Source organism: Schistocerca gregaria, chromosome 1 (assembly GCF_023897955.1).
Source record: "Schistocerca gregaria isolate iqSchGreg1 chromosome 1, iqSchGreg1.2, whole genome shotgun sequence".
NCBI classification, from domain to species: Eukaryota; Metazoa; Arthropoda; class Insecta; order Orthoptera; family Acrididae; genus Schistocerca; species Schistocerca gregaria.
Window position 1 is genome coordinate 284,554,532 of NC_064920.1, and position 984,683 is coordinate 285,539,214.

The following is a 984,683-nucleotide window of genomic DNA, read 5'->3' on the forward strand; positions in this document are numbered from 1 at the left end:
GCTGGTATGCACGAACAATGGCATCAGCTCGATTCACCATGTCAGGAGGAGTAGCTATGACAGGACATTCCAATAGTGGGCGATCACGCAGCTAAGTTTCTGCGCTTCCCGGCGCTTTGGCTCTATTTATCCAGATTCCAACAGCGCTCAAATAATCCTGTATGGATATCCACCACGTTTATATTTTTTTTTTTTTTTACCGGTAACAAGTTCCACTGCTGTTCCTCTATCTGAATTGTTAGAAATCTTATGCAGGTGCAAAAGATAAATCAAATCTGAAGCACCCTAAAAGGTTATTTTATACGTATATTAAAGATTATAGAACAGAAATGAGCATCGGTTGCTGAACATCACTCGAGTTGTCTTCCGTTCCAAGATCTGTTTGAAGCAGCTTTTGTAGCCATTAATCAAATGCACTTGTCTTCGTCTCGGCGTAACTATATCTGTTTGAAACTGACAACTGTAGTCAAGCTTTTGTTCCCTTCTACAGTTTTTACTCACAGTAGTACGCTCCATTGCAAAACTGGCGAAGGCTTACTGACTCAGAATGTATGCTACCAATAGGTCCCTTATATTCGTTAATCTCTACCATACATTTCTGTACCGCGTCATTAGTTACACTGTTTGCCAATTCTTCAACTGCACCACGTTCCTCAAGTTGCTGTTGTCATCTTGTTTGTACAATTCACCCCTGCGATTCATTTCCGTATTTTGGACAAAATTATAAGATCCAGTAAAATATTTCACTTGTTCAGAAATGTTTTCGTTGTTCATTCTCTAGCCTTTTTCCTTCTACAAACGCCAGGTAGTCTGCCATACAAATAGCCGATATAGTCTACCACTTTCTGTGTTTTTTCCGTAAACCAATTCCACTAGCATCATCTGACTTGTTTCTATTACATTATTACACTACAGCTCCTTCGTTTTACTTTTATTCATTTTCAACGTCTAATCTCTTTACAAGGCACTATACATTCCTTTGAGATGATCTTCAAAGCACTCTGCGGGCTCTGAGAATATTAGAATGTAATCAAGAAACTAGAGAGTTTTGATTTCTTCTCAGAGATTTTCCTTTCGAATTTCTCTTTAGTTTCCTTTACTTCTTGCTCAATGTAGGCATTAACAAACCAGTATCACCTACTTAAATACCCTCTTTTTTCATGGGCTTTGACTTCTATAACTACATGACGATTCTTGTAAATGGTGCCGGTGAATGTTACCTCCCCGTAATTCGTCTTTGCTACATCCAGAATTTCAAAGAGGCTTTTCCCAATAGCATTGTCAAACACGTTCTCAAATGCTGTGAATTTAGATTTGTCTTCTTTAAATCTCACTTCTAGAAATCTTGTAGGAACAGTATCGCCTCGCTTGTTCTTACATTTCTCCAGAAATTAAGTTCATCATTCCGAACGTCTGCTTTTAACATTCTCTACACTATTCAGCAAGTAATCTTTAATTTTCAACCATGAGTTATTAAAAGATGATTCCGTAATTTTCAGTCCTGTCAGAAGGTGTTTCCTTTGTAATTTTAAGTATTACATTTTTATTGATATCGGTGGATTGATATAATAGATAATTCTCCTGTCTCATATATCTTCCTTATTTCTTGGAATAATTTTATTAAAACTAGTTCTTTCAACAATCTGAATACTTTCGATGAAATGTCGGCTACTCTAAATGCAATGTTTTTACTAAGGTCTTTCAGCGCTCTTTCAAAATTTCTTTGCAGTATCGTATCTCGCTTCTCATCTTCACACACTTCGCCTTTCCTTCTCTAAATATTATCGTCTAGTACGTTTCTTTAGCATATATCTGCACTTTATTCCTTGCGCTAACCGGCTTGGTACTAGTTATCCATGTGAGCTTTTGATATTAATGTAACTAACACTCTTTAGTTAAAATGCTTCTATAATTTTGCTATAGGAGAAATTTATCTTTACCATAGTCATTCATGCCTCTACAGCTTTGCATTTGGCCTCTATCTATTCCTATTTTCTGTCAATATAATTTTCAGATCTCTGTGTTTTTTTCCCGTGATTTAGTTCAAAAGTTACAAATTTCCTTCTTCGTATTTAAATCTTATCACTACATAATCTATCTGAAAACCTTCCATTGTCTCCAGATACCGTCCCGTGTACACCCGTTTCTTATAGTTTTTAAAACACATGTCTGTAATAATTACATTAGGCTCTCTGCAAGTTCTGTCAGACGGGTTCCCCCCTAATTTCTTTCCAGAGTAAATTTTCCTCTGCTATTTTTCTTTCTCTTCCTCATATTACTCTGAAATTCCCGCCCATTTACATTTTTATCTTCATTTGATGAACTAGTACGCACATGTACTACTATTGTAATGAGTGCTGAATTTGTGTCTATCTTTGTAGCGATAATGCGTTCACTACGGTATTTTTAGTAGGTGATACACGTTCCAGTTTCACATGTGTAGAATATCTTCGTTTCATCTAATAAAAAATCCTACCACCGCATTATTCTTACTCCAGTTCAACTCGTCCATTTTATTTCTGAATAGCAGACATACTGTCAGGAAATCACAGCGAATACAGCTTGAAAACAAGATTATCCAGCGTCATTGATTTCATTATAAGCAGGGAATTTTCCAGAGAGGAATAAATAAAACTTTGGCGGTTTGATACAAAAAATAAAAAAGTAAAAAAATTGATTCGCCGAACTGTATCGAGGTTTTGTTCCCAAATGATAGACATCGGAAAGAAATATTAGATGAAAATAGACGGAAAGAAATGACTCACTATCAAGTACTAACAGAGTAAAATCGTTAGTCAAAGGTCTCGTTAAATTATATACACACAAAAAAGTGATTTACTTCAGAAACATGAAGAAAATTAAATCTGCACTAATGTGTAGTCCGCACTAACCAGATGCGGTGTCGAAGACTTCAAGTTATACCAGAAACACCTCTTCACCTCACACTACCTTCTTCTTGTTCCCTTGAAATGTGATGCACGGTAAGGAGAGTTGTCTCTACATGTTCGTACATGTACAAACTTCTGCTAATTAGCATTCGCAGTGCTTAAACGAGTCTCAAGACTGAAGAAGTACCACGTTTGTTGTGGGTGACATACATACATATACAGTACATTTCGATATTTCGATAATAGAATGGAATACAATGTCCCAGAAATAACATAATGCATTTGCAGTCCAACCAAGGTATTCGGGAGAATTTCTTTCGTCATCAGGCGAACGCCAGATCCGATGATTCCCTCCGAAACTTACCGATAAGCTGTCTTCCTCTCACAGCCATGTGGGAGGTTGAGTGTTATGGTAGTATGATTGTGGTTCGATGAACCCTCTGCCAAGCACTTAAATGTGCAGAGTAATCATGTAGATGTAGATGTAGAACGAAGCCCTACAACAGTCCACCTTGCTCTCACGAGCTGGGAACAAAACGCGTAAAAAGAATTAACTTATGACTGGGACTGCGGTCAACGTTAAAACTTTTCCATCCTACATTCAGCCCAAGGTCTCCATTGGTTATCAGGCAATTGATGAAACTGACAATTTCCTTTCAAACGCCCCCAATCGGAGTCAGACTGCCCTACTCCTAGGTCTCTGGGATATTTATGTGCATAGAAAAGGTTCTGTGACAGTCCCCCTGCTCCCACGAGCTATAAATGAAACAAGAAACAAGAAATTAAATTTTTACTGGGAGAATGGTAAATATTAAGCAGAGATCAATTAAAATATTTCCATCTTCGCTGCCTGACCGAAGTGTTGTAGAAGTTTCCTTTGTTTATCAGGCAAATGCCGGAACTAGTGAAAGGTTATTGCTCCTTCTTTAAAATTCATTCTGCTAGGAAAACGGCGCTGAATATACTTCTGCCGAGTATGTAATGGTTTTAAAGGGGCTACAAATTTGATAGGCTAAATGGAATATGAATTTATGTATGTTCCTCCAGCTCAGTTTCCTCCCCTGCCGCTGAGAAATTAAATTGAGGCCTAAGCAGTAATAACCGAATTCTAGCGCAACGGCGACTTCTTGAGTGCAGGTGCTGGGAAATGGCGCGGAGGAGAATCCTTATTGCTTTAGCATTAGAATGATTTCGTTAGATATCATTTATTATTAGAGAAATCGTCAACAACACCAGATCGAGACCACGCAAAACGAATGATTAGTGAAACGTTGCATAGTAAGCTGTAGTACATCTAACATTTTTCTTCTGTAAACATATGTGGTTACACTCATGCGAGGAGGAAATGTCGTGGTGGATGCGCATAAGACGGAAGCATGATGGTAAAAAGGCTTCCCATCCCGAAATGAAAATATGTTTAGTCCTAGATTTTTTCCTACGTTTTGTCCAATATTTTTAACTACTTTCAGAAACATTTATGGACGCAGCTCTATTTAAACAGATATACAGTGCAAAGGACAATTGCATCATTTGTCTGTGGATCATGAATACTCTCCCGAGTGTCTTTATTCGTTTAAATGGATATCTTAATTTGCGCAAGAGAAATAAAAGGGAAATAAATTGCATAATCGTGAATGTGAAATCGTCCAGTGCACTGTCAACATTGAAGACAGTTCTTTGTAAAACGTTACCGAAGCATGACCGCCTCCCAACAGACACGCAACAGCCAGTTACGTGTAGCCGGTTCCTAAATGCAATTTTATTGAATTTACACTTGAAAACATCTTCTGAAATGAAGTCGATTGTTTTAATCTAATACTGATATATTTACAATAATAAATACTGCAGATTAAAAATACGGCAGAAAATTTAATTTGGAAACGTTTGTCGAAACTGTACGACTGCGACCCCTGTAAATGAATGCACTGTAACTTCATCTCCCGACTGAAATATTCCACTGCCGTTATTCACTGCGCAGTGATTGAACACACGCGGTGTCTAAAGCCGTCTTTGTATCGCTCGATTGCCATAGCAGAGCGTGCGAGTCCGAACTGCCGTTTAATTAACCTTGGCCGATCCAAATCAAAGCCTCCGGCAGCGATAGTTCACCGGTTCTGTGATGACCGTGTGGGCGGTATTCAGTTTTATGCGTGTGCGCATTTCATTAAAGTCCTCTGCATCTTGGAACAAGTACAGATGCAGAGAAACGGAGAAATTGTAACAATTAGAAAAAATTTAAAGAAAACGTTACCAAACTTTTAGAGGCTCAGAATATTTTTACATAACTGGAAAATGCATAAGGCACTATTTTTAAAGCATTCTGTCAACTAAAGTCTGTCCATTGTGCGGCACAAATTCGGCGTCGTTCGTGTACGTATGGCATAGCGTTTTCTTCTATGTGTGTGTTGAGATAAGTTAGGTTTGTTAATGTAATCTGATAAACGACGCTCTGGAGCCGTTACAGTTAAATAAAGTCACAGTCCGTAAAGTTTGGAGGCAGAGGCAACCGAGTATTGTTTGCCTTTTAACGTAACCTCCCTTTAACCGAGATTTTATTATTTTACTTTTCGGATTGTGAACTATTTTTATATTAAAATGACCATTTCGCAGGATGCGCAGAGTTAATAGCGTAACACGAATCAAGGTAACTGAGAGAGGCAATCACAATGGCAAAAAGTAAAGGGCAAAACAACACAGCGAAAAATGAAAAGAGAGGTGCCCTTATTTCACGACTATTTATATCAATTATACATTATGATTTTTGTATAATTATTGATATATTATCTAGAAGTGTTTGCCATAGTTACATTGCTTTGGGTAAATTTCGTGTAAAGGTTGGAGTCGTTGTAGCCTGCTCTGAGATTCCGCAGTAATTAAACAAATGTTTTAGGTTGTTGGGCAATGTGCGAGGTGTCTCCATCCTGTTGAAACCTGGAACGGTCACTGTCTTAACTGGTCTCTTGAAGCCTGAAGCAAGCTCTAACCTGTTGACATAATAATCGGACAACAGTGATACGAATATTTCGATTCTTCACTACAAGGCTGGACCTGAGATTATGAGACAACTTTAGTTTTATATAAAAGTTTTTGAATATGACGTCAGCAACAATTACTCTTTTCATTTTGAACAGAGTGTTTAGTTTCGGCCCAGAATTATTGACCAGCGATGCCTATATGCGATCGAAGAACGAAGTACAGTGCAATTAGTAATCCAGAGAAGAATGCAGCAATAGGTACGATAAACCGCAAGTTTAACAAAATACTGCTGAAAATCATTTCGTCCACAAATTTCATAAGAGGAGCTTAATGTGAAACATAGTATTGGATTATCTTTTCCACTATTATAGAAACAGAGGCATGTATCGTAAGCTAACTCAAGCAGAAGCAGAACTCGTCATGAAACATAATGAAAACGGCATAATTACACGTTGTTAAAACGCGTCTAAAACTTAGCAAATCGATACAGTTAACGTGGACTCAAACTCACACGTCCCTAGAGAAAACAGAACGACTGATGCGACATGTGACGAGGCGTAACTTAGAGGAAGGACAAGTTACAGGCAGCGTCTGTTGGGGTCAAGGAGGTAAGCAGTGACAGACAAGCAATGATAAGAACATAGACACAGTGGTTTGAAAGTAAAATAAAGTACAGAGCTATATTGTATTTAATAGTCTCTGTGGAGCCGTACAAAAATACACTCGCCGGCCAACAGGTGGTTCCTTGATTTGCACCGGGAGGAGACTGAGCGGAAATTTAAAATGTTAGATTACTAGTTCAGTGTATTACTATATAAACAGGAAGATTTACTTCACTTTGTACAATCAGTTTCAACAGACTCTGTGTGTTTACAGGTATCACTGAATATTAATGTATCACCTTAAACAGACAAATTTACTAGACTCTTCACTAGAGAACAACTGATATGATATCAAAAATTAATTTCTGCTTAAGACATTTAATACACTGGAGGTCTATCTAAGGCCATGCCGTCGTCTTGATTGTTGATTGCAAACTGGGATGAGAATTCCTCAGCTCCACCTGAAGTAGACCATACACTACATTGGCGTAACAAAGCCGTAAAATGTGTGGCTGCGACGGAGTGTTTGTTCGTCTATGAGTTATACAGCGACTATACTCTTCTGTGTCTTCGTTGAGACGCCATAATCTTGATTTGGCACAGAATACACCTTCTAATATTTTCATTTAAAATATACATGAGAGTAACAAAAGGAGTTAGCATATTAACGAGGTCTTCAATATAATTCATTTTGTGCAGTTCTAAAGAACCGAGTGCATATCGAACATCGCAACGCTCAGAAGCAGCATCAAGAAGGTGCTGATCCACGCGCCAATGGAAACAGCAGGCAGCGCCGCACCTTTAGGAAGACAAGAATTCGCCGGTTGCTATGGCCGTGCGGTTCTAGGCGCTCCAGTCCGGAACCGCGCTGCTGCACCGGTCGCAGGTTCGAATCCTTCCTCGGGCATGGGTGTGTGTGATGTCCTTAGGTTAGGTAGGTTTAAGCAGTTCTAAGTTCTAGGGGACTGATGACACATCAGTTGAGTCCCATAGTGCTCAGAGCCTTTTGAACAATTACAAGAGTTCAGTGCCCTCGTCACAGCTAATTTAACCAGCTGCGCCTCTACTGGTCTCCCAGATCGGTCGCAGACCGAAAGCCGATACATAGCCTGCGTTCTGCGAGTAGTAATACTGTTAAGTATTTGCATACAAAAGGCACAGTAAGCAGGTGAAGTTACGTTTATTTTCTTTGTAGAAACAAACTGTTCTATTATTGAGAATGTTTAATGCACAGATCCTTTTGGATTCCGACCATCGCAACTTTTCTCCTTGAATGCTGATTCCCACAGCAGCTGACGCAGCATATTTCGTAATGTTACTCTTGTAGAGTTTGTGCACGAGTCGTCTTTCAACATTATTGTGTTAGGCTTGCTGTTGATAAAGCCTATTGTTTCATTCTTGTCTGTGGGACTAATTCCAACACGTATCGTTATTCGATACTATGTAGACAATACTGGATGATGGCCTTCAGGTACGAAACCAAACGTGGTTTCTGAATTAAAACGAAAAGTGCAACTGGTTCCATTATTTCATTCAAAATCTGTGGATACTATAGTTGCAGAAAGTGCATCAACATACTCCATATGCAGCACCAGAAAAGTATGGCAGTGTCGATGACGTAACCAAACGAAATAACAGAGCAGCAACATAGCGCATGTTCAGCCACGCATGACTGGCTCTGAGCACTATGGGACTTAACTTCTGAGGTCATCAGTCCCCTAGAACTTACAGCTACTTAAACCTAAATAACCTAAGGACATCACACACATCAATGCCCGAGGCAAGATTCGAACCAGCGACCGTAGCGGTCTTGCGGTTCCAGACTGTAGCACCTAGAACCGCGTGGCCACTTCGGTCTGCCACACATAAATCCTGGTTACATTTCGAGGAGGGGAGGCGAGGGCGAAGTGTCATAGAATCGCAGTTTCTTGGAACATGAAGTGAGAGCGAGAACATTCAGATCAGAAGTTCTGTCAGCTACACGCTGACGTACTAGGAAACTTAACGGAGAAGAATTTATCTATGAGTTCAGTGGGATTAGTGTACCCAGGCCACTAATTGGGTGGGGGAACAAGTGCCACACAGTCTGTGCACCCAGCCGCCAAAGAAAAGCCAAGGCGTTTCGTTTCTGAAAACGTGCTCACCTATTGATGAGTGGTGTTACGGAGGATAAGTGTAATGAAAGTGAAGCTGTCTCCATGAGGGATGAACCCATGTTTCAGATGCTGGATCCGTGCAGTATACAGGCTGTCAGACGACGAGTCACTCTCTAACTGTCCTACACATTCGGCATCACAATTTAATTTTGATTTTTCATCCAAGACATCGTGTTCGCAAGACGATAGTAAGCTATCAGCATGAGCAAGCACTGGTGGAAGCATGCACATTGTTAATGCATGTGGGGTCCTTGTGGTGGATCTCCTTCGAATAGAATTTTTCTGATAATGAGAACAAGAAGATGGTTTGGTTATTTAACAGGAAATATTGCAGTGGTGTTTTGGGGCTTGAAATCCACTTGCAGCTATTAGGGAAAGGAACATGTCGAGGCACTTACTGTGGATGGAATGGTGGGTCCAATAATTTCTCCCACATTGTGCAGACAATGCATTTGGATAACGAGTTGGAAAACCGGCCTACCTGGCTCTACCTTTAGGCGCCTCTTGCCACAGCAAAAGCCGGGGGTGTGCCAGAAATCTAGGTCGCCCATCCAACGCATTATGACAGCGTCGTAAACGCCCATTGTGAATGAGACATTATCGTGGTAGCCAGCTGGTGCTGTCATTCGTACCTAAGCCTGATGAGCTTTCTGGGATACTGAAACCAAACATTAAGAACAGTATTAGAAGGAACAAACACATTTGGGGCAGCTCTGAAATGTTGTATGTTGTGACAGAAAAACCACTTCTCTTGGTTTAGCCGGGGCTCTGGTCAGACACGCCGGAATATTCAGTCCATACAGCAATGATCTCCTTGGTGAATGTCTTTTTTGCTTTAGAAGTTTACAGAAATCAAAATAAAACGCTGCCTACGGTGGCCATGGGAAAAACAAGTCTGAAAAACAACGTCTCCTTCACTCTGCAAGGGAATTTTCGAGTCTTCGATTGGCCACTTCTGAAAAGAAAAGAATATTATTACCTTTGATTACGATTGGGCTGATGAGTGGAGGAGACAAGTTACAGAGATACATGGAGCTCGCGTAATCTTGTGAGTGGCACGAAACCTCTATGGAGGCAGCGGTGGGAGTACTTTTGCTGATTTTACTGAGGTTTAATAGAAAGTGAGGAGAGGGTGTACTTGGCCTTCCGATTCAGACTCCTGTCTGGAGTGTGCCTCCCGATTATGACTACAGCCTGGAGTGGGTTTCCTGATTCAGACCCTGGTCAGGAAAGGATTCTGGTCTGGAGTTTTGTTATTAGTGGGATGCACTAAGAAAACTTGTCTTGACTTTGTACTTTCACTGGTCTTATCCAGGGCGCCTATAGTGAGGACTTCACTTTACCAACGGTTAAGATTTCAGTCATCTCGGACAACTCACTGTGCCGAGGGCACTCGTGTTCATGACAGGTCTGCCACTCCGACATTTGATCTCCTTGAATGCATTGCCGTATTAGTGAGTTAAATTGGTCCACGGGACGACGGTTGAAAAGAACTTTCACACCCTGGAATCTGCCGAGATTTCAGACTTCCATAGTACAGTAATTGTGATCCGTCTAACAAACTGCCACTTTGCGTACTTCAGTCCCGCGATAGGGCATTACGGGTGCCACCAACGGCTGCTCTGCAGACGGTTGAACCACGACCGTCACGTAAGACAGCGCCACAAATTGAGAAAGGGGGAATTGGATTGGTGTTCCGGCCTCTTAGGGCAAACAAAATCACAATATCGCCACTTGTTCGTAACTGCACCAGCTTGGTATTACTTCATTGTAGAATGAATCCATCAATATCTGTTCAGTGTTAGGTAACTGTAGCTTATGTTATCCATCTTCAGAACCAGAGTAAATAAATCAGTCAAACCTTGGTGTTTGCCAACCAGCCGCCATAGAGGTTTATCAACTGCTCGCTGCATATTTGTGCTACCATCAGATCATGTCTATTTTTGTCACCACGTTTAACACGTATTTTTGCCTAATTTATATCAATAAACTTGTGTCATAACTTTTACAAAAGAGCAATTTTGTGCTGATATATTAACCAGCCATCATCAATTGACATAAATAATGACTAGGCCACAATTTCAGTGACACTGTTTTAGTAGTCAGGTTCATTTAGTTTCTGATATCTGTGATATCCCTTGATTCTGGCTGTTAAGAACAAACACGATTGAAGGGCAACATCAGTTTAGCGGACGCATGTGATATGTAGTCAACGGGAAGATAGTCAGAGTGATAGGGCAGAGTCGTCTGTCGCCTTCCAAAACATGCCGCCAGTCCAGTGCAGTCTTGCAGTTGGGGTACCCTGCGATGATCGTCAATTGATGGCACATTCTGTGATGGTCAGATGCGGTTTACTTTACAAGACTTTCGTTTTCACATGTTGAAATTCAGTCTGTGCACTGTCGTAAATTAGCAGATCGAGCAGACCGAGAACAAACAGGCAGAAATATAGATGTTAAAGGAGAGCAGACACGGATCATCGCACATCGAAGTGGACTACGATCGGCGTAGTAGTACAAGTCTCACATAAAGACCAGACACATTTCACACACTATATTTAGGCCAAGTACAAACGTTAAGGACTTAATGTTTATTCTATATAATAACACATAGTTCTTGTTTTCATTTATTTTGTTATTCAGGTTATACAACCAATTATATAGGTGCTTTCAATGTATGAATCCATACAATTTATTTTTGGGTTACCTTAGACATAAGGAAATATATATGTAGAACTTCGTAAAACATATGTGCTGAAGTGTATTACGAGCACTGTGCACACTTTCGGAGCTGTCAAACTCACCACCGCGGCATCCTGAGTTCGTCGCAAGGCGGCACTCTGAAGTTGGCGACAATAACCACGTGGCAACCCGATCGCGAACGTCGGAAGCGGCACAACCCAGAACCTACCGAGTAGAGTGGAGGCCGCCTGCACTGTACGAGTGCCAGGACAGCTTGGGGGCTGCCTGCCACCTTAGCAGCAGAAGGTGAGCTGTGCCCTGGGTGGTGTCAGTGAGTGTGAGTAGCCACTCAGGCAAGGGTGACCTACCATTGATGCTAAGTCACTTCCTCAAAAGCCTGGCACACGGTAAATGAGCAAGCGACATCAGCCACCCTCTAAGCGGTTGCGAATTTAGCTGCTGGACTGGGAGAACTTCCCTGAAGTCAGAATATGCTTAGGAGAATCTGCAGACAAGCTAACGACACATCAAGGCCTATAAGGATTCCCCACTTGGAAATACCCCCTCCACAGTTGCCGAATCAGGTGGCCACGATTTGGAAGAGTTTCTCCCGCAGCCATGTACCATGACGAGATGGGTGGAGACATCACAAGTTACCCGCTGGAACAGTAGGAGAGAGGAAATCCTCACTAGCAGACAGTCTGCACGCAAAATGCAACGCCATCTCACCACTAATCCCAGGGGAGATTGCACTCTTTCAGTTATCGGATCGGGAGATGATACAAAGGCTGAGACATCACCTGAACTGGAGATGCTGTGCACTACACAACCACACCGGTGTCTCATTTCCTCCCAACAGATGTCCTTTTGGTCATGCCCAACACAATGCTAGACTGCCAGTCGCAGCTAGTTCGAGATGATACTAACAGCCCAGCTGTCTCAGTAATACTGTCATGGGCCAGATGAGTGACCAGAATAATCCGCTGCAGATCCTACATCAGATGTTGAGCGAAGAGCAACAACACTTTGCCACAACCTTGCAGCACCTCGATGCTTTAGCTGATCCAGGGACCATCTTTGTGTCTTTGTAAATGTAACATGTCTCCTCTGGGACCCATGTGGAGGGAGTACTATGACGTTTCATGTTTCAGTCACTCACGTAATCCAGTATACTTGTTTGTGAAGCTCTTACAGATAATCTAGTACAAATAATTTGTTAAGCAATTGTTAACTAATTTAAGGGCAGTGATTTTCAAAGGTCAGTGTGATCAAAGAAACAATTACCCTGCCGTAGGAAATAAACACAACAGGTGATACATTTTATGTACTTGTTTAGATATGAGAGATAGTCAGTTTCTGAAGTTATAATTATTTACCTATTTAGATATCAAAATAACTGGAAGTCTGCTTAAGATTGAGCAGGGGCAAATCAGTGAGACAAAGAAGAATACAAAATCCATGGAACTGTAAAATGATTAGGGACGTTAGTCGTCTCTGACCTCACAAACTGTATGTGTGAGTAAAAAAAAAATGACCCTGCTTCAATGCCTTTTAACTGCTCATTAATTGTGTATCTGAAGGCTGGGGTGTAGCAACGACCTTTGGGTCCACATTAATCATACTACACACAGCAATGTTCACCTATATGACTATCAAGCATGCAGCTTTGTTTCAGTGACTTACTCCTGAAGTGAATGAGATCAAGTTAAGATGGGTTTTAGGTATGGAATAGTTTGGCAAAGTAGCCCCCAACATTCACGTCATAATGGTGTGAAACTAATACTATTTGATGATTTCCTCTGTTCCACGTCAAACTATGACATTCTGAAGTGAGACACTCCACAAGCGGAAATCAAGGTAGTGAAAGAGCAAGGGTCACTCTCTCACTATCCCCAAAATTGAATGGTGCAATTTAATGTTGATTTTTCACCCACGATATCATGTTTGTGAGAAGACAGGATGTTATCAGCATGAGCAGGCAATGATGGAAGGGGGTAGATTGTTAGCGCATGTGGATTCTTTATGGTGGCTCTCCTTTGAATAGTATTGTTCTGAAACAGAGAACAAGCAGGCAGTTCGGTCATTTAACAATACATCTTGCAGTGGACGTTGGTGGGTTTAAAGTCACATGCAGCTATTACTGAAAGAGACATGGCGAAGCACTTACTGGGGACAGGATGCTAGGCCTAAGAGTTTCTCCCACAATGTACAGACAATGGATACGGTCGATGAGGTGGAAAATGGGGTACCTAGACCTACTTGCTAAGCTTCTCCTGCCACAGCACAGCCCACAGGTGTGAGAAAAAACTAAGTCTCCCAGCCTACATGTTACGACAGCATACACAAATTTTCAGGCCGTCCAGATAATGGTCACCACGATAAATGTGTTGATCGCTTTAGAGCGTTATACAAATCAAAATAAAAAGCTGCCTACGGTGACCATGAGAAAAAAAATCGGTAGTACAAGGTCTCCTACTCTCTCAGAAATAGTTTGCAAGACAGGGAGTGGCCGATTCTCCTGAAAAGAGAAGAATATTGTTTACTTTGATTAGAACTGGCTAAAGAGTAGAGCAGGCGAGTTAGAGGGGAGTCGTGGATTTCATGGAGTCTTGTGACTGGTACAAAACACTTGTATTTTGGAATATTTGTGGTAAATTCCTATGGAACCAAACTACTGAGGTTATCGGTCCCAAGGCTTACACACTACTTAATCTAACTTACGCTAAGGCCAACACATTCACACACGACCATGCCCGAGGAAGGACTCCAACATCCGCCGGGGGAGCCCCGTGAACCATGGCAAGGCACCCAAGACCGTGCAGCTACCCCGTGCACTACACAAACCCCTTGTAGGTCTAGTGGGAGTGATATTGCGAAGTTGCTGAGGTTTAATGGAAAGTGTGGACATATTTGGGCTTCTGGCACTCCAGTCTGGAGTGGGTCTTCGGATTCAGACTCTGGACTGGAGCAGGTCTTCTGATTCTGACTCAGATCTGGAGAGGATTCTGGTCCGGACTTTTGATATCAGTGGGTTGCACTAGGAACTCTTGATGTGACTTTGCACTAGCAGTGATCTTGACTGGAGAGCCTGTGTTGAGGGTTTAACTGCCAACTGGTTCTTCAATCTCATTGACAATCTCAGTCTGATAAGCGCAATATAATTTGTCACAGATCTGCCACACTGAAGGCTATTGTTCCCATTGCCATGTAAGTGAATCCAGTTGGTCCATGGTATGACTGACAAACAGGAGTATCACAGTTTGATATCTGCCGAGATTTCTGATCTCAGTTGGACAGTAGCTGTAATCTCTCTAACAGATCACTAGTCGCGTGTTTGCATATTTTGTGCCTGGAATAAGGTATTACAGGTGCCAAACATACCTGCTCTGCAGACGCTTCACTCACAACTGTCACCTGAGCCACAGCTGTATGTCAAGAAAAGAGGTATTATGTTGCTGCTCCGGTTTGTTAGGGCAAACAAGATCACAATCTCTCTCTTGTTCTCAACTGCACCAACGTGGGATAACTTCTCAGTAGTATAAATCCATTAGAGATTTAGATAATTATCACTGTTAGATAATTTCAGATTGCTTTATCTGCATTTAAAGCCAGAGTACGTACGAGGGTTGACTGAAAAGCAATCCCTCCACCTTCTTAACTCTTTCACAGTTGGTAGCATTGGGATGCTGCGGGTACTGGCTTCTTCCGTAGCTCTTCTCAACATCTCCAGTTGTCGGGAAGCCTTAGCATTTAACGGTTGTGTTGTTGCAGTGTAAAGTATGGAACCCTGCGCTGTCGAGAACATGCTACTGAATGAGCCAGTACTTGCGTCATTCCAATGTTGTCAACTGTTGAAGAGTTACGAAGGTGGAGGCAATACTTTTCAGTCAGACATCTTAGTTCAATCACAAATACCTTAGTCTTTGCCAACCAGCCGCCATAGGTGTTGTCAACTGTTTGTTCAATATTTGTTCTACTGTCTCATCATGTTTATTTTTGTGATCACATTTAACATGTATTTTTGGCCAATTTCAACCAATAACTTCGTGTCATAACTTTTAATGAAAGCTCAGTCTTGTGTTGATGTATAAATCATCCATGAACAAGTGACAAAAATAATGACTGGGCTGCCATTTCATTAACAGTGTGTCAGCATTCAGATGCATATAGACACTGATAAATGTGATAACATCTAATGAAACACAGTTGAAGGGGAAACTGAATTAAGCAAATGCATGGGACTGCTAGTCAAGGAGAAGATTATTAGTTAAAGCGATTACTGTCAGAGCAGTGGGTCACAGTTTCCTGTCGCCATCACAAGTCCAATTTAATCTTGCAAGGTCGATGTCACAAGAGCAACAACGTTGCTATGTACAGATAAATTTTCTGTGTATATCGAAACTCGAATGTTTATCCGATTTTTCCCACGGTGTTATTAGGAATGTATACAATTTTTACTATTATTCTTGTGTTTACAAATCTATTTTTATGACCTGCCCCATTTTAAGACTGTGAAAAGAAACAGTTCTCGAATCGATCCACATTCACAAAGCGGCCGTTCAGTTCTGTCTGAAACGCCCTGCGATACCCGCAGGACCGGACAGGTAGTTGGAATTATGGAAAGGGGCCAAAATGAGCGACTGTCAGTTACACTCAAACACATATAACTTTATTCATTTGACCAGACATGACAGTACAAATTCTTGAACTTAGTTATCGGCTGAATACGACACACTATCTTATGTCTTAAGGGCGCTACCAATTTAATTAAAAAAAGGCTAGAAGGCATTAACTCAAAATTCAGTCAAAATAAAGAATATTTAAAAGGCAGAAGGCTTCACGTTAAGTAAGTTCTATTATTTGGCTGAAGGCCTTAAAATCTAACACCTGAAAAGTAACAACCTTCATTTAAAGACGGCTGAAGGCCGATGATTTAAGACTCAAGGTAAAATTAAATTAAAATAATTCAAAGCAGGAGGTCTTATGTTAAATTAGGCTGAAGGCCCCAAACAAGCAAGAAATTGTAATTTTAAAACGACTGAAGGGCCATGACTTAAAACCCCACTAAAAGCAATTCAACTTTAATTCAAAACCATCGACTATGAGCCATACAAATGCGCACAACAGAAAATAAGAAAAGGCAGTGCAGCTAACGGCGCTCAGAATTTTGGGGGCTTGGCCAGCACTTGGAATACTAACGTTCGCGTAGGTGAGACAGCGACAACACGGTGCGGAAAGGACACTTCCTAAATTAACGCCAATGGCCACGTCAGGTAATCGCAACGTTAACGGCCACAAGGCAGAAAATTCCGCTGGTTCACTTTAATTGCAAATATCCAAATGCAGTTAGACAGTGGCTAAACCATTGCCAACTCGTGCACACACGTTGTTGCTCGTGGGTATATCCCAACACCCAACAATGAGAACCAAACGGCACAATGTGAAAGGTCTTGACTTGCTGATCAATTAAATTCAAACTCAACTTTCGTGTCCAGGGTCGGCGAGCCAGCCACGGACCTCGTAGCAATGGGAACAGCCCCACCCAGTCTGACAATGCGTAGAGACCGCCAGCGGGCTCGGGCAAACTATGCCCCACGGAGATTTCCTCGTTGCTTCACGCCAACTAACCGACTGCCACAAATCAGCTCGGAGGCAGCACTAAAATAACTGAGCAATTACGCACAGTTTCATGAGTACTTACCTGAAGGACTAGACAATACTAACGACAGCGACTGTCCAGTAACAAGTCGACACACGCACGCAACCTTTGAGCGATCGCCGGCCAACATACACGTCGTCCGACAAGACGACCGACCGACTACCAACCAAGGTGGTCCGCACTCAAGTGATATGTATCGGCAACCGTCGGGCGAGTCACTGCAGCCGCGCCCCGACTGGACTTCTGCCGCGTCCTTACGTCAAACACTGCCAGGTCCAAACTGCACTGCTAGCGCCTCCGAACTCACTGGCAGATCCGAAATAACTCCGAACACACGACAACCGGGAAGTAATTGCAGTCAGCAAAGATAATATGCCAGGGGCTTATATCGATAAGAGCCGCTGATACCGCTCATGGACAGGCAAGGCAGCAACTCAGTGACTCCAGTAATTGAAATTAGGATAACGAGATGATTGTACAGTAAAAACAGGATGTCAAATGAGATATGGCGGGAAGCGAGCCACGCAAGGCTTACTGCCAATAAGATCGAAGCAAAGTCCTTTGATACAGAGCATTTATGTTTCGATGACAGTGAGCAGTTGTTTTTTCAGTGTAATCGTTGACTAATCCCAGCAATTGATAAAAACTAATGTTGTAAAAAAGCGGTTAGAAGATTTTTAAATATTAAGAATTTCTCTCCGGTCGAGTGGTTCCAGGCGCTACAATCTGGAACCTCGCGAATGCTACGGTCGCAGGTTCGAATCCTGCCTTGGGCATGTATGTGTACGATGTCCTTAGGTTAGTTAGGTTTAAGTAGTTCTAAGTTCTAGGGGACTGATGACCTCAGAAGTTAAGTCCTGTAGTGCTCAGAGCCATATGAACCATTTTTTTGAACCAAATTTCTCACTTAGCGCGAGAGGTCGGCTAAATCACTCTGACTATCCATGCATACCTCCAAGATTGATCCAAGCTCCATACTTCATGTTGTCTATATACCTTATACTCGAACTTTGTGATAACTGCTCAGACAGAGAGAAATATTTTTATTACCACCAAGTTGGCCCTTCGAGGCATATATACCGTCTCTACCTGCATGAGAATCACAAAGTGCGAGCATAAAAGAAATGACAACGTGAGATACAGAGTTGCCGGTTGGTCGGGATAGATGAAGTTGTTAAGTGGTGATAAGCGAGGAGTCCAGGTTCAGACCCTGGACCGGCACTAATTTTCGTGTGTCACTACTAAATTGTACAATTGACAATAAAACGTATTCACAGTTTGCGTATGAGTTTCATAATATTTACAGTACTGTAATTCTCAAAAAGACATGCATGTGTGTCTAGAGGGCATTCTAATGAAAGATACACACACTGTAAAACATGAAAATTGTTATAATGTACAACATTTTCGTCGACGTGCTGAAATAACGATGATACAAATATTAACTTCTACCACTGCGAGCATCACAAAGTGTGACCATGAGGGACATTTACGACGTGATGTACTGAAGTTAGGGTAGGTCCGGAAGGCATGCACAAATAACCGAAGTCATTAAGACCGCGAAAAGGCGGTAATCCGACTTATGGTCCTTGTCTCGAGCGGTTCTAGGCGCTTCAGTCTGGAACCGCGCGACCGCTACGGACGCAGGTTCGAATCCTGCCTCGGGCATGGATGTGTGTGAAGTCCTTAGGTTAGTTAGGTTTAAGTAGTTCTAAGTTATAGAGGACTTATGACCTTATATGTTAAGGCCGTTTGAACCATGTTTGGGTCCTTGTCTGCCACAAAATTTCCTGAGTCACTAATAAATGGTACAGCTGACGTCGAAATTATTAGAAATTAACTAGTCGATTTAGTAATATTTACGACAGCTGCAATGGTATAATCGGTGTCTGTTCCTTCAGTCACCCATGCTTGTCTAAAGGGCACTGTATTACAGATACAGGCTTCGTAAATTACAGGCGTTATAAAAATCAACTGCATATGTAACTTTCAGGGCTAAAATGACGACAGTAAAAACTAATTTTTCCTAACTCTGCAGGAATCAGAAAGAGCAAGTATAAGTGATGTGACTACGTGACATTTGTAGGATTGGGTCTGTCAAAGAGGCGAGTGCGTGTAGGTTAGGTGTCAAGGTCGCTCTCGCAATAAGAGGGAAATCACGTTTGACTCCCGATTCGGTACATATTTTCATGTATCACTGCTAAATTGCACAACTGACTGGAAACGTATTTTCTGTAAGGGGATACATTTCGCTGTATAACATTTTTCATTTCAACTAGCTACATTCACCAAAAAGTATCGGAAGGACAAAGATTTCATAAGGAGACATATTTAGCAACTGAATATAAATAAAATAATAACGGAAAGAAATCACTTCGCCTAAAAATAACAAATGTAGAATTATGAAGTCTTAAACATGGCAGCGTGGATGAAATCTCTGGAATACATTGTGTAATGTAATCAGTAATTCACGTCGCAGGTCACAGGTTAATGAAAGAGCGAGATAAGCTATTACAAATTAGAAATCTTGGTACATTAATAACCAATGCAACCGCAAGAATGTTGAATTCAAGCACACAAACGTGAATGCATTGTAGTGTACTGGTGCTAGATGTTAGTTTGAGGGATGGAGTTCCAGGCCTGTTGCATTTAGTAGACTAATACAGTGACGGTTATTGCAAGTTGTGGATGAAGCTAGATTCATCGTTCGATGATATGCCAAATGTGCTCCTGTGGAGACCGATCTGACGATCGAGCAAACCAAGGCAAAAGTCGACATTCTGTAGACCATGTTGAATTAGAACAGCAGTATGTGGGCCGGCATTATCCCGTGTTCATGAATCGCAGCACAGCAGGCCGACTCACCAGAGTGACGCACAAATTAGCATTCAGGATGCGTGGGATAACACCGAGAGAGCTGCTACTGTCATACAAAATAGCACCCTAGACCATAATTCCAGCTATACGTTTACTGGTAAAAATGAACAGGTTGGTGGCAGGTCCTCGACTGGCTTCCTTGTAAGACACACGGTCATAACTCGTACCGACGCGCACAACCAGCTTTCATCAGAAAACACAGTATAGACACACCCTACCTTTCAATGAGCTCTAGCTTGACACCACTGGAGTCGATAATATCGGTAGTTGGGGGTCCGGCTCGGAGGAGCTCCACCTGAAGTAAACGGTTTGTAACAGTTCGTTGTATGACTGTGGTGCCAACCGCTGTTCAGACTGCTGCTGGAGATTCAGTGTGACGCACCAGAGCTACATGCCGAAGATGTCTGGTCTTTTCTCTTGGTAGTGCTCTTCGCCGACCGGAGTTCGGTCTCCTTGTGACCTTACATTTGCGTGACCACCGCTTCCTGCGGTTATATACTAGATTACATTCCTGCCAAATCTTTCTGCAGTATCGCAGAAGTAACATCCAGCTTCTCGTAGCCCTATTACACGACCCCAGTGAGGTGTTAATAATAACAACTTTGTCGCCTTAAAGAAATTCTTGAGTAACATCAACTCACTGTGTCCAATCCCGAATGTAGCTAACGCTCAAGAGCGTCACAGTGTGTGTTTGAGGCAAACTTAATTTACATCCTCGTCGTGGCACTACTTGCTGCGCTCCTATGCGAACAGCGTGAAAATTGAATAGACATCATCTTTGAGATGTAAAAACACGCCTACCAACTTTCGATTATGTTGCACTACACTTCTTGGTGTCGCGGTTCTTTTTCCGTCTCTGTGCGAAATTAAAGTGCGAAGCAGTATTTGAGTAGGTTATGGGACAGCATTTTAGGCTGTCACCGGTATTATTCAGTCTGTACACTGAGCAAGCAGTAAAGCGAACCAAGGAGATTTTGAACAAGGGAATTAAGGTTAAGGAGAAACAACAGAACCTCTTATGTTTGGCAGTGGTGTTATAATTCTGTTACAGATGGCAAAGTACTAGGAATGTCAGTTTAGCTGAATAGATAGTGTCTTCAAGAGTGCTTATAAGATGAAAATAAAAAAAATTAAACAACGGTAAGGGAATATGATCGTATTACATCAGACGAAGCCGATGGAATGAGATTATGAAATGAGAGACAAGGTAGTAGAGTAGTTTTCGGTTTTCCGCAGAAAAATAACCCAATGGAAGACGAAGGCAGGGAGTCAATGCGTATCGGTTATTGCAAGAAATGCGTCTCTGTAAAAGAGGCCTTTGTGAACACCGAATACTAAATGTTAGGCAGTCTTGTCAGAAGGTGTCTGTTTAGAGTGTGGCGATAAATAATTTAAGGATACAGTAAGTAGAATCTTTTGAGATGTGATGTTACAGAAGATTTCAAGAAGATTACGTGGGTAGATTATAGAATTGGCGAGAAAAGCTTCTTGTGGCGTAAGCTGACTAAATGAAGACGTCGGTTGACAGGACACAATCTAAAGCATCAAGGAATACTCATCTCTGTAATGGAAGAATATTTGGCCGGTGAATTTGTAGAGATAGAGACGAAGGATTGATTATAGTAAGAATGCTGAAATGGATCTAGAATGGAGTTTTTGTGCAGATATGAGGAGAATTATGCAGGGTGTTCTAGCGTGGACATGTACGTCAAATACTCATCGGACTGAAGACCATAACGACAATAAGATCACGGTTTATGTCCCACGTGAGTACTGTTGCAAATAGATCATTAGTATCTTGCCCAACTATAATTGGCCGTAGCTTCGGAAAATTTACATTCCAATCGTTTTGATACTGTCACTGATTTGAACGGTATTTTTATACTTATTTTGATCCTCTGTGCTACTGAACCGAATGATCACATTCGTTAACATGTGATCCAGCTTCAGTAATTAATATGATGAAAACGTTGATAATACACTTGAAATATTAACTGCAATGCTGTATTTGTGAAGACTTTTTATAATTTTTCTCGAATTCATGAAAAAATATCTTAAAAGGTAATAGGTATTTTCAACGATAGCTACATTAATTAACCAATAAAATATATTATTTTTATTTTCGTTTTCCATTTCAGGATACTTAAAAGGGCTGTGAAAATTAGATCTATCATAATCTCATAAAGTGACTGTTTGTAAGACCTTGTTATTCATTTGCTCATGTTGGGAGGCATCTAGCAAGAATAACACAGTTCGTACCGCATATGCGATATGGTGACGGTTGCCGAATAAACGCATACTGCGGACGTCAACATGCAAGAATCATTTTTTTTATTTGAACTGAGGTAGAGGCCAGGAGCTTAAATCAGACTGTAACACAGAATGCAACAGAGAATTTTCTTAGCTCTTGCAACAAGTGGTCTTTCTGCTCTTCATCTCCATAGTTACGCGACACTTCCAACTATTACAATGAAGAGGCAAAGAAACTGCTACATCTTCCTAATATCGTGTAGGGGCCCCGCGAGCACGCAGAAGTGCCGTACCTCAACATGTCAAAGACTAGACTAATGTCTGAAGTAGTGCTGCAGGGAACTGACACCATGAATCCGTAAGAGTCCGAGAGAGTGGAGATCTCTTCTGAACGCCACCTTGCAACGCAACCCAGATGTGCTCATTAATGTTCACGGCCGGGGACTTCGGTGGTCAGGGAAAGTGTTTAACACAGAAGAGTCTTCCTAGAGCCACTCTGTAGCAATTCTGGATGTGTGAGATGTCACATTGTCCTCCTGGAATTGTCCAAGTCTGTCGAAATGCACAATGGACATGAATGGATGCAGGTATTTGGATAGGATGCGTGCCTACGTGTCACCTGTCAGAGTCGTATCTGGACGTATCAAGGTTCCTATACAACCCGAACCGCTCACGCCCCACACCATTACAGAGCCTCCACCAGCTGGAACATTCCCCAGCAGACATGCAGAGTACGTGGATTCATGAAGTTGTCTCCGTACCCATACGCGTCCATCCGCTCGATACAGTTTGAAACGAGACTCGTCCGACCAGGCGACGTGTTTCAAGTCATTAGCAGTCCAATGTTGGTGTTCACAGGCCCAGGCGAGGCGTAAAGTTTTGTGTTGTGAAGTCATCGCGGGTATACGAGTAGGCCTTCGGCACCGAAAACCCATATCGATGACATCCCGTTGAATGGTTCACACGCTGACACTTGTTGATGACCCAGCATTGCAATTGCACCAGTTTGCAGAAGGGTTGCACTTCTGTCACGTTGAACGATCCTCGTCACTCGTCGATGTTCCCGTTCTTGCAGGATCTTTTTATCGCCGTAGCGATGTCGGACACATTATATTTTACCGGATTCCTGATACTGACGGGACGCTCGTGAAATGGCCGAACGAAAAGGTTCCCACTTTATCACCACCTCGTAGATGGAGTGTCACATCGCCTGTACGCCAACTGCAACACCACGGTTTAACTTAAATCTGGTTAACCTGTCATTGTAACAGCAGTAACCGATCTAAAAATTGCACGAGACTCTTGATGCCTTATATATGAGTTGCTGACCGCAGCAGCGTATCTGTGTTTGAATACGTAGACCTCTACCAGTTTCTTTGGGGCTTCAATGTATTTGCATGGTCAAAGAAGTTCGATGGCACATAAAGTTGATATGGCGCTGCTGCATCTCACGTCTAATTCGACAAATCAAAAAACATGATTTTTCTAAAGCGTTACGCCTCTATGGCAACAGGCCAGTTATATAGCAATTTAAGGCAACTAAAGCTTTCAGCAAGAGGTGCTACAGCTTCTTGCACTACACAGCTTAATTTTAGGAACAGTGTATAACTACATCTACGTCTACATCCATGCTCCGCAAGCCACCTGACGGTGTGTGGCGGAGGGTACCCTGAGTACCTCTGTTAGTTCTCCCTTCTATTCCAGTCTCGTATTGTACGTGGAAAGAAGGATTGTCGGTATGCTTCTTTGTGGGCTCTAATCTCTCTGTTTTTATCCTCATGGTCTCTTCGCGAGATATACGAAGGAGGGAGCAATATACTGCTTGACTCTTCGGTGAAGGTATGTTCTCGAAACTTTAACAAAAGCCCGAACCGAGCTACTGAGCGTCTCTCCTGCAGAGTCTTCCACTGGAGTTTATCTATCATCTCCGTAACGCTTTCGCGATTACTAAATGATCCTGTAACGAAGCGCGCTGCTCTCCGTTGGATCTTCTCTATCTCTTCTATCAACCCTATCTGGTGCGGATCCCACACTGCTGAGCAGTATTCAAGCAGTGGGAGAACAAGCGTACTGTAACCTACTTCCTTTGTTGTCGGACTGCATTTCCTGAGGATTCTTCCAATGAATCTCAGTCTGGCATCTGCTTTACCGACGATCAACTTTATATGATCATTCCATTTTAAATAACTCCTAATGCGTACTCCCAGATAACTTATGGAATTAACTACTTCCAGTTGCTGACCTGCTATTTTGTAGCTAAATGATAAGGGACCTATCTTTCTATGTATTCGCATCAGATTACACTTGTCTACATTGAGATTCAATTGCCATTCCATGCACCATGCGTAAATTCGCTGCAGATCCTCCTGCATTTCAGTACAATTTTCCATTGTTGCAACCTTTCGATACACCACAGCATCATCTGCAAAGAGCCTCAGTGAACTTCCGATGTCATCCACCAGGTCATTTATGTATATTGTGAATAGCAACGCTCCTATGACACTCCCCTGCGGCACACCTGAAATCATTCTTACTTCGGAAGACATCTCTCCATTGAGAATGACATGCTGCGTTCTGTTTTCTAGGAACTCCTCAATCCAATCACACATTTGATCTGATAGTCCGTATGCTCTTACTTTGTTCATTAAACGACTGTGGGGAACTGTATCGAACGCCTTGCGGAAGTCAAGAAACACGGCATCTACCCGTGAACCCGTGTCTAAGGCCCTCTGAGTCTCATGGACGAATAGCGTGAGCTGGGTTTCACACGACCGTCTTTTTCGAAACCCATGCTGATACCTACAGAGTAGATTTCTAGTCTCCAGAAAAGACATTATACTCGAACATAATACGTGTTCCAAAATTCTACAACTGATCGACGTTAGAGATATAGGTCTATAGTTCTGCACATCTGTTCGACGTCGCTTCTTGAAGACGGGGATGACCTGTGCCCATTTCCAATCCTTTGGAACGCTTCGCTCTTCTAGAGACCTACGGTACACCGCTGCAAGAAGGGGGCAAGTTCCTTCGCGTACTCTGTGTAAAATCGAACTGGTATCCCATCAGGACCAACGGCCTTTCCTCTTTTGAGCGATTTTAATTGTTTCTCTATCCCTCTGTCGTCTATTTCGATATCTATCATTTTGTCAACTGCGCGACAATCAAGAGAAGGAAGCACAGTGCAGTCTTCCTCCGTGAAAGAGCTTTGGAAGAAGACATTTAGTATTTCGGCCTTTAGTCTGTCATCCTCTGTTTCAGTACCATTTTGGTCACAGAGTGTCAGGACATTTTGTTTTGATCCACCTACCGCTCTGACATATGACCAAAATTTCTTAGGTTTTTCTGCCAAGTCAGTACATAGAAGTTTACTTTCGAATTCATTGAAAGCCTCTCGCATAGCCCTCCTCACACTACATTTCGCTTCGTGTAATTTTGTTTGTCTCCAAGGCTTTGGCTATGTTTATGTTTGCTGTGAAGTTCCCTTTGCTTCCGCAGCAGTTTTCTAACTCAGTTGTTGTACCACGGTGGCTCTTTCCCATCTCTTACGATCTTGCTTGGCACATACTCATCTAACGCATATTGTACGATGGTTTTGAACTTTGTCCACTGATCCTCAACACTAACTGTACTTGAGACAAAACTTTTGTGTTGAGCCGTCAGGTACTCTGTAATCTGCTTTTTGTCACTTTTGCTAAACAGAAAAATCTTCCTACCTTTTTTAATATTTCTATTTACGGCTGAAATCATCGATGCAGTAACCGCTTTATGATCGCTGATTCCCTGTTGTGCATTAATTGATTCAAATAGTTCGGGTCTGTTTGTCACCAGAAGGTCTAATATGTTATCGCCACGAGTCGGTTCTCTGTTTAACTGCTTAAGGTAGTTTTCAGATAAAGCACTTAAAAATATTTCACTGGATTCTTCGTCCCTGCCACCCGTAATGAACGTTTGAGTCTCCCAGTCTATATCCGGCAAATTAAAATCTCCACCCAGAACTATGAAATGGTGGGGAAATCTACTCGAAATATTTTCCAAATCATTCTTCAGGTGCTGAGCCACAACAGCTGCTGAGCCCGGGGGCCTATAGAGACATCCAATTACCATATCTGAGCCTGCTTTCACCGTGACCTTCACCCAAATCATTTCACATTTCGGATCTCAGTCAATTTCCTTCGATACTATTGCACTTCTTATTGTTATAAACACGCCTCCCCCTTCACTGTCCAGCCTGTCTCTGCGGTATACATGCCTATCTAAGTTTAGGATTTCATTACTGTTTACGTCTTGTTTCAGCCAACTTTCTGTCCCTAGTACTATATGGGCGTTGTGACTGTTTATTAATGAGAGCAGTTCTGGGACCTTTCTATAGACGCTCCTGCAGTTTACTATTAGCACATTAATATTGTTATTCCCTGTTGCATATTGCCTACTCCTGCCTTGCCGCGTTTCAGGATTCATTTTGTCGGGCCTAGGGAGGGAATTCTCTAACCTAAAAAAACCCCATGTGCACTCCACACGTACTCCGCTACCCTCGCAGCCGCTTCCGGCGTGTAGTGCACGCCTGGCCTATTCAGGGGGATCCTACATTTCTCCACCCGATAGCGGAGGTCGAGAAATTTGCACCCCAGCTCTCCGCAGAATCGTCTGAGCCTCTGGTTTAAGCCTTCCACTCGGCTCCAAACCAGAGGGCCACGATCGGTTCTGGGAACGATACTACAAATAGTTAGCTCTGATTCCACACCGCGAGCGAGGCTTTCCGCCTTCACCAACTCCGCCAACCGCCTGTACGAACTGAGGATGACCTCTGAACCCAGACGGCAGGAGTCATTGGTGCCGACATGAGCAACAATTTGCAGTCGGGTGCACCCAGTGCCTTCTATCGCCGCCGGTAGGGCCTCCTCCACATCTCGGATGAGACCCCCCGGCAAGCAGACAGAGTGAACACTGGCCTTCTTCCCCGACCTTTCCGCTATTTTCCTAAGGGGCTCCATCACCCGCCTAACGTTGGAGCTCCCAATAACTAATAAACCCCTCCCCCCGTGTGCCTGCTCGGACCTTGCTGAAGGAGCGGCCACATGTCCACTCACAGGCAGAGCGGGCGATGCCACACGGCCAGCCTCCACACTGACCCTCCGCCTCGTGCGCCGCGAACGCCGCTGAACCCGCCACTCCCCTTGGGGAAGCCCCTTGACTAACTGTCAAGGATCATATGTTCCAAAACAGATGGCAGTGTGATTCACTCTCGGACAAACAGCTTACGACTACCTGACTTTTCACTATCGCTACGGCGACATATAAATTGTGAATCGTTTACTCCGTACCAGGTTTTCCTTTAAAAACGAATTAATAAAATGTTGATTTACAATTTATTAACGAGGAAAGCCTTGGACGAGAATTTGTGTTAAATTTGTCTGTGAAAAGTGCAATTAGACTATTCAGTCCAATAACGGTCAACGTAAAGAGCGTAAGTTACGCTATGACTTTAAATAATGTATTTACTTTTGGCATTCCTTAAAATGTCTGTGGCATATAATATACACCACGAATATATTGTAATTTGTGAAAATTCGTTTCTATTGTTAAAAGTTCCCCGCAGACTACCAAACTTGATTTATTAATATTACCCTCTTTCGTTCAACCACGGAGCAAGCGTATCATCGGTCATCCTCTCAATCTTCAGCTCTGCATTGTGCGTGCGTGCGTGTGTGTGTGTGTGTGTGTGTGTGTGTGTGTGTGTTTGTGTGTGTGTGTGAAATCTTATGGTATTTAACTGCTAAGTTCATCTATCCCTAAGCTTACACACTACTTAACCTAAATTATCCTAAGGACAAACACACACACCCATGCCCAAGGGAGGACTCGAACCTCCGTCGGGACCAGCCGCATAGTCCGTGACTGCAGCGCCCAAGACCGCTCGGCTAATCCCGCGCGGCTCAGCCCTACATTACTTTATCTTTTAGTTATGGGCGACCTTATGTTTCTCCCACCTTATTCAAGAGTGTCCGGTTGTAGAAACCGTTCATTTTATTATCAAAGGCAATACATTTCCTGTATGAGTCCGCTAACAAGTAATATTTTGAGAATAAAACTCTTTATATTGCATAAACTATTTCGTTAGTACGTCGTTTCGATTACGGTGATGATGACATCAAAATTTAGAACTGTAGTAAATGCACATGTTAAACAATGAAGAAGATTTTGATTATAAAGTCCCTTCACTTTGTTTATATTACTATTGTATGCTTTTTCATGAAATAATTATTAATGTGTATGCTCGCTTACTTCTTTCAGGCTTACATTTTCGGTGATTTCCCGTTCCTTTCATTCCACAATTTTCTTTGTGTTTCCTCCTACTTCATTCTCTTGAGATATTACAGAAATTCAGTCATAAATGATGTTGGGAATTCATTTTGTTTTCTGAAGTAACTCGCAATTTGGTTGCAATTCGATAGTCACCTGTTGTTGCGTACGATCTCTGCACAGAGTACTAGTGTGTCAGAACACACAGTGCTCCAAACACTCCTAACGATGGGTCTCTGCAGCCAACGACCATCCATCCAATGTTATCACCACGACATCGCCAACTACAACTGAAATTGGCACTTGACCATCGGCCCCGGACTTTGGCGCAGGGGCAGAGCGTTGCATGGCCTAATGACTCCCGTACATCACTGATGCTGCCAATAGGAGGGCGCCAATCCATCGTCTTCTTTGGGAACAGCTTCTTGACACCTATACTGCAAGACGGATACAAGGGGGCGACTCCATTTTGCTCTAGGAATCTTTAACGGGGCATCCATGGTTCCAGTGAAAAGTACCATGGCAACCAAGGAGTATCGTACACGGGTTGCAGACCGGGTACATCCATTCATGACGGTTATCTTTCCCGACGGCAGTGGCGTTTTTCAACAGTATAGTGCTCGATGTCACAAGGCCAGGAGTACGATAGAGTGGTTCTACAGACACAGTGGAGAATTACCTTTAATGTGTTGGCTCTCTCTATTTGACAGATCGGAACCCGATCCACCACGTCAGCCATGTGAGTGAAGGTGGCATCAGAGCTCTTCGAGTCCTTCCCGAAATTTACTGGAATTGGGTGACCTGTGTGTGTAGGTGAGGAGCCAACTATCTCCAGCGACCGACTGAGGCCATATTGCTTTTATGTCACTATGCGTCGCTCCTGTTATTCGTGCAAAGATGGACATACCAGTGTATATTATGTGAGTATAGCGGTGATTCAAGCAGAAGTTTTGTTATAGATAATTCATCATATCTTATATGTTACTATTTCTTGTAATTCAATAGTTGCTTTACTTGTTGCCTTTATCTGTTACCATGAACATCTAAAATTGTGCAATATTTTACTTATTTCGCAGTTATTAACATTATCATTAATCAGAGGTTTTACATTTCACACGTCCATGTCACAGTCTATCCTGGAGGAAACGTTGATGACCGCGCAATAACTACTCTCCTGTAGACAATTGTCCTGCATATTTACACATGACTTCTAGAAATTTCTGTGCACACACTTCTAACATTGTCATAAAATAGCTATTTAGGTGTGTTTATTATACGAGAGCATGCAAAAAAGTAATGCCTCAGAATTATTTATGTGAAAACTCTTAAACCTTTTTAAATAAACTAATCGTTATTAACATTCTATAATGTTTGTTATTCATGTGAATATGAATTTTGCTAGGCTTTCATCACATCCACAATGCGTACACTGTGTTATTCGGTGATGCACTTGTTTGCGGCGACTACCTGTGTCCCAGTTGAGTACTGTCTGGCATCGGTGCCGCTGACATCTGATTAATGCGCACGTTTTGTGGCTGCTGTGGTGTTGGTGCCATATTTTGCATCCAACAGCTGGTTCGATTCTGCCACGACGCGTATGCAGTCCTCATATTTTTGTTACGGTTGTTTTTATCAAAACCGTTATTATTTCCTCATTTCCTATTAGAGCTGTTGTTGCTAGCGTTCTGCTACTTTCATTGTAGTTATTGGTAGCTTGATAGTTATTATCGTTGCCACTAGATTTTGCCCTGCCGTTATTGTTCTGACCACTGTTTCCGGTCTTATTTTGCCTGAAACCGCCGCCGCGTACATTGAAATTCATTTCAAATTCTTATGTCGGTTCATGAAGGAGACAGAATGGCCTTGTCAAACCTGTTCAGTTTGTTGAAACTTACTGTACCACGTATTCTAACTTGTGCTCAATTAAATGTTGATTGGATGAAATGTTCATACGGTTTTTTCTACACTGACAACGCCAGAATCTTTATAACATTTGTGAACTCTGTAAACTCCCGTCTTATTCACCATCAACAACACCAACTCCATCATCTTCCATTCAACTGCAGGATTGTCCCAAGGGTATGTCCTCTCTGCATTCCTGTATGTCCTAAATACGGCAGATTTTGTCAAAGTCACCTCCTCCTTTACATCTCCTCCAGTTTGCTGACAACATCACCTTGCTTTCTCTCTACTTTGAAGTCTAGAATTTCCTACAATATCTTCAGATCCATCTCAATTGTTTCAACTCCTGGTGGCTAAACTCTGCCAAAACCTAAGCAATTGTAACAGGACGTACCACCCGCAGTCTGCACCCTTTAACATTTATGACCGACCTATCCAGTTAATGGACAAACTAAAATATCTATTACTAACACTTGATGGTCAACTAACACGCAAATCCCACATACTAACCATTCAACAGAGAGCCCCGAATACACTAAAGTTACTAACACCACTTACAGGTCACGCATGCAAATTGCACTCTTCCACGATGCCCCACATCTATGAATCGCTTTTCAGACCCATTGTCTGCTTTGCAGCTGTGACATTGCTTTCCGCTCCCCCCTGTTTCTTTCACACCCTACAGATCTTAGAAAGCTAAGCACTCCGTATAGCCTTTCGAATCCGCTTACCCTCCCCTGCTTGAATCCGCTACAAACTTATAAAATTCCCTACCCTGCTCCTTCATCAAGAACAGCTGCGTGTATATTTCGTTACCCAAAAACTCGACGCTAATCACCCGATAGATTCCCACCTGCTGTCTAATTCTGGTACTCTGCCGTGCCTACAACTCCAGATTCCCCCATCACTGCACCTCCACACTCTCCCCATCCTATCCCAACGAAACGTTTATCACCTCCGTTTATCCGACTAAATCTGTCCTACCAGATCCGGAAAAATTCAGTCATCCTCCCCTTACGCGGGGTTCCTTCCTCTGCCCTCCCTTCAGCCATCGTCTTTAGGCTTTGTACGGACCCCCATTTTTCTTCACTCTGTCAAACCTCCCCACGGAAGTCCAACTACAACAATCCGTTCCTATGCACAACCAAAAACGTTACAAATTCCTTGCTACCCCTACCCCAGTCAGTCTTAAAAATCAACAACTCATGTTTTCATCTTTTAACTACGCAACATCTGTATTTTATTTTGGGAACACATTTCTTTCTCTAAGACAATATCAGTTTTTAACTAGATTTTAAATTTTTCACTTAATGTGGCTGTATAGAGGCTAGCTGTAATGGCTGTGAACCCACGCCATGCCCACAAGTCATTATGACAAAGTTATTTAGTACCGCAAATGTAAACTATACGGTTTGAGAATTGTGGCCATTTCGGTGAGAGTGTATGAAATGTAATAAAGATTTAGATTCGTTTCGAAATTCTGCCTATTGTTCTGTTAAGTTTAAACAGTACGTTATGAGACAGTTAGCTTCATATCCATGCAACATTCCTCTGCTAACCTGCCGGGTTATAGTGTGTGCATGTGCGAGAAGCACAAAACACAAAAATCCCACGACTTCTTCGTTTCTAATTTCTCAACGAGCTTTTTGCGCGATTGTGATCCTATTCACATTACTTATGCAATTCTAACATTAATTATTTACATTGTTTCTGTGTCTTTTACCCTGTGAAACATCCACAGCACTCACTTTGGTCGCAGGTGCACTCAGCGCAATGTCAGCTTGGGTACTGCAGACTATTCCCGGGAGTAGAAGGTGGCTGCGGCGAGGAATCTGCCGCCCCCCTCTGTGGCGTGACGAATGGAAAGCCTGAACTCTACCTGCATTCAGGGCGACATTCTGCTCACGGATTCACACCGCAGACTTTACCTCTTATTTTACTTTCACCGCTTGCGAATATAGGGGAAGGTAGAGTAAAAGTGGCCAGAGTTTGAAAAGTGGTCATGTCACATTTTTCTCCCCCTGAATAGTGCTGATCCCTGCCAAGAGGTGGTAAAACTAGTTCTAGTATAACATCATTGTCAGTGAGTTTTAAAGATGAATCTCGTTCTATTAATTCTCCTGGATTTGCGTCGTGTGAGCCCTTTATCTAATTGCTATTCCTCATTTATACAAAGTATACAGTGTTAGTGTTTAAAAAAGTCCTTTAGGGTGGTTTTTTCTTTTGGTCTCATAGATACATGTGTGAATCACTAATGTCGACATTGCGTCCTGTTCGGAAAAGTAGCCGCACAACTCGGGAAATATGGCCAAGGTGATCACTTTCTCCAACAGTGTATTCTTGATCTTTTTACACGCGATAATAGTTACGTTAATTTATCGCGCATAATTTGATAGGTAAGTCAAAACAATGCAAAACGTTTGCCTGCAGGTGCAGAATTCAGAAGTAGGAGACAAGTCATCGTAAAAGAGGGTAGTCAAACAGAAGTACTCCAAGACACATAAATCAGTATTGGCTGAAGAAACAGAAAAATAGAAGAAATTTTTAATGAAGATCAACATTTCTAAGAAAAAGAAACAAAAAGTAAAGACAAAATTTATCGGCGCACAGAATAAAATATGAATGTAGTAATGAAGTCAAGCTAAGAGAGCTTCTGTTCAATACAAGCTTTTCGCATACAATGGAGAAGAAGGTAGCGACACCGAATGTTATTAAACAAAATACAGAAGAAAACTTTTTAATGAAGAACAAAACTTCGAAGAAAAAGAAACCAAAAGTAAAGACAAAATTTATCGGTGCACAGAATAAAGTATGAATGTAGTAATGAAGCCAAGCTACGAGAGCTTGTGTTCAATAGAAGCATTTCCCATACAATGGAGAAGATGGTAGCGGCACCGAATGTTATTATTTTCAATTTAATACTGTCAACACCTAAAGAAAGCAGAGGGTGGACTAGGTGTTGGAGCCATAATCATTGGTCTCATAAACACTGTGCTGCTCGTCAAGAGGGGTACGGTGAGCACGTGTACGAATGTCGTAAATGACCCCAACTGAACTGCAGTGAAATATTAGTCCAGCTTCGATTATCCATTCTATTTTTGTCTCAGTAAGATTAATAAATAACGTTGATTGGATGAGTGTTTTGACTAAAATTTATGGAGATTATACTTTTAGTTGGGTTCGTTATTTTTATTGTTAGTACTTAAACTATAATGAATTCTTAAATAAACATTGCCGTCCCACACACTTGTTTTTACACTCCTGGAAATGGAAAAAAGAACACATTGACACTGGTGTGTCAGACCCACCATACTTGCTCCGGACACTGCGAGAGGGCTGTACAAGCAATAATCACACGCACTGCACAGCGGACACACCAGGAACCGCGATGTTGGCCGTCGAATGGCGCTAGCTGCGCAGCATTTGTGCACCGCCGCCGTCAGTGTCAGCCAGTTTGCCGTGGCATACGGAGCTCCATCGCAGTCTTTAACACTGATAGCATGCCGCGACAGCGTGGACGCGAACCGTATGTGCAGTTGACGGATTTTGAGAGAGGTCGTATAGTGGGCATGCGGGAGGCCGGGTGGACGTAGCGCCGAATTGCTCAACACGTGGGGCGTGAGGTCTCCACAGTACATCGATGTTGTCGCCAGTGGTCGGCGGAAGGTGCAAGTGCCCGTCGACCTGGGACCGGACGGCAGCGACGCACGGATGCACGCCAAGACCGTAGGATCCTACGCAGTGCCGTAGGGGACCGCACCGCCACTTCCCAGCAAATTAGGGATACTGTTGCTCCTGGGGTATCGGCGAGGACCATTCGCAACCGTCTACATGAAGCTGGGCTACGGTTCCGCACACCGTTAGGCCGTCTTCCGCTCCTGCCCAAAAATCGTGCAGCCGCCTCCAGTGGTGTCGCGACAGGCGTGAATGGAGGGACGAATGGAGACGTGTCGTCTTCAGCGATGAGAGTCGCCTCTGCCTTGGTGCCAATGATGGTCGCATGCGTGTTTGGCGCCGTGCAGGTGAGCGCCACAATCAGGACTGCATACGACCGAGGCACACAGGGCCAACACCCGGCATCATGGTGTGGGGAGCGATCTCCTACACTGGCCGTACACCTCTGGTGATCGTCGAGGGGACACTGAATAGTGCACGGTACATCCAAACCGTCATCGAACCCATCGTTCTACCATTCCTAGACCGGCAAGGGAACTTGCTGTTCCAACAGGACAATGCACGTCCGCATGAATCCCGTGCCACCCAACGTGCTCTAGAAGGTGTAAGTCAACTACCCTGGCCAGCCAGATCTCCGGATCTGTCCCCCATTGAGCATGTTTGGGACTGGATGAAGCGTCGTCTCACGCGGTCTGCACGTCCAGCACGAACGCTGGTCCAACTGAGGCGCCAGGTGGAAATGGCATGGCAATCCGTTCCACAGGACTACATCCAGCATCTCTACGATCGTCTCCATGGGAGAATAGCAGCCTGCATTGCTGTGAAAGGTGAATATACACTGTACTAGTGCCGACATTGTGCATACTCTGTTGCCTGTGTCTATGTGCCTGTGGTTCTGTCAGTGTGATCATGTGATGTATCTGACCCCAGGAATGTGCCAATAAAGTTTCCTCTTCCTGGGACAATGAATTCACGGTGTTCTTATTTCAATTTGCAGGAGTGTAAACCAATACCTAAACGAGAATACCGCCTAAGCACTAGCTACATTACCGCCTTTGGTAGTGCAAAGTGGTTACCGAGTAAGCTTTAGGAGAAATGGATATACGAAGTGACAAGTAACGCCTCGGAATTTTTCATGTGAAATTCTTAAACCTTTTTAAATAAAACAAATTATAGCAAAGTTCTACATCTTTGCATTCATTCTTCATGTATCCATATTCATTTCGCAACGTAGGCACCCTGGAGACAAACACACTACAACGAACATTGCAGAAACTTTGTTGACAGAGCCGCTACCTCTCCTCGAGTTGCACAGCTTCATCAATATCAAATGTGGTCCTGGAAAGTGCTCTTTAAGATTTGGAAACAGATAAATATTGGACGGAGTCAAGACGAGACTATGTGTAGGATGATCGATGGCAGCAAACGAAAGACGTGGAATTGTTGCAGACGTCGCAGCGTTCTTGTGTGGTCTGCTTCGGGCAAAGTGCTCCACACGTTGTCGAACGATTTGAATTCGTGATTTCAGTTTTCTGAGGGTCTAGCATTACAACGACGTAGTCACACACAAACACAGTGATGTTGCACGCTACAGTTCGAAGATTGCAGTCTTAGTGAGCGTAGAGGACAAGTAGACTAAGTAATATGCATAGAATATAATACCGAAACCGATGTTGAGAAATGAGTATAAAATCCGAATTTGTCACTTTTCAGAACGATCTCGTATTTTAAGTACCATTGCAATATTACCCGGCTTCGGATAGTCGATAGTGGCCTCCCTCAATGAACTATACTGAGCACGTCCTAAACCTAAGATACAAGCGACACTTCCATAAATGTATTTCGTTAACGTATCTGGCAATTCCGTGATAATCATCTCTTGTGTTCAGCCGCTTATTCCGTTGAAACAGAGAAAGAAAGAATTTTCCATTAATCTGCAGAATACATAAGTATTTGCGCACACCGAAAAATTGAACTGTTTAACTGGCAGCAGAATAAAGAGGCTGATTATGAAATCGCCTTGATGTTGCTGCTGGTACTAAAGAACGACAATCTCAAACCTTAAGAAAAGTCCTAGTCTCATTCAGCTAGCCGGTTGACAACAGACTAATCACTTATAAATACCAAATAGTTTAAAGCTTCTTCAACCTCTAATACTGAAACTAGTATTTGTATCAGTATCATCTTCTTGGTTCCACCACGGTTCATGAACCGAGATCTGTCGACGTTAACAAAGTAGGTTGCGTAATATACAACAGTACAGAAACTATTCCCCACCTCTGGAGAACAAAATCTATTAATCAAACTTAAGGTGGCAGTAAAGTATGGACGATATTACACATAAAGGAGTATAGTTACAGTAGCTAATTTCTTACACGTAATTAAATCCTTCGTGAAACCGAAAGGGAATAAAAATATTCACCTAGAGCTATAGAAATTAATAAAGGTGTTCCTACAATCTCGTAAGCACCAATAGCAACAATTTTTTTCTCCTCCATGACACAAGAATTATTATTATTACAGATGACCATAGTGTTTGGCAACATCCTAACTGACAGATTTTCTTACCAGGAAATGCTGAGCGTAATCAATGAAAAAGTGAGAAACGACAGTGAGACGCTATGAAATAGAATAAAATCTCAATATTGGCCACATCGCCCACCGCAAGAAAAATACCATTGCATGTATTATTAAAACATGTGTTATTAATTTGAATAAATAAGACGTTTCATTAAATGACTGCGCGTAAGTGCTTAAATCGTGGCCAGCTGACGCTGTGTGTCTTTTGAAAAATTATGTAATTACTTGACAAATATTTTTCTGGTGACGAAATGTTTCAGTCATATCTCCAAAAAATTTTTGGAAAATAATAACTAACGATACGCATAGTGGAACAACCAGGAAAAATGATAGTATGTAGATATGATAGTATGTAGAGATGATACAGCGAAGACTGGATTCCTATGAAGTTAAGAAACAAAAAAGGAAAATCGTTCTAATCAATAACTGGAAGTACACTATATTTCCGACCGAAATACCGGTTCTACCAACAATTTTCCCTCTACAAGGAAAATCAGGCTTCTCACGGTGGAAGGCTGTGCTATTCGAGAAATAATGATGTGTGAGGGAACTCTGTAACGTAAGAAACTTCTAATCATCTCATATAGCAAGGGGAGTACTTCAATACCGAGGAAAAAAAAAAAAAATATCATCATGTAGACTGACTTGCAAAAGAGGCAATTAATGTGTCACAGACTCGCGAATTCAAACGATGACGTACTGAAACTAAGAAAATCGTTCAAAACTGGTCCTGTCAAGAAGCGGAAACTAAGTGAAATCGGTCTCAAATTTTAAGAGGGAAACTTAGCGCGAACTTGGCAGTAAATATCTCTCGAATCATAGGTTTACTTCATTTAAAGATTACATACAAGAGATAACATCGCTGATAAGGATAAGGTCCACAACGGTTTAGTTTCTGGTTCTGCATTAAATCAGGGCTATTGACTGCTCAAGTTGTGAGCGTGGTGAGATGCCAGTAGAAAATTTGACCATGTGTTTCTATCCAGAAGACAACAAAACGGAATACTGACTCTTGTAGTTGTATCTTGTCAATGGATATCAACTGCTATTATTTAAACAAAACAGCAGTATAAGTTTAAAATAATGTAGTGCTAAGAGATCTTGTGAAACGCACAGGGCCAAAATAGGAAATAAGTCTGTGTCTCATGTCTAGGAGATACAGCTTTTTTAAATTTTTATAGAATTTAGAGAAATGCTAACCTATTTGCGTCTGTGTTAGAGTACGTCAGTACACATCGGCCTTTCCTGCACTGTAAATTCACAAAGGGAAGCTGTAGTGTGGCTTCTTCACTCACGAAAAGTCCTGTAGCACTGTGTTGCGAACTGACATCGTTCGAGCAAGTGTTCAGTCAAATGGGGCAGAAGCATGGCGGCGCCACAATCGGTTTCCTCAAGTTTCGGCGGTCGTTACGCAGATTTCGGAGGCCGACGAGGCGTGAAAACAGCATCAGCGATGGCAGAGACCAAATCTGTAGCTTCCCCCTCTCACCACCCCCGCTTCCTCCGTCACGCCTTCAGCCCATAACAACAAGTGCGCGCGACCTCGCTCGCAGCCGCGTCTCAGCCGATACGAGACAGCCGAGGCGGTGGTAGCGGCAGCGACAGCAGAGGCGGAGAACAAATTTCGCCTGCTCTGCTCCGGAGCCCTAACGACAGCAAAACAGTTCGTTTCCTGTACAAGGTCGGCGCGCACCTCGCTAACAGAATTACACTGCAACCGGAGCGCGAGCAGCCGTCCCGAACACGGCGAAATTGCCCATGTTGAGCTGCGGGAAGCTGTCTGTGAGCAGGAGAGATGGGCGTGCCGGCGGCGCCACAGCGGCGAAAGAGAAAAGGGTGAGCCGAGGAAGGCACAGCTCGTTCTCCGTGGACAAAGGCGGCTGGGCTGGCCTTTCTTCCTGTCTGCTGTGCGTGTGCGTGCGTGCCTGTGCGCGCGCGCGTGTGTGTGTTTGTGTGCTTGTGTGTGTTCGTGCAGGCGCCACGACGCCCACAAATAGAATACGGCGCCGTCTTTTCCACCCCCGAGGCCCAAGGGCAGTGGAAGACGAGTGCGAAGAAGAGACAGAGAGAGAGAGAGAGAGAGAGAGAGAGAGAGAGAGAGAGAGAGAGAGGTAAGGGAGGGTGGGGAGAGTAAAAAAGGAATCAGCCTAAATGCAATAAAGGGCTACAGCAAGTTTGTCTTCCTTGCTTGTCGTTGTGGGGCACTGTTAGAGTTACTACTTTGTATTCAGCGGCTAAGTGACAGGGCAGTTGGTTACTTCAAAACGAGTCTTAAGGCTGATCGCCTGTATCACATGAGCGTTGCTATTTATTTAAAATTTGCTTGCCATCTGTCGGATCCCATCAGCAGGCGCTGAGGCCCAGTGTGTTTGTTAACTGTCTGTACGTATTGAGCTTTAGACCTGATATATCCTTCTTACGTAATAGAACCCAGTACGTTGTCCCCGATGGTGAGTGCTCATCGGAGATGAGGGTATCATCTGGATTGCCCCAGGGAAGTGCGGTAGGTCCGCTGTTGTTTGCTATGTACATAAATAATCTTTTGGATAGGGTGGGTAACAATGTGCGGCTAGTTGTTGATGATGCTGTGGTGTACGGGAAGAAGTGACCGTAGGAGGATACAAGATGACTTGGACAGGATTTGTGATTGGGTAAGGAATGGCAGCTAACTCTAAATATAGATTAATGTAAATTAATGCAGGTGAATAGGAAAAAGAATCCTACAATGTTTAAGTACTCCATTAGTAGTGTAGCGCTTGAGTCAGTCACATCGATTAAATAATTAAGCGTAACATTGCAGAGCGATATGAAGTGGGACAAGCATGTAATGGCAGTTGTGAGGAAGGCGAATAGTCGTCTTCGGTTCATTGGTAGAATTTTGGGAAGATGTGGTTCATCTGTAAAGGAGACCACTTATATAACACTAATACGACCAATTATTGAGTACTGCTCGAGCGTTTGGGGTTCCTATCAAGTCGGACTGATGGACAACATAGAAGCAATTCAGAGGCGGGCTGCTAGATTTCTTACTGGTAGGTTTGATCATCACGCGAGTGTTACGGAAATGCTTCAGGAACTCGGGTAAGAGTCTGTGGAGGAAAGGAGGCGTTCCTTTCGTGAATCGCTAATAAGGAAATTTAGAGAACCAGCTTCTGAGGCTGACTGTAGCACAATTTTACTGCCGCCAACTTATATTTCGCGGAAAGACCACAAAGATAAGATAAGAGAGATTAGGGCTCATACAGAGGCATATAGGCCGTGATTTCCCCTCCTTCTGTTTGGGAGTGGAACAGGGAGAGAAGATGCTAGTTGTGGTACAAGGTACCCTCCGCCACGCACCGTACGGTGGATTTCGGAGTATGTATGTAGATGTAGATGTAAATGAACCAAACTTGTCATAACGAATACTGCACTTGGAACTTAATCCACGGTCCAGACGAGCACACTGGTCACATTGCAGCTCTGTAGATGGTGTGGTGGTCATATCAGAAGATCATGTGACCCTCGCCGCAGACATGTCACGGCAACGAAGCGTTCGGTTTACGCGCCAGTCGGTTGTATCGAACCAGCATTGTCAACATTAAGACCTGACAGAACGGCAGGGAGAAGCCGTCGTTTCTAGACTACCCCATGAACACACCATGAATAATATTGACCGATTCGACGCGGCCCGTCTGACGTGTCTTCAATGGTGACCACTCGCAGCCTTGTCAGAGGGCGAAAGGTCCCAAACAACAGACACCAAAGGCGGGTGTCACAGCTTTTCAGTGACAATTATTTTCACCCTTCAGACGACCTGCTGCTGTCAGGACGATAGGTTTATCTCATCTTCATGATCAATATGAGTACACTGTGGACAATCCCGTCTTCGAGTTGGACAACAGTCGTTCTCGTTGGTCCCCTAAATCACCCATTCATAATTCCATTGGGTCTATGAGAAAGATTGAGTGGACTGCAGGAACCAACATCCAACTAGTTGGTAGCTCTGTAGGATGCTATCATACTAAATGGCTTCAGCTGGATACAGTACGTGTGAAGAAGCTTGTGGACTCTCTTTCTTTCAAAATTAAGGCCATTATCAAAGATGGAAGCTTGTATGAGTGTGATGTCTCCTGGAAGTGACTACTTTCTTCTTTTGTAGTACGTTTACTTCCTATATCTAACAACGTGTATTGACTTCAAACTTTATCAGAAAAAACTAAGCTTCACATGATGAATGATACGGAAATAAAATGAGGATTTAACGTCCCATCACGGATGATATCGTTAAATACAAACAAAAGTTTGTATTCAATAATGTGTGAAGAAGTGTGACCTACAGCTGGAATTAAGTAACAGCTTAAAACGTATATTATAAAAGGCTTTAATTACGTGAATAAACTTCATTACGTTAATGATTATTATATCATGAATACGGGGGACTGTCAATTATTTTTTAACAAATGTCAACGAAAATTCAGAGACTGTGTTTCCTCAGAGGGAACAAATGATTTTAGTAGGAAACAGAAACTTACCACTGTAATTTTGCCGAAATCCCTGTATTCTGCGTTCTTTGTGAAATAATGATACCGTCATTCACAAGTATCGGTGCCTACCTGTTATTGTAGCAAACTTTTTGATGTCACCATATTGAATTGCTTTAATAAATTCCTGTGTGCCAGATAGATGTGTCTTGATATTGTGCACACGTTGCTTGAAGCCGAAGCGCCCGATTGCTCACCGCGTCGTGTTGTTTGAGTTTTTGTTTTCTACTTGTGAAGGTAGCAGATCGGTTTACACGAAGTCCTGTCGAATAGTCGTTACCACTTTTTACGTGAAAATGACAATGGTATTATACACTCATCGAGCCTTCAAACGGTGATGATCAATACGTACCGAAACTTCAGCATTAAAAGACGTGTTTAAAAGCACACCGGGGACGTTTGACATACGTGTTCGAACAACATCGTTTAAGCTGTTCACAACTCAGTTCCAGAATGAATTTGTTGAGCAAGGGCGTAAGATCAGAAAGAATTTTAGCGAGCAATGCATGGAATTCGTGAATGACTTTTCGTCTTGGTTGATGAGGCAAGAGGCACCAGTCAGTGAATCACATAACCCGGAAGTAAATGCTGCTGCATGAAGAGTGAGTGAAGAAGTGGTGCGTAGTGCAGCGCCACTGAAGAGGCAGTAAAACTGGATTTAACGCTGATTAAGGTAATTAGTAATTAGTTTCGTGTTCCATGGGTTATTTGGCTCGATAAATCGAGTCGTGTTAGATGCACATCGCAAATGAACTTGTAAACGTGGCTATATACTGATTATTAATAAGTCTATATTCTTGTATTTTATTTTGTAATATAGAGATTTGACTCAGTAATTCCTGCGCAACACATTTTACACTTTACAATAATATAAATTATTTTAAAGAATAGTATAATTTATAAAGCAGAAACTTTTTCAAATTGTTTTCAGATTTAACTTTGCTATTTTACACATTACAATAATATAAATTATTCTACAGAATAGTATAATTTATAAAGCAGAAATTTTTCAAATTGTTTTCAGAATTAACTTTGTTATCTGTCAGACATTTTGTGTCACTGGGTAAGTGATTCCACATTTTAGTTGCAGCATTTTGAACTCCTTTTCATACTACAGATAAGTTTAATGTGGAATAATGAATGTCATCTTTTCTTCTGGTATTGAAATTGTGTGAACCATTGTACCCTTTCAACTGCAGTGGTTATTCATAACAAACTGCATTAGGGAATAAATATCGTGTGAAGCAGTAGTCAGAATGTCCTACTCATTAAATAGATTTCTACAAGATGATTGTGGGTGAGCCCAACATACTATTCTTACAACACGTTTTAGAGCAACGAAGACCTTCTTTCTTAAATATGAGTTATCCCAGAATATTACCCCATTTAACAATACAGAATGAAAATAAGCAGAATAGGTCAATTTCCTGATTTGGTCTGTTCCCAAGACGTGCAGCGTGGCTGAACTAAATAGTTTCAGGAGCTCAAAAATGCGCTTTTCCCAGTTCAAATTCTCATCAATATTGACACAGCAGTTTGAAGTTGCCATCTTGTTATTGTTTTCTCACCACATGTTACACTTATAATTGATGTAACACCGCTAGACGTGCAGTACTGAATATGTGGTGTCTTTTTACAACAGAGTGAAATCGTTCACAGAAAACCAATCAATGATACTTTTAATAATATGTTTTTTGTAATTAATTCTGTTTGCGTATGTATTCTTGCATAGAACACAAGTCTATGTACAAAATTAACTAGTTCTGCTTGTATATTAGACGGATAATCGTTCACATGTATGAGGAACAATAGTGGACCCAAGATTGAGGCTTAGGGAACGCCATATGCGATTTCTCCCCAGTCATAATTACACACAAGCGCTGTATTGATCGAATTACTAAGATACGACATTATCCATCAGTTAGCTGTAGTATCACTCTCGTGAAATCTCAATTTTTGTTGCAGAATACTGTGATTTGTACAGGAAGCAGAAAATACCTACAGCAGTGTCTTATTTAGTGCTAGTAAAATCTGGTGACTGCAAGTGTAAATGGCATTTTGAGCACAGTAACTCTTCTGAAACCTGAAGTGTGATTTGCTGAGGATATTGTTGTTGCTAAGGTGTGATACCGTTTTCGAAAAATCACCTGCTCAAAGATTTCGAAAAATAATCTTTGGACATCATATTTTTAAAAAGGGGATTGAACAATGACATAGTTCTGTCTCTCTGGAAAAATGCCTTACGTGAAGTGTGTACTACGTATTTAAGATAAAACTGGGCTTATGACATGGGAACAAATCTTCAATTGGAAACACCATCAAAACCAGACGAGCTTTTATTGTTGAGAGAATGTATAATTTTTTTAATTTCAGAAGGACAAATAGTTGATACATTCATGTGATCAAATTTAAAGCGAATTACTCTTTCCACATACTGCTGTGATTTTTCCCTAAAACGTTTCGTCCTTATGGTTTCTACTATACTCAAGAAATTATTATTAATGTATTTGTAAATGTGACCCGTTATTAACAGTTTTTCCATTCCGTTCATTAGTTATGTTATCCTATTCTGTAACTAGTTTTCCTGTCTCTCATTTCATTATATTCCATATAGCATCCCGTCTGTTGACGGCATCACTAATTCTTGACATTACGTCCATGTTCTTTGATTTTTAATAACCTTTCTTAGTAATTTTGAGTAAGTTTTGCAGTACGGCAACTGTTGTAGAATCTCTACTTCTTCTTGCAAACAGATACATTTCCATTTTCCTTCCGTAAGACTTTTAGATACACCTAGTCATTCATATTAAGTTAAAGCGTAAGGTAATGTAGTGACATGAACAACTGAATGTTCTTCTCAACGACCTGCAGTGATAGCACCAGCCAAGGTTGCCGCGCTTGCCCCGTCAGTAGTTTTTGTTGCCAACACGTGCATCTTTCTATTTCTTCACAAGATAGTTTAATCCATCTAAAGATCCATAATTACTTAAAGTGTGAAATGCAACAATGGCATGAACAACTAAATGCTCAGGTTAGCGACCTGCAGCAAAAGGTAGCAGCTGTGAAAGTTGCAGGACACGCACCGTCACCAGTACGTCCACAAGACACAAAAGGTGACGCATTTGGAAATGCACATTTACAAGACCCATAGCCGAAAGAGGCGATGGGACTGGTCATTTCCTAGACACACAGTATGGGTGCAGAACCACGGTTATCCACGATACTGTTAGACGAGAGCCTTATATATCATAGGACGTTTCAGGTGTATCTCCCTGAGACAGTCAACACTTCCAACTGCGTTCATAAGAGGGATTAGAGGTGGGTTACTCCAAACGTGGGGTGATCAACAAAAGATCATGTACAAAGAGATACCATCAACCGGACTAACGAATCATGTGAAAAATGCGAAACTTAGGAAGAATCCGAAAGAGCTTTCTTATATAACTATTTGTCACTATGCACACTGCGGCAATTTCGGAAAGAAGCGTACAATCCTGAGCTCTATAACATGACACAGGGCAGTTTAAGAAAGTATTCAGAACGAACAAAACGAAATAATGTGACGAACCTATGTCTCACAAGGAAATTATGAAACTGCTAAAATCTGAGTTGTCGACACACATAAAGGGAAAGTAACCCATGCGCACAAGGCCAATATAGAGGAATTTACGTTCGTTCTTGTTTCGCTGAATTTGATACATAAATAATCACATTTCATCTCTGGCAGTGGGGCTGGGGTGCAGGAAGTGTGCATCACGGTACCTCATCATGATGTAGAGAACAAATGGGCTTCCCACACGAAAACGTTAGTAATAACGAATATAGGAGAGAAATAACGAGACGAACTAAGTTATATACCAGATAATAGGTTAACTCTCAGCAAAATTCGTCATCAACATCGTTTGGTTGCAAGTGACAAGCTACCCGTAGTAAATAATACACAAGACGTGAGGAAAAATCTTGCACACCAAGTGTAAATGTTTTAACAAAAATAAACGAATTATTGTTTAAACTAGACATTTACATAATTTTGTAACCATTTAATAAAAATGTTCACATTTCAGAATAAATAAAACACAAACCCGCTGATGATAGCACAGTGGTATTGAAATATGTTTGGGTACTGAGAACAAACGGTGTTTATCATAACTGGCGGACCTCACAGCCTATAAGTTAGAAGATTTGTTTACGTCAAAGGAAATTGTACGTCTTTATTGCGTTATATTACCGTTTAGAGTAAGGAGAGTGATTGTATTGAGCAGTACATGCATGAATGCAGAAGATGCATTTCAAGATTTGTCGGAAGCTTTAGGATTTAAGCCAGAAAGGGCCGAATACGAGGCGTCCTAAGTCCGACAGATTACATTTCGTGTGGTATACACGTTTAGGGAGTGAGATTTGTAAACTGTAAGTGTTAATATCGTGGGTGTATTGATAAACTGTGCAAATTGAATACAAGTTGCATGGGTCGTGTGTCAGTTTTCGTACCAGGATGTTTGGGTCTTGCGTGGTGAATTGGAAAGAATTTTGGGAGATATGGTTTGTTACAACTACTAAAAGTAGGAATACCAGACGACGCACTAATTGAAGTTATCACTCATCAGTGTATAATTAAGAACTCGTGTTGTGATATCATTCTTTGATATGAGAATTTTCTATCAATGATTTGTCAGACGAGGGTGTTGCGCCACATGTATGTACTAGTGCAAGTAGAAAGACACGGGTTCGATCTCTACTATCATTATAAGCTCCATTAGATTGCTCGTCGCGGGGTCGCGTTGTTTTCATTTGTAGTTACCAAAAGCAGGGCCTTAGTACACATGAGTTGCACTCAAGAAGATTGCTTTGACGTGGTGTCGTGTTCAGTTTAGCAGTAATTTTTCTTCTCGAGACTGCAGATAACACAGTTCACACGGAAGTGCGTTCGTTCGAAATTAGATCTGTGGATTTTTGTATGTCCTGTTGGCCGACGATGCGACGAACGTTCGGTGGCTTTAAACAATTTCTACAGCAATGATACCGCCAATGAAAACTAAAAATTAATGAAAGTCAGGAGACAGGTAATTGGGAGTTCAATGCAGGTATTGCAAGGAAGAATTGGATTGTTATAATTAAAGTTCCAGCGTTAAATGTAGTTATCATATGGCAACGAAACTCGATACATATACTGATGCATTAACGGAGAAACGATTTGCCCTGGAAAAAAACATTAGCTCCAATTGTGGATCCCAGATGCTAATCTAGCTCTGTACATTGTATGACGGCATGACATCAACGCTGTTATTTGACAGAAAAAATGTGAGCGAACACTATCGCTGTCAAGAAGACAGAAAGTGTTTTATGTGAACGTCAGTAATTACAGTGCTGCATTGAAAGAGTATCCCCAACTACAATGTCTGAGGAGAGGTCGGCTGTCATTAAATGGTTTAATAAAGATGACAATGAAATTTGGAAACAAGGGTGAGCTTGTTGTGACATCTGGAAGAGGAAGGCGTGCTATCCCGGTGGAAGTTAATGGCCAGGCTGCTGTAGCTATAATTGACCATGCAGCACGTGCCCCAGATGGTTCTAGTGCTATGCAGTATCACGAGAATTCTCGACCCGCTGATCAACAGTGTGGAATGTCCTGCGTACCATTACAAAATCGAGCCTTTGCCGATTCTACACAGAGTACGCGAAAGAACTTGCCGCCCTTCTAACAGCCGTGTACCGCAAGTCTCTAGAGAAATGGAAGGTTCCAAATGATTGGAAAAGAGCACAGGTAGTCCCAGTCTTCAAAAAGGGTCGTCGAGCAGATGTGCGAAACTATAGACCTCTGACGTCGATCTGTTGTAGAATTTTAGAACATGTTTTTTTGTTCGAGTATCATGTCGTTTTTGGAAACCCAAAATCTACTCTGTAGGAATCAACATGGATTCCGGAAACAGCGATCGTGTGAGACCCAACTCACTTTATTTGTTCATGAGAACCAAAAATTATTAGATACAGGCTCCCAGGTAGATGCTATTTTCCTAGACTTCCGGAAGGCGTTCGATACAGTTCCACACTGTCGCCTGATAAACAAAGTAAGAGCCTACGGAATATCAGACCAGCTTTGTGGCTGGATTGAAGAGTTTTTAGCAAACAGAACTCAGCATGTTCTTATCAATGGAGAGACGTCTACAGACGTTAAAGTAACCTCTGGCGTGCCACAAGGGAGTGTTATGGGACCATTGCTTTTCACAATATATATAAATGACCTAGAAGATAGTGTCGGACGTTCCATGCGGCTTTTCGCAGATGATGCTGTAGTATACAGAGAAGTTGCAGCATTAGAAAATTGTAGCGAAATGCAGGAAGATCTGCAGCGGATAGGCACTTGGTGTAGGGAGTGGCAACTGACCCTTAACATAGACAAATGTAATCTATTGCGAATACATAGAAAGAAGGATTCTTTATTGTATGATTATATGATAGCGGAATAAACACTGGTAGCAGCTACTTCTGTATAATACCTGGGAGTATCCGTGCGGAATGATTTGAAGTGGAATGATCATATAAAATTAATTGTTGGTAAGGCGGGTACCAGGTTGAGATTCATTGGGAGAGTCCTTAGAAAATGTAGTCCATTAACAAAGGAGATGGCTTTCAAAACACTCAATCGACCTATGCTTGAGTATTGCTCATCAGTGTGGGATCTGTACCAGATCGGGTTGACGGATGAGATAGAGAAGATCCAAAGAAGAGCGGCGCGTTTCGTCACAGGCTTATTTGGTAACCGTGATAGCGATACGGAGATGTTTAGCAAACTCAAGTGGCAGCCTGTGCAAGAGAGGCGCTCTCATCGCGGTGTAGCTTGCTCGCCAGGTTTCGAGAGGGTGCGTTTCTGGATGAGGTATCGAATATACTGCTAAAATTAGAGAGATTCGAGCGCGCACGGAGGCTTTCAGACAGTCGTTCTTCCCGCGAACCATACGCGACTAGAACAGGAAAGCGAGGTAATGACAGTGGTACGTAAAGTGCCCTCCGCCACACACCGTTGGGTGGCTTGCGGAGTATCGATGTAGAACTATAAACACGTTGTCCGCATCAAATTATGAATTTACTCTTTGGTTTCTGTCACGTATCGAAGATGATGAAATGTTCCGTAGCGATGAAGCACGTTTTACAATTCAGGGTGCAGTGAATGCACATAACTTCCAAAATTGGGATACTGTTAAACCGTGTGTTGCGCTCGAAGATCCTTTACACCCGCCATTATGTGACTGTGCGATGTGGAATCACAAGTTGAAACTTGTTAATTAGGTTTTTTGTTGCTTAAATTTCGATAACTGGAGAGGTGAAACTTGTAAATTTAATTCTGAAACTGCTGTATGAAGTTGACGTACAGAACCTACTGTCTCTTTACTTATTCTTATCATTTCAACACTGACCCACATAATTTGCCCTGATAAACAGAACTAAGACTTTCCTATTCTTTAATTACTCACAATATTCAATGGTAACGCGACTCGAGTCGCTGACTTTAAATACCTAAAACAAAAGAATGGTCCTGAATTAGAAGAAATCCTAAATATAACCAATTGTTCCTATATCTCTGAGACTATGGGACTTAACTTCTGAGGCCATCAGTCCCCTAGAACTTAGAACTATTTAAACCTAACTAACCTAAGGACAACTCACCCATCCATGCCCGAGGCAGGATTTGAGCCTGCGACCGCAGCGGTCGCGCGGTCCAGACTGTAGCGCCTGGAACCGCTCGGCCACTCCGGCCGGCAAAATATAACCCATACATATCATAAGTCACTTACCTCACAGAAAACCTTCATTACATGAACTACAGCAATGCATCAAACACCAATAAAGCGAACTGAATAGACGATTGTAACTATTGTAGGCTCCGACTACTAACAGGCGTGTGGTTAGCAAAGGAAAGGTTTTGTTGCAGAGCAAACAACGTATTTAGCAGATTTTACCTTAATAATGTGACAATCAGTTCGAAAAATTATACTATCATCAGTAACAAATCTCCATGACAGCCACGCATTCATACCATCCGCTCGCGCTACTACTGCAAACCTCCAACACTGCTAATTATTAACGTCTAACCTCCATCACTGCTGACTACTCATTCCCGACTTCCATCACTGCTGGCCGTTCACCTCCAACTGCTAGTCCGACCAGCCACAGAGTCTCTTACAGAGTGCGCACAGCGCTGTCAGAGTTATTAATGCAGAGCGCTAGATAGCGCTGCCAACATACAAACACATAAACAGCCTACTTACACAGTCCCTTTATACTCCTTCCATACCTCTACGAAGAGAATACACTCTGAGCGCCCGCGAGGTCTGCACGTTATCGAGATCTGCTTGAACAGTATGTGATTCCTGCTTCGGAGGGGCGCTAGTGTGTGGAAACCGCTTTGTCGTTCAACATGGTGCAACACTTCGTGTCACACGCCCAGTGAATGACCTGTTTAAGGCATACAGACACGAATGAGTAACCCTACAGGTTTACCAGATGCATGGCCTGCAAGAATGAATGTGACTTTTGTCTCTGAGGACATCTAAAAGAACACGTTTAAGTGGGACACGATCTGTCTTTACTTGATCTGAAGTTCAGTATACAGGAACATTTTTCTCAGAATCCAGCAGACCAGCTACCGACTACTGTCGATCACGTCTTTTCACTGATGCAGCTTGTCGTCGATTACGCCTCTGGTGTTCAACAAACTATGTTAGCGACGGTTAATAATAAAATCAACATTATGCCTTTCTTACTTTTTTGACCCTTTCTGTCTACGTCACGTTCCTAATTCATAACATATAGTACAATTTCCATACATCTTTCTTGGGTTCACAGTGCCATACTTGCATGTTGGGCGAAACTGGAACTAATGGTTTTCCAGCGTAAATCAGTTCCGAATTAACGTCTTAGGATATAAATTTTTACTGCAGTATCATAAGTGCAGCTTACACTAGACCTCTGTAGGTAGCTGCACTTTGACTATAGCCAGCCGTTATTTAGTGTGGTTCCTGACGGTTTCGTAGAAGTCGAAACTGCGTAGTCAGTGTCTCCAGATCACTAGCTCAGCTTTGTAGAAATCTACGTAACGGAATTTGTTGTGTTTATTGAAACGAAGTACGAAAAAGTAGTTAGGCTCAGTAATCTTCATGTTTTACTAGTTGCTTCTTGTTCCACGTATTTATAACGGGTATTAGTTTCAACATGGACGCATCTTTGTGCAGTACTTTAACATATGTAAATGTCGGAAAACACGTCATTCTCATAACACAACCGTTAATGTGCAGTGGAGCGCTATGTGAAATAATCAAACGTACGTTCTTTGCATTGCATGTTCAGTGCATGTTTCAAGGACTGTCCTATGAAAAGAATATTTGGTTAAAAAGAAGTGTTTGAACTGGGAAAGAAAGGGATAAGGCAACGTTAATGCGATATGATGGCCCACCATGAAACCGGGGGGGGGGGGGGGGGGCGGCGGGGAGGGGGGGGGGGTTAGCACTTAATTCACTATCAGAGTAATTGATCTTAGGTCACCCCAATAACCGTACAATGAAGATGCAAGCTATTCACTACTGTTTGCATGTCTACTAACAGAAACCATACGTACTAATGGATGATCTCCAATATTCAGGGTAATGTATCTAAAGTCACGTTCTAGCATAATTTAAACAAAAATCATATTTAAAGGCCTAAGAGACTCCTTTTTTCCAATATTGTTAATTTTTGAGGCCACAGAGACACACGTTGGACTATAGTTGCTGATTGGTCTAAGATTAAAAGCTTTTGACTGGATATAGAACCCGGACTCATTCTGTACGTGTTTTGTATATTGGCAGGTTGTTCATAGCCAAATAAACTGGTGAGTTTTAACGTCACAGTACACCGGTTTAGCCGTGCGGTCTAAGGCACTGCAGTCATGGACTGTGTGGCTGGTCCCGGCGGAGGTTCGAGTCCTCCCTTGGGCATGGGTGTGTGCGTTTGTCCTTAGGATAATTAGTGTGTACGCTTACGGATTAGTGTCCTTAGCACGTAAGTCCCATAAGATTTCACACACATTTGAACATTTTTGAACCCCCGTTCAGTTTTGTAGGTTTTGAGGCCATCGAGCCATCATTATTGCTGTAGTGACACACTTTAGATTGAAATGGTCTTTCCTTGTAATGCAGAATTCATTGTAGGCCACAGACCCGTCATTACTACTACTGAGTGCCACACTTTTATTTAGGATTATCCTTCATGGTGGTAGCATGGTTGTCATGCGCAGTGGTTTTGTGTGGAAGTTCAGTGCTGAATGGTTAATGTAAAATGGTCCACAAAGGCTAGGTCAGCCGCAGCTGACCCGAACTGAAGCATGCAGGTGTAAGTTTGTACAGTGCATAAATTAATTATATTGGAAATAATTTATGCTGTAATAAGCTTATGAAATACTTTTAAATTCTAATTTTACCTTTACACTTACCGGTATTATGTATAATTATTCCGCAAGGAAAATGGTAAACATGATCTTGTGTTATGATCTGGCAAATGAACGTAGCCATTGAATCTGCGTTTTTTATGCTGCTAAATGTCCAGAGACTTTAAAAGAATTATATATTATATTAGTGTGCTCATTTGCTTACTGCATTGTGTAGGTGTTCGTAATAGCAAAAATCTTGCAGTAGCAGAAATGTGTTACATAGAAGCGAAGGTGAACAAGTGCTCAATGCTTTTAAGATAGAGCCCATGTTGATAGGAGACATTTTCTTGTCTCCGATCACACTATCACAGCATTGTATGTTAGTGAAACATGGACTGCGGGTAAACTGGAACAGATAAGAACTGAAGCACTTTATATGTGGTGCTACAGAAGAATGTTGAAAATTAGGTGGTTTTATGAGATAGAAAATGAGGACTTTCTCCGCAGAATCGTCTAGTAATTCAATATACGGTAAACATTGAAAATAAGAAGGGACATGATGACCGGATATCTGTTAATACATCAGAGAATAATCTATATGCTGCTAGAGCGAGCTGTAAAAAATAAGCACTGTAGAGGAAGACACAGAATGGAATAAATCGAGCAAATAATTGAGGACGTAGGCTGCAAGTGCTATTCTGAGATAAAAACTATGGCATGAGAGAGAAATTCGTGGTGGGCCGCATCAAACAAATCAGAAGATTGATGATTAAAATAAACTCTCAAAAGCTACTATTAAATTGTATAAATATAAATATATAAGATAGTAGCCTGATGTCTATTTCTCCATCTTCTAACTTTGTTTGCCATTTGACCTAAGAAAATAGTATAGTAGTATCCGATACATGGCCTAACACTACTGCTGCATCCGACGCATGGTGAAATAGTAGTGTAATGTCTAATAGTATCATGTTCATTGTGAGGGGGAAGTTTCTGATTGTCTAACTATGTGGAAGGCTTTCGGCACTATACTACATTGTTGACTAATAACCAAACTATGATCACTTGGTGCATCTTCTGAGACATGTGTGACTGGTTCAACGACATTTCTTTTTACGAAACACAGAGAAATATTTGCGTTGGGTGAACGTTCACAAAAACGAAAATTGAATATTTTAGCATGCTCCTAGCTTGTCTGTCAGGAGTGCTAATACTCTTAACATACAGTATAAGAACCTGTTATCACATAGTCAGCGGCATCTTAACGCCTTTCACCGAAAACGTTGTAATCAGCAGATAAGCTGCGGTGTAGCATGATCGCAAAGAAATTGGAAAGAATTTGCTGCTATTTTGACTCAGTGTGATGAAGGGCATCTCTACTTAAATCTGTATAAATGCAATATAACGCCCATTATAACGAGAAAAACGAAAACTTTCACTAATCTTTAGCAAAATAAAATTTTATTCTAAAAATTATGTTGTCTATATCACTGGTAACAATTACAGTATCTTAAAATTTGATAACTAGTTTTGCCTATTTGTGTATCCATCTTCAGATCAATCACGCAAAAGTATTATGTCAGCCAACAGAATATGGAAGAAACACATCGTCTGTACAACTGTCACTAAGTTCGAGAACAAAGTCGCCATGTTTATATAATTGACAAGTTCAACAAAATAGTGGCTGCACCAACGTGGTAGGAGATGGATACTAAAACATGACTAACAAAATTGCAGTGAAGTGCAACATATTTACACTTCATCGTGACGAACGTGCTAAATTAGCAGGAGCAAATACGGCCTAGTGATTCAGTTATCATCTGAAGTGTTCGGAATGAGTTCACTACATCTGTAAATGGTAGAGCATGCAACAAGAATTTTTTTCTGTGTCTCCTGTCTTGTGACTGGTTTGATGCTGCTCACCAAGAGTTTCTATCCCCTGACAGCTTTCCTTTTGTCTCAGAATAGCACTTGTAACCTACGTCCTCAGTTATTTGTTGTATGTATTCCAATCTCTGTCTTCCTCATCAGTTTATACGCTGTACAACTCCCTGTATAACACACGTTCCATCATCCTGTCCCTCCTCCTTGTCAGCATTTTCCCTACTTTCCTTTCTTCACCGATTCAGTGATGAACCTCGTCGTTCCTTATCTGTACACCTAATTACATCATCATTCTGTATCAGCAAATCTCAAACGCTTCGTTTTTCCTCTTCTCCAACGTTACCGTAGTGCAAGATTCACAGCTATAGAGTTCTGTGCTCCCAACAAAATATCTCAGAAGCTTCTTCTCCAAATTAAGTCCTTTGATTCATACTAGCAGATTTCTTTTCACTATCAGCGCCCTATTTGATATGATAGTTTGTTTTGACCCTCTTTGCTCCGCCTGCCATGTGTTATTTTGCTTCCATGGTTAAGAATACCTTAAATTAATCAACTTCATGGTCACCAATTGTGATGTTAAACTTATCAGACTCTTATTTCTACTACTTCTCATTATTTTTGTCTTTTTTTCTTTACACTCGGTTCAAATTCTGTTCAAATAGGACTGCTCATTTCATTCAGCAGGTCCGGTAATTCTTGTTTACTTTCACTGAGAATAGCATAGTTTTCGTCAGTCTTCTTCTCTTACACGCTATTTAATTCGAACACTTCGTTCTTTATGTTGCATTCTTATTTTTCCTTCTTGATTATTGTACGTATTGGATACTATCGCTTTTTCCCTGAAACTCAAGACACATTTTCCTTTGATCTTCGAACATCTTGCACCATTTTTCATTTTCGAACGCGTTTCATGGTCGACAGATTCTATGACCGTGTCTTTAGTTTCTTTTTAGTCTTGCTTCCACTGACAACTGAAACGTCATAAGTACATTTCCGATGGTTTTACATATCCTCATACCAAACTGCTCGCCATCTAACGAATCGTGAATTTACTTTTACATTGTTCCGTATATTAATGTGCAAGCAACATAGGTGTATAAGATGTTGAGCTGACTGTAGGATAGTTTTCGCACATACCTACTGCTCCTTTCTTCGGGACTACGTGGATGATATACTTCCAAAAGTCTCATGGTATGTATTCAGGCTCATACAGCCTACACCCCAACCACAACAGTCGTTCGGGTGCCATTCTCTTTAATGATTTTAGAAATTCGTTGGATTTTTATTGACCCCTTAAGTCTTATTTGACAGTAACTCTTCCCAAATTCTGTTAAGCTCTGACCCCAATGTAGCGTCCCCTATGTCTTCCGGTCGCAGGTTCGAATCCTGCATCGGGCATGGATGTGTGTGATGTCCTTAGGTTAGTTAGGTTTAAGTAGTTCTAAGTTCTAGGGGACATGACCTCAGAAATTAAGTCCCATAGTGCTCAGAGCCATTTGAACCCTGTGTCTTCACCACAGAAAGCCATATATGCTTCTATTCCGTCATGAGGTAAGTTCTCCCCCTCATACATGCTTTCAGTATATGTTTTTCACATATGCGCTCTTTGATGTGTATTTTGCAGTTGTACTTTTAATAGTGACATGGAAGCTTCTACTTTCCTCGTGGGTTGTTTTGACTTCCCTATATGCTAAACTGTTACTTACGACGACAGTTCCTTTTTATATTTCTTCATATTTATACTGCAGCTATACCTTTCTTATAAAGTACCAATTTTGCTCTGTCCAATTTCTCTGTCTGCTCTTCGTGGATATACCTTCTCCTCTTGAAGTGAATGCGGTATTCATTATCGTTGTATGAACTGCATTGGAGACTTTCAACCATATCTAACCATTCCTTAGTACTCTAGTCTCCCACTTTTTTGCATTCATCCTGATGGGCGATTTACTTAAACATCACTCTAATCCACATCGTTACAAAATTGTGAGTCTATATCGCGATCTCTTTCTGACCGTGATGTAATCCAACTGAAATCTTTCCGAGTCTCCAAGCCTATTCTAAGTAAAACTCTTTGTCATTTGAGTTTTGTCTCGATTTTACGCTGTTAACAGCTGATTCTTTCAGCGGAACAGAGTCCTTCTGCTTCCTCATTCCTACTACCAACCCATATTTTCGGTAACCGAGTTTGCTATACCTTCCCCTGCAACCTCTTTCGAGTCTCATACTAGTCAACATACTAGTAGTTACTACACTCGACAGAAGTATAAATATGTGCAGATGCCCCAAGTATTCGTCTAAGCTTGCTCCATTCCAGCTACAGATAATTTTTCTTATTTATTTACGAAAACTGTAGAAACATTTATTTATACGCACGCGTGTGAATCAGCAGTAATCAGTGATACAAGTTCTTGTACGTGTAAAATGAGAAGTTGGGAATAGTTTCGAACATTACGGTTGATGCTAGCACATCAGTATATATACTAATTTTCATGTCTTTACAAACGTAACATGTACTCGAATAGTAATCACAAATTGAAATAGTTACTCTGCATGTATTCAACACGGCTACGTGCACGACACGGATACTATTAACAGAACATGGACTTTACGGTATGTATTTACGTTTATGTAGCAAAGCCACAATTTTTTTTAAAAAAAGTCTTAGTAAATAAATCTTTTAAAATATCTGCTATCAGAACATACGTCTATATGCGCCGTTGATCCATTAGCAACATAATGTCTTCATTAAAATGAGACTCAGCAAAGCTCTTAACTGATCACAAGGCTAGCAAACATCTCTCAGGTGCCCGAACAGGCCACGAAAGCTCAGTGACAACGACCGGCCGTCATGTCATCCTCAGCTCTCAGACATCATTGGATGCGGATATAAAGGGACATGTGGTCAGCACACTAATCTCCCAGCCGTATGTCGGTTTAGTGACCAGAGACAATACTTGTCAGTCTAGTAGGTCCTCAGTTTGCCTCACGAGGGCTGAATGCACTCCGCTTGCCAACACCGCTCGGTAGATCGGATGGTCACCCATCCAAGCGCTAGCCCAGCCTGACAGCGCTTAATTTGGATGCTCTGACGGGATCCATTTTTACCACTGCTGCAAGGTCGTCGTATTTCATAACTTATAGCTGGCGCCTATTTAGGGCCCACAGATGTAACTAGTTATTCCGGCACTACAGAGTGTATGTTTTGATCACGTAATAAAATGAATGTGTTCGTTATTCTTCAAATAAAGAATTTATAATTATTCTCTCAATATTTACTGTTTTTAAGGTAATGGAACAAACGAACTGATTTCGAAGTTGCTGGATATTAGTAAGCAATTTTTTTTAGATAACATTATCTGAAACCTGAAGTTAACTACTGAAATTTAACTACATCCCACACTTAAATGTCAGCAACAAAGAATATGGCTGCCTGACAATGAATTTTATTATTTTCGATTGAAATTTTCGCTTGCTTTCTTCAGGAACTAACGTGTGTTCGTTGTGTTAAGGGGATATTTTCAATTTTCTCTGAAATTAAGTGTCTGTATCAATTTTTTATCTAATCAAAATATCCACGGGTGTACTGCCCGTCTATAGTTTCCAACGGGCACAATATTTCGGCGATCAAACATGTCGCCATCATCAGGTGAACTGACGGACTGAGCTCCTGTGAACGTGCCGGCACGGAGATCCGTACGGATCTCCGAACGGATCTCCGTGCCGGTACGTTCACAGTAGCTCAGTCCGTCAGTTCACCTGATGATGGCGACATGTTTGGTCGCCGATATATTGTGCACGTTGGACACTATAGACCGGCAGTACACCCGTGGATATTTTGATTATCAAATACGCCGGGAGAAACTCAAGAATCACAATTTTTTTAACTGTTTTAGACAAATTTGATTTATTTGGCATTCATATACAATCGACTACAATGAACAAATTATCTCAAGTCCAGTAACAAAATAAAGGTGGAAAATGACTTGTGTCGCACCACCACTTTATTCCATACTATTTAAACAAGAGGAGGAATATTTAGCCTCATCATCGCAACCAAGAAAAGAGTAAAGAATGATAAAGTCGTGACGTGTATATGTAAATGGGCCCATTACGCCCATAAACAACCCTTTTCTATCTATACGAGGCATGTTCGATATTGTTCATGTCTGGAGAACATGCTGGCCACTCTAGTAGAGCGATGTTGTCCTGAAGGAAGTAATTCACAAAATGTGCACGATGGGGGTGCTAATTGTCGTCGATGGAAACGAATGCCTCGCCAACATATGGCCGATATGGTTGCACTGTCGGTCGGCGGACAGGCGTATCGTACAGCCTTTACGGCGCCTTCCATGACCACCAGCGGCGTACGTCGGCCCTACATAATTCCACCCCAAAACAGCACGGAACCTCCAACTTACCGTACTCGCTGGACAGTGTCTAAGGCGTTCATCCTGACCGGGTTGCCTCCAAACATGTTTCCGACAATAGTCTGGTTGAAGGCATATGCGACACTCATCGGTGAAGAGTACGTGATGTCAGACCTGAGCTTTCCATTTGGCATGTTGTTGGGCCCATCTGTAGCGCGCTGCATGGTATCGTGGTTGCAAAGATGGACCTTGCCATGGACGTCGAGAGTGAAGTTGCTCATCATTCAGATTATTGCGCACAATTTGAGTCGTAACACGATGTCCTGTGGCTGCACGAAAAGCGTTGCTGGCAGGGTTCCTCCGAGCCATAATCCGTAGGTAGCCGTCATCCACTGCAGTAGCAGACCACGGGCGGCCTGAGCGAGGCATCTGATCGATAGTTTCTGTCTCTCTGTCTCTCCTCCATGTCCGATCAGGATCGCTTTGGTTCACTCTGAGACGCCTGGACACTTCCCTTGTTGAGAGCTTTTTTGTTTGTACGAAGTAACAATGCGGATGCGATCGAACCTGACCGTCTAGGCATGGTTGAACTACAGACAACACGACCCGTGTACCTCCTTTCTGGTGGAATGACTGGAACTTATCGGCTGTCGGACCTCCTCCGTCTATTACGCACTGCTCATGTTTGTTTACATCTTTGGGTGGCTTTAGTGACACCTCTGAACAGTCAAAGGGACTGTATCTGATACAGTATCAACAGTCAACGTCTATCTTCAGGAGTTCACGTAACTGATTCAAAACTTCTTTTGATGTGTGTAATTATTAATCGAATTATAAGATAAAATCTTAGCAATGTGTGAACGAAATTAATACCTACGAATAATCACTTATCATGTTCCACAGTTCGTTAGTGCCACAAATGCCAATTGTCGCTAGCTAATTTCCGGTAACTCTCAGCGAAAAATAATCAACTTCTTCGCAACAATAACGTACTGTATTTTACTTTAGCGAATGAAAAATTCTGTATGTCTCCACTTCGTTCCCTGGATCCCATCACAGTATCAAATCACAACACTAAGTAATTACTGCAACATTCAACCATAAATGAGCTTCTAAAACTATAATGGTAACAAGATTTTAGGGAACTATTCAGATGAGCATATAATACCCATTTACAATCAAGACTCATTAACCTGAGCCTTGCAACATAAAACTTCCGAAATCTATTTTAACAATTCCTCTCCTTCACATAGTCAAATCTCCTCACATCAACCATTTACTAAGAATAAAGGAAATTCGGAGTGCGTATCATTTGACTATATCGAGGCAGTGCTCGTATCAAAAAAAAATAACTACACTGAAGTGCCAAGAACCTGATATAGGCATGCGTATTCAAATACAGAGATATGTAAACTGGCAAAATATGGCGCTGCTGTCGGCAACGCCTATAAACGACAACAAGTGTCTAGCGCAGTAGTTAGATCGGTTACTGGTGCTAGAATGGTAGGTTATCAAGATTTAAGTGGGTTTGAACTTGGTGATACAGTCGGCACACGAGCGTGGCGACAGTGCATCTACAAGGTAGTGATGAAGTGGTCATTTTCCTGTATGACCATTTCACGAGTGCATCCTGAATATCAGGAAGTGTGTAAAACATCAAAGCTCTGACTCTCTGCGGAGGGGAAAAGATCCTGCAAGAACGGGACCAGTGACGACTGAACAGAATCGTTCAAACGTGACAAGTGCAACCCTTCCGTAAATTGCTGTAGATTTTATTGCTGGGCCATCCATAAGGGTCATCGTGCGAACTATTCAACGAAACATCATCAATATCGGCTTTCGGAGCCGAAGGTCCACTCGCCTACCCTTGATGACTGCCCGACTACAAGCTTTACGCCTCGCCTGGTCCCGTCAGCACGGACAAAATGGCTCTGAGCACAATGGGACTCAACATCTGAGGTTATCAGTCCTCTAGACTTAGAACTCCTTAAACATAACTAACCTAAGGACGTCACACACATCCATGCCCGAGGCAGGATTCAAAACTGAGACCGGAGCGGACGCGCGGTTCCAGAATGAATCGCCTAGAACCACTCGGCCACAGCTGCCAGCCCAACACGGACACTGGACTGTAGATGGCTGTAAACATATTGCCTGGTAGGACGAGACTCGTTTCAAACTGTATGAAGCAGGGGACGTTCACTGGTATGGAGACGATCTCATGGATCCCTGGACCCTGCATGTCAGCTGGGGACTGTTGAAGCTGGTAAAGGATCTGCAATGGTATGGGGTTTGTGCAGTTGGAGTATTGTGGACACCCTGATATGTCTAGATACGAGTCTGACAGAAAACACTTACTGAAGGATCCTATCTGATCACCTAACTCCATTATACATTTCGACGGACTTGGACAAATCCAACAGGACTATGCTCACACGTCCAGAATTGCTACATAGTTGTTCGAAGAACGCATCCGCTGGCCACTAAATTCACCAGATATTAATGTTGTTGAGCATATCTTGGATGCCTTGCAACGTGATATTCAGAAGAGCTCTCGTACTCTTGCGTATTTTTGGACAGCCCTGCTAGATTCTTGGTGTCAGTTTCTTTCAGCACTATTCACACATTAGTCAAGTCTATGGCACGTCGTGTTGCGCCACTTCTGCGTGGTTACGAGATCCCTACACGGTATTAGGCAGGTGAATCAGTTTCTTTTTCTCTTCAGTGTAATTTACTCCACACTGCAAGTGCTACTATTCTGCTGCGGTTAGCACCAACATTGCTAGCAATAGCTATTCACACATCACCTGTGCTGAGCCCACCCAGTTCAATCAGGCTCTCCTACACTGACTCTCCCGGAGAATGTTTGAAAGACTACTGATTTCATTGCGTATTAAATTATTTAGAAGCTATTTACCGAACAAATATATCGCAATATCATTTCTTTTAAGATTTAATTACAATTTTCGGTTGGCTTCGAATTTTCTGCTCCTGGCCGGCTGCTGTAAACGCACTCCTTGCCATTCGAACAACTCATAGCGTCTGCAGATTATAACGTTTCCTAGCGAAACAAGCTTTATAACTATGCAACTACAATTGTATTTATATATAATCACTGAGTACGCCTGTGGACTCTGAATAATAATAGAATAGAGACAATTATATTATATTTTGTATTTGTGAAGGGTTACGTACTGGATTTGTGTAATAATATCGGTGTCGGCGAGTTCTGAAACTGCCATAGAAAAGAATTAGTAAAGAAAAACTCAGAGATATCGTGACAACCAGCCATTGTATAAATAGTAGTGTAAGACTAATAATGCCGTTGTCGTCTACTTGGAGTCAAGATTGTAAGCAGGACACCATTAGGCGCTGATTATAAAGAAAGGTGTGTGACCTTCTTATTATTCGAGTTTTAAATATAGTTATTTAATGAGAACTAGCATGTTATTATGAGAAAGATTGCCTGGTATATTACTCATTTATTTAACACATTTTCAGTTTTTTAAGTAGTGTTCGTGGTGCAGAGCTGCGACATGGCGGAACGAGCGGCCGCCACGGCAGATTCAAATCTGATAACAAGGCCAATCATGTCGCAATAAGCTGTGGGGTAAAAAGTTAATTTCAAATTACTTCTTACAGCAGTTCGAGATCTGAGTACATAGCAGCAGATTTTACGTTGCGTTTCACAGGCGGAAGCGGCTGCTAATATTGTAAATTTTAACAGTGTAAAAGTTAAAATACTTTCATATTTCAGAAGGAAATCTTGCTATGCAAAAATTCTGGACTGGTAAAAGGTATAGAAAAATAATTTTCTTGTTAATAATGATAGTCTCATGCTCTAGTGTTAGCCGTGGCACTGATTAATAATTAATGTTAACGAAAAATCTACTGCAAGGTTTGAGGTTCTTTAAGCATTGCGTACGGTAACTTCATTACTTTTGATAACAGAAATAATTTCATGACATTTGTACGCTTGATGTAGAAGAGATGGATATGTTATGCATTGAATTGAGTTACAGTAGCAAATCTGTTCATTTAACAAGAAGACAGTTCCAGTATAGTAATAATTAATCTCATTTGTTCACAACATACTATTAACCAAATCAAACCAGTGCACAGAAAACATATTGGAGCGCGATAACATGTGAACATCATCTTTACCTCTCAAATATGAATAATGCTCACTTATCAGCTTTGGGAGGCTATAACATACCGTTGGAGAGGACACATAGAAGCAAAATACAATAAAAACATGAAACTTGCATTCATCACATAGTATTTACAGTCCGGGAACCGGGACGGTATGTTAAGACGAAACAGACTATGACGACAGCTGATCGAATAACTATTTACTGTTGACCCATCACAAGTGGTTTTCATTACCTTGTGGAACCCTATCGTGAATGCTTGTTTTGCCTTTCACATGCAGTTTCCCACCCAAAAATCGGACATTTCCTTGAAATTCTGTTTACATCTCCACCCTTTTTGAGAAGGGTTTGGAAGAACTGTGGTGACACCTTTTACTGGGGTGTAGGAGAGGTATACGCCTCAGAGAGGCGAAATTCAGAGAAAAGTGTGTGAAAGGTATAGGGAAATATTGAAAATGTATAATATTTATAAGAACCAAGAAGGAGCAATAAGAACTCTAGGCGAAGAACAAAGGGGTGTAGGAGAGGGATGTGTTCAATCTGTGCATCGAAGAAACAGTGACGGAAAGGGAAGATAAATTCAGCTGTGGGATTAAAATTCAGGGTGGATGAACATCAACGATGCTGTTCGCTGATGACATTACTATTCACCTTGAAGACGAAGAAGGATCCAGTACACAGTGAACAAATGAAGAGTCTGCTGGGCACAGAACATCGACTTAGAGTAAATCGAACTAAAATAAAGGTAATGCGGAGTACCAGAAACAAGTTTGGTGATGCGACTAACATAAATATTGAGAACCATGAAGTTGACGAAGTTCTTGGAAGCAAAACAACATATGACAGTCGAAACAATGAGTAGATTGCTATACACAAGGAGGACATTCCTGGTAAAAATATGTCCTTTAGTGTCAGGTATTCGTTTTAGTTTGAGGAAGAAAGTTCTGAGAATATACGTCTGGCTCACAGCAATGTAAAATAGCGAATCATCGGCTGTGGGAGATCGTAAGAAAAAGAGAATCAAATCGTTTGAGATCTTATCTTATAGAAACACTCTGAAAATCTGTTAGACTGATCAGAAAAAAAGCAGGATGTTATCCGCAGAATAGACAAAGGTAGAAAAATGTGCAATACACTGACACGAAGAATGGGTAGAATTAGAGTGCTTGTGTTAAGGTATCAGGGAACAACTTCCATCGTACCAGAGGGAGCTATTGTGGATAAAACTCTATGGGAAGACAGAGATTGGACATATCTAAATGATTTCAGTGTGTACCAGCAGAGATAGAAAATACTATTTTTCTTCTTTTTGTGACGAGTGAGCTGTAACGTAGAGAAGGATTGTGGGATATTGGGATAATGTGTGGCAATCAGCCTGAAGAGATCTCACATCAAATTTTTAAATTCAGACAATGAGTTCACCAGCAAAGACATTATATATATATATATATATATATATATATATATATATATATATATATATATATATATATATGACCTGAATTCAATTTTACCCGGTCCGTGGTGCGTGGCTGTTGCATTTTTACTGGACAGATGTATTTCACCATCGGGAACTCGGTACAGATATATTCCGTTGATATTCTTTTTGCTGTTCTGGTCTTCAGTAATAAAGAGTTTTGTGACGGAATTCTTCACCTTAGTACATCTACAGCAGGCTCCTTGCTCTCTGAGTAACTATTGCAACCTAGAGCCATTTTAATCTGTTTAGTAGCTACACTTCGTCATTCACCCCCATCCCCACACACATACACATTCCTCCACTACCAATTTGATGGTGGTATGACACTTCAGCATATATCCTTTTAGACGTTTCCACAATTTAAAAGCTTCTATTCGCTCCTTGCCTGAGATGTTTATCGTCCACACCTCTCTTCCACACAAGACTATACTCCAGACAAACACATTCCAAAAAGATGTCCTAATTCTTAAACTTATATACTATATTAATATTTTTCTCTTTGCCAAAAATTATAATAAAAACGTACTGAAATTTGTAAGAAATGGAGACTCTGTATAATAATTAAATGGAGCAATTTGCCACAAAATAATCCAGTCATTTGTCGTCTTTTGTGAATAGACGGGGAGGATCACTTGATTTACTTCTTGCTTATCGCTAAACATACCGTCACAAAAGTTTGTAGTAACACAAGAAGGACTGCGAAAGAATGATTGTTTTACTTTTACCCATCACTTTCCACGATTCTCCAGTTCCTGCATTTACTGTCATATAGTATCGGTCGTCAATACAATGGTAGGAATTTAATTTCGCAAAATACGCAATGTGACAGCAGTAGCATTCATACGAGCAATTTTTTATGCAAACAGGCCCCCTGTAAGGGATTATGTGGTCACAGAATGGACATTCGCGTACAATTGGCTTTTAGCCGGAAACCGCAAAACATTTCGCACCGTTTGCCATCTCATCTGTTTCCCGATAGCATAACACGATATTGCTGTAATCTGCGATACTGTGTACGCTGTTCCTGACAATAGCTACATGTGCTGTGGATTACTTGCATGGCCGTGATGCGTAACGAGCGATATCTTACTCCGTTCGGTACGTTTATGGCCTGGAACAATATAACGTAGAAGGGTAAATGTTCAGAAATATCGGAAGATTCATCCCAACAGACGCATCTCCAGAACTCATTGAAATGTGTAGAAGACGCGGTAAAAAGGCATCATGATTTATACTAAGACGCCTTCCTTTCAAAGAAGAAAAAGCTTCGATAGGTACTGATAAGGCGCTTCGGTATCAGTGAATGTAATTTCTGTAATATTACAAAATTTCGACCGAGTACCAGTGCGCCAGTTCAGTCTATCGAATATGGCTGTTAGCAAAATATTTATGTCAACAGTTTTTTGTGGTGGAGAGGTAAACGAAAAATATTTCGTATGAACTGAACTCAAGCAAAGTGAATGTGTGTTTCAAACAGTGTAACGGAGTGAAAAGAAGTGTCAGTAGATTGCACAGTTCTTTAGAACTAAAACGTAATGATAATCTATGGGATTAGGTAGATGCGTTTTTGATAATGAACCAAGACTGATACGGGGAGAATAAAGAAAACTGTTTCCCGACGTTCCTTGCTTCCTTATGTATTCTTGGAGACGTGGGCCATCGATACAATTAAATGAAAAGTTAAGAGAGTAACAGTATCACCACAGCTGTATCCTGAGAATATCTTCATTCTACCCACAATTCCTCCTGAAACACCCGTTACTTATTACGAAATCTGTAAACCACAAAATCTGAAACGCCACATTCGTAGAAATACCGATATAATATGGAATGTAGTCGAATTAAGTCAGGTGATACTGAGCGAACTATATTAGGAAATGAGACACTGAGAGTAGTAAAGGAGTTTTGCTATTTGGGGAGCAAAATAACTGATGATAGCAGAAGTAGAGAGGATATAAAATGTAGACTGGCAATGGAAAGGAAAGCGTTTATGAAGAAGAGAAATTTGTTAACATCGGGTATAGATTTAAATGTCAGCAAGTCGTTTCTGAAAGTATTTGTATGGTGTGTAGGCATATATGGAAGTGAAACATGGACGATAAATAGTTTGGACAAGGAGAGAATAGAAGCTTTCGAAATAAGGTGCTACAGAAGAATTCTGAAGATTAGATGGGTAGATCGCATAACTAATGAGGAGGTACTGAATAGGATTGGGGAAAAGAGATGTTTGTGGCACAACTTGACTAGAAGAAGGGATCGGTTGGTAGGACATGTTCTGAGGCATAAAGGGATCACCAACTTAGTATTGGAGGGCAGCTTGGAGGGTAAGAATCGTAGAGGGAGACCAAGAGATGAATACACTAAGGAGATTCAGAAGGATGTAGGCTGCAGTAGGTACTGGGAGATGAAGAAGCTTGCACAGGATAGAGTAGCATGGAGAGCTGCATCAAACCAGTCTCAGGACTGAAGACCACAACAACAACAACAACAAACCGATGTAATGGATATGGAGTCAAAGGGGTAACAAAAAAATGCAAACCGGACTTTGACTTACATAATACCAAACTACATGCATCACGCGGTAAGAAGTAGAATATGTGAAGATTAGCCGCAAATAAAAATCAACGGCCTAATTTGACACAAACAACTTGCTAGGAGTTCCAACCCCTTATTCTGGTAACTGTACGGCATGCCTTGGTAAGAAATACCAACACTAAAGACGCCTAAGCGAACTCTGGAACGCGTAATATGCTACTAAACGAGAATCCATTGTAATCATTGTACAACGACTAGTAAAATCCAAATCACAACTGAACTCTTTATCAAAATTACACCAAAATGGTAAGACAAGTACCAGCAAAATTCCACATGACTGGTAAATAAAATGCACATAAACGTGGATCAGCTTTCGGCAAATAAATAAGAACCAAATTCCGACCACCGCAAATTAGAGCTGTCAGTAAATTAACATAAATCCATAATATATGACAAAACAGTCTATCTTCCCCATCAGCTGATACTCTCAAATATTACTAAAATGTCTGACTGTTCTGGAGATACTGTAACTTAAAAAAAGCACATTGACAGAAACCCGGTAGCAGGCCAATATTAGCACTAGCAGGAATAACGGATTAACATTGGGAATCCCACCACTGATCACTGTTACCTAAAACACTGGTCCTATTAGTACAGTCGATCTCTGTGAACCACTGAGGGCAATATGAATAAAGCAGGCAAGCCAATACACATATCAGCAGAGGGAGTACGTGGCATGCTAGAATCCTAAAACGAACAGGCTAAAACCAATGGAAATGTCATACAATCGAAAACGTATAGAAACCTCGTAAAGCAAAGCATAACCCGACGATTGAAGTACGGATAATTGTCCACAGATGATGAAAAAATACATATAATATCCATAAACATGAAAATACCACACCACAGGCCTACTAAAATCGTATGATAAAGAACCCAGAAATCTTAATTGTGTTATGTATAGTTACTATAATAAGCAACGTCGTTCTACTAACAAAAATGCTCTAGAATAAATAAGGTCATAATAATATGTTCATAATGAAAATGAACCACAAAGACAGCATTTATTTGTAAAACTAACCACAATAATGCTACAACCATAGGAAGAAAGTCGGAATGACTGGTACAGAAGTTGTGATGGCATTTATTCTAACTTATGTTAGTAATGAAATTCAGTGGATGCTGAGGAATCAGAGGCTGTTACACTATCGGTTCAAAAAGGAATGCTCTACACATGAGACGTGCTCATTATTTAGGTAATGACGCAAGTGGTGTGGTGGCTTAAACTGTTTTAACCCTGGTGAAGATGGTCTGTGACCGAATGTAGTCTGTGAACCAAACCTGTCAATATTTTGGTAAAAAAGCAACTGATAGTCAAATATGCATTTTATACGTTAAATAATAAAACTCAGTTGTTGTTCTCGTCGGTAACCACTCATCAGAGATAAGGGTATAGTCAGGGGCGCCTGAGGGAAGTATGATGGGGCCCTTGTTGTTCTTTATTTACATAAATGATTAGGTGGACAACCTGGCGAAGTTTGCTGACGATGTCATGGTGTGCTGTAAGATGACGAAGTTGAGTGACTGTAGAAAGATACAAAAAATTTACTGTATTTGTGGCGAATGACAACTAAATGTGGAAATATGTTGGTTAATGAGGATGAGTGGGAAGATCAAATCTGTAAAGTTCGGATACAGTATTACAAGTGTCCTGCTGTGGCACACTCAAGTCGTTTAAATATCTGGGAGTAACGCTGCAGAGCGATATGAGTTGGAACAAGCATGTGAGAACTGTCGTATGAAAGGCGAATGGTCGACTTCGGTTTACTGGGAGAATTTTAGGAAATAGTGGTTCGCATGTAAAGGGGACTACAATAGGACACTGGTGTGACCTGTTCTTCAGTACTGCTTGAGTGTTTGGTGGCGTTACCAGTTCGGATTCAATGAAGACATCGAAGCAATTCAGAGGCGGCCTGCTAGATCTGTTACCGGTAGGTTCGAACAACACATAACTGTTACGGAGATACTTCGGTAACTGAAATGAGAATCCCTGTAGTGCAGACGACGCTTTTATCGAGATCCGCTATGGAGAAAATTTAGGGAATCGGCATCTGAAGCTGACTGCAGAACGATTCTGCTGCCGTCAACATACATTGCGCGTAAGGAGCACGAAGATAAGATACGAGAAATTAGGGCTCATGCGGAGGCATATAGATAGTCGTTTTTCCCTCGCTGTAATTACGAGTGCAACAGAAAAGGAAATGACATGTAGGACTACGGGGTACCGTTCAATGGAGATATAGATAATAATCAAGGCATATGGTGATCCTACGTAAAAGTCTACAACCATGTACGATACGTGACAACGACTGATATCCCTTTATAAAGGTATGAGTCAAGGTCTCTCTACATAAAGCAGAAAATCTCGCAATGTCAACAGTACCCCACAGGGCAGTATCAGGGTAGGTCATCACCTTATCTGCCCAACCTACCCATTTACAAAGCATCAAACGTCAATAAAATTCTAGGGATCATAAACTGGACAGACATACACATATTAATACGCATGGGCATAGTAATGCTGACGAACTAAGGGGTGGGAAAGCAGGAGTAAAGGAAAGTTAGAATAGAGAGGGAGGAAAAGAATAATACAATCCCTACACAACATAAAACCAAATAGACCAATTCGTATGTCTAAAACCCACACTGTGGCACCATGCGCTAGAACTAATGACTAAAACTACAGATACTGAAGAGGGTTGGTAGAAGATTGCCATTGCTGTTAAAATGTCACTGCTGTAGTGAAACAAAATCTCAGCCAAAGAGTTATATAACTGGAATGTACCGAAATAGTAGTTCCATGACCACTAAACACTTCTGCCTACATGATCATGCGAACCATAACGCTAACCCACAGACAAAACAACACAATTAATCTAAATCCAAGCCATACCCACACTACACCACCCCATACCTCATCTCTGCATAAATCTAAACCACTGTCAACAAAACACCAATCATCAAACGATATCAAGCCTGCTGTTCCCAGTAAGTAAAAGACCTGCTCTACACCAAAACAAAAATAACGTTCACCTTGCAGTACAGGAAGTACGGGTAAGGTGTGGGAGGAGGGGGTATGTGTGGGTGGGGGGGGGGGGGGGAGCGGGAATTGCTCCTGGGTGGGAACAAAAAGGATTCGGATCAGTTAGAGTAGGACCATGCAATCAGCTAACTCTAAGAAATGATTTCCACATTTATACGAATTTCACCACGTTTCAGTAGCGTGGATCGTAAGCATGGGACCTAATTCGAAAGAAGCCTTATTTGTTCGTACGAGTTCACGTTTCAGTCACATGGAACAAATGTTATGGTTTGAACACAGAAATGAGTCTCGTCGATAAGAGTAACCCTTTTTCTGAACGGCAGTTTTCTACCGATTTATGTTTAAAGGGTATTGCCACACACTTATCTCCACTGTCTCCTTTAAGAAAATGGAACACTTTATAAAAAAAAAAATACCCCGAATTCAATTCACTTGGATCAAACTTAATCCTTTTTCATCCAACAGTATTTCTTGGCTTTATTTAGAAATCTCTTCTTTCGTTCCGTACTTAACAAGCCGTATTGTTGGACATTACGTTGTTCAGCTCTAATGTCTTGAGACATCTTCCTCAATGTTTTTATGCAGAAACAGTATCATCTGTAACAATGAGCTCTACACTAGCATTTTATTATATATTCAGGTGATAGCCGCTCTCCGAAGATCTGCTGTCGTCCACTTCTCTCACTAAGATATTTATGCTGTTATCTATATATACGATCGACTTTTCGTCATTACTACACATCTGATGGAGCAGCCACAAACATCTTCACTACAAAGACGACTAAATTTCGGGCTTTCGTAACAATTAATGCTGACCTTTTGCACAGTCAATCACCCTTCATTTGTTGCTGCGTTACCGAAGGAAAGATAGTCAATAGGTTCTTTGGATGTTTGTTATTATTTACTAATTTTACTTTTTATTAACAACATTTTTAAATGCTCATGAATTATTGCGATTTGTATATAAGGAAGAGAATTTACGGCCACTAAATGTCTGTGATTCTTATAGTTCATCACTCAAAGATATTATAGCAAGGAATAGGGTCCATTACTATACTCCGATACACTCATTCACTTTTACTTTCACAAAGCTAAGTGTCCAGTTCCGTAAGTATATTCAATTTAAGGTCCCTCCGAGTAGTCCACAGACCCTGTTATCGGTTATTGGGCATGTAATAGAATTTAATGCTGTGCATTACTTTTCTCGTGCACACAGTTGCTCAGATATTCTTAGTCCATGATCTTACGGCATAAACCTGTTCCGTATAAATTAAATATAGTCCATTTTCCTGCAGTGTAATGAATGTGCCCGGATCCCTTCTGTAGCAAATCACACGGATATGCCAGCTACATCGCTCGCCGCAGCTACGTAGACTTATTCACAGCGCAGAAAACAAGACGAGTAACAATACCGGCACAAGGTTTATACAGTATAATTTAGAAACAATCTATACTTTTCTGCGTATGCTATTCTGATGAGAGATTATATATCGATATTTTTAATTAAAATTTCTTCAATGCTATTAATTATTTCCGATATTACCGATCATCTTTCCTCTATATGAAAATAAACCTGACAATATTTTCCTCGATTAAAACAGAGAAAAGTCATCTGTATCTCTTAATGTGAACTAATTTTCAACAGTATTGGAAGTGTGGTCGGCCTGTGCAACTAAATGGAAAAGTGTTCCTTTAGTGCCCCAGCCGTTTTGCTTCTGTTTATTAACAAAGAATCTTCCGTGACCTGTAGGGCATGTTTCTTCTTTTCTTCTTGGGCCTTTTTACCACATCTGCACAGGATTTCCATGGTTATTCAGGCATATGGTATGGTTAATTTAACGGCTGGCTAGATGCGCTCCTATCGCCACCATCGGTGCGGAAATAGAGTAATCAAATTGTCTACGTGAGGCGTTATTAATGTGGAAACGTGCGAACTTATTCTACCTTTCTGCGAATGATGTAACTGAGGCAGGACTTTCGTACAGACCGTTATTTACCTAGTGCGCCTAAAAACAACATCCAAACTGCCCGGCACACCGACCATCGTCCCTAATCTGCCGAGTGGATTTGTATTGGAAGTGGCGCTTTAACACGCACGGTTATCCGAACGGGTGGCTGTAGTAGAAGCTTGTTTTACTGTTCATATAAAATAACTGCGTCATATAATATTTCCAGATAGGTTATAATGTTAGAGGTTTTCTGTAACAATTTGCTGAAAATAGTAATGTATCAATAATCATTTTACAAGTCAGTTAAAACAAAGACAAAGCGTATTCGAGACCACTGAATATACTCCATAACCAAAAAGAAAGGAAACGCTTATGGCATAAAATAAACAATCTATCATTTGTAAGTTGGCTGGTTAGGGTTTTATATTGGTAACGCCACGTAGCGCTCTGTATGAAAATCACTGGCTGTGCTGTGTGCAGTCTGTGGCTAGTTTGCATTGTTGTCTGCCATTGTAGTGTTGGGAAGCTGGATGTGAACAGCGCGTAGCGTTGCGCGGTTGGAAATGAGCCGCCAGCAGTGGTGGATGTGGGGAGAGAGATGGCGGAGTTGGGTGAGCGGATGATTTGGACAGAGACAGTAAATTTGTAATGAGTTTTGAACACTATTGAGGTAAATACATTGTTTGTTCTCTATCAAAATCTTTCATTTGCTAGCTATGCCTATCAGTAGTTAGTGCCTTCAGTAGTTTGAATTTTTATTTAGCTGGCAGTAGTGGCGCTCGTTGTATTGCAGTAGTTGGAGTGACGAAGATTTTTGTTAGGTAAGTGATTTGTGAAAGGTATAGGTTAATATTAGTCAGGGCCATTCTTTTGTAGGGATTATTGAAAGTAAGATTGCGTTTCGCTAAAAATATTTTGTCAGTTTAAGCACAGTCATGTATAATTTTTCGAAGGGGACGTTCCACTTTTTATGGATGCCCATCTTATTGCTTCAGCGAGGGACTTCAACAGGTCGTTTTATATGTAAGAAAATGTACCACCACAGTTGAATCTAGAGAACGTCTTTATTCTATCACACCACTAGTTTCGGCGGCACATTATCGACATCCTCAAGCTCTGTTTACCAAAGAACAATAACATAGTGCCAAATTTGAAACCTAAACGACTATAAAACAACAAGCACGTTAAATTATGGTATTCTAATGGATTAACTGAAGTAACCTCAAGATAATATTCTGTCATGTACTAATAGAATACGTATTTCAGTATCTCCATTTCCGCTTTCCTGCTCTAATCCAAAAATATATAAGCGTATAAAACATAAACACAGAGTAAACCTGAATCTAGCCCTCCCAGTTAGCCAAGCGGTGTAACATATTGCTTTCTGGGCTGGAAGGCATGCTGGTCCCCGGCACGAATCCGCCTGGTGGGCTAGCGTCGAGGTCCAGTGAGCTTGCCAGTCTGTGGATGGCTTTTAGGCTGTTTTCCATCTGCCACGGCGCATGTGGGCTGATTCCCCTTATTCCACCTCAGTTATACTACGTCGGCGATTCCTGCACAAACACTTTCTCCACGAGTGCCGTATGCGTACACCATCATTACTCTACCACGCAAAGATTGGGAAAACTCATCTGGTGTGAGACATTGCCGAGGACCGAACCACACAATAAACCTGGGTTTAATGTGGGGCGGCAGGGGGTGAGTGGACCACTGTAGCCTGTTGTGGGGATGTGTACCACTGAGGCTGCGGCAAGACGAAGCCTCTCCGTCGTTTCTAGGTCCCCCGTACCAAACAATGCAATACAATACTATTACGTCTGCCACAGACAGCCCCTCACAGGCAGACTACACTCAAGACACTCCTGTGTACCAAATAACATACGAAAGCAATTAGAGGCGCAACCAAGAGGAAAACAATTCTTCCAAATAAATAGAACTTGCTAGAGACTAATGCGAACCTTTTTCTGCAGAGGCCGCCTCACAGACGCAGGGAAAGTTGGAGTACGCCGCCGGCTTGATAAGGCCAGCGCAGCACCAGTACAGCCAGTTCCTCGCCGGGCTAGGACCAGCTCCGACTGTTCTCACCGACGCTCTTAATGAATAGTCGTCTACTCGTTATTTGTTTTCTTTGTTTGTATATAGTGATATTTCGAGAAGTGTAGCTCAGTTTTAATAAACGACATCATACTAAGTGTTATCCATTGCTGAGTATTCTTCAAATACAAATCTACATCACAGTCACGTGTGAAAACAATGAACATCTAAAAAGGCACCCTCCTTAAAACCACAATGTACCACGGTCATAAATTTAACAAAGAGTCCCAAATACAAGACATGATCCAACTAAAAATGCCCATTAATGTTTAAAGACGTATGCCAAAGGTGCATACGTGATGTAAGAACCTAAAGGTAAAAGTGAGGAACCGCGCTACCGCTACAGTTGTAGGTTCGAATCCTGCCTCAGGCATGGATGTGTGTGATGTTCTGAGGTTAGTTAGGTTTAAGTAGTTCTAAGTCTAGGGGACTGATGACCTCAGATGTTTAGTCGCATATTGCTAGAAACCATTTGAATTTGGTGATAGTGAAACCAACCTGGTACAGGCCAATCACAGATCCATTGCAACTGCACATGAACCACATCATTTTGTGACTACCTATCCTCAAGAACTGAAAAGGCACTCCTTTAAGAACCCTTGATAACTGTATACCCCTAAATAATAAAATTCAGCAGACCTAAAATACTATGTTCACTATTATATTCTTGTCTGATAAACACAAACACCTAACCGCAAGAAGAAAAACTAAAATTGCCACTTCAAGCAGTATACTCATCCATAATAAATCATACTCATCTACTACTTGCCATTCAACATATGATGTTACAGTTCACTTAAAGAATACCAGACATAACAATGGTGACATTAAGGAATGCTTAGAAGTTTCCCATTTCGTTGACAAGGGGGGAACAATGAACCTACTAAATGAGATTGAAATTTATATACATGCCGAGAATGTGCCAGCATCTTTATAGAATGAACAGAGTTCTAGGACAAGAATTTGTTTGACGTATTTCGTAATCATATACACTGATGGGAAAGTGTGTAATGGCCATAGCTGGGATCTTCTTATGAGATCTATCTTCCTTCGTCGTACACTTCGACAGACGTGTGTTACATAAGGCTTCAGTAAGCTTGTCCTTCGGGTTTTACTGTTACTACTGATATATCTTTTGACACTGTTTTATGAAAATCACGATCTGTTTCCATTTAGTGCTAGGTGCTTTCCCGCCCAACGAATTTGTTTCGTTACCTCTGGTTCTGCTCATTCATTCTACAGTTGCTTTATCTTCGTCTTTGTCTTACTTGGTGTACATACCAGGCCATCCGTGAGCCCAAGGTCATACCTTCTTTCAGATTAGGATAGGGTCGGACATTTCAGTTTGCCATGTGTTATTTACAGTCTTAATCTCTAAGACTTATGTTTGTTCCATTGTAATAGATCAAACTGTCTGCTTTTCGTATGTTACGCTTATATTACAGCATCTCTTGCTAATCAAGATTTGTAGCAAAGATCTGATCTCGGTTAATATCCAACGCATTACTTATTGGCCACACATGCACGTGCTGGTATGCAGTATATTCACTCTCTTTACCTCCAGTGTGTCATCTTTGAATTTCTCTTGTGGGCCTGATAGGTGCATGTGATTATTTTGGAGACAACGCAATTGTGATGAAAGGTAAGTATTTTTTACTCCAATTTTTGTGGTTCCCCGTGCGTTTGGTCCATAATTTTAGGATGTTTTTCTCTGTAGCTAGCCCACGTGTGCTAATAACAAGGATCTCACAGTAAATACTCTAAGTGAATCAAATTACTCTATTGGCAGTGGTGGGTAGGTAAGATATGTTTCTTTCATCTTTTAGTGTGGGTAGGTGCTGCGAAACATACACATTTTTTGTGCATTTTCACATTTATTTTATTTAGTGCTTCAGTTTCGTGGATATGGAGATAGCATATTATTTTACTACGACGTAGGGGAATCTACAATACTTTGAAGACTTGTTCCACATCTCATTGCTGTTAGTAATGGAGTAGATTTTAGATAAGTTATGCTGTGTGAGCCACATGGAGTGTTAACACTAGATGTACACATTATTAGCTTGTATGGCATATGCTTCTGTTTTTAAATTGATTAGTATACATACCGTCTGATAACACTATCAACTTATACAGAAAGCCCATCAGGTTCCACACATGGTTCCCCCTATTAAAATTTAATTCATAAAACTGACGAAAGCAGACAGCACAAACAACATGTGAAATATGACTCATAAAACTGATAAAAATTGGACATCAAACACAACAGTTTCCTTCACCAGCAAACAACAATTAGAATCGAACGACAATTAGAATGGACAGACATCTGTGTGTAGATGTAGACATCCTACACCAAATGTATGATTCTCATGTCCCAGAAAAGCAACATGTGTCACTGTCTGACATGTGAAGTTAAATAGAAATGATCATACACGTATATACTTTTAGAATTGAGTGCAATATAAAATAAATAGGGCCTGCATACGTTATTCCCAAATATCAGACAGTGACCAATGATTCGTAAGGAACATCGAATTCAAGTGAAAATGTGTTAGCTTTCTACCTATTCGGTCCAGCACTGCCATGAGGATGTCTTCTTAACTTTGTAACTGCTTTACACTATAGGGAATCTGTAAGCTATCTCTTTCTGAAACTACTTCATGAACGCCATATTGACGTAACGTAGAATTAATAGGTGCGAAATCTGTCCGAATGAAATATAACCAACGAGTAATAAGCGGAACGGTTTCCGTTCACCTACCTAGACTGAACCTCAAACCTCATAGCATGCAAACACAACAGTGACTAGTATGTTCAGAATTCAATGATTTGTTTCCATCGTTGTGGATCGTAAAGCAACGCTGGAAGGTTCAACAAGATGACACCTATGAAACGTGGCACACTCGAATGCCTTAACAGAGTGAACTCTAATGTATATTTTTTCGATAAATGGGCTAGGAGTGGACTGATAAGAAATTATATTATGACTGAACACAAGGAAATGATGTAACAGCTCCACGTAGGTACTCAAACCTACAAGATTCAGATTTAGTTCAAACGATAGAAACGTCAAAATCCCATCTCACGTTTCTTTTATGGGTAAAACCCATTTTATACCTCAGGAGTGGGTTATATATTTTGATTTAAAAAGGATGAAGTGAAGAAATATTTATAATAATTTTCCATTCATCTAAGTATGAGCAATCTGTAAGCTTCCATTTTGCTGCTTGAAACACAGGGTCCGATTCCCACTTACGGAGTGATCGGAACCAAGCAACGCGTCCTACGTTGGTGCAGTATCTGAGCGTCACCACGGCACGTGAACTGAAAAGGAAACACCCAGTTCTTGGTTCATTTTAAAATCCGCACGACGACATGCATCTCAACCAGATAAACGCTATCTTCTCTCCAACGCCGCTCTTCCGATTAACATGCAGACGAACCCAGAAAAGGCGTAGACTCGAAGGTAAAGTAATGGTGTTCTCCATTCCAAACAAGGAGGACCACATGGGCTGCAAACTGCGAACAGTTCCCATTGTTTAAAAGAGTACTGACTCCCCAAAGGCGTGAAATCGTTTCAGTCACCAAAGAAAGATATTACTACATTCCTTTTATTTCGAAACTTATTGTAACGGACTCGCATAAAGTATTGCACAGGTGTATATAGAATCTATTATTAAAAAAATAAATAATGGAAAGACTTTGAAGTATCAAATGAGTTGCGAACTTCCACACTTAAGACTATGAACGTATTCATAGGTCTGCGGATAATGGGTATGCAAGTCAGTCTTCTACTATTCTTTATAGAGAGAATTTTCCCGTCTGTTTTTCATTCCTCACCTTCGCATGGTTGCTGATTCAATCTGCTTACTTACTAAACTCATCAGATTTATAGACTCGCGAACTATTCTAAAGCTCCACGTGTTAAACCTAGGTTGATTTTTTTTAATTGCTTGCCTTTTCAAGACCCATAGTTCCAATGCTACTATAAATGACACAGTTTCCCGATAAGCTTTAAAAGTGATGTATGTCAAATCCTAAACACGTACGCACACACACACACACACACACACACACACACACACACACACACGCACGCACGCACGCACGCACGCACGGACACACAGGCACACGTCTCATAAGGGTGACATTTCCTTGAGACCGGCAAATTGTAAAAAATGAGCTGCTGCAAGAACAATTCTCAGGTAACCGTTACTTTCCCCTCAGAAGAAAGTAAATCAGCTGAGCTCAACACCGAAGTAACAAACTAACTGGTAGCTTCTGAGTACAAGACGGCAAACAATGTGTCGAAAAGCCCAGTACCAACAACATTATCACTGAAACAAACCACGGGCAAGAAACTATCAGACCATTCAACATACACATCATTCGTCTTGTCTGACGTGCCGAGAGAGGTCCCGCCCATAGTAATATCGCAACGTGACGTCGGCCAGAGAGAATCAGACAGACCTCCCACTAAATTTTCAGCTATTGAATATCTACATAAACTCTGACGTATCACTTACCAGAAAGATGCTTCTCACTCGAGTGAAAATCGAACAGGTTGTACGTCCCATGTCTCACATCTAGTAGGAGAAGCAAGAAACTAATGTATCTCCTTTTGTACCAAACTTATTTTTATCCTAAAACTGAAAAGATGTTCTAATACCATATAATTATGCTGTGCACCTTATCACTGCAGAAAAAATTGAGGTGATTCAGAAAATAAATATTTTATTAAGAACTTTCTAAGTGCCTTAATTTAAAATCGACTGGTTCTAAGCTCCCATAGAAAATTTTGGCTTCAAATGCCATTTATGCCGACGCAATGCGTTTTCTTTGTAGTATTGTGGCCTAAATTCTTACATCTACGTAATACCAAAACTATGTACCAAAAAACTGTTATCCAACTTTGCTCATCTTTGACTAAACAAAACCTAGTTTGAATTGAAATGAAACATGTGACTATAAAACTTGACTTTAAATGAGCGACTGAAGTAAAACCATTCTCTGGCCCTAATCAAAATTTCCTAGTCTTAATAGCATCTTTGCTGATTTCTCGAAATCCCAACAGTAAATAGCAAGCAGCCAACGGCTAAGCCAGATTTCTAAACTTCAGTAAAATTTCCAAACAATATTCAAACTGCTCCATACCACATGGTGTAATTTGGTAATGTGCAATGATAAAAACTCTTTAAACAGTGGGATGGGGAGAGTAACTGTACAAGAAATAATATTCCAAGATGACGATTTTAGAATGAACTATATATTCAAAATTACAGAGTAAAACTTTGCATGCTCTTCATACACAATATAGGTCTGAACAATACTATGCTTAAAGAAGTGAACAATGATTGAAAAAGAGTACAATGTTAACAGAGTGTTTATACACTCCTGGAAATTGAAATAAGAACACCGTGCATTTATTGTCCCAGGAAGGGGAAACTTTATTGACACATTCCTGGGGTCAGATACATCACATGATCAGACTGACAGAACCACAGGCACATCGACACAGGCAACACAGCATGCACAATGTCGGCACTAGTACAGTGTATATCCACCTTTCGCAGCAATGCAGGCTGCTATTCTCCCGTGGAGACGATCGTAGAGATGCTGGATGTTGTCCTGTGGAACGGCGTGCCATGCCATTTCCACCTGGCGCCTCAGTTGGACCAGCGTTCGTGCTGGACGTGCAGACCGCGTGAGACGACGCTTCATCCAGTCCCAAACATGCTCAATGGGGAACAGATCCGGAGATCTTGCTGGCCAGGGTAGTTGACTTACACCTTCTAGAGTACGTTGGGTGGATCGGGATACATGCGGACGTGCATTGTCCTGTTGGAACAGCAAGTTCCCTTGCCGGTCTAGGAATGGCAGAACGATGGGTTCGATGACGGTTTGGATGTACCGTGCACTATTCAGTGTCCCCTCGACGATCACCAGAGGTGTACGACCAGTGTAGGAGATCGCTCCCCACACCATGATGCCGGGTGTTGGCCCTGTGTGCCTCGGTCGTATGCAGTCCTGATTGTGGCGCTCACCTGCACGGCGCCAAACACGCATACGACCATCATTGGCACCAAGGCAGAAGCGACTATCATCGCTGAAGACGACACGTCTCCATTCGTCCCTCCATTCACGCCTGTCGCGACACCACTGGAGGCGGGCTGCACGATGTTGGGGCGTGAGCGGAAGACGGCCTAACGGTGTGCGGGACCGTAGCCCAGCTTCATGGAGACGGTTGCGAATGGTCCTCGCCGATACCCCAGGAGCAACAGTGTCCCTAATTTGCCGGGAAGTGGCGGTGCGGTCCCCTACGGCACTGCGTAGGATCCTACGGTCTTGGCGTGCATCCGTGCGTCGCTGCGGTCCGGTCCCAGGTCGACGGGCACGTGCACCTTCCGCCGACCACTGGCAACAACATCGATGTACCGTGGAGACCTCACGCCCCACGTGTTGAGCAATTCGGCGGTACGTCCACCCGGCCTCCCGCATGCCCACTATACGCCCTCGCTCAAAGTCCGTCAACTGCACATACGGTTCACGTCCACGCTGTCGCGGCATGTTACCAGTGTTAAAGACTGCGATGGAGCTCCGTATGCCACGGCAAACTGGCTGACACTGACGGCGGCGGTGCACAAATGCTGCGCAGCTAGCGCCATTCGACGGCCAACATCGCGGTTCCTGGTGTGTCCGCTGTGCCGTGCGTGTGATCATTGCTTGTACAGCCCTCTCGCAGTGTCCGGAGCAAGTATGGTGGGTCTGACACACCGGTGTCAATGTGTTCTTTTTTCCATTTCCAGGAGTGTATAAAAACCAAGCAACTCGATTAGTTGATATTTTGTGGAAGAGTCAGGCAGGTAGGGTTGTCCTTATCTCATCTCTGACCACGTGAAGTAAGTGGACTAGCTGACAATCATTCCGACATTATATATACATCATATTCATCCTTGCTGTGCTTTACAATAATTCTTTCTTCATCTAACAGATACACTCACAAGTCAACACAACATACGTCTATTACGTACCACATTTGCACTAAGAACTTTGTCAGATTGTTCAGAAGCAAAGATTGTGCTGCAACAAGTCCAAAGGTTTTTTAACAGTAACACATCGATATCGTACAAAGATCAAAATGACATGGCCACCCTACAGTATGAAGTGTTCGTATTGCAAGTTAGGCTGGAACATCCACCTGAGATATTCAGCCACCTGGTACAAGTCTTTTTATTTTACGCACTAGCGACTTGCTCTTTGATTCATATTTCTCAGTACTGACTTATGTTAATTATATAACTTCATTCTTGGTATCAGATGTTGCGAAGTCTATAGTTAATTTCCTTGGGCTGTTGAGCAACATCGTCAACAAATCTTTCTGGTCTACGACTCTTAAACGTGGCTGGTCTTTCCGATGCGGTACGGCATGTGTTACAAGTTCCATTCTCTTTCCTCTTCTGAATACATTCGTTTTGTACCATTATTCCGTTTCACAGTAAAAAGAAAAATAGTGGTCAGAGCCATTTGAACCATTTCAACCAAGGTGACAAAAGTCATGGGACGGTGATATGAACACCGCGTACACGAGGTATAAAATGGCAGTGCATCTCAGGAGCTGTCAATTGTACTTAGATAAATCATGTGAAAAAGCTTCCGATGCCATTATGGCCGCTCGACGTGAATTAATGTACGTCGAACGCAGTTTAGTAGTAGGCGCTTAGAGGACAGGACATTCAGTTTCTGAAATCGTTAGGGAATTCAGTATTCCGAGATCCACAGAGTCAATAGCGTGCCGGAATACCAATGTCCCTCCCAACACGGACAACGCAGCTTCGTTTGCGTGGGGTCGTCAGTGCCAACGGACTATCAAGACTACGTGGAATAACGGCAGAAGTCAATATGTGACGAAAGCATCCGTCAGGACAGAGCCGCGAAATTTGGCTTTAATAGGCTATGGCAGTAGACGACTGAAGTGAGTGCCTTTGATTACATCTACATCTACATGACTACTCTGCAATTCACATTTAAGTGCTTCGCAGAGGGTTCATCGAACCACAATCATACTATCTCCCTACCATGCCACTCCCGAAGAGTGCGCGAGAAAAACGAACACCTAAACCTTTCTGTTCGAGCTCAGATTTCTCTTATTTTATTTTGATGATCATTCCTACCTATGTATGATGGACTCAACAAAATATTTTTGCATTCTGAAGAGAAAGTTGGTGACTGAAATTTCGTAAATAGATCTCGGCACGACGAAAAAGTCTTTGGTTTAATGACTTCCATCCCAACTCGCGTATCATGTCTGCCACACTCTCTCCCCTATTACGTGATAATGCAAAACGAGCTGCCCTTTTTTGCATCCTTCCGATGTCCTCCGTCAATCCCACCTGGTAAGGATCCCACAGCGCGCAGCAATATTCTAACAGAGGATGAAAGAGAGTAGTGTAAGCTGTCTTTTTAGTGGACTTAGTACATCTTCTAAGTGTCCTGCCAATGAAACGCAACCTTTGGCTCACCTACACCACAGTATTATCTATGTGGTCTTTGCAACTGAAGTTGTTCGTAGTTTTAACACCCAGGTACTTAATTGAATTGACAGCCTTGAGAATTGTACTATTTATCGAGTAATCCAATTCCAACGGATTTCTTTTGGAACTCATGTGGATCACCTCACACTTTTCGTAATTTAGCGTCAACTGTCACCTGCCACACAATACAGCAATCTTTTCTAAATCGCTTTGCAACTGATACTGGTCTTCGGATGACCTTACTAGACGGTAAATTACAGCATCTTCAGCGAACATCCTAAGAGAACAGCTCAGATTGTCACCCAGGTCATTTATAAAGATCAGGAACAGCAGAGGTCCCCTGGGGAACACCTGATATCACTTCAGTTTTACCAGCACGATATCACCTGCAGCACATTTGCTGGACTCGTGACCATTTCGGCTGAACCATAAACACGTAAAACCTTGGCCTGGTCAGACGTGACCCGATTTCAGTTCACAAGACCTTTCGAATCTGGCGGAGACCTCACGAAGCCATGGACCCAAGTTGTCAACAAGACACTTTTCAGGCTGGTAGTGATTCCATAATAGCGTGCGCTGTGTTTACGTGGAATGAACTGCCATCTTTGGTCCAACTATTTTTATCAATGACCGTAAATGGTTAAGTTCGGCTATTTGAAGACCATTTGCAGCTTTTCATGGGCTTCATGTCTCCAAACAACGATGGAATTGTCACCGGGCCCCAACTGTTTGCTATTTTTTTGAAGAACATACTGCACAATACGAGCGAATGATTTGGCCACTCAGATCGCCCGACACAAATCCTATCGAATATTTGTGGGAGATAATCGAGAGGTCAGTCCTTGTAAAAAATCCTGTGCCGCTAATACTAACGCAATTATTGAGTACTATACAGACTGACTATAGAGAAAGACGAAGGTAATGAGAAGTGGTTGAAATGAGAACAGCGAGAAACTTAACATCAGGAATGATGGTCACGAAGTCAATGAAGTTTAGGAATTTAGCTACCTAGGCAGTAAAATAACCAATGACGGACGGAGCAAGGAGGACATCAAAAGCAGACTCGCTATGGCAAAAAAGGCATTTCTGGACAAGAGAAGTCTACTAATATCAAATACCGGTCTTAATTTGAGGAAGACATTTCTGAGGATGTACTTCTGGAGTACAGCATTGTATGGTAGTGAAACATGGACTGTGGGAAAACCGGAACAGAAGAGAATAGAAGCATTTGAGATGTGGTGCTATAGACGAATGTTGAAAATTAGATGGACTGATAAGATAAGGAATGAGGAGGTTCTACGCAGAATCGGAGAGGAAAGGAATACGTGGAAAACACTGATAAGGAGAAGGGACAGGATGATTGAACATCTGCTAAGACATCAGGGAATGACTTCCATGGTACTAGAGGGAGCTGTAGAGGGCAAAAACTGTAGAGGAAGACAGAGATTGGAATACGTCAAGCAAATAATAGAGGACGTAGGTTGCAAGAGCTGCTCTGAGATGAAGAGGTTAACACAGGAAAGGAATTCGTGGTGGGCCGCCTCAAACCAGTCAGTAGAGTGCGAGACACCGTGGCTCAATATTCATGTTGAGGGATTTCAACGACTGTATGAGTCCATGTCCTTGACGAGTTGCTGCACTACGGCTGGCAAAAGCAAATCCGACACGATAAAATGAGATATCCCGTGACTTTTGTCATCTCAGTATATTACGCACTTAACCACGTAGCTCATGTCATTATTTCAACTATATTCCAAAAGTCTGTGTACTGCAGGTAATAATCAAAATAACCACACGTGTAGTTTTCATCTTTTTTTGACTTTAAACTAAAAGCTGCAATTGTTTTTTTTCTAATTATATTTCCGTTAACTGCTGTGAATGTGCATACTGACAATACCAAACATGAGAGGGTTAGTCGCCGGATACTTCATATTATTCCATGTAATTAGATACTTCTACAGACTGAAATTTCACAGAGTGAATTGTTTGGCTCATCATCAAGGCTGTCGTGAAATCAATGTAATGTTGATTCTGGATGCTATCAGCAACGCGTTGGAACGACCAGTGTAGTCAGTTGGTGGAAAATGCGTTGCGTTGAATTTTAAAGGTGCACACGGTGTGAAATTATTCGGCTCGTAGAAGCGAATTTTTGGAGTGAAAATGCAAGCCTCTGTGGTCATACACAACGGAAATTTAATGTGAAAATTGTTGGGTTGTAACACGTACTCATTTGGTAGCAGCGCAAATATCTTTCATAGCACGTAGCTAATAGGAGAAAATGGAGAGACACAGGAACCTATGCATTATACGGTACAGACCCAACAGCGAGCAAAAGCCATTCGTACATCAGAAGCTGTAGCAAATGCTTTCCGTAATTTCATATACTGCCGTAAAAAATATTACTACTTGACTGACGCCTCCATTCTGACGTTACACGTCTGAGTGATATAAAATGTAATTATTTAATGTTAGAAATTTCTGTTATCGTGGGACGCATAAATCATTACTCGTTTAAACTACAGCCGATTTCTCTTTCATTTAGGATTTTTCGGATTTAGCACGTCTTGGAGATAATTTGGCCATTATTTAAATATTTTCGTCGGCCTGCGACCCTTGTCTGGTGGAATTAGAGGAGGGGATTTAAAAAGTCCGAAGAAGACCTGCGCGTTTCGTCATGGTGTTGTTTAGTCATGAGCCTTCCTCCTGAGAAACTCATCTACCTCCAGAGGATGACCTTCCAAGAGAAGTCAAATTAATCTCATAGCGGTTTCTTCTTAGTATTCTGAAAGTGTTTGCTCCCAAATCAATCAAGCAGCTACTTACCTTCCTCCTACACGCAACTCCACTTGTGTGGAGGTCCTTTACGTCTGTCTATGAACTCATGTTAATAAATCTCTAAAAGACAACGATCACAGAATGATTAACTAGAAAACTGATACGAAATATTTATTGCACGTATCATAGAGCTCATTTGCGTGTTATTTTCTGTTGGCATGTAAATACCAATTTACATGACTGATGGAGCGGAAGAAGTGGAGTATTTTGTTAGCACCCCCTCTTCTCCGGAACAAAACCGACTAGAATTTTATTTGAGGCGCCATGTAAGTCCCTTCTGTTTTGAAATCTGGTGCCAGGTGCAGAGAGTTCTCTTGACAATAATGTGGAAAGATGTGAAAGCATACGTAATGCACCAGTAGCTTCTTAGTGAATGCTGACTTCATTGTGACGGTAAGGTAATACATGTATCAATACCAAATAGGAGCACTTTGAACAGTTCATGTAGGAGAGAGTTTCGTTTGGTATATTGGCACATTTTGTTCTTTTGTATTTCGACAAGTTAACATATGATGAAGTGCTACGGAAAATTAGTCATAATAGCAAAATAAAGCCTTTCCGGGTGAATGTGAATATACAATTACTTTTTCAGTGCTTGAGAAATATGTGCCTCCGAGGTCCGAGGCATTTTGCTCTGATTGTTGCCAGTAGAATGGGATAGGAATGATGATGGAAATAGGATCACATTTGAGGAAGAGGAGAAAATGGTCAATAGATTGCAGTGCAATAAACCAGCTTGGGTGGATGAAATTAAGTCGGAACTCATCAAATACAGTGGAACGTCGGGTCTTAAATGGTTACACAGGATAATTGAAATGCCCTGGGAGTCGGGACAGGTTCCATCAGACTGGACAAAAGCAGTAATCGCACCAATCTTTAAACATGGAAACAGAAAAGATTGTAACAACTAAAGAGGTATCTCTTTAATCAGCGTTGTGAGTAAAATGTTCTCAGGTATTGTTGAAAGGAAAGTGCGAGTATTAGTTGAGGACCAATTGGATGAAAATCAGTGTGGGTTTAGGCTTTTAGAGGTTGTCAGGACCAGATCTTTAGCTTACGGCAAATAATGGAGAAGTGTTATGAGTGGAACAGGGAACTGTATCTATGCTTTATAGATCTAGAAAAGGCATATGACCGGGTTCCTAGGAGAAAGTTATTGTCTGTTCTACGAGATTATGGAATAGGAGGCAAACATTTGCAAGCAATTAAAGGTCTTTACATGGATAGTCAGGCAGCAGTTAGAGTTGACGGTAAATTAAGTTCATGGTTCAGAGTAGTTTCAGGGGTAAGAAAAGGCTGCAACTTGTCTCCACTGTTGTTCATATTATTTATGGATAATATGTTGAAAACAATAGACTGGCTGGGTGAGATCAAGATATGTGAACACAAAATAAGCACTCTTGCATATGCGGATGACTTAGTTGTGATGGCAGATTCGATTGAATGTTTGCTAAGTAATATTTCAGAGCTAGATCAGAAATGTATGGACTATGGTATGAAGATTAGCATCTCCAAAACGAAAGTAATGTCAGTGGGAAAGAAATATAAACGGGTTGAGTGCCAAGTAGGAGGAACAAAGTTAGAACAGGTGGACAGTTTCAAGTATTTAGGATGCATATTCTCACAGGATGGCAACATAGTGAAAGAACTGGAAGCGAGGTGTAGCAAAGCTAATGCAGTGAGCGCTCAGCTACGATCTACTCTCTTCTGCAAGAAGGAAATCAGTACCAAGACTAAGTTATCTGTGCACCGTTCAATCTTTCGACCATCTTTGTTGTATGGGAGCGAAAGCTGGGTGGATTCAGGTTACCTTATCAACAAGGTTGAGGTTATGGATATGAAAGTAGCTAGGATGATTGCAGGTACTAGTCGATGGGAACAATGGCAGGAGGGTGTCCTCAATGAGGAAATCAAAGAAAAACTGGGAATGAACTCTATAGATGTAGCAGTCAGGGCGAACAGGCTTAGATCGTGGGATCATGTTACACGCATGGGAGAAGCAAGGTTACCCAAGAGACTCATGGGTTCAGCAGTAGAGGGTAGGAGGAGTCGGGGCAGACCAAGGAGAAGGTACCTGGATTCGATTAAGAAAGATTTTGAAGTAATAGGTTTAACATCAGAAGAGGCACCAATGTTAGCACTGAATAGGGGATCATGGAAGAATTTTATCAGGGGGCTATGCTCCAGACTGAACGCTGACAGGCATAATCAGTCTTAAATGATGATGATGATGATGATGAGAAATATGTGCAGAAAGTCTGTCTGTAAGTTTTTGTTACGTACTGTACAGGGTTGTAAGGAATAGTGTCAAAATCTTGAAAGGTTGTTGCAACGTAGGTTGAAAGCGAATTGTTAAGAAAAAAACTCGATATGTTGCACCGTTTGCGAGTTAAATAGCACTAGCCCGCCTGGCTAACCGTGCAGTCTTACGCACTACTTCCCGAGCGGGAAGGCATGCCGGTCCCCGGCACGAATCCGCTCGGTGGATTAGTGTCAAGGTCTGGTGTGCCAGCAAGCCAATGGATGGTTTTTAAGGCGGTTTTCCATCTGCTTCAGCCATTGTGTCTGGTTCCTCTTATTCCGCCTCAGTTACACTATGTCGGCGATTGCTGCAAAAACACTGTCTCCACGTACGCGTACACCATTATTATTCTACCACGCAAACATTGCACTGGGGCTACACTCGTAGCTCGTCGTATCTGGGTTCCCAGTTCAATTCGTGCACACATAGAAACATAAATAGCTCTGACGTTAGTCAGTTAGACAGTTTTGCACCCACGTGGGCCGCAGATACAATTAGCATCAGTTGGTCTGATGCCATGGACGACAGTGTATGAGACGGTTTGGTCGTTGATTCGGGTTAGATCCCTGCTACTGACCATGTTTAATTTTTGTATCGGTCTCTTAATGGGGTTTAGGATAAAAAATGAAGAACGCATTTGGTGACACCGTCTCTATCTGACCTCTCGAATTTGCGTGCATGACGGCAAATTAACTTAGAAACGGCGTAAGCTAAAGAATGTTCCTTAAAAATTATTTATCAGCGTAATATATCCTGCAGCATCCTTACAATTTGTTTAGATTGTTTCTGACTACCATTTATACTAACATTTCCGTGATCTGATACGCCCCCAGAAGCTACAACATAGCGCAATGTAATATCTATTGTGTAATCTTTGTGTCTTCGACTTTCAAAATACCAAAGCCTCGAATCAACTCTGATTTATTGATGTTTTATTATTTTTTATTTTTCTCTGTATCATAAAACAGGCTCAACACTAATAAAACCAGCAAACCACAAGGATGGATTCCTGACGAAATGGAGGATAAAAAGGTCCTAAGGACATGTGTTCGGAAATGCGTCGATGCCACAGTAGACTGGGCTGACGAATGAAAGTATCTCTGATCAAGGGAAAAGTACTCCTTGTGTGTCGCAGGCTGTGTGATTTACGCAGCTTACTGCAAGCAGAAGAAAGGTGCGGTATCTATGCTGGGAACAACCCGAGATGGTGCTCGTATATGGCCAAGCTGATGGAAACCCTCGAGAGGTAGCACGGTTATACCAAAAAGGTACTCTCTCGCAGACATCAACTACATCACAAACATTTCAAGAGCTTTTGGGCGTTTGTGTGATTACGTGTCCTTGCAGTCAGACGAACAGGCCAGGAGACGGTGGACTGTGCTTACACCAGATGTGGAGGCCTGGGATCTACCCTGCCTCTGAATAGTCTCCACCTCTTTGGCCACACAAACACTAACACCACTTGCTCCAGACGAGATTACCGGACAATTCTGCTGCTTACAGTGGGCTGCATCAGTCACATATCCTGCAACACTCAGGGAACACACGGCACATGGTCAGAGGAACTGTTATTCCCAATGCCATCTACCACGGCAACGTTGCGCTTCCAGACACGTATTCTTAGGACATTTCTCTTCCATTGTCAGTCAGGAATATGTCCTTTCAGTTTGTCGGTTTTACTCATGTTTACCATGCAAACACTGTATCCAGTGGGAATTACGTATGTTGTCACCAATTTATGTCAGCGTCAGTACCAAACTAGTTACGAGGCACACGGATAGCGCTTGCCACTCACTCAACATTCTTGTGAAGATGTTTTGCGGTAGCTCTCCTCTTACATCGGGAGAAGGCAATGGCAAACCACCTCCACTAGAGCCGGCCGCGGTGGTCTTGCGGTTCTGGGCGCGCAGTCCGGAACCGTAAGACTGCTGCGGTCGCAGGTTCGAATCCTGCCTCGGGCATGGATGTGTGTGATGTCCTTAGGTTAGTTAGGTTTAATTAGTTCTAAGTTCTAGGGTACTGATGACCACAGCAGTTGAGTCCCATAGTGCTCAGAGCAATTTGAACCATTTTTTGAACCTCCACTATAACTTTGCATAGTACAGCATCGTCCCCTACGCTCCTCGGAGTATGGGACCTCATCAACATCATCCTCTTACCGGCGATGTACTGTTAAATGCTTATTTCTGCCATGTGGAAAATTGCTGCCTGTGTTGGGTAGTGTTCAGTGATGTTCTTATGGGTCAGTATGGACAGAAGTAAGTATGAGAGACAAACACGACTACTACACATTGTCTGCTCCTCCACATAATGTCTCCACTTTACCGACGGCTGAAAATCTATGGTGTCGCCTGTCCTTATACGATGAATTTTTGTCAACAAGTTTACGATTTAATATGGAACGCAGATGTACAGTCAAATGATCCAAATCTTTGCTGTCAAAATTCCGATGAAAGATAGCATAGAAAAAGCGCTCTCCAGACTAAGAGCGAATCCAGGTCCGCATCTTCAGTGGTCTTCAATTCAGAGCCTATTTTCGTCTTTCAAGATATACACCACTGGCCATTAAAATTGCTACACCAAGAAGAAATGCAGATGATAAACGGGTATTCATTGAACAAATATGTTATACTAAAGCTAACACGGGATTACATTTTCACGCAATTTGGGAGCATAGATCCTGAGAAATCAGTATCCAGAACACCCACCTCTGGCCGTAATAACGGCCTTGATACGCCTGGGCATTGAGTAAAGCAGAGTTAGGATGGCATGTACAAGTACAGCTGCCCATGCAGCTTCAGCATGATACCACAGTTCATCTAGAGAGGTGACAGTCGTATTGCGATGAGACAGTTGCTCGGCCATCATTGACCAGATGTTTTTCAGTTGGTGAGAGATCTGGAGAATGTGCTGGCCAGGGCAGCAGTCGAACATTTTCTGTATCCAGAAAGGCCCGTACAGGACCTGCAGTCGTGTTTTATCCTGACGAAATGTAGGGTTTCGCAGGGATCGAATGAAGGGTAGAGCCACTGGTCGTTATACATCTGAATTGTAATTTCCACTGTTCAATGCGAACAAGAGGTGACCGTGACGTGTAACCAGTACCATCAAGCCGGGTGATACACCAGTATGGCGATGACGATTACACGCTTCCAACGCGCCTTCACCGCGATGTCGCCAAACACGGATGCGACCACCATCATGCTGTGAACAGAATCTGAATTCATCCAAAAAAACGACGTTTTGCAATTCGCGCACCCAGGTGCGTCGTTAAGGGCACTATTGTAGGCGCTCCTGTCTGTGATGCAGCGTCAAGGGTAACCGCAGCCATGGTCTCCGTGCTGATACTCCACGCTGCTTCAAACGTCGTCGAAATGTTCGGGCAAATGGTTGTTGTCTTGCAAACGTCCCCATCTGTTGACTCAGGGGTCGAGACGTGGCTGCACGATCCGTTACAGCCATGCGGATAAGACGCCTGTCATCTCGACTGCTAGTGATACGAGGCCGTTGGGATCTAGCACGGCGTTGTGTATTACCCTTCTGAACCCACCGATTTCATATACTGCTAACAGTCATTGGATCTGGACCAACGCCAGCAGCAATACGGTAAACCACAATTGCGATAGGCTACAATCCGACCTTTATCATAGTCGGAAACGTGATGGTACGCATTTCTCCTCCTTATACGAGGCATCACAACAACGTTTTAGCAGGCAACTCCGGTAAACTGCTGTTCATGTATGAGAAATCGGTTGGAAACTTTTCTCACGTCAGCACGTTGTAGGTGTCGCCACCGGCGCCAACCTTGTGTGAATGATTTGAAAAGCTAATCATTTGCATATCGCAGCATCTTCTTCCTGTCGGTTAAATTTCGCGTCTGCAGCACGTCATCATCGTGGTGTAGCAATTTTAATGGCCAGTACTGTATAAAGTACTGAACCACTGTTTCATAGGCGAGTAAACGCGTTCAGCATACTGTCAGCAAACCAGACTAGTAACTTGCTTTATTTTCCAAGCGTCGATTCGTTTAAGTATTGGTACAGCTTTGCACAAAACTCAAGTTAATGCGGAGACGTCGTTTATGTCTCTGTTCACGTCCTTAGCTTCCAGATGGTATGTTAAATAGTGTTTCACGTACGAAGCAATCGTTGTCTGGTAACCTTCAGTGAGACCAATAATTTAGGTAAGCTTTAGCATCAAATTTTATTCCTCGTGTACCTGAGAACTACTCTATTTCCGCTTGAGCGATAGGACATCTTAAGGAAATAACTAAAGCTGCCCAGTAGTATCGTCTGGCTGTGTCTGAAATCTTGAACATAGTAATGCTAAACGACCATTTGCTTACGAGAGAAAAGTTGGACCTTCATAGGCTATAATGGTAATTAGTTTGTGTAGAATGTGTTATAACGCCACAAAATGAATGCTTTCTGACATCTATAGCTTCTGCGCCTTTACATATGTCTTCCATTTCCGTACCAAAAGTATTTACGAGGCAGTGTAACAAATAAACTCTCAAAAGATGGAATGCAATTTAAAAGCGAAATACCGGGATATGCTTTCTGTTGAGTTTTCAGTGTGTCGCGGTAAGTGCTGATGAGAGTCCTTAATGAAAACAGGGACAATCGTCATATGTTCTAACTTAATCGTGATCTTATCGACAACTAGTGCACTGCTAGGAAAAATTGTCCGGTATTTCACTTTTAATTTGTACAAAACTCCTTCTTTTTCCTTCGTAAACATAAACGCTCTACAGCTCTCTGAATATAACAAACTCTCGATCTTCTAAGAACGATCAATACAACATGTGAATATTTCTCATCCATTTAAACACATCTCTGTCCGATATATATTTAACATGGAGGCTCGTTTGGATGAGTACGGTAGATTTAGAGCTTCTGTGACAACCAGAACTTTCAAATTGACAAAATACTCTAAAGCGCCACAGAAACAGGTATAGGCGTGCGTACGGAAGTATCCTGTCCGATCACCTGCAGCTTGGGCAGTTCCAGCAGGACAATGCGAAGGACAATGCGACCCCTCACACAGAGTAACTTCAGGAACACTGTTCTGAGTTTAATCACTACGCTGGCCACCTAACTCTCAAGACATCAACATAATTGAGGATATCTGGAATGCGTTGCTACTTGCTCTTCAGAAGAGATCTCCATCCCCTTGTATTCTTACTGATTTTTGGACAGCCCTACAGCATTCATGGTGTCAGTTCCCTCCAGCTTTGCTTCACACAGCATTCGGGTAGAAGCCACAATCTGATCAGGCAATTCTGTGTGCATGCGTTGGCTCTACATGATATTAGGCAGGTGTACCAGTTTAGTTGGCTCTCCAGTGTAATTACGAAATGTGATACAGGCATGCAAAAGAAAACAATATAGTGTTTTCACTCTTATTCTCCACAGTAAAATCCCTAGTTAATTTTAAGGTGATGCAAATTTTTAGGTTGTGTACAAGACCGTTAGTCTTTGTTGGTAAACAAACGAAAACTGACTCATTGCTAAAAATGTAAAAGTATGTAAACACAGTGATACGCATAATTAAATACTAATTTTTTAAGAATTATTGAATCAACATTGTCGGCGTCCCTGTTACGATGTTAATACCATTTTGTGTAGTTTCTACTTACGAAAGCTAGGTGACAACTTGTGCCTTGGGAGACTAAAGTCTTCCCACCTACAAGTGCAGTAATAGTAATAATAATAACAATAATAACTTTGTGTGGCTCAATGGCCTGGTGGGAGCCTTTATATTGGACGCAACTTCGCTGACTTGAGTGACCGTAAGCTGCCTTGATATCTAACGGGTCAGAGGGGACATTTAACGAGGAAGCCGAACCATTTGACTCTCCTGCCAACTCCTCACATCATTGAGAGATTTTTACTTTTATTTTTAAGTCATCGTATGGCTAGGGCCCCCCGTCGGGCAGACCGATCACCTGGTGTCGCTATTTCAATCTGAAGCCACTTCGGAGACCTGCAGTCGATCAGGATGAAAGGATGATGATGACAGCACAACACCCAGTCTCTGGGGGCAGAAAATTACCCGAACCAGCGGGGAATCGAACCCATGGCTCAGAGGATTGACAATCAGTTACACTGACCATTCAGCTATCGGGTGCGGACTATTCTTGAGAGGTGAAAGCTACGTTAAAACGAAGACTGAAAACTCCCTTGCCCCACCGAGATATGGGCGTGCAACTTGTTTGTCCTCTTGCACTCGCTAGGCCACTAAGCCAGTCAGCTACAGTTCACATCCGGGTTTCATTCGGAAGCTGAGCCAAAACGTTGCACATTATATCATGATACACGTCGGACATTTGTGGGCTCTGATCTGAATACTAACTGTAAAATTAATGTTACATTCTCAAGCACGATAGTTTATTAAAAACTTTTACGTATATAACAAGGAAACTGTTTATCGTCAATCTCCGAGACTTAGAGTTTGAGCCTAAAGCGTCCCTTCTCTGAACCACTGGACCAGTAAACTTATGCCCTGGAGATATTTTCAAGAACTTGAAACATACTACCGTCTAGCGAGGACACTACTGACAAATGAAGCAATACGAACACGAAGAACATCAAATACTTTCTATAAACTGTAAACCCAGATTGTAGTTCAAACATATTCCGATGCGATTTTTTCCACTTTTGGTTACGGCGCCCAAAATTGTGAACAAAGCGGCGCCATGTCACTAACTGCGTGACCCATTCCTCCGGAGTCCTCCCTCGGGCATGTGTGTGTTTGTGTGTGTGTGTGTGTGTGTGTGTGTGTGTGTGTGTGTGTGTGTGTTGTTCTTAGCAAAGGTTAGTTTAAGTTAGTTTCAGTAGTGTGTAAGTTTTGGGACCGATGACCTCAGCAGTTTGGTCCCTGAAGAACTCACACACATTTGAACATTGTAAACATACCGCCAATAAGGAAAAATTTTCTTAGACCATAAATGAGACCAAATTTACTGAATGTTTTAGACAGCCATCTTAAGCTGAATTTAAAACTAGCGCTGCTCCTGAAATATGGAATCGTCGATACTTGTTCGGAAAAAAGAAATGTCACGTTGTTTTACATAGCAACTACAACATCTGTAACTAAATCTTAAGTATGCTGCTCATTACCAACAGCCACCTACTGAGTAATCAGGATAACGCCCATCGTATTCTAACTACAAAAATAAAAGTCTTAAGCGACGGCGGTACAGATATATAGTATTATGTTACTGGCTCTCAACTAAGGCATGAAGTAGCATACAACGTAACCTAGCGAGGAACTACTGTAATCTATTAGCCCGGAAAAAGTAGACAGTTACAAGCGTCTCATTTTATGAATATTTAGTTGCTAATTTCAGTTCCATTGTGGAAACATTTCACGCCACAGGGCTGGCCGCTTGCGGAATGGCAAAAATTGTGTTTCGCGAAGCATTTTTCTTCTGTGAACGCCTACTCATTTCCTGGCAACGGGGCGTAATTAAAACTCGCATCGTGCTTTTTCCCGCACCTGTGCAGAAACTTTATTTGGTGTTGAGACTTGCCTTTTTTCAAAAACGGCCTAAATTCAAATTCCTGCTCATGTTGTGGACTTTTGCGACGCCGAATAAGAGAGTACACTTTCGCATTGCCATAGTAGTTAAAATGAGAGTCATTCCTTTCATCACCCATTATTAAAAAATTTATGTACTACGGAGGATATTAACGTACTGTTGAAGTAACAAGGATCTCAAAACACAGGCAACGCTCTTTATGGAAGCAGGGCATACACACGATGCATCATTAAGCAAAGGACTGGGACGTACGCCGTACTGGACGACGAAAGATCAGAAAATTACAAATTTCCATAGCATGCTTCGGATTCGTACTTCCGTCCGTCGCGTTCCTTTATCATGCAGGTCTTGCGTCGTTCTTTCCTGTTTCCGGCGCTGACACGCCCCGAGTGTTGGCGTGAACAAAGTGAAGTAAATGGCTACCGACAGGGAGGAAGTCAAACAACATATCAGTGACGGATACAAAATTTTGAATCGTCTTGCCAATAGCAACAGCACCACTACAACGGTGGGGCAAAGAATGGAGCCAGTCAGTAATATTAAGATAGATTTCAAATAGCTGAAAAAAAGTGAAGCGCCCATAAGATGTGGAAGAACGAAACGAAACATCATTCATTATGTGCGAATGTGCTGTTCTTTGAGTGATTACAAAACTGAGTAAAATATACCAACAGTTTGGCCATATGGGCCTACTTATCAGTGAGAAGTAGCAAACCCTCTGACCTGGATGTTTGCTCTGCTTCATTTGGGAAGGGTGTCATAAATCAGCTGTATGCTCCCATGAGGGAAGCTGGCCAAACAGCTGTTGCAATCGGTTCCAATATCCTGGACGCTAGCTGTGGGACGGAGTTGACGAGCGAGCTTATCAGTTCTGTTCTCTAGGTGGCAGATCTGCGTATTGTGCTGGCCACAAGAGTACTTCAACATCACTACGAAAAATGACAGAGATATATGCCGTTTACGGACTAACACAGCCCATTCAGAATTACAGCACGGTACTATGGTGCGAGAGATAACATAAGGAGATGTAGAGTGTCCGTGACATATTGTTGTGCTATTAGTGTTCCCTGAATCACCACCAAATGCGACGTGGTAGGTGACCACATCATGACGGTATGACTAGCACAGTTATGCAAACAACGATTCTTCGGGGTAGCACAGAACCACGATTCAACACTGAACACCACGCGAGACCATTCACCTTCAGTCCGTGCTTGCTGGCCACGGCACCACTCCAAACGCAACCGAGTTGGTTGTGGCGTTAACAACAGTCTACGCGTGAGACGGTAATTCCCTGGTCCGGCTGCTGTTAATGTCCTAACAATAATGCTGGATGACAGAATCTTGCAGTCAGTTCAGTTCAGTTCATCACTGTGTTAAAAATATTTTAACACACAACAGCTCATATTAGGAACATAATCCACAGCAATGTTCCTCTAAGTTAATCGTACATAAAATCAACTTCAAAGACACTCAAGATAAAAATATAAAAACAAGAAAAATGTATAATTAACTAAGAAGCAAGATGGGAGTTAGACTCAGGAAACGCGCTGTCCTCGATTACATTCGTAACATTCTATTAGTAGTTGTATGCTAAAATGCGGGTATTTATAAGGAGTACCTCAACAACCGCTACCTCCGAGCCTTAACATTCACAATATTAGAATACAGTTCATTATTTGTTCTCCAGTCTTAGGCTCAGGCGTGAAAGGATTACGATGTGCGTGGTGCACAATTCGGTGATCCTTCGTGAACTACTGTGAAAATCGAATGTCCGTACATCTGGATGCTGTGGGTTTCAAAAACTGGCCTAGTGGTGACCCACAATGAGGGCCATTTGAAACCCCGTCATTTCTTATAACTCTGTCTCACACAAGTACATAGCACCTAAATCTGCATCAAAGGGATCACTCAACCCTGGCGCTCTTTCCGCCCGTTATATCTTTACCATGTTAGGTAACAATATTAAACAGGAACTACACTAATGCACTCTGTTGGGCGTTCTACCTGTAACAAAGAACAGCAGATACGTCATTTACATATTCGCTGATGGTATCTACATGAACGAAGTGGCATTTCAGTCTGACCATATCCCTTGGGTTTTGACTTACATGCAGTTACTCAGGCATACGTTTATATATGTAATATGGACGGAGCTGTCAAGGAGTAAAGATTTCAATCAGCTCATAACACTTTAACCATCTGCTTCTTGTCTGGCACTCAATCTATCAAGAGCCGGCCGCGGTAGTCTCGTGGTTCTAGGCGCTCAGTCCGGAACCGTGCGACTGCTACGGTCGCAGGTTCGAATCCTGCCTCGGGCATGGATGTGTGTGATGTCCTTAGGTTAGTTAGGTTTAAGTAGTTCTAAGTTCTAGGGGACTAATGACCACAGGAGTTAAGTCCCATAGTGCTCAGAGCCATTTGAACCATTTTCAGTCTATCAAGATCTCTTCAGTCCGCCTGGTAGCCGCGCGGTCTAACGCGCTGCTTCCCGAGCGGGAAGGCGATCCCGGCATTTGCCTGAAACGATTTAAGGAAATCACGGAAAATTTAAATCAGTATGGCTGGAGACGGGATTGAACCGTCGTCCTCCCGAATGCGAGTCCAGTGTGCTAACAACTGCGCCACCTCGCTCGGTGTGCCGGCCGGCCTGTGGGTGGTTTTTAGGGCGGTTTTCCGTCTGCGTCGGCGAATGTGGGCTGGTTGCCCTTGTTGTTCAGCCTCAGTTACACTATGTCGGCGATTGCTGCACAAACACTGTCACCACGTACGAGTACACGATAATTACTCTAATACCCAAACATATGGAGTTACACTCGTCTGGTATGAGACATTACTGGGAGGGGGGCCGAACCACACAATAACCCTAGGTTCTGTGTGGGGCGGTGGTGGGGTGGGTGGACTGCTGTAGCCTGTATTTGGGTTGTGAACCACAGAGGGCTACGGAAGGACGAAGCCTCTCCGCCTTTTCTAGGTCCTCAGTTTAATACACAATGCATACAAAATCTCTTTGGCCATCATATCCTCCTTAGGCATAAAAGGCGACGCAGTAGCAACAACAGTTCACAGTGTGTTTGGAGTCCAGGCAGAGAGGACACACAAGAGTACAGCTCACATCACCCGAAGATGACGACCTCGTCGGTCGTCAAAATATTGCGCATAATATTGAAACAGAACTTGGCTGGGCACCCTGAGGTTCACCACTAAGCACTACAATTGTTCAATTACAGTAATGCTGCCAATCATCGAAAACAGTAAGAAACATAAAGTACCTGAGACTACCCCATTCTGTGCAGCATAAAGCAGAATGATCAAATATCACCATCTGTAGGGAAAGCAGATGCCCGACTGAGACTCTTTGGAAGAATCTTAAGAAAATGTAAGTCATCGACGAAAGAAATGGCTCACAGAACACTTTTCTCGCCGATTCTTCAGTATTAACCGCCGTAATGGTAGCCTTACCATCTTGGTTCAATAGGAGAGATTAAAGTGCAACGAATGGCGGCGCTTTCCCCACGGGATCGTTTAGCCTGAGATTCGAGAGAGGAAGCCAAGCAACAAGTGCAGACATCATGCGCAAAATTTTCAAACATGTGTGAATTCCTAAAGGTACATACTGCTGTGGTCAGCGGTTCTAGACGCTTCAGTCTGAAACCGCGCGATCGGTGCTGTCGCAGGTTCGAATCCTGCCTCGGGCATCTGTGTGTGTGATATCCTTGGGTTAGTTAAGTTTAAGTAGTTCTAAGTTCTAGGGGACTGATGACCTCAGATTCGGGTCTTTCCTATGGCATTTGTGTGTGTGTTGTCCTTAGCATAAGTTAGTTTAAGTAGTTTGTAAGTCTATGGACCGCTGACCACAGCAGTTTGTTCCTTTAGGAATTCACACATGTTTGAAAATTTTGCGCATGATGTCTGCACTTGTTGCTTGGCTTCCTCATACCATTTATGCACAGGCACTATGATCCACATGACCACAAGCAACTTACTGTAGGTATCTTACTGTTGACACTCGCAAAAACGCTATGATTATATTCTTCCGAAGAAGGGAACTAAGTGACTTAAACCGGTTAAGGAAATTAAATTTCGTTTACACAAATGGTTGTTGGTAATTTCTCCACATTTCTCCGAGAGGTTTGCTGTTATGAGACAATACTTTGTAGGAAAAATCGGCCAAAGTATTACTTCCCTCCACACATGTATTACGAAATTATCACAACAACAAATTCAGAGAAGTCAGGGCTAGCACAAACGATTACTGACAATGGGACAGAGAAGAGGAGGAAAAGGTAACGATACAAGAATCTATCTTCCACCTTATAAAGTGAAGTTATTTTCTATGATTTCATCACAAAACAACAGTAATTCTGCGATAAGGAAAAATCTCAAACTCGTGCGTCTGAGAACATTTGCAATATGCGATTTCCATTTCAGTGTCTGATCAATATGCACAGCCAGGAATTTTGAACAATGTCTTTTATATAATACGTTTCACCCAAGCTGTATTATTACTGATTACGATACAATTTGCATTCGACCGATCGAAATGAACTGTGTTCTTCCAAGATATGTGATTGACTATTTAAGCGGGCACCAATGAATTATACCATCGTTTATTTCACTTGTTGCTCCTACGCACAGTTCCAGTTGACGCTAGCGCAAAGAGGCAGATCAAACGTTTTCTTTCCGAAGGTGTCATCCCGGCATTCATTTTACGCGAACTATGTATATAACTGAATAGACAGGGATTCAAACGTCTATCCTACCGGATACGAATGCAAAATCTTGTCACGTTATACCTGTTTAGTCCGACTCTAGTAGAATTTATAGCAGACAACTGTCACGTATTAGTTGAAAAATTTTACAGCAATTTCTTTAAGAGCTATTCAGATACTGTATACATCTAATTTGTACCTACTTTCAGAAAAATACTACTCAAATGGAATCCAAAGAACGGAATATCAAATAAAATATACGTAGGTTGGAACTTAAATAGTGGCAACACCGCAGTGGATACATTATGCAATGGAATCTACTCTTGTCGCTGACAGCACACGTTGTTGACATACCTACCTTACCTCCGAGCAAATGGACTCGCCCGTCCCACGTCACCGGCATGGGCGCAATCTAATGAAACACAGTTACTTCTGCGTGAGCGGTCTAATGTAACAATATTTTCGAAACCGGAACAACGGAGTTGGATCAAGGTTGAATGTGCAGAGGTCGTGCAGCACGACAGTCTCATCTAGGTCTTCAAGAGGTTAAGGGGAATTGGCATTGCTGTACAGAACAGTGGCACTTTGGGCAAAAGCTTTCACCGGAGCTCGACAAACTGTGGCAGACATGCCACGGGCAGGTTGTCGTAGCGTCCCATGAAAGAAGTGCATGCTTTTGCCGCTTTAGCGTACAGTGATCGACGCCATACGATTCGTCTACTCGCCCACGAAACCGGATTGGCGCATACGACTGTGATTCGCATCCTGAAGGAACACCTCAGCATGCGAAAAATTGCATCACTATGGGTTCCGCATGGCTTGACGGAAATGCAGAAATGGATGCGTTACGACGCTGCTCAGATGCAGTCGGAGCATTATGAGTGCGAAAGAGAGGCTTTCTTACAGCGTATCGCAATATTGAATGAGACATGGGTCACATGGTACGAGCCAAAACTGAAACGCTAAATCAAACGAATGGCGTCTTTATGGGTCGCCGCGAAAGTCGAAAGTGCGTCAGAGACACAGTATGGTGAAAGTTGTCGTGATTCTCATGTATGACGGTGATGGTGTTATCCTTAGGCATTATATTCCTCCACGGCAAAAAGCCTATGCACGGTATTACTGTTCGTTTTTGGAGGATCACCTGCGATCAGCATTGCGAAAGAAGCGGCAACACTTTCTGCGCAACCCACCCATCATTTTGCACGACAATGCGCGGGCGCATACAGCGCAAGATGTGGCTGCTCTGTGCGGTCAATGGAACTGGGGAATTCTGTACTATCCGCCATACTCCAAGGACGTAAGTCCCTGTGACTTTGGTTTGATTTCTAAGATGAAGGAATCACATCGTGGGATTCGATTCAGAACTGTTGCAGGGATTCGGCCGGCAGTAGACCTCTCCATTCGCATAATCAACAGAACAGGCTTTCTTAACTGTATACTACACCTTCCACATCGCTAGCAACGTGTTCTGCACAACGCTGGTGGCTACTCTGAAGGACAGCAACAGGTGCAGACATGCAACACTTTTGTATAGGCTGTGAATAAATAGTTGGCACTATTTAAGTTCCAATTCTCCTATCAGAGAAATTTCAATTCAAAAATATACTATCCGTTTCTCCAACAAGAAAGTTTTGTGTAGCAAAAACTAAAGGCATCTTTACACCTGTCGCTTGTGTCTTTCTCGGAAGTGATGTGGTCGCATACTACTATTGGTTGCCCACTAAGTATTAACCTTAACAGAACCATTGATGGTTCCTGCACCCGATTTTTCCAACGATGAGTATCATATCTATAGAATGATCCTAAAGAAACTATACACACTTCATTTGTGTAGTGTGATCATTAAATTAAGGGTAAAATTTTAAATAATGTTTAGGTTGAAATTGATTTATTTCTGTGTTATAATGCATAATGTCATACTTTGTGGGCACCGCATCATGGCCGATATAGTCTTTTGGAATGCGCGTTCTCGTTCATGTTCACTGTGTTGCTTTTCGCACCCCTCTGATATGCTCAGTTGATTCTGGCACTAATGTGTAGTCCGTTGTACTCTAAGGCGTTGCTGTAGTGTAGCGGCATCAAAAGTTGTACGTACATTCATCCTGTCGGTAGTTCACAGACCACAGTCGTTGTTTACGGTACGATGACGTACTCTAACGGTTAAAATGCGGATATGAATCTCATTTACGTCATAGTGGGAGGGAGTGCACGAAAAGCAAGGTGACGGTACATGGAAATGTTTCCAGACTGAGAAGTACGAAACCGTCAGACTATCACAACTATGGAAATGCATTTAAGCGAATGGGGCTTTCGTGGTAGTTAGGTCGGTCAGAACTGGATGGAGAGGGTTTTGAGAACATCCTGGAAATGTTAGATGACGATCCTACCACTCATTACTGCCGTGTGAGTGCCACTGTAAGGCAGCCGCAATCATCTTTATAGCACAATCAACCCATTTCACCTGCAAAAGCTACAGAAGTTGACACCTGTCGACTACTCTTGACGTCAGAGTTTCTTTCAGTGGTTACTCGAGCGCCATTCTGTTGGTTCACATTTCGGTCGTCGGTTACGTATGAGAACCGATTTACCCGAGCAGGTATTGTGAACATTCATAACATGTTCGTGTGGGCGTATGACAATCCTCGCTAAAGTGCAATACGAGAATATTAACATCGTCTTGCTGTGGACTTTTGGTATGGTATAGTGGACAATCAGTCACTCGAAACACGTGTTATTACACACCTCCTCACTGGAAGAGTGTATCGACAGTTTTTTGAACTTGCATTGGTTCGTCTGCTTCATGATGTCCCATTCGCTACACGAACCAGCTTATGGTTTACACACATCAGTACCCCGGAACACTTCAGCATTGACAAAATCCTCCATTTCATTAACGTCAGTTTGAAGATCAAAAAATGCCTGAGTGTGTCAGATGTAAGCTTGATGTATGAACTGCTTTCCTTGCATGAACTTTTCATATCAACAATGACTTTATGAGTTACTTCACTCCCTTCAATAACGAACTTCTTGTTGATGTGTAATTAGCAGGGACTGAACCTGAAACCACCAAGTCTTATTTTCTTTCTCTGTGTTGCATACTTTTTTATCCAACGTATTGTTCAAGCCTTATCTAATTTTTCGATTATACACCTTAAACTCTTGATTCGTCGATTTATTATCGCCCTTCATTTCTCTCTGCAACCATTGATTAACTGCCTTTAATTCTGTACTCCAAATCAAATTCTGATAATTAGCAGGCAACTTTTGAATATCTTCATCCAAATGTGCACTCAGTTTATGTAAAAATTCATTAATAGCTCTCCTACATTACATCATCAACACAGTGGCTACTAATCTCTTTCAGTAATTTATATTCAAATTAGAAATTTGAGATACGGTTGCCTCTACAATTTGAAATATGTTCATTTATCGAAGTCTCATGAATGACATCCATATTAATACTATACTGATAAACACTGTCCCTCCATTAGTGACACCACTACTCTCGGTTTGACTTGGCACTCTTATTTGTATACATACATCACACAAGCAGTTTAGAAGCAAATGGTAACTCCCTGTCTAAGTCGTTTTCGCTGTTCAACATTACTTGAAAATTCTATGCTCCACTGAAAATCACCAATTTACTCGTCATATGCTTCTGTAGCCAGTCGGGCTCTGGATCTGAAGACTGAAGCATGTGCACTCTTGCCACTGGTCTCCATTCGTAAGGCAATACCTCTTTGTGAAATGGATTACACTAATGGATATATTTCCATCCAAAGAGATACTGATACACTTCCTGTGGTTGGAAAGTTCAAGAATTGGACAATAACGGGTTACATTGAGAAAAGTTATTAGCTGCTGGTCGCTGGTTGCTGAAATTGGTTGCTGAAATTATTCCTGGTTTGAAACATTTCAACTACACCCAGTTTTAGTAATGTTCCGTATGACACAACACAGTATCAGTCTTCAAAATGTTTATTTGATGCCACTAATGATCATCAAGCCACAGTCACTAAAACAATAAAATTGTTAAAATGTTACATTACTAGTTTCGATGTAGTGACTCATTATTTCAAAATGTAATCAAGAACCTAGAAAACTGCATTAATAGCTGCCACAGCAGTTCTTCCAAATACTATGAAAATACACTAAAAGCTTTAAACAGAAGGCACAAGGAACAGGTCACAAGACGTCACGGCAAAATGTGGTTGATCAGTCATTTCACACCTCAGTGCAGAGTACATGAAAAGTGCATCGGAATGAAAAATTTACAAGTACTTCCCCACCAATGAGTAATCATGTATTTACACATTTTATAAATTAATGAAAGAAAAAAGCATGTAAGAGAGGATATGGTTTTCTTAAGCCAGTCAACAATAACATGCTTTACATTACATTGAATGAATTTCTTTCTTAATCTGGAGGATTAAAAATAAGTGCAATTATTTTCTCCCTATGCAGATATCTCGCAATATCGCCATCGAAGTTCTACATGGAGGGGAGCAGGGGTGCCCCTCAGCATTCACACTCCTGCATGCTTTCTGATGCCAGACTGGTATTTCTACACTGAAGTTGTTCTAAAAGGTGCTATAAATCTATCATTTTGCCATGCAACTGGCACTCCCATCTAGATCTGGCCACGTCAACCAGTTCACCTTCCCACTCAAACTGAATCAGAGCCTTCTATATCGATCATTCGCTTTATGCCTGGCCACTGCCGGGTGCATACTCTCATTTACATTTACTTTGACCAGAGTTCACATCACGTAAGATGGCACTTCTGTTCATAGAGGCAAAGCAGTGAAGGGATGAGAACTACACATGCACCACAGCAGATAGTGGGCAAAGAAAGTCCATGTTGCCAAACTGCATTACTGTGGACAACTGTTAGCCTCATTGGCCTATGGTACATATGTAAGTGGAATAGTGAATATTAAAACCAATTACGATCAGTCGTGATGAGAGAAATATTAATTCCCATCTTGACGACATTGTGCCCACTGCTCCAGAGAGTTACTCTGCGTGATGTCGGGATCCGAGAACAGCTCGCACAGCTTTGTAAAGCTGTGAGGTACAATATCTCTCAAAATTACAATTGTGTAACGACAAAATCATTAAAACTGCTTGCTACAATTACCATTTATTGCGATTTGATCTGCATTATAAGTAAAAATTTATTACCAAATAAAATAATTCCAAGCACAAACTGAAATCATTATATTTGCTTGACAACTGCTTCTACTCAATAGAATTTTTAAGAATGTGTATAAAAATGTGTGGTAATGTCTCTCACTGTAGTTAAGTGTAATCACTGTGTGCAGAAAAGAATTAGAGATAGAAAATACTAATGAAAACACTATCATAAAAACTTACAGTAAGTTATCATATTTTTCCCTGTTAACAGGCATTATAAGTGTAGAGTAAGTCGTTTGAGATTGCAGTGACAGGCCACGTTTCTAATCGATTGAACATTCAAATAAGTACCCATCATCTGTGAATAACTCCAGGGGATGATGATCCATAACATAAAAAATCACCGATATCTCTACAAGTAACAGTTACTGTCACTTTGAGGCCTTATGTAGTTCATGCCTTGAAAATTGCAGGGACATACATGTGGCAATATCAGACTTTTGATGAATTTATCCAGCTGCATTATCACATGTTGTTAGAGCATACAACATCGTGGGAGTAGCTTAACTTTTGTTTGGCAATTTGTTGAACATTATATTGTGCATAATTCTAAGGTTACCAAGTCATAATGAAAATAGTTATTGAGTTCTCGTTACTACGTATGTAAGTGATATGTTGAGAAACAAATTACTCTGTTCCAAAGTGTACATTGCCACACCACTGTTAGTTCTATTTTAATCTGTTTCTTAACATTCCAACTGTAAATTTACAATGATAGGTTCAAGACTTATATCCATTACTTCCCTGTAATTTTTTCTTACTGGAGGTTTTCAGTGTGCTGCACAGGCTGAAAGACTAAAACCCATAATGTAGTACCTGCTGCCAGAGGAACAAAATGGATTCATAAAGGAGAAAAGTTGTGCAGACATTATATTTATTCTACAGCAGATTACAGAAAAACATAGGCTATTCGATAAAGAAACACACATCCCTTTTGTAGATTATGTAAAGGTTTTTGATAAAGTAAATCGACAGCTTTTGTGGGAAATTTTAACAACAAGAGGTACACCATTACACATTTTTCGGGTAGTTCAAAAGATCTATGCAGATAAAAGAATCCAAATAATTGCAGATAATGAAGAAACAACAGTTTTTATTAATTTAGGAGTCTGAAGAGGTTACACACTCCTTCCACTGCTTTTAATACATATATTGGAGACATCATATGGCAGTTTAGAATGAAACTGAAGAACTTTAGATATAACTTCAACCAAAACGATTACATTAGGCCTTTGTTATTCGTAGATTACTAATTGTTAATTTCAAACAGTGAAGCTGGACTGCAGAGAATTTCCTACAGACAATACCAAACATTCCAGATGTATAATAAGTCAATATCAATACAAAAAACCAAGCCCATGACATTCTGTGGAAGAAAACAGTAGGAAAAAAACTGTAGACAACAAGATTGCTGAGCAAGTAGACAAATTCAAATTTCTAGGACCCATGTGGTCATACAGGGGAGACCTAGTAAAAAAAAGATTGAAACTGCTTAAATGGTTCTATCAGAAGAGGCATCTTAAGTAAAATAAGAGCAGATACATATTTAAAATATTATGAAGTTATATCAGTAGCAAGACTACTATATGAATGTGTATCTTGGGTAATGATAAATAAATATAAAATAAAAATTACAAGCTAATGAAATAAAATTCCTCAGGTACATAGCAGGATACACAACACTAGACTAAAAAAGAAAAACAGATATCAGATAGGAATAAAATATTTTTGACATTAACAGTGAGGTTGACGAATATCGACAAAAATGGATATCCCATTTTTTACAAATGGACAAATCAAGATTACCACAACTTTTTTGGCGATATAATCTGAAAGGTAAAAGATGCATTACAAAATCTGCAAAACAATGGAAGGAACAGTTGTAGCTGCAACAGGCTGAGGGGAAAACTTATTCATGATGGAAGAAGAATAATAAATTCAATTTCATAAAATTCATTATTTCTGTATTTAAGGTTCTTTATTCCTTTATATTACATTTTCATTTGTTTGTTTTCGAATAATAGAAAATCCTAGTCAGTAATTAATTTAGAATATCTCTCAGGGAATATAATCTTGAACTCAATTACACTCCACACAAAATTATACTCCATCTCTAGTATATAAATATTTACATCCAGAAACACTGTTGTTGAGCTTCTTGATCAGAGTCTCCATTAATACAGAAATATTTTTATAAGACTTTTCTTATCTTGTAAACAAATTCATATTCAGACTGTATAATGTGGATAAGGTAAGACATCTGTTTTATTTTCCTAAGTGTATCTTTTGTCATCACGAGGGCTCAATACTTTCTTGTTTATTTCAGGAATGTAAATTTGGGGTTTTTCGCTCCAACTCATATTAATTCTTCTGTAATGTTTTCTGTTGTTAAAGAAACAATCTTTATAATCTTCTAAGCTTATTCCATTTTTGACACTATATTTCTCAAGTCCTTTACATTTTTTTCTCTTTTTTATCCCAACTTTATAAGCCTTAAATTTTGCTCTCAAGACACAAAATTCTTCCATTCTTCCTCCATTGCAGCCATCTTTCCAATTTCAGACAACTTTCTGTGGAATACCATAAATGTTATTTTCATAATAATCACTAGTATCAAATTATAAATCATCTATTTAATATTTTTAAAAACCTTCAGTTTGTACATTATGGATATAATTGTCTGTATCATGATAACAATAGTCAATATTTTCTCCATATTATGTTTTCATTATTCTATAGTGAAAAACATACATCAGTTCTTTTTATAACTAAAGTATAGTGATACTAATATAGATGGTTTTATTACATGTAGCTTTTGTCTTATTCATATGAGTGGCAGCAAGGTTGTCATTAAATATAGTACTTGTTTTAAAGTTTGGCTTTGCTATTAGTTTATCAGATTTTTCTCAATCTGGCACTAATTTTATATCAATTCCATTCCTAATATCTTCCACTGTCTTGACAAAGACTGAATTATTCATAAGTGTATAGAAATCGTTTTGAAAATCATTTTTAGCTTTAGTTCTCATTTCTGTATTTAAATCAATGTATTTCCTCAGCCAATCAGATTATTTAATTTTTAAAACTATGTATTTTGGTTAGTTTAATTTCTATTGATAATTACTGCTTAAGATTTCTATAATTAACTATGTAACTATTTTTGATACTCTGAGAAGTCAACAACTTGTTTTCTTTAGGCCCAGGCACAATTTTATTTTCAGGAGCAAGTGGTAAATAATTTTGTACATCATGTATTTCTTTTGAATGTTATAAATCTATCTCAAAATGTATCCAGTTTTAGCAGTATTTGATATTAAACTTATTTTTGTACAGTCAAAATTAGATGGTTCTTCCCATTCAAATCCATCAAATGGTAAATACTGACTACAGCATAGCAATATAAATTATTTGCATCTAAATATGCTAGATAATCTGATATCCTTTTACTACCAAAATCTTTCATACATTTGTTGTTTGCTTTAACCTATCTTCTACTGCACTACAATATTCCTCAGTCCCTCTGCAACCATTAAAATCGTTTCATAATCCTGTAATAAATCAAGTGATTGTTTAGTCATTTTCAATATTGTATCCCAAGTTAATCCTGGTGGAGTAAAATACCAAAATGGATCAAGATTGTATGCTTCTATACAACTGTTTCGAAATTTTCATATACATCAGGCAATAGCAATACATTAATTTTAAGATATTGACAATGTTGCTCAACTAGATTTTTAATATTTAATTTCCTTCAACCTGTTTTTTCACATTTAAAATCTCCATCACTTACATCACAATAATTCAGTTTATTATTCTTCTTTTGCTGCTAATTGTGTCTCTTCAAATGTTTTTCGTCAATCCATATGATCAAATAGATTAACACATTTTCTGATTGATAAATCAAATAATTCTTCTGGGAAGAAGTTTCTATTGTTTTTCAATTGCACTCTCTTCAAATTTGTTGAAAGATTAATAGTGTAGAAACCATGAATTGAAATGTCTCAACAAACCTCATTTTCAAACTTACTGTCTTCTTACGAAACTAATGTATCTGTCTGTTTTGTTTGCTATTAAATCTCTTTCTTTCCTACCATAGTCAAATTCTTTCACAGACAATTGCGAATGATTAACTATTTAAATAAATTAGCACAATCCTCGGATGTTTTGACTGCAAATTACATTTATTACATAATGGTTGTATATATTTCCCAGTCAGATGATCATGATGGGAAAATTTCTGTCTTTGGTAAATAACAACAGTTCCACAATGTTTACTTACTTTATCTTGTACATCTTTATCATTCTTCAGCAGTCAATAGTTTCATTTCAACTACTCCAGAATAAATTCTTTCACTTTCTTCAACACAGTTTTTATAATCAACAATTTTTTTCAGAATTTTGAACTCTATAAACAACAGGATATTTATAGTATCCATGTACATATGGATGAGTAATATAATAACAGAATCGACTTGGTACTTGTTTTAGATATTTCATTGTATATGAATGGTCTGGATTTGGGTTATAGATGTCCATCTTCAACAGCAAACATTCAAAATCAGCATAAATAAGAAATAGAATTTTCGTGCATATTAATGATTTTTGAAACTTACATAGCAACTTTTCGCTGACATTTCCACTTTTAATAGTTTCTGAACTAAACTGCTATTTAATTATCTAGTCTTTCTGTATTAGTCAATTGGGTAAACACATATAACAAATAAATTTCACTTCTTCATGTTTGTTAATTTGACATGATACAATCCTATATACATTTTTAATACAGCAATAGTGTGAATTATTTCCCTCTTTGAAATACAAGATGTTTGCAGGGTTCTTTTTCTTACCTTCTGTAATTTCTGATGGATAGATTTGATGATTTTCATTGAATAAATGTGTGTTGGTAGCTACATGAATTTAATTTTCGATTTTGGGAATTTGATCAATCGCTACAGAAAACTCAAAATTTTGATATATCTGATGAAGATGAAGACCAACATTTTTATATTTGAGTACTCTTTCTGAGTTTTAATGTACAGGATATAAAGCACATTTCATAGCCCACAGTAAAACTTTTGATCTTTATTTTTTATACTAATACATTTTGCTTGTTTTATCGGGTAGTTTGATGTGAGTTGGTCCTCTCAATGGAACACATCTGTTAATCCCTAGTTGTAAACCACAGATTCTATTTCATGTGCATCCTAATCTGTGTGCTTCAAAATAACTCACTCTAGGTAGTATATTTTCATCATTTTATGTAATTTTCAAAATTAATTGTTTGTAATATTTTTGCAAATGCATTATCAACTAGGTAGTATCTAACTGTGCATCTGTGTCTTGGTATGTCAAATCAATTACTATGGAAAGTAAACAATACTTCGTTATCGGTTCTAATTTGCGGTTTCTCAAAGATGTCATTTGAATATGATAATATTTTTTCAATCCCTTACCTTGATTTATACTCCTAGTTTTTTTTGTTTCTCAAAGATGTTAGAATTTCTTAAAGTTACTACTGCAAAATGGATTTTTTTTCAACAATTTGTCCTATTTATTCTCTAAAACATAACAAGCATTTATAATTTAATGATAAGATAATTGTTTCCAAACACTGCCACCTTGCATTACAGGATAACTTTTAATAAATCTTTATCTAATTTACTATATCCTCTTAAATTATTTCTTCAATCAAGAAGTAGAGTACCCATGAAGTGGTCCATTTGACCATCCAGTTTGCAGAAAACAAAATTGATAAATTTTTCGTAATTTTATCAGTGAGAAATTTTATTTAATAGATACTTAAAACTAAGTATGAGATGATTGCCCTTTCTTATATTTTGTGTACACGAAACACATTTTTTACGTTTATTATTGTTGTTAGATTTATGAGAAAGATTTCTGTAATACAGAACTACATTTTTCATCTCTTGAGAAGCTGTACATTTCTTTGCTACTCTAATGGGTTATTGCTTTTCTTCATTTAAATATTTCGAAAGTTTGAATTTGAATGGTTGTTAAATACACCCTATTTATCTAGAAAATAATACATTAGATTTATGAAAAAGTAAGGTATTATAAACTTCATTTATTACCATCATCAACATAATAAGTGGCTTTATAAATTAATGAATCATGTCCATTTGCTTGGTAATAAGCTATTTCACAACACCTTTTAATATCACTTCTATACATTGGACGTTTGATTTGTTCTTTTAACCATTCATCAATACACTCTTTATGAAAAATATGATTAAAGTTTGTTTTTACAAATTCATGATTTTTTATTACTCAATTACATAGGACATTCACAATCTTCAGATTGTTCCATCAATAGTGAAAAAATATTTCTTTATTTTTGTATAAAAATTCGGATAACTCTTGATATTTTCAAACTGTTTACCAAGCAACTTCAACTTTAAATTCCATTACATATACTTCAGATATTTTTAGTTCACCTTGTATATCTTCCCAAGTGAATTAATCCTAAAATTTTCGATGTAGATCTTAACAAATTCTTATCTGTTTGACATACCCTCCCTAACGAATTATTTTTTAAATTCTGTCATAAAATCTTCACATAATTTTTGATCACCAGAAATCAATTTCCTATTTACTTTATGCAGAAACTCATCGATAAGATCTTCTGACTATTCTTGTTCTCTTGATATACCATTCCAGACAAATTTATCTTGAAATTCTCTCATGAAATTTTCTTTAAAATTTTGATTACATGATATTTCTTCCCAGTTTAATTTATACTCATATTTTCTGATCAAATCTTCAGACAATTCTTTTCTGTGTGATGAATCACCCCCATTCAATTTATCTTGAGATCTTCAGATAATTTTTGGTATTTTTATATATTATTCTAATCTAATTTATTTTGAAATTCTCTTATAAAATCTTCAAGTATATGAAGATTTCTTACTATATATATTCCCAATCTAGTTAATCATAAAAATCTTCCATTAATTTTTAGTATATTATAAAATCGCGAAATTAATTGGTGCCATTTAAATTTATTAAATGGATTTTAGTGTTTAATATAATCACGACATATATCTCTGTGTGTTACACTTGTTAAATACAATTGCTTGGAATTTAATTCTTTGCACTTCGATGAATCAGTTACCCCTATCTAGCTCTATGTTCGCTCAATTCACCAGGGAGAGCTCACAGACCATTTGTTAATATTATTATTAATAAGTTCAATTAGTCTTTGTGTCCTCAGGTTTGCCGAACCCATAAGTCCTAATTGGTTTGCTGTACTCTTCGATTCGTTTATCTTCATACTGTTTAGGATGTCATTAATTAAATATAATTTTTATTAGATTTGTAAAAAATGAAAATTCAAAACAGTGTCGTTATCCTTTAAAGAGGTATTCCATTCTTTGAACAATGAAATACATTAATTCTGAATGACATTTTAACTTTTCTGAATGGAACTACCAGGATGAAAAATTTCCCTCTTGCAGATTTTAAGCAAATGAAGTTTAATGACGTTAAATATCTGGAAAGATGGAGACTACGATTCTGTTACCATACACGTTTCACATTCTATTTATCTGAGAATACCAGGTGTGACGCACATCACCAATGAAAAACAGTAATATTCTGTGTGTCAAACTTTTGGCGCCTGAAATTGCATATTGAATAAGAGTGAGATAAACCTTAATTTTTCTACACAAATGATAAATTTTATAAAAATTATTTTCAATAAATGGCAGCTATTGCAAGTACAAGCATTCACAGAATTAAGTCTGCTTCAGTGCTGGTTCATAATCAACTGTGTTCACTATTATTGATTATATGAATGACAATAATTTAACACTATCTCACAATCAAATGACTTTGGAATCATGGTTGTCCTTGAAATATAAGACAGAGAGAAATTCTTTACATAAAATGTACTTTTCAGTGGTCAGAAAAAGATGATCACTGATTCTTTAAACAGAAAGAATCAGTTTATAGAAACAGAGAAAAAGATTACCTAGAATTCTTAGAAGAAAATGAGACAGAATATGAGCAAATAGATCATGAAAATAAAAAAACTAAGTCTCTGTTACTATATTCAAGGGGACATAAAAAATCTTCAAAGAATTTAATCATGGTTGCTGAAGTTTATAGTTTTACAACATTTTCAATTAGATATACATTGGCCTATATTAAACACTTCAATTTATATGTTACTGAATTAGATTAAATTACATCTTAAATGTCAGAAAATGTCAACCACCTGGTTGTGCATCATTTTTTTAAATATTCCTTTAGGTTTACTAATTCTAACTTGATCTCTTTTCTTAAAGCTGTTTTTGGCTTAGCTGCAACAAAATTAGGTATACAGTTCTTTTCATTAACTTTTGTTGGTTTCATTTTTAATCTAGAATATTTGATGTTATTATAATTAATGTCGTTAATTCCTCAATTAGGAGACTGTTAAAACACAATCAATTTTCATGGAGGTTTTTGTCTCTTTCTTTCCTCTTCGCAAACACCCCTTACTGCGTTTCTTCTTCCTCTATTCTCTCCACTTCTTTCCAGGTTTCTTCTCTTTTGCTGTTTCTCTGTATTTCGGTTTTCTCAATTTTTCTCTGCATTTTTCTCTCTGTGTTATTTCTACTTAAAAGATTATTTGTTTCTTTAGGTCTTCCATGGTTTCCTTTGCCCAGTTATATTGCATCATATTACTCATCTTTATGTTAAAATGTTTCTTGATTAGGCTATTTTCATTCATCGTATAAACTTGCCTGTAGAATTTAGCCCTTCTTTTTCTGATGTTGTCTGTAATTTTCTCTTTTCGTTTATACAGCTCTTTTGTTGGTATTTTTATCCAGATCATCTGTATCTGAACTGGCCCATAGATCCTTCTCCGAAATTTCCTCTATTGATTTTCCATTTCCTTGATTTTCGTTCTTTCCCTGATTCCTGTCACTTCTGAGCCATACAAGGTTTCTGGTAAGACAGCTGTTTTGTAATGCCTTAATTTGCATTACTTCTTTTGCTGTAATGGTTCCAATTGAGTCTGAAAATTTTTGTAGCTTTGAAAACTTCTTCATTGGCTGTCCAATTTAGTCCTGTTTCCATACTTTGTTAAGAATGTATCTCTGTCAGTGGATTTTGTGTCGATGTACTGGTTTTTCTCATAGGAAAATGGTAGTCCTGACTGCTATATCATGTAATAGGACTTCTTTGACTACTTTTATGGTATTTGTTATGATGGCGATGTCTTTGGCAAAGGCCAGGCACTTTATGTTGGTTGGTTCCATTTTTGTTACTCTCCAGCTTTACCCCGGTGGCTCCTTTGTCCCATGTGCTGATTATTTTGTGTAAAACTGCATTAAATAAAATGGGTGATACACCATCTGCCTGTTTCAATCGTGTCTTGATTTTGAACAGTTAAGATGTCCATCTAATTAACTACACTTTCAATTTTGTATTTGTTAATGTTTCCTGGATTAGTTTTCTGCCCTTGTTGTCAATCTTTATTTCTTCCAGTGTATTCTTTATGGAATGGTGGCCCTCTGGGAATCAACGAATGTTATTGTGGCATTTTGGGACTTTCTCATTGTTAATATTGTTCTCAGACACCACATCTGTTCATTGTATGATGTTCCCTTCCTGAACCCTGCTTGATACTCTTCGATATGTGGATCTCTCTGTGGTTCTAGGAGATTTAACAGAGCTTTGGATAGAATTTTGTATGTCACAGGCAGTAACGAGATTCCTCTGTAGTTAAAAGGTCAGTTTTGTCTCCTTTCATGTGGAAATGGTGTATTAGGGTGGACTGCCATTCTTCTGGCACCTTTTCTGTTTCCCAGATGTTTTAGATTATTCTGTATATTTTGGGTGTAATGTTTTCATGGTGTGATTTCCATATTTCTGCTACCAGTCCACCTTCCTCGTGCTTTGTTATTTTTCAATGATTTTATTACTTCTACTATTTCTTCGTGTGTTGGGGGTTTGGTGCCTTAGATAGATTTTGCTTTTGTAAAATGCAGTCTCTGTTTTGGTTTATTGTAGTTAAGTAATGTGTCAAAGTATCGAGGAAGTATTTCACAGCTCGTCTTTGGACTTGTCTCCAGAGTTCCATCTCGTATTTTGAAACACAGATTTGGAGGTTGGTATCCTGTCATACTTTCTCGGGATATTCTGTAAAAAATCTATGTTTTGTTTCTGGCGAAGTCCTCTTCTATCTCTTTCAACCTACTATTTTGATAACCTCTTTTTTCCCTGTTGATCATTTTTGAAGTGTTTTTTTGTATCCTGTTGAATTCTTCCCAGTTTTCTTGTGTTCCATGATTGTTAAATTTTTTCTAGGTTTCTGTTCTCTCGGCTATAGCTCTGTCACATGTCATGTTCCACTTCATTGGTTGCCCAAATTTTACCAGTTTTCTCATTTTTTCTGACAGTTCTATCTACTTGATGCTGTTGATTTTCGTATTTTCTTCTATTATTTCTCTCTTATTTAGTTGTATGAACTCTGAATCTGTTCTGAATCGTCTGTTGGTTCACATAATTTGTCTGTTGGGTATACATTTTGCTTTGCTTTGGAGAATGTAATGATCAGACTCAAAAACCCCTTTTGTAATTCTTACATTCATTAATTCTATCTAAAATTCTCATAGAACATCGATGGAGAATTTCGAAGTTTCTATTTTTCTGTGTGGTTTCTGGAATTTCGTTTACATGGATTTCATCTCTAACTTCCTACAGAAATATATCAATTTATCTGCATTTTTGTTTCTTTTCTTGTGGGTCGTCATATCATGGAATTTTCTTTCCTTTATTAACTGGGCATTAGATCCCATAGTAAAATTTTAAGGTGATTCTTGGGGATTGTACAGGTAGTTTCTTCCATATCTTCCTACAATTCCTTTATCATCTTTTGGTTCTTCTTGTTATAATTATTTGTAGGGGCATGTGCATTAATTAATGTATACACAATTTTGGGGCTTCACCTGTGACCGAAGTAGGGCACTCACAGGGTGCTTCCATCTGGAGCAAGATATACCCAGATTTTTTTAATGAAGTGTTACTCCTCCCTCTCCTAACTCCTGATCACTTGTGAGATGAGAACCAGGCTTGGCTGCAGTTGTGGTGCAGTTGTTTAGTGTTATTGTATTCATCAACTAATTTCACAACCACATCAACCCAATTATAACTTCCTTGAAGAGAATATTTCTTCCACACCTTTTCTTTCAATGTTCTATTAAACTGTATAACAACACCAGCTTCTAAATCTGTAAAAAGTGAGTACTGATATATCTTTTCGGTTCCTGAAAATCCTTATTATAAAATTCCTTACCGTTATCTGTCTGTAATCTTTTTGGATTTGCAGCCTTCTCCATTTTTTCAAAAGAATCACCTACATTCTTTCTTGCGTTGTCTTTAACAGGAGTAGATGAACCAAATTTTGAAAAAAAAACAATTATAACACTTAATTAATTTTGTATCCTTTATTTTTTTAAATTCCTTAGAGATTGCCTGAATCCATTTTTACTAGATCTGCTTGCTATAAATCGTTCGTTACGAGGGAAATTACATTTCGTCTTTTGAAATTTTGTCTCATCAGTTTATGTAATAGATTAATAATTTCTTAATGAGTATTTAGACCTTCGCCTACAAAATTCCTTTACACGATCTACTCCTTTCAGTTTCACATACTGTAAAAATATATTCAGTTCTTTGTCCTCCAATTAAGTTGTTTCTCTGTGAGAATCACACATTGCAGTAAACTTTTTACACTTCAAACAGTACATATTGTTGCCTATTTATATAAAACAAAACTTAATAAGATTTAAATTATTCCACCAAATGTGATTAACTTTACATCATCTTTAACAGTCTGTACTTTATCTTATAATCTTACAGTTAGAAAATTTGATATGTGTACATGCATTGACTGATTATAATTCATATTGTGTATCATATACACATCTTGCAATACAAATAGTGTCAAATTTCAAATCTCTGTTGACATTTTTATCAGCAACAAAGAATGTTTATCCCCAAAATCATTATGAACATTGTGTATTGCTCTTCTTCTCTATTCATAAAAGTATATTCATTTATTTATCTCCCATGTACCACATATTCATGTTATAATACTTATACATTCACATTTCGTGAATAATGTTTTCCTAATATTGTTTACTAACACATCATAACCATTTACTGGATGTTTACTATCTACTATTCTTCTACCCTTAGAATCAATGTATATTTACTTACTTTAAAACAAAAAATTGTTTATGGCATTGTTTAATTAAACTTTCTAGTTTTGGATCAATTTTTATATCTTAGTCAATTATTATGATTTCAAAATTAATTTGGCTCTTAATTGTGTGACCTGTAGGCTTCACCTTATTTCCAGAAGAGTCCATTTATTAAATTCAGAGTATTATGGAACTTATAATGCCTCCATAAATGTTTTCTAATAAATTGCCGTAGATATCCACCTATTACATCACCAAAAGTTTAATTCTTTGCCCCTTTATAGTACAATGCAATAGTATGGAGATATTTATCCAATTTATTTTGTGATGTTTCCAACAACTAACTCAAATACCAATTTTTTGTTGTTATACTTATAATAACAAATTCAGTGAGTTACAAGCTGAGTGAATACGCCAACATTAATTATTTCACATTCTAATATTTTTGTACCATTAAGTAACTCATGAATCATAATGATGCCATGACAATATTTAATTTTTAATTTTTCACCGATTTGTCTTTGTCAAAATTGGATAAATGATTGCTAAACTTTTTCTATATCCATCATCTTTTTTCTCCATGGCCTGATTACATCTTACCTGTTCTCTCAATTCTCGATTGGCTTTTCTTGTGTTTGTTACTGCATTTGCGATTGCTGCAGAACCATCAGCAAGTCAACCAAAAGCTACTAGATATGATAATGCAGCTAATAGTAATGGAAGAACGCTACCCTCATGTTGTGTTAGTCTTTCACCATCTTTTTGTTAGATATTCAATAATCTTTTTTACAACATGAGTTCCTGTAGTAAGAAGTACATTTCCACGAGTGTTTTTTTTGTCTTGCTGAAGGGATTTTGAAACTTCATTTCTATCTCCATTTCTTTATTGTGCATCAGTTAAAAATGGTTCTGTACTTTGTGATTGTTCGTTATTTAATTTAAATATATTTGATTTTCATTCAGGTTTGCCACTTAAAAGCACAGTATAATGAATTAAAAATTATTCAGATGTAAGGACAAAAAATTATAAGGATTAATAATTTTTATAATTCTATTCTACATAACCCCATAATGTCTCCTTAAATTAGGTTTTCTTACTACTTTATATGCGTTCTCAGTCATTTCCTATTTTGTCATTTTCATATCATTCTGGATCTTGCATATGTCTTTGATATTAATCTGTTATTTTACCATGATCTCTTGTTTTCTCGTGGTTGTAAGAATATATTAAAAGTACAGTCAATAAAATTGACTTATCATACTTTTCGATTTCAGTCTTCTGTTTGATTCTACGTTCTTTCTATTGATGAAACAGCAACAGATATTTTCAGTTCAATTCTAAAATTCTCATTTGCAGAATTTCTCATACTAGCTGAAATTGGTTTTGACTTCCTTTTCTAGCTTCATCTCAATGACTTGTCATTCTTAAAGACATATTTGTTGTTGTACTTCCAAAATGTGTAATTTTGTCAGAGCTGTTTCTGGTCTTATGTATTTTGCCATGAATTACAATCATTTAAATACAATAATTTCTTAGAATAAAATACTAATTTTTAATCACCATCCATTTTCATCAGTATCAATGCCAACACCTAGTTTTCTTTTACTATACATTATTCCTCTAACCTCAGTAGGTATAATTTTCTCTTTCAAAGTAGCTTCTGAACTGGGCATTCCTTCTTATGTCACATTTTGATGCTGTATAACCGCTTTGTGTCAACATTATAAATATTTATTGTCATGATAGGCAATACAAGGTTGTTTGCATGCTTAATCTAGTGGATTAATTCCTTTATCTCCATGTGATGGTCTTTCTTCAGGCTAAGTAGATTGTGTGAAAAATTATAACTAGGTAATTGCATCTCTGGCATTGGTAATCTATTTGAATCTCAGTTTAAGAGAACTTTTCCATGTCTAACACTCTTCCAAATTTTGCGAGGAAGATTAGAAAAAAATCTAAAGATGTATGGAGTTCCTTTGGCACTATTAATAACAAAAACACCAAATTTGTTTGTAACAATCTGTCTTATTCCAACATTTTCATTATGATAATTTTTTACATGAATTATTGTTAATCTGTCCATTAAATCTATAACATCATTCATTTAGATATAATCAATGAGTTATTCTGAAAATTTCTTTACTGAATTTTTCCCATTTCTTCACACATATCAATAGATGATTTTGTCAAGTTTGATAAAAAGGCAACAAGAATTCTCTTTATAAAATATTTATATTTATTACATGTACTCCGTTTTATTTGATTTCTCTTACTCACAGAATATAATGCTGCTTATTAATATAACACATCTGCATAATTAGATATTTCAACACTATTAAAATTATCACCCATATTAACTACAGTAATCTGTTTCTCAGTTAAAAGTTTTATTAATCCATCTGTTCCTTCATATACCTGTCTACCAATAATTACTTTGTCAGCATTGAATTCAAATGATAATTTACCAACATATTTAAATATATCAGCAGGATTCAATCCAAGAAATTCTTCTTTGCTGTGATTAATATACTTCAACATTCTTTCACAAACATATATTTATAGCATCACTGTCTATTATATTTCTAAGTGGACCTGTCTATTACTTGAAGCCAGTTTGTGATACTTCTCCAATACATGTGGTATTCTTGATTCACTTAATGTGTAACCACATTGTGGACTCCTTTCATAAGGTTTTATTTCCGGTAAATCTCCAAAATCTTCTCATTGATAATGATATGGACTTATTGGTTTTTAACTTCTCTGTTCTCTTCATTAGTTTTCAAAACATTATAAACTAATCCTTCGATTCCTTGTTTTACTTGTTCAATAGAATCAATAACTGTTTGAACTTCATTTTTATACTTTTCTTATTCTATTCATCGTTGTTTTCTCCAAACGTTGAATATTCTTCCAATTCCTCAGCTCTCTTTCTATTTTCTATAAGTTATTTAATGACTTCTTGGTTGTATTCTGCAATTATTATTTAGAGGTAAAACATTATCTCACATATTGTACTGCTTAATACTTATGTTTCATGTTTTATGTCCTTGCACTAGCAAGAGCTCAAACTTGGCTTGTTTAACGATTATCTACATAAAATTTTAGTAGATGATGAATTTACTTCTACACCATTCAAAAGGTGACAAATACGTATATCTGGCGCAGATTTAGCTTCATTACTAGATCATAAACAATTACTATAATGTATTCCAACATTGACTAAATTAAAAAAAATTTGTATTGTTTTTAAGAATCAAGGCCTATTTCATTCATTTATATGTTCAGGAAAAACACCACCACCAAGGTCTAATTTATACATGATTATATCTTTTCTACTAAGTATGTAATAAGGACGAAAAACATTAGTACTTAATGAACTTCTTTATTTTATTTTTGAACTTACCTTCATTTGACTTTCTTAGCATGTCTATCATAAAAATTAAAACTTTTCACTCCTAAATTCATTACACATTAGTGTAAAACCATGAATCTTTTAAGGACCACCAACAGATTCATAATAAATAATATTTAAATTTGTGTCATCTTTTCCGAATATATCTAATCTAAAAAGATATGATTTTCTCTGACTAACTGTTTTTTTTTTAAATAAGTTTCAGCTTTCCTTTATGTCTTCCTCTAGGTAAATATTCTCTAACTACATCCTGACTTTCTAGAATGATGTTATCAAATACTACTACTGAATTTTCTACAACTTGACCTGATGAAATAATATTGTCACCATTTTCAATAAAATTAGCATTTTTTTCATTGTGTTTATCTTCAAATTTTTCACTTCTTTTGATAAATTCTTGATATAAACTTTTTGAATAAATGTACAAATGATTACTTTTATTCCTCTTCAGCCATCCTGGAGCTAGAAGACAACTGTTCATGAGCAATATAATTCTTCTGCAACCATGTGTTCCTTTGACTGCACATTGTGTAGAATTTGGTAAAGGCTTACCATGTTTATTTTGTATTACTTTTTTCTATTTCTAATGTTTATTCCCAATCTGTGTTACATAAGTTCTGACTGCATCTCATTTATTTAACACTTTGGCTGCTGTGGCTGTGCATCCATCTAGCAGGGTTGAGCACTCTGTTGAAGCCACCTAATACTGGTACCTGCACTAATGGCTTTCCCCATGGACTATTTCCTGTGGCTGAGCTTCAATCTTCATAATTCTTCCTTGACAGTGAATCTGCAGATGAATTACTGGATTCACATGACGTGTATTGAAACTACTTATGTTTCTAAGAATCAGTATAATAAACGATATGTAGAATTAAATATTTTTAGCTTTGTTGTCGTAAGCTTAATGTTCACTGGTTTTCCTGCTTCATGTTCACATCCATTTCACACCACAGCTTTCCCTCTCTTCAATTAATGAAGCAGGAGAACCAATGAACACAGAAGATGCTTTGTAAATAAAAGCGAAATGTGTCTAGTGTGTAATTCTTCTTCATTAATTGCAGTAAGATTAAGATGGCAATGCTAACACTAATTAATTGCTTGAGCTGCTGCAGAAGATGGTGATGCAAGCGAATGTGGTTTTCTTAAATCAGAATTGTTTTAATTTTAGCTTAAAGTATGTAATAGATTTAATGGCATCTGAAAAATGCAGTTCGTGTTTTTGAGATTGAAGTATCACTTCTGTACAATGACGACATAGTCAGAAATCATAAGTGTTGGAGTATCTTTTACACCTTCTGAATACATTTTACATTCTTCTTTTTGATCTGGGCTTTGGAGCAGCACTGGAAGAAGTTAAAAATAGTTTTTTTAATTTTATTTTGCATTTAATTTTTGAATTTTTTATTTTTCTCATTCCCTTTTTGTTGTCCTTTACTTTTAGAAAGTTTTCGATGTCTTTTCCTCTCTTCTGAATGATTATAGATGGTTAATAGTGTTATTTTGTGTGATGGGCCTCAAAACTTGGCACTACACATTGTGGTATGTTGCATGCTATACATTCGTATCTCGTTTCTCAGCACACTTTCTGCTTCAAGTATACTGTGCACAGATGCATTGGCGTAAGTTTATTCGAGTTTTCCATCTCAATGATCTTTGCAAAATGCCTCCCAGTAAACCTGAGCGTATTCTTGTCTTCAGAGCGCCTTCTTCTGCCAGCTTTCCTCTGTCCTTTTGTGTAAGTTTCAAAAAGGTCTCCTACCAGACACAAATGAAATTCTGCTAGTTGAATTTTCAGTCCGCTTGCTACTCAGTGGAGAGCATGGGCATTTAAAATGCACAGGTGCAGTACGTGGAAAAAGAACTTTTTGTACCGCTTGACAATCTTTCGTAGTGATTGCACTGAACTCAGCAGCATGTCATAGCGGTCTTGTTGTAATCTGCAACACATTGTGGTTTCCTTAATTTTTCACCTGACTTTTTGTTTGTCTTTTCATTTCAATTATTTCTGTAGTATTACAGGCTTCAGCATCCATACTTCTCTTTTGTCACACCATTTTAGGGAAGGGATTGTGTTAGTGGACATAAACTGTAATACTCCTTCTTTTAGTTTGTTTTCTAGTTTTGGCATGGTGCGCCCGTTTTTACAAACAGCCAAAAGAATAGGTCTGTGCTTGAATACCAGTTAACCACATAGAGCATATATACCCTTCCTATAAATCGCTTTATCAATGGTGCTACCTTGTTGCTTGTGACAATTTATAGTTGACAGTTGCTTTTGATTTATCTGCCGGGGCAGACGAGCGAGTGTAAGGCTTGAGAATATGCTTTCCCAAGTGGAATGCCTGGTCGCCTACTATAACAAATGGTATCCTCATGTCAGTAAATGGAAGCTCTTCATCTGCTGGAAACATTTCTCCTTTCATGATCATTTTCCCCATTACCGTCTTATTAAATATGCCACTGTCTCCTTCCTTCCCATATGAACCTACGTCTATCGCAACTAATTTACAGTTCACATCAACCAATGCCAAAAGTACTATGGAGAAGTACCCTTTGTAATTCCAGAAAAGGGAACCACTTTTTCCAGGACACCGTATCCTTATATGTTTCCCATCAATCGCAGCACAACAGTTGCAGTGTTCCGCTAAAGGAGCCAACAAGTGTTGAAGGACTGCTGTCTGATGAAGACGGACAAAATGCCAATGAAACAGGGCCTGACCCTCCACAAGCCATTGCTTCCTTGTCATCTGGTGAACGCACTTGCTGCCAATTCTTCCATCTCAGATCGAGGAAAACACACTGGGATTCAATCAACCAAAGGGGCCAACAACGATTGGAATTGCTGCAGCGCTTGGCTAATAATCGGGACCGAGAAGATGATGTGGGGCTGTTCATGAGAAGCATCGCAGCGTCCATTAGGAAACTACCAAGTCACCTCATTAATAAAGCGAAAATTGTTACGGGACTTGAAAATTCTTCAGAATTATCTCTTGTGCCATTGCCTGTCAGCATCAGTCCTTCTGGCTCGTCTTCCCTTTCATCCACATCAGTTGGAGACGATACGTACACTTTCACCCCATTAATAAACGTCGAACCAGAAGCAGGTGATACTACTTTTGAAAATAATTACTAATCATAATGTAAACACAGTGTAAAGATAATGTGAACATGAAAAATAAACTGTACAGGCCCTGAGTCGTTTCCAAATAAACTTATTATTTTAAAAGAAATTTATGTTATTACTTAGGGATACAAAATTATCCATTAAAAACCATTGTTGATGAATACATATGTTTTTATACAGCTACTTACCATAAAGTCACTGCCATTTTGTTTCCGGCTTCTATTGGAGTTTGCACTGCACTGGTAGCTGTTCCTGCTATATCTTCTCTCGCCAGACTTAAAAGAAAATCGAAATGAGATGGCTTAAGTCTAAAAAAATTTCGAACCTCTCTTCATCGTTTCGCAAATGACTGGTGACTAAGTTAGCATAAATTCCTTCACTTTTCCGTGTTTGGAAAATGCTGTGGAGACAAAATCTCGTAAGCATTGCAATAATTTCCTCTTCTTCTTCCTCGTCCACCAAAAAACCTAGAATGGTATTAGCATCCATGTTGTGAACTCGAGTGCGTGTTCCTTTCAGTGAGTGGCGTTGCCGCTGCGGTCAACAGTCTCAACGAAATACACAGGCAGTGACGGTGGCAGTCACGGCTGGCAGATACTGCCCGCCGCTATGGCGGGCAGACGCAGCAAATTGGAACCTTAAAAAGGCGCCGGTTACACGTCCAGAGCAATAAAGAGGTTGAATACATTTTTGTAAATATAAATAGAACTCGTATTTCAGTTGTTATCCATTCCTAAAAAAAGATTAACCATTTAGATATGTGAAACTTACAAAAGTGTTCCACTGGGCAGCACTTATTCAACTCCAAGTCCAACTTCCAAGATAAACTATATTACGATGGAGAAATGATAGAAATTAATATAGGTCTGTAAAAGTTATAAAATTTAGAATAATTTATTCATTCGAAAAGTCAAAATATGCACATTACATCTTATGAAAATTTAAAGAGAGGTGATATTGAGAATGATTTTAAATTGTATAGGGATATAAAAGAAGATAATGTTGCAAGTGTACTATGAATTAGTAATCAATTTTTGAAGCTAATAAAAAGACTGTTGCTAAAGATGTTTGTAAAATTGTTCCATCTGAATTAATTAATATTAATTTTAGTTTGGCTGATGGAATGTTGGTTAAGCAAACTGATCATTTTCATAGAGAAACTAATATTACTGCTTCATTTAACTAAGTGTTTAATTTGGAAAGCTAATTATGTATGAACCACTTTATGGTGTAGAATGTTCCTATAAGATTTAGAAATCACTATAACTGATTAAAATGGCTATTTGTTTGACATTAATGGTGCTTGTGTAACTTTTTAAAAAAGTTTTAATAAGTTCTACTCTTAACAAATTACAAACAAAATCGGGATTTACCTATTTCACTCATTCCATGTGAACGGGAGGACAAACAATAACTGAAATGCACGTAACAAGGATAAAGAGATTGAAAGAAATGATGTGACATGGTTTCAACCAAACCATGAACTTCATAATTGTTACAGCTAATCCACATGGCTCTGAATCAGGTTATCCAACATATGTCGGAAAATCCAATAAAAATTAATCGATAATTATGTTGGAAAACTTTTGATGCTGTGAACATTACGAGAGGAAATAATGTTTTGTCTAGAAGCAAACACTCTTTTATTTCATCGACAGCTATGTTATATTTGACTTCATCTGTTACTGATAAAATAAGCTTCGCAGGACACATTCTTATTAATGGAAAACTAAGGAGTAAGAAAAATCATGTACTTTATCCATTATCAAGGGGTTTGGCTTTTTAAAGAACATACAGAAATTATGTGGGTTAGGAGGTTTAACAGTAATATTTACTAAGTCTTCTAGATGTGGAGATACAGTTCTTAGAAGGCCTGATTGAAATGATCCTGGAGTTAAAATGAAAGATACATTTCCTTAGGAAGGAAGAATTCCATTAGACTCGAAAGAAATTCATGTACTAGTTGTTAAATATGAAACAACTTAAGAATTAGAAGAACAAGGAAATATTCTGAATAATCCAGAATTTCTGTTACCTTGTTATGAACTACAAAATGTAGAAGTTGCAGAGGTAAGCAGTAACAAAACTTTCTAACTTGATACCACAAGTTAGTACACCCCTGCAGCATTCGAGGTGTCATATTTCGTATTTGTTACATTTCAGACAAATCGTAAAAATAATTTGTTCTTTGACTCATCATTATCCAACCATGTTAATCGACAGAATATATACTTGAAAAATGGGAGAAATGAAATTTTTTTACTAGAAATGTGGCATATCAATCATCTAAATAAATTTTCTCGATGCATGCGATGCGTTGCTCGATTTAAACGAGTTACACTACTCAGATCAGGCACTGACATAATTCTGTACAATTTCATAATGAGCTATCCTATCTATGTTATTAATGTGGCTTATAGAAAGAATATTGTAATTTCAGAGACAACAAATATCAAACTTAGTGCAACCTTTCATGAAAACCTTCCTACAGGTAAGTCAGGATATGTAACAACATATGGTAAGAAAAATTTTCCTTACTCTACACAGCCCAGAATACATAATGAGAATTTTTAACTATATAAATCAACAGAAAATTTAAAAAACTACAGAAATCATTACAGCCTGTTTGCATTTAATTTTTAAGTGTTTGCCAAAAGGTAGACAAAATAAAAAATCGGTTTTTTATTTTAATTGGAAAATGATTACTCATAACATTTTTTCTGAATAGCTGTTTTTTGTGTAGATTATGTTCTCATTTTGAATTTTCTAAATCGGTTATTATTTGCATGAGATTGGCAGCGAGTGCTGAGAGTTTACAACTCATATTTATCTAGCAGCTTGTAGCCTCAAGATAAAGATAATATCCACCTACCACAACACACAGGTGAGGTAGCATGCTGAGTGAACTTGCATAAACATTTTCTCACACTGTTCGGTCCATGACATATGTCCATTTTGACCTCCACCATGAGCATGAGGGGGGGGGGGGGGTACCGAGTGATACACAAGAGATATTTCAGAAAAGCTCCTCATGTGTAAATAATTTGTGTTTCCTAGTATCCGTATTGATACAGTTGCTGGATGGGTTCTGTTTTGTGTGCATGCTCAAGGTTTCACGTAATAGTTCCATCGACACACTGAAGTGGCACCCTGCGTTTCGGTTGTATCACTGGTTGATGAACAGTGGTCATACCACCCTGGTGGGAAGAAATGACGTGATTCTGAAGCAGTGGTGGTTACAGCAATTGGCGAAGTTTACATGCACTTCAGACAGTGACCATCAATAGCTGGCTGGATGGAGGTAGACAAGAGTTCATTTGGTGAAAAGGACATTGCGTAGTCCGAGTAAAATCTACAGTCAGGCCATTTTAGGCGACCTTGAAACTGGTAACTCTTCGTGCTGATCACTGACCTTGAGTGCATCACTTCAGCTGAGGGGCTGGTTTATACAATGGGTAGTGATATCACAATCTAAGATGGCGTATCCAAAATGCCTATGGTGGCAAATTAAAAAGTACAAGCCTATATTGGTAGTGGGAACTTAAAAAACATTTACAAAATAGCAAAGCATTCCAGTTAGTCTTTGCAACCCCTTTTATGTCAATGTTCAAGATGTCAGCGTGTTCTAAAGCATCCGAATTACCAGAATTTAAAACTTGCCTCATGTTAAAAAGTATCAAAATTATCTGAACTGAGTAAATAAGCGCCAAGTTAATAAGTATCTGAATGATATGAATTGTTTAAATTGGCCCCATGTTATAAAGCATCTGAATAAAGTACATTGGTTCCATGTTTGCAAATATCCAAACGAACTGAACTACCAAAACAGCCAGTTAATAAGTACCCAAGAGCCACCATCTCTCTCATGCTCAAAATAAAAGAATGAAATTACTGAATAACAATAATTTAAAAAGAGACTACCTCAGATTACACATTGAAAGTGTAAAACCACAAAAGATTCAGAGCTCTAAATAAATATTTATAAAAATCTGATAATGTTAAATAAAAGAACCATTAACATTTCGAATTCATATGATAGGAAATGATTAGTCCTGATTATCAATCATGATAATACACATCATTTGATAGCTAAACATGTATGAGACACAATAGCAGTGACTTGCCACTTTACAGCTTATAATGAAAATACGACTAGGGCTAGACCACACAGTCTCAAAACTGAAGAAGCTAATGTTATTTGAGAAATGAGATAAATTTAGGTCGAAATTCCAGAAGCCCAATGCATGATCCTACCAGTCTTACAAGGCCACGTCGGTATCCAGCTTAAGGTCTGGTTGCCAGCTTTCAGTACTACTTTTTTATGTTGAAGATATAATTTAAATATTTCTAAATGGAAAAGCACCACTACAGCTTCGAACTCGTAGGAGAATATTTTAAATCAACCTCAGACATTGCCCCAGAAGCATTCACTACTTGCCTTTTGTTGGTGTAATTATCCTGCAGAAGTACAGTAGCATTACCAGAACTAGAGGCAGAGGTTTAGACCAAATGTCAGGAAAAAGCATAAAAGGAATAGTATTTAGTTTACATTAGTATTTAGCTCACATTAATGTCAGCTTCATGTCTACTGGTTCCCGTAACTGGTAAAAATAAGTGATGAATTATGTAAAAATTTATTCTACTGATACATTAAGCTATACCTCTATTACTATAGCGTGTAGGAACATTCTGAATAATTTCAGTGCACTCTTGATCAATTCTCACCATGGATTATAAAGTGAAGGCATCGAGTATAAACAGCTCGTAGTTCATTAAATCCTTTCAGCAGCAACTTCTGCTCCTCCCTAGCCCCAATCAAGCTGGTATTCCTGTTGCTTTTCTATTGATGTTCCTGTTCTTAAATCTCCAACATTAGAGTAGACAGTCATAAACAAGTGGCACTTAATTCAGGTTTACCAATGAAATAGTTTTCAAATGTAGATGCATGAAATCATTTCTCTTCACTAAAACGAATTTTCTTCTGTAGTTATGGAAACTCTTCCAACGTCAAATAAGTTAGACGATCTATAAGTGGTATTTCAGAGGTTGAATTTCCTAAAAAATATTACTAATAGCTTTTGGTTCAGGGAACCTTACTTTTCATGCCAAGACAGTCATTCTAATTTATTCAGTTATCTCATCATCATCCTGTAACTGCCAGAAATTCTAGGTAGCTATTTTCTAACACTTCTGGATAACTTCTCCTGAATAGCATTTTCACATAAATCCTTCAGAGTGCCTCCATACCAACTTCAGTTAACTCATGTATTACCTGAAGAATAAATGAAGGAGAAATTTGAGGTATACTGGCATGTTGTTCTAACAGAACTGAGAACGACAGGAATTAAACAACTCTTAGGCTTGTGTTAATAGATATATTTACAGTGCTCTGTATTATTGGTAAAATGAGATTAAGGAATATATTAAACTGTCTAAACATCTCTATATCACCACCATTCAACGACCTAGGAGGGATTCATACTCACTATGAAGGGCATCTCGTGCCAGCATAATGCACTGACTCCACAAACTCTTAATTTGGACCACAAATGTGTGAGGCAGAATGAACAGACATGGTGGCATTTACCTCACCAACGATGCCCACTGTGAACTGTAACAGTCAGTAAAACATCAAATGACGCCATGTGCGCAGCTAAGCAACACTACATTCGGCCAGCTGATAACTAATTTTTAACTTTGTCTCTTTCTTAAGATGTGAGATCAGCAGTATACCTATTGTATCCGAATTTGGTGCCAAAGAAACTACAAACGTACACTCACAAGGACACATGGCGTACTACAACTCCAAAAGGATGAGTATTTGTTTAACGTACACTAATCTAAATTGTTAACGAACTTTTTTGTAGCACTCAGAGAACAACACACTGCTACGTTGAGAAGTACTAGTGAAGAGCTGGGAGTGAAAATTGCTAAGCAAATAAAATATTACTTGCTTGCAGACGAATTACATTTCCTTTAAACCAGTACTTTCTTAAAGTAGCAAAACTTGCACAAATTTACTGCCATGAAGGTTAAGATTAACTGCAATAGATTTATTACTTGCCATGCTATCACTTATAACTTTATAGTAGCGTGATTTAATGTAGGCAACTGACACACAAGAATTTACCACTGTCACCAAGATTAGACATGCACTTCGCATTACAAACTTGACAATTGCACATAATAACTTCTCATGCACAGTAACAAAAAATTTAAGATGCTACTACCATTAAACATAAAAGGATTAAAAGGAAACAATAATAATTATGTGAAAAAAACGCAGCTTCACACCATACATAGATCGTGTGAAACGTCAAAATTTTCAAACATTTGTACAAATATTTACAAATATCTAATAACATTTCATAAAAGACGTATTCATATTTAGAAGGCACAAGATTGACCACTATCAACCCCAGTACCAAATGATGGCCAGTGGATATGTAACTAGGCTGTACCTATGTCAGGCCAATGGCAGTTATCTACCACTTCATAATTTCCAGTGGAAAGACAACTGGAACTAGATCGCTCTGTCTTAACATACAAGAATGTACTGCTGCACTTAATTAAGTTTAGCTGAGATTCATCTTGTGCAGATACCTCAGACACTGTCTGTGGAACAAAAAAGTAGAAAGCGTTTTCGTAGGCTTCTCACCAAATTAATTATCTTCGCTCCTGTACAGGAGGTGCATTAATTTAGCTTTAAACAGCTCTTTATCTAGCCATAGCTGTCTTGGGGTTGTCACTAACCTGCCACTTCTGCCTGTGGCCTGTATTCTCAGATGCAGTACGCAGAATCAGTCTTCTGCAATCGGCTAGTGTAAACAGCAAACCTCATCATGGCAGTTTGGCCATCCTCACTAATCAGATGTAGCACAAAAGACTGGGAATAATCCGAGTCCGAGAGAGTGCGGGCAGCGCTTTAGAGATTCGCTACTGGGGCAAGTTGCTCATTCTAGTGGGTTGCCACAACACTTGTTGCTAGTATATAGGATCAAAGATACACTGAAGGTGACAATTGCAACTGTTGAGTGTCGATACAGTGCTAATAACATTTAGTAATGTCTTAAATGTGTCAGATGGAGTTTCGGTTTGTGCAGTAGGTAGTTCAAGCTATCCTCCAAAGCCCAAGTCTGAGAGTTCCCTTTAAACAAAGATGCAGCATGCTATAATGTATTTGAAAATATGAACCATTCTTTCAAGACTACGGAGCTTCAGCAGCAGCCTTTCTTGTTTTTTCAAACTGTCTACTGTTTATCTAGCTCTGTCCATCTTCATTGTACATTTTTTAATCATTTTAAAATAAAAAACTAATGAATTCAATTGCTGTAATGAGGGTCAGGTTACATGTCTAGTTCCATTAACACACTCCGGGGTTTTATTCGAAAATTGAAAAATTCTTTAACTAAAAACCTCAATAAACAGCTGTGTAATATGAAATTATATCTTACCTTCATGCTACATAATCATTTATGCGGCAGCGGAATCAGTGAGAGATGCCATTGTCTTCATTACTATGATTCTGCTAGCAACAAATAACAGGAAAACACAGTATCTCACTCAACATGCAAACAAATTCTCTCCAGATCGAGAGCTCTGATGTAATAGTTCCAGAGAGAGAAGCACTGTGCGAGAACCAGTCATCTGGAGACTGCATTCGAAAATGTTTAATGCAATCTCAGAAATTTATCGGTATGGAGTTATTGATATGTACGCAGTCAAACTTTTATGACTAGGAGAACAAGACAAGTTTGTTGGCTGTAGTTGCACCGTCCAAAAGGATTAACTGAAAAATTAGTACTCCAGTCACAACATCTCACTAAGCAACAACAACATATAGTGTAGTTAAACCGTCACGTATAACATTCGTGGCTTAAATCGTATGTCTGAGTAGAGTTTCAATAAGATGTTGACAAAAATTCTCAACTGTTGCTCACAAGAAAATACAATTTTTACTCTTGCGGTTATTTATCCGTTCAGAACAAAACTGTTTTCAGAATGGTGAGATATCACTTTCTGTAACAGGAGTACAATAGCCCTATGTGCTTACCGGCCTGTCCTCAGGCGACAGCCCACAGTGTGTCTGCTTCGTTTGAAGCCGTCAGGTACAGTTTATTGGACTCTGGGCCCATCTGTTGTACAGTTCCTTATGTATGACGTGAGTGCTGTGCCTAAAGTGTTGTCTTTAGATGTAAAATTGTTTCGTAGATGCTAACCAGGCTGTATTGCCAAATCGATATGCACCTTTATTCACATATAAATCTTTACCTGAACCGATTAATGTCGAACGACCTGTTCTGATAAATGATACAGACAAGAAACTACTAAAAATAACACTAGTTTTGTCAAAGTCTTTACGTACTACCAGCAGGTTGTGGTTCATCGGATTTTTTTTATACGTGTGCTGTACAGTGTTCCGTGCATGGCGCAAGAGCTGTGGCCTCCGTTGATAATCTACAATACTCTCACATAGTGTTTCAAAATGAACATACCGTTTAAAGGCGTTGTAGCATGAATTACGTTCAACTTACAACTGTAAATAATACACCAAATGAAAGAGCAGCTAAAATAGTTTTGTTTGTATACCTGTGAGCAATGGTAAGAGCATGGAATGGCAAAGAGTGACTAAAAAACTTGTTGAAAGATTGCGGGTCTTTCACGCTTAGCCCCAAGAAATATCCCAACAGAAAGTTTATGGGCCTTTCGTTTTCGGTGAATCAAGTGTAAGTGATATTCAGTATCTTGATGAGCAACAGGTATGACACGTACCTCAAGGGGAAGAAGATGAAAAACACATCTTTATTTGGGAGCAAGATTGTGCGCCGCCTCACTGGTATAACTCAGTACGCGACTGGTTAAACGACGTTGTATCCAACCGGAGGATTGGGCGCATGGGGCCGGTTGACACAGTGTTATATGCGTGACCTCCACATTCACACACGACCTGACGCGATCATTTGTACAAGCCTCCGATACCATCCGAACTATATGACTTTAGAAACAGAGTTATTGCAACAGTTACTCCTGACACACTGATCATGGTTTCGGAACATCTATTGCCAGTTTCGTGTGTGTGTGTGTGTGTGTGTGTGTGTGTGTGTGTGTGTGTGTGTGTGAAGTCTGAAACAATCATTTGTGAACGGATATGTTTCCATTATAAGTACTGACGGCCTTGGGAGAACCAGTCCTGACAAAACTCTACCATCTGGTGAGCAAGATGTATGAGACAGGCGAAATTCCCTCAGACTTCAAGAAGATTGTAACAATTCCAATAACAAAGAAAGCGGGTGCTGAAAGATGTGAAAATTGCCGAACAATCAGTTTAATAAGTCACCGATGCAAAATACTAACGCGAATTCTTTGCAGACGAATGGCAAAACCGGTAGAAGCCGACCTCGGGGAAGATCGGTTTGGATTCCTTACTTACCCTACGACTTATCTTAGAAGATAGGTTAAGGAAAGGCAAACCTACGTTTATAGCATTTGTAGACTTAGAGAAGGCTTTTGACAATGTTGACTGGAATACTCTCTTTCAAATTCTGAAGGTGGCAGGGGTAAAATACACGGAGCGAAAGGCTATTTACAGTTTGTACAGAAACCAGATGGCAGTTATAAGAGTTGAGGGACATGAAAGGGAAGCAGTGGTTGGGAAGGGAGTGAGAAGGGGTTGTAGCCTCTCCCCAATGTAATTCAATCTTTACATTGAGCAAGCATTTAATGAAACAAAAGAGAAATTCAGAGAAGGTATTAAAATCCATGGAGAAGAAATAAAAACTTTGAGGTTTGCCGATTACATTGTAATTCTGTCAGAGACAGCAAAGCACTTAGAAGAGGAGTTGAACGGAATGAATAGCGTCTTGAAAGGAGGATATAAGATGAACATCAACAAAAGAAAAACTTGGATAATGGAATGTAGTTGAATTAAGTCGGGTGATGCTGAGGGAATCAGATTAGGAAATGAGACACTTAAAGTAGTAAAGGGGTTTTGCTATCTGAGGAGCAAAATAACTGATGATGGTCGAAGTAGAGAGGATATAAAATGTAGACTGACAATGGCAAGGAAAGCGTTTCTGAAGAACAGAAATTTGTTAACATCAAGTATAGATTTAAGTCTCAGGAAGTCGTTCCTGAAAGAATTTGTATGGAGTGTAGCCATGTATGGAAGTGAAACATGGACGATAACTAGTGTGGACAAGAAGACAATAGAATCTTTCGAAATGTGATGCTACAGGAGGATGCTGATGATTAGATGGCTATATCACATAATTAATGATGAGGTATGGAATAGGATTGGGGAGAAGAGAAGTTTGTGGCACAACTTCACTAGAAGAAGGGATCGGTTGGTAGGACATGTTCTGAGGCATCAAGAGGTCACCAGTTTAGTATTGGAGGGTAGCGTGGAGGGTAAAAATCGTAGAGGGAGACCAAGGGATGAATACACTAAGCAGATTCAGAAGGATGTAGGTTGCAGTAGGTACTGGGAGATGAAGAAGCTTGCACAGAACAGAGTAGCATGGAGAGTTGCATCAAACCAGTCTCAGGACTGAAGACCACAAGGACAACATGTGTGTGTGGGGCGGGGGGAGGGGGGGGGGGCTGAGGAACTATATGCCTTTTTCATAAATAACACGGATATGGAAATATTATAGGTTATGCTAGTATTGTCAATATATTCACGTAGTTTTATGGAATTAATTCAGATCGTTCACATGCGTTTGAACGTTGTGTGAGCTCACACTATCCATGTCATTTGGACCGTTTCGACACTTGTGAACATGGCACTAATCTAGACAATTCACATCGTTCGAATACTTTTCAATACGATGCTGAGACATTAAACGCGTTTACAAAGCTGAAGTGAGCTTTCTCTGATCACTTGGATTTTCGAATTCCTCACCACCACCATCTTCGAATCCGCTATTTTGGAGGTGAAGTCCCTGCCCTGCGTGTGGTAACCTGCACATGTGTGATAATGCTGTCAAGGACAATGACTCGCATTAGCGACGCCACGAGCATCCGAGGAAGATGAAAACGTCCAGAGAGTAGGTAGCTATGTTACTCGCATATGATCTTATCCTACCGAATTGATGTTTTTTGCTGAATGTAGCTGTCTCAAGATTCCTTGTAACAACTTCGGTTGACAGTGTTCGGATGGACAGTTTAGGGTCGCCTATTAGCTCCCAGAAGATCTGAAAATGTGAATTCCAGTGATCAAGAGTATGATACAACGGGTGGTGTCCACGCAGCTGATGAAGCTGAGGACTAGGGCTAAAATCTGTGTACTATCAATGAATACTGCAGGCACATGATGCAATTTCAGTATCATTAAAGCAATTTTCGTGACTTTGTCTTACAGTGTGAAATTGAAATATTTCAGTTCTTGATACAAGGTTTGCTAGAACGTCGGAGGTTGTACACACCTGTCCATTCCTAACTATTCTGGACTAGCCTCTTTCGGGAATACGACACCTAATTACTCTGAATAGGGACAACTATGCACAATTTTGTTTGCAGTCCCCTTTACACCACTGCTAGAGTTCTAGAGTTCACGAAGTTTTCTGTTTTATTCTTGACACGTATTGCTGATAAGAACAGTGGTATGAGCTAAGGTAACGAAATTGTATAAACGGAAGTGTTGTCATTTTACTTGCCAACCTATACTTAAGTGCAGCTTCTCTTTCTCTCAGATAATTCGCCATTAACATGGAAGAGAAATGTTCGAAAATGCACTTACCGAAATTCTCTACAATTTGATGATCATCGCAGCAAGACTGCTCCAGAAAATAAACCTTTGTTCTAATTGTTATTTAAACGGCCTCTAAGACTTAATTTTCTGCCATGTGAAACTTCCAACTTTTGCATCCACCATGACCAAGGACATGCCATAAGAGCACAAACAAGGATACGTTGATATAGGCGAGATGAGGTTGTATTAAGGATTTGAAAACCTGACATCGTTGGGTGAAGGAGATACATGGATCTGTACATTTTTTTTAAAAATTCAGTCGTTTTGTTCTGAATAAAAAATAAAATTAAAGCTTTCCTATTACTGATTTGAGTTGACTAGCAACTACATTAAAATAAACAGAAAATTTATTTTAAGTAATGTGAAGATTACTTAAAAAAAGTATTAAAACATATGAAATAGTAGGAAAGTACTATACCCACTGAGGTGGCAGGCAGTACGTGAGTACAAAGCTGGCTAGGTCATTGAGAGTGCTACAGTATTAGTAACGATGGAGTTGTTACCAACATGGTACATATGTGTTAATCGTTTAGTAAGCATGATATATTTTTTATAATTTTAACGGAGTAATATTTCGTTAAACAATGTATGTTTTTAAAGGCCGTTAAGTCCCCACATTCACTTCAAAAGCAGTTCTCTATTTATTTTCATAAATCTTTGGATGATTGAAGCTTATAAATTTTTTTAACGATAAACGATTGGTTGATTGAATGCTCATCTTCAGATCATGTGTATTGTTTCAGAAACTCATCGGCATCTCACGACATAACTCGATGTACTGGAGGAAATTTAGCAACGGCAGCAGACGTTACGAACAGTGCGCTCTTCGTAGCAGTGTATTTCCACACCACAAACGAGTCAGTAGACAGAGTCCTCAAGACATAAACAAGACGGGTGCTTGCGTCGTTTTTAAGTTCCGCAGGGCGCTCATGGAGTGTTACACTATCTTCTCCAGTATAGGTGGTACATCAGTTTCGCCGACTTAGTACCAAACACACGCCAGCACTATCTGCTTCCACACGCAGCCCACTTCATTTCAGCTGTCTTCGGCGAAGTTCTACATAGGGCGGCACTATTTTGAAACTCCTAAATACGACAAGAAAATGGCTGCTTCACAGTGGGTCAAAGATCAACGACCAAAGAAGACTACGGTGTCTGTCTCATAACTGTTTGAGAGGTTACTTGCCGAGTATGTAAAATGGTGGAATATGTTAGAAAATAGCAGAGAAATAGGTGTAAGCTACAGGCAAAGACATGTAATATCAAATAAATACGTATACTAACCAAGACGGAAACGTAAGAATGGAATACCAAGAAATTAGTGCTCGGATTAGAACGTGCGAAAGGCAGGGCTAGATCTTCCTTTCCTAATGGCCAATCTGTAAATCCAAGAAGTAATAAAGGATATAAGTGGTTCAAGGTGGAACTAAAACTGAAGGAAGAAGAGTGTCAACAGTATCGATTTCATATCATATTGCTATCCCCAGAGGCACAGAGGAAGAATTACAGGACGTACTAAATTTTATTCGCAGTCTACTCAGAGAGGAATAAGAACTAAGAGCAGACAGAAAAAAAACCGAATGTAATGAAAAGCGTTAAAATGAGAGTAGGAAAACAATTTGAAATCAGAATGAGATTTTCACTCTGCAGCGGAGTGTGCGCTGATATGAAACTTCCTGGCACATTAAAACTGTGTGCCCGACCGAGACTCGAACTCGGGACCTTTGCCTTTCGCGGGCAAGTGCTCTACCAACTGAGCTACCGAAGCACGACTCACGTCCGGTACTCACAGCTTAACTTCCGCCAGTATCCGTCTCCTACCTTCCAAACTTTACAGAAGCTCTTCTGCGAACCTTGCAGAACTAGCACTCCTGAAAGAAAGGATACTGCGGAGACATGGCTTAGCCACAGCCTGAGGGATGTTTCCAGAATGAGATTTTCACTCTGCAGCGGAGTGTGCGCTGATATGAAACTTCCTGGCAGATTAAAACTGCCAGGAAGTTTCATATCAGCGCACACTCCGCTGCAGAGTGAAAATCTCATTCTGGAAACATCCCTCAGGCTGTGGCTAAGCCATGTCTCCGCAGTATCCTTTCTTTCAGGAGTGCTAGTTCTGCAAGGTTCGCAGAAGAGCTTCTGTAAAGTTTGGAAGGTAGGAGACGGATACTGGCGGAAGTAAAGCTGTGAGTACCGGACGTGAGTCGTGCTTCGGTAGCTCAGTTGGTAGAGCACTTGCCCGCGAAAGGCAAAGGTCCCGAGTTCGAGTCTCGGTCGGGCACACAGTTTTAATCTGCCAGGAAGTTTCAATTTGAAATCAAATTTGAGGACCAAAAAGGAGACTAATTGAATGAATTCTTTCACCTTAGAAGCAAAATGAAGTATGAGGAGAACAGAACAGGGAATAGGGGATTTCTTGTCCGAAAGAAACCTGCTTGTGTCAAATGGTAGCGCTAATCTGAGGTGGAAATATTTGACACTATGTCTCTGGACTAATGCGTTTTATGGAAATGAATCATGGACAGTGAGGAAAGCAAAATGGAGAGAATGGAATTGTGTCAGATATTACACTAAAGGAGGATGTTGAAAATTTTAAAGGCAAATTGAATTGTATTTATTTTAAATTAACAGCAGCCTCAGTAGCAATATTTACCTAGATTCAACTAGGTTTCAGTTGGGATAACCAAACCTTCTTCCGAATAAAAGGAACAACGTCAAAAACTAAAAACTCTAATATAGGAATACATCGTCATATTGCAATAACTTATCTGAGAAACAGCCTCGGCCCCACTTCGCGACCGCAGTACAGTAGCAACGGATGTTGTACTGGAACTGGCTATAGCCTCGAGAGCGCTTGCGCGATAGTGTGTCATACGTACTTGTTAACACTGGTACCAACATGTACTCCTAAACTTAAAATTTTTATCAATAACCAGGTGCGGCTAACGAAATTGAGTTATACCATATCCTGTAAGGAACAAAGATACATCGGCTGTCTTAACATTTGTAATAGTTTGTTGGACGTCAAAAGTGAAGGGAGCAATTGGTTTACTATTTTAAGCCAGCCTAGCATGTTCGGTCTAACCGTCGAACTTGACCGCATGAGGATAACTACGGGTCTGAAATACCAGATAACTCCAGTTATACAGCAAACGTAAACATGTTGGCATCGGTGTAATGATTACTCTCTAACATTATGGCGATTGGAATAACGGTTGAAAACCTTCAAAGTTTTTTGTTTTGCAGCTGTAGTTGGTCGTTAAGAAGGTTATTTTTGTCATATAGTAACTGTTTAAAAATGTACATTTCTTCCAAAATATCCAACCTCGCACCCTTCACTTCGCAATGCAAGAGCTGGGTATTATCCGGAGGGTTGCGTGCGTGAGCCGTTTGCACTAAGTGTTCAGCGAATGTCGAACCACGCCTACCACTCCCACTTTAGTGGAGATATTTTCCTCGTATCTTGTTTATGAGGCTTTTTCGGTTTGGACGATGTAAAATTTCGGGCAACTGCCACATATAATCGTGTAACCTCCGGTTCGTGTTTCCAATGCAACAAACGTTTAAAATTGCACGAGCTTTCGGCGAAGCACTCCTTGCCCTTTGCCAAATGGTATGATTGCCAGTGGGCTGCTGTTACCCACTTTACATACACTAGCTGCTGCCTGTGACGTCACTTGCACTGGTACTATACATGGACTATGTTGACTCGCCGTTCGATGCGCCCGCTTCAGCTGTGCGATCGCAGGATCGCACGCCGTGCCGAGATGCATGACACTGTCTCCCTTTGTGGTGTTACAGGTGCTTCTTATTTCAATGGTTTCTAAGAAACTCTTCGAAAGAGCCGTGGCAAGTGTTTCGTCAAATTTTACCCGGTGTCCTTTTTCTAAAGCATGCTCAGCTAAAGCGGATTTCTCGGTGCAGCATAGGCGATAAAACCTCTCGTGCTTCTTCCTGCGTTGTTCCGCAGCGCGCACTCTTTGTTCGACGTAAGGCTGGCCGCACTCGCAAGGTATCTTATACAGCCCCAGGGATATTGCGTAGTGCTGCGTCGTTAAACGGTCTCAGTAATTTGCGGATTTCTGTCGGAGGCCTGAAGATCAATTTCATCTTGCGTCGTCTCAGTAGTTGGTTTATCATGCCGACACGAAGCCTCATAACGACAACGAAGGGAATTTCCTTCCTTGCTCCTCGCCGGTTGTCTTGTTTTGAGTCTTGCTTGAAATGATTTATTTGATGGAAGAAGACCTTGAGTAGGTGTCTCAGCTCATGTGGCAAGCTATCAGCTTATGATATCAACTGAGCACGTTTACTGCAAGTGCTACTCTAATTGCGATGTGAAGAAATTAGCAGAGGATAGTAAGTCGTGGTAGACCAGGTGAAACAGATCAGAAAAATGAAGACGAAAAAAACTTGTAGACTCTTCTACAACATACGCAAGCTGATATATCGGAGAGAATTTCGAATTTTGCCGCGGGAACACTATAGCTCACCAATGTATTGAAATGACAGAGAAAGCTGTGCCATGAATCCCTCAACACCTCTCTTCCTCTACAGAAGTCCGAGATGCTTGCAGTTAGGCAACTCGTTGACACGCCAACCATTCCAGCTGCCTGCCTGGAAACGCCTTGGACTACTTTACAGCTTGTCTCAGTACACATTCATTTCTACCATTCTGAATGAAGATGAGTGGATACTTCAGGTTTTGCCGAAATGGGGGAGGGCTCTCTTAGAGGGATCCTTTGGCGCTTAATCACGCAAGTGTGGCATCCTCCTGCGATCACGCAACAGAAAGACACAGAATAGGAGGGCTGAAAAAGCGTAAGAACAAAAAATGGTTCAAATGGCTGTGAGTGCTATGTTACTTGTCTTTTGGGGCCATCAGTCTTCTAGAACTTAGAACTACTTAAACCTAACTAACCTAAGGACAACACACACATCCATGCCCGAGGCAGGATTCGAACCTGCGACCGTAGTGGTCTCGCGGTTCCAGATTGAAGGGCCTAGAACCGCTCGGCCACATTGGCCGGCTCAGGTGTTGACTTCATTGCAGTTACTTAGACTTTGTTGGCCGGACTTGTCTTCAAAAAATTGTTCAAATGGCTCTGAGCATTATAGGACTTAACATCTGAACTCATCAGTCCCCTAGAACGTAGAACTACTTAAACCTAACTAACCTAAGGACATCACACACATCCATGCCCGAGGCAGGATTCGAACCTGCGTCCGTAGCGGCGTAAGAACACTTTGCTTCTTCGGATCACGGTGAAATCTCCTCGCATTGTTCTGAAAAGTCCCTAATGGTTCCAACGTGTGCACGAGAGGAAAAACTGCCGTCCCGTTGTGCTCTGAAATGCTGCGTCCACGTTCATAGGGACACTGCCTCGCAATGTCCATCGAGATGGGTAGAAACGCCCAGGTGTCAGCAGTGTCAAAGGTTGGCAGAAAAGTCTTCGTATTTCTCGTCGCACTGTGAAATGTCGTTTTAGAGCGTGAAATATTTAATTCAGTCTCTAAGGCCTCTTCGAGTCGACTCTGTTCGGACGTGTGTCTGAAACGTTTCGCTCATGAATTGAATTCTAGTCATCCAGTTCTGACTACCGTCGCAGAGGAATCAAAAGAGGGATAAGAGAGGTTGTGATGACCACCTGATTATGTGTCATGTCCACGGTGGCATTGGACAGAACGGTGGCGAAATTTGGTGCCAATATGACGCCACAAGCCAACTTACACGCCACATGAGGTTCACAGCTGTGGTCTATTTTTAGTATGTATCGACACCATGCTGCTTGAAGCGTCGTTGAGCCAAACGATGACGTCACAGAGTGTCACGCTTTTGCACCACTACAGTGGGATGGTCATATGCACTTTTCAGTCAGATCGCAAACCTATGTGTCGCACTGGAAGATAATTAAGGTATCCTTTAATTCTATTGCGCAGTGTACATAAATGACATAAATTACCTGCTGGACACTGTGAGCAGCGTTTTACGGCTTCTTTTTTATGACGATGTGGCGAATGGGTAGGAGTCATCGTTGAGTGACTGTGCGAGGATACAGAAAGATTATGCAACGGCCGGAGACAATGGTCATGTATGCATGAGCTGCGCCGGCTCGTGTGGATGAGGGCGTGTTTTCTTTTCTGATGAAGGCTTTGCCCGAAAGTTGAATGAGTAACAGTCTTTTAGATGTGCCTGTCTGCAACTCAGCGTATTACCTTTCCGGTGAATAGCTGTCTATTCGTTTCAAAATATTATTAACATGTCAATATGGAATTGACCTTGTAGGAGGATGAGGATGAGTTAGGCAGATTTTCTGTCTGGTGTGATGAACGGCTGCTTGCTCCGAATGTAGAAAAATGTCAGTTAATGCGGATGAGTAGGATAAACAACCCTGTAACGTCCGAACGCAGATTTCTTAGTTTGCTGCGTGACACAGTTACATCGATGAAAGAACAGACACAATATCCATTTAAGTATATAGTTCTGGCGATACCAGCTTCGTCTTTTGTGCGGATGCACACATATTACCCGCAATCTTACGGGATTTGCGAAGAATCTCTTCCACGAGTAATGAGTATGTTGGGGTGGGACACTACGAATGTGTGGACATATAGTGTGAGAATGTTGGTCTCACGGGTGCCGTGAGCGAGATAGTCCCTGCAATCGCAATATCCTCTGTTTCCTCGCTGGCTCAGATGTATAGAGCGTCTGCCATGTAAGCAGGAGATTCCGGATTCGAGTCACGGCCGGGGTTCACATTTTCATTTTTCCCCGTTAATATTTATCAACACCCGTCAGCAGCTGAAATTTAATATATCATTCTAATTTACTTCTAGACGACTACCGGTCATCAGTGATGTCTGTTCATTCGGACATGTCCGAAACAACAGACACCATATCCATATAGGTATAGAGCTAGATAAGGTGAGATTTTGAATGATGGACTGATGAATTCAATGGAAGACTATCCGATATGCTCAGCTTTATCCAAGCAATGGGTGTGGAATTTGTATCATATCCACATGAGTAGGTCCAGAGTGTATATAAGTTTTATGCGGTATCGAAATTCCTTTAGAATACAATAATGTGTCAATGACGAAGTTCAAACCTATCGAGATGTGAAAGACCGCTGTCAAAACTAGGACTGTTGCAGTGAGAACCGTATCTCTCAGTAACATTTAAACTGCTAACTTAAACTCTGAAGATACTCTCACAGAATAGGCATGGTGACAGAAGAGCAGCAGCAGAAGTAGAAGAAGAAGAAGAAGAAGAAGAGGAGGAGGAAGAAGAAGAATCAATATTACCGACTGCGTTAACGAAAACACTGATAGAAAGCGGCACACCATATATGGAATCGGCAAGTCTGAGTTACGTATGCCGGGGCAATACAGATTGAGAATATCGAAATTTGAGACAACACGAGAGGTTTATTAGAGCTAATATTATTCAAAACTTCAAGTCCTAAAATGTACTTCCCGAAAGAGAAGAAAGAATATGCTGAAATATTACATATGACGTTTGTCCACAAGGAAAACTAAAATACATAACCACGATTAAAAGTCTGTAAACAAAAAGAAATACACTAATATAACTAAAGCAGCTTTAAAAGGAAGGTGAGTGAAGGCACTGATGCTCAAAATAGAAGACTGAACAGTCTACCTCTGGAGTGTATATACTACATCTACATAAATACTCCATTAGCCACCCTTCGGTGTATGGCGGAAGGGATCTGTACCACTATTTGTCATTTCCCCTCCTGTAACACTCGCAAATAGAGAGAGGGAGAATGACTGTCTCTACGCCTCCGCATGAGCCCAAAGTTTTCGTATCTCATCTTCGTGGCCGTTACAGGTGGTGTATGTTGGCGGCAGCAGAATTGCTCGGCAGTCAGCTTCAGACGGCGGTTCTCTAAATTTTCCCAATAGTGTAACTCGAAATGAACAACACGTTCCCTCCAGAGATTGCTATTTTAGTTCCCAAATCATCCCCGTAACACTTACGTGTTGTTCAAACCTACTGGTAGCAAAACTAGGTGCCCGCCTCTGAATTGCTTTCATTTTCATACATTCATTTAAGATGGGGCATCCATGCAAGCAGATATTCAGTGTAGTTAATTAGGTTAATTTTTCGAAACACAAAACTGCATTTGAGACGTCTTAACCATCAAACTGCTTAGCAGAGATATTCAGTTTGCAAAGTGCAATGCACAAGGGTGAATAAATTGCTGGAAGTTTTTATACACAGGAATAACAAACACTGAATCACATGTGTATTCCATAGTACTTCTCATAAAGTAAGGAGTGAACTGGGTTTCAATGACGAGCCGCAGCTTGCTATCAAAGCATAATATTTGGATGGACATGTTTCTATATATAAACGTTACACTTAAACGTAGTTACCACTTGAACTGTTTATCCATGGATAAAACTAAGACACATCATGGGCATTTGGGTTCTCTCGATTAGGTACCTGTAGTCGATGGATGCACAACAGGTTCAAATACAAGAAGAATTGGCTTGCTGCCCAAAAATATGTGAACTATCCGGGCCTTAAACAACAACTGAATAAGAAACTAGAAAATCAGAAAGCAGACAACGAACTTCGTTCACGGCGGGCCCAAAAGATTCATGATAAGAAACGGCCCTGCAGGCAACAGCGTGCTACAGGCAAAGAAGAAGAAGAAGCTATTGCCATGGATTTTCGAATGGATGTGTTTTTCCCGAATATAGCTAGTAAAATGTTGTACTAGAAATATCTTATGACACTACATTTATTTGACATCCAAATTGTAGCATCGGGGAGTCAATATTTTATTCTTAATATCAGAATGTATCAAAGGAAGGTACAGTTGAAGTTCTATCGATGCTTCACCGTTTTATATTCCACATATTTTATCGTGATGTAAGACAACTCTGCATATTCTGCGATTTATACGCCAGACAGAACATAAAATTTTCTATTTTTAGATACATAAATTACATTCTAACTGTTTGCCAGCGACTTGAAAGGATTGAGATGACATTTCCGGAAAGAGGGCAGTCATATCTCTAGTGTGACAAGAATATTGAGTTAATATCATGAAACTTTGAGGTTCGCAGATGACATTGTAAATCTGTCAGAGACAGCAAAGGACTTGGAAGAGCAGCTGAACGGAATGGATAGTGTCTTGAAAGGAGTATATAAGATGAACAACAACAAAATCAAAACGAGGATAATGGAATGTAGTCGAATTAAGTCGGGTGATGCTGAGGGAATTTGATTAGGAAAGGAGACACTTCAAGTAATAAAGGAGTTTAGCTATTTGGGGAGCAAAATAACTGATGATGGTCGAAGTAGAGAGGATATAAAATGTAGACTGGCAATGGCAAGGAAAGCGTTTCTGAAGAAGAGTAATTTGTTAACATCGAGTATAGATTTAAGTGTCAGGAAGTTGTTTCTTGAAGTATTTGTATGGAGTGTAGCCATGTATGGAAGTGAAATATTAACGATAAATAGATTGGACAAGAAGAGAATAGAAGCTTTTGAAATGTGGTGCTACAGAAGGATGCTGAAGATTACATGGATAGATCACATAACTAACGAGGAGGTATTGAGTAGGATTGGGGAGAAGAGAAGTTTGTGGCACAACTTGACTAGAAGAAGGGATAGGTTGGTATGACATGTTCGGAGGCAACAAGGGATCACCGATTTAGTTTTGGAGGGTAAGAATCGTAGAGGGAGACTAAGAGATGAATACACTAAGCAGATTCAGAAAGATGTAGGTTGCAGTAGTTACTGGGAGATGAAGAAGGTTGCACATAATAGAGTAGCATGGAGAGCTGCATCAAACCAGTCTCAGGTCAGAAGACCACAACAACAACAACAACAACACATCACGAAGTTCTCACGCGGACGGACCGAATGACTCGTATGACTTTAGAAGTCACATTCGCTTGATACAATTTCCATTTCGAGCTGGAATGCTATGAATCAATGTTTTTACAGTGGATATCATTCACTTCATCTAAGGAATTGTAAAAAAGAAGTTTCCTGTATCTTTGAGACCGCTCAAGGAAGAAAGTTAGAGAAAAATCAGCGACGTATTATGTCACTGAGGTCTGGAAACTACAAGAGTTTGCGTTGTACAGGTGTGATCACAGAGGTGCATAAGAAGATCAAATGTCCCAGGCTAAGAGTTTTAGCTATCACCTACTGGACGGCCTTGCCCATTCCATTCAGGTATGTCTAACGGATATTTTATAAACTTGCAGTATTTTTTACTACTACCACTACTGCTACTACTACTGCTACTACTACTACCAATGCAACAGTAAACTATGTAAGCTTTCTTCGTTTGGTTTTCAGGATCTTGGGTCAAATGGCTCTGAGTACTATTGGACTTCTTAGGTCATCAATCCCCTAGAACATAGAACTATTTAAACGTAACTAACTTAAGGACATCACACACATCCATGCCCGAGGCACGAGTCGAACCTGCTCCCGAAGCGGTCGCGCTGTTCCAGATAGTAGCGCCTAGAACCGCACACCCACTTCGGCTGGCCTTTTCAGGAACTGTCCGCGCTTCTAGCAACAGAGGAAGATTTTCATAAGAAGGCTGAGCACTAAGGGTGAACGCGTGGCTTAAACTATGGAATTATACGTCGATGTTAAATTGCAGTAGTTATGTTTTCAAGACGTATAAGTTCAGTGGCGCTAACTGGCGAAAAATGAAAGTTACGTGTAAACGATTTAGAGGAAATTCATCGTATTTCCCACTTTTTCTTCGTCCTTGACACCTCATTGTTTGATTTCCTCTATTGTTATGGGTCAGACATTCCTGAAACGTTTTCACTAGATGCTTGCGAACCTGACGTTAGGTTACTGCAAATACTGTCTTCTTATTACGCCAGTCATAAGTAATGAAGCATTATTAAATACTAAAATGTGACATTTATTGTTATTTCCCCCAAGTCTTCAAATCGTAAAATGCAGGCACTATAACGCCACAACAACGAAACATCGCTGTTTGGTACCTGTATACTGTTAAGCAGACATAAAGGAACTACGAAAGCAATATCAAGTGTTGTACTCATAATTTCCACAAGCACATCATTACAAGTCCAGAATCTCTCTGACGAAATCACTTAGACTGCTTTATACAGTCACAATATTGCGCTATTGTGATTACGCTGCTAAGTGATTTCATTGTATTTTTCTGTACTTGTAATGACGCTTTTGTGGCAGTTATGAGAGGAACGTTGGATGTGCCCTAGTTCTTTCCTGTTTGCCTACCAACACTAAGGTAGATAGCAGCAGTATATGGTTGTGAAGGCGTTACTGCATTTACGATATGTGTATTTTATTGTACTCGTTTTCATATACGAATAGGCCACCTTTACCACTTGTGTGTTGAGCGATACATTGGAGGTGCAGTGCTTCCTGTTCCGTTTTTTAAGGTGGTTTTAAATTTCATGTAATATTAATTTACAATGATATTAAAAAATGAGTACAATATGCTCTGATTTTAATTATTTATTGATTGTACATGGGCAGTGCAACACTCTTGGAGCGTTGGTTTATGTTTAGACTTTGTATGATACGACATATTTGGTTGTAAGTACTACCATAATGCCATCTAGTGGCTGGTTGTAATGTCTATGTTGTTTGTTTACGAATCTCATTCTTAATTCAGCCAATGTACGAATATGAGTTTGTCTAATCACTACAATACGTACGTCCATCTATATAATATTTACTTTATGCTTGACTTGCTGATATACTTCTTCTCCCATGTTCATGAGCTATCGCTCTAGGATAGGATACGATATACGATGCATTTGATCAAGATTCAATCTAATTTGTTGCAGTAGTTATCTTATATTCCATGGTATAGTCCATGTTTACGCTAAACTGTGTCGAACGCTGCTACATCTTATCCCAGAGTGCTTGGAAGTTATGATCTATGCTTTACAGATCTGATGACGACAACTTAGTTTACTGAGGCTGGTTATCCTAGTAAATGCTTATATTAGCGATTTGGGCTGTTTGAAGTACATGCTTCTGCTTGTACATATCTATTTTAACTTTGTTGTAAAAAGGCAAATTAACATTATTACACCCCTTATATAACCAATTTTTTGTCTGTAAAGCTTTAACTCTTTATCTACGAAAAAGTGAAATTAGATATTTTCCATCTTGCTTTTTTGAAATTAGCACAATACCGATGAAAGTGTGTTCGTTTTATGTTTCGCCAATAATAATTGAACCATTGTAGCCTCAACTTTGTTTTAGTTTGTAAAATGACCTACACCTAAATTTACCTGGTTTAATTATACATTGAAAGTAATTTATGTCCTTCTATATTAGGCTGGCTGTTACTTCTTGTTGTGGTTAGCGCTCTGTCGCTAGTTATTTCACGTTCTGAAAGCCGAACTTGCATCTTAATTTTAGGCGCGATTAACTTATAAAGTAATTTATTTTATATGAACTCTAACTATGCACATGGTTATTCGTACCGTCAACCAAAATTAACAATTTGGACTTGAATTTAATTTTTATTCAAATTAGCAAAACCAATTAACTTGATTGAATTCATTCTGAAAAATAATCAGGTTTTACGACTTTTATTATAAATGAAATTATTACTACCTTCGCTCCTATTGCTGCCTTTGAAGTGAATCCTTCTGTCGGAGGCATTATAATACATGTTAACAGGATATTTAATCAGCTTATACGAGACGAACTACTTCAGGTGTCGATTTTTTATTAGGATTTCTGTTGTCACTTTAAACCCCTAGAATGTCTGTGTACTTGCGGAATGCGTAAGAGCGTTTCCCTAGTAATGAACTAAATGTATAAAACCAATACAGAATGTTAAATTTTACTCTTAATCTCTTTGAAATTTGGAGGACGTCTCTGACTGTCCTCCAAGTAACGCCTCCGTTCATAAGATAGACAGTAATTTCGTTCATACAGAATAGCCACGTGTGATACAAGATATGCATCCTGAGTAGCAGTGACAGTAAAGAGCTCAAACACCAAACAAATGGAATGTGACACGTTTAATGTGAATTACTTCCATTATGCAGAGCCGTGGTGCGTGTGTCATTAATTACAGTAATTGGAGAAGTAGCACTGCAGCATCAATCTGCTCGGTGCCACTGGTTGCTATGCAGAGAACGTACGTTGCATAACTATAAATTCCGTCTACACAATGGACGTAAAATACTGCCCGCAAACTCCTAGAGCAGAAATTGCTTCAGTACGACAAAGAATCGAGATTCTAGCTTGCCCATAAGGCAATGAGAAAAACTGCCTCAAGTATTCATTCATAAAAAAATCACTCCAGTGCTCCTCAGATTCTGCTTACAGAGAAACAATATAAGTCGATCCTTTGCAAATTCTAATAGTGAGACTCTTCCCTGACGCCGTTGTCAGCACTGTCTCTAAGTCACTCTTCGGGCTACGTGTGCCCTTTCAATACCCGTCGGACAGTCCCCTATATGCCTTACGCTGTTTTTTTTACCAAGGTTCGTGGCTTCTGCGTGTACTCTCTCTGCAACATATCCTCGTGCCTGTTAGAGAAACTGTGGCTCCCACTAATCGTATCATGAAGGAGCCGGACAGTTGTCTTTAGTTATAGTCTTCACATTAGGCAGTCACAGAACATTCTAAAACTCTGCATTCCCCTATGTATGCTATGAATCAAATTTACTTCTCTGCATTTTGGTGGGAAACATTACTCGCTATTTCGCATGAGCTCTATGAGAAAGCTCTAGTCTCGTTCGCTATTCGTGTACCCCATGTATAGCTCCATAATGAAAGGATGCACTGTTCTCTCGTAAGTTGTTACTGTTCTCGATCCCCGGTTGTCAGTCTGTGGCAGCTTTTTAGCGGCAATAATGTTGCTAGTCTCACCTCACTCTCCTGCCCACAGGGAGACCGCCTAGTAAGTAATAAAGCTGCTACCTCTACACTATTTTGTATACAACACTAAAACATCCTTCTCAGTCGAATCCAACATGTCTACTGCTTTGTACCGCCTTTCTGGTGATAACGAACTACTCAAGAACATGTATGTCACCACTCCCCATTGTCAGCGTCCAATGCAGGTTAAGTCCCAGGCATGCAATACTACGGAAAAGTGTTATTGCCTGGTGCTCAACAGTATCAACGAAAGAAATGATCAATTAGCTGATCACCCATCGTCAATCGTGATCTCATAACGAATAAGGTTCGTAAATGAATTGCTACAATATTACATGCATGGAGGTAAAATATGACTATCTTTCACGTTTAGTGAAAAATTTTATTCTTCTTTTTCATGTTCACAAATTTGCGTGATCATAGGCTCTGATATGGTGAAATGGAACTGCCGGCAGCGATAGCCGAGCGGTTCTAGGCGCTTCAGTTCGGAACCGCGTGACTGCTACGGTCGCAGGTTCGAATCCCGCATTGGGCATGGATGTGTGTGATGTCCTTAGGTTAGTTAGGTTTAAGTAGTTCCAAGTTCTAGGGGATTGATGACCTCAGATGTGAAGTCCCATAGTGCTCAGAGCCATTTTTGAAAAGTAAATAAACAAACCACAAATAGCAAAAAAGAAAACAACTAGAAATTCATCTGGTGGTGAAATAAAATTTTCCAGTCTGGTTATTTTTTCTAATGATCTCATATTTGCCGCTACACATAAAGTAAGGGCAAAAATGTGTATTGCTGTGCCTACGCCTGTTGTAAGATTTTACCACTCAGGCAGATATCTCATGGTTGGTAATCTATCACAAATCAGTTGTTCAGATTTGTCACTTCTTTACATTTTTCATGAATTTTGCATCGACAACGTGGCTGATGTTGCGTAGAGCACCAAAATATGGAATAGCGCTGACGTCTCTTTTCCACAGCTCGATAATTGTTGAATATTCACTCTGAGCTTTTTTACTTGTATAATACAATTTTAAAACACACATGAGTTTTTCTAAAACAAATTCAGTCGTTTGACGCATGGTAAGAATTGATATATTACGCAGAAGCTATTGCACACGAGTCACACTCTAATGGCAGAGAATTCGCTCATCTTGCAATTGATAGTGAAGAGCATTCACTTGGCGAAATATAGTCGCAGGCTAATCGTGACAAGTTAATTCAGCAAATCACACTGTGGATCCGCTTAAGCCTCTGTATAAAAGAATACAATCAATGATGAAAACCAATTTCGTTTGATTGTCAACCAATCAACACATTTTCAGCCCACATCAGAACGCCTTTCGTTCCAGCAGGATCCGAAATTTTGAAACAGTAGAGAGCTTATTACGCCCATCCTAATGCTACAAAGAGATTAACAGATGGAGTTCGTTCAATAAAATAGGAACAAAGCAACAAAGAGAGAACTGTTTAGAAGCTAACAGAAGGATTAAATACGAGGGTGTGTGGAAAACTATTCAAAATTTTTAAATGAAACAAACATTATTACCATTTACACCTTTATTCTCCATGTCTACTGATTTACTTATTAACATATACATACTGGAGAGGAACCCATCTCTCTCAGAGGGACACTTCCTTGTTGATAACTGAGTAATATTAGACTTCTTGGGCAGAGCCAAAGCCCCACCACTTTTCCTACCGCTCCAGTACTGTCGAAGTTAACACGCGAGGTTCTCTGTAAGTTCCGAGAACATAAAAATTAAATGGAGCCCAGTCGGTACGGTATGATGGATGGTCGATGCCAAGGCTTCAGATTGTTTCAGACGTCGCAACACTAGAGTGGTTTGCCATCGTCATGCTGAATTGGAGAGTGCTCTTTGTGTGGAGGGACGCTTCGAATTAGTGACTTCAGTTTTCTGAGGTCTCACAGTACATTTCAGAGTTTATGGTGATGGCCTTACGCAAGAATATCAAATGCCCGGCGCCTTTAACATCCAAATACGCTGTGCGCATAATTTTGCTATCTGATGGGAAAGTCTTGAACTTCGTAGAAGTCGGTGACCTTTTGTGGTGGAACTGGATTAAAGCTTTTTGGTTTTCGGGCTCAAAATGGAGAACCCAGCATTCATTTTTCACAATGTTGCTAAGGAGCCCATCACCCCCACCCTCAGAATGGAAGACAAGATGTACAATCTCCACTTTTGAATCTCAGGAGTGAGTAATCGAGGCACCCACCTATCACATTTTTCTGAACTGCAATTCTGCAGTGATGGCGAATACACTATAGCATTGTATGTCATACTTACATGAGAGTTATATCTATGTTATTCGACTACTTTCTATAATGAATTATTAAATCCGTTTACCGATGGGTCTTGTCGGGTGTCGTATTCCATCTTCCACTAAGAGCTCTGTCACTAATGTTAAAGTTAGCACAACCACTTCGCTACTAATACAAACAAGCCAATATGTAATGTCGATACAATAAACACCATACATATCTTTCACCAGTCTATGAATTTCATTAGGACTGTGTTCTGTTGATGAATTAATGTCATGTACGTTGTTAAACTGAAGACTGTTGGGAGCCACGAAGCGCACTCATAGACAGGAAATCACAGACAAAACGCAGAGAGCAGGAAAAAGTGGTAGCGTTTAGGTTCCCGGAGCAGACGCACTGAGCAGCTGTCCAAGGGGGAGAAATTTCACTTCAGAGAATTAACTGGTAACTCTATCCACCGCTTAGACACTGTTGTAAGGCGTCACAATAGAAGGTATCCACGAAAGGGGCCGTTTTAGCAGAGACAGCAAGCTTGATACTTTCTGCTCCAACGCAACGTCAAGCGCCGGCTCGTCAGCCAGGGAAGTTACAGCAGAGACGGCTGTGAGACGAAGTCAGCCAATACGCTTTCTGACCCCTCCATAGGACGACACTGAGACAGTAGCGGTATCTGTGCCGCCTGGTCGCCCCCGAGTTGAAAACAAGCCGTCCTATGAACGCTACAGCAGTGACTTGGGAAGTGTATTGTTTCACTTGTATTCCGAATTGTATATACCGAAGAGATTGCTTATGTTTCATGTCGCCCTTTGCTTGCGACATCTCCTTGTAAATTTCTCAAAGTTAACGCTTGTCATTTATCTTACTGTAATAAACTATATTAATAGGATTTGTTTGAATTGTTGTCTAGCGATCCGAGAAGCAGTTTCCTAGACACCCTGTATTAGACGAGTGGCCAGAACACAACACTTGCTCCGGAGAACTGCAATGTCAGTGGGGTTACGAAGGTTAGAGTGGAAATACAGCAGGTCCTCTCACAAAAGGACGGAGGGTGAGGTGATGTGACTTAAAAAACTTTTGCTTCTGGCTATTATAGGAGTGGTAGTGGCATTTAGCTTCCAGATGAACGCTGTTGACACCAAAAGTAGAGACTTTTAATGTAAAATCCAGAAACATATGTATCTAATGAGAAGGAGCAGGGAAGGAATCTAAATTCGGTTGACCAGAGGGGCGCTTGAGGCGCGGAGAGCCTCGCCAGAGTGCCCGAAATTTATTAGGTGCCAGTGGATTGGTGGGTCGACTGTAGGAAGAGAGAAACAGCGTGCCGCCACGATTCTTTAAAAATCCATGTTTTGATGTTCAGAGGGAGTTTTCAGCCAGCTCACTGGGACGCCAACTCTGTGTCGCACGTGGCGAGCTTCGATAAGCTATGAAATGTCTCTTTTATCACTTGGTGTGCTCCTCTCAAGTTTGTACTTAACGTGGCGCTGGTGTTCGCTATTTCTCTTAGCACTCAATCCCATGCCGTCAGATACTGACGTCTGTTGTGCAGCAAGCTGCCGGCCGAAGTGGTCGAGCGGTTATAGGCGCTACCGCTACGGTCGCAGGTTCTAATCCTGCCTCGGGCATGGATGTGTGTGATGTCCTTAGGTTAGTTAGGTTTAAGTAGTTCTATGTTCTAGGGGACTGATGACGTCATCAGTTAAGTCCCATAGTACTCAGAGCCATTTGAACCATTTTTGCAGCAAGCTGTCTCCTTTCCGGCTACCCCCGTCGGAGGTTCGAGTGCTCCCTCGGGCATAGGTGTGTGTGTTGTCCTTACCGTGAGTTAGTTTAAGTTAGATTAAGTAGTGTGTAAGCTTAGCGACCGATGATCCCAGCAGTTTAGTCCCGAAAGATCTGACCACAAATTTCCAAAACGTTGTCTCCTTTGTTTTTTGTAACGTTTAGGATTGGCCTTCAGTATAATAGTCTCGTCGCTAGTAGACAGTGTTAATACGACTCTTGACTTCCGTAAGCGAGGTACTGTGAAAATACTGTTGAGTAGGCGCCTCTCCCACGTATTTAATGTATAGAGCCAGAATATTTATCATGAAATCATGATCCAGATATCTGATAAACATGCATAATTAATGAGAGAACGTTCGATATGAGCTGAAAGATGATATAAAACTGTCGAACACTAGGTTATCTTCAGATACTGATGCTTCAGGAGGATTACATCAATCTCCATTGCATTAAATTAAAACTACACTAAGGAAGAATTCGACTGACTTGATACATGACGATTCTAAAATGAACACTGTCAGTAGCACTGGCCAGCGAACCCCACCAGGTAAATATGTCAGCAATCAAAGTAGAACAAATGACTGCCATGACAGATAAATGGCATCATCGGTAGAGACTCCGATGAATAACTCTACACAAGGAAATAAGAGACTGTCGAACCTAAATACACTGAAGAGCCAAAGAAACTGGTACATGTGGTTAATAACGTGTAGGGCCCCCACGAACACGCAGATATGCCACAACACTACGTGGCATGGACTCCACTATTGTCTGAAGTAGTGCTGCAGGAAACTGACAGAAGGAATCCTGCATTGCTGTCTACAAAACCGTAAGAGTACTGTTTGTAGACCTCTTCTGAACAGCGTGTTGCAAGGCATCACAGATATGCTCAACAATATTTATGTGTGGGAGTTTGGTGGCCAGCGGGAGGGTTTTAACTTTAAAGAGTGTGCCTGGAGCCACTCTGTAGCAATTCTGGACGTGTGGGGTGTTTCATTGTCCTGCTGGAATTGCCGAAGTCCATCAGAATGTTCAGTGGACATGAATTAATGCGGGTGAACCTATAGGATGCTTACGTATGTGTCACCTAAAAGGATCGTATCGAGACGTATCAGGGATTTCATGTTACTCCCACTGCACACGCCCAAAATCATTACAGAGCCTTCGCCAGCTTGAACCGTACTCAGCTGGTACGCAGAGTCCATGGATTCATGAGGGTGTGTCCGTACAGGGTGTGTCCGTACCTGTACAAATCTATCCACTCAATTAACTTGAAACGAGACTCGTTTGACCAGCCAACATGTTTCCAGGCATCATGAGTCTCAAGGCAGTAATGATGGGCCTAGGCGAGGCGTAAGGCTGTGTGTCGTGCAATCGTCAGGGATACACAAAGGGACCTTCGGCTCGGAAAGCCCATATCGATGTTGTCTCGCTGAATGGTTCAAACGCTGACTCGTGATGGCCCAGTATCGAAATCTGCAGCAGTCTGCGGAAGGGTGGCACTTGCGTCACATTGAACGATTCTGTTCAGTCGTCGTTGGTCCTTTTCTTGCTGGATCATTTTCTGGACGCAAAGATCTCAGAGATGAGATGTTTTACCGGATTCCTGATATTCAAGGTAAAATCGTGAAATTGTTGTACGGGAGAATCCACACTTCATCGCTACTTCGGAGATGCTGTGTCCCATCGCTGGTGCGCCGGCTTTAAAACCACATTCAAACTCACTTAAATCTTAAATCATACTCAGCAAGGTAATAATCAAATGAGAAAGTGCACTGTAAAAACTAACTGTCACAACCTGAGTTCAAACGTTGGTGTGGTTGAGATGGTGGAAAATGGCCACCGCATTATACCAAATTCAACAAATTATAAGTGACCTAATTATGTCCTCCCATGTCGGCTGCAGGAGAGAGAGAGAGAGGGCAACATTGCCAATTACATTGACCACTTGCAGTGCAATGATGGGGCAGATATTAGAAACGAGTTAGGTACTGATCTTAACATGTGTAATGAACAACATGAAAATTTAGTTCAGTCTCCAGTTAATGCATTAATATAATGGAATACAGTGCATCTCGATTAAATGAGTAACAGGGCTAGAGGGAAAAATGCAAAACATTCCACTGACAGATCCCATATTAATTCTGAAACTATGTGATCTGAACTGTTAGATAAGGTAAGCCAGTATGCTGATGATTTACTCATTTTAACAACCAAATTGAAGACCACCTTGTTTTAATGCAAAGAGTATTAGAGAAATATTCAGAGGCACAAGGTAATGTATATCTCCCAGTTTCCAAACTTGAGTAAAGATAAAATGAAACTTCTAGAGCATGTAATTTCACATACAGCAATAGTACCAGATGGTGACAAAACAACTGTAATAAAATACGTTCCTTCGCCTAGAATGAAGAAACAATTCAAACCACTTCTAGGTTTAGCGTCATTTTCTAGGCATTTCGTGGCTAATCAATTACAGAACAGTGAAGTACTCCTGAATTTCTTGACAAAAATACATAGTGATTTTGTCTAAAGATTATCAAGTATATTTTGATTCTATTAAAAGAAGGTTTACTGAATTTTACACTTTCTTGTTAAATCTATGAACTTGTGTATTGCAACAGATGTTTCCCACCATGGCTTCGAAGCTCGTTTCTTTCAAATCAATGAAGATGAGACCAAAATTAACATGTATGTCATAGGATTTGATAGATTTTTTTAACCGAAAGAACACATTCTGCCACTGAATTAGACACTTTCACTGTTATGTGTTCTTTCAAAATTTCCACTTGTACATTCATGGGAATCATATCAAAATTTTAGTCACTATCAATCACTGAGTTTTCTTTTAAGCTGCCAACAGTTACATGATTATCTAGTGTGCTGGTCCATATTTTTGCGATAAAATGTCAGACTAGTAAGTCTTGCTTATGAAGGATGACACAGTCATCATAACATACACATGTGTAGGAGTATGGAAATGCTTCAGGATATCCACTGTTCATGGAAGCATGTTAAACGGTTAGTACTACAGAGTCCCATTCATTTACAGTCACAAAACTACTGAATCAATAATAACATATTATTCTGTAATCATAATGCACAGTGTGATTCCTGGTGTATGTGCATATTCCCACAGCCTGTCAACCTAGTCTAATGTGAAATACTTAATTTGTTTAGTAGGAGAGAAAAATAAGATGATATGGTAGACGACCAACCTTTCCCATATAACCATAGAGCAAAAGTAAATAATACCTGATAAAATAGCAGTGGGGAATTTTCATGGCTTATTGCCTGTGATGCAGCACAGAACGATAAGGCATATACATATCATTCTATAGATCAGCTATCTGCAGTTCAAAAAGTCCACATTCCACACTTAGGGATTGGAGTGCGATATTGTAGACTCAACACCTTTAAATAGTTGACATGGACAAATTATTACCATAATAGGCTACAATATATCTCTATTATGTGAGTAACGGGGCTAGAGGGAAGAAGAAAAATCTTTCCGCTGACAGATCTCATATTAATTTTGAAACAATATACTTACCGATAATTTTTCTCTTCATACACGTAAATTGGAACAAATTTGGTGTAACAAAGCTGTCAGATGCCAGCTGGTTGTCAATGTATCTGTGCACCAAGGTCTGTATGGTACCCAGGTGCTGAACAAATAGTGTGATCACAAACATTTGTACAACAGGTGATACGCATCAAGTGGACATACCTGTCTGCATATTACCATGCACCATGCAGCTGTTTTAATACAGGTAGTTTGTTATGCATTCTAGGTAGTGTGTTTACAGGTTGTCTCAGTGTGTTTGTAAAAATATAGCATACTACTGGGTTGAAGAATATGAACAGATGCCATTCGTTACACAGTATGGGTGTCATACTTCTAAATCTGCTTGGTGTGCTTGCAAAAAATCTTTTGCTGTCGTCCCACATAAATCAAGTGGTGGTGGATGAATATACACCATTTGGTACACATACTGGGTGGCGTATTGGTTCAAATTGCTCTGAGCACTATGGGACTTAACTTCTGAGGTCATAAGTCCCATAGAACTTAGAACTACTTAAACCTAACTAACCTAAGGACACCACACACATCCATGCCCGAGGCAGTATTCGAACCTGCGTCCGTAGCGGCGTAAGAACACTTTGTTTCTTCGGATCACGTTGAAATCTCCTCGCATTGTCGGCGGTGGTGTATTTCTGAATGACATATACTTTTTGTTGACATATTTTCACATCGTTTGGGCATGTTGAAATGATAATACGCTGCCCAGATAGCGTTGTAGAGCATCACTTTAACAGAACGATAATAACATCACTTCCTTATTCACAGAAAAAATTGCCTGTAGTCTTGTCAGTGCAGAGCGCAGTTAATGAATAGTTCTCATTCGATGAGACCAGAATGAGTTTCTGGGTCAGAAGTTGATCCCAATTGCCCAAACTTCCACTCGTGCTTTTCCCCTTTGATTGCCCTCCCCTCATATCCCCTGCTGGAGGGAAGTGGGAATATCCGCTACAATATGATAACAGTGGTCACTTGAAAGTTGATTCACTCTCTCCTTGACACCATATTGTAGAGTTATCTTGTTCCACACTGCCTGGGCCTCTCTATGTGACTTAAAGTGGTACCTTTCATCTCCAAACCAAACCAAGCAAGTACAAGTTCTAGGCACCACCACCTAACACTATCTGCCTTCTCATTCTGCATGCTGAGAACTACGCCACACCAGCCATTGCCCGGAAGTGGATCATCCAGTCTTACCCAGTAGTACCTGCTGGAGATACTAGCAATTTTTTAATATGCTGTCGCCTGAATTCGCACCTTTCTCCTGGATCCTGCTGCATGCTGATTCACTCCTGGTCTCATCTCAGGGGTACTTGGTTCACAGTCTGTGCTTGGTTCACAGTCTGTGCTTTGATCCCTCCTGCACCTGACCTACTGCCAGGCCACTACCTGGACTTCGTATACGAATCATGAAATCACAGACTCGCTGTTTTGGCCACTGGTGCTACCCTCCTTGCTGACATATAAGTTTTGGGGCAGTGTGCACCAGTGCTGCGAGCTAGCGCCTGTCACTGTCGGTTTGAGACACTATGTCACGGATTGAACGGCCCCTCCGGCCAGAGGTTCGAGTCCTCTCTCGGACATGGATGTGCGTGTTGTCTTCAGCATAAGTTAAAGTTAGCGTAAGAAGTGCGTAAGACTATGAAACGATGAGCTAAGCAGTTAGCTCCCTTAGAAAAATTCACGCGCATCTGAACATTGTTTTATATGGGTGTTGGGCAAAAAGAGGGAGACACTAAAAAGACAATATATTATCATTTTCAACATTGCGTAAAGAAACCGTTGCCATTTAAATGGCTTCCGGTTGCCTCGGAATGAATACAAAATGGTTTAAAATGGCTCTAAGGGCCGGCCGCTGTGGCCGAGTGTTTCTAGGCGCTACAGTCCAGAACCGCGCTGCTGCTACGGTTGCAGGTTCGAACCCTGCCCTGGGTCTGTATGTGTGCGATGTCCTTAGGTAATTTACACAACTGGCCAATAAAATTGCGACACCACGAAGATGTCGTGCTATAGACGCTAAATTTAACCGAAAGGAAGACGGTGCTGTGATATGCAACTGATTAGCTAGAACACAAGGTTAGCGCCGGTGGCGACACCTACAACGTGCTGACATGACCAAAGTTTCCAACCGATTTCACATACACAAACAACAGTAGACCGGCGTTGCCTGATGAAACGTTGTTGTAATGCCCCGTGTAAGGAGGAGAAATGCGTACCATCACGTTTCCGACTTGATATAGGTGGGATTGTAGCCTATCGCGAATGCGGTTTATCGTGTCGCGACATTGCTGCTCGCGTTGGTAAGATCCAATGACTGTTAGCAGAATATGGAATCTGTGGGTTCAGGAGGGTAATACAGAACGCCGTGCAGGATCCCAACGACCTCGTATCACTAGCAGTCGAGATGACAGACATCTACTCTGCATGGTTGTAACGGATCGTGCAGCCACGTCTCGATCCCTGAGTCAACAGATGGGGACGTTTGAAATACAACAACCACGTGCACCTACAGTTCGGCGGCGTTTGCAGCAGCGTGGACTGTCAGCTCGGAGACCATGGCTGCGGTTATCCTAGACGCTGCATCACAGAAAGGAGCGCGTGCGATGGTGTACTCAACGACGAACCTGGGTGCACGAATGTTAAAACGTCAATTTTCGGATGAATCCAGGTTCTGTTTAGAGCATCATGATGGTCGCATAAGTGTTTGGCGACATCGCGGTGAACGCACATTGTAAGCGTGTATTCGCATCGCCATACTGACGTATCACCCGGCGTGACGGTATGGGGTGACATTGGTTACACGTCTCGGTCACCTCTTGTTCGCATTGACGGCACTTCGAACAGTGGACGTTAAATTTCAGATGTGTTACAGCCCGCGGCTCTACCCTTCATTGGATCCCTGCGAAACCCTACATTTCAGCAGGAAAGTGCACGACTGTATGTTGCAGGTCCTGTACAGGCCTTTCTGGATACAGAAAATATTTGACTGCTCCCATGGTCAGCACATTCTCCAGATCTCTCACCAAATGAAAACGTCTGGTCAATGGTGGCCGAGCAACTGGCTCTTCACAGTACGCCAGTCACTAGTCTTGATGAACTGTGGTATCGTGTTGAAGCTGCATGGGCAGCTGTACCTGTGCACTCCATACAAGCTCTGTTTTACTCAATGCCCAGGCGTATCAAGCTCGATATTGACGGCCTGAGGTTGTTGTTCTGGGTACTGATTTCTCAGGATCTACGTACCCAAATTGCGTGAAAATGTAATCACATGTCAGTTCTACCCTAATATACTTGTCCAATGAATACCCGTTTGTCTAAGGCGCTGCAGTCATGGACTGTTCTCCTGGTCGCAGCGGAGGTTCGAGTCCTCCCTCGGGCATGTGTGTGTGTTTGTCCTTAGGATAATTTAGGTCAAGTAGTTCGTTAGTTTAGGAACTGATGACCTTAGCAGTTCAGCCATACAAGAATTCACACACATGTGAACATGTGAATACCCGTTTATCATTAGCATTTCTTCTTCGTGTAGCAATTTTAATGGAGAGTAGTGTAGGTTTACGTAGTGCTAAGTTCTAGGGGACTGATGACCTCAGATAAGTCCCGCAGTGCTCAGAGCCATTTGAGCCATTTGGCTCTAAGCACTATGGGACTTAACATCTTAGGTCATTAGTCCCCTAGAGCTCAGCACTACTTAAACCTAACTAACCTGAGGACATCACACACATCGACGCCCGAGGCGGTATTCGAACCTGCGACTGTAGCAGTAGCGCGGTTCCCGAGTGAAGCGCCTAGAACCTCTCGGCCACAGCGGGCGGCCGGAATGTATACATATAACTCCTATACGGTTTTCAATGAAATTTTATACCATTCTTCCTGCAAAATAGTGGTAGGTTTAGTTAATGTTGAGGGAGATGTATAGCTATCACACACCCTTCTCTCCAACAAAGATCCCAAAACCTCAGTAATATTGAGATCTGGCGTCAGTGATGAACAGGAGAAGTCTGACAATTCCACCTCGTACTCACAAAACCAGTCCTGGATGCTTTGATGTTTCTGAACTGGGGCCCCGTCCTCTCGGAAGACTTAAACGCCATTTTGGAAGAAACATTGCACCATGGGATAGCTCTGATATGCGTACTTGGCAGTAGTGCGAGCTTGCAATGTAACAATGTGGACCATGTAATACCATGATATCGCTGTCGAACTGATGGCCAAATCCCACCATTTTTCACTGCTGGAATCTAAACTCCGCACGAAGTTGGAAACATTGTGAAACAGAACTCATACCACCAAATAACATTCTGTCATATGTCCATAATCCAAATTTTACGGCTTCGGCACCACGTTTTCCCCTTAGGCGCATTTGCATCACTGATGAGTGGTTTCGTAATTCCAGTTCAACATGATAATCCCTGCTTTTGGAGTTGACTTCCAATTGTTTTGGTGCTGACGGGGTTCGCGAGAGACACATTAAGTTCTTCAGTGACTCCTGTAGCTTTCGTTCTGCTACATTTCGTCCCAATCCTATTCAGTGACCGTCCATCGGTATTACTCAAAGCACGCTTTCATCCACTTTGCATGTTTGTCCGCTTTCCGTGTATGCGGTATAAATTATCGACGCGGTGGCTTTTGAAGAACTCCGACTACCTTGATTACGGTAGCACCCACCGTACAAGCAGGAATACTCTGCGTGCGTTCGAATGCAACGAAATCCGGCGTAATACACTCACAACTACACAGAACAACGTTCTGTCCATGAGTGACTTTTGCAGCTTACTGAGTACGTTCCACGGGTGCAGTCCGTGAACAGATGCAACAGCGCAAGCTGCAGGCTAAGCTCTGCATTTAAATTCAACCACGTATTTCCCGCGGTGCTGTCATATTTTTGTCCACGTCCTGTACATCCAGTGGAGCCTGCCTACTGTGGTGAAGATACCTGTCTACCTACGCCGTGTAAGTCGATACGGTAAGACATGTATACAGTAAAAAAGTGTACCACTCCGCTGGTCGGGCTATCTACGCCAGATGGGAGTCTTCCATGTTTGGGAAAGGATTCATTGCACCCGTATCATTGTTTTAGTAGAAATACGTAATCCACTGACAGCTCCCCTCCTCTTCGCCTGTGGTCGGCGCAGGCTCATTAAAAATGCAGCGGCCGGGAAGTGCGGGCAGCGGTCGCCGCGCGGCGGGCAGCTCTCACCTCGCAGGCCGCGGGTAGGAACAGTCGTGATACCGTGGCGGGCCGCCGGCGCTCCCGTGCCTGCGGTCGGGCTGCCGTGTTAATGACGTAATCAGCGTGGTGTCGATGCGGCAAAATTCGCAATATCCGATAAACGAGATCCTAAACTGCCTGTAATGAAACCCTCCATTGCCGTCAGTCACGGAATTACCTCTCCTTTTTCAGCCGTGCTGCTCCTCATCCCGTGACCGCTCCGGAGGCGTACGCATTGTATATTTTCTATCGGAACACTGTGTAACACTGAGTAATACCTATATGCTCATAATGCCGTAGTTTCCAGATAAAGACAACCTCTCGTCATAATAAGCAAATTTCACCATCGACAAACATGATTTTATTTAAAATCATAAAAAGATTTAAAAAAATCAATAATTTTACGATTACTTCAGATTACTCAAAATGGTCTTCCTGTACCTCAGTGAACTTTTTTGTCGTGCATTTACATTGGAATCCGTTTCACGCAGAAGTACTAGATCGATTATCTCAATAATGTAGAGGGATTTTCCACCATGTGATCTACCGTCTTATGGCCATTTTCCTACAGTTTTTCTTTTGTGTATCTCCCTGAATGAAAATCGTATGAAGACATGTACGGAAAAAAAAGTAATCACACAAGTGTGCTTTCCTTAGCTTCTTCTACACTGAAGGGAATAAAAATCACAATACCAAGAAGTAGTTGTTCGACAAAAATGAAAGCTTTTAGGTTGGTTTCTAACGTGAAAGGTAATGTCTATTAAAATTTCCCGCCAGTCCTTTTGGAGTTGCACTAGTAGCGACTCTATGACAATGAAAACCATGCTTGCTTCAAGTACAATGCGTATTATGGTAATGAGCGTTAATTACCTTTGGGATTGGACACGGTGAGCTGGTGTAAGTCAAGAACGCCTCGAAGCGACAAGGACGCCATAGTCATCACCTTACTGAGTTTGAACGAGTTCGTGTAATGGGGCTAAGAGAAGCTGCATATTCCTTCTGTGATATTGCAGAAAGACTTGGCAGGAATATGGCTACTGTACGTGATTGCTGGCAGCGATGGCCACGCGAAACTACAGTCAGAAGAAGATTGTGGTCCGGAGAGCGACGTTGCACTACCGAGAGGGAGACCATCGTGTTCGGCGTATGTCTCTGGCTCATCGTAACTGCAGCTGCAACAGCAGTTTAGGCAGCAGTTGCCAACACAATGACTTGTTACCTCAAGGACAGCTCAGCGGCAGACGCCCTGTAGTGTGCATTACACCGACTCGAAACCATCGCTTTTTGCGACTTGTCAGAATGGAGCTCATTGAAGGGAAGGATGAAAGTTTGTTGTGTTGTCTTATAAAAGTTGGCTCTACTTGGGTTCCAGTGATGGCTGCGTATTTCTTAGAAGGATGCCAGGTGAGGGCCTGCTACCAACCTGTCTTAGAGTTAGACACACTGTGCTTACACCTGGAGTTATGGTCTGGGGTGCGATTTCGTATGACATCAGCAGTACCCTCGTTGTTATGCCATGCACCCTGACAGCAAATTCGTACGTCAGTCTGATGATCGGACCAGTTGTGCTGCCATTCACGAACGGCATACTAGTAGTTGTTTTCCAACAGGATGAACCCCACCCACATTCCGCTGTTGTCACTCAACTTGCTCAACAATGTGTAGATATGTTGTCCTGGCCTAATCGATCACCAGATCTATCTCCAGTTGACCACATATGGGACGTGATCGGACGATAACTCGAGTGTCATCCACAAAACAGCATTAATCGTCCCTGCACTGACCGACCAAGTTCAACAGGTATAGGACTCAACTCCACAAAATTGACATCCGACATCCCTGCAACACATGCATGCACGTTTTCATGCTTGCATTCAACGTTCTGGCGGTTCACCCGTTGTTAATGTACCTGCATATCCCGTTCTCAGGCCGGCCGCGGTGCCCGAGCAGTTCTAGGCACTCAGTCCGGAACCGCGTGACTGCTACGGTCGGAGGTTCGAATCCTGCCTCGAGAATGGATGTGTGTGATGTCCTTAGGTTAGTTAGGTTTAAATAGTTCCATGTTCAAGGGGATTGATGACCACAGATGTTGAGTCCCTTAGTGCTCAGAGCCATTTGAACAATTTTGAACCCGTTCTCAGTGGCCTGCCTAGCGCTTACTTGTGATCTTGCAATGTAGATTACTTACATATTTTACCTAGACAAACGTATTCGCGAAATTTCGTTGGTGTATATTAATTATTTTTGGGTGTTGTGATCTTTTTCAGTCAACGTACCCAGTCTTTAAGAAAACAAGTAAGCGATTGAAAAGATGTGTGTCACGTAAGTCCATCTTGTTGGTAAGTATAGTATTATCAGTCGTATTCCTTGAATCAGAAAGTAATTTGTAGATAAAGATTAACATCTTCAACGGCAATGGTTTCTAGGAATATTGGGCTGACAGTTCGGCGACCAAAAACCACGGATCAGACCACTTTTCTATAGTGAAGATGAATCTGCTGTAAAATGAGAGAATATGCTGTGTACTGTGGTAATTAGTCATGCTGTTCCCGTGGCCAGTAATGTGAGACCAACCCAAGTAAGGAATGAAATATAGTCGTGACCAGTTCACCAGCCGTAGTCTATTTAATCAACCATTTGCAATGTTTAATCCTCCTTCCTTTATCGACTGGAAGTAAAGTCTGAACGCATCAAATACGGAAAGTTTTCATGCATTAGGACCTACACTGCCACTTTATGCAGCAAGATTTTATTGCATAGACATGCCGTGAAATCCTTCATATCTACATCTGCATCAATACTCCAAAAGCCACCTAACGGTGTGTGGCAGAGGGTAGTTCTGGTACCACAAACTAATGCTCCCTTCCCTGTTCCACTCGTGAATCGCGCTTGGAAACTGTTGGTAATAAGCCTCTGTATCAGCAGTAATTTCTCAAATTTTCTCATTGTCGTCAGTTCGCGAGATTTATGTGGGAGGAAGTAATATGTTTTCTGATTCTTCCAATAAAGTAGTCTTCAGAAATTTCAGTAGCAAACCTCTTCATGGCCCATAACGCCTGTTTTGTAGCGCCAGCGACTGAAGTTTATTGAACATATTTGTGACACTCTCGGACCAACTAATGGTCACATGACCAAACGTGTCGTCCTTCACTGGATCTTCTGTATTTCTTTCATCAGTCTCACATGGTATAGGTCCCAAATTGACGAATAATACCCAAAAACAAGTCGATCCTTCCTGTCAGTCTCGGTGTGGCAGTTTTGTTTCATCTGTCAGTCCACTTAGGACGGTCTGTATAGTTACACCTAGACAGTTTACGGTAGATACTGATTTCAGAAATATCTCATCAGTAGTGTACTTGTACAGCAATGCGCTTCTTTTTTTATGTATGCGTAATATGTTGCATTTATTTACATTCAGGTCAACTGCCAAAATTTGCGTCATTCATCAATCATCTGTACGCCATTTTACTAATCGATACTGTCCTCTGGCGTAGCTGGTTTATTATAGACAAATCTGAAGGAGCTTCCGACGTTTCCTACTAGATCATTTACATACATTGTGAATAGTAACTGTCCCAAAACACGGTACTCTATAAGTTACCATTATACTGGTATTTCTCGCGTTTGTTCCTATAATAGCTACGTGTGGCGTTTTGTCAGCAAGGAAATCTTCAGTGGTATGGTATATCTACTACGATACTTCGTAAGCTCGTATTTTTTTAGTGTAAATAGACATAATTTCCTTTGTTTTGTTCCTTTAGATGTGTCTGCTTTACTGATAGGCGGTGTGGTATTTTGGTATCTATTTGGCTGAATTAAGTCACATAACGAAGTCATGGAACTGCCAGAGATTATGTCATAACAGGTTATGTCGATATCTGTGTGGAGCCACATAAGTAGTGTTAGATGGCGGTTAATTCTGCTTGTTTGTCTGTATCATTTCAGCATTAAGCAGCCCTTTCGATGGACCGATCAGGATAGACACTGTACACATGTCCTTTGATGAAAGAATTCCTATAGATAGCTTTACGTTTCATGAAATGTAATTGTAGAGTCTTTCAGAAGGCAACAAAATACGAATCCTCCTGAAAAAGGTCTCTGACAATAGCGGGAATTAAAACCGCTTCCTACATTAGACATCCAGACACTCCTACCGTTGAACTGCAGAACCTCACAGCATCAGACAGGACCAATAGGACATTAAATAATTTCAAACATTGGATTAGTAACAGAGCTTTACATTTCACACTGAAAAAGAACTGGTTAGTAGCACATTTCTCCATCGGGTACTTCATGAATTCAGTAGATTCGGAAGAGGTATGTTCCACTGCCGTCTACACTACAGAGCAATCGATTTTAAGTATGTCTTTCTAAAGTAAATCACTGCTCATCACCAATTCATTACATTCAGGTGTTCTTGGGCTATATGAAATTAGGAGATCATACAATACTTTTTCTAACCAAGCAATTAGACTTATATGAGTTTTTCATATGAGTCTATATTCACGAAAGATCACTCTTCATCTTAGGAATCCTTCTCTCTTTGAATCGGTATTACATTATCATCCCTGATGGGAAAACTAGACAAATGTTTGTACATTCAAAGTCAGAATTCCACCTGGCAAATATTTCCAATGAAGGCTATAAATCACCTTGCGTTCGCACCACTTCTATCCTCTCATTATAGATTTGTCTCTTGAACTAGTATGCCTTTTCAATTTCTATTCAGACCACGTCAGAATCTGAATCCACTTTAGAGCAGATAGGTAACTTAATTCCTCTTACATTCATAATGATTTGAATTCAAATAAACCACACAAACATACATAAAAAGGATGTCATATTCCTGACAGTAAAGTCCTTAGGGTCGTGAACCATTATGTCAATCCCAATCTACACCTCATACACCAGCCAACTTGCAACTACGCTAAGAAGCATGACAGTAGCAAAATTTAACTTTTCAATATCCATGACTCATGCAAGTCCCTAAAATGTCATCTCATTATAAGTCAGAATACCTCCTTTGGGTAAGTTCGATAAACGCGGGTTCATTTTCTCTCACAGAAAAGGGTAAATTATGATTCATGAAACTGAGTGATAAACACATAGACACAACCGAAATAAATACTTAAATAATTATGATTCAAGGCCACACAACCATATATATACATTTCCTAAAAATGAGGAATTAATTTGATCATCAATAAAAATAATTAATTGATTCCTTATTAGATAAAAACTAACATTACGTCTTTAAAGTATTCAATAGGCGGTGCCTAGTCTCTTATTACTAACTCTGAACTCAGTTAACGTCATAGTCCAGTACAAAACACATTTACTGTAAATTTAATCACAATTCATCACTCATTACCACGCAATTGTTAACCACTATGAGTTTAGTCATCGTAGTTCTTTTCAAACGGTTGGTCACTTCACGTGGTATTTCTTAATATCTTGATTGGGATACAATTCTTGGATTCATAAACTTTCTGAATACGCCAATAAATACGCACCGAGGTTTGGAATATTCACAGTTACGAATGGCCCAGTGTACAATAATTGCCACTTCCTATTCTTTTTGGAAAGTAAGCAGGATCGAGAATGTGCTCGCAGAAATATCTTTTCGCCGAGCCTGGATGTCTGCATCTGTTTGAGTTTGCTGTCATAAACATTTTTCTGATCACGGCCTTCTCGGTGAGATTAACCAGAGCTTGTCTAATTTTCACAACTCGAGATATGTCAGTATCGTCCGCTTTCTGAATTTTATGTACCCGTACATTTCTTTCCTTTCTTCTAAACATACTTCGTAGTCATACTTCTAAACATCAATTCAGAAAGTGCGAATTAGGTTGATGCGTGAAGCACGTTGTTCATAATTTCCTCTTTAACGGGTTTATTGAGACGCTAAGGAACCCGATAGAAGCAATGACCGTGTGTTCTATGTTGCATAACAGTAAGATGACACACACGTACTCTTTGCTAATTCCACGTTTTTATTCAAAAGCAACAGAATGAGGTAACAGGAAGCTTGATATTTTATGCTTGTGTTCATCAGCGAGGTGCATAAGCTCCTTTAATTTCGTGATTATTTGATCTGAAAACGCAGATACTTTCATTGTGTTCAGTATAAACGTTGTTCGGCGTCTATTATACGTGATGATCAAGCTTACGGGAGCCGCAAGGTATTACCGCTCATGTACTCTTTCAGTGTTAAGTCAGCCTTCACTAAAGCACAGTCGATCCAAAATTTAGATTTCTCGGATGAGAAGTTGATGCTTCCGTCCCTCTCTAGCATGGCACTAACGCCCAGGATACGATCAACCATCAATCTTTAAACAGTTAGGAACGCCCATGTAATTGCTGCAGCTCCGAAATTCAGTTTCAATTGTATCTGCATCCTGACACGTGTGGATCTTGTGCTTACTGCTACTATAATTTTCATTTTTGCACTGTCAAAACTGGTAGTTTTTCTTTCCGCGATAGCTTTTGGAATAAAGCGATTGATATCACATTAACCGAAGGTCTTGGCTCTAATGTTGAATTTCTTCGGCTGTGGCTAGAATTTACGACACTGGTTTGAAAGGATAAACCTTCTCAGACTAATAAATATCTTCACAGTTCCTCCAATAGTACCTTTCCATAGCTATACCGAATCATCTGCAATCGCTGTTCGCAGCCCCTATTGAAACCCCTGACCATGTGTTCGGGAACGTGGTGGTCACGATTAGTTTGTTGGACGTGCTTCAGAGACGCAATTTGCGCCGTCCGATACCTCCGTAATTATTGGTGCCTGCTTTTGCCAATCTCCTGGCACAGACTGCGGCTGATTCAGTTGTTGCTGTTACGGGAAGTTATTGTTCCAAAACTGGCTAGTTGACGGTTGGTGATTATTAGGTTGAACTGGAGTGTATCTCCGATCGCCTCTATTAAATTTGTTTCGATTCTGTCGGAAGCCACTGCCATTCGCACTATTGTTCTACCAACTGCTGTTAACATTACCGTTTGGTACATTGCTAGGATTTGCTTTATCCATTTGGTCTGTTCTTTTCTCATAAATGATATTTCCACGGCCAGTTAGTGAGTGACAGCAGTTTTCACATTATTATACCTGTTATTCGATCCTGAGGTGGACTTCAGGCCATCTTGAATCAGGTCGAACGAATCTATCAGCGATAAAATGTCCTCCAAATTTCCATCTGACACATTACTAATTGATTTCTGACACTGACAAGTAATCTAGGTTTTAATTTTTCTCAATATATCCCGTTGTGGTAACTGTTGTCCCAGTAGCGACATTAATTAAATAGTTTTCAAATTACTTTCTTAACGTCCGTTGGTTCAATGAGAATGGTTCAGAGTGAATTACTACTTGGGGCAATCTTTTTTTTAATTCCACGCGACGAGTATTTTGCTAAGAATGGCTATTCAAATTCATCATAAGACAGTCAAGATTCGCATGCGTCGCTTACGCATACAGCACCTTTTTGAATATAATCTGATACATAGCTAACCTGTGCATCAGTCCAGTTCCTTGTCAAAGCTCTCCTGCAGCTTCTCATAAAGACTATGGGATCTACCGTCCTCTCACTGGGATTAAATATCTGAAACTGCCGATACTTGAGCATTTTCTCTTCGATCTTAGGTGTAGAATACAAGTACTGACCCGTAGCGGCCTCTTGTGGACTATATGGGGGCTATAGTAAAGCGAATATACGTTTGGATTTCCGTAACTGCATGCTTCGCCCGAAGTTCATTGTCTTAGAGCTTGATATACCTTGCTACCACTATTCAACGCCCCTCGAAATTCTTGTAGCTTTTCATTGGTTATGTTAATAGATTCCTCAACTTGCTCCTTCCATTTCACAGAATAGGAACGTAGCTGAATCTTAACCTCTTCTAATCCTTCCTTAAAGAAATTCTTTTCTGACAGTTCATAAGGGGATAATGATGACACAGCAGATTTTACACCATAAATAATGTTACCGTCTGTTTCACCTCCTGTTCCTTTGCCCTTACCCAGTTATCGACCTCCTTCGAAAAGTAACGCTTATTTACCTCACAATTTTCTTTGATTTTATCTTCCTGTCCTGAGCAAATATCTTGCACTCTTTTGCTGAGGCTAGCAAGTGCTTCTTCCCACTGATTCTGTCGATTCATAATTGTCACTGACAGCATCATTCACCTTTTCTATTTCTATCTGTAATTAGTCTTGAGATTGTCGCAATTGTAGTAAGTCATTCAACGTGGCCTCTTGCTTTCTGATAAGGTCAAATATAGTCTCTTGCATTCCGTTTTCCTTTGAACGATCATGGAATTAAGTAACCTGGCTCTGGATTTCACACTACCCTTGTGCCATGGTTGATTGGGTTTCCACTATATGAGACATCTTATCAGATAGCAGACTAAGATTTTGTATAAAAACGTGGTTGGATCAATTGCGGGTAACGAGGAACTAGCCATGTCACGCGCCGCAGGTGTGGCATCGCCTTAGGCGTCCGTTATGTTAGCTGATTGCATTTCGCTTTCCTGTTCCACTTGCATTTTAAACTGCGCCCGAGTTAAAACCAAGAAGTGTTGCCAACTATTCCGTAAACTCTGCTTTCCTGATTAACCCACAAAATAAATTGAATGATTATTTCACAAGAAGTTAAAATATCGTAGCACTTCACATACTACTGCCACAGATGTTTGTATACAGAATGATACCGATAATGGTAAACTACCCTTTACATAGAACAGCAGCAGAGTCTTTGCTACTTCTACACACTATAGGAACCAAGTTGGTGGCATAAAAGAGGCAGAAAGATAAGTGGTTAGAGCTCCTGCCCTTATATGTTGCCTTCCGTCAAGTTTCTGGTCTGAAATTCGCATATGACGGAAAAGGTACTCTGCACCCACTCTTGTAGAAGCAGTACTCGTTCCGTCGTGTCATGAAACACAAATAATGTACACAATTTTTTGGCCTTCCCCCTGTGAAAGTTGAAGTTAAATTATTATGACTGAATAATAGCTAGTTCCTTTAATGGAAACTTTTGTGTGAGAGAAGTCGCTTTCCCAATTATTTTTTACACAAATACCTCCCACCTTTTCAGGTATAAATTTGATTCTCCACTTGGAATAAAATCTCTATGGCTTTGCTGATCTCCGGCGAGAGTCGAATTTGTAAATTCTTAAAATAATCTGAGGCACAATCGTACGCCGCGTGGAAGCCGTCTTGGGTACTATGACGTACTCACTTTGCAGCATAGAGATTAATGTCCACGTTGTGTATCAGTTTTTACGACGTCCAGAATTTATTCCCTTAAGTATGTTTGTGGTGTAACTTCACTTCCGTGTATTCGTGAAAACATTTTAAAACACTCATAAGAAATATACATGATGTACATTTGTATAAACACAATATAGTGGGAAATTTCTGTACGCTGTGCGTAGCTGTTTCGCGTGTCTACAACGCAATCCTGTAAAGGCCTCTCCAGTAACGCCTCTTCATAACTCTATACATTGCTACTGCTTTCACCAACAGTCGTTTGCACTTCGCAGCTTGAAGCTGCCAAAAGTCCTGGCAAGTGTCAGGGTCTACCTTATGTTGACTCTTAAGTGAGTTTTGTTGGCAAATAATAACTATATTAAAACTTGATGCATGATGTAGAACTTTTCAAGAGTCTCAGTGTTTATGACGCCATATCTCCTGATATTTGTGTGGCACCATGACATAAGTTTGTAAGTGCATTTACCATTATGTGTGGATATTGACTGCGAGATTTATTGTGAACAGTGTTAGTATCACAGACGTAATAAAATTAAACCTCTTGCATGTGCGTAAGGTTTTGACCCGTTTCATTGTTTGTGGCGTTATATAACCTGAGCTATGACAGGTATCTGGCTGTTATCCTTACATCGACTATTGCCTAACAGTAACGGATATGTGTGTCAAGTTTATTGGTAATCGGCTGAGTGGATCAGGAGAAGAAGTAGAAGATACACAAATACATCCCTCCATTTTTTGTAACATTAATGGATAAATGAAACCGAAACCCACATTCTATTATTTAAACCACCTGAACTATAGTATCAGAACAGAATCCTCGTGTAATAGCCACACCCAATTTCAAATGGCGGCGGCAAAATGCCTTCTACCACCCGTTTTCTTACCAAAGGACATTTTATAGGTTTCGAGTATCACCCCATATTCCTCGATAAGCCCAATAAATTTAATATATTCACTACATACCTAACTACTAAAAGACACCCTATGTACTACTGTTGTCCCACAGAAACCGATTCCCTGAATAACTTATATTACGGGTGGTCCGTAATCAAAATAATAAGTTGATGTCACTAGAAGAGAGAGATCGAATTTAGATCTCTCAAACCAGATACCGCATCTGATTGGCAGCTACAGATTATTTCGACGATACCTATATGTGGATGTTATAATATTCTCCGATTACACTTACCTTCTGCAAAAATTTAAAAGTCACTCTTCATCTCCCATGTCTCACTACAACATAGCCCTATTGAACATTAATATAATATCAATTTTGCCAACATTACTAAGGAAGAAAGGGAGCCAACAAAACAAAATAATGAAAAAACAGTATGCAACAATAAAATAAAACAAGTGGTCAATATATATTATATCACTGTAAACACAAACTCAGAATCGATCTCTCAAATGAATTAACACGCAGGGCAAAATTTTATTTTCAAAAGGAATACTTATTTACATATCATAATTCGAAGGAAAGGTAATAACTGTTTTGGTACATTACTAAAACAACCAAAGATAGTATTTAAACTTTGAATAATAAGGAGCTTCAGCTCGTCACTGAATGACGTCACCCACCATGTCAGTCCTATTTCTTTCCGTCAGGCTCAAAAACCAGCGGTTGATGGGTAAGGCTCAAGTTGACTCGTAACGACAACAATCGGTTTATAATTTCAGTTGGTTGATCAATCTATATCACTGACGCCACAAATGAATTATTGAGTGCAACTTTATCTGTACTTCTCAGCTGTCTGCGGTACAAAATACGTTAATCTGCAGAACGACAATATCTATGGAGTGGGCCGCGTTAGAGAAGAATTTAAGTGGTAAACAAATTTATTTTGCCATTGTAGCTTAAATTTTGTACAAAATCACAGTATTATGAGATTACTTTACCTTCCTAATAACTTGTTTATGAGTGTGCCATATTTTACACAGCTAAGCAGACCAAAGGTCGAACACAAATACAACTGAATCGCCACTGATCTAATCTTTAAGATGTTTCCTCCGCCTCAACAATGGCCTACAGCAATAGGAGACCAGTAATAAGGGCAGAATAACTCTCAGGCAACTATTTACTAGCTTTCAGGGACAGAAATAAAATTAGTTTCTGCATTATCTATTAGGGTCGGCGCCTACTACAAAACCGACCAGTTTTATGTATGGCTACGAGTCGAAGATAAAACATTTTCAACAACTTATATGTAACGTTTTTTAGATGACAAACCTTCCCCTTATCTCTACTTCCGTTGCTTTATTATAAGAGGTTTTCAGTTTATAACTGAGTGTACAATTGAAGTGACTACTCCTAGTGGCACTTAGTTACATCATAAATCGTGGTAGATTTTACAGTATTCTTATTTGTACGAAGGAATTAGATTATGGTGGGCTAGCGTAATTATGTTCAACATAATCCAAACAGTAATGGCTTACTAGATATAAAAAAATTCTGTGAATCCTTATGTTTCCATTTGTTCAGCTTTTATCCAGATGAAGTTATTTATGTGACGTTGCAGCACTATCAGTAGATTTCTCTTCATTTTAACATAAAGTCTAAGAAGTGTTGGATAAAAATACAGAGATCCTGAAGTTATTATCCAAATACCATTTTTTTGCATAATATGTGTTAGAATATTGACAGCCAGTTGTGCTTTCCCGGTATGTGCTAATACTGAAGGCTTGGTGAATGCGCTGTGCTAAATTCCATACTTCGGTAGTTCCCATACACAGTCGCTACAGTCTCGTCCTAATGCACGAACGCTCCCACCGAAATTCAAGCAAGCTCGTAGAGTCTGATAGAAGCCCTCACTAACAATCATTCGAAATAAACCATGCAACCTCAGTTGCGATCACGTGAATTTCCGCTTCTTCTGCCAAAGACAGAAGGAATTTCAGTATCACTGCACGGAACAGTCTCCACGTTTCACTCGCTTTGCCTGCTGCAGACAGAATCTGGATTTACTCTGAAGTACTCTTTCAATGAGAGATGCTGTTAGCAAATAAACATCGATACAGCGGTAAACAGTTCTGCAGCATTACGCCGTGCCGTTTCGTCGTTTAGAAATCCGTGCTCGCCTGTTAACGCTTCACTCCAAATCTGGCTGTGACAAGCGCACGCCTTGTTAGCAGCTATTGGCTATGCGTACGTGAGTGCTTAGCACTTGGTTTATTTTTATCTTTTATCTTATTTTCACGAAGTTTCCTTTATTCGCCACAGCATGAGAGAGTTTCATGCTCAACACTTCCTTTTTATAAAACTGCTTGTTGTACTTCGACAAAAAGACCATTTATACCATGGCTCTACTGAATTTTCCTTTTCCTTCTCTTGGGAAAATCTGCGTCTGCATTAGCGGGTAACCGCAAGCCACCTATTCTGCCCTTAAGCACTAAGTCCTCTAAAAGTCCTTTAGCGCATTTGTGGTTCAGCATAAATGACAAAAATTTAAGCTGGCGCAGACTATAAAAGATATCGATATAGTTCGTTTTGGCAAACTGAACTTGAATAAAACCTCTAACAGCTGTTGCTTGATGATTTATTCACACGATCGGTCTCGCTGTGATAAACCTTCTTCAGATGCTCGAACGCAGAAAGGAAAGCATTCCTGTAATTTACATAATTGAAAAATAGTGACAGCCAGTTGAAGGAAACGTAAATGAAAATACTTGCCATAGTCTTACATAGAATAGTACACGGAGACACCCCCAACCTTAGTAGTCACATAATCCAAACACAAGAAGAGGGGTTGTCGCCAACAATAGCAGTAAGCGGATGTGCATCAAAGCAAACAGTGCTGGGTTCGGGCTTTCAAATAACTACGCACCCTCAAACTCTGAGGAGCAATAGTAAAAGTTTTGGCTGGTTTCGTTGTCTAGGGGCTGGGAAACAAATGAATATGCACATGAATCGAATGATTGAAGATTCCTATCACTCGGAAATTGCGAATTATAAATGTAAAATTCTTAAGGGTTTCGTGGCCACTTGCAGAAACAATGCTTATTGGCTTCTGTCTCGGGTTCTTCGGCCGACGTTCACCTAATGATTTTACTGACGTTTCGCCAGCAAGAGTAGCTGCCATTATCAAAGCTTCACCCTCCACTGCCGGTGGTGAACTGGAGCCGAGTTCGCGGTCGGAGAGCTGGCCGCAGTGGCCGTGCGGTTCTACGCGCTACAGTCTGGAGCCGAGAGACCGCTGCGGTCGCAGGTTCGAATCCTGCCTGGGTCATGGATGTGTGTGATGTCCTTAGGTTAGTTAGGTTTAATTAGTTCTAAGTTCTAGGCGACTGATGACCTCAGAAGTTTAGTCGCATAGTGCTCAGAGCGATTTTCTTCGCGGGCGCAGACTATATGTACCTGGCGTACCAACTTCCGAGGGCTTCTCCACGGTCATTTCCGGTGGGTTCTCCTCTTGCTACCTGCGACAGTCGTTCGCTGCACTTCGGGAACCCAGGATCCGTTTACCTTACGGCTTTCCTCTTTCTTGTTTTAACTGTTCGCGTATTTTTGTATTTCTACAGCTTCTCTGAACAAGCGCGTGTGCTACTGCTTCTCTACTACCAAAACTTCCATGTCGGCGAAATTTATTACGTGGTCGGTCTCACTCAGTGAGTGCTCTACCACGGCCGATTTCTCCACCTGTCACAACCTGCAATGTCGCTCATGTTCTTTGATCCTGGTGTTGATTGATCGTCCAGTCATTCCGACATAGACTTTTCCGCATGTGCATGGTATACGGTATATTCCAGACATTGCGAGTGGGTTCCCGTTTCTCCTTTGCCGATCTAAGACACTCTTTCATCTCCCTTGTCGGTTTGAAAATCGTCTTTAGCCGTGTTTTGCGCAATATACGGCCGATTCTGTCCGTCACTCTGGGAATGTATGGCAGAAAGGTCGTACCCGACATTTCTCTTTGTGATTCCTTACTTCGCCGAGTGTTTGGCTCTGTTACACTTCTAATATAACTATCGAATGCAGTGCTGCCAAAGCCGAGTTACTAAACACAGCCTTCCGAAATGCCTTCAGAAAAGATCATGAAGTAAATATTCCAGAATTCGAATCGGAAACCGCTGCCAGCAAGAGCATCCTCGGAGTAGTAAAGCAACTTAAATCTCTTATTAAAAGCAAGTTTTCTGGTTCAGAGTGTATACCAGTTAGGTTCCTTTCGGAGTATGCTGATGCATTAGCTCCATACTTAACAATCATATACAACCATTCGCTCGACGTATGATCCGTACCCAAAGTCTTGAAAGTTGCCCAGGTCACACCAATATTCAAGAAAGGTAGTAGGTGTGATCCGCTAAATTACAGGACCATATCGTTATCGTCGATATGCAGCAGTATTATGAAACATATATTGTGTTGTAACATTATGAATTACCTCGAAGAAAGCGGTGTAAGACACACAGTCAACATGGGTTTAGAAAACATCGTTCCTGTGAAACACAACTGGCTCTTTTTTCACACGAAGTGTTGTCTGCTATTGGCATGGGATTTCAGATCGTTTCCGCATTTCTGGATTTCCGAAAGGCTTTTGACACTGTACCAAACAGCGGCTCGTAGTGAAATTGCGTGCTTGTGAAATATCGTCTCAGTTATGTGACTTGATTTGTGATTTTCTGTCAGAGAGTTCACAATTCGTAGTCATTGGCGGAAAGTCATAGAGTAAAACAGATGTGCTTCCTGGCGTTCCCCAAAGGTAGTGTTATAGGCCCTTTGCTGTTCTTTATCTATATAAACGATTTGGGAGACAATCTGAGCAGCAGTCTTCTGTTGTTTTCAGATGACATTGTCGTTTATCGGCTAATAAAGTCATCAGAAAATCAAAACAAACTGCAAAACGATTTAGAAAAGATATCCGAATGGTGCGAAAAGTGTGAGGTCATCCAGATGAGTGCTAAAAGGAACTCGTTAAACATCGGTACACGATAAATCAGTCTAATCTAAAAGCCGCAAATTCAACTAAATACCTAGGTATTACAATTACGAACAACTTCAATTGGAAGGAACACATAGAAAATGTTCTTGGAAAGGATAACCAAAGACGGCGTTTAATTGGCAGGACGCTTATAAAATGTAACAGACCTACTAAGGAGACTGCCTACACTACGCTTGTCCGTCCTCTTTTAGAATATTGCTGCTCGGTGCGGGATCCTTAGCAGATAGGTCTGACGTAGTACATAGAAAAAGTTCAGAGGAAGGAAGACATTTTTTACTATGGAGAAGTATGGGAGAGAGTATCATAGAAATTATACAGGATTTGGGCAGGACTTCATTAAAGGAAATGCGTTTTTCGTTGCGACGGAATCTTCTCACGGAATTCGAATGACGAACTTTTTCCTCCGAATGTGAAAATATTTTGTTGACACCGACCTACTTAGGGAGGAACGATCACCACTACAAAATAAGGGAAATTAGAGCTCACACTGATAGATATAGGTGTTCATTCATGCTGCGCGCTATAATAGAGAATTGTGAAGGTGATTCGATGAACCCTCTGCTAGGCACTTAAAAGTAATTTTCAGAGTATCCATGTAGATGTGGATGTATGAAGTATAGCAATGTGCCAATCGTTAGGCTGTATACAAAACTGTTATGTGTCAAGATGAGTGCCTATCATCATAAAAACAGACAATATATACCTCTTATGTGTGAAATGTGTGTTTATATTCTCTTGCTTTCGTGGGAGTAATCTCCCGTTATTCCCCCATGTTCTGATGTATTTCTTCATGAATAATTTGTGGTTTATGTCACTGAATTAGAGGGACTCTCCGTCTTTACATTTACACTGGTATTCGAAATTAAAGCAACAAACCGCTACTTTTCCGTCCTGTGTTTAATTCGCGAAATAATCATATAAACTGTAGACAGATATTAGTACAATCGTATTCTGCACGGAAGATGCTATCCTGATCTATGGACAACCACACCAAAGACGACATCAGGACAACTATCAAACGGGGTAGTGTTTGCCGCGTAGAATCACATCCACAGTCCCTGTGTACTCAGTTACAGACGGTGAAATATGGCCCAGAGAAGAGGCATAACAGATTCACTGCAGAGGAGGGCCTTAAGAAGAACGGAAGCAGGGTAGTCGCAAACTGTTGTGGCGCGATGCATTAACGTGAATCGTTCCGCTGTTTCTCTGACGTGGCGACAATTAAGAGAGACCAAAACTGTATCCCCAAGACCCGGGGCAGGGCCGAACAAGTGTGACACTAAAAATAGAGGGTACTTGTGTGGTGTCACCGCCAGACACCACACTTGCTAGGTGGTAGCCTTTAAATCGTCCGCGGTCCGGTAGTATACATCGGACCCGCGTGTCGCCACTATCTATGATTGCAGACCGAGCGCCGCCACACGGCAGGTCTAGAGAGACTTCCTAGCACTCGCCCAGTTGTACAGCCGACTTTGCTAGCGATGGTTCACTGACTTCTACGCTCTCATTTGCCGAGACGATAGTTAGCACAGCCTTCAGCTACGTTATTTGCTACGACCTAGCAAGGCGCCATTATCCGTACTTTTGATATTGTGAATCATGTACCATAAAGAGCGACGTTCTCCGTTAATGGATTAAAGTTAAGTATTCCACCAGCTACGTCCGTTTTTCTCAATTCTGATTCCCTTGTCAAGTTCCAGACCTCACGCCAGCCTGCGTGAGCTAAAGCGCGTGCATTTCGGCCTCCTTTAACCATACGGTTGGCTCTCCTGCCAACCACAACAACTTGTTTGACTGTCATTACACGACGGCACTGCCTAAGTATTGCACGGCATCTGGCATCTGACCTCGCAGGATCCACTGTGCTTGTTGTATCGAGGCAAAATGTGTACAGAAGGCTTCGCAAAGTGGTCTTTAATGACGGAGGCCTTCTGCGTGTGTAGCTCTGACACGTGCTGACACGACAACGTCTGCAGTGGAGTCGTCTACATGCCAGCTGAACGGTAGGACAGAGGGCCAATGTTCTTTCCACAGACGGATCCCGATTCGATCTGGAGAGTGATTCTCGGCGGATCCGCAACTATAGCGAACAATTAACACGATTTCGCGACCCAGACATTATGAAGAGAGGCCTATATCGGGGAGGATCCCTAATGGTGTAGACAAGGATGGCTCTGGCCAGCCGAACACCTATTCATGAAATTGTATCAGTATGTCGTCAAGGTTTACCAGTTGTTAGGTATTGTGACGAGATTTGGGACCTCATATGTGGTTTTCGCGGGGTGGTAGAGGCCCATACATCGCACTGACGGACGATAACGCTCGACCTTATACTACCGAGTATTGATCTTTTCTTGGAAACGACTGATATTGCACTCATGGGGTGGCCTGCTCACTTTCCCGTGTTTGCATCAAGTCAGCATCCGCCAACCACTCTCTAAGAATTGTGAGTAGCACTGCAGGAATGATGGGCGTTATTGCCTCAACATGAGACTGATAACATCATTCACAGCATGTTCCGTCGTTTTCAGACCTGTATTGCTGCCAGAAGTGGTCACATCCCATGCTGAGCACATTAACCATTTGTTTGAACGTGTGAGCCAATTCGTTAAGTTGCAAAACACGAAGAACATTTCTCTCTGCCGTTACGCATGTTGCATTAACTTACGTTTTGTATTATTTATATTTTTTCTACTTTACTAGCACCTGCTTATGCTGTTGAGTGAAAAAATAAACGCAATCTTGCAACATTTCTGTTTGTGGCTTTAATTTTGGACAGCAGTATATCTCGCAATCATTTTACTAAACTTGCATCGCAAAAAATAGATAATTCATTAATTAACTAGAAAAACAAAAACACGCTTTAGTATAACCTTTGGTGTTGTCGCCGATAAGGGCACAAGCCTGTGTCAGACGCTAACAATTTTCGCAGCGCTGAGTGTTGTAGTTAATACCTTTACGCGTCGGTTGGACTAATCCATTCATTTGAAAGAAACCATCTGTAGGAGGAACATAATGGGAACAGTCGATTCCGGTGGTTTTTGTTTCACGTAACCGTAGCATTACTATCCATTCTTGTCTTTCGACTGACTCCAGCCTGCGGGAGCGATCGAATGAAAAGAGATGTGTCAGTCTGCCGCGTTCAATTCTAAGCGGAAACTTTCGATCGTTTTACTGTTGTTAAATCATTAGTGTTGGCTGCACTCTGCTGTCGCATATCGTCACTATTACTGCCATTCCGTTAAGCAGTTTTTAGTTCAGTTTTTAGGCGTTTTCTTAATAGAAAATTCTGTTCCGGGATCAGAATGCCGATGCGTTAGTCGCGAGGAATGGACAAATTCTATGATTGGATTCAAAGTTACCCTGAAGATAAATTCATTGCGAAACACTGTTTCTGCACCGATGATTCATATCATGAAACTCTAGTAATAAAAGAAAAATGTTTCTCGCAAAAAAATTCCGGGAAGGAACCAGTGATTAGGACACAAAACAGTTAAACAAATTCTATCTCACGTGCTCTCTGCTCAAGTCAACTCAGCATTTAAGAAACAGAATTATCGGTGATGGGTGCATCTCAGCTATAAGAGAAAGGCAGAGCTTCAGTAAATTTAAATAAGAAAATAACTGTTCACTTATTGAAACTTAAATCTTAAACGGTGGCCGTCAGTTCACATCATGAGTTTTTTTGTTTTATCTGATTCTGCAGAGTGTCTTTTCTCAGCATGTGTTTCTCCATATGTTTACAAAACGGTGGAGTTTAGATGTGAGGGGCGAGGAAGAGAAGACGTTGGGAACCGAACTGAGTATGTACTTGTGTATTTTCATTTCTATCACGTTTAGTTTCCAGCATCCCATAAACCATTAAAAACCGTTCCTAAAAGTGAATGATTCCTAGATTGTTTTAACGAGGGTGTTATCACCAACGCAAGCGAGTTGGTGAATTCAGGTGGACTTTATTTCAGCCTCATAGCACAGAATGATAACGACCGTTGAGTCTAATATTCGAAACCGACTGCAGCCGCCTCTCTGATGGGGCATTTAATTGCCGGGATATCTTACCACGTAGGCTCGCGGTTAGTACACTCACACACACGTGGAAGATACACTATTTTTCAAATTTTAGACTTTGAACCGATGGTAAATTGTAATCAACGAACAAGCTGTTTGTTTCTCCTGCTGCAGGTATTCAGAGACTGCTGCGTACTTATAAACCCTGTGAAATCTCAGTTCAGCCACATTAATCTCCTGGGTCACGTAATCTTTCAGCCAGAATCTGAGGACTTCAAGCCATCAGGGAGTATGCTGTACTCTGAACCAAGTATCAACATCGCGTTTCCTGGACCCCGTAAACTCCTAGAAACATTTTACATTTGACAATGCCGATGACATGCAACTTTCAATTCATGGGTAATAGGGAGATGGGGTGACGACTCCAATTTTGATATCAAATAGATATGAAAAATAATTAAATTGATCATTAATCACCCCGCCAACGCCTACCGCCGACCACGCCCACTCTCACCCCAGATGACGTCACTCGCTTTTCTCAACCCACACGTGGGCACCAGCACCCTCCTCTCCCTGTCCCCTCACCGCCCTCGCCCTAATTTAACTTATTGGCGGAAATTTCGAACTTTTGCGGTAATTACGAATTTTGGTGGGAATTTCTTTGTCCCAGGCTGTGCTGACATTCCACCCTACACACCACCCAAGAACTGGCAGGAAATTAAAACTGATGTTGACATTTATGGATCACAAACCCTGATTCTACTGGATGGAAAGCGCAAGTGCACTGTCCAAATACATGGAAACTGTCCCAATGCAGGAGAGGAAGGTTAGGTTTAGTGTACCTTATTTATTTTGGTCAGGAAACTGATGAAAGGTCGATTCTAATTACGTAATTAATCACAAAGGTCAGGCCTAATTACACAACTATATGCGTATGGTTACACAAGGATGCCATAAAATCGGAATACAACTAAACCATTGGTGACACCATACAAGTGGCGTTATCTTACTGGGGAAAAATTTCGCAGTATCACTCGAAACTAGTGACAGACACACTCAAACTTTACCTACAAGCTGATGGGAAAAAGGCAGGAGTCTAATGTACCATTTTTATTCTGTTTGGTGGGAAATTCGTTCAATTGACGAGATGCTGTGCTTGACAGAGAAGACTTTAAAAAGTATAGTACTTGTAAGCATACAGTATATATCGCTCTTTGATGTCAAAGTTCACTGCAGATACCTAAACAAAAATGTTCCTGCAGCCCAGGTAATCAAAGCCAATATAGGCTTCCACCAGTGACGGAAAAAAATGGTTCACAATTCTAATTACACTTCGAAATTTTGGTGAAAAAACCAGCACTCATAATGAACGAGTCATAATGCAGGACATATATGGGGAAAATCGTCGTCCTAAAAGACTGCAAAGGGTTTGGTAGTTTAACATGCATTCTCCTCGATGCACGATCACAAACTGCCGAAAACTGAGGCCTTCTCACTTCTCATGACGCTTCCCCTCCCCTCCCTGCTACCATCCAACCATCCACCTACTTGGAGGCACACGCTTCGCCAAACAGCCAGCTACTCAGCCGACGACCTCGTGGCAAGCGAAGGTCACTGTCCGCCATTTGCTGTTTCTCTGCTGACCCCTCTATGGTTGCAGACCACATCAAGCCCTCTGAGGTCACATGTGATGTGTGGCATGCCTTGAGGCGATGGTCCTAGACAACACAAAAGGAAAATTTAGTAACACAACTCCGCCCATCCGGAAAATGCTCCAAATGGTTTTTTTTCAAAAGTCGGCTGCTTGTGACCCAGGAAGCTTCTTCTGCCTAAACCGTGTGAAGCCCCGCACCACAATGCCTTTAGTACAAAGCACGACGCAGGCACCTCTGATACCGAAACCATGACAAATAACTTAAGCGAGAGCCCCGAACTCTTAGGGAAATCACCAGTCGCAGCCCGCCATTCTGTACTGGACTATTTGACACCAACATGACTCATATAATAAAGCAACTATTAAAAAAGGAAAAAAAACAATTACGGCGATAACAACTGTCTTCTTCCCACGAAAACAGACCAAGTATATTTTCTATTAGTATTATGAGGAAAATCGGTAAATTTTTATGTTTGCCTGCAGGATACAACACACATATCGTTGTTTTGTAATGTGTAATGAAGTGAACTGCCACCGATCAAAAATGATCAACACACATGTCCATGTGTAATATCAGGAAAAAAAACTACCACTATTTTGCTGCGAAAATTCTCGATCACCGCAGAATGTCCTCGTTATCTCGAAAGTGTTATCGGAGTAAAGAAAAAGTAAGAATTTAAACTCTGAACTAAAAACATCTGTATTAAGCAACTCTTTCAGCTTGTTGAACATACTGCACGACCTAAGAGGGTCTCTCGGATTCAGTGTCAAGCACATGTGTATTACAAACATTTCAGCCAATCTTCGACGTGGTTGTCTCACATGTTCCCATTTATACCGAGTGGCCAAAACACGTTCCAATGGCCATTAACTGAGATTACTTTCTTCCAACACAGATTGCAAATGTGGTAGATGTATCTCTCTCCGACTTGTGAGTGAATTTGATGTCGCTATAAACAGCGGTGTTTGTTAGAGGAGATTGTTCCACAGCGACCGTGTCTTCCTCATATCAACCGTCAACTGGGTATACTCATGATTACCACATAATGATTTACCGACACCACTTGGATGGGTTGGATGGAGCTTCGGCTGAACACCAGATACCTGCTGCTTGTTGCTGGGGAACATAGGATTAAATGTATGACATCCATACAGTTGTTACGCAGCGTTCCTGAATGCTACAGACTGGTGCTATTTCCAATGCTGCTATGTCATCTACGTGGTGACCTCCACATGTTTTCTTTCACCAACAAGGGAACACCCCAGGCTTGTTGTGACGGTCAGCATCATAACAGTAATCATCTACATGACAGCAAAATGAAGGAACAATGTTTTTGGGAATCGAACACCAAGACCTCCGACACCCTATCGATGGGAAAGATGAGAGATTAAGAGTACAATTCATCAATTTCGAATAGCTGTTGGAAGCGCTCTACAGTACCGCAGACTTTTCCAGTTTCCATATGTTGAGATATCTTCCACATTTTTATCAGTGAGAAACAAATTCTACCGGCCTCTGTTGTGGTAGCTGTACAGTTTATGCCATGCGATGTTCACCTTTGTGTGAGAACCAGAGGATTGAAACGTGTTAATGTCAGTTTAGCAGTGACTGACACGGATCTCTAAGTCATGGTAGAAAAAAACAAAGTGTATGGCAGTGTACACTGATAGGGTGTACTATAACTAAAAAAAAAACAATGTATTACATAGCTTATATGGGAATAATACAGGAACCCTCCCATGTGGCTAATAGTCTGTTGGATATGGTCACGCCAGCCGGTATGGCCTAGCAGTTCTAGGCGCTTCAGTCTGGAACCGCGTGACCCCTATGGTTGCAGGTTCGAATCGAGCGTCGGGCATGGATATGTGTGATGTCCTTAGGTTAGTTAGGTTTAAGCAGTTCTACGTTCTAGAGGACTGATGACCACAGATGTTAAATCCCATAGCACTCAGAGCCATTTGAACCATTTTTAGGTTAGTTAGGTTTAAGTAGTTCTAAGTTCTAGGGGACTGATGACCACAGATGTTAAGTCCCATAGTGCTCAGAGCCATTTGAACCATTTTTGATATGGTCACCCTACACTACAGGTGATGAAAGTTTACACCCGTCTGGGGTAGCGACTTGGGTCATGAACCACAAGCTCCAATGAACCAATACCTTTATATTCAATAGGATCGCCGCATATGTTTGGGTGACAAACGTGAATGCGTTGGACTGCAATACCTGTATGTAGTTTGTAGATGTGTCGCAGTTCAGTAGCAAAATTTTCGTCCTTCCTCCATGCCATGTATGATGCGGTCTTCCTAATTTCCTCAGTAACAAACACCACCATAACTGCTCATAGTATCTCTTTTACTATCTCGTGTTGCAGGGGAAAGCTTCATTTTGCGCTGGCCTTACACACTGCAGATGATTGGTTTAGCTACGACAACGTGTTCCCATTTCCACTGAGTGGTCAAAACGCGATCATGTCGCATTAACACACCTCGTACCGTTTTCCCACAGGATGCAGAACCTCTTAGTTATAGCGTTTCCTGACCGTCTTTCAGGTCTGACTTATATTGGGACGATTACATGGACGAAGCTACATGGAAGTTGGGGATGAGGTTTAGGAGCAGTTACAAGATGCAGAGGGACTGTATAAAAAGAGCGCTGGAGTCCCTGGTGTGTGTTATCCTTAGCAGATAGGTTCGAGAAAAGATGACTCATTTCGAGATACGAGAGTGGCACAATTATGAATCACCAGTGGCTATAGTAATTAAAATATATCTCTAGAGAATCCAACGCAAATATGTGTTGGAACAGATAGACTTGATTCCAAATCGCGGACAGCATTTCTATCAGAAAGCATAACAGCATTAGCGACACTTGTGTGCCTGTACTTACAACCGCTTTTTTATGCAGGGTGATTCTATCTTTGGCGTTATGATCGTGATTTTTAATAGCACGCTCCTTACGTGAAATGTATGTTGGCTGTAAAATCCCGCTGTGGTCAGCTTCAGATGTCATTTCGCAACAGTGTTCCACGAAAGAATAACTTCCTCCCTCCAAGGATTCCCATTTGGCCTACCTGGTGAGGGTAATCCGACTACTGTAAAAGAAATTACTCGCCATGTAAACTGACTCTCATGATAAATTTACACTACTGGCCATTAAAGTTGCTACACCACGAAGATGACGTGCTACAGACGCGAAATTTAACCAACAGGAAGAGTATGCTGTGATATGCAAATGATTAGCTTTTCAGAGCATTCACACAAGGTTGGCGCCGGTGGCGACACCTACACAAACAGCAGTTGACCGGCGTTGCCTGGTGAATCGTTGTTGTGATGCCTCGTGTAAGGAGGAGATATGCGTACCAGCACGTTTCCCACTTTGATAAAGGTCGGATTGTAGCCTATCGCGATTGAAATTTATCGTTTCTGGACATTGTTGCTCGCGGTGGTCGATATGCAATGACTGTTAGAAGAATATGGAATCGGTGTGTTCAAGAGGGTAACACGGAATGCCGTGCTGGATCCCAACGGCCTCGTATCACTAGCAGTCGAGATGACAGGCATCGTATCAGCATGGCTGTAACGGATCGCGCAGTCACGTCTCGATCCCTGAGTCAACAGATGGGGACGTTTGCAAGACAAAAATCATCTGCACGAACAGTTCGACGACGTTTGCAGCAGCATGGACTATCAGCTCGGAGACCATGGTTGCGGTTACCCATGACGCTGCATCACAGACAGGAGCGCCTGCGTTGGTGTACTCAACGACGAACCTAGGTTCACGAATGGCAAAACGTCATTTATTTGGATGAATCCAGGGTCTGTTTACAGAATCATGATGGTTGCATCCGTGTTTGGTGACATCACGGTGAACGCACATTGGAAGCTTGTATTCGTCATCACCATAATGGCGTAATACCCGTCGTGATGGTAACGGGTGCCACTGGTTACACGTCTCGGTTACGTATTGTTCGCACTGACGGCACTTTGAACAGTGGACGTTACATTTCAGATGTGTTACGACCCGTGGCTGTACCCTTCATTCGATCCCTTCGAAACCCTACATTTCAGCAGGATAATGCACGACCGAATCTTGCAGCTTCTGTACTGGTGGCCGAGCAAATGGCTCGTCATAATACGCCAGTCACTACCCTTGATGAACTGTGGTATCGTGTTGAAGCTGCATGGGCAGCTGTACCTGTACAGCTCAGTTTGACTCAATGCCCAGACGTATGAAGGCCGTTATTACGGCCAGGGTACTGATTTCTCAGGATCTATGCACCGAAATTGCGTGAAAATGTAACCACCTGTCAGTCCTAGTGCAATATATTTGTCCAATGAATACCCGTTTGCCGTCTGCATTTCTTCTTCTTGTATCAATTTCAATGGCCAGTAGTGTGAATAACTTAGTCTATCAAATAGCTATAAATGGCGCACTGGCTGGTGAGAGGGTCAGAGGGCTAGGGAAGCCGGTAATTGTTCTTGATAGGTGTTTCTTTTGTTTTTCGTCACGTCGATATCTTTATCGACATTTCAATCTCCCACCTACACAGGGCAATACATGCTTTCACGATCTGTTTCGTAAACGCTAGTATGATATAACATTGCATTGGTAAAAGGGGACCTTTCATAGTGTACAAAACCGCTACGTTCTCTTGAATTATAGCTTTTTGTTGTCCAACGTAAAATGAATGGTTTTTTTTCTGACATGTGAGTGAATGGTGTGGAAGATTCACTGAAATGTGTAATATGCACTTGCTTGACAGTTTATTTACAGACACTGAATGCGAGAGACGCTCTCAGGTCGTGTAATTTGTTCAACAAGCTGTAAGAAATTGCTTATATAAATAGATGCTTTTTCTTCGTAGTTAAAATTCTCGCTTTTTATTTACTCCGTTGACAGGTTAGGGATAACGAGGACATTCAGCGGTGATTGGAATTATCGCAGCAAATTATTCGAAGATTTTTTTCCTAATTTTACACATGGACATGTCTCCGCTGATCATTGGTGATTTTTGGCAGTCAACTACATTGGATATCACAAAATTCGAATTCTGTCCTGCAGTCTAACATAAAAACTATACCGATTGTGTATATAAAACTAAAAGAAAATGGACTTTGCCTATTTTCGTGGAAAGAGGACATTTACTGTCGTAACAATTGTGTTTTCTTTTTTTAATAATTGCTTCGTTGTACGAGTCATGTTGATGTTAAATAGTCCAGCGCAGAACGGCGCACTGCTGGGGGCGAGTTCTATAAGAGACCGCAGTTGGCCCTGGAGTCATTTGTCATTTGTCATTCTGAGGGGTGCCAGGATTGTGCTTTGTACTGAAGGCATTGCAGTGTGAGGCTGCAACCGCTTTAGGTAGAAGATGTTTCCTGTTTTACTAGCAACAGACTTTTGAAAAGAACACCTGGAGCCTTCTCGGAATGGGGAGAGTTGTGCCACTAAATTTACTTTGTTTGGCGAGTAGGACTGTCTATTCAAGGCTTGCCACGTATCTCGAGTGACTGTGAACAGCCTGGTGAGCTCTGCAGCCATAAAGTGGTCAGCAGAAAAATAGCAAAAGGGCGGACAGCGGCATGCCGTGGAACGAGGCAGTCGGCAGAGCAGCTGGCAGTTTGAAGCATGTGTCCCCCATGTAGATGGACAGATGGATGGTGGGATGCGGGGCGAGGGGGGGAGGGGAGGTGTGAGAGGAAGTGAGAGGGCCTTGGTTTTCAGCAGTTCGTGAGTGCACATCGAGGATAACGCACGTTCCACTACCACCCACTTTGCAGTCTTTTAAGACGACGATTTTCCCCAGTACATGTGTTGCATTATGCCCTGTTCATGTGAATGCTGTTTTTTTCAAGAAAGTTTCGAAGTGTAAGTAGGAATGTTGCGCGTTTTTTTCATCTGTTGTGATAGCGTGTATTGGCTTAGATTACCTGGGCTGCAGGATGGTTTTTGAGGAGGCATCTGTAGCGATGTCTGACATTAAACGGCAATCGATACAGTATGGTTGCAGGTAATACAGATTTTAAACTTCTCTCTGTCCAACTCCAGCATCTCGTCCGTTGAGCGAATTTCCCACCAAACAGAAAAAGGTAGTACTTTATACCCCTGCCTTTCTCGGGCAAGCTTGTTGGTGAAGGGTAAGGTTTGAGTGTATCTGACACTAGTTTCGAGTAGTATTGCGAAATTTTTTTTCTAGCAGGTTAACACCAGTTTTATGGTATCGCCAATTTTTGAGTTGTATTCTGCTCTTATGCCGTCCTTGCGTAGCGCTATGAATATATTTGTGTAACTAGGCCCAATCTTTCTGATTAATTATGTAAGTAGGATCGATCTTTGCGTCAGTTTCCCGACCAAAATAAATAAAGTACACAGCAGGGGTGGGTGAGGATTAATTGATCAATTTAATTAATTTGCATATCAATTTGATATCAATAGTGTAATCATAACCCCATCTCCCTACTACTCTCATGAACAGGAAACAGTCTCATTATGGGATGAGGAAGAGCGTAGGTAGTGCAGGGCGCTAAAGGAAGCAGTAGTCATTCCGTCTGTACTGGGTCATCTGGACAGTGAAAAAGAATACTATCTAGTTTTTGGCTCGTCACAGACAGATATAGGGCTCCTGCTGTTCTAGAAAGTGAAACCGAATGGCGAACTTATAATTCATACTATCGCATTTGCGAGTCATGTTTTGATAAGGTCCTAGCACAACTATTCCGTTACAGAATTGTGAAACCTGGCAAAATGGAGGAGGTTACGAGGTTACATTATTTACTGTTTGGGAAACGCAAAAAATTGTATTTCAAACACAAACACAGCAGTTTCTCATGACTGGTAAGCTTACATGTGGCAGTTTAGGACTGTGGTCAAGAAATTCAATTCTGTTGCGTTTCCAGAAGTAGTAACATGGTTGTGGATGCTCTATCGTGTGATCTCACAGGTTTAATGACTGAAGAGGATGGGGAGCTTTGCAAGAATGTATTTGTAATCACATATCTGAAGTGAATACCCTTCTATAATTTTGATGGAATTTCCCTCTTTGCCTTCCCAGGTAACACAACAAGGACCCAATATTAGGGGCTGTAAGGACAAAGTCAAGAACCAAGACTGATTTGATGATTGGGCAATACTACCTCATCAGGAATGACATACTATTCAGGAAAAGAAATCCAGTGGATGGCAAGTGTTTGATGTGACTACCAGTTTATTAACCCCTTACATATGAACATTTTGGTTAAAGAAATGCTTTGATAATCTAAGAGAGTCACTATGTTTCTAGAATACCTAGAACTGAACAAAGAAGTTTAGAGACTTAAAGGGCATGGCAACGTGCGAAGCCTGCAACACTATCACACAAGACCGCGCTCCTTACAATTGTACCAGTCAGGCTACAGGAGTTCGCTGCCACTGATTTATTTGGTTCAGTGACGAGAACAAGCTGTGGTTATCAGTATGCATTGGTCATTGTTGAACTGATATCAAACATCGTCGCTTTTCTGTTGCTCTGGGGTGCAACTGCCAAAGCTGCAAGCAAAGCATTTTCCGAAAGGTTCCTGAAAGGTGAAGGAAAAGTGACCAGTAATATTGGACTACTGGCCTCAGTTAAGTTCTCAACTATAGCAAATTCTCCTTCCTAAGGGCAAGAAATACACAAATTTTCAAATTTCTATCATCAGGCATCTAATCCCATGGAAAGGATTACGTGTGAACTAGTGAAGCTGAATCAGTTATATTATCAAATTCAGTATACAAACATGGACGAGATCTTGGATGATTTCCAGGAAGTCATTAATAGTTAACCACATGGATCAAGCAGGATGGCACCCTTGCTGGTCTTCAAGAACAAGCAGCCAGTGGGTAAGATCAAAGATGTAGTCAACTTTCCATTTGCCTGGAGAGAAAGGCAAGCAACCGTGATGCGCATAGCAATGGGAAGTATTAGAAGGGCTGCAGAAAGAAAGAAAGCGAATCAGAGTGCCAAACTTCAATACATACATCTCGTCGTCGGGGTCGATTTATTTATTAATCATCATTCACAATACGTTTTTTACTGTTACTCTCGTTCATTCTCGGTGTGAGGAGCCATTCACCAAAATGTAGTCAAGATAGGATCCTTACATCCAAAGAGACTATGTGGCATTCAAATCGTATCAGATTTTAAGAAAATTAAAGAGTAGCTCAATACATGAGACTCTGGTAGGCTTACATCTTGATTGAGTAAAAGTCAGTGTTATCTCTGTTTGGCGTATTTCTTTTGCTAGTTGTAATGTATTGTGGATGGCAAAGACTTCTTATGGATTACTTCACTGTGTGAACTTTTAATTGACCTTTGATAGAAGGAATCTTGATATGGACCAAGGAAAGAAGACTGGTTCGAAGCTACGAATTAAGAGGAAGTGTACTGCAGACAGAGTAATTGTAAGTAAACACCGGTAGCCAGAGAGAGTGCTGGGCCAAGCTTTTGTGTTTCAGCACGTGGATAAAGAGTAAGTACCTGGATGTGGGCGAAGAGATCAGGTTCATTTTGTATGTCTGCCCGAGTAGCAATAAGCCATAGTCACAGAGACGATCAATTGTTTTTCTGTTAGTAATGTGATATTTCGAGAGACAACCTTGTATGATGGAAAAATAAGAAGGGCATCGGAAAATCACTATTTGAGTGGGTGAGAGACACAAAACACCAAGTAGTAATATGTAAGTGAATCACATATGTGATAAGGAAAATGTGTAGAGAAGAGCTAGAAGAGTTTCTAGGGTAAAAAGCTGATATATCCGTCTCCAACCAGGAGCATGTTAGTATCTACGTTAGCGCTAAAATGTTGCCACTCTCTGTAGTACTTCGTGTCATGCCTTAACATATTTCTAGTTTGTACAAGGTGTTTAGGAGAGGTAATCGATCATACGATGAGAGACCACAAAGAGAATGTACCATGGAAATTTTTCATTTTAGGAAAAATTAGAAAGTAATTTGGCATATGGTGCTCTTTATGGAGTAAAGGATGTAATTCTCACGCACAGACACATGACACATCTGACAACCAATTATCTGACCATGTTCGAAGTCCGTAAGTTCCGCGGAATGCCCCATTCTGGTTTCTCACGATGCCTATTAGACTACTGAGATCGCTGATATGGAGTACCTGGCAGCAGGTGGTAGAAAATTGCTCCTAATATGAGAAACATATGTTTTTGTGGGTGTCCGGATACTTTTGATCACATAGTGTATATTTCGAAAAGGCCAGTTACACGGAAGATTTTAGTTAGATTATATCATGGTCAGACAAAAGTTCCATATTCACGTACTTAATTTTAAGCGTAACCAGGAGCAGATATAGACTCAGATCACAATATAGTAGAGATGACGAGTAGGCTGACTTTTAAGAGATTACTCAGGAAGAATCAGTATTCAAAGAAGTGGCATACGGAAGTACTAAGGAATCACGAGATACAGTTGAAGTTCTCTAAGCCTACAGACACAGCAATAAGCAATAGTGAAGTAGGCAGTAAAGTTGAAGAGGTATGGGGATCTCTAAAAAAGCCATCTCAGTAATTGGAAACAGAAACATAGGTACAAAGAAGATAGATGCGAAGAAACTATGGCCACCAGAAGAAACACTTCAATTGATCGATGAAAGGAGGAGGTTCAAAAATGTTCACAAACAGGAACACAGAAATACAAGTCGCTTAGGAATGAAATAAATAGGATCTGCAAGGAAGGAAAGACTAAATGGCCACACGAAAATGTGAAAAAAATCGAAAAAGAAATGATTGTACGAAGGACAGACTCAGCATACAGAAAAACAAAAACAACCTTTGGTGAAATTAAAAGCAAGGGTGGTAACATTAAGTGTGCAACGGGAATTCCACTGTCAAATTGCAAAGGAGAGAGTGGATAGGCGGAAAGGTTACACTGAATTCCTCAATAAGAGAAGAGATTTATCTTATGTGATAGGACAAAATATGGGAGTGGATTTAGAAGAGCTTTCGACGACGTAATAAAGTAAGGCAGAACGCATAGATAACAACACTCCATCATATTTACCTAAATCGTTGGGGGAAGTGGCAACAAAACTACTATTCACGTTGGTGTAGAGTGTATGACATTCCATCGACCTTTCGGAAATATATCATACACACATTTCCGAAGACAGAAGTTGGTGACAAGTGTGAGAATCATCACAGAATCATCTTATCAGCTCAAGCATCCAAGTTTCTGACAAGAATAACATATAGAAGAAGGAAAAAGAAAATTGGGGTTAAACCAGGCGACGATCAGTTCGTCCTTAGAAAAGGTAAAGGTACCAGAGGGGCAATCCTGACGTTGCGTTTGATAATGGAAGCGACACTAGCTGCGGGAGACTGTCAGTCGGCATTAAGTGAAGCCAATGAAACGTGGAAAGAGAGTAAATACATTAATATACTTAACATGACCTCACTGCTTAGTTTCATTCAATCGACTGATTAGCCAGTCATTAAAACCAGTCAGTTATCACATCGCTACACTCTGGAGCGTGTGGCGGAGGGTATTTCTGGTACCATTGTCGTTCTTCCTTTTTCCGTTCGATTCCGGAGTGGTGTACGAGAACAGTGACTGTCGATAACTTTTCAAATAGGAAATATCTTTATCTTCTGTCTTGATTACTCGATAAGATGGCTGTTAGAAGATGTGTGCGTATGTATGTATGTATGTGTGTGTGTGTGTGTGTGTGTGTGTGTGTGTGTGTGTGTGTAGGTGGGTTTGTAATTATATGTACCTGTGAATGTGTGAAGTTGTGGCAATTATAAAATAGTCTTATTTGTATCTATCAAGTCAGGGCAATCTATCCCTCAGCGGAATTCTCGTCAAATAATTGTGAAACTTGTTAAAGGTCATGGAAGGATGTATTGTTAATGGACGATGTGAAACTGAAAAAGAACAGAGCCTACGAATAAAACTGCATTTACATTAACTCATGAATATGGCCGTCGTATTGTAAAATTCACATTGTGCTTCAGGAGTTCTGAAATTTGAAAAAAAATTTTACTCGTTTATAGGTCATCAAACCTGCAATAGCAGACAAGTGCGAGAATTATCACACAATCAGGTTATCAGCTTAAATTACGTACTGTACAAAGGTCCTCCAAAACCGCTGGACCGATTTCAACCAAACTTGGTATGTATACTACTAATTGAACATAGGATGGCTTTTTGTAGAGTAAGGTCCGATCAGTCTCGAATTTAGACATTTGTCACAGCGCTGAATCAACTTTTCAGTACCCTCGTTTTAGAACGCATCCACCTGCGCTTTCCTCTTCTCTACGCTACTGTGCAGTTCGCTGTCTGTGCTAAAATGTCTTGATAACCAGCAGTACATGTGAGGAGATATGGACATCAGAGGGCGCCAAGCTTGGACTGCGTATTGTGTGATAAAGCACTTCCCTTCGAAAACGCTACAGGTGCGTCCTCATTGATTCTGCAGTGTTCGGTCGAGTACTGTCAGGAAGAAGGAAAGGCGTGACAGGTACATTGTGCGGGGTTGCATGAAATCGGGCGAAATCTCTCGCGGCTGCCCATACTTGATGGCAGACGCTATTGTTGTAGTCGTGTTTACGTTATGACTGTGTACTCAGAACTGAAAAGAGCGACGTGACGCGATCGACAGGTATACAAGAGACACTGCCCAGCACATATGCGCAGAACTTCATCGAATTTTCACTGACATTTCCATTTCGCGACCTATCGGACCTTAAGTTCCCGTCAGCCCTCGCATTACACCCGTATCTGTACACTGGCTCTCCATCGACTTTCGTCCTGTAGTTTCTTCCCTCGTAGCTCCATGTGTTGACATGATATCTCCTGATATATGTGTCGTACGATGATACAATTTTGCACGTACATCGAATACTGTATGTGAATATTATCTGCAAAATGTGTTGCAAACACAGTTAACGCTAAGTACTAATATATTAAAAGGCAGTTCTGCTGCAGGAATAGCGAATATGTAGTAAGTGATAAACTTCATTTCTTTCATCATTTCGACGTGGACGTCACGAAGAAAAAGTCTAGTAAAGGTTTGAAATGACGTGTAAAGTTGGTTGCAAGTCAATAAGTGCTGTAATTGTCAAATAGTAAATGCACTTATTCTCGAAATTAGCGCGTTGTGCACTGCCTACTTTTTCACCTCCTCTCTCCCCTCTCTATTCGAGAGACTGCGTTTCTTGTCAACATAACGGATCTTTCCAGATTGTTAGGTTGAAATCGATGCAGTGGTATATGAAAAGATTTGGAACATACTTATATATGTACATCCACTTTTACAATACATACAGATGCATCTAGCAAGTAATAAGGGAACCTCCCCTTTGCAACCCCTCAGATTTAGTTGTAAGTTAGCGCAGTGGATAGGCCATGAAAACCTGAACACAGGTCATTGGAGAACTATGAAAACAATAAGCAAAATATACAAACTGAGTAGTCCATGTGCAAGATAAGTAACATCAAGGAAAGTCTGAGCTCATGATCGCCGTGGTCAAGTGGCTAGCGTGAGTAGCTGCGGAACGAAAGGTTCTTCGTTGAAGTCTTCCCTGGAGTGAAAAGTTGACTTTCTTTATTTTCGCAAAGTTATGATCTGTCCGTTCATTCATTGACGTCTCTGTTCACTGTAAAAAGTTTAGTGTTTGTGTTTTGCGACCGAACCGCAAAACCGTGCGATTAGGACGTGCCTCTCCAATGGGAACCGAAAATATTTGATCGCAAGGTCATAGGTCAACCGATTCCTCTACAGGAAAACATGTCTGATATATTCTATACGAAACTGAGGAGGGCATGTGCATCACATGACAGGGATATGTTGTCGACCCACCTAACTTGTAGACTTGGCGAATGGGTAAATAGATTCTTCTACTTTGCCCGATTTATGTTTTCTTATGGATGTGATAGTCACTCCCAAAAAAGTGATGAGAACATAAGAGTTTGTCACATAAACTGAAACAAATGAATGCAACAGTTTCACACAGACACAGTTTTCCCTGTGCTCTGTGAAAACATATGTTTTGTGTCTATGTTTGTTTAGGTGTAAGGTCCCCATACTACGGCGCAGTTACCTCGCATCGGACGGACAGATAATAACTGTCTGAAAATAAAAAAATAAACTTTTCAATCCAGGGAGGACTTGATCCAAAGACCTCTCGTTCCGCAGCTCCTCACGCTAACCACGGGACCATGGCGCTCCTGAGGTCAGACTCTCCTTGATGTAGCATCTTGCGCATGGACTACTCAGTTTGTATATTTTGCTGATATTTATCGTAGTTCCACACAACTTATTCCTGTTTTCTCGATTGATCTGTGTTCAGTTTTTCAAGGCCTATCCATTGTGCCACTTTATAACTAGATCTTAGGGGGTTGCAATGGAGAAGTTCCCTTGTAAGAGCCGAACCAGAAACCATCTACCAGTGTAAGAGCTTCTTATGAGTGTTCTGTCCAGTGACAAAAAAATTACTTACAGATAGATTAATATGTTAAGTTGTTCTTAATTTTAATTGACTGGATAATTCGGCAGAGAGGAAATACATTTGGCCTCTTACCTGAGGGGCAAAGGGGTAAGTAGCGCAGCCGCTGTTTTGTTAGACGATGTCTTCTAGTTGTGTCAACTCACGGGCGTGTGTGCGTCGTACTGATCAGCTGCTGTGAAGAAGTTTCAGATGAAACAAGTATGCATTAGTGAAAGCGTATTATATCGACAGTGAGGCTCAAATACGGTACGTAATTGCAGGAAGAAATTTGAAATTTAATTAAGGTTGTCGATAAACAACGCAATGAGTACAAGAAAACATCTGGTAAACATTCTTGATCGTGTCTTATATTGTTTAATGCATTTAATGTATGTGCGGTGACTGTTAGTAATCAATCACTGATCGGTTCACACAGACAACACAATAACGCTTCGCCAGACAACTCCGTACAGCGTCACAAGTCTGGGGTCACTGAGGGCGGTGGCAATATCAAACAGCACAGCAGACACGATGCGTCAACTCTTAACGCTCACTTCTTAGGGGCCGGCGACAGATTAATCACACCCTTACTACATCTAGGCTATTGTGGGCTCATAAGATGTGATAGTAAGATCAATACTGACAGGCTGAAAACATTTTGAACGCAACGAGGGAAGTCAAATCTATTGAATAGAGAACTTAATGGTGACGAAAATTGTACTGGATATTGTAGAAGGTGACACAGAATAATGGGAATGCTTGAAATGTGCAGTGGCAGCCATGGGCAGGTGGCAGCACTGCGGGTTCGTGACAGCGAGTAAACAGTCCACCGTCTCAGTAATCATTTGTCAGTGACACGGACAACAGCATGCGTTCACCATAAACATGTTTTATAAAAAAAAATGGTAGTTTGATAGGGGCGCAGAGGGAGTTTCGACAATTTTATAAGTTCCGTCGAAACACGCGATAAAATATTGTATTAATAACTTTGAAGAGACTGGATCTGCCCTCAAGAAAAAACCAACATGACGACCAAGAAGTGTGAGTTCTCCAGCGAACACTGATGTTGCAGGCGAGCCTGTCTTACGGAGCCCACGGCGTTCAATTGGTAAGCAAGCAGCTGTGGTTGGAATGTCCTTGAAATATGTTCGCAAAATTCTTCATCTTGATTTACAATTTCATCCGTACAAACTACAGATGGTGCAACAATTGAAGCACAGTGATTACAGGTTACGATTACGATGATGTGAACAATCGATAACAAAAATATGCAATGACGATTTTCTAAACAAGTTGTGGATGTGGATTATCATCTCACAGGGTATGTGAATAAACTGAATTACCGTTACTGGGCAAACACGAATCCTAATGACGTTCATTAGTGCGCTTTATACGCTAGTAAAGTGAGAGTATGGTGTGGTGTTTCATCATATTGGTTTATCGAACCGTAATTTTTTTTTCAAATGAACAGGGAAATGCAGTAAATTTAGATGCTGATCGTTACGCGAAGATATTATGAACTTTCGTTACACCTACATTGAACAACTTTGTAAACGTTCAAGAAGCCTGGTTTCAACAGAACGGAGAGGCATCACACACTGCACGGCAATCAATTGCATACGTGAGAGACTTGTTTGGCAACCGTGTGATCTCACGTTTCGGTAACATCCCCTGGCCCCCTACATGGCCAGATTTATCCCTTTATGATTTTTTTTTCTTGTGGGGCTACCTGAAAAGCAAAATCTACACGGCTCGACCAGGAACCCTAGATGAGTTAAAACAGCGCATCGGGGATGCAACTCACAGTATCCCAGCTGATATGTTGTAGCGGTCAATGTGGGACCTCAACAGCAGATTTCACGAATGTATTCGTACGGAAGGACGCTATCTACAGGGCATAATTTTTAATAAATGATAAATGGCATCAATATTTTGTAATGGCGAAGTTGTAAGGTTTCAGTTACTGTGAATCCAGTTTCTTTCCTTCATCATTCTAATTTTATTGGATTGTGGAAAGTTTCCACGTTTTCCTGTATATAACTTAGGCGAAGGACAACACACAGCCGCACGGGCCGTGACAAGGCGCCTCAGATCGCGCGATTGCCCTGCGCCGCTAGGGAGGGAGGGAGGGAGATGGAGAGCAGGAATAAATTAAGGATAGTGATGGGAAGGGTGTACTTGATATTGTACTTCGTTTTTTTAGCAGTGATAACTGTGTTGCTTTTCCCAATTTAATTATTGTATACGTAATTCTCCCCATTTCATATGCTAGAAGTGTAGTAATTGGATTTAATACGTCATGTTTTGATCCTGATACACACCAAATGTTTCACTGTTGAGGTAGAAAAGATCAACAATTCATCTAGCTGGGGAGGGCAGGGGTCCGTTTTTAACGGGCGCCGACTTTCCATAATTTCAGTGGGTGCATGTTAATGGCGGAAATTGTTATGTGTTTTGAGGCGTGCCTAAATATTTTTAAAACCATCATCTTCTATCTTTTGTGAACACTGCCTATGTCATATTCATGATGTTATAACGTAAAATATGCCAGCAGTATAAGGATAAATTGGGGCTGCCCTAAGACATTCAGAAACATGGCTCAATTAAACGCATGAGAAACAGATTTAAATCCGACTCTAAATGTCCTTGGATAGATCCACAAGCGATACATTTCCAAGTTAGACTCGGTCTGAAATGAATAGCGGAAAATTGCAGGACCAAAGTAACGCGTTGATCACATCTCCTATAACATATAGGCCTGTGTGACAGGACACAGATCGCAAGGACTGTCGTACTAAATAGTTATAGTAATCATAAATATTTATAGTACTTATAAGGCTCTGTCTCCGTCCGAACAGGTTTTGGAAAGCCCAAAGGTACCGCCCGGCTGCCATGTCATCCTCAGCCCGCAGGCGTCACTGGATGCACGTATGGAGGGACATGTGTTCAGCACAACGCTGTCCCGTCGCATGTCAGTTTACGAGACCGGAGCCGCTACTTCTCATTCAAGTAGTTCCTCAGTTTTACTCACAAGGGATGAGTGCACTCCGCTCACCAACAGCGCTAGGCAGATCGGATGGTTACCCATCCAAGTGGTAGCCCAGCCCAGCAGTGCTTACCGTTGGTGATCTGACGGGAACCGGTGCTACCACTGCGGCAAGGCCGTGGTCACTTATAAGGCTAAATTACTGTAACAGATATTCTCGACATGTTTTATCGTAACATTAATTGATTTTTCTGTTGTAGATTGACAGTCTGCTTTTCAGATTTTAATTCATTTCTAAAATGCCAGATAGATCTGTAATTATCAAGTAATGCTTACTTTAATCAATTTATATGCACAATGATTGCAAGAGGCAATGATATTACCAACAAGTTGCTTAAAGAAAATACCACATTCATACAAAACAATTTGAAAAAAGTCTTCAATAATGCAGATTATTTTAATTGTGCTGCAGAAAGAACCTCGCAAGCGTTTTGTATGTGTGTGTGTGTGTGTGTGTGTGTGTGTGTGTGTGTGTGTGTGTGTGAACAGAAACTAAGAAATGTACGTCGTTCGACAGAGAGAGGAAAAAGTGAAAAGCTGAGCGCCCAAAATATGATGAATAAGGTGAATCCCGAAAGATTTACCAACTCGACTCCTGTATAGTGTTTTTAGTCAGTCTAGTAGAAAGGGGGCTGACGTTATCATAGAGTAGCATCACTTTTCACAGTCTTTCTGATCGTTGTTCTTGGATTGCGTCTGCAAGGCATCTCATTTATTGACAGTAAATGATAGCAGTGATGGTTGCATATCAGAAAAGCAGTTCGTACTACAGCACAGCGTCGCCGTCCAACAACTGCATAACATTATCTTTTGTGGTTGCGTGCATGTCTTTGTACGGGAAGTTGCCTCTTTGTTGCGCTCAACTATTCCTTTATTCTCCTTATGTTAGCGTAAAGACACCATTTCTCGTCACCAAAAAAAGACACAAGAGTGGTAGGTGTCTTCCACGAGCCAATTGATGACGAGCGAGCGGAGATAAATACATGGCCACACGTGGTTTTTTGTGATTTTGGCGTAGAACGTACGGTACCCATACATCCGATTTTTAAAGCTTCACCGTTGCATGTAAATGCCGTAAGACAGTGAAATGATCACAGTTCATCACATTTGCTATTTCTCGAATACACTGACTTGGATCATTGTGGATTAATAAGTTTAAACGATTTTCATCAAATGCCGGAGGTCTTTCTCAAGGTGGAGAGCCACTAATGTCAAAACCACCCTCCTTAAAACGAGGAAACGATTTTCTTGCTATAATCTGTCCAGTGGCATTATCGGCAACCTAATATGCACCAACCCAATTTTTTTACAACAATTTTCGACGAACTGAGGTAGCGTGTTGTAGTGTGTCACTTGTAAGAAAACACAAAAGCAAATGGAGAAGACGGGATTCTATTCACAATATACTTCCTCTGGTACGTGGGGACAGCCTGTGGCTTAGCCAGAGAGAAGCAAGGTTCAAAAGGTTCAAAGGCCTCTGTGCATTACGGCACTTAACATCTGAGGTCATCAGTCCTCTAGAACTTAGAAGTACTTAAAGCTAACTAACCTAAGGACAACACACACATCCATGCCCGAGGCAGGATTCGAACCTGCAACCGTAGTAGCCACTCGGTTCCGGACTGAAGCGGCTAGAACCGCTCGGTCACTTCGCCCGGCCATGAGAGGGAAGGAAGACGGAGTGTGTTGCTTAGTTACCTTGCTAAACAATTACGTTTTTGAGGTTAGAAGTTTTAACTTCGAAGTCAAAGTCTTAATTACTTATAATGTTTTGATAATGGCAACACAGAAGTACTTATTTTATTTTGCTTTTATGAAAGGAAATACCTTGTGAGTGGGACGCACTCACAAGATTATTTAGTGGGTGTTCTAGGCCCGGAGCACCGACGTAGTCGGCGCGGATGTCCGCATATGGGTCACTATTTCACTCACAGTCTCAATCTGTCAGATACTTTCAGGACAGCGTATATTCCGCTGATAAGCGAAAGACTCAGACCGGCGCTAGATGCCATAGCTGCAAAGTAGGGCAGAGGGCGAACACTCAGTGACTTTCTCCAATGTTCCATCTACATACCCCCTAAGCTAATTTGGGAAAAAAAATGTTGCGAAGCATAAATGAGGATTATTAATGGAAATGCTCTTGTTGTACATTAACAATGAACAAACATTATCGAGAATGAGATTTTCACTCTGCAGTGGAGTGCGCGCTGACATGAGACTTTCTAGCAGATATACTACGCCTTCCACATCGCTAGCAACGAGTTCTACACGACGCTGGTGACTGAAGGAAAGTAACAGGCGGAAACATGTAACTCTTTTGGATCACTTGTGGATAAATAGTTTCCACTATTTAAGTTCCTACCTACGTAACTTCCGTACCATGATTAATAAAGACGTTTGGAGTTCTTATAATCAACGTATGTGCCTCACTGCGTACTATCATTTATAGGAAACATCGTTTCGGTATCTTGAATCGTTTATGAAACATGACGATTGTAATAATCTCATAATGGGCAAGGACGTGAATGGACGCGACACGTTGGGCCGTCCGTCGCATATAAAACCCAATAACTCGAGAACGAAATGAGATATCGTTCTGCTCTCAATTTTAAATGAACATTTGGTTTCTTATCTGTATGTCAATAGCTGCAGTGTATGAGCTAAAATCAACCATATACGGGGGACTGATGACATTAGCTGTTTAGTCCCCCTTAAACATCCCAACAACCACCAACCATATACAATGTTCAAGCAATGCGTTTCTATCTCTGCAAATTCTTATAAAGCTTCGTGCAATATTTTACTTAATTTGATGCAGTGCAGTAAGTATGATGGATAACAAAAAGAAACTCAGTTCTTTACGGAATGAAGATATCGTACTGTAAGATGTGCAAAAACGTTGGAGTTCATAGGAAACTTATATTACGTCAGTGAGCAGATAAGACCCCACAATCCAGACACACAGTAACCTCAGTCGTACGGGAACGGTGGTTGAGCGAGAGAAGGCTGGCATACCATGTGGTTAAAAATAAAATACAGCTACTCACAGAGGTACAGTGTGAGCTGTAATTATCGTTTGGCAGCGAACGTTGGTAGATGTTATAATGCGTCAATGGGGCAATGAGGCTGGAAAAAAGTAGTTACAGGTTCGGCCACCAAGTGAAAATCTAGCCCTGTGAATGCAAGAAAGATGTATAGAAATATTTCTGTATGTAATGCGTTAGGAACGGAATGTGGGCAGATAGGGGCAAACTAGTGACAAAGGCATAATGTTCATTTTATTACTAACCGCCGCTTCCACAGTATGTTCAGTATAAGTCCTGGAGACGTCGACGAGATGTTGCGTATGTAAGACGACCTGATCAAGGGTTGCTCGACCGAGTGATGTGGCGCAGTGGTCATCACACTGGATTCGCATTCGGGAGGACGGCGGTGGAAGTCCGCGCCTTGCCATCCTGATTTAGGTTCTCAGTGATTTTCCTAAATCGTTTCTCAAATGCCGGGATAGTTCCTTTTGAAAGGGCACGGTCGACTTCGTTCCCCATTATTCCCCAATCCCATGGAACCAATGAACTCGCTGTTTGGTCCAAACCCCTAAATCAACAGTTCCTCGCAGCAGTTTTGCTGAAGTAGTTCCTGTGTAATGGCCTTCAAACATGGTATTCCCATCATTCATGAAAATAATAGTATCCACACAGTTGTGCTCTCTCAAAGCAGGAATATGTGCTATCCAAGGAATCTCTCTAATGTAGAATCGTCACTGTGCACTTGACACTTCAAAGAACAATGGAGCTAGAATAAAGGTGCTTGTGAATCCACAGCACGCAATCACATACGGCTAGTGTATTAAACACGGTTTAACAGTACACCAAAATCAGAAGTTCTGTGTATTCAGTGCTTAATGTAGTATAAAATGTGCCTCGTCATGCCGTCGAATATTGGATGTCCACAAGTAATAAACTTCAATCCGTGGCAGAAACCGATGAGCAAATTCAGAAAGTTGTTGCTGCTCGTTACTGCCCAGGCTGGAACTCCGTGACTAGCTGCACGTATTTGAAGCATCCGTTACTAAAATTACTTTTTCCCAAATTATTGCACCGAGTAAGTACAGTGGTTGTCCAAGCAATCTTCACAAGAAATTCAGATTTAGAAATAAATTATGGTTGCGTAGAAAGTCAACTGAAATGTTCCATTATAAGAAATGCATCTGGGCCTGAGGGATACCAATAAAATCTGCTGTCTGTAAGTGATAGAACTTGCTCTTCTCTATCAGCAGCGTATCATGGGTGCTTGGAGGAGCGAAAAGTCTCAAGTGATTGGAAAGATGCACGGTTTATTCCCATTCATTAGATAGTCGCCAAACAGATGCACAAAACTGTAGGCGTATGTAGCTGATGTGAGTCTGGTCTAGAATTTTATGTTTTCTGACCACATATTACGATATTTCTGTGGAGACCTAAAATATCCTCTGCAGGAAGCAAAATTGATTTCTAAAAGAACTATAGAGTGAAACACAGCTCGCTCTGTTCGCCCAGGAGAAACACAAAAAAGTATATGTCGGTGCCCAGCTTGGCGCCATATTGCTTGACTTATGGACGGCATTCGATGTAGTTCCGCAACCAAAATACGATCCTCTGGAATGCCAACCAGGCTTTGTGACTTTATTGAAGAGTTTATAGTAAACAGACTGCAGCTTGTAATTATTAACTTCAGTCATGCCTCAGTAGAATGTTACAGGGAAATTACGTTTTGCTCATTGGTTGGTTGGTTGGTTGGTTGGTGTGTTTGGGGAAGGAGACCAGACAGCGAGGTCATCGGTCTCATCGGATTAGGGAAGGACGGGGAAGAAAGTCGGCCGTGCCCTTTGAAAGGAACCATCCCGGCATTTGCCTGGGGCGATTTAGGGAAATCACGGAAAACCTAAATCGGGATGGCCGGACGCGGGATTGAACCGCCATCCTCCCGAATGCGAGTCTAGTGTCTAACCACTGCGCCACCTCGCTCGGTTGCTCATTGGATGTATGTGAAATATTCAAATGGGTTTGAGATTTAAGGGACTTAACATCTGAAGTCATTAGTCCTCTGGAACTTAGAAGAATTTAAACCTAACTAACCTAAGGACATCACGCACATCCGTGCCCGAGGCAGGACTCGAACCTGCAACCGTATCGGTCGGGAGGTTCCGGACTGTAGCACCTAGATCCGCTCGGCAACATCGGCCGGCTGTGATAAGTTTGTTATTATTAGAGGCTCTATAAGGATGTTCGCAAATCGTTCTGTTAGACCTGTATACAGAAAAGTCACGATTTTAGAAAATTGTAGTGAAATAAAGTACAGCTGTGCCTGGAGAGGAATGCCGTATGGTGCAGGGACTGCCTGTTGAACACTAACATAAACAAATGTAACGTACTGCGGCGCATGGACAGGCCAAAGGACCAATTATGATTACACAACTGTCGAACAATGGCTGGAAAATGTGAAAACGGGCCTTTTCTAGTCGAATTGTCAGTGTGCCGCCAGATCTCCGAAATTAAGCAATATCGGGAGTATCAGGCATTTGGATGGGTCAACTTCCGGGCATGCCACACGTTGTTACCCACTTCCGCTTTGTACACTCCTGGAAATGGAAAAAAGAACACATTGACACCGGTGTGTCAGACCCACCATACTTGCTCCGGACACTGCGAGAGGGCTGTACAAGCAATGATCACACGCACGGCACAGCGGACACACCAGGAACCGCGGTGTTGGCCGTCGAATGGCGCTAGCTGCGCAGCATTTGAGCACCGCCCCCGTCAGTGTCAGCCAGTTTGTCGTGGCATACGGAGCTCCATCGCAGTCTTTAACACTGGTAGCATGCCGCGACAGCGTGGACGTGAACAGTATGTGCAGCTGACGGACTTTGAGCGAGGGCGTATAGTGGGCATGCGGGAGGCCGGGTGGACGTACCGCCGAATTGATCAACACGTGTGACGTGAGGTCTGCACAGTACATCGATGTTGTCGTCAGTGGTCGGCGGAAGGTGCACGTGCCAGTCGACCTGGGACCGGACCGCAGCGACGCACGGATGCACGCCAAGACCGTAGGATCCTACGCAGTGCCGTAGGGGACCGCACCGCCACTTCCCGGCAAATTAGGGACACTGTTGCTCCTGGGGTATCGGCGAGGACCATTCGCAACCGTTAGGCGGTCTTCCGCTCACGCCCCAACATCGTGCAGCCCGCATCCAGTGGTGTCGCGACAGGCATGAATGGAGGGACGAATGGAGACGTGTCGTCTTCAGCGATGAGAGTCGCTTCTGCCTTGGTGCCAATGATGGTCGTATGCGTGTTTGGCGCCGTGCAGGTGAGCGCCACAATCAGGACTGCATACGACCGAGGCACACTGGACCAACACCCGGCATCATGGTGTGGGGAGCGATCTCCTACACTGGCTGTACACCTCTGGCGATCGTCGAGGCGCCACTGAATAGTGCACGGTACATCCAAACCGTCATCGAACCCATCGTTCTACCATTCCTAGACCGGCAAGGGAACTTGCTGTTCCAACAGGACAATACACGTCTGCATGTATCCCGTGCCACTCAACGTGCCCTAGAAGGTGTAAGTCAACTACCCTGGCCAGCAAGATCTCCGGATCTGTCCCCCATTGAGCATGTTTGGGACTGGATGAAGCGTCATCTCACGCGGTCTGCACGTCCAGCACGAACGCTGGTCCAACTGAGGCGCCAGGTGGAAATGGCATGGCAAGCCGTTCCACAGGACTACATCCAGCATCTGTACGATCGTCTCCATGGGAGAATAGCAGCCTGCATTGCTGCGAAAGGTGGATATACACTGTACTAGTGCCGACATTGTGCATGCTCTGTTGCCTGTGTCTATGTGCCTGTGGTTCTGTCAGTGTGATCATGTGATGTATCTGACCCCAGGAATGTGTCAATAAAGTTCCCCCTTCCTAGGACAATGAATTCACCGTGTTCTTATTTCAATTTCCAGGAGTGTATGTCCGGAAAGGGTAGAAAGGGTGTATGCCTAAGGTTCTTGACCATCAGAGACTGTATTAAACGCCAGCCTTCTCCGAAGCGTCTTGTCAAGTGAGGACAAATGACACTTTTGACTTTGATCCCGCCGTCGGATGGGAACTGGCATGCTGTTTCAACCTCTTCCATCTCTCATGATTATCTACCACAAACAAGAGACCGCCCTACTGACGTATAGCGTATTACACTCATCTGCTCGTGTCAGGTACACTAAAACACACGAGGAAAAGGTACTTGTGTGCGTGAAGGATAAAAAACTTTTTTTAGTTATCTGGCCGAACCTGCCTCCCAGAGTTTCCCAGACTGTCGTACCATACGGCTTTGTACTAGAAGCAGTGCCATCCATAAAATATTTTGCGAAATGTGTACGGAGAAATTTAAAGTGGAACTGCCACGGAAAAGAAATAACAGATAAGGTAAATCTCAGAGTTTCACTGTAAGAATCCAAAGGACGTGCTTCCACCCACGAAGGACGTAGCTTACAAAACCCACGTTCGATGGATCCTTGAATATTGCTTGTTGAGCTCAGTATCAGATAAGTTTGACAGGAGGAAACTAGAAGATCGAAACAAGTGGAGTATGTCTCCTCAAAGGTTCGTTTAGGAAGCATGAAAACCTCACGACGATGGTCATCCAACTTCAGGAGCGGCCGTCCGCTGTGAACGAGCGGTTCTAGGTGCTTCAGTCCGGAACCGCGCTTCTGCTGCGGTCGCTGGTTCGAAACCTGCCTCGGGCATGGACGTGTGTGATGTCCTTATGTTATAAGGTTTAAGTAGTTCTAAGTCTAGGATCCTGATGACCGCAGATGTTAAGACCCATGGTGCTTAGACCCATTTCAAAAATTTTTTTCAGAAGCAGACACTACTATAAAGGTGGTTTACTGTTAGAATTTGTCGAGTGAAGCAAATAAATCCCAGAATAATAGTTACCAGCTCTAAATAAAACAAAAAAACTTAAAGCAAAAAATCTTAAAGAAGATCAAGACATAATTCTATTTAGTAATCTAAGTTCACCTACCAAATTCAATGATGGAGGAGCAGCAATATTTGATGATCTTAAAAGGAATCACCACGAAGCCATTCTAGGCATTAAATAAATTATACCCTTGTTAACTAATAACCTTCGTCTACCTAAACGTTCATAAATAATATTATATAAAATAACCCAGAGAAACATAAATCATGACCAACTATCAAGGAAAGTGATCCTATACAACCCCATCACTTTATGATTATCAATCCACCAATAACCATTCTTATATGAGCGAAAGAAGAATATGTAATTAAAGACTCTGAATCAACCAGAGGAAAACAAATAAAATTCCTTCTACCTACGTATATTTAGTGAATAGACATGATGGTAAAATACGAGATATTCGAATCCACATGGAAGCTTATCAACAATAGTTGTTTCGGCGCATCATTCGTGACTTGACGAGGTAAGGGGAGAAGTGAGCCTGGTAAACAAAATATCCTCCGCCAAATACTGCCATGGATATAGTGATCGTAAGCATTTGCCAGTAGGAGAACAGCGACTGTAAGAAACTATACTTGTAGAGAAGTCATACGTTGGGGGTAACTTTTTCGTTATTTTTCAATGTTTCTCTCGACCAAGACGAATACCTTCAGAAATTCCGCAATCCCTGTGCCACATGCTGCAAATATTATCAAACTGTGTATATAGCGCCGCCGTCTTATATAAAAAAACAATAAAAATAAAAAAGGAAAAAAGAAGCAACGTAAAGTGTAGCCCTCGCCTTGAGGTTAATATACAATTTTAAAAAGGTGTGTAGATGTGGAAATGTCTGTTGACTCTTGGGAAGCTAGATGGCGGAGTTTCCAGGCATTTGGCAGATGGGAAAGTCATTGAAGATCAGTGGACGCGCAAACTCGGTCAGTGTGGCGGCACTGCTTCGAACGTTTCCGCTGGAGCTCGGGTGCGCTCGGGGCGCCTTGGGACGGCTCGCAGCCGACGGCCCGGCGGCGCGCCAGTGTTGCGCCGACAGCGTCCGCGAGGCACAGCGAGACGCGATGCCGCCTGCGCTGTTTCCCGGCGACCGGTGACTCGCGAGACGCGCTCATTGTTAGGTCGCACCTGTCATGACAGCATGGTGACCGACGTTCCGCTGTCGTTCGCCGGACCGCGACGCCGAATACTGCGCACGGTGCTCGTCTGCTCTTCCTTTCTCTTCTTCTGCTCCTTCGCCTTCTCGTCGACGGCAGCGTCTTCACAGATACAGATTGACGAGTCCGGTAAATATTAACATCAAGACAATGTGATACCTTGGTGTAACTATAGCTGTGGATTACTATGAAATTTGAGTAAACGTATTGTAAATCTAATTATATGAAGGTAGGCAAGAAAAGAATCGTCTGTCATGATACCTATCCGAGTCGTAGAACATACATTTTGAGAATCGGGTGCCTCAAGACAGCAGACGTCTACATCATTTCGTAAATGATGAGGTCTTAACATTAGAAGTTGAAAGTATTTCGTCATTTATTACCCCCTAATTGCTTTCCGACGTAGACTCACATCCTTTTCCCAAAACATCCCCTATGAAATGAACCTTCACTTTGCCTTCTCATGAACAATTTATACGGCTGTCGAAGTTAGATTACATACAATTATTTCACTAACGAATTTGTGAGATTAAGATACAGATGTATAGCACGGCAGCGAAGCACGTATTTTTCTATCTAAATGTGTACACTGACCCAAAATGTTACAATAGACCTTGTGCCACAGTTCTGTTTCAGGTAGGCGAAGAATCTGTGTTGAACATAATTTTTGTGTAGGTAATGAACCAATGAAATTTTATAGAAGTAGTCTTACCACAACACTTTGTTTCATTTAACTTGCCATTAATACAACGTTAATAGAGAACGCGTTATTTCCGTATCCCAGCGATACAAAGGAATCAAAAATCTGTAGCTTTCTCATAGACCAATTCTCATAGTTACCTAGAGTGGTTCTGGGTGACTACATAATCACAAAGACAAGGTGGCCCATTTGGGAGTGTAACTCGCAAATTTTAATGATATTACACTTAATGAATCGTTAAGTGGTCTAATGCTAAACAGTAACTACTTTTGGATAAGACAGAAGTTGGTACATTTGTTATAAAGCATCTTCCATAACTATGCTAAATTACCGTCTTTATTACCTGTTCGTTGATGCCGTCACTGTAGATTGACTTTGAGGACGAGACCACAGCCTCGCCTCTGCTTGCAACACTTCATCAATATCAAAATGAAGTACTCGAAGTTGGTTTTTTTTAAAGATTTTTGGAACCAGATGAAAGTGGGATAGGCCAAGTCGGTACGGTACAGAGGGTGATCAATAACGGAGAACACAAGGCGTCGGATTGTTGTACATGTCGCAGCGCTCATGAGTGGTCTCGCATTGTCATGGTGAAGGATTGTCTGATCCATGTATGGACGAACGCTTTGAATTGGAAATCTGATTACAACATTTTGTTCCTCACGCACCGTCATAGTTACGTTACACATCGCAATTTGGAGCCCTTCATCGGCAGAAAGTTACAGATATGTGGATATGAAGAATAAAATGTGGAATGTTAATGATGTGTTTTTTATTCAAAAAACTTTAAGAGTTTCCACACAAACAAGTTGGAGCCATTAATTTTGAACACTCCGTGGTTCGTTCTCCTCTAATTACTACAGGAATAATGGTTTCAGGAAACGTGTTACATACGTAATGTAATATGTGTATAATGTGGTACTTCTGTACGTGAATACCAACAAGACGGCAGTTTTCGAATTCAGAAGGTTAGAGATCCAGGTTCCAGTTCAGCTATGTAAAATTGATATCCCCTTCGTGGCTCTTTATCGATTAAAACAAATGTCAGATTGGTTCATTGAAAAAAAAAATCGCATTCACCACTCCCGCCTCATCAAATCTTGTATAACAGCTGCAGTAACTTCCTTGTTTTCCACACAAAATAACCTGTTTCACGTCCTCCTTGTACTTCAAACATAGTGTCAACAAACATTTAACATGAGAAATAGATATGAAACACAGCTGTATTTTTGTATGTTTGTTTTGTTTTTCATTCGGTCATAGAAAAACTACTGCTGTTATCTGCATCAACACTTTACAAGCCCGCTGTCAGTTTGTGGCGAAGGGTGATTCTTGGACCTTTATAAATGACCCCTTTTCTGCTGAAATCGAGAATCGTGCCCGGCATGAACGATTATCTAGTTGCACCAGTGTGAACTCTAGTCTCTCTGTTTTTCCCGCGCTGGTCATTTCGCGAAAAGTACGCGGCAGTAGTAATATGTTGGCTAGCTCGTCTCCGAACGTACTCTCTCGGAATTTCAAGTGTTAACCTCTCGGAGAGTAGCGCTCCTCTCTTGTACCGTCTGCCACTTTATCACGACGTGTGGGTGTCTCGTCTGAAGGTTTAATGAGATTCGTGAGTAAACTTTATGACAAACCAGAATGGAACAGCTACACTTCTACGGAATAAAGTGAGATGATGCGTGTAGTCAATTCCTGTTTTTGTACTACAGTATACAGTAAAACTTTAAATTCTTGCTCCGTAATAACGTTTACTATGGGTGTTATTATTTTTCCTGAAGCATTACATGAACATGATTTCGCTGTTCATGCAAATTTATTATGGCTTCTGATGCTGACTGAGGTATAGTACGCCATGATAAATGGAATGATACGGACACCACTAAGTGTCAAAACTGGGTATTGTATTTCGTTGCAGTTTCCATACCGAGCAGGAGATGCAAAGGAACAGTTTACGTGACATACAGTGAAAACATATATCAGTTAATTATTTGCGAATCTACCAAGACCTGCTACCGTTCGACGACATTAGGTGCAAATGATCTCTTTTACAAACGATACTTGCAAGATGTACATCAGGAAATAATGTCTCAGTGTTTCAGTTTTTTAATTTTTCTGATGATACACACGTGCATTGAGTAGTAACTATCCACACACAATACTCCACTTAGCTGGCACAAAACTTTGTGGACAGTTATTTTTCTCTGGTCTCAAGAATCCAATTAATGTTGCCGCTAACGTCACGTACTCCAAGAAGTTAAAACTTGCCACATTCAACGTTTTTAGACGTGTTATTATTTCACACTGACATTCCGTTCATTACTTCATACGGCGTTATAATATTGGCTCCAGTTATTTAAATGAAGCAACAGAGCGTCGAAAATCAGCACTTATCGTATGGACGGCTTAATAGGATGTTCACTCCTGTATATTGACATAATATTGGATTTTTCTCATTTAAAGAAAGGTGAGAGCAGTAAACGATTAGAAGATGCTGAGTTCTAAATTTTTCCACAGCCTTCCAGCAGTTAAATCACCCTGTAGATAACAGAATCGATACCAAACAACGATGGAGTGCAGATGATCTTATCTGACACTGAGTGCACCGGCGGTCATATTGCGCTTCCATCAGGCACATCAGAAGACTTTTTCATTTATATTGAACTGTCCTTTAACTGTAGTTTATAACACGCATTTATCTAAGCAAGTAACGAAAGAACAAGCTTATCGCTCAAGTCCACAATGAAGTCAATAGAAGCGGAATATTTAGTCAGGTAAAGAAAAAGTGGAAGAGGGTCGGCCGTTGTCCGTTCAAGGACGCACACAAGCGTCGACAGGTCACAATACTGGGACGGAAACGCCTTGATAACAAATTTAAAATAGGGGCTGTTCAGAAGGCTGGACAGTTTTAATGTTGCATCTAAATATTTTCTGAAGAAACATTTCTGTCCTACAGAAAGTTCCTGGTGAACCATATGACCATATCGACGCAGAACGCAAGCAATGGAAAGTGTAGATTTTAATACCGAGAAACTACCTAAGATACGAGAAACAAAGAACTAGTTACTTCATGCCACCCATGTGGAGCATGTACTGGACTCAACGCAGACTTCTAGTACGCGGCCATACACAACTGATTTCGTCGAAGTGTACGTTCCTGAAGATGGCGTAGACGCAACGTCGAAACTAGTAGCCAAATAAATATTAAAATCTTTAGTAAAGCTGAAGGAGTTTCATTTTTAATAAAAATACAAAGAACATTGTATTTATGCGGAGCAAGGGCGACTGATTAAATGCTTCAATGAGGTACGATAGCAGTGAATCACACACGCTAGCAGGTTTGCGACTTATTTGAACAGTCACTATTTTCTCAAAATAACTTGAAACAATTGTCTAGACTGTTGCTTAGATTGCCGTTTTAACGAAGATGTTACTCATCTTAACAATTTTGCCCAAATTTTTGATTTTCTCAGTGCCTGTCATTGTTCATGTAGGAAAAAAGGACGTTTGTAGTCAATATTTATCTCTTACGAAGGCATGCTGAGAAACAAAGTCTCCCAGTTTTTAATGTGAGACCTTTACAACTTTATCAGTAAAACAAAGGTTATTAACGATACACGTCTCTACTATTTATGTCTTCGTATTCGTTTTTCGATATAGTGATACCCACGACGAACACATTCCAGGCAACGAAAGACCAGTTCGTTGATACTGTCACCGCAGAATGTTTGACTCTGAGGATGGAGCCAGTACCTCACACCTGGTTGCACCACTCCATCACTATCAAAGTTAATCCCTCGAAGCTGTTCGTTTAGTTTTGGAAACGGTGAAACACAGATGGGGGCAATACGGGAAAGTATGGAGAATAATCGATGACCGTGTACGAAAGGGTCAGATTTTAACACGTGTTGTAGCGGTCGTGAGCTGTCTGGCATCGTCTTGCTGAACTGAAAACGGGGGGGGGGGGGGGGGGGGGAGGGATTCTCCAGCTGTCGATGAACTCTTTGATTTCGGAACTTGATTACAGCACGCTGCTTCTCCCGCATCAACATAGTTACGTAACATCTCGCTATGTTACATGCTACAATTCGGAGCGCTCTGGTGCCAGAAGGCTGTAAATATGTAGGATGTTAATAAAATTTGTGTGTTCTTAACCTGTAACGGTTTTCATATTACAAATTAGAGGGAATTACTTTTCAGCATGGTATGCAAATATTTGTGCTTTCAAAAGATTGTTATTTCGCAGCAGCAATAGCAGTTTCAGTACCAGAACATTATAAATGATGTTTCGTTGGAAGAGAATACTTTCAAAACTTTTTATCCAACAAGAAACGCAAAGCTGGGGTCGCATATTCGTTTCCCGTGTTGGTATGAATTGGAGTTTTAAATGTGCTGATGCCATGTGTTTTCACTCTAGTGACGATATTAAAAAGATATTGATACACGAGAGGCATAGAGAGAACATAGTTGAAAAATAAAACTAAATGTTTTCAAGGAAAGAATGCGCTCGAACTTCCGGACAGTTTAAGACGGGAATCCAGCTCGGAAGCTCGCACATCGTCGGAAGTGGTCTTGTACCAATAATGTAAGTCCAGCCACGGTTACCGGAGAACAAATAAGTACGAGTTTGTAACAAATGGGGGGGGGGGGGGGGTAGGCAATCCAGCGAAAGAATTAAAGCTGGTTTAAGTAGTTCTAAGTTCTAGGGGACTGGTGACCTCAGACGTTAAGTCCCATAGTGCTCAGAGCCATTTTTTTGTATGTTAGTGGCGCCTTAGTAGATGAATCAATAACAACACTGCCTACTCGAGCCCAATTCAAGCAAAATGAATTTATTATAGCAGGAAGCCCACCACAGGGTACACAAAGGTGTAGAGTTTAAGATACGTCCCGGTAACGATTATACTCAAAATGCCAATTTTCAAATTAAAAAGTATTCTTAACATGCGCACCGTTTCTGACAGTAGATGTCAAAAAATAATTCTAATTTTCTTCCTTTTCTGGCCTGCTTCTTTCATTATAAAGAGCATTTCGTTCGCGGTTCTGGCTTGTTGAGGGGAGAAGTTCCATTTTCTGGATGTTTTGTCTACAGCTACGAGACTTAATTACGAAATGTACATGTGGGAGAACATCTCCGTTACGATTTTCTGGAAAACATTACACATTCACGAAAATTCGCAAACCATTTGCAATGGAGATTATTCCGCTGAATAAAAAGAAATAGATGCTGTTTTATCAGGTGCTGAGACCAGATTTTCATGCAAATTTATTTCAAATGGTCAAACTTTATCTTACATTAACTTTTGTCCTTCTCTTAACGGACACCATAGAGAATATTTGAATTAGTGATATTTTGGGGAGCAAGTAGTTCCTCAAATAATACGATATGTGTATGTACAGTATTTGTATTTTGAAGCAGCTACTATCGAAGTCGACTTTGCCAAATATTAGCATGAGCAAAGGGCTCGCAGGAGCTAAGGTCATTTAAAGGCTTGGTATAAAGCTGGAATACCTTCCACGTCATCAGCTACTAGTGTTTTATAATCTTAAATAATGAACTGAAATGAAATGAGCGTATTGCTAGGGCCTGCCGTCGGGTAGACCGGTCACCTGGTGCAAATCCTTTTAACTGGCTCCACTTCGACGACATATGTGTACAGGTGGTACAGAGAAGCCGTCGTGTGAATTACTTTTGACACATTATCCGAAAACTGTCTTGAGCAGCTAAATCGACAACCATCTGGTAATGGAAATATTTTAGATCTGGTAGCCACGAACAGACCATACCTCGTCGACGGTGTCAGTGTTGAGACAGGAATTAGTGATCATGATGTTGTCATTACGACTGTGGTTACGAAAGTTAGAAGATCAGTCAAGAAGGCTAGGAGGGTATTCTTCCTAGAAATAGTAGATAAGCAGTTGTTAGCATCCAACTTAGTAAATGAATCGACTTCATTTACTTCCGGTCCGATGGACGTGGAAGAATTATGGGCAAACCTTAAACACATTGTAAATCACGCGTTGGACAAGTATGTGCCGAAAAAGTGGGTTACGGACGCAAAAGACCCACCGTGGTTTAACAGCGCAATTCGGAAATGCTCAGGAAACAAAGGCAGTTGCACTCGCGGTACAAGAAAGATCGGTAGAATGAGGACAGGCAAAAGTTACTAGAGAATCGTGCTGCTGTAAAAAGAGCGATGCGCGATGCATTCAACCACTACCACCGTCGTACCTTAGCAAAAGATCTTGCTGAAAACCCAAGGAAAACGAAAGCTGAAATTTTAAATTTAGCATTTGAGAAATCTTTCACGCACGAAGATTGTACAAACATACCACCGTTTGAGTCTCGTACAGATTCCTGTATGAAGGTCATAGTGATAGACATCCTTGGGGTTGTGAAGCAGCTGAATGGGTTGAAAATAAATAAATCGCCAGGTCCTGTTGGGATTCCAATTCGGTTTTACAGAGAGTGGCTCCTTACTTAGCTTGCATTTATCGCGAATCTCTTGCCCAACGTAAAGTCCCGAGCGACTGGAAAAAAGCGCAGGTTATGCCTGCATATAAGAAGGGTAAGAAGGACGGATCCTCGAAATTACCAATGTCCTTAACATCGGTTTGTTGCAAGATTCTCGAACATATTCTCAGTTTTAATATAATGAATTTCCTTGAGACAGAGAAGTTGCTGTCCATGCATCAGCACGGCTTTAGAAAGCATCGCTTGTGCGAAACGCAACTCGCCCTTTTTTCACGTGATATCTTGTGAACCATGGATGAAGGGTATCAGACGGATGCCATATTCCTTGACTTCCGGAAAGCGTTTGACTCGTTGCCCCACTGCAGACTCCTAACTAAGGTACGAGCATATGCGATTGGTTCCCAAGTATGTGAGTGGTTCGAAGACTTCTTAAGTAATAGAACCCAGTACGTTGTCCTCGATGGTGAGTGTTCACCGGAGGTGAGGGTATCATCTGGAGTGCCCCAGACAAGTATGGTAGGTCTGCAGTTGTTTTCTATCTACATAAATGATCTTTAGGATAGGGTGGATAACAATGTGCTTGGCTGTTTGCTGATGATGCTGTGGTGTACGGGAAGGCGTCGTCGTTGAGTGACTGTAGCAGGATACAAGATGACTTGGGTAGGATTTGTGACTGGTGTAAAGAATGGCAGCTAACTCTAAAAATAGATAAATGTAAATTAATGCAGATGAATAGGAAAACAATCCTGTAACTTTTGAATACCACATTAGTAGTGTGGAGCTTGACACAGTGACGTCGATTAAATATTTGGGCGTAGCATTGCAGAGCGATATGAAGTGGGACAAGCATGTAACGGCAGTTGTGGCGGATAGTCGTCTTCGGTTCATTGGTAGAATTTTAGGAAGATATGGTTCATCTGTGAAGGAGACCGCTTATAAAACATTAATGCAACCTATTATTGAGTACTGCTCGAGCGTTTGGGATCCCTATCTGGTCGGCTTGAGGGAGGACATAGATTCAATTGAGAGACGGGCTGCTAGGTTTGTTGCTGGTACGTTTGATCATCATGCGAGTGTTACGGAAATGCTTCAGGAAATCGGGTGTGAGTCTCTAGAGGAAAGGAGGCGTTCTTTTCGTGAATCGCTACTGAGGAAATTTAGAGAACCAGCATTTGAGGGTGACTGCAGTACAATTTTACTGCCGCCAACTTACATTGCGCGGAAAGGCCACAAAGATAATATAAGAGTGATTAGGGCTCGTACTGAGGCATATAGGCAGTCATTTTTCCCTCGGTCTGTTTGGGAGTGGAACAGGGAGAGAAGATGCTAGTTGTGGTACGAGGTACCCTCCGCGACGCACCGTATGGTGGATTGCGGAGTATGTATGTAGATGAAGATGTAGATCATGACGAAAAGATGAAGACAACACAACCTCGCGTAGCCGATCATCAAACCTGTGCTCCTGGCATAGCATTCCGCCGCGCTTACGTACTGTTTCCCCTTACTTTTAAAAAACTGTTTCTTGTTTCGGGCCTACATGCACCCCTTATAATCCGTCCTTGTACTCGCCATTTTTGCCTTCACTCGCCCTGCTTCTTCGACATTAAACAAAATACGGTTCCTTTCAAAAACTTAATTCCTTTATGTTATTAAGAAATATATTATACAGATACTGCAATAACCAAAAGCACTTGGCTCTTCGTCAGACAATAATTGCTCCTGGATTCAATAAAAAATCGTGGTTCAGGTAAATCAGTGAACTAACTGAAATTAAATTCCTTTCCATATTCAGATAAATCCACATAAAACGATTTTTTTGTTTTCTTGGAAGGGAAACATATCAACAATGGATGATTTATGAATCTGCATTCATCATCCTCTTCTTCAGACAAGTAAATTAATAAGTATTTAAGCTAGCTGTCGAAATAATGTGAAATATGTCTACATCTACATGGGTACTAGGCAAATCACATTTGAGTGCCTGGTACAGAATTCATCGAACCACCTTGACAATTCTCTTTTATTCCAATCTCTTACAGCATCGGAAAGAACGAACACTTGTATCTTTCCATACGAGATTTGATTTCCCTTAATTTATCGTGGTGATCGTTTCCCCCTATGGAGGTTGGTGTAAACAAAATACTTTCACATTCGGAGGAGAAAGTTGGTGATTCTAATTTCGTGAGAAGATTCCGTCGCAACGAAAAACGCCTTCCTTTTAATGATGTCCAGCCCAAATCCTGTATCATTTCAATGACACTTTCATATTTCTCGATAATTCAAAACGAGTAGCAATTCTTTGAAAGTTTTCGATGTACTTCGTCAGTCCTACTTGATAAGGATCCCACACCGTGCAGCTGTAGTGTAAAAGAGGACGGACAAGCGTAAGTAATGCAGTCTCCTTACTAGATCTGCTACATTTTCTTAGTGTTCTGTCAATAAAATGTATTCTTTGGTTAGCCTTACTCGCAACTTTTTCTATGTGTTCCTTCCCATTGTTCGTAATTGTATGTATATGTAAAGTCGTCAACGTCTAGTGGTTAAAGAATAAAAACCATTAAGGTTTTATTTTATTCGCTGCATGTGGCTGGTGATATTGCTTTAAATTCTACAGATTCTTTGAATACAGATTACTTCGATAAAATAAATACTGACATGCTCTAATTCCAAAGTTAGTGATGTTATGTCTACAGGTAGATCTAAATCCTTTGGCGCCCATGTGTTAGATAATAAGGTGGTTTTACTTTCACGGTATATTTCAACAACTTTCTGAGTCATTTAGATAAATAAGCCATATGTCTTCCGTCCGTTATTGAACACACCTAAGCCGCCTTCTCCGCAGCTCAAGGATTGTACCAGCACACGTGTGAAATACATTTTCCCCTCCTTATGAGCTGATAAAGCGTTCTCGTAACGATCTTCGCAATTCCCAAGGGAGTAAGTGTGCATTTGACGAGATGAAACGCCTAATTTCAGAGGTAACTAAAGCTCATGAAGCGTTTACATAAAGCAAACCTGATTTCCATTATCATGGTAAGGGTACTAGTGCCACGCTCACGCGAATGGCGTGAGAGTAGAGTACTTTTCTTCCTTGAGATGTAGAAACACGCCTGGTAATTTTCGTATATGTTGCGACATTTTTCCGTCAGGTGTTTGTCCCCTTTTTAATGGATAGTACCTTAAGCCCATCCAATTCCCAGTTAAGCTTTGTAATGAGACGTTCAGTTGCTATAATATGTAAGAACATGCAGAACGGACTGCCTTGTGGTGCGCGGACCTGGCTCCTTCTGATTCCTCAACCGGACTGACACCCTCACACGTACCGGAAAAACAACGTCTCCCCAAAGATTGGCCAACTTCTACTACATACGGCCGCTGCTGCCACTAGCGTACAGGTTACGCTTGCGAGACCAAGCGGCGCCAGTCAACTTGAAAAGAAGACAAACAACCCCAAACATGCCAACTAAACGTTACCGTCTGGCCTCCAACAGAGGGCGGAAACCTACAAACAGAACGAACGCGAGCCGCAGCACGGCTCAATCGATATAGCTGTATCCGAAGCCGACGCATGATGCTAATAATAATATCAAATCGTCTTGAGACTTAAATAGTAAATCATTTTAAGCGCCAACAAGTGAACTAGTATGTGAACGTCGGGATGAATTTTTGTGTATTCTGGTTTGTTATAAGTAATACCTAAACTCTTCTAAAGATAACACTTGTATCCATTCGGGTATTACAGGTTAAATACGCATCTCAATATGCGGTAAAAATTTCTGTCTACAGACTTTATTAAGCTAGACGCTTTGGCAGCTAGTACACTTTCTCATTTATTACTGTTGGAAAATTTGGAAATTAGTGTAAGTTCTTACAGGACCAGACTGTTGAGATCATTGGTCTCTAAGCTTATACACTTCTCAACTGAACTTAAACTAACTTATACTAAGGACAACAGACACACACACACACGCGCGCGCGCGCGCGAGCGCGCGCGCGTGCACGCGCGCGTGCGCCCTACGGTCGCAGGTTCGAATCCTACCTCGGGCATGGATGTGCGTGATGTCCTTAGGTTAGTTAGGTTTCAGTAGTTCTAGGTTCTAGGCGACTGATGACCTCAGAAGTTAAGTCGCATAGTGTTCAGAGCCATTTTTGAACACACACACACACACACACACACACACACACACACACACACATACACACAGCCATGCCCGAGGGAGGACTCAAAAACTACGACGGGGGCGATCCGGGCAAACCGTGGCAAGGCGTCCCAGATAGCGTGGCTACCACGCGTGGCTATTACTATTGATCTCTTCACAAAGTAATAAGCTATATCGAGATAACATGGAGCAACTTGTTGAATCTGTAGCGTTAAAATATATAGTTAATTAGATAAAAGTATCAAAAGAGTGATGCTATTTTTCCGTTATGTGCCACTACGTGCCATTATATCGTCTACTCACATGAAAGCCTTCTGAGTTCATCAAAGTTATGAAATTTTTCAATCTAAATTAGGAAGAAGTTTTCGTTAAGGAAGACCGAATCGTCGAGACAGTTTCGCGAAAGTGTTGAGTAAGTGAGTAAGATTTATAGTTATGAATGACTTCTGGCAGACATACACTGTTCTAGTCAGATAAGAATCCTTGTTGTTTTCGTTGTTACGTCGCACCGACAACCAATAGCAAATGTACAGAACAAAACAGTCAGTACTTGCGTTCCAACAACACCGCAAACACGACAGGGCTCTTCTGCAATTAACAAGACTATCTTCTGGTCAACCTTCCGGGATGTAAGGTCGTGGTCCATGAAACTCTTCAGCTCCTAACGTTTCGTCCAGAGCTGCGCTGGACATCTTCAGAGGGGTGTTTCTCCTCCGGTGAGTCTTGCCGACTGACGGGTCGGACGTCTGAGAGCGACTTATATATCGTAGAAAGTGGGCGTGGCCAGAGTTCCACGTGATATGCAGAGAAAATCTTTGTCAGAGATAAAACTAAACTATACCGGAAAGTTTACCAGAAGCCATGTCATCCGGTCGTGAAAGCCTTCACACTATAACAAGACTTTATCTTTCAGCGGAAAATAAATAGTAAATAAGTGTCTCTATGTTCGTTGCAAGTGCAGCTGCTCACACTATACATACGGATCTAGAATATCAACAAATCGACTATTGGTCATAAATGCGACACAGAAATAAAACATATGTTTCGAAATTTGGTTAATAAAGTATTCCTATGTTTTCATCTACATTTACTTTCCAGTCAAAATCTGAATGATCTGCCTAAACGTTTCTTTGCTGAAGCGCCAATTTAAACATCAGTAACATTTCCACCGTGATGCAACGTACTCATATAACACGATTACACGCTAAATACACCATCACAAAGACGTTCTTTCAAAACATGATTCTAAAAAAAAAGGAATTACGTTTAAAGTATTGTCGTAAACGAGGCCATCAGATACGAAACACAAGCTCGGTCTGTGGAGAGGTAGCGAGAGAAACAGTTGGTAAACTTTTCGAAGGAGCAGTTCTGGGAATTACATGAGGCGACATGGGAAGGGGGGACGAACACAGAAAATGACAATACGAATTGTGAACCCTTCCCCCCATCCCCCCCCCCCCCATCCAGTGCGATTCCAGTATCTTAACACTGCTCTGTTGCAACACCTCGCAGGTCCTTTCCGGATGCTGATTGTTGCTACTCCCTTGATGCATCTCCATTGACAACATTACACAGTAAAAAATCAAATATGGTAAACAGGCTGTTAATTCACTAAAATGCTGAGCAGGAACGTGTAAGAATGTGACTTCCTAACATTATAAATTAGTTGATAATTCTCACACCTGCAGAAAATTCTACATCAGAAAAAGGATTTCAGTTTCCTTCCTTCATCTCAACTTATAAAAGTGATGTGCCAAGATGACATGTTCTGCTAGGATACTTATCCAATTCACGAAAAAATTTAGCAATTATATTTTTCTTAGACTACCTCATTTTGGTTAAACATTCAAATCTTACGATGGAACAGTATTCTGCACTATTCGTTTTTAATTTTTTGTACAGCCAGATGTGCAATTTAAACGTCATAACGCTTGTATATGAATAATCGCACGGGCGCATCGACATGATTGCTCAAGGAACGTTAAATATTCGGAGCCAGCTTAGAAAATTGCTAAACAATCACGAATCACCTCATCCCAATAACATACACGAATATAATTAAGAGACATATCTAGTGTGCACTTTCTTTAGTAGCTGTCTACAAAGTGAGACATATTTCAAAGTTTGAGTCTGCGAACATACGGTTCCTTGTAGTTACATCAGTTTGTTTCGGCAGGACTACACGCAAAAAAAAAAGACGATTCAGTTTCTAGAGGGATTCATTAACTTATAAGGACTGACGAAACTAACAGCATTCAGTTACATCTGCAATAAACGAAGGCAGTTAATAACAAATAAACAGGTAGAGTTTATGGGTATGGAATGACTGCAGCATGAAATCTCAGTATTTGTGTAACGAACGTGCAGGGTCAGCTGGAAATCACGCTCCAGTTAACTGACGTGCCGTTATCTGGCTTCCTCCGGGCAGCGGCACTTGAATCGATTCCAAGCATGGACTTAGCTTTAGAATTAAGTGGCTAAACTTGCCGCATATTTCTTAAAAGTTAGGTGAACATGTGCAGAACGTCGGAGTAATTTGGAGGGAGGTTGTGGGAGGGCATTAACTTACAATATATTCATTGTAGTTTAGAAACAACTGAAGAAATGTAAATCTGTTACCGCCAGAGAACATAAAGTAAGTGTTAGACATTCTCTGTAGTCATTTCACCTAGATGCAACTGGTCTTAAAATTTTAGTGACTTTAGTAAAACTAGGGACCACATGTACGACAACTGATGGTCTTTAAATAATAAATTCAAAAGGGTTGCACCCTGTCCCTGAGTCAATGGTTTCCAGCAACTGCGACGAAAACTACGCATTGAGAACAACGTTTTGTGACAGAGTTCTCTTTAAAAATAATTTTTGTTCAATTCTTGACATCAGTAAACTTTCGTTCGTAGGCTTTCAAATCTATTTTTTTTTTTTTTTTTTTGTAAATGTTCTTAAGAATGTCCTTATTTGTGTAGAGTTTGATAACGTAGAGATAAAAACCACAGTCACTTCGACAGCACCCGAAATGTTACGGAAGAGTATTCATTCTGGCAGGACTTTGATTCTAGGAAATACAGTAGCCCGAAGAACGTATGTCGACTGAGTTACGGGGTGCTCCAGTGGAACTCCGCCTCAGCAATACTCTGAACTATATATTAATATTTTTCTCTCATTGAAAAATCATTTCTTTAAGAACATATTTTGGATTTAAATAAACACGACATGGAAGAGAATGAGGTACTGATAACGGGATATGCTAAGACCGAATGCTTCAGTTTGAAAATTGTACTCAGAATAAAGTTTCTCCTTCACAAAATCTGATTTGAAACATTTTACATTAACTTCAAAATCAGTGAGCTTCTCGCCTGTTCTACATTTCCACTTACTGACGTAATTAAAAATACTTCGATTGTTACATGACAAAAGGTCTGACATGGTTTGACAAAATAGATTCCAAAATTGAACTTCACTGTATCAGATTTACAAAATACAGAAAATATTACAAATCGGGTATATCTAATCAACTTAAACATTAAATCTGAAAGAAGATACTTGCTTCCTACATTCAAGGGTCGGTACTGTTAGAATTATCAATATCCACATTCCGTTGCTGCATACTTGAAACTAAATACATAAAATTTCATTACCTTACAGAACTGTATTATGCTACGTCTATAGGCCAACAGCTAAATTCTCACAGCTAGCCACTATCTTTAAGTCTTAGATACTACCTTTAACAGAGAGCTACAGCAATTACTCTGCGCCCTCGCACCCCCATTTACATCCGATTCTGCCACTCAGGCAACATCTTTGGTTCAGTTGTATCAAAGATACAATCTCTTCTACAAGTGATAACCTGTTCATGGTTTTTTCATGAAATTCATTACAAAATTGGGCTCTTTGTCCAAGTGGGACTCTCAGAATACTAAATTGATTATTCCCTGATGTCTTAGAATATGTCCCATCACTCTATAGTTTATTAGGTCAAGTTACGACTGAAATTTCATTTCTCCACTATTATATTTCTCCACTATTATATTCAGAACATCCTCTTTAGCTACGCGATCTAGGCATCTAATATTCAGCATTCTACTGTAGCACTACATTTCAAATGTTTCAACTACCATCTTCTACGAACTGCTTGCAGTCCGCGTTTAACTTGTGTACAAGGCTACACTCCTGACAAATACCTTGAGAAAAGAATTCCTAACACTTAATATTATATTCAGTGTTAACAAATATCTCTGCTTCAGAGATGTTGTTCCTGCCCCTGCCAGTCTACATTTTATATTCCATTTACTTAGATTACGATTACTTATTTTATCACCCTAACATCAAAACTAATCTGGTCACCTCAGCATCACCTAATGTAATCCAGTTATATCCCATTGCCCTTATTTTGCTTTTGCTGATATCCATCTTATAGTCTATTTTCAAGACAGTCTTCCGTTCATTATCTGCTCATGCCAATTCTTTACTGTCCAAGCCTTTTACTGTCTCTGACAAAATTACAATGTTATCGGGAAACACTGAACTTTTTAATTCTTCTCACTGAACTCTTATTCCTTCTCCTTATTTTTCTTTCGTTTCCTTTACTGATTGATCAGTGTAAGGATTGAATAACATGGAGTATATAATATCTCTCTTTTCAACCACTGATTCCCTTTCATGCCCTTCGATTCTTATAACTGCTTTCTTGCAAGTGTACAATGTGCAATATTTTTCGCCCTATATCTTACCCCTGTTACCTCCATAATTTCAAAGAATTTATTGCACTCAACATTGCCAGGAGCTTGTTCTGTGTGTAAAAAAAATGGCTCTGAGCACTATGGGACTCAACTGCTGTGGTCATTAGTCTCCTAGGACTTAGAATTACTTAAACCTATCTAACCCAAGGACATCACACACATCCATGCCCGAGGCAGGATTCGAACTTGCGACCGTAGCAGTCGCACGGTTCCGGACTGCGCGCCTAGAACCGCGAGACCACCGCGGCCGGCTTCTGTGTGTAAGAACGCTACATAATCTAGTTTTCCTTTCTTTAAACTATTGCCTAAGATAAGTCTTAGGGTTAGCAGTGCCTTGCGTGTTCTTGCATTTCACCTAAAGCCCGACTGACCTTCCCCAAGATCGTCTAACGGTTTTTCCATTTTACTGTAATTAGTTCGTGTCAGAGTTGTTAAACCATGACTTATTACAGTGACAGTTTGTTAGGACAGTGATCTGTCGTTCTTCAATTTCTCCACGTGTATTTCATGACGAAATAAATCTCGGGTGAACAGCCTCTTGTGAGTTTACAGTAGGGCACCTGATGATGGCAACAAGGTTGATTGCCGAAATATTGTGTCCTTTGCACACTCACACCAGGTTGTGCACCCGAGATTTATTTCGTGAGTATTACACATGTCAGCGCCTGCCGTAAATGGAAATGAAATTATTACATTCTTCTTGAAGTCTGTAGTTATTTCACCTGTCTCATATATCTTGCACACCAGGTGGAGTATTTGTGTCATTACCGGCTGTGTCAGGAATATCAGTAGTTCTCAAGGAATGTCATCTATTCCTGAGATCACGTTTCGAATTAGGTCTTTCTCAGTGCCCTGTCAAACACATAATACATCTGTCACCTCATCGTCATCTACTGACTCTTCCTTTTCCAAAGCACTGCTCTCAAATTACTTTCCCATATACTGCCCCTGTAACTATTGTTTCCGCTTTTCAGATTTCCCTTCTTGCTTAGTACTTGTTTTCCCTTTCAGTTCTTCATATTCTCTTTTCTCCCATGGTCTCTTTAATTTTCGTATACGCCGTATATTTCTATCCTCTAGTTGTACATGTTTCTGCAGACTTACATTCCACCTCAAGCCATCCAAGTTAATCCATTTTGCATTATATGTTAATCTAATATTCTAGACTTCTTTATTCCTTTCCACCTGCTCCGTCTTCATATCGTTCATAAGTTTCATTCAGTCTTTCGTGTGACTTCCAAGTAATTCTTATTGCCTATTTGATCCCATACTGCCTCCACTATTTCATCTCTCAAAGGTATCGTTCATCTTCTACTCTGTTTTGTTGCTATTATTGCAGTCAAAATGCCTCGTGTTCACTCTAAAAATCTCAACGTCATCTAGTTCTTTCGAGTTATTACGGTCTCATATCCTTATGTTTCTACCTTCTTGCTGTTTCTTCATTAATAATCTATAGTTCACAATCTATTAATTACGATCAGGCCCACATCTGCTCTGGAAATATCTTACTGGTTAAATATGATTCAGAAATCTCTGTCTTACCACCTGTAATCAAACTGAAACCTACTATTATATTATCGTCTCCTCCACGTATACACACTTCTTTCATGAATCTTAAGCATTGTGTTTGCCACAATTAAATTAATCTCTGTAAAGTTCTCCACCAGGCTGCTTCCTCTTCCATTCCTTCCCATCAATCGATATTCTCCAACCACAATGAAGGGACAAAATCTCTACATCAAGAAAGAGTTACGTGGCATAAAAGAAAGTTGGTAGAGGTGTTTCTACATCTGTTCAAATTTCGGGACTGTAGCTTAAGAGTGGCGCCACTATGAGGTTGAAAATCAGGTTTGCTTTAACTACACGGTGTAACGGTAGTGAGCGTTAGCCATTTTTGAGGTTTTACCAGCTGGGTTGACGTTAGTCAAGATTGAATTTGAAAGACGCCATTATCAGCACATCACGAGATTCGGACGAGGTAGTGTAATAGGGCGACGAAAGTTGGATGCTCAGTTTGCAGTATTGAAGGACTTGGCAGGAAAGTTACCACTGTACAGGATTGATGGTAGCGATGGTCACGAGAATGTATGGTCGCAAGTATACGGGGCGCCGGATGGTCACTTGGCCCTACCGAGAGGGAAGACCATTGTGTTCGGCGTGTGACTCTGGCGCATTGTACTGCATCTACAGCAGCGATTTGGCCATCAGTTGGCACCACGGTGACACAACGGCCTGTTATAAATCAGTTACTTCATGGTTAGCTCCGAGCCAGACGGTCTGTAGCGTTCGTTAAACTGACCTCATACCACCGCCATTTCCGACTTCATTGATGTCAACGGGGAGCTCATTAGTGGGCAGGGTAGAAGTCTGTTGTGTTTTCTGATGAAATCTGGTTTTTCCTCGGTACCAGTGACGGCCCCAGTTGAGGGCTTGCAAACAAGCTGTCAGCGTGCTAGACACACTGGACGTATACCTAGAGTTATCGTCTGTGTTGTGATTTCGCATGACGGCAGGAGCGATATCTCACATAGCTTGAGAACAAATCTGCTGATTCGACCGTTTGCGCTGCCATTGATTAACAGCGTCTCTGGGAGTGTTTTCGAACAGGATAACGCTCGGCCACATACCGCTGTCGTAACCCAACTTGCTCTGAAAAGTGTCGACGTGGTATCTCGTCGTGCTCGAGCCCCAGATCTGTCTCTAGTCGACGACATACTGGACACCATCGGACGACAGGACGACAACTCCATTGTCATCCACAAATAACATTTTACCGTCACTGTATTGACTAACCGCTTGTAATAGGCGTAAAACTGCATTCAAAAGAATGATATCTTACATCTGAGCCACACAACGAATGTACGTTTGCATGCTTGCACTGAAAATCCTGGCGGTTACACCGGCTATTGATGTACTAGGAACTAGGGTCTCACGTTTACAATGGATTACCTCGGGCTTACCGCAAGCTGTCATTTTTCAATTTTAATCACTTAAATGTATCACCTACTCAAAGTATTCCAGAAATTTCTTTCCACTACAGTATTTATTTTTTAGTTCTGCAGTTTTTATACCTTGAGTAGATTTGAAGACATGTGTGGGAAAACCATCTAACCCTCAAATATAAAAGCTTACAGATAAGAATTGCCATCTGTTGCTGGGTCCGGGAACTATCAAAACTGACTTTACACTCACCCCTAAGAGTACTTAGGGGTGAATCCAAAGTCAGTTTTGATGATTTCCATAGCTAGGAACAAATGGCAGCGCTTATCTCTCAAATTTGGTGCTGTCAAGGGGGAGCTCATTGGTGGGCAGGGCAGAGGCCTGTTGTGTTTTCTGATGAAAGCTGGTTTTTCCTCGGTGCCAGTTGATGGTTAGTCCGTTTTTCCGCGCGTGTTTTCGTTTGTCCTCCTTTCACTACTAACTAATTCCTGATCCCAGTAAATAATTTTTACATGCACATACCTATTTTATGAATTTCTTCTGTTTCATGACATATTATACCAATTTCCTCATCACCTACATAACCAGTTGGCATACAAACTTGTACTAGTGTGGTGATTGTAGCATTGCGTCTGTCTTGGCTGCGATAATACTTTGCTATGCTATTCTTAGGAGCTTTCTAAATACCATTTTCGTAATCTTTGTAATACGTGCTACAGCCTTGCCACTATACGACTTTGTATTTATAACACTATACTCACGTGATCAGAAGTCATATTCAAGAGGGGGATCCGTGAGGGAAGGTGAGAGGGCCTCAGTTTTAGGCAGTTTGTGACTGCATCGAGGAGAATCCACGCCCAGCTACCACCCCCTCTGCATTCTTTTAGGACGACGACTTTCCCCTGTAGATGTATTGCATCTTGACCTGTTCGTTACAAGCTCTGGATTCCTTTTCTTTTTTTACGACATTTTCGAACTGTAATGCATCAGTTGTGATAGCGTGTATTGTCTTCGATTATCTGTGCTGTAGCATTGCTTCTGAGTACGTGGCTGTAGCGAACTCAGATGTCAATGGTAGATGCTGTATGCGTACTGGTAATAGATTTTTTAAGCTACTCTGTGTCCGACAGCAGCATCTCGTCAGTTGAATGTATTTCCCACCCTAAAGAATAGAGAAAGTACCTTACACCACTAACTTTTTCCCGCTAGCTTGTAGGTGTAGGGTAAAGTTTTTAGTGTGTCTGTCTCTAGTTTCGAGTGGTGTTGCGAAAATTTATCCCAGCATGATAACACCAGTTGTATGATATCGTCAGTGTTTCAGTTGTATTGTGGTTTTATGTAGTCCTTGTGCAGCACTGTGGGTATGGTTGTGTAATGAAGCCCAATGTTTATGATTAATTACGGAATTTTACCGATGTTTCTTCAGTTTTCGGACCAAAATAAATAAAGTACACTAATCTAACCTTCCCCTCCTACATCTAAACGGTTTCCATGTGTTTTGGGAGAGCACTTTGGCTTAAAGTCCAAGACGATCCGGGTCAGAGTCTCAGAAATGCCACTGCCATTTTTAATTTCCCATCAATTCCAAGCACCTGTGCTGGTATAATTGGGTTGATGGAGGGCAGACAGGAGGGGGGGGGGTGCAGGAGGGGGGGGGGGGGGCACATTTGCTTTCTGTCCAGTAGGACAGATAGCGTCTACAGTTCCCAGAGAGGGAACCACTAATTTTCATTCCTTGCCAGTTCCTGGGTGGAGGTGGGGTGGGACGTCAGCACAGCCCTGGAACAAAGAAGGTCCTGATAATATTCGGAATTCCCACAAAAATTCGACATATCCACCAATAGGTTAGGCGGGTGAGGGGGTGAATGGAAGTGGGTGAGGGGCTGGGGCACTGAGAAAAACATGTGATGTCATCCAGAGGTGGTGGTGGTGGTGGTGGGGGGGATGGTCGGGGCAGGAGTGATTAATTAATTAATGTCATTAATTTGTATATCAATTGCCCTACTACCGAACATAAACAATTTAAAAGTGTGAGGGCAAATGTATGAGGACTGAAAGGAATCCCTTTAGTTTCGAATATACGATAAATCACACAAATCTAAAGGCTTACAACTGGGTACAACGTAAATGAGAATGATCACATAGGTAATATTGAGAGAAATGCAAACAAAAGACTGCGTTTTATTGGCGGAACACTTACAGCTCGCAAGAATCTGCTAATGAGACTGCCTACAATAAATTTGTGTGTCATCTGATAGTGTATTACTGTTCAGTATACGATTCTTGTCAAATAGAATGGACGTAGGACATCAGAAAAGTTCAAAAAGTGTAGATTTTTGTGTTATTGTGAAATATGGGAGAGATTGCAGCAGATATGTTACGCGGTTAGGGGTATCAATAATTGAAACAATGGAGTTTCTCGTTGTGGTGAGATCTTTTCACGAAATTTAATTCACTAATTTTCTCTTCCAGGTTAGAATACGTTTTGTTGACGCCCAACTACATATGCAGAAATGATCTTACTAATAAAATAAGAGAAATCAGATCTCGCACAGAACGATTTAAGTGTTCATTCTATCCGCGCTGCACAGAAATTGATTGATAGGGAATTAGTTTGAAGGTGGTTCAGTGAAACCTGAAGCTTGATTACAGAGTGTGCATACAGATGGACTGCGAAATCACCTTCGACAGTCATCCACACTCTAATGATAGATGTTTCTCGTATCATAATAGGTCGAAGAAACTGAGCCGTGTGCGGCTCGCGTTGATGCCGTTCACAGCTTGGCATCTTGTAATAGTGATAGTGGCGTTTCGTTTTCGTAGTGTGTTCACTGGCGCCACTACGTTTGCTCGCCTTGTCTGTCCGTGAGTGGCAGCAGCAGTGCTTATCGATAGCGCATACTGTGGTACCATCTTTGGAGTGGCCTCTAGTTTTTCCAGGTGGTCGTGTGTCGAGTAAATTGAGTTGGGACGGAGCACCAGTGGGTACCGGACAGCCAGTACTCGACCGACCGCTGCCGACACACATGCACTGTCCGACGGAAGGATGTGGCCGCGAGAGCGCACGGCCACGTCAAGGACCGCATTCAGCGAGTTTTAGTTGGACCGTGATATTCGAGTAGTGAGACTTTCACTGGTGTATGTGTGTCCGCCCGTCGAAGCGACCTCGTGGCAATAAGTTATCAGTCGAAGATTCATACCGGGATCTTTCCCGTGGCTGACTTGAGCGGAGACGACGTTGGTTGGTGGTTCGGTCGGTCGTCGCCGTGGGCGACGCGCATTTGGTCTTCCGACCGCTTCTGGCTTCTCTGTGTTGGTGCCGACTTATAATTCGTCCGTTTGGTTTCGCAGTGACTGGCTTTAGTATTGTGAGTTGTTGGTGGAGTTGCTTTCCCGGATCCGTGTGTATCATTTGGTTTTGAGTGAGCAACAGCGAGCAGGTCAGTGCAGCTTAGGGCAAGCCGGGGCGGCTGGCGGCGCGCTGCCACTGCCGGATCGAGGAAGTGTAGCTGCGAGAGCTACGACTTAGTTGCACAGCGAACTCTGGACGTTTAAGTTGAGTGAAGAGTTAACTGCTAATGCAACCTCCTCTATTTTGAGATCTCGCCTTTGGTCGGTGGGTTGTGGCTCCCAGGGCCGCCCAGCCTGGCGGCAACGAGTGAAGTGATTCGAGGTGGTGAAATATTCCAGCCGTCTTTCTCTATTTCTCATTCATAATTGAAATTAATATCCTTCTTATTAGTGAAGAGCAACCGGCGGTATTTTCTGCCTTGTGGCAGTGTGACCCAGTTACCTGCCCTGGAGTTTAGTGTACTTTTCCGGAGTGTACGTTTCCGCGGTTTGTTGATGCTTTCCTACACGACGTGTAGTTCGACAGCCTCTGTATTGTACTGTGCATACTTTTTGGGAGGTCTACTTGTTTCTAGTGTTTCCTTCGGTCTTGGGTGTTTTCCGAAGACGCAATGCTGTCTGTCTCTTCGCCCTTGCCTAAAAATATTCCATCGTTGTACCGGTGATCGGACGTTAGGCGGATTGGTTAGTCGGTCGGTTGGCGCTTTAGCTGCCCCTAGGTTCAGTTCCCATCCTGTTACGTGAATACAAGTCTAGGCTGTTACCTTCTTAGGCCGACCCTTGGAACAGATGCTGAAAACCGCTTGTCCTGATTCCTTAGATTGTGATGTTTGTTTTAAGGATATTTGTAATTTTCAAATTATTGATGGTGTGGCCTTCAGCAGAGCAATAATTTTCCCTCTTTCATAGTAAGGCCTTCAGCCGTGTTACAATAAGTTTTTTTTAAGACAAGCTTGTTTTAAAAGCAAAGTATTTGTTGAAATGTGTGCTACTTGGAATTGTTCTTCTCACTTCTAATTGAACTTCAGCCGTTCGTTATCTGAAGTTGTGTGTGGCCTTTAGCCGAACAACAGTTTCACTTCTTTCATGACAAGGCCTTCAGCCATGTTACAGTAAGTTTATTAAGCAAACTTGTTTTAAAAACAAGATATTTACATTAAAGATGCTATTTGGGATTTTTCTTCTGATTTCTAATTGAGGTTATTGTTGGTGGCCTTCGGCCCTAAAATTGTGGAATTTTTTCCTGTGATAAGGCCTTCAGCTGTCATACAATCAATTATGTTTTTTAAGTGATTGTTTTAAAATTTAAGTTATTTAAATAAAGTTTATGTATTTGTTGAGCAACAGAGAGTACCTGATTACGGCCCCGTCCACAGTCGTAACGTTATCCTGCCTCATCCTTGCGAAACGAGCTCTCAGAAACTTAGAAAGGAACCATCTCCTCCGGGATCGCACACATAACCTTATCGCAAATATTCAGCTTTGTTTTCAAGTCTCGGTCAGATTGTGCGATTAACTTTAGTCCGCACAGAAGCATACCAAACACGGATACGATTAGCAGCTCTAACGTTCATGTTCGCTTGAGGTAACTATTATTTCAAATGAAGTTTACGGCGGATATTTGTATAACCAGAAATAACTGATACGTTATTTCTCTTGTTCCTTTTTTCCTCAGCGCACGAACAAAATGTAGGTAATTTCAAAATGTGCCCCACAGAAGTAGTTTCATAAATTATTGTTGCCCTGGTCTCACAAACCAAATTACGTCGGCGGGCACGTCAAACATTAGCGTACCTTGTCAGTGATGAACATCGAAAATTAATAACTGCCCGACGCGCCTCTCGGGGCTGTGTCACGGCTTCCCATGTGCTGCATATTGTTTTCGTTCTTTTTTTCCCTTCTACCGTTTGTGTGAACACACACTTGTGCAGGTGCCTGGCTGTCACCTCTGCTACGCGTCGCGTTTGCGTAGCTACAGTGCCTGTTCCTGTTCGTGTAATTTTTATTGGGCAACGCGCCTTTAAAACAATCGACCAGAGGTCACGCTTTGTATACGCTTTTGGCTCAACGAACATCGTCACTGCTGCCGCGCTAACCCAGCCACTGTACCTACTAGCAAGGTGATGGCACGTGTGCAATGATGGTTTGAATAAGTTGAATTAAGGGTTGCTTCTCAGTCATTATTTCATGAAGTGCTCTCATTCTCAAACGATGGACGAATAAAATCAGGGAATTCGCTCATGGTGATCTACAACTGTGTTTTCATGTCCACCCCCCTCTGATGGGTACGAGCATGGTTCTTACCCCGGCAGCGATTCCTGACAGACACTGTGATGTGTATCAAGCGTGGCTGATATCGGTTTAGTTATTTAAGAGCAGTTGTGGAACTAACATATTCACATACTTCCATAGACACGTACCCACACCCATTTTTATAACATGTGTGGATGTATCGATATGGATGCACCTAACAACTATTATTCGAGTGCCGGCCGCGGTGGTCTCGCGGTTCTAGGCGCGCAGTCAGGAACCGTGGGAATGCTACGGTCGCGGGTTCGAATCCTGCCTCGGGCATGGATGTGTGTGATGTCCTTAGGTTAGTTAGGTTTAAGTAGTTCTAAGTTCTAGGGGACTGATGACCACAGCAGTTGAGTCCCATAGTGCTCAGAGCCATTTGAACCATTTTTATTATTCGACTCCTGAAACGGCAACAACGTAACATTAAGAGCCCCTTAAGAGTGTAATTTTCCTGCTTAGTATCAAACAACTGTACTTACAGAGACAGTAGTATTTTAAGTAAGAAGTGTATAATTTTAACGACGTTTGTGAATTAGGCCGTGAGCTAAGTATAACTAGTCGCTTACGTAAGGGGCAGAGAGGAAAGCAGCGTGTCTTTTAGGTGTTAAGAGGATGTGATAGGGGGAATGTTTTGTTATTTTGTCCTGCAGTACTGACAAGATAAGGGCGTGAAATGCTCTTACCGATCAGGTATAAAGAGTACTTCGGAAGTAGCTTCAAGTGCGGTACATATTTGTAACAAGGAATACAAAACTAAATTATGGCTGTTATAGTACAAAGGAATGATAAGAAGCTTCTAGTACACATTTGCGACCGTGTCTCTTATCCCATTACGCACTTAAATACCAGTTCAAGTACAATTACTGTTAATTAATTAATCATCCGCTCACACGGACAACACAGCAGCATTTGACCGCCGTCCGTTTTGGCCAAGCGGTTCTAGGCAGTTCAGTCCGGAACCGCGCGACTGCTACGGTCGCAGGATCGAATTCCGCCTCGGGCATGGATGTTTGTGAAATCCTTAGGTTACTTAGGTTTAAGTAGTTCTAAGTTCTAGGCGACTGATGACCTCAGGTGTTAAGTCCCATAGTGCTCAGGGCCATTTGAACCAGCACTTCACTCAGAAATTGCAGTGTCACAACTTTGGGTTCGCTGACGGTGGCAGCAGTCCGGAACAGAGAACAGTCGACACGAAGTGTTCCAGATAGTCCCGACTTCTAACGATCAGTATTTCGGGGCCAGCAGCCAACTCACTGTGCCAATACTACAGCTAGTCTGTTGGGTGCTCATTAATTCCTAACTTGTAGCTTACGAATTGATTGATAGATCAGCGTATAAGCCAAAAGCGGCGCCTCCACAAAATGGCGGTACTGACTCTTGAGCGAAAACATTGACGATCACTGCTTTAGACCGTTTCTGATGTCAAACTAAATAGTTCAAGTGGAAGTATTTAAAATATCATCAATTTTGTTATCTAGTTGCGCACTGAAATAATTTTTTCTATATCTGAGTTTTTTTTAAGACAGACCCGTTTTAATCGGACTTATTTGGTAGAAAAACATGAGGATGTACATCTCGTTACGGTTAAAAGTAAATATTTTCTCTAAAACAGCCGGGAAAGGTGATGTCATTAGGCGCTTGACAATGCAGTTTCCTTTCTACTGCTGAGTGAAAATCGAATAACGTTCTTCTACAGATGAGTGACATTGGTATTAATACCACACTTACCCTTATAGCTAACTTGTAGAAAATATTCTTAGCAGGATCTTTCAATACTCAACCATATTTTTATGTTGTCCTAAATGTCATGAAGCGATATTTTTAACGATGCAATGGTGAAACTGATGAAGATTAGGCATTGAACAGTTTAATACAAAGTGGAAGACGTAATATTTGAAGATTTAATAGCTTCACCCACCAGCGAACTAAAAGACAGGATCAAACCGCATATAATAAAATATCTAGCAAAAGTGAAAAAATCATTTTTCCTTTTTATGTAGTGGTGACGTGAATCTAAAAAAGGACTTTTTAGAATTGTGTATCTAGAGTGTAGCGCTACTTCTATTTGGAAACGTCAGAATGGGAAGTTTGAAACGAGTATTGTGTGTGGTACTATACAATAACACTAAAAATTAAGCGCACATGGAAAGATGTATATATGTCGAACTAAAAGAAAATCCTAACACGGAATAGTGGGATAAATATATTGATGAATAATTGGCGAGTTACTGGAATATGTGATTTAGTAGCTTAAGCGATCAGCATACATGAAAAATTAAGATAAACCAAAGAATGGAAAAAAGTTAAGCAAACTATCGAACTATTGGGTGCAGTAAGTGAAGTGGCTCGCAGGAGAGCCCACACCGTATTGCTAAAGGAGGCCGAAATGCACGCGTCTCAGCTCACGCAGGCTGGCGTGAGGTCTGGAACATAACAAGGGAATTAGAATTGAGAAAGACGGATGTAGCTGGTGGAATACTTAACTTTAATCCGTTAATGACGAACGTCGCTCGTGACAGTACATGATTCACAATATCAATGGTAACAGATAATGGCGCCTTGCTAGGTCGTAGCAAATAACGTAGCTGAAGGCTGTGCTAACTATCGTCTCGACAAATAAGAGCCTATTTTGTCAGTGAACCATAGCTAGTAAAGTCGGCTGTACAACTGGGGCGAGTGCTAGGAAGTCTCTCTAGACCTGCCGTGTGACGGCGCTCGGTCTGCAATCACTGATAGTGGCGACACGCGGATCCGACGTATACTACCGGACCGCGGCCGATTTAAAGGCTACCACCTAGCATGTGTGGTGTCTGGCGGTGACACCACAGTAAGAAACAGAAATTGAAAGGTGTGCAAGTGACCAGAAAACGTGGAGAAAGACAGCAGATCGATTGAAAGAGGAATAACTGAAAATAAAATAAAAGAAAAACAATGATCATCTGTCTGATGTATTTCCAAGAGGTTTTTAAGTTCATTAAAAACTTGGTTCCTTCACTATTACCGGTATTGTATGTAAGAGAACCCTACGAGGCTCTCAGGAGCTCAGCGTTCATTTGCTGGGTATTTGCTTGGCGACCTCAGCGTTCCTGAGCTGAGAACAGGGATGCATCGTACGTCCTCTGCCTCTGTAAGCTCTGGACATGCTTCAGCGGCCACGGTGCGGTGCGGAGGGGGAACGTTGTGCGTCACAGGCAACGGGATCCCAAGGACAATTAAAAAACTGTATGCAAAAATTCTTACTCTCAAGTTGTCCTGTGCGCCGATGAGATCCCTGGCTGTTGAGATGGAACAGTCGTTAGGGAGCAACCTCTGCGTACCTGCCCAATCTCAGTTGTATAAGGCGTATTGATACATACTGGACACTATCTGAGTGAACCCTTATTTCCCGAGGTGCCAGTGGGACAGAAGTGGAACTCGAAATTATCTCCTTTTCATCCCAGAGGAAAGGGTGGGCTGCTGGTAACTACCAACACCCAATGTGAGAAGAGGGCTCTTTCAAACAGTCTTCGTGACTCAGCGATTATGCTGAGTTCTTGAGCTCATAGTGACTGAACTCATGGTACTGGTCAGAATGTGTTTTATATTGTAAATCGAAAAGAGAGCAGTTTTGAGAAGGCTTCGCCTTTTTATATTCAGTAGGTTTAGAGAGCATCGTAGGTACTACGAAATTCGTCAAGCGATTTCATAAAAGAACAGTGTTGGTTGAAACAGTTGGTTCCCAACGAGTAACCAACCTCAAGAAAGCTAAGGGTCTTGGGAATAAGCAATAGAGCTCCACAACACCTTGAAGATGTTGTGCCCAATAGAAACCTGGTCGACATTCCCAAGGAGGAACTGAAGGATGAGTGGGTTCACGACGTGATTGAAAGTCTATCGAAAAGTTTGAATGGGGACCTCTTAAAATTTAACTCCTTCACCTTTACCTTCTACATCATGAAACTCCTAGAGCATATCGAGGCTGGTCTCCCTCATCTAAGCATACAGCCATATGTCCCAAACCAATGTGCTGTTTTACCTAACAGCGCTTTGGACATAACACTTTATGTAAGGGTGAAGCCACCTGAGGCAAATGTGGCAAGGCCGCCTGTAACGGCGTTGGCTGCTCCTACCCTCCAAAGAGTGTAAATTGCTCTTACCGGAATAGGAATTGTAGTGTCTTCCTTGAAGAGCGGAAGGTACATGAGATTAAGACATCGAAACGCTTTCTATATGGAGAGCCTAAAGAGATCTCTAAGGCCATGCAGCCTACCGCGACATTTGATTCGGCTCTTAAGAAAAGTAATTCAACAGCCAACGTCTACGCAAACGGAGATTGCTAATGTCAGCATTATTACCTGTGTTTGTCAGTGCACATGTCTAGCTGCATTTGTCTCAGAGCCCGAAGTCCTCCCAAGAAAGTCGAGGTCATTGCCACCACTGAGGAATTCCCAGTACCTCCAAAGGCAGAGACCAGTAAAAAATCCGCCACTGCCACTGCGGTATGTCCTAAAAAGCCATCACAGACTGGAAAAGGAAAAGGCGACCCCAGGCAGTAATTCACCAGATCATATTGATATCATCGTATGGCTCTGTTGCTTCTGTTTCAGAGCCAACAATTTTGCCCCAAGGCTGAAACTCCAGACGTTTTTCGCTTCCCGTCCCAGGTGAGAATGCAACCCCTGTGATAAATGACACCTACACTACAGTGAGACATGAATGGGTTCACAAACACCTGGAGGAACTGAAATTCATGCGCTTGTGAATTCCGGAAACTAATTTCAAAGTCACTGGTGCCCATGTGCTATGGAGCTATACACTTCACCAAAAGGACGGCCTGAAGGGGGGAGGAGACAAGGAATTGGTTGCTGTGTTTGTCAAAACACACATCACTCCCATTCTCTGTCCTTGGTCACTGACATACAAGCAGTATGCTCAAGTTTATCAGAAGATCAACATCTGCTCCCCATACTTACCTCCACAGGATGTGACGAACTCGGAGGCTCCCATATGCCCTCTTGAGCAACTCCGCCGTCCGTTTCTCCTACTGGGTGATTTCTTTGGGCATAATGTATGTATATAAAGTGGGGCAAAGTAGACTTCATATCCCATCATTCCGAGTCTTACAACTAAACTTTCTCATATGGAAACTGAAATCAGCACTGTATGAGACTCGTGATACTGCACCCACTCACGACTAAATCTCGTCATCTATGCATCGACATTTGCCAGCAGCGTCAAACGAAATCTTCCTCGAAGGTTTTAATCTTATATACCAGACAGGCAACATCGCCAACTCTTGGAAAGGGGCAATCCCGATACATCTTCCCACATAACCAAAGGACTACACATATCACAGTAGTTAACGGAGCGTCGCCTAAACGGAGAGACCCTTAAGTGAATGGTTAACCCTCATCTTGTCTGAACCTGCTAGAGGCAGCTGTGTAGCAGGCATTACTGCGTAAACATCACTGTCTAGGTATATTCTTTCATATCAATAAGGTGTCCGATACTAATTTGAGACACATTATTCTCGTGTAGATGGCCGCCTCCTCATTTTAGTACAGTCCTTACTGTTGAAGAGTTTCTCGACCTCGAGTTGGTGACGTGCTGCCAGATCGTTTTGGGCAGAAGGGTGGTGTTCCTCAGAGCAGTGTTTTAAGTGTTAAGCTCTTGTCCACAGCCACAAGGACTATCACGTGCTGCGTAGTGCCCTAATTTGTAAAGAAGTTGCTCCCTTCTTGTCCTCGTCTAGTGTTGCAGCACCGACCCATCAGTTGAAACTTAGAATGCAGATGTCAGGGGACTGCGATGCAAAGATGGATTTTCAGTTTTATGCAGGTAGGTGTGTATTTGTGTGCTTGTATTTTAATCCTCGGCGTATTTTTAATTTAAGTGACTTGCATATGAGGGACATCCTGCTGCGTTTTAAAGACACAGTGAGGTTTCTGGGCCTTTTTTGACTCTATATTGTCATGGTGATAACACTTGGCGACGCTCCGTTAACTGAGACGCGAAAGTCAGGACCCAGAAGGCACGACTTCTGTGAGTTCAGAGCTAGACTATGGATGCACAGTGTAAGGATCAGAGAATCCTTCTTATTTGAAGAAGTAGATTATGCTGACCAGCCCTGTACCTAGTCTCTGTGCTGAGGCTGGGGAACTGCCACTCACCTTCTGGCGGCAGTTCCTCAGACATGTAAGTATCTCGCACCTCTGATTTCACCTGCAGCAGTACAGTGTAATTTTAGAATAGGTACAGTACAAGAATGATTGCACTCCTGCTTCTGTTTTTAATGCGATATTTTCTGACATGCTAAATGACCACACAACTATATAACTGTCTTCACGGTTGGGTCGAAACAGGGGGCTACGACGGCTGCTCTGCTCTGTTGTTTACCCGGATCGTGTCCTCAAGGTCCGACTGTCTCGAGACTTTTCCATCTTCGAAGTGGAATTATGTGCAACCTTCGGGCACTGGAGAGGACGAGACGTTCCTCACGTGCTAAATTTCGGCTCTGTTACGATCCTCTGAGTGCCCAGAACTCCCTGCAATGCATGTACCGAGCACATAAAGGAGTCCAGAATAGCCCGGACACCATTCTCCAGCGGAAGCAGGTGTCCTGCTGGGTGGAAGGGCCCAAGGGTGTGGCAAGAAATGGAGGGGCAGATGTAGCAAGCAAGAAGGCGTGTTGTGATCCTAAGTGATTTCACTGTGCCATCGCAATGCATGCTGTCGCCTCGCCGTTGCAGTACAGCGTGATGCGTCGATGGGAGAATGAGTGGCAGGAAGTGACAGACAATAAGCTGCCTCTAGTAGGGCCCACTACGCGGCCTTCTTTCAGCATTGAAGACGGGCTGAGGTCCTTTTTACTCGTCTGAGCATATACCACAGTCCAATGACGCATTGACGTCTTGCTCCGGCGAGCAGACCCTCCAGTGTGTGGTCCTTTAGGCGTACGGATTACTGTAGAACTTATTTTATTAGACTGTATAACTTTGCGACCAGATCAAATCGGCAGGTTTGTCGAAAGACCTAACCTATTTTTTTAAGTAACGTTGAAACGAATATACTTAGGGCTTTACTTTACTGTTATTTGACCGACTTTTTTCCTAAAATTTTATAGAGATATTCTTAATGTGTTAACAGAGTAACTGACTCGCCTCATTTTTCAGCAGTTGGTCAGGCAGTCACATTGCCCTGTGCCTTTTTTTTATCTCTTCCGTGGTTTCACTTCTCTTTTAATCCCATGTCTCACATCCTCCGTTGTTTCTCCCTTATCTTAATGCATATTAGATGAGTGATTGTGTGAGTGAATGCGAGTGAGGTAAGAGTGAGTGAATGCTTACCATTTTATGTGCTTCCTCTTCACTGTGTGACAACAATTTTAGGCATTGTCTCCATATTACTTTCTTTTAATATGTGTAAGGGCGCTGATAACCTCGGTCTTGAGGACCTGTAGACACGCACATACACACACACACACACACACACAAACGCACACACACACAAACGCACACACACACACACACACATACACACACACACACACACACACACACACACACACACACACAGAGAGAGAGAGAGAGAGAGAGAGAGAGAGAGAGAGAGAGAGAGAGAGAGAGAGAGAGAGAAAGAGAGAGAGAAAGAGAGAGAGAGAGACAGAGAGAGTGAGAGAGAGAGACTACACTGTGTAACAGAATTAAAGTACTAATTTGAGGAGACCTCTCACCCTTTTCAATGTTTAAGTATGAAATTTGGTTCAGATCTGCATACAATCTTCTTCTGTATTAGTACAAAAGCGCGGCGTTCTGTGACATCACTCTCGGGCTTCACGATACCTTAAACAAACAAGTGTCGTGTCCAGAAGTTCACGCAGGGTATAAGGTTAAATATTATTTAATCTGTTACTTCGATCTCGAAAGGGTTTCAGTTCACGACAGAATACAGCGACATTAACGATTAGAACATGAAGGTAGCATTTTATTGCTAGGAATGGCGAGCGACACATTAACATAAAACCAATTTGGTTTAAGGCTTAAAAATTTTTAAGATGGTCACCTTGTGATTCTGGCACCACTTTCTCCTTCATTTTATGAGTGGTAGAGAAGGATTAAACCGTGAGTGGAATCGATAACCAGTGGAGCACCGTCAAGGACAGTGAACACTGGTTGATACGTTTCGGCGTGCGATTGTATGACGTGAGCACAAGACGCGAAATAATATAAGTTTCTTTCTATGAAATGCTCTTTAAGCTCTCTTACATCTCAGGATATTACTTAGCGCATCACTGCGTAGCTACATTGCTTTTCTATCTGTACCGATGAGTTGATTACAGTTTTCATAATTGTGTGTGAGCGAAATCTTTTTACATTAAATGGAACGTTTCAGCTACAATTTATTTTTCCTTGCTTGTAGATAAAAGAGAGGCGCAGTTGGACCCTATTTAATTTTCGTAGACGACAACGCGCGAGAGGTCACTGAACTTCGCAGCAGCAGAACGGGGAAAAAAAACCTGGTTTCTCAGGAATACGAGGCAGAGGAAATTCTCACCGCAGAATTAATATTGCTGTAGGAATGATTCACTGTTCACCTACCCTACAGGAGATATGTTCACCTACGTTCACCTACAGCATATATGTGCAACAAATATTGCGGCCTCTTACAGACATTTCGAGTAGTTAATCATTTTTTTGCTTGAAGAAGCTTGACGGCTGAGAGACTCAGGGTACATGCATGTCTATAGCACTTTAATATATATGTATATCCTCTGCAACTCCTAGAAATGCGTAATAAGAATTATGAAAAACTACAATGCGAAAGAAAATTAAAGGTCTATTTATCCAAACCCTCGTCATTCCCACCTATTGCAGCGTTTAAAATTGAAATTTGGCTCAAAGTTGTCCACAATCTTCCTCTAGAAAGTTGCTAAAGAATGATGAACTCCGGCGTTACCCGCGGGCTCGATGACACTTCAAACAAAACGTTGTCGACACTTGCCACAGCCCACAAGTTCGTGCAACATGTAAGGTCTTTAATGATCTCATGTTGTCATCAGATTTCACCACAATTCTGCACCATACCCCCGTGGACGTGTCACAAAATGGGAAGGGTCGTTACACCCCTTCTTTCCCACATACCACCCCTTATTTTGACGCCTATGCTATGGAGGTCAGAACGTTGACGACCAGATTTGAAATCACGCGATTACATAATGAGTGACCGAGGAAAACCTTCCAGATTAACTGCCGCTCATAATCGACACGATGTAGCCACAGGGGGTGGTACAAAGGGCGTCACAGTGACCATCCTATTCCAACACATACCATAACTGAAAACAACTTCTGGCAACGTGATGAACAGCAGGAAGAAGTTCTTCATTACCTTTGACACTACTGACACCCTCGGGAACTTCAACATTTTTCTAAGGAAACTGTGGGGCAGCATCTTCATTGAACGTGATCGTACTCAATTGGACAGCAGCGGTACCACAGTTTTCGGTCTTGTGTACAGGCATGATCCACTAGCGAGCGCTGAAAGCCATTCGACGAAATTTGAACCTGATACAAAGCAGCTAAGGGTGCTTTTGGTTTCTCAGAGCTCTCTTTTTGTGACCTTCTGAACGGCGGTGACGGGGGGGGGGGGGGGGGGGGGGTGACATTGACACAACAAAATGCCAAAACCCCTGCACCCCTCTTGCCTCCTCCCTAGTTTGGCAAACCCTCTGTGGCACCCGCGCCTCGTTACTGAGGTTTTTAAAATGCACCCGTAAAGACAGAACCCTAGAGGAAGTGTTAGGCGCTTTCAGACCGGCAATCCCTTTCATGTACTCTGATTGCTGATGGCCTACTACCTAGTGCAATAGCAGCACTACAGCGGCTAAGGAGCAGTAGTGCAGCCTGCCTGAAGGCGCCTATGCAGGAGAATTATTCTAATTCTCGATAAAAGTTGACGGTTGTCAGCGAGAATTTTAGCTGAGCTAGGAGCCCTCAGAGGACCCTTTTGCCGATCTATTCATACATGTGTTACTATCGCATCCCCGTGAGCATACCAGAGGAGAGCACAAAGTAGGGGCGCTGAAAAGAGCACAAGGGCGTCTTTCATAAGCACACCTTTTTCGGCTTCTGGTCGTCTTTCAATTCCGTCGGATTGTTTTGGACGGTCTCTAGTGGTTCCTACCTGTACACACTAGCACAAATTGCGGGAATACTGTGCTCGAAAATATGTGCGATCACGTTCGTTGAGGTTGTTGCCCCAAATTTCCTTACAGAAAGGTTGAAGTGCCAGAGGGTGTCAGCAGTGTAAAAGGTTGTGAAGAAAGTTTTCCCGATGCTTATCGCGCTGAGAACTGCTGTTTTCGACTACGAAATATGTTCGAGTCAACTCCCCAGTGAAAGGGGTTGTATTAGTGGCGCAGTTTATGCCAGTCCTTGCGGAATTCTTGTTCCACGGTGTGACTGGATTGTTTTCCTCGGTTACTCACCAAATATCGCTTAATTTGTACACCGGGCGTCGCTTTTCTGAACTCCATCGCATAGGTGCCAAAAGAAGTGGTAACATATGGGTAGGATGGGGTCCGACCTTCCAATCGTTTGACGCGTTCACGATGGAACTGGGAGCGATTGTGGTGAAATACGTGGCAATGACGATGTACAACCGTCGGAAATGAATAGAAAATAAATTCGGTGAAACCTATGTTAAGTAAAAATGTGCTACCTATTAGTGACGTACGAAAACTGGTGCGCTACTAGGACTCGAACCCGGATGCCTCGCTTATAGCGAGCGTTCGCCGTAACTACTTCGGCCTCCCAAGCACACGCGAACTTCTTTATGTCACTCTGCCTACATACCTACAACATAGTCCCTTACATTCATCATTGAGCGCTCGCAGCTTTAACCTCTTGTCCCTCACAGGTGCGAAAGGAACTATGATGAATCGAAACCCGCTATACTATCATCTTGTGACCACTTTGGTATGCAACATACAGAAGGCACCTAATTCCCTTGAATTACGAGGAGAGTGGCCCTGAGCCCTGACGCCACTTTATGTCACATCAAAGATGTCTTCTGCCTAATTGAGATCAGGCGAGTTGGGGAGCGAGCACATCAATGAAACTCACCACAGTGTTCGACAAACCACACCATCACACTCCTGGCCTTCTGACAAGCTGCATTATCTATTTGAAAAACCGAGAAACACGATCGTCGTGAAGGGACATACATGGCCTGCAGCCACTATATGATCATTCTTGGCCATTACCGTGCCTGGCACAAGCTCTACTGGCACCATGGCTGCCCATGGGAATATTCCCCAGAGCACAATGGGGCCACCGCCAGATTGTCTCCATCCTGCAGTACAGGGATCAAGAGGCTGTTCCCGTGGTAGACGACGGTTTCTCGCTCTCCCATCAGCATGATGAAGGAAGTATATGGATTTCTCAGACCATGTAAGGCTGCGCCACTGCGTCAACGTCCAGTGCCTAAGGACACGTGTCCATTTCAGTCGTAGTTGTCTATGTTAACATTGGCACGTGCATGTACCCTCGGTCAAACTCAGAAAAATCGCGAGCCTTCCCCATTCTACACGGTCACTGGTAGAACACGTACCGTATATGTGTCCATCAGTCATTCCTCGCCAGGTGACGCTGCCATCACCTAAACGGGTTTATTTAGGTAGTAGTGGAACGCACGGCTTTACCCCCAGGACAGGAAAAGGAGAATAAATTTGTGGAAAGGGGCCAAAATAGAGGACTGTCAGTTACGATCGAACATACAACTTTATTATTTGATCAAACATATACCTTTAAAACGGCTGAAAGCCGTTAACTTAGAATTCAAATCAAAACAGAATATTTAGAAGGCACAAGGCCACACGTAAGTAAGTTTTATAACTTGTCTGAAGGCCCAACAAATCTAACACTTGAGAAGCAAACAAATTTAATAGAAAGACAGCTGAAGGCCCATGATTTAAGGCAGCAGGTAAAATTAATTAAAAAGAACACGTGGCAGATGGTATTATCTTCAATTAGGCTGAAGGCCCCACACAGTCTGATACTTGAAAGACAAGAACTTCAATTTAAAGATGGCTGAAGGCCGGTGACTTAAAATAACTAAAATAAATTTTCGTAGGCAGAGGACCCAAAGCTTTATATTTATACAATATTTTACACAGGCTGAAGGCCCAAACAATCAAAGATTCAACTAGTAAGGAATTTAAATTTTAAAGCCGCTGAAGGCCCATTCTTGAAAAACACAGCTACAATAAATTTTCAAAGGGCAGAAGACCCAAAGCCTTATCCAAAATGTATTTTAAATGACGCTGAAGGCGCTAACAATGCAAGACTTGACAAGTAAGGAACTTTCAGTTTTAAAGCGGCTGAAGGCCCATTGTTTAAAACCCAAGTAAAAGATTACAAATTCGAACCATCGGCTATAAGCCATTAAGATACACAATCAAACACCTATAAGAAAATGTAGTACATCCAGCGGCACTCAGAAGTTTTCGGGGGGGCTGTCTCCACTTGAAATATTAACATCCGCTTATGGGAGACACGTAGTCGGCCTAATCATACCCGATCCGACGGCAACCCAACCAAGACTGCGTCAAAGGACCCACCGACAAGACGACTTGCTTTCTATCCGACCAGTGCACAAGGAACTCCAAAGCCAAAACGTAAAAGGCGCAGCCGCCCACAACCAAATATGCATAAGCTGTTAAAACTACACACACGTGTTGGACAGTGAGAAGACGGTGAGGAAAGGACACTGCCTGAATTTTACGTCAGCGGCCAGGGTACGTAACCGGAAGCTAACGGCCACAAAGCAAAAAATTCCCCTGGTCCACTTGGACTTCAGATAACCAAAATACAGTTAAACTCTACCGGAGGGTGGCAAAACTTTCGCCAACTCGAACACTCACTGTTACTCACGGGAATACCCCAACAGCCAACCTTGAAAACCAACGGCACAATGTGAACAGTCTTGCTTCGGTAATTAGATCACCATTCAACTTTGATGTCATGGGTTGGTCAGCCACGAACTTCGTAGCAACCGGAACAGCTCCCACACACTCCGACACTACGTAGAGACCGCCAGCTTGCTCGGCTCATTGCGCCGCATGGAGATTTCCTGGCTGATCCACACCAACCAACCGACTGCCGCACACCGGCTAGCCGGATACTATAAGCACCAGACCAAAGATAGTACAAGATGCGAATATCGATACACACCGCTGCTGCCATACGTAGAAAGAGGAACAACCATGGCATAACTGTAGTAACCGCGGGAAACCAAACGCTGAGGAACAGTCAAGATTTAAACCAACGCATAAGCCGGGGCCAGCACTGCTCAAGTTGGTGGTCCTAGAGTTCTGGCTGATTAATTTATATATACAGACAAGAATAATGCATAATTTGAATAAATTCAGACCAACAGCTAGCTGAAGAGAGGCAAGCTTATATGGCCGAAATGAAGCCTATTCAACTTCATGATATAATAAGCATTGGCAGAGAGCTTAATGGTGAACAGCACCGTTACTAACCACCGCTAATAATACGTAAATCATTCCTCGGCGGTACCCTTTCTTCCATAAACGTTTCTCCAACGACGTATCCAGGAGTATTTGCAAGTAGTTCGGAAAGTCAGAGATACTGGCCGAATAAGGGACTACGGGTTATTCGTGAGTTTGGTGCTGATAGCTCTATCGGTAATAGCATTACCTTTGTAAGGTGAGTTTCTGAGTTGGAGTCTGATTTTCAGGCGCTCTCCGACACTCGTTTAGGCAAAAGCTGGGCTGGTCCCCGAAATCCGCCTCAGGGAATGCCAATCACAAACAGTTAAAAAACGGTAACATACAAAACAAAATTTACACGTTCCACAGTCTCATGATGCACACGGCGGCCCACTCTTAGCTTATCTTGACGACTTCGGCGTCAGATAGAGCATCCACCTGCAATACTAATTGTTACCATAACATTTTGCCAAATTATAAAAACAACAGACCCTATTTGGAACTAGATAAATGATAGAGAAAAGCAAGAAAGAAAGATGAAACGGCTGTCCGAGACACTGAGTACTTTGACGCTATCAACTGAAAGGCACAGTGCGTAATACACTGGTCTCAAATTCGGACCGGTGGAAGGCAGAAGTAATCATTCCTAACCGTCTATTAATTCAGCAGTTTGTCTTAAATTAGTTCAGAGAAATGTTAGGAGTGTTCCTTTGCAAGTGTTGCCACCGATTTCCTTTCCAATTCTTCCTCACTGCGAGCTTCGGCTCTGTCTTTAATGACGTCGTTGACAGGACGATGAACTCACCCTTCCATTTTTTAGCTTTAAAGTGTCTGGTCATAGTTGCACGAAGAAAAAAGACTTTTTCGTTAGATAAAAATAAAGCCTACGCTGATGAACTGGAATTTGTGTAGAGGAGTGTCCTGACCATTAAATACATAATAAAGTGCATCTATTTTCTCGGAAATTTCAACTTTAAGATATATTCCTTGGTACGCCTAATAGCTTATGGAAGGAACGTAGCCTTGCTTTCCAAGGAAGAGGAGCCACGTGCATGATTAGCATTAGCAAAACATATACTGTCACCTCTGCGACATGACTCATTTCCTGTCTGGGTTCACCGGGGGTGGGTTCGTAATGTTATACATCTGGGAATAAACACTCATCAATGTGGGCCATCTAGGAGACGTCAGAAATAAGGATAGTGTAGGGTATTGGGGAAGACATAGAAACAAAAATGCCATAGCATACGCTGTGATAAGAAAATCGTTATAACAATCTGGTCTGTTTTTAAAACTACTGGCCAAATTGCGCTGCTAGCACCGATAGTTCTTGCATGCCTGAAAGTACGTTTTAATAGTTGGTAAGTTACTCTTGTTCCTCTAATATGCCAAGAACACCATGCTTACAGCTATCGGACAAAATACAGTACATTTGATTTAAATTCCTGGATGTCACAAATATTTCGAGTAAACTTGTTTCAGTGGTAAACGCAGCCTCGCGTTCTTTCGAGACGTGCTGCCAGCTGTCTGGAGACTGCCCGTGTTCTCTTTTGCGAGACGAAGTAGTTTCATCACGATGATGCACCATCCCGTTAAAATGTTAACGTAATTGTGGAGTTCAGCTGCAGAAATCCTCATCGTTATAGTGAGGAGGTATTGTTCCGAGGCGACTGCAATCAACGTATCTTGCTCCTTTGAATTTCTTTCAAACAGGATTGTATGAAGCTTCGAGTGTCAGAAAAAACACTAGAAATCGTCGAGAAACTGGTTGGTAGTGGCATAGTTGTCTATCTCGTTGGACAATAGACAAACTAGGAAATTTTACGTGACACTGTGGTATATGTATTGACACTTGCTTCGTATAGAAATTGTGAGGTTTTTAATATTAAAAAAAATAAACTTTATTTTTTGATCGTTCTTTCATTGTATAAGGGAATAACATAAAGACTCTAAATTATCGGTAAAATTTTGGTTTTAAGCGTTTAGAACTGCTTAAGGAAATGTAATAGAAATTTATGATTTCTTCCAGAACTGCGTACCTTCAAGTTATAGCTTCCTCGCTGAGCTGCGAGTAACATAAAATGGCAAGTGTTAGTAGAAGAGCAGCTGCGGTACAATATGGCCTTTACGTACAATAGGTGCTTTAGCTGAATACTTCGACGTATTTTTATACGTGTGTTTTTCATGCATAATTATGCACTCCACAGATACAGTGTAAACAGCTGGAAAAAGAAACACCTCCAAGGAAAGTCTACATGACCTGTGCAAACAGCCAGTCTGCAACGGAGGCAGCTGCGGGTGACCTTTCCTATATAGAAGCAGATGCACGACGTCAGAGATAAAAACACTAGTGTGCAGCAAACAAATATAGCAGAAACTGCAGTTCAACTGAAAGCGACAGACACCATTCACCACTATGTGAATGGAAATCTAGAATTAGATCAGACGTACTGACTACGTTGCAGAGGACATTGAGTCAATTAATCGGTGTATCATGAAACCACTTAGGGGCTAAGGTTATTCGAAATACTCATTTTGCTTTGATAGTAATACTGAAATCCCTGATTGAAAACCGCGAGAGAGTGTTACTGAAGACCGAATTCAGTCCGCTACTGTACAAGATCAGCAATTGTACCGCGAGACATTTTCATTGACAAGGAATGACTGTGGCCTCTGATCCCTGTCAGTATTATTGGTTACGACTACTATTCATTCACCAGTTACGTGGTTGCGATTGGCGCACTATGTCCTGCAAAGACGTTCGACTGTGCAGGTTGATCGTTTGGTCGTAGGCGCCTCCAGACTCGATAGCTAATTTCTGCCGCCGTTTCGCGTCTCCATGTCGGCCGGTATTACTGACCTGATCCACAGATCATTTACACCTCTTCAGAGCTTGGACGTACGTCAGAAGAGTTGGCTCACATTATTATTTCGAATGCATTCCACGCATCCTGCATCACATCAAAGCGGCTGGTGTGCTCTTTTAAGGTTGGGCATCTTATGGTCCAAATGCAGTTAACGTAAAGCAGAATTTATATTTACACTAACTGATTACCTGACGTCGCCACAGAATGTATGTCAGTTTTGTTAGTCGATTTCTTCCATCCTCCACAGTCCATCTCCTCTTCCTCCCACTCTCTGTCCAGTTCCTCTTGCCCTTTTCCCTGATACCTGTACTGCTCCCTTTCCATCACCTCTTTCCCCCTCTAACTTCTGCTCTTCGTCCTCTCTAGGGCAACCTGCTCCTCCTTCCACCGTCCATCTCCTCCTCTCCACTTTCTCAATCCTCTCCTCCCCCACATCTGCGTCCATCTATTACTGCCCTGCAACACGTCCATCATCTCCCTGCACCTCTCTCTATCCGCTGCTCAACCCTCTCTCTGTATACCTACCCCTTCGCGTCTCTCTGTCTATCCCAAATCCTCTTCCCCTTTAAGTTCCCCACCCCCTCAAGTTCCTCACCTTCCTCTCTCTAAGCACCTGTCATTTACTATTCCTACTCTAAGTTCACCTCTTCATACCCACTGAGTAAACCTCCTCCTTCTTCCTGTCTCTTGCATGTCCTCTTTCGCCTTTCTCAGAATCTCCACTTCCTCTCAGTTAGTCTCCTCTGAAACATGTAGGTCTCCTCCCTATATGTGCATCTTGCACTCTATCTCTTCATCCTCTCAAAGTCAATCTCCTCTTCCCCACTCTCTCTGTCCATCGCCTTCTCTTCCTCGGTCCATAACACCCTCATTCGTTTCTTTGTCCATTTTCTCCTTTCCTCTCTGTGCCCATCCCCTCCTCCCCACGTTCATCTACTCCGCTGACACTGTGAAAATATTCTAAGTCCAAGCTGTTGCAAATACTATATAAGAGAGCGAGAGCCGCGCAGAGGCTCGTTCGCGCTGCTGCAGCTGCTGCACAGGCAACTGCACTGAACGCCGCCACGATGCCTTACAGGAGAATTCGCCGTCGTTCTAGACAGACAGTTTATAAAACCATCGAGAACATCGAGTTCGCCACAACAGCTGGAGACAGGAAGAACCGCATACCAGTTATGAGTTTTGCTGCTACTGCACTTGTCTCTATCAACAAAACTTTCAAGTCCAGGTACATTAGGAACTCCCGTACCTCCACGTACAATGGCTACAGTCAGCCAACAATTACCATGTGAGAATGTATCATTAATGTCAATACTAAAATTAAGTCTGCAACCACAGAAAACATAAGGTCCGTCGACAAGTGCAGTAGCAGCAACACTCTTAACTGGTATGCAGTTCTTCTTGTCTCCAGCTGTTGTGGCGAACTCGTTGTTCTCGATGGTTTGTCCCACCCCAAAGTAAGTTGATGGTTCTTACTCCCCACAGTATTTCTTTCCAGATAGCAACTAATGTGTGTACAAGGTTTCGTTGAAACTATCCGGTATTTTTGGAGAAGCTTTCTACCCACGTCCTTACCAGAGTACCCACACGTGACACGTATATCACAATATTTCACACATACATCAGCAGATAATTTCCCCTGTATCTGTAGTTTATTTCACCCTGCACTTTCCGTTTCAGGCAGCTAAGTGTTTACGACGTCATATGTTCTGAAAATTGGGTCATACGAAGATATAACTCTGGAGGCATATTCAGCGCCATATTTGGATACTATCTGTAAAATTTATTGCGGGTGGAATAAGTAATTAAGAAGGAATAAAGAAAAGCCCTGAATAATTCCGCAGTTCTTACCCATTTGAGTGTTTGTGACATCTTCTCACCTGACCTATGTGTCGTACAGTGACATATTTTTGTATGTACATTTAGGGATATATGTCAGCACTTCCTGCGAAAGTTGTTGCGAATGGAGTTGGTAGCAAAGAAGTAATAAATTTAAACGTTGTGCTTAAAGCCACAGTTTATGGCGTCATATCATCTGTGCTACGTGCCGTGCAATATATACTATCTTACGTACATTCAGCAGCATATGAGGATACTGTCTACGAAATTTGTTGCGAATAGAGTTAGTAGGAAAGAAGTAATATATTTAAACGTCATGCTAGATGTGCCAGTCATACTAGCGAAAATGTAGGCCGGTGTGGCCCAGCGGTTCTAGGCGCTCCAGTCTGGAACCGCGAAATCGCTACGGTCGCAGGTTCGATTCCTGCCTCGGGCATGGATGTGTGTGATGTCCTTAGAATAGTTAGGTTTAAGTAGTTCTAAGTTCTAGGGGACTGATGACCTCAGATGTAAAGTCCCATAGTGCTCAGAGCCATTTGAACCATTTTTGTGGTAAGCAGGGAAACTTTTTCCTCTCATTATTTTGTGGGAGTTGTTTGAGATTAAATTTTTTTAAAGGTTTCAAATAATGACTGAAGTTTGCTGCAAGACTCTAACTGCTCACATTCTCAAGTAATGTGTTAATAAAGTCTGGGAATCCGTGCCCTGCGTCATGAGTTATACCGTTTCAGCCACATCTACAACGCTTTCACAGAGAGATAGTTTTTACCCCTACAGAAATTCTTTCCAGACTGTGTTACTGTACGAAGTGTGGTTGAAATCTGTCCAGCAGTTTAGGAGGAGATATTGAACATACGTACACACATCCAGTTTCTCTGTATGTATGGATTAATGGATATGCATTCCCACAAGCAAAACACAGATTATCAGACTTTTTAAAGCCTAGTGAAGGATATACGTAGTTTGTGACGCCCTGAGGATGATACATATAATAACAGGGACGTCTCTCGGAATTTGTGGTCTGAATTAGCCACTTTAATGAGAACCACAAGTTACGAACAACTTAAAAATTGAATAATAATAAATTGAACGTCACCATATATTACATTATACGTGTTCTGTGATTGTGTAGACATCTCATCCTCATGTTTATGGATGCTACAGCATGCGATCTGCAAAAAGGAAAAATCTCTGTCGGAAATTTTAGGGTTAGGCTATAACCTAAAAGAACTGTGTTCAGGTGTGAAAGGTGGCTTATGTCAATGTAGAAGCTTATGTTTACTGTAGTGGATTTTTCTCTTTTTTTCGTTGTGCGTGTTAGCTATTGCTTATTAAGGTTTTGTGCAATTGGGAAGGTGAGTCTGTTGTATGCAGTACTTAGCGAAATAATTTGACGTATGTGTTTCCCCTAATCAGTGCTTTAGGTGATCAGACTAACTTACTCTAAAACTGATAGATGTCTTTCATAAATATGTCAAACGACAGTCTTTGAAGGGTAAGTGACATGTGTATGGTTTGCACAATTTCTTTAAAGTAAGCCAGAATTTTCGTAATGTTAATGTTTAATATCAGTGACAATCATGTCCAGTATACAATAGTACGTTCCTCGCCTCGTCTCGTATATTCGCAAGATTTGTGTGGCCATTCCAATAAAAAGGGTATAGTACAGTACTCACCACGCTCTTTTCGAGACAGATATTGGTCGTTTGCATGCATTCGGCTTCGTTATAACGGAAAAAGCAGCAAAACAGCGCTCCACTCCAAGCACAGAAACGTCCTTATATCCATTCCGCCTAAGCAATTACTGGCCATTAAAATTGCTACACCACGAAGATGACCTGCGACAGACGCGAAATTTAACCGACAAGAAGAAGATGCTGTGATATGCCAATGATTAGCTTTTCAGAGCATTCACACAAGGTTGGCGTCGGTGGTGACACCTACAACGTGCTGACATGAGGAAAGTTTCCAACCGATTTCTCGTACACAAACAGCAGTTGACCGGCGTTGCCTGGTGAAACGTTGCTGTGGTGCCTCGTGTAAGGAGGAGAAATGCGTACCATCACGTTCCAGACTTTGATAAAGGTGGGATTGTAACCAATCGCGATTGCGGTTTATCTTATCGCGACATTACTGCTCGCGTTGGGCGAGATCCAATGACTGTTAGCAGAATACGGAAACGGGGGTACAGGAGGGTAATACGGAACGCCGTGCTCGATTCCAACGGCCTCGTATCACTAGCAGTCGAGATGACAAGCATCTGATCCGCATGGCTGTAACGGATCGTGCAGCAAAGTCTCGATCCCTGAGTCAACAGATAGGGACGTTTGCAAGACAACAACCATTTGCACGAACATTTCCACGACGTTTGAAGCAGCATGCACTATCAGCTCGGAGACCATGACTGCGGTTACCCTTGACGCTGCATCACAGACAGGAGCGCCTGTGATGGTATACTCAACGACGAACCTGGGTGCACGAATGACAAAACGTCATTTTTTCGCATGAATCCACGTTCTGTTTGCAGCATCATGATGGTCGCATCCGTGTTTGGGAACATCGCGGTGAATGCACATTGGAAGCGTGTATTCGTCATCGCCATACTGGTGTATCACCCGGCGTGATGGTATGAGGTGTCATTGGTTACACGTCTCGGCCACCTCTTTATCGCAATGGCGCACATTGAACAGTGGACGTTACATTTCAAATGTGTACGACCCGTGGCTCTTCCCTTCATTCGATCTCTGCGAAACCCTACATTTCAGCAGGATAATGCACGACCGCATGTTGCATGTCCTGTACTGGCCTTTCTGGATACAGAAAATGTTCGACTGCTGCCCTGGCCAGCACAGTCTCCAGATCTCTCACAACTGAAAACGTTTGGTCAATTGTGGCCGAGCAACTGGCTCGTCACAATACACCTGCCACTACTCTTGATGACCTGTGGTATCGCGTTGAAGCTGTATGGGCACCTGTACCTGTACACGCCATCCAAGCTCTGTTTGACTCAATGCCCAGGGGTATTAAGGCCGTTATTACGGCCAGAGGTGGTTGTTCTGGGTACTGATTTCTCATGATCTATGTACCCAAAGGGGGACGAAAATCTAATAGTCATGGGCGACAGGAATGCAGTTGTAGGGGAAGGAGTAGAAGAAAAGGTTACAGGAGTATATGGGCTTGGGACAAGGAATGAAAGAGGAAAAAGGCTAATTGAGTTCTGTAACAAGTTTCAACTAGTGATAGCGAATACCCTGTTCAAGAATCACAAGAGGAGGAGGTATACTTGGAAAAGGTCGGGAGATACGGGAAGATTTCAATTAGATTACATCATGGTCAGATTCCGATATCAGATACTGGATTGTGAGGCGTACCCAGGAGCAGATATAGACTCAGATCACAATATAGTAGTGATGAAGAGTAGGCTGAAGTTCAAGACATTAGTCAGGAAGAATCAATACGCTAAGAAGTGGGATACGGAAGTTCTAAGGAATGACGAGATACGTTTGAATTTCTCTAACGCTATAGATACAGCAATAAGGAATAGCGCAGTAGGCAGCACAGTTGAAGAGGAATGGACATCTCCAAAAAAATCCATCACAGAAGTTTGGAAGGAAAACATAGGTACAAAGAAGATAGCTGCGAAGAAACCATGGGTAACAGAAGAAATACTTCAGTTGATGGATGAAAGGAGGAAGTACAAACATGTTCCGGGAAAATCAGGAATACAGAAATACAAGTCGATGAGGAATGAAATAAATAGGATGTGCAGGGAAGCTAAGACGAAATGGCTGCAGGAAAAATGGGAAGACATCGAAAAAGATATGATTGTCGGAAGGACAGACTCAGCATATAGGAAAGTCAAAACAATCTTTGGTGACATTAAAAGCAACGGTAGTAACATTAAGAGTGTAACGGGAATTCCACTGTTAAATGCAGAGGAGAGAGAAGATAGGTGGAAACAATACATTGAAAGCCTCTATGAGGGTGAAGATTTGTCTGATGTGATAGAAGAAGAAACAGGAGTCGATTTAGAAGAGATAGGGGATCCAGTATTAGAATCGGAAGTTAAAAGAGTTTTGAAGGACTTACGGTCAAATAAGGCAGAAGGGACAGATAAAATTCCATGAGAATTTCTGAAATCATTAGGGGAAGTGGCAACAAAACGACTATTCACGTTGGTGTGTAGAATATATGAGTTTGGCGACATACCATCTGACTTTCGAAAAAGCATCATCCACACAATTCCGAAGACGGCAAGAGCTGACAAGTGCGAGAATTATCGCACAATCAGCTTAACAGCTCATGTATCGATGATGCTTACAAGAATAATATACAGAAGAATGGAAAAGAAAATTGAGAATGCGCTAGGTGACGATCAGTTTGGCTTTAGGAAAAGTAAAGGCACGAGAGAGGCAATTCTGACGTTACGGCTAATAATGGAAGCAAGTCTAAAGAAAAATCAAGACACGTTCATAGGATTTGTCGACCTGGAAAAAGCGTTCGACAATATAAAATGGTGCAAGCTGTTCTAGATTCTGAAGAAAGTAGGGGTAAGCTATAGGGACAGACGAGTCATATACAATATGTACAACAACCAAAAGGGAATAATAAGAGTGGACGATCAAGAACGAAGTGCTCGTATTAAGAAGGATGTAAGATAAGGCTGTAGCCTTTCGCCCCTACTCCTCAATGTGTACATCGAGGTAGCAATGATGGAAATAAAAGAAAGGTTCAGGAGTTGAATTAAAATACAAGGTGAAAGGATGTCAATGATACGATTCGCTGATGACATTGCTATCCTGAGTGAAAGTGAAGAAGAATTAAATGATCTGCTGAACAGAATGAACAGTCTTATGAGTAGGCAGTATGGTTGGAGAGTAAATCGGAGGAAGACGAAGGTAATGAGAAGTAGTAGAAATGAGAACAGCGAGAAACTTAACATCAGGATTGATGGTCACGAAGACAATGAAGTTAAGGAATTCTGCTACCTAGGCAGTAAAATAACCAATGACGGACGGAGCAAGGAGGACATCAAAAGCAGACACGCTATGGCAAAAAAGGCATTTCTGGCCAAGAGAAGTCTACTAATATCAAATATCGGCCTTAATTTGAGGAAGAAATTTCTGAGGATGTACGTCTGGAGTACAGCATTGTATGGTAGTGAAACATGGACTGTGGGAAAACCGGAACAGAAGAGAATCGAATCATTTGAGATGTGGTGCTATAGACGAATGTTGAAAATTAGGTGGACTGATAAGGCAAGGAATGAGGAGGTTCTACACAGAATCGGAGAGGAAAGGAATATGTGGAAAACACTGATAAGGAGAAGGGACAGGATGATAGGACATCTGTTAAGACACGAGGGAAGACTTCCATGGTACTAGAGGGAGCTGTAGAGGGCAAAAACTGTAGAGGAAGACAGATATTGGAATACGTCAAGCAAATAATAGAGGACGTAGGTTGCAAGTGCTACTCTGAGATGAAGAGGTTAGCACAGGAAAGGAATTCGTGGCGGGCCGCATCAAACCAGTCAATAGACTGATGACAAAAAAAAAGTACCCAAATTGCATGAAAATGTAATCACATGTCAGTTCTAGTATAATATGTTTGTCCAATGATTACACGTTTATTATCTGCACTACTTCTTGCTGTAGCAATTTTACTGGCTATTAGTGTAAAATTTAGGTAATTAGTGTGGGATGAATGTGTACGCTGATGAGCTCAACACAGTTCCTGCTAAAACACACCACTACTAGCTGTAGATAATATTTCAAACCCAGCTTACACCAGCCATATAGCTGTATCGTGAACACGTATGTGTTTGGTACTATCCAAAAATGGAAAAAATGCAACTTATTGAAGAACAAAAATAAATTAGCTGCATCATTCAAAAAGCATTTGATAAAAACGTTATACTGACGAAGATCTAAATGTATTACTCCAGTTGATAATCGATGATAAGGTAAAATTCTTCCTGGCTCTAAGGAAAGCTATGCAGAACTATGGCTGGTTCTTGTATTTCTTCAAATAATTTAGTGTCCAGTCAGAGAGCTCAACCCCATTAATTTGGATAAATTTGTAAATGCATCTACTTTCATAAGTAATGTTCTGTTAGGATGAAACATTTTCGCCTTTGTACCGGTATCTGAACAGTCACCCGCAAATCGCGAACATTGTCTAACCTCTTCTTGGTGTCCTAGTTATTCTCAGTGGGAATATAAATTAATATCCACAGGGAACCAATTATGTACTGTAATGTACCTAGAGTATTGAGTGAATCAATCTGGTGTTGGGGTTATTATAGTTGTAGGTAGCCACACCAGGCAGCTGATCTGAAAATGCTTTATTGACGCAAGCATCAAGACACGTACTTAGTCTCATGTAAGTGTTCGGCACAGTAGGATACAAACATTCATTGGAACTGTGCTCTACCAAAGGGAAGAGCATAGCGATGAATGCTCTCTTATATGCAGTGGCAGGAGAGTCTAAATGATCAATCAATTTAGACGAATTGTTTCACAGTTCCTGCATTTCTAATAATAATCCAGTATTGAACACTAATATCTGTCTCTTGTAATATGTCATCTGCTCATGTGTTCTCTAAGGATGATTGTTTCTTAAAACCGTAGAGATAAGATCATCTTCGAAGGCATGGTGTGCGTCAATACTGTCATGTCATGGGACACAATAGCTACCACTCTACTCATAGACTTATCGACTACTGCGTGATGTCCTTTCCATTTTAGATACGATATTCTCTCTCGATCGAAAAGGAAGACACAAGTCATGAAGGCACGCAGAAAGGAGAGCTGAAAGACCTTCATAAGATCGAATTATCCGATTCTAAAAATACCAGTCAGTTGCTGGATCAACGGTCATTACCTCTAATGTGACTTCAATATTCCTACAACCATGTAGATTACGCTTTCGTGACAACAGTATCGAAACGTAGAGGAACAAATTTTGTATTCCTTCAGGATGCTATCATGTTTCACTATAATCCGCGGAAGCGGTAAGCCAAATAGAGGACGGACAGCCGCCATATGACAAATACCACAGCGTCCTTTTCAGTACAGCATTATGATTATAATGTTTTTGAATCCGCATACGTTTCACGGTTTTCGAATCTACGCCTGTATTCAGAACGTTTTCATGATTCGAAGAAAACTGCGCCACTGCTATCATACACTATTCTAAATTTAGATATGGTACGAGTGGAACAGGATGATGCTACCACTGAGTGTTTAAGCCTTCTGATAAAATCCTTATTTGTTAAGAGACTCTGTGCCGTTGCAGTTTCTTGTGGTACGGTATTTCTAACAGAGTGCTAGCCTAAATAAGTGGACAAACCGCTCAGTACAAACAAACAGCGTACCGTAAATATGAAAATATAAAAATGAACACGTTATCTGGTACCGTACTATATGCAAATGCAATGTCCTATAACAGATTGTGCTTTCTTCATTTCTTACTCCAATTTTGTTTGTTGCAAAGTAGATTGGAGGATTGACTTTAAAATGAAATCGGATTCGATTTCATTATAGACGGAGCCCAAGCTGGGAAAGATGGGGAAAGAAATCGGTCGCCCCCTTTTATAGAAACCTTCCCGGCATTTGCCTAGAGCGATTTTGGGAAATCACGGAAAACCTAAATCGAATGGTCGGACTCGGTTGTGAATCGTCATCCTCCCGAATGCGAGTCCATTGTACTAATGATTGCGCCACCTCACTCGGTTGGTTAGTGGAAGTATGGAGCATAACAGATCTTTCCATATCTTCAGTAGCAAATATTATTTTTTTATAGTTCTGACCGTTTCAACAGGTCTGCTTTACTGTAATATTTCATTATTTTATGAAGGTGGGACAGGAAGTAATTTAAGAGTGGAGAGGATGTAATAAATAATTTTAATTCGTGCCACAACGAGGTGGTGCTTACATTTACGGAAGCCGGAGTTTCATTTACTTAATCATAGTGAGCCCAGCGGGAGATCTGGTAACGAAAAATGATAAAAATGACTGTGCACTTAACATATTGTTTATACTTACATTACACCATTTCGTGCTTCCTTCATCAAGGGATAATATTTCGTCAGTCGGATGGCAATCTTTTTGCAATTTTATTCATTTACTGAGACAGTGAATACCAGTACCGTGGTCGTAAGATGGGTCACTTAAATCCCTAAAACGAATTGTCACTTTGAAGTTCCGCTTCATTTTGAGGAAAAATAATGAGGTTTGTTTCTTTGATAGATCAAAAGTAAAATTCTGAAGCTCAGGTGATGGAAAAAATTAAAACCATAACTGTAAAATTTCGAGCTTTGAAATGTATAGGTAACGCATTACGAGTCTTGTTACATCTGTGTATCATAAACGTAACGTGACAGTCATCCTGGTCATAGAAAATAATTATTTCAAAGCTCTGAATATTAGTGCTCGTTCCTTATACAGAATCTAATACAGGAAAAACGTCAGGGAACAGGTGAACGACACAAGATGGTTATCTGATGTCCCATCCTTGTCTCAGTACAGAATCTAATACAGGAAAAACGTCAGGGAACAGGTGAACGACACAAGATGGTTATCTGATGTCCCATCCTTGTCTCAGGCATGGGCTACCCATCAGGAATCCTCGATGCCAAGGCAGCCGCATCTGTTCTTAGAGCTAAAAAATTAATTCCGTAGAATTCAAGCTCGAAGTGGAGCAGAAGCAGCGGGTAAAGCGCCTCGTCACTAAGAAGTGCACCACTGTCCATTTTTAAGTTTATTAAGGAGGGAAGACGCATGGCACATGTGTACACGAACTCTGAAACCCACTTGGCTGTTTCTCGAGAAATGAGACTCCCTCTTCCACATTCTGAGATTTGTTCTATTTTGTCTGTTATACATTTTGAGGGACGCAGCATTTACTAATTTAAAAGATCCCTGGAAGGCTTGAGCTCAAATAAACTAAAAGGTATACATATCATTTCTTCGTATTTTCTACAATCATTGGAAAAAAAAAATATCTAGCCAACTACTGCTAAATTAGTGTATAGAATCTACGAGACTGGCGACGAACCATCAGACTTTCAGGAACACGTCTTGTACACAATTTCGGCAATAGCAATGGTAGATTGGTACAAATACTATTACAGAATCACCATATCCCTTTGTCCTTGAGAACCGAGCGAGGTGGCACAGTGGTAACACACTGGACTCGCATTCGGGAGGACGACGGTTCAATCCCGTCTCCAGCCATCCTGATTTAGGTTTTCCGTGATTCCTCTAAATCGTTTCAGGCAAATGCCGGGATGGTTCCTTTGAAAGGGCACGGCCGATTTCCTTCCCAATTCTTCACTAACCCGAGCTTGCGCTCCGTTTCTAATGACCGCGTTGTCGACGGACGTTAAACACTAACGTAACTAACTTTGTCCTTGAGCTATGTGGCTACATTCTCCACCAGAAGGACGACCTTTGTGGAGAGAGCGAGCTAAAGAAGCAGTGGTATTTCTTGTAAGCAACGCTTACCACTGCTCGCTCTACACGTGATTTTCGTCGATGTATCTTTCCCCCTCCCTTCTCCTCCCCCCCCCCCTCTCTCTCACTCTGCGCGTGAGTATCATCGCACTGGGGTCAACTAGGAGAACGTGAAGCATGTTATGAACCGCAAAGTGTGCATAGTGTGTTTTAATTAATAGCGAAAACTGACGCCGGTGAAGTACTGACGACAGTGTAAGTATCCAAATGGAGGCCGCTTATAGAATGCCAGTGCGATGCTGTCTCGGGTATTGTTCGAGTGTTTGTTGTCAGCGTCAAGTCAGATTAAAAGAGGACATCAAAGCAGTTTACGGGCATGCTGCTAGACCGGTAGTATTACGGAGTGGCTTCGTCAACACAAATGGGAATCACTGGAGGTAAAACGATGCTCTTTCAGCTAGGCGCTATTTCAGAAATTCAGGAAACCAGAATTGAGGCGGATTGCAGAAATATCCGCCAACGCACATTTCGGTTAGAGACCGTGAAGATAGGACGCATGAAATTACGGTCCGTAAGGAGTCTTTTAGACGGCCATGTTTGACTCGCTCCGTTTGCGAGTGGAACAGGAAAGGAAAGGAATAGCAGTGGTAGGTGAAACCGTCGCCCATTCATAGTACGGTGGCTTGCGGAGTTTGTGCACTGATCAGCCAGAATATTAGACTATTATGACCACCATCCTACTATAGATATAAACCCGTTCAGGTCATAATAGCGTCACTTTGCGAGGAATGACTGCTAGTGAGACACTGTGTGCATAGTATCAACAAACGTGCTGCGAATGTATGAACTAGCTGATCATTTCGCAATCTGGATGACTTGACGAGTGTTAGAGGATTGATGTGGTGACTGTTTTCGACACCTGGCAAAACCAGGATGAAACCACGTCCAGACGTCGCGGGGTTGGGTCGTCACCCCTTGTTACAGATGTCGAACGTCGTACGCTGTGCAGACTGGTGAAATAGGATAGGCGGCACACAAGACTTCAATGCAGCGCAGAGTAAAAGTGTGTCTGAACACACAGGACACCGAACACTCCTAACGGCTGCCTACACAGCAGAAGACCCATGCATGTGGCAATTTTAACACCACAATGACTAACATGGGCAGATGACCATCGGCATTGAACCTTGACACGCTGACAGAGCTTTGCATGGTCTGAGGAATCTCGATACTTTCTTCAGCAGGCCTTTGGGAAAGCGCGACACCGTAGTCTTCCAGGGGAACAGCTACTTGACACCCGTACTGCGGGATAGAGACAAGCTGGTGGTGGCTCCAATACGCTCCGGGCAACATTCACGTTGGGAACCATGGGTCCAACTGAGCTCGTCAAAGGCACCGTGATGGCGAAGGGATATCGAACTCTGGCTACAGGGCACGTACACCTCTTCATGACGACAGAAGCGATATTTTTCAACAATGTAACAGTAGAATTGTGATGAGGCGGTACAAGGATTGAACATGAGCTCATAGCCTCCCTCCCCGAAATTAACGCGGCTTAGGTGACTAGTGTATGGATACGTGGTGCCAATTTCCTTAGGAGATCTACCAAGGCCTCACTGCCTCCATGCCAAGACGCGTCACCGCTGTTATGCGTGTCAGACGTGAACAAATTGGCTGTTAGGTAGGTGGTCGTAATGCTCTTCCCTGATCAGTGTACGTAGATGTAGTATTTCGTGTGAAATAGTATTTCCGGAAGGACTCGTGCCTGATATTCTTCAACGCTGTTGTCCAGAGCAAATTAAGTAACCAGTCTTTGTGGAGTAATTGTTCCATAGCCATGTACTTACGAAGCGTCAGTATTGTGCTGCCTTGTCCTAGTGGTAACTAACCACACTTCTCAGACTTCCAAAGAGTACAGTACGCTGCGCTACACATCCTCCCTCTGAGGACGCTGCTCCTTATACATGCCCAGTAACAATAAAATACACACACGTGTCATATGTAGACGTGGTTATATTCCTCACTGAAAAGCCTGAAACTAAGGATGAAAGATATCGGGCAGGCATGGAAATGTTATAGTACCCGTTTGGTACGCTCCGTTAGTGATGTTCGAGGTGTAATAGGTTTCATTCGTATCTCTTTCTTTGGCCAGCAGATACATTTTGTCAAGTGATGACGTAGTCGAGGTGCATTCAGGGACCTATTGCTGTTTCATCTACATTAGAAAATGTCTCTAGCAGAGTCCATCAATATGTTGCACTTGGCTCTGCGGAACACTAATCTTGTTCTTGACATAAAAAATTTATGATACAACGTTTTTCAACGTGAATCACCAAAAGTAACATGTATATCGAAGTCGAGAAGTCGTAAAGACAAACTTGGGGACGCGTAAGTAACTCTACAGGTGAGTATTCCAGCTGTGAGGCGGAGGAAAGGAAGTTTGATGTCATCCGACAGAAACGATGCGTGAAGTCAGAACGTACGGTAAGCATACATTCGTGCAACACACACCAAGGAGGAGGTATGCAATGCTAGCGACGCGCGGTTTAAAAATGCGAGGACTATCAGTTCTGTCTAGAGTGTGAAGTGGTTCTGCAGCCATCAGCGATAAAAGTGGATAAACAGTTTTATTTATGTATTTTGTTTTATCAACTGCTGTTCATATCTATGACTTCCTCCTTCACGCAATAATTCGCAGTCATTACTGTAACTGCTGTAATATACAACCAACCAAAAAACTTTTGCCTTTATTTTCAAAGAACCCTGAAACCCTGCATCACATTACACTAATTATTCAAAAACAGAAAACCTTAATGAAAAGAAAATGATTTGGACAAGGGGAAAGAACAGTATTGAGAAATCTAAGTGCTGTCTACAACTTCCAAAATACGTAAAACTCTTCATGATACTGCCACTGTTTTATCTCCCCATGATAAAGCACGTTCCATTAATGAGAAATTTTACAAAAACGGCGAATAAATTGCCGGCAATCAGCAACACACAAACACTTCATTCGGGCAATTAATATTATTCTAAGAGCACCGGCACGCTACTAACAACGTGAAACCACTGTGGCGTTTAACACGTGCATGCTATGATTGCATCGGAAACAGGAATTCCCTTTTAGGTATGAGTTTAAATTTTGTAAACAAGAAGTGATTATATGGAACATTACTTACCAAACAAAAGGCTGCACATTGTTCTTGAGTGGTTGAGAACCTATATGAAATGTGATGTCCAGTTCAATTTCTGATCGGTATGCACTCCCAGAAACTGATTTTTTTTTTCCGAGTCGTTCGTCGTCAGACTGGTTTGATGCACCCAAACTCTTCGTTTCAGAGCAGCACTTACACACTAAGTACTTACTTCTGTGTTGCATATATTCTAATCTGTGTCTTGCCTGCAGTTGTTACCCATTGCTGTTCCCTCTAATACCATGCAGGTTATTCCCTGGTGCCATAACATACGTCCCGTCATCCTATCCCTTTTCCTTGTCAGTGTTTCACATACGTCCCTTTCGTTACCGATTCTGCTGAGAATCTCCCCATCCCTTATTAGCCCTTTTCGTTTTCAACATTATTCTTTAGTATCACATCTAACAAGATTAAATTCTTTTCTATTCTAGTTTTCCCAAAATTCATCTGTCTCTACTATAGAATGTTGTTCTTCAAACGTACACCTCAGGAATTTCTTCCCCAAATTAAGGTCTACATTAGATAATAGTAGAGTTGTCTTAGCCAGTGCGATTGTGCTAGTCTGTTTGTTTATGTACTCTCTTCGTTCGCCACGGGTTATTTTGCTTCCAAGGTACCAGAATTCCTTAACTTCATTTCTGCAGCTTCTCATTATTTTTGTCTCTTTCCGGTTTACTCTCAATCCATGTTCTGTATTCATTCAATTTAATAGATCCTGTAAATCTTCTTCACTTTTACTGAATATTGCAGTGCTATCAGCGAATCTTATGGTCGATATACTGTACCCTGAATTTCACTCCCTCTCTTGAATCCTTCTCTTATATCAGTTATAGGTTGAAAATGATTAAATTAATGATTACAACGAAAGATCGGTAAGATCGATATCTCATACACACACAGACGTGCAAACACACGCAGAGAGAGAGGGGGGGATGGAGGGGGAGAGATACAACGACGAAAATCACGTGTAGAGCGAGCAGTGGTAAGCGTTGCTTACAAGAAATGACAGTGCTTCTTTAGCTCTCTCTCTCTCTCTCTCCACAAAGGGCGTCCTTCTCGTGGAGAATGTAGCCACGTAGCTCAAGAAAAAAGGGTTATGGTGATTCTGTAATAGTATTTGTACCAATCTACCGTTGCTATTGCCGAAATTGTGTACAAGACGTATTCCAGAAAGTCTGATGGTTCGTCGCCAGTCTCGTAGATTCTGTACACTAATTTAGCAGTAGTTGGCTAGTTTCTTTTTCCAATGATCGTAGAAAACACGAAGAAATGATAGGTATACCTTTTAGTTTATTTGAGCTCAAGCCTTCCAGGGATCTTTTAAATTCTGCCTCTAATAAGAGATCAGTATCGACTCTATCAGACAATTATTCCTCTCAAAGCCGCCTTCAAGGTACTCTTTCCAGCTACCCTCTCTCTCCCTTCGCGTTTAACTGTGGAATTGTCATTGCAGTATCAATGTTATTGAACTTGCTTTTTATTTCACCGAAGGCTGTTTTGATTTTTCTATATGTTGCATCAATTTGTCGTTGGCTCTCCTGTACCTTCTATTTAATTTATCCCAAAGTGATTTGTACTGTTGCATTCCTGTCTTTGTTATATTAATGAGTTATTCTCCACAGTTATATTCATCATACCTATTTTTACATTTCTACATATGTGGTTACCGATTCAAGAGGTGACCACTGCTCTTCAACGGAACTGCCTATTCTCGTGTTGCTTAACACTGTGCCCACGTCCTTAGAAAACTCCAAAGTCTTCTCATCATTTGTCATTACTTCAATATCCCACTTTCTAAAACGTTGATTCTTGCAGATGATTCTCTTGATTTCAGTCCACTCTTCATCATTGTTAATCTATGATCTGAGTATATAGATGCTCTTAGGAATGTCTTACATTCCTAGACCTGATTTCGCAATGTCTGCTTCAGCATGATGTTACCGTATCTCAGAGACTTTTTCAGGTATTTTTCCTCATCTTGAGATTCTTGCATAGAGTCTTTGCTATTGCTAGCTGGAATCCGTTGCAGAAGTCGGTCTTTCTCCTCAGTCATTCCTACTGCCAAGCACACGTCCTGCAGTGATCCTTCTTCTATTGGTTCCGCTACACCCGCGTTCCAATCCACCATACGTATTACATTTTCATCTCCCTTTACACGTGGAAATACCAGTTCAGTACCCTCATGTAGTCTGCCTATGTTCTGCTTGCGACGTCGGCATATGTATACCTGAACTATTTTTTATCGTCGTTTGTATTTGATCGAACCTGATGAGAACAGCCGTGTTACTTAACTGTCGAGAGTATCTCAGTCTCTTCCTTGCTTTCTTGCTCATACCGAATCCTATTCCCGTTACACCGTTTCCTGCTGCTGTTGATATTACGTTGGAGGCATCTGACCAGAAATCCATATCTTTTCTTCACAACCCTCACAATCACAGATGAAGACATCGAGAAACTTCACAACTGGAAATTGGACAAGTACTGATTTTTCAACTACAGTCGGCAATGGAAAATTAGAAGAGAGGGAACGTTACACTCTACACGAACACAGTGGAAATTTTTGTAGCTGCATGTCGCATGTCAAGAATTAAAACGGCACTGAAATACGAAAACGTCAATTTTTAAATTTTTTCACAAAGCAAGCAAATGACCTTTTTCCTCATTGTATAGACGTGAGTGACATATATTCGTATGTCCACCGCTTCACATCAGAAAAGAGACGGTAGTCAAAGCTGTCACGAGAAAGTATAGGATTTTCAAAAAGCTGTGTTTGTAGCCAGTATTTTCTGGGATTCCAAAAGATTGCCTCTTTACAGATTACACTGAACTCACTACACAGAAACTATTGAATAATGTGTAAGTTTTCTGCGCCAACTCCACAAAAGAAAATACAGTAAATGAATGGGGGAATGCTTACAGAGACGTACAAAATAGATTATGTCCACACAGAAGACTTGACAGTAGAAAAAAAAAACAGGATTTACAATACCAGTACTCACTGCAAAAGGTTTTGCATCCAGGGAAACAATATTTTACGTACCCCAAATAATATTTCATATATAGTGCCCATTCAGTGAACAATAATACTACTAGAATGTTTAACTTCTACCTTTCAACGTAGCGTCCATATTACTGATGTTCTCGTAATAGGGAAGTTGAATGACAGGAAATCTGTTCTGGAGCAGCGACTATGTGAAACATCAGTGTACTGTCGATATCGGCTAGAAAGAAATATTGGTTTAGTTACACAAAGATTATTAAAGCATAATAGGATGATGACGTGGATAAATGAACCGCGAATATGGATTAAGAGTGGGAACTACTGCAGTGACTTTGCATGCGGATATACCAGATCGCTTTTGAGATTCCAAATTTGTGATCTAAATCTTACTGTTTGTGATGCCGGCTACATCTCGTTCTGGCATCAGCTTTACCTGCAAGTGGCATGTATGTAATTTTCCATCTTCCGTGGGAACAGTACTCTCCGCGTCCGTGGTATTTTAGATCAATTTGCACTTGGTCCTAAGATCGACGTAAATGGCTAGCATCTCAAGGAGCACAACATTCATCTTCTGGGTAAGGGCTTGGTGAACCCAGGTTTTCTGAATCCTCTCACCTTACGCTCTGCACATGTTCCAGCGGCAACACCAGGCGTACCTCTAATTCATAGGGAAAGCGTATTTTGGCATAACAGCCCACAGAGTGAAGATGATATAAATCTCTATAAACAAACCTAAGTGTCAAAGTGTGATGAATGCCGATGAGATGCTTGGCTGTTGAGGCAGAACAGTCGTTTGTGAGAGACCTCAGAAGAACTTGCCGCCCCTCGTTGTATAATGCATGAAAGAGGCAGCATCTTTGACTAGTAATCAAAGGTTACTGGGTCTCGGGTAAGAAACTAACCACCTCTGAAATTCTGAATAAAAATCACCTGCAATGGCTATCAAAGACTACCGGCGTAGGAAGGCACCCACGATCTGCCATTGACCTTTCCGAAAATGGTGTGCAGGAACGGGTAGAAGTTTAGCATACTTTCTTGGCGTTATGATGGGGAATAGCCCCTAAAAGGAGAAATAATCAGCAGTGATCAACGAAATGGGGATGCAGAAGCCAATGGAAACTTCTGTAATAGAGTCATATTACTTGTATCCAGAGGATATGTTGCCTACGGGTATAATTGAAAACGTGTCTCTCGATTGATAGAAGATTTCAGATTACTCCCTCATTCTGATCTGCGAAGGAGCACTGTCAGGAGGGAGGTGACAATGAGAAAAAAAGAGAATAACCAAGGAAGAGATAACATTCTGCGAAATAGAGCTTGGAATGTCAGAAGTCTGAACGTAGTCTGAAGGCCAGACTCTGCAATATGTAGGCCTGGCACCAACACAGGCAACAACCGAAACTACAGTCGAGGGAAGCAGTCACGTAATTGGTAGGGGCGAGCATTCAGACAAAAACGACTTTGCTGTAACCTGCCCGGCCATCAGACGGCAGTCCAGGTGCAGGTCGGAACGCTGGCACCACTGACGTATTTTTCTGCATATTTCATGTGATTAAACGTAATGACTACAGTATACTGGCACCCGGGTGGTAGTCAGGCTGGCGTTCCGGCCACGACGAGCAGCTTACTCGAAGAGTCGCATTCCATCAATTAGGAACTCACTTTGGAGGCGCCACAACGACGACTTCGTGACAGTGATCAGTTAGTAAGATTTATTTTCTTTGCTATATGTAAGGGAACTTTCATACTGAACTGTTCTTCTGGGTCTTTAACTCCTACTGAGTCCAAGTGTACAAGACTTTAACTGCGGACGGTCCCGTCAGTATTTTAATCTTTCCTAGCATAGTACATTGTGTTTTTTAACAGTGTATGTTTCTTTCCTAAGGGCCTTCAGCCATAGATGACATGCATACTTATCCGTTCTTCCACAAGAAGAGTCTACACAATATTAATGTCATTTTCACGCTTGGTAAAAGACTCCTTTTCAGTACTGTTTATTCCTTATTCAAGGAAAAATTGTCATTGTTAGGTGACTAATTCTGCAGCTCTACCAAATCTACTTGGGTATTTCTTATCTGGCACACCAGATATACGCAATAGAATGTCCGTCTCGTAGACCCTCACAATGTTAATCGTTCTTCCTGATGTCAGACCTAACTCTGGGTCTACATGCTGTTCTCTCCTGTGCAAGCCTCTTCATCTAAATATATTTAATAATCCTAAATGCACTTGCTCCTGCGTAATGTAGTCAATCCTTTATCCTCCTCTCCTAATTCAACCTTCCTCACTTTCCTCTATAATCGAATTGAAGATTCCAGTATCCCTCCGGATGGGTTCTACAACCACCTCCCTTCTTTTATTCATCATGTGCTATAAATTTCCTTTCTCAACAATTGTATTCAGTGTCCCCTCATTTCTTATACTGTCCACCCAACTAATATTCAGGACTCCTCTCCACCGTCTCGTGTAAGAAACTACATTGTCTTCTTTTCTGAATCTTCTACATCCCATACAAATTTCAGAAAAATTGTCTTAACATTTAAATTTCTATTGGATGTCAACACTCTTTTCCATTAGTTTGAAATACTTTTCTTGCCTATGCCAGTGTCTTTGTTACACGTTCTGTACTATGGCCGCTGTCAATTACATCGCAGCCAAAAAATCTAAACTTCTTTACCAGTTTTATTGTCTCCTCCTTAGTTTAAATCCCTCATTGCCACGTGATTTAATCTGACTTAATTCTGTTACCCTGCCGGCCAGGGTCCCCGAGCGGTTCTAGGAGCTACAGTCTGGCACCGCGCGACCGCTACGGTTGCAGGTTCGAATCCTGCCTCGGGCATGGATGTGTGTGATGTCCTTAGGAGAGTTAAGTTTAAATAGTTCTAAGTTCTAGGGGACTGATGAGCTCAGAAGTTAAGTCGCATAGTGCTCAGAGCCATTTGAACCATCTGTTACCCTTTTTAAACTCATTTGAAGCCATTATCCGTTCAGTTCTTCGCCTGTCTCCAACAGATTTAAGATGTCATCAGAAAATTCAAATTTGTTTTCTTTAATTTTAAATGCCTTTGCGAATTTATCCTTGGCTCCTCTTACGGCTTGCTCATTGTGCAGACTGAGCATTATCAGCGATAGCTGCAACCCGCTCCCACTCATTTCTTAACTTTTGCTTTCCCTTCATGTCTTTAGGCACTTGTAACTGGAGGTTTGTTTCTTTACATAGTGTAGTAGCCTTTGGTAGTCAAATTTTATATCAGCTACCTTCAGACATTGAGGGTGTTCCTGTCAACAGTGACAAAATCTTTCTCTCAGACTATAAGTACTATAAACTTAGATTTGACTCTCTTCAGTTAGTATTCCCAGCTTGCAAGACTGTATGGTCAATATTTCCTTAAATGTATCTCCGGCACGTGATGCGATACTCCACGAGATTGTCTTTTACCATTCGTTTCACTATTTTGTAAATAATTCATGTCAGTAGTTTTCCACTATGAGTGCAATATTTCCACCTGTCATTATTGGTCGCATCTAAAATTGAAATTCTTGCATTATTCTTGGAGTCAGAGGGTGTTTCGTCTGTTTCCTATATCTTGCAACCAGGTGGAATCTTTTTGCCATGAGTAGCTGCAGAATATTTCTGAGCAACTGAATTTGTAAGAGGTAGATTGGTGATGGTTCAACAACTTCGAATGAGTTATGATTGGTAACACATGAGCCCAAAATAAGCGGTTTATGACTGCATCGTAATACACCGGCATCGAAACAGAAGATAGCAGAGAGAAGGCCGAAATACTGATTTCGTTTTTCCGAAGTTGTTACACCGCTGAAGATCGTAACACTGTTCTTAATTTCAATCGTCGTGCGAACGTCGAAATGGCAGATATTGAGATAACCGAACTCGGAACTGAAAAGCAGCTACAATCGTATTGTAGTGGAAAGGCTTCAGCATCAGATGAGATACCTATAAGATGCTATAAAGATTATGCGAAAGAACTTGCTCCCTTTCTAGCAGTACTTTATCGTAGATCGCTGAGCAACGGAACGTACATAACTACTGGAAAAAAGATCAGGTCATTCCCATTTTTAAGAATGGCCGAAAAAAAAAATCAACACACTCATAACCTATACCGTTGACGTCAATCTGTTGTAGAATTATGGAACATGTTTTATGCTAAAGAATTATGGCGTTTTTGGAAAATCAATAGCTCCCCTGTAAAAATGAACGTGGAGTCCGCAGACAGAGATCTTGGAAAACTCAGCTCGCTCTGTTCCTCCATGAGATCTACAAGCAGTGGACGACGGCGCTCAGGCTTATGCCGTGTTCCTTGACTTCAGTAAGGCATTTGACACCGTTCCGCACTGCCGTTTAATGAAAAAAATACGAACTTATGGAGTTTCGGAGCAGACTTGCGATTGGACTCAACACTTTCTTGCAGACAGAACTCAACACGTCGCTCTTAATGGAACTAAATCGACAGAGGTAAAGGTAATATTCGGAAGTGTGATAGGGCCGTTGCTGTTCACAATATATATAAATGATATAGTAGAAAGCGTCAGATACTTCTTAAGTTTATTCGCAGATGATGCAGTTGTTTATACCAAAGTAGCAACGCCAGAAGATAGTAAGAATTTGCAGAACGACGTCTACAGAATTAATGAATGGAGCAGACTCTGGAAGTTGACCCTGGACGTAAATAAATGTAACATGTTACGCATACATAGGGAAAAAAATCCACTACTGTACAGCTACACTCTTGATTACAAACAATTGGAGACAGCGTCGACCGTAAAATATCTAGGTCCAACTATCCATAGCGACCTTAAGAGGAATGTCTATGTAAAACAGATAGTGGGAAAATCAGTCACAAGATTCAGATTCATCGGAAGAATCTTAAGGAAATGTAACTCATCTACGAAAGAAATGGCTTATAAGGCGATTGTTCGCCTGATTCTTGAGTACTATTCACCTATCTGGAATCCCTGCCAGGTAGGACTAATAGAGGAGATAGAGAAGATATAACGAAGAGCGGCACATTTCCTCACGGGATCGCTTAGCTCTCGAGAGAACGTTACGGAGATTCTAAACAAACTCCACTGACAGGCGTTACAAGAGAGACGTTGTGCATCACGGAGAGATTTACTATTGAAATATCGGGACAGCATTTTTCAGGAGGAGTCAGGCGACATATAATTTCTCCCCACATACATCTCGCGTATTGACCAAGAGGAGAAAATTCGAGAAATTAGAGCCAATACACAGGCTTACTGACAATCATTCTTCCCACGCACTATTCGCGACTGGAACAGGGTTGGAGGGATCAGATAGCGGTACCGAAAGTACCCTCCATTACACACCATTAGGTAGGCTTGTGGAGTATGATGTAGGTGTAGATTTAGACAGCTTATACATACCAGTGGAATGCAAAGAAACCTCTAACTTCACAGTATTTCTTTCCAGTTAGTACGTCTTATAGTGCAAAGTTTGCATGATATCGGTCCATAGGTATAAGCGGAGCTTTCAAGCAATAGCTTTTTCTGCGTACGGATGTGTAACATTCATTTCACAAATATTTAACATACTTCACACACGCCGTGAACAAAATTCACCTCTATTGCTTGCGAATTTCGCCCTGCTTTTCGGTTTTACTCAACTCTGTGTTTATTCCTCAACTATGTATCGTATTGTTATACAATATCTGTTCCCATATGTGCTGGTTTTGTCTGAAATCGTTCCAGTGGCTTAGGGAGAGATGTGGGTCTTACGTGCGTGTGTGCATCTACTTTCTTAATATGTATGGATATAGCAAGATAAACAAAATCTGTGCACAGTTCGAAGACAGTTTGAAGTTTCATGTAATTCGCAGTAATCTGAGGTCCTTATGGAATAAACGGGGTTATTAATGAGTTGGTTAAGAAATGTGTCATTTTTAATTACGTTTATGTACACCGATAGCAACTAGTACTGAGGAAACATATCATCAGAGAGCGTGTACTTGTACTCACATCTGCAAGATATATATTTGTTGTAGGGCATTTATGAGTCTTTGCGTTATTTTTGCTACCGCGTGGACCCACGTGGTTCTTTTATTACCTCCGACCATTAACTGAACACACGAACTAAGTGTACTAGTCCTGTTGACTCTATTCGTGACAGTTACCTTTCCTGTATTTTGTTTCACCTGTGTCACACACCGTTTTTAATATTAAGCCTAATTGTGGTAGAAGTCTTATTCTATGTTGTTGGAATGTAAAGTAGCAATAGAAATACCATAGTGAGTCGATCTGCTGATATGTCTGCAAGTGCATTTATCTTGTACTGTTTGACACTTCAAAAAATTGTAGTATTTCTTTTAACTTGATTTACAACGCCCAAAATGAAAAATTCAGTAAAGTACTGACACCCTGAAACGGTAATGAAGTTTCACGATCAGGAAGAAAAATGCGCGGCATTTGGTAATGGGTCTTTACGGTATAAACCTAAAGATCAACGTAATTTAAAGTGACTGGTTGTTTTATCGATGTGTGAGTCATGCTATTTACTAGTCATAAAGTGTCGAACGGCATTCGCCATCGATAAAATTTGAGATAACCGCAATTATACCGAAATCTTTTTGAGTGAGGAGATAAACTGAAGCAGGTCCTTGTATGCACTACGAATGAGAAAATTATGTACATATCACTCACAGAAAGAACTTTCCTTCTGCCATAATTAAAATTATTTTCTGGTCACACCAAAAACTAATTTCTAAGATAAAACGACTCGACTCTTTTATGAATTCAACTATAATTAGTTTCCTTTACCTCATAAATTCTTCTGTCCTTTCACACCGTTCCTTTCCTCATTCAGTTATCAGTTACTCCATTGTTGTCTCTTGTATTTAGATTTTTGCATAAATATGTTAAATTAAAGAAAACTGTCGTTCATCTCTGATTACCTCTTACAAAAACTAATTAATTGCGAACTAATGATGTCAGACCCAGTATACTTCAACTTCGAATGCAGGGAATCTGACTTGAAACAGATTCACGTAACATAATAAGAAGAATTACGTAAATAGCAATAAACATGTTTCCTTCATGGTAGGCGCTAATTCTTAAAGTTAACGCAGAGTTTGCCAGGGATATCACAGCTTATCCGTGAAAACTACGGTATGTGTTGCGTTTCCTCATGAAGTTGCATTCCAATAGCGTGCTTAAGATGGCACTCTATAATTAGGTGTTGCAGTTAGCAACAATGTTAAATGATTTAAGCATTTAAAAAAAAGGAAAAAAATACTTCAGATTTGGCTATAGTATCCACAATGTCTCCTGAATGTAGGGAGGGAACTGTGTTCCCATGGAATCCGTCATGATTCAGATGCTTTTCTTGCTCCTAAATGGCAGTACCATGTGCCAGCGTGAGGCATTTTAAATAACTGTTCAAGAAATTGGCACAGTAGAAGAATACAACATTGCACGGTAAATGAGACTTTTGACGGAGATAAGGCCTTCTTGACTGACACGTTCCAGAGTGTCGAAACAAGATGGCAGACCGGTCACGGAGAATTCCAATTTCCGTAGTTTATCGAAATCTGTTGAGGTTTCGGCAGTCTCCTCATTTTCAAATGTGGTCTACTAGTGAAAGCAAAATCCACCACGTCCAGATATGAAGAAGCTATGCCCTATGACAGAAAAAATCGTGAACTAGTAATGAATTCACAAACGCTGCGTGACTATAACGCTACCCATGGGAAATGACAGAGCGAAACATACGTATGTTAATCGTCACTGGAAGAAAGAGTGGGCGTTGCATTAAAACAAATGAATACAAGTGACGATGGAAAAATTTTCTCCAATATTTCAGAAATAAAGAACATTAGTTAGCAAGCCAAATTATAGTCAGTTCACAGTGGTTATGTTTATCCCCTTAATGTAATTATAACAGGAAAATAGTAAACTCTAAAGTTATTCTCCGTTGTAGAATACTTCCGGCGTTTCACAAGTTTGTAGCAGCGTCGGTACGTGCCTTATTGGCTGCAAAATTCACGCAGTAGGACGGGCATATGTTATATTAAGGACAGGGATCTAACCTTGTTGTTAGAAATTATTCCAGTATGTTTCAATGGATCAGTTTACTCCGCCTAGGCTGTATGTTGCCCTGTGCTAACGGATAATTACGGCATAGTACCAGTTACTTTAAAACAGTATGGTAATGAATGAGTGATCAAGAAAACGAAAGATGAGATAGTGTTTGGGGAACACTGCATACATTACGCTTGAAAATAAACTGTAGAAAACAGTACCAATAAAACATAGTGTTAGGCAAAGTATAGACGCATACTTATTGCAATGTTTCGGTATACGATAAAGAATATTTGACACACTAAACTGAGGGGATGAGTGATTGATATGACTCGATAACTCCTCAAATTAAGTTACCAAACTACGATTCAGAAAGACGCAAAGTGTTTACAACAACACCCAGAATGCCTGTTGACTTTTTCAATTCGTAGGAAGTTTACTGACACGAACGACTGAAAAATTTAACCATGGAATGCGAACATTTCGCGAATCATTTAAAAGAATAACATTGTATATGAACAGTCAAAGGATAACGGCAATAAATGTTAGTGTTTCGCCGGCCGGAGTGGCCGTGCGGTTCTAGGCGCTACAGTCTGGAACCGGGCTACTGCTACGATCGCAGGTTCGAATCCTTCCTCGGGCATGGATGTGTGTGATGTCCTTAGGTTAGTCAGGTTTAATTAGTTCTAAGTTCTAGGCGACTGATTACCTCAGAAATTAAGTCGCATACTGCTCAGAGCCATTTTGTTACTGTTTCACAAAAAATACAAACCAGCGACAGCCGCATTTATTAACAATTAGCCACCGGCGCGCTACTAACATCAGGAGCCAATGAGTTGGTTTGAAAAGCTGCGATACTGCGTGAACGCGCAACTACTAAGCGCTCATTGGCTAACACAAACGCAAACGTGTGTCCAAACCTCATAGCGAAACAACATCAAAGATGATGACTTGTCTGTAGCCTATACTGGTACCAAATTACCTTTTCGTTCATGTTCTGATAACTAGTAACAATTTAATTGATAACTGAAAGCGGTTATATAATAGGCAACTTGCAAGGTGAATACAGCTGCCTCCGAATGTAGCACAGCCATTTTTGTTCTCAGCCTTTGTCCACACTGATCTTGCGTACCATCTGCAATGACCACGTCTTTGACAAACATTAAACGGTAATCTTCCTTCTTACGCACTCCCATTTCTTCTGCTTCCCTGTTATAGCTTCGACATTAAATCACTTTACACACTCACCGTACATAGTTAATTCAAACATACGTTTATTGGGAGGTGAACCGTCGAAGTAATGAATAAAAATATGGAATTGGCTGTCCAATTTATATTGTGATATTCATTTGACTATTTGTAGCCGAAACTCTTTGGCAGATTAATACTGTGTGCCGGACCGGAACTTTGATCTGTGACCTTAGCTATTCGCGTGAACTGCTTTAGCTACTATGCTATTCTTTTTTCAATGAAATATTTTATCGTGCTGAAGTAAAATAAATTACAACAACGTACGAAAGTGAATCCAAGGCTTAAGCACGTGCGATACAAGTGTAAAATTAATACATTACGCAAGGAATTAACTTAAAAGATTATGTATGTTTGACATTGCGCCTGAATGCGGGCGATCTAAAAGTTATATTATTCTTAAAGAATAAGGTTAGCTAAGAGCTCTAACAATCATTTTTATTACTGTGACTGCTTTCTAGGGATCGACTCTGTCATAATCGGATCTTGTAATATTATTAGTTGTACATGCTTGTTACAAAACAGAAAGTCACGTGTGATGACCGAGCGAGATGGCGTAGTGATCCCGCATTGGACTCTCATTCTGGAGGACAACGGTTCAAACCCACGTCCGACCATTCTGCTTTAGGTTTTCCGTGATTTCTCTAAATCGCCTCAGGCAAATGCCTGGATGGTTCCCTTGCCAGCCCACGGCCGATTTTGCTCATCCATCCTTACTCCAAACTTCTACTCCATCTCTACATCCTCGTTGTCGACGGGACGTTAAGCACTAATTCCCTCCTACTCCACATTGTGATGTTGCTTCAAATAAAAGGTAGCAGGGAACATCAGCTTCTCACAAATAAAATAACTCTTTAAAATTTACAACATGTTGTGCTGGTAGGTTGAGACATCAGGACAAAATGTTGTGTGTTTAAATTGCGTGTTATTTTATTTGTGACGACCTGATTTTCCCTGTCACCTTTTTCTTCGAAGCGACATCATTATGTGATTTTCAGTATTGCAACAAGAATGTACAACCAACAATGTTACAGGACCCGAGATGACAGCGTAGATCTGTCGAAACCGGCTATAGTAGTCAATAGAATTACTAACGATCTTGCTAACTTGATTCTTGTAGAGTAATATTAAGAAATTTAAAAAAATTAAACAGAAAAAGGAAGCAATGCAACTCTACATGATCAAAGAGCCCAAAAATTTCCACAGTCTGTTCCCGCATAAATGTTAGCATGGCGTCGAAGAAGTAAACAAAAATTTACGTCTAGCTTTCCTATTGCTCGAAATATACGAATTAACGTTCACCTTTTTAATGGAAACGCCTATATTTATCTCCTCTCGGACAATACAATTTGATGTAACGCGCAAAATTCCAGTAAAGCAGGCACAAGTGCAGAACGTAAGGAATAACGTATTTGTCCATGTTTTGTCACTGCCAAGTAATATAGCTCGATCGAAATTGAACCACGCTTAGAAACAACAGCTCCTGTATAGTACAGATGATAGCTGAAAAAATACACAAAGAGATGAACAGAAATTGCACTTTTATTCAAAGATAATAATTACGCTCAAGTTACAGCGGTTCACGGTTGCCCCCTTGTGGCTAGGATCGGCGGGAGGCGGGAGGCGGTTCTTAGTCCTCATGCAGCGGTAGACTTGTATAGAACACAGGAGGGATTGTGTCGCTCAGACGGTGCCCTGGTGCAGAAGTCGAGAGCGACCTATGCCGCTCAACCGGTGGACTGCTGTAGCAGTTTCACCTTCCTGGTATTTCTCTGTTTCGCTACTCTCGACTTCTGTGAACTTTGACCTATACAGCATCTAGCAGCTGTGCTGGGAGACTGTTGTCAACAGTAGTCGCCAGACGGCAGTGGCGTTCAATTTCAAAGCGTAGCTTCAGCTTCTGTTGCACTACCGATCTACCACCTTGTTTTAGTTCTGCGCCAATGTGTTGAGCTCTTCACTTCGTTAAATTGTAAAGAACGTCTCCCCAATACATTCCACGCTTGCTCGATGTGATGGTTCTGACCAAAACGCGTCTGGTCTGAATAAGACTTTGATTACAGTTGCTAAGGACTGTAATTAACCTGTACAGCTTGTAAGTACAGAAAGCGTATGTTGACACTGAGGGCTGACAGAACATTGCCTAATACTGCGTGATATCTAGACAGTTCGCGGAAATAAAAATAAAAGATTAAGGTGCCCTTTATTGAAAGCAGCATAGCAGAAAGGCGCTTAACGGGAGGACTACTAAGTCCGCAGCTAGTGGTCGTGCGGTAGCGTTCTCGCTTCCCAAGCCCGGGTTCCCGGGTTCTATTCCCGGCGGGGTCAGGGATTTCCTCTGCCTCGTGATGACTGGGCGTTGTGTGTTATTCTTAGGTTAGTTAGGTTTAAGTAGTTCTAAGTTCTAGGGGACTGATGACCATAGACGTTAAGTCTTTAACAAACGTTGAACGGTAATCTCACTTCTTACGCACTCCCATTTCTTTTGCTTACCTGTTATAGCTTCGACATTAAATCACTTTACACACTCAACGTACATGGTTAATTCAAACATACGTTTCTTGGGAGGTGATCCGTCGAAGTAATGAATAAAAATATGGACCTGGCTGTCCTATTTATATTGTGATATTCATTTGACTATTTGTAGCTGAGGGCTCAGAGCCATTCGAACCATTTTGAAGCACTGCTAGAAAGATCTTTCTTCTGGGACCATGACTCGTAAATACGGCTACTTTCTGCTTTCCTGTTTTATAAAAACAACAGCCAACACGGCAATGCCCAGCATTTGCTAAATAAGTATGGTAATTGTATATACTTCCCTCTCTCTGTCAGCCTCCTCCTACATCTTCTGTTTTTGTCTCTCTTCTTTCTCCATTTGTCCATCTTCTCCATCCCCCTCTTTAAATCACTCTCCATTTCTTCCTGAAATCTCTCTCTTTCCACTTTCTTCCCCCCATCCCCCTTCACCGCCCCTCCCCTTCATCCTCTGGAAAGTCCGACATTTATGCTAAAAAAACCTTTCTTCTTTATATACAGGGTGAGTCACTAACTATTTCCGCCAAGAATAACTGTGAAAGTATGATAGTAGCCGAATGGTTTTTGGGACAAATGTTGCATGGGACAACGGTGACCGTAATATGACGGTTTTTTGTTGTTAAATGGGATCATGTAAGAGATATGAAGGTAAACTTTGTTTTTTTAATGGTATCCTATAGTTTGATACTTAGTTTTTGATAGCGGCTAACAAGTCGAATCGAATGATGTTTGATTGTAAGTTCAACGAAAATCACAAAGGTGGCATGAACGTCCATTTACAGAAGGTGTTCGAAGTGATGACCATTGGTATCAATGCAATGCTGCAATCATCTTATTATGGATTGAGTAGTCTTCTTTATCACTTCGGCGCTTATCGAAGCACATGCTCTGACAATTATGTCTCATATATTGCCCAAATAGTAAATATTTTCCGATTGCGACGTGTCCATATAACGTGCCCGTGACATCTAAACACCTTTCGACGGTTTCGCAAAATAGCACTAACAGGAACGGTAAAACTAGTATCGTCGTATCCACCGACTTTGAATGGTGTATTCTTATCATTTTCAGAGAATGCCAACGAAATTCACTGAGCGCTGGAGACTTATTTCATGAAAGATATTCTCAAATGGTTCAAATGGCTCTGAGCACTATGGGACTCAACATCTTAGTTCATAAGTCCCACATAATTTTTTTTTTTTTTTTTGGTCATCAGTCTACTGACTGGTGTGATGCGGCCCGCCACAAATTCCTTTCCTGTGCTAATCTCTTCATCTCAGAATAGCACTTGCCACCTACGTCCTCAATTATTTGCTTGACGTATTCCAATCTCTGTCTTCCTCTACAATTTTTGCCCTCTATAGCTCCCTCTAGTACCATGGAAGTCATTCCCTCATGTCTTAGCAGATGTCCTATCATCCTGTCCCTTCTCCTTATCAGTGTTTTCCACATATTCCTTTCCTCTCCGATTCTGCGTAGAACCTCCTCATTCCTTACCTTATCAGTCCACCTAATTTTCAACATTCGTCTATAGCACCACATCTCAAATGATTCGATTCTCTTCTGTTCCGGTTTTCTCAGAGTCCATGTTTCACTACCATACAATGCTGTACTCCAGACGTACGTCCTCAGAAATTTATTCCTCAAATTAAGGCCGGTATTTGATATTAGTAGACTTTTCTTGGCCAGAAATGCCTTTTTTGCCATAGCGAGTCTGCTTTTGATGTCCTCCTTGCTCCGTCCGTCACTGGTTATTTTACTGCCTAGGTAGCAGAATTCCTTAACTTCCCTGATTTGGTGACCATCAATCCTGATGTTAAGTTTCTCGCTGTTCTCATTTCTACTACTTCTCATTAACTTCGTCTTTCTCCGATTTACTCAAAACCATACTGTGTACTCATTAGACTGTTCATTCCGTTCAGCAGATCATTTAATTCTTCTTCACTTTCACTCAGGATAGCAATGTCATCAGCGAATCGTATCATTGTTATCCTTTCACCATGTATTTTAATTCCACTCCTGTACCTTTCTTTTATTTCCATCATTGCTTCCTCGATGTACAGATTGAAGAGTAGGGGCGAAAGGCTACAGCCTTGTCTTACTCCCTTCTTAATACGAGCACTTCGTTCTTGATCGTCCACTCTTATTATTCCCTCTTGGTTGTTGTACATATTGTACATGACCCGTCTCTCCCTATAGCTTACCCCTACTTTTTTTCAGAATCTCGAACAGCTTGCACCATTTTATATTGTCGAACGCTTTTTCCAGGTCGACAAATCCTATGAACGTGTCTTGATTTTTCTTTAGCCTTCATTCCATTATTAGTCGTAACGTCAGAATTGCCTCTCTCGTGCCTTTACTTTTCCTAAAGCCAAACTGATCGTCATCTAGCGCATTCTCAATGTTCTTTTCCATTCTTCTGTATATTATTCTTGTAAGCAGCTTCGATGCAGGAGCTGTCAAACTGATTGTGCGATAAATCTCGTACTTGTGAGCTCTTGCCGTCTTCGGAATTGTGTGGATGATGCTTTTCGGAAAATCAGATGGTATGTCGCCAGACTCATATATTCTACACACCAACGTGAATAGTCGTTTTGTTGCCACTTCCCCTAATGATTTTAGAAATTCGGATGGAATGTTATCCATCCCTTCTGCCTTATTTGACCGTAAGTCCTCCCAAGCTCTTTTAAATTCCGATTCTAATACTGGATCCCCTATCTCTTCTAAATCGACTCCTATTTCTTCTTCTATCACATCAGACAAATCTTCACCCTCATAGAGGCTTTCAATGTATTCTTTCCACCTATCTGCTCTCTCCTCTGCATTTAACAGTGGAATTCCAGTTGCACTCTTAATGTTACCACCGTTGCTTTTAATGTCACCAAAGATTGTTTTGACTTTCCTATATGCTGAGTCTGTCCTTCCGACAATCATATCTTTTTCGATGTCTTCCCATTTTTCCTGCAGCCATTTCGTCTTAGCTTCCCTGCACATTCTATTTATTTCATTCCTCATCGACTTGTATTTCTGTATTCCTGATTTTCCCGGAACATGTTTGTACTTCCTCCTTTCATCAATCAACTGAAGTATTTCTTCTGTTACCCATGGTGTCTTCGCAGCTACCTTCTTTATACATATGTTTTCCTTCCCAACTTCTGTGATGGACCTTTTTAGAGACGTCCCTCTTCAACTGTGTTGCTTTCTGCGCTAGTCCTTATTGCTGTATCTATAGCGTTAGAGAACTTCAAACGTATCTGGTCATTCCTTAGAACTTCCGTATCCCACTTCTTAGCGTATTGATTCTTCCTGACTAATGTCTTGAAATCCAGCTTACTCTTCATCACTACTATATTGTGATCTGAGTCTATGTCTGCTCCTGGATCTTTTCCAAGTGTACCTCCTCCTCTTGTGATTCTTGAACAGGGTATTCGCTATTACTAGCTGAAACTTGTTACAGAATTCAATTATTCTTTCTCCTCTTTCATTCCTTGGCCCAAGCCCATATTCTCCTGTAACCTTTTCTTCTACTCCTTCCCATACAACTGCATTCCAGTCGCCCATGACTATCTGATTTTCGTCCCCCTTTACATATTGCATTACCCTTTCAATATCCTCATACACTTTCTCTACTTAAACCTAACTAATCTAAGGACATCAAACACTCCCATGCCCGAGGCAGGATTCGAACCTGCGACAGCAGCAGCCACGCGGTTCCGGACTGCAGCGCCAGAACCGCACGGCCACCGCGGCCGGCAAAGATATCCTCAGCGTACTCTTCCTACACGTCGTACATTTTGATATGTGTATGATAAATTGGGAAAAACTGGATCTTTAAAACCTCGAAAACATATCCGTCAAAAGAAAGTTACTAACAAGGAAACGGCAAATGGTACTCTTGCCACCGTGCTTCGAGATCCTTGTGTTAGTTCGCGTGATATCGCAAGGGAATATGGCATGAGCATGAGTACTGTTGTTCGGGTTCTGCACTGTCATAAATATCATCCTTACCATATCGGTCTTCACCAAGAATTAATTCTCACAGATTGCATGTGTCGCATTGAATTCTGCCCATGGGCTGAACTTCAGATTCCGAGAGATGACACATTTAGTAGTTTGATTTTGTTTACTGAGGAGGCTACATTAACGAACCATGGAAGTGTTAATTTGCATAAATGCATTATTGGGCAACTGATAATCCATATTGGCTGCGCAATTTGCACAACAAAAACCGTGGTCGAAAAATGTATGTTCTGGGATTCTGGAGGGCAGAATTATAGGCACCGATTTCATCGAAGGAAATCGTAAGGGTATAAGGTACACCACATTCCTGCAAGAAAAATTACATCTGTTATTCGGAGAAATACCTTTACGAATAAGGAACAGAATGTGGTATCAACACGAAGGGTGTGCAGCACATTTTTTCCTGATGGCTAGAAATGAGTTGCACAGAGAGAGCCGCAATCTTTGGATTGGATGAGGAGTAGATATGTCGTGGCCGGCTCATTCACCAGACTTGACGCCTCTGGGTTTTTTTCTTGTGGGGATTCGTAAAATCCATTGTTTATAAAGACGTTCCAAGTACACCTGAAGATATGAGAGAGAGAATTGTCAGAGCATGTGATTCGATAAGCGCCGATGTGATAAGGAAGAGCACTCAATCCATGATAAGAAGATTGCAGCACTGCACTTATACCAATGGTCTTCACTTCGAACACCTTCTGTAAATGGACCTTCATGCCACCTTTGCGACCTACGGTGACATTCAAAGACCTAACTGTTACGTATCATTGGATTCGTCTCGATAGCCGCTATCAGAAAATAATACCAAACTACAGCACACCATTTAGAGAAGAAAGCAAAGTTGACCTTCATACCTCTGAAGTGATACCACCTAGTAACAAAAAATCAGCGTCATATTATGGCACCCGTTGCCACCTGCAGCTTTTGTCCCACAAACTTTTCAGCTCCTATGATTCTTTCGGAGTTATTCTTGGTGGCAATATTTAGTGCCTCACCCTGTATATACTCTGTCGCAAAAAAAAATAGTGCACCCGTTTAGAAGTTTCCAGTTCACTCGAGATTTGCAGTTGCAACAGTGCATATCGGAAACATGAAATGATTACAGTTACAGATCAATAGCACACGTGGTTCTGACGTAACAACGACTGACTCATGCTGAAACTTTCATATTAGCGCACGTTGTAGAATCCACAAGCAGCGATGCAGTCGCTGACTCTGGCATCCAGTGGATCGAGCAGAATGCGAATATTGCTCTAGGATACGTTATGCCACTCCTACTCGGACTGAAATACGTATTGTTTGACGAGTGGCACGACTCACATCGGACACATTCTCGACTGGAGACAAGTCCGAAGATCTTGCTCACCTGGAAAGTTTCTGCACGTCCTGCAGAGCACGTTGAGTCTCACAGACAATTTCTGGGCGAGAGTTACCTTGTTGAAGCAATCACCAAGAACAGCACAGGTGAATAGGAGTTCTAGTACATCGCATCCCAGTCCATAAGGCCTGCGTTGGGGCTGGTATGTCTCGGTCGAAATCGCTCAATGAGACAGTGTTCACCAGGTCTATATCGTATGTGCCAACGACAATCACTCGCGTGCAGGAACAATCTGCTTTCGTCACTGAAGACCATGACGCGCTATTCCATTTTCCAAATTACCCTCTGAGGGCGCCAGTCGTTCTTTGCGTGTATGTGCTGTGCAATAAGTCGAAGACGGGCTGGAGGTGGGCGTGACTGTGGTCCCACTGCTAACAACTGGTACGCAACAGTACGTGTTGCCACGTCTACACTCCCAAGCCCTCTTATCTGTAATGTGGTGGAAGTACAATCAGTCAGTTCTGTTCTTAAAATACGACGATCTTGAAGGGCACCAGTGCTGCATGGACGTCCATAACCTCGTCCACGAGCGTGAGTATGTTCACGTGACCACTCATCCCAGCATTGTGGTGCAACTGACACAGCACGTCTAAATTGTGTAATAATTCTCCGAAGAGGCCATAGGGCCGCTCGAATAATCACAATTTGACTCGTTTCAAACTCGCTCAGTTGGCTGATGCTGCAAACAGAAAAAGGATTAATCCGAAAAAATGACGTTTTGCCATTCGTGCACACAGGTTCGTCGTTGAGCACGCCATAGCAGGCGCTCCTGTCTGTGATGCAGCGTTAAGAGTTACCGCAGGCATGGTCTCCGAGCTGATAGTCGATGTTGCTGCAAACGATACTGATAGAATGGGATTGTGAGGATCAGTAAATAATGCCCTTGAATATCTGAAACTAGCCTTTACAAATAGCTTCAGGTACATGAATATGTCACTCACATCACCAAAAGAAATAACTTCCATAGTAAAATTATGGTATGTTCTTGTCAGTTTAGTACAATTCTAAGTTACTTGTGTAACCAGTCAATTATAATTGGGACGTTTCCTAACTGGCTGAAATATGCAGATGTTAAGCCTCTATTCTAGAAAGAGGGTAAAGAGATGCCATCAAACTACAGACCGATTTCACTTTTGCCAGCATTCTCAAAAATTTTAGAAAAAGTAATCTACAGGTAGCTTCTCAACCATCTGACCACAAATAACATATTGTCAAGAACACAGTTTGGATTTCTGAAGGGTTCTGATATCGAAAAAGCTATTTACAACTATAGTGAAAGTGTACTTAATTCGTTAAATAACAAGTTACAAGCAGCAGGTATTTTCTGTGATTTGTCAAAGGCATTCGATTGTGTAAACCACAACATCCTTTTAAATAAATTAGAATTCTGTGATGTCACATGCAGTGCTGCAAAATGATTCAAGTCATACCTCGCTAACAGGAAACAAAGGGTGTCAATGCAAGGGACTAGTGAATTAAGTCATCATTCATCATCAGAATGGGAACAAATTACATGTGGTATCCCACAAGGATCCATCTTAGGGCCATTGCTTTTTCTTGTGTACATTAATGATCTCTCATCAGCTACACTGCCAGAAGCAGAGTTCGTTTTGTCTGCAGATGACACAAGTATTGCAATAAATAGTATGTCGAGTGTAGTTCTAGAAAGATCTGCTAATGATATTTTCATGGATATTAATAAAAGGTTTAAAGCCAACTCACTGACATTAAACTTCGAAAAGACTTACTACATGCAATTCAGAACCTGTAAGAGCTTTCCATCCAGCATATGCATAAAGTACGAAGAAGAGCAGATAGAAGAGGTTGACAGTCTTAAATTCCTGGGATTACAACTTGATAATAAATTCAGTTGGGAGGAGCATACCACAGACCTGCAGAAACGCCTTAACAAATCTGTATTTGCAATTCGAGTGTTAGCAGACATAGGCGACATAAAAGTGAAAAAGCTTGCATACTTTGCCTACTTTCGTTCCATAATGTAATATGGTATAATATTTTGGGGTAGCTCTTCAAGTCAAACAAAAGTTTTCAGAGTCCAAAAGCGTGTAATACGGATTATTTGTGGAGTAAACTCACGGACGTCTCGTAGAAACCTCTTCAAAGAACTGGGTATACTAACTGCTGCCTCTCAGTATATTTACTCCTTAATGAAATTTGTCCTAAATAATATATCTCTTCTTCCAACAAACAGCTCAGTTCATACATACAATACCAGGAACAAAAATGATCTGCACACGGACTTAAAAGCTCTTACTTTAGTTCAAAAAGGGGTCCACTACTCAGGAACACTCATCTTCAATAATTTGCCAGCAAACAGAAAAAATTTAGTTAGAAATAGAGATCAGTTTAAAAGGAGCCTGAAAGACTTACTAGTGGCCAACTCCTTCTACTCCATTGACGAATTTTTTAATAGAAACAAATGATGTGTTGTATATATTTATACTATTAGTATTGTTATTTCAGCTTAAAAAAAAAAAATAAAAAATTAAAAAAAGGTGACATGTTCCGCATCCACGAGGATCTCCTCAACACTGATCTATGGAACGAGAAACTAATCTAATCTAATCTAACGTCGCCGAACTCTTCATGCAGATGGTTGTTATCTTGCAAATGTCCCCATCTGCTGACTCAGGGACCGAGACGTGACTGCACGATCCATTACAGCCATACGGATAAGATGTCTATCATCTCGACTGCTAGTGATACGAGGCCGTTGGGATCCAGCACGGCGTTCCGTATTACCCTCCTCAACCCACCGATTCCATACTTTGCTAATTGTAATTGGATTTCGACCAACACGAACAACATTGTGACGATACGATAAACCGCAATCGCGATAGGCTACAATCCGACCTTTATCAAAGTCGGAAACGTGATGGTACGCATTTCTCCTTCTTACATGAGGCATCACAACAACGTTTCACCAGGCAACGCCGGTCAACTGATGTTTGTGTATGAGAAATCAGTAGGTAACTTTCCTCTTGTCAGCACCTTGTAGGTGTCGCCACCGGCTTCAACCTTGTGTGAATGCTCTGAAAGAGCTAATCATTTTCATATCACAGCATCTTCTTCCTGTCAGTTAAATTTCGCGTCTGTAGGACGTCATCATCGTGGCCAATTTTAATGTCCAGTAGTGTACCTTTGGCCTGTACGTTCCATGTGTGCTTTGTATTCCATCACTTCTGATACATAATGATTTCCCAGGACATTATAACCAGCTACCTAATAGCCGTTATGTCCACTTTTGGCACGACTCACAGCGGCGACGTGTCGTGGCATGGAATCAGTGAGGGCTTGGTAGGTCGCTTGAGGCTGTTCGCCTCACATCTGCACAAACAAGTGAAATAATTCCCGTTATTCCGGGGAGGAGGCGACGGGCTCTCACGCCACATTGTCACGCCTATGTCATGGTGTTAACATTGACACATGCATGGGACGTCGGATTCATAAGCCATTAGTAAGGAGTGTCAGATGCACTGTGCTTTCGGACATACTTCTAATTTGCTCAGCATTAAATTTTCCGTCTGTCCTATTTTACGAGTCTGCCCAACCTTCGCATCTATAGCGAAGTGGCCGCTAAACAAAAAATGGTTCAAATGGCTCTGAGCACTCTGCGACTTAACTTCTGAGGTCATCAATCGCCTAGAACTTAGAACTAATTAAACCTAAACGACCTAAGGACATCACACACATCCATGCCCGCGGCAGGATTCGAACCTGAGACGTAGCGGTTGCTTGGTTGCAGACTGTAGCGCCTAGAACCGCACGGCCACACCGGCCACCGGCCGCCCAACCCCATTGCGTGTGGAAGTGGTTTCACGTTGCTTTAGCGTCGTATTGAAGACACTCACGTCAGCATTCCTCTAACATCCGACAAGTCGTAAAGATTGCGAAAAGGGTCATCACACTCAGCCCTCGGTCCACATAAGATAGGTCGCGTCTTCCCCGTTTAGCGCGCGGACAGCACGCTTCCTGGTACTACAAGCACAGTACGTGTTTGACTAACAGACATTCCTCACCAGGTGACACTGGTATCGCCTGGACGGGCTTATATCGATAATAGGTCAGTGGTCATAATGTTCTGTCCGAAAGTTTATTTTAGTGTAATAGTTCACGTAAATCGATCAATAAATTTTCCATGTTTTTGGCAATAACGTAAAACTGCGACATGTCGTTTTTTAGCAGAATAGATAGGCGCCCTGCAGATGTTTCGCGAGAATGTATCTTGTACTATTATGATTCTGTGTATGAGAAATTGCATCGGCTCAGGTTTTATCTACATTTGTAGAGGCGTGTCGCTATTTGTAGTAGTGCCTTATGCGAATTTTATTATTTTGATGGCTATTCTCAGTTATTAAACTCAGCTGTGGGTCAGAGAGAATTACTCTTAAATATATTAAAAGTTCTGCATTGGAAATAATGGTCGCTGCTACTTCTGTGGTTTAAGAACATGTACGTGCTTGTTAGAGAACTGTAGTTTATGAAACAGCTAAAAATTCTTTTAGTTTTCCACGTCATTGAACAACTTAATAGTCCTATTCAATATATCAAAGAAAGAAAAAGCCATCAAGATCGCAATAAACTGTTTATTTAATTCCGGTAACCTGTTTCGATCTCTAAGATAATCTTCAGACCAGAGGTTTGATATGATGAGAGGGACGGTTCGTTAAGCTTCTGTTTGTATCATCTATTACGACTCACCAGCTGAAGTAACTAAGCTGAAACCGGGTGTTGACCGAAACTGATTACCAGAAATATAATTACATATTTTTTGTTGTACCGTTAGCAGCGTCGGTTGCTGAAAAATTGAGACACGGTTGCAAAATTCATGAAATCCGTAGGAAAGTATGTGGCTTTTGAGATAAGAACGTAGATGTGCCATGTAACAGCTTGATGTAGGTGACGAGCAGTTGTATGGAGGTTGTGCTTGAACAAGCATTAAAAATTTATGTATATCTATATAAAGTGTTGAATCTTTATATATGTATACACTATTGAAACTTAGCAATATGCAATTCGACTCCCAAGTAAAACTTAAAGGTACTTTGGTACATCGGGAAACATTGTAAATCAAGAATAACCGCCTTTAGAATTAATACATAGAAGTACTTGAGAATGTAGTTAAATCTTGACTGTTTATAACAATTGATTACTAATTCTTAGGTGTTCTCCCGTTTTATCTTTTTGGCACCTTTAAGAAAATTTGCAGTATGGTAACATAATTACTTATCAAGATGAGAACATGGATCCTTCAGAGGGATTGTTGATAGCTAGAAGCGGAAGCAGCCTGAATAAGACCATGAATACTTGTTTTATTAACATACAACGCTCTTTATGCAAAAAATACAGAAAGCAAAATGAGGACAAAAGACCAGCCTTCATTCCCCAGGCTTTCCCGGAGTATAGTAGAGAGGAGCTACAAAGGTACCAGACGGTCTCAAATGTAACTCGCAGAGGACACGAAACATGACTTTCAGGTGCAGTGGTACAGACACGTATTCTCCCCGCGCAGTGGCACTGCCGCACAATAGAAAAAACAACACATTCAGAAACAAAAAATAAAATTCTACGTCACTGCAGCTCTGCACTACCCGCTCCTCTCCGAAATGAATAACACAAAGGCTTTGGGTAAATGAAACCAGTTACACTAAGCGACACAGCACGCCGTTCATTTAATTATAAGGCGTATAGAACTCTTGCTTCTAGGGATGCGGAACATACTGTGACATCTGTTATTACAGAAGTGTTCGTTATAGCTCTACACGTGTCGTGTGATGCAGGTTGTTCCCACTATTACGGAAGGTGAGAGCTTGTGGCGTAACGTTCCAGTTATGCATGACATCCGGCGTTGTGTTATCGCAGCCATAAGCAGTAAAATGAGATTCGTCTACAAAAATGCGTTACCATGCAGTTATTACACAGATTTTTTACAAAGCTAGTTCACCATAAATAATTACAAGACTGATTAATACACACTCGTCTGCAAACCTTAACTACAAAAGTAACTTTCCCGTGATGTGTCATTGGCAACTAACTTAGTTCGTCTTTGATAATGACGTGTTCAAGGGTTTAGATGACAGTATGTCCATGTGATATCATGATTTCCCATACCACGGCACTTGGTCCACCTAAACGATCATGTTCTATAATGTTGTGAGTGCATTACGTGTTCCCATCTCTTTCCGTATGTGCATACGTCCAATGGTGTCGATCACGACACTGTGGTCTAGGTGCTACGGTGTTGAGTGGCTCGTTGTGTAGTAGCCTTGGTGTACTGACCACCATATCTTTCGCCACGGTGCACTCATCGGTCAACTTTATTTTGACACTATCCCCATTCCCCATGCGAGCCTTTTCGAGAGTACATTTGGCCCTAATTTCAATGTTATGGATGACGGAGTGCGACCGAGTCGAGCAGCTCAGGTGGAGAAACTCTGGAAACGAGAGGATATTAGGCGAATTTTGCACGCAAAACGTGTAGATGACAGAGCATAGAAGTGTAAACATGTTAAGTCCAGTGAAGATGCTGTGTGCGAATTCAAATATTCAACACATACAGATGAAAGTCGAAGATGAATTGAATAAACAACAATAAACTTGGCCACTGAAGATGCTTTAATATAAACTGCAACGCGACTGATTTGAATGAGTCTTTTATTACAGTGGCTAATGATGGTAGTTACCCTATACAACTTGTATATGGAAGACTGCGGAATAAGAGGCTAAAAAACTAAAGCTGAGAATGTGTTCCTGAACATAGTTGACGAATTTTAAGCAATGAAACAAGTTTTATTAAATATCTTCCACAACGGTTGACTAGCATTCCTTTAGCTGATCGATTGACTAGATGAACCTTTTAGTGCGACATCTCTTGTGTTAAGTCAATCGACTTACATATTTACTAGGGCATCTGATGTACCCATAGCTCTCTAAACGGTCTTTTTACCTTGTAATTTATTTTTACGGTGGTCTTTTCTAAAAGAAAGAACGTTTTTCTCTCCATACATTCTTATTCGTTGTAATGAAAGGAATGTTATTTTACAACATAGTTTTATGTATTCGCTTTTTCTCTGCGCAGTCGCCGATGAAATAAGAACACCAGACAACAAAATAGTCAGTCCTAGAGAAATTATTACAGGCATCATTTAATACCATGTAATTCCGCCCCTAGAACTGATAATCGTCTGGTTAGGAAGTGAGTTCACAATATCGTGCAGGGACGTCTCGTCCGGATTATTCCACTCGCTGAAGATTTGATTGCACGGTCCGAACAAATTGTGAGGATGCTGATGTCTGGGTTTTATCCCTGATCCATCACATCCCACAGATTTGCTACGGGATTCAAGCCAGGTGATTTTGCAAGCAATTCGAGATGTAATAGGTTTGAGGAGTGTTTAGAAAACTAGTCAGATATTCTTTCAGCCCGATTAATTTCATGTTTTCGTCTTCCTGTGCCCGAGTGAACAACTGCGACATGAACGACTCTAAATGCTCACGGCATACAGTCCCCGTCGCAATGTTCTCACGCTAACAGGTTGAGATCGACCTTTATTCACAGTCTGTAGCAATTCCTGTCGTGTTTTCGAGCGATTTTGATTCGTAAGCTATGAAACACCTTTGCAGTCTCTCTCAGGTAGCATTTTCTTCCGACCACTATTCTAACCGTGCGTTTCGTGGTCCATTGCACTACAATACATCAACCGATCCACCAACTTCACACAATTGTCCATCATTGCTATTCTGTAACATAGTTACATTTACTCATGTTTACGCAAAATGTTCTGCTGTGACTAACGTTTCGCCCGGTAAGTTTATAAACATTTTTTGTTGAGCTCCGTAAGCTTTTAGTATGCCTTCATCATACTGAGTGGTTACAAAGTACTCGAACCAGTCACTAAGGGTCTTTTTCAGTTCATTACTACTTCCAGAATGCTTTCCGCACAAAAATTCTTCAATCATTCGGATAGAACATAACCATTCACGGCCATAGGTGGTTGTTCAGATACTTCCGTCTTAAACTGCGGGAGAAAATTCGTCAGCAGAGCATAATGCACGAAACGTTTTGGAGAAAAATCGCAGTGCCCCCCTTCCCCTCCTCAGCAACAATTCTCTTCATTTGTTCTGAACGGCGCGGTGTAGTCGGTGATGGTTGTGACAGCAGGCCCCTCTAAGCATATGGATGAGCACGACGCCCTTGACATCCCAAAACACTGTGACCATAATCTTTTTGGTACACAGAGCTGTTGGTTTGTTTCTGTTTTTATGGGGAATCGTGAGTGATGCCATGCCACTGATTAGTACTGTGTTCCTATACTCCTATGTGACATCCAGGGTTCTTCACTAACAACAACGTGGTTCAAAAGCTCCTCATCATTACATACAAAAAGTTCCTGAGAGCTCTGTAGTTCGTGGGCAAGTGCTCTACCGACTGCGCTACCCACGTATGGCCCATTGCTTTGCCTCATACCTTCGCTTCCTCCAGTACCTAATCTCCTAACTTCCAAACTTCACATAAGTTCTTCTGCGGAACTTGCAGGAATAGCATTCCTGGAACAAAGGATACTGCTGAGACATGGATTAACTACTTCGTGACGACTATTTCTAGACTGAATATTTACTATATTCAGTCTGCAGCGGAGTTTGGGCTGGTGAGAATCATTCTCGCAAAGTAAAAATGTTTTTTATCTGCTAGCAGGTTCATTACCAGAATACATTGCGCTGCAAAGTGAAAATTTCTTTCAGGTCTCATTATATCCATATAAGTATATAGTCCTGGCAATAACCGGCCATGACCCTCTTCTTCTTTGTGGATGCACACATATCCCTCGAACTCTTACGGGACTTGGTAAGAATGACTCCCACGAGTAATCAGTGTATTGGTGTGGGACACTACGTATGTAGTGTCTGGACATACAAGGTGAGAGTGTGGGGTCTCGCGGGTGGCGTGCGAGAGATAGTCCCTGTAGTCGGACTGTCCTCGGTGCCCTCGGTGGCTCAGGTAGACAGAGCGTCTGCTATGTAAGCAGGAGATCCCGGGTTCGAGACCCAGTCGGAGCATACATTTTCACCTGTCCCCGTTGCTATATATCAACGCTCGTCAGCTGCTGAAGGTATTAATATACACTCCTGGAAATTAAAATAAGAACACCGTGAATTCATTGTCCCAGGAAGGGGAAACTTTATTGACACATTCCTGGGGTCAGATACATCACATGACCACACTGACAGAACCACAGGCACATAGACACAGGCAACAGAGCATGCACAATGTTGGCACTAGTACAGTGTATATCCACCTTTCGCAGCAATGCAGGCTGCTATTCTCCCATGGAGACGATAGTAGAGATGCTGGATGTAATCCTGTGGAACGGCTTGCCATGCCATTTCCACCTGGCTCCTCAGTTGGACCAGCGTTCGTGCTGGACGTGCAGACCGCGTGAGACGACGCTTCATCCAGTCCCAAACATGCTCAATGGGGGACAGATCCGGAGATCTTGCTGGACAGGGTAGTTGACTTACACCTTCTAGAGCACGTTGGGTGGCACGGGATACATGCGGAGGTGCATTGTCCTGTTGGAAAAGCAAGTTCCCTTGCCGGTCTAGGAATGGTAGAACGATGGGTTCGATGACGGTTTGGATGTACCGTGCACTATTCAGTGTCCCCTCGACGATCAGCAGAGGTGTACGGCCAGTGTAGGAGATCGCTCCCCACACCATGATGCCGGGTGTTGGCCCTGTGTGCCTCGGTCGTATGCAGTCCTGATTGTGGCGCTCACCTGCACGGCTCCAAACACGCATACGACCATCATTGGCACCAAGGCAGAAGCGACTCTCATCGCTGAAGACGACACGTCTCCATTCGTCCCTCCATTCACGCCTGTCGCGACACCACTGGAGGCGGGCTGCACGATGTTGGGGCGTGAGCGGAAGACGGCCTAACGGTGTGCGGGACCGTAGCCCAGCTTCATGGAGACGGTTGCGAATGGTCCTCGCCGATACCCCAGGAGCAACAGTGTCCCTAATTTGCTGGGAAGTGGCGGTGCGGTCCCCTACGGCACTGCGTAGGATCCTACGGTCTTGGCGTGCATCCGTGCGTCGCTGCGGTCCGGTCCCAGGTCGACGGGCACGTGCACCTTCCGCCGACCACTGGCTCCAACATCGATGTACTGTGGAGATCTCACGCCCCACGTGTTGAGCAATTCGGCGGTACGTCCACCCGGCCTCCCACATGCCCACTATACGCTCTCGCTCAAAGTCCGTCAACTGCACATACGGTTCACGTCCACGCTGTCGTGGCATGCTACCAGTGTTAAAGACTGCGATGGAGCTCCGTATGCCACGGAAAACTGGCGGTGTACAAATGCTGCGCAGCTAGCGCCATTCGACGGCCAACACCGCGGTTGCTGGTGTGTCCGCTGTGCCGTGCGTGTGATCATTGCTTGTACAGCCCTCTCGCAGTGTCCGGAGCAAGTATAGTGGGTCTGACACACCGGTGTCAATGTGTTCTTTTTTCCATTTCCCGGAGTGTAACTCTAAAACGCTGTTACTATAGCTCCCATTCGTTGTTGTTGTATTGATGTGTCGAAAGTCAAGGACACCACATGGCACATACTACTCTATATCACGACCAACAACAGTTCCATAATGAAGTACTCTTGAAATATCAGGAAAGTGCATTCTGAGTCTGTCAACAGTGAAAGGTCTGTCCTGTTGAAGTTTTTTCCTCAGTTCTTGAGTATACCAGTTACAATCGGAGTCATCTTGATTAATCGTGCGTACATTATACATGATGCACCGTCATCGAACTGAAGGAGCGCTCATAACAGTTACATGAAGTTTATTTCCCTGGTTGTAAATTTTGATAGGCCAGACGCATTTGCATTCGCAAACCGTCTCACACTACAAACGTGCCGTATAACACTACAAACTTCAAAGTCGGTGGTATCATTATTTTTGTCTCTCATTATAAAATCGTACCAATAACTACTGTTCCCGCTAGCCGTTAGTGTCATAGTGGCGCCAACAATTAGAATGACCTGTTTAACGGTGGCAGATGTGGGGCAAGAATGCCGCACTCCGTCATATAAAAATATTATTTCCTTTCATAAAGACCCACGTTATATAAATATTATTTCAGCAATTCATTTATGTACAAACTGGATGAAGGGATGATATTTTCTGACGGAGCCTGAAACAGACATCCATTCCTTTAGCACTAACCAATTAATACAGTTCCGTAAGTGCTGGTATTTACGTAGCACTGTATGCCAGCATCTGTCTTTCCATATGGTGGTGGTAACACAACGCCGATAAAAATTTCTGTCAACACAATCTACCTCCAAGTCAACATGGCGGTGTTAAAGGCACAACCAATCACGTCTTAGGACGCGAATGATTTGCAAGACCCAATGAAATACAAATTTATACAAAACTGTAAAAAAATTAATGAATTTACCAATTTGTGTTACAGAGATACAAATGTTTTCTTGTTGAGGGGTCAGTCACGTTATTTAGAATAACATTTTCACTCTGCAGCGGAGTGTGCGCTGATAGAAAGCTTAATGGTACATTATAAAGCTGCGTGTCGGACCGAGACTCGAACTGCGTTGGCAAGTGCTCTATCAACTGAGCTACCCAAGCAAGACTCACGACCCGTCCTCATAGCTTCAATTCTGCCAGTACCTCGTCTCTTACCTTACAGACTTCATAGAAGCTCTTCCGCGAATGCCAAAGGTCCGGCACTAGGTTTTTTATCTGCCAGGAAGTTTCATATGAGCGCACACTTCGCTGCAGAGCGGATATCTCAGTCTGGAAACATACCTCAGGCTGTGGTTAAGCCATGCCTCCGCAGTATCCTTTATTCCAGGAGTGCGAGTTCTGCAAGGTTCGGAGAAGAGCTTCTGTGAAATTTGGAAGGTAGAACCGAGGTACTGGCTGAATTGAAGCGTTGAGGACTGGTCGTGAGTCGTGGTTGGGTACCTGAGTTGGTAACCACTTGCCAGTGAAGTTACTTAGTTTTGCGCAGTCTTATAAACTGACTAGTTTCCTTCTGCTAGTAAATTCTATGTTAGTGAAGTTAGAAAGTTTTTTATCCCTTTCCCTCATGTTCTGAGCCATCTGTAGAGAAAGACTGTATGACATAAGCTGCCATGTCTCGGCAGAGTTCTGTACTATTTACTCTTGATTCCATTCTTGCCAGTAGCGCATGTTCGATAAGAAAAGAAGGGACAATTTTGATATGCGAGTACAATTTCGATTAAAGGCAATTCTTAATTTAGCCCGTAAAGACTGGTTACTGTAGACATGTTATACATAATTGCTGCAAATAAGTTCTGTCTGTCTATACTACCAGAAAAGAAAATTTGCAATAATGAAGTCCTGTTTAATTATTTGAGATGGTAAACAGTGTAATGGAAGGGCGTTAGAGACTTCGAGTTGCATCAGAATTACAGAACACAGCAGTCTTGCATGTAAAGTACAAATTAGAAAGAAAATGCAACCTGGACTACTCCCGTGTATAGAAAATAGAATTGGTCATCTGATGGTACTCAGTTCTGAAGTGAAAGATGCTTTCGTCCAGAGAGTTTTATCTCTAGACGAGCTATGTTTATGTATGTCGCAACTGCAGCTAAGAGGGACTGGAACTTAGAAAGCGATGTTTCTGGAATCGATTGACTTAGAGCATTTGTTAAGAGACACGTCTGCGAAAACCCCAGTTTCTTTCACGAGCCAGAGTTGAATAAAGCGGAAGTAAATAAATATTTACAGAATTGGGAATGAATCTTAAAGGAATATGATGCCTCTTATAAACCAGAATGTATTTATTATTTGTATGAGTCAGGCTTTCCTCTTAACAACAGAGCCCCAAAAATAGTTAGTCATAAAGGTAAGCGAGAAGTTGTTTCACTAAGAAACGTGGAAACAGGGCAAACTGTGACTGTTGCTACAGACATGAATCCATCTCGTACGACTTTACCACCAATAGCAAATTTACAAGAAGTCAGTAAAAGTCAAGAATTTCAAGGCTGTTTACCTCCTGGTGTCATTATTGAGATCAGTGAATTAGAGTAGAGTAATGAAGAACAGTTTATGAAGTGCCTCCAACACTTCACGAAACACAAATATTGGGTAGTACTACAGGTCTTACTATGTCAACTATGGCAGCCATACCAGCTTGGATGCCCCAGAGTAATGTCTTGACAATGGGATAGAGTTTTTGGGGTTGCCTCTATACAGTATACGTGTACTACGGCCTTTAGATAGATCTTTCTTCAACTGCCTAAAGGCTAAATATTGCAGAAATGCAATTGAGTTGATTTATCATAACACCAATGAAAGCATTATAAGACAAAGTTCTGTACTATTTTCGCCGGCCAGGGTGGCCGAGCGGTTCTAGGCGCTACAGTCTGGAACCGCGCGACCGTTACGGTCGCAGGTTCGAATCCAGACTTTGACATGGATGTGTGTGATATCCTTAGGTTAGTTAGGTATAACTAGTTCTAAGTTCTAGGGGACTGATGACCTCAGACGTTAAGTCCCATAGTGCTCAGAGCCATTTTTTGTACTATTTTCTATGCTGCCTGGAGCAGTATCGCATCTGTTGGGTGAGCAATCAAAGTCTTCTGCAAAGGCGTTGTTCCCCTGAGAAATTTGCATTTTGAACTTACTTGATGCTCCTTCTCCTTCTAAACCCCGCCAATCATGCTACTAACAATATTTCGGGCAAAGAGTGGTTATTTCTAAGAGATTTAACTGAAGAGTACGCCAAATCTGTAACACTATCATCCACTAGCATTTCTCGCAAACATCATTCGACTCACTTTAATTGAAATGCTGGGAAACCTTAGCGACAAGAGAAAACTTTTCTACAGAGAAGTAAAAAGAAATAAACAAATTCAATAAGAACAGTAAAAAGAAGTGTAGATATATGAGTAATGATGAAATAAATATTAAAAGCTTCAAATCGACAGAAAACAACGAAAATAATTGTATATTTTGTTTCTTGAATTATTTTAGTGCGGAATCATTAGTAAAGGGTGACTGGATTCGCTGTCAAAAATATCGTATTTGGTACCAGGAGGTTTGCGTAGGTGCCACAGGGAAAAAGTGCTTTTTATGTGGAAGATCTCAATGATCAGAACTGTACCGAAAAATGATCACTATTGTACCTAGTGTGTGCCTTTTCGAACAGTTTTACTCAATTCTGTCACCTTTCCTTGTGTTTAAACCAACCCTTGCAATGGTGTAATATTCGTGTTACATATTCATTAAACATCAAAGAACAAGAGACATTATTTAAAATATTTCTTTCGTAAATACATTACAATAGGATTTGGCCGAAATGCTCGAAATTGTACCACCATACCCTATGTAACTTTCGTTCAACAATTTCCACAACGAATCATTCTGAGATTGCCGATGGTGGAACTGTGTTGATCGCTTCGCGATGTGAATCTCTGTAACCATTTACTCATGAAGATACACAAAGAAAACAGAAATATTTCCCTGTTAAAAATACTGTAATCCAGGACGCAGTTTATAAGAAAACTTGTAACAACAGTTGCCTCTGTCCTCAATATCAATACATCTACGTGTAGTAGTGGTATATGAAAATCTTTCTTCGGATGAACTTGTGCAAATGTAATTAGTAGTCTGAATTAGTAGTTCCGGTCCATTTCACAAGATCTTAATTTACGGTACTTAATGAATAAGCAATCACTGGTGTCGGTTTATGCACATGTGAATCTATACATTGCAGCATACCCCTTACTCATACAGAGTCAGCAGTGGAAAGTGTGTTGCCGTCTATCTATTAGCAAACACTTTACTCCGCCGCAGAAAGGCTTGCATATACAGAAAAAGATGGTCTCATATAAATACCTATTTCATCTGACTCAGCAAATCTATTCAACTATCGTTAACTAGAGGAAGTGTTTGTATGTGAGTGTGTGTGTGTCTGCTTTAGTGTTCGTGGAGGTCAGAGGATATTGGAGAGGAACTTACACTTAAAAGGCAAGATGTTATTCACTTCCCACGGTCCACTGCCTGATGTCGAGGGGCAATGAACTAATGAGAAAAGTGCACAGGGTGATTCAAAAGTAAGTGTACACACTTTGTGGGAGTAATGTATGCAACAAGGTAAGAGTAAAGCGTTAAATAAAGGTTTTTCTGAAAGCGTTTTATTTCCAAGTTATGGTACATAACGTTATTTGTTGTCGGCATTACATTATGGGTCACTAGATGCTTTGGGCATGTCACGTTCGCTTCCACATCAACTGATGTTGATTTGTACACCTCTCAACACTGCTTGGTTGACTTTGGCACGAAATGCTGTTACACTACTGACCATTACAATTTCTACACCACGAAGATGACGTGCTAAAGACTCGAAATTTAACCGACAAGAAGAAGATGCTGTGATATGCAAATGCTTAGCTTTTCAGAGCATTCACACAAGGTTGGTGCTGGCAGCGACACCTACAACGTGTTGACATGAGGAAAGTTTCCAACCGATTTCTCATACACACACAGCATTTGACCGGCGTTGCCTGATAAAACGTTGTAGTGATGCCTCGTGTAAGGAGGAGAAATGCGTAGCATCACGTTTACGATCATAAAGGTGGGATTGTAGCCCGTCGCGATTGTGGTTTAACTATTGCGACATTGCTGCTCGCGTTGGTCGAGATCCAAAGACTGCTAGCAGAATATGGAAGCGGTGGGTTCAGGAAGGTAATACGAAACGGCGTGCTGGATCCCAACAGCCTCGTAGCACAATCAGTCGAGACGACAGGCATCTTATCCGCATGGCTGTAACGGATCGTGCAGCCACGTCTCGATCCCTGAGTCAACAGATGGGGCGTTTGCAAGACAATTACCAACTACACTAACAGTTCGAAGAGGTTTGCAGCAGCATGGACTATCGGCTCGGAGACCATGGCTGGGATTACCCTTGACGCTGCATCAAAGGAGCGCGTGCGATGGTGTACTCAACGACTAACCTGGGTGCACGAATGACAAAACGTCATTTATCGGATGAATCCGGTTCTGTTTACAGCATCATGATGATCACATCCGTGTTTGGCGACATCGCGGTGAACGCACAGTGGAAACGAGTATTTGTCATCGCCATACTGGCGGATCACCCGACGTGATGGTATGGGGTGCCATTCGTTACACGTCTCAGTCACCTCTCGTTCACATTGACGGCACTTTGAACAGTGGACATTACATTTCAGATGTGTTACGATCCGTGGCTCTACCCTTCATTCGATCCCTGCAAAACCGTACATTTTAGCAGGATAAGGCACACCCGTATGTTGCAGGTCCTGTACGGGCCTTTCTGGATACAGAAAATGTTCGACTGCTGCCCTGGCCAGCACATTCTCCAGATCTCTCAGCAATTGAAACGTCTGGTCAATGATGGCCGACCAACTGGCTCGTCACAATACGCCAGTCACTACTCTTGATGAACTGTAGTATCGTGGTGAAGCTGCATAGGCAGCTGTAACTGGACACGCCATCCAAGCTCTGTTTGACTCAATGCCCAAGCGTATTGAGGCCGTTATTACGCCCAGAGGTGGTTGTTCTGGGTATTGATTTCTCAGGATCTATGCACCCAAATTGCGTGAAAATGTAATCACATGTCAGTTCTAGTATAAGATATTTTTCCAATGAACACCCGTTTATCATCTGCATTTCTTCTTGGTGTAGCAATTATAATGGCCAGTAGTGTACTTACTTGGATTTGGTGTGTTCCCTTGTACTCTGTGGCACTGCTGTAGTGTAACGGCACCAGACGTATTTGTACATTCAGTCAATAGTCCATAGGCTGCAGCCGTTTTGTACGGTACGATAGGGTAATCAGATGCTGAATACGAGGATATATATATATATATATATATATATATATATATATATATATATATATATATATATATATATATATATATATATATATATATATATATATTCGTTATGGCGCAGCAGAAGGCAGTGCTCGAGCAGCAAGGTGACGACTTACAGAAAGGTTTCAAAAAACAAGTACCAAATCGTTAGACTTTCAGAGCTGTGGACGGGTGTGTAGTGGATTATGGCGTTTGCGGGGCGGCACGGTTATGTCGGCCTCAACTGAATGGAGTCTGTGTTGGATAGATCTTGCAAATGATAAATGAGGCTACAATCATAATTACCTACCGCATAAGTACCAATACAGAGTTTCCTCAATCAGCTGTATGGTGTCTACTTCGGGGACAGCAATTCCACTCATTTCATCAGCAGAAGGTACAGCAGCTGAGTTCTGGAGATTAAACGTCAGAATGCTGCTGATCCATTGTTCGCTCCTCTGGTATTTTTTGCGTATGTAAGCCTGTTTACCCTTGTCATACCCTGATAGCTTATAACATACAATTTCGGGCGTGTGTGAGTCCTCCCGTAACTACAGATCGATGATACCAAGATCGTTTCCCAGTGAACATTTGGTGTGGGAGGTAGCCGATATATTACCGGAACCTCATGCTATACCACGTCTTTCTGGAAGAGTTTGCTGACAGTTTTTGGAACGCGGATTTAGTGGACTGCTTCATGACGTCCCACTCACTACACGAACCAACTTACTGTGCGCATTTCAGTCGGGAATCAAGGTAATACTTCAATGTCGTTTATCCCGGTAAGTGGATAGTTGCAGGACCAGTTGTTTGGCCTGCCAAATCTCCGGATATTAACATCTGGAACTCCACCTTTGGAGGTTGTCTGAAGAAGTTCGTGTACGGTGTTGCAATTAAGAATGCAGCATAAGGACAGCAGCGAAATGAAAATGTCTCTGCAGCTGTGAAAAATGAGATGAGTGGAGCTTGTGACACTTCGTGAGTCTCAAGACATTGACTACGTAACTGTTTCGTCTACATGGACGTTATTTTGAACACGTCCTGGGTTAAACGTACAGTACATAGTTAGGCTGAATGTAGGTTCCCCCTGTGTCGTTGATTCCTGAGAATAATTTATTGTGTGGCATTTTTATTGCAATTGAGATCCCTGCTCGTAACTTTGAAATAAGGAATTCCAAACAAAACTTTGTTTAAAGTTTATTACACTTATTTTTACGCATACTTTACACCCACAATGTGAGTGCTGATTATTACGTTCCTAAACTGGGCTTTAACAACTATCCCTGGTGGAACCTCACAATGATCCTTTATTCCTTTCAGGAGGGCACACTAAGAACAAAAATTACACCGAAACTACAGTTCAGCTCCTCCCACTCGCTAGTGTCATAAGTCGGACTATAAAGAAAGCCTCACTTCGGATCCTCGTCTACTTTTACATCCACATCTACATCCACACTCCGCAAGCCACCTGACGGTGTGTGGCGGAGGGTACCCTGAGTATCTCTATCGATTCTCCCTTCTATTCCAGTCTCGTATTGTTCGTGGAAAGAAGGAATGTCGGTATGCCTCTGTGTAGGCTCTAATCTCTCTGATTTTATCCTCATGGTCCCTTCGCGAGGTATACGTAGGAGGGAGCAATATACTGCTTGACTCCTCAGTGAAGGTATGTTCTCGAAACTTCAACAAAATCCCGTACCGAGCTACTGAGCGTATCTCCTGCAGAGTCTTCCACTGGAGTTTATCTGTTATCTTCGTGACGCTTTCGCGATTACTAAATGATCGTGTAACGAAGCGCGCTGCTCTCCGTTGGATCTTCTCCATCTCCTCTATCAAACCTATCTGGTACACATCCGACACTGGTGAGCAGTATTCTAGCAGTGGGTGAACAAGTGTACTGTAACCTACTTTCTTTGTTTTCGGATTGCATTTCCTTAGGAGTCTTCCAATGAATCGCAGTTTGGCATCTGCTTTACCGACGATCACTCCTAATGCCTACTCCCAGATAATTTATGGAATTAACTGCTTCTAGTTGCTGACCTGCTATATTGTACCTAAATGATAAAGGATCTTTCTTTCTATGTGTTCGTAGCACATTACACTTGTCTACATTGAGATTCAATTGCCATTCTCTGCACAATGCGTCAGTTCGTTGCAAATCCTCCTGCATTTCATAACTATTTCCCATTGTTACAACCTCTCGATATACTACAGCATCATCCCCAAAAGGCCACAGTGAACTACCGATGTTATCCACAAGGTCATTTATGTGAATAGCAAACGGTTCTACGGTACTCCCCTGCGGCACACCTGAAATCACTCTTACTTCGGAAGACTTCTCTCATTTAAGAATGACATGCTGCGTTCTGTTATCCAGGAACTCGCTGACGAGGACTATTGTGGGGCGTGCATGGACCGGCGCACGAGGTCGTCGGCTCTCGCCGACGGGAACTGGCCTCTGTAGTAGCCGTGTCTGCTTCAATATCCGTTCTTCCGGACGAGATGCGCTGCCCTTTTCGCACACGTGACCGGCAGGGGCGTGGCTAGGAGGTACTGCAGCGGCCTCTAGCTACGGCTGATGCGGCTTCTCGCTCCCGGTACCCCTTCTGGTGAGATTCCAGTAACTTAGGCCTCAAGCGATGTCGGGGCACCGTTGCGCTACCTGTGGAGCGTAGTTGTTGTGCGGGTTGAGGGTAGTGCACTTGGGCACCACAGAAAAGAGACTTCTGCATCATCCAGAGTTGCTTTCGTGTAGTTTGCGGTGTACTTGCGATCCCTACTTTAGTGCATATCTCGGAACAAAATCTATTTCCCACAAAACTTGTACGCTTGACGCATACACTACACCTAAGAAGAGTGTACAGTTACTTACGAATCAACCCAGTATAAGCGAAGCAGAGGCGATTGGGGGGTAGTGACGATACATATGGCTTCGGGAGATCCTCGGACAAAGTGACTTTGACGAACATCAAACCTGGTGGTATTCAGTGGACGGCAGGATACGGTTGCGACTGTGGATGGGGCCTTGGTCAGTTGCTATTGGTTACTTTTTACAATTACACACAGTTTACTTTAAAACAGTAATTCAGGACTCAACAATAAATAAAAAATACCACACGTTATTAATGAAAGAATAAACAACAGTGTAAATAATAATGTTTTACAATTTAGCAAATCACCATTAAATACAGACACAATAGATAATGTTTTAAAAGCAAGCCACTATGATTTTGGCATAAGACCTTACACGCTAGGAATGACAATAAATTGTTTAAAACTCGTTGCAACTTACAAATTACAGGTACTGAACTATTAAAGGCAAGTCCCACAAACAGAGCAGAAGGCATCATACGCCAGGAATGGCAGTAAATAAGTTTTTAAGGCGTACTGTTGAAATACAAACACCAAATTAAAATTTTCAGACGCACGAGCACAAGCACCGCTGAAATCTTTACACGTCAGGAACAGCAACAATATAAAGAAATTTTGAAACCTGCTATAAAACAGCAAATACAACAGCAAAAGTTAATTAAATAACTGATCCAGACGGTGCTCCAGAACTCGACCTCTGAGAAGGTCCGGTAACAAAGACTTTCGAGCGATGAGATAGGCAGCCAAGAGTTGCATTCACTTCAGAAGATGGTAACTCAGACTAGTGGCACTCTAACGAATGACTAATGATAATCTTCCTGAAGCTACCTGACGTCCCCTAAACCAAATGCAACGATGGAACAATACGACAAAGCCGGTACCAGCGGTCTGCACTACGTCCCCAGAATACTGTGTTTAGAGCGCCTGGAACGGGAAAGGAACCATTACCACCAGAGTAGAAGAATCACAAACGGCCTACAATCAAGAAACCTGTCGAAACTACGCGCTTTACCGGACAGCAGCGGCAAGTGGAGGAAACGTACATTGCCGTTACATACACTAACACCCAGGGCAGGTAACTGGGGCGTTAGCGGCCACCAGCCATGAAAAATTACCGCTGATTGAACTTAACCAATCGTAACAAGTTGAACGCAACAAATAGTAATAAGAAGTCGAGGAAAGCTAATCAGATCCGCGTTCCCCCAGCAGCCCACCCGCTGCTCTTCGCCTCGGTGACACTACGGGCAGCAAGACGAACCAAAGTCACTGGAGAATCGAGAGATATGACAGTGGTGGCGGTTTCTCTACTTGTATTGAGATGCATTCATCTTGAAGCTTGCTGCAGCCCTTCCATCCGACAGTCCGTGTGTGCCGCAGTGGTCCCGCTGGGCTCTGGCGCTGCGCGGACCTGGCTTCTCCTGAGTCCCCAACCGAACTGGCTCACTCACACGACCCGGAAAAATAACGACGTCGCCCCAAAGATAGGGCAACAGTTACTACATATCGATAACCCCCGCTGCTGCCATAATCGGACAGACAACGCTTGCGAAACAGAGTGGCGCCAGTCAACAATAGAAGAAGACAAAGAACCGCAGACATGCCAACTAAACGATGCTGTCTGGCCTCTAACAGAGGGCAGAAACCTACAAACAGCACCAAGGCAAGTCGCAGCATGGCTCAATTAGAGCCAGACACCTGGGAGCGGGCAATTTGGAAACGTCGGGAGAATTCTGATGTTTGCCCGCTACTGCCGTTAGCGTACGTGGAAAATGCATTAGCCACGGTGAAGCATTGAATGTTGGGACGTCTACGCCTCATTACTGAACATGGACATCGAAGGCCTACGCGCTCTGTGAAGAAGGGTAGGTGGCAATGTGTGTCATGTCTGCCGAGGGACAATAATGATGGTGCAGGCACAAGTTTTTCAGAGGACGTTGTTAAGCAGGGGTCTCCGTAGCAGGCAGCTGCTGCGCGTTTCCACGTTTATCAACGATATCGTGATTGAAGTGGGCGCAGTGGCATCGGGGCTGCACCGTTGATGAACAGAAATGCGTCGCCTGTTCGGATGAATCACGTTTCATATTCACCAGTTCTAATACGCCGCCATCCCAAGAAAGTCTGCTCGAAATATGCAGTGCACCACGCACCTTGTCCTGTGGGGGCGGTATTACTCTATGGTGGAAATTCATCTCGCTTACCGTGAGGTTGGAGGCATCGCAGTAGCTGTGTTCCACGTGAGAGTTAGTACGGAACGGCTGTATCGAATCATGCTTGGTGTCTTCCCGTGAAGATGGCATTTCCCTTTGACAATTCCACAATCGTGGTTTGAAAAGCATTGTGGTGAACTCACGTTGGCCTGATGTGAACCCGAAAGAACAGCTTCGTTCGCACAAACTACCAGCAAAAATTCATGGAAATTCGGGGATCTGTGTGTAGACATGTAGTGTCATATATCTCTACGAATGTCTGAAGACTCTGTCAAATCAATGCTACCAAAAACCGCTGCTGTCCTACGTTTCAAACTTGGTCCGACACGCTATTAAGTAGATGCTCATAACATTTCAGCTCCTAATAGTATTTATGATACCTTACAAATGCGTCACTCTTTCTCGAATTTGAGCTCTGTTTTTTCGCTGAGAAATGTCGTGAGTGCAACTGACTTTAAAAAATGAGACCAATGCTACAAATCTGGATCCTTATATTTATAGATTGTATTTACTAACGGTTGGGTGGTGGATGGCGGATACTAAGCTAGACTCAAAGTTGACTATAGTGAGCAGGTGCAAATAACTGTGAGTTACAGTACTTATGCATAGATTTAGGAACTAATAAATAATAAACTAGTATAGACAGTCCATGAAACTATTGTGACACACAAACAGTCACTTTGACATTTCCAGTTCACTAATGCTCTGGCGATTAGTTTAATTAAATTTTTATGTACAGCCTGTAACTAACGAAACTCAATATTATTATAAAATATCAGATACAACTACGCCAAGATCCTAGTTACAACAGATCTTTGCTGCTATCATCAGGTTTTGTAACACATTATCAGAAGTTCATGAGCGATACAAACTTGCAAGTCACATACTGATGTTGTACCGTTTTGCAGTAAAGTGTAGAAAGGAAGATGAGCATCTCAAACGCAAAAGAATATTGATACAAAACAGACAGCGTGCTATACTGATGTCCTAGAGCCCTCGTACACTTAACACCACATATGCTGAACTTCCATGCTACCTTCTACTGTAAAGCGACGCAATATTAGTATCTGGCTTGAAAGTTCGTGAAGACCATGAACTTCTGTTACTGTATCACAACATCCGCCGGTGACAGCAGAGATATGTCGATACCGTCAATCAGTTAAAAGAATTATGAGCGATCTAGACGTACCTCATATTTTAGAATAACGTAACAATTCAGCTCGCTCCCAGGTGTCGACACAGTGTCAACCGCATACACTCATCAGCCAGTACACAATGACCACCTACCTAATAGTAGGTGAGTTCAGATCTGGTGAGTTAGGGGTAGCAGCACATCGGTAGGAACTCGTCACTATGTTCCTCCAGCACATTATCTTGTTGAAACATGTCACTTCTATTGGGAAACATTGTCGTCATGAAGAGGTGTACGTGGTCCGTAACCAGTGTAAGAAACTCCCTGGCCGTCATGGTCCGTCGCGCTAGCTCCAAATGAATGTTCCCCACAGCAGCGTAGTGGAGCCGCCGCCATATGATATCAGTTAAGCAGTGCAGGTGTCATGGAGCGATTCCCCTGGAAGACGTATCCGCTCGCTCCTCTGAGGATGATGAGAGGCATAATGATTCATCAGACCATTCAAACGCTCTATCACTCTACCAACATCCAACGCGCCCATTTCACTCACAGTTGCCGATGCCGTGGTGTTAACAACGGCACGTGCTTGGGTCCTCGACTGCGAAGGCCCAGCGTTAGGAGTTTTCGGCGGAGTGTCTGTTCGGACACATTTGTACCCTGCCCAGAGCTAACGTGCGATTTTAGCTCCGCCACAGTTCGCCGCCTGTTCTTTTTTTTTAACTTCTCATGTTCTTGTCTTACCAGTCAGCCCGTGCCACGACGTCCGACATCAGTATTTAGGGATGGCTACCCAGCCCCAAGACCTCTGGACGTCGTTTCGCCTTGATTGCGCCACGAGTTGAAGACACTCACGATAGCACCCCTTGAACACCCAACGAGCTGTGCAGGTTCCGAAATACTCTTGCTCAAGCTCCGAGTCAACAAAATCTGCCCCCGGTCCAACTTATACGAGCAGGCCGCGATACTGGAAACACAGATTTACTTCAAACATTGCAGCCTTAGCAGACCATTAAAATAACGTAACGTGCAGGTATTAAGGTGGACTGTTCTGGTAATTCCGATGAAATAGCGAGAGAAATTTTAGCGTTTGCTATGTATCTGATGTATATGTGCACAAATGCTGGCCCATAAGAAGCTAGTGGGGTGAACAGGCTACCGTTCTCGATTAGTGAGAAGCTGATGGACGAGGCAGTATTTGGAATGCCGCTAACAGTCATTCTTTAATATTTTTATCATCACTGGTCATATTATTTAATTATATGACGTTTTAGCGGTAATATAATGAAAAAAACAAAACCGCGAGCATTTTCGTGAAGCTAGAGTGAATTTCATATATTATTTGACTATATACTATTTTTTATACAATTTTCAAAGACGAGGGGCAAGCATGGAAAGCCCATGTCAAGTCTCGACAAATAATAGTGTGAATGAGATTATTCACCAACACAGTAAATCACGACGTGTCAGATGAGAAGAGAAATGCAGAATTACTCGTCGGATGTGCTCTCGACATCACACGTTGTAGGATGGTATTTGTCTTATATACATGGAAGACATTAATTGAAACGGTATCTACTACATCGAATGAATGCAGCATTCCTGCATTTACATGGAATGTTCAGAGTTTCTAAGGGCAAAGTTGATATTTTTTAAAATTTCTCTTTCTCCTGATCGGTTGGGTGCAAACTTAAAATCACCAGTGTTTAAAAAAAAGTAAACTAAAATCACAGATGAGCGGGAGTCGAACCGTCGAAACCTCTCCAGTGATTTTTTCGGGAATTACAGGACATTGCGCCTTACTACTTCTGCATTATGTTGTTTTAGTGGCTTACGAAAGGTGTACAAATTCTGAAGTAAATCCGTGATCCTAACGTCGTGCCCTCACCTTGTTAGATAGATCGCACGCCTTCCCCATTCAACGCACTGACAGCAGTCTTAGTGGTACTAAATGCACTGTCCGTGTGTCTGACTAGCAGGCATTCCTCGCCAAGTGATTCTGCGATCGCCTGGACGAGTTTATATCGATAGTAAGTCGGTGGTCATAACGTTCTGTCTGATCAGTGTATATGTAATTAACATCTCTCTCAAACTCAGAGATCAAATTGTACTTTGTACTACTAGTAATGTCTATCGTCACTTTGTAAGATAACTAAGGCAAGAAATGAACTGAGCTTTTCATTTCTTTTCTAATTTCTAGCTTCCTGTAAGCACACCATTTATCTTGCTCCCTGTAATTTTAGTAGAATAACGAGGTGAATCAAGCTGAGGTATGTTTTATTTGTAGGAAAGGTACCAGCATTCTTTCCTAATAATATGTAAGGTACATATGTTTTTGGATAGGGTCCGCCTTTAGCAAAACACAGTTTAAAGGCGGACCCTATCCAAAAACATATGTATTGTTAAAGCAAACACGGAAGAAACGAGCTTCAATACCAAGATGAATATGTAAGGTCTTTTGTCTACTGTCCAGCATATCTGTAACGCTACTTAGCGATCGGTTTGCTGAAGTGCTGATCCAAGTGGCTCTTTTTTCACATTTATTTTCGAAGCCTGAAATCTACATTTATTGTCACGAGGTCCGATAACAGGCTTTCTGTGCAAAATATTCTGTTGCACTATTTATCATTGACGTCACGGTCCACCGTCACAAAGGATCCGAACTACGATTCTGCACCTGCCTTCAAGAAAAAGATTGTATAACAGGTAAAACAGGCGTTCTGGTCAAGTAGAAGGTCTGATATTAACGAAGCCTGATATTTTAATGATACATACTTATTTATGGTACTCCTACTGTGGTCATTGTGATGTATCCCGACTCCGAACAGCTAGCGTTCTGAGGACTGAATTTCACTCATTTTCTTTCACAATAACTGTTCCTTTTAGGAGGTGCATTACAAGTCATAGCCCTCACTCATACTGATAATTCTTCCTGGTGGGCAATAAAATGTGCTTAGGTAGTTTGATGATTCTTTAAATCACCTCAGAGGTAATTATTCATTGGGTAGGCACTGCTGTCTTGATTTAGTTCTCCTTCTTTTCGGCAAATGGGCGGTACTCTGCCTGTGAATAACGTTGGTGCCGACGTCACTTTAATACCCCTGAGAATGTCGTTATAAACGTTTTTACTGCAGCAGAACGAGAAATAAGGAAAGAAAAATAGCCAAGCGTAAAGAACCGACGACGAAATTTCCCTTTTTGTGACTTTTTAAAACCAATGGCATCTTAAACGCCTCTGCCGAATCGGATGCGAATAGAAGCTCGCAAAATAAACTCGCCGGGCAACTCGACTCCTCCGTGCTGTTGACGACGTCTGTGTATGCGTGCGCCAGTGAGAGTTCGTTGGTTGTTGGTGGGGGCGGGGGTGGGGGGGGGGGTGGGGGTTAGGGGCCTGTGTAGTGAGATATCTCATATTGTGCCGCATCGAGAACCTCGGTGGAAAACCCACGCCGACCTCACCATTCGCAATGCACAGAGGGCCGCCGGGACGCCGGCGGTCCTCCAGCAAGCAGAAACGGAGGAAGGCATTAAGTGGCGGAGTGCCGTGGGCGGGCTGCAAGCACTCGCGGGCGAGAGGCAGCAGGGCTTCGGCAGCGACGCAGTGCAGCCGCTGGATATGGGCCGACCCGGCGCGCCCTAAATTATGTAGTCGCGCAGCGCGCTCATATTGTTTTGCCAAGGCGGGGCGCCGCTATAAATACTACAATAGTCCGCGAGAGATGGCGACGCCGTTCCGCGTGTCTCGCACGACGCGACACACGTGAGCGGCAGCCACCGGCGCGCCCGCTACAGCACAACGTAAACAAACAGCCAGCAAGCAAACAAATAAACAACGGATGCCCTAGTTCGGAAAGCATAAAATACAACAGTTTCCGGTAATAAATGTTACATTTATCCCTAGGTTCACAAGAAACACATAGTAAGTTCCATCACTTTTTCTCGAGTCTGCCTTCTTCGACAGAACCACCATATGAGGTGTCGGGCTTGGCGGTCCAGTGATAAAATTGCCAGCATGGAGACCATACGGTAGTGCGGTGACGCCTTGGGTAGACCGACCATTACGCAAGTCTTCACCTCTCAATGATGTAAACATATGCCAGGAACGATAAGTGGTTCAGATTCAACATGAAACTGTAGGTCCGTTTTGCGTGGTAGGATTATTGGGGTAGGTTATGAGCGCCTAAGTCAGTGTAGTCAAGTTTAAAGAATCTACAAACTGATGATTGAACATGTCTCTTGAGGTAGCGGATCGTATAAGAAAAACTTAACTTTTTACCAAGCGAATTGACACGATGGTAAAGTGTTGGTCTCGTAAACAGAACTATTACTGTCGTTCATGTACCAAGATTAATGTTTTACATGCTCTAAAAAAATTTAATGGGGAGGGCAGTCACAGCTCAGAGTAGTGACTCTGTGCTGTGATTGCCGTCCCCAGAAAGTTGTTTGTAGAGCATGTAAAACATGAAGCTTGGTAGATGAACGGGGATTTGTGCAGTAAAAGTCCTGCATACGAGTTAACAACAATAAAAACCGCTCAACATTCAATAACCATTCAACCTATCATACAAATTACAACAATTAAAATGTCAAGAGTGATTATGCGCTTTCCAAAACGATATAGCTGTAAGCATGTACTTTATTTGCAGTGAGCGGTGTGACTATAGTATAGACGCATTTTCAGGTTTGCAGTGATTATGCTTTCACAATGTAGATGGACAGTTACACAGTTCCAGCATCAGGTACATTATCCACAAAAGCCGAATTGGTGGATTGTCATGATAAAACTGAGTACATCCAAACAATATTCGTCGGAAGTGCACAAAACATGACTGCTCAATGTGACAGACCAGATTACACGCTGTACGCTATATTGCTCTGTAGGCTATTCTGCAAATTTTTCTGCAGATTACATAGTCCAAGCACTCTTCACCTTCTGCAGAAGCCTTCTACTGGGTCCTTCGACACGTAGAAATAGATGGGAACAAGGAAGTTGACGGAGCAGATACTAGCTTGCCAGTAAAATACCACAGTTCACCTTCGCGACCTCCTACAGACTTTCGTTTCATGGGTCACAAAGAGAGTGTTGGCTCAATGGGAAAGGCAGATTCTGGAAGTAACCAACAACAAGCTATGGTCGGTCATATAAACTATTCGTCGATGGCGTTCTCCCAACTTCACGAAGGGACAAACTGGTTCTCACTCGCTTTCGTATAGGTCACTGCTCATTCACGCATTCGTATCTATTGCTGCAAGACCGCCCACCGGAATGAAGTGTTTGCGGCGTCGCGCTCACGATGCGCCATCTTTTCACGTTCTGTGCGTTGTTTGCTAATAGGAGGGAAGCATTCTGTCTATCGGTGGACATACCCTACATTTCAGTTGATATCGAAACAATGGGACGAAAATTGTTGGCATTTTCTGTGGCCTCATGACGCTTGCTCCATTTCACTGGACGGAGGTTAAAATGCGATTTTTAGTGTCTAGCACATCCTTTTAATTCCGAGACCAACCACACTCCTTACTGACTTCGACTGTTTTCTTAAGCCATTTAACTTGTGACAGCGGTGTGGCTGGACCTTCTGGAAATTGTATGTGGCATTTTCTATTGCGCTTGGCTGTCGTAATATGGCCTTTGCTTTTCGTTTATACAAGGGTACAGCTCATTCACTAGTTCTACGATCGTGTGCAAGGCCACTGATAACCACGCAGTTCAGCGCCCAAAGACTCTAAATCCAGCCATCCATCCACGAATTACTTACAAAAGAATAGGAACTGGTAGAAGATAATGGCGTCAAGAGGAATGTATGACATACGAGTCAGAAGATACGCTGAACAAACAGGAACTCGTGTTTTACAGCGTTTGTGGATTTAGAGAAGGCTTTCCACAATGTTGATCGGAGCACACTATTAAAAACTTTGTGGTATCAGGGTTAAAATATAGAGAGGGGAAGGTCAACTACTACTTGGTCGGAAACCATACTGCACTTGCAAGAGTCGTTGGATTTGAAAGAGCTTTAGAAACATATGGGTACTGTGCGAAGTTTGGTAAACGGTAGTGTACGAAAGGGAGGAAATTTAGGATTTAACGTTCCACCTCTGACGAAGTCGTGTGACATTTCCCGAAAAGGGTCCGAGTCCTCAATTTTTTCCAATGTTTCCAACAAAATAGTGCACCCCATCTCCACTTTATCACCTAGACGAAAAATTCAGTTTTTCCCACATATCGTGTGCAACGGTGCTCTCACGTGCTGATTTCAATTTTTACCCGAACCGTGGACGTTATCCTGCTAAAAATCAAAAACTTTATTTTTTGAGGTCGCTCTATGCATTGGTTCAGGTGTGGCCTGCAACTTTCTCCTACTTGCGGATTTCTGGGTTTATCGGGATGGCGGACATGGTCCTGTAAACAAAGAACTATAATTTAATTTTTGCGAGCTTGCTCTACCTAGCGATTCGGATACCGACACGTGAAATAGGGTTTGCCTGCTCTCTCCACCAGCGGATCGCAAGTCAGCACGTTTACACCACTAGAGGCGCTACAAACTGACAACACGCCTGCCAGGGCCACACAGCATCGTGTGGTGCCAATCTGCTTGTTCAGACTCGGTTTAAGCCCACCAACACACCTAGCATAAAATCACTTGCTTGTTGTTCTCGAGCAATACCCAGCCCCTGTGAACCAACTGTTATTAATAGGATGAAGTCTTTAAAAGATTTACTAGGCTGGCTGGACATTTACCTACTGCTCAGTCGATTAGACATAGACTAGGTTTTGAGTGTTACAGTTGAATACTGTGCTGGAGAAACGACTCGGCAGAGGAATAATTAAAACGTTAAGAATATACCTCTTAGAGCAATGTTATGTGACTTACCGCAGTGGAAGGGACAGTTGTAGGTCACAGACTGTTGCACCACGTATAACTTCTTTCCCAAGGTGAGCACTCTCCTTCCTTTGAAACCACTAACACAAGTACAGATTGGGAATTAATGGGAAGGAAAATGAAACCATCCGTGTCGTTTGAATGGAGACAGCTCACTGTCTGACGATAGTAGTCCAGCCCCGAATTAAAAACAGATCTGACTGCTCGGAAATTGCCGAGAGCGAACGGGAGTGTTACGAATTTCGAGAAAAGTCACATATTTCTATGGTCAATTCACTAGCGCAGGACAAATGAATTGTGATTTGAAAAAAATATATCGTCATTCCTCTATCCCAAACTAACTCTAATGAAACCAAACTTTCAGTTCAGTCATATCGTATCACTGAATTCATGAGAGTAAAACATTAGGATTCAAATTACAAAATCACTTACAACAGAAATTAGAATCTTTGTCACCGTATGTTCTGATAATATATACAGTCAGGTGCCTCTTGCAAATCTCTCACTGGACCTTAAAGCCAGTCCTTACATTCAAAATTAACAGTATATCACGCTTGGTGCGGTACAGATTATTACACAGTTTCATCCAGATTGGAGTAGAGTTTTCTTCTTTATATTTTTCATACGTTTCCCTGCGCTGGTGGGTTCTTTGTCGGCTGCATTTTTATCGCCCCGGCTCTCGGGAGCTCTCTGCTATCGACCAGCTACTCGATTCACCAATTGTTCACCAGCAGCACCCAATAATTTAGGCTTTCCGTGACAATTTTCAATGTATGTGAACAACATGAAAATCGCCCTTGTCCGTGCAGTGATTGCCCCTCTCGGCTGTCTGTGTAACTTCTCAGTCAGGCCTCCCTACACCGTTTCGTTTTGGTGTGTAGTAATCCAAGATGGCCGATATAATCTGCCTGTCACCGGGTTAATAGCCCGATCTGAAATTGAAGAGGGGGTGATAAGCTTGTTGTCTTCCGCCACGGCCGGCCTGAGTGACCGAGAGGTTCTAGGCGCTACAGTTTGGAACCGCGCGACCGCTACGGTCGCAGGTTCGAATCCTTCCTCGGGCATGGATGTGTGTGCTGTTCTTAGGTTAGTTAGGATTAAGTAGTTCTAAGTTCTAGGGGACTGATGACCTAAGAAGTTAAGTCCCATAGTGCTCAGAGCCATTTGAACCATTTTTTCTTGCGTCACGTCCTACTTAAGAGTGGACCTATCAGTCATCCATACATGTCGCACCATCAGCATTTTTCGCCATAGTGTAAGAGGCGACTTACCACTCTCGGCACATAGACTAGGAATGGGGCTGGTCCGGTAAACCCCTGTGTCCAGCCTAAGGAATACATTGTGGCCAGCATACAGCACCTTTAAACGAGAAGGCCTACGTGATCCCTACGAGGCATAACACAGCCATGTGCGAGCTGAGATTCAATAGAATTAGAGCAAACTGTTTCAGTCAGCTCACTACTTCGAATCGGGCTCCCAGCTTTTAAGGGTCACCTGTTGTTCACGTGCATCTATAAGCAGACCATGAAGATATGCACAAAGAAGAAACAACTGAGTGAGTTTCGTATTTTGCGGGAGATGCTGTTAACTGCTCAATAATTCGCGTCAGTATTTCCAAACCGTGATTTATCATGCTGATACTTCGGTAATATTCAAACATTTTAGCACCTACCTTCCTCGGAATTGCAATTATTACATTCTTTTTTAAGTCTGAGGGTATTTCTCCAGTCTCATATATCTTTCACACGACTTACATTAATTTGTCCTTGACAGGATCTCCGAAGCATCTCAGTTTATGACAGAATGTGTTTACTCTAAGGGCGGTATTTCCACTTATTTCTCTCCCTGATCTATCAAATTCTTCTCGCATTTACATCTCTGCCACCTCACCTTCGTCTGTTTCCTCCACTTTTTGTATAATTGACTTCGAGTCGATTTCCCTTTGCAATCTTCCTATATATTTCTTAGAACTTTCACCTTCCCCTTTGATTTAATTCCGAGTTGTAATCTGAGATCTTGATATTCATAAATCGGATTTTCTTTCCTATACAGGTCTCTTAGATTTACCTTTATTGAACACATATCTTTATCCTAGTCTCGTGTGCTTCTACTGCTTCACATTTCTCCTCTCACCAACTCTGCTTTTGTATTTAGCACTTGGTCTTATCATTTTTCGCATCTGTATTCACTTATGCCTACTCCATTTGCTGCCTCTTTATATTTTTGTCGTTTTTTCAATGTCCTCAACTATTCAACTATTTGCACTAGGCTGCTCTCTTCAATATTTGATCTCTCAGATGTGATCAGTCGTCATTGTATTACTTTAGCTCCTTTTCAGTCAGTAGTTGCGCAATCAGTTGTTGCCTAGTGCAGCATCTTGGGCCCATCTCATCATTTCCCTACCTCTTTGAAATTTCTTCAGTTTTAATCGGTATATAATAAATTATGGTTATGCCATAGGAAACATTTCACAGTTTAAAATCTGGTTCCGAAATTTGTGACTGGTCATTATATAATCAGAATCATCCAGCGACACCTGGTCACTTCCATGTGTAAAGCGTTTAACCAATTGTTAGCGATGATTAATTTATGTTCTGTGCAGAAAGCTGCCAAGTGTCATCCTCTTTCTTTGCTTTCCACTTGTCCATTTTCTCCCACCATTTTTACATTTCTTCCACCTCCTTCTATTGATGTCCATTAATCGATTACAACTAAATTTCCGTCTCCCCTACCTGATTTATATCACTTACCTCACCAGACGTTGATCCAGTTTCTGAATCTGTTATGGAGCTAGTAGTCATATCATCTCGTACAGATGTAGTATGCCTTAGCTCCACTTCCGTCTTGGTTACTAACACGCTGTCCATAGTACCCTACCAACGTTTTTATATCCTTTTCCATTGCTATACTTTCTCCTTCATTATCACCATTTTATTTTGGATTTATAACTCTATACTCACAAGGGAAACTCCCCATCGCAGCCCCCTCAGAGTTAGTGGTAAGATTGCCCAATGGATAGCCTATCAAAAGTCAAAAAAGTCCCCGAGTCATGATGGACTTCCCAAAGAACTTTTCGTGCGCTTTTGGCCGTTGTTGTGTGCTACTTCTACGTCTCTTTTGAATGAAGTGTTACAGGCTAAAGTAGTGCCCACCTCATCCAAAGCGGGAAAAATTTTTAATTTCGAAACGCTCTGAACCCGTTACCCTCATTAACTTTCACGCAATTGCTTTGTTAAGCTTTGATTACAAAACTGTGGCAATGGCGGTTAGTAGTAGAATGTTGCCTCTAACAGAGATAATTGTAGCCAAACATCAACACTGCGTACCAGGTCGTACCGGTCATACCCATATAGTCGAGTGTCGTGACGTGGTTTCGATTGATGCTGTACCGTCCGTCCCTTGTGCCCTTGCTTTTCTAGACTTCGATAAGGCATTTGATCGTATTAATCACGACTTTTTGCTTCGGATTCTGGAGGCACTTGGTTTTACTGTTGACGCACAATGAGTGATCTCAAACTGTTTATGGGCATTTCAGGTTCGGTGGTTGTTAATGGCCAACCGACACCCCTGATAAATATCCGTCGGGAAGTGCCTCGAGGAAACCCGCTGTCAAAACTTTGTTTGTGTTTCCTCTGAAGCCCCTACTTCGGATGCTAGCAACCCAGCTGAAATAGTGGACGCTTTCTGGAGGGCCTATTGTTGCTCCTGCATACCCTCATGACGTGATGATTCTAATCCTCAAATCTGCGGAGATACATTGACTGTAGGCTGTAATCGATGATTAATATCGGAGTTCAGGTGCATTATTTAATGAAGGTAAATGCTTTGCAAGGTCTTGATGGCACGGTTGATCCATGGGCTACTGCAGTGGATCGGCGCACGTCTCTCGGTATCATGATTGATCGTTGTTCACTGAAAATGCGACGCTTAATTGGAAGTTTGTTACGGAAAAACTTCAGGGAGCGAAATTAGAACATGAAAGGCGTTCACTTCCTCTGTTCCAGAAATTCCGAATACTGGATACATATGTCTTATGCAAAGCTTATTAGGTGGCCCAAGTTTATCCACTTACCTCGATGATGGCGAAAAAACGACAACAGCGGTCTGGTCGTTTCTTTTGGAATATATACATATTTCGCTTCCGGTATGAGGTGGTCACTAAGCATCGTTCCTTTGGGGGACTTGCGCCTGTCTCTTATACGAAAGAAGACGTAGATTCTATATGTGTGACGTACTGTTTTGACTGTGACTCAAGAGACTCGCACATTAACTTTTCGTTTATATCTTTGTCTCCGTCCTGCTAGTCTTGAACCCCCTATGGATGTTGGTCGCATACATAATAAGTCAGAACACATTCGTGACTTCTGTCTTGCGGTGAGATATTTAGGGGCTCACATTTCATAAAGACCTTACTACTGCATTGTTATTCCACCTAATGTGTACTTATCTGCATGGTTGAGGCAGGGAAGCCATCCTTTTCTCGGTAATGCTCGAGACGGAGAGGAGAGAGTGTGATAATTATGGCTGTATACATGAAATCGCAAAAGGAGGAGATATACTTGAAAAAGATCTGGAGAAACGAGAGACAGAAATTCTGGAACCAGATATGGATTTCAAGGAATACCCTCGAGCAGACACAGACGCAGACGATATCTTAGTCTTCACCACGACTAGACTGATATTTAAGAAAATCATCCGGAAGAGTCAGTGTGGTAGGAAGCGGGATATTGAACTTCTGAGGATTGATGGGGTGCGTTTGAATTTCGATAAGGATGTCGGATACCGCAACACAGTCAGTTGAGCTAAAGAGGAGTGGACATCTATCAGCTACAGGTGTTACACACAGAGAATTGCGAGATGCCTTCGGAAACATAAGAAGAAATTCTTCTCATTTACGAACGAAGAAAATACAAAAATTCTCTGCGAGAAACAGGAATATAGCAATATAAATCACTTAGGTATTCAATAAATAGGAAGAGCGGGAAAGTGAAGGCGAAATAAATGCACGATAAATGTGAAGAAATCGCCAAAGGATTGACCTCCGGAAAGACTCACTCAGCATGTAGAAATGGCCAAACAATTTTCAATGAAACTGAAAGTAAGTGCGCTAACTTTAAGAGCGCAATGGGAATTACATTGCTATTTGCAGAAGGGAGAGGAAAGAGTACATAGCAGGTCATTGAGCTTTTATATTAACATTTCGATTTTATACATTATCGGAATTGCTGCCCTCTATTGCTTGCGTTATGGATTTGCCAGAGGGGCCTTGACACGGTAAATGTAGTCGGATACTGGTTAGGCTTACTTTCTGTATACGACAGTACATGTCTTGTTTGACATGTACATGGACATTATTCAGCGTCCTTGTCAATTCATGTAGTAATCTTAGACGGTATGTACTTATTTTCTTCAAAGTTATGAATAATTAATTTCATTTGAGATTTATATAACCTTACTTCTTTGGTAAATCTGTAATGGATGATTTAATTATGTGTATCACTCTTTATTATTTGTTACAACGTCATCTGATGGTAGTCACAATAAAGGAATTAGTACAATCCTGATCTGTGCTACGTATCCCATTTATCAACGTTTTTAAACACCGTTTCATAGCACACGATGAACAGTTTGATACGAAAGAGCACTGCAGTCATCTGAATATGAAAATAATGCTCTGGACTATTAATGAGAACTAAGAATAAAATGTTCAAAAATATGTCATTTCCTTAGTTATTGTAAAACATATTTTACCACATAACACTGGAACCCGCAAAATCATTACCCAATGAGAAAATAGACTAACAAGTAACGTCTGTACATTATATCGATGTTGAACAGTTACGATTTCCTTTCTACTACTGGATACACCTATATAACCACCGCCTCCTAGGTAGACTACATACAACACAATACTTCAGTCGCCCACCGTTATCATACTGCAGCAACCTGCAACAGCTCCGTGTCGTGCCACGAACTCGTCATGGACGTTGTGTAACAAGCAGCCTGTTGGTGCAGTTAACTTGTTGGGAAAGTTGGGCAGCAGGCGTTGCGGCTTGTGAAAGCCGGGGAACGAACATTCCGGCACTCATTTTCTAATTAAACTAAGTTTTAGAGTACACCTCTCTGTTTATTGAAACAGCACGCGACAGCTCTAACAAACTGAAGTCTGGAATTCCAACTTGTAGAGCTGTTGTTCGTTGTTAGTAGGTGGTAATATATATCGTCTCACAGAAAAACAGAAGTTACTTGTGTACTTCGTACATGCACAAGAAGCACAATGTAGATAAAATTATTATGCATACAAAGCGTGTACAAACTGACATCTAGCAGCTAATAATGTAATGGTTCTACGTTTTTTATTATTTCATGTATGTATCTGAGGTTTTATGGTCAGCATTTCAGTATCTGTTTGTGCAGTTCGCTTGGAGAAAAACAATGAACGTTAAGGCTGAATGATTATTGAAGCATGAGGTCAATTGCGACCAAGTAGTAATTCAGTTGCGGGAGCACACACTTCACAGTAATTGCCTATAATAATTTTTTCAAATGAAGGAAATTCTAAACATACCCAACCAGATTAATATTCTGCACTTGGCGAATGGTTGTGTGTCATTCATTGCGTTACCTCGCTCGATTCAAGTACTTCAGTATTTTTCTCTCGTTAACCTTACGTCATGCCAATAAAATATATCGTTGGGATGGGGACATCGGATAGGAATGCTCAGTCTGGCCAACCGAAGACAGTAACTCCAACCTGTCACAAATATGTTGAAATGTCCGTCTTTGGAAATGTATTAGGTAAAGAAGAGGTAATATATATACTAGGATCAATACGATCCGAGTATTTCATTTACAGGTTCTCTCGAAACTTTGTCGTAAACGGTATTACGCATTAAAACTGCAGTATCATTAATCAAAGTGAAAACAATGAAAATATGTATAGTATTCTGGAAATTTCTCACAGAAATATTTAATATCATAGGTTTTAATGTCCTGTTTTATTCGGATTTTCGCTGTTTCTTTAGGTTCTTGAAGTCATTACTGGTCCCACCGCAACTGAAAATGATGTATTTAAAAATTAGTAGGTACGGGTCCTTAGTCTTTATACTTGTCTCTCCAAATGTATTTTAAGCCCCAACACGTTCTATGGAAGTGAGAAGTGACCAAGACTGAATCACAAATCTAGCTAAACGATTGACAGTGTTCAATTCCCAGACTCATATTTCGTTTGGTAGTTTACAATGCTGACTAGTTGGTTTACTATTCCATCCCTTAACTCCCCAGTGTAATTAACATAATGCATTTACTTCATTCACAGATGGATGTTGCAGACTACTTGCTTCCCAGGGGATTGTCCCTTCTGCTGAGAAAGATCGTTGGTCATTTTCAAGTAAAAGTCAAATCTTCGTAGGGGAATCATCTATCGGGAAAAAAATTTTCTATTCTCGGAGCAAACACCAAAGAAAGGTAAAATAACTACTCTCTGTCAAATAGAAGACGCACAAGATCTTCAATGAATTTCCGTTCTTAATCTACACAACTACATCCTCAATTAACATGTATCATTTAATGGAGAAGTAAGTCTCCCTGTCATGATTAAGACTCCGTTGCAAAAGTGTAAACCACAAAAGAATATAGTTATGAACGTATAGCGTCAGCGGACATTATTATGACAATTTCATCCATACCGTTCCCGTATTTCGCTGTATGATATTCTTATTTTCTATTAGGTCTTCATCTCGGTATTCTCATTTCTCTTGAAATTTAGCCAAGAACTAACTTATTCCGTCTGCGATCCATTCATTAAAATTCATGTACCATCTCCTCCTACTTTCATTACAATATTCATTACGTCTCCCACATCATACTCGTGGTCTGTTTTAGTGTCATATCAAGTACACTAAACAACGCTTCATCTACGTATTCTTTAACCTTACGGACCAAATGCTATAGCCAGAAGTCCATGCAGCAATTTTCTCTCGGAACAGGAAAGTTTTGTCCTTTATGTGCTATTATAATGTGTTATTACCTATCGCTAGCTGTGCATTCTCATGCAGTTTTCCCATTATTTAATCCACTTACGTAAATCTTCCTGTTCTCATACTCTATAGACGAGGTGAACAATATTTGTCAAGATATATTTAATTGTTTATGCTGTTCCACGGTATGGTTTTTCTGCTCAGGAAACTGAACTGTGAATATATTAGACTCATAGTAAAAAGGGGGACGAACACTAGGCCCCGAAGTTTGAAAATGCAGACGAAATATCGCACAAAAATCTTACTATTTTTTATCCAAGAAATCAGTCCGGAAGCAGTCGCTAAAAAGTTATTACTTTCAAAACTATTAACTTTAATAACACAATCTAAAAAGCTACTACGTACAATATTGTGAGACAAACATTTCTCATGATTTGATAACGTCTCTTTTCATGTCCTGCAGACGTCTGTCGGTTAACCTAGGGCTCATACGGCTCCAGTTTCTAGTTTTTCAACAACAAAAAATGTCTTCTGGCCTTCCACTAGCTTGAGCACTCTCTGCCAAGGCAACGGTCCAAAGCGTCATGTCAAAACCTGCCCTGAAATATTTTATGCATGGAGAATACTCCCAAAGAATCACAGTGTCCAAATTTTAGCTTTTGCGACACTCTGCAAGTAATTAATCATTTTTTCTGTCAAATTCATACTTCAGCAGGTGGCTGAAGATCTGCCGGCAATATGGCTGACAGCGCATGCCCGAGAGACCAGCACATAACTCGGTTGACGGCATATCAGTAAATACATAACAAAGCGATCGAAATTTGTAAAGCAAACATCGGTTTCTCTTGATGCAATTGTTCACAGTTGCTATTCGCTCGAATCTGCAACGCATTTAATATCCACACTAATTAGCATTTATCTTTGTGCTGGTTCATAGTTTCACAATAATGTGGAATTCCAGTTAATGTTTTCAACCATGCGAAGATGAAATGCGATGAATCTTGTATTCAATCGAAGGCACTTACTTCTCCTGAATCTTCACGTATATGTTATTTATTATTTAATTTCTTGCACATTCATTCGAATAATAACGACATTCCATTAGAAATTGTGGAAATACGAGAAATACAATTGTTCGATCAATGTTTGCTGTGCTTCTTAAAATCAAGAAGAAAGCTAAACTTCCTTCCAAGCCCAATAAAAAGTGTGCAGTGATAGGTTTCAGTGAGAAGAGACTAAAATTTTTTGATACACGAAGAGGGGAGGAAACGCTTAAATTTATGCAGTATGCAAACCCGGTTTCGCTTCGTACGATCACAAGATGAATTGTATAAATGAAAGAAAGGTTTGCAAGAAGTAAAAAATTGGACCCAAAATGAACCACGCACGAGAGAGAAACTATCCACAAGATTTAGAAACCCTAGTGAGAGTCAGTGCACTGTCACCAAGGGAGACGTACGAGACTGGACGCTATGAATTACAAGTGAGATAAACTTTACTGATTTCCGGACACCTGCAAACTGATTAAACAGATTCCGGAAATTATGCGAAATGCAGGTCACAAAATTACAAATTTTACCTCAAGTAAACGTGTAGACCACATCGCATTAATAGATAATATCATAGAGAAATTCGGAGGTTACCTAAAAACGAAGCTGTTGGTTTTCCCGTACAATCTTGTTTATAAATCTAACCAATCACATTGCATGCAAACCTGCGTACAAACCACACTTCATCTTTTCGAGCGAAAAAAAGACGAGAGTCTCTTGTTGCAGTCGATGAATGCAGTGACACATTTCTATGAAACAGTGCCAGCGATAAGTATTAGTGGTTTAGGCTTCTGGAGTTTTATATCTCTCTTCAGGAACATAAAGTCCAATTAGAACAAACATTTAGAAAAACGATTGTTTCTTTGGAAAATCTTTCAATCTAGGTAGCAAAACTTTAAAAAAAATGGGAAAGAATAGTTCTAAATGTTACATCCGAAACGTCTTCTTACTATCTGTAGAATGAATTCGTAGCTTTTACTGGACTTTTGGTCTAGATACAACGAAACCTCTGTGTTTAGGAGGATGTCGGAAAGCCAAAATAATTCGGATTCAGCCCAGAACTAATGTGATTCAGTCTCTCGATAATTGAGAAATTCAGCAATGTAAAACATTTTCCAATTTCCGACAGCCCTTTGTCATTTCAGGTATGTCAGCGTAACGGTAATGTTAACTTTCAGACTTTTCAGTTTTAATCACCACTTTTACCGAGTTTGATCAACTATGCCTGGTGTTCAGCAAAGTATACAAAACCACGTCGACTACCACATATTATTACACTCCATTTATGTATAAATGAAAATAGTAGCTACTGAGAAATGCATACATAAATTACTGGTTTGTCGGGAGTTCCTGACAAGGATCTGTTTCATTGTTAGTAAAATATACATTACGAAAAATTATCATAAGAAATGTTGTACAGGAATTGTTAAAAGCCAAACCTCCGTATGACGATTTCCAATACAACGATAAACCTGGGTACACGGATAATTTTTATATGGCTCCGGCTAATTTCCTATATGTGCTATGTTAATTACCCCTCATTACAATGAAGAAGTAAAATTAGCAACACCCTGTTATATTGAAGGCAAAATTTCGAGGAATTTACTAATTCCTGCTCCCAACAAGCTCACTACAGTGGTAGGTATTGTTTATTTACTGCTAGACTTTCGGTGCTTTATTTCCGGAATCTTCGCTACATAATACAGTACTGTATTTGTTCTAGCTGTAAAGAGAATAGCGTAGAGTCGCGGGTCAGCTGCGCAGCGAGGCAAACGTCAAACAACTCCCTTGTTTGAACGAGTGGTTAGTTTGTCCACTGTGAGCTTCAGTAGCAGACAAAGGTGTTTTTTTTTGGCTCATACGCAGCTTATCTCCGTCATTTTTGCCATCTGTGAATATTTTTAGTAGACGTAAACCCTTTGACTTCGCTAAGATTTGGGTAATGGCTGGAACTAGGGAACAAATAAGGTTGGATACAAACATGAAGATTTTCAAAGACACTGGCAACGGAATGAAACAAGTAGGCGGGGTGCTGAAGTATGGACTTGCACAATCAATATTATTCCTTAAAAAACGAAAAGAAACTGGATAGCTTTGTGGGCGGCAAATATAGCACTCAGAGAAAAAGAATGAAGACGGCTGCTGCTGACGATGTGGACAGTGCTACTACCCTGCGGTGAGTTCATGAGATGGGTGCGCATAATGTACTGTTGATATGTCAAAAAAATTTAGATTTTGCTAAGTTGCTTGCCATTCAAATTTTATTGTAAGTAACGGTTGGTTGAAGAGATTTAAGGGCAGGCATGGGGTCAATTTGAAAGTGATTTCGGAAGAAGAAAAATCAGCACCTTGAGGTGATTCAGATTTTTTGAGAAAAAACACCATGTGTAAACTGTTAGAAAAATGCAGTCCTGAAAATCTGTGCAATTCAAATGAGACGGGATTGTTTTATCAACTGCCGCCAAAGAAGACGATGGCCTTTAGAGGAAAAAGTGTAAGGGAGAGAAGCAGTCTAAAGTACGCCTATCCGTTCTTCTCTGCAACAGCGCGTCAGGGACCTATAAATTTACACCACTGATGATCGTACTGTAAGCAAACCCACGGAGCTTCAAAAATGTAATAAGCTTACCAAATAAGAGGGTACCTACATTTTATTTTCCTTCATTTAATTTATGTTAGTTCAGTGCAGTATAGCTTCAATTGTAATAGCTGGCCGGTGTGGCCGTGCGGTCCTAGGCGCTTCAGTCTGGAACCGAGCAACCGCTCCTCGCAGGTTCGAATCCTGCCTCGGGCATGGATGTGTGTGATATCCTTAGGTTAGTTAGGTTTAAGTAGTTCGAAGTTCTAGGGGATTGATGACCTCAGCTGTTAAGTCCCAAAGTGCTCAGAGCCATTTGAGGATTTTTTTTCAATTGTAATATTTTGCTACAGTCGTATTGTACTCGTAAATGTGATACCCTTTACTGCAGTCAATTACGTGGCAAATCGAAAAGCATGGATGACGTCTACGCTTTTTAGTGAGTTGCCGCTTTCGTTTGATGAAGAGACGTCAACGAAGAACTAGAAAATTGCATTGCTGGTGGATAATTGTAGTGGGCATAACAGCATGCCAAAGATGAAGAACTTCGAACTATGTTACTCTCCCCGTAACTGTAATTCGATTCGTCAGCCACTAGATATGAGGATAATTTAGAACTTTAAGACAAAATACCGTTCAATTTTAGTTTAACACTTGATCGCAAACACCGAAAGAAAGATGAGCAATCCCTACAGTTTTAATGTGAAGCAAGCTTGTGACACGATTGCTAGCTCCCGGAACAGTGTACAGCCGAACGTTATTGTGAACTGCTGGAAAAATGCAAGAATTTCCGAAAGTGAAGATGATATTCAAAGTGATCTGGAGATTTATTCAACAGTTACTTGTAAAACTATGCATGCTTCAGTAGTTCAATACTTGTCAGTGTATGAGGAGGTGTTGGTGTTTGAAGCATATACCGACGAGTCTGTCATCGAAAAGTTAAAGAGTAATTGGACTGTTGAAGAGTCTGACTATGACAGTGATGTGGTAAGTGCGAATATCCCGCCTCTGATGGAGCTAATAGGTCAGATGGAAACCATTCAGCAAGTGGCATCTTCTATGCCCAGTGTTTCAGCGCAGCAATTGATTGCGTTCGACGAGATAAAGAAAAAATGCACAAGGGAATTTCTAATATATAACAAAGGAAAATAAGAGAATTTTTCTATACACAAAATTAATATATTCTACAGGTACTGTATTAATAAATGAAGTGAACAAAACGTGTTTCATTATTTATCTTTAATGTTATTTTTCATTAGAAAAGTACTACTGTAATTTACTTCTCAGCCATGAAAACTTGGCTCCTTGCTCCGAGTCACGATAACAAAACCTCATTAAAACAATAACCCTGGTAAAACAATTTAATTTTCATGGTCCCATGAAATTCATTATATCGAAGTTTGACAGTATATGTTCACGAATGAAAGTCCCAACTGATGATAGTCGTCTGTAACGTAACATCATACACTGCCTAGATTTCTTTTTCTCTACCTTTCACTTGTGTAACAAATGCACTTACAACAGTTTCCTTGCCGACATGAACGCGAGTTATTGAAACAATAAATTATTTGAAACGTATTCGGTGTCAATTAAGATCTTAAAATTCGCGTGCATTCATTTTGGATTTCGAGCTAGGCAGGGACGGCTCCGTTATAAACTGTTCTTTGTGCTGCAGAAATGAGTACCTTTAACTTTTGTAGAAATAGTTACTGTGCGCATTAGCAGTTAAAATTTTAACAGTGCATTTCTTTCGTTGTATTATTCCTGTGTCGAAAACGTCAGGGTAGCACGTTACCTATCGACGTGTCGGACTGGATCATTTCCATATCCACTCATCTTGCTGTAGGTGCACTAGTAAACCCTTCTTCATTTTCGTGTCACTACTGGTGTTGTATCCTAGAAATTCTTCACTCGACCTGGTTCTCGTAAAATATTAGCTGTTTTATTTGATAAAATCTGTTCGTAATAATTTCTGGCGTTTCGTTCTTGAAGCCTTTTAACATATTCATGTTACTGTATTTCCTGGTATTTCAGTGCACTGTCTGATTTCATTCTTTATTCACATGAAAAATATGGCACAACACCGCAGGAGTTAGGTACGACAAATGGTTTTTCATTTTTCGTAAAGCCAGGTGAGAGGTTACAGATTCAACAATAAGGATTTATAAGTGATTTGTAAGTGTACTGAATGCAAAGCACGCTGCTTTGGTAGAACAATAGACGTCGAACTATTCTTATACACATACACAGGAAAAGGAAGCATAAAAAACGGCATTTGGTATTCGTGATGTGATGTACATCGTTTAAAGGAATAAATACACTTTGAGTCACGTTAAGGTGACCACCTGTTAGGAGCCTGAATATCCGCTTTTTGCTGCTCGAAATGTGCAAGAAGAGAGTCAACGAGGTTCTGCAGTAATCCGACAAGGCTCCGCAAATTCTCGATTGGGTTTAAATCCTGGCTGTTTGATGGCCAAGTGGAGTACGGTAAACATGTCGTGGTGTCCTTCTAACGACACAAGTAAACTTCGAATTGTGTGACGCGTTGCATTGTCCTGCTGGTAGATGCAATCTTGCAGAGGAAAAGCAAATTGTATGTTGGGTTGGACGTCTTCCCCATGGATAGATCCATACTCGTGTTGATCCACTGTCCCGGACTACAACGAAAAGATTCCTCAAAACATAACGCTACCTCCTAATTGCAGAGTGTTTGCTTTCATACCTTTCACGCCATACATGTCAACGGTTATCGGAATCGATGCAGCATAGAACGTAATTTATTTAAAAATGCTACCTTTCGCCGCTCAGTGGAGTTCAGCTGCGGTATTGGCGTGCAAATTTCAGCATTCGTCGCCGATGAAAAGCAGTGAGTATGGGTCCATGAGCTAGGCGCCTGCTGCAAAGATATACACACAGCTACGTTCGCTGGATGGTCGTTGAGGAGGCACTGTCGGTAGCCCCTTAGTTCACCGGTCAGCTGCTGAATAACTGCACATCTGTTCGCCTGTAAACATCTTCGCAACCGACGTTGAACGAAAGTCATCTATGGCTCATGGTGCACCAGAGCTACATCGGCGCTGTTTCTGAATAGCGTCATTTTGCAATGCACGGTATACTTTAACCACGACGGCAGACGATCAATTAACAAAATCAACAATTTCGGAAATGCTTCCCACCTTCCCAGAAAGCCAATCATCATGTCGTTTCGGACGTCAGATTAATGAATTCGATTCCGCATTACGGCTGCACTTTCATCCGCGTCCCCCGCCACACTCTAACCCTGAAACGTTTTATGTATCCTCCAATGCTACTGCTACCACCTGCCGCCTGTGCGTCGTTATTGCACACTGACATCGAACATAGATGGCTTTCACCGTAATGTGCTGGATCGAGTAGCTTTCACTACTGGCTTCTGCTAATGGATAGCCCAAGAGGCTTAGAAAGGGATTGTGCTTCATGAAGAGAGACTTCATTTCATACTAAATGCTCAACGTAATCCTCTCCCCGCTGATGTTCTGCCAGATTATTTCGAAAAAATTGAGGATTCCAGTCAAATTGACACGATACAGATCTTTCTTCCCGTTCCCGACTTAACGCCCAGTTTGCTGTTTATGGACGTTATCTTTAGAAAAAACCTTTTTAAGCTGATTTAAGGATTGGTATACTCTCACCTCTGTTTCCGCGACTCATTTACACAAAACCACATATGAGAAAAATGCATATGTCTGAGTCTTGTGAAGTCAACGCATTCTTCTAAAAGTGTGGCCATTGTAGCCTTTTTGACGCTGTTGTGTCAGAATCCAATGGTTTAATACTGTAATTAAAACATATCCCGTAAGAATGCGTAAATTACATTTGGCTGCCTTTACTGTGGCAATTTAAAGAAGTATTCGTAAAACCATGAACATTGTGTTAATAGTGGAATTTTCTATTTTCTTGATACAAAAATTCTAATTTTCGCATCAATTTTGTCAAATACTACAGCAGAACCCGTATCATTCCTATTTAAAATATCCCTTCTTCCAACCTAGCGTAGGAGCTTGATTCACAGTTACTTTAGATGCCTTACAAATCATAAAAGAAAATCACAAAAAAAATAGTTTTACGGATGGCATTTAACACTCTGTTACAGCAAGCGAGAAATATCCATGTAATTATATTACCTTCAGTAGACGAACTGACAAATTTGTCGTCCAAAACCTGGAAATTAAAAAGAAGAAAGGCGTAATTATCTCAAAATATTAGCTCAGAAGTCATATCATTCATTTCTTAGGCACGTTGTTCAATCCACTTTACATAACTCAATGCGTTCTTATTACGCAGATCACATTGGTCAGTTGACGTAACAAGTCAGTCACACCAAGAAAGCGGAGTGAGCGGACCCGTTCCTTTCTGTCTCACCCTGTCTAGGAATGACTGGCGTGTCACTCAGCCGACCAATATCACTTCCTTAATGAGAACACATTCATTTACCTATAGTTGAGTGAACAGCGTGTGTAAGTAATGACTGAACTGATTATCAGAGCTAACGTTTTCACATAATTGCGACTTTTAAAAACCCTATTTGCCGTTTTAGGTCCCCAAATCTGCCCAAACTTCACATGAGTCACTTTTACATCAAACGCAATTAAACTGGGTGTTATCATAGGGTGTAAGGATAGCTGAAGTGGTTAAGGCGACCGCTCGCGATAAGCAGGAAATCTGGGTTGGAGTACTGGTCAGATACAAATTTTCGTAGCCTACCGTTCCGTTGAGTAGTAGGTCTTCACCTAATACAGCAGATGTCAAGAAATAAGCAGTTAGCAAATTAATTTCGAAATATTCTGTTTGTTATAGCCGCCGCCCATGTTTCTGTGAAAATTCCTTTGCCGCAGTTGGGAAGCCTGTAATGTGCAATAGCCAAAACGTACAACACACAACAGAGTGAAACTTCCTTATTTAAATCTGTGTGTCTGTATTTAAATTGCAGAATGACTGCGAAAATGAAACTTCTGCATCATTTGATTCTGAAATAGCTGAGTAAAACTGAACGTACTGGGCCAACGTTCTCTTTACTTTTTCTTATCACGTCAACACTGACCCACAATATTCTAGCGCAACAAAAACTCACTTCTCAAAAAAATTACAACCTGACTTCAAATAATTAATTCAAAAGAATGGCCCTGGCTAAAATGAAATCTTAGCAATAACCTATACATTTCATTAAGCACTTATCTTCCGAAGATCTTCATTACGTGAAATACTGCAATACAGCGAGCGCCAATACTGCCATCTAAATAGAAGATTGTAACTACTAAAGTCACTAATTACTAATAGGCATGAGTTTAGATAAGGAAAGATTTTGTTGTAAACCAAATAATGTATTTTTTTTACCTTAATAATGTGACATCCAGTTCAAACACGAATATAAATCGTCACTGACATCTAGTACAAAGGTATATAATCATGAATAATATTCAGTCTCCAAGTCTAACATGTACAGATGGTTAGCCTCCGTGAATGCTAACTTCTCACATCTAACATCCATCACTGGTGGTTGTTCACCTCCAACTGCCCAACAGTACTTCCATCACTGCTAGCGACTAACTTCCAATAACGAGTCCATCCAGCCACACAGTCTCTTACAAAGAAAGCGCAGTCAGAGATCCAATGCAAAGAGCTACACAGCGCACACAGAAGAAGCCCACTTACAAGAGAAGAATGCCACAATTCTCATAGCGAACTCGTATACTTTTAACGCAGTGTGTTCAATCTGTTATGTCACCGTACAAACAACTGGAATGTACGTAACAAATGCAGAACTGTTGTCTTTACAGGTACTGTTCAAATTTTCTAGCACCATAATAACATTGGGGTGCAAAGCTACACACTGTGTGTGTGCTTCAAAATAAAGCAGAACGGTATATGTCCTTATGGACGGGGAGTGGGAGGGGGCGCTGCGAGTGCGGGACGGTGGTTTGGTGGAGGAAGGGGGGGGGGGGGGTAGGAAATAACGTGGCAATCACATGGTAAGACTGACTAGGATCGGTCGAAGTAGCTCCAATAGCCGCGACCCATCAAGACGGAAAAAGGAAACTTCAAAGCTGAAGGAAGTAAGCCATTTAGAGACTAATACAGGCGGCAGCTGGGAACAACGGAGAGAAATGTTTTTCGGTCACGCCTCCCACATCCCTCAGTCTCAGAATTGGTGATCCTGCGAATCGATTTGAATGGCAAAGTGTTGGCAACGATTGAACCAATTCCGGCGTGAACAGGTCGACTGTTACCGCATCAGCTTCAAGGCGACGGACAAGTAGACAGACTAGTAAGAACTACTGTCATTCGGGGCCTGGGGGAACCCTTTAGAGCACCATAGACCGCCTTTCATGCTGAAAAATTTCTAGAACTTTGGCGTACTGCTTCCGCTGCTGCGATAATCCTAGCAACCATGTCCACGCGAGTATTTACCGGAGTTTCATAAAGCAACATCTTTACACGCTCCCAGACGATGAAATCAGTTGGTGTAACGCCTGTTGTCCGGGCTCGATATGGAACAGGACATAGCGACAAATCCATTGTGGTGTAACCTGTATTTCAACGTGGTTTCTGACTTGAGTGCAAAGTGGCCCGTCATCTTCAAACCTCGCAGCCTAACGAATTTTATTGTCGCACGTCTTCTAGGAATTGTGGGAGGGCATAGTGAAGGACCATTACGTACTCTGTTCGGCGTATCAGAGATTAGATAAGATCCAGTCACGAAATGAGACCTAACATTCATAGAAAACGTCTGTTGCTAGGATGGACAGTGCATGTGGATTTGGGCGTCATTCAATTCATGACTGCTCCTACTGCTGAACATGCCCTGTCTTGCAATGTTTGTCTCGGCTGTGCAATACGAGAGCAGGATAATTTGGATCATTTTTACATTGCTGTAGGAACGAATTAGCGAACGCCACTCGAAATGGGAGCACCTGTCGCTGCAGCGAATGCAACATCTGTTGATGGTACGGGCACAACTGAAACTTCAAGGCAGACTAAAACTGTGTGCAGGACCGAGACTAGAACTCGGCAAGTGGTCTGTCGGCTGAGCTATCCAAGCACTACTCACTACCCGTCCTCACTGATTCAATTCTGCTTGTACCTCGTCTCTTACCTCCCAGACTTAACAGAAGTCACAGGAGAGCTTCAGTGAAGTCTGGAAGCTAGCAGACGAGACAATGGCACAACTGAAGCTGTGAGGACTGATCGTGAGTCGTGCTTGGGTAGTTAAGCCGGTAGAGCACTTTCCCGCGAAAAGCAAAGTTCCTTAGTTCGAGTCTCTGCCGGGCACACAGTTTTAGTCTACCAGGAAGTTTCATATCAGCCAACACTCCACTGCAGAGTGAAAATCTCAGTCTGGAAACGTCCCACAGGCTGTGGCTAAGCCGTCTCCCCATAATATCCTTTCTTCCAGGAGCGCTAGTTCTGCAAGGTTTGCAGAAGAGCTTCTGTGAAGTCTGGAAGGGAGGAGAGGAGGTACTGGCGGGAATGAAGCTTTGAGGACGGCTTCTGAGTCGTGCTTGGGTAGCTCAGATGGTAGAGCACTGCCCCGCGAAGTTTCTTATCAGCGCACAATCCGCGAAAACTTCCCACCGGTGCAATTGTTGCTCATGTAATTCTCTCAAAACAGTTGACTGCCTTCTATTCACAGCTCGCGCAACGCGCCGACTATTAGAGAGGATTGGCACCTCACATATCTAGTAGATTAAATTTTAACGATTTAGATTCCCATATGCTCCTGTGGACATGTGCAAAAGTACGAGTACTGTGATGTAAGTGTCGTCGCACCACTCTTCCGTTGCATTCAGTGAACACACATAGGTAGTGCTTGTAAGGGAAGTCTTCACCTGTGAAGCAACTGGTAGTAATTCTGTGCATCACCGTTGGGGCACAACTAAAAATGCTAGGAAACAAAACGCCTAGATGGAGCCGAACAGTGCTAAAGGCGAACTCAATACATTCAGAAAACCAATTCGGGCAAGAAACCAAATGGAATGCAGTATTACTGTAACAGTCTGCAGAAGGCTGTTGGCTCCTTGTATAAAACTGTTAAGCTCTGTGGACGTTTTATATTATCGTGAAACTGGAGAGAGAGTGTCGCGGACATAATACAGGGATGCACACCATTAAAAGAAAGGCGTTTTCGTAGCAGTGGGATCTTCTCACGAAAATTCAATCACAACTTTTTCCTCCGAATGCGAAAATATATTGTCGATGCCGCCTTTCATAGGGACAAAGGATGATTATAAGAAAATAAGGGAACTCAGAGCTCACGCAGGAAGATATAGGTGTTCGTTTGTTCCGTTCGCTGTTCGAGAGTGGGATAAACAGAATTATTGAGAAGGTTGTTCGATGTATCCTCTGCCAGGAACTTACGTAGGCTTTGCAGAGTATCCACGTAGATGTAGATCTAAATGTCGAGCGTCTGAAAGATTATACTTGGAGTTCTTGTAGTCTGTTCCCTCAAATACGCAGTGAGCGAATGAATATTGTGTAACAATACGTCATAAGAGAGATGTGGATACATCACGAATACAACGCATAACATCGTTCTCTGTAGAGAGGTACCGTCAGAGGTGTTGGTTGGTGCTCTACAGCTAAGTGGATTCTCTCCCGAATTGCATGAAGTCCTTCTAGCACTGCAAGTTTCGTGCAAACAATATCAGTTCATCATTAATATTAGAAAATAAGTGTGAATAGAAGATGAATACTAAGTGAAGGATGTTACAGTAATTCTTAAGTTTCATTTTGAGGTACAATTACCAACCGTGACCATGACTAGGAAGTCAGACAATCAAGTGCTCGTATGGATACCTGGCGGTAATCGTCCTTCCTACGAATGATTCGTGAATTAAAGACGGAACAGGGGACGTTATTGTGCTATCAGAAGTACTCTGCTCCACGTATCCTAAGACGGGATCCGGAATCTAGAGGTAAACGTAGATGTATTTTCCGACTGTAGATGTTAAAACTCCGAAAATACCAATGTTTGCACCATGCAATCCAAATGTCACAACTTCCAAACGGACGATCCATCTCCTCCGTGTTAATTTTAGCAAATAGAAGGAACATTGTTTCTAAAACAATTAAATATTTTGCTCTGAAAGTTGGACTATATGTTCAGTGAATATTTCTCTACAAAGATATAATGCCATGTTAAGAAATATTTATTGGTTTTTGATTTAGAATTTTTTTTTTAAACAGATGCAATTTTTTTTTCTAAAAGATTTTTCTCTTTTTCTTCTACAGCTCGTGAATTATATTTTTCTTCAATTTGTTACAAAAATGAAGGAAAAGAGGCAACAAAATTGTGTATAAATTTCACAGATATACTATTAGCAGTTTTGAGAAAATGTTCCTCAAAGATTTTAAAGATTTTAAAGTTACGGGAGATGGCTTCCTAAGTTTCTTAAAATATGCGTGCCCCATATGATGGATTATCAGCATCCTCTATTTTTCCACTGTTAGTTTCCTTTTTCCCTTTTGCTGCAGGTTGTTGGCTTTCATCTCTTCTTCCGGCACCTCTTAGTCTTTCTTCATCAATTAGGCTCATTGTGGAAATGGTATTTTGTCCTGGTTGGAAACCTAAACTTTTCAGCACATAACATTTGATAATGTTTCCTTCATTTTATGTTGCCACTGCATTATACACTCCAAGATGCAATGTTTATTTATCTGTACAAATATTCTTTTGGGAATCCTAATCCAAATTCAATTATTTACACCTTCATTTGGATTATGTGATTTCCCATGTAACCTCTTTCCCAATAAACTTGGTTGTGATGAAGTTCAGAAAATGGACTTAATTACATCAGTTACAGCATTTGTCAAACTGTTTTTATGGTCATATTCCTTTGCTGATTGGTACTCACACCATGAGTTATCACCTGTGGGGCAGAGTGCATGTTGTGGGTGCTTGTTTGTAGATGCAGTATGAAAAAATAATGCCCATACTGCTCTCCTCATATGCCGAGTGCTTCTTGTATTTTGCCTATTTGCACACCCATAATACCTCCACAGTCTTCCTCCAAGGGTCTTACCACCACTAAACTTCTGTGATCCTAATGTCTGCTTTAGTTTGCGCAAGCGAGGCCCCATGCCCTTCTGCACATGTCCAGTGCACTCCTGTTTTGTAATGTGAACTTCTTGCCATAAGATTTGAATTCCTCTACAGCTTTACATCCCTTAGAATCACCATCTCCTACATAATTTGTGTATCATACACTATACCAGTCCTGTGATCTGGAAAAAATTGCTTTCACCTCCTCTACTTCCATCGCTCCACTCGTGCAGTGATAATTTGCTTCACAACTTTCACTATTTTCGTCCTTGGCGTTGCCCTTACATCTACAATGTTTTGAGAGAATAGCTACTTCAGTAACTTTTCAACTATCTGCACTGGTAGGTGTCACAGTTCCATTTAGAGATTTATGACCTCTACATTGCCATGATCCATTAAAGCAACAGTTGAATCTCTGCAATTCCCGTTATCTGTCACAGCTTCAACAGCTTTCTTCATTGTTGCTTGAGCAATATCTTCAGCAGAAGATCCCAACAATTCATTATAAATTCAAACTTCGCTGCAGGTTTTGGCTATTTCTTAATTCCACATAACATTGTCCCTGCAGCACTGCCCTTCCCGATGCATCGCAAATCATACACTAGCCTAACATTTATATCATACACCTTCTTTCCACTATTACCTCTACGAGGAATACTATTAGAATTAGAAAACTAAACTGCTGCAGCACGTTTGTTACACTTCAATAACATTTTACATGCCTAACCAATGTGTGAAGTTACTTTCAATTCCAGTCCTCTTCCTTGACAAAATTGGCATAATACATTATGTTTCAAAATACTAGAGAGCAAGGAAATGTTAATTATTTCATTCACATCTTTACTGTCACTTATAGTTTCCAAAATTTTTCTCTGCTGTCACAAAATTTGTTGCTGGAAGAAGTTCCATTACATTCATTTGGAGTAGTCGGTGAAGCAGTCTCTATAGCATCTTCCTTCGAACCAAAAGATTTCTTCTTCCACTTATTGTGCCTTTTCTTAAAAACTCGATTGCTGAAATGGGTCATACTAATATCCACAAACCAAATTCGTAAAACAGGCACGAGCAAAATTCGTCAAATGCGCAAAATTGAACAGCTAAACAACACAAAGCAAACTCCACAAGTCAACACACGCGGTATAGCGTTTATGTTTACCGATACGAACAGTCACTTGTCAAGAGATAAAGCCATACAACGTTGGAAAACAAAACACTAATTCCGCAAAGATACCCTGCTTGCACCCAGCGAGCGGTGCTGTTAGAGTTGACGCAACAAGTCGCTACAACCATTTACGCGGCGCATCAACTTTGCACCGATGAAACACACAGAATTCACTTAGAAGGGTGAAACTTGATTTGGTTTATTCAGGAAGCTTCAAATCATTTTATAATGAAAAAAGTTAATTTTGTCATTTTTATCGTTCCGGCTCCCCTTAAAAACGAAACTTTGAAATTACAGTTAAATACACAAGTGAGCTGTACATCATCAGCATCATCGTCGTCATCATCACTTTTGTGCTATGTTTTATAAACTTTTCGCGTCTCCGTTTCCTGCTACTCCTTGCATCCTTCTTATTTCCACTATTTATGCTGTAGTCCAGCATGGTATGCGAGGTGGGAAATCTTTCCCTACCTCTTCTTCCATACCACATGCGTCTCTAAGACAGTTTTCCTCAACCTTTTCTTCATTCATAAGATCTGTCCGACCTAGTTTTTTTTCGTCTTTCTATTACAATCGGTAATTGTTTTTTTTTCTCCCAATAATATTATCGTTTTTCCCTCGCTTTTCCCCCTACCGATCCAAATTTTTCTTCCCACTCCCTGACTTGTCCACAACTGAGAAGCCTCTAGCATTGCACTACGATTATTTTTAACCATCGACGTTTCAACACAAGTTTCCGACCTTAATTTGAAACATTATTGACGGTAATTAAACCCCAAAATATGAGTATTGGTTATTTTCAGTTATAAAATTTGGCACGTGTCAACCGAAACACCACTCGATACTTACTAATGCATGTAAGTTACATGTCGTGGAGCTTCAGATGCATCTTGTGTTCTAGCAAGCTTACGTGCTTTTGTCTATTTGCAGCTTCAAACCGCCCCATGGTCTTAGCTGTGTCACATATTCCGTATCATTCAGATTGCCGGTATTCAATCTGTCCTTCAGATACGATAGTAAGACCAGGTAAACAATTAATGAAACATGCATGTCACACGAATACGATATGAGGGACGCTCTGGGTAGTATCTCCCAAAGATGGCAGTACCGCAGCAAATTCGACGCCTGACAGTCGATACCGAAAATGAAAACGATGAATCGCTGTAAACTGCAACGACGAATGGCAGACGACAGCGGAGCCACACCTTCTCTCCACTTCGCAGAACCGCCCTACCTTGAACCGAGACGCCGAAATACAGCAGGGCAGAGGAAGTCTGAACCCCCCGTTCTTGACCCACGACTAAGACAACAGCATCGACTTAGATAAGGCACAGGCGTAATTCATGTCTTACGCTCAAATTTACTTGTAATAGTGATGTCTACATTCTCCAAGTGAAGAGTCCCCTAAATTTGTCTGTATACAGTGACACTTCAATAATCAGAGACATTTGCAAACACTACGAATTTTTCATGCGGAAATTGATAATACAAACTTGAGAAAATCTTCACCTCCACCTTGTAATAAAGGGGACTAATATTTTACATGTTCTTGTTTTCGCTCGTTTTCCTCCTAGAGCAAGTAAACAACCCACCGTTGTGCCCGACGAATGTATTTTCTTGCAACAGAACACTCTACTGTCCATGAAGTGCACATCGCCCTCGTGGTCTGAAGTTGGAATAACAGACTCAGGAATCTAATGAACACATTACGAAGATTCCACTGCCTTTATTCAGTGGCGGATAGTTCACGATATGACGCAGCTCACTAGGAAGTACATTTCTATATTAACACTTAGAGTCCCAACAATATAAAGAAAATTATTTCTAAACTTTTCAAAAAATTAACCTTTACCATCATATTAAGCAACGAAAACAAAAAAATGGCAAAACCTAAATAGTTTATTATTTTATAGTTGTGATTTCACATTAAAACCACTTGGGCAGACAAACCAGATTACCCATTTTCTCATGAGATATACTCTCCTGGAAATATAAAAAAGAACACATTGACACCGGTGTGTCAGACCCACCATACTTGCTCCGGACACTGCGAGAGGGCTGTACAAGCAATGATCAAACGCACGGCACAGCGGACACACCAGGAACCGCGGTGTTGGCCGTCGAATGGCGCTAGCTGCGCAGCATTTGTGAACCGCCGCCGTCAGTGTCAGCCAGTTTGCCGTGGCATACGGAGCTCCATCGCAGTCTTTAACACTGGTAGCATGCCGCGACAGCGTGAACGTGAACCGTATGTGCAGTTGACGGACTTTGAGCGAGGGCGTATAGTACGCATGCGGGAGGCCGGATGGGCGTACCGCCGAATTGCTCAACACGTGGGGCGTGAGGTCTCCACAGTACATCGATGTTGTCGCCAGTGGTCGTCGGAAGGTGCACGTGCCCGTCGACCTGGGACCGGATGGCAGCGACGCACGGATTCACGCCAAGACCGTAGGATCCTACGCAGTGCCGTAGGGGACCGCACCGCCACTTCCCAGCAAATTAGGGACACTGTTGCTCCTGGGGTATCGGCGAGGACCATTCGCAACCGTTAGGCCGTCTTCCGCTCACGCCCCAACATCGTGCAGCCCGCCTCCAGTGGTGTCGCGACAGGCGTGAAGGGAGGGACGAATGGAGACGTGTCGTCTTCAGCGATGAGAGTCGCTTCTGCCTTGGTGCCAATGATGGTCGTATGCGTGTTTGGCGCCGTGCAGGTGAGCGCCACAATCAGGACCGAGGCACACAGGGCCAACACCCGGCATCATGGTGTGGGGAGCGATCTCCTACACTGGCCGTACACCTCTGGTGATCGTCGAGGGGACACTGAATAGTGCACGGTACATCCAAACCGTCATCGAACCCATCGTTCTACCATTCCTAGACCGGCAAGGGAACTTGCTGTTCCAACAGGACAATGCACGTCCGCATGTATCCCGTGCCACCCAACGTGCTCTAGAAGGTGTAAGTCAACTACCCTGGCCAGCAAGATCTCCGGATCTGTCCCCTATTGAGCATGTTTGGAACTGGATGAAGCGTCGTCTCACGCGGTCTGCACGTCCAGCACGAACGCTGGTCCAACTGAGGAGCCAGGTGGAAATGGCATGGCAAGCCGTTCCACAGGACTACATCCAGCATCTCTACGATCGTGTCCATGGGAGAATAGCAGCCTGCATTGCTGCGAAAGGTGGATATACACTGTTCTAGTGCCGACATTGTGCATGCTCTGTTGCCTGTGTCTATGTGCCTGTGGTTCTGTCAGTGTGATCATGTGATGTATCTGACCCCAGGAATGTGTCAATAATGTTTCCTCTTCCTGGGACAATGAATTCACGGTGTTCTTATTTCAATTTCCAGGAGTGTATTTCAAAGCAACTTCTCATTTTTCCTAAACCCGGTCCCATTTTCCGAAACTTCCAATAACTCATAATGACTAAAACAAATTATACTCCTATATAACAACCAAAACTTGGCCTGAAAAGTAATAAATTTACATCGAAAGTGCGTACTGTTCTAGTGGTTTCGTTTCGAAACCACCTATCACAGCAGTAGTACAAACGGAAACTCACGTCACAGTAACTTTAGATGTACTTACTTTCAATGTCAGTGATCTCCTCAATATGACAATTCCAACCAAAAACACGTCACAATCTCCTACAGTCACATATCACAATCTCCATGCCGACTCTATCTTTGAACGCTATAACAGTGGAGGAACCTAGATATACCACTAAATGTCTCTGTCTTGTAGTAGCGTCGGTGGTTTAATGCGAAAGGCCTTGTTACCTCATACAATATTTAATACAATGTGGGTTTCTGCCAGAAACCATTTTCACCCAAAGCTTCTGACAGCGGAAGGCTGCTCTGTTATTTGGCCCGAATATAGTTTGATTTCGAATGTCCAATCGTGTAGTATTAGAACGGCGTATCTCTCTGTATAATCCTGTAGAAAAATACACTAGGTAATTTTCCAGTAGCGTTTGTGAAACTATAAAAATTTTCACTATAATTACAGTGAAGTTCTAATTTGTGAACCATTTACGTCTCCTGTAGCAATTTTAGAACGTGTGAAAAATGGGGAAAGTGAATAATTAGTGAAACACTTTATTTAATTTTAGTGAACCTGCAGTCTGGAAGTACCATTCCTGTGTCCAAAATAGAATGAGCTAACTACAATGTTTCACTGATATTTATGGTACTTTAAAAAACACTCACTAAAGTACATAACCATGAGCGTACTCAAATCAACTCATTACACGTCTGAGATTATGCCGCACAACGACATCACGCGATACTATCATGTCGTTATGAAGTTAGAACAGATGCACAATTGGTTAATGCTAATTAAAAACAAATATTGAAAATCAAGGATTTTCAAATTGTTGCTTGCAATGAGCAATACCTGAAAGTGTTATGGAATTCAAACTGATCGTATGTATGTCCTGGACAAAAGAGGATTAGGACATTACTTATTCATTGTGCACTGTAACGAGCAAGGCAGCTTTTCTATTACAACTCGATAACTTCATTGTATTTTTGTTCTGTTTGTAAATTACACTGATTTCTTGTTTTAAATTTCCCCGCTGGTTCGCTAATTTACACGAGGTCTTTTAGCTGTTGTACTGGTTATAGAATTCTTCCACCATTATTCCTTGGGGAACACATAACACTGCCAATAAAACTTTTCGTTGGAGTCTCTGCTTGCTGGAAATCCGTCCTTTTTAATACAACACACTGGCGCTGCACGCCGCAGTTTCGTGTATAAATTTCGTGGTTTGGTATTTCCCGTTGTCATCAGCGTGTATCACAATTTATTAAGCAGATATCATTTTATCAACCTTCTTTCTGTTTGTCATGAAGCAAACTTTATTACGTAATGATAATATATAATAATACACATTAAATCTTCTCTTATATTACTACTGCTTACGTGAAGCGTCATTTAGATGGTGAAACGACCAAATTTCCAGCTTCATAGCATCGTATCCGATAGTTTAAAGGAAGTAGTAGTAGGTAATAATTAAGGCTCCCGAAAAGCAAAATATGTAGAATGAAGCAGTACGGAAAAGTATAGTGATTAGTCAACTTTACCAAAAACGGAAATACTGTACCCAGTAACACTGACCACGAAATCTGCATAACATACAGCAAATGAAAGGAGATAGTGAACAGCAACTAAGAAAAATCACAAGAAGGCCAGAGTGACATCGTTTACGGCAAATAAGAAGGAAATGTAGACGAGAAATTACCATTCAGTAAGAAAATGGGTGACGAATTAGATGGAATCATAAACTGATAATAAAAAAACTGATACATGGAAGGAAATAAACAGATGAGTGCGGAAGGAGCAGATCATTTGACTAAACACCATGAGTGTGGAGGTAAACATGGTTCATTCATTCGTCTCATAAACCCCATAGGGGAGACAAAGACATCTGGTCACTCAAGTCACTATCCAAAATCAATGCAATACAAAAACACCTGCCAACAGATTTCCTGAAAAATGTTGTTATGGAACAGCAGGAAAGGTTGCCACCTGACAAATCTCATAACTGCCTTATATTTAGTAAGATTCGCCGCACTTTTAAACTGTGTACTAATACTTCGGATACAATACTACAGACAAAAGACAGAGGTGGGTGGCCGATGACGTGTTTTGGTTCCAAAACGTTTAGGATTTTCAAAAACAGCTTCGTTACGTTCATGAATTAATTCAGAAATTAAGAAGAATTTGGATCACTTCAGTAGTTGAGAAAAGGGAGCCGCGTTCTGGGCAGCAGGGATTCAAACTTGTTTTCCGAAATTGAGATGAAACTAGTTCTGAATTATATAAGGTGACGGCCTGGGTAGCCTCTCCAAAATTACGTCGGTCGACTCAACGCCCCTTCGTGGTTACGTCAAGATGCGTGCCGCGTCTTGTTTTTTTATTATTTTGAGACGGGAACTTAGAAAGAACTTTTCCCTTCTTCATCAACAAAAGGTTTGTTAACGTAGGACTAAGTGATTTGTCGCGCACCAGTTAGAGAAAATGAACCATAACGGTAAAAGAGCCGATCGAGAGGGGGAGAGAGAGAGAGAGAGAGAGAGAGAGAGAGAGAGAGAGAGAGAGAGACAGAGAGGGAGACGGAGATAGAAAGGACTGCGTGGAAGATAACAGGCCAGGATGAAATATTGTTGAACTGATGCACAAACGGCTTTGATATCAATTTGATTTTTGCGATGTTAGTACGTGCTACCCAACAACGTAAATCATGTTTCAGCCTGATGTATGGAATACCTTTGTCTATAAACCTTTTTAACGCTGATGTTTTGTGTGGATTTCGTTAATATATAGTGTAGCTCGAATACGACGGTGCCATAAATATTCGTTCATGAAGCTTTATCATCGACAAAAATATATGTGATATCGGTGAAGTTTTCAGCTCTTAGAAAATGAATGGCTGAATTCAAAGACATCCTTTATCTCTTCAATATGATCAATTTGAAAGACGTACTACAACTGCAACCAAAGATGAAAACGTCGAGTGAGAGCACAGTATAACATTAGATGGTAAGTCCTTAAAGGGTCCCACAGGAGTTAATGCAGTACATTTTATACAGAGAAATGTTTATGGGTAAGCGTCGTACACTAAGAGTGACACATATCTGTAACAACCACATTTTTGCTGTTATAGATCTTATCTTATAGCTAAGAAAACCGGGAGAGCAATTACGTCCTATATAAAGCACCGTGTTACAGTGTTTTTATCAGTCTCACGTGTTTCACCACTTTATGTCCTGTCTCCAATGGAAAATTTTTATTTCTCTTTCTTACTGAAAATTTATAATCATGTCTTAACCTGTTGTATGGATTACGTGAACTTTGGCTGCTAAGTGCTTGTATGAATACCCGGCATGAAGTGGGTTGGTAATGATATGAACTATCAAATCATGATATATACCGGTATGATTTTGTCCCACGTAGGAAAGCAGAGAAAACCGAATGTAACTACCAAAAAATGGTATGTCATTGTTGGCTGAGTGGATTCTCAGTCTACTAATCGCAAATAATCTTGTGCCTCCACTCAGAAACGTTCCTGTTCATGCGGCGTATGAACGTTGCGTCATGTAAGTGCATCGCTTGAATCAAGGTGACTGTAATGGTCTTGCGTGTGTGGTGTTATGTTTGAGCTGTGTGTTGATGAGAGGGAGCAGAGGATGAAACTCGGTGCCTACACAATGTTACTCCTCTCTAAAAGTACCAAAGGTACCGCCTGGATCAATGTTTCCAACCGATGGACGGATCGTCACCGTTAGTGTCACCAGGCATTACTTAAAGAAACATTATGTACAAGTTCCTTTAACCCAGGAAATTGGCAATATGTTTGATCAGAAACTGTAGGCCACTAGATATCCTCTCCCACTCGGCTAAAAACCTGGTGGGAAAACGTCATTCACAACTAGGACTCAAATCTTTGCACAGGTTTACTTTATCGGTCCTGGATACACAGATTAGTTTAGGTACCATTATTTATCTGTGAGTCCCTGCAGTTAAAAGTATTGTTCCCCGACTGTACGAACACGGTGGCAGCAACCAGCCATATGGAAGCAGTTTATGTGTATTTTTCACTACAATTCTCCGAACCAGATTGAATAGAAGTAAGTCTCCTCTTACGGTCCACAATCGATAAGATGCTTGATAGACATGTGAGATATTTTACATACACTTATTGCTAATGTTGGCCAAAATCGGATGGAGAAAATCTATTTGCCAGCAATTTAGGATAGGTTTAAAGTATTTGTACTTATTCTGCGCGTAAATGCATTTTTGCGAAAGACGTCATTTCTTCCAGATACGAAATAACGACCATGGCTTTATCGCAACGTCAACGAAGACGTCAGAGACAAAGCACGAGGTCCGACGGAGGAAGGGTGGGGCCTTGTTTGTCAATAAGCGACCATGCCCAAATTAACCATAAGCAAGATCCAAACTTACATTACTGGAAACGAACTTATACGTCAGTCCACCTGAACAGAATATCAAAATCTTACCACTGTGCTGGCTCGTCCGGTATAATAGCATAGTAGTAGATGCTTTCTGAGGGCATGTGTTGCTCTTTCTCCAAAATAAAATTACCTGAGAACTGATCTGGTTTTAAAAGTAGATTAACAGGAAGACGATTATACTTTTTACATGAGGAGCTGATTGGAGTAGCAATAGGTATTCACATTTTGGATAGAAGAAACAGTCGCCTGAGTACATTTACCTACACACGCAGCTGGTACTTGGAGGAGGTTCAAATTATTTACAAACTGGAATGTTGCCTACTTTTAGTTGTCAAGTACGATTTCAATGTACTGACCGTAGTACTAACAGTTTCAGACTTCCATACCACTCCAAAAGTAATGATAATTTCGTGTTGCTAAATGGCTCGATATATGTTTTCATACCGGAGAAAAAATGCTCCCATCGGAATACAAAATAGACAAATATGGTGATGTTTAAAAGTCTGACCTGAAAGTGGGGTACTAACTGCTTAATTCAACCTTCCTCAGTACCTTCAAAATTTTTCTCAAAATCTTTGACATGCGAATATATTCCCGCTCTTTCTAACATGCAGCTCATCACACACTCCACCAAGCTCCCGCAACAGTAATTTGCTCACAACCACTAATCCATCGTTCTATGTCGATCATACCTGTCGACTCCCGTTCTCACTCACTCATTCAGCCCCACTCACTGTCGTTATCTCTTCGTGTCTTTTTAACAGTCACTGTCTTCTATCTCACAGACACAGTCTCCTTCGTTCTGTCATATTTCCACTGTTTCCTCTCCGTGACACTGGCTTCCTCTTTCTTTCTTTTGCTACCAACATCGGATTCATTCCTCCCCGCTGCCGCTGCCTCTTCCCACTATCACTAGCTCTCTCCTCCTCCTCGTCATTCTCATAGAGCGTGAATGATATTTTCACTCTGCAGCGGAGTGTGCGCTGATATGAAACATCCTGGCAGATTAAAACTGTGTGCTGGACCGAGACTCGAACTCGGGACCATAACTGTTCGAGTCTCGGTCCGGCACACAGTTTTAATCTGCCAGGAAGTCTCATAGAACATGTCTCGCACTTTGACTGTCACCCACTTATTTTTTCTCCTTCTCTTTATTCTTCTCCTACCTGAAATGTCACCTTCGTTAATTTCCTAGCACTGTTATGTCACTGTCAAAAATCTCTCACTGCCAATGTGTCATTCTCGTCCTCTCTCTCTCTCTCTCTCTCTCTCTCTCTCTCTCTCTCTCTCTCTCTCACACACACACACACACACACACACACACACACACACATAATAACATTGAGACTTTGCTCTTCCTGTACCGCTACCATCGTCTCGTGTATTCCAATATTAATTTCTTTTCCGTTTGTTCCTCACTGCCATCGTCTCCCTCTGGGCGTATAACAGCGCGAATATATTCGTGTGCAAATACCTTTGGGAAAAATTTTAAAGGTGCTGAGGAAGGTAGAGTAGGGCAGCTGGCATCCCACTTTTCACTCAGAGTCTTTTAAACATGAGCGTACTCGGGTGTTTTGTGCTCCGATTACATCATATTTCCGCTGCTTCACCTTTTTTTTTAGTTCTGTGAAATTTCTATGGTTCACTTGTGAATACTGAAATAACGCAAAACTGATTTTACAAATCAGACGTGGTTTTACATCCACAGAAACTGTGCATGTCTTTCAGTACAATATTATGTGGTTCCCAGAACACTTTTCATGTTAACGGAGACACTATACATAATATTCCTCCTTTCAATGGTACATTATAGACTACGCCTTCGCCTCTTACCGGATTTTAGGTGCGTGTTTAACTGTACAGGACGGGTAACTTAGAATGTCTGTATCTCGGAAACCGATGAAGATGTCAAGAAAATTTTCAGTTGTTCGAGATTGAGATCTTAGAAATACGTTATAAACATTTCACCCATTTACTGTGCATAACTGCTCGGTTTTCGAACGAAAAAATTGTAAGATGCACTTTTGAGGCGTTTTCTAAGGCACCGCCCAAAAACCAGTGGTGCTTCCATGAGCCTCTTAAGGTACACCGTAGACCACATCAAATACAGAAAGAACCAACCGATTTGCACCATTTCCCTGAGCAGAATGGACTGTGTGATATTCGTACTTTTTTCCCGATCTGTGACGTACTGACACTAAGATGACTCTTCTGTTTGTTGTATAAATGGTCCTTGCCTCAAGGGCTATACAAAACACTTTAAGCCATTTTTCTATCACCAACAGAACCCCAGGTGCGAACCCCGCTATAATCCCCGTTGTATGCTTGGTATTTCGGAATATATTAGTTACCGCGTGCGAACAGATTGCATGCCACTTCGGCAGCTGTCATTTCCCTAAACTATGTCTGTAATTCTACCAGGGAAAGGGAACCCACAGTTTAACGTGGGATCCGAACCACGTGTCGTTCCTCGTCATGAATGTACACATCAGCGCAAGGTGAAGACTATGTTGGTATTTCGTGGTCAGACAAGAATTCGATCTCTCGATCTTACCGTTGCCAGGCACCTTCTTCGTCATTAATCAACAGGACTTGTCTTATTAAGATGTACTTTACGTATTCAGAAGCTGTTTTTCATATTATGGATACAATAGATACCATATTACAACAGGAGTAGAATCAGAACAGTGGTAAATATCAGTATGAATTTGCTCCACATAAGGCCGCAGAGTCCACCGAATGCAAGTAGTAAGGAAAAGAAAAGGAGTCATATGGCATCGTAGGATGGGAGACTAAGTGGCTGCTCAATTGACCAATGCTACGTCTTCTCTTATGCTCGTAATCATTGCTGCCCACGAGGTGTATGGAAGTTGTGTCATGAGTGTATCTGTTGAATCTAGGTGACTTAAATGGTCGTTTGTGTGTGGTGTTATGTTTCAGCTGCTTGTTGATGACAGCTGTTAGAGAATGGAGGTTGGTACCAACACAAAGTTACTCTTCTGGAAAAGCACCAAAGCTACCGCCAGGCTTAATTTCTCCATCAGACGGACGGAGAATTATCATCATCGCTGCCACATGACGTTACTTCATAAGACACGGAGGCGTGTGTCATTGCATAGGAGTACGTTATGAACCTTGAGTACAGAGACTGGTTTCAGTACAATGATTTCTCACCGAGTTCCTGCATTTAAAAGTGTTGTTGACCGATTATACGAACACTGTTGCAGCAAACAGCTAAATGAGAGCTGTTTATGTATCTTCTTCCCTAAAATGTGAGATTCACTACAGTTCCCACAGCCAAATAAGTTATAAGTAAGCCTCCTCTCACGGTCCACAATAGACAAATTGTTTGATACATATGGTTCACAACTTACGCGTGTCATTTCCGCACCATATTATTCACTTCACATGTGGCTCGCGGGATTAGCAACTGGTAGTAAGCGTACGTAAAATTCTACGTCTAATTTTAGGGCAACCCTGGTTAAGTGTGGACGAATTACCGTTCCCTAGATCCGTATTGCAGCATCTGAATTTAAAATTTTAAGACGGAGGATTTCGGTCAATAAGACTTTACTTGTAGCTCACTGCAGATTCTAGAACAATTCCGTGACGTATTCGTACTGACAGTAAGTAACGTGGAGAGAAGGGGCACGTCGTTCCTCGCGTTGCAGGATTTGATGCAGATTTTCAACTTATCGATAGTAATGTTTGAAATTTTTATGTTAGACGCTAAAGCAGAATGGAATTAAACGTCGAGAGAACTGACCTGTCCAGTAAAGCTACAGCAGGGCTAGGGTTTATATTTAATTATATCCTTATTTTGGAAATGGATGTTGTCCGGGTAGAAGAAACTAGAGAAAAGAATGAAAACTGGGAAATATTGAATAACAGTTGGCAACAAGGCCAGTAATGAGAGTCTAGATTATTCCAGATTGAGCCTACACTGTCAATGTTGCTTCTGAATACATAGTTCAGCGATGTACACATAGCAACATTAATTAATTTCATGGAGCACACACGCTAGCCGAACTAAAAGCGAGATCCGTTGACACTGCATATTGCAGGCATCAAACGTACCTCACTCCTCAGAGTCATTCTACAGATCTTGTTGAAATTTTTATCATATATTATAACGGAATGTGAGGCCTGTCCCTTGCGTGGAGAAAATAATAACGAATCAAAGGGTACAGGTCGCGCAAAAACAAAGTTATATTTAGATTTTAAAACTTCTTTCGGCTTAGTTTTGACACCTTTACTGAGTTTTCCTTCTGTTGTTTCTCAAAGATGTACGCACAACATTTTATGTGGATTACGAAAATAAATATGTTGACACGTGAGTTCTCTGTTGTGTGGACTACACACACTCATGTTAAAAAAAAGCAGGACATCTTGAACGACTGCAAATAGGACGTTCATATTAACAGGGCGTTTACATTAGTATGTTCTGCAGAAATGATTAGCATTTGACTCACCCCGGTTCGGAGTGTGTCCTGTTGCGTAGAAGACACAGCGTCTGCCATGGGTCATGATACTGTGTTGCATGCGTGATGAAATGAACCCGTTTAGGGCGCAAATGGCGTCCTACAGTATAGCCATCCACGCTGTAGTCACGAAGTTCCAAAGTTCATCTGTGGTGGTGGCACTGGGTTAGAGAGCTACACTCTTCGTTTCACCATGTCCCAGACATTTTCCATTTGGCGACAAGTCTGGTGATCTGACGAGCCACGCCAAAAGGCTGACATCACGTGACAACAAGAAGGCAGGTGTTTATGCAGAAACATGTGGTGGTGCACTTTCTTACTAAGAATGGGGCCTTAAATGTAGTACAGAAAGAGTACGGCTGCGGGTCGCAGGATGCCATACACATTGGTCACAGTGCCCTGGACAGGTACCAACTGTAATTTATCGCTGTACCCAATACCTGCCCCCACCCTCCCCGTCCCCTCCCACAACAAGTCCTCGACTTGGCGCAGTATCTCATGTGCGAATGCTGCCACTGTGATGCTGCTCGTTGCTGTGTGCGGCGTACCAGAGTGCAGCCATCATTCCCAAACGAACAGAACCTGGCTTCTTCCGAAACCACTACCTGATGCCATTCCTGTCCCCAGTGACGTCTTTCCAAACACCATTTTCAGCTAGTGTGTTTCTGCACTTTCGTCAGTGGTAGGGTGAGAAGTGGACGACATGTACACAACTCGTGCCGTAATAAACTGCGATGGAGCCCTAGCAGTGTGCGGTAAGTTACATTGTTCCACAGTTGCGCCAGAGCCGAGGAAGACGCGGATCTGTTCTGCAATGCCATACTGACGAGGTGTCGATCTCAAGGGGGGGGGGGGGGGGGGAGGTCTGGGTGGTGTGACCTGGCCCAACACTATATGTTACTGGTTGTGTTACACTTGAGCAGCAATGTCCCACATGAGCAAAAATTTCCCCGATAGATGCATTATATTCTTCCATGCTAACAATGCGCCCTCTTTATAACACACTGATTTGACATTACGGTTCACGCCTGCAAGTGCGAAGCGCTCTGCACGTCTGCTGAAGTCACAGTGGTCGACTACACTCGGTTTCTAGAGACAACGAGAGCCTCAGGCCCATTTAAAGGTAGGTGGTGTTGCTCCGCGATATCGATGTTAACCTCGAATTCGCAGACCGACATAGTTCAAATGCCAATCATTACTGCTGGATATACACTCCTGGAAATTGAAATAAGAACACCGTGAATTCATTGTCCCAGGAAGGGGAAACTTTATTGACACATTCCTGTGGTCAGATACATCACATGATCACACTGACAGAACCACAGGCACATAGACACAGGCAACAGAGCATGCACAATGTCGGCACTAGTACAGTGTATATCCACCTTTCGCAGCAATGCAAGCTGCTATTCTCCCATGGAGACGATCGTAGAGATTCTGGATGTAGTCCTGTGGAACGGCTTGCCATGCCATTGCCACCTGACTCCTCAGTTGGACCAGCGTTCGTGCTGGACGTGCAGACCGCGTGAGACGACGCTTCATCCAGTCCCAAACATGCTCAATGGGGGACAGATCCGGAGATCTTGCTGGCCAGGGTAGTTGACTTACACCTTCTAGAGCACGTTGGGTGGCACGGGATACATGCGGACGTGCATTGTCATGTTGGAACAGCAAGTTCCCTTGCCGGTCTAGGAATGGTAGAACGATGGGTTCGATGACGTCCACTATTCAGTGTCCCCTCGACGATCACCAGAGGTGTATGACCAGTGCAGGAGATCGCTACCCACACCATGATGCCGGGTGTTGGCCCTGTGTGCCTTGGTCGTATGCAGTCCTGATTGTGGCGCTCACCTGCACGGCGCCAAACACGCATACGATCATCATTGGCACCAAGGCAGAGGCGACTCTCATCGCTGAAGACGACAAGTCTCCATTCGTCCCTCCATTCACGCCTGTCGCGACACCACTGGAGGCGGGCTGCACGATGTTGGGGCGTGAGCGAAAGACGGCCGAACGGTGTGCGGGACCGTAGCCCAGCTTCATGGAGACGGTTGCGAATGGTCCTCGCCGATACCCCAGGAGCAACAGTGTCCCTACTTTGCTGGGAAGTGGCGGTGCGGTCCCCTACGGCACTGCGTAGGATCCTACGGTCTTGGCGTGAATCCGTGCGTCCCAGGTCGACGGGCACGTGCACCTTCCGCCGACCACTGGCGACAACATCGATGTACTGTGGAGACCTCACGCCCCACGTGTTGAGTAATTCGGCGGTACGTCCACCTGGCCTCCCGCATGCCCAATATACGCCCTAGCTCAAAGTCCGTCAACTGCACATACGGTTCACGTCCACGCTGTCGCGGCATGCTACCAGTGTTAAAGACTGCGATGGAGCTCCGTATGCCACGGCAAACTGGCTGACACTGACGGCGGCGGTGCACAAATGCTGCGCAGCTAGCGCCATTCGACGGCCAACACCGCGGTTCCTGGTGTGTCCGCTGTGCCGTGCGTGTGATCATTGCTTGTACAGCCCTCTCGCAGTGTCCGGAGCAAGTATGGTGGGTCTGACGCACCGGTGTCAATGTGTTGATTTTACCATTTCCTGGAGTGTATTTATGTCCATGGCCAGTGAAAATCAAGATCATATGTCTAGACGTTCTTAGTGCTCTGTTTTTCCTAAATCTGACTGTATATTAGTTACACTTCATCTTTTGGTTATATGTATCCTAACAGTCGTAATGAGTCGACATGTAGTGATCTAAATGATTGTGAGCGAGCTTCAGGTTCCAAACACTCCTATCAACAATTTCCATTACTCTTGCGAAAAAATATATTCTGAATGCAAAGAGTGACTTCCATAAAGAGAATAGGATACTCTGGTCCTATACAGAAGGAGTTCGGACAGCCAGTGCAAGATAGGAGGAGATTACGCTGCATACGACGACATCACCTGTTTCACTAACGCTGTGTGTGTGTGTGTTTATCCTTTGTTGACCGGCGAACTGCGCGTGAGTATTTCTCTCAGTTACCACTCTGATGTCTGTTTTAAATATGCTTCACGATTACATCTTGCCATTCTCTCTGGCAACGGCAGACAAGAGACAAAATGAGGCCGACGCACCATCCTGTAGATCGCGTAACAGCAAAAATTAATATTCTAACTTTGCCATTGCCATTGAACAAACTCCTAATGTTTTCTCTCACATCTAATAGAACTCAGATTCCTAGATATGTTACACTGGAGCGCCAGAGAAACTGGTATAGGCATCCGTATGCATCTCAAATACAAACAGGCAGAATATGGGACGCCCATGTAAGACAAGCGTCTGCCCCAGTTGTTAGCCTGCCGCGGTGGTCTAGCGGTTCTAGGCGCTCAGTCCGGAACCGCGCGACTGCTACGGTCGCAAGTTCGAATCCTGCCTCGGGCATGGATGTGTGTGATGTCCTTAGGATAGTTAGGTTTAAGTAGTTCTAAGTTCTAGAGGACTGATGACCACAGATGTTAACTCCCATAGTGCTCAGAGCCATTTGAACCATTTTTTAACCCAGTTGTTAGATCGGTTACTGATGCAACAATGGCAGGTTATCAATGGTTAAGTGAGTTTGAAAGTTGTGCTATAGTCAGCGCCCGAGTGATGGGCCACAGCATCTCAGAGGTAGCGATGAAGTGGGGTCTTTCCCGCAAAACCATTTCACCAGTGTACCGTGAATATCGGGAATCCGGTAATACATCGAATTTCCGACATGGCTGCGGCCGGAAAAACATTCTGCGAGAACGGGACCAACGATTACTGAAGAGACTCATTCAACGTGACAGAAGTGCAACAAATTGCTGCAGATTTGAGGTCCATCAACACGTGTCAGTGTGCGAGCCATTCAACGAAACATCGTCAATATGGGCTTTCGCAACCCACTCTTGTACCATTTATGACTGCGTAACACAAAGCTTTGCGCCTCGCCAGGGTCCGTCAACACCAACATTGGACTGTTTATGACAGGAAACATGTTACTAAAGTGTAGTTTCAAGTTGTTTCGAGCGGATGGACTTGTACAGGTTTGGAGACAACATCATGTATCCATGGACCCTGCATTTCAACAGGGGTCTGTTCAAGCTGGTGGAGGCTCTGATGTCTAGATATGACTCCGACAGGTGACACGTACGTAAGCATCCCGTCTAATTACCTGCATTCATTTATGTACACTGATCATTCCGACGGATTTGGGCAGTTCCAGCAGGACAATGCGGCACCCCATACGTCCAGAACTGTTACAGATTGGCTTCACGAACACTCTTCTGAGTTTACACACCTCAGCTCGCCATCAAACTCCCCAGACATGAATATTATTACGTATGTCAGGGATGCCTTGCAATTGTGCTGTTCTGAAGAGATTTCCACCCCTCGTCCGCTTACGGATTTATGGACAGCCCTGCAGGATTCATGGTGTCAGTTCCCTCAGACGTTAGTCGAGTACACGCCACGTCGTGTTGCGGCACTTCTGCATGCTTGTTCGGGCCCTACAGTATATTAGGCAGGTGTACAGGTGTACCAGTTTCTTTGGCTCTTCAGCGTATATATGTGTTCAAAAAGCCATTGTCAAATTCCGCATGGAAATGACTCTACACTGGACACGATAAATGAGCGGCTGTCATAAAAGAGAAAAAATATTTAGGGTTGAATTATAGCGCATTAAAAACGTAGTATCATAATTGAAACATGTATTAATTGGAGTATTTGAGTTACTGCACCTTAGTATAACATAAACATTTACAAAACTTGAGGAACGTGAGTCTTTAACGTCTTGTGAATTTCAAGATCATTAAAAGGGGTGCACACCCTCACTAGGATGGGTAGGAAATCAATGGCGTTGTTTTGAAATGAATTAGTCTCCGTCCTATTTAACCAAAGTCTAGCTACCTAAACCTAGGCTTCATGGGAACGTAAATCTCCTCCTTCCCGAGTGAGAGTCCAGTGCTTTATCCACTGCAACACTTCCTCACGAAGTACTTTTATAGAGAGTATACAAATTATAGCAAATCGGATATACGTGGATGCCCCGACAACTATCCAATAATGAAATGACCACCCAGCAGACAGTTAAGGTCTAGAGATCTGGTGGAGTGGCATTTCTGTCTATGAAGACGTGTGAAGGCAGCTGTGTATGCAGTGAAGTTCAGAAACCGTGTTCATGTCAAGAAGACTATTGTTGATGCTTTTCCTCGTATTCCGGCTCTGTGGTAACTAAAGTTCCTGAGAAACTGATCAAGGGTATCAACCAACATTCAACGTTCCCGAAAAATCACTGACCACTGCAGCCTGTATAAAATCTGACGAAAGTCTAGACTGAAAAAAGCTATGGCCAGATGAAGACACCAATTTTTTCTCGTTTACTTTTCTATCCGTGTGACACGGCTGTTAGTTTGGAAATCATGCTTTGCAGCCATGTTTTTGCCATCGAGAATGGCCACTTCGTTCGTAAGAAAGTCTTGCACTATTTCTCACTCTCCCATGTCATACTCCTTTATTTTAAAATTATGTTCATCTGGTTCTGTTTTAGAAGGTTGTTTCATCACTTTTCGACCGCTCTGTCTTATGTAAAACGAGATATAATGCTATTCTGCATGCTTATCAAGGTAAAAAGTTAAACTATGGTGCTCACCTCGAAGAAGGATCAATTTCCGTACAAAATCCATGCATTCGTTTCTTTACACTGCCCTCTTCATTTCTGAATATAGTTTTCTCGGGGATGCGAAGGCCATTGTATCTCCCTTCCTCCCTTCCAGCTCAGCGGAGAAGCTATTCTTCAGTAAACAACAAATCTACTCCAGATGAATTGACTAAGTTTAATGAAACTTGTTACAGTGTAGGCTTTATATATATATATATATATATATATATATATATATATATATATATATATATACTAGTAACATGAGAGTCGTTTAGCGATACGAACTGAAGTGATATTCCATACACTGGTAATACGTCTCGAGACAGATTTAAACTGAATGATTTATTCTTACGCAGAGAACACAGTACAAAGACGAGACACTTTATGAGTGAAGTACATAACAAAGAAACAAGCTGCGGTTTTTTAAATTTTTACGTTTCAAAATAAACTCAGTCTCTGAGAGGTAGTCACTGACCTCTGACTCGCAGGCATCATTAGCCTTGACACATTTAGGGGAATGGAGGCTGGAATGTAAAGTTGCTTTTACGAAGTTCAGGAAAGACTCTTACGCCATCGTAGTGAAATCTGATTTAATTATTTCCAAAGGATACCACTCGAGCTCTAATTAAATTTCTGTTTATTTTTTCCTCCCCCCGAGGCGAATTCCATTCCGTTTCCGCGCTTTGTGGACGGAAGCCATTCATAACGGCTCTTGTGTTTGTGAGGTTGGAGGGAGCGCTACCTCAAGGAATTACGTCAAAGTACGAAACGGAAGAGACGACAGAAAATTTCATTGTCCTCGGATTCAACTTTCTGGCTTTTCTGCGAAAAGCTCCAGGAGCGCTGACGTAGCTGGTTATCTACCTGTTCCAAAAGATAAACTGCTGCCATTTGAACTGAAGTTTTCGATAGATGTCTGAATGAAACACATTAATCACGACTCACAGTAAGAAATTTAGAAGTGTATTACAATTAATATAGGTATGAAGAGCAGAAGGAAGTATTCATTCACTCACGCACACAACCGTTCATATTGCTCAGTTGATACCATCAGAGCTGGTGAACAATCTTCGGTCTGCCTCAAAAATGTGAGGCAAGTTTGATAAACATTCCTTGTACACTGACAATAAATTATCACGTTATCAGTTAGTACTATTTATGTTTATGTCTGCTAAACAGGATCGCTACTTTGAAAAATGGCTCTGAGCACTATGGGACTAAACATCTGAGGTCATCAGTCCCCTAGAACTTAGAACTAATTAAACCGAACTAACCTAAGGACATCACACACATCCATGCCCGAGGCAGGATTCGAACCTGCGACCGTAGCAGTCACGCGGTACCGGACTGAGCGCCATAACCGCGAGACCACCGCGGTCGGCCGCGCTACTTTGAAACTCGGTGCTGTATTGTGTGTTATTATACATAAAAGGAAGGAAAGAATGTTGGGTTTAACGTCACTTTGACATCGAGGTCATTAGAGAAGGAGCACAAGCTTAAAAATGGAGAAGGAAATTTGCCGTGCCCATTTAGTGAAAGCACGGAAAACCTGAATCGGCATGGCCGGAAACGTGTTTGGAAGGTCGTCCTCCCGATATTACAAATAGATACAGTTCATCTTCTATTAATTGCTTATTATTTTATTAACTACATTGGTACTTTTCTGAAAGTTATTGCTTCACTCTGTAACAGCGCAAGTCTGTTTCCATATAATACACTACTTCCGTAGTAATAAATATTTAAAGTTTATATCTGAACCACATTGTTGTTCAGTCTTTCCATTTCTCATCTAAGCATCTACTTAAACAAATTAAATGTAAGTGATTTTAAAGGCACTTTTTGAGCTGCCTGTTAGGAGAGAACTTCTGTTATCATGTCACACTTTCCATTATTTTCTTAGGAGTAGAAGAGAATAGTGTCCTCAGTTCCATATCAGTTACCTCACCAAAAGAAAAATAAATAAACAATAAAATAAAATTATTTTATGAGAGTTATTCGTCCAATCACCCTGTTTTAATAATTCTTGATCCACCTTTTTTCTCTAACAAGATAGTAGGCGGTTTTTAAATATACATGCCAATAAGCATTACAGCGAGTCTCACACGGCTCTTTCGAGCAGCATGGTATTCAAAGTTCTTGTTACGAATGGACGACGGCGCCTTTGAGATGTGATGAATTCATTTCTTTTAAGTATGATAGTATTTTAAAGTGTAATAATTAGTACGATTTCGTAATAGCACTCACATTTTAATCTCACTATGACTTTACACGTTTTGCTCGATAGGTCGTTTTTTAGTTTTTGGAATAATAAAGGGGTGCTGATATTTGTTCTTTATTTAGATCGATTTCTCTCAATTCGTAATTCGTATTTATTGTCAGAGATATTACAAGAAAATCGGAATGTCATTTTTTGAGAAATGAAGGAGTATACCGCGTACGTTGCAATAAGTGCTGTAATTAAATATACAAATGTGTATTAACTAGGAATGTTAAGTACTTGTGATATTTTTAGGTTCCCATTTCCAGAAAATTTCTGCTATGTTCCGACAGTGAACTTGACACTGCACGTCGTAAGATATAAACAGTCCAGTTACAATAAAGTGAACACCAGTCAACTGCCTGAATAACCTCTTTTCACAGCGCAGACTGCGAAGGGGAAGTCAGGAAGGGAGTCAGTGAAAGGGAGTCAGTGAGGTTCTGGAAGGTAGCGACAGCAATGTGGAACCGTAGAGACTCTGGGGCCGTGGCCAGCTGCTGTAGGCTTCTCGGTTGATGGCCTGTGGGAAACGTTAAACTCACCTTGGTGCTCTTCGCACACGCAAGTACACCGAGAGCTGTACAACACGTAGCATTGTTCTCATGGTAGATGCCATCGTGCGGGATAGAAACGAACTGCGTGTGGGTGTCGACATGTCCTCCAATAACAGGTGCATATTGTTTTGATCCGTTGTGCGTTACTGAATGATGAGATCACCCAGGGAATGCCATGGAAAGATTCATAGCAACACTCCCTCCAACAACAATTGTTGCATGGTGTTTGCTTTGAGAGGTCCCATGGAGCACAAAACATGAGTAATCTAAAAGGGCCAGGCGTCACCTCTCGTCGGACATCCTGCTGCGGTACTGTCGGGCGAATTCCATCCTTCGCCGCAGATTAAAACCAGTCAGTAAGGGAATGTAAACCAGGTGCCGGCTGCGTCAACCTAAACGCAGAAACGTTCGCTGAACGGTATTTGAGGAGAAAATATTAATGACCCTTGGTTCATCCAGACGATCACTTGCCTAAAAGTTGCACCTCTATTCGGGGGAACACATGTCCACAGCCGTCCTTGAATCCCGTCATCTATGGCAGGTGGTGCATCACGGTTACCTCGGTGTCGGTTTCGGATAGCGCCATTTTCCCATGCACAGTGTACCTTAATCTCAGCTGTACGCGAACAGTTTAGAAACTTATGCGTTTCGGAAGTGTTTCCACTCTTGGCTCGAAGACTAATGATCATGTACTTTTTGACGCCAGATAAATGAAACCGTTTCCAAATTACGACAGCGTCTGCTCTATTTTCTGTGCCCCTCGACATGCTTTACACACATTTTACTCCTACTGCTGTGATCTGCCGTCTGTGGTTATTACGCGTTGACTCTGAACAGAGGCAAAGCTCACATTAATGTGATTTGATCGTGTTAACTAAAATTCTATTACAAGAACAAAATACAGAAGACTCGTATTGCCGGAGAGAATGTGAAGTGAAGTGAATTGAATTTTTTGTAGGTGCTAACGTTAACTTACGTCCACGTCCATAGGTGAGTCATCAACATTAATGGCTATCAAGCAGGAGAGCCGGGTTCGATTCTCAGTATTGTGAATGATCTCTCCTTGGTGAGAGGACTGGCCCGGAGTGGACTCAGCATCTTGATGCCAGTTCACGAGCTACTTAAACGAGAAGTCTTCAGAGTTGTCAAAACAGTCGGGAGAGCGGTCAACATAGCTTGGGAATTCCGCCGTGAAGGCCCAGGCGATTCTGACTGCTCTTCCGGCTTTTTTGACAACGCTTAAGAGTTCTCGTTTAAGTAGCTCGTAATCTGGCATCAAGATATTGTGTGTGGCACAGTTTATGAACTAAAAGCACAAGGGGCACAAGCCTTCTGAAAAACGACAACGACTACAATCGATTTGGGGCATATAAGGACGTTTTTGGAGTTCTTCATTTCGTGTCAGTTCTACAAGAAAAAATCAGAATTCCTTAACCAACAACTAATAGCAAGTTGTTGTGTTGCAAATGGACGACACTGAAGAACGCATAATACGCCTTGGTTTCACTGCTACTAGTGCAAGGGATGTACCGATACTAGATGTACTGCTGCGTATTAAAATGGCAATACCATGAAGTGTACTACATGTCTGAATATGCAAATGACTAACATTTTCGAGCAACAGCACAAAACAGGCAACAGTTTCGCCATATGCTTCTCTGTGCATATAAACGGAAGTCGCCTACTCGCCTCAAAGAGCAGGCTAGTCGCAGGAAATGCTGCAAGGATTTTGATTCTGTTTTGACTGATAGATAGGCTGATTTACGGGGAAGGATCTTTTATATATACACATAAAAAAACGTTTTGCATCACCTCGTCTCCCAGAGTTCCGGAACCTGTACAGAAAATTGGAACAGAGATCAACAAGAACATCATTTCCGCCTTTTTATTGCTCACGAAAACCACACATTATAAGTTGTTCCACCGTAAAGCGAGAGGTGGAGGTCGATATTGCTGTACACATCGGTACCTCTAATACCCCGTAGTACGTCCTCTTGATGTATGCCTGTATTAGTCGTGACATACTATCTACAAATTCATCAAGGCTCTGATGGTCCAGATTGTCCCACTCGTAGATTCTGCGTAGATCCCTCAGAGTGGATGGTATGTCACGTCGTCCATAAACAGCCCTTTTCAATCCATCCCACCCATGTTCCATGGGGTTCATGTCTGGAGAACATTCCGGCCACTCTAGTCGAGCGATGTCGTTATCCTGAAGAAAATTCGCAAGATGTGCACGATGGGGGCACGAATTGTCGTCCATGAAGTCGAATGCCTCGATAATATGCCACCGATACGGTAGCGCTAGAGGTCAGAGGATGGCATTGACGTATCGTACAGCCATTATGGTGCCTTCTATGGCCAACAGCGGTGTATGTCGGCCCCACATCATGCCACCCCAAAACAGCAGGGGTCCTCTACCTTGCTTCACTCGCAAGGAAGAGAGTCTAAGGCGCTCAGCCTGACTGGGCTGTCTCCAAACACATCTCCGACGATTGTCTGGTGGAAGTCATATGCGACACTCGTCGGTGAAAAGAACGTGATGCCCATCCTGAGCAGTCCATTCGGCATGTTGTTGGGCCCACCTGTACCCTGTTGCATGGTGTCATGGCTGCAAAGATGTACCTCGTCATGGAAGTCTGGAGTAACGTTGCATATCATGCAGTCTCTTGCGCACAGTTTGATTCGTAACACGACGTCCTGTGGCTGCACGAAAAGCATTATTCAACATGGTGGCGTTGCTGTCAGGGTTCCTCCGAGCCATATCCGTAGGTAGCGGTCATCCACTGCAGCAGTAGTCCTTGGGCAGACTGAGCGAAGCAAGTCATCGACACTTCCTGTCTCTGTGTATCTCCTCCAATTGCGAGACGCCTATACACTTCCTTTGTAGAGAGCCCTTCCTGTCCCAAGTAGCAATGCGGACGCGATCGAACCGCGGTATTGGCCGTCTAGGCATGGTTGAACTATTGTAAACACGAGCTGTTATCTCCTCCCTTGTGGAAAGACTGTAACTGATCGGCTGTCGGAACCCCGCCGTCTAGTGGGCGCTCCTCATCTATGGTTGTTTACATTTTGGGCTGGATTTGTGACATCTCTGGTGAATGGGCTGTGTCTCTGATACCATATCCATATGAGTTGACGTCTATCTTCAAGAACCAGTGTGATGGAAAACTTTTTTATGTGTGTTATTTATAAATATTCCGTGAAAACTTTCTGAATTATGATGAATCAAAATTAAGTTTTTCAAACGACACCTTTGACACCTGGTGAAGAACGGGCGTTATTCGAGAGAACAGCATCGCCATGAGAGAGCAGAAGATACCAAATCTGCCTGTAAAGTGGTGGTCTAGCGGTAAAACGCTTGGCTGCAAAACCAAAGGTCCTAGTGTCAACTTTCTCACTGTGCGTTTTAATCTAGAATTCACCTTTGTAAAATGTGGAGATTCAGCAAAAGCAAAATGTGGCTCGTATTCCACATTAAATAGTAGCTGCATAACTGCTTAGAGACGGGCTAATCGCGTAAGTCACATACCCGTACATTTTAATTCAAAGTAAAATACAGCATGGAATGCAGCTTTGCTTCATTTATACAAACTAAGATTTTCCGCGGTGCAGCAAATGACACGGCTTACAGCTTTCTGCTCCACTGGAATAAAACCTTTGTGTGAACCGTATACCGTGCGGGATTAGATGAGCTGTCTAAGGGCTGTAGTCATGGACTGTGCGGCTGATCCCGGCGAGGTTCGAGTCCTCCCTCGGGCATGGGTGTGTGTGTTTGTCCTTAGGATAATTTAGGTTAAGTAGTGTGTAACCTCAGGGACTGATGACCTTAGCAGTTAAGTCCGATACGATTTCACACTCATTTGAACATTTTTTGAACAGCATTCTTTGCATAGCTCAGCAGACATGTCGGACATAAAGAGCCCACGACAAAGAACTTTGGTACTGAGATTCAACAGTGCATCGCTAGAGGAGTGCTGCAACACAAACACAACGTACACTTAATGTGTGTTTTCTTCATTTTTTCTTTTATACCTGCCCACTCAACCAGCCTACAATACATACTGACAAGGGAAGGCCATGTCGTTGGTATCACAGATTAACTTCAAACTTTCTACTCCTTTAGTGGGCAATTAAAACAACATAGTGCACAAGTAGTAAGGTGCACTATTCTGCTAATTCCGAGAAAATCAGAAGAAGCATGCATCTGTGCGTAGGTGCCGAAAGGGAGAGTTCATGGTGGTCAAGTGGTTCGTGACTTCTTCGGAGTGAGCACTGAAGGTGAATTTACCACCTGTGCCTCTTTAGCCAGCACGGTAGCTCAGCATGTTTTGTCACAGGGTTAGCTGCCTTGCGTAATAAAAAAAAAGTGAATGGATCAATAATTAACATGAACGGGTGTCATGGGACTCCGCCCCGAACAAATGCGACGAACAATAACGAACAAATGAGATCAAAATAAAAACAAAAGTGGTTAGCGTTAGCGTTACGTATTATGAACGTGCATGAGGTGACGGTTCGATTCCCGCTCAAATTTAATTTTTACTCCGTTATTTTTTTCATCACTGGTCATATTATTTAGTTTATATGAAGATTGCGAGGTAATTTAATTAAAAAACAGCGTGTACTTGTATGAAATTTTAGTAAATTTCTCCTTATTTGACTACTTACTATTTTTAAATAAATTTAATTATTAGAACAACCATATTTATAACAGTCGGCAAGTACATGATGAAACGCATAGAGTTTTTCCGAGAATGTATGCCAGACGTGATTTGCGAAATTCGTTATACATTAAATCTGGTAAGTTACCCGTAACAACTTTGCACCTAACCGCTTCGAGCTGCAGACACAAAGGCAGGCTCCATTTGGCAGTTGACCTACGCAGCGGTGAAACGTAGTTACTGTAGCAAGAACGATTAGTGTAGGTGCAAATTTTTTTAAAATCACAGAGTTTTGACTTGTACTACAAAAATGAATGCTGGAGCGGGAGTCGAAGCGTTTCCTCGTACGAGTTCGCCTTACAAAACTCGAAAGCTAACCGCTTTTTTTATAGTTCACGTTACTTAATTTTTTTTTTGCTTTTTCGTATATTTTTGTTTTCTAGTATAGGTTATTTACTTATTTTTATATTTTGTTTAATTATTCTATGTACCAGAGTCACTAGTGGCTTCCGATTGGCTGAACATCCAAAAGTGTCCTCTCGAAACTATAATGTAGATTACGTTTGTAAGGCGTTCGGAAACATGTCGGCAAAATAAGCATCAGCATCTCATGGCTTGGACGTTCCAGCTTAAAGGCGGGTCATGAAAGGCCCTTCATAGAAAATTGGGAAAGAACCGCTTTTATCTGAGTTTGCGAACAAATGTGCAGTGTCGATCGTTAAGGTATGTCCAATAACCTAGTTCTGATTTCTCGTCGGGACCAAAAATATAACGTACCGTATGACGGCGTATCCAATTCGTTGCGTTAAATTTTGTTGCGGGCTAATGAATACGGGAATAAATGCGTCAGGAAAGAGATCGGAGAATGTGTCTCTCTGGAAAGCAGAGCCAAGATACGCTGCGCGAGCCTCCAGACGATGACCCAAACGAGAATCGATGAGCGTCTGTGTCATCTACACTATAGTGAATGCAGAGTGGTGTGACAGCGAGGCGGATGCTGTGCAAACGCCATTGATGGTGATATACAAGGTGGACTGGACGATGTTGTCGAGATAACCTGCATGCACCGATTTCCACTGTTCGATGGGATTGAGGGTTCTACGCATCTGTAATGTGCTGCGCACAGTCTCTGTCTGAAGTATGCATGGAAGGAGAAAGGATGTAACTTAATTCAAGAAAGCAGTGCTGAAAGTGATAAAAGGGAATGGAATCTCTGATACCACGATCGGGGCTGAATGGAGACTGGCGCATATTCATGCAAAAGCAGTCTCGTCAGGCTCGTTGGGCAACGACTTTCATTTGGGAGCTAACAAAAGTGCCGTAGCTCTGTTTAGCATATTGAATAATATCACTCCACGACGCTCTCGTGGGAGAGCAGGGGAGAACAAATGATTTTTAAATAACATCTCGATACAGACAAAGGATCCCATCGCCATCAACATACGACGGGTGGGGGTAATCGGAACCGGGAGCTTTTGTGCCACTTGTCGGGGAGGGAGGGGGGTGGGTGGGAGAGACGTGGGACGTGGTAAGCATACACGTAGCGAGCATGCTATTTATACAGTGTCGATGGACCTAAGCCGGTGGTGCACAAGGCCTGATCGTTTGGAGAAGACTTCTACTGTTCTTTGCCGCTGAATGACGGAGGTCATTCATTAAATCCATGCCCGAACAGCGGACGCTGGTAACCACACTTAGAGGAGCGACATATCTCTCAGGTAGAGCCTCACCATTGAGGAAAACCTTCGAATTGGAAATGTTAAGAGAGGTGTGCGATACTTCCCGATATGTCTCCTCCCAACTCAGAGCCTGCCGAACATCGGAGGTAGAGGACTAGATCTTCAGCAGAGACTGTACGACAGAAGCGGTGCCCATGCAATGTCAGGCCCACCAGGCTTCTGCGAAGCCCCTGGAGTAGGGGCTCTAATGCCAAAGCATACAGTAACGTGGAAAGTGGGAACCCTGTTGGACAGAGCGCTCGATCGCTAGAGGTGCGGTGAGGCGACAATTACATTCTTGAAGTCGCACCGCGCAAGAGACGCATTACCACTATTAATATATGAGCAGGAAAATCCATGTGTTGGAGGAAAGTAAAGAATTCAGGAAAGTATGGTCGACATGGTCGTACGCCTGGCTGAAGTGTGTGTGTGTGTGTGTGTGTGTGTGTGTGTGTGTGTGTGTGTGTGTGTGTGTGGGAATTCCTAAGAGGCCCTAGTCTTACAGACTAAACTAACTTATGCCCTATGGAGGACTCGAACCTACGGCTGGAGGAGCCACACGATCGGTGACTTGGCGCCCTAAACAGCGCAGTACTCCGCGAGGCTCCTGACTCAACTCAAGCGATGCTCATACACCGGATAAATGTTGCGACCTGGTGAGTCTGATCACGTCCCTGAAATGGCAAAGTGCCGTATGGATGTTACTGACACCGCCCAAGGAAGTCTGATCAAGGGAGGTGACATATCGTGCTGCCTTCTTGAGTCGTGAGGCCAACAAACGGGTGAAAATTTTCATGTCACTGTTGAGTGATGGGCCAGTAATCATGGATTCGTGATCATCCATGTGATGATCGCATCAAGGAAAGTGACTGGGATCGTCGTCGTGCATGGCGTCAGTTCACGACAGATGGACTTACAAGTAGGTACCAAAAGATAGCTAGAACACCTGTAAAATTCGAGGGGGAGAACTTGACATCCAGGCGACTTGTTGACAGCTCCAACCATCCATAACTTCACCAGAGGTTAAATTTTCCTGAAATTTTTGAACCACATCTTCTGGCACGGTGTTGACAGTCACTACCACTACCTCCTCTATTAAGGTCGAGGACTGTGGGACGGCAGCGCACACCCGGCTGAAATTAGAATAGAAGCGTGACCAATGGCGTATTGCTTAGAGTATCGTCGTCGTTCCACATCTGGGAGGTCTTGGATGAGAGCTAGACGACGACATCGGCGTTTCTTTAAGGAGGTGGTACATCGATGGCGTTTCGTGAGGCAGATGGTCACGGGTGCTGAACCTGACACGGTTCCCTTCCAAGCGTCGTCGTAAGAGTGAAGTAATCTGCGCTTTAGAACTATGCACTGTCGTCTGACGGACCGGAGAGAATGCCATCTAAGAGCAAACACATAGCACCACATAATAAAAGTCCATGGTATTCGCTTGCCAAGCTTTGAATTCTTTGCATGGCCCATTAGTGCCATATGTAGAGCTGGTTCCGCGAAGGATGGCCACCAGGATAAAGTGGGTGTGTACACTGGGCGTCTTCGACGACAGAGAGCCCACGCTTTCTCAACGATCCGTCGGCAATCTGGAACAGTCAGGTGGGAAATGATTAATTTCCACAGGCCACGACTGTGCCACACCTTTTGAGGATGAGGACGACATCGGAAATGCAGGCTTCACGTCGACATGTCGAGTGTCGGCAGCTAGGGAACGTCTGAGGCGATTGGACGAATTCGCCTTATAAGTGGCATTACCTCGTCAACAAAGAGTGTTGCTTCGGTCGCGACGTCGACTGGAGCCGGAGGGCACATATACTTCATTGAGGATTCAGACGCCGAACAGCGTGACAGCCATACCTCTAGTATTAGGCAGATGCACTACATCTTCAGCAGGGAGTCCACAACGGAGGAGGATGGCGACTGCACTACCGTTGTCAGAGGCATGGGAGATGTGTGCCGCTGTAGAAAGGTGTGAGATGTGGAAATCAGCAACGATCACTTTTTGGAGGAGGGAAATGTCGACATCAGCAGCGTAAAAGGCCCCTCGGAACATTGCCAGTTTGTGTGGAGCCCAAATTGTGACCAGATTCATCGTCGCGATGCGGCAGTTTTGTGAGCGTGATCCCACTATTGGCAAAGTTGGTACGGCAGAGATGTTCGGCTAGCGTGTAATATCCAGTGCAGTCACAGTAGCCGCAATCACTGGATGGAAGGTGGGCCGGCACCTCCAAGGGGCAATGCCAGACGGGCGAGCCACCATCGTCGACATCGTCATCTCAGGAGTCTGGAACAAGTGGCAAGCGACTGTCGTACTCACTGAGGGCGAAGTGTGTGATAAGGTTTAGGATTAGTAAGCAGGGCACGTGGGCTGCTGGAGTGAAATGCTGAACCCATTTGAGGATACAAAAATTTATTTTTACCGCGTTAAAACAGAGCACTGCTAGCAACTAGTACTACGTGATCAGGCCCAGTGGACCGCACGCATCTACAAGTTTCATCCTCCACTGTATTCTGTCCATTGCTGCTATCTGCCATCCGTTCACATTTATTAAAACTTGGTTTAAATCTTCATGGAGTCCCTCCCTCCAACGCTTCTTGGGTCTCCCGGCGGTCTCTTTCCTGTAGGTGTGAAATCCAGGAGCTTCCGAGGCCATCTGTGATCCTCCATCCGGGCCACATGGCCGGCCCACTGCATTCGTTTGGCTTCGACAGTCCCTGCTATGTTGGGCTGCTGGTATAGTTCCTCAAGCTCTTGGTTGTATCTGATCCTCCATTTCCCTGTACCGAAGATCTTCCGAAGCACTTTTCTCTCAAAACAAGGAGCTTATGGAAGTCCTGTTTCCGGATACTCCATGTCTCTCAGCCATACAGAATCAACAGGCTGGATCAGGGTTTCGTACAGTCGAATCTTGAACTGTCTGGAGAGATATCTGGAGCGAAGCAGTTATGCTAGGCTGTGGTAACATTGGTTCCCTGCTTGTATTCTGGCATTGATCTCTGCTTCACATGACGAGTTCTCAGTGAAAAGTGCTCCTAGGTATTTGAATTCTTGCACTTTCTTGTGGGAATGGTCCCCAACCTGCAGTGATTGTAGATGATCAGAAGTCTGACAATGACCATGCGTCATAACGAGGTACTCTGTCTTGGCTTCGTTTATGTTTAGCCCAAATTTGCTGGCAGCCTCCTATAGTGCTTTGGTCATTTGCTTCAACTCCTCTTCCGACCTAGAGAGTAAACAGATGTCGTCTGCATAGGATAAGTATGCAAGTCTCTTTCCTTCGATTTCAATCGCTTCGTTCTCTTACAAGGTCTCGCGTACGATCTTCTCGAGGGCAAAGTTGAACAGCGTAGGGGACAACCCATCTCCTTGCCAGAGTCCTGTCACAATTTCCAACTCCTCAAAAACAAGATTATTAATTAGTACTTGCAAATAACAGTGATCTACACCGATTATTCAATTGTATAAATGCAAAGAGGATAACGTAGAAAATTTTATGAGAAAAAAACCTTATGTCCCTAACCATCAACTAACACAATTTTAAAAAAATTAATTTACAGAAATATAACTTTAACATAACTGCAGACTTGAGCTTACAAGTTGTGAATATGAAAAACAAAAATTTGCAAAGCTATTAGGTTTAAAAAATACTCATATAGGAAGACAAATAGGTGAATCAACTATTATGAAAAACATTCTGCAATATGATGAGAGACTGATAGGTCTACACAGCAATCAGCACCTTCTCGACGTTTGGCGTTCACATCGGCCACACGTCTGAATTCCGTGCTCGAGCTCAAGTGACAGCAACAGGCAGGAGGGACTGCGCGTTACGGCTTCTAGAACACACAAACCCAATATTAATACACAGTTCACTAAAATAATAAAACCAACAGCCAAGCAATAGGTAGCGCCAGATACAGGATGAGATGTTAAACGTTATATTGTGATAACTACAGTTACTGTTAAAGCAATAGCTCATTAAACAGTCTTCAATGACGTGAAATTTCACTTCATAAATTTATAAACCTCAGCTAGCTCATTATCACAATGAGCAGGCAATCCGCACACAACCCTACATACAAAAAAACCGTTTGACGGTGCAATATTGTTACTATGATAGTTGACAGCAAAAAGTTTGCAATTCTATTTTAAATTGGTGGCTGAAGTTTTATAAACAGAAAAAACTTTAATTCGTAAAATTTAGCACTTCAAATATTACCAAGAAAAAAATGGAATCGCCGAGTATCGGTTACACTTGTAATGCAATTGATCGAGGACACAGCACAGTTAGATGGACTTGTAATACTAAGTATCTCGGACCCACGTACAAGGCGTTTAAGGAATGACTAGCGAAAATCAAATTGGCCACACGGAGCAAAGAAATCCAAATGTTCCACAACAAAATGGATCACTATATAACCTTAGTTCAAGAGTTCGCCGTTAACAGGGACCCCCAGGTTAAACTCCCACGCTCTCCTCACGATTCGAGGAGAATTGAGTCTATGTTGACCTGTGGCTGCTTCTGCACTCCAGTTTCGCTTGCCACCGGACCCAGGCGCCGGAACGTCAACACCATGCGTCCTCGCAATGCACCAAGAGCCGATTGACGACTCGCGACGCTACGTGCCCTGTTTTCCCTCTGTCACTGCCGCGAACCGACTCTGCGTCACTGCACTCGACGGAGTCTCCTCGCTAGCGGCGGCCGTCCTAAATAGAGGGTGCTAGCCAACCAGGACGCGGCGAAGCGCGTAACTTCGGCAGACAAAGTGATCCTGCCAAGAGCTTCGCAGGAAGTCACGGCTCAGTGTGGTGACGCTGCTGTAGCGGGATCCAGGGAATCTCCCTCCATGGGATCCATCGTTTTCGGGTGGGACCGCTCCTCGAATGTGTCATCATGGCGCTCCAAGGGAGATCGCTATGTTGTGATACCACATGAAGAAGTGTGTCGTCGGATGGCAATTGACTTTTCTTCTTCCGTTTCCTGGGCGACCAGTGTTTTCCGAAGTGCTGTTTCATGTTAGAAGGTGGACGTCCAATATCCGAGGTCGCGCCCCTCTGAAGAAAAGCAGAGGTAGTCACCCGACTCGCATCGATGTCCATCACAACGAGCGAGCTGGTCAACGAGCTCAGGAAAGTTGGCGGTCTCAAGATGTTGGAGGAGATGGTGCCGGGGATGCCGCGGTCGCACCGTTTTTTCCAGTGGGGAGTTAGGGGAGAGAAGAGGCGATTCCTGAAGTAACGCATCAGGTGCGCAAGGCTGTGGCGTTAGCAGCCTGGTAAAGAAGTGCCATCGCTTTCGGAGCTGATTCACTGGTTCGGACGAGGAGCAAATGTCAACGGAGATTGACCCAACATGGCGCTCTTGTTCGCATCCGGCACACATCCGCTGCTGGCCATCATACATAACGATGGCTCGCGCGCCACTTATCAGCAGATAGGATGGTACATGCTTGGACACTTCGATCTTCTTTTAGCGAACACCATGTGGTATGCCGTGATTGTCTGCCATTTTCCCGCGATGAGGCCCGAATAATTTCCGTAGGGTCGTAAGGCTTCGACAACCATGTCTTGTAACACGTCGAAAGGGAGATCAAAGAGCAGAATTGTTCAAAGACCGAAACCAGCGCGATCTATCGTTACCTCCCAAATATGCCTATCAGAATGCTTTAACCTGAGTTCGTGTGCGTGTTGTCGAATTACCACCATCGTCATTTTAATATAGACGATACTGCCAGTGATAGAGAAGTGAATACCTATCACTACTTGGGGGTCCACAGCCCAGGAATGAATTGTTCGATTATATAAGGGCGTGGTCGTGCATGTTCGGCATGGAATGTTACTTCAAGTGCCGCTCGGTGGTAATAGAGTGCCATGAGGTGCAATAGTAGGAGACGCTACACAACGTGAAATACCACTACGCGGAAATAAATAACTCCGGTGCCCTGTCCGGCGCGCAGAGCCGGTCCGGCTGAAGGTCGACTGTCCATTTGATCATTATGAACGCTAACGTCCAACACCTAAGAGCAGATACATCAGTTACATAACTGACGTGTAAAACTTCTCTTGAGATATTCTCGGAACTACCAGAGTACAGCACCTTACTGCTAGCATAGTATGTTGTTTTAGTGGCCGGCTAAAGGTGCACAAAGTTTGAAATAAATCTGTGAGTCCAACGTCGTGGTCTCCCCTTGTGAGGCACTCTTAGACAAATACATCTATGATTCGACTACAAAATTTACATTCGTTGTAAACACACTACTTACATGACGATGTGTTGCTTCATTTCGATTAGATGTATTTCCAATTGTCTATTACAGAGGCCAACGAAAAAACGTTTTTTAACACTTTTTTCATTTAGATAGCTGATTTTTATAGATTTTTATGAACTGTATCAAATCTAGCCTTACTTTTTTTTTGTATCACCCATAGTGTTCGGGCAATATGCTTTTTACTATGTAGTATAAAAATCCTATGCTATAGGGAACGGGGAAATTAATGAAACGCTTTGTTACTACATTAGCATCGTTCGTGTTTACAGTAAGCTACTTGAAACAATGATATGTGTTAATAGAGGTTACACTTGTCACCTGGAATTGGTTTGTATTTTCTTTCTCTTTTTTCTTTGAAGCTTCTTGTGTAGCTTTTTCTACGATGAGTTTCTTGCTGAACTTCTCGGTGAAGTGACCAACAGTAGTCCCTCATCATGTTGGTATTCCAGAGGCCTTGGTAGTGTTTTACCATCACTTTAATGTCCTGGTGAAACCGCTCTTCTCACTCCTCACTAACACTCCCATATTATCAATCAAGGTGACAGTTCAATAATTGAACATTCAGGCTCATTAAACATTATAAAGTTTTACAGGTCTTTAACACTGTAGCTACAATAGAAACATATTCTGTGTCTTTTTCATGTGCTAAGAACTTGTATCGACTTGCTTGAATGATACCCATGCTTCTTTCTCATTTTAGATCACTGTGGATTTAAAGTTAACATCAGACTTCAATTTATGTCAGGTCCGACAAAGATGCCTTCTTTTAGTTTAGCTTCTGGAATGTGTGGAAACACTGGCAGAGATACTTACAAAATGGTCCATCTTTAGGCAAAGCCTTTACTGTTTCATTATGCCTAACTTTATATGTAGAGGTGGTAGGAGTACGTTTTTTGGATCTACAAGGTTTTTGCGTAGAATGTTCTTCTCACTAGGTTTTAAAGACTCTCACGGGCCAGTTCTTTCTGCATCAGGGTGTCGATCCCTAGCCCTACTGCCCTATTCACACAAGAAAAATGGAAATTTGGTAGACCCACCTTGCTGACCAAGCAGCATGAATGTACTTTTGGATCACCACATATCATACAATCATGAGCAGAAATAGCCTATTTTGTTTAACACTATTTCTAGGTTTTCATAGCTTTCTTTTATATGTACAGGACGTCCAACAGGTATAGATGCATACATGTTACCAATGTGTAATAAAACAGCCTTTAAACTACTTTTGGATGAATCAATAAACTGCCTCTAGTCTTCTTACTGTAATCAATACCAAACGCATTCATCAGACCGGGAATGTCTGAGCAATACAGTAAATCACCTTCTTGTTGAAAAAACTTGAAAAATTGCTGCTCTCTTTCTATACATGTATATGCTGGTTCCAACTGCCAATAAGTTCTTTTCTTTTAATCTCGAGCCTAGCAATTCAGCTTTTTCTTTCGTTGAGCCTAGATACCTAACCAAATCGTTAAGCTCGGTCTGTTTACAGTTCATTCACATAGTCATTTGATTCATGTGAGGCATGTACCAGCCTCTCCACGTTGACAAACTTAGTAAATAATTCTACTCTGGTAAGCGGGCCATCAGACATGTATCTTTAATTGTGTGTTTGCAGGAATGAACAAACGCCTATTTCCTTCCTAGAGTTAATCCCGTTGTAAAGGATTCACTGCTTCTCATTATTGTGTCAACACTGGCTTTAAAAAAAAAAAAAAAAAAAAAAAAAAAAAAAAAAAAAAACACTGGACGTCTAATGCGACATACTCTGTTAACGGTGTAAATTTTGTTCTTTGTGTTCTCGTATGTAAAATGTTTCTGTATCGTATTTTATGGCACGAGGATTTGGTACCGGCCAAGAACTTTTTTCATCGTCCTTAAAAAACAGCCTAAGAACAGCAACTTGTTTGGCCACTGCACTTGATCAACGGTCATTAATCCACTGCAGAATGTGGCTCAGCTGCCAGTTCGAAAGCTTACGCACTTCTCATTAAGCTAAACGTTCATGTCGATGATAGAATGGAGTTCATTATACAAAATGCTCTCAAATTTCTATAGATGTCAGGAAGGTACCGTGCTGGAAGCTTTGACAGCTAGGTGTGTTGCTTGTAAGACTCTCGCAGTACTGTCGCTATGTTTTAAGTGATAATCCAACTATTACTACTATTACTATTCTATGACAATTGCGAAACCTAAGTATTCTCGTCTCTAGTAGCAATGAAGATATTAAGGGAATGAACTGTGTGACTGTGTAAAGGTCGTTGACGATATGAACGGCACAGCTCTTTCATACTAGGAGTCATTTCCTATGTAAGATATAAGCGCTGCAGATTCTGTGAGCGATAAGCGGGAGAAAGAGAGAGGGAGAGAGCGAGTCAGAGATATAATACTGGATGTTGGAGCGAAAATGAGAGGGAGAGAGGTGGGAGAGGAGAGGTAGGGAAAGGGAGAGAGATCTACTATCGCGCCTTATGATAAAGCAATATGCAGCTGTAGAAACCGTGTACTGCATTTAACATCAGGTATTTAACCTTTAGTATGAGATTTGTTGCGAGTAATAGTTACTGCTCAGTTACGAAGAACCTGTTATGTCGTCATTGACATCTGATAAATAAACGTACTCTCACACGAGCAGATTTTTTCTGTAAATCACTAAAAAATCGGATGGGGAAAGAGCCAAAGTGAAGAGTGTGCTTTCACGTAAAGTAATGAAATTACACTGAATGTATTTTTAAAACATTCGAACTGCTTTTGCTGTGGAATAAAAGGTGGGTGGTAACACACGCCTTGCTAAACTTAATGAAATGAAAGTGATTCTTTATTTCAAAGAAATGATCGGGCAACTGACATATGATAAATGGAAGCATTTTGTAAATGAGCTCAGTTTCTCACTTATTGACAGCATTATCAGTGTGTGATCACAACATGAACTGGATGTAGTAACAGAAGCCGTATGCTGTTTGTTTAAGAAGAGATTTGCGCTAAAAATGGACAAATACATATCGTGATCGCCTGGTGAAACAAACAGACCTCAAAGTTAAGATTTTAATACCTCTTAATGTAATAAAATGACAATGAATCATGGATTATCAGGCAATGTAAGTAAAGTGTAATTAATTTGCATCAGTGTCACAACTGCTTATTTTTCCTATGTAATCGTACCTTGTCGGCTTTTAAATGGTATCAGTGATTCGATTTAATTGTCTGCGTTTTACAGTGTTTACTTATATCTTGTGGCTTCTGAATATAAGTTTCGTTGAATGTGGACCTTCAGTGTTTGCAGCTGGTCTGGTATTAAGTTTTACGTACTCGTATTGTATGGAACCAAGTCAAATAAAAATAGATCATACACAGTGAAAATATGCGGTCTTGTCATAAACGAACTAAAAGTTTGTAAAGGTGTTGCAGGGAAGGTTGTACTGAGAAATAACTGTTACGAATAAAATTCGATCTGTTTTGCCGTTTCCGAATTAATTAGCATTAGCGTTAGTCAATAAGGCAATTGCTCGCTCAAGTTTAAACGGTCCGCCGATCACCAAATCTGTTAGCCGGCCGCTGTGTCCGAGCGGTTCTAGGCGCTTCAGTCCGGACGCGCACTGCTGCTACGATCGCAGGTTCGAATCCTGCCTCGGGCATGGATGTGTGTGATGTCCTTAGGTTAGTTAGGTTTAAGTAGTTCTATGTCTATGGCACAGATGACCTCAGATGTTAAGTGCCATAGTGACTGGAGCCATTTTTGAACAAAATCTGTACTTATATGGGTCTCCTAAAACCGAACAACAGAGCTACACAAAAACTGAACATGTCACGGTAGTATGGATCAAGTACAAGCCAATGGCTGAGCAGAGTCGTGCGCTGTCATCTACGGTATGAGAACAACTGACACCAACTGTACTCGAATTAAAAGGCACAACGGCCTTATTGGTTAACTTCAATGCTAATGAATTCGGAAACTGAGCTACGTGCCTAATTTCTTTTCTTAACAACTCTTTCTAAGCTACACCTATCCTCCACAATCTTATAAGCAAGGAGGCAGCATGCCTTTATACATCATTTTGACGAGATTATATTGGATCATTTCCGTAGTCTTAAGTTCTCCTCGTACTTCTAGGTGTACGCTGCAGCGTCGACTCCAAACAATGTGAGCCGCACAGGAATTAACACACTGGAAAGGTAATGAAGAAGCGACTTCTTCATGGGCGTCCTTACCACATTTGCCCCAAGTGGCTTCTCCCTTACATCTAACAGTAGTGTTCCCGAAGCACATTGATTATGGGCATAACGCCGCACACATAAGCGAAGGAAACTTTCCTGAAGTTGCTGACGAAGTTTCGTGCTACTGAATGTCAGTTTAATTGAGTCAGATTTCACAAGATTCCCATTTATTCCCTTCAAGATGTTGTGCATGTCGACTAGATTCTTTGGTGTCAATTTATTTGCAATTTTCCCTTGGGAATGTGTAGTATATCCCTGGAAGTGAGAACACCTTTGCCGTAATTCAAGGCAGTGTGGAGTTCATTGTCTACTGAACACTCTCCAATGCATATAGCTTTTTATAGGCTATTGTCTTGCTGAGAATTAGGAGTTTCACTGAAAGTGTCCCATTGCACAAGCGCTTTACTCATTTTAAGGAGCTACATACTCTCTCTAAACTCCTTTCAACACTACAGGGTGAAACCACCTTAAAAGTACTCCCTTCCCCTTTCACAACTGAAACAAATTCTGATGACTAGCATGCATTGTGTTACAAGAGGCAATAACTTTAGAATAAACTCCTGAGCCAGGAGGCCTGGCTACATGAGCCCTCTCGAAATACTGGATGCTAGGATGTTCCAGCGGCTCACACTTTCCAGGGAAGGAGGGAGAGAAAATTTCGAAAAATCTTTCTCGGTCCAACGAGGTAAATTAAGGTCCAAATAGAGTCCCAGGTGCCTAGGTAAGTTTTGTCCAACTGAGGAGAGGCAGTTTCCACAGTTTTCACACTAACGACTGTTCCACCCCAACAGACATGCAGTTCATCAGCACCCTGCACACCTTGAGATTGAGGGGTTTTGCTAACCTCACGATCCAGCTGGTCAAGCGAACATCCCCATTATGTTTTTACGAAACTATTAGTGCGCGTGTTCTACTCGCGTCGGCTCTGTTTTTCTCTTAACAGTCTTTTACACTCTCGCATCGCACATTCTTCGAGCACCTTCAGCGTTTGCGGAATTAGTAGTCCCATAAACTTTTACAGTATGGCGGCTCCCTTTGTTAAAAGGAGCAGGATGAACTTAGAAGTTCGTTGATACCCCCGAATCACGAACTCAACAGTTAAGCCTAAAAATAAATTCGTTTTACAGTTTAGCTCAGCGCAATAAGGGACCTAAATAAAAAAAATCTGGAAAAATTAGTTACCCGCAGAAAGGTTTCAGTTATACCCTTTCACTTAGCATCTCGCTGAGACAAAATGTTCCGCCGTCTATGGGTGCCGCTAACCAAACAAGTGAATCAAAAAGAACATTTACAAAGAACAAATGTTTGTCTTAGCTTCACTCAGGTTGTTGCAGGACTGCGCACGACACAGCATACAGAAAACAAATGGGCAGACTTTCATACCAATTACCATCGTAAAATAAACGTATGACTGAATCAGAAACATCATATATCCTTGCACTAACACTACACGCACTGCACCTCGTAGAACTAACTTCGTCCATAGCTTCAATAATAGTGAATGACAATTTCAATCGTCGTGGCCTGGCGAAATCATAAAAAGGTCAGTTCGAAAAGTTTATCATATAAAGACTGAAAATTTGACAGTTAAACCTGCCTCCGATGCATCGACACCCTATTCCAGTGTACTCTACTCTCCAGAAAGCATTGCTGCGTTGGCATCCAAACGTTCTTTGCAGTAAAAGAACAGACACCATATCCATATGAGTATATAGTTCTGGGAATACCGGCCATGATCTTCTTCTGTGCGGATGCACACATATTACCCGAACTATTACGTGATTTGGGAAGAATGTCTTCCACGAGTAATGAGTGTGTTGGGGTGGGACACTACGAATGTAGTGTGTGGATATATAAGGTGTGAATGTTGGTCTCACGGGAGGCGTTCGCGAGATAGTCCCTGCAGTCGCTCTTTCCTCTGTGTGGCTCAGATGGATAGAGCTTCTGCCAAGTTAGCCGGAAATCCCGTGTTCTAGTCCCGGTCGGGGCACACATTTACACCTGTCTCCGTTGATATATGTCAACGCCCGTCAGCAGCTGAAGGTATTAATGTAATTATAATAAAGTCTGTATTCGTTTTTAGACGAAAAGATGATGTCTTCTATAAAGAGTACTCTGGATAAAAGTACAGGACAGCAAATATTTTCCATTCCATACGTCGTACAAGCACTTTGTATGAATCACACATTTTTATACACCTTTGAAGGAATATAGTTGCAATTACTTTGCCATTTTTTGTGTTTAATTGTCTTGAGCTATGTACTTTCTAGTGCTGACCTGATCTTACTTCCTTGGTCAAGGTTCTTTATGATGTAACCATGTTTATGGTGCATTATTAAAGGACACAAGAAGTTTATTACACGGTTACGTATCAGATCAAGAAATACTCTCTACGTTTACACTTATTGTACTATTTGAATCCTAGAACGTATTCAGACCTGAAACGCAGTAAGGTACATCAAATAGAATGACGTACTTCGTACCTGAAAGGATTCATTCAGCTTCTTAGCTTCTGCCTTCCTCAAAGCATGACTTGGTACCACTACAATGTATACTAAGAAAAGAACGATTAAATGTGGTTTCAGACAATATATTTCACTAGTTTGATGATTTGTTGGTAAGTGAGATTAAGTAAGATAGAAAGGCATCGGCAAAAAAAAGTCACTTCAGATGTGCTCGATGGAAGTGCGTTGCAAGCCTCTTTGTTCATGCGGCAGATTACTGACCAGGATGACAATATCAACAGCAACCGCAAGATTGTCGTAGATGAAACGATTGACTTACCTATAATGAAGTACTTTCTGAATGAAGCAGCAGCAATACTCAGTCATACGTTTATAAGACTTCGAAGAATGACGAAGTTTAGTAACAACTCGTCAGTATAAAATTATGCCAAGCGAAAGAAAGGTAGTATTATAACTACAATATTAATGACTTACAATTACAATCAGTCAACTCATAAAAATACTTGGGTGCAAGAGTTTTTTTGTGGGTAACGAATGAAATACTAACGCACATGGTCATTATGCATATTCCAGTCTTCGATTCGTTGGCAGGATACTGAAGAAATTTGCACAGTCTACAAATGAAATGATAATATGTCATTATTGGTTGGGAGACCCGGTCTGCGTTAGCTCTGCCGCTTGTTGCAAACTTCCCTATTTCAGGCCCCTTCGGTGATTTTCACGTCGATAAAGATGAAATGAAATAATACGTACAATGCAAACATCCAGTCCTTGAAGGAATAGAATCTTCGACGTTCTCGGGTATCGAACTCGGTTCCCAGCCGATCTGGGAATAGCGACGATGACCACTAGCGCGAGCAGTAGTCAGTCAGCCTACCAAGGAGGCTGATTCCGATCTATTATGAGTCCCATATCAGGAAAGTATGAAGTGTGTGGGATGCATGAAAAATGTGACCGACGTGCTATACATGCAAAGAAGTGCATTTTCTTTTATGTGTTTTTTTCAGTACTCCAGCAATTCGCACTTTATTTACTCTCCTAATTCTGTCATTATGCAGGGATTATTAACAGTAATCGTGGGAGGAAGGAGTTAGGAGAGTATAATTTCTCGGAGACATCTGATTCATTTAGAATGATGTACTCACTCCGAAAGCGAAATTATGGTGTGTGAGGCGTAGTGTACTGACGGTACGACCATCTCTTATCCTCTTTCCTGTTTTATTCACAAGTGGCTCGTGGGAAGAAAGACTGTCTGTAAAGCTCTGTGTGACATCTAATTTTTCTTCTTTTCTCGTCGTAAGCATTTTGCGAAATGTATGCAGGAGAAATTAATATGTTGCCCGAATTATTTATAAATATTACGGTCTCGAAAAACGAACAGCAAACTTATCCGAGATGGAGAACGGCCCTCTTGTAGTGTCTGCGTGTCCTTAACGATGTCGCATCACGTCAATGATCCCGTGATGAAACATGTCGCTCCACAGTGGACTTTATCTGCCTCTGCTGTTAATCCCAATTTGTAAGGATCCCAGCCGATCTGGAACAAACATTTTTGTTTCTTAAAGATTAAAAACAGTCTTGATCGCAACCTTTTATATTATTGGAGTGATCGGTTTCGATTCTATCTGAGAAACATCTTCAGACTCGTAGCTGGAAAAACTGCTGTTATTCCAGTAAAAATAAAAAGTTGAGATCAAGGCTGTTTTCAATGTTTACATTTTCATTTTAAAGATCGCTAATAATGTTTTAAAATATTTTTGTAGTTATCTAGCTAGAGCTGTAATGTAACCAGCAATATATATACCATATGCTGGACCAAAAATGCATACTTCTCGTAGAAGACCCATTCGTAGCCAAATCTAACAATGACGAAACGTGGAATACAAAATGTAGATTTTTGAATACATCTTGAAAAACACAGGCAAGTGGCATCCACATACCTGTGAGTTGAGTCGCCTGTTAACTGTCATTAGTGTAAGCAAATGAAACTCTATGTTTCCAGAGACCTTTCCAAGTCTCAAAAATCTATGACGTATATCTGTAGATTGAACAGCCGAATGAAAATTTTTACCAAGGCCTAGACTCAGAACCGGCTCTCCTACTCTCTAGGCAGATGTTCTAACCACTAAGCGACCGTGGGTCAGTCTACCCTAGCACACCTGTCGAAACTCCTATTCATGCCTAAGTCCACATCTTATTCCCCCTAAACTCCAACAGTACTGCAAGGGCTCTCGAAGAGTATTTCAATAGCACCTCAGTATCGAACAAAACGGCAAACCCAAGGAATACACATTTTAATCAAATGAAATTGTATGGTTGCAGATATCTTTTCAAGTCTCAAACATCTGTTATGTATCTCTCGAGAGAGAAGCAACGCATCAAAATGTGTACCAAGCCTGGGTTTTCAACCACGAACTCTTGCTCACTAGGCACATGTGATACCCACCATGCCACCCCTGTTCTATGGATTTGGGCAACTACACGCCTCCCACGTCAATCAAAATTTCCCATCACGCCGCACGCTTGGGCTACAGGCAGTACCCTCCGTTTCGTTTGATGCTGAGGTGCTATTTCAATATCGCTGAAGAGCCTCTACTATTCTGTTCGAGTACAGGGAGAATACCAAGCGGTCTGAGGCCTGAATTGGAATGCTGATTACGAGGGAGGGACAGTAGGGTAGTCCGTAAAGTTGTGCAAAGCAACTGTGCCAGAGTGACGTAGGGGTTAGCGCATCTGCCTGGGGAACAAGAGGTCCTGCTTCGAATACGGGTTTTGGTTCAGATTTTCATTCGTCGCTTCATCATGACAGTAGTGTGAATGCCACTTATACATGTTTCTCAAGATATTGCCCAAAAATAAGGCGCTTTCTATGAGAAATATACATTTTTCATCCAGCAGATATTAAAATTTCACTTCCACTTATTGATGACGGGAACCGGTAATGAATAAATTTATAATATACAGATTGTGGCAAAAAAATGCTTTTCTATAACGTGAAATACACGGGAGGTCCAGTGAGTGTTCTCCGAGACTTTGAATACATAAAAGAATAACATTTCCTAAAGATTCTCCCAATCAATGTTCGTGTGGCACCTGCTTTTCATACAACATGTTTTATGTGGTCGTTTCACTTCATCTCGGTCTTAATGGTTATTCCTAGGTATTTTACGACAGATATTGTACCCATTCATCTGTCATCAATACTGCACCAATAGTGGATCTCTTCACTGATTTATGCTCAATACGATACACTTATACGAGCCAGCTACCACTCCTCGCATTAATTACCGATCTTCTGCAGGTGTTCCAATGTTTCACTGCATCTCTGTGCGTGTACAACGTTCCAATGGAGGATACCATTGCCCGCAAAGAGTTTCAGGGGTTTATAACCTTATGCGCTAGATCTGTCTAACAGAGTCCTGGGAGACTCCCGATATAACCTTTACATTTGCTGATTTTGTTTCGCTAAGAAAAGAGGTTTTCCGCTACTTGCTGTGACGTATAGTTATATATATATATATATATATATATATATATAGTGTTTCAAAAATGACCGGTATATTTGAAACGGCAATAAAAACTAAACGAGCAGCGATAGAAATACACCGTCTGTTGCAATAGGCTTGGGACAACAGTACATTTTCAGGCGGATAATCTTTCGAAATTACAGTAGTTACAATTTTCAACAACAGATGGCGCTGCAAGTGATGTGAAAGATATAGAAGACAACGCAGTCTGTGGTTGCGCCATTCCGTACGTCGTCTTTCTGCTGTAAGCGTGTGCTGTACATAGCGTGCAAGTGTGCTGTGAACAACATGGTTTATTCCTTAGAACGGAGGATTTTTCTGGTGTTGGAATTCCACCGCCTAGAACACAGTGTTGTTGCAACAAGACGAAGTTTTCAACGGAGGTTTAATGTAACCAAAGGACCGAAAAGCGATACAATAAAGGATCTGTTTGAAAAATTTCAACGGACTGGGAACGTGACGGATGAACGTGCTGGAATGGTAGGGCGACCGCGTACGGCAACCACAGAGGGCAACGCGCAGCTAGTGCAGCTGGTGATCCAACAGCGGCCTCGGGTTTCCGTTCGCCGTGTTTCAGCTGCGGTCCAAATGACGCCAACGTCCACGTATCGTCTCATGCGCCAGAGTTTACACCTCTATCCATACAAAATTCAAACGCGGCAACCCCTCAGCGCCACTACCATTGCTGCACGAGAGACATTCGCTAACGATATAGTGCACAGGATTGATGACAGCGATATGCATGTGGGCAGCATTTGGTTTACTGACGAAGCTTATTTTTACCTGGACGGCTTCGTCAATAAACAGAACTGGCGCACATGGGGAACCGAAAAGCCCCATGTTGCAGTCCCATCGTCTTTGCATGCTCAAAAAGTACTGGTCTGGGCCGCCATTTCTTCCAAAGGAATCATTGGCCCATTTTTCAGATCCGACACAATTACTGCATCACGCTATCTGGACATTCTTCATGAATTTGTGGCGGTACAAACTGCCTTAGACGACACTGCGAACACCCCGTGGCTTATGCAAGATGGTGTCCGGCCACATCGCATGGCCGACGTCTTTAATTCCTGAATGAATATTTCGATGGTCGTGTGATTGCTTTGGGCTATCCGAAACATACAGGAGGCGGCGTGGATTGGCCTCCCTATTCGCCAGACATGAACCCCTGTGACTTCTTTCTGTGGGGACACTTGAAAGACCAGGTGTACAACCAGAATCCAGAAACAATTGAACCCTCTGAAGCAGTACATCTCATCTGCATGTGAAGCCATTCCGCCAGACACGTTGTCAAAGGTTTCGGGTAATTTCATTCAGAGACTACGCCATATTATTGCTACGCATGGTGGATATGTGGAAAATATCGTACTACAGAGTTTCCCAGCGCCATCTGTTGTTGACAATTGTAACTACTGTAATTTCGAAAGTTTGTCTGCCTGAAAATGTACTGTTGTCCCAAGCATATTGCAACAAACGGTGTATATCTATCGCTGCTCATTTAGTTTGTATTGCCGTTTCAAATATACCGGTCATTTTTGAAACACCCTGTATATATATATATATATATATATATATATATATATATATATATATATATATATATATATATTTTCGGTGCCTACAGTGTTACGTCTGTCACTGTCACAGAAATTTTTATTTTTAAAGGGGATCACTTAAGATTATTTCCGTGGGTTCGCCCCTCAAATTTCTCCCTCAAATCACAAAATTGTCGTCTGATGTAGTAAAAACTGAAAAAATAAATTCCTTTTAAAGCGCAGTTTCGTATATAATTTATATTCAAAACCTTACACCTGTGCCACAGAACTAATCATACATAGAGAATACCTTACATAAGTTTAAGGGAAGAAATGCTTCCGATAATTATTACAGTATTTAAAGAACATCAAAATAAGAACGGACTGAAATGAACAAACAGTACATGAGACTATGTTAATCAATTCAACTGTAAAACGCTCAGGGGCATATTATCAGGAAAATGAGAAATATGCAAAAGTGAAATGCCAAAATGAGCACTTCTCAATTGGGAGTAAATCGAAACAATCAGAGTGGCTGAGAGAGAGCACAGTAACATGAGCCATAAACGAATAAGAGCTAAACAACTAAGCAAATGAGAGAATAGGCAAAAATGAGATTCCAACAAAATGAGAGCTGGCCGACCTCCGTCGCCACTTATATACTGTTGCGCTCTTGGCAGCACCTCTCGGCCCGTACGCAACACGCGCGCCTGCGACCGCAATGCACTCTTAGCGCTCGCAGCGACGTCTAGCGGCCTGTACGCAAGTTGTGCGATTACTGTCGCAGGTAGACCCTTAATCTATGATGTTACGTAGCACAGAAGTCTTGTATCCTAGCGTAAGTCGGGCCCAATACTTGGTAAGCTTGTATTTTGTTAACTAAACGTTTGTACGGAAGCGTATTGAATGCCTTTCGGAATTCAGGTAACACGGCATCAACCTGCACGCCGTAGTCACGTCCTTGTTAAAAAAAATCCATACGGCACCCATCTGGAGAGCCTTAGGGAACCCTAAGCTACGATAGTTGGATAAGGTGTTTGACGCCAATAATCCCGGATATAATATGAGAGAGTGAATTAATTTGCGATTCTTTATTAACAAGAGAATACGACATCCGGACTGAAAGCAATGGTGCGCCATCTCCTCGCAGATACTTCTGTTCAGCACAAACGCAGAAATCCGACCCAGTCGGTCGTCAGGTTGAGCCAGGAGTACCGACGGTGAGACATGCTGCTTGTGCGCTTTTTTTTTCTCCCTCAGAGAGCCCGATACAGCCCGGTTGGTCAGAAGAGAACATGAAAGGGAGAAACTCTTTCAGATTTAAAGCTGCGACGTGCTGAGGGACCAGCATGGTTGTTTGAGAGCTCGCACCCACTCCTTGCAGTGTTCCTCTCGTGTTCCACTTCCGCGGCTCTTGTCGTAGACTTCGGTCCCGTCTCTGCGCAGCCTTTGTGTTTCCTTTGTGAGTTCCTAACAGAGATAGGTGCTTCTGTGCAACCACGAGCGTAATGACACATTTTAATTTTCCTTAACAGCTGCTATTAAGTTCGATTTCGAGTATTACAGAGATCTTTTTAGTGATGTTCACGAACTTGCATGGAATGTTTCGCTCACACGTAGAAGATATAGTACATCTCTTTCACATTAGACGAATTGTTTGATCACCAGTACTGCATTTTAAATCTTACAGTTTTATTCAAACGTGTGTTGCGAAGTAAAGTGTACATACATCTTTTACACTACACAGATTCACGTGCGTAAAATATGGGCCACATAGCACTTATTGAGTACAGGACAAATTAATTACGTGTTCTATTCGAGTTTAAACATTCTCCGACATTTCATTTGTCAGCTGTATCTTCTTCTCTGCGTTTCCTGCAATCAGTGTGCTATTTCAGTACAGAACAGGGTTAATCATAAGAAGTTATTGGGTTGCTGGAGACACACAAAAACTGCTACATAACAGTGGACAGAGCGTCTCTCTTAATTTCGATCCGTGTCACAGATCCACTAGTGCGAATTAGTGTCAGAACATGTGTGCCAGTGGTTTTCCTACCTTGCTGAGACCAGAACAACTGAGTGCAATCATACATTATTTAGTGTCCGCACAGATACCACCAACATTACCACCTAAATAAATTTTAGAAAACTGCTTATCGAAGAAAAACAGAGGGGCGCTCTCTGGCGACGGACAGTCTGTGGGATGAGGTCCTCGTACTGTGCAGGCGACGGAACTTCACACTGGTCTGTGCAAGCAGCTACTATCACCGGCCACATGCTCCAGTGGATAAATGTCTGCACATTTAATAGGATCGGCACATATGCTCAGTGCCAGCACGCAGACGGTATTTGTTTCTCATGTCTCGGAAGAGAAGGCTGTGGTAATATGTTATAGAGTTCTCTACTGGCTGACATTCACGGAGTTTTTATAGTTCATAGTTTTCCTCTGTTGGATGGTACAAAACAACGAGGACAGAGGGAATGTGTGGGTGACAGACAACATGAATGCACCCTGAGAGAAGCAGATCTCCTTCAGACTGCAGTACCTGTATGTAGTCTGGAGACTCACCACAATTCTGTAGCAAAATCCTCCTTCTTTCACTTCCCATGTGGAATCTTCCTAATTCTACTAATAAACACCACCATAACTGCTCATACTGTCTTTTCTACTACCTCGTGTCTCTAGAGAAAGTTTGTTTGGTGCTGGCCTTACACATTATACATTGTAGCTGGAGCTATGACATGTATTAATTTTCACCGAGTGGTCAAAAGACGGTCATTTAGCATTAACTCAGCTCACCTAGTTTCTCCATGGGTTGCAGAAGGTCTTAGATATAGCACTCCCTGATTTCGCTCAGGTCCATTTTAAAATGGACCCATCACACGGACAAAGCTGTGGGGAGACGGGGACACAGACTGAGGAACCGTTACAGGACCCAGAGGGACTGTTTAAAAAACCATACTGCAGTTTTTGCTGTATGGAGTCCTTAGCAGATAGGTTTGAAAAAGATGACTCGTTTGCAGATATGAGAGTGCCATTAATGTGATTCACCAGTGGTTATAATCATTAAAAGACATCCCTAAATGATCCAACGCAAGTATGTGGTGGAATGGATAGACTTGATTCCAAATCGCAGACAGCATTTCTACCAGAAAACATAACACTATAGTTCGGCAAGAGGGCGAAAAGAAAACTATAATTCGTTTCTATAGGCGTTTTATTAAGCCATAACCTAAGGAGTCAATGAAATAACTGTTAGGGCCGGCCGGTGTGGCCGTGCGGTTCTAAGCGCTTCAGTTTGGAACCGCGTGACCGCTACGGTCGCAGGTTCGAATCCTGCCTGGGGCATGGATATGTGTGATGTCCTTAGGTTAGTTAGGTTTAAGTAGTTCTAAGTTCTAGGGGACTGATGACCTCTGACGTTAAGTCCCATAGTGCCTAGAGTCAAATAACTGTTACTACTTATTTTCGCAACATGCCTTACAGAACGAGGAAGTAATTCTCAGTGCATCGCAAATGTTGTCTACAACTCCTTCTCATAAAAGGGAGTTAATAGTCCACCGTGAGGGTAGACACTTCTCACGAAACATGCGTCTTGTGCAACCAAGCTAACTACGAAATAAAATAAATAAGTGAATTATCTTACAAAAAGCATATATTTTGAAAACATAAAACGAGGAGTTTAACTCTTGCATTAATTTTTCTCAAAACTATCACTAAATAAGTGAAATAAATAAAATCTTTAAACCAACAAGAAAAAAATTCAAAGACAAGGGTAAAAAACTTTAAAGCTAAATATATAGCGGAACTTGCTTCATGCAGATCCCACCACCTCGCTGAAAATGAAATAAGTTGAAACGTTGTAAGTATTCACATTGTTTGTACATCGCCCGATTACTGGACTCTGTACTTATGAGGAAACTAGAAACCTGAGGCGGCCATTGTTAGGTGTCCGTCCACTGCCACTAATAATGATAATAATGCCGTGTAGGTTCTACATCGGTGTAGTAGCCATAAGATGGGTACCGCCGTGGCGTACCATCAATAAGGACGTTTACCTGCAAATAATCTTCACGGATTTTCCGCCGGATGACATAGAGCAAATTCCACAATACTTAATCGAAGCTACAGTCCGGCATCTTCAGGCGGTTGAACCTTGCTGGTGGCTATGTATCCGCACATCGAGCAGCGGTTTCCGTCAGTCGTGCCTAGCCACCAGCAAGGATCAACCAACTGAATTTTTGTGACAGTTGTTCTGAGGAAATACTGGGGAATTTGCACAACGTCATCCGGCAGCAAACCCTTGAATATTATTTAGAACATATATGCCGGGAAAGCTTGACGAGTAAGACGACGATTATCTGTTCCTAAGTTAATAATATAGCAATTTATAGTTTACTGTGGGAAAAATCGTTGCACATTTAAACACATGTGACGTACATGTCTCAGTTTTACTGTCATACATCCAGGGTACAATGTACAAAGTAAGTGTGATGTGGGACGACTATGTGGGAATGATGAGGTTCATACATTCTTTTCAGTCCCTGCAACCTGCACCACACAGTGTACGAATTAAAATGTAGTTACTCGTAAATTGTTATTTGTTGCTGTTGTGGCTTTGACTCCGAAAACTAATTTGATGCAGCTCACCACTCTACTTTATTCTGAGCATATCTCATCATCTCCGAATAACTACTGCAAACTTCATCCTTTTGAATCTGCTTACCGCACTCTTCTCCTTGTGCACCTCTACGATTCTTACTCCCACACTTCTATACTTTACTGGTGTCCTATCAACCGATATCTTTTTCTGTCAACTTGGACTAGAAGTTCCTTTTTTCCCAACTACTGTTCAGTAACTCCTCATTAATTACGCGAGCTATCCATCCAACTTTCAGCACCCTTCTGTAGCAAAACATCTGAAAATCTCAATTATCTTCTTGTGTAAACTATTTGTCGTCCGTGTTTCACTTCCGTACATGTCTATGCTCCAAACAAAAAAAAATGGTTCAAATGGCTCTGAGCACTATGGGACTTAATATCTATGGTCATCAGTCCCCTAGAACTTAGAACCACTTAAACCTAACTAACCTAAGGACAGCACACAACACCCAGTCATCACGAGGCAGAGAAAATCCCAGACCCCGCCAGGAAAAGTCTTCACAATACTTATATCTGTATTCGATATTAACAAATTTCACTTCTTTGTAGTGCTTTTCGTGCTGTTTCCAGTCTACATATTATATCTTCTCTACTTCGGCTATCATCGGTTATTTTGCTGCCCAAATACCAAAACTTACCTACTAAATTTAGTGCGTGTGTGTGTGTGTGTGTGTGTGTGTGTGTGTTTATGAATTCCTAAGCTACCAAACAAATATAAAATTATGAAGCACGCATGTTGCCTCAGTAGTCTGCACAGCGTTACTTCTGTTGGTATAAACTGGTCGGTCGAATAAACGAAATTTTGTGGTTGGAATTCCAAAGCTCCATTCCACACTTTTTCTCCCTCTTGATAGTCGAAAGTTGAATATTCTTCTGTCATCATTTAAAACTCTTTTTGGAAGTGGCCGCATTATATTATGCTGAAGAGGGAATGCTTCATCTCCTACAAAGTAGAACGGAAAAAGTCATTTGCCTCGCCTGGCAAGGGAGTTGCTTAGGGTGTTCTCAATTTATTACTGTGCAATAATTCTCCGAGTGTTCATTTGCGGAACACAGCACCGTCACTAATCTGTGTGTAGTCTCCAACCTCTGTAGCGGAGAACATTCCATCTGAGTCAGACAAATCCATTAGAACTATTGAAAAGAATCCTATATAATTATAATTTGTGGTCCCAGTATTTAGGGAACACTAAATGCTGAAATGTTTGCCATGGAGAGAACCAATACAGTTAGGTAAATGCCATAACTCATAATAATGGTTTTGATATTTGCCTCAAATTTTCCTCCGTTGGTTTAAGTGAGACCATTTAGCAGCACAAGTGAAATGAACACTGTAACTATCAGTTGATTTACCTCTGCAAAATTGCAAGAAAAGATCCCGAAAACTGCTTCCAGTAGCTAGATACCTGAAAACGTAACAAAAATTTTGTGTCTTCGTTTTCAACAAGTTTGACACTCCAATAAAAACAAAGTAATAACTATAACATATATATTAACTAAATTGAGAATTTTAAATCGTACATAGTTACATAAGTTTCACTGTGTTTTCGTACGTTTAAAAAACATTGGGTTTTAATTTTATTAAAAACATTTTTAGACAAATCCTATAGGCGTCTACTTTTTAAAATCTTGTTTGAGAAAAGAACTGTGGAGAGCGATGAAAGAATATCAGAACAACATATGTTCGTTCTCTGAGACCACCAAAGTCTGGTGCTGGCCAGAATTAAAAGAAAACGTGTTATTTGACTGAACATTTAGCTTTTCTGCAACCGTATTTGAAAGGAGGAAATACGTCCGTCAATTCTCGCTTTGAAGATACAGCAATAGAAGAGTCCAATATTACTCAAAACGTAAGCAACAAATACGTTGAAGAAGTAATGCCTGACAAAGCTGCTTCCTTGCATTTACTTGAAAAACGCGCTCTTAAAAATCTCAAATGAAGCGCAAAAAAAAGAGCAAATGGAAAATACCAAGTCGGCAATGCTTTTTTAGAATAGATGAAAAGGAAATGATCTGCTAATGAAAGTGACCAAGCTGCTGAATGGCATTTCCTTTTATCTTTTTGCCTCCTCTGATAAAACGTAGTACTAATCGGAAGTGGATTTTCAAAATACAATGTCTCTTTTACGTAAGTTGTTGGAAGAGGACGAACGAGAGAATGTGGAATCCAGTGTTTCAGTACTTCTACTTCGAGTTCGTCATCCCATCAAGACATATTACAAACTTAGTCTAACAAGAGCAATATTGCAACGACTTCGGGATTCACTCCGATTATCCCACTGCTGCAAGAAAGTGAAACTAATTAGTTCATTTGTAAAATACTATATACCATTATAAAAATAAAACTGCTCAGTTTCATTAATACTTTCACTTATTTCTATTTACCTTATAGTAATGAGAAGTTTTTCTTGTGGAGAAATGGTCTTCCTGAAGTGTGTATCTTCATTTCCTCAAGGGTTTGTGACACTAGGCGCTTCGGAAAATGGAAGTTTTCAAGCTCTATTTGGGGGACAATGACTATTTAAGAATTTGGGTGAAACGTTATACGGCAGACGAAGCGGAAAAGCTCTCAGTTGTAAGTAGCCTGAATAGCGTTTCGTGATTTTTAACAGATTTTTGTATTCCGTGACTTTAGTAACGATTTTATTTCTGATAGCAAACGTGACTACGGAAGAACGTATTTTTTTTAGGGAGGTGTACTTCTATTATTAAAAAAAGATACGAGAGCCGCCATTGCTGCGAGATATCAGAAAATATTAAATTTTGTCAGTATACGCTCTTGTAAGAAGCTGAATATATATTGTAATAGTTGAGCATTGAGAAGAACTTTTTTATGAGATAATAATTGTTATCTGTAAAGGTAAAATTTTTCTCTTTTCTGAAGAGAATTTTATGCACATCTTTCCTCTCCTAGTAGCTACGAAGCAAAGTGCAAGCAAGCAGAAGACTTATAATTTTGAATGCGAGGTAGTACTGTGCGATCCATATTTAATGACACGGTCTTTTGGAGCGAAAAAATTATATTTTCTAAAAAGCGAAAATTTGTGGAACCTGCCCTACCGACACAGACTATCATAGTTGTTCAGAATCGTATCCGTCTGACTTGCTCTGCAGTAACAGAGTCAAGAATTTTTCAGATCAACATTATGATGCACATCTTAAAAATCTGTGTCTTAGTCTGGCTACTAAGAAAAGTGCGCTCGATTACACTCCGGAGACGCCACGTATTATTGTAAAATTAATAATTTACTCTTTTTCAGCTAAGAAGACAGAAAATAAGATTCACAGCACCAAATTTTTTTTGATAAAAAGTCAATTTTAGTTTTACTTTTGAATACATCGTGGGAGCAGACGGTGATAAATGTTATTACGAATAGTTACTATTAAAAATCAGCCTTGATCACAAATTTATTTATTCTGGTAACCGGTTTCGATCACTCCCGTGCTCATCTTCAGACCAAAATGCTGTAGGAGCAGGAGCCTCGTTCTGGTGGTAAATAACTTGATGCCACTGCACAAAAGTTAGACAGATTCTCACGTCGTTTCCATGGAGTTCTTGATGCCGAGAGATGTGGTAGGGGTTGACCCATGTCGATGGAGAATGCGCAGGACATTCGCCTGACCCTCCCCCCATGAACCATGGACCTCGCCGTTGGTGGGGAGGCTTTCATATCTCAGCGATACAGATAGCCGTACCGTAGGTGCAACCACAACGGAGGGGTGTCTGTTGAGAGGCCAGACAAACGTGTGGTTCCTGAAGAGGGGCAGCAGCCTTTTCAGTAGTTGCAGGGGCGACAGTCTCGATGATTGACTGATCTGGCCTTGTAACATTAACCAAAACGGCCTGGCTGTGCTGGTACTGCGAACGGCTGAAAGCAAGGGGAAACTAGAGACGTAATCTTTCCCGAGGGCATGCAGCTTTACTGTATGATTAAATGATGATGTCGTCCTCTTGGGTAAAATATTCCGGAGGTAAAATAGTCGCCCATTCGGATCTCCGGGCGGGGACTACTCAAGAGGATGTCGTTATCAGGAGAAAGAAAACTGGCTTTCTACTGATCGGAGCGTGGAATGTCAGATCCCTTAATCGGGCAGGTAGGTTAGAAAATTTAAAAAGGGAAATGGATAGGTTGAAGTTAGATATAGTGGGAATTAGTGAAGTTCGGTGGCAGGAGGAACAAGACTTTTGGTCAGGTGAATACAGGGTTATAAATACAAAATCAAATAGTGGTAATGCAGGAGTAGGTTTAATAATGAATAAAAAATTGGAGTGCGGCTAAGCTACTACAAACAGCATAGTGAACGCATTATTGTGGCCAAGATAGACACAAAGCTCATGCCTACTACAGTAGTACAAGTTTATATGCCAACTAGCTCTGCAGATGATGAAGAAATTGAGGAAATCTCTGATTAGATAAAAGACATTATTCAGGTAGTGAAGGGAGACGAAAATTTAATAGTCATGGGTGACGGGAATTCGTCAGTAGGAAAAGGGAGAGAAGGAAACATAGTAGGTAAATATGGATTGGGGTGAAGAAATGAAAGAGGAAGCCGTCTGGTAGAATTTTGCACAGAGCATAACTTCATCATAGCTAATACTTGGTTCAAGAATCATAAAAGAAGGTAGTATACATGGAAGAATCCTGGAGATACTAAAAGGTATCAGATAGATTATATAATGGTAAGACAGAGATTTAGGAATCAGGTTTGAAATTGTAAGACATTTCCAGGGGCAGATGTAGAGTCTGACCACAATCTATTGCTTGTGAACTGTAGATTAAAACTGAAGAAACTACAAAAAGGTGCTAATTTAAGGAGATGGGACCTGGATAAACTGAAAGAACCAGAGGTTGTAGAGAGTTTCAGGGAAAGCATAAGGGAACAATTGATAGGAATGGAGGAAAGAAATACAGTAGAAGAAGAATGGGTAGCTCTGAGGGATGAAGTAGTGAAGGCAGCAGAAGATAAAGTAGGTAAAAAGACGAGGGCTAATAGAAATCCGTGGGTAACAGAAGAAATATTGAATTTAATTGATGAAAGGAGAAAATATAAAAATGCAGTAAATGAAGCAGGCAAAAAGGAATACAAACGTCTCAAAAATGAGATCGACAGGAATTGCAAAATGGCTAAGCAGGGATGGCTAGAGAACAAATGTAAGGATGTAGAGGCTTATCTCACTAGGCGTAAGATAGATACTGCCTACAGGAAAATTAAAGAGACCTTTGGAGAATAGAGAGCCACTTGTATGAATAATAAGAGCTCAGATGGAAACCCAGTTCTAAGCAAAGAAGGGAAGGCGGAAAGGTGGAAGGAGTATATAGAAGGTTTATACAAGGGCGATGTACTGGAAATGGAAGAGGATGCAGATGAAGATGAAATGGGAGATACAATACTGCGGGAGGAGTTTGACAGAGCACTGAAAGACCTGAGTGGAAACAAGGCCCCGGGAGTAGACAACATTCCATTAGAACTACTGACGGCCTTGGGAGAGATAGTCATGACAAAACTCTACCATCTGGTGAGCAAGATTTATGAGACAGGCGAAATACCATCAGACTTCAAGAAGAATATAATAATTCCAATCCCAAAGAAAGCAGGTGTTGACAGATGTGAAAATTACCGAACTATCAGTTTAATAAGTCACAGCTGCAAAATACTAACACGAATTCATTACAGACGAATGGAAAAACTGGTAGAAGCGGACCTTGCGGAAGATCAGTTTGGATTCCGCAGAAATGTTGGAACACATGAGGCAATACTAACCTTACGACTTATCTTAGAAGAAAGATTAAGAAAAGGCAAACCTACGTTTCTAGCATTTGTAGACTTAGAGAAAGCTTTTGACAATGTTGACTGGAATACTCTCTTTCAAATTCTGAAGGTGGCAGGGGTAAAATACAGGGAGCGAAAGGCTATTTACAATTTGTACAGAAACCAGATGGCAGTTATAAGAGTCGAGGGACATGAAAGGGAAGCAGTGGTTGGGAAGGGAGTGAGACAGGGTTGTATCCTCTCCCCGATGTTATTCCATCTGTATATTGAGCAAGCAGTAAAGGAAACAAAAGAAAAATTTGGAGTAGGTATTAAAATTCACGGAGAAGAACTAAAAACTTTGAGGTTCGCCGATGACATTGTAATTCTGTCAGAGACAGCAAAGGACTTGGAAGAGCAGTTTAACGGAATGGACAGTGTCTTAAGAGGAGGATATAAGATTGATATCAACAAAAGCAAAACGAGGCTAATGGAATGTAGTCAAATTAAATCGGGTGATGCTGAGGGAATTAGATTAGGAAATGAGACACTTAAAGTAGTAAAGGAGTTTTGCTATTTAGGGAGTAAAATAACTGATGATGGTCGAAGTAGAGAGGATATAAAATGTAGACTGGCAATGGCAAGGAATGCGTTCCTGAAGAAGAGAAATTTGTTAACATCGAGTATAGATTTAATGGTCAGGAAGTCGTTTCTGAAAGTATTTGTATGGATTGTAGCCATGTATGGAAGTGAAACATGGACCATAACTAGTTTGGACAAGAAGAGAATAGAAGCTTTCGAAATGTGGTGCTACAGAAGAATGCTGAAGATTGGATAGGTAGATCACATAACTAATGAGGAGGTATTGAATAGAATTGGGGAGAAGAGGAGTTTGTGGCACAACTTGACAAAAAGAAGTGACCGGTTGGTAGGACATGTTTTGAGGCATCAAGGGATCACAAATTTAGCATTGTAGGGCAGCGTGGAGGGTAAAAATCGTAATGGGAGACCAAGACATGAATAAACTAAGTAGATTAAGAAGGATGTAGGTTGCAGTAGGTACTGGGAGATGAAGAAGCTTGCACAGGATAGAGTAGCATGGAGAGCTGCATCAAACCAGTCTCATGACTGAAGACCACAACAACAACAGTTCGCCTGACTCACGCCGCTTCTTCTTGCGACAGCACGGGAGCTAACATGTGCATCAACTACTACAGCACCAACAACACTGATTTCCGCCTCATGTGTCGTCACCTGTTTCTTTCTGTTACGTTGTCTAGGTGTACCACTTTCACGTAACTTGTTGAAGAAGTTGATGAATCCTTGCCGAGATGGTTGACGTATACTGCGAAATCTTGCCGCATAAACCTTACAAGAATCAAATGCGTTCTTCCTACGCTCACCATACACCATGAGAATTGTAAATCCCCTCTTCCACTCATAACCCATTGTTTGAAATGTCACAAAGTAACTGACTAGTAAGTCGCAGTGCACTCAGAGAACACACAAGCAGACTGTAAGCAAACATAACAACATCGTAAGTAGCAACTACGGAGGTTGAATGGAACAAACAAGTGTCGGTGTGAAAACTTTTCAAAATACGTTATTTCCCAAAGGATTAGCACTATAATTGTGCGACAAATACCACTGACGTTCTAATTTACCCAACTTTTGTTTATTAATATTAACAGGCTTTGTGTTTCTAGAAAAACTTTCATCCATATACAGGGTCAGACACCTAAAATTTGCACCACAAATATTGCGGAAGTGGAAAGTCCTATTGATTCTGGTTTTCATAGAGAGGAATGGCAGTCAGGGGCTCCTACTACTAGCCAACTAACAGGTTGTGATAAACTTAGAAAAAAAATTTTCTGTACAAACGCACATTTTCATAAATGGAACAATGCCTATTCACATTAAATTAGAACGTGAGTGGTCTTTGTTGTAGAGCTCTAGTAAGGGTCGTTCACGTGATACCGTATTTTGAATAGTTTCCACTCAGAAACTACGCACGCTGAAAGTCACAAAGTAGTGTTACTATACTACTATATTGTTACTACACTCCTGGAAATTGAAATAAGAACACCGTGCATTCATTGTCCCAGGAAGGGGAATCTTTATTGACACATTCCTGGGGTCAGATACATCACATGATCACACTGACAGAACCACAGGCACATAGACACAGGCAACAGAGTATGCACAATGTCGGCACTAGTACAGTGTATATCCACCTTTCGCAGCAATGCAGGCTGCTATTCTCCCATGGAGACGATCGTAGAGATGCTGGATATAGTCCTGTGGAACGGCTTGCCCTGCCATTTCCACCTGGCGCCTCAGTTGGACCAGCGTTCGTGCTGGACGTGCAGACCGCGTGAGACGACGCTTCATCCAGTCCCAAACATGCTCAATGGGGGACAGATCCGGAGATCTTGCTGGCCAGGGTAGTTGACTTACACCTTCTAGAGCACGTTGGGTGGCACGGGATACATGCGGACGTGCATTGTCCTGTTGGAAAAGCAAGTTCCCTTGCCGATCTAGGAATGGTAGAACGATGGGTTCGATGACGGTTTGGATGTACCATGCACTATTCAGTGTCCTCTCGACGATCACCAGAGGTGTACGGCCAGTGTAGGAGATCGCTCCCCACACCATGATGCTGGGTGTTGGCCCTGTGTGCCTCGGTCGTATGCAGTCCTGATTGTGGCGCTCACCTGCACGGCGCCAAACACGCATACGACCATCATTGGCACCAAGGCAGAAGCGACTCTCATCGCTTTAGACGACACGTCTCCATTCGTCCCTCCATTCACGCCTGTCACGACACCACTGGAGGCGGGTTGCACGATGTTGGGGCGTGAGCGGAAGACGGCCTAACGGCGTGCGGGACCGTAGCCCAGCTTCATGGAGACGGTTGCAAATGGTCCTCGCCGATACCCCAGGAGCAACAGTGTCCCTAATTTGCTGGAAAGTGGAGGTGCGGTCCCCTACGGCACTGCGTAGGATCCTACGGTCTTGGCGTGCATCCGTGCGTCGCTGCGGTCCGGTCCCAGGTCGACGGGCACGTGCACCTTCCGCCGACCACTGGCGACAACATCGATGTACTGTGGAGACCTCACGCCCCACGTGTTGAGCAATTCGGCGGTACGTCCACCCGACCTCCCGCATGCCCACTATATGCCCTCGCTCAAAGTCCGTCAACTGCACGTACGGTTCAGGTCCACGCTGTCGCGGCATGCTACCAGTGTTAAAGACTGCGATGGAGCTCCGTATGCCACGGCAAACTGGCTGACACTGACGGCGGCGGCGCACAAATGCTGCACAGCTAGCGCCATTCGGCGGCCAACACCGCGGTTCCTAGTGTGTCCGCTGTGCCGTGCGTGTGATCATTGTTTTTACAGCCCTCTCGCAGTGTCCAGAGCAAGTATGGTGGGTCTGACACACCGGTGTCAATGTGTTGTTTTTTGCATTTGCAGGAGTGTATATTGGCTTACATTGTACTTGGGTGTTCCTTGAGTGTATATGACATGGTAGTTAGTTATTGTGTGACAGTTCAAACAGTGGATCTTGATTGGACGGTGGCATATACCAATGGATATATAAAAAATATTCATGAGATGGAACATATTAGCAAAAAAGTTTGGCAGTGATCCAGGAAGTTTTTCCTCTGCTACAAATCCAATCATAGACCACACAACTTTGTTAACCAGGTAATCAATTCCTGCCAATGACAACCATCTTCTGAATTGAGAAAATCCAGTTTGTTTCTTTCGGTTACACCATAGTCCCGCAGCGGTCGCAGGGTCCAGGGTCGGCCTTGTTACAACGGATTTGGCAGTGTTAGTTTTAGGGATGGCCGGATGCTCTTCCTGCGGCCACTCCGTAACCCCCCCCCAGGATGGAGTCAATGTACCCCAACTGTCTGCGTCTAGTGTAAATCGTGAAACAGTGCTGACATGTTTCAAATGTCTGCAACGCGTGTTACTGAGGCATAAAGTAGGGACCAGCCCAGTATTCACCTATCGGGATGTGGAAAACAGCGTAAAAACCACATCCAGGCAGGCCGGCACAACGGCCCTCGTCGTTAACCCGCCGGGCGGATTCGATCCGGAGCCGGCGCGCCTATACGAGTCCAGGTTCAAAATAATGGCTCTGAGCACTATGCGTCATCAGTCTCCTAGAACTTAGAACTACTGAAATCTAACCACCCTGAGGACATCACACACATCCATGTCCGAGACAGGATTCGAAACTGCGACTGTAGCAGTCGCGCGGTTCCAGACTGTAGCACCTAGAACCGCTCGGCCACTCCGGCCGGCACGAGTCCATGAAGCACCGCATTAGCGCGCTTGGCTAACCTGGCGGGTGAACTCAGTAAATCCAGCATAACATATAATTTGTGTCACTATATATATATAGGGACCAATGGCCCTAGCAGTCTGGTCCCTTCAATCCCATGAACCAACCAACCACTGTACTTATAGATGTTACAATCACATTAATCAGCCTCCCAAGCTTTGACTTTATGACGAAAGATGTACAAAATATTTATGTGACTCTATCGTACGTATATGCAATGCCACGACTTATGAAATGTACTGCATTTACTTAGATGGTCGTCGTGGACTGAAAAGAATTACCTGGTTAATAAAATATTGCGACTCGTGACTAGATGTATAACAGAACGGATTAATAGAAAATGTCTGTTTTCGTCTGAAAGTTTATTAGAACTTCGTGTAACAATTTTTTTAGAGTATCGTTCTCTATCTTTTGAAGATGTTTGGTGACAATACTAAACAACGTTACCCATGTGTATTAGCATATATTAGCAGAAGAACAAAAAATACATTAAATTCACAGTACAATACAAATATAAAAGCCGTCCGTGGTGGCCGAGCTGTTCTAGGCGCTTCAGTCCGGAACAGCACTACGGTTACAGTCGCAGGTTCGAATCCTGCCTAAGGCATGGATTTGTGTGATGTCCTTAGGTTAGTTAGGTTTAAGTAGTTCTAAGTTCTAGGGGACTGATTACCTCAGATGTTAAGTCCCATAGTGCTCAGAGACATTTGAACCATTAGAACAAATATAAAATTCCCAAAACCCTTGAATTTTAGATGAGAACCGCTATTAATTATCAGATGTAGCTATTAGGAGAAGGGTTAAAACAAGAAATATAACTTTTATATTCCGTGTAATTGTAAATCGCTAACATTAAAATTGTTTTAAATGGCCAGATGTCCTCTACTGTGCCTGTGGCTCCATATTTCTGCATGTGTACGTAGCACAGACGTTGTCGAAGCACGAGAAGACAGGGCCATGAGAAAAACGGCGAGTCTGTGTCGGCAAACGTCCGTGTAGAACATATTCAAGATTTGGATTTTCCAGTGAGTCGACACGTTGATCATATTGTAAAACTGAATTTGGGCTGTTTAACACAGAAATAACATTTCCGGTTGAAATAGAGTTGCTACATGATTACCGGCCAGGAAGAGGGTTCTCTCTCTCTCTCTCTCTCTCTCTCTCTCTCTCTCTCCCTCTCTATACAAATGTTGATTTATTTCATAGAGCTCCTTCCCTTGGATCAGGTGTACAGCATTTCCATATTGCAGCTCATATATTATATATTCATCTAGTTGTAATTACACTGTACTTCGATGAAGACTATTCAAATTTATGATAGAGGAAGTGAATTTAAATATTTATAGGATACCGGTTTTCCACTAACAGGAAGGTGATCGATTACTTTTAACCGAGAACGATGACGCCAGCCAGGGATAATTGCACATTCTGTATAACGTGAGGAATAAGGCTCTTTCGTATTCAGAGCCCCCTCTACCCTTTGATATAGTTACCGATGTAACTTCAAAGATGTCTCTCGCTGTCTCTGGGAACAATTTTACACAATGACTAAAGCTTCAGTGCTCGGAAGGTGGACCTGATAACTTTCGTCTTCTTCCATTAACATAACGTCATGCTTAAATTACCCCTTGGCGTTGCACGGGTACTGAGTTCCGTCTGTGCCAAATTGCTTCCCTCTAAAACGAAAAGTTTTTACAGATTATTAGACGAAAAGAACGAAAGAAAAAGAACGAAAGCATATTGCTAGTTTCCCAAGTTGCGTGGATTGGCTTTAAGGCGTGCTTTGAAGCTTTGCTCATTAAGGGAGGAAAATGAAAATTCTTAAACTTCAGTGTCATCGTGGCTAGGTAATTAACTGTAGGACACTCTCTTTGTTACGAACATCTTGACTCAAGTTTGTGCTTTACGTAGGGCGGCGTCTTGTAATTTGTTTCCATTTAACCTCGGCTGCCAAGGAACGTTTTACCGCAGGGAAAACTATAACCTATGTCGTTCACCTAGAAAAGTTAGATGTATCGCTGTAAAAGAGATGTTTTAGCGCGCTTCTAATATTACACTTGGAAATCCATTATACTTTATAGCAATTCAGATTACAGCAACTAAATCTGCCGCTACTTTACTGCTTCACCACGTTCTATTGAAAAAAAACGTTCAAATGTGTGTGACTTCCTACGGAACCAAACTGCTGAGATTAGTGGTCCCTAGACTTACACACTACTTAAACTAATTTAAACTAACTTATCCTAAGAACAAAACACACACACTGCCATGTCCGAGGGAGGACTCGAATCTCCGTCGGGAGGGGCCGTGCAATCCGTGACATGGCGCCTCAAACCGCGTGGCCTCTCGGCGCGGCCACATTCTATTGACCATAGTACCGAACTACGTAACTAAATTTTAGGTTCCAGATGCCTTATAAAGTGATAAAATTAGCCACCTGTTCGGTGCATACTGGATGGACTTAATAGGAGCGGATAAGTTTCGAATTACGATCAACGCTATAAGAACTCACCGATTTCGCACAGCATGTGGCAGAAGCCCGAAAATATCCTCAATACTGAATTTATACCAAAAGATATATTGTGTAATAGTTCTGTTAATTAATAGTAGTTTTGCATTCATATTTACAATAATTACCACATGTAAAGATAGCCATTGTGTGTTGTTGCATCTTTCACTGAAATCGTTCGTAATATCGTGAAAAGTAAATCATTGTTTTTTCGTCAATTTCTGCAAAACGTTATGATACGGTGACCAGCAGTCTATTTCAAAACAAGTATTTAGCCTGGGCACCATCTCCGTGATGAATAAATTGTCTTCTGTGGAAGGAAGCCGTATATACCGTTCACGCTATAAACTGCTAATCTTTCATCAATTTCGTCTTGTAGGCGCGTGAAAGGAGTTCCGGAGAAGTGGAGGCCTCTCGGGTATTCACTAGGCGCCAGCAGTCCCCGTGCAAATTGGGCGGATGTTGTGCTCGCCCACCAAAGGGGCTGCGTTGATACATAAGACAGATCAATATCGTCGTTCTGGGAATTACGGGTTAAATGGGCCTTCTCGGAACGTGGCGTAGGAAGTCGTTTACTGCGTTAGCGAACGATACTTGCTACAGCCAACGTTCGGATGTGGAGATAGCAAATTCAAAGACGTATTGTTTTCTATTTACACAGAAACGGCACTCCCCTCATCCATTGTTGAAATTACTTGAATTTTGCCACCTTAACACTTTTGTCTGAGCAGCACAGCAGGAAACAATCGTTCCAGTCAGTGTAGTACCATTTCTGTCGCCCCCGTCAAAAAACAGACTAAATATCGTTCACCAACAGCAACCACTACCGGTTACGAAAGTGCGCCCACCCTGTAATAGGAAATGTTAATTACCTCTCTGGCTTAAGAACGCAGCTATTACCTAATCTAATCAACAATGTTTGATTTTGTTTATTAATGCTGAGTTTACCGTATAACAACTAAGTACCTTCTTTTATCGCCTCGTCTTTCAAATTTCTATACGTGCTTAACTTATTGAATTTACCATAGTTCATTAGGAATAGACCTCGCTACAGCACCACACCCAACTTTTGTTCACCATATTACAAATTTTCATACCTTTCCGTCACTATTATTATTGTTTGTTACCTCAGTAACCTCAATAAGATACTGGTATAGTGACAGCACGCTAAAGAACAGTTTATCAGTACGTAAACAATGTTTTCCGAGTACGATCCTTGAGGTACTACACTCAAGTGCTTTCTCTTCTGGCCAACAGTGAAGAGTGCAGTAGTGTTATCTCATGTACATTACTGACAATTGATTGTAGGGTGATGCCGGCGGTCTATATTGCAACGTTATTATTATCATTATTATTATTATTGTAGTTGTTCTTATAATTATAGCGAACGCCTGTGGAACGGTGTTTGACTCGGAGATAAGCCGGTTCGAATTCTAGCGATGGAAAGCCTTCCCTGTCTGTCTTTGGTGGTTTAAATTTCCTGATCAACTGTCTTTTCGTCAACCCCCAGGATTAAATTCCAAACCTTCCGGCAGTGATCCATCATGGCAGAATACTATCGTGATCTGTCCGTTGAATGGGGACGTTAACGCCGGCTATGCCTTTGCTGCTACTCGAGAGCGACATACGGTGAGCTGGCGCCGGGGTTCACCCTCTCTCCTCCCATAACAAGACTGAGTTCACGATAATCCACAGAACACATATACACACTTGACTCTTCAGAAAACATAGAAGTAAGGCAATAGCAGTATGGGGATCAATACCTAACTGTATCTATGTATTATTGTTCTTAATCGCTGTTAATTACAAATCGCTACTCCAGTTACAAAAAGGTCTTATACATTGGAAAAAGTTGTTTCAGACATACGTTTCATTTATATCACTATCAATATTATATTATCTCATTTATCTATGAAACAACTAAGTTATCTATGAAATCGATGATACGAAAAGACTGATCCCAAGTAACAGCAGGACTAAAGGCCTTAATTTGATCAGGCCGAATAAATACCATATGTCCTCGGCTTTCCTTAATCTATTATATTCGAACATGTCCAAAAAAGCAGAAACCACTCTTTCATGTAACAGATTCACCTTGATGGGCAATGAAGCCATAAACTTCACTGTGGATACATGACGTTCGACTTACAGCTGGAGTCTGAAAACAAGTTAGCATAGAGGACATGGATGGAGACTGCAGATAGGTGGCGCTAAGTGGGAATGTACGTTGAAGCTCTGAATAGGGGAAGTATGGCCAACTTGTCACTGGTCGCCATTTTGGGACCACTGCGCCACTACTGATACATTGACTTCTGCAGCATATTTAGCTGTGTGTATTAAAGAAACGCATTCAACCGTCTAAAGCGCTGCTAAAACTGATCAGTGGCTTCAAAAAGAATATCGCGGATATTTAGCAACACAAAATCTCAACAGATTTAAGCTATGTGAGTCGAAACGTATTTTTGGGGGGCGAGCATGAAACACGTTTTTTTTTCTTTATTAATAGCGCAGTTCTCGTTGCGGTGTCAAGTATGAAGACCTGTTTTCTTAATTAGCGTTACATTGGTCCAATCTAATGTCAGCAGGGCAAAAGAGAAACAACATTAGTTCACAAGAGCAAGGAAAAATCCATTGTGCATTGTCAAGCACTATATCGTGTTACTTTTTGTTTCTGCTACTGGATACTATGAAAATTCGCCGAATGTCTCTTTTTTTGTACGAAATAAGGCACTGGATTCAAATACACAGGGTGAGTCAGCTAACGCTACCTCTTCATATATTTCGTAAACCACATCAAATACTGACGAACCGATTCCACAGACCGAACGTGAGGAGAGGGGCTAGTGTAATTGTTTAATACAAACCACACAAAAATATACGGAAGTAAGTTTTTTAACACAAACCTAGGTTTTTTTAAATGGAACCATGTTAGTTTTGTTAGCACATCTGGACATATAAACAAATACGTAATCAGTGCCGTTTGTCGCATTGTAAAATGTTAATTACATTGTAACCTAAAGTTAACGCTTGAACCTTCCGATGTTCAATTGCGTGTAATTAACATTTTACAATGCAACAAACGGCACTGATTATGTATTTGTTTATTCCATTTAAAAAACGTAGGTTTGTGTTAAAAAACTTATTTCCGTGCAATTTTTTTTTTATGGTTTGTATTAACCAATTTCACTAGCCCCCCTCCTCACGTTCGGTCTGTGGAATCGGTTCGTCAGTATTTGATGTGGTTTAAGAAATGTATCCAGCGGTAATGTTAGCTGACTCACCCTGTATATGCGTGGTGCCTTAGTAAATGGAACTGATAAACGTATGTGTATGATTACACACGCTTAACATTTTTATCAGATCCGTCCCATAAAATTTTGTCTGCAAATTGTTCCATGACATTAGGAGAATCATTACGAAGATAGAAGAGAATACAATATTTTTAAAACGTGTTCGAATAAAAGTAGGTCTACGATCTAAAGTTAGCTGTAGGAAAGAGAAACAGCTGTATTCGTATTAATATACTGTAGATTAGCGGCCACGTTCGAAAAACAATTAGTCTCCAACCAGCATTAATGCTTACTGAATAAAAGGTCGCAGGTTTGATATGTGAGCAGTGCAAAAAAAAAAAAAAAAAAAAAAATGTACATTGTATTGTGTGGAACAATGTACAGTTTATTATTGCGAGCACCGTAAACATAAGTTTAAACCATACTGTACAGTTAGGCAGGTCAAATTTTTTACCAGTCTTGATAACTTTGTACGGTACCACTCGGTATTTTTCGTTTTATTTGCCAACAGTGGCAGTTCTACCTCTTAAAATTTCTATTTGGTAATTGAATTAACATTAAATTATGATAACAAAAATGTAAAAAGGAGGCAAAGACAACAAAAGGACAGATATGAGTAATATTAAGAGAATGGTTGAGTCGAGCTCCTGCAAACTTCCCACTGCGACCTATATTCTTCTTTTCGTCCCATCTCTTCCTTCGGAAGGAACTCTGCACGCTTTCCTCCCTTTTCGCCTCGAAACGAAGAGATAAAAACTTCGAAGATACCCAACACTTCCTATGCTTCACACATAACGCTATGGCCCTCAATTGCTGCTAATGTCACATGACGTAGTTTCAGCTAATCTTGAACTGCGGACGGCGGCAAACACAGCGGAAAAGGATGGCCATACTTTACTATGTACAGAGCTTTAATGTGTGTCGGCCGGGGAGCGTGCCTAGATAGTCCACACATTTACAAAATACACCGTGTTCGAATAATGCAATGGTAGCCGGCATGGTGGCTCAGTGTGTTCGGTCAGAGACCTGGCAGGTCTCTGTAATAAAAAAGTGAAGTGATCAACAACGAAATACAACTAATGTCATGTGACGTCCGCTACGACCAAAAAATGCAACGAACGACAACGAACAAAATGCAAAAGAAAGTGGTTAACTCAACTGCGCAATAAGCAGGAGATATCGATTCCATGTCTGGTAAACATTTTCACTCGTCGCTGCTGATTCTGCATTCCATTAATTGTTTGTAGCAGAAGTTCCAAGTCTATCTGCCAGCACACAGCTGTACTCATGCCTAAAAAGAAGACCATAAGGCTTTTGCAAATTTTTATATTTATGGTACATGAAATTCAGAACACAAATATCACTCACCCAAAGCAATTCGAAGCTACTCTCAAAAAGTTTCCAGAAGATTATTCCGATCGTGTTTAATATGCAAGAATACGATTGACTACTCAACAAGAAGTGTACCCTTTCGTCACGTAGGGCGCTTGGGTTCGACTGCTGGTGAAACCAAGTTTTGAAACCAAGATGCATGTTCTACAAGCATTTCCGTGAAGCGTAGAAAGAAACATGGAAAAAATCCGTAGTAGCGCTCGATACTGACAGTCACTGAATAGAGCTTCGTTTCGGTCACTTTCTTTTCGTTTTTTCCCGTTCGGAACGAATAGCTTCGTCTTTGGAAGATAAAATTCATGAGACATATGCTGATTAACAAGTGGGATTGTCATTTATATGGAAAATTCCTTTATTTCTGCTCTTATATCAATCACAAATATGCAGTTTTCATTGCAGACTACCTTCCTTTTGTAAAATATTATAAATCAAGATTGTTTAAGTTTTAATATAACGATATAATTTAACGTTTTCCGTCTCTACGTATTTTAAGATTTACGAAAATGCTCGTAAAGTATACACCATTGTTAAAGAATTGGTTCCACCAGGAATGGAACAACGGGTTCTCATTTATCAAGGATAACGTTTTCGTTTAGAGCTACACTGCTTGTCACCGTAAAATTAACCTACTTTAGCATATTAAATAACGTCGGAAATCTTCAATTTAGATTTTCTAGAGAATTTCTGTCTATCAATCTCCTTTGGGAAACTGATATTTGCGTTATGTGCTTCATTTACTACATACCTAACAAAAACTCAATATGTAAATACTTTTTGTCAAGTTTCGAGTAAAATAGATAAATACTTTTCTTGATTTTTTTCTGTTACTTCGTTTGCAATGGATATATCCTGAGCTACGTGCCAGTGGCTAGCGATAGTTCTTCGATTAAACAATTTGCAGGAAATATTGGCTATTAACGTAAGTATTACAGCTCTAAATTTTGTTCGAAGTTTTACAAGAGCACTGTCCAGAGGTCAGGTCTTGCGGAACAACGACTCACCCAATTTACTACATTCCTGATACTAATCATTATATCGCTCCATTTGAAGTGGTACGGCATTATTGTGGTTGTATTATCTCTTGATTTTTAATGAATGTTATGACTGTATTATGCAGATATTCAGAGAAAATAAAATTTGTTGCACAATCGATATTAGTATGGTATTGACCACAGGCAGAGGCATACATCGATCAGCTCTATAAGATTAAATATGCTCTTAATTAAGGTTCGCAAATACTTGTTCACTTATTTGAATAGTAAGAAGAACCGAATATATCTTGCGTAATTCGCACTGTGTTGTCAAGGACCCATGAAATATGTGCCCATTCATTATATTTCTCCGATTCAGTAACTTCTCTAACAGGATTTTCTTCATGGACATCTCCCATGAAGTACTCATCCTTTCCTTGTCCAGCAACGCTAAGCAGCCTATACGCATAAGAGAATAAATGAGTGTTAGGTGCATAAAATTAATTTTTAAAAATTATCTGAAGAATAACAAACTGCACAAGTGGATTATATTGTTACGCTACCTTCCTTGATAAAAACACTCATTGTTTTTTCATAATGTAGCTTCGATCTCCTCTGTCCGTAATATCCTTCAGCTCATACGTGTCCAGACATGCCACACACATCGTATCCCTTCCTTTGTTCCCCTTCCCGTCTCCATACAGTCCTCACTTTCATAAGTTTCTTGAACGACTCCGTAAAACTTCTATCAGTTATAAACGTGAGAACGAAAACACTATGGCATTTCCATTCCTATCCATACGAAGTCAGCTGGTGCTCCCTTCCTCCCACTGTGTTGTAACTGGAATAGTTTTAGGAGGCTCACTCATTGGGACCCAGTCTTTATGTTGGTGTCTAGTCGTTTTTCCACCTGAATTTATATCAGTGTCAACAAAGAAATTCATTCAGCGCCTATTCATTTGAGTCCTCATTCCAGTGCGACTTGAGTGACCACCATTAAGAATAACATCCGTTACCAACTCGCCTGCAAGTGCATTCGATTAGCCGCTTCATCGTCACCACCCTCACCCTCATCATCTTCTTCAATATGATTATCTGCATTTAACATCTACATTTCATTTTAACAACGGCGCAACAAGAAATTGTATGTCATTGTACTGCAAACTGCTTTATTAATGTTAATTGTAAGATTCAGTATTTTACATTTCATAGCATTTCATAGCACAACAAAGAAAGGAAAATACTGGTCGTTCATTGAGAATCCGCCCAGTATACTGCTACTGAGGCATGAGCGCCGTTCAGTGCACGGAAAGTGCTTCACAAAAAATAAATGACGGCTGCGATGCGGGTGATGACAATGTAATGAAGCGGACGGCTCAGTGTTATTAAAATATCACCCTTACACACGACACACCTCTCAGAAGAGGAGATGATGGTGAAAGTTGTATCAACACATATGCGACCAGGTAATATGTATTTTCGGCGGCCGTAAAAGAACAATTTAGCTAATTAATTTTCATCCTCATTAGGTAATAACTTTTTAAGTGTAATAGCTACGTCAAAGCCGCTGCTTGTTTTGAAATTTTGACATTCAGTCTTCTGAATGTCAAGAACGTACAGCTTTGCAGTAATGAAAGTAAGCGAAAAAAAATTAATTTACTATGGGTAATCATGGAGAACCAGCAAAAAATTCATACAAATAGTCTATGCTGCAGCTACTTTCATTTGTAAGACACAACAGATCTATTATACAAACAATGTGTAAGGAGAAGTCAAATAAACGCGAACACGAGTTATATGGAAAAAAATAAGGAATCGCGACCACTTTTAACACATTTACGCCACTGTGAGACAGGATGATGAAATGCCATCACGAAAAAACTTAGCGATTACTTAAGGGACCTTGATTGTAACCAGGTGTGCGCCTCTTCGTCCGAAATAAGTCGACGTCCGCGAATCTTTTCTTCAGGTATCCAAAAGTATCGAAATCCCAGAGGGAGAGGTAGAGCTTGGGGGACAGATCCGGAGATCTTGCTGGCCAGGGTAGTTGACTTACACCTTCTAGAGCACGTTGGGTGGCACGGGATACATGCGGACGTGCATTGTCCTGTTGGAACAGCAAGTTCCCTTGCCGGTCTGGGAATGGTAGAACGATGGGTTCGATGACGGTTTGGATGTACCGTGCACTATTCAGTGTCCTTTCGACGATCACCAGAGGTGTACGGCCAGTGTAGATGATCGCTCCCCACACCATGATGCCGGGTGTTGGCCCTGTGTGCCTCGGTCGTATGCAGTCCTGATTGTGGCGCTCACCTGCACGGCGCCAAACACGCATACGACCATCATTGGCACCAAGGCAGAAGCGACTCTCATCGCTGAAGACGACACGTCTCCATTCGTCCCTCCATTCACGCCTGTCGCGACACCACTGGAGGCGGGTTGCACGATGTTGGGGCGTGAGCGGGAGACGGCCTAACGGTGTGCGGGACCGTAGCCCAGCTTCATGGAGACGGTTGCGAATGGTCCTCGCCGATACCCCAGGAGCAACAGTGTCCCTAATTTGCTGGGAAGTGGCGGTGCGGTCCCCTACGGCACTGCGTAGGATCCTACGGTCTTGGCGTGCATCTGTGCGTCGCTGCGGTCCGGTCCCAGGTCGACGGGCACGTGTACCTTTGGCCGACCACTGGCGACAACATCGATGTACTGTGGAGACCTCACGCCCCACGTGTTGAGCAATTCGGCGGTACGTCCACCCGGCCTCCCGCATGCCCACTATACGCCCTCGCTCAAAGTCCGTCAACTGCACATACGGTTCACGTCCACGCTGTCGCGGCATGCTACCAGTGTTAAAGACTGCGATGGAGCTCCGTATGCCACGGCAAACTGGCTGACACTGACGGCGGCGGTGCAGAAATGCTGCGCAGCTAGCGCCATTCGACGGCCAACACCGCGGTTCCTGGTGTGTCCGCTGTGCCGTGCGTGTGATCATTGCTTGTACAGCCCTCTCGCAGTGTCCGGAGCAAGTATGGTGGCTCTGACACACCGGTGTCAATGTGTTCTTTTTTCCATTTCCAGGAGTGTATGTAAGGGCTTCTCAGCTTCCCAGCGCGCTCAAATTTTAGAAGTTGTTTCGACTACGCTGCAGTAATTCTCTGGGAAGCCGTTACACATCCTCTATTCAGTCCCTATCCCTCCCCACGCGATTTGCATATTTTTGGAGCAATGAGGAAAAAAATTCGTGGGCGTCGATTTTCTTCAGGTGATGCATTCATAGAGCGCAGTAATAATTTTTTAAGGCAATGACTGTCTTGTCTCACAGTCGGATAGAATAATTGAATGACCACAAATTTTGAAATAATAAACACATTACTTACTTTCTTCCCATCTTTCTCATTTTCTTTTGACGCTAAGCAGTCATCTCTACGACGGCTAAACAAAAGTAAGTTTCTTCGATTATTAAGAGAAACCCTTTGTTGCTTTCCTCATCAGAATCTCGTCAGAATTTGCAGTTGCCACCGACAAAATTGAAAATCTTTCTTACATGCAAGAACTGAGCAGAATGCATCAATAGCTTTCACACATCTTAGTGATGTCTTGATTATAGAAGGACTATGAGAAGCAGACAGCCCTGATATCATTTTCAAGTAGATGTAACATTTTAACCATATGACATATAAGCTTTTTCTATCTCGTATGATGAGTGAACCTTGTTTCACACTTTCCTATTTCCTTCAACCTATTTTCTTGATCGTCACATGTGTCTTTTCCGATAGCACAATATCACTTTACCTTAGACTTTGTGGACTTCTCAGGAGGAAAGTCTGCGACCAGCTGCTAACAATGCTCAGACTTTCCTCCCATCACGGTCCGCTTCGAGGAATATTTGTTTTCAGCTGTTATGGACACAGAATTTTAAAATTTTCAAAGTTAGGTTTTTTTCTGAAGGGAGTCTGGGGGTGGAGGCATGTTATTTACTCCTTTTGTTTGAAGCAGTCCGCCATGACTTTTTCTCCTGTGACAAACTCTTCATTCAGAGTAGGACTTTGATCCAACGACCTCAACTATTTTTCTATGTCTTGCCATTTATGTCCCCCCAACAGTAATTACCCTCTAAAGCCCGACGTAAGTCAATGGGAGTTGTTCGTTCATGACTTAACACATCTTGTATCACCCTATACCCTCTTCTTATCAGTGTTCACCATGCATTTCACATCCCATCTCAATTCTTATCACTACTTCTAATTGTCAAAGTCCTTCTATAGCACCAAACCACAAAAGCTTCAAATCTACTATTTTCCTGTTTTCACACAGTCCACGATTCACCACCAAGCTGTGCTGCAGACGAATAATCTCAGAAAAATCTTCCTGAATTTTGAAAGGATTCTAGTAATGGAGGGTAAACGCAGGGTTAACGCTCTGAAGATGGTCTAAATTGTAGGCCAAATTCAGATGCCAACCTAAATAAACTCCTTTTGGCAATGTCTGGCCATGATGGACAAACAGAGATAAAACAAACTTCCGTTGTGATCGACACTGCTTTACTGAAATTTAACTGTGCGTCTGTTTTCTGATGTAATCCATGTTTCATCCATCATGTGTTATTTTGGTTCCCGGGTATCAAGAATGCACTGGAAAATATCCCTCGTTTTAGGTATTTAGGGTGCGATGTCACTTCAGTAACGATAATAATGCGTGGAATAAAGTCAAAAAATTTCTGCGGAACTATAAATCAGTGCATAAAGAATTAGAGGGGAAAAGACACAAAAATAACGTCTTACGAAAACGTGACTTGCTTTCCTACTCTATGACCGTGAATCTTGGATTGAAAGAAGAAAGGCAAAAGCAGCATAAAACCGGCAGAAATGGGAATTCTAATATCTGTTGCAGGTTGCTCAGCGAGTGCGATTTTAATAAAGGAGAATACGTAGAAATATTTAACTCAGAATACAAAGTGGAATAATATGTACAGAAATGGAGCCAGCATCTTGAAGAATTCTTCACTTCATCTACTTGATGGTTTGTGCAATTGCATTATGTTTATGCCAGCATACGCTCGTGAGTAGTCACCTGACAAGGACCCTAAAATCTAGGAAGCAGTCCATTATAAACAAATTGTAGTAGAGCTATCGCAACTGCTATTCTTCACCACGAAATACGAAAATGATCTTCTACAAGCCATGTGGTAAGCCTCGTAAATTGCACACAATTTCGACAGTAATAAATTATATAAATCGCCTTTATATTACAGTTAGTTTCGAAAATAATAAAGTCTCAATCGGTTCAACATTCTGACACTTCAATAAATGAGATTCTGTTGCTGACTAATAATATTGCCTGCATAACACAGTTATCTCATACATAATATAAAATTACAGTTCTGCAGAAAATCGATATACAAGTAATTGAATTGTAGCCTTCTCCATCACGATATTTTTAAAACAAATCCTGTTTTGTTTCCTGGTCGTCATTTAATAATAAACTCTTCTGATGTATTGTGCATCTACTGCTGGTGTAGGTGGTGAGCTTATGCATAAGTTAAATACAACACCATACTCAGTTGCATTTTAGAGCTCCACTGTTCACGAAATAACACCGCCGGTACCTAAGAGCTTGCAGCAAATAACTGACAACATTGTGATACGAGATAATCGTGTTGCCGTACGAAAAGATCCGATACAGCTCGTGTGTCGATAGCGTGACTGTGTCGCGCTGACGAGCCAAACGTATCGGCTCGTATTTTTTAACGTTGACAGGAATAACGCTGGTTGCCTGTGCAAATCGGGAGTTCCGACTGAATTGCCTTATAGGCAGCCCAGGACGTATCAGTACCGTTTAGGTCATTTGTATGCCGCAAGCATGATTACACATTGAGATTGGTACTACTGCTGGCAAAGTACTTGTTTTGTTTGGTACAGTTGCTACGTAGTACTAACATTTGGTATGAATTCCGTGATACAATGAGACACAATCCATTTACAGAGAGCTGGTTGGAGTATCAGTACCGAGATGTATAGTACATATTTGGCGGTGTGCTTCTAGGTACTAGCGTTCTTCTCGTTTCTTTTCTCTTAACATCAGGAAATCAGCAGTTAAAATCCGAATCCATCCATAAATACAAGGTTCATACAATAAATATCTGTAAACGTTGTATAAAAAATAAGATATATCGGTGTAGTTTGTGCTTATTTGCCTTCTTTTGGTGAAGTCCAGGATCTATTAAGGGATGCAGTTGGTACACCTTCCTCGAGAACGTTATGCAAGAGATCAGTAAGACATGATGACAGGAACCTTGCAGCTAGTGGTTCATATAAATCGAAATTAAAATTCGGTTACAATATGGCGAATGAGTGGAACACAATTCTATGAGTATGCAGAGAAATTAAGACGAGATGAAACAAGTACTGAAGATTCCGCATACCAAGGATTCTCTGTCTCTGCTGTCAGGAAGAATAATATTGGGAGGGATGATGACTTTATGTCGGAAAACAGGCGTAGTATGATGAGTTTTGTTGCAACAAAGATGAACATTAGTGTTGGAACAGCACTTGTTGTTCACGACGTTTTGACCTCCAAAAAAACTGTGAGCGCAAAGGGTTCCAAAGGACACACATCACAAATAAACGAAAGTGGCCTGGATGCATGCAGGGAATCCTTGCGAGAGTATGACGCTGAAGGAAATAGGAAGACATTTCTTCACTTTATTCTAACGGAAGACGAAAGTTGGCAGCATTATTAAGAAAATGGGCTTCAGTGGGGCACGGACATTCTTCCTCTACAAAATCAAAGAAGGTGTGAACTGAAAAAAGTGCTGGAAAGTCATATTGACATTATTTCGGCAATAGAAGGACGGAAATCTTGTACATTACATGCCGAGAGACGGATATCAGAACAGTGAGTCGTACGCACACCGTGTGCTCGAAAATTTGAATTTTTGAGTAAGCGGTGTCCTATTTCTGCCTGATAACACGAGGCACACACTGCTAGATTTATATTAGATCCCATCAGATACCTAATGTCCGTCTGCTTCCCCCTGACACCTCCAACCATCCTGTTCAAATGTGTGTGAAATCTTATGAGGCTTAGGCTTAACTGCTAAGGTCATCAGTCCCTAAGCTTACACACTACGTAACCTAAATTATCCTAAGGACAAACACACACACACCCGTGCTCGAGGGAGGAGTCAAACCTCCGCCAGGACCAGCCACACAGTCCTTGATTGCAGCGCCTAAACCGCTCGACTAATCCCGCGCGGCCCACCCTGTTCCACGGGCCTGGAACCTTCAGATTATCACATCAGTAACTAACTGAAAGAAGCTCTTCGTGATGAGACAGTCCAGGCAACAGCGCATAACTTATTACGTGCACGATGCCAAGAATTCTTTACATGTGGAACTGAGAAACTTGTCCAGCGCTTACATAAGTGCATTGAACTTGAGGGGGAGGACCATGAAAATTAAAAAAAAGGGTTGTATTCTAGTCTCGCAATAGATCATATTGGGAACGCAATAGGGTGGTTTAGGTTATCTCCGATGAGAATGATTCCCAACAATAGTAATAAAATGATATTTATTAAATATGAAGAAACAGTTAACATAAATGGTGCTCCTTCCTGTGAAATATCTAGCACAATTAGACGTTTTAAATATTAAAAGTCCTCTAAAATATTAAAATTCTCTCACGATGTTTCTGAGTGACACCTAGTTAGAGTCCTACAATGCCTACGAAGCCCAAGTCTTGAGAACGACGTCCGTACACTGCAGCTTGCAGACTCGGCGGAAACTGCAGACTGTACACGACTTGGCACCCTGAAGAGAACTCTCCGCCGTTCTCTGTGCTCCGGTATTTTACGAGGCATCGACCAGTCGGTATCCATATACGTGACGCCCATGGGTTGGCAGCTGCGGTTCATGGCGGCCCTCGGTATACTTCAAAGTGCCAACCCGTGCAGCTGCTGCCTTGCGAGTTTTTTGAGCGTGGCTTATCGATTGTCGTGTGGTACTCTCCGCAGTCGTTGTTACCGTCACCACAGATAATTTACAAAAATTTTCCGTTTTTTTTTATTGAATGGCACTTGTATTTAAGTTTTTTATGATTTCGCTAAATGGCTTCAGGCAAAGGCCAAGACGATTCTTTTAAAAATAACTTCTTCCTATCGCTACCATATCCAACTATGTGCTGCGTCTCTAACGACCTTTCGTCGACAGGACGTTAAATCTTAATCTTCCTTCTTCCTCGACAAAGTGTGTAAGAGACAACCATAACAACAGATTCCTTATGAACAGACCAGATCAGAGCAATTCATACACTACTGGTCACTAAAAATGCTACACCACGAATATGACGTGTTACATACGCGAAATTTAACCGACGGGAAGAAAATTCTGTGATACACCAATGATGAGCTTTCCAGAGCATTCACATAAGGCTGGTGCCGGTGGCGACACCTATAATGTGCTGACATAAGGGAAGTTTCCAACCAATTTCTCATACAAAAATAGCAGCTAACCGACGTTGCCTGGTGAAACGTTGTTGTGATGCCTCGTGTAAGGAGAAGAGATGCGTACCATTAAGTTTCCGACTTTGATAAAGGTCGGATCGTAGCCTATCGCGATTCTGGTTTATCGTAACACGACATTGCTGCTCGCGTTGGTCGAGATCCAATGACTGTTAGCAGAATGTGGAATCGTTGGGTTCAGGAGCGCAATACGGAACACCGTGCTGGATGCCAACGGTCTCGTTTCACTAGCAGTTGAGATGACAGGCATCTTATCAGCATGCCTGTAAAGGATCGTGCAGCCACGTGTAGATGCCTGGGTCAACAGATGGGGACGTTTGCAAGACAACAACCATCTGCACGAACAGTTCGACGACATTTGCAGCAGCATGGACTATCAGCTCGGAGACCATGGCTGCGGTTACCCTTGGCGCTGCATCACAGACTGGAGTGCCTGCGATGGTGTACTCAACGACGAACCTGGGTGCACGAATGGCAAAACGTCATTATTTCGGATGTATCCAGGTTCTGTTGAGAGCATCATGATGGTCGCATCCGTGTTTGGCGACATCGTGGTGAACGCACATTGGAAGCGTGTATTCGTGTTCGCCATACTGGCGTATAACCCGGCGTGATGGTATGGGGTGCTGTTGGTTATACGTCTCGGTCACCACTTGTTCACATTGACGGCACTTACATTTAAGATGGGTTGCGACCAGTGGCTCTACACTTAATTCGATCTCTGCGAAACCCTACATTTCAGCAGGATAATGCACGACTGCATGTTGCAGTTTCTGTACGGGCCTTTCTGTATACACAAAATGTTCGACTTCTGCCCTGGTCAGCACATTCTCCAGATCTCGCACCAATTGAAAACATCTGGTCAGTGGTGCCCGAGCAACTGGCTCGTCACAATACGCCAGTCACTACTCTTAATGATCTGTGGTATCGTGTTGAAGCTGCATGGGCATTTGTACCTATACACGCAATCCAAGCTCTGTTTGACTCAATGCCTAGGCGTGTCAAGGCCGTTATTACGGGCAGATGTGGTTGTTCTGGGTACTGATTTTTCAGCATCTATGTACCCAAATTGCGTGAAAATGTCATCACATGTCAGTTGTAGTATAATAAATATGTCCAAAAAATACCCGTTTATCATCTGCATTTCTTCTTGATGTAGCAATTTTAATGGCCAACAGTGTATAACTACATTCACATTAATTATTTTGTAACACAAGAATGTATGTAGCTACGCATCGGCAATGTAACAAGCCTTCCGGTCCTCTTCGCAACTTGGTTAATAAAATCACGGCGTATCCATAACCAATGGGTCGTAATCTGAACAGATTAAGCAGCTCGAATCACTGCGATCCCTTGCAGAGTGAATATCAAGGACTCAAGGTGTTTTCTAGAATATCTCTCTGCCCTTTGTCATGCTATGAAACAGCCATGTACGAAACTGCCTTCATTGTGTGAGTAAGAAGAAATGTACAAACTGGAACCAACATTGTATATAGGTCACACAGTAATTTTAGAACAAAATATTCCATGAAACTTTATTCTTCTCATCAAATGTCCACTTTTAAGACGGCAGTATTTGAAAACAACATCAGGCAAGAAGCTTGGAGTAGTTAAGTTGCCATGCCACTAAATAACGTAACAATTCAAGAAAAAAATGGATTCAATACAACAGGCTGTGCCAACTGATCTTACAGGTGTTTTAAATGAAATCATTTCATATCAAGAAAACTATAAACTCAGCAATAAACGTTTAGCATTTCTATTTTGATATCTGTTTATTTGAGCTTCAAACGTGACATTCCGTATAGCCTCCCCTAAGTGGTTCAGTTTCAAAGTAAATTCAATAAAGCAGAGTATGAATTCAGGTCCACTAGAAGAGACAGAAAAACAAATCAGTTACCGAATGTTCCACAATAACACACTAAGAACCCACAAAAGTTTAGCTAACACATCAGTTAACGTATTTAAGTAACCCAAATTGCAATAAGTCATCAGCGACTATAACAGAAATTTGAAATACTATGTTTACGTAATAGCAAAGGGACATTATTTTAACCGACGTAAATTGGTCACTGTTATTTCGTTAAAGAGCCCGAAATTAGAAACAAATAGCCAAACACGCAATTAAGTATAGAGCACATCTGAGCCAAGAGACAAAGTACCACTGTACGTAACTCGACTTAAAGTTGTGATATCTCAGGCTAGTTCTATACAAGAATGTGTAATTAAAATGCAGACAACAGCTCCCACATGGCCTAATATTAAAATAGCAATCAGTAAAGTTGAACTTGTATTAATCCTCAGTAGCAAATAAATTATAGATAGCCAGCACGTAAAATTATGCATAAGTTACCAACAGGACTCAAATCTCATAGATGGCAACTAGACAACCAGCCCCAGACACATGTGACATAAACAGTTTATGTTAAACAAGTAGGACCTGGTAAACGCTTTGCATAAAATCCGGCTTAGCTCAAACTTAAGACATTAAAGTACTCATAGTGTAAAAAACCCTACAGCATAGCAGATAGCTCCGAAACACTGTTTGTACTGTCTAGACTCTAAAGTGTTCACCAAATAAGTCCGACAAGCGCCAATGACTATAGGTAGCTAATCCGACTTTTCCTGTGAATTCTCTAGATACAAATACCAAAGTTACAAGGTCGGCTTCCACCATATCGGACCGACTTGCTTCTCGGGTTTGTAACTCGGTAGAATAGAGTATCACACAACTGCTCAAACTCATATTAAACACCAGCAAATTCTCGTAAAATATATGTGCCACAAGACAGACAACAATTGTCCTGTAGTTATCGATATAAAAAGACTGAGAGCGGCCTCAGGTGCAACATTGTAAGTAGGAGATGAAGAGAGTAACAGCTTAGCAACGTGGGCAAAGAGGATATACCACATTCGTCGAGTTCATACTGAGATAGCGTTCTGGTCAGTGTTCAAAAATTAAACTGCGTGTTGTTGACATTTCTCTTTAGCTGCCAAATGTCTGGTTAGTGTTACGTAAATTATTCAGCTCGTTCAGAATAAATGGGTTTGATGAAATCTACGATACTATAAGGAGATTCTAGTTTTTTTTCTCGTAATAATATAACAAATGCTATTCTCCAGTATTTTTTCTTTATCAGTATTTGATCGTTGAGAAAAATACCACTTCAAATGCAGATGCCGCGAAGCTTATGTGGTTACTATTAAAAAAATATATATATTTTTAAAATCTTAAAACGCACTCTGAGGTCCCAGTATTCGGCACAGCCACTTTTTTTGAACACAGAATTTCCTTATTAGGACGTTTATATTTTGTATAAACTAATTTATACTGTACAATTGTTTACTACCCTTTTTCATATAAGGCCACCGTTGCTTATCTGAAACATTAGTCAGCATAGTAGAGTGATCTCTTTTGAAGAGTATGGCTCAGCCTACTTCATTACATAAAAAGGTTTTCAAATAAAGTTATCGGTCACAAAATTTGTTGACAACTAAATTGTTTATTTAGCTACATGTTTCGAGCTGATATCTCATCATCATGCTGCATTGGATTCACAAAAATATTTAATACATATTCACACAGCTTTGTTAACTGACTGCTCTGACCATCCTGTGGAGAAAGAGGAGGATAACCTACTAACGAGCGATGCCACTTTGTGTACTGGTCTTCCATTCACATGAAAATTTTATAGAAGAATCATTGACTTTGTTCTCGTGTAGTAGTTTTCTTGAATATTTTGAGATATCGCTTTTTCCATGGCTCTTTTGGTCTTTTTCACTATTTTCCACAGATTTCACAACGGTTTCCATAAACCACGATGCACAAAACGAATCAGCAGTGCAGAACTGAAGATGGCTGTCAAACAAGGCTAGTTTCTGTTTGGTTATCGATATGTCGGCCCTAGTGTTATCAATGGCAACGTCTAGTGCATTTCCTGATGTCTTATCACTGATGTTTAATGCTATAATATACTAGAAATTAGTGGCTCTATCAGTTTTACAATACAACTGATAGTATAAATACTTTTTATTTTGAGAAATACAAAGATATATCTGAGATCTAGGAAACACATATGTATATGCTGAGGGAATTAGATTAGGAAATGCGACGCTTAAAGTAGTACATGAGGTTTGCTATTTGGGCAGCAAAATAGGAAAAATGGCCGAAGTAGGGAGTATTTAAAATGTAGTCTGGAAATGAAAAGAAAAGCATACCTGTAGAAGGGAAATTTGTTAATATCGAGTATAAATTTAATTGTCAGAACGTACTTTCTGAAACTTTTTGTATGGAGTGTAGCCGTTTATGAAAGTGAAACAGGAGCCATTAATGGTTCAGACAAAAAGAGCATAGAAGCTTTTGAAAAGTGGTGTCCCAGAAGAATGCTGAAGGTTAGACGGGTAGAACACGGAACTAATCAGGAGGTACGGAAGAGAACTGGGGAGAAGAGAAATTTATGGTACAACCTGACTAGATGAAGGGATAGGCTGGTTGAACGTATTCTCAGACATCAATGGATCACGAATTTAATACTGAAGAGAAGTGGTACAGGGAGATCAAGAGATGAATAAGAAAACAGATTCAGCATGATGTAGGTTGCAGCGGTTATTCAGACATGAAAAGACTTGCACAGGATAGAGTAGCATGGAGAGCTCCATCAAACCAGTCATTGGACTGGAGGCCACAAAAACATTAATGCCATGTTTTTACTATTTTAACAGTACTGAATTGAAATTCGTAGAGGAATGTGAATGGCTATCATGAACATGAAACACATGCACTTTCCTACCTTAAAACTGGAAACAAAAGCAAGCAAATTAATATGGCTACCCACCACAGCACACGAAAGCCTCACTATAAATGGCTACCACATTCAGGAGTCATCTCAGACAAAACAGTCGTCTAAAAGCACAATCATGAGGATCACTATTGCCACCAACAACAACTTAAGAAAGAAACTAGTTTATGATAACGTACAACCTTCAGACAGACTAAGCAAACGAGGAATATATAATGTAACATGTAGACATTGCTACAAATACTATATTGGCCAAACAGGAAGAAATTTTAAAACATGTTTTACAGAACACATTGATTGTTTCAGACTAGATAAGGCCAGCAAGTGAACTATTGCAAAACATATAAATGACACAGGACGTAGTGGTGCAACAGATAACAAAACTAAAGTACTAAATACTTTGGAAAAAAGCTGGAGAATGGGCATCTTGGGAGAAATGGAAACATTCGTCCATGAATTTAAATCGAAAAACGAGAAACTAAATGAAAAGAGAGAGTTAAGAAATTCACACGTCTTTACGAATTTCATGTACTCTTAAAATTGTAAGTACATGACATTAATGTTTTATATCTAGATCCTGGAAATATCTTGGTAATTCCGAAAATAAAAAGTATTTATGCTGTCTTTTGTATTACAAAATTGTCACAGTCGCTCATTTTGTCATATGTTATGGCAATTAACACCAGTGATGCGACAGCCAGACATTCAGAAGAGATTGCTAATGACAACACCACGGCCACCATATCGACAGTCAAAATAACTATACTTGTTTTACTCCCATTTTACTTTATGCTTTGCTGTTTTGTTTTGTACACTGTACTTTAACGACACGATTGTGAAGTCTGTGAACTATGGCGAGGAATTGCAAAAGAGCTATGGAAATAGCGATGCCTTTACACATCACACGAGAACGAAAACGCCACGAGAACAAGTGAGTTACTGTTTAAAAAACTTACATGTGAACAAAAGGCTAATACACAAAGTGACATCGCCTCTTCCTAGTTTATCCTCTCTTTCCACAGAACGATGACAGCAGTCAGCTGAGAAAACTTTAATATCTGTTTAAACATCTGTTAACTGTTTTTGTAATGGCAATAAAGCCTGATGATGAAGTATCAGCTCGAGACATGTCGCTAAATAAATAGTCTAGTTGTCAACAATTTTGTGAGTGGTTGTGGTACTTGAGAACCTTTTCATATTTTTGAAACAGTTACGGTCGATTAATAGTCAATATGGCTTCGAATTACTTCCTTATGTTCTTTGTGAATTTCCTGAATTATATGAGACAACCAGCACGGTTAAACTTCAACAAGTTTCTACTGCATAACTTTGTAGCATTACTGCACGTCTAATAATCTTCATCTCGACGAGACTACGAATCAACCTGTTTACTTACTTCTTAGTTTTATGTAGGTCTTGAAAAAATCTGTCCTCAAGTACCGTGCAAGCAATGGTAGATTTATCTAGTTGCAGGTAAATAGCATGTTAACCCTATAAACTGTTCAAAGTAAGTTACTCACATGTTCCATAGACTATTTCAACTATTGTTTTATGGGAACGTTATGGACCGAGTCAGTTTTCAAGATCAGTATATATGAATAGTATGAACATTAATGAAATGAAATTTCGTGTGGCTAGATCCTCAGCTCGAGGACAGAGGAGCCGGCCGTTGTGGCCGAGCGATTCTAGGCGCTTCAGTCTCTAACGGCGCGACTGCTACGGTCGCAGGTTCGAATCCTGCCTCGGGCGTGGATGTATGTGATGTCCTTAAGTTAGTTAGGTTTAAGTAGTTCTAAGTTCTAGGTGACTGATGACCTCAGATGTTAAGTCTCATAGTACTCAGAGCCATTTGAACCATTTCTTTTTAAAAGAGCGGTCGCCTGGTGCAAGTCTTTTTAGTTGACGCCACTTCGGCGACTTGCGCAGTCGATAAAGATGAGATGATGGAGAAGATAGTACCCATCTCTGAGTGGACAAAATCTCCGACCCAACTGGGAATCGAACCCGTGACACTTTGCATGGTATTCTGTCGCTCTGACCAATCGGCTATCGAGGCTTAACATTAATGGACGCATGTTTTTAATCGTACTCATGCTGGTACACTAAAAAATAAAATTTTTCCTTTTTATTACGTTAGAGGCTACCTGTTTCTAAATATAAGTTGCTCATTGGAATAGAAGGAATATTCCAGGAGAAAGTTTTTCTAGTTAGATTTAAATCTTGCTCTGCTGCCTGCCAAATATTTCATTGTAGTATAAAATAATCAAAACTTTTTATTGCTGCATATTCAGACTGTCTCTGAGACACTGATAGTTTCATCAACGATCTAACTCTTTGGAAAGACTACAAAAAATTCCAAATAGCGACAGTTTATCATTTAAGGCTTATACTGTTGTATAAGTGCATGAATAAATCAGGAAAAACATACTTTTAATTGACCATAAGGAAAATTTTAAAAATTATTGTGATACTCTGATGAAGTGTTCTGAAGATGGAATTTAAGTTACACCATAAAATTTTTTCGGCGTCTTCCTCGAAGATAAACATTCAAACTTGCAGACTATAAAACAGATTGTTGCTTATCCATATGTGGCCGCTCAGAATGTGATTAAATCGCGATGGAACTCTAGCATCCATAAATACTGAGAGTCTTCTTAGTACCTGTATTATGTTCTACACAAAGCCTGGACAGGATTTTAATTGAATTTCATTTGCGTTACCTGCGCAATAGATTGTGGAATTCTCACCATTGTGTCCAAACAGAATACTGTAATTACGCGGTTATATACAGTAACTATTTTCATGAACTTTGCGAGCGACACAGGTGATTCTCATTTTTAATTTTACGTTTCATACCAGTTTCCAATATTACTTTTGTCTCCTGTGAAGATACATTTACATATCAAATCGAAATGTAAGCCAATGGATGAATGGACGAAAAAATGTAATTATCTCAACACATGTGACAATAACTTTTCGGCTACTCATTCTGGCAATCAGATCTATGGTATTAGCACATAAATTCATCTGGAGAGGACAAAAATTACTACTATTATAGCACCCTCAGTTTTTCAGACAACTGAGCGTCACAGTCAAACATTATTTCATTTTTTGATTTTAGGTATTGTATCATTAAAGTGAAGGATATCTCAGGCACTGTCATATTAATCGTGGTTCAGAGCATAACAATATAAATGAACTGCTCGTCTTTCATATGATGACTATCCCATCAGTGGAGTACAAAAGTTACAAGTGATATGTTGATGGACGTGAAAAAGTGCTGCTGCGTTTTTAAGAAGGAACTGATGTCTACCTAGCAAAAATCGTCACATGTGCTGAAGCTGTAGTCAACTACCTCGGTTCTGAAACGAAGAGAGCTACGAAGGAATGACACAAAAGGAGTTCCGAAACATCCATCAGAAGAGACATATACTGAAACTGAAAAAAGCAGTTGACTTGGAGCACTACACGTTACGAATGGCCAATGTCACAAGTGCATCATTCTCGTTTTGCTTCCTGCTGAGAAGATGAAGCCACCCGCATTGTTGTATGCAAGTGGCGTCAAAACAATGTACGATGCAACACCGTCAGCGCGAAACATGCTAAATTACGAACTTTATATCCTATTGCCTTTTCCTACCACTTGTCTCATCTGTCCTTCCTCGAGCTATTTCCATACGTCTAAACCACTCAGAGTCACACAGGGAGGGAAAAGGAGGGGGGGGAAGAGTAATTTTATGATGACGAGGTATGTGATAGATTGGACGTGGGACTGCGAAAAATCTTTAAAAAATTTACATTTTTGTCTCATTCACACTGTGATCTAAACTGAAACACAGGACTGATAGCAAATAACGAGATTTCACATGTGCTACTGCATGACAACAGTAAGAAAACATGAATAACTTTGTAGGTGATTTGAAGGTAACCAGGGCGCTGTTCGCTCTCACAGAAAACATGGTTTCATCTCGGCCGAGCATAGAGTCTGAGTTTGGCCTGCAGATATGGGTACGCAGTTCAGTGCTGCCTCAACTCAAGGCCAAAATTTATCAGTATTAGTCGGTGAGAAATTATGGTGTGCAAGCGTCTTGGTAATCTGCCACCAGATGGTTTCAGTGGGCGAGAGATCTGAAGAACATGCCAGGCGGTTCTGGGCGCTTCAGTCTGAAACCGAACGACTGCTACGGTCGCAGGTTCGAATCATGCCTCGGGCATGGATGTGAGTGATGTCCTTAGGTTAGTTAGGTGCAAGTAGTTCTAAGTTGTAGGAGACTGATGACCAGAGCCATTTGAACCATTTGAACGCGCTAGGCAGGCCAACAGAGATGCGAATTACTGCCATACCACTGAAACACGCTACTTCAGTGGGTTACACTGGCGCCACGGGCGGTGCTGAGTATCAAGACTCCGCCACGTCCAGTTGCTGGCCGAGTACTATTCGTCAATGACCGGACGACAACGGAAGCCCAGTCAGAAGATAGAAGGACAGCTCTCACCTACTTGATTAGAGATCATCGTCCAAGGCTGGTTTAGACAGGGAACGTCGTTTAGTGACCTCTTAGAAGTGAACACCCAGTCGTTGTAAATTGCATATGCTACTGTGAAGTTTACCTACCATTATTTGCACTACATTGAGGGCCGTTTTTGTGTTACATTACATACTGTGTTGCAGACTTCATTATTCAACCAAGACACATAGATAATTAAACTTTTTAAAACTCTTTTATGTAACTTTGTTACTAATTTGTTGGAGTGTTATAGAATCTTCGTTCTCCTCTCCTGTTACCTTACCCTGGGGCATATTTGAATAATAGTGGAAGTGAGGAACTGTCTTAGCGGTGTACTGCACCAGAAGCCGTTTCACGAACTCACAAACTCACACACCCGTAACAATAATGGCAGCTCGGCCTCCACAGCAGTAACGACGAGCCCTTTAGAAAACTGGCGACGAGGGTTTACCTGTATCCAGTTAGGCCTGGAAAACACGGTCTCAGTCGGTATTGCGTTATCTTGTGGTCATGGTAAACAAACATGATCCTGTTGTATAATCAACTGATCTGTAAGCAATCGAAACAGGTGTTGGATCACTACGACGTAAGTCGAGTCCATACAACGTCACGTTGCGACACTTCTGCGTCGTCCGCCCACGGTAGCTGAGTGGTCAGCGCTACAGAATGACAATCCTAAGGACCCGAGTTCAATTCCCGGCTGGGTCGAAGATTTTCTCTGCTGAGGGATTGGGTGTTGTCCTCATAATCATCATTTCCTCCCCGTCGACGCGTCAAATCGAAAATATTGCACCGGCGAATGGTCACCCGACGGGAGGCCCTATTACATTTATTTACTTCTGCGTCCTGGTGGGGGCTCTGAACTATGTTAGGGAGGTGTATCAGTTTCTTTGGCTTTTCAGTGTATAAAACAATGTATATAGAAAAGGCATGTTTATTACAAGCAACCGGTTTTGATGATTCCATGGTCATTTCGAGACCTTCAAAGCCCTATTAATTGACAACAGCTGTACACGGAGCAGGAACACCTGAATGTCGATAGTCAGCTGAATAGGCAGGATTTCTCCCAAACCGCAGTTGCGTCTACTATATTCTCTAACTGACAACTTTCATCGCATCAGAGCTCCAAAACCAACAAAAGACTTCAACTGCGTTTATAGATCTAGCAGCGGCTTATGATACTGTTTGGAGGCAAGTTGTTATATTAGAATTCTTAAGAGGCTTCCAAGAGTCATACCATGTCTTACAATTGGAAATCTCATCAGTGTTATGTTAACTAATAGAAGCTTCCAAGTTCTAATGGGTAAGAAGATGAGCCCTCTAATGAAGTTTAATAATGGCCTCCCGCAATTATCAGCCCTTCTTTTGTTTTCCCTATGTATAGCAGTTACGTCTAAGACGCCAAGGAAATTTGAATAAGCCGACGATTCGCCTCTGGCACCGACTACCATAGACTTGGGCACTATGGAATACACCTTGATTGAAGATTACAGCTACAAAAACTGAAGTCACCATCTTCCACTGTAGCAACGAGCGTGCTAGCAAGGAAGTAAAGTGAAACAGCTCTGCCAAAACAAACGTCCTTGTTATATATGGTTAAATCTTGACATAATGCTGGAGCACTTGCTGGTAACTGCCACTAAGCTGAGCTGAAGAAACGACACCCTGGAGGAACTTTGCGGCACGACATGGCGATCATCAGGTCCGACAATAAGAACATCTGCCCTTGGTCTGGTGTACCTTGTGGAAGAATATTGCGTAGCAGTCTAGATCAAGAGCGTATACATCAAAGTCATTGTCACGCAAGTCAGCAAGACCTTCGCATCATCACCGGAAGAATTGAAAATACTCCAAGTTTCTGGTTGCCTATTCTTAGCCACTTACATCTTCAAAATGTTCAAATGTGTGTGAAATCTTATGGGACTTAACTGCTAAGTTCATCAGTCCCTAAGCTTACACACTATTGAACCTAAATTGTCCTAAGGACAAATACACTCACCCATGCCCGAGGGAGGACTCCAACCTCCATCGGGACCAGCCACACAGTCCATGAATGCAGCGCATTAGACCGCCCGGCTAATTCCGCGCGGCTTACATCTTCCATTCATGAGCCTTGAAGTTGCTTTCAAGCGGAAGCTTCAAAAAATATCTGGTGACCAGTATCTCCTAACACCTGAGGGCATTCCTATAATCAGAAAAAACTGACTTCGTTCCCGTCATCATCTTGTACACGGTGAACAATGTTTGGTGGACAAAGGAGTAACAAAAGGAGACACATGGATAGAAATGTAGCAGAACAACGCTACCTCAGAACAACTGAAAATCCCCTGCATCTCGATCAGGCCACCGCGGTGTGAAGGTCATCGCAAGTTCGGGTTTGCACTCAATAGAATGAGGACAGGTAGTGGAAGACGTGTTGAGTCACTGTACAAGTTGAGGTTAACAACATGGCCCAGCCGTGACTGTGGTGCAAACGACGACATACGTATGAGTTCAAAATGATCCTATTCTAGCAATCTGAAGGAGTTCCTGTTAGGGACGAAGGAATGAGTTACGTTTATTCAGCAGTTGGATATAAGCCTCTGACCGTCTGTGATTTGTAAATACCGTAAATTTAATCAACTTGTAGTTACGACTTCCTTTCCTATGTGTAAGTCTCTATATATGCATTCCTAAAGAGAAATATTTTGTGAGATTTAATAGTGCCATACGCAAAATAAATAAATATAATAATTCCATACCAACAGAAATGTCAAGCCTCTCAATAGGCGTCCATTTCTTGATCTATCGCAAAATCACCACAAGATAGAACGCTCAGTGGAAGGTACCAAACACTTATAGTATCAAGAAATAAACCCCTACAATTTCATTATCTAATTTAGTTTCATCAAATAATGCAGTTAAAAAAAAGACCAGCTGGAATACTTGAAACAGAACAATAATGGCCAAGAAAAATATTTCTTTTAAACATATAAAGTATGTGGAGTACTTCATCTCACTGCAATTACATGAATAACCACCTGGTGCGTCCTTCCAAATGTTCCCTTAATTATGATACAGCCACAATTTCCATTGACTTAAAATACACATAATACACCATTATGTCACAGTTCTTTTAATGAAATAAGCAACAAAATCCTATCCGCTCTCTAAAAGGGGGGAAACACGTGCTTGGGTAATGTGATCAAAAACTAATAACGGAGCTCAACCAAATTATAAATCAGGGGCTCCGTTGAATAAAATTCTACTCTTAATTGTGACATACAGAAACTACATTTTACCAAAACTTTGGCCAAATATCAGTGATTAAAGGTTAAAGCAGCTTTCCCACATTATGATTTCAAAAGCATGTTGCATGACGCGGATCACAGGTTAGACAAAATTTCTCTCTCTTAGGAAAACAGATGACCAATCTTAACCAAGAACAGTAATTTCAAAATGGACTTGCTATTAAAACAATTTCAAAAAGCACTGAACAAGAATAAAGGTGTCTGCTCATAAATAATCTTGAAAGAAAAAAAAAACTACACCATTAAGCATCAACAAGAGAACAGAGAACATGAAGGCCCTAAGCGAACACAAATAATGAATGGTCGTGGAACCGTCTGCCCACACAGTGTACAATGAACACAATGCTCTCAAACACCAGCAGACTGTCAAACAAAATAAAACGGTGGCGTACGTTAATATCAAAGTTGACAAGCGTTTATATATGAAACTCTAGAGCTCATCGTTTATTCGTTCGCGTCCTCCCTTCTTTTGCTACGACGAAAATCCGCAAGCTATACGGCGAAATCCGGACAAATTACCAAATGATACGTGCCGTAATTATTGCGCCGGTTGACCTTTACGTAAAACAGATGGCACATTTAACATCGCATGCACAAGATGCAATGCCGACGGAGAATCAACCGGGACAGAAAGCGTAACACTATAGTTCAATGCTCAGTTTAAACTCCAAACATAACTCGAACTTCACATGACATGCAGATGACCCCTCGAACATCTTTTGTAAATGGTGCCACCGAATTTCCGTTCAAGTAGCACCTTGCGAATCCTACAGCATAAGCTCCACAGGCGAACGACTGTCTCACTTTCCCACATGACTTGCAGGGGATAGGCAAAATAATTTGAACAGTGGTAGGATTGGGATAGTCTTGTCTGGTGGTCAACAATGCAGGTAAAGCACGTGCCACGCTGGACTGTGCTTTATCAGTGGGGACTTGGCATCAGTGCAGGTAATTTACGAGTAGTGCATATTTCGTATTTGCATTCAGAGGTCGGACGACGTGAAATGAAACAGAGGACCAAAGAGGGTTGATTGTGGGGCCCTATTAGCTGGAGCATCAGTAACCAAGAGAGCCAACTTATTGAATGTTTCAAGAGCAACTGTTTCAGCAGACATGACAGTCTACAAAAATTATGGTAAGACATCATCGTGTAAACATAGTAGGGGGTGCAAATCAAACTTACAGAAATTGTTGTATGCTGACACGAACTGTGTCAAAACAAAACAAAACTACGGCGGCCAAAGTGACTATAGACCCTGTATCTATCGACACTGTCCGCCGAGAATTCGAGCTGTTATACCGAAACCATTAGCGACGATAACGAACGCAAGGAAGCGTAAAACACTGTATCAGAAGCATAAATCGTTGACGACTCATCAGTGGTAACACATCATATGGTCCGACGCGTCAATATCGTCGTTATTTCCGACATCGGGCTGGGTTTAGGAGAACGTCAAAAGAAGCGTAGAGTCCTGATTGCTTGTTTCCAAAAGTTAAGCATGGAGGTTGAAGTGTGATGGTATGGGCAACCATATCATGGTACTCTGCTGGTACTATCACTACTCTCAAGTCACCTATTATACGAACATTTTGGATGCTCAGGCGCAACCCATGATTCAACTGTTGTTTCCCAACACTGATGCCATATTTCAGGACGATAATGCACCCACTCACATAGCCAGGACAATGTAATCGCGGTATGAGGTGCATACAACTGAAGTGCAGCGTCTTCCCGCGCAAGCACAGTCCGCGGACTTTAACATTATCGAACCCTTGTGGGCAGTATTGGGGTGGTCACTCTGTAGCAGATTTCCGCCTCCATCGTCACTACATAAGTTAGAATAGGTTCTGATCGAAGAGTGGCATACCATTAAACTGAGAGTATACAATCATTATATGCCAGTGTTACAAGAAGAATCGTAACTGTATTACTGGTAAATGGGTGTCTAACACCTGAGTAAGAAACTATTCCCAAGTAAGTACAGGTGTTCACATTATTTTTCCTATCATCTGTATTAGTTCTTCCGTTCGCTAAAGATGACAAGACCATGAGCTGATATACATACAGTGCTTTGAAGCATTGCCATAATTCGATTCCGGGGTGGTGGAGAAGGCGTTGGCAAGAGATGCCGCCTCGGTACCTTTGAAAACGATAGCGAACCGGCTCAGTTTTAGTCTGACTGGACCTGAAAACCATGCTCAAGTTATGTGAAAAAACAGATTGTGCTGACAGCACGACCCACGCTCTTACACTAGAACTCCAACAGATACTTTTGTAAGAATTTTTAACAAATTACAGCCCTGTCAGCAACTGTGATAGAGTAATATTTTGAAGAATCAGCCTCAGTTGGGCAAATGAGACTGATTATTCAAAATATTAGATACTTTTATCCACAACATTCACAGCTTGGTTCACTGTTCACAATCCACTCACGATTTCGTACAACATTTTTTGTGCCACTACGTGCTTAGGCACATCCATAAGGCGGAGTCCACGGTGTTCACTTCTCAATTCGGCAGTGACATCGAACCATATCATAAGGATTGGAATGTGAAGATTTGAAAGGCGTCATCCTACATTACGAAATAGATTTTAACGTATGAATTTTAGAGCCCATGCTAACCAGGCAATTTCTTCTTTTCGTGCTTACTACCAACTCTTCGAATAACTGACGCTTTTTAAAACCAGGTATACCCCTCTTTCTCATGTTATATCCTATTTAATCTTTAAAACGTATCACTTGTTCTTCACGCTAGTTGTCACACTTTGAAAAATTCTCAAAATGTAGCCAGACGAAACTAAGCGCTCTAAGTACACACTGTACATGCATATTCCTTGAAAACCAAAATCTTATCACCAAGATCCTCTAACATTTTACCTAATCATATACTTTCAATAGAAAAATATGTCTCCCTTAAACTCCTGTGCAAGCCCCTTGTACGAATGCGGTATCTTCTATGATAAGGATCCTGGCATCCTAAATACATTCAAGCATGCACATATCCGTAACACACACACGGAGATGTCCAGAAGAAAAGCTTAACCGTAACCAATCACATTACGTAAGTATCCGTGGCGGAGTCCCTACAGTTACGTTATAATTCCCGTAAGAGATGGCTGTCACTTATATCTTAAACTGTATGTATCACCACTAGAGACTTGTCCACTTCATCGTACTGCATGAGATCTTCAGTATAACCGACTCATTAACCAAACATGCTTTTCCAGTCACAATCTGTGTTTCTTAGTATACCTGTGACACTGCATAAAATTTCCTAGTACACAATACTTTTTTCATTACACCAATGCTGACATCCTACGCGGGTTTTCTTCTATCATGTGCACTGCTTCTCTGCAGATCTGCAGTGAAGAATATTTTTGTTAGTTAAATGTTAACAGTGATCAAATAATGGGTGAAATGAATATGCGACTATCAGATATTTACTAGAAAACATGAAGTATCAACCAGTTGGGTCATAGACCATCATCAACGTATATAAGGTAAAAAGCAGTTCATCCAAATAAATCTGTCATGTCATTATTTGGCAGGGGATACATCTGACGTGTTATAATATGAAATAAATTCCAGTTCAGCAGCCAGAAGTGATCTGAATGTATCCGAAAGAAAAATGATTAGAAAAATGTGGGTATCTGTGTTGCAGAATGTCTCATGGAGATTGCGAAAGAACACTGAAATTATCTGTTAGTGAAGGAATTCAATGTCGTCCAGAAATTAAAAACTACAAGATGGCAATGGGCTGGACATGTGCCTGGAATGGAAACCAACAGAACTCCTAAGAAGGTATTTGAGGCCACTCTCCAACAAAATCTTTGGGCCAACCTTTCACACGCTGAAAAGACGGCATACAGAAGGACGTTGCAGCGTTAGGAATCGCCATAGGGGGCGGGGGAGGGGGGGGGGGGGGGGGGGAGAGAGAGAGAGAGAGAGAGAGAGAGAGACATTGAGAGACAGACGAAAATGGAAGCAAATCGTTGGTCTAGCGTGAGGTATACAGTGCCTGTGATGGCTGAAAGAAGAAGAGGAAGAAGAAGAAGATGGTAAGCTCTACCCCGGACATTAACCTGCGAAGACCACTATAGAGAGGTGGAGGAGCCGTTCTTCCAGTGGTCAGGATTGCGATGGATTTCTCACCTCCTTATTGTGAGTTCGATGGTTTGGCAAGGGCAGCGGCCAATACCTTACTGCTGCAATAAGCTATAGCAGTTGTAGGAGGGCATCGTCGTCCAGAAATGCGGCCCGATCCATGGCATCCATATTCCACGGTCGTGGCCAAGTCTCCAGTTCGCGGCCCTCACCCGAATCGACCCGGCCTTGCGGCGCATTGTCTGGGCGCCCAAGGAACTGAATCAGCATATGAGAGCCAAGGCGCCTGCGGTTTAACTGGCGATGCCCAGCGAAGCCTGTAGCGATGGACGTCACAAGGGCGGAAGGCACGACACACTGAACTTTGGATCTCGAAGAGGCAAGTGGCTGGACGGTTACCCAGCCGGTAGCGATCTAGAGCAAGGCGGCCTCTGATTACGGTAGCCAGATCTAACCTCTGCTGGTGTCATCAGAGGCGCATATAAATAACGGCCCACTGACAGTATGAATGTCCAGTGGTGAAGAAATGCAGTACTAGTCGGCACACTGCTGCACTAACGTTACGAGGGTATTGTCGTCGCTGTAACATGTGACGTTTCAGAAAAACGGCTGTGTCGTCAGTTGCATGACTTTATGACGGTAGTTGGAACACAGCATTCTAATTTTCATTGATGTCACTCTGTGCCTAAACAATACTGACAGAACACACATACACTTGATGGTTGTGAGTAGAAGTTACAGGACAATATGGGCTTGGGACAAGGAATGAGAGAGGAGAAAGACTAATTGAGTCCCGTAATAAATTTCAGCTAGTAACGGCGAATATTCTGTTCAAGAATCATAAGAGTAGGAGGCCTGGGAAAGGCCGGGTGATACCGAAAGATTTCAGTTAGATTACGTCATGGTCAGATAGAGATTTCGAAATCAGGTACTGGATTGTAAGTCATACCCGGGAGTGGATGGATATAGACTCAGATCATAATGTAATAGTGATGAAGAGTAGGCTGAAGTTTAAGAGACTAGTCAGAAATAATCAATACACAAAGAAGTGGGATACAAAGTATTAAGGAATGACGAGATACGTTTGGAGTTGTGTAAGGCTTTAGATACAGCAACAAGGAATAGCTCAGTAGGCAGTAGTGTTAAAGAGGAATGTGCATCTATAAAAACAGCAATCACAGAAGCTGGAAAGAAAACCACAGGTATAAAGAAGGTAACTGGGGAGAAACAGTGGGTTGTTGTTGTTGTTGTTGTCTTCAGTCCTGAGACTGGTTTGATGCAGCTCTCCATGCTACTCTATCCTGTGCAAGCTGCTTCATCTCCCAGTACCTACTGCAACCTACATCCTTCTGAATCTGCTTAGTGTACTCAACTCTCGGTCTCCCTCTATGATTTTTACCCTCCACGCTGCCCTCCAATGCTAAATTTGTGATCCCTTGATACCTCAAAACATGTCCTACCAAACGATCCCTTCTTCTAGTCAAGTTGTGCCAGAAACTTCTCTTCTCCCCAATCCTATTCAATACCTCCTCATTAGTTACGTGATCTATTCACCTTATCTTCAGTATTCTTCTGTAGCACCACATTTCGAAAGCTTCTATTCTCTTCTTGTCCAAACTAGTTATCGTCCATGTTTCACTTCCATACATGGCTACACTCCAAACAAATACTTTCAGAAACGACTTCCTGATACATAAATCTATATTCGATGTTAACAAATTTCTCTTCTTCAGAAACGCTTTCCTTGCCATTGCCAGTCTACATTTTATATCCTCTCTACTTCGACCATCATCAGTTATTTTACTTCCAAAATAGCAAAACTCCTTTACTACTTTAAGTGTCTCATTTCCTAATCTAATTCCCTCAGCATCACCCGATTTAATTTGACTACATTCCATTATCCTCGTTTTGCTTTTGTTAATGTTCATCTTATATCCTCCTTTCAAGACACTGTCCATTCCGTTCAACTGCTCTTCCAAGTCCTTTGCCGTCTCTGACAGAATTACAAACAGTGGGTAACAGAAGAAATACTTCAGTTGGCCTATGAAACAAGGAAGTACAGAAATGTTCGGGGAAATTCAGGAATACAGAAATACAAGTCTCTGAAGAATAAAGTAAATAGGAAGTACAGGGAAGCTAAGACGACATGACTGCATGAAAAATGGGAAGAAACCGAAAAAGAAATCGTTGTCGGAAGACTGACTCAGCATACAGGAAAGTCAAAACAATCTTCGGTGAAGTTAAAAGCTAGGATGCGCGTGGGAATTCTGATGTTAAATGTTGTGAAGCGAGTGCACAAGTCTAAAGAGTACATTGAAAGCCTCTATGAGGGGGGAAGAAAGAATAATACACACAAGAATAGAAAAGAGAATTGAGGATGTGTTAAACGACGATCAGTTTGGCTTTAGGAAAGGCAAACGAGCAGAGAGGCAGTTCTCACGTTGCAGTTGATAATGGAAGCAAGACAAAAGAAAAATCAAGACATGTGTAAAGGGTCTGTCGGCTTGGAAAAGGCATTGGCAATTTCAATTGGTGCAAGATGTTCGGAATTCTGAGAGTAATAAGGGTAAGCTATATTAGGTAATACGAAGAGATAAGAGGGAGTAATTAGATTAAATGACGAGGAATCAAGTGCTTGGAAGAAAAAAGGTGCAAGATAGGGACGTAGTATTTCGCCCCTATTGTTCAGTCTGTATGTCGAAGAAGCAATGATGGAAATAAAAGAAAGTTTCAGGAGGGTAATTAAAATTCAAGGTGAAAGGATATGAATGATACGATCCTCTGCAGACATTGCTGTGATGAAGAAATACGTGATCTGCTGAATGGAATGAACTGTCTAATGAGTAGAGAATATATGTTGAGAGTAAATCGAAGAAAGACAAAACTAACGAGAAGCTGCAGAAATGATAACAGCGAGAAACATAACATCAGGCCTGATGGTCACGAAGTAGATACAGTTAAGGAGTTCTGGTACCTAGGAAGCAAAATAAAAAAATGACGGACGGAGCAAGGAGGTCATCAAACGAAGACTAGCACTGACGGAAAGGGCATTCCTGACCACGAGAAGTCTAGTAGTATCACACATATGCTTCAATTTGAGGAAGGAATTTCTGAGAAAGTACGTTTGGAGGTCAGAATGGCACTGAAATATGGACTGTGGGAATACTGGAACAGAATAGAATGGAATCGAAGCATCTGAGATGACATAATGTTGAAAATTAGGTCGTTTGATAAGGTAAGTAATGAGGAGATTTCGCGCAGAACCGAAGAGGTATGGAATATATGGAAAACACTGACAAGGAGAAGGGAAAGGATGATAGGACATTTGTTAAAACATAAAGCAATGACTCCCATGGTACTAGAGGGAGCTGTAGAGGCAAAACCTGTAGAGGAAGACACAGATTGGAAAACAACCTGTTAATAATTGAGGGCGTAGGTTGCGAGTGTTACTGTGAGATGAAGGACATGAAGAGAGGAGAAATTCATGGCGATCTGCATCAAGCTAGTCAGAAGATTGGTGACCCAAAAAACAATAAAAAGTGCACGTACTGACTACACAGTGAGTGATAACGAGACCGTCTAAGGGCAAAATTGTGTGAAGAATTGTCGTATGAGTCCTTCCAGGAAGTCTCCACCCCTAAGAGAACGTAGGTTTCTTTGAGTCGCTCAGCAGGATACTGATAAGACAACTGTTGAAGAAACATTGGGCGGAGTTTACAGTTTGCCACCAAGTAGCAACAGGAACAAAGTACTCTAATGTTGGTTGTCTCGAGTTTTCTATCTTCTTTTAAATCTGACGCCAATACGCAGCAGACAGAAACTTGCAACATGTAGAGTAAGAATCAGCTTCGTCGCTGACTTGCATTATGTGATCTTCAGCAAAGTGAGTAGAAGGTTTTGTAAAAGGTCACAAGGTGTATCAATTATCGAGACGTATCCCAACCAAATTTTTTGTAATTATGGTATATGGAGCAATTGGCTATTGATTTGGTAGTTGTTGTAGGGAGTTCTTATGCTCGAGTGTGTGTGTGTGAGTGTGTGTGTGTGTGTGTGTGTGTGTGTGTGTGAATTCTTAAGGGATGAAACTGCTGAGGTCATCGGTCCCTTGACTGATACCCTACTTAAACTAACTTATGCTAAGAACTGCACATACACCCACGGCCGAGGGAGGACTCGAACCTCCGGCGGGAGGGGCCGCGCTGCTCGAGAATATATGGATGGAACGCTAAACTTCTTTGCAACACCGCTGCTGACCGTATAAAGCGTGGCAATAGATTCTTCAGGATGATATTCAGGAGCTCTTCGCTTCCATGCCACAACGAATATAACAGTGTTTTAGTGTATGGGTGACATCTGACTGTGGTGCTGATGCTGAACGTCATTTCCGAATCGAATGAAAGTTTAAATGTTTGTTAAACATGATGTCTTTACCGTGGCCACAAGTAAAGATAAATGTCGGACGGGTTCTACCCATTTAGCGTAGAACGGGTTTCTGGCATTGTGACATGTAGTAGCGGGGTATATCATCTGGGGAAACGAGAAAAGAAAGATGAACGAAATTTTACAGTCATTGATTAGCCGTACAACTCGTAACAGTAAATATTCTAAGAAGCTGCGGAGATTTTACAGTCATTGATTAGCCGTACAACTCGTAACAGTAAATATTCTAAGAAGCTGCAGAGATATCTGAAACCTGCGTAGTGTTGCACAGTACTGGAGAGATTCAAAAATTTTGGAGTGCAACCTCGCAGACACAAAAATTGTCCGACGTTGTAGTTCATACAGACGACGAGAACAAGCTCTAAGTGATCAATTTAGACTTAATATCTACTCCAAACGTCAGACACTTCAGTACAGATTGTGCAGCTGTTAATATATTCGATTCCTTCATTATATGAGCGGAGTTCAGCAGTGCATTCTGTATGCTTACGTAAATAACTTGTTCCTCATTTCTATCCATTGGAATAGGGTCCATCATTTGGTAGAAAGACACAATGTGTCCTATCTTCTTTAAATGACAGATTCATCTGTAAATGTGTCGATGTCGGCACTACGCTATACCTCGAACGTTTGCTTGCCGTTTAAAATACACTCCTGGAAATTGAAATAAGAACACCGTGAATTCATTGTCCCAGGAAGGGGAAACTTTATTGACACATTCCTGGGGTCAGATACATCACATGATCACATTGACAGAACCACAGGCACATAGACACAGGCAACAGAGCATGCACAATGTCGGCACTAGTACAGTGTATATCCACCTTTCGCAGCAATGCAGGCTGCTATTGTCCCATGGAGACGATCGTAGAGATTCTGGATGTAGTCCTGTGGAACGGCTTGCCATGCCATTTCCACCGGGCGCCTAAGTTGGACCAGCGTTCGTGCTGGACGTGCAGACCGCGTGAGACGACGCTTCATCCAGTCCCAAACATGCTCAATGGGGGACAGATGCGGAGATCTTGCTGGCCAGGGTAGTTGACTTACACCTTCTAGAGCACGTTGGGTGGCACGGGATGCATGCGGACGTGCATTGTCCTGTTGGAACAGCAAGTTCTCTTTCCGGTCTAGGAATGGTAGAACGATGGGTTCGGTGACGGTTTGGATGTACCGTGCACTATTCAGTGTCCCCTCGACGATCACCATAGGTGTACGGCCAGTGTAGGAGATCGCTCCCCACACCATGATGCCGGGTGTTGGCCCTGTGTGCCTCGGTCGTATGCAATCCTGATTGTGGCGCACACCTGCACGGCGCCAAACACGCATACGACCATCATTGGCACCAAGGCAGAAGTGACTCTCATCGCTGCAGACGACACGTCTCCATTCGTCCCTCCATTCACGCCTGTCGCGACACCACTGGAGGCGGGCTGCACGATGTTGGGGCGTGAGCGGAAGACGGCCTAACGGTGTGCGGGACCGTATCCCAGGTTCATGGAGACGGTTGCGAATGGTCCTCGCCGATACCTCTGGAGCAACAGTGTCCCTAATTTGCTGGAAAGTGGCGGTGCGGTCCCCTACGGCAGTGCGTAGGTTCCTACGGTCTTGGCGTCCATCCGAGCGTCGCTGCGGTCCGGTCCCAGGTCGACGGGCACGTGCACATTCCGCCGACCACTGGCGACAACATCGATGTACTGTGGAGACCTCACGCCCCACGTGTTGAGCAATTCGGCGGTACGTCCACCCGGCCTCCCGCATGCCCACTATACGCCCTCGCTCAAAGTCCGTCAACTGCACATACGGTTCACGTCCACGCTGTCGCGGCATGCTACCAGTGTTAAAGACTTCGATGGAGCTCCGTATGCCACGGCAAACTGGCTGACACTGACGGCGGCGGTGCACAAATGTTGCGCAGGTAGCGCCATTCGAGGGCCAACACCGCGGTTCCTGGTGTGTCCGCTGTGCCGTGCATGTGATCATTGCTTGTACAGCCCTCTCGCAGTGTCCGGAGCAAGTATGGTGGGTCTGACACACCGGTGTCAATGTGTTTTTTTTTTCCATTTCCAGGAGTGTACAAGCTTGTTACAGGAAGGTAAATATGAATTACTGAGGTTTGCAGAGCGCTATACCTCTTGAGTCGTTAGCTGGAATCGTCTTGTCTGTTGAGAGCGTAACCACGTGTAGTGGTGGATATCAAGAATAAGTGATGGCACGGTGCTAAGACATATGTAGCATTAAATATGAAGCCATTTTCGCGGTCGTGAAAATCAAACACAAGTCTAATTACTAGAGAAAGACTCTGCTAAATTCAAAACTGGTAGTCTAGAGAATTTTTTGGTACGATTACGAATGAAAAAACTAAAGAAAATCTTTCCTCCACCCTCTCGCATTGCGCCAACTATTTTAAGTCGTATTTTTGTACTTTGTACAAAGCAAAAAAAAAAAAAAAAAAAATAATGACGGAGAAGACACTTAAAATTACCAGCAACAATGCAGAACTGATAATTCTCTTGTCTTCAGCGTCAGCACAACACATTCTTTCACTGTATAATAATGTTGGTAGGGAACAGCGAATTATCCACAGCTAAAGGTGAAATAAAAGGACGTGATTTGTTGTCACATAGGACTGAACTACTTCTAACTGAGAATTTACAACGTGTAGAAAGTAGTATTCACACTGATAAGTGCAGATGAATCACAACTATAAGAGGACTACAATTACGCCGTTATATTATAAGTTATGTGTCATGCTTATGAATTATTTTGACAATTATCAGTCACCTTATCTGGATTACAGCTTGTTCTCTCCTGTCAAGGTGAGAGTTCTTCATCTGATACAGTCCACCTAACCAGGTCGTTGCTATTGGCGAGAACAAATTTCTATTGCATGAGACACTCAGTGAGGGTTATTTTCTCAAGGTAAGGCTTTTCTTTCGAAAAATGAATCTTTCCTCCTGCAAGTTTCTATTTGAGTTGAAAAGGCTAACGTTTACGAAAACTGTAAACTTTGAAACGTCTCAAAGGGTCTTCCTTATGAAATAGGAATTAGTGGGTGTTTAAAATAACTTACCAGTAGCAGCTAAGACCAGCCACACAAGGTATACCATATGTGAAAAATTCATAATAGCAGCAGCAAGTCTGTTAGAGGTAGGACTACGGTTTTGATAAAACTGATTTGTCATGCCATCTGTGGATGTAGTACAACAGTGTGATACACCTGTGAAGACCATCACTTGCCTAATTGCAAGTGTGGCAGTCTAATCCTACATTTAGTAATACAGGTTTGGCACGAAGCTAATGCATTGCGACGTGTGTGCAACTGTAAGTGTCGATATTTCAACGCCACGTATAGGTTTTGGGTGCATATTTGACAGCATCCACAGACTGGTTGATGTGGTCCATCACGAATTGCTCTCCTGCGCCAACCTCTTCATCTCAGAGTAGCACTTGGAACCTACGCTCCCAAATATTTCTGTATGTATTCCAGTCTTGTCGTCCTCTACTCTTTTTACACTATACAGCTCCCTCTAGGCCATGACAGTGATTCCATGATGTCTGAACAGATGTCCCTGCTATGCTGAACCATCTCCTTGTCAGTGTTTTCCATATGTTCCTTTCCTGGCTGATTCTGCGGAAGACCTGGTCATTCCTTATCTCATCAGGCACCTAATTCTCACCATTCTTCTGTGTCGCCACACCTCAAATGGTTTTCCGACAGTTTAAGTTTCACTACCATATAAAGCTGTGCTCAGAACATACATTCTCAAATATTTCTTCCTCAAATTAAGGACTGTGTCTTACACTAATACAGTTCTCTTTGCCCTGGAAGCATTTTTTGAAAGTTCTAATCGGCTTTTGATGTCCTCTTTCTCCCTCTGTCGTGGGTTATTTTGCTGCCTATGTGGCAGAATTCATTAACTTAATCTATTTCGTGATCACCTATTTAGATTTTAAAAACATTGTGTCATTGCCGTCACTCCTTGTTCGGTGTACAGACTGAACAGTAGGGATGAGAGACTACATCCTTATGTTGCACCCTTTTTAATCCAAACATTTCTTTCTTGGTCTCCTACTCTTATTGTTTCAACCTCGCTCTTGCACATATTGGATATTATTCTTCTTCCCAATAGATTACTCCCACTTTCCAGAATTTCGAACATGTTGCATCACTGGACTTTGTCGAACGCTTTCTCCTGATCGGTAAACACTATGAAAATGTATTGATTTTTCTTTAGTCTAGCCCCAATATCATCCAATACGTCAGAACTGCCACTCTGGTGTCTTTTCCTTTCAATAGACCACACTCATCGACATCTACCATACCCTAAATTTTCCTTTCCATTTTTCTGTATGTTATTCTTGTTAGCAGCATGGACGCATGAGCTATTGAGCAGATTGTGCTATTATTATCGGGATTGTCAGCCCTTGCAGTATTTCTAATTGTGTGGAGTATATTTTCGTGAAAGTTAGATGGTATAATGACAGAATCATACGTTCTACACATCTTCGAGAATAGTCCTTTTGTTGCCTTCTCACCCAATGATTTTAGAAATTCTAATGCAATATTAGCTATCCCATCTTCCTTATTTGATCTTAAGCCTTCAAAGCACTTTTAAATTCTTATTATGATATTGGATCCCCTATCTCTTGTATATCTATTGTTTCTTCTTTCATAACATCATCAGACAAGTCTTCCCCTTCATAGAGGCATTTAACGTATTCTTTCCATCTATCCGCTCTCTCCTCTGGTGCTCAACAATGATATTCCCATTGCACTCTTAATGTTACAACCCCTGCTTTTAATTTCACCGACATTTGTTTTGGCTTCTCTATATGCGGTGTCTTTCCCTCCGACAATCACTTCTTTTTCAATATCTTCAAATTTTTCCTGCAGCCACTTCAGCTTCGCTTGCTTGCACTTCCTAGAGTTTTGTTTTCCTAAAATTTTCTGAACATTTTATACTTCCTTCTCTCACCAATCAACTGAAGTATTTCCTCTGTTACCCATAGTTTCTTCACAGTTTCCTTCTTTGCAAATACATCTTTTTCAGTTACTGTGATAGCACTTTTTAGAGATGTCCATTCATCTTCAGCGAACTGCCTCTGATCTATTCCTTAATGCAGTACCTACAGTCTCGAAGAACTTGGAGACTAAATCTACATTTCCTAGAACGTCTGTATCTCTCTTCTTTCCGTTTTGGTTCTTCCCGACTAGTTTCTTCAGCTTACTCTTCATCATAACTACATTGTGATCTGAGTCTATAACTACTACTGGCTAAGACTTACCAGACCATAATCTCGGTTATTCTATCTTACCATGCTAAAGTTTAACTGGTATCTTCCCATGCCTTCCGGATTTTTCCAGGTGCATCTCCTCCTGATTCTTGAACAGAATATTCGCTATTAGTAGCTGAAATAAGTTGCGAACTCAGTCTTTCTCCTCTCTCATTTCTAGTACTAAGCCCTTATTCTCCCATAACTTTTTCATTTACTCCTTCCCGTACAACTGCCCTTCAGTCCCCCATGACTAATAGATTTTCATCTTCCTTTACGTATTGTATTACCCTTTCAATATCCTGATACACTCTCTATATCTCTTCATCTTCAGCTTTTGTGTCGGCATGTATACCTATACTATCGTTGTCGACATTAGTTTGCCATCAATTCTGATACGAACAATCCTACCACTAAACTGTTCAGAGTAAAACCTCCTCTGCTCCACCTTCCCCCCCCCCCCCCCCCCCCCAAAAAAAATACATCACACACATCCATGCCCGAGGCAGGATTCGAACCTGCGACTGTAGCAGTCGTGCTGTTCCAGACTGAAACTCCTAGAACCGCTCGGCCACTCCAGCCGGATAGGAGGACTGTCCGTCACAGAGAAAAAACAACCAACACACTGATGTGTTTCCATTCCATGATTAATGTGATTTGAAGAGACGTAATAGAATGAGCTCTAACATGGATAGTATGTGTTTCCGGACACATGTCCACATAACATGTGTGTGAGGAATGTTTCCTAAAAGTTTGGCCGTACCTTTTTGTAACACTCTGTATACTTCTTTCTTCGCCGATTCTTAGGATATCAGTCCGTTTTACATTCTGTAACATCACATTACAAAAGCTTCGTTCTCTTCCTTTCTAGTTTCCCCCAATAAATGATTTACCAGCATTTGTTTCGTTGGATAAACTTTGTTTCACTCACACGTACCCTTCTTGCTTCCGTAACTTTCAAAATATTAATATACATTTTACACTACGATGATGTAGTGAGTTTTATTTAATTAAGTGTGTGGTTTACGATGCAAATATAAGTTACCTGCTAGGGCTTTCTAACATTAACTGGCAAGAAATATTGAGAGCATATTGAACTCCTAAATGGGAATAACAGTTTGCTTACTGCAATTAAGTAATGACTCTGTTGACAAAACAGAAATTTATCAAGGCCCTGATGAAATTTCCAGTCCATTTACTATGAAAACGTGTACACCTTATGAGGGTATTGTGAGATTCCTGTCACTTGCGAGCTGCAGTGAATTATTTTTGTATCGAAACTATCTCTATTTGCCTTACTCTCCACGTTTAACTGTCACCTAACTGCATTCAACGTATTATTACTGTTGTTGTTAGTTTTTAATAATGGAAATACCGAAATCTCTATGTTCGTAACTCGTTATTGTATTGTTCTTCACGTAAAATGGAGTATTATTCTCGTTTCCCATAGACGACTGCAGCGTTGACGAAACAGCACTATTGTTCCACTATGCCTGCAGCAAATCAGAGTGAACGCGTCGATTCCATGATCTAGTAAAGCAGTAAAAAGCTGTGGTGTTGGGCTCATACTGAATGTGTAGCCTTTTGATGGCGACGAGCGAAACGTATTAGCTCGTAATTTTTGACAATGGCGGTTATTATTCTACTTGTCTCTATAACGGATCAGATCAGTGTCGGCTGGCTGAAATCTGATATAAGCTGCCACAGATAAATCACACCTTTTTATGCTCGATTTATCCGTCAGCCACATGACGATAAATTCAGATGGCAACAGCGACAGCACAGCCATTTGTTTCATGCAGTATTCGTGCGGTGTCGATCTAATTGTGGGCCCTCTTTTGCGTTGGTTCATAACAAATACTACTGCAGCTTATCTGAATAACATCAGACTATTATTATTTAGTCTTTTCGTCAACAAATGAGACTCTTTCTTTGATACGTCCTGAAAGTTACTCCCAGAAATAGGAACCCTGTTGCTTTCAGGGTGAAAGTACAGTTACTCCCGATCTAGGAACGAAACTTACATACTCAAGTTTCTGTTTGCGTTATTCCGAACACAGAAACAATTTAACGAACGGAAAGAATAAGTAATAATGATATAACTGTCTGTCATGTGCGACTTGGAATCATGTGAGAACAACAGTTAAAGTCACTAGTTACACTAAAGCAGGTTTATATTTACTCTTAGTTGACAAACAGAAACTAGTTTAAAACAACTATGTATCCATAATAATAAACAGAATCTGTACCAACCCATTGCTACCATAAAATTATTAATTTACCATCGGAGTGAAATGTGCATTCTAATATACTATGAAAACTATTAGAAAACTAATTCTTTTTACAACTTCATCTGCGTCTTAAAAGAATATATTACTACAAAATTCTGTGTATGTATATATATGTTTAGAAAGGGGGGGGGGGGGGGAGTGAGTGAGTGTTTAATGGTTTCCTAACAAATTGATTTAAACTTGGATGATGTCTACGTGAATGTGAATAGAAATACTTCTCATAAGCCATAATTTAGTGATATGTTTGTTTGGAAACCTAAAACAGTTATTGAACTTGCTTAGTCAATAGGGCCACCACTTACACGAAAAGAGAAGTGGACCGAAATGCTCTGGCCACAATTTGAAGAACTGATATGGATTAAAAATATGCTATAAACGGAGTAATTTCTCCTTGCTGTGCGTTACATCAATCCCCCATAGCTTTTCAGTGGACGTTCGCATCTACTCGTAGCACAGCAGACTCTGCTTGGTACAACTGTTGCTGTTAATCAGTTGCCAGATTTTTAAAGATAACGATGGAGAAAACTTTTTTAATATAATGTAGCCCACAATGTTAGTCATAGAGAACACTCGCAATTGCAGAGAAATCACGCCTAATAGCGTATGCATCTGTGTTCTGCTGAATTTTATATATATGTGTGTGTGCGTGCGTGAGTGAGAGAGAGAGAGAGAAAGAGACCGGAAAGCTGTCACTCAGCATCCTTCAGCTGTGTTTATTGGCTATTTGTTAGCGTGCGCACCCAGGAATCCCTAAAGGAATCCGTAAGAATGTGAAAAACGATCGTAATTTTGAAATCAAGAGTCAAGATTTTATTTCATCACGGAACTAACCGGGCATAAAAATAAAAACAAATGATTGCAGTTTACCAGTTCGCTCAAGATGAGAAGACAGATAACAGGTTATTTCTAAACCACGCGAGGAGTTGTGTTCTTACGAGCGTTACAGGTGCTGTTCCACGTCCTACCGGCGGCGACAAACATCGTTACGAGTCGCGTCTCCTTGCGGCGAGTGAAGAAGGAGGGAAGGGACGTCACAACATGTGGAAAGAGTACATTGAAGGCCTCTATGAGGAGGAATATTTGTCTGATATGATAGAAGAAGAAACAGGAGTAAATTTAGAAGAGATAGGGGAACCAGTATTGAATCAGAATTTAAGATAGTTTCAGTGGACGTAAGACCAGATAAAGCAGATCGGATAGATAGCATCCCACAGAATTTATAAAATCACTGGGGGAAGTGGCAACAAAACGACCACTCACGTTGTGTAGAATGTATGAGTCTCGCAAAATACCATCTGACTATCGGAAACGTATCATCCATACAATTCCGAAGTCTGCAAGAGCTGACAAGTTCGGGAATTTCGCAGAATCAGTTTAACAGCTCATGCATCCTAGTTGCTCACAAGGATAATATACAGAAGAATGCAAAACAAAATTAAGTCTATGTTACATGACGATCAGATGACCACAAAGGCAATTCGGACGTGCAGTTGATAATGGAAGCAAGAGTAAAGAAAAATCAAAACACGTTCGTAGTATTTGCGTCCTGTAAAAAGAGTTTGACAGTGTAAAATGGGGCGTGATGTTCGAAATTCTGATAGAAATTGTATAAGCTACAGGGAGAGACGGGTAATATAAAATATATACAAGAGCCAAGAGGGAATAATATGACTGGTCGACCAAAAACGAAGTAATCAGATTAAGAAGGGTGTAAGACAGGAATGTGACCTTAGGCACCTACTGTTCAATTTGTACATCAAAGAAGTTATGATGGAAATAAAAGAAAGGTGGAATTAAACTTTAAGGTGAAAGGATATCACTGACACGATTCGATGATGAAATTAGTATCTTGAGTGAAAGTGAAGAGGAATTACATGATCTGCTGAATGGAACGAACAGCCTAATGAGTACAGAATGTGGACTGAGACTAGATCGAAGCTAGATGAAAGTAATGAGGAGCAGCACAAAGAAGAACAGCGAGAAAGATAACATAAGGATCGATATTCACGAAGTAAATGAAGTTACGATATTCTTCTGCTTAGTCAGTAAAAAAGCCAATGACGGACGGTGAAAGGAGGATATCAAAAGCAGACTAGCAATGGTAAAATTGCATTCCTGGGCAGGAGAAGTGTACTAGTATGAAACATAGGCCTTAATTTGAGGAAGAAATTTCTGAGAATGCTGAAAAGGAGAAGGGGCAGGATGATAGAACATTTTTTGGACATTAGGGAGTTACTTCGATGGTACTAGAGGGAGCTGTAGAGGAAGACATAGATTAGCATCCACCGAGCAAATAATTGAGGACGTAGGTTGAAATTGCTATAGACGAATCGATTGGATTACGAGAGGAATTCGTATCGGGTTGCATCAAACCAGTCTGGAAGCTGATGACAAAAAAATAATGATAATACTGACTAACGCTTTGGAATTTATGCCATTATCAAAACCTCATAACAGCTATAACACCGTCTTCGTTAAAATGAATCTGTATTTGTCAAACATGGAAAAAGGGTATCTGGTTTACATTCCTTGGAATTTATGTGTGTCCATGCAGCCGTCTTTGAGAAATCCTCACTATGTGTTGTGAACGAGATTGCAAGACTGAAACTTTTCATTCTACACATTATATGGTGTTTCTCTCATCTGAAATTGCAGTTACCTTCGAAGAAATTTCTGCCAGTGAATGGTTTCGATTTCCTGAAGTAATTTTTCGTAGCGAATCGTAACTACCATGTACTCATGGAACCTCGCCTAAAGCGTGTTTGTCGGCTGATCTACTGATGATGCCGAAGCTGTGTGGTGTCTGCTGCTACTGCAGGAGCCGTAGTGATATCATCATACTTATCGTCACCATCATCATATCTTCTGGTGGTAGTTCCACGTAGAGGCGCTATCGGAGTGGAGAGATGAAATGTCTGGAAGCCTCCCGTCGCCGACGTAGCTGCAACAGGATCATCTGTGGATTACCAGCTGGTTGAGTGTATGTAGATGTTTCCAACATGATGTTTCCTCGAATGATGTTCAATAACTTCATCTTGTGTGATTCTACACGTAATGAAGAGATGTGTACTTGTCTCGTGAGCAAGGCGTTATATGTCATACGATCTTCGTTTACGTTCACTGAATATTCAGCTTTTCTTGCACAAAACTATTGAAGCTGATAATTGTTTACGATACAAAAAAAATTAGTACACTTTAGAACTCATTTAGAAGACCGTCTCCTTCATTCCTTTGCAACTGCTGCGTCCACTGTCTTCTGTATCATGTCTTCTAATGATGTTAACGAACTCAAGATGCTGTTTCTCGGTAAAATCTGTATTGATTCGAAGTGGAATGCCGTGAAAACGTGAGGTTCCTCTCGTACGCATTAGCGGCCAAGCTTCTGGAAGCAGGCTGTGGCACGATGCCAATTCCTGAATAATGTCGATGGAGATTTACGCTTTTGCTTCTACTGTAACGTGTTTTCCATTACTTGCTTTAGAGAGAAGTGATGTGGAGCTGACCCTAATGTTCTAACTGCAGTGCTTGATCTGCACAGTCTTTCCCGGTTGAGTCGCTTTTCTGTTCCTGTAAAGACAGGGATTGCACATAGGTTCGTCGTCAATTTTTTTTCATGTATTTTCCTGGTTGTGTTCTGCTTCACAATGTTAGCACACGCTGTTCTTACACTTACCGATCATCGTGTTATGGTATAAGTCACGATATTTGTAACGCGTTGGCACGACTAAGTAATCGATCACTCCTGAGTGCGAAAACCAACGTGCACATTTTCCTTTTCCAGCAGGAGCTTAGAAAACACGAGTAGTGAGTACTGTTAGGTGACGGATAACAGTTCTTCCCTCGAGGCCCGCTTCAGAATTTCAGTGTCCAGTCCCTTTCGTTTCCATGTCAGTAGACCGGTTATGTCCACATACAGGGAGAACCAGATTTCCATTGCCAAGCTTTCAGAGATGGTAGTCGAGCTGAGAAAGTAAGTTGAGAGCTATAAGCAGTTGTCCATCTTCGCTACAGTGAGACACATTTCCTCTGCTGAACAAGTGCTCGTAGCTCTTAAAGTATGCATTTCATAGTCTTGTTTACTAGACTTTTTGTGTTTATTATGGGCCGTACTACCACGTCTGAAAATTGTCGGAGGAGTTCTGGAACACCTTGTATAACTTTGAGAGGTTCTTTGTGGTCCAGTATCTTGGACCCTTGTGTAAGAGCGCACTTCTTGTTAGAAGGCTAGTATTTAATGTTGTGTATCTAATTAGGTTTTTCTTGCTTTTTCCAGTCTTCATCATTCTCTGTTCCGAATATTACAAGCCTATTGAATGTCGATATCGATTTGAGCGTAGTTTTGCCTATCCTCTAGTTTGTTGGGTCAGAAAATTTCTTCTTAACAGCTTTCGCATTTTTTTTCTTTATGGGTTCAATAATGATCTGATTTTCTTATATGATGATTTCTGTGACTTAGGTTTTGTACTGCACTTTGGTTTTCCTGAAACTGTGACAGTGGAAAATGACGCAGAAGTGGCTATTGTTTCTTGTTTGGTGTGCTTAGAGTTCTGCCTCAGAAGCTCCGTGGGGGCTTCCTGTTCTCTAGGGTTTGATACTGAGATCTCTTGTAAAGTTTTATACTCCACTAGCTGTTTCCGCCCAAGCTACCTGGACTGAAACATGACCCATTTCGACACTGACTGTGTTGGTTCGTTTGTGATAGGAAAAAGAGCGCTCTTCGCTTCTTGAAGGTGGCTGGACACGTAATTAAGTTCTATCTTTTCAACAAATCTCTTTTTTGCCTGCAATGGCCGTATTCAGATGCTTGGGGCGGTACTTCGTAAACAGACGTTCATGTGTGACAATCCAATGCTGCTTTAGGCATCTTAAGATGGCCACTGTGACCGAAACCGGTTATAATTTCATCATAAAAATATAATTGTGTCGAAAAATAAAAATTCGTAATAAATCAATCAACATCCCCTTAAACGAAAAGTCGTTTTATCAACAACAAAAAATGACAACGTAATCATAGAACGCCTCATGTGATCCTGAGTCATACTGAATGATAGGTAAGACTCACGTGTTAACATCACTTATTGCCGAGATCATCGAGCACAGCGTCTTGAGTTACTACCATTGAAAAGCACACTGCTTTCACCTGTTTGCTTCTCACTAAGGCACTGCCGGCCGACACCCTCCGAAGTGGCGGGGTATAGATTTGGCGACGGGCACCGCTGTGGTCCAACTACTGCTGCTGTAAGGCCCACGGGAAATGCAGGCAGTGGTGCGTACGTCGCAGCAGCTGACACTGCAGCTCTTACGAGTGCAAGCAGCCGTCTCCGTGGAGAGCGAGTAATTCAAATGGTTGAAATGGCTCTGAGCACTATGGGACTTAACATCTTAGGTCATCAGTTCCCTATAACTTAGGACTATTTAAATCTAACTAACCTAACGACATCACACACACCCATGCCGGAGTCTGGATTCGGATCTGCGACCGTAGCAGTCGCACGGTTCCGGACTGAAGCGCGTAGAACCGCTCGGCCACAGCAGCCGGCAGAGAGTAGTACCTTCACACAACTTTAATAACTCTTGACGGCACTTTTAAATGCACGTAAGCTCTCCCAAACACGCGACAGACTTAAGGCTTTCAGTGGGTACTGTTTCAGTTATATATCCATTTCCCGAAGCCGAGCGTTCGTTAAGAGGGGCAAACAAGGAGTCTAGTGTGACGTCGCAAGTTTGTTGAGAGGCCCGTATTTATCTCGTACCCTGCAGCTACTGCTGCTGACGAAGCTCTCCAAAACCTTAACCAAGCTCTCTATTTATTTTTCGAAGTCTGTTAAGGTGGTGTCGTCCTAAGGTCGAGTCTCCATGTCAATGTTGACACCTCTCCGTGAAACCACTGGTAAGAACAGTCGCTGCCTGACGCAGAAACGATTAAGTCTTCGAACTAGAAACGTCCTAAAGAGGTTCCATACACCGCCGTTGGTGGACGAATACTGCAGTCATCGTTTGCTACGACAGCATAGACTTACGAGGAAACACGGCAAATGCCATAACCCGAGTCCGCAGGAACTTCACGCACTCAGAGAGGAGTCAAAAAGCCCAATCCGTAGATACTCGACCGTTTCAGAGAAAACTACGGTCATACATTTCGACGTAATTTATATGCCTTTGACGGCCGTAATGGCCGAGCGGTTCTAGGCGCTTCCGTCTGGAACCTCGCAAGCGCTACTGTCGCACGTTCGAATCCTGCCTCGGGAATGAATGTCTGTGATGTCCTTAGGTTAGTTAGGTTTAAGTAGTTCTATGTTCTAGGCGACTGAGAAGTTAAGTTCCATAGTGCTCAGAGCCATTTCAACCATTTATATGCCTTTTAGCACACCATAATGTCAGTGGCTTGCTTTGCGGGGCCTTTTGAGTCCCGTGTTTAAACACGACTACTGTTTTTATTTATTATACTTTTTCATTTACCTAACCATGTACGTATGAGGTTGTGACACGAATGTTTTTTGTGAAGTTAGGTTACACGAAGACGCCATATAGTTGTAAAATTACAGCTGGCTTCCATAATAAGTGTCATACATTTATCGTATGACATACATGTGTATGATATTTTCAGGGTTTACAACCTATTTAAATTCTCATATTCTTATATTTTATTGTTACTTCAATTTTTATCAATATTCTTATATTTTATTCTGGTGTTCATTCTCCAGGAAGGTGTGGTGCATTCCCTTGGAGATACTGATCATAGAAACATTTGAAACTAGAAATTCCGAACACTACTAGCATTAAACTTCCTGACAGAATAAAACTGTGTGCCGGACCGAGACTCGAACCCGGGCCTTTGCCTTTCGCGGGCAAGTGCTCTACCATTCTGGAAACATCCCCCAGCCCGTGGCTAAGCCATGTCTCTACAGTAACCTTTCATCCAGGAGCTCTAGTTCTGGAAGGCTCGCAGAAGAGCTTCTGTGATATTTGGAATGTAGGAGATGAGGTACGGGCAGAATTGAAGTTGTAGGACGGGTCGTGAGTCGTGCTTGGGTGGCTCAGTGGTGCCGGCACGGTAGCTCAGCGTGTTCGGTCAGAGGGCAGATTGTCCTCTGTAATAAAAAAACTGAGTGAAGGAATCAAGGATCGACTTAAGCAGATGTCATGTGACGTTCGCCCAGACCATACGAAACGAAAAAAAAGTAATTGGTAGAGCAATTGCCCTCGAGAATCATAGGTCCCGACTGTCAGGAAGTTTCATATCAGCGCACACTCGGCTATAGAGTGAAAATATCATTCTGGAAACCACTAGCATTGCGCGAAGGCAGGTTTGGCACTGGACGTTTCTTCGTCTGAATCTCACTTGGGAATTCAACATTCTTAATATTGCTAAATATTTGAGAAGTTGATAAAAATTTCGCCGTACACCCGGCATAGGAAGTCACTCTTCCGCTTGCAGGTGATTATGAATCACAATACACTACGAAAATTTCACAATTTGAAAAACACTTTCTGTTTTTACTTTCAACAGACATATAATTAGTAGACGAATAAGAACGACGTTATTTCAATATATAAACATTTCCCTAGTAATTTTGTACGGAAATGGGTTGAAAATGAAAAACAAAGTTAAAGATGTCATTCGCGTTTCGAACTGGAGGCCCTAAACTGTAAAGCCACAACGTTAGCCACTGCGCTACTACTTCACTCATAAGACTTATCTTCTAAAAGGCATTTAAAAAGTACATCAGAATCACTGAATGTGGTTTGCTCAGAAGTGGTCCAATATCTACGGTTAAGCCGAGATATGTATTCGCGTAATTGGACTACTCTTCCACAGAGTTGATTTCTTCTCGTTAGTCTGATCCAGCAGCGTGACTTTTATTGGAAGTCAGAAATGTGTCGAAGTTCATAGCCAATTGAACTTTGAGAGAGGAGGCTATAATTCTGAACTGCATCAGGTGATAAGTTATAGATTCAGCGACATAACTGACACATTTTGTCTTCCTGTGGACATGGATTGTTTCTAAGTTAAGTATTCTATCTTATTCAAGTTTTAATAAAGTCATCTAATATTCTGTGGGCGTCGTAATATCTGCTGGTCATCTCCAAAACGAAATCTAGATTTGGTAGAACCCACTAGAATGCTAACGCTAAAGTCTAAAGTTGTTTTTTCGTCCGGCACTTTAATGGGTCTAACAATGAACGTACTGTACTGCCAAACACTTCTTGCTTATGTGAGTATAAAACTGAGTATCAGTAACCACTTATTCCTGCCAAAATACGACAATTAAATCAGAAGCCGTTTCATGCAGCAACCGTTCCAGTGGTCGCCTTGTGTTCTTTATGACAACGCACGTTAACTTTATGTAATCTAGTTAATTTATTCGTCAGTGCAATAGAATATAGAATTACATAGCGCCTCTCGGGATACCGTTTAAGTTAAATGCTGCTCTACAGTAAAGATGGAAGGAATATGTGTAGGAGTTATACAAAGGAAATAAAAACAACATTTTAATATTTGTAGAGGAAGTAGATGAAAAAGAGATGGTAGATGTGGTGCTAGAAGAAAAATTTGATAGATCACTGAAACACAGAAACCGAAATATGGCACCTGGAGTGTATGACATTCTCTCAAAAGTGTTGATTGCCTACCGTCACTACACCATTCCACCTGGTTTGCAAGAAGTAGGAGACATGTGAAATATCCTCAGACTTCAAGAAGAATGTAATAATGCCAAAGAAAGAAGATGCTGAGAGGTCCCAGTATTGCCTAAATATGTTTAAAGAGTCATGATTACAAAATATTGCCATGAATTATTTACAGAGGTTGGAAAAATTATTAGAAGCTGGTAAACGGGAACACGCAATGCAGTACTGGCTCAACAGCGTATTTTAGAACACAGGTTAAGGAAATGCAAACCTACGTTCATAGAGTTTGTAAAACTGCAGAAAGCTTTAGATAATGTTGACCGCTTTACACTCTTCAGATTTATGAAGTAGGCAGGGTAAAATCTGAAGAACGTCGTGTTACTTGCAACTTGTGGAGGCGTAGACAGTAGTTATACCAGTCGAGGGGAGTCAAAGGAAAGTAGTGGATGAGGAGGGAGGGAGGCAGGGTTGCAAGTGTTATAGACTGTAGCCAAAACTATTTAAACTGTTTACTGGACAAGTTGTGAGTGGTATCAAACAGAAATTTTGAAGGTAATTGAAGTTCAGGTAGAAGAAATAACAACTTTTCGGTTTGCGTCTTACATGGTAATTGTTATAGAGGAAGGGACAGTCTTGCAATGAGGGTTAAATTATCAAGAGCCCAAAAAGTATCCAGAAACACATACAACAAAAAAATGTTTGTCAATAAATACAAAATTAAAACATTATAAGACTGTTGTCCAACCAGAAATAACCTATGGAAGTGAAACCCTGTTTAAGCTAAATCAAAAGAACAACGCAGACAAAATTCTAAAAATAGAAAGAAGAATAATAAGGACATGCATCAATAAAAAGTACCAAAAATCAGGAGAATGGCGTATTGTCCCAAATGCAGTAGTATATCAGGATATAGAACCAGTAACGGATACCATGAGAAAGAAGAGAATATCATTTTTTGGCCATCTATTGAGAACACCTGAAGACAGATTAATACGCAAAATTTTGGAGAAACTGTCTAGATAAAGGAAATAAAAAAAGACATGAAAGAACTAGACATAACGCTGGAGGACTTGAAAACCAAATCAAAACAAGTAAATAAATTAAAAAATAGAAATATTAGATTCTTGCCAAAAATTGATAAAAGAGAAACAACTAAAAGTGTTTTTTTCAGAAGAGGAACGAAAACAAAGATCGGATAGAATGAAGAAATACTGGAAAGCCAAGAAGGATAAAACTATGAGAAATCTTAGGAAGACCGGAAAGAAATTGACTGAAGTGGTCCAATGAGGCCGTAAAAGCACAATAACGATATATATATATAAGCTAAAGGTGAATGAAATGTACCCGAATTACGAGAGCGTGCTGAATAACGATGCCTCCGAATTTCTTATGTGAAAAGACCTTTTTTTTTAACCTCAGTCTTCTGACTGGACTACAGTTTTTGCCCTCTTCAGTTCCATCTAGTACCATGGAAGTCAGTCCCTGATGTCTTAACAGATGGCCTATCATCCTGTCCCTTCTCCTTATCAGTGTTTTCCACATGTTCCTTTCATCCAACATTCGGCGCGGAACCTCGTCATTCCTTACCTTACACTACCATGCAAAACTGTGCTCAAAACATATATTCTCAGAAATTTCTACCTAAAATTAATAGCTATGCTTGATACTTCTCTTGCCCAGGAATGCCCTTTTTTCCAGTGTTAGTCTTCTTTTAACGTTCTATTGGCTCTATCCGTCATTAGTTAAGTTGCTGCCTAGATAGTAGAATTCCTTAAATTCATCTACTTCGTGACCATCTATCCTGACCGTCATTTCCGCTACTTCTCATTACTTTCGTCTTTCTTCGATATACACTCGATCCATATTCTATACTCATAGACTATCCATTCCATTCAGCAAATCATGTAATTCCTCTTCACTTTCACTCGGGATAGCAATGTTATCAGCGAACCGTGTCGTTGACAGTCTTTCACCTAGAGTTTTAATTCCACTTCTGAACCTTTCTTTTCTTTCAGTCATTGCTTGTTCGATGTACGGATTGAACAGTAAGGGTGAAAAACTACATCCCTGTGTTACACCCTTTACAATCCGAGCATTTCGTTCGTGGTCGCACACTCTTACTAATACTTCCTATTTTTGTACGTATTGTGAATTACCCGTCTCTTCTTATAACTTACCCCTATTTTTCTCATAATTTCGAATATCTTACCCCATTTGACGCTTTTTCTCGGTCGACTAATGCTATGAACATGTCGTGATTTTTCTTTAATCATGCTTCCATTTTCAACCGCAAAGTCGTAATTGCCTCTCTGGCGCCTTTACTTTTCCTGTAGCCAAACTGATTGTCATCTAACACACCCTCGGTTTTCTTTTCCATTCTTCTGTACATTATTCTTGTCATCAACATGGACGCATGAGCTGTTAAGCTGAATGCGCGGTAATTCTCACACATGTTAGCTTTTGCATTCTTCGGAACTGTAAGGATGATATTTTTCCGAAAGTCAGACGGTATATTGCGAGACTCATACATTCTACACACAAATGTGAATAGTCGTTTTGTAGCTACTGCCCCTAATGGTTTTAGAAATTCTGATGGAATGTTATCTATCCACTCTGCCTTATTTGATATTAAGTCCTCCAAAGCTCTCTTAAATTCAGATTCTAACTCTTAAAACTGTCTTAATAAAACTGACGTTTTTAACATTCTACATTGCTAATCTTACTGTTTATATACTTACCACCTGAAGTCCGCGAACTGTAGCGTATAACGTGGTGGTGTGTAACGTAACTATGTCGGTGCGTGAGAAACATTGTGGGTAAACGCCTTGGGTTCACTGGCATTCAAGGACTTCATTTTGATAGTGATTCAAGGAGCGCAAGGAAAGGTAAGATTATGGTTCCGTCAACAAAGTTAAACATTCTACATGGAGGATATCAACAAATTGGTCTTTTGTTGGGAAAAAATTTGTTCCCCGCCAGGATGACTATCTGTAGAAATAAATATGTAGGCGTCAAGATATAGAATATTAATATCATTTGGTTTATTTAAAAGTATCTAAAATTTTCTCACAAAACATTCGGACGCATTACTTCCACCATGCTCTCGTGATTCTGGGGATGCTGTGTGAGTTAGATTAGGAAACGAGACTCTGGATGTAGTAGTGTAGCACTTGACACAGTCACGTCGATTAAATATTTGGGCGTAACATTGCAGAGCGATATGAAGTGGGACAAGCATATAATGGCAGTTGTGGGGAAGGCGGATAGTCGTTTTCGGTCGTTGGTAGAATTTTGGGAAGATGTGGTTCATTTGAAAGGAGACCGCTTATAAGACACTAATACGACCTATTCTTCAGTACTACTCCAGCGTTTTGGATCCATATCAGGTCATATTAAGGGAGGACATAGAAGCAATTCAGAGGCGGGCTGCTAGGTTTGTTACTGGTAGGTTTAATCATCACGCGAGTGTTACGGAAATACTTCAGCTACTCTAGAGGAAAGGAGGCGTTCTTTTCGTGAATCGCTACTGAGGAAATTTAGAGAACCTGCATTTGAGGCTGACTGCAGTACAATTTTACTGCCGCCAACTTACATTTTGCGGAAAGACCACAAAGACAAGATAGGAGAGATTAGGGCTCGTACAGAGGCATATAGGCAGTCACTTTTCCCTCATTCTTTTTGGAAGTGGAACAGGGAGAGAAGACCCTAGTTGTGGTACCAGGTACCCTCCGCCAGGCACCGTATGGTGGATTGCGGAGTATGTATGTAGACGTAGATTCGTTTTGTAATTTGTGTCGCAAACCAACTTATGATGGTGGAAGAGGGGAGAACGTAAAATATAAAACGTCAATGGCAAGAAAAGCATTTCCGAAGAAGGGAAATTTAAATCGAATGTATATTGAAGTGTTAGGAAGTCTTTTCCTTAAGGCGTTTGTCTATGGAGGAGTGATACGTGGACATAAGCCGTTCAGAAAATAATAGTTGTTTTAGATATGTGGTACTCCAGAATGTGATGCTAAAGATTATGGTATGTCGTATAACCAATGAGAAAGTACTGAACAGAGCAGGAGGGAAAATAAGTAGTTTACCTTGGCTAAAGGAATTCAGAGACATTAAGGAACTGGAGGTACGATGGAAAGTTAAAAATTGCAGTGTGAGGCCAAAGACGTACAGTGCGTTGCAGCAGTTATTCAGAGGTGAGTGGCACTCATAGGAAATCACTGCATGAAATCAGTCAGGCTGAAGACCACAACTATAAGGAAACTGAATACGTCGAGTAACATTTCTCGAAGCCGTGGGACGCAGGGGTATGGTTTATATTGGGAAATTCCGTGAGGCGAAGATGTTACAACAGCAGAAATGGAATGAACCGCCCTTTGTGTTGTACGCCGGATCTGACACTCTCTCAGGGTTTTTCGTCCTCACTTCCAACTCGTGTATCAGCTCGAGTGATACTGCGTCATGTGCGTTGGACAGGACAAAGCAGATGGCGCAGGTCGCAGAGTACTTTATACTCCGCGCGCGTGTCAGAGCACTGTATCCCATGAGAACTCGTGAAAGGAGAGATGGTCTCGACATGTGAAGTTCCATCTCAGCAGTACAGCGCTACACACGCACTCAGCTCGTCTGCAGCGGAATTTTACGTGAAGGGTCCTATTTAAACGGCCTTAGACTTGGTTTTTCCGACGAGAGCAAGGAAATGCACACGGTCTCAACGAAATGCCGGAAGGTGATCTGCACATGTCGCGAACAGTTTTTTGCTGCAAATGACTGCACAAATAAATTCTTCGTTTGAGCGTGCGTGGAATCCGACATTGCTAATTACTTAAATAATACTGATACCGTTAGCAATAAAGAAAATGTAGTTTCTTCGCAACCCTACACATTTTGATTTAATGTGTAAATTTCGTATGTGTTAACCATAATGTAAACTCTGAAATTAATCTGCTGAATTGTGGAAGCTGTGCGATAAAACTTTTTACTTAAGGATGTTTCTTATTACCTTTACCTTGTGCCCTTTAGTAGGACTATAAATTTTAATTTTAATTTTGCTGTAATATCACAGTATCATAGCATAGTACTAGCAGTGTAAAAGCAAGTGAAATAGATTCCGATTAAAGTGTTGCCCATGTATTCTGATCTACAACAGCCTTTAATAACGTAATCTAGTATACGAACATTAACTGTGTAAGCTGCTTTCAAAAACTATGGTGCCAGATACTCAAAACTGAATCTCAAATCTGTATGTGAAACAGAGTACCAACAGAGGCTAGCAACAGCGCATAGATTGGCATTCTCATCAAATAATCACAACATACTAATTGTTGAGTATTCAAAACTGTCCCCTATTAGAGTCAGGTACCTATTCAATCATACGAGAATTTTACAAATGAATACGTCTCCCTAATTGTATCTCGCGAAGTTCGTTTCAGCCCTGCCTGCAACGGATAAATCAGCTTTGCTCTGTCTTATTCAAGTGTAAGAAAATGAATTGCTGCACTCCATGTTCCGAAAATAAACACGGTGCGGCTAATTGGCGTATCGTTTGCTTTAGGCTGCTCTGCAAATGTCAGTTTTTCTGTATTTAAAAAAAAAGGCAGCTCACTGTCCACTGGCGTGACATCGCAGTAATGCCTCGATTTACAATCAGACTGTGATGATTTACTTGAATAGAGTCAGAAAGGTGTTTTAAGTAGAAATGGTATTCGGATCTCTTTAATAACTCGTGGTGAATCACAATGATTTCATACTACGATCTATCCTTCCCATTGTCATGTACAATGGAAGTTGATCCAGACGAACAATACTTAAGTTTGCGTAAAATGCACTCCTTGCTTTTCTAATGTTTTTTTTTTTTTTTAACTGAAGTGGAGGGTGACGTACAGTAATTAGTATTCGGAACACATGAATGACACCAAAACGTAGATACAACTGAACAGAATTACGCTAGAATGATTACTCGGTTATCACGTCAGGAAATAAGAGGTCCTTTTTCGATATATTTTCCAAATGTGTCGTCTTTCTATGCACTTATCTCAAAATCACCCCCTATCGTCAGACACAGCAGGAACCATCTCAAATAAAATTCGTTATGTGTGCAGCATGTCCGCCATCAAAGCTTCTACTCAAAGACGACTCAGCACTAACTCACTCTGTCGTCTACACTCACTACAACCTCAGGTGGTCAAAGACTAACGTAGCATTTATATGGTCAGGCACTGAAAGACACTCAAAATGGCAAAGATTTCAAACAAACCTGCCAACTCTCATGACATATAAACCTTTCTTATCTCACTCGATGCATACTTCCGTAGTGTTCGTTTTGGTGCCGTCTTAGTTTGATCTGCTGAGGACATTGATAGCTTAATATTTACCTGTACAGCTTTAACTCTAAAGTAATGCATCAAAAAGAGAACGGAACATATTAACAATGATGAGGTAGAACTTTTGACAGTTGAAAATGTCGTTTGTTGACTTTAAAAAAGAATAGTCGGAAGAACAAATTCAGTCTGTAGCGCTTTTGCTAAGCCACTTTAGGTTTACAAAGTTCAGATCTTATATGTGCGAAATTTATAATAACTGCATAATAGTATTTCTGACTAATTAACGGTAGTCAGTCATGAAGAAACTATTCGTACATTCAGATTTGTCAACCAACAATGAACTGAAGCTTGTTAGAGGTTACCATAAACACACAAAAACAGACATTTTAACAAAGGAACAGACTTCAGTTGAGGACAGAACTATGAATGTAATGAAACTGAGATGGATGGACGCTTTAAACGCAGCAAAGAGAATGGAGGCAAGGACCAAGAAAATTCATTGATTTATTCCTAGAAGTAAGAAAATATCGTGACGAAAACCGAATAAGTGGTAGACGGACTATGTAAAACATGTTGTTGCTGTTGTGGTCTTCAGTGTGACGGTTGGTTTAATGCAATTACCCACGATATTCTACCCTGGCCACGCCTCTTCATATCTAACTCACTTTCGCAACCGACGTCCGTTTGAACTTACTTACCAGATTCAAGCATAGTGAGCCTCTAAAACTTTTACCTTACCCATGCCCTGCCGTTACCAAACCTATAATTCCTTGGTGCCTCAGGATATCTCGTCAGCCGATCTCGTTTTTTAATCAAGTTCTCCGATAAATTTCTTGTTTTCCCAGTTCGATTCAGTACTTGCTCGTGAGTTGCTTGACCTGTCCACCTAATCTTCAAGACACTTCTCTAGTACCACATCCCAAACCATTTCATCCTCTTTTTAGTTGATGACGTTTCGATTACGTACCAGGCATCACTGCACATAAAAAACCTCATAAAGCACTTCCTAACACTTAGATTTATATTAGAGGTTAACAAATTCCTCTTCTTGAGGAATGCATGTCTTGCTATAGTCAGTCTGCATTTCACATCCTCTCCACTCCTGTTGCACTACCCTCTCAATCTTTGCTTCATTTTCATGTCTCTCCACTTCGGCCGTCATCGGTAATTTTGAGGACCAAATAGTAAAACACATCGACTACCTTTAGCGTCTCATTCTTTAATCTACTTCTTTCATCATGGCCTGATTTAATTCTACTACTCCTCACTACCATTGTTTTACTTCTGTTGTTTTTTAACCCACAAAATCCTTTAAAGAAAGTATCCTTTTACAGCAACTGTTCATCCTATTCCTTTGCTTTCTCTGCCAAAATTACTATTTCAAAGGAAGAGCTCAAAGATTATATTTCTTCTCCATGCACTTTAATTCCCTCTCCGAAATTCTGCTTCGATTCCTCTACTGCCAGTTCAATGAACAGACTGAGTTACATCTGGAATAGGCGACAGTTCTGTCTGACTTCTTTCTCAACCACTGCGGAATCTCTCTCAATTTTATCTCTGTTACCTTCAAAATTTCGGAGAGTGTAGTACAGTCAACATTTCAAATCCTGTCTCTAAACCTACAAACAGTCAAACTCCAGGTTTATCTTTCTCCAATCTAACTTCTAAGATAAGTCACAGGGTCATTATTCCCTCACATTTTCCTGAATTTCTGTGGAATCGAGAATGACCATGTCTGAGGTCGGTTTCCACTATTTTTTCTATTCTTCTGTAACTAATTCGTGTTAATATTTTCACTCATGATATAACTAATATTTTCGTTAAATCACACCTGTCAACGTCAGCCGTTTTGGGAATTTGAATTTGTACGTTGATGAAGTCTTAGGATACATCGCTTGTCTCAAATATGATGATCATCAGGTAAAATAAATTTGTGATGTCTTGCATTCTGTACGACCTTATAATATAAGGGGCATTCAAAAAGAAACAAGCCGGAGTCAGGAATGCACAAACCTATGAAAAGAGGGTAATATCGTGGAGTGTGTAACGAGATGTGGTTCCGACCAGACCGTGGAATTTAACAGTCCATCGCTAGAGGTCACTCGTGCACGTCACTTGACCATACAGAGTTAGGAGCAGTGTGCATCAAAGCGGTCAAATCAAAACGACCGGGCAATCTCATCCTTGGGGGCATTCTGCTCCACGACAATGATAAGCCTCCTACGGCCAGCACAGTAACGGCACTCCTGCAGAAATTCAAATGGGAGGGTCTTCGCCACCCTCCATACAGTCCAGACCTCTGCCCTGTGATTACGCCATTTTGGTTCCCTTGAAAAGGCTCTGGGGGACAAACGATTCACCTCGGAAGACGACGTCCAGCTCTACGTGCGTAACTGGTTAAAATCGCAGCCCCGGGAATTTTATGAGACAGCCATTCACAGCTTTGTGTCACAGTGGGACAAGTGTCTCAACAGGCATGGTCAATGCTTCTAACATACATGTCCTGGTTTGTGTGATCATGTCTCCGGCTCGCTTGTTTTTCAATGCTCCTTTTACAAGAAATATCATGTACCTGCGGGGCGTTGATTAGTCTAATGTCTTTCTTTGCTGTATGAAATACTTCACTCAGCTTTATGTCTAGAATCACATTCTCATTTTCTTCCTCTTGTCTTTCTATAATATTGCCTTCAAATTCATTTCCATTTTATAATCCTCTTGTATATACCATCCGCGTCTCACCACTCTCTTCTACGCTTAGTATTAGCTTCTCATCTGAGATCTTGATGTTTATACATCTGCTTACTGCTTCTCTGTTCTCCAAAGGCGTCTCTAATTTTTTTCATCGGAAATATCTATCTTTCTCTCAGTCATGCATGAGCTCTATCTAATACTAACCATCACTTTACATTTTCTGTGAAGATCATGAATTAAGTATTATTTGCTTCGAAGCAGGAACTAACGTATTTAAGTGAATATTCAGCTTATTATTATAATAAACACCATGCATCTTGTAATAGTGATAACTGTAATAGCCCCTGCCTCAATGCACATATTACAGTAACATATATAGGGTGTTACAAAACTGTACGGCCAAACTTTCAGGAAACATTCCTCACACAAAAAGAAGGAAAATATGTTATGTGGATATGTGACAGGAAACGCTTAATTTCCATGTTAGAGCTCATTTTATTACTTCTCTTCAAATCACATTAATCATGGAATGGAAACACACAGCAACAGAACGTACCAGCGTGACTTCAAACACTTTGTTACAGGAAATGTTCAAAATGTCTACCGTAAGCGAGGATACATGCATCCACCCTCCGTCGCATGGAATCCCTGATGCGCTGATGCAGCCCTCTAGAATGGGGTATTGTATCACAGCCGTCCACAATACGAGCACGAAGAGTCTCTACATTTGGTACCGGGGTTGCGTAGACAAGAGCTATCAAAGGCCTCCATATATGAAAGTCAAGAGGGTTGAGGTCAGGAGAGCGTGGAGGCCATGGAATTGGTCCGCCTCTACCATTCCATCGGTCACCGAATCTGTTGTTGAGAAGCGTACGAACACTTGGGCTGAAATGTGTAGGAGCTCCATAGTGCATGAACCACATGTTGTGTCGTACTTGTAAAGGCACATGTTCTAGCAGTACAGGTAGAGTGCTTCATTGAGCGTAGGTGGAAGAACATGGGGCCCAATCAAGACATCACCAACAACGCCTGCCCAAACGTTCACAGAACATCTGTGTTGATGACGTGATTGCACAATTGCGTGCGGAGTCTCGTCAGCCCACACATGTTGATTGTGAAAATTTACAATTTGATCACGTTGGAGTACATACTGACGCAACTAAAATGAGCCTTAAAATGGAAATTAAGCGTTTCCGGACACATGTCCACATAACATCTTTTCTTTATTTGTGTGTGAGGAATGTTCCCTGAAAGTTTGGCCGTACCTCTTTGTAACACCCTGTAAAGTTTTGTCACACTGACGCCTTGCATATTGTAGTAGTAATAACTGTAATAACAACCTGCCTCAATCCATATATTACAACAACGTACAAAATTTTGCCACACAACACACTTATTATTTGCTGTATAGTGCCGCATACAGCTAGAATCCATGTGGAGCAGTTCCTATTCCGTTGCTACTTTTGGTTCATGATGCAAGGGATTCAGGCACTCAGAATCTATGCAGGAACTTAAACAGGTGCCAACCACATACTCCAACAAACTTCTAAGGGTAATAGAGGATGTCACAAATAATAGCTGTGAATAGGGTCACATGTCTGTAAACAACAGAAAGCGTGAGGGATTGGAATCAATTCCCGTCCCTTGGCAAGAAAACATCATCTTGCAACGTTGACGTCTCTTCACGTCACTGTTTTCACAGTATTGTGGCACCCTTGGACAGATTCTGCGTGATCTAAGGCCCTGAATCTGATCAGAAATATTTCAAAAAATTCTGCTCTAAATCCATCGTCATATAATTTGAGATTTTTGGACGAAGGATTGAAATTAGCAGCAAGCAGAAACACCGCAATGCTGACGGTCTGTAGTACTTCTTCCAGACGGTAACCTCTACGGGCCCTTGCAGTTTCACACTACGGTTTGGTACACCTATTACATTACTGGCCATTAAAATAGCTACACCAAGAAGAAATGCAGGTGATAAACGGGTATTAATTGCACACATATATTGTACTAGAACTGACATGTGATTACATTTTCAAGCAATTTGGGGTGCATAGATCCTGAGGAATCCGTACCCAGAACAACTACATCTGGCCGTAATAACGGCCTTGATACGCCTGGGCATTGAGTCAAACACAGCTTGGATGGCGTGTACAGGTACAGCTGCCCATGCAGCCTCAACACGATTCCACAGTTCAACAAGTGTAGTGACTGGCGTATTGTGACGGGCCAGTTACTCGGCCACCATTGAACAGACGTTTTCAGTTGGTGATAGATCTTCAGAATGTGCTGGCCAGGGCAGCAGTCGCACATTTTCTGTATACAGAAAGGCCCGTACAGGACATGTAACATGCGGTCCTGCATTATCCTGCTGAAATGTAGGGTTTCGCAGGGATCGAATGAAGGGTAGAGCCACGGGTCGTAACACATCTGAAATGTAACGTCCACTGTTCAACGTGCCGTCAATGCGAACAAGGGGTGATCGAGACGTGTAACCAATTGCACCCCATACCCTCATGCTGGGTGATACGCCAGTATGACGATGACGAATATGCATTCACCGCGATGTCACCAACCAGGATGCGACAATCATCATGCTGTAAAAAGAATCTGGGTTCATCGGAAAAAATGACGTTTTGCCATTCGTGCACTCAGGTTCGTCGTTGAGTACACCATCGCAGGCGCTCCTGTCTGTGATGCAGTGTCAAGGGTAACCGCAGCCATGGTCTCCGAGCTCATAGTCCATGCTGCTCCAAACGTCGTCCAACTGTTCGTGCAGATGGTTGTTGTCTTGCAAACGTCCCCATCTGTTGACTCAGGGATCGAGACGTGGCTGCACGGTCCGTTACAGCCATGCGGATAAGATGCCTGTCATTTCGACTGCTAGTGATACGAGGCCGTTGGGAGCCAGCACGGCGTTCCGTATTACCCTCCTGAACCCACCTATTCCATATTCTGCTAACAGTCATTGGATCTCGACCAGCGCGAGCAGCAACGTTGCGATACGATAAACCGCAATCGCGATAGGCTACAATCCGACCTTTATCAAAGTCGGAAACATGATGGTACGCATTTCTCCTCCTTACGTTTCACCAGGCAACGCCGGTGAACTGCTGTTTGTGTATGAGAAATTTGTTGGATACTTTCCCCAAGTCAGGACGTTGCAGGTTTTTCCACCGTGCCAACCTTGTGTGAAAGCTATGAAACGCTAATCATTCGTATATCACAGCATCTTCTTCCTGTCGGTTACATTTCGCGTCTGTAGCACGTCATCTTCGTCATGTAGAAATTTTAATGGCCAGTAGTGTATATAATCTATGTGAGTGCGTGCCTGTCCCTCTGTGTGTGTGTGTGTGTGTGTGTGTGTGTGTGTGCGCGTGTGTGTGTATGTGTGTGTTTCCATAAGTGTGACTGCATAGCGAGATAATTTCATAAACAGAGTGTGATACTGCTGTGGCGCCCTAGATAACAGGCGCCGATGGCACCACGCGCACCGTGTGAGTAGTTGGATGCCGCGAGCTTCGCTCCTACGGAATGGACGCCACGGGAAATCTGAGTTCCGCAACTCCGTAGCCAGACCAGCAGGCGGCGACAACATCTTTCTGACTAGGTCTGCAGGCACAGAGCTTTGAAATACGCCGTCTTTTTCTATATCTGCTTTGTCACGTGCCGAAATTAGGCCCGTATGTATCCCACCGCGATGCGGCTATTTAGGCCGGCTACTGTTTTTACTTCAGCGACAAAATAGTGCCAAGAGCAGAAGTTTGCTATGTGATTCTAACCTTCGCGGCCTTAGAAATTTGTTCGTCGTCGGAATTCCTTCTGTGCTATATGCCAATTCATTTTAAAATCCCGGAATTAAGGAACGTGTTTTATCTTGAACATGAACTTCATTCAGACTTCACGATTTGGCTCACATTTAAGTAGTGTTCAGTCCTAACTCATCAACTGATTATTTAGTGTTGAGGATATAAATAATTTTTTGATTCAGGTACAAAAAAATTCGAAAGCTATTGTTTATTTTTTACTTGCGGGTGAACTCTATGTGATAAATATCTATTTGAATCAGAAATAAACATTTACCATACAACTGAAGCATCTTTTTTAAAATCACTTTACAATTGTACAGCTGTGGATGGCCTCGATACAAAATTTTCCGTGAAGGACCTTCACTCCCGTAATACACTAAAGACTTCCTTAGAGTTGTGTTCGAGAAATAAACTTATTTTATGGTGACTACTATTCTCTCTAGTTGATATATCCTTGGAAGCGGACATATCACGTACGAAAAGAGGGAAACGAGAGTTGGTAATACAATTCATAATAAACGTCAGTGCAAATAAAAGAAAAATATTTGTTTCCATCTGTACAAACACTCTTGGAGCTATTCACTTATTGTAAACAGGGTTTCCAACATAATGTAAAATTAATGTAATGTAACATATCTCCGCTGAAGTTTTCGTGGGGTCGTTCTGTTAGCTATTTCCAGCTTCTAGTGGAAAGGAGCTTTTCTCCAGTCTAGAAAGGTGAGTTTTCCACAGTCCATAGAAGTGGTTAGTTGTGGAAACGTACCATGTCAGCTTGACGGATTCTGAGTTTCCGATGAAATCTGGTGTTTTCCAGCACACGCTGTGCAATGCTATCCAAAATTCCTGGCACAAACCCGTTGCAGAATTGACTAACAGTCGTCGAGGGTGTAGGACAAATGTGTCCTCTGGCACACAGATGGCGTTTTGAAATGTTTAACATTTCTGAAGTCAACTAGACTTTTTCCAATAAGGAATACCCACTAAAATTCGAAAGTGAGTTCTGGTTATTCACTTTCCTGTTATGTAGGCTATTTCGTCTTAGTGAGTGTGCAACTGTTCAGTAGCCAGAGGTTTCGTATCAGAGCCGTAGGGCTGTTGTAGGTGCTGCTTCACAAGAGTGACGAACTTGGCAGAGTGAGATTCAAACCACAAACCAGAGCCTGCAAGAGAGACAATGAACGACGCCACGGAACCTACAACAAAGGATACCGGATTTCTGTATTTGAAAGATTCGAGAAGAAGATGCTAGCCATCGTCTTCATAGCTTTTGGCAATTAGTTTGAAGATCAACACGTATCAATGTAAGTACACACCTCTCACTCATTAGGCTTAGAGCTATTCTAATTGGCCAACTGCTGCCTGCAAGGTGGTAGAAGTAGTACAAGGAGCAGGGCATCGCGACACATGTGATCTGCATGGCAGCAGTACTTCCTGTGCCGGTCTCTTACCAGACCTCCCTACCCAAGAAAAAGTGTGTCGAGGCAAAGGAAACGAATCCAATCGAACGCGTGACCATCTGCACCAAAGACAGTGAGCCATTCGGGAAACATGTACGAAAGCGGTTACGAACTAATACGCTACATCTGTTATATTTTTTGTTTCCTTTTTTTGTTTTTGCTGTCAGCCTGTTACGATATCACTGAACATCACATTTGAAGCGACAATGTGAAAATTCATGTTTTTGAGTTAGTTATGTTGATTTCAGTATAAAATGATACAAAATCATCATCTGCATATATCATTAGCTCTAGTTTCTTAAAAAAGAGTAATCTACATTTTTGTATAAATAACTCATTAACCAAATATGCATTCATGTTCCACGATTCAGCATAACAAATTTTAAGTGAATAATTACTTGAATTGTGGGTTATGCATTGATAAATTTCAGTGCTATTCTGGAAGTTCAAAAGTAAAATATTAAGAAAAATTAAGATAATATTACATGAATGAAAATCCTTTGTAAGGCTGCTTTGTACCAGAACTCTGTAAAACACAAAAGAAAATATATAAATTAACTGGTGACAAATGTATATGATGAATTACAAATGTGAAATGTCCATATGTACACTATATTTTGTTCAGAGATAAATTCAGAAGATGACCGTTTTCGCTTGGCTTAACGTTTATACACGTACTCGGCAACATTCCTTAAGCTCCACTTTCCCTCATACACATTCTAAATTCTGGCAATATTGTAATGAAATCGCTCCCCATGCATCAGGTGATCAAGAAGTCATTATAAATTTGAAAACAGAATAAATCACGGAATAATGTAGATACAGAAGTACTAATTGACACACATGCTTGGAATGACATGGGGTTTTATTAGAACCAAAAATATATAAATTTCAAAAAATATCCGACAGAAGGCGCTTCATCTGATCAGAATAGCAATAATTAGAATAACAAAGTAAGACAAAGCAAAGATGATGTTCTTTACAGTAAATGCTCAATATTTCTACCATCATTCCACAATAATAGCTGTAGTCGAGGAATAATGTTGTGAACAAAACTGTAAGGCATAGCAATGGTGAGGCATTGGCGTCGGAAGTTGTCTTTCAGCATCCCTAGAGATGTCGGTCGATCACGATACACTTGAGACTTCAGGTAACGCCAAAGCCAATAATCGCACGGACTGAGGTCTGAGGACCTGGGAGGCAAAGCATGAAGAAAGTGGCGGCTGAGCACACGATCATCACCAAACGACGCGCGCAAGAGATCTGTCACCCATCTAGAAAAAAAAAAATTGTTTCCTATAACACCCCATGTCATTCCAATCATGTGTATCAATTTTTACCTCTCTATCTACATTATTTCGTGGTTTATTAAGTTTTCAAATTTATACAGATTCTTTGATCACCAGGTACATCAGTTACTGCACCACAATCTTTGGGAAAGAAGCCAAGATGATTTTGTAAGAAATGTATTTTCAATGACATCTTGCTACCACGTTTTTCGTATGATGACAATATGTAATCCACAATCTCTTTGTAATTTATTTCTCTTTTGTTTCCTAAGAACTGTGAACAGACTGTCTTAAAACATTCCCACGCATGCTTCTCAGCACGTTGTATGATTCCCTCAAAAGTGTGGTCTCCAAAAATCTCTCAAATCTGTGGGCCCACAAATAGGCCCTCCTTTACTTTGGCATCACTTAAATAAGAAAATTTTTGCCTTAAGTACTTAAACACGTCACCATCTTCTTTTATTTCGATAACAAAGTTCTTCATGAAACCCATCTTGATGTGCAAGGGTGGCAGCAGAATATTTTAAGGTCTACTAGACGTTCACTCTTAATGTTCTTTATACCTAGTTGAAGCGATTTTCTGGTAGGCCATTAACGTTTAATGTAATGAGATACATGAGCTCGGCTATCCCATTCACAGAGAAGGCACCAGTATTTAGTGCAATCTAACTGCGTACCTAATAGCACTGCAACCACTCTCAAGTCACCACAAATCTGCCATTGAGAGGAATTATATTTGATGGCTTCTAGTAAAATTTTCATGTTTTGGTATCGCTTTTTCATATGCAAACTATGCCCAACTGGAATAGAAGGAAGCTCATTACCAATATGAAAGGAGAATCCGTATACAATTATCCCTCTGCAAGAAAACAAAGTAAAATGAAAACTAGAGTTAATTTTGAATTGTCTTTGTGATATTCGCGATCGGCATATTAGCACTGATAGGAAATGGCAATTTTCATTCGGTTTACATTTTCATTGCATCATAGTGTAATCGATAGTCGCAATAAGGTGGAAAAACTACGTATCAAAGACACCTGCGTACAACGACCTTTCTAACGCCCTTTTCAAGTGCCGCGCTGCGGTCTGCGATTTATGCCGTCAAATAAAACAATGGTACGGCCGTATCACAGGCGGCCTACCGCGTTGGCTGATGTAAGCAGGACCTCACGACCGCCGAATCTCGGGCAGAGCCAGTTAAAACACGAAGAAAAAACGACGAGATGAAATATAGCCGCCTGAGACCTCGCAATATGCGTGCACGTTGCGGCAAGGCGACTTCGGACTATCTCGAGGGTTGTCTCTCGTGGAGTAATTTATTAGCTTCGCTGCGGCGGCTAACCGAGATGGAAAAACGTTTATTTTAAAACAGCCATTATTGGCGTGATTCCCTAAAATTTTCTCAGGAAAGACGTTTGTCAATCAATCCGCTTACAATATTGTCCTCTGTCTTGTTGGATTTAGGTTACTTGGCAAGAATTTCATTTTCCCAAGAAATTAATGGTCCTTCTTACGAGATTTTTTTTGTCGTATCCATAATCATCATGCCATGCGACCGATCTCGATCATATCGTTTGTTGTGGGGTCCCCTCCAGCATTGGATGACCGTAACGATATGGTCACAGTGGACTAAGGAAGAGTCATTACATGAATTCTGAGCGAACCTCACCAAAGGTGGCGGTCGAAATATAAGAAGCCACACTCGTTCTGCCAACTGTCTTTTCGAAGGAAAGCGGAGAAAAAGACAGAGGCTGGGGGAATTCCCTCTTCCTTGGGGTGCGAATCTGCCGTTAAAAGGCGGACGAGCCTCCATTGGTCAACGAAATGAGGACGCAGAGTTCAATGAAAACCACCAAATTAAAGATACGCAACGTGAATTCACAGGTTATGTGGTGTGAAAAACATCATTACGAAACAGGATACGTGGAATGTAAAAGCTACATAATGATGCAAACGTTAGAAAAAAATTCTTAATTTGTCTCCCATTAGGCTTTCCTGGGGGTGGGGGAATTGCCGGGCGGAAAGATAAACATAAGAAAACGACTGAGTAACCAACGAGAGGCTGACATTCTACAAGCCACTGTACGGAATATCACATGCTTGAATTTGGTAGTGAGGATATAAAGGGTGAAAAGTAAATATGTAGAGGAAGGGGGAGGGGGGGGGGCAGCAGATTAAGTCCAATGTAATGAAGGTAAGGGTTTCTGGTCAGACGAGGAAAAGATCAGACCAGCTGCAGCAGAAAGTGGGGTAACGGGAGTAGGATTAGACGTGAATGGGAAGATGGAGCAAAGAGTGTGTCACTGTTAACACTCCAGTGATATTCTCCTCAGAATCGACAAAAAAACAGCGCTAACAAAAATAATTTAGGTATACATGCTCACGTGGCAGTCAGAAGACGAAGATAGAGAAGAAGTATATGAAGCGCTTAACGGTTAATATGGATGTATGGTGAATTAAAAATCCAATAAACTTCTGAAATTCGAACTTGGCTTTAGGGGAAGGATCAGAATATGTAGTAGGTATAAGAGACGAATGAGAGAACAGCTGAGCTCTACAACGAATTTCGGCTACTAACAGGGGAGTCAATACACTACTCAAAAGTAAGAGAGGGAGGTTGTATTATTGGGAACCATCTGGAGGCATTGTAGGATGTAACCTGAATTAGATCATAGTGTGACAGAGATCTCTAAACGATACGGTGTACTGTAAGCTGTACACTGGAGATGATACAGATTCAGATCACAATTTAGTAACGATGAGGAGTAAATTCAAGTTTAAGACAATGTTCCTGAAAAATCATTGTAGAATGAAATGTGATGCTGAACTACAGGGGGCTGGTGCTGTGTGATGTTGCCTAAGGCTGTAGACAGTGCGATAATGAATACCACAGTAGGGAGCTCATTTGACGAGAAGTGGACATTTCTAGAAACGTAAATCACGCAGGCTGGCCGGATACCTTGCTTGACGGAAGATATACTCCAGTTGATCGACAAAAGAAGGAAATACAAAAATGCTTACGAAAAGACAGCAGATTTAAATCCTTAGAAATAAAATAAATGGGAAATGACAAAAACATGAGCTGACAGGGCCCGAGAAAAACGTGAAAGTATCGAAAAAGAAAGATCTTTAGATGAACAGCTTCAGAATCTAAAAGAATGAAAACAGCCTTCCGTTAAATTCAAAACAAATGCGTCAACACTGCAAGAGGAAGTCCACTATTGTACGCAGAGTTATGAATGGATAGCAGAAAGAATCCATTAACAGAGGAAAATTTTAATGTAACACAAGGTGAAATGTGTGTCGATATAGAACGCCGAGGAAACCCTGTGTCAGTCAGAGCTTACCATCGCTTCGGAAAGACTTGCCCGCATCTCGTGGTCGTGCGGTAGCGTTCTGGCTTCCCACGCCCGGGTTCCCGGGTTCGATTTCCGGCGGGGTCAGGGATTTTCTCTGCCTCGTGATTGGCTAGGTGTGGTGTGCTGTCCTTAGGTTAGTTAGGTTTAAGTAGTTCTAAGTTCTAGGGTACCATAGATGTTAAGTCCCATAGTGCTCAGAGCCATTTGAACCAAAGAAGACTTAAGGAAAGTCAGAGCCAAAGTCTAACCACCTTCTCATGATTTGTAGATATAGAAAAAGCATTCGACGCTTTGAAACGGCGGAAAATGTTCGAAATTATTAGAAAAATAAATGTAATCTCCAGGGAGAAATGGGTAATGTACTCGATGTATAAGAACTAAGAGGTAGAAATACTAATGAAAGCCTGTCTCTTGCCCACACTGTTCTATCGAAAGTAGACTAGCAAAAGAAAGATGGGAATTCCTTGACGAATGTAGTTTAACAATGCCGAAGATCAGCCTTAATTGAACGAAGAAATATCTAAGAATGTACAGTTGATGTACAATATTGAAAGGAAGTTAATCTAAGCATGCGGGAAATTTGGAATAAAAGAATATAGAAGCATTTAAGATGTGGTGCTGAAGAAGAAGCAACTTAGATGGTCCGAAAATGGGGAGATTCTACACAGAATCGGCTACGAAAGGGACACATCAAGAATACTGACAAGAAAAAGAATGGGATGATGGGTCACTTGTAGGAAGGAGTAAGGGTTAAAACTTTAAGGGGAAGCAGTGAATGGAATATATTAATCAAATAAATCAGGACGTGGCTGTAGGTGCTCCTCAGATGTTAAGACCAGAAGTTGTGATGGGCCACAACAAATAAGTCAGAAGACAGACTACCAAAACCTGAGAAACGGTAATGGAGGAAGACTTTGACAAAATTTGGATTTGCTGAAATGAATGTCATTTATGGACGACCCTGTATTATGAGAGCACAAAGTTAATAGTGAAAATTCTGAGAACATCGCATCGGCTAAATATTGTGTTAAACCTAAGAAGTCAAGTGTCATTGGTCGATCACGTAAAATTGGGATGAGTGAAGAAGAATTCAATACATGGATTAGTTTGAAGTGTTATACAAAACTGAAATGAATTTGTGAAGGAAATCTCATATAAGGTGCTAGAACGTTCATTTCCACTAACTACAGTGAGTGGTTCCGTTATCAAGTAGGCAAGACAACATATATAGAATAAATTTAGAGATGTAGGTCGGTCGTAAACAATCGATATATTCAATACGAAAGTGTAGTAGTGATGCACAGCGTATATAAATGAGAAAATCTGGGTAATAGCTCTGGCGATATCCTGATGGCCAAATTTAGAGAACTTGCTTTCGAGGGAGACAGTGCAACCATTACTTTGCCATCATCATATGTTTCCCAGAGAGACGACGAGAATAAGGCGAAAGAGATTACGGCGCATACAGAGACATTTAACAATCTTTTTTCTTTGTTAAATAAGTGAATTCCACAAGAAAGATTATCAGTAACGTTGGTATGACGTATTCTTTTCGATGCTCTGTCTGTGATATATACGTAGATGTAGAGCACTTTTCACCTCAGGCAAGTGAAGCTGGAATGGCAGTGATCTTGTTTGAGCTGCTCCTGTCCGTTTTTGTGTGTGTTTGTGTCCTGCCACTCGTAACGAGCTTCTGGCTGATGGTATGTTTGTTCTGAATCACGCTGACAACTGATTGGTTTCTCAGCAAGCTAATGGGCTACCAGAGCCAGACCATGTTTGACAAGCATCGTGCCAACAAAGGACATTGCCAGTTACATTACCACGAATTAATTGTCGTGTCTCTTTTAAAACTGATGGTCGGCCTGTGATCTCTAACTCTTCTTTACTTGTTATTTAGCCTCAACAGATTAGGGTTTTAATGGTCTCTCTTACATATCACGAGGAACAACACATACAAAAAACACTATATAACAGTGATAATAATAATAATAATAATAATAATAATAATAATACGCATTCTTAATAAGAAGTAGGAAATTGCATTAATAGTAATAACAATACCACAAACACACATTTGAATCACATACACTTTGTAATGCATTTAACTACATTCAACGAAAGGACAGCACACAGCAGCCATCTAAATTTAGGAAGCACAGCCGGAAGTGACAGACATGATCACGTGGCCTGAAGTATCACCTCCTAAAATCTTTAGACTGCATAACCACAACTGTTCAGTCTTTTACGGTAGGGGAAAATGTCAACGTGTCTCCTAAGTGCTGATCACCCCTCAGCTATTAGGAAAGAAAGTGAAACCAACAAACATACACTTTGGTTTGTGGTTATTATTGGAGTGGTCTGGACAATCTTCTTACTGACAGTGGTAGCATAAATTACTTGAAGTCGAACAGCCTTTCGCTACAACGATATTAGTGTTACAGTAAATATCACTGTTCCATTGACAATAAAGAACCAGTTTACAATTAAATGTTAATGTGTTTGGGACCATTACAACATTATGGTGATTAAAATGTGTGGTCAACTGGACTATTAAAAACAAGTAGATAAGAAGAGCAATGTGACGTTGAACGAGAAAGTTTATGTTGCATATAACATTTAGCTTCTCCGAAACACATCTCTTATACTAAACAAGTCCTCATACCACATAAGGTATATATTTTACAGCCCAGGTTTGCTTCGAAAGATAGTTCCTGTCTTTTCCGTAAATATTGGCCTACGACTTACTGTAAAACTAATTTATATGTCAAACTACAAGCTCAGGATTGAACAAAGTTATTGGTAATCCTCTTACTAATTTGATATAGTGCCCTGACATAAATCAAAAAGACAATTTTATACATTCCCTAGCAAAAGAATATCGAGTTACCAGATTACAAGCTACGATTCATAATCACGGAATGGCGGGAATCTTTGATTCTTATAAGACGATCTAAGTATCTACTGTTTGTTCCACTGCCCTCTGTGCCAATCACTTCTACCTAGTGTATGTTAACTGTTATAGAAGCAAAACTCAGTAAGCAAAAACGAGAAAAGCATATAAACTACATTGTTCCTGCCTGGAGCTTTAGTTATTAACCTGTAATTTATTTAAGTATCGTTAACACAGAATCCAACGGAAACAACATAGACATCACATGTAAAAGTTATATTAAAGCTCAAAAATGTATTTCCCTGAACATATGTCATCATTCTCCACAATACTGTCGGTTACAGATATACCCAGATAGGGTGTGATTCCCACGAATAATGTTATTCCATAGATCTTAAAGAAAGAACCAATGTATCAGATATATTGGAAACATTTCCTGTAGAAGAAATTATTGACTTAAGTACAGTTAATGTTCTGATGGTACAAAAAAGGAAACGAAATGGAAAAGATCGAAGTAAAAAGTATTTGCCACGAGGGCAGAGCATAAACTGTTACTGGAAAAGTGGAAGGCCATTGAAAACGTGCAATAAAAGTTAACAAATCACTTTAAACAAATCCTATGAGGAAAGTGGATATGAATAGGGAATACAAGACATAAGCATTTACTGTGAATAGGAACAGAAAGATATCGTATACTGGGCTGGACTTCACCACAGACCCAACTCAGTCCACTACAGTAATCAACTACAATAAAGTTTCCCACTCCTTTCACCATAAGACATCAATCATACCATCATAGCTAGAATTAATAATCTCACACTCAATATAACAGTCACGACAAAAGCTAATGGACTCCGGACAGCAAATGAATATATGAGAAGACCTTGAATAGGCCATTGTGACCACTGCTGGAACGTTGGTTTCATCAGCAATAGTTTGTTACAATATCGCACGATACCCAGAAAATTTTCATGTTCACCGAATCCGGCTACAGAAGCTTACAAAAGTACCTTGTTGTAGACAGACTTGGCGTACGTCTGTCTCCTAAATATTGCAACCTACCTCAAAAATCGTTATTGCACATAATCTCGAACAGGCCGCAATCATCTGTAACTGAAAATACGGTTGCTAATCAGTATCATCGATTAAATTTTCTGATGTAGAACATGATGCAATATTTTCTTTTCGCATAAACCAATGCTTGCTAAAGTGAAACGTTCCTGAAATACTTATAAAAACGCCAGGGGATGTTATATATTCTATGGCGCACCAATAAGGTATACTTAGATTGAAATACCGACTCCATGTGTTTTAGGCATAGAGTTCCCTTTGTAACACACTAAAAGCATTATTGAATACTGTAGATGCGGAAATATTAGAGGCTTCGTTGTATGTTACACATAAAAATTAGATTAATTACATTCATCCAGTAGCTGGTGGTATATCACACTGCTTACTTATTTGTGTACTTGTCTACTTAGGACATTATTTTAGCTGAAAAGTGTTTTCTATAGTTATAAGCTTCATCAGGATAGCTTAACTACATCGTCTCATTGGAGCCTAAATGTGAATTTTACCTCCTGTTACGCATGTTATTGTTTAGACAGGGAAACAGCGTTGATGAACTTGATCTGAGAATTCACTACTATCTTTTAGGTGCTAATTTTACAGATGTGCGTATGCGTGCTGAGATATTTGACATGTGAAAATACTACAAGTTACAGCCTGTCTCTATTTTTTAATAGATAAATGCTTTTGAAGAAGAAACAAAAATTCAGATAGTTAGGATAATTTTGAGCACGGCCAATAAGACTGCACTGGGGCTAGTTTATGCCGGGCTGTTTCATTTTAATGTCCGCTTCTTCTAGCTGTTTCGTTTTAGTACCTCACTTTTACTTGCTTGAGAGGAGAGACAGGGAATGGGTAAGGTGTGTATGTTATGATGTTGATAATGGTGTCATAGGTTCGGATGCTTTAAAGCAATCTTGGAGGATGATGTCATTGGCTCTGTATATAGGGAGCTTTTACTACCAATTGCACATGATGTCACAGAAAGCGGAAGCTCATAATAGTGTGAAATGGGAAAGGATTTGCACGGATATCCTAGTGAGATCCATTTAAACCTTTTTCTGTCTTTGGTGCCACTTAGGCTGTGAGTGCTTCTAATTCATAGCTATTTTGGTCGTACAATCCTAAAGCAACCTTTCAACTCCACTATTAGCCCATGGTCTATGGCGATAAAAGATCTGTTTTACATGTACAAGCGGTACATGTTCTAAGTAATAAGAACATTCAAAATAAAGAAAAAACAAATGGGAATTAACAGGATTATTTGCAGGCTATCAGTTATGTTGTCCAATGTAAATGTTATTTCTAGTGTTAATATGATTTTTACTTAAAATAAACATTCCCTCCACCAATTAACGCGGAGGTTCTCACCAAATAGTTTGTCTTTGTTCGTGCGTAACAAGAGGGTAATTATAATTGAAGGTTCTTATCACTAACACGTGGCACTCAGGATAACGTGTCCAAAAATCTACTGCGTAAATTCCTATAAATTGCCCTGTTGTTAATTTATTTTTCTTGAAGTCAAATAGCCTTTTGCAGCAACGATTTTCGTGTTAGTGTAAATATCATGGTTCCACTGAAATTAGCGAACCAACTGAATAGAAACAAGAAAAACGGCTCATTTATAAAATATCAAACATGCCACAAGAAATAAGTGAGGCAGCATTTGTAAGAAAATTAAAGAAGATACCTAACGTCTTGAGTTTCACAGACAAAGATTACAACTGATAAGCAAAATTCAAATCATGCTGGGTATGAAAGTGCCAGTTCCTTGGACATCCAATTACATTCAGTGGTATAATTCTGTTGACAAGAGAACATTAATGTAAAAGCGCACAATTAAAAAAGTAATTACTCTATTGTGTCAATACTATCCTTTGCTGAATACGGAAATACATGTGCGTAACAGCAGGGCAGCGATGATTTTGCAAATTACCATCATTAATGATCTGACCGAAAAGTTCTTCTTATGATATTCGAAGAAGAATTTAAGAACTACGTTGACAACTTTATTACGAAATGGAGAGCTATTTAAGCAGATATGGTAACTGTGCTACAGAATTTTATAATTTTTCTACGTGTTGACTTTTATTGTGTTCTGTGGAGATTGCATTGTAGAGAGAGCACATGGGGGAATCGAATGATGGATGCCTGTAATTTGAGGATAGTTTTAAAAACATAAAGGCCAGTTTAAACATGAAAAGTGGTGTCTGCGATTAGAGTGTGTTCATCTTTTAATCATGCTGTAGTGCAAATTAATAGGTAAAACACGAGTTCGCTATTTATACGATGATGAACCGGAGACAATACTCATGCATGTGCAAAAACATATAACTGTGTGGACGTTCTGAAACTATGCCCTAATGGTCAGCAACCGAATCATAAAAAGTTAACCGCGCTGGGAACATGCGAGCTATTTTGCATCGCAAAATCCAAGAGTGCGTGTTCAGCCGTCCCATCACCGAACCGATCGTAGCATAAACTCTAAAATACCGCTGTACAGTTTTTACGACCAGAGGCGACAAGTACTTTCCAAGTGAATCCGAGCAAGTTCTTGACATTTTCTATTCAGCTGTTCATTCGTGAAAACGATTACTGTTTTATGCTCTAGTAAATAGTTTACTATTCTCGCTGCAGTTCACAATAAGCGCCGAGGGCAAGAAGATATACGGCAGTGTAAAGCGTAAATAGTATATTTCGCGTTAGAGAGCAAAAATATCACCAGTAATATTATTGACATCCGTTTATGGACCGATGTATACGTGAGTGCATTTCCCTTCTTGTATTGGCTGCAGAATTACGATTTGTTGTGTACATCGATTTGTAGGGTTTCACCCGAGTCAGTGGCATCATGTAGCATTGTGAAGTGACAGTTGCTTTCGGCTCCAACACACCCAAAAGAACCACTATCTGCTTATTCCGCAGTGCTGTCCACGTCACTTAACCTGCAAAGTCTTAAAATTTTTCTTTACTGGGTAGAATCGTGGAAAAAACGAGCGAGACCCCTCATCTTTTCGTTATGCTGATCCGCATAGCTTTAAAGTTTGCTGCACAGCATAAAAGGCAAGGCGACGAAGTGCTACCAACATACTATGCACAGGCGTGAAATTGAGAAACTAACCGAACTTTGCCAGACTGTTTACAGTCACGTCTAAGACTATATTAATGCTGATTAATGTGTTAAAAACAACACGTAAATATAAGATATAAATGAAAAGTAACGCTAATTAGTATGAACTGCTGTAATAAAAATGAATTTCAGCTTATGGAGGTAACATAACTGTTTTAATAAGACAAAGTACCCTCGATCGTTACGAATTACCAAAATATTATGCGCATTCCGCTCGAAACTGTCTGTGTCAAATATGACCAGTCATATTGGATTACCGTTGCGTAAATTTTCTATACATAAACAGTCTTATCTTTAAATTGCTTTCATATGTCTCACTTTTTTACAGCACCAAGGCACCGTATACCGCATTCATGTCCGCTTATTATGCCTACCTGTACTCGAGGCAAACGGGTTTTAAGGGTCGGGTAGACAGACAGACGGCCAAGAAAGTGAGACTAGTAGGGTTCCATTTTTACCGTTTTAGGTGACTAAATCCTAACAACGAAAATAGCTACGACAGTTACTGAAGATGAGGGCCGCATGAATAATTCCCACTACTCTTTATCGGAAATGTTCAAGTTGCAGTCGATAAATCAGCATATTAATCGAAGCTACCCTTTCGATCCAAATCACGTTTGAAAGCAATTAAAATCCATTTGCATATACACGTAGTAATTCAGATCCTAGAACTAACGCCACCACGTTTCAGAAGTGCGAGCATTCCCATAGCTTAAGAAACGTTTCCTGGCTGTGGCGAGTCTAATGAAGAATCCGAAACATTGTAGAATACGTTTGGCAGCTATGTCGCCGTTTATTTCCTGGGGTGGTGCAGAAGTATCATACTAAATTTACTCGCTAATATCAGTATTTGGTATTTCGGGAAACATCCCGAATGATTGTCACATAAGCGGTGATATAAAGGTAGTAAATTCATGTTCTTGTGTCCAGAAAACTCTATGCAACAGAACCTGCAGATCATTTTTGCCATTTTCACTGAGAAATTGCCGGCTTATTCATGTCTGGCGTAATAAGAGAGGGCTGTTTGCCTGGGTTGTCGTCTAACGTAGTGAGCAGGAATGCTGTTGCATTGTGGACTGCATAAAATGACGTGGATGAAGTAACAGAAGACAAATTTTTCCCAGGAAACATGGGCCTTCTAACAATTAGTTTGTTAGCAATTGCGAATGTCTAGTTACGACCCACCAATAAGTTCAAGACTCCCCTAATTAAAATTAAAGTATTTCAATTAGGCCCCCAACTAATTGGGCTCACCTCTCAGCTAAAATATATGTTACGAACAAATAAAATACCAGTTCTGCATGTTATATGTGACAATTTTTCTATGCTGTACTGTACTGTTCCAAAGAATTCCAATTACATTTAGAGCAACACTGTACTCGTCTCCACAGCGAGTTGCCTATTCGTTCAGTTCTAGACCTTAAAACTTGGCAACACTGTTTAATTCAGCTATTCACCTGTATCATTGGGTGTACAAAGACTGAATAGGTGTAGGAATTACACATAAAGTTATTTCTACGAGATTTCGCTTTTGTTTCATCACAAATTTACGTTTCCTTTTCTGCTGCATACCGTAATTTAAATAACCACTGGTGAGATTTCTTCACGTGTAACATAAAATTACCTCGATTATAAAGTGTCACATAATTAAAATGTAAATATATGGTCAGACGCATTTTTTTTTTTTTGTATTTATATCTCGTTTTTCCTGATGGAATATTACGGAATTAGAAAGTATTTTCATTCCTTCTTATCAGTTCAATAATAGCACATTTTTATTAAAGCTAAAACTATACAATACGTCTCTTTTCTTTTGCTTTCACTTATCTCCTTTGAAGACCTCAACAATTACCTTAAATGTTTGCAAAAACAAACATAATGTCTGATGGGATAAGAGCAATCAGTGATTTTATAATGTTACTTATAATCCGTCTGGATTGTAAATTTTTATTCATATGACCGGTTTCCGTTCATTCAGAACCATCTTCAAATCTGATATTTCAGTTACAGGAGTAACCCGTCCAAATGCAGCAACTTTCATATGTGACGCACCACGTGAAAGTTGCTAGATTTGGACGGGTTACTCCTGTAACTGAAATATCAGATCTGAAGATGGTTCTGAATGAACCGAAACCGGACATATGAATAAAAAATGTACAATCAAGACGGATTATAAGTAACATTATCTTAAATGCAGCTGAAACATTAGTTCTAGCACTACATCAAGATTCAGAACTTTATTTCTCTTACAGAGGTATGTATGTACAGTACTTAAGGTCATCAGAGAAAAAATTAGTCGCCCCTAGAGGAATTATTAGAAATATCATTTAACATATTTAATTCTGTCCTTGATAACCGCCAGGATTCCCCGAGACAATGCTACGTCTGCTCTTCCTGAGTCACATACTCGTAAACAGCTTTGAAGACAACCTGAGCTGAACTCTTAGATTGTTTGCAGCTGACGCTGTCATTGACAGTTTTGTAAAGTCATCATATGATCAAAATCAATCGCAAAATAATATTGACAAATATCTGTATGGTTTGCAAAGTGGCAGTTGACTGTAGATAGTGAAAAGTGTGAAGTCATCCACATGAGTACCAAAAGAAAACCGCTAAATTTCGATTACAAGATAAATTAGACGAATCTAGAACGTGCAAATTTAACTAGACACTTAGCTATTATATTTACGAATAACTTAAACAGATGCGCTCACTAGATAATGTTGTGGGGAAAGCCATCCGCTTAGAGGTTTCAACATGTGTACTTAAAGGCATTGCGTTCTGTACGCATGTAAGTTCCCTTCCGGAGTTTTTCAGTGCAGTTTGGGATCCGTATGCGTCAGGATTAACGCAGAACACTGAAAAAGTTCAAAGAATGACAGCTCGTTTTGTATAATCGTGAAACAGGGTAGAGAGTTCCACGGATACGATTCACGAACTAGGGTTCAAATGGTTCAAATAGCTCTGAGCACTATGGGACTCAACATCTGAGGTCATCAGTCCCCTAGAACTTAGAACTACTGAAACCTGACTAACCTAAGGACATCACACACATCCATGCCCGAGTCAGGATTCGAACCTGTGACCGTAGGAGTCACGCGGTTCCGGACTGAAGTGCCTAGAACCGCACGGTCACCGCGGCCGGCGCGAACTAGGGTGGCAAGCATTACAACAAAGGTGTTTTTCTTTGCGGCTGATTTCTCCTCACTTTTAATCAACAGCTTTATCGTCTGAGTGTGAAAATATGTTCTCTGCGCAAAAGTGTTCGTCATAACAAAATAAGAGAAATCAGAGCGCGCATGGAAAGATTTAAGAGTTGGTTTTTCCCGCACGCTGTTCGAAATGAAATGGTAGAGAAACAGTAACCCTCTGTCATACACTCAACTGTGAATTAAGAGCAATCGTGTAGATGTAGTTAATGTATGAAGATTTTATTTGAAAATTGAGTTCTTTAGACAATGAATTTTCTCTCGGCAGTGAAGTATGCAATGATTTGAAACTTCTTGGCAGATTAAAACTCGGTACAAGACCGAAACTCATATCTGAAACCTTTGCCTTTTACGGGTAAGTGATTTAACGACAAGAGTTTTGCCGGTAGGGCATTTGCCCGCAGAAGGAAAATGTCCCAGTTTCGTGTTCCTGTTCTTCACAGACATTTAATACACCAGGAAGTTTAAATTACTACCCTATTCGCATTTGTGTTCTTGAAATATGTTACCTATTTCACAAGATATAAGAAGGGAACAATAACAGATTTTAAGAAACGCGGTATCCACATATTTAACTTCTGTGTGGTTTATTGAGGGTACACATTGTACATCGTTCAGTTGACCGTAAGAGTTGAAGTGCTTCTCACCATTTTTCATACTATACAGCGAACATCGATACTACCATGTACACCACAATCAGCTAACAAAGCCCTGTATGAAATCTTCAAAGTGCCTTTTGTTCTAGAATTCATTGGTTTCTTGCCGTTATTTTTTTTCTTAGGTAAGAGTCATAATGTCACAATGAATTTGTAAAATAGTTTTTCTTGCGTACAGGTCAGTTTACAATTTGTATCAAGTGAATTAGTTACTAAAACTTAGATCATATTCTATGGCTGTTTGTTTATTAATGTCCGTTTGGCCGCCAAATGGAAATAACAGTGAAAATCCGATGATGTTTTGCACAGCTGTGATGTGCATTGTCTCTAGTATGCCCACCCATCTTGTCAAGTCGCCCTTTTAAGTTCTGAGCACATAGTGAGCAAGTAGAGATGCCTGGAAAATAATGTCTCCAGCGAGTTTTGCCTACTGAGCGATTTCGTCCCATTTCATGCACCCTACACATCCTAACCGTCATGATACTCCTTTTTCATTAATTTTCTCGGACCCGTACTTCAGGAGCAATAAGACGTTCCTGCAGCGTTTCGATGGGAAGTGTTTGATCACCCACCATAATGCTCGCACTGAGCTGCTGATTTTCATCTCTACTCACATGATACGCTGGCACAGGCAACGAGCTGCAGACCAGAGTAGGAAATTAGCGAAAAAGGACTGGTGACTCTGTTCCATGGCAAGGGTATTGGAACGTTGGAACAACGCCAAGACAAATGTCTAATTCGGAGTGGAGATTATGCAGATAAGTAGCTGAAATGCCAACAAAACATTTTTGATTTTCACTTTGGTTTCCATTTCGTGACCAATTATTCTTCGCAAAATTCGTTTCAGATTATTAAGAAAATAACACAACCATTCGGATATACGCTAGTGAACTAAAACGTTACCACGTGTTAACCCAACTCCGGAACGCGATACAGCAAGTATTGTAGGACACACAGATTCGAATTTTTTTTTTTTAAGATACGTGGCACAAGATGCCTGCGCGCAGGTTACACAGTTCTTCTAAAATACCGTTCATGGTTTGTCAGTGCAGGAATGGAGTCCAGTGGTGTCCCAAATGTGTTATATCGGTTCATAACAGGCTCATTTTGAGACTAAGAAATAAACGGGAGTTCATTAACATGTTTCTCAATCTAGTGTTATCATGTTTCCCAGGCCAAGTGGGTAGCCGAGCAGTCTTAGGCGCCTTGTCACGCTCCGCGCGGCTGCCCCCGTCGGAGGTTCGAGTCCTCTCCATGTGTCTGTTGAATCCTTAGCATAAGTTAGATTAAGTTAGATTACGTAGTGTGTAAATGCCGAGAATATTCTCAGTAACATAATGCTGCTCGGGCCTCCCTGCCCTTGTGTCGTTGTGCATGTTTAGATTAGTCGTTCGCGTGGATGACGGCTTAGCTGGACAGCCATTTTTAGGGGTCATATGATGCGGAATCCAATATTCAACAATACAGCTCAGTGGTGTGCGCTGGAACATTTGTGCCTACATCAGCACTGTATTCCGTCGTCATAATCAAACCAAGATTGCTGGCTATCCGTCTTTACGGATCGGCGAAGCCACCGAGGAGCAGAAATCCAACGTACTGTCGCCTATTCGTAGTTTCACTTCCCTTAATAGTGCCCACAATACCAGCAAGCTTACGGCCAAGAAGCTACCCTCTTACAGAAATGCTCGTTCCCAGGTTATGAGCCTAAATCAAAGCCGCTTTTGTGAGTTCATTCTTCCATTGGTGCCCCTTGTCGTTGCTAAAACTGTTCCCCATTCGTCTCTGCTCCGCTTGTGTACATTCCATACCAAAACACCGACGTGCCATGTGGCGCCATTTAACCTAGGTGTAGTGATGATTAAGTTTTGTCTCCTCTCCGTTTATTCCACCGTTTACTTTCGATTGTGAGTCAACGAGATTTCTAAAAGCGTCCCACAGTTTTGACGGCTGAAGCGGATTAGAATGAACGAAAGTCATCATGGCGCCTCCCTAACGCTGCCCTCATTGCATTACGCCTGTTCGTCATTGCGAGTCTGCATTGCATTCGTTGCTCAACACTTGCTGGTTTTCTATATTCTTTTACCTCTTTTCTCTCGCGTCTGTGTTTCCTGCCGGGACTCGTGTCTTATCGCCCGTAACGGCCCGCACACCTGCCACCTAGACTCCTGGATCACTAGCTCGGCCACCTTGCAGCTGGCGAAGCGCCAGGTACCTGTTTCGCCGGCTTTCGCACCTGTGCGCTGTTTTATCGCTGAGGTACAAAGTCTAGGATACGTTAAGCTGCAGAGAGTAGCTATTTTCGCTTCTGGGCAATTTACTGCTATCTTCCTAATGAGTCAGCAATCCGAAGTAGTGTTTCATTTGCATATCTTAATTGTCAACGTCACTACAACAGTGTCCGCTCTTCAATACCCTGTTCTTCTTAAAGTTTTGTAAACACTCTAACACTTTGTCTGCCGTTAAGAACTTGTAATAGTTCTATCGAGGAGTTATTTGTCTTGGTCAATGACATTTTGCCTATGGAGTAAATCTGTGATCATTTCTTGACTGAATAGATACAGTAGTGCCGGATAACGGCACACATGAAAACAAATTACACTTAGTGTGTCTGCCAAGAGGATTAGCATCGTACCTCATCGATGAACCACTGCAAGATACTCGTAGCAGCACAAGTTTTACTGTTAACAAAGAGCAGTTTACGGTTATGGGTCACATGACTGAGCAGCAATTGTCACTAAATATGACATTTCCTGAAAAGCAATAAGTTTTTATGGTAGAGCATAATTTTATCAGCCGTTCTTGAGAAATACCCAGAATATTCTCGCCAAAGAATTCAACAATGTTGAGATTGATCGCCTGTTTTCAAGAATGCTGGTCAGTTGCAGAAATACGACTGGGAGATCAACCATTTTGGTGGAGGCTGGACTGGCTGAGGTGGAAAAAGGGATGGTGTTGTTTTGGCAAAGAATAGGAAAGCGTAGGAAAACAGATTTATTGCGGAACTAATACGCATTGCCACAAGCAAATCAAGTAAAACCAGTGATAGAGCCTAAAACCTAAAGTGTACTGGTACCTCGCAAGAGCGTAAGGCCATCGTCCGTCGACAACACCCTTCATCCAGTGAGAATACACATTCAGCATAAAGGAGACTGCGTATGAAAGGCAATAGAAGTCAGACAAGAATATTCATCAGCTTGTAAGACGTGGTGCAAGAAATTCTCATACACAAGAGCTTGTAGTAAATTTAAATGACATGTGACCACGGCCTGCAGTCGGGTACACATTCAAGTCTTCCGATTTGACGCCACTTCGGCTACTTGCGCATCGATGGGGATGAAATGATGATGATTAGGGCAACACAGCACCCAGTCCCTGGGCAGAGAAAACCTCCGACCCAGCCGGGAATCGAATATGGGCCCTTAGGATTGACATTCTGTCACTCTGACCACTTTTCTTTATCTCTTTTGTTCTGTATTGTTCGATGAATTTGTTCGGGGCTGACTTCCGATGACATTCTTTCATGTTTGTCGATGATCCGTTCAGTCAGTTTTTTTTTTATCACAGAGGATAGCCAACCCTGTGACCGAACACGCTGAACTACCGTGCCGGCACCACTCAGCTACCGGGGATGGACAAGAACTTGTAGTAAGGCTCTGATACAGCAATTAACCCCCTCATAACTGAATATGGCAGAATAGGTAGGTACATGCAGTCATTATGAATTGCTCCTAATACCACAGACTCACATTAGTTCCCTGTAAATATTCCTGTTTTCCGGCTCTTGTTTATTGATCATGCGGATTAGTGGTATTCACAACACTCGATTCTACGGTATAATTACTGAACTGAATCTGCCCCTTAGGTGCTCCAGCAGTCTACGAACTACCCACAGATGTACTCGAAATAAGGGTCTTCTCCTGACATTCTTCATGCTACTTGCTGTGTATCATCTACTGACGGTATTCTGACAACTCCACATAGCAAATTGTTTCCAGCCCTGAGCTTCAAACGGAAGCCAGAAACGATATCTCTTGGGGCACACACTCCTTTTCAACATTTTGGCATATCCCGGTGCTCAAGCCTACCAGGCGACCACAGACGCCAAGGCTCATCAGTGGTACTCGTTGAATTTGGAGTGAGCCTGAGAACTCAGCTACCAGTACAAGATCACTTTATGCTGAAAAGTGACTGCGCCTGCTAGCTGGTTACCTGCTCAAATGGCTCTGAGCAATATGGGATTTACGTTCTGAGGTCATCAGTCCCCTAGAACTTAGAACTACTTAAACCTAACTAACCTAAGGACATCACACACATCCATGCTCGAGGCAGGATTCGAACCTGCGACCGTAGCGGTTGCGCGGTTCCAGACTGTAGCGCCTATAACTGCTCGGCCACCCCGGCCGGCGGCGTCAAGGTAGGCAATATCTCCTGGGCGCGCAGATTCTGAGCTCACTGGTCATATGTCAGCTATAAACCAACACGTGGCTTGGTGAGCAACAGCCAAGACTGATGCGAGAGAGCAACGCTTTGTAAACACAGTGTTTAAATGACTGAACTCTAACACTGATTTACTAACACCGAAGGTGCTTCATAGTTTTCCAGCAGTTATCTCGACTTAAAGCTGGCTCCTTTTCGCCCCTCAGCTCGTTTTCAAAAACGTAGAGGCGTTTGTTGGTCACTCTCTAGTTTCGTATGTCAGTTGTCATAAATTAATGTTAAAATTTATTGTTTCTCATGTTTAGAGTCTGCACGAACTGAAAGCCCCATGAAAAAAACAGCGTCTAATGTATGATACGTGATTCTCGCCATTTGTTGTTGTCCATGTCTCCTTCATTGATGAGGTATGGTTTTGCTGTAGTGAATATGTGAGGATCAAGGGAAAACAATTTGGTCAACTGAAGTTACAAACTTTGTTTTATGAAAACACCACGTGCTGTCAGAAGTGTGGTATGCCACAAATCTTCTATTAGAGGGCCCCATAGTGCACTGAAACTATAGTGAACAGTGTTGTATACAAAGACATCAGTATACTGTTTATTTCGCGTCTTGAGAGAAACGAACGGAATTGTTGTTTGCAGCAGGACAGTGCGATTTGCCCCACTTCTAATGAAGCTGTTTATTTCTTAAGTGAAATTTTTGGCAATCTAATCATGTTATGAATTTTCGATTTAGCGCCTCCACATGTTTTTGAGTGGGGCTAACTTAAGAGAGGGGTCTATAAAAACAGTCTACATGCTCTAGAGGAACTGCATCGTGATAAAACGAAACGTGCACGACTTACTCTCCGGCCAAACCAAATACAGAGGCAGGATATCGCCATTGCTTGTAGGCGTGACAGTAGCACCTTATGACGCATCACTCTCATGCATAAATCTTCTAAAGGGACCGTTATTATGCACATGTTCAGCTCCATACTGTTTCTTTAAGCTTCAATACATTTTTATTAATCTCGTACAAGTCATCTGTCTTCCGTCCTCTGCTTTCCACTTTACGTTCAATTTTGCGTTTCTCCAAACAGTTTTTCGCTGGTCTCAACAATCTTTTCTCTGCCTCATATTCTTCAGAACATCTCCTCATTGTTTTACCTTTCATACGTTTCAATACTCCTTACTTTGTCCATCCACTTACTTCATCTAATAATTTCCGGGTATGCAGCCGGATCCCGTCGACATTCTGCCACGATATTTCGGCCCAGAGACGTCCGGCCATCATCAGGTGAGTACACAACTACTGAAGAGCCCAGGTGCAGTCGCGGTATTTATACCGATTCTCGTGCACGTGTTGACATGCGCGGCATAGCCGAGTTGTACGTGCTGCCCTCGGTGGTGAAAGTAAAAGATCATCTAGTCATTGAGTATCGAATGACGCTGTCTATTCCGCTGTGAATGTATAATTTTAATAACAGGATTCCAAGTTTTATCCAGTTGAAAGCCGTTGTCACGATTTATAAGATTATCGGCAAGACGTATTTCCACTGATTCCTTGATTACGGAATCCCAAAATCCGGAAACCGGAGCTAAAATTTTTGTTCCATTGTATTCCATTGAATGTCCCATTGAAATACAGTGCTCTGCTACTGCCGATTTTGAGACCACACAATGCAGTACCACCAAGACTCTACGGTCTTCCCAAGATACACAAGGATGGTGCCCCACTACGATTAATAGTGAGTAATATTGGTTCTGCCACCTATTCTACAGCAAAATATCTGGCCTCACTACTAAAGCCGTATGTGGGTAAGTGTTGCCACCATATACGTAATTCCGAGGATTTTGTCAGTCGCTTGAAGGAAGTTAAGCTTAGCAGCTCGGATTTATTAGTCAGCTTTGATGTGGTCTCACTGTTTACCAAAGTGCCTTTAATGGAATCGTTGCATCTTATTGGTAACTTATTCAGTGCAGAAATGACGGCCTTGTTTGAACATATACTCTCCTCAACGTACTTTCTATTCAATGACGAATTCTTTGAACAAACAGACGGCGTCGCCATGGGGAGCCCTTTGTCCCCTGTGGTAGCTAATCTCTTTATGGAGGACTTTGAGGAGAAAGCACTTGAGTCTGCTGTCTTAAAGCCTACGGTCTTCTGGCGGTACGTAGATGATACTTTTGTTGTATGGCCTCATGGCAGACAGGAACCACCGAGGGCAGCACGTACAACTCGGCTATGCCGCGCATGTCAACACGTGCACGAGAATCGGTATAAATACCGCGACTGCACCTGGGCTCTTCAGTAGTTGTGTACTCACCTGATGATGGCCGGACGTCTCTGGGCCGAAATATCGTGGCAGAATGTCGACGGGATCCGGCTGCATACCCGGAAATTATTAGAAGAACAAATACGCCGGGAAAATTTCAGAAGTCACATCAAATATCTTTACGGGGAGGAGATGGTTCAGGATATCCACGTACTGGATAAATTACGTGAGAAAAGAGCCAGGTTGCTGTGTTCACTAAATTTTTTACTGAAATGTAGAAACAATAACTTGATTCCAACTTTCGCCAGAGTTGTTCATTTTATTAATAGTGTGGCCGCCAACAATATAAAACGCAAGGCGAGTCTGGCTTTATTAAGAGAACGAATCCGTTATACGCGTCGTGAGTTAGACACTGTTGCCAGGAATTTATATTATTTACATCTGAAGATTGCAGCAAGATGTTCTTCCTTTAGCTGGGACTGGATTGACGGTGTATCCTGGGCCAAGGCAGACTGGGCTCACAGGAACAGTACTAACAGGCAAAGTGCGAAGTTTAGCCAACTAGTAACAAGAAAGCCGCAAGAAGCTATCTCTGGACGATCCGTGGTGAACCTTACGGAGAAATCATTTGACGATGCGACGATGTCAGTGCTTGCGAAAGGTTTAAACTTCGCCCCTACTCCTGTTTCACTGCCTTTAACGGATTTCATCAGTTCCATTGAGGAAGCCATTAGACGTCTCCCTGCGGATAATGCAGACGAAATTCGACGTGAATCTTGCCGAACGTTGCTGAAATGTGCGCCACAACGGAGTAACATCTCGCCAGCTGAAAGAGCTGCTCTCCGCAGCCTCAGAGAAGATACTAGCACAGTCGTACTGCCTGCGGATAAGGGTAACGCCACAGTTCTTCTGACAAGGGAAGCCTACAACGAGAAGATATATTGTCAGCTAAATGATTCCACGTACCGCAGAATTGAAAAGGACCCAACAAGCCGAATATCAAGGAAAACTGCTACCCTTTTGAACGACTGTTCTCTACCTGAACAAATTATCAAGAGATTGAGACCACACAATGCAGTACCACCAAGACTCTACGGTCTTCCCAAGATACACAAGGATGGTGCCCCACTACGATTAATAGTGAGTAATATTGGTGCTGCCACCTATTCTACAGCAAAATATCTGGCCTCACTACTAAAGCCGTATGTGGGTAAGTGTTGCCACCATATACGTAATTCCGAGGATTTTGTCAGTCGCTTGAAGGAAGTTAAGCTTAGCAGCTCGGATTTATTAGTCAGCTTTGATGTGGTCTCACTGTTTACCAAAGTGCCTTTAATGGAATCGTTACATCTTATTGGTAACTTATTCAGTGCAGAAATGACGGCCTTGTTTGAACATATACTCTCCTCAACGTACTTTCTATTCAATGACGAATTCTTTGAACAAACAGACGGCGTCGCCATGGGGAGCCCTTTGTCCCCTGTGGTAGCTAATCTCTTTATGGAGGACTTTGAGGAGAAAGCACTTGAGTCTGCTGTCTTAAAGCCTACGGTCTTCTGGCGGTACGTAGATGATACTTTTGTTGTATGGCCTCATGGCAGACAGGAACTGGAGAAATTCCTTCATCATTTAAACTCTTTACATGAGAACATCAAATTCACGATGGAGATTGAAAAAGATGGCACTTTACCATTTCTAGACGTGCTAGTATGCCGTAAAAATGATGGGTCATTAGGACATTCTGTGTACAGGAAACCGACTCACACAGATCTGTATCTCCAAGCGTCAAGCTGCCACCACCCAGCACAAACAGCCGGTGTTCTCAGTACCTTAATACATCGAGCGCATGTAATATCGGACGATGAAAACCTCCACGCAGAATTAGAACACTTGGAGAAGGTTTTTAAAGAGAATGGCTACACTTCACGCCAAATAAGAAAGGCCATGCGCAACTGTCATAACAAGAAGCAGCGCACTGAGGACGCTGATGACGACTTTAAATCAACTGCGTTTCTTCCATACGCCGGGAATGTGTCGTCGAAAATAGGCCGACTACTGAAGAAGAATAAAATCAAGGTTATCTTCCGTCCACCAGCAAAGAACCGGGCCCTGGTTGGATCCGTTAAAGACGATTTACAACTGAAGAAAGCAGGCGTCTACAAAATTCCCTGTGAATGTGGCTCTGCATATATTGGCCAGACGACAAGAACTGTCCATGAACGATGTACAGAACATGAAAGATACACCCGTCTGCGGCAACCGTCAAAATCGGCAGTAGCAGAGCACTGTATTTCAATGGGACATTCAATGGAATACAATGGAACAAAAATTTTAGCTCCGGTTTCCGGATTTTGGGATTCCGTAATCAAGGAATCAGTGGAAATACGTCTTGCCGATAATCTTATAAATCGTGACAACGGCTTTCAACTGGATAAAACTTGGAATCCTGTTATTAAAATTATACATTCACAGCGGAATAGACAGCGTCATTCGATACTCAATGACTAGATGATCTTTTACTTTCACCACCGAGGGCAGCACGTACAACTCGGCTATGCCGCGCATGTCAACACGTGCACGAGAATCGGTATAAATACCGCGACTGCACCTGGGCTCTTCAGTAGTTGTGTACTCACCTGATGATGGCCGGACGTCTCTGGGCCGAAATATCGTGGCAGAATGCCGACGGGATCCGGCTGCATACCCGGAAATTATTAGAAGAACAAATACGCCGGGAAAATTTCAGAAGTCACACTTACTTCATGTTTCTCCACATGCAGATTACAAAGGTTTCCATGCATATTTCCATTAATGTCCAATTTTGGAAGCTAACTATAAATACACATAGAAATCATTTTGCAAATTGTGAAAAAAGACGCTTCTGAGAGTTCAGCCTGTGAATTATCTGAGTCAACACGTGTATATTATTTACTTTTTTAATCATCTCTCTCTATTTTGTGCTTAATAGACTACTCATAGTAGTATTTGTGGACGAAGGAGAGATAGTCGCAGCAACTGAGGTGCACAGGAAGTACATAATAATTGCATGTTTATTCAGTCTAGTGAACACAACTAAATAGTAGAATCTGGGACATGGGTTGTAGTACGTGTAAGCTTAAAGCGGTTGGCAGTGACTGAAGGGTTCTCAAGGATGGATGTAGTCCAAGGATTCTGTAGTGACATATTCCTCGTTGGCTCAGCGGATGTACACTCTGCGTGATACCTGCACAATCCCAGATTGTGAAATGGTTGCAGAGTGGTTGGCTCCCTACCAGAATACTGATACTGGGAGAAGGATACCATAGGAGACACATGATCCGCAGTAGCGAGATAGTGCTGTGATGGAAGCAGTGTTTGCGACAGTAGTTATGAGTCTGGAGTCGAGAGTGATACCACATTATGCTGTGGCAGTTTCGTGACGCACGTTACTTGATGCCGACTGATTCCGTTTGACCCCCAAAGAAAGTCTCTTTAGAGTATCAGATCTACAGCAACACACAGTACATGATTTAGAGGTTGATGGCTGTGGTGCTGGCGGTAGCTGGGTAACGTATCTTCCACCATCCTAAGGGTGAAATGACCTAGCCACCTTGAAGAAGAGGTGTCTTCCAAAGGGAAGTGGCGGTTTGCGGCCAGGGACATGGTCGCTGGGACGAAGGAAGCACTATCCAAAGGCAGGCAGTCCATATGTGGCCACAGCTTATGGATTAGCTTGGCCAAAAACAGCTGCTTAGTGGACATGAAACAGATAGATGTACACTGTCGCCGTCTGGGGCAGCCAGAAACAAGTTTTCGTCTCCATGAGAGGTCCGCTGATCTACTTAAGGTGGCGGTGAAGGAGGGAACCAGGGTGGTCTGGTTTTGCGTCGAAATTTCCAGACAGCTACAGTGCTTTAAGACGTTATGGTGACACAGACTACAATGCTACAGCCGATGGTGCTGGAGTACTGATAAGGAATAACAATTTTCAGGGAGCTGAAGAGTGGTGTGGAGGATGTCATGTATTGAGCACAGTGTGAATGAGCATGGAAAATAGAAGAGTAATCTGTATTTGGAAAAGCGACATCGAGAGAGGTGCAACAGAATAGTAAGCGCCGTCGTTTGTCATCGGTGAAGATCCCTGGGAACTGTAAATGTGTACAGAAGCACGAAAACAGTCTTTCTATACATTTAGTTGGTCCCATGAATGATTCTAGGCCAGGGCAGCGAGATCTGCAGGAGGTCTGAGGAATGGAAGAGAGTGATAAGTAGAAGAACCCGAACAGGTGAAGTGAAAACTCAGTGCTGACCATCATTGTGGACTGTAGAAGCCCTTAAATCTCTTTCCAGTTATGTGAGGAAGGTGAGCCTTGGATCCTATCTGGTTGAATTCATAAGGTGGTAGTGAGGTGTCCCATCTCAGGAGAAAACGCCTTAGAGAAACACCTACCGTGCAGTCGTGAGGGTTTGCTTGCTCCGGGAAAGCAGAGGGCCATATCGGTGGTAGCGTATCTACCGGCGGGGTCTCCTAGGCTGGACTTACCTCTGCAGAGGTGCCAGGCAGTCTGTCTCACAATGCCCTTTGTTTCCTCTTATCCTATCCTGCTTCCCATCTCTTGTCTTCGGAGATATGGACTAACGTGCCATACAGATAGGGGAGGAACAACTCCAAACTGAAACCCGGAATCGGAATTTCCATTCTGTCCAACCGGAATTGAGCGACAATTGCCTGCAGCCAACCTTACTCCGCACGTCGCGTATCTTCGCTGTTGTGGAACCAGTCAGCTAGGCCGAGAGGGCAAGCTCGCCGTCACCTAAGATCTGCGTCCCTGGCGTAGTAGCATCAACGGGGAGGGCACGCCATCTATGTGATTTTACCGGTCACAAGCTTGCTCTAATGGCCGTAGGAGCGGGCGCCAGGGGTCGCTATTGACAATAGGAGGGCCCGTCGTGGGACCAGTGGCCAGTCACCGCCCGCTTCAAGCTGCGCAGCCACCAGTCAGTTCGGTCCTGGCCCTTCCTGCTGCCGATTGTCCCAAAGTTTACATGCAACACTAGCACTGCTAGAAGTTGTCACCGTAATATCGACACATGTTGCTACAAAAATAAAAAATAAAAATAAAAAGTAAAGATATTTCATTTGGAATCGATACATGGAAAATACGCACTATGTTACAAGGCGTCCCGGACACATGTGGAAGCTCACAAGAGCTACACAAAACGGCTGCTAGCAACTTAGAGCTTGTCAGACTCAATATCGCTTCGACAGCTATGCAGGAAACCAGGCTACCAGAAGAAGGCTTAATACAGGAAAGAAACTACACTTTTTTTCTGGAAGGGCAGTGATGTTGCTAGCCCCAGACAGCACAACAGTGGACCACTGACGCTGATAGCAGTGTGTGCCTCAATTCTTACCTTAGCGCCAGATGCCAAGGATCGGTGTTATGAACTACTCACTGATGTGATACAAGCAGTTCACTCCAGAGTCCTTCTATGCATCCTTTGTGATTGCAACTTTCGTACTGGTAGTGATTTTTCCACTTGACCTGATTGAATAAGCAAACACGGAGTGGGCAAGATGATTGAAAATGGTCTACTGTTGCTTGAATCCTGTGAAAAGAATCAGTTGTGGGTCACCAATACATACTTTAAAGACAACTGAAGCACATGGTTTCCTGGATGCACCCCTGCATTGACAGAAATTAGATCTTATTCTAACTAAAAGGAAAGGTTTGCGTTACTTTCTTCAGACACATTCTTTCTTTCCTTAGGGCAGACTGTGTCACGGATCAAGCACTAGTAGCGAAAAAGTGCGCTTCACTACTAAAGAGTTTCATCGTGCCAGAACACCTTGCAAAACAAAAATTAATATTTGCCAAACGAGAAACACTGCTGTAGTAGAAGTAGTTAGTGGCGAGATACAAAAGAGGTGTATCTCTGGGACCCAGCCGCTCCTATTTCTGAAGACTGTCAGAAGATAAAATCTCTTCTTACGGCTGGAAATGTGTTCTGTAATCTGGAAGCAAAATCCCAGGATTGGTTCATCGATGTCCTGGTACCTCTCCTCGAGGCTAAGTGTGGGGCAACTGTCATCTCGCTTAAAAACCCATGCAATTCTACACGCAGGGACTTAAGCAAAGCAAAGGCTGCTGTTCAACGCACTGTCCGCAATTGCATCAATTCCTATTTGGAGCAACTTCTCACTGGTATGCGGGGGTGTTTCAAAGCTGGCGACTTCGGTATTGTGTACTTCGGCATCAAACGGGCCATGGAACCCATTCCAGAGTGAGCGTACCGCTCAAGGAAATGGATGGAAATGTCATCACAGATCGAAATCGTCAATCGCAAAGATGGGTAGAACATTACTCCAGCCTCTACTCACATTCCATCAACATTAGTCCAAAAGCAATCGATGAAATTCCTCAAATGTCACCTTACCATGACGTGCATGCCACGCCTACTATGGAGGAGCTTCAGTTGCACAGCTCAACTGTGAGACGTGTCCAGGCAAAGACAAAATCTCCGCAGAAATTATAGAACTTAAGCCAGTTTTTCCGCTGCTTTTCAATCTCTTGCTGAAATGTTGGGCTGAGGGTACTGTGCCGCAATACATGCGCGATATCAATATTGTTACTCTATATAAAGGTAAAGGCGATCGCGGTGATTGCAATTGTCACCTTGGAATCTCACTTCTGACCAAACCTGGAAAAACATTTGCCCATGTGGTGTTGGGAAGACTACAGAATCTTGGCGAGCGCATATACCTTGAGGAAAAATGTGGGTTTCGTTCCCGACGATCTATAGTTGATATGATCTTCACACTCGGGCAAGTTCTGGAAATGTACCGCGAGCAGAAAACCCCTCTGTTCATTGCCTTTATCGACCGAAACAAGGCTTTACACACAGTCAGCAGAGAAGGACTGTATGCAGTACTTTTGAAAATAGGGTGTCCTCCAATGATCTTAAAGATGATCAAAGCTTATCGCGAAGATATGTAAGGTGCTGTGAAATCACATCTGACGCGTTTGCTGGATAGGCTGCGTATTGGTTCCCACTTTTTTCAAAAAAAAAAAAAAATTCTCAGCACTCCTCAAAGTTGCTTTTGGTGAAATTTATCTGAGCATTCATCAGTATACCAGAGCTGATGGGAAGCTCTACAACACTTCTCTACTCAGAACCAAGCGCTTCCGAGAAGACTTGTTTGTAAATAGTCTTTTATTAGCTGACGATTCTGCATTTGTAGCGCATACTCAGGAGGATCTGCAAGAGCTTGTGGATAAATTCTATACTGCATGCAAGCTCTTCTCCATGTCTATAAATGTAAGGAGACGTTTTTCACGGCACTAGGACACACAGATCCGCCTGTCATCAAACTGGACGACTCCTTGTTGATAATAGTTTATAAATTCTGCTATCTTAGTTCAATAATTAAAGAAGATCTCTGCCTGGATGACGAGATAAATGCAAGAATAGGAAAGGCTGCTACAATTTCCGGAAAGTTCCGCTCACCATCATGGACGGTGAATATCTTACATTGTAGATAAAAATATTTGTGTATCAGGCGGATGTTCTAGGTACTCTCCTATACGGAGCTGAGACTTGGACGTCGTATGCCAAGCGGGAATGATAGCTCAACGCCTTTCATCTGTGGAGCTTTTGGAGCATCTTGGGAATATCATGTAAGGATCGTGTGACAAACTATATGGTTCTGAAAACTGCCAAACAACAGACTATTACTTCCACGCTCAAGCAACGTCGCCTGCGGTAGTTAGGACATGTGCATCGTGTGGACCACTCCCGTCTGCCCTGGCGCACATTACTCAGCGAAATAGCAGTGGAAAAGAGACCTCGTGGAAGACCTTCACTACGCTTTAGAGATTGTGTCAAACGTGATACGTGCGCATTTAGTATTGACAGTGACAAGTGGGAGCAACTCGCTGACGATCGGAGCAAACGGAAGAAACTGACTGTAGATGGAAGCAAGATGCACGACCAAGTATGACTTAACAACTTAGCTGCAAAACTATGGTGCAGACATATCCTTATGTCTAACCCTCCTGATAGAGCGACTTACATTTTCCTCGCTTGTGGGCGCCAAGTCGGCTCTCGCATCGGACTTCCCAACCACCAGCGAATAGGTCTCCAAGATGCCACTTGAATCTCCCGACAGGAAGCACCAGGACATTAATAGTGAGGTGTCGTCGGCACTGGGGCCAGGTGAGTTATATTGGTGAAAGAAGCTCGGATTAAAGTTGTAAGCTCTTTATGTAGGAGCTGTCCTGATACGTCTGACGGCTGCAGTGCTGTACTGAAAGGAGACAGTGGGCGTTCAGGTCACACGTTCGCGGTGAGAAATCGGCAACAGTCGGAAGTAGTTCAGGATTGCACTAAAACACGGAAAGTCAGGCAGTGTGATTGCTAGTCACTGTTGGGACGTAATCCCTAACAAAGTTACCCTCATCGCCATTGTAGTGTTTGTGAAAAAAGAGTAACACCACACTACGATTGAAGTGACCAGATGTTAAGAAACAACTGTCTAATGGGCAGAATGTAATAGCATGATCAGAGACATGAATTTCCAATATTTTTTTCAGGCTCTAAGTTTGTGAATTCATGCTCGATCGTAGGTATAATATGCTTGAAGATTGACAAGTCATGAGGCGTTGCGTAACAGTGAGCATCGGGTGCTCCAGCATGGAAGAAGTCCGTGGGTACTGGTGAGTTTCTAGGTACTGCTGGCGGAAGCTTGGTCTGTGAAACAGGCTGCACAATTGCCTTGCTCGGTAGGAAGATACTGACGGACGCTGCGATGGCTCACCGTTTACGTTGACAGTTATGTCTCTGGTAGCGGGAGTAGCGCCACAGTGTATCGTAATGGTTGCAGAAAGTTTGGATGAAAGTACCTAGGAGGGTATCTCTTGTTTTCGACTCTTTGGGTATTAAGCTCTTAGATGCTTTTGGATATTTACTTGTTGATATCGGCAGCGAGAGTGTAACTCAGAATTGTGTCGCATATTCGCGGACCTTGTGTTGCTAACAAAGCAGCGACAGCAATTAGCAGTTTATAAGTTGTCGTTATTTCATGTAGCCTTATATTTCTGAACAAAAGGTGATCTGGCTCATTATCTTCTATGTACTACCTGCAGAGATGTTTGCAAAAACTGACATGGTTGAATTTGAAGCTAGCTGTTCAAGAAGCCAGGCTACCCCTATCTAGGAGTGGTTGTGATTTAGTACACTGAGAATTAATGGGGTGAGCTTGTAGGTGTATCAATATCTGTATCTTGTGCATTCCTACTCTCCTCCCAGACTTACATCACGTCTAACAATAGAATGTTTCCGTATTTAGGATTTCTGCCAAAGTTACTCACCTGACACAAAAGCTTCTTCAGTTACGTAGTTAAAAAAATAATTATTAGCGACATCTCTACAAAATTCCACCCAAGGAAAATTAACAGATTTTCATTTTCGCAAGGTAATTTGAGGATGCTACATCCAGATTAGGCCATTGGCTCTCGTGGACCCAGTACAGACGGAAATACTGCCGCACACCGTACGACGTCTACAGTGATAAGGTACGGCGATATTCGGTCGTCGGACGGCAAAATGTATGATCCGACCCCATGCCGTAGCGAGATAAAACCTCCCGCTTAACGCCGTCGGCTATCGAAAAGCTGGTGATTTGCCGTGCGGTGAAAACCACAACGTGTGAAAAGAACGGGAGGGAGAATTACGAGTACTCCCTACTCCGCCCAAGTCGGACGTGAGTTGCGCGTGGAGAAAGAAAATAGGGCCAGTATAAACGTGTATTTCGTACTCCCTGCCACAAACGAATGGCTCCACTGAGAAAAGGAATAGGAGTATTAGAAGTACTGAGTCGCCACTAACGTGGGGAAAACTGATCAGGCAAATAAGTAAACGTGTCCGCTGAGAGAAAGTAATTGCAGTAACACGGAACGTACCGACTGGGCTGAAGTCGGGCACGAACTGCGGGCGGGGAAGATAACATGTGAGCCACGAAACATTTCCGGTGGATACAAATGATATTTTGAATCTCATGGAATACTCGTAACCCAGTCACGAATAATTGCGATGTGGATCAGCCGAGAAGGACTTATGCCATTCTTTCTTCTACACCTCTCTTAGTCCAGATCAAACTCTTTGCGGGGAAATGATAACTACAACTGGATTAGAGATAGCACAGCTTTCGTAAACAAAAATAAAAGTTTCGTGTTAAGGTGAAATGTACGGACTGACGATTATGAAACCGGCGTACCATCAGTCTGCTATTACCACTAGTAAATCAAAGCGTATATAATTCTGCAAAGTGTTTTGAACGGAGTGTTGTTAGAATAAGGCCAAGTACCTTGCCGCAGTGATAACCGGTTACCGTTAGGTGGTCGAAGTTAAGCGCTGTCGGGCTCGGTTAGCACTTCTCTGCGTAACTATTCCCGTCTCCCGAGCGCTTTAGGCAATCACGGCGCATTCAGCTATTGTCAGGCCAATTGAGAAGCTACCTGACTGAGAAGTAGTGGCTCCGGTCACGAAACCTGACGACGACTGAGAGAGCGGCTTGCTGACCACATGACCCTCCACACCTGTAACCAGTGAAGCCTATAGCTGAGGACAACAAGGCGACGGTCAGTACTGTTTGGCCTTTCGTGGGCTATTCGGGCAGAAAGCAGTCAGAATATACGGAAGAGTATTCGTAACGTATGGGAAGTTACATTAATTCACTGCCGTCTAATCGGAGGTGCTGAACGGAAATTCTGTGGCACAGAGATCATAACTGAGCTCCTTATACCCGCTTTAATCTCCACAACGGCTCCTGCGGCATCATCTGCAAAGTTGCTGTATCCGCGTGCTCTGGTACTCTAGTCTCGAGTTTCAGTCACTGCTCGTTTATAAGCATAAACTTTTTGACACAGTCCTCTCCGTTACAAGTGGTTCAAATGGCCCTGAGCACTATGGGACTTAGCCAGCCGGAGTGGCCGGGCGGTTCTATACGCTACAGTCTGGACTCGCGCGACCGCTACGGTCGCAGGTTCGAATCCTGCCTCGGGCATGGATGTGTGTGATGTCCTTAGGTTAGTTAGGTTTAAGTAGTTCTAGGGGACTGATGACCTCAGAAGTTAAGTCCCAGAGCCATTTGAACCATTTGAAATATGGGACTCAACATCTGAGGTCGTCAGTCCCCTAGAGCGTAAACTACTTAAACGTAACTACCCTAAGGACATCACACACATCCATGCCCGAGGCAGGATTCGAACCTGCGACCGAAGCGGTCGCGCGGTTCCGGACTGAAGTGCCGAGAACCGCTCGGCCACTCCGGCCAGCTTCTCTATTACCATAGAAAAGAGAGCAAGTTTACAGGTACAGCCAAGAACTCGCGGCACTTCCGCTACATTAGCAACCATTTGGTACACCGTTTTAATGGTTTCCAGTTCACTCAAATTACACGTCAATAGTATAAGCGGTTCTGAGGTATCATCTATCGTCCCGTACTGCAACACCCTTGCCGCGCGGGATTAGCCGAGCGGTCTAAGGCGCTGCAGTCATGGACTGTGCGGCTGGTCTCGGAGGAGTTTCGAGTCCCATTTCGGGCATGAGTATGCGTGTTAGTCCCTTGGATAATTTAGGTTAAGTAGAGTGTAACCTTATGGACTGATGACCTTAGCAGTCAAGTCCCATAAGATTTCACAGACATTTGAACATTTTTGAAACACCCTTATTAGCACGTGGTGTAGTCTCCACTTGTGGTAACGCAGACGCTGACCCTGACATACAGTCGATCATAGAGATGGCGAATACTGTCCTGTGGATACTTTCTTCTACTCCTGCTAGACCTTTTCACCTTGTTCTGTAGAGTTGGTTGACAAGTAGCACAAGTCACTTCTCATACCATAATACCCCATACGCGCTCGATAGGAGACAAATACGGAGGTCGTGCAGGCTATGGAAGTTTCTGCACGTCTGGCAGAGCACGTTTAGGTTTAGGATCAGTGCGTGAGCGAGCATTGTGCTGTTGGAGCAACACATCAGCTTCCAGTTGCACGAAGCGCCACAGTAAAAGTCTAACAACATACTGCATGTACCGAGCACTTGTTAGTGTCCCCTCCAGAACACCAAAGACGAACGAGAGTTGTAGCTTACCGCACTGCGGACCGTAAGACTTGGGGCGAGGTCAGTGTGTCTTGGACGAATGTACTCTACGAGGCAGTGCTCAGCAGGTGCAAGTTGTACCCGTAAATTGCCATCGCTGGCGGCAGGCAGTATCTGCTTTTATCGCTGAAGACAGCGATGCACCACTCTGTCTACTGAATAATCCTTTGACGGCAAGAGTCGAGCCGTGCACGACGGTGCTGTAGGATGAGAGGAAGACGGGCTAGAGGTTCGCTTGCCTAAATGTCTCAGTGCTAACAACCTGTTCGCAACAGTTCTTGTTGACACATTTGAGCTCACAAACCCTCTTATGTGTACTGTTGTATCTGTACGAAGTGTCATTGCTGCCCTGGCTGCTGTCTGTGCGGCATGGAATTCCAGTACTTCGTCCAAGGGGCATGAGAATGTGGACGTGACAAATGATACCAAAATCGTTGCACAATTGACGCAGGAATATCCAACGGGTGTGGCAGTTCTCCCAAAGAATCATCCCGATGATCGGAAGGCCACAATTTGATCCCATTAAAACTCGCTCAGTTGGCTGTAGGAAGTCTAAGTTCGACTCCGTGGCAAGGTTTGCCTGTTTGCTTCACACGTTTGTGCCACACTGAGCTTTCTGGCTGTGAGGATTCTCTAATAAGGGGTAAACATAGATGGCGTCCTGGTAGCTATGACACTACGTTATCTGTTAGCGTATGACGCTGAGACTATTATCAGTAGACCTACTTTCCTCCACCTGGCAGATCAAAACCTAAGTCGTCTCACCTAGTGTCTTAAATCGTTCTTCCTGCAGTTGAATGAAAATTTAATTACTTGGAGTATGAGCAAAACAGCAAAGGGGTTCAGCAACATGGTTCAAATGACTCTAAGCACTATGGGACTTAACATCTGAGGTCATCAGTCCCCTAGACTTAGAACTACTTAAAACTAACTAACCTAAGGACATCACGCACATCCATGCCCGAGTCAGGATTAGAACCTGCGACCGTAGCAGCAGCGCGGTTCCGGACTGAAATGCCAAGAACCGCTAGACCACAGCAGCTGGCTTCAGAAATATGTTTCGCTTCTTAGGGTGCATGATGTAAGAGCAAATTTTAAACGAGAAAAGTGAATTAAAAATCATGTGTCATCGCGAAATAACATTCCTAGATGGTTACAACAGACATCTTCAGGGGAAGATAGCGTAGCACGTGTTTTTCATATTGACACGTCATTCACGTACTCTCGGATAGCGTTGTTATCACAAATAACTTGAGTCCGATGAGAGAAAATGGCAAATGACATTTTTCAACTCGAACGCCACTGGTCGCTTTATGAAGAACGCTAATTATGGGAAAAAATATTTACGGAAGGGGGAAATTTGTTTGTCTGCTGTCTGTGAAAGCTGCATTAATGTGTGACACTCTCATGTGGCGCCTTATATCAATATTTCAGAGGATTCCCTTGCGTATTACTGGGAAGTGTGTTTTGGTTTTACCTCCTCGTTTCCACTGAAGTACAGCCGTTAACAAACATTCCGATTAGAGTTGCTGGCACCACAGAAATTGTGGAAAGCGATAGAAAGCTAACGGGATATGCTAAAAAAGGTTTAGTGTGTGTGATTTAAAGAGACAGCCAGAGCTGCAACTGAAATGAAAGTTTACTTATTCGATGACCGGTTTCCCGCTAAGCCCATTCGGAAACCAACCAAGTAAAATGTCCATCAAAATAGCAGCAAACGAAGAAAGTATGTATGCGTATGGGACAACTAATCTTCATTAACGTTGAAGTTACGCATTTAGTATTTAATGGTTATAAGGATATTGTCAGCGCTTTCGAATATCTTCCTTATCGTGGAAACCTGTCTTATTTTGTATACGCATCAAGATACCAAAAGAGTTCTTTCACTATAAGACAGTAGCGTTATGGGTGTATTTCTTATCCGTCAATTCTTTACATAGAATTGAAAATTTTTGCAAGATGGACTTGAAACGTATTAGCAGTTGTGAATATGCACAACGATCGCGTTTAAATTGCAATGAGGATAGTGAAAATTCGTGCCGGAGCAGGACCCGAACACGGATTTCTTACTTATGGCGAGCGGTGGCCTTACAATTAGGCTATACAAGAACTGCTCACGGCTGGACCCAAACTTCCATACGTCGCCACCTCTGTAGCTTTGGATATACATACATATCCGAAGGAACATCTACTTCTAAGGAACACAGCTATGCCACGTCGCAGTTAATAAGATATGGCGTCCTAAAGTGAAACAAGGTCTACTCCATCGGTGGGATTTCCCAAAATTCTCATACTGTGATTTAATTTAATACTTAACAAATGGTTGAGAACTGGGAATGACTAGGGAAAATATTGAAAATTTAGTTAAGATTTGTATGTAATATTAACTTGTTTGATCATGTCAGTCTCCCTTATGCTTAGTTTGGGTGTAACAGATGAGCGCTGATATTGTTACAAGCTATGTATTCAGCATTTCCCTCTGAACTATGCACAATTCTAAAGTTCATTCCCAAGTACTTCGACGTTTTGGATTACCGAGTATTGTGCGTCTTATCAAAAACAACCCTGAATTCAAGAGAAACTTAGTGACTGTCTAGACGCCATCAGCGTTTCTCTCCTCCTTAGAATCTTACTGTCGTTATCTGGCTCTATCATAGCTTACCACATTCACCTTTACTTTCTTCCTTTTTATCTGTCGTCTCGGTTTCTATCAGTTTCACTTCAAGTAACTTTTTCGCAGAATTTATTGCCTGTTTCAGACCAAGAAACTGTTGTTCCAGATTTGATACCTCGGATGCTTCTGCCAGTGTCTTTGCTTTAGATATCGTTAGCCATATTTGGTGTTTTATGGAAAACAATATTAACAGATCAGAAATGATTATAATTCTTATAATGATAAATTACTGTTCTTCTTCGTTTTAGTCTCGTTCAACTAGAGACAACGTCGGTTTATCTATATTTTTGCGAGTTCTAACTGTCGCCCATTGCTGCTATATTCGCTTCCAGTGTTGTTCTATTCTCTATTTGTTCAATGCCTTAACTTCTTCAGCTTCCGCATTTCCTGGAAACCGTCATGTGTTCATAGCTTTATTTAGACTAATCACGCTTTTGGATACCTTTGCGATAAATTTCCAGTTTGTGTGCATCTTTCTCAAGTTCTATGAACTGTATTCCATGGGTTCTCATATCTAGAAACTAGTTTAATATCCTTCTAGATATTATTCCTGGCATCATTCGTGTCACCTGGCCACGGAGGCACTCCTATCCATAATCGACACACTTACCTTCTCCACTTCTTTTATCGTTTGTGATTTTGACGCCTTCTGTACTACCGCTGCTTTAATGGGGCTCAGAATTCTTCTTAAAATCTGTATTTCTTTGATCTATTTTTTCCATTTGATAGTTGTTCTTCACTTTCAGTGTCTGCTGTATGTAGAGCCTCCATTCGAAATACTGTGCAGTACTGTTTAGCGTTTAAAGGTATTCGTATTATGTAGATGGTCTTAATTAATTGATGAGCCACTTCGATTTTGTTACTGCAGGGACGAAGGCTTCTTTCTCTGATAGGTTAGGCTCTATTCATTCACCTAGGTGTTGAAACCTTACTGTCCACTTATTATTTCCCAGACCGAATCTTATTTGTCGTGGCGCTGATTTTATAGATGTCATAATGTGTGTGTTCTCAAAAGAGATTTCAAATCCAGCCTCCACAGCAATTGGATTCATTTGGCTGATTTCATTCCTTATCTATGGAGTCTGAAGAGATCACTAAATCACACACAAACAGTAGACCGTCGATTGTAAGATTCAAGTAGTTGTAGCCTAGTCTCACCCCATTTTCTACCCCTGAAATGTTGAGCTCTTTCTGCCTTTCTTGGATGGCAGCTTCTAAACCACCGTTGAAGACCAGAGGCGACGGTTGATTTCCTTGCCTCAGTCGTATCCTGCATTCAAGAGCACCACAAATCTCTCTTCTGAACTTTATTTTATAGGTGATTCCGGTCTCGGTTTGCCGGACAATCTCTTTTGCATCGTTATCAAAGCCAGGTTTTTCAAGGATTTGAAACAGGGTGGTTTGGTTAATTGGGATGCAAGCCTTCTAGAAATCGACGGAGATCACCAAAGATTTCCTTTTCCTGAGTTTTAGGTATGACGATATTGACTTCAGATTTAGAATGTTCAGCAAGTGATCGGTCCTTTCAGAAACGCTCTTGATATTCCGCTAAAGGTGGATCAATATATTGTTACGACGCATTCTATTTATCTTTTGAGAGGAACCAGTAACCTGTTATCAGGAGAGGGATGCCGTGGCTGTTGTTCACACCTGCCTTGTCCTCCTTAATGTTATTATTGTTATCTTTATTATTGTTATTATTATTGTATATAACTCACTTTTTACGCACACTGCAACAATAACTTCGTAGAAGCAGCAAGTGGTTTCTGCAGAGTACATAAATTAGCAGCAACATTGCAACTCGCTTACGAAAACGAAGTGTCGAAGAAAAGCGTTGAGGTAAGATGATGGAAGGATGCCTAGCAAGATACAAAAGTACAATTTCGAGGTATTTTATGTCATTTTACTTATTGGGACTGCGGAACAATTAGCAGTGTTCACTACTATAGTGAAAGAAATTAAATAATAGAGATAGCGACTTTCTGTAAATATTTATCAATATAGAGAAATGTATTAAATATGCTGGCTAAGAATACCGGCCCAGTACTGCGAAAGCATTATTTCTCGAGATCGTTGGAATATTCCTCTTCTACACTTCCAGAGATTACAGTCCGATTTTTGACATAGTTCGCTAGCATTAGATTGTAGCTTTTGTTGTCATGTGCTGAAAATCCATTTTTTTTCACACTAATAATTGCTACATGGAGTAAGCCCATATGTCAGCGTCAGTGCTTACGATCGTAACGAAACTACTGAAATGATTATTTTTTTTTTAACAGACTCTTGCCCTGAACTAAGCAAACCTTTGTGATCCGAGATTGGTGGGCACTAAGATGAGCACCCTTCATGGAAAGCACAGAAAAGGAATATGGAGGTATAGAAGTCTCCATACGATTCACTAATAGCGCACAATCGTAGATAGCGTAAAGTTCTATGTATTTTTTAGCCTGTGAGAAAGTAGATGAAATGTTTCGAGAATTAAAACATTTCTGAAAGAATAATGAGCACTGAAAAGTGCTTCCAAACAAATATATCAATGACAGGCACCTCAGTGCCTAATTTTGTTGAGTATTTGCAAGTTCAGATAAATGTCCAGAACTTTTAGATAATAATTGTCTGCAGATTTCTGTAATATGTATTAACTGGCATCTTTGAGGCTGGTAAAACCTCTATAAAAGACTGTGTGTAACTTGAATTTAAAAACTGCTCAATAGAATAACATAGTATTCACACTTTATCCACATTTATACATTAAATAGTGATTGACATGCACTTTGCGAACAAATTGAGAAAAACAGAGTTTGTTAACAAACTACTTTCATAAATTTACATGACTGTCTTTTAAAAAGTTATAAATGAGAGGAAAATGTATCAAAATGCGACCCTGTGTACGAATAAAATAGGTCAGCTATCAAAAGGCGGGTAACTGTTTAATGCAGCAGATAATGGACAGATTTAAAGTGTTTCACTCAACCCTTTCACATCGAAACATATTTATTATGCTTCCCATCTCGTGGAACTAATTTAAACTGATTAGATTTATTAGTTATAAATAGTGCACTTTAATACAGCAAACAGCAATAAAGGTGAATTAGTGCATTGGTGGGAGGAACGTAATTGAAATACGTTACAGTTGCGCTTTTTTGACATGGTTTATCACTTTCTGGCCCAGTTAAACTGACAATTACTATCCGATACAAACATGCTTCACATGGTATCCTGAACTTTAAAAATTGAACATCAGAAACAGTAATATGTCAATTCTATTAATGGTAATCTCAGTATTACTTCCTAGGTGTTTAAAGTGACACTGTGATAAACTCATTACTGGCAAGACGACATTTACTAGGATGCCTAAGTAAACATCATTATCAGGCAGGAACATCTTCACCCACAGCATTGTAAGTCAAGCAGCTTCCACACTGTAGCCTTGAAGAGATACCATAAGTCGGTGGCTGCCGAAGCGTGTGTGGTTACAACTGAGCAATACCAGGCAGCTCTCGCCCTGATGATGTAGATTTACACCAAGTCCTAGTTCTTGAGTCACCTATGGGTAAACTTTTGAGACACAGCAGCGTAACGGCACACGACGGCGAAATATCTAAGACTGTGGTCTCCACAGGTGTTACGCAAAATTAAGGTAGATGAGCCAGTGCTTTTTATTAACTAGTGTATATTTGCCTGTATAATTATTTGTTATTAATATTAATTGAAATCTTTTCCCGTACTTGTAAATGTCGTACCTACCAAATATCATACTCTGAGCACCGGCACAAATGTTGTTCTTAACGATTGCTGAGTGTTATGGCTAATGTTTAAAGTGCAGCAAATTTAAACTGTCCTAATATTGAAAAACACAAAGGAGCATTCAATAGTGATTCAAAGCACGATTTAAAGAAAATTTTGAATATTTTCCAGTAACTTACAATGTCTTAAACTTTCAGGTTTATATATCGTGTCTAGGTTTACAGACTTAAGGTCCATTGTTTCCTTATCGGACACGTATCTTCATTCTATCTGAGATAATGAGATGTTACTTTTTAATAATCATTAAGGTCATATCAATTATCCTCATAGCAGCCCGCTTTCATGGGATGACTACTGGACGTTAATATTCCTGTTCCTAATCAATCACAACGCGACGCCGTTTCAACGTTTGGCTAAATATATAATAAAGACTGTAATCATTAGTTCATTCCTAACCGATTTTATTAATTAGATATTTAATAAAACTAAAATGTAGTGTGTTATATAATTTTTTTATTATTATTGCTTTGTAGATGTAATGCATGTAAGTTATGTCGAGTCAGTGTGAAAAAACGCTTCTTTCACTGTGGTGGAAACTGGAGAATTTTAAAAAGAAAGCAGTGTACTGAGGCGGAAGATTCAATATAAGCGTGTGGAGATGGGTGGAACATAGACTTCAGAAAACTATTGCATCACCATTCTTACAATAAAACAGAGACTTCCACCAGAGATCTGGATATAAAAATTCAGCGAACAAGAGAAGTCGCCAGATCGCCGGAGGAGAAAATTTACAACCACGTAAAGATCAGGATAAATAATTGTCAATTAATAAGATTAGTCAAGAAACCGACGCAGAAGACTAATAGTACATGCAGAAGAGCAGAACGGAAAGCAGTTTCATAAAGAAAACGCAAGTATATTATGGTTTCACTGTGGAAGTGTACTAAACAGTTGGCATCTGTTTTTGATATAGAGACTCTGTATCTCTTCAGTTCTACGTATGGTATCATGAAGAGGAACTGTTACCAATTATTTCTTGTATTAAAAACAGTGAACTGTGAACGATATTGAAAACATTCATCTATTCAGGGTGCCGGCCAAACTGTATTGCACTCGAAACTGCAACTCGCTAGTTAAACGAATGACTATGCACTTGTCCACTGCTCAGTGCGCAGAATAATTTGCCTGCATATTAATATCGGCAAATCCCAGTCCATTTATTTCCTGGAATTATTTTAGCAACTCTACACTGAGATCCTACTACGAATCGCTGCAGCGGAACATCATTGGAATTATTTTGCATATATTTTGAATTAATATATTCCTTTGCAACATTATTTGCTGCCATACTGCCGTCCTTCTGATGACAGCCAAAAAATCTGCAGTGTGACATCCGTTACAACGGCGACTCCCAAGTGTGACAAGAAAACATCCCAGCGATATATCTCCAACTATCGATACTGTTTTGCAGCTCAGTAAATACAAACTCACAGTAGATTAATATAGCCATTATGTAGTTCAATAGATCGTAGTATTTAATCAGTTATTCAATTCTAATGACTAAAGATTTAATAAATTTTGTCCCCTATGAGCCAAAATCATTCTTACAGTTAAGTTATACTGCGCTACTCTGTGGACATTAGTGTTTAACTATAAAATACTACGCTTGCCTTCTGACATGCAAAATTGTAATTACTTTGTTCCTCCAAATAAATACTACTACAGATACATCAGGCTCGCTCACATTCTGTAAGGACAGGATTAGTGCCACATAGCAACGCAACAGGTTACAGAGGTTTCGTAGTAGATTTTCTATATTACTGTTTCCACTTAGCGTTTAAAGTTTTATACGAAAGTGATTTTATCGTTATCAATGAATCGTAGCTGTTTAGTATACTACTTAAGAAATGCCTCTGCATGCTATGGCTTTTTAGGTGTTCCGTACCTAAACCGTTATAAACTGGTAGCCTTACAAGAACACACTGTCGATAAATAAATTTACCAGCCATGAAGTCAAATATAAATAAAACATATGGGAAAAGGCAAAGCAGTTTCGTTATGTTTATAATACACAAAACGCAATACATATGTGCTAGCCAATAATATCTAACTATGGAATAATATCTAACCATGAACATAAGCTTAAAGTAAAACCTCATCACTCTTTTAAAATGAGACTGTAGCCTTTAATATTGGCCAAAGGAACTGCGTTATAGAAAGAACTTACAAAAATGGAGTAGTGGAAATTGATAGAAGAATTTTATGTAGCAGAGACCGATCAAGGGAGTTAATTCAGCTCATAATTTGTTGGTGGGAATTAATATAGGATGGATGAGTAAGAGTATTTTTTTATCCACCTCTTATGTACAAACATACTCCACAAATCATCATATGGCAAATTGTGTAGGATGCCTTGTACCATTACTGGTCATTTCCTTCCCTGTTCGACTCACAAATATATTGAGGGAGAAACTACTGCATAAATGTTTCCCTATGAGTCCTAATTTCTCTTATCGTCATGGTCCTTACCCTAAATGTACATTGTTGACAGTAGAATCACTCGAAAGCAGATTCTATTAATTTTCTCTACAGTGTTTCGCAAAAACTTCATTGACTTTCCACTTTATTTTACAAAAGATTTCCGTAAAACTTCTAGGTTGTTACAATCTACCAGTAACAAACTAGTAACTCACATATGAATGGCCTCTATATCTTCTCTTAAGCTGATTAGGTGGGGATTCCAAACATTTCGACAACACTTATAAATGGTATGCACTTGTGTTTTGTATACAGGATGCCAGACGCCTAAACAAAGTTATAGAGCTGGGAACTGATAAACTAAAGAACATGTCAGAGGTATTGCGGTAATTTGGAGGTGTTTGGTACATGATCAGCTGCAGTTTACCATGTAGATATGGGAAGTGATCATGGCAAATGAAAGTTGGAAATATACGATATTCTTCTTTAGTGGAAAATGTTTTCAATATTAAGTTGCACCATTTGCAGTTGGTATGTCTATGTCAACATTCATAACAGCCTTGTGCAAAGTTTCAGGAACTACGTTAAATTCAAAAACAATTCTGTGTAGATATTGTGTTGATAGCTTCTGAACAAAGAGAAGGGCACTGTCAGATACCTGTAGTAAGGGTCAAGACAAGCATGAATGGTGGAGTGGCTGTGATAGTTACAAAATCTGAAGTTTTAGTACAAAGAACTGCAAGTCTACAGTTTCACGTATCACAAAAGTAAACTGACGTGGATGTTAGAACATAAGAGCCTTTAAGGAAGCACCTACTCCAAAACACAAGAATCTGTTGAAACCACTGTTTAGGATGTCGGAATTTTATCGAAACATCATTCCTAATGTGGCACTGAACGGTGTAAGATAAGCAAAACTACACAGGACAAACAGTAGCTTGATACTGACATCTGAATGCCACTGAATATTTGAGCGAAACGTTAGCCAACACTATAATATTGGAATACCTTGTTCTATGTGTTCCATTTTGTTTACATGAGATGTGTGGGATGACATCTACTTCACGATACAGAAGATTACAGACAAAAGAATCAGCGACCATTACTTTTCACCAACTGCAGATTTCAAAAGTGCGGAATGAATACTAACGTCATTGGGAAAGAAGTTCTAGCAATTATTATGGGTGTGATGAAGTTTATCTGCTATTTTTGGGGACACCATAATATAATTATTGTAGTTGACAAAGCATTAATACATGTGAAAAAATAAAAGTTCTTTTAAAGCAACCCATTGGGTGCCCGTCATTTCTACGGTTATTCGACATCGAAATTCGATATGTAATACGAGAAGAAAATGTGGTACCTAGTGTATTTCACGAATTACCATGCACACTGGAAAGGAAGGAAATGGATTGGACACAACGCATTATTCAGAACTATGCATACTGAACGAACTGCTCAGAAACTTTACATTTTGAAGATGTGAAAGAAATTACATCAGTTGCAACAAGAGGACATTATTTGAAATCAATGTTGCTGTTGTGATTTTCAGTCCATAGACTGGTTTCATGCAGCTCTTCATGCTACTCTATCCTGTGCAAGTTTCATCGTCTCCCAGTACCTACTGCTACCTATATCCTTATGAATCTGCTTAGTGTACTCATTTCTTGGTTTCCCTCTACGATTTTTACCCTCCATGCAGCCCTCCAACAGCAAATTGGTGATCCTTTGATGCCTCAGAACATGTCCTACCAATCGAACCCTTCTTCTAGTTAAGTTGTGAAACAGATTTCTCTTCTTCCCAATTCTATTCAATACCTCCTCATTAGTAATGTGATCGACCCATCTAATATTCAGCATTCTTCTGTAGCACCACATTTCAAAAGCTTCCATTCTCTTCTTGTCTAAACTATTCATTGCCCTTGTTTAACTTCCATACATGGCTACACTCCATACAAATACTTTCAGAAACGACTTCCTGACATCTACACTCGATGTTAACAAATTTCTCCTCTTAAGAAATGCTTTCCTTCCCATTGCCTGTCTCCATTTCATGTCTTCCCTACTTCGACCAACATCAGTTAGTTTGCTCCACAAAAAGCTAAACTACTTGAAGGTTTCATTTCCTAATCTAATTCCCTTAGCATCACCCGACTTAATTCGACTACATTCCATTATCCTCGTTTTGCTATTGTTGATGTTCATCTTATATCCTCCTTTCAAGACACTGTCCATTCCGTTCAACTGCTCTTCCAAGTCCTTTGCTGTGTCTGACAGAATTACAGTGTCATCGGCGAACCTCAAAGTTTTTATTTCTTTTCCATGGATTTTAATACCTACTCCGAATTTTTCTTTAGTTTCCTTTACTGCTTGTTCAATATACAGATTGAATAAGAGCGGGGATAGGCTACAGTCCTGTCTCACTCCCTTCAAAACCACTGATTCACTTTCATGCTCCTCGATGCTTACAACTGCCATCAGGTTTCTGTACAAATTGTAAATAGCCTTTCGTTCCCTGTATTTTACCCCTGCCATCTTCAGGATTTGAAACAGAATATTCCAGTCAACATTGTCAAAAGCTTTCTCTTAGTGTACAAATGGTAGAAACTTAGGTTTTCCTTTCCTTAATCTATTTTCTAAGATAAGTGATAGGGTCATATTACTTCACGTGCTCCATCATTTCTAACTGATCTTCCCTGAGGTCGGCTTATACCAGTTTTCCCATTCGTATGTAAAGAATTGTAATTAGTATTTTGCAGCTGTGACTTATTAAATTGATAGTTCGGTAATTTTCAAATGTGTCAACACCTACTATCTTTGGCAATGTAATTATTACATTCGTCTTTAAGTCTGAGGGTCTTTCGTATGTCTCATAGATCCGGCTCACCAGATACTAGAGTTTTTTCAGGGCTTTCAGTAGTTCTAATGTAATGATGTCTGCTCCTGGGGCCTTGTTTCGACTTAAGTCTTTCAGTGCTCTGTCAAACTCTTCATGCAGTATCATATCTCCCATTTCATCTTCATCTACTTCCTCTTTCATTTCAATAATATTGTCCTTAAGTACATCGCCCTTGTATAGAACCTCTGTATACTCATTCCACATTTTTGTTTTACCTTCTTTGCTTAGAACTGGGTTTCCCTCATTGAAATTAAAAGAAGACAAAATTCGCAAAGTACGTAACAAAATATTAAAATATTACCTCATTCATCTCCTAATATTTAGGAAGAGAAAGTAGACAGATATATGATGGAAAATCTGTTAGCCTGAAAAGCATTTTGATGAAATACTAGATGAGTTCAATATCAGTCAAGTTTATTTTGGTGTGTGGAAGTGATTGGATAAGTTGAGGGAAATCATTATCTTCATCAAAATGAGCAGACATTCTAAACAGTGAACTGGTATCAGCAACCATTTCTCAAAGCAGCGGAGCTTGATTAAGACAGTTCAAGTAAGCATGCAGGACATTCTAACTTCCAAGACATTAGAAACAGGAAGCTTGGAGTCATTCGATCCCTAGCCTGGACCTGTTGTTGTTGTTATAGGAAGAGAAATGTATTTATTTCTCAAGTTTTATATATTTAGGAAGTTGATAACGCCATATCGGAACAGTAGAGCGAATGGGAGAACTGTTGCAGGAAAAACTGATCGATATGTCGGAGAATTGGTTGCACCTAAGACCATTAAGTATGATAATGGCAACTATTTCATGTCTAAGAAAGGTAACAGTCTATTGATATAAAAATATCACATACTACACTCTACAGTGTGGCAAGAAGTCCATCTGCATGTAGTATGAGAAATTTTGTGTCTGCCAGCAAACTACTGTTCTGATAAGCACACTGACTGTCTAACATATGTGCAGTTACTTAAAAGTATCATGAATTGCACAGCACATGAGAGTGCTGGTGAAACGCTGTCCTTAATGGATGAAGGGAGAAATACTACCCAAATGAAACGTGGAGAACATTTTTTGGCCTCAAAATGATGAACGAGGACTATTGTACTTGAGGAAAAGGAAACACGATGAAAGACCAATTGATACAGATATACAGACTGAAGAGCTGTTTCTGTTGAAGAATGATAAGGAATTTAGTGCAGTAGTAGAAGACACTGGTACGTTTTTGGCTTATCAGAAGTACCAGTTTCTGAAAAACCGTTTGAAAATTTTTAAGGGTAACCTCAACCATAATCTAAAGAGAATCGGATGTGAAACATCACTGAATTAAAGAAATATTGTCAAAGACAGTTTCTTAAAAATAAAAAAAAATGTTGTGTAATGTTATTTTACTGTACCATTCTGTGTGCCTGCACAGAGCTAACATAGTTGTATTTCCATGCATCAATTCATAAAGTCCTGTGGGATTAGGGGCTAGAACTGTAGTTTTAAAAATCAGTCCACCGACAAATACTAGTAATTGTTGGAAGCACATATGGTGAGTGTAGAAAATGTGAGACCATTCTATCTGTTTACCAATATACCATGTGCGGCAACGGACGGATATTTACGAACACGGAGGCATGGACTATGGGGCAATGTTATCTCGGAGTGGCAGTAACAACTGAATTATGATGTATCATAATCTCTTTATAAACACTGAAGCAGACAGCAGATAAGAGATGGGCACTACCTTCTCAATGAGATGGGCACCAGTAACCCATTGTGTTGTTAACGAATGGAAGAGCATTTATGGAAAAGCGCTTAACGTAATTCAACTCTGTTAATTATACTGAACAAAATATGTGATGGTAATATATTCCTAAGTTATAATAAATTCTAACAACTATGATTATGTATTATTAGAATTTGGGAGGCTGGTTTGTTGTGGATATTGTCGTCACTTGTCTCGTCGTAAAGCAATGTGAAGCCGTTTGAATATTTGGCTTACTGAAAGTCTGTAATTATTCATTAACTCCTAATCTCTCTTATTTATTCGATGTTTTGTATGATCTAAATGTAATATTTTTTATGAATATGCACTATTAATGCTTTGAAATTAAATTTTATACATTTTCTTCGTAATGTAGATGTATGGACGGTTTGGTCCAGTAGGCAATATTACCTCTGTAAAATTTTGCAAATACAGAATAACAAATGAATGCACACAGCCTTACTCACGGTTGTGTGGTGTACTAACTGGCAGTCGTAGAAGTGATTAACAGAAAATTAATAATTTCGTCGAAGGATAAGCAGTTTTCGTTGCGATGGAAGATGAACGATTTTGAAAGGCGCCGAGAAGCAACATACTTATATGGATGATGCGATGTAAGTTGTTGAGATGGCAGAGCACAGAAATCAATGAACTGCCATAGTTCGAATACAACTCCAGAAATTCGAGAAGATTTCAGGTTCCAAATACTCAGGAGTGAGCCGAAAGAGGAGAAGTTTCACAAGCAAGACGAGATCAAAAAACAATATTTTCAGGTCATATTTTTATCAAGAAACTGGCACAGAACCTTGAACAGTCAGTACTAGAAATACAACGAAAAGCACAATAACGGAAACAATTCCATTAAGAAAACACAAAGATATTGTGGTTTCGCTGTGGTAGTGTGCTAAATTCTAATTCGTCTTGTCTTCCTCGCCGAGTAAATTTTATGCCCGACCAGGATTCACAAGGAATATTCATATCAGCGCATACTGCGCTGCAGAGTGAAAGACTCATTCTGGAGTTATTATCCAATTTTTTGACAGGGGGAGTGAGTTACTCCTGTTCTACCGATGGCGTCACGAAGCGAAACTGTTACCAGCTACTCCTGTATCCGGGCTGTGTACAGAATTGCCACAGTTCTTCTACTCTCTGTGTGGGCCAAAGCGTGTAACATTTGTAAGTGAAACACTAATAAATGTGAGAACTCTCTACTAAGCATATCATTACACACTCGTCCATTAATGAGTATACAGAGTACTATCTTAATATCAATCCCATTAAATATCAGTCTCGTTCTTTTCTGGAATGATTAAAAGTTTTACAGCGGAATGCGTACGTGGAGTCGTTTCACGAGGGCACCTTTGGAAATATTTTGTACATTTTTTAAATTAATGCATTCCTTTCCAGAATTGTTTCCTGACATCTTACCATCTTTCCGAGAACAGCCAAAGTTCTGCATTGCAACAACACCACAGTTTCCGTAACAAAAGCAGCTTCTAGGTGAGACGTTCCAACGGATGCTGTTTTGCAACTCGGTGAATATAACTTCATCGCCGACTCTCACAAAGGAATTTACATAATTCAGAGCGTGGTAAAATCAAATAAGTTGCTCAGTACCGGCAACAACTGAAGTCTTAATCCGTTTTCTTTCCTATCATTAAAAACTTTCTCATATTTGAAAGTTAATGTTGCATTATTAAGTTGACGTTAGTGCTTAAATGCAAAATGTCTGTGCACTTCTAGTACATTACGTTCTAACCATTTTACTTTCCTGAATACACACAATTCCAATTCGGTAAAGATGGAATTAGTGTGCAGAATACATGACAGAACTTTCGTACTACATATTCTACATTACTGCTTCCACTTAATGATTTAAGTTTCATACGAAAGCGGTTTATCAGTTTCAGTTAAATCTTCCGGGCTTGAAGGTGCGGTCGGCGTATAAAATTGCTTCCTGTCGCTTCGTCTCAACTGCAAGTGTCATCTTCCAAGGTAAACCGCCTACAGCCGCAAAGGCTTGAGGACTGCCGATTTATAGAGCGCTTAGAGAGCACATGATGCCGATTGTGTGACAGTCTATGCCGACTGTGTAACTATCTGTGGATGGCGCAGAGACTCTCGATTAAATGCAATCGATTGTCATTCTGTTAGGTCAAAGTCTACATCCGTATTTCATCTAACTTCAAATCCTCTCCTTTTATATTAAAATTATTGTGGTGGTTATGAGTCTCAACTGTTTTATCGTTTTCCACGGAAATTGTTTATTTATACATCAGTGATTTTGCTCTAGTACAAACGTGTTCGTTCATAAGCAAGCAACATTTTGATCCACAATGCTTATTACTATCTTATTTAACAACATAACTTAGCACGTAGATAAATCATTAATGATTGAAAAATGACTTTGTTTCACAGTCTTAGATCCACACTCCAGCAGTCTTCCTAATTACAATAAACCCAAAAAAGAGAACCTGCAAAAAATAGAATTACAGAAATTTATCTTTCAAATGGTGGAGACGTTCTCATTTAATATCATTTTATTTCTAATTTTCACATAAAAGTGTGTGTGTGTGTGTGTGTGTGTGTGTGTGTGTGTGTGTGTGTGTGTTTGCTAGAGTTACGACCAAGTAGAAGAGAGTCTAATAGCGAGTATATTATACGGAACATTAGCAGGATTAATTTATTTTGGTGAGACTGAGGCAAGCTGAATGTGTGGTATTCCGATAGATATCTCCGATACGGGACATTCAGTACCAGTACTTCAGTGTGTTTATATTTCAACGATTAGTAACGATACGTGTATTTTAATGGTTTTACTTGCCATTAACAGTGAAGAAGTGGAATTAGTAACTAACTGTATTCATCCTTATTTGTATCCCGAATTGTGGCATGCATTAATGGAGTTTAAGCTCACGAGGAATCCGTAAAGAATGCATAGTTAATCACAAATTGACAGTACATTATCAGATAATAATAGTAGTAGCAGTAGTAAAACGGAAAACAATCAAACTGTTTTATATCGGTCTTTAGATCGGGTAAAGACAGGAATTTCGAAGGAAAGACCGAGGCCAGTCACAACCCCGCATCGAAATAATTCGACGGTTACAAATGAAAATTACGACTGGATCATAATACTTTCATTTTACGATCCCCCGGAAATATGAAACCGTAACCACGAACTTGAAAATCCTTATTTAATTAATTGTTAATCCTGGAGTGTTTTCCATTCATTGGAGTGTCAAGCCAATCTGGTATTCCTATGCCAGCGCACGACAGACGATGTCGCTTGTTTAACTCATGATAAAATTAAGAAGGATTAGAATTGTAGAAATAGTAACATGTAGAGATGGAGACGCCGATAATACTAGCGTATACAGTGCTTCAGGGGTCAATATTCCGTACCAATGCAATTTCTTTTTAATTGTTTTGTACTAATTATCATAACTATTTACTGTGTTACATGGCAGACGTGTATATGAACTGCACGTACGGAGCTATATCCTATTCCAGTCTACATCTGCACCACCTGATTAGTTATGGTGAAGGGATTGTAAGGAGTTCCAGTCCCAATCCTGCACTTACTTAGGTATCGCAGTGTCTTTATCTGGACATTTATCTTTCAAAAGTATGTTTGAATGGCTTTTTCGGCTAGTATTCACGTTAATAATGATCATAATACTTTCATTTTACGACCCAGCCGAAATACGAACACTAAAACTTCTGATATCTAGTCGGAAGCATTATTCGTTGCTCAACAAGGACAGTATATAAATCTGACCGCTCGAACGCAGTGTCCGCCAGCAGGTATGAGACACAGCCGTACCCTGCAACGCCAGACTGATGTAACGAAGTTATGCTCAGACGCCACAGAAGCAGCACCCAACGCGGACTAGATTATGCTTTGACCACACATCACTCACATATCACGGTGTGCAGGAAAGTAATGCCTCCGAATTTTTTACGTGAAAACTCTCACAGTTTTTTAAAATAAAAAACTATCATTATTAACATTGTACACTTTTATTCTTCACATCTACATATTTGCAGCCCTGTATCGCTAGAGGGCTCTGAATCGTGGAGTGTAACATGACTGTTTCCAACGCAAACATGTCGGTGCGTGAGAAACAGTGTGCTGTAATCGAGCTTCGAATGAGAAGAGTTGTTTTCACACTTACAGCACTTTCTCCTTCAGGATAACCGTACCATATCACACCCTAGCGCTGCGACATTTGCAACAATCCAACGCGTTTGGTTTCACTGTCATCGATCTGCCACCATCTGGTCCCAGCTTGGTCCCATCGGATTTTCATTTGTTTTCGGTGCTTAAAGAATACGTTAGAGGATTTCATTTTGAAAAGTGATGAAGCTGCGCAAGCAGAAGTGAGGTTGTGACTCAAACATTCTATGGGTGACGTTATCATCAAACGGATTCCTCGTTGCCAGAAATGTGTTCCTCGGGAGGATGAATATTTTGCGAAATGAATACGTAGACGTGCAGCCTAAGAATGTAGAACGTGTGTTTTATTTATATAACTTTAAGAGTTTTCACACATAAAGAATACGGAGAAATTACTTTTAAGTAATGAACCATGGACCTTGCCATTGGTGGGGAGGCTTGCGTGCCTCAGCGATACAGATGGCCGTACCGTAGGTGTAACCACAACGGAGGGGTATCTGTTGAGAGGCCAGACAAACGTGTGGTTCCTGAAGAGGGGCAGCAGCCTTTTCAGTAGTTGCAGGGGCAACAGTCTCGATGATTGACTGATCTGGCCTTGCAACATTAACCAAAACGGCCTTGCTATGCTGGTACTGTGAATGGCTGAAAGCAAGGGGAAACTTCAGCCGTAATTTTTCCCGAGGACATGCAGCTTTACTGTATGATTAAATAATAATGGCGTCCTCTTGGGTACAATATTCCGGAGGTAAAATAGTCCCCCATTCGGATCTCCGGGCGGGGACTACTCAGGAGAACGTCGTTATTAGGAGAAAGAAAACGCGTTCTACGGATCGGAGCGTGGAATGTCAGATCCCTTAATCGGGCAGGTAGGTTAGAAAATTTAAAAAGGGAAATGGATAGGTTAAAGTTAGATATAGTGGGAATCAGTGAAGTTCGGTGGCAGGAGGAACAAGACTTTTGGTCAGTTGAATACAGGGTTATAAATACAAAATCAAATAGGGGTAATGTAGGAGTAGGTTTAATAATGAATTAAAAAAATAGGAGTGCGGGTAAGCTACTACAAACAGCATAGTGAACGCATTATTGTGGCCAAGATAAACACAAAGCCCATGATTACTACAGTAGTACAAGTTTATATGCCAACTAACTCTGAAGATGATGAAGAAATTGATGAAATGTATGATGAAATAAAAGAAATTATTCAGGTAGTGAAGGGAGACGAAAATTTAATAGTCATGGGTGACTGGAATTCGTCAGTAGGAAAAGGGAGAGAAGGAAACATAGTGGGTGAATATGGATTGGGGCTAAGAAATGAAAGAGGAAGCCATCTGATAGAATTTTGCACAGAGCATAACGTAATCATAGCTAACACTTGGTTCAAGAATCATAAAAGAAGGTTGTATACATGGAAGAATCCTGGAGATACTAAAAGGTATAAGATAGATTATATAATGGTAAAACAGAGATTTAGGAATCAGGTTTTAAATTGTAGGACATTTCCAGGGGCATATATGGACTCTGACCACAATCTATTGGTTATGACCTGTAGATTAAAACTGAAGAAACTGCAAAAAGGTGGGAATTTAAGGACATGGGATCTGCACAAGCTGAAAGAACCAGAGGTTGTACAGAGTTTCAAGTAGAGCATAAGGCAACAATTGACAGGAATGTGGGAAAGAAACACAGTATAAGAAGAATGGGTAGCTCTGAGGGATGAAGTAGTGAAGGCAGCAGAGGATGAAGTGGGTAAAAAGACGATTGCTGCTAGAAATCCTTGGGTAACAAAAGAAATATTGAATTTAATTGATGAAAGGAGAAAATATAAAAATGCAGTAAATGTAGGCAAAAAAGAATACAAACGTCTCAAAATTGAGATCGACAGGAAGTGCTAAATGGCTAAGCAGGGATGGCTAGAGGACAAATGTAAGGATATAGAAGCTTATCTCACTAGGGGTAAGATAGATACTGCCTACAGGAAAATTAAAGAGACCTTTGGAGAATAGAGAGCCACTTGTATGAATATCAAGAGCTCAGATGGCAACCCAGTTCTAAGCAAAGAAGGGAAGCAGAAAGGTGGAAGGAGTATATAGGGGATTTATACAAGGGCTATGTACTTGAGGACAATATCATTGAAAGGGAAGAGGATGTAGATGAAGAGGAAATGGGAGATAAGATACTGCGTGAAGAGTTTGACAGAGCACTGAAAGTCCTGAGTCGAAACAAGGCCCCAGGAGTAGACAACATTCCGTTTGAACTACTGACGGCCTTGGGAGAGCCAGTCATGACAAAACTCTACCAGCTGGTGATAAAGATGTATGAGACAGGCGAAATACCCTCAGACTTCAGGAAGAATATAATAATTCCAATCCCAAAGAAAGCAGGTGCTGACAGATGTGAAAATTACCTAACTATCAGTTTAATAAGTCACAGCTGCAAAATACTAACGCGAATTCTTTATAGACGAATGGAAAAACTGGCAGATGTGGACCTCAGGAAGGATCAGTTAGGATTCTGTAGAAATACTGGAACACGTGAGGCAATACTGACCTTACGACTTATCTTAGAAGAAAGATTAAGGAAAGGGAAACCTACGTTTCTAGCATTTGTAGACTTGGAGAAAGCTTTTGACAATGTTGACTGGAATACTCTCTTTCAAATTCTGAAGGTGGCAGGGGTAAAGTACAGGGATCGAAAGGCTACTTACAATTTGTACAGAAACCAGATGGCAGTTATAAGAGTCGAGGGGCATGAAGGGGAAGCAGTGGTTGGGAAAGGAGTGAGACAGGGTTGTGGTCTCTCCCCAATGTTATTCAATCTGTATATTGTGCAAGCAGTAAAGGAAACAAAAGTAAAATTCGGAGTAGGTATTAAAATTCATGGAGAAGAACTAAAACCTTTGAGGTTCGCCGATGACGTTGTAATTCTGTCAGAGACAGCAAAGGACCTGGATGAGTAGTTGAACGGAATGGACAGTGTCTTGAAAGGAGGACATAAGATGAACATCAAGAAAAGCAAAACGAGGATAATGAAATGTAGTCAAATTAAGTCGGGTGCTGCTGAGGGAATTAGATTAGGAAATGAGACACTTAAAGTAGTAAAGGAGTTTTGCTATTTAGGAAGTAAAATAACTGATGATGGTCGAAGTAGAGAGAATATAAAATGTAGACTGGAAACGGCAAGGAAAAGCGTTTCTAAAGAAGAGAAATTGGTTAACATCGAGTATAGATCTATGAATCAGGAAGGCGTTCCTGAAAGCATTTGTATGGAGTGTAGCCATGTATGGAAGTGAAACATGGACGATAAATACTTTGGACAAGAAGAGAATAGGAGCTTTCGAAATGTGGTGTTACAGAAGAATGCTGAAGATAAGGTGGATAGATCACGTAACTAATGAGGAGGTATTGAATAGGATTTGGGAGAAGAGAAGTTTGTGGCACAACTTGACTAGAAGAAGGGATCGGTTGGTAGGGCATGTTTTGAGGCAACAAGGGATCACAAATTTAGCATTGGAGGTAGCGTGGAGGGTAAAAATCGTAGAGGAAGACCAAGAGATGAATACACTAAGGAGATTCAGAAGGATGTAGGTTGCAGTAGGTACTGGGAGATGACGAAGCTTGCACAGGACAGAGTAGCATGGAGAGCTGCATCAAACCAGTCTCAGGACTGAAGACCACAACAACAACATACTTTTTTTAAGTAAGTCCTTGTATTTCCGTAGTTAACATCAATCAGCCAAACGCTGTTTCATGAGTACACTCGCCTCCTGTCGGTCGTATGAGCTCTAATATGTAACGTATGGCAACAGATAGTTACACACAGAAACAGGCCTGACCATGGTCGCCACTCAAAACGGCCGAAAAGGAAATTTAAGTAGTTACAATAATCGTCATTCACAGGATTCAGGACTAGAACAAAGTCATAAAAACATTTAACATTTCACAATGATGAAGTGTAATGAATATTTATCCTCATTAATTATTGCTTCCAGTTCGTTTGTAGTTAGCTCAAACCCTTTTGGCCCTGAGACGGGGCCGTATTTTTGTTGTGTCCCAGCAAGCCATCTTAAAAACAGCAAATACGTTTGGTGGTAGGGGGTTCTGTTCCTGGGTTCTGTTCCTGCCACACTTATGACAGGCTCGAAGAGCAGATGGTGAAAATACAAAAGGGGAGGGGGGAGGCAAGGGCGGGGTTGTCCACAAAGCTTTTGACTAAACTCTTTCCCTAACATCCCACGAATATCAAAAAGAGGAACACCTGTGTTTAAGGCAACGGAATAAAGTAAAGTAACACCCAAGGACTTCCCTTCTTCAGGTAAATAGGTAGTTTCAGTATTTCTTTGCGTCAAGAAATATTTCGTCTACTAAAGGTTGAGAGCGTACTAGTAGCATGATGGAAGGTGCTGTGCATGTGCTCATTCTCGTACGTGGAGGCTACACAGCCAACTTTTGATGTATTGTGGTCCATTGTACTACATTTGTTGAATTAAATATGAAATTTATACGTAGTTTCAGGTATCAATATTCTTTAAAACCAGTAAAATTCTCGGGAAATTTTCATCTCAATAAAAAATCATTCTATTTACAATTACGAAAATGGTCGCAAGTCACAATTCCAGTAAACCTTTGTGGATTAAACTTATTTCATATGTTTTCGGCAGTAAAAGAACAAAAACTATTTTAGTATGCAAGAAACTATCAACCTCGATTGTGATAATGAAGTCAACCTGTACGTAGGTTTCAGCCCAAATAATTGAGCCTTCTTCAGAAGATATACCTGAATCTACAATTTGTCTAAGAGGGAATGGTCTGGAAATAAAAACAGATATTAGATTATCACGATTGCTGACTGTGTTGCAATATTGAAAGTGCTGAAGAAAACTATTTTCCATTGTTATCAATAATGCACTTACGTTACCAAAAAGAAATTAACTGGCACAGTTTTGAAAATCGGTGAGGATTGGCAGCTGCGTCCGACTAACTTAACTATGTCCATGTTTTAATGGGAATCGAGGAATTTCGAATTTTTGTTTGTATTAGTATTAAGTCCGTGGAAAAACTTTTACAAACAAGAACAAAACACATTTATTACTATGACAGCGAAAAACTTGAAATACTGCACACAAATTTTCAGCAGAAAATTTCAAGATGGCTTTGACACATCTCATACCAGAATTACTTACGTTCTATGAAGTTTCCTGGGACATACGCGAGTACGTCCCGTTACATACAAATTATGTTAATACAAGGAGAGATACTGAGGAATGTGGAATGTTTCGAAACATTGTCTGTGATGTGTATGAGAACACAGTTAGCTGCTTCAGACATTCTTGGAACGGACAAGATGTTGATTTGAATGATTTTCATGATATTGACGCGCTACGACAGATTTCGACACAGATGGCCCACATTAGATTTGTTGCAGCCTTATATCCACCGCATAGTCTGTGGCATTTTTTAAAAGTTCCGAAAGCTTCTCACTACACGGTGGCACTAGACAGAGGTATCTCAAGGCCCTCTGAACTACTTTCTTATGATACATGTGTCCCATCAAACAATAAAGGGAATCAAAAGAACATGGCCACCACTGCATGATATTCTTCCTAATGTCGCTGTGCACTTTAGGTGTAACTTAAATATATCGAAAAAATCAAAGGGAAAACTAATTTTATTCAACTTAAGGACTCTATGTAGCCTTTTTTTCTATACAATGGACGAGTTTTCAGAAGTTTGCGTGACCCAGAACAGTTGGATAAGTTCGGTACGTGCCTGAGAGTCGCTCGCAGCGACGTTCGGCTGACATGTGGCCGAGGGTGCGTCTGACAAGGTGAAATTTATTCGTGAAGGGCCCCTGCTGTGAAGTGCAGGCAGGCGAACGACAGCCCATAGATTTATATCTCTTATACGGATTTAAATCGAGTGCCGCTCGCGAGGAAACCAGGTTCCTCAGAGCGAGAATAGCGTAGCAGACTTTTCATCCGAACCTTTGTTTCCAGTTGGCAAACCTTCCGTTACTGTAACGGAAGTCGCCTCTGAGCGACGGTGCTACAAGGACGGCGATGCGGAACGCCTAGCAGGTTGCCAAACGCGGAATAACCGTTGGTGTGTGATAGTGTAGAAACGTGCACTATATACTGATAAGAGCGATATACCGATGTGGGCATCGCTTAAACTGAATTGCAACTTCTACCTCATGACACAGTGGTCGTTAATTGAAATTACTGACGTGACGTACTATAAGAGTGACTAAAGGCATGAACGGTACTCATCAAACCTTAAACGTATTGGATCACTACGTTTTAAGCTAAATCATATATTTTAAAGGGATGTGAAAATCTTCGCGTTAAAGCCGACGCAAGCACCAAGCACATTACTTCTTAGTAATCTGTGGTTTTCGGTTTTTGTTCGATCTGGATTATTGCAGTTTCTTCCATTGTTTACTAATGACCTGCTAAAGAGAAGGTACATTCAGTTCCACAACAAAGCGTACGCCATTATCTGTACGAAATAAAAGACACTATCGTAAATGTTTGTTTACATGAAAATGCATGTTATTACTAACTGAACAAATACTTAATAGTTAATCCAATCGCCACCATTACTGATTATAGCTTGGCACCTTCGCCCTCTCTCCGGTAAATCATCTACTTTTTCAACCTCTAAATTTCGTTTGACCCACTTCGCAACGAATTTCTAGGAATTTTAGGAGCAGCTCCATATGAAAGCCTTGGTGTCTTCCGTTGGATGATTTACAAGGAAGATTGTCTCGTGGCGCTTCAGATATTTTGCACTCATTTTAAACTGCAACGACAAAACGAACAATTCGACTCCCACACTATTTATCTGAACACTGTGCCAAAGTGCATTGATAACAGAATCGGGACAACTATCAGAGATGTCACTGCGGACGTTACATTTAAAATTAGGGTGTACACTTTCTCGTGGATGTGACAGCTTATCGTTTTGAAGTAACAGCACTGCCAAGATATTTAGTTTGTAAGTAATACTTCTTTAAAGAAAGAGTAATGTTTATTCGTAAAATATCCATTCCTTTGAAATTATGGATATTTTAATAAAAAACCATCTGACGTTAGAAATTAGCAGCAAACACATTGCAGGAACAATACCGTAACTTGTCGCAGTGTGGGGTGGCCTGTTAGAAGGTAGGCGTGTGCGTGCACACTTGCCCCATCTGGTGTACAAGATAGCTTTCTGCTGTCGTTATCGGTCATTGGCTGTACTACGGAATGACACCAGAATAACTGCTTTGCAAGTAGTTTTCAAAGTGCGCCAGCACTGAAGTAAAATGCTCCATTCTCATAAAAAGATGAAGCACAACAAATTTGTGATACCCACATTGAGGTGACGAAATTCATGGGGTGTCCCCTAATATCGTGTCGAAACTTCTTTTCTATGGCATAGTGTAGCAAGTAGACGTGGCATCGAGCCTATGGGAATCCCCTGCAGAAGTAATGGGCCATCTAGTCATCCATAATTGCGAAAGTGTTACCTGTGCACAGATTTGTACAAGAACTGACCTCCCGATTACATCCTATAAATGCTCCATGTGTTTCAGTTCGGGCGATCTGGGTGGACAAACAGTTCGCTCGAATTGTCCAGGACGTTCTGACATGGTGCACTGCCGTTCATAAAAATTATATCGTTGTTTGACAAGAGAAAGACCATGAATGGCTGAAAATGGTGTAAAAGTAGCGGAACATAACACTTCCTAGGCAGTGATAGGTTTAATTGGACAAGAGCACCCAGTCAACTCCGTATAATGACAGTTCACACCCTTATCGAGCAACTTCGAGCTTGCACAGATCTTGTTCACAACTTGGGTCCATGGCTCCGTGGTTCTTGCACCACGCTCTAATCCTAACATCAGCTCTTACCGAAGAGGCGCTGGTGGGGATGTCATGCACTTAGCAAAAGTATTCGCGTCGGTCGTCTGCTGACATAGCCCATTTACACTAAATTTTTCCGCACTGTCGTGACGGATACGTTTGTCGTGTGTTCCACGTTGATTTCTCTGATTATTTCACGCTATGTTGCTTTCTGGTAGCACTGAGAACACTACGCGCACGCCGCTACGCTCTATCTTCAAGCGTCAGCCACTGCGTAGTCCGTGGTCAGCTGTAATACTTGAAATTTAGTATTCTCGGCACACTCTTAATACTGTGGTTCTTAATATTGAAGTCCCTCGCGATTTCCGAAATGGAATTTTCCATGCGTCTAGGTCGAGTGGTTTCTAACTCGCGTCGTCCGACCATTATCTATCTTGTCGGCAACCTTCTGACATGAATCACCGGAATGCATATGACAGCTCGGCCGATGCACTGACCTATTACACTTTGTGTACATAATATTACCGCCATTTGCATATGTGCATATTGCTATTCCACGACTTTAGCACCTCAATATAAGGAGAATATATCCAAGTGTGTCTTGTAAGAGGAGGTAAATCTGATTCACACCTATAATTTCAATGACTTCCCATAAACTTAGGACAATAAGAGAACCATTAATTTTGAGTTTTCTTCAGGGTGCACAAACGACACCATCCACGAGTGATGACGCAGGGAAGTCATCAACATCGCTGTCTCTGTAACCGATGTTTCCCCTTCGCAGTCTTCCCTGGAGGCAAAGAGGCTAATTTTTGCTGCAGCCTCAGCTCATGTAGATCGTGACCTCTTACTCCATCACCTTGATCAGAAATTTTCAGTCTTTGTTCTAAGCCTACAAGTATTACTGGAGGTAATAACAATAAACCGAATCGGTTATTCCAGAAACCGGTTATTTTGTGCTTTTTTAACACTCGGGTTAAACTGGAGACGGAAAGAACTTGTATAACCAAAAACCAGCCGACTGAGCGATAACCACTGTGGTGTCACCGCCACACACCTCACTTTCTAGGTCGTAGCCTTTAGATCGGGCGCGGTCCGCTAGTATACGTCGGACCCGCATGTCGCCACTATCAGTGACTGCAGACAGAGCGCCGCCACACGGAAGGTGTAGTATAGAGAGACTCCCTAGCACTCACCCCAGTTGTACAACCGACTTTGCTGGCGATGATTCACTGTCTACAAACGCTCTCATTTGCAGAGACGACAGTTTAGCATAGCCTTCAGCTACTTCATTTGCTACGACCTAGCAAGGCGCCATAATCATTTACTATAAGTACTGTCTTCAAGAATGTATTCTCAACAGATAATATTGAGAATAGTGTACCGTCAAAAGCGACATTCATCATTGATGGATTAAGGTTAAGTATCAAACTAATTACTTCCGCTTTCTGAATTCTCATTCCTTGTCATGTTCCAGACCTCACGTCAGTATATTTCTTCCCTCATCACGCCAGCCTGCGTGAGCTAAAACACGTGCTTTTCGGACTCCTCTCGTAACGCGGTGTTGGCTCTTCTGCTAACTCAAAAAGCACCATGCCCACTTTTCATCCTAACCCATGCGATCGCGCTACTTCGGTTTTAAATTTCTTCTCTCCATCTGAGCCTCTTCCGTTGCTACCAGTCCAACTGCAATGATAGTGCACATTTGAGCTACATACAGGGGTACACAGGAGTTTTATAAATTCTTACACATGTGTTACATGTACAAATATGAATGTACCAGTGTTTAGAATTTTCTTCTTATGTGGAACCACAGCCTCAATACGTTTGATAAGGTGAACATAGTTCATACAGGCTGTAGCATATTTATGTCCATGCAATTAGCTAATATGAAGATAGTAACTGTTCCGAAAGAACAAATACCAATGATGACCATACAACTGCCTCAGAAAGGAATGATAATTAATCGAAACCCTCAGCTGCCAACAGATATTGTTGATATACCTTGGTGGATGAGGTGAGTAGAGCGTCTGCCATGTAAGCAGGAGGTCCCAGGTTCGAGTCACTGTCGAGGCACACCTTTTCAGCTGTCCCCAATGAGGTATATCAAGAACACCTTTTGGCAGCTGAGAGTTTCGATTAATTATCGTTTCAGCTAGCTAATTTCGACTGTTAGCCTTTTTCAACCATTTATAGCAAACTTCAATCTTCACACCATATGTGACTAAATCGCCACTACATATGTTAAGGCAGACACGCTAATGAAATACCTGTGTGCGATTACGCATGTACTGAGCATTTACTCAACTGTGATGCGAAGTTTGAGGCTGGAGATAATTGCTTGAAAATTACTGACAGCTGCAATTTGCTACTAGCACGGACAAGAAGTATACTACAGTCAAGCCCAGCTGGCTAGCCGCACTGTGTAACTTGCTGCTTGCCGAGCGGGAAGGCTCGCCGGTCCCAGGCAAGAATCCACCCGGCGGATTAGTTTAGAGGTCCAGGGTGCTGGCAAGTCTGTGGGTGGTTTCTAAGGCGGTTTTACATCTGCCTCGGCGAATGCGGGCTTGTTTCCCTTATTCCGCGTCAGTTACAATATTTCGGCGATTGCTGCACAAACACTGTCTCCACGCACGGGTACACCATGATTACTCTACCATGCACACACATGGGGTTACAATTGTATGGTATGAGACGTTCCTGGGGGAAGGGGTGGGGGAGGGGATTCTACTTGGGGCCGAACCGCGGTGTGGAGCGATGGTGGGGTGGGTGGACTCCTTGGCCTGTTGTGGGGTTGTGAACCACTGAGGGCTACGGCGGGGCGAAGCCTTCCTTGGGTCCCGGTTCAATATACAATACACACAGTACTACAGCTTGGTTGGACCATGTTTCCTGTCTTGTTCCAATGTTCTAAGCAGTGTAGGTAGGTAAACGCGGTTCTTAAAGCAAAAAGTTAGACGTTGTTTGGTGGGAGCCGAATCATCTTCATCATTACGCCCCATCCAGCTAAGTGGAAGGCCGTCGTCTAGGTAGCAATGAACATCGATACTCCAATGAGGAGATGTTCCGTCTGGTTGGAAGATGAAATGAAAGAAGAAAGAAGGAAGATTACGATTTAAGTCAGGTCGACGTGGGGGCCATTCAAGACGGAGCACAAGCTCTGATTATTTCAAGGAACCTTCCCGGCATTGCCTGGAACAATTAAGGGAAATCATGGGAAACCCAGGTCAGTATGACAGGCCGGAAAGGGGTTTCAACCGTCGCCCTTGCTTGTGCGAGCCCAGTGTGCTAACCTCTGTGCCATCTCGCTCGGTGAAGATGGATTACTCGATATCGGCAGTCAACTGTGAGAACAACCACAACTACAAGAAATGAAGTTTAGAGCTACCCGTCACATTTCTGATACTCCAACGTTATGGTAATGCGCATTTCACTGGGGCCCTGTTCTCATAAAGCCAGCTATTTGGCGCAATGCGAATTCGGCTAGTTTAACGTTTTATTTATGCATCAGTCTTTCAAGGTGAACGATTTATTTACAGCATAGTTGTATTTTTTCTTGTTTATATTGGCACTAGGCCCTAGAGAAACGTGGTGCATGTAGCTGAGTTCTGTCAAGACGAAAGCGCCATGCCGTCACCAGCTTGGTAGCCCGTAACTACTTTAGACTGATTTGTTTCTGTGATTCTCTGGGCGTGGTTGTTTGGAAAGGGCTATATATTTTAATACTAGAGACAGTTATTAATAATCTCATGTCTATGCATAATCATATAGTATTACATTTGTATTAGCACGGTTGTGCGTTTTAGGCGCTTATTGCAGTGTTGCGTGCACGCCCTATCTGCCAGTTTTGCACAGTTTCTGTGGGAACTACCTGGTGCCCATTCCCTTTGCCATATTCAGATTTAACAGAAGATGCCTTTTGGTCTGAGTGCTGTTTAGAGAGCGATTTCTGCTCTTTGCGAGTCTTTCTGTTTCGACTGCTGTTTTCTGTGTAGAAAGAAGTACCGTGAAAACATTTGGGGAAAAAGCATTGTACATGCTCTTAAATTTAAGATGGGTCTGACAGAGTCTGTCTTCTCCCGACAAAAACGTGAGGGTGACAATGATCTAAGATTAGTTAAAAAAAAGCAGGGATATATATACCTCATCCAAAACCAGTTATGAATAAGCGATACAGTGGTCCACAGCAGACGACGTTTCATATTGTCATTTCAGACATGTCAGTAGGACCACTGCAACGAAAGAACTACAGGAAAGTGATTAAAACACAACTAGTACCCCTGTGTCGCAAAAGAAAAGATATGTTCCAAACACTTTCTTGAAAACTGAAACAGTCAGTACCACTTGAGGTAAGCGTTTTCTGAATATGTACCACGTTATAATGTAAAAAATAGAGTGGTTGAAACGTTAGTGTCTCCAGTATAATTTCGTACAGTATAGCGCGGTGACTCACTCAGAAATCTTTGTCAACTGACTCTGGCCGCCATCGCCTATCCAATTACATAAATTTTCACCATAGCTCTTTATCGTGAAAGTAATAATTCTGGCTGAGATATCACAGAGGGCAAGTTCAGTCACCTAGCTGAAAGATGTTCCCCTACTTCACGGCCGTGGCCTCCATTCCTTCGTGCAGCATGAGAGCTATGTCCTTAAATACAGCTGTTACATGCAGATGATTGTAATGGATGTAAGTATGATATAGCGTCATACTCATGCTGAGATGGTGAGAGAAGAGTGCGGATACAGTCCAGTGCGGGGTCATATCATACTCCTCTCGTCAAGCGCCAACGGGGTCACGGAGCTCAGCGTCCCCACCCGGAGGACGGATCACCTCCGACAGTATCGCATGCCCTCGCTGCACGAGACACTGCGGAGAAGTTTTGAATGTAAGTTACGAGTTTGGAGTAAAGAGCAGTGATCAATAACTTCACGCCGCCGTCCCTCCTGTCTCTTATGCCGTAAAAGCAAAGGAAAAATTGTTAACAGCCAGCAACGCATCCGGACGGTCACTCCTCCAAGTACTAACCACGCCCAATAGTGCTTAACTTTAGTGATCTAAAGGGAACCGGTATTGCCACTTTTTTTTTATCAAAATTTAGGCAGTGGCGGGGATCGAACCCGGGACCGAAGACGTTTTCATTATGAATCAAAGATGCTACCCCTTTTTTTTTTTGCTTTTTTTTCTTTTATTTTTTTCTTTTTTTGTTCGAAGTTGCCAGTTTTTCCACGACAAACGACTTTCAACAGCTTATTATATGCATAATTGTTGCAACTGATATCTGGGAATTTATATATATATATATATATATATAGTGTGTGTATGTACACACATTTGAATTACAAAAAAACAAATACTAAAAAAATGGTTGCATGGCGCGAGTTTTTTTTTTTGAGAATGCATACAAAAAACAAGGCAGCCATGCGCAAAAAGTTGCCAATAAAGTGAACTAAAAAGGGCCATCTTGCTCGCCGCGGTCACATTGCTAGGCGGGCGGCCAGGAACGGGCGGTCGTCACTTCGGCATGCCCGTTGACGAACCTGATGGAGTTATAACTTTTAATGCCGCAAAAAATAAACTGGAATCATTTATCTAGCATATCGAGTACATAAAACTAATGTAACAACAAGCTTTTATTCATTACTGTTCTTCGTAAAAAGAAATATTTGGCAGTAAGTTAGCGGAGAATTACGAGTAAATGAAACCTGGCAAACTCAATAAATTTTTCGTCAAAGAATTCTTTTGACTATTATTGTCATTTTCTAATCTACCAATATATTCAGAAAATTTATCTAAATTCATCATTTTCTAAAAAAATAAAAAAGGAAAAAAGACAGAGATAGAACAGGGAGAAAGAGGTTTGAAGAGCCACCTTAAGACTTTATGCTTGCTGGATCGTAATGGGAGTCTTTCTGCTCTTCTGAAACACAGTTACTTCTATTTCAATTTATGGCTAACACAGCAAAAGCCTACCTTAGATTACCGCTTGAAAAGTAAGAATCATTGCAGAACATCTGGATATCAGTTAACCAGTTTTCCAATTATTCCGAAAGTCAAAAGAGGTAGATGTTACTAACTAACGTACGATATCAGACACTATAACTGAATCACAAGTACAGGAAACTTTGACAAGTAGCGGTAATGCGTCCTCTCCGTCATTAATCGTACGGGGGCTTACGGAGTATCTATGAAGAAGTAGATGTGTATATTACCAAAGCACCAAAAACCTTTGGTACAAATTGGCCTGCAGACAAAGTAGAACTAAAAAAAATAACAGAATTGCTGTGCTATAACTTCAGAATTGGTGACAAAGAAACGAATGATTTATGTAATTATGTAAGAGCAGGTAATTTCAGTCACAAGAGGCACCGAGGACCGTTAAACCTCGTATTACACGATGCGCCTAAAGCGTACACCTATTCACCAGCGCCCCTAAAGTGCATACCTGTAACTACAGACTGGTTCACTTCCGACCTATTTCATCATCCACGTCCGATATACATAGCGCGCATGCGCAGCAGCGAACGTTTCGCACGAGCAGCAGACGATACGCGAGAAAAGAAAATAGAACTGTCTGATGTCTTGTAAAGTCGTTCTACCGCGCACAACTTAAGTTTGACTGTATAATATACTGGAGCACCATACACTCAATTTATTTCTGTGAGCTCAAGGTTCCTATTTAATAAGAAATAGTTTTTACCGTTATTTATTAAGCAACTGTTTTTCTCTTACTTAGGTTACCACTGTTCTGAATTACAGACTCAACAGTTTTATTTTAAGACACTTGGTTACACTGGTATATGTGTATCGAGCACTATGGCTCTGAGCACTATGGGACTTCACTTCTGAGGTCATCAGTCCCCTAGAACTTAGAACTACTTAAACCTAACTAACCTAAGGACATTACACACATCCATGCCCGAGGCACGATTCGAACCTGCGACCGTAGCGGTCGCGCGGTTCCAGACTGTAGCGCCTAGAGCCGCTCGGCTGCCCCGACCGGCTCTAAATTTACATTCATACAGCAGACTGCACATGGAGAATCCACTTGTTTTCGCAGCTATTGCCTTTCAGTGACAGTAAATCCTCGGTTTGGGGCAGAACGGTAACGAAAAGGAAAAGTCAGACGTTTTTGAGTTCCACTCTGGCTGAAAAGAAGGGACGAAGCAGGGGAATATATTTCCTGTTAATGAAAGAACTGAGCCCCTAATATCTGCAAGAATTTTGGAACTTCTTTAGGATGAACATGGCCTGTTTCGAGAAGCTGCTGTTTATGATAGAAGACGAATTTAGCAAGTGTGACACAGTCAAGGGGGAGGCTATCTCACATTCTGTAAAGTAAGAATTAAATCCTATGATTATATGTTTTGTCACAATACCAACACAGATCACTGATAAAATACCTGTAAACGCCCTGTTATGTTGCAGGCTGGTTGCAACATTATTTTTCTGGCGAATGGGGAATCTTTTAAGATACTAGCTTTTAGCCTCAGCTCACCATTTCAAAAGCTGTTTTGGATGTATGCACTGCAGATTGCAGCACTTTAAAAGACCAATAATTAAATATGTACTTGTGTTATTCATCCAAGATTTGAATATACAGTACATAAATGCTAGTCGGAGTTTTTCAGCGCTCGTCTATCGCAATGAGCGAAACTGCACAGACTTCATCGTCTATCACTGCCAGTTTCTCTTGTCTGGCATGCTGAAATAAACTAGTGATGCAATCAAAACAACATAAACTTTCGTAAGCTAAGGCATTAAAATAAAAACTGAAAATCCCCATGTGGCCCCATATGCATATTACTCAGAAAGAAATGATTGCCGACGTATCATATTATGATACAAAGAGTCACACGTACACCTTTCCTCGTTGTATGCATGAATTAAGAGGCTTAACACCTCATCGCTCCATTTCATTTCTAGACTACGAAATAATCAATGGAAATAATGCTTTCACAAGCTGTTAGTATAAAAAAGTCTACTGGCAAAAAAGAATGTTTTTTCTCTGCATTTATGAAAACGTACTTACGAACAAAAAAGAAACGCGGAAAATCCCAACACGAAAATCTGAAACGAGCTACTAGCCCTCATGCACTAAGCAAATATAGGCCCGTTTCACACTGCCACCGGTAATTGTGGTGAACACTTCTGGATCACAGGTGTTCCACACCGGAGGTATTGCCAACTGATTAGTTAATGAAATGGACTCGAGCGAGGAGGCACTTTTGTTGGTTATTCCAAGCAGCAGGAGAAGAAGGAGGAGGAGAATGAAGACAAAAAGTTTATTACACGTACATACACTGCTACATGATCGGCTGGAGAAAGGATTGTTTTATACTCTTTATGTCGTTTAAGGATACGTTGACTATTCAGGGATTGCAGGACATATCACCTCGTTTAGTCTTTGGAGGAACCATTGCGAACAGTATCATAGATGACTTTGCAAACTACTTCGTTAGCTGTGTAGGTGAAGTGGCTTGGCAGCTGCAAAAAATGTAATTGCTAGAAAAGTTACGTGAACGTTAATGTGGGCCTCATTGTTCATCTTGTACTGTATATGTCATTTGCATTGTGCAATTATTACTATGTTAACTGTAAGAAGTCACATTATTATATACAATGAACTGATTGGAACTTAAAATGAAAATTATAGTGCAACAGGAGCTTGTACCTCAAAAATATTATAATACTTAAATAAAATTCTTTATTGTAGGAGCCACATATGCATAAATAAAATTCTTTATTGTAGTAGCCACATATGCATAAATAATTGTATTTAAAAATAATATTTAACTAAATTTTTTTGACCATAAGACGCAGAAGAAAAGTGGGCGAAGGATCGAAATGTGCTACCATTATGTTGCTATAGCCATCGCTTTTGACATCCCAAATATCGGAAAGACTTTCTACTTCCTTATAAGATCTTCCATGTTAATGAAATCTAAACTGTTGACTACATGTAAGGTATAAAATATAATGAATGTTTCACGGCACTGTCTTAGAAATGTCTGTTGGCAAATCTGTAGCACTATGTCTATGATCTGTTCCCCAGTGCGAACACTCCAATTCAAATTAACGGATGTCCAGAGGTGACTACTGTGAACACAATGACCTTGAGCGACACATGTGGCGAGGGTGAGTCACTGCTGCGTCACAGTGGCCTGCTGAAACGCTATAGTGTGTTGGTGTGAATTAGAGATGGGTCGAACTCGTTCATTCCTGTGAACTACTTCATTCATTTCACTCTTTGCCGTGAAGCGTTCAAATGAAGTACTTCATTCATGAAGTATGGAAGCCTGGCGAAGTTGCTCAGTTCGCCCCTCAGCCGCGGCTACGCTCGCTTGGCTTCGCTCGTAAAATAAAGCTTCCTAATAGTTCATAATTTTACCAACAGATGGCCAAACTATGCAGTAATGTGCACGCTCTTACTGCGTCTGAGGTAACTTAAATAGAGCATGGTCGCAGAGGACAAAGGAAAGATAAACAGAGAAGCCTGTCACATATAAAGAAGATATTACATTTAATGTTGCTCAACATTTTCTCGTGAAGCGCCTAAAAAAGTCTTTATCTCCCAAATGAAACATTATTTGTTGTATTCATGGACTGAAAACTAGGGCTACCAACGAAACGCAATCCAATTTTATGTTCCTTTTGAAATTTAATCCAAAGTAGAATGAGTATGTTTACCACTGTCACAAAGTCTATATACCTACGTTTTGTAATTATTCAGTAGTTTTGCTGTAGATTTTATTTTTGTTGAGAATAATAACCCTCCAGATTCAAAACGTAAACTGTCACCTGTAGTCATTGGTAAGATTTTGGGTGAAATCCATCTTTCAGTGTTATTAACAAATCTTTTATTTTCATGTTTGCTGTGCGTGCTCACACAGCCAGCCTCTTCGTTTGTATCTTTAATATTCATTTGTCTGCAAGCGCTGCCAATGGTAGGCTACTCGTAGGCGCAAAGTTTAACTGCACAAATAGTCATGGGTAATGATGTCAGCACTGCAGGAAGCAGCTCATGCTGCATTCCCCTCGCCCCTCACCTCCACAAGCCATCGTTCCCCACAAACACTGCGCGATTCGTCGACAGGCAGTAGAGGGAGGACTGAAGTTAAGGGAGGATGAGTGACGTTGCGCCGATGTAGTGGGAGATGGAGAGGGGAAGACAGTGAGTGAACTAGAAAAACAGTGTGGAGTGCGCCATCTGTAAAGAGTTTGAAGTACCAGTTCATTGAAATAGAGTGCTTAGTTCACACTTCACTGGAGTGAAGCGTTCATTTGAACGACTCAGTCACGAGCTCCGCATCACTAGTGTGAATGCACCAGTTCAAACGAATGTATCACTGGCGGTGATCGTCGCTGGTGACCGTCACCAGTGTCCCAGTGTGAAACCGGCTACGACAAGTAGGAAACACTGCGGTAGCCTTTCTGTGCATACGCGCGTTATCGCTGCGTAGTGCGCGTGCGCGGATTGACCGTACTTTACAACAGCTCTCCGTTCTTTCACTTTGATAATGTGTCTGCTAATTTTCGTAGTTTCACCCGTGTTACCTCTAGATGGCTGTCGCAGTAGACCAGCACCGTTCGCGGCGGAACGTTGTGTAATACACGCTTACGGGTGGAAATTGGTTTTGCTCTTCTAGTACTAAATGAATGCTGGTATGAATTTATCATCGTAGTAGTCTGAAAAGTCGTTGTAACTGCAGATGAGTTATAAATAGGTAAAATATTAGAACAATAGAGGAAACGTGTTAAAAACGCTTTATACATCTTACAGGAACATGCCATTTTTTTAAAAAAAAGAAGAAGAACGCCACGTATGTTTACATTTTGGTTTTAGAACGATAGTTTACCAACTGCACTTATTGAATATGAGCTATTAATGATTCCGCAACCGAGTTGAAATTTGTTCAATAAACCGGCCTCAGTACATGTACTATCCGAAATAAGTGGAAGGAACTTCTTCAGCTTCAGTAAACGCAAGGAGTAGCAAAACTACATAAATAAAAAAACTGCCACCTACCGTCGAATACAATGCTTGAAATAATAACACATATTACTCTGTTCGCATACTTCTAAGTAACACTTTCATAACCGCACAAGTTAGGTACACAAGTTACACAAAGTAAAACCTGGTCCTGTCGCATTCTAAACGTACCATGTACCGATATATTGCTCAGCTACAGCCAGTATGATCTGAGAATAATGGCGCAGATGATACTACTTCAATGAGTATGAGTTTGTGACACATATTTGCTTCAATCAACTATTAGGTAACACGAAACATTTGGAAACTGTGTATTTCTATTGTATTTGATGTAACATCTTTCAGAGCTTTGGAATAAGGATGTAGTGTTCTAAGGCAGAATGCTGTTCATTTGTTCAGCTGTAAAGTCATATTCGATCTTTACAATAGAGGAGAAAATGCGTTTAACGTTTGCAAATGATCTCACGTCTGACAATCGTGCGATGTCTTTTGCAAAGTCTGTTTGGTTGTGAATAAAGAAACGACTGTTGGTATCCTGTGCTACAGCTTACCAAGTACCAAAAACTTTCGTCTGAAAAAAATGAGCTGTTGGAAATGATCTCCAGAATGCCGAATTGAATCTTTATCTGCTTTACCGTGACTACCTACGTCTCAATACCAAAAATTAAACTAATTTAGATTCCCTCTTACAGTCAGCTTCTCATGAACCCAATCCAGCAGTGCCAGTGTGTGACCCCATTCCCTAACGTGACGAGCCTTGTAATAGCGTGACACACGCAAACGTCAGCAAAAATTAGTCTCTTGCGCCTCGTAAATATACCACGTCGTCGACCAGTAACGCCCTTCACGACGTTTTTTTATGGCAGTAAACTGCAGCTATGGCCGAAAGAAACGATTACATTGTACAACAGGCACGTCGTTGCACAGTTGTCAGTGTATGAGTATTGACCTTAACACCAAATTTTCATGATTATACTGTGCACACTTGTACCTTCCAAGATGACAGCAGCTGTATTCACGAGGACAGCTGATCAAATTACTCCCTTACTAAATAACACAGTAGAGGATTCCGCAGCAGTAGCTATGCAAGTTTGGAGCGTAAAGTTCAATAATCGAGCCTTGTTGCATGTACAATCAAAATAGAGTGATAGATATTTCTTCGGCTTGGACTACTCCAAGTATCAGGAAAAGTATCCAAACAAACAAATAACACATACAGGTGAATACAAACCGACCCAAAAACGACGAGTATGACTACATTCTTCGCATTCTTTCGTTTCGGAACAGTTACGTAACTGTACATCTGCAGTACATGGGTTATACACTGATAAAATGGATAATATGAAACAGGGTGTTGTCGCGTATTAAAGGTACTATTTATCAAAATGTTACTCAGTTAGTGTTTCTAGGCATAATCGATTTAAGAATGTGGATGTGGAGAGTACTACATCAGTGAGTATCTTGGGGAACACTTAAACACCCTTTTCCCTGTCGATTGGATCGCTAATTCACCCAATATAAATCCCAAACAATTTGCCTGGATCTACTTCTAATAGAGGGATACAACTAGTGGTCCACATCTCGCATCCGTAATAATATTTCACTATGCAGCCTAGTGTGCGCTGATTTGTAACTTCGTGGTACATTAAAACTGTGTGCCGGATAGAGACTACAACCTAACGTTGCCTTTTGAGGACAGGCGCTCTAGCGACTGCGGTACCCAAGCACACCTAACGATGTACCCTCACAGCTTCGCCTCCGCCAGTAACTCTTATCCTACCTTGCAAACATCACAGTTCTCCTAAGTGAGGGCTGGTCCAAAAGGTACGTTGCCACTTCAGAGTGAGGTTTTAATCTTCCAGGAGTTCCAAATCAACGAATATTGCGTTGCATGGTGGAAATGAGTTGTGCAAACAATCCTCATAAAGGTAGGTAAGCCATATCTCCGTAATATCCTTTCTTCCAGACGTTCAGGTCTAGCAAAGTACTTAGGAGAAATTCTGTGAACTTTGGAAGATAGTAAATGAGGTACTGACGGACGTGCAGCTGTGAGGGTGGGTAGTACTTAGAGATCTCTGCTCGCGAAAGACAAAATTCCCAGTTTTGAGTCCCAATCTCGCACACGGTGTTAATCTGCCAATAAATGTTAAGGTCCCAATGCTTTTGCAGTTCTCGGGAACGCATATATAATCAATAGCCTCAGCTGCATATCACACATACCTACTTGAAGAAACTTGTGGATTTTCTTCTTCTGAGAAATGACTACTTTTCCACGTTAGAAATATGGTTCACATTTTGGTGATTCTGAATTATTCTAACATTCAAATAGCATTTTCGGTCAGTATTACCATAAAAAATTTGCTCTTTAGTACGTAATTGAAGATTTAACCATGTGATCAAAAAAAGCTTTGTTATTGGCTGAAGCTCTGATGACGTCAAAGGTTGGCAGTAAGATGAAGTTAGAACTGTGTTACAGGAGCTTTCGCCGAAGTTACCAGTGTCTCTCCCTATATTTTCTGAACATAGTTTACTTATTGAGTGATGGAACAAGCATTTGCAACTTTTAATTAACAATGGAAAGGATTTTTATGAGGCTGATAGTGGATACCTTCCGAAACTTGGTGTGTTTATGGTCTCTTCGTTCCTCAAAGAAAACAAAAATTTTAACGTTCCGGAGATAAGGAACGTGAAAACTACATTGTATTTTGACTGAGACGGAAGTACTGTGACACAGCAATAAGTTTCAGAACTGCCTTAAACTGGAGTCCGGAACTGGATTATTTGCTAGAAACATATAGAAAGTTTTTCATAGGCTAATTGTGAAGACCTGCACAGTAAGAGATGAAACAATTTCATCCCGAAGATGAAAATGGCAGTTAATAGCTGTAATTGTTGCCAGAACTACTGTTTTCCAGGTACCTCTTCCAAAAATTGTTCAAATGGCTCTGAGCACTATGGGACTTAACTTCTGAGGTCATCAGTCCCCTCGACTTAGAACTACTTAAAACTAACTAACCTAAGGACATCACACACATCCATGCCCGAGGCAGGATTCGAACCTGCGACCGTAGCAGTCACGCGGGTCACACTATAGCGCCTAGAACCGCTCGACCACACAGGCCGGCCATGCCTCTTTTCTCAGTTTTCAAATTTTCAGTCAGCGTAATAACTCTCGTGGGGAACTGCAGAGCGTCATCTTGTTTCCTTTCAACAGCTTCGCTCATTGCTGTTTTTCTGTTATTAATTTAAAACAACTGACAAATATGTGTATTAAATACGCAGGTAACACTACGATTTAAAAGTGCTTAATCAGGACCATGTTCCAGTTTATCGTAATGCTCTGGTCTTATTATGTTTCCCGAAGTTTCCATGAAATATTCAATATTTCTGTTTGTAAAAAATCATACATCTTTGCAACAGGCTCAATGGAGACAATCGGCAACTGTTAAATGGTTTCCTCGATTCTTTAGAGTTACACCCGCCAGGTATGGAACACAGTTTCTTATCACAGTCCTTGAGATTCATCTCAGACTGACCAGGTGTAAAATGAAGCAAATAAATGAAAATGTAAAATAAAATGTAATACACTGTACAGTTTGAAGCTCTTACATAACTCCAGTGCGAATAAACTTAAGAAGACAGTAGTACGAAGCGAACGGAACAGGAAGGGAAAAAAAGGAACTCGCTGCGCATGAGGATCAATCACGCGGACATTGTAAGAGAAATCTAGTACCTTATCTGTCACACTACAAGGGACAATCTCTTTGTAACGGGCGTTTCCTTACATCAATATAATCATGCCAGAAATAAAAGTAGTGACCACCATCTCATTTTGACCTCTCCGAGCGAGTTGTAAAAACTTTTTACGCTCCTTCTCTTTCTTTGGAACAATGTTACAGGAGTTGTAATAGCTATTGTACAATGTAGTTCTACACACCATTTGTAGCCCATTTTCCGAAACGTAAATCCCAAAGCAACATATTACTGCGAATGAGCCTTACGGCAGTAGGAGCAGCACGCTACCCAGTGACGTCACAGGCTTCGCGCGTCTTAATTGGAGCGTTTTAGGGGGCTTTAAAATTACTTGGATTTACATGTCTTACTTTTATGCAGCGGTTCATGAGGAAACAAAGCATATGTTGAGCATAATTAACTATTTAAAGCGATTCCGAGGAAACATTCAAATACCCTACTGTGGTCACTAAGAAGAGTGGAAGCGACGTTCGGTGATATTAGTGTGGTATTACCTGGTGCTGCAGTGTGCATATTTATTTGATTGTGCAGAGCACATCTGCATGTTTACCAATTACAGTCGTGCCGACATTTCAATTCTGGCGCATGTTATCGTAATGAACACGAGTGTGGCTGCACCGCGCGGTGTTCGACTGTGCGATACGGCGAGATGATCAGCCACCAGAACGAGCTGGTGCACGAGCGACACGGTATGGCGCTTGACTGATTTCTGGCGCAGGTCCGCGGGCAGATCCCCAGCGTGGGGCGCAGATAGGCCGCTAGCGATTTATTGGCTGCCCCACCGACCGGGGGCGGATAAAACATCCGCGTAACAAATGCGAGCGCATGGCAGATGGAGCGTTCTCACACGTCCAGTTTATTCTGCAGTGCAGTCATGCCTGTAATGTCGAAGTAGACCTGTTTCCTGAACCTCAGGGACAGTAGCTCTGCTGGATATTTGCGTCCTCTGTGACTACAAATACAGATCTCAATGAGCAATTACGGCACGCGAAACGAACCAATTCCAAATTGAGTAATAGAAGAAATATTTGGACATAAAATGTCTCTTTATTTTCGCGTCACACTGCTACCAAAAATTGTGATATGAATTGATCTACGAATTTAATACGTATGTTGTCAGTGAACTACATAGGCAACTAGAAAGAATACAATATTAGTGGCAAATATGTTAAAATGTGGCCGGCCGCGGTGGTCTCGCGGTTCTAGACGCGCAGTCCGGAACCGTGCGTCTGCTACGGTCGCAGGTTCGAATCCTACCTCGGGCATGGATGTGTGTGATGTCCTTAGGTTAGTTAGGTTTAAGTAGTTCTAAGTTGTAGGGGACTAATGATCACAGCAGTTGAGTCCCATAGAGCTCAGAGCCATTTGAACCATTTTTTTGTTAAAATGTGTACGACTTCCTATGGGCCAAACGACTTGGGTCATCGGTTCCTAGACTTAAACACTACTTAAACTAACTTAAACAAGCTTATGCTAAGAACAGCACACACACCCATGCCCGAGGGAGGGCTCGAACCTCCGGCGGGAGCGGCCACGCAGTCCGTGATATGGCGCCTTAAACCATGCGGCCACCCCGCGTGGCAGTGGAAAATATCTGGTGCTTGTTACGCTTTTGGATATTTGAGACTTATACCTAGAAGCGATGCGACATTGGAAGCGATGCGACATTGGAAGCGATGCGACATAGGACGAACACTTGTACATTGTAGCAGTGAAGCCAGTAATATACGAGGTGCGACAATTAAGTAATGAGACTGACGTGAAAACAATGTTGCTTACCATTTTAGACAAGTTTAGTGTTGTCTGCTTCAAAGTAGTTCCTTTCTGATTGCACACAACTTTTCCAGTGCTTTTACCATTGATGGTAACACTTCTGGAACTCATCTTTTGTAATATCTTCCAAGACGCTCGTTACAGCTCTTTGGACATCTTGTATTGTTTGAAAATGGTGTCCCTTGAACGCCTTTTTGACTCTTGGAAACAAACACAAAAGTCGCACGGAGCGATGCCTGGTCAGTAAGGTAGCTGTGGGTAGTAATGAAATTTTGGATATTTGAGACTTATACCTAGAAGCGATGCGACATTGGAAGCGATGCGACATTGGAAGCGATGCGACATAGGACGAACACTTGTACATAGTAGCAGTGAAGCCAGTAATATACGAGGTGCGACAATTAAGTAATGAGACTGACGTGAAAACAATGTTGCTTACCATTTTAGACAAGTTTAGTGTTGTCTGCTTCAAAGTAGTTCCTTTCTGATTGCACACAACTTTTCCAGTGCTTTTACCATTGATGGTAACACTTCTGGAACTCATCTTTTGTAATATCTTCCAAGACCCTCGTTACAGCTCTTTGGACATCTTGTGTTGTTTGAAAATGGTGTCCCTTGAACGCCTTTTTGACTCTTGGAAACAAACACAAAAGTCGCACGGAGCGATGTCTGGTCAGTAAGGTAGCTGTGGGTAGTAATGAAATTTGTTTTGAGGTTAAATATTGCTGTACTGAAAGAGCAGTATGGGACGGCGCATTATCGTGATGCAGAATCCAACCATCAACAATGTTGGCACGGACACGAAGAACTCTTTGACGAAGTCGTTCTAAAATTTCTTTGTACTAATATTGGTTAACTGTTTGTCCAGGAGACACACACTCTGTATGAACAATTCTCTTGGATTCAAGGAAGCATACATTTCAGTTTTTACTTTGACATGTGAGCTTTTTTTTGGTCTGGGTGATCCCTTTGAGCAGCACTGCAAACTTTGGTATTTTGTCTCTGGATCGCACTGGAAAAAACAACTTTCATCACCAGCGATAACACGGTTCAACAATTCTGGTTTGATTTCTGTTTGCTCTAACACATCGGCTGATACATTTTTCCGTGTTTCTCACTGTTGCGGTGTGAGATCTTTGGGGACCATTTTTGCACAAACCTTTCTCATACCCGGATTTTCAGTTATTATTAGATGAACCGTTTCTAGATTGATGTTCAGTTCTTCTGAAATAATTTTCACCGGTAATCTTCGATCAGATCGTACGAGTTCACGCACCCTGGCCTAGTTGACAACCGTCCATGAGGTAGATGGTCGTCCACTGCCGTCATCATCTTCAACATTCGTTCTGCCTTCACTAAACATTGTATGCCAACGTTAAACTTGAGCTCTTTAGATAACCTCCTCTCCAAAAGTCTTCTGAAGATTAACGTTATTTGCCGTCGCGTTTTCACCCAATTTAATGCAAAAAGAAATGGCATGACATTGCGCAATATTATGCGGTTCCCTTTCCGTGACGAGAGACACAAACACGTGTTAACTTATTACAGCACAACTCACGACTGAAAAGTTGCATCGATGTGCCGCTTGGACTAGAAGCATCTTATAGACCAACGTCAAAGATATTGTGCCTACGCGAGCCTGCAGGGTTGCTACATCTTGCAAAGAAAATCAATCTCATTACTTTATTGTCGCACCTCGTACGTATTGGAAGGGTTCTGAAAGAGTACAGGAAACCGTGTACCAGACAGTGCAGTGATCATTTCTGCTGTAGTACTATAGAGTTTGGCGTATATATCAAGATATCATTAGGAGAACATCGAATGAATCCAGCATCATGCTAACAGGATGGAAAGAGGTCTGTATGGACCGTAAGAATGGGTCACAGAATTTTTCGGAGTACGTACATTGGTAAAAAGGCGGGTCACACAATCATTTACGAAAATTTTGAGAAATGGTATTTGGAGAAGACTCGGAGCCACTTCTGCTACACCGTGGTATACGAGGTGCTTATAATTAAACTTTCGCTATTTGAGAGATACACTATGACTTTTGCATGGACATGCGAAAGAAGTAATGAATAAAAAGTTGAAAGAAATACACTTTAATTTCGGTATGTGAGGGTAACTGTGTATTCTGTTTACGTTCCAGGTTAGAAACGTTGCTCAATGTGACGACTATCTGCACTCAAGACAGCCAGGAACTGCATTAGAGATTGCTCTACTGTTACTAAAAACATCTCAGGCGAGATGTCGTGTACCTCCCTTGCTATATTGTCCCATTGATTAATCCAGTCCTAAAGGCAATTCCACAGCGAGATATTACACGCGTTCAGATCAGGTGATTTTGGTGGCGAAGCAGTTTTGGACGGTCGGCCAACGATTCGGCTTCCTGCAAACGTCTTACGGAGTAGCTGAATAACCTCTGTAGTAGTAGTGTGAGGTGGAGCTTCTTCATACGTCAGAACAGTTGATTCCGAACCACCTCTCTCCCATAGCTTACGAACAGACCGCAGTATCGCATGCCGTTCACGCTGTACGTCCTTGGTCCTTCTGGTACGAGTTTCTCCTACTTCAGCGTTCCACTACCGGGCCCTAAAGGCACGCCATCACCCTGATACTAATAACAACCTAAATCCCACAGCGTACAGCCTCAACACTATTCCTGTAAAATTGGGTATCCGTAAGGTAAGTAGTTTCCGTCTACAATGGCTCTAGTATCGAAAGTTTTATTATTACCGCCATGTGATTTTGCACAGAGGCTATGAGCGTAAAATAAGAAAGATGAGACTGAATAATGTGTCATACGTCCAGTTAGCTTTAATTTGTTCTGTAAGCGAATGGAAAGAAATAGCAGTTGCTGTTAGTGTTATCAATTAACTTCCGCAACTCACATTGCACTAGCTTCCGGAGATATGCGTAACTGCACTAATTATAGTACCATATATTGTTCATCGTTTATTTATTAAGCGCGAAGTTAATACGGCAAAGACCGGACTCCGCTGCATAGTAGAAATCCATTTTCCAACAATACCGTACTCAATGACTGAACCATTTCTCCACAATATCCCTTCTTGCAGGAGTACTTTTGGTGAAAAATATTTAGCAGAGCTGCTGTCAAACTTGGCAAGAGCAAAGTGTTGACGGAAGTACTGTTAGTGAGATATATCTGAACAGCTGAGATGGCAGATGTTATCCAGGCGAGAGGAAGAGATTCCGTTTTGAGCTTCCAATCAGGCACACAGATCTAATGTTTGAGAATATTTCCAATGGTTCAAATGGCTCTGAGGACTATGGAACATAACATCTGAGGTCATCAGTCCCCTGGAACTTAGAACTACTTAAACCTAAGTAACCTAAGGACATCACACACATCTATGCCCGAGGCAGTATTCGAACCTGCGACTGTAGCAGTTGCGCGGTTTCCGACTGAAGCACCTACAACCACTCGGACACCGCGGCCGGGAAGAATATTTCAATAAAGCAGGCACTCCGCTGCAGATTGAAAGTTCATTCTGAAAACAGTACTCTAGGCTATAGGTGAGTCATATCTCCGTAAAATCCTCTCCTCCAGGAGTGCTAATCCTTCAATGTACGCAGGAGAACTTCTGTCAAGTTTGGTGGGTTCTGTCCTACTGGCATATGTTGAGCTATGAGAGTTGTTCGCTTCGACTGCTCCACTCACAATCAGCTTACTAAGGAATTCCGAGCGGCACTATGTCTTGAATTTTTTCTGTGAAAAATTAACTGCTACGTTCATCAGAACTGGATGTAGATCTCGGTCCGTCGACTAATACTGGCAAAAATCATAAATAAAAGCAGAATTTTAAATTTATTTAACTTGTTTAGGGCGCTTTTCTTTGCAGCTGCATTGTGTATTACATTTTCAGTCGACACCTAGTGTGTCGTATGGATCTTCCCAGTCTACATTTGACGCATATATTTTAAAGTCCTCAGTGCCCTTTTCAGTGTGTCAGCTTGACTTCTGTAAAATCCAGCTCTCTTTTTACTATACTTCTGTGGTTTTTCACCATAAACTTGCAGAGATTAAGACAACTCATCCTTGGATTCTCTTTGTGAGAAGTCGCATAGGATTTCCTCCTGCATGTTTTACGGCAAAGCCCTCGTAGTGGATGTCCCTCACATTAAAGGTAGCAGAGTCAACGGGTACATTGGATAGTGTACTTCTATATCCTGTAATTTGTAACTGATGAAAGCGGGAGCTATATAAGTTGAAATAATCTCGTCGGGTTAAACTTTGAACATTGCTGCTAACGTTCAGTGACTGTGTCAAATTATATGTTCTTGGGTACCTTTATAATGTGATTATCTTTGAAAAACCCGTATATGACAATAACAACCCAATCCAACACTTTCAACTCAAACCTAGGTATTAGGTTAGAGCACGATCGTACGTCAGAGCTAGATCGAAAGTCGACTATGGCGCGCATTTTCCTCCCTCAGATACGTTCTGTGCAGCTACCTGGACTTACTGAAGCCACCAATACCTGCCGACGCAATATAAATTTGAAATTAAGGGGCACCTTACACCTTTCAGTCTAAGTTTGTGCATAGAAGAAATGTTTCCAGTATCGGCACTGCCCGATTTCCGTAACTCCACATGTTGAAGATACAGGGGAGATTTAATTTATGTGAATTGAGGAAGGGCTTAAGTTGGCTGGAGAGTAAGTATCCCTAAAACATTTAAATTTAAATTTATTCTTAATAAGTCCTCACAGCTCAGTACTCTTTCATTTTAGGGGCAACTTCGCCTTAAACCTCCCTGTTCGGTGTGTTTCCTGCTCCATGAAACATTGCATCAATTAAAAGTGAAGAAAAAGAAACGCGCAACCACGCATAATAACAATCCAAACGAATTGGAGACAGGAAATCACAGTGTCACGCAAGAGTGAAAAGTGATTCATCAGAACGCTTGGGATTTATAATCGGCGATCCATCGCTATGGTCTGCTTTTCGTCCAGACACAAATTGTGTACCCTGGCACGGGAGGGCAATGACCTTTCGTCTTGTGTTCATCTACATCCACATTGTACTCGGCAAATCACCTAACGGTGTGCGGAGCAGCTCTCCAAACACGTTCTACACGAGAACAACGACGGGAAGTAATGATTGACGATAAGCCTCTGTATTTGCTCTAATTTGTCAGTTTTCTCCTATGGTCACTATGCAAGACTATGTGGCGAGGAGTAATATGTTGTCCAACTCTTCCCGCTTGATATTTCAATATTAAATCCCTCTGCGATGCACAACGCCTGTATTGCAAAGTCTGCAAATGGAGTTTTTTGAGCATTTCCGTAACGCTTTTGTGCCGACTAAACGACCACGTGACGAAACGTGCGCCACTTTTCGTTGGGTCTTCTTTATCTCTTCTATCAGCCCTACCTGGTACGGATCCCAGATAAATGAACAATACTCAAGAATGGGTCTAACAAGCACCTTATAAGCCTCTTCCTTGGAGGATGAGTTACATATCCTTAAGATTCGTCCTATGAATCTGAGTCTGTTATCCGCTTTTTCCACTATTTGTGTTATATGGACATTCCACTTAAGGTCGCTACAGATATCACTCGCAGGTTTTTATCGGCAGATACTGTTTCCAGCGGTTTGTCATCAACAGTTTAGCTATATAGTTGTGGATTTCTTTTCCTATGTGTTGGGCGTCTTACAGGTACATGAAAATTTCTGTGCTATAAGGGCTACTTGGCTACTTGCTGGTTCGATTCTGTGTCTGGGTGTGTTTGTATGGCTCACATGATTGAGCAACCCATGGAAACTGCAGGTCTTACATTTATGGATCCGGTGCAACGCAAGATGGGCTACAGTAACTAGGACACTGGATTCAGGGAGAGCCGTGACTCATAATTGTTCAATCATCCTTATGTGTCTGAATAATTTTTAGTAATTTCGGGATGACTTAATCATTACACCTATGACTGGTTCTCTCCCTAATCTCTGAGAAACTGTACTAGAGTATCCTCTTAACAGTCCTAATGTTAGTGGACATTTACACATAAGTCATCGTCACTTTGTTCGAGTTCGGCATAGCACACTGTTTTGCCAGTTACAAGTGCTAAACGTTCAAATATGTTATGGGAATAGACACGGGTGACATCTTCGACAACCGCCGATATTTCGACAGGTGCACACCCTGTCATTTAAAAACCACGAATACAATGAGAATGGGGTATGAAAGGAAATTTTGAACCTCGGTATTTAGAGCATATGCGGAAACATAATACAGACACACACACACAGAGACACACACAGCACTAAATGGTATACCAGCAGGTAGCCGGATATCGGTGAGCGTGTCGCATCTCCAGAAGCAATGGAGAAACGAAGAAAGCCTTAATGTGGAAAAGTTTCCTACGCTGGAGTAACTTTAACTAATGGCAGGCGAGCGAATTGCTGCAGATTCCGGATAAGGACGAACAACCTAGAGGATAATGAGCCGCTAAGCGAATCCTTTGCCACAAAGATAGCGATGAAGCCCAGAGCAGTGTAGAGACAAATGCAAGACAGGAACAAAGAGAGTAGCTGACTGGCAAGCATGAAGTTATCAAGCGGGCCTAGTTCAGCAAAGATAGGTCCGATAATATCAAGCGCGAGCGCTGAACTGACAGGTTGTGCGTTTCTTTCTTTGTTATTTCGTATCTCCGTACCCCATATGGGCGGGGAGGGAGGGGTGGTCCATCAGTGGTACAGGCAACCCGCTCTTCAGCGTACGCACAATAAAAAAGTAAATTAGATCAAAAAACTAGAAACAGATATCGGAGATACATACAAAAAACTTTTTAAGCTGACAATATAAAACAGATGTTTTGAGATACATGATAGATAAATTTTTGCAGTATTAGGTAAAAACAGTAATAATAAAAGGTAGAATGAACACCATAATCACATGTTTAAAAAATGTTGCCAGAACACTGACGTTTTTAAAAAAATCTCTTCCCTGTGAATACAAGTTGGAAGGACCTGCATATGGGTAGGGAGTCAGTTGCTGAAGAGAAAGAGATTGGCCAGTAACCAGTATAGGAAAGTGGTGGTATAAGGAAGGAGGACTGGTGTACTGCAGCTTTGGGGCAGAAGTGGCTGTCGGGCCAGAAGAGGTGTTGACACTAATGGTGTTGGAGATGAGGAAAGAAAGGCAGATGGGGGAATAAAGGATGATAAGAAATGAGGGTAGAGGAGGAAGTCTTGATGAGGTGGAGTGGGTAAATGTTTGGGCGGAGGTCATAATCTTTCAGGGGGAGCTGGTTGAAGTTTCGTTGGGAGAGCATTTAAGTGGAGGGTTGGTTGGATGTGTTCGCAAAAGATTGGCACCATTTGTGGATTGGGAAGTAGGTCGGAAACGATAGCAGGGGTCGACTTTGCGGATGCTGTAGATCGTTCGGCGATTTTCAGTGTGAGTGTGGAGAGACGCCGGCTGCGGTGGCCGAGCGGTTCTAGGCGCTTCAGTCCGGAACCTCGGGCATGGACGTGTGTGGTGTCCTTAGGTTAGTTACGTTTAAGTAGTTCTAAGTTCTAGGAGACTGATGAACTCAGATGTTATGTCCCATAGTTCTCAGAACTATTTGAACCATTTTTTTGTGGAGAGACGGTAGTGTCATGTGTTGATAACGGATCTTTTTTGGGGGAAGGTAAGCGGATGCGCGTAGCGAGACGGAGTGGAGGGTCTTCAAGAGTCTGAAAGCAATTATAGAAATTGAGAGGTGCGGATATCCATGCAGGCTGTGCGGTGGATGGCTGCCTGCGTACTGGACACGTTGCACACTATTGGTCATCGTATTCATGTGACGACACAGTGGCACTCTCGCCGTACTAGCTCAGCGCTGCGTGGTCATGGTGCCCTCTAACGGGCTTCGGCGAGCATTCAGCCTATTTGGCGCCCAAGCTAGAGTGAACTCTAGAGCCACTCAAAATGACCTACGTCAGAAATTATCGTGAGATAATGTTAATAAGCAAATCTTTGTTTGGCCCCACACACACACACACACACACACACACACACACACACACACACAGAGAGAGAGAGAGAGAGAGAGAGAGAGAGAGAGAGAGAGAGAGAGAGAGAACAAAAGCCTCCGTATAAGTAGACAGTATCCACAATCGGTAATTCTGACATTGGTGGTAACTCCAGTGTGCGTTCATTCCGCATATGCTCTGCATACCGGCGTTTAAAATTCCTTTACACAGCGTCCACTGCCTCGAAGACGGCAGGGTGGTCATCTGTCTAAGTATATCGGCGGTTGTCGAAGACGTCATCTGGATACATTGCCGTAAGTTTTTTTAACACTTAATATGCCGGGAGAAACTGAGTATCACAAGGGTCAACGTAATTAACAGACTGATAAAATTGATAACAATACATAACAGTAGAATGTGCGTAGTTTACTCTGTCGGCAGTAAATCCTCGTCTCAGAGAACAACGAAGCTGACTTGTTCCAACTTACGTAAGCGCCAGTCGTCCGCTGAAGAAGGCGACAACTTTTTTTTTTGTTTTCCAATGCATTGCAGATTATGTTATACTTGGTCGCCCTTTAGTATTAAAGATCAGTCAAGGTGATTTATTCCACTTGTTGAGCTCTATAGAATTGCAAATTGGGCAACACCACTTGCTGATGAGAGAAAAAGTGACTAGTAAGGTTGTTTTAATGTCTACTAGTCGTTGAAGAAACACTGTGATCAATACCAGTAACGCACTGGTACTTTGGGTGTCATGCGTTGAATTTTTGTACAAGCAAGAACATCCGTTTTTGTTTAGCACTGCACAATTTTCTTGAATGACAAAATGGTTCAAATGAAACTGAGCACTATGGGACTTAATTTCTGAGGTCATCAGTCCCCTATAACCTAGAACTACTTAAACCTAACTAAGCTAAGGACATCACACACAACCATGCCCGAGGCAGTACTCGAACCAGAGATCGTAGCGGTCACGCGGTTCCAGACTGAAGCGCCTAGAACCGCTCGGCCACTCTGGCCGGCTCTTGAATGACATATCAGACAACAGACACAGGAGTCTCAATACGGAGGACCGCGGTTCACACCATCATCGTACAGCCATACACATTTACCTTTCCCGTTGTTTCCATAAACAGGTTGAGGCAAATGCTGGGACTGATCCTTAGAACAAAACATGGCCGAATTGCTTCTCCAATTTCCTCATCTGTTCCTTGTTTAAGGGGCGTTAAACACCTTTCTTCCTGTCTTCTTTCGTTAAGGAGAGACTGCCTACCACATTTTTCGTACTTATTGTTGGTCTAGCTAATATGATTTTGACTATAGGGTATTATATGCTTTTGATACTACCATCATGTCAAAGAAAATGCGATAACTATCGCATCCTCAGCTTAGAATCATATACACCCAAATTTTTGATAAGAATAACATACAGGACGGTAAAGAAATCTAATGATTTATTACACAGCGATCGGTTTGCCTTTAATAGAGATGGATGCACAAGGCAAGAATTTCCGACGTAGTTCTCAGTAATGGATGCGAGACGCAAGAAACATCCAGACACTTCTACACATTTTTCGATGCGCGTCTGTATTTGAATACGCATGCCTGTACCAGTTTCTTTGGCACTTCGGTGTACAATGTTCGGCAATAGCGGACTTGATTTATTGGAAGAGGAGAGCGAAACGTTTATGTTCATTGCAGTGTTCTTTCACAGAGAGTGTTGTCTGTCCTAAGTAAGCCATAAAGCAATGATAAGGTATTTTGTAAATTCCAGCCTTCCGCAACAACGAATCATCCTTCACCAATATGCAATATTTGGCGATGGACGGAAAATGTCTTTCACTTTAAATTTACTGAGGATTTCTGCTATTTTAAACGGAAGAAAAGTTAGAGACTTTGACGGTGTGTTCTCCTACTTATCTAATTTTTGATTCTTCAATTTAACTGACAGTGTCCTTTTAATTTGATGGGTAGAATAACCATTCTTTCAAGACATTAGATCTGAGACAGCATGAGCTTCATGTACGAGTGTTTTAAGCACCTTCATATTTTGCAATAGGTGATGACAACTTGAAGCTTGCAAATACAGGTGGGCTTCCGATAAACTCAGTGCCCCCGAGAATCATCATTCTTTCTCTTAACCAAGACGTCCAAGAAAGGTAGACAATCATCTTTCTCTACCTCCATGGTGTGCAGAATGGAGCTCAGATGGTGAAGAAACTCTGTCCGATTTACATGGTAATAGAAGTGTGATTCTGACCACAGCTACATCTTTTTGGGATTCCATTATTAAAGAATCCCTATAAATACGCCTGGCTGAAAATCTGATGTACACTGATAGGCTACCTGTGTTGGACAGTGCATGGGACCCCATTATCTCCTCGATTTGTTCCAATCTCAGACGACAGAGTGTGCTAACGGCTACTGCCAACATTAACGGAGAACAGCTGAATTCCGCGGTTCCTCCAGCTAGGACGCTTCCACCCTAAATGTGGCTCGCCTGTCGACTTGAATTTTGATTCATGCGCAGAATACTCACAACGCTCTTTACAGGGCGGAACGGACGAAGTCTTCGTCAGTCGTGAATGGCTAATCTGAAGATGACTGGCCGGTGCGTAGCCGAAATATCGTACACTGAGTTAAACGATATCCGGCTGGCTGCCAGAAATTATAAATATAAAGACCTACAATGTTAGTGTCAGTTTGAATCAAATTATTTTGAAAATTAGCCAGCGAAATTTTGAAACTACTAGTAGAGCTGACATTTAGAGCGTCTTTTCCTCGTGGTTTCTGAGGATTTCACATTGTCATATGAAAACCGTCGTCACTTCTTTGAATATCATTAGACAGTTTAAATTCCAGATCTTCTTGAGGGGTAAGGTGTACAGAAGGGATCCGACAGCTTCTACAGGGGGTAGCGTTTCTTTGTACAATAAAAGTCACAACGACAGTTCTTGTTTTGCGGCCGCATATGTACACTACTGGCCATTAAAATTGCTACACCACGAATATGTGCTACAGACGCGAAATTTACCGACAGGAAGATGATACTGTAATATGCAAATGATTAGCTTTTCAGAGCATTCACACACGGTAGTAGTATGTGGGTGTATAGGGAGCAGCCCCTCTTCTAAGGTTCATTTTAACCATAACTTTAATTAACTTTTAAGGTCCCATTGAACCTTAAAAAATATTTCACTTATCTGTTGGATATGGTCCTTGTCTACCTTAAAAATTATTTCACTTATCTCTTGTGCTATGGTTCTCTTTAACCTTAAAAATTATTTCACCTATATATTGGATGTGGTCCTTGTCTACCTTAAACTGATTTTATTTTTAATGGTTAAAACCAACCATCCCCTCTCGAATAAGGGTTTCAAAAGTGTGGTTCAAACCAACCATACAACACAATCAAAAGTTATGGTGCACAGTTCAGGCTCTTTTTTGGGTACTGCTTCAGGCGAGGGTGAAGCCGGAGTAGAAGTAGGGCGCTGTTCCGTATCACTAGAAGCACGTTTCCCATATAAACTTTGAATACCACGTATATCATCTTCAGATAGGCTCAGGATAGTGTTATTGTAGAATGCGTACATCATTGATTCAGAGAAATCTGAATGTGCCATACCCAGCGTGTGACCAATCTCGTGAACTGGAACAACAAACAGGTTTGTTTGTGAAGAAGGCGTGTTACCGTCAATTTCCATGTACCAGTATTCATCCTGATCAACGTGGATTTCAATGGGGTCGTTGTACAAATTAGGAAAATCTGCATGAACTAGCACGCTTCCTCTACCATCAAAACTTCGTTGACAGAACTGTAGGACTGAGTTTTGACGCCGGTGTGCTCCCCTCTTAGTCGAAATTATAATATCAGGACTTTGGTTGCTGTTCTCAAAAGTAAGATCTGTGTGTTCTTGCCACATTTTAAATGCAGATTGTGCCACCTGTACCATTTTTCTAGTTGCGAGATAGTAATGCCATTTTATATTCTTATTCCCCTTGTAGATGTGTGTAGTAAAGCTTAAAACGTTATCTTCCACGCCACACCTCGGGTTCTTCATTAATTGTAAAGTTTCATCAGTCAGCTCACCATTAGCAACGAGATGATATTTCTGTTGGAATAACGTAAGTGCATCTTCACTCAGTTGAGAAAGTTGATCTTCTTGATAGTCCAAGTACCCAAAGCTGTGCAAATATTTTACTGCTGCTTCATCGTGAGCAGATACAAATGATAATATTGATAATATAATTACTATGTTCACTTATTTGAAAGGAAATTATAAAATTATTTCGAATCCAAGAATTTAAACATTGAATTTGAAGTGTGTATAGTAAATTAAATAAAGGGTGAGGAGTAGATTCTTCCGTATTTTCATGGACGCTGGTTCGAGCAGCCGTGTCCCGCCTCGCCTCTTGCGATAGCTTCACTGCCAAGGCCGCTGCGGTAGCGATAGCAGGCTAGGAGGCCAACGGTGAAGGTCGGTCCGCCGACATCATCAGTGTCTGCATTAGTCAGAACGGCGATGCTCTAGCGTAATATTTTAACTTAAATGTATATTATTCACTGATAAATTGTTGTTTTGTGTGTTGTTTTGTATGTTACACTACGTAATGTAAGTAAAACTATAAGTCGGATGAACTGGCGTAATTTTGAGAGTAAGCTTAGTACCTTATTCGAATGCATTTCCTTCGCCGGCGCGGTAGCTCAGCGCGTTCGGTCTGGAAGACTGGCCACCTTTCTGAAGAAAAAACTGAGTAAAATTTTCATCGCGGAATTTTGAGTGACGTCATGAGACGTCCGCAATGATCCGCTCTCCCTCATCTCCTAAGAAGCATGGGACGAGACGTGGTAACAAAGAGGAAAAAAAACCTGTGGGGCAGAGGAACAACAACAACGAAGAAATGATACAGATAAAAGACCCCACAGGATTACTCGGCGCCGAGGTTTTGCTGTTTTCGACAAAAAATATTATTTTTTAATTAGATAATACATATAATAAATGTCTGTGCACAATAAACTAATACCTCCTTGTAGCATGACGGCCATAATGAAAGGCGGCGAGAAATCAGCAGTACTTCCTTTTGATATAAATAAGGTGCCAGAAAATCTGTTGTTTCCCGTTTTTAATTATCTGTGCAGCCTTCAGTATTTACAACTGATTATTATGGATCACGTAGAAGACGAGAGAGAACTCAACGCAATAGGTAAAGGTATGTCACAGCTAGAAAAACAATTTGAGAAGTTGATGGTTGAAATAATACCACATTATAATTAAATTAGATGAAGATATTATTTTTAAGGTCTACGAAACCTTAAAACTATTTGTTGAAGGTAAACGAACTGTACGTATGTACATGTAGGAAGATATTTCGAAATCATCGATAATAGTAAGTACTTGCTTGTTGTTGTACACTAGTTTGTTGTTTTGTATATCAATAATTGCTTCCATTTATTATATACAAAAATTAAAAAAAACTATTAGAGAACTAGACGTAAGTGATTGACTTGTGTCTAAATATGGTCAAAATCAACCATAAAATATTTGAGTAGTTGTATCTAAAATTATGGTTAAATTAAGGTATAAATACTCAAATATTTAGGTATAAAAGAATATGAAAAGTATAATAAATGGATACTCAAACAAAGCGAGAAATTTTCTATGTCGCCTTATCAGAAGAATTGACTAAAGATGGTATAGATTATACCATTGAGGGGTTAAAAGCATTTATAGACCAGTTGTCTGACGAACAGGTTCACAAGTTAATACAAACTAAAACTAAAGAAGAATGGCTTGCTCTCTCCACAGAAGACCGCAACAATTTCGAAATAGTTGCTATCCGATAGATTAATGGCTACCCTAAGATATAAAGGATTCTTTAATCGGTAATTACTCATTAAAGAAACTGGGAGTGTGTACTAATAATAAGTGAGCAGTTTTGTTAAATTTATGTTTATACATTAAGCATAAAAAAGTGTATTTGTTTATTTGTTATTTTTACAAAATAAAGGTAAATTTAACCTTCAAAAATTTTTTTAAAATAAAATAAATAAGTAAAAAAAATGAATAACAACAATGAGTTTGTCACCTGAAGCACTTAGACTATGTGAGGAATTTGGTGGGTTCTGGAAGTTTGTGGAGAGTCCGGAATTTAAGTTTTATGAAGCTAACGCAAAAGTTTTAGAGAACATACTACACGAATATAAAAAGTTTTGTGAAGGCTTAGCAAAAGAGAGATTTCTCGCGACCTCGTCCAGTAACGAGGAGAAGGTAAGCCCCCATTTACACACTTTGAAACAAGTTAAAGAGTACCTTAGGGAAAGGAAAATTAGATTCACTAAGAAGGATTGTGAAGATAAATTGAGAATACTAGCTTACGATGAAGCAAAAAGAGAACAGAGACAAAACTTTGATAAGACATTTTTATATGAAGGCTAGCTTTTACCTTAAAATTTTGGTATCTCTGAATATTCTTTAATGGTTAAATTGGACCATTAAAGGAAGATTTTTTCGAGTTTATAAGAATTGAGTTTTTCAAATAAAAAATACATATAATAAATGAATATGCCGGAAGGAAATAAATGTAACTATGCAGATAAACACTGCAACAAGTGTAGGGTGGACATCACTTGTAAGAACTGGTCCAGGCACTTGAAATCAAGGAGTCATCTTAAGAATGACCCAAACAGTGAAGAGACGGAGGAGCACAACAAGGATAAAATATACGGCGAAGATCTTAGAACCATGGCTGAAGATTATAATCTTAGTGGGTTTTCGAAAATGAAGAAATCGCAACTTAAAGAAGCTTTGGAAAAGATTAAGGACATGTTGTACAAGAAACAGGATTTGGAAAAGCTAAGGGTACCACAGCTTATAGACATCGGTAGAAGTAAAAACATTAAGGTGACTGTTAGGATGAGGAAGGCTGAAATAATCGAATCCATTTTGAAGACGCAAGACATTGTCTTTCGTAATAAGGTAGCTCAAGAGTTAGGTTTCCACGAGGACTTGATAGAACCACCTAAGGAAGAACGCAAGCCACCATACACCATCACAGAGACCAACTCGCGATTCATTAAGAAATTTAATGCCACTGAAGTAGACTACACCATTAAAGTTGATAAGTTAATCCAAGTTGAGAACGCCATCAACGCAATGATTAAACTGGCCAAAGAGAAAGGAAACTACAAAAAAGGAGACAAATTAACAGTAGTAGCGAGCAACCCTAATTTCCACCACGATATTTCGACTGTGGTTCAATCAGACGTCAGTGCTAGAACATTCATGAGCCATATAGGCAGAATTCTATCTTCTAACGACAACTTAAATATGACACAAACCAGGTTCAATATTAAGATTCTGAATGTACCTAGAGGTCAGGGGAAAGCACAGAAAATTATAAATCTATCTGAAGATGTGAGAACCAAATGATGCATCACCCAAATAAAGAACAAAGATAACTTGTGCTGCCCGCAAGCCATCGTAACAGCCCTGACCTACCACACAAATGAAGTTCTCGATAGATCGCTTAGTGAAATGGAAATTAAATTAGTTAGGCAAGGTAGACCTATTCAAACTGAGCTAACCCTAGAGCTGTGCAAGAGACTAGGTAACTACAACGAAGAAGGCTTCACACTAGAGGACATAGAGAACGTAGAAGAATTGTTGGGTATTCAGATAAAGGTTGTGCGTACTGAAAATTTTAATTCGGTTATATACTCGGGCCAGGAGAAGGATACTAAACTTTATTTATACAAAAACGGGAACCACTTTGACGTCATAAACAGTATGAATGCTTTCTTGGGTAGTGTATATTACTGCGATAGGTGCGATGCACCTTATAACAACAAGGATAAGCACAAGTGTAAGAACAACATAAAGGTATTTATCATGTGTAAGAAACCAGCACACCCCACCGAAGATAAGGCTAAAGTTTACTGTGAAGATTGTAATAGGTATTGTTATAACCAGGAATGCTTGAATCGTCACTCTGAGGTTTGTAAGGCGGTTTACAAGTGCAGAGGGTGTAACATGATTCTTCAGAGATCTAAGGAACACAAATGTGGATACTCCTTCTGCTTTAACTGCATGGAACCTTGCAAAACAGGCGAACATAAATGCTACATACAGAAGAAGCAACAGAAAGGTGGAAGGTGTGAAAGTCTGTGTATTTGTAAGGCTACCGATAAGGAGAGTTTTTTGTACACTTTGTAGCTAAAAACAAGGATAAACTTGTCAAAAATGCAAAGCTCATTAGGCTTCAGAAGAAACTGGCGAACGGAGACATTTCAGAACAAGAGTATAAAGTACTCTACACTAACACACTGACGGAAATTGTAACGCTATTCAATGGTTGCGACTATACAGAGAAGTATATTTGGTTCGATTATGAAGCTATGCAAGATACTGGAGTGCACACTCCTAACCTCGTAGTTGCACATTACATCGACGGAACCAAATTAAGCTTTAATACGAATGAAGAGTTCTGTAGGTGGCTGATTTCTAAGAGCCATCAAGGGTACCCCGCCATAGCACACAACGCTAAAGGGTATGACTCACAATTTATCTTGAAATACTGTATAGAGAACACTTTGAAACCATATACTATATACAACGGAACCAAGTTAATGATGCTTGAGGTAAACGGTTTGATTAAGATTATCGATAGCCATAATTTCGTAGCTTCGCCTCTGAGCGAGTTTCCTAAAACTTTCGGACAGAAAGAACTTAAGAAGGGCTACTTCACACATTTCTTCAACACAAGAGACAATCAGACTTATGTAGGACCTATTGCTGAGACCAAATACTATGGCGTAGACACGATGAAGACAAAAGATAGGAAAGAGTTCCTCGATTGGTACAACAATAAGGTGAAAGAAAATTACGTGTTTGACTTTCAAAGGGAATTTATGGACTACTGTAACTCTGACGTAGATATTCTGCGTAGGGGTTGCCTAGAGCTTAGAAAGCAGTTCTTGGAAATTGCTAACATAGATCCATTTCAGTACATAACTATTGCGAGTGTTTGTATGGGTATTTATAGGTCCAAGTACCTCCAGGAAAATACTATGGCTGTGATAAAAAGTGACAAGAAAGAAATGTATAGTAAAGAGTCGATAGCGTGGCTCAGCACATTCTGCTTTGAATGGTGGTGAAGTCATGATTCGTGGTGCAAAGGTTGACGGGTTCAATAAGGACACTAATACCGTATACCAGTTCCACGGTTAATTTTGGCATGGATGTCCTGATTGTTATCAAGAAGTTACTATTAACAATGTTAACCATGAGACCATGGGAGACTTGGACGAGAAAACAAAGCGAAGAAGTGACCAAATTAGGGAAGCAGGATACAACCTTGTCGAAATGTGGGAATGCAAGTGGGCTAAGAGTAAAGGATACAACAATACTACTCCAATCGTTGAGCCCTTGAACCCTAGAGATGATTTCTATGGAGGGAGGACCAATGCAAGCAAGCTTAAAGTTCAGAATCAAAAACTGAGATACATAGATGCATGCAGCCTCTACCCTACAGTTCAGTATTTTGATTACTATCCTGTCGGTCACCCTATAAAGTTACTCAAACCGAAAGCATATAACGAAGACTGGTACGGTTTGATTAAGTGCTAGGTATTAGCACCGCGTAAGCTTTACCATCCAGTTCTGCCTGTTAAGAAGGATAAGTTGGTGTTTGGGTTGTGTGGAAAGTGTATGGAGGAAAAATGTGATGACTGTCATCACTCTGACGACGAAAGAGCAATAACAGGTACGTGGACTACAGATGAAGTGAAAAAAGCTATAGAGAACGGGTATAAAGTGGTACAAGTGTACGAGGTTTGGCACTTTGAAGAAAGAAGTAATGATCTATTTAAAGGATAAGTTAAGGACTTAATGAAAATTAAGCTGGAAACGAGTCCTTGGAAAGAAGACTTTGAAACTATTGAAGAGTACACCACAGCGGTTAAGGAACATATTGACATCATTCTGAATTCCCAAGAAGTGGTTCCAAACCCTGGTAAACGCGCTGTTTCTAAGATTTGCTTAAACTCATTGTGGGGTAAATTCGGCCAAAGACAGAACTTGACCCAAAGTGAATACATAGTGGACGTAAAGAGGTGGTACAAAATAATGATAGATGATAGGGTTGATATAAGCAATATGATTTTTACTAATGATAAAATTGTACAAGTCACCTATAAGTACAAAGATAATTTCGTTGAAGACTCCTACTCTACCAATGTGTTTATAGCAGCATTTACAACTTCTAATGCGCGCCTACGGCTTTATGATATGCTAGACAGGCTAGGGTCAAATGTGGTCTACTACGATACAGATAGTATTGTTTATATTGATGATGGTACCAACACCGTTGAAACAGGCTGTATGTTGGGGGAGTGGAGTGATGAACTGGGGATGGATGATAATATCACAGATTGGATCTCTACAGGACCTAAGAGCTACGGGTACGTGACATACAAGGGAAAGGAAACTATGAAGGTGAAAGGCTTGACGTTAAATTATGAAAACTCTAAAGCACTCAACATAAATACCATGAAAAATATTGTGGATAAGGAGATAGATAAGGTTAAATTAAACTACAAAATGATTACGAGAGATACAAAAACCAAAAGCTTGATTAATAAGAATGTTAGTAAAAATTTCAATTTTGAGTATGATAAGAGAATGATTAAGCCTGAGGCTGGTGGTATTATTGAAACATATCCTTGGGGATACTAAAGTTAGAAAATAAGGTAGACTTACAGGATAAGTAAAGGTAGGCACAAACCATAGATGATTAGATAAGTAAATTAACTTTCAAGGTAGACAAGGACCACATCCAATATATAGGTGAAATAATTTTTAAGGTTAAAGAGAACCATGGCACAAGAGATAAGTGAAAGAATTTTTAAGGTAGACAAGGACCATATCCAACAGATAAGTAAAATATTTTTTAAGAATCAATGGGACCTTAAAAGTTAATTAAAGTTATGGTTAAAATGAACCTTAGAAGAGGGGCTGCTCCCTATACACCCACATACTATCCACGGTTGGCGCCGGTGGCGACACCTACAACGTTCTGACATGAGAAAAGTTTCCAACCGATTTCTCATACACAAACAGCAGTTGACCGGCGTTGCCTGGTGAAACGTTGTTGTGATGCGTCGTGTAAGGAGGAGAAATGCGTACCATCACGTTTCCGACATTGATAAAGGTCGGATTGTAGCCTATCGCGATTGCTGTTTATCGTATCGCGACATTGCTGCTCGCATCGGTAGTGATCCAATGACTGTAAGCAGAATATGGAATCGGTGGGTTCAGGAGTGTATAACGGAACACCGTGCTGGATCCAACGGCCTCGTATTACTTGCAGTCGAGATGACAGGCATCTTATCTGCATGGCTATAACGTATCTTGCAGCCACGTCTCGATCCTTGAGTCAACAGATGGGGACGTTTCAAAGACAACAACCATCTTCACGAAGAGTTCAACGACGTTTGCAGCAGCATGGACCAGCAGCTCGGAGACCTTGATTGCGGTTACCCTTGACGCTGCATCACAGACAGCAGTGCCTGCGACAGTGTACTCAACGACGAACCTGGGTGCACGAATGGCAAAACGTCATTTTTTCGGATGAATCCAGGTTCTGTTTACAGTATCATGATAGTCGTATCCGTGTTTGGCGTCATCGCGGTGTACGCACATTGGAAGCGTGCATTCGTCATCGCCATACTGGCGTATCACCCGGCTTGAAGGTATGGGGTGCTATTGGTTACACCATTGGTTACACGTGTCAGTCAAGTTTTGTTCGCACTGACAGCACTTTGAACAGTGGACGTTACATTGCAAATGCGTTGCGACCCCTGGCTCTACCCTTCATTCGATCCTTGCGAAACCCTACATTTCAGCAGGATAATGCATGACCGCATGTTGCAGGTCCTGTACGGGCCTTTCTGGATACAGAAAATGTTCGACTGCCGACTTGGCCACCACATTCTCCAAAACTCTCACCAACTGAAAACGTCTGGTCAATGATGGCCGAGCAATTGCCTCGTCACAATAAGCCAGTCACTACTTTTGATGGACTGTGGTATCGTGTTGAAGCTGGATGGGCAGCTGTACCTGTACACGTCATCCAAGCTCTGTTTGACGTAATGCCCAGGCTTATCAACGCCGTTATTACGGCCAGAGGTGGTTGTTCTGAGTGCTGATTTTTCAGGATCTATGCACCCAAATTTCGTGAAAATGTAATTACATGTCAGTTGTAGTATAATACATTTGTTCAATGAATACCCGTTTACCATCTGCATTTCTTCTTGGTGTAGCACTTTTAAGGGTCAGTAGTGTACATTGGTGTAACGTGGCCTACTGGGATGCTGGTTTTAGAAAATATATGGCCTTTTGCAGACAGTCCGTAGGGAATTTGCAGCCATCGCCAGTGTTCTTGTTGTTTAACTTTAAAGTGTTAGGGGCAGTCAAATGAAAACCGAAGACCCGCCACAACGGGACCGTGGAATGGTTCCATTCAGAAGTAATCATCACACGCGTTAAGACATTTGACCTCAAGTAAAACGAGACAATCAGCTGCTGTTTTGTAGAATGCGGTCTTCCCCTGACTGATTCACAACCGCATTCGCTCTTGCACTAACTCGTCCGACTGAAACCGACGTCCACATATGTCTTACTTGACATCGCCAATGTTTGAAAATCACACGGCGAAACATCCGAGCTAAGCTATTCCAGTGTTTCCCAGCCAAATCACTGCAGTGTAGCTTTCGTCGGATTGTGGACCCACACCCTTCCACGTCATCGCCGTAGACCGTGTAGAGAGCAAGCGAGGAATACGGCAATAGCTGTCTAAATGGCAGTCGATTCGTAGGCGCTAGACGCACGATACAGTGACAGGTGGACGAACATGTCAGACCAGCACCAACAATGGAGGTGTGGTACTAGGTCGTTCCCAAATCACAGCAGGGACTGTGCGGGAATGTTACAGCACTAGGGTTACATGTTGCGCGGACTGTTGGTTACGGTTGGTGTTCGGTTACCATTTGACTGTTCTTTATGCCTTAGTGGATTTATTTTGTGTCGCTGCAGAAATACTTCCGTTCAAGTAGACGCCCTTCTTTTGGAAACTCATAGGTGGGTCGTAGTCCACACAGTGTACAACTGTAGGTGACCTGCAAGTGCAGCCATAGACGCACTCAACATTCATGCTCTTACATGCTAGTGCTCATCAGTGTTCCGCTTCCGTAAAAATGGACTTCTCTGCAGTCATATCAGAGTTCTTAAATATCTATTTGGCTGTTGTGCCCCATCAAGTATGTGTTTACTGTTAATGCTACAAGTGCACATTGGTTTCTCTTAAGAGATTACTGTCCTCGAGTCAACGATGTTACATACATGTATATGCGAAAATATTACGAACGCCCGCTTAATAGCGTCTACATCTGAAACGCAATACAGAAGACATTCTGCATAATTTCCGGAATTTATCGATTGGTGGTACGTGGCTGCGGAACTGGCACCGCGATAGATTCTCAGAAGTGTTTGGTTGCTATCAAGGGAATTCGGTGGCCATGACAAGAACTTAATTCCACTTTCATACCCATTAACAACTTGACATCTAACACTGCCAGTCACCTAGCTAAAATACAGATCACCGTCGGGCAAGGAATGAGGTTTGAGGAGATGCAAGTGGTTGCAATAACGTTCCAGTAGCCACTAATGCATCTGGTCTCATGGAAGGCCAAGTGAATATCTATTGTAGCAAGATGCGGCCCTCTTTGGTGAGCACCAGTGACACGTTGCATGATTCGAGGAGATGTTTATCTTGATGGAGGCGTATTCGGACTCCACCATCGAGCTGGTGTACCAAAGAACGTTATTCATCCGACCAGGTGAAACGGTCACATTTCTGCAGAATGTCGTTAGGCTATGCAGTCTCGTGACCGTCAATGAGATCTGAACAGGGTGTACCGAAACACTTACGTTTGCACCAGCATTATTCTTTGTCGTCACATCTTCTATTGTTCGTCATCCACACGGTTTTACAGAGAAAACCAGTCTCCACGTTCGGCGACGAGGCTTATACTTACGTCCTGTACTTCATCGCTCATTCTTAATTTCACTACCCTTCAATTATTTGCCATAGATTTTCTAGAAAGTGTTTCACCTTTTCCGAAAAACGTTTTCCCGAGGCAGCAGGCCGTAACTCTGTCACTGTTCTCAGACTTGCTGGTGTCCCATTTGCTTTTGTGGCCGCTATTTGTCTTTGCTGCGCTTCTACATTGGCAAAAGGGACAAGACCTCTCTACTGACAAGTGACTGGCAATTTATTGTTGTAGGGCTATGTTATAACATACTCAAACCAAATTGTCACACTAAAGGGTGCTTAAGGAGTCGCGTCAATACACAGAACTCCCCTCTGTGGCAACAAAGCAGGCATGTATTCTCGTATGCAAAAACGATCGTGAAGATGACAAAGGGCATCATGCCATAGGTTATCCGAAGCACCTTGCACCTTTTGTTGCAATTCGACAATGGTTCTTCCTGTTTCGCACTTCACCGTTTCCCGTAACTGTTCAATTGGCGGGAGATCTAGTGATCTATTTTCCAGAGCAGTTGTTCTGCACCATGCACAACGCGACGGGTCGCAGCGTCAGTTTATCGGCATTTATCGCCCTGTTGAAAAGCCCTTCATCATCCTGTCGCAAAAGCTGCATCAGCATGGTGATTACAACCTGTGCAACATAGCAGGCAATGTTTACTTTATCCTGCAGAAACACCTAATATGACCGAGAGTTGTAACTGATAGTGCTCACACCACACCATGAAGACTGAGGTGCGATCTGTGTGTAGCTGACTAAAGCACTCCATTATAGACCATTTACCAGATTCATGCCGCACACGTGTACGTTCATCGCTTCCATCTTGATTGAACTTACCACTTAAGACAATAGAGGGCGACTCTCCAATGGACTCTTCCACGATTCCAAAGTAGCCACGCTGGGTAGTGTCATAGTGTCAGTGTTAACCTGGCTAGAGGCACACGTGATCTTCGTTCTACTAAAAGCAGACAGTTCCCACTTTTCGTTGGTTCAGAATGGTTCAAATGGCTCTGAGCACTATGCGATTTAACTCCTGAGGTCATCAGTCACCTAGAACTTAGAACTACGTAAACCTCACTAACCTAAGAAAATCAAACACATCCATTGTCGTTGGTGACATCAGATGCAGCATGTACGTAGATTTCTTCCGTGAATATGTTTGATTGGCCATTGCTTCACTCGCAATGTTTCGTCCCTGAGGGGCATCTGCACTGTAAGTCAAGAACCTGGTGTGTGGGTGTGGGAATGTTTCACCACCCATACCTTTTACCCAAATTGAGTAGCAACCCGTCGATAAGTCTGAGCATTTTCTGGCACGGCCACAATGCAACGCTGTTCAACTAACTGTAGTAGTTCAAAAGTAGTAAGTATTCGCTTGCGGGCAGGCTACAATGAATGTTGCACAGCGTTCACCTCTTTAGTCCAGCTCAGTTACAGCCTACAGAATCGAAACAGAGGGCGCTCAGACTGCTCTATAGAGCGATATCGAATCGCCAATGAGCGTAGCAAATAAATAACTAACGAAGCTCGCACTTATTGCACCCGGTGGAAGTTAACATAATCCTTCAGGCCATCATTTTGATTTGCAATTCCTAGTATTGGCCGTGTTTGCAGTTAAAATTGTTGGATGTGAGTTTCGCCAGTTATGGAAAACACCGTTTTTCTCAGTACCCAAACATGTTTCGGCACCAGTGTGCCATCATCAATGGGTTCTCGTTTTTATTTATTGTGCAATGTTACCATTTTGTTTAAATGATTATAAAAGTATGTGCATTTTTAGTTCAAACAATAGAATTCTCTGGTAGACAAATGAACGCTGGCTGGGCTGGGACATATAACAAACCACAGTCACACTGTGTTCTGCTGAAGTGAAAAGTTTTTTACTACTTTGTTTGTGAAAAATACTTGTTATAGTTACGTATGCATCACAACACCTCAGCACTAAGCACAGAATGGGAGTACTCGCCAAACGAAAACGTAAGTAAAAACGAACATAGGAGCCAAAAATGGCCAAAAAACTGAATTACATGCTAGAAGGTAGAATAACTCCCAGCAAACCATTTCCTCATCAACATCGTTTGGTTGCAGGTGACAAGCTACTTGTAGTAATTAAGACACAAATGATCCAGAAAATTCTTGGACACCAAATGTAAAGGTATTTACAAAAAGAAACGACCTGTTGTTTGAACTAAAAATACACATAAGTTTAAAATCATTAAACAAAAATGTTCACATTGCAGAATAAATAAAAACGTGAACCCACTGATGATGGCACAGTTGTGCCGAAACATGTTTGGGTACTGGTAAAATCGGTGTTTTTGCACAACTGGCGGACCTCCAACAATAATCCTTCAGTGTGCTACGTTTATTTCTTTTCCGGGTGTGTCTTCCCGTACCGCGACACACTACTGTGACTTTACCAGGTGGTATTCATTCTCGACATGGACGGTGGTCAAAACCTTTCGACTCGTCAGCGTACTGCATAAGCATAATAGGACGAACCACTTCATCTAACAGCTGATTAGAAAGTAGCGTCGTAAACTGCGTCCTATATTCATGTGCGCTATCACTAGGTCTTCCAGTTATTGAAATTGACACTGCTCGTCACAGTACAGTATAAATTATCGGAGACGCCAATGTCACGTCTTGTGACTGGGTACTGGAGAGTGGGAGGGCGGTGGAGAATTGGCACTTTGGAGGCGCCTCGGTGGGCGTCGGCGTCGGTGTCGGTAGTGGCGACCTGCGCGCGACCCCAATCAGCGCCATTAGCAAGTCAGATGCGGCGGCGCGCCGGCGATAAGCCGTGTCACGGTCTGCCCAGGGCGACAGCCCGTCCCGCGCCGTCTTGTACCGTGCTGCAGCCGCTGTCCCGCCCGTCGCATTACATCTGGTCCCACACGAGCGTTGATTTGCTGGCGCGCCCGCTGCGTCGCCTGCACTGGGACCTCTCCGCCTAATGGGCTGGCAGTTGCATTGCTGCGCCATCACACTAGCTGACTTCATCCGGCTAATGGGGGTTACCACGCTAATACGCAGCTGTTTTACTACTACTATTTTGTCGTCGTTTCCACGATTTCTATAAACAGTCTAACTATAAAACTAGGTTATTTACGGAAATGGATGCAAACACATGCCCAGCAGCTCAGAAATACACGGCTAGACGTTAAAATTGCAGCACCAGCAGTATTGCACCCAAGGAACTAGCACGAAGTGTAGTACTTGATTGAAAAGCAAGTGAATAGAATTTCAGCACAACTGTGCTAAGTACACAGGTAACTACGGGAGGTTTTGCAGTGGATTTCTGACACATGTAGTTCGACAGGAGCAGAATTCTGGCCAATAGAACTGTAGTTTAACATTGGGCTATGCTGCTGCTCCTGTTGCTCCGGATCCCACAACGTTCATGTGAATAGAGAATCTATTGGTCCAGGATATCCACACAACAACTAAACGGCCCCATGCGACTAGCGCCTGAGAGGGCAACATATCTGTAGCTGTGTCGTGTTTGATCGTACAGACAATCCTTCCTTTAATCAGGAAATGGGTCAGTTTGCAGCAAGACGTGTATCAACATTTGTGTAATATCTTGTCGGAATTCAGACCAAGTCAGATCCGAGTTAAAATTTTAGCTTCCTAACATTAACTCCGTCTTCTTCGTTAGGAGATGATTGCGTGGGAGCGAAATTTTTCTATTTTATAATAGTATTCAACAGTGTTATTCTTCGTGGGACGACTGGCTGATGTTTATGTGTGCCATCTGAATGAGGAGAAAATTACGTGTGGGGAACAATTTGCATCGATGCCGAGCACAACACTGAACATAGATGGCACATAGTTATTGATGTTTTCGAAATCAGCGATAGTGGAACACTTCCTTACGAAATGATACAAGATCAGCTTCGAGTAAATTAAGTCCTCTCCTCGAATCAGCCTATTAAGACTGCACATGCGAAGTAATAATTTGAACGGATATAGCGGAACACAGATTTACGGAAGGGCTTAAGATCAACATTGGCGCAGTGAAGCTCCTCTGATTGACTCAACCTACTGAGATTCCGTAATAAAAGAATCGGTAGAAATTCGGCTGAGAAGTAAAAAGCACAATTGCAAGAAATATTCCAAATTCGTGATAAAAAAGAAAAACGTGAATGTGATATATTACAAAGTAAATGATGAGGGACACTACTTGATCAAAGGTATCTCGTTACCTGTTAATGTATAGTAGCATAGGGTATGTTCGTCCTTCACCTTTATAACTCCTTCTGGGGATCTTTTAATGAGATGCCTGAGTAACTGTGGACGACAGCCCATTACTGCTCAGTAGCCGAAATTAGAAAAATTTAAGATAATTCTTACACAAAGCACATACAGAAATTGGCGTCAAGCGGGGACTGATTTAATCAGCGCCCGCTCGCACCCAAAGCTTGGTTCACATTAGTTGCTTCATGAAAATGGTGTCCTTTCTTTGCGGTCTGAAATGTGTTTCTGCGTAGATAAGATGAGTTGCTGACGCAAATACCTATACAGTTGATGAAACTGTCAAGACGTTTATGCCAGCTATAGAGAACTCAGAGAAAGTTGTGACGCTGAACGCGGGGGTGAGGAGCGAAGGTGACGTAAGTCATCCAAATGTCTTCCATTACGTTGGGGTCGGGATTCCTGGCGCAAGAACCGATTTCCATGATCATTGATGGACCGATCAGGCCACCAGACATACGCCAGCGACAGGCTGGTTGCAACGCGCTAGTTGTCCCATGTAATCGGTCTGAAACAGCCACACGACGTGTCAGCCTAGGAACGCGCAGAGTGCACCGCCATGACAGTGATGCTGGTTTATGACGGAGTGCAGTACTGCAGATATCAAGAATGATCGTCTTCGAACAGTACACAGAAAAATGTGCACATATCCTTCCGCATTTAGCGTTTTTCTTAAGATCAGTAAGGGGACCACACCATAATAACGAATAGCGCTCCATATGGTAACATCACCCCCTCCGCACTTCACTGTTGGCACTACAGATGATAGAACGTAACGTCCCCGTAGCATTCGTCAAACCGAAATCCTTCCTGCTGGATTACCATAGAGTATAGTGTTGTTCATCGCTTCATATGACTCGGTTCCAGCCATCTCCTGTCCAGTGGCATCGGCCTGTTCACCACTTAAAGGGTCGCTCAGCACAGACTAGAGAACTGTGTAGCTGCCCGACCTATGTATCTCATTCTTTTTAAGTCCCTACGTACAGTCATTATGCTTGCTGTAGAAGCTGTTAAGACTTTGGCACTGAGTAGTGATTCCTTCCGCAGTTTTCATACGATTTCTTACAGTCACCGACCGCATGCTCCACTATGCCTGACCGTCAGTGCAAGGGGTGTACCAGGCCTTGGTTTAGCTGTGATTGTTCCTTGGCATCTCCAATTCACAACAGATTAGCAACAGTGGACTTGGGCAGCATTAGAAGGGCTGCCACGTTGCTCATGGTTTTGTTACTCGGGTGACATTGCATGGATAAATCACGTTCTAAGTCACTGACTTCTCCTGACCGACCGAGACTGCCGTTGCTGCTTCTCTAACCACACTTTATCCCTCCTTGTTTTATACTGGCTGGTCTGTATCTCGTGATATTTAGTGTCGGTTCCGCATTATATTGCGGTGTCTGGAAACTTAATCATATGGTATAATTATCGTGGTAATTGTTATGAAATGGCAAGTTCGATCACTTGCCTTAGTTTATTCCAGTGGATACTAAGAGGGATTCATGGAATTTTGGGAATGTCAGCAACGTTCACACATCAAGCAGCGTCCGTTCCATCCGCATACACAGCACGGCACGTGGAGAATAACACAGTGACAAACGAGACACACTCTACATGACAGAGCATCCGCAAACAGCGTGTTACTATTACCACGAGCGCTGTGTTAGGAAGTAATACCTCTGTAGGTATTCAGATATGTTGTCATCGTTAAACTTTAATCCTGGTAGGTTTTTCATTTTGGCATCTATTTCGGCAGTTGTCACTTTAGTAGTTAAGTAGATTTGCAAATGTTCCTTCTCTTGTTAACCTTAATCGTTACTTTCGTCTTTAACTAGCCACACAAGATCAGATAGCATACAATAACAGTCAAGTACAATTGACGCACACATTCACTATGCAGAAGCGAATAGGTCACACAGTATACAAACCTTCTATCTTTGTTTCTCAGTGATTACTTCAAGAATCATTAGCTAAAAACCTACTAAGCTGATTTATTCTTTTTGTTATGATGGAAAAGAAATGTGATCCCACAAACTAGCCCTTTCATTGTAACAACAAAATTGTATACCCTTTTAAATTTATGTATCATTGAGGTAGGATTGGATTACTCTTTCAGTCTGAGATAATTAAGTTTGTACTATTTGAACGCTCTTTATCCACACAATAACCTCTACAAAACAGATACAATTTCCAGTAAAATTTTACTTCAAACAACTTCTAGAAAAAATGTATATAGAACCACTTGTGAAACAAGTAAGTTTTGAAAATAATTTTAAATCAGTAAACATTAGTACTCTCTTTTCCAAGTAATACTCTTTATTAAACTGATTTTTAAATTCATTTCCTAGTTAAGTTTCAAAACATTCAAACATGGACAGTGTTTGTTATATGTATGAGAAACAAGTAATTCTTGCCCAGCACATAAAGTGTACTGGCATAAAACTTTGCCACACATCTAAAAAAATGAACCATAGAGTTATTAATGCCTTTTATGCAAAGGACATTCTCGGATTTCACTACTTAACGGAGAGGATCCTACTTGGAAAAGTGCATAGGATGGACACTTTGTTCAAACACATTTTTGAGCATTAGGATGCACAGAACCAAACACAACATTACTAGTTCACACATTAATATATTTCTGGCCTTTCGTGAGTGTGACAGAGTGGTTACGCAATCGACTTGGTATGTGGCGCCTAGGTGGTCTTTCCACTAGCAATAATACGCTTTATATACCCCTTCTTGGCGTTGTTAATAATGATTTTAAAGCTTTTCCCAAATCTAGAGCACCATTTTACAGCCGCACATTAAATCCGATGCCATTCCATTCCACTTGTAATACTACAAGCCTCACTCGGCACCTGCGCTGTTTGCTCGTCAGTTACTTGCTGTCGACTGCCTACTGTGCTGCTCTCTCGTTTGGCGCCCAGACGAGCGCCACATCCACCTTTTCCTAGCGCGCTAACTCGCTTCGCTGCAGAGGGGAACTACATTGGATTTTTATTTATTTAATGCAAAGTCCCTGTGTATGAAACATTTACAATCTAGTTCCCAACAAACATATTTTTTAAAAAATCTTATCATTTGAGCATATTAAGAAGGCAACACAAATAAACATGATTAAATGGTACTCTCCTCCAAATAATACAAAGAACTTGACTGGCAAGGAGTAAACATGTCACAAAACCTCTACATTCCTTTAAAGTAGATCAAAGACATTACATATTAAAGAAAATAATCTTTACATTACTCATAATAAATCAATATAAATTGCTTACAGTATAGAACCGTGGTATTGAAAAGTGTATTCCTGTCTCTACAATGTTTGGGTTATATTTAAAAATATTTGTTTGATATTATTTAGGAAATTATCAGCTAATTATCGCATTGTTAAAACTGATTTTTTGATGAAATATATTACTTTTAAATTCAAAATAATTACAAGATATAACTAATTGTAACATGTCAATTAGTCCATGTTTTTCCCTACAGACGTTTTTTTAGGATAAATAAGGAGATAAAAGACTGACTAACTTCAAGGAAAAACTTATATAAACTAGACCAGAAAAACTTTCTATTCTCCACAGTCTCAGTAGTTTCGCTTACGGAGATAGCTGTGAACAAGATCACTATATCCAAAGAATTTAGACATGCGTTTCCTGAGACCTGAATGTCTTCCTCTAAATTTGTTAATTCAAAACCATCTTTTGGATGGTGTATTAAATTAAGTTCTTTGCATGGTCTATGATATTGTGTTTTAGGCATATAGGCTGGTTCGCCTTGTCATTCATAACTTCGGTTCAATGCGTAGGAATGCGTTTATTCATAATTTCTAATTTGTTCTTTACTTTTTACATTGTTTTATTTATGTTACTTCAAATCATGTAGCTGGGCTTTTTACCATTCTTGCAATTAAATTTTCTCTGAGGGAAGATTATATTAAATATATCATTATTAATAATAAATATAGTGTAGCTCTTATCTGCTACCGCGATAACAGCTTTATTGACTGCGAGTGCGTTACTTATTTCTCTTATTTCTCTTTTTCTCGTTATTATTTTTATGGGTTCTCTCTTTTTCAAGCGTAACTGCACGACATTATGCCATTATTTACTTTCGATGGCCAGTATAGCCTATTTTCAGATCTCAAGGTAAACACTGAAGTTAATTATATGCTATATACATTAAATATATCTCTCAACTAAGTAAATGAAATAGACTGAAAGCGAATGTATCTAGTTAGTTAAAAACTCGCCACAGCATATGTTGCACGTCCTCAGCTGAACCATTCGCGATACCTGAACGGCTGTCAGTGTGATAATGCGCAAAGACGCTCACGTCACGAGACAAGTGAATACGAAGCTATGTCTGTATTGCAACTGTTTTTTTTTCTCCATGTTGTTCAATACAATGTTTGTAATGTATGAGAGAAAATTCTATTTGATTTTATTAATACATGGACTCATTACATTACAATAGTTACACTTGTTGTGGTATGCCATTAAGATCTTTTGAGATGGTACGTACACTATTGGTCGAAAGTCTTCGATCACCTATCACAAACATAGGTTTTTGGCTAAATTATGAATTTTGTTTTGAACATTCTATTACATCCCTGTTCTGATAATATAGCAATTACAAACGTGTATTTGATTAGTTGCTTGTAGAGACGGACTCTGAAGAGTATCCATAATAGTGAAGGGCCTTTACCTAAGACGGTTCTCTTTAAAAACGGTTCATTCATTCAACCATCTGTGTAGCAACCAGTTCGCATTACTCTGCAGCACACTGTGCGCGTCTAGCAATGAGTTTGTACACCCGATCAGTTTCACTGCAATTGACAAACGTGCTGTAATTGTAGCTCTGCATCAAGACGGGTATTGCAGTAGGACAAAAGCGTCAAAAGTGGCCATAGCCAGAGTACAGTGGTGAATACATTATAGCGCTTCAAGGAAAATGGTGCCAGCCAACTATATCGGTCTGGACCACCCACAGTAGCGTCACACAGGAAATGTAAGTGTAAGTTTCATCCGCCGTTGTCACAGTCAGTGAAACTCTTCTGAGTGTGTGACCGCACTGCCCGTGTCTCAAAGGAAGGCCATCTGCATCAGTGACCAAAACGTCAGAGAATTTTACACATCGACAATGCGGTCACATTTCCACAAGAATTTCATTGGCAATTCAGGGAAGATCAGTTGATATGCCATCAGAAGACGCATACTACACGTGAAATGTCCGAGGAAGTAAAGAGCAGCTCCAACCTCTCTCTCAAGAGTGCAGCGCAGTCTTCGTGACCAGGGTTATAGAGGTACATCACGGACAAAATTGTTTATGCAATCAAGATACGATGAATAGAATACGACAGGCATACTAATATAAAAAATTGGAGTTGTGGTCCGAAGTCTTATGAACTTAAGTTTGAATTATTTGGAAGCAATCGCTGACTGTTAGTTCGTCCATGGAGGAGGTATGAGGGAATGTTTTGTGGTAATATGGTCGGTGATCTAGGCAGAATTAATGGAACGTTAAAAAAGGAAGGAGTTCATGGGACACCGGTAAACAATTTATTTCCATCTGGCAAGCTATTTATTGGCTTTATGTTTATTCTTCATCAGGGCAGTAACCCCAAACCTGCTTCTAAGTTGTGCAAAGAGAGTACGTCAACAACATTAGGAACTGCCGAATATGATATGGCCACGAAGACACATAACTTAAATCCCTTTGACATCTTACCTTACGGCTTGACAGGGAGGACAGGAAACCGAGATAATCTGATGTTAAGACATATAGAATAGTTGCACAAGTGTTGAACTGTAGTATCAGCACTACAAAATCTGGTCTCCAGAATTCCTTGAGTTTCTGCAGCTGTTCTGAGCATAAGGTTGGTAACTTTCAGGCAGCTAAAATCTAAATGACATTGCGTTGTAGTTAATGGTAAAGAGTTAATTCAATTTATTTTCTAGGTCTGTCTCGTTTCTACGATATCTTAATACATTGAAATAAAGTATACAGCTTTTATATCGAGTGACTGATAACTTTTGACCGGTAGTGTACATGCCATCCCAAGTGCAAGAGTTGCACAACGTCCCAAGTGCAGATATTATATTGTTAAAGGTATATGCTTATGTAAAGCCAGTTACAGTTTCGTCGTTGTTGCAAAATACTGGTGCAAGTTGTTTACATGAGAATAGGGCAACTGTCTGAAGCAGAATTCGACAAACATTCGGATGGTTACCAGAGAAACGAAGGTACACGTGAGGCAATATTGTTCCTAGGACTCGACTTAAATTAGAAGACAGGGTGAGGAAACGCGAAGCTTGAGAGCATTAACTGAAAGTCAGTAATTAGCAGTGATAAAAAAGGTGCTAAAAGTTCTGCATAGCTTTTGCAGTTATAAAACTCGAAGAAACGAAATGGAAGCAGTGGTCGAGAAAGGATTGAGTCTATGCCCACTCTGCACAATGAACAAGTAGTTACGGATGCCATGGAGAAATTAGGGAGGGAAATGATTGTACTGCCAGAAGAATTATTACATGATGTTTTGAAAAGAGGACTATAAAAGGATAACATAGGTACTGGAGTGTAATCGTATAAAACTCAAGTGGCACTGAGGCGGTTAGAAATAAAATGTGGCATTAAAATTAGTAGACGCGTTTTGTTACCTGGGGAGCAATATAACTACCGATGCTCGAAGGAAAGAGGATATAATACTGTATACAGACAGTCAAGAGCATTTCTGAAACAGATACATTATATAACCTCCAATATCAACTTACATGTAATGATGTCTTGTCTGAATGCATTTGTGTGTAATGTAGCTTTATGTGGAAATGAAACAGAGAACAAACGCTTCAAACAAGAAAACTTAAGCTTTTGAAATCTGGTGCAAGAAAAGAATGCCGACGATAAAATCTATAGGTCGGATAACTGATAAAGGGGTACTATGTAGAAGTAGAGAGCAACGAAATTCATATCACGCCTTCAGTGAAGGAAGAGATGGAATGATTGCACGTCCTGAGGCATCAAAGAATAGTAATTTTTATCGGAACGAAGTATGGGGGAGAGGAGATAAAAATTTTGGAAGCAGACCTAGATTCGCTAACAGTGAGCAGGTGCAAATGGATTTCTATTTTTGTAGTTAGGCAGAGCTGAAGAGGCCTGTACAGAATAGACTATCGTGGAGCTATGTCAAACCAGTCGTCAGAGCGAAGAACACAACAACAATAATAGAAACATCTAATAATTTTACCGTGTTTCGATTCTGTTGTATAACGTCCTTGGCATTTATTGTAGCTGTTAACATTCCTAATTTGATCGTCAACATTGCTACAACCACCCTGTGGACGTTCGATTACAGCAGGTGGTAATTATTAATAACGAAGTTAGACACTAATATAGAATGGAAAGCATTTTCGTATGCGCTGTGTGGCGGCGTAGTCATGTAGCTTTCAAACGTGGCTAAACGATGTAGCTCCTACTCTCCCAGGGTTCTGCGACGTTTAATGAGAAGAATATATTACTACCAGCCACATGGGCTGACTAGTCTCCGAAATATTTGTAGAAAAACCTGGTACCAATATCTTTCAATCACTAGAAGCCCTGCAGTTTGCACGTGGTTGCACACTTGTCTCGTTACTGAGTTCGCCATCTCCACGTTCACTGCTCGAGCTATGATCAATAATCGCAACCCTTAAAAGCTACTTGTTGGCTGCGCCCTTTGTCTCACATGGAGTGCCACCCCTCTCCGGGATAACAGTTCCACTCCAGAGAACTGCAATTTTGCTTTGAAGCGTTCCAACGACGTCTGCCTAATCGTCTCTCATGAACAGGTGGTCGCGCTTCAGCGTAGCTCAAGTGATTTAAGCCTTCCGGTGCTGCCAATATAGCTGACGAATGCTCAGAAACCATCAGGCAGAGCACAACGCACCTAATTAATAGCTAGACTGCAGTGAATATTCTCTCTCTCTCTCTCTCTCTCTCTCTCTCTCTCTCTCTCTCTCTCTCTCTCTCTCAGTCATTGTTTTGATATTTCTCAGAGACTGCAAAAGCAATGCTACTGAATACGAACCTAAGTGTCAACGAGATATGTATACATGTTAGTTCAAATGGTTCAAATGGCTCTGAGCACTATGGAACTTGACATCTGAGGTCATCAGTCCCCTAGAACTTAGAACTACTTAAACCTAACTAACCTACAGACATCACACACATCCATGCCCGAAGCAGGATTCGAACCTGCGACCGTAGCAGTCGCGCGGTTCCGGACAGAGAGCCTAGAACCGCTAGACCACCGTGGCCGGTATACATGTTAGTGTTTTTTCCGAGTCTGCGCTACCCCATACTCTCTCCTTCTTTGTTTAGACTTTTTACCTGATTGATTAGCACCGTCATAGTGCCTAATTGTGGTTCAGGAGTGTCAGCTTACTCGTAGGTGCCACTTCTCGCATCGATGATAGACGCCATTGGCGGCGTTAAGAAAGATCAACGTCCGGACCACGAGTTCCCCTTCACTCTTATGGAAATGACGGGTACCTGTAGTTCCAGAATCTTCATATGCCGGTATTTTTTATGTATGTACGTGTTCCCTTCACACTGTTTCAGCTTGACTCGCTGACGACTTGGCTATTTCAGCGCTTAAGAATAAACATTATTCTCAGTCTAGTCTTGCCTCACTTCATTCTGTTTCACGCTGCCACTTGTACAGCCGCAGTTTGGTATTATCTCTCGAATCGATACGTATCCTTAATCATAAATGACAAAAAGACAACTTCTAGATGCAGTTTATTTGCTCTTTTCAAGCATAATAATGCTATAGAAAAAGAAAAACTTTGAGCTTGCATATTTCTCAGTTTTCAAGAATGAATCATTCTGCTGTATAAGTGTTTCTTTGTTTTTTATTAGTCGTATGACTGGTTTCATACGATCCGCCACGAATTGTTCATCATGTCAGAGAAGAGCCCAACTATCTGTTAGATATATCGCAATCTTTGCCTATATCTTCAGTTTTTACCTCAGTTATTACAGTTAGCTAAAGCATCTCCGTCTGAAGTATCTCTGATACATGTCCTCTCCTCCTGGTCTTTTTCATTGGCAGTGTTATCCACGTATTCCTTTCTTCTCCGATTTTCTTCGTTCTTCATAAGTCCACCTAATTTTTAACATCCTTTATAATAATAATCTCCAGCGCCTTGATTCCTCTCCATCGTCTCCGCAGTTCAAGAGCCACTTCCGCACATTAATGTGCTGTGCAACATACGTGAGTTCGCACAGATTTCTTCCTCAAATTAAGGCAGATTTTTGATTCCAGTAGATTTCTACACGGCATTAGCGTAGTCTTTTCCTGTCCTAGTCTTTGGTTTATGGCTTTCATGTTTCGTCGGTAACGTGTTATTTTACTTTCGAAGTAATGAATTGCTTCCCTCCGTACTTCCCAAACTTAATGTGAGGGTTATTGCTACACTCATTCTCCTACTCCTCATTACATTTCTCTTTCTCCCAATTATTTTAAATCGAGTGTGTTCATTGGGCTGTTCACTCCACGCATCAATTTCTGCATTTCTTCTTCAGTTTCAGTAAGAAGAGCAATGTCATCAACGTGTCGAATCATTGATGTTTGCTCATAATTAATTTTGAACTCAGGTTTTCTTAATAGCTAGAAAACATTAAAATAGAAAACGGAAGTTAAGAATTGTGAAGTGTTTGACATTGGTCTCAGATTACAGTCTCAGTAAGAGCATTAGATTTTCCACGGTGCTAAGGTCTACAACAGAAATAAGACGCCGCATTTAGGTATAACAAATATCCCAGATTGACATGTATACCGTCGGAGTGGAGGCATGCCGAAAGACTTGTACCACGCTGTAGTCACACGACATTTTGAATACGATACTGTTAACGCAGTGCTATCCGGCAGCTACATCGAGAGCACAAACAGCAGATAATTTAAGTTACAATATCGAAGTATTATAATAATTCGATGGAAACCCACAGGGAATTTGGTTAACGTTGTATCGATTTCCGAACGAGCGTCGATCATATCCTGAAAAACAGGACAGTGAACTCAAAGATCTTTCCACCTTGAGAAAAAATAATAATAGTAATACAATTTCTCCTTGAAGCAATGCGACAGTACGTGAATTAGTAAACAAAGTTTCACATAGCAAGAGGATATGCACACTTCGATTGGTAGGGTAAAACATGAGTAGAAATTCATATTCCAGTCCAATTCCTTTGAGCTAAAAGAACATTCCAGTTTTAAACATTACCATAATACTCCTTGAAGTATTTTAATAAATCGATGAAAACCCGCAGGGAATTTTCTTAACGTTGTATTTAATACACATATTTCTTTAAACAGTACATTTTTACAGCAAGTGCTGTATTATAGTACATTAGCTTTAAAACGATGTTCTATAATTGGAGAGATAAGCACAAATGGAGTGCACAGAAAAAAACAGTGGCATCCCAGATACCCTTAAGAGGGCTGAAGATCATTTACTCAGTGAGACCACACATCTTGCCACATCCATAGTAGTTTTTTTGGTTGCATTATAAACAGCGATGAATTGTATTTTATTGCTGGATGAAAAGTAGTAAAATTAGCTGTGTCGTCGGGAAAAGTTCTTTAGAGAGCACACGTCAGATAATCTCAGTCACGTCGCTAATCAGTATTAACTGTTCAAACACCTTTGCTTTACGCTAATGATTTGCGCGGTTTATTTTAGTAATCGGAAACCATTTCTCGACATTCTTTTGATCACAGGAAATTGCCACTTAAAGCCACAATGAAGTTAAGAAGAGAGCACTATGGCTCCAATAGTGGAAGGCACAATACAGTTACTGCGCACTAATTAACCCGTCATGATGTGTCAAGGCTTAGACCGTACTCACATCTTCAGTAAGTAGGAGAGTTATCTGAGCAAGTAGCAGCCCGCCACTCACCAAGCTGACGTCATTCAAACTTTCTGCTGTTATCACGAGAACAAAACAATAAATGATGATTAATGGTATCACCTTCAGTAGTTTGTTTTACTCTCTGTATTCAAATGCGACGGTTTCTGTGATGGACTCTGCTGTCATCAGGGTTTTCCACACTGCCATAACGGAGGTCACACTTTAATATAGAGAGCTAAACACACGGCTGAAAGCAGTACCATTAATTCTGGTACTCTACCATCCGCTGTCTTACTCTCGATACCAAATAAGATATTCATAAGGAAAAAATAAAACTGCAATCTTTTGTTATATACACTATCGGGAACACTTACAGTTCCTTCTTTTAGTGGAAACAATAAAATCACTTAATCATCTGATATCATCCTCTCCCCAGTGTTGTCATGGAACCGAAGATTCCACATCAAAAGAGTAAGAGAAGGAACAAAAATTCCATAACAAACGGCCCCCGTGAATCGCGATCGGTAACACACCAGACGATAAAAATTCATTTGTTCGGAAACCGGTAGTGGGCACAATAAAAATTTGTGGATTAAGAAAATGTCCTGCGGTTTCATTTTTCCAAATGTCATGTTCTTCGCTGATATCATGACCGGATGTCGGATGCCTCTCATGCTACTGAGCGCAATTAAAAAACTATGGAATCGGTACAGGAGTCTCCAATCTGACTGCGGTCAACATTTCGGTGGTGAGTTGATACTTAAGACCTCGGGAACACCTTACTACAGAAGGCACTAATCAGCCAAAAGAGATTGCCTGCGCTAGCTACTCACATAAACCCATTAATGCTAATAAATTTTGCAATATGTCTCGTCGGCCACTGTTTAACTTCTGGGAAGCTACGGTCGAGGAGTGAGACAAACATAGGAAGGAGCGTTTCAGCTACCGTGTAGGTGGCATTTCATGTCCAGCCTGTTAAAATATGTGTGTTGGATCAACAAGGTATTGAGGATTAGCAGCAGATTTGGTTGCACCGATGAACAAAGGTACGCATTATCAGGCAATCTGCCATTCTTATGGTTACTGTTCTGTTTTTATATCAGAATGAAGCTATTTTTTGTTAGTTATTTCGTGCAGTGTAACGATACGAGCATCCTGTACAGCAGAGCAGCTATCTCCTATTCATCTGCTCAAGGCAAATGGACAAGAAACTTATGCTACTTATCCGCTAACTATGCATTTTATGAAAAATATTCAACCAGAGCAACCCTGTCTCAAAGGACATAAAGACATCTAAAAATCTTCCTTATCGACACGAGGAGTCATATTTCACGCGATCGTACCGTGATATACAACAACACACGTAATAACTGTTGCTCCCTTTCCATTTCCCCCTTCCCCAACCCCAGTGGTATCGCTTTTGTGGGTGCACGGAAGGTGGAAAAGTCTTCCAAACTTCCGACATATTAAAAAAAAATCAAATGACTGTGAGCCCTATGCGACTTAACTTCTGAGGTCATCAGTCCCCTAGAACTCAGAACTACTTAAACCTAACTAACCTAAGGACATCACATACACACATGCCCGAGGCAGGATTGGAACCTGCGACCGTAGCGGTCACGCGGTTCCAGAATGGAGCGTCTAGAATCGCTCGGCCACCTCGGCAGGCCGACAAATTAAAAGATTTGCTCTCACCATGTGATATAAATCAGGACTGCGGTGCATCGATAACGAGACAAGTAATCTTACATGTCTTGTGAAGCGTTCCGTGCACTATGCGTTCTGGTATCTGTTCTCCGGTGTTCCGCTGTTGGGATAAAGCTATGGATCAATTACTTCTTGTATATACCATCAAACGTAAGAATATATGACTGATGTGGCTCGTTGGCTTTTGCTGTAGATGACTGAACCTACTGAATTTCATACGGTGAAGGGGGAACATTCAACAATACATTCCAGCCACTGGAATTTACTTCCTTCGAATTGTAAAATAGCTTCCACACTGAGTTCGTCAACCGATGCCTTATCAACCTTGCTTCCTCACTACGAGCAGTCCTACCCAAAACATGTACTTGGAAGTTATGTGCCGATGACGTAAAGCAAATTTTGTAACACTTGCCTGCTAATGGTACTGTTCTCCACCTCTACACCTTCAGATGGTTAACGTTTTGTTTTCAGATCTTCCTACACCTTCAGCTGGTTAACATTTTGTTTTCAGATTTCCCTTTAGTGTCGAACTAATATGTATTTGTCTGTTACGTATAATACAGAAAATCTCATGATAGACAAAGGCATAAACGAACAGTTTGGAAGCAACAGCCACATAAATTCTATCTAAAACCATAGAACATTGTCCATCAGCTATAGGTGCTGTCCAGTATGAGATATTGGACTAGCAGACAACATTACATTTCGTAAATAATGATTGAATGTCTGCGGTACTGAACTATCATTTTCGTTCATTAACAAAATAGAACATGAAAATATGAAACTACTTTCAAATTAATCTTCATGTATAGAAAGTTAGGATTAAATTAATTAAACACAGCTCAAAATTAATCATGAACACAAAATAAAGCAAAAATTACCTTCTAACTCTGGCGTGCATGGGAATATAACTCAGCTGTTTTAATTTTAATTTCACTACACTTTATTACTGTCCTCTACATCCAAATCTGAATACAGGTTGGTACAGGAAGCTCCTAAAACAAGACAAGAGCGAACATGTAACAATAAACATAATGATTTCACAAGCCAAGAACTCACCCCGAACTCGAGATTGCAACACGATACCAATAACTATAATTGAAAATGCATTTTCATAAATAAGAAACTTTTATAATTCAACGTTAAGCAAAATCTATTCAGTGTCAGTTAATGACGCGGCACAATTACTCTACAGTTACTTTACTTGAAAGGCAACGCACACTGTAGGACTAACCTTCCAACAGCAAAGAATTAGGGAACGGTTGCTGTGACAATCTAGCGGTCCAATGATTGCAAATTTTATATTTTTAAGTAAGAATCCATATCGATAAACACGACCCGCTTAAGATGAATAAAATGGAAATCACATAAATGCTTTAAAAGTCACTTTACATTCGTATGAAACTAAACCTTTTTTTTATAAAACCAGCCAGCACATTTACATAATAAAATTAACGTAAGGATAAGGAAGATCATTACTATTAGCACCCGGGGAAAACACATTACAATTACAGCACGGAAAATGAGCAAAGTAAGTTTTTTTTTTTTTACTCATTCACTTTTCTACACGGTTTTGTATTTGTGGGGATCCACAGCCTCCAGATGTTTAATAAACGTTAACATGGTTTATAGTAGACATTTTTATGAAAGCATTATAACCGGTTTCGGCATTCAAAAGCCATCTTCAGATGCCATGGGAGGCATTTGGTGAACAAATATTCTTGCGTTGTCAACCTAAGTAAATAAATCACCGTGACCGCAAACGGAAAGTTTTTTTTAATTTCAAAGTGAAGAAAGTTTTACAGATTTGAAGATGCTCGCTTATATCACGCCGAAGCAAAGAGGAATTTAGTTCAACCACAAAGAACAACTTTCCATCAGCTCACAACGCCTTCCCAAAATAACAACTAGAGACGCGTAGCACTGTTTGCATTCCACTTTATAGGGGCCACCAAGAGCCGCCGCCCAGAACGGTTACAACAGCCAACTCGATTCGCTGCAACGGGAGCTACGAGCAACTTCCTTAACGTAGAGCTTCGTATATCCATTTAAGCCCCTACACGACGGCTTAATAACACGTCACAACACTGCTCTGCTTCCATTGCTGTGTCCAACAAGCTTTAAAGTATGCTTTGGTACCAGACCACCACTGAGCTTCGACGAAACAATGCAATCCGCTCGGCTGTAAACCAACACATACACTAGCCCGTCCACCACTGTCTCCACCTTTCCACGCTTTCGCCCGTTATGCCTCGGCTCTGCACGAACGCCACATCGTAGCGATACATCGCGGTCCGATATCGAGACTCTCTGCCATCGACTACGGACCGACTCAGTGTTAGTACACTACAAATCAAGATTTAGAGGAGAATTACCGGAGTCAAACTTCCTGATCATTACATTAATAAAAGTTACAAACATATCCAAAGCTATAAATACCGCCTGTATTTCAAGAGAACATCGTAGGATGTCCCTTCTTCAATAAACATTATTCAGCTTAATTCTCTATCGTCCACATCAATTACAGACTTCAGAACAGAACCCTTGTTATTGAATTAATGAAATTTGAGAAAACTATTGTGGTTGCCAACATTTCCGGATTTTGGAACAGTGCCTATAAAGAGACGATTGAAATTAGGTTGGCTGAAAATTTAATCAACAGATACAATGGGTTTCCTCTAAGCAAAACGTGCAATCCTGTATTATCTCGCATCAAAACGTTCTTCGGTGCGGCTTTGATTGCGGTATATCGTTGCGAGTTGTGTTTCACTAAGGGCGCCACCACCTCCCTGTTTTGGGAGGCAGAAACCATGATGGGCGGCGCATGCGCCGTATACTTAACGGTGGCCTATATAGGACGTCAATTTGCAACCTGGCGTCAGTTCTCAGCGGGACTCATCAGCAGAAGTAGTATTATCCTGAAGATGGCGAACAGTTGGATCGCCATAATATCGAGTCAAGTTGAGTTCAGGATCCGGAAGCAAACCCGAAGAGACTTTCAACATTTACCTTTCACTTTATATTTCTGTATAATTTATTAATTCGCAGTTCTAGCCAGTCATAGACTGTTTTACTCCAAGATCACAGCTACAAGTCATGATTTGTAGTGAAGCAGCTCTGAGGCATGAAGACACACGTGTGAGGGTCGACGATACGTCTACATCGAGCTGTTCTTTTTAAACAGAGCCGTGGAAAACGAAAGTACCCAATGTACGTATAACCACAGGTAAAGGTGCAGCTGGTTACCTCGTATGGGATGCCGTTAGGACGAACAACTGCTCAGCAGTAATCGTTAGTTTCTGCTACACCAATTCGTTTCCATGTTAAAACGAAAACAAGAGCTACTTAGTCGCACCGTAGATGTTTCTTACACAATGCGTCTGTTATAGTTGGCTGCCTACATTCATGAATGGCACAATGAGGCGATGTCAAGTGATGTCCTCTCCTTCCATGTTCTCGTTTTCGTACTTCCCAGCCGGACTCTGTGACCGAGCCGTTCTGGGCGCTTCAGTCCGGAACCGTGCTGCCGCTTCTCTCGCAGGTTCGAATCCTGCCTCGGGAATGGATGTGTGTGATGTTGTTAGGTTAGTTAGGTTTAAGCAGTTCTAAGTCTAGGAGACTGATGACCTCAGACGTTAAGTCCCATAGTGTTTAGAGCCATTTTTTTTCGTACTACCTGGCGTCAGTTGACGTTACGGTGACTAGTACTGCAATAACAGGATGTCTGAATACGCGTTCGTGGAGTCCACGGATATGTTGTTAATTCACGGTGAAGGTTGCCGTTATGGATCGTCGGTACCACGTGAAATTTTCAGATCCTGTGACTCCATCTCAACCGATGTTTTCCACAGAAGAATAACGGCTGCGGGAAGGTGCGAAGCTCACGAGCGATAGAACAAACAGTTGTGCTCCAAAATTGCGGCGCACTTTCGTATTGGAAGAGGAAGCGCTTCATCACATTGAAGAGAAAGCATCGACGAGTACTCGGGCCATTGCATGTGACATACATGCGTTTCGCTTGTCGTCTGTCGTGTCTTGCATGAACAGCATCTACTCCAGTATCGCTCTCAGAAGGCACACACACGCAGTGTTCTCGTAGGGTTTTGCGGCACGTGTCAATTATGTATTTGGTTTTTACACCGTCGTGTGGATTTTTCTCAGAGCCCAATGCGCATTTTGCTAACTGACGAAGCGAATTTCAGCACTGAAAGTGATTTGTACGCTCTAAATAGTCACATTTGGAATAAAGATAGCCCCAGAGGCACGAGTAGGAAGATTGTAGCACACCTTCGGACTCAATGTCTGGGTATGGATCTGCGATCGTTGTATGATTGGACCGTGCGTCCTTCCTTCCACTTAACGGTTAACAACTGTTTGATATTCCTGCAACAGGTGCACGCGGAGTTTTTGGAAGATGTGCTATTGGTCTTGTTTACGAGACCCATGTCCAGTTGGAGGAAGATAAAGTTGTACCGATCTTGGCTGCGTAGAAAAGATTAACCATACACAACGCTTGTTGGACAGGGATGGCGCGAACTTACTGCACAGATATACGCTGTACACCGAATTTGTTGCCGTCATGTAGAACAGTAAATATTAGTGAAATCCGTACACGTCGCTTTCCTTGTAACGTGGAAATGCACCTTATGTGACACTTGGTCTACTAAGTCCCCGTACGACTTCTTTAAGTGTATAACATGAATTGTGAAACACGCTATAGGTGCTGGATAACTCAGAACGCTTCAGATCCGAAGTCTTCCCCATTTTTCTCAGTCCCATTCTATTGGCTAGCTGAATGAAGCCATACCACTCCTTCATGAGCAAACTTGTTCCTCTGGAACATGAACTCATTTATGTGACGTTGATTTTTGCTAGGTAGGATACCGGTTCGAGTTGAGTTTTGCGGGGTAGGATGTCGGTAGATGTGAGTAAATGAGCACCCTCGTATCGAGCTAGTAATTGCTAATGCTTCTAGTGAGGCTTGTGCTTTCAGGTAAATTCAATTCGTGTATTACGTTCGGTCTTACAGACATGTTTTATCTTTAGTCCTTTACCGACCACTAGGATTACTATGCTTGACGCATTAAATGAATTAGCAATTGCGAATGAGGAACAATCATCAGCTGTTGAATGAAATGCCGACAATGAAAATTGGTGCCAGATCTGGACTCTTTCCCGCTTATCGCGAGCGGTCCCCTCACCATTTCGCTATCCGTACACGACTCACAGACGGCCCCAATCTTCCACATGTCGCCAAACATGCCTCTGCTACCTGCACTCGTACATATATTATGTATATTCCAGTACAAGTCAGATGTTGTACTTCAAATATATAGTACCATGTAAGATGCTGACAAGTTACATATTAGAGGTTTTAATACGGCTGTACAATTCTAGTGGTAATTCGTCGTGGTTTGCAACGTGAACAAATTTGTTCCCATGTAGAGGATTTTTTTTTTGTGTGTGTCCCGTTATGGTCATCCCTCGTTATATTCAAGTGCGGTTGTCCAGCGACTTTTTCCTCTAATATATGTCTGGTAATTTGAAACAGTTATTTCTGTGCCACTGTCCACCACACGTTTTTGAAACAGGGTTTTGCAGTTGCAAGTACTTTCTACTACAGAGTGCACAACTCACTGAGTGTAACTATTGTCTATCATTCAGGGAACCGATTTTGGCTCTGAGGACTTTTCTGTGCCACTGTCCACCACACGTTTTTGAAACAGGGTTTTGCAGTTGCAAGTACTTTCTACTACAGAGTGCACAACTCACTGAGTGTAACTATTGTCTATCATTCAGGGAACCGATTTTGGCTCTGAGGACTATGGGAATTATCTTCTAAGGTCATCAGTCGCCTAGAACTTAGAACTACTTAAACCTAACTACCCTAAGGACATAACACACATCCATGCCAGAGGCAGGATTGGAACCTGCGACCGTAGGGGTCGCGCGGTTCCAGACTGTAGCGCCTAGAACCGCTCGCCCACTCCGGCCGGCCCCAGGCTATGACCTTCACGAAGAAACATATACCTGAACCTCTGCCACCAGTCCGCATCATGGGTGGCCCCATTCCATAGTCGAACACCGACTGCTACCTGGGTGTCACACTGGATAGGGGCCTTACATGGAAGACGCGCATCACCGAAATACGGGGTAAGGCATGTGGCAAAATGCGCCTCCTTCACCCCTTCCTTAACCCACGACCACACTGTTTCTACACTGCTGAAAGACGCTGTATCTGGAACTTATCAGACCCGTGCTGGAAATACGCCGCTGTGGTGTGGGGGAGTGTCGCTGAGACTCACATCAGCAGTCTCCAGAATATTCAGAACAGGTGACTGGCACTACATCTTCCGCGTTATTTCAGCATGGCCGAACTACATCGGTTAACGGACGTGCCGATGCTGAAGGAACACATCAAGCATTGTTCCCTCTTGTATGCCGACACGAGAAGATCCACGAATCCTCTCATCAGGAATCTGGGAAACCAGATACACTGGCAAGAGATAACGAGATGGCCTGCCTTGCTACGGGAGTAGCAACGCTGCTCAGACAGCAAGAGAAAGCAAAAAGAATGTCAAACCAGAAGAAGCAAACCAAGAAGCAATGAACCGAAAATCAATCCAGAGGAAGAAGAAGGTAAAGCAGCTTCAGTTCTCTAGTCACACGAAAATCTTAAATAACATCGACTATTGCAGAACATACATGTATTACATTCATAAAAAACGCCCAGAAGACGAAAAATTTATCATGTAAAGAGATGCAAACCTACATCCCTCGATTCCATAAGCCACCACATTGTCCATTACGTTTTCTTTTTTTCATCGTTGAATACTCCACTCTTTTTTATATTATTACAGAGGGCACCCAGCCGTCTGACTCGACTAGCTGAGCCTACTCATGTAATATTTGTCGCAGTCTCTGTTATCAGAGTATGTCTTAAAGTGGTATATCACTGACCCGTCATTAACCGACAGTTAATGGTAAGGGTGGCTTGTTCGTGATTTCTTTTCAATGCACCGTTGCCTTGAAACGGCATACTGCAAGTTGTAACGCAAAACAGTTACATATGCCAATGTAGAATGTGTGTGAATTCTTATGGGACCATACTGCTGAGTGCATCGGTCCTTACTCTTACACATTACTGAAACTAACTTATGCTAAGAACAACACACAGCCGTGCGGTTCTGGGCGCTACAGTCTGGAACCGAGCGGTCGCTACGGTCGCAGGTTCGAATCCTGCCTCGAGCATGGATGTGTGTGGTGTCCTTAGGTTAGTAAGGTTTAATTAGTTCTAAGTTCTAGGTGACTGATAATCTTCAGAAGTTGAGTCGCATAGTGCTTAGAGCCATTTGAACCATTTGAACAACACACATACCCATGCCCGATGTAAGACTGGAAGCCAATATAAAAACTATGCTGCTGCATCGATTCTCGATATTGCGGTGGGACTAGCGACATTGCCTATGATGTCAAAATGACCTCAAGATTGCTGGAAACGTTGAGAGACGAATTTTACCCTAGTAGTGTTCCGTTCACGGAATAACGCTACGAGTTAAGGAGTGCCTAGCTCTCTTTCTGCTACTTCGACAACGTTCATTTGTAGCTTCGGTAGTGTTTCTCGTGTTAAGATATATGTTACTATCGCTGCTCCTTCAAGCAAGCTATGGAAATCATTCCTTCAAAACACTATAAAATTTGCTATCACCAAGAATGATGTACTGCAATGGAATATTTTTAACGGTGGTGAACAACAACGGTAGTACTATAACCACCGCAAAGCACGCTACAAAATACAACTTTCACGTTAAGAAAGGCCAATATACAATCATTGTTGTAATGTAATGAAATCATTTGCTTTTACTTTTAACAAGTAACCAGCAGCCAATAGGCTTTGCAGGTAGAGTAATATGTCACACGAAAGTTATACAGACAAAAGGCAATATAGAGCCATGCTACATAACTTTCTTAGTTCCTTGTACTAAAGTACCACTGATAGTCAGAGCAGAGGCGGAACTAACCACCAGCACAGTCAGTAACGTGAGACGGTTGACTTAAGGCATGCCGCGTCGATGAAGCCCTTCGGTACATTCCCACGGCAAGCAACTGCGGCTCATCGAAGGCTGGCTTATGGACTCCATACAGCAGGCGTAGCGGGTGACCGTGTTTGCTGCTCGTCCCCTGTTGTCAGACCAGCACGCTAACAGCTTGGCTCAGCGGGTAGTCGCCTCGCTGCATAGCACTCGGCATTTCACACATGACTCATCACCGACGAGGTGACAGCAGGCGTACACATCTCCAACTGCATGTCGTCAAGGCTGCGCCCCATTCTCCACGGCACACGCTCTTGCCACACATATTGCTCTGATTCTGATAAAGAGATTTGATTCTGAAAAGAGAAAGAATACTGAACAACAATTATTTATCATTATATTTACTAAGATGGTATCTGTTCTTTCGGATATGTCCGAAAGAACAGCTACCATCATAGTAAATATATAGTTAAGGCTCACCGGCCACTTGACCATCTTCTTCTTCTGTGCGAATGAACAAACGGTGCCCGAACTCTTACGGGAAAAGACAACACGCCGCGAGTAATGAATATAATGGGCGGAGGCACTAAGAATGTAGAGAGAGACAATACGTTCAGAATGTGGATTTCGCGGGAGGCGTGCCAGAGTTAAGTCCCTGCAGTCGCGCTGCCCTCTGTGTCCTCGGTGGCTCAGGTGGAAAGAGCGTCTGCCATGTAAGCAGGCGGTCTCGGGTTCGATTCCCGGGCGGGACACACATTTTCATCTCTCCCCGTTGACGTATGTCAACGCCTGTAAGCACCTAAGGGTTTTCATTTCATTGTAATTATATATCACTAGTCTCCATAGCAAGTTCATCCGCTCTTTCATTACCTACCATACCAAAGCGTGTTTTCAAAGGGCTAAACACAGTCATTCTACTTCACTGAACACATCCGTAACAGACTGTAGAATTTTGGAAAATGCGTATTTCTCTTCCTCCACCATTAGGACTTACATAAAAATTTCAGAGCGCTCCTAGAATCCGGAAGCGTTAATAACACGGATTTTGGCAGTATTTAATGAGCACCAGTATATTAGTAGTTTAACCAAGAAAAACATAAGCTTTTATTCGGTATACGAAAGAAGCGGTTTGTCCATTATGGTTGAAATGGTTCAAATGGCTCTGAGCACTATGGGACTCAACATCTGTGATCATCAGTCCCCTAGAACTTAGAACTACTTAAACCTAACTAACCTAAGAACATCACACACATCCATGCCCGAGACAGGATTCGAACCTGCGACTGTACCGGTCACGCGGTCCCAGACTGACGGGCCTAGAACCGCACGGCCACACCGGCCGGCTGTCCATTATGGGCAAAAGTACTTATATCCCTAGTTATTTATATTTTTTTAACCTCGATCCATATGTGCTGGTATGACTAAAGCTGGCCATAGTTTCTCTAATAAGTATTTAACAAACATTGCCGCAAAGCTTCCATATTCTGAATTAACAAATTGCTATCCATTACTTCCCACAAGGAAAAAAGACGGTCATACTCAAATTTTACCATGTGCAATTACTGTGACACTTCGCTTCAAAGCGTAGGACATTTTTCACACACTAAACAATAACTGGTACTCTCTGGCGTCGACTTATTACTGGCGTAAACAAATCAAGGAATAGTTGGTGAACCGGGTGGTATTTGCTTGTGCTATTATGTATGTTGCATAATGGGTAGTTGACATGTTCTTCAATATGATCTGCCGCGCGTTCTGAGGCGGCTTGTCACGGTCCATGTGACTCCCCCCGTCGGAAGTTCGAGTCCTCCCTCGGGCATGGGTGTGTGTGTTGCCCATAGCGTAAGTTAGTTTAAGTTAGATTAAGTAGATTTTAGGCTTAGGGACCGATGACCTTAGCAGTTTGGTCCCATAAGACCTTACCACATAGTTCTAAAATATCCAATGTGATCAGCATACCGTGAGGTACAACGAAGAGGACATTGATACAAGTGCAGCCGAGCAGAGTGAGCACATACAATAGTGGTCTGTTTGTCTATTTTATTTAGAAGTTATATTGTTCCTGACATGCAGATTAGTTGCGAGACCGTTGAGAACGCAATTCAAGTAGCAAATCATTAAAGACGAGCGTTATTTGTTATAAGAACGCCCAGATTTCTCAAGGAACGAACTAAAAGCTAGATTACTAACGGCTGGGATATGTATGGAGGTGCACTTCTCCAGGCAGTAAAAGACAGACGGCAGGAAGAGAGAATGCATACGATACGTAGGAGAGCTATCTTCCAAGGACTAAAGTCAAAGATTACGAAAAACTCAGATGTTTATTGTTGTTATGGAGAAATTACTTATGTCAACTCGCTACTACCATTGTATTGACAGTAATATTGCTGGTTTTCAGGCAGAATACTATCCTGTTTTTAGATTATTCTCCGCGTCATCACATCTTATTCCCGCTAAGGAAACTAGGCGCAACGTCAGTCACACAAAATTAGGAATTTGACATCACACGTTCCCAAGTACCGTTACTCAAAAGGATACCAGCAAAAAATGTACGGGTAGATCCCGTTTTCGAAAAAGAGAGGAAGAAAAGAAGCCCTTATCTCTCCTAGCCCTTCACAAAGGAGGAACTTGACGTAATAAATTCCTCAAAAAAATGGAAAACTGCTGTACTGGATGGCACGTATACCGGTTCATTAACTTGTAAGGAATTCACAAGAATGGCTACTGGATTTTTACAACGAAATACTGGACAGAGGAAAAATCTGTCATCAATATAAACTATTTACTCTATACAAGTACGCCAAAAGTAAAGACACCCAATGGGCAATCGTCCATTCGCATGGCTAGTCATTTCTTACAAGGTGGTGGAAAGACATCTGTATAACTGAACATATCTAATAATAGATGCCGTAAACCTCTTACTTCAAGTACGGCCGGCCGGTGTGGCCGAGCGGTTCTAGGAGCTTCAGTCTGGAACCGCGCGACCGCTACGGTCGCAGGTTCGAATTCTGCCTCGAGCATGGATGCGTGTGATGTCCTTAGGTTAGTTAGGTTTAAGTAGTTCTAAGTTCTAGGGTACTGATGACAGCAGATGTTAAGTCCCATAGTGCTCAGAGCCATTTGACCCATTTACTTCAAGCATGATTACTTTATGATCGATGCTGCTGCGAGCAAGTTCTCGCCACAGCATCATTGACCTCACAGCAGCATATAAACTAAATCACATCGTTCCTGGCTCAAAGAATACAGCACTAAAGGGAAACTATACAAGTATATCCTTTAGTGGAATGGTGTCCTAAGCTCTTGGTTCTGTCCCCGCTTTTATTTAACGTGTACGGCAAGGACGTAGACATCATTTATTCTGTAAAGTTTAGTCTACGCCAACGACCTAGTGGTAGCAGCCGAAAGCAAACCATTTTAAAATGATGAATAAAGACGTACTAATTATATAGGAAATTTCGACCAGTATTACAAATAGTGGAGACTTTGCCCCAACACATATTAAGCAGAAATAAGCTCACGCCATCTAACCAAGGAAACGGCAAACAGATTATTCGCCACAAAAATTTACTTCTTTGTTTGACTTTAGACAGATCTCTGTCATTTAAGAAACACCTAGAGCTAACAGGACAGAAGTTAATGTCAAGAAATAAAGTATTGAGGAAACTGGCTGGTGCTAGCTGGGGATGTAATGCAGACACCTTTAGAACTACAGCACCAACACTTGTGTATCCTGTCGCCGAATACTGGTCTTCTGTTTGGAGTAGGAGTAGCTACGTCAACGAAACCGATATCCATGTAAATAACGCGATGAGGATCGTTGCGGGACGAAATCTAACACACACACTGATTCATGTCATTGTATCTTATCTCATTTCCTCTTAATTGTATTTATTGTAATATATAATTCTGTAAGCCATACGCGAAATAAATAAAATGTTCCAATAAATTGCAGTTATCCAGAGAACGTAAAATGGCAGTTGTATTTGTCTGTGGTTACTACAGCAGTGTTGTGTACCATACATATAGTATGACACGAACTCCTCAGTAAAAACTAATTAGAGGATGTTCACTGATATTTACAGAACATTTTGGCATTAGGAATCCCTCATTTCCCAATTTGTAATTGTACCTGCATTGAACAACAGTTCAAAGTGAAGGTCGTTGCTGTGTACCTTGATCCATTCACTCAAGGTACATGCAGTTGACAACATTGATGCTCACTTCACTCTTCGCCTGGAGGCTGCCTTTCCGTACTGCTCACTTCTGCCTCGGATTTGTTATTCCGCTAGTGTTGGTCGTACATTAACAGTGCCAAACAGCATTATAGATTTAGCTACTACGCATTTCGTAACTGAATGGAACGACGTCATGCTGGGGTGTTCTCATTGCGACGGCAACCACATGCTGCTGCTTCACTCTGTATTATATATGGCAAAAAAAAAAAATGTCAAATGTGTGTGAAATCTCCTAAGCCGCACAGTCCAGGACTGTAGCGCCTTAGACCGCTCGGCTAATCCCGCGCGGCTATATATGGAGAGTTTTAGTAATTGCATACCACAGGCTTTCTCACAGCATTTACCGAATAATAATTTGGGGTAATCAACCAAATAAATAGTTAATGCGTTTTTGTTCTACAATGAGCTATCGAATATCAAGGGTCACTGGCAGCAAAATACTCAGAAAGTATCTCTGAAAAACATCATAAATTCTGTCGGTAGCAGAACAGGAATAATTGTTTGAGCAACTATATCAACGAAGAAAACTTGTCGTAATATTAACCTATTAACATCAATAGATTTTATTGGTATCCATATCGATTCAGCCGTTCACATACTCGTCATTCCTGTGCAAGACAATAATTTTATCAGGTCTGCTTCCAGACGGATGCTATGTAACTATAAGCAGATGGAAAAAAGAGGATTACTGACCGAACTACAATTATTTCTGAAGTTTGCTGCCGAAAATGCTTTCTTAATTTGGAGCACGTGACAGATAAGTAGGTCCGCAGCTCGTGGTCGTGCGGTAGTGTTCTCGCTTCCCGCGCCCGCCTTCCCGGGTTCGATTCCCGGCGGGGTCAGGAATTTTCTCTGCCCCGTGATGACTGGGTGTTGTGTGATGTCCTTAGGTTAGCTACGTTTAAGTAGTTCTAGATTCTATGGGACTGATTACCATAGCTGTTAAGTCCCATAGTGCTCAGAGCCAGCCACAAAATGGTTCAAATGGCTCTGAGCACTATGGGACTCAACGTCTGAGGTCATTAGTCCCTTAGAACTTAGAACTACTTAAACCTAACTAACCTAAGGACATCACACACATCCATGCCCGAGGCAGGATTCGAACCTGCGACCGTAGCGGTCTCGCGGTTCCAGACTGCGGCGCCTAGAAACGCACGGCCACTTCGGCCGGCAGACCAGCCACAGATAAGTAAGCATGACACAGTGTGAAAATAAAAAAAATAAAAATATGCATATTTGTGCCTACAAAGGAAACAAATTAGGGAAACGATTTGCTGTAGAAGTAGCGCGTGTTAGGATGTAGTCAGAGTGGAAAGCGTCTAATTTCTTGGACTCCTTGAAATAACTATCAGAATTAGAGCAACAGTTAACAACATCAAAAGTTTTTGGTGAAATAACTTTAACACGGAATTACTTGCTGAGATGGTTTAATTAATGCTGGTAAACGACGGACAGCAAACAATTCAGTGGTGCACGTCCTTAATTTTGTTCATTTTCTTAGCTAGGTGGTCTGCGAAGTGGTCCCATTCCCTACGAACTTTGTAATATTCGTTATCTACACAGAAAGGAAGTGCTTGACTGTATTTACTGTGACAGGAAAGGGACACCCATCTGGGAATATAAAATGACGTGGAAGATCTGCTTTTAATTTAGAGTGTAGACAGCTAGCAAAAGCTTACAATAAAAATTCGCCTAAAGGTATATGGCATATAACGCTATTTTAAATGAGAAATAGAGGAAACTTGCGTCCTAATCTTCCTTGAAACGTAGTTACATCAAATCTTAGTGCCACGTTAGCTTGTTCCTGTAACTAGCCATTATTGTGTCTGAGACATCTGTAAATAGTAATTAAATAAATAGTTAAATGAAAAACATAACTCTATAACAATTTCAACTAGCTGGCAAAGTTAAAACAAGCTATAATTATGCAAATAAAGATGGTTGGAAGAACCAGTGTTTTATGTTTATGGCTTAACTTTTACAATTAATTTGTGACTTTGCAGCAGTGCGTGCGCTGTTTTGCAACTCTGAGCAGATTAAAACTGGTTGCTAGAACGGAACCCGAACACGGGATCTTGCCGTACCTGCTAACTAAAAGGACCTACACCACGCAAGCGACGAGCAGCCCTTAGTGGTTCACCATCACAGGTTTCTTTATCTTAAATATCTTGGTGACTAATGTCCTTTTGGCATATTTATTGGTTTGTAATGACATATAAGTACGATACTTCCGTACTTATACTCTACCATACCTTTTTAGTCATAATTCTGTGACCACGTTGTAGAATATGGACCATTCATTGATTTAAATTATGAGGAAGACACTCCTAGCAGTGTTGAAACCCGGTTAATTCGTTTAAATATAGTGACCGAGGACTGTTTTTCTTTCAATTGTGATGATGTAATACTTCACATGCTGTAGTACCAATGATCCACCGCCAGAGCAATAAAAGGATCCACAGTTATGACTGGGTAACTGTAGTTTCGATTCGTATAATCACCAGTTTTAATTCCTTGGTGATGGCAGCTGGTGCACGAAATGGAGTCACCAGCAAAAAGTTGCTTATCCTGTCCGGTACCTGTGTGTACAATCCTGTGCTCATTGGCTACCAAATGTCCCCACAGAATACAGCTCATCTTCCACCTCCAGCTCTGCACAGTCCACAACCAGTGGCACATGGCAGATGCACCTGTCACAAGTTCGCTGCAGTCTGAACCGAGAGAATGTCGGACTGTGCGGTGAGCCCTATAAAACCTAACAGGCTTACAGATCGCGCAAGCTGGTGGTACGCAACTCCTCCAGTTGCTAGGTAACTACCACAGACAGCGGAGACCAATCTCTTTCAACATGAGAGGGCACGGCTCTGGTTGAAATACAGTTTTAATTACCACCCGGAAGTAAATAAAGAGCTATATCTACATCTACATGATTACTCTGCTATTCACACTGAAGTACCTAGCAGAGGGTTCATCCTACCATATTCATACTACTTCTTTACCATTCCACTCTCGAATGTCGTGTGGGACAAAGGAACATCTAAATCTTTCCGTTCGAGATCTGATTTCTCTTATTTTATTATGACGATCATTTCTCCCTATGTGGGTGGCTGTCAACAAAATATTTTCGCATTCGGAAACGAAAGTTGGTGATTGAAATTTCGCAAATAGATCTCGCCGGAAAGAAAACCGCCTTTGTTTCAGTGACTACCATCCCAACTCGCGTATCATATCAGTGACACTCTTACCTCTATTGCGCAACAACACGAAAGGATCTGCCCTTATTTGCACCTTTTCTATGTCTTCCGTCAATCCGACCAGATAAAAATCCCACACCGCGCAGCAATATTCCAGCAGAAGACGGTCAAGTGTAATGTAGGCTGTTTCTTTAGTGCGTTTTTCGCATCTTCCAAGTATCCTGCCTTCCCCACAATATCATCTATGTGGTATTGACTGTTTTTTGCCACTGGTGTACTTTACGTATGACCAGAATCTCTTTGGGTTTTCTACCCTATTTTGCCTCCCCCCATGAACCATGGACCTTGCCGTTGGTGGGGAGGCTTGCGTGCCTCAGCGATACAGATGGCCGTACCGTAGGTGCAACCACAACGGAGGGGTATCTGTTGAGAGGCCAGACAAACGTGTGGTTCTGAAGAGGGGCAGCAGCCTTTTCAGTAGTTGCAGGGGCAACAGTCTGGTTGATTGACTGATCTGGCCTTGCAACATTAACCAAAACGGCCTTGCTGTGCTGGTACTGCGAACGGCTGAAAGCAAGGGGAAACTACAGCCATAATTTTTCCCGAGGACATGCAGCTTTACTGTATGATTAAATGATGATGGCATCCTCTTGGGTAAAATATTCCGGAGGTAAAATAGTCCCCCATTCGCATCTCCGGGCGGGGACTACTCAAGAGGATGTCGTTATCAGGAGAAAGAAAACTGGCGTTCTACGGATAGGAGCGTGGAATGTCAGATCCCTTAATCGGGCAGGTAGGTTAGAAAATTTAAAAAGGGAAATGGATAGGTTAAAGTTAGATATAGTGGAAATTAGTGGAGTTCGGTGGCAGGAGGAACAAGACTTCTGGTCAGGTGACTACAGGGTTATAAACACAAAATCAAATAGGGGTAATGCAGGAGTAGGTTTAATAATGAATACGAAAATAGGAATGCGGGTAAGCTACTACAAACAGCATAGTGAACGCATTATTGTGGCCAAGATAGATACGAAGCCCACACCTACTACAGTAGTACAAGTTTATATGCCAACTAGCTCTGCAGATGATGAAGAAATTGAAGAAATGTACGATGAAATAAAAGAAATTATTCAGATAGTGAAGGGAGACGAATATTTAATACTAATGGGTGACTGGAATTCGAGTGTAGGAAAAGGGAGAGAAGGAAACATAGTAGGTGAATATGGATTGGGGCTAAGAAATGAAAGAGGAAGCCGCCTAGTAGAATTTTGCACAGAGCACAACTTAATCATAGCTAACACTTGGTTTAAGAATTATGAAAGAAGGTTGTATACGTGGAAGAACCCTGGAGATACTAGAAGGTATCAGATAGATTATATAATCGTAAGACAGAGATTTAGGAACCAAGTTTTAAGTTGTAAGACATTTCCAGGGGCAGATGTGGACTCTGACCACAATCTATTGGTTATGACCTGTACATTAAAGCTGAAGAAACTGCAAAAATGTGGGAAATTAAGGAGATGGGACCTGGATAAACTGAGAGAACCAGAGGTTGTAGAGAGTTTCAGGGAGAGCATAAGGGAACAATTGACAGGAATAGGGGAAAGAAATACAGTAGAAGAAGAATGGGTAGCTCTGAGGGATGTAGTAGTGAAGGCAGCAGAGGATAAAGTAGGTACAAAGACGAGGGCTGCTAGAAATCCTTGGGTAACAGAAGAAATATTGAATTTAATTGATGAAAGGAGAAAATATAAAAATGCAGTAAATGAAGCAGGCAAAAAGGAATACAAACATCTCAAAAATGAGATCGACAGGAAGTGCAAAATGGCTAAACAGGGATGGCTAGAGGACAAATGTAAGGATGTAGAAGCTTATCTCACTAGGGGTAAGATAGATACTGCCTACAGGAAAATTAAAGAGACCTTTGGAGAGAAGAGAACCACGTGTATGAATATCAAGAGCTCAGATGGCAGCCCAGTTCTAAGCAAAGAAGGGAAGGCAGAAAGGTGGAAGGAGTATATAGAAGGTTTACACAAGGGCGATGTACTTGAGGACAATATTATGGAAATGGAAGAGGATGTAGATGAAGACGAAATGGGAGAAAAGATACTGCGTGAAGAGTTTGAAAGAGCACTGAAAGACCAGAGTCAAAACAAGGCCCCCGGAGTAGACAACATTCCATTAGAACTACTGACGGCCTTGGGACAACCAGTCCTGACAAAACTCTACCAGCTGGTGAGCAAGATGTATGAGACAGGCGAAATACCCTCAGACTTCAAGAAGAATATAATAATTCCAATACCAAAGAAAGCAGGTGCTGACAGATGTGAAAATTACCGAACTATCAGTTTAATAAGCCACGGCTGCAAAATACTAACGCGAATTCTTTACAGACGAATGGAAAAACTGGTAGATGCAGACCTCGGGGAAGATCAGTTTGGATTCCGTCGAAATGTTGGAACACATGAGGCAATACTGACCTTACGACTTATCTTAGAAGAAAGATTAAAAAAAGGCAAACCTACGTTTCTAGCATTTGTAGACTTAGAGAAAGCTTTTGACAATGTTGACTGGAATACTCTTTTTCAAATTCTAAAGGTGGCAGGGGTAAAATACAGGGAGCGAAAGGCTATTTATAATTTGTACAGAAACCAGATGGCAGTCATAAGAGTCGAGGGGCATGAAAGGGAAGCAGTGGTTGGGAAAGGAGTGAGACAGGGTTGTAGCCTCTCCCCGATATTATTCAATCTGTATATTGAGCAAGCAGTAAAGAAAACAAAAGAAAAATTTGGAGTAGGTATTAAAATTCATGGAGACGAAGTAAAAACGTTGAGGTTCGCCGATGACATTGTAATTCTGTCAGAGACAGCAAAGGACTTGGAAGAGCAGTTGAACGGAATGGACAGTGTCTTGAAAGGAGGATATAAGATGAACATTAACAAAAGCAAAACGAGGATAATGGAATGTAGTCAAATTAAATCGGGTGATGCTGAGGGAATTAGATTAGGAAATGAGACACTTAAAGTAGTAAAGGAGTTTTGCTATTTAGGAAGTAAAATAACTGATGATGGTCGAAGTAGAGAGGATATAAAATGTAGACTGGCAATGGCAAGGAAAGCGTTTCTGAAGAAGAGAAATTTGTTAACATCGAATATAGATTTATGTATCAGGAAGTCGTTTCTGAAAGTATTTGTTTGGAGTGTAGCCATGTATGGAAGTGAAACATGGACGATAACTAGTTTGGACAAGAAGAGAATAGAAGCTTTCGAAATGTGGTGCTACAGAAGAATACTGAAGATAAGGTGGATAGATCACGTAACTAATGAGGAGGTATTGAATAGGATTGGGGGGAAGAGAAGTTTGTGGCACAACTTGACTAGAAGAAGGGATCGGTTGGTAGGACACGTTTTGAGGCATCAAGGGATCACAAATTTAGCATTGGAGGGCAGCGTGGAGGGTAAAAATCGTAGAGGGAGACCGAGAGATGAGTACACTAAGCAGATTCAGAAGGATGTAGGTTGCAGTAGGTACTGGGAGATGAAGCAGCTTGCACAGGATAGAGTAGCATGGAGAGCTGCATCAAACCAGTCTCAGGACTGAAGACAACAACAACAACAACCCTATTTTGAGACAATGTAAATACGTATTGGATGTTTTGTTTCTTCACCGGTTCACATTTTCTGCCTGATACACTCTGAAAAAGAAGAGGCTGGAGGAGGAGGAGGAGGAGGAGGAGGAGAAGGAGGAGGAGGAGAGGCATGAAGAAAGAAGGATATCTGTCTCCATTCGCACCTTGTTACAGTAATTGCGAGTGTCACTGCAAAAGAAATGCACACTAATTTTGCAAAAATACGGTTTTCATTCTGCATGTCTGAAAGTTTTACAGTGTGTAAATACATCCTTCCCGCTTGTTTCCAAACTTAATTCAACCTGTTCCCGTGAGTAGCGCCATCACAGCATGTCCTCAAGTTTCCTACTAGACTTGACGTTCGTCAGAAGTAGCGTGCTGTCATAGAATTCCTGTGCAGTGAAAACGAGGCAGTGGGAAATATCCACAAGAGGTTGAAAAAGGTGTATGGAGATGCTGCTGTCGATCGCAGTACAGTTAGTCGGTTTGCAAGCACGTTACGTGATGAAAGTGGGCACGGCAATATTTAGGATTGTCCTCGCAGCGGCAGGCCTCGTACTGCACACACTCCAGACAGTATACAGAGAGTTAACGAATTGGTGACTGCTGACAGACGCATCACAGTGAACGAATTGTCACACGACGTGGCGATACGGGAAGGAAGTGTTCGCAGAGTACTGAAAATGTTGACGTTAGAAAAGGTTTGTGCTAGGTGGACCATGCACGGTCACATGTCAGTCAAAAAACCATGGAAGCGATCATAAAATTCGGATGGACGACACTGAAACACCCACCTTATTATCCTGAACTGGCTTCATGGGACTATCATGTCTTTGGGAAACTGAAAGACTCTCTTCGTGGAACAAGGTTTGAAGATGATGACTCCCTTGTGCACGCTACCAAACAGTGGCTCCAACAGATTGGTCCAGAATTTTACCACGCGGGTATACAGGAGCTGGTTTCAAGATAGGGTAAGGCAGTTGAGAGGGATGGAAATTATGTGGTAAAATTAAAATATTGTTCCTAAAGATGTACACTCCTGGAAATGGAAAAAAGAACACATTGACACCGGTGTGTCAGATCCACCATACTTGCTCCGGACACTGCGAGAGGGCTGTACAAGCAATGATCACACGCACGGCACAGCGGACACACCAGGAACCGCGGTGTTGGCCGTCGAATGGCGCTAGCTGCGCAGCATTTGTGCACCGCCGCCGTCAGTGTCAGCCAGTTTGCCGTGGCATACGGAGCTCCATCGCAGTCTTTAACACTGGTAGCATGCCGCGACAGCGTGGACGTGAAACGTATGTGCAGTTGACGGACTTTAAGCGAGGGCGTATAGTGGGCATGCGGGAGGCCGGGTGGACGTACCGCCGAATTGCTCAACACGTGGGGCGTGAGGTCTCCACAGTACATCGATGTTGTCGCCAGTGGTCGGCGGAAGGTGCACGTGCCCGTCGACCTGGGACCGGACCGCAGCGACGCACGTATGCACGCCAAGACCGTAGGATCCTACGCAGTGCCGTAGGGGACCGCACCGCCACTTCCCAGCAAATTAGGCACACTGTTGCTCCTGGGGTATCGGCGAGAACCATTCCCAACCGTCTCCATGAAGCTGGGCTACGGTCCCGCACACCGTTAGGCCGTCTTCCGCTCACGCCCCAAAATTGTGCAGCCCGCCTCCAGTGGTGTCGCGACAGGCGTGAATGGAGGGACGAATGGAGACGTGTCGTCTTCAGCGATGAGAGTCGCTTCTGCCTTGGTGCCAATGATGGTCGTATGCGTGTTTGGCGCCGTGCAGGTGAGCGCCACAATCAGGACTGCATACGACCGAGGCACACAGGGCCAACACCCAGCATCATAGTGTGGGGAGCGATCTCCTACACTGGCCGTACACCTCTGGTGATCGTCGAGGGGACACTGAATAGTGCACGGTACATCCAAACCGTCATCGAACCCAACGTTCTACCATTCCTAGACCGGCAAGGGAACTTGCTGTTCCAACAGGACAATGCACGTCCGCATGTATCCCGTGCCACCCAACGTGCTCCAGAAGGTGTAGTAAGTCAACTACCCTGGCCAGCAAGATCTCCGGATCTGTCCCCCATTGAGCATGTTTGGGACTGAATGAAGCGTCGTCTAACGCGGTCTGCTCGTCCAGCACGAACTCTGGTCCAACTGAGGCGCCAGGTGGAAATGGCATGGCAAGCCGTTCCACAGGACTACATCCAGCATCTCTACGATCGTCTCCATGGGAGAATAGCAGCCTGCATTGCTGCGAAAGTTGGATATACACTGTACTAGTGCCGACATTGTGCATGCTCTATTGCTTGTGTCTATGTGCCTGCGGTTCTGTCAGTGTGATCATGCGATGTATCTGACCCCAGGAATGTGTCAATAAGGTTTCCCCTTCCTGGGACAATGAATTCACGGTGTTCTTATTTCAATTTCCGGGAGTGTATCTACACACGGTAAAACTTTCAAACATGTACAATGAAAGATGAATTAAAAAAAAAGTTGTGTGCATTTCTTTTGGAGTGACCGTCGTAGTAGACTTAGGTCTGAAGATGATCAGCAGCACAGACTGAAACCGGTAATCGACAGCAGAAAGTTGTTGGCAAAACGGTGGTTGTATAGTTACTTTAAATAAGTTGAGGACTGGATCAAAACAAGTAGTATGCATCTGAATACTTCCAAGATGTTATGGTCAAGCTATTATGGACGACCTCGAGTGTTGCGGTGGCCGAATTCGAGCACCAACGCTCCATCGATCACTCACTGCCAGCCTCGTGCGTAAGCTGTAAGAGGTCAGTGTTGTCTAACGAGAAACGGCAGGGGCCACGTGATGCCTGGTGATGAGGGGCAATCCCAGAAGGCTGCGCGTGCGATGTCCTGTGACATCAGCACTAGGGTAGCGTGGTGGGAGTGGTCTGGCCGCTGTGGGCGGCACTGCTAATTACAAGGGTCGCCCGGCGCTGGACGGCGCCAAAGAGGCCAGCCGACGCCGGCCGGCCCAAAGCAAATTCCGGCGTAAGGGTGGGAGGCGGTGGTGGGGGGGGGGGGGGGGGGAGGCGAAAGGAGAGACTGAGGCTGGAATCTAGCCCATCGACAAACACGAACGCCTATATCATTCGCCATTTATCCCTGTCCTACATCTTACGATGAATCAATGTACAGTTTTCGGCATAGTGTCGTCACTAGGAGGTAAATATACGACACGCTTAAAACGAAAAATAGAATCTCATTAGCAGATAACTTGAATAGAGAAGCATCCACAAAGAAAACCTAAAGAGTATCCTCACTCACTGTGCTGCGGTGCTGAACTTGAAAATTACGAAATTTAGTAATAAATGTAGAAGGATTATTCATGAAGCTTTTTATATGTTCACGTTAAATTTCAGTTAATCACTTTTCTGTTCATCAGGTAAATAAATGTCTTCTGTGCTGGCACACAGAGGATTTACCGCTTTATACTATCGCAAATCGCCGCTACACGATCCACAATAAAAACTAACAGTATTTCCAATGTATTCTTGGGCTGAGTCATATTGGTTTGGCGCCATAAATCATTGGAAAGGGGATCTCATTGTACACTGAGTCATTGGACTCCTATAACGCCGTGTCGGACCTTCTCAATGTGGCAAGGTCTCAAAAAGTCGTTGGAAAAGCCTTGCAGAAATATTGTCATATTGCCTCTACAGCTGTACATAATCGCGAAACGATTGCCGACGTAGGATTTTGTGCATCAACTTCACTCCCGCGTATGCGGTATAAATGGTCGAGTCGATACATGTCGAACAACATGGACGGGCAGACCTTTAGATCGAACCGACCAGAATGTTCTTCAAACCATTCGCGAACAACTGTGGTCCCGTGACATGACACATTGTTCTCCTTGAAAATTCCATCGAAAATAACTGCAGATGGTCTCTCAATAGTCTAACATAATCGTTTCCAATCAATGATCGGTTCGGATGGACCAAAGTACCCAGTCTATTCCATGTAAACACAGCCCCACACCAATATGTAGCAGCCGTCAGCGTGCACAGTGTTTTGTTAATAATTTGGATCATTGGCTTCGTCAGATCTGGGCCACATTCGAATCCTACCATGAGCTCTTACCAACTGAAATCGGGACTCATCTAACTACGCTGTGGTTCTGCAATCTAGGGTCAAATCGATACACTCATAAGGCCAGGAGAGGCGATGCAATCTATCTCGTTTTGTTAGCAAAGACACTCGTGTCCGTTTTCTGCCATCATAGCCTAGTGTCGATTACCTGCTACCACAGCCTATCAACGTCAGATTCCACCACACTGTCCTAACGGATAGATTCGTCATACATTCCACATTGATTTCTGGGGTTACTTCAGTGTTGTTTGTATGTTAACACTTACAACAATGCGCAAACGCCGCTGCTCCCGGTTGTTAAGTGAAGTCCGTCTGGCACTGCGTTGTCGATGGTGAGAGATAATGCCTAAAATTTTGTATTCTTGGCTTGCCTTGACACTGTGCATCTCGAATCACTGAATTCCCTAACGGTTTCTGAAATGAAATGTCTGATGCGGCTAGCAACGATTACCATTCCTCGTTCAGAATCTATAGATTCCCAACGTGCGGCCATAACCACGCCGGGAACGTTTTACTATGAATCACATATTACAGCTCCGCCAATGCAATGCCCTGTTGTACCTTCTGATGGAGGGAATGCAGTATGACGTGAATCTCCGACTTACTACCACATAGTAAGCATGCGAATCTTCAACGCATCACTGAAAAGTGCTGAACTCCCTTGGTTGTATAATAACATAATTCGTTTCTGTAACAGTGTTTCCGTACAAATACTTTCTCATTTGCCACTTGGAGTCGAAGTAATTATCTTAATGTGTCTTTAAAAATTTCAGAACGCTTTAATGTTACGGTGTAGCTATATATTTTTACACTTTGTATTCCACTTTTTGCGAACACTGTTTTTAATTTATGTAAATGATCTTAACCTTGCTTAATTATGTTTACATCGTAGAAGGCGTAATAACGAAACAATGTAAAAATATGTAACTGAAGCGAAGTTGATGTGGAAAGCCACATTTTATAGGAGGTAAAAACGTTTGTGGCCATGCTGAAGAGGAGTTTCAGTTCTAAAACTTTATTGCGAAACATGCAAAAGTCATTTAAAACAAATTCAGGAGCAGTAAACCCACGGACCTTCGCTCAGTATGAGCAGTGTGCACGTACAAAATAATGTTTCAAACACACGTGAGATGCGTAAGTGCTCAAGTGTAGATCACTTGCTGCATGTCCAACAAGAGATGCAGATGGTATTTGAAGGCTTTCGCAATTTACTGTAACCGTAGCAAAGGACATCCGTGGTTTCTTTTTTCTTACCATACACGTAGTTCTTCCTTGCCCATACCTCTGTGGTCTTCTGGTACCATACTTATTTTCTCTTTGCTAGCCGTTAGGTAGTTGTTGCGAAAGTATCTGAGCAGAAGCGGTATAATGAAAGCTCCTTGAAACTGTGGGATGAGCTGTCTGAAATGCACAGTACTTCCTGTAAATGTTTAAACCTGGAATTTTCGGTTATCTTATTCCACGTGTGAATAATAACTTGTATTGTGGACGAGGATCTGTGATTACATCGAAATCCTGGGCTGTGGATGTCGTCTCGTGGCTATTTGGATGAACGTCCAATGCCTGAAAGTTTTGATAAATGATGTATTAAAACTATGGTCAGTATGCCCGAAAATATTTAAACCTTTTAGCGTAATCACTAAGCGTTCGTTAAGCACAGCTGAACGACACCTGTTCTCTGGGAACTGACTTGTTCAGATTCTGGATCGTCGTCATGCTGTAGTCTCCCATTTCTTAGTACAAGGTCTATTTGTCCCAAAACAAAATGTCCTTGTATTTCCTACCTCTGTTTACAAAAGGCACTAAACAGCTTACTCTGTAGAGCACTTGAATGTTTTGACACTTGTAGCGACAACTACTGATGCTGTTTTTTTTTTTTGTTTTTTACTATCGACGAAACTGTTGTCCTGCTTCAGGGACTTACCAAATTATCCATCCAAAGAGTTTAACACTTGCAGATTCGGCTATCTCTTGAAAACTACCACAACTAAAATATTATATGTTGTGACTCACTTGATTTACCATGTCATTGGTTTTCACCAACTCCCAATTGGGAAACCGATGTTAGAACACTGCTCATAAGCTACCGTAGATAATTGTTTATGGATTTTCAATGAATAGTTTTATTGCCAGGGGGCAATGCCACCTCTGTGAAATTCTTTTTTATTTTGCCCTTTCTAATAAACTTAGTAACTGCTGGCTCTGGTTTAGTGCAAAGCTCAAACCTCAACTAAAGGTAAAGTCACATTAAAATATTTTTTTATCTCGCTCTGTCTGCCTGTGTATAAAGTATATAAATGAAGGAAAAATGAAATCAAATGAAAACGCTGACTGTATTATACTATTCCAATCGGGATTAATTTGACGGAATAAAAACAATAATATCGTTATGGTATTAATTTTTCTGACATCTACTGTTTCCTTGTCGTCAGAGCTGCGTTAGTTATTGAACAACAAAGAATTGCTCTTGAATGAGACTTTCAGGTGCGGCGTTCCTCTCATAACCAAAGAAATACCATCGAAAAATTTGGTCGGAAGTGGGAGCTACACCCATTTCAATTGATTTCTGCGACCTTAGCCGTAGTCGTACGGTTATCGTCGCTGCCTTCGGTATGGGAGGCTTTGGTCTCGATTCTCGGTAGCTTCTAGTATTTTATCGAGGTAAGGAGTCTGGAACGGTTTCTTCATAGCCACAAAAAGCCATATGGTAAGATGGTTGAATAAATAAGCTGCGGAATCATCAGGATTCATCTACTGGCAATAAAGGCTGGAGGCAATGGAGACATGTTATGTCCCTCGATCATGGGTCGTTCCTCGTTCTGCCTCCAAGATAGCAGTCGGAACAGGTGTAAGGCTTAATTCGTGAACGAAAATGCACTCAATTTTCCTAGAATAAAACGTATGTCTATTATAACCAGTGAATTATGTAGTAGTGCCACGTGTTTTACTTTTTGCTGCAAGAAAAAGAGTTGGCTGTTTAATATCCAGCAAATCACACAAGCCAAATTTCGCAGTAGGTTGGGAGTGGGCAGGAGAAAACACCAAGCGAGAACGTTTGGGAATGGTCTTCTGGCCATGGCTTTCGCTTGTTAGCAAGCTCGACAAAACGGTGGTAGCTAACGGGGGATTAGGGGTATTTTTAGTTATTATTTCTCGACAATACCATAAGTTGTCTCACACGAAATGTAAAATTTAGTATCTTCGTGTGCGTGCGTGTGTGTGTGTGTGTGTGTGTGTCTGTCTGTCTGTCTGTCTGTGTGTGTGTGTGTGTGTGTGTGTGTGTGTGTGTGTGTAGAGAGAGAGAGAGAGAGAGAGAGAGAGAGAGAGAGAGAGCACAAGCAGACATGGCTCTCAGAAAATGTGAGATTTTCATTCATAAATCGCTAATTTAAAGGGTACATGTATCAGTATTGTATTTTAAACTGCAACATTAAAAATCCTTTTTAAAAATAACAAATAACAAAAAAGTATGACTTTCCGTACAGGTGCAATTTCGTATTCTGAATGTACAAACTGTCTTGGTTACAAGGTGGTAGGTCATTTGCAAATAGCAGCAAATAAATTAAACGAATAATATAATCCCTACCTCCACGACGCCCTTTGCCGGTAGGCTGATCCACATTTCAACATGACGGCTCGTGTAAACAGAAAGCACATGGCTCCCACGTGCCATCTTGTGATTGTCGTAGTGCAGCACTGGTGCCCCTTCTGACTTCTCCCTATTAAAACACCCACACCACCCTCCTTCCATCACACGCACCTTTCTCCTCTCTTGCCCTGACCCCAAGTTCCTTGACACCCACGCCCTCATTTTCGAAATCCACAATTAGAACCCCAATGCCCTCATTTCGCAACTCATTCCCCTTAAAAACACTGTCCTTATCAAATACCCCATTCCCTCCCTCTACACTGACCTCCTCCAAAAGGCCTCCCACATTACCTTTGGTCCTCATATCACCTTTTCGCCCTTTCTTACCCCATCTTCCCTCCGCCAGCCCTAACACCCTTGCTGTCCTGTCCACCAATCCACAATGCTGTGATCATGAAGCCCAGCACCATGGTCACAGAGGCAGAGGTGTTGGCACACTGCGACACTGCCTTCAAAACACATTCCACCCACTGTATCTGCAACAACTCTGGGCCCACCTTGCACCAAATCATCCTCCTTTATCGACCGCCTCCTCACCCTGAGGGTTATTACTTATGACCGCTGCCACCCTGTTGACTGCTGCCACTCGGGTGACCCTTTCCAGTCCCCTCACCAGTCCTCCTGGTGCCAAAAGTGTTGGGTTTATAATGACCACCTTCCTCTGCCTGCAAATCCTCCCACCTGTCCCCACTGTAAAGCCTCTAATTTCCTCAAACAGTTTCCCAACCTTGCCACCCCTCCTTCCTGCGATACATGTAATGAAGCCCACCTTGCCTATTCCACTAAACATAAGGCAAACCCTCCACCCAGCCAAATCTGAAGCCGCCACCCCTGTTAACACCATTGATCAACTGATCCATCTGAATAATTCACTTGTCCACCCACCACAACAGAAGACATCATCTGATTCCTCACCATCGTCCTTCAAAACATCCAGTCTCCAGCAATTTCCCTTGCTATCTGTCCCATTTGCCAACTGAACATCTATGTCACCTGCCACTATAATCAAGCCCACTTTTCTTTACCCACCTTCCGACCCTTGTCTAAGCCATTCTTTCCTCTTCTCCTTGCTCTTCCTCTCTCTCTCTCTGTCCTGGCACAATGACAGTAGCAGCTACTTTATCAAAGCATGTGGTACTTCCCTGCCAACACGACCCTCTTCATGCATGCCCTGTCCCAGTACCAAGATGATGCCTTCATCCCTCAATGTAACCTTCCTCCAGCCTTACCACATCTTCTGCACATTTCCTTCACCATACTTATAGTCCTTTAGTCGCTGCCCCTTAATGCGAGGTGGGGTCACTATTGGATACCTTATGCATATTCCCATCTAGCCACAAGCCCTGCTCATTGATTCGACTGAACAGCTGACCCTCAGCGTCTTTTCCCCACACTCACTGGCGTTTGAGCCTTGATCTATGTTTGTCCTGCTGCTCCCATCCCATATGACCTCCTCTCCCATATTGATCCCAGTTTCTTCGCCTTTGTAATTTCCACCACCCTAATATTCATAGCCGTGACTCTGGCACCCTCTGGCGGTGGCATCACTTCCTTCCCACCCTTCCAAGCGACCTTTCTCCCTTCCTCAGCGCACCTGCTCCAAAACTAACCAAATCCCAGATGTCATCCTTGCTCCCTCAAACCTACTCAATCCCATTTGTAGTGACCACCTCCCAGACCTTCGCAATATCTACTTTGGTTCTTGCCCTCCTGAGCTCCCTACGCAGTTGCCCCTCCCATTTATGACTACTGTTGTGCAGACTGGAGTGCCCACTGGGAATCCATAACTACCCAGGTCGGAATCCATCCCCTCCCCTTCCACCATCTTGATGACATTGCTTTCATGTCGTCCTTCCTCCAGAGGACTGATGCTGTGGTTTCCCACGTTCATATCACGCCTATCAACCCCCACTGTCCACACTTTCAACCTCGGGCTGTCTTCCTTCTCCATAAACCTCGCTGGATCTACTTTTTATTCCTCTGCACTCATGACTAGTACACACTTCTCTGCTACTGGCAATTACAAAGACACGTTCGAAACTTCCTGATGGCAAATAAATGTCGGGACTGGCACCATACATGTACACAACTCAACACCACCCTCCCTGTCAACTCGTCCATCTGTGAGCACACTATCCAACTCACCCACACCTTGAAATATCTTGACATTACCCTTGTTCTTCTCCTCACATGGACACACCATCTCCATACCATCCAAGACAAAACCCAAAATAGCCTCTAGCTCCTGAAACTCCTGTCTGGCTGAACATGGGAATTGCATTGAAAGTCTCTTAGGGTTTGCTGCCGGATCCTAAAATCAACTTGACTCGATATTTCGGCGTTCCAACTGTTCGCCATCTTCAGGAAATGCTGCTTCTGCTGATGAGTCCCGTTGAGAACTGTTCTCAACGGAACTCATCAGCAGAAGCAGCATTTCCTGAAGATGGCGAACAGTTGGATAGCCGAAAAATCGAGTCAAGTTGATTTTAGGATCCGGCAGCAAACCCGAAGAGACTTTCAAGACTTATTACGCCGGGAAAGCTTACCTAATCACATGGAAATTGCATCCTTCTACCATCATTCATACCTACAAATCCTTGATTCATCCCATCCTTTGTTACACCAGTTACCATTGATCTCCAGCCCCACTAAGTTCTATAAAGCCCTCCAAATCTTTGAACACCAAGGACTCTGCCATACTTTCTTCATCAGTCTCCTGTCCCTCATGGGAGTCCTATATGACCTTATCTCTGTTCCACATCTCCTTTTTCTTGGAACAGATCCACACCCTCTACAAAAACTGCTGCCTCAATCCCACACATACCCTGGTCACCTGGTCTCACCATTCCTCCTCACTACCCACTCGCTGCAGCACCTTTATCGATGGTTCCCCCTCTCTCCGTCTTCACACCCTCTACTTACACTCCCAAAGGAACTTCCAATGACATCTTATCGCTAATGATGTGCTTTGGCCCGATATTTACCCATCCTTCCTATTCTTCTCTTACCTCCCATCCTCTCTTGAGCTCCCTCTCTTTCCTCTTCCCCCTCTGCTACTTGCCCCCCCCCCCCCCCTCCACGCTGTCCTCCTTCTTCCACTGCCTCCCCATCCCCTGTCCTTTGGTGTGCTACCTACTCCAGCCTTTCCACCTACTTGCTCCCTCCTCTGCCGACTCTCATCTCTTTACCTCTCTCCCATCTCTCAAATCTCCCCTCTTGCCAAGCGCTTCAAATTTTACTGAAATTACTTTGTCGTGTTTTGTTGCTCGCTATGTATGTGACATAGTGCAATGTGTGTTCAGTGTTTTTAGCTGTGCTGTTCGAGCTGTCAGTGTTCCCATTCTAAGTCTTCATCGAATGCCGTTTTAGCTGTATCTGATTTTATGTAAACGTGCCTCGTGCAACTACTCCCTTTTTTATAGATTTTAATTCCAATTGGTCCTTCCTTCACATCTGTACATTTCATCTTTTATCCCCACATTTATATACGTATTGTTCCCTTGTGGTGTCCATGTAATCTCTTGGCTGAAGAGCGGCCCCCAAGGGGCAGGTGACTGCAATAACAACAAACGAAAAAAACAAGTGATTAAAGTAGAACATTGTCAAACAAAGCAAAATAGGCATTGGGCACAAAATCGCTTTGCCAAATAAGCTCCTTTGTTTGATCATGCTTTTTTGCACTGTAAATTTCAAGCTCTTCTAACAAGTTATCAGCACGGCTTTTTCCCCACCTCTGGATAATACGCATATTATTCTCAGTGTTCTCTATAGAAAGACCAGATTCTGATAAATGCTGCAACGCAGCGGTTTTGGTATGTGCCTGTGAATTTTCGATACAAGATTGATCGATATAATATTTATTACAGTTACTACAATCGGTCCTGTATACTTCAGAGAGATAAAATTTGTCGTAAGTCCTTTACAGTATAGTTTTAGTCGCAGTTTCTGGATCTAATAGCAGATTTCCTGGAAAATTTTTCTATTTGCAGGGACTTTTGCAATGACATTTCATAGGAATGGTTCTGATTCTTCCTGTACTGGTTCTATTATCTTGGTGAGTGTTTGTCTGTCTGCTTTTGGTTGTACGGTTCCTCTGACTACTGTGAGGGCCCGTGACGGCATTTACAGAAACGCTGTTACTACATCAATCTGCTTTAAGGGGGCCACAACATGGTTAAGGTCGGAAAAAAAATCGACTTTCGGTTTTCATCATATTTCGATAGATTAAGATTTTATTTAAGTAAACTGAAAACTATTTTGCTGAAAAAAATATTTCGAGCATTTAAAGAGCATTTTCCTTCCACTTGTTTTTATATGCGTCGCGCACTTTTTCTGTCACCCAGTTTTCTGCAAATATTTTAGATCATTGTATCCCCTACATTGCACGTTAGGGATTTTTTTTTACTCACGAGTGTGTTAGCTATCCTTGGAATGGAACGGTAGGTATTCTTTTGTTTCTGCTGTTTATAAACAACACGCTTTCAAACACGAGGTTAGTTTTGTTCAAGTGTGATTTGCGAGTAGTTGCTCTAGAAAACTTGCAGGTGTACTATGGGCAGGCAATTAGGAGAAATAAAGAAATCTGGGGGCCATGAAGAGAGATCTTTGGTCAATATTCTTCCATAAGACCTCTGCTGATGACGTCATGGATTGTGTCAATCAGGAGTGAATTCGTGGTGGAAATACAATAGGGCTCAGGCAACTTGAGAATCTTAGTCTTACCAGCATTCTCTTCCTGCTACTGTTATTATAGCAATTAAACCTATTTTCAGATACTTGGGTCATCCTGGCCTTCTAAGTAAATGTGTGCTTGGGCAGACACAGAAGCCAAATGAATATTTCAACAGCATAATTTGGAACCGCCTTCCTAAAGCTGTATTTGTAGGCATGCATACAATGAAACTAGGATTTCATGATGCTGTTACTACATTCAATTGTGGTAATATAGGAAAGCGTTGGGTGCTGAAAAAGCTGGGAATTAGTCCTGGTGATAATGTGATCAGTGGGCTGCAACACTGCGATAAAATGAGGATAGCCGAAGCAGACAGGTCTGCATCTAATATGGCTAAGACAAACATCCAGGAAGGTGAAAAAGAAACTGGAAGGCCTGCTAGAGGCCAAAGAAAGGCCATCATATGTAGTAGGACAGTTTTAATTAAATGTAAGTAACTAATTTCAAAAACATTTTCTTTAAAGTCAATTTCCCACAAACTAAAATTTTCAGTACATATGCCACATTATACCAGAAACTATCATAGATAAATGAATGAAATTTTCCGAGACTCTGAATAACATAAAAAGCCCCTCTGGTACTACATTCATTAACATTCCCCCATCATGAAGGTCACAAACAATATTTTCTGCAGAAAAAAGTTAATATTTTTTCTTAATAAATTAAAAAAAGTATTTCTTAAAAAAATATCAAAAGAATAAAGTAGATTTTAGTACAGTTGACTCTATTAGCAACATGTAACGTACAGTAAAAATGTTAAGATCCTGCATCAAATAGTTTTTTCAGAAATGGGTCAATTACTTGCCTAAATAAACATGGGTTAGATAGGCAGGGTGTACTCTCCTTAAATGTTCCATTCTTTGCGTATTTCGCTTTCGGCCAAAGGCAGACGAAGGAGGCATCTTATATCAGGGTGGGTGGATTATTAATTTCGCCATGAAGTAGAGATAACAATCACTGTAGCAGAAAAAAGCGTACACTGGACTGATTCAGTAAATAATTTAGACATTATTGTTTCCGAAGACCATAAAAAGGTTTTTCATCTATCGTAGACAACAGTATAAGAGCCAAAGTGTTTTACAGGGCACTGTATTTCTGTTGATTTATAATACGTTCTAAAAGAGCACGCCCTAGTGTGAAACTAAGTCGAAATCTCGAACAAAATTAAGACCAACGTCCCATGGCATGCTGGTGCATACACTTATTTTACAGCTCCATAAAAAAGGTTAAGCTTTAGTTTTGATAGTTGCTCTAGCTAAATATCTTTCTTATTATGTACGTGATATCTGCGTCAAGTCTATTCTGTAAACAATTTTTTTCCTTTTACCCTGCGAAAGTCACTTTCACTTCTCTCAGACAATAATTACAATAAAGTGGAAAGCGATAGACTTATGACTTTAGCACACAACCAGAACATAAACCTCTCCTTCTGATAAGCTCTAATCAGAAGCTAATACATTCTAATACCATTTTTCGGCTCTCTGAAATGTAAAACGTAAGAAGCCCCAGTGTGGACAAATTACGCCCGCGTCAAAGAAACGCTGTTCGCGCGTAGGAGTCGCAGATCTATGCATTTTACTGTCTAGAATTCGACTGTTACTGGTTCTGCGCTCCACGTGGGATATTGGATTATTCACTAACTTATTAAAGACCATATTTTAAAAAAATTATAGTGATTGCTTGACAGTACTGTCTGCACGGCACAAACTATACTTCGTTCTTAAGCCCGATGTCAAAAATTGTTCATGTATCCTCACAAAATGCTATCGAAAGGAAACTTCGTTTCCAGTGTTTTTGATGTTATGAAGCGACTTTTCCTTGCAGATTTCGCCTACACACCCTATAATCCACAAATGTGAATCTTGCATCCAGTAATCCTCTTGACCTCTCCTGTATCAACCTCTTCATCTCAGATTAACATTTATAACAGACGTCCTCAATTATTTGCTGGATGTATTCCAATCTCTATCCTCTTCTACAGATCTGCCCTTCACAGCTCCCTCCACTACGATGGAAGTCGTTCCCTGATGCCTTAACAGATGTCCTAGCATCGTGTCCCTTCTCCTTTTCAGTTTTTTCCACATATTCCTTTCCTCTCCTATTTATGCGCTGAACCTCCTCAGTCTTGAATTTCTCTCCACCTAACTTTCAGTAGTCGCCATAAGCACCACATCTCAAATGCTTCGATTCTCTTCTGTTCCGGTTTTCCCACAGACCATGTTTAACTACCAGACAATGTAATGTTCCAGAATTTTTTTTTCCTCAAATTAAGGCTTATGTTTGATAGGAATAGACTTCTCTCGGTCAGGAATGCTCTTTTTCCCAGCGATAGCATGCTTTTGATGTCATTCTTTCTCCGTTCGTCATTGGTTATTTTGCTGCCTAGGTAACAGTATTCCTGAACTGCATCAACTTTGTGACCATCAATCCTGATCTTAAGTTTCTCACTGTTCTCCTTCCTGCTACTTCTCACAGCTTTCGTCTTTCTTCGATTTACCCTCAATCCATACTCTGCACTCATTAGATTTTTCATTCCATTCAGCATATCATGTAATTTTTCTCCACTTTCATTCAGGATTGCACTGTCACCAGCGAATCATATCATTCATATCCTTTCACCTTGAATTTTAATTCCACTCCTGAACCTCTGTTTTATTTCCTTAATTACTTCTTCGATGCACAGATCGAACAGTAGGGGGGATAACTATATCTCTGTCTTACACCCTTTCTAAACAAAGCGCTTCGCTCCTGGTCGTCCACTCTTATTATTCCATCTTGTCCCTTATACATATTGTATATTAACCGTCTCTCCCTATAGCTTACCCCTATTTTTCCCAATTTTTTGAACATCTTACACCATTTTACATTGTCGAATGCTTCTTCCTGGTCGACAAATCCAATGAATGTGTCTTGATATTTCTTTAATATTGCTTCCATTACCAACCGCAACATCAGAATTGCCCACTCTCTTCCCTTTACGTTTTCTAAAGCCAAACTGATCGTCATTTGGCACATTCTCAATTTTGTTATCCATTCTTCTGTACGTTAGCCTTGTTATCATATTGGATGCACGAGCTGTTAACCTGATTGTGCGATAATTCTCGTACTTGTCAGCTCTAGCCTCTTCGGAATTGTGTGGTATGTCGCTAGACTCATACATTCGACACACCAACACGAATTTCTGCTTGTTACCACTTCACCCAATGACTTGCACAGTTAGAAGCGTCATGCAGCTGTCGGCGAAATAAGGGCATGACAGCTGGTAAAACAGAGTGGTCATCTTTCACCTCAACTTGCAAACGGCTGCCGGTTAGTTAGTTATACGTACCATAAATAATTTGATCGATTGTTTTATCGAAATGACTAGGAAAACGTCTGTTGGCAGGATATTTATAAATGTTTAGTGTCATTATTAAACAAGGTATTTTTGTTTTACTCATGCAACTACATTGTAAAACGACATTTCTTCTCTTTCTTTACTGTCCATCAGTTTTTAGGTATTGAGCGGTAATATGCAAAGAGTGTCAGGAGGTTGATTCGTTTGTTTCCAAGATTAACAATTACACGAAAAGTAAAAGTAGCTGATCTTACTTGCCTGAGAAAATCAGTAATGTTCTTTCTGCAGTCGAAGCATTCATCAATACGTACACTCAAAAAATTGGTGCATTCTACCCTATGTGTTAGCTCTTGCTCATTCGGAATGCTTCTATTTGTTGTACGTAATTGAATACAGTTTGTGAAAGCAATAATCGTCTATCAGGCTGTGGCTACGTTGAGGCGCAGCCACAGGGTTTAAAGGCCCCCATATTCGCGGACAAGGGGGAGGGATGGGGGGGGGGGGGGAGGCTCTGTCTTGAAGGGAAAAGCAAAAACATAGTATAGGTAGGTATTTTCCTTTAAAGAAATGATTTAGAAGTCGGTGGTACTACGCAGGTTTTTAACAGGATCGTAACTAAAGCTTGCAACCCTTTAAAGTCAGTACCGCCATTATACTTTTTTATTTGCAGTGTTACATTTATACGATCACAAATTCGGCTTTAAAGTGCCATTATCAAGTGTTTTAATGTTATACAGTGCCTAAGATGGCAAGCTGCCGTATGTTAAATACGACAGTATGTCATGTTATGCACTGTATTACATAAAAAGGGGCTGAAGCTACAGAACATTTAATTACTTATACAGTAGCTTTAATCACTCAGCAGGTAACAAAACTGTTAGGCGACATCTAGATTTCAGAAGAAATGGTCGACTTACAGAATGTAGTGATGTTCCTAGACAATGTTTCTTTTTGTTTTCACTTCGGCTTACTTTGTAAGTTCACGTCATCGGTGGCACTCAGCATGTGGAATCCAGAAGTCCATTACCGTCTCGCAGGTGGGTCAGTATTCATCTCAACACGTATGTCGTTGATGTACTCTTTCTTCAAGGTTTGCTTATAGAAATCCAAATCGCTTTCTGCAACCTATCTACTAAGACTGCTCAGGGTCACTGGAAACACAACCAAACGTTGTTCCATGAGAAGCCCTCACTGCAGCTGGATGCTCATCCACCTGCATACTCAAGCTGTCTTTATGGGCATCGACTCCTTTAATGACCATGAACGTACCATCGCAATCAGTCTATGTCAGACAAGGTCAGACCAGGTGAGACAAGATCAGAACTGGCCAGCGGTGGTTAAGACCCCGCTGGCATATCAGCACTCAGCTAGTGCTTACCTAACATCTTATCCAACGTCATTACCATCAAGCTCCATTGAGCAGCATAGAACTCGAATCAGCAGATGTATACGTTGTTAATAACCATCTGTGGACGAATGAGGTATTTTCACGTAGCCTTTGTGGTCTTCGCTTGGATGCAAAATGGTTCAGTCATGTTAATATGACCACCGCCTACGTTAGACATCAACGTGCAAAAGCGGCGGATGACAGCACTAGAAGTCGAAGCTATGTAGAGAATGTCGGAGAGGATGCGGGAAACCGTGCAGTCGTTGCCGTAATACGAAAATAGATCTATCTACATGACGCCCAGAAGGGCATAAAATTATGCTTCTGGTCAAGGGCGGAAACATTCCAGAAACAGATCAGTTTGTAATCTGCTCTCGTGTCAGTGTGGTTAACGCATACTGTACTCAGGAAAATGACGCCATCCAAAAACGACACCGATACACCTGTGCTGCAGAACGGGTTGTAGATGACAGATGGGAACGATAGCTGCAGAGAGGTGTATGGCAAAGAGACGTGCAACTGTTGGGCAACAGAGTGCCCATATTAAACAAGGGACGACAAAGAATGTCTTCTCAACGACAGTTCTGCGAATGTTACTACTTGTGGTTTCTGGAGTAGGCGCCTGGTTCATGCATACATGCCGACTGGTGTTCATTGGCGACGGAGGCTGGAATTTGCAAGCCAGTATCGCAACTGGACGTCCACTGATAGCGGCAAGAGGTCCTTTCATATGAATCACATTTTGTGCCCCCGTTTCACAAATGGCCATTGAATCACTGGTAAGGATCATGGAGGGAGCATTATGGTGTCGAGAATGTTTTCGTGCCTTTCCCTGGGTGATCGCCTCTTTGTAGAAGGCACAATGGGGGACCATATCCACCTCCACGTGCAGTTCGTTTTTTCCTCGACACGATGGCATCTACCAGCAGGTCACCGCAACGACTCACACAGCTCTTAATATATGTGTTTTGTTCGAAGAGCACCAGGATGAGTTTAACTTACCCCTTTGGCCACAAGACACCCCGGGTATAAACCCAATCAAAAATCTTTGGTCCCACCGTGATAGGTATGTTCGCGCCACGGATCCTCAACCTAGAAACGTAGAGGAGCAGGCCACGGCGCGAGTCAGCGTGCTTCCATATCAATGTTGGTGTCTTCCAGAACCTCAATCAATCGCTTCCTGCACGTTATGCTGCGGTCCGCACTGCAATACGTGGTTATTTAGGCCTCCGACAGGTGGTAACATAAATGTGGGTGGACAGTGTATGATGCATGCAGTTTACAACCACAGTAATGTGAAACACGTTTCTGGGCGAGAACCATGTTTAGATTTGCAGAAGACGATCCGGGGGGTACTGTGAAGGCCTTTATGAGCTGTACGTCGTGTTAACAATCGGGAGCCTACTTCGTCACTTGCCAGTACACGATGTTTACATCCAACAGCGAATCCTCTAGTAACACTGCATTCTCCGAATCTCCTTGTCAATTCCACAGCTGAGATGAGCAAGAGTCATCCTTTGCTGACTTGTGTTTGTGCTGTGTTGCAGTGCCAGTGGAGGACGCGACGGTGGTGCTGGCCGAGGTGGCGCGCCTGCCCTGCTCGCTGGAGCCGCCCGACGCCGACGATCAAGTGGCACTCGTCATCTGGTTCAAGGACGACAACGCCTCCCCCATCTACAGGTAGAGAGCTCTGGCGTGCACAGTACTAGTGGCAAAATGACAGGCACACTTGCAGCACCGCGATTGAAATTGCAGAATCACGTTAGGGGGGACTGGAGAAAGTTGTCACACCGGTTGGTTGTCTCTGTTCTCAGCTGCTACTGTTGCTGCCTAGAGGTGTACACCCAACCTTGAGTACGATGACAACTGTCTGAGTGGAGTGTGTGTAGTTTCGTGTTCCCAGCGCAAAAGTCTCCTGAATTAGTCTAGTGTTCTTGTGCTTTTGCTGTTGTTTTATCGGTATAATCAACTGTCATTTATCCATTATTCAATAAGTCTAGTCCAACTATTTCCTGTTACTTTACAGCAGTTTATATCCACTTAAAAATTGCTATAAAGTGGATAAAAGTGAGAAAAGGTCTCATGGACACTGGCAAAGAAGTATTAGAAGTCAGAGTATCCCAAAGCACCAGGAAAGAATGGATAACAGAAAACGTTGAAAAAGGTGGAAGAGCGGAGTAATTGGAGAAGTGTAGTAACTAAAGAAGGCAAAAAGATGTACAGGAAACTGAGTAATGAATCAAGAGGAGAAACTGAAGAAGCAAGAGAAAAATAGATGTAACAGAAATGCGAAGAAATAGAGAAAATGGAGAGAGAGGGAGAGTATGAAATGATGTATAGACTGGCTAGTGAGATACTTTTTGAGCGTAAAAGGAAGAAGAATAACTTGGGAATAGAAAGAGGGGATGGTATTCTAGCAGAAGAACCACAGGAGGTTTTGAATAGATCGCAAGAATATATTGAATGTCTGTATAAAGGGGATGAAGTGCAAAGCGAAATTAAGGTTGAAGAGGAGCAATATGTGCCGCAAGATGGATTTACCATCTTGGAAGCAGAAGCAGAAAAGGCGCTGAAGGAGATGAAGAATAGGAAGGCATATGGAATTTATGATTTGCCAGCAGAACTATTGAAGAGTCTGAGAAACAAGGCAAGAAGAGAAATAGTCTACCTCGGTAACGAGACATATGACAAAGGGGAATGGCCTGCGGACTTCGTTCCACCAGTTATCGTACCAATAGAGAAAAAGAGAAACACTAAACAATGCAAAACTTTGAACACAGCTGCTAAGGTTCAGTGTCCATGTCAGAATTTTATTAGAACAAATAAGCCCTCGGTCACAAATATCAAGTCATAATTGACCATGTTTCGACGATACTATGAGCGTCGTCTTCAGAATTAAACTAACTGTTATAAACATAATAGGTATAAAATACATACGTTTCTTTGCGACAAATTTTGAAAGTGATGTTATTGTTTTCCATTGTAAGCGTCAAGTCTAAGAAATGTAATTGGCGGTTATCGTTTTCCAGTTCAATAGTGAAAGAAATATTTTCATGGAGGTCGTTGTAAAGTTTAAATATATGGCCAATGCTAACGATGGCTTGAATATCATCAACGTATCTTGTGTAAGAAAGGATGCCTAGTGCAGCGGCTGAGAAACGATTAAACATATTTTTTTTCCCAAGGAATTGATCAAGATGTTGGCAAGGATGCCAGCTAAAGGTTTGCCCACAGCGAGCCCATCAGATTGCTGGTACAGTTGTCCGTTGAATCCAAAGCAGGTATACTTGACAACGACATTAATGCCATTCATAAAATGGGTAATCTGTTCATCTGATAGATCTTTTTTTAAACTGATGTAAATGATGAGCGTCTCATGTACCAGGATATTGGTATAAATATTTTTAAAATCTAAGGAAAATAGTTTGTTGTCTGAAATGCATATTAAGTTTTTAATATTTTGGACCAAAACGTAGCTGTTGGGAACGGAATAATTATTTCCGAAAAACGAAAGATTTTTACAACGTTTCGTGTAGAAATCGGGCCAAATCGTGATATGCGCTATTCATGCTATTGGAAATTGGGCGTATTGGAAGATAAGCTTTTTGAATTTTGAACTGGGACCGAAGTTTAGCGGGTCGTCGGTTCATATTAAAGAGCTGTTCCTTTTGCAAAGGTTTTATAAGAAATGTTGCATTGTTAATGGCTGACCTCACTTCTTTCTGTAATTTAAGAGACGGATCCTCATGCAGCTTAGATATGTTGTTTTCACTTTAGAAATTTTCTGTTTTAGAAATATACTCACAAATATAAGCAATGACAGGACAACAACCTTCCACGACACCGAAAACATGAAGTGAGATGCCACTTTCAACAGAAAAGTTTAATGAGGAGATTAATTTACTGAAAACCATAGCAGTCAATAATGAATATACGCCTAACATAGTGGACGATATCCTCAAAAAGAAAACTACAAGAACTGCCACGCTCAACACCTCACGCGCTGACGTTAATCCAAAAAAACGTTTCTCTATCCCTTTCATAGGACCCATTTCCTATCAGATTCAGCGCATGCTTCGCAACAAACACAATTGAAATGTTGCCTTCTCTACTAATAGCAATCTGAAGAGAAACTTCATTCATAATTTCAAATCCATTCGCTCCCCTACAGAAAGTTCTGGCGTTTATAAGCTCATCTCTGAAACCTGCTCCTCCTATTATATAGGGAAAACTGGAAGTGCTTTCACCATCAGATATAAAGAACTTATTTTGAGAAAAAACGGCACCAGTCCCCTAAATTCAGCCTTTGCCGATCATCTCTTAATTACTGCACACGTGCCTAAAGCCATTGGCGATAGCAATATTCTGCATACCGAAAAGAAGGGGCGTAGGTTAGATGTTTTATATAGATTTTCAAACATCTATCTCCCAATGATGGCCTCATTCTCAACGAACAGCTGAACTTGCGAAATAAAAACTTTTTCCACTGTATAAACCCGCTGCTTGATCTTTCATTTTGATATCCTCATGGAGTTTGCCGTAATGTTATTTTCCTGTTACGTCTTTGATGGTTTCTTGTATGTCACAACTGACGTTTTTTTACGTTACAAAATGTATCTCTGTTTAAAGCAGATAAATATGTAACTTCATCTTATTATTATTAGTGCTTACGTTATGCCTGAGTCAGCTTCACACAATTTCATGTGTCTAATATTGAATGTACAGTAGCCTAGTTGTTTCTGCGGCTACTAGATGGCACTCGTAGCAACACCATGTTTACTTGCCTACACTGTCTAACGTGGGCACCTCTGTTTTGTTGCAACCCGTGTTCACTCAGGTGCGAGCAGCCCTTAGCGACTCGCCATCTTATCTTATTTACAATATTTCATGACGTCACCTTTCCGGCTTAGATTTTTGTTGAATGTGACTTGTAAGTACTGCATCTCTTTCCAGTCAGTACACACTTTAGTTTATTAATGTCTTAATATACCTATTATGTTTTTGAACAGTTAGTTTTATTCTGAAGATAACGCTTATAGTAGCGTCGAAACCTGGTCAATTTTGACTTAATATTTCTGACCGAGGGCTTATTTGTTCTCATATAACTAAAAAAATTGTAGAGCACCGGAACATCAGTCTAATTTCTCATGCAGCTGAAGTCTTATTGAGAGTATAGAATAGAAGGTTATATGGCAAGCTGGATAGAGGGATTGCAGAGGAGCAGTTCGGACTTACAAAAGGAAAGGTAAGAAGAGATGCTATTGGCCTGCTAGGAACTATAGGGGAAAGATATATGAAAAAGGGTAGAGAAATCTTTGCTGTTTTTACAGATGTAGAAAAGGCTTTTGACAGTGTTCAGTGGAACAAGCAGATGGATATTTTGAAGAGGAAAAGAGTAGATTGGAAAGACAGACGACTGATACAGAATCTATATTTACACGAGAGAGTAAGGATACGGATTGGAAGTGAAATTTCAGAAAGACGCTGCCTTGGAGGAGGTGTTAGACAAGGTTGTCGCCTTGAAGAGATTTTTGCGAAAAGCGTAGAAGGGGAAAGAGGAACATGTATTGGTGGAAAGAGAATAGAATGTGTAAGATTTTCTGATGAAATGGTATTAGTGGCAGAAAGTGAGCGGACAGTGAATAACATGTTCAAAGATCTGAATGAAGCTTGTGTGGAATATGTGATGCAAATAAACAAAGCAAAAACAAATACTATGGTCATCAATGCAAGACGCATACTTTCCAATACTAAAATAGGACAATCTACCATTAGCCAAGTATGTGAATTTAAATATCTCGGACGCACAATAACGGAAGGCTTGAGATGTCACCAGGAGGTGAAAACTCGAATTGCCATAGCGAAGGAGGCATTCAACCGAAAGAGGGACACTTAGGTGGCATATTACATAAAGGACTATGGAAAAGGCTTGGTAAATGTTTTGTCTGGAGTGTGGCAGTATATGGTGCAGAAACATGGACGCTGACACGAGAGGATGAAAACAGGTTGGAAGCATTTGAGATGTGGATGTGGAAGAAAATGGAGAGAAAAAGCTGGGTGGAAAGAGTGAGTAATGAAAGAGTATGGAAAGGGTTGGTGAGAAAAGATGTCTGCTGAAGGTTGTAAGAGAAAGGAAAAAGAACTGGTTGGGAAATTCGTTGAGAAGGGAGTGCTTGCTAGTAGATGCTTTGGAAGGAGTGGTTTGTGGGAAAAGACTGAGCGGAAGATGGAGATACAAGATGATAGACGACATAAAGGGAAGAGGAAATTATGCAGACCTGAAGAGGATGGCAGAAGACCGGACAGCCTGGAGAACTACCATGTGAACACCTGCCTTTTGGTAGAACACTGATGATGATGATGATGATTATAGCAATTCTTCAATGTAATTTTGTATGACAACTGAATTTAGGTTTAAGGTTTGTTTCTGCAGCTCGGCTGCTCCTAACATATTTGGAATGCTTGTCGGGCGTGTTAGCCTACAACAGCAGGTTCGGTTGGTAGTTTTTTCTTTTCAATATTTCAGGTAAGAAGCATGAGAAATCATGAAAAAAGACAAACCGATGATAAATTGCTGCAGACACTATGCTTGCTGCAGTGAAGACAGTAAAGAAACAAGGATTAAAAATCATAAAGCAACATCTGATTATCGAATCAGTAACCGAACTGTAGCGACATATTGTGAGAAACATCTCCAAGATGAAACTGACGATGTAATGACAGTTCGGCCTGCTGGCCAAATTGCTTGTTGTCAGGATACAAAAACTTTTCTCACGACGACGAAGAAGAAGAAGGAATAACAATACACTGATGAGCCACAACATTATGAGTACTGCCCATCGCGATGTAGTAGCCTTTAGGCGCTGAGGTCACGCGGCGAGGTTACAGTATATCAGCGGAGCAGAGACGAATGGGGAATCATTCTAGCGACAACAAGTGCCACACATGCGCAAATCCCCGACTTAAGCGACTGTGACAAAAGCCAGATTGTTGTGAACCAGTCCCTGGGAGCGACCATCTCGGAAAGGGCGAAGCAGATTGGTTTTCGCGTCCTACTGTCGTGACCGTCTACGGAAAGTGGTTAATAATGCTCTAAGCACGAGTAGGGGACAAGAAGTTGGATCTCCGTATCTCATCACAGAACACAGGGATTGGACGCTTTCCCGCTCTTTAAAGCACGATAGCCGGCGATCTGTGGCAGACCTAAGAACAGAGAACAGTGCTGTAACAGCCACAAGTGTTTTGGGGCACACCGTACGGTGCACAGTGTGGAACACTGTGTCCAGCAGAAAAGAACCTTCCCACGCTGTCCCAGCAACATCGTCAATTATGCTGCGGTCCGGGATCATCAAGATTAGACCGCGGATGAATGGAATCGCGTCGCCTGGTCGGATGAGCCCATTCTATTGTTAAACCAGGTCGATGGCCGTGACCAGATACGCTGTCATCCTAGCAAACGGCGGCACGAAACATTCAATGCGTCACGGACGCAGGCCGGTGGGAGCAATATTGTTATGGAGGAAATTCACCAGGCCTTCAATAGGATCTTGGGTATTAATCGCAGGTACCTTTGCGCTGTAGACTACGAGAACAATATTAGGGAACACCCGTGACCCGTTACACTTGATGTCTTCCCAAACCGCGGTGACATCTTCCAGGAAGAAGACGTCATTGTCGGAATGCCAGAATCGTGCTGCAGTGGTTTGATGAGCACGATAGTGAATTTACATTAACGCGTTGGCTATAATATTCAGCTTATTTGAATGCGATGACATCCATCTGGGTCGCTGCCGTGCGCCAACTCCAAGGCCACAAATGAAATGTCCGTAAGTTACTAGAAGTGTGTAACCTGTGCATTGGTATATGGTGTCAAAACCCTTTGGATACATATGAAGTACCTGTATAATCCATGCAACGCAGAATCACTGCTGAACTGCGCTCCAGAGGTGGACCAAGACGGTTTTAAGTATGAGGTCATAATGTTTTGACTCATCATTGTCTGTTTCCAAGCTGCCATGGCGTTCTAAGATTTTATGCTAAAATATATCAGTACTTAGGCATACCATATTAGTCAGATGTATTTTGCTAACTGTCCTAAAGGCCATAAATGTGTGGACGAAACATCTTATAGTAAGACCTTTTACTAAATGCTTCCAACAGCGAAATTACGGATAGAAATTGAACTGGCAAGGATCAGACCCAAAAATCAACTGGTTATTAGTTCATGCCAATAAAAATTTATTAAGAAGTTAAAATTTAAGTTAAAATTAAAGAAATAGATACTGCAGTTCAAATGCTTTTAATAATTAAAATGAAAGGGACAGATATGCAAATGTTCTGGTGAAATTTGCAATTTAAAACGTTAAGTTCACAATTTGGGGAAATATAACATGCTAATAATAATAAAAAGTTTAGGTCAAATTTGCAGTGTAAATCTTAAGGCCAAAGTCTGCAGAAATATCACTACAAGTTTACTCTTTTCAGACTACTGTAATTAATAGGAGCCACACTTAATATTCACCTTGAATAAGGTGTAGGCACAGCCTTCATGGAAGAGGTGCCTTGAGGTGGTAACTGTTAAACAGCCGGATGGCGTGTGCGTCAGATCGGCCCATGGAGGAGCAGATGAACCAGGCTGCGACCAACGTGAAACGTCAGTCCATACAACACGACACATTGCGGTGTTTCTAACCAACGATCAGACGGCCACGAAGTTGCCCCTTTCCGCAGCCGGGGGCACGTACTAGCTGGCGGACACAACGAAGGCAATCCCCACAACCGATCGACACGCCCCACACAGCAGTCGTCTCGCAGCCAATTTCCTGTGTCCTACGGATGCGGCTTTCGCAGACCAACTTGGCTCAAACAGCCCAATTCAGCTCCCGCTTAGGAACCCGATGTGACTAACAGCTCGGCTCTAACAGTCCAACACCCCTGTCTCAGACTAAATGTCTTCCCACTTACAGACACACCACACCGCCAGCACTTCCTCCCAGTCCGACTTCGACCAAAGATGCTCACTGAAAAAATAGTAAATCGATAGCGAACTCGAGCCAGTGGCGCCAGACAAGACCGAAACGAGGTGAAATATGCACCACGGCTCAGAAACAACTTCCGAAACAGAGATACAGCAGTTATAACAGATTCAGCTGCTACGAGAAATCTGGAAGAATTAGACAAAAATACGGACGAAAAATTTCAATAAATTCTCTGAAAATAGCGATAACGCAGGAAATAAGAAAGATAAAAAATACAATAAGGAATGAAGAATCTGAATGATTGAAGAACTCGATGAACATTATTGTTTAGATGGTCTTGAACCATTTTCTAACAGTGCAGCTAAGGAAATATTGATACAATGTATAGAATATAAGAAGCAGGAACACGAATTATTTGTTCCAGGACGAAATAACTCAAATACATGTCAAAATTGGATGAGCACGCCGAAGTGACTGGACTAACATAAAACATCTACACAAATACTAGATACTGTCTACATAAATACATATTAGCACTATATTAAATTCAGTGTTGATGATTGGGCATTGTTAATATAACTTTTTGGTCAGTAAGTAGTTTATTTTTCCCGGTCCCAATAAAGAGTGACTAACAAACCTAGTGTCTGTGGCAACCAACACAATGTATTAATTGATCATTACAAACATTTCCTCCAGCATATATTTATTTCCCGCATTGGCAAATGCTACGATGTTGTGCTTAGTAGGAAATTACAGCTAAATATATATAGTGCAAGACGGGTTCACAGTGGAAAGAGAAACTATAACCAATATCCAAAAATTAAATATCTTTAAGTGTGACAGACTGCTCCTGTTTCGCCTGCTTCTCGTCTCATGTTTCAGTGCAATAGCTACTTCCACTTGTGATTCATGACTCTTACTTGGTGCGTAACAAGCTGAACCGATTTTACCACTTCAAGTCGTTAAAGATGGCTTTTTGAGTAACATTATGTCTTATCTTTCCGCGTCATTTCTATAGATTATGTCCCTCAACTTCAATGCGATGGATGCATCTCTTGACGAACTTCCTACTTATGTCCTGGAAGAAACTCTGTGGTCACCGTCGCATTCATTCTTGTAGCGCCTGCACAACCCCTTCATCCGACGGATACTTGCCTCCTGGCAGGTGAAAGTTCACGAGGAGCTCAAGTCCTTACGGCGGTTGATACGGCAACTGTCAAACAACATTTTGAAGGAACTGGACAACTTTGAAAGGCTTCTCGCTCCTCTTCGTTTCTATTTTTGTTTCATATCTGGCATTGTCTCACAGGAGTTGTAATTACTCACTGTTCTAACCTGAGGAGAATGATTAATTCGCAGTAGACTCGAATCATTCTCAGTCTACTGTTCTGAAGAAGCTTGGCTCTTCAATTTTTTTGCTACAAGTGAAGATGAATGTTACCATACCATGTTCTGCCGCATACTCTGCGGATCGTACGTCTTATGAAGCGCTGCTATGTGATAGAGAAATATTTCTTCTCCCGCTTCAAGACGCCTTAATATGCTTTCGACAGTTCCGAAGATTCCTGTTCATGGATAAACGCTACTATGTCACGGAAATAATTACTGATTACTTTATTCTTACCACTGATAATTCCCGATAATAGTCTGTGATGTCTGATACCGGATTACGATACAAAATATTTTCTTCTTTCATATGAGAAAACATTTACTGTTCTTGTTTGTGTATGTTTGGCAGCTGGCGCAGTACCCAAACGACCACAGACATTCTGTTAGTTTAAGGATTCATCGATTGGAAATGCTGAATCGTGGTTAATTTACATTCTATCGCTATATTCACTCAGTTCTCTTGATGCTCATGTCCCTTAGTGACGTAGGTGGCCTATCGGTACACTCTTCGTCACAGACAGATACACGACCACAATTTAAACGATATATCCAATCGAAAAATGTGTCATTTCTTGTAGGAGCTGTCACCACACTTTAGCCGATTTTGCCGATTCTGCAGCTTCACACCCTTCAGAATATAGAAAGCAAATCCTTCCCCTCGTTTATCTAAGGTGAGAACGGAAAGTGGGATCCTCAAAATAAGCTACTCCAAAATCACGAGAATGATTATTCACAGAAGTAACAAACCCACGGCTAGGGCCGATTCGACACCTTACAAGAGAAGCGACATATCCTACTCGCAACTCCAGGCATCCCTGCATTAGTTACCTTACCATGGATTTCAAAATTTTTAAATTATTATAAGAAAGGTAGAATTACACACAAGGTACAAAACGAAATTCATATTTTTCACGCTGCTACAGATATTTTGACCCGGTACCTAGGGTAAATAAGGCAGATATCCGCAAGCAATGTATTAACGTTTCTGTATAGTGTCTGTGTATGAATAGTTCACAGTAAAGAGCCAAATGGTGGAGACTACTGTATTTCCTTCGTTACGAACCGTTCTACTGATTGTGACATTAAAGAGTTACACTAACGGAATTCAACTCTTCTTATAAAATTTGAAATTTTTTAGTGACAAGAAAAAAAATTTGCAGCAGGTAAGCAAAATAACTGCTTAGGTGCACCAGCAGAAGCTTATTTCACGAAGAGAGAGCTGTACGCAGATCGTTAGCTAATGTCATAGTATTTGTATTTAGAGAACTATCAATTTACATCATTTTCCGATTTATACAGAAGAAAAGAAAAACTTTCATAGCCTAGATTATATTTTTCTACTACATTTACTTTGCTTTCCTTTTCCCGTTATCATGGACCCCCTGGAGGTCGCTCCCAAGGCGAAGGTGACCATGAGGAAAAGAACGATTAAACAAACAAGAGGAGAAAGTACTACGCATCGGAACATGGAATGTCAGAAGCTTGAATATGGTAGGAAAATAATAAACTCTGAAAACGGAAGTACAAAGGCTCAATATAGATGCAATACAGGTCAGTGAAGTGAAATGGAAAAAAGGAATCATTTCTGGTCAGTTGAATATAGGGTGATACCAACAGCAGCAGAAAATAGTATAACGAGAATAGGATTATTTATGAACAGGCAGATACGGCAGAGAGTGTGATACTGCGAACAGTTTAGTGATAGGGTGGCTATTATCAGAATCGACAGGAAACGAACACCGTCAACGAAAGCTCATGTATACATCACGCCATTTCAATCTGAAGATGAAGAGATAGAGAAAGTATATGAGTATATGGAGAGCGTAATACAGTATGTAAAGGGAAATGAAAATCTTGTAATCATGGGGGACTGGAATGCCGTTGTAGGGGAAGAGTAGAAGAAATGATTAGAGGAGGATATGGGCTTGGAACAACTCAATTGACCAGAAATGCTTATCTTGTTTCGATCAGACTTCACTGACCCGTATTGCATCTAGATTGAGCCTACGTATTTCTCTTTTCAGTTTTTCTAGTTTTCCTACCAGGTTCAAGCCTCTGACGGTCTACGTCCCGACACGTAGAATGTTATCTTTTCGCTAATTATTCGATATTTTTGTTGTGGTCACCTCTCTCTTGGTGTACTCTCCCGGACATCCAAATGGGGGAATATTCGGGAATCTTTTGCTAATGGAGAAATCATCATGAGGCTTTTTCAGTTACAGGCCATATGTCCTGTGGATACGTGTTACGTCTCTTTAATGCGTTCCAATGTCCAGAGTCGACAGTAGGACCCTCTGAGTCTGTTTGGAGCGGCAGGCGATGGTGTTCAATGGGTGGGCTAGCGCTTGCTGATCCAGTTTGAAGCACGAAACCATCAAGCTTTACCGAGACTGACGCAGTCTTCGCTAGTTGAGAGCACGACACCGAAGGCATGAAGCGAGATAGCGTTTAAATCTGCTTTGGCCAAGTATTCTGGAGACAGGGGCTCGTTGCCCTTCACATAAATGTTCCTTTATGTAACAATGTTTAAAACGTTCGTTTTGTATGAAAAGGGATAAGGATTTTCCCATAAAGATTCTGAGATATTAGTTCTCAGCAAAAACTCGTTTCATTGTCCCCCACTTAGACTGTACCGAAATAGGCATACGAACAGGACGACAGAGCGTTCGTCAACTCGTAAACTGATAAGTGTCAGTTCATACACTTTTGCCACTGTCAATCTTGAACGTCGTCTATATAAAATTGTACGACGCACAGCGTGACACTTAACACTTATTACAAACCGAGTGAGGTGGCGCAGTGGTTAGCATTCGGAAAGACGCCGGTTCAATCCCGCGTCCGGCCATCGTCATTTAGGTTTTCCGTGATTTCCCTACATCGCTCCTCCAGCCATCCTGATTTAGGTTTTGCGTGATTTCCCTAAAATCGTTTCGGGCAAATGCCGGGAAGGTTCCTTTGAAAGGGCACGGCCAATATCCTTCCCAATCCTTTCCTAACCTGAGCTTGCGCTCCGTCTCTAATGACCTCGTTGTTGACGGGACGTTAAACACTAACCACCACCACCACCTACATCGCTCCAGAGAAATGCCGGGATGGTTCCTTTGAATGGGCGCATGACCTCGCTGTCTGGTCTCTTCCACCAAACAACCCAACCTAATACAAGAGTAAGTTTTATTAATCGTTCCAACCGACCTGTCTGTAGGTGCATTATCAAAATTTGCGCTAAGTTCAAATGCTGCAAAGTAGCGATAATTATTGCCACTAATACCATAGGTAAGAACCATTTCACTACTTGAATCTCTCCTTAAATACAGGTACTCTAACGCGCCATATAATACCCAAAGGTTATTCGAAAGAGTCACACAGATACATCCCTAATAGACCATAGATACTGTAGGTTGCGACAACATCGATCATAGTAAATGCTATGTTCTGACGTTTGAACATTTTATGCTGTACACGTGTAGGTAATTCAGGGTGTGCGAGATCTGACGTATGGTAGAAAATATTTCTTTTTAGTTAACAAACAGACGAGCTGGGAGTGAGACAGAGGGCTTTCCTACTGCGTAACATGTCAGAGGATTTCAAGTCTGGCATTCGCTATGCACCGAACTGATTCCTCCCGAAACCCTAATTGTAAACCGAGAACTGGAGGTCTTAATTTCTTTATGGGTCACTAAACAAAATATGAAACTAATGTATGTATCTGTTCCTGTTTATTTCTGTGTGCATTTTATACTGACGTTCATAAATTTTTAGACATGTGCAATGTTTCTCCATTGATTGCACTGCATCAATATGCTGAGTACATTACATAAGAGCGGACGAAATATGAAAATGAATTTTGCACTAACATTATACCAGGCTATATTTACATTTTATCACTGGGAATCACCCTGCAACTTACTCTTTACCTTACGATCGTATAAACTAACAGTAAATATAACACACATAAATACGCCTCTAAGAGGAAGGACAAGAAACGCCTCGGCAAATGAGGGCTGAATGTCATGCGTTAATGCACATGTACATTACATTTTACTGACATTACAAAATTCCACACAAATCTAGAAACAAATAGATGGCCCCCAAATACAAAGGCTACAGTTACACATTTATATATTAACATGAGTGCAAAACAAAGATTTAGATATAATGAAGTTTAGCAAATATTCTTTACGTCAATGAGCATTTGAGAGCAAAATTAAATGATCTTAACGGTATCGGTTTCAAATAAAATCAAACATTTTAGAACTTTTGGTAGTTGTTGTAGTCTTTAGTCCCGAGATTGATTTGATACAGCTCTCCATGCTACTCTATCCTGGGCTAGCTTCTCCACCTCCCAGTACTTACGGCAACCTACATCGTTCCAAATCTGCTTAGTGTATTCATCTCATGGTCTCCCTCTAGATTTTTACCACCACGCTGCCCTCCACTGCCTAATTCGTGATCCCTTGATGCCTCAGAACATGTCCTACCAACCGGTCCCTTCTTCTTGCAAAGTTGTGCCATAAACTCCTCTTCTCTCCAGTTCCATTCAATACCTCCTCATTAGTTATGTGATCTACCCATCTAATCTTCAGTATTCTTCTGTAGCCAGCCGATGTGGCGGAACGGTCCTAGGCGCTTCAGTCTAGAACCGCGCGACCGATACGGTCGCAGGTTCTAATCCTGCTTCGGGCATGGATGTGTGTGATGTCCTTAGGTTAGTTAGGTTAAGTAGCTCTACGATATAGAGGACTGATGACTTCAGATGTTAAGTCCCATAGTGCTCAGAGCCATTTGAACCATTCTTCTGTAGCACAACATTTCGAAAGCTTCTATTCTCTTCTTGTCCAAACTATTTATCGTCCATGTTTCACTTCGATACATGGCTACACTCCATACAAATACTTTCAGAAACGACTTCAAGACACTTAAATCTATACTCGATGTTAACAAATTTTTCTTCATCACAAACTCTTTCATTGCCATTGCCAGTCTAATTTTATATCCTCTCTACATCGACCATCTCCAAATAGCTCTCCAAATAGCAAAACTGCTTTGCTACTTCAAGTGTTTCATTACCTAATCTTATTCCCTCACCATCACACGACTTAATTCGACTACATTCCATTATTCTCGTTTTGCTTTTGTTGACGTTCATCTTATATCCTCCTTTCAAGACACTGTCCATTCCGTTCAACTCCTTTTCGAAGTCCTTTGCTGTCTCTGACAGAATTACAATGTCATCGATGAACCTCAAAGTTTTTATTTCTTCTCAATGAATTATAATTCCAACTCCGAATTTATGTTTTGTTTCCTTTCCTGCTTGCTCAATATACAAATTGAATAACATCGGAGATGGGCTACAACCCTGTCTCATTCCCTTCGCAACCACTGCTTCCCTTTCATGTACCTCGACTCACATAACTTTAATCTGATTTCTGTGCAAATTGTAAATAGCCTTCTCTCCCTCTATTTTCCCTTGCCAAATTTAGATTTTTGAAAGAGAGTACTCCAATCAACATTGTCAAAAGCTTTCTCTAAGTCTACAAATGCTAGAAACGTAGGTTTGCCTTTTCTTAATCATCTTCTAAGATAAGTCGTAAATTCAGTATTGCCTCACGTAATCCAACATTTCTACGGTATCCAAACTTATCTTCCCCGAGGTCGACTTCTACCAGTTTTTCCATTCGTCTGTAAAGAATTCGCGTTAGTATTTTGCAGCTGTGACTTATTAAACTGATAGTTCGGTTATTTTCGCATCTGTCAACACCTGCTCTCTTTGGGATTGGAATTGTTATATTCTTCTTGCAGTCTGAGGGTATTTCGCCTGCCTCATACACCTTGCTCACCAGATGGTAGAGTTTTGTCAGGAATGGCTCTCCCAAGGTCGTCAGTAGTTCTAATGGAATGTTGTCTACTCCCGGGGCCTTGTTTCGACTCAGGTCTTTCAGTGCTCTGTCAAACTCTTCACGCAGAATCGTATCTCCCATTTCACCTTTATTTACATCCTCTTACATTTCCATAATATTGTCCTCAAGTACATCGCCCTTGTATAGACCCTCTATATACCCCTTCCATCTTTCCGCTTTCCGTTTTTTGCTTAGAACTGGGTTTCCATATGAGCTCTTGATATTCATACAAGTGGCTCTCTTTTCTCCAAAGGTCTCTTTAATTTTCCTGTAGACAGTATCTGTCTTAACCCTAGTGAGATAAGCGTCTACATCCTTACATTTTTTCTCTAACCATCCCTGCTTAGCCATTTTGCACTTCGTGTTGATCTCATTTTTTAGACGTATGTATTCCATTTTGCCTTCTTCATTTACTTCATTTTTTGTATTTTCTCCTTTCATCAATTAAATTCAATATTTCTCCTGTTACCCAAGGATATATACTAGCAACGTCTTTTTACATACTTGATCCTCTGTTACCTTCACTACTACATCCCTCAGAGCTACCCATTCGTCTTCTACTGTATTTCTTTCTCCCATTCCTGTCAATTGTTGCCTTATGCTCTCCCTGAAACTCTGTACAACCTCTGGTTTAGTCAGTTTATATAGGTCGCATCTCCTTAAATTCCCAACTTTTTTAGCAGTTTCTTCAGTTTTAATCTGCAGTTCATAACCAATAGACTGTGGCCTGTGTCCACATCTGCCCCTGGAAATGTCTTACAATTTAAAACATGGTTCCTAAATATCTGTCTTACCATTATGTAATGTATCTGAAACCTTCTAGTATCTCCAGGATTCTTATATGTATAAAACCTAATTTGATTCATGAACCAAGTGTTAGCTATGATTAAGTTATGCTCTGTGCGAAATTCTACCAGACGGCTTCCTCTTTCATTTCTTACTCCCAATCCATATTCACCTACTATGTTTCCTTGTCGCCCCTTTCCCTACTCTCGAATTCCAGTCACCCATGACTATTATATTTTCATCTCCCTTCACTACCTGAATAATTTCATTTATCTCATTTCATCAATTTCTTCATCATCGGCAGAGCTAATTGGCATATAAACTTGCACTACTGTAGTAGGCATGGGCTTCGTGTCTATCTTGGTAACAATAATGTGTTCACTATGCTATTTGTAGTAGCTTACCCACACTCCTATTTTTTTATTCATTATTAAACCTACTCCTGTTTTACCATATTTGATTTTGTATTTATAACCCTGTATTCACCTGACCAAAAGTCTTGTTCCTCCTGCCACCGAACGTCACCAATTCCCACTATGTCTCACTTTAACCTGTCCATTTCCCTGACATTCCAAGCTCCGATCCGTACAATGTCAGTTTTCTTTCTCCTGATAACGACGTCCTCTTGAGTAGTTCGTGTCCGGATATCCGAATGGGGGAGTATTTTACCTCCGGAATGTTTTACCCAACAGGACGGCATCATCATTTAACCATACAGTAAAGCTGCATGCCTTCGGTAAAAATTACGACCGTTCGCAGTACCAGCACAGCAAGGCCGTTTTGGGTAGTGTTACAAGGTCAGATCAGTCAATCATCCAGACTGTTGTCCCTGCAACTGCTGAAAAGGCTGCTGCCCCTCTTCAGGAACCACACGTGGGTCTGGCCTCTCAACAGGTACCCCTCCTTTGTGGTTGCACCTACGGAACGGCCATCTGTGTCGATGAGGCACGCAAGCCTCCCCACCAACAGCAAGGTCCATGGTTCATGGGGCGTGGGGGGGGGGGGGGGGGGGAGGGAAATTTTGGTAGCACGTGAACTGTACATGAGCGCATACTAGCAACCAACAGAATCTTAACTGTCGACCGGCGGTACTTAAGCCAATTTAAAGAATGTTATAAGTAAATGTGTATACAGAACCTGCAATAAGAAATTTCAAGCTAAAACTTTTGACTTTTGCAGAATATTCTGAGTAGCCTTTCGGTATTTCAAGTGCTTCCCACTGGGCGGTAGAACCCGTGACATTCACCTGAACGCGGCCCAGTAGCCCAAATTAGCTGGTTCCGACACATATACCAAACTACTGTTACAATCAAAAATGTAGCAGGCACAAAATGGCATGGCAAGAAATAGCTGAATCTCACACTCTGCGGATTAGATTTAGCGGTTACCTTCACGTCTTCCTTCAGTACCATTCTGATGCTCAAAATAAGAAAGGACAAGTAAAGAAAATTCCTCGTACCATGTAACATAACAGCGCAGCAATGAGTTAGTAATATAGGAGTGCATAGCTTCATGGTGATATGTACTAACAAAAATTTCTTGGGCTTCCATCCACACCAAGTGGTTTAAAATCCACGAGCTTTCGGCCGAGTGGCCCTCGGCCATTATCAAGTGGTGATTTCTTCTTGTTGCTGCTGTCATCCTTATATAGCAGCGCTGCCTTCCGTGACGTCACTGCCACCCGCTACGACACTACACAGGGTAATGTTTGCGTTACGCGGCGCCGCGACCGCTTAAAACTTCCGATCGCGGGGTCCCACGTTGGGCCTAGCAGCAGGCCGCCAGGAGTATATAAAATACCATGTTGTGTTGCACGGTTCTATATCGGACAGACTGTGCGTACAATTTAAATGCGCTGTGTAGAACACGAGAGATGTTTTCGTCTACAGTATCCAGAGAAATCGGGGGTAGCAAAGCAAGCATTAGAAAACGGTTGCTCGCATCTCGTGGTCGTGCGGTAGCATTCTTGCTTCCCACGCCCGGGTTCCCGGGTTCGATTCCCGGCCGGGTCAGTAATTTTCTCTGCCTCCTGATGGCTGGGTGTTGTGTGATGTCCTTAGGTTAGTTAGGTTTAAGTAGTTCTACGTTCTAGGAGACTGATGACCATAGATGTTAAGTCCCATAGTACTCAGAGCCATTTGAACCATTTTTAGAAAACGGTTATCGTATTGCAGTCGACAAGACTTGTACTCTCACACCAACTAACAGTTTTTTCGGATAGCATAATAAAAGAAGCGATCGAAATAAGAATTTGTGACAACATGCTCAATAAAGACGGCGGCCTGCAACTAAGCATATCGTGGGACCCGGCAATCGGAAGGTTGAAACGGGCGCAGCGGCCGACACCGCAAACATTACCATATATGGTGTCAGAGCGGGTACCAGTGACGTCATGGAAGGCAGCGCAGCTATATAAGGACGGCAGCAGCAACCAGAAGACAGTCACCACTTGATAATGGCCGAGGAGTGCTTGGCCGAAAGCTCGTGGATTTTAAACCATCTGGCGCGGCTGGAAGCCGAGAAACTTTAAGTTAGTATTTATTTCATTTACAAGAAGTAGAAATTTTTCTGGTTGCATGGCCCGCAGTACCGGTCTTAGACATTACCATTAACAATAAGATCCCAGGCTGGACCAAGTCCACAAGGCTGGCCACAATGTAAAGGAGAGCTTTAGGACACCAAACTTTGCGCTGTTTACAATGGCAAAACTTACAGGACGTCAGATTGTATGCTCTTCCTCTTGTCTCAGGAAGAGCCAATGCAGTAAAGAGCAAGCATGTAATTAAAAGGAAGGTTTATCAAGTTGTCAAACAAGTGTTTGAAATACCAAGGTGATAATTAATTAAGTTAGCGCATCTTTCAAGACACCCGAGTGCTGCACTAGTAAATGTGAACTGTCACTTCATGTTCCTCACTGGGTATTAAAAGAAAAAAAATCCTATGGAACCCAACTGCTGAGGTCATAGCAATGTAACTTCAGCTAACGTACGCTAGCCCGAAGGAGGACTCGAACCTCCGCCGGGGCAGTGGTTTCAAATGGCTCTGAGCACTATGGGACTTAACATCTGAGGTCAGCAGTCCCCTAGAACTTACAAGTACTTAAACCTAACTAACCTATGGATATTCGATATGGGATTCGAACTTGCGACCGTAGCAGTCGCGCGATTCCAGACTGAAGCGCCTAGAACTGCTCGACCACGGCGGCCGTCTGGGCAGAGGGGGGGTGGGGGTCGGAGAGGGGGCGCGAACCGTGGCAGTGTTCCCAGACCACGCTGCTACGCCACTCGGTTGGTATTAGAGAAACGGTAACATGCAGCTTCAAGCTTCAGGGTGGCACGTAGCTTCGTATAGCTGTATCGCTGACAGCGGTTTGCACGACCAGTCCTTCAGCCGCGGTGCAAAAGGTACTCCTCCCCGCGATACCACGAACTACGGCGGAACGCGGCCTACAAGCACACCTCATGAAGCACAGCCGCCGACAGTGGACCGCCAAGTGCTCCGCACGCCCCACGAGCCGTCCAGCCGAGAAGCACTTGCCTCGTTGGTGTTCTGCCTAAGAGAGTGAGGCCGCCAGAGATCTTTAGGGAGCCACCCACGGACGCCCTATAGTCAAAGATAAGGACACATTAAAGCCCAACGCACTAAGTTAATTCGCGACACGGATTACCTGCCCCCCTTAAGCTCGACCCCTGGTGTAGTGTTTACAAAATGCACAAAACGAAAACTAGTCATTATCGCCTACTTTTACCTGGCTTAGGTTCACCCTTTTGCAAAGACCTGTCTCCACACCCCGACTTACAAGGGTTAGCACCTCTAAGACGCGCCTTGAACATCTAAGGCAAGGTACCTGCTTGCTCATAGCCCTGCTTCCAACGTCACGACCCTCAAAATTTCTGATGGAAACTATGTCTCCCACCTTGATCTTTACAGGCAACCAACCATTGTTGACAGACCTGCTTCTCTTTCATGGGTCTTTTCTATGTTATCCCTTGCACTCCTCCAGTTATCTTTGACAGGCTATGGAGATACTTTTTCCAGCAACAAGTGTGAAAGTGACCATACATTGATTAAAGTGAAGTTCAAAGGAGTCACAGTAGACGCTCGATGAGTTTCCTGTTTTGCAGTATTGAACTCCAAATTAAGCCATGATAAGGAGCTATCCGTCTTAGCCTATTCTTGTATGTGATTTACAATCAGCACCACCCTCAGATATTGTTACATATTTCCCCTAAGTAGGGTGTTGTTAACATGCTTACTTCCTTGATGAAAACAATAATTTCGACACTCATTAGAAGTAAATTCCGGAGCATTTTCGCTCACCAGAACATTGGGAGGACCAAAACAGTAAGAATATGTTACCCATATGCTGAATACTGACACCAATTGTCGTCCCTTCACTAGGCAGTAACCACACAAATGGGGAAAGGAATCGGGAACCACAAAGATGTATCTGTGACCTGCTTGAGTGCGAGGCAGAGGTCATATATAATTATGAATATACGCTCCATTTGCCGCATGGATCACGTGGACTGGAGCAAGGTCCTTTGTCAGAATTAGGTTTAGCAATCTTACAATCCTGGCACTGACCCAGGATTTTCGGCGCATGGTTACACAGAGGCAGCCATATTAATGATCCCTTGATCTCATGTATTGTTTTATAAATATTTAGGTGTCCCCCTAAAATCGACTCTTGATAGTACTAGAACACAGTTGTGACCAGCGCCCTTAGCAGGCAAGTTTTTAATTTTTCGTCCTCTTAAGTAAAATGTGTGTGAAATCTTATGGGACTTAACTGCTAAGGTCATCAGTCCCTAAGTTATACACTACTTAACCTAAATTATCCTAAGGACAAACACACACACCCGTGCCTGAGGGAGGAATCGAACCTCCGCTGGCACCAGCCGCACAGTCCATGACTGCAGCGCCATAGACCGGCTAATCCCACGCGGCACTGTTTAGTAGGCACTCGAAGGATAACCATCAGTAGCTGATTACCTGGTACATGTTCACCAGATTTCAGGCGACTTTTCATAAACCCGATCTCTGGATTTTGCTCTTGCTGTTCCCCCAAGTCACCTAACAGCGTCGGCAGCTCGGTAGCACTGCACGATCACTATTTCCCCCGCCTGGGTTCCTCAGAAGAAGAGGACTCTTGCTCCTCGAAAATGGGACTAAGGGCGTCTGCCAACGTGCTCTCTCATCCTCTAATATGCTTGTCGGAAAGGCGGAGATTCGGACTGCCCAATGGGCGATACGCCCGGTTATGCGAGGACTCGACAGTACTTACGCGAGGTCTAAGTTGTCCATTGCGAGGGTAAATTCACGACGCTTGAGGTAGACTTTAAATATTTCGCTGACGAACAACACGGCGAATGCCTTAAGCTCACAGGTGGAGCATGGACTCTGACTACGAGCTACCGGTCTCGAAGCTTACGGGATGAGTCTACGCTCTCCGATGCTGCAACCCCAGAGGTAGATTCATCAGTCTGGACAATAAAAGTATGGTCAAAATTTGGGACAGCCAACGCAACAGCGCTACTTAATGCAGTCTTCAGGCCATCAAAGGCTGCTTGCTGTCTCTCAGTTCATTTATATAGTTGTTCCTTTCGACGTAACAAATTCAAAGAAACCACAGGTCCCGCGAAACTAGGAATTTATGAAAACTGTTTATCCTGACCATGAACTGGAATATTCCTCTCTTGTGTGGTCGGAAATAATGTTTAGCCCGAGTTCATGAGTGATCAACCCTTTCAAGATTGACGGAAAGCGAATGCCAAAGAACGGAGATTTGTTCCGTTAACCTCGTTAGGGATCACTGCAAGTCCCGCTTCCCTGAGCGTGGTCAGACTTGGCGAGGGTTTGTCGGATGTTCGGGAGTAGACTTACTCTAGATAACGACATTATCCACCTAATTACACACCTACTTAATATCACTCAACACTGTTTCGAGAAGCCTAGATACAATGGCTGCTATAGCTGATAACCCGAAAGACACTTTGTTAAACTCACGGAAGTTCCAATCCGTGACAACCTTGAATTTTTTTGCAAAGGGGATCTGGCAATAAGCTTGATTCAGGTCCAGCACAGTAAAAATATCGAGTTCCAGTGAGCGGAGTAAAAGAATAATGTTAAGTCAGGCGAGGGTACTGACTCGAAAAATGCCATAGAATTCAAAACACTTTAATCAGCACGATTATATACCTCAGCACATTCATTTTTGGGGGTGACAGGCTGCAAAATGATGTCTAACTCGCGCTTTATACGACAAGTGGATCCAACAGTGTTTTATTGGTGACACCTATTTTATACGCAAAAACACCCAGAAAGTGTTGCAACAACTATAATAACTCTTGAATTCTCTCTCGAAGAAGCTGTCCACTTTAAAGCCACCATGACCACCTAATATAGAGCAAAAACTGGAAAAATCACCGCATCGACAAAAATGGAACTTTGCCGAAGGACAAAATCCGAAATATAAAACCCCATGCGAATAATCCTGAATAACCGAGCGTTTTTTACGATCTGTTAGGTTAACAAACATCACTACTCAAACTGTTCAATATTAACACTTCCTAGTGCCAGGAAACCTCTGCAATCCTAGAAATGCCAGCGATGACCCTATTGGAACTCACTGTTGACTTTCAACAGCAATGCAAGTTTGCATGACGAGTTGTAATTCAGACAATTTATCACTAGTTAAGTGGCTAACCTACCATTTATGCTTCAGTAATTAAATGTATAGCCTGAGTCTAATAATGCACACACTGGTTAATGATATACACAAAGGGTGCAGAATTACTAGTAAGTCCATTCACCTTATTACGGGCCCTCAGTAATTCAAGACATAGAAACCGCCTACAGTTCTTTAGGCGTCACCTGCCGACTGTGTCTTCCGCCGAATTTGATAATCGCGAGGAATGTGACATGGCTGTCCACAGTGACAACATCTCTTAATGCGGTTGACACTGCAAAAGGGAACATCCTTGGGAGCAGAGTCATCAGTCATGACAAAATTCTCACAAGCATGGCCAAATGTAGGCTTACGTAATACCTAATATACCGCTGACCAAACGATGTTAACTGATAGAGGTGGATGGTTTCTCTACCACCAGAACACAAAAGCTCCTGTACTATAGTGGTCACTACTTTCGACTTTGGCAAGGGCGACCATCCGAACCGAGATATATTCAGCCAACGGCTTCCTACGATATTCTTGCTCGTAGGTGACAACTTCTCCCTCAGAATCCTGTTGCACAACTACTCCAGAATTCCCTGGTCTGATAGCACAACACTAATCATATCGGCCTACGAACCTAGACAATGGGTTCATAATTTTGAAATACTATCACCCGCGGTACTCTAAACACATAAGCCTGCCTCTGAATACCACAAAAACCACAAAAATGTCACCAATTGCTACACTGTATCAATAGTAAATGTTTCCAAGCCTTTCAATATACTCAATAGGGGATTAGGTAATTTCTCAAAGTAACTCAAAATCTGCACTTTATCTTCCTGTACTAGACGAATCTCCTGAATTTTATAACTACGATGTACCGTCCTGTGTACTGCAAACTAGCTTACCGAACCATTGTAAGGTACCGAATATTTTCTGCAACAGCAAAATTACATAAATTCATTAACCTTAGTCGCTGTTTGCAGCGCTGTGGCTACCCGCCCTCAATCTCACAAAATGTTTGGATGAATGGGTCATTTGACACTGCAATCGATGTATTATTTGTAGTCAGTAATGGCAATCTCCTACTAAGAAGGCGATATTATTCCCAATTTCAGACAGAGGAAGCTTTCGAAGGCACTACTCACGGAATCAATCCGCTGCTTCCTCGCCTTCCTCACCCTGACACCGAACAAGTGTTTATTGTTTATTAATCCGGGGATCTAGAAACGACGGAGAGGCTTCGTCCCGTTGCAGCCCTCAGTGGTCCACCAACCCCACAACAGGCCACAGCTGTCCACCCACCCTACCGCTGCCTCATACCGAACCAAGGGTTATTGTGCGGTACGATTCCCAGTGGACACCCCGAACCTCATCGCACCCCCTCCCCTCCCCCACCCCCCGGTAACGTCTCATACCAGACTAGTGTAACCCCAAATGTTTGCATGGTAAATAATGGTTGGTTCAAATGGTTCTGAGCATTGTGGGACTTAACATGTGAGGTCATCAGTCCCCTGGAAATTAGAACTACTTAAACCTAACTAATCTAAGAATGTCACACATAACCATGCCCGAGGAGGACTCGGACCTGCGACCATAGCGGTCGCGCGGTTCCGGAGTGAAGCTCCTAGAGCCGCTCGGCCACAGTGGCCGGCAGAGTAATGGTAGTGTAAGAATATGTGGAGACAGTGTTTGTGCAGCAATCGCCCACATTGTGTAACTGAGGTGGAATAAGGGGAATCAGCAAGCAGTCACCGAGGCTACTGACTGGTTCGATGCGGCCCGCCACGAATTCCTTTCCTGTGCTAACCTCATCATCTCAGAGTAGCACTTGCAACCTACGTCCCCAATTATTTGCTTGACGTATTCCAATCCCTGTCTTCCTCTACAGTTTTTGCCCTCTACAGCTCCCTCTAGTACCATGGAAGTCATTCCCTCAACTCTTAGCAGAAGTCCTATCATCCTGTCCCTTCTCCTTATCAGTGTTTTCCACATATTCCTTTCCTCTCCGATTATGCGTAGAAATTCCTCATTCCTTACCTTATCAGTCCACCAAATTTTCAACATTCGTCTATAGCACCACATCTCAAATGCTTCGATTCTCTTCTGTTCCGGTTTTCCCACAGTCCATGTTTCACTACCATACAATGCTGTACTCCAGACGTACATCCTCAGAAATTTCTTCCTCAAATTAAGGCCGGTATTTTATATTAGTAGACTTCTCTTGGACAGAAATGCCTTTTTTGCCTTAGCGAGTCTGCTTTTGATGTCCTCCTTGCTCCGTCCGTCATTGGTTATTTTACTGCCTAGATAGCAGAAATCCTTAACTTCATTGACTTCGTGACCATCAATCCTGATGTTAAGTTTCTCGCTGTTCTCATTTCTACTATTTCTCATTACCTTCGTCTTTTTCGGATTTACTCTCAAACCATACTGTGTACTCATTAGACTGTTCATTCCGTTCAGTAGATCATTTAATTCTTCTTCTCTTTCACTCAGGATAGCAATGTCATCAGCGAATCGTATCATTGATATCCTTTCACCTTGTATTTTAATTCCATTCCTGAACCTTTCTTTTATTTCCATCATTGCTTCCTCGATGTACAGATTGAAGAGTAGGGGCGAAAGGCTACAGCTTTGTCTTACTCCCTTCTTAATGCGAGCACTTCGTTCTTGATCGTCCACTCTTATTATTCCCTCTTGGTTGTTGTACATATTGTATGACCCGTCTCTCCCTATAGCTTACCCCAACTTTTTTCAGAATCTCGAACAGCTTGCAAAAATGGTTCAAATGGCTCTGAGCACTATGGGACTCAACTGCTGTGGTCATCAGTCCCCTAGAAGTTAGAACTACTTAAACCTAACTAACCTAAGCACATCACACACATCCATGCCCGAGGCAGGATTCGAACCTGCGACCGTAGCAAACAGCTTGCACCATTTTATATTGTCGAACGCTTTTTCCAGGTCGACGAATCCTATGAACGTGTCTTGATTTTCCTTTAGCCTTGCTTCCATTATTAGCCGTAACGTCACAATTGCCTCTCTCGTGCCTTTACTTTTCCTAAAGCCAAACTGATCGTTAGCTAGCGCATTCTCAATTTTCTTTTCCATTCTTCTGTATATTATTATTGTAAGCAGCTTCGATGCATGAACTGTTAAGCAGATTGTGTGATAATTCTCGCACTTGTCAGCTCTTGCCGTCTTCGGAATTGTGTGGATGATGCTTTTCCGAAAATCAGATGGTATGTCGCCAGACTCATACATTCTACACACCAACGTGAATAGTCGTTTTGTTACCACTTTCCCTAATGATTTTAGAAATTCTGATGGAATGTTATCTACCCCTTCTGCCTTATTTGACCTTAAGTCCTCCAAAGCTCTTTTAAATTCCGATTCTAATACTGGTTCCCCTATCTCTTCTAAATCGACTCCTGTTTCTTCTTCTATCACATCAGACAAATCTTCACCCTCATTGAAGCTTTCAGTGTATTCTTTCCACCTATCCGCTCTCTCCTCTGCATGTAACAGTGGAATTACCGTTGCACTCTTAATGTTACCACCGTTGCTTTTAATGTCACGAAAGGTTGTTTTGACTTTCCTGTATGCTGAGTCTGTCCTTCCGACAATCATATCTTTTTCGATGTCGTCACATTTTTCCTGCAGCCATTTCGTCTTAGCTTCCCTGCTCTTCCTATTTATTTCATTCCTCAGCGACTTGTATTTCTGTATTCCTGATTTTCCCGGAACATGTTTGTACTTCCTCCTTTCATCAATCAACTGAAGTATTTCTTCTGTTACCCATGGTTTCTTTGCAGCTACCTTCTTTGTACCTATGTTTTCCTTCCCAACTTCCGTGATGGTCCTTTTCAGAGATGTCCATTCCTCTTCAACTGTGCTGCCTACTGCGCTATTCCTTATTGCTGTATCTATAGCGTTAGAGAACTTCAAACGTATCTCGTCATTCCTTAGAACTTCCGTATCCCACTTCTTTGCGTATTGATTCTTCCTGACTAATGTCTTGAACTTCAGCCTACTCTTCATCACTACTATATTGTGATCTGAGTCTATATCTGTTCCTGGGTACGCCTTTCAATCCAGTATCTGATTTCGGAATCTCTGTCTGACTATGATGTAATCTAATTGAAATCTTCCGTTATCTCCCGGCCTTTTCCAAGTATACCTCCTCCTCTGGTGATTCTTGAACAGGATATTCGCTATTACTAGCTGAAACTTGCTACACAACTCAATTAGCCTATCTCCTCTTTCATTTCTTGTCCCAAGCCCATATTCTCCTGTAACCTTTTCTTCTACTCATTCTCCTACAAATGCATTCCAGTCGCCCATGACTATTAGATTTTCGTCCCCCTTTACATACTGCATTACCCTTTCAATATCCGCATACACTTTCTCTATCTGTTCATCTTCAGCTTGCGACGTCGGCATGTATACCTGAACTATCGTTGTCGGTGTTGGTCTGCTGTCGATTCTGATTAGAACAACCCGGTCACTGAACTGTTCACGGTAACACACCCTCTGCCCTATTCATAACGAATCCTACACCTGTTATACCATTTTGTGCTGCTGTTGGTATTACCCGATACTCATTTGACCATAAATCCTTGTCTTCCTACCACATCACTTCACTGACCCCTACTATATCTAGATTGAGCCTTAGCATTTCCCTTTTCAGATTTTCTAGTTTCCCTACCACGTTCAAGCTTCTCACCTTCCACGCCCCGACTCGTAGAACATTATCCTTTCGTTGATTATTCAATCTTTTTCTCATGGTAACCTTCCCCTTGGCAGTCCCCCCCCCCCCCCCCCCCCCCGGCGATCCGAATGGGGGACTATTCCGGAATCTTTTGCCAATGGAGAGATCATCATGACACTTCTTCAACTACAGGCCACATGTCCTGTGGATACACGTTACGTGTCTTTAATGCAGTGGCTTCCATTGCCTACTGCATCCTCATGTCGTTGATCATTGCTGATTCTTCCGCCTTTAGGGGCAATTTCCCACCCCTATGACAAGAGAGTGCCCTGAACCTCTATCCGCTCCTCCGTCCTCTTTGACAAGGCCGTTGGCAGAATGAGGCTGACATCTTATACCAGAAGTCTTCGGCCGCCAATGCTGATTATTTATCAAAATTTAGGCAGTGGCAGGGATAGAACGCGGGACCGAAGACGTATTGATTATGAATCAAAGACGCTACCCCTTTTTTTTAATGTCATTTTGTTCGCTTGTGTTCGTTTCATATGCTCGGGCGGACGCTGTAAGACATCCGGTTAAGTTCGTTGTTGATCGATTAACTCAGTTTTTTTATTACAGAGGGAAGCTAACCCTCTGACCGAACACGCTGAGCTACCGTGCCAGCAAAAAAAAAAAAAAAAAAAAAAAAAAAAAAAAAAAAAAAAAAAAAAAAAAAAACATATCCTCCTCCTCTTTCCTTCCCTCTCTGCTTCCTCTTCCCACTTTCCCATTAACGAACTATCCCTCTATATCTTCAACTTACCTCAGGCATATCCCCTCCATTCCCCTGTCTATTTCTTCCAGTCCCTCTCCATGTTCATCTTTTCATCTATCCATCTCAACGAGTCACCAACACTGCTCATTATCATATATAGTACCTGGAATGTAGTTCAGAAGCAGTCCGATAAGCTCCGAAATGATGTAGCGAAAGGTACACGTCAGAGGAAAAAATTATAATTTCTTTGCGTCTGATGTTTAGGTTACCACGCGAAGCTGTTCGATAAGGCAGGCCTAGGAGTCAACTGTACCAACACACTTATCATTCAGGGCAGCCTACGTGGTGTGGCCTGGAAAACTGTTTCCTTACCCTGATAATTAATTTGTGGTGCAAGGTAGACTTATCTGGCAGGCTGATACTGTTTCCATACAACTTGACTTTCGTTCAGGACAGCCTACACGCCAGGGGCTGGAAAATCACTTTTATGCCTGTATCTCCACTGGTGTTGATCCAGATCCCTAAGTTATGATATTTATGTGGCCACCTCAGCCAAATATGGTTGAAACTGGTACAGAGGTTTGGAAGAAGATACAATACATACACACATACACTCTTCTTCATACATGTGACAGATAAGTAAATATCAGGAATTTATGTAACTACAGAAACGAGTTTAAAATATTTATTTTCCTAAAATCCCCCAGTCGCGATACCTGTTACCCAGTACTGGCAGCCACGGTGACGTGTTGCAGCGTGGACGCTCGCGGGCGCGTGCCGTCGCACTGGGCGGACGACCGGCGCCTCGGCGGGCGCTCCTTCTTCCGGCTGGCCGGCGACCGGCCTCCCGGCCCGCACCTGGCCATCGAGGGCGTGCGCGTCGCCGACGCGGGCTCCTACCGCTGCAGGGTCGACTTCCGCCGATCGCCCACCCGCAACTCAGTCGTCCGGCTCACCGTAATCGGTGAGTGAGCACAGACGTCTGCAGACGTGCGACCAGTGATGACATACACTCTTGGAAACTGAAATAAGAACACCGTGAATTCATTGTCCCAAGAAGGGGAAACTTTATTGACACATTCCTGGGGTCAGATACATCACATGATCACACTGACAGAACCACAGGCACATAGACACAGGCAACAGAGCATGCACAATGTCGGCACTAGTACAGTGTATATCCACCTTTCGCAGCAATGCAGGCTGCTATTCTCCCATGGAGACGATCGTAGAGATGCTGGATGTAGTCCTGTGGAACGGCTTGCCATGCCATTTCCACCTGGCGCCTCAGTTGGACCAGCGTTCGTGCTGGACGTGCAGACCGCGTGAGACGACGCTTCATCCAGTCCCAAACATGCTCAATGGGGGACAGATCCGGAGATCTTGCTGGCCAGGGTAGTTGACTTACACCTTCTAGAGCACGTTGGGTGGCACGGGATACATGCGGACGTGCATTGTCCTGTTGGAACAGCAATTTCCCTTGCCGGTCTAGGAATGGTAGAACGATGGGTTCGATGACGGTTTGGATGTACCGTGCACTATTCAGTGTCCCCTCGACGATCACCAGAGGTGTACGGCCAGTGTAGGAGATCGCTCCCCACACCATGATGCCGGGTGTTGGCCCTGTGTGCCTCGGTCGTATGCAGTCCTGATTGTGGCGCTCACCTGCACAGCGCCAAACACGCATACGACCATCATTGGCACCAAGGCAGAAGCGACTCTCATCGCTGAAGACGACACGTCTCCATTCGTTCCTCCATTCACGCCTGTCGCGACACCACTGGAGGCGGGCTGCACGACGTTGGGGCGTGAGCGGAAGACCGCCTAACGGTGTGCGGGACTGTAGCCCAGCTTCATGGAGACGCTGCGGTCCGGTCCCAGGTCGACGGGCACGTGCACCTTCCGCCGACCACTGGCGACAACATCGATGTACTGTGGAGACCTCACGCCCCACGTATTGAGCAATTCGGCGGTACGTCCACCCGGCCTCCCGCATGCCCACTATACGCCATCGCTCAAAGTCCGTCAACTGCACGTACGGTTCATGTCCACGCTGTCGCGGCATGCTACCAGTGTTAAAGACTGCGATGGAACTCCATATGCCACGGCAAACTGGCTGACACTGACGGCGGCGGTGCACAAATGCTGCGCAGCTAGCGCCATTCGACGGCCAACACCGCGGTTCCTGGTGTGTCCGCTGTGCCGTGCGTGTGATCATTGCTTGTACAGCCCTCTCGCAGTGTCCGGAGCAAGTATGGTGGGTCTGACACACCGATGTCAATGTGTTCTTTTTTCCATTTCCAGGAGTGTATATCCAGCGATCCTGTTGAGCTCGCAGCTCTCTGATGACTGAAACCTGTCACGATATTCCTTGTAGTGTGCATGATACCTCATGGTCTTTTACACAAACATTGATTGAACCTGTTGATATGGGACTGTCGACTTTCACACATGACGTAATTATGTCGTGCTGTATGGAGGTATCACATGTTACGAGCGAAGGCAGTAAGAGGACAGGGTACTAATATTGTTTTATTACAGCCTAGTTTCTTTTCTTGATTGTAGATTGTGGTGAAATTTAGCTTGTGCCCTAGAATGTGTCGGAAGGGGACAAAATTCTTTTGAATAAGTGAAATGAGTGAATGTGATACCACGAGAATAATTATAATCCTGTTTATTTGGATTCTAATGAGTAGTTTATTTTATTTATTCACGTCAAAGCACCAGTCTTCAATGCAAAAGATACAGAAATATACCTACATAATAAAAGCTATCAATTAATTGCTTACTTCAAAAGATTCATCTTATATCTTATACTGCATAGTTTACATTGGTATACATTAAAAGAATGTATAAACAAATAAAGATAACGATGATGCCAATCTAAGGAACTAAAGCACATTATCTGACAATCACAACGGTTCAAAGCTAGTGGGCATCATCAGTGGAACATCGTTCAGGACACATTCTACACTGGTTTAAATCTCCATAGTTTGTTGAACTGTAGAGTAACCTCATATTTCTGCAAATGGTCATTTTACCTCATAAACCCAGTTCTGAGATAGTTCAGAGTTGCCCACATGGCCCATCCTTCAGTGAAACCAGTAGCTTTTTCCAAAGGTGTTCGGACCCCATCTTTCAAAAAGCAGGAAATACGCTGGTGTCCAAAATTAAAGCACGAAACTGCTATTTCCCCGTCCTGTGACTAAATCATGATAAAATCATGCCAATTGTCAGGAGATGCCGGCCGCAGTGGTCTCGCGGTTCTAGGCGCGCAGTCCGGAACCATGCTACTGCTACGGTCGCAGGTTCGAATCCTGTCACGGGCATGGATGTGTGTGATGTCCTTAGGTAAGTTAGGTTTCAGTAGTTCAAAGTTCTAGGGGACTGATGACTACAGCAGTTGAGTCCCATAGTGCTCAGAGCCATTTTTTTGTCAGGAGATGTCGTCATGATTCGCGTCTGAAGGACACGTGGAACACGATCTTGGGACTCAAATACTGTGAAAAGAGAGCGATATGGAGGAGGACCCCTAATCGTGTGCGCAGGGATTATGTTGACTTTTCGAACAACACTTTATGCAATTGTACTGTTGGACCAGCAAGACTGAATTGCTGCCAGCTACCGTGACGATATCATGGGATTTTGTGCGCGATAGTTGCGAGGTGCTGTGGTCCCAGATTTTGTATTAACGGACGATAATGCTCCACCTCAAAGAGCATGTGAGGTTGATATTTTTTTTGGAAACGAAAGATACTGCACGCATGGCTAGGTCTGCCCACTCTCCTGATTTGAGTCCCATAGAGCATGTCTCGGATGCACTGGGGAGACAGGTTGCTTCGTGTTAGTATCTACCAATTACTTTCCAAGATTTGTGAGCAGCTCTGCAGGAAGAATGGGCGTTATTGCCTAAACATCCGATTGATGACGACATTCACGGCATGTCCCATCGTTGTCGGGCCTACATTGGAGCCAAAAGTGGTTACACCAAATACTGAGGGCAGTAACCAGTTGTCAGAGTAAGTTGGGGAAAAAGGAATAACGTTTCTTTCTCTACCGTTATGCATATTGCTGTTGATTACGTTCTGTATTCTTTACATTGTTTCCATTTAACTATCAACTGTTTATACTATTTTGTAGTAAAATAAACGCAACCTTCCAAAATGTGTTGCTTTAATTTTGGATACCGGTGTATGTCACTAAGATAGTGTTATCTGTTGACCCCATGAAACGTTTCTTGGACATGAAGAAGGAAGGAAGGTAGAGTAGGTGTAACGTACAGTCGACACCGATGTCATGAGAGCACAAGCTCTTGTAGGAATCTGAAATGAATTCCACTGTGTTTTTCGTTAAAACATCTAAAAAGTTTATCTTTGTTTTCTGTGGCAGTTGAGCATAGAAATAAAGACAAGAACTACAAGAAAAGTTTTAATTATAAAGTATTTTCGCAGAACAAAGTTAAGTTTAAAGTTAAAGCGGTTTAATAATTTGCCAAAAACTTCAGTATTTATTACATTGCAGATGCTATTTTTTCTTTCCTCCTCCTGTCCCAACACTTTCCCCCACACAGCCCCGTGTAATTTAAATTGCTTTCGCCATTACAAGAAAGTAGCAAAGGTGCCTAGGTTTCTGACAGTATTAACAATGAAATATATGTAAAAGTTTGTAATATAACAATACTAATTGGCTTGCATTAGTACTGAGTACATCGCTTTTACTTACAAAAAGCTGCAGTGAATATATATATATATATATATATATATATATATATATATAACTTTAAAATCCTTAAATTCGAGATGTTCGTGTGTCATGCAGTAATAGCCAATGACACTGCTTTAATTGACCAGGGATAAAATTGATTTGTGGATTCAAATTGTGATTGTTTCACTTCTTAATGCAATTGTAAATTTGTTTCACTTAGAATGCAATTTTAAATATTGGTCTGCATAGATTTTGAGCATCTGAATGAGGGAAATGCTATTCCTTGAGACATTTCCGCTTCCGTTTGAGGAGCTGTCCTGCTGGCTTCGCTTACTGTTTTGCTTTATTCGGTTTCTTGTCTTTTTCCGGTTCCACCCGGCTTTGTTGTAGGTAGTGTTTTGGTCAGCTGTTGATTGAGATCCTTTCCCTGACTGGCACGGACACTGGAGCTTTCAGGATTGTAGAGCATTAACGCTGGCTAGCCCTCAGGAAAGCCACTGAAAACTATCCTTTGCTTATCGTAGCTCATAATTTCCTACAATTCCTTCAAGATTATCGGTGTTAATATTATGTTATTTTCGTGATGTTACCTGAGAAACTTGGAAAACAACCTAATATTGTAGAAATATAAACGCTATTACAATTATGACGAGGTTAAGAGGGTGAAGTCACTGTCTCCAAGAGCCAAGATTTGAATCCGCTCTTGAAAACAACGAAGTGACATTATCAGCAAAAGATTCCGCATGGACGTCCAGCTACCCCGAGGATCGACGAACGCGACCTATTTATTAAGTAGACTAGAAGCTCCGCCTCTTAGCTCAGTGGCCAGTGTCTCTGAGTGCCAAGCAGCAGGCTCAGGTTCGATTTCTTGCCAGGCTAGTGATTTTCTTCGCTCCGACAGAGTGCTGTGTTGACCGCATGATTTCATCATGATCGACGCCTAAGTCGCTCACTGTGGCGTATACGGAAAAGACCTTCAACTCGGCAGCCAAGCTTCCCCGGTTGAAGATACTCGCTCATCAGTGCCTTACGATCATTTCAGTTAAGTATATGAACGAAAGTGGCTCTGTCCAGTGCAATTTGTACGGCCTTTCAGGCATCTTTGCACCCATGGTGGTTTCACTGGGACTTCGAATGTGCGTTGTAGGTGGACAGTGTTGGTAATGAATTGAAAAAAAAAAACTAGTGCTGAGTGGACTTCCTACGAAATTGACCATTTCATACAGCTTCGATGAGAACATTGCTGCCACAGAGCAATAACCGACAATTATATGAAACTGAAAGAATGCTGGTAGTGCATGATAGGAAGTGGAAGAAGCAAAGAAGGTGAAGATAACAATATCGTTTTCCTTTCTCTTGGACGAATACTTGTGTAAAATCTTCACCGGCGATCTTTCTGTTTTCCTATTCGCCATCTCCCAAAATCGCTATTCTAACTGCACTCCCACTTGCGCCTGAAACTGAGCACTTGGTTAAACACTTCATTCCAAGATTTGTCAGTTTTTAATTTTGCCTTCTCCTTGGGAATATACATATTACTGGAGTCTACTCTTGGACAGAATACGTTAATGGAAGTCACCCACTGTTGTTATGACTTCTTGAAAGTCCTTTTCCACCTCGGTCAATAACGTCTTCTTTGGTTTCTGGTTGACCAAGGTACGACTTCTCGATCTTGGTTGAATCGTAATGGCAGTGCAGATGAATTCCTTTTTACGAGGGCGTGGTGGAAAGTAATGCCACCGGATGTCTACGTCAAAACACAGAATGTTTTTTAAATAAAACAAAATTTATTAATTTCCTACTCATTCATTCTTCATGTCTACAAATCACCTCCCCCCCCCCCCCCCCCCCCCCCCCGCACCTTTCAGCATCGCGATGCCAGAGCACACAACAGCGCTGTAACATTTGCAATAATCCGATCCCTTGGGTTCACTCTCAACGATCATCATACACTCAGGCCCGACTTTGCTCCATTCGATTTCGAACACCCTCAAGAACTTCACTGTGATGGTAATGAAACACGGCTAGCAGAGGTGAAGTCGTGGCTCTGTTGACTTAGTCAAACATTCTACAGTCGAAAGAAATGTGTACGTCGCTAGGGTGACAATGGTGAGAGATAAATGTCTAGACATGGTGAATAAAAATGCAGACGGCAAATTACGTTTGCTTTATTTAATAAACATTAATAGTTTTCACACAAATAATTCAGGGGCGTTACTGCTCTACAGCTGTACCTCGTCCTTTGAATCCGACGTTTTCTTAGACTGGACCTAGGAATTTTCTCGACATCTGTCGCCTCTTACTTCGAATTGCAAACCATTCTGCTGCGTATAGAGCCTCGTGTAACTCTTTGGTACTGTCCCATCTTGGCATTAATTGGTATTCTTTTCTTCTTCTACACACTTTTGGTTATTTTAAACAGACTTACCTGATCCACAATACCAATTTATCTTTGCAGAGGAGCTTGCTTCTGTCTACTCCCCTACTTATTTAAATTTCTCAGGCAATTTTATTTTGCTTTCTTCTACCTTTAATGCCGTGGGTGGTGATTTGATGTTTGTAATAAATTCAGCTTTTTTTAGAAGAAGAAACTGGAATTCTACCTTTGCTAATAACGTTTTCAATTCATTGGTTTTTTTCTGCAGTTATGTCTGTTTTATCCGATGAAATTGTAAGGCCATCTTCAAATTGCGAATGACTGTCAAATTCATGTTTTTATAGCCATGCCGGACCCTTTTTACCTTTGCAACTCGTGGCCCACTTTGTCGAGAGGTAGTTGAAAAGCTACAGCAAGAGCTCACTTCCTTGCAACCTCCATAAACTTCAATTCCCAGGTGGTGCCAGTGACAATCTCTCCGTTGCAAAAACTTGCAGAGGTATTGCGAACCTCTCCTTGCAAATCGTAACGTGTTTACAGTTCGCGTCCAGTATTACAGATTCCGTTGCAGTCAACAGATGTTAAAAGGTTTTTTACCTAAATTTGAAAAAAAAAACAAAATATCTATTCATTACCGTCTGCATTTTTGATCGAGGAATACTTAGAAAACATTTATTCGATTCGCAAAATATTTCTTTTCTGAGGTACTTTTCATCAAAACTCTGTATTAGGTAATACTAACATCTTATTAACATTATGAGCTGAAAATCTTATTGCCCATGGGGGGACTCTTACTTAGTTTAGTAATTCGTTATTTACGTTGTTATATAATTAATTGTGATATACAAGAGGTAAAACGTCTGAGACTACTCTGTTTGAAGCAGATAGCCCCTTTCTACGCGGTGACAGAACTTGTGACATGCATTTCTAATTGGTTTTTCCCTAGTTTTCATAAACTGCTTTAGGCAAATGCCAGGATGCTTCCTTCAGTAACATGACCGAACGAGCTAGTCCAGTGACTGAAACACTGGAATTGCGTTAGAGGTGACGACAGTTCAAATCACTGTCGCACCAGATACAAGATTTTTAGTGAACGTATGGAGGTATAAAAAATTTGTGCTTTTCTAAAAGTGAAATACCACTACAGGTTCAATTCGTAAGATGAATAACGTATGAATACAACCACTTCTACCATTATTACTACTATTTATAGCAATTAGTGATGGTGATGAAAGCAGAGAATTATGTTTTGACCACATCAGTAATTATTAAACAATGCTCGTACACGTGGATCAGTTGACCTCATATGAACTACTCATCAAAATAAAAAGCGATTAAACAGTAATGAATGTTTGTTATGGGAGCAAAGACTCGAATACAGCGAACAGGAAAACACATTTGAAATAAAGTACATTTAACTGCACACTACTTTTTCACGGGTATGAGCAGCAAACGTCAAGAACCAAACATTCAGTTTGCCACAAATGCAAAGGTAAAATTAAGGTTTTTATGCAGATATGATTACAGTTCATAGCTTCCTTAGATCAGGAAATAAAGTTACAGGTTCGTATAGTCAAGCAAAATCAGTCACCGGAACACAGTCTCGGTGATGTACTACAAAATCATTAACAATGCTCCAGACAGTTAACAACTGCATCCAATAAACAATGAAATCACTGACTACGGTTATGGTTTAACGTCAACTGTACAATAATGGCTTCATGTTAATCTTGACTACGACACTACATTCACTATACTGTTCGTAGTAACTTTCCCGCTTTCTTATTTTCTTATTCATATTTAGATGTACTCCGACATTACAAAAGAAAAAAAAAATTGTTGAAATGTGTGTGTAATCTTATAGGACTCAACTGATAAGGTCATCAGTCCCTAAGCTTACACACTACTTAACCTAAGTTATCCTAAGGACAAACACTCACACCCATGCCCGTGGGAGGACTCGAACCTCCGCCGGGACCAGCCACACAGTCCATGACTGCAGCGCCCTAGACCGCTTGGCTAATCCCTGCGCTGCTCCGACATTACCCGTATTTGGTTTTCTGTTTAGGAGTATGAGGCTGTACTAATACTATAAGGAATCTTGTTCTTCCTGATATCGAAATTCACTAATTTGCACTACATCTAACTTCTGCGTACTGACTTCCCTTTTCAAATTTGTCAGCTGACGGCTCTCCACGCTCCTACCGCTAGAATGTCAGAACTACAACATCTTATGTGGATGTGCCTCCGAAGTTACATGTACTAAGACTGCTACATGATTTTTTCCATATACACATCTACATTTCATAGTAGATTAGTAGTCACCATTTACAATTTGATGTGTATTTATATTTGTTGGTAAAGTTTTGTAGCATTCTAGAACCGGATGTAGGAAATTGTTTAGTTCTGTGCACATAATAGTGCAACTCTGTATGCCAAATAACACAGCAGATGGTATAAAGATTGAGAGACTATTCCACGAAACAAAATGAATAATTCGGATAGTTAAGGGAGAGGAAAAATTTAATTGTGATGTGGGACTGGCGTTCGGTAGGAAGAAGAGAAGAAAAATAGGACCTATTTGAATGAGGACTGGGGTAATGGAATAAAGGAGGAAGCCGGCTGGTAGAGTTTTGTACAGAAGGCAATTTAAGCTTGGCGAAGCACTTGGTTAAAAACCAGGAAGGAAAGCTATATATGTGGAAAAGATTTTGAGAGACTGAAAGATTTCAGATAGACTACATAATGCTAAGATATTTTATAAGTAGCTTGTTTTTTTGCTTACTGCAGTCATCGTCTTTCAATTGTCGTATTACTCCAGCGCTTCAATTGTTTCTGATCTCTGTCATCTTTGTAGATCTGCAACTGGGAATAAGTAATTGTCATGTTTCATTAGGTCACTTTTGTGTTGCGTCCACTCTTCTACCGAGCATGTTCACTCAATCTCTACCCACTGCATATTGCAAGAACACTCTAGTTCTACAAGCTAGCCTATTGTAACTTCACAGGATATAGTCAATGAATCTATTGACGTGTACATTTGTGTTGGTGTAACCTATATACACTATTGTTGTTCACCGGCCAACAAGATGTTTTCAATAGTCGCCTGAAAGTAACATAACTTTCTAAGATCTGCATGGACTTTCTCTTAAAGATAAGGGTGGCTGGTAGTAAATTTTTTTTGTCAAATTGGAAGCAGATCTCTACTACGGCTAGAAAAGGAACACATTCTTCTTCTTCTTCTTCTTATTCCTATTCTTCTTCTTCTTCTTATTATTATTATTATTATTGTTATTATTATTATTACATTATTACATTATTATTTTCATTACATTATTCTGAAATTATATTGTAATTATATGTTTGACAATATATGACCTGCCGGAGGCGACCCGAGTTGGTACCTCATTCTGAAATATCAGGTACGCCAAGATCGCCTGGACATGTTTTTATTGTTTACCGTTTCGACTGATCTCTGCTGTCATTATCCTGTCTTGTAACACATTGTCAAATGTTACAAGATGCAATGGTCACGAAACAGATCTAGCGAAATCGGTAATACATAAAATGTTCAAGTGATCTTCGCATATCTGATATTTCAGAACATTGTAACAATTCAGATCATCTCCAGCAGTTGACTCAGTCATATACACACATCAATAAAAGTTTTGCAGTACTCCGGTTCCCAGAACTCCTGAAGATGCACGTTGAGTGTGGATATTGTATCACAGATACAGTCCCTTTGACTGTTCAGAGAGGTCAGTAAACCCACCAAAAGGTGTAAACAGTCATGCATGAGCACTGCCTAGAAGACGGAGGGGACCGACAACCGATCAGTTACAGTCATTCCAACAGGAAGGAGGTACGTGGCTCGTGTTGTCTGTAGTTCAACCATGCCTAGGTAATTAGATTTCGTCCGCTTCGTTACTTTTTGACAGGAAGGGTTCTCAACAAGGGAAGTGCCCAGGCGTCTCGGAGTGAACCCAAGCGATGATGTTTGAACACGTAGGAGATACAGAGAGACACGAACTGCCGATGAGATGCCTCTCTCAGGCCGCCCAAGGGCTACTACTGCACTGGATGATCGCTTGCTACGGATTATGCCTCGTAGGAACGCTGAAAACAACGTCACCATGTTGAATATTGCTTTTCGTGCAGCCACAGGACATCCTGTTACGACTGATACTCGTACTGTGTGCGATGGGCTGCATGATGCACAACTTCAGTCCCGACGTCCATGGCGAGGTCATCTTTGCAACCACGACACCAAGAATCGCGGTACAGATGGTCCCAACAATATGCCGAATGGACTGCTCAGGATTGGCATCACGTTCTCTTCACCGATGAATGTCGTATATGCCCTCAACCAAATAATCGTCGGAGACGTGTTTGGAGGTAACCGGGTCAGGGTAAACGTCTTAAACACACTGTACAGCGAGTGCAGCAAGGCGGAAGTTTCCTGCTATTTTGGGGTGGCATTATGTGGGGTCGACGTACGCCGCTGACGGTCATGGAAGGTGCCGTAACGGTTGCAGGATACGTGAATACCATCCGACCGATAGTGCTACCATATCGGCAGCATAATAGCGAGGCATTCGTCTTCATGCACGAATATTCGCGCCCCCATCATGCTCATCGTATGAATGACTTCCTTCACGATAGCAACATCACTCGATTAGCTTGACCAGCATGTTCTTCGGACATGAATCCTATCGAAAATCCCTGAGGTGGATTGAATAGGGCTGTTTATGAACGACGTGACCTACCAACTACTCTGAGGGATCTATGCCGAATCGCCGTTGAGGAGTTGGACAATCTGAACCAACACTGCCTTGATGAACTTCTGGACAGTATGCCGTGACGAACACAAGAATGCGTCAATGCAAGAGGACGTGCTACTGGGCATTAGAAGTATCGGTGTTAGAGCAATCTGGGCTATCACCTCTGAAGGTCTCATGGTATGGTGGTACAACTTACAATGTGTGGTTTTCATGAAAATTAAAAAGCGGAAATGATATTTATGTTGATCTCAATTCCAATTTTCTGGGCAGGTTCCGGAACTCTCAGTCCGAGGTGATGCAAAACTTTCTTTGATGAGTGTATATAATTATCATCAATTTGACACTGAATTCTTGCACACAGAAATTACCTGTTAAGTCCTTGTCTGCTCATATTTTGGTACCCCCTCCCCTGTTTATCCATCTGCTCTTCCCACTCTCCCCCTCTCTCTCTCTCTCTCTCTCTCTCTCTCTCTCTCTCTCTCTCTCTCTGTCTGTCTGCTTGCTTGCTCTTCCCGTCTATCCATCTGCTCCTTCTCCCTCTGTCGTCTCCTCATCTCTACTCTCTCTACCCATCTCCTCCTCCCACCCCGCTGCCTATCTCCTTCCCTCTCTCTGTCCATCTCCTTCGATCTCCGTCTGTTTCGTCCTCTCTTCTTTTCCCGTTCAGTTCTATTTACGTCCTCTGTTCATTTCCATGTCTACCCTTATTGTTCATCTCTCACCTCAGAGAGCTACATGGTTCAGTAGTTAGCACACTACACTCGCGATCGGGAGGACGACGTTCCCAATACGCGTCTGACGATCCTGATTTATGTTTGCTTTTATTTTCCTCAATCGCTTCATGCAAATCCCAGATGGCTGATTTCTTTCCCAATACTTCCCTAATTCGAGCTTGCGCCCCGTGTCTAAAGACCTCTCCTATGTAACATTCAACATTAATTTCCTTCTTGGCCGTGCGGTTCAAGGCGCTACAGTCGGGAACCGTGAGACCGCTACGGTCGTAGGCTCGAATCCTGCCTCGGGCATGGATATGTGTGCTGTCCTTAGGTTAGTTAGGTTTAAGCAGTCGTAAGTTCTAGGGGACTGATGACCTCAGTAGTTAAGTCCCATAGTGCTCAGAGCCAGTTTTCCTTCTCCTCCTCCAATTCCCCTTACCGTCTCTCTGCTTATCTACTCATCTCCCCTGTCTGTACTCATCTCCTCCTAGCCCCTTGTCTCACCATGTTATCACACCTATCTCCAGAGGAGGCTGCTGGTTCTTATGCCAAAGTATTTCTTTACAGATAGTAAATAACTTGAGTAGTAAGTTTGGTTTAAATCGAGCCAGGAGGGTAAGAGAAACTTTTTTACCTGTGACTTTGCCATCAAATGCATGTGCCGCATATATTTAACACATTACACGCATATTTGCACCCATAGTTCAGCTGGATCACTAGCGAATTTCGACCTGCAGTTTCGCTTTCAGGTAGCTCCATGCTTATGACGTCATATGTTCTGAACTATGTGTCTTACTATTACGCAATTTTTTTGTACTTTCAACGGTATATCTGGATGCAGTCTGCTAAACGTGTCGCGAACAGAGTTAGTATCAAAGAAGTAACAAATTTAAATGTCATTCGTGATGCTGTAGTTTTTCTTGCATCACAGTGTTTATGACGTCTCTCTTCTGAACCATGAGGAGTGTAATCATATTTTCAGTGGCACATGCGAATACTGTTCCCAAAACTTCTTCGCAAGTACAGTTATTACTACTGATGTAATAAATTTGTACGCCATGCCTGATGTGGATATATCACTGATGTACAGCGAAAATGCAGTACACGCACGACCTGTGAAGTTCGTCAGCGAGAAAAATTTTCGTGAAGGGTTGAAATTATTTATAAAGTTTTCTTAAAGTCAGTAAGTGCTCTCACTATGAAATACTGGATGGATAAACTCTACGTATTTTCGCGTCGTGTCCTGCACTTATATTCCGGCCCCACCCCAAACGTCGGTTCTTTCCAGAGAGTAAGTTGTATTTGTACTGAGTTTTGTTGAAATCGGTCCTGTGATATAGGTGGAGATGTGGAACATACAGTTCTTTTTATGTATGGATTCGATGATGATTCCAAGGTAGGGTTTCGCAAATACTACTCTTTCTTTTCCACATATAACTTGTTCAAGATTCGTTTTGATGCTAATTACAGTGTATATAGGGCACGCGATCTTGAAGGCAATACTGAGTAGTAATCAAAGCATATAGTAATTCGTCTTCTTTCGTTCATTAAGAGCATTTTCAGCACTGCGGCATGCGGACCCCATACAGAAAATGATAATAAATCAGAACGAAGTGGCCCTTTCTCAAAGAGGGAGGTCGCCTACCATTTTACGGTCATGTGTACCCTTAGTCTTCACAAAAGCGTTACGGAGTTGTCCAACAAACCTCAGTGCCATACGCTACAAGGGCGTTATGAACCACGAGGAGATTTGAAATTCTGAGAGGGTATATTCCACGTAGAATCTGGCAGCGTATTACTTCCTCCCAACTAAATCTCTGAAAAAGACCACGATGATGAAATCAGAAAAATTATCCAACAATCGATGGTTTATCGCCAGTCACTGATCCAACGCGCCTTTCGCGAAAGAAACAGGGAAGGGGAGAAAAAAATTGTGCTACAAGACGACATCCGTAGCACCCCGTAAGGTGCTTTCCCGAGTATCGCAATGTGTGTAGATAACGGTATGTCGTATGTGACGTCTATAAACTAATTCTCTTATGAAAAAACGTCGTTTAGTTACAATATCGCCTATTTCGTGTCTTAGGATCCATCCGTGATTTTTCAGCATAGACATGTTTACTGATATAAACGGCCGTGTATACGAATCAATAACAGCATAAAGCAAAATAATAGATTTTCTGATCTTACGACAGACGCTGTACTCATTGTTGGACCCACGGATATAGTGACGCTTTTATTTTTTTTTCAACTCTCTTGCTGGCCACAGGCCACACAGCCTACCTATCGAACCTCCTAAATTATACAGTACGTAATTGATACTCGTTCTCTGTCATCTGCAGGAAGTTATTTTTTCCTTGTAAACACGGAATGCAGAATGATAAGAACCTCTGAAAAGTTAAGGGGTCCGCCGCTGATGAGCAATGAAAAATACAAGCAAACGTAAATTGCTTTGAAAGTCTCGGATATTCTGGGACAAAAGACACGTCCTTTAGTGATTGTATCGCAAAAGGAGCGTAGATGAATATCGTGAAATGTGCAGGACCGGATAAAAAGAGGAACGACAATGTATCCTAGCCTTTGTTTTAAGAAACAATAGAGCAACCTTATTATTATTTCCGAGCACGCTAAAACTGATAAATCTCTTAAAGCTATTTTCCTTGAGAACAAATTATACAAACAAGTTAAATACATTTGCTCTGGTCTCTAAAGCATTGACCATCATGTGATATTACCTTCATGTTGCAAATAATAAAACATCTGACCAAACGATATGACTTAGTGACGGAAGACAACCAAACAAATAAAAACCTTCTGTATGACTACGCCTGCACGGATGAAATTTTGTGTAAGATATATGACTAAGCATACGCTTATGAATGTCATATTATATAATGAAGTAGCTCCAGCGAATTTCCCAATACCGACTGGAAAATAAAAATAATACTAAATATTTTAAGTATCATGAGAAAAACGAAAAGAACTTGTTTCAAACGACTTACGAAAAGTGAGAATGAAAAAGAAAGACAAAAAGGAAGATTCACATTGGGTAATCATTTTGAAACCACCGATCGAGGAGTTTAGTTTTCCAATGTTCCCTAATTTGTCCAGGGCAAATGGCGAGATTGTTTCTGAAAAATAAAAGCGTTCTTTATCACAGCTCTTACATATCCTGTGCTTCAACTCCATCTATGAGGGCTTGGTGAAAAGTAATGCCTCCGAATATTTAATGTGAAAACTCTCCATGCTTTTAAAATAAAAGGTACGTTATTAACATTCGATATCATTATTCTTCGTTTATACATGTTTTCTCAGCATGCTCACCCTGGCGACGAAAACATTTCTCCCAAATAGAACGAGCTTGCAAATACCGTCATTTTAGAATGATTGATATTGCTGACGAAGCCACAACTTCAGCTCTGCTTCACTACCAAAGTGAAGTTCTGGTAACAGATGAGAATCAGTAGGAGTCAAATCGGGACCAAATAATGACGATCGGTGATAATGAACCCAAGACGTCGTATAGTTGCAAATAACGTAGTGCTTGTGTGTGGTATGGCATTGCCGTGCTGAAGGAGTGGGAACTCCTTGTGTGAACAAACTTTTCGAATTATAAACTCTATTACCGGGCGCTATTTCTCATGCACTGGCATAGTTACGTTACACACCACCGTGTTACAAGCTAAAATTTGGAGCGCTCTAAAGGCAGAGGGCTGCAAATATGTAGACGTGAAGAATAAAGATGTAGAATGTTAATAATTTCTGTTTTATTCAAATAGTTGTGATAGTTTTCGCATTAAAGATACAGGCTCATAGATAACAACCTCCGTGTCGTCTTGAAGTTAGACCCTAGCCTGTAAGATAGATTACACGTAACTCTAACCCTAAATGCTTCTCAACGAACACAAAGAACTTTTTTTTTAAATTTTTAGTTTTCAGTCTTCTCACCAAGCAATAGAACGGTCTGTCTGTGATTCGGCCGTTGAACATTCGCGGTTGTTTTCAGCTAAAACCGGGCGATCTGTTGACTGGACAAGGAGAATTCCTAATTGTGAATAAATAGGAGGAGTTCACCACTTCCGGTATTTACCTGAAAACCACGAATCATATTCAGAAATGTTGACTGAACTGAGGAATTTTAAACTATTTTAATTTATTTCGGTCATTCGTTACGATCGGATATGGATGCATGTTGTGCAATTGTATATGTGTTACAGTACACACTGATGTGGTTTACAAATAAAGGAAACGTTGTGCAGAACTATTAGAAAAATTGTGCCAACCAACTGTACGCAATTCATTCAGCAACAGACATAGAGCTAAGAAAAATACTGTCAATTACAGGAAATCGTTGAAGTTATCCACAAGAGACGCACAAACTAGGTAATCGATCAAAACAAGTTATTGACGTAAACTACATACGAAATGCTTTGATTTTAGTCGACAGAGAACTGATAGTGACCATAGAAGTCAGAATTTTTTTTTTCAAGAGGTAGCAACATTAAAATATAGCTAGTTTTGGTACAACTGAATACTTTAGTTTCAGAACCGGGTCGTCTCACGAGACATAAGTTTAACAATATGTACTTATTTTACAGCAATGCTTTTTTATTCCAGTCCTTGATGACAATAAAAAAACATTTGACAGTACATGGATCACTGTATATATTCGAGACTGTGTCGCAGATGGTGATAATTAGCTACATAGGGTTGTTAAGTATGGTTACGTTGGTACCTAAATGGGGAGCACATTTCAATAGTACGAGAGTGACTCAAATGAAAACTTAAAAATTCCATAAAATTTCTAAAATTTGTGTGGTGGAGCTGTTGGTTGGCAGTAGCATTCCTTGAGGATCAGAAAGTGACTGACAGGTGGCACAGTGATGCTACAACGCAGGAGAAGGCATCAGCGTCCACAACAACAAGGCATCCCCAATTTGAACACTCATTGCGATTGGGGCAGCGACCTGTGAAGCTTCTTCTGTGTTGTCAGGGTTTCATATCAATCTAGATTCGTCTCAGAACGACAGTGGAATGCAGTGATTCGTGTTTGTCATTGCAGGAAGTCTACGAATGGTGTAGGAAGCTTATAAGCGGTGTAACGTCTGTGGAGGATGCCCAAGAACAAGGAAGGCTCACCGTATAGTGATGGACGAGAACACTGCGTTAATGGAGGAACTTGTAAAGGAGATCAGATAAGTAACTCTGAACGAAACAGTCAAATGTTAGAACTTAAGTATTTGTTAAGTGCAGAATATCGTTCGCAATGTGTTGCATTTCAATAACGTGCGTGCAAGATGAGTGCCACATCAGTTGGCAACCAAATTGAATGACCGTCGCCTCTATGCCTGTGAAGAACTTTTGCATCGTTTCCAAGTAGGAAGTGATAAATTTCTGCGAAAAATGTTACAGGAGAAGAGACTTAGGTCCACTACCCCAACCAGAAACGGAAGATCAACCAATGAATGGCGTCAGAGCTCATCATCGAAACCAAAAATATCCTGCGTCTATCGTCTGCGGCAAAATTGATGCTCATTCTCTTCTGGGATGAAAATGAAGTAATTTTGGAGTATTACATGGGTAGAAGAGTGACGGTAATCAGCACTGCTTATTCAGACATGCTGAAAATGAGGAGCAGACGACGAGGGCATCTGACTTCAGGAATATTGCTACAGCATGACAATGCCAAACCGCTTACGGCCAGTAAGATAGTTGAGAATATTCAGAAACTTAAATCTGAATGTCTCGTACATCTTCCTTATTCATCATAACGTGCTCCTAGTAGCTTTGATGTAGCACTCAAAGAAGAAATGGGGAGGCAGCAGCACAGAATTGACGAAAAGGTAGAAACTGTGACACATGACTGGCTTCACACGCGACCAAAAGAATTCTTTCATCTTGATATCTCTGCTCTTCCGAAGCAGTGGAATAAGTGGATTGAATATCAGGGAGACCACGTCGAAAAACAACGTGAAAGTTTTTTGCTCATTGGTACAGTTAAAAATATCATAACACTTTCAAAATTTTCATTTCAATCACACTTGTACGAGCAAAGCACATCTCTTTATGTCACTAATATGAATAAGTTCGAAATAATTTTCATTCAATGGTTTAAAATTGCATCCTCATATGATTACATTCAGGGTGTCTAACGAAGTTCAGCTACAAAATATTCGTAAAATAAATGCCGCACATAAAAGTGCAAAGATTTATTTTACTTTTTATAGTGTCAACAGGCATAACTGATGTGGAAAGACCTGCACCACGGTCAACCTCCTGTCTCCTGTTTGCCACATCCATCTTGTTTGCAAATCAGCGCCTAAACAGCTCCCTCATCGAGGAATAGACATAATTTCCCGTGAAGAGAATGAAAAGGCCTATTGCTGTGGCAAAGGCTGCAGTCTTTCTCGTCAAGATTGGAAATGTTAAATCTACAGCCTTCACGAAACTACACTCCCGTCATGTCGAATGGCTTGGCAAATTACGAGGTGGGATGATCTTTTCCCTACCTACGGTGGGAGACATGCTGTCAAGTATGCCTGATGAATTTGGTGATTTTGAAACATAGTCAAATCATGTTGCATTTGCAAAGTACGTAGCGAGTGGAGCAGATATGACACCTTGTTTGTCGTGCCGTCTCCAGCAATCATGGGTAGGTACAGGGAATGTACTGCCCGTCACTCAGGAGGTTGCCCTCACCTGGTAATCTTCTGTGTCCACACCATCGATTTACCTGGTACTAGGGATGTACTATCTACCAGCCAGGAGGCTGTCCTCACTTTGTAATTTTCTGTGGCCAGACAATGGAGACATTGAACTCCTTAATTCGATCTCCTGCAACTAATAGAAATGTTTCGTCGCCTAAATGGAAAATGTAACTGAGAAATAGGGACAGTGGAAGAGCTGCAGACCAGTACGAGCAACATATTTAAACTAATGTCTATTATATTTAAAAGAGAGGCGCAAATGTAAAAGAGTCCGGCAATGTATTATCAGTCAACTGAAAACTTTTAGTGACATGGCAACCTACCATTATGTTGCGGGGCCAGTGCTGAAATAGCAATTATATCAAGATACAACGAAAACTAAACAAAAACGTCTCCAGACTCTATAGCGAGAACTACTGTCCCGTGGTGAATTCAGAATGGGAAAGACGCTAGCCATGAGATCCGATTTATTATCACAAAGACTGCTCACGAAGCTTACGTCTTCCATATCGGTGGAATAAAGATGCTGCATGCTCATAGCCCTAACAGAGTGATAGCATGGTAGCAACCCATGTAGTTCCAGCAAGCGTCCTATCGCGAAACATGCTTATCAAACCGGACTGCCTTTAGATAAGGCTGCTCCAAAGGTAAAGGAAGACAACGCTTATGGATCAAAATTAAGCTAACTTCCGCACTACTACTATCTGCGATGTGAAGACGTCGGAGATCTGCCACCGAGTGTATTTTTGTTAACTCAGGCACCACAAGGTAGTTTACGACCACGGATTCGAAAAGATCCCGTAGCCAACATGTTATGGGCTGGAGATGGACTGATACTGCTGCATCAGGATAATGGGATGGCAAAGGCTCTTTGTAAATAACTTCCCAAACTTGTATTGGCATCAGTTCTGAGAACGAAGTAGGATCAGTGCCCAAACTGCTTCAGTGTGGCTCAAACTTAAATACAGCGTATTTGGCCCGTACATTACAACTTCCATACTTTATAAATAAATTAAATCGTGAGAATGAAAGTTACCACAACCCCAACATTCAGTGCTCCTACATGAAGACTATATATTGAAGGTGTATTGCATCTGGAGAAATGTAATCTTATCACACCTACATAAAATGATTGATTTAGTTTAATGACTGAATCAAGTTTTCATTATGTTACATTGACACGAAAACCCTTATCTGCTTACAGGGGTTAACAGACGTCAACGGGGACAAATGAAAATGTGTGCCCCGACCGGGACTCGATCCCGGGATCTCCTGCTTACGTGGCAGATGGTCTATCCATTTTATTTTTAAATCTAATTTGGTCCCTTATGTTCGTTGCATTTGCTCGGAGTGAACATCCTAAGACATCCGTTTAAGTACGTTGTTGGTCGCTTTACACAGTTTTTTTTTAATTACAGAGGACACGTAACCCTCTGACCGAACACGCTAAGCTAACGTGCCGACGTCCATCTAAGCCAGCGAGGACATAGAGGGTAGTGCGACTGCAGGGATTTATCTCTGGCACGCCTCCCGCGAAACCCACATTCTCAACGTATTGTCCCGCTCTATATTCGTACTGCCCTCGCCCATTATACTCATAACTCGCGGCGCGTTGCCGATTCCCGTAAGAGTTCGGGCACTGTTTGTGCATCCGCACAGAAGAAAAAAAATGTTCAAATGGGTGTGAAATCTAATGGGACATAACTGCTAAGGCTATCAGTCCCTAAGCTTACACACTACTTAACCTAAATTATCCTAAGGACAAACACACACACCCATGCCCGAGGGAGGACTCCAACCTCCGCCGGGACCAGCCGCACTGTCCATGACTGCAGCGCCTGAGACCGCTCGGCTAATCCCGCGCAGCCACACAGAAGAAGATGGTCAAGTAGGCGGTGAGCCTTAACTGCATACATACACTAAGATGGTATCTGTTCTTTCGCACATGTACGAAAGAACAGATTCCATCTTACTATATATATTTTTTATTATGTGATGATAGCAGAGGGCTGGATCTAAATAATGACGAGGCTGACTTCTCTGTCTTATGAATTCAAGGTTTTGACGAAAATGGTTCGAACTGTGCAGCATGACTGCTCCTTGAGTATCCCCTGTCACTTACAATGCAGAAAGTTTCTTCAGCAGGCTGGCTGCAGCGGGTTGGTTCAGCGGGAATTACAGCGTACTTGCTCCGGAAGCCCGAAACCATCAGCACAAATGCCTACGATAGTCTTGCCAACATCTTAGTTCAGACACAAATACCCACGGTAACAATAGGATCGCCAGAAATAGCATTTTTGCAGACTAAGGAACATTAACAAACGATGCATGTTATAAATGTATTTTTACGATAGTTAAAATTAGCAAACAACCAAATGACTACGGAAATTCAGTTAACGTTGAAGCAAATAAACGCTTTTACCTTTTCAATGTGAACTGAAAAATAATACGATTACTGGTGAAAAAAATACAAACTAAAATAAATACACGAGGGGGGGGGGGGCGGGGGCCTGATCCTGAGTTTAAGGAACAAGAACACAAACTAAATAACCGTCTCCATCTCACACCTACAGTCACGACGCACCGTTAAATCACTTAAGGGTAAATCAATTCTAGCGACTTTCTCGAAATTAGCTTAATACTACGCTTTTCTGCTTGCATGTTATGTTGTCCTAATGACCGACTAAAACTATATAAAGTTTGGAGTGAGTCCGCGATTTGAACGTCGGGGCCTCGCCTAGTTAGAGTGACAGGACGGCCTGCCGCCCTGACGGACAACCTTGCACCGCAGAAGGATTATGTACGGCTACCTGCAGCTGATGCGTGTGCTGGGTAACAGGAAAAATCATGAGCTGTCGATTGCTCACACTGAAAGCTACCGTACCCAAAATAATAATTATCCACTCCTGGAAATTGAAATAAGAACACCGTGAATTCATTGTCCCAGGAAGGGGAAACTTTATTGACACATTCCTGGGGTCAGATACATCACATGATCACACTGACAGAACCACAGGCACATAGACACAGGCAACAGAGCATGCACAATGTCGGCACTAGTACAGTGTATATCCACCTTTCGCAGCAATGCAAGCTGCTATTCTCCCATGGAGACGATCGTAGAGATGCTGGATGTAGTCCTGTGGAACGGCTTGCCATGCCATTTCCACCTGGCGCCTCAGTTCGACCAGCGTTCGTGCTGGACGTGCAGACCGCGTGAGACGACGCTTCATCCAGTCCCAAACATGCTCATTGGGGAACAGATCCGGAGATCTTGCTGGCCAGGGTAGTTGACTTACACCTTCTAGAGCACGTTGGGTGGCACGGGATACATGCGGACGTGCAATGTCCTGTTGGAACAGCAAGTTCCCTTGCCGGTCTAGGAATGGTAGAACGATGGCTTCGATGACAGTTTGGATGTACCGTGCACTATTCAGGGTCCCCTCGACGATCACCAGAGGTGTACGGGCAGTGTAGGAGATCGCTCCCCACACCATGATGCCGGGTGTTGGCCCGGTGCGCCTCGGTCGTATGCAGTCCTGATTGTGGCGCTCACCTGCACGGCGCCAAACACGCATACGACCATCATTGGCACCAAGGCAGAAGCGACTCTCATCGCTGAAGACGACACGTCTCCATTCGTCCCTCCATTCACGCCTGTCGCGATACCATTGGAGGCGGGCTGCACAATGTTGGGGCGTGAGCGGAAGACGGCCTAACGGTGTGCGGGACCGTAGCCCAGCTTCATGGAGACGGTTGCGAATGGTCCTTGCCGATACCCCAGGAGCAACAGTGTCCCTAATTTGCTGGGAAGTGGCGGAGCGGTCCCCTACGGCACTGCGTAGGATCTTACGGTCTTGGCGCGCATCCGTGCGTCGCTGCGGTCCGGTCCCAGGTCGACGGGCACATGCACCTTCCGCCGACCACTGGCGACAACATCGATATACTGTGGAGACCTCACGCCCCACGTGTTGAGCAATTCGGCGGTACGTCCACCCGGCCTCCCGCATGCCCACTATACGCCCTCGCTCAAAGTCCGTCAACTGCACATACGGTTCACGTCCACGCTGTCGCGGCATGCTACCAGTGTTAAAGACTGCGATGGAGCTCCGTACGCCACGGCAAACTGGCTGACACTGACGGCGGCGGTGCACAAATGCTGCGCAGCTAGCGCCATTCGACGGCCAACACCGCGGTTCCTGGTGTGTCCGCTGTGCCGTGCGTGTGATCATTGCTTGTACAGCCCTCTCGCAATGTCCGGAGCAAGTATGGTGGGTCTGACACACCGATGTCAATGTGTTCTTTTTTCCATTTCCAGGAGTGTATTAAAGATTTAACTCCAGTGGTTCACCACCATTAAGTTAGGCAAGGGTTAGTACAATTACTTTCGTTAAGGTACTCTAAAAAAAATCCCGAACAGTTATCCGACAATACTTTATGAAGTCATATAAATGAGGCGGACACCGATCGGTAACGACCAATCGCAACTCGTGACCGAATACGGCTCTAGTCCCGGAATCATCTGAACATCCGACAAGGTAATTTACACTCACGGCAAATCCTCTACACTATAAGTTCCACTGGCTCATTACCCAATTGAAATGGAATGGTTATACTCTATCTGACTAACTCAAAAGTCAGTAATTGATTTTATCAACAGGGTGGTCTCAAAAGCATCCAGCCTTTTCGATAGTCTGTGTTCACAACATCGTAGCACTCTGCTTCATGAGTCAACTACTTGTAAGAACGTTAATCCAGACTCGATTGCTAGTGGAACCAATTAAACACAAACTGACCTATTATTCCCATGAGATTATAGTGTAAGACATAGGCGCAACGCAAAATAAAATTCACGTCGACCCCGACCCGGTGCTGGTCTTTCTACAAACAGATCCTAAACACGAGCAAATTGCGAGAAATTTACCCCACAACCAACGATGTGACGAGAAGCAAACACATCAATGGACGCTCTCGAAAACAGCGTCATTTAACAACGGGTTGCAATGACCTGTAGCATCAGTGTGCCCTGGCAACTGTCTGGTCAACAGCAAGTAGTTAAGCTATTCACACAGTTGAACATTTTAACAAACGCCAACTCCCGAAATGCAATCACGTCTTGGAGAGGCAAACTGACTGCTGACCTACGGCCGACAGCAAACTCAGGATGGTCACCACAGAGCCTACAGACAACGCAGTTACCGAAATCAGGACATGCTAGCCTCTGAGATCCTCCTCGGCGCCACTTCGTGATTCGTGACCTTTTCGGACTCCTACAGCGCCGCTTGTCAGCAGTGCCAAGACCCGCTGACGAACGGCGAAACAAGGAGAGGACGAATCTCAGTAGATCGCCACAGTGCGAATTCAGAAGCTCAGAAAAGAAACCAACCGGCACATGATATCCTAATCAACTGGCAGTCAGGTCCATTATTGCCATCGATGACTCGTAATTTCGCCAGCGACTCGAATCTGTAATAGAAATTACGATATCCCATCAGAGATTACACGAATTTGGTCAACAACTATCTGGCCACAAACGTAAATTAACTTTTTGTCCATATATCTGCATTGGAGAACAGAATAAATGCAGATAGTTGCGTTTTTAGGATATTTAAGAAAAAAGCAATCTGTCTGGAGGCGACGATCGAAAAACTCCATCGGCGTCAGCGACTAGTACAGCCTCGGCATTTACATGGATCATCTATTCATCTTTTTCTAACTGATAAATGGGTTCTAGCACAGCATCTGAGGCTCTAACTCTGGGTTTGTGTAGAATTCGGCTCGCAAGCCATGTCTTGAACGGCGTCACGTGGCATTCAGCCAGGCCGCATATTTTCGCCACCGCCATGTCACGCTCTCTGAGTATAAAGAGGCGGAAAATGGGCCAACTCCGAATTTTTCGTGTGTAAAAGACTATGCAGTCAAACCCTATGCGACTTGCTTTTATGTTCACATTTCCCGTCAACGCACGCCACAAACAATACAGATTCTGGGTGTTATTGAAATCCTTTTGTTGGGATGCTGGAATCTGCAAAGTATTTCCACTAAAATAAATTTACTACTTGCAGAACTTGACATATTCAACATGGATGTTGTCGTACTCCCTTAAACAAAGGTGGAGGGCTAAATAGAAGAAGAGTTGGATAATTATGTACATATCTGGAATGGGGTATGAAAAGCAGTAAGAGCAAAAGTAGGATATAATGATAAAGAAACCATGGAAAAAAGAATCACAAATTGGACATCCATCAATCAACGTATTATAACTGTGAAAATGAAATTATTTGCTAGGGAAGTTGTAATTATTAGCGTATAAGCACCCACGAACGACACAAAAGATAAGGAAAAAGACACATTCTGGGCCACCATCAGGGAGACTATTGAAAAAATCCCATGAAGAAAGGAAGTGATTATTATGGAGGATATGAATGGAAGGGTAGGAATTAGAGAATCCTGTAGAATAGTAGGAAAACATGGAGTGGACGAATATAATGACAATGGGGATCGGTTGATTGCAATTTGTGAACAATTTGATCTAAAAATTACCAACACATATTTCAAACATGAGGACATTCATAAATATACTTGGCAACAGAACACTAAAGAACATCGTTCTATAATAGATTATATTATCACTAGGCAATCAGATAGTCTCAAGCCAGTAGACGTCAGATCTTATACAGGAGCCCAGTGTGGATTAGATCACTATCTAGTAAAAATGAAATCTTTTTGGCCATACAATACGAAAGTAACAGAACACTCTTTGAGGCCAGGATGGAAAGGAAACTGGTTCAATCATTTGAAGGAAGTAAAGAGGAAATATATGACTATATAAAAACTAAAGTGAAAATCATAGCAGCAGAGGTCTTGGGTAAAAAAGATAGCAACCACAACTGTGCAACAGAGTGGTGGTCAAAGGAAATAGAGGTCCCCATTAGAGAAAAATGAAATTGGGGTTTGGGAGAGGAAAAGAAGCATGGTCAGTAAAAAAAGGACTTCGACAGGATAGAAAAAGCAAAACCAATCACCAACTGATAACGCAAAAGAAATGGAAGACTATTTAAAAACTATTAAATGACGACAGAGAAGAATATAAAGAAGAAGGATCAGTGGAAGAAAAAGGACATGAAGATGATGAGATCCAGATTTTAGGAAGTGAAGTGCTTCAGGTGCTGAGAACAGGAAATAACGATAAATCACCAGGACCAGGCAATATCAATCTGGAGTGCCTGAAATATGGTGGTGACAAAATTGTGAGACTGATAACACAGCTCTTCAACAAAATGATACACAGAGATTCCATATCCAATGAGAAGAAGCTAGGTTACATAAATTCCATAATTAAGAGAGGGGATCGCAAAATTTGTTCAAACTATGGAGGAATTTGTGTTACAAACACATTAATTAGAATTTTTACGAGAGTAATTAAAAAACTGGAAAGAATTTTAGCACCCAAGAAGAACAATGTGGATTCACAGCTGGGAGATCATGTGTAGACCATATTTTCACATGCAGCTAGATTTGGGAGAAACACAGGGAAAAATCAAAAACTATAGTATTAAATTTCATAGTTCTAGAAAATTACTTTGGAGAGTACTACATGTAACAAACACAACTCTTCCTTGATTAGAATAATACAAGAGATGTATAAAGATAAAATCTGAGAAGTGAAAGTTGGTAATAAGCTTCACAGAAATTTATAACAAGCAAAGTGCTTTTACAGGGCTGTCTCATGTCACCATCATTATTTGAAACCAATGTAGATATTAGCCTTAGAACATGGTCTCGTAAATGTAATAGTATGGGATTAGAAATAAGAGATGAAATTTACCTACATATTTTATTGTTTAATGATGATCAAGTAGTCATAGCACAAGACGGGAAGGATGCTAACTATATGTGCAATCAATTATTAGCAGATACAAAACTTGGAGTTTGTATATTAATTAGCAAAAAATAGAATACTTGATTAATGATTCAGATGAGCTATACATTGAAGGCACAGAAATCAAAAAGACAAACACTTTTGTTATTTGGGATCCATTTTAGAAATCGAGGGAAAATCAGAGTTAGAAATCAATAAAAGAAGCGGACGGAAGGTCATTGGGATGCTTAATTCAATCTTATGGAGCAGGAACATAATGAGCAGAACTAAAAAATTAATATACAAATCCATATTAGAGAGTGTGGATCTGTATGGAACGGAGACCTGGACAATTAACCTGAAGCACATTAAAAAATTACAAGCTCTAGAGATGGACTTGTGGTGAATATCACAAGAATCTCCTGGAAAGAAAAGATAAGGAACACCGAAATAATAAGGGCAATTGAAATAAAAGAAAGAATATATGAGGTAATGTATAGGAAGAAATTACGGTGGTAAGGGCACGTACGACGAATGGAGAAAGCCAGAATACCAAAATTAATACTGGAGTGGGAACCGGAGGGGAGAAGAGGAAGAGGACGACCTATGACCACCTGGCTCCAAAATGTACAGCACAAAATGAGGAGAAAGGGACACACAAGATCGAAGCACCTTGAGGAATATTTTGAAAATATGGTTTCAGAACGTTTATTCTTTGTATTGTAATTTCCGAGTAAATTCTTACATAGGAGGTAAGCCTCTGTAATGAGGAAAAGCTAAAAATAATACATAAAAGTAAATCATTTTGGCACACTGAAGACATAATATAATTTTCACCTCGTACAGATCGACGGCGTACGCAGAGAGGAAGAAAGTTGGATAGATTTTCCTACTTAGGTTGCTACTTGATCATGAGTTATTTAGTTTGAGAATCGAAAAAAGGTGTTTGACAGACGTGTGAAATCCAAATATTTTAGCGTTTTTGCATTCTGATTACGGAGAAGTGAAACTTCTACCGAATGACAACAATATGGGCATCCAAGACAGTTATGACGTTAAATGATTTGTCTTTAAAGTGGGAAGTACAGTGCAGATAAATGAGCCACACCTGCACATGGACAGGTGCTATGTCAGCGGATTCTTTCAGGGCAACAAAAAATTCCTTAACGCTATCGAGTTTAGAGCGCTGGACGATGATCCTCAGAATTTGTCTCTGCTACAACAGGATTTTATTTTTAAGTGCATCACCTTAAAGTCAGGAAAAAGTGGTTTCTCGCGTTTCAATGTCATTTTGTGGACAGTATTTAGTGTTCATTTAAAATTCGAGGTTTGCAATCCTTTTCGGATATTCAAATTATTGTTGCTGCACTTTTCTTCCAGAATGAATTGAACAATAGCAGACTTTAAAACGAATATTTGTTCCTGGCATGCATCTTATCTTAACCAACCCCCTTTGCAGTAATATATAAGCTCTCCGTACTATTTGTTAATTTGTACGGAAAACTATCCAGCTCACAGTGGAAATAAGAGTGCGACTTCTGAAATCTTGCTATTCGTACCACCAAATTCACCATGCCTGCAAATTTAGAGCAAAGAGCTAACAGTGAATCGCGCTCTTTTTCATTGTCAACCAAATCCTTACATTCTCTCTCTTTGGTATCGTAGTATCATGTCATAACAAATTTGCAGTAACCGTTCATTATACAACTGAATAATAGATACTGAGAATTCTGACTCCTCTCTTTTGCATTTTCGAATGCTTATGAAGATTTATGAGGACAGACCGCTACAATGCCACTTTCGGGGTAAACAGTCACTGGAGTTGCGATTACGATATTCCAGTGCCTGTGTTCTTAAGTAGAACGATGCAACGCATGCATGTCAGAAGGAAGAGTGCATCGCTCTTCTTAAGAACAAAGACAATGGAATACCGTATTTTTCCATCGATATTGGGCAGCGACTTTCAGTCAAAATAACCTCCCTGGTAAGTAAATTACATGACATGTGTACCGAGTACAGACAGTGACAAAGGAACGACGACGTATCGAAGTTAGGGCCTGGAGGTGAATCATGCACGGATAGGCAAAACGACATAGACGACCGCATGGTAGATCAGGAATCAGAGTTCGAATAGAGGTCCATCACAAGCTTTCACTGTCGTCATTACATTATGCAGCTGTGGGCTGTTCGTATTCGCTACTGCGAATGCATTTCAGGTTTTCCATAATGACTGTAGTCGCCGCAGTGCCTCTTGCTTTGGGCATGCACTCATATCTGAAGTAACATTGCATCGCTCTTCTTAACAACACATGCACTCTAATAACACCGATGCCAGGCGACGACTTCCAATTAAAATTTCCGCCTCTGCATTGGTATAGATCGTGACGCAGGAACGATGACAAATGGAAGTTCTGTTCTGGACATGAATAGTGCACGTTTAGCAGAACCAGATAACGAGACAGCTCTAGTAAAACGGGAAATATGATTTAAAGTTCCGATGATTGTTCGTATTGGAACCTGTAGATACATTTCATCGACCTGTAAAGGTTCTTCATACCAGGAACAAACAGCGAAGCGTAAACAGTGATGGCCGCACGACTCTGCGGAATTTAAGAGAGTTGAGCCAATAGGAAAATACCAAACCGCATTACTGAATGAAATGTCGCATTCTGTTGGGTACTTCCGAGAGGGGCCGAGCAAAGCTGTGATAGGCCTGTCCTCGGCGAACACACATAGCCCACATACCTGCCACTCAATGGCTGGCCCTGTCATTATTTCTTGGAACTGTGGATATTTCAGTCTCACATCAGCGATAGGAAGTACGCATTTTGACGGCTAACAACTGACTGGTACCTTGATATAAAGTCACACAGGCTCCTCGCACGCACCACTTTCCCAATGGCACTCTTCTGTCTCCCTGCCACAGAGTGTAATCTGTACGACTTTTTTCATCCTTTAACTACCGTTCTATTGGCACTGAACATATAACAGTAAACTGCATAATACTCCTGAGATTTACATGTACAGTTATTGTACATTTTGACTAAAAACTCTGTAACATCAATGGTGTGTGTGTGTGTGTGTGTGTGTGTGTGTGTGTGTGTGTGTGTGTGTGCGTGTGTGCGTGTGTCTGGTATCTCCACATACATCTCTTTATAGCTTCTTACTAAATTTGTCACAAAAAGAGTAGTCCTCACGAGTATCAGAATGGTGGGCTTTTTTGTTCCCTAGCTGAAATATAAATGGAGATATGGGCAGAAGACAGTATTTCCTCAGCCCCTGGTGTCAAGGCATATAGATTGCTTGCATGACAGGTGGATTGTGCGGGCACAGTATCAGCCTGCCTTACTGCCCAATGTTGCAGTGCTGCCTTCATATCAGTCGCCCGAAGCATTTTTTTTAACCCTGAACACGTAAACAGCTCTTCACAACAAGTGTATGAGTAGTACAGAACTACTTCGTCAATCTCTCTTGCAGGGACTGCATGTGCACGTGGGTGACATGGGCAGAGACATTGGAGGGGTTGGCCACTGAGACTCTGTGAGGGTAAGGTAGTTTGAGAAGAAGGTGAAAACGAGATGGTCAGGGACAGGGCAGAGGGGATGGACAAACTGAGAGGGAATGGATGAAATGTACAGAAAGCATGGGGTGAGGAGACAGAGGGAGTGGGAGGAAGTGTATTGTGCACATAGTATCGGAATGTCTTGCAGGGGCTACACCTGTCGATGGGTAAGGCTGAAGAGAGAGAGGGTGAGAGGAGGTGACTGACTAAAATGGCTCACAGCAGCCTCTATTTTATAATATTACAATACTTAGCACTAAATTTATCTACTTTTGCTTGCTGGAGTTCTTACAAGTTATAGTTAAAGACATACGTTTGTATGTAAATGAAAATGCAAAAATTCTTATAAATGTGGGATTCAAATTGTATAATACTTGCCATTGAATTACGCAGCATATAATTTGCCAAAATATGGGATTCAACTTAAGCAAAAATGTTTTAAATAACAATGCTAATTACGCTGAATTTAAATGAAGGCAAAAGTTGCTAACGTATTTCCAGCATTAGCTGAATAAATTCTTCTCTTATTTGTAAATTCTTGAACTAATTTATCTGAAAATCAGTAGTTGGGTACATGTTTATGAAGAAAAACTGATAATGAAGTTTGAAATTACTGGTGTTTTCGAGTTAGCACAGATTCTAGATAACCTTCACACCAACGGATTCTAATTAATGAAATGAATATACTGGATAATGCAGTCACTTAAGTGCCGCATAAGCGATAATCTCTGACAATCGCGAAATAAATTTGGTGGAGTGGAAAATAAAAATAACAGTGGGAAATCATCTGCTTTGTTACAGAAGGACAGATTTCAACGATGTGGGAATGAACTGATGGTGGAGGAAATACACACTGGAAGGAGCATGACGCTGGAGGCAGCCGGCTAATGTGTCCGAGCAGATATAGGCGCTTAAGTCCGGAACCACACGGCTGCTACGGTCGCAGGTTCGAACCCTGCCTCGGGAATGGATGTGTGTGATGTCCTTAGGCTGGTTATGAATAAGTAGTTGTAGGGGGACTGATGACCTCAGAAGTTCAGTCCCATAGTGCTCAGAGCCTTTTTTTTTTTTTTTTTTTTGAGGCAGGTATAAGGGCTACAGGAACAGTTGGTACGTGCATAAGGAAGAGGGACAGCAGGTTACGGACGGAGAAGAGAGGAAGAAAACGTGGTCAGAGATAGTGGGGTAAAGATGAAGAGACAGAGTGGGTAAGAGGAGGAGATGAGGCGGGCAGAGATGTGAAGGAGGAAGAACTGGACACAGAGAGGGAGGAGGAGATGTCTACTGCTGTACATGTGTGGAACGTGGAGGTGATTGAAGTTCTGTCGAAAAGGCTAGCCATAAATTAACATAACATATAGACAGTACATCATTTATAAATAAAATAAAGTAGCGAAGGTCCTTAACTGTTAGTGTTACAAGGTATGCTGCGTAAAGAACTTCCCTGTACCGCTAATGCTGTCCCATTCGCCCTCATACGGCCACCTCCACGAGATCCCAGCCTGAAGCAGAGCAGCCAAATTAATTCGCCAGATGCGACCCAGTGCGTGATAGTGTGTCAGTAGCGTAGCGCCTCCCGCTGCGTGCACTGTACGCACTTTGTGCGTGGCGCGTTGCTTTTAGCGGGGCGTCGTAATAAGAGGTGCGTACGGTGCGTCACGTCCCCAGGACGCACGAATACCTCGACGCACCTCCAATTTAGCTTAAGCGCGACGCCGTAAAGCGCGGACTTAATTTCTGCCGCCTTATGCGTAATTGGACGCAGGTGCTGCCACCTCGCACAGGGCTTTAAAGCCCGGCGAGAACACCGCTGCGCGCCTCTACATTACACATTCTTCAGGGAAATTATTTCTTAGTTTCCGCGGGCTATAATGCCTACCGGACTAGTACATGAGACGTATTGCGTTATTCCTGTGTGATGTTTTAGAGCCTAACAGAGAACTGACTCATATCTCGGGCGATGCACTAAAATGATCAAAATCCTTTCCACCGCTGACTCCTGTGTGAACGCAACGGAGCTTAGATTAAAGGCGAAAAAAGAATAGAGAAATTAAGTCTATGTATGCTAAAAATGCAACTTTACCTCCAAAACTTAATTAAGTAATAACGAAAATAAAATTGTTCTAGAAGATAGCGAACCTCACTAATAAACAATAATTATTACGAGATCAAGCCCTAATGATTAAAAGTCAGATCTATAGAAATCTTTCTTTAAACATATTTCAAGCTATAATTATAAGTGTAACACACAACGTATGAATTGGTAGAATGATAAGTATACGAACTGTAATGCACACATCAAAAAAAGTTTTGCATCACTCCACTTCCCAGACCCCCTGAAGATAGACGTTGACGGTGAATATTCGGTCACAGACACAGTCCCTCTGCCTGTTGAGGGATGTCACTAAACAATTCTAAAGATGTAAACAACCATGCAAGAACAGCGCCCATTAGACGGAGGGGGTCCGACAGCCAATCAGTTCCTGTTTTTCCACAAGGAAGGAGGTACACGGGTCGTGTTTTCTGTAGTTCAACCAAGCCTAGACGGTCAAAACCGCGAATCTATCACATCCGCATTGTCACTTTCTGCCAGGAAGGGCTCTCAGCAAGAGAAATTTCCAGATGTATAGGAGTGAACCAAATAGATGTTGTACGGACATGGAGGAGATACAGCGTGAAACAGGAACTGTCGATGACATGCTTCGCTCAGGCCACCGAAGGGCTACTACTGCAGTGGATGACCGCTTCCTACGGATTATGCCTTGGAGGAACCCTGACAGCAACGCTACCATGTTGGATAATGCTTTTCGTGCAGCCACAGGCCGTCATGTTACGACTCAAACTGTGCACAATAGGCTGCATGATGCGCAACTTCAGTGCCGACGTCCATGCAGAGGTGCGTCTTTGCAACCACGGCAACATGTAGTGCTGTAGAGATGGGCCCAACAACATGGCCGCTCACGATTAGCGTCATGTTCTTTTCACCGATGAGTGTCGTGTTAGACACTTTGCCGGTGAGTGCAGCAAGGTGGAGGTTCCCTGCTGTTTTGGGGTGGGGTTCCAACGTACGCCACTGGTGGTCATGGAAGGTGACGTACGATTCGTGAATGCCATTCTCCGACCGATAATGCAACCATATCGACAGCATTTTGGCGAGGACGACAATTCATGCTTCCATCGTGCACATCTTGTGAATGACTTTCCTCAAGATAACGACATCGATCGAGTAAAGTAGATAGAACGTTCTCTAGAAGTGAATCCTATCGCACATGCCTGGGATAGATTAAAAAGGGCTGTTGATGGACGACGTGACTCACCACACACTCTGATGGATCTACGCCGAATAGCCGTTCTGAAGTGGAACAATCTGGACTAACAGTGCCTTGATGAACTTGTGGAAAGTGTGTCATGACGAATACAGGCATGCATCAATGCAATAGGGCGTGCTACTGCGTATTAGAGGTACCGGTGTGTACACCAGTTTGGACCATCACTGAAGGTCTCACTGTATGGTCATATAACATGCATTGTGTGGTTTTCACGAGCAATAAAAATGGCGGAAAGAATGTTTATGTTGATCTCTATTCAAATTTTCTGTACAGGTTCAGGAATTCTCGGAACTGAGGTGATACAAACGTTTTTTTGATGTATGCATTTTAAGTTACACTCACCTTGGTTGCTGCGTAGTAATGTACCTCATAACTCATGTGATAAATGTTTATAAATGCTGTCATTAATTAGTAGCCTTAACACTGTTGGCATTGTTAAGCAGTGTCTGTTATGACTAGTCGAAACTACAATCGTCCTGCCATAAGGGAGAGTTCTTTGATTGCTTTGGGAAATGCCTCATTAAAATAATGACAATTTACAGCTGTCATTTCTATTAAAGCGTCACTTGATGGACTAATTAATCAACCGTTCTCTTGAAGAATAGTGTTCAACATTTACAGAAGCTTATTTCCGTCTGGGACTTGAATTGCTTTTTAGCCCTGTTCAGTGATGTGAACTGCATCAGCTGAGGTCACGAACTTAATCAGAGCGCTTCCGTGCGTGGGTCTGTATTGACCTCTGTGTGTGGCCGCTGCTGTGTTGAGAGAGATGGAATGTCTTCTTCAGCCTCTTCCACTTGTGCAGACTAGGGCGAGGCGATAATGGTGTCAGTGGTTTCAATGCTCGTTTCCTACTTTTATATGTTTTTGTGATTTCTGTATAATACCACACTACCCATATCACCTAGGGCTAATTGTCAGCAGTGTGTTTCACACACATACATTTATTGAATGAACCAGCACTTAAACTGACTGTCCTAAAGGGACTATGGGGACGTCAGCACTTACTTTTCTCTTTCGTCTGAAGCTCAGCATTTTATATTGTCGGTGACTGCTTATTGCTATTACTGACTGTAAAATTTGTTCACTGATTAAGAATATAATCTATGAGGAAAGAATCTTAGATTGCAGTTTGGATACTACCATAGTGATGTTAACTACCAGTGTTTGAGCAGAGATTCCAATTAAGTGAAGCAACTGTTGCACACCAAAATTGATTATCACATTAAAATATATGTGCAATTAAATAATTAAATGTGCATTACATTTTTCATCTTGGTAATTCTGTTTGTTAAAATATCATTCAAGTCCATTTCACAGATTAATACCAATTATCAATAGTAGCTCATGTATGATTAAAGCAAAGTGCTACAGTGTTGTGGCACAATGACTTAGTAGGGTTGCAATGATAAAAAATTGAATACATTAATTTTGTGTACATAGATTATATTAAATAGATTTAAATGTTATAATTAATAGTGGAACATTGTGAGGAATAAAATAAAACTAAAATAATGTTCATACTAGCGGCTATCGAACCTAGATTAAATAATTATCACATCACTCATCCACTGTGCCTTTGTGACAACTGCTCCTCAAAACTCCCTCATTTACTATGGCCCACTCAGCTGAAATATTCTAGGAACCTGAAAGTGGCATTAGTGTATCTTCTCATACAGTTTTAATTTCTCCATAGTTTTCGTCAACAGAATCAATGACGTTTTGAAAATTGAACAGCATTTTTAGCAACAACCTGTAGCTTCAGGTTGCATATTTGTTTAGAACAAGATCTGCCCTTTCTCAGTCACCTTGTATATGTCTAGAAAAAGATCTGCCATTCCTAAGCCCACTTGATATTCACCTAAATTACTATCCAGTGTAGTTTCTACCCTGTCAACTACAATCCTGGAAAACATGTTATATACAAATCGTTGCAAACACATTCCTCTACGGTTGTTAACATATTGTTTGTTGCCTGCCGTAAGTAGTGATTGTATCAAAGCCGCCTTGCATTCTTGTGGGAGTTTTTCTGTCTTCCAAATTTTGAAAAAAATTTTAGAGCTTCTTAAATTTGTGGTAGAAACAGTTTTCAAAGTTTCAATATAATTAAGGCCCTTCTACTAGCTTAAAATTTTTAATAACGTCTTCAATTTCTTTGATTTTTAGGGGCAAATTTCTAGATTTCCATGTATGTTTGAGTATTCGAGCTTAATGTTTGTTTCTGAACAGTTAAGAAGTAAACTAAACTCCTGCCGAACAGACCATGAAGACCCAACAGTACCGACCGACCGCCGTGTCATCCTCTTCCCATAGGCACCGCTGGAAGCGGATATGGAGGGGCAAGTCTCAAGCAAACTACGCTCTTGGCCGTATTTCAGTCTCTGAGATCGGTATCGCCACTTCTCAGTCAAGTAGCTCCTCAGTTTGTCTCACAAGAGCTGAGTGCACCCCGCTTGCCAACACCGCTCGGAGAGCGGATGGTTATCCATCCAAGTGATAGCCCAACCCGACAGGGCTTAAATTCGCTGATCTGATGGGAACCGGTGTTTCCACTGAAGCAAGGCCATTAGCGACAGTAATTAAGAAACTGATCAAAACATTTGCAAGTACTTAGAAGGTTTCAGTGGTCTCGTCATATGCCATCACTTAATGTCATTTTGGCCTCTAATGATCTACTGCGAAAGAGCCGCTTCAGCAAATCATTTACGGATAATATAATCGCTCTTTTCGTTTATTAAGTTGTTAGTACTTGTTGTAGCGCATGTAAAAGTCAGAAAAGAGGAAAGGAAGATTATAATGATGAGATGACTGACGAAAATCGGCGAAGCCTGTGTCGTAGCCCTCTCTTTGACACGATGGTGCCTGACCATTGAAAGATGATTAGCGTTTTGTACGTCATAATTGGCTTTGAAATGACCGTTATAGATCGGCATAGAACTTTTTTCTCATGTAATTAAATAAATATGGGTTCGTTTCCTTGAACGTGCTCTGATCATTTAAGGCTGTGACAACTGCGGTGGAACTATGGATCATCCTATTAAGACGACTAGCAAAGAATATTTGTTGAAATACTTTAAATATTCTTAAATGAGTATAAGGAGTAAATTAAATAATAAGAAGGAATAAAGTAAACATTCGTATTATACCAGTTAAGATTATGTGAATTAATATGGTATGACACAACATTTTGTTATGTCCATCAGCTGACATGGCTACGACAGAAGAGAGTACACGTCAGTACTGAGGTACTAGCATTTTTCACAAAACAAAATTATATCGTAAATAATGCAGAACATCTGTGAGTTCGGGCAGCTGTGATACTAACTGTGGAATTGCACAGCCGCATTGAGCAGTTTTGGGATAATCCTTCATAATGGATCTGATAACGCCATTCAACGAATTCCTGCATAAATGTCTATTTATTCGTTCTCTGTCTTGAACTCATGTAACGTTTCACTGACTCAATGTAACAGATTCATTGATTTCATTTACATGGGCAGTAATTGTTCGTATAGAATAGGAAAATGTTTGTTTTCTTTTGAATGGACAGTTTTTCATATGTTATTACTTCTCATTGTGTAAGTATATTGAATTAATTGACACACTCTGCTTTTATCACTGATCGATGAAAAGCTGGACCATATTCGCAGAGATCAACGGCATGAGGATGCAGAAGGCAATGGAAACCACTGCATTAAAGACACGTAATGTGTATCCCCAGGACTTGTGGCCTGTAACTGAAGAAGTATCATGATGATCCCTCCATTGGCAAAAGATTCCGGAATAGTCCCCCATTCGGAACTCCGGGAAGGACTGTCAAAAGGGGCGGGGGGGACCATGAGAAAAATATTGAATAATCAACGAAAGGATAATGTTCTACGAATCTGGGCGTGGAATATCAGAAGCTTGAACGTTGTAGAGAAACTATAAAATCTGAACGAAAGGGCTCAGTCTTGATATAGTAGGGGTCAGTGAAGTGGAAACAAGACAAAGATTTCTGATCAGATGAGGACAGGATAATATCAGCGGCAGCAGAAAGTGGTATAACGGGAGTAGGATTCGTTATAAACAGGAAGGAAGGGCAGATAGAGTGTTTCTGCAAACAGTTCAGTGACAAGGTTTTTCTTATTAGAATCGACAGCAAACCAATTCTGACAACGATAGTTTAGGTATACATACCGCCGTCGCATGTTGAAGATGAAGAGACAGAGAAAGTGTATTGAAAGGGTCTGTAAATGGGGATGAAAATCTAACAGTAATGGTCTAGTAATTTCTTTACAAATATAGTTTTTCATGTAATGATTCACAGCATCTCTCGTCCCACAGGAATTTTTTCAGTAAACAAAAGCAGTATTTCCTGTAGTCAACAAAATCTGTACGTAGGATAAATTTAAGTAGTGATACATTCCTTTGTACTTTTATTACACATATTTGATTAATCTAAAATTCACAATTTAAAAACTTATTTTCTGTTCTTTGATTACTTAACTTTTCACACACATCATAATACATTTTAAATCAGAGAACAAGATCGTTACTGTTAGACATGTAGATATCTTTTCAGATTCTGGTGACATTAAATTGCTTTTATTTTGCCAGATTTAGGAAAGGCCAATAGATAACTGCCTGAGCGTGGCTTGTCGATTATTCGATAGGGTCCTGTATAGAGTAATTGTCATTTCCTATTTCTCTTATGTTGAGCATACGATTTCGAATGAGATTTTTGTCTTATTGTTTCTCCAACTAAATATTTTTGAACATGACTTAACTTTTTGTTGTCTACGTTGTTTCTAATTCTGGCATGATCAGTCAGTGCAAAAATTGTGTTTCTTACTTTTTCTTCTAGAGTGGGTTCATCTTTGGGCACACATGGCAATGGTTTAATCGATCCATTGGTTTTCTTATCGTTATTAAGTTAATTCTGCAGGCGTGTATGGTGTTGTATGAATAGGTAAATTATTTACAATATTTTCAAACCGTTTAATAAATCATACCCATCTTCTGCGTTTTGTACTAGCATGAGTGCTTATATCATCGATTAAATGCGATCAATCAGGCTACTTTTAGGGCATTTCCTGTATGTAAAACTCTATGGGTTATCGGTGAGGAATTTGACAGGCTGGCCAATTGTACATCTGTAATGTTAGGGGCTCCTTCTAGTAATAGTAGACGCTGCCATCGCACTTGTAGCATACAGCTTGACGTATTCCGAATAACGTTTTACTTAACACTACCTCGTCCTGAGTGATGGACTCACTCACATCAAGATACACAATTTGTAATGGCTATGTTGGTAAGATAGAGTGTAGTTCCGTATAGCGTCACTTATTTGTTCGCTTTGCTTTTTGACACGGTACACAATTTTTCAATAGGTGTTCAGTATACCTTCGCATTTTCAGAAGGTGGTAATATAAGTTCAGTTTCTGTAAACATTTTGTGTGAAGAAAACTGTCCACTTCTTAGTCCTAGGATGAAGTAGTTTAGAGGCTAATAAAAAGCTCAGAGCGTGGTGCTCACAAAATATCTTACTGTACTTTTCATAAATGGAATGACTTAAATTCTTAAAGGTGAAACTAAGCCTTTACTTATTTTCACCATTTAAACGCTGACTTACCGAATTTCCCATGCCAAAGACAACTCAGACTACTTATTTATCACTCACAATATACAAGCACAACGCAGTCTGACTACTATACAGTGACAACATGACTTCCAATAATTGAGACAAAAGAATTGCCCTGAATTGCAAGAAATCCTAACAATATTAAAAGCCCAAAAAATATTAAATTAAAGAAGTATAAAACTACCTTCAACTCTGTTAATTGCCTAAACTCATTTCAATCACGAACACAAATTTTTTCTATAAGTCACTTACCTCACAGAAAATCTTCATAACACGAACTGCAGCAATTACAAATGCCCAAATAATGCCCAGAGCTTCTATCTCAGTAGCCATATTTTCAAATTCACACTCTGAAACATCTCTGCTTCCAAGATTGATTGTGTTAACTTCAATCTTCTGGGCTCCTAAAACGGATGCCTCTGTGGTAACGTGAAAATCTTACCCAAAGAAAAGTATAATTTTATGTTGTTTTCTCGGAGAAACTCTATACCTATCAGGTAGTCGACAAGATTTTGTAGAATCCCAATGACAAAATTTACTAGTTTCTGCCACCTAAAAGGTTGTGATTTTGCACCTGAGGCTGCAACAATGCGGTAATTTTGTACTGGGGAGACTAACACACTATCTACTTCTTTAATTCTTTAAACGGGTTTCACGACAAAACATTAATAGGGGCTCCTGTGTCTGAAAATATTTTGGTAGAAATGTTTCCCACTATGGTGTGTATTGAGCTTACGCTAAGGCCTGTGAATGCTTAGTGTGCAAAGGTTGGTGCACAATCAACTCCTCTCTGATATCAATACTGTCGTTATACATCGAAAGATTGCTCTGACTGACCCCAGCCCGTAATACGACCGTCATCAAAGGGCACAATGAGATTTAAAGGAATTTGTCGCAACTTGGTTATGGGCGCCCGATTGTGATTTGTTAGTCACATTAGGAATATAAACGGACAAACCACAGTGACGCTAACTAGTATTACCCGGACGATAGGGTATTTGGTTATTTTTTGTATGAGTCATATTTGTTCTCACGCGGTTACGGTTGGCATCACTTATATCCCAGCAACTGTTCTGTTTATTTCTACAGAATGACTCCCCTTCGCCCCTCCCACTGCCTTGGTAACGATACTTGCACACGTTACTATACCTTCTTGTATGTTTACGGTTCAATTTGCGCGTTAGGTAGTCAGCAGGCTGCGCTTCAAACTCGGATGACGTGGGAGGTGATGTCAAATCAGTAACTCAGAATTGTAATTTGGCGCTACAACTTGGCCGTGCCAAGAGAAAGTAATTGTGACAGTGCAGTCGTTACTGCTATGGCACATCAGCCGGTAATAAGTTTTTAGAATTTCAACCGTTTCATTGTGTTGTATGATTTGCTGCAGTAGATTTGGCGTAATAATCACATACTTTAAAGACAGTCGGTGGTCTCCTATGTGGAGTACTGTTTTCTAACTGCACGACGGTATCTCTTAACTGACTTTGATCTTTATAAAAGGTCTGTACAGCTTCCGGAAGACCGAGACAAGCTTACTTTAATTCTGGAACATCATTTGCTGGAGTATCGTACTGTAGTGACAATGTGTTGAAATTAGCAGTCAGTTTCTCTATACCACTAGCAGAGTTTTTAAATATTTTGACAGGCTTTGTAAATGGTTGTCATTGTCTTCAAATTTTTAACAGTCAACCATGAGGTCATTTAGCTGATAAGCTATTTGTATGTTCATTTCACATGAAGTATCGGCATTTGGATCATTTATATCACGTGAAACATTGTCACCATACTGATCAATTGCACTACGTCCAAGATAACCTAATTGGACATCGTTCTCACACAATAAGGTATCTGTCGTGTTAACTGCTTCAGTTTCACAGCGCAATTCCATATCGAGTTCTGAAACTCGAGCATTTACAACTTGCATGATAGAAAACTCGTTTAGTTCAGCGTTAAGCTGTACGTTATTATCTTCCTGTGTAGTCATTTTGTAAATCCTGACTGTTTTCACTATAAAAAGTAACTGTAAATAAAAAATTTTCTTTGAAATTTTTTTAATGAATATGATCCAAGAAAAGATCTACTGGATTACAATATTCTCCTCAGGAAACCTGATACAAGAATGTAATGCAACATCCGTCATTACTGATATCAAGTTATAGAGATTGTTAGTCATCATGTAATTTACATTCACAATACCAGAATTTTATGCAGAAGGCATCGTTATTGAATGACATGCACGAAAATTTCAATGCTTGACGTTGAGTGGAGCATAAGAGGCTAAAAATTCCGCGTTGACGATTGCCCTTACTTCAAATAGTGATGCGCCGACTTTCTCAAAATAATTCGTGGATGTGAAAAATGGAATTCTCTGGTGATCTTTCCTCCTTTCTTATTTCCGTTTTTCTTTTAAGGGGACACAGTCGCGAGGGAAATTCCATACGGAATCAATGCTAAAACGAGCAACCGTCAGGTACACTTTCGGAAGTAACTAATTTAGAAAAAGACCTGAAACTTTTACAGTGTACAGCTGAAAAATCATTCTCAAATCACATAAAAAATGGTTTATGTATTTTATATATTTCATGAGTAATCATTTTTTTGTTCTATAAGACACAAAATTAAAACTTTTCTAAACACCTTCGAGCTTGTAAATCCGTTCTTTTTATCACTACAGTTCTATTGTTTTATCTAATTAATCATCGTTGTATTAACAAGAGATACAGTAAGTCTGATGTCTGTAGTAGTCATAGATCTTGAGAAAAGTGTACCAGACATTTTGAGAAAAATGGTATTAAAGTTTTACATGCAAGAAAGTAATGTACAATGTCATACAGACACAGTTTAAATCATTCCAGGGCTATACTGTGGCTCAGCATCTTGATCTTTATCTTCATTCCTTCTTTTCTTTGATCTTCTGGCTGTCCTGGCCTCCTTGCTAGCATTTCCTGCAGAAATATCAGCATAACGGATACGGTCCATGTCAATCTTTTTCAGTCCCCTTTCAGTATTGATACCATCCTTTGTTCCCAAGAGTCTTAATACATCAATCTTCTTTGACACACCAGCATTGAAGGACATCGCTGCATCATGAACACCAAATTTTAGTGTTTCTTTCCTAACGAAAACAGTTTTTGGTAGCCTTGTCCAAATGACACAATTCAAAGTTTCATTTGGGTTTCGAGTTTTTCTATGGAGACACTTTTTCAAGAGCTCTTGTTGGCTAAGGTATCTGAAAATGGGTTTCAGCGCTAGCAGGATTTTTTCTGGAATTTGAATGTTTGTGCTTATATCTGGAAGATGTAACTGAGTTGTTGAATTTGCACCAGCTGTCAGGTCCTGTGGGCAAAGGCTATGTCGTGGTTCCTCATCTGTTGAAATTTTATGAAAGAATGTAGCCCAGATGGCTCTCCTAATTACTTCTACATTTTTGCAGTTATTTCTAATGGCCATACCATAATAAGTTTGGATCCTGTCTATTTCAGCCTTTGTCAGGCCCCTTGTATCACATAACATTTTTTCCTTACATATCTTTAGAAGTCGTGATCCCATTCTTTCTGTGCACGTCCTATACATTCCAGTTTATTAATTTTGACTCTAGGCCCATAAGTTTTATCTTCTACCACTTTCTGATAAGCCTTACGGTCCCCGTCCCCAAGATAGGCTGTATAGGGGATACCTCTTGACTGCACAGACCTTTTGAAAATGTTAGCAACACCAGCCACTTCCATCATAGTCCTTTTTGCACACGTGTTGTATAGTGGGATTTTTGCTACAGATGTCACAGAACTTAGTAATAATTTCAATATCCAGGACCTTCCCAGTATCAAAAGAAGTTGCTGACACAATGCCATTTAGGGATGTATGTCACGTTTCTGCCAACTGCCATCAAAACCAGCAGAAATTTGCCTTGGGTCAGATTTCGTATCATTCAACTGAACTGCTTCTTTGGCTGCTTTCAACATTGTAGATTGTCTTACCTCAGCTACAATTGCACCAGTAGTCTTCTTGTAAACATCAAACTTTCTTGGATGTGGAGGAATGTTCATCACTGCGCAAATAATAGCACCTGCACTTTGCCGTTTTCCAATAGATCTGAGTGCATACACTAATCTTATATTGTTTTCATACATTCTGCTTCTTGTTACGTGGGATGACATTGTATTGGCAGTACAGCTACATTCCAAACATGTCAAAACTAAATTACAAACAATTCCCTTGGTTTTCACCACAATTTTTAGAATTTGAGTGTTTGTCGGTAAGTTCACGTAATAACCTCATAGAGATGAGAATGTATGTGTCAGTAACAACAGAAACACTGTTAACACCACATATTGCATTGTCAATCATTTGAGAGGCACTTGGAAAACCGGCAGCACCTACAACCTTCTTGCTTGAAGCACTGAAACTCGCACTGACTTCACTTTCAACATTATTTTCTGCCCTCTGTTCAAAACTAGCGGTTTCATGGTTTATTTTTACATATTTATTTCCACGAAATTTAGCCTTATATCCAAACTTCCTTATTCTACCCATTGTGTTATAACGTTTCACAAAATCATTATATTTGTATCACCAAAACGTAAACAACTAGGATGAAGCAACTGACAAACGATAGTCGACAATGTAGACAGGCAGGCAAACAGCAGAAAAACAATTCTCTCTAGCAACCCAAACAAAGAGTATTTATATCCGTGGAACATAAATGATTGTTGTACATTAGTCAATACTGACTACTGCGCAAGACACAGCAGAAATGGACATGGCGCTAGTTACCATGCTTCAGGAACAAATTAATAACTACGAATCTAATAATCAGATTTGTATGAAACAAGATGCATTTTGTGCCCAATAATTGGAGCTTAGATTAAGACTTAAAAAATCTATTTTTTTAAGCCTGTTCGTGACTGTGTCCCCACAATTGTCAGTTCTTCATTTAGACGTGGTACAAGCAATACAGGAAAACAAAAAGCATTAGACGATGATAAGTTCTTCCGCATCCTCGCCATTTATAAGCGTCCTTTCTGTTTAGTAAATTTTGATATATGTTGCACTGTATGTAAAAGTAAGGATAGAGAAAAGGGCGATTATAATGAAGACCCGATTGATTACAATCAGTGAAGACTGTTTTGTAAGATTGTCTTCAACACGATATTACGCGACTGTGGAAAGATTCTTAATGCATTAAAATGAAGATTATCAAGCCGCTTGGGACTTCGTTCTCATCAATTTAAATGAAAGTAGGTTAGTTTCTGGAACGGTCTGTGAGCACTTAAGGTTGCGACAATGGCAGCCGATCTGTTGCATCATCGTATTAAGACAACCACCAACGAATATTTGCTGAAAACATTGAAATTATTTAAATGAGGACCATGACTAAATTAAATAAGAACATTAATAATGTAAATATTCATACTATTCAAATCCAGTATATCTAAAGCAATATCCTAGGATACAACCCTGTATTACATCCATTGACTGAGACGGCTACGACAAAAGAGAGGGAGAGTACAGGACAGAAATGGGGCACAAGCATTTTTCATAAAACAAAATCGTATCGTAAACAAGCTACAGAACATCTTTAAGATCGTAGAGCTACAATCATCTACAGAAAATGCTGTCATACCAAGTTTCTTCGTACATAGATTTATTTATTTATTTATTTATTTTGCCACCATCTGTCCCACAGCTTTTTGACCTACAAGCGTAGCAGTATTAAATAAATCGAATATATTAACAGGTATAAATGAAAACCGAAAAATTAATGATAGAATCAGTGGAAATCGAATCCAGGTTAACGACTAGACACTCTTGTCACTGGACCACTTTTTCGACTCTGTCAACAGCTATGTAGTTTATTGGCTCTTACGAAAAACTGAATTTTTTAAATAATTCAACATTGACTTTAAATATCGAGTCAAAGAACAAAAATGAAACAAGAATAAAACTTTGAACAATGGTTTATTTAATCAAGACCAATAGGTACATGGAGATAAAATAACCTGCGAAACAGTATACCTGAAAAGGGGTGATGACTACGTGGCCACAAATACCGGTTACATCAACCAATACTTTGACAATGAAATATAAGGTTCAGTATATTGGCTTATAAATTCCGATACCGTGACAGGCACAAACATTTCCACATGCAATGGCCATACATTGGCGAAAGACGTAAAGCCCCCTCCAATTTAACGAACATAGTGGCCCAGGTGCCATGCAATCCTATTTCTAAGTAGAAGAAGTCTCAGCGCAACAGATTTCAACCAAAAAGGACGTCCTAGGTGATCAGATTACAAACGCTCACTGTATTTTAAGCCAGTGCCAGCTCGCTTCGTTATCTTGATGGGTAAATTACGATTTAGCGTGTTTGTGGGGGGAGGTTAAGTGCACTGATATCTGACACTAAGTCCGGTAAAAAATAGGCGATCGTTGGTGGATAAAAGGTTGTGGATCACTTGATATCTCAAGGATGACACCACCGCTGCTAGAATAGGAAGGCTAAAATAAAACCTCACCGTTTTAGCGTATCAGCCGCCAAGTAACTTGCAACAATCAAAACTGACCAATATATCTTAACTGAAAATTCAGTCGAACGATATCGAAATGCTGATTAAGACTGGCCATCGGCATAACAGTGAAGCAAACAGGACTTTAATGTGTGAATTACATGAGAGATAGTCAACACGGTGCCCCAAACAAATAACACAGACGCTGTCTTTTGAATACTTGAAAATCCCACGGTCTCAAGCGGACCGACATCACAACGTATCGTAATCGAAAAATTAATGCTTATGCTCTGGACAAGATATAGGTATTCAGGATCCAAAATTTTCGAAGTCGGTTAAGAGAATGACATTTATTTTCCAGGATTGCACCTCGTATCTTCTCTATAACAGGATTCCATTTAAGTGCAGCTTTTTAACTGGAGGAAAATCAACATATGACTTCCAAAGACATTTATCGATCGACCACAATTTCCACGAAATGACAGCAATATCAAGCCCCTCAAATTCATTAACGGGCATTTGCCTTTGTTGATTCGGACGCCAGACACAAGGCCACTCAGAGCTACGAAATCTCATAACAGAGTAACACCATCACATCGACGTCGTATACACGCATGGAGATCGTCTCGCCCATGAGTGTCTATCCATGTAAACCAGCTTTGATGGTTCCAAGATGGGGCTCAAGTGACAGAACGAACTACGACGCTGAAAATGGACTTCGCTGATGTAGACTCCTACAGATGCTAGTCTGGGATGTTAGTTGTCAGCCTCCGAAGCTTGACTGTCAGCTAACAAATTAGACTAGACCCTTCATTCATGGATAGTGAACCCAGTGGCTTCCAGTGCTTCCAACACGAGCCATTGTTGACACAGTCGAAAGTCTTGTAATCATCCGAAAACGCCAGAGCGCAAGGAACAGAAGTAACAGCGGCCACGTATACATCACGTTATGCAGCTACCTGGTCAGGAAAAACTTTCTCGACCAACACCGACAGGGAACTATTCACCGTCATCACTACAGTCTTATGAACAAAATTTAAGAAGGTACTCGGGTGACTATTAGCACCTGCTTGAAATTAGAGAAATTAACACTTTTCACCAATTTAAATGAGTCACATACCAAATCGCATTCAAAACTAGGTTCAAAAGCAGTGTAAAAGTACTACTAACCAAAGGCCACTAACGCCTATAGTACTACTTTGCATGTTACAGGAAGGCGATCTAAAAATAATGTCATAAACATCGTCACATTAAAAAAACTTGTAAAACTCACAGAATCTTGTGTATGCGAAAGTCTACGTTTCACTGTTTCAACAAGCAAATCGTACGACGCATTAACATGAACGGATACCTCATACAGTTCAACAGAGAATTCATGAAGAGCATGCAATACATCCCTCTGCGCCACCACGACATAATTGTCCTCCGTTTTGAGAGACGTAACGCACCTCCGACGAATCTGATGCCAAATCAGATAATGGAATGTTGTCGATTCATCCGCTACCAACAGATGTGGTTTGGATCACATCATTAATCCATTTGACGCTGCTTCGACAGTAACAGATTCGTCTTTACACGCATGACATCTGCAATGGTAGGGGTGCATGTTGAGTGCTGCCATGAAGGTCGACAAATAGTGAGTAGCAAAATTCTGGCGACCTTCCAAACTTCCGCACTCTATCAGCGCAGTATCGTATCAACTTTCGTCGGAGCCTATGCTTTGTCAGCTGAATTCATCGTTCGAAAAAGGAGGCGTATTGCGCAGCTGAATGGAGACTACGAGCCCACACTTACTGCATCGTGTCATCTAGTAAGTGTTGCCCCAAGTGCACAGCATTCAGCAAGCAAGGAGATTTTAATAATTTCAACGACTGTCGTGCACATTTTAAAGTAATAGTTACTGCGCAATTGTCTTCAAAGATGGCACGAACAACAACAGCCAAAACCATATCATGCATCCAGTCACATAAACAAAACTTTTCAGACCAACTGCTGGAAGTAGCTGTAGAATAGTTGAATTTGAAAAGAGCCGGTTATTTACAGATCACAATGTCTTGCATTTTAAGGAACTGAATCTTTCCGTTCCCCACAAAACCTAAAATTGGGAGACTGATTCAAAGAGCACGTCACACAGTTAAAATCGCCGCTGTAAAATTATTCTGCGTGCCCTGTTGCTAGCAAGTTGATGGACTGGGAAAAAGTATAACTGAACATCACCCTCGACACTGACAAATTTCCAAAAATCAACATTTATCAGTGACGAAAAGGCGTGTGGCAAAACTGGTTAATACTCGAGTTATGACGGCCAGTTATAACAGTTATACATTTTTTTTTCAAAATGGAAACAAAATAATTATAAATAACAATATTGTAAATAAAAGATAGCTATGCACTTAGAGTAATTTCTGATAGGGCCCTCTCCTAGCGAGCTGACAAATTTAGCAGGTTTGAAAGAACCTTGTCCGATTGGACCCTGCAAACCGGAATTAGTTCAAACGTCAGCTGCAAATCAAATTTCAATACTAGCCCTTGGCGCAGAACGAAATGAATCGACGTGTCGGCTCGAGTATCAGACGGAACTTGGGCAAGTAAATATTGCCGGAAGCTTCGCTAGAGAAACTACTCCCAGCTATGCCGGGAAGCTTTTAATGCACTCGGTAACATTGAGCTCGTAGCAGTTTTTCAGACACAGCAGAAACACAAAACGCAGACTTTAGTCATCGCAGCACACTGACGGGGGAAAAACGCAACATCAAAAGCAATTAATGTACAGTAATGAAATTTCGGTTCTACATTTGCCCAGATAACATGTATAAGTGATTAACATTGCAAGGTACCAGATTAACGTAAGTGCGAAATAAGCCATTGCAAACGTGAAACTCTGGTACATCAATAACCAGTGAAACCACCAGAATGTAGAATCTAAGCATGAAAATATGCACACATTCTGTTGCAGAGGTGCCGGAAGCTAGTTAGTGGGATGGACTTCCATGCCCATTGCACCTCGTCGATCAATATAGGGGCGGTTAATGGTGCTGGAGGATGATGCTAGAGTTATGGTGCGATGATGTCTCCACTGGAGAGAGATCTGATGATATAGCAGGCCAGTTCAACATGTCGATACTGTGAAGAGTTGAAGCTTTAAACATTGGTATGTGGACTAGGATTATTCTTTTGTTAAGCACCCCGTGGAATGCTATTCATGAATGACAGCACAATACCTAGAACAGACTGACGCGGAAATTTGTCGTTAGGGTGAGTGGGATAAACATGAGTGTTGCTGTTGTCATACGAAATCACACCACAGACCTTAACTCCGGGTGTAGATCCAGTGTGTCTAGCACGCAGACTGGCTAGATGTATACCCTCAACTGGCCCCATTCTGACTTATACACTGCCATCACAGGCACCGTGGCAGAACCAGCTTTCATCACAAAACACAACAAAACCACCCTTCCATCCAACGAGGTCTCGCTTGACACCAGTGTACACTCAAATGGCAGCGGTTTGGGGTCCGTGGAATGCACGGTACTGAGCCTCTGACTCGGAGCTCACCTTGAAGTAAATTATTTGTCAGAGTTGGTTGTGTAACTGTGGTCCCAACTGATACTCAGATTGCTGGTGCATATGAAGGACGATGTGCCAGAGCCATACAGCGAACACGATGGTCTTTCCTCTCAGTAGTGCCACGTGGTCGTCTAGAGGACGGTATTCTTGCGACCGTACATTCTCGTGATCACCGCTGGCCGCAGTCACGTGCAGTGGCTACATTCCTACCGAGTCTTTCTGTAATATCGCAGAAGGAACATCTACAGGGTGGCGCACGAAATGTGTCACCAATTGTTTCTTTCACAATTTATGACGCACGTTAGATATCCCGCTCGGATCTCTACAGCAGTACCTGCAGAGCTTGGAAAAACAAATGAATTACGATAGGAGACTAGTAAGTAGCAATTGCTGAGAATGGAAACTGACGACACAGCAACGATCGGGAATTGTGTTACTTTTTCATGAAACGAAAAGCCTTGTTGTGACTCAGAGGCGTTTTCGAGATCAGTTTAACACACGACGGGTCCCTTGCAAGAAGACCATCCACATGATGCACGATAAATTTGTACAGGAAGGAACAGTATTGGAAGCGAAGCGACCTCGGTCTAAGCCTGTTTGTTCGACGGAGAATATTGAAGCGGTACGAGTTGCTGTACAGAGAACTCTCGGGAAATCGTGTAGAAAGGCAGCAGTGCAACTGGGAACATCCAGACGCATTCTTAAAAGTGACCACCATATGTACCCATACAAGATGACCTGTGCACAGAAGTTCACTGAAGAAAAGCAGCAGAGACTACTGTTTGCTGAGTGGGCGGAGGATAGGGAAGAAACTCTCAACAACGTTTGGTTTTCAGACGAGGCGCATTTTCATTTAGACGGTGTGGTAAACAAACAAAATGTACGCTTTTGGGCCACTGAAAACCCACAAGTACTTCATGAATGATAACATGATGCTCCGACCGTGGGCGGCAATTTCCAGTCACGGACTTATGGGACCCTTTTTCTTTGAAGAAACGGTGAACAGCGAGCGTTATTTGAGTACATTTCGCAATAGCTTCATTCCGAAGCTTCGTGCTACTGCGTTCCCCTTCAACACGCTGTGCTTCATGCAAGATGGAGCAAGACCACATACTCCAAACACTGTGTGGGGGTTTTAACACGAGCATTTCGACATGCGGATCGTTTCACTCAGGTTTCCAAGTCGCTTCAATGACGGACAATATTGGCCCCCCAATAGTCCAAAAATCAATCTATGTCACTTTTTTCGTTGGCGGTACCCAAAGGAAAAAATTTGCCCGAAACGTACACGTGATTAAATGGAGCTCAGAAAGCTTATTCTTCTAGCTTGTAGTGAAATTACGGAAGACATGTGCCGTAGGGTAATCAATAACTTCGTTTGAAGGAAGCTAGGAAACGAAATGGTGGACATATTGAGCATGTTCTGAGTTAGAACAAATCTCCATGGATGGCTCTTCATTGTAGTATACGTTCCTTTCAGATTGTATTGACAATATAGTAACACATTTCGTGCGCCACCCTGTAGATTCTCGTAGGCTTATTACTTGACCTCGTTCAAACTCCATTAGGTGTTCATAATGGCATCTTTGTCACCTTCAGGGTATTTTTGACTAACATCAACTCACCACAGTCAACCTGAAACTTCCACGACCGCTACAGCGTTTTTCTTATAGAAACTCCAGTTTTTATCCTCATAGCGGCCCTGCTGGCGCCACTCTTATGTGACTGGAGAGAAATTTTAATAGAAATCATCTTCTAGACGTAACGCTCCTACCTACTTCCGTTTTTGTCACGTATCTCCGTGATGTCGCATTTTTTTGTTTTTTTTGTGTCATAATATACTGTCCTTCACTACTTACAAGAGAGTGCCAACGCTGGGATAACTTTTCGAGTCTGTGACTGTAGAAATCACTTGTTTTTCAGGCCAAGAACTCGTCGAGCCATGTTCGGAGTGGTTTTTCACGCAGAGAGGAAGGTTGTTTGACAGTGACCGGAAGAAGTGGGGTTAGGTGAATAAGGTGAGTGCGGAATGGCTCTCCTACCCCACTCTAGCGTTTCTGTCGGTCTAGCAGAGTGCTGGCAGGCGTTATCGTGGAGTTACACCACTTCAAGCAGTCTTCGTTTATGTTGTTTTAGGACTGCGACTGCAAGACGTCTCCGTTGTTGACAATAAGTGTCAGGAGAGAAGGCTACACCTTAGGGGAAGCAATTCGTAGCTGCTCCCCCACATGATCTTCTGAGGATACACCCAGGTTTTTGCACCGGAGTTGCTGCTCTCCTTTCACTTCCTTACGTTAGTATCAAGACACCATATCTCGTAAGCAGTAACGATAAAGAATAAGAACTATTTGTGTTGTTCGCGCAGATTTTTATGATTTTGGCTGTGAGCATGCGACACCCATACGCCATATTTTGGAACCTTCAGTTCTCGAGTAAAGTGACGAGGATCATTGTGGATTAATGCGTTTCGTCGATATTCATGAAACCCCGAAGTCCTTCCTGAACGTGGAGAGGCACTTCTGTGAAAACAACTCTCCGTAAAACGAGAAAATCATTTGCTTGCAGTGCTTTTTCCAATGACACGCCTACGCTGCTGTCACCCCTCTATTGAAACCAAACAGAAAAAAATGTCGGAAATGTTCAGACTTCTCCACTTAGCACTCATTTATCTAGCGTCCACAGCTTCGTCCACTATCTCCTGATGACAAAATGACAACGTGCAAACTGAAACAACAGTGAACAAGAAACAAAAGATGACAATCGATAAATAGGCCCACAGCAACCGGAATACCAACGTGTAAAACAAAAACGCTACGAATTTATGGACCAGGCTAATAATTAATCGCAATGCAATGCCGCTAGACTTAAGTTTCAACTCACCTGTCAGTCCCGGCTGAGAATCAGAACAAGAACTAAATAGTAATATATTAAACATTAGCAAACTTCTCCTTGGTAACTTGTTAGACCCCAGGGCAAATGTGACATTAGGGTGGCCTACCGGAAAGCATTTAGAAGCGGCGCTCACGGTAAAGCGGGCCATCACATTCAAATTTGGAGACTGTACGTCGGCGGCCACCACGCAATTCTAAACCAGGAGGCTGAGCTCGAGCACGAACTGGAAGGCAACGCACCTCGGAACGTCAAGCTACAGCGCAGAGAGCGAAACAGAGCCTCCTACTGCCACACTGACACTATTAACACCTAATATTAAGACACAGTCACTCGTCAGAAATCACAGTTGTTCGGTTAAAGTTATCACCGAGAAATATCAAGGTTTAAAACACTACTGTCCGTTACTGCTATACCATAACCTTAAAGTTGCAGGCAGTTCGTACAATGAAATAATTTTTATTCAAGCAATTATGGTATAAAGCAACAGTGTTACCCTCCGAGAGGAATCTCGCGATGTTGACCGTGTTGTACCTAACGGAGATGGCTTATCGGAAGTGAAAGTCAAAATTACGTAAATATTTAAACAGTAACAAACAATGTTTTACCTATTTACACTGTTCAAAGAATGAAGGAAGCGGTCGCAAGCCTAATTAGGGAAGAGAATGAGTAACATTCTTATTCAAGAACTGAAAATAAGTAACATCAATCGGCAAACATAGCCTACACTTTTGTCACTCGAGAGTGCAATGAACTCTGGCATTTGAATACAGTATGTTCCCGTTAAGGTTGGAGCTAACTGATCAGAACAAACTGTTTGCATAAATATAACAGATAACACAACACACTACTATCTTGAGGACTTAGTCAAACTGAATGATATCAGTAACATTACTCTTAATATTCACTGTAGAATCGTAAATTAGACATAGGTTCAGTATTATTTTACAAACAAATTCCTATCTGACAAAAAATTGTAAATGTAGTTTACTGTAAAATTTAGTTGCGGTGCATAGATTAAGTCTTTCACACTAAACATCTTTCTACTTAGAATGAAAATTAAATGGAATTCACTGACATGTTACATCTCACTGTCTTTTGAATAAAGAAATTATTGTTTTCATAAATAGTGGTCTTTCTATTAATCGTTATCTAGCATGAGCACAATAGACAAACTGTTGGTCCTATTATGCCGTTAATATGCACTTTTAATACACAAGAGGAGCCCAATATTGTACAGAATTTCACTTGAATAGCATTAGTAATTGAAACTTGCTGTAATATAGTAACTTTGTGTATTTGAACTACTTTCAATGGAGGTGGGCCCTTAATCTTGACCAATGTAGCAGAGCAAACTAAACACACTTTCAATACACTAGAGAAACAAATACTTAGCAAACATGAACATATAACTCTCAACTTTTACTGCAGTGAAACACAAATGTGAGATATCTGTAAGACGCTTCCAACAAACAATATTAGTTTTAGCACACTCTAATGCCATATTAATTTTTAATATACCTTCAATAAAGAACAATCGGTAAACACCTGAGCGTGGGAGGCAACCTAAGTGGATATGTGACTGAGGATAAATCACGGTAGGTACATGAGTTCAGCCAAATTTTACCTTATATTTGGGTAGACTATAACATGGAATGAGCTCATCCTTCACTGTACGTTAGTATAGTGTTCCATTACAGTGACTGTGCAATGTGTTGGCGATTGCGTGTTCATAGGTGGATTTGCAGGTAGAACTGCTGGACTCTGTCATTTCTTGGTGGCGATGATAGATACCAATTCCAGAATAGTTCCAGCTCTTTATCAATCCATCAGAGGCATTAGATAGTGTCAGGAAAAGCCTCTCTCGGAACCATCACAATACACTACTTTTTCATGAGCAGTTGATAGTTTGGTAGCTCGTCCCCTACTGACTCTTATTTCCACCTTTTCTACCTAGGGCAACCACAATTTGCGCTTTCTACACAGTTCCGTTCCCATACAAAATAACTAAGAACCCTAAGTGAAGGTCAGCAGTTTCCGTAACAGCAAGCAAACATTTTAAATAAAACAGAACGTTTGCATATATTGGAAGTCCTACACAAAATTATTTCAATAAAATTATTTAATTTCAAAGATAACCAAAGAGATTATAAGACGAAGACAAAAGATCATTTGCTCATATTGCGCATATTACAGAGATTCCACTTAATTACAGAATAGTATTAATCTTACACTAATTACAGAAGCTCAACGATGGGATTTTGAACAAAATAGAAAGCTAAATGAATCAACAAAAGGTATGTAGTGTCTAAGCCATGGTGTTACAGGTTCACAAGCGCGTGTTCGGCGGTAAGATGAGATGTCAGCCAACAAATAATTCCCGGTGTCGTCCAAAGCTCGGGCTGTGCAGCACCAAACAGCTTCTTCCCCTCAGAGTGTGCCCGCGTCGATTCGTTTGGTTGGCTTCCTAATATCCTCCTCGATAACGGGCGCCAGAATTCACAAAACAGGCCGCCCGATAGCAAGTCTCAGTCTCATGACTTTACAAGCTGCGTGGGCCGCCTTGGAAACATACGGCGAGGCGCGACGTAGTGATTCAAGCAAGAACTCAACCACCTATCAAAGTACCCTGCCGACTTTTGCGTAACAAATACAGGGTGAGTCGCCTAACATTACCGCTGGATATATTTCGTAAACCACATCAAATACTGGCGAACCGATTCCACAGACTGAACGTGAGGAGAGGGGCTGGTGTAATTGTTTAATACAAACCATACAAAAATGCACGGAAGTATGTTTTTTAACACAAACCTACATTTTTTTTAAAATTCAACCACGTTAGTTTTGTTAGCACATCTGATCATATAAATAAATACGTAATCAGTGGCGTTTGTTGCATTGTAAAATGTTAATTACATCCGGAGATATTGTAACCTAAAGATGACGCTTGAAACATTGTCCTCACTTCACTGCAGGGACCCAAACAGCTGCAACATACATTGCGTTTCTACAGAATGATCTGCCAACGTTGCTCGAAAATGTTCCACTGGAAACGCTTCGACGTATGTGGTATCAGAATGATGGTGCACCTGCACATTCCGCAATTAACACTAGGCTGACCCTTGACAGGATGTTCGACTGGCGTTCCATAGGACGTGGAGGACGCATAAATTGGCCAGCCAGTTCTCCTTATCTTACACCTCTGTACTTCTTTCTGTGGGGTACGTCAAAGGAGAACGTGTAACGTGCCGTGCTTACAACCCCAGAGGATATGAAACAACGTACTGTTGCAGCCTGCGGCGACATTACACCAGATGTACTGTGGCGTGTACGACATTCATTATGCCAGAGATTGCAATTATGTGCAGCAAATGATGGCCACCACATTGAACATCTATTGGCCTGACATACCGGGACACACTCTATTCCACTCCGTAATTGAAACCGGAAACCACGTGTGTACGTGTACCTCACCCCTCATGGTAACGTACATGTGCGTCAGTGAAAAAGACCAATAAAAAGGTGTTAGCATGTGGACGTAATGTGCTGTTCCAGTCTCTTCTGTATCTAAGGAACATCACCGTTCCCTTTGGATCTCTACGTAATTCGGTGCTCTCCGATACACACGATCGAACAGCGGAGGACTGGTACTCAAGCGTCAACTTTAGGTTACAATATCTCCGGATGTAATTAACATTTTACAATGCAACAAACGGCAATGATTACGTATTTGTTTATATGTTCAGATGTGCTAACAATACTAACGGGGTTCCACTTTAAAAAAAACGTAGGTTTGTGTTAAAAAACATACTTCCATGCATTTTTTTTATGGTTTGTAGTAACCAATTACACTAGCCCCTCACCTCACGTTCGGTCTGTGGAATTGATTCGTCAGTATTTGATGTGGTTATGGAAATATATCCAGCGGTAATGTTAGGTGACTCACCCTGTATACCGCTTCTTACTTATAAAATCGGGAACTATCTAAAGCGCATCCGGAACCGGACTGTGCACCACGGAGATTCAAGGTAAGCTAAAAAAAAAAGGTTCTACTCCTCTGCCGTTACCAAGAACCACAACCTTTTAATGGGAACGCCCCACCTAGAAAACAGGACAGTCTCCTCCGGACATTCTGGAGCCATATTAAACGCTGTTTAAATACCTGGGAGGGAAAAACGAGTGCACTGAACTTCTTGAAGAAATACAACATCTACACAGGCATCATGGATAAACTGACGCAACGTTATCATTCAAAGAAAGAAATCTCTAGCCTACATACTTTAACAACAAAAAACGAGCTTCGAGCTGCTGACGTACTTAAGTAAGTTATCAATGTGTGTCCAGGTCCATTGCCGCCGTGACCGCTGGACAGTCCGAGGTTTGAGGGCTTTCACTCCCACCTCTGGAATCATTATTTCTTTGTACGAGCCACCGCATGCTCACGTTGGACGTATCGTTTACAGCGAGTTCGTGGGAATACAGGGTGTGCGGTCGCGAACGTGAGCGGTACTTGAACTTTATCCAAGTGGGTCACAAACAAGAAACCTCAGAGGCACACTCCACAGAATGGGATCCTCGGCATTTAGATCGACGCACAAGAAAGGGGTCAAACAACACAGTATTTGTGTCGACAGATTGCACCAGCAGTCGCTTGCACACAGTTACCAACAACTCGTATTTAGCCTGAATGTGTGACATCAAAGCAGCAGCTGGATGTAGTCGCACCTCAGAATGCTTCTGTTGAATCACTGCCACACAAGAACGCCCATCGACTGCTCCATCCCTGTGTGGTTCCAGAGGTGTTACCTCAATGGCAGCAAGAACACAAGGAGAGATACCAGAGTAGCTGTTTTCGCATCGATGTCTCCGTCAGAGGAGCAGGACTCAGCACTACAAGATTCAGTTTTGTGTTAAGGAGGTGTGGGTGAGGGAAAGATGCATGCAACTCTTATCCAACCTGGTTCAAAATGGTTCAAATGGCTCTGAGCACTATGCGACTTAACTTGTGGGGTCATCAGTCGCCTAGAACTTAGAAGTAATTAAACACAACCAACCTAAGGACGTCACACACATCCAAGCCCGAGGCAGGATTCGAACCTGCGACCGTAGCGGTCACGCGGTTCCAGACTGAAGCGCCTAGAACCGCACGGCCACTCCGGCCGGCTATCCAACCTGCGTACAACGTCTAGCATGCTGCACTCAAGACACTGCCCGTTTGGAAACATTAATTTCATGACTTTGCTGCCAGGATAATGGTAAAAATTCAGGAGCAATAGGCAGCACGCTCCTCTGTTGTTCCATTTCACCCAGGGCAGACGTAGCACTAATCTCATGAGTAGGAGAAACGGGATCAAGTAACGTCAATTTTCGCAATACAAGAATACACCGTGGGCAAGTAGATGAGGTGGTCACTTTTATTAGAGAAAGCAAGGTTCCAGTTGTCAACAATATGTTTCATGGATGCAGTAACAACAGACTTATAGATGATATCTTAAGTTTGGGTACTAACTCTGCTCATAGGTAGCAGTAAAATATTGCAACCCATGTTGAGATGTCCAGCGGTCGCAAGTTACAGCTCTCACCCTACCGTAAGGGAACAGAACAATTAAGTAAACTGTCCTCAACCTCCAGTGGGAAATTAAACACGCCGACATTTATGTTCTTTGTAAGCAAAAAATGCCATGCTTACGGAACCATTACAAGGCTTAAATGAAACTTAAGAGCAACGACGCAAAAGCAACCTACCTACTTTTAGAGGATAAAAAACTTATCGAATAACAGATGGTTGGTATCGGTGAGCCTCTCATGAATCCTCAACAATCCAGACTGCATGGAATGCTTACTGTACCTTATCTTTCAATACACTTGGAAACGATGGTCGACATTATGGAGCGGACTACCCTGCCACCGGCAGACACATAATACACCCGACACTGCAACCCAAACGACGATGTGACACACACAAATTGTTTAAATGGCTCTAAGCACTATGGGACTTAACATCTGTGGTTATCATTCCCATAGAACTACTTAAACCTGACTACTCTAAGGACATGACACACATCCATGCCTGGGGCAGGATTCGAGCCTGCTACCGTAGCAGCAGCGCGGTTCCAGACTGAAGCGCCTAGAACCGCTCGTCCACAGCGGCCGGCTGTGGTGACATGGGAAACAAGCAGTCTTCCTGCCTGGGTCATGACGTGGAACTGTCTACTCGGCCACTGTGCCACTATAACAACAGCTCCTCCAAAATTCCTCATAATTTATGCTTGAACAATATGCTACACGTAGTTTCAAAGCAAATCACTGATTTGTTGCAACGTAGCACCAGTAGAGCTGGAACGGAAGACATCACATCAGAGCATGTGCAGTTGACAATAGACAGCTGCGTGCCCTCTCTGAGTTGATCTTAGAACGACTGACCATCATTTCAGCACTGGAGGCTGGTTCCTAGTTATCACTGAGAGAGTGCTACAGAAAATGTTTCTATCTATTTTACCTGCATGTCAGCACGCACTGGAAGAGAAATGTCGTAATTTTGGTGCCACCTGTGGCTCGTATTCTAAGAGAAGAGGCGTAATTGTAGTGCAATTCCCGCCATGCATTACTTGGGAAATAGCATTATTTTTTTGGGATATATACAGTATACTGCAGCATGTTAGCACATGATAGCCAGATGCCACTGCGAATCATTCATAGAAGACTCACTAAAGTTTTATTTATTTATTTATTTATTTAACCTGGCAAGATTAGGGCCATCAGGTCCTCTCTTACATCTAACCAGGCATTCTACTTATTGTACAGTCTTATGTTTTAGTAGGCATGTTAAACTACATCTAATACAAAAAGTGAGATAAACAATTAGAAAGGTACACCTCGAAAAATACATTATTGAAGAGAAAGATTTTAGATAGGAGTGCTTTCAGCAGGGAGTATGAGGGAGACTCATGGTGAAGGGAGGAGAAGAATAGAGAGACATGATGAAACATAATTAAGGAAAATATAAAGGAAAAGGATACTGCGTGGCTAATAGAGATAGATGAAGAGGAAGGCATCTCAGGCGCAAGATAGGAAACGCTAGCTTTGCTATTTGACAGATGAGAGGATTGGCCTTGCACATTAATTTTGTAGAGAATTTTATGTGGATGATAGTAGGAAATGCTTCAACTTCTTCTTAAAAGCAACAGGAGATTAAATTTTCCTCAAGGTAAGGGGCAGTTTGTTCCAGAGGCGGACAGCGGCAACTAAGAAGGAGTTTGCAAAAGTTTTTGTTTTGTGAGTGGGCACAGTTAGGATACCAGATAAGAGTGACCTCGTGTTTCGATTATGATGGCATGACAGGTTTTTAATCTCTGAAGCTAGGTACTGGGGTGCTTGCGCGACGAGGAGTCGGTGAAGTAGACATAGAGTGTGGTAGTCAAGCAGTTTGTCCGGCCGCAGCCACCCTAGCTCGGAGTATGAAGCACTAACATGATCATATCGGCGAATGTTGCAGGTGTAACGCACACAGGCATTCATGGTTAGCTCTAGCCGTCTTTTGTTTTCACTACTCATGCCTTGTTGAATCGCATCACAATAGTGGAGGTTCGGTAGAACGAGTGCTTGCACGAGCTGGCGTTTCAAGTCCTGTGGGAATATGTTCCGAAACTTTTTGAGAGCATAGAGAGAAGCAGACGTCTTTCGGCACACTGCGACTGTATTCTCCGCCCAGTTGAGATGCTCGTCCAAAGTTACACCCAAGTTCTTCACTGTTTTCTGATATGGTATTGGAGTACCTTCGAGCAGAATAGGAGGTAGCCGTTGGCGGAAATCTGAACTTATTAATTTCTGATGGGCTATTAAGATTACTTGCGTCTTTTTTGCATTTAATTTAAGCCCCAGGTTTTTCGCCCATGTCACTACTGAAGACAGATCATCATTCATCAGAGATATTGCAGTGTTTACGTCTTCAGGTCTGACGCTTAGGTAGAGCTGGAGGTCGTCGGCATAGAAATGATGTTTACAGGAGGACAAAACCGACAAAATATCGTTCACATATAAAGAAAACATAAGTGGTCCTAGGACTGATCCTTGTGGCACTCCCGAAGAAACATGTTTCCAGGAAGATTTTTCATTTGCGCAGACAACACATTGCTGTCTGTCTTTTAAGTAGCTTTCAAACCATCTCATTGCACTATCAGAGAAATTAAGCTGTTGCATTTTTCTGAGTAATATGTCAAAGTTAACAGTGTCAAAAGCTTTGCTGAAGTCCAGTAGCGTCAATATTGTTGCCTTTCGATTGTCGATGGCATATTTCAGGTCATCAGTTACTTTAATTAGAGCAGTGTTTGTGCTGTGATGTTTACGGAAACCGGATTGAAATTTGTCATATAGACTGACTTCATGCAAGTGTTCAGTGATTTGGTCATGAACAATATATTCAAGTGCTTTGGAAACAGCAGGCAGTATGCTAATTGGTCGGTAATCACTAGGCAGTTGCGGGTTTTCGATCTTAGGGATGGGTCGAATTATGCTTCTTTCCATGCAGTGGGGTATATTCCGTTCACGAGGGAAAAATTAAATATGTCAGTTAAGACAGGTACTAAGATATCGGCAACATTCTTAATCATGGTTATACCGATACTGTCGTTGCCTATTGCATCAGAAGAGATTCTCATTATTGCTTTTCTTGCCGTATTTGTTGTTACATGTTTTAGATGGAAGGTATCGTTATTAGTTATCCTGCTTGGGGATTCTTGTGGACAGTAATTATCAGCCGTGCTGGTATTCAGAGGTGCAGAGAAGAATTCATTTAATTCGTTAGCTGACACATGAAAAGTAGTTTCCGATTTTGCCTTTCCGACCCCCAAGCTACGGAGATTCTTCCATAGAGTCGTGGGTGTCAGATCGCTGCATACAAGGGAGCGAGCGTGCCTGATTTTGGCATTGCGAATGCATTGTTTCACTCTGTTCCGTAGCTTTCTATATTCTTCGAAACGCTCGGGTTTCGGATCTGCCTTGAAACGCCTCGTACAACACCCCATTATCACTTACAGAAGCCCTCAGAAATCTTTATTTCAGAGTCTATTGGTCAATGCTCAGTCAAAGAAATAGTGTATCCACAATTAGGCTGTGGCACATTATTCAGCGGTCCTTGTGGTGTACCGCTGCCCTATTATGGGCTATGTGTTCGGACGTTATGCAGTTATTTTAAAAGGAAAGTAGTACGTGTGCGAAGATAAGGTATTGCCTAATTTCTTTTAAGGATCATGCCTAATATTTGCGCACCATATGACTGCACAAAAGCAGTACAGATATGATTAAATCTCATTTCAAGTGATTTCTGGATAAAAATGTTATCTGTTAGGAGTTTGGTACATTTGTTTTCGACACAAACACATGATAACTTTCGCGTGTTTAACTTTATGTGAATAAAGGAACTTACTATTTTAACGAAGATATCGTAATTACATTACACACCATCATGTATCAAGCTCCTTTGTTTCACATTCCGAAAACTTGGTGCAGGGTTGTCCAGTTTGTTTCACTCTGGTCGCTTATTACCTCTAAATTGTATCCTGTTTCTTTGCTCCATGTAATTCCGTATTTATTTCCTGTCAATAATGCCGATGGATATTCTCACGGTTTTCTAGACTTTGTTTTGTTGTTGCAGTCACGAGCGCGCCTTCTTAGTCTAGCATTAATATTTCTCGGTACATCTTCCGTTACATATTAAAATCGCAAAAAACACTTTTTAATCTAATTTTGTTCTTCTACAGACATTAGTTGCTGAAAGAGATGGGAAGTTTCACTGAAGATTTACGGGGGGTAGGGCAGAGTATTACCTGACAACTTTACTTCACCCTTCAAAGCTGGCACATATTAAATTTCAAAGTTAACACAACTAGTCATGTGGGCTTCTGCAAGCGAAGTGAACAGACCTGTTGCGTGCTTGTGACCAACTGTGATACATACGTTACTCGTTACTGTTAAGGATGAAGCGAATGTGATACATACCGTAAAATATATCTATGTATGCATGTTCCAAATGGCCTCCTAAACTAGAGGACAGATTGCAGCCAAACTTGGTAGACATACGTCTATCGACAGAATCGCGGTGGTGGTACGAAACACCTGCTTATTAAAGAGATGGAGAAGGGGTGGGAAAGAAGTGTAACGCCTAGTATTTGAAACTGAAGGCACTTAATGATCTGCAATTTCAAGCCGTTATGAAACTTGTTATCCATGACAATCCCCACTAAATAATGAAAGAAAAAAATTTTGTCGCTTACTACATTTTCCTTGTTCATGCAGTAAAACTTCCACATTACGAATTACCTTCTAATTTATGACATCGTTACAACTAACTATACTCGCGACATATTTTTCAGACTCTACTCACATATACAGTCGAATGCATGTGCTAAATTCTATGATTGAACTTCACAAACTTCATGTGATGTGACGTCACAGAAAGGGAAATGCGATAAAAAATTACCCTAGCGTGGGTGACGTTTAAATTTATTAGTTATTTGCTATAAATTCTATTCGCAACACATCTGGCAGGCAGTATACGCACTTACAACTGAATGCAATTACAACAACATAATAATGTGCGAGACATAGTTCTGGATATATTGACACGGAGATGTTACCTCTGCTTCGTCCTGCAGAAAACAGTTTCACTCACCTTTCGAAGATTTCTTCTTCTTCATTCCAGACCACCCACCTTCCCTGTTGGAAAAATGTTCGTCGTCTAGAACTGAAGCAGCACTGGAAACTAACCGCACTACATCTTTCTATAGGTCACATCAAAACGTTATTCAGTATCAGGTTAGCTGAGAGATTATCTGAAAGATAGTTTGCAAGTGATAACTTCAATATTCAATGAAGTGTTTCATACAAAACACCGCCCAGACCTAAGTTACAGTTTCATCATTGAACGCAGTCACACTCACTCGTAGTAGACCGCTTATGGTAATTAGCCAAAAGGATTAACAAACGGATTGTCCGTGACTCAATGCCCGTTCAAGTATTACACAATTTGAAGACTACGAATGTTTAGTTTGCGGTCGCATCTTGTATAACATGCTACTCAAATTTGGGTATTCAAGAGTCGCAATTTATGTACTAAAATCGTAATCTCACGTGTTTGTCTTTTTCAAACCCTTGCGTCCACTCTGCAGCACTTCACGTTCAACGTTTAACCATTATTCCCCGAAACTTTTTCAATGCTCCTTCAATCCTCAGAACTCGATCACAGCTAAAATTCGAACTGAACTCTTTAGACGACACAAATCAATCCTTTAGCCCACAAAATACGCGTGAACGTACTGTCTTCTATTGACTAATACTCATAATAACCAATAAGATATCAGTAGTAGACCGCAAAATCCCGTATGTTTAGGTTTTGACCAGTCCAAACTTAGTAGCAAATTTATAAAATCTATAAATTGGCGAAATTTATAAAATCCGCAAGCATCAAATATCTCCCCCTTTCAATACCAGAATTATCGTAAAATGTATCATGTTTTCTCAGTCTTGGAAACTGGTTAGCTGCACTTTACAATTTTCCCTGACTATGTATGGTTCATTCTTATCACATTCATTTACTCAGTTGATTGGCACATAAATAACTGATTGGTTAACTTCTCAAGACTGGGATTCACAGTCATACAATATTTCTTAAACGACATTATAGTCGCCGTTGACTGTATAAAATATACACTCCTGGAAATGGAAAAAAGAACACATTGACACCGGTGTGTCAGACCCACCATACTTGCTCCGGACACTGCGAGAGGGCTGTACAAGCAATGATCACACATCACACGCACGGCACAGCGGACACACCAGGAACCGCGGTGTTGGCCGTCGAATGGCGCTAGCTGCGCAACATTTGTGCACCGCCGCCGTCAGTGTCAGCCAGTTTGCCGTGGCATACGGAGCTCCATCGCAGTCTTTCACACTGGTAGCATGCCGCGACAGCGTGGACGTGAACCGTATGTGCAGTTGACGGACTTTCAGCGAGGGCGTATTGTGGGCATGCGGTAGGCCGGGTGGACGTACCGCCGAATTGCTCAACACGTGGGGCGTGAGGTCTCCACAGTACATCGATGTTGTCGCCAGTGGTCGGCGGAAGGTGCACGTGCCCATCGACCTGGGACCGGACCGCAGCGACGCACGGATGCACGCCAAGACCGTAGGATCCTACGCAGTACCGTAGGGGACCGCACCGCCACTTCCCAGCAAATTAGGGACACTGTTGCTCCTGGGGTATCGGCGAGGACCATTCGCAACCGTCTCCATGAAGCTGGGCTACGGTCCCGCACACCGTTAGGCCGTCTTCCGCTCACGCCCCAACATTGTGCAGCCCGCCTCTAGTGCTGTCGCGACAGGCGTGAATGGAGGGACGAATGGAGACGTGTCGTCTTCAGCGATAAGAGTCGCTTCTGCCTTGGTGCCAATGATTGTCGTATGCGTGTTTGGCGCCGTGCATTTGAGCGCCACAATCAGGACTGCATTCGACCGAGGCACACATGGCCAACACCCGGCATCATGGTGTGGGGAGCGATCTCCTACACTGGCCGTACACCTCTGGTGATCGTCGAAGGGACACTGAATAGTGCACGGTACATCCAAACCGTCATCGAACCCATCGTTCTACCATTCCTAGACCGGCAAGGGAACTTGCTGTTCCAACAGGACAATGCACGTCCGCATGTATCCCGTGCCACCCAACGTGCTCTAGAAGGTGTAAGTCAACTACCCTGGCCAGCAAGATCTCCGGATCTGTCCCCATTGAGCATGTTTGGGACTGTATGAAGCGTCGTCTCACGCGGTCTGCACGTCCAGCACGAACGCTGGTCCAACTGAGGCGCCAGGTGGAAATGGCATGGCAAGCCGTTCCACAGGACTTCATCCAGCATCTCTACGATCGTCTCCATGGGAGAATAGCAGCCTGCATTGCTGCGAAAGGTGGATGTACACTGTACTAATGCCGACATTGTGCATGCTCTGTTGCCTGTGTCTATGTGCCTGTGGTTCTGTCAGTGTGATCATGTGATGTATCTGACCCCAGGAATGTGTCAATAAAGCTTCCCCTTCCTGGGACAATGAATTCACGGTGTTCTTATTTCAATTTCCAGGAGTGTATATTCATGCCCAAGCATGCATTTCCCGTTGTATTTCCGTATTTCTTCCACCCCTGTACTTACTTCTCTAGCTGAATTTCATCTGACACCTATCCGTAGAGCTGTCTGGTGAATGTCTTGCTGTATTTATGGAACCGCCTGCAGGAAGCCAGTTTCGATATCATTTATTTGGTTATCAGAATCACTGTACACCCACTATAAAGGATGCCCAGTTGTGTCATCGTTTTCAAGGCTTAACGACATTACAACATGGTATACTATTTTACAGTGTCCACTAGGCATCGAAATATATCTCTATGATTACGACATGGGCGACTTAAACAGAATGTTATATGGATTGGATGGGTTTTGTAGAACACGATGTTGTGTTTAATGGTATATCAATTGTCTGGATATTAGGGTCAGTCAGTGTACGAATGCAGCGTCTAACTAAAGCAGGTAGTAGGTTGTTGGAAGCACTTCCCTAGAATGGTTTTCTGAGACTCAAGGAATGCTGCTTAGTAGGCCTAGGATGTTGCCCGGCAGTGGTTCAATAGTCTTGACGAATTGTAGCACAGTTTCAAGCGTGATTTGACAAAAATCTGGTAAACATCACAAATGAAGTAATGTTCATGGGCACGTCTGTTCTAACCATAGTTTTTACCCGTCAGCCTATTGGGTAGCTGCATTTCGTCAAACTGACTAGTTGGAGCGTATTATTTAATTCAGTAACTGTAGGGAAAGCTTTTTAAAAGTCATCTGTTTATGTCAAAACTAAACAAACACATTTAGTGGGTGACTGGTTGCCAGTTCAAAACTGCTAGAAATATCTAATAAATTTCACGTATCTCTTATTTTCCAATCTCATATGCATAGCTATGCCAACGGCCTTGCCGCAGTGGTAACACCAGTTCCCTTCAGATCACCGAAGTTGATTGCAGTAGGGCTGGGCTAGCACTTGAAACGGTGACCATCCGGTCTGTCGAGCGTTGCTGACAAGTGGGGTGAACTCAGCCCTTGTGAAGCAAACTGAGGAACTACTTCAAAGAGAAATAGTGGCTCCGATCGGTGTGCTCATCCCACGCCCCCTCCCTTTAAGCATCCAATGACGGCTGTGGGTTGAGGAACCATTGGGCCTTCATGGCATGATCGGGGGGAGTTTAATTTAGTTGCATACTTTTACAGCATGACTAGTTTTGATCTCCCTGTATCATCTTCAGATACATGTTGTGGCGCCAACACCCCGTCGGGTGTGTGTAGGAACTATACGAATATATCGTTATATTCTGAATATGATCTAGCAGGGAGATTAAACGTAGCCACACCATAAAAATATGGAACGGAGACTGATTCAAAAGAAACTTTACACACTTCCTTGGTGTAATGTATGGACCAAAATAACAATAAACTGTTAAATAACGTTTTTTCTGATACTGCATTATTTCCGAGTTAAGATGCATTCTATCATTTGTGGAAGGCATTCCATCATTGGCCAGTACAGATTTCTTGAGAGTCGTGTTCGCCTGCATATGACAGACGATGCTTTGTCGACGGTGCCCCTGCACGGTTCAGTTGGGAAGCAAGACAGTATATCGTAGCTCCTTCCACGGTAACTGGAGAGGTCGTGTAGGACCACTTGCTTAGCCCTTCAGATCCACGGATCTCAACATCTGGGCTTCTACCTAAGGGGCCGTCTCAAGGAATTCGTGTATGGTGTTACAATTGAGGATGTGGGGCAAGTACAGCAGCGAAATGAAAATGGCTGTGGAACTCTCTAGATGAATGGACCCTGCAACATTTCGAGAGCGCTTAGAAGCCGAGCATATCACTGTCTTCGTCTTAATGGGCATCATGTTAAACATGACCTGGAGTAAACGTACATTACGTACTTGAGTCGAATTTTCCGTCCCTCCGTGAAGTTGCTTTCCGAGAAGAATTGATTTTATTTGTTTTACGTTGAACGTGTGATTCCTTCCGTACTTAATGACTCTGTAATACCCCACATTTGTAAAACTCTACCCTATGGGGAGGAAGGGAGAATTTTAGTTTTACGAATCAAAATTTACGAAGTAAATAAGTACTTTTTATTTATCCGTAATCATTTTCCACCGAACATGGATTTTGTTGCATTCCAGCGCCAAGTACCAAGAATCAAAACAAATGTTTCAGACAAAATGTACTTAGTTTTTTATGTAGAATCTGATTCTGCAATGAAAAATGGGGGTTCCCATTTGAAATTTTGAAGGTGCCTTCGGCCCCACTCCCACTGGGTCTGGGGTGGCCGGCTAATTTTAGCACCAGCAGAAGTCCCCCTCGAATACAGTCTGCACAATTTTTCGTATGAAGCTTATTTTTCGAGTTATTCTGGTTTGTTAACTTAAAATTTACACCCTCTATATCGGTTGAATTCTTTCGCGACGAATATGTTTTCTGTACTAAATAAATTTTGTGGTATAATGTGAAAACAGACACCTGTCTATTTCGTACAGAAAAAGAGCTCGAAAATTTTTTGTCTCTTAGTTACAAGTGCATAGAAACCGGAAGCTGTGTCCACGTTGGCTAAGTACAGATTCCGATAACAGGCGCATACCAGAATGTTCATGTAGACATAACGCTACAATACCGAAACCGACAAACTCTGGACTTTTATGACTGTTTTTCTGAGACTACGCTAGCCGGTGAGTTACGCAACTCATCATGAGGTTTTTTTGCATTCAAAGTTTCATTGAGCGTACCGGGAATGTAACTACAGCATACGGTGCGTATTCCTCAGTAGGCTTGCGTTATCCGAGGCTTTCACACCTTGCTAAGTGAGAAGCCCGTACTTTCCTAGAGTTTTAAATACGCATTCGGGTTGCCGATGCTTCAAAATACAAGGCATTAGTTGTATTCCGTGTATGAAAACGTCTACATGAAGCGGCCATTTCCAGATTTTCACTAAGGCCTCACTGTTATTAGCCGTATTTTGCACATTAGAGTATATTCGCAACGGTAAAAGGGTTATAATGAACAACGACCTAGCAGTAAGGTGTCCAACTGCCACCGCTAATGAATTTGCTCGTTCCGTATTATGCTAAGAGTATCCTCTGTGAATGCTACGAATTTCCCCTGGAAAATGTATAGTAGAACCAGTTGATCTCATGTACTCAATTTTACTTTGTAAGGTAACTTCCCTTCACAACCAGTAGCAAGAATTTAGAATGATCGATACCACTGATCATTAAGCCACCCTGATTCATTAGAAATTGTGTTTCAGTGAGAACTATTTGAGGATGCATATGTACTGAATTTTGCCACTGTGTATTAATCTATTGCTGTGTTTCAAGCACCCAGAAATATTACACAGTACCAGATTTGACAGATCTCTAACATTCGATTCCACCTCTTTGATGATGACAGTTTTCTCATACGTATCGCCTGTGTCTGTATGCAGCATTTCCTTACAGTTCCACTTACAAGTACCGTTGTGGTACCGTGTCCATAGCATTCTCCCTAGCAAAGCATTATTTTGTTGTTCTTATTTGCCCTTTGTGCGTATTACGTGATCTATCGTGTAAATAAACTCCATTAATATTCCTTTGGCTGTTAATGCGCCAGTACAGTCGTTAACAAAACAATATTTCATTAATCAGTACGTTACATTACGTGCATCGAATGCCACATACATCTAAACAAATTGTGGCATCAGTCACATGCACGAATAGGACATTGCAGTCGAAATGGCTGGAACACTCAGAGATAGCAATTTGATATAGGTACAAGAATGTTTCCTTTATTCCGGTCACTGAACTAACATGAAAAGGTAACTGCAGTTATTTATTGTAAACGATAAATTTTCTTCCAGAGTTTATTACGTCTGCACACAGTAATATAATGTTTGATCTTATCTAATCGGTGGATATGATAAATGGAACGTAGCACGTTCGAATTACGACAGAAGATTTTTTAATTACTGCACTCGCTATACATTTTTAATGACTCCTTCCCTCTGCCAACAACAAGAGTTAAATTTTCCACTTAATAATACCATTGTGCACCGGCACCATGGTAATCGAACGCCTTATTTTTCACGTATTCATTAGCATTCAGCGGATTTATTTAAGTAATGTACGTAATTAAGTTCATGAAAATAGCTAGTACTGCAGACTGGAGACATTTCTGATGATGTAAAGGCTGATTGCAAGGTTCTGGATGTCAACGATGACAGAATAAAAGTGAAAATTTATCTCTTGAATTGTCAATGAGGAACTAATATGTAAAATCACGCACCTTGTGCTTAAGTATTCCTCGAAAATACGCAACTGGAGTAAGTGATATCTCTTATTGATCAATGTTTCCATATAATCAGAAACATACACTAATTCATGACTCGTGTAAAAAACCCGGTGCTTGTTTTTTGGGAATCAAGAGCCCCTAGAATATTGTTATTTTTCCGATGGACGACTTTGCATTTGTAATTGGCATACTATTATACGCTAATTGATCTCCACAAGCATCTGGATGCTACAGACCACATGGCTTTGAGGCTAGTCAGTGCTCCGTACGTCCAATTAGTGGCGATGGTATCGGCTCGTTCTGGAATGTGTGCAACTGACAGTTACAAATGACAACGTTGACGCCATCCCATCTGAACAGAGGTATGTGAGAAATATATTGACTGTCAATGTGGCCTTTGTGCATATAACCAGTCTCTTAAAATTTCACAAACTTTTCTTCATTTTCCGCATGTGTTCGCAAATGATGCTTCTAACACCGCTGCCATGTCATGTCCTAGAAATAAGGTACTGAAAATCTTGCAATTTGTCTCTGCAGTTAAATGTACAAACGTATCCCGTATAGAGTCATCGAGCAGCAAACTGGTGAAATTCCGCACTGTGTCACTTTATGCCTTGTTCTGATGTTGTTACTTACACTGAGAAAAAGCAAAACCGACTTAAAAGATATATGAAGGCGTGTTTCTACATCTGAAAGATGCTGTTTATTCAAATGTGGCACCAGTAGGACGACAGTGGCTCTAGTAATGATAATATGCGATACAAATCATATTTACTTTAAATACACGCTGTAACGATCATGAACTTTAGTTACGTTTGAGACTAGAGGTGGTGATATGATGTTAGTGAAGAATACCTTTAAGGTGACTAAGGTGTAATTATCAATACTTCACTGAGTTAGAACGTGGTCGTGTAATAGGGCTACGAGAAGCTAGATGTTCCTTCTGCATTATTGTACAAAGACTTGGTAGCAATGCAGCCACTATATATGACTACTATCAGCGGTGTTCACGAGAATATACACTCGCAAAGTGGTTTCCAGACGGCCACGTAGCACTGCCGAGAGGGCAGATCATCGTGTTCGTCGTAGAGCCATTTTGTATCTGCAGCACCAATTTGTGCAATAGTTGGCTACACAATGACACAACGAACTTTTACAAATTAGTTACTTCAAGGACAACTCCATTCCAGACGCAATGTAGAGTGCATTCTAGTGACTCCAACCCACCACCATTTCGGACTTCTGTCAAGCGAAAGCTCAGTAGAGGGCGAGGTGGAGATGTGTCGTAATTTCTGATGAAAACTGGTACTACCTCGGTGCCAGTGATGGCCGCGTGTCGGACAGAATAGCTGCAACGATCTTGTCGATGTGTTAGACATACTGGACCTACACCCGGAGTTACGGTGAGAATGGTGGCAAGAACTCTGCCCTGTGGTTGATCCACGCAAGCTGACTGCGAATTTGTACGTCTATCACGTCATTGAGACTGATGTGGAACGATTTATGAACAGCACTTCAGACAATGTTTTCGAAGACGATGCTCGTTCATAAATCACTGTTGTTACCCAAGATGCTCTACAGTGTCGACATGTTGCTTTGGCCCACTCGACCTCCAGATGTATCGCCAGTCGAGCACATATAGGACATCATTGGACGAGAACTCCAGCGTCATACACAAACAGCACTATCCGTCCCTGTATTGGCCAATCAAGTGCAACATATATGGAAATCTATCCAACAAAGTCACATCCGGCACGTGTTCAACACAATGTATGCACGTTTGCATGTTTGCTTCCAAGATTTTGACGGTTGAACCTGTTATCGATGTACCAGCATTTCACATTTGCAGTAGCGTATCTAGCGCATACATTAATCTGTGATCCTGAAATGTTAATCACTTATGTTACCTAGACGAATATATTTCCGAAATTTCACTAATCTGCATTAATTATATGGTGGTGTTTCGATTTTTTCCGTTAGTGTGTAACTATCATATATATTTAGCATCTTCGATCATCTACATGCTACGTCATTTGTGTGTATTTAGTTCGTTTTGCCGGCCGGTGTGGCCGAGCGGTTCTAGGCGCTTTAAGTAGTACTACGTTCTAGGGGACTGATGACCTCGTATGTTAATTCCCATAGTGCTCAGAGCCATTTGAACCATTTTTTACTTCGTTGACTTACTACATTTTGTAGTTAAAAGGGAACAAGTCTTTGTTACGTTTACTTTCTTTCAGTCTTATGCGTTTTCTGCAGATTTAGTTCTTCTTCGCAGTTCGAACTGAATATGTCTTAAGTGATTTAACTTTAAGCCAATGTTTATACCTAAATGTATCTCAACATTGACTCACTGCATACTCTGCCGCGTACGAGGCACATTATTACGGGTAGGTAAGTTATATGGAAGTTACGTTTTTCCCAGTAACGAGTTTTCAGACGATACTACACATTCTGAAATATTGCTTAACATTACAGCTCTAATAAAAAGTGCCCTCATGAAGAACGCTTACAAAAGACGTTAACGTACATAAGGCGGCAGTTATTTTATGTTGATCGTAGCGCTAAACTGAGTAAATGTAGAAAGGCACAATAAATGTATTGCACAGTCACCAGTACGGAGCGTTGGTAACTGTGAATTTTCGACAACGGCTAGTTTTCTTTAGAGTATTCAATACATTTACTGGATAAAGATTCTGGGACGTAACAGTTGCAATCGATGCCGTTGCATCAATATCTATACAGACACAGAAAATTCAACTTGACTCACATTTTCGCAAAAGACATCCACGAGGCTTTCAGTAACTGGTGTGCTATTTGCAAGTATACAATGATTATGAAGGCACCATGATTTCTTTTTGTATGTGTGTGTGTGTTTTCGCCGTAGGCATGCAAAAAGTTGACAGATCGGTTTGAGCTTGCAGGTAAAAGACGTTATGTGTTGGTGAGTAGCATATATTTGTTTTAGAAGTTTCTGAAGGTGATTTTAAACATATTATTACATTCGATTCGTGCTATACAACAAGCTATAATTCGACACCCAGCAATTATGGTTGCAGTATAATCCACTCTTTTGTTAACGTGACGGCTTAGAGTATACCTGCAGCGGTCAAATCCGCAGGTTGGGAACAAATTACGTAGTAGAAAAGCGGATAATATTGAATCGCAGACACTGACACACACACATTAATAATTTGTACTTTTAATTAACTACAGGAATGAAGTAACAGGACGGTGCATCTTACTTTGCTTTCTCTTGGTGAAAATCTCATTAAGCTTTCATTATTCCATTTGAGCTTTGGACATCGTCATGACACTCTTCATAAATATTCTTCGAGCTGCTGAGTGAAGCTTTCTGTTGTTCCTAGCGAAAAGTTGTGGGACCTTGACGGACTTCCTGGAAGTTAAGTGTAGGCTTACTGTCACTTTCTCCATTGCAGTACCCAAATGAACGTCTCAGACAGTTGGCTACCCGTCGATTGACATCTGAGTGCAACTGTATCTACCAACGAATGAGCTTCAGTGAATGAAAGTGCTTGCTGGTAAGCAGGAAAACTCGACATATCAGACAAGAGCGGCATGTGATATACTGCACTTCTTTGTGATCAGTCTCTTTTAAATGTTCAGTTTTCTGTCATCTTTACCGTTTTCGGAAAAAAATGTTTTGGAACTGTTGCTGCTCGATTTAACTTCTACATCTACATCTAATTCTATACTCCGCAAGCCACCTGACGGTGTGTGACGGAGGGTACCTTCAGTACCTCTATCGCTTCTCCCTTTTATTCCAGTCTCGTATTGTTCGTGGAAAGAAGGATTGTCGGTATGCTTCTGTGTAGGCTCTAATCTGTCTGATTTTATCCTCATGGACTCTTCGCAAAATATAAGTAGGAGGGAGCAATATACTGCTTGACTCTTCGGTGAAAGTATGTTCTCGAAACTTCAACAAAGGCCCCTATCTAGCGACTGAGCGTCTCTCCTGTAGAGTCTTCCACTGGAGTTTATCTATCATCTCCGTAACGCTTTCGCAATTACTAAAAGATCCTGTAACGAAGCGCGCTGCTCACCGTTGGATCTTCTGTATCTCTTCTATCAACCCATCTGGTACGGATCCCATAATGCTGAGCAGTATTCAAGCAGTGTGCAAATAAGCGTACTGTAACCTACTTCCTTTATTTTCGGATTGCATTTCCTTAGGATTCTTCCAATGAATCTCAGTCTGCCATCTGCATCACCAACGATCAGCTTTATATGATCATTCCATTTTAAATCACTCCTAATGCGTACTCCCAGATAATTTATGGAATTAACTGCTTCCAGTTGCTGACCTGCTATTATGTAGCTAAATGATAAGGTATCTATCTTTCTATGTATTCGCAGCACATTACACTTGTCTATATTGAGATTAAATTGCCATTCCCTGCACCATGCATCAATTCGCTGCAGATCCTCCTGCATTTCAGTACAATTTTCCATTGTTGCAACCTCTCGATACACCACAGCATCATATGCAAAAAGCCTCAGTGAAGTTCCGATGTCATCCACCAGGTCATTTATGTATATTGTGAATAACAGCGGTCCTATGACACTCCCCTGCGGCACACCTGAAATCACTCTTACTTCGGAAGACTTCTTTCCATTGAGAATGACATGCTGCGTTCTGTTATCTAGGAACTCTTCAAGCCAATCACACAATAGGTCTGATAGCCCATATGCTCTTACTTTGTTCATTAAACAACTGTGGGGAACTGTATCGAACGCCTTGCGGAAGTCAAGAAACATGGCATCTACCTGGGAACCCGTGTCTATGGCCCTCTGAGTCTCGTGCACGAATAGTGCGAGCTGGGTTTCAAACGGTCGTCTTTTTCGAAACCCATGCTAATCCCTACAGAGTAGATTTCTAGTCTCCAGAAAAGTCATTATGCTCGAACATAACACGTGTTCCGAAATTCTACAACTGATCGACGTTAGAGATATAGGCCTATAGTTCTGCACATCTGTTCGACGTCCCTTCTTGAAAAGGGGATGCCCTGTGTCCTTTTCCAATCCTTTGGAACGCTACGCTCTTCTAGAGACCTACGGTACACCGCTGCAAGAAGGGGGCAAGTTCCTTCTCGTATCCTATGTAAAATCGAACTAGTATCTCATCAGGTCCAGCGGCCTTTCCTCTTTTCAGCGATTTTAATTGTTTCTCTATCCCTCTGTCGTCTATTTCGATATCTACCATTTGGTCATCTGTGCGACAATCTAGAGAAGGAACTACAGTGCAGTCTTCCTCTGTGAAACGGCTTTGGAAAAAGACATTTAGTATTTCGGCCTTTAGTCTGTCTTCCTCTGTTTCAGTACCATTTTGGTCACAGAGTGTCTGGACATTTTGTTTTGTTCCACCTACCGCTTTGACATCAGACCAAAATTTCTTAGGGTTTTCTGCCAAGTCAATACATAGAACTTTACTTTCGAATTCATTGAACACCTCTCGCATAGCCCTCCTCAGACTACATTTCGCTTCGCGTAATTTTTGTTTGTCTGCAAGGCTTTGGCTATGTTTATGTTCGCTGTGAAGTTCCCTTTGCTTCCGCAGCAGCTTTCTAACTCCGTTGTTGTACCACGGTGGCTCTTTTCCATCTCTTACGACCTTGCTTGGCACATACTCATCTAACGCATATTGTACGATGGTTTTGAACTTTTTCCACTGATCCTCAACACTATCTGTGCTTGAGTCAAAACTTTTGTGTTGAGCCGTCAGGTACTCTGTAATCTGCTTTTTGTCACTTTTGCTAAACAGAAAAATCTGCCTACCTTTTTTAATATTTCTATTTACGGCTGAAATCATCGATGCAGTAACCGCTTTATGATCGCTGATTCCCTGTTCTGCATTAACTGATTCAAATAGTTCGGGTCTGTTTGTCACCAGAAGGTCTAATATGTTATCGCCACGAGTCGGTTCTCTGTTTAACTGCTCAAGGTAGTTTTCAAATAAAGCACTTAAAAAATTTCACTGGATTCTTTGTACCTGCCACCTTTTATGAACGTTTGAGTCTCCCAGTCTATATCCGACAAATTAAAATCTCCACCCAGAACTATAACACGGTGGGGAAAAAACTTCTTACTTCCTGTGAGGTCACTGGCGTCCCTTTTCTAACCAGAGTTTGTTTGGTTTTGAATGAGTGCATAAAGGAAAAAGAAACCGTCATGTTGAGATTCGTTTCCAGTTGTTCCATACAGTAAACACAATGAGGTAGATATCTAACCAATATCCGCCAACGGACACTCAAACAATGCGGTAGATATCCAAGCACTATTCGCCATCAGACACCTAACATATTGACAGAATACGGCTGGAATCTTGATAAGAACGTCTGGAAGCTTTGGAAATTTGTGATAAGTTGTATTGGACCAAACTGCTAAGGTCATCGGTCGCTTGGATTACACATTACTCAAACTAACTTGAGCTAACGACAACACACACACCCATGCCCAAGGGAGGAGTCGAACCTCCGACATCGGGGAGGAGGGGGGGGGGGGGGCGAACCGTGGCAAGGCGCCTAAACAGCACGGCCTCGAAACCGCCTATGGAGGTTTCTCAAGTTGTACATTGTTAAACAGTTTGGCGCGAAACCATGAAAGTGAATATCGCATTTCTCAGAGTTAATTATGTTATCATTATCAACTAATGATTTTAGGGTTGTCATATAAGTATCATCCATACAATGGTACAGTAAATCATACATTTCACACAGTATATATTTAGAGAAGTCGCTCTCCGCCCTGTTTGTTTCAGTCATTTCATTATTTTACTTCATGGACATCCGTCCATTTTAGTAAACGATTGATAAGCATATCTGATAACCAGTCAGATGTATGCGTCGGATTAAGAGTGCTACCTCGGTACTTTTCCTTCGCAAGTATTGTGAAACGGAGAGCTTATAACTTACTGCGATCAATTGATGACTTCCATGAGAAACGAATACGTAGTAGACAACATATTACGTTGCATGTACGTCCGACACATTTTACAATGATGTCCAGAAAAATTCGTTGCTGATCCAACGCCACACACTAGCATCTTCTTTTCGGCGGATAGTGTCAAGGAGTGTTGATATTGGAAAATAATTTGGTGGAATGTGACTTCAGATATGTTTTGCTTTCGGCACAGGGGGCGGGAAAAGAACATCAGCAATAGTTATTGTTCTTATGTTTTCCACAGCTGTCTTTAAACCCGACAAGGTACTAGAATATCTCAACTCTGATGGTGAAGTGCCCCTGTAAACTGTGTAGAAATAGAACTTCATTTACTCTTTCGATCTCCTCGACTCTCATTACTGTAATTAGAACACATCAGCTTACTTGCGGTACAGCTCGGGAGTAAAAGCTGCCAAGTACTCGACGGCTGGCACAATTAGTTCCTGCGAGCGCACATGCAAGATGATGCAACCCAGCACGCAAATAACCACCCTCTTCGCCGCACGGGTATGGGGATGGGTACTGTATATGCACGCACGCCATCGCTTCAACCAAACTTGCGTGCCCTTTGAAACCACATCTCTCTGGTTCTATTTACAGGTTGTACTACACTGGCCTACCGTGCACAAAACTCATTAACTCCTAATTACAAGTGCATCATTCAAACTCTTCGGTGCGTTGCTCGCCTGACAGCGGAGTATGGCGATCAAACAAGGGTATCGGTTTCTTAGTGTTGGCGTAAACAGTAGCGGGAGGAATGTGGTATAATGTGGGAAGTAGAAGTCGTTTAAGTATTTAGATGAAGTAAAAGTTCATAAAATGGATGAACTGGACGGAAACGTAGATGAATATCCTGGTAGACTGTGGAAAGGGATTTTTTGGCACTAAACACCACAAAAAGAATGTTTCCGGTTAGATGATCAGAGTAGAGCGTGAAGAATGGTCATAAATGCGTTACAAGGGAACATAAATCAAAAGCACTTTTATTTGAGGACATTTTTACTAGCAGGGCAACGATACGTGAGGACCTCGCAATTTTGTAACAAAAAAAATATCCGATTTCCCATCCTCTCTCAACTGGATCAAAACGTCAAATCATAATTGTGGCATTCCAAGAACCCTTCTATACAACTCACCTTATATACTTGTTAAATTGGGACCAATGTTCAAGTGATTTCCCTAAATCACTCGAGGCAAATGCCGGGATGGTTTCCCCTGAAAGGGCACGGCCGACTTCCTTCCCCATCCTTCCCTAACCCGATGAGACCGATGATCACGCTGTCTGGTCTCCTTCCCAAAACAACCCACCAAACTATGTTCAGTCACACGAAAGCTTCATTATCATACGAACTGTTAGATTTTTGCGCATACCTGCAGATGCCGGTAGAGTAAGTTCACAAAGAATGTGACAGTTATCCCAAATCGAATACTCTTAATATTGATACATCCTACGAATAACAGGACATTGCTATGTGATTCAGTGTTCTCAAAGCTGTCTACCAGAAAATTCTGACGCCTTTATTATGCGGCTTTTGTCTTTCGAAAGCAGCACAATTGTAGAAAAATAAAGAACTGTCAAAACGATACCGTCAAAGACGTTCCATTACAAATCGGCTCATTGCGTTACGTTACTTTCACATTATTTTCAAATACTTCTACATCAGAAATGAAATCAGATGTACGATATTAAAGCGCTTTTTAAGGATTTCATAGGAACACTACATTTTGCATTACCTTTTATGTTCCCAGTTTCGGTGCAATTAAGATAACCTTATGAGGAATGGGTAAGTTGCTACCAAGTGGCAACAGTGAATAAGTATTAAGGCCTAACATCAAGTACACTATATGCATGTTTGGTGTTGGGGATATTTAGTCGCCAGACAATTGTTAAAATTCATGATAATCCTTCACATATCCTTTATTTTGAGCAATTCGCTTCGCTACTAGTTTCGGTCAAATGACCATTATTGAGCATAAGATGGCATAAAGGATGGAAAGTTAGAGTGAGCGTAATTTCCCATTTTGAGCCCACCATAGTTGTAAAATCCTTTTTTTACGGTAATAGCTGTGTACAGTAGCTTTTGTGAAGAAGCAATGTTCACAGCTTCAGCTGGTAACAGATGGGCTATTTTAAATTTCATGCCACGGATCGACGAATTTAACGTCACCCGTATTTCCAAAATACTGTTCGAAAGTGAATGTTGCTCATATTGCCTTTAGTCGAAATGGGTCTATATCGACTACAAAAACGTACCTTCTTTCTCCGATTACCCTGATGTTGTTACAATCTAAAGCTATTTACTTCATATATCCTTTACAGTCTAATGTAACTTAGTTCAAATATCGTCTAAATCAAAAATAACTAAGAAAGTTTGTCAAGTTTAACTTAGAGCTAATCGCTGTGCCACAACGCTGTGTGATTCTCCTAATACGTGTTCAGAACGTTTAAGCTCTCATCCAGGTCACTATCCTTACATTGACGGATGTAAGATATAAGACAGAAAGTATAACATGTACTGTTCTCTCAAACAAAGCTGACACAGCGCGGTGGCTGATGGGAGAGACTGTAAATGGGAAATGCCTTTACGATCGCTCCCATCAGGCACCGCACCGAGAATCAACTTTTTTTGCGCGTGTTATAATTGCTATTAGAGCAGTCCCCACCAGCTGATAGTAACGTGAAAGAAACATTGGCGGCACAGAATTTGGGTTGGCGGTTGGGGGTGGGGTGGGGGGGGGGGGGGGTAGGGGGGGAGTGGAAGCGATAGTGATAGGTGGGGGGGGGGGGGGATGGGGGAATAGCATAGAGGGAGGAAGGAACGTACGTTCTGGATTAATATCCTGCCGATGTCTAAAATATTAATTGAGCAGGAAGAGCTTGGTTACATAGAGGACAGGGAAGTAAATTGCCTGTGTCTGTTTCAATGAAAGCGGCCTCGCTCTTTGTATTGAGTGATTTACGGCTGGTAACATGGGGATGGGTGTTAAAATGGATTGCAACATGGGAATTCTACCCACGGTCCTCCAAAATATGAGTCTATTCTTTCACCACTGCGCTACATCACTCGGTGAGTGAGTAAGAGGCGATTGGGGAGTAGTGGTTAAGGGGAGGGAAGAGACTAGAAATATATTGCAGTGTTTCAGGAGAATAGATTCACATTTATGCATCGAAGAAGCAATGACTGAAATAAAATAAAGGGCAAGGAGTTCTATAAAAGTCAGAGTGATAAGATTCGCTGATGGTATTGCTATCATCACTTACAGAGGGGAAGAAGTGCAGAGCATTTTGATAGAATTGGTCGAATGAGCCTTCAATGTCCACTGAGAGTAAACCGAGAAAGACACAAACTTAATACCAAGATTGAGACTACGAAGTAGATGAAGTGGAGGAATTTTGCTACCTTGGAAGGAGAAAAAGACATGACGGACAAAGAAAAGAGGCCACAGAAAGCAGAGTAGGACAGTTGAAAAGAGCATTTCTGGTCTAAGTAATTCTGATAATGTGAAATATTAGCCTTAATTTGAAATAGAAATTTCTGCGAAAGTATGTTTACAGCAGAATTACATGGAAATGGATCATGGACGGTTGTCAAACCGTTAAAGAACGAAACTAAGCGTTTGATATGTAATACTATGTAAATCATCTGAAAATTATGGGCACTGTAAGCGATAACAAATGAGGCGAGAAAGGGTTTTCTGAGAAATATTGACAAGAAGAAGGAAAAGGACGGTATGACATAAGTGAAGATTTAACACACAGTTAAGTCGTTAGGGAAAAACCTCCATTTTGCATTGTTCTTCCCAAGCGTCTTCTGACCAACTGCGCGCCTCAGTTGTGCGATTGGATTCGTAATTTCCTGTCAGAAAGGTCTCACTTCGTAGTAACAGACGGAAAGTCATCGAGTAAAACAGAAGTAATTTCCGGCGTTCCCCAAGGAAGGGGTATAGGCCGTCTATAGTTCCTGACCTATATTGGGACATCGGAGACAATCTGAGTAGCCGTGTTAGATTGTTTGGAGATTAAACTGTCACTTACCATCTTGTAAAATCATCAGATAACCAAAACGAATTGCAAAATAATTTATGTATGATATCTGTGTGGTGCGAAAAGTGCCAATTGACCATGAATAAAGGCCAGTGTGAAGTTGTTCCCCTGAGTACTAGAAGAAGTCAGCTAAATTTCGATTACGGGATAAGTCACACTAATCTTAAGACTGTAAATTCAACTAAATACCTAGGTATCCCAACTACAAATAACCTAAATTGCAACGGTCACACAGATAATGTTGTGGTTAGGGCAAACCAAAGACGGCGATTCATTGGTAGAACACTTAGAAGGTGCAAAAGGTCTACTAAAGAGACTGTTTAGACCACGCTTGTCTGCCCTGTTTTGGAATATTGGTTTGCGGTGTGAGATCCGCATCAGACGGAACTGACGGACATTATCGGGAAATAGTGGATATAGTGCCACAGACAACATACGTGGATTGGAGTGGCTATTATTAAAGCAAAGTCGATTTTCGGGATCTTCTCAAGAAACTTCAAACACCAGTTATCTCCTGCGATTGCGAAAACATTCTGTTGGCACCCACCTACTTAGGGAGAAATGATCATCACGATAAAATAAAATAAATCAGGGGTCTCTCAAGAGATAGTTTTTCCCGCGCGCCGTTCGAGAATGGAACGGTAGAGAGATAGCTTGAAGGTGGTTCATTGAACCCTCTGCCAGGCATTTTATTGTGAATAGCAGAGTAATCACGTAGGTGTAGCTCTAGAAGGGAAGGTATAGAGCTAGAATTGTACAAGAAGAGAGACTGGGAGGTATCCAATAGATAATTGAGAACCTTGCACTAGGGTGCAGGTGGTACTCGGAGCTGATGAGAATGGCACACAAGGGGAATTTGTGGTAGGCCGCCACAAACCATTGAGGATACTGAAGAAAGAGGTAAGAAAAGATCCCATTCGGAAGGAGTTGATTTCAAAGTTAATTCGGATACCCTAATCATACTGCCCATGGTACCTCTACTTTGTTTCTGACGATAACCGGCATCATCCTATACAAAATGAGAGGTATTATCCTGCCCAAATCAGAGTCCTCCGCCTGCAGAGACGTCATAGTCGACTAGATGTTAAGCCCTTACGTTCTAGTTGTATTCTGAAGTGGGCAGCACTTAGGAGAACATAACATGATCATAACTCGTCTTCTTATTCGTCAACGAACAGTGCACGAGGCAATGTAAATCCGAAGTAAGAACGTAGGTTTGAAGAATTTTCCTCAATATGTGGTCCAGATGAGAGGGAGTCGGTAACTTTAAATAGTAAGACTGAAGAGCGACCAGGTAAGTCCCTATTTCCTCTATCCCACTACGTCACAAGCAAGCCCTTTTTAAAGGTTATATCGACCATTCTGCAACGTCCCTTTGGTATTAGTAACAATACAGTGAGCATGCGTACCCAAGGAGGGACTGTATTTAATAAATGCTGTAACAGTATACGGAATGCAGAAATTATAAGCTCATATAACTCAAGGAAGAGACATACAAAACGGGAACTACCTTAACTTCCGTGCGCTACGGAGCACCGAAACCGTTTCTTAGTCGCCGCGGAAGGCAGTTTTTGCGATGTTTCGGATAAGGGTACTTCCCACATCACAAGCACTGCTCGCTTTTCCGTCACTCTCAAATACGTTGTGTTTTGACCGTTTTCATCAACACTGGATGCAACATGCATAGATAACGAAACTCTCCTGGTTTATACAAAATCGTAACACGATAAGTACGTAGGAAGGAATGTGATTTCGGCCGTAATTTCATTTTAGGTGAATTCCCCATTGTTCCGTTCCCACAAAAACGCACAAAACACATAAATGAAGATTGAAACATTTTATCGAAATAGAATTTCGAATATTAACTGGAGCTCAGCTATCGACGACCATTTATTTTCGTATACTGTTCCGAGTTATCTGACGCTCGTAAAGCAACTGGGGTTCGTTAATGTAGCCACTGAATTGCATTCACGCGGAAGTTATTGTGGAAAAATGAACATATAATATGATTTTAGTAGCATTTCTTTGATCACGTGGCACTCTCGAAACCCTAATGAACTAAATGCGCCCCACCTCCATTTGTTATTAAGTGGTCGTTGAAAATACGTTCCCAGAACACGGGACGAAATTGAGTTGCTGTTTGCGGACGGCAATTTGCGTGCCCTTGTGCCTAATTAGTCAATATAAATTTTGCACAACAGATTACTGCGATTGTTTGTTCACGATCGCCGCCCATGCAAATGGGAGTGCTCATGTGTTAACAGATCAACGGCAAATCTCATTGCGAACTAACCACGGAAATCAGGAGGTGAAATGACGTGTGTCTGCACTGTACACTTTCGCTGTGTCCAAAAAGAGACATATTAGGCGTGATTACACTGGCAAAAGGGAAGCCATTGACTGTAACTGCCGTTTGATTACCTTCCTCCGTTCCGTATTGAATGAACCCACCATCATTAATTCGTATCAGAGTCACATGGACATGCTCCAGGTGTAAATGTTACTATTCTATTAGAAACTGACATGAATTATTAGTTATATTTCACTCGCCCGTATGGAATTTTTCTCTTACTTCGTGTAGTCTAAAAATGAAAAATTCATAACAAAAAGGAATAAGTCCGCTGAAGATGACCTTATGCCAATACTGTTGAAACTGATGACTTTAAGTTTATGATTTTCCTACCGAGGAATATATATGCGATTTTTGCATAGTAGGAACGTTCATAGATGTTTCAAAATCATAAAATACATTTCGAGGTCATGTAGCAGCTACCGGGTCTGCATTAATTACAATAGAAACTCTTCGGTTGGAAAGTACTGTTTCATGCAACAGGAATAAAAATTAAATTCATACAAAGAAAGATGAAGAAGAAATATTACACCCGAGCTTCCCATCGATACGTTCGCATAAAAGAAGAAAAACTTACTAACTTGCACAGTAACTGGGGAAAGAGATCTTCGATGGTTTATTGTAAGAACCGTCTCGGAATTTTAGGGTAAAGTCGAAACATAAATTTGTACTGTCGGACATGATTTGAATACCGTTCCTTACTGAGAGAAATTAAGTGTACTAACCATTATAGTTTTGTTCCTCGTCACCGATAAAAGAACGATAACACTTTACCACCGCTGGTAATTATGACATATAAGCCAACTACCTAATGTCGTAAAAATGCTCACTAAGGAGAGAATTTCGAAATTTATGGTATTCAGAAGTTCCACTGTCGACTTAATGTTTCTCCGTCGATTGACGGACTGCATTTCATCCCATTACTCAGTGGCAAACCCGGAATTCATTTTATTAATTTTGTATTTTAAACAAAAAAAGTGAACTTTGTAGTGTAATATCGAAAAATTTCATTTTCATGTATTCATACAAACATTTTTGAAATTACGCAGTACACTCGGTGTGAGATGATCCGGGACAGGTTATGAACGATGGGTACAGCTGCTACAATTGCCTACAACACGAATTTGCAAGTGTCTCTATGGCAACATCTATTCACAGATCTACACACAGTTATTTGCTCTAGCATACAGGTAACAAGCCGTCTGCACTTCGCTCTTCATGCCAAAAGCCCTACGAACTGACTCGACCGTGCGAGTGGCTTAGTAGTAATAAATAAATGCATTAAAACTTCAAGCACAACGGGGCATTTTTTCACACGTCCCACTGTTCACAACGTCACATTCTTGAACTACATATCCTACAATTAGGTTGCTTTGGCAGCTTCAGCGGACACATTCTGCGAAATATTTTGCGGATACAGTTGGTAGCAATGGAGTAATAAACGTCATACACGAGGCAGCATTTTTTTCAAGCATCTCAGTATTTTAAACGTCGCATCTCGTTGTATATGTGTCATACAATTATATAACAGTGTAGGTAAATTCGAAGGGATAAGTGGACATTGTCAGCAAAATCTGTCGTAAATAGTGTTAGTAGTAAAGAAGTGATAAATTTATACACCCTAAACAATGCGACAGTTTTTCACAAATCTCGTCTTTTATGACGTCAAATCCCCTGAACTATGACAGGTGGGTTTTATCCCCCCTACCCCCCCCCCCCCTAGCGACTATTTAGTGACAGTAGGGGATATGTGTATCGAGTTTGGTTTACGACTGGTTTACGACGAGCTGTAGATTACACACCTCGTCTTAAACCAGGACAAAAGGAAGTCCGTCACCTAATTGTATGTGTGTGTAAAATATATACATACATACAATGAGGTGATGGACCTCCTTTTTCCCGACGTAAAGAAGCACTTCGCCGTAGCATGGACACCATAAGTTGTTGGAAGTAGCCTACAGAAATAGTGAGACTCGCTTTGAGCCATGCTGCCTCTGCGGCAGTCCATAATTGTGAATGTGTTGCCAATGCTGGATGATGTTGTGCACGAAGTGATCAGTCGATTATGACCCACATCGGGCGATCTGTGTGGCCAAATCTTTCGTTCGAATGACCTTAAAACGAGTCGCGAACAACTGTGGGAGAGTTACATGGAGCATTGCATCCATAAAAATTCAGTTGTTGTTTGGGAGCATGAAGACTTTAAATGGCTGCAAATAGTCTGCCTAGCGGATATGTTCGTAGTGCGTCCCACTCGGATCTGTGCGGTTACTTCACGCATTGTTGCTTGTCTGTTAGCACCGACAAATCTACGTAACCACCGCTGCTATTGGTCGTTAAGTGATGACAATCGGCCACTGTATTGTACGTGGTGAGAGGCACTGCTCGAAATTTGGCATTCTTGACACCGTGGATTTCGCGCTTTTGGTATTCGCAAAGCAACTCGTGATCTTGCGGTAGCGTTCTCGCTTTGCGCGCACAGGGTACCGGGTTCGATTACCGGCAGGCTCAAGGATTTTTCCTGCCTCGAGATGACTGGGTGCTGTTGTTTTGTCTTCATCATCGGCAGGCTCAAAGATTTTTCCTCCCTCGAGATGACTGGGTGCTGTTGTGTTGTCTTCATCATCATCATTCATACCCATTACGGTCGGGGGAAGGTAACGGCAAACCATCTCCACTAGCACTTTCCCTAGATGGCGATGCGGGTCTCCCGCATCGTTCCCGACGCTCGTCGGAGTATGGGACCTCACCATCATCAACTACACTCCTGGAAACTGAAATAAGAACACCGTGAATTCATTGTCCCAGGAAGGGGAAACTTTATTGACACATTCCTGGGGTCAGATACATCACATGATCACACTGACAGAACCACAGGCACATAGACACAGGCAACAGAGCATGCACAATGTCGACACTAGTACAGTGTATATCCACCTTTCTAAGCAATGTAGGCTGCTATTCTCCCATGGAGACGATCGTAGAGATGCTGGATGTAGTCCTGTGGAACGGCTTGAAATGCCATTTGCACCTGGCGCCTCAGTTGGACCAGCGTTCGTGCTGGACGTGCAGACCGCGTGAGACGCCGCTTCATTCAGTCCCAGAGATGCTCAATGGGGGACAGATCCGGAGATCTTGCTGGCCAGGGTAGTTGACTTACACCTTCTAGAGCACGTTGGGTGGCACGGGATACATGCGGACGTGCATTGTCCTGTTGGAACAGCAAGTTCCCTTGCCGGTCTAGGAATGGTAGAACGATGGGTTCGATGGCGGTTTGGATGTACCGTGCACTATTCATTGTCCCCTCGACGATCACCAGAGGTGTACGGCCAGTGTAGGAGATCGCTCCCCACACCATGATGCCGGGTGTTGGCCCTGTGTGCCTCGGTCGTATGCAGTCCTGATTGTGGCGCTCACCTGCACGGCGCCAAACACGCATACGACCATCATTGGCACCAAGGCAGAAGCGACTCTCATCTCTGAAGACGACACGTCTCCATTCGTCCCTCCATTCACGCCAGTCGCGACACCACTGGAGGCGGGCTGCACGATGTTAGGGCGTGAGCGGAAGACGGCCTAACGGTGTGCGGGACCGTAGCCCAGCTTCATGGAGACGGTTGCGAATGGTCCTTGCCGATACCCCAGGAGCAACAGTGTCCCTAATTTGCTGGGAAGTGGTGGTGCGGTCCCCTACGGCAGTGTGTAGGATCCTACGGTCTTGGCGTGCATCCGTGCGTCGCTGCGGTCCGGTCCCAGGTCGACGGGCACGTGCACCTTCCGCCGACCACTGGCGACAACATCGATGCACTGAGGAGACCTCACGCCCCACGTGTTGAGCAATTCGGCGGTACGTCCACCCGGCCTCCCGCATGCCTTCTATACGCCCTCGCTCAAAGTCCGTCAACTGCACATACGGTTCACGTCCACGCTGTCGCGGCATGCTACCAGTGTTAAAGACTGAGATGGAGCTCCGTATGCCACGGCAAACTGGCTGACACTGACGGCGGCGGTGCGCAAATGCGGCGCAGCTAGCGCCATTCGACGGCCAACACCGCGGTTCCTGGTGTGTCCGCTGTGCCGTGCGTGTGATCATTGCTTGTACAGCCCTCTCGCAGTGTCCGGAGCAAGTATGGTGGATCTGACACACCGGTGTCCATGTGTTCTTTTTTCCATTTCCAGGAGTGTATTTTCGAAACGGAATGTCCCATGCGTATTGCCCTAACTGCCATTACGTGTTCAAACTCTATTAATTCCGTCCAGCGGCCATAATCACGCCGGAGATCTTTTCATATTAATCAGCTGAGTGCAAATGACAGTTTCGCCGCTACACTTCCCTTTGTTATCTTGTGTACGCGTTACTATCGCCCTGTGTGTATGTGTATATCGCTGTCCCATAACTTTTGCCATCTCAGTGTAGACATCCACTGTTATGTGGATTAGAGCAACATTTGGTACTTGGTGTTTTTACTATACTAGTTGCTTGCAAATCGTGTGATTATCAGCTATAGGGATGTAATGTTCTTACATAAATCACAGGCTGTAAGGTGTCAGGCAAATCCAACACCTTCCATGAAAACCCTGACATGATATGCAAATCCAGTAGTATGTCACATAGCTCCGAATAAATCGTGACATTAAGTTAACCAAAGTAATACGAGTAACGAGTGAGCAAATGGAATACCACAGACTAACACAAGAATGCCTAAATGCATGTCATACCTTCACATTGTGAGAAAGATACAGTTCCAAGGGGAGAAACGAGAACAGAAGCCAAGAACAGAATGGTGTTAAGTTAGAAGGCCCTACGATAAGGGACAGACACCCACGTCGCCAGCTAACCGCTAGGACCATCGCCCAGCCCATGTTAAAAGCTAGAGCCCTCCAGAAGAACAGTATAGGTCTTACAATAACACAAAAAGGGCCACACCAGCCGCAAGTTTTAGCGTGAGTTTTTTTCGCATCTCTGTTACATAACAAACTTTAAAAACATTGCCCCAACACGAAAAGTAACTGCCAGGACCACCCCCCAGCCCATGTTAAAAGACAGAGCCCTCCAGAAGAACAGTATACGATAACACTAAAATCGCCTCACCAGCGGCAAGTCTTAGCGTGAGACTTCTTCGCGTCTCTGTTACGTTGCAAACTTTAAAAACATTGCCCCACCGCGAAAAGTATAAAGTTTCTCATTGGATAGACAATTTTTGTACACGGAGCTCAAGGATAACATTGAGACCCTGATTGGTGAGATGAAAACACAAGCAGATAGTTTTTTTTTAAAACCAACTTCGGTAAATTGTAATAGGAGAAGTTAGAGTGAAGTTGCTTCAGAGACGGCGAGCTGTACGGAGCTGCGCCAGCCGCCGCCCCCTGACGAACACCGACAGGGTAATGAACGCACACAATGCCGCATTTTTGAACGCATAAGGCTTCACTCAGAACTGCAGAAGTCTCATCTGTTACCTCACCTTTTTACGTAATACTAGTGTCAATCGTCAATTGAAGCTCATGGTATTCACATTTGCTACGTAAGTCAAAATCTGAAACGCGCTGATTTTTCTGTTATATAATTATTGAGAAGCCACATCAGCCACTGTAGTTTACGACAAGTTAGATAAGTAATTAAAGATAATTGAGGGTCACTGTGGACCGTTTTGATAGTTTTCTCTTTTGCGAAACTTAATTTAAACCTAGATTACAGATGTGAAATGGCATAGGTCATCCTTCGATCCATTGTAGAACTTGGAAACCCATTAAGGGAATATTTGTTCACATTTTTGTTGAACACAGTTGGTTTTTATCATCCTGTATTAAAACATTTCCTTTTATCAATAGTGCAATTTATAAACGATGTTTTGCGAGTAATTTCCAAAGGTAAACTTAACTGCTTTTTCGACGTTATTTTACCAGCTAAGAAAAAATAGGAAATCCTTGAACCCCTTCCACTAAATTTAGTTAGTATTAAGATTCTTTTACAGCGAGTGCAGTGGAGCTGACGCTGCTATCCTTTAGTATTTGGTTGTATCATCGCTAGTCTCACTTAACTTTTTTGAACTCTACATGCCATGTGTGGTCTGGCGTCTCCTTACCAGCAACAGGTCCCAGTTTCAAACTAGTCAGTTCCCTAAAAAACACGCTCAGAGCGTCGTTGTGCCAAAGTGGTAGGGAGACACGACATAGAACAACAGACACCGCGCAGAATGTTAGAAGGCAACAAAGTATAATATTTTCATGTTTGTACCTGTAACTGTTTCATTGTTTCTGACACTCCTTTCATCGCAACGTGACACCTCCTCACTCCATTCTCTCCATCCTCCAATATAAAACACCATCTGCAGTGTATCTGAGATCTTTACTTACTTATGCTAACATAGTCATCAAGGAATGGGAAACATGTAGACAAGGCGAAGTGTAAGAAGCCGCTTCTTTCTATTGACGCTTTGGAAGAACAAGGATCGTGTAGTTCCAGTGGAGTCAGATAGGGTAACACAGTGTGAAGACATACAGGTAACTCGTAACGAGTGAGCTATTTAGCTGTACGAGATTCAATACTGTAGCAGTCCCTGTAGCTGCAATTCAATTAGTACGTTTTTAACACCATCTCGAGTAATAATACCTCCTATCTCAGACATGTCCTGTGCCTGTCAAACACGACACGTTTTGATACAGTTTAGACATTTGTGACTACCGATGTATGTCCTCGGTTTAGGCACAGCAGTTTCAAATATAACTGGTTCTCATGCTTCTTTGTCGATTGCCCAGGTATAATTATGTGTGAACGTTTTAAGCAGTATTCATTATAATCTCTGCTGATGTATGGTGCATAATTAGGATTACCTTTGTGTCATCATTCGTCTGACTTGTTTTATGTGAACCGCCACAAACTCCTCTCCTGTGCCAAATAGTTTATCTCGGAGTTGCTATAACTTGTTGGACGTATTGTAATTTCTGCCTTGCTCTACGATTTTTACCCTCTACAGTACTCAGGACAATGGATATTCATTTCAACGCGTCAGAAAGAAAGAAACAAAAATCATTTCCCAATCAGAACATCCACCCAGACAAAAACAGTTATTTACGGGCTGTTGCATCCATCACTAAAATTTCTAGCCCATAACAGATACTGACAGAAATGTTATTTCAACTGATTTTCTCACAACCACTTTAAATACAGCTAATAGACAAAACATGGAAGCAACGCGAAAAATGCATGCTTGAATATAAAGGCAGATGCCAGCCGAGCCTGCGGGTTGCATCATTCTATTTGAACGCGAAAGGCACCTGTGCCGTGTCCTCTATACGGTGGAAGCGTCAGTCGTGGTCCGAACATTATTCATTGCGGCTGTGAGTTCATGGTATCTGAGCTAAGTTAATTTGAAAATAGGCACATTTTTGGTTCCCTTATGTTACGATCTACTGTAATCAAGGGAGCCGAGTGGTGTTCCAAGAGGCACCTCATCAGAGAAAGCGGAAAGCGAAAAAGTATCATCAACAATGTTCAAATGGTTCAAATGGCTTTCTGCACTAAGGGACTTAACATCTGAGTTCATCAGTCCTCTAGACTTACAACTAAACCTAACTAACCTAAGGACACCACACACATCCATACCCGAGGCAGTATTCGAACCTGCGAGCTAGCAGCAGCGCGGTTCCAGACTGAAGCGCCAATAACCACTCGGTCACAGCGGCCGGCCATAAACTAAGCAACAACTTCCATGAAAGTGTGTGTTGACTAATCGTCATGGACGATCATAATCATCTTGGGCAGTTCGCAGCCTCTGGCTGGTACATTAGCCTCTCCATCGCCTTCTGTCTTGCCACCGTCTCTTTGTCCTCAACTTGGTCCAGTCTTCTCCTTTCTTCTGGACGCATTCCTCTGCTCCTTTTAGACATCTGTCTCTCAGTCTTCCTCTTGGTCTCTTTCCTTACAGTTTCATCTCGTGTATCCTCCTGAGTATCCTCATCTCCTCCCCTCTCAGCCTTGATTCCTTTATCTCCTCCTGTAATGGTTTCACCTTCATTAACTCTCTGACCCTCTTATGTCTTAACGTATCTATCTCTGTAAATCCAATACTGTTTCTCAAGAATTTTATCTCACTAGCTTGTACTTACTTTTCTCTCTTCCTTTTCATAACCCAGATCTCTGATGTATATGTAAGGATTGGGACATAGTATGACCGATATATAACCTTTTTGTGTCAGGCTTCCTAGGTACTTGAAACTCTTCACTCTCCTCAATTGTTCCTTACCAACTGTTATTCCAGTAGTTCCTCTTCGCTTCTTTCTTGTTATGATAATCATCTCTTACTTATATATCCCATATTCTAGTACTGTTCGTTCCCATACGTCCACCGCCCCTTGTACTTCCTCCTCCTTATTCCCCCAAATAATGAGACCATCTGGAAAAACCATAGCATTCATCTTTGTTTCACTAATTACTTGTGCTACTGCACTCATTATATCATCCCTCCCTACTATGAAGCCGGCCGGGGTTGCCGAGTGGTTCTAGGCACTACAGTCTGGAACCGTGCGACCGCTGCAGTCGCAGGTTCGAATCCCTTCTCGGGCATGGATGTGTGTGATGTCCTTAGGTTAGTTAGGTTTAAGTAGTTCTAGGCGACTGATGACCTCATAAGTTAAGACCCATAGTGATCAGAACCATTTTTTGAACGTACTACGAAGATTAATGGTGAAAGTGCACTTCCCTGTCTCGAGTCATTCCCCTGTTCAATGCAAGGTGACCTTTCTCCTCCCACTTTCACATAGCTGACACTTCCATGGTACATTTCCCTTATCCTCAAAATAATTGTTTTGCTACTCCTCTGTGTGCCAGGGCCTTACACGCTTTGCTTCTACTTACACTATCATACGCTTTTTAATGTCCAGGAAGGTCTTTACTTCATCTATTCCATATCCATAGTGCTGTTCCTGCAGTTTTCGTACAGCAAAAATTAGATCCACCGTAGACATTCCTGTTCTGAGGCCATGTTGCTCTTAACTCATTCTTCCTTCTAATTTAATTGACGATCACTGAAGAGCATTGTGAGACAGCTTGAACAGTCACTGGAGAACTGACTGTCGCACTTTCAAATCCTGCCAGTAGCACGAAGGGGGCTCCATGAGCAAGAAACTGCAGGGCGAGTTGGAATTCCAGAACCACTCGTCAGTCATGGAAATGTTCCTTAAAAGTAAACATGGCACCGAAAACTTAAGAGCTGGACTATGGAGCAAATTGAAAAAAGTCATTTGATCGGAGGAGTCTTGTTTTACTCTTTTTCCAAATTCTGGGTGAGTTTACGTTCCAAGAGAAGAACAAGATGGGTATGAGATGATTTGGTCTGCCATATCATGGTATTCCATGGGTTCCAACGTTACTGCGCAATGCCGTATTACTGCCGAGTGATATGTCACCATTTTTGCTGATCAGATCGTCCAGTGGTATAATGTTTGTTCCCCAGTGGTGATGTTGAGTTCCAGAACCACTGTTCACACAGCTCGAATCATCCGGGAGTCCTTTCTTGAGTACGAGTATAAACTGTCACATCTCCTTTGGCTATCACAGTTAGCAGAGCTCAATATTGTTCAGCCTTTGTGGTATTTTGAAGAGAAGGATGCGTGGTCGCTACGCACCTAACCATTGCTACATGAGCTTGCCACTAGTTTAGAGGAACAATGGAGTACGTTTCTCTGGAAAGCCACATATGAGCTATATTTATCCATTTAAAGACGACTGATTACTGTTTTGACTGCCACCGTCGTTGATGCATTGTATTAGTCAAGGTAAAAAGTTGTTTCGTGGGGTTTCCATATTTTTGTCGATGCCCGTGTACATCAGCTGTGAGACAGACACAAATTAATTTCAGGTTGAAAAATATACCTGGTTGCTATAAACCTGCATGAAATAAGTAAGTGAGATATCTTGGTGGTACAATTCCAGAGTTCAAAATATGTTCAAATATGGGAGAAATCATATGGGGCTTGACTGCTATGGTCCTCAGTCCCTAAGCTTACATACTACTTAACCTAAATTATCCTAAGGACAAACACACACACCCATGCCAGAGGGAGGACTCGAAACTCCGCCGGGACCAGCCGCACAATCCATGACTGCAGCGTCCTATACCGCTCGGCTAATCCAGCGCGGCGATTCCAGAGTATACTCGTAGATGGTTTTATGTGACGTGTACTTAACAAAGTAATAAGTGAAATTAATACTGTCTCTACAGGGTTACGAACATATTTCATTTCGATTTTTTGTCAATGTAACAATCTAGATTCTCATAATACTACTGTAATGGCGCCTTTAGCCTTTATAGCAGATTTACACATTATCATGAATTGAGAGACATTCTTACAAATATTACACTTTGGAATCTGAATATATTCTTATTCCAGAGCACAACAGCTCTCAGAATGTCTCTCAGTTCGCAATAATCTGATGATATTCAACAAAACCGAAACGCGTCATTAATGCAATACTTTCACGGCCAACGCTGCTTTATTAAAAAGTAATTTAAATGAACTACGTTCGTAACTCTGTAGGAAGAATTTTGTAAGTCACAGAGAAAAGCACCTTACGTGAAACCACCAGTATTTATCGGGTGTAAATAGTCTACTCAAACCACTAAGAGAGAAATTGGGTCAGTAGCTGGAGAACAAATAGAACTGCGCTCATTATAACTGCAGTTTCAGCACTGCCTTCTGCGTGCTGAATGGAGCTTCGTATTGCCGTTGCGCCTGAAAGCGTGAGAGGCTATATCTGCTTGGACGAGCACCTGTTTCATGCAGATTACCTCACAGCTGTGGCGAAAAAAATTGGCGCTTGCTAGGCATGGTGCTTCGCTCATCAATGGTTGAACAAGGGACAATGAAGAGCCTGTAAACAGGCGGGCAGCAGAATGCGGCTACGCCCCCCACTGTACAATGGCGCTATCGCACGGTGAGCCACAGTTAGGCCGGGTCGGCATACAAAGCGGTTGGCGCGCTGAATGTACAAACAGCGAGACAAAGCTGCGGGTCAACCGAGATAGCCACCGCCCCTCGCACCACTGAGCTGCCCGACCGCGGCACCGCCAACTCTAAGGATTCCGTACATTGTACTGCTCGCACTAGTTTTGCGGCAATGCGTTCATCGGCCACAGGTTATAGTATTTGTGAGAGCACAATTGCGCTCTGCGGTGGCGTTTGGACCTAACTGAATTCTGTACCACTACAACTGGACGCTGATTATTCGCTGGATGGTCGAAGGCGGTCAGGGTTCATGTCATATCCTAGTACTGCCTGGCGTAAATAAATTACTAAAGAGGCTTCCTGCAATCCAGATTTTACGTTCTGTTAGTGGAACTGCTAACTGCTGCTGATTAACCTATTCAACTGTATGGTGAAAGAGCTGTATTATTGACCTATGAAACATTTCGGTAGCCAATAGGAAACAATCCACAAAGAATTAATTAAATCAGCTGTCAGTGGGCATTCATTAAATCAAAGTGGAAAGACCTAAATGTGTACCAGTCTGATATTCGAGTGCAGACCTCATGCTTACTAGGCTTACTAGGCAATTGCGCCGATCGCCTTTTTTTTTTCTTTTTTGCCCCAATTGACCCAAAAGGGAGGGCTAAGGGCTAATTTAGCAGGCATACAATACGACGTCAGTAAGCCCCTGCAATGATAGAAAAGACATGTTTGTGCTCGTTCATTAAAAACATGCATCTGACCGACATACTCTAGTACAGTTAATTTATTGTCTGCAGGTCGGGTGACTTGGGAACAAGCAGAGCTGTGAAAAAAATGGTAGAACAGAAGGACACAGGAAGCTGACACATATTTCTTCCGACAGTAGGACGGGACAGCCGCTTCCTGCGCTAATCCCGGGACTCGTCCGACAGCTGGACCACCTGCAACACGGGAACACGTGGCCGACATCCAGACGTGAGAAAATGGCCTGATCAGCCAAAAAAGACATGGTAGCAGGTATTTGCGTACGTTCCTATGGACATACGAGGGCTATCCACAAAGTACATGACGTTTTCGTTTGTGTCCGTTAGGGGCGGGGCTAGCTCGGCCATCTTGCTGTCATGGCATTCCGCCGCTCAGTCAGCATCCTGCCGTGCTAGTGAGAGGTTCGTGCTTTACTCCGTTGAGTTACTGTGACAGTTTGAACTGTCAGCGTTAATTGAAAATGCCGCGAAGTGTGAAGTGCGTGCTGCAATAAGGTTTCTGACTGCAAAAAACTGTACACCGATAGAAATCTATCGGCACCTTTGTGAAGTGTATGGGACAACATAATCACTGAAGGTGGAGTGCGTCAATGGTCATAAAATTTAAAAATGGCGAAACTGACGTTCACGACGAAGAGCGAAGTGGAAGACCCAGCGTAGTGCCTGCCGAACTTGTCGAAAAGGTCGATGCCGCGGTCCGTGAAAACCGTAATTTCACAATAACGTAACTCTCTATGAGTTTTCGACAAATTTCACCAAGTTTGTTGCACGAAATCATTACCGTAAAGCTTCGTTACCACAAGTTTTGTGCAAGATGGATACCAAAAATCTTGACAGAGATTCAGAAAAATCAGCGAATGGCTGCAGCGTTAACGTTTTTGGACGCTTTCGAGAAAGATGGCGACTCATTACTCTATCGCATCGTTACTGGTGACGACACTTGGGATAAGCATGTGAACTGCGAAACAAAATTGCAGTCAATGCAGTGAGGGCACACAAATTCCCCCGAAAAACCCAAGAAATGCATGCAGACAATGTCGGCAAGGAAGGTGTGGGCGACTATCTTTTGGGACAGAAAAGGTGTGATTTTTGTGGATTTCCTGGAAAAGAGGCACTACAATAAACTCTCAAAGGTATTGCCAAATTGTGCACAACCTCAGAAGAGCAATACAAAACAAGCGCAGGGGAAAGTTGGGCTCAAAGATCTTGCTGATTCACGACAATGCCTGGACCCACACGGCAAATGCCAATTGTGAAGTTCTCGAATCTTTAAGTGGGAGTTGTTTCCTCATCCGCTGTACAGTGCCGACCTGGCACCGAGCGACTTCCACTTAATCCCAGAAATGAAGAAGTGGTTGGCTATGCAGCGTTTTGATGACGACGCACAGCTTCAAGAAGAGGTAACCACGTGGTTGAGGTCGCAGGCGGCCGAATTTTACGACGAAGGAATTGTCCAAGCTCGTCCAGCGCTACGAGAAGTGCCTTAATTTAAATGGCAACTATGCAGAAAAGTTGTATTTAAGTGTGGCTTTCGTCTGTATGTAATAAGAAAAAATTCCAATACTTTATTTATTTTTCATTCCAAAACGCAATGTACTTTGTGGATAGCCCTCGTAGAACGAACTTCCAGAAACTTCAATCTGAAGTCTAAACTGCGACTGGTTGGCGTTCAAAACCGAGCGCCTTCCGAAAAGATGATTCACCACCCAACTTTAAGGGGGGGGGGATACTTTGAGCAGTTAAACTGACGAAAGGAAATAAAAAGGGAGTGATTGTGGGGTCGTGGAGCTTGAGAGTCGTCTTGGAGGTCGACGCAGTCGACGGACGCCTTCGGCTGTAATTTTGGTGAAGTAAAATTTTGCTATTATCTGCGATTATAGCTTCTGATCATTACGGTGATCTTCCTTATGCACCGGCTCGTAGGAAAGTGAGTTTACATTGGTGAATCACGTGTTCCACTCCGTTCTGCACCGAGGTTTCAACTGCCCATTGAGACAGTAGTTCCTTCTTGCAATTTAGTACTACGGGGGATCTGAGTTACTCCGCGCATAATCACAGATCGCGAGTGTACTACAGGGATAAATTTTTGTTCGGGGCGTATGTCCCATGACGCTTGTTCAAGGTTATTGTCGATCCATTTACTCAGTATTTTTTAGTACAGAGGGCAGCTAACCTTCTGACCGAACACACTGAGCTACCGGGCCGGCATTATAGGGCAGAGTCAGACAGTTTAAGGGCCAGTATTAATACAGGGACAACCTGAGATTTTTAATCATTATTTAGTTTCTTTAAATTGTTTTTATGATGAATAAATGTTTTAACTAGATAGTATTTTTCTGTACCTATTTATCTTGTCTCTTATGTACATTTTATAACTTAACTCGTTAAAAGGGGTACTGGATTATGTCAGCTTATCGTGATGTTCTATAGCATCCACAGGGTAATATTAGGAAACGGGTATGTTATCACATGACGATGTACGTAATTAATGAAAATAACGTACCCAAACTGAGGGAGGTATAAGTGTCAGGGCGACTTCAGTAGCGTTGAAATATGCTCTGAGCAAGTTATCACTTGTACGTACACTTGACAAGTCTCCGCCATCAACAGCCAGTAGAAGTGGAGGTGCGTTAGATATGTCCTTCCGCTTTACCACGAGTTTCGAAGCTCTGCTTGTTCCCCAGTCACCCAACATGCAGACACTATATAATAATTTAAGTGTACTAGACGATGACAGTCGCTTACTTGTTTTTCATGAAAGAGCACGAACCTTGTTTTTCATCGTCGTATTGGAGATAAACGAGGCTTGTAAGCTGTAAAATAAAGCCACCTTACAACATGGTTTTCCTGCTTTACGTTTTTCTTTTGTTATTATTAATGCACCGAGAATAGCAGGAAACCGACATCTCGTGGAGGAGGGAGCGGCAAGTCGCTAGACTCGGTGAGACTAAGATGGATAGTTTTAAGGAGAAGAACATGTTGTTGACTAGAGTTCTAAGAGTGGAAATTGAATAACTCCTCATTGCAGTAACATCCTTCCTCTGGGGTGAGTGTAGAAAGACACTACAAAGGAAACTCGAGAAAAATCGACTTATTTGGGTTTGTGGGAAGCTGCGCAGTGGACTTCATTCAGTAAGTGCCGAAAACCAAAGACACTTATCTCGTGGTCAGCAAACAAGCAGTAAACTGCCGGCCCACAAATCTGCGTCATGGAGCTCGTCTTGGTTTGTGGGAAGAGGAACAGGTCAGGAGGGACCTGGTGACGAGTCGTATAGGTTAATGGGACTAACACCTGTGGCTAAGCCGCAGACCAGACGATGCTGGTCCGTATCCAGAACATCGCTGGCGATAGATAACAGAATTTCTGCAACGTTAAACCTGTGAAAGTGTGACCTGCACACTTGTCTCCCATTCATTGCAAGGTACCATGCAGAATGGACGTCAGTGGCAAGATAAGGAGCGCACACCGATCGCCAGATGGCACAACTGTCGATGCGGGGACTCTTCCCCTCAGCCACTTTCGGCGACCTGTGCTCCTGATGGAAGTCATAGATCGCCTTCTTGGATGTCAAGCGCTTTACCAATATCACGGTATGGAGGTAGCTTGAGCAGAGAATGTAGGAAGTAAAAGAATTACAGCGGGACGTGGATAGGGGCTGAGAGAGAGGTTGGTAGAAGGACCTTCAGCAACAGGCTAGTAAAGCACCTAGGGCAACGACGCCACAGCATCACTTGCGAGCTGAGCAAACGGCTGTCACTCTGTAAGCGGCAAGATACAAACTGCTCCTGCACCGTGGAAGGGTGAGGATCAAGTACTTTATCTTGAACAACAAGCCGGGGCAAACATATGAATCCAATGCCATTAACCTGAAGTAGGATACGGGCAGCAAAATATGAAGTGTCTTTCAAATAACTTCAAGGAATTCAGTCAGGTAACACTTTCAGCGACCGCCAATCTTTCGGCGGGAGAACACCCCGCCATATTCAAGGCAAACTGCAACGGACAGGCAGGGTAGATACAAATTTAAAACCTCGGTTCTCAGACTGAAGCAGGAAAGATAACATACAAACTGAATGCTAGTGCCACCAAAGATGACCAAAGTCAGAGCTATCGATAGTGAGGCTATGAATTCGCAGATGAGGTAGCATTGACTCTGTCCCTCTGTTTTTTGACAAGGGAGAGAGCCGGATTCCCAACAGAGTTTAAGCAGAAACCTCCATCCCTGTTAACGACGTTGCTCGCTAATTTAATCTCAACTGCCTCCCTAATAACACTGTCCCAAACACTGTAATCGTGTATGCCGTTTATGCTCAATACATCGGTCCTCCACGGTCCTGATAGTTTGACCAATATATGCCATGCCGCAGCTACAAGGAATACGATATACACCCCCTTACGCATTCCAAGATCATCCTTAAGGGAACTCAAAATTGCTCTAATTTTAGATGGAGGTCGGAAAATACATTTCACATCGTATTTCCGTAAAATACGACCGATCTTGTTGCACGTGTTTCCTACGTAAGGCAAAAAGGCAGTAGATTTAGGTGTTGACTCAGAATTATCATCAATCACCCGATGTACAGTTGGTCGATAGCGCAATGCATGTTCAATCTTTCTATCACTATAACCATTTTGACGAAATGTAACTTCAAGATGGGTCAGCTCAGTTGGCAAAGTCTCAGCGTCAGAAACAGAATTTGCCCTGTGTACCAAGGTACGAAGTACCCCTTCACGCTGAGCCGGATGGTGACAACTATTAGCCTGTAAGTACAAGTCGGTGTGAGTACGTTTCGTGTAGACTGCATGTCCCAATGATCCATCATCCTTCCACCTAACCAACACGTCGAGAAAGGGAAGCCAACCATTCTCTTCCACCTCCATCGTAAAACGAATGTTCGGACGGATAGAGTTCTGATGTTCTAGTAAGACATTCAAATTCTCCCTACCATGAGGCCAAACAACGAAGGTATCGTTCGTCAACGTATCTAAAAAAAAAAAAAAAAAAACAGGCGGGTTTCAAAGGCGCCGACTCCAATGCGCGCTCCTAGAAGTCTTCCATAAACAAATTTGCGATCACAGGAGACAACGGACTACCCATCGCAATTCCGTCTGTCTGCTCGTAATACTGGTCAATAATAAAAATTAAGTGGATGTCAACACATACTGAAGGGGATTAGTTAATTCAGCACCAACCCTGGCCTCATTTAACAGCAACAAATCAGACAGAGGAACACGAGTGGAGAGAGAGACCACATCGAAACTCACTAAAATATCAGTCATTCAACAAAACCAACTGAGTTCCTGATATGATGTTCACACCGACCTACTTGTAGACTCAACAGAGAAGCAAGATGCTTGGCTACACGATGTTACTCACTATAGGACGGAAAGGAGCCCCTTCCGAAGGTTCCTTGTGAACAGAATGAGCATGGCCTTCCTGTACACATTCAGAGCAATTGCGCGTTTGGTCATCGTACATGATGACTGCCCTGCAGTCGGCAAAAACCAAGTAGAAGGTCACTTGTTTTCTCAGTTCAAAGCCGGCCGCTGTGATCCAGCGGTTCTAGGTTCAAGCAGTTCTAGGGGACTGACGACTTCAGATGTTTAGTCCCATAGTCCCCAGAGCCATTGAACCATTTTCTCAGTTCAAATTTTATCTGACGGACACCATTGAGGACACGTTAGTTTTGGAACGTCTTGCACGTTTCGGCACCTTGACTGACGATATTTGCTGTAAGGTTTAACAGCGGCCACAACAATGTCCGACGGCCCCTCGAACGGAGATCTCGACAACTAGCGCGATAAACCACGTCAATCCCTCTATGGCCACCAGAGTAACGGAACTGGAGACCGTGATCGTGGGGCCGCACAACGTAGGCGCACAGCTCTTCATTTGCCAGCTTAATGTACACAGCAGTACTGATGATCGAAGAATGAATTCCGAGAACGTCTAGAGGAGGGAGACAAATTTGATCCCGTATGAACCGTTCTACTTCATACGCCTTTGCTCGTTCAAGGTCCAGAGGAAAATTTAATTTAATCTTGGCTTCGCGGTAGGAAAGCACCATGTTGTTCGATAAAGTTGAACTCTAAGATAAGCCGTTACGCGGAAGTCAGGAAACGCAAACTCTCTCGCTAGCCGTAGAACAGGCGAGAAGCAAACAAGGAGTGCTCGCCTCACCACTACCGAAGGCAGACTGTCCACTGAACCATTCGGACACCGTAGACATCACAACTGCATGGACTATCGTAGCACGATATTTTCTAAAGAACAGGAATCACATATATAGTTAAGACAAGGACGGCCAACGATCAATTCAGTGCGGATGCACAGCAAGCTCGAATTATTACCGGTATTGGCGAAATGCCTCCAGTTATAAAGAATACAGGGCAAGCTGCACTTCATCAGTAGGATGTGGGTAAAGTGAGAACTTTTGTCTGGCAGGAGGCATGGTAGGGCTGTCCGTACTGTTGCGATGAATGCTGTGTACGGATGGCACAGGGCTTGGGCTTCGAACCCCGCCTTCCACAACATGCCTCTCCCCCGTGCCAGAAATAAATAAAAAAATAAATAAAGAAAATAATAAAAAATAATAAAAAATCGCTCAGTGGTCAGCATATCTGCGTAGTAAGCAGGAAAGCCTGTTTCGAATCACGGTTCGGCACAAATTTTCAACTTTCTTTCGAATCAGCGCCCACTGGCAGCTAATGTCATTAATGCCACTGCCCATTTATGGACAGACGACCTTGCTTCCTGCATTTCGTGTAACGCATGACGATTTTACTTCCGAGGGCTGCGATGAAATGTAGCTAACTCGTGCTTGAGACTCAGTGTGGACATCCACTTAGAGAAACGTTATTCACATTGTCTGTCTATACCTCCTGCAACAGCTAATTAGATTCGTTTCTGTGAGTAATACCGTCCCATACGGGCGTCGATGAATACGCAAATTTGGATCTTACATGCCAAATGACCTTTGCTGTTCTGTTACTATTTTTATGTACTCCAAATCAGATTTACAACAAAGGAGAAAACGAAGAAGTTTTGAGACCTGCTGAACGGTTGACAACGAACCGTGATTCCCTAACACTTCCATATAGTGATGTTTTTAAAAAGATATCAGGGCTTTCTGGACACCCTCCTTTACGCCAACTGAAGATCGATAGAAATCCAGAAGGATCTTTGGCACACATAAAGCTGTGCAGACATGTGTTGACTGCTGCATTTCTTCAAGTAATGGAGAGAGATTCTCTATTTGAAATAAAGAAGAAAATAAAAGAAAGGCACGTATTTTCACAACATCTATTAGTAGGACAACTAAAAGATCGTGTTATAAATACAGGGCAATTCAGAATTCCTACTACTCAGTCATAGGTGTTGTAGTGAGAGCTCAATGAATTTGAACGAACGTCAAACTATACGATGCACGGGCATCAACTCACTCGTACCTGTATGAGTTACAAATACACTCGAAGTGGATACCACGAGTTTCGTTTCCTACGAACAGTGTTGACACACAACGTTGTCACCAGCTCTCTGTACACAACGGTCGGAATATTCTGCCTTTCGTTCAACTCCTACAAGATAGAAATCCACTCGTTGTCAATGGACACTTTCGAGAAACGCAGTGGAAATGTTCTCATCATACGAAAAACTTGCGAATGCTGTTAATCAATTCCTTACTGCCTGCAGATTGCCGGTTGCAGTCGATGTCGATGTCCATGACGTTTCTTCCCGATTAGCATCATCCATGTCTGTTCGGTATTAGTCCAATTGTAGGTACTATTTCATTGCATTACGGCTACAAGTGGTCCATACACCTCGAGAATTCCAAGATGAACATAGTGTTTAGCAACAAGTATATCACTGTTGCAAGTATTTCTGTATTAAAGTGTGTTATTTGTTGCCGAGCATATCTCTTCCACATTGTGACGCACCTGTCACTCGCAACGGAGGCCGCGCCTGGTAGCATGGCGCATCTGGATTTTGGAGAAGTATGCCTAGCCCAATAAATTTGACCACTGAAAAGCCGGAACGCGTACTCGCCTCTGACAACAAGCCTCGCTTCTACCGCAGTGGTCTTAGCACGACCGAGTGAGGTAGCGTAGTGACATGGGGACTCGCATTCGGTAGGACAACGGTTCACTCCCGTGTCCGGCCTTCCCGATTTAGGTTTTCCGTGATTTCCCTAAACTGCTCCAGGCAAATGCCGGGATGGTTTCTCTGAAAGGGCACGGCCGGCTGCCTTTCGCGTCCTCCCATAATCCGATGAGACCGATGACCCCGCTGTCGGTCTCCTCCCACAAACAACACAACCCCCTCTTAGCGCAAGGCGACATGCCTAACGTACATTCTCAAGCCGTCTCATAAGTTTAATATCCTGTAGGTAGTCGCCAGGGTAGCTAATTAGAGGGTATTTGATTTAAGAATGGGTACCACACGTCATGCTTTGGGAGTGAAAATCGAGAAGAGAACAATAAAATAACTATCATTTATCAATAAACATACTTTATACACACATCAAAAAAGTTTTGCAACAGCCCGGTTCCCAGAACTCCTGTAAATAGACGTTTACTGGGGATATTGACTGGAGATATTGTGTCACAGACTTACTCCCTTTGATTGTTGAGGGATGTTACTGAACCCACCCAATGCTGTAAAGTACCATGCATGAGCTGCACCTATTACACTGAGGTGGTCCAACAGCCGACCAGTTCCACCAGAAAGAAGGTACACGGTTCATGTTCTCTATAGTTAAGCCACGCCTAGACGGTCAATAAAGCGGTTCGATTGCTTGCGCATTGTTCCTTTGTGCCAGGAAGGGCTCTCAACAAAGGAAGTGTCCAGGAGTCTCGGAGTGCACCAAATCGAGGACATTGGTTTCCTTACCCTTCTTGTGAGCCAAGTCCTTAAGGGGCCCCATAACGTGCCTAACGTTGGAGCTCCCAACTACCAATAATCCCACCCTCTGTGATTGCCCCACCTTGCAGGCCGAGTGGTTTCCTTCCAAACAGGACAGGCGACAGCATCTGGCTCAGCGACAGTGTCAGCCACAGACAGAACCTGGAACCTGTTTGTCAGACAAACCGGGGAAGCCTTACGTGCAGCCGCCTGGGAAGTCTTTCGCCGCCTGCTTTGCCCCGGGGTGACATCCCACTCGACCACAGGTGAGGGGTCACCCTCAGTGCAAGCAGTAACTGGGTTGGCCACCGGAGAGGACCGATCGGAGGACTCTGACGTGCTGGACGTCCGTTCGATCCCTACGGCCGGCCCACAACAGTTGTTCCCATCCACTGCAGCCTCAAGCTGTGTAACCAAAGCCACCTCGCATGAAGCTGAGAGCGAAGTGGCACCAACTCGGCTCGCATCCGCAAACAACAATCGCAGTCCCTGTCTATACTAAAGACGGTGGAAAACTATACTATGCAGATCAACTGACTATCGGCACGTGCTGCCCAACTCTACTGCAGAGGAGGAGATACAGAGAAACAGTAACTGTCGATGACATGCCTCGCTCAGACCGCCCAAGGGCTGTTACTTCAGTGAATGGCCTCTACCTACGGATTTTGGCTTGGAGGTGCCCCGACAGCAAAGCCCCCATGTTGAATAACGCTTTTAGTGCAGCCGCAGGACGTCGTGTTACGACTGTCCGTAATAGGCTGCGTGATGGGAAACTTCACTCCCGACGCCCATGGCGAGACCCATCTTTGCAGCCATGACACCTTGTAACGCAGCACAGATGGGCCCAACAACATGACGAATGGACACCTCAGTCAGGCAGCAGTAGCCGACCGAGACAGGCGCAGCAACAGGGAAGTAACTGCGTTTGTGACATTTACGAGTTCGTAACCAGGAGCGAATTTTATTATATCATCTGTGTGCTTTAATAGTTTAGTTTCTTGAATTTCTGCGTGTAAATTTAATATATAATAGCCATTGTTCTCGCGTTTCCGTTTGCGTCGGAAAGCAAACCGATTTTGTGACATTTTACAAGTTCCTAATCAGGGGCGAATTATTTAGTTTCATCTAAATGCTTCGGTAGTTAGGTTTTTCCATATCTGCGTATTCGTAGACACAGTTCCTGCGTTTTCGTCAGGGTCTGCAGTAGAGTTGGGCAGCACGTGCCGATAGTCAGTTGATCTGCATAGTATAGTTTTCCACCGTCTTTAGTATAGACAGGGACTGCGATTGTTGTTTGCGGATGCGAGCCGAGTTGGTGCCACTTCGCTCTCAGCTTCATGCGAGGTGGCTTTGGTTACACAGCTTGAGGCTGCAGTGCATGGGAACCACTGTTGTGGGCCGGCCGTAGGGATCGAACGGACGTCCAGCACGTCAGAGTCCTCTGATCGGTCCTCACCGGTGGCCAACCCAGTTACTGCTTGCACTGAGGGTGACCCCTCACCTGTGGTCGAGTGGGATGTCACCCCGGGGCAAAGCAGGCGGCGAAAGACTTCCCAGGCGGCTGCACGTAAGGCTTCGCCGGTTTGTCTGACAAACAGGTTCCAGGTTCTGTCTGTGGCTGACACTGTCGCTGAGCCAGATGCTGTCGCCTGTCCTGTTTGGAAGGAAACCACTCAGCCTGCAAGATGGGGGCAATCACAGAGGGTGGATGGGATTATTGGTAGTTGGGAGCTCCAACGTTAGGCACGTTATGGGGCCCCTTAAGGACTTGGCTCACAAGAAGGGTAAGAAAACCAATGTGCACTCCGTGTGCATACCGGGTGGAGTCATCCCAGATGTGGAAAGCGTCCTCCCGGATGCCATGAAGAGCACATGGTGCAGCCAACTGCAGGTGGTTGCTCATGTTAGTATCAATGATGAGTGTCACTTTGGATCAGAAGAGGATCTCTATGGTTTCGAGCGTCTAACAGAAGTGATACAGGCTGCGAGTCTTGCTTGCAGTATGAAAGCAGAGCTGACCATCTGCAGCATAATCGACAGGATCGATGGCGGACCTGGTACAGAGCCAAGCGGAGAGTCTGAATCAGAAGTTCAGACGGTTCTGCGACCTTGTAGGTTGCAGATCCCTCGAGTTGCGCTAAAGCGTGGTTGGGTTTCGGGTTGCGCTGAATAGGTCAGGTGTCCACCATACGCACTAGTCGTCTACACGGGTAGCAGGGGCTGTGTGGCGTGGACTGAGCGGTTTTTAGGTTAGAGGGTCTCGGGAAAATACAAGAAGGACTTTAGTCACAAAGCGTGCAGGCTGAACACAGGAAGAACGTAGATACAGCAACCATTGTTATAGCAGTTGTAAATTGGCATAGCTGCGTTGGGAAAGCATCAGAGCTCCAAGCACTTATAGAAATCACTGATGCTTCAAATCGTTATAGGCACTGGAAGTTAGCTAAAGCCGAATGTAAGCTCAGCCGAAATTTTTGCGAAGAACCTAACAGTGTTCGGAAAGGATAGGCTAAACGCGATAGGCGGTGGTGTGTTTGTTGTTGTTAGAAGTACTTTATCTTGTCACGAAACTGAATTAGGTAGTTCCTGTTAGTTAGTATACGCAGAGGTCATTGTTGGGAACCGGAATAAAATAATAATTGGATCCTTTTACCGACTTCCCAATTCAGATGATATAGTTGCTGAAAGATGCAAGGAAAAGGTGAGCTTCATTTCAAACACATACCCGGCTCATACGAGTATAGTTGGTGGTGACTTTAATTTGTTGGCAAAAATACATGTTTCATTCCGGAGGTATGAATTAAAACATAATCCGAAATCGTGCTAAACGCATTCTCTGGAAATTATGGCCAGCAGCTAGTTTATGAGCCCAAGCGAATAGTAGACGGTTGTGGAAACACACTTCACCACTTAGGAACAAATAATACTGAATTACTAACGAGCATCAAAACGGCGATCTTTTACAGAAGCTCGAAATTTAGCGCGGACTTCAATACGAGTTGCTTATAACAGTTTCCACAACGAATCTTTGTCTCGAAACCTGGCAGAAAATCCAAAGAGATTCTGATCGTATGTGATGTTAGCGGCAAGGAACAATCAATGCCTTCTCTGCACGATAGCAATGGAGACAGTTATTTATTTTAAGTTTCTGCTACCAGTCACTTTTTATTTTATGTTTAATCTAACATAACGCAACGCGTTTCGAACATATTTTGTTCATTTTCAAGCGTTTGTACATACACATATACATCGAGAAATGTTACTTAAAATAAAAAATTTCAAATTAGATTAATCTAGAACACTTTGTTTTTTACTGTAGCTGCTGGTGTGGCATTTGGGGGGAAGTAGGGGGGGGGGGGGGGGGGGGGCAGTGTATATATAGAGATCGAAGTCAGTGATGTCTTCTGCTGGTTTTCTTCTCTGTTGTTGTTTATGTATCTCACAGCCTGTATCGAATGCAGCTACAGTAAAAAACAAAGTGTTCAATCTAATTTGAAATTGTTTATTTTAAGTAACATTTCTCGATGTATATATGTATGTACAAACGCTTGAAAATGAACAAAATATGTTCGAAACGCGTTGCGTTATGTTAGATTAAACATAAAATAAAAAGTGACTGGTAGCAGAAACTTGAAATAAATAAATTTCCCACACAGTCAGGGTATACAAACATTAGCCATTATGGCTGAAAATAATAATGGAGACAGTATCGCAGACGATGAAGCCGAAATGCCTTCACAAAAGAAGACAAAGTAAATATTCCAGAATTCGAATCGAGAACAGCTGCTAAAATGAGTAACGTAGAAGTAAATATCCCCGGAGTAGTGAGACAACGGAGTAGTGAGTAGTGAGGAAGTCTTCTGGTCCAGACTGTATACCAATTAGGTTCCTTTAGGAGTATCCTGATGCATTAGCTCCATGCTTAACAATCATATACAACCGTTCGCTCGACGAAAGATACGTTCCCAAAGACTGGAAAGTAGCACAGGTCACACCAATATTCCAGAAAGGTAGTAGGAGTAATCCACTAGATTACAGGCCCATGACGTTAACGTCGATATGCAGTAGGATTTTACAACATTTATTGTGTTCGAACATAATGAATTACCTCGAAGAAAACGGTCTATTGACACACTGTCAATATGGGTATAGAAAACATCGTTCCTATGAAACACAACTAGCTCTTTATTCACATGAAGTGCTGAGTTCTATTGTCGAAGGTTTTCAGATCGATAATGTATTTATGGATTTCCGGAAGACTTTTGACACTGTACCACACAAGCGGCTCGTAATGAAATTGCGTGCTTATGGAATACGGCCTCAGTTATGTGACTGGATTTGGGATTTCCTGTCAGAGAGGTCGCAGTTCGTAGTAATTGACGGAAAGACATCGAGTAAAACAAAAGTGATTTCTGGTGTTGTCCAAGGTACTGTTACAGGTCCTTTGCTGTTCCTTATCTGTATAAACGATTTGGGAGACAATCTGTGGATTGTCTTCGGTTGTTTTCAGATGACGCTGTCGTTTATCGACTAATAAGGTCATCAGAAGATCAAAACAAACTGCAAAACGATTTAGGAAAGACATCTGAATGGTGCGAAAAGTGGCAGTTGACCCTAAATAACGAAACGTGTAAGGTCATCCACACGAGTGCTAAAAGGAACTCGTCAAAATTCGGTTACACGATAAATCAGTCTAACCTAAAAGCCGTAAATTCAACTAAATAACTCGGTAGTACAATTACGAACAACTTAAATTGGAAGGACCACATAGAAAATATTGTGTGGAAGGCTAACCAAGGACAAATTTTTATTCGCAGGACACTTAGAATATGTAACAGACCTACTAAGGAGACTGCCTACGCTAAACTTCGCCGTCCTCTTTTAGAATACTGCTGCGCGGTGTGGGATACTTACCGGATAGGACTGACGGAGTATACCGAAAAATTTCAAAGAAAGGCAGCACGTTTTGTATTATCGCGCAAATGTGAGAGTGTCACAGAAATGATACTGGACTTGGGTTGGACATCATTAAAAGAAAGGCGTTTTTCGTTGTGATCGTCTCACGAAATTCCAGTCACCAACTTTCTCCTCCGAATGCGAAAATATTTCGTTGAGAGCGACCTAAATAGGGAGGAATGATCGATAAAATAAGGGAAATCAGAACTCGTACAGAAAGATATAGGTGTTCATTCTTTCCGCGCGCTAAACAAGATTGGAATAATACGGAAGTGTGAAGGTGATTTGATGAACCCTTTGCCAGGCACTTGAATTTGATTTGGAGGGTATCCATGTAGACGTAGATGCATGGCTTCACGTTCTATTCAGTGACGAGTGTCGCATATGCCTTCAGCAAGACAATCGTCGGAGACGTATTTGGAGGCAACCCAGTCAGGGTGAAGACTTAGAGTCCAGCAAAGTGGAGGTTCCTGCTGTTTTGGGGTGGCATAATATGGGGCAGACGTACGACGCTGGTGGTCATGGAAGGCACCGTAACGGCTGTACGATACGTGAATGCCATCCTCCGACCGATTATGCAACTACATCGGCAGCATATTGGCGTCGCATTCGTCTTTATGGACGACAATTCGTGCCCACATCTTGCACATCTTGTGAATGACTTCTTTCTCGGTAACGAAATCTCTCAATTAGAGTGGTCCGCATGTTTTCCAGACATGAATCCTGTCGAACTTGCCTGGGATAGATTGAAAAGGACTGTTTATGGACGACGTGTTACCCACCAACCACTCTGAGCGATCTACTCCAAAACGCCGTTGCGGCGTGGGACAATCGGAACCAACGATGCCATGAACTTGTGGCTGGTAGTCCTTTTTTAAATTTTATGGCCGATTTAGATTTCAACTAGAAACTTGTCACTCTCAATGCACTACATTTTTTTATCATTGAGTGTAATGCCTGAAACGATTCGTACTGGTAATTACGTGGACGTGCTGAAAAGTACTTCTTCCAAATTTTTATGTGAGAAGTCGTAAAGCTTTTACCGAAAAGAAAATTTATTAAAATTCTACGTCTTTATTCTTCACATTACGTATTTGCAGCTCTCTGCCGTAAGAGGACTCGGAATTGTAACGTGTAACATGGCGGTGTGTAACCTAAACCTGTCACAGAGTGAGAAACAGCGTGCTGTAATCACGTTCCAAATTCAAACATTTCACCAACACATGGAGCCCTCTGCCTCTTTGCATGACAGTGTCAGGTCACACATAGACTCTGCCACATCCGCTACAATCCGACGCCTTGCGTTCGCTGTCGCCGATCATCCTCCATATAGTCCATACATGGCCCCAATCGACTTTCATGTTTCCAAAACGTAAATAACGACGTCGAGGACTTCCGCCAACAAACATTCTGCAGCGAAGGTATCAACAAAATGGTCTCACGTAGGAGAAACGTGCTCGTCAGCAGGGCGGCTATGTTAATAAATAAATAAATATGTAGACATAAGGAATGAAGATATAGATTGTAATAACGTTTTTCATTTAAAAAGCTCCAAGAGTTTCACTTACAAAATCGGAGACATTACTTTTCAGCACGCCGTCGTACACTGAAAAAGTAAACCTTTGCTTTCTTCGACATATTAAGCAAAATATCCACGAGAGGGACAGTGAAACTTTTCATAGTTAATTATATATTTAATTTTGTATTTTGATCACTGGCCTGTTCCCAGTAAAAGCCTTATTTCTTGCTAATTGGTATATCTATTAAACTTCAATGTTCACTTCAATAATTTGCATTGAGGTAACACACGGCACTGAGTCATATTGGTCCTTCAAAGGATCCATCACAAATTCCCACTCTGGCCGATACGTTCCGCCTCAATTCTTCTCTTCTGAATCACTTAGCCATGTTCCAGAATCTAGTCACATGAGATAACTTACAAACTATAAAAATAAACACTTATAAAGTTGCAAAAAAATGTTTTAAAAATTTTTGTGTGGGCAGCTGATTGATAGCGTACATATTTTGGATGGTTCAAGCAAAAGTAAAAAGGAAAAAATGTGAGCAAACAATATTTTTCCCTTATAACAAGCAAACAGAGAAATAAAATGGAACACATACAGCCGTCGATTCGATGTTATTTGTTCTTCATGCTTTAGCTAACGCTGAAGAGATTAACCCAATCGGATACAGGATTCCATCAGTGTCTAACATCTATGAACTGGTTTCCGTAGACTGTAATAACGATGTTGTGTTTGCAACAATGATGGTAGCCACATAATAAATAACAGCGAAAGGAGGGCTGTAGGTGTTCCGTCTGATTACGTAAGTGATGGGCCGAAGACGCCCAAACCTTCAATCCGAAGGATGGACTTACAAAACGAGTAAGCAAGGTTTCGGGTTCGATTTGATAGTAATGTGTGGGCACGAACTTATGGCGACAAGCGGGGGTGTAGATTTTTGCGGACGGAATAATACGTGCTGTTGATCACTGATTTTCGCACAATCATTTATACGCTATTTTGCGTAAAGTTTAACCCTGCAAAGAGAAATTCCTTACGAGGGAAGTGCAGCACCGTATTTTCATTATCCTTCTACGACAGTAACTAAAACTAATATTTAATCAGCGATTTATAAGCCAGGGAGTTCCCGCTACATGGCCGTCCGGTTCACCTGGCTTTAATTCCTCATATGTCTAATAATGTAGACATTTAAAAGTGTCAGTGCTTCCGCAACCAACACCAGCCAGCAGATGTTATAAAACCGCATGTGACCGTATCTGAATAACGTGCGCTAATATAGGACAACCACTTCCATGATCTCATGGCATTTAAACAAATAGGTGACTACCACAGTAAAGAAATGGCCTACATTTCAAAAAATATTTTCTTGCGCTCATATGTTCATATGACTTTCTTCCGCCCTACGCAAGAAAATTGAAGAGGCATTCTTTGAAACATCCCACTTTCCCTCAATGCGACGTAAGAATTTGAAATTGGCCCAAAGGTGCCTAGAACCTTCCTCTGTAATAGTGCAAGATCATAGTAGCCGTGACGCCAAAGAATATTAACATAAAAAAATTTACGCGTCACTTCTGATCTGACCGCATTAACAGAAATTTCAACAAATTTTACTGAACTGTATCAAGCAATATGTCTGATTTTTGGAATGGTGTTGAAACATTTCAGATACCAAAAACACGTCTTTCAGACGTCTGTAGCGTAGAGCAATCCCGGGGAACCATGTGAAAAAAAAGTGAAAATAAAAATCGAAACGATCGAACGTCTCTTTTACTAGCAGACTTGTGCCAATTAGTGAATAAAAATCATTTTTCAAAAGCAAGTGTGACCATCTTCCATTTTGGGACCATTATGAAAATGCTAAAAAAACTCACCATTCGGTAACAAAGCACTCTGTCAGAAAAATGGCGGATTTGAGAAGAAAATTTATAAAATTCTTCTAGGTCTGCGATCAAATTGCCAACGTGTAAAACGTTCGACGTTTCGGCCTTTATTGCAAGTGGCCTTCCTCAGGGTATTTTGCTGTAAAACACACCCTGAAACACTGAGGGAGGAGACGTACAGTATTGGCCGAAACCTAACAATTCTTACACATTGATAATGCGGTCGGAGACCCAGAAGACTTTTAATGGCTGTAACACTAGCCGCGGAGGCCTAAGCTTACATGATAAAATAAGTTGTCGACATGCAGAAAAAAAAATCTGTATCAGGCAAAGTGCAGTAAATTATTAGTTAGACATCTTTTCAATTCTCAAAAATTATTGTAAAATTATACCGAGGCGACTGAAAATGTATGTTGCAAGGCAACGAGTAAACTGCAGCACCATAATTCTGATATGATTAATGAAGAACTTACTCTAAAACATCGTGCTGACGGACGTTTTAAGTACTTTTCCAAAAGACGGGTCTAAAAAATCAGTTTATGTAAAGCGAAAAAGAATGTGAATGGCGTTTTACTAGCGGACTCAGCAATATTACCGTCATCATCAAATTCATCTCTCCAAGCCATTACTGATTTCTTCAATGTCGTCTACAAGGAAACATATGTAATTACTCAAAATCGCTCCGTTGTAATAAAAATCTTACTGTGAAATACAAATCAGCTACACCCTGTAGTGGATGTTGATCATTCGACCAAAATAACGTTGCTCAAATGTTGTAGTGGGCTACTGGAAAATCACTAAATTAGTTCCGTCCCCAGTTGTCACACCATCAGAAATCTGTGGGTTTATATTTGTTAGATTCTTCGTATGACAGTTATTCTACATTTGCGACATATATTTTGTTTTCAGCAAATTCTGTATCAGCTCTGTTTTACATGACTTTAGATTTCGGGTGTTAGAGGTAGTTAAATCAGGATTTATAGCTGTACAAGAATGTCCACTTTTCATTTTATATGTTTTTGTAACAATCTTAGATCTAACGGAATCGACTTGATTGTTTTCATTCTATACTCTACAAGTGAATTCCTCTCAGACGTTCGATACATTCCCTAGTGTCAGAAGCATATCAGGCAGATTTATGAAAATCTTGTGTCGTGTAGCATTTTTCAGCATTGTCAATGGCCTTTAATCTCCCTTGAGACAAAATGCGGGATTGTAACTGCAGCCAATCATAGCACGAAAAGCAGGTAAATATTTTGCTAGAGAAAAACGACTGTTTCACACAGACGCGAAACATCAATAAAACAGCTGGAATTACCAACGCCAACATCGATCCATATATTTACGGAACTTTAGCCAAATGCTATATCTCAATCAATATAACCAAAATGACAGTGTTGAATATTGAATAAATACTCAACGTTGGTAACTAATTTGCCAAACTTGGTAGAAGGTCTTGTTTCCTGGCTCCTCGTCTTCCTGATGAGTCAAATCTTCATTAAGTGTGTGATTAAGAGTATTATACTCAACCGAACATCCATAGCATACGTAGTGATTAAAGCGGATGGTTATGTTCGCACCATGTCCTGTTGTGAACAGTTCTTTATTGAGAATGTGGCCAGCGCTTCCTTACGTTTTGTGTTTTGCAATTTTTTTGCGCTATCCGAAGGGATGACTTGCCGCTCTCGTAAGGTGTGAACCGTGCGACAAGAGTGTTAACAAATAAATACCAGTTCTGAAGACAGTACGGCAAAAAGCGTTGGAATTCTCTTTTTGTTTTTAACGCCGAAAATATGTTATCAAAATTCGAAAATTTTAAAAAGAACTTGAACAAGGTGATTATGCAACAGATTTGTCGACACATCTAAATGCGCGCAGACCAAATGTCACGGGCAAAATGTCTGAAAAACATTTTCGTAGTAAGGTTAGTTATGTATATAGGATCATCTACTCTGACGATTTTATACAGTTTTGGCCGTAAAAAGAATTAGATGAGGTTTTTTTCGTGGGCTCTAGGTCTAACAGGTAGTTTGATGGTGTCACATTGGCACCAAATTTTCCCACCAGGATACGGAGTCGAAATAGCCACCACTCGACACCTACAGACGTGCACACTAATGGGATGCTCACCGTGATTTCTCGTAAAATTGACAAACGCTCGCTTAGAGAGCGCCGAGAGAAGGATGTAACGGAGATTACTTGCAGCCAGAAACCCACGGGTATCATCCAGCAGACGCCACCGCGTTTAGAACTTGCGAAGGTCACACCGGACTCCATCCCGGCACCACAATGGACACAAACTGATTACAACAAAACTGGCTCTGAGCACTATGGGACTTAACATCTGAGGTCACCAGTCCCCTAGAACTTAGTACTACTTAAACCTAACTAACCTAAGGATACCACCACTGCCCGAGGCAGTATTCGAACCTGCGACAGTAGCAGTCGCGCGGTTCCGGACTGAAGCGCCTAGTACCGCTCGGTCAACGCGGCCGGCACTGATTACAATTTCAGTATCAGAGGACACGCCATTCTGTGCGTCCAGTCGAAGTAGCTTTTAATGAGCCATGTTCACGACTCCGACAAATACTCGTCCCAGCCAAACACGCAGTCAGAAAAGGCACCACTATTGCCAACAGACGCTTGGCCGTCTCACCTGTGCTCTTTGTCGCCCGTGTCAGACTCCTCTCTTCTCGGTCGCCGAAGTCCTTAACTACATTTTCCTCCAACCTGCCGTCTACCGGCTACAGCTGCGCTCCCCTCGTAATTTGCGAACCAAGTGTTTGTCTAAAACACAACAAAAGGTTATAAATTAAATTGTGTAAAGAGTATTGCGCGGCCCTCTTAAAATGCTGTGAGTGGAGGCTTAATGAAACACTGAAGGTAACACTGCCGTTTCAACCTCGGTGCCTCGTAGTCCGCAACTCTGAAAGACTTGCAAAGCGAGCACAGGAGGCGCTATAATCTCCTGTGCTACGAAGCGCCTCAGGTTCTGCTCCGTTTAGTTTTACAATTAAGCTTAACAAGGTGAGGCTCGAGTTTCATGCGGCGAGGTGGCCGCGGGGAGAGGTAGCGACCGGCCCCGTCGTGTGTGCCCCAGGCTGGGTGGTGCAATCGATGCGGCAGAGACAACGCGTGGTCTGCAGTCACCGACCTCAGACATCGTGGTAGCGGCGCGACTAGAAGGAACCCTCAAGCGCTGGGACAACAAAACAGCCACTCCGGGGAATTCATACTCAGGTATTTGTTCAGCGGTACATCTCGAGTCCTCCAAGCCAAAGTGTGGAAAGTGAGAGATGGACAGTAGAAATTTTTCACAAAAGTACACGGAGCGACATTTTGCGACTTAATTTCCATCATGCAGGAGGTTGCAAACTCTCTTAAAGATTCCACTCCTTATTGAGTTTATAGGTCTTTCCTTTTTCCCTTTATTGTCCCAATTAAATTCCCTCCAGCGAGATTTTTTACAGTAACATATGGGATATCAGAAATGTATTACTTCTGAGCAATGAAGAATGATGAAAAAGTATCTCATTTCGAGACACAAAACTGACACTTCACACTGAAATATATATATCTCTTTTTCTAAGTTCATTGCATTTTTGGACTTCTGTTCACATGTCGTTCTATCGACACAGATGATAGTTAACCTAAGGCAGCGAAGTCGTGTGGCTCATCTGTATCTGAACCAGCAACTAACTAAAGCTTGCAGTTACGATGTCAACTTGGCGAAAGGACAAGGAGTGGTATCGATACTTGGTACCACACTTCGTCCAAGACAAACAAAAAACGAAGCACCGCCAAGGAACTATCCGTATGCGACAGAAATCGAAAGAATGACATACATGTACAAAAGAACCAATTATTTCATTTTCGTAAAATATGATGATGAGGTCCTATATTGTGAGGAGCGTAGGGGACGATGCCGGAGACCCGCACCGAGTACTAGGCAAGGTCCTAGCGGAGGTGGTTTGCCATTACCTTCCTCCGACCGTAATGGGGATGAATGATGATGATGAAGACGACACGACAACATCTAATCATTTCGAAGCATAAAGCATCTCTGACCCCGCCGGGAATCTAACCCGGGACCCCATCGGCTGGAAGCGAGAACGCTACACCAAGACCACGAGTTGCAGACCTTTATAAAACTGGACGATTTATTCAAGAGACTGAACGTCAAAAACTGAGAAAGTCAATTACTCATCGGTTCGCCTCTGGCCTTAAACAATTAGTCATTCAACTTGGAATTTATTTATAGAGTTATTGGATGCCATCCTGAGAGACATCGTGCCAAATTCGGCCCCATTCACACGTTAGGTTGTCGAAATATAGAATTAGCTGGAGTGCCCGGCCCTTAATGATTCATACGCTTCCTACTGTGGAGATATCCGGCGACCTTGTTGGCCAAAGTAGTTTGGAAAGCACGAAGGCAAGCAGTAGATACTCTTGCCGCGTGCGGGCGGGCATTTTCGTTCTGACAGGCAAGCCAAGGTCCCTTTCCAGTGAGGGGATCACCACTCGGCAAAGAATGTTGTCGACGTACCGTAGCGCTGTGGGGGTGCTGCGGATGAGAACCAAAGAGGGCCGTGCCATCAAATGAAATGAGACCCAAAACAACATTGCTGGTTCATGGGTCCTGTGGGTACTGACCGTCAGGTTGGTGTCCCACTGCTGTCTGGGGCTTCTCAAGACACGTCTTCGCAGGTCGTCGAGGACTGGAATCTCGTTCGCTGGAGTAGAATTGCCTTCAGTGATGAGTACAGCACCGGATTGTCTGAACATGTACGTCACATCTACAGAATTCCGTCTCATTCGCATAATTTACTCGTGGTGGCTTACTTTCTGTCAAATAAGTAGAGGTCCTGTGAGGTAAGATCGACTATTTGAATTCAAATACTCTTTAATCTGTGTATAGATCCCGTGTATCACACACTGCAGCCATTTATACAGTGGGGTTTCGTTCGAGAGTAATAGTAAAAAAAAGTTTCGAAATTTTACGTGATGTTCAATATTGTATAAACTTTATTTGTTTCATTTTTATTTACATCTTTCTTTTTTTCAGTTGGAATATTTCTGAACTAAATGTAATTATATTTATGCGCTGTAACGTTCAATTATTTGAAAATTACGATCTATCAGTTAAAACAGAAAGACGGAATAATCTATTTACATTGACAGTCCAATGGAGATGTTTCGTTACCATACGTGCAGTTTGTTACATGGCGATAGTCGCACAAACATTTAAAACATAACCTCAATTTCTAGTACACTGTGGACAGAATAACGGAGATGAGGAAGTGAATGCAAGAAGGGTTTATAAGTGAAACCAAGATCCAGCAAATTGTGAAATAGGTATAATGATCGTAATAAATTTGGTGGACTAATAAGGTAAGGAATGAGGAGGTTCCGCGTAGAATCAGAGAGGAAAGGAATGTGTGGAAAACACTGATAAGGAGAAGGGACCTGATGATAAGACATCTGTTAAGACTTGAGGGAATGAGTTCCATGGTACTAGAGGGAGCTGTAGAGGGCCAACAAGAGAGTAACACACAAGGGAATTCGTGGCGGGCTGCCACCGGAAAAGGATCCTCAAAGAACGGGACCAACGTTGACTGGAAAGAATCGTTGAACGTGAGAGAATAAATGCAACCTTTCCGCAAATTGCTGCAGACCTCAACGCTGGGCCATTAATAAGTGTCAGCGTGCGAACCATTCAACGAAACATTATCGATATGGGGCTTCGGAGCGGAAAGCCCACTCAGTACCCTTGATGACTGCACGACACACCGCTTTGCACATCGCCTGGGTCCGTCAACGCCGACACTGGATTTTTCATAACAGGAAAAATGTTGCCTGGTCGGACGAGGCTCGTTTCAAATTGTATGGAGTGGATGGACTTGTACCGGTATGGAGATAACCTCATAAATCCATGGATCTTCAATATCAGCAGGGGACGCTCTGTAATGGCGTGGGGCGTGTACAGTGAGAGTGATATGGGACCCCTATTACGTCTAGTTACGACTCTGATGGGTGAAAAGCACATAAGCACCCTGTCTGATCACCTGCATCCCTTCACGTCCATTGCGCATTGCGACGGACATAGGCAAATCCATCAGGACAATGCGACACCCCACACGTACAGAATTGCTACAAATTGCATCCAGGAACACTCTTATGAGTTTAAACACTTTCGTTGGTCACCAAACTCTCCAGACATGAACATTATTGAGCTTATCTGGGATTCCTTGGAACGTGCTGTTCAGAAGAGATCTCCACCGCCTCGTATTCTTCCGGATTTATGGCCTGCCCTGTGGGATTATGGTGTCAGTTCCCACAAGCGTTACATCACATTAGTCATGCCACATCTTGTTGCGGCACTTCTGCGTGCTCGAGGCTGCCTACGCGATGTTAGGTAGGTGTACCAGTTTCTTTGGCTCTTCAGTAAATTGTCTTACCCATCACAAGACAGCTAGTCTAGGTAGTACAGCTTCGATCTTTTTTCGTCAGTTTCATGTAAATTAGGGGCCACCTGGTATCTAACCTACATCTCCGTATATTTGATTTCAAAATGTCTATCCCACCACTGACAAGGTCTACTTGTTAAAGTTCATTACGTACAGGAAGGCATCATGCTTCTAAGAATTCCAGTTACTTTATGACATTCAGATTACTTACGTGTAATTATTCTATTTTTCGATGAAGCTGTCAGCAGATGCAAATTTACTACTGAAACTGGTAATGTGAACAGTATACTTTTTAAGTGTTAATGGTTGTTATAATTTATTAGACTAAGATATAAATATCTCGTTCTTCCTTTTGATATGAAGAAGTGTAAAATTTATTTAATGGGCTGTTGTATCTGGCAGTGTACCACATTCTCTGAAGCTGATATTGTTCACTAGCTAGAATTTCCTAAGTGTGGGAAACCACGGGGCCGGCTGTTGTGGCCGAGCGGTTCTAGGCGCTACAGTCTGGAACCGCGGGACCGCTACGGTCGGGCATGGATGTGTGTAATGTCCTTAGGTTAGTTAGGTTTAAGTAGCTCTAAGTACTAGGGGACTGATGACCTTATAAGTTAAGTCGCATAGTGCTCATAGCCGCTTGAACCATTTCAAACCACGGGCTGGTGAATAAGACCAACAGTTGTTAATCTGTTGTGCGGATTCAGTCGGAGTCTGGCTCACCTCCATCTCTTGCTTAGTAGGCACTACGTGTTATGATATACAGAAGGATACTAAACTGTCTTGCGATGAAGCAGTATACCAACAATTGCTGCTCCGCATCCGGCGCGCCGCTCACAGCTTGACGCGGCACTTCCAAATCTCCCGCCAGCGCGATGCCACCCGACAGTTCGTCCATCGCTCGCTGTCTCCGATGGCCGCAGGGCGTCACGCTTACACCATACCAGAGGACGCTCAGTTCTCAGGACCTCTTTACCTGTGATTCTGACTAGCCACCACGTCTTTTTAAGCAGCCACAATCAGAGCTTCCCACGGAGATTCTCTTAACTTACAGATTTATCAACATTTGATGAGAAGACTACAGTGAGTAAATTACATGGCGGAGTCACATTAAAATGACCGAAACTTAAGTTCGAAGTCAACGTCCGATAACAACTCACAAGGGAAGTCGGCAGGACCAGCAGTGGAGCGTATATAATGTCGGGGAGATGAAGTGAACGGTGCGATCGTTGTAGTAATACTGTCATCCAAAAGGGCATGAGAATTGGCAAAGGTGGAAGCGTCTCTGAAACAGCAAAGATTGTAAGGCGTTTCCGTGAGGTAGCGCTTAAAATATACCACGCATGGCAAAATGGCGCCATCCAAAAGAGGCACAGAACTAACTGCGGTCCGCCACGTGCTATAGACGACAGCAGTGAATGACGGCTCTGTAGATGTGTAGGGGCGAATATACCTGCAGCTGTTGATGAATGATCGATCACATGAAGCAAGAGGCTACCAACAATATCCATTCGACGACCGTCCACCGAACATTGTTGCAGCCTCTACATCAGGCGCCTGGTGCATGCACTCTTGATGACTGCTGTTCATCCGCGACGAAAACTGTAATCTGCACGCCGGTATCGCACTGGGCGTCCACTGGGAGCAAACAGGTGGCCTTGTCAGAAGCTACGATGGACACACAGTCGTTGGCGTATACGGTATCAAACGTCACAAAGCAAACACTCCGCTTGCTTTATGGTCTAGGGACTGTTTTTGTGGCATTCTCGGAGACAGTGTTCACACCATATCTTTTTTTTTTTAGTCATATTTCCTCTGACTGGTTTGATCCAGTCAGCCACAGATTCTTTCTCTTCAACTCAGAGTAGCACTTCCAATCTACAACGTCAGTTATCTGCTGAATATATTCGATTCACCATATTCCTCTACAGCTCCCTCTAGTACCATGGAAGTCATTCCCTGATGTCTTAACAGATGTCCTATCATCCTGTCCCTTCTTCTTGTGAGTGTTTTCCACATATTATTTCCTCTCAGATTCTGTGCAGAACCTCCTCATTCGCTAAATGATCAGTCCACCTAATTTTCATTCGTTCGTAGCACCATATATCAAATGCTTCTTTCCCTTCTGTTCCGGTTTCCCCACAGTGCATGTGTCACTGCCATGCAATGACGTGCTCCAGACGTATATTCTCACCAATGCCTTCATCAGATTGAGGCCTGTGTTTGACACTAGTAGGGGAATGCCGTTTTTACCAGTGTTAGTCTGCTTTTGATGTCCTCCTTGCTCCGTGCGTCGCTAGTTATTTTACTGCCTAGGTAGCAGAATTCCTTAACTTCATCTACTTCGTGACTATCGATCTTGATGTTTAGTTGCTCGATGTTCTCATTTTTGCTACTTCTCATTACATTCGTCTTTCTTCATTTTCTCTCAATCCATCTCCTGTTCTCATTAGACTGTCCATTCGATTCAGCAGATCATGTGATTCTTCTTCACTTTCACTACCGAAAACAATGTCATCAGCGAAACATATCATTAATACCTTTCGCCTTGAATTTTAATTCTACTCCTAAACTTTCATTTTATTTCCAACATGCCTTCCTCGAGGAACAGATTGAAAAGTAGGGGTGAAAGAGTACTGCCTGTTTTACAGCCTTTTTAACCCGATCATTTCGTACTTGGTCGTCCACTCTTAGTATTGCCTCTTGGTTCTTCACCCCGTCCCTCCTTATTGCTTATTCCTATATTCCTCAGACTTTCGAACATCTTGCATCACTTTACATTGTCGACGGCTTCTCTATAGCTTACCCCCAATTATTCTTGGATTTTCCAACAACTTGCACCATTTTACATTGTAAAAGACTTCCCATTCGCTTACCCCCAATTTTCGAACATCTTGGAGAATTTTACATTGTCGAACTCATTGCCTAGGTCGACAAATCCTGAGAACGTGTCTTGACTTTTCTTTACTGTTGCTTTGATTATCAACCGCAACGTCGGAAGTGTCTCCCTGCTGCCTTTACCCTTCCTAAAGCCAGACTGATAGTTATCTAACATATCGTTAATTTTCTTTTCCATTCTTCTTTATACTATTCTTGTTAGCAACTTGGATACATGGGCTGTTAAGCAGATTGTGCGATAATTCTCTCACTTATCAGCTCTTGCAGTTTCGCGATTGTTTGGACGATGTTTTTCGTAAAGTCAGACTGTATATTGCTAGACTCATTACATTCTACGCACCAACGTCAGCAGTCGTTTTGTTGCCAGTCCCCTAATTATGGAATTTTATCGATCCCTTCTGCCTTGTTTGATCTTAAGTCATCCTCAACTTCGTTAAATTGTGTTTCACTGTATCCCCTATATCTTCTAAATCGATTCGTGTTTTTTCTTCTGTAATATCATACAATTCTTCTCCCTCATTGACGCCTTAAATGTACTCTTTCCACCTATCCAATCTCTCATCTTCATTTAACAATGGATTTACTTTTGTATTTCTAATGTTACCACTCTTTTTTTTAATGTCGCCGAAGGTTATTTAGACTTTCCTATATGGTGAATCAGTCATTTCTTTTTCGACTTCTTCACATTTTTCATGCTGCCATTTTGTCTTAGATTTCCTGCCCCTCCTCTTTATTTCATTCCTCAGCGAATTTCTCTGAACCTTTTGTACTTTCTTCTCTCATCAATAGCTCTAGTATTTCTTCTGTTACCCGTGGTTTCTTTGCAGTTATCTTTTTTTTACCCATATTTTCCCTTCCAGCTTCTGTGATTGCCCTCTTTAGAGATGTCCATTCCTCCTGAACTGGACTATCTACTGAGCTATTCCTTATTGCTGTATCTATAATCTTAGAGGACTTTAAGCGTATCTCATCATTCCTTAGTACTTCCGTATCCCACTTCTTTGCGTATTGATAATTCCTGGCTAATGTCTTAAGCTTCAGCCTGCTCTTCATCACTACTACATTGTTATCTGAGTCTATATCTGCTCCTTGGTTCGCCCTAGAGTCCAGAATATGATTTCGGAATCTTTAACTGACAATGGTGTAATATAATTGAAATGTTTCCGTATCACCCCACCTTTTCCAAATGTACCTCCTCCCCTTATGTTTAGTGAACAGGGTATTCGCTATTACTAACTTTAGTTTATTACAGAACTCAATAAGTCTTTCTCCTCTCTCATTCATTTCCTCAAGGCCGTATAGTCATTTAATCTTTTCTTCTACTCCTTCTCCTACAACTGCATTCCAGTCCCCATGTCTGTTAGATATTCATCTCACTTTGCGTATTGTATTATCCGTTCAGTATCCCTCACATACTTTCTCTGTCCCTTCATCTTCAGCTTGCGACGTCTGCCTGTATACCTGAACTATGGTTCAAGGTGTTGATTTGCTGTCGACTTTGATAAGAACAACCCTATCACTGTACTCTTCACAGTAACACTCTCTTTGCGTTACCTTCCTCTTCATAACGAAGCCTATTCCCATTGTATCGTTTTATGCCGCTGTTGATATTACCCTATACTCATCAGACCAGAAATCCTTCTTCCCATTTGACTTCATTGACTCCTGCAGTATCTAGTTTGCGCTTTTGATTTCTTTTTTGAGATTTTCTTTTACTATCACGTTCAAGCTTCTGAACAAGTAGTTGATTTTTATTCGTCATAAGAGGATCTACCCTATACTCATCAGACCATAAATCCTTCTTCCCATTTGACTTCATTGACTCCTGCAATATCTAGTTTGCGCTTTTGATTTCATTTTTGAGATTTTCTTTTACTATCACGTTCAAGCTTCTGAGCAAGTAGTTGATTTTTCTTCGGCATAAGAGGATCTACTAGCAGGACAATGCAACGTGACACAATGCTCTCGGTGTACATTGTTGGTGAGTAAAGCGCCACGTTAAGTTTGCCGTAATACCTTGGCCACCACTCGAGAATCAATAGGACGACCTAGATTGTGCTACTGGGCCCATTGATTCTCCTCAACAATATAGTGTAGCAAGCCACAGCACTGGAGTCGGCATGCTTCAGTACCCCTTTCGGTAACTTCCGGAACCTCATCCGCACTTCTCCTCCACGTCTCGGAGTGGCACGCGCTCCAAAAATTGGGCATTAATATGCGTGGACAATGTATATCGGTACAGCACAACTCAACTACGGAAGTATACGAACATTCAAGACAATTTGCTTCTCTCAAGAACATTACTCTTGTATATAACGGCACCACAGAAGCACCCAGAGCACTTAAAAGTTATGTATTTTGTACTTAAATGTATTGATGCGTTATCTTTTTGTGTATTTTTCGTTGTCCTTTATTGACCTCCTCAATTACCGATACATCAACGACGACGTCAATGTGACGCCATTACGCTGTATTACACTACTGGCCATTAAAATTGCCACACCACGAAGATAACGTGCTACAGACGCGAACCTAAACTGACAGGAAGAACACGCTGTGACATTCAAATAATTAGCTTTTGAGAGCATTCACACAAGGTTGGCGCCGGTGGCTACACCTACAACGTGCTGACGTGAGGAAAGTTTCCAGTCGATTTCTCATACACAAACAGCAGTTGACCGGCGTCTCCTAGTGAAACGTTGTTGTGATGCCTCGTATAAGGTGGAGAAATGCGTATCATCACGTTTCCGACTTCGATAACGGTCGGATTGTAGTCTATCACGATTGCGGTTTATCGTATCGCGACATTGCTGCTCTCGTTGGTCGAGATCCAATGACTGTTAGCAGAATATGGAATTGGTGGGTTGAGGAACGTAATACGGTACGCCGTGCTGGATCCCAACGGCCTCGTATCACTAGCAGTTGAGATGACAGGCATCTTATCCGCTTGGCTGTAACGTATTGAGCAGCCAGGTCTCGATCCCTGAGTCAACGGATGGGGACGTTTGCAAGACAACAAACATCTGCACGAACAGTTACACGACGTTTGCAGCAGCAGCGACTATCAGCTCGGAGACCATGGCTGCGGTTACCCTTGACGCTGCATCACAGACAGGAGCGCCTGCGATGGTGTACTCTATGACGAACCTGAGTACACGAATTGCAAAACGTCATTTTTTCGGATGAATCCAGGTTCTGTTTACGGCATCATGATGGTCGCATTCGTGTTTGGCGACATCGCGGTGAACGCACATTGGAATCGTGTACTCTTTATCGCTATACTGACGTATCATCCGGAATGATATGGGGTGCCATTGATTACACTTCTCGGTCACCTCTTGTGCGCATTGACGGCAGTTTGAACACATTTCACATGTGTTACGACCCGTGGTCCTACCCTTCATTCGATCCCTGCGAAACCATACATTTCAGCAGGATAATGCACGCCCGCAGGTCATGTACTGGCCTTTCTGGATACAGAAAATGTTTGACTGCTGCCTTGGCCAGCACATGCTCCAGATCTCTCCATAATTGAAAACGTCTGGTCAATGATGACCAACCTACTGGCTTGTCACAATACGACAGTCACTACTCTTCATGAACTGTGGTTGAAGCTGCATGCGCAGCTGTACCTGTACACGCCATCCAAGCTCTGTTTGACTCAATGCCCACATGCATCAAAGCCGTTATTACGGCCAGAGGTGGTTGTTTTGGTACTGATTTCTCAGGATGTATGCACCCAAATTGCGTGAAAATGTAATCACATGTCAGTTCTAGTACAATGCTCATGTACAAGGAATACCCGTTTATCGTCTGCATTTCTTCTAGGTGTACCAATTTTAATGGCCAGTAGTGTGATTATCATAACGCTGAATGACCACTATTTTGTTACGTCGCTACCTGAGATATATTAAACATGATGTGGCCGCAAACCACGTAATGTGTGCGTATCAAGGTCGACGTAAAGTCGATGGATGGAAACAATGTGTACAGGGAAACTACGACTTTAACCCTTTCAGCGGAAGTGGTTCCGTTTGAAACAACCTACAATTTTCTCATTTTGTGGCAAAATGGCAGCGTCTACATTTGGGACACCATTCAGCAGCCTAATTTGTGCTGCCCTCTACCGGCTGTCACTGGAACCGCTTCAAAATCTGTAAATATTAGCACGTAGTGAGGCGAGTTGGATAACCATGTTTGTGCTCTGTGAGTGAACGTCTTTATTCTCAAATTGTGACTGTATTCTTCTGTATTAGGTAACTTTTATGCATTTGTTAAATGCAGAATACTGTTCTGTTTACATTAATACTATCTCTATTGCAATAATAACCAAAATAATGCAATTGTGCCGCCGCGGTGGTCTCGCGGTTCTAGGCGCGCAGTCCGGAACCGTGCGACTGCTACGGTCGCAGGTTCGAATCCTGCCTCGGGCATGGATGTGTGTGATCTCCTTAGGTTAGTTAGGTTTAAGTAGTTCTAAGTTCTAGGGGACTAATGACCACAGCAGTTGAGTGCCATAGTGCTCAGAGCCATTTGAACCATTTTTTTAATGCATTTATTTCCGTGAATGTTGTGGTGGTTCCATTTGAAACCACCCTGTATGTGTTCAGTTTATGTATATTTTATTTAATTTTTACATTTTTCTGTCTCACTGTATGAAAATTAAAACAATAAAAACAAGGAAAAATTAAAAATATTTTTTTTTAATTTTGCCTCTGAAAGGGTTACGTAAAGTAGTATTATTGGTAATAATGAGCGAATGCCAGACTCGTTTACACAGCAACACGCATAATTATATTTCCAGATTAAATCCATGTTCAGAAAGCGAGTGTATCTTGTACCTCGACAACAAGATACGAACTGTCGATCCAACCACTGAGAGAAGCAACCGCAACTGTTTGGCCCGACCTGTTGAGTTAGGCGTCCGCAAGCGATACAAAAGAGTACATTGGGGTAACTATTCGAGATGGTTTCCCTATCGAAGTTGTGGCTGTATTTTAGACCTCGTAGTGTCATTGGCTTCATAGAGCCCATTTATTGTTATTTATCTAAGTTACTGTTTATCTGGTGCATATTCCATGTAAAAAATTGTTGTTAGCTTGATCAAATAAAAACTGTAGCTCCATACAAACGTATTTATGAACTGGACCTGCTAACTTAGTCAAGGCTCGAATAACTTGAAAGTCTGAGTAACGCATCAAGTAGAAATACACAGAAATAGTTAACTTTTCGTCATGCATTTCATGTCTTTCATTTATGTTAAACTTACTTCTCCCTAAGGAGATAATAGTCACCATTTAAGAGTAGAAACCATAAGAATGTACGGTATTTTATCAGACCTTGCCACATATTCATCGACAAAATACTCACAGATTGATCACTACGGTTACGGCAAAACACGCGATAATGCCCTACCCTGTGGTCCTCGGCTTGTAACATTCTAGTAGTTATATTTAATTAAAGGTGCTACCAACGACTAACAACAAAAGATCAAAGGCAACAAACGAAAACGATACTCACTGCTAAAAAGAAACAGTCAGGCATAGCGACACTATTGTTCTTAATCCCACTGCCTTAAAAAATTCTAAAAAATGCAAAGTCTGGAGTTCGTGACGTAGACAAAGCTTAGCCGTACTACAAGTGCAACCTTGTTTTCCGGTGTTCTGCAACTGCTGGATGAGGTACCGGTACATGTGATTGCAGGCTTTCTCGACATATTTCACCCATGAAATTGGGTTATCAGCCGAGTAGCATTGCGGACACTTCGGGAAGACAAGGATATAGTGATTCTAGCAGTATACAAAAGAAATGCACGTTACTGATGAAGTCATAAGACTATTGGAAGAAGAAAGACATTCTTCTGCAAGATTCTGCTTACAAACAAGTGGGAAAGGACGCGACTACGTCGGTTACGCCCAAGACAATCGAGTTGCTTTACAACTCAGGACTGAAGAACACTATCAGAAGGCTGTACCCGAACGCACCAGTGCTAACAAGACTATATGGACTACCGAAAATTTACAAGAGGTAAGTTCCACCGATTCTTAACCCAATAAACGGATCAACATACGGCACTGCTAAACATCTGGCTCAATTGTTAACTCGCTGTAGGACACGCTCCACACCTTGTAAGGAACTCGGTAGAATTCGAAGGTACTCCAAGGTTTGCATCTGGACGAGAAGATCTGTTACTCAGTAATGTTTCGTCATTATTCACAAGGGTGCCATAGGAGGATACTTTAGTACTACTCGAGGGACACTTCCGTGACTCTTTCGGCATGCTGAAAAGGCGAACGCCCTCGCTGATGCTTTCGAGAAGCAGTTCCAGGTGGCAGAGCCCCAAGATGAAGAGCGTAAGGATGTAGCTCAGCAGCAACTACCTGGCTTTCTCACTGCTGCTGGAGACCCAGAAGAGGCACTCTCACGTTTCACCCCCAAAGACGTGGCGAACCTAATTAAGTCCCTTCCGACAAAAACGGGGCCAGGACATGACAGTGACAGCAACCAATTAGTTGAAACCTCCCGCCCTCGGCGATCACACACCTCTCGAACGTCTTCAACGAAATTACTCTTCCCGCATGTTCACAGCTCGCTGGAAACATACGAAAGTGGTCATTAAACACAAATCAGGGAAAGAATCTTTATTCCGACTGCATTACAGGCCGATCAGTATCCTGCCAATTCTCAGCAAGGTCTTTGAGCGCCTCCTGCCAACGCCCGTAGAAGAGCATATTTCCAGAGAGGAACTTCTACCAGCTTTCCAATTCGATTCTGGCAGAACCACTCCGAGCCACAGCGGATCATGACAATGGTTGAAACAGCCATAGAGAGCTACAGCAACAGAGGATATTGCAGGATAGTGCTACTACTTGTAGCCATGGCATTCATCTCAGTATGGCGAAGAGGTTTACTATACAAATTATGCATCCAAGGGCTCCCCCGGAGAAGAGTCAAGTTAATAACAACCTATCTCACGAATAGAACTTTCTGTGTCGAAAGCCACCTCCACCAGATGTATCGGTGCTGTCGGGCCACAGGGATCAGTTCTGTGACCTTCATTGTACAGTTTTTACACTGCGGACAGCCCCACAGCCATCCTGGTGCACCACACTGAACACTATGCTGACGACGCACATAATGCGAATAAGGACTTGTTCATCTGTAGGCTGCAAAGGGTTTTAAAAGACACAGAAACTTGGGCTCGTGTTGGAGTATCACCATCAATTCTGAGAAGACAAAGGCTATGTTGACCCTCCTGAGGCTCGCGAGACGCGGACCCCTCAACGCCCCCCAACTTCCACCTACACAGAATACAATTACATTGGCGCAGAACTTCTAAGCACTTTGGCGTGAACTTGGATTCTCGTCATACGTGGAAGCCCCACGCAGACGACATCCATAAGAAGGTCTGTGCCAGAGTGTCCATCCAATCCTTAACCAGCTCCCTTCCCTGCTCTATAGATGTAATCGTCTACCAGGTACTTATAAGCTCAATTATGAAATATGCGTACCCTGCATGGGGATCGTGGCCAAGCACAATCTGGACAAACTCCTGAGGCTGTATAACTGAGCCATCAGTAAGGCTCTCCATCTATTTTTTGTGTCTCCAGCAGACGATATGCACGCCGCTGCTGAAATTCCTTTCCTTAATGAGCGTTTCCAAGGTATCGTAAAGGCTCTCTACACTATGTGATCAAATGCATCAGGACACCCCAAAAGCCATATTAAGTGCATTGTGCTGCCAAATACCACCAGTTACTCCATATCAGCAACCTCAATAGTCATTAGACATCGTGAGAGAGCAGAATGGTGCCCTCTGCGGAACGGACTTCGTTCAGTTTATTAGATGTCACTTGCGTCATACGTCTGTACGCGAGATTTTCACAGTCTTAAACATCCCTCTGTCCAGTGTTTCCATGTGATAGTGAAGTGGGAACTTGAAGGGACACGTACAGCACAAAGGGTACGGGCCGACCTCATTTGTTGACTGACAGAGACCGCTGATAATGGAAGAGGGTCATGATGTGTAGTAGGCGGACATCTATCCAGACCATCACACAGTCTGCTACAGACTCCGTGAAGATCCACTGCAAGTACTATGACACTTTGACGGGAGGTGAGAAAACTTTGATTTCATAGTCGAGCAGCTGCTCATAAGCCACATATCAAGCTGATGAATACCAATCGACCCCTCGCTTGATGTAAGGAGCGTAAACAATAGACGGGGACAGTGGAAAAACGTTGTCTGGAGTGATGAATCACGGTACACGATGTGGCGATCCGATGGCAGGATGTGGGTATGTGAATGCCCGATTAACGTCATCTGCCAGCGTGTGCAATGCCAACAGTAAAATTCGAAGGCGGTTATGTTATACTGTGGTAGTATTTTCACAGAGGCGGCTTGCACCGCTGGTTGTTAAGCGTGGCGCTATCACAGAACAGGCCGTCATTTATGTTTTAAGCACTTTCTTGCTTTCCACTGTTGAAGAGCAAATCGGGGGAGGCGATTGTGTTTTTCAACTCGATCGGGCACCTGTTCATAATGCATGACGTGTGGCGGAGTGGTTACACAACAATAACATCCCTGTAAAGAGCTGGCCTGTACAGAGTCCTGACCTGCATCCTACAGGACACCTTTGGGGATGAACAACGGTTCAATCCCGCGTCCGGCCACCCTGATTCAGGTTTTCTGCGATTTCCCTAAATCGCTCCACGCAAATACCGAGATGGTTCCTTTGAAAAGGCACAGCCGACTTCCTTCCCTAATCCGATGAGACCGATAACCTCGCTATCTGGTCTCCTTCCCCAAACAACCCAACACCTTTGGGATGTTTTTGAACGCCGACTTCATGCCAGGTCCCACCGACCGACATCGATACCACTCCCCAGTGCAGCACTCTCTGAAAAATGAGCTTCCATTGCATAAGAAACAGCAGCTGATTGAACGAATGCCTGCGAGAGTGGAAGCTGTCATCAAGGCTCAAGGTGGACCAACAACATATCTAATTCCAACATTACGGGTGCAGGGTGCCACGAACTAATAAGTAATTTTCATGCACGTGTCCGGGTATTTTTGATCACATAGTGTATGAGAACTCTTGCAAATCCGAAAACGACCCCTTCCACTCCCTAGGTCCGTATGCATGTTCTACAACAAGCGTAAATGTCCGATGACGCTCTCCGACAACTAAGTAGAAGAGAAAAATCCAAATATCCAATTCCTAATTCCATTCCTTCACTCCTAAAAATCAACCACCTCGCCAACCTGAGGCAAGTACCAGACACATACAAAACAATGATCATAATACACAGACACCATAAAAAAAAACAGAGAAAAAATAATCACCACAAAAGTAAACAAGTGGAGTAAAAGCAGAAAGGCTACACACTTCACCACACACTTCCCCAAACGGGAGAAATTACTAGATGAGAGAGAGAGAGGGGGGGGGGGGGGGGGGGAGACGAGAGAGGCAGCATCCCGACGACAATTCCCAATATAGAAAGGTCACTGACAGCAACCATAAGTATAAATGTCTACTGCTCACTAATCCAGCCAGTAATGGAATATGCATGCCCCTACGCAGCTGTTCAAAACAGAGCACTGAGACGAGTACTGGACGTCCCGACGGGCGATCTTCAAGCCACCGCCGAGGTTGCTTCCCTTAAAGAAGGGCTCCGTGAGCTAGCCGAAACGTCCTACGAGATAGCAGCTAGGTCCACCAACAACTTTATCAGTCAGCCGAGACAATATGACCCAACATCAGACAGACATAAAAGACAAAATTGATCTCTTATCACTAAACAAAAGCAGCCATCAAATCACACAACACACTCCATTCATATCACCTTCACCTCACCTAGACCTCGAAAGGGCAGTCAAGTAATACCACAAAATGCACATCACAATCAAGACCTACCACACAGACGCCAGGCAGCCGCCACTTTTTCTCTTTTTGCAGGAAGAAAACTTCTCGTCTTGTGTGTAGACAGTGTAGGGAGATTAAGGACTTCGAATGGTTTGATAGACATGGGCGTGTCGTCAGAAAAGAGTAGAAGCCTTGTACTTTCATAGAAAGTACCAGAAGGAGAAAGTCCCAGGTGTGGGTATTCAGCACTTAGCGGAAACGTTTTTCCTAGCGCCGCCTTCCCGCTCCCAGCCATCGAATCTCGCGAAGTTGGCGACAGCCTGCTCTGTGCAATAGAGCAGCTGAGGTGACCGTGGCTACCAATGCCGAACGTTGTGAAGCTGCTATGCAGTGTCTCAGCATGGGAGGTAAGCTGTACCGCTTCACAGAGGATAAGGATCTCATCACGGTGAAGGCCAGGTAGACAGCAAGGGTGACTCCTGCTCGCTGGCCACCGGCCCCACTCGTCCGCAAATTGCCTCCTGTGGAGGGATTTGGAAAGAGCCAGCCGCACTGGTCGCAACCGCGCACCATGCCATAGCAGCGGCGGCACCACCCGTCGACGCGCCAGTCCTGGGGGCTACAGCCGCACCGGCCACGACACCAAGCGATGCAGCGAAAGCAGCCACTCCGAAGGAAGGTGGTACGAACACGCCCCTTCCAGGTGAGCACTTGGAGATATTCTAAAGCTCGCGGAAGAGCAATGTTGCAGCCGTAGAGGAATTGTCCCCCACTCAGTCCATCAGCAGAAGAAGATGGTCGAAGAGGAGAGATGGCGTACGCCTGCGTCAACCTGATGAAGACAGCTCCATCACTCCTGACTGGAAAGACAATACCAGAGCCGTTGAGCGCCAGCAAGTGCGACTTGCTGATGGGGAGGCGGATAACCAGTATGGTGACATGGCAGAGGCAAACAAAGAGAATGGGACGACGGTGCTACATAAGAAGAAACTGCTTCAACCACCAACAAGCACCATCCAGTGGCCACAAGGCTTTTCCCACATCCAAGAGTGGATACTTTCCGTTGCCAGTGACCACAACATCCAACTGGAGAGTATCAGTGACCACTTCAAGCTAATGAGGTTTGTAAAAGAAGAAAAATAACATCGTCTCACACACAATGCTGAGCCGTAAAAGCAGCTGAAGGTGGTCTTCCGCCACCTTCCAATGAAGACGGAACTGGAGTTCCTGAAGCAGCCGTTCACTGCTCAGGGTTTCCAGGTCCACTTTGCAAGCCTGCTGAAGTCACCTACGACATGCAGGAACATGCCTCTAAACTCGAAAAATTTTCGAGTGAGAAAAGATAGAACCGGCCGCTGTGGAAGAGCGGTTCTAGGTGCTTCAGTCCGGCACCGCGCTGCTGCTACGGTCGCAGGTTCGAATCCTGCCTGGATGTGTGGGATATCCTTAGCTTAGTTAGGTTTACGTAGTTCTAACTCTAGCGGACTGATGACCTCAGATGTCAAGTCCCATAGTGCTTAGAGCCATTTGAAGCACTTTTTTTGATTCCACGTAGCTCAACTTCTACGTTACATTGTCCCATTTCTTAATTATTATTTGTTCTGAGCTTTCGAGTCATTGCCGGGTAACGCTTTAATTGCAAGAAAAGACCGTAATAAGCCAGCAGCCTCTCTCACGTTTCCAATTTAGAAATATAAAAGCTACAATCTAGTTTTGTCTACATTCCATTTTTTCGGTCTTAGAGAATATATATCAAACTATCACTGTTCTACAAATTTATATATTGCCACACAATCTCGTTTCCCACGTCGCAAATAGTACTAACGTTGGTCTACTGACCGGTACTGGAATCTCATGGTATACTGATCTGTACCTCCCTTCTCTGCTGTATACCTCTCCACGGGCATTTTGACCTATGTAGGTCTCGTGTGGAATGTCCCAATCACTTCGGCAACAGATAGTATCAAGCGCCTAAAACAGACTGTATCTGCATTATGTCTTTTATAATTATCGACTTATACTGAAACATGCCTCAGCAACTTTTATCAGCCTTTTACTTACGAATCGAAGCATTCACGCCGACAAATGAAAGACTTTAGGGGAAATTTTCACCTAGCCATCTTGAGGAACGAAATAAATCATTCCTGTGCTCCAAATTTTCACATTCAATGTACCTGACGTCAGATTCCAGGTAACTAGATTGCTACGTTAAAGTGTGCAGCGTGAATCTTCTCACAGATCGTGTGTTTTAAGTTAGTACCATGGGCAGTGCTTTTCCTCAGTTAGCACACACGAAACTGTGCAGTTGAGTGAGAGCGTCTTGTGAACTTTTTAAAAAACTGGAGGTATTCAGAGTCATCTAATCGCAGAACACCTAACACCTGCTGCTATACAGAAGGGCTACTGAAAAATCACCAGACGTTGCGGACTTTCAGTTGTCGACTTCTAGAACCAAATGTGCAAATAAGGCTGAACAAAGGGCTTTTGGAATGCAGAAGATACCATAATTTAATAGGGAAAGCTGTATCCTACAAATAATTTCTAAAGTCAAAGATTGGAAGCGGACATATAATTGTGCACTCAGATAGAAAGGATGTGGTGTAGCGGCAAGCTTTCCCATGGTTAACCTCCTATCCCTCAATATAATATGACGTCCACTTCACACAGTTAATTTTATATGTGAAAAATAAATCGACGGCCACGCCAGCATTCGGCCCCATTACAGTCGAGAGTGTAAGCTACTTTACTGGTCAAAAAAAAAAAAAAAAAGGAAAGGACGTAGCATTTTCCAGAGTATCATATACAGATGTTCGCACCGGTCAGCTTAACTCGGTGTATGAGTAAAATCAGTGTCCCCAATGAGCTTCAGATATCGAAGCAACTTTACGATCGCAAGACGTACATTACGTATGACGCACTAAGCGTTACTGCAACCAATAGCGATAATACACACTTGCATTAGATAAATATTATCGATTTAAAACGTAATTCCCAACTTTGAGAACTGTGACTCAATTGTCTTGAATCAAACAAATCTGTCATCTTGAGAACTGGCTCAAGCATTCTCCACCAATCAGGAATGTATGTGGCCCATTATTAATTGTGCAGTGTGACAAATAATAACTTAGCATTATTTCAAGCACGAACACAGCAGCTTGCGTGAAATTCACAGACCATTATGTAAATAATACTAATGAAAAATAGTCTCCATCGCACAGTCATTTATTAAAAATATGACCGGGTAAGGCCTCTAGCAACAGGCCATGTTCCGATAGTGCACCATCCGGTTGCTGATAATGATGACACATGGAACTGCTGTGCTGACCCTAGTCACATATAAATGTTAGATGTGGTTCTACCTTCTTCGGTCACCGCTGAAGTTCAGATGATACGCACTCTGTGTGACTTGGTACTCAAGAAACAATTTCACTGAGGGACTTAAGCGTTCAAATTTCACTCCGTTCAACACCGCAAGAAGGAAACAACAACGAATAACATTTCATTTGTACACATGCTGACTGGAAGGTCTCGTCTGGTAATTTTGCTGTTCTAGTGTTCTTCAGTTCGAAGACTGTTTTATGAAGCTCTCCACTCCAGTCTTCCAAAGTCTCTTCATTTGTGCATCAATATCGCAACATATATCCGCTAGAATTTGCTACTGTATTAAAATCTTGGGCACCCACTAGAAATTTTACCAAACTGACCATTATTTGAAGCCTGAGAAAATTTTCTATTAACAGATCCCTTCTTTTAGTCAATTTACGCTACAAGTTTCTTTTCTCTGCAGTCCTGTTCAGTGCCTCTTTGTTAATTGTCTGAATAACGCTTCTAGTTATCAGCATTCTTGTGTTCCACCACATTTTAAAGTTTTCATCTTTCTGATATGAGCTGTTTATCGTACACTCTTCACAAGCCTACGCTTCAGATACTTAAAAAAAGGTCTTGTAACATTACATTGCAAAATACATTTCTCTTTTTCATAAACGCATTTGTTTTATTGCCAGTCTACATTCTGTATGCTCTCTACTTCGACTATCGTGAGTTATTTTGCTTCTAGAATAGCAAAACTATTCCGATACATTATATTCCTCATTTTCTAATCTAATAACGTCAGTTTCATCTGACTGCACGCCATTATCCTTGTACATCTGTTGAGTTTCATTTTGTATCCTCTCTTCAAGGCTTGGTCGATTCCTTTTATCTAACCTTCCAAGCCCTTTATTGGCCCTGAATAACAGTGACATTGGAAAGACTTGAGTTTTCCTTTTCCACACTCAACTTTCATATCCAGATCTCTCCATTTCCAGCACTGTTTCATCACAGTACATACTGAAGAACACCGAGGGCAAGCCATGAATCAACGGTCTCCATCCCTCCCTTGTAATTATCGCTTTCCACATTTACAAATACAGTCGGGTTTCTGTTCAACTTTAATTCATCTCATAGCATATAGCAAAACTGGAAAGTCTTCTAAATACCATGACAGTGAGAAAAGATGCGATAAAATAGGAAAGCAGATTAGCAATAGGCACATGAACGGCGTATATTGAAAATAGCAGCCCAAGTTATTCTTCCAACACATCAGAACACAGCGACACACTAAGCTCAGGCTGTACTGCCGCGGATGCCATACGTACTTTCGGCGCTGGTGGCGGATGATAGCGTGTCTGTGGGAGCAGACACGTTCAGGTCGATAAGCATGATCAGACCGAGAATGTCCCAGGTATGCTGTAATGAGGCAGCACTGCAGTATTAGCAAGCGCCCGAGCTGACATGCTGATGTAAGCTTGTCAGATTCCTATAGGCGCTCTTAATAGCGAAACTAGGAAGGAACACAGCCGACAGAGTAGAATCACGTGGAGGACAAAATCAGTGTCAGGGAATCGTCGTCTGGTTAGGGTCGAGTTTATTTGTGGAAATTAGACGAGGATTAAATGTGATCTTTGTTGATCTTAAATTTAAACTTAATCTAAACTTTAAGCAGTATTTCAAATACGGCGTACACCTCCCAGGACAAGTCATAGGATCTGTCGACCTTGAAAAAGCATTTGGAAATGTAAAATGGTGCAAGTTGTTAGAAATTATGAGAAAACAGGAATAATCCCGAAATACCTGCCCGCTCGGTTGGCCGTGCGGTCTAACACACGACTTTCCGGGCGGTAAGGAGTGCCTGGTCCCGGGCACAAATCCACCCGGCGGATTTGTGTCGAGGTCTGGTGAACCGGCCAGTCTGTGGACGGATTTTAGGCGGTTTTCCATCTGCCTCGGCGAATGCGAGCTGGTTCCCCTTATTTCGCCTCAGTTACACTATGTCGGCGATTGCTGCGCAAACAAGTTCTCCACGTACGCGTACACCACCATTAATCTACCACGCGAACATAGGGGTCACACTCGTCTGGTGTGAGACGTTCCTTGGGGAGGCACACCGGGGGCTGAACCGCACAGTAACTGTGGGTTCGGTGTGGAGCGGCGGAGGGGTGAAGTGGACTGCGGTAGTCGTCGTGGGGTTGTGGACCACTGCGGCTGCGGCGGGGACGGAGCCTCTCCGTCGTTTATAGGTCCCCGGTTCATATACAATACAATACAATCCCGAAATACGGATGATTTACAATATTTACAAAAACCAAAAGGGAATAAAAAGAGTGGAAGAGTTGAACGAAGTGCTCAGATTAAGACAAAGCTGTAGTCTTCCGCACTTACTCTTCAGTCTATACATTGAAGGAGCAATGACGGAAATGAAAGGTTAAAGAGTGGTATTAAAATTCAAGGTGAAGGATATCACTGATAAGACATGTTTGCGACATTGATATCCTCAGTGAAATTGACGAAGAGATATAGAGTGTGCTATGTAATGAGCAGTCTAAAGAGCACCAGATATGGAATAAGAATAAATGGAACAAAGACGAAAGTAATCAGAAGTGACTGAAATGAGAAAAGCGACAAACCTTATATCAGAACCTGGGATCGCAAAGTAGACGAAGTTAAGGTTTCTGCTCCCTATGCACCCAAATAATCCACAATGGGAGAAGCAAGAAGTACACAGAAATCAGAATAGCGCTGGCAAAAAGGCATTCCAGGCCAAGAAAAGCGTACTAATAACAAAAATAGGCCAACATGGACTGTGGGAAAACCGAAACTGAAGAAAATCGAAGTGATTGAGATGCGGTGCTACATAAGAATGTTAAAAATTTTATGGACTGATAAGATAAGAAACGAGGAGTTTCTACACGGAAAAGGGAGGAACGACATGTGTGTAAAACATTGACAAGAAGAAGGAAGAGGATGATAGTACATCTTCTAAGGTATCACTGGATAATTTCCATGACACTGCAGAGGCTAAAAACTACAAGGATGATAGAGATTCGAATACATCAGCAAAGAACCGAGGATGTAAATTGCGACTGCTACGCTGTGTATAAGTGGTTAGCACAGGAGAGAAATTGCTGGCAGACAGCAGCATCACACGAGTCAGAAGAGGGATAACTCAAAATCAAACACAAAAAGGAAAAATTAGATTTGATAATGTAATTATCATAACGCACGTAAATATCTGACTAAACTACATCAACATGACTTATCAGCCAATGAATTTCATGGAGAATCTAACTGAACATCTTCGCAGCAACATTTCTCGTTAACAACAGGAGGTGGAAAGAATCGGTGGTAAGCATGGAGGCGAAATACGAGCGAATCATACTTCACGCAAACGACCTTTACTAAGACAAGGTTATCTTTTTGGTCATCAGTCTACTGACTGGTTTGATGCGGCCCGCCACGAATTCCTTTCCTGAGCTAACCTCTTCATCTCAGAGTAGCACTTGCAACCTACGTCCTCAATTATTTGCTTGACGTATTCCAATCTCTGTTTCCCTCTACAGTTTTTGCCCTCTACAGTTCCCTCTAGTACCATGGAAGTCATTCCCTCATGTCTTAGCAGATGTCCTACCATCCTGTCCCTTCTCCTTATCAGTGTTTTCCACAGATTCCTTTCCTCTCCGATTCTGCGTAGAACCTCCTCATTCCTTACCTTATCAGTCAACCTAATTTTCGACATTCGTCCATAGCACCACATCTCAAATGCTTCGATTCTCTTCTGTTCCGGTTTTCCCACAGTCCATGTTTCACTACCATACAATGCTGTACTCCAGACGTACATCCTCAGAAATTTCTTCCTCAAATTAAGGCCGGTATTTGATATTAGTAGACCTCTCTTGGCCAGAAATGCCTTTTTTGCCATAGCGAGCCTGCTTTTGATGTCTTCCTTGCTCCGTCCGTCATTGGTTATTTTACTGCCTAGGTAGCAGATTTCCTTACCTTCATTGATTTCGAGACCATCAATCCTGATGTTAAGTTTCTCGCTATTCTCATTTCTACTACTTCTCATTACCTTCGTCTTTCTCCTATTTACTCTCAAACCATACTGTGTACTCATTAGACTGTTCATTCCGTTCAGCAGATCATTTAATTCTTCTTCACTTTCACTCAGGATAGCAATGTCATCAGCGAATCGTATCATTGATATCCTTTCACCTTGTATTTTAATTCCACTCCTGAACCTTTCTTTTATTTCCATCATTGCTTTCTCCATATACAGATTGAAGAGTAGGGGCGAAAGGCTACAATCTTGTCTCACATCCTTCTTAATACGAGCACTTCGTTCTTGATCGTCCACTCTTATTATTCCCTCTTGGTCATATTGTATATGACCCGTCTCTTCCTATAGCTTACCCCTACTTTTTTCAGAATCTCGAAGAGCTTGCACCATTTTATATTGTCGAATGCTTTTTCCAGGTCGACAAATCCAATGAACGTGTCTTGATTTTTCTTTAGCCTTGCTTCCATTATTAGCCGTAACGTCAGAAATGCCTCTCTCGTGCCTTTACTTTTCCTAAAGCCAAACTGATCGTCACCTAGCGCATTCTCAATTTTCTTTTCCATTCTTCTGTATATTATTCTCGTAAGCAGCTTCGATGCGTGAGCTGTTAAGCTGATTGTGCGATAATTCTTGCACTTGTCAGCTCTCTCCTAAAGTTAAGCAATCACTTAACAAGCAAAAATCACCGTAATAGTATGGTTGCGTGCCGGATTGAGGTCTTCACAATCTCTCAGCAAAGAGTAGTGGCAGCGTAAAGATGGCACTCAGTTGCTCTTGTGACCGCATTAAAAACACAAGCTTTCGCTATAGCAGTGGAACGAAGACACTGGAGGATAAGTTGACCAATAACTCCAACGAATTGCGAATGTTAACCATCAAAGTGGGTTTTTGACCATTCCTTTTGGCAAAGAGAATCTTTAGAGCACAACTGAAATTTCCGAAGGTGCTAATGAAATACAAATGGCCGTTCCAAAACTAAGTAGAAAACGGATAACATTTACACAAGCCAAATTTAGCTACATAACCCACTTGATAACTGACTTTTATTACGGCAAAGGTTATTTGCATTACAAAACGAAACGACTGACCAGATTCCCTAATGCGCTTCAGAGAATCATATGTTACTTTCCACCGTCAGACCACAAGCGACTGACACGAGAAACTTTCTAAAGCATCTCAGACGCTGTGCCTTGGCTCAACCTCCATGAAAAGGTATGTATGAAAATGGTATCTGTTCTTTCAGATAAGGCTTACCGGCCAATGATCTTCAGTGGGAATGCATACACACTGCTCAAACTCTTACCAGACTCTGTAGATTGACTGCCGCGAATAATGAGTATAGTGCTCAGGGTCACTACAAATGTAGTGTGTAAGTCCCTGCAGTCGCACTAACCTCTGTGTCCTCGATGGCTGAGTAATCACCAGATGCACTTAAAAAAAAATGGGACAAACTGTCGTCTCAGATCTTGTCACATGAAAAGCCATCTTTGAAAAAACTAGTTCACTGGACGAAACAGCTCTTCTACAAAAGGAACCAAATCACCTATACGTGATTCTACCGACCCATATAGAATGGCAATTAACCAAACATTCATACATCAAGAGCTAACTGTAATTAGCTTCTAGGTAAAGGGTGTCTAAGGGTACAGATATGAGATAATGGGGAATGCAACCATTATAGTTTCATGAAGTTATGATAGGTGGCAGCGCTGGCCGTCAAAACAGCGTATGTACCGGAGATGCGTTCCAAGTAAAGCTACAATTGAGTTTCTTTTTGCGGTAACCACAACACAGGAGGTATTTATAGTCGCTTCCAGAATGGCCACGGAGACTTGGCAGTGAAGAAAAGCATGGTGAGTCGTTGCGCGAGGCTCTTGTCTCCATCGAAAAAACGCCGTGCAGAACTCTCTGTTCTTCCACGTCCTGCCAGGCCGCATGCAGCTGTGATTCCTGCGGTGCAGGAACGTGCTAACACTCTCATTCGAAATTACTTGCCGAACCAGTTTCAAACACCTCATTGCTCAACCGGATGTCTCTGTTGGTTGTACTGCCAATCATCAACCAGCTGAGCTACTCAAAGGTGTGTGCCCGCTGGGTTCTTCGCAGCCTGACGGAAGACCAAAAAGAGAAACGAACGAACAGCTGTGTGGGATTGCATGCATCTTATGAGGCTGACAACGACAATTTTTTGACAGTCATCGCTGTAGATGATGAAAGATGCGTCCCATATTCGAAGCGTTAAGAAAACGGTTCCCCACAGAGTGCAGTCACAACACTTCTTCTCAGCAGAATCTGTTCAAAGCTGCAATCTCAGCTGTTGAACTTATGGCGACGGGCTTCTTGGACTCTGACGGGGTTACTATGTTTGGTATCCTACATCACTGAGCAACGGTCGCCACGGAACTGTGGAGACAGCGAACAGGAGAAACAAATTCAGCATCTTTGTCGGTACGAAAATGATAACGAACTTCTTATCCACGACAACGCAAGGCTTCGCTCATGTATGCACACCAAAGAGGACTGAATATCCCGTCCTCCATCTGTCTGACCCAATGAAGGATGCACTCTGCGTGAGGCTGTGTGTGGATGATGGGGAGATTACTGATGCAGCAAGACATTGACTCCGATGCCGATTATTAGCGTGCTTGCAACAGGCATATAGGCCATCTCACTAAGGTGGCGTAAAACCGTCACGTTAAACGGAGATTATGTTGAAAACATCTTCCTATTAGAAACTGGAGATACACTGTGCAAACTCTAGCGTTACACAAAGTAACGATTAGCACCTGCTGATACGGTGAAATTGGCATTTTATGGGAAACTCCTTCAGTAAGCTACTCACACAGCGTGTGTCTTCAAACCGACGAGGGCTAGTGTGGGAAACTTAAGATCAAAGTTAACTTTCACATCGTGTGTCACTGACAAGTAAAACTGCTCGATGAATCGTGGATCGTACGTAGAAATGCTGCTACTCTACAGTACACTGCAGAATATAACTGAAAGTAACACCCAGTAAGAGAAACAGAAATAACACTCTTAATGGAACACGATAATTATACTTAATCCCTTAGACATTGCAAAAGGTAGGATACAGTTGCGGAAGGAAAAGCACACCCTATAACGTACAAGGCTGCCAAGACGTTCTTGCTTCTGGGCACTCCGTTTCTCCACCGGCATGGCTGACAACTCTTGAATGATCGTCGGTGCATGTGAACGTACTGCAGTACTTCTTCCAAATGCATTCCACACCTGTTCGACGGGATTTAAGTCATGGAACAGGCAGACCAGTCGATTCGCTGAATATAGTCTCGTTCCTAGACCTCTTTCACTTACGCTCTTCGGAGCGGTTACTCGGAGATATCCATATAAGTAAATTGAGGGATTAATGTAGCCCCGAACACTTGCACATTCCTACGTTGATGGGAGAGAGTAGCGCGTTCAAAGATGTGGACCTCAATAAACCAATGTGAAACTATGCCTCACCTCACCACAAAGCATGGATCACCAAAACAAAGTTGGAATTCGTAATGCATCCAAAAACCCAGTCTGCTGTTAGTACTTCTCTACTGGCAATACTTTCTATAGTACCAGCGGCTCCGTTTCTCGGAACGTCTAGTGGTCAATTTTTATTTACATATTCTATACGAATACCTTTGATTACCTACTGTTTTGAGCAGGTGAAACCACCTTCGTCCAGTCAAAGCTGTGGGTTCTTCAGTATTCTGGGAGAAGGTTCTTTTTTAATTACAACAGGTGAAATATTACACACATAAAAAAAGTTTTGCACCAGCGCGGTTCCCAGGATCCCAGGATTCCTGAAGATAGACGTTGGCGATAAGGTATCACAGACACAGTGTTTTTGACTGTTTAGAAATGTCACTAAACCCGCCCAAATATGTAAACAACCATTCATGAGCAACGCCTAGACGGTCAATACCGTTGTTACTTTGTACCACGAAGGGCTCTAAACTAGGGAAGTGTCCAGGCCTCGTTAAGGCCGCCCAAGGGCTACTGCTGCAGTGGATAAACGTTACCTAAGGAATATGGCTCTGAGGAACGCTGAGAGCAACGCCGTCATGTTGAATAATGCTTTTCGTGCAGCCACAGGACGTCGTGTTATGACTCAAAATGTGCGCAATAGGCTGCGTGATGTGCAATTTCACTCGCGACGTCCATGGCGAGGTCCATCTTTGCAGCCACGACACCATGCAGCGCGGTACAGATACCTGAATTTCATCCTCCTATCGATAGTGCAACCATATCGGCAGCGTATTGGTGAGGCATTCGTCTTTATGGGCGTTTATTCGCGTCCCCATCGTGCACATCTTAGGAATGACTTCCTTAAGGATAACGACATCGCTCTAGGAGAGTGGCCAGAATGTTCTCCAGACACGGACCCTATCGAACATGCCTGGGAGACATCGAAAGGGGCTGTATATGGACGATGTGACCCACCAACCACTCTGAAGGTTCAACGCCGAATCTCCGTTGAGGAGTGCGACAATCTGGACCAATAATGCCTTGATGAACTTAGGGTCCGTATTCCACGGTGAGGTGTGCATCGATGCGAGGGAACGTGATACTGGGTATTAGAGGTATGGTTGTGAAACATGAACTGTGAGAGAACCGAAACAGAAGAGAATCGAAGCATTTTAGATGTGGTGCTACAGACGAATGTTGCCAATTATGTCGAATGATAAGGTAAGGAATAAGGAGGTTCTACGCAAAATCGGAGAGGAAACGAATATGTGGTAAACACTGATAAGGAGAAGGGACAGGATGGTAGGACATCTGTTAAGACACGAGGGAATGACTTCCATGTTACTAGAGGGAGCTGTAGAGGGCAAAAACTGTAGAAAGATTTTGGAATACATGCAACAAATAATTGAGAACATAGGTTGAAAGTGCTGCTATGAGATGAAGAGGTTAGCACCGGAGAGGAATCTTTGGTGGGCCGCATCAAACCAGTCAGAAGAATGATGACAAAAAAAGCAAAACAATAAATAAATAAATAAATGAAATCGATTCACATTTACAACTTTGGTGTGGCCGCGACATGTGCGTGTGTAACCATACATTCACAAACACTGTACACCGTGACATACAGTGTGCTGGACTCTGCAGCAGATACATTGTGTCTTTCGTGGTATCTAAGTAACAATCAGTGCACAATGCACTATTTACTGTCTTTTCTGCGAAACAAACATTGCTTACATTATGTGCGTAAATAGTTGACCACTTGAAATTATGTCTTCTGATTCGGTTAACTGTGTGTGTGTGTGTGTGTGTGTGTGTGTGCGCTTGTGTGTGCGCGTGCGTGTGTGTGTGCGAGCGCGCGTGCAGTAAACTGTGGCTCTCTAGAAAATGGTTTAAATAATGTGACTTAAGACAGCATTCATTAATGACAATGCTCATAATGTTGTAATGAGATGTATCTCCCCAATACCTTCTCACTACAATCTTAGGAGGCAGGAGAAGCTTTGTGTTTTCCTTCCGATGACAGTTTCTAGAAACAGTTATAATTACAAATTTTCTTGTAAAAATTGTTCACTGGTGACAATCTTTTTTTATTAGCACAGAGAGAATGAAGTGAATACTCATTGAAGCGCAGATAGCATCGTGGAATCTCACCAATGACTGGAATCCGCAGTAACGTGTTATAATTATGCTGCTTTTTGGCTTGCGGCTATTATTTTAAATGAGCTGTGCAATACCAAATTTTCAATATTAATTGCTTGCCGCCCGTTTTAATTTGTATATTAATTTTACTTTTTGTCGACTATTAAGTTAACTGAAGTAATTATTTCATTAGCGCACCAATGATATGATATAAATAAACCGAGCGCAAAGGACAGACCGCGTCTAGCTCTGGTGGAACGGGGAACGGTTTCTCTCGTGCCACAACAGAGAAATGAACCAAAGTGTGAAAATCGTTTTATTGTGCTGAGGGCTCTTCAGAGATATAGTACAGCGCAACGTGCAGTGGGTGTGGTTGCGGTTATAGAAAAATTATGCTAATAAGACTGAAGTATGTTCTTCCAAGTGAAACGCTTAATGCCAAAATTACTGAATAATCGTGTGAAATATATGCAAGTAACGTTTAGTGAACCTTGAAAGTAACATTTTAGTCTTCGCAAACTACAGAATCTTAAAAGGACAAATCCTTACGCAGAATAATAATGAAGTCCATCACTAACTTGTAAGTTGCACTACATATCAAGGAGAATATCACTTTTAACCTACAAATGTACAGTCAGGCTTTATATAGTATTGAATTTTCACGCCCCCAAAGAAAGAAGAGAAGAGAAAAGTCCTCAAAAAGTAGAATTATTTTGAGAACAATTGGAACATGAAAATACATGAATAAAAATATGGAAGTAGTTGGAACAACTTGGCTCTCAAATAAACAAAGGAAAAAGAGCTAAAATGTTACAGGTGACGAACAGGCACACTAAAATAACAAACCAAGGTGCAATAATACATCTATGCAACGCCTTCGATATTAATGTTGGCCCACTTCAGAAAGGCAAAAAAAAGAAGAAAAGAAAATTAACAAACAGTGACTGGGGAATTTCATATTGACAATGTGTCAGTATCAAAAGAAAACCAGAAGGCACATGTTTCCCTCAACGGGACGTCCACAACTGTTATTCACTGTCAATGACAAAATCCGCTGCAGTTATAAAAATTATTTATTTCTGGAAAGAAAAGCACTGTCCAGTTTCAGGACATTTGTCCCAACTTCAATTGCATTTTAAAGACCAATCCACATTGTTAATATAATGAAACCCAAGCAGGCCCAACAGAAATGCTTAGCAAAAAACCAATTCTTCAATTAAAATGTGAGCCCACGAACATGTGAGGGACTATCCTCTTCAATACTAGGTATGCCAGGAAGCCTCTCGCAGAGGAGGACCTACACAGAATGGTATGTGTCCGCAATGATACGAGCGCAAGCCACCGGTAAATGGAATAAAATATATAAGGAATCAACGACCCAACACACCAAATCCCTCCTTACTAAGCTTACAACGGTCCAGGCTTATTGGCGTGTGACACATGGATTCACATGAAGACATATGCGGTCTTTCAAACGCCGAACCGACCAAGCTATGGCTCATATAATGTGCTCAGCTGCAGGCAAATGAGTAAAATGATGACATACCCATCACACCGGTATGAAACACAACCCAAAGTTTAAATGTCACTGGAAGTGGCCACGTACGCGTAACAGTAAATGGACTGCACATACCATCTGACGCTCAAAATATGGATTAAAGTACCGGCCAACCACAAACAGTCATCCGCTGCACTGAGAGCTAACTTCCCTTGTATACTAGCGATGCACTAATTACAGATTATCGCGTCTGCACATGAGCACATTGCAAACCAACTAATTGGGCCAAACCAAAGTAAACTGCCATAATTCCTGCAATGTCACTCAACAATTCCTATAGCGGGCTTAGAGACGGGTGTCAAAAATTGTCACTAACTTGCACGTGTACGAAGACGTGGACCAACCAGCACAAATGGAAGATCTGTAAAGCACTTATAGCCTGCCAGCAATTACAGCAGAAGCAGCTAAGTTAGAGAACTATTGATCACATTAAGAAAAGCCGTACGATAAGAAGTACAATGAAACCTTTTGAAGAAACATTACTAGCAGCAGTACTGACCACATCACTAAAATCCTAAAGAAAACCAAAGTAATAAAAATAACTAAAACAATCATATCCATAAGACACACAGCAACCTCCAATACGGGGGCAAATCCTGTTCCCCGAAAGAGTTACTACCAACAGAGAGCCACATCGTAAGAAATCACAACACAAGTTTCAGGAACGAAGACGATTGGCTTAAACACACCGGAAAAAAATACAGCAAATAACTACAAACGTAAGATGGGTCCCCTGGTAGGACACTGTGAGGATGCAATCGTCACAGGGAAATATTCATATCAGAAATACAACAGTAACAAGTCCCCAGGAAATTTGCAAGTGTTCAACGAAACACGAAAGAAAACAGCATAAATGATTAGATAATCCATGAGAAAATACCTGAAGGAATAGCTAGACTCTATAGAGGACAACTTCCGCAACTACAGCGCAAGGAACTTCTACAGGGCGTTTGCGGTGCACATCCGAGGATTCACACCACCGAATCTCTGCCTTAGAAATAGTGACGGAAATTTAGCACTGATGGATAAGGAGAACTTCAAGGTGCTGGTACAGTACTTCTCAGTTGCCCAGAACCCACAGAGAGATTCCCAGATGAAGAACCTACAGACTGACACACAGACTCCCTACCCCCGGCCCAAGAGGTAGTCCACAGGCACATCCTCAGTCTAAAAAACAACATGACATCTGGCGGAAAAGGCATAGTGCAGAACTACTGAAAAACCTAGTACCAAACTCACTCAGAGAACTCACACGGAGCACAACAGACATATTGAAGTCAGAAAAGGTCCCAGACCACTGGAAATGTGCACTGATCCACCATCTGCAAACAGATGTGAACAATTACAGGGGCATTTCACTAATACAAGTCACACACGAGGTATTCTTAGCGTTCCTACTCCAAAAGACACAAAAAAAAATTGGAACATAAGATCGGCGAATACCATGCGCTCTTCCGCCCTGGTCGCTCCTGTGTAGAACAAATCTTCAGCCTGAAGATAACCCTGAAAATCAACACCCTGAGGAACAATCCAGTCATATACGCCTTCGTTGACTTGAAAAAGGTATATGACTCCATCGACCGCCAGTTATTGTTCAACATTCTACATGAACATTTCTCTGCCTCGTGATGGCTGGGTGTTGTGTGATGTCCTTAGGTTAGTTAGGTTTAAGTAGTTCTAAGTTCTAGGGGACTAATGACCAGAGATGTTATGTCCCATAGTGCTCAGAGCCATTTGAACCATTTTTCTACATGAACAAGGTTTGACGGCAAGACACTGCGACTGACCAAACAGGCACTTACGTACTCGACAAGCACTTACGTACTCGACATATAATGTGAAATTCAAGGGGAAATCTCCGAACCCTTTGAGATGAAGACAGGCGTTCGCCGAGGTGACGGACTCTCGCCGCTCCTCTTCAACCTAGTGTTGGATAAGGTTATCAAGGAATGGGAGAAAGAGGTACAAGGCCACTAGAAGCCAGTGCGACTTGGACGACCCAAGGACAAGCTGGAGGTCGGCTGTCTAGCTTTCGCGGACGATCTGGCACTACTCACAGATAACGAAACCACAGCAGTCAGACAGACAGAATTACTCAAAGAGTGCGCAGAAAAAGTAGGGCTACAGATCTCCTTCAGAAAACTGATCTCTTCTGCACTAAATCAAACATACCATATCTGAAAGCAAAGTATGGCAAGATCAACAGGGTCACACACAGTAAGTACCTAGATGAAGTGATCCAACGGACAGGAAAGGAGAAAACTGCCCGGAACACTAGGTTCACCAGAATTCGTCACTACAACACTGTAATCAAACCTGAGGTGCTACACGCCAGTGAGACACTGATGTTACACACAAAAACCGGCCCTGAAAACGTTCTCACACAGGAAAGAAAAATCATTAGGAAAATTATTGGACCAAAACTCATAGACGAAAGACAAAACAGAAGTTCTCCAACATCGCAGTGAAAGATGCGACTAAAATTTTATATACACATCAGTAGATTCCCACAGACCAGACTCAGCAACAGAATCCTCAGGTACATCAAGGGACTCAAGACCCCTGTAGCCTGGATGGCAAATGTCAAAACTGATTTGGAAAGAGCTCAGATAGATTCATCGGACGTCATGGGCAAAGGCGTCTATGGACACAAAGTATACAAGTGGGAAGTGACGTCAGACAAAACAGCACCTAAAGCCCAAAGGCCAAAGTGGATTGAAGAAAGGAAGAGAGTCTTTAATGAACGAATGAAGGAGTGCTGGAAGAATGACTACTTAGTCATGAATTTTTCACGTGGAATGATAAGTGGGCTGTAACGTGTGTAATAATAATGAACGGAAGACCCTCCTATATACGTAACACGGATATCGGTTTTTGCCGGGCCGTAATAACCTGAAAGCGTTCGATGTGGTTATTAAGTATGCTCCTGTGCTTCATGTCGGTTTATTATTGGCTTCTCAGGGCAATTAATTTTACATTTCATAATTCCAATTTCTTCTAAGATGTTAAGTGTCGCGAATTTAAGTGTGTGTGTTTGAGGTTTACGGGTGCTAAACAGCGTGGTCATCAGCACCCAAACGCATAAAAACAGGAACACATGCAGTGAAGGGACTAAGACGAACAGCGAACAAGGAGAATGGCTAAAAGACACAGACCTGACGCAGTTCCACATCCTCACAGAGAGAAGCAAAACAAGAGGAGAAGAAACGCACTAAAAAAAGGAAAGGAATCACAAGGAAAAGAGAACAGAAACCGAAGGGAAACAAGGAGGTAATTGTGACTGGCGGACCTCTTACCTAAACCCTGGGTCAACCAGTCACCCAACACCACATTAAAAACCTCTCCCTAAAATCCGAGGCAACAAATTGGTCAGGACACAAAACCGTAAGACCTTACCACAGTCCTTGCGTCGTCTTGCCAAATACAGGGCAAATCCGGTGGCAAAGAAACCACCGCCCTCTGGTCAGAGAATAAAAGACAGTCAAGTAAAATGTGTCGGACAGTAATCTGGACGCCACAAGCACTTCAGATTGGGGGGTCCTCCCACCGGAGTAAAAAGCCATGCGTTAAGAGACTGTGCCCGATGCCGAGGCGAGTGAGGAGAACCTCATCCCGCCTGCATGATTGGTAGGACGTACGCCATGGCCGCGTAGTGCCCTTGATCGGACGCAGCTTATTTTCACCGACTGCCAGCCACTCCTCTTCCCACTGACGCATAACACGAAAACGCAGGAGGGAGGTAACAGCATGGAGGGGGGCGGCACATTCAATAACGTGAGGGAGGGAACATGCATCTTTGGCAGCCACATCCGCCAGTTTGTTTCCCTTAATACCCACGTGCCCCGGAACCCAGCAGAAAGAAACCTCCTTCCCTTGCCGTTGCAGGTGAAGTAGGGCATCATGGATGCTCTGGACGACCGTATCCGCCGGGTACAGGTGTTGCATGGACTGAAGGGCACTCAGCGAGTCAAAACATGAGAAACTTAAGACTGGGAACACATCTCATCTGCTCCAATGCCCGCAAGATCACGAACAATTCGGCATCAAAGATGGTAAACGCCGCAGGAAGCCGTAACTTGATGACCCGATCAGGGAAAACAACCGCACTACCAACAGAGTCCCACTGTTTAGAGCCATCCGTAAATACTGGCACATGGTCGGGATGCTGGTGTAAAATATCGGAAAATAATGAGGTAACAACAAACGCAGGAGTGCAGCTCAGCCGGTACTCCGACAAGTCTAAAAGGACGCTGGGCCTTTGGAGCAACCAGGGAGGCAGGCAGGTAAAACCCTGGAGTTGGGGCGCCACACGCTCCACACCAAGGGACTCTAGCAAATGCTTGGCACTAATCCCAAATGGTCTCGTTGCCCTGGGACGACTGCAAAAGAGACGTTCCATAGGCGAACGGGCAACAGTACGGTACGCAGGGGAGGTAGGACAGGCAAGGAAATGACACACCCGTCGCACCATGAGGAGTTTCCGCCGGATGGCGAGCGGTGGTTCCCCTGCCTCAGCACACAGGCTGGGGATGGGACTGCTACGGCAAGCACCAGTGGCCAGCCTGATACCCTCAGGGTGTGCTGCGTCAAGAATCTTCAGATACGAAGGCCTTGCTGACCAATACACTGTACAACCATAGTCAAGACGCGATCGGACGAAAGCCCTATAAAACTGCAGCAGACGCGCCCGATCTGTTCCTCAGGACCGATGGCTCAGACACTTCAAAAAATTCAGTGCCTTCAGTTCCCGAACCTTGAGGACTTTAAGGTGAGGCAACCACGACAACTTGAAATCAAAGGTGAGGCCCAGGAACCTCACAGTGTCTCTAAAAGGAAGAATGGTGTCCCTCAGACGCAATTCAGGGGAGGTAAAAAGACGTCGATAACGATTAAAATGAACACACACACATTTGTCTGCAGAAAAGGTAAAACCCGTCTTCACAGTCCATGCCTCTAATCGCTTTATCGTAAGCTGCAACTGCCGATTAGCAGTGACAAGACAGGAGGAAGAACAGAAAACAGCAAAATCGTGCACAAACAAGGAGCATTGGGTAGGCCTCTGGATAGTGGACGTGATACTGTTAATGGCGACGGCCAAGAGGTGACACTTAAACGCTTCCCTGAGGAACATCATTCTCCTTCACGTACAAATCAAATAGCACATTACCAACCCGATATCGAAAGAGGCGGTGAGAAAGAAAGGACCGAATAAAGATGGGGAGATGGCCACGAAAGCCGCACTGATGGAGTTGATTGAGGATAAGGCGGCGCCAAGTAGTGTCACACGTCTTATGAATGTAAAAGAATACACCTAGACAATGCTGGTTACGTAGGAAGGCCTTCTGGATGGCCGCCTCAAGCAGGGTCAAGTTGTCTATAGTTGAACGACATCTCCGAAAGCCACAGTGAGATGGGCTAAGAAGTTGCCTGGTCTCGAGCAGTCAGCCTGGTGACGATTGACCATGCGTTCCAACGTCTTCCCGACACAGCTCGTCAAAGCAATACTTCGATAACTACTGGGATGCGTTCGGTCCTTCCCCGGTTTGAGGAGGGGAATCAAAATCGCCTCCCTCCACGAGTCAGGGTACGTGCCAGATAACCATATCACATTCAATTCAGGAGAACTTCCTTGGATGGCAGCAACAGGTGCTGCAGCATGCTGTACCGGATTTGCTCATGACCAGGCGCAGTATCATGAGCAACAGACAACGCTGAATCCAGTTCCCACATTGTGAAGGGGCAGTTGTAGGGTTCAGAATTTGGAGACCGGAAGTCCAAGTGACCCTTCTCGATGGCAGTGTTGTAGCGGCAGAAATGTGGATCACAGTTAATAGTGGCGGTAGATTCCGAAAAATGCATGGCTAGTGTCTGGGCAATGTCTCTCGGCGCCGCGAGGAGACATCCCCGATGCAGCAATGCCGTAACAGGGAGTTGGCTGAGTTTCCCGGAAATCCTCCTGATGGCTTCCCATACTTTCGTAGAACTTGTGGAGTTCAAGAACGATTGCCATGACCGTCGTTTGCTCTCTTTAATCACTTGCCGCGCTTTGGCCCTTGCCACCCGAAAGGCCGCAAGATTGTCAGCTGAGGGACGGCACTTGAAGCGGCGCAGATGTGCACGGCGGGCTCGGATGGCTGAGCGGCACTTAGTGGTCCACCAAGGGACAGGACGACTCTTGGGATGACCGGATGACCGTGGGATTGACAATTCAGCAGCTTGGGAGATCACGGCTGTAACATGGTCTACCCATTCGTGGACGCTGGCACGGTGTTCCAAAACAGCCAGTTGCCTGAAAAGTGTCCAGTCAGCTCTGCAGAGGTGCCACCGGGGCGGCACTGGTATACCACAGCCTCATCCAGGAGGCGAATCCAAAGGGGGAAGTGGTCACTAGAATGGAGGTCAGCAGCAACCTACCACAGAGCAGAATCCGCGTGTGCTGGAGAGCAAAAGGAAAGGTCAAAAGCCGATGACAACCCGGAAGCAATACAGAAATGCCAGAATGAGATTTTCACTCTGCGGCGGAGTGTGCGCTGATATGAAACTTCCTGGCAGATTAAAACTGTGTGCCCGACCGAGACTCGAACTCGGGACCTTTGCCTTTCGCGGGAAAGTGCTCTACCATCTGAACTACCGAAGCACGACTCGCACCCGGTACTCTGTAAAGTTTGGAAGGTAGGAGACGGATACTGGCAGAAGTAAAGCTGTGCGTACCGGGCGTGAGTCGTGCTTCGGTAGCTCAGATGGTAGAGCACTTGCCCGCGAAAGGCAAAGGTCCCGAATTCGAGTCTCGGTCGGGCACACAGTTTTAATCTGCCAGGGAGTTTCAGTACAGAAATGAGTGGAAGCACCAGAGTTGAGGATGCACAGTTCTTCAGACATCATGAGGCTTTCCTGAATGCGACCCCTTGAGCAAGTAGTCGAAGAGCCCCATAAGACATTATGAGCATTGAAGTACCCCAGCAGAAGAAATGGTCGGGAGGGGGGGGGGGGGAGGGGTTGGCTAATAAGGTCTGTGAGAGCCTCAGAGTCTAATGCATCCTGAGGCGGTAAATAAACTGAACAGACTGTGAGCCTCCGACCCACAAGAAGGTCAACTGCAACTGCTTGCAAGTCTGTAACGAGAGGGAGCTCAGATGAGTGGTGCATGTCACGGACAAAAACCGCAACACCACCTTTTGCGCTTTCCCCCTTCAGATCATCTTTTCGATATACGGTATAGCCCCGTAAAGAAGGAGCATCAGTGGCCTGAAAATGTGTCTCTTGGAGACATAAGCACAAGGACACTCTAGTACAAGGAGTTGTAATTCGGCCACATGCGTCCTGAACCCATTCAGGTTCCACTGTAATATGGGAGCCAGTGATCAGGTTGACTGAACTTTCACCCTGCCTCTGTGCTTTGGAGGAGAGCCTGTACTGGCCGGAGATTTATTCCTGGGGCGAGAAGATCGCCCCCGGTCGACATCAATGTCCATCAGCTCCAATGGCGACCCAAGGGACATGTCAGACAGTATGATGGCCTCGTCATCGGACCGACCCTGACTAGTCTCCTCAGGTGGCAAAACCTTTACCTTCGGCGTCTTTGTCTTGGGCGCTTAGAGTGCAGAGCCTTGTCAACAGTTGGAGCTTTACTCGCCTGGGCCGAAGGCGCCATATGGGGAGTGGCAGGAAGTACCCCAATGTCAGCAACCACGGCCTTGTCGACGTTGCGGGGAGAGCCGCAGGTTTCGAAACTACCGCAGAAGCACAAGTGCACTGCAATCGCAGGTATTAGTGCTAACACTAGCAACCTCCGTTTGCGTAGCAACAGTGGCCATTTGTACCGGTTTTTGCAGAGCGGAAGCGAAAGATGTTGTAAACGCAGGAGGTTGCATGGCCTTAAAGAGCTTCTTGGCCTCACCATAGGGGATTCGCTTAGATGTTTTTATCTCCTGTATCTTCCGTTCTTCGAGATAGATTGGGCAGACCCAGCTCCAGACAGGGTGACTCCCAGAGCAATTCACGCACTTCACAGGCGATGAACAATCGGCTCTTTCATGGGCAGGCAGACCACATTTACCACAAGTGGCTATCCCATTGCACCCCAACGTAGTATGCCCAAAGCGCTGACATTTAAACCGGCGCATTGGGTTGGGTAAATATTGCCGTACTGACAAATGTAAGAACCCTGCTTTAACATGCTCTGGGAGTCTCGGGTAACTGAACGTGAGAATAAACGAGTCGGATTTGACTAGGTCCCCATCGACTCGTTTCATAATATACTGCACGTCAACAATACCTTCGTCAGCCCACTTAGATTTTAACTCGTCTGTGGGGATATCCACCAAGTCCCTACATGTCACTACACCCTTACTATAGTTCAAAGTGGAGTGGAGCTCGGTCTCGATAGCCTACTCTCCGAGACAGGTTGCTTTCCGAAGAGCAGCGATTTGATAGGAACTATGTTCCTGCAATTCCCTCAAAACCCTTGTGGATGTAAAAGGGAGAAACCGTCTCAAAGCTACCCTCCTTCCGTTTAATAATAAAAAACACATTCTGATTGTCAGTATGTGCACTGTTACGACGGTCTAATAAATCTGTAGCAACACCAGGCTCTGGAGGACTCGCAGCACGAAGTCGCTTTTTCGATGGGTTGTGTTTCCCTACCAGTGGCCCGCCCAATCCACTGGTAGGGGGAATGTAAAGGTCAAAGGGTCCATTGCGGTCCCACGAGCAGCTAGGGAACTAAAGGTCACCTCAGACAGAGCCCCGCTTGCCTGAGTAAGCCTTATACAACTGCGGAGCGGCAGGTGCCCCAGAGGTTGCCAGCTTGCGACTGTTCCACCCCAACAGCCATGCATCTTATAGGCGCGGAGCACACCGTAAGATCGAGGGGTTTTTATAGAGGTTGGCCTTCCTCGCAATCCAGGCGGTCAAGCCAAGATTACCATTCCCCGCAGCACACAACATTCCACCACTGCGCCATACGGTGGTCGCTGAAGCATGTCCGGGGGTTACGGTGGCAGGAGACTGGCGGCGCTGATCAGTCCCCAGCTCAGGACCCCGGGGTCGCCAAGCCCGTACTCAGCAAATGAATGCAGAGCCCCTGGGGGCGCGCATTTAGGCTGTACTTGCTGAATATCTAGATCTTCCCTAATGTCCAATAAATTATGGTTGTTGAGCGATAGATGGAAGGACAGGGCTGACTTTGAATTACAGACTGCACCATGCTCCTTGTACCTAATGTTGAAATATCTGCCCGTTTCGCTCACGTATCTGGCGTCACAATGTGAGAACCTAATCTCATATCCCGAAGTATAGGGTCTAGCCTACCTTTGGTGTCAGTTAGTTTTGGTTATGTAAAACGGAGCTGTAACATTTAAAGCTCTTAATTACGTGCCTACCATACCGGAGAGTAGACGGTTACAGGGTACCCTCAAAAATCTTCTCGTCATCCTCATCATGTAAGAGAAGCGTGCCACCCTCTACGCAGTTTTTAGTACTATCCTGAGTCTTTTATATATGTCGCTAACCATCTTAACCGGATAGCCATTAACCTGCACAAGATATATGATGGTATCAAAGTCTCTCATGTCAACTTCCTTGCTCAACAGAGTTTCCCGGACACTATTGAGCATTGTTCCAAAGGCTACCTGTTTGTGTGCCCTTGAATGTGCAGAAGTACACGTGTTATGAATCAACGTATCCCTCATAGTAGGCCAACGATAAATATCGAAAGCCACTTTTCCCTCCTTAACGGAGAGGTTCATACCCAAATAGTGTAGCGTACCTCCCAGCAAGAATTCAATGGTAGATGTAATATTAGGATGTTGCTTATTAAGGTTTGAAACGTTATTCTGCTATGGAATAGGAAAACAATAGGAAGGACTGGACCCCTTTTATTACCAATCGTATCAACAAATTCCTTTAAAACACCGATATCTTAATCCTGATTACTTTAGGTAATAAGAATAGTAAGTCATACTAATTTAGTGAATCTGCTACCAATGTCTTTTTATGAAACAAAGAAGAAAAGATTGCTGTATGGTGTGTCAGGTGGCAGTTGACGCTAAATAACGAAAAGTGTGAGATGATCCACATGAGTTCCAAAAGAAATCCGTTGGAATTCGATTACTCGATAAATAGTACAATTCTCAAGGCTGTCAATTCAACTAAGTACCTGGGTGTTAAAATTACAAACAACTTCAGTTGGAAGGACCACATAGATAATATTGTCGGGAAGGCGAGCCAAAGGTTGCGTTTCATTGGCAGGACACTTAGAAGATGCAACAAGTCCACTAAAGAGACAGCTTACACTACACTCGTTCGTCCTCTGTTAGAATATTGCTGCGCGGTGTGGGATCCTTACCAGGTGGGATTGACGGAGGACATCGAGAGGGTGCAAAGAAGGGCAGCTCGTTTTGTATTATCGCGTTATAGGGGAGAGAGTGTGGCAGATATGATACAAGAGTTGGGATGGAAGTCATTACAGCATAGACGTTTCTCGTCGCGGCGAGACCTTTTTACGAAATTTCAGTCACCAACTTTCTCTTCCGAATGCGAAAATATTTTGTTGAGCCCAACCTACATAGGTAGGAATGATCATCAAAATAAAATAAGAGAAATCAGAGCTCGAACAGAAAGGTTTAGGTGTTCGTTTTTCCCGCTCGCTGTTCGGGAGTGGAATAGTAGAGAGATAGTATGATTGTGGTTCGATGAACCCTCTGCCAACCACTTAAATGTGAATTGCAGAGTAGTCATGTAGATGTAGATGTAGATGTATCTAATATACGGCTTAAATTAAGACACACAATATTTTTGACTAGTCTTCGGAAACTGAGAACTGATGTTCTCAAAAACATTTACCTAAATAACAACCTGCCAGAGATGCACCCAATACATATCAGGATGAACTTAATACAACGGTACTTGTTTCACACTCAATAGTCAATCAATATCACCAAGGCTTACTAAGGTTTCAAACTTCGGCTCCAAGGCCCAGTAACACAATTAGCGCAAACTCTTACTCGGAGCAGCACAGCAACAACCTTTCACAGTTGCATGTTGCTCTTGAGACAGGGTTTAATTGTTGTAATAAATACAGTAAGTACCCAAGTAAATGTAATTACCGCCAGAATTAATTAGCGAGGAGTCAGGCCAGGTCGCTAGAAGGCAGAACGAAAACTTAACTTGGAGAAGCCAAGGTGGAAGGCGGCAATTCGTACAACACCCACTTACCGAGCTTCGACCCGGAGTCACCTCCATGGTTTTCACAGCCCCTGTAGCGCTTACTCCAAAACACCAGCCAGCCAGCTGTAACATTTAGCATGTGCACAGAACAGGTCCGCAGGGACATTGTAAACAACCACCAATGGATATTAAATAACATGTTAAATTATTCACTAATAAAATGGCGCACTGCCTTTGCTCCACTACGAATGAACTCCACTAGCAAGGTACAACCAACAGCGCAAATCTTATCAATAACCTTAAGGAGAATTGCCTGCGCTTAAGATATTTAAAAAAGCTTACAATTACTAGCAAGGTCAGCGGGCACTGCAGTCTTAGTCACAATTAAATTACGTGAACTCTTATGCCCCACTCTTCAGTGAAAACCGTAACCAGCACAATTCTGAAAATTTCATTATAAGCTTTACTTGAGCTCACTACGCTAAGACTGCCAAACTCTCGAATGCAGTATATTTGATAAACAGGTTACGGCCTTGCAGCTGGTTACGTATTGCATCAAACAACAATTTCCCACGAGCTGTAAGAGGCACGACTGTGAGTTATTTTAGTATTTAACACCCGCCTTAGACACCATGAACTCTTCAAAGGCACACCTTCATTTCCATGGTAACACCCTGTAAGGTGTCAGGCAAATCCAACACCTTCCATGAAAACCCTGACATGATAAGCAAATCCAGTAGTATGTCACATAGCTCCGAATAAATCGTGACATTAAATTAACCAAAGTAATACAAGTAACGAGTGAGCAAATGGAATGCCACAGACTAACACAAGAATGCCTAAATGCACGTCGTACCTTCCCACCGTGAGGCAGACGCAGTTCCGCGGGGAGAAACGAGGACAGAAGCCGAGAGCAGAACCGTGTTAAGCTAGAAGGCCCTACGATAACGGACGGAGTGGACACCCACATCTCTAGCCTACCACTAAGTCTACCACCCGATCGTTTTAGCGTAAGGCTTTTTCGCGTCTCAGGTACGTCAAGGACCACCCCCCAGCCTATGTTAAAAGCTAGAGCCCTCCAGAAAAACAGTATAGATCTTACGATAACACAAAAAGGGCCAATACCACCTGCAAGTTTTAGCGTGAGACTTTTTCGCGTTTCAGGTACGTCAAGGACCACCCCCCAGCCCATGTTAAAAGATAGAGCCCTCCGGAAGAACAGTATAGATCTTACGATAACGCTAAAAGGACCACACCAGCTGCAGGTTTGAGCGCGAGACTTTTTAGCGTCTGTTACGTTTCAAACTTTAAAAACATTGCCCCACCACTAAATGTATAACGTTTCTCATTGGATAGACAGAATTTTTGTAGGCGGAGCTGAAGGTTAACATTGAGGTCCTGATTGGTCAGATGAAAACACAGCCAGATAGTTTTTTTAAACCAACTTCATTAAATTGTAGTAAGGAGAAGTTAGAGGAGAGTTAGTTCCGAGACGGCGAGCTGGATGGCTGGTGCGCCGGCCGCTGTCGCCCTGACGCTGCCTAAACACCGACAAGGTAATGAACGCACGCGATGCCGCATTTTTGAGCGCATAAGGATTCACTCAGAACTGCAGAAGACTCATCTGTTACACCCCCTTTTTGCGTAATACTAGTGTCGATCGTTAATTAAAACTCATGGTGTTCACATTTGCCACTTGAAGTAAAGATCTGAAACGCGATGATTTTTCTATTTTATAGTTATTGAGAAGCCACATCAGCCACTGTAATTTACGACAGGTTAGATAAGTAATTAAAGATAATTGAGGGTCACTGTAGACCATTTTGATAGTTTTCTCTTTTGTGAAACTTAATTTAAACCTAGATTATAGATGTGATATGGCATAGGTCATCCTTCGATCGATTGTAGAACTTGGAAACCCATTTAGGGATTATTCGTTCACATTTTTGTTGAACGCAGTTGGTTTTTACCATCCTGTATTAAAACATTTCCTTTTATCAATAGTGCAATTTATAAACGATGTTTTGTGAGTAGAATAAAATTTCCAATGGTAAACTTAACTGCTTTTTCGACGTTATTTTACCAGCTAACTAAAAATAGGAAAGCCTTGAACCCTCTCCACTAAATTTAGTTAGTATAAAGTTCTTTTACAGGGAGTGCAGTGGAGCTGACGCTGAGATCATTTAGTATTTGGTTATATCATCGCTAGTCTCACTGAACTCTTCTGAATTTTACATGTCATGTGTGGTCTGGCGTCTCCTTACCAGCAACAGGTCCCAGGTTCAAACTAGTTAATTCCCTAATAAACACGCTCAGAGCGTCGTTGCGCGAAAGTGGGAGGGAGACACGATATAGAACAAACAGACACCACCATGCGCTTACAGTTACCAGAAGTGAGGCAGCAGCCCTCTACACCTTCACGCACATGCCCTATGTACAGTCTCACTTAACGTTTCGCAGAACATCCGATGTGGCTTGCGTCGGGTACAGCAGAAGGCGATGAGGCAGCGGACTACCGTAGACAGCACGCAACCCAAGGCAGCAACAAGCCTCCTAATAGGTGACAGGAAAGGCTCTCCACCAAGCTGCCGCATACACGTGGTCGGTTACCGCTCCACTACAAGCGCACTCCGGCGTCAGGTAACATCGAACGTCCTTGGCGAGATCCTCCAGTTAACTCCTCATGCAAAGATAGGCAGCCATGACTCAGTACGAGCCACAAGCAAAGATAAGAGCGCGTAGGCGAGGTACTTGCAAATACTCTGGCGCTCTAGCAAAACGCCACGGCTCAAGCTCCCTAAGCGTTTCGTCTATCTGATCCTTACTGCCATCAAAAATTACAGTGAAATCATCGACATACCACCTGTAGGCTACTATCCTGACCCTAAATTGCGGGTGTTCGTTAGAGAACCTTTCTTCGAAATGTGCCGTGTAGATGTTGGCTAAAGCAGTGGTAATAGGTGCGCCATGGCCAGCACAGTATTTTGTGTCCACAGGTGTTCCCCCAATTTAAAATAATATATCACAGGACCACCGACAAAAGTTCCATGAAGTCAGTACTGCAAGTAAACAGTATAGTGAATGTCCGAAAGTTTTCCTGTACGATGTCCAGAATTTCATGAATAGAAACTTTCCACTCCAAAGGAAGCAAGTATGCTTCGCTTGGTCTATTCAATGTCTGTAAGTGCACAATAACCTGCTTCTGATCTTCAACCATACACGATTCAGGAAACAAGTAATGCTCGATAAGGATCTTGTTCAGATTCCCAGCCAACTGTTGCCCCAGACTACGAATCGGGTTAATAATTGGCCTTGTGAGGAAAAACTGTTTATGTACCTTAAAGGTGCCCCTTAAAGTTGAAATTGCTCTGACCACTATGGGACTTAACTTCTGAGGTTATCAGTCCCCTAGAACTTAGAACTACGTAAACCTAACTATCCTTCCGAGCGAGGTGGCGCAGTGGTTAGCACACTGGACTCGCATTCGGGAGGACGACTGTTCAATCCCTTCTTCGGCCATCCTGATTTAGGTTTTCCGTGATTTCCCTAAATCGCTACAGGCAAATGCCGGGATGGTTTCTTCGAAAGGGCACGACCGATTTCCTTCCCCTTCCTTCCCTCACCCGAACTTGCGCTCCGTCTCTAATGACCGTTGTCGACGGGACGTTAAACACTAATCTCCTCCTCCTCCTCCTTCTAACTATTCTAAGAACGTCACACACATCCATGCCCGAGGCAGGATTCGAACTTGCGACCGTAGGGGTCGCGCGGTTCCAGACTGCAGCACCTAGAATCGCTCGGCCACATCGACCGGCGCCCTTTAAGGTGGGGATTCTTGAGATCATTGGAATGAGAGTATTCCTGAACTGATCTGATATCAATTTGGTATATTTATATATGTCCTTAATTTATTTCATACACTCGTTAGGAAGAACATATTTATTATTTTCGTTTATACTCAGCTTGACACAAAATCAAGGGTGGTTCTGCCCTTACCTGCGATAGTAGTAGGGGCCTCACTGTCAGCGAATATCTTAATTTTGTTTACAGCCACCAGTTGATCAGAGTAACTATCTCTGGAACCCTTACGGCCCTATTACTGATAGAGACTAGCCTTATTGAGTTTAGTTGCATCACTGGTTTTCATGGCAGGGACAACGTTCATTTGCTCGAAGGCCGCAGTCGTATAAGCTATTAAACATACCATTTGCTCCTGTGTAAATAGTTATTTGTTATTAAATGAGAGGCCGTTGTGTGACAAACTTAGCTCCGGGTCTGAAAATTTAATCATGGTACTATTTTGTACCCTAGGGTAAGACTCAACAAAAGAGACAACAGGAACAGTCGCTGTTTCCCAGCCACCCTACAAATATTCCTGTATGTAACATCAGAAACATCAGCACTTATTGCAGCTCGTAAGCAAGGTGAGATACATGTAATCTCTTATCCATGTGTTTCTTCTTTTTATACACTTCCTTAATCTCTTTCCGAATGCACAACTGTTTAATATTATTCATGTAGACAGGCAGGTGGTCACTGCCTTGGCTAAACATAGCCGAAATGTACTTCGGTACTATTTTATGCACAAAACACTTCTCATTGACTAATTTGCTACGTGACTAGACGTCCTGTAACACACGTTTCTCTTGACGTGTATCTGCACCCGTTATTCATAGTTAATGATAAAATTCGCTACAGCTGTAAGAAAAGGAGAGCACTGCCTTGTTTCAGAACATGTATATCACCTTTAGGAGCATCCGCGAAATTTTAAATGAATAGTAATACCTTGGCGCAGGGTTAAGATAGTTATAGCCAAACAGAGCGAACAGAAGTTCTTAGGAAGAAAAACTCTACATTTACACTAAAATGTGAGTTCACGCTGTATGCGTAACCAAGGTTAAAATAGGTTAAAATTGCGCATACCAGGCACGTGGTCTGCAAGAAGGCCTCTCGCTTCAGGAAGTACAGATCCTCAATGAGAATGGCAGAAACTACAGTTATATGGAATAAAATGTATAGAGAATTAACGGCGAGACATCCTAAACCCTTATTAGGAAACTTAACAATGGTATATGTTTAGGGGCATGCTATACATGGATTCACATCAGGACGCATTTGTGGTTTAACGAGACTGTGCATCTTCGCTTATGTGAGGAAAACAATGCAACCCACTGAATAAAGTATGTAAAATGTAAACTTTCACAGTTACTAAAATATTCCGGTCTACTGTACCATGCTCTGAGGGATTTAACTTCAAAACTCGACGTTTCGTCCGTATCTGCGGAGGACGTTATCAAGGGAGATCGTATCTTTGTTGAATGTCCTATTCACACCCTGGCTCGCTACGCACTACAGCTAAATACCGCTTCCGTGAGCTTCCGCGCAGTGGTATGACGTCACATGTTTTGAATACGTGAGCGCCGGTATCCGTCGCCGACTGTCGTCGTCCGCTGCTACTGTCATCCAATGGTGGAGGACTGGTACTCATCTTATTCAGCACCTGAATCCAAACTTTATTCAACTGAACGTGCTCCTCCTTCCAGTTAAAATTCCTAGGGTGTTTCAAAATGTCCATGGTCTCTCTCCATAACCTGCCGTGGATGCTAGTAGATTTTACAAGTCGGAGCAGACTGTGGACATACTGCTTGTCAGCACAATGCGAGTCGAGTGTAGCATCGCAACGAACTCCTATCACAACGACAGGTTCTTCCCCTCTGCTGCTACACGGTATAAGATTGTTAAGGCTGCCACCAACGTAATATACCTTCCACTGACACTTATCGTGGACCAGAATAATCAACTTGTTGACTTTCATTCCGAGGTAATCATTGTACGGTTTTATCTAAGGCAGGATGGGCGAACGGTGTAGAACCAGTGCACGCAATCCACAGCACTTCACTTCGCTGCCGAACCGCAAACTAACTAGGAATTTCGCAGTGACGTCCTCATTCAATATAACCTGTCCTCTAGAGTATGATGAGTGGATTATATGTCAGCAGTACTTCTCGCATAAACCTTACTCGTCAACAAAATTTAACGAGAATAATGAAATTAGGTTTGTCAACCAGCACACCAGCACAAAGACGGGCTGATGCTTCCATGCAAAAGTTTCATATTTTTGTAGTAGTTATTCAAGAAAACCGACGGCAGCGACACATTGGGATCCAAGCTTACACGAAACGGTTAAGCATTCCTGTTTCAAGAGATTAGCTATGAACTCAGTGGGTCTGAGATAGACTGTACACGCAATGTCGACATAACAGCAACCAGACGGACTCACTGTGGGCAATCCGTTAGCAAGTGTCTTAGCCGATATCTTCATAGTTCCTTAAAGTAAATTTCTTTAAAAAATTTTCAGCTATAACATTAGGTTTTTTTGTTGCCGATAAGTTGATGACATTTTGATTATTTACAAATGCCCTGAATCTGGTATTGACCATCTGTTTAAAATATTCAGTGAACTGGACGAAAAAATTACGTTCACATGTGAGCGCGAAAATGAACATCGTCAGTTAAACTACTTGGACTTAACATTAACGATAATTGACTATAGAATATCCTTTAACATTTTTCGTAAAGAAACATACACGGACGAGATTGTACCAGCCTCTTCACAGCACTCTGAATCCCGTAAAAAAGCCTTTTTTCACTCATCCATCCATAGTTCTTTTTTCACACCACAGTCCGCCGAAAATCTTGCAACTGAGATAAATCTGTTAAAAACAATTGCAGTTAATAACGAATATAGTAGATAAAATCTTCAGAAACAAGACCAAAACCTGAATTACTACTCTCAACACTCCTTTCAATAATGAAATTGTCGAAAAGAAAAAAATTATTTTTGCATTCCGTATATAGGGCCCGTATCTTACATGATTCAAAGATTAATCAAGAACAAATATAACTGCAACTTAGCCTTTTCTACTAACAACAGCTTGCACAGCAACCTTGTACATAATTTAAAATCAAAACGGTCTCCCCTCCAGAACTCAGGAACATATCAAATCAGTTGTGACACATGTAAAGCCTATTACATAGGACAAACAAGTCGTGCTTTCTCTTCTAGACTCAAGGAGCATCTTTTAGAGAAAAACCGTTCTAACATTCATAACTCAACCTTTGCCGACCACCTGTTGATCACAGGCCATAAACATATGGAAATTTATGACATCGGCATTTTGCAATGTGAAAGAAAAGGTTTTACGCTAAACATTTTGGAAGAGTTACAAATCTTCAACCATCTTTCTCTGAATGATGGCCTCATATTAAATGAACAACTGCTGTCGCGTAATAAAAAACTTTTTTTAGCAGCCTCAAGCCGTTACTTAAAGATGTCTGATATGTTGGTTATCGGCTTCCCTGTTAAGCCCTCAAATATTATTGTCGTCTTCCTTGCTTACATAATTTAGATCCTTTTCATTTATCAATCACTATTATGTTAATTTCGTATAGATGTTGTTAAACCTTTGTAAATTCTGCTACTAAATGAAGCGAATTGTATCACTTTCACATCGTCGTTTGGTACGGCCCGCTTGTGCAGTCGTGTTACCTACTCGTGTCCTATACCACCGTAGTGCCCTTAGTGGCATTTTTATATATTATTTTAAAATTTTGACTATACCTGTTATGTTTTCACGTGAAAAAGGTTTTAATTGTGGTTTTAATGTTTTGACTAGAGCGATGTCGTTCAAATTTCCTTTTAAAACACATGTGAGTGTTTTTATGCCATTTACTTTGTAAAAATTATGTGGTTATTCTAATGCCTGTGTAATTATTAGGTAATGTAACAGTTTCTTCTGAAGAAGGCTCCCCTAGTTGGTGTTGAAAACTAGTTAAAGAATTTTAGTTTTATTTGCAAACTGTTGGCTGGAAATTTGTGACACTCTAATTAATTACAGTTGGCGATCACAGGCGTGTTAGAAACATTAATAACACTAACCCTTAAAACATACGTCTCTGCATCATCCACGGATCTGAGTGGTTTAGAAAATACAGAATGGTTCGTAAACGATAGAAGGGTAGAACAGCTGCAGTGTAGAAGCGAGTTACTGCGTGCGTACCTCCAAAAATGCTTGTGGGCTACATTGAGGACATGAGGCAGATTATTACATATGCTAAACTGGAACTCATACTGGTGCGGAGGGCGATGGATAATAACTCACACATTCATGGAGCCCAAGAAGAGAATTTGATCACAATCAGCAAGATAATATAGTAAATGGGTCACATCTGTGTACCAGACGATAAACGTTTGAAGCTTTTACAAGTCTCGAATTACGGTACATTTATACCACTAACATACGCTCGTGGGAGATTTTGGAGTGCCCAGTGCTTCCGACTGCTAGCAGACAAACATGGGCTATTAAAACCTCTTCGCAGCTATAGACTCCTATATTCATCATACTTGCGTTTCAGATGGATAGATTCCACACCTAGTGGTCTGGTGGCTATCTTAACATTTTCTGAAGGACGGGGTCACGGGTTCGATTCGCGGCTGGGTTGGGGATTTTCTCTCCCCATGGACTGGGTGTTTGTGTACTCCTCATTATTTTATCATCATCATCACTCTCGACTATGGCTAGATTGGAGTGTGACAAACGTTGGATTGTTTAAATATTGGGACTTCATACAGGTACTGATGACCATGCAGTTCAGCATCCCACAAACTAAACACTATCGTCATCACACAAGTAGAAGAGAGAATATAGCAAATATTTCCAATGTGTTCGACAACTGCAAGTTAACTAATGCCGAAATCTACCGAATTCAGAATTCTACCCACATGACAATTTGTACCAGCAATAGGATGAAAATGTATACAGTCCAGCATGTGACATGTAGGCGAAGATTTGTGCCTCTTACTATTAAAGTGCTGAAGGAGAAGGAAGAGGGTATCTACTCAGCCCTTGGAAGTTCAAGGGGCTACCTCTAACCATAATGATAACTGAATGAAATTTAGAATCTGGAAAATGAGTTTTCGCAGACTCGTAATAAAATCCATACACGTGGAATCTGGATAGCTGTAGTATGCATATCCCCACTTAAATAGGTTTCGTAAACTAGACTGCAGTCTTCGCCATCTCCACAGCAACAAAGCTCTGGTTTAATATGGAGACTCACTCGAAACTTCGTCTGGAAATGCATTTTCTTACAACATAACGCCAGTCCCATTTGGTTCTAATCTAAATTTTACACCGTTCCCTCAAATTCCCCATTATTTTGCTAAAAATTGAATTATTCGTTAATTTGTAAAATCTTTCTCAAAGTCACAAATCACGTAAGCTCTCTGTCTCATATTCAGATCAATATACTCCTTCAGCCAGAGGGACTGCTTGAAGTAGATAGTGCGGGTGATTCTAACCAACCACATACCCAAGCTGAGACACTCTTGGAAATTACGAAAATGAATAATGCATCTCCGCATATTCCCCTGATTTGTCAGCACTTTTGGCATGGAGCCTCTTGACGCAGTGGAAAATCTGCGTGCACATCATACAAACTAATAACGTATGTGAGTTCTGCCTCCACCACACACCCTACATCAGAATCGTTTGCCATACTGCCCCCCCCCCCCACCCCATGATTTTTGCGCCTAATCCCTTGCATTCGACTTCGGGCACCCATCGAAACCCACCAATTGGCAATGATTGCTGCATGGTGTAACAGTACAGGTTATTCACATCCAGGTACATTATGTAACTGTAATCAAGGGATGCGTAAAACCTGTCTCCTATTCTCTGTTTTTTTTTTTCCTCGCCTGTCTATGGACACATTGGTAAGGTCCCCCACGGATTGATTCCTCACAGAAGAGAAGCTCGCCAGTATCGGTCAATAATTCAATGCTGCACTTTGTTCTCTTGAAGATTGCGTCCTAAGGCAACCCAGATGCTGTGTAATAGAAGGTGAGTTCAGGTAATATGTGGCCATGTATAGACTATAGAGTTTCTCGAAAATGTCCGCAAGCATGCACACGTCTGTATCCATGTGAAGCCACGCATACTCTCCAAAAGAGGAGATGTTGGATTTCCGTCAGACATTCACAAAACGCTCCTACTGTGTATCCGTTATGGCATCGCCTGTAAGGTTGCTGAGAATGCAGTTATGTCGAGTAGCCTGGTTTCAATGAGTTTCATGATACTACCCACAGTCTCATATGGGAAAACCCCCTTCCTAGTTACAGGTTGAAACTTTTCCTCGTTGGGATACGCAGCTCGAGTCATATGCATATCCTCCCGAATTAGATATTTCAATGAGTTTCTGGAGTGGCACCTGCATTAAATGAAGCGTACCAGGTAAGAGGAGCGTAATTCGTGGCGTCATCCGTTTGGAGAATTAAATGTTTTTCTCGACGCAATCAGTTAGGACACTGACCTGATTCTTCTCACAACCGAAATCAGCCAAGACCTCATCTAGAAAGTGAGTGTCATCCTCGCGTAAATTATGGAAGAAAACTGCTATATGACCCGGTAGCTGGTATTTCAAATTGCACATATTGTGAGCTGCGACACAGAACTTCCCGTAAGATGACAGGGGCCCCAAGAGGAGACTGCACTTTACTGTCTAGCGGTAGCCCACAAATATGACAGTTAACCGCTTTATTATGCAAATCTTCTTTCTCCTTTGATCCAGTCTTGGGAACGTTGGCGGTGTAAAGCTTATCAACCTCCCAAGAAAGTTTTTGGAGCTGAGTGAGCAGCTCAGCTGCAGCATTATCCTCGACATGACATTTGTAGCGGTTATGACTGGAATCATAGGATACTATTTGGTACGCTGCCGCTTATGGTATGTGTTTATCTGTAAAGTTGGTATGTGAGACCACTGGGTCACCTTCAGAGTACGTCACAGGAACGAGGAGGCGTTCAAAGTCGCTGTACACTAGAAATGGGCATCCCTTCAGGTGATGAGCCAACTTCAGGAATTTGTTTCCCTCAGTACACATAATAACATGTACCGGGTCCTTGGAAGCACAATCCACTAGATGCGCCGATAATAACTTGTCTGAGGAGAAATAATTCAGGCACCTTAAGCAAATATACTTTTTTAAGTTCTTTTTCGACAAATGGCTGTAAAAGAGTCGGGACATATCTTTGATCCAAACATAGTGATAATTATGATCGTCAGAGAAGAGCAGCATGTTTACATTCAACTCTCACTGGCAAATTTGAGAAATGGAGGTGGCCTACGAAAATTTGCTTGTCTTGCTCATCTGACTTGCTTTTCTTCTCACGGCCATAAACAAGAGCTGATATTGCAGTATTCTGTGCCTCAAATTTAGGTATTACCAGAATCTTTACGGAGAACTCCATGCCATCAAAGTAACAGCAACCACGAATATGGTCACCTACATGGTATGTTCTGGGAAGCTCGGGATGATCTCCATAACTGTAATTTCTCTCGTAAACGATGACTGACCGTGCAAAACAAGCCTGGGCCTATTTTCGACATTAATGCATACCTACTTGTTAGTTATATCTTTAGTGAACTTGATATAGATAGACCCTCCATTTACCGGATCATAGGCATGTGTATGGCTGTCCAGGTGTAGTATTCTGCTGAGCGTTTTAGCTGACCCTCTGACTTCCATCTCGGAAAACCAGACCAGTATAGCCCTCAAGGTGGATTTAATGGCGGGATACTGCGGATCATGGACTACTTAGAAAAACTCTGGTTCAACGACAGGAAGGCATGCCCTTAGAAAAACCAACAAGGTCATGGTACTCTACTGTTGGGTTCTCGATCTTTGAGAACAAGATTCGCTCCTCAAAGGTGTCTGCAGTCACCGAGTATTCTGACTGCAGTATGGTATTACTTACCTGATGTCCTTTACTAAAAGACGGGCAGAACCTTGGTAGTAGCCACAGGAACTTCTCTATTACTATTAATGCTACTCTGTGTCCACCCTATTGATAATGGCGCTGGGGAGATGCAAATTAGAATGTTCCGAGGCACACATTCCTTGCAATTATGCCGATTCTGAGGAAGTTGATATGATGTTGTTGTTGTCATTGATGATGATGATGATGATGGAGGAGGAAGCTGCGAACCTACTGGGTCAGAACAAAGGGAACAACCAGGCTGCGGCGATGGTTCTCGATGCTGTTGTTGCTGCTACAATCCTAACCCAGTAACTGAAATAGCTCTTTGCTGGGCCCATAGACGCCAGAGCGGTGGTGGCGGGGTGGCGGCGACGGCGGGGGTGGGGGTACCAGCGCGGCGACTAGTAGCGTCCTTATAGGCGGTGCGTGCCTTACCGGCCGCCGCTTAGGCGAGGAAGAGGGTGTAGCCACCACCGGTATTCGCGCCACGCTGTGTTGCGGCTGCGGAGACGCGACCACTGTAGAAGAAAAAATAAATAAAATTATATTGAATAAATTTTTCCTGGGTTTGTTACCGCTTAAGGTTCCTTGCAATAGGGACCGAAACGTAGGTAGTTTTATAGAAATTGACAATGCGGTCACAAACCCAGAAATTTTTTATTGTGGCAATGGCCGTGGAAGCCTACGTTTCTATAAAAAATTATAGTTAAGTAAATTTTTCACAGCTGCTGGCGCAGTGAAAGAAACAATAGTGACGATCACAGGGTTATAAACGGAGTGAATAAGTAGTTTTTTCACTCTGGCTCCAAGGCGTTAACTCCTCATCAGGTAACTCCACCACACCCTGAAAGAAGCCATCATCATCATCATCATCATCATCATCATCATCATCATCTAACATCTCTATTTCACAGGCCCTTTGCCTGACTCATTCAGGCATGTCATTACCCTCGTCAGAATGGGCATATGGAATTGGTCTGTCAGGCCTACAACATCAACAAACAAGATATATAAATCAATTTGTCAGAGGAAACTTCCTATACCCCTCCTCATACTATGAGAGGCAGTACTAACGTAATCTTTTATTCCAACTTACCAGTGTGGTGCTTGGGCATTTCTTTATTTGCTGAAGGCTGTTCCTGTATCTGCTGCTGAAAAGCCTCCAGCTGCCTGTCCAACAAATCGAGCTCCTCCTCACAAACTGAGTACTTTTCCTTCCATTCCTCTCAGACCGCTATCATGGATTATGAAATGGGAAGGAAGACAGAGCTCTCTGGTGGTGATACTGTGTACTAGGTCCGTTGGACTCTAGACCTCATGGTGAATTCACTGGATGCAGCTACTGCCTATGACAACTCTGTTTAAATAGAGAATGCATAAAAAATAAAGACATACGCCCACCCTGTCCAGCAGTCCAGCACAGAGTCTTTTTGTACCAATTCCAATGAACAGGTGATGGTTGGATGACTTAGGTAGGTCGAGGTAGCCCAATTTTCCTTTTTCCCACCATTTTTCCCACCAAACGCACCCGCCATTTTCTTGGGGAGGGGAGGCCAAGGCGGGAGGGGAGTGGGTTAGGTTAGTGGAGATTGCCCAATTGACCTATTTTCCCGCTAAAATTTGATCTTCCCACCATGACATCATTGCGAAGTTGCCACATCTATCGCCGCCGTCTTGTAGCCGCCGCCTTGAATAAATCTGGCAACAATGGAACATGAGCGGTGTCCACCATGCCCTACTAATGAGAAGAATGTTGAACATTATGTGGACTGGTAAGTTAAGTAATGAGGAATTTCTCCACATAATGGTAATGTCAATACACACGATGATTCCATTAAATGAAAGGTGTATGTTTGCAGAAAGATGCACTTTGTAAGTATTGTTATAAACATTTGTTTGACTAATTTTGGTAGGCCTGACTATCAATCCGGTGTGTGAAAACCGAAACTCAACGAGCAGCAGCTCTTTCCATTTCCGCAATATCTGCGGTTCAAATTTCAGGTAATTCACTCTGTACAGACCTGCATAGAGGTACTGTCACGTATTTTTCATCCGCAATGACATTTTCACAGACCATGGACATGAGTGTTTTCTCTTTCTCGTATCATAATTCTTACGTTATTTTTCCACTGAATCGAGGGACTGATAATAAAGTAGTTTAGTGTTTTTAAGCATATAATCATTAACCGTAGCAAATTAATGTCAACGTAATCCATTTCCGCAATATCTGCGGTTCAGATTTCAGGTAATTCGATCTGTACAAACCTTCATAAAGGTACTGTCACGTATTTTTCAACCGCGATGACATTTTCACAGACCATGGACATGACATTTCTCTCTTTGTCGTATCAAAATTTTTACGTTATTTTTCCACGGAATGGAGGGACTGATTGCAAAGTAGTTTAGCCTTTTAAAGCAAATAATCATTAAGCGTAGCCAATGAATGTGAAACTAAACAGCTGCCACAACGCGTCAGCGGCGATGTGGACCAATCGCAAACTGCTCCGGTCCGGAGAGGGTTCGGCTACAGGCCAAACAGGTCCCCCCAGTGAGGCGGCGGCAGCGCGGGGCGCAGGTGCGCGTCCTGGGGGAGGCGTGTCCCGCTAATCGCATTACGGCGCGCAGGGCGTGTGACACCACAGCACACGGCGGCGCCAAACACGCGCCCCTCACAGCGGGCCGCCTGCGCGCTGTTTGCCGGTAACTCGATTTCCGCCTGGGATACGCGACGGCACCCGGCGCGCCCGTGCGGCGAGTAGGTGCCAAATCAGTCACCCCCTCGCTCAGCTCTCAGTGGCCCCTGGCGACAACATCGACTCACATTGCCAGGATAGAGAGAGAGAGAGAGAGAGAGAGAGAGAGAGAGAGAGAGAGAGAGAGAGAGAGACTTTGACCGGTTTATACACCACCACTGCCAACAAACTTAGCTGCAAATACGAGTCCTTCGACAGCGAACTCGATTAGAGTTGTGATTTGGAACCGTGTGGCAACTTCCACACTCGCGCCTTTTGAGACAACGTATCTGTCCACATTCCAACCAAACCTGTACATTCTCAATACATCCATCCACTTGAACTGCACTTATGTCAATAGTCCCCTCGCGATAATACTGATGTCGGCACCGAGCGGGGTGGCGCAGTGGTTAGACACTGGACTCGCATTCGGGAGGACGACGGTTCAATCCCGCGTCCGGCCATCCTGATTTAGGTTTTCCGTGATTTCCCTAAATCGCTCCAGGCAAATGCCGGGATGGTTCCTTTCAAAGGGCACGGCCGACTTCCTTCCCCGTCCTTCCCTAATCCGATGAGACCGATGACCACGCTGTCTGGTCTCCTTCCCCAAACAAACCAAACTGATGTCGGGTCTTCTTACAAGGGAAACTCCCCATCACACCCCCTCAGATTTAGTGATAAAATGACCTAATTGATTGCATGTGAAAAGCTGGACACAGATCAAACATGAAAACAGGAAGATGCGTGCTGAGCTAGAAAAAGAAGCAAAACAGAAACAGTAAACCATCCGAGTTCAAAATGTTCAGTAACTAATGCTTTTGCATAGTAATGCCATCGTTGTTATGTCGACATTGTGTTGGATTGCGAACGAGAAGGTCTGGTGTCAAATCTCCCTCTAGCCCCTTTTTTCACACAATTATGAACTGTCTTACGACCATTGACGTGTCAGTTCCCTGTATTCAGATTTAAGTCTGTGTCTTGTTGTAACGTTTGTCTGCAACGTATGTATGTCATACCTGTTCTACACAAGCATCCTATGTTATGACTTGTGCATTTCAATTTGGAAGTTTTGACTCTTGAATACACACCCATTTATTGTTGTTTTCATTTCTGTAAGAGGTCTATGTGGCATCCTGTCTGCTCTCACATTTCATCACGTTTCTTACGACCGTAGTATGACAGGAGGAGAACAGACACGTAATTGGTCGGACGGACAGTTCATAAGTTCATTAAAAGAAACAAAAAAGGCATGAGGAAGATCTGAACCCGGATCTCCCGCTCTGCAGACCGACACTGTGACAACACAACCACAACGCGGTGGCTCTAACAATTTCTTCGATGTTGCATGTCTCGAGCTAGGACCGTTCACTGCATCTATTTCGCTTCTTTTTCAAACTTCAGAACACCTCCGTCTGCCTTCATGCTTGATATTTCAGTTTCCAATGGGCTATTCACCGGGACATTTTAACACTAAATCTGAGAGGGGAGCGATGGGGGGTTTCCCTAGTTAGTAAGGAGTGCTGACCACAGCTTCATGTTACAACGAAATACTTTAAAGCGTAAATTGTATGGTTAATTTACATTTTTGAAATGGTATCATATTTTATAGTCAAAGTCGACAAACCCGTGTTCAATGGTTTAAGAAAACTGTTATTAGAACTGTATTTACATAACATACAACTAAAGAGAGCCACAGAAAGGCACACACATACGTGTATCATTTCGTGTACACAAAAATAATATAGCAAATTTGGAAAACGACGTTCTATCGAAACTACTGAACAGTTAGTATGTTACAGTGAAATGAGTATTGAATGTTAAATACACAATGCTAGCCACGTGGCGTTGGATAGCCACGCGCTCTAGGGCGGCCTGTTACGTTTCGCGTGGCTCCCCCCGTCGGAGGTTCCAATCCTCCCTTGGGCGTAAGTGTGTGTGTGTGTGTGTGTGTGTGTGTATGTATGTGTGTGTGTGTGTTTGTGTGTGTGTATGTGTGTGTGTGTGTGTGTGTGTGTTTTGTCCTTAACTCCTTAACGTAAGTTAGTTTAAGTAGCGTGTAAGCCAAGGAATCGATGACCTCAGCACTTGGGTCCTATAGGAACATACCACATATTTCAAGAAACATAAAGCTACTAAACCATTTCATGAAGCAAAAATGTGGCCCTTCAAAAACGAATTACACCTCCAAAATCATTCATATTAAAATAACACTGTTCACCATTACCTAATCATTTCGAAGCAATACAGTGCTTTCAATCGTTGTTTCAGTATTACACCAGATATATAATTTCATCATGTGGTGAAAGCCCTGCTTGGTCCCATGAGCAAACGCTTGAGTAGGACGCTCAGGATTTTCCATTATGCGATTCTTCAGCGTCATCTGATTGCAGTACCCAAGAATCTGACCCGAACTAAATCAAACCACTGCAAATAACCCACTCACCACTTACCACTTTGCAATACTTTCGATCATATGTGATTTATAACGCACTTAGATATGTGACCCCGGTCAACTTCATATATACTTAAGTGAAACTTCACATAACAACTAAATGCAGCAAGTGAGCCACTTTATTGCGTGGCGGATATATGGGACATTAGCCCTACTACAATTCAGAAGTGCTTTATGGCTCCTAGACATGAACTGCAAGTAACAACCACAGAAAGGTTCAAGAGAGGATAAAAATCCAAACTACACTAATACTACAACAGACTCCATAAAATGTTCAGATGTGAGCGAATTCCTAAGGGACTAAACCGCTGAGGTCAACGGTCCCTAGCCCTACACACTACTTAAACTAACTTATGCTAAGAACAACACACACACCCATAGCCCAGGGAGACGACTCGAACCTCCGGAGGGAGGAGCCGCGCAATCGCTGCCTGACAAGGCACCTCTAAACAGGTCGGCCACTCCGCGAGGCACAAAAGACTCCATCTCCAACTGGATACCCCAGAGAGTGCCTTACTTAACAACCCCCGATTAAATATATCAGGGAAATCCAGTGAAGCCCAAACAGTGAAACCAACTTACTGATAAAACAATATAAGTACGACCACCAATACCTGCAGACAAATTAGAAAAAAATTGATGAACGAAGCCAAGTAAGTGCAGAATGCCCTGCAATATAATCACCAGAAACATCCGCCCATTACTATTTGCTAACACGTAGTGTAAGGAAAAAAATTTCACTTAAAGCGAGCCCCTTCAACGGTTATGCCTCTACGGGAATCGAACCTGCTTCTTGTACACATTATTAAGACAGACGGTGTGGTGTCACCGCCAGACACCACACTTGCTAGGTGGTAGCCTTTATATCGGCCGCGGTCCGTTAGTATACGTCGGCCCCGCGTGTCGCCACTATCAGTAATTGCAGACCGAGCGCCGCCACACGGCAGGTCTAGAGAGATTTCCTAGTTCTCGCCCCAGTTGTACAGCCGACTTTGCTAGCGATGGTTCACTCACTTGTACGCTCTCATTTGCCGAGACAATAGTTAGCATAGCCTTCAGCTACGTTATTTGCTACGACGTAGCAAGGCGTCATTATCAGTTACGATTGATACTTTGAATCATGTAATGTCAAGAGCGACGTTCGTCATTAATGGATTAAAGTTAAGTATTCCACCAGCTACGTCCGTTTTCCTCAATTCTAATTCCCTTGCCATGTTCCAGACCTCACGCCAGCCTACGTGAGCCGAGACGCTTGCAGTTCGGCCTCCTTTAGTAATACGCTGTTGGCTCTCCTGCCAACCACAACAGACGGGCTTGTAAGTGTTGTGGTTGGCAGGAGAGCCAACCATGTTTTTCTAAAGGAGGCCGAAATGCATGCGTTTTAGCTCACGCAGGCTGGCGTGAGGTCTGGAACATGACCAGGGAATTAGAATTGAGAAAAATGGACGTAGCTGGTGGAATACTTAACTTTAATCCATTAATGGAGAACGTCGCTCTGTATGGTACATGATTCACAATATCAATAGTACGGATACTGGCGCCTTGCTAGGTCGTAGCAAATAATGTAGCTGAAGGTTATGCAAACTATCGTCTCGGCAAATGAAAGCGTAGAGGTCAGTGAACCATCGCTAGCAAAGTCGGCTGTACAACTGGGGCGAGTGCTAGCAAGTCTCTCTAGACCTGCTGTGTAGCGGCGCTCAATCTGCAATCACTGATAGTGGCGACACGCGGGTCCGACGTATACTACCGGACCGTGGCCGATTTAAAGGCTACCACATAGGAAGTGTGGTGTCTGGCGGTGACACCACAGTATGTAAAATGACAAGGACGTATCATCAGGACAGCAGTCTTTCTACGTGCCAACCAAGGTAATTGTCGCAGCACTTAAAACCACAATAATATTTAAAGAAGTACTATAGCAACACTGGTTACAGCTTAACAAGCATCATATATATGTCCCTCAAGGAAAAGTACGCAAGTACAGCAATATGACACCAAGAGTGGTACATTCTTAGTCCTTGCTCGTATTACTGTAACACCAGCGGAAAAACAAAACATCGACGACCGGTAGCTAATCGAAGCAACTCTCTAACTACACAATTCTTCTATTGCCATAAACGAAAGATGAAAATAAAGCATTTATAGCCACACGCAAAGACAACAACGCTTGAATGAGATTTTCACTCTGCAGCGGAGTGTGCGCTGATATGAAACTTCCTGGCAGATTAAAACTGTGTGCCCGACCGAGACTCGAAATCGGGACCTTTGCCTTTCGCGGGCAAGTGCTCTACCATCTGAGCTACCGAAGCACGACTCACGCCCGGTACTCACAGCTTTACTTCTGCCAGTATCCGTCTCTTACCTTCCAAACTTTACAGAAGCTCTCCTGCGAAACATGCAGAACTAGCACTCCTGAAAGAAATGATATTGCGGAGACATGGCTTAGCCACAGCCTGGGGGATGTTTCCAGAATGAGATTTTCACTCTGCAGCGGAGTGTGCACTGATATGAAACTTCCTGGCAGATTAAAACTGTGTGCCCGACCGAGACTCGAACTCGGGACCTTTGCCTTTCGCGGGCAAGTGCTCTACCATCTGAGCTACCGAAGCACGACTCACGCCCGGTACTCACAGCTTTACTTCTGCCAGTATCCGTCTCCTACCTTCCAAACTTTACAGAAGCTCTCCTGCGAAACATGCAGAACTAGCACTCCTGAAAGAAAGGATATTGCGGAGACATGGCTTAGCCAGAGCCTGGGGGATGTTTCAAGAATGAGATTTTCACTCTGCAGCGGAGCGTGCGCTGATATGAAACTTCCTGGCAGATTAAAAAAAGTTTCATATCAGCGCACACTCCGCTGCAGAGTGAAAATTTCATTCTGGAAACATCCCCCGGGCTGTGGCTAAGCCATGTCTCCGCAATATCCTTTCTTTCAGGAGTGCTAGTTCTGCATGTTTCGCAGGAGAGCTTCTGTAAAGTTTGGAAGGTAGGAGACGGATACTGGCAGAAGTAAAGCTTTGAGTACCGGGCGTGAGTCGTGCTTCGGCAGCTCTAAGTTGGCAGTTCCTCGCTTCGCTCGTCGGGCGACTAGGTTGTGCTCTTAGTTCCGCCTCTACCGTAGCGCAGCGTGTTTTCCTCCTGTCAGTTTAGTGCCGTGTTGGTCTCCGTGCGCGTCGCATCGCTGGTTGTCGGCTGGTGTTTGGTGTTCGTGCGGCCCTTCCTGTCGCGGCGTCGTCTCTCGCCGTGATGTCCACCATGGTTCCCACGAAAGTTCCGCGTACAGGTACAGTCAGTTTTACCTTTGACAAATCCACGCGTCACGTCCAGCCCGGTTCTTTGGAGATACATGACTGGTTAGTCGATACAGTTAAGGTCACTACTGATCAGGTGCATACCGCATATTTCGACAGCGAATTATATGTGTTTTTTGTTAAGTTTCTTGACCCGCTCCAGGTTGATAGGCTACTTTCTCGTCATGGTTCTCAGGTACCCTTTACGCACCGTGATGGTTCCACTAGTATGGTTCTCTTGGCAAATGCAGAAGTGATATATACGAATGTTCGGGTATTTAACCTTCTGCCCGAGGTTGACGACTGTTTTCTGATGTCCGTTTTGCTTCCTTATGGGGACGTACGCCATATTCGAAAGGAACGCTGGTCTGCTCAGCACCGTTTACAGGTATATAGTGGTATTCGGTCGGTGGAAATAGTGGTCAAAAAACCTATTCCTTCTCACCTACAGGTATGTGGTTGTAGGGTCCATATCACGTGCAGTGGCCAGGAAGGAACATGTTATTATTGTAATGAAACTGGTCATTTCCGTACTAATTGTCCGCGGCGTGTGGTGGTATTAAAACCTACATACGAACAGCGTAAAAAATTGACTTTAGCTGATCTTCTCCCGCAAGGATCTCGGACTGAATCGCTCACCGTTACTGAGGGACGCAGTGATCCGTTGCCCGACAACGGCCGTGATTTTCCCCCGTTGTCCTTGAGTAGGGATGTTGCTGCCCTTAATTCCGATGTGCCCGCGCTGATTTCTCACAACAAGCGTCGGCGAACACAGGATGATGCGGCTGATGAATCTTCCTTATTGGCTCGCCCTTCCGATGGGCCTCCGGTAAAGGACTCTCTTTCTCAGTCGGAAGTCGTGGATGAGGACGCCACAGGTGCTATCACGCCTTTGCAGAAGCTCCCTGACACCTTATCTGACGTTGTTCCTGCTGCCGCGGCAGCCTCTTCGGAAACGCCCGTGACGGAACCTGCTTCTGGTTGCCACGTGTCTTCTCCGGTTCTCTCTGACACTTCTCCCATTGACTCTGTTTCGCATCCCCCCTCTGGAATTTCTGTCGCCCCCTCTTGGTCACAGCCTCCTCCCATCAAACAACTGATTGATTCTCCAGAGCCAGTGGATCCCGTTGTTATTCACCAACTGTCCCACCGTGTACCCATGTCTGCGGACGAGTGGGATGTAGAGGCCTCTCTCCCGCAATCTGACACGGAATGTCTACATGATGCTCCCACGCAGCCGAACGCTGCAGCGTCGGCACCGCGGAGCCGCAGTCGAATCCGTAATCAGCCACAGAGAGCCGCGTCACGGCCGAAGAAAAAGCAGTGGGAAGATGAGGGTTCTGTTTCGTAGTTTTTCTCTCTGTGGTTCAGTGCTTGTTTCTGGTATGATTACTTGTAGTTTGCTCCGTCAGCTGACGGCTCTCTACCGATCTTTGTTCTTCTTTCTGGGTTGAAGTTCCATGCAAGCATATACATTTCTTACTCTGAATATTAACAGAATATGTTCTGAGCTTCGGCTCGCCGCTTTGAGACAGTTTATCTATCAGTCTGGGGCAGATGTTGTTTTTTTACAGGAAGTCCTATTCGACCAGTTTTCCATTCCTGGGTTCTCGACGTTTTTTAATGTCGCTTCCGAACTTTCTACGGGCACTGCCTTGTTTTGTAGAGAAGGCATTCCGTTGATGAATTTCGAAGTACTCGACAGTGGAAGGGGGATCGGGTGCACGTTTTATGATCTCAGTTTACTCCTTCTTTATGCCCCTTCTGGTTCGGGTTGTACTACCGCACGTTCGAGTTTCTATAAAGAAGAAGTCATTTACCTGCTTCGTAAATCCCCGGCAAAGATAATTTTAGGTGGGGACTTCAATTGTGTTCTACGGCCGGTAGATCAGTCTCCTAATTTTAATTTCAGTAAAGAACTCGATGACCTTGTGCGCTCCTTGCACCTGCGTGATGTGTGGGATTCTCGCTATCCTACACTTGTGCGACATACCTACTTTACTCCCACGTCTAGCAGTCGCCTCGATCGCTTTTACCTTTCCGATTCCTTGTGTGGGCAACTTCTGGCTGTTGATGTGATATCAGCCTGTTTTACTGATCATTGCGCTGTAGCCGTTACGTTTAATTACGAGCGACAACCGGTAAAATTGTTTCGTCCTCCTTGGATGCTCAATATCGCGTATTTGCAAGATACCTCCCTTGGTATCGTCCTGGAGGACATTTGGACTCGTTGTTCTTGTACTATGGACCGGTACCCGTCTATCGTGGCATGGTGGACACTGTATGCAAAACCACACACCCGTAGGGCTCTCATGCGTTTTGGGGCTGCGAAGGTGGCAGAAGATCGACGAACGCAAGAATTTTACTATTCTGTCTTACGTCAACTGTACGATAGTGCTACGCATGCTCCCCTACGGGTTACTGACATACAGCGCATCAAAGCCAAATTGCTGCAGCTCAAACGCATTCAAATGGAGGGCCTACGGACGAGGTCTCAACCACGTTCCCTTCTACAAGAGGAACTGACGTCACTCTACCATCTAGTCCGTTTACGGTCGCGCAGGAAACGTGGGTGCCTTGCCTCCCTCACAACCGCTACGGCCGCGTGTTCACCTATCACCGTGACATTTCTGACTTCGTTTACACCTATTTTACTGATCTGTACGATACTCATGTCCCGACGGAAACCTCTCTTGACGACTTTACCTCCTTGCTGCCTCGCGTCGTCACTCCTCAATTAAACGACGTCTTTCTGCGTCCCTTTCAGAAGGATGACATATATGATGTTGTTGCAGGATCGCAGTCCCGCAAGTCGCCTGGATTATATGGTATTCCTAAGGAGTTCTATGTTCAATTTTGGCCGCTCATTGGTGACACCTTAACGTCAATGGTAAATGAAGTGATGCGGGGAGTCTCACTTCCTGCTCCTTTTCACGAAGGCAGAATGGTCCTCCTCCCGAAATCCACAGGTCTACCTGCAATTGATTCCCTCCGTCCTATTACTCTCCTTAACTTTGATTATAAACTTGTCGCTCGAGCAATTAATATCCGTCTCTCTAAGCTGCTCGATACCATTATTGCCGCCCACCAAAGCTGTGTGCCTGGACGCACGATACTGACTTCCGTTCTCGAATGTCGCGATGTAATCTCGGTGGCGGCTGCCGCTAATATCCCAGGGGCTTTGCTTTTTCTTGATTTCCAAAAAGCGTTCGATCGCGTCAGCCATGATTTTTATCGAGAGTGCTCACCGCTGTCGGCTTTAATAATGATGCTCGACAAGTCTTAACTAATCTTTTTACCGGTATCAGTGTCTCGGTGATTGTGAACGGTCACCCTACCCCCCCCCCCCCCCCCCCGAATATCGATCAGACGGGGGTTACCCCAGGGAAGCCCCTTATCCATGTCACTTTTTGTTCTATCCTTAGAGACCTTACTTCGCCATCTCACCATGCAGTTACGTGGCTGGAATATATTGGGGGAAATTTTTGCAGTCCGTGCATACGCCGATGACGTCATGGTTTTAGTACGACATGCCGAGGACATACCGCGGCTTAAGGATACCTTGGATTCATTTTGTGGTCTTGCTGGTGCTCGCATTAATGATCGCAAATGCACGTTCCTGCCGTTGAGAGGCTTTGATCATGTCGTCATTCCTTGGGCGACGGTTGTCGATCGCCATAAGACCTTGGGGAACATAGTGGATCGTAATCCGATCAAAATGGCGGCACTAAATTGGCGTGAGGTTACGAGTCGTGTTCATGGGGCGATCCTTGAACATGACCGCCATTCCCTTAGCCTCCTTCACAAGGCACGGGTTTTAGAGACCTATGTCTTCAGTAAAATATACTACGTTGCGCAGGTCTTCCCGCTTCCCGCGATGATGTCTAGTCGATTGCTGTGGCGCCGCCATGTCTTCCGTGTCCGGTATGAAGTTGTGACCAGGCCTCGGAAGCTTGGAGGATTGGGTCTTTCAGATATCAAAGTGAAGACGTCCATCTTATTTGCCCGCCGCAATGTTTTAACCTGTACGCGGGCTCCGCATTCAGTCACCTCTCGTTTACTTGCCCGCCTCCGGCCGGCCAGTCTGACCCCTCCTGTTGACGTTGGACGGATTAATCCTAAATTGCGGCACATTCGTGAATACTTTGTACTTGTTGGTATTCTGGGTGCTGATATACTTTCTATGACGCATATTACTACCAACATGCTACAAATCCGTTGGGGTACAGCATGTTTCCCTTCTTCTGTTGAACTTGCTTCCCCGTCAACGTCATGGAAAACGGTCTGGTCTCATCTTAGTCTTCCCATTTTGCCGATGGAGATTGTTTCAACGTGGTATAAGGTCATTTACCGTCTGATACCTACTGGTGATCGTCTTTTTCGTATTGGCCTTCGTCCGACTGATCAGTGTGAGGAATGTCATCAAACTGACACCTTACTTCACAGGCTAGTTGCTTGCGGACGGGAAAATTGGCTCTGGGTCCGCCGTCAATTAGCTTTTCTTACTAGAGGGCCTGAAACTGCATTCCCAGACGACATCTTTTTACATCCGGACATCTCTTATTTTCCTCAGACGAAAACGAACACGATTGTCTGGCTCTTGGGTTACTATGTCCACTACGTCATTGAAGGCGGTAATGACCCAGATCCCCGCGTTTTTCACCATTATTGTCAACTGCGCATTGGAAATGGCAGCGGTTACCACAATACCGAACGCTTTTTGCGAATATGCTTTTTCTTGTGCTTAACCGTCAAGGTGTTGGTTAAGTTCCCCTGTGATTCCTGTTTCTTCCCTGAGCTTGAGTCCCCTCCCTTGTTGTATTTTTTCGTAATTTCTTTTTCTCTTTTGCATGTATATATATACACCCAAAATTCATACGGGTGGGATAACGGGTTGGTCTTCCCCTTCAGAAGAAATGTTTTACTTGTGTTTCAACTAATTTGTTGATTTTCTTTTTGCAGCTAATATTAAATGATGATTTGACTATGGTTGTCTGAATTCTCGTGAAATATACCAAGTCAATCTGATAATAAAAAAAAAGATGGTAGAGCACTTGCCTGCGAAAGGCAAAGGTCCCGAGTTCGAGTCTTGGTCGGGCACACAGTTTTAATCTGCCAGGATGTTTCATATCAGCGCACACTCCGCTGCAGAGTGAAAATCTCATTCTGGAATCATCCCCCAGGCTTTGGCTAAGCCATGTCTCATCAATATCCTTTCATTTAGGAGTGCTAGTTCTGCATGTTTCGCAGGAGAGCTTCTGTAAAGTTTGGAAGGTAGGAGACGGATACTGGCAGAAGTAAAGCTGTGAGTACCGGGCGTGAGTCGTGCTTCGGTAGCTCAGATGGTAGAGCACTTGCCCGCGAAAGGCAAAGGTCCCGAGTTCGAGTCTCGGTCGGGCACACAATTTTAATCTGCCAGGAAGTTTCACAACAACGCTTCGTTGCACACCCTACCGCTAAGGCTGCGTCCGGCTTGGCCACTCGGTGGGCTTCAGCCGGCACTTCTCTGGCTGTCGATAGATGGCATTGTCTCCTTACCCAGTACGCAACTGTTTGCAGCAGCAGGGCTTTTAAATTAACCTGTAGCCCACACCGGCCGAAGGCGAAAGAAACACTGGCGGCAAGTGTCATAAGCGGAATGGGTAAAGTAGTTATTAAAATTCTGAAACCACTCGCAATCGATTATTTACAATACTGAAATAATTTAAGAGAATCCGAAAGCTGCACTTTATGAAGTTTTTGCCACTTATGTGTGTTGCCAGAGTACGCGTTGTCGAAGGGATATTGCAATTTTAGTGGCGCACTGGCATACCCCCCCTTCCCCCTCTCTCTTTCCCTCTCTCTCTTTCTCTCTCTCTCTCTCTCTCTCTCTCTCTCTCTCTCTCTCTCTCTCTCTCCCCCTCGAACATCCTCCAGTAATACTACATGGCATTTCACGAATTCAGTTATCTTCTCAATATAATGTAACTTTGTTTTACGCCGACCCACATTTCTTTCACAGATCACGGCCACCACACATCACTGCCATTCAGAGACAATGTCAGCTATTGACTGAGGATTTCCTCACTCAATAGCTTCGTGCAGGTCTCACGGAAATGTTAACAGCATTGTCGTATGTACTGAGGTGCTTCAACGTAAGTCACATAACAAACTGAGAAAGGAGAAGAAGAAATGTTATTCTTCAGTTAAGATTTCCGTGCTGAAAGTCCATGGGCAATTTATAAAACTGCTTCTTACTGCTTCCTAAAGCTTTATCTTCAACTGCAGGAGACATCTTCGGAGGTAAGACGGCTACTGCCACTAAAACTTGAGGTGCTCTCTTATTTACGAAAGCCTACATTGTAAGGAAAGTTACTGCATGTGACCACATACAATTTTATGTTTCATTACGACTGACATTGGAGACACATTAGTCCAAACAGACAAAATAGTAGGTGCATTGCAAATTTATGAAACACACAGAAATTTAAGGAATGGTACCAAATGGCCACAATGTATCTACGATACTTCTACAGTTCCTGATTATTGCTACTTGCGGGATAGATGACATGCGTGACATGTGTTCATTGGACACAATATACGCACCGCTAATCCAGACTAAACAAACTAAAGAAAGTGTTCCCTGATATGAATTGACAGAAGTGATATTGTACAATTTATTTTAATCAGCACTGCTCGTTTTTATTATTCTCAGCAAAAATCAAGAGATAAGGCTCAGTACAAGTTACTGTTTAGACAGGGAAGGATCTTCTCTGAATGGGCTGCACAAGTGGAAGCTGGGGCATGAGGCAGAATGGCTACCTCCTATACCTGGCCATGAGATCCGAAAGTGAGGATACTTTGAACTTTGGTGTGAGGTTAGAAGAAACAGAAGGTTTAAAATCTTTCCCGTCGCTAGAGAAAATCTACTCATGGGTGTAATTACACATGTGGTGTATAATTTTATGATATCTCTATGCCAGAAACAGCCTTAATGTTTTAGCGTAGGCATCTCATGGTATTTAGTGTTCCTGTAAATGTGAGCAACAGGGCTTGCTGTGTATCTACCACTGAGGGGTGGAATCATGGAAATCCTAGCAGGGCGTTGTCAGTGTGAATATGAGACTCTACAGCACAACCTCAGTGCTCACATTGTCCAAGAAGCGAAGCACGTAACACAGCTTGGTAGACCTAAAATTGAATCTCTCATTATAAGTAGAATTCTTGCATAGGATGTATCAGTTGGCATCTTTACAAGAGCAACAAGTGGTTGTCAGTGTGGCCTGATATGGAGACACTAAATCAACACAATTTTGCTGAACTTATGCCTGTTCTCAGCGAATATAGAGAAAAGCTCAAACATCACTTAGAACATTATTGTGGTTCCAGGACAGCCAATATTTTTGAATTTCCCGTCATTTTATACATAGTGAAAAAGCAAAATGTCAGAAAAACGGGACACAATCCCATTGTTCCAAAGCAGGCAACGAAGGGTAGAGGAGATGACATTGAGAGGCAATACCCTTTGTTCATGAACTAAAAGTTGGAGGGGGGGGAGGCAGAGGAAGACGTGAAAAACCATTTAATTGAATAATATTTGTATATAGAAAAATAATCCATTGTTACAGAACTGTGGCCCTCTATCCTACAATGGCAGAGGGGAGGATGGCTTCACTTGCACCTCAACGCTCTCGGCATGCCTGCTGACTGCATATATGTGTTATAAACTTTCTAATCCGAAAACTTCGTTCTTGATTATCCTTTCTTTTGCGTTCCTCTTGGTTCTTGTACTTATTGTGTATATCTTGTTGCTATTACTTTAGAATTTCTAACGTATTATACCTATTTTATAAAGTCTAATGGTTTCCCTTGGTCCACAGATCCTAAGAATGTGTCTTGATTTTTCTTAAGGGGGGTAGGACGACAAACGGGCTTTCCTTGGAGCAAAAGAGGCATCACAGGACATTTCCAGTATCTATAATTTTACAAATAAAGTCATAGAACTTTGTCAGCATCACCAGGAAGGTTTCAGGATTAACACTCATTTCAGTGGAAGTTGGAAAACATAACAAAATATTTTTTTACACGTGAAATTTCATGGTTTTTTTCACTTACTTATGGCTGCATTTATTGCTATAGGTACACTTTTCGTCATAAGCTAGAGAGATTCTTCGATAAATTTTGCACACCACACATACCATACTTGCAGGTGTATGAAACTCTAGAATTTATTTAATTTATGAAAAAACGAATGACCTGTTATATTTTAAACTTCATGTTTACACAAAACAAAAATTTTATAGTTAATTACCTCAATTTTTACCACAGTTTTCTAATTGATATGGAAAATTCTAGTGTTTCATACACCTTTAAGTATGGTTTGTATGTTCTCTCTTACTTATGAAGAAAAGTGTACCCATAGCAACAAATGCTGCCATTAAAAGTGAAAAAAATGATGAAATTTTAGATGAAAAAAAATTGTTCGTTATGTTTTCGAACTTCCACTGCTATGAATTAAGTCACTACTGAACTGTGGTATAGTGTTGAAGCTGCATGGGCAGCTGTACATGTACACGGTATCCAAGCTCTGTTTGACTCAATGCCCAGGCGTATCAAGGCCGTTATTACGGCCAGAGGTGGTTGTTCTGGGTACTGATTACTCAGGATCTATGCACCCAAATTGCGTGAAAATGTAGTCACATGTCAGTTCTAGTATAATATATTTGTCCAATGAATACCCGTTTCTCATCTGCATTTCTTCCTGGTGCAGCAATTTTAATGGCCAGTAGTGTATATAGTGTCTCGTTCCGTGACGCTCCCACGGAATCTGATAAATAAATAAACTAACGAAAAAGCTCAGTTTGTTGTAAACTACGCCTCTGTCTGCGGTTGGTCACGCTTTAGGTAGTGGAATGTGCCACGGTAAACACTGCATATTTGCACCCTGTCGCGCCCGCCGGCGTGGGCCGCGTACAGTACTGGCATCGACACTGCCTGCCACACCGCGGGCTGTATGACGCGCTCCGCCGAGCGCGGTTTGACACACGCATTGAGCAGCCTCCGGCGGCAGTGCGCGCCCGAACTGCCATCAACAGCGGCGCGCTAGCGACAATGAGCGCCTGCGAACAAGGCGCGTACACCGCTGGCCTAATGTGGTACCGTGTGCTCCCGCTTCACTCTGCATAACTGTTAATGTTTGCTCATACAGCACATCGTTTACCTCTCTGGCATAGACGGCAGTGGCAGCCACGTTTCGGTAAGTGGATCTGAAACCCCCACATTAAGCTCTCAAACTGAGGTGGATGCTTCTCTTATGTGCAGTGCTCGCCATCAAACTTCTAACATCGTGAAGGTGCCATTCTACAAAAGTCGAACTGGCCGGAAGTCTACTGTAAGGAATCATCAAAAGGCTTCCGTTTGAAGGCCGAACATGCCAGAGTCGTTAAACCATTCAGGCAAAATAACAAGGAGCAATGAGGCAATCAACCACAGGCGCTCCAGCCGGAAGATACACTTTTCGTAAAACACAGTGTCCTGCAGCGTGATGAAGTCCGTAACTGCCAGCTGCACATTCTCATTCGGCAGGTTCCTTTGACTCTTCAAGGTCTTTCTTAAAAAGGCGCGATAATTGTATGGGGAGAGATTAAGACAGTAGGGAGGGTGCTCGAGCGTCTCCACTTGAGTTGGCCTAACTTCAGCATTACGACATTTGCGATATGTGGCCGGAAGTTATCGTGAAGCAGCGGCACAACTTGTCGCATAGAGGTTGCCGCACCACACGACGTCGGTGGATTTAGACAGACGGGCAGCCTGTCGCTAAATCTTGATTCTCTGATCGATGTCTACCGGTGTACGTCCTCCGGCAGCCAAGAGAAGGATAACAGCATGAGAGTCCTATTTGCAAGAATTTGGTAGTAACGTCGCCAAAGTTCACGTTTCCGCGTTAACCACACACACGACGCAAAGACACGAATGCCACAATAATCAATTGACCCCATGCTGCTGCTTATACAGGGTGGCACTTTTAAACGTTTCAGCGCTAAAATCAATAAATCTTTACAGAATCTGTCGCTTTAGAAAAGACAGGAACGGAGTATTTCAAACCTACTGTTCAATTTATACGCCAAGGAAGCAATTACAGAAGTAAAAGAAAAGTTCTGGAGTGGGACTGAAGTTCACAGTGAAAGGATATATGTGATGATATTCGCTGATAGCACTGAATGTAAAAGTGAAGAGGGATTGTAGGACCTGTTGAATGGAATGAAGAGTATGGAATATACGGACTGATGTTAAGCCGAAGAAACGCGAAAATAATGAGAACTAGGAGAAATGAGAGTAGCAAGACACATAAAATCACAACTGTGAACCACTAACTAGATTAAGTTAAGAAACTGCAGTTGCTTCAGAGAAATGCCTTTTGCATACAGCAAATCGAAATTTTTATTTTTATTTATGCACCCAAACGCGTTTCTCCTTTTTTTACAAGGCATCTTCAGTGGGTGTCAGGTAACTTCTAATTCACTGCATCTAAGCAAACTGCTTTTTCTCATCTGGGAACCAGGTGGACATCATACAGTTCACTTTCAGTTCACTGTTTTCCGTTACATATCACTGTAACTGCCACTTATGTTCCTTTCTGAACATACTGATACAATAGCTCCATATTTAACTATCATGTACAACCGTTCGCTCCACGAAAGATCCGTACCCAAAGACAGGAAAGTTGCACAGTCACACCAATATTCAAGAAAGGTAGTCGGAGTAATCCACTAAATTACAGATCCTTTTCATTAACGTCGATATGCAGCAGGATTTTCGAACATGTGCTCTGTTCCAACATTATGAATTACCTCGAAGAGAACGGCCTATTGATACACAGTCAACACGGATTAAGAAAACATCGTTCTGTGAAACATAACTATCTCTTTACTCACACCAAATGTTGAGTGCTGAAGGATTTCAAATTTATTCCGTACTTCACAATTTGCAGAAAACTTTTCACACTGTACTTGAAATGAAATCGCGTGATTATGGAATATTGTCACAATTATCTCACAGGATTTGTGGTTTCCTGTCAGAGAGGTCACAGTTTGTAGTAAATGACTGACAGTTTCTGACTTTCCCCAAGGTAGTGTTATAGGCCCATTGCTGTTCGTTATCTATATAAACTATTTAGGAGACAATCTGAGCAGACGTCTTAGGTGGTTGTCAAATGACGCTGTCGTTTAGGGGCTAGGAAAGATAAACGTAGGTACAAAGAAGGTAGCTGCGAAGAAACCATGGGTAACACAAGAAATACTTCAGTTGATCGATGAAAGGAGGGTGTAAGAAACTGTTCCGGGAAACTCATGAATACAGAAATACAAGTCGCTAAGGAATGTAATAAATAGGGTAAATAGGAAGTGTAGGGAAGCTAAGATGAAATGGCTGCATGAAAAATGTAAAGAAATCGAAAAAGTTGTTATTGCAGGAAGTACAGGAAAGTCCAAACAACATTCGGTGGCATTAAGAGTGTAACGGTAATTCCACTGTTAAATGCAGAGGAGAGAGCGGATAGGTGGAAAGGATACACTGCAAGCTTTTATGAGGGGGAAGGTTTGTCTGATGCGATAGAAGAAGAAACAGGAGTTGATTTAGAGGAGATAAGTTATCCTGTATTAGAATTTAAAAGTGGTTTGAAGTACTTAAGACCAAATAAGGCAGAAGGGATAGATAACACTCCATCAGAATTTCTAAACTCATTGGGGGAAGAGGCAACAAAACGACTATTTACATTGGTGTGTAGAATGTATGAGTCTGTCGAAATACCATCTGACATTCGCAAAAGTATCACCCACACAATTCCCAAGACTGCAAAATCTGACATGCGTGACAATTATCACCAAATCAACTTAACAGCTCATGCATCCAACTTGCTGACAAGAACAATATACAGAAGAATGGAAAAGAAAATTGAGGATTGGCCAGTTGACGATCGGTTAGGCTTTAGAAAAAGTAAAGGTACGAGAGAGGTGATTCTAACGTTGTGGTTGATAATGGAAGCAAAACTAAAGAAAAATCGAGACACGTTCCAAGGATCTGTTTAGCTGGAAAAAGCGTTCGACAATATAAAATTGTACGTGATGTTCAAAATTCTGAGAAAAATAGGGGTAAGCTGTAGGGAGAGACGGGTAATATGCGGTATGTACAAGAACCAAGATGGAATAATAATAGTGGATGACGAAGAATGAATCGCCGTACTAAATGGTGTAAGATAAAGATGTAGTCTTTCGCCCCTACTGTTGAATCTGTACATCGAAGAAGCAATGATGAAAGTGAAGGAAAGTTTCAAAAATTGAATTAAAATTCAAGGTGAATTGATATCAATGATACGATTCGTTGCTGCCACTGTCATCCTGACTGAAAGTGTAAAAGAATTACATGATCAGCTGAATGGAACGAACAGTCTAATGAGTGTGGAATATGGATCGACACTGAATCGAAAAAAGACGAAATTAATGAGAATTAGCACAAATGAGAACAACGAGAAACTTAACATCTGGTTTGATGGTCACGAAGTAGATGAAGTTAAGGAATTCTGTACCAAGGCAGTATAATAACCAATGACGGACGGAGCAAGAAGGACAACAGAAGCAGACTAACACTGGCCAAAAGGTAATTCCTGGCCAAGATAAGTCTACAAGTATTAACCATGGGCCTCTATTTGAGGAAGACGTTTCTGAGAATGTGCGTCTGGAGTACAGTACTGTTTGGTAGTGAAACATGGAATGTCTGAAAATCGGAACAGAAGATAATTGAAACAATTATGATGTGGTGCTACAGACGAATGTAGAAAATTAGGCGAACTGATACACTAAGCAATTAGGAGGTAATGTGCCGAATCGGAGAGGAAAGAAATATGTGGAAAACACTTATAACGACAGAGGACAGGATGATAGGTCATCTGTTAAGATGTGAGGGAATGACTTTCATGGTACTAGAGGGACCTGTAGAGGGCAAAACTGTAGCAGAAGACAGAGATTGGAATACATCTAGCAAATAATTGAGGACGTAGGATGCAAGTGCTACTATGAGATGAAGAGGTTAGCATGGGAGAGGAATTCATGGTGGGCCGCATGAAACCAGTCATATCGAGCGAGGTGGCGCAGTGGTTAGACACTGGACTCACATTCGGGAGGACGAAGGTTCAATCCCACGTCCGGCCATCCTGATTTAGGTTTTCCGTGATTTCCCTAAATCACAATTGGCGAATGCTGGGATGCTTCCTCTGAAAGGGCACTCCGACTTCCTTCCCCATCCTTCCCTAATCCGATGAGACCGATGACCACGCTGTCTGGTCTCCTTCCCCAAACCAACCAACCAACCAACCAAACCAGTCAGAAGACTGACGACCCCAAAAAAAGGCATAAGGAAATCAAAACAAACTGCAAAAAGATTTAGATAAAAAATCTGTATGGTGCAAAAATTGGCAACTAAATACCTAGGAACTACCAGGAATTACCAAGAAATTAAATTGTAAAGACCGCATAAAAATGATGTGGGGAAGGTTAACCTAAGACTGCGTTTTAATGGAAGGACACTTATATATTGGAATTGGAAAACCTAAATCAGGATGGCCGGACGCGGGATTGAACCTTCGTCCTCCCGAATGTGAGTCCAGTGTCTAACCACAGCGCCACCTCCCTCGGTATGACTGGTTTGATGGGGCCCACCATGAATTCCTCTCCCATGCTAATTCCAATATTATATATTGGAAGGACAAATATAAGAGGTCCCGTAAAGAGACTGCTTAAGCTAAGCTTGTCGGTTTCTTATAGAATTCTGCTAAATGGTGTGGGATCCTAACCAGATAGGATTGACGGAGTACATCGAGAAATTACAAAGACGGGCAGCACTTTTTGTATTATCTAGAAATAGGGGAGACAGTGTCACTGAAATGATACGGTATTTTGGGTGGATATCACAAAAACAAAGGCCTTTTTCATAGCAGTAGAATCTTCTCACGATATTTCAGTCACTATCTTCTTCGAATACGGAAATAGGGAGAAACGATCCTCATAATAAAATAAGGGAAAGCTGAGCTCACACGGAAAGACATATGTGTTCCTTTATCCGCGCACTGTACAAGATTCGAGTAACAGAAAATTATTGTGAAACTTATTCGGTGAATCCTCTGCACGACATTTAAATGTGAATTGCAGAGTATCTATGCAGATGTAGAATTAGATGTAGAACAACATGAAAAAGCACGAAAACAGTGTCGTTGGTTGCATCGCAATAAGTCAGTTACATCGGGAGAAACTGAAACCGAAGTGGACACTAGAAATAAACGAAACGCGCCGCTATTGCACATCCCGAGAAGTAAGCGTGATGCCGACAGATTGGTGACTGTGACACGACACCCTATTATTGTTTTTAGCCCTCGTGACAATAGTCTAAGTAAGGTGACGTACATCCCGAGTATGAGAAAGGTGATCTTCATCCTTGCTTCCCGATATGTGAAATAGAGGCTCGTTTCATTTAGTTCAAACGTCAGCTTCGCTTTGCAATTTGTCGGTTCAAATGGCTCTGAGCACTATGGGATAACATCTATGGCCATCAGTCCCCTAGAACTTAGAACTACTTAAACGTAACTAACCTAAGGACATCACACTGCACCCAGTCACCACGCAATTTGTCGGGATGTAACTGACATATTTTGAAGGAACCAACGCCATCCTTTTTGCGATTTTTAATGTTGACGTAAGAATAATAGTGGGTGTTTCTTAAAAAGTAAAGAAAATAAAATAAACATAACTTTGTGTTGAAAGTAATATCTGCTCACTCTTTAGAAAGTGTCATAATATTTAATTTCACTAGTTTCTGCCATACAGTCATACCGGTGAAAGTCGTTTTTCCATTTCTGTTTCTATTCCAGAGGTATTTGAGCTGAAACCGTTAAGTGGGGCACCCTGTATACTCGTATTGGTGTCTCGGTAATGCTGCATACATGCTGCAGCAACGCCCTGAAACGGGAACCTTTTGACTTATTTACATGTACTACCATATGGAAACGACAAAAATTTTATTCTGCGTATGCTTCATTGTATGCATAAGGTCAGAATACGAGGTTAGGTATGTGAACGACTAAAATTTCATTCTGTATATATTTTATTCTGTATATAGGGATAATAAATGTAGCGGGTTTTTCATCCATGGATCGCACAAATGTTGGTTGTTCGTGAGAGAAAAATGGATAGTGTGTATGAAGGGGTAACGTCTACTAAAACATAAGTCGACATTGTCAGAATCGTGGCCTATCGGCCCTGCGGCTTATCGTTCAGCAGTATTGCTGCTCGCGTTGGTCGGCATCCCACGACCGCCATGCGAATAGGGAATCTACAGATTTACAAGGACTGTAGTGAACAGAACGCAGTATATTAACAGCGCCACACGACTAGTGCCCGAGGTTGAAACACATACTGGCCACACACCCGTCGTGTACCTTGGGTCAGAAAAAGACCTTGTTTGCTACAGGAAAAGCGCGACATCGTGTTAAACTCTGAGCAGTTTCAGCAAGACGACCATCTTGTGGCTTCTGTAGATGCTTGCAGTGGTGCGACGATGAATGCCAAATCACAATGTGCGTATTCATGAATGAGGCCTCTGAGGACAATTAACGTTGTCAGATAGCGTCCGCCATCGACATACGGGCCCGGCAAGTGCAGTGGTGGCATGGCGTGACTTACAGAACACAGTCACCTATATTATACGAATGTAGATGTCGGTTCTGTAGGGGATATCTTTTTGAAAAGATACCACGTGGATTCCACGGTTGTGATAAATATTGTGTAAACTGAGGGTGTACGGGGAGAAAGGAAAGGAAAGGAACTATTGATGACAGCTCCATCGGAATTTTATGCGGAACCAACAACGACGGGTGAAATCCAGTGCTAGGACGGTAATCAAACCGGGGATGTGCTCAAAGAAGGACACAAATATCAAACACAAACAGAAGTGCTACATATAGCCAACAAAGGCAGAAAACTCAGCCTACCAGAAGCCTTAGAAAGTAACAAACACTTAGCCAATAAATCCCCATTTGGTTCTAAATGACCAATTTCAACTGAGCACATCACCACTTATAAGCTTTACACAATAAAACAAACCTGTTACTAACCACAAAGTGTCCCAATAGTTAACAAATTCACACTCCAATATAATGTAATATACCTTATGTGTTTACATTGCTAACAGTAACTCAACTGTTACAATGTAATATTCAGTATTTAATTCTTCTAATAACAAAATGTAACCCGAAAGAAACATCACTGTTGTACAACCAACGACTAGTTTCTTGTACAACTGATCACAACAAATACCAAAAAATTATAATTTTGTAATAATGTGTATTCCAAATAATTCTAATTGTTGTCATACATGGTACCGAGAAACCATAAAATGTGATTTATTATATTGAATAACAGTTTCACAGAATAATATGTCAAAAGACCCGTTTGACAATTCCAAAGACAATACCACAACTAAAGAACGTATGTAAGCGCGTTGTATCTCAGTGCGGACCGTTTGGTTTGTAAGAACACAAGCTCCTTGTAAATAAGAGCCATCAGTTATCTGAAGATGGCCTAATAAGCCGAAAACTAGTTCATACGAATAAAAATCAGTAGAACAAAAAAACGGTTAAGTGTTACTCAGCCCTCAATATGGATTTGTTCTATCAAGAAGCGACGGAAGAATACATTAAAAAGGAAACATTTGTTTTACATAATTTGGTATCTGCATTTATGATGCCACTTAGTATCAGACGCACCTACTGCCAAAGTGTCAGTGTATTTTACTCGAACTCAGGATTTCAGCGAGTTTTGGGAGACACGTATGGTCTACTTTGAGAAAATAGATGTTTGTACGAGGCTACAGCTACTTGATTTTGAGAACAGCTCTGTAAATCTTAATTACTCACAGTGTACACAGTCTATACATAACACACGAAATATTTCGGGAAAAGCAGGTACAAAGCCATAAGATAACTTGTAAATTCAATATATATTTGAAGGAAACAACTATTTTGGTTATGTGGACGCCTACTATTGAAATATCGTATTGTCACATAAATGGAGAGATTCTTGTGCCTAACTACAATACGGAATCTGTGGGCACGCGGAAATTCTGCGCTCCGAGACCACAGCTATACGTTCTGGTGGTATAGAGACCACTGTAGCTTTCCGCTCCCTCCTGTACATCTCTGCAGCATCAGACGAAATTTCAAATCCGTTGTGATACGTTTCTCACTTATACGTGAAAAGATAAAAAACTATGTTTTCGCTTTTTAGCGACAACCAGATTTCCGGAAAAGTGCAAAAAATCGGAGCAGTAGAGGCAGCAATATTTAGCCAATGCCCGATGTATAATCTCTGGCGCGCATTCGTTCATTAAAATGGAAAAACCATAAAGCTATGAAATATGATATGTGTAAGTATTAAATATTGTCTCTACGCTCATACAAGTTTTATTTCTTGCCACTTAGCTCTAGGGCCCTTCAATTCCAGTTTTTCATACATTCGATTTTTCGCGTTTACAGTGTGGATTACAATCTCGTGTCAACAGCTCTTTCATCCTCCCTTCAAGTACCCTAATACCACGACCACTTTCTTGCACAGATTTAGTATCTAAACCTGGTGAATCCGAAGTCCATTCCGAATCTGTTTCGGGATATTTTTGAATAAGAGTGGTCATCATCACGACGCTATCCTGAGTTGTAACCGTAGTAAAGGCCAATGCATAATTGTGGATGATGTTGCGATACTGCGTGTTTGGTCATATAGATATAAATATTAATGAAAGCGCATACACTGATCAGACAGAATATTATAGTACCTACCTAACAGCCGGTACGTCCGTATTTGACACGGATAACAGCGGCCACGCGTCGTGGCATGGAGGCAATGAGGCCCTGGTAGGTCTCTGGAAGCAGATGGCTCCTGGTCTGCACATAGAAGTAATATAATTCAATTTCGGAGAATTGGGCGATAATGTCTGACGCCACGTTCAATGACAGAACATATTTGTTCGATAGGGTTCAGATCTGGTGAGTTGTGAGGCTGCCTCTGTTGTGGTTGGCAGGGGAGCCAACACAGTGTTACTAGAGGAGGCCGAAAGGCACGCGTTTTAGCTCACGCAGGCTGGCGTGAGGTGTGAAACAGGACAAGGAAATTAGAATTTAGAAACAACGGACGTAGCTGGTGGAATACTTAACTTTAATCCATTAATGATGAACGTCGGTCTTGACGGTACATGATTCACAATATCAATAGTAATAGAAAATGGCGCCTTGCTAGGTCGTAGCAAATGACGTAGCTGAAGGCTACGCTAAACTACCGTATCGGCAAATGAGAACGCATTTTGTCAGTGAACCATCGCTAGCAAAGTCGGTTGTACAACTGGGGCGAGTGCTAGGAAGTCTCTCTAGAACTGCCGTGTGGCGGCGCTCGGTCTGCAATCACTGATAGTGGCGACACGCGGGGCCGACGTATACTGCCGGACCGCGGCCGATTTAAAGGCTACCTCCTAGCAAGTGTGGTGTCTGGCGGTGACACCACAACCTCGTCAACTGGAAATCGCCACTGTGTTCCTCGAAGCACTCTATCAAACTCGTGGCCTTCTGATATGGCGCATTAGCTTAATAAAAAAAATCCCAGTGCTTTCGGGAAACATGATCCTCATGAAGGGGTAACGTAGTCTGCAACCAGTGTACGACATACCTCGGCCATTATGGTGAATTGTACGAGCACCACTGGGCCTATGGATGCCTACGTGAATGTTCCCTAGAGCATAACGGAGGCGCCTCCAGCTTGTCTCCGTACTGCACTGTAGGTGTCAAGCAACTGTTCCCTGGAAGACGACGGATTCATGCCCTCCTGTCGGCATTACGAGGAAGGGATCAGGGTTTATCACACCATGCAACGCTCTGTCACTGCGCCAAAGTCTAATGCTGACGGTCACGTGCCCATTTCAGTCCTAGTTGCAGACATATTATGGTGTCACCACCAGACACCACACTTGCTATGTGGTAGCCTTTAAATCAGTCGCGGTCCGTTAGTATTCGTCAGACCCGCGTGTCGCCACTATCAGTGATTGTAGACCGAGTGCCGCCACACGGCAGGTATAGTCTAGAGAGACTCCCTAGCACTTGCCCCAGTTGTACAGTCGACTTTGCTAGCGATGGTTCACTGTCTACATACGCTCTCATTTGCAGAAACGACAGTTTAGCGTAGCCTTCAGCTACGTCATTTGCTACGACCTATCAAGTCGCCATATTCTTCATGAATGTATTCTGATCTGATGATATTGTGAATCATGTAGCGTCAAGAGCGACGTTCATCATTAATGGATTAAAGTTAAGTATCAAACTAATTACGTCCGCTTTCTGAATTCTAATTCCTTGTCATGTTCCAGACCTCACGTGAATACAGCTCTTCCCTCCTCATGCCAGCCTGCGTGAGCTAAAACGCGTGCATTTCGGCTTCCACTAGTAATACGGTGTTGGCTCTTCTGCCAACACGACACATATTTACTTTACTTCACGTCTATGACCACTAAGGTTCGTCATTGGACTATCGGTTTCGGTCTATAATGACCACCTTCAGATCTGTTTTATAAAAACAGACCGGAACCGGTAGTCACATGATAATAATTTATGACCATAGGCGTGAAGTGAAGGAAATTTGTTCTATATTCAGGTCACTGTTTCATTCGCGACTATGTCGCAGCTTGTGAAACTTGTCCAAGATGTCACGGTGTTAACATGGCACATTCGTGGGTCATCGGCTGCTGAGGCGTTAGGAGTGTTTGGTGCGCTGTATGCTCAGACACAATTATACTCTGGCCAGCATTAAATTCTGATATTAGTTCCACACTAGTTCGCATCCTGTCCTGTTTTACCACTCTTCCAAGATTAGATGTCAGACATCTGTAATAAGGGGTGGCTTTCGATAACTACAACGTCTGGCTTTCGTTTTACATTGAATTCGCCCCACAGCACTCCTCGAACACCGGAGAAGTCCTCGAAATCCTCGTGCCGAGGCCCCCGACCGTCACAGTCTGCCTTCGGTCAAAGACAGAGCCTCTGCCTTCCTCATTCTACACGCGGACAGAATGCACGCTGATACTCCGTACACCATGCGTCTGTAGGACTAGGAGTCATTCCTGGCAAGGTGATGCTGCTGTCGCCTGAACAGGTTTATCTCGATAGTAGGTGCGTGGTCGGTCATAATGTTGTGACCAGTGCATACTACAACTTTTTCATTAATGTCAGAGAAACGGTGCTCACTGGTATAACAAACATTATTCTGTAACCAAGTATATGAGACCGCGGCGCCATTCTATAATAATTAGAAAATATATCTTAAATTAAGTCGATGGGATTTGGCTCCGCCGGCTTGTGCGGCGAGCGGTTCTAGGCGCTTCAGTCTGGAGCCGCCCGACATCTACAATCGCAGGTTGGAATCCTGCCTCGAGCATGGATGTGTCTGATGTCCTTCGGTTAGTTAGGCTTAAGTAGTTCTGAGTTCCAGGGTATTGATGACCTTAGATGTTCAGTCCCATAGTGCTCAGAGCCATTTGAACCATTTTTGATTCGGGTTCAACCTATATATACATTTCTCTGGCGTAACTGTTTCTGAATGCACACTATGATGTACCAGATTACATACGCTGCATTTAATTTGTACAGGAGCAGTTACTTCCATTTACTTAAGAAATAATGACACGCTATCAATAAATGTGCCAGTACCTGCGGTACATGTAGTGACCGAATTTGGTGACAACTGTTTTCGTAATTTCACGTTGTAAGATCGGATATGATGATAAACTATGTGCCAAGATACGAAGGAAGTGTTCTGTGATGTACCAAGAAGCATCAACCGAGCGAAAATTCATTATGGAAGCAGTCACCTTGCCCTTGGCGGAGCTATTCTCCAAAAAGTCCTTTGCTATAGGAAAGCTAATCCCGCAAGTTGTGCAGGAGGTGTTCTATGAAGCTTGGATGGAACGAGGAAGCTATTGGCGGAAGTAGAGCTGCGGGGGTAGTCAGTCAGTCGTACGTACCTATGGAGACTGGCTACGCCATAATTGTCCGCCATCTTCTCGAGTACGTCTGCGCGGTGTGAGATCTGCAACAGATATGACTGACGCAGGACACTGAAAAACTTCAAGAATTGTCAGTACGATTTGTATTATAGACAAATAGGATAGTGAGAGTCATGGGTATGACACTCGAGTTGGGGTGACAGTCATTAAAATAGAGTCGTATTTCGTTGCGACCAAATCTTCTAATGAAATTTCACTCACCAGCTCTCTCCTTCCAATGCAGAAACTTTTTGTTGACGCCCACCTACACAGGGATAGAGGATCATCATAGAAAAATAAGACAAATAAGATCTCGTAAAGAAACACGTAAGTGTTCGTTTTTCCCCACACGCTGTTCAAGAGTGAAATGGTATAGAATCAGCTTGAATTTTGTTCCACGAACCCTTGTCAGGTAATTGTGAACTGCAGGGCGATCATGTATACGTAGGTCTTATATGTACCTCGATAGCCTAGACGGAGCAGAGCGACAGCCTATCCAGGATTCCAAAAAGTTTCAACTGAGCGCGAACTGCATTGAAAATTTATTCTCGCGACACTTTCATAGATCCACAGACAGCGTTTAAAGTCGATAATCTTAGGGGAAGGCAGAGACTTAGAAAAAATACTCGTATAACAAGTAACGGAAAACCTTGTGTAGAGGCACTACTCTGAGATGAGGATACTGGTACAGTAGCAGAATTCGTTGCGGCCCCATCAGTCTAGTCTGCATCCCAGCACGCCCCTCCCCCACCCCTCCCATAAAAAAAGGACCGACAGAAAAGAACCAGATACCGATTTCGCTAGCCCACTTGTTCCTCGGTTATCGATCGAAAAGTGCTACAGTATGGCTCCTGTAATCAGTGTAACTTGTGCGTTTGTCAGAAAGAGACTGCATTCTGTGGATAGCAGTCACTGGAACAGCGCTTTCAAAATTTAAGGCCCCTTATCCCTCGACTTTTCCTCCCTGCACTCTCGGCACTTACACAGAGAACTTATTTCGCGTAAAATGTCCTCGCGCGCCGAGCCAAGCAGAACAAACGCCAGTCGCGACGTTTAACGCGGCCGTGCTTTGAGGCAGGGGTCGCAACAGCAGCAGCGGCAGCAGCAGCAGCAGCCGCAGCCGCCGGTGACCGCAGCGGGTGGTGGCACGGACTAATGGGATTACGCCGGCAGGAGCGAGACCCATTCTGTGAGCCGGGGATGGAAGCGCCGCCCAAATTCTCGAAATATTCTCTCTCCCGCGGAAAATACTCCGTCAGAGTTACCAGAGCACAGAGAAAACTTTACCGGAGGGAACTTTGTGCCTTAGAGGTTTCCGTTCGGTCTGAGAGGCGACCCAACTACATGTCGGCAGCGCTCTTCTGCGACCCGGTGTCTCTTTTATTGCTCGAGCTAGACGGCGAACACAGTCCTTCGGTTAAACAGGTAAATCACGTTTCTTGCCATTGTTAATACGTGACGATCACCTCAACTCATCCCTCTATCGTACCTCCCATTTTTCTGAGCGGGTACTATCTTCTGTACCCGGTTCTTTTCTGTCGTCCCTCTGTTTTTATGGAGGTATGGGGAAGGGGTGGGGGGAAGCGTGTTGAGCTGCAGACTAGAGTGATGGGGTGGCAACGAATTCTCTACTGTACCAGTATCCTCATCACAGAGTAGTACTTCTACACAAGGTTTTCCGTTACTTGTTATACTAACATTTTTTCTAAGTCTCTGCCTTCCCCTAAAATTATCAACCTCCAAAGCCACCTGTGGATCTATGAAAGTCTCGCCAGAATAAATTTTCAATGCAGTTCGTGCTCAGCTGAAACTTTTTGGACTCCTGGATAGGCTGTCGCTCTGCTATCTTTCTCGCCGCTTTGGTCACAACATTAGCAAGGTGTAGTAGTCCTCCAGTAACGGATCGTGCTGGAATATACGAAGTGTGTACAGAAAGTAAGTTCCGAACGGTCTCGAAATGGAAACGATGCACAGACGTGTTGGGCAGTGTCTCTAGTATGACCCTAGATTGCAATACGTCGCTCTTCTCATTTCCGAGCTCTCAGTGAGCAAGTAAAAATGTCTAGAAACTAGTGTCTCCCGCCAAGTACGAGGGAATGGTGAGAAATTTCGCCTGAAGCTATGCAGCCAACATTACATAACTGTCGTGCGGTTTCTTCTTCAAGACAATACTCAGCCGCATTCTGTAGGGGCAGCGAATCGTTTTCAGTTGGAAATGTTTGATTACTCACAATACAGCCCGTATTTGTCTCACTCTGAGTTTTAGCTCTGCTCACATGAATCGCTGGCTATGAAGTCAACATTTTGCACTGACAACGAGCTCTAGTCCAGCGTAGAGAACTGGCGGAAGGCACTGGCGGCTGCCTACTATGATGAGAGTATTGGAAAGTTGGTACGACGCTACGACAGATGTCTAAGTCAGATCGCTGACTACGTAGAGAAGTAGCTGGAAGGTGTCGCTAACTGTTACAAATAGAACGTTTCTGATTTTCTGTATGGTTTCCATTTCGCGATCAATCGGAACTTACTTTCTGCACAGCTCCCGTATAATTCTCTGCTCCACAAAACCGCATGCCCCCTTGCATTCTATGGACAAAGGTATTTCCACTTCATGTGTTATTGGTACAGCAAACAGTATGCAGAATGTGATGGAAACAGGCCTTGGTTGCAGAACTGAATAAAGTACGTAGTTGAGTACTCGTCGTTGCCCAGATAAGTATTCATTCGAATCTTCTATTAATCCACTTCCCTTCCCTATGTCTGTCCATCTCCACCTGCTCCTCCCTCTCTCCTTCCTCTGCGCATCTCCTCCTCCCCTTCTGTTTGTACATCTCCTCCTCCACCTACCTCCTTCTTCCATCTTGTTGTTTGTCCGTCACCTTGTCCTCCTATCTCTCTTCACCTTATCACAGTAACCCAAAAAGAAAGCTGGTTGTTCTTAGCGATGAGGTATATTGCGCCAAATTTGATTCATATATTTCCAAGAGTTTTCGATGAATTTTCTACGAGTGGCATAAGCATGTTTCAAATAATATACACACATATTAAACGTATTTCCGTATTAGACACATATTTCAACGAAATATCAAGCGAATTGCCACCTGCAGTTTCACATTCACGCGGCTCAGTGCTTTTTTTGCATATGTCCTAAGTCACCTGATGTACAGTGATATAATTTTGCAGGCACATTCTAGGGTGTACGTGCCGGCTGCCTGTGAAATGCGCTGTCACCATAGCTATGGGTAAGGAAGTGATGCGGCAGTTTCTTACTCATCTCAGTGTTGATGGTGTCACATCTAAACTACAGATATAATGCGGCATTTTTCACGCATCTTTTCGACGCCGTACCTCCCGAACTAAGTGTCTTTCCACTTACCAGTCTCCTGAGTTGTTCGGTACGACCCGCCACGAATTCCTGTCCTGTGGCAACCTCCCCATCTCGGAGAGGTAACATACGTACTCAGTTATCTACTGGATGTATTACAATCCCTGCCTCCATTCCTTCTACAGCTCCCTCTAGTCCACTGGAAGCTATTCCCTGATGCCCTGTCCCTTCATCTTGCCAGTGTTTTGCATATATTCCTCTCCTCTCCGATTCTGCATAGAAGCTCCTCATTCCTTACCTTATCAGCCCAGCAAGCTATCAACATTCTTCTGTAGCACCACAACTCAAAAGCTTCGATTCTCTTCTGTTTCTGATTTCCCACGGCCCATGTTTCCCTACCATACGGTGCTGTGCTCAAAACGTGCACTCTCTGAAATTTCAAGTTAAGAGATATGTTCGATATCAGTAGCCTTCTCTTGGGCAGGAATACACTTTCTGCAAGTGTTGTTATGCTTTTGATGTCCTACTTGCTCTTTCCGTCATGGGTTATCCAGCTGCCTAGGCAGCAGAATCCTTCACCTTCAATTACTATGTGATCATCCTGTTGTTAAGTTTCCCGCTGTTTTCATTTCTGCCCTGTGAATACGGGTTTCCTAAAAATTCCTTTCTCGACCTTTTTATTCATGTTCTCGGTCCTCAGGTCCTAATGGTTTAAGACTCCACACTGTCATTCTTTACTGTAAAAACAGTGTCTTGATGCATCTCATTGAAGTCATTCACCAACTCATTTGTATCTTCCGCGGCTCCTTGATGTACTGAGCGGGATAAAGATTTAGCAATGGAATGGGCATTTTCAGGGAAGATGGCCCTCGTCCTCTTGAATAAATACGAAACAGCTTTTCTGAAAGACAACTGTTAAGTGCAGTGACAAAATACACGCGCACGAAAGATATGTGGATGATACTTTCATAGTATATCATGGGTTTGAGGAAGAAAGAAATGAGTTGGTAAATGACTTGAGTAAGTATCGTAAGGACATAATTCTCACAGTGAAGCAAAGGCAACACGGAGTCTCATATTATCTGGATCTAAGGATGGAGAATTACAATAACAAGGTCGAAAAACGAATTTGCGCTCACAGGGGCGGTTACTGACAAGTCCTCATGGCACCCCATTTAACACAGATTAGCATTTTTCAAAATTACGGTGAACAGGGCTAATTGCATACCTTTAAGGAAGAAAAAAAGATTGAAGAAATGAGAACCCTTAGATAAATAGCTTTAAAGAATGGTTTTGAAGCGGGTTTGATGCATCTGTAGGATGTAGCAGTTAGACATGGTAACCAGCAAAAGGAAGAAAATTCCAAATATAGAGTCATGCTGTATCAGCGCACCATCTCACATAAATTAGTGAGGCTGTTTAGCAAGATATTATTATAATTGCTTCCAAGACAGATAATAGTGTACATCCTGAGGCATGACATTGACACTGATGAGAACTGATCGGGAGTGTACAGAGTGGATGACAGGATTGTGAAGCGAGATATGTGGGGCAGACGGGACAGTACTTTTGTAGGTACATTTAAAGGGGGTAGTAACAGGGATAATGGATCGTTAGCTGTATCAAAGCATTTAAGGAATAAATTGGATTCGTTGGGGGGACATAACGGAAAGCATGAGGGTGTTGCACGTTTAAAAAGGAAACTGTGGTTCCTATAAAACTTAGGAAACGTATAAATCTATTGTGCCCTGGAGCGCATCGGCGATGTAAATGACAGGACGCAAGTGCCTAAATGAAGTTTCTGGGCCCACTTTAGCGTTATACTCATTAATAAGAAGCCACCGATATATATTAGCTAGTGGCATAGGGTTTATGCAGGCTATTTGTGTTCAGATTTCTGCGTAATAAATTTGAAAGGACTAGTACCAGACAGGCATTTCTCAAAGATTTCCTGACAGACGGTAGTACAGTTCGGGTTGAGACTTACGCTTTAAGCAAATATCATCGTTGGTAAGTGATGGCAGTGGCTTTCAGTTATCAAGTGTACCTCGGGATCGGTGGATGCACCGGCTTGTGAAGTTTGTTTTTTTTATGGCTCAGTTGCCAATGGACGTATTCAGCTTGTGTTTAAATTGTGATGTAGATTAATGGCATGATTTTTTAAGGTAGGTTATAAACCAGGACGCCTGTAATCCTTATATGTATGGTGGTGTAACGAGGAATGTTTTGTCTAGTTTCTTTGTTTTTAGCACTTGCAAATAGGATAGTGTGATACCAAAATATACTGCGGCTATAATCACACGAAATATAACTGGGCTGAATAACCACAGTATTGCCGGATTAAGCACAGTAACAAACTTCTCGTTCTTATTCCATTAGCTTATCAAATGTTCAATTGTGTATGAGTTCCTAAGGGACCAAACTGCAGAAGTCATCACTCCATTGGCTTACACACTACTTAAACTAACTTATGCTAAGGACAACACACACACACACACACACACACACACACACACACACACACACACACACATGCCCGAGGGAGAAATCGAAACTCCAGTCGGAGGAGCCGCGCAGTCAGTGACATGTCGAATCTAACAGCTCGGTCTCTCCGCGCAGCCATTAGCTGAAACATCCCCTTGGAAAAATTATGAATGACAGTGCTAGTAAACCCCTCACGTTATTTGATTTTCAAACAGCTGAGCAAAACTGAACGTACTCAGACATTTTTCTCTTTAATTACTCTAATAAACATTAAACTGACACACAATCTTTTTATTAGCGCAACGCAATCTTTCAATAATCCCTACAAAAGAATGGCCCTGACTAACCTATACCTTTCATGACTCACTTACCTCACAAAAATCTTCTTTACTCGAACTACTGCAACACAGCGAGCGCCAATACTGCCAGCTAAATAAACGATTCTAATTACTGAAGTCACTAACTACTGATAGGCATAGTTAGCAAATAAAATTTATTTATTTATCTCAATAGTGTTCGAAAGTCATTTATCCTGCACAGTATATCAGGGGTCCGAAGAAGAAATAAATGAGTTGGTGAATGACTTCAATAAGATGCATCAGGACACAGGTTTTACAGTAAAGCATGACAGCGAGGAGTCTTACAAATTTCGTTTTTATGACGGACACACGTCCTGATCGTCCGCTCTCCAGACTCTGCCATCTCTCTCCCCACATCCACCACTGCTGGCAGCTCAGCTCCATCTGCACACCGCTGCGCGCTGCTCACATCCAACTGCACAGCACTACAATAGCGAATATTCCAACAATGCCAACCAGCCATAGATTTGCACACAGCACAGTCAGTGATTTTCATACAGAGCACTACGTGACGTTACCAACATAAAAACCTAACTTGCCTACTTACGTAAGAGCGCTACGTCGCGTTACCAACATAAAAAGCTAAACAGCCTACTTACATAGCTTTTGCTGACCGTGGATGCGACTCAACTTCGACCCTACTTCCCAGCTGGTAAGCAAGCACTCCCATTTCCCTCCGGGCTGCTTGGCCGAGGGTCACGTGTCGTTTGTCATGGGCGACACAAACTTTCTAGAAATGCATATTGCTAGATGATTGTCTTTGTCACAACCTTTCGATTGCTGCTCCATCCCTGTAGCCGAGTAATTGTTGTGATGAGTCAGCCTGGAGTCTATGTTACCGTTGCAGGTACTACAAAGCCACAATATTACTGCACTGGGCTTCCCGCGCCAGCTATCGGAAATGCGCGGAAACACGCGGTCGGTATCGGAAACACATTCTGAGCTCACAGTAAACAAGGACAGTGGCGAATAAGGAAAAGCCATCGCAATGTCAATACAGTTGTGGCAACTGTGCACATACTATCGTGTGGTTCAGGGTGTGCTCGTGAAATATCACGATAAAAACTCGCGATATGCTGACCGAAGCGCTCTCACTCCCATGTAGAATGATACTGTAGTGGGCTTGTGCAGTGCGGTCTCTGTAGCGAAAATTTATACTCGCGGACGTGAGAGGAGCAGTTCGATAGAGACCAGCCATGTCTCCCAAACAGAAGCTTGGTTACCTGCACTGGAGATCTGTGATTCGGCGAAATCAGAACTGACATTTTATCAGAGGAATCGCCGGTCTATCTTGAGTCGTACTCAAACCATGTGATGGACCACGATTAGTTTATTTACCCTGTCCAGAAAGCAATGAGCAAAATCATAATTAAAAGAAAGATTAAAATTCTATAAATAACCCAAAGCAATGGGGAGTACACAACACAATTTGTAACAGCTAACGCAGAATTGCTTTTTCAGGCTGGCAGGTGGTATCTCAATCGCACCCTTTAGCGGTATCTTAGACACCCGCTTAAAACTGGCACCTTAATGTGTCTGCATAGTACTGTTAGTCTTGTGTTGTGTAGTCTAATAACTTGGCACTTGGCCGTGAGTGAAAGCAAAAGAGAACACATGGCAGTCAGGAGAGATGTGGCGTCGGGCAACAAGCTCCGCCTCCTCGTCACAGGATTGGCCATCTATGAACAACGTTTCTGCTTCAGAGAAAGCAGTACACAATTCCTAGGGCCGCCAGTCCTTGCTCATGTCAAAAAGGTGTAGTTGAGCCCTTGTATGGTACAGGATTAGTCTTTTCCCTCATTTAAAAATAATAAGAGTAAAAACCAATTCACAACACAAAGCGGATTACACAAAGCATTCTGTAATGCACACCTCACAAGTGCATTCTGAGGTCAGCCGTGTAGTAGCCGGTACAGTTCAGCCCCGAACAATGTCGGTATGTTATTCAACCGCACTTGCAGACACCCTGCTCCCCATCAACAACTAAAACTGCCACGTTAGTGTCCCACAGAACCGTCCATTGAGGCAGTCCGACTGGCGCTCCCCTTGAAATGTTCCACTCTCCTGCTTGGGAGAAGGCACCATCATGTCACAGCTGGCTGTGTAGTGAGTCAGTTAAAAGCAGAAGGTTCTCTCTCACCAGGCCTTCTACCTCCGGCTAGAGATTCTTCCTACGTGAGGGCCAACCAAACTCTATTTTGGTGCGATGGACGAAACATTTACTTCTAGAGGGGGCTTAGTTGACATTATATCACAAATTTAATGGCGTTGTATTATAATTGAAAATGGTGAAACAATACATAGCCACAATATCATCAGGTGAAGTTCGAACTGTCAGTTCTTACATATCAGTTGATTACTATCCACGGTTATATAGAGAAGCTATTGAAATTTATAAACATCACGATAATTTTAATAGGAAAGAGGAGGCTATGAAACTTAGCGATATATGGACAGTGGCTCTACAAAAATGCTAACAAATTTTATCTTTGACAAGGTGGTAATCGATAGTCAACCTTAACTTTCCTATGAATTATCACTGCTCATCACGTGTCTCCTGAACCACGCCCCCCTTTCTCACAATATACACTCCTGGAAATGGAAAAAAGAACACATTGACACCGGTGTGTCAGACCCACCATACTTGCTCCGGACACTGCGAGTTCTTACATATCAGTTGACATAGTTCAAAAACTGAATATGAACTTTGCCACATATTTATTTATTTATTTTGAATCATCAGTATTCAGATTGTTATCGTGGAGCCCATCACGAATTTCTCTACTGTGCCACCTCTTTCGTCTCAGAATAGCATTTGCAACTTACACCTTCAATTATTTCCTGGATGTATTCCCAACTCTCTTGGTCTACAGCTTGAACGCTTTACAGCTCCCACTAGCACAATTGAGGTTATTCCATGAATTCTGTATGTTCATGCTTGTGACCGGAGGTCTAGGGGACTCTGATCATTCACTGTTGTAAGAAAAAAACAACAGCTGTCCTTATGACGTCATTTATTGTATGGCTGCCAATTTCATTTTTAGTGTTTCACTTTCTTACAATTATTCCATGATGTCGTAACAGGTTTCCTATTGTCCAGTCCCTTTCTTTTGTCATTGCTTACCCTATATTCCTATCCCCGCCGATTTTGCACAGAACCTCCTCATTTCCTATGAGTTCGCCAAGTTTTCAACATTCTTCTGTAGCACCACATAACAACTGCTTCGATTCTCTTCTGTCTGCCGCGCGAGGTAGCCGAGCGGTCTGCAGCGCCTTGCATGGTCTTTGCGGCTCTCCAAGTCGGAGGTTCGAGTCCTTCGGGCATGTGACCGATGAAGTCAGCGGTTGGTCCCATAAGACGTTATCACAAATTTTAGCAAAAAAAATGTTCTCTTCTATCGCGGTTTTTCTGCAGTCCTTGGCTCACTGCCGTACAATTATGTACTCCAAACGTAAATTCTCAGAACTTTCATTCTCAAATTAAGGGTTATGTTTGATTCTCTTCGCCAGGAACGCCGTCCTTTCCAGTGTTAGTTTGCTTTTTATGTTCTCCTTGCTCTGTCTGCCATAGATAGCTTTACTGGCTAGGTAGTAGAATTTCTTACTTTCATCCACTTCGTTATCAATAATATCATTGTTAAGCTTCTCGCTGTCCTCCTACCTGTACTCCCCATCACTTTCGTCTTTCTTCGATTTACTCTCAGTTGTTATTCCTTACTCATCATACTGTTCATTCCATATAGCGGATCATGTAATTCTTCTTCACTTTCACTTAGGATAGCAATGTCATCAGCGAATGCTATCATTGATGTCCATTCACGTTAAATTTTAATTCCACTCATGAACCTTCATTTTATTTCCACCATTGTTTTTTAGATGTACAGATTGAACAGTAGGATTTAAAGACTACATACTTGTCTTACACCTCTACTAATCCGAGCGATTCGTTCTTGGTTGTAAACTCCTATTATTCCCTTTTGTTTCTTCTATAAATAGTATATTACCCATCTCCCTCTATAGCTTACCCCTGTTTTTCTCAAATTTCGAACATCTTGCACCATTCCACATTGTCAAACGCTTCTTCCAACTTGACAGATCCCATGATTGTGTTTTGATTTTTCTTTAGTCTTGCATCCATTATCAACCGCAACGTTAGAATTGCTTCTATGGATCCTTAACCTTTCCTGAAGCCACACATCGTCATCTAACACATCCTCAATTTTCTTTTCCATTCCTCTGTATGTTATTCTTGTCAGCAACTTGGATGAACGAGCTCTCAAGCTCATTCTGAGATAATTCACGCACATGTCATCTTCTACAGTATTCGGAATAGTGTGGATGGTATTCTTCCGCAAATCAGGTTTTATGGCCCCAGACTCATACAGTCTACACACCAAGGTGAACAGTCACTTTGTTGCATTTGCCCCAATGATTTTAGAAACTGTGATGGAATGTAATCAGTCTCTATGGATTTATGTGAGCTTAAGTCCTCCAAAGCTCACTGAAAATCTGATTCTTCTAAATCGAATCCCTTGTCGTTTTCGACCACATCAGAAAAAATTTTCCCTTATAGAGGATTTTCATGCACTTTTCCCACCTGTCCGTTCTCTCCTATGCATTTAGAAATGGAATGCCTGTTGCACACTTAATGTTACCACCCTTCCTTTTAATTACGCCTAAGGTTATTTCGGCTTTCCTATATGTTGAGTCAGTTCTTCCGACAATCACATCATTTTAGATTTCCCTACATTTTTCACACACTACCTATTTATTTCATTCCTCAGCGACTTGTATATCTATATACCTGAATTTCCCTCAGCACATTGTTACTTCCTTCTTTCATCGATCAACTCAAGTATTTCTTGTGTTATCCGTCGTTCCTTTGCAGCTACCGCCTTTGTGCCACTGTTTTTCTTTCCAGATTCTGTAACTGCCATTTTTAAGGATTTAAATTCCTCTTCAACTGTACTGACTACTGATTTATTCTTTGTTGCTGTATTTTTAGCCTTAGAGAACTTCAAGTGCTTCCCTTCATTCCTTAGTACCTCCCCATCCCAATAATTTGCCCATTGATTCTTCCTGTTTTATGTCTTAAAATTCAGCCTGCTCTTCATCACATCTAAATGGCGATATGAGTCTGCGTACGCCTTACAATCCAGTATCTGAAATTAGAATCTCTGTCTGACGATGATGTAATCTAACTGGAATCTTCCCAAATCGCCAGCCGGTGTGGCCGTGCGGCTCTAGGCGCATCAGTCTGGAACCGCGTGACCGCTACGGTCGCAGGTTCGAATCCTGCCTCCAGCATGGATGTGTGTGATGTCGTCAGGTTAGTTAGCTTTAAGTAGTTGTAAGTCATAGGTGACTGATGACCATAGATGTTAAGTCCCACAGTGCTCGGAGCCATTTGAATCATTTGAAACTTCCCAAATCACCCGGCCTTTTTTCAAGTATACCTCCACCTGTAGTGATTCTTCAACAGGGTGTTCCATATTCGTAGCTGAAGTTCAACACAGAATTCAATGAGTCTTTCTCCTCTTTCATTCCTTTTCCCAAGGCCATGTTCTCACAGTAAACTTCAGCCTACTCGTCATCATCACTACATTGTTACCTGCATCTGTATCTGCTCCTGGGAACGTCTTACAGTCCAGTACCTGGCTTCGAAATATGTGTGTGACCATGGTGCAAACTAACTGAAATCTTACCAGCTCACCTGGCCGTTTCCTAGTATATCTCCTCCTCTAGTGATTCTTAAACGGAGTATTCGATATTACTAGCTGCAGTTCATTACAGAACTCAATTAGTCTTTCTCCCATCTTGTTCCTTGTCCCAAACCCATATTATCCTGTAGCTGTTTCTTCTACTCCTTCCCCTTTAACTCAATTCCAGTCCACCATGGCTATTAGATTTTCATTTCACTTTATGTACTGTATTACTGTCTCTTCATCTTCGTCTTGCGACGTCCGCATGTGTAGCTAAACTATCATTGCCGGTGTTCGTTTGCTGTCGATTCTGATAAGAAGAACACTAACAGTGAACTGTTCACAGTAACATACTCCTTGCCCTACCTTACTATTCATAAAGAATGCGACTCCTGTTATACCATCTTGTGCTGCTGTTAATATTACTCTACATTCATCTGACCAGAAATCCTTGCCATCTTTCCATTTTACATCAATGACTCCCACTATATACAGATTAAGTCTATGCGTTTGCCTTTTCAGATTTTCTAGCTTCCGTACCACGTTCACGCTTCTGACTTTCCACACCCTGACTTCTAGAACTCTGTCTGAAATGCCTGGGCTAGCAGGACAGAGCGGATCAGTTTGTGGAAAGAGGCCAAAATCAGTTCCTGTCAGTTGCACTCAACATACAATCATTATTTATGAACACACAATATCACAACAAAAATGCAAAACACTCAAAACTTAAATGACTTCCTCTAATTTCGGCTGAAGGCCACATTCAAAAACCAAAACACACGGCTTAAGCAAAATTGAAATACAAGGTTCTTCTGGAGGTTTCACCCAAAAATATTTTCTAAATCTTCAACCTAATCTGCTGAAGGCCTTAGCAACTTAATATTAAAGGAACTAGGCAAAAGGTCTTATCTTAAAACATTTCATTCAAACTGGGCTGAAGGCCCCATTCAAAAGCATAATATTCTTTTGCCTTAAGGGCAAGAGAAGAAGATTAACTTAGGAGATATTTAAACTCGGCTGAAGGCCGCTCACCAACAAATAATTTAACAGCTAACGTGCTGAAAGAAGGGTTTTAATTTTAAAGGGTAGAAGGCGGTGTCTTAAAATAGTTTATATAAAATAAAGACTAACAATGTCATGCCTTAAGGGCAAGACAAGGACATTAATTTAAGAGATATTAATACTAAGCTGAAGGCCATATACCAACAAAACATGAGTAACGGCTTAAGGCCTAGAAAGAGTTTCAATCTAAAAGGCAGAAGGCCTTACCTTAAAACCTCTTCAGTAAAATTCGGCTGAAGCCCCATATAAAAATATAACAATCTCATGCCTTAAGGGCAAGACAAGAACATTAATTTAAGAGAGGCTGATACTCAGCTGATAACCACACATCAACCAAATAACTAAAATGCAAACAGGGAAATTACTACATAAGACACAAGGAACGGCGCTCAGAAGTTTGCAAGGGTCGGCCTGGGACTGTAACACTAACGACAGTTTAGGTGAGACAAGCAGCCTGTGCAACGACTTCTAAATCTGAAGGCAATCCAACAGACAGACAGCCGACTGACCAATCAACCAAATCAGTTCCTCTCCACGCAACCAGCAAAACGACCCCAAGTTTTCAGTATCCGACGCGCAGAATATTGGCACCCACAACTACCATCGACACCTGAGCTGTTGAACTACACGCCGCACTGTACAGCAACAACACGATGAGGAAAATACATTGCATAAGGGCAGGTAACGGGAACGTCAACGGCCACAAGGCAGAAGATGCCGCTGGTGAACTTCAATAACAGGGAGTAAATGAAGTTAAATTTCACAGGAAGACGGCTGGAATCTTAGACGACTTATATACACACACGTTGTTGCTCGCAGGAATGTCCCGAAAGCTACAACCATGATCAAACGAAGAAATGTAATCAGCTGAGGCTCGATAGTAAGTTAAGTGAGGGCACTACCTTCGTGTGCAAGATCTGTGGGTGACGAACTTCGTAGCACTCTCCAGCAGCACCTCACCCTCCAAACGCGTGTGCACGCCGCCAGCGGCTGCAGCCCGACTCCGCGTGATGGGGGCCTGCTTGCTGCTCCACGCCAACTGACTGACGGGACTGCTGATCCGTCGCGATTGCAATGCTGGAGCGTCTCCCATCCACTCAGTACCGGACACACGACGACCTGGAAATACCATCGGTCGCTCCAGGTATGGTACTACAATGCGCTTATCGATACGCGCTGCTGCTGCCACTCACGGGCCAGAAATGCAGGGAGTTAGTGGCGCCAGTAAATGGAATAAGAAAACGAGATGGTACTATCATAATAGAAGATGACAAACAAATAATGGGGAACACGAGCTGTGCACGGCTCACTGTCCTTTCTTTTCCATCTTTTTCTCGTGTTCACTTCCCCATTGACAGTTCTCTCTCGGAAATCCGAATGTGAATCTTTTCCATTGGAGAGATCATTACCACACTTTCCAGTTACAGGCCTGTGGAATGTTTAAGGGGGGGCGGGGGGGGGGGGGGGGAGGATGTCAAACGGGTCGACATGTAGCAGGAGAGACACCACAGGAATTTTTAATTTCCACTGTCTATCTTTTTAAAATAAATTCATAATACTTTGTCTGAATGACCAGAAAGGATTCAGGATTTACACTTATAGTGGCAGAAGTTCAAAAATATAAGAAAATAATTTATTTATTTTTTACATTTGTATTTCACCTTTTTTTCACTTACCATTGGCTGCATTTGTTGCTATAGGTACACTTTTCTTCATAACTAAGGGAGATTCTTCTATGAATTTTGCACAGATTATAAACCATACTTACAGATGTATGAAATTATAGAATTTTCCAAATCTATTAAAAACTGTGGTAAAAATTAAGATAATTAACTGTGAAATTTGATTTTTTCCTAACATGAAGCTTAAAATGTAACAGCACATTCATTTTTTCATAAATTCATTAATTTCCAGAGTTTCATACACCTTTAAGTATGGTTTGTATGCTGTGCAAAATTCATCGAAGAATCTCTCTTACTTATGAAGAAACGTGTACCTATAGCAACAATAGAAGTGAAAAAATGATGAACTTTCACATGTAAAAAAAATTATTTTGTTATCGTTTTGAACTTCCACTGCGATGATTGTGAATCCTGAATCCTTCCTGGTCATGCTGACAAAGTTTTATGAATTAATTCCTAAAAGTATAGACAGTGGAAATTAAAATGTCCTGTGGTATCTCTCCTGATCCAAGACGGCAAGTCTGACGTCCTACCACCTTTAATGCCTTTTGTATCCTAATGCCGTTGACCAGTGCTGATTCTTCCACCTTTAGAAGCAGTTTCCCATCCCAGTGGCAAGACAATGCGTAGAACCTATATTCGCGCTTCCGTCATCTTAGAAAAGACCGTTGGCAGAATGAAAGTGACTTCTTATGCCGGATGTCCTCGACAGCCACTGCTAATTATTAATCAAACTGTAAGCGAATGCGGATCTCGAACCCGGGACCGGCGGTTTGATTACTAACCAAAGACCCTACCCTAGACCACATTGCATTACACAGTTTTTGTTCCGAGCATTTCATTCTTGGTGTACCACTCATATTGTTTACACTTGGTTATTTTGCAGATTGTACATTACACGTCTGTCCCTACAGCTTACCACTATTGTCTTTAGAATTTGGAACATCTTGCACTATTTTACATTGTCGAACGACTTTTCCTGGTAGCAAAATCCTGTGAACTTGCTTTTTCTGTTCAATCTTGCTTTCACTATTAACCGCAATGGCAGAACAGCCTGTCTGGTGCCTTAGCCTTTTTTAAAGCCAAACTGATCGTCACCTAACAGATTATTTTTCATTGTTTGGTGTATTATTCTGGTCTACAACTTGGATGTATGAGTTTTTAAGCTCATTGTACGATAATTCGTGCACTTGTCAGTTCTTTTGCTGCATTGTCTACCTTATACAACTCTCGAGCTGCTGATACTTTACAGGGCGGTGCTCTCTTTTTCGGCGATGATTGCAAAATGGGCTGAGCTGCACTCCACTCTGACGTAAGTAAGCACGCTGCAACGGTCACCCATGGAACTTTTGAAGATGTGTCTACGACGTCAGTGACGCCTCCTATTCGTCCTTGTTTCTCAGGGTGAGTATGCTTACTTGTGGTTCGATCTCAAAGTACCAACCTCGCCTTGAGACTTCGTTCCTCGGAGGGCACTACACAAATGTCATTAACGGTTACAATGTCTGTGTTTACACAGTGTCTGTATCTTCACAAAACAATGTCCATCAGACAACATCTAAAATTTTGATATTAATTTTACCGTAAATCTCATTTCTGTTAGGCCTATTACCTTCTCCTTGCATCAGTTCTCCCTCAACTCAAACTCTGCGCTCTTTCAACCGTTCATTCCAGACAACAGTTTCTCTAATTCTTCATTACTCGCACTGCGGATCGGAATGTCAGCACCGAATCGTACTTTAGATATCCTTTCACCCTGAATTACATAGCCTTTTCATCCTACATTTAACTTCCGTCATTACTTCCTCAGTATACCAGCTGAACAATAAGGACTAAAGACTGTATCCCTATTTGGCACACATTCCAATCGAATCTAATCATTCTTAGTTTGTCATACATACTGTAGCATTTTCGTTCTTGTACATATAACACCAGTATTTCGCTATAGTTCATCTCTATTTTATTAAGACTTTTGAACACGTCGCCGCACTTTACATTATCAAACGCTATTTACATGTCGACAAATCCTCTGAACGTCTCTGGAATTGTCTTAATTGAGGCTTCCAGAATCCAGCACGTCAGAATTGCATGAACGGTGCCTGTAAATTTTTGAAAGTCAAATACACCATCATACGACAGATCCTCTGTTTCCATTTCCATTCTTCTCCATATTATTTTCGTTATCAACTTGGATGAATCAGCTGTAAGCTGACTCTATGATGGTCCTTGCACTTATCTACCTTTTCTATCATCAGGAATGTATGGAAATTTTTTTCTTGAAATCCGATGGTAAATATCAAGTAGCACATATTCCATAAATCGTCTTGGGTCGCTTGGTTTCCACCTCCCTCAGGGATTTGAGAAGTTTCGAACGTATGTTGTCGATACCTTCTGCCTTATTTCATGCCAAGTCTTCCACGTACCTGTTTAAGTCTTATCTTCATACAGTATCCGTTATGTCTTCCATATAGACTCCAATTTCTTCTTCTGCAACGTCATTAGTGAAGTTTTTCCCCTAGTAGAGGTCTGTATGCTCTTCCTCTTCGCTCTCTCCTCTGCGTTTAGCAATAAGATCCATAATGCTCTCTTAATATTGACGGCCTTGATTTTAGTAATAGTGACGGTTGTTTCAGTTTTCCAATATGCTTATTCTGTCCTTCAGAGAACCACGTTCCGTTCCGTTTCTATTTCATCCTTACTTCCCTGCTTATCTTACTTAATTCCTAAATAATTTATACTGAAGTTTTCCTGAAATTCCCTGATCATTACAATAATTCATTCTTTCTTCTGGTACTGAACCTCTCTTCGCAATTATTTTCCTTGACGTTTGTAGGTCCCCCTTGTGGGATTGCCATTCTTAGAGATTTCCATTACTCTTCAACTGAACTGCCTAGTGTGATATTCATTATCGCAGCATCTATAGCCTCAGATAAATTCAGACTTCCTCTCTTCATTCCTTAGTACTTCCGTATCACACTTTTTGCGCAGTGATTCTTCCTATTAGTGTTCAATCTTCTTCACTACTAAAATCTGGTCCAGTTCTACATCTGCTCTTGAGTAAGCCCAACGTTTCATATCATATTTTTAAATCTCTATCTGACGACAATATCATACAATTTGTATCTTCCCTTGTATATTTTATCTTCTCCTTCCCAGAAATTAGTTCCACATTCTGTGATTTTTAAACAATGTGCTCGCTATTGCCAGCTGAGATTTATTGCAGAACTCGATTAGACTTTCGCCTCTCTAAATCCTACTGCCAAGCCTATTTTTCTCCAGCAACTCTTCCTTCCGTCCCTTTCCATATTATCACGTTGCAATCTCCCATTAGATTTTCACTTCTCTTTACATACGGTCGTATCCTTGTATACTTTCCGTATCCCTTCATCTTCTGATTGTGACGTTCGATTGTGTATCTGTGCCATTGGTATTGACATTGGTTTGTGGACGATTCTACTGAGCACAACCCTGTCTCAATACCATCAACAATAACTCATTGTTTGCCCGTAATTCCTGTACATAATGAATCTTACTACCGTTATACCTATTTCTTCAGTTTTTAGAATTATGCAATATTCGTCTGAGCAAAAATCGTTGTCTCGATACCATTTCACTTCACAGACATCATCCGCATTTAGGTCGAACTTCTGTATTTTCTTGTTTCCTTACCACGTACAACCACCCTATAAGTATATTCAATGAGTTCTGCTTGTGTTAGATCCATCCCTCGTGCTTATTATTCTTCAGGTTCTTGGTTGTGCCTTTCTTTCTCAGCAGTTGGTACTGGTTCCTTTGTTTCTGAGCTAATTGACGAATTTCTGAATGATTGTGTAGCTGCGAACCAAGGAATCGTACCCGCTGTAAACATAAAGTGATAATCCTATCTTCTACGCATTGCCTTTACTTATTCAATTTTTTGCTCATGGCTACCTGCCTCCTGACAGTCTGCTGCTGGAGATTCAAATGGAGCACTATTCCGGAATTATTTTCCAGTGGAAAAAGACGTCATTACTCTAACGCAGTTTTAGGGTACAATTCTGTTGATATCCGCCGTGTACCTTTGTCTGCCACATTCGATAGTTCAGGTACACAAGCCGACGTCGCAAGCTGAAGATGAAGACATAGAGAAAGTGTGTGAGGATATTAAAAAGGTAATACGGTATGTAAAAGGGGATGAAAATCTAATAGCCATGGAGGATTTGAATGCAGGTGTAGGGAAGGGAGTAGAGGAAAAGGTTTCCAGAGAATATGGCGTAGAACAACGAATGACGGAGGAGCCGGACTAACTGAGTTCTGTACGAAGTTTCAGTGAGTAATAGCGAATACTCTGTTCAAGAATCACAAGAAGAGGAGATACACTTAAAAAAAGGCCGGATTACATCATGGTCAGACAGAGATACCGAAATCAGACATAGGATTTTAAGACGTATCCAGGAGCAGACATAGATTCATATCACAATATGGTAGTAAAGAACAGTACGCTGAAGTTTAAGACGTTAGTTAGGAAGAATCAATACACAAAGAAGTGGGATACTGAAGTACTAAGAATACGGTTGAAATTCTCTAAGGCTATAGGTTTAAGAATAAGAAATAGCTCAGTAGGCAGTACAGTTGAAGAGGAATAGACATCTCTAAAAAATTCCATTACAGAAGTTGGAAAGGAAAACATAGCAACAAAGAGGGTAATGGCGAAGAAACCATGGGTAACAGAAGAAATACTTCAATTGATCTATAAAAATGTAAATGTCGTGTGACTAGGGCCTCGCGTCGGACAGACCGTTCGTTGAGTGCAAGTCTTTCGATTTGACTTGGGCGACTTGCGCGTCGATGGGGATTCTACCTTGCGGAGAAAATCACCGACCCAGCCGGGAATCGAACCAGGGCCCTGAGGATTGACATTCTATCGTGCTGACCACTTTTTTTTTTATCTCGTCATTTTCGTTCGTTTTATCTGCTCGGGGCGGACGTCGAAAAACACCTATTTCAGTTCGTTGTTGATCCATTAACGCAGTTTTTTTTTTTTATTACAGAGGCCAGCTAGCCCTCTGACCAAACACGCTGAGTTACCATGCCGGCGACCACTCAGCTACCGGGGACGGACGATTGATCTATGTAAGGAGGAAGTACAAAAAATTTTAGGGGAACTCATGAATACAGAAATAACAGTTGTTGACGAGTGAATCAAATAGGAAGACCAGGGAAGCTAAGACGAGTAGGCTGCAGGAAAAATGTGAAGGCATCACCGAAACAGAAATGATTGTCGGAACGACAGACTCAGCATACAGGTTAGTCAAACAACCTTCGGTGACATTAAAACCAAGGCTGATAGCATTAAGAGTGCAAAGGAAATTCCACTGCTAAATGTAGAGGAGGGAGCGGATACATGGAAATAAGGCATTGAAAGCCTCTATGTAGGGGAAGATTTGTCTGATTTGGTAGAAGAAAAAAAAGGAAACGAAGTAGAAGAGATACGGGATACATTATAAGAATAAGAATTTGAAAAACGTTTGGAGGACTTAAGATCAAACAAGGCAGAAGGAATAGATAACATTCCATCCAATTTCTAAAATCGTTGGGAGGTGGCAACAAAACGACTACTCACGTTGGTGTGTAGAATGTATCAGTCTGGCGACATACCATCTGTCTTTCGCAAAGGCATCGTCCGCATAATTCGGAAGACGGCAACAGCTGACAAGTGCGAGAATTATCGCACAATCAGTTTAACAGCTCATGTATCCATATTTCTTACAACAATAATATACAACTGAATTTGAAAACAAAATTAAGGATGCGCTAGCTTTAGATCAGTTTGACTTTAGGAAAGGTATAGGCACGAGAGAGACAATTCTGACGTTGCAGTTAATATTGGAAGCAAGACTAAAGAAAAATCAAGACACGTTCATGGTATTTGTCGACCTAGAAAAAGCGTTTGACCATGTAAAATGGTGCAAGATGTTCGAAATTCAGAAAAAAGTGGAGGTAAGTTATAGGAAGAGACGTGTCATATACACTATAATAAGAGTGGACGACAAAGAGCTCGTATTATAAAGGGTATAAGATAAGGATGTAGCCTTTCGCCCCTACTGTTTCATCTGTACTTCTAGGAAGCAACGATGGAAATAAAACAAAGGTTCAGAAGTGGAATTAAAATTCAAAGTTAAAGGATTCCAATGATACGATTAGCTGATGACAATCCTATCCTGAGTGAAAGTGAAGAAGAATTACATGATCTGCTGAACGAAATGAAGGCTCTGTTGAGTACAGAGTGTGGCTTCAGAGCAAATCGAAGAAAGACGAATGTAATGAATAGTTATTATGAGAACAGCGAGAAGATTAACATCAGTGTTGATGTTCACGAAGTGGATGAAGTACAGGAATTCTGCTACCTATGCAGTAAAATATCCAGTGTCGGACGGAGCAAGGAGGACATCATAAGCAGATTAGCAATGGCAAAAAGGGCCTTACTGGCCAAGAGAAGTCTACTAATATCAAATATCGGCCTTAATTTTAGGAAGAAATTTCTGATAATGTACGTTTGGAGTACAGCATTGTATGGTAGTGAAACACGGACTGTGGGAAAACCGGAACAGAAGAGGATCGAAGCATTTTGGATGCGGTGCTGAATGTGAATATTGAAAATTAGGTGGACAGATAAGGTAAGGAATGAGGAGGTTCTGCGCAGATTCGGAGAGGAAAGGCATATGTGGAGAACACTGATAAGGAGAAGGGACAGGATGATATGACATCTGTTAAGACATAAGGGAATGACTTCCATGGTACTAGAGGGAGCTGTAGAGGACAAAAACTGTAGAGGAAGACAGAGATTTGAATAAATCCAGCAAATAACTGAGGACGTATGTTGCAAGTGCTAGTCTGACATGAAGAGGTTTGCACAGGAGAGGAATTCGTGTTGGGCCCCATCAAAGTAGTCAGAAGACTGACCATCAAAAGAAAAAGAATGTCGTTAAGCACGGCTTATGCTTCCGCCTTTTAGGAGCAGTTTGTCACTCCAGGGGAAATATGTTTTCATGAAAGTCTGTCAACCCCTCCACCCACTTTGATAAGACCATTGGCTCCTTGTACGTGAATACTCCAGCCACCACTGCTGCAATTTTTATTCAACACTAAGCTTGGATCGAACTAGAGTCACAGGATACTTTCATTATGACGATTTTTAATCAAAAATGCTACTCTTTGACCACAGGTTCACTAGCCATGATATTATGAACATGAGTTACACATATGTTTGCCACATCTTATCTGTAAATCTGACGAGACATTAGCACTGAGCAGTATAAGTGTTGGAATATGCTGACGTAGACTCCGTAGCAATTAATACACACTATGTCTCCCAATTTTCGTTACTTCTGTATACGGTAAACGTATTTTATTCTAGTAAATTCCTAACACCGCTGTATTCCTTATCTGTAATCCTACTCATCGAGAACATGATAGAGGAATATTATAACCATGCCATCTGCATGCATACCTATCACTTTCAAGGCGTTCCTTCACAACTCTTTTTGTATTTTGAGTCAATCTCTGCGAAGTCTGTCTGTGACGATTTCTGAGGGACATTTGAACTTGAAAAATAAGGAGTTTGGTTATGCCTTACGTATTGTTACCAATCACGATATGATAAGCTTTGTGAGGTTTGAAATCATGAGTATGTTGGTGTATTGTAGAAATCTTCCGTCCACAAGAAGACGCAGGCCCTTCTGTCAAATCCTGTTTAACAAATGGTGACGTTACCCACAACGCTGTTGCGGAGATTAATGCTCCGTATGATTATACCTTGTTTCATTTCGTGGCGTTAAAATGCCACTGGAACTCTGTGATCATATGGCCCGTTCGGGTTAATTGAATATATGTCTATTTATTTTCAACTTAAAGAAAATTTTTCACTATGAGCTAGGTGGTCACTGAAGCCAAAATCGAGAATCAGTTTAGAATGCCTGAAAAATACAGTAAAACCTGCTCAGATCGGCACGTGTATAATTTGGAAATTTGCCCAAACCGTACAAGCATTTCAGTCCCGACGCATTCAGTGCACTTTTCTTTGCTGGTTTTTGTATCAAGCAAAACACGCTTAAAGCGGAAACGGAAAGCAGATCTTAGAACATACTTAATAATTCATACTATAGTGCGTAAAATACAATACTACAATTATTCATGACTGTACAAGGGCAGTTATGCGAGTTTAAATTCAAAATATTTCACATTTCCGGATTTTTATATCATTAAAAATTTCCAATTTTCCAAATTATATATATATATATATATTCGACGGGCGTTTCATAGGACATGGAGGACGCATAAATTGGCTAGCCCGTTCTCCTGATCTTACAACCCTGGACTTCTTTCTGTGGGGTACGTTAAAGGAGAATGTGTACCGTGATGTGAATACAACCCCACAGGATATGAAACAACGTATTGTGGCAGCCTGCGGCGACATTATATCAGATGTACTGCGGCGTGTACGACATTCATTACGCCAGAGATTGCAATTGTGCGCAGCACATGATGGCCACCACATTGAACATCTATTGGCCTGACATGTCGGGACACAAGCTATTCCACTTCGTAATTGAAAACGGAAACCACGTGTATACGTGTTCCTCACCCCTCATGGTAATTTACGTGTGCGTCAGTGAAAAAGACCAATAAAAAGGTGTTAGCACGTGGACGGAATGTGCTATTCCAGTCTCCTCTGTACCTAAGGTCCATCACCGTTCTCTTTGGATCCCTTCGTATTTCGGTGCTCTCCGATACACACAATCGAACACCGGAGGAGTGGTACTCAAGCGTCAACTTTAGGTTACAATATCTCCGGATGTAATTAACATTTTACAATCCAACAAACGGCACTGAATCCGTATTTGTTTATATGTTCAGATGTGCTAACAAAACTAACGGGGTTCTATTTTAAAAAACGTAGGTTTATGTTAAAAAACATACTTCCGTGCATTTTTTATGATTTGTATTAACCAATTACACTAGCCCCTCTCCTCACGTTCGGTCTGTGGAATTGATTCGTCAGTATTTGATGTGGTTTACGAAATATATCCAGCGGTAACGTTAGGTGACTCACCCTGTATATATATACATTACTTCAGGATCTAATAAAATCGGTAACTTTTTATATAGAAGGCTGAGTTACAAAGGTCATGTCCAGAAGAGGATGAGCACCAGGTTCAGGAACTTGAAACAAAGTTTGAGAGACAAGAAGTTTTCAGATGGTTAAACCATAAGAGGCAGACCGGCAGACAAAATGATAGATGAACTACAGCAGTATTATGGGATGGCCACTAGAAACAATTTTGAGAATTTGTAGAAAATCAAATAGGCAGTATGGGCTACCTTCTTCCACAGACTGTCAACTGACGAAAAATCAGTACACCACATTTGCTCTCGTGGACCTGATTCGTAGTGCAATTAGCGCAATGCCCAGTACGTAAACATTTCATATAGCTTTAAACATTCCATCCCAGCAGCAGTCATGGATATCAGAAAACCTATTTCCAACTATGGAAACACTTCTAGGGTTAAAGTGCTAGAGCATACGGGAATTAATCCTGCAGCAAACTGCATCAGAGAACTTGAACAGATGGACAACGTTCGCATTGATAATGTATAGTATGCAACACATTTGGTCACTAAGGAGTCCAGAAAGAAGAAGAAAAAGATCAAGAGGATGATGTACAGTACGGTGTAGGGTGCTTCTGAGTGAATAAAAATAAAAAATTACGTATATATTAAACGAGTTACAGTTTTTTGATTCTTTAGAAGCCGTTACTGAAAATTTACATTTTCTGTTGTATTTTTCCATAAATCAGAAACCGCTTCGAGTAGAATTTTCAAATATGCAAAGAGTAATAATATACTTATCCTGAGTCTACTGAAGTAAAAGAAGAACGTAATGTTTTGTATAATTCAAATTATCTAGAATAACGTGCAGAGGAAGAACACAAAATTTTAACCATGTAATTAAAAAATAGTATTTTCGAAAGTAGTGCCTGAATTACACTTATTGTAGTTCAGTAGACTCAGTAATATACAGTTTAATGTCCTGCACACGTTTCATGTCAATAGCTACAGTGGTTCCTGAAATACAGGGAAGCGAAGTCACTAAGTGTAACATTGTCGGGATAGAGGGTTCCAACTCCCCTTCAGCGGCGCAAAACCAGTAAACGAGGCCCTTCGCACCACGGCGCTACTGGAACAGACCTAAAACCGCGCCTCTCTGTGCAACAGAGAGTTAAGTTACGCTCAGTGTTGGTACAGTAGATCAAAGGAAACGGTTCTTTCGTCAGCGCTCTGTTTCTCGGCTTTCTCGTTTTCCTCATTATTGACGCACGCTAGCGCATACGAAAACACTGTTGCGCATCTACCAACCCTTTGCCCCAATGTGCGCAGTGAAAGAGGTGGATATTGTTCCGTTAAACAATGGTTTTTATCCAGAAAGACCATTATTTTCCGCCAGTTTCATTTGACTAGTAACAAATGGTTCAAATAGGCTCTGAGCACTATGGGACTTAACATCTTAGGTTATCAATCCCCTAGAACTTAGAACTACTTAAACCTAACTAAACTAAGGAAATGACACGACACCCAGCCATCACGAGGCAGAGAAAATCCCTGGCCCCGCCGGGAATCAAACCCGGGAACCCGGGCGTGGGAAGCGAGAACGCTACCGCACGACCACGGTCTGCGGACGACTAGTAACAGTTTAACAGATACAGTAACATGATGTCGCAGAAACGGTATGTGTCGTTAACACTTACCGAAAAGATGAATTTAACCCAGGTGAACGACAAGGACAAACTCTCTGTGTGCGAAATTACGTCGCGTTTCAAATGCGTTAAAAAACAAATTTATGAGACTTAAAGAGTCAAGAATAAGGTGGATGAAAGGGAACGGACAGACGAAAAGACAGGCGAAGATGGCCGGAAATGAAGAAACTTACGAAATAGTGTGGAAATGGTTCGTAAGTGTAAGGGCAAAAATCGTATCTTTATCTGGACCCATGTTGCCGAGTGAGCTTGGAATAACGGGAGTTTAAGGCATCCAAAGGTTCGCTGGAGAACTTCTAAGCTATGCACAACATCGTGCGGAATGAAGTGTCTGAGGAAGGTAAGGATGTGCAGGAAAGTGTAGTGACATAATGGGAGACAATACTGTCCAACTTAATTGTGAACTATGATCCGAAATACGTGTTCAGTGCCGATGAAACGGGACTGTTTTATCGCGTGCTGCCTTATAATTGCTAGCAATTCGATGTCGAAAGTGAACCGGCTGAAAAATATTCAAGGGAAGACTCACTGTTCTGCTGTGTGGAAACACGTTAGGTGCAGTGCCACTGGTGATTCGAGAGGCTGCAAAACAGCGTTGTTTCAAAAACATACACGTCAGTAAACTTCCAGTCACATGGCGAAGCAATAAAAATGCGTGGATTGTGAGTTGTCTTATGGAAGAATGGCTGGGCTCTTTCAATGCCAAAACGTACAAAAGAAGTTGCCAGGTTCTTCTTTTCCTAGACAATGCTACCTGCCACGCGAAAGTAACGTTATCACACGTAGAAATGGTTTGCTTTCCTTAAGGTTCCAGCCTGCCTCGCAAACCCATGGACCAGAGGGCATTTTATACATTGAAGTGTCATTAAATGGGATTCTGATGCAATCTCCTTATCTTAGCGTTCTAGAAGCCGAAAGTGCGCTTCTTCTTGCACAGTCCTTTTCCGTCCTGGATGCAGTAATTTGGATTGGGTTGGTTGTAAAGGAAATAAAACCAGAAACAGTCACCAAATGCTCAAACAATGTCGGGGTTATGGGTCAAGAACAAGACGCTTCTGTGGCCTTTGGAGTTGAAGAAAATGCAGCAGCAATTGCTGAATTAATGTAAATGCGAAACATTTCATGTAGTGCAGATGACTACATTCGAAGTGATGGCATTCTGTCAGCTCACTCCAGTTTCACTTCAGAAACAGATTTAATAGAAATTCGCTACACAGAGGATAATGAAGAGGAAACAAAGTAAGAAGAAGATAGGCAAAATGATGTCCCTAGAAAAATTAATACACCTGAAGAAGCCATTGCATGTATTGACGATATTATGCAATCTGCAGCACACACAAATTCTCGCAACATGTTGGAACTACTGTATGGTGCAAAAAATTGCCTAGAGTAAACAGTTTTGAACAGGAAATTAAAACATGTTTCCCTCCTTGATATGTGGTGAAAAAAGTGAAATGTAACGCAAATAAACATGTACATATTTATGTACATATAATAATAACCGATTTTTAAGTTCGAGTGAAAGTATAGAAATGCGGTGTTATTTATTAATTATTGTAATAGTCCCGTATTCTCTTCTACAATATGCAGCAAATGAACATCTACTGGCCTGGAGTGAAGGTACATAAATATAGTATATGCATAACTAAATATTTTCACTGTACTTTTGTGCATGATACTTGAAAATTTTACTTATTTCAATTACTTTTGTGTAATCCGGAAATTTGTCCAATTAGGAAATGTATTTTAGCCCCAGGTGATTGCGTTTTGAACAAGTTATACTGTATCCGACACTGAACTACCGAGTCGCTTTTGAAGAAGGTAGACGAGAAGCAGTGAAACCGCGAACGTCAGAGACACTTCTGTGTGAGAGTAACGAGGAAGTTATACGGAAGAAGTTTGTGCCGCCTATGTAGCTCCATTGTTTTCAAGTACCGATAACGGGCCGCGCCTTAAATCTAGCCAATGGCTCTGGAGAAGGCGGCGTTCTGCCGTTCGCCCACCTGGAACAGAGGAACAGCACGGCCGAGTGCGACATCAATCCGCTTTAGCGCCCTGAGCTACTACGAGCCATTTGTTCTCCAACGACCGCCCACAAAAACGGTGCCCTCCTGTAGTAAGGCTGCCTTAGGTCTACAGGGAAAACATCTGCTGCGCCGTACAATTCTTAAAGCTTCTTTAAGAGCTAAGCGTGTTTACTATCGGCTACAGATTTCGCTCGAAGTATGTGTTTCATTGTAGGCTCACTCTTAAGGTTCACAACAATGACTCTCCAAATGTTCTTGCAGAAATAGCTGAAGGTTTATTTTTAGTGATAGAACATACTTTTAAGCACTTCTCTTTGTTGATCGAGAGACCTTGAAGCATCATGGAAAAGATTAAACCCATAAGATCAATGGAAAGCATTTCCTGTGGTTAAATGAAACCCTCCAAATGAAGTGACATTTATTTGAAAATCTGTGGGCTCTGTCAGTTATATCGCAGCCTCAAAACAATCTTTGCGAAGCCAAAACCTTTTCCAACACCACTGTCACTGCACTTCTTGATGTATATAGGAGCAACGCCATTGAAATTAGTGCATCAAATAGAGTTATTATTTTTGTTGATTTCGCTGATATTGTATTGTTCATTATTCTATTGTAATGTTTTTTTGTTTATAATCCTAGTCTTCCTTTGGTCTTTATGTGCTAAGTCAAGCACATGATTTTACAAACAGATGTATAGTTATTTTGTTTGCCGCGGAATGAAACAAACAGAGCCGACAATTGCGTTGGGAAGACGAGGTACTGGCAGAAGTAAAGCTGTGAAGAGGGGCCGTGATTCGTGCTTGGGTGGCTCAATTGGTAGAGCACTTGCCCGTGAAAGGCAAAGGTCCCGAGTTCGAGTCTCGGTCCGGCAAACAGTTTTAATCTGCCAGGAAGTTTCATATATAGTAGCTTAGGACGACGGACAACAAACGCTATCCTTACTCTATTGTGTAGAAGTTGGAAACGAAACATAATAAAATGAAAAGAATAACGATTGCAGAGGTTGTGAATTCGTTTAGAAAAACTGGGGCAACATGAGAACCGTCCAGTAAAGTAATACAAAGTAAGGAATTAATAAGAATAACAATTGTGAAATATTTAACATTGTTTACGTTGAGTTGACTTGTGTATCTATCATCGGAAGTTATCTTCTAGATAAACGGAAGTTCATTGCGTTATGACAAGACTATGGTAACTGAATTTTTATGATTGACAAGGAAACCCTATTTTAATGTGTGACACATAAATACCAGACCCATGAGTGTATCATTTTGGTAGGTTTTGAATGTTGTGGCTCTGAATGAATGTGTCTGCGTATTCCGATACTAAATAGTATGCAAGGATGTAGCATTTAATCGCGTGCAGATGAAAGGACTAGCATAGTTTAGGAAAAATACTGACGAAAACGTAAAATAAATCGAAAAACAGACGACTTGAAAGATAAGTATATAAATAAAATAAAAAAGAAAGCTACTCGAATCTTTTGTAGAAGTTCTGAACTAAGCATTCAATTGCCTTAGTGATAACGTAGTGTATCGTTTACGATACAGATTTTAAATCGAAATGAGAGGCGTTGGAATTCTTGTTCGGCACTCTAGAATTAGTTTTTCGGAGTTCCAGAAAATTGGTTGAAGTCAGGACAGTTCTTCTATAAATGTTTATTTCTCTACCCATGCCTTTTGTATAGGAATTTCCACTCCATCTCTGATCCTATTACTTCCATTTGAAGTTTAATGTGCCCTCTTTCCGTGCCTCTGTTTTAGACTTTGCTCACTGTGTCGCCAAACACTTATTTATGGCTAGAAATAATTTCCCTGATTGCAGGCAGAATCGATGTTCCACATGGTGCATCCAAACACATTTCGGAAGTTGACAGTCAGGGAATCAGTGTTTATTTGGGGCACAGTTTTCTTTCATGGATCATACACGATGTGCTTGTGCCTCGAAGCCTATTTCCAGTCTTTATATTTGATATCGTTTGCGTGTCAGGTTCGCAAGTTTGTAGGCCGCTGTGATGCCTGCGTATGTATAGAGTCAAATTTCCCATTGTTGTTGGCAACAATAATGCAAGTAGGAAGTGAAATACGGTGACAATATCCAGTTCACACCTCTACAACAACACGATGGTATTACAAAGTTATCGTTCCCATCTGAATGATTGTTTACTATCAGCATTTTCCATCCGAACTCTCTCGACAAACAATTACATCCAACTGCCCCTCAAATCCACTTCAGCGATATGAGAAACAGATGTGAAAACCAGTGCTCAACAGAAATATCCAAATTGATATGAAATATCATTATAATTTTCTCTGCGGATAATAGAAATCGTACGGGTAGCGATCACAAATGATACAGATGGATGGTCTAGCACGATGGTGTTGTGTCCACCTCGTGATCCCAGGGAAGTGGAGACACGGGTGGGCGAATCCCAGCCCAGAGAACCAATTATTCCATGCAAACACAGCACCTATGGTCAATATAGAAGTTACCTCAGTCGCAGATCGTCATTAAAAACGCGTCCTGCACTTCATCTACATTCTCTGACTATAGTCATATTATTTTATTGAGTTTTTCACAGATTTCAGTTACTGTAAAATTCCTACCAGCAGAATGGTTTCACCACACACACAGACATCAGATATCGCTTTACATGAAACTAAAAGTCATTGATGACCCTTGAGACTATTATTTTGTGTATCACTGAGCAATACATGTTATTTATCCCGCAGTGCGGCTAATATGGTTCCTTAATGAAAGAATGTAAACCTTGCAGTGGTAACATTGGATAAAACCTTTTCGGGATTGCAGCCACTAGCTTTCGACCAAATAAAGCCTGGCGATTGTAGAGAGGAATTACTCAAAGTGTTTCAAATGGCTCTGAGCACTATGGGACTCAACTGCTGAGGTCATCAGTTCCCTAGAACTTAGAACTACTTAAACCTAACTAACCTAAGGACATCACACACATCCTTGCCCGAGCAGGATTTGAACCTGCGAGCGTAGCGGTCATGCGGTTCCAGACTGTAGCGTCTAGAACCGCTCGGCCACTCTGGCCGGCAGAGGAACTACTGCTGATGGGCTGTACTCTACCAGCTGTGACGTCACTGTTACCAAGTGTATGGCCTTATGAGGATAGGTATGCTTGCTTCCGCTTCGTAATAACTCATCCCACACGCGCTGACCTGAAAGCCACCGTTGCCAAAGTGGTGTCTGTCAGCTGTTTTTTTTTTTTTTTTTTTTTTCAATGACTTGTACAATTAACTTGTGCTAGAAGCTGTTGGTGCTATCCATGACCTAGGTTTTGTTAAAACGTTTACATTCAGCACTGCAGTTACACTATCTAATTCAGTTGTCACTTTATACCTTACAACAAGTATATTTTGTTAATTTACTTATGTCACGACCTTTGTCTTTACAAGAGAACCTAGGATAGTTTACAGTTCTACTACTTCATTAAAAACAATGACTTGATTTATATTGTGAAAGTAGTTTTAAGAATGTTAGACATTTATTACCCTTAATCTACGTCAGTGTGATTTCAATCTGATACTCTAAGTCAATGTTTACGCCATGTAACTATTCTCCATTTAATCTAGCGCGTAGTTAATTGTATACAATTGGAAAAGAATTTAGTTTCAGTGAAGTACAATATCAATGACAATAATATATCTTCTTTCTTTTACTTAGCTTCATGAAAGTGGTAAATATGCTATTTTTGTTATAACAGACTTGTTTCTGATCACTGATTAATTAATTCCGGTTTACAAAATGCCGTTGTGATTTAAAACCATTCGACTGTTTGAGAAATTATCCTGTCTTTCTGTGCGATATGAAAGCATAGAACAATATACGTAAAGAATGTAAAGTTCTGGCCGTTTCTCAGAATAAATGCATTTCTCGTTGTGCCCTTTAAAGCCAATAATCACTGATTTACGACCAGTAATTGGCGAATAAAGTTTTGCTACCTTATCGCGTTCGAGGAGTAGTATATCAGCGGCACTCACTGAGTTATAATTGAAATTTCTAACTTCAGGTCAATGAATACTTATTTATCCTTACTCATTACTAAAGTAGACTACGGAGATGAAACTGATATAGTTCTAGCCTAACAGCGCCTGAAGTAAGACCATTCAGATTAGTGTTAGTACGCAGATCACTTTTTGATAACTAGAGGTATATTATACATAGATAAAAGTTGCACAACGTTGTTGGAACGTTGTTTTATATATTATAGCGGAGTATTTCTGTTAAGTTCCTTGCAGCCTGATTACAGAGAATTAAATTTTATTGCAATACACGAAACTTGTTTTGATTGTAAATACACATAAAATGTCGTCGATGAATATTTGGACATTATTCTGATTCCTATGGAAATTTGGATGTGGACATCATTCTGATTCAAAGTAAATCAGAGTCCGTAAATTCTGATACCGAATATATCAGAATCCATAAACCTTGTATTTTGAAAAGAAGTCTTTTGTAAACCGTCTTTGATCGTTTCTCGCTGTGAGCCATGCCGAATATTAAAAAATCTAATTGACAATGAGGTAGAATTTAAAGAAACGCTGATTACTTCTCAGAGATACGCAGAAAGCACAGTGAACACAAAGGGAAACCTTGAGAGAGAGAGAGATGGTTCAAATGGCTCTGAGCGCTATGGGACTCAACATCTGAGGTCATCAGTCCCCTAGAACTTAGAACTACTTAAACCTAACTTACCTAAGGACATCACACACATCCATGCCCGAGGCAGGATTCGAACCTGCGACCGTAGCAGTAGCGCGGTTCCGGACTGAAGCGCCTAGAACCGCTCGGCCACCGCGGCCGGCGAGAGAGAGGGAGAGAGAGAGTGAGTGAGAGAGAGAGGAGCGTTATTCCCACAAGACATTGTTAAAACTTGCCTCAGGTTTTCTCTGAATAGTCCTATGAATAGGAAAAATCGGCGCACATGCTAGGGCTGTCAAATTGTGATAAATTCTTGATAAAAGAATGTTTCTTGGCATGTATAAATCATACGATGTTCAAAATGGTTCAAATGGCTCTGAGCACTATGGGACTGAATTTCTGAGGTCATCAGTCCCCTAGAACGTAGAACTACTTAAACTTAACAAACCTCGGGACATCACACACATCCATGCCCGACGCAGGCGAACCTGCGACCGCAGCGGTCTCGCGGTTCTAGACTGGAGCGCCTAGAACCGCTCGGCCACTCCGGCAGGCATATACGATGTTCCCATGAGAGATAATTCTGTGCGTCGCCCACATTATCCGTTCCGACTTTCAGTTATTCGAGAAACTGTACTAATTTAATAATCTTTTGCCTGACTCTTTTGTCTGCCCAGTAGCATCTCTGTACGTATCATTTAGAGGGGACGCAGCGTACGGTGATCGTATGTCCTCGTAGCATGTCTCTGATTATTTCTTGACTTTGGGGCAGCTGAGAAGTTCCAACAACAGATTGTCATTGCCTGCTAAAACTGAAGTTATGCACAATAAGGGCCGTTCAGTCAGAATGCTAAAGTTTGAAGTCGATTCGAGTAGCATCTTTTTCAGCTAATAGATGAGTACAGACGATTTTTACAGAACTGCACTTCCGAATTTGAGTCGTATACTGCCTCAGGCTTACAAAGAGGGCACATACATTTCCAATAAATACTCAACCAACCAATTGTTAACTGAGTTTTTCTTGTTTCATGAGTTTAGTGATACTTCAGTTTACGTTCGTTAAGCATTAGATATTTGCAGTGTGGTCTCCAAATGAAAGTTACAGGCATATCCTCTAGAATACGTATCTTAGCTAATAGTTTCTTTCGGAAACGCTGTGCAGTAGTTTCAATATTTCTTTAATTGAATTTTTACTTTACATTACACAGTCAGCTCATCTATATACGTAAATAATGGAAATATTCGCCTACTCGAAGTCATTAATCTCCGAAAGTTTTTGATGCACTTCTCTGAAATTTTGACACAATGTTGCATTCGAATACGCGTCTGATTTTACTAGGTTTGGTTAACAAGTGGTGGAAACGGTGCCATAACGTGAAGGATGTGTGTTCAGTGGCATACGCGCTGACTGTTGATGATAGCATTTCAAGTAATGTAGTGAGCGGCGACAGTAGTGTTTGAGTCAATTGCAGTGTAAACCGTCTGATATTGCGGGACGATAGTTCAAGTGCCGTAACAGTGTTTTTGGGGAAACACGCAAAACCTACATGGATCACCGAATGAGCTGGAGCAGTGGTTAGCACACTGGGCTCGTTTTCCGGAGCATAACGGTTTAGACGCGCTTCCGTCTATCCTGATTTAGGTTTCCTGTGATTTCCCTAAATCGCTTCAGTCAAATGCCGATATGGTTCCTTATGATGTATGCATATTTAACACAGAAAGCGAAAAAGTTGAGACCAAAAATCTAAAAATCTCGAAAAGATCTTCATCGGTTTTCTTTTAATTTTTACTTGCCGCTTTAATAAACACTCAAACGCACACAGGCTATATATTCTACATTTGGCCGAGCGGTTCTAGGCGCTTTAATCCGGAACAGCGCTGCTGCTACTGTCGCAGGTTCGAATCCTCCCTCGGGCATGGATGTGTGTGATGTCCTTATGTTAGTTAGGTTTAAGCAGTTCTAAGTCTAGGAGACTGATGACCTCAGATGTTAAGTCTCATAGTGCTTAGAGCCATTTGAACCATTTATTCTACATTATATAACACGTAATACGGACATTTTATTAGCAAAAACCTCGAGATATGCTTGACCAATTTAATTCAAAGTTTTACATGACGCTCATAAACATTGTTTTGCACAAGGACAAATTATTAGCAAAAACCTCGAGAATTTCTTGACCAATTTACTTCAAAGCTCTGCATGACATTCATAATACTTTTTTTTAAATAACAGTGTAATGGATTCTGCAAAAAAAAACTACTGCGAGAAAGAAAACGTCGTGCTTTGCTATGAAGTGAAAATGTGTGTTTTTGTTTTCTTCCTCTCGGTCAGTTTAACTAAGACAGTAAGACACCCACGTTCACTTCCGAATACCGAAACATGGTACTTACGTCCATATTGTACCTTAGATATACTTTTTTAATATCACGATATGTCCGTTAGACAAAGTTTGTAAGAAGAACAATGTGCTGTTTTATTTTCTTCATCACAATTTTTTTCCGAGGAAACAGTAGGGTTGTATTTAGAGCTTTGACGATATTATAATACTAATACGCAATCTGAGTTTGCAACACCAATAAACAAGGCCCAAAACGAGGGAGGGGGAGGAATAGGTGAAGAAAGGGTATACGTAGAGGGATGTAGGAGATGGACAGAGAGAGTGGGTTTAACCATAGATTGAGCAGCTTTTGGAACAACATTAGAGATCTGGACGAGTAGAGCATGCCAGGTACATTAGGATCCCATAGCCGAACAAAAAGGAACATTGTTGTCAAGAGTATTGCTATATTCACTGTCTAATTGTTCATTAATGAAAGGAGTTTTTAATGGTTTTGATCAGCCATGTTAAAACCATGTAGAATCTTCTCTGTGTATGGTCGCTGTGAAATAAAGAAGCCAGATTCTTGTAGCTCTATTTGCATACCTGAAAACGAGTCTATGGATCCCACTGTTATTTTGAACTAAGATTTTAACACATCTAAAAATGAATTCCCCGCACTTTCAGTTGTTCCTTCGATAAGTCCATCATTGACATAAATAGCAATCAGCAACTTTTCTGTTTTGCTTTGTCGAATGTAAATGCAAGGTTCTGCTGTCGGACTAATGAAGACGGTTCTTGTCATGAATGAATGAAACTTATTATTTCAGTATCGAGGTGATCGCTTATGTCCATACAATGATTTCTTGAGACGGCAAACGCGACCTCACCCGTCATCGAAAGCTTCTGGCTGAGGCATGTATACTTCTGTACCGAAGTTACCATGTAAAAATGCAGTTCTAATGTCGACCTGACCAAGTTTAAAATTTTCTTCTGCTGCAATCGCTATTACAGCACAAATAGTGTCATAACGAGCAACTGGACTAAACGTTTCATCATAATCAAGTCCGGCACGTTGAAACGAACCACGCACGACCTAGCAAGCACGGCATCTATCAATCGATCCATCATATTTATATTTCATACGGAGTACCTATCGATTATCGAAAAACGTTTTCTTTCAGTCATTCTACCAAGTCTCAGGTATCATTTTCTTGAAATGACTTCAGGTCTTCTTTCATAGAATTAAACCATTCATTGGAATTACTACTTTCCATAGCTTTGTTGAAATTCGTTGGTGCAGGCTCTGCATCGATTGCTTTTCGCAGACAAAGTAATATATTTGCTGCTTGAGAGTCATCACGCTGCTAACCTAATTCGTAGTCACTATATTTTAATGGGGGACGTATTTCACAAACTGTACGTCGGTTTGGTAATTCATTCGAATGGTCAAGGTCACTAGTTTCAATCTGATCAACAGAAGACTCACTTTTCTCTCCTGTTTCGTCAGGTACGGAATTAAATTCCAATTCAACCGAATTTCTAGTAGTACATAGCTTTTCTGGTTGAAATTCAACACTGCGTGATTTCACCGCGCGATGTTTTGATGGACCCCACACTTTGTAACCATCTTCGTCATTCACGTAGCTATTGTCAGCGAACTTAGATCGAAATTTCTTTGACAATAGTTAAAACTGTCAAACACTTTGCCAGTGCACAATTCGAAAGGTGTTTTACCTTCAACACTTGACTTCCCAGTACGACTGTGTAGAAAACCGATGTGTCACTTGCATTAGCCCAAAATGATTTAGGTTACTTTCTAGACGTTACAATTTTCGAGTTGATTCAACTATATGTGAATTTGCTTGTTCAGCAACACGATTTTGCTCAGCACTGTCTGGACTCGTAAGGCGAAACTCAGTACTCTCGAAGCACAGCAGTTAGCATGTTACAAAAAATGGCTCTGAGCACTATGCGACTTAACTTCTGAGGTCGCCTAGAACTTAGAACTAATTAATCGTAACTAACCTAAGGACATCACACACATCCATGCCCGAGGCAGGATTCCAACCTGCGACCGTAGCGTAGCATGTTACAATTAAACTCTCTTCCATCGTCATACCGAAACACTTTTACCTCATGACCAACAGCATCACACTCCTTCAAAAAGGTTTCAAATTGCTAGCCATTTCAGATTTATTCCTCATGGAATATACCCTAATGAAACGAGAATACTCATCTTTGATAATTACATAGAGAAGGAAACCATTTATAGAGGCAACAGACTTGGGTCCATTAGCGTTGCATTGATCAACTCACCGACAGTTTGTGTACGATCTATCGCTAAATGAAGAGCTATTGCTAAATAATTTACGGTGGGATTTGCCAAGAACACATTCATCACAAAACGGTTTGGTACCAGGGCATGTCACTGATATACCGAAACGAGGGAGCACATCGAGTACCGCTACAGTCTGGAGCCGTGCGATCACTACGGTCGAAGGTCCGAATCCTGCCTCGGGCATGGATGTGTGTGATGTCCTTAGGTTAGTTAGGTTTAAGTCGTTCTAAGTTCTCACGACCAAAGTACTTAAGTCCCATAGTGCTCAGAGCCATTTCAACATCGAGTACATGATGTTTATGTTGATGACTGAGTCACTCATGCCAACATTTCATCTGTTCTTATGAAATTGCTAAGTTAATCATTACTTGTGAATCCGGAGGACAGAGTCTCTTGTTCATAATGTATACTGGACCAACTAGTCCTCCTGTTGCTACTATTTAACTACGTCGCCGAATGATAAGACCCTTGTTATCATAAGTCACATTTTCTGGCCACTAACGTGTTGTCTCATATTAATTTTTATGGTACAGATTTCACGATTTTGGACTCTGGCACGAAACATCATATTTCACCAAATAAACGACATGTCGCTACATTCGAAAAGTTTCCGGTTGCACAATGTGTGCGGACAACTGGCAAAGAAGTTATTTGTGCACATAGAAATGGCAGTATTCATATAGAAATATTCATTAACAAAAGGTGGACACGTGCTTTGCTTCAAAATGTATTTGCTTATAGTTGAATCACGTTTTTTAGCTTGGCAGACAGAGAAAAGTTGGTGTCTGACGTCAGGTACACAGCAGACATTTTCAAGCAAAGCAGGTGTCCACCTTTAGTTAATGAATATTTCTACATGAATACTGCCAGTTCTATGTGCAAAAATAACTTCTTTGCCAGTTGTCAGCACACATTGTCCAATCGGAAACTTTTCGAATGTAGCGACATGCAGTTTATTTGGTGAAGTATGATGTGTCGTGCCAGAGTCCGAAATCGAGGAATCTGTACCATAAAAATTAATATGAGACAAAAAGTTAGTGGCTAGAAATTTATTTTGTTTGCTGCTGACTTTTAACTGGGTGTCGAATTATCATTGTCGTTAGCTGCCGCTTTTGCTTCTTCTGCGGCCAAGCGCTTTCGGCACATTGAGATAGTATGTCCAGCTGTCCTGCAACTGAGACACTTACAAACATTGGCGTACCCAGGAGCCGATATAGATTCAGATCACAATATAGTAGTGATGAAGAGTAGGCTGAAGTTCAAGACATTAGTCAGGAAGAATCAATACGCAAAGAAGTGGGATACGGAAGTTCTAAGGAATGACGAGATACGTTTGAAGTTCTCTAACGCTATAGATACAGCAATATGGAATAGCGCAGTAGGCAGCGCAGTTGAAGAGGAATGGACATCTCTAAAAAGGGCCATCACAGAGGTTGGAAAGGAATACATAAGTACAAAGAAGGATGCTGCGAAGAAACCATGGGTAACAGAAGAAATACTTCAGTTGATTGATGAAAGGAGGAAGTACAAACATGTTCCGGGAAAATCAGGAATACAGAAATACAAGTCGCTAAGGAATGAAATAAATAGGAAGTTGAAGGATGCTAAGACGAAATGGCTGCAGGAAAAATGTGAAGACATCGAAAAAGATATGATTGTCGGAAGGACAGACTCAGCATACAGGAAAGTCAAAACAACCTTTGGTGACATTAAAAGCAACGGTGGTAACATTAAGAGTCCAACGAGAATTTCACTGTTAAATGCAGAGGAGAGAGCATATAGGTCGAAAAATTACATTGAAAGCCTCTATGGGGGTGAAGATTTGTCTGACGTGATAGAAGAAGAAACAGGATTCGATTTAGAAGAGATAGGGGATCCAGTATTAGAATCGGAATTTAAAAGAGCTTTGGAGGACTTACGGTCAAATAAGGCAGAAGGGATAGATAATATTCCATCAGAATTTCTAAAATCATTAGAGGAAGTGGCAACAAAACGACTATTCACGTTGGTGTGTATAATACACTCCTGGAAATTGAAATAAGAACACCGTGAATTCATTGCCCCAGGAAGGGGAAACTATATTGACACATTCCTGGGGTCAGATACATCACATGATCACACTGACAGAACCACAGGCACATAGACACAGGCAACAGAGCATGCACAATGTCGGCACTAGTACAGTGTATATCCACCTTTCGCAGCAATGCAGGCTGCTATTCTCCCATGGAGACGATCGTAGAGATGCTGGATGTAGTCCTGTGGAACGGCTTGCCATGCCATTTCCACCTGGCGCCTCAGTTGGACCATCGTTCGTGCTGGACGTGCAGACCGCGTGAGACGACGCTTCATCCAGTCCCAAACATGCTCAATGGGGGACAGATCCGGAGATCTTGCTGGCCAGGGTAGTTGACTTACACCTTCTAGAGCACGTTGGGTGGCACGGGATACATGCGGACGTGCATTGTCCTGTTGGAACAGCAAGTTCCCTTGCCGGTCTAGGAATGGTAGAACGATGGGTTCGATGACGGTTTGGATGTACCGTGCACTATTCAGTGTCCCCTCGACGATCACCAGAGGTGTACGGCCAGTGTAGGAGATCGCTCCCCACACCATGATGCCGGGTGTTGGCCCGGTGTGCCTAGGTCGTATGTAGTCCTGATTGTGGCGCTCACCTGCACGGCGCCAAACACGCATACGACCATCATTGGCACCAAGGCAGAAGTGACTCTCATCGCTGAAGACCACACGTCTCCATTCGTCCCTCCATTCACGCCTGTCGCTACACCACTAGAGGCGGGCTGCATGATGTTGGGGCGTGAGCGGAAGACGGCCTAACGGTGTGCGGGACCGTAGCCCAGCTTCATGGAGACGGTTGCGAATGGTCCTCGCCGAAACCCCAGGAGCAACAGTGTCCCTAATTTGCTGGGAAGTGGCGGTGCGGTCCCCTACGGCACTGCGTAGGATCCTATGGTCTTGGGGTGCATACGTGCGTCGCTGCGGTCCGGTCCCAGGTCGACGGGCACCTGCACCTTCCGCCGACCACTGGCGACAACATCGATTTACTGTGGAGACCTCACGCCCCACGTGTTGAGCAATTCGGCGGTACGTCCACCCGGCCTCCCGCATGCCCACTACACGCCCTCGTTCAAAGTCCGTCAACTGCACATACGGTTCACGTCCACGCTGTCGCGGCATGCTACCAGTGTTAAAGACTGCGATGGAGCTCCGTATGCCACGGCAAACTGGCTGATACTGACGGCGGCGGTGCACAAATGGTGCGCAGCTAGCGCCATTCGACGGCCAACACCGCGGTTCCTGATGTATCCGCTGTGCCGTGCGTGTGATCATTGCTTGTACAGCCCTCTCACAGTGTCCGGAGCAAGTATGGTGGGTCTGACACACCGGTGTCAATGTGTTCTTTTTTCCATTTCCAGGAGTGTATATGAGTATGGTGACATACCATCTGACTTTCGGAAAAGCATCATCCACATAATTCCGAAGACGGCAAGAGCTGACAAGTGAGAGAATTATTGCACAATCAGCTTAACAGCTCATGCATCGAACTGCTTTCAAGAATAATATACAGAAGAATGGAAAAGAAAATTGAGAATGCGCTAGGTGACGATCAGTTTGGCTTTAGGAAAAGTAAGGGTACGAGAGAAGCAAAAAGTAAATAATAATGAATGCTATTGTTAATGTTAATTAAACGTTACGTCGTTGTGGCAGTGTTGAAAGATGTGGTTTTTTTTAATGAATAGAGCGGTTGGATAATTTCATATCAGTCGATTACTATTAGCGTATGTTCCATCATAATGATCGGAGAGTGATGTAGATACGTGGTATCTACGTTAGTTGTTATTTTCTGGACTATGGAAAGTTGCATGCTAGCGAGGATAGCATACTCAGTTTTCAACGTAGTTTTATTTATTTAATGCATGCCAAACTAGTGTCATAGGTGTTGGTTATCGTAAGAACTCTGGAATTCTTCTTGTTAATAACTGTCAAATGCGTTATCCTAAAACTTTTTCAATTGCGATATTTAACATCAGCCATCAGGCCCAAAATTAGTATTGTGTCTTGGTATTGTGTTTGTCAGTGGCACTCTTCTTTCGGAGATAGCCGTTAGCTATGTCATTGGTGAACTTTTCGTTATAAACGAAATAACCCCAATTCGCTTTTGGACAGCATGTTAAAAACTATCTCGCCTAACAAATAGTAACTGATTTTCCGACAAGTCCCATCGTATGCAGTGCGGTGTACCATCCATTGTTCGTTGTCAATTGGACTGGGTACACCAGGATTTAAAAGGTGGATTTTTTCTAATCTGTCCGCTGTGGCACGAGGAGTCAATCTAATCTGCACGGCGCATTACATATTTCATGAACTATATGTGGTAACATAATTTTATAGATGCATTTAGCGGCATATGTGGGTACTGTCTACGAACATTATTGTCAGCGGAGTTATATCACAGAAGCAATAAATTCAAGTTTCTTGCGTGATATGGCAATTTCCCACACATCTCACTGTTTATGACATATCTCCTGATCTACGGTAGGTATGTCATTCTTACCACCACAGCGATTGTTGCCTGTCACTAAGGAATATTTACTTAATTAGTTCAGTGTTCACTAATCATTTGCACGATAAATCGTAATAACATGTAATGAGTCGTTTAACATAAACATCTAAAATTCTATTTTTAAATTTTGCTACATGCTGAACATTTTTGAATCTACGGATGCGAGTAATTCATAACCCCCATTTTTACCTATTACGCTAATAGAAATTATTCTACGGAACAGAAGGAGTTGTCAAGGCTAAACATTTTTAGTTAGTTTTCAAGTTTTAATTGCTGTCTATCAGACATTTTATATCCCTGCGTAAATTTAAAAAAAGATTGCAGCGTTCTGCACCTCTTTTTATAAGAAAGGCTGCCTTAATCTGGAGTAATGAATGACGTTTTTTCTTCTGCTTGATTATCGTAGATTATTTTGAACTGAAGTGGAATATTATTACAACATTCATGAGGGAATCAATATACTGTAAAGCAGTAACCGGAATGCCCAAATCTCTAAACAGTTGTCTAAAGGAAAATCGAGAGTGTGCATGATACGTTACACTTACAGTATGTTTTTGACCACTGAAGACTCTCTTCCTGACAAATGAGCTACCCCACAACGTTATTCCAACTGCTATTATTGAATAAAAGGCCAACACCATATCAAACGTACTGATTGGTCTCTCCTCAAGCTTTGTAGTGATTCTAAGTGCAAATGTGGCTGAACAAATTTTCTTAAGCCGTTACGAACTGTGCATTTTCCAATTTAAATCGTCATCGATACAAACACCTAAAAATTTTCAAGTTTCCAACTTCGTTCTTATTACTTCACATGTGCTACACTTATCATTAATGTAGTACCGCCTTTGGTTGAAATTGGCCCAGTACGTTAGCAGGAGATGTGTAAGGTACACAAAATTAAACACACATACCTACATCCATGGATAAACCGAACGAGGTAGCTATTTCAGGTAGACAGGGCGTGTATAATGGAGTGTAGCGCCCCATTCTTCATGCAGCCGTCCTGATTTACGTTTTCCGTGGGTTCCATAACGTACTTCAGGCGTATTCAAGGACGAGAATACATAAAGTACAAGCCCACCTACCTCTTCCAGCATTTCAAACGAGACCTACAAGTACGTATATGTTAGTGCGTATTGCGTTACGTCTGCCCCTCGTAAAACATCATATCATGACATGTCCAGATTCATTGTAAGATTGACCTGCGAATCAATAAAACCACCACAATTCCCTTTGTCAGTTAGCGCGAGACAGATCTTTTCAAACGTATACCACATCAAAGCTAACTAAATTGTCTGTACGATCTGCAAGGAGGGCCTCCACACTGCTGATAAAATAGGTCGAGTTACGTATATGATGTGCCCATTGGCACAAAAAAAAGGAAAAAATAAAATTGGGAATACCTTGGAATAACGTCCCGTCAACATCAAGGAAACGAAGCACAAGCTCGGATTTTGGCAAGGATGGGGAAGGAAAGTGGCCCTGCGATTTCAAAGGAACCATTCTGGCGTTTGCCTGGAGCGATTTAGGGGAAAAAATGGTCCAAATGGCTCTGAGCACTATGGGACCTAACTTCGGAGGTCATAAGTCCCCTAGAACTTAGAACTACTTAAACCTAAATAACCTCACACACATCCATGCCCGAGGCAGGATTCGGACCTGCGACCGATTTAGGGAAAACCTAAATGTGGATGGCCGGACGCTGGTTTGAAGCGTTGTTCTCCCGAATGCTAGTACAGTGTGCTAACCACGGCCCCACCTCGTTCTGTGAGCATTTGCCCATCAGTGTTCTCAGTAAGGAAAGAAAATAATTGGCTATACTAAGCAGTGCTGGTGTTGCTTGCTTTTGGCCGTAATGTAGACTTTCTTTAGTAATTTTACGAAGCTACTACTGTATGGGTGTTACGTAGCCAGACGGTATTATCTCTTGAGGTTCTCTTTGGGTAACGAGGAAGAACTAAAAATTATATAAGTTTTCCACTGCTCACGAGGTAGACTTTAATAGGTCACAACACTTCTTACTTTCCTGGATGGCTGGAAGACCAGTCTGGTTCCTCGCCTGCACACAACTCTCGATATCTTACTCGTTGTTGTACCGAAAAATTGAAGCCGCGATGTGTGTTGGGCCTCCTGGCATGGATGAATTGCAGTGTCTTGGTATCGTCAACAGCGTTAACCTAATGTCACGGACAGATTATGTCTTTCTCCTAGACCCCGTCTGATGGTTCACCCCGGAGCGTAGTGGTCCTTGTCCGAAACTGTCCTGACTGTATTATTGTACACAGCCTAGCTCTCTGATCAGCTCGATGATGAAAGCTACGCCCGTTGAGACACAGGTTCGTTTGTGTCGGTTTCCGATACCTAGAATGGCAGAGACGCCCGACCAAAACGGCTACGGAAGGCAACTTCCCGTCCTCCGCCTCCGGAATTATGATAGGAAGTACACAATGTGACCAAAAGTATCCGGACACCTGGATGAAAATGACTTACAAGTTCGTGGCACCCTCCATCGGTAATGCTGGAATTTGATATGGTGTTGACTTCAACGCTCGCAGGCGTACCAAAACGGCTACGGAAGGCAACTTCCCGTCCTCCGCCTCCGGAATTATGATAGGAAGTACACAATGTGACCAAAAGTATCCGGACACCTGGATGAAAATGACTTACAAGTTGGTGGCACCCTCCATCGGTAATGCTGGAATTTGATATGGTGTTGACTTCAACGCTCGCAGGCGTACGTTCAACCAGGTACTTGCAGCCCATTCATCGCGAAGTGCTGCACTGAGGAGAGGTATCGATGTCGGTCGATGAGGCCTGGTACAAACATCGAAAAGGAGTTCTAGAGTATTCAGGCCAGGACTCTATGCACGTCAGTCCATTACAGAGATGTTACTCTCGTTTAATCACTCCGCCATAGGCCTTGCGTTATGGACCGGTGCTCAATAGTGTTGAAAGATGCAGTTACCATCCCCGAATTGCTCTTCAGCAGTGGGAAGCAAGAAGGAGCTTAAAACATCATTGTAGGCCTGTGCTGTGATAGTGCCACGCAAAATAACAAGGAGTGCAAGCCTTCTCCATGAAAAACACGGCCACACCATAACACCACCGCCTCCGAATTTCACTGTTGGCACTACACACGTCGGCAGATGACGTTCAAGGGGCATTCGCCATAACACGCCCTGGCATCGGATCGCCACATTGTTTACTGTGATTCGTCATTCCACACAACGTTTTTCCACTGTGCAGTCGACAAATGTTCACGATCCTTACACCAAGAGAGGCGTCGTTTGGCATTTACCGGTGTGATGTGTGGCTTATGAGAAGCCGCTTGACCATGAAATCAAAGTTTTCTCACCTGCTGCCTAATTGTAATAGCACTTGCAGTGGATCCTGATGTAGTTTTGAACTCCTGTGTGATGATCTGCATAGATGTCTGCCTATCACACATTACGACCCTCGTCAACTGTTGACGGTCTCTGTCAGTCGGCCTGTACGCTTTGGTGCTTTATGTGTCCCTTCAAGTTTCCACTTCAGTCTCACATGGGAAACAGTGGATATAGGGATGTTTAGGAGTGTGGAATTCTCATGTGCAGATGTATGACATCTCGAGTACAGACATATGACACAAGTGACACCAATCACCTGACTGCTTTCGAAGTCAGTGAGTTCCGCGGAGCGCCCCATTCTGCTCTCTATTTCTAACGACTACTGAGGTCGCTGACATGGAGTATCTGACAGTATGTGGCAACACAATGCACCTAATATGAAAAACGTTTGTTTTGATCACATAGTACAGCTGTACATATTATAGATGAGCAGCTGCTGCGTCTCGCTGCCATCATGCGGGCAGATGAAAACTGTATCGTCAACAATGCTGAAGTATCTTGTTGAATGGAGGGGTATAGTTCAATGCTAGTTCTTTGAAATCCACTATGAAAAAACGCGTATGGCTGGGGACAGTGGCAAACACACAGCTCATCGAGTCAATTTATAATAATTTCCGCGGTAATAAATAAATAAATGAAAATAGCCATTCTCTGGACATAAAACTGTGACCCTCGCCAATTTCATGACAGTCAGGCTTAGACAATGACGGTGACGGGGCAACCCGTCATTAATAACCAGCGATTTTATTCAAATTTAACTGAGGACTTCTTATCCAATGACCTAGTCCTATTGATTTCGTAGCCGTACTGTTTCTTTTCGTTTCAGAGTAGAGGATGCTTAGGCATTGAGTCAAACTAAGCATCCATTGCCGTCGGCTACGAGCTGTGATGCTGACCTAGTAACGAGAGAAAATAGTGATTACAATTTACGTGATCTCGAAATTACTTAAGTATCCATTTTCCTTTACTGAAGGGCACTATCGAATGATGAATTTTTGTTAAAGTTGTGTATTTTGGATTACCAGTCTGAATAATAATTTCGAAACTTAGAAACTTGCATCAGAGGAGAATAAAGTACAAATCAATATACGTTGGGACAGTACGAGACAGTAGACTGCCGGAGCGATCTGTTTAGACGTGAAAATTTAACGCGTTTATACAATAAATTTGTCACTATATTCGTTGCATTTAATAATAGGTAACAGTAAGCAATGGGAAGTTAACTATCTCGGAAAAACCTAATGGCAACACACGAAAACTGGTTAAATTGTGGTCTTAATTCGCGGGTAACAAATGTTGTGGCAATAAATTAGGTATAAATTTGAGAATTTAGAGACGACAGATCGCATCTGTCTGTGCAGCGAGGATAGTTGGCCGAGGAAGGGCAAATTATCGGTGACGGATTTAAATGACTGAAATTCTCCGCGCTATAGTTTAGTGCACATGTAGAATTTTTCGCCGAAGTGAAGCAATGTTTCACCCACATCTCCTGTTTTAAGTACAGTATGTGGGGACCGAGTTGCAAGCAAAGCTCTCTTCTCTGATGGAGCAGGGGAGAGCTCACACACCAAGAGCAGCTGGAAAGTCCTAACATACAGAATTTTAGGGTGTACTTACTGTTTGGCAAAGTCACGCAGCCTTTGCAAGTAACCTTTCGAAATGGTTGGGAAAATTAATTCATCTTAAATTTGATCCTTCAGTACCTGCATTCTTATTCAGTCCCTACCAGTCACTGCTTCTCCTCTTCCTTCCGAAACAACCTGTGCTACGCATTGTAGGAGACTCACCCAGTCTCATTCCGTTAAAGCTAACGCATTAGGTCCCACCCCACAAAGCCACCTACACCCTGATTGCGTTACCCAGCCACAGCTTCATCCAGTCTGATGATAGGACGTCTGTCGGGACGCGACAGTTTAGAATATTTTCATTTGTGTCACTGATCGCAATATTGCCCGCTATGAATAATGGTTAAGAAACTATTGGAACTAGGGTAAAGCAAGGGTAAAGCAACGAGTGTGTGACCGTTCCCTACACCCCAGCGTTGCTAATAAACATTAAATCGCTCACTCATGTAAACCCTTTGACTTGCCTAAACTCCAAAGGAATTACAGGGAAGCAAGTGTGTCACAGGAGCCTTATAAATTCACCTTATTCGTCGACGATTTCACTATAATATTGTACTCCAGCACCGTAACAAATACTTTTCAGCTGAAAATTACTACCGTAACGCTTTGGGAACTGAACACCACAGATTTTGGTTTCTCCTCCGAGGAAACGATTTGTGTTCTATTTTGATCGCTTTCATTCCTTTACGTACATGGTAGATGAGGGTTGCTGTGCTTAGTTTTAAGCGAAACATGAAAGTTCTCGAGCTTATCTTTGACAAAATGCTAACATAGCTGTCCATTATTTATTTATTTATTTATTTATTTATTTATTTATTTATTTATTTTATTTTTTATATATATATATATATATATATATATTTTTTTTTTTTTTTTTTTTTTTTTTTTTGCTGGATGAGTTCCAATATCTCTTTTCCTCTACAGTTTTTGCCCTCTACAGGTCCCTGTAGTACCATGGAAGTCATTCCTTCATGCCTTAACAGAGGCCATTTCATCCTATCCCTTCTCCTTTCAATTTTTTCCACAATATCTTTTCCTCTCAGATACTTCGCAGAACCTCCTCATTTCTTACCTTGTAAGTCCACCTAATTCGTCTGTAACACCACATCTCCAATGCTTCGATTCTCTTTTGTTCCGGTTTTCCCTAAGTAAAACATGTACTACAATAAAACGCTGTGCTCCAAACGTACATTCTCAGAAATTTCTTGAGCAAATTAAGGCCGATATTTGATATTAGTAGACTTCTCTTGGCCAGGAGTGCACTTTTTGCCAGGGCTAGTCTGCTTTTGATGTCTTCCTTGCCCTGTCCGTCATTGGTTATTTTGTTGCATAGGTAACAGAATTTCTTTACTTCATCCATTTCGTTACCATCAATACGAAAGTTAATCTTCTCTCTGTTCTCATTTCTACTACTTCTCATTACCTTCCTCTTTCTTCGTTTTACTTTCATGCATACTCTGTACTCATTAGACTGTTGATTCCGTTCAGCAGATCATGTAATTCTTTTCCACCTTAACGCAGGATAGTAATGTTATCAGCGAATAGTATCATTGATATCCTTTCACCTTGTGTTTTAATACCACTCCTAAGCCTTCCTTTTGTTTCCATCATTGCTCCCTCGATGTACAGATGGACATTAGGGGCGAAAGGATACATCCTTATCATACACCCTTTTTAATAAGAGCACTTCGTTCTTGGTCGTCCACTCTTATTATTCCCTCTTGGCTGATGTACATATTGTATTTGACACATCACTTCCTACATCTCTGTCTGAGTCTATGTCTGGTCCTGGGTACACCTTACAATTCACTATCCGATTTCAGAAGCTTTGTCTGACTATGATGTATTCTAACTGGCTTTTCCCAAGTGTACCTCTTCTTGTGATTCTCGAACATAGTATTCAATATTACTAGCTGAAACTTGTTACAGAACTCAGTTAGTGTTTCTCCTCCCTCATTCGTTGTCTGAAGCCCATATTCTCCGGTAATTTTTCTTCGACTCCTTCCCCTGCAACTTCATTCCAGTCAGGCAGGAGTGTTAGATTTTCATCCCCATCACGTACTGTATTACCCTTTCAATATCCTGATACACTTTCTCTATCTCTTCATATTCAACTGGCGATGTCGACTAGTACAACGGAACTATCGTTGTCGGTGTTGGTCTGCTGTCGATTCTGATAAGAACAACCCTGTCACTGAACTGTTCACAGTAACACACTCTCTGCCCTACCTTCCTATTCATAACGAATGCTACTATGTTATACCATTTTCCGCTTCTGTTGATATTACCCTATATTCATCTGAGCAGAAATCCTGGTCTTATTTCGGCTTCACTTCACTGACCGCTGTTATATCTAGACTGAGATTTTCTAGTTGCCCCACCACGTTGAAGCTTGTGCCAGTCCACGCCACGGCTCGTAGAACGTTATCCTTCCCTTGATTATTCAGTCTTCTTCTCATGGTAACCTCCCCCCCGGCAGTCCCGCAGATCCGAATAGGGGACTATTACGGAATCTTTTGCCAATGAAGCTATCGTCATGACACATCTTCAGTTACATGCCACATGTTCTATGGATACATGTTACGTGTCTATAATGCAGTAGTTTCCAAACCCTCCTGCAATCTCATGCCGATGATCATTGCTGATTCTTCCTACTTTGGGGACAGTTTCCCACCCTTAGGACAAGAGAGTGTTCTGACTCTCGGTCCGCCCCTCCGCCCTATTTAGCAAGGCCGTTGACAAAATGAGGGACACTTCTTATGCCGGAAGTCGTCGGCCGCCAATGCTGATTATTAATCAAAATGTAAGTAGCGGCGGGCTTCGAAGCCGGGAACGAAGACGTTTCGATTTTGTTTCAAAGTCGGTACCAGTAGAACACGTGTGAATAATTCGCGATATGAAACTGAGATGCCTCACTGCTATGTCCCTTCAAACATATTAGGCTTAAGCTGCAAACCGTGCACGTCTGCTCCAAACTTTTGTGTGGCCCACAACATGAATGCCAGGTTTACGGATGAAGAAGGTCTTCAAAATAGTGGACGTGAAGCACCGTGAGGGATTTAGGTTGTCAGTGGGGTCTTATTACAAAAATCCAGTTCCTGGAATGTGTGCACAGGCTGTGTTGGACCCACCGGGCTTACGACCCTGTATATTGAAGAGCGTTGTTATATTGCTCTGCTATTAATTCTGGAGGGGGCTTATACATTAGCTGGTAGGTGGATATAGTATTTCATTCTTAAAGGTGACGAAAAAAACAACCAGACTAAACACACATTTTTCCACTATCCACCGACTAATACATCCGTCGCTCATAAGCTGTGGACTGCGAAGTGTGCATTCGTGTTCTCGTTATATTTATAGTCCGTGGGGAAAAACATTTTTCTTCCACTACGCTATTTACCCATGAGAATCTTGTAACCATGTATGAATTTACTATTCCCCGTTTTATTGTCTACGTCTTCAAGTGCTTTTAGGGCTGGTTGGATCCATCTGAAGTAGAGTTTGACGCTTAAACAATTGAATGCCACTAAATGATTGTGTTTGGAAATTTTTGTTATTTATTTCGATTATGTGACAAAAAGAAATATAGAAAATATAATAAAACTTAAATAATACAATATAAAAATGTTAATCTGGCAACAAATTTAAACTTACGAATAGGATGTGTTTTGTCTCCGATACGTTTAATATCTTTGTTGATAACATGTTAAGACAACAGTGAAAAGAAATAATTTTGCACCCACTACTTTAACCAGGGAAATCATCTAGTAGCAACACTTTTTGATGAATACAATCTCCTAATAGGTGACAGTGACAACTTCTTTAAAGGTCGACTTATTAGTGAGATACAACTGCCAGGAACTGTAACTTATGAATCTAGACACAAATAACTAAATTCGTGTATTTTTAATGTCAAAACACGGCCGCAAACATAATTGTAAAATACTATCAGCAAATGGAGAGAGTGAATGAGTTCAACTTCTTTTACAAACGATAGGTACACTGAAAAAACGTTGAAAGATATAAGTATATTAATGGAATGCTATACAGGACTCTGAATAGAGAGTTAATAAACCCCAGTAAAGCTCTATAATTCAATGATGCAGCTACCTATGCTATTTGTCAGTGACTCTGGAACAATAACGGCTGAAAATAAACAATATAAGCTGCGGAAGTCAGGTTCTGCCTTTTAAGAAAAGCGGATTGCTGTATACTGTTCAATATTATACGACAATCAGACTACAACTACGACTTAAAACCGTTAATAAACTGCAAGAAATATAGAAATAAATTAAGAGCTCATGTTAAAAGAATGACTGAAAACAGGATAGCTAAAATAACAATTAACTGTCGAGCAAAAGGTCAGTAGCTGGCCCAAAAAGGCCGTGGAGAAAGAAAACACAATCTAGTCACAGGAATTGTAGACACTCAACTAGAGCAAGTAACAGACAAATTCCTAACATTTGTAGAAAGAAGAACGGAAGGAAACACATTTGTAAGTATCACATTCCTGGTAACGAATGATCAAAAATGAAATCTATAAACAGATGGCCCTCGGTATAATGAAACTCAAGACGCATCGCCTGTAGAGATATGAATTTGAAATGCGAGAGGAAACATTGTATTGTTTGTGAATGATCTCATTGTCATCCGAACTTGAAATCTTTCAGGGGATAAATGCTTTGGCAGGGTTGCAGCGTACAGCAGCGAAATCCGTTTGTGGAATTTTAAACGTTTCACTTGAAACAGTAGTGAAAGAGTCAGTACATTAATCAAAGCTGGGGAAAACATTGTACTTTGGTACACTTTTTACACTTAAGCCTATAGCCCGCCTCGTAACAAACGTTTGATGTATCTTTTTATACCATTTTTAATGACATTTCACATTGTTTAAATGGCATTCACTTTTTATGTGCTGCAGTCTTTTTCGGATATTACAAATCTTACTGCGGAAAATTAAGATTTTTGCTAACGTGGAGATATATTCCATGGTACAACATGTTCACGTACTTAGGAATAAATACTGGACTGAAACTTAAAGCGTTACAAGCGCGAAAATCTTGTCCTTACTGTGATAGCCCATCTATTACATCATTAGTCTACTACACTTCAGAAGTACTATGGAAATCCAGTTACAGCTTAAATACCTTCCGAAAATGAAGCTATTGGAAACTATGACAAATTTCCATTTTCAAGACAGGTAAAATTGTTGAGACATTAAAGAAACTCTTTATTTGCACGTCTCACGTGTTCCATGGTGAAATATTTTCTGTTGCAAAGTACAAAATGATGCACAACCGACGAATCTTGGCTTAACTGTCCACAGTTAATACAGGGAATTCCAGAAGGAAAGACCAGTATTCAGAGACACCAGAAGAACGACCATGCGAAAGAAAAAGTCTAGTAAAGATCTGCTCAAATATGCGTACCTTAAAAATTGGGAGCAATCCATCTTGGGTACAGTGAAAAAAATTTCCTGTACTGCAATCTCTTTGATTTCTACATTTTAAGAGGTGGTCGTATGAACCAATACAAGAAAAAATTTCAATAAACTTGGGCTTTAAGATGCATACCTTAAAGAGCTGTGTGAAATTGTTCATATTCGTTCCGTGAAACACATCTTTCCTACCGAACACGTAAGTTCACATGGGGCTTAAAGTACGCATTTTAGAGGCCATACTTATTTCAAGTTTTTTTTTCTTGTTTTGAGCCATCTACATTCTCCCAAAACATGCAGAGCAAAGAGTTTGCTATAGAAGCGGTTTCTTTCACAGTATCGAAATTGACGAAGTAAATGGAAATAAACAGATAGCATCGTTGGCCGAAGGCCCCTATTCGGGGAATTAAAAAAGTACTTATAGCTATTAAGGTATGGATTTTAGAGCCAATGTTTTCTAGAGTATTTTGCTTCGAATGATCGTTCTGTCACATCCATGAAAATTGATCATTCTTTCTGGGACACTCGTGTAAGAGTAGCTGCATGAAAATACACGTTATAGTCTACATAAAGTTTTGTACCTGAAAACTGAACAACATCAAATATGTTTAACATATTATGAAGCACATAAATCTGTATATTGTGAAATAGTTACAGACGCTGTGTTAAATAAAATCTCACGCCTAACAAAAACTAACAAATAAACCTCTAGAACTGCTTATGATGGTTTCTAATGCGTTTTCCTTCACGTGATTCTAAAATCACACATTAGACTGTCACTAATAAGCAACGGGGGTGAATAGGTACACGATTCTCGAGGCGCAACAGTCACAGCTGCTACAGAATCTGCTGCGCCCCCTACCACTGAAGTGTCTAGCGCGAGTGCTGATGCGGTTGTCTGCTTGTTTCCAGTTCCACCCGACAACGTGAGCATCCTGGACGAGCACGGCCGCGTGGTGAAAGAGGTCCTGGGGCCCTACCCAGAGGGCGCCCAGCCCACCGTGTCCTGCGTCGCCACCGGAGGTAAGTCCGTTCTTCCGGCAAAGTACCTTGAATACCCTTAAGAATCAGTTTAATGGCCCCTAAACAGCTACTTCGAAGGAATAGATTGCATGTATTGTATGTTAACCGGAGACCTAAAAACGAAAGAGAGGCTCCGTCCCCGCTGCAGCCGCAGTGGTCCACAACCCCACGACGACTACCGCAGTCCACTTCACCCCTCCGCCGCCCCACACCGAACCCAGGGTTACTGTGCGGTTCGGCCCCCGGTAGATCCCCCCAGGGAACGTCTTACACCAGACGAGTGTAACCCCTATGTTTGCGTGGTAGAGTAATGGAGGTGTACGCGTATGTGGAGAACTTGTTTATGCAGCAATCGCCGACATAGAATAACTGAGCCGGAATAGCGGGAACCAGCCCGCATTCGCCAAGGCAGATGGAAAACCGCCTAAAAACGAACCAGAGACTGGCCTGTTCACCGGACCTCAACACAAATCTGCCGGGCGGATTCGTGCCGGGGACCACGCGCTCCTTCCCACCCGGAAAGTCGTGCGTTAGGCCACACGGTCAACCGGGCGGGCAAGGAAATAGATAATCCAAAGTGTTTCACCTTATCGAAGCTATTTCTTCTTCTTCAACTGGTACTCATGTATGCAGACAGTAACAGCTACCACCAGAGTTAGGCCATGTTCATTACATTATCCGTGAAAAGTCGTTGGTAAGGATTACAAGCACTATATCATACTACAATATATAGCCGTTTTAAGAGAGGTTCTCACAAATGATAATCCCCCCCCCCCTGCCCCAATGAAAGGAAATGTTACGTAATTGCATTTTTGTTTGTTTGCTGGTACCTGTCTATACAGTAAGACTTTGTCGTGGCACTCCAAGGCCATCATAGTGTCTGTTGAACTAAATTCTACCTTACGCCTTCGCACTTGGGTCGAAAGTTTTGATGTACCTTCCATGTTGACGTGAACTGTTCGAAAATGGTTAAAATGGCTCTTAGCACTATGGGACTGAACTACTTAGGCCATCAGTCCCCTCGAACTTAGAACTACTTAAACTTAACTAACCTAAGGACACCATACACATCCATGCCCGAGGCCGGATTCTAACCTGCGGCCTTAGCGGTCGCGCGGTTCCAGAAATGTAGCGCCTAGAACCGCTCGGCCACACCGGCCGGATGACGTGAACTGTACCTGCAGAGTTTGTTCTCCTTTCACGGAAGTAGTGGAAGAGAGATGTGTACCAATTATCCACATGTAGCATGATTTATAGCGTACCTTTACTATGGATATACAGGGTGATTTTTTCTGCCGTGTACACACTCTAGAGATTGATCGATCAAAGGATACCGAACCAAAATGGTCTATTGAAGTTATATCCGGGGATACTTGATTACCATTCTAGAGACCACTTATTCAATCATACGTTGTTACAGAGACTGCGGTCTAATACGCGCTGTACTGTGCAGCCACAGTTACAGTAAGTGTGGCAAATGGTTTCCATGTGTCTCGACGTATACGTGTGCGCGCCGTAGCATGTTCAGTCTCACACGTTCACATCAGGCAGGATGCATCCGAACAGAATCATAGGCGCCATGAATACCCTGCTCCAGCGTCCACACATTTGGAACGGTCTCTGCATACACGATAATTTGGTTATGGGCCTATAACCAGAAATCGCGTGGGTTGAGACCCGGTGAATGAGCAGGCCATGCAACTGGACTCCTCTCGTCCGACCCATCGACCAGGAAAGCCATAACTGAGATGCGTCCACACGTTAACGGCTAAGTGGGCTGGAGCGCCATCGGGTAGCAGCCACATATCCCTTCGAACCATTATTGATACTTTTTTCCAGCAGGTGAGGCAAAGTTACCCGCAAGAAACGCCGATAGTTCCGGCCTAGTTGGTGACATGGAAGGAAGACTGCTCCAAAAATACGGTCGCCAATTATCCCGGCATGCACATTCCAGCTGCACCAATACTGATGATCCGCTGTCACCGTACTGTGGGAGTTCTATATAGCATCCCACAGATGACATTATGAAAGTTGAGGTTACCACTCCCTGTAAAGAGGGCCTCATACGTGAAGAGGATGGATGACACAAATACCGGAATCGTGGTTTCCTGGTGAAAAACTCACTGACAAAACTGCTCCCGACGTGGAAAGTCTGTCGCTAGTAAGCCCCGCACATGCTGTAAGTTATAAGAGAAGTAACAGTTGTCATGGAGAATGTTCCAAACGATCGCCTGGCTTAACTTGTACTAGCGAGTCAACTGTCTGGTACTGACACTGCTGTCGCCTTCCACAGTGCTCCAAGTCTAGTATCAGAATATTTCGGGTACATCCTTCATGATATGCTCTTCCTAAAACGACCCTGTACCAGACAATTTTGCTGCCTGCTGCCAGTAGTCATTTGCCATTTCATAACAAAATACCATGTCGGTAAGCTCTCAGTTCGGAAACGGAAATCCTGTGCACAACGCTGTGTCACAGCCGCCACAAGGTACGTCAGCAAGAGAAGTGAATCGGACACAACGTTACCAATGAGTGTGCCAGGAGAGGGCGCTTGGACATAACGAATGAGGAAAGTACCACCCTCTAGGAGGAACCCTTGCATACTGCAACTGTGGCACGGTACGGCGCGAATTAGACCGTAGTATTTGCAACAAAGTATGACTGAATAAATGGTTCCTAGTAAGGAAACCATGTGTTTCTTGGCATTAAGTTCATTAGGCCCGTATTTTTCTGTATCCTCTCATCGGTCAGTCAGTAGAGTTTGTACACGGTGGAAATATCACTCTGTATATTTCACGTTACTAGTTCTTACATGCTCAGCTCCTGTCACTAAAATACGTAGTTTTAGCACTGCAGGCAAGACGAATGCGCACAGATTTATGTGTCGCTAGCGCTACAGGGGAGATTTTATATATAATTAATAGGTTTGTTCATAAATAATTCATCTGCTACCAGTCACGACTTTCTTTCCTTTTATTCGCACGAAAATGGTAATCATTTCGGGAAATGAAGACCATTTTCAAGCGCTTTGTTTGTGTTAGTTACGCCATTTCTGTATGATATTGTCGATGCGTGAGAGTCTGCTTCATTTCGTTGACTTTACGGCAATATATAAGAAAACATGCGATTTTTAGTTCGTCGTCGATCTTTTCGTGAAGTTAGTGGCGAAATTTAGAAGAATTTGTACTTAAAGTTACCTTATGATCCTTTTGTGTAGTGTCTCAGAAACACTAACATCACACACAACTTATTGTTCTGGTTAAGTCTGGACGACCAAGGACGAAGTGGTCGAATTAAAACGGGAGTAAGACAGGGATGTAGTCAGTTACTCTTGCTGTTCAATCTGTGCATAGAAGAAGGAATGATGCAAATAAAACAAAGATTTAGGATGGGAATTGACATTCGAGGTGAAAGGACATGTATGATGTAATTGCCATGCTGAGTGAAAGGAAAGAAGAATAACACGATTTTATGAATGGAATGAACAGTCTAAGAAGCACAGAAAACGGATTGAGAGTAAGTCGAAGGAAGATGAAAGTGCTGAGAAGTAGCAGAAACGAGAACAGCGACAAACGTAACATTAGGACTGTTTGCCACGAAGCAGAAGACGTTAAGAAATGCAGGTACCTAGGCAACAAAATACCTCATGACGCATTGATCAAATACATCAAAAGCAGACTAACACTGGCAAAGATTTTATTTCTGGGGAAGAGAAGTGTACTAGTATCAGATAGGCCTTAATTTGAAGAAGACATTTCTGATAATGTACGTTTCGGATCACAGCATTGTATGTTATCGAATCATGGACCGTGGCAAAGCAGGAAAAGAAGAGAATGGTGCTACAGACGAATTTTGAAACGTAGGTGCGATGATAAGTTAAGGAATGAGATGGTTCTGCGCAGACGTGCATTGGAAACGAATATATGGGCTACACTGACAAGGAAGAGGGACGGTATAATAGGATACCTGTTAAGACGTTAGAGAATGACTTCCATGGTACTAGAGGGAGCTGCAGAGGGCAAAAACGGTAGTGGAAGACAGAGATTTGAATACATCCAGCAAATAATTGATGATACAGGTTGCAAGTGTTGCTCTAAGATGAAGAGACTGGAACAGGAGAGGAAATCGTGTCATTCCGCATGAAACCAGTCAGTAGACTGATGACTTAAAAGAAAAAAGCATGTCCCAAAGAACGTACCATCAAACATCCTCATGACGATCACATGGAAGATGGGAAGGCAGCCATGGTTTTCCACGTCCATCATGAACCAAATGTTCTGGTGAATGGAATTTAAATATTCTAAAAAGCTTTTTTTTATAAGCTTCTTTTCATGTCAGATGGAGCACACAAGTATCAATTCCACCAATTTCGGAGCACGTTTCTCTAAGTCTTCCATAGTCATATCAACAGTTCTATGTGAGAAATAGCTTCCCATCTCTGCCCACCTGTCCGTTCAGTGAATTGGTCCCTGTATAAAAAGTATAGGCTTTTAATCCAACACAAAACGTAGCCCAGTTAACGATAATGAGTCAGACAGATTAACGCAAGAGCCAGCCGGGGTGGACGAGCGATTCTAGGCGCTACAGTCTGGAACCGCGCGACTGCTACGGTCGCAGGTTCGAATCGTGCCTTGGGCATGGATGTGTGTGATGGCCTTAGGTTAGTTAGGTTTAATTAGTTCTAAGTTCTAGGGGACTGATGACCTCAGAAGTTAAGTCCCATAGTGCTCAGAGCCATTTGAACCATTTGAACCATTAACGCAAGTGAAGAACACATCAAAACTTGCTACAGTATCAGAGTCATTCAAACGTGATCCCTCTAATCGATGCAAGAATGCTTTAGAGTACATAATATGATCTATAGATCAACTTTTTTGTGGTCTAAACAACGTACTAAGGTGTTTTGTTACGAGCTATGTTGAAGCACCGATGTTAATGATAATGGAACTAAGAGAAACCTCTTTTCTTGTGAATCTTCGGAAGGTCATATAATTTTCAGGACATATTACCTAAGAAGCAGGGTAAAAGTAAAAACTTTTGATAGTTCTTGCAACAAGGTACTTATCTCAGGAGGCTGTTACGCATCTTCTTAGACCAGTTTGACGGGTCAACATAGAGTTTGCAATGCTCTGGATCACATAGTAAATACTACATGCTGGGAACATGATTCTCTGTGTCCAGCGCAACCGGAGGATTGCACTTTCAATTGTCTAAGATAACAAACACCACGCTCCATCAGAAGTGAATGTGAAACAACAATCCCACCCGTTGTATTATCACTATTTGGTGACCATGCACCAGTCGGCACTCGTCGTGCTTCTTTCCTAACCTCCTCAGCAGCAACAAGACGTAGATGAAAATTGTCTGTTCAACAGAGCAGTTTACACTTGGGCTTCAGAGCAGACTTCAAACATTTCGCACAACCGATAAAGCTGCGTAGTTCAAAGCTCTCCCTATTACATTTTTCATAGAAAATCTATTGGCAAGAGTCCACTCCACGCCACAGAAACGGCCACACGTATCCGAATGACGAACAGTTACATTCCTAGCCAGACTACAGCCAAGAAACACGATGCAGCCAGTCCGGATAAAATACCGAGGTTTTCGAAGCAATCATCAACTGAAGCCGAAATAATTCCTCGAGACAAAATCGAACTGTCGATGAGTTTATGAATGCTTTCACGAACAATAGGTAAACCATAGCATTGATTAATGCGATTAGTGGCAGGAGAATTAATATGATGCACGATTGTGGCAAAGATAGAAAGACCATTATCGTCTCGAAACTATAACAAAAATGAAAGAATACCGCATATTGCTAAACCGAAATTTATCCTACATCCATTGGCAACGACACATATCCTCCACGTAGGATAAAATAATGTGAAACTTGAGATACTGCTGGCGTATAAAATATGTAAAGAACTTTCGGAAATGCCGCTGCATGGACACCTGTCGATATTTCGACGGCTGCCCTCCGCTTCATGACATTTAATCACTCGACAGGCAGAGCCTGCTCGCTTCTTTAGATAAACACATCAAAAAAAGTTTTCCATCACCTCGGTTCCGAGAGTTCCGGAACCAGTACAGAAAATTGGAGTAGAGATCACCCTAAACATCATTTTTTACTTTTTTATTGCTCATGAAAACCACACATTCCATGTAGTACCACCATACAGCGAGATCTTCAGAGGTGATTGCCAGATTACTGTACACACTGGTACCTCTAATACCCAGTAGCACGTCCTCTTGCATTGCTGCGTGACTGTATTCGTCATGGTATACTATCCACAAGTTCATCAAGGCACTGTTGGTCCAGATTGTCCCACTCCTCAGCTGCGATTTGGCGTAGATCCCTCAGAGTGGTTGGTGGATCACGTCCTCCACAAACAGCCCTTTTCAATCTATCCCAGGCATGTTCAATAGGATCCATGTCTGGAGATCACGCTGCCCACTTTACTCGAGCGATGTCGTTATCCTGAAGGAAGTCATTCACAAGATGTGCACGATGGTGGAGTGAATTGTCGTCCATGAAGACGAACGCCTCGCCAATATTCTGCTGATATGGTTGCACTATCGGTTCGACTATGGCATTCACGCATCGTACAGCCGTTACAGCGCCTTCGATGACCACCACTGGCGTTCGTTGGCCACACATAATGTCACTCCAAAACATCAGGGAACCACCACATTGCTGCACTTGTGTCTTATGAGTTCAGACTTACCGGGTTGCCTACAATCAGCTCTCCGACGATTGTATGGTAGAAGGCATGTGTCCATAGGGCGTATTCTTGGGCCCATCTATAGCGCACTGCATGGTTTCGCGGTTGCAAAGATCGACCTTGCCATGAACGTTGGGAGTGAATTTGCGCATCATGCAGCCTATTGTGCACAGTCTGAGTCGTAATACGACGTCCTGTGGCTGCACGAAAAGCATTATTCAACATGGTAGCATTGTTGTCAGGGTTCCTCCGAGCCATAATCCCTAGGTAGCGGTCATCCGGTGATTCTGAGAGCTGTTCTTTGATTTGTTAAAACAATACTTCAGGAACTTTAATTAAAAATCTTTAGGATCTTGTTGTTCATGATGACGAATGTTCACTTACTATTTTAAAATCAAGTTAATTAAGTTGTTAAATTTGTAAGTTAAAAAAAAAGGCTTTTACTAGAGAAATGTTGCCTGCCCGTACTCCACTCAACTTCCACGTATTGGCCCTCGGGCGTTGTCTGATGTTTTCCCGGTATCTATTCCAGCTAACGCCTCCGCAGCCATGTCACAGTGTAATCTGTATTGAGTGTACCAACGTTCACGACGGACGTTTTTCACGGTTCCATATGTCCGACAGAACAACACTAATGAGAAGAACTTCAGACAAGCGATGCTGTGGCAAGTGAAATAAACAAGAACCTTCCCACTCGGCACTCGAAACGGAACTATTGACCACCTACTCACGGATACATAACCACATAATAGACGCGTAAAACTTTTTCTCGTAATAGCCAGAGTAGAGCACTACACTACTTACTACTTGCGCATTATGTTGTTTTAATGGCCTAAAGATCTACAAAGTTTGAAATAACCGAAAACTGCAAGTACATTCTACAGGAATAGATACAAGCTAAGGACAATATTCATTTGGTTTTACACTGTGAGTCACCTTTCGCCTGTTCGTGAAAAATTGAAGGTATTCTGTTTCCGCCACCACCCCTAACCAGTCGACCACGTTACTCATACCAAACATTAGATGCATATAGAAGATGGTGCCACGCATGTCGTGATAGTTTAAGAGCCACTTATCGACATGTACTACAGTAAAATAGTTCAAATGGCTCTGAGCACTATGGGACTTAACATCTGCGGTCATCAGTCCCCTAGAACGTAGAACTACTTAAACCTAACTAACCTAAGGACATCACACACATCCATGCCCGAGGCAGGACTCGAACCTGCGACCGTAGTAGTCGCGCGCTTCCGGACTGAAGCGTCTAGAACAACTCGACGTCCAAGGCCGGCTACTTCAGTAAATGTGAAGATGCCGACAAGGGCACAGTTTACGAAGCACTTCTTGTCAATTTGATATCGGGGCATATGATTCTTTTCCAAAGTCTAGAGGATCGAAGGTAGTGCCAGAAATAACATTTAATTAGTTAATATTGCTCTGAAACTCTCCCACGGATTAGCAAACATTAGAGTGTTGCTCAGCTTAATAAATTATTCATTACTAAGAAGAATCGAGTAAAAAAGGAAAACCGATAGGACACAGGGAATAAACCGATTAAGATTAGTAGAGATATTTAGTGGTGTTGCTCTCCAGGGAAGTCAATCCTGTTTTTAGAAACGTTCGAAAATATATGAAGCTTAATGTCAAGTACGGATCAAACGCTGCTCAGGACTGCGACAGAAAAGGAGTGAAAGAAATGTAATACGCATGTACCCTCCCAGTTGCTTCTGTGACAATAATATCGACTGTCTCAACATACGTTTGACCTGGACTGAAAACCCTTGCACAATGTAAAACTAAAGAAAGAAAAGATTTAGCTTTACGGAAACTTCAGAGACGTGTTGAAACAACTGGAGTCATCGAATGTTTAAACAAGAATGGAAAGAAAAAGCTAGAAAAACTGCAAAGGCCACATCAACTCAAACGGAATTTTGATAACAACATAAATAGTGGATAGTTAAGCATTTCGTATTACTATATTCTCTAAATTCCTTACTTTGTTGCCTAAAAGAAAAAAGGAAAATACAATTTGTACATTGTTCTTGCCTTCTTGTAATTACGTGATTTTCAGTTACAGCTGCACTGATTATATGTTGCTTATTAGACTTGAATAGTAACAATTGAACGAAGAAAAATAATTAAATGAATCCAAGGTTTATAGCCGCTTCTGGAAACTTGTGCCACTGCTCTTCATCTGTCTGGTTCAGGACTCTCTTTTCTCGTCGTGTTATCCTTCCACTTCTTCTTCATCTTCTTCTTCTTCTGCATACTTCCTGTCCTCCAGATGATACTGAAAGTGATCTTTCAGGTACTTAAGGTGCCGTGCATTAGAGAGTTTATTGCTATTAGTTTGAAACCGTCGGAAATTGTTTCTTTAGTAGACCAAAGGCTCTCTCCACCATCACTCTTTTTTTGGTCACGGAACAAATTGCATCGTCACTGATTAGAATTTCTTGCTGGCGTAAATGAAGTGACTAACCATGGAGACATTCCATTCCCTGAAACGCTAAATAAACAAGTATTCGCACCGTATTCTGAATTTATATTTATAATTGGGCTACTGATTCATTTACTAGCGCCATGCAAGCTACATGGCCAATCTACACTTAAATGCTAGTAAATTTCTTGCCGGTACCTACCGTGACCTGCACGTAAATAGAGAAATGAGCATTGCGACTCATGTATTCATCACCATGTAATGCTAGTTTTCTGATTTCTGTTTAGGTGCAATCTAAAGCCTCTGTAACTGTTGGCAGTCGAAATAATTTTTGCCGTTCTGGCTTAGCCGTATTAACTTCTTGCATTTTAAATGGGAATGTAATCCAGTTGTGAGCTTTAAAACTGTCTGATCCCTGACAAAGTTCATTGTTTTATATGCTGTTATCTGGCCAACTTCATAATCCTCTTCCACAACAGTTTCGAATCCAAGCTACCCCACACACACCGAAGAAGTGTGGCGATCCATTTCCGGGAAGTCAAGGCTTCTGAGCGCGTTTCGTAACGCACTGACATTAATTACGCAGTTTAAAATCCACAGTTTCAGTTTCAAATAGTAACAGCTGCTTCCGAATCTGCTATCGTTTATCACTGACCGTCAGGAACATAGCCATGGAATGGACTGACGAACATTGCTTAAGAGGTACCAAGCCCCACCACCGTCCTACAAATAACATGGAGGTATCTCAGTGTGAATACTAGACTCTGCTCCAGAATAAAAACAGTGGATGTTGCGCAATTAATTAATATGAATGACGCGTTCCACCTTTTCGTGGCATCATCAGAGAGTGTAAGAGCAGCTGGATACCCGCCATGACGCAATATAAAATATCCGTTCAATGTTGGTACATTTTCTCTTTCGTATAGTTCTATGACGAATGGGTTACACATCCACTTAATTTTACACAATCTGATGAAGCCCTAAAAGGGTGAAACACGTCACTGATATTAAATTATTATTCGCAACCAACTCTGTTTTTATTGTGAAACAATCGGTTCTGAGACCTTAACTTTTCCCCGCGAATTGAATGTTCAAATAACTTACGGGTTTGCTGCCGGTTGACATCGTCGACCACCGCCGATATTTCGACAGGAACACACCCTGCCATTCTCCAGGCACAACTGCAAGGAAGAAGCAATGTGCAAGGGAATTTAATACCTCGGTTCACAGAGGAAAAACAAGGAAGATACCACACACAGAACAAGTAAAAGCAGAGTCAAGACACAACCAAAGATAACCGACATCACAAACATCGATAGTGGCTATTAATCAACAGGTGAGGTAACACTAATTCTGTCCCTCTGCTTTTTGATGAGAGACAGAGCCGGATTCCAAGCAGCATTTAAACAAAATTCACCATCTCTGTTTATAAGGTAGCTTGATAGTTCTATTTCAACAGCTTCCTTCATGACATTATCGCAATAGCTGGACGTGCAAGCCAGAATCTCCGTGTTGTATTCCATAGGATGACCGGTGTCAAGGCAATGTTCTGCAATAGCGGATTTTCTCGACTGTTGTAAGCGTGTGTGACCCTTATGTTCAATACACCGGTCTTCCATAGTCCTGATTGTCTGACCAATGTATGACATGCCACAACTGCAAGGAATATGATAGACACCAGCCTAACGCAAACCAAGATCTTCTTTTACGGACGCCAACAAGGCCTTAATCATAGAAGGTGGTCGAAAAACACATTTCACATTATATGTCAGCAAAATACGGCCAATCCTGTTGGAAATGTTTCTTAAGAAAAGCTAAAAGGCCGTAGACTTACGTGCACTTCATTGCTATCATCACTCACCCGTTGCACAGAAGGCTGATAGCGCAACGCAAGTTTGATCTGCCTCTCACTATAACCACTCTGACGAAAGGTGACTTCGAGATGTGATAGATCAGCTGCCAAATTTTCAGGATCTGAGATAATGTGAGCCCTGTGAACCAAGGTACCAAGTACTCCTTCACGCTGAGTTGGATGTTGAAAACTATCAGCTCGCAGATACAAGTCAGACGAGATGACAGGCATCCTATCCGCATGGATGTAACGGATCGTGCAGCCCCGTCTCGATCCCTGAGTCAACAGATGGGGACGCCTCAAGACAACAACCATCTGCACGAACAGTTCGACGACGTTTGCAGCAGCATGGACTATCAGCTCGGAGACCACGGCTGCGGTTACCCTTGACGCTGCATCACAGAGAGGAGCGCCTGCGATGGTGTAATCAACGACGAACCTGGTGCACGAATGGCAAAACGCTATTTGTTCTGATGAATCCAGGTACTGTTAACAGCATCATGATTATCGCATCCGTGTTTGGCGACATCGCGGTGAACCCACATTGGAAGCGTGTATTCGTCATCGGCATACTGGCGTATCACCCGGCGTGATGGAATGGGGTGCCATTGGTTACACGTCTCGGTCACCTCTTGTTCGCACTGACGGCACTTTGAACACTGGACGTTACAGTTCAGATGTGTTACGACCCGTGGCTCTACCCTACATTCGATCACTGTGAAACCCTACATTTCGGCAGGGTAATGCACGACCGCATGTTGCAGGTCATCTACGGCCCTTTCTCGATACAGAAAATGTTCGACTGCAGCCCTGGCCAGCACATTCTCCAGATCTCTCACCAAATGAAAACATCTGGTCAATGGTGGCCGAGCAACTGGCTCGTCACAATACGTCAGTCAGTACTCTTGAAGAACTGTGGTATCGTGTTGAAGCAGCATGGGCAGTTTTACCTGTACACGCCATCCAAGCTCTGTGATTAAATGCCCAGGCGTATCAAGGCCGTTATTACAGCCAGATGTGGACGAGCGGATAGAGGTACAGGGCACTCTCTTGTCCTAGGGGTGGAAAATTGCCCCTAAAGGCGGAAGAATCAGCAATGATCAACGACATGAGGATGCAGAAGGCAAAGGAAATCACTGCATTAAAGATACGTAACGTGTATCCACAGGACATGTGGCCAGTAGTAGAAGAAGTGTCATGATCATCTCTCCATTGGCAAAAGATTCCGGTATAGTCCCCCATTCGGATCTCCGGGAGGGGACTGCCAAGGGGGAGGTTACCATGAGAAAAAGATTGAATAATCAACGAAAGGATAACGTTCTACGAGTCGGGGCGTGGAATGTCAGAAGCTTGAACGTGGTAGGGAAACTAGAAAATCTGAAAAGGGAAATGCAAAGGCTCAATATAGATATAGTAGGGGTCATTGAAGTGAAGTGGAAGGAAGACAAGGATTTCTGGTCAGATGAGCATCGGGTAATATCAACAGAAGCAGAAAATGGTATAACAGGTGTAGGATTCGTTATGAATAGGAAGGTAGGGCAGAGGGTGTGTTACTGTGAACAGTTCAGTGACCGGGTTGTTCTAATCAGCATCGACAGCAGACCAACACCGACAACGATAGTTCAAATATACGTGCCGACGTCGCAAGCTGAAGATGAACAGATAGAGAAAGTGTATGAGGATATTGAAAGGGTGATGCAGTATGTAAAGGGGGACGAAAATCTAATAGTCATGGGCGACTGGAATGCAGTTGTAGGGGAAGGAGTAGAAGAAAAGGTTACAGGAGAATATGGGCTTGGGACAAGAAATGAAAGAGGACAAAGACTAATTGAGTTCTGTAACAAGTTTTAGCTAGTAATAGCGAATACCCTGTTCAAGAATCACAAGAGGAGGAGGTATACTTGGAAAAGGCCGAGAGATACGGGAAGATTTCAATTAGATTACATCATGGTCAGACAGAGATTCCGAAATCAGATATTGGATTGTAAGGATTACTCAGGAGCAGATATAGACTAAGATCACAATACAGTACTGATGAAGAGTAGGCTGAAGTTCAAGACATTAGTCAGGAAGAATCAATACGCAAAGAAGTGGGATACGGAAATTCTAAGGAATGACGAGATACGTTTGAAGTTCTCTAACGCTATAGATACAGCAATATGGAATAGCGCAGTAGGCAGTACAGTTGAAGAGGAATGGACATCTCTAAAAAGGGCCATCACAGAAGTTGGAAATGAATACATAGGTACAAAGAAGGATGCTGCGAAGAAACCATGGGTAACAAAAGAAATACTTCAGTTGATTGATGAAAGGAGGAAGTACAAACATGTTCCGGGAAAATCAGGAATACAGAAATACAAGTCGCTGAGGAATGAAATAAATAGGAAGTGCAGGGAAGCTACGAAGAAATGGCTGCAGGAAAAATGTGAAGACATCGAAAAAGATATGATTGTCGGAAGGACAGACTCAGCATACAGGAAAGTCAAAACAACCTTTGGTGACATTAAAAGCAACGGTGGCAACATTAAGATTGCAACGGGAATTCCACTGCTAAATTCGGAGGAGAGAGCAGATAGGTGGAAAGAATACATTGAAAGCCTCTATGAGGGTGAAGATTTGTCTGATGTGATAGAAGAAGAAACAGGAGTCGATTTAGAAGAGATAGGGGATCCAGTATTAGAATCGGAATTTAAAAGAGCTTTGGAGGACTTACGGTCAAGTAAGGCAGAAGGGATAGATAACATTCCATCAGAATTTCTAAAATCATTAGGGGAAGTGGCAACAAAACGACTATTCGCGTTGGTGTATAGAATATATGAGTCTGGCGACATACCATCTGACTTTCGGAAAAGCATCATCCACTCAATTCCAAAGACAGCAAGAGCTGACAAGTGCGAGAATTATCGCACAATCAGCTTAACAGCTCATGCATCGAAGCTGCTTACAAGAATAATATACAGAAGAGTGGAAAAGAAAATTGAGAATGCGCTAGGTGACGATCAGTTTGGCTGTAGGAAAAGTACAGGCACGAGAGAGGCAATTCTGACGTTACGGCTAATAATGGAAGCAAGGCTAAAGAAAACTCAAGACACTTTCATAGGATTTGTCGACCTGGAAAAAGCTTTCGACAATATAAAATGGTGTAAGATGTTCGAGTTACTGGAAAAAGCTGGGGTAAGCTATAGGAAGAGACGGGTCATATACAAAATGTACAACAACCAAGAGGGAATAATAAGAGTGGACGATTAAGAACGAAGTGCTCGTATTAAGAATGGAGTAAGACAAGACTGTATCCTTTCGCCCCTACTCTTCAATCTGTATATGGAGGAAGCAATGATGGAAATAAAAGAAAGGTTCAGGAGTGGAATTAAAATACAAAGGTGAAAGGATATCAATGATACGATTCGCTGATGACATTGCTATCCTGAGTGAAAATGAAGAAGTATTTAAAGATCTGCTGAACGGAATGAACAGTCTAATGAGTACACAGTATGGTTTGAGAGTAAATCGGAGAAAGACGAAGGTAATAAGAAGTAGTACAAAAGAGAACAGCGAGAAACTTAACATCAGGATTGGTGGTCACGAAGTCAATGAATTTAAGGAATTCTTCTACCTAGGCAGTAAAATAACCAATGACGGACGGAGCAAGGAGGACACCAAAAGCAGACTCGCTAAGGCAAAAAAGGCATTTCTGGCCAAGAGAAGTCTACTAATATCAAATACTGGCCTTAATTTGAGAAAGAAATTTCTGAGGATACACGTCTGGAGTACAGCATTGTATGGTAGTGAAACATGGACTGTGGGAAAACCGGAACAGAAGAGAATCGAAGCATTTGAGATATGGTGCTATAGACGAATGTTGAAAATTAGGTGGACTGATAAGGTAAGGAATGAGGAGGTTCTACGCAGAATCGGAGAGGAAAGGAATATGTGGAAAACACTGATAAGGAGATGGGACAGGATGATACGACATCTGCTAAGACATGAGGGAATGACTTCCATGGTACTAGAGGGAGCTGTAGAAGGCAAAAACTGTAGAGGAAGACAGAGATTAGAATACGTCAAGCAAATAATTGAGGATGTAGGTTGCTACTCTGAGATGAAGAGGTTGGCACAGGAATGCAGGAATGGAATTAGTGGCGGGCCGCATCAAACCGTCAGTAGACTGATGACCAAAAAAAAATGTGGTTGTTCTGGGCACTGTTTTCTCAGGATCTATGCACCCAAAGTGCGTGGAAGTGTAAGCACAAATTAGTTCTAGTATAATATATTAGTCCAATTTATACCCGTTTATCATCTGCATTTCTTCGTGGTGTAGCAATTTTAATGGCCAGTAGAGTAGTAGTGCCTTCTCTGTGAGCTCCCTCGGGCTGAGACGATGAAACAAGTTCGTGGATCAACCCGGTTTGGTCTCACATCAGTGCATAATGATATATAAAAGTAAGAAGTTTACAATTGTTTAATGACCAAGTCGACATGCAGGTCTCACGTAGTGTGGATACTCCACCAGAGGGAAAGGCATTATTAGCCGCCGAGTGACGGCTTGCGGTAGGAGTGTCCCTGGCGGCTGCGCCAGCTTGCGCCCCGCGCCTGGCTGCGGCACATGGCGCTGGACACGGCACGTGTCGCCAGCGGCGCTTGTCGGCGGCGCAGTGCGGGCGTCGCGACGCAGCCGGCGGCGCCAGCTGGCGCTGGAAGGAAGCGGCCGCAACTAATGACCGCTGTCCGGCGAACACGAGTATCCACTCCCTGCCGCGGGCGCCATCACAAAGCTCCCCGCTGGTCCGGTCAGAGACCGGATGTCCAGCTACGTGCCTCGCCTAACACCCTGCTCGCCACGACGTTCGCACCCTGATCTATGCCACTCACTGTGTCCTTTTGGCACTTCTCAGGAATCTAGCAACGTCTACACAACTGTTATTTTGTTCTGCATCCACAGATCTTTCGGCTGCATGTATTAGTTTCCTTTAATTTACGTCTATGGTCACTATCTTTTTTGTTTAACAGATTACCAGTTTCGGTCTTTAATGACCATCATCAGATCTGTTTAAAAAACAACAAAGTCCTAATGTACTGCTGCCATAGTGGCATCGTCAAATGTTAAATGTGGAATCATCACCAACATTTTGCATTTGACGATGCCACTATGGCTACATCCATTAGGGCTTTTTTTATGATACAGATCTGATGATGGTCATTAAAAACCTAAACCGGTAATCTGTTAAACAAAAAAGATTGTGACCATAGACGTAAATTAAAAGAATCTTGTTACATATACGGGTCACTGTGTTTTTTCACGACTAAGGCGCAGCTTGTGAAGCATGTATTAGTTATCTATTACTACCTACCTCCCGCAACTCTCTTCAGTTTACAGTCCAGCCTCTTCTTTGGTGCAAACATATCGATCAATAATTAAACTCTTACTTATCATACATCTTACGGTTGCTGCATGAGACTCTTTGCTATGTCTTTTGCTTTATTGTAACGTAAGAGAAACAGCTGTAATAACGCTCGAAAAACTGCACTAGGTAACACAGAAAACGGGTCTCATGATCGTCTCAACAAAAAAAGGTTATATGGAGTACAAACATGATTGGGAAACTCAACTGAATAATTTCAATTTTTTTAGGGGTTTTGGGTTGGAGGGAGGAGAAGAAAATCAAGTGAAGATGAAAAGGTAACAGCACGCAGTTTAGTGCAGAATATACACTGAAGAGACAAAGAAACAAGTACACCTGCCTGATATCGTGTACGACCCCTGCAAGAACGCAGAAGTGCCACAATACGACTTGGCATAGACTCCACTAATGTCTGAAGCAGTGCTGTAGGTAACTGACACCATGAATCCTGCAGGGCTGTCCGTTAGAGTACGAGGGCCTGGAGATATCTTCTGAACAGCACGTTGCAACGCATCCAAAATATGCGCAATAATGTTTATGTCAGTGACCAGAGGAAGTTTTTAAAATCAGAACAGCGTCACTGGAGCCTGCCTATACCAATTCTCGATATGTCGGGTGTCGCATAGTCCTGCTGTCAATGCCGAAGTCCGCCATAAAGCACGAAGTACATAAATGGATGCAGGTGATCAGGTAGAGTGCTTACGTACGTGTCCCCTGTTAGAGTCGTAGCTAGACGTATCGGGGGTCCCGTACCAATCCATCTGCACACGTCCCACCCCCATTACACAGCCCCCACCAGCTTGAAAACACCCTTCCGGCATGCAGGGTCCATACATTCGTGAAGTTGTCTCCATACCCGTACACGTCCATCAGCTCAATGCAATTTGAAACGAGTCTCGTCTGACCAGGCGACATGTTTCTAGTCATCAACACTCCAAAGTCGGTGTTGACGGGCACAGGCGATGAGGAAGGCTCTATGTCATGCTGTCATCCAGAGTACACGAGTGGGCCTTCGGCTCCGAAAGCTCATATCGATGTTTCGGTGAATGGCTGGCGCGCTGACGCTTGTTGATGGCGCAGCATTGAAATCTGCATCAATTTTCGGAAGGGTGGAATTTCTGTCACGTTGAATAGTTCTCATCACTTGTCGTTGGTCCCGTTCGTGCAGGATCTTTTTCCGGCCGCCGCGACGTCGTAGATTTGGTCTTTTACCGGATTCTGATATTGACGGTACTCTCGTGAAATGGTCGTACGGGGAAGTCCCGACTACATCGATACTTCGGAGATGCTGTGTCCAACCACTCGTGCCCCGCGTATAGCACCCAGGTGAAACTCACTTATGCCTTGACAAGCTGCCATGGCAGCAGCAATAACCAATCCAAAAGCTGCGCCACACACTTGTTTTATATAGGCGTTGCCGACCGCAGCTCCGTATTCTCCCCTCTTATTCACATGTCTGTATTTAAAATGCTATGCCTATACCGGTTTATTTGGCGCTTCAGCGTATATACCAAAGGAATAATCATCTCTAACGGATGAATTCAGTTCTGCACCACAGATGATAAGCCAGGCACACTCACTAGTTCGTAACTCCTGATACTGAATAAGAAAGGCGCAATGGAAGAAATAAAGAAGAGGGAAAAGAGAAGTTTGAGAAACATTCTCGGACGGAAAAAATGAAACGATGGTACATAGAAGAAGATGAAAAAATGAAGATGTGTGGAAACAGATGGAGAAGATTACATACATTGTGTGCAAGAGAACACTAAGTCTTGTGGCCACCATTTCAGAAAGAGCGATTTCAGATTAACAAAAATGGCTCGGAGCAATATGGAACTTAACATCTGAGGTCATCAGTCCCCTAGAACTGAGAACTATTTAAACTAAACTAAATGAAGGACTTCACACAACACCCAGAGAAAATCACTGCCCCCGCCGGGAATCGAACACGGGAACCCGGGAGCGGGAAGCGAGAACGCTACCGCATGCCCCGAGCTGAGGACGATTGACAAAGAAACTCTTTAACCGCATCAGCGAACTCAAGGAGACCGCAGTGTGGTATAGGAAAAGACACAGGACATGGAGGAAGTTGAGCTCAGTCAAAAAGAGGTCTTAGATAAAGAGATGTTTCGTATATATGATGAAAAAATCAAGTTTGTCCAGGAAAAGCAAGGTATAAGTATAAAGAACATCTGGAGGAAGAAAAGTAGGAACCTCAGCGAAAGAATGAAAATATTAAGAGACAAGAGGCAAAAATTTACATTACATCGTCCCCGTCTACCTGACCGTTAACAGAATTCCTCTGACCACCGAATATGGCGTGATGCGTACCCATGCTAGAAAGTCTTCAACTCATGTACGAATTCCATGGTGAGTGAGTCGCAACTGATTCTACAGACTTATTTATTTACGAATACAGTTAGTAGTGGTCGCTTACAAAGTAGGGCACTTTGAAAGATACCACGTTTCACTTTCGGTCTTTCCATTATTCATATTATATCTATACATCGTTTTCCTTACGACTAAGTAGTATCTCCTTTGTAACCTTAGCAACACCGTTTCCATTTGTCTTTCCAGTCCTTGTCTGTCTTTTCAGTCCTCATATTCTAATAACAACCTACCTTTATAATATTACCGTTTTCTGTAGGTGTCCTCGGTTTTCCTAACATTCTTCTGCAAGCATCGCATTTCTAATTTTCTCAGAATCTTCAGAAAAACATCTACAAATGTCATGTTTCTTAATATCTTCTACAGCATGATCGTGACGTGCACGAGTGTGCGATACCCTTAACTTCCAGCAGTACGAGCTAAAGCAAATTAACCGTAATGGATGAGAGTTTTACTATAGGACCACTGCTACCATATTTTGTGGTTGTAATTCCTACGTTCTTATGAATTTATTTTACGAATTTCTGCTGTGTCGTGTTACCTAAGGTTTTTGTTGGGGGTCAAAGTCCGTTACCATTCACAGCAATGCTTTACTTTAAATTTGCGGCGTAGCTAAACACAAAACAATTACTGGCTTACTTGATAAAATTGTTCGTATTTAACCTACAATATAGGAGATTATACGATTACTTCCACTACAGCTAACTTTTAATTGTTAAATTAGTATATTACCATATCACATTTCTGAAGAGTCCACGAATCTGTCGTGTCAACTCAGCTTCATGTTATTGTATATCTTACAGTAAATGAAATGCATAGCATGTAGCCTACGGAATCACTGACAAGGACATTTAGGAAAATAAAAGCGTTTCGGTCTTAACGTATATTTGCCGTTGACGGACAACTGCAATACATACGGTGAGTCTTGAATTTTGAGAAACAAAAGTAATTTATAGGATGGCTAGGCTAAGCTATTCAACTCACGTTGGATCTGTTTAAGAAATCGTAATTCTGGTTTCATCCTGATGAATTGTGAATATTTCAAAGAGTGAAGTGGTTTCCGATATTTCTGTAATTAAAATAGCTATTAACCGAAACTATGTGTCAGTGAGAGATTCATCACAGTCATTTGAACGAAAGCAGACAACGGTACCTTCAACACATCTGCAGGCACATTACGTTTATATGAAACAAAGTGTTATTCCCTTCATCTAAGTAAATGAATTTATTACATCTACGTCACATATCTAGCTATGTAAAAACACTATATATTTAGTGTTACGGAGTTGTTATGGGATGTGTGTTGAGGGCATTCTACACCGGTTTCTGATTTCAACATTTCTAACACTTATATTTCATCGATGCTCTTGTTTACAATAGAGATGCGTTGCTGCTGTATCTGATATGGGCAGAAATAATATCTGTAAAGAGGTGCAGCGACTGTTGGAAAGTTATAACTGATTATTTATTTCCATCAAAATTGTGATTTAATATAAACCATTATCACTTTCGGCCGTTGTCAGCCATCTTGAGAAGTTTGCAGCTTCATTTGCAAAACCCTGTAATGCAGAAATTCCCTTAATCCTGTGAAACCAACTGTTTAGAAGCCACCTCTTTAAGAAACAACCTCTGGATCTTTGCACGCGAAGTGAAATGGAAAACATGAAAATTACGGCTCTCGGCGAAGCTCTTAAAGTGGGAAATTTGCCGAAAACTTCTCTCTGATTGAGACTTATGACTGGAGTAGCACGTTGGTTATGTTTTTGACCTGATTGCTGGCGTCTTCCTTGATACAGATTAAAAGCATACAACTTAAAGTAAGGGATGGTATCGAACAGAAACAATGATTAAATTCAGTACTCACGTTCATAAACACATTTATGGTATCAACGTATAAAATGAATAATCAAACACATGTGAGAAACGTATGTTTCAAAATTTGCATGAACATTAAATACAAAGCAATGTCACTCCCCAATCATTTCAGTTACTTAACGCCCTCTTAAAAATCTACGCTCTCCAGCAATTCAGCGGTAACAGACAACATCTTAACACAGTAACTCTAAATTGGAAAGTGACTGGCGGTTGCTGTCTAAAACCCAGAAGTTCACACATTCAATACCAACGGAAAAGGAGATAGGAGACCATCCTTGATTCCACAAGTGTAGAATCAAACTGAACCACTCTGCCGGTGCTGCGTTGTGTGCTTACCGTAGGTATGACTGAGGAGCTGAGCTGGGCACTGCTTATCGTGAAGATGAAGTCGTCAGCAACTTTGCGGGACTGCAAGATATGGCAGCCACTTCTGCGCCAAGTCGATCGTGACACCACGGCCTTCTAACCCAAATTCGATGCGGACATTCTTGCTTCCTGCGCTCATCCGAATCCCTCGCGGCGCTTACTTACGTTCTGCCAATTCCTTGCCGCCAAGAAGGTGCCAGTCACCAATCGCAAAATTACAGATCACTGTGATCCAAGCATGAGGATTCTCTCTAACGGATAATCCCGCCAAAATTAGAGCGCCTTTTTTCAGCCTCCATTGACAACATAAAAACTCTCCTCCACTATCAAAAGTATTCACTTCAACGCTGCGATCGGACATCACACAAGACTACCCACGCGTTATTCTGCCAATGTCCATGAAATGGGTTTGAGAAATTCAGATAGAATATCTGTGGTCCTCGCTTTCTACTAGCGGCAGCTTATCATCAGCAGAAGTCACGAAACATGGAAAGGCGCCTTGATCCCAGCACATGGCAATATACAGTCCTCTGGCTGGGCATTAGCCGCAGTTGGTCATGTGGAAGTATATTGCCTGATGCCCCCTGTGGGTTATGGGCCGACTTCACTTCCAAGCATCTTAGGCCACCCAGGTCACGATCCTGTCCTCTGATCACTGACGTGCTTGGCTGCCGCGTCTCCTGTTAATCTGTCTCAAGCCCAATGTGCTGCACATTCGCACTCACCTCAGAAACATTCATAATCCACTGAAAGCCAGTAAGAGAGGCTTGCAAACTACACAGGGCACCATTCTGCCAGTCACCATGATTTATAATATCAGTCACGTTTTCACATCGAATTTCCCTATTCTCAGACCGAGAATGATAAAAATATTCTACATTTTCATGAAACTGGCTCGCAAAACGCTTGCAGCGTTTCGCGTTGCACTGCAAATTTTGGTGTTAAGACAGCAAAACACGATGATGATGTTGATGTCTTACACTGTAACAAAGCTGAAAACATCCCAAGGTGGTCGATAATGACCAAAGTAGGCAAACGTCTACATCAGATGGCTACTGGTGACTGAAGTCAACTTTATTTAAGTTTGCAACCTTCAGGAAAATGTGTAATTGTCATTGTTCATAAAACCGGTGGCTACTGAGACAACAGTGGTGTTGAAGCTGTACTGTTCACGTTTCGTTACCATTTCTACGTGTTACAATGCATGAGAGTGAGGATGAAGTGAAGACAGCAGTGTACAGGGCTTACCGTAGATGGTTGGCGTAGCACGAAGGTCGTATCAACTTAACATTGTGAGAAAATTTGGAAAGTAAACGTTTGAAGTCAGCGTCGAAGATAAACTGAGTCCCCAGGTTAGAAGATATCAGTTTTATCACAGCCAGCAACAGATTTTGTCCCTCCACGGGGTTTGATTGAAGAGTCGTTGTCTCACACGTTCCGCCACGTTCAGGAGCGTTCGACTAGCTAGATAATAGTGAGGACGTCACATCAGACCTCCTCACGGAAACTTATAAAGAATGTTGGAATGTACCGTTTAGTCGCAGAAAGTACTAAGTGTCTGGCTTTCAGCGTTACCGTAGTCAGGAAGACTATAGGAGATGTTTTAATTGATATTTTTTGATGGTGCAGACAGTAGGAAGGGGTTTAGTTGTGGCTATCCAGGTCGAGTGCGAACCATCGATTTACGCTCGAATTATATCTGTATCGGAATTGCGAGGGGTTGTATCGAGTTTAAAATTTCATAGCCGGGTTCTGACAGTATTATTAAGGTAGAACAGAGTGAAACTAAGGGTATTTCTTTGTAAGAGGGACTTCAAATGGTTTCACATCCATGCCCGATGGAGGATTCGAACCTGCGACCGCAGCAGAAGCGCGGTGCCGGACTGAAGCGCCTAGAACCGATCGGTCGAAACGGCTGGCAAGCGGGACCTGGCCACATGTTCCGAAAATTTTATGTGTTTTAGATTAACTACGTCCACTTTAGGTTTGCATTAATCCTTCACAGATTAAAAATTTAGTTAATTTAGTATGATGAGGCTACCCAGATTAAGCTTAGGAAATTTCTTGAATTTAGTGTGGTTTCTTTGTAAGTAGTATTCAACCACATTTTCCCGATATGATACCATCTGGTTAAAAGTTACTTTTGCACCTTCCTGGTCCGAAGACTATTCCGTATAAAATACTGATGGTTAATAATTTCAATTTATTCAGTTACATGGTGTATCTCTGTATGTGACCTATTAACGTGTTCGTTAGTAAAGAGGAGAGCCCGTGATCCTCTGTTCAACAATAACTCATAAGTTCTGATGTGGAGATGATCAAGAATTAATTTTTGACGAATGACCTGCATGCGTGTGAGTCATTTTTTACCATACGATTGGTGATAAATATCATTATAAGAGTCTGCGGCCAGTGAGACAGTTCTTTATGTAAATCGCGCACAGGTTCATAGAAATTGTAACTTTGGCCAATTTACTAATCGCGTTACCTAGTTCTGGGTGGCCTCCCAGAGCCCCAATTGCATGCGAGTTCATGTAAGGCGGCATGCCTGATGTACTGATAGTGTTTTCACCAACAATACTGTTGAAAATCCTATGTGACTATGGAGATTGTTTGATACGAGATCAAATAATTTTTGTAGAAGTCACTGCTACCGATACTGAGGATTGTAGTACTCGATACAGTTGTCAGGGTTACTGAATATTGAATTGTTTCACATGGCTCTTATTCCAAAAGAAATCTGAATTTTTATAAAGGGGTTGATTTTCATTGCATATTTGAAACTACTGTCTTGATAAGAAATAATCCCAAGAAAACTTTTGACTTCCACCGCAATTATTTTTTGGAACAATATTTATTTTCCGTTGTGTTTGTAGCTTTAGATGGTTAGATCAATGAATCTCAGAAGAGGTACTAGCTCCGTCAACTGTACGCGGTGTTCGTTGGTAGCTTGACATTATCGCTCTGTTCGTTATGTATTCTATTTGTGTCACTATTGTATTATACAAGATCCTGGAATGGGATTAAAATTCGAGGTAAAAGGAAATCAGCCATACTATTCGCTGGTGACATTGCTATCGTGAATGATACTGATGAAGAATTATGTGGTGTGCTGAAAGGTGTCAACGGTACGATGAGTACAGATTATGGGTTGAGAATAAATCGAAGAAAGACGAAAGTAAGGAGAGGTAGTAGAAATGAGAACAGAGAGAAACTTAACATCAGGATTGATGGTTATGGAGTGGACGAAGTTAAGGAAATCTACTACCTGGGCAGCAAATTAACCAAGGAGGTCATCAAAATCAGACCAGAAATGGCTAAAAATGCATTTCTGGCGAAGAGAGGTCTACTAGTATCAAACATAGGCCTTAATTTGAGGAAGGAATTTCTGAGAGTGTAAGGAGGTCAGCATTGCACGGTAGCGGAACATAGGCGGTGCGAAAACAGGAACAGAATATAATCGAAGCAATTGAGATGTAGTGTTACAGACGAATGTTAAACATTAGGTGGACTGATAAGGTAAGGAATGAGGAACTTCTGCTCAGAATCGGAAAGGAAGGGAATATGTGGAAAAAACTTACTAGGAGAAGGGACAGAATGATAGGACATCTTTTGAGGCATCTGGGATTAACTGCAACGGTACAAGAAGGTTGTGAAGAGGGCAAAATTGTAGAGGAGGACAGAGACTGGAGTACATCTAGCGAATAGCTGAGTATGCAGGTTGTATGTGCTACTCTGAGATGAAGAGTTTGGCACAGGAGAAGAAGGCGTGGCGGTCGCACCATACCAGTCAGAAAGTTGCTGACACAAAATTGTGCCACTGTTAAAATTCACCCGTGCATTAGGCAGATTATCGGACCGATCCATAAGAATAAACTCAAGCTACTGACAGAGAAACATAACGCCCAGTAGGGTTCGGGGCACTTCTGTCAAGTTATACTAACTGTTAAAAGAAAGTGCGATATACCTTCAGTACCTTCAGATATGGGTCGTAGCGACATTATGAAATATTCAAGTGGAATAAAGGAATAAATCGCTTTTGATTAATTCGAAATACAAAATATTAAGAGTAGTAACTTGAAATAATACTGATAAGAGATTATGGAAACGCAGTGTGTCAGAAATGTGTTTCTTCTCAAAGTTAATACAGTGTGTTTCAAAAATGACCGGTATATTTGAAACGGCAATACAAGCTAAACAAGCAGCGATAGAAATACACCGTTTGTTGCAATATGCTTGGGACCACAGTACATTTTCAGGAAGACAAACTTTCGAAATTACAGTAGTTACAGTTGTCAACAACAGATGGCGCTGCGGTCTGGGAAACTCTATAGAACGATATTTTCCACATATCCACCATGCGTAGCAATAATATGGTGTAGTCTCTGAATGAAATAACCCGAAACCTTTTTACAACGTGTCTGGCGGAATGGCTAAGTGTCCCCACAGAAAGAAGTCACAGGGGTTCATGTCTGGCGAATAAGGAGGCCAATCCACGCCACCTCCTGTATGTTTCGGATAGCCCAAAGCAATAACACGATCATCGAAATATTCATTCAGGAAATTAAAGACGTCAGCAGTGCGATGTGGCCGGGCACCATCTTGCACAAACCACAAGGTGTTCGCAGTGTCGTCTAAGGCAGTTTGTACCGCCACAAATTCACGAAGAATGTCCTGATAGCGTGATGCAGCAATCGTTTTGGATCTGAAAAATGGGCCAATGATTCCTTTGGAAGAAATGGCGGCCCAGACCAGTACTTTTTGAAGATGCAGGGACGATGGGACTGCAACATGGGGCTTTTCGGTTCCCCATATGCGCTAGTTCTGTTTATTGACGAAGCCGTCCAGGTAAAAATAAGCTTCGTCAGTAAACCAAATGCTGCCCAAATGCATATCGCCGTCATCAATCCTGTGCACTATATCGTTAGCGAATGTCTCTCGTGCAGCAATGGTAGCGGCGCTGAGGGGTTGCCGCGTTTGAATTTTGTATGGACAGAGGTGTAAACTCTGGCGCATGAGACGATACGTGGACGTTGGCGTCGTTTGGACCGCAGCTGCAACACGGCGAACGGAAACCCGACGTCGCTGTTGGATCACCTGCAGCACTAGCTGCGCGTTGCCCTCTGTAGTTGCCGTACGCGGTCGCCCTTCCTTTCCAGCACGTTCATCCATCATGTTCCCAGTCCGTTGAAATTTTTCAAACAGATCCTTTATTGTATCACTTTTCGGTCCTTTGGTTACATTAAACCTCCGTTGAAAACTTCGTCTTGTTGCAACAACACTGTGTTCTAGGCACTGGAATTCCAACACCAGAAAAATCCTCTGTTCTGAGGAATAAACCATGTTGTCCACAGCACACTTGCACGTTGTGAACAGCACAACCTTACAGCAGAAAGACGACATACAGAATGGCGCACCCACAGACTGCGTTGTCTTCTATATCTTTCACATCACAGGCAGCGCCATCTGTTGTTGAAAATTGTAACTACTGTAATTTCGAAAGTTTGTCCGCCTGAAAATGTACTGTTGTCCCAAGCATATTGCAACAAACGGTGTATTTCTATCGCTGCTCGTTTAGTTTTTATTGCCGTTTCAAATATACCGATCATTTTTGAAACACCCTGTATAATGCAGCACACCAGAAGTGAAAGAATGTATTTTTACAAGACTTCCTAATTCGTAACTGAAATTGTAATACTTTATTCATAAGACGTAGTGGTACGTAGAGCTGAAAATAAAAAAAAATATATTATCCAATATATTCTCCCGTATGCATACTACGCATTAACGCTTGCAAAGCGTAAACAATGCTGCCGGTTTCGGGAATTAAGTTCCCCTGTTCTCTGCTTAACGGATTAGCAGTCAGCTTCTTCTCGGCCGGATGACTGAGGGATTTACTTGAATGGCAATTAACTCGAAAGCAATTATTTGAGTAATAACAAGAAGTTAGAATTTTCAATTATCTCGATCCGAATTCTGAATTAATGAAAAATAATTCAGGCAAAATTGTCTGCATAATTACCCCCGAATTAACGGTGTAATTGCTTTAACGATAAGTCAGCCATTTCTACGGGCTTGATTCAATTATTGTTTCAATAGAGATATTTTACGTCTATGATATGATGGCTCATTCCTTCCAGTATGGCTAGCTGTAGTTTCTTATAAAGTTCGGCGAATTACAAAGCAGTATCCTAAACACGAATGCAGCTAGACACTAACGGAGCTACTTTACTGAAGTAACAAAATCTGAATGCCTTTTGTATGAAACACATTCTTTGATCTTATCCGCTATACCTACGGAAATTATATCATTCCTCCATTTTCAACAGATTTTAACTATATTAATGGACTGAGATCCGCTTCGATTGCGAAAAAACACCTAGTGTTTACCTAGGTTTCGGTGTAGATAACTACACCTTCTTCAGAACAATAAACTCAAAAGTGTCTATAAAGACCTTTGTCAATAATTAAAAGCTCAGCATAGCTATATATTTATAAAAGAAAAAGATGACACATAAAAGTACACGTGAACAAAGTCAAAAGAATAACTTAACTTAATGGTGTACACTCCACCTCACATCAGCATGTGTTCGATGGGCCGTGTCCGTCGCAAACTGCGGCAACCAAACGGTCGCTCGCTTACCAGCTAGACACGCTATCTATGCGCATGCGCAAGAAATAGGAAGTTACTTAATGCGCATGCCCATAAAAATACGAGAAAGCCCGTATATTCCCAAACGTGGATCAACGTATACCAAAATTAAAATGGACATAACCCGAGACGAGCTAAATACAAGATAAAACCTAAAGATCAACACACAGGGTTACTGTATCTCGGAAGAGTAACATACATGATTGCTGATTATGACAATTTTTTTTTAAAGCTGTATGAAAAGTCAGTAGTTAGTCAAATGAGGGAGGGGGGGGGGGGGGGTTGAGGGGACGTAGTCTAAAGACGTCGTGGAGATAAGGATTTAGGGATAAAACGTGAGATGTTCACCGGGCTAAAACCACCTACATCGTAAAAAGAATAAAAAGATAAAAAGAAGATGAACAGCTTGGCCAACCGCGCTCGCCATATCATCAAAACTACGAGTGAAAAGAACGAAGTAACGGCGCAAAACCATCAAAAAAAATTTTATTTCTTAGTAGGATTTGGTCATTGAGGATATTGTCTGTATCATGTTGCAGATGCTTAAAGATCTGCATTTCTTCTAAGATATCTAATTTTAAGCCCTTGACCTCAGCATGAAGTAGCTCAATGTTAACTGGAGGGCTCGGCGCATGAGCCGCTTGCACAAGATGTTCCGCATAAGTAGAGCCTTTAGTACCGTCACCGCTTCGCGTAGGAATATGCTCTTTATATCTGAGACCCAGCTCGCCCTGTTTGCCCGATGTAAAATTTTGGACAATCCCCACATGTAATTTTATATACTCCTGATTTGGAAAGTTTATCGCTCTTACTCTGCAAGGAGTGAATTAAATTCCTATGTAGACTGTTGTTAGTAGAATAGGCGATTCTGAAATTATGGGCTGTGAGTAAACGCCCCAATTTGTAACTTATATTGCCTATGTAAGGGATAGATATTGTTGCCACCTGTTTGTCATCTACCGCATCCCCTAGGGTGGAAGACGTAATATGTTTTCCATTTACTTTCTTATTATACATCTGTCTTACCAACGGAGGTCTATAGCCATTATTTATAGCAATATTCTCAAGTGTGACAAGTTCAGCTTCTACCGCATCTGGTGCAAGAGGGATAGCTGTAACTCTATGAATACTAGAATGAAAAAAGGCCATCTTATGGGCGTACGGATGGGCCGAGTCTGCAGGTATAATATTGTCGGAAAACGTGTTTTTTCGAAAAATACTAAATTCAATGTGGTTGTCAACTACTGTTAATGTGAGGTCCAGAAAATTTAAGGACCTAGTATCGGATTCTCGCTCAATTGTAAAACTGACATTAGGGTGAAGCTCATTAAAAATCGAAAAAATACGATCTACGTCACTTCGAGAACCATCAATGATTAGTAAAATGTCATCAACATATTTCTTGTAAAATTTTATTCTCCTAAGAATCTCTCTGTCGCTGGCAAAAAAACTGGACTCTAAGTAGTTCATAAAAATTTCTGATAAAATCCCAGCTATGGGGCTTCCCATAGCCAAACCTGCTGGTTGTAAGTAAGATCTCCCATTAAATGTGAAGTAGTTGTGTTTCAAACCGATCCGTAGCAGCATCATCAACTCATCGATCTCATTATCCAACAGTTTTTTATGGTGACGTAAATTGCACTCTAATATTTGCAGTGTCTGGTCTACCGGTACATTAGTGTACAAACTTGTTACGTCAAATGATACTAGTTTAGACTCTTCAGAACAAGATACCTCGCGTAAACTAGTAGCTAGATGAATGGAATTTTTAACGGAATAGTTTTTACTGAAAACGAAATTTTCTTTAATCTTAATATGCAAATATTTCGCCAGCTTATGATAGGCACTTCCCGTACTGTCCACGATAGGGCGAATAGGGTGATTTAACTTATGAACTTTAAACTGGCTTCTCAATTTAGGGGGCTTGGGATTCATGTTTATCAGCCGCAGTTTGCGACGGGACACGGCCAATCGAACACATGCTGATGTGAGGTGGAGTGTACACCATTAAGTTAAGTTATTCTTTTGACTTTGTTCACATGTACTTTTATGTGTCATCTTTTTCTTTTATAAATATATAGCTATGCTGAGCTTTTAATTATTGACAAAGGTCTTTATAGACACTTTTGAGTTTATTGTTCTGAAGAAGGTGTAGTTATCTACACCGAAACCTAGGTAAACACTAGGTGTTTTTTCGCAATCGAGGCGGATCTCAGTCCATTAATATATTAACAAACGATTGCTGACTCGCTGCAATGTTGAAGGTTCTTAGATTTTAACTATTTCATTGAATTATTTTATATTTTACCCTACGGAGGACCAAAGGTAACGTAAGTACAAGATTGCCTCAGCCATGAGCAAGGACAGCGTGCTCGATTGTTACATGCTTTAACGGGGGTAGTACGTCAAACGGGCCGACATGGAGCAGGAGAGGCATCCCACGACATTTTAATTTCTACTGTCTATACTTTTACAAATAAATTCATAAAACTTTGTCAACACGACCAGGAACGGTTCAGGATTAAAACTCTTAGCAATGTAAATTCAAACGTAAAACAAAATTAAATTTTTTACGTGTGAAATATCATCATTATTTCACATACTATTGGCTACATTTGTTGCTATAGGTACACTTTTCTTCAGAAGTAAGAGAGATTCTACGATGAATTTTGTACAGCATACAAACCATACTTACAGGTGTATGAAATTCTAGAATTTATTTAATTAATGAAAAAATGAATGAGCCGTTACACTTTAAACTTCATGTTTAGATAAAACTCAAATTTTATGGTTAATTATCTCAATTTTTAGCACAGTTTTTAATAGATTTGGAAAATTCTAGAGTTTCATACACCTGTAAGTATGGTTTGTATGCTGTGCAAAATTCATAGAAGAATCTCCCTTACTTATGAAGAAAGGTGTACCTATAGCAACGAATGCAGCCAATAGTAAGTGAAAAAATGATCTCATTTAACATGTAAAAAATATATTTCTGTTACATTTTTGAACTCCCACTGCTATGAGAGTAAATCCTGAACCATTCCTGGTCATGATGAAAAAGTTTTATGACTTTATTTGTAAAAGTATAGACAGTGGAATTTAAAATGTCCTTTGGTGCCTCTCCTGCTCCCAGTCGGCCCGTTTGACGTACTACCCCCGTTAAAGCATTTAACAATCGAGCACGCTGTCCTTGCTCATGGCTGAGGCAATCTTGTACTTACATTACCTTTGGTCCTCCGTGAGTAGGATTTTGATTCGTGAAACACAGGACACAGAAATAGAATTGCTCTCACCTTGTACGTGCGAGCAGATACGTGGTAAATGTGCTCCCCTTCATACGCTTCTGTATGAAATTATAACAAGTAATGCCTCCACGGTAGTTACAGTAATTATGCCGCACGTAATCACTTGGAAAAATTAATTACGGAGCCGTTATAACAACGTTTGTTTCTTTCTGTTGAAGGACGTGAATTAACTTTCTCTGGTGTCCCCTGGGTTGAATCGTTTCCAACTTCAAGTAGGTAAAGAGACACAAAATTCAACTCACAGAGAATTAAATAAATCTTTGATCTGCACATTGTAGAAGACAATATCCCTATGAAATTCCGTATGGTTGTGAAATCTTGCTATGCTGGAAGTGCAAAATAGAGCTCACGTACTACACTACCCCAACTTATTATTATACTAATTTCACTTATATTATCATTTCTACCTAATTCGAATCTTAGTTTCATTAGTTAACATTATTTTGCATTAATGTGGCACATATATTGAACTTGTTATCCTTAAGTTAAAGAAGATTGTTGGTAGATGCCTATATATTCGATAGGATATATTATTTTAGTTGCGTTTTAGCATTTCATGGCCTACTGTTAAGGATTTTTAAAGTTCTCTGTGAGTCATTTGGTTGCATATTTTACACGTATACAGAAAAATAAAATAGATCACTACCTGTAAGGAAAAAACAGACAGCAAAACACAAACTTTTACATCGAAAATATAGCACTGTTACTTTCTCTAGGATGTACTGTACATGAAAGTGTCAGTGTCTCAGTTTTGTTAAAAAACTGTGTCATGGAGTCATGAGAATATTTCTCTATGATTGTCACTGTGTACACAGCTATAAAAATAATATTTTAATAATAGTGAAACGTTTAGTTTGTCTGGAGTCAGTCTTTTTTCAAAAATAGTTCATAGAACAAAGAATAAGTATCAGCGGTGCCCAAGAAGTGAGCATCTGTGACATGATCGGTGAAAATAAATAAAATATCCATGAAATTTCGTTCATCTAAAGTTGCGTATGATGAACCGAATACTATACTGAGAAACTTGCGGTGCTATTCTCTTACTGGTATACGCCGTTCTCTATTTCCCGTTGTTGCTACTGTTAAGAATATTAAATGTGCTGGCCAAACGCACTCATATTCTTCCAGTGTGGCCTAGGTAACCCTTTGGACACCCCTGTTGTACATGTTCGTCCTACAGCGCATACTTGATTTTTAGCAACATTCAGTTACAATTGTCTCAGATGCCGAAGTTACAGGTTTTATATTACTGCAGTCTTTAGCTTTATACAATATTTTAACAACTTTACAGCTACCGTTCTATCGGTGCCAGGTATTACTGTTCACGACTCGCTTGTGAGTGGATGACATATTCTTCGCCCTGGCTTTCGCCCCATAAATGTTGGTAAACCATAGTGAAAAACTAACAGCCGAATAGAATCTGACAGCTTTGTTTCATGGGGTGACATTGCTTGTGCTACAACTTTGGCATCGGGCAAATAAAATATGTTAACATAAGCAACTTGACAGGACAATATTCGTTGCCACCAGGAAATTGTGTCTGTTTTCACATGATGTAGCTCATTGTGGTGTAAATGTAACAAACCGCAAGGAAAAGTATTAGTTTAAATGATAATTGGTAACACACTGGTCTCAGAGATCTCTAGAAGGATACGTCCTTGGTTGTCTAGCATGTTTTACGTAAAACGGAGCACAAGAGATGACAGTACAATGTAAAAGAACAAACGCAGTCAATATGACTAGACGAAAGATGCAGTTTAGACTGCTAAACGTCTTCAGATGATGGAAACGTCTCAACAAAATATTTACAGTTTATAAACAATTTAGTTTGTATATTTCATCTAAACCATTAATAATTGATGGGCGATTAAGTACTGCTGGGAACAGACAGTTCAGAGTACTTCTGTGTCACTTTCTCATTAATCAGTGAGATATGAATCAACAACTTCCTTCTTGCAGTCATTTTTCTCCTTAGCTTTGAAATTCAGGGAAACATAGCGTGATCACTCTGCCGAAGCAGTCAACCCAAATACTATTTAGAGACACAGTGTTGGCGGTTAATGTTAACCCAAATACTATTTGGAGACACATTGTTGGAGGTTAACAGTCCTTGTGGCAAGATGGAATACGCGCGTACGTGTTATATACTATTTAACTTGAGAGAGTTTGGAAGTTCAGCCTCACATGGTGAACCAGATCGTCCGGATTAAGGTAGGCTTCAAGGGGTTCATACTTGCAGTAAAATTAACACACGTACGTTTATATGGCATGAGGTGAGATTAGTGTAGCCATATTTAGCCGGGAAGTAATGGGGACACCTTGAGATGGGGGTGTAGAGGTAAAGTACAAATTTTATTTCATATTATTACTTTTTATTTAGAACACAAAGACAGAACATTTTGCGGCTGAAGTAGTTGGTATATCGTATTTTTCGGATGATTTCACCTTTTTAAGCCATTCTTTTTTCCCTTTTACGTGTTTACAAAATTCTATGCAAATAAGCTGTAAGTATGTAGTTAAAATGACACTGTAACATTGGTTCCACAGTCCCTGCTACCAGTCGATTTCTTTCCTCAGTCCACTGGACCGACATCAGCTGAATACTCTTTCCACAGAGGCGTTGTGTGCGGGAATAGAAAAAAAATACTCCCATAATTTTATCGGTTGGCATTAGCGTCTTGGATTTTCGATTTCCTTAAGGAAGTAAATCCACCGTTCTTGCACAGAGTGTTTAGACTTCCATTCTTCCGAGTAACACCTCGTGTCTAAAAGGCTCTTCAGGTACACTTCTTCCTGAAAACAACTGTCACCTAAAATCGTTACGCCATGTTCAGTTTGTTACGTAACAATGTTTTCATTCATCGCCCAACACAGGGTTCCAGATAGCGTCCTACAATGACATATTTGATACTGTGAAAAGAAATTGCCATTTCCCTAAGATATCAGATGCTATCGCATTAAAAGTCATTGTCTTTCTATCTAATTTCGAAATCCAGTTAATTATTTCTTGTTAATTGTATCATTCTTTTATTCATCCATCTCGGTTTATATGCCAACAAAATTGGCAGTCTCCCTTTGAGTTAGACGTCTTTGAGTGAATATTAATATACACTCCTGGAAATGGAAAAAAGAACACATTGACACCGGTGTGTCAGACCCACCATACTTGCTCCGGACACTGCGAGAGGGCTGTACAAGCAATGATCACACGCACGGCACAGCGGACACACCAGGAACCGCGGTGTTGGCCGTCGAATGGCGCTAGCTGCGCAGCATTTGTGCACCGCCGCCGTCAGTGTCAGCCGGTTTGCCGTGGCATACGGAGCTCCATCGCAGTCTTTAATACTGGTAGCATGCCGCGACAGCGTGGACGTGAACCGTATGTGCAGACTTTGAGCGAGGGCGTATAGTGGGCATGCGGGAGGCCGGGAGGACGTACCGCCGAATTGCTCAACACGTGGGGCGTGAGGTCTCCACAACACATCGATGTTGTCGCCAGTGGTCGGCGGAAGGTGCACGTGCCCGTCGAACTGGGACCGGACCGCAGCGACGCACGGATGCACGCCAAGACCGTAGGATCCTACGAAGTGCCGTAGGGGACCTCACCGCCACTTCCCAGCAAATTAGGGACACTGTTGCTCCTGGGGTGTCGGCGAGGACCATTCGCAACCGTCTCCATGAAGCTGGGCTACGGTCCCCCACACCGTTAGGCCGTCTTCCGCTCACGCCCCAACATCGTGCAGCCCTCCTCCAGTGGTGTCGCGACAGGCGTGAATGGAGGGACGAATGGAGACGTGTCCTCTTCAGCGATGAGAGTCGCTTCTGCTTTGGTGCCAATGATGGTCGTATGCGTGTTTGGCGACGTGCAGGTGAGCGCCACAATCAGGACTGCATACGACCGAGGCACACAGGGCCAACACCCGGCATCATGGTGTGGGGAGCGATCTCCTACACTGGCCGTACACCTCTGGTGATCGTCCAGGGGACACTGAATAGTGCACGGTACATCCAAACCGTCATCGAACCCATCGTTCTACCATTCCTAGACCGGCAAGGGAACTTGCTGTTCCAACAGGACAATGCACGTCCGCATGTATCCCGTGCCACCCAACGTGCTCTAGAAGGTCTAAGTCAAGTACCCTGGCCAGCAAGATCTCCGGATCTGTCCCCCATTGAGCATGTTTGGGACTGGATGAATCGACGTCTCACGCGGTCTGCACGTTCAGCACGAACGCTGGTTCAACTGAGGCGCCAGATGGAAATGGCATGGCAAGCCGTTCCCCAGGACTACATCCAGCATCTCTACGATCGTCTCCATGGGATAATAGCAGCCTGCATTGCTGCGACAGGTGGATATACTCTGTACTAGTGCCGACATTGTGCATGCTCTGTTGCCTGTGTCTATGTGCCTGTGGTTCTGTCAGTGTGATCATGTGATGTATCTGACCCCAGGAATGTGTCAATAAAGTTTCCCCTTCCTGGGACAATGAATTCACGGTGTTCTTATTTCAATTTCCAGGAGTGTATTTCTTATTTCATTTATCGAAACTTTATTCCTCTTCAAGCTTTATATATATATATATATATTCAAACAGAGCCAAGTTTGACAGCAGACAAATGAAGTAACTCTCAGTGATCGGACTACTGAAAGAATCAAAAATTATTTTTGGTGACCTGTCTCTGGCGTTAGAATCTTGTTTTAAAGGAATCGAAAGCTTCAGAATTCTCTCAATTGCGGACATTAGCGACAGCCATCTTGTTTTTGAGTGAGGTTGTAGAGCCTGACGTTGCATCAATCTATAAGCAGAACTCTTTCAGCTTCTGTCTCCTTACTGTGTGTATTGAAAAATAATTAAATATCTGCGTCACGATATGAAACTTCCTGGCGGATTAAAACTGTCGTGCTTCGGTAGCTCAGTTGGTAGAGCACTTGCCCGCGAAAGGCAAAGGTCCCGAGTTCGAGACTCGGTCGGGAACACAGTTTTAATCTGCCAGGAAGTTTCATATCAGCGCACACTCCGCTGCAGAGTGAAAATCTCATTCTGGAAACATCCCCCAGGCTGTGGCTAAGCCATGTCTCTGCAGTATCCTTTCTTTCAGGAGTGCTAGTTCTGCAAGGTTCGCAGAAGAGCTTCTGTAAAGTTTGGAAGGTAGGAGACGGATACTGGCAAAAGTAAAACTGTGAGTACCGCGCGTGAGTCGTGCTTCGGTAGCTCAGTTGGTAGAGCACTTGCCCGCGAAAGGCAAAGGTCCCGAGTTCGGGTCTCGGTCGGGCACACAGTTTTAATCTGCCAGGAAGTTTCATATCAGCGCACACTCCGCTGCAGAGTGAAAATCTCATTCTGGAAACATCCCCCAGGCTGTGGCTAAGCCATGTCTCTGCAGTATCCTTTCTTTCATGAGTGCTAGTTCTGCAAGGTTCGCAGAAGAGCTTCTGTAAAGTTTGGAAGGTAGGAGACGGATACTGGCAGAAGTAAAACTGTGAGTACCGAGCGTGAGTCGTGCTTCGGTGGCTCAGTTGGTAGATCACTTGCCCGCGAAAGGCAAAGGTCCCGAGTTCGAGTCTCGGTCGGGCACACAGTTTTAATCTGCCAGGAAGTTTCATATCAGCGCACACTCCGCTGCAGAGTGAAAATCTCATTCTGGAACCCTGGCGAAATTTATAGCAATGGAAATAACATTATGAGTGCCATATAAATTACAAAGTTAAACACAGAAGAAAAGGCAGATGGTAGGAAAGAGTACTTTGATGGCCTCGCCAATCTGGAATACTTGTCTGATGACGTTATATAACATGATACCTGAGTCGATATGGATGCCATAGGGGATCCAATATTAGCATCAAAATTTAAAAGAGCTCAAGAAGACACGAGATCAGATAAGTCAGAAGGGATATACATAACATTCCATATTAATTTCTAAAATCATTATGGCAAGTGGGAACCAAACTACTATTATAGTTGATGTGCAGAATCTGTCATATTGGCGTCGTACCATCGTATTTCCGTAAAAATATTATCCACACAATTCCGGAAATAGCAAGGCACATAAGTGCGAAAACTGTCGTATGATCAGCTGTACAGCTCATGCTTCGAAGCTGTTGATGTGAGTAATATGGAGAAGACTAGAAAAGAAAATTTAGAATCTATTACAAGACGATTATTTTGGCTTGAGGTAATGTAAAGGCACCAGATAGGCAAAAGTCACTGTATATTTATAATGAAAGCAAGGCTGAAGAATGATTAAAACATACTCATAGCATTCGTCTACCTGTGAAAAGCGATAGACAACGTAAACTGGTGTAATATGTTCGAAATTGGTGAAATTATAGGGAAAGACGGGTAATATTCAACAGGTACATGAACCAAGAGGGAACAATACGATTGCAAAACAAAGAAGCGCTTGGATTAAAAACGATGTAAGACAGGTGCACACACTTTCGCCTCTACTTTTCAGTGTGTATACATCGAAACGGGAATGAGAGAAATAAACAGAAGAGTAAAGAGTGGGATTAAAGTTCCAGTAGAGAGGATATCACTGATACGATCTGTTGAAGACATTTCTGTCCTCTGTGAATGTGAACGCATTTGTCTGATGGAATGAACAGTCTAATGAGTACGGAAAATGATTTGTGAGTAAACCTGAAGAAGCCAATGGTAGTGAGATGATCAGAAATGAAAATAGCGACAAATTTATCAAAAATGGCGATTAAGATATTGACGAAATTAAGGAATTTGCTACTTTGGAAGTAAAATCCCCCGTGACAGACGAAGTAAGTAGTGCAGGCAAGAAGGGCATTACAGGCCACGAGAAATATACTGTTATTAAACAGTGTCATTAATTGGAAGAAGAAACTTCTGAGAATGAACTTTTGTAGACTGGCAATGTGTGACAGTGAATCGTCGACAGTAGGAAAACCGTAAAGTAAGATAATAGAGAGGAAATCAGGTGGGATGATAAGAAATGACGAGCTTCTCTGCAGTTTCCGTGAAGGAAGGAACATGTGGAAAACAGAGACAAGAGGAAGAAACAAGATGACTGGTCATGTTTCAAGACATCAGGAAATAACCTCCATGGCACTAGAGGAAACTGTAAAGGGTAGAAATTGTAAGAGAAGACAGAAAGTTGAATACATACAGCAAATAACTGAGGTCGTAGGGTGCAATTGCTGTCCAGACATGAAAAGGTTAACTCAGAGAGGGATTCGTGGCGGTCAGCATTAAACTAGCCAGACGACTGATGACTTAAAAACTTTACTTCTCATATGTGTCAGCATGTATGATGTTGTTTAGTATAAGAATGATTTGTGATATGAAATCCCAAAGTTCTTTATTTGGACGTAACATTTTCATAGGTAACCTGTATTGTAGAATGAAGATACAGGGGGCACGATATTTACGTTCATTGCAGTTGATATGTGCTTGGAGCACTTAGTAACTGCACTTACGGTCTGTTTGCTATCTTGTCCTGATTGGACGTGATTGTGCTCCGTTCCTCTTCTTGCTATTTCGTGGATAAACTCCACTTGGAGTTTGCCCATCAAGGACTGACTGCACAAGCAGTAAATAACCCACGATTATGTGGGTCCAACCTAAAACTATGTAGCAATGTCAGTGAACCACTATAAAAACAAAATTTTTAAAACTGGCATTGTGCATCCAGGTGAGTTTGTTATCGGCTTTTATTGTTCCGGTAAGGCTTTTCATTTCTCTGGTCCTCGTCCACATTCATATATCCCACGTAAAACATTACTCCTGGGACACGATATTTCGCAAATATTAAGATATGTAAAATTCTGCTAACTAATGAAACTTACTAGCAGATGAAAACAGTGTGCCGATCGGGGGCGCGAACCTCGGATCTGAGCGTTTCGCGAGCATGTACTCTCCCAACTGAGCTATCCAAGCACGACTCGCATCCAGTCCTCACAGCATTACTTCCGCCGGTATCTCATCTAGTACCTTCCAAACTAGTAAGTAAATCTGTGAGGATGTGTCGTGAGTCGAGTTTGGGTAGCTTAGACTGTAGAACATGTTTCCCCTAATGGCTAAGGTCCCGACCTCCAATCTCGCTGCGGTACACAGTTTTAATGCGAAATTAAGTTTCACATCAGCGCACACTCCCCTGCAGAGTGAAAATTTTATTAATTTTGTTAATAATTATCTGATCCAATTTTTTATACCTTCGCCTAGAGTCCCACATTTAAGTTTTCAACATCTGACTGCTGCGAAATTATACCGAGTAATTACGCTACGTTATATTAGACTAATTACGGCACATACAATGGGTGGTTGCAATTTATGGTGGAGCTCGTTAAAACAATGACTGTGGCTTTCTGCTGTTGTACGTAAACTGACTTTCTCGTTGTAAAGAGGGAGACTATTGAATACACAGAGAATAAAATAAATCTTTGCTCTACACATCGTACGTGACTAAATCTGTGTATAATTAGGTATAGGAATGAATCTTGTTACATTGGAGGGGCAAAATATAAATGGCATACTGCAAAGTTAAGCCTACATTAGGGCAAGTATTGCTCGATAGATGTTAAAGAATAGAGTTCAGAAGTGGAGAATCATTGAACGAAATTGCAATAGCTGAAACGACTCCTGCCACTATATTGAACGCACCGGACTTACTGCCTCCATGTTTTATATACATGTGAGACTTTAAAGTATGTAGAATGTTTCTTACCCAGTGCCACTGGCTATCGTAGCTGTTAGAAAACATCTGGTGCGTCACACAACTAACATTCAACAAATTACAAGGCATACCTCTTGTGGGAGGTCACGAGGCAGCTAGGTGGACCATGCCTTAACCGAATTGGTTTGTAGGATTGAAAATTATAATGTGTCTAGTATACTGTTCACGTGAAAAGCGGTTCCCACGCAGCCTTCTTTCACGCTTGCTATGTTTGCGTACCGTGTTTGAGCAGAAAACACGATACGCAAACATAACAGAGTTAACGCGAGTCACTAACAAATTACCGACACTACATGTTTCTATTACAATGACCGATGACTGTGCTGACCGGAAGTGTGTCCAAAAGAAACAGAAAATCATTGCAAAATTCATGTTCACACAAAATATAAAATCCTGGGAAAATGCTGAGAAGAAAAGATACTTATAGTGTTACTACAGCACGATGCAGAATCACCATAATCACAATTTTGTGTGCCTTTCGCGACAAATATAAACATCACGACAGCTGTATAACATGAGTTACTTTGTTGGTAAGTGTTATAAAACATAGCATTTTATATGAATTTCTGTGATAAGCGCCTTGAACTGGGAAAATCTTCTGATACCGAGGCACATAGTTTTTTCTAAAATGGCTCTGAGCACTATGCGACTTAACATCTGAGATCATCAGTCCCCTAGAACTTAGTACTAGTTAAACTTAACTAACCTAAGCATATCACACACATCCATCCCCGAGACAGGATTCGAACCTGCGACCGTAGAGGTCGCACGGTTCCAGACTGAAACGCCTAGAACCGGTCTGCCCCACCGGCCGGCACTTTCTCTCTAGACTTCATTATTACACAGCTGCCAAAGGGCATGTAGTGCCACAGAAGCCACTATACCCGACAGCAGAAGATAATCGAAATGTCCTTCCTACCAAATTCAGTAATCAGATGGTGAGAATGTTCAGCTGTCTGCTTTAAATTACTTATTCGGTATTGTGGCTTAGACTATCAATAACGCAATCTAAACGTAACTTTTGCTCTTTAGGACCCGTACTACAAAATACTAGTATGTCTTTTAATGACATGATTGTTATGAACAATAACCATCTACACTGCTCTGTAAATTGTTTTTATTTCATATCTAAACAGTGAACACACTTGATGGTTCATCCCCTGAATAATATTGTTTTGGAACTTACCTTCATTCACGAGTTTCCCCTATACATAACTTCACTTAGCACTGTTCAGCACCCAGTAGCTTCACGTCAAGCTAAAAATTTGACACTTATGTCGTATCCTTTAAACAGGTTTTTAACATTAAACTGTTATTACCATTACTGCCTTACCTCAAGCGTAGATTACGTCATTTTCAGTTGCCAGTGGCAAACAAAGAAGTACCTCCACCTGCATGGGACTGACTTGTGCAGTCATACTTTCAATTATTTTTAAATCACCAGTGCTAACGTTTGTCCCAAATAACTTGGTTAACAAGAGACAAATTTATGAAGACTATTGCTACCCGCTTTCAGGCGGACGTTAGTCAAATAGAACTGCCGTAATACGGCGATATTGTAAATTACAACGGGAAGGTTTAAAGGTTACTTTGTCGAGTTAAATACTTCGATCATGAGGCCAGGGGCTTTTCACTAATCGTTGCAGGAAAACCACTCATCACGGTAAATAAATGAAGTCTGTATCGTACAGAACTACCCGTACATTTACTCTCATGCCTTTTAAATATTAAATAACGCATCACCATGAACATTCTTTCGTGAACTGTTCATATACACTGGCACAAAACTAACGTAACATCAAAAGTAATTAATGTCGAATAATGTAATTTCTGGAATATATTTGTGTAGGTGATATATTTAAGTGACTAACATTCCAAGATAGCAGGTTAATGAAAGCTCAAATGAGCCATTGCTAATGTGAAGTGGTGGTGCATTAGTTACTGCAGGAGCCAAACTCTTGAGTGCTAGCACGCAAACGTGCACGCATCGTGTTGTTCGGATGTCGGATACCTGTTCCGCTTGGTCGGTCAGTACAGCGACGATTAACGCTGTTTGTGAGTGACACTAGTGCTGTCACGCTACGATGTCCTATATGTGCTCGTTAGGAGACAGACCTGGTGATCGAGCAGATAGGTTGGTTGTAGGTCCCCCGGCAAGCTTCCTTCTAACCAACAATCGGCTATCACCGGCACAGAGGCAGAACAAGTTTTCTCGAGGAAACGCAACACACCGCCATTCTGCCCTCCAATGAGCTCTCGTTTGACTCCAGAAGTCGCAAATAGCGGTGGTTTGGGTTTAGGGTAGTGAAAGGTATAAGGCGTCTGGCTCGGACCTGTCACTGAAGTAACCGATTTGTAACGTTGCCTTCTGCTCTAAATTCTGTGGTACACGTGGCCGTATGCAGGCCGATCTACTTGTGACAGTACATTCTCGTGACCTTCGCTGACAGCAATCGTGTACATTGGCTATATTCCCCCAAAGTCTCTCTGCAGTGTTGTAGAAGGAATATCCAGCTTCAGGTAGCACAATTTCAAGACCACATTCAAAGTACAAGAAGTGCCTATAATGGCGTCTTTTTGCCTTAAAATGATTCTTAACTAACATCAACTTACAGGTAACGACAATTCACGGCAGTCACAGCTTATATTTAAAGAAAACCTATTTTCCATCCCCAAAGTGGCTACTAGTGCCACTCTTATGCAACTAGCGTGAAAACAGTACCTTTCAGATGTAGAAACACGCCTACTAACTTTCGTTTATGTCGCACAATCTTTATACGTGTTGCGATTCTTTCTTTACGATTATTTTGTATACACTATGTAGCTGTTGATTTGGGTAATATTGCATTATACTACTGGGCATTGTCCAAACTCACTTACGATGTTTTAGAGAAACCTTAATCGCGTCCTCTGCTCACTCCATGACATGTGTGCCAAATGTGTTTGCGCCAATACCGAGCAGTGTTTTCCTCTTCAGTTGAGTGCTTGCTGACGTATGACGGGAAAGAAAATGCCTTCGAACTGGCTGAGTGAACTCCATTCATGTTTTTGAACCCTTTGAAAGTAATTTCAAAATCATTGTGGTGGTTATAATTTTCATGCATCTATACACACAAGTATTTAAAATTCCATACTACACATTTTGCAAAATTTACTACTTTGATATCTAATTTCCTTTTGTATTATTAGTAAACAATCCTTTTGCTTCTAAAAATTATTTTCATATCTTGCCGAGTGCTTTACGCACTCACACCTCCCCTAAAGGGGAGGAAGGCAATGAACATTATCACACTGCGCAGTTCTCTATTGCTTGAGTCACAAGATAAGTTGCTCGTTATCGTTCTCTTCCCAGCGGTCTGGGAACAATTCAAGTTCTCCCAATAGCAATGTGGCGGATCAATGTGTGAAGTATAGATTACAAATCAAAAGGAAATCTGTCTACGCAATACATGCAATTTATCAATTGAGAACAAATGCTGACTGAGAAAAGCCAATAGACAACGACATTGGTTTATCACGTGTGATGTGGGCTGTTACTTACTTAATCTGTAATTATCTGGGGTTGCCTGTCTTAGCGGGCTGTTCCAGCTCGAGTGCCCGCCAGCCAGGTGAGCGGAGGTAAGGGAACTTCACAGATTGGGACAGTCAGATTAACTAGATGAAGCCTACAGGGTGTTGTGGGCTTCCCGGCTGACGGATTTGCTACCCGTGACGTCCACGTGGTGTTTCGGATTACACTTATCTGGCCGTGGGCTTTCTGACCGTCAATGGAAGACACGACATGTGGAAGGGGGTAGCGGATTGAGTTGAGGGGGTTACTTATCGGCCCGTTTCGTAATAAGAACATTCCTTCACATTTATTCAGGGTACGTACTGGCTAGGCACAGAGTACATATTCATGCTCAATCGTTATATTTTATTTTTTTAAATTTTAGCTTTTCGTTTCTTAATTTTTTAAAACTTTTCGTTCTTTCTACAATCATACTGCATCAAATGGCTAAACTTCTACGCTCCTTCCATGAGTTTTACTTTTTCACACATTTCCTCTCGTTTGTAAGAAAGCCAGAGGTTTTAAACGGCTTCTTAAATCCTTCTAGGCGTTATGTATTCTTATATGTCTTGGTTTATTGAGGTATTTTGTTTCTTACGACAGCCTCATGATAACCCTTGACGCTTGTTAAAAATATTACATACTGTAATTGGTACACTATTACCTTCCATCCACAGGCTTACCATATAGCCTGCGAATAGCATGTCCTTTTCTCCACTAGGAATTCCCTCTATTATTAGTGTCCACGTTTCATCGACCCCATTTGTTAGACGATGTGCCACTACAGCACACAAAAGGCAAAACAATGGACACCTTCCCTATTCCTGTTTTCCCCCGTTAACGCCCGTTCTTGTGTTTTTGTCCTCAGATATTGAATGAAATGATAATTGCAACCGGAAAGAAATATTTCATAGAATTAATTGCAGCTATTTCAGTCTTCCTCTCCAATTTTCGGTGACCATGCAGACATCCTGTTCTGTGCTCCAGAAAAAAGTATTTTATATGCATGTTGACTTTTGCTGGCAAGTCCATGTGTGCTTCCAATAACACTTTGTATGATGTATTCTTGTTAGAAATTTTCGAGCAAGTGTGAAACGCAACATCCATAACAATGAGGATTTTCTCCGCTTCTTCACAAGTGAACACCACGAGTTTTATCAGGAACACAACCAAGTCCATTTTTCAGAAAAACTGCTACCTTCAGTTAATTTGAAAATCAGCAAATTTAGAGTTTCTCCCCGAATATCCGTGATGAACTCTTCTCTGGTTATCAGCAAAGTCAAGGCGTCGTTCTGCGGCAAGGTTTCAACAAGTTTCCTACTTGTCATCTTTAAATATCGCCTGAAGATGACTAGTAGCAAACTTGTTGAGTCGTCCTGGTGTTCGATTGTGAAGAAGTGTAGAATATCCTTTACGAAATTGGAAATATTGTTATGGATGAGACGTTTCACATTTGCTCGAAAAATTCAGGCAAGTGTACACGACACACAGTGATATTGTAAGTCTTCCAGTTTACGCGTGAAAATCACAAGCAGGTAACCTTTTGAACTTCATCATACATTTCAAAATGATTTTACTCGTTAGAATCTCCGAATTAGTGTCCGGGTTATGGATCGTCCCCATAGCTTCCTTTCTTGCTTCACACCGAACAGTCTAGTCCTCATAATCTGGCATGTTTGTTGTTGTTGTTGTCTGCAGTCTGAGACTGGTTTGATGCAGCTCTCCATGCTACTCTATCCTGAGCAAGCTTCTTCATCTCCCAGTACCTACTGCAACCTACATCCTTCTGAATCTGCTTAATGTATTCATCTCTTGGTCTCCCTCTACGATTTTTACCCTCCACGCTGCCCTCCAACGCTAAATTTGGGATTCCTTGATGCCTCAAAACATGTCCTACCAACCGCTCCCTTCTTCTAGTCAAGTTGTGCCACAAATTTCTCTTCTCCCCAGTCCTATTCAATACCTCCTCATTAGTTACGTGATCTAGCATTCTTCTGTAGCACCACATTTCGAAAGCTTCTATTCTCTTCTTGTTCAAACTAGTTACCGTCCATGTTTCACTTCCATACATGGCTACACTCCAAACAAATACTTTCAGAAACGACTTCCTGATACATAAATCTATATTCGATGTTGACAAATTTCTCTTCCTCAGAAACGCTTTCCTTGCCATTGCCAGTCTACATTTTATATCCTCTCTACTTCGACCATCATCAGTTATTTTACTTCCTAAATAGCAAAACTCCTTTGCTACTTTAAGTGTCTCATTTCCTAATCTAATTCCCTCAGCATCACCCGATTCAATTTGACTACATTTCATTATCCTCGTTTTGCTTTTGTTGATGTTCATCTTATATCCTCCTTTCAAGACACTGTCCATTCCGTTCAACTGCTCTTCCAAGTCCTTTGCCCTCTCTGACAGAATTACAATGTAATCGGCGAACCTCAAATAATCTGGCGTATTTGCGATGAAATCTAAACTTTAATCTTTCAGATATTAAAATTGCTCTTTAAAAATTTGGGAAACAGGCACGTTCTAGATTCAGTTTTTCACTGTGCAGCGGAGCGTGCGCTGATATAAAAATTCTCAGAAAATTAAAACTGCGTGCCTGATAGTCAGTTGGTGAACAACTGCGTGTCTCTTTGAATAGTAACGATATTTAAGCATTATGAAGTGCTATGTCAAACACGTCTTCAGGTTTTCTCGCAAAATCTGTTTCTCTTTCGCTTATGAAAATCCGACGGTCTTCCAGTAATTTTTATATATGTTCTTATTTATTTAGACGTTATAGTCGTCCCCGCTGTTGAAACAAAGGTTCCATTTTTGGTACATAATTTATTAACAACTAGTGCAGGACTTTGATGCACAGTTAATCTACACAGCCGCAGATAGTCAAAGAAAATCGTAACTTATATCTGAGATGGCAGCTGGATTCCTCTTATTTAGTGGGAGTAACGCCTAAATAAATAACTTCTCTCTCGTGAAGGAACGAAGCCGTGGTCCTTGATACGACAGCTATCCTACCTCCGAACTGTAAGACTACTTGGGTGGTCCGAGTCGAGTAATGCTAGGTTACGGCTCGGTTCACTCTGCTCTCTGTCTACCTGTCTTGTGGTCGGAAACAGACCACCTCACCACACCAATGCGATCTGCGATTTGAGGACGTATTCATTTGTGGAGACAGGAAAACAAAGTGATTACACTGGCTAATTTTAAGATTTACATGTAGAAATAATAGTGAAGTTGATGGTTTTAGTTTGCTCTCACAACACATAACAATCTGAGACACAAAGACAGATAACCACAGACAATCAGGTACAAAATTCTATGCAGCACATGGGAAGCGGTCTACATAGGTCAAAAGGGGGAGAGGATCACTCGAAGTATATAGGGAACACGTAAATGTGCACCACACAATCAGTTTTACTAAATGAACAACAGCCACTCCCATAAAGGACACACGCCACCTATCCCATTACATCAAGAAAGATCTTCATATACTGCATAAAGTAGACAAAGGGTAAAAAATTGATTTGCAAGACTAAATAGATATTTCCGTTCTTAGCTCAGTACATGGTGACATGTTTCTAAATATTAAACTGTATTCACAGTTTCTTAAAGAAATCGTTAAAAGTTGGTACTCTGTTTTATTTAAAAATGAAAGTAGTTTATGTAAGCAGTTAAGAAAGACAGGAATGGTATAAACATCTGAATGTGAAATTGTTAATTTCTGATCATGGAGTTGAAAAAGTGGGGAAAAGACACTATGTACTTTCGCTGTACGTAGTTTTGAAGCCAGAGTGGGCAGTCTTAAACACCGCAAAATATTATCAGAGTGCTGCTTTCGATTGCTCCTTGTTCATTATTTCTGTCATCTCCATGCAACAACTGTTTTATGTATTAAAAGCAACAGTGATAACGTGAAGAACATAGTGTCAGGAACGAAATTTCATTATTCTGAACTTAACTGCGTGTGTTCTCTGGTAATACGACACATTTAGCCTCGTTGATGTAACTGGGTTTTTGCTGATATACTTGGAATAACCATGAACAGAAGAAAGTGACGTGAAAAGCATGCTTCCTTAATCATTTAGTTCTAATTTTACTATATTTGTATCAATTGCAAATGTAGCTGCAACTTCCGAAACCTTGTTTGCTTACTGATACTGCTTCGTGTGCGTTACATTGTCGGGTTTCAGCTCGTATGTAGAATATTTTTAATGATCTCGTTTGCAAAATCTTACACACAGATGACCGATGTCTTCGGCTGTTATAGCCAGAACTTTTTTCAGGAAGAAGGAAATGTGAACAATGAATAATTACCGGACGGAGGAATTCAGAGCGTAACAGTCGTAAATCATGAATACAAAAGAAAATATTTCTTTAATGTCTCCATTTACGAATGAAAGGTGATTGCTTTAAACTTGCTGGCAGTTTTGATGAAACAACTACGTCTACACACAATCGAAGCAGCAGATTCTATTTGAGATACAGTCTCGCTGCGGTACACAGTTTTAATGCGAAATTAAGTTTCACATCAGCGCACACTCCCCTGCAGAGTGAAAATTTTATTCTGTAATTATAACTTATTATCATATATCACTGACTGATTAGAGTACTGTGGTGTGGTCGGTTTTTTATGAAGTGCCCCCCCCCCCCTTTCTTTCGGCATGTCGTGTCAACAATTATCTGATTCATTTTTATATACCTTCGCCTAGAGTCCCACATTAAAATTTTCAACATCTGACTGTGTCGCCGTTGTTCAATGGCAAGGGAACGTTATACCGGTAGTTAATTTTGACCATCCACTGTAGTCAGGATTCTGGGAATAAAAATTTGTGTATGTTAATTTCGTCCATCTACCCAGGAACTATTTACTCTTCGTACAGTTCTCTGCGAAATTATACCGAGTAATTACGCTACGTTATTTTAGACTAATTATGGCTCATACAATGGGTGGTTCCAATTTATGGTGGAGCTCGTTAGAACAATGACTGTGGCTTTCTGCTGTTGTACGTGAACTGACTTTCTCGTTGTAAAGAGGGAAACTATTGAATACACAGAGAGTAAAATAAATATTTGCTCTACACATCGTAGGTGACCATATCTGTGTAAAATTAGGTATAGGAATGAATCTTGTTACATTGGAGGTGCAAAATATAAATGGCATACTGCAAGTATGTATACAAAAGAAAATATTTCTTTAATGTCTCAATTTACGAATGAAAGGTGATTCCTTTAAACTTGCTGGCAGTTTTGATGAAACAACTACGTCTACACACAATCGAAGCAGCAAATGCTATTTGAGATACAGCCCCAAAAGTCGATAGGTATCTCCAACGGTCTCGAAACTGGGCACGGGCTCATCAGAGTGACATGACGCGGTGAACCATGAAAATACAAAAGCAGTGAACCAAATGCCGGACATCGGCCTCCGTGACGTAATGGCAACCTCTTTCTTTCTTTACCTCCGTGTGTTTCTTAGGGTGATCTATGTGCAGATATTTCAAACAAAAATATAATTAAATACATTGATGAAATAATGTAAAATATACAACCTCTAAAATAAACGCATCTTTCTGTAGAGAGTTATATTTCGTCACGTTTGCCCAACGGTACACCCAGCAAATGAATGTTATCGCAATTCACGTTAACGTACATGTAACTGCGATGCAACCGGCTACTACACCAAGCGTTGATTAAATAGTAGTGTAAGGTGACCGAAGCAGAGGAAATTGATTTATAAATTTGAAACACAGTCACAGCCATCAAACATTTCTTCACGACATGGATAAAATTTAGTTTTATGGCTTTTCGGTTTTCGATGTCTCGGTAGCAGTGTTTCATACATTTCATTTTTGCATGGAATATAACGAAAGCTGAGGGAAGGGGTGGGGAAGTGGACAACTCAGGAAAAATTATTAAAAAAATCAAAATGCGCCAAAGGAGAGTCATCCTGTAGTTCACTTGTGGACGTTCTCCATGGTGCTGCGTTGGAACAGCTTAGTTCGTAATAAAGGGTGACTATAATTAAACTTTCACTACGTGACACAGTGCCGACAGAAAATAGTTTACCCTATGGGTACGAAACTGGTCAGGAATGATGTTCAGACTTTGCTCTGCAAGATTTGCATTGTTCGTACTGTTAGTTTTGTGACTTCTCGTCAGGCGCCGATACTGGTACGGCGACGTAGGGTTGAAACTGAAGCATCAGTGTGTTACAGTTGCAGACAGACAACATGGGCCAGGACAAGGTGAAAAGGGATTTAGTCGTAGACCTGTTTCATCGAAACAATTGCGATAGCTCTGCTATTCTTCATCAATACAGACGGATTAAAGGAATACGGAGAGTTTCTCTTTGCGCCGCGGGGTTGAAGAACAAGATTGGAAAGTTCGAAAGAACTGGTGGTTTGGGAATTGCTTCTGGGAGAGACTGGCGGCAAGTTGCACAAAAATTGTTGAGGAAGTTTCTGTATCGATGTCTGAGAATGCTAGACGGAATGTGCGAGCTTCGATCAGTGCAGAAGCTGTGTAACGAAGCTGAACATTTCATGGTCCACCTTTCGAAAAGTGGTGCGAACAATTATGAAATGGTGTCCGTACAACTTCTAGTGCGGTTCCACGCTGTGGTGGATGCTGATGGTCGTCACACTGAACAATGTTTGTAACCTGGTAACAGACACATGATAATGAATTAATATCGCTAGTTTGCTTTTGTTCTACAGTATACTGTACAACAAAAGTAAACTAGCGATATTCATTTATTACAATGTTGCTCTACCAAGAACCGACGGAAGATTAACATGTAAACATGGTACTCAGTCAACAAATGTTGAATTCTGAAATTAAAATGTGTTTTATGCGAAGGTTTATTCGTTGTCTCTCTTCTGCATGATCTTGTAAATTTTTCCACAAATTTTCATTGTGCAACGACAACTCGTTTGTTTAAAATTTTCAAATGTGCGTGGTTTCCTAAGGGACCAAACTGCTTAGGTCATCGGTCCTTAGATTTCCACACTATTTCAACTAACCCATCGTAAGAACACCACACAATAATGCCAGAGGGAGGACTCAAACCTCTGATGGGAGGGGCAGCGCAGATCATGACATGTCGCCTCAAATCGCGCGGTCACTCCGCGCGGTTGACTCGTTTGTCATAAAGGCCGTCTCAAGTACCGAAACTTTTATGTATATATTTTTATTTATCTGTGTTGACTCGGCTGTTGCATACACTAATATGAAATAGAGAATAGCGAAAAAAAGGCGAAGGAATCGTTGGGAATAAGTGATATACAGCCGCAAAAAATGCAGTAGCGGAAGTACAAAAAATGTGCCTGAACTCGAACAAGGGTTTACCATTTCTCAATAGCGTTTGGATTAATGGCTTCGGCCATCGGGACACGGTCGCTGACCAGCATAAATTTCCAACTTATTGCACGCTGCAACGCATCCTCTCTCGTCTATTAACCCTCTACTAGCTAATTAATGAGTCCCGCAGAGTGTGACAGACCAGGCACCACTCAAACATATACATTTCTGTAATATGGCGTCAGCGCCTTCGCTTTTCTTTCAGTTCCGATACACTAATATCGTCACACCGCTTACGTGAATTATTAATTTAAGAATGGGGGATTAACGGACGACAGAGACTGCATTGCAGCATGTCGTAAAATGGGAATTTGAGTCGGTCAGGGACCGAATGCGGATGGCTGAAACTGTTAAGACAATCACCGACAAGAAGTGGTAAATCCCAGCTCGACTCCTGGTCCTGCATGATTTTACTCATTTTACAACCTGCGACATTGCACTGTTACATTATTGGCCATTAAAATTGCTACACCAAGAAGAAACGCAGATGATAAACAGGTATTCATTGGACAAATATATTATACTAGAACTGACATGTGATTACATTATCACGCAATTTGGGTGCATAGATCCTAAGAAATTAGTACCCAAACCAACCACCTCTGGCCGTAATAACGGCCTTGATACGCCTGGGCATTGGGTCAAACAGAGCTTTGATGGCGTGTACAGGTACAGCTGCCCATGCAGCTTCAACACGTCACCACGGTTTATCAAGAGTAGTGACTGGCGTCTTGTGACGAGCCAGCTGCTCGGCCACCATTGAGCAGACGTTTTCAGTTGGTCAGAGATCTGGAGAACGTGCTGGACAGGGCAGCATTCGAACATTTTCTGTATCCAGAAAGGCTCGTACAGGACCTGCATCATGCGGTCGTGCATTATCGTGATGTAATGTAAGTTTTCTCAGGGATCGAATGAAGGGTAGAGCCACGGGTCGTCACACATCAGAAATGTAACGTCCACTGTTGAAAGTACCGTAAATGCGAACAAGAGGTGATCGAGACGTGTGATCAATGGCACCCAATTCTACCACGCCGGTTGATACGCCAGTATGGCGAAGACGAATACACGCTTCCATTGTGCGTTCACCGCGATGTCGCGATGACGCTCTAAACAGAAACTGGATTCATTAGGAAAAAAAGACGTTTTGCCATTCGTTCCCCAGGTTCGTCGTTGTATACACCATCGCACGTGCTCCTGTCTGTGGTGCGGCGTCAAGGGTAACCACAGCCATGGTCTCCGAGATGATAGTCCATGCTGCTGCAAACGTCGTCGAACTGTTCGTGCAGATGGTTGTTGTCATGAAAACGTCCCCATCTGTTGACTGAGGGATCGAGACGTGGCTGCACGATCCGTTACAGCCATGATTGTAAGATGCCTGTCGTCTCGACTGCTAGTGATACGAGGCAGTTGGGATCCAACGCGCCGTTCCGTATTACCCTTCTGAATCCACCGATTCCATATTCCGCTAACAGTCATTGGATCTCGACCAACACGAGCAGCAATGTCGCGATACGATAAACCTCAGTCGCCATAGGCTACAATCCGACCATTGTCAGAGTCGGAAACGTAATGGTACGCATTTCTCCTCCTTACACGAGGCATCACAACAACGTTTCACCAGGGAACGCCGGTTAACTGCTGTTTGTGTATGAGAAATCGGTTGGAAACTTGCCTCATGTCAGCATGTTGTAGGTGTCTCCACCGGCGCCACCCTTGTGTGAGTTCTCTGAAAAGCTTATTATTTGCATATCACAGCATCTTCTTCCTGTCAGTTAAATTTCGGGTCTGTAGCAAGTCATCTTCGTGGTGTAGAAATTTCAGTGGTCAGTATTGTAGAATAAACAGTGGAACTAGATGTCACATCTTCCCACCCATTCCTTCCCTTTCTTTCCCCATTCTCTCTCTCTTATATGTGATAAAATCTTTCTTGTCCGTCAGTCTTCTGACTTCTCATATATCAGCCTTCTGAGTGGTTTATGGGACTCGCCATGAATTCGTGAGCCAACCTCTTCATCTTACAACCTACGTCCTCAATTACTTGCCCCATATATTTCAATTTCTAGTTTCCTCTTATACATTTTATCCTGTACCCTCCACTCTAGAACGATGGAACATTATACCTGATGTCTAAACAGACTTTCAACCATCTTGTCTCTTCTTCTTGTCGGTGACTTCTATATATTCCGTTTCTCGCCGATTCTCTAGAGAACCTCATAATTCCTTACGTTATCAATCCACCAAAGTCTGTAGCATCACATCCTATATGCTTCGATTCTATCCTTTCCGGTTTTCCCACAGTCCAGCGTTCACTATCACACAATAAAGTGCTCCATAACACGTTATCAGAAATTTCTTCCTCAAATTAAGGCCAAGGAACGCTCTTTTTGACATTGCCAGTGCCCTTTCAATGCGCTCCTTGCACCTCCCATCAAAACTTATTTTTCTATCTAGGTAGCAGAATCCCTTAACTTCGTCTACTTCTGATCACTAGTTCTGATATTAAGTTTATCTTTGTTCTCATTTGCGCTACATCTTATTACTTTCGCATTTCATCGATTTTCAGTCAATCCATATTATGTACTCATTAGACTGTTCATTCAGCAGAACCTGTAGTTTTTCTTCATTATCATTGATGATAGCAATTCCAGCAGCTAAACTTATCACTGATATCCTTTGAAATTGCATTATAGTGACACCCTTCCATCTTCTCTAGTTCCGTCAGTGCGTAAGCAATGCCTAGATTGAACAGTAGGGCCAAATGCTACATCTCTCTCTTACACCCTTCTTAATCGAAGTACTTCGTTCTTGGTCTTCCTCTTACTGTTCCCGCTTTGTTCTTGTCGATATTGTATATTACTCGTCATGCTCTACAGCTTACAAGAATTTTCCTCAGAATTTCTGACATCTTGCACCATTTAACAGTAACGAACGTTTTACCAGGTCAACGAATCCTAGAAAGGTGTAAATATTTTCCTTCAGTCTCGCTTTCATTACCAACCACAACGTCAGAATTTCCTCTCTGGTGCATTTAGCTTCCGTAAAGCCTCAACCTTCTTTTCTATTTTTGTGCACATTATTCCTCTCAGCAACTTGGATGCATGAGCAGTTAAGGTGACTGAGCGCTAATTCTCGCACTTGTAGACTCTTGCAATTGTAGGAATTGTTTCGATGGCTTTTTTCGAAAGTCGGATGGTATATCGCCATACTCACACATTCCATATACAACTTGATTTGTTGCCACTTCCCCCCACCCAACGTGTTGATTTTAGAAATTCAAAGTGAATGTGATCTTACCCTTCCGTCTTATTCGGTCTTAAGGATCGACTAGACTAGGATTTACTTCCAATTTATTTCCAAAGCTGCTAATTCTAATTCTATATCCTCATTCTCTTCTATATCGTCTCCTGTTTCTTAGCCCTATCACATCAGCAAGTTCTCCTTCATTTAGGCCTTCAGTGTACTTTGTCAACCTATCCGTCCTTTGCGTTTAACAATGAATTCCCATTGCTCTCTTTATCATACCAGACTTCCTTTTAATTACACCGAACGTTATTTTTTTCTTTTCTGTACGCTGAGTCAGTCCATTCGACAATCGTTTCTTTATCGATTTCTGTTACCACCTTGCCTTACCTTCCCTGCACTTCCTATTTACTTCATTCGAAACTGACTTGTATATCTGCATTCCTGAGTTTGTCTGAAGGAGTTTCTTGATTGTTTCCTTCTTTATACTTATGTTGTTGTCCCCAGCTTCTGTGATATCAATTTTTAGAGCTGTCCATTCGCCTTCAACTGAACATCCTACTGAGCTATTCCTTTTCACAACATCTGTAGCCTCAGAGAGCTTCAAGCATATTACGTCATTCCCACGTACTTCTGCATCCCATTTAAATGCGCATTACTTCTTCCTGACTAGTCTCTTAAATTTCACCCTGCCATCCCTCACTACTAAACTGCAATCTGAGTCTATGTGCTCTCTTGGTTACATCTTACAATCCAGTATGTGATGTAGGATAATATGTCGGACCATGAAGTAGTTTAAGTAGTATCTTGACGTATCTATGGGCTCTATGGCCTTTTTCCAAGTACATGTGCTGTTACTAACTGTTTTTTACTGCAGAACTCAATTAGTCTTTCTCCTCTCCCATATCTACCACCAAGTGCATATTCTTTGTAACCCTTTCTTCTACTTGTTTCCCTACAATCACAACCACTACCCGGTCCTCCATTATATTTTCATCTCCTTTAAAGTACTGAAATACCCTTCCAAAAACCTCATATCCTTTCTCCAGCACTTCATCTTCGGTTCCCCCGTCGACGTGTATACCTGAATTATGGTTGTCAGTGTTGGTTTGCTGTCTGTTCTGATGACAACAACCCTATCACTGAACTGTCCACAGTAACTCATTCTCAGCTCTACCTTCCTATTCAAAATGTATTCTACGCCCGCTGCCATTTTCTGCTTTTGTTGATATTACTCATATTCGTGGGGCCAGACATCCTTGTCTTCTTTCCATTTCACTTCACCGACACCGCACAATATCTACACTGAACCTTCGCATATCCCTTTTCAAAATTTCTAGCTGCCCTGCCAAGCTCAAATTCCTGACATTTCATGTCCAGATTCGTGGAACATTATCCTTTCCTTGGTTATTGAAACTTTTTCTCATGTTCACCTCTCCCTTAGCAGCCCCCACTCGGAAATGCGAATGAGAAACTAGTCCGGAGTCTTTAGCGAACGGAGAGATTGTCGTGACACTTTTCCGTTTACAGGCTACCATTCCTGGGGATACACGTTATGTGTTTTTAATACAGTGGTTTTCATTGCCCCCCTGTATGATGTTTGCTTTTCTGGGGTGTCAACTGCGCGGTCATCAGCGTCCGTACTAAGTCGCAATTTTTTACACTGTCCAATTTTTACACAATCCAAATCAGCCACGGTCACGAATGATGATGACGATGAAATGATGAGGACAACAGAAACACCCAGTCCCCGGGCAGAGAAAAATCCCCCTCCACTCGGGAATCGAACCCGGGACCACGTGATCCAGAGGCAGCAACGTTAGCTACTAGACCACGAATTGCGGAAGCCCCCCCTCCCCCATTTTGCGTCCTCAGGCTGTTGATAATTGCTAATTCATCCACATATAATGAGAGTTTCACCTCTCTGGGACGTCCGCCCCCGGTAGCTGAGTGGTCGCCCCTCACACAGTTTCATCAGACACACTTTTTCCCCCAAGAATCTTATTTTCCGGTCCAAAAAACCAATGCAGTGACAAGGGTACGGGGAATGGAGTTGAGCTACGTCTATAGCGAATCGGATAAGGACGAAATGGATTTTTGGCATTTTCTCCTGAATGGACACACGAAGCTGCAACAGCATAAGAAATATGGGCAGGACTTCGCTAATTACTTGCGACTTACATTTACCGACCCGCCGGCCAGATGGGGTGTGACGGGTGAGAGATAAGATTGACGAAGAAGCCGAGATAGACATCGTTGACACTTACGGACCCTTACTTAATTTCGACTAGACGACCCAGTCTTACGCCAACGTCTGGAGAACGAGTCGATAGATGGCTTTCTTGCTCTATCGAACGTTGGATCGTGAGCAGGTATCGCCCCCGACACGAATTTTATTTCATTGCTACAGGAGCATGTTTCTTTGGTATTTGTACTATCCGCAACGTGTTCATGTCTTTCATTTGGACATTTTTAGTTTTATTCATTTCCTTAATTAATTAATTAAAAAAGATGGATAGAGCATCTATTTAAAAATTTAAAAAAAGTGGTCAGTGCGGCTGAATGTCAAGCATAAGGACCCGGGTTCGATTCTTTGCTGGGTCGGAGATTTTCTCCGCCCAGGGACTGTCCTAATCATCATCATTTCATCCCCATCGACGAGCAAGTCGCCGAAGTTGCGTCAAGTCGAAAGACTTGCATTAGGCGAGCGATCAACCTGGCGGGAGGCCCTAGCCACACGATTTTTTTTTATCATCCCTGGGACAAGAGAGTGCCCTGAGGCTCTGTCCGCTCCTCCGTTTGCTTTGACATGGCAGTTGGCAAAATGAGAGTGGCTTCTTTTGAGAGATGTCTTGGCCTCCATTGCTCATGGTTTTTATTCGCTGTTTAAGTAGTGAGGTGGTTCGAACCTGGGACTGAATTCGTTTTGATTATTAATGAAAGACGCTACCCATAGACGCCATGGGCCGCTCTGTGCTTGTTGTCAAAGTTCAATTATACGCACCCTGCCCTGTGGTACGGCTGTGTCAGCCATCAGTGTGTGTGCCCCGAGCCGGCCGGTGTGGCCGTGCGGTTCTAGGCACTTCAATCTGGAACCGCGTGATTACTACGGTCGCAAGTTCGAATCCTGCCTCGGGCATGGATGTGTGTGATGTCCTTAGGTTAGTTAGGTTTAAGTAGTTCTAAGTTCTAGGGGACTGATGACCACAGATATTAAGTCCCATAGTGCTCAGAGCCATTTGAACCATTTTTGTGTGCCCCGCAGGCCGGCCCATCCCGCGCCTGTACTGGCGGCTTAACGGCGCTCCGCCGCTGGAGGGCGCCCAGGAGCAGCAGCGGCTGCTGCCGGAGGGCGGCGTCGCGGCGTCGCTGCGACTGCCGCGGCTGTCGCGCGCCCTCCTGCTCGCCGTCGTCTCCTGCCAGGCCGTCAGCAGTCCCCACGTGCCGCCCGTCGCCGCCAGCGCCGCCGTCCACCTGCTGCGTGAGTACACTACAGCCTCTCCCACACTGCTTTACACTCGCCTACGTAGGCGAGGGCGGCTAGCACGGTGGATCAGCGAGTTCGGTCAGATGGTTTTCTGTCCCCTGTAGCAATAAAAAAAATGCGTGAACGAATCAAAGATGAACTTCAACAGGCGTCACGGGACGTCCGCTCCGAACAAATGCAACGAACAATAACGAACAAGATCAGATTAAAAAAGAGGATCGCCAACGCACGTTTGTGCAGTTGCGCTTGACCCATTGGTAAGCCGGATCGAATATATTGTCACGTCCCATATTTCCCCGTCAAGCTCGTGGTATAAATACCGCAGTTCCATGAAGTTAGGACATGTGGCCCTGTCCATGGAGACGTTAAGCTTGCCACCCCCCTTTGTGTTACTGGTGAAGCGTAGCCTATGTGTCGGCATTAGGTTTCACCCTCTCCCTTGTCTCTACATCACACACAGACACAGACACACACGCACACGCACACGCACACGCACACGCACACGCACACGCACACACGCACACACGCACACGCACACACGCACACGCACACACGCACACGCACACACGCACACGCACACGCACACACGCACACGCACACGCACACACGCACACGCACACGCACACGCACACACGCACACACACACACTCACACAGTGACACAATACATGCAAGTAGTATTATAAGAATTGTCGTGGAGCACGTTGCAAATAAAAAACAGAAAAGAATAACAAATCTTCCTTACAATAGAGATGGCAGTTATCGCTGAAACAATCTATCTTCGGTTATCTTTGTAGTTTTTAACGCAAGTTTAATCTGAGTGTTAAAAACGCTCAGAATAACCGGTTTGTGAAATATCCGATTTTCGGTATTTCAATCCTCTTCTTTCCTGTAATACATATACGAATCTAACAAAGATTTAAAAATTTTGGCTCACTGCGTTTGCATGAAATAAGTAGACCAGTAATTGAAAACTTAGTCTGTTCAAAGTTCGTTGCTTTTTCGAAAAGCAGTAAGTGGCTGAATACAACGGTAAATAAATAAATCAAATACCAGTATTCTCCTATTGCTGCAAATTTATTTGAAACTCTACTGAAGAATTATACTGTAATCTAGGATCATACCAATGTCTGGACATTACGAATCGTCAGTGCAAAACTGGTGAAAGCTGAGTCTTAAGACCTCAATTTTTCCATGTGAATTTATCCGTTTTTGAAAACTACAACTACATAAAGCCATATTACGTAGACATAAGCAACAGATCAGATACTTCCTATTTATACTATAAACTCTGAATGAGCTGCCCAGTTTTAAGTTTTCTCCTTAAATGATGTCGCCAAGTTGTTGCAGCTCATCCCGTTCTTAATCTTCCAGAGGCATTGTATTTCATTGATAACGCACTTTGCAGGCTAAAGATGGTGCCAGTCTGTAACAACTAGTGTCCGAGGACAACAACGAGAAACTACCATAGACAACGCATGGGTGTCATGTCTCGCACGCCACATGTACACGCGAACCAGTCTTGGCACTATGCCACAGGGCAACCGGTACATTAATGTCTCACCAATCCTGTAGTACCCAACCACGACACAACTGCACTTTGCCATCTGTGGCCGTCATGGGAAGCACGCATTCACATCACAGTAGACAAGCACAGCCGTGACTCTGGAAAACGTATCGCTCTGTGAATGATTTCAAGACCGTTACGCATATGCTAACAAGTGGTTGAGCATGTCTTCGCGAAATATCACAATAAAAACTCACGACAAGGAGAGCGAAGAGCTCTCACTCCCAGGTGCAGTACTGTTGCGGCGATTAATGTCAGTTTGTTTCTGGTTTCTGTCGGCATTGTTATTAAAATAGCACTGACTGCTTTTCCCATTTTCCATAAAAACGGAACATTTCAAAGCAATGCAGAATTTCTTAATAAAAATTACACGTTTCGTGAAAAAGGTTATTTAAACGCCAAAAAAATTACATTTCCGTGTTTTACCTGGTTGTTATTAAGGAAAAGGGAAAGCACTTGTTATTTTCGGGACCAGAAAAGTAGCGAAAAATACCCGACATTCTGAACTCAAATACCGGTATCGGCTTTAACCGCTCGGTTTTCCCGGTGTCTTACAACTACAGTATTCTCAGACCTTTTAGCTTGCACCGCCAGCACTAGCCTACAAGAAAAATTTCTGCACCTTGTTACTCGCCTCCATGAGAATTCTTCATAACCTCAATCTGTAACTGCTGACGTGGCATGATGCGTAACACGTGGATTTTTTTTTTTCTTGTAATACTGTAGTTCTAGGTCTCGGTTCATTTCTGACAGAGTGCTTGGAGCAGCTGAGCAGACTGTTTATTGTGAATTTTAAAATTTTGTCGGCGAATTGGATGTTCAAATTTCGGGCTAGTAGCCGGTCGCTGTTCAATATATGCCACGATATTTCAATTGGGCACCTGCCTGTCATCCCCATGATACCCATTGAAGAGGTCCCCTGGAGCTAGATCCGTCTATGATTCCCAAAGTGTTTCCGATGTAGGATTTTGTGCACGAACCGACGTGCAGTGTACGCCCCGTTATTTGTGCGGGAAATACATTCTCTCGAATTGCCTAAAATATTCTTGAAACCAATTGCGAACAGTTGTGGCTCGATGACACGGCGCATTGTTGTTTGGGAACGTGATATCCATTAATGGATGTAAACTGTCTGTAAGCAGCCGTGCATAACCAATTCCTAGTCAGTGATCGGTTCATTTGGACTAGAGGACCCAGTCTATTGCATGTCAACACAGCCGACAACACTATGGTGCCACTACCGGTTTGGAAAGTGCCGTGTTGACATCTTGGGTCACTGCCTCCGTGAGGTCTCCGTCACTTCTCAAACCTTTCGCCACCTCTTACCAGCTGAAATCGGGACTCACGTGACCAGGTCACAGTTTTCCACTCGTCTATGGTCCAGCCCAGGAGAGGCGGTGTAAGTGATATCGTTCTGTTATCGATCGCTCTCGAGTCGGTCGTCTGCTGTCATAGCCCTTTAACGCCAAATTTTGTCGCACTGCTCTAGCGCGCACGTTCAACGTATCACTTTGAATCCTGCGGTTATTTGACGCAGTGTTGCTTGTCTGCCAGCACTAACAATTATACGTAGACTCTGAATGTCCCCGTCGTTAAGTGAAGGACGTCGGCCACTAAGTTGTCTCTGATTGGATCTCGCAGTACTGAATTCCCTAACGACTACCGAAAAGAAACGTCCCCTATTCTAGCTCCAACTACGATTTCGCATTCAGAGTCACTTAATTTACGTTGCGCGACCATTATAGCTTTGCAAACCATTTCAAATGAATCACCTAAGTACAAATAACAGCTCCGTTAATGTACTACTCTTCTAAAAAGAAAAATGGCTCTGAGCACTATGGGACTACGCAAATCACTGCCTGTTATCGTTTTCCTATCGGACAGGTTGTAGCACTCAGATGTTAATGAGCTGTCTCTGTACCTTGGAGACTTTTCCTCTTGGCAGCGTTTCATTGCCTAATTGATTAATTCAAAGCAAAACGGACGGAGAGAAAGCTACAGAAAAATAATAGCCAGTAAATGTGACTAAATTTGTAAATGTATCATAGGAAGAAACACACATGCGAGGTAGCCTACGGCAGCGTTTTATAGAACACACCCACAATTTTGAACTTCTTAGCGAGATGGGCCATTCTTGTTAGGACAAAGAATGAGACTCAGAATGTATATAAAACATAATGAAAATCTAAACGAGAATATGTCCACTCCGTAGAGGGAGCGAGGACTGTTTTACTGAAACGAATCAGGAACTGAGACTTCCTAGCCATTAGTTGCGTATCAGGAAACAAATCACAGGACTTAGCAACCTACGAACAGTGGAGTCGCGGTGCCTGATTCCTCCGATAGAAAACACAGTGAGCGCACGAAAGCAATCGTCTTAGTTGTTACGACTTTTCTCTTAGGAACATGAGGCGGCCACAGGTTATCGATTAAACTTCGCAGTTACAAGAACAACTTTATTTCAAATGTGCATGAAAATGGCAATATTTGTTGCCAAAATGTGGTAGCACAGAAACTACGAAATACAGCAAAAATCCTGGACGCAATATTGTCACTCAGGACTCTCAGCTCCCCCGCCAATGTCGATATAGAGTTTCTTGTCTGCGAGCTATAGTGAGCAGCTATCGAGAGTGTAGGTTACCGGTTACTCGAGACGTTTAAAGTGACAGAACGCTATTATCTCTCGGGCACTTCCAGCCAGCTGATTCTCGACGCTTACACGGTAATATTTACTCGAAAATGCTCTCTGACAGCGAAACCCTGTGACCCATACACCAAGCTTAAGCCACTTATCGTTAAATTAATAACTTTTCCGGCACCTTTTTTTTATCTGTCAGGAAGGCTGACAGCAAACACTCAGTTACACATAAAGGATTGATCGCTCACCCTTACAACAGTATTAGCGGGCACCTAACTGAATCAGGACATTATGTTTACCGTTCACACCTCGCTAATAAGGAGGCTATCCCGTAACGAGCTCGCGCTACACGCTCCACGCATAGCGGCGTCGACCGCGCCACAGCACCGCATCACGTCTATTCGAACGGCGCCGCCAGGGCGCTAATGTCAGATCGCAAGCGGAATTGGATTAATTATCAGCCATCAGCGAAAGCACACAAAGCCGCACGCCGTCAGCTATTACGACCGGCGCTAATATCACTCCAATTACGGGCCATTGATGACAATTATGAGCCGGAGTCTAGCCTGCGTCGACTGACATCGCCCCATTTGAAGCAGGACCTGCAGGGACGGCGAATTAGCGTTGACGTAATGCTCCGTCCAATAGTGATTGGTTTTCCTGCACAGGACCGCGAGAGAGAGGGATGGGACCTGGACGTACCGGTGTGACGTAACTGCAGCCTTTGTTAATAAGACTCCGCTTCCGTATCAGTAGGATAATAATATCGAGCGGAAGCGGTGGCAGGTAATTATTACTGAAGCGACTATGGTTCCTGTGCTTAACACATCCGAGAATGGCAGACAGCCAGGATGAGGCAGCTAGACTGTAGTTTTCAGCACGTTCTTCGGAAATCGTTGCCTTGTCAAGTCTGAGAGTAACGAATGTGTATGGTGTTTCGTTTGAAATGATACAACTTTATTTATCTGTTAACAGTAAAGTTTCCTGGTTATGGTACAGAGACATATTGTGAAAATTCTATTACTGCCTAAACGAACGTTTCAGTAGCGGTAACAGTGGCCTTCCTCTAGGTCTGCCACTAGACCAGTAGACGTTTGTATCCATCAGTGATAGTTGTTTACAATATGAAATGGTTGCATACCCAGTAAACTTTCACGTTAACTAACTCTGGCAGCGAAAGCCTACACAGTTCCAATTATTTATATAACGTTAAAAATGTTATTACAAAACAAAAAAATTAACTGAGTCAAGGTTTCTTTCCGAAGAAAAACATAATATTTTCCTGAGTCAGTGCTTTATTTCTAAAATGACCTTGTGGATAACATCGAAAGTTCACTGAGGCTCTTTGCGGATGATGCTGTAGTATATCGAGGTGTTGTAACAATGGAAAATTGTACTGATATGCAAGAGGATCTGCAACAAATTGACGCATGGTGCGGGAAATGGCAATTGAATCTCAATGTAGACAAGTGTAATGTGCTGCGAATACATAGACAGAAAGATCCTTTATCATTCAGCTACAATATAGCAGGTCAGCAACTGGAAGCAGTTAATTCCAAAAATTATCTGGGAGAAGGCATTAGGAGTGATCAACATGGAATGACCAAATAAAATTAATCGTCGGTAAGGCAGATGTCAGACGGAGATGCATTGGAAGAATCGTAATGTAATGCAGTCGGAAAAAAAGGAAGATTAAAACTGTTTTAATCTGCCAGGAAGTTTCATATCAGCGCACACTCCGCTGCAGAGTGAAAATCTCATTCTGGAAACGTCCCCCAGGCTGTGGCTAAGCCATGTCTCCGCAGTATCCTTTCTTTCAGGAGTGCTGGTTCTGCATGTTTCGCAGAAGAGCTTCTGTAAAGTTTGGAAGGTAGGAGACGGATACTGGCAGAAGTAAAGCTGTGAGTACCGGACGTGAGTCCTGCTTCGGTAGCTCAGTTGGTAGAGCACTTGCCCGCGAAAGGCAAAGGTCCCGAGTTCGAGTCTCGGTCGGGCACACAGTTTTAATCTGCAAGGAAGCTTCATATCAGCGCACACTCCGCTGCAGAGTGAAAATCTCATTCTGGAAACAGTATATTGCTCCCTCCTACGTATATCTCGCGAAAAGACCTTCAGGATAAAATCAAATCAGAGAGATTGGAGCCAACACAGAGGAGTACCGACAGTCTTTCTTTCCCTGAAAAATACGAGACAGGAATAGAAGGGAGAACCGATAGAGGTACTCAAGGAAGCCTCCGCCACACACCGTCAGGTGGCTTGCGGAGTATGGATGTAGATGTAGAGTGTTAGATGGAGGAACGCAATTTTTTTCAACACAGTACACTCCACTCTCTTTCCCCATCCCCTAGACACAAAAAATTCAAGTTTCGATTACTGAAAACTTGCAAAACAATGTACTATAAGAAATCACGTATTACAAGTTACTGTTTGAAACGCAGGATTTGATAACATAGTTTCACGATGCGAACAATAAATGCACAAGAATTAGTATAAACAACGAGTACTAACGTCTGTTCCCTTAACACTGTCATTTTGCTCCCTAGATACGCTCGATACTTATCGACACAAGTTTGTAGTTTCCTTGACTATTTCCTCATGTTTTAAACTGCTGTAGCCGCAACGTTCAAACTTTCTGATGGCAACTTTATAGCCCTCCAACCATTTCAGCTAATTAGACTTTTCTATATGTCCGTGTATTAAAGTCCCTAATCTGTGGGAAAAGGCACCTACTTCGCAAAATAATGCAAAACCGAGAGACGTAGATGAAGTTATAACCGAATAGCTACTACTCAGTATTTTATCAAATGACGATTAAAAACAAAGTTCTGTTAACTTTTTTATTTTTATGTAAACTAATCTTTGATTAACAGTGGTTAGTGGAAAACTTGGATAAAAGGTTTTCAAAGCTTATAATTGAAGAAAATAACCAACGGTCGCCAGTTCCCCACCGGAACCAGAATAATTAATGTGAAACTGAACATTATTCTCGTAAGCAACCTTACGTAAGGATAGTTATTGGCGTCATAAAGTAGGAACAGTACCTAACGCAAACTTTCATGTACTTCATACCACACATTTCACAGTGATCGAACAATTATCCAATAGCAAACAAATACGACATATTAATTTTCAAAGATCTATTAAAGTATGATTGTTTACTAACTGTGGGCAGCAACTTTTTGCTATGTTACTCACCTCGTTACTGACTATCGCAATTGTAGCAAGCAGAAAGATTATTTGAATTTATTCCTTGGTAAGAATTGTCATTTACCTAGCAGTTACTCTGATATTTCTTTGTTGTAAAAGTTACAAATTGTGCCACTAGCTATAAATTAGAACTGTGGTTTGACAATGAAATTCAGTATCCAAGTTACGTAAAGCTTTGCTAAAAAAAAATTATTATTAAAGTTACTCTTTTTTTAGCAAAGATTTAATATTGGCTTTTTGATCATTCTGTTTCTGACGTTATTCATACTAAAGCCAAAGACTTCATTATTTCGTAATTTTTGGATAATCTAATAAATTGACGTTCACTTCATTTTCTTTTCATTTTCTGATTATCTCAGTTCATACAAAGGAATAAGATGGATACCACTTGGATGATTAATCATGACAATTATTTACATGACAATATGCACGAAAACAATGTTACTTAAGCATTAAAATTCTAACTACGCTGGTCAGCCTATTACACTTCTAGTCATAAAAAGTCTACATCTTACTTCACTTTATGATGCCGTCGGTTTATCGAGTGGCTTCATTTAGCCGTAAAATAGGGCACAGGTTGATCTTTTTGCCATACCATAGCCAATAATAAGAGCCTACAGTAATCTTGATGTTATATGAATTACGCTTGCTGTATTTGTACTTTGCCCAAGAAATGCCATAGCTTGTCCATATTAAACATCCGCCACACAAAACATTTAAATTTTTACTGCTCCACACTTCGGAAACAGACTTTTTATCTCCGCACTTCTGCATAGTCAGACCAGCGAATACGCAACCAACGACACCAATCGTCTTCTCGTGCCTCCGAACTGCTACCTTTTGGTGCGCTCACACGTCCAGCGATAATGCATTTACAGTTTAATTCACTCCTTGACAATAATTTTTCCCTTACTAGGACAGCGTGTCAACTACAAAAAGTTAACATTCCATGCACATTCTCTATCTTAAATAACAAATAGCATTTGTAACTTGACAACATATTTAGAAGAATAACAGAGTTAATAAAACAAACTTCGCAAAACACGTAGAAAATGTATGATCATCCACAGAGTTGAGGGGTTATAAATTGTTCCAATAAATGGGATCACAATTTCCCTTGCCACACGTTTCTTTCTTCTGGCTGTTAACATCGGAATACGCCCTGAAGACACATGTTGGCTGCCGATTTTTGTAGCACTTAGTACTAGAGAGTAGTTTTATGAATGCCCATTTGTAATATCAAAAACTGTTCACTACATTATTTTATAACTTAAATGAGCCAGCAGCCAAGCAGAAATTTGGATCAATGTCACACCCAAAAATTGCCGATTTATTCTACCATTGCACTAGAAACATCAATATCATCCAAATTTCCGAAGCCAAAACTGTGTTGTTGTGCATGACTTCGTACACAACGTAAGGAGAGTTGGCCTACTGAGTGGTGTGGCAACTGTCGTCATAGGGAGCCTGGACAGGAGCAGAAATGATCAGCGAATGAGTTAAGACAACAAACAGAACATTCACTTAACTTTCGTTGCTCCATGAGTAAGTAGGTAATGCAGCAAGAGTTCGAACTATCTGGTACAATAGTAACTAGGTTGAGGCTCTGTGAACTAAAACACTATCGATGGTTCAAATGGCTCTAAGCACTATGGGATTTAACATCTGAGGTCATCAGTCCCCTAGACTTAGAACTACTTATACCTAACCAACCTAAGGACATTACACACAACCATGCCCGTGGTTCCGGACTGAAGAGCCTAAAACCGCTCGGCGACAGTGGCCGGCCACGAACGATGGTGTCAGAGCCGTGACTAGGCGGTAACTGCAAATCGTCACACAGTGAATAGGCTTTAAATGCAAAGGGGTTGAGTGGCTGTCGCCGGCCACCCTATATCAAGGAGGACGCTCGTGGTACAGAGTCGCAGGAGGCGTGGCTCAGCGGGCCTGCTCCACTGGATCCACCAGCTAACACACGCCTGCTATCAGTATCTGGCAGAAACTTGCAACTTCAATGTCAACTTTCACGTCTATGGGGTGATATCGATACGTGACAACATATTTGTAAAATGTGTGCAGAAGGCCAACAGAGATACGGCTAGCTGAAGCCATATGAAACTCACCCCAGAGCGGAAAAATGGAAAGGTCTTTTGCCGTGTAGATATACTTCCGAATTCGAGAACTACATGGAAGGACAATACAGAGACCCTTCCTTGTCCATACTACACCGCTACCAACAGAAGGCAGGAGCTCCAACCTTAGATGAGAATATTTACTCTTAAGCAGAGAATGAGCAAGACAAAATTGGAGTCCTTTTCAACTGCTTCCGCTACAACCTATTATCACCACGTTCATATTCAGTTGAGACGGTTACGCCACTATGCATCATGTCACTTTCTGCTCTTATGTCGCAGTGGCTTCTTTTGGTCATAAATCGTTACTGGGAGTAACCTTCTGCAACGTTACAACGACCAAACTTTAAAAGAAACAGCTGTCTCGGACTGTTCTACGAACGAACATGAATTTCAATGATAGCGATGTTTTGAGAGCTATGTAAGAAGAAATCGGCGATTTCAGATGAAAAGGGGGCAGCTGATGTTTGTGATATTAATCGAGATATCTGTGTGGCTGAAGGCTCGGGTAGCCGATGAATAAAATAAGTGTAATTGAGAGTTTAAGATGTTGTATCACCAAAACAACATTCGTAAAAGAACGCTGGTAATAGAAAGTATAATGATAAACCGCACCCGACATCTATCCTCATAGTGTGTGCGAATGTTAGTAAAATTCACAAGACAGACATATGTAGCAAAAAAATATGCTGATGGCGTCCAAAGTGACTTTGTCAAAAATACCACACTCAGTCAAACAATGTAGAATAAGGTGTGTACAAATATCCTTCAGAAAGAAAACAATATGCAGTGTAACATTTCACATACCCGCCGATTTTAATACTTCATAACAAGACGTTTAAGATTATATAAGCTATGTTTCAACTTCTCAACTTCTCAATTTATATTATAAGTTATAACGCAATTGTTTTCGACGAATGTGGTAAAAAATAACATCTCGCTGCCCCGTTCAGAGTGACTGAGACCAATTACAAATGAGCAAATTTATTTGAATTGCATTCAAGAGTTAGCAATTTACTTGCAACTGGGGCTTAATTAAAAAGTAAAATATGCATGTTGTAGGACAATTTGGAAAGAAATGAAGTGGCAATTATTGACTTTGATGGATATCACATAACAATCTACAAAGGAAATTCGGGTCGCCCCTCAGCCCCATTCTTCACAAAAGCAAAAGCAGAACAGAGATAAATGGAGATGCTGACGGAAACTGCTGGGGTTACATATCATTAAACGGCATGATTCTCAGATGCACGAGTGCACCAATATATTCGTTACGCACAGAAACAAGTAGCAACCGGAAGACATCTTGAGGAAATACTTAATATGCCTGAAGGCTGGAGTCCAGTTTTGAAGCTTATGTCTTCCCAACACAATCACAGGACATGGGCTGTGAGTGACAAAAGAGGGGAACAGGAAGGCCAGACGAGGTTTTGTACTTTCCTCAGGACATTTGGGGAGTGAACTGCACTGCATTATCCTGCTGAATCACGCTGCTTAGTAGCCTGGTCATGAGAGCCACGAGAATAGGATTTACCACGTACTTGAGAGCATTCAGCCTCCCTTCAACAGTTACCAAATCCCTCTTGTTGCCATACCTACCAATTTCCCACACAATCATTCCAGGAGCTGGAGATATATGGGTCACGAGAAGTGGTGTATCCTGTGAACTTTCAGCCGGTCGTCTATGGAGACGATCAGACCTCCACACAGAGAAGTGAGACTCATCAATAAACACTGTAGTACTTGCAGAAGATTTAGTGAAGGGTCTGTATTTCGATGAATCTGCATTTGTCCCCAGAGGAAAATCATTTCAGTCAGTGAATTACGTGTTAAGGGACACGTTAATTATGCACCTGCAGTTAGACTTCACTGAGCTGTCTCTAATACTTTTGGACATCAAATGTTTTCCCGTTTCGGAAACAGGGCTAAAAAATCCTGTTTTTCCGACTCAATTGTTATCTTTTTCGAAAACTGGTAGCCATAGGAGGCTGTGACATTTTAACATGTGTTTAGTACACCTCAGCTATAAAAAATTGTAGTACCACATTGGAAAAAAAACCTAGTTATTTAGTCGACTCTCAAACAATATGTTCTCCATGGTATTCCACGGCATAATAGGGCCGTTTGGTTCCACTATTATTAGCGATTTCTAACACTTACACCTGTTCCGACTGATGACTGATCACAAACAAGACATGTACTGGAGAGGAGTTGAATAATAGATGCCTAATTTGGCTATCAAATTTACGGGGGAAAATGGTTTTTTTTTTTTTTTTCACCGCCCTGATTAGCAGGAACTTATATCCCCAAATTTGTAGGAATGTCTTTCATTTTCATGAGTGCTATGTTGTTGTGCCGCCACAAGACGTCACTCAGCCGCGCAGTTTGCAAACTATTTATTTAAAACGAGAGATTTCGGCACATAAAGTAGGTCGTCTTCAGATTGATTGCACTGCTAATGCTGTAAAAGTGCGAGGTCATTAGGGAAGTCAGTCTTGCAGAAAATGTACCAAGATTAAAGTAAGAAGATGTGACATTCTACACAGATGCTGGAGCTGGCGGCGTGTTGCCATGCGTTAAATAGTGCTTGACAGCACGCTTATTTTCTGCGTTACGTCACCATAAGGGATCTTACTTTCGGTAAAAACATTTACGGCGTGCAAATTAAGCATAAAACTAACTGTACGGTTACATGTTTATCATTACACAAGTGCTGCTTTTTAAATAAATAGTGGAGGTCACTAATAAAATTGCTTAACTTTAAATAAACTTTAGACACAAATGTTCCAATGCACAAAGCTGAACGTCAGCTAACGGTGTTTGTTAGGATTTGAAGACGATTCAGTTTCTATGGATATAGCGATGTGTTAGCCGTTGCTTGTCAAAGATCATCCTGTAGCACGCTGTTGCCAAGGCGACGTTCTAAAGTGCTTATTGACATCCGAAAGAGAAAGCAGATTACGCTGTTCCTATGGAGACGTAGCCCATGTGGCCGTTTCCTTGCCTAAGTGGGCGTATCGCTCGAAATTTTCAACTTTGTGTTTAGAGAATACCATCAATTATAAAATACTGGTATAATTATACGACACTTGCAATAATAACGTGTTGGTAAATCAGTGTAGCCGGAACGCCAAAAATTTTAGATAATTAATTGAAATTTGTAATAAGGTCTATGTGGCTATGTCAGTCATAAAATTAATACAATCTGATTTTTCCTGTTACATATGGTCTCAGTATCCTTAAACGGTTTAGGAAATAAAATATAAAAGACAGTGGAGTCAATAGAGAAAAACGAAATACGTAAAATCTAATAGGTTCAGTGAAAAAATTTAAAGAAATTGTCATATAAGCGTACTTGATAAGAAAACGAAGAAGCAATCCTTCCTCACATAATTTCTTTAAAAATTCGTAAAAGTTGGTTTCTTGAAAACGTAATAGTTCTTCTGGCTGCAGCTGAAATAGCTAGTAAATTGGCACGTTATCAAACACTATTTAACTGGTGTCAGTGCAGACACTAGCAGCAGTTTACCGCCCCAACAACATACAGGTGCTGAGCACGTCGCCAGCTCCAGCAAATGCGTAAACATCTTCTGTTTTCAGATTAATCTTTATACATTGTATACAAGACAGACTTCCCTAATTAAGATCCACTATTATAATTTCAATCAATCAGAAGATAGCCTACTGTATGTGCTGAAACAAGTCATTTTGAATAAATAATATTTTAAGACTTTTATCCATTGTGGATGTGGATAATATTTTGTGATCGTGTCTGTTTCTTCATGAGTGATTTTCCCAAGCAAGGTAGCTGACGCATCCAACAATGTAGGTCAAAATCGCGCCTATTATTATTGCCATAGAGCAGTCTGTTATTGTTGGTTCCTGGAAAATGTGAATTGAGACATGGCCTTGATTGTGTTTTCCTACAGAGTTTCTCTCAATTCTATTGCAAGCTGTTGTTTACTGTATTCCTTATACGCCAGGACTCGTGCTAACACCGGCCAGCACACAGTGTTATGGAAGCGTCCAAACGTTCTTAGCATTTTGAAGGGTGGGTATTTATTATTGTGTCCCTGCTAAGCATTTTTGTAGTAGACTACTCCTAATTCTGTGTACTCGAATCCATACAATTTCGGCCAGTTGCACAGAAATACTCAGTGAATCAGAAGATTATATGATGGTACCTTTTTGCTGTCTTGCCGCAGTGTTAACACCAGTTCCTGTCAGCTCTCCGAGGTTACGCGCTGTCGGGCTGGGTTATCACTTGGATGCGTGACCATCCGGTCTGCCGGGAGTTGTTGGCAAGTGGGTTGCACTCGACCATTGTGAGGCAAACTGAGGAGCTATTTGATTGAGAAGTAGCAGCTCCGGTCTCGTAAAGTGACAAAATGGCAGGGAGAGTGGTGTGCTGACCACATGCCCCTCCATATCTGCATCCCGTGATGCCTGTGGCTAGTTGGTACCGTTGCACCTTCAAGGCCTGTTGGGGCGGAGATTGTTTTTTTTTTTAACTGTATTTCTTACATCTTGTTACATTTCCCATTTCTTGTCTCTGTGTTATTTCGCTGACTTTCAGCACGATTATCCAGAGAAATTTCATGCTCTTTCTGCTAGAACTAGTCTGCTTTTATGTTCTCCTTGCTCCATCCGTCAGCGGTTATTTTACTGTTTGTGTAGCAGAATTCCTCATCTTCATCCACTTTGTGATCACCAATTATGATGATAAGTTCTTCTCCGTTGTTATCCCTACTGCTTATCATTACATTCATCTTTCTTCTATTTACCCTCAGTCCCCAATCTGTACTCATTACACCATTTCATTCAACGGATCCTGTAGTTCTTCTCCACTTTTACTGAGGATAACAGTGTCATCAGCGACTCTATCATTGACGTATTTTCACTTTGTCTTTAATCCATCTTTGTATCTCTTTTTTTTTCTTATTTGTGGCATTGCGTCTTCTACATGCAGATTGAACACCAAGGGCGAAAAACTACATTCCTGTCTTACACCCATTTTAATCCGAGCACTTTATTCTGGGTCTTCCTGGCGTATTGTTCCAACTTCGTTCTTATATACAGTGTGTGTCACTAGCTACAGCCACCTAGAATAACTCCGAAAGTATGATAGTAGCTGAAATGGGATGCTGTAGTTTGGTACTTATTTTCTAATAGCGGCTATCGAGACGAATCCAATGATGCGTAACAATAACGTCTTTGAAGGTCAACGGAGGTCACAAAGGTGGCATGAGTGTCCATTTGCAGAAGGTTTTCGAAGTGATGACCATTGGAATCAATACAGTGCTGCAATCTTCTTATCATGGAATGAGTGGTATTCCTTATCACTTCGGCACTTATCTAAGCACAGGCTCTGACAATTCTCTCTCGTATATTGAACAAATAGTAAATATTTGACGAACACGGAGTATTCATCTAACGTGCCACTGCATGTAAACATCATTCGACGGTTTCGCAATACAACACTAATAGGAACGGTAAGGTTAGTATCTTCGAATGAAGCGAATGTGAATAATGTATTCCTTCGAAGAACAAGTAAATATGCTTCTCATTTACGGAGAATGCCAACGAAGTTCAGTGAGAGCTAGAAACTTATATGCTGAAAGATCTTCTCAACTTACTCACCCTACACGTCGTACATTTAAATATGTGTATGATAAATTGAGAGCAACTGTATCTTTAACGCATCAGAAACATATCCGGCAAAGGAAATTTACTAACGAGGAAATGGAAATTGGTACTCTTTCCAGTTGTTAGAGACCCTCGTGTTAATTCACCTCAAATCGCAAGGTTATCTGCCATGAGCCAGAGTAGTGTTGTTCGTGTTCCATGTCACCATAAATATCACCCTTCCACCATGTGATCAAAAAGTCAGTATAAATTTGAATAATTAATAAACCATGCAATAATGTAGACACAGAGGTAAAAATTGACACATGCTTGGAATGACATGGGGTTTTAATAGAACAAAAAAAAAAAAACACCCCAAATTGCTATACGCGTGAAAGATCTCTTGCGAGCATCGTTTGGTGACGATCGTTTGCTCAGCTGCCACTTTCGTCATGATTGGCCTCCTAGGTCTCCATACCTCAGTGCGTGCGATTATTGGCCTTGGGGTTAGCTGAAGTCGCAAGTGTATCGTGATCGAGTGACATCTCTAGGGATGCTGAAAGACAACATCCGACGCCAATACCTCACCATGACTCCGGACATGCTGTACAGTGCTGTTCACATTATTATTTCTCGCCTACAGCTATTGTTGAGGAATGATGGTGGACATATTCAGCATTTCCTGTAACGAACATCATCTTTGCTTTGTCTTACTTTGTTATGCTATTTATTGCTATTCTCATCAGATGAAGCGCCATCTGTCGTACATTTTTTGAACGTTTGTATTTTTTTTTTTTTTTTTTTTTTGGTTCTAATAAAACCGCATGTCATTCCAAGCATGTGAGTAAATTTGTACCTGTCTATCTATATTATTCCGTGATTTATTCAGTTTTCAGATTTATACTGACTTTTTGATCACCCAGTATATTAGTCTCCTTCAAGAAATAACTGGTACGGATTGTATGCGTTGCTTTGAATTTTGCCGGTGGGCTCAATTTTAGATTCAGAAGGATTACACATTTATTAATCTGATTTTATTTACTGACGAGATTACATTTACGAACCATGGAAATTTTAATTTGCATATCATGTGTTACTGCCAACTGAAAATCCATGTTGGCTGCAGCAAGTTGCACACCAAAAACCGTGGCCGGTGAATTTATGGAATGGGATTCGGGAGGACGGAATACAGGTCCCCATTTCCTAGAAGGAAATCTTAATGGTAAGAAGTACATCACATTACTGCAAGAAACATTAGGTCTGTTATTGGAAGAAGTACCTTGAGGAACAAGGAAAGAATGTGGCGTCAATACGATAGATGTCCGACACGTTTTTCTCTGATGGCTAGAAATGAGTTGCAGAAACAATTCCCAGATATTTGGGTTGGACGCAGAGGAGATGTGTCGTGCCCGCCTCGTTCACCCGACTTGACGCCTCTGGATTTTTTCTTCTGGGGATTCGTAAACGACATTGTTTAGAAGATGTTCCAACTACACCTCAAGATATGCGAGTGAGAATTGCCAGAGCATGTGCTTCGATAAGAACCGCTGTTATAACGAAAACCACTCAGTCCATGATACGAAGATAGGAGCACTGTGTTGATACCAATTGTCATCACTTCGAACACCTTCTGTAAGCGCAAGTTCATTCTGCCTTTGTGACCTTCGTTACCTTCAAAGACCTTACTGTTGCACATCCAATTTAAGAAAACCAACCTCACCGAGCAACAAAAACCAACTTATTATTATGGCCCACATTGTCCCTTGCAACATTTGTCCCACAAACTTTTCAGCTTCTGTCATTCTTTTGGAGCTATTCTTCGTATCAATAGTTAGTGACTCACCCTATATATATAGTGTGCGTGGGTATCACTACTAAAGTAAGTTTACTTTTGGCACTTTGGCCAGTGTGTGATCAAATCATTTCCGCATCTGGTAGGAGATTTTTAATAATTATCTTCCTGTGAGTTTAATGTAATTTTACTATGTCATTTGTTTCTTCTATTATGATTGGTATCTTTGAGGTCCATTCCTGGTTTGGATTTTAATATATGGTTTGGTTTTTGAATTTTGCCATGATTTTGGGAGCATCAGTCTGTTACTGAATATTTGTTGTCGTTCAGACACATGTTGTTGAGTTGTAGAGCATTGCTTCTACAGGTTTATGAGGTCGGTTGTAATATAAAATCTCTGCCATTTTGTTAAATATATGTTTAAAATAATAATCTCTCACTGCTCAACCATGCCCTAACAATTCCTGTTTCGTCACAACTGTAATGTAACGGTGGGAAATATTTCATAGAAGGTAGATTGGCACTTTTACAGAAGAACACGTGTCAGTCAGAGATCGGATATTTGTTTTATCGTCTTTACAAAATGGAAAAACATTAAACATCCATAAGCATTAGAGTCAGAGCAGTGAAATTTTAACATAAATTCCGTTATGAAGTTGTCTAGTAACTTCAAATATATCATTGACTGAAATGCTGTTACTTTAGGAACACTTACAGATTCAACGAAATTAGGAGGTGTCGCTATACTTTCTGCACATAGTGCATAGAACGCCACTCAAGTGGCTCTATGTCGTGCAAGTCTATGATATCTGCGGGTTTCTGTCAGCGGTAAACAACGCATGGAAACCTGAGAGCTCAACCTAATTTCCAGTAATTTGTTTCCGATACCTCGTGGTGGCATTCCGAAAACTCAGTCCGGATTTCAGCTGTTTTTATCTGTATATTCTTCAGCACCACTCCTGTCGTTGTTTAGTCCTTGTGGAAGGAGCCATGCTGTTGTTCTCTGCCAAACTTGTCACCATAAACTCTGCAGTCATTGTGTCGATATGATACTCCCATGTACATCGTACTAATAATACGACTTTTCTCGTAATACCAACACTGGCGAAGAGTCTCACATGCATATCCTGTGGACATGTTGCAATAACGTTAGATGTATCCAGTAGTCAACATGAATTCACACTAATCATCTTCTGTAGGAATAGCGCCTAAGAATGGAATTTTGATGAATATACCTCACATACACGAAAATCATGGACTATCAACTTCGTGGTGTTAGATAAGATGTTGATGGTATAACACATTTCTGTCAGGTTGAGTATACCACCCAGCTCCCCACGAGACCAGTCTTGTGAGTTCAGACCTTCTGAACCTCTAGATGGTACGACAGCAACATTAGTTGGTTGCACATTGCTCAATTTTGAAGATTTAAAAAACCATCGTATGACTGGATTGACCACACCACACAGTTTAATGTACTAAACAAATATCCTGTGGATAACAAAAACAGTTATTGTACAACAGCAAAAGTAAAATTCATAGATAATATATCTCAATTTTTTGAAACAAAACAGGTGTAAAGTAACATGATGGTTCCAGAATGATATATCCTTTCTTCCAGGACTGCTAGTTTTGCAAGGTTTGCAGGTGAGCTTCTGTGAAGTTTGGAGGGTGGCATACGAGATACTGGCGGATGTAAAGCTGTGAGGACGGGTAGTAACTCTTGTTTGGCAAGATCAGATGGTAGAGCACTTGCCTGTGGAAGGCAAAGTCCCGAGTTCGACTCTCGGTCCGGCACAGAACTTTAATCTGCGAGTAAGTTCCTCAACATGACTGGTTATCTCAACTCTTTTCAATTTGGTAGAAAACAAGATTGTCGAAATATGACAGAAAGAAGTACCAGGAATCAATAACGAATCAAAATTGAAGAGAAACTACTTAATCTTGCTTTTGCTGGTGATATGGATAAAATGGCACAGCCGCAGTAACCTAGAGATGCTGTAGGGAAGTTTCATGAGGACGCTGTCCAAACTGTCTTTCTCTTACAAGAAGACAGAATACGTGATTCCAAATGTGTAGACCTGGGAAGCTATATGACAATAAGGCTCTATCACTCACATTGAAAAAATGAAGTACTTCTTAAATGCAACTGTAATTATAGGTGACATTGGAATAACAATGTAATTAATAAAATACATGCGGAAAAATTATTTTGTAGAGGTCCAAAAGAAATAATGTAGGATGAAGGGTAGCACCATTTGTAAATTTTAAACTTGTTTATTACAGATCGATTTCACCTCTTGTGCAGCTACCTTCAGTTTTACCCAGATACAAGAACAAAATGAAAGTCAAGCATTAAAATATAAAAGAAAACCATGTGTCAAATACATCAGCTATTAAACGTAAATTTACATATCATTATTACCAAGTCGTGGTGAATCATTGTATGTACAGTAGTACATGGTACCACCTGGCATTACAGCTATCAAGCATCAGTTAAACTGAGCTTGCAGCTTACATTTCCATGTAGTTAATGTCAAGAACAGTAACTAGCTTCCCCTAGCTACAAATTTTCCAACATCACTTAAAAAGTGAAATGTAGCAATCTTACATTAAATGTCAATGACATTCTTAAATTCTAAAATTCATTCAGTAATTATGTTCAAACAGGTAGGATGGACCCATTCTACATGTCACAACTTTCAAAAAAAAAAAAAAAAAAAAAAACTATCTTGTATAAGAAAACTAAAATCATTACCAATATTAAAAATTAAGTTACACATTCTGAAATGCACATTTGTGTCTCTCAAATTGGATCACATTTGAAACTAACTTGTATGGCCATCAAATATAGACTAGTGGTACGATCTCAAGGAAAATAAAACGTACAAAATGTAGGTTAGTTTGGTGTCAATAATAGTACTGATATCCACTGTCAGTGACTACTAAGAGAACGGCTTCGATAATGAGTTATGATCTTTAATCTCACTTAATAACTCATTAAGGAGGACTTACAAGGCATTATGTGACTTACTTTGGACCTATGTAAGTCTCTTTCATTTATTATTTACGTGGTGTATTAAATTCTCAGAATATTGTGTGCTTCTTATTGCCTACTTTTCATTGAGCAAGATAGGGATGGGAAGATCTCTAATTACAAAATACCTTAATTTCTTCATAGAGATCCAAAATCTGCTCTTATCCTCTCCATGCAGCATCTTCATTTGTGAAATCAGATTACAAGGTCCATGCCATATGTAAACGACATGGACTGCAAAATTCTATTTTTCAGCAACAAATTCCCCAACCTCTATAGCCACTTGCAGATGAAATCTAATCTAAAGCCATCTCTTAGTTCGTTCTATGTAATAGTCACTGAAATCAGGACATTGTTACTAGTATACTAACGACTCATGGAGGAGACTGGGGGCATGTGGTCAGCACATCACTCTCCTGGCTGTATGTGAGTTCATATAACTGGAACTGCAACTTGACGATCAAAGAGCTCCTCAGTTCTCCTCACAAGGTGCGAGAGTACCCCACTTGCTAACAGCACTCATCAGATCAGGTTGTAACACAGCCAAGTCATAGCTGAGCCAAACAGACAGCACTTAACTTTGATACAGGAGCACTCAGCAGACTGGATTGTTACCCATCCAAGTGCTAGCCGAGCCTGACAGCACTTAATTTTGGTGATCTGATGGCAGGACATTTATACCCACACACAGAAGAAGGTCGGTTGGTTTGGGGCGATTCAAGTGACCAGACTTCGACGGTCATCGGCACACAGAAGAAGACCTTTTGTTATGAAAATGGGCATGGGAATGCATTGTTTGCATTTTTCAACTTATTATCTCCTACTTAATCATGGAGAAATCAAATTAACAAAATGCATCACAATACCACATGCAACTCTTTATTACAGGAGGTGTTAAATGTGCCACCTGTGGTCACTGATACATACATCAACGAGCTGTCACAGTGAGTCTCAGTTCCACTAATGTATCCCTGGAGTATTGCTTATCGTTTTGCAGCCTTTCATGATATGGAGATAGAGACTCTAGACGTTTTTTACTGCGGTCCCATACACAAGAGCTTTCAAATGCTCTCACATAATGTTCCAGCGAGTTTATTTCTGGAGAATGTGGGGGTCAGGCAATTAGTCCATATTTTGCACTTCAAACAAGGAACATGAGCGCCATTGCCGAAAGCAAACCCCTACATCAAATGGACATGTGCCATTTCTGCATTTGTGTACAGCTTGCAATAATCCTCAAGGAGAACTGTTGCAGTGGATTTTTGTACACAACAGAATAATTCACATAACCCAGGTCTTACTGTTACTTTGTAAATTAGTGGATGCAGTTCACCAGATTACTGATGTGGAAGAATTAGCAGCCATTTCATAATGCAAGTCTGTGATTAACTCTGGGTAATAATCTTTGTACTTGCAACAGTTGTACCGATCGCTGGAACAGTTGATGTTACCTGTAAACAAGCAATGATGTGCATCACATTGCAATAGGGGCATTTAAAACGAAACCCTAGCAGTGCAGAACGTCACAAGAGGATGGAACATAATTGCTTCATCTACATGTGAGCAATGTGTCCTACAATATGAGTGGCACATTTTTGTTGCACCCTATATGTAGGACATACCTTTGTAGTAACTATGTGTCAAGATATCACCATCCACATCACAGACAATGTATACGAAGTAAGAGACATGTTTGACAGGTCCATTATCTAGAGTTACTGTTTGTTCTGTCTCGAAATTTTCCTCTAAAGGACTTACTATTTGTATTATGTGTAGAGATTGTCATGTTACGACAGTGCAGCTTTCTTTATGATTGTACAGAATATTGCTCTAGATCCCTGTAGGTGGAACGGAGTTTGTTGAATAATTACCTTATCATCAGCAAATAGCACTGGTGGTCAGCACAGATGTATTAAAGTGCATCTTCTCGTTTATTTCAATTCATGGGTTGTCTTAATTTACATTCTCTACCTGTATCGTCCACATAAATAATGAAAGATTTCAGGGGTAAGCTCTAGTACTGCTGCAGTCTTTGGGTAATGTCCATAATTTCTGCTACATCTTCTGCTTTCAATATTATTTGTGTGCCATGTTATAAGCTTTTAAAAACATCTACAGCATGGAGAGCATAGCGCTGTTTTTTTCGTATTATCCCATAGGATAGAACTTTATAAAAAGAGCTTTCCACCATTTAGTTAATATGATGTGTGCCTCTAGGTTAAGTTCTTGTCCCTTTTCGACCAGATTTTTCAAAGAAAATATGTCTCTCCATAATCAACCCTTACTAAATCCAGTTCGTTCATCAATAGATAACAAGTGTAGGTTATACCTCAATCTCGATTTTCTACCGCAGTCAGATCATTTTACCCACTACTTCAAAAAAACAGGAATTCACCTAGAACCAACACTTTTTATCTACTATGATCCAAACTTCATGTCTAACTCACTCAATATCATTTAGATTACTGAGAATAATTAGTACAAATGAATATTTTGTTCATGACACTCACCAGTTTCCAAAACAATTATGTGATTCAGACAAAAGGTGAATGTAAGGATATAAAATATTATATTTCTTTTATAAAAGATGAACATATGAAAATAAAATTTAATACTTTCCTATAAAAGTTGAATGTAAGAAAATAAATAGAATGAATTATGGTATACATAAGAAATCTAGTTCTTACACGAAACATTTTTCTGGTTTTTCTTAATGAGTAGTCATAAGATTTTTTGGAAATGCCGATTTTAAACGTTTCTTCGGAGAGGGCTTATTTACAGCTATACCACACTAACAAATAACTTAAAAATTTATGCTAATTTTTTATCATTCTTTACAAATGCAACAAAATTCTTCTTTTGGTACCTACAATTATAAATGTAATCAATATCCTTTTGTAGTAAACAGTCACCACACTGCTTTAGCTATTTGGTTATGTCTATTTAACGATTACAAAATTCAATGTGAAAACTGAAAAATCATTCGCAAAAACTGCAAAACAACGACCACACTGGCCTTTTTGGACTCATCTGATGCTATGTACATGAAGGCTATGTTCTGAATTAACAAAACCGTTCCATTTACTTGGGCTGTTATTAAGAATATAGATGAGGCTGTAGATCGTTTTGTCAAGTGGCTAGTTCTCCTCCAACTATTGATACTTTGATGACTTCAGGAGATAGTGGCCAAAATCCTTCAGTCTTGAGGTTTTAGTAAACAAGTTCCTAGATTGTATATGTAGTTGATATATGACTGACAGGGTTCGATTATAAAAACAATACTGTCATCAATTTATTTTGGATGTAAATATATGTTTTTCTTCACATTTTCATATGTTATTTGAAAGGGCAGAATTGTAAATGACATGAAGATGATACTAAGAATACTGAAAACAACTTAAGAGTATAATTCATTTAGGTTTAAAGTGAAACCTCTTCAACTATTATTGTCAATGGATCATACATCAGAACCATCTCTGAATGGCGTTTTCAGCTGCTTAGTTTGGTGCGAGAGAATGTTTTACATAAGTCGTGCTGTGAACAGCTATGTAACTTCATTCAGAACAGGACCTACCTTTCCCTGATGGCACGTCTCACACTATGCAAGCATTACCTCTATCTAGAGGCCACACACTGCTGGATAAAATTAAAATTCGAAACTCTAAGTGGTGTCCATCGATCTCACAGAAATATCAACATATTTTGAACATTGAAAATGCTAACATCATCTTTATAAAAAGAGCTATCCAGAAAAATTAGAATTAGATACCTTTTCCTAATTAACACACTGAATTTTCAGTTTTCATTTTCTGTGGCTTTCGGAAAATACTTCAAAATATAATGCTAACACATTGTTAAGATGTCTTTAACATTCTCAAACTTTTTATTCATTTATTTAACCATGGAAGTTATATATTTAAAAATTTTCAATAAGTATTCGGTTCTGTGCATTGTAAGTTCAAATTTTCCTACCATACATTGTTACATACACAAAAGTATCTTTAGGAACTTTCTACAATAACTTTTCTATAAGTTTTGTTAATCAAATAGATGGGATAGTTCGTTAAGATATTATGTATAGTTATTACAATAGTGTAACGCTTTTAAAATCTAGAGATGCGTTGAAAGTCTTGAGAAAATTATTTGGTGGGTTCATATTTCACATTTCCTAAAGGAAAATTTTGTTTCTTCCATTTTTCAATTACTTATTCTATAGATTAATGTGGTCGAATTATGAATAGTTAAGTAACTGATCCTTTTTACGATTTGTCTCAAATGTAACATATATGAAATGTGGCATATGCTGTTTTACTGATTTAAAGTTATTTGTGATACAGAGTTGGAGATTTTTCTAACTACTCAATCGCTCTACTGTTTCTAGTTCATGAAAAGGTACAGGAACTCTTGGATTTTTCAGAATATTTTCTTGTAGTTGAAACTTGTAAGCTTCTTCTTATTTAATAATTGGAACCTAATTTCAATCGAGTTTTTCCTTCCTTAGGAAGTGTTCTTTAATTTCAACTCTGGCATCATTATAACCAGGCCACCCAGAACTAGAAGACCTAGGAAGAAATACTGTTAAATCTCCTTCTCACATAACTTCCTTATCATCTATCAAATAACCGTCAACAGTTGATAGTGGTTAAAGATCCGTTATACTTATGCTAAATATTGAATAGAATCAGAAGCAAGAATATCTACAGGTTAATGTTCGTCCAAATTCAGCATTTGTTGTAAATGAAGCAATAACATTCGCAATGAAAATTGTCAGTATGTTTAACAATCATTCCACCACCTGTATTAAAATTTATATTTATTAATTAAAACGGAATGATTCTAGGAACATGTTTATCAACAGTCTTTTTATGAAGTTTAATTATTTGATCATTAAATCCTAGCACACTTGCGATATTACCTTCTTTTATGTCCATACACACATTGACACCTGTCTCAAAAACTATTGTATTAAAAATTTCATCTGCCTTAATGTGAATATTTGGACTTTTCGAAAAGTAATTTTTTTTAAAATTTTTTGAACTGTACTGACCTTCAAGTATGTCTGTCATTTTTCCACACAACATAGTTTATTATTTTTGTATGTAATATTTGGAGTTAAGCAGTGGAATAAATGCAGACTAGTGAAAATTTTCATTAGTTCCTCTTATTCTTTTTGGTACATAACTTAGCTTCAATTCACATAGCTATTCTATTTACAGTAATAAAAAATTATTTTAATAAATGACACTTTGAGAACCAAAAGTATTCCAGAATAGAAACAAAAATGAGCATGGTATGGTTTTACTAAATTCTATTCCATGGCCAATCATAGGAATCACTGGTTGTGAATAAACTACATTATCAATCAACAGTCATATGCCAGCTCCAGGATGTTTGATTTGGAATAAAATCATTTGTATGTTACTCAAAAAGTTCAGATCACCCAAAATATGAAGAATTCTTTAGAAACTGTGAAAACCTGAGGATGGACACAGTAAAAAAAATTATCTTTATTAAAAATAGTGAAGAAATTATATTTTTATATTTATGTTTAGACAATTGAGTAGTAGTATTTAATAATTTTTTTCTTGAAAATGGGAACAGTTACAGGATATTTTACTAGCAGAAGACTTCAAGAAATAGATAGTTTATATATAACTAGAATTAATTAGAAACACCAAATCAGTTGGTTAGAGATAATCCTAATTTTTAAAATGTCATTAGTCAGGTGTGACACGTATTTAAATTTTATTTATCATGAGTTAGTAGGTTAGTAGGTGAAAGAAAAGTGTAGTAAATGTAGGAAAGATGCATTTGGACTTTTTATACTAGGCATGACTAGGAAACTGAATGAAGGTAAGATCAGAAATAAAATACAGAATTTCATCGCGCAGTAATGATTTTTATCTGTGTTAAATGAATACTTTACAAGATCATATTGAATGTATATGTCACCACAATGATGGTGTTTTACCTGAACACACAAACAAATTGACAAATGCTCTTGATTATTTAAAAAATGTAAAATTAGAAAAAAGTGAGTCATGGTTTGCGGAACCTTAAAGGAATTGTTCATGATCTAATACTGAAGCTAAATTTGTATCAGATACTGATAGTTGCAGTGTTTTTGAAAGTATGTATTTAAAATATGTCTGCCAATTAAATTTTATAAACATTAAACAAGAAAGTAAAACATAAATATTGGATGTAAACATGATATATAAATGTATTTTCATCTCTAATAAATGTTGGTAACATACAACCTTACATTACTGAAAAAGATAAACAAAATAGAAAGATAGCTGAAGAATTGAAAGAACAGTTCAAGGTTTGGGAAATACAATCATGAATAGAATATGAAAAATATTAAAAAGAACATAAACCATTTATTGATGCTATGGAAAAAGTAAAAATGAAATCGAAGGCTTAGGTGACAAAATTGAAAAAACAAAAATATCATATTGTTATCAAAATAAGATTTTGGAGACATATCAGAAATTAAATCTGACAATAGAATGCCACACAATGTTATACAGATTAAGTGAATCAGTTATACAGGGCATATTGAAGGAGTATGAAGGAGAGATGTTAAGGAAAACCAAGACAGGCACTGTCACAAACAATAGAAGATAGTGATGCTCAGAAAATAAATCTTACTGAAAGAATGTTGAAGTAGTAAAGGTAAACTTTTTGGACTGAGACCCATTGCTGTATTCGAATGTGTGGTATATTTTGAGTTGAATTCAATGAAGATAAATTAGTAATTTATAAAAAGACATGTAAAGGAAAAGATGGATTAATGAACCTTTCAACTGAAAAAGAGATTACTATAGATGAAATGTGTAAAAAATTTGATGGTGTTAATTTATTTAATGATGCTAATATATCATATAATTTGGAGCACTATATTCTGAGAGTTGCCCAAATAAAATATGATCATGTGGAGTTAACAAATATAGTTTTTTCTTAAAAAAAGAATGGTTGTTGTGTATTTCCCAAATGTTAGAACATTAACTATTGATTCTTCAGATTATTGAGAAATTATTTCATCTGAAAAAAATGTTTGGCTGAATGATGTTCATTAGTTAATTGATAGATAAACAGAATTCATTGAGAAGAATTAGCTGGTAATAAAAACTGTCATAAATAAAAAGTTGGAATACCATATTAACAAAGAAATTTAGTTATTTTGTTATTAATAATCCCAATGTAATTCCATATTTGGCTGGATTTTTGAATAGTATTCCTCACACAATTTGGAAAAGTGGAAAACATTGAAATGGTCTACTAAAATGGGCCTTAATTAATTTAGCAATGCCAGAGAGACATATACCAAGATATAGTTACTGTAAACCATTGGCTGAACTTGAAGAAAAACTACCACATGGAGATATGGAAATTAATCTAGTATATGAAGCATGCAAATAACATTTTGTTGCCTGTCATGATAAAAAAGATTTACTATATAGACAACAAGTGGATAAAAAATTTTCAATTAACTGCAGAAGAAAGAATGCAAAGTTCAGATTCTAGTTTGAAACAGAAATTTGCATGTACTGCAATTAGAGGAATAATGTACAGAATATAGAAATTAGGAATGGACATTGACATTGATTAAAATGTTTAGGAATTTTACAATTATTAATCATTTTAGGTTTTTTTATATGAATGAATAACTTTTTGAATGATTTCACTTTCCCACCCAGTTGCAAAGCTAAGGCAAAACTCAATTAAAATTAAATGAAATTATGAACAGTAATGTAGTATGTAATCATTTTTATCTGATGTACCAAAAAGAAATGTAAAAATTTTTATCTAATTGTGAAGCAAATGAATTATTTTAACAATTAAAGACTAAATAAGTTTGTGGGGATTCTATGACTTATGAAAAAAATTAGAAGGTGAAATAGTTAATTTAGATACATCTGATCATATCTGGTACTCACTGCATTCGTTATTATAAGAATATTAATAAAAACTGTATTAATTCATTTGGTTTTAATATCCCAAAATAATTGGTTAAATATCTCGGATGAAGTGAGTTGCACTTTAATGTACTGTGAATTCATAGTTTTGATGAAGTAATATGTAGACATATGTGTCTATTGTTGTAAAACTATATTCAATGTAAAACAATATTTTGACTGTAATAATGGCCTTTTTGGAAATAAGGTGCAGCCTAAAATTCACACAATTAGCGATCAGATATAAAAAAATTGAATTAGAAGCAAAAATTTATAAAAAATCGAGAATTTAACAAAACAGTTCCATAGAGAATTATGTGTCAGTTTGAAAGCATACAAGGGACATATTGGTTTTAACAGCAGAATAATTATGATTATAAATGATCCCATAAATACTTATGATGCTGTAACTAAACAATATTAAGAAGAATGATTATAATACAAAACCTGTGTAAACTAGTATTCTAGCTGAATTCGACAATGATGTGTGTTAGTATAACACACATTTTAATAAAAACTTAGACAGGTTTTAGAAGATAATTTTAACACCATACCAAGTCATGATGAAAAAGTGGAAAGAATGCTTACAGATTTTACACGTGCTTTTGATTGGTGTAATAAGTTAGAAAATGTATGAGATTATATGCAGATAACTGAAACTGCTTTTATGATTGGCAATGAACAAAAATTGCCCACTTTTGAATACAATTTCACACTGCAATGAATTACTGTTGTTGGTAAGCATATAAACAGAGATTTGGAATTTGATGATTTTGATATTACAGTAAATGTATCGGACAAACTCTATGAAATAAATAATACTAATCAGTCAATAACTGTACAGAAATATAATTTTCTAACTATGAAATAAAATATTCCATTAAAGCTGTAGATGTAGGGTTATTTAGATTTGATGAAATAATCTAATTCTTATTAAGTCGAAAATCATATCTCCAGTTTGAAGTGTAAAAAGCTTACTGAAACACACAATCCTCCTAGAGTAATAAATAAAAATGTAAGGCAAATAGTTGAAGTTATTTGTGCAGCATGTAAAACTAAAAACAGTTCATTTGTTAGGATTATTTTGTAGGTAAAAGAATAAATAAATGCCAAGATATTATTAATGTATTATATAAATCATTGAGAAATAATTTTAAAAGAATGTAATCTCTCATTATAGATGATTTGTGGAAAAATGGTATAGCACAAAATAATTCAGATGATTTGTGGGAAATAGGTCTAGCACAAAATAATTAATGTAATTTGATAGCTACTATCGAAAAAATTTACAATAAAGAGTCAAGAAGTAATGAAAACATATAAAATTAATCATAATTCAACTTTTTGGAATTAAAAGCATCTGTAATTGAAAGATTTAATAGACCACTTAAAGAAAGGGCGAGGAAGATATTTGCTCTTCAAGTAATTTATAAATAGTTTGGATGTATTCTGAAGTCTGCTTGAGCTGACGCTGAAGTAGTTTTGAAATGAGACCAACCATTCAACTATGAAAGCAAAATCAATAGATTTTCATGAAAAGAATTTTAACTCATTATTTAGTAGCTAAAGATAAAAATAATTTTAATGAAAGAGGTAATTTAGAATCAGTAAATGTAAAGGAATGTTAGAAAAAGTATATACAGCCAGTCGGTCAACAGAAATTTTTTAAATTGGAGATGTTATTCATTACATTAACGGATTTGAATGGTGAAGAAATAAAGGGAAATATTTATAGGTATGAATTACAGAATACAAAATATATCAGTGTATATATTGTTGAAAAAGTCTTGAGAATGCAAGGAGATAAAGTTTACATTAACTGGTTAGGGTTTGATGTTTCGGATAATAGTTGGGTAAATGAAAGGAATTTCATTTTACAAATTAACACCAGCAAACCGTCAAGGTTAAAATTATATAAATTTTTTATGAAAATCTGATGTATTTGTAGTTGAAAAGGTTCTAA

At 41.8% G+C, this 984,683-nt stretch overlaps 1 protein-coding gene and 2 non-coding genes across 3 annotated transcripts; all 3 read left to right on the forward strand.

Moving 5' to 3' along the window:
• Window positions 1–207,839: 207,839 nt before the first annotated feature.
• Window positions 207,840–954,819, forward strand: LOC126342597 (uncharacterized). Its single transcript, XM_050001873.1, has 6 exons — window positions 207,840–208,081; window positions 618,279–618,411; window positions 646,681–646,889; window positions 897,307–897,417; window positions 954,541–954,756; window positions 954,806–954,819. Exons 1-6 carry the CDS (start codon window positions 207,937–207,939, stop codon window positions 954,817–954,819), a joined length of 828 nt encoding a protein of 275 aa, XP_049857830.1. The 5' UTR covers window positions 207,840–207,936.
• On the forward strand, window positions 589,116–589,190 carry Trnat-ugu (transfer RNA threonine (anticodon UGU)). The gene has a single exon. It is a non-coding gene; the product is annotated as a tRNA-Thr (tRNA).
• Trnas-uga (transfer RNA serine (anticodon UGA)) lies at window positions 872,832–872,906 on the forward strand. Its single transcript has one exon. It is a non-coding gene; the product is annotated as a tRNA-Ser (tRNA).
• Window positions 954,820–984,683: the final 29,864 nt, after the last annotated feature.

What these genes read in the sequence shown, in the direction of transcription:
- LOC126342597 (XM_050001873.1), top strand. Translation starts at nt 207,937, where the DNA reads ATGGTGACCGACGTTCCGCTGTCGTTCGCCGGACCGCGACGCCGAATA. An exon ending in GATACAGATTGACGAGTCCG is followed by an intron (nt 208,082 to 618,278) that starts GTAAATATTAAC and finishes GCTGTGTTGCAG; the next exon opens with TGCCAGTGGAGGACGCGACG. An exon ending in GTCCTGCGTCGCCACCGGAG is followed by an intron (nt 897,418 to 954,540) that starts GTAAGTCCGTTC and finishes TGTGCCCCGCAG; the next exon opens with GCCGGCCCATCCCGCGCCTG.